Source organism: Schistocerca cancellata, chromosome 3 (assembly GCF_023864275.1).
Source record: "Schistocerca cancellata isolate TAMUIC-IGC-003103 chromosome 3, iqSchCanc2.1, whole genome shotgun sequence".
In the NCBI taxonomy this organism is placed as follows: Eukaryota; Metazoa; Arthropoda; class Insecta; order Orthoptera; family Acrididae; genus Schistocerca; species Schistocerca cancellata.
The window spans coordinates 381,793,784-382,930,733 of record NC_064628.1 but is presented as its reverse complement, the minus strand read 5'-3'; the positions used below and the strand labels follow the sequence as shown (position 1 = coordinate 382,930,733).

At 42.7% G+C, this 1,136,950-nt stretch overlaps 4 protein-coding genes and 1 non-coding gene across 6 annotated transcripts; 3 read left to right on the top strand and 2 right to left on the bottom strand.

Moving 5' to 3' along the window:
* Positions 1 to 24,218: 24,218 nt before the first annotated feature.
* On the top strand, positions 24,219 to 128,125 carry LOC126176318 (aspartate aminotransferase, cytoplasmic-like). Its single transcript, XM_049923468.1, has 8 exons — positions 24,219 to 24,381; positions 71,947 to 72,128; positions 93,993 to 94,101; positions 101,220 to 101,437; positions 108,406 to 108,556; positions 115,409 to 115,574; positions 127,044 to 127,186; positions 127,285 to 128,125. The coding sequence occupies exons 1-8, from the start codon at positions 24,219 to 24,221 to the stop codon at positions 127,422 to 127,424; spliced, it is 1,272 nt and encodes a 423-aa protein (XP_049779425.1). The 3' UTR covers positions 127,425 to 128,125.
* Positions 127,848 to 140,237, bottom strand: LOC126176317 (uncharacterized). The gene is made up of 2 exons (XM_049923467.1): positions 139,572 to 140,237; positions 127,848 to 127,901 (listed from the first exon to the last, which is right to left on the bottom strand). Exons 1-2 carry the CDS (start codon positions 140,235 to 140,237, stop codon positions 127,848 to 127,850), a joined length of 720 nt encoding a protein of 239 aa, XP_049779424.1.
* A 10,586-nt stretch (positions 140,238 to 150,823) lies between these two features.
* Positions 150,824 to 250,163, top strand: LOC126176722 (aspartate aminotransferase, cytoplasmic-like). Of its 2 annotated transcripts, none has more exons than XM_049923891.1 (8): positions 150,824 to 150,901; positions 224,098 to 224,279; positions 235,417 to 235,525; positions 235,745 to 235,962; positions 236,096 to 236,246; positions 236,333 to 236,498; positions 236,589 to 236,731; positions 249,734 to 250,163. In XM_049923891.1, the coding sequence occupies exons 1-8, from the start codon at positions 150,895 to 150,897 to the stop codon at positions 249,874 to 249,876; spliced, it is 1,119 nt and encodes a 372-aa protein (XP_049779848.1). In that variant the 5' UTR covers positions 150,824 to 150,894; the 3' UTR covers positions 249,877 to 250,163. The 2 variants fall into 2 exon arrangements, with proteins under 2 accessions (XP_049779848.1, XP_049779847.1); XM_049923890.1 differs by lacking the exon at positions 150,824 to 150,901 and adding an exon at positions 186,099 to 186,293.
* Positions 205,761 to 205,835, top strand: Trnas-uga (transfer RNA serine (anticodon UGA)). Its single transcript has one exon. It is a non-coding gene; the product is annotated as a tRNA-Ser (tRNA).
* A 55,506-nt stretch (positions 250,164 to 305,669) lies between the features above and the next one.
* On the bottom strand, positions 305,670 to 928,365 carry LOC126176721 (uncharacterized). The gene is made up of 10 exons (XM_049923889.1): positions 928,278 to 928,365; positions 732,804 to 733,051; positions 493,612 to 493,738; positions 435,777 to 435,920; positions 377,414 to 377,763; positions 347,447 to 347,707; positions 328,358 to 328,384; positions 321,294 to 321,738; positions 315,500 to 315,691; positions 305,670 to 307,410 (listed from the first exon to the last, which is right to left on the bottom strand). Exons 2-10 carry the CDS (start codon positions 733,044 to 733,046, stop codon positions 307,253 to 307,255), a joined length of 1,947 nt encoding a protein of 648 aa, XP_049779846.1. The 5' UTR covers positions 733,047 to 733,051; positions 928,278 to 928,365; the 3' UTR covers positions 305,670 to 307,252.
* Positions 928,366 to 1,136,950: the final 208,585 nt, after the last annotated feature.

Genomic DNA, 1,136,950 nt, shown 5'->3' with positions numbered 1-1,136,950 from the left:
AAGCATGAACTACTGTATACAGCTCGAGTTACAAAACGGTTATCGGAAAAAGATGAAAGCAGCAGTGAACATGACGATTAACAGTAATAACAAAGGAAAACATCTTTATCGCAAAGCTGCCAATGTGTGTATCACAAAATATGTTTTCCCGCATACAACACAAATGTAGCAAGTGATTTATAGTTAGGAATATACCTAGAGGTCTATGACTCAAGACTAAATCGCGAAGTATATTGCAAAGAAAACAAAAATATTTACAAAGCTCGGGTGTATACTATGATAGGAAGTACGAACTAAATTCGTCGTAGAGAAGGTGAAGTTTATTTTGGAAAACAAATTTTAGGAGTTTAGCTCTAGGGAATCAGCAACATACAAAATGTACCAAACAATGTTATACGTATCAAGAGTAACCTGCATAAAACAGTGCATTGTTGAAAACATGTCTTATTATATAGCTCGCATTGAAACTACAAAGCACATTTACGTGTACACTTATTGGAAAGAAATAAAAGCGTTTAATAATTCGATTAGACACGTGGGTACGGTGAAATACAATGTCTGCCAAATAAAGTGAAGCACCCAGAAGCCGAGGAGGAAACGAAACTAACTTCACGGGCTGAGAGGTTTCCTGATCTGCAGTGTTTACAAAACCGCGTCAAATTTATAAAGAACTTGACAGTACGAGCCCACCTGTCAGTAAGACGTTGTTGTCCTGGCCTGGATGCGTGCACTGATTCGGTTGGGATAGATGTCATAAAGTTGTTGTATCATCTACTGAGACAAGCTGGTTCACAACTGTTGTATCTAGTTCTTGATATCCTGGACAGTGGCACTGCGACAGAGTTAACGTCAGAAATGACCCCACACATGTTTTATTGGGAACAGATATGGGGATCTTGTTGGTTCCAGTAGTACCTTATCATCACGAACACAGTTCATAGACACACGTGTCATGTGTGGACGAGCGTTATCCTATTGAAAAATGGCACCAACACAGCTCCTCACTCCGTAACGTCAGGTGTAACACCACTATGTCTACCGAGCGAGGTGGCGAAATGGTCAGCGCACTGGATTCGCATTCGGGAGGACGACGGTTATAATCTGAGTCCGGCTATCCTGATTTACGTTTTCCGTGATTTCCCTAAATCGCTTCAGGCAAATGCCGGGGTGGTTCCTTTGACAGAGCACGGCCGGCTTCCTTCCCTAATCCCATGGGACTGATGACATCGCTGTTTGATCCCTCCCCCGAAGCAACCAACCAACCAAACATTCGATGAATGGGCCTCTCCCCAGGTCACCACCCTGCTGGCTGGCGATGCTCATCCGAGGTAGTGCAGCTCCGCAATTCATCGCTGATCAGAATGCGACACCGTTCACCAGCAATCACGATACTACTCCAGTCGCAACTTTTTTTACTATTGTGGTGTAACGACAGTCTACGTACGGGACGGTAACTGTCTAGTTCGTCGCTGCTACCCTCTGACGATTGGTGTAGGGTGACCCAGAACGTTGCAAGGAATCCATTGCTTCTTTCAGATGGCGAGAGCAAATGTTGAGGAGTTGGCTGTGCTTGGTACACAATACGGGGAACCTCGCTTGTGGTCACACGTAGTTGACCGAAACCTTGACGACGAGTGTGTCTCCCATGCACTCCAATGTAGGGTCACTGTTACATCCGAATGCCCCACAAATCTAGGTATTGCACGATTCGACCAGTTGGCCAAATTGAGACCCACAATAAGGCCCCACTGAAGCCCAGCCAGATGCTGATAACGTTGTCTCACACGAAATCGCAGCTTCTCCGTGTACTTAACAGCGATACTCAACATTTGAGGCTGTTCAGTCCTTTTTTACCCTACCAGGACTAGTAACAACGCTAAATGCGAAAAACACTAACGCACTTCGGTGGCCGGTCCCCCACCACAGACAAATGAAATGCTAATAATTTACACAACAATCGATGGTGATGTGTACAAAATTACGTTGACATCCGACCATGTCTTTAGGCTCTTTCACTTTTTTTCAGGCAGTGTATTACGTTAATATTTATCCGAAAGAATTTGAGCCTACATCGCAAAAAACGTAGTTGCGTAGGTCGAATGAAAACGGTGATATATATTTAACAAAAAAAGATGCTAGCGTGTACCCCGGCAAAGAACTGTTATTGGTTGAGGAATGCGACACATAGTTATGAACTGTTAATACTAAACAATTAAATGTATGTTTCTTAGCCTTTTCCAGCAAGGAAGAAGAAACTAAGACTACGAGGGTAGTGCCAAAAGTAAGGTCTCCTATTTTTTTATAATTACATAGATCTGTTTATTTCTACAATGGTTTACATCAGTTTTCAGCTTGAACATTTAGCTATTTTCCGACATAATCGCCATTTCTGTCAATGCATTTTTGTAGACTCTGTGGCAGTTTTTGTATGCCCATGTCATAACCAGCTCGCCGCCATGCTGTTTCTGGACTCAATTGTCACGGGTAACGAAACCTGAGCATACCACTTTACACCTGAGACCAAGCAACAATCACGCCAGTGGCGGCATCCTTTTTCGCCAAAGCCGCGGAAATTCAAACAAACACAGTCTACCGGTAAAGCCACGGCAACCGTTTTTTGGGATCGGAAAGGGATATTGTTGGTCGACTTTATGCCCGCTGGGACCACGGTTAACGCTGACAGGTACTGTGAGACTTTGAAAAAACTCACACGGGCAATTCAGAACCGGAGAAGAGGGATGTTGAGGAAGGGCGTACATATTTTCCATGACAACGTTCACCCACACATCGTTCGGCAAACCGTTGCTCTCCTGCAACAGTTTCAGTGGAACATAATCACCCACCCACCCTATAGCCCTGACTTGGTGCGCAGTGACTATCACCTGTCCCCTAAGTTAAAAGAACATTTGGCCGGAATGCGATTCAGTTCCAACGACGAGGTGAAAGAAGAGGTTCAAACTTTCTGAACAACATGGCGACGAGCTGGTATGACATGGGCATACAAAAACTGCCACAGCACCTACAAAAATGCATCGACAGAAATGGTGATTATGTCGAAAAATAGCTAAATTTTCAAGCTGTAAACTGATGTAAACCATTGTACAAATAAACAGGTCTATGTACTTGTAAAAAAAGGGAGACCTTACTTTTGGGATTACCCTCGTACACTAGAAGACGACGCATATACAAAAATATCGTAAAAGAGGCACTTTTTTCTTCAAAATTGCCTCCTAAATTCAGGTACGTCTTATACTCGAAATTAATATGAAAATGTCTAGTGTTTGATTTAAAATTCCCGCCAGTCAGAAAAATGGCCATATATTCGCTGCCGCAGGTAACCTATCTCTGTCTGCGTACACTGGATTCAGCTGGTAGCCGATGCGACGAACACGAGCTGCTGGGATTCACAGCAGTGTCTCGCTTCCGCCCCGCCATCACAGACCCACAACACTGATGCCTGTGATGTGTCACTGCAGTCTACGGTGCCAGTGAACTTGAGCTGAAAGCGGTTTGTGTTATCCGTAACAGTACAATATTTTTGTCAGTAACTAGTGTCGTGATGGAAAAAATGAAAGGTAATTCATATGATGCGGGCTTTAAATTGAAAGTAATAGCATATGCAGAAAAACATGGAAATAGAGCAACTTAGAGGCGTTTCGGCCAAATGAAAAAAAAAAAAAGAGGAAGACTAAATGTGCAAATAGAAGACTGAATGCAAAATGACATATTAATGGCACTGGAATTAATACAGAAACGATTCAAATACACGCTCGTAAGCTAGCGCTACAGTGGAACTTAACAGACTTTAATGGTGGAGTCGGTTGGTGCTACAGGTTTATGGAGCGTCGCGAACCAAAACAAAAACATTTTTTTTCTTGGTGCAATGATTTACCAACAGCCTTATGTATTGTAGAAATTTATTTTATTTTATGAACTTCTATGTGCTACTAGTTTCGGCATTACATTGACGCTATCTTCAGGCCCGACATGCTTAGTCGTAAAATCGCTATACACGGAAGGAACATATAACTGTATCAAATCGTCATGCAACAACTCTTGGTGGCTATGCGACACAGCACGACGATTTGATTCACGGATCCAGTTATATGGCTCCTACCGTGTATAGCGATTTTACGACTATGACATGTGGGGCCTGAAGATGGCATCAGTATAATGCTGAAACTGGTAGCACATAGAAGTTCAGAAAATAAAATAAATTTCTACAATACATACACCTGTTGGTAAATCATTGCATCAAGAAATTCATGCTAGCCGTTGCCCCACGGTCCATAATTGATCAACGAAGATTAAAACAAAAACATATCAGCAAATGCCACAAGGCGGGTATGAAGAGAAAATATTATCTTTCCATCGCTTTATTATTCAACACCGAGAGAAAACCATTGTGGAACTAAGCCAAATAGCGAATATGGACGAAACCCCTCTTACATTTGATGTGCCGAGTAACGTAACTGTTGCCGCGAAAGGTGCTAAAACTGTAACTATACAAACAAATAGACGTGAAAAAAATGGACTACACTGTTGTCTTTTCATATTGTGCTGACGGTAGTAACCATAATCCAATGACCAATTTCAAGCGCAAAACACTGCCACAACTTTCTTAAATACCACTAGGTGTTGTTGTACAATTATATGTCAAGTGTTGGAAATTATGGTTTAACAGAGTATGGGAGAGAAGGATAGGTTCTTTACTGAAGAAGAGTTCTTCTGCTAGATCAGTTTAGTAGTCATTTGAAAAATTCTGCGACAGGAAATTGAGACAGGGAAATACAGAGCATGCTGTTATTCCGGGGGGACTTATTTCACAATTGCAGCCTCTTGATGTCTCGATAAATAAACCATTTGAAGTGTATATCAAAAAGAGGAATGGAACAAACGGTTGGTTGGTTGATTTTAGGGAAGGGACCAAATAGCGAGGTCATCGGTCCCATCGGATTACGGTAGGATGGGGAAGGAAGTCGGCCGTACCCTGTCAATTCAGGGAAAACCTAAATCAGGACAGCCAGACGCGGGTTTGCACCGTGGTCCTCCCGAATGCGAGTCCAGTGTGCTAAACACTGCGCCACCTCGCTCGCTGGAACATATGGATGATGGATGAAACACAACACGAATTCACACCGAAGGGAGCATTAAAACGACCTACAATCAAGCAAGTGTGTCAGTGGATACAACAGTCGTGGTCTAGAGTGAGAGAAGACATTATCGTTAAATCTTTCAAGACGTGCGGCGTAAGTAACGCTATCGATGCCAGTGAAGACCAACTTATATATGAAACGGACAATGATTACGACGAAAAGGAAGGAGAAAGTTCAGATGATGATTTTCAGGAATTTTACAGGCCAGTTAAATCTAAGAACTTGTTTTTAGACTAGCTTTGCAATCTAATAATGGAAGTCGTAAACATGTCATTTTTTTTAAATTGCTTAAAATTATGGTGCGTCTTATAGTCCGTTCCGTCTTATGGTCCGAAATATACGGTAGTGGCTCACAAAAAACGTATTGTTGCTATGACGTCATCAGATGAGTACATGTTCGTGAATACAAACACATGTAAAGATGGATAAGAAGTCATTTACAATCATCACTGACAACTTGTTCGGTATTTTGGCGCAAGAAGACCATTCTTATGTCTGTGCAACAAGATAACTTTTCCATAAATAACGTTGCGCACATGACAGTTAATTAAAACGGCTAAAATTATTTATTTGTGTGCATATTTCTATAGGTCTCAGCAATATCAAAATAAACCGTTCACTGTCCTTGAATGAAGTTTACAAGAATATTTGTCTCATCAACTATTTTAAAAGGTATGGTAGCGGATTAGAAGTAAAATGTGTCGGGATTACTTCAGAGGCAATGTCGCTAGAGAGGCGAACAACTAGCTGATATACAAGCCTGAATAGAAGCTAATGGCAAGTTATTGTACAACCAGTGAAACGACAGGGGAAATGACATAAATCGAAATAACTCGGAGGGACCTTTAGACTAGTTACTGTTGTGTTGAATATTCACTGTATGTCTTAGGGCAACAAATTCTTGGTTCAAATGGTTCAAATGGCTCTGAGCACTATGGGACTCAACATCTTAGGTCATAAGTCCCCTAGAACTTAGAACTACTTAAACCTAACTAACCTAAGGACATCACACACACCCATGCCCGGGGCAGGATTCGAACCGGCGACCGTAGCAGTCCCGCGGTTCCGGACTGCAGCGCCAGAACCGCTAGACCACCGCGGCCGGCAACAAATTCTTGGACAATTCTTAATTGAGGTAGAAAGTATTTTTACACGGAAGCTTGTAATACGAATAATACGTGGAGTCCACTGAATAACCTCTTGCTGACGGTTCTTTCAGCATTTTGGTATAATGACAACAGCCTCACAGTCATTTACGCCTTTATGAAATTTGTTCCGCCCTGAATCGTGGAACTTGTCACTGTGGGGTAGGTTGCGAGCCTCAAAGATGCACGTAGCCGCACCGTAGGTGCAATTACACCGACTTCGTATCTACGATTAGGTGAGAGTGACATAGAGTTCATGAAGAGGGGCAGCAGCCTTTTCAGTAGTGCCACAAAGCTCTTTTCTATTCGATTCGATTCTCCGCCTCTTTGTTAGTCACTCGAACTATGCATATGATCTTCAACATTGTTTTGAAACGCCACATTTCAGAACTTTCTATGTTCCTCATCTTTGTACAGCTGTTCGTTCACGCCTTACTTCCGTAAAAGGGTACTCTCCAGTAGAGATGTTGTAACTTTTAAATTTATATTCGATGTTAGCACACTTTTTATACCAAACTGTCTAATTTTTTTAGTCTGCACATCGCTGTTTTTTATTACAGTAGAGTCTCGTTAATCCGAACTAATTGGGACCGAACCTTGTTCGGATTACCGATTTGTTCGGATTAGCAGGAATTACGGTGACGAGTTTCTAGAATGAAATATACCAAGCAGACAAGTAGGTACACCATGGTAACAAATGGAAACAAGTGTGGGAACAATGGCTCACTCTCACTCCCTGCCCTTGTTGTTGTGCATTGTTGAGACCTTTGTAGTGTATGAGCTCAGTGCACTGCCAATTGGCTCGCAAAGCGCTTGGTCATGTTAGTTATCGATCACTGGCACGCGTAACAGTTGCACTGTATTCGTTCAGGTGTAGTGGTGTACGCATTTTCGTTCTGAGTAAACGGAAACATACAACGTTAACTCTCAAAGAAAAACTGAATGCTTTGAAGCGGATAGACAATGGTGAGAATGTATCTAAACTGGCAACAGAACTCGGTGTTGGTAAAGCAACCATTTGTGATTGGAAGAAGAACCGAGTGAAGCTTGAACAGTCCTGTGCAACGTCTTCGGGAAAAACACTCCAAATTCGGCAGACTTTGAAACAGTCCGAGTACGATGAAGTGGATGAAGCTCTCTTCCTTTGGTTTACGCAGGAGAGAGGAATTCCTTTGCGTGGAGCACTGGTTCAGGAGAAGGCTGTTTACCTGAACAAGTTAGTGAATGGTGATGAGTCTTTCAGTGCCAGTACGGTTTGGTTGGACCGATTCAAAAAACCTCATGGAATCCATCAGCTAACAATTACTGGAGAGAAGCTTTCTTCTAACCGTGATGCAGCGAAGGAATACTTGGGTGAGTTTGAAAAAATGGTAAGAGAGGGAAAGTATTCTCCCCAACAAATTTATAACGCTGACGAGACTGGCCTTAATTTTAGGACATTGCCAACAAAAAGCCTGACATCAAAAGCGGAAGACCATGCTCCTGGTTTTAAAATGTGCAAGGATCATGTGACTTTACTAGCTAGTGAAGGAGACGTAGATGAGTGGATGAAAGCGGATGGATAATGTGTGGAGAACCTTCCTGACGCTGATTTAGTTGCTGCTGTGACTCAGGACCAGGAAGAAGTGGACTGCTGCGACGGAAGTGACAAAGAGCCTGAAAGAAAGCGACACAGGAGAACTAGTGCCACACAGTGACGCAACAGAAGCCCTTGACCTCGCGCTACGTTATTTGGAGCAACAGCCCACTGTTACACCTGCTGATTTGATGTTTATGAGACGATGGCGCAACTATGCGTCATATAACAGACTGTCTTCATTACGCCAAAACACAATGATTGAGTTTTTGTCATCTAAACAGTAGTGATAAAGTGTCCACTGTATTTTAGTAAGTTTGACAGCTTTTCTTTTATTGTTATGCATTGTTTAAACCTAATGTTTTCTTACCAATTTTTCTAATACATGTTTACTGTACTGTGTAAATTAAAATCAGTTTGGACCCGCGACACCGCTACGGTCGCAGGTTCGAATCCTGCCTTGAGCATGGATGTGTGTGATGTCCTTCGGTTAGTTAGGTTTAAGTAGTTCTAAGTTCTAGGGGACTGATGACCTAAGATGTTAAGTCCCATAGTGCTCAGAGCCATTTGAACCATTTTGTAAATTAAAATAGTGTGTATGTTTACCGCACAGTTTTCGATACTTAGATTAATATTTTTCATGTTCGGATTAACCAAACTTTCGGATTACCGGGGTTCGGATTAGTGGGACTCAGCTGTACCAATATAGCGGTTTCGGGGAATGTCGCTAATCTTCAGATCTGTTAAACAGTGAAATAAAATTCAATACAAAAATTTTTTAAACTTGAATATGTCCGCAAAGCTACAAACTTCCGAGGAAGGTTTTTATACATTTTAATGTATGAATTATTTCATTATTGCAGTTTAAATCCGTTTGTACTGATAGAGGGCTGCAGGCGTTTCCACCAATTCCGCCTCTTTTAATATCTTAACACAAAGCAGCAGCGTTCAAATATGTTGTTAGAATATGACAGTGAACTGATAGTTCGTTTACGACAGGTAACTTTGTAGCTACAAAATGTGATATGTTATACAACTTAAGTATTGTAAGTAATTTAAATTTTTAAGCTTTGTACACATAGGATTAAAATCCAATTGTAATTATTGGATTGTTTAACAGATCTGAAGATGGTCGGCATTACCAGAAACCGGTAATTTGGAAATATAAAGCAGCGATCTGCAGACAGAAAAAAATTAGACGATGCTGTATAAGTAAGAATCGCGGACAACTCACTTGTGATGAGTATGTCTAGTTTTGATAAATCTCCCTTTTTAAGAGATACTTCTCTTGCCTGTTGCCACCTTGAATTTTGTCACTTGTACCACTGATTTCTCTCTTATTTTCTTGTCCAAATGACGAAAAAATCACCCTCGTCTTTTAATGTCTGATTATCCAATCAAATTCGTTTAGCGTCGCCTGAATTCATTGTAACTCATCGTATTCCCCTTGTTTTACTTTTGTTGATAAACTCACAATATGTATCCCGCAGGGATTAAGCTAATTGCAACGAGCACAGAGACATCTGATCAATCGTTCATCCCCTGTTTCATAACGTGAGTGGAACGGGAAGAAGTCCTAGTAACTGTTAACAATGGAAATATCTCGACGAACTTTACTTTTGAATATACATTTCTTAAGGAGATTACAAAAAGTATTAGAATATTAGAAATTATTAGAATATTAGAAATAATAAGATTCTGCACTAACTAATGAGGAGGTATTGAATAGGATTGGGGAGAAGAGAAGTTTGTGGCACAACTTGACAAGAAGAAGGAACCGGTTGGTAGGACATGTTCTGAGGCATCAAGGGATCACAAATTTAGCATTGGAGGGCAGCGTGGAGGGTGAAAATCGTAGAGGGAGACCAAGAGATGAATACCCTAAGCAGATTCAGAAGGATGTAGGTTGCAGTAGGTACTGGGAGATGATGGAGCTTCCACAGGATAGATTAGCATGGAGAGCTGCATCAAACCAGTCTCAGGACTGAAGACCACAACAACAAGATTCTGCTTATAATTTAGGTCATTTAGTAATTCAAGATGAGATTCCATTGTTTCAGTTGAGTGGGTAGCCCATAGAGTTGGTGCCTTTGCAGAACTAGTATCTGTAACATTCTGACAGAGAAACCCCTTTTTAATGTACGAGGGTTGGAACCTAAATAGTGGCAACTATTTATTCACAACCGATAAAAAGAGTTACATGTTTGTACCTGTTACTGTCCTTCAAAGTAGTCACCAGCGTTGTGTAGAACCCGTTGCCAACGATGTAGAAGGCGTAGTATACCGTTAGCAGAGCCTGTTCTGTTGATGGTGCGAATGGAGCTGTCTAAAGTTCTGGTGACTCTCGTGTACGACTGTGATGGTGTTATCCTAACGCATTACATTCCTCCACGGCAGACCGTCAATGTACAGTATTACTGTTCGTTTTTGGAGCATCACCTGCGACCAGTTTTGCGAAAGAAGCGACGACACTTCCTGCGCAATCCACCCATAATTTTGCACGACAATGCGCAGGCGCATACAGCGCAAGCTGTGGTTGCTTTGTTCGGTCGATGGGACTGGGAAGTACTGTACCATCCACCATACTACCCGGACTCAAGTCCTGGTGACTTTGATTTGATTCCGAAGATGAGGAAACCACTTCGTGGCATTCGCTTCAGAACTGTTCCAGGGATTCGACAGGCAGTAGGCCGCTCCATTCGCACCATCAACAGAACAGGCTCTGCTAACCGTTTACTATGCCTTCCACATCGCTGGCAACGGGTTCTACACAACGCTGGCGATTACTTTGAAGGACAGGAACAGATACAAACACGTAACTCTTTTGTGTCGGTTGTGAATAAATATTTGCCACTATTGAAGTTCCAACCCTCGTATTTTGTTTGGTTCGTGCATTTCTGCCTTTCTACTTTATTTATTTATTTAAGCGTATGGTGATTTTATACAATATACAGTTGACATAAGGCAGATGATTTTATACAATATACTTTCTACTAAAGCTTATGATCAGTAGACATATTACGTTTTAAATGAGTGTATACCTGGTAATTAAAGAAATAGGAACTTTTTTGGTAAAGCTGGACGGTTTTGGGTTGCAACCAACATTCTTTCTTTCGTTCAGGGTCAAATGCATATCTAAACATGCGAAAACCATTTTTGCAATGATTAGCTCATTTCATAGCTGAGCAAGCATCCATATTTACGATGGATTCTTCAGTACATTAAATTAGAAATCTCCACCCACATTGTGACTCATGTGTAGGCTAAACAAGTACGAATATACTCTACTTTGGGAAAAACATGGCCGACAGTTCAGCTCAAAGTTGTCAGGTGGCTAGTGTAGTATGGTCATATGCTTGGATGTAGATGTCTCGTTCAGAGTCAGGTGTACTTTTTTTGCTCGAGTACAGTTTCGCCACGATGAAGTACAGATTTAGAAATGGCTGTTAATTAAATTTTCCTGCCATTAATAAATGGTTTAAAGCTAATGCACTATAATTAAACTTTGAAAAGACCCGCTACATGCAGTTCAGAGCCGGTAAAAGATTTCTTTGCAGCATCTGTATAACATGTCAAGATATGCGGATCGAAGAGCTCGACAGTGTTACATTTCTGGAATTACAACTCGATAGTAAATTCAGTTGCGAAGGGCATGCCACAGAGTTGCTGAAGCGCCTAAATAAGTCTATATTTGAAGTGAGAATGATGTCAGATGTAGGCGATATAAATATAGAAAACTTGCATACTTTGTTTACTCTCATTCTATTATGTCATATGGGGTCATTTTCTGGGATAACTCGTCAAAACGAGCAAAAGTTTTTAGCGTGCTAAAGGATGTAATAAGATTCATTTGTGGTGTAAATTCAAGAACATCTTGTAGCAGCCTGTTCATGGAACTTTGTATTCTAACCACTTCATCTGAGTATACTTATGCCTTTACGAAATTTGTTACAATTAATGCACTGAACCATAGACGTAGCCAGGATATGATTTCGGGAGGGGGGTTCAACAAATGAACATCGTAATAATGTAGAGTTGTAATAGAACTATATATACAAGGTGGTCCATTGATCGTGACCGGGCCAAATATCTCACGAAATAAGCATCAAACGAAAAAACTACAAAGAACAAAACTCGTCTAGCTTGAAGGGGGAAACCAGATGGCGCTATGGTTGGCCCGCTAGATGGCGGTACATGTATCACATTGGAACAACCAAAATAAAATGCTCAAACGTACCTACGTTCTGTATTTTAATTTAAAAAACCTACCTGTTACCAACTGTTCGTCTAAAATTGTGAGACATGTGTTGGCTCTGAGCACTATGGGACTTAACACCTGAGGTCATCAGTCCCCTAGAACTTAGAACTACTTAAACCTAACTAACTTAAGGACATCACAAACATCCATGTCCGAGGCAGGATTCGAACCTGCGACCGTAGCGGTAGCGCGGTTCCAGACTGAAGCGCCTAGAACCGCTCGGCCACACCGGCCGGCGAGACATGTGTTCGTGACTATTACAGCGTCATCTATCACAAAGCGAAAAAGGTGGTCCAACTAGAACATTCATATTTCTTTATGTACTACACGAAAATGTAATAAAAATGGGGGTTCCTATTTTTAAAAAAACGCAGTTAATAATCCGTTTGACCTATGGCAGCGCCATCTAGCGGGCCAACCATAGCACCATCTGGTTTCCCCCTTCAAGATAGGCAAGTTTCGTTCTTTGTAGTTTTTTCGTTTGACGCTTATTTCGTGAGATATTTGGCCCGGTCACGATCAATGGACCACCCTATATATATATATATATATATATATATATATATATATATATATATATATATATAGTGTGAATCAGAAATAGTAAAATTCTTTCGTCGATGGTATCTCCATGAAGATGTTTTTCTATGGCAGTAAACATTGCTTAGAGATGGCAGTGGACATCTGCGCAATCCACGTGCATCCAACAAGTGGTTTAAATTCATAGAACAACGAGTTAATGAGCTGGACAAGTAACGCAATGACCATCACAAAGAGAGGAGAAGTGAAGAAAAGAAGTTCTGTTTTGCTCAGTGCGGACAACAAATGTTCGGTTTCCACTTCATAGGCCCATCGACATCTTCTATGGTAAGAGTAAGAAAGTAAGTTTGAAGTGGGTGTGGACTTTCCAAGGAACCATTCCAGCATTCGCCTAGAGTGAACTGGGAAACCATGGAAAACCAATACCTGTGTGGTCAGCTCTGGGGTTGTATCTGGGTCTCTTGAATGTGAATCTAGTGCTTCAGGCACTATGCCACCCTGCTTAGTACTGTGGTAGAAATGACAGAAAAAAACGCGGAATAGAAACGTGAGTGTTCAAATGTAATCCTTATCAGTTCGTAATGAATCTGAAATTAAATTATGTATGTTGTAATAGTGTTAGATTGCTAAGTTAAGGACTGATGACCTCAGATGTTGGGTCCCATAGTGCTCAGAGCCATTTGCTAAGTTAGGCAATGGCCGGCTACTGGCAAGAAAACTTCTACAAGATTGTAGGTCCATTTAGAATAGTTTATGGAATTTTTCAGTTAGAGTACTAAACTGTATAAATTTGCATAAATCTTAATTAGTGTAGACAACGGCCTTGCCGCAGTGGATACACCGGTTCCCGTGAGATCACCGAAGTTAAGCGCTTTCGGGCGTGGATGACACTTGCATGGGTGACCATCCATGCCGCCATGCGCTGTTGCCATTTTTCGGGGTGCACTGAGCCTCGTGATGCCAATTGAGGAGCTACTCGACCGAATAGTAGCGGCTTCGGTCAAGAATACCATCATAACGACCGGGAGAACGGTGTGCTGACCCCTCGCCCCTCCTATCCGCATCCTCAAGGAGGATGACACGGCGGTCCCGATGAGCCACTTGTGGCCTGAAGACGGAGTGCTTTGCTTTTTTTTAATTAGTGTGAATAAACTTTAGTGCTTCCTATCTTGTGTGAACTTAATAGATCTCATTGGATGTTCTGTATTTACGAAATGTAGTCCACGTTAATTCGTTCAATGAAAAAGAGAGAGAACAATAATTGTGATAGCAGTACAACTTTTGTTAAGACATATTGTATGGATACTTTTATAATAGAACTTACGTTAACACATACTGACATCAGCAGTAGCAACAAACTGCACAATAACTGTTGTTGCTAGCAGCGGATTTGGTAGAGATATTATATTAGGAAGAAGGGCAGCAAAGGCGTAAGTAGAATTTAAGTTTTTTACGTCATAAATACATAACCAGTCTTTTCATGTATTGCTGTAGCTACTACAAATGAACTGTATACTGTGTATGCATTGTTCAGAATGGAAATAGCAGAGTTACAAACAAAGTAACAGTTTTATAATTTTTTATTTTAGCAAATACACATTTATTTAACAAGTCGTCTATTTTTTTTCGAAAAGGAATCTACGACTTCTGACGCATCAAGTTCTATGCTGTAGTGGATGTCCATTAGGGTTTAACCGTTGAGCCTATTTTCGGAAATTGTGTTCCTAAGATAATTTTTTAATCTCCTTAAGCTGGAAAATGTTCTTTCTGGAGCAGCTGTTGAAACTGGTACTGTTACCAAAATCTGAAGCAATACGTAAATGCTTGGATACAATTTTGAATCACACATATCTAAGTACTCCAAAGCAGATTTTTGACTAACTCTCTTTGAAGTCATCTGTGCCTTCTAAATGTCAAATTCTGCTTTTATTACTGATGTGCTTTTCTCCGGAAGAAGTGACGAATACATTGATATCACCTCATCAATGTCAGAGATTTTATCGAAATTTTCTGGGAATAGACCATAAAGAGCACATATTAATTTGCGATGCTTTGTGAATCTTTCAGTTAACTGTTGAATTGCGTGATCGAGGAATGGAATAAATAAATTCACTCTGTAATATGTAATTGCATCCACCGCAGGCGTATTAGAGCGGTTCAACTGCTTCCCAGTAAGACGTGGTGCCTGCAGCGAAGCACCATTTTCCTCTGACACTAACTTTTCTTCTGCAAAAACCTTTGTAAATTCATCTTCAGCATTGACTCTCAACAACTGCAAGGCGTTAAGAACATTGTCAACATGGTGAAATGTTGCAATAAGGTCTATATTGGTTCCTTGCAGCTGTTTTGATATCAATAGTATGTACATCATCACTTTTTGAAGAACCACTAAACTTGTCACAAAATTTGAGGAACGAAGTGTGTTTATCAGTTGGACTGCTTGTCTTGACGTGTCCTTGTTATGGCTAGACTGCAGTTTTTCGAGGGCGGTGACAATTGCTGGATAAATTTCCTTGAAACAAATGACTGTTTCGTGCTTGTGGATCCATCGTGTTTCACATAGTGCTAGCAAGTTTTTTTTATGTCCAGTTGGCAACAGTTCGCGAATTTCGTCTTTTAATACGGCAGTGCGTTGAGCAGAATGACTGAAGTAAGACCCAACATACTGCACAGTCCCCACGCAATTTCTGATTTCTGCTCGTGAACATGCGTCAGCAGTTGCAAGGTTAAGCGAGTGTGCACTGTAACGTACATAAAGAGCATGGGCGCATTCCTTACGAACATACGCTTGGACACCATGCAAGTGCCCACTCAGAGCTGCAGCACCGCCATAGCCTTGCCCAACTATATGGGAACATTCAAGTCCGTGATTTTTCAATGCCTTAATGATTAGCTTTGCAAGGCCGAATCCAGTAACATCGATAGTTGGAATATATTCGACGAACATTTCCTTAATTTTATGGTGATTAGCATTCTCCGAATCAACATACCGTAAGGAAAGTGAAACTTGGTCTACGTGTGCAATGTCAGTAGTTTCTTCAGCATGACTACTAAATATTCTGGCTTTCTTTAGCTCATCAATTTTTTACTTTGTATAATTTCACCACATATTGCAATAATTTCATTTTGAATTTGTGGGCTGGTATAAAGAGCGTTCTTTGGAGCTGTTGACAAATGCTCCAAAATATGTTTATCTCCAGACTCAGCAGCATAACGCAGTAACGCTCGAAAGTTGCCATCGTTCATTAGCAGTCGCTGACGTTCCAATAATGTGTAAAGTAGTCTAGAGTCAGTATGTCCTCTTAAAGGAATGCCTTGTTTACCACAAAAAATTATAGCTTTTGCTATGGACGTCAGTTTCCTTTCATTGTCTTCTTGCTGTCGTTTTTTTCTCTGAAGACAATTGCTCGATTACTGTAGACATCTTTGAGGAAACAGTTTTAAGAAAATTGTCTGCCATTTCTGAATTTCGTTTGTGATAGGAAGTTTGTGCATGCGTTTGAAATACCTCCAACGCTTTTTTCCAATTTGAAAAAGGCTCACACACGAGTTTTCCTAATCGCTGATTGTTTCCCTTGCCTTCACATGAACGACCCATAATGACACTATTTTTGCAGAAGGCTCCATTTTTTAAATAAGAATACGACAGACAAGGGGATCTGTCCAACCATTTCAGTTGAAAGCTTAAGTTTCATTTTGACGAAACAGGAAATTTGTAATCATTAGACGGTACCCAAGCGCCTTTTAAAATTTATTCCTTTGGACAATCATCCAGTTGTGAACTTTTGATTTGAATATACACCTGTGTCTAATGTAGCAAAACCATTCGAAGCAGATGAGACATCACGTAAACTTGTAAGTGCCACCCTCGATGTTGCCGGTTGATTAATGCTCGGAGGCAGTGTGCAAGACGACTGCTAGGTGGTCAAAAGTACCTCCGCGTGTGTAGCTCTTTCTGATAATGAGGCCTCAGCAGTCATTACGTCTTTACTGTCTTCACTCGTCACATTATGACTGGCGGGTTCGACAGTTGAAAATGCGTCTTTAAATGTACCAGCTTGTGAACACCATTTTTTCCAATATTCCAAGCCCTTAGATTTATTTGTATTCTCTGCTTTTCTTTTCTTTGCCTCCATTTTTGCGATGCAGATCACCCTATAAAAAACACTAAAATAAAAAATTAGCAAACATGCGACTGGTTATTATTAATTTTATTCGGCTGGTTTTAGTCAGATTGCAAGTGTACTGATTTAACTTTAGTTAACCACACTCACTAAATGACGGGCAACAGCTACCGGGACAAGAAAATTAGCGTTCTTCCATCCAAAAATCTGTGGAGTTCTGAAAACTGAATCACTCACATAGGCCTCAGTTACTACGCATAATCCGAGCTTTGCCCGACTTTTGAGTGGAGCTTCAGTCTTGATGAAAAAAAAAACCATCGAAATTTCAGACATTTCTCTGGTTCCTCTCAAATTCTTTCGAACTTAAGCATTTAATCGAAAACGTCAAGGTTACCAGATCTGTCGTGTATTAAGTTCTGTATCGATTGGGAAAGAATGATTACATTTTGCTGTGCAGAAAAGCTACATTAGAAAACACTAGTTTTTCACCTTCAGATAAACACTCGTTTCGTCGCCATAATACGTGCAATATCTGAGATTGGCCAATTTGACGAAAAACTTTCGACGAGAAAGTTGTGGAGCATCTAAATATATTGCCAAAATGTCAAAGAAAGTGTCGAAAAACCTGGTTCGTTAGTAAATATCGCCAGTTATCAATTTTATGTAAAGCGCTTGGTTAGTGACAGTAAATTTTTGACTTTCCATTCATTAGCTTTTTGTAGTATTCATTCTTGTTGTTTCATTTATTTAGCAGTACACTCATTCTCTGGATTTTGTTGCTCCGCTGTCGAAAACGTGTTCTTTCTACCGGGTCATTTTTTTTTAACTACTTTAGGCGCTCAATCCACACGGTAAGCCACTGCCTCTATTCAACCGATGCCACAATGACAGAAGAATGGAAACAGACACAATGTGAACTCTGGCATGTAGTAACACAATACGCAGCACACACAAGCCCTGCCAAAACAAGAGATTTTACCAGCCGAATGAATGCAGCGTTTGTGAACTGTGCAATGAACATTGTGAAAGATATGCAGAAAACTTCAGGAAAAGATGAATGTTAATAATAAAACTAGGACTACAACAATTTGACTCAGTTTCGTATTTGCACACTGTGAGTATTTTCATGAATAATAAATCTGGCAGTGGAGGAGGCAACAGTTATCAGCAGAGCATTGTTTACTTACGTTCGTCAGAGGGAGTCAGCACGAAGTCTGAAAAGTTTATTTGTAGTGAAAGTGTTACGAACGAAGTAAATTTGACACGGCGAAGGAAAAAGACATACAAAAGCTTATTGACAGGACTAAGACGAGAACGGATGGTAAACATGTTGGTTTTGGTGAACTGTACCACTGTTGTTGTTGTTGATAAATGCAGGAAATCTTATTAAAAGGAACATTATGCAAAAACGGGTACAGACAATGGGAAATAAGTCCTACATTTATCGATCGTCAGTTTGTTTTGTGGGAAAAACGTATCACAGGGTTGCATGAAAAACGAAATGTAGATTCCGATTAAAAAGAAATCGGGTTCATGACGTTACAAAGACATTGCAAAATCGATAATGGAATTGGTGACAAAACGAAATAATGACTGGAGAACTCAAGTAAAGTTTGAGGTAGGTCACATTGAAGATGATCTTCTTTTCGCGTAAAAAAATTTTAACTTCAGAAATGAACAGTTGAACAAACAGTAAGATCACCGAATATGAACAAAGAACTTCTGAGTACAAATAACGGAAGTATATCTGAGAGTGCAACGCATATATCTTCAGAGGATCATTATAATAACGATTAGGGAAGTCGGGCCAACTACTGAGGCATAAATGCGGTCCTTTTTTCGCGTAATGTCCGTGAATGTAAGAGACGGTGAGGAGGTGATGGGGTACTTTAGTTCCAAGTGTCTCACTCACCATGTCGTACCTTCCGTAGCACAGCTATACAAATGTAAATGTAGAAAGAAAACATATAAAAAAACAGATTATGATATTGCACACACTAGTCGTTTCCCTTCTACATAACTTTACTTAAAATAAACATTTTAAAAAAATTCTCACCACGTCAGTAATAATTTCTGTAGTTTCCAGGAAGCGGGATGCCGATGGCAGTAGTAAATTGCTGCCGTGTGAATGAATGACTTCTCACTGTGCCCAGCTTCGGAACTGTGACAACTAGGGTGGCCCTGATGCAGGGACTGCGCTACCTGGAATTTCCAGGGCTCCAGGGCGCATTACTTTCAGGCTCAGTCCAGCCATTTGTGGCAATATTGTCGCCAATGCTGGCTCGTCGTTGCCGTATTCCCCTCGCGCACTTCGCCACGCTGGCATAGTCTCAGTTTGAAAACGCGGTAGCTTTGAAATAACGATTATATTACAATCGTTTTTAAGGTCAATTCTGTTTCCTTTTAGCTTCGTCAGTTTTTCGAGGGGGGGGGGGTTGAACACCCCCCCCCCCCCCCAAGGCTACGGCCATGCACTGAACAGCCAAAGAAACTGGTACACCTGCCTAATATCTTGTAGGGCCCCCGCATGCACGCAGAAGTGCCGCAACACGACGTGGCATGAACTCGACTAATGTCTGAAGTAGTGTTGGAGGGAACTGACACCATGAATCCTGTAGGGCTGTCCATAAATCCGCAAGAGTACGAAGGGGTGGAGATCTCTTCTGAACAGCAAGTTGCAAGCCATCCCAGATATGGTCAATAATGTTCATGTGTGGGGAGTCTAGTGGTCAACGGAAGCGTTTAAACTCAGAAGAGTGTTCCTGGAGCCTCTCTGTAGCAATTCTGGACGTGTGGGGTGTCGTATTGTCCTGCTGGAATTGCCGAAGTCCGTCAGAATGCATAATGGACATGAATGGATGCAGGTGATCAGACAGGATGCTCACATACGTGTCACCTGCCAGAGTTGTATCTAGACGTATTAGGGGTCGCATATCGCTCTAACTCCACATGCCCTCCACCTTTACAAAGCCTCCATCAGCTTGAACAGTCCCCTGCTGACATGCAGTGTTCATGGATTCATGAGGTTGTCTCCATACCCGTACAAGTCCATCCGCTCGATACAATTTAAAATGAGACTCGTCCGACCAGGCAACATGTTTCCAGTCATCAACAGTCCAATGCCGGTGTTGACGCGCCCAGGCGTGGCGTAAAGTTTTGTTCGTGCAATCAAGGGTACAAAGGTGGGCCTTCGGCTCCGAAAGCCCATATCGATGATGGTTCATTGAATGGTTCGCGCGCTGACTCTTGTTGATAGGCCCAGCATTGAAATCTGCACCAATTTGCTGAAGGGTTGCACTTCTGTCACGTTGAACAATTCTTTTCAGTCATCGTTGGTCCCACTCTTGCAGGATCTGTTTGCGGGCGCAGCGATTTCGGAGATCTGATGTTTTACCGGATTCCTGATATTCACGGTACACTCGTGAAATGGTCGTAGGGGAAAATCCCCACTTCATTGCAACCTCGGAGATGCTGTGTCCCATCGGTCGTGCACCGAATATAAAGCCATGTTCAAACTCACTTATATTTTGATAATTTGCCATTGTAGCAGCAGTAACCGATCTAACAACTGCGCCAGACACTTGTTGTCTTATACAGGCGTCGCCATCCGCAGCGCCGTATTATGCCTGTTTACCATCCCTGCATTTGAAGACGCATGCCTCCGATAGCGAAAACATTATGTTGGCACCCACCTACATAGGGAGAAATCACGATAAAATAAGAGAAATCAGGGCTCGCACAGAAAAATTTAAGTGCTCGTTTTTCCCGCGTGCCGTTCGAGAGTGGAACGGTAGAGAGACAGCATGAAGGTGGTTCATTGAACCCTATGCCAGGCACTTTATTGTGAATAGCAGAGTAAGCACGTAGATGTAGATGCCTATAGCTGTTTCTTTGGCGCTTCAGTGTATTTCGACAATCTCGTAATAAATGGTCAGGGCACTGAGATTCAGATGTTTTATGTTTTTTTATTTTAGATTTTCTGACTTGTTCCGCACCGACGAGAATCATCTCATTTTTGGGTCTATAGAACGAGAACTACACGCAGGAAGCGGCTACAAGGGTAGCGGAGTACGTGTGGAGTGCACTTGTGGGTTTTTTAGGTTAGAGAATTCCCTCCCTAGGCCCGACAAGACGCCTCCTGAGACGCGGCAAGGTAGGAGTAGGCAAAATGCAACAGGGAATAACAATATTAATGTGCTAATAGTAAACTGCAGGAGCGTCTATAGAAAGGTCCCAGAACTGCTCTCATTAATAAACGGTCACAATGCCCACATAGTACTAGGGACAGAAAGTTGGCTGAAACCAGATGTAAACAGTAATGAAATTCTGAACTCAGATTGGAATGTATACCGCAGAGACAGGCTGGACAGTGAAGGAGGAGGCGTGTTTATAGCGATAAGAAGTGCAATAGTATCGAAGGAAATTGACGGAGATCCGAAATGTGAAATAATTTGGGTGAAGGTCACGGTTAAAGCAGGACGTCTCTATAGGCCTCCTGGCTCAGCAGCTGTTGTGGCTGAGCACCTGAAGGTTAATTTGGAAAATATTTCGAGTAGATTTCCCCACCATGTTATAGTTCTGGGTGGAGCTTTTAATTTGCCGGGTATAGACTGGGAGACACAAACGTTCATAACGGGTGGCAGGGACAAAGAATCCAGTGAAATTTTTTAAAGTGCTTTGTCTGAAAACTACTTTGAACAGTTAAACAGAGAACCGACTCGTGGCGATAACATATTAGACCTTCTGGTGACAAACAGACCCGAACTATTTGAAACAGTTAACGCAGAACAGGGAATCAGCGATCATAAAGCGGTTACTGCATCGATGATTTCAGCCGTAAATGGAAATATTAAAAAAGGTAGGAAGATTTTTCTGTTTAGCAAAAGTGACAAAAAGCAGATTTCAGAGTACCTGACGGCTCAACACAAAAGTTTTGTCTCAAGTACAATTAGTGTTGAGGATCAGTGGACAAAGTTCAAAACCATCGTACAATATGCGTTGGATGAGTATGTGCCAAGCAAAATCGTAAGAGACGGAAAAGAGCCACCGTGGTACAACAACCGAGTTAGAAAATTGCTGCGGAAGCAAAGGGAACTTCACAGCAAACAAAACATAGCCAAAGCCTTGCAGACAAACAAAAATTACGCGAAGCGAAATGTAGTGTGAGGAGGGCTATGCGAGAGGCGTTCAATGAATTCGAAAGTAAAGTTCTATGTACTGACTTGGCAGAAAATCCTAAGAAATTTTGGTCTTATGTCAAAGCGGTAGGTGGATCAAAACAAAATGTCCAGACACTCTGTGACCAAAATGGTACTGAAACAGAGGATGACAGACTAAAGGCCGAAATACTAAATGTCTTTTTCCAAAGCTGTTTCACAGAGTAAGACTGCACTGTAGTTCCTTCTCTAGATTGTCGCACAAATGGCAAAATGGTAGATATCGAAATAGACGACAGAGGGATAGAGAAACAATTAAAATCGCTCAAAAGGGGAAAGGCCGCTGGACCTGATGGGATACCAGTTCAATTTTACACAGAGTACGCGAAGGAACTTGCCGCCCTTCTTGCAGCGGTGTACCGTAGGTCTCTAGAAGAGCGTAGCGTTCCAAAGGATTGGAAAAGGGCACAGGTCATCCCCATTTTCAAGAAGGGACGTCGAACAGATGTGCAGAACTATAGACCTATATCTCTAACGTCGATCAGTTGTAGAATTTTGAAACACGTATTATGTTCGAGTATAATGACATTTCTGGAGACTAGAAATCTAGTCTGTAGGAATCAGCATGGGTTTCGAAAAAGACGATCGTGTGAAACCCAGCTCGCGCTATTCGTCCACGAGACTCAGAGGGCCATAGACACGGGTTCCCAGGTAGATGCCGTGTTTCTTGACTTCCGCAAGGCGTTCGATACAGTTCCCCACAGTCGTTTAATGAACGAAGTAAGAGCATATGGACTATCAGACCAATTGTGTGATTGGGTTGAAGAGTTCCTAGATAACAAAATGGTTCAAATGGCTCTGAGCACTATAGGACTTAACATCTGTGGTCATCAGTACCCTAGAACTTAGAACTACTTAAACCTAACTAACCTAAGGACATCACACACATCCATGCCCGAGGCAGGATTCGAACCTGCGACCGTAGCAGTCACGCGGTTCCGGACTGAGCGCCTAGAACCGTTAGACCACCGCGGCCGGCTCCTAGATAACAGAACGCAGCATGTCATTCTCAACGGAGAGAAGTCTTCCGAAGTAAGAGTGATTTCAGGTGTGCCGCAGGGGAGTGTCGTAGGACCGTTGCTATTCACAGTATACATAAATGACCTTGTGGATGACATCGGAAGTTCACTGAGGCTTTTTCCGGATGATGCTGTGGTATATCGAGAGGTTGTAACAATGGAAAATTGTACTGAAATGCAGGAGTATCTGCAGCGAATTGACGTATGGTGGAGGGAATGGCAATTCAATCTCAATGTAGACAAGTGTAATGTGCTGCGAATACATAGAAAGAAAGATCCCATATCATTTAGCTACAATATAGCAGGTCAGCAACTGGAAGCAGTTAATTCCATAAATTATCTGGGTGTACGCATTAGGAGTGATTTAAAATGGAATGGTCATATAAAGTTAATCGTCGGTAAAGCAGATGCCAGTCCGAGATTCATTGGAAGAATCCTAAGGAAATGCAATCCGAAAACAAAGGAAGTAGGTTACAGTAAGCTTTTCGCCCACTGCTTGAATACTGCTCAGCAGTGTGGGATCCGTACCATATAGGGTTGATAGAAGAGACAGAGAAGATCCAACGGAGAGCAGCGCGCTTCATTACAGGATCATATAGTAATCGCGAAAGCGTTACGGAGATGATAGATAAACTGCAGTGGAAGACTCTGCAGGAGAGACGCTCAGTAGCTGGGTACAGGCTTTTGTTGAAGTTTCGAGAACACACCTTCACCGAGGGTTCAAGCAGTATATTGCTCCCTCCTACGTATATCTCGCGAAGAGACCATGAGGATAAAATCAGAGAGATTAGGGCCCACACAGAGGCATACCGACAATCCTTCTTTTCACGAACAATACGAGGCCGGAATAGAAGGAAGAACCGACAGAGGTAATCGAGGTACCCGCCGCCACACACCGTCAGGTGGCTTGCGGAGTACGGACGTAGATGTAGAACTGAATCTAATCTAAGAAACAATAAGGACGCCACCTGGTTTTCTCGATATGCATTCCATGGCGCCGGTCTCGAAACGCGGTATGGCCACGTGTATTTCCCAGTGTCGACACGCCGAGAATACGTTGGCGGAGGAAGTGGGCCAGCGAACTGCGCGGCGCCAAGGCCACGCGCGGTCGGTCGCGATGCCCCCTCCCCAGATAAACCGCGGCACGTGGCGGCCGCGTCCCGCGAACGGCGGCAGTGTTCGCCATGAGGCCGAGCGGACAGGCGCTGCGATCGCTGGCCGCCAAGGCGTCGGCGTCCGCGTCTGTCTTCCGCGCCGTCGACTCGGCGCCGCCGCTCGAGATCTTCAGCGTGGTGGCAGGCTTCGCGCGCGACACCCACCCCAGCAAGGTCGACCTCGGCATCGGCGGTGAGTCCGGCAGAGGTCTTGGGTAAACAAGGCGGTACCAGAGGCTGTAGGCAGTATTCCGTCACGCACCGCTCCTCAACACACTTTCTTTCTTTTCTTTCTTTTGCTTGTGCCGTTTTTCCCGCGGATACGCAGGGTCGGCATGGTTAATCGGATGTGGCAATGTTAGTTGAAGAGGTGGCCGGATGCCCTTCCTGCCGCCACCCCGTGTGTACCCCAACTGTCTGCGACTAGTGTAATCCATGGAATAGTGCGAAAGTGTTCAGATGTCTGCGAGCCGTGTAACTGAGGCGGGACGTGGGGACCAGCTCGGTATTCACCTAGGGGGATGTGGAAAACCGCCTAAAAACCACATGCAGGCTGGCCGGCACACCGGCCCTCGTCGTTAATGCGCCCGGCAGATTCGATCCGGGGCCCGCGCGCCTACCCGAGTCCAAGAAGCAACGCGTTAGCGGGCTCGGCTAACCTGGCGGCTCGCACCGCTCCTCAACACACTGCCTGTTAAAGGGGGCGAGGAAACGAAACAAAACATCGAGGGTTGAGAGGGTATGTTAAGTTACAGCAGTGATTGCAAAATCGAGTCAAAATTCTAAGGAACTGGGCAATATGACCCCACCTAACAATATCTCGTTGCACTCCCTCTGGACCGGAAGCATGCTCTGGTTCGATTAGAAAAGGAGTCATAAGATCGTTGTATCCTCTCCCGAGGCAAAGTGGCCCACAACTGTTGTAACAAGTCCTTGACATCCTCGGTATTGCTGGTCCCACGTGCAGTAGTGGAAATTGGTAGTAATACAGTATCTGAACAATACTTCGGTCGAATTTACTACGAAACTTGTAGATACATATGAGACATAAGCAATCATGACAAAATTACGCCGGCCGGTGTGGCCGAGCGGTTCTAGGCGCTTCAGTCTGGAACCGCGCGACCGCTACGGTCGCAGGTTCGAATCCTGCATCGGGCATGGATGTGTGTGATGTCCTTAGGTTAGTTAGGTTTAAGTAGTTCTAAGTTCTAGGGGACTGATGACCTCAGATGTTAAGTCCCATAGTGCTCAGAGCCATTTGCAAAATTACATAGTTTCTTTCTCAACACGAATAACAACGTTAGGCGTTTGCGTTTCCTGTACGGAAATTGGTATAACGGCACTCACTGCCCTGTTGTGTTATACTTTGCCCAACCTCCGTTCTTCCTAATCACCAGAAAAATTCTCGTCGGTCTGGGTTTTGTTAGGGTTTGTTGTTCTCGCAATGAAGTTGTCGCCCACTCTTCTCGTATTGCACTTTGTTCACAACCGACCTCAAATTGCCTTCCAATCCATAAATACGCCTTGCAAGTAGTCCCCAAAGGTTTTCCATGGGATTCAGATCCGCGCTACTGCAGGCCAGGGCAAGATACCGATATCTTTATCCTCGAACCACTTCTTGGTTGTAGCAGAAACACGCACAGACCCATTATCCTATTGAAATATTAGACTATCGTCCCCTTCTTTCACATAGGTTCTCATTAATTCTGCCTCAAGCATCTCAGTGTACATGTTACAGTCAATTCTAATGTTCACCCAAGCAAAGAGTGACTTACCTTTAGCGCAGTGGTCTGTCCAAATCATAAGAGTTCCACCACCAAAATTCTGCTAGTTCTCACCTGGTACTCTGTTCTCAGATAATGCCGATAGCAATAAAATTCATCTGGCCCTTCTAAATTGAACGTCTTTTCATCAATGAAGATCTCTTTATCCCATTCTCATGTCCGTGACATAGGTTTCCCAGCAAACTCCAATCTAGCCTGTTCACGTTTGGGTTTTTGAACAGGTTTCTGGGATAATTTCTTTGACAAAATTTGTTGTACCCGTCTGGCTGTTACTGACCACTATAAATCAGCAACAAATTGAGAAGAATAATGGTTTGTTGCCCTTGCTTTCCGCAAAAGAACCGTTTCCCAGACAATTTTCTGCTAAGCCTAAATTTTGCGTTCTGTCCATATAGTGCGCCCAGTGTAACGAAATGATCAACACCGCACTCGAACGTTTCAACTTCTTGGCGATTGGTTGATCAGAGTGACCCATTTCCTTGTACGCACCAATTTTTGCCTTCTCATCTGATGATAACTGTTTTCCACGTGACATTGTCGCAGTCGTGGTTTAGGTACGCAACACGCACTGTCACTAATGGTGTCAGTTTCCCATCTGCAGTGTAAACGCCCTTATGTTCTCACTAATAAAGCACAGAGCCGACTGCATTTACACCGAGCTCACCCTCTACCAACTGAATCGTTGACGTCTTGTTATACACTGTACTGCTGACATTTGACTGCATTTCATACTATTCCATATACAGTATGCCCAACTGTCCCAACCGACAGTGTTAATTTTCCTGCAAATATCCATGCCTTACTCATTTCCGCTACTGTACGTTCTACTGAGGACAGATCTGGAGATCTTACCGACCATGGGAGTATCTCAACATTACGCAGACAGTTCATGGAGACAAATACCCAGTGCGTGTCTTGTTGAAAAATGGCAACACGAAGTTGTCACACGAGGCATAACACGTGAGGTTTCAGAATGTCTGTGATATACTGTTTTTCCTTTATGGCTCGCTCGATAACCATCAGCCGTGACCTAAAGTGATATCCGATGACACCTCACGCTATGACGCCAGAAGTAACACTCCTATGTTTCTCCGAAGTACTTAGACATCACATCTACCGATTTCAGACCATTCGGATAATTCCTTCGTGGTGCATGTTTTTTCGTCTTCGAGTGTGTTTATTTTATGTTATTTATTTATTTACCTCTTTGTTCGAGAGACTTTATTTACAATAATATGCAGTACACACTTTAGTAAAATGTAGAGTAATATAAAACTATAGTCTTTCAAAAGTCTTGGTAGCCAAAACAGTAACGTGTTTGTGTTACTTAAATACCTAACGATAGTGTTTTCACGTGAACAACACTCTTCTCCATTCAACATTTTTTTTAGCTGATGAAAGTCGCAAGAAAAACTCAGAACGACAATGAGATGGCTGAAATTATTTTCCTTTAGGTGTCTTCTCGAATGTTAGGTTTCAAACTAGTTACAAGACGTCAACATCACTTTCCATGTTCAGGCGACTGCAGTTTTTGTTTTCATAATGGCTAGTCTAGTTTCATGCGATTTAAAGAATTTCTTTTTCCAACAAAAATGCTGTATTTATATTTCAACGCTGGGTGAGCATTTCTTAGATGACTTTCAAGACGCACAGTCCACAATGAGACGTAACTGAGGACGTCATGACACATAACAAACTGTAGTAACTGCACGTTGTCTTTTTCAACAAACGTCAATTCATCCCTAATACAGTCACAATCTTCTTTTAGCAGACATTGTTACTCAGCCTACAGAAGCAATAAAAGTGCTGTTTCCTTCTATAGAGCACAACAAGCGTAATACTGTATTAAGAATGCAGAGCGCAGATTAAAGAATGTGTTGTCTTCGCAATAACTTGGTGACGCACAAGGCAAACCTGATATTGCCAACTCTACAAAAAATGCACCCGCTGACTGTAACAGAAATATAAAATTTTTGACTTGTCTAAGCGCCGGCCAGTGTGGCCACGCGGTTAAAGGCGCTTCAGTCTGGAACCGCGCGACCGCTACGGTCGCAGGTTCGAATCCTGCCTCGGCCATGGATGTATGTGATGTCCTTAGGTTAGTTAGGTTTAATTAGTTCTAAGTTCTAGGGGACTGATGACCTCAGATGTTAAGTCCCATAGTGCTCAGAGCCATTTGAACTTGTCTAAGCGCATGTTTCTGCTTTCTTCTGAGATGTCTGCGCTCCCCTTTATACCTCTCACACACTCCTCCCACTCCTCCCCCCCCCGTCCCCTCTCACTGGTTGCGCGAACTACTGGAATACAAGGTCACAATGAGACACTACGATAGAACAGCGACAATTTGCCAACTTTCGCCGAGCGAAGAATGCAGTCACAGAGACATTGCTAGTCTGATGAGTGTCTGCAGAAGCAGGCCCTACTGATTAGGATATTACGTGACTATTTGATGAAGAGAATCGCGCAGATCTGTTCCTAAGGAAGCGCGGCCGAGAGCCAAATGAAAGAGACAGGCGATTAACCACAAGAGAGATTAAGCGTGTTCTTCGATTAACTGCAACTAAAACTGCATTCCAGCTGCTGCAAGAATGTGGGAAGCAAGTGATTCAACTGTCAGCCTGCAGCCGGCAAAACTACGGGGCGGTAATACACCAGCGCTCCGCCAGCTGGCATATGTCACGTGTTGGGTTTACTTCGGCCGCTGCTAAGTGCCGTCCGTGTTGTTTATAGGTCAACATGGCGTACAGCTATTTCAAAACGACTTTACGTTTCATCTTTTGTTCAGACTTCGCCCATCCCTATGCGCTTGACGTCGAACGATTTCCTCGTGACTACGTTAAAATACCACCGCAAGGTCTAATAGGAATCCTCCTGTCCATAGTTAGTAGTACCAGTACGTCGCCGCGCGGGATTAGCCGAGCAGTCTAGGGCGCTGCAGTCATGGACTGTGCGGCTGGTCCCGGCGGAGATTCGAGTCCTCCCTCGGGCATGGGTGTATGTGTGTTTGTCCTTAGGATAATTTAGGTTAATTAGCGTGTAAGCTTAGGGACTGATGACCTTAGCAGTTAAGTCCCATAAGATTTCACACACATTTGAACATTTTTGAACCAGTACGTCAAGATGATTAACGACACAGCGTGCGACAGGCCGCTACAGGAGGCGAACCGTGGACTATATTTCTGTCATTCCGACGGCAACGTAAGGCCCGATATGGTCTATCACGCCGGTCTCAGGGTACGAACGATACAGATATTCAAACTGCCATTCCAGAACCTGCACACGTCGTCATTGCGGCACTCTGACCCAATGGCAGCGTACAGGATCAAATTGCCGAACGACGTGTACAATTCCGAAACTATCCAGCTTACATTTTCAGAAATGTCCGTGCAACCCACGCTGACTGCCCTACCAGTAACTTACACAGTAGTCCTTGCCACGCCTACAGCTTTTCCCAGCCAGTTGCATGGTTTTCTCCGATTATCATGTCCTGCTATCTCACCGCACTTCAGTCCATCTGACGATATGACCACCACAGAACTCCCCTGACAGGTACCACAATACACCCTTTACTCCTTCATTTTACCAACCAAGGCTTTAAAACTAGATCGTTGCACACCGAGGAACATGTGCACAAACAATGTCTGCCGCGTCGGCGTAAAAATCATCGCCACTCGCCCACGATTCCCCACAAAACTCTTATCCAAGACGATGGAAACGCAGTCCGACCTGCTGACAGTCCCATGCACTAGTGATGACCAACACGTTTTGCTGGAAGGGCAACCAGTGGAGGCCGCCACCAACACAGCAGCGACCAGTGTGCAGGCTGAGACACCTGTCTCGCTGCCAAACCCTCATGATCTCTCTTGCATGAACATTGGACAGACCCTTGGCACAGCGGCATGGAGTAATGGCATGGAAGACGAAATGTCTCCTACTAGGGTCTGTCTGCCCTCCTGAACAAGACTGCCCATTAATATCAGAATCGACACATGATGGCTGGTGGGAAGGATCCTCCTTGCAGTCCCATTCCCACTCTGCTCCCTGCGATGGTAGACATGCATTCACAACTACTAGAACAGGTATAATGGTTCGCCACATTGGACATCAACATGATCAGCACCGTACCAAAGTTGTAGCTCCGGTATGATATACTTCAGGCCTCTCACATCGATGCCACCCATCTTCAGGAAGTTCGTGTTGCCACGCTACTAACAATCTATAGCTATGAATCATACACATCTGTAGGCAATCACTCAAGGTGCAGAATTGCCTTTTTCACATGTGAAGAGACCGCAGTCACAGACACAATACTCCACCCATCTGGCTGGGGCATAGCTGTAACCATCTCTGACACACACTTTGTCAATATCTACACCCCGTATGGCTTCACAAATCATTGCAGCTGTCCACGTTCTTCACAGATGACGTGGCCCTTTTGTTTTCCAGGTGCTATTATCACTTTGTTGTGGTCAGTGTTTTCAACTGTGTCCTTCATACAAAGGCCACATGTGGCTGAGACTGCTTCACCATGGCAGAGCCACTACTATCAGCATCAAACAATGTATGTCTCTACTGCAGTTGGCACAATGTGCCACACCCACACAGCCACCACACACAGCTGACTCTGCTTCACCCAGGTAATTCCGTTTCTATCAGCACCACACAGTGTACGACCCCAGCACAGCTTGGCACTGTGACTGGCAGTCTGACAAAACAAATGACTTCGTGATGTGCGACCACACCCCATATGCTGACACATCTGTGTGTGAGTGACGCTCCATTTGTGACTACTCAGTAGTACTCAAGACAGGTTTATCTATTCGAGGAGACTATCCTAGTCGCCTCAACATTTTACACGTCACTGAGTCCTCTCTCACTCCACTAATAATGACTGCCTCATCTCGGCTTCCAGACTATCACAGACAGTCACTGCACAGGCTTCACCCATCAAAGTTCGCTCTGTCTAATAAATTAGCGACTCACAACAATCAGAACATCCTCTCAACACACACCATCACTTTGATCGAATCAGAGTCCCTTTGGTACATGTAGCCTCCAAATGCTGATATCCTCACCATTCACACCCCATCCCTTCTCTCTTCAGTCGCATCACCAGTGTCCTGTGTGGACACACCGTATGTTTCCCACATCAGCCACAGATATACCACCTGTTCAGCATCTGTATGACACCCACTGTGACTTCGAGAAACAGCTCAGTCATGTCTTGCAAAAGTGTCATTAATGGTACAACTGGTGCATCTGCACCTCATCGCCTATGAGAAACGGTCCAGCTCTTCGTGGTTTCTTTCCCAGCCATAACGTGTTTGGTCAGAAGAGATTCACACCTGCAAGAAACAGTCCAGCCAAGCTCACCTTCCAGGCCAGCCACGATGCGGCTGGTCAGGCAAACTTACCATACACAACCCCCGACATCAACCGATCGCCACTTCACCCCATTGACCTCAGCACTGCTCCTTTGTTTCCTACCTTGTGCTCCACACCTCCACACTGTCAGAGGGGGGGGGGGGCGCTCAGTGGTGGCTATCGTCCACAATAACAACAACACTAACCAGCGAGAGTGACGTTGTGAACTCTCTCTGACTGTTAGTAAGCACTGCGCTCTGTTCATGAGCAAACATCTCATTTAATCGCCTTCAACAAAGTGGTATTACTCTACTTACAGATCGTGTATTCGATATTCTTCGTCCGTCTGTGTCCCTATATTCCATGATGTAATACTGAAAATTATTCTCTTACATTTTTCCAGACTTCGCTACTTTGGTTACAATATTGCATTATTGCAACTGAGAAATCCTTTTTTTTTTTAATTTTTGGTCCTAATTTGCCTTAAGGTTCTTGAAGACGGGTATAAAGCTGCAGAAACAGTAGTCCAATGATACCTATCACTTGCATTGTTGTACGCAAAAGTGTCATTGCATTTAACTGTACAAGTGACATTATCTTTTTTTCGCTTGAAATGATAAAGTGCAGTTTACACGTAGTTCTTGCATGACACATGACTGATTGGCTTTATGGAAAGGATTTTGGGGATAATAAGACATTTCGTTTCTAGCTCAGAAACAATTTATCCATAATATTACCTATTCATCAAATCTCCTGTACATGTTTACTTGAACTAAAAATCGTAATTTTGCGACTTCCTTCTGTTATAATTCATTATATCTGTTTAGACAGGTCGAAGAATATGAAAGACAGTAATATTAATCCCACTTGCAGTTCAGAGCGCCCAGTTTCATAGATCTCACACAGTAACGGTAGACTGACTCTGGCGAACAGTTCTACACCTTTCGAATAGTTTTACTTTCGCAGTTTTGCGAGTTTCAGTTTGATGTGTATCTTGTACTTTGTGTACCATAATAGTTTATTCCATTTTTACAATTCACATTCAGATTTTACGAAACGGAGCTGGTTGTGCACGCAGCTTAACCACAGTCTAATACAACAGTCGCGACACTCAGTGCTGTAAAAGTTGTTACCGTTTGACAGCTGGAGCGACGCTAGTGCTCCAAGCGGCGAGAAAGGAGAACTTCAGATGCGTCGTAAGCGTGATGTTTGTTTTGCATCCATTTCTTACTTGATATAGGAAATGTTTGGATTTTTTTTGCCTCCAAGAGTTTGTGTAATATCAGAAGACATAGATGTTTCTAAAAATGATTCTAAAATAAGTGCAAGTATGGGTAAAACTCATGAATCCAGTGGCAAGTTCCAATACATTTGTGAAGAAACACTTGTGATGTTGAACAGAACTACAGCTTATCATGCTATCAACAGAATATAAACACATAGATTCACACATAAGAAGCACACCTCTACATGCAAAAGGAATCGATGCCGCATTTGTCATTCCATAGGCGTACCGTGTTTTACTCATTGTCGTTTGTTGCCACAAGTACGACATTCACTTTATATTCTTGTAAGTGGGACAAGCATCTGCCAAATAGTGGGAGAAATATACTGTGAGAGAAAACCCCAAATCCTCAAAGCCAATAACACTGTCAGAAGTGCTGCCATATGTTAAATTTGCCATTACAGACTAGTCATCCAATGACATATGTACTAGTTTATCAGTATCGGAGAAATGCTGTACCTTTTGCTTTAAAAGTTGGAACATATTGTCACTTATCCCACATTTTATTTGTATTCCTTCCATATACCTCTGTAATTTATACACTGATGGAAACAAATCATTCTGACAAAACCTGTATGCCTGAGTGCTTTACTATGATAATTGTTTTGTCTTTCCATCCTGCAGATGTCATGATAGTCTGGTTGAACAACAAGCTAAGGACACCTCTTTTTAAATATTGGGATCCTATAGTCTTCAAAATTTGTTTGTCCTTCTTCACTTGATCCTTCTGATACAGTTTCTGTTGCTGTCTGTACTTAAAATGATGAGCACCTTCCTTGTACCATAACAGTATTGCACGAAGTCTAGCGATCTGCACATTCTGATACTCCACAAACATTTCTAAACACAAATAACTGCACTTAATTTTATTACTTCGTCATCAAAGCAGGTCTGTGTTGACGATTCGGATGAATCTGGCTCTGATGTATGGGAAGTTGAACTGGCTGTTTTTGTGCCCTAGGAGTGTTTTACAGCTTTAGAGGGATTTTCAAACCTTTGTGACAGTCTCCTCTTCATCGTCTGTTGAGGTGGCGTATTTGGAATGTCAAACAATGCGGTTAAGTGCATTCCACACGAGTTTATTATTATCTGCATTGAAGAACTGGTTTTGTTCGACATGTAGCAGACAAAACTTAATATTATTATAAAGATAAACAGGGTCTTTTTTCATCAGATCTTTTCGTCTACTATTCACTAGCCATTTTCTACTCCTAAAATGAAACATTAGTCATCAATATACGTGTAATTTGCAAGCGAATCCTGACCTTGCAGTTTAGAAAAATTATGGTACTAGAATATACCTCTCAGGGTCCTTAGGAAACCTAAAAAATCACATGTAGTATCTAATTCTTGTTGTTGCTGCAATTTATTGAGCTAAGTTACTCTCCCATTTGTAAAACCACTCTACAAACCATAATAAAGAACTAGTATTTGCGTTCGATTTCACGATCGTGCGAACTCAACAGTTTTGCTGTGCGGAGTGGCCGTGCGGTTTGAGGTGCCATGTCACCGACTGGGCGGCCCCTCCCGCTGGAGGTCCGAGTTCTCCTTTGGGCATGAATGTGTGCGTTGTTCTTAGCATAAGGTAGTTGAAGTAGTGTGTAAGTGTAGGAACCGATGACCTCAGCAGTTTGGTCCCTTAGGAATCCACACACACACATTAACTCAACAGTTTAACTTACTGGCCGCTTGGAGCGCTGCTGGCGCACTAGGCAACAAAATCGAGGCGAAGTATCGCGACTGTTATGTTAGACTGTGGTTTAACTGTAAGAGTATTCACCCTCCTTCGTTTAAGCAAAAAATTTACAGCCTTTTCTTTGACACTGAACGATATTAGTGTGTATGTCTTATTTGGACTAAGATGGTGCTTTGTTTTTCATCTGTACGTTAATTATTACAATAATCATTGTTCGACCCATAGTTCGTGAAATCGCCAGTTATTCCTGGTTTCTTCTACTGTTTCCATACTTTCTAACGAAACGTCGTCATCATTTCAATGAATATCCAATAAATTAACTAATAAGCAACATATATGTAGGTCTTCAGAAGAAGTACATGGTTTCGATTGCATACCAGATTCTTCATATTTCATCTCTGCAAGGCTAGAAACATTAACTGGATTCCACATTACTGTGAAACTCTGAAACCTGCACAAAGACGTGTGCTGTTAGCTAGCATAGATGAAGAAAATACAAAGAAAATTACTTCAGTTTTATCTCCATTATTAACACTTGGCGACACTGCAAAGGCAACGGTTATTTTTATGGTCATTACATGAGTTGCAAGTTCAAGAGAATAGTAACTGGGAACAGTTGTATCAGAGAAATTATCAACGAAAACTGAAATTCATTTTACACATTACGATCATGTTGTGTTGTGTTATTTGTGTACTGTTGTGTCGTCAACGAAGGTTGTGCATCCATCGTGTTGCACACGCGGTATGTGCCGCAGACATGGCAGGGGTGTACATTCCTCCAGTCCCTGACGACCTACGCATTTGGCAATTTTCAGCTTTTTTATTTTTTTTAATTACTTGCGAGTCTAAGCAGTGAACAGTCTGACAGGGCCAGAATGAGATTTTCACTCTTCTTCGCAGAAGAGATTCTGTGAAGTTTGGAAGGTAGGAGACGAGGTACTGGCAGAATTGAAGCTGTGAAGACGAGTCGTGAGTCGTGCTTGGGTAGCTCAGTTGGTAGAACACTTGCCCACAAAAGGCAAAGATCCCGAGTTCGAATCTCGGTCCGGCATACTGTTTTAATCTGTCAGGAAGTTTCAGTCTGACAGTGTATTCCTTTCGGTGTATTCTTCCTGTATGAAAAATTTCAGGACAGGTTTTGACATGTCGAACTGTACAGTTCTCCTGCGAGTCCAGAACATGCAATGTATTTAATGAGGCGTGTAAACAGCTTCTGAAGCTTGTGGGCCAAGGATACGCTCCTTTCAGGATGCAGAAAGCTGAAGTATTCAGCGACTGCGAGATACTAAGCCTCCCTTCTCCCTTGCAGAAAAGATGGCGGTGCTATCTTGACACTAGCAAAAACATCCTGCAAGCTTTCCCTTGGGCTAGGGATGGCTGGGCCAACAAAAGAAGAAGATAACAGTGCAACTGGGCATCCCTTGGAAGAGGTGCCTCATCCTAGTCGATGCAGAGGGTATCCAAGGGAGAGGGGAGCTGGAGCTCTCAGCAGCTTTCCCCCTAAAACCTGGGACCCAAGGTCGCATAGCAACATCTACAGAGGTGAACAGCCCTGGCATGTCTGCAACTAAAACCTGAAATGAAAAACTGCTGGGAAACTGTGGGACCAGAGATGTAGATTGATGCAGCTGCCTGTTGGAGCAGTCCAGGAAGGAACAACTGGGGGGCCAGAGGCGACTAATCAATTGCTCAAGGGAACACACAAAGCAACTGACTGGAGCCTGTCAGTGAGGTGCTAGGAACAGAGGATGCTGACAGGCTGGCAGATTGTCAGCAGCTGGGAGCCAGGTTTCATCCAACAAGGCTACTGAACGACATGCAATGCAATGGCACGGTTTCAGCAGGTGCTGGGGGCACTGAGAAGCAGGGCTTGACCATTGCCACTGGAGGAGCAGTGGTACTGACAGCAGACGAGATGTCAACAGAGCGCCAGTGGTGGCAGGACAGAGAGCTCAACCAATGCAGCTGCCAGTGCAATGATGGGATGGCTGATGATTCACTGGTGGCGCTGGGACACATGCTTGACCAAGGCGTCCAATGGGACAATGGTAAGATTGCTGACAGGCTGCCAGTGACACTGGGAACGCAGCTGTTGGCCCGACTTTGCAATGGAAATGGGCTCGACTAGTGTGGCTGCTGGCATGATGTGTGACATAATGGTGCAGTGTCAGCAGCACTGGGAAATAGGACTCAACTAATGTTGCCACTGGGAACATGACAGTGCCAACAGACAGCATGGCACCAGCTGAATGCCAGTGTCACTGGGAGACAGAACTCCACCAATGCAGCTACCACAAAGCCAGTCTGGCAGTGGTCACTGAAACACAAATGCATGGCATCGAATAGAATAATTTTATTGTCTTTAGGCCATTAAGGCAATAGACAAAGTGATTGCAATAGAACAATTGGTTTGTTATTACAGTGTAATATTACAGCTGATGAAATCCTACAAAGTCATACTTGTAACACAATATAATTCCTGTTGCAAAAGAGCAATAGATTTGTTATTACTGTATAATATTACAATTGACAAGGTCATACATACAATACAATATAATTCATGTTGCAAAAGAACAATAGGTTTGTTATTACAGGGTAATATTACGATTGGTGAAATCCTACAAAGTCATACTTATATTACTATATAATTCCTGTTGCAAAATAGTAATCGGTTTATTATTACAGTATAATATTACAACTGATAAAATCCTATATGTTGTAGAATGTGTGGGCAACTAACCAGTCATACAGTGCTTGTTTGAATGGTTGCTCTGGTAAATCTTGCTTAGCTAGTGGAAGTTTATTAAATAATTTTGGCCTCATTAGTTCATAACTGTTCAATGATTTGAGAGTCTGTAGAATGGAGTATAAATATATCTATTCGTCCTAATGTTGTAGCAATGTATATTTTCTCTGCATTTAGTTTCGGGTAGCTTCTTTTTCGTGTAGATTAAGACATAGTACGTATATAGGTTTACTACTGTCATAATTTTTTGCTCAGAAAACAGAGGTTTACAGTGTGCCTTATATCATGAGCCTGTTATTACCCTAATAGGTTTTTTCTGCAGTAGAAGGATGTCAAGCACACAACTGGAGTTTCCCCATAAAATGATACCATAGGTTATTATGCTTTGGAAGAATGAGAGATAGTATATTCTAACATAATTTTTAGGTACAGAATCCATTAGTCGCCTTAACAGATAGCTTACTCTAGACAACTTACCACTAAGATACTTGACATGTTGACCCCAAGATAATTTGTCATCCAACTGTAGCCCTAAAAACTTAACATAACTAGGATCATCCGATGGTAGCTTGTCTTTTAGACTAAATACTATCTGCTGAGTTTTATTTTCACTAAGCAAAAATCCATTTGCTTTAAACCAGTATGATGCTTGAGCAACTGTCTCTGTAATACAAGTTTTAAGGCTATTGAGGTCATTACTGCTGTTCAGAAAAGTTGTATCATTTGCATATAGTACAGTTTTTTATTTAATACATGACAGCAGGTCATTAATCATTATTAGGAACAGGAAAGGGCCTAGTACAGATCCCTGTGGGACACCTACCTTAACTACTTATACACTGGACAATTCTTTTCCACACAGACAGCTTGCTAACGGTTCTGTAAAAATGATCTTAATAGTTTAAGGCTCTTACCTCTAACACCATGTAAGTCCTATTTTTCAAGTAGTAGTGTATGTTCTACACAGTCAAAGGCTTTGCTTAGGTCACAAAAACTAACCTGAGCAAAGTCTTTATCCTCAAGTACTTGATGGATGTATTTTACAGCAGCATCTATCGCATCATTTGTTGACATGTTTTCCCTAAAACCATATTGAGATCTACTAATAATTCCTATATTATCAAAGTAATCAGATTATTGTTTTTAAATCGTGCATTCCAGAACTTTAGAAAAAGATGGGACTACGTAAATTGGCCGGTAACTTGAGGCAGAGCCTTTAACCCCTTTTTTATAAACTGAAACTACCCTAGACATAGCAGACATGGAAAAGGCGTGCCCAGAGGGCAGAGCTGGGGTGGGGTGGTGGGAGTGCCGTTGGTGCTAAGAACAAGAATATATGAAAGGTCTGCAAACGTGAAAAACGACAGAATGATGAGTGCGACTGAGCATGCATGGTGCCCAGGTAGCAGACTGTATAGTGAGTGTAGGAGCACACAAACAGAAGCACCAGAAGCGAGAGAAAAAATCCTGATGGAACATGAAAAATACCATGCAGGAAACTAATACTGGGACACGAGAAGAGAAAAGAAAACACTACCATTGCTCTGAAGAAATGGTAAAGATGACGTGCAGAATATCACAGGAAGGGTGTACACTGGAGGGAGGAAACGCATCAAATGAGAAACATCTACGCCACAGAACCGGAAAAAGCACCAAGTGATTCAAGAGAAACAACACACTGTTGCAAGTTACGCAGAAGAAGAGGCATGGGGGGCAGTGAGCTGGTGCAATATCCTGCTTGCTGCCGCCATGGCTGAGCCAGATGCAGCCGAACCATTTCCAGAATTTCCAGCCATTCCTCACGAATGTGGTGCAACACTTCGTGCCTCTTCTTCTGGATAACATGCTACAGTGTGTGTGTGTGTGTTTTTTTAATCACTTGGTGCTTTATTCCGCTTCTGTGGCCCAATTGCTATTGTGCTAGATAACTACACTGCGAAATGCTGCTTTTGTCCTTGTCCCCATCTTTTGTATCTTTAATTATAACTGCATGCACATGACTGATGCTTGAGTGATGTTTTCCAGAGAGCCTTTAAAAATACTTTTATTACAGTGTCACAACAAATCCGAGTTCAATATAAAACAGAATAACAACTGAGACGACTGCCCTTGATCAGACCACAGCAACATAGTCAAAGTCCATAGTATCAGTAGTCATGATAATCATACTAGCTCAAGTAGACAGTTAAAGTTTCACAGCGGCAATACCATTCCCATAGTGCAGTATTATCCCTGGCGGTGGGGGACTGATGTCGCTGGTGTGGTGAGGTGAAGACTCGGCAGGAAGCTCTGATGGATGAGCTGTGGGATGTGGCCAGCACTTGGCCTGGATCTCTGTCAAGAGCTGCCTGCTTGAGATTGAGCAAATGCAGCCACCATCGCTGTTGTGTGTGTGTGTGTGTGTGTGTGTGTGTGTGTGTGTTGGGGCACTCAAGCTCAACGTCAAGGTCATCAGCGCCCTGACACACATTAAAAGAAACGAATGTGGACAAACTTAGTAAAATGGAAGCATACACGCAAAGATCGCGGGAAAATATGAAAAACGCTGCATAAGGAAATAAAACTTACGGAAAACGAGAAAGGAGCGTCAAAGATGCACGGGAAATAGTCACTGGCTGGCCACTTACGTAAAATATGGGCGAGCCAGTCACCCTGTGAACAAATTAAGGCCCTCTCCCTTAAATCTTGGTAAAAACATTGGACAAATCACAAAACTTTAAAACTTTAACCACATTCGTTTGAGTATTTCCTAAAAATAGCAAATCCGCTGGCAAGTCAACTGTAGCCCGCTGGTCAGAATATAAAACGCAATCCAATAAAGCGTGGCGCACAGTGACCTGGACGACACAAGCAAAACACACCGGAGGATCCTCTCGCTGGGGCCTGCCCTTTCATTCTCAGCAATGCCTATGTGCTCTGGAACCCAGCAGAAAACCATTTACCCCAGTCGTTGTAGCTGGAGGAGGGCATCCTGGATGGTCTGGACTATTTTATCTGCTGGATACAAAGATTTCAATGAGTGAAGGGCATTTGGTGAATCGGAACAGACAAATTTAGGACAGGAAGAGCATCTCATCTGCTCCAGTGCCCACAAGATCACAGACAATTCTGCATCAAAGACAGTAAATGCTTTAGGCAGTCGGACCTTGAGGACACAATCCAGGCAACAACAGAGCAACCAACGGAATCCCCCTGTTTCAACCCACCCTTAAAAACAGCTACATAGTTGTGGTGCTCAGATAAAATACCAGAAAATGTTGCATTAAAAACGGAAGCAAGAGTGAAATCGCTCTTGTACCACACCAAATCTAAAATCATTCTAGGCCTCTCCAGAAACCAGGGTGGCAGGTGGTTAAAACCCTGGATTTGAGGCTGGAGGGGCTCCACACTGAGGGATTCCATCACACGTTGCACACGGATCCCTAACGGCATTGTGGCTTGGAGATGGTGGTAAAAAAGACAGTCCAGAGGCAGATGAGCAACAATATGGTGAACGGGTGAAGTTGGAGCTGCAAGAAACTTACACACCTGGCGCACCAGGAGCTGCCGCCGGATGGTAAGTGGCGGATTCCCAGCCTCAGCTGGGTATGGGACTGATCCGATAAGCACCCATGCCCAGTCAAATCCCTGCATGGTGGACAGCGTCAAGTATCCACAAATAAGAGGTCATCATTGACCCATACATCATGCACCTATAGTCCAGCCGCGAACGCACAAAAGCCCTATAAAACTGGAGGAGACGGGACCTGTCTGCTCCACAAGACCTGTGGCTAAGGCACTTGAGGATGTTCAGTGCCTTCAGGGTTCTGGCTTTCGCGTCTCGCAGGTGTGGCAACCATGACAATCTGGAATCAAAAATGAGGCCCAGAAACTGCACTGTTCCTCTAAACTGTAGGATGATGTGCTCCATCTTCAAAGCACGTAAATTAAAAGTACGGCGAGAATGTTTAAAATGAACACACACACACTTATCAGTAGAAAACCAAAAACCCGTCTTTGCAGCCCACTCCTCTAACTACCACACTGTAAGTTGCAACTGATGGATCTCCATTGCAACACTGGAGTGGGAGCAGAAAACAGCAAAATTGTCCACAAATAAGGAGCAGTGTACAGGACTTCTTACCGTAGACATAATACTGTTGATGGCTATGGCAAAGAGGGTAACACATAACACACTTGTGACCACTGCCTATGAGCAATGGTGCGCCCCTGGTGGCACCTGCTAGCCTTTAGCCTGTCAACAAATTGTAATCCATAGTGTGCCCACAGTGTACACTGTACTACCAAGGCATGTAAATAGCCTTGGAGGAGTGCCTGTGGGTCAAATGTAGGCTCCTTGCAGAGCGCAAACATTGAGCTAGAAAGCTGAAGTAGCTGGTGACTGCATGATACTAGAATATTAATGTTACATTTCTACAGCATTTGGGTACCTCATCGGAGAAGTTCCATTGTGCATATGATGCCACCCCAACTGCTTTTGCTTCACAAGCAGGGGAAGAACTAGGTGGCATAACTAAAAGCTACCATCATGATGAAAGTTATAACAAGCAGCTCCTCACCCATGGGTTGTGTCCGTCAGGTGACACCTCTGCTGCTCCAGAGATATCAACATCTCAGCCAGTATCAGTCATCACCATTGTCATCATCCTCATGATGAAGAAAAGCTCACTGTGTTCCAAAGCAATCCGTACTCCTGTGGTCGTCTGAAGAGACCAACAACTTTTGTTATGCTGACTTTCCATACATAAACCCAAGTGTGCTACTTTACCTTGTCTTCATTCCAGTTCATTCAAGTCAACTTGGAGTGTAATTCTAGTGTGTCTTCTACAATCTCTGTAAACTCACAGCTTATCTATTCGTACTTACAATGCCATGACAGTGCTAATTTGTTTCTGTTTCTTCTTGTGTTCCTCCAACCTCACTTCTTATACAATAAATTCTATCTCATAACAGTACTATTTTCCTCATCAAACGATGGACCACAATAATTAAAAGGCCTTATGGTGCCAATTGAAACACCGAAGTGATCTGAGAGAGCAGCCCCACTATGTTTTTGTGTATGTGGAATTGCGCAACTGAACATCTTCCTGTTGATTTCAATTTCTTTGCAGGACAGGTTGTTCCAACCTCCTTTCTTATCTTAATCAATTAAAACTCAACTTGGAAATGAGTGAAGTCAGTGAGATTACATAGCACTGCAATGTGTCCTTGTGGTCAGATGGATATTATTCATTGTGCTAATATTATAAGCAAGTAAATCAATCCTCACCATATAACAACAGAGCAATGTTTCCTCCATTACTGATCGCTAGCATAAGCTACAGGGATAGTTTACAGAACAGAATAACATTGCTGTTCCCAACTTAGACAGGGTCTCCAAGAAACAGTGTGAGTAGAAATAAAGAAAGGAGAAACTTCGTCAGCCATTGAATCAAGATCCCACAATGGTGTTTGAAATATCATTTGAATTAATTTCTCTGAAATGAATTGAGGACAATGAGAAACTGCATCAGATCTATTCCGCTTCACTGGTTACGTCTTCTGAGCCTCATTATGCCACCACGTCTTTGAATACAGAATTCTTAAGGAATATGAAACATTAATTAAAGTTCTCCAGCTCCAAATCCACGACACTGATCCTGCACTTAGAATGCGCCAACTAAAATCCAGGCCGTCACCTGTCATATTTGCAAAATCACTGCAAGCACTGGACTTCAGCATGAGCAGAAAGTGGTCAGAAACGTGGAATAACATTGCCCACGAGAAATATCAGACCATCATAAGACCTGACACACGATCAGCTGCATGGAATTACCATGATATGTTTGGAAGACAATTAATAAGATTCGTAAGGGCCATTGCATCTGTGTAGGAAACCTCCACTAGTGGTGAAAGTTTTCATCTTTTTAATGAGACTATGACAACGAATATAAGATCATCAAACACACTGTAACAAGATGTAGCAAATGAACTTCCTCTGGAAATCTAGAAGATTTCTTTCAAGTGAGAGACGAAGCCCTTGAATGGACCAAAAATTTAGATGTTAATTTGATTACTTTGTAGATTTAGTTCTTTAGATTGATTTATTTTGTAAAACAATTCCATCAGTGTAAGTTGCAATTCAGTTTGTATTTCCATACGCTAAATAAATAAATAAATGTAACAATGAAAACAATCAAATTTTGACAAAATAATTTAACTGGTTAGATAAAAAATTTACTTAGCAAGCGGTGGCATAACACACACATAAAAGAAGGTTGTAATTAAGCAAGCTTTTGGAGCCAGTGGCTCCTTCTTCAGACATAAGGGGTGAAGGGGAAGGAAGAGGGGCGAAGGAAAAGGACTGGAGAGGTCTAGGAATAGAAGTGATTTTCGGGAAAGTCACCCAGAAATGTAGGTCAGAGGATGCATACCACATACGATGAGAAGGAAAGACTGATTGTTGGGGACTGCATCAGACGAGATTTGAAAACCTGAGAGCTTAAAAGTGGAAGACAGGGTAATATGCAAAACTGAGATTACTTCTTAAACATCATGCATGAGTTAACAAGGGTGAAGAGCTAAGTGCATTGAACATAACAGAGGTGGGAAAGGGACGGTGAAAAATAGATCAGTAAGACAACAAAAGATGTAGAAAACTAAAATGGAGTGAAGCAAAGAGTAGTTACTGTGAATAAATGCTGAGATGGAAGAAATTAATGTAAATTAAGGACATTTGTAGCACTAGTCCCCGCTTATGGAGTTCTGAGTACCTGGTGTCTGGAGGAAGAATCTAGATGGCACGTGTGGTGAAACAGGTAACGAGGTCACAGTTGTCATGTTCTAGAGTATGCTTTGCAACAGGATATTATATGTTGCCAGTACACACCCTCTGCCTATGTCCATTCATCATAGTTAATAATTTGTTGATTGAACAGTGTTTTCAGAACACCTGGTGTATGACACATGTCATTTCACAGGTGACTCTCCTTTTGATAGTACACTACTGGCCATTAAAATTGCTACACCAAGAAGAAATGCAGAGGATCAACGGGTATTCATTGGACAAATATATTATACTAGAAATGACATGTGATTCCATTTTCACGCAATTTGGGTGCATAGATCATGAGAAATCAGTACCCAAAACAACCACCTCCAGCCGTAATAACGGCCTTGATACACCTCGGCATTGAGTGAAACAGAGCTTGGATGGCGTGTACAGGTACAGCTGCCCATGCAGCTTCAACATGATACTACAGTTCATCAAGAGTAGTGACTGGCGTATTGTGACAAGCCAATTGCTCGGCTACCATTGACCAGACGTTTTCAGTTGGTGAGAGATCTGGAGAATGTGCTGGCCAGGGCAGCAGTCGAACATTTTCTGTATCCAGAAAGGCCCGTACAGAACCTGCAACATGCAGTCGTGCATTATCCTGCTGAAATGTAGGGTTTCGCAGGGATCGAATGAAGGGCAGAGCCACGGGTCGTAACACATCTTAAATGTAACGTCCACTCTTCAAAGTGCCATCAATGTGAACAAGATGTGACCGAGACACGTAACCAATGGCACCCCATACCATCACGCCGGATGATACGCCAGTATGGCGATGACAAATACATGCTTCCAATGTATGTTCACCACGATGTCGCCAAACATAGGTGCGACAATCATGATGCTGTAAACAGAACCTGGATTCATTCGAAAAAATGATGTTTTGCCATTCCAGGTTCGTCGTTGAGTACACCATCGCAGGCGCTCCTGTCTGTGATGCAGCATCAAGGGTAACCGCAGCCATGGTCTCCAAGCTGATAGTCCATGCTGCTGCAAACGTCGTGGAACTGTTCGTGCAGATGGTTGTTGTCTTGCAAACGTCCCCATCTGTTGACTCAGGGATCGAGACATGGCTGTACGATCTGTTACAGCCCTGCGGATAAGATGCCTATCATCTCGACTGCTAGTGATACGAGGCTGTTGGGATCCAGCACGGCGTTCCATATTACCCTCCTGAACCCACCGATTCCATTATCTGCTAACAGTCATTGGACCTCGACCAACACGAGCAGCAATGTCACGATACGATAAACCGCAATCGCGATAGGCTACAATCCGACCTTTATCAAAGTCGGAAACGTGATGGTACCCATTTCTCCTCCTTACACGAGGCATCATAACAACATTTCACCAGGCAACGCCGGTCAACTGCTGTTTGTGTATGAGAAATCGGTTGAAAACTTTCCTCATGTCAGCACGTTGTAGGTGTCGCCAGCGGCGCCAACCTTGTGTGATGCTCTGAAAAGCTAATCATTTGCATATCACAGCATCTTCTTCCTGTCGGTTAAATTTCGCGTCTGTAGCACGTTATCTTCGTGGCGTAGCAATTTTAATGGCCAGTAGTGTATATGTTTTGCTAGTTACAGGGCTACTACAGGTGGTGGTAGAAGGGCGCATAGGAAAAGACTTCCAGCAAGGTTGATCACAGGGCTAGGAGCCATAGAGTAGGGAGATGGGCGCATAAGAAGCATAAGATCTGACAAGAATGTTGCAGAGATTGGGAGGGCCACGAAAAGCTATTCTAGGTGTGGTGGGCAAAATATCCGACAGAATTGGTCTCATTTCAGGGCATCATTTTAGAAGTCATGACCCTGTTGAAGTAGCTAATTAATACCAGAACAGGATAATACTGAGTTAACAGAGGTGTCCTCCAAAGTTGTTTCTCGGAGGGATCAGCAGTACTGGGATTAGTGTGATGCTTTGCGAAATCTGTTTTAGAACTCGGCTGGCAGTGTAATTACATGCAGTGAAAGCTGATGTGATAATGGCGATGTACTGCTGTGAAGGATCTGAATCCGAACAAGTATATTTGCCTTGAATGCCAAGGCTTTATGGAAGGGAACATTTGACAGGGAAGGGATGATAACTGTCAGAATGTAAGTGTTGTTGTTTGTTGGTATGTTGAATGTGGTTGGAAGTGTGTAGCTGGCCATTGATGAGGAAGAGATCAACATCAAGGAAAGTGGCATGCGATTTGGAATAGGACCATGTGAAATTTAGATGGGAGAAGGTATGCAGAGATTCTAGGAATTGTAACAGGTCAGTTTCGTCATGAAGCCATATGGTAAAGAAGTCGTCAACGTATATAAAGCAAACCAGGGACTGAAGACCTGTGGGTCCCAGGAAAGTCCCCGCCAAGTGACCCATGAAAAGGTTGGCACAGGAAAGAGTTATCCTGGATCCCATGACTGTATCCCTCGATCTGATTGTAAGCTTGCCCCTCAAAGTTGATGGTAAGTATAAAGTTGGTTAAGGTGAGTAGGAAGGATGTCATAGGTTTGGAACCAGGTGGGCGCTGAGTGAGGAAATGTTCAGCAGCAGACAATGTATGTAGGGGAAGCTGGAAAGAGGGAAGTGGTATCAGTGGTGACAAGCAAGGTGTGTGGCGAAAATTGGATGGACATGGATATCAGACGATCTAGGAAATGGTTGGTATCTTTGATACAGGATATGTGTCTTTGTACAGTGGTTTGGAGGTGCTGAACAACTAAGGCAGATATATGTTCCGTGGGCGCTCTGAAGCCAGCAAGTATACGACGGTCATGATGATTGGGTTTGTCGATCTTAGGAAGAAGGTAAAAGGTGTGGACATGTGGTTTGGTTGGGGTGAGAAGTTCTACGGTTTGAGGTGTTAGTCCTTGGGAGGGGCCTGAGGTTTTAAGGAGGGACTGCAGGTCAGTTTGAATTACAGGGATGGGATCTTGATGGCAGACATTGTACATAGAGGTGTGAGACAGCTGGTGTAGAGCTTCACTAAAATACTTCTTTTGGTCAGTTACTACAATGGTAGATCCTTTCTCTGTTGGCAGGATAATGAAGGAGTCATCAGCTTTTAGGGAACATAGAGCCTGAGTTCTGCAGAGGACAGGTTAGGGTCATGTTTCAGGGACCTGAAGAAGGGTTGTGAAATAATGCTAGATGTGATGAATACCTGGAAGGCTTGTAAGGAATGATATTGAGGTAGTGGTGGTGGACCAAGTTGGGATCATAGTCTGAAAGTTGGAAAGTTGTGGGCTTTAGATGAGAGGTTAAGGGCACTGCACTGTTGTGACTGGTTCTTGTGATTATGGGTTATTTGTTACTTTTACTAGTTTTAGGTTTAAAAAGAATCTATCTACTTCACTGAACATTACGTTTATTTCACATTATACAGCCACACAAAGACACACATCGTCAAAGACCTAGTTTCTAGTACTTGTCTCTCCAAAGACTCTAGAGCAGAAGTGCTGCCAACTTTTGTCTGCCACTTAATTAAATACAAACACATATAACTGTAACACTTTCCCTTATTTAATTAAAAAAAGGGAACACATCAACATGAAAGACCCATCTTATGACATAAATTTAACAGTCTTGGTTTTGCCAGCGGCTTCGTCAATATATCTGCTAACTGGTCCTCAGTTGAAATATGTTGAATGCCTCTCTCCTTCCAATACCTTTTCTCAGACGAAGAAATACTTTATTTTAATATGCTTAGTGCAACGATGGAACTCGGGGTTTTGTGCGAGTTTCACTGTTGCCTGATCGTCAACCTTAAGGACTGGAACTTCACTCAGCTTTCTCATTCCTTTAAAAAGTCTACACAGATAGATTATCTCCTTCCCAGTTTCTGTTGCAGGTACCAGCTCTGCTTCTGTTGTAGATGTTGCAGTCACTACCTGCCTTTGGCTGAGCCAGGAGATAGCGCCACCTGCATGTGTAATAAGTTCACCAGATGTTGACTGTCCAGTTTTGTTACAGCCTCCAAAGTCTGCATCACTGTAGCAATCTAATACGCCACTGTACAAATTTTGACGATAGATTATGCCTAGGTCACATGTACCTGCTACGTACCGGAGTACTCGCTTTAGTCACACTACATCTTCTGTTGATGCCGTGTCAAGAGTTCGAGACAGGAAGCTCACACTTTAAGCCAGGTCAGGTCTCGTTCCAAGCATCAGGTACATCAGTGCTCCAACTGCTTGCCGATAGGGAAAGTTACACTTCTCTGCATTCTTTCCTTCTACCTGTAATGTATCTGGTTCCTTTACAATTGGTATTGAGACAGATTTGCACTTTTGAAAACTGAAACGCTCCAGAATCTTCTTTGCATAGGCTTGTTGACTTATCTTGATTGCACCATCATCAAAACGTTTTATCTCAAGTCCAAGGAAATGTGATGCTGGTTTCACAGTGATCTTAAATTCAGCCTTCAACTCATCAACAAACTTTCTGGCATCCAGCTTATCACTTGCCGTAACTAACCCATCGTCTACATAAAGAGCAACTAACAGTTTCTTGCCACTGTATTCTCTGATATGTAAACATGGATCTGCATCACTTGCCTTGAAACCTGCTGACATAAGAATTGCTCCAAACCGTTTACTCCAACATCTTGGGACTTGCTTAAGTCCATACAAAGTTCGCCTTAATTTGCCATCATTATACCCTTCTGCCTGTTGTATGAATATTATTTCTTCTAGTTCTCCATACAAGAATGCTGTAGACACATCAAAGTGTATTATTACATACATCTTTTCAGCTGCAGCAACACTTAACATTGAACGAATTGTGCTCAACTTAGCTACTGGATTGCAGGTCTCACTGTAGTCTACACCATAGCGTTGATTAAATCCCTTGAAGACAAGTCTTGCCTTACATTTCTCAGCACTTCTATCAGGATTAGTCTTCACACGAAAAACCCACTTACATGGTTTAGCTCTTGCTCCTTTTGGTAGAGTAGTCAGTTCCCATGTCTGATTCTCTTGTAGTGACTTCATTTCATTTTTCATAGCTTGCTTCCAGTAAACACTTTGTATACTATTTACAGCTTCTTCATATGATTCTGGTTCTTTATTTGTTTCATTAATCATCTCTTCACTGAACATTACAAAGTCATTTAACCACGAAGGTTTCATTAATGTTGAACTATTTCGCAGTTGTCGATAAGGCTGGATAAAGATTTCTTCTTCTCTGGTATCACCGCTGCCCTCTTCAGTCTCCGATTCTTCCTTGTTCGAGTTGACCTCATCTTTTTCTTCAGCTGCATACTTTCCCTGGTTACTTTCCTCAACATCCTGCAATGATAATTTGACTTGTTCTTCACAACTTGCAGGCTTTTCATGGAAGATTACATCTCTGCTGAGAATGACTTTGTTTCCTTCTTTCACCCAAATTCTGTAACGCTCATCCCCATCATACCCCACGAAATATCCCTTGACAACTTTCTTATCCATTTTCAATCTTCTTTGAACTGGAATGTGGACATAGCATGTAGAGCCTATTATAAGTAAATATTTTATTCTTGGCTTCTTTCCAAACCACAGCTCAAATGGACTAATTCCTTCCACAGATGATTTTGCAGTTCGATTCAAAATGTACACTGATGCTCCAACCAATTCTGCCCATATGGCTGCTGGGAAATTAGCTTCTTTATTTGAATACTTGAAGGTTCTTGCCATTTCAACTATAATTCGCGTGTTCCGCTCACTTCCACCATTTTGTTGCGATCTGTAGGGTGCTGTCAGCCACTGAGTAACGCCTTCTGCATGCAGTATGTCCTTAACTTCCTTACTGTCGAATTCTCCACCGTTGTAACTCAGCAGCTCTTTGACTGTATGACCCAGCATCTTTGAATGTTGAAGAAGATATTTCAATTCATCTTTAACTTCAGACTTTTGCCTTACAAGGAAGCAATACCAAAATTTTGTGTAGCTGTCTTTGAACACAACCATATATCTCTTCTTCTGAAAAGATTCATTGAGAGGTCCACAGACATTGCGAGGTGCCGGGGCTAGCAGTGTATTTAACACTAAAATTCTTCTAGAATCTACATATGTAAATGATGCTCTAAGCCCCCCCTCCCTATTCTAACTCTGACTTTTGCTGTTGCACATGGATTAAAAAGAAACGTGAACTGACTGTAATCGACCCTGCAAGTGTAGTAGAAAAGAGTTTGGCACCTGCAATAATTTAATTTGCTACATAAGTTAAATAAAGGAAAGTTTCAGTAATGTAGTGAGACATGATAGGGTTGCTCTACCGGTTAACAGAATGAAAGTTCTGTCCAAAATAACAATATGATTTATTATAACTCAAAATAATAAACAAAACCACATGAAACATTTACAATACATCAAATTGGCTCAAATTGGATACTCAAATAAATGCTGTGAAGATGAAGTTGTCCCTAAACTAGATTGTGACATTTATGACGAAGTGGTATGTGGAGCCAATTCCTTGTAACTCAAGTCTTAAGAGAGACACACAGCCAACCCAGCATTAATTGCTGCTACATTAGTGAGAACTCAGACAATGGACACCCAAGACAGATCAAAGTTAGAAAAGACAAACAGGCGCGCTCTGCTGAGCTCGGATTATCACCTAGCAAAATTGCCTGCTTTGCTGGTGCTGCGGACGTACATTACCAAGCTGTCTTCTTAACTGCACGGACACTATCTGGCATACCGGAGACGATGACTGGTTGCTTCGACGTCCCATCGTGGTGATGATAATGTCTAGAGTATAGCCCGAAACAAATTATCCTGGCCTGGTTGTTCCAGACTAAAGACTTCCTAGCAATACAAATGCACCTCTGAGGGAGATGAAGAAGGCTCGCCACACAATCACTGACGGTACAGTGATTGATTTTAACAAGCGAAGTCATCCAGTAACTCCGATACAGTCAACTTTAGCCAAAACTGCTCAAGACAGACAACATAGGCCTCTTGTACGCAGAACGCTCAATTGCCAACTACTCGGAAAGTTATGTTGAAGTCGAAACTTCAGCAACTTCGTCAAACAGTTACAATTAAATAAAAGTATATTAGACAGCCAACGGAAGGCAGGCTGACCAGAGCAGCGAGAGCTCAGTCTTGTAACCTACTCCGACCGAAAGGCGAGAGCCGACTCCCCACAAGAGCACCCATACAAACCGAACACAGAACATTCCCATCCCCACGACAGTGGCTGTGGTTAACCGTTCCAATCAGCAACTCGAAAACCGGCGGAAAATTCCACTCTTTTGCCGGAGCACTACCATTCCACCAATGGAGATTCTTGGCGCCAATTTCTGCGCCAATTTTGCTACGTCACGGAGCTATGCCCTGAGCAAGCCAATCACAGTTACGATTTTGCAGAAAGCGCGGGAATTTGCCCGCCAAAACTGCCTGGGTACACAAGTCATTCCCACGCCTCGCTGGTAGCCCGCCAGAAAGTGTTTTCGCTAAGTTTCTGTGAAGTAACGGAACCTCTAGCCCAGCCGCTACTTCAGGCCCCTGCGAGCGTGTCTCCGCCGCTATTCTACAATGTCGGCATCTGGAAAGCATTCACTCGATTCCCTCACACCTGCCGGCTTACCCTTTCAAGATCAGCAGAGCCCGCCTGTCACCGGACCACCCGGGTGATGAGAGACGCTGCGTGGGAAGTCCGCGTGTGAAGGAATAGCAACTTTTCACTGCATGCAATTAGAGAGGAAAATCGTAAGATAGAAACATGAGAGGAGGCTCATTCCACCTCTCAACATCAGCTGACATTAGTTCACCTGCGCAGGTTGACTTCTCTCTGTGACCAAATGGTAAGCGATGTGCTTTGCCATAAATGCATGGCTCGCAAAGTGACTTCTCCAAGGGAACATTTATGCCTAATTCCCTTTCTAACATTCCTTCGACATGGTGTTTATCCTGATGTCCCCACCTCTCATGATACAGCTGCAATAATGAAGTTTCTTTAATGGCATTTACTTCAGCAATTTCTTTGGGCAAATTTGGATGAATGTCTGCCTTGTACAAGGTACCAAAGGGCTCACGGTTTCCATGTCATCAACTGTAAGCCAACACTCTTTTGTCGATGACTTAAGTTCACTATTAGGATTCCGGTCCTGTGCAGTTAACACTGAAAACAAATTTCTAGATAATTGTGGAACATAATACACATCCAACAACATCACATCTTGCCCATCAGTCAGAGATGATAACTGAATATTGCCTTTTCCCACTGCCATTAGAGTTTCTCTTCCGGCTGCCTTTGCACCACATGGAGTGTCAAATTTTAGAAAGTCTGTAACATACTGTGAACAGTTTGTTACATGCCTTGTAGCTCCATTATCAACACGATGCTGAATCTGCCTCAACTGTATAGGCCTCTTCACAGACAGACATTAGCACAGCACTAGCAGCAGCACAACTTTCTTGACTTCTGATTCGATATTTATTTGGCCTTCCATCAGAAATCCACTTTTTGGAGTCCTTTACCCAATGGACCTTACGCTTAATAATTGCAAATGTCACCTTTTCTTGGGTCATTCTTGATGAACTTGCCTTTGCCATCTGGCTTTTGTTTACTTACATTCACCATTAATGCTTCCTTTGGTGTTTTGTCACTATTTGGATTCCTCAAGAAATTCCTTTCAGACATACATAACAGCACTGTTAACTCATCAATTTTTCTTTTTTCGTCCTGTGTTAACAACATCCAACATGACTGAGAAGTTTCAAATTCACTTGGCAGAATATGCAACGTTTTGCACCCTAATATAAGGTCTAGTAAAACACTTTCATTTTTAGCTTTAAGTCCACTGTTTAACTCATTCCACAAACTCTTCAATTTTGCTATGTGGGTAGAAACATCATCACCTGGTATCCAGCAGAAGTCTGTGCAGATTTTGAACTTCTCACCCTTGGATAAAGCTTCAAACTGTCGCTTTAAGGCATCCCACATATCACTAGCTGTTTTCTTGTCCATTACCTTTTGATATGCTTCATCACTGATGCCTCTAGTTATCATACACTTTGCATAACTATTTGTATTTCGATACAAATCGAACTGTTTCTTGTGTTTCTTTGCTTGTGCATCAGCTGCGTTGTCTTCCAGTGGCTTGTGCTTAACTAACCTCCTGTCAATAAAAAAACTGAGTTGACGACAATTTAACCTCAAATTCTGACTACTGTATTTTCTACTGGGCGTAAAAACTCTCGTTTCTGGAGCTTACTTGCACTAACACAGTTCAGCAAAAGGTTTTACAACAACAGTTTTCACTCTCAAGCACACATTATCGTATTTTGTTAACTTTTTGTCACTGTTTCGAGTCTTTAATTCACTTACAACTCTTAAGCGAAACTGGATCCATAACCTGTTACTTTTACTTGTTTTAGATTTAAAAAGAATCTGTCTACTTCACTGAACATTATGTTTATTTCACATTGTACAGCCACACAAAATAACACATCGTCAAAGACCTAGTTTCTAGTACTTGTCTACAGGCGTCTAAAACTAGCGAAATGAGGGATGCTCAACTACCGGACCTACCGATAGATGGCTCTAGCGCGTGCCGGCCAAAGATCATATCATTGAGTGTCCGCCGTATTTGAATTTGGCAAAAAAAGGATGAAAATGTTTTTCGTTCTGCGCCCTCATAAGTCTTTTATATTGGATGTTCTAGATATCTTCACATCAAAATATTGAAGTGTTTCTAATCTATCGAGAAAAAAGTGACAGTTCTGCTATGAAATTCCTAAATTCGAGTGTGTTTCGGAAGTTTGACAAGCTGACCTATAAATTGTTTACTATTAATTTTATGAGTGCTTTACTTATTTGCCCGTTTTAAAATACTATTTATGATTCAATGGAGGTCAACAAATTACCTTGGTTGCCGAAGCTTTTAACTACAGGTATAATTCGGAAAATCAAGTGTGGAAAACACTGAAAAAAAAAAAATTGACATCGTTTGCTTAGGGGTACCTCTACTGACAACAGAAATTACAACTGAGCTATTAAAGTATTACTTACTTATAAACGGAAAAATTGTTATTTTTCTTTATCTGAAGTGATGCATTAGCGATCTGCATATATGCTGACACTGTAATTGCAACATGCACTTACGAATTTGGCTCCCTCTTTGATCAGAAATTTGAATGCCATGATTTTATTAACACCTGTACATGACACGGTGTATTTTAACTGAGTGATAAGGTAGAAGCACCAGTTTTTGACATTGCTTCAGTCTTTGATACATGACAAGAAATACATTTAAATGAGATAAACACAAAGGCCAACGTTAAGGCTCCACTTAAATGCATAACTTGTATCATTTGGAAGTTAAGTGTAGTAATAATATTATATTGGACTGATCCATGATGATATAGGAAGTGAAGGAACTTGTTGAAAATAATATTGATCACAGCTGTTAATTTTAAGGTTGGCCTGTCTTGAAACTGTAATTTTACAGTCTGACACCCAAACAGTGACTGGTACCATGGTTTTATTTTAAAATTGAATTCAAAACATGTCAGTGAGCAAAATTAATTACACTATGAATTACAACCATGGAATTTTATTTCTGTGAATCTTGGTTCCAGTCTTTGACATGGTGTCTATCACCTGAATGACTGGTTGTCATGATATGGCCCAAGCAAAAAACAAACCTGAAAGCGAAAGCTGCAGAAGTTGGCCAGACAGGCACCCCAATGGCTGCTACAATCTGTGTGAGGCAAGGGTGACATTATATTGCAAATTTAGTGTAAAATGTTCCATATTGTCTGAATTTGTCCTATACTGAAAGGACATTCCAGTCCAGTCGATTTTCTTATCTGCAAAAGTACCCTAGCCAATATCAGTGGTACAAAGGTAGTGCCAAATTACAAACTATCCAGTAACAACAGAAGTATTGCTGGACAATGTACAGTAAATAATATGTAATAACTTGAGAAATTCAGAATTGGTTTGAAGAAATAGAACAGTATTTGGAAAGAGAATAACATTTTGAAAATAACAAATGACACAAGTAGAGTTTTCAGTTCTTATAAAAGCACACTTAATTAATTAATTCATTAGTTTATTTTCCCCTCCTCTCTCTTCTCCATTCTCAAGGGAAAAATGTGATAACATAAAAGTGCAAGAAAGTTGTGTACAGTGTTGGAAATGATGAAAAAGAAAATCTCACTATGCTTTTAACAGCATATGCTGCTGTAAAGCTTGCTCCTCCTAAGAACATGATTTTTTCTGGTACAGACGTCTGATACAACAATTCCACAGCAAAACTTACTTTCAATAGGTGTGGTAGCAGTGCACTCCCATAGGATAACAGAATATTATGTCCTCCAGGAATCACATTGGGTACACCACTTACAGCATAAACTGTACAGCAACTACAATGTTTTGTGAGCAATTAATACCAGTCAGTATCTTTAATTTTAACATAAATCTTGACTCCCATGATTACCTGCTTATATGTGTGTTTGTACTACAGGTAATTGGTAAAGCAAATACTTACTGAATATGTCTTCACACTTTTAATACTTAGCTGAAATTCTGAAAAAAGTAAATTCTTTTATTACTTTATCACCTCTAAGGTGAATTAAGAGGTACTGACTGGTTTCTTTGAACATTTAATAGAAGCCTTCTTTTTACCTGCTACTGATAAAGAGCCATTCCAAGTTCTGTACACAACAATCTCTCACATTTTTCATGAGGTTTGTTATTCTGTACACTAATATTTCTTCTTCTAAATGGTAAGTATCGCATTCAGATATTGTTGGTATTAAAGGTAATTCATGAAATAAATTATAGTTAAACCAGAAAATTAAAGGTTCCACATGGCACATGAAAAGTACCTTGTTACACACATGTTACATACATGTTACACACATGTATGTACAGATTCCAAAATGTCTGTGAATTTGAGCTACAAACTTTTTTAAATAGAAATATGAAGATCACAATACTTTGGGTCTGCAATAACTCAAACGTAAAATACTTTAGTTCGCTATGGGAAACTTTGTTCTTTACGTGACTCGTGCAACTGCTTTCACTCTTAATGGAAAACTAAATGGTTTATGATAAAGTTAACTTGCAAAAAGTGTAACCGTTGTTACATAATTTCTGTGAAGTAAAATTCCTTAATGTTAATTCCTTCCTTTGTCATCGTAACTTGATAATTTCAGTTCCATATGGGACATATGAACTAAAAAGAAAAAAAATGAAGAAATGCTTTTATTACTATGACCAAACAAAATCTTTTTAACATGTAGTACACAGTTCAAATCAGCAAAAAGTTTAACTGTATAATTAAGGTAAATGTTGATGAAAATTAGGCATGTAACATGAATACTGAAATTTCCTAGTCCGCAGCTCGTGGTCATGCGGTAGCGTTCTTGCTTCCCGTGCCCGGGTTCAATTCCCGGCGGGGTCAGGAATTTTCTCTGCCTCTTGATGACTGGGTGTTGTGTGATGTCCTTAGGTTAGATAGGTTTAAGTAGTCCTAAGTTCTAGGGGTTCAAAAATGGCTCTGAGCACTATGGGACTTAACTTCTGAGGTCATCAGTCGCCTAGAACTTAGAACTACACTAAACCTAACTAACCTAAGGACATCACACAACACCCAGTCATCACGAGGCAGAGAAAATCCCTGACCCTGCCAGGAATCAAACCTGGGCGTGGGAAGCGAGAACGCTACCGCACAACCACGAGCTGCGGACTAAGTTGTAGGAGACTAATGACCATAGATGTTAAGTCCCATAGTGCTCAGAGCCATTTGAACCATTTTTTTGAAATTTCCAAGTGTAACTGTAATCACTGTATTCTGTACTTTGTAGTGCTAGAAAGGTAATTCTGTATGGCTCAAATGGCTCTGAGCACTATGCAACTTAACTTCTGAGGTCATCAGTCGCCTAGAACCTAACTAACCTAAGGACAGCACACACATCCATGCCTGAGGCAGGATTCGAACCTGCGACCGTAGCGGTCGCTCGGCTCCAGACTGTAGCACCTAGAACAGCATGACCACTATGGCCGGCCTAATTCTATATGGTTATTTGCATTCTCCCCCACCCCCCCCCCCCTCAACACAGGAAAATATAATAGATAGACCTCCTAGCAAAATAAAGACAAAATTCAGAAAATTGGGTTTTGCCTGAATCAGGCCCCCTTATTCTAGAATGATTCTAAAGAAATAAGAATGCTTAGAATGATTCTAAAGAAATAAGAATGCTTATGATCAATTGGAACATTGTGTTCATTCTAGGAAGTATTAAAACAAGAATTAAGAGAGTAACAATTTTAGTGCTCTTATGTTGCAGAGTATCCACAAACATTACTGTTTGAAACATATGGCCACTGCATACTCCATTAGATCACACCCATTGAACTGTTTTCTTAAATGAAAAATTCAAGTTAACATAGTTATTGAGGGAAATATTTTCTCACACTGGAAGCTATCTGTCAAATAAGTCTCAGAACATTTTTTTCCCATTAATTTCACACAAATCACCTGTTTTTAATGCAAGTGCATATTTTGTAACACCAAACAGCTTAAAATAAGCATGTATAATAAACAATTATAATTTTGCTACAATTTCTACACAGGATGTAAAGAATTAATTTTACTTCCAAGTGATTCATGGTTCAAATGGCTCTGAGCACTATGGGACTTAACATCTACGGTCATCAGTCCCCTAGAACTTAGAACTACTTAAACCTAACTAACCTAAGGACATCACACAACACCCAGTCATCACGAGGCAGAGAAAATCCCTGACCCCGCCGGGAATCGAACCTGGGAACCCAATGTGATTCATCCTTCGAAGTTCATCATTATACAACAACAAATCTATGGACAAAATAGTTTTAAAAATCTGTCAAAATGTCACACTCATCTGCATGGAATGTCCTATTACATAATCTTTTCCAATTTGAGCACTATACATGATTTAACAATATGAGTTTATTTAACTTCTGACTTATACTTGATTTGTTGTTTAAAATTTTCTCAGCAGGCTTTTTTTTTTCATGTGTTTTTAAGCGTGTGCACGAGTACATGGATGCAATCTTACAAACAAGTTGAGTCTGATGTAAGTCCTCAATCCCAATTTTATAATGGTAACCATGACCAAGAGCAGGAGCAGGAAATGGGTAATCTACAAATTTATTTTTAACATAACACAATGCAAAATCTTGGCCAGTATATATTTCTGTCGTATATCCCCAGCAATCACAAACATATGAAACAGTTTCTGAGTATTCTACAACAGAGTACACTTGTTTTAAACAGTTTTCCCCAGTTAATAAAATTTACAAATGCATTTCTATTGGCCATATTGGGAAAAGCATAGAGATAAATAATTCTAATGCAGATTTAGCTACTGGTGGCTTCAGTATGTGAAGACAGTCTTTGCATGTGATCTGCCTTGAAAGGCGCAATGACACATACCCTGCAATATAATAGAGTATGTTTTGCTTGTAAAATGAGAACTTAAATCTTATCATCAAGAAGTGCACACCACTTCTCTACTTCATTTTCTGCAGCACTTTCATCACTTTCTACTACATGCTTTCTTGCATGAAAATCAAACAGGTGGCAAACACCACACATTAAAATTTGAGCAATTCCCATTCATTGCAGTGACAGTGTTACCCAAGAGCAACTTACTCATGGCACATTTGAACTGGTATGTATTTGGATTGTTGTTCCAACCACCTCTGGACCGAATGAAGGAAATGGTCTTGTGACAGTTTATAATTTAGCAAATACTTCAGAGGAGATTCAGCATGAAGCATACTTGCCAGAGCTATGTGCCTGACTGATTGCATATTGAAAATTATCCCAAAAGCAAAAGTATTTCTTGCATGAAGCAGCAATGGAACACCAATGATTTTTAAGCTTTTGATATAATTTTCAGTGTCTCTGAAAATACAAAGCCAATAAGATTTGGGGTCAACAGAAACATCCGATCTCACGCGTCGGCTTTGACCCGTGACGTAAGGGTGTTGTGGTGTGTGACGTCATTACGGCGCGGAGTTTGGTTAGTGAGTGTGGCGTATTTGTAGATGTTGCCTCGTTGACGTTACCTTAGTAGGAGTTTTAGGGCCTGTAATATATAGTTTACCTTTTTACTGTACTTTTTGTTTTAACGTCGTCTATGAGGCTTTTATCAGTTTGCCATTAGATTGTTCAATCTTTATGGTCTATATGTTTTGTCGCTACTCGTTATGTCTAATGAATCAATATTGTTTTTTTCTTTTTTTTCTTTTGTTTCTTTTTTTTTATCTTTTGATTGACCTACACATTGATCTGTAGCGTAGCCCTGAATACGAGGTTAGGTTGGGAGCTTTTTTTTGGCGGGGGGAGGGGGGGGGGGGCGGGTCAGGGGGGGGCGCCCCCCCCCCCTGCCTGGCCTTGAGTACCACTTGTTTATTATTATCTTTGTTTGCTATCAATGTTAGCAGATTGTTCTTGTGAAACCTTTGTGTGTGTTGTTTTTCTATGTGTTTTCGTCTTTGTGATACGTATGCAACGTTTTTATATCCGCCATATTGGAATTGTCGTTTATGGTCGTTTCCGCCATATTTGTGACGTCATGGGTCAAAGCCGACGGGTTGGATCGGACGCTTCCGTATTTCCAAGATTTGTTGTCAAGTCTCAGGGGGCTCTTATACCCTTTACCTAATGGAGTTCTGGAGTTCAGAATATCAAATATCCTATCAATATAATACAAAAATTCTACTGTTGCTTCACTTCCTTTAAAATTTGGATCACCAACCCTCCTCAAAAACTCTATACCATCTGCCACACTAGAACTCAAAGTCTGTGCAGCTAATGAAACATTCATTTTTCTATTTACATAACTTATATGTTGTCCTGATAGTTTGTTGGCAAATGTCATACCATCTTCTCGTTGTACCTTGTTCAATTGCTCAATGAAATGCCATCTAATAATGCCAGTTGGAGACTCAATAGCAGATACTTCTGCTAGAGCATTTCTGGCAAACTTAATCATATGACACATGTCCAAGATACAATAAACATTGTATTTTTCCACAGGATGAGGAAAGTAGCTTTTAAAATCACCCTTGGAAAAAGTACAGCCGAGTGAACGTAAAGTGCTTATATTTACCCTTACAGCCGTCACATGTAACACACCAAACCCTAATGCCAGAACTATGCAGCCTCTCTAAAGCAGATTTTATCACTGTGGCCTGATTATTTGCCTGTACACCGTTGATAAAGAAATATGCAGTCGGGCATTTAAATTTGCCATTAATAGAGACAAGCATGAAAACCAGAGCCTCAGATGCCTCTATTACTTCTTTTGACTGAGGCACTTCCCACCAAAGTCTAAAAAACCTGTGTATTGCTTAGTTCCTTGGTCCCAAACTACTTGCTTTCTAATTTCCATACTGTCTACATGAATCGCTGAACTGGGCCCTTACAATTGGGTTCAAATCAATGTACTTAAAACATCTTTTAAGAAGCCAGGTTCACAGTCTACACTTGCCACCCATTTGGAAATCAATGATTTATGGGGCAGAGGCATTAATTTTTGCAGGTATTCATATGCTGCTGGTGAATAAAAGTAGACAGTCGTCGCAAACATTTTCATATTTGTTGTGTATCTATTACTCTTTGAGGAGAGAGAGTTGTTCACTAAATTGCACACTAATTCCACTTGTGTTCCTTTCTGATGATTGAGGAAGTGATGTAACTTCTCAGGAAGATGCCCCTTCTCCTTCAATGAAGTTATGATGTCATCCATGGAAAACACTTTCTTCTCTCTTCTTCGAAGTTTTTCACGGACACACTTCAGTTAACGTTTTAATTCGTGCACAGTGTCTGAGAAAAAAAGGGCAAGTTTCAGTCGCCTTGTCTTCCATTTCTACTTTCGACTGTATACCACAATCAATTACTGAAGAACCAACTGCACTCTGAAATAAATAATTTCGTTATGTATGATTGAAACAACTCAAGGCTTGATGAAAAAATATTATAAGAAAACTTTGGGGGTGTGAAAACATCCTTATACTAACGTTTTCGGCACAATTCACAGCTTCTGCATTGGATAAATGGGACATGCTTTCCACGGAAGAATTCTCATTGACAACATTCTCCACGCAATCAGTAGCGTCTGCAGTGGGCAAATAGAGCACGGATTCCATCACAGAACGCTAAAAACAAAAATATGGACCTGTATTACAACATTGCTTAGACCTATGTAGCCCATTTGTGTCCGTACGAAAAAAATTCACAAAAGTAAAAATCACACACATAGCAAGGAAATTAATTAGCTACCTCAAATGGAGAATCATCGTTGTCACTCAAAATCCTAACAACATGTCATCGTGGCTGTTTATTTGGTGGCATCAAATGTGTCGGAAAGTCAAAAACTGATGGCACTGCTTCGGGTTTGAGACGTTTCTTCCACGTTCCAGGGCTCACTACGTAATCATCTTGTCGGAAATGGTTTCCGCAAAGAAAACTGCAAGACGTAGGATTAAAATCTTTCCGCTTCACGGAAGTAATCCACGTCTTTAGTAGCTCTGGGTGCTTTAGAGGAAACCTGTTCAAAAACATCGAATTAGCAATCTCACAAGTCTGTATTGTTACCGTATTGTATCGGTAGTCCTATTACCTGTGAAATGATATGTCACTTTCCTTACTCCATCGCTTCGTACAATTGAAGGCGGAACAAGAAATCACCATTTCGATAGTCCTTAATTCCTTATACACCGTACACACCGAGAGAAACTTCTTGCCAAATTCGAATATGGCGGGCACGGGGCAATACAGACGACAGTAAACAGCTGGTAGAGCCATCTATCGGTAAGTCCGTTAGTTGAGCATCCCTCATTTCGCTAGCTTTAGACGCCTGTGTACTTGTCTCTCCAAAGACTCTAGAGCAGAAGTGCTGCCAACTTTTGTCTGCCACTTAATTACATACAAACGCATATAACTGTAACATTATTCTTTGTCTGGGAGGCAGTGGTGAAGGCTGTCGGGTGTTAAGGAGGTTGTCCAAGCTTGATTTGTGTGACTGGAGTGGTGGTTGATGGTGTGGCTGCTTAGGGAACTGCTGAGGGACAGGAAGGGAAACACCAATGTTCACATAGTTTAGGAGGAGGTAGGATGGCTTTTTAATCTGAAGTTTGGCAAAGGATCTACCACTGTAGTAATTGACTGAAAAGAGTATTTTAGTGAAGGTCTACATCAGATGTCTGACACCTCTACATACAATGTCTGGCATCAAGATCCTACCCCTGTGATTCAAACTGACCTGCAGTTCCACCTTAAAACCTCAGACCCCTCACGAGGACTAATACCTCAATCCATAGAAATTCTTATGCCCTCCCCCCCAAAAAAGAAACCATGCACCCCCACCTTTTACCTTCTTCCTAAGATCCAAAAACCCAATCATCTTGACTGTCCTGTAGTTGCTGGCTTTAAAGCACTCACCAAACGTATATCTGCCTTAGTTGATAAGCACCTGCAACACATAGTACAAAGACCCCCCTCCTCTATAAAATATATAAATCTTTGCCCATCCCACTTCACCACACACCTTGCTTGTCACCATTGATGCCACCTCCCTCTATACCAACATCCCCATGTACAGGGTCTGCCAGCTGCTGAACATTTCCTCTTTCCTCACTCAGTGCTCACCTGATTCCAAACCTATGACATCCTTCCTGCTCACCTTAATCAACTTTACATTTACCAACAACTACTTCACCTTTGAGGTGCAGACTTACAGAGAGATCAGGGGTATGGCTATGGGAAGCAGGATGGCTCTTTCCTATGACCACTTTTTCATAGATTGCTTGAACTGGGCTTTCCTGTGATCTGTAAGTCTTCAGCCCCTGGTTTGGTTTAGATACACTGATGACATCTGTACCTTATGGACACATGGTGAGGCTTGCCTGTTAAAATTCCTAGAGTTTCTGAATATCCTCTCTCATTTAAATTTCACATGATCCAATTTGGAATCCCATGCCACTTTCCTTGATGTTGATCTCAACCTCAGCAAAGGCCAGGTACACACTTCCATCCACATTAAACCTACCAACAAACAACAACACTTATAGTTTGACAGTTACCATCCTTTCCATGTCAAACATTACCTCCCACACAGCCTTGGCATTTGAGGTAAATGTATTTGTTCGGATGTAGACTCTTTACAGCAAAACAGCACCATTCTCACCTCAGTCTCCACTGCATATAATTACCCTGCCAGCCTAGTTCGAAAGCAGATTTCCTGGGCCATCACATCCAATCCTGGTACTGCTGATCCCTCCAAGAAATAGCTTTGGGGCACACCACTTGGTCATTCAATACTATCCTGTTCTTGAATGTATTAATCAGCTACTTCAACAGGGCCATGACTTCTAAAATCATGTCCTGAAATGAGATCGATGCTGTGTGATTTTTAACCACCGCATCTGGAATAGCTTTTCATCGCCCTCCCAATCTCTGCAATATTCTTGTCAGATGCTATACTGCTTCTGCACCCATATTGCACCCCAATTGCTCCTATACCTGTGTCCATCCTCACTGTCAGTTAGACCGTCAGCGAGAGCAGCACCGCTAGTTCCTGCTACTAATAAGGCGAGTACACCATTCGCTTGTTACATATTTTGGCGAGCTTCAAACAGGAGCGACTGCAGTAATGGGTAGGAACTGTGATTGTCGTGTACAGATGCGAGCTGAGTTGGCGACCCTTCGTTCACAGCTCCAGGTTGCTTTGGCTTCTGTCACACAGCTTGAGGCTGCTGCCAAGGGGCGTCACTATGTTGGATCAGATGCAAGGACGCAAGGCACGTCGAGCATGTCCCACGTGTCCTCTGATCAGCGCACTGCTGTGGCCGCCCCGGGTACTGCCTGCACTGAGGTTGACCCCTCACCTGTGGTTGAGTGGAAGATCATTCCAAAGTCTGGCAGGCAGTGAGAAACTTCGTGAGGGGCCGATCGTAGGGCCTCCTGGTTCTTTTGACAAACAGGTTTTGGGCATTATTTGTATCTGACAATGTCGCTGAGCCGGATGCAGTCGTCCACCCTGTTCCAGAGGAAGCTTCTCAGCCCGCAACGTCTGGGCCTTCACAGGGGGTGGGATTGCTGGTAGTTAGTAGCCCCTATGTTAGGCGTGTAATGGGGCCCCTTAGGAACATGGCTGCCAAGGAGGGGAAGGAAGCCAGTGTGCACTCCATGTGCATTCTGGGGGGAGTCATTCCGGATGTGGAAAGGGTGCTTCCAGATGCCATGAAGAGTACAGAGTGCAACCAACTGCAGGTGGTGGCTCATGTCGGTACCAGTGACATGTGTCACTTTGGATCGGAGCAGATTCTGTCTAGTTTTGGGTGGCTAGCGGAAATGGTAAAGACTGCCAGCCTTGCTTCCGAGATTAAGGCAAAGCTCAGCATCTGCAGCATCATCGATAGAACCGACTGTGGTCCTTTGGTGCAGAGCCGAGTGGAGGGTCTGAATCAGAGGCTCAGGCGGCTCTGTGACCGTGTAGACTGCAGATTCCTTGACTTGCGCCATCGGCTGGTGGGTTTCCGGGTTCCGCTTAATAGGTCAGGAGTCCACTACACACAGGAGCCGGCTACACGGGTAGCGGGGGCTGTGTGGAAGGGACTGGCTGGTTTTCTAGGTTAGAGGGTCTCAGGGAACCACAGAAGGAATGTCTGTCTAAAAGTGGGCAGGTAAAACACAGTAAGGTAGTTGCAGAAACGATTGGTATTGTAGTTGTAAATTGTCATAGCTATGTTGGGGAAGAAACAGAGCTCCAAGCCCTAATAGAAAGCACTGAAGCTCAAATAGTTGTATGTACAGAGAGCTGGCTAAAGCCGAAAATAAGTTCAGCCAAAATTTTTTTTCAAGCGAGCTAACAGTGTTCAGAAAGGATATATTAAATACAGTTGGTGGTGGAGTATTTATTGCTGTCAGAAGTAGTTTGCTTTGTAGCGAAATTGAAGTAGATAGTTCGTGTGAAATAGTATGGGAAGAGATTATACCTGAAATTGGACTAAACTATTAATTGGATCGTTTTACCGATCCCCCGACTCAGAAGAACAGTTCAAAGAAAACTTTAGTCTCATTTCAAATAAGTACCTCGCTCATACCATTATAGTCGGTGGTGACTTTAATCTACCCTCGATATGCTGGAAAAATTATATGTTTAAAGCTGGCGGCAGACATAAAACGTCATCCGAAATTGTACTGAATGCTTTCTCAGAAAACTACTTTGAACAATTAGTTCATGATCCCACTCGAAGCGTAAATGGTTGCGAAAGCATACTTGACCTTACAAATAATCCTGGACAAATAATGAGTATTGTGACGAATACAGGGATTAGCGACCACAAGGCAGTTGCTGCTAGGCTGAATACCATAACACCTACAACCATCAAAAAGAAACGCAAAGTATATCTATTTAAAAAAGCTGATAAAAATGCTCTCAACGCCTTTTTAAGAGACAGTCTTCACTCCTTCCGATCTGATCATGTAAGTGTAGAAAAGTTGTGGAATGTTTTCAAACAGATAGTATCGACAGCAATTGAGAGATATATACCACATAAATTAATAAGTAATGGTACTGATCCCCCATGGTACACAAAACGGGTCAGATCGTTGTTGTAGAAGCAACGAAAAAAGCATGCCAAATTTAAAAGAACACCAAATTCCTAAGATTGGCAAAGTTTTACAGAAGTTCGAAATATGGCGCGTACTTCAATGCGAGATGTTTTTAATAATTTCCAGAACGAAATTCTGTCTCAAAATCTGGCAGAAAACCCAAAGATATGCTGGTCATACATAAAGCACACCAATGGCAAGACGCTATCAATACCTTCATTGTGCGATAACAATGGTGATGTCACTGATGACAGTGCCACTAAAGCAGAGTTATTAAACACGGTTTTCCGAAACTCCTTCACCAAAGAAGACGATGTCAATATCCCTGAATTCCAATCAAGAACAACTGCCAAGATGAGAAATACAGGAGTAGATATCCTCGGAGTAACGAAGCAGCTTAAATCACTTAATACAGGCAAGGCCTCCGGTCCAGATTGTATACCAGTCAGGTTCCTCTCAGAGTATGTAAAATAGCCACATATTTAGCAATTATGTACAACCACTCGCCCACAGGAAGATCTGTACCTAACGACTGGAAACTGCTCAAGTCACACCAATACCCAAAGAGGGAAGTAGGAGTAATCCGCTGAATTACAGGCCTATATCACTAACGTCGATTTGCAGTAGGGTTTTGGAACATATACTGTATTCGAACATTATGATGTACCTCAAAGAAAACGATTTATTGACACATAGCCAGCACAGTTTCAGAAAATATCGTTCTTGTGAAACACAACTAGCTCTTTATACTCATGAAGTAATAAGTGCTATCGACAGGGGATGTCAAATTGATTCCATATTTTTTTAGATTTCCAGAAGGCTTTTTTTATTTATTGTTCTGTGGGACCAAATTAAGGAGAAGTCTCCATGGTCACGAGTCAATACATGAAGTTATAACACGATATTAGAAACAGATAAAATGAAATATAAAAAAACATATTCAGGTGATAAGTCGTAAGTTTAAATAAAGAAAATCAACAATGTAACACTGGAATTTGCTTAATTTTTTAGCTCTTCCAGGAGCTCCTCGACAGAATAGAAAGAGTGAGCCATGAGGAAACTCTTCAGTTTAGACTTAAAAGAGTTTGGGCTACTGCTAAGATTTTTGAGTTCTTGTAGTAGCTTATTGAAAATGGATGCAGCAGAATACTGCACTCCTTTCTGCACAAGAGTCAAGGAAGTGCATTCCACATGCAGATTGGATTTCTGCCTAGTATTGAGTGAAAGCTGCTAACTCTTGGGAATAGGCTAATATTGCTAACAACAAACGACATTAAAGAAAATGTATACTGTGAGGGCAATGTCAGAATTCCCAGACTATTGAATAGGGGTCGACAAGAGGTTCTCGAACTTACACCACATATAGCTCGAACAGCCCGTTTCTGAGCCAAAAATACCCTTTTTGAATTAGATGCATTACCCCAAAAAATAATACCATACGACATAAGCGTATGATAAAATGCTAAGTAGACTACTTTTCGTGTTGAAGTGTCACTTATTTCAGATACTGTTCTAATGGTAAATAAAGCAGCATTTAGTTTCTGAACAAGATCCTGGACATGGGCTTTCCACAACAGCTTACTATCTATCCAAACGCCTAGGAGCTTGAACTGTTCCGTCTCGCTTATAATATGCCCGTTCTGTCTGATCAAAATATCGGTTCTTGTTGAATTGTGAGTTAGAAACTGTAAAAACTGAGTCTTACTGTGATTTAGCATCAAATTATTTTCCACAAGCCACGAACTTATTTCATGAACTACATTATTTGTTACTGTTTCAATATTACACACAAGATCCTTCACTATCAAGCTGGTGTCATCAGCAAACAGAAATATTTTTGAATCACCTGTAATACTAGAAGGCATATCATTTATATAAATAAGAAACAGCAGTGGCCCCAGCACCGACCCTTGGGGAACGCCCCACTTAACAGTGCCCCATTGGGACTGAACACCACTACCACTCTCAATATTGCGGAGAATTACCTTCTGCTTTCTGTTCTTAAAGTAAGAGGCGAACCAATTGTAAGCTACTCCCCTTACTCCATAATGGTCCAACTTCTGCAGTAATATTTTGTGGTCAACACACTCAAAAGCCTTCGTTAAATCAAAGAAAACACCTTCACAGAGAAAAGAGAGTATAGCATTTTCAGTTGTTAAACCATTTCTAAAACGAAACTGAACATTTGACAGCAAATTATGTGAATTTAAATGCTCCAGTAACCTTGTATATACAACCTTCTCGATAACTTTAGCAAACACCGATGGCATAGAAATAGGTGTAAAATTGTCAACATTATCAATGTCTCCCTTTTTATAAAGTGGCTTCACTACCAAGTACTTTAATCGGCCAGGAAACCGACCACTCCTAAAGGAAAAGTTACAGATATGGCTAAGTACTGGGCTAACATACATAGAACAATACTTCAGTATTCTGCTAGATACCCCGTCATATCCATGAGAGTTCTTGGTCTTTAGTGATTTAATTATTAACTCAATCTCCTTCTTATCAGTATCATGGAGGAGCATTTCAGGCAACAGTCTCGGAACACTTTTTTCTAAGAGCGCTATATGATTCCCTGTTGGGACTAGGTTAGTTCACCTGCTATATTCAGAAAGTGATTATTAAATACTGTACATATATGCGACTTATCAGTAACACGGACATTCCCACTATGCACTGATTCTGTATCCTCGACCTGTCTCTGCAGACCAGCCCCTTTCTTTACGACTGACCATATGGTTTTAATTTTATCCTGAGACTTAGCTATTCTATCTGCATACCACATACTTTTTGCCTTCCTAATAACATTTTTAAGCACCTTACAATACTGTTTGTAATGGGCTGCTGCATTTTGTTTTTGACTGTTTCTAACGTTTTGATATAATTGCCACTTTGTTCTACAAGACATTCTTATCCCTCTAGTCAGCCACCCTGGCTGCCTGTTTGTGCTAGTACCCTGTTTTGAACGTTCTGACGGAAAGCAACTTTCAAAGAGCACGAGAAAAGTCTTGAGAAAAGCATTATATTTATTGTCCACTGTATCAGCGCTATAAACATCTTGCCACTCTTGTTCTTTGATAAGGTTTACAAAGGTCTCTACAGCAACTGGATCAGCTTTCCTAAACAGCTGATGACTATATTTAACACGTGTTGCAGCACAAAAATCTTTTAGAGTTAAAATTTAAATCATGATCTGAAAGGCCATTCACCTTTTTGCTAACAGAATGCCCTTCTAGTAATGAGGAATGAACAAAAATGTTGTCTATGGTTGTTCTACTGTTCCCTTGCACTCTCGTTGGAAAGAATACGGTTTGCATAAGATTATATGATTTAAGGAGGTCTACCAGCATCCTCTTCCTTGCACAATCACTTATACAATTAATATTGAAGTCACCACATATAACAAACGTTTTGTATTTCCTATAAAGTGAACCAAGAACCCCCTCTAGCTTTAGCAAAAATGTTGTGAAATCGGAGTCTGGGGATCTATAAATAACAACAGTTAGAAGTTTAGATCCGTTAAATTTAACCACACCTGCACAACATTCAAACACCTTTTCAGTGCAGTACTTTGAAATATCAATTGACTCAAACGGGATGCCGTTTTTCACATACATGGCTACTCCCCCCACACTGCAAAGAGCTCCTTGAAAAGCTGCCAGCCAACCTGTATCCTGGTAAAGGAAGCCTCTGAATTATCTCCTTATTTAAGAAGTGTTCAGATATACCAATAATTTCAGAGTCAACATCTATAAGCAGTTCACTAACTTTATCTCTAATACCTTGTATATTTTGATGAAATATACTAATTCCCTCATTACTCGGATACCTAAGCTTTGTCTAAAGTGGTTCCTTTGTTAGAGGGACTTCCCTTAAGCAGGAATACCTATCAGCTTTCGACATCGTTCCTCACAAGCGTCTTTTAACCAAATTGTGTGCCTATGGAATATCGCCTCAGTTGTGCGACTGGATTCGTGATTTCCTGTCAGAAATGTCACAGTTCGTAGTAATAGACGGAAAGTCATCGAGTAAAACAGAAGTAATATCCGGCGTTCCCCAAGGAAGTGTTATACGCCCACTATTGTTCCTGATCTACATTAACCACATAGGAGACAATCTGAGTAGCCGTCTCAGATTGTTTGCAGATGATGTTGTCATTTACCGTCTTGTAAAGTCAGCAGATGATCAAAACAACTTGCAAAATGATTTAAATAAGATATCTGTATGGCGAGAAAAGTGGCAATTGACCCTGAATAAGGAAAAGTGTGACGTTATTCGCATAAGTACTAAAAGAAATCAGCTACATTTCGACTATGTGATAAGTCACACAAATCTGAAGGCTGTAAATTCAACTAAATACTTAGGGATTACAATTACAAACAACCTAAATTGGAACGATCACATAGATAATACTGTGGGTAGAGCAAACCAAAGACTGCGATTCATTGGCAGAACACTTAGAAGGTGCAACAGGTCTACTAAAGAGACTGCTTACACCATGCTTGTCCGCCCTATTCTGGAGTATTGCTGTGCGTTGTGGGATCCGCATCAGGTGGGACTGACGGATGACATCGAAAAAGTACAAAGAAGGGCAGCTCGTTTTGTATTATTGCGAAATAGGGGAGATAGTGTCACAGACATGATACATGAATTGGAGTGGCAATCATTTAAACAAAGGCGTTTTTTGTTGAGACGGCATCTTCTCATGAAATTTCAATCACCAGATTTCTCTTCTGACTGAGAAAATATTCTGTTGGCACCCACATGCATAGGGAGAAATGATCATCACGATGAAATAAGAGAACTCAGGGCTTGCAGAGAAAAATTTAAGTGCTCGTTTTTCCCACGTGCCGTTCGAGAGTGGGATGATAGAGACAACTTGAAGGTGGTTCATTGAACCCTCTGCCAGGCGCTTTATTGTGAATAGCAGAGTAATCATGTAGACGTAGACGTGGAAGACTTTCCCTAGGCACACTCCTACCACCACCTATAGCAGTCCTGTAACTTTCAAAACATGTACTATCAAGGGAGAGCCACCTGTGAAATGACACATTGTACATCAGCTGTTATGTAAACACTGTTCGGCCTTTTACATCGGCATGATGACCACCAAAGCATCAATGAGGATGAATGGACATGGACAGAGGGTGTATATTGGCACCACGTAACATCCTGTTGTTGAGCATTGTCTTCAACATGACAATCGTGACTTTGGTGTCTGTTTCACCACATGTGCCATCTGGATTTCTCCGCCAGATCCCAATTTCTCAGAATTCCACAGTTTGGAACTAGCGTTCCAATATGTCCTTGATTCCCACCACCGACCTCGCCTTAATTTACGTTAGTTTCTTCCATCCCAGCATTTCTTCAGAGTAACTACTCTTACCTCCACTCCATTTTAGTTTTTTACATCTTTTGTTGTCTTACCCATCTATTTTTTGCCGTCCCCTCCCACCTGTCTTATGTACAATGCACTTAGCTTTTCATTCTTATTATTTCATGCATGATGTTTAAGCAGTAATCTCTGTCTTGCACATTACTCTGTCTTCCATCTTTAAGCTCTCAGGTTTTCCAATCTCATCTGATGCAGTCCCCAACAATAAGTCTTTCCCTCTTATCCTGTGCGGTACGTCTCTCCCGGGCCGCGGTTCTGGGTTACTTTCCCAAAATCTACTGCTTTTCCTAGACCTCTCCTGTCGTTTTCCTTCACCCAACTTCCTCCCCTTTCAACCCCTCTGCCTGAAGGAGGAGCTACTGGCTCAAAAGGCTGCCTAATTACGACCTCCTTTTACGTGTGTGTTCTGCCGGCACATGGTGAGTAGACTTTTTATCCATATAAATAAATGGTATCAACTGGAGCGAAATCAGTAAAATGCAATGATACAAAATAATACCAGAAAAAATCATTCAGAAATACTGAACTTGCAATGAAATGAAAATGACATAGCATTACTTGTTTAAAATTGGCCTGCAGACACAATTGGTATTTTTTTTCCCAAAAGGCGTGACATCACTTGATCCACAATGCCATAACAGAGGTATACCTAATTCTTCACCTCAGAATTATCGTGTTCTAAATGAAGCAGCATCTTCTTGCATTGTCTGCTCAAGTGGCACACTCATGATAGGTGACACATGATTGAGCCGCTTCCAGTGCATCAGCTCTTCCACTTATTTCAAAAGAAGAATTTTTGGTGACGTCCATTTTTTCCAATTTTGTCAGCCCATCTTCTTCAGCACGCAAATCAGTACTTTCTAAAAATTCCAAGCCTTACTAACAAGTACGATACACCAAATAGTAAATTGCACTAAGAAATAAAGCTACTATAAACATACTCATCCACATAGTACAACAGGTTTCGCTCTAATCAGATGCTCACAAGATTGATAATGCATGTTGAGTTTGTGGATCATGTCTGCAATATTTTCATTGACTCTCTGTTCCCAGAAAGTATTTGTGATTCTATTCCACAGCTTATCGCACCAATGAGGGACAGCCTTGGGTGATGCCCTGGGTGCAGCGAATTGAGCAGCTTATGGGTGAAGACAAGACAAGGAACCATGAGTACTTGACATTCCTGGGCTGTGACACTTTCAGCCAAGCAGCAACTGCCCTGTTGTTGGGACCTGAAAGTGATGTTGTGAGGCAGGGAAAGGTGAGTGTGAAACAGGTATTAGTCTTTTAACATCTGCAGCTATATACTGAAAATCATTGTGGAGTGGATGGCATCTTAAATTAGTGAGATTCAGAGGCAGAAACTCACTGCATATGGTCCTCACCTATAGCTACATTTTTTGAATGTAGTAATATAGACCCCTCTCTCTCCCTCTATTACACACACACACACACACACACACACACACACACACACACACACACACACACAGAGAGAGAGAGAGAGAGAGAGAGAGAGAGAGAGAGAGGAAAAGGAAAGTGCTGAAGCATTAACACATTGACCAAACACTATGAATCTGATAGTCAAGTATTTCCATGCCTTTATAATATGTTGATTAAAACTTTATCATTATATGAGCATATTTTCAGTAGGGGAAAGTTTTACAATTTGGGACACATTCCAGACCTGCAATAGAAATTTAGTATATCTTCTTATTCTGGTTCTAAATGGTCTCATCACTTTTGATGTGCTGCAGTCTTTTTCTGAAATTACAAAAATTACTCCAGAAAATTTAGGCTTTTCCAAATGTGAAAACATGTTACAGGATATACCATGATCATGTACCTAGCAACAATAACTCCATTGAAATTTAAAAGCCGTGCAGTTCAGAAAATCTTGTCAGTACCATACTTAATCACCTATCTGTTACATTATTACTCTAATATACAACGATAACCAGTAAAATAAATTAAGCAGAAGTATTATAAAAACCAGTTAAATACGTTTAGGAAACTACCACAAATTTCAATTTTCAAGGTAGGTAAAATTGCTAAGACTTCAAAGAAACTAATTTAACTTGAAAATTTGACATTCTCTAAAGTAAAAGACCTTTTTCTCTTACAAGATGCAAGATGGTGCAGGTGATCAGATAGTATGGCTTAACAGTCCACAGAATACATAACTACTTTTAAGAAAAGTGGAAGTTTACTTCCTTTAACAATCTGTAACTGAAGAATGACAATGTATTCCAAATAGCTTCAGTGTATTATACAGCACTAAGTGTATAGAACTTTAAATATTTGCAAATATTGCACAAAAAAAGACAATCTCATGACTCAGGTCTAGCAATAACAAAAACTGTAGAAAATGATGGAACCTGCTTATGATGGTCTCTAGTGCTTATTCTTTCATGTGATGCTAAAATCAGTCACCAGACTAAAGTACCCCCCCCCCCCACCCCTCCCCCAAAAAGAGAGAGAGAGAGAGAGAGAGTCTGTCTAATGTTAGAGAAACTTTCCAAGTGGAGACACCAAACTATAGCAGGCCCAGAGAACACACACTTGTCATTTAATGCATTCTTTCAGATTCTGAGAAAGGTGGAATCACTGGCATGAGGTACATGGGAACATAATACCAATAGAGAGCAAAAACAGTTGGCTCCAGTGCAATGTGTTGGAATGTTGCTTCCATTCCCTTTATTTGAACAAAAGAATTAGTTACAAATTTGGTATAGATTGAGGGCTGGTCGCACAACACAAACATTTGATTGGCTGCAGTTACACAAATAATGGACACTGTTAAATACTATAATTCTGCTAATGAAGCCCAAATCTCTTGTACTGTTACGACAAGTCCAGCCAGAGTAAAAAAAAATATTATAAAACCACAGAATAGGTCATAAATAAGAGTGTAGCCATTGAGCCAGTGCGTACATTGTATGCATGTGAACTGAATACAACACTGGCCTCTTGTCACTGTGCAAGCAGCTTTATTCCACTCTGGGGACCATGGGATCATGCTGTGTGGTGTGGTGAAGGGAGTTGTATTTTGGCTTGCTGTTGTGTGCTCATTGCCTGCTGTGTGTATGTTGTACTGTCAGATGTGGGAGTGGCTAAATAGCTTACCTCTCTGGGTCACTGGGAGCATTTCAGTTTCTGCACAACAGTTGGTGATGAGGTGGACTCAGGACAGCAGTGTGACAAGGAGGGTACTTGCAGGTCCTTTCAGAAAGACTGCACCACAAGGAGATCATAAGACTGTTTCATTTGCTCTGTGAATACACAAATGGCAACAACTGACATCCTAACAGAGGTTACAGGCAGAGTGTCACCAGGAACCACTGGGAACAGTGTACTGCAAGATGGATTGCAATCTGGAGTTCCTGTGCATTGTTTATACTGCCTCCATGCTAGAGATAACATAGAATTGCAGAATGAGATTTTCACTCTGCAGCGGAGTGTGCGCTGATATGAAACTTCCTGGCAGATTAAAACTATGTGCCCAACCGTGACTCGAACTCAGGACCTTTGCATTTTGCGGGCAAGTGCTCTACCATCTGAGCTACCGAAGCACGACTCACGCCCAGAGAGCTTCTGTAAAGTTTGGAAGGTAGGAGACGAGATACTGGCAGAAGTAAAGCTGTGAGGACCGGGCGTGAGTCGTGCTTCGGTAGCTCAGATGATAGAGCACTTGCCCACGAAAGGCAAAGATCCCGAGTTCGAGTTTCGGTTGGGCACACAGTTTTAATCTGCCAGGAAGTTTTAACATAGAATTGCATTGTGTAGAACCAGAGTGAGGTGGGTCATTGAGTGTCACTCTGTGGTGCCCAGAAATGAGTCTCACTTCTGCTGATGGAGGTCAGATCAGCACCAACCTGTCCACAGACGGCCTTGTTTAAGGTCACAGGAACCAGCAGTTCTCAAGACCCATATCACTCCAACACCTGGAACCATGGTGTAGAGAGCTATTGGATATGACAAAAGGACTGATTTAGTAATTACTGAAGGTAGGTGGAATGCTCACAGTGAATGGTAAGAATAGTCCTGTAGTAACACCCTTCATGACCAGTGCATCGAATGGCATATTTCAGCTGGATAATGCAAGACCCCACACTGCAGTTCACAGCACAATGTCTTGAGGAAAGTAGAGGTTCTTGACTGGCCTGCCCAATCCCCTGAGTTGGTTTGTCACCCATAAGCATGTCTAGGATGTGATGGGAGGGTGTATACTTTCGTAACAACTTCCAACCAGCAATATTCATAAACACGTACAGCATCTTTTTCAGGGATGACAAATAATTCTTCAAGTTAGATTCTAAAGATGTTTACATCCATGCCACAAAGAATACAATGGAGTATAAAGCTCTTGGGGGTCACACCTCCTACTGATGTTGGTAGTGGACACGAGTTCTGGGTGAAATGAAAGTTTAATCATTTAACACCTGTTAAGTGATAAACATCTACACAAAGTTCCGTAAATATCAGACTGATGCTCCATAGTGCATACTTTCCATACCTGTCAGTGTATTAAGGGAACACTGAACACTGCAGATTAGATCAAGGACACTATATATCAAATTCTGTTACTATTCTGACACCTTCAGAGGGTTTATTTATGTATTCACTTCTTCTTCATAATTACAGCCTTTCATCTGAATAAAAAATAGATGATATGCTCCACATATTTATGTATAATAAATTATTTTTGCTGGGTACTATGTAGTAATGCTAAAAAAAAGACAAGTTAAAGAAAAATAATTCCTACCAGTACAAACCTGTTATTGACATCTTAACCAGCCAGCCAACTTCTAATACTACTATTCGTATGACTGGCAACATAACTATTATCATTACTTTCCTCTAATTCATTCATTCACTAGGGTTGTCTTTTCTTTATAGAACTCACACATCTAAACTACTGAAAGTTATTTTCTGCATCTTATTCCAACTTGAAACTACCACAATCAATAATGAATATCAGGGATTTTATGTTTGTATTGACGAAAGTTCATTAATGTAGAACAGTAAAAGCTCTGGAGGAGTGGATACAGACACAAACAATGATAAGCCTAGATCAGCAACATGGCACAGGGTACAGAGAAATATTGTGCAGAAATAATCCAAACAAGCCCAGGCCATAGCACCAGTTTCTGTTGCAGGGTTAGAATTAAAGAACGCAAGAAAAACAAAGGAAACTGCCTTAACCAAAGAACAGCTCAAGAGAGAGCAAGCCTGTAGCAAGGATCTGATACCTGGTGCATTGGGCAGATACAGTTGGCACTTATAGTTAACAAAGCATTGGCTCTCAGTTCCAGAGCTGACCCCCATGTGTGCAATCAACAGCCAGAGGTGTTGGACATGAGACTGCTGCTTATAGCAGAACCTGAATTCTTACACTAGCACCACACTCAGTGCAACAAGAACTGTTGCAAAATTTCTCTCTCTTTTAATCAGCATGTAGGAAAGGAATGGGATTGGATGACATCTGGATTGACAACAAGGAGCAGAAGCAACTGTGACCCCATCTACCAAGTTGTGGTGCATGTCGTTGAGGATCCTTTGCAACAAATATGAAGAGAAATGGATGGGATGGAACCTGGATTATCAACAAGGTAGGGGGACAACTGTGGTCCCTAACCACCAAAGACTCTTTCATCGAAGATGCCATCAAATATATTGTTGCATGTGCTTGAGGGCCATTGAATTTCTTTAAATCTACCAGAGACAATGGGCAATCAGCAACATGTATTGACAATGTTCTAACTAATTATGTATATGAAGATGTACATAAATTTTGTCTAGATCTTGGTATTTCAGATCATTGTGCATTGTTCATTGAGCTGCCATAGACAGACAGGAACATTTCACGTATGAAAATCCAGATGAGCAGGAACTTTAGCAAAGAAAACTTGCTAACATTTAGTGAGAAACTAAAAGAGAAAACATGGCCTTTTGATCATTGTAACTCAAGTGACGAAAACTTTGAGAAATGCCTAAATAGTTTTCTTGCTGTCTTTAATGAAACATTTCCACCTAGACTCTACAGCAACAAAATAACAGATAAGTAAAGTGGATTACCAGGGCATAAAAATTTCCAGTGCAAGGAAAAGCCAACTGCACAGAGAACTAAAATAAAATAAAGATATGGATTTCATTAAATATGTTACACTCTATAAATCCATATTTAAAAGATTTGCAGGGCAGCAAAATAACTGGCAAATAACAGGCTAATTTTAAATCATAAAAATAAGACAGTGGCTGTGTAGTCAGTCATTAAATCTGAGTTAGGTGTTAAAGCCTGCAACCAAGAAATTTCAAAAATTGACATTGAAGGAAATGCCATTATAAATCCAACTCAAACACCAGAGTACATTAATGAATTCTTTATAAATGTAGCAAAGTCTGATGTAGATGTAACAGATTATCACAACAAAGTAAATCCCTTTGGCCTAAGTGAAAACTCTGAAAACTTTACAAAATTCTTAAAACTTTCTGTGGAGGATGTAGAAAATGCTATTCTACCATTAAGAAATAAAAAATCTGCAGATTTGGATGGAATACTGACAAAAGTCTAAGAATTGCAAACCTACCAGCTCAAATAATAAATCAATGTTTTGAAGAGGGCTGTTTCCCAGAGGTACTGAAATATGCTGAAGTTAAACCACTCTTCAAGAAGGGATCAAGAGAAATCGTAGGAGATTATCTTCCTATCTTGACTCTCCCAGTCCTATCTGAAAAACTTGCTGTTGCACAAACCCAAAACTTCATTGCAAAATATTGTGTTATTCTAAAAAATCAGTTTGGTTCTCAGCAGGGGGAAAACACCATAGATGCAGAAAACAGTTTCATAGAGAAAATAAGTACATCATTAGACAAGAGAAATAAGGTGGCAGGAATTTTCTGTGACCTCACAAAGGTGTTTGATTCTGTAAACCATATGAGGGAATAGGATATAGTTGTAGGTAAACAACTAGAGTTCACTCAGATAGAGATTTATTAGCACTTCGCTTCTACACAGATACAAGTCCGGAGGTTAACTGCCGTTAGCGGCCAACATCCTCCAAAAGCCCTCTCCACAAAGATAGCACATTTATACACTGAACAAATATTGATATTTATGGCACTCTACACCACATAGCCCCCCCCCCCTCCCTGCGCAGTATGGAGTACGTCCCTGTGAATGGGTGGGGGGGTAGAGAAGTTAGGAAGGTAACGTACAGTTCTTCCACGTCAGGCGGTACAGTTCTTCCGTGTCAGACGGAAGCGGTCGACTGGTAGGAGACTGGGGGGGTGAAACCCGGTATGTCGACGGCGAAGTCAGCAAGCGACACCGGTGGCTGAAGATGATGTCCCGTCCTGAAGTGGGGGTGTAGCACTTCGTCAGCAGGCAGGCGGAGAATCATCTTGCCAGAAGGCCTAACAAAGGCACGTAAATTGCCACAACATTGTCACACGTGAGTACCACACACACCGTATCGCCATCTACGACAACAGATAATTTATGTATGTCATCAGGGTGTACGTGTGTTGTGAATTCTTGGGTGGCACCTGTACGAGCAATGGTAGGGAGGCAGGGAGGTGTGGGAAAGCCATGGCAGGGGCAAGCATCTGCGAAGAATGGGGTGGCAGGTGCACTGGACTGCGCAGGTGACAACCTCGGGCGATCAGCTGATGGACGAGGGAGCATGACCAAAGGCAATGAGGAGCCAGTGTGGATTGAACGGCGTGACAAAGAGCTGTCACATGAAAATGGTAACACAATGGTAGAATCCGAGTGGTTGGCAGTTCGACTGTGAGAGCTGTGAGGAGTGAAACCTCGAAAAGATTGGCCACTCGAATTAGGTGAATGCGGAGAAGAAGCAGTGCTCGGCCGAGAAGCATGCTGTGGAGAATCATTACCCGAATGAATGGTATGAGAAGATGGATGGCCGCTCGAAGCAGAAGTGGGAGAAATAGGGGCACAATCAGGGAGGTTCACCTGAGGCTCAATGAAAGCTGGTTTCACTTGGTTGAGTGAGACCGTGGTTACAGAGTCTTTTATGAGGAGATCCATGTTATTCTCGGAGCGTTTGATGACCTTGTAAGGACCTGTGTAGGGCGACTGAAGCGGGGCTTTGATTGAGTCATCTCTGAGAAACACGTACTCACAAGAGTCTAGCGTGTGCAGTACATACACGCACGGAGGTGTATGAGTAGCCGGAGGTGGCGGCTGAATTTTGCTGCAGTGCAAGCGCACTCGCTCAAGAAGTGAAGGGAGTTCAGAGAGCCGTGGAAATGGGGTGGGAGTGTCTAATTCTCCAGACAAAACCAGAGGTTGGCCATACACATACTCGGCTACGGAACCCTTGAGGTCTTCCTTGAAAGTTGCACGAAGGCCAAGAAGCACAAAGGGCAGTGCTTCTGTCGATAGTGAGTCATGGCAACGCAAGGCAGACTTTAAGGTGTGATGCCATCGCTCGACAAGCCCATGTGGAAGTATGAATTTTGACAGTACCAAACATTTTACATAAGTCGGAGAAAACTGAAGACTCGAATTGTTGTCCCTGGTCAGTGGTGAGGTAAACAGGTGAGCCAAATCTAGAGATCCACGAATCTAAGAATGCTCGACTTACTGTCTCAGAGGTAATGTTCAGAATAGGCACAGCCTCAGCCCACCAAGTCATCCTGTCAATACCGTAAACAAGTAACGGAAACCCTCGGAGGGGAGCAAAGGGCCTACGAGGTCCACATGAACATGGTGAAACCGGCCTGGCGGTTGGGCAAAACAGCCAAGGGGTGGGGAAGTGTGCCTGGAAACTTTGTTCTGTTGACACAACACGCATGCCCTGGCCCAAGACTGACAGTCGCGGCGCATGTCTCTCCAGACAAACCGTTCAGATACCAGACGGGTGGAAGCTTTGACACCGGGGTGTGCTAATGTGTGTAATTTGCCAAAGACCTGGCGTTGAAGGGGCTTAGGAATGAATGGCCGCAACGTACCAGTCGATTCATCACACCACACTAAGTCAGATATGTCAGGGAAAGTAGAGCGTACCGGTTGGAGAGAGGAGCTGTGGTCCGAAATTAACCGATTGCAACCGAGGTAGGTCCGTTCAGTCAATTAAGGTTGTGACAGCACCAACGCACGAGAGAAAATCAGAAACCACATTGTCCACTCCTCGGATGTAGCGAATGTCATTTGTAAATTGCAAGATGTAATCGATGTGATGAAAGCGTCGTGGGGGCGAATCGGCCGCAGGATTTTTTATGGGAGGAGCCAACGGCTTGTGATCAGTGAGCACATAGAAATCTCGTCCCTCAATGTCAGTTCTGAAGTGTCTTATGGCCTCGTAAACTGCAAGTAATTCTCTGTCGAATGCTGAGTATTTCTTCTGCGCATTGTTTAGCGTTTTTGAGAAAAACTGCAGGGGGCTCGTAACATCATTGTCCGTCTGACTCAGTACTGCGCCGACAGCATTGTCACTAGCATCAGTAGTGATAAACATTGTGGCGTCCGCACGTGGGTGAGCAATAGTGGCAGCAAAGGCCAACAGCTGTTTGAGTTCGTTAAATGCCTTGTCCATGTCTGGTGTCCATGGGACCTGGCGGGTGCCAGAAGTTTGTGGGCCAGCGAGAGCATCTGTGAGAGGAGCCTGCACCGCAGAAGCGGCTGGCAAATGTTTACGGTAATAATTAACTGTTCCGATGAACCTGTGTAATTCCCTATAGGTTTGGGGGCGTGGCATCTCGAGAACAGGCTTGATCTTGTCCTGTGGTGGTGTCAGACCATCCGACAACACAACATAACTTAGGAATCTGACGGATGACTGGTGCAATTGAGTCTTTTTATTGTTCAGTTCCATACCAGCGGCTGCTAAAATATCTGTTCTGACTTGAACACGCTCCTCACTCTGTTCCAAAGTAGAAGCAAAAACCAATATGTCGTCCATGTATACGAAACAAAAGTCTAGATGGGATAAAGTTTGATTGATGAAACGCTGCCCCATTTGGGGGGCGTTTTTCAACCCAAACGGCATAAATTTGTATTGAAACAGCCCGAAGGGAGTGGTTATGGCAGTCTTTTCAGTATCCTCCAGAGCCATAGGAATCCGATGAAATGCGTACTTACAGTCCAAAACAGAGAAGTACTTTGCACCTGCGAGCGCTTGATTGAAGTCCGCAATGTGTGGGACCGGGTGGGCGAGGTTGGTACACTAGTTCTTGGTAGCGGGCCGTGCCGCCACGAGCGCTGTAGGCATGAGTGGGCGCGGCCGAACAGCAGATGGCCGTAGTTCATTGCCACGAGCTTGGGAAGTTAACTGTCCATTCGGAACGCAGGGAACTTGAGCACTCGGGCATACACTGTCATTACAAGAGGGGGTGCTGACACAGTTTACAGAGTTCACAAGATTGTCGTTACCATGCACGGGCATGGGAACACCAGATTGGCACGGACTGACCTTGTCTGTAGCCGACGAGTTGTCTACTTGTAGTTACACGAGGCGTTGTTGTGTGGAGGCCAACTCGTGGTGTATGTTGCGGAGATGCAGCAGCATTTCCATACGTTCCATCCGCAACTTCGAAGACTTGGCGCACTCCACTAGCCACTTGTTTGTCCAAGATTGCAGCTCCAAGGATAAGTTTAAACACTTCTTAGCACATCACACATGTTTGGTGTTAGCCGAACTGTCACTCGGCAGAGCTAAAGGAGTATGTTTGTTTAGTGGGGGGTAAAACACAGTGTTTTGCACAAAATCTAGTGACAACTGATAGTGCTTGAGGAAATCAATTCCGAGAATGGGTTCTTCAATTGTTGACACTAAAAACGTCCACTCCAGCTTGCACTCGGGCGAAAGTTTCACTGTATACAGAATAGAAACCGAACACTGTAGGGTAGACAAGTTCACTGCACGAGGTACTGTTTTGTGTGATTGCACTTTATTGGTTGCTAGGCAAACCGGCAGAAAAGAGACGTCTGCGCCAGTGTCTACCAGAAAATGTACACCTGATTGTAAATCACGAACATAGACTCGACCACACTTACTGTTGTTGTCCTAAACGGAATGCAACGTTGGATGGTGCCCGTTGTTCACATCGCAGGAGGTGGCACCGCAGCCCTACCTGTGGTTGGAGTTTGGGTAAGAACACGGTGACTGGCATTTGCTAGCTTGCTCCCCGAATCTTGCGTGGAAGAAACAGTAAGGTTGGGCGGGCCTGTGCTCCTGTGGGTAGTTGCAAGGTGACAGAGTATGTGACCCAGAGTCTTCCACAGAGGCTGATGCACTGTCGTTGCGGGGAGTTGAAGGTGCAGGCAGGGCGGCTAGTTTAACAAACTTGTTATTAGTAGCGCCAGACAAGGGCGTGGTGTCAGAAAGCTTCTTAGTGCAGTCACGTCCAGAATGCAGTGCACAGAGCTCACATTGCCTGGCGGAGTATGCTCTGTCGGTGGCGCGTAAACGTTCATTTACTGGCCTATCTTCATACGCAGAGATTGCAGTCTGGACAGGCAAAGGCAGCTTTTCTGTCTGTGAGCGTGTCATCAGGCATAACTTGCTCATCGATGAGAAGACGGATGCACCGCCACAGCTGGGACAGAGACCTATCGCTGAGACGCTCTTCGTATATGAGCTGTCGCACATTTTCTCTCCTGGTTTTCGAGACGCGCTCCAGTATCGTCTGTTTCACCACAGCATACTTCCCTGCTAGGGGGAGTGCTTTGACCAGATCATAAATTAAATCGACGCGGTTGTGAAGATGGTTCATGAGGCAGGCAAAGCGTGCGTTGTTGTCCAAAGCACAGACATTGAATGTTTGCTCAACCAGGTTAAACCAGAACTCCGGGTAAGTGGGTTTGAAGTCTGGTAGTTTCGGCAGATTCGGCTTTGCAGTCACTGCGGAGGTGCGCCTATTTCTTCGGACGAAAGTAGAGCATGCAGAAGATAGTGAGTCCGAATTATTGGCGTCCCATAATGCGGGTATCGCGAAATTCACTTGACGCCGGGGGAGGGGGGGGGCGGCTGAGAAGTGACGGATGCTCGAACAGTATGAGGCTACTGCATACTGTCACTAGAAAATTTTATTTGGTTGACAGGATACAGTAGTCGACCTTGCAATTGATAGGTTTGGGGTTCTTTTATTTACAAACTTCATTTCTATTGTCTCATTTTCATGGCACTGAATTCTTTGGTATTACTGAGTGTGTGTCAGTTTTTGGTATACTTATGCTAATATTTACAAACCTTAATCCTAATATACAAAGTTTTGGTTAATACTGAGAAAGCGACATCATGTGGTAAAGTTTGTACAATAAAATATACAATGAATACAACGTTATTTACAAATGTTTCCTTCCTCATCAGAGGTGAAAATTAAGTCCTTGTATTGCTTTCTGTATTTATTCTGGGGCGACGAGCTTTGTTCGCTAGCCCGTGTTGAATATGGGCGGGTGATACGCGCGCCTGATTGTTTGGTCGTCCGTTAGCTGGCGACGTTGGTTGAATGCGCGCGCCAGTGCACTGAATATACACCGACGTGCGGGTACCGTCAAGACTTTCGAACCTCAGTATGCGTGTGCTTTTTGTAGTTCCTCCCAGTACTTAGACTGGATACGACGAGGTACATTGGAATATGTGCCCCGAAGAACACACCACACTATGTGCGAGGCGGAGGACGATCCCGTCGATGCCGCTCCAGGTAAGAAGCGTACCATGTCAAACTTGTTTGGCATTATCCTTTCCTATTGGGACGCCATGGGTCGTTTGACGATACTAGCTTCAATTTTTCGATGTCACTTGTTTAGGCTCGCTGACACTTGCAACGTAGCACTACTTTGCACAATTTTAATTTCTACACACGCCACTTTAACCGCGAGTATTGCGATCGAAACTTCCTTTTTCACTACACTTTTTTCTTCGCATTAACCCCTTTTACCTATTGTACCGAGATTCATTCCCCTCAATACTTCTGGTCAATGTACATAAATATTCACAAATTTGTAAGTCACTGGACTTGGCATGAAATACAAAGTACATCACATACAATGGAATAACATAAAACACATACAATATATTGGTTACATTAATTACAGGAAAAAACTATCGACGAAAACTGAAAAAATTTTTGACCACTCATAGTGGCTTCTTCGTCTTGGATTTTACTGACAGACACACCTTTTTCCATTAATCTGTTAGAAGGAACAATTCCTTTGTTTTCCTTCTTGAACTCGAGTGTAAGTTAAGGTTTACCTTCGTTACGTATTCTTCATACGTAACGACATGCATCAGCATGCAGAGCATACACCTGTAGCCGCTCCACTGCAGCTTGGGAAGGGAATTTTCTACCTTCTACTTAGGGTAATGACAACGACTACGTGTATGCTACGGTTTTTACCAATAAAATCTGAAAATGCACGAAATAATCATTTATATGCAGCGTAACCCTAATATGCACAGTGTTTTGTGCTTGAGCACGTTCTGGTGTGCTTGTAAATCATTACCTCTAATAAAATTTCCTACATTAACATAGACATATAAACATACAATCTTGAAGTTCAGGGTGTAGCTACTATTAATATGTACAGTGTTTCATAATAGCGGCACGCCCCTGTGTGCGTGTATCATCTTCAATTAAAGTGCGCTTATAGGCGTCTTGTGTTATCATGGGAGGAAAAATACAGACATTTTAATGCATCGGTTGTCATGAAAATCTATGTACACGAATAATCCGACTTTCATAGCTTCAGTGCAGCATGAAATTCTGTATGACGTTTTTTTTTTCATAGTTTATTTTATAGACGATTCCTTTGCTTACAGGTCGTCGATCACACTACTTACCTGTTTCTCGTATAGCGGCGATATCATTTTCATTCTTTGTGACTGTAAATCGTGATATGTATGAAAGATATAATTTTGACATGATTTATCATTTCATGTTTCAAGTGTGTAAAGTAATTCATATCTTCCTTCTGCATACATGAGTGAAGAATCGCTAATGTTGCACTGGGTATCAGGTATTTCGTATTTTCTCGTAAACTCGTAGAGTCTTACGGTTTGAATTAAGTTGTTTCTTGACGTTAGATATACCTGTTTATACGAGGTTGTCTTAGAGTTTAATTTTCCTTATACACTTCTACGTTGTTTAAGTTCCGTATATGTACAGAGCTTCTTTCGCCTTTCACACATTCATACATACGTTTATACACACAAAAAATATCTACCACTATAATATACACATTGCTGGTGGGGCCCTTTTTCGGTACCCTGCACCATTCCCTCAATATTCCAAAATAATTCAGGGTGTGCTGAGCATCGTCCCTTATACTAATAATACTTACAACTAAATATTTCTTCTTACATACATAACTGCCTTGCGGTCCATTAATGCGCAATCATTCCATATTTTCCTCCTTTACACTTTAGCCTTCGTACATGTACCCTCGTGTATAGCTTATATATTCTACAAAGTTGTTTGCTGAGTGCTTTAGGTGTTTCCTAACGTTAATGTCTCTCTCTCTCTCTCTCCCCCCCCCCCCCCCCCCTCTCTCTCTCTATAAACCCTAGGTATTTGTTTTGAGGGCGATTCAGTTCGTTACTCACGTTGCACCGATCTGTTTATTATTTTCCTATTTTAAAGCTTGTGTCATTCTCTTCCTTAGTCGCAAAAATTAACGCGTTTGCCTTGTTGTTCATTCTGAAAATCGCTCGCTACTGTGTAATGTAGATGTATGCGTTATCTCTTTTCTTTCCGCTTTGCTGCTTTTTCCCTATATGTAATTGTGTGTTGTTCTCGTGTACATAGCCTTTCTTCTGGTTATATATCTGCATTATTTATTTTTTTCTATTGAGCTATTTTCTTTGTCCTTCCGTACAAGCTAAGATTTTACTCAATATAATATAATATTACAATACCGTCCATGACCAGTATGTACTTGTATGTTCACTTTTATTACGTAATACCAGCTTATAATTAAATTTTCTAAACTACTATTTACAAGACTTGTGTACCCTTTTCTTTCTTGTTTCTGAATGACTTTCGTCTCTGTGTCTCATAGTAAGCATGGTCTCAAAACTTTTAAACGTTCCGCGCATGCGCGCTTACGTACCACGACTGGACTGTAGGCGCTGGGAAAACTGCATTGTTGGTGAACATTATTCGTGATAGCCGCCATCGTGTAATACGAGTCACGTGTCGCCTGGGCTCTACCGCGCATGCGCCTTCGCTCTTTGTATACACTCAGCTGATCGGACAGGGAAGGGGGAAGATTTCTCCCCGGCTCGCTGCCTACAGCGCGGCCAGTGACCTCGTCTTGCCATGCAGCTATCGCGTGCTCATCAGCTGAGCGTTGGATTGCAACTTCGACGCGTGGCTTGTTGCTCGTCTCAAGCGAACAAACTCTGGCCTTCGCGTTAATTTGTCTTTGTTCCTCTCTCTTAAATAACTGAGTTACACTACAAAAGTACCGTGTGGTTTATTTTATAGACTCACAGTAACACGTTTCATTAGGTGTGGTTAACTATGCATTTTAAAGCTGGCATATGCCCCCAGTTGGTTACTAGTTTCGATGTTTACTTTATGCTGCCGGAAAACTTCCACACCTAAAATACAATTGACGATTAACTTGTCAACGATTAAGAATGTACAGTTTATCGTGACATCGCTAATGGTAACAGGTATTTGCGTCTGCCACTTAATACTTTTTGACTTGTTACCTACAGCTGTCAAGATTTTACAATTTTCCGTTGGCAACACTGGTACTTTTAATGCTTTCGAAACTTCTTTAAATAAACTGTTAGAAATAATATTCGTAGATGCGCCTGTATCTAAAATTACGTTGGTAATTATAGTCCCTATCTTTGCTGTTATTACAGCCTGCACGAGGTCACTTACCTTGTCCGGTGCTTTCATCATCTTCTACGGTCGCATCCTGACCATATCTTAAAAATAATTGTATAAGATGTAATGTGTGCTTGTTTGTGCCCCCTGTTGTCAAATCGGTCGGCCGGTGGGGGCTCATTACGACCGATTGTTGTTTACCGGTGGAGACAAAGGCGTTGCTTCAGTACTGTCCGTTACCTCTACAAAGTGTACTGAGTGGTTATTCTGTCGCCAATTATTTTCCGGACCGCTGCGTGCAACATTTTCTTGCGACCGGCCGTCGCTATTCCTCCTTGGTCTGTCATTCCTATTACTGTAACTATTGTAATTTTCATTTGTGTGCCGCCTTTCATCACGCGGGCCTGACCAATCATTCACGTGATTTATATCATTTCCATACCGGCGTGGACCGTAATCTGTACTATACCTTCGGTCTTCACGTCTCTGTGGCGCCGAATTCCTCCGATTTCCGTAATTCCAGGTTCCATTACTTGGCCTTGTCGCATACGAATGCCAACTGTGTGGGTTTTGTCCACTGCCATTAAAATGATATCCGTTACCGTTGTTTTGATTGGTTCCGGAATATTCATTCCGATTACTTGTGCTCGGCTCTTCGTATATTAGATCAATTGAGTCAAGCATGGAAAGAAAGTATTCAAGGTCGTTTTCCGGTATGGTTACCAATTTTTCGCGTAAGTTCGCGGCTAGTCTGTTTTTCAGAATTTTGAGAACATCTACGTGCGGTATTGGATTGTTCCAATAGCGCGTCTTATTCAAGTACTTTTCGAAATACTTTCTCAACCCGCCGTTTTTGAGGTTGAACGGTTGTGGGTTGAATACCTCACGTCGCAGTCTTTCTTGGACCCCAGCAGACCAATATTTCTCCAAGAAAGCTCGTTCAAATTGTTCGTAAGTGACGCACTGTTCAGCCATGTCTGTGGCCCACAAAAGTGCGTCGCCTTGTGTGAAGCCTACTACATATCTAATTTTCTGTGCCTCAGCCCAGTTTCTTGGTAAGACATTTTTAAATGCTCTTACGAATACGACTGGATGAGTTTTTCTGGATTCTGTGGAGAAAACTGGAAACTGTCTATGTTTTAACAGGCTCTCGTCGACTAGAATCGTCGAGATGCAAGGCGACACGCCTACTGCCTGTTGCAGCACCGCGTTTGGCGAATAGCCATTGTTTGCCTGCGCCGGTGCGTGCACATACGCCGGACTGGGTGCGTAATGTTCTGCGTTACTGACATCGTAATCTGGCACGGGTGAATAAGTGTCAGGCTGCCTGTTGCTTGACGTAGGCAAATCATTTGAAACATTTAGTCTACCAGCAATTTCCTTACGTATTCTGTCCTCGGCTACTTTGATTTCATTACCTAATTTTTCAAAAAGTTTTGTTTCCCGGCCAGTTATTGATTCATTTACATTACCGTTTTCTAAAGTTTCATTTATTTTGATAATGTCCGCCTTGATACGTCCAGTCTCCTGTTTCAGAAAAGCGACTTCTTCGTTAACTTTATTAACTTGGTCAGGTATTTCTTCACATGCTCTAGTTAAATTTAATTGAATAGCCTGTACGTTTTCATGTATTTCTTTTTGTACGGTTTGTGTTTGATTGTGTGTTTCTACTATTTCTGACAGTTCCTGTTCCTGTTTGTTTGTAAGATCTGACAATTTCTTTTCTAAGTCATTTGCCAATACATTGTATACACTATTGACGGTTTTGATGACTTTGTCTTCGATCTTTTGATCGATTTCATTGGTGAGTTTATTTAAGCGTTGATCGAAATGTCTGTGCATGTTCGCCAGTTTTGTGTTCGTTGTGTTGTGGCTAATTTCTAGATTCGCCAGTTTTGTGTTCGTTGTGTTGTGACTGATCTTTAAATCAGATAATTGCTCGCTCACGTTTGACATCAGACTATAGAATGCCTCAAGCGTAACTGACGAAGCTTGTGTGTTTGTATTTATGCCATTATTTGTTGCCATTGTTTCTCTGCCACGGTCTGATTGAATCGAAACCGGGCTAGGTTCACTGATTTCACGCGAAATATTTTCATCTGATCTGTTAATCGATGCTTCATCGACTGTGCACAAGGTTTCATTTGCAAGTGGTTCGTTATTATTGATCCATGTCGAGTGCAATTGAATTGTATTTACTTCTACATTATGTTGTGCTGAAAAACTAATTGCGTCATCATTTACGTCACTATTGTCAGAATCGGTGACGTGTCCATGAACATTTGTCAAATTAAAGTTCTCCGATTCCATTGTGGAGATATTATTTTTATCTGTACTTTACTGTTAATCTAAATCTTTAAATTCTCTCGCAGTTGAATTAATAGAAATATCTCGCGATTGTTATTTGTTGCGCGTCGGAAATTTACAAGATGGCGCACTACGTCTTCTAATTCTGCGATTGTTGAACATAAAAAAGTAATTATCAAAGTGTAATTGTGTGTTGCCACAAACACTACCAGGATTTTAATATGGAAAGGAAAAGGTTCTGCTGTAAGTGGAGCTAAGCCAACGTGCAGCCACTGCATGCGTTTGCAATTTCCTACCTTAATTCCGGCTGAGCTGCGTCACTCACGATTACGTTAGTTTTGTAAATCCTTGTCCTTGGTCCTTCTGGTTATTGTGCCATCCGTTTATACAGTTAATATTGTTTCACCTTATTAGTCATTTTCCATGTGCGTCATGTAACAGAGAAACAGTAATTAGTACAAGTACATTTGTAGCACAACAATGAAGTACTTACTCTTTGTTCCACCAGCACTGTCCTGTCACGGTCGCCAGTGTGGCGAAATAAATAAAAAAAAACATTTGATTTTATTGTGTTTTTTAACTTTAGAATTTTTGAAAGGCTTTTTTACGGATTGTATTGACCGGCTTGAATGCGGACAAATACAATGCTGCGTGAAATATGCCTGTAATATAATTTACCATTCCGATTAATTACATTTTGAATTCTACGTCATTGTTGATTTAATCAGAGTTCTCACCTTAGACGTAGAATTAGTCCTTCTGCCACAATATTAATTCATCAGTCGTCATCGAAGTTCTTCTCTTTGTTGACCGTGTGTATCTTCCTGAGTCAGCATCGGTTCACTTCACGAAGACGGTGGAAATCAAGGAATACAATGCTACGTCGCTTTAAATAATTTTCGTAACACTTCGATACTTCTCACTATTTTTTATTCACAACACAATAAGACTTGCAGTGCTCGTCGCACAAACCATAATTACTAACTACATGGCTGCCTTTTCGCCCAGTCCAAAAATCACGTCCATCCTCCACGAGGCAACAATCGAAAGTGTCCCTTAGCTCCTTCTTGGAGTATGAAACAAAAGATAATCCAATGTGAACATTACAAAGATTATAATCTACATGCCTCTCAATTTAATCTTTGGCGCAGCCTTTAAGGTATTGTATGTCTCTGCGTCGGAATGTGTCATTACAGCGTCGCATAATGCGGGTATCGCGAAATTCACTTGACGCCGGGGGGAGGCGGCTGAGAAGTGACGGATGCTCGAACAGTATGAGGATCGTAGTCAAAATGAGCATTCTCATTGACGTGGTAGCTCGGAGAGAAGCCACAAGTACTTAAGTACGCCGGTGAATGTCCGTTATGCACACTGTATTTACTCGACCGTGAGTGGTGGGGCTGGTTGTAGATGTCCGGGTAATTACTGTCCAGCACAGAATTGTTGACTTGATTAGAAGCAACACAAGGATCCCACACATGTCCACTAGGATGCACACTTGGTGTGATATTTGCTGTTTTGCGAGCATTGAGCACCTGTTGACTAGCCGGTGCAAAAGGATACACACGTGGCGGGAACTGATTCAAGTTTGAATTTACTACTGGATTTTCCAAAGTAGCAAAACTTCGCTCGACGCCACGAACTGTATTGAATTGTGCGTTCGACATGGGAGTAGGAATGTTCCGAACAACACTCTGGGGAGAACACATGGAAAGGTCTAGGCTAACTAAGCCAGAGTTCGCAACCGTTGGCAGTTGGAAGAAACTGGTGGCACTCGATGAATTCCACTGCATGTTCGGGCTGAAGGATTCTGAAGAGTCTTGCGGCATGTCCACTACGACGGCAGGAGTGCTGGAGAGATGTTGCTGAAATCCGGGCGGCAGTGAGTGCTGAAAGGCCATTGTCTCAAGCTGAACAATGGCCCTCGCGATCGAAGAAACCCGACGCGGTAGGCACGTAAATAACCTTTGGGCTGTAACTCGGATGCGTATTACACAAAAAACGGGGTCACCAGTGAGGGAATAGGATATAGTTGTAGGTAAACAACTAGAGTTCTCTCAGATACAGATTTATTAGCACTTCGCTTCTACACAGATACAAGTCCAGAGGCTAACTGCCATTAGTGGCCAACATCCTCCCAAAGCCCTCTCCTCAAAGATAGCACACTTATACACTGAACAAATATCGATATTTATGGCACTCTACACCACACATACATTGCTTGTTTACAAACTTGAAAAGTATGGCATTAGCGGCAGTGCCCTAAAATGGCTTAAACCCTACTTATCCAACAGAAAACAAAGAGTTAGCATTTCTTCAAGTGGCACATATTATTTTTTTGACTGGAAAAAGAATCTCAACATGTTTCACAAGGCTCCATATTAGGCCTAGTCCTATTTCTCTTTTATGTTAATGACTTGCCATTAAATATCAGCTCCCCATCAGTTCTGTTTGCAGATGATACTTCTGTCTCAGTTGAAGATCAGGATTTGGAAAAAATCCCCAAATCTGTGATCAGTACCCTCAGTACCTTAGAAACTTGGTTTCAGCTAAATGGGTTGAATCTAACCATATCTAAGACTCACGTTATACAGTTCAAAACCAAACAGTCAAAATGTGAGCAGATTAAGACTGTACGCAACAACCAAGGTATAGAAGAAGTTGACTCAGTCAAATTCTTAGGTTTAAATGTAGATAAAAATTTGAGCTGGCAGCCACATATTGAATACATGGCAAACAAATTGAGCAGATTTGCATTTGCAATGCAAATATTATCAACAGCAACTGACATGGACACACAAAAAGTAGCATATACAAGCTACTTCAAATTCATTATTAGGTATGGTATTGTTTTTTGGGGTAACTCGACAAACATAGTGTGGATACTACAAAAAAAAAAAAAAAATCTATCAAAATATGTGCACTGCAAATCACAAAGAACCATGTCAAACATTATTTAGAAAACTTAAAATACACTCCTGGAAATGGAAAAAAGAACACATTGACACCGGTGTGTCAGACCCACCATACTTGCTCCGGACACTGCGAGAGGGCTGTACAAGCAATGATCACACGCACGGCACAGCGGACACACCAGGAACCACGGTGTTGGCCGTCGAATGGCGCTAGCTGCGCAGCATTTGTGCACCGCCGCCGTCAGTGTCAGCCAGTTTGCCATGGCATACGGAGCTCCATCGCAGTCTGCATGCCGCGACAGCGTGGACGTGAACCGTATGTGCAGTTGACGGACTTTGAGCGAGGGCGTATAGTGGGCATGCGGGAGGCCGGGTGGACGTACCGCCGAATTGCTCAACACGTGGGGCGTGAGGTCTCCACAGTACATCGATGTTGTCGCCAGTGGTCGGCGGAAGGTGCACGTGCCCGTCGACCTGGGACCGGACCGCAGCGACACACGGATGCACGCCAAGACCGTAGGATCCTACGCAGTGCCGTAGGGGACCGCACCGCCACTTCCCAGCAAATTAGGGACACTGTTGCTCCTGGGGTATCGGCGAGGACCATTCGCAACCGTCTCCATGAAGCTGGGCTACGGTCCCGCACACTGTTAGGCCGTCTTCCGCTCACGCCCCAACATCGTGCAGCCCGCCTCCAGTGGTGTCGCGACAGGCGTGAATGGAGGGACGAATGGAGACGTGTCGTCTTCAGCGATGAGAGTCGCTTCTGCCTTGGTGCCAATGATGGTCGTATGCGTGTTTGGCGCCGTGCAGGTGAGCGCCACAATCAGGACTGTATACGACCGAGGCACACAGGGCCAACACCCGGCATCATGGTGTGGGGAGCGATCTCCTACACTGGCCGTACACCACTGGTGATCGTCGAGGGGACACTGAATAGTGCACGGTACATCCAAACCGTCATCGAACCCATCGTTCTACCATTCCTAGACCGGCAAGGGAACTTGCTGTTCCAACAGGACAATGCACGTCCGCATGTATCCCGTGCCACCCAACGTGCTCTAGAAGGTGTAAGTCAACTACCCTGGCCAGCAAGATCTCCGGATCTGTCCCCCATTGAGCATGTTTGGGACTGGATGAAGCGTCGTCTCACGCGGTCTGCACGTCCAGCACGAACGCTGGTCCAACTGAGGCGCCAGGTGGAAATGGCATGGCAAGCCGTTCCACAGGACTACATCCAGCATCTCTACGATCGTCTCCATGGGAGAATAGCAGCCTGCATTGCTGCGAAAGGTGGATATACACTGTACTAGTGCCGACATTGTGCATGCTCTGTTGCCTGTGTCTATGTGCCTGTGGTTCTGTCAGTGTGATCATGTGATGTATCTGACCCCAGGAATGTGTCAATAAAGTTTCCCCTTCCTGGGACAATGAATTCACGGTGTTCTTATTTCAATTTCCAGGTGTGTATTAACCCTGCCATCCTTATACATGTATGAGATTATTATACTTTTGTACACCAGAAAAAAAACCATTTTGTCCATTCACATGATACTAGAAATAAAGAAAATTTTATGCTACCCACCCACAGCCTCAGACTGTATGCCTAGGGACCTCAATACATGGGAATGAAAATTTGTAATAAATTAAAAGGGAACAAGTTGATGCAGATGAATTTAGATTCACTTAAACAAAAGCTCTATAGGTACTGACACGGAAGTTTTATTACGCAGTGGATGAATTCATGCAGGAGAAACTGGAAATTTGAGCTGGATACAATGTGGTACACATTGAAATATCCTTATAGTTTTATTATTTATTATAGTGCTATTATTTATGAATGTAAAAATCACTGTAACTGTTTTATAAATTTTTGATGTGCCTCCTGTACAGAAACCAAATGGATTGCAAATGTACGTCATGACATGAATAAAACACGATTCACAATGTAAATGCATATTGCCAAAAGAGTAAACTGTAAACGAAGAAAATATTTTTAAAAAGGTTATTAAAAACAGACACTACAATATTAACTACAATATTCCTTACAAATTGTGGTAGTTTATAGTTTTGTTTTAATATTTTGTCTGCAGGCCTTTGGCATACAGAGCCTCGGGGGAACGGGATGTGTACGTATTGGATCTGAATTCTTATCCAGAGTACTGAATTACAATACTGCCTACATTCCTGCACAAACTTGGGGTGAATATTGTTCTCTTGTATTTATTTTTATCTAAAAAATATTTACTGGTTAGACATTATCAGTTGACATTTAATTTTTAAGTTGTCAAATTCATTTTGTTGTGTATTTCAGGTCTCCCTAGTTCTTTTATATTATCTGTTTACCAGACATGTTCTAGATAATTAACCCTTCACTTCATTGTGGAGTATGTACTGTTGTGAACTTCTCCAGGAGTTTAAAACTGTGCATGAGAACAGGCTGAGGATCTGTATGTGACTCCTGGGCTGGCCCACAATTTTAATCTGTCAAGAAGTTTCACAAGTTTTAAAAGATATTTTAAGTAATTTTAATATAAGTGACACAGATGCAGATAAAATTGGTCTAAAAGCCCAACTGCTCTTATTTTACAAGTTAACAAACGGTTTATAAATTTCAGTTTAAAAAAATCATCAATCTCTCAATGAGTGAGTAGAAATAACTGGGAGATCAAAGTATGTCATGATTTAAATATTGATTACACCTTGTATACTGCTATTTGAGGCCACCTTGAATTACTTTTGTCCAGTTTTGGTTTTGCTCCAGAATAACGTGCCCAATAAAGTAGTGGAATAGACTTACAACTGGTTGACAGCCAACAGTTTAATTCTTAATCTTACAAAAGCTCATGATATGCAATTACAAAAAGATAAAAGTGACTTACAGGTACTTAAAGACCACTTCCATAGCTGAATGGTAAGCATTGCAGCCTTTGGTGCAGGAACACCTGGCCCCAAGGTACCTTCTCAGACTCTTTCTGATATAGGGAGGCTGATACGAGGTCAATTCAGCAATTGAGGGGGCAGATGAGGAGCTGCTTGAATAAAGAAGAAGTAGCAGCATCACCAGGATTTATCTATTGCTAGTAATGACAAAAGTGATTGATGACAAGTTGATCATGTGTCCCATGATCACTCCTCATACTGCCTTGTAGGCAGAAGTCGGTCAGTCAGTTAGAAAAAGTCTAAGGCCTAATCCGTGAGTGATGTTTTCTTAGAGGTACCAGAAGTAGAGATCAATTGGAAGATACTGAATGAGTTTCCATCTGTGAAGTTCTTAGGCTTCCAGATGGATAATAAAAAGAATTGACATCAGCTTGGGTATAATTTAACTCACAATTATTTGTGCAATATTTCCTGACACGGTCACTCACACAGATGATAAGTATCATTCACAACATAAAAGATGTTTCTGGACACTTTGAACAGTGTATATGAATGATTTTAGGACTTTTTATTTAAATCCAAATATAATACAATTAATAAACAAATATAATAAGGTATACATTAGACAATAAATATTTTTGGCAATTTTTCGTAAATAACCCCAGTACCTCTCTGATAGCAGCCAGTTTGTCATTCTCTCCATGAACACCTCTATCAAACATACTGTCAAGTCTTGGACATCTTGTGATGAAGCAAGCTGGGATATTTTTACTTCCCCTCTTGTTTAGCCATCTGCCTCCTTTAAATTCATTTTTTCAATTTTAACTAACTACCATTAACATATGTGAATATAATCTGCATTTCCATAAAAGAGAAAGGTTGGCCCTCAGTTTTAAAGAATATAACACCAGCTCTAATTTTGTGCTTAGTTTTATGTAATTGATTTTCTAATTTATTTTGATTATGCCTAATTAGTACCTTTTGTTATAGGGTGAAATCAGTAATTGTATTGTAACTTAAATTCTGTTGTTGACTTATAAACAAGTATAAATTATGTAATAATTGTAAACATTTGGAAGACAAAATGCTAGTAAAAATATCTATTTGACTCTATTTGAAAACATGTTAGCAAAGCAAGCCCTTCATTAATTCAAAAATAATTAATAGTTTTGTCAAAAGTATTGTTTGTGTTACTATATTTGTTAATTTCACGATTTAAACAAATAATTCGGCCTAACTCTTATAGTAGAAGAAACTGTTAAAAAGACAGAATTTTTCGATGTATTCAGTTAATTTAATGAGTTAAGTTTTCATTTTAATTTCTGTAAATCAAACTTTGAACAATATGTAGTTTCAGCACCTATTGTTGTTAGGATACATAAGGGCCCGATTTCTGGTCCCGAGACAGTCAAATGTTCAAATGTCTGTGAAATCTTATGGGACTTAACTGTTAAGGTCATCAGTCCCTAAGCTTACACACCACTTAACCTAAATTATCCTAAGGATAAACACACACACCCATGCCTGAGGGAGGACTCGAACCTCCACCGGGACCAACTGCACAGTCCATGACTGTAGCACCTTAAAACTGCTCGGCGAATCCTGCGCTGCCCGAGACAGTCCACGCCTGAGTTTCATATGAGGAACCTGTGTTGGTTAGAACGACAACAATGCATCAGCTTAACAATGAAATAAGTGTTACACCAATAGGCTGTGTGTTAAAACAATGACAGTGTCTGCTCCATATGTACCTTTCTATTCTTCAAGAACTGTGAACTTTGTGGTTAGGTTTTTACTGCTCATAGATGTTCAACAGGAAACCAAGGTAGCAGTATTTGGAGGTTCACCTGCAGCCTATATTAATGAGGCTTATCGAAAGTTAAAACAATAGTGCGCTGGCCATATTAAATGTATATATAGAGGATTGTATAAAGTGAAAGCAAATAACTGTGGAATACATATGTGTACCTGTCAGCTACATTATTTAAAGTAGTCAGTGTTGTACTTCCATACTCCAGTTTTCAGCCAGTACATAGACACTGAGGACAACAAAAGAAGAGGTAAACAAAGCAGGCGAGCATTGTCACAATCTCAAGTGCAGCCAGAATCGATTTTCACTCATGCATAAGAAGCATGATTCAAGTTCGTCCCCCTTTGAGTTATTGCACAACTTTCATAAACTCTTTCTAGAATATCTCAGAGATCCACACAGATATTACAAAGCAATGCATGCTATGGTCTCTATAATGTGTGTTTCATTAACATTCCTTTCCCTAGAAAAGCTATCACAAACTTCATCGATGTAAATATTTGTACATGTTGCAGTAATGGGTATTATATTTTCATCCAAAATAAGTTCATAGTATTTGTTTCTGTCTTTGTTGTATGAGCCTCATTTTTGGGTCAAGGTAAATGAATGATAATATTGTGAGATATTGTTCTAACATTGGTATGACCTTTACTTTTCTTACATCTAGCTATTGCATTTTCTCCTAAAATAAAATAAAATACAGAACATCCTCCTGAATTACTTCTTCCTGTGAATATGAACTGATCATTTTCTGACACTTCTTGATCTGTTCCTGAATCATGACCACTTCCATGTACACAATCCTCTTTCTCTGAGTCAGCAATATCACAGTCAGGATCTTCATTACTCAGCTAATGTAACCAGTCCAGCCATACATCAGGGTCAATGCTAAAGTTTGTCCTAGGCCTTTTTATCTTTGATGTTTATACCACAGACTAAAAGCATACAGAATATTTACTTTATATATAAAAAACAAAGATACTGTAACTTACCAAACGAGAAAGCTCTGGTATGTTGATAGACACAATAAAAAACACACAAACACACACAAAAATATTCAAGCTTTCGCAACCCAAGGTTGCTTCATCAGGAAAGAGGGAAGGAGAGGGAAAGACGAAAGGGTGTGGGTTTTAAGGGAGAGGGTAAGCAATCATTCCAAACCCGGGAGCGGAAAGCCTTACCTTACGGGAAAAAAAAGGACAGGTATACACGCGCGCGCGCGCGCGCGCACACACACACACACACACACACACACACACACACACACACACACACATATATATATATATATATATATATATATATATATATATATATATATATCCATCTGCACATATACAGACACAGTCAGACATTGTAAATTTACTTTTGTAGATAAATATTGTAGGCAAAAAGCAGATTAGCTGCAATTAGTTTCAGCATCTTACCAAAATCCCTTCAGTGTTCCTGTAATTCTGCTACCTACGTGGGGATTCATATACTCCCTAGTGGTATTTAAGGTTGAATGAATTCAGGATGAATGGTGAAATTCACATCCACAACGCTACAGGTAAAAATAATTTGCATACAGGCTCTGTATAGCTGTACTGGGTTCAGAATGGACTTTTTTATTCACTGGGTTCAGAATGGAGTTTTGTATTCTCATGCTAATGTCTATCATATGTTGTCAGTGCACATGAATTCACAGGAAGATGACAATTAGTAAACCCATGGAAACACTGTGGCAACATGACATGACAACTGATCTGGCAACTTGAGAAGATTTCGTCAATGAAATTTGCTGAAATAGCTTGCATTCCCATATAGTTGAAACTGTTGCATAATATTGTAGATAACCATCGCAGAGTTATGCTTAGAAGTGGAGACATGCACTTGAAGGAGTATAGGTATGCAGTGCTGTTTCACCATTAGGCAAAACTAGGCAGCTCCCTAGGGTGGCAAAATTTAGCGATGGCAAAGGGCGGAAAAAATTAATTTCAAATCAAATAATAAAAAAATTGAGTTGAGAATATTAGGAGAAAAAATGTAAAAGAGGAAAAATTAAAACACCAAATCTTTTCAAAAGCTTACAAAACAGTTACTTAATAAGTCTTTATTTACTCTGACAAAAGTAAACACACTGCCTGTACCTACCTCAAAAGTAAAGGAGCCACTACTGAGAGTTTTGACTTTGGGTTTAACTACCACAGTGAGCAACTCACTGGGCTATAAGCAGTCCCCTGTCCCCAATTTAGCGCCACTGACTTCGTGGAAGGGCAAGAATCAGTGCCTTGAGACAATCACAACATCCATGCCTCACCAGGATTTGAATAAAGACCGAGCTCAGACGAGTGCTCAAAAACCTTCCACTTAGAACACTGGGCTGATTAATTAAAGTTGTAGAACGGTCAATAGAAAATACAAACAAGGCACGAGTTATTTATTTAATCACAAGGACCTCCCTACCTCCTGAAGAAGATGAGATTTATTCCTCATTCTACAAATACTTCCATTAAAACACAAACAAAATAACACTATAGTTCTCCAGATGACCTAGTTTGATGCTTCAGCACATCTCCAATCAGTACTGCATAAGTTCTAAATTCAAGGAAAAATTCATTTGCACCAGAAAACATGTCCATGTCTTTATTAGTTGATTTTCTTGCAATTAAATAAAATAAGTAATTTATGCCAGATTTGGTTTCACTGGTATAGTTGAGTTGAGCACTAGTTTAAAATCTTCATCAAATTCTTCCTATTTAAATTATTTTGGGTAATTTCAAAAATTGAGGACAAAAGATAGGAAATTGAGGAATTTTGTTGTCTTCAATCAGTTTTAAAGGAAGTGAGGTCATAGGATGAAAATTTAGGACCAGCTCCTGAAAATGAGGACATCTGATCACCTTACCGTATTTACTCGAATCTAAGCTGCACTTTTTTTCCGGCTTTTGTAATCCAAAAAACCACCTGCGGCTTAGAATCGAGTGCAAAGTAAGCAGAAGTTCTGAAAAATGTTGGTAGGTGCCGCCACAACTAACTTCTGCCGTCGAATATATGTAGCGGTACACAGGCATGCTTTGCAGACACAAAGATAAATACTGGCACCAAAACCTCTGCATCAGTAATAAATTTAAAAAAAAGGTGGAAAACGAGCTTTTTTTTCTCCGCCCCGAGTTTCAACCACTGCATTTTCATACGTTATCCATCGACGTAAATACAAATTCCATACTGTTCATCTTCGAATGTTGCAGCGTTTCAATATACTACAATGTACTACGAAAATCCGACTGGCAAGACTGTTAGGGATGTTTGTCAATATGGCCAACTCTACGTTCTGAATTTTTTCCTACCTGTGAGAAGAGATGGTTGCTAATAGGAACTTTAATGAATTGTGAATTACATGCAGTATTCTCTTCCCCATAAGAATAATACGAATATAAACATTTTGCCACGTATTCTTTCGTGTTTGCTGCTATCTCATTTAAATTCTGTCTGCCTAATAAACTATGAAAGTAGAGTGAGACAACAGCAAACGCGGAAGAATATGTCATGTTTATATTCGTATTATTCTTATGCATAATAGTGATACAGTCAGAAATGAAGCACGGAAATTGACTAGATTTTTAAATCTAAGATGACTCTTAATTTCTGTGCAGAATGTAATGTACTAAAGAGGCGTCTGCAAAGATCTTCAAATCGAGAAAATTTTTGGCTAAACTCTCGTTCAGAACATCTGCTTCTATCATAAGCAGTCCATTATTTGGTTCTTGTTGATCATTATCAAAGAAAGAAGCAGTGTAAGTAACAACAAATAGCAGTCTGTTGCCATTGTTTCGCTAATGAGACAATTCCTCTCTTCTTTTTTTTTTTTAATTGTTAGCGGCAGTTGTGCGCACAAAAGCAAGCCATGCCGCGAGCTTCGACAGGCCGTAAACACGCACTATCAGAATGCGACAAACAATGCATGACACAGTACAGTAATGCATTTTCAACTTAGAGTGACGTAAACACCTATAACAAAGAAAACTGCGCTTATCACATCAAAGAAAAATAAGCAATCAATTCAAACCAGACGAAGCACGTGAAAAAGGAAGGGTACCCGTATAAATACGGACGGAGTGCCTGACACATAGCAATGGCTACATGGTAAAGCTTAACTGCTAAGCTTACGTCTCGAACCAAACTATTGTAGCTGTATCGTCATTCATTCGACCTAAATTGTGTCTCATATTACAATGGACCAACTTTGTTTCGATTTGGAGGTGCGGCCTAAAACTTTTCTTTCCCCTTGAATTTCGAGTCTCAAATTTCAGGTGCGGCTTAAGATTCGGGAATTTTTTTTTTCCTTGATTTCAAGTCTCATTTTTAAGGTGTGGCTTAGATTCGAGTGCGGCTTAGATTCAAGTAAATAAGATAGTTTAATGATTGGTAGTGTAATAGGAGATTTCCATTGTTGTGCTGTTGTTTTCAGTTGTCAGGGTGGCAAAACATGTAGCAAAAGCCCTACAGGTATCAGTAGGAAACCTTTGGAAACATTGTGGTAACATGACACTACAACTCTGCTGATCACTTGAAAAGATTTCCTCTCTCAAATTTACTGAAATAGCCTGAATTTCCATATAGTTGTAACTGTTGCATAATATTTCAGATAACCATCACAGAGTTATGTCTCGAAGTGGATTCACACACTTGAAGGAGTACAGGTATTGGCATCCTCTGAATAAGGCACTAGATTTTGAGGGTCTAACTGAAGACTTGTCATCTGCTCCCAAATATTCTGTGGTGGTGTTACATCCATGTGCCCACAATCCTACCGGCTGTGATCCAACACAAGAACAATGGGATAGGATTGCTGACATTATTCAGGTGCGTAACATATTCTTTGACGGATATTTTAGTCATTCACAGATCTATATAACACGAAGCTATAACATCCATCCATCAACTTTTTCTTGCTATAGTATAATCTTTATTAACTATTTAATATTCCAGTTGCTATGCTTTCCATGAATTTACAGGGTGGCGCAAGAAATGTGTTACCATTTTGTTTTTGAATATAAACTTTATTGTCAATACAATCTGAAAGGAACATATACTACAGTGAAGAGCCATCCATGGAGATTTGTTCCAACTCAGCACATGCTCAGTATGTCCACCATTTGCTAACTTCCTTCAAATGAACACTGAAGTTAGTGATTACCCTACGGCACATGTCTTCAGTAATTTCATTGCAAGCTTGAAGAATTAAGTCTTCTGAGCTCCATTAAATCACATGGACGTTTCGGAAAAAATTTTTCTTTTAGGTACCCCGAAAGAAAAAAGTCACATGGATTGAGGTCTGGACTATTTGGGGGCCAATTTTGTCCATCATTGAAGTGACCTGGAAACCTGAGTGAAATGATCAGCATGTCGAAATGCTCGTGTAAAAACTCCAACACAATGTTTGCAGTATGTGGCCTTGCTCCATCTTGCATGAACCACTGCATGTTGAAGGGCAAGGCAATAGCAAGAAGCTGTGGAATGGAGCTATTGCGAAGCATGCTCAAATAATGCTTGCTATTCACAGTTTCATGAAAGAAAAAGGGTCCAACAAGTCCGTGAGTGGGAATCGCTGTCCACGCTGTAATCCTCAGAGCATAATGTTGTCGTTCATGAAGCACTTGTGGATTTTCAGTGGCCCAAAAGCATACATTTTGTTTGTTAACCACACCGTCTAAATGAAAATGCGTTTCGTCTGAAAACCGAACGTTGTTGAGAGTTTGTATTGTATTGTATTTATTGGTCCAGTAAATCTTACATGTACAGTACAGCACATCAGATATTGGACAGGTCAAAGTATATCTTACAATTAAAACACTTTAGAAACTAGAAAATTATGTTCACAAAATTTTACAGCACTTCATATACTGGGCAAGTCAATGTGTAAGTTATAATTAAACCACATTAGAGACTTGAAGTTTACAACTGAATATATGTATAAACCAATATTAATGATTACAGTATTTGCATGATCCTCACTTAAAGCTCTAAGGATTTTTGAGGAGCTCTTCTACACTATGAATCGACATGTACACTAGAGAATTACATTCACAGAATTTGACTTCATATACTGGGCAAGTCAGTATACAAATTATACTTGAACCCCATTAGAAACTTGAGAATTACATCTGAATGTATTTATAGGTCAGTATTAATGGTTACAGTATTTGCATAATCATCACTTAGACTCTTGAGGATTTTGGAGGAACTCTTCCACGCTATAAAAGCAATGTGTCAACAGATATTCTTTTAATGCTGCTTTAAAATTTTTTACATCAGTCTTTACTTTAATTTCTCTTGGCAATTTATTGTAGATAATTTTTCCATGGTGTAATGTTCATTTTTAGTACTTGAAAGTCAGTTTCCTGTCTTGTATTATGATGATGAACATTTTCATTTTTGGGGAGGATACTAGGATTTGTTATTGTATATTTCTTTATAAACATTGCACTTTCAAATAGGAAAATACATGGAAGGGGAACAATCGCCATCCTTTTAAATAATGGTCTACATGGTATGTTCCTTTTTATTCCAGCCATGATTCTCACTATTCTTTTTTGCATCCTGAAGAGTTTTAGGCAGGATGGCGAGTTACCCCAGAAAGTGATCCCATATTTTAGGACAGAATGTATATTAGAATAGTAAACTGTCATTAGACAGTCCTTATGACAGCAGTTTTCTAGCACTCTCATTAAATAATGCATGGTACTTAGCTTCTTTAATATGTTGTCAATGTGAGTTTCCCATCTAAGATTATCCTGTAGCCAGACCCCCAGAAATTTTGTATTAGGCACACTTGCAATATGTGTGTCTGACATCTGAATTCTTATATCCTCTTCAGTGTTTCTCTTGACATTATGAAAATTTAATGCTCCTGTTTTACTTTTATTTATTATTAGTTTGTTTTGGTTGAACCAGTTTACAACATTTGTTAATGCCTCACACAGTCTTGTCTGTAGTATCTCTGCAGTCTTCCCACTGACTAATATGCTTACTGGTTGGTCGATGTTAGGTCATTTATATACATCAAAAATAGGATGGGGCCCAGTACCGAGCCCTGTGGTACTCCATATTTTACTGCTTTATAATCAGAATAGTGTCTTGTTGATTTATTTTCTTTGTGAAAATGTATTTCTACTACTTGCTTGCGGTTAGTAAGATATGATCTAAGCCAGTTGTTAGGCATACCTCTGATACCAATTCTTTCAAGCTTCTGCAGCAATAGGGTGTGGTCTATGATGTCGAAAGCCTTAGACAGATCAAGGCATATGCCAGTTACTTTTTGTCCACTATCAATTTTTTCGAGTACTTCACCCAGAAATTCATATATTGCTGTTTCTGTTGATCGGCCTTTCTGGAAGCCATATTGGGTTGTGAATAATATTTTGCAGTTTTCTAGAAAATCTAGCAACCTCTTATGAAAAATTTTTTCTAGTATTTTTGAAAATGTAGATAGAAAGGCAATAGGTCTATAATTGGCTGTGTCTTCTTTCTTACCCTTTTTGAACAGTGGTTTCAGTTTCACTGTCTTTAAGCAGAAAGGAAAGACTCCATTTGTTAATGAACTGTTGAAAATGTGGGTTAATGGTATTACAATGAGGTCACCCACATTTTTAATGACATAATCTGGAATCTCATCCACACCTGTTGAAAATTTTGTTTTTAACTCTCTAATTGATAGTATTATTTCCTTAGGGTTGGTTGGAGTAAGAAATAGGGAGTTGCAGTTTCTATTTTGATTTGATGGTGTTGTAGCAGGATTTTTATTTGAAGATTTTATGTCAGAGAGTAATTTTTCACTAATATTTGCAAAGTATGTATTAAAAGCATCGGCTACTTTGTCTGGATTTGTAATTTTTTTGCCATCTTGGATTACCTGGAGATTTACATTTTGGGAGGTCTCATTTCCGACTTGTTCTCTGACTATCTTCCACATGGCTTTCATTTTGTTCATGGCCATTTTTATATGGTGATCATTTGTTGTTTTTTTTAGCTTCTTATATGACTTTGTGAAGCACACTCTTATAATTCTTGAAATACATCAGAAATTCTGTAAGATTTTGTGTTTTTTGAGATTTCATAAAGTCCCCTCTTTTCAGCACATGATATTTTAATGCCTTTCGTCAGCCATGTAACATTTCTTTTTCTAGTTTTTAATGTTTGGTTTTTAACTGGAAAAGAAATATTGAAATAATGGGAGAATATTTCCATGAACATGTCAAACTTTTTACATGTGTCCTCATAGTTGTCTATATCATTCCATGTTCCTTTTTTTAGTAAGTGCCTGAAGTGTTCTAGGTTGTGCTTGCTAAAATTTCTACCTTTTCTTGTCATTTGTTGTTCAGTATTTCTTGCAGTCTCTACTGGGAATTCAATAAACTGTGCATAATGATCACTGAAACCTGTATTCATATTTCCAGATTTGTATAAATATTTATCTCTATTTATTAGTATCTGATCGATAGCACTGCTTGACGATTTGGTGACTCTGGTGGGGGATTTGACAGTTGTATGAATATTGTAGGTTTTTAATAAGGCCTCAAGGTTTAATGTGTCTTTTGAGTTCTTGTTGAAATCTGTATTAAAGTCACCACATATGATGGTTGTTTTACTAACTATTTTTATACTGTTAAGTGCCTTCTCAATATTTTCAATGAAAGTAGTTATGTTTCCATCTGGGCTTCTATATATGCAAATAACAATTATATTTAAATTTGTCAGTTGTGTAGCAGAAATTTCGAAGTTTTGCTCATCCCCTAGCTGGTTAGTGAACTTTAAATTATCGTGTTTGACGTCCTCTCTAACATATATGCATGTTCCTCCATGCATGGAGGTTTTCCTACAAAAAAAAGATGAAAGGGTAAAGCCCTCTATCCTTGTGTGGTGTAACATATTTTCTGATAACCAGTGTTCACTAACACATATAACCGACACTTCTTTTAGTTCATCTGATAACAATATTTCTATCTCACTAACTTTATTTGATAAGGGTTGTACATTTTGGTGCAGGAGCATAAATTTTGACGATGATTTAAATACTAGGTTGTTTTGACCTACCTTATGTTTGACAGCTGCACATGACATATCATTTTTAACACTTTTACAATTGAAATTTTCTTTCCAGAGCAGTGTTTTAGAAGATGAAATCAACATTTCTCTGGAATCACTTGCCATAAAAAATGTTATGGTTCTTTCCTGTTTCGTGTTGGGTGAGTTGACTTCTAGTGTGATGGCGTTTCTTCTCCATCCTCCGCCCACTGAGCAAACAGTAGTCACTGCTGCTTGTGTTCTTCAGTGAGCTTCTGTGCACAGGCCATCTCGTATGGGTACACATGGAGGTCACTTTTAAGAATGCGTTGAATGGAGCATCTGGATATTCCCAGTTGCACTGCTGTCTTTCTACACGATTTCCCGGGACTTCTCTGTACAGCAACTCGTACCACTTCAATATTCTCTGGCGAACAAACAGGCTTAGGCCGAGGTCACTTTGCTTCCAGTACTGTTCATTCCTGTGCAAATTTATCGTACAACCTGTGGATGGTCTACTTGCAAGAGACCCATCGTGTGTTAAACTGTTGTCGAAAACGCCTGTGAGTCACAACAAGGCTTTTCATTTCATGAAAAAGTAACACAATTGCCGATCGTTGCTGTGTCATCAGTCTCTTCCATTGTCAGCCATTGCTGCGTACTAGTCTCCTAGCGGCAGTATCGTGAGTTAAATGTCATTTCATAACTCATTTGTTTTTCCAAGCTCTGCTGGTACTGCTGCTAAATATCCCCAGAGGGATATCTAATGTACGTCATAAACTGTGAAAGGAACAATTGGTTACATATTTTGTGCACCGCCCTGTATATTAACTCATGAAAAAGGTGCTAATGACTGTGTTATTGTGCATATCTCTCCCATAAAACAAATGAATCATGTCAGATTTTATGGAATTCACCCCCAGTAATGTTAATATCAGTATTCCACACAATTCTAAGTATACTAAAATTCTTGTTCTTAAGTTGCAGAGAATTATTTGTGATTTTTGTTTTATGAGCCGTAGGCCGTGGTCAAAGGCATAATTCTCTACCTACCATTTCAGCTTCCGATCGTGGAGACTTCATCAGACTTTTTTACACCTCAGAAAGCAGTAGCAATCCCAAGCAAGCTCAGCAAGCCAAACTGTTAATATGTTTCCTTGCACTGGTCATGTTGTGACATCAACAGACCACTGCTAAGACCATGTAGTCATGCCAAATTACACTGTGGAGCTTTTAGTGGGGAAAAGTTGGTGCTGTCTGTTGTATTTAGCACTAAGGCCCACAATATGAATAATTTCAGTCCTTCTTCTTTTCCATTGAATTTTTTTTTTGTGCTTTTGCATTTCTATGGTCTCCTGTACATCATATCATAGCAATGATTATATCTTGGTAAAACCTCAAACAAATTTTGGGGTCCCCTGGTCGCAGTGCATGATCTGCTACTGCTGATCTATCTGTTTTGCATAAATGACAATTGCACTCGCTTTGCTTAATGTAGGACTTAACGCTTGCATTTTATGCTTGCAGAGAACTGTTAACAGTAGCAAGCTGTGTATTACTAACATAGCCCAATGTTGTATATACATTAAATAGGGTTAAGTGTAACAATATTATGAAAAGGATAGCTACTAGTGAACATACAGCTGAGATGCTGAGTCACAGATCTCTCTCTCTCTCTCTCTCTCTCTCTCTCTCTCTCTCTCTCTCTCTCACACACACACACACACACACACACACACACACACACACACATATATATATGTCAATTGTTTTTACAAAAACAATTGACATACACATGACTACAGGCAGAGACTGTGGTCATGTGTATGTGAGTTGCATTTGTATCAGTGTGTTTGTGTATATTCTGCCTCTAATTAAAGCTCATTTTCTGACAGTCTTCTTGTTTGTGCCTATCTATGACTCACTACATGGTAAGTAGCAACTACCCTTTTCATAATATTGTTAATTAGGATTACAAATTTCAAAGCAGTCACACCAGCATGATTGTTGAACATCTCCCTGGGAATGATTGTATTATATCCTTATCTTCAATAATTTTGTATTTTTGGCAATCAAAGGAAAGACCTTACCAGAGAGATATTTTGTGAAACTATACAACGATTTATCCTTGATTTAGATATCGACTGAGTATAAAAACATCAGTGGAAAAATACTCCTGTTGGAGTGCAAAAAAGGCGAAAACATTCCTCCTGAAAATACTCCAACAGAAAAGTTGGGTAACCAGCTGCCTTAATCTTTGTTCTGCCTTCCACAATAAAAATTTGGGCATGTGAACATACTGGTGCTCTTTAAACATAGAACATTCTAAATCCACTGCCTCACTGCCACTGTCTGTATATGTCTCTCTCCCCCTGTCTCCTTTTTCTCCCATTGAGTTACAGTATATCCCACTACCACTGTCTCCTCTACTATTTTCACTGCCTCCTTTTGTCTTTCTTTGCCACAGCTGCCGTCTGTACCATACCTTGGTAGCTCAAAAGTTAAAAACACAAATAGTGGTATTGGAAAAGTGGATTTGTACATATTTTTTTAAAAAGAGCAAATTGCTTTGTATGTTTTAACAGTTCATACTCAATACCAGAAAAAATTACGGATGCACTGTCATCAACTCTGTCCTCCAGTAAACCATAATAGAGAGAACAAATACTGAAAGAGATAGAGCAAAAGGTTGCCGTTTCAAAACTGGTTGTATATGAATTAGAGTGTCTATATGACTCTTGCTGACGACTGCATCATCTGTTCCACAGGAAAGAAAACTCTTTCCATTTTTTGACACAGCCTACCAAGGCCTGGCTTCAGGTGATGTTGACCAAGATGCATGGGCTGTTCGTCATTTTGTTAAAAGGGAACTTGAATTGTTTTGTGCTCAATCTTTCTCCAAGTCCTGTGGATTGTATGGTGAGTAAACTTTTAAAAATATTTCCTTTTCTCATTCTAAAATTGAGAAATGAAGAAGTGAATGGATTACACCTTCATGACATCACTGATCTGATACTTTAGAAAAACTCAATATATATAGAACTAAAAAGAAACAAAATATACTTAAGTCAATGAAAATCATGTAGAAGCTGAAGCTGATGGCATTGAACTTCACTGAATATTTTGAAATTGACTCTATTCATTATTCTCTGTTAAAAGTACAGAGAAACAGTATAGCTGGCCAGTAGCTGCATCTGGAAGGCAAAATCCCTAGTACTGCCAATCAAAATGTGGGGATCGAGATGTTACGTACAGTAATATCGAACCCAATGTTAAGTATTCACTCGTTTATAATGAATTAACTTTATTTTGATCATGTCAGTACAAACACATCCGCTCCAATACAGACTCCGGAACACACTGAGATCAACAGTTTTCAAATAAGTTTGTTCTCAAAGATGAGGCAGTCGCCTCTTGCAGTCAATAATCGCCACAGAGCCCCCGCCGGTAGTGCGGAGCATGGTAAGGATGATGAGAGGCATGTGTGCACCCAGCTGGCTGATGGCGCAGGTGCGCGTGACCGATTGTGTCGTGGCAGGCGCTAGTGCGAGGCGCGATTGGACCGTTTCTCAATGTCTCGGTAGGCGCGACCAGCAGAGGGAAGGAGGCGCAGAAGGCGTCCACAGGTTGACCGTGCCATGCTGCTGATGGCACAGTGAAAGCAGAAGGCAGCGGCATGTCAGTGGGGAGAACATCGTCGTGCCGAGGCCATGTGGCGCAGCGGGGTTTTGATCCGATCAAAGGTGCGGAGTGCATCGAAGATGCGAAGCGATGTATTGCCAAAGTATTTGCTGGTGAGCGCCACGGTAAGTGCAACGTGTCTGGTAACAGTTTGTTATTAGCCGTATGACATAAAGGAGCAAGCATGCTGTGGTGCTTAACAGGTTGCGTAAGAGATGCCGGATGAGCAACAGTCGCGGTAATGACGGAGTTATAGAGGCGCTTGATGTCGCAGCAGGGGAGAAAACAGCAAGCTGCACATGACTGACTTCGGCGGTGGATGACTTCGGTGTAGACGGAAGCATCACTTCAGAGTCCGTGGACGGTGAGTGTGTTACAGCGGTAGATGGCAGGATGTTCCGAGCGGAGTTGAAAGTGTCGGTGTTTTGATGTGAGAAACAGCCATGATCGAAGGTTGGGGGGCGTGGCTGTGAGCCCTGTGCATGAGGCATGGCAACGGCGAGAGGTGGTGGAAGGCAGACGTGGTCGGCGAAACCATGGGCGGAGCAGAAAGGCGATGAGACGTAATGTGAATGTGAAGAAGTCGAAACGGCAGATGAGCTACTGGTCCGTGGCGTAGAGGCGACACAGTTTGATGGAACTGGAGCTGCGTGTGTGCTGTGGCTGTTGGCGCTGCAGTTGAGTCGTAAGGCTGCAAGCTGCTCGCACGAAACTGCTGCACGGTCGTGTGTCGGAGCGGAAAGGTGCTCACTCGTCAAAGCAGAAATGGCAGATGTGTTGGTCGTACATTGCGGAGGTAGTGAAGAGGGTGGCAAAGCAAGTGACACTGGAATGCGGCTGGTTATGCCGTGGTACAGAAACAAAGTGTCTGGAACTACCAAGGAAAGGTGGCAGCAGCATAAATAAATTGCTCGTATCACATCAGTAACGTAGAATTTTCACTTGAGGTGGCGTGATGATGACAGTTGGGACATCTGGGACATAGATCCATGTAGCGTGATAGTCAGGGTATTAGTTGTAGCTGGTAGTAACGGCAAAGGATCGTCAGCAGTCGGAGGAGGAACAATGACAGGAGCATCTCATTGCATGTCGTGCTCGGTTGGTGTCGGCTGCAGCATGTGTAACTGATCTTGTACCAACAAGTTGTATGTCGCAATTTGCTCACGTAGCTGTTGCAGTTGTTCAGGCAAAAATGTATGTCGTGAAGCAGTCTGCTGTGTATCACTGAGTAAGATGGGGTCGAAATCAGAATCTGTCTCTATCAAAGGGTAACCTGGCATACAAGACGAGGTCTGCGGCACAGTATTGATGTAACAGTTCGAGTAGAAGAGATCGTGTGTGTGATCACGAATGTGAAACTCAGAACTCGTTGGCGGCGGAGTAAGAACACGTGCACTGCTGTATGAAGCATTGGTACAGCTAAAATCGTCTTCTGAGATGGGCGAACAAGTTGCAGGCACGAGTAGTGAACGGCTGGGTGGTAAGCATGCGTAGTGTCGGCGAGTTGTTGACAAGATGCAGGTTCGGTAGACATGGCGGGATCATATGTCGCGCAGCTGTTTGTTTTGACTGGGTCGAGATCAGTGAGCCAGCAGGCGGTGGCTGTGACACTGCTGTTGGTAGCGGTCGAGCAGAGTCAGTGCGGCTCGGGTGCTGTGTAGAGGGAGGTGTGGCTCGTGCAGTGTTGCACTGAGAAACAGCCAGCATTGTCGTCAGTGTAATTGGTGAATTGTCGTTTATCAGTAGGATGTTCTTGTTGAAATAGTTCGTGTGATGTTGGTGACAGGTGCTGAATTAAAGTGGCTTTTGCTCTGGTATACTTGTCACTCAAATTGTCACAGATAATGTCCGTAATTATATAATGATAGTCCTTTAGGTGCTTGAAGAGTACGAGGTATTTTTCACTTTCGTCGGTGATGCCATAAGAGGAGAATATATACTCCGCGGCCATGAACCACATTGGAAGTTGGTCCAAGAGAAATGTTGGTAGTTGAATGCTGCAAATGAGGGACAAGCATGAGAAGTGGTGGAAAAGTTGGCGCGAACATTCGAACTCTGGAAGATGGGCTGTGCGGAAATCAGGTCGAACGAATTTTCACGCAGCGCAGAAGATGCAGTATCCGTGACAAGCATTTATGAATTCGATCAGGCATGCGATTTAGCCATAGTTCGTGCGAACTGGGATTTGCAACATAGTCCCCGTTTGTTGCAATCCATTGTTTGGCATGATTGTGCGATGTCGAAGCACTGCACAAAGTTAATTCATTACACAAAAGCAAGTCAAAATTGTCCAAATTAATTGGCGAAGGAGCACTGCACTGTCCGGAAGTGAAATTACCAACGCGTTGAGCGGATTTTGACGGGCGACGTGTGCGCTTCGGTCGCATTGTCGATGTGTGAGAAGGTGACGAAAGTTACCATAAAGAACGATTCACACAAGAGTCGGGAATTTACACACTAATTACGCTTACTGTACACTGCATCCAGATGCGGCGCGATGCAAAGTCGATAGACGTAGAAATCCGACAAAGGGTTGCTGCATTGTTTGTCCATGGCAATGTTCCAGTACACATTTCTGGCATCGTAAGCGGTGTTCGTGAGCATCGGGGTCACCGGTATGGTGATCGAGATATTACGTACGGTAATATCAAACCCAACATTAAGTATTCGCTTGTTTATAATGAATTAACTTTATTTTGATCATGTCGGTACAAACACATCCGCTCCATTTCAGAGTCCTGAACATACTGAGATCAACAGTTATCAAAGAAGTTCATTCTCAAAGATGAGGAGGTTGACTCTTGCAGTCGATAACCACCACAAAAACATTTAAATAGTAAACCTAGCTACCTCCATCAGTAACTTGGCACAATGTTCTTCTCCCTTCCTAACACTTCCTTCTGCTGGTTTTAGCCACTTCTCCCTTGGCCTTCCACCTTAACACTTCCCTGCCATCTCTATCTTGCATGTTCATATTTCTCTTTATAGTTTCTTCCATTTTGCTAAAATACACTCCCAGGTCCTTGAAACTTTCCACATTCTCAACTGCTCCCCTCTCAGGTCATGTTTACTGTAGATGTATCCTTTTCTTATTGTGACTGGCAGCTCATACTTCTTATATTAAATTGTAGGCCATACTCTTGAACACCTTCTTGCCAAACATCTAATTACTTTGTACTTGTTCATCCCTAACACTATCTAATCATCAGCAGAGAACACTGGGCTCATTCTCTCTCCTACCTCTTTTACCATCTGTGTCATTGTACCACCTACTGCCACTATTACAAGTAATAATTCAGACAGTGGACTTCTTTTTAAGGCTGTTTCTCTGCTTCAGACATCCTTCCCCCTCACTCAACTTACATTTCCCTGGTGCAATGCTTTCATCAGAAAAGTCATCTTCTCTAGCCATTTCTTTCTTAGTGCATCTCAAACTTTATTCCTGGACTAGCTGAGTACCTGGTACTACCTGGTTATGTATTTATTCCAGTCTTCTGTTAGCCCATCTCCTCCTTCTACCTCTCTCTGTCCATCTCCTCCTCCCCTCTCTCTGTCAATCTTCTCATCTCATATGTCCATCTCCACATCTCATCTATTAATACACTCTTCCCCCCTCTCTCTTTCAATCTCCTCTTCCCCTCTTTCTCTGACAATTTCCTCATCTCCATTTTTTGACAGTCTCCTCCTCCCCCTCTCTCTGCTCGTTTCCTCCTCCACCCCAGTCTGCATCCATTCCTCCTTCCCCCCTCTCTGTTTCTCCATCTCCTCCTCCCCCACTCTTTCTGTCCATCGGGTTGGTGATTGTTAGCCACAAACTATTTCTCTCCAGTCAGTCAGTAAGTAAGAAATGTACCAAGTTTGGTTGAAATTCATCCAGGAGTTTAGGAGGAGCTTTTTACTCATGGCTTCATCCATGTACACATATGTCACATATATTTGATATGTGTTTAACACATTTCACACATTCACTCATAACTCTAGTGAATTTTGGGCTGCAGTTTCGTTTTTAGGCACCTAATATTCATAATGTCTTATCTTCTGAACTATGTGTCATACAATGAGATAATTTTGCAGTTACATTGAGCATATGTGTATACTGTCTGCCAAATGTGCTATCAAAATAGAGTTAGCAGTAAAGCAGTCATAATTTAAAACTTCACGCATAATGCAGCAGTTTTTCACACATCTCATTATTTATGACACTGTACCTCCTGAACTATGTGTCATACAATGATATAATTTTGGTATATTCAGTGATATTTGTGAATATTATCTCCAAAATGTGTTGTGAATAGAGTTACTAGTAAAAATAGTAGTAAACTAAAATTCCTTGCCTGATGTGGCACTTTTACTGCCCAACAGTAGAAATGTAGTAAATGATAAACTCTTTTTCTTTCATTGTTTTGAGGGGGAGTGTCAGCGAGAAAAAGTTTCCTGAAGGCTTGCAATTATGTATAAAGTTTGTTGCAAATGGCTATGTGAACTCATTCTCAAGCATGCGATTTGCCCATCATGGATTGAACTCCTTTTCCACCCCACCCCTTTGATAGGTAGGTGGTTAATACCTATTCAGCCCTTCTTTCTGGGCAGTAAATGATCCATGTACCAAATTTGGTTGAAATCAGTCCAGTAGGTTAGCAGATGTGGAACGTACATACTACATACATACATTTTTTATAATATGATGCCTCTAAATCAAGAAGAGCATTGGTATATCTCCCATGCTCATTGTAGTATTTCTGTAGCTGTCTTTCTGCAACAATGATACCAACTGTGTACTTGCCTGTTCTGAAGCTATACTGCTTTTTCTCAGCTGCTTTTCCACTGATCTACAGATTCATCCCTCCATAATCTTGTAAAACTTTTTAGCATTGTGCCACATAAGGGTAATGCCCTGACAGTTTTTTAAAATCAATTTGGCTTCCCTTCTTGAAGACAGGTCCAATTATTTTCTTCATCTAGTTCTCTAGAGTTCTCAGTTCCTTCCAAAGAGTTTTCATAATTCCATACAGCCACTAGGTCCTAATCCCTTTTGCTGCTATGATAATTTCCTTATTTAATTGATCCATGCCCTTTGCCTTTCTTTCTTTCATGTTCTGCACGGCCTCCATCAGTTTTATCCACATTATATTTCTTCCATTTTCAGACCACCCTCTACCTCTTCTATCGTTATTACATTATATTTATTGGATGTTAATATGAGCGACTGACTACCAATCCATTCTGTGAAAATTGCACATCAATAACACTTTTCATTTCCACCATATTTGTGTTGTAAGTTTTAGGTGACTCACTCTGTACACACTTAAAATTGTGTTTGATGCTGAGAAGTTTCTCTTCCTCGTATCTCACAAATGACCTATTTGTATAATAAAAGTCCTGTCTTCTGTGGAGCTGTTTTTGTCTCATAAGTCTTTGATCACTGAATGCCTGGTAATATAACTATCTCATTAACGCTTTCACTGATTGTCTTTATTTAAATAAAGATGTCCATTTTATATCATTTCCAGCAATACTCAGTTGTTTGCAAGCTGCTTCTTCTATTTAGCTGAAGGCTGCTCTCCTTCATGAGTTATTGAACACAAAGCATGAGTAAATCAATAAGCTAATGGACAGAGGAGCTGGCAGTAATATTTTAAATCTCTCAGTTCTGCGCATATGTAGGAATTCCAATACAGGTGATTCCAGAATGAAGCTGGAAGCAAGTGAGTGAAGTTAGCACAAATTCTATTACTAATAATAAGCATACAGAAAGAACATGTGTATACAAAACAATTGTTCATAGCAAACTGAGGACAACAGACTGCCAAATATATTACACCCTGTTGGAGGCCTGTACTCTTATTGCTGCCAAATAGTTTTATTTGTATGGTATTTCACATCATTGACGGTGAAGTCCCCACATGTATTTTCCTTGTTGTTTCAGTTTGTAAATACATCATCATCCCAATAAGAACCAAGCTTTGCAAATTGGGCATCTTTGATTTATAAGTTAGTATCTGATCCTCAATTAATTAGTTAATTAGTTGCGACTGATTATGCATGCATGCTTCTTCATGTAGGCAAATAAACATTTTATCATTGTTCTAGGTGAACGAATTGGCAACTTAACAGTAGTTTTGCATGATCCAGATCAGATTGAGAAGATGAGATCACAGTTTCGTATTATTGTGAGAGCCCTGTACTGCAGTCCTCCAAGACATGGTGCACAGATTGTTTCCACAATGCTTCAAGACCCAAATATGCAGGAGGAATGGTAAGGGATAGTAGTCCAAACATGAAATCTGTGTTCTGAGTATATAACATTATAGAATTTCTGTATCATACTTAGAAGCATACCTAACTTTTGCTTTTAAGCTTTTACAGTTAACACAAATTTTTTGATTGCTGACTGTGTCTACTCTAGCGTAATGTTGTGTGATATAGTCTTCTGTTACTTGGCCAGCTTTCCCACTTTGTTGGTGCAAGCTACAACCCTCTGCCATGAGAGGGCTCTGAATTGTAGCATGTAACAAGGCAGTGTGTAACATAACTATGTCAGTGCACGAGAAACGGCATGCTTTTCATCAGTTTCTCCCAGCGTATTTCTTGCTCTTACAGTCCACGGGTGTACTACCAGTCCATAGTGTCCAATGGGCACAATATTTTGGTGATCAGACATGTCGCCATCGTCAGGTGTGCTGACAAACTGAGCTCCTGAGGGCAGGCGGTCGTCTTAAATCCCCTCCCCCTCACGAGGTGTTCTCTCCGCGGTCTGCATCTGCGCGTCAGTGTGGTCGGTGAGATGTTGATGTCGGTGCCTGTGGTGGTGTCAGTGTAATTGCCTTGTCTAACCTAGTCACCCATTCATTTCCTTTGCTGAGCATCTTTTTAATTAGACTCGATGTCGGTTCCCATGCCCTGCTGAGGTTGTAGCCACAACCTCGGTTGATGAGTCCGTCCCTGGTACGAATTTTGATAGCCTCTCTAATGACACTGTCCCAGTATTTAGGTGTCTGTGCCAAGACCTTGGTATGTTGGTAGTCCATTTCATGATTTTTGGACAATGGGTGCTCTGTGACTGCCGACTTGTTGGGGTACCCAAGTCGAGTGTGTCCCTGATGTTCTCAGCAATGACCTTTGATGGTGCGTGCTGTCTGTTAATATAAGTCTGCCCACATTGACATGGAATCTGGTATATGCCAGCCTTCCCCAAACCGAGATCATCTTTGACACTTCCCAATAATGCTTGTGTTTTATTTGGTGGGCAAAAGACAGTTCCTACTCGGTGTTTCCTCAATATTCGTCCTATTTTCCCCGATACTGTGCCAGTGTATGGTATATAGGCAGTGGCTATCTCTTTCTCCGTGACTTATTCCATCCCCACATGCTGTACTGTAGAGGTGGGGCAGAGAGCGTGTCTGATCTGCCATTTGGAGTACTGTTTTTTTCCGGAATACAGTTTTGAGGTGTTCCAGCTCTTGGGGTAGACTCTCTGCATCAGAGATGGTGCGCACCCTCTGCACCAGTGTTTTTAGCACCCCATTCCTCTGTACAGGGTGGTGGCAGCTATCTGCTTGCAAATACAGGTCGGTGTGCATTTACTTCCTGTATACCCCGTGGCCCAGAGTGCCATCCGCTCTCCTTTTGACCACGACGTCCGGGAATGGTAACCTTCCTTCTGCTTTGGTCACCTTAGTGAATTTGATGTTCGAATGTGTGGAGTTCAGGTGTGTAAGGAAGTCTATATGGAGTACTTTGAGGAGGAAGCTTTGGCATTATCCAAATGGAAACCTACTCGATTTCTATGTTATGTGGATGACACATTCGTGATCTGGCCCCAGGGAAGGACAAGCTCCCCGGCATATACCAGATTCCGTGTCAATGTGGGCAGACTTATATTGACAGGCAGTGTGCACCATCGAAGGTTGTTGCCGAGAACATCAGAGACACACTCAACTTGGGTACCCCAACAAGTCGGCGGTCACAGAGCACTGTTTGTCCAAAAATCACGAAATGGACTACCAATATACTACGGTCTTGGCACAGACATCTAAATACTGGGACAGTGTCATTAGAGAGGCTATCGAAATTTGTACCAGGGACAGACGCATCAATCGAGATTGCGGCTACAACCTCAGCAGGGCAAGGTAACCAGCACTGAGTCTAATTAAAAAGACGCACAGCAAAGGAAACGAATGGGCAACTAGGGCGGATGAGGCAATTACAGCGACGCCACCACAGACGATGACTCTAGCATCTCACAGACTGCTGATGCACGGGTGCGGACCGTGGAGAGAACGTCTCGTGAGAGGAGGGGATTTAAGATGGCCGCCCACCCTCAGGAGCTCAGTTTGTCAGCACACCTGACGATGGCAACATGTCTGATCACCGAAATATTGTGCCCGTTGGACACTATGGACCAGCAGTACACCCGTGGACTGTTCGAGCATGCTATTCACTGCAGCAAACATATCTTCAATTTAAATACATAGGAGAATGAGAGCTGCGTATGGTGATGATTGTATCAACATAAGTAACATGAGACATTGAGTTGTTGATGTTTGTAATGGAGGGAGTGTGTGACAGAGTTCAGTATGGATGACTGCTTACGGCAACTGATGAGACTCATCAGAAGCAGGCTGATGCATTCATCAGAGGAAATCACTGAATAACATAGACACAGCTGTCAGGTAAGTATGACATATCATGATAGTGTGTACTGTCCATCATTGCAGAACTGCAGTACAGCTAACTAAGTGCATGGTGGGTGCCTCAAATGTTCACTCTTGACACGAAACAGAGGACGCTGGACATCTGTCATCATTTTCTTTTGTGTTTTGGGGGTAAGGGTGAAAGGTTCCTTAACAACACTGTGCCAAGTGATGAGAGCTAAGTTCAGCATTTGGTGCCCCAACACAAGACAGCATCAGTGGAGTTCTGCCAGAAAGAATCACCGATGCCAAAAAAGTTCAAGACCATGCCATAAGCAGGCAAAGTCATGCCACAGTGTTCCGGGACATTCAAGGTATGGTGCATTTGGAATTCATGCTTAAAGGCACCACCATAAACTCTGCAAGGTACTGTGAGACCCTCAGTAAACCGAAAGCACGAATTTAAAGAGTTCATCTACACATGGAGCACACTCTCTTTCAGCATGACAATACCAGACCATACACGAGTGCTGCAACATCCACAATAAACCGACACCTTGGGTTCACTGTCATCGGCCATCCTCCATACAGTCCTGACTTGGCTTTATCCAATTTTCATCTGTTTCCAGAACTTAAAGAACAGCTTCAACTACTTCATTTTCACACTGATGAAGCGGTGAAAGCAGAGGTGAGGTTGTAGTTCTGTCAGCAAAGTCAAACGTTCTACAGTGATGGTATCAATTACCTGGTCTCATATTGGGAGAGATGTCTTCATCGCCAGAGTGATTATGTGGAGAAATAAATATTTAGAGATGAAGAATAAAGATGTAAAATGTTAATAAAGCGTGTTTTATTTAAAAAGCTTTAAGACTTTTCAGCTAACAAATTCAAAAGCATTACTTTTCAGCATGGCCTACAGTTCAAGAAATTATGATTATTACTTCTTGCGATAATCCAGTCACTAGCACATATAGTATCTTACTGCATAATGGCTGTAAGTTTTACATTTATAGCTGATCCTTACATTTACTAATTAAACTTTTTAAGTCTCACTCTTAACACATTTTTTTTTTAAATTTTCAAGCTGATATTGATCAGCAATGTAACCATGTGGGCAATTTTAAACTTACTTTGCTATTTATTTGTCCTTTTACCACTTATAGCTCCATGACTGATTGATTTTTTGATGATTTGTTTGAGGCATAGTTAATTTCTTTAACTCAATGGATTGAAATGAGCTCCATATGCAACACATTTTGAATGTCAGAATGGTGATATATTGAGTTTGTGGTAGATCACTACAGATATGGGAGGATGTACCAGTAAGTCAGCTGACATGATTACGAAGAGATTACACTTTATTACAAAAGAACACATAAAAGACATCTACACAATACTAAGGTTGAACAGTGCTGTCTTTGATCTCCAGTCCCACAGATGTTCCACTTTGGAGCTGCAGCTCTTTAGTTGCTGACACTGATAGTTCTGTTGTTCCCACAAACAACTCTCCCCCCCTCCCAGAGTGTGGAACACTAAAGGGAGAGGTGTTTGACCCTCATCAACTGTGGTGCAGTGAGAATGTAGGAGCGTGTGACCAACCATGCTGTGGCTGGCTCCTGCGCAGGGCATGGCTGGACCATTTCTCACAGTTTGTAATGTTGTGGAGGTGGCATATAGTCAAGTGCTGTCAGTGGATGTTGCTGCAGCATTAGAAATGCTGTAGATGAAAGGAGAGGTATCAGTGGAATCATGGGGTTTGCTTGCCTATAGGGGATTTGGATAGGTGTGGTGATGGTGAGGATGCCATTCGAAGGCGTGTGCGGTGAAAGGGTTGCACACTTGACATAAGAGGGTAGTCGATAGGCATGTGAGAGCAGATGGATGAATGGAGTTGTTAGCATGCTTGGAAGGTCTTGACATGCATCAGTAATGAGTTCATCATTGATTATTTTCATGAGGTGCTCTGGCTCAAATTCATAAACATCAGAAGTGATGATGGCCAGTGAAGGGAATGGTCACAAAGTTGTGTAAGCATTGTTAAGTGGTGGTGTGTTTGTATCCTCCACATCAGTGTTGGCAGGTTCCCACAATACCCACACTGGCTTAAGTCTGTGAAGGGATACTGTTGTAACTTTGGCCTTGATGGTGATGCTGAAGGTCTACAGTCCTAGTTTGATGACTCGGAATGGACTTGTGTAAGGAAATTGTAATTGTGGGTGAATGGTGTCATCACAGAGCACCACAAATCCACATCCTTACAGTGCTTTGTGAACAAATGTTTTTGATATAGTATGTGCTGTCAGAGGTACAGTTTGAGAGGCACAGTTGTGTTGTTTCATGCATTGTACCAGAGCCGGGAGTTCAGTCAGAACAGGTGTGGTTGCTTGTAGTATGAAGTCTGCTGGAAGGGTGAGCATTTCTGTATACAGTACTTCTGCCAGAGAGGCCATTACATCCCCCTTAAAGGCTGTACAGGTGCTGAGCAAGACCCAGGGTAGTACCTCTGTCCAGCTGTCTGTGTGGCACAAAAGTATGATCTTAAGCATTCGGTCCCAGTGTTCCACGAGCCCATTACTTCACAGATGGTACGATGTCATTCAATTTCATTTTGTGCTGTGGAGTTGACAGAGAGCTTCAAAGAGAGCTGACTCAAGTTGGCATCCTTGGTTGGTAGTGATTGTGTCAGGACAACCAAAGAAGCATACCCACATACTCATGGATGCACAGGCAGCGGATTCAGCCACAATATCTGTGATAGATACCACCTTGAACCATCAAGAGACACGATCGATGACTGATAATATATATTTAAAGCCTTCTGATTCAGGAAGTGGACCAGTCAGATGCAAATGTACATGCAGAATTTGGTGCATGTTATATTCAATGTAACAGAGTGTCAGTTGTGCTTGGCACCTGATCTTGCTGCACTAGCATGTCAGACAGCCCTGCACCTGGGCACAGTAGTCCCATTTGATATTAAGCCACTAACCAGCCGTATGATCAGTCATACATCTGGGTGAGCCACGTTGTGAATTTGTTCAAATAGTGTGCAGCACATAGAGGCTGGTATGAGGGTTCTCATTCTATTTTGAGAGATGTTGTACAGTAAGTGATCATTGGTGCCTGGTATAGTATGGTGCTCAATGCATAATCTTGATGTATTGTTGTTGATGATGTCAGTGGTTGATGGGTCAAGCACTTGGTCGTGAGTGAGGGTGGTGTAGTCTATATGGAAGAAGATGGTGTTAATGCGCGATGAGTAATCCACAACAATATTATCAGGTCCTTTCAAATATCTAAATTGATAGTATATTGAGAGGTGAAATTCAGGTGACAGAAGCAATGAGGATTGTTGTTCTTGGACAGGTTGCATACTGCATCTCCTACTGGTTTATGGTTCATGTATGTCACTACTTGTCTTCCTTTGCTGTCTTTGCAGAAGTACTGCATCATTTCATACATGATGTACACTTCCTGGTTGAACATGGACCACTTTGGCTGTGATGTTTTGTTTCTTCAAGAACAAACAAAGGTTGCATCTCGCCATCTAATACTTACTGAAGGACTGTGTCAATAACCATCTCACTTGCATCTGTTGTGACCATGAGGAGTGCATGTGGGAGGGGACAGATGAGTGCTGCTGTTTTTGTCAGGCAGGCTTTTGTTCATTCGAATGCGGTTTGCATTTGCAGTGTCCATACCAATATCATCTTTCCATGCGTGTCTGGTCTTGCAAGAGGGTTGGTGAGTGGATCTTAAATTTCAGTTGTGTGTGACAGGTGGCAATAATAAAAGCTGAGAACTTCAAGAAATCATTGTACATATTAATACATTTATGGAGGCTGTAGCTGCTGCATGAATTTCGTACATTCTAGTGTGGGTTTAGTGATGTCGGTGTTTGGAGTAAGTCCGATGAAGGTCACCTCTGATTTTTCTAGTTGAAATTTTTCTTCATTTTTGATGACCCCAGCCTCTCAGAGGGCAGTGACAACTAGTTTTGAGGACATGATTACGGTCCAGATTGCTGTAGGAGACAATTAAGATATTGTTGGGATATGCATAACAACAGTCTGATTGAAGGAGGAACTGTCAATGAATTTCTGCAAAATTTGGGTAGCATTTTTCAGACTGTAGGACATGAATAGAGATTCAAACAGGTGGAATGGGGTAGTGACTGCTGTTTTATCAGTGTCTTCCAGGTGCATCCATATTTGCAGGTATGTTGTTTTGCAGTCTATTACTCTGAAGACCCTTATACCCACGAATGAGCATGTGAAATGCCGTATGTTGGGGATGGGGTAACTATCATAAATAGTCGAGAACTGAGCACTTTGTAGTCATTGCAAAGTGAGAGGCGAGTTTAGAAGGTGACACCCAGGAGCTGTCAGAGGGGAGAACAATCCTGACTGAAGGTCACGATCATCATTTTTGTTGCTAGCATGAGAACAGTAGCTAATGGGAGTACCTTGTGATGCACCAGCAGTTCAGGTATTGTAAGTATGCAGTGAGTTGTTCCATTGCAAATTGCTCATTGACAAGTGATTGTGTGTGCCATGGAGAGAGTGGAATGCTGAGTCAGTGTACTGGAAGGTGGGGCTGAAAGCACCAGAGTAACCTATGTTTGCAATGGCGAGTTGCGTTGTATCAGTGGCACATCTGCTTGGCAGTGATACATCAGGTTGGGGCCATCATGTGGGTAGGCAGCCACAGGTGTCTTCTGTTGTTCAAGAGTGTGCTTGAGATCTCAGAAAATACTGTGAAGCTGTTGATTTCCATTATCCCTGCAAAGAATCTCTACCTGTTGATGTGTCAAGGTATTATTGCTGTGTCATCGCAATTGTGTTGATGATTGTTGTGCATTCTTTGATGGTAGCTGAGTGATTATTGTCAATATTGTTAGTTAGACAAGTGGCTCGTATACTGGAGTGCACTGGTGGAGTTGATACTGGGATGAAAAGTCCAGTGACGAATTGTTGATTCAAATGATGTATACGAGTTGCTTGTTCAAGGTCAGGTGAGAGGTGGAAATTTCAAAGAAATTCCATGCTTAACACTGGCTCATAATGTCATTAGGGAAGGAAGGTCAGTGGGTAGTGAGGATTTACTCTGAGTTGCAAGCAGTGGGAGCACAGAGTCATTAGAAGCTCCAAGCTGAATTGATAATGAGTCATTAGATTTTGTGAACATGTTTGTGGGAATCATACTACCATCAAAACCAGTGTCCATCAGGAAGCATGTCCCAAGTTGTGATCTAGTATATACAGTTAGTCGTGTGATAGCTATCCATCAGAATGGATGCATATCTGGCTCAATATGTGTGAAGGTGGCTTATCGTCCACATGTGGCCCAATGCGCCTACTTCGATGCACACTTGGCATTTGGATGCAAGCGGGGTACCCAACAGTTGTGCACAATGTTGCTGAATTGTGTGTGGTACCAGCACAGCTGTGTTAGTAGTGGCAACAGGATTGGGCATCACAGAGTTGTGAGCCACAGCAGTGGTGCCATATGCAGCCAACCACGGTATACCCACAGTCACGGCGGTGACATCTCTGTCAGCTGTTCTTGACTCTGTTCAGGGTGGCTTGGAGTGTGTAGTGGGTTGCAGCATTTTGATGTGCTGTGGTTGTACTGTATCTTGGAAGTTTTACACAGTAATGTTGTAGGACCATCTGTAATCTATACACTAGGGCAAGTTTTCTGTGTTATCTGCTCTGCCTTATGCACAATGAAAGTAAGTTGCTGTTGCTGAGGAAATTTCACAATCCAGAGAGTCCAAAGCATATTGTCCAGCAAGAGGTTTGTACCTAGAGAGCTCACAGTCAGAATTACAAACGTGTATTGAAACCGTTCATTGTATATGACCTATTGTAAATGTTGTTCTGGGGTATGTCTGATTTTGCTGGGGTGTATTTATCATGTACAGGTGGCATGAAGATAATGTCATTAATGATGTCAGCATGTTCAGAGAGGTGGCATATCAATGTGACAAATTTCAAATTGTTGACCAATATTTCCAGTGATTTGACCACACATTCTGCCAATGTGAACCACAGTGCTGGTTGCTCGGTATGGATTGGAGGCAGTTTAAGCTGATGAGAAAGTCTTCAAAGGGTGAGCATGCTGTTTGTTTGTGAAAGACTGTTAAATACATAAGTCAGAATGATAGCAGAAAAGTCCTGGAGCACTTGCAGTGTTGATATAGAACCAGTGTAATGGTATCTGGTAAATGAGAACAGTGGTATTGTACCTTGTCCAATATGGCTATGTTTGTGGCTGAAAATTGTGGTGTGGTTGATGCAGTTGACACAATCAGCTTGGAAACAGTCAGAATCTTCAAAGACTAAGAATCAAGTCCTGGCTTAACATGCTTGATGCTGGATCCTGTGGAAAGTCTAATAATATAATAAGTCGGATGATGGCAGCCATTGTTGTGGTGTGAAGGTTGCAATAGCTTGAGGCTGCTTTAATCACTGTTTGTTGATTAAAGCTACCACTGAACTAATGGTACTTGAGATGAGATCAATATGATGTCCTCATGTAGAGCAATTGACACTTGTGGCATAGCAGAAAGTGGCTGCATTGTTAGTGCATAGCAGAACAAAGTGAGTGAATTGCTGACTAGAACAATTGTCAGGTTACTTGTTGTCACCAATGTAGTAGTTCTATACTGTGGATACTGGAGCACATATCTGTAAGTCAGTCAACATGGTTACGAATAGATTACACTTTATTGTGAGAGAACACATAATGCTGTTGTTCCCACAACTTAAACATTCCGAGGCAGATGACCAAGTTATAATTGCAAACATACACAATGTTTTGACAATAATCTGATTTTTCATCATCAGGCATGCTGACAAAGTGATGCCAGTAAGCTGGAGTGATCTTTCTTTATACCTGTTGTACCCTTATTTAAAATTACAAATAATTATAAACATATATGCCTTTCCCTTTCTCATATACTTTGCACTATGGCTACTTGGATTATGGCTTATTTTTGCATATCAGGGCCACAATTGGTTCATTACTGCTCTGATCAGTGCTTTGCGAATACCTGTGTCTATCTATGTATGTACTACAAGAGCCACTGTACAGTGTGTGGCAAAGGATATTTTGTACCAGTATTAGTGAGATGCTGTACTGTTCTGTGCACATAGTGAATGAAGAAAAAATTAGTATCTGTATGCCTCTATTCAAGCTCTAATCCCTCTTATCTTGTTCTCATCATCTCTGTTTGATGTATAATGGCCACAGCAGAGCAGTCCTTGAATACCAGCTCTCTAAAATTACCCAACAGGGTTTTGTGAGGACAATGTCAATTTTCATGCAAAGATTCCTGTTTAAATTCTTTGAGCATCCATGTACACTTTTGTATGGGCTGTACCAATCTGTTACAATCTCATCAGAGTCTCTCTGTTTGTTCCAGTTTTGCTGTAGCTCCTGCATGATGAGGGCACCAAATGCTCTTTGTTTTAATCTAGGCCAGGTACTGGACTAGGTTTCCACAGTTTTTAGCACATTAAGGTAACAAACCTCCCACAGTTAATAAGAATTTTCGTGACTTTGATTTGAATGAACTATTTTATGACAGTATCCCATAAGTGAGTAGTCTATATCAGCATCATTGTTTCCTTGAAATTCATCGTGTGTCTCATTGCCATGGAGTGCCCCATGACAACTGAACTGCTTCATTGTCCTGAACATGTTGTGCATAGTATTCAAAATTGATTTCATACAGTTAAATGTACTGTACCACATAGTATTCTGCAGACGTATTTCTGTTATGAATGGCGGATTGAAGGAATGCCGAAAACTGAAGGATAGTGTTAGTTAAGTGTTTTATTTGCCTCACCTCAAAAAGAAGCTCATAATTTATGGTGACGTATAAGCATTATAATACAAATGACTATTGGGCCTGTAACCATGGGACTTCCACTGCTCCATTCTTGTGATGTCACACTTATCTGAATGACATCAACACCAACAACAGCACTTGCATGATCATTGATGGCTTGTCTGACAGCAGCTGAGTACATCTGAGGTCAGTGACATGTGGTGGTAGTTGGCAGTGTGTGTGTCTGGAAGTATGAGTATGAAAGAGGAGGGTGACCCTGTTGAGGTCAGTCGGACAGTGTTTTACGTACCTCATTTATGGAACATAAAACAGAGGAGTCGTTTTTCCCAGGTGTGCAGCATTACTCCTAACTGAAATGTTCAAACATTAAAAAAATAATCATACAGAGATCCAAAAGCTGTTAATCAATGTCAAGTAGGCATGCCGTTTATCATAATATGAATGGACAAGTGGTGTACTTTGTACTCATGTAAAGAATAGCTGTCTTTATGTTACCAACTCCGACAAGCTAAATATAAGGTTGGAAAATAACTTTACTGAAAACAGAAAAAGAAAGATATTAGGAGTACAATGAGGTTAGTTCAGAATCCAAAGCCAAACAAATTGTGTGTGAGCTAACAAAGAATCAGAAACAGTTGTTACAGTGTATGATATTTCAGTAGTAATCCGAATACTTGGGATGCTCTAGCAGGACAAGATGCTCTATGGTTAGTGCTATATTCTAACATTGTAAGTGTGTATATGTGCCATATATCAATCACTTGTCTGTCCTCATTTTTTATTTGTTCTCACCTTACAACTGTCCTCTCTCTTCTGCCTCATCTGTTGGTCCTAAAAAACATAAGAGTGGATAGTGAATTGTCATATTTTGCTGCAGTAAGTGATTGTTTTGATTCTGTCTCATTACTCTCTGCCTTCCTTGTACATTTTCTCTGTTATACTAGATTTATTGTGGCATAGTTTTTAGCTTTAAATTGCCTTTTTCTTCTTTTCGGAAGTTTTCTTTTTAACTCCAGTTGTTCCTAATTATGAGTATGTTAAAAAAAAAAACATTTTTTTCTATTGGTTTCATGTTTCACTGTAGACTTGGATTTCTGACTTTGGTGTAAATATGGTGTGCTCTAAATTACCTAGAAGTAAATTAATTTTAGATACAAATACATATTGTAATTTTTTAGTTTTGTCTGTCAGTCTGTACCGGTAAATTAATGCTAATCCTATAATTATATTACAGGCGAGCATGCTTAAGGGAAATGGCTGGCCGAATCCGAGACATGAGACACAGTCTGAGACAGAAACTTGAAGGAATGAAAACACCAGGCACCTGGGAGCACATAACTAAACAAGTGGGGATGTTTTCATTCACAGGTCTTACAGGTATATGACACTTAAACAAAATAAGTAAAATTTACTTTTTATTTTAGAAAAGGATGTGTGAAATAAATTTAATAGTATTCATTTGTTTCTCTTTGCAGAACACCAAGTTCAGTACATGAAGGAAAAGCACCACATATACATGTTAAGCAGTGGAAGAGCCAACATGTGTGGACTCAACAACAAAAATCTGGATTATGTTGCAAGTGCTATCCATAATACAGTGACACAGATAAAATAAAGATAGAAATTCAACACTCATCCAAGAGTGAACTGTGTTGTTTTGAGTTACAGTGATTGTTCCTTTTTAATGTGAATGGTGACCAGTCTGCCTGTTACATGTGTATTGCTCTCAAGTAAATTTGTTATGGGAACACGTTTATTAATATAGCTGTGCTATCAAATCAAAAGGAATAAAAGTATGAAATACTACATTGATTTTATTTCTTTATTGTTTTATTTTTATGTAGCAGACTACTATGTTAATCTGTGAATTGATCATTATTCCATAAGTTACATTTTAAACAATGTTTTATTTCAACTAACAAAATTTGGGTCCTATATAAAATGTAACTATAACAACTGCACAAAAATTCATCCCAACTCCAAAATTATATTTTCATACAATCTGCCTTCTAGGACATTAGTTCAAGTTTAATTAACACTAAATTGTGGAGTCTGTAAATGTCTCCTTCAGTAATATTTCTATATCATAATGCTGTAAGTGGTTTAAGATAGTAACAATAGAATCTTTTGATTTTTATATGTTATAAATATGCAAATGTATACCACATTTAATTTTTTTTATCACCTATCAATACCAAAAGAACACATTCAAAACTACTGTTTGTGGACTGCATATTATGTAATAGGTGACAGTGTGACCTCAGTTTGTTAGAAAACAACATTGTAGAATAAAGAATTTTATATTTTGGATCATGAGAGGCCTTGGTGCTTGGTTTTGGGCAATATAGATTCCAAAGAATGACATCAGAACATTATGCAAGAGGAAATGGTAATTGTAACAAAAGACAGTGGTCAGTTACAGTCAAGCTAAAAAAATATGCCATTTGTAATATTGCAGAGTGCTGCAGAATGCATACAGAAAAGCTAGAAGAATTCATTATAATAAGATAATAGGTAACCCACAAAGTAACACTAAAATAACATGGTCTGTTGTGAAAGATGTCTCAACAAGAGGTGGATGCCCAACATCTTACATAATTTTGTCTTTTTGTGGAATAATGGAACTGTTACTGATCCACCAGAGCTGTATCAAACATTTGATAACAACTTTCTGTCAACAGTTGATTGTTAAATTAACGTTTTATTGGTACAGACAAGTATTTAAAATGACTAAAAACTGTTGTTTTGAGTCAATCCTGTCACATGAAGCTACAGGAAGTGTTGTGTTGGCAGAAGAGCCAACACCATGTTACTAGTGAAGGCCGAAATGCACGCATTTTAGCTCACGCAGGCTGGCATGAGGAAGGAAGAACTATACTGACATGAGGTCTGGAACATGACAAGGAATAAGAATTCAGAAAGTGGATGTAATTAGTTTGATACTTAACTTTAATCCATTAATGATAAATGTCGCTCTTGACGGTACATGATTCACAATATGATCTGTTTCAGAATACATTCATAGTAACTGAATATGGTGCCTTGCTAGGTCGTAGCAAATGACGTAGCTGAAGGCTATGCTAAACTGTCATCTCCGCAAATGAGAGTGTATGTAGACAGTGAACCATTGCTAGCAAAGTCGGCTGTACAACTGGGGTGAGTGCTAGGGAGTCTATCTCGACTAGACCTGCCGTGGGCAGCGCTCGGTCTGCAATCACTGATAGTGGCGACACGCGGGTCCAATGTATACTAATGGACTGCGGCTGATTTAAAGGCTACCACCTAGCAAGTGTGGTGTCTGGTGGTGACACCACAGGAAGAAATCAAGGAGGTCATCAACTCTGTTATCAAATCACTGTAAATAAATAAACAAATTAGTGTAAAGAGGCATCAAACAGTATTGTGAGTACTAGTGCACCATTCTTTAGGTGCCTACGCAGTGTGTCTCAAGTGCAGTCAGTTTCCAGGCATTAAAGTACTCCTTAGTAAAACCACTTTATAACAAGGTAGAAGAGCATTATGTGGACAATCATAGGGCAGTTTTCTGCCACTAGTGTTTTCAAAGGTTGGAGAAGGCACTGTACGACAAAGTAATAACATTTGCCAATAAACATAGTTTGTTGTTTGGATTTGGGACTTTAGCGTACATAACATTTATTTATTATTTATTTTATTAGTAGTTCATTATCACCATATATGAGTAGACTGCTGGATATAGAACAAGTCAGTTTTTACAAGTTATTGTGTAGTACATTGAACTTTTGATAGTTCAAAATATATGCTACCATATAAGACATTATGTCACGCATGGGTGCTGCAGTAGGAAGGAGGTGACACAGAAAGCATAACTGTGGAACATTTTGAGCAATTTTGCCCACACTTAAAAAATAAACATTCTATGGCTGTAAGACCCCTTAGTCCCTCTCCCCCCCCCTCCCCCCCCCCCCCATTCAATCTACTTGTGGAGATGGGAAAACGGTGAAATATAAGCATAAGTGTGTAATGCCACAATCTTTATCCCAAAGATATCGCTCATTCCAACAGATTTCCCATCTTTGTCTCATAGGTAACTTTATATAGGTCATTCAAGAATTTGTTGATACATACAAGAATTTATTTGTTCTTGCACTAAAAGTAAAAGTGTAATTATTGTACATATACAAGTATTATGTTAAAATTGCTTGTTTGCTTTGTTTGCCTTTGCATGGACTGGAGCACTGGCAAGGCATGACTTTCAAAGTGAGGGAAGTGCCATATAAAATAAAACAATAATCTTTCCTTTGTAACCTACAGAGATTTCATGGAACAATTTCTTTCAATGCTCCCCAGTTGCTTCAGAAATTTATCAAGTATAAGATGTTATGAAAGCTTGAATATGAGAATGTTCAGTATTGAATGAGCTAGTGGTTCTGCTGTCTGCAGCATGGTGGATATTCACGAATAAATTTTAAAATGTGCCCAGATCAAATAAAATATCATTTCACATAAATATTGTTTTTCTTCTTCTTCATCTGAAATTCTCGGAGAAGTGGCACTTCCAGCACTTATATGCATGCTTTGCCACTGACAAGAAGCTGTTAGTGTATACAGTTCCTGTAGTTGCATAGACTTTTCACCACTCTGTTATGTTACAGCATTACAGATGGTTCTGAATGTGAGTGTATGAAATCCAACCAATGGATCATTCATTTGTGTGTTAAGTGCACAAGTGATTAGGGTGAACTGAAGCACATAGACAGACTCTCTGACTCAGCAACAAAGTGACTAAAGAATATGTGTAGTGTAGTACAGATTTCTAAGGACATTTCTGAAGAATATTGTAATTCTGTACAGAACTATAAGAATATTGTAGATTGGTTTTGTAAATGCTGAATGAGTAAATAATAAAGAAAATGTTTTATGTTAAATTTATCTTACAACTAATACATAGAAGATTTTACTTTATAATTTGTATACTGTATTTATAGTCGTAAAACATGAAAATAATCTTGATTTGTGTAACTGCTTTGGTATATCAGTCTTTTAATGCCACAGTGGAATAATTTTGGATTCAATGGACACAAATTTATTCATGTGTTTCATTAAGTTTCTGACCGTGTCTGACAAAACTTCTGTTGCATTGTCATGTTGTGCACTACTTACCAACACTGATTAAACTGTTAACATTAGGACAAAACACATCATTTGTAGTGAATGGTGCCAGTCATAACTATATGTCATAGACATCCTGCATCCTCATGTCTTATCTTCCAGGAGTTAGCATCCAGCTATAGTTTTTCAATACACTACTTCTCCATCTGTCTGTAGACACCCAGTGAGGTGTCCTGTTATGGTGTGTTGGCAACAGCCATCACTGTTAACGTGGGAGAAAACAAGAAGTGAAATCAGAGGCGTGAACTGATATACTGTAGATGGGCAGAATGCAAATGCTCTTTCTGTGAGACTCAGCATACTGCAAGTCCATCCTTGGAACTGCTAAGCTTGGACACCCTGCTAGAGCCACTGAAAACAGCTGTTACCATTAATGGTCCCATGTTGGCCATGGAGAATTTCCAGTGAAGAATTGCATTAATCCTGCTGTATGCACATGGTTGCTGGCTTCCACTCATGCAATCTCATAACCCAGTAATCTTCTAGGTTTGGGAACACTGAGCAAAGGTATTCGAGCAATGGGCAACAGAGATGTAACAACATTCTGCCCCCCCTCCACCAAATGGCATACATCCAAGAATTTTAACATGGTTTGATGTGTCGGTATGTGACCAAGAAGGACAATCACAGGCGGCCAAGAAAGACAGACAGACATCTGCACAAAGGTAAAAGATTAATAAGTTTATTTACAATATGTACACTTAAAAATTGAAGTATATGTAATTTTAAATGCTGTGAGTTCTGCTGTAGTTCAGAGTTATACATGGTTAACATTAATAAAACCAATAGGTTGCATGGATGGATTTATGACTGGAAATGGAGGGAAAGTAGTCCTATAAACATGTGTCTGGAGATGTATTGTTCCACGGTAGATGGTACTGACGAATGAAAATTCCTCTGACTATGTGCTGTGTATTCCTTGTTTGTTGCCGGCTGTTCATTTGATGCAGCATACTGTAAGCAGCAGAATGGTTCAGTATTCACATCAGGAACAAGCCAATATGTTGTTTGTGTACAGCCAAGCAGATGGAAATGATCGAGAGGTGACACAACTATACCAAAGCAAGTACACTCACGGACAATGAAATGTTTTTCTTTCGGTTTAGGGTTTTATGCAGCTGCTGCCTCACTCCTTGTAGCCGAAGCTGAGTGAGAACACTTCATGAGACCTATCACTTGATGTACTATCTGACGTATTTATCTTTTCCATTTAATCCAGCCGCCATAGTTGATTCTCTTGAAGAGCCACTGAAATCCTATGTGTAGCCGAGAAAAGACTAGACTTTTCATGTTCTGTAGCTGTTATTTGAGCAAAAGAAGATAAAAAAGTCATATCATGAAAAAGCATATCCTCCACTTTCCTTTTACAGACATATACTTCCTTGAAAGGGTGTACAGATCAGTAGTGTGAGTTGTGAATCAGACTAGAACACAACTTTTATGCAACATACTCCTTGAAGGCTCAACATGACAGTCAAGATTACAATATATTTCATTTTTCCCAAGACAATCTTGCCTCTTGTTTTTATTTCTGGAGAGTGTGATTGCTCTTTGAAAATCAAGCCACTGCCAAGCCGCAATGCCAAAACATAAAAGGCTCCACCCACAGCAGGTGAAGCTGTTTACTTGTCACCCCCTCTTGCTGTTTTCTCATGGTCCACACCTCCCATTTAACGGCTGTACATACAAAAACAAACACACTCAGACAGTATATGTTCACGACTTACTCCCTACTTAATATTGTTCCGTCATGATTATCTTTCCTTGTGCTACACAAGGAGTGTGAAATGTCATTTGCCTAAATGGCATGTTATACTTCAACACCAACCATATCATACAACATTTCATGCCGTTAATGGGTGTTTGTGTGATCATGGGTCCTTTCAGACAGACCAATGCACAGGGAGGTGGTGGACTGTGCGCACACCAGATTCAGAGGACCTTATTCAACACAATACTGAGACAAACCCTATTACAAGTTCCAGGCAAGTGGCCTGCCAACATGGTGTAAGCCAAAGTGCTATCATGTTTATCCTGCATGACAACTGCTGCTATTCCTATCACCTGCAATGAGTGCAAGGATTACCAGCAACGGAATTCCCTTGACAGGAAGGAGTCAATCGATGGTTTTTGCGCCAGAGCATCAAAGTTATGGAATTTCTGTCATCAGTGCTCTTTACTGATTAAGCAATTTTTACCAGAACTGGCATCATCAATCTGCATAATCGTCATCTGTGGACTACAGTCAGTCCTTGGGGAATGGTTGAGGCATCTCATCAGCATTGATTTAGCATCAATGTGTAGGCAGGGATTCTTGGTGACCACATGCTTGGACTGGTTATTATTCCACAACATGTCGAACATACCCGGACTTGCTACAGTACTCATCCTGGGCTGCTTGACAGTGTGAATTTGGTAGTACAACAGATTATGTTGTTTCTGCATGGTGGAGCAGTTCACCAACACATCAACAACATCTTCCTCTGACATTGCATAGGATGCGGAGGCCCTGTAGAATGGCCTGCTAGACCACCAAACTTACACCTACTGGATTTCTACCTCTGGGTAATCTGAAAACGTTGTGTATACTGAACCTGTTACTGATTTGCTGACTCTTCAAAAGCATGTGACACTATTCGGAGAGAGGCAGGAATGTGTGAAAGAGTGCTGCTACCCATGATGCAACATATGAACATGTGCATTGCAACTCATGGAGGACACTTTCAACATTTATTATGGCATGGGTGCAATGCAGCTCTGTACTGTGTTCCAGGATAATTTGTTGTCATTGCATGGACTCTGTCCATTTCTGGACACCTGCATTTCCAGACATGAACTCATCCCTGCAGTTTGTCAGTTATATTAGTGTCCAACCTGTGTACAAGGAAAGTAATGTTCTTGATAGAAACAAATAGTCTCGACTACTGATACAATCAAATAGTCTCTGAGTTGTACTAATGCTTATTGACGAGGCGCTACATCGATGTATTTTCTCACTGCAGTCTTCCATACCAAGAGTGATACAAGCCTGAAGATATACTGAATTTGGGAGCGAAACTTCAAGTGCAACTGTTTAGAAAGATGCATCGCCCAATCAGATTGGATTACATTAGGTTGATTTCGTTCCATAGACCCAAAAATGAAATCATTCTCGTGGGTGTGGAACATGTTAGGAAGTATAACACAACAAACATAGAACATTTGAATATATTACTCACTTCCCTGATCATTTGCCAAAAGATTTTCAAAATATGTGAATACTTTACAGTAAACTGGAATGGCTAATGTTTACAGAATTAATACACTGTCAGAATGAAACATTGTTATGCCCTTTTAATAAATTTATCATACACAAAATACCTAATCTTGACTGTTGTGACCAAATGCTGTCAAAACTGAAATCTAACCGACATTTGTACAAAAGTTGGTCTAACAGTCCCTGTTAAGATATTCATCTATACAGTACAAGAAATCAGACATCAAAAAGTTTTTCAAATTCTGTTTAAACTGTGCTTTATCTGAAACCAAGTTTTTAATGGTTGCTAGCAACTCACTGAAAAAATGTGTGTTCCTGAGTAGTGGACCCCTTTCTGGACCAAGGTAAGTGATTTTATCAATATCTAAGCTTTGATTTAATGACACCTGTTTAACAAAACATGTTGATATTGGGAATATTCTGCATTTTTAAACACATGTTTATACTAAAAGAACATTAGCATAATATCTAATAATGTGTGAAATACACTTCACAACAGTTTAAAAATTTAATTTATTTATTTACTCAGTTACTTTTTTTGGCGAAAAAAGAATAAGAAACCAACTTTAGTTTGTCTCATTTATTGTGCTGCAGCCTGCAAAATGTCGAAGTTCCCATTCTGTGCACTTGAATGGTACGTGGAATTGCAAATTTTATATTAAACTTCTTAACTAAGTTTTTTTTTTCTTCGAGGAGAGGTTAGTTTTATTTTATGTTGGAACAAAGGGTGCATTTGCGTGTAGACATAACAGTGTTCAGACAAATGACGACACACCACATCAACAGCCAACAAGACTACTTAAACTCTGCCCACAGAAACCGCTAAAACGTTATAAGAATAAGTGCGATAAGAGTCGATCCAGCACACCTAATTGCAAAAATTATTTGCGTTTGACATGAGTATGACAGTCTTTAGAATATTCAGAACATATTTGTGTCCCAGCTAAAATTCCGGCGACGCGGAAAACAAAAGTAAAAAAAGGGACTGTCTCGTTTTCTTTACTTGACGAATTCCAGCCGGCAGGTGTGCTTCTTGTGTTCATTGACAACAGAAAAACAGGCGACAATGGAATTAAATTATTCTGAATTGTCGTTCTTTCGCAGCAGAGTTACGTCAAGTAATCCGAGTTGGTCAGTTCATCGATCGGTGTTAAAGGAAAAATCTTTGTGCTCATGTGCCGTGTGGAAAGTAAAAAGCTTTGTGCTCATGTGCGGTGTAGTACGATTGGAACTGGATACAGTGTTTCTTTCTTTCCGTTTACAATTTTTTCTTTTGTTTTGACTGTTGGTTAACAATTTTTAAGTGCCTTAACACGAATAACAGTGAAAAAATAAAACGTGTAAAATGAAGTGGGGGGGCATTCGAAAATTATTGAAGGAAAGGCGAGAATGAGAAGTCAATGTTATAAAAACGCTTGGCAGAGTACGCAAATTTTTCGCAAAAAATGTTGCTTGTTCGACTTCGAGTGCAAGTAGTACAGATGTTTCTGCCAGTGCAGCTGTTGTAAAAGAAGTAAATACAGACGAAACAAAAGACAAAAATGAAGAAAAGCAATTTGTCCCTGATTTCGAGTTTCACGAAAAACTAATTGTCGAGAGAGACATAACAAAAAGAAATAACCTCCCTAGTGTTGATCCTGCGGAATGGTGAATGAATAAACAATCGACATTCTCTTACAAAGTGGCATTAATTAAAATTGTAACGGTGATTTGTCTAATCCAAGAAGATTAATAGGCGATAAACCAGATTTTTGAACAAAAATGTATTTTACTGTAAACTTTTAAATGGTGAATCAACTTTGCGTGATTTTCTAGTACACTCCTGTAGCACCGGTGCTGTTTTTTGTGCACCATGTAAATTGTTCGGAGGTAAGCCGCGTTGCTACTAATGGTATTGTAGATTGGAAAAATATTTCTTATATTTTATCTCATCATGAGAATTCACTTGAACACAAAAATTCTGTGTTACCACTCTTAACAAGAAAAAAGTCACTTGGAACGATAGATAACCATTTCGAGTCATATGTTGAGACGGAAAAAATGTACTGGCACAGTATTTGGAAAAAATGTGTTTGCAATAGTGAAGAAGCTAACCAAGTCGTGGACTTCCCATACGTGGACACGTTGAAATATTCCAGTAAGTACATAATGGTCATTTTATGATATCTCTTGAACTTATAGCCGAGTCTGATCTTTTTCTTGCAGAGCACATTGAATGATATGGAAATTCAGGGCAGGAACATACAAGTTGTCTTCCTTCAACAATCTGTGATGAAATAACAGAGCTTCTTTCTGAACGAATAAAAAGAATTATCGCAAATGAAATAAAACAGGCCAAATATTTCTCTATAACAGTAGATTCTTCTGTGGACATTTCACATACTGACCAATTACCTTTCATATTAAGATATGTGAACGAGAATGGTGAACCTGTTGAACGTTTCCTTCTGCTTTTACCAAACCCTGGACACAAGTCCGAAAACTTAGCTGAGGCCGTACTAAAAGTCTTGTCTACAAATTCCATTGATATTACTCACTGTAGAGGCCAGTCATGTGACAACGCAAGCAATATGTCAAGAACTTGCTCTGGTTTGCAGGCATGCATTCTTTCAATTTAGTCGGGACTAGTGCTGCAAGCTGTTGTCGGGAAGCATTTTCATTTTTCAATATAGTGCAAAACATTTATAATGTTTTATCTGCTTCTACAGAGCGCTAGGATACACTTCTTTCTTTCATCAAACCAGGAACAAAACGGTAAAAACTTTATCCAAAACACGTTGGTTAGCAAGAGAGGAAGTGTGTGTAAGTCTATAGGAAAACTGGAAGGACGTTATCAATGCCCTCACACATATTTCATTCACTTCATTTCATTTCATTTTATTATCTTCCTGTAAATCATTTACATGATGCAGGAATTGTCACAACAAAGTCATCATACTAGTACAAGTACTACAGACATAATAATGGAATATCACTTTCAAGGCATTTTTTTAAAGTACAAATTTAGACATATGAATTAAAATTTTTGGCAATAAATTTACACACAATCAGAGTACTCATCTACGTCATAGAAAGTTTTGCTTAAAAGGTAATTTTTAAGCTCAGTCTTAAATTTTACTTCATCTATTATTTCCTTCATGTACACTGGCAGAGCATTGTAAAGTTTTATTCCAAAATAACTTACATGCTTTTGGGTTTGTGTTGTCCTTACCCTTTCTACATACAAATTCTTACGAGTTCTAGTATTATAATTATGGCAGTCCTCATTTGTACGTAGATTTTTCATATGTGCTCTTGTACACAGAATGCTTTTAAAAATATACAGTGATGGTGTTGTGAGTATTTGCAGTTCTTTGAAAAGGGGCCTACAATGAGTTCTTGGTGAGTTATGTGTTATGTTTCATATAGCTCTTTTCTGAAATTTGAAGCTATCTGTTAAGCTTGATTTAGTTTTACCCCAGAACACTATGCCGTAAGACATGATGGACTGAAAGTAAGCAAAATACGCTAGTCTAGCACAGTCTGTGCTGCATACTCTAGATAATATCCTCAATGCAAAACATGCAGAATTGAGCCTGTGGGATAAGTACTTGAGATAGTCTTTCCAGCTTAAGTTTTGATCAATGTGCATGCCCAAAAACTTTGTGGATTGTACACTCTCTATCTTCTTATCCATTAGTTTTAGCTGAGTTGCTTTGCCATACTGTATATATTGGTCTATAATTTTCTACCTTGTATGGATCTCCTTTTTTAAACAGAGGTCTAACCTTAGAGATTTTCAACCTCTCAGAAAACACATCTTCGCTGAAAGACAAATTGGCAATATGTACCAGGGGCTTTATAATTTGTTGGGCAACTTTTTTTATTATTGACACAGGCACTTCATCCACACCTGCAGACATTTTTGATTTTAGACTCTTTATCACCTTTAATATTTCATTATCATTTGTGGGAGTTAACAACATACTACTGTCTACTTTTGGGGCTGTTAATTTCTCATATTTAGTAAAGTTTTTACTTAATGACACTGGTACACTTAAAAAGTAATTATTAATGTAATTTGCCAGAGCTTCATCTTTTAATTCAATATTTTCACTATTTTTGAGTACTATTTCCTGATCCTTGAGGCCCTTACCTGTTTCCCTTTTCACAATTTCCCAAATAGTTTTTGATTTATTGCCTGATTTTCTTATTAATTTATCATTACTTAGTAATTTTGCTTTTGTAATTACTTTTCTATATTTTTTAAATTTGTTACATGTTCTTTAAACTTGGGGTCAGTCTATAGTTAAGCATTTTCATGGTTCTGGAGGAATTTCTAATACCTGTTGTGATCCAGGAGTTAGCATGTGTATGCCCATATGTGTTTGTTTTGACAAATTTCTTAGGAAAACACATTTCAAAATTCAACATAAACAGGGAAGAAAAAACATTATATGCAGTGTTTGTCCTAGTTTGTAACAGTACTTCTGTCCATGATTGGTTAGTCAGTGTATTTATGAAGTGACTGCAACTATTTGTGGAGAAGGTTCTTTTGTACATTTGGTATGAACTATTTTTGGTCACAGGGGCTATGGGAAATTTAAGGATGAGTGCATTGTGACCAGATATTCCTAGGTCAAAATTTATTACATCTATATCTATGGCATCTGTATTTGTGAAGATATTATCTATGAGACTTTTTGAAGAGTTTGTTATTCTTGTAGGGTTAGTTATATGTGGATACAGATTGAAGCTCTGTAAAACGTTCAGGAACTGATCTTTGGATGCACCTTCAGTCAATAAGTTGACATTAAAATCTCCACTTATAATTATTGTTGATTTTTTTATGATGTAATATTTTGAGCAATGCCTCTAACTTATTTCTAAAAATTTCAGGATCACCACATGGTGATCTATACACTGACATTATTATTAATTTACTCTTTTGCATATTCAACTGTATTGCTGCAGCCTCAAAATGTTTTTCTTCACTCAAGGATTCAGTTACAGTCAAATTTTCAACATTTACTCCAGGTTTTACATAAATGCAAACACCACCATGTCTTGTTTCCTTCCTGCAATAATGACTTACTAATTTGTATGGGGAAATGCAAATATTTTCTAGTTCATAACTCATGCACCAATGTTCTAGAATGCAAATACAATCTATACTAGCTTCACTGGCTGCAATCTCAAGTTCTAATATTTTATTTTTAATGCATTGTATGTTAAGGCTCATTATTTTTAAACTATTGAAATTAGATTGAGAGGAGTTTGTACTTATGTTTCCCAATGTTACCGGCTGTTCCTTGCTGAGGCTGGGTACCAAAAATCCTTAAGAATGACACGTTTCCTGCTCCTTGTATTTCTTACCCCTGGACATGCCACCATACTTGTTGCATCTGTAGTTGTAGCTGCTGTTTCAGTGGATGCTGGAGGTGTTTCTGAAGCTGATGATTCAGTGGATGTTGAGGATGCTGCCAGTTTTGATGCTGAGTCCGTTTTCGTAATTGATGTTCCAATTGATACTGGAACTTTAGCTGAAACTGTATTTTCGTTTAAATCTTGAACTACAGTTGGCGCTGACATTACCGTGGACGTTGAAGCTGTGTATGAAGCTGATAAATGATGCTTCAATGGTGTTGATTTTTCTTCTGTTGATGATATCTGAGTGGCATTTTGTACCACTGGTCTTGCCTCTGTTCTTCTGATTGATGGACTAGTCACAGATTCTGGACTTGATTTTGAACCTGCTGGGGAAGGTGGTACATCTCTTGCTGATGATAATGGTTCAGCTGTTTTTGATGATTTCGACACTACTGACAATTTGGCTGATGTGGCTGCTGTACTGGACGACACTTCAGATGTTTTTACTTCTTCTAACGTCAAAGAATCTTCTGTTGCTACCAATGATTGTGGGACGTCAGCTCTTCCTATTTCCACTAATGTTGATACTTTAATAAGGCCGTTTTCAGACAGTGTAATAGTGTTTCGTTCTACTTTAGAGTCTTTAATAGCATTCGATATTTCAGCACTCATGGCTTCTATCCCTTTCATGTTTCTGTGAAGTCCATGTACTGTAAAATGCTCTGTGCAATCACTATTTATCCTAACATATGTAGCATTAGGATAACCTCGACATATCTTAGCGAAAAGTCTGTTGGCGGTAATAATCTCAGTATTCACGCAAGAGTTTTCCATGAGATCATACCTATGAGGGATACTGACAACAAAAAATTTCACTTCAGGCATTTTACAAATTACTTGCTTTAAAACTGTTGTAGCACGTCTAGTTTCATTATGGTATACATCGTTGGCGCCTCCAATTATCACACATGTGCTGCCATTCGTCATAGATTGATTACAGCTATTTAAAACTTCACGTAGTGGCGCTCCTGTTTGATTACGCCAGTTACCTTCAATCCTGTTTTCTTAGAACTCATAATTTCGGCTACACCTCTTCCATGGCTGTCTGCTAGAATAAGGATTTCATGTCTATTTTCCAACGTGTGTTGTTTGTTTTGTTTACAAATAGAAGGCCGATTTGTTTTGCTTTGTGAGCACAATTTAGCGTTGATCACTGAACTGTCCGTGTGGATGATGGTACAATTTGATTGTTCTTTCTCCTCTGTGCTATTTTCAAGCACACTAAACCTATTACTTAGTTTTAAAGTAAGTTCCGCTGTTTTTGTTTTTGGTCGTGTGCTGCTTATTTGACTGGTATTTGAAAACTCTTGTAGGCTAAATTTTGAGGAATTTCTCACACTTATTACGAAGTTTTCAAGCGTTTTTGCGTATTTTATAATATAATCGAGTTCTTTCCTAAGTTCGTTCATTACATTCACTTGCAAACCTGCCCTGTGCATTTCACTGGCATTGTCCCGCCCGTTGCATTCCATACCGCAGTCGCACTTATTTGAACTTCCGATCGTGAGAAACAATGGGTATGGCACCACTTATGATTGAACGCGCAAATTCTTAATCCATTTAACACAATTTTATGGCATATGGTACACTTCACTGACGACCAATAATACGTTTGAAAAACCACTTGTGGGAAATGAGGCTTCAGCTTTATTGAATCAACTCAGCAGACTAGAAACAGTATTCATGATGACAGCTTGGAAGGACATACTCCAGAGACTGAACAGTGTAAATCTGAAATTGCAAAGTGTAAGTACTGATACTAAACTAGTGCATGAATTATATGAATCACATGTAGGATTTATTGCATCTATTCGTGGCTTGTTCGACTATTATGAAAATAAATCCATGGAGATTGTGACTGATATAGACTATGAATGCACCTATAAAAGATCACGAAAACGCAAACTTCATGATGACGGAGTGACCGAGCGGTTCTAAGCGCTACAGCCTGGAACCGCGCGACCGCTACGTCGCAGGTTCGAATCCTGCATCGGGCATGGATGTGTGTGATGTCTTTAGGTTAGTTAGGTTTAAATAGTTCTAAGTTCTAGGTGACTGATGACCTCAGGAGTTAAGTCCCATAGTGCTCAGAGCCATTTGAACCATGATGTCGAAGAAGCGGACTCTGAAGAAGTTTGACTAACTGAAAGGGAAAAATTAAGAGTCGAAACATTTTTCCCACTACTGGATAACTAGTATGCCGAATTAGTGAGGAGGAAGGAAAGCTATAGAACACTGTCGGACTCCTTCACAGTTTTCAGTAACCTGAAGAACATTTCACTTGACGATATTGCTGAACATGCAGCAAAACTCCAAGCGTCATACGACACAAATTTAGAGCCTTCCTTCCCTAGTGAATGTGTACAGTTCGCGGAAATATTGAAATCTTCTGAGGTTAGTGATATACCAGTCGAAATGAGTAAATTTGTATGAAAAGCGAGGTTACAGTCCGTGTTTCCGAATGTTGACATCGCTCTTCGAATATTTCTATGTATGGCACTTACAAATTGTTCAGCAGAATGCTCGATTTCGGTTCTTAAAAGACTGTAGTTGTACCTATGTTCTACGTTGTCTGAGGAGAGATTGAACGCCACGCCCATTCTTCACATCGAAGCTGACCTCCTAACTGATAACCGTGAGAACTAGACGTTACGATCAACGAGTTTTCTGCCGTCGAAGGCAGATGCAAACTTTGGTGATTGGTGAGTTTGTTTATTTATTCATATTAGTTGTAAAAAATTAAGATTGTAATGTGATTTTTATTATAACTTAGAGCACATTCACTGGATTTAGAAACTACGTATTACCTGTTTATTTTACAACTGACGATGACAGAACGCGGAACTAAACCTCGTTTACGTGCAGACGTGACCGAAGGTACCCGACAATACTAAATAATACCCGAATGACCCAGGCCGCTCGTCGCTGTACAGTCATGTCATACTGAAACCGTAGTATATTACAACTGATGCGTATTCTTGGCGTCTGCTCAGATGAATAGTTATCGCAGAAATATTCGTTATCATAGAGTACGCTCAGATGAAAAAGTGTTAATAAATTATGTAGTTCAGTTCTGTCAATAAATACGTAAAAGCTTTGCTAATACCGTTAGAAAAAGCTATGGTGAGAGCAGTAGTTGCCGTACAAAACTGTTCGGCCCTTACATGAATTAAAGGTATTGTGTACACTTATTATGCAGCATCTAGCTACACAGACCCTAATGCTTTACACATTAACTATTAGATTATAAAATAAATTTTATTTTTCCAGGCTAGTCTGTAAAATTATGTATTAGCCAATCCAGTTCTGTGTTTGTTCGTCTGTATTTAGTTATAATGCACCGAAATCTCTACTTCATTTCTTACGCTTTCCTACAGATTCATGTACGAGGTGCATTCAAGTTCTAAGGCCTCCGATTTTTTTTCTAATTAACTACTCTCCCGAAATCGATGAAACTGGCGTTACTTCTCGACGTAATCACCCTGCAGACGTACACATTTTTCACAACGCTGACGCCATGATTCCATGGCAGCGGCGAAGGCTTCTTTAGGAGTCTGTTTTGACCACTGGAAAATCGCTGAGGCAATAGCAGCACGGCTGGTGAATGTGCGGCCACGGAGAGTGTCTTTCATTGTTGGAAAAAGCCAAAAGTCACTAGGAGTCAGGTCAGGTGAGTAGGGAGCATGAGGAATCACTTCAAAGTTGTTATCACGAAGAAACTGTTGCGTAACGTTAGCTCGATATGCGGGTGCGTTGTCTTGGTGAAACAGCACACGCTGTCCCAGAACATGGACACCATCATTTTTTCAGCACTGATGGTTACCCGAAATTTTTTTGGTGGCGGTGAATCTGTGTGCTTCCATTGAGCTGACTGGCGCTTTGTTTCTGGATTGAAAAATGGCATCCACGTCTCATCCATTGTCACAACCGACGAAAAGAAAGTCCCATTCATGCTGTCGTTGCGCGTCAACATTGCTTGGCAACATGCCACACGGGCAGCCATGTGGTCATCTGTCAGCATTCGTGGCACCCACCTGGATGACACTTTTCGCATTTTCAGGTCGTCATGCAGGACTGTGTGCACAGAACCCACAAAAATGCCAACTCTGGAGGCGATCTGTTCAACAGTCATTCGGCGATCCCCCAATACAATTCTCTCCACTTTCTCGATCATGTCGTCAGACCGGCTTGTGCGAGCCCGAGGTTGTTTTGGTTTGTTGTCACACGATGTTCTGCCTTCATTAAACTGTCGCACCCACGAACGCACTTTCGACACATCCATAACTCCATCACCACATGTCTCCTTCAACTGTCGATGAATTTCAATTGGTTTCACACCACGCAAATTCAGAAAACGAATGATTGTATGCTGTTCAAGTAAGGAAAACGTCGCCATTTTAAGTATTTAAAACAGATCTCATTCTCGCCGCTGACGGTACAATTCCATCTTCCGTATGGTGCTGCCATCTCTAGGACGCATTGACAATGAACGCGTCCTCATTTTAAATCAATGCGCATGTTTCTATCTCTTTCCAGTCCGGAGAAAAAAAATTGGAGGCCTTAGAACTTGAATGCACCTCGTATTAATACTGAACGTGTTTTTTTATCTGTTAGACATTCAAGTTATTAGATAGTAAAACGGCAGTTTAATTTTAATTTTATAACACATCTCTGTAAAAGTGCGTAATAATTTCTAATGTATGACACGCTCGCTTCAATTTTTAGATCGTATCACAACTCCTCTATTTTCAATTTCAACGGTTTCGTGTAAAAGAACATATGAAAAGTGTATGTCTCCTATACGCTCTGCTGTATTTTTAGGCCATAACAGAAAAGTTATTTTCCTTGTGTTCGTTTCTGTTGTCTTTCGACAGAAGAATGTGTTTTCAGTTTGTTTTATCCGCTACTGTACACCAAGTACAGTTCAAGAACCATATTACATTTCGATTCAGCGCGACTAGATCGCTGAAGCGTCCTTCAGAATAACGAATAGCAGAGTATGGAAACAGCTCACAGCGCTCCCACCCAAAATGACAACTGTGAAGTGAAGTGATTGGGTAATAGTTATTATTTAAAAAAAAATTTTTTTCTCGGGGGGGGGGGGGGGGGGGCGGACGTATAATATGGTGTGCCTAGGGGCACAAAATTTTTAAACCCGCCACTGCCACCAACATGTAAACTGCTGAAACACTGGACCTCTCTGCTTTAGCCGTACATTGGAAAGATGAACACATACATAAAGGACTCTAGACATTTCACTGAGAAGCTGAAGAAACTAAACCTTGGACCACATGACATCTGGTCAGTTTTGATGTTGTTTCTTTGTTTATCAACGTGACAATCAATAACTCTCAGGAGGATATTGGTTCCATTTTCCAACAGGACCTCACCAAGCTATTTCATGAATGTGAGATACTTTATGTGGAATGGCAATTTCTATGAACAGTTGGAAGGCATCACCATTCATAGCCAACTTAATTCATTGATTGCCAAATTAATCATGGAATATTTCTAAAGTTAAACGCTGGACTTGGCACCTTATAAATACAAGGTGTGGTGCAGGTATAACGATGACTCCTTTGTTGTGCGGAGCCATGGTGAGAAGCAGCTTGCTGGTTTCCTAAGACACCTGAACAGTCTCCATTCCAACATTAAATTTTCTATGGAAATAGAAAACGATCAACAGTTACCCTTTCTAGATGTTCTAGTTATGATGTTTGTTATAAGCTACACAGCATGTATCAGATACCAACATACAAGGATTGATACCTGCACAAACTTTTCAATCATCACCTTAGCAAGAAAAGAGGTAATTACAGTAACTTGCTTGTAACACGTGCTAGCGGCAGCACCTTGGATGTCAAATGCAATACATGGAAAGTGTTCTGAGGAGCAATGGCTGTAGCATAAGAAGTGTCACAAAACCTAACATTCGGTTGGCTCTAAGCACTATAGGACTTAATATCTGAGGTCATCAGTCCCCTAGACTTAGAACTACTTAAACCTAAGGACATCACACACACCCAAGCCCGAGGCAGGATTCGAACCTGCGACCGCAGCAGCAGCGCGGTTCCAGACTGAAGCGCCTAGAACCGCTCGGCCACAACGGCCTAACATTCGGAGAAGTGACACATCATAAAAAGAAATATTGGCTTTTCTGCCATACATCCCCAGGAAGACAGATGAAATCAGCAGTATAATGCTCAAACACGGTTTGAAGACAGTCTACAAGCTGACCAAAAAGATCAGAGTTGTCTCAGATCGGCAAAGGGTGAAAGGGACCTACTCGAAATGGACCCTGGATTGCCTTGCTGTGGAGAACTACATTTGCAGGTAACAAGGGACCACAGCAGTAGTGATCAGGGAAAGACTCTCAGACATTGGCTTGGGTATAAATAATCTGCGGCTGAATAATCAACTCCCATCCACCACCAGCGGTGGAGGGAGAAGATTTGGAAAATGACAGAGTTGGATGAAGATCCCAAGATGAAAGCCAATGGACAATACGTCAAAAAGTGGTCAAGAAAACCTCAACAGTTTTGTACTACTAAGAATGTATAATTGCTTGACTTTCAGAACGGATTTTTTTTTTTACACATTCCTGCTTTTAACATAGGCTAATTTGGCACGATCAGTCTTCAGACTCGTATATACAAGGTGACAGGACCAAGCTATTCACCTCGAATGTTTCGGAAAGGATGTAAAACATCGTATTCCTCTCTCTGCCTGGAAGAATTGTGGGAAGGTATAAATGTATAAATTTCCTCTGTGGCCCTTGTACCAGTATTGCGACGGAGCAACACACTGTTTGCACATTATCTGAGGTGACGTTTCCTTATTTGGGAATGAAGTCATGAAATTCCATATGAGACAGCAACCGGTTTCATGTTCAAAACAGATAAATCTCAAGTTCAGAATATTGTAATTTGTCCGAAAATACTAATCGGATTTTGAAACGTGGAACGCCATGCAGTTCATCTTTCCCACGAGTCATCAGTCAAACAAACCAGTTATCACTCGTATACGTTCAATATCCCCCGTTAATTTCGTTTGGTGTTGGTATTGCACACTTGAGCAATATTCTAGGATGGCACGCACAACTGTTTTTTAAGCAATGTCCTCTGCAGCCTGACTGTATTTTCCCTGTACCCTACCGATGAACTGAAGAATGCCGTCCGCTTTACCAACAAATGAGCCTATGTGAATATTAGATTTGGTATTCTCCCATCCGGATTACTTTCATAAGAGATGATAGACTCACCAAAAGAAACACTGGCCCTTTAAAACAAACTTCTTAGGAGTGGGATTATGCGCATGGGATTCGTGGCAGTAGGCCGCGACCGAAACAAACGAGAACTTAGTGTGCACAAGGGGAGAGGAGCGGTGTGGGGAAATCAGCCCCGCCTCCCTCTCGAAGGGCTGCCATCCTACACACGCGTTCTTTGCTTCCGAGAAAGCACAACTGACGTAACGATCATAGGGATCGCTGATTCCTTTTGCTGTGGTGAGAGTCACAGTCAAATCCCTTTATGCACCAGGATTAGTCTCTTCTATCATTTCAAAATAGGAAAAAAAGCAGTCTGCAACAAAAGCCAAATTAGAGTAACAAAGCATTTGGTAGTGGCTGTAGCGCAGTTGGTTGCTGCGGTTGGCAATAGTAGTTCAGGCACAATCTCTACCGATATCCTAAGTAACCACAGTTAAGAACACACCCCACCTAAAATTGTCACGATATAGTGTCCGTATAATACCAAGATATAAATATGACGGAGTCACTCTGCAGACAACACCAACACCGTTCAACACCTATGGGAAAGAAAGGGCAACAGGAGCAATAAAAGCAATATACAATATCCAACAGCCCCAAAAATTCTCCATGAAAACGGCGATGACACCTTTTAAAACGGCCATAGCACCAATAACAACTTACGGAATCCACACAATCTGGGACAGACTTAAAGTCAAAGACCTAGTAACACCAGATAAAGTCAAGCCCTGCTACGTGAAACGAATACGGGGCGTCGGGAAGACAGCGCCTTCTAGACTGGCGTACGTCTTAATGAAAGATACGTTCGTCACAGAAGACATTGGTATGTGGGATACTGAAGAATGCTCGTGCCCAACACCAACGCCTATGAAAGCGCATGCCAGATATTGAAAACACAACTCTATCTGGAACGACTTCTGCTCAACTTACAATATGATGGCAGAAGAGTGGAAACAAGCAAACTACGAACGCCTCAAGCGATAACATGATATGCAACGCATGGAATCCACCACAAGTTCTGCCAAAACAAGACATTCCACCAGTCAAATGAGAAATGCGTGTATGAATTGTGTAATGAACACAGTGAAAGACATCATACAAAAAAAAAAAAAAAAAATGCTGGAAAAGAACAGTGTCAACAATTATACCTAAACTAGTAAAACTTATTTGTGAAACGCTCAAAGACATCAAATCAAAAGTAAAGTTTTTTGTGTAAGGTATTCAAAATAAACAATGTAATAAAAGATATATTGCTACTTACCTGTCTGAAACTTGACATGTCTTCTTTATGGTAAGTAGCAAACTATATTCTCCCCCCTTTATGGTAAGTAGTAATCTATATTCTCCTACAGTATTGAAATTCCTAATGGGGTATTCAAAATAAAAGCAAGGTGAAGGCCTGTCTCCACTTCTCTTCAACTGCATCCTAGAGAAAATAGTAAAGTAATGGAAAGAAAAACTAAAAGAACATATGCTATCACCAATAAGACTGGGATCTAAGAACAAAGGCATTGGGGCATTTGCAGATGATTTTATCATTCTTTCTGAAAACCTAACAAATGCAGAAATACAAATCAATCTCTTAGAAGACACAGCCAACAAAGCAGCTTCAAGAATTTCTGTAGATGAAAACGTTTAAGAATTTCTTCAGAACAAAACAAAATTTATGACAAACATAAGAAATTCTCCAGAAATGCTACTAACAGATATTGGGCAGATAAAGAGGCTTAATAACTTTAAATATCTGGGAGAAATTATTCAAGAAAACAGCTTAGAAAAATTCGCTGCAGAAGAAAGAGGACATAGAATGGAGAAATCACATGGTGTAACCAGGAAAATTTACAACAAAACGCCTCTGTCCAAAAATTTGAAAATACAATACAGTAGTAAAACCAGAATGTCCTTATGGAAGTGAATATTTAGTATTGAATTACAAATTACACAAACTTGAAGTCCTAGAAAGAAGAATTATTCGAAAAATACTCGGTCCGCTAAGAAATACAGAGGAATGGAAATTAAGTATATCGCAACATGAAAACATAGCTGAAATGCTACGGAAGAGGCGACTGCTATTTTTTGGACATTTATACAGAGTGAATGGCTACAGGTTAACCAAACAAATTTTCAAATATTTTTCAGACGAGAAGTCAACAATAGACTGGATTCGAGAAGTTAGGAAAGATTTGGAAAGGAACAACATAAATGTAAGAGGTGCAATAGAAAGAGAGATTTTTAAGAAGAAAGTGTTAAAGGTGAAAAGATTCCAAGGCAGGAGGGAGAAGAAGACAGGGTCGAAATGGTGTGATCAGAGAAAAAGGATACATAGTGAGAAGATGAAAGGACACTGGAGGAAGAAGAAAGAAGAACAAAGGAAGAAGCAATGAAACTGACGCACGGTCCTTAGGTGACCATAACGAAAAAGAAATAAAAGAAGAAGAAAACGAGGTCTAGAGTAACGTAACTCAGCTTTGTATTTGATTCATATTTGTTAGTATTTGCACACTATGTGCATTTTCATTAGTAACTATCCTCCAATCCAGGTGTTTGTATGATTTGGGTGACTCTTATTGTATTCATTGATACTGTAGTCGCAGTATACTACGTTTTTGCTTTTTGTGCAGTGCACAATTATACATTTCTTCTCACTACTTTGAAATCTTATCAACACCGACAGGATATCCGTGCAGATGTTTTTCAGATAGTACTTAATTATGATATGTCTCGAATCTTTCTGAGCTAAAGTCAGTTTTAGTTAGAAGTGATGAAGGTAATTTTTTCTTCTTAGGTTTCAGTTATGAACACTGATATTCCGTCGGAACTGTAAAGCATTTATAACAAACAGCACAAGGTAACACGCGGTGTAATTAAAACTCCTTCCTTTACAGATATGTAGTTGTTTAATTGATAATTTGGCGCTCATAAGTTAATGTTATTCATTTTAATGACCACTTGTGAGCTCTTATTATCTTGTCAGACACGTGGGCCCATGAGGTGAATAGAGAAATGAAACAAGCATCAACACAATGGGAAGATACACACGAGCTTGAGAGCCACTTGATACTCTCACCCGCCTCATTATTTGATACCATTTTTAAGCGGAAGCGGTGACATAATGCACTGTTAGACACTTCATCAATTTCCTTACTTACCTGCACAGAAAAATAAATTCAGTCTCTGTTAAATACGCTCAATTGTATCCAAATAATGTAGTTTTATTTAAGTTCTCTTAAGATGAGGCGAAGTAGGAGAATGGCGACTTGCATGAAGAATAGAAGTCAGAAAGATCATATTACGATTAGAGTATTGTAAATAAAACAAGCTCTCCATACCTATTAAACATTTGTAACATGTTTACAGCTGTATTAATGTGACTTCTGTTCGGTGTCAATGTAAACCAAATTGTGTCAACAGATGCTAAGGCTCTCACCCTTCTTTTCTTGACCAGTTACGAGGAAGCGTTTGGAGCATAATCTAATCCTCTCCAGCTCATTGTCATGCATCGATAATACACTGTCAGTCATAGAAAAACGTAATTAATTAAAATCAGAACGTACTTTTAAAAATTACATGTATTTAAATGTTTCAATATGTCTTGAAAGTGGTCGCGTCCACATCTACGAAGGGTACGATAATCCGAGTATTATTTACTACCTCAAAAAATGAAGTTATCGGTACGTAATTTCGTTTTGTTTATTTGCAGGTACAGTACTTGTCTGAAGACCTAAGACCCTATGAAATTCCAGCATCACAGTACCGAAGCAAGCACCTAGAGGAATCAAAGCAAATGGTGCAGCCCATTGATAAAGTGTTGTATCAGTCTTGCTCCTTGAAAGGGGACAAAGCCGCAGCAATCCATGCTTAGTTGGCGGAAGTGCAGGGCAATACTGCACCACCAGATTACACAACCAGTAAGAATGTGACAGTGTACGCTACTTAATATGTTACAAAACGCTGACAATTAGCGGGATTCTTCCACGGCTCAGACATCGGGCTCTATCAGTGATGGCAGGTAAGTTGTTTTGGATAGACTTTGGGCTGGGGATCATTTGTATACCCAACAGAAGGACTGTCTTAGTCAACTATCCTGCAGTGCAGGGTCAAAGTATGGATGTCACATACACACTTCCTCCTCTGAGGAAAATGGAGCAAATCAATTGTATTCAATGAATTGTGGGTCAGTTTTATCCCTGACGAAGATGACGGAGGTAGTCATCGAAAGCTCGGGATTTTATCCAAATTTGACGCAGCAAGTAAACCGAGAACTTTTTGTGCAAGGGCTCCATCGCGAAAGACTTCGTAGTCATAACTGTGGATGAAGACCGATCAACAGGCATTACATACATCGATCAAAAATGATGGTACATTGAGGATGGCTAGTTTCTAGCTGAAATCTAAATCTGCCAATAAAATTTAAAAAGGACAACTGAAAGCTGAAATCTATTATTTACAAATCAATTGGTTCTCTTTGCATTTGATGTGGTCTATGGTGTACCTTAAGGGGCTTATGGAGGCGCCACAAGTTCGTGGGCAGACCCTTCCAAAATCTCAAAAAAGTTGTTTTTACCATTTTTTCATACCAAAACAGAGCCGCGGATTCTAAGGCGGCTGTGCACAGCAAATGACTGAAATTGTTACAATATATTAATGACATCTTGATATCGAAGAATCTTGAACATTTTATTGATATCGTATCCGTATCTGAGATACAGAGGTTAAAGGTTAACCTATCTGTACATGTAAAATACGCACGTAAAATCCAGTATGAAGCAAAAACGTAGATTACAGGGTGACATAGCACGGACAAATTCCCACTGTGTACAAACTCTAGGGATTCATCGATGAGAGGATATGGAACAAAAATGGTCTAATGAACTTATGTCCAGAAACGCATGGTTTCCATGCTAGTGACAATTTGTTCAATCACACTTTGTTACAGAGACTGCGGACTAATACGCCATGTACCATGCAGCAACAGTTACAGTATGCATGGTTTCCTCCTGGAGGGTGGTACTCTTCCTTATACATCATGCCCTAGCGCCCTCTTCTGCCGCAATCATTGGCAATGTTGTGCCCGATTCACTTCTCTTGTTGACTCACCTTTCAGTGTATGTGATACAGCATTGTACACAGTGGTTCTATGTGCAAATCGAGAGGTTGCTGACATGGCATTTACTTATGGCAAGACAAATGGGAATGGCAGCAGGCAGCAATGTTGTATCGGGAGACCTATCCTCGATGACAACAATATCAACATTCAATGTTTGCAACAGTGTTTCGCCATTTGTCTGAGGCAGGGTCGTTTCAGAAGCAGGAAATCATGAAGGACGTACCCAAAATGTTCGGACATCAGCCTTGAAGGAAAATGAGATTAACAGTGAGGAAGGCGACCGCCGTGTCAGTATCTGGCAGTTGGCCTGCCAGTACAGGGTAAGCCAGATGACCGTGTGGAACATCCTCCATGACAATTGTTAGTACACTTATCACTTACAGCGTGTGCAGGGTTTACTAGCGACAGACTTTCCAAATTGGGAGCAATTTTGTCATTGGTTTCTTCACCACGGACTCACGATTCCTGGATCTGTATCATACATCCTATTCGCAGACGAGGCCACCTTTACACAGAGTGGTATCTTGAACTTTCATAACAGCCATCTGCGGGAATGTATGCAGAATCCCCATGACAGCCAATCATCAGCATTGGTGCAGCCGGAATGTGTGGGTCGGGATAACTGGCGACAATATTTTGGGACCAGTCTTCCATCCATGTCGCCTAACAGGCCGGAACTATCGGCGTTTCTTGTAGGTGACTTTGCCTCACCTCCTGGAAGAAGTGCCACTGATGATTCGAAGGGTTATGTGGTCGCTACATGATGGTGTGCCAGCCCACATCTTTAACATCCGGATGCATCTCAATTGTGTCTCCCTGGTTGATGGATCGGGCGAGGGGGTCCAGTTGTATGGCCTGCTCGTTCACTGGATCTCAACCAGTGCGACTTCTGGTTATGGGGCCATCTCGAAAGTATTGTGTATGCAGAGCCCATTCCAGCTGTGGAGGCACTGGTGCAGCATATTCATGCTGCCTTTGACACTGTTCAGATGCAGCGTAGCCCATGTTAATGTGTGAGACAGAACATCCTATGGCATGTACATGCATTCATTGAGCCACATGGAAACAATTTTCAACACATACTGCAACTGTGACTGCATGGTACAGCGCGTATTAGACTGCAGTCTCAGTAACAATGTGTGAATGAATAAATGGTCTGTGGCATGGAAACCATCCAATTCCGACATAAGTTCATTAGACTTTTTTGTGCTGTATCCTCTCATCAGTTAATCCCTAGAGTTTATACACGGTGGAAAAAATCCCCCTGTATATTGAAAAGTGTCTCCAGTTTTATCAGAAGAGTTATGGGAACTCCATGTTGTAGTACTGAAACACATGCAGTTTTTTTTACACATAAAATCCAGTCTGGTGCACAAAATTAGTTTTGCGTTATTTCAATTTCACATAAGTAAACTATCAAAATGTTACTGACCCATGAGTGACATGCCATGCTGTGGCAGCGAACAGAAGGGAACCAGTGGAGAAATGCACCTATCACAGCAAATGGTTCAAATGGCCCTGAGCACTATGGGACTTAACGTCTGAGGTCATCAGTCCCAAGAACTTAGAACTACTTAAACCTAACTAACCTAAGAACATCACACACATCCATTCCTGAGGCAGGATTCGAACCTGCGATCGTAGCGGTCGCGCGGTTCCAGAGTGTAGCACGTAGAACTGCTCGGCCACTCTGGCCGGCCTATCAGAGAACAAAAAAGGACAATATGCTCCTGTTTAAAAGACTGAACGAAAGGTAGGGTTCCATCTGCTTCATTCTACCTTCCTCAGCACATTTAAAAATGTTGGTATACAAACATATTCGCATATATTTATACTCAGAGAGAATAGACAGTGGCGTTGGGGAAGTGAAGGAAAGGTAATAAATACTAGATAATAGTAGACAGTGTTGTGGTGCAGAAAGAGTGAAGGAGACAATGGCAGTGTGCGAGAAAGAAAGGGACACAGTGGCAGTCGAACGTAGTTCATAATGAGAGATCAGTGGTAGGAAATGAATGAAGGAGCCAGTGCCAGTGGGAGAGGAGTAAAGAGATGGAGAAAGTTGAAGTCTGTAAGATCCAGTGATAACGGGAGGCAGAGTGTGTTGACAATGACAACGAGGAGGAGAGAGATAGTGGCAGTCAGAAGGAATGAATGAGATAGTTGCAGTGAGAGAGAGCAAGAGGGAAACAGTGACAGCGGGAGGAGACAGTAATAGTCGGATAGAACGGAGGAGACTATGACTGTGAGACAGGAAACTGTGACAGAGTGACACAAGGAGATAATGACAATGAATTGGGCTGAATGAGGGAGTGAGAATAGGCAAATTGGAGTGGATAGGTGCAAGCGATTTACAGCAATGGCATTGTGGGTGTGAGCGATTTACAATTACGGGAGCTTGTGGGAGAGAGAGATAAGCTGCATGTTAAAAAGTTTTTGGAATTTTTTTAAAGTGGGCTGAGGAAGGTAGAATGAGGCAGCTGGTAACCGACTTACCAGTAAGTTTTTTAAACAGTAGCATATTCGCCATTTTTGTGCTCCATTAGCAGCAATTTTCCGCTGATGATTCTACTCCATGTTGCTACATTGACAGTGGTTGTATGGATGCTTCCAGTGTGGTCTAAGCAGTCTGACTGACGAAGAGCAAAGGCTCAGACCATTCTCTGTTAAGCACCAGCTACCGCAAGAGAAATGGAGGCCCGATATTAAAAAAACTGGCTAGTTATTTTGTTTTTATTTTCTTCGTAGAGCACGACGGATATTGTCGTAGCGGCGAGGCAGATGAGGCGTACCGAATGATGTTTGGGCATCGTTGGCCGGTGTTTGACATTTTAGATACGACAGCATGTGGCTTGTGCTTGCGTGATCGCGAGGCTAAACTGATCAAAAAAACTTTTCCACCACCTGCAGATCTGCGAACGTGTGTGGACTTAGATTCAAGGGGAACCGAACAGTAAGTTCAAAAATGGTTCAAATGGCTCTGAGCACTATGCGATTTAACTTCTGAGGTCATCAGTCGCCTAGAACTTAGAACTAATTAAACCTGACTAACCTAAGGACATCACACACATCCATGCCCGAGGCAGGATTCGAACCTGCGACCGTAGCGGTCGCTCAGTTCCAGACTGTAGCGCCTAGAACCGCACGGCCACTCCGGCTGGCCGAACAGTAAGTAATGAGGGTGGTGGTAATACTTGTATTGAACAGTATACTATTACGCAGGTGCAGAGGATCACTGTTAACAACGTAAAGATTCAGCAAACCAGTTTTTTTACGGTCAAGGTGTTTGAATTAAGCTGGAGCTACTCCGCCAAATTCGGCGCGCTGGCCACTCTGTAATTCGCCTACACGACATAGCCGGCCCTGAGAACGCGGTCAATCTGAACTACTGTCCGGAAGTGCTATGCAGAATTTTTTACATATGCATACAGAGGCTGTCCCCCAATCATAGATAAAAAATGGGACGGAGGGAGAGGACAGAATGTAGTAGGTGTTGTAAGATGCGTCAATCTAAAGCAAAAATCGCTGCCAAACAAAAAAAGAAATATACTGCTCCCACATTTCATTCACTGGATCTGCCTGTAGATCAAATAAAACTCCAATTGAATTCGTGGGGGGGGGGGGGGGGACGGAATCCGTACCTTCCCCCCTCCCCCCAGAGTTTGAAGTGGGGGGCAACTGTCCCTCCTGGCCCCTCTCCTCGGCTGGTAGGCGGTGAGACTGGCGAATCGCGATGGAGGCGATAGTGGATCATTCAACAGCTCACGTTTCAGTGGACGTTAATTCCATAATTTCCTGTCGAAATGTTGAAACTTTATTTTTCAAATATACATTTCTCATTCAGAAATCGAATGTGAATGTTGTTTATTTCTGGGAAGAGCGAGTTGTGCGCCATGTAAGAAGGAGAAACTTGTATCACCAAGTGCAGGAATTCGGCGGCGATTGGCGCATAGGCTACTGAAAGCGTGGTTTATGTTCCATGATATTGTGTTGGCAATGATCAGGATCTGAATGAATATTGGGCGCATGTGAAACCGATGAGCGACTTGTATAAAGACTAGAAGTCAGAAACAGCAGATAATTAGCACATTACCGTGAACAAACCAAGCTCTCCATAACTATTACACGCCTGTGACAAGTTTAGAGCTGTATTAATGCGAGTGCTATTCGGTGTCAATTTAAATTACGTCAAAAGGTGCTAAAGTCTCTCACTCTTCATGCAGGAACACAACTGCCTCATGTGCCTGACAGAGCAGACATATTGATCGTACTGCTGCGTCTCGTACCTTGAGTCAGAAATGGACTTTGTGGAGCAAGACAAGCATCAACACGGACACTGGATTTACTTGCGGAGCAACACAGTCAGTGTAAGGGCAACAACGAAGTGGCCCGCCGCCCGCAGAATGTTCTGCTGTAGTTGTTGCTCTCTCAGTCGTTGCGATCGGAATACAATGAACGGACGATATTGTTAATTGTTTTTTGTTCGAGTTTTTGGAACTAATAAACCGAAATGAAAAATGTCTGCAGAAGTGCTGCGGCCATTTGGCTCTTGGTACATCGTTCGAAGAAGGAAAGACACAGCAGAAGCAGAAAATTCATATACTGGATGGATCCTTTGTTGCAGGAAATAAATGCAAACGGTATTTTTATCGCCTTTTGCAATGAGTTAAGAAACTATGAACATAATTTTTTTCAATCACACCAGAATGTAATATCTTCCTTCAGCGAACTACTTTCCAAAATTGGAGGAACAATAACTGGAATGACAACAAACTTGTGCCCATGCGTAGACCCTAAAGAAAAGCTGTGGTAACAATCAGGAATGCATGTTACTGTTCTATTTAAATATTTTAATAACATAAGATTTCACAGTAACTACATATATCAATAACATAAACATTTTCATTGAAACTCAATACTAATTGTTTACATTATTACATATGTTAAATTGTTCATAATGGTCGCTTGCTTGGGCATGATCCAATACGAGGTGCATTCAATTTCTAAGGACTCCAATTTTTTTTCTCCGGACTGGAAAGACATAGAAACATGCGCATTGTTTTAAAATGAGACCGCGTTCATTGTCAATACGTCCCAGAGATGGCAGCACTGTACGGCAGATGGAATTTTACTGCCAGCGGCGAGAATGAGAACTGTTTTAAATACTTAAAATGGCGACGTTTTCTTTACTTGAACAGTGTGCAATCACTCGTTTTCTGAATTTGCGTGGAGTGAAACCAATTGAAATTTATCGACAGTTGAAGGAGTCATGTGGTGATAGAGTTATGGATGTGTCGAAAGTGCGTTCGTGGGTGCGACAGTTTAATGAAGGCAGAACATCGTGTGACAACAAACCGAAACAACCTCAGGCTCGCACAAGCCGGTCTGACATGATCGAGAAAGTGGAGAGAATTGTTTTGGGGGATCGCCGAATGACTGTTGAACTGATCGCCTCCAGAGTTGGCATTTCTGTGGGTTCTGTGCACACAATCCTGCATGACGACCTGAAAATGCGAAAAGTGTCATCCAGGTGGGTGCCACGAATGCTGACGGACGACCACATGGCTGCCCGTGTGGCATGTTGCCAACCAATGTTGACGCACAACGACAGCATGAATGGAACTTTCTTTTTGTCGGTTGTGACAATGGATGAGACGTGGATGCCATTTTTCAATCCAGAAACAAAGCGCCAGTCAGCTCAATGGAAGCACACAGATTCACCGCCACCAAAAAAATTTCAGGTAACCGTCAGTGCTGAAAAAATGATGGTGTCCATGTTCTGGGACAGCGGAAGCGTAATCCTTACCCATTGCGTTCCAAACGGCACTACGGTAACAGGTGCATCCTACGAAAATGTTTTGAAGGACAAATTCCTTCCTGCACTGCAACAAAAACGTCCGGGAAGGGCTGCGCGTTTGCTGTTTCACTAAGACAATGCACCCGCACATCGAGCTAACGTTACGCAACATTTTCTTCGTGATAACAACTTTGAAGTGATTCCTCATGCTCCCTACTCACCTGACCTGGCTCCTAGTGACTTTTGGTTTTTTTCCAGCAATGAAAGACACTCTCCGTCGCTGCACGTTCACCAGCCGTGCTGTTATTGCCTCAGCGATTTTCCAGTGGTCAAAACAGACTCCTAAAGAAGCCTTCGCCGCTCCCATGGAATCATGGCGTCAGCGTTGTGAAAAATGTGCACGTCTGTAGGGCGATTACGTCGAGAAGTAATGCCAGTTTCATCGATTTCAGGTGAGTAGTTAATTAGAAAAAAAAAATCGGAGGCCTTAGAACTTGAATGCACCTCGTATATGAGATGAAGTTGCTGGATATCTTACGTCTGTTATATTTTCATATTTACAATGATCAGCCAGAACATTACGACCACCTACCTAATAGCCGGTATGCACACCTTCGGCGCGGATAACAGTGGCGCTGGATCATGGCACGGAAGCAATGAGGCCTGGTAGGTCGCTGGAGGGAGTTGGCACCACAATTGCACACACGATTCACCTGATACCTGTAAATTCTGGGGAGGGGGGACGATGAGCTCTAACGTCTGCGATGCCACTACCTAAATTTACTGTATTATTATTAGACTATGCGGAATCGGACTTCCGGAAAGCAGCTCTCGCGTGTAATAGGTTTGAGTAGACGCCCTATGGTGATCCAACTACTAAACAGAATTTTTGGAATAAATAATTATAATGGCGCGTAAAAAACTTATTTTTACGTCTATATTTGATTATTAGTAGCACTGATAATCTCTTTGAAGTGACTAAACAGGGAGCACTTAATTCGGTAGGTTTGATATCGCCTAGCAGGAGGACATTATTCATTTTTAACAATACCACAGCCTGAAATCGTTTCACAATACATAAACACACATGACAAGCACTGGACCTTGTTTTAGGTTAATGTAAACTGCACAAATTGTAATTACTGAATTTAATGTTATTGAGCTTGCATTGTGCTGAAGGCACAATGTGTACTGTGGTGGCAGCTATTTCCTTGAACGCTTAATTAAAGAACAATATAGATCTGCTTGTCAATATAGTTACTGAAAAAGCTAATTGAGAATCACATATCTCGGACGGAACCGAGTAATTTTGACTATGGCAATGTACTGAAAAGCCACCACATCGAGCTGGTTAGTAATTAAGGTGGCACAGTACCTGGCATCTTCCATCCGTTGCATGAAGCGGCGTCTGCTGGCAATTTCGGCGTTAATTCCGACTATTTTCTCTTGTAATATAGCTACGCCGATACTCACGCACCATAACTTTTCACTGATGTTGCAGCACATAGAAATCACTGGATATGGGGTACTAATGTGCTATTTCCTTTAAATAATTGATTACACTCGGGGAATGCAATTTAAACCACAAAATTATTATTGCCTCCAACTTTACACACTGTAGAGAACTTGGTTTTACTACTACACAAACTGATTCACAAAATATAAATGTACTGGTAATGGCGTCGGTATAACAAGCACTGTTCATAATAATACTCTTGTAAGATAGCTTCTAGTTCGTTGCTACCAAAGTGAGCTTACCAATGGACCTCATCAGTTATTGAGATCACAATACGCTGTTGGATGCAGCTACTGGTCCCTTCACACTTCGCCGTTGGCACAAGCAACTCGTCGGAATTAACACAGCGTTGCACCATGCAGTGCCATGTACCTCAGAGCGGGAAACCGTACTATTTTGCCGGTCACAACCCATCTCCGTCGAAATACCGCGTCTTACAAGCCTTAGTGTCCATTTAGCTTGTAGCCATAAGATAAGCGAAGCCCATATCTGTTTTCAGCTCACTTCTAAATGGTCTGTTAGCAACGTTACTGTAGCACACACCGGCAGTCACTTTTACGCCACTTAACACTTGTTCCACCTCAGAGCTACGCCAGCTTACTTCTACCGCCAATATTACGCGCCAACCTGTACACTGTTCTCATTCTTGGGGATTCCCCCCACACCTAAACATTATTTTACATTACGCCAAGTTCTCTATTTACGATTAAGCATACCATAGCATTACAATATTCAATTACAGTAATTTTCATATATTAAAGTAATATTACATTTATATTTTTACTACACGGAACAATATTATTTAGTTTAATTCTTTTGTTATTTCGCTGTTACAGTGCAACACAAGCCAGACACTGTCTCCTGCATAGCGTTCTTTAATTTAGCTGCCACCAGGCGGAAGCATTTCCGCTTTGCCTTCAATTCTGGCCCACAGATTGCATAAGCGTCCACTTTCTCTACCGTTGCGCCTTGACTATGCCTGGCATTCACTAGGCGGCACGTTGTCACATTACACGTCACATTCAATCACATCTCGCATGTGTTCAGTCGAGTTCAGATCTCGCCCGTTGGAGGGCCAGCACATCGATTGGAACTCGCCACTGTGTTCCTTGAAGCACTCCATCACACTCCTATCCTTGTGACATGGCGCATTATCTTGTTGAAAAATGCCACTGCGATCGGGAAACATGATTGTCATGAAGAAGGGTATGTGGTCAACAACCTGTGTACGATGCTTCTTGGCTGCCATGGTGTCTTGCACAAACTCCACTGGAACTATGGATGCTCATATGAATCTTTCGTAGAACATAATGGAGCCGCCACCAGCTTGCCTGCACCCCGCGATACAGGAGTCAGGGAGCTGTTCCCTCGAAAGATGATGGATTTGCACCCTCCCATCAGCATGATAAAGAAGGTACTGAGATTTTCCAGATCATACAACACTCTGCCACTCCAGCACCAGGGGTCATGTGCCCATTTCAGTTGTAGTTGCCGATGTCATGGTGTTAACAGTGGCACACACGTGGATCATTAGCTGTTGAGGCCCATCGTCTCGAGTGTTCGATGTACTGTGTGTTCAGACACATTTGTATTCTGCCCAGCATTAAAGTTTGATGTTAACTCCGCCTCACTTTGCCCTCTGTCCTGTTTTACCAGTCTGCACAGCCTACGACATCTGACATCTGTAATGAGGCATCGCCACACAATTCTACGATGCCTGGACGTGATTTCAACTAGGTTTCGCCACTTGTTGAAGACACTCGCCACAGCACTCCTTGAACATCCAAAAAGTCGCGCAGTTTGCGAAATGCTCGTGCTGAGCCTCCAGGCCATCACAGTCTACCCTCAGTCAAACTCAGATAGATTATGTGCTTTCCTCATTCTACACACAGACAGCACACTCACTGACACTACATGCTCTGTGCGTTTCTCTGACTAGCAGTCATTCCTCACCAGGTGGGGCTGCTATCACCTGAACAGGTTTATATGGACAACAGGTCGGTGGTCACTATGTTCTGGCTAATCAGAGTATGTGTGCACCTAGTTGATGGCTGACCAGTATTTATGACACGTATTCCGTGGATAGTTCTAGGCTGGTAATTCCTGTTGACAAGAGGCGTCTATTGTAACATTCGTAATATTGATTTTGGTTATTGTCTTCAAATGCTCATGCACTCATTTAAAATCATTCAACAATGACAACAGAAAGTGGCGATCAGGGTCACCGTCGTTTCTTGCTAGACTTTCCTTCAGTATTCTCCCAAGCTGTATCTCTATCTTCTCAGTTTCTGTGTCATCATCCTTTCTCTTTTTCGATCTTGATGACCTGTAAGGTGGTTATAATTTCGTTCCTTACAAGCACTCATCTACATACTTTGCCGTGATTTACAACCGTAATTAGGTATCATTTGATAGGTTGTACATAGTATATATGCATATTTAAGGGAGACTGACATTGTCATGTACACCTTGTAAATAGTTGTTAATGCTTATTGCGTGAAAGGTGATGGAGTGTCTTTATTATCAAAATGGCGTAATGAAAGATTTGCCAATACAAGTATAGGTTGGAACGCCAGTGGAAATGAAATGGCAGGTGTAACTCACGGCCTGGGTGGAAAAGCCCGCACAGGACTGTTGGTCCTGCTTGACACAGGAAGTAGCCAAGACGGGCAGTCGGGGCACCTGAGCGCTGAAGCACAATACAGCGGCGGGCAGCCGGTTTTATAGTGGGGCCAAAAGGATAGCCGGATAATACTTCGGAAACTCTGAAAATCTTGGACGCAGCAGAGAGGAACAAGGAAGCGTTACCTCGGAAATCACGCAAGCTGGGTTATTTCCGAGGATTTTTACTCTGAGAAGCACACCATTGTATGAATTCCTGATTCACGGGGGTAGGTATTTCCTCGCAAACTTTCCACGCTGAACGACAAAAGACTAAAATATGGTTGGTCAGCGTTCGGAAGAATCTGTACAGAGCGAGAATATTCCGTGGTTTCGAGAATATGATTCTCCTTCTGCAGTTATGAGGGAGGGGAGCCGAGCTTTGCTGGGAAGACAGCAGTGGAGAGAATGAAATCTTCCGTTTTGAGCGCCCGTGTTTGACGGTCGCTCAGTATCGGCTTTTGTTGCTACAGACGGACTTGCTCTCTTGCTCTCAGGAGATATTGTAGTTAGAACAGTTAGACGCTGTACTGTTGTGAACTTATACGAATCTGGACTTCGCCTCCAGGTAGGGAGTTGTCGTTGAGTATGCAGCGTTCAGTGATTGGGAGCACTTCTTCTGTCTATACTGACGTAGAGACGTTATCGGAATTCCGTCCTTGTGGCTGGGAGCTCGCTTGCCTGTAGATCACAGAGAGGAGAAGGCAGTATTAGATCATACTAGTCAGAGGACCGCTTTCAGCCGTCCTAGCGTTTGAAAGAGTTTTCTTATTTTGTGGTGGAGTTCTTTCATCGTCGCAGACATGTACGAGAACCATCACTCCGACGCACCAGACGCAGTACATGCGGTGATATTGCTAATTGCTTTGGCTTATTAGGGCTATAAAGCTAAACATCTGTGATCACGTAACTTTTATTTCCACAGAGGTTGCACACGGCTGTAGATCATCTTTGAAAGTAGTGTCCTCTAAGAGTTTGGCATGTAGATGATGTCAGTCATCTAGCATTATTTATATTAGATCGCGTAGCCATAAAAAGGGGAAGATTTGAGCAATTGATCACTAATATTAGTTATGAAATTCATTTGTGTCTCTTTATGTTCATTGGACATTAATGGATAAACATTTGTAATATACACTCCTGGAAATTGAAATAAGAACACCGTGAATTCATTGTCCCAGGAAGGGGAAACTTTATTGACACATTCCTGGGGTCAGATGCATCACATGATCACACTGACAGAACCACAGGCACATAGACACAGGCAACAGAGCATGCACAATGTCGGCACTAGTGCAGTGTATATCCACCTTTCGCAGCAATGCAGGCTGCTATTCTCCCATGGAGACGATCGTAGAGATGCTGGATGTAGTCCTGTGGAATGGCTTGCCATGCCATTTCCACCTGGCGCCTCAGTTGGACCAGCGTTCGTGCTGGACGTGCAGACCGCATGAGACGACGCTTCATCCAGTCCCAAACATGCTCAATGGGGGACAGATCCGGAGATCTTGCTGGCCAGGGTAGTTGACTTACACCTTCTAGAGCACGTTGGGTGGCACGGGATACATGCGGACGTGCATTGTCCTGTTGGAACAGCAAGTTCAGTGTCCCCTCGACGATCACCAGTGGTGTACGGCCAGTGTAGGAGATCGCTCCCCACACCATGATGCCGAGTGTTGGCCCTGTGTGCCTCGGTCGTATGCAGTCCTGATTGTGGCGCTCACCTGCACGGCGCCAAACACGCATACGACCATCATTGGCACCAAGGCAGAAGCGGCTCTCATCGCTGAAGACGACACGTCTCCATTCGTCCCTCCATTCACGCCTGTCGCGACACCACTGGAGGCGGGCTGCACGATGTTGGGGCGTGAGCAGAAGACGGCCTAACGGTGTGCGGGACCGTAGCCCAGCTTCATGGAGACGGTTGCGAATGGTCCTCGCCGATACCCCAGGAGCAACAATGTCCCTAATTTGCTGGGAAGTGGCGGTGCGGTCCCCTACGGCACTGCGTAGGATCCTACGGCCTTGGCGTGCATCCGTGCGTCGCTGCGGTCCGGTCCCAGGTCGACGGGCACGTGCACCTTCCGCCGACCACTGGCGACAACATCGATGTACTGTGGAGACCTCACGCCCCACGTGTTGAGCAATTCGGCGGTACGTCCACCCGGCCTCCCGCATGCTCACTATACGCCCTCGCTCAAAGTCCGTCAACTGCACATACGGTTCACGTCCACGCTGTCGCGGCATGCTACCAGTGTTAAAGACTGCGATGGAGCTCCGTATGCCACGGCAAACTGGCTGACACTGACGGCGGCGGTGCACAAATGCTGCGCAGCTAGCGCCATTCGACGGCCAACACCGCGGTTCCTGGTGTGTCCGCTGTGCCGTGCGTGTGATCATTGCTTGTACAGCCCTCTCGCAGTGTTCGGAGCAAGTATGGTGGGTCTGACACACCGGTGTCAATGTGTTCTTTTTTCCATTTCCAGGAGTGTATTAAGGGGTTTTAATCTACAATAAATGTATAAGCCGAAACAGCATTAATCATTTTGTAATCACTAACTCCCTCAATCATTCATTTATGTTTATGTTGTGATTTCCATGTTAAAGAGCAAGAAGGAGGAAATAATATCACCATTAAGTGATCCTAAGATCTGCTTCAGGGGGTAGTCAGACAGGGCCAAATCTTCATTTTCGCGTTCAGTATTTTCCGTTGCGCACATTCATTTTACACCCGCCTGGAGTAGCATCTTGGAGACCTGCACTCTTAAGTCTCATGTGATTCTTCAGAAGGTCTAGCTTCTGTGTCCTTCTGTCCTACTTCAGTTGAACTCAAACTGTCATCCGTGTTATCTCTTGCAACAAACTCTGCAAGAAACATAGGCTGATTAAAGTAGATGTACGTGAACTTCAGTGTAGCACCTGACTCACTTTTCAAACTGCTGATTTTCTGATCGTCTTTCACAAAAGTATTAGATTTTTTCATTTCTTTTGCCGCGACAGACCTGAAAAGAAATGTGTTTAATGTTTTTGGTACTTGGCTTGTGGATGCTCTTTAGTTGACATTCACCACGCCAATAGCCTGGGAAGAACTACAGTCAGCGAAATTGTGCAGCAAGTTTGTCGAGCGATATGGATCAAGATGAAAACAGAATGCCTTCCCCAGCCGACAACGGAATTTGGGTTAGAGACGGGAAACACATCCGCGTAATAAAACTAAGCAACTCAGGATCGCTTTGTTACAATTATGAACCTTTTTTCTCAATATTTCTAATGATACTTCGTGACACCAATTATAAATTCATATATGTTGATGTTCAGGCATACGGAAAATGTACTGATTCGTCGGCTTTAAAAGATTCGTTCTTGTACAAACATCTAACGGATGGAAATTTAGGAACACCTAACGATGAGGAAGTAGAAGGTATTCAAGGCAAATTCCACATTTTATTGTTGACGAGGAGGAATTCAGCCTATTACAACATGTTTTACGACCATATGCAGGAAATAATTTAAGTAAAAGCAAAGCACTATTTCATTATCGGCTTAACAGAGCACGTAGATATATTGAATACATTTTTGGCACTTTGACTAATAAATGGGGGATATTACACTGACCTCTAAATGTTAACATAAACTCGCCAAAAGAACATTATTAAAGCTAGTTGTATACTCCACAACTTTACACGTAAAGTATACGGTTTAATTTCGAGCAGAATTCACACATACTACAAGAAAGTTTAGAGGATATTGAAAAAGGAACAGCTCAGAGTTATTGACAACGGAGATATACTTGCATATTACTTTGTAACAATCAATCCACTACGATAGCAAGACCGATTCGCTTAACATCTGATGCCATAATTCATACATGTAAAAATGTAATGCTATTACAAAAATAAAAAAAAATGGTTCAAATGGTTCTGAGTACTATGCGACTTAACTTCTGAGGTCATCAGTCGCCTAGAACTTAGAACTAATTAAACGTAACTAACCTAAGGACATCACACACACCCATGCCCGAGGCGGGATTCGAACCTGCGACCGTAGCGGTCGCTCGGTTCCAGACTGTAGCGCCTAGAACCGCACGGCCACTCCGGCCGGCTACAAAAATAAAGGCCGGTCAACTAACCTAGCTTTTTCTTTTCATCTTGTGACAGTTCTTATCCTCCAAATACAAGGTCTATTAAAAGAAGTTTCGGACATTCGTAATTTTGCGCCAGTACTGTGTTGGAGCGAAACGTGGTTGGCGTCCCTGCACACACCTGTGTTTAATAGCTAACTGGCAGAAGTTTCAAGTTGTACGTCTGTTAGTTATTTTTCAATGCTGTATTGAGTATAACGTTGTATCACACAGTTCGTGAATTTCGAGATGGTAGAGTAATAGGAGCAACGCGTCTGCATTAAATTTTGAGTTAAATTCAACAAAACCTTTACTTACACACCAAATGATGTAGGAAGCCTACGGTGACGAGTGCTTAAGCCGCAATTGGTGTTTTACGAATGGTTCACACTCTTTAAAAATTGCCGGACGGAAGTTACAGATGACGTTCGTTCAGGACGCCCTTCTACGTCAACCGACGACGCTCAGGTCAAGAATGTCAGTGAAATCCTTTTACAAGGTCTTTGGTGAAATCGTGCGTGCCAATCGAAGACTGTCTGTCCGAGACATCGCAGAAGAATCCATCATTTCAGTTGGATCATGTCATCAAATCTTGACACAACATCTGGGAATGCATCGTGTTGCCACCAAGTTCCTCACACGGCTCATGAGTCAAGACCAGAAAACTTCGCCTCACAATCTGTGAAGAGCTTTTGGATCGCGCTAATGTGAACGAAAAGTTCTGTAAGAGAATCTCTCCAGACCTGGACCCTGCGAACTTTCTTTATTTCCAAAGCCGAAAACTCCGCTGAAAGGACGAAGATTTGCAAAGATACACGAGATAAAAGAAAATTTGCAGACGAAGTTCCGCGCGATCCAGCAAGAGGCTTAGAAAGACTGCTTCCAAAAGTGGAAACAGGGTTGGGAGCGGTGTGTCAATTGTGGAAGAGAGTATTACGAAAGAGATTCAGCAGAATAAGTAAAAGGTAAGTGTAGAAAAATTTTGTTGACAAAGTTCCGGAATTTTTTGAATAGAACTTGTATGCATACTATCTCTTCCCACAATACTCTAAAATTTTGTCACTGTGTTCGTTGACACACACGCACACACACACACACACACACACACACACACACACACACACACTTTCACTTAAAATTATTAATTTCAGGCATAGCCATAACATTAGAAATCGTAATTTTGCGTAAATATTTTGCCTATATGAAGTCATATATGGTTGCTGATGACAAACTGTAAAGAAAAACACACACTGTAAAAACGTAATACAGCAAGAAAACCACACCATGTGGTAAGAAGGTGTGAATACATAATTTATTTGCTCTTCAAAAATCTGTTATTACGATTTAGAAACTAATATGTACATTTATTTAAACGGTAAAGAACGTTCCTTATGTTTAACAGCCATAAAATAAAATAAAAAACCACCGATGATGCTGCAACTGCAGTGAAACATGTATGGGACAAAAAACAAAATTGTGTTTTGCTAAAGGCGAACCCCACCCAAAAACATATGTCATAGAACAAATTTTGTGTTGTCAACATATTGTGGGGACGTAGAACCAATGGCTCTACCCCCCAATAATACCGCTGCCGTACTGCAGCAAGAACAAATGTGTTTGTCAGATCAGTTCTCTGTAGTACGCGCTCTATGCTGCACGCATTGTGTATACGTTGTGATAATAAAGTATTCATAATGAGAAACGGGAGTGCGAGTGATTCTTTGTCGTCGTAATTGCCACACCCGCTTCCCATTACCTGCAATACATTTCCTGCCTGGTCACGTGATCTCATGATGCTGTACAGTTTCATATAATTTACATTCAAAAAAGATGATTGATATCCCCAAACTAGAACATACCTCACACAACTAGCACATTTGTTAACCATTGGGGAGCTTCTCGTTCAGTACTTTCCGTTATACGTGTTTAAATAACGAGGATGAAGAAGGCAGCTTCACGCTTTCAATGAAGGAAGAGACAGCAATAGTTTTCAAAATTGTTCTGGCTGAGCCAGCTGAAGAAATAATCACAGCTCCTACTTTAAATCGTCTGCTACAGTTGTTACCGCAGTTATGACTCGACGACATCTACCTGTGCCTTGGAAAGTGCCGAAGTATATCTTGGAAATCAGCTACTTGTACCTCCCGTGTTGTATATACAAATAAAGGCACGTCAGAACACACAAAAAAAGAGAGCTACAGTAGCGCTCCGAGTGGCCTGGCAATGAACTTCGCAATCGGGAAACTATGGCGCAAAATAGGTTTGCGAACACGAGTTCTAAGATGATGATAATTTTCATTTATACTTTTAGATGAGTCTGATAGTCTGCTGGTAAAAAATATTTATTTGTGAAACCTAATACTGCATTTTCGGCCATGTGGTTGTTATGAAGTGGAAATTATGTTCCTAATTACGACCTTCTTGTGCGTATTGTGTTCTTGGCAAATATGTTGCTTGTATTCTGCATAAATTTTGCTCTGATCCGTAACATTGGGTCGGGAAAATGATACCATATTTGTTTTTGTTTCACATGAAACAGAAGCTGGTTTCGTCGCATGGCATTATGTGGACTAATGCCTATTTGTTGCTGCTTACGAATCTGTGTGTAAACTTCTCGATTTATATGCATTGTAAGTATACCGCTCGTACTCGACGATATTTTTATATCCATCCGATTTTCGTACTTTCGCATTTAATGGAAGCCACCGAAATTTCCAATGAGTTCTGCTAAAATGTACTTTTTGTTGTACCTGTTAACAATCCGTGAAAACATTTGCATAAATACTGTCATATATTTAACATTTGCGAGAAAAGATGCATGTCTCACAAAGACTACAAACCATACTCTGGTAAGAAGCATTGTCATTCAAGGCAGAATTACACATTCATTCTTTGACGAAATGTAATAAACTCGAATATCAGTTCTGTCAAAAACAAAGTTGCTAAGACGAATCTCTCCATTAAATTTGAGGAAGAACGGAAAACGGACGTAAACATAAATAAAGCAGAATAAACGTAATAACTAAAAGAGAACATAAATTGAGCAGTTCACACACAGATTCGCAAGCAATAACGAATAGGTCTACATGTAAGTACATAGAACACCCAGCAATCAACGCAGCTTGTGTTTTATATGAAATAAAAATGAATACAAAATAATTTATCCCACCAAACATTACAGATGCGAGCAGAACATAATCAGAATACGAGCAACATGAAACTTCCTGGCAGATTAAAACTGTGTGCCCGACCGAGACTCGAACTCGGGACCTTTGCCTTTCGCGGGCAAGTGCTCTATCATCTTTTTTTTTTTGACCAGGAAAAGGGCAAATGAAAAAAAGATCTTTATTGGTACAAACTTAAATACAACAGAAATGGCATCCTTCCGGCGAAAATAACACAAGACAATATACTCGTACAAGGCGAGCAATTTTTTTTTTATGAACAAGGTGTAGGAAAAAAAAGAATAATAATTCTGATGTAATCTAAGAAGTGTGAAGCAATATACAGTGGAGTGAGGGAAAGGCCAGTGTTTTCTGGGGTAGTGCATTAAAGAAAGGAGGCGCGTGTCCATGCGCCTACTCCACTGTGGGTTGCAATGGAGAAAGTAGCGCGGGGAGTCTCAGATGTTAGCAGGGGGGGGGGGCGGGAGTGCTGACGGCGTGTGGCACCATCCAACTGAGCGGGGGTGAAGTAAAGATCGCATGTAGGTAATTGGCGAAGAAGGCGCGGTAGCGCGGTCGGTGTTCGACTTCACTGTGGGCGGTTTGTAAGTACTGCCAGAAATCAAGGCGTGATTTGTCGCCATCATTATACATGTAGGTGATCGTCCATCCCTTGACCCATACAATCGCATGATTTTTGGAGGCGGGGAAATAAGTATTCTCAGGATGGATAAAAGTCCGTGGGTCAGTCGAGTCCGGCGGAAAGCGGAGGTAACAGGCAACGAACTGTCGGGCAAGTTTCCAGACGTCACTGGTGGCAGCACAAGTCAGTTGATGGACATCGTCATCCACGAGGTGGAAAATGGAACAAAGTGGAGAGTCCTTTAGTCCGATGGCGTGAAGACGATGATTTGTGGCGAATTTTTCATTTGCGACTTGGTACCATGTTGCCCGGACGTTGGAGGGAAGAAAAGGCTGGTGGGTGTGACGCCAAACCGTTGGCCACCGCGTGGACGGATGTCTCAGTTCGATATTGTTGCTGGATATGGAACGAAGGAGTGGGGTGTAAAAATCTTTAGGTCGAGGAGAACGCGTGGTCGGTAAGTGTGTGTGAGCATAACTGAAGTCGACGATGAAATCAGAAATGTGCGTCAGATGGTGCTTGATGTATCCGACTGGTACTGGTGGTGTTATGGTCGCGGGCACAAGAATTTACAGCAAGCTGCGCGTAAGGGAGGTGCCCCCGTGCCACTGCTTGTGCATGGTGGACATGTACAAGGACGCCGCGCGGAGTCGCACATTGACAAGGCCGAGGCCCCCCGCTCGTGGGGGAAGGGTGAGTGTGTCGTAGCGGACCTTAAAGATCGTACCGGCCGTAAGGAAGTATCCGAGGGCAGCCTGGAGGCTGCGTCCAATAGTTGATGGCAGCGGGAGGACCTGTGTGATGTGGACCATTCTGGCCGCCACATGTTGGTTGAGGTATTGGACACGTTGTAAAGAATCGAGTCGTCGGAGAAGATTTTGTCGCACCGTCGTGCGGATAGTTTGGAGTGCACACCGAAAATTGATGGCAGCGGAGCGGCGCACGGTGGAGGTGAAAATGATACCAAGATATCGTAGTTGTTGTACACACGGGAGAGGTGCTAAGTCGTCGTGTGAGAGGCCGCGTCCAATGGGCATCGCTGCGGATTTAGCCACATTCATGTTACTGCCTGCTGCAGTGCCGTACGTTGATATCAAATCAAGTACCGTGTGTGTTTCACTCCGTGAGCGGATCAAGAGGAGGAGGTCGTCCGCATACGCACGACATCGAAAACTGTGCTCTCGCAAAGTGAGACCAGAAAGGTGGCTCGTCAGACTCCCGATGAGTGGCTCCAGGCTTATGGCATACAGTAGGGTCGAAAGTGGGCAGCCTTGCCGTACGGAACGCCGGATCGCCACGGGTCCCGCCACACGGCCGTTAACCTGAATCAGCGATTCGGCGATGCCGTACAGGCGCCGGATGACGTCGATAAAGGCTGGTGGAAAACCCATGCGGTTCATCACTGAGAACAGAAATAGATGTCGCACTTTGTCGAATGCGCTGTCAAAATCAATGGCAACCACTGCGGCGCGGAGTCTGCACGCCGCTGCCAGTGCAATTAAATCGCGACATTCTCCTGTGGCCGTTTGTATATTAACTGAGCCGCCCGGAGTTGTCTGTTCCGGGGATAGAATTCTAGGCAGGATCTTGCGGCATCGCGTTGCCAGTAGGCGTGTAAAAATTTTACAGTCTGCGTTAAGCAGAGTCAGGGGACGGTAATGTGCTGTCGTCACACCTGGTTTCGGTTTGTGGATGGGTATAATAATTCCCGTGACGAAGGACGGCGGTACGGCGTTCCCCATCGTCAGCAGTTCATGAAACATCGTTGTCCACCGTGACGCCATTAGTGTGAAGAAAGCGCGATAAAATTCTATCGGCAATCCGTCGACACCAGGTGACTTATTCAGAGCACCTTTTTTGATTGCATCGTGGATTTCGTCACGCGTAATGGGCTCCATCAGCTCGTCCGCTTCGTCGCTGGTGAGGGTGCGAGTTACGTGTGGTAACACAGACTCCTCAGCGTGGTTGTTGGTAGTCTCCTCCTGGTACATTGTGCGGTAGTGGTCGACAAAGGCACTGACGATTTCGGCCTGGCAAGTGACGTGCTGGCCGCGACAGGTGGTGATCTCGGTGATGAGTTGTTGTCGTCGATGTTTCCTATCGGAGGCGATATGATGCATGGTCGGATGTTCTTGTTCCGCCGAATCTTGACGTCGGGTTCACACCATAGCCCCCTGCAGTCTACGGCGTGTCAAAGTTACAATTTGCGCCTTAATCCTGCTGCGTTCCCTCTGGGTGTCGGGGGTGGGCGGTTGGGCGTCCAGGTCGCGGAGAACGGCGTAGAAATAGTCGGTAGTGTGCCGGCGCCACATAGCAACTTCCTTTCCATACTGAATCAAAGTACGTCGAATGGCAGGTTTGGCACATTCCAGCCACCAGGTCAAGGTCGTGCAGTATTTAGGTAAGCGACGTTCACAGGTGGCCTATGTCTCGGTAACACGTTGAAGACATTCGGGATCATGAAGATGGGAGGTGTTTAGCTTCCACGGTGCACGACTACGCCAGACCACTTGCTTGGGGAAGAGAATGTTGCAGATGTAGGCACAGTGGTCCGAAAAGGCCAGGGGCCAAAGTTCTGCACCTTGGACTGCAGGTGTGAGTTCCCGAGAGACGTAAATTCTATCAAGGCGGCTCGCGGAGTGACTCGTCTGGTAAGTATGTCCAGGCGCGTCGCCGTGCCGAACTTCCCAAGTGTCGCGGAGCAACAGATCTCGGACGACAAGACGCAGTTCTTGACAGGTGTTGTAGTGGGGCACTTGATCTTTAGGGTGCAAGACACAATTAAAATCACCCCCAAGCAAGTAATGGTCGCAGCGTCCAAGAAACAAAGGAGCGATTTCTTCTGAATAGAAGAGTGCCCTGTCGCGTCTGCGGGTGGAGCCTGACGGAGCGTAAATGTTGACGATACGCGTCCCCATGACGGTGACGGCCATGCCTCTGGCAGATGGAAGGTATGTGATATCGGCCACTGGAATGCCTTCTCTGGCGTAGATGGCTACGCCGCGTCCCAGGTGGTCACCAGGAGAAGGATAAGTGTTATATCCCGCGACGTCTCTGGAAGTGTGGCCAGGTGTACTTCCTGTAGTAGTGCGATATCGACGTCCGACACCCATATCATCTCTCGCAGCAGTTGAAGTTTCACGGGTGAGCTAATGGTGTTAGTGTTGATCGTCGCTATTCGGTAGGTTTGGAGCCGTACCCCGCCGTGGAGGGGAACTCCACCGGCGGAGGATGAAGAGGGCGAGGCAACGGCGAGTCGTGCCGTACGCCACCTGATGGCATTATCAGCGGCGTAACGATGCATCCGTCTGGGGTAACTCTGTCCCCAGCGTGTGGTCCGGGTCCTCATCGACGTCCTCACTCCACACCATTGAAGGCGTTGTCGTTGTGATGGTCGTACGTTCCACTTCGGCCGTAGGGGCGGAGGACGTCTCGGCGGCAGTCGCATCTGTGGAGTCCATTGGTTCAGGAGCACCTGAGCGAGCCAGTAGAGTAGGCATCGACGTATCCACAGTCGGCGTCATGTTGTCGTCATTCGTATCGTCGTGTAGGTTCACCGAGGCCTCGTCGGGTCGGACGGCCTCTGGAGCATCAGGGGGAGGTGATCCGTCTCGTTCCGAGACCGTACGGCGCCTCCTCTTGCGCCTCTTAGGTGATCGTTGTTTGCGGGTTCGTCCCTCCGTGTCGGAAGACGGAAGGGAGTCGCGTCACTCTGAGAGGAAGGCCGTCGCGGGAACGTCAAATGAAGGGGCGTCCATATGTTCAGGCGGGTGGGTGTCGGAAGTCGTCGCTGTTGGTAGTGGCGCCGGAGTAGCGTCAGGCTTTGAGGGCGACGTGTCGGCCCCGGCGGTATCCGTAGCAGCGAGAATGGTCACCGGTACGTGGTCTGATGGGCGGCGGCCGGTGGGAGGAGAAGAGAGCGCCGATGCGTAGGTGATCGGTAAAACCGTCGTCGGAGCCGGAGGTGTCACGGTAGCGGCTGGCAATTGGGTGATTCATCGCTGAAGACACTCAGATCTGAGGTGGCCTTCTTTGCCGCATCCGGAACAGGTCTTGGGTTGGCCGTCGTATATGACAACCGCGCGGCACCCGCTAATTTGCAGGTAAGATGGCACGTGGTGATGGAGGTCGATGGTGATCTGCCGTACACCGTTAAGAACAGGGTACGTTTGGAATTGCGCCCAGCGTTCGGCAGTGTGGCCATGTACAGCGCCATAGGGGCGGAAAGCCGCGATAACGTCTTCCGCTGGAAGCTCGAACGGGAGTTCGAAAACTCGTATGGTGCGCATTCCTAAGCCGGCATGGTCGACAGTGACCGCTCCGACATTGCCGTCTGCGTGGCAAAAGCGTAATCCATGGTTGGTGTCACGAAGTATTCTTTCACATACCGCGTCATTGACGACTTTGACGTACACAGTACTGCTTAATATGGACAAATGGATGCCCAAGATGTCAGAAGCTGGGATCTTAGCAACGTCGCGTAGGAAGCGTTCCACTTCCAAGGCCTTTGGTCGTGCGTAGTCGTTGCAGAAACTGAATCGTAAAGTTGATTTTCGAAAACGGTTGGCCATGATTCTAGTGCACGTAAGCGACAGGTAAGTGACGGCCGCTGAAATGTAAACAACAGCGAGCGCGCGCGCTCCGCAGGCGGAAATAACAACACGTCCGCACTGCACGGCGGCGAAAGCCGGACTGCCCACCTGAGCTACCGAAACACGACTCACGCCCGGTCCTCACAGCTTTACTTCTGCCAATATCTCGTCTCCTACCTTCCAAACTTTTCTACGAGCAACATGTTTATAACGTAATTCAGAGAGGAAAATATGCATGAGAAAATCATAATTAGAAGCACAATATGATGAAACCAACTTAACTACAAAATGAAAAGAAATATGGAAGACTAAAAATCAGCCAATAGGAAAGGAAGATGATGGACTGATTAAAATCCTTGAATAATTTATTCAGTGCCTTAGGATTGATAAACTTGTGCTCCAAGCGGCGTGGCAGCAAACCAAGGTCGTGTTACTGGAAGTCCCTAAATGAGTTTCACTCCTGTGGTCGTAGCATTGTCTGTAAAGCGTCCTGTGCATATACAGGGTGATCTTTTCCACCATGTACAAACTCTAGGAATTGGCTGATGACAGGATATGGAATAAAAAAGGTCTAACGAACTTACGTCCAGAAATGCATGACTTTCATGCTACAGACCACTTATTCAACACACATTGTTATTGACAATGTGGTCTAATACGCGCTGTACCATGCAGCCACAGCTACAGTATGTGTTGAAAATGGTTTCCATGTGCCTCAACACACGCGTATATGCGTCGAAACACGTTCTGTCTCAAACGTTCACATCGGCCAGGCTGCATCCGAACAGTGTCAAAGACAGCATGAATACTCTGCTCCAGACTCTACACCTCTGGAATGAGCTCTGTATACACGATACTTTCGAGATAACCCCACAACTAAAAATCGCACAGGTTGAGATCCAGTGAATGAGCAGGCCATGCAACTGAAGCCTCTCGTCTGATCCATCAACCAGGGAGACACAATTGAGATGCATCCAGAAGTTAACAGTGAAGTGAGCTGGAGCACCATCATGTAGCGGTCACATAACCCTTCGAATCATCAATTGGCACTTCTCCCAACAGGGGAGGCAAAGCCACCCACAAGAAACGCTGATAGTTCCGGCTTGTTAGGCGACATGGATGGAAGACTTGGTCCCAAAATACGGCGCTACACGCATGGGACATTCCATGAGAATTCAATATTCCTAGATCCACATTGTCAAGAGTGTGCTGACAGGCATTCTTTCTCGTCAGGGAAGACTAAGTGACCGACGGCGTTCACTTAACGACCGAGAGCAGCTGCATTTGTGTAGAACTGTCAGTGCTAAGAGTCAAGCAGCACTGCGTTAAATAACCGCAGAAATCAATGTAGGACGTACGACGAACGTGTCCCTTAGAACAGTGTGGCGAAATTTGGCGTTAATCGGTTATAGCAGCAGACGACCAAAACTAGTGCGTTTGCTAACATCATGACATCCAGAGTGAAATATTCACTCTGGTGTTCACGCTGATATGAAACTTCCTAACAGATTAAAACTGTGTGTCGGACCGGTAGAGCACTTGCACCCGAAAGGCAAAGGTCCCCTCCCCTGGACCCGTGACCATATCAGTTGGACCCTAGACGACCGGAAAATCGTAGCTTGGTTCGATGAGTCCCGATTCCAGTTGGTAAGGCTGACAGTAGGTTTCTAGCGTGGTACAGGTCCCACGAAGCCATGCACCCAAGTGGTCAACAAGGCACTGTGCAAGCTAGTGATGGCTCCATAACGGTGTAGGCTGTGTTTACATCGAATGGACTGGCTCCTCTGGTCCAACTGAACGGATCATTGACTGGAAATGACGTTCGGCTACATGGAGACTACTTGCAGCCATTCACTGACTTCATGTGTGGTGTCTAGGAAGCCTGCATACTCAGTTCACTAGACAAACAATCAAATAGTCATATTAGTGAGTTCTATTACAAAAAGAAAATTACAATACTTTTGCAATTACACAGATGTGTCGCAAGCAAAGGGCGACGTACAAAATAATCTATCTTATTCAGTATAAACAATCCCAAGTCTGTGCTACATAGCGTGTACAAGCGAAAAGACTAGATTTGACACTGCTCTCAAAGTCGCTAATCTTGAAGCTGCTATTGAACTGGGCTGTCACCAGTCGGTCGCCGCGCTTATGTGCTCTTCACACTGGGGCTGTTGCTGTCGCGTTGTCGTCGTGGAGGGAGGTCCGGTTAGCATGTGATTGGCCGACTCCTTCTCACAGCCTTCTCTTCCCTGTCGTTCCTAACTGGCGTGCCAGCGCTTGACTTTATGCCGTAAGATCGTGTTCCCAAACAACCACGGAATTTTTATGGATGACAGGTGCGCCATGTCACTGGACCACAATTGTTCGCGATTGGTTTGAAGAACGTTCTGGATAGTTCGAGCAAATGATTTGGCCACCCAGATCGGCCGACATGAAATCCATCGAACATTTATGGGACATAATCGAGAGGTCAGTTCGTGCACAAAGACCTGCACCGGCAACACCGTCCCAATTAAAGACGGCTGTAGAGGCAGCATGTTCGGTATTTCAGCAGAGGACTTCCAATGACTTGTTGAGTCCATGCCACGCCGGGTTGCTACACTACACTGGGCAGAAGCGAGGCCTACGAGAAAGACAGGCCGCGGCGCGTACGTCACGAAGGTAGTCCTCCGCTCGCTCGCTCGCTCGCTCGCTCAAATCAGCAGACAAACTACGTTTCTACACCTGTTGACTCGTAACTAGACGTGTCCGTACAAACGAAAACTGAATCTTCTAGTGGAATCCGCTATTATGGAATCTTACTGTTATTAGTCTTATAATGCTGGGAAGTCCATGGGCCTATTTATTATTTGTTACGGCTGTACTGGCGCACAATAAAATTAAATCATGTTAAAATGATTATCAGTTGCGTAAGGGACCACTTCCAGCTTGTAATGAGTACTGTTAAGCAGAAGAGACTAAATGCTAGCCTGCCGCAGTGACCAAGTGGTTCTAGGCGCTTCAGTCCGGAACCGCGCGACCACCACGGTCGCAGGTTCGAATCCTGCCTCGGGCATGGATGTATGTGATGTCCTTAGGTTAGTTAGGTTTAAGTAGTTCTAAGTTCTAGGGTACTGATGACCTCAGATGTTAAGTCCCATAGTGCTCAGAGCCATTTGAACTAAATGCTGTAAACACGCCGATATGCCATTTATATCGAGTGTTTATCTTAAATTTAATTTTGAAATTACAATGAAATGAACACCCTTAGATGCTTACAGGCGTTGACATAAGTCAACGGGGACAGATGAAAATGTGTGCCCCGACCAGGACTCGAACCCGGGATCGCCCACTTACATGGCAGACGCTCCATCCATCTGAGCCACCGAGGACACAGAGGATAGCGCGACTGCAGGGATTTATCTCTGGCACGCCTCCCGCGAAACCCACATTCTCAACGTATTGTCCCGCACTACATTCGTAGTGACCCCGCCCGTTATACTCATTACTCGCGGCGCGTTGCCGATTCCCGTAAGAGTTCGGGCACTGTTTGTGCATTCGCACAGAAGAAGAAGATGGTCAAGTGGCCGAAAGAACAGATACCATCTTAGTAAATATTAAATTAAATTTTGCTGTAGTAATGTTAATCAGTAAGACTTCATAATAGCAGATTCCAGTGGGAGATGCAATTCTCCTTAGTACTTACACGCCCAGCTGCGAGTTAACACATTTTGTCTGCTGACCTGAGCGGGCGCGCGAGTTCAGGACTACCTTCGTGACGTACGCGCCGCGGGCTGTCTTTCTCGTGGGCCTCGGCAGAAGGAGATCCGACACGATATTAGGAGGTAACCCCTGAGTATAAGAACACCGTTGGCCAAAAGGAAACGCGAATGTTCAGCGACGTGCAGCCAGTAAAGAGATAGATAGATGAACAGCCAATAAAAAGTTAGATAGTTTAATGGAGTGTCAGTCGGCGGGAAAACCGCGAAGATTCAAAAGATCCGCATGTTTAAGAGATGCTGTCGATTAATCACGAATGTCAAGATTATTATTTATCGCACTGTGGCAACCATAATACAGAAAGCAACGCTAAAAGTCAAAGTACTGTATTTTCATGTTATTCCGAGTAAAATAAAGGAAATAACAGCCGAATGGAGATAAGTGTCATGCGCTCAAATGATATACGAGTAAATGACTCATTGTTGCATAAAATAAAAGAGGTAAGAGACTGTGACGAAGACGAGAGTAGTAAACGAGTTTACATAACTTTTGTAGTGAAATAAAGTCATAAAATAGAACAAGATGCTTGATAATCCAGCGTAAACTATTAATTGCTATTTAATTTAAACCTGGATTCGCTCAGGTAACAGTGGGATTACGAAGTGTTTACGATATATCGTGACAAACACTGGTAAGTTCCGCTTAGCGACGACAGGCATGCATGAATATATGTTTTAATTTTGTATTATACAATTTATCTGAGTAAATGTACTGAAAATATTTATTTGTATTTGTTTAATGACCCACGATCGAACTCGGCAAGGTGTTAGAGTGCCGTTCTGAAGACGCGACAGCAGGTGTACTGGGCGCTATTTGGGTCCAACCGGTGGTCAGAGGGCGGCAGACGTCCTACAAGTCATTGTCGAGACTGACTAGGTAATAAATGAACATAAAATTGTATTCACTTCCGTATTTGATGTCCAATTGTAAACATTAAAAAGTTGTGATGTACCAGTTTAAATTTGTTCTAAAGCACAGAATACGATCGGAAGTGTAGAATATCTCTGACAGTTAATATTGTGAAGATTCAGAACGATTATTTTTCATTTCAGCATTCAAAGCGTAATGAACTCTCATGAAGCTTTATGAACTGTTAATCCTTCTTTCACCAGTTTCATAGTGATTTAATGGTTGGAGGAAACGCAATGAACGATATTACTACGATTGCGAATACAGAGTATGTAAGTTGTGCCGAGTGAACCGAACAATTCATTGTTGAACGACGTTTACGATCTAACTGTGGTTTTTGCTACATTGCTGGAGCCTTGCAAGTCAGTTAGAATTAAATTTTAGTGGTATGTCAACAAGCATAATTCCGAATAGCAATTGCGATTATAGCTGACTTGAATATGAACATTTAAACTTTACTGACGAGGTGCAGTTTGTTACGTAATTTGAAGTGAGTTACTTAAACCCTTGCGTACTCGAGAAAAGGAGTACTGGTGAATACTGCTATTACAAAAGTGCATGAAAGGGGACCCTGACACCAGAGATTATCGTGTAGCTGGGACGATGTTCGGCGTCTTCGTTTGTTCACAATATCACGAACTTTCCTCACTAATGCAATTCAACATTCTATGTCTAAATTATCCAACCATCTACACTTTGATAGCCAAAAGGTCGGCTGCAGAAGAAACGTATTTAAATAGAAGATTTGACTTACATGAATATTATTGTGGGTTTGTCTGAGTCCGGATTACACTACGATTTGCACCTGCGGCGTGACGACATACGGTCACAACAGAAGCTATACGAGAAGTAAAAGTCCTCATCCATTAATTAATTCGCCACAGGCCGCCTGGGACAGCGGAACAACCACTACTGGTTGTCGGGTGCGTTGTTTTTAATATTATGTTGTATTCCGTTGTGTACATCAAGTGGTGTGCTTTAATTGTGTGTTCATGTGCAGTTCATTAAACTGTATGATTTGTAGGCACATATACGAATAGTTACACATCAAATGACTCAACATACACGAAAGTGACAACACAACTGATCACGGGCAGATTACACAGCTTTTTTATGGAAATATTATTTGAAGGTTTAATGTTTGCAATAAGGAACACGTTTAGAGCAGTGTGAAGCACCATACCTACTAGATAGTCTGTTAACAAATCATCTCAGGTTCTTTTTGCAATGCAAAAATGGTTCAAATGGCTCTGAGCGCTATGGGACTCAACATCTTAGGTCATCAGTCCCCTAAGAACTACTTAAACCTAACTAACCTAAGGACATCCTGCCTGAGGCAGGATTCGAACCTGCGACCACAGCAGTCCCGCAGTTCCAGACTGCATCGCCTAGAACCACACGGCCACCGCGGCCGGCTGCAATGCAAATTAATTCAAATTAATACTACTTTAGTGTCGTGGGTTCGCGTAGACAACTATTGTTCTGTGGCGTATTTATCACGAATAATTTCGGAGTAATTTCAGTGAATTCACTTACTTGAGATGAAAGACAACCGTTATTCGTCAACCACAAGAATTTAATGAAAACTACACTCCTGGAAATTGAAATAAGAACACCGTGAATTCATTGTCCCAGGAAGGGGAAACTTTATTGACACATTCCTGGGGTCAGATACATCACATGATCACACTGACAGAACCACAGGCACATAGACACAGGCAACAGAGCATGCACAATGTCGGCACTAGTACAGTGTATATCCACCTTTCGCAGCAATGCAGGCTGCTATTCTCCCATGGAGACGATCGTAGAGATGCTGGATGTAGTCCTGTGGGACGGCTTGCCATGCCATTTCCACCTGGCGCCTCAGTTGGACCAGCGTTCGTGCTGGACGTGCAGACCGCGTGAGACGACGCTTCATCCAGTCCCAAACATGCTCAATGGGGGACAGATCCGGAGATCTTGCTGGCCAGGGTAGTTGACTTACACCTTCTAGAGCACGTTGGGTGGCACGGGATACATGCAGACGTGCATTGTCCTGTTGGAACAGCAAGTTCCCTTGCCGGTCTAGGAATGGTAGAACGATGGGTTCGATGACGGTTTGGATGTACCGTGCACTATTCAGTGTCCCCTCGACGATCACCAGTGGTGTACGGCCAGTGTAGGAGATCGCTCCCCACACCATGATGCCGGGTGTTAGCCCTGTGTGCCTCGGTCGTATGCAGTCCTGATTGTGGCGCTCACCTGCACGGCGCCAAACACGCATACGACCATCATTGGCACCAAGGCAGAAGCGACTCTCATCGCTGAAGACGACACGTCTCCATTCGTCCCTCCATTCACGCCTGTCGCGACACCACTGGAGGCGGGCTGCACGATGTTGGGGCGTGAGCGGAAGACGGCCTAACGGTGTGCGGGACCGTAGCCCAGCTTCATGGAGACGGTTGCGAATGGTCCTCGCCGATACCCCAGGAGCAACAGTGTCCCTAATTTGCTGGGAAGTGGCGGTGCGGTCCCCTACGGCACTGCGTAGGATCCTACGGTCTTGGCGTGCATCCGTGCGTCGCTGCGGTCCGGTCCCAGGTCGACGGGCACGTGCACCTTCCGCCGACCACTGGCGACAACATCGATGTACTGTGGAGACCTCACGCCCCACGTGTTGAGCAATTCGGCGGTACGTCCACCCGGCCTCCCGCATGCCCACTATACGCCCTCGCTCAAAGTCCGTCAACTGCACATACGGTTCACGTCCACGCTGTCGCGGCATGCTACCAGTGTTAAAGACTGCGATGGAGCTCCGTATGCCACGGCAAACTGGCTGACACTGACGGCAGCCGTGCACAAATGCTGCGCAGCTAGCGCCATTCGACGGCCAACACCGCGGTTCCTGGTGTGTCCGCTGTGCCGTGCGTGTGATCATTGCTTGTACAGCCCTCTCGCAGTGTCCGGAGCAAGTATGGTGGGTCTGACACACCGGTGTCAATGTGTTCTTTTTTCCATTTCCAGGAGTGTAGTATTAATTTGCAGACACATTAAAATGACACTGAAATTATATACTATAAATAAAGTGCAAACTTGTAAGTTACTGCAGCGGCTCTTTCCGTTTGATACTGACAATATTCAAATAAGACGTGGCGGCCGTGCAAATGGCCGACAACAATCATTCATAAGCTAGCGCTATATTGCGCGTTCTGATATTCTGACAAAATACGTTATTAGTTTCCTTACACATAGGGATGGTAATGATAGATAAATAAAGGTTTTAAGAGCAAATAAACACATATATTTAATCAAAATACAACGTAAGTACACTGACAATGTCTGTCACAATACTCATCCAAGGTCAAGACCAGAGAGAGTAATTACATAGAATCATTAGACTATTTCACAGTTATTAATATTTTTAACATAGAACAAAGAATAACACACGGAATTAGCCGATGTTGTTTTTAAATACAACTACGATGACTGATAAATGTTTTTTCTGTCAATTTTACGTATGTCTTTCAAGAATCATAAAAGTCTTAATTCATAGCACAGTTCGAAATTCCATATCAATAAATATTGTCGGCAACTAGTACACGGGTCGTATGGTGGGCGACAATCAAATTGGTATCCCACTGCTGTCTGGGGCATCTCCAGACACGGCTTCGGGGAGGAATCTCATTGACTGGAGTAGACCTGTCTTCAGTGACGAATCCCACTTCGAAATCAGCCCCGATGACAAGCGAAGACGTGTCTGGAGATGCCGCAGACAGCAGTAGGATGCCAACTTGTCTCCCGCCAAATGGCCTTACAACCCGAAGGCATTATCTGGGGTGCCATTTCATTTCATTTCATAATTTCATAGGTCGTCACCCTTGGTTGTCATCCGTGGCAACCTTACAGCACAGCAATACATCGACGATATCTACACCCCGTTTTGTTGCTCTTCACTCGACGACCTAACGCTCCAGTTGGACACAATTTGGCACGGCACCGCTCAAGAGGACAACAAACAACTCTATCAGTCAATGCTAAGCCGAATAATTGCTTGCTTAAGGGCCAATGGTGGACCAGCGCATTATTGACTAGCTCAATTTGTGAAGCTCTTTCTCTTGAATAAATCACTCAATTTTTTCTGAAACTTTAATCATTTGTATGTCTGTATGTGTACATAATATTTACCAATTTCCGTCGCATTCGGATAATTCCTTCGCGGTGTGTCTTTTCTTTTGTCGTAGAGTGTATATGAATGACCTGTTGGATAACGTAGGAAGTTCCATCAGGCTTTTCGCTTATACTGCTGTTGTACACAGAGAAGTCGCAATGCTAGCAAATTGTAGCGAAATGCAAGAAGACCAACAGAAGATCGATACTTTGTGTGGGGGTTGGCAGTTGACCCCCAACATTACCAAATGTAGCGTATTACGCATTAATAACCAGAAAGAGGCATTATCGTATGATCACACATTTGCGGAACAGTCGCTGGAAGCAGTACACCCACAAAATATCTATTGAGTGTGTGTACAGAGTGATTTAAAGTGGAATGGCCACATGAAACTAATCTGACGTAAGGGAGATGTCAGACATCCATTGGAAGAATCCGGAGGAAATGTAATCCATCAAGAAAGGAGATAGCTTACGAAACCCTCGTTCGACCGGTGCTTGACTATTGCTCATCAGCGTGGGATCCATACCAGGTAGAGGAAAAAGAAGAAAGAAGATCCAAAGAAGAGTAGCCAGCACGTTTCGTTTCAGGTGCATTTAGCAAGTGTGAAAGCTTCACAGATATGCTTAAAAACTTGCAGACGCTGCAAGAGAGGTGTCGTGCAACTTAGGCTGGCTTACTGTTAAAGTTCCAAGAGCGTACGTTGCTAGAAAAATCAACCAATATATTGTTTCTTATAACATATACCTATCTCTCGGAGAAACCATGAAGGTAGATTTAGAACGATTTGAGCTCACGTGGGGACTTACCAGGCTTTCTGGAACAGCAAAAAGAAGGAAATGGCAATGCTACACAAAGAACCATCCGCCACACACCTTAAGGTGGCTTGCAGAGTATAGATATAGATGTTGATGTAATTGGTTATAGAATAAAGATTGGAAATGGTGAGAAAAGCGTTTCCAAAAACCAGAAATTTGTTAACACACAGTGGCAATAACCGTTCCCGTCAGGTCACTGAAGTTAGGCGCTGTGTGGGTTGGCTAGCGCTCGGATGGTGATCATCCCGGTCTGCCGAGCACTGTTGCCAAGCTGGATGCACTTAGTCCTTTCGAGGCCAATTGAGGATTTGCCTGAATCAGAAGTAGCGGCCGGGAGAGCGGTGTGTTGACCACAAGCACCCCCTCCCCCCCCCAAATCACACACACAAACACACACACATCCCCAACCAGTGGTACCTATCGGATGAGGATGACACGGCGATCGGTCGGTGCCGTTGAGCCTTACGAGGCGTGTTTGGACAGAAAGTACGGAGTATATAAAAATGAGTGTTCGGAAATCTTTTTTGAAGATATTTGTATAGAGTATCACCTTGTACAGAAGTAAATAGTTCAGCCAAAAAGTGAAAGGAAGCTTTTGATATGTTCTGCTACAAAAGAATGCTGAAGATTAGATGGGTAGGGAGGATAACTAATGAGCAGTTACTGAATCGAATTGGAGAGAGAGAGAAAAAAAAAAGAAAAAAATTATGGTACAATTTTACTATAAGGAAGAATCACTTGATCAGGCCACATTCTGAGGCATCAAGGAATCGATAGTTCAGTGAGGGACATGTGAGGGGTAAACATGTAGAGGGAGACCAAGGCTCGATTTAATATATTGAATACCAGTCGTTCCTGCCTGAAACCACGATTTTATTAATTTTGTTTCACATGAAACCACCGATGCTATTGAGAGCGAAAGCCGTCTAGTGCTACACTGAGACACTCCCACTAATGTAGTACACTGTAGCAGTCGCTTAGTAGTGTTCGAAGAACCAGTCAGCGCGGGTATTGTGCTACGTAATTGTAGGAGATTGTCACATGCACTTAGTTTTTTTAAGCGATCATATTCAGGAGATCATTAACAGTGAAAGAAGTGTATCTAAAGGAATTGTGCGTAAATTTGAGTTATTCGGGAGATCGTTAACAGTGAAAGTAAGTTTATCTAAAGGTACTGTAACGTAAATTTGAGTTTTGTACTGCTGCTTTTATAAGTGCTTTCGAAATGAAACCACTGTGGTAGCGTGTACTTTTGATATAAATTTGTTAAATTTTAGACCGATTTTTTTCTTTTTATATAGGACTATAATTTGTTTTAGCCATTATGAGTTCATGGAAGTGCGAGATGTGGGACTGTGTCTAGGAAAAATACGTAATTGGTTTCAACTGTATCTCATGAAATGAAAATTGCATGTCTCAGAGGTTCCTAAGTGAAAACATCTCCTTAAAATAATTGTTTGTTTATGTTTTGCCGCTTTGTTCTTGTATTCGTCGCTTGCTACTTTCATAAAGGCCAGTTTAGTGAACAGCAGTAATAATCATGTTTTCATTTTGTTGGGACTCAAAGGGTTAAGCAAGCAGGTGCAGGTGGAAGTAGTTTCCAAAACGTTGCACAGGTTAGAGTGTTGTGGAGAGCTGGACTGAACCAGTCTCCTGACTGAAGACCACAAAAACATCGGCAGTAATCACTGCATAACGAAACCCAGCTTACGATAATGAACAGGAGTACAGTGCACACTCATTAGAAAATCGTAAAATCCAAGATGTAACGATAACGCGACAAGTGTCTCCCTTATTGCGTAACACGCAGAGTGCAAATTGTATTTCGCAGACGTGATTATCTCTGAGTCGTCAAGGAGCTTTCTTTATAGTACTGGAGATACGAAGATTCACGATTGCGACCGACTAGTGCCGAACCTGCTAGCCGCCGTGGACGTAATTGAGAGACGTGAGTTGTGATAAAGAGCGCAGGGAGGTGTCGTTGCCCGGTTATATTGGCATTCAGACAGCGCGCAACACAGCCATGGCTACGAACGGCGCGGCCTCGGGACACGAGAAGTCTGTTTTAGACCCGGGTCAAGCTGCGCCCCCGGTGGAACTCGTGAAAATTAGGATAGACTACATGCAGGACACCAACGAGAACAAAGTCGATCTCGGTGCGGGAGGTAAGACAGATGAGTTATGCAAATTAAAGGTGCTAAGGCCCGTTACGTGATTCAAGGGGGCGTGCATGCGACAGACTGACAAACACGCACACACACAAAACACACACACTAAGGCAGTAACGACGCACCACGAAGGAATTATCCGAATCGGTAGATGTGATGTACAAGCACAGACAAACAAATAATTACAATTTTAAAAACTTCGATGATTTCTTCAAGAGAAAGAGCGTCAGAAATTACTTTATTGCCCGCATCTCGTGGTCGTGCGGTAGCGTTCTAGCTTCCCACGCCCGGGTTCCCGGATTCGATTCCCGGCGGGGTCAGGAATTTTCTCTGCCTCGTGATGGCTGGGTGTTGTGTGCTGTCCTTAGGTTAGTTAGGTTTAAGTAGTTCTAAGTTCTATGGGACTTATGACCACAGCAGTTGAGTCCCATAGTGCTCAGAGCCATTTTTTGAAATTACTTTATTACAAGATTTGCATCGTTCACCAGTCATGAGTGGACAGACTGCGTCAAGATTACATATCCACACATGAGTTATTCACAATTTTTCATATCTATGAAGAAAAATATTCACAATATACGAGGGTTGGAACTTTAATAGTGGCAACTATTTATTTACAGCTCGTACAAAATAGTTACGTGTTTCAAAGTTCTACTGACCTTCAAAGTAGTCACCAACATTGTGTATAACCCGTTGCCAGCGATGTGGAAGAAGTCGTAGGATACTCTTAACAGTGCCAGTTGTGTTGACAGTTCGAGTGGGGCGGTCTATTGTCCGACGAGTTTATAACAGTTCTGAAGCGAATGCCGTGAAGTGTTTTCTTCAGTTTAGAAATCGAATTGAACTCACGAGGGCTTTAAGTCAGGGGCGTGCAGAAGGTGGTATAGCACTTAGCAGCCCCATCAGTCAAAAAAATCAGTAACAGCTTGCACTGTACGAGGTGCATTCAAGTTCTAAGGCCTCCGATTTTATTTCTAATTAACTACTCACCCGAAATCGATGAAACTGGCGTTACTTCTCGACGTAATCGCCATGCAGACGTACACATTTTTCACAACGCTGACGCCATGATTCCATGGCAGCGGCGAAGGCTTCTTTAGGAGTCTGTTTTGACCACTGGAAAATCGCTGAGACAATAGCAGCACGGCTGGTGAATGTGCGGCCACGGAGAGTGTCTTTCATTGTTGGACAAAGCCAAAAGTCACTAGGAGCCAGGTCAGGTGAGTAGGGAGCATGAGGAATCACTTCAAAGTTTTAAATCACGAAGAAACTATTGCGTAACGTTAGCTCGATTTGCGGGTGCGTAGTCTTGGTGAAACAGCACATGCGCAGCCCTTCCCGGACGTTTTTCTTGCAGTGCAGGAAGGAATTTGTTCTTCAAAACATTTTCGTAGGATGCACCTGTTACCGTAGTGCCCTTTGGAACGCAATGGGTAAGGATTACGCTTCCGCTGTCCCAGAACATGGACACCATCATTTTTTCAGCACTGGCGGTTACCCGAAATTTTTTTGGTGGCGGTGAATCTGTGTGCTTCCATTGAGCTGACTGGCGCTTTGTTTCTGGATTGAAAAATGGCATGCACGTCTCATCCATTGTCACAACCGATGAAAAGAAAGTCCCATTCATGCTGTCGTTGCGCGTCAACATTGCTTGGCAACATGCCACATGGGCAGCCGTGTGGTCATCCGTCAACATTCGTGGCACCCACCTGGATGACACTTTTAGCATTTTCAGGTCGTCATGCAGGATTGTGTGCACAGAACCCACAGAAATGCCAACTCTGGAGGCGATCTGTTCAACAGTCATTCGGCGATCCCCCAAAACAATTCTCTCCACTTTCTCGATCATTTTGTCAGACCGGCTTGTGCGAGCCCGACGTTGTTTCGGTTTGTTGTCACACGATGTTCTGCCTTTATTAAACTGTCGCACCCATGAACGCACTTTCGACACATCCATAACTCCATCACCACATGTCTCCTTCAACTGTCGATGAATTTCAATTGGTTTCACACCACGCAAATTCAGAAAACGAATGATTGCACGCTGTTCAAGTAAGGAAAACGTCGCAATTTTAAGTATTTAAAACAGTTCTCATTCTCGCCGCTGGCGGTAAAATTCCATCTGCCGTACGGTGCTGCCATCTCTGGGACGTATTGACAATGAACGTGGCCTCATTTTAAAACAATGTGCATGTTTCTATCTCTTTCCAGTCCAGAGAAAAAAAAATCGGAGGCCTTAGAACTTGAATGCACCTCGTACATGCTTGAGCATTGTCCTGCAAAATGATGGCCAGGGCCTGCAGAAAGTGTCTCACTTCTGTCTCTAAGCTGGTCGTAGGTTGTGTTCGAAAAATGAACAGCACAGAGACAGATGTGCTGACACTTTCTGCAGGACCTGACCATCATTTTTCTGGACAATGCTCAAGCACGTTCAGTGCAAGCTGTTACTGATTTGTTTGGCTGATGGGGCTGCTAAGTGCTGTACCACCAACTGCACTCCCCTGGCTTAAGCCCTCGTGAGTTCAAGTCGATTTATAAACTGAAGAAAACACTTCACAGCATCCGCTTCAGAATTGCTACAAATTCGTCAGGCAGTAGACCGCGCCGCTCGAACTGTCAACACAACTGGCACTGCTAAGCGTATCCTACGACTTCCACATCGCTGGCAACAGGTGGTACACAATGCTGGTAACTACTATGAGGGTCAGTAAAACTTTCAAACACTTATCTATTTTGTACGAGCTGTAAATAAATAGTTGCCACTATTTAAGATCCAACCCTCGTATAATTACTGTTTATAAAAGATAAAACACTATTGTTTTGTTCATTGACTTTGCTCACGATTGAAGAATTCTCCAATAGAGTATAGTGGATACCTTCCAGGTCCCGTGCAGTTTTCCTTTTGAATGGCCCTGGTGCCAGCGATTGCACTTCTTGGGGGCAGGGAACTGAACATTTTTAAAGCAACCATTGGAAAACTATTTTGTGTTCCAGACAGTCGACAGCTTGGTACATCAATGTTCCTCTTGTCGCAAGTGTCATGATTATGTACGTCTAGCCTCATGATGGAAACCGTTGGTCTTCCTTTACACTGATGAGGCATAAAAACATGCGCTGACTGAAGATTGTCATTATCTCTAATGGGGTGAATATAGGCTTACAGTGCTCCAATCTTTTGCTTGAGACAATGATTCTGACCGCTTTCTTTTGTAGCGACCTGCAGAGTGTCCCCATAATGGTAGGGTATGAAATAGTGCATAAAACGCTGTTACAAGGTGTCTGTCAGTCAATACGCCTTTTAATTCTCCTTAGAAGGTGTATTACAGGAGAGAGCTTGGAACACACATACTGTGTGTGCTCATTCATTGATAGTTTGCTATCAATTATGAATCCCAACAGTTTGACAGCATCCATATCATTGTGGTAGCCAACGTTGCTAAAATATTGTGTTTTTTCTTCTTTATCTTATTGTCTATGAACAATTCTTTGATGTTTTCACAGAGCACACTTGTTGAGTGCAGACTTGTGCAGCAGTTTTTCCTTTCGCAAAAAGGAAACTGTAACATTCGATTGTTGCAACACAGATCGTTGACGTAGACAAGGAGAGGGCCTATGACGAACCCCTGGGGTACGCCATGCTCCAGTGTTTGTTCTTGGGTGATTTCGCCATGAACTGATACTACTTACTTTAAGTTTTCAAATTAGGTCTGAAGAGTAGCTGGCACAACACCTCCAATACGTAACTCTTTAATTTACTAAGCAACATTTTGTGCGAGATGCAGTCAAACGCCTAACTGATGTCACAGAATGTCAGTGCTACACTATCCCTCTCTTCAAACCCTTGCCTTATCTTCCTAAGTACGTCCATTGTTGCTGTACTGTAACTGTCGACTTCGCCTTGCGAAAACCGTGCTATATGTCCTCAGAGTTTATTGTCTTCGAAGTAATTTTATAGCTGGTGTTTCATTACAGACTTCATAAAATTAGCTAGGATAAGAATTATGGAAATTGGTCTGAAACTGGACACTTCACATGAGAAAGTCAATAATACGTTCTTCCACCTACACCCCTTACACAAGCAGTTATTCGGCTTGGAAGTCCTCTTGAGAGGTATGATGCCACATTCTGTCCAACTGGTGTGTTAGATTATCGAGATGGTTCGAAGACCCTGCCCATAATGCTCCAAACATTCTCGATAGGAGAGAGATCCGGCGACCTTACTGGCCAAGGTAGGGTTTGGCAAGCACAAAAGTAAGCAATAGAAACCCTCGCCCTGTGCGGGTGGACATTACATTGGCAGCCTTGCACGGTCAGGGGGCGTCACCAGTCATGTCTTTGCTGTTCATTGGACTCAGTTAGAAGTGAACCTCATCACTGAAAACAGTTTTACTCCAGCCAATGAAATGCCTCGCCGAAGGCGTCTGGAGACTCCCCGAACAGTGGTGGGATACCAACCCATTGTCGCGCGCCATATGGTCCAAAAACTAGGAGTGGTCATCACAGGTACTATTTCATTCCGTAGCAGGACCCGTTTGGTTATCATCTGTAGTAACCTTACAGTACAATGGTACATCGACCATATTCTATGCCCCCGTTTTGTTGCTCTTCATGGCAAGCTTTCCTGGGCTTACATTTCAGTAAGATAATGCCCACCTACATACGGCGAGAGTTTCTCCTGTTTTTTTTCTTTTTCTTTTTTTTTTTCGTGCTTGCCAAAGGCTACCTTGGCCAGCAAGGTCGCTGGGTCTTCCCCAATTGAGAACGTTTGAAGCATTATGGGCAGATCCCTCCAACAGTCTCCGAATTGCGACGACCTAACGCGCCAATTGGACAGAATTATGCATGATATCCCTCAGGAGGACATGCAACAACTCTATCAATCAATGCCAAACCGAATAACTGATTACATAAGGGCCAGACGTGGACCAACGCATTACTGACTTGATCGATTTATGAAGCTGTTTCTCTTGAATAAGCCATCCAATTTTTCTGAAATTAGAACCATTTGTTTGTCTTTATAGGTACCTCACATCTAACGATTTTCGGCTCATTCGAATACTTCCTGCGTGGTGCTTCGTTTTTTTTATCTTATAGTGTATATATAGGATGTGAGCAGTATAGGAGCAGATCTTTTGACCATTGGTATCGTAACATGTACCCACTTCAGTGTGTAAGTTGTTTTTTATCTGCAACTTGCAGTCATCCCACAAACACATCACATAATTTACTACCTGATGTTTTCTCTATGGTCATAGCTGTTCTGGGAAGTTGACTACGCCTGTGAATATAGATTGTGTGTTTTGCATACATGCAGCCACACCTCAATAGCTAACCTGCTGCCTGAGGGAAAATAAGTATCGATGGATAGCTAGTGCCATGCGTACTTAGAGGTACTTTCCAATCTAAAAAACGTACTATTCATAATAGCTATAATTATTAGTCTGCGAATGAAGTAAATACTGGTTAATGCTGTTCAGTACACCGTCTTCCCTGCTCCATAGAAATATCTGCATTTATGCCCCTAACACCCTAAGTTGTGTGAACCTCAGCTCAGTGATGATGTCACATCAACAAAGTGGCAAGTCGTGTGTCACCTCCTTTGGCGGTGTGTGGTGGATGGAACATCTGTTACTTACTCTCCCATTCCATTTGGAAGTGATTTGTGAGAACAAAACGTTAGTGGGAGGAAGAAATACATTGCCTAACTCTTCTTGGCATGTCTTACCTCTGAATTTCGACAGGAAGCCTCATTGTAATGATGGACAATGCACCTCCATAATGCTATCAGGCTTACCAAACTATCTCAAGACATTATGTGCCAATCTCTGTAGGATCATCTCAGTCTCTTTTACTAATGGAGTCGGGTAACAGTTCCAGACTGAAGAGGAATGCTCAAGAATCGTCTTTCTTAGGGTTCAAAAAAATGTTCAAATGTGTGTGAAATCTTATGGGACTTAACTGCTAAGATCATCAGTCCCTAAGTTTACACATTACTTAACCTAAAGTATCCTAATGACAAACACACACACCCATGCCCGAGGGAGGACTCGAACCTCCGATGGGACCAGCCGCACAGACCATGACTGCAGCGCCTTAGGCCGCTCGGCTAATCCTGCGCGGCTCTTAGGTTTCTTTCAGTGAATATAAGCCTTACACCTGCTTTTTTTGTTACAGTTTTTATGTGCTCACTCCTCTTCAGTTCACTCTGGATGGCCATGCCCAGATACTCATACTTTTGGTTGTTGCTGTCTCTATTCATTTACTGTCAATAGTGTAACTTAACAGTAAGCGGTCAGTTTATATGCAGTATATTTCATTTACTTATGTCAAGGACCAACTGGCAGTTTCTGTATCAACTGAACAGTAACCGGTCAATTTATGTGCAGTATCTTGCTCCCCCATGAACCATGGACCTTACATTGGTGGGGAGGCATGTGTGCCTCAGTGATACATATAGCTGTACTGTAGGTGCCAACCACAACTGAGGGGTATCTGTTGAGAGGCCAGACTAATGTGTGGTTCCTGAAGAGAGGCAGCAGCCTTTTCAGTAGTTGCAGGGGCAACAGTCTGGATGATTGACTGAACTGGCCTTGTAATATTAACCAAAACAGCCTTGCTGTGCTGGTACTGTGAGCGGCTGAAAGTAAGGGGAAACTACAGCCATAATTTTTCCCGAGGGCATGCAGCTGCAGCTTTACTGTATGGTTAAATGATGATGGTGTCCTCTTGTGTAAAATATTCTGGAGGTAAAATAGTCCCCCATTCGGATCTACAGGTGGAGACTACTCAGGAGGACATCGTTATCAGGAGAAACAAAATCGGCATTCTACAAATCAGAGAGTGGAATGTGAGGTCCCTTAATCAGGCAGGTAGGTTAGAAAACTAAAAAAAGGAAATGGAAGGTTAAAGATATAGTGAGAATTATGAAGTTTGGTGGCAGGAGGAACAAAACTTCTGGTCAGGTGAATATAGGGTTATAAATACAAAATCAAATAGGGGTCAAGCAGGAGTAAGTATAATAATAATGAAGAGAGCTACTATGAACAGCATAGTGAACGCATTATTGTAGCCAAGATAGACATGAAGCCCACATCTATCACAGTAGTACAAGATTATATGCTAACCAGCTCCACAGATGATAAAGGCATTGAAGAAATGTATGATGAGATGAAAGAAATTATTCTGATAGTGAAGGGAGATGAAAATTTCATAGTCATGGGGGACTGGAATTCGATAGTAGGTAAAGGAAGAGAAGGAAAAGTAGTAGGTTGATATGGGGGTAAGAAATGAAAGAGAAAGCCGTCTGGTAGAATTTTGCACAGAGCATAACTTAATCATAGCTAACACTTGATTTAAGAATCATGAAAGAATATTGTATGTGTGGAAGAGGCCTGGAGACACTCGAAGGTTTCAGATAGATTATATAATGGTAAGACAGAGATTTAGGAACCAGGTTTTTAATTTTAAGACATTTCCAGGGGCAGATGTGGGTTCTGACCACAATCTGTTGGATATGAACTGTAGATTAAAACTGAAGAAACTGCAAAAAGGTGTGAATTTAAGGAGATGGGACCTGGATAAACTGAAAGAACCAGAGGTTGTAGAGAGTTTCAGAGAGAGCATTATGGAATGATTGACAAGGACAGGGGAAAGAAATACAGTAGAAGAACAATGGGTAGCCTTGAGAGATGAAACAGTGAAGGCAGCACAGGATCAAGTAGGTAAAAAGATGAGGGCTAGTATAAATCCTTGGGGAGCAGAAGAGATATTGATTTTAATTGATGAAAGGAGAAAGTATAAAAATGCAGTAACTGATCCAGGCAAAAAGGAATAAAAACATCTAAAAAATGAGATCAACAGGAAGTGCAAAATGGCGAAGCAGGGATGGCTAGAGGACAAATTTAAGGATGTAGAAGCATATATCGCTAGGGCCAAGATAGAAACAGCCAACAGGAAAATTAAAGAGACGTTTGACGGCAAGAGAACCACTTGTACAAATATCAAGAGCTCAGATGGAAAACCAGTTCTAAGCAAAGAAGGGAAAACAGGAAGATGGAAAGAGTATATAGATGGTCTAGACAAGGGCAATGTAGTTGAGGGCAATATTATGGAAATTGAAGAGGACGTAGGTGAAGATGAAATGGGAGATACAATACTGCATGAAGAATTTAACAGAGCACTGAAAGACCTAAGTAGAAACATGCTCCCTGGAGTAGACAACATTCCATTAGAAGTACTGATAGCCTTGCATGAGCCATCACTAACAGAACTTTACCATCTAGTGAGCAAGATGTATCCGACATGTGAAGTACCCTCAGACTTCAAGAAGAGTATAATAATTCCAATTGCAAAGAAAGCAGGTGTTGACACGTGTAAAAATTACTGAACTATCAGTTTAATAAGTCACGGCTGCAAAATGCTGACCTGAATTCTTTACAGATGAATGGAAAAACTGGTAGAAGCCGACCTTGGGGAAGATCAATTTGGATTCTGTACAAATGTTGGAACACATGAGGCAATACTGACCCTACAACTTATCTTAGAAGATAGATTAAGGAAAGGCAAATCTACATTTCTAACATTTGTAGACTTAGAGAAAGCTTTTGACAATGTTGACTGGAAAAATCTCTTTCAAATTTTGAAGACGACATGGTTCAAATACAGGGAGCAAAAGGCTATTTACAATTTGTACAGAAACCAGATGCCAGTTATAAGAGTTGAGGGGCATGAAAGGGAAGCAGTGGTTGGGGAGGGAGTGAGACAGGGTTGTAACCAATCCCCGGCATTATTCAATCTATACATTGAGCAAGCAGTAAAGGAAACAAAAGAAAAATTTGGGGTAGGAATAAAATCCATGGAGAATACATACAAACTTTCAAGTTTGCCGATGACACTGTAATTCTGTCAGAGACAGCAAAGGAGCTGTAAGAGCAGTTGAACAGAATGGACAGTGTCTTGAAAGGAGGCTATAAGATGAACATCAACAAAATCAAAATGAGGATAATGGAATGTAGCCTAATTAAATCAGGTGATGATGAGGGAATTAGATTAGGAAATGAGACTCTTAAAGTAGTAGATGAGTTTTGCTATTTGGGGAGCAAGATAACTGATGATGGTCGAAGTAGGGAGGATATAAAATGTAGACTGGCAATGGCAAGAAAAGCATTTCTCAAGAAGAGAAATTTATTAACATCATGTATAGGCTTAGATTAGATTAGATTCAGTTTTCATTCCATAGACCCAAAAAATGAGATGATTCTTGTGGATGAGGAACATATCAGAAAGTATAACATAAAAACATAAAACATTTGAATATAGTACTTACTACCCTGATCATTTGTCAGGAGATTGTCAGAATAGGTGAATACAGTGCAGTAAACTGGAACAGCTAATATTTACAGAATTAACACGCTTTCAGAATGAAACATTGTTATGGACTATTAATACATTTATCATACACAAAATACCTAATCTTGACAGTTGTGGCCAAGTGCTGTCAGAACTGAAATCTAACAGATATTTTTACTTGAGCTGGGTTAGTAGTCTCTGTTAAGATATTCATCTATGGAGGAGAAGGAATTGCCTATCAAAAAGTCTTTCAAACTCTGTTTAAACTGTGCTTTATCTGAAACCAAGTTTTTAATGGTTGCTGGCAATTTATCGAAAATGTGTGTTCCTGAATATTGGACCCCTTTTTGGACCAAGCTAAGTGATTTTAGGCCTTTATGTAGATTGTTCTTATTCCTAGTATTGATAGTATGCATTGAGCTATTGGTTGGAAATAGAGCTGTATTACTTGCAACAAATTTCATTAAGGAATAAATATACTGAGAAGCAGTGGTTAGAATACAAAGTTCTTCGAACATTTTTCTACATGATGTTCTCGAATTTACACCACAAATGATTCTTATCACATGCTTTTGCACCCTAAAAGCCTCTGCTTGGTTTGATGAGTTGTCCCAGAGTATGGTCCCATATGACATAATGGAATGAAAGTAAGCAAAGTATTCAAGTTTTTTTTCTATTTATATCTCCTACATCTGACATCATTCTCACTGGAAATACAGACTTGTTTAGGCACTTAAGCAATTCTGTGGTATGTCCTTCCCAGGTGATTTTATTATCAAGTTGTAGTCTCAGAAATTTGACACTGTCAACCTCTTTGATCTGTATGTCTTCATATGTTATACACATGCTGGAAGGAAGTCTCTTACAGGTTCTGAACTGCATTTAGTGGGCATTCTCATAGTTTAATGACAGTGAATTAGCTTTAAACTACTTATTAATGTCAGTGAAAATTTGATTAGCTGCTATTTCTAAATCTTTACTTGACTTGCTACTTATTGCAATGTTTGTATCACCTGCAAACAACACAAACTTAGTATCTGGCAATGTAACAGATAAGAGGTCATTAATGTACACAAGAAAAAGCAGTGGACACAAGATGGAACCTTAAGGAACACCACATGTAATTAATTCCCAGTCAGATGAAGACTGACTGCTTGCTGCACAGGTGTTTCGCAGCAATGCCCTTTGTTTCCTGTTAGATAGATAAGACTCAAACAATTTTGCAGCATTGCCAGTTACACCATAATATTGTAATTTACTTGAGAGAATCCTGTGGTACACACAAAGACTTTTGCCAGGTCACAGAAAATGCCAGTAGCCTCTAATTTATTATCTAATGAATTAAGTATGTTCTTGCTGTAAGTGTAAATGGCTTTCTCTATATCAGAACCCTTAATAAATATATTATTTACAGTCAGATGCTTAAGAAGATGCTTGAACACAACCTTTTCAAATATTTTTGAGAAAGCTGGCAAAAGTGAAACTGGTCGATAGTTTGATGATGGCTCTTTATCCCCCTTCTTGTAAAGAAGCTTAACTTCAGCATATTTTAGCCATTCCGGAAATTTTCCGCTGATAAGAGATTGATTACACAAACAACACAACTCACATGGGCACTCTCTGATTATCTTTGTTGATATGTTATCATACCCACTGGAATAGTTAGATTTTAAGGATTTTATGATGGATGCTACTTCTTTGGGAGACATGAGTGTCATTTCCATTTTACTGAAGTAATTTTTAAAGACTAGTCTCAGGCATTCCATTGCACTGTTCACTGAACCTGACACAACAGCAACGACATGTTGCATTTACTTATGTCAAGGACCAACTGCCAGCTTCTGTATCAACCTACATTTTCTGCCCATGTTTCTGCATTTTGCTATAGTTTTCAGGCATTGCATATGTCCTGTAAGCAGTAGTACATCATCTGGGTATGGTCTCTAGGAGCTTCCTGTGATATCGACCAGACATTTTGTTTTTTTGGCTCATCGGTCTCCTGACTGGCTTGATGGACCTCACCATGGGTTCCTCTCCTGTTCCAATCTCTACATCTCAGCAGAGCACTATCGCCCATCTTCCTGAGTTATTTGTTGTGAATATTCCAGTCTTAGTCTTCGCCTACACTGTTTGAACTCCATGGCTCCATGTAGCACCTCAGTATTCATTCTTCCAGTCTGTGGTTAACACCTATTCCTGTGCTCGCCGATTCTGTGAAGCACCTCCTTATTAAATTAACAGTCCATTTAATTTCAATATCCTTCAGCTACAACACCACATCTCATCTTATCTGGGTTTTGCACAGTCCATAATTCACTTCCACGCAGTTCATTTATTTGCACTGATGAGCCAAAACAATGATGGCCTATGCCCACCATGAGAATAAATGCTGTGTGTTGGCATTGTGAGCATGTAATGGCAGTGAGGAAAGTACCAGATGATTATAATTAGACTGACTGTGTTCTGAGAGCTGTAGTGTGGGTGTATACATTGCAGGATGCTGAAACATCGTATGTATGTTCATGCTGCATTTGTGGAATGTGCTGAAAAAGAACTAATTGTTCCGCTTTCTACCACCAGTTGAAAATATGACTCTGCAAGCAGTCAGAATGCAGTGTGTATGTGGAAAAAGAGGGGAAACGATGAAACACATGATAGTGGTTGTTCTTGCACATTTACTCAATATGTTTTTTTGATATGGTCTCTTAACTCAGCAATAAGCTGCATCCATAAAACTGCACAGTCGACAGTTGCTTGCAGCAGTCAGAGTAATATGTCATTGTACGCTATCCTTCAGATCAAGAAGAGCCTGGAAATATCACTGATAGACACAATCCTTTTGATATACCGAGTGAGATGGTGCAGTGGTTCAGGAGGATGATGGTTCAAACCTGCGTCCGTGATTTCCCTAAATCACTTCAGGCAAATGTCAGGATGTTTCCTTTGAAAGGGCACAGTCATCTTCCTTCCCCATCCTCCCCTAATCTGATGGAACCAATTACCTAACTGTTTGGTCCTTCCCCCAAATCAACCAACCAACCAATCAACGTTCTGATAACTGCACAACCAGAAGTCACATGGATTTAGGTCAGCCAGCCGGAGTGGCCGAGCGGTTCTAGACGCTACAGTCTGGAACCGCACGACCACTACGGTCGCAGGTTCGAATCCTGCCTCAAGCATGGATGTATGTGATGTCCTTAGGTTAGTTAGGTATAAGTAGTTCTAAGGGACTGATGACCTCAGCAGTTAAGTCCCATAGTGCTCAGAGCCATTTGAACCATTTGATTTAGGTCAGGAGATCTGGAAGGCCACACAACTTGAAATTTCCTGGAAATGGTTCATTCATTATGAAAGGTTTCCCGAAGCAAATCTTACACCTGGCAAGTGATGTGATGTGGACACACTAGTGTTTTTTCAAAGCTGAAATCATATGTAACACACCCTGGAGGAAAGGGGATAGATATGCAGCACTAATAAGAGCTAGCCTTTAGCACTCGAGACAGTACAACACTCTGTAGACACAGGAACGGGGCAGGATATTTAATGACCATGTGCCTAAACCCACATACATGGTCCTTCCTGTGGCACTTGATCTGCTCCTCTCTGTACTGCGTGCTATGATGTGTCCTGTAATAACTATTGTCTAGCAGGGGAGGAGCCACTCACTCCAATGATACCAAGTTGATCTGGTAGAATTCACTGTATTCTGTTAAACAATCACACAGGGTGGGGCTGCACTCTTCACAACTAACATTATTTCACAATGGATGTGATCACTGTTTGCACTCCAAGTACTTGTACATTGTGATGTCTAAGGTTGCTGTCTAAATGATGGTATCCAATGCAAAAACTAGGTGCATAGAACACAAAGTAATCACTGATCAATGGATGTTTTATCAGTTGATGATTGGCACAGTTTTCCTGCAGTGCAAAACAATTCAATAGCTTATAACATGAGTGTGCACATGACCAAATCGCGACGTGGATACTCCATAAAATTTCAGGTACAATATACGAACAAGAATGTACCTGCACTCACGATATTCAGCCAGTTATACGACATGTGTTCCTTTCACTTAGAACATATTACTTGCAACTAGAATCAGACCAGTCCACATTATTTTTCCATAACCATCATGATGTAGTTGACTGTTCTCCCAACACAGCACATGAAACGGAGAAACATCACCTTTTGGGTAAAAATTGACACCACATTGTGAACACTGAAACTAAACGCAAAACTTATGTGGCAAACATTTTCAATTACTTCACCTAAACTTTTAAGATACATGCTGCAGCCACAGCATCAACACAAAACTCAACCCACACTCCACGAAAACTATGCCACGACTCCCCACTGTTGCTCTGCACTCGGCAGAGAGGCGACTCTCAATAGTCAATGATACAATTCTATGCTCACAACAAGAAGGTCTTTACAATGTCCAGATGTCACTGTACATCCAGTCAGGCTCCTGAGGTGTCATCTCCTTGAGGAAAAACGCACAGAGAATGAACATGCTTGTGAAACTGCACCACACAATCACATAAGCTGAGTGTAGTGGATGATCCTGCACAACATGTGGTGGTGTAGAGCTGCATAGGCAACAGTTCTGTCCATTCACAGCACTGTGCAGACTAAAATGTGCCTCATCCATTCGAAGAGTATTCCCCAGTCTCGTGTCATCCATTTCCATGCCTGCCAAAAAGCTAAAGGTATAGCCGTAGTATTGCCGCCTATCCTTTGATTTCATTTGGTGCACATCCTGAATCTTATGGGATATCGATGTAAAATGCACTACAAAAACTTTGGAACTGTTGATCAGGTGAGAGACAATTTCCTTGACACAGCTTGAGCACTGGTTGTTGAATCTGAGGTGTGTGCCGCATGGTCAGCTATAGCTACAGCAACTGCATTAACAACCTCTATGGGAATGGGCTTCCCCCTTCTCCCTGCAGCACCTCCTAACTCAAATTCTTGATCATATTCTTCAGCCCATTCATTGGCATGGGGCCTTTTTGCAGCTGTTTCTATCAGCAATCCCCCTAATGCAGTGTTGCTATTGCTGCCTTTCTCATAAAACTACTTTACCAGTAGTGTACAGTTTTTCTTCTTGATTGCCAATGCATTTTATAACTTCTTAAACCTTTACACCAACAATCACGTCATCAAAGAAAATAACACATGTTACCTAATGACAAACAGCATACTGGCTTCAAAACAGCAAACATTTCACATTCTGACTGCTTACAGCGTCATATTTTCACCTGGTGGCAGAAAGTGGTACTACTATTTTTCCACATACTCCATGAGTGCACCGATTAATGAAAATACCTACAATGTTTCAGCATCCTGTGATGTACACAGCCCACCGACACTGCAGCACTCAGAAAACTGTTTGTTTAATCATAACCACATGTGACATAAGTGGAACAAATATGAAAGGGGAATCATTAAAATGAGGTTACAGGGTCCAAAGGGGGAAATTCACTAACATAAACGATTCTAACAAAATGCAGATTGTTGTGGCTAGTGATTAGCAACATACATCTTGGAAATAGCGAAAGTGCTTGGCTGTTGGCATGTTACTGTCTTCAATGTCTATGGATAGCGGTTGAAGGACACTGAACCCAAGGGTAGGAAACAAGGTGTTCAGTGTTGGATGTTCATGCCTTATCACAGAATGTGGAGAACAGAGGCACACTTGCTCGTTAGAGCAGGATAGGTGGCAATCAGTGACAAGTCTGAAGAACAGAGTACAATGCCGGTACAGGCACAAGTGTTTCAGAGGATACAATTCGGTACATAATGTTCAACATCGGCTCTGCAGTGAATGACTTCTACTTGTTCCCTTGTTGACCCAACAACATCGGCAATTATGAGTGCATCATCGAGATTGGATCATGGATCAACGAAAACCTGTCACCTGGTTGAGTGAATCAATCACATTTCATTTTCTTGTTACTCCAGATCATTTATCATGTCTGGACATGGTCATCCAGGCAAATGGCTGCTTGGACCACACATTGCACCATGAATGCAGGCTATTGGTGGCAGTACATTATGGGTGTCATTCACAATGGTTTCCATGAGACCTGTGGTAGTAGCCAAAGTTACCATGACAGCTGCGGTCTATGTGAATACTGCTGCAGACCACCTGCATCTTTTCATGATCGACATGTTTCCTGATGGCAATGGCATCTTCCACCAGGGCAACTGTCTGGACACAGGATCAGAATCATCCTACAGTTTACTGTGGTTTGAGGAGCATGACATTGAACTCACATTGATATCTTGGCCACCAAATTAGTCCAATCTGAACCTGATGGAACACATCTGGGACATTATCAGGCGGCAGCTGTGCACACAAAAAACAGTGACCCAGAATTTATGGGAATTGTGTGATCTATGCATAGACATTTAGTGCCACATAGTTTCAGATTAGATTAGATTAGATTTACTTTCATTCCAATTGATCCATAGTGAGGAGGTCCTCCAGGATGTGGAACATGACAGAAAAACAACAATACATGACAAATATTTACAACTAAAACAAATAAGCTAATGTACCATTCCACAGGTCCCAAGTGGAATGATCGTCATTTCTTAATGAACACTATATGAAAGTCATTTTACAAATACTAATGCACTGGATTTAAAATAAAAAAGGGCTTGTAGAATTCATGCTACACAGAATTGTTGCAGTGTTGTTTCCAACGTTGAACCAACGTGCTATAAAGATGGCAGCCTTGATTTTTTGGCTGATCAGTGTATATTGTAAACAGTAATGGCCGGGAAATGATCCAATGGGACCTTCTGAAGTTACTGACAATTGTATCTCATTAAGAACTATGTGAAGTTCGATCTGCTAGAAACTTCTGAATCCAATCACAGAACTGCATTGAACTACTGACTTGAGAAGTACATCAGGGAGGGAGGAAGTAGGGAAGGAAGGTTGGTGCTTAATATTCCATAATGATTAATGCCATTGGAGACAGCACAAATTCAGTTGGAGAACGATGAAGGCCTTTCTGAAGGATCTGTTCCAGAACTCAGCTGGTATCTTTCAAAAAGCTGAGGACTTATTGGAAAAGCTTTAGATTCAGTGCCACATCAACACCTTCTAAAGAAAATGCCTTCCTATGGAGTAAATATCCAGGTTTTGGAATAGATCAAAAATTTCCCGATAGGCAGGAAGCACAAAATTATTCTGTATGAATAGTCATTTACTGTCAGTGGAGCAAAATCTGTTGTGCCACAGGGAAATGTGAGTGAAACTTTGCTGTGCATGTTATAGGCTCCTACATTAAAACCCCAGATTCTTTAAATAATTGAACTTCTGTCTATAAAACAGCTTCAAAGTCTAACTTCTTTACAAATAAATTAATGTTTGATGAGCGGTTTACATGGTTGAAGACACAACACCCTAATTATCTTGTGAAACAAAGTTTCAAGAACTGTCTTTAAATGAGTACTCAAGGAATATACTACAACCCCCTACATATCACTCACATAGGGATTGTGAGGATAAGATTAGGATAATAACTGCATACACAGAGCCATTCAAACAGTCATTCTTCCCGTGTTCCATTCGTGAATGGAAGAGGAAAAAATCCTAATAACTGCTGCAAAGGGACTACCCTCTGCCATGCTCCTCATGATCATTTGCAAAGTATAGATGTAGATGCAGAAATATCTGTCGTACAATGGTATAATTTCCCTGGTAGGTACCTCCAGTAATAAATGTGGACACTATCAGTAAAATGTATAGGGAATAGTTAGTACTAAAGAAGTAATAAACTGGAAAAAGTCATGCCTGATGCTGAAGGTTTGCTGTATGAACAGTGAAAATGTAGTAAGTGATAAATGTTTTTCCTTTCGTTATTTTGTGGAGGCCGTCAGTGAGAAAAATTTTGTAAAGTTTATGCAATTATGTGTAAAGTTTGTTGGATATCGCTAAGTGCTCTCATTCTCAAATACTGGAGAAATATAGTCTGGATAATTTTTTTGCCCTGAGTGAATGCTGCCTCAAGACTTAGGAACTATATGCAGTTTCGTACTTCAAGACTTCAAGTATTGCATTAGACCTTTAACATGAGATCATACCTCTCATGAGGAAATTATAGCAGCGTTTTAAATTTTTAAAATTGGCCTGTAATTGTATGAAGTACTGAAAATCAAATTTTGATCTCTCAGGAGGCCATTAGGTGGACAATCTGAAACAGGGAGTACATGAGAGCTGTTTCCTAATACGGATGACTCATTGTCAGTGGATAGTATTAGTTTCAATCTCAGGCTTTTCATATATGGTGCCGTTATCCATGAGCAAGATCTGTTAGCAGAAATTTGTAGGTAGATCTCAACAGAATGTTGCAAAGACTGACAACCAATGTAAAGTTGTGTGCTGCATGAAATGTAAAAGCTAGATATTGTACTGTATTGGATATTGACTATTTTATTAATGAGTCGCAACTAGTCTCTCATGCCAGACAAGTACACTGATGGAAGGGGATATATCTCTAAAGGTACCGGAATGCAACACAGCACACCCAGATGACATTTACATCAACTTTATAGACTTCATTCAGTCTTTGAGAAAGGTCAAATCACGGGAGTATCATACTGACAATCACTCAGACAGTCTGCTGTAGTGCAGTGAGAACAGAATGAGTGGTGATGAGATGGACTCGTGACAACAGTATGGCAAATAGTGTAGGCAATGGTGTAAAACAACACTCATTGAAGCAAATGAGTTTCTTCCATTGCTACTGAGTACAAAACAAAGGAAAGAAGATTAGAGCTTAATGTCCCATCAACTTCATAGTCTTGGTGTTATGGATTCAGAATCACATTTTCCTGTTGTGGGAGTTTACATTACTGATGACTGGTTTTGGAATTCCAGTTCACCCTGCAGTTCCCAGCTTATGAAGTTCCCTTTGTGTTTTTTGATGCTCACAAGGTTTGTGAGTGTGACATTCATTTCTGCATTGAGTTTTGCAGCTGTAGTCCTATTATTTTTCATCACAATCCTCTTTCATGACCGTCACACTCACTTTTGTCTGTGTTGTAAGTGATTGGGTGATTTTTTTCACTTTCCCTGTATGTGGTATAAATGTTCGATACAGTGCCTCTTGAAACACCAAACACTTTGGTTACGTTGGTTATGATAGCATCCACCATACGAGCACTGACACTTTGCCCACTTTCAGTTTCACTTTAGCTCCAACATGATGCACTCACAACTAGACAGAACACTGTTCTGCAAGGAATGATCCAACTGGCTTGAAAGAAAGATACTTTTGAAGTTTTTGGAGTAAAGAGGAATCCTTGTTAAAGCTCCAAAGAGACCAGTTTGACATTTGTGTTCTATTCAAGAAATCTGATTTGGAAGAAGAAAAAAGACTTCTTGCTGGCATGTGTGGAGGAAAGATAATGAATCTGCTGCTAAGGACGCTGATGTTAAATTAAAACTGTGTGCTGGGCCGAGACTCGAACTCGGGACCTTTGCCTTCATGGGCAAGTGCTCTACCAACTGAGCTACCCAAGCACAACTCACACACTGTCCTCACCCTCACAGCTTTACTTCTGCCAGTACCTCATCTTCTACCTTCCAAACTTTACAGAAGCTCACCTGCGAACCTTGCAGAACTAGCACTCCTGAAAGAAAGGATATTGCGGAGACATGGCTTAGCCACAGCCTGGGGGATGTTTCCAGAATGAGATTTTCACTCTGCAGCAGAGTGTGCACTGATATGAAACTTCCTGGCAGATTAAAACTGTGTGCCGGGCCGAGACTCGAACTTGGGACCTTTGTCTTCACGCGCAAGTACTCTACCAACTGAACTACCCAAGCACAACTCAGGCAAAGGTCCCAAGTTCGAGTCTCTGCCCGGCACACAGTTTTAATCTGCCAGGAAGTTTCATATCAGTGCACACTCTGCTGCAGAGTGAAAATCTCATTCTGGAAACATCCCCCAGGCTGTGGCTAAGCTCTCCACAATATCCTTTCTTTTAGGAGTGCTAGTTCTGCAAGGTTTGCAGGAGAGCTTCTGTAAAGTTTGGATGGTAGGAGATGAGGTACTGGCAGAAGTAAAGCTGTGAGGATGGGGTGTGAGTCATGCTTGGGTAGCTCAGTTGGTAGAGCACTTGCCCATGAAAGGCAAGGGTCCCGAGTTCGATTCTCGGCCTGGCACACAGTTTTAATCTGCCAGGAAGTTTCATATCAGCGCACACTCCACTGCAGAGTGAAAATCTCATTCTGGATGCTGATGTCGTTTGTGCTCCCAAAACTACTGTAGTAGCAATAATAAATATGCAGAATGGATTACTGTCCCATAAATAGTCCATTTTGAGACTATATCACAGTCAGAAGGTACAGCAGATAAATTCACCTTTAATATCAGTAACAAAAATTTTAAAAAATCAGTCCCACCTGTTTGTATAGCACAAAGGTGAAGGAAGAGAAAGAGCAAATCTGCTCATATCTTGTACTGTTTATAAAATGATGTGCTAATATTTTAACCAGTACACCATTTTATGTCAGACTTGAAATTTGGAAAGAACAAATAATGTTGAAGAAATATATCTAAATAAATGAAAGTTGATATGCCTGATAATAAGTTGACAGTGGCTGATTGTTTGGGAACTTGATTGCAGGAAATAATCTAAAGCTGCACATCAAAAACTCGTATCATCAGTTAGTGCCACTGGAGATAATATAAACATCAAAGTCTTTACAAACAATTAGGCTCTTGTTAAAGTTACATAATCTTATCAATACTATTTATAATTGCTTGAGGACACTTAAGCTGTTCCTGTTGTCAGCCAGTAACCTATTAGGATTACTATCTTTTTGTGTTGCAAGTCCCACTGTGTTGCAGAAAGCACACATTTCTTACAACATGTAGTGCCTTGGACTTAACAGTGATTTTTTAGTGTACAGTTCTCTCTCTCTCTCTCTCTCTCTCTCCCCCCCCCCCCCCCCCCCCCCACCCACCCACACACGCACAAACACACAAAGTTCTTAATTTTGTTCTGCAATAGAATGATGTTATGCTTTATTCCTCTACATGTATCTGTTTAATATGAACATCATCATCATACTCTGAACGCCATGCTTTCACTGCAATCATTCTCCACTATTTCTCCTCAGCTGCTGTACTTACAAAACAATCTGCTGATATCGTGTTGCCATTCAGATCACAGTTCTACTACCATTAAAGATGCCTTGACCATGCCAGTAAATATTTAGTAACAATCCAGGTACCCAGCCCTTGTCTTCTGCATTGAGATGATAGTGATTGCGTCATCCATCCTGTCTGCCTGCAACACTGGCATCCTGCATGACAAAAGAGAGATATGGGACAATTTCATCACAGTGAGTGAAACCAAAGCAGATGTTTACGGTATGACTGAGGGCAGTGCTGGAGATGAAAACGCAGCCTGGCGCCTCAGCCAATGGCTGCCAGGGCCCACTATCTGTGCACTGCAGATCGACAACAGCACCAGAGGTCTCAGTCAACAAGCAGCCTATTTTCCTATGTCACTCATGTGATCAAAAATAGTCCCAGAAGATCTATCTGCCAACTGGCCTTATAAGCTGGCACACCACTGGCCAGAAGACAGTTCTACATGCCACCCCGACTTGCAGGGATCTGCCATCCCAGGCACAACATCCACGCGCTTCATCTACTGGTAGTCCTGGATCGTCAGTGGTGGTAGCTTTGGACTGTGACTCAAGAGTGTTGTGTAATGGTGGTCTGGCCTCCCATGGACAGCTTTGTGGTAATGCGGTGCTGACCATTCCATACCAGTTTTGTTTCTGACTTTTCTTTGATGGACTTTCTCATATGAGAGACTTGTGAGTAAAACATTTTATTTCATTATTCTTCTGTTATAAGATCTGCAGAGGGATCCATGCTTTGTTTCTTGCTTGTATTGTGTTTTGTTACTTTGTCAATATCAGCAGTGTTCTTGTTTATTAGTTTTTCCTAATATAAACAGATTGAGGAATATTGTTTGCATTTTGTCTCCACTACTGCAAATACAGCACTGACAGCAATGCTGTCACCATCAGGAAGAAAGGCTCTTTGGCTTTCTCTGCAGGTGAGATTGTCATCTTCTTCCACCCTTGAGGTTTTTGGTCTTCTTCACCTGTAATCCTAGACAGGGGCCCTTACAAGATGCTATCATTTGGAGTCAGATGATCACTTGTTCTTTTGCATTGCCCTTTCTCCTCATTTTGCAGCTGGGCTTGGAACCAGCTATGACAGAACTATGAAAATATAAAACAAAATTTCTGAAAGATTATAGTAGTCTCATCACAAATGACTGTTAGTTAAATTTTGAGTATGGCTACTTCAGATATCACATAAGGAAATTTTAGTCTCCAGTGTATATCATATAGTCATAACATATCAGAAAACATTACATAGAAAGTACACATGACTCACAAATCAATAGATTTAATGTTCATTCTAGAGGCCCTAAATGATGTAGTCTTAAGGGATTTGAAGGAAAAGAGCAATTTTCAAGTACTAATTAATCGAATAATTCACATTGACTTTTAAAAATGCACTGGAGGACATGAAAAACTTCTTACACCACTATATGCAAGCATCATGAAATGGGCAGAATTTATAATGGATGTTTGTCTTAACCATAGCACAGCATTTTCATAAAGGTATTACATATATTACTAATATAGATGGATGGCAAATGCAAGAGTGAGTATGTTATCTCTTGCTTAATGCATACATGAAAACTGAATGACAGTAACTAGCAATGGTTTTAAGTACTATTTATGCAGTGGCTTGTGAAATATACACTCTTTGACCAATCTGGTATGACAGGAGAAGACAGCAAAATCAAAGCCAAAGTTTTAAATTTCACATTTAAGAAACCTCTGACATGGAGAATCATACAAACATTTAAACATTTGACCACTGCCCAGACTTACATATGGAGGATATCATAATAAGCATCCATGGCACAGAGAAACAAATGAAAGAGCTGAAAGCAAATAAATCACCAGGTCATGATGGCATCCCAGTTCAGTTTTACAAAGAGTACTCCACAGCACCTGCCCCTGACTTGCATTTATCATGAATCTCTCATCCAGTGCGAAATCCCAAGTGACTCGAAAAAAATGCATGTGACTCCTGTATATAAGAAGGGTGAAAGAACAGGGACACACGTTTGTAACATTGGTTTGCTGCAGAATCCTTGAACATATCCTCAGTTTGAATATAATAAATCTCCTTGAGAGGGAAAAGCTTCAGTCCACATTTCAGAATGGTTTTAGAATGCATCATTCAGCTTACCCTTTTCTCTTATGAGATCCTGCAAACCATGGATGAAGGGCAACAGGTGGATGCTTTATTCCTAGACTTTCATAAAGCATCTGACATGATGCCACAACGCTGACTGTTAATGGAAGTACAACCATAATGAATAGGTTCCCAGGTATGTGAGTGACTTGAAGACTTCTTAAGCAGCAGAACCCAGTATGTCATCCTCAATGGCAAGTGTTCATCAGAGACAAGGATGTCAACAGGAGTGCCACATGGAAGTGTGATGGGACTGCTGTTATTTTCTATATACATAAATGACAGGGTAAGCAACAATATCCAGCTGTTTGCTGATGATGCTGTGGTGTAAGGTAAAGAGTTGAAGGTGAGTGCCTGTATGATGATATGAGATGACTTAGACAAAAATTCCAGTTGGCTGTAAATGTAGAAGAAAAATGTAAGTTGATGGAGATGAATAGGAAGAACAAACCCGTAATGTTTGAATACAGCATTAGTGGTGTTCTGCTTGACACAGTCACATTGCTTAGAGATCTGTGCATAACATTGAAAAGCAATATGAAATGGAATGAGCATGTAAAGATTATAGTAGGGACACCAAGTAGATGATGTTGGTTTATTGGGAGAATTTTAGGAAAGTGTCATTCATCTGTATAGGATACTGCATATAGGGCACTAGTATAACCTATTGTTGAGTATTGTTCCAAGTGTTTCGGATATGTTCCAGGTCAGATTAAAGGAAGACACTGAAGTAATTCGGAGGGGGGCTGCTAGATTTTTTACTGGCAGGTTCAAACAACATGCAGGTATTACAGAGATGCTTTGGGAGCTCAAATGGGAATCACTGGAGGTAAGGCAATATTATTTTCAAGCAGAAATAATGAGAAAATTTAGGGAGAAACAGCATTTGAGGCTGACTGCAGAACAATTCTACTGCCACCAATATTCATTTAACACAAGGACCCTGAAGACAAGATTGGAGAGGTTAGGACTCATTTGGAGGTATATAGATATTCATTTTCCCCACTGTATTTGTGAGTGGAACAGGAAAGGAACTGATTAGTAGGGGTACAGAGTACCCTCCACCAGGCACCACATCGTGACTTGTGAGTGTGTATGTAGATGTAGACAAAGATACAAACCAATAAACCACAACATAATGTAACTCCTTCACAAAAGTACCACTGAAGTTCCATTATGCAGTACAAAAGGCATGAATAATGTGACTGGACTGTGTATATTCCTAGGCTCCTCACTTAGTACTGGTTTCTGAAGCTTTGAAAGTAATCTTTTACAGGACAGCTGGTATCTATCTTCAAGCATCTTATAAGGGTAATGTGTACACTCATTCTTAACCTAGGTGATTTACTTTCTTTCTTTTTTCCCACCAGTAATCTTCTTTCAGCTGTTGCATGGTTGGTTTGTCTTGGGCACTGTTGTTTCACAGAACTACAATGCCAGTTTTGAGAGTTAAGCACTTGGTTGATTTGCAAAATTAGTCAGCAGCTTGTATTCAAATTAAATGCATAACTTATGGGACATATGTGTAATGAGAAGTGAGAAGTGTTGGAAGATATTGTAGAGTGACAGAATTTATAGTATTTACTTCAGATTTTACTGTCATAAGAGTGTGGAATGATGATAAACTGGAGTTTTACCACTTACAGCTGGATTTTGTGATCATTAAGAGAAGCAAACTTTAAATTAATTGATATGAGCTTATAGCTGAAGTTATATTTTTAGTAAGTGACTAATTTGTGTGAAAATACAGTAATGATTTTCATGTCAAGTGTGTGTCACTTCAACTTTTGACAGGTGGTCACAAAGTTTTAATAATCATCTCAAAAACATCAAGCTGCAGTCATGAATCTAAGTAGTAGTGCTAGTCCTTCTTTGTGCACTGTTCCTTCAATCTGATAACTTTTCCACAACAATGGATGACTTGTCACAGACTTAAATGGTAGAAGTCTGCATTCTTGGTTGTCCAAGGAAAACATCACCTGAGAAATCACCTCATCATTATTCCAGAAATGCCTGCTTTGCAATGACTTTTTCATCTGAAGAAATAAGAAGTCACTGGGTACCTTGTTAGGAGGTCACAGAGGATGAGATAAAATTTGTTACTCCGAAGAAGCAGCATGTGTGACTGTGTTCAGAGTAGAAAGAGCTGAGGTGTTGTGGTGGAGAAAAAATATTCCATTTGACAACTTGTAATGTATTCACCTGAATCCTAATTTTTGCAATGGTTTTACTAGTTAAGTGAATAGTAAAAAAGTACAATGTCTCAATGAAAAAGAGCACCCTGTCTTGGGAGTTAGCCAAGCTACATGGGCGCACAATCATTCTCTGACTCACACCCACCTGTTTGAGTCAATGAGTTGTGAGTTCATCAACACTGCAGCCTGTAAAGCTCACCAGATTTGCTTTCACAGCACAAGATGCAGTGCACTGTGGTCCTTCTGGTGATTTGCCTGTACACACTGAATGAAATAACAGGCCAGGCAAGCCTTTGGCTGGATAGCAAATAAATATCAAACTTACCTGCTAAAGGGAGACTGTATTGTTTAGGCCCTGTGACCTGTAATTAAGTCAGTGTACATAAGTATCATATTCACAATCAAACTGATATACATTAACACTAGAATGCAAGGTGCCTTCATGGATGCCACTAACTTGGAGTAAGGAAAATGACATCAGTTTCTGATTGTCATGAGACTGTCACAGGACATGTTCAATTTGCTGTCCACTTTTTTCTGCTGCAAGGTGAAATTGAGAAAGAGTATGTTCCACAACAGATCGTAGTGTCTTGGGGCTCACATTCAGAATGTGTTACTTGGTAGATGTCTCCAATTCAACCACATTCATAACTGGAGCATTGAACACAACATCTTTCCAATAACCCCACAGCCAGAAGTCAAAGAGGGTAAGATCAGATGATCTGGATGCTCAGGCAGTAGAGAAATGATGGCTGATAATTCTAGAATTTCCAAAACGCCTCTGTAGTAGCGACTTCACTGGCTGCACAATGTGTGGAGCAGCACCATCTTGCATGAAAATGATCTTCCCCATGCATCTAAACTGTTGAAGGGTTGGAATGGCATTGGTGCACAAAATACACTCACGGCATTTACGAATGATGATACAGGTAACAGGACTCAACTCCTTAAAAAAATGTGGCTCTACAGTGAATGATGCCATCAGCTCACACCATAAAGTCACTTTTGCAGAATGAAGTGTCACCGTTCAATGAGTGTGCTGATTTTCTGTTACCCATGTTCTGCGTACTGACATGTCCTTGGAAATGGAAATGGGCTTTCTCTGTCCACAGAATGTTCCACAGCCATTCTTTGTCCACTTCCATGCAAACAAGAAATTCCAGAGTGAATGTTTGTCTTACTGGAAGGTCAGCAGCAAGCAACTCCTGAACATGTCTGATTTTGTATAGATAGCAATGCAGGATGATTTGTGATATTTTATGCACCATGCTCACAGGCATGTGCAATGTTTTGGCAATTCCCCATTCACTGCAAGTTTACACTGCACCACCTCCTGCAATGCTGTGGCCACATCTTCAACATACATTGGATCAACTGCTTTTCTCTCTGTTCCACATTGCACTTTGTACGAACCTGTCTTTTTGAATTTTGTAATTATTTTCTCCAGACCCTTAGCAGACATTGGGTCAATGCTTTTTTACATGCCCTTGGGTGTCCAGCAGTTCTCCAGAGCTACTGGCACACAGTCACAGCTCTTTGAAAAGAGCTTTATCAGTGATCTTCTTGGAGACAGGCATGTTGGGTACCTCAGACACAAAGTGAGGAATAGCTGTGTGTTGTGTGTCTATTGGTGTGCATATTCTGATGCTTACAGCGCCATTTCTTGCTCAAATTTTCGTGGATTTTTTCCCATGATGTTTCCCACAGCACCAACAATATGCTGTTCAAATTTGACCTCAGTTTGAGCAGTGGTTCTCTTTTCTCTTTCTTCAGTGTTTTGAAACTGTAACTTCAATTATGGACACCCCATATCTCAACCTTAAACAACAGTGGGAAATAAATACCTAGGCAAGCAGTACTCACAAACATTCAGTGATGGCTATGCCTAAACACCAGAATACTGAAATATTGCCTGGCACCATTCGTCAAAGAATTCTCCCTACCTACCTTTACACATTCAGTCATGATTGTAAGGCCAACTGTGATTTCTAAAACAACACTGAGAATATCTGCTGTGGGTTGGTTAGCATAGTGATCACTGCCAGGCTGTAAGAAAATGGCAGCTGATAATCCTAGCATATCCGAAACAGCACTTCAGAAGCTACTTAACTGGATTGTGGAGGTGCACCATCCTGCATAAAAATGATCCCATCCATGCATCCACACTGTAGGAGAGCTGGAATGATGTAGGTTGCTCAAAAGACACTCATAGTGCTTACCAGTGATGATACAGGTAACTGGACCAGAAGCTCCCATCTCTGGCCCTGTGATAAATGATGCCGTAAACCTGCACCACACAGTGACCTTTTCAGGATGATGTGGTACTGGTTGATTTGTGTGTGAATTTTCCATTGCCCATATTCAACAATTCTGTGTATTGACATATCCTGTCATATGGAAGTGGGCTTTGTGATCTTAATGCATGTGACATTTGGTTGTGAGGCTATCTGAAAGATATTGTGCTCAGAGTTCTGACTGCAAACTTAGCTGCATTGAAGGCATGCATTGCACAACAAAAACCTTATTACTGACTGCACTGCACAACTCCCAGGATTTTCAATGGTGGTGCACATTTAAAACTTTTATTGTGAAATAATGGGAAATGACATGAACCTCACATGGGCATGACTGGATGCTCATTGAAAGAACATAAACTCTGATAGCAAAATGGCTATGCTAGCTCAGATCATTGTTGTTGCAGGCAGAAATGGTATGTACTTTCTGGATAGCCCTCATAATATTCAGTAATAACCAGGGCCTGCAAAATGAAAATCACTTTGTCTCAAGCTTCTCATGGCATTTTGTCATAACTGACTCCTGCAGCCTCACCAGGAGATTTCATTAGTATGCCCCTTTGACGGTTCTTCCCTTACAAGGACAGTCTGTCAGCACCACCCCATGGCAATCCCACAAAACACATTGAATTGCCTTACCATATAATAGTTGACTCTTTGCCTTTTTTTGGCAGTGGGGAATCCAAATGTAAACAGCTTGCTATGATTATATGTCTCAGGATTATAGTAGTAGAACCAGATCTCACCAGTGTTGATTAAGCTACTAAACAAGTCATCTAAATTGGTCTGACACAACTGTAACACTTCCACTGCAGCCTTTGTTTGACAGGCTTTTTGAATGGAGATATACTGTCATGGAATGCTACTGATTTTCAGTTTTTCACTTATTGCCTCGATGGAGGTCTGCTGATCTTTGAGCACCGAGGCCTCCACTTGTCTAGTGATTCCTAGTTCTCCACAGAGAGATTTTCTGTTGGTTTGTTCTTCATCATACGGACATGCCCGACCACACTGAAAGCATCTGTCCAAACTAATCACTGAGTTATATGATAGTGAATTGCTGCCACAGAAACTTAGCATGCATTGCTGCAGCATTGTTCTCTAGCAAATGCAGACAATAATTATCACACAATATCCCACTTAATCATTGGGCTCCTCCACTTTCTTTTTGCTCGTCTGGCTGTGTGCTACCAAACTGAAGTGCAGAGATTTTAACATGCACCAGGACTGCAGACACATACCTTGAAACAAACTACAGAAATTATTCACTATCCTACTGGTAATAGAGCAGATGGGAATACTCCAACACTTGGTTAAAACTGACTTTATTCACTGAACTATGTCATTAATATGAACAATAACTACCATGTGTATCACCCAGACAGAAAACCAAAGTTCACTGTTCAGGCAGAGTAACATGCTTCATTGATTGATCATTGTTCATTGTTGGTGGTGGTTGCCACTCCCCCAGTAATGCAGAGCATGATGGAAGCAAGTCTAAAGTGGCACTGGAGCATATCGGGGTTGAGATGAGAGGGAGTCCATTGATACTGACCTTCTGTGGGAGGAAGTTTGTGTGACCAAACATGTGATAGCAGATCCTGGAGGAGGGTATGGTTTGACCGTTTCTCAGTGGATCACTGTTTTTGTGGGCATGGACCCCAGAGACAACATAGTCATGTATCCACTAAGGGGACACAGGTGACAGCCCACACATGAGAGCAGAGTTTTGGGAAGGCCAAAGGAACAGGCAAGGTGATGCTGAGATGCCCACCAATGTCAACAATGGCAATGGGATCTTTGTCTGCATCCAGGAGTATCTGGAATGAACACAGAAGTGTCACATGCAACGTGGTAGCCTCATCGCAGTTGGAAGGTGATGTACCAATGTGAAGACGGTGTTGTGGTCCTCGATGTGATGGTCAGATATGTCAATAGTGAATGCCACGTGTGTGTTGGGTGGTGGCAGAGTGAGCATGGGTTGATCAACTGGAACACTGACATTATCAGTGGGAAGGTGGGGAGGGGGGGGGGGGGGCTGGGCTAGAGTCAACTTCAACAGAAGAGAAGACAGAAAACAGGGGAGAACGATCATCACAAGCTAGTGAAGATCTTTCACACAACACTGGTACATGCCTGCAGGTGAGTCATCATCCAAAGGCCAAGCAGGCTTTTTGACCCTGTTGACTGAAAAGGTCTGTTGTTTACCATTCTGTAAAATGTCCATAATATTGTTTACCCTGGCTAACACCCAATGAGGGCCTGAGCAGGGAGGCTGTAGTGTTTACCACATGGTGTTGTCACACAGCATAATAAATTCAGAATGAGGCAGCTCACTGTGAACGAAATCTCAGGATGCTGAATGTGGCCAATGTGTAGGCATACACACCTTGGGAAATGTGCAATCTAACATACTCAACCAGACCAGGAAGCTCAGGTGGATGTGAATATTGCATGAACTCAGAAGGTAGCATGAGGGGCTTACTGTAAAGAACCTGTGTGGTTGAAGCCCTTAAATCTTCTTTGAATGCCGAACAAATGCCGAGCAAGACACAGTGTAATGTCTCAGTCCAGATTCCTCATGGCACATGAGGGTCACTTTAAACATGCACTGCTAACATTCACTGAGTCCATTGCTCTGGGGACGGTCAGCGGTGATATGGAACTTGTCAGTGCTGACACTTTCAAAGAAAGCTGGGACTCAAATTGGTGGCCCTTGTCAGTCATAACTGATGAGGGGCAGCCAAATTGTGCAATAAACATACTGACAAGTGTGTTTGTGACAGTATATGACAAGTGTGTTTGCGACAGTATCAGCAGTAATTTCTGTGAGTGGTACGCCTTCGACCTAGTCACTCTATTGATGGCCTTAATTATGTAGCAGTATCCCTCAGACAAGGAAAGGGGGCCAATGATGTCAAGGTGGATGTGATGCAATCACTCTTTCCGTATTCCAAATTTGACTAGTGGAGGTGGTTATGATGGCCAACCTCACTCTGTTGACTGGGAATACACAAATGACTCCATGTCTGGCAGTCTTTCTTTACATTTGGCAGAAGAAGTCATGGGACATTTGGAGGCCTTAATAATGGGATGTGCAAGGTCATGTATGGCTGAAAACACCTTCCTCTGAAGAACAGCTGGAACAAGCTGGTGCAGGCTACCCATGGACATGACATGTCACACACAATTGGGGTAGCTGGATCTGGTAGACATTGAAGAACCACTGTAAGGTTTGCATCCGTATCTTGTTCCAGTTCCTGTATTTCCTTATCCTCTGCCTGCAGTTGAGCCTGTAGTCACCACACAGCTGAAATGAAAAGTCTTTCTTTGGTATCAAGTGAATAGGGGTGATTAATTGCTTTCTGAAGGGCAAATAATGCCCATCTGAAGGAGTTCATGGAACACTTATGTCACATGATTTGTGAAGTTTTATAGGTCATCTGTAGTACTGATCTAATGTCATGTGCCACTCATTACTGTGTCTGCTTTACCATGGCATAACCGCAGAGAAGGGGTGTGGGTGCTGTACCTGGAGATAACACTGTCACTAATGTTAGATATTGAGAGCTACAGGTCAGGATGATGTTGAACAGTTGCCAAGGTAAGTTCTCCACCAGATGACAGCTGCAAAGATTTGAGCCAATGGAGTAGGTATTGTGTGAGTACCAGTTCTTCTGAAGCAGCATCTGTTGGGTGTTTTGTCTCTTCCTTTTGCATGTGGAGAGCATCAATCTAGAAGCATTTGGTGGTAAGGTCAATGAGTGAGGAGGCCAGCCATGTCAATAGAGAGGCAGCCGGAGAGAGTGGATTAGAGAGAGTCTGTTTTGCAGCCAGCACACATGATTCGAGTGCTCATCTTGTGATGAAGTGAAGACATCGTTTGCACATCTGGGGAGAGGTCAAAAAACTGTAGGAAGTAAATAACGAGGGGACAGGGCCATTAACATCAATAATGTGGAAGGTACATTTTAATTACATGCCAGGAAACATTTAGATTGGTAGTTTGACCACACACTGTACCAAGATGTCAGTCTTGTTCAGCGCACATAAGGAGAGTTACACCGGCGAAGTATGTGTATGGGGTGGGGCAATGGACATTGGTATGATGATCGTGTGAGCACCTGTGCCCCCTAGAAGCTGGTGATGGGATAAGGTGTCCCATACATATAGTCATCCAAGTTAGGATGTGGAGTCATCAGACCAAAGTATTGTGTGGCACCCATCCTTGTTGTTGCAGGACATGGTGCCTAAACTGGACCACACGAGGCACTTGTCTATGTGTAAAGTGGTCTTCAGTTCCTTGCCACATCCCCGAATGTGCTGTGAAACCAGCTAAGAGGGTAAACTGGGTGCAGAGTGGGTTGAGTACTGGCTGTGCCAGCAGTTATAGCCTGTTGAATTTGCCTGGGGCGGTCGGATTGTAACGAAGCAAGCTGGGATATTTTTACTTCCCACCTTGTTTCGCCATCTGACTCTTTAAAAATCTATTTTTTCAGTTTTAACTAATTATCATTAACATACATGGGTATACTCTGCATTTTCGTAAAAGAGAAAGGTTGGACCTCAGTTTTGAAGAATATAATAACAGATCTAATTTTGTGCTTAGTTTTATGCATGTAATTGATTTTCTAATTTATTTTGACTATTCCTAGTTAGCATCTTTTGTTATAGGGTGAAATCAGTAATTGTTTTGCAACTTAAATTCTATTGTTGCCTTATAAACAAATATAAATCTGTACTAATTATAAACATTTGGAGGAACAACTAATAGCATTCTTAAAGGATTTATTTGGCTCTATTCAAAAACACGTTAGCAAATTTTTCAATATATTCAGTTAATTTGATGAGTTAAGTTTTTAATTGTAATTTCTGTAAATTTAACTTTGAACAATGTGTAGTTTCAGTACCTATTATTGTGAGGATATATAAGGACCCAATTTTTGGTCATGAGACAGTCAATCCACAGCCGAGTTTCAGACAAGAAACTTGTGTTGGTTAGAACAACAACAATTCATCAACTTAACTGTGAAATAAATGTAACACAATTAGGCTGTGTGTTAAAACAATGACAGTGTCTGTTCCATACGTACCTGATTGTTCTGAAAGAACTGTGAATTACGTGGTTATGTTTTTTATTGCTCATAGATGTTCAATAGTAAACTATTATAGCAGTATGTGGATGTTCGCCTGAAAACTATTAATGAGGCTTATCAAAGGTTAAACAATAGAGCAGTGGCCATATTAAATGTGTATATGGAGGGTTGTGAACAGTGAAAGTAAAATACTGTGAAATGCAACTGTGCATCTGTTGGTTACATTGTTTACAGTAGACAGTATTACTCTTCCACCCCCTGTTTTGTGAGCCAGTATCACAATGAAGTACATCAACGCTGAGGACAATCAACAAAGAAATAAAGCAGGTGAACCGTCACAGCGTGATGTGTCAGGAAAAGTTGGAAAGGCTCGGCAAGCACATAGCGAGAAGTATTGGCACTCTCTACCAGTTGGTTGTGATTTGTGCAGACATGTTGTACCTGCTCTGGCCTGACCTCTGCTACCCAGTGGCAGAAGAGTGGAATCATTTTTGCCACCTGCAAAAATCTTTGGCTCAATTATCATCAGAATTATACAATGATGTCAGATAATATTGTATACCTCATCAGCCAGCCAGAGTTTAATGTCCAAGAGGTCAGCTGCATGTGATAAAAGTTGTAATTGTAGCCACTGAAGTAGCTTCACCAACCAAAGTGTGTATAAGGTGAGTACCAGCATGTATGTGGTCCCACCTGTGTACGCAGGCAATGCTGTAGTTATGATGGAGATCTGTTTTCCAAATTTTCCTCATGGATTGTGTGGTGAATGGTGTCTGCAGGGAGGTGGGAGAAGCATTCAGTGATGATGGCTTTGGTGGTGTCTTATTTACAAAATGCTACTAGATTCAGGAGATCACTAATTAGGTCTGTGCAGTCATGTAAGTGACTAACCAGACACATCAACAGCATGTCATCATCGATGATTCCATGGACATCCAGAAGGCTATCCACAAGCGTGAACCATGCTGTCTGGCTGTACTTCTGCAGCTGTAGTAATTTGGAAACCAGTCAGCTAGTATGTTGTGGGATGACCGGCAGAAGTGAAGAACAAGTCAGCAGGAGCTGAGGAGAAGGGGCATCCAGTGCACTGGAGGCGAAATCTCAGTTGAAATGGCCCAACGTATTGCTGTCCTCCTGTGGTATATTACCCGAAATCCACATAGAGGTGACGAAATGATGACCACACATGCTGCATGATGCAGTAGGCACAGATACATGGGCAACTGGCATGGCAGATTTGACTGTGGTCATTGGGAAATGATACAGAACTTGTCTGAGAAATAAAATTGGCTATCATGAAACAATGTGCGACACTAGAGGTAGGACATTTTCAGTTTCATACTGGCAGCATGAATCCGCCATGTTAGTGTGAGAAACATCCACAAAACATTGGGGGGGCACAGATTTGTGCACGAAATGTCATTGTCCAGAGTAGTCGGCATGGTTCTGTACTTTGTGTGCTCTGGGCATGCATGTGTGTATGTATGTTCACCTTGTATGGTTCCCATCACTGCTGTCTGTGGGAGGTTATGTTGACCATGTGGTGTACACAACCTGCCTGAGGAACCGAATCACTTGCGGAAGTGTCATTAGACATAATCAGCTGTTGTGCCACTGTTCTCACTGTGCAAAAAGATAAATGGTCTATGTTGAACTGTGTCACATAACTGCACACAATATAGACTATACTGAATAAACTTGACTTGGGGCCAACACTGTAAAATTATTCACTAAGAGACAGGAATAGTCTGTTGTGTACAGCTTCTTACACAATGGTAAGGAGAGGTGTGCTACAGAGTGATGCAGCAACTGTCATTGCAGGAAAGCTGGACAGGAGCAGAAATGATTAGTGAACAAGTTAACACAGCAAACAGGTTTACTTTAACTTGTTTTTCTCCAAGCAAATGAAGATTCATTACAAAGAAATGATTAAGGGAGAGAGTCTAGCTATCACAATGTCCATTAGGAAAAAGCTCATTGTACTGAAGCATGATTGGTGGAGTTGACACCATGACTAAGTGGCATTTGTTTAGCATCGTGTAGTGAAGTGACTGAGTGCGAGTGGGTGAGTCACTGCTGCTGCTGGCTATCCAATATTGCGGCAGCAGAAGGTTCACGTGTCCACCGCTTGTGGTCTAGTGGCTAGCGTTGCTGCTACTGGATTATGGGGTCCCAGGTTTGATTCCCAGTCAGGTTGGGGATTTTCTCTGCCTGGGGACTGGGTGTTTGTGTTGTTGTCCTCCTCCTCCTCATCATTTATTACAGAGACTAGATTGGACTGTGAAAATAATTGGACTGTGTAAAAATTGGGGCTTTGTATGGGTGCTGATGAATGTGCAGTTGAGTGCCCCCCAAACTAAAGATCATCATCATCAGAAGGTGAACATGGTATGGAGCTGCTGGTGGTGTGCCTCAGTGGATGTGCTACTTTGGGTTCACTGGATCCTGCATGACTGCTATCAGCCTTGGATGGAAACTTCCCATTCCATTGCCAGCTGTGGAATGCCCATACAGTGATAGCAATACATGTCACCATCTACTCATTCACTTGAATACAGCTGACTTTATTCACCATTATTCACTGAACTATGTCATTAGTATAAATATAACAAGCATGTGTATCACCCAGACAGGAAATGAAAGCACACTGTTCATACAGAGCAACATGCTTCACAGGTTGGCCATTGCTTCATTGCTATCAAGTGATCACCACAAAACAAAAGATTAATTATGTAACTTTATATTTTTGAGGTGATAAAATTTTATAACAACTTTTCCAACTAAAAATTGAGCTCATGCTCTGTGAATAAATTCAAAATACAGTAGTCAGGCTTATGTTACAAACTTTCCTCATTTCAAGTCTTCTGGTAATATAGTACAGAATTTTGTTTTGGTATTTTAAATGTGATCATATTTCTTAGTAGAAGAAGAATGTATTAGCCGAGATCACTACAAAAAACTTTATTGTTGGTAACCTGTTTCAGTAAAATGAAGTTACCATCTTCAGAACTTCATAAAGGTTATTACAAACATGTTGTACCAGCTACACATTGGCACAAGATGTTTGTAACAACCTTTATGAAGATCTGAAGATGGTAACTTAGCTTTACTGAAACCTGTTATCAACAATAATGATTTTTTTAGTGATCTTGGATATGAAGTTCTTCTTCTCCTAAGTAATCACTACAGATCACCCCTTTAAGGTTGATATGAATAAAATAAGTGATCATATTTTTTTTGGACACACGGGACATTGTTAGATGGAAATATGATGAACAGTTGTGTGACTCTCTACAAGAGATTTTTTTCTATGGCTGAAACTGACAAAGTCTAATAGAATTTGTGAAATGAAGCTCAAAGTCTCCTAATTCAGGTTTTTTGCTATTTCTATGATGCTCTACTACAAGTCAAACAAACCTGTGACCATCTGTGCTGCCCTCCTTGACTTATGTCCAATATTCCTTGTTGTCTTATTTGGTATGTGTTTCACACACTTAGCCAATATTCTAGGATGGGTAACACACATGTCTGTATACAAATTCCCTTCATAAATAAATAGTATTTTTCCCAGTATCTTACTGATGAAACAAAGTCTGCCACTTCCTTTACCTATTATTGATATTATGTGATCATTTGTATCAGCTAACTGATTCCATCTGTGACTCCTTGATATTATATGTATCACCTTGCTATTATGTTTTTGCACTTTCTGTAGTGTATAGTTTTTGATTTTTGAGTATTAAAGCATCTTATCAAATCCAATTACAATTTTGTTCAATTTGGTACCCCATATAATCATCCTTTGTTAATGTATGTTGGGGTGATTATGAGTCAAGAAGTATTCAGAAATAAAAGAAGAAAACTTCATCCACCTGATTCCCTTGACCAAAGGCTTTCAAGTTTATGAGAGAAACATGAGTGAGCTGTATTTTCAGAATCCATGTTGGTTAGCATAAAGGAAGTCATTCTGTTCAAGATACCTCACTATGTTTCAGCTTAGTCACATGTTCTATGATTTTACAATAGATAGATTTCAATCATATTAGACAGTTGTTTTGTTGACATTCCAGAGCTTGTTATCTGTACTTTCTTCCAAACACTGGACATAATTTTTTGTTTAGGATATACATGATAAACAACAGTAGCTCACCTGCAAATTCTACGAGGGCTACCCACAAAGTACATTACATTTCGGAATTAAAAATAAATAAAGTATTGGAATTTTTTTTATTATATACAGATGAAAGCCACACTTAAATACTACTTTTCTACATAGTTGCCATTTAAATTAAGGCACTTATCGTAGCGATGGATGAGCTTGGAAATTCCTCCATCGTAAAATTCAGCCACCTGCACCTTCAACCACGTGGTTACCTCTTCTTGAAGCTGTGCGTCGTCATCAAAATGCTGCATAGCCAACCACTTCTTCATTGCTGGGAATAAGTGTAAGTCGCTTGGTGCCAGGTTGGGACTGTATGGTGGATGAGGAAACAACTCCCACTTAAAAGATTTGAGAACTTCACGAGTGGAATTTGCCATGTGGGCCCGGGCGTTGTCATGAATCAGCAAGATTTTTGAGCCCAACTTTCCCCTGCGCTTGTTTTGTATTGCTCTTCTGAGGTTGTGCAGAGTTTGGCAATACCTTTGAGAGTTTATTGTAGTGCCTCTTTCCAGGAAATCCACAAAAATCACACCTTTTCTGTCCCAAAAGACAGTCATTACGTGGTTGAAGGCACAGGCGGGCGAATTTTACGACGAAGGAATTTCCAAGCTCGTCCATCGCTATGATAAGTGCCTTAATTTAAATGGCAACTATGTAGAAAAGTAGTATTTATGTGTGGCTTTCATCTGTATATAATTAACATTCACAGTTGTTAACATGGACAACCGTCAGCTGCATAATGGAATGACAACAGTGAAAATTTGTGCTGGACTGTGATTCGAACCCAGATTTCCTTCTTATCACAAGTGGTCGCTTTACCATTATCCAAGCTAACTCATAGCCATATCCAGACTCACATATATCAATAACCAAGTTTGGTCTGGCTGTGTGACATGATCAGATAGCCTAATGGTAAGCAATTGCCCATGATAAGTGCGAAATCCTGGTTTGTGTCTCAATCCGGCACAAATTTTCATTGTCGTCATTCCATTATACAGCTGATGGTTTTCCATATTCACAATTCATGTATTTCATGATGGCTGTATTTACTGCAGTGCCTGTTGCATTATACTTCTGAACAACATTGGCATTGCGATATCACATAAAAACACTAGCTAGCGATAAGTATAATAAAGAGTTATTGTTTCCAAAACAGCAAGTGGGCTATCTGGAAGGATATTTTGTAATACTGTTGTAGAGTACAAAAAAATGTTATGTGCTTGGTATGGACATAACTATATTATATGCTTAATGTTGATGATCTGTGTGAGACACTATACTACATTCCAATACAAATATGTCAATATTTTTACGTGCTGTTTTTAACAAGTTTACATTTTACTTTTATTTCAAAATGTCACAGAACTTATCGTTGTTTAGCTTACAAGGACAATGAAGGCAAGCCCTGGGTCTTACCAATAGTGCAAAGAATTGGAGAGAAAGTGGCTGCTGACAAAAGCCTGAACCGTGAATATCTAATGCTTCTTGGGATTGAGTCACTCAGTTCTGCTGCCACTAAACTCCTGTTGGGTGAAAAATCAAGAGCTGTTCTTGAAAACCGGGTATGGCAATACTGTCTACAATACTATTTTTGTATTTGCAATGTAGAACATATAAGATTGTTGGCAAATTATAATTTTCTCAATTCTTCTTCTGCTGTATTTATTTGTGTACTTTTTACATCCTGTCAGTTCTGAAATTATCATTATAATGGATATTTCTGGATGGAATAATATATGAAATAAGTGAAAGATGACCACTCATCTATAGCAGACTGACATGTGGTACATAGATATCTGTAGCAGAAAATAGGGTTCGCTAGCTATTACACTCAGTCTCTTCACATGCACAACTAAACAGACACTCAAACACTCACTGCTGCAGCAATTGTCATTTTGAAATTAGATGGTTTCATCTTCAGGTGTCTTTAAAAGATGCATAAATCAATCAAGATCTGCAAGTTGTGCTTTCTCATACATATGTAGGGTATACATTCTTCATCTGCATACACTGATAAGCCAAAACATTATGACCACTACCCTCCATGACACTGGATGCCACCTGATGGAGGAGAAGGCATGTGACATGGTAACAAAAGAATGTAAGCAGATCAGACGTAGATCAGGGATCACCCTAGTGAAGATATAGGCTGCAAAAGGGAAATCTGTTGAAATAAGTGAGTTAGACAAAGGACAGATTAATTTTACACAGAAACTGTGAATGATATCTCATAAATGGTGAAGCTAGTTGAATGTTCACAACCTACTGTCATAAGCATCTGTGGAAAGAGGTAAAAGGACAGTGAAATTACCACTATGTACTAAATGGTTGGACATCCACGACTCTTCACAGAATGTGGAGTTTAGAGGTTTGTCTGCTTTGTAAAGAAGGATAGATAATGATCCGTGGCATCTCTGCTAAAAGAGCACAATGCTGATGCAAGCACAAGTGCTTCAGAGCACATGGTTCAAGGTACATTGTTGAAAATGGACCTCCACAGCAGACCACCCATTATGTGATCACATGTTGACCCAATGACATCGTCAATTATGATTGCAGTGGGCATAAGACTATCAAGACTCAACCATCAATCAATGGAAACATGTTGGCTCTTCAGGTGAATTACATTTTTGCTAAATTAGGTCTGTGGTTGTCTCCACAAATGCTGTCATCAAGCTGAATGGTGCCTCAAAACCTGCAGCACACCATGGGAACAGGCTAGTGAGAGCAGTAATATTCTAAGAGAGACATTCTCCTGCACTCACGTGGTACCTGTGGTAGTAACTGAAGGCATGCTGCCAACTGTGAACCATCTGCATACTTTCATGCTTGATATCTTTACCACTGGTGATGTCATCTTTCAGCATTATAATTTCCTGTGTCTGAGAGCCAGAACTGTGATACAGTGGTTTGAGGAGCATTATAGTGAACTCAGGTTGCTGTCTCAGTGACCAGATTTGCCTGATATAAATCCTAAGGAACCTATCTAGGTTGCTATCGGGCACCATCACCACATACGCAAATCAGCAGCCCGTTATTTACACAAATTACATGACCTGTGCACAGAAACCTACTGCCATGTACCTCCAAAAACCTGGATCCTTGGTGTGCAGAATCAGTGATGTATTTCATTCCAAAGATGGACAAACCAGCAATTAAGCAGATGGTCATAATGTTTTGCTCATCACTGTATACCAACTTCACTTAAAAAACAGTATAACTGTGAAACTGCTGGAAAATCGACAGACAAGAGGTCTGTACAGGGGCAGTGTGCAGAAAGATATCTACCACAACATCTTAGTAAGCCGGGAATCAAACTTGACTATAAATAGGGAAGTGGCATCAACAATACCATGAAACCTCATTGGAGTGCACACATGTAACAGCAAGGGGAGAGTGTTGTACATTGGTTCGCATTTCAAACCTTTGCATCTAGCCAGCCCTGTAACAGAAGTTTCATGTGTTTTCATCTTCTGGCACTCATTTTGTATGTGCTGCAGTCTTTCTTCTGAAATTATAAAAATTAATCTGAAAAATTCAGGTTTTTACAAATGTCAAACCAGTTCCAAGACATAACATTGACAGGTATCTAGGAACAAATATTTTATTGAAATTTAAAAGTACTACAATTGAGAAAACCTTGTCAATACTGTATTTAATCCTCTATCTGTTACATTATTACTATATTATACATCAATAATCAGTATCTGAAATCAAATTAAGCACAAGTATTATCAAAAACTAGTTACAAGTTCAATGCTTGCAGTGTTGGAAATTAACACAGATTTCCATTTTCAGTACAGGTAAAATGGTTAAGACATTAAAGAAATTCAGTCCATATGCATGTATCAGAAGTTCCATGGTAAAAGACCTTATGTTATTATTATTATTCCTTTCTTTTCTCAGACGTTATGTCTGGTCAAAAATGGAAAGTGACGCAGAGCTTGATCAAGCGTGACTTCCTTTTAACTGTACGGTATATGCTATATTGCATTTAGGAACTTTCGGGTAATTGAACATATATCAATAATTACGGATTTCTGTAGTTGTATATATAAGTTTGGATGTAGCTGTATTGCTTTGATGTACTGGTGGATATTGTGTGGTATGACTCCTGTAGTTGATAGTATAATTGGTATAATGTCAACTTTATCCTGATGCCACATGTCCTTGACTTCCTCAGCCAGTTGGATATATTTTTCAATTTTTTCTCCTGTTTGTTTGTATTTGTTGTATTGGGTATGGATATTTCGATTAGTTGTGTTAATTTCTTCTTTTTATTGGTGACTATGATGTCAGGTTTGTTATGTGGTGTTTATGTGGGAATGTGTTGTTTTATAAGTTTATGCTGTAAGGCAAGTTGTTGATGTATTATTTTTGCTACATTGTCATGTCTTCTGGGGTATTCTGTATTTGCTAGTATTGTACATCTGCTTGTGATGTGATCTACTGTTTCTATTTGTTGTTTGCGAAGTCTGCATTTATCTGATGTGGCATTGGGATCTTTAATAATATGCTTGCTGTAATATCTGATGTTTATTGTTTGATCCTGTATTGCAATCATGAATCCTTCCGTCTCACTGTATATATTGCCTTTTCTTAGCCATGTGTTGGATGCGTCTTGATCGATGTGTGGCTGTGTTAGATGATACGGGTGCTTGCCATGTAGTGTTTTCTTTTTCCAATTTACTTTCTTCATATCTGTTGATGTTATGTGATCTAGAGGGTTGTAGAAGTGGTTATGAAATTGCAGTGGTGTAGCCGATGTATTTATATGAGTGATTGCTTTGTGTATTTTGCTAGTTTCTGCTCGTTCTAGAAAGAATTTTCTTAAATAGTCTACCTGTCCATAATGTAGGTTTTTTATGTCGATAAATCCCCTTTCTCCTTCCTTTCTGCTTACTGTGAATCTTTCTGTTGCTGAATGTGTGTGATGTATTCTATATTTGTGGCATTGTGATCGTGTAAGTGTATTGAGTGCTTCTAGGTCTGTGTTACTCCATTTCACTACTCCAAATGAGTAGGTCAATATTGGTATAGCATAAGTATTTATAGCTTTTGTCTTGTTTCTTGCTGTCAATTCTGTTTTCAGTATTTTTGTTAGTCTTTGTCTATATTTTTCTTTTAGTTCTTCTTTAATATTTGTTAATTATTATCATTATTATTATTTCTATTTTTCTCAGACCTTAGGTCTTGTTATTATTATTATTATTATTATCTGCAAGATGCTGCATGACTGACAAAGTATGGCTTAACTGTCCACATGTTACACAAATATTTCTAAAACTGTATAGAATTTTCTTACCATATAAGAATAATTGATAATATATACCAAATAGCTGTAATATATTATACGGGAGTTAAACGTGAAAAAAAAGCTGTTGAAAATGGGGGAAACTGCTTATGGCAGTTGCTAGTATGCATTCCTTTGAATCGTTCTAAAATTAGTACCAGCCAAAAAACATGTTTTCCTAGGTACACTGTCCTCTATGCACAACACTCTCCCCTACAGGAAATGTCAACATTATATTCTGCTAGAATCCAGTTATAGAATATTTATTTTGTATAATCTAATTATAATGCATCATTTAACATTACAATATGTATGAAAACTAAATTGTTCTCAAAACATTCATTATAGGTTTGTAGGGATGTCATTGAAAGTGGAGATAATCCAATGGAGAACACAGATTGCACACCATAACATCTTTAATTTCACTCTATATCTTAGAACAACATACAACATCACAAGATAGGGAATTGTGGCAATAGAGGGTCACCCAAAGTCCTTCAGTTACAGATATTTAACACTGACTGTATTTTGTCACTTGTTTGTTGATCTGTGTCACTACATCAGTCACCTCCCCCCATTTTTTTAAAAAAAAAAAACCTTGGGCCCCAGCTATGTTGGGGAACTGGTGTTTTACAGTGCAGTCAGATCTCATAGTCTTTGGAATCAGAACTAGCGGCAGTTCCCACAGGTGACAACCAGTCAGAGTGTGGTACTATTGCATGGCACTGTCCAGGGGTGGCTAGCAGCATTGTGGATGGTACTGGAGCAGTCTCCTCTGCTGCCTTCACGTCTGAGAGTGCCAGCTGCAGCCACTTGATGGAAACCATTTTTCTCATCCCCAGTATTATATTTTAAAAGTGTGTGGTCCACACTACAGGCCACCATACTGTAGCATGAGTGGTGGGCAGACTGAGTCATCCTGCAACCAAATGAAAGGTATACTGAGAGCTCCTCGTGCATGAAGATGTTCCTGTGTCCATGTAACTGTGGCATGGAGGACGTACTTGGGTCATCTTTTCTCTGAGATGTTAACTGAACTTGGTGATGGAAGCTGGTGGGGGTAGGTCAGAAAGCTTGTTGGTAATTAGTTCCACTGACAGGCATCAGTTGCCTTATATGGGCTGTGCTGCTGAATGTTGTAGACCCTCTTCACTTGCCAAATGTGGGCCCAGCAGGATGAGAAGCACCTCTCCATCATACCTTTGCAGTGTAGAGGGCAGCCAGTGGTGGGAACACCTATAGTTTTAGGCTTTCCTGAAGTAAGGACCCCTGTTTACAAGTCTGGGTATTTTGACATTGTTGTCTCAATATACATATTCCTTACTGTCATTTATTGTTAACAATATTAGCTTATTCCCAAAAATAAGCAGCTTTCACTCAGTTAATACTCAGCAGAAATCCAATCTGGATTTGAATTGCACTTCCTTGGCTCTTGTGCAGAAAGGTGTGCAGTATACTGTTGCATCCATTTTCAATAAGCTACTGCTCAAATTCAAAAATCTTAGCAGTAATCCATGCACTTTCAAATCGAAACTGAAGAGTTTCCTCATGGGTCACTCCTTCTGTTCTGTCGAGTAGTTCCTTGAAAAATTCAGCTGATTCTTGTTGTATTGTTGATTGCGTTTACTTAAACTTATGGATTGACTTTTTTCGGGTTCATAAACATTTTATTTTTATCTGTTATTACTTTTATGTTGTAATTTCATTTACTGGCATGTTCCATGACCTTGGAGATTTGTTCCTCAATTTGATTCTATGGAACTTGATATATAAATAAATAATAAAATAAATGAACTGCCAGCTCTTGTTGGTCATGATGGTAAGTGGTGGGCTGAACCTTGCAATCCGTTCCCCTAAGATAGTCTTTGCTACTGTACCTGCTGCGATGTCTGTCACAAGTATGGCCTCCATCCAGTGGGCAAAGCAATTCAGTAAGGTTATCAGGTAACAGAAGCCACTGGAGTATGGAAGGGGACCAATCCATGTGGTCTACATGGATGTGCCCAAATCTGTCTGAATGTGCGATGAACGATCCTTGTGGGTCTAAGACATGGCTGCCAATTCTGCCCTGTTGATGTCCATCACACTGCTTTCCCATGTGTGGCAATCTCTGTCAACCCTGGGCTACACCACCTAACTATTCGTTAGTTTCTCCATAGCCCATACCCCCAGGTGTGCAAGATTATGGAAGGCCGAAAAAATGATTCTCCGGAATTTGTGCGGAATGTAGGCACACTGCTACACTGTGCCACATCCCACGACAGAGTTACATTTTCCAGTGATGATTTGACTCTCCATAATTGTAGACTTGAAAACTGTTGCTCCCATAGCATGTCTGACTCCCCTGTCCAGCACCTGGGCATGTGTGATGTGATTCCATCACATGGCCCTAGTACTGGCGAAATGTCTGAATAAACAGTTACCGATGATATTCATGCAGCCACTTACATGGCAGACATAATTGGTAAACTGAGAAATAAATTACACCTGCCTGATCTATCAAAAAAAAAAAAAAAATACTGTTGGGCATTCCTTTTTCAAACAGTGTGGTCACAGGGATGTGGTCCGTGAAAATCATGACCCCTATGCCTTCCATACACTTGTGGAAGTGCTTTACACCTGCATGTGCCATCAGTGTGCTCTTGGAGGGCAGTGCCTACCAGAACCTGGCTTGAATCCACTATAATAGCTGTCAGCATGTTTTTGTGTGGATGACTCAGTAGTACAGTTTGTATGACATATTCTTTCACTGACTGAAATGTGGCTATTGCTTCCTCACTCCAAGTCACCTTCCTAGTACCTGCCATGTGTTTTCACTTAAGCAATTGGCGAGAGGCGTGAGCAATGACACCACAAGAGGTAGGTGGCGTAGTTGAGCATACCTAAAATCTGTCATAGGTCCTTGAATTTCCTTGGTCATATCATTTCCTAAATCACTCTCTCTCTCTCATTCCACTAGAGGCAAAATGGCTGCTGTTGACATCTCAAACCCTAGGAACCTGACGTTACCCTAGCCAAAAACACACTTAGCTATGTTTATCATTACCCCTGCTTGTTGAAGTCATTCAAAAAGTAGTCATATACTTAGCATGCTGTGCCAGTTACTGAAAAAATATGAGGAAATTGTCCATATAACAACATGCCTGAGCTGTCAGGCATGAGAACATCCATGAGTGACTGGAAATGGTGTAGTACGTCTGCCCCAATGGCAGGTTTTCTGACGTAAACAGTTATGAAATTCCGTGTGATTGGATCCTGCAGACCTATGCTGATGAACAATCTCTTCTCAGCATATGCCAAAATGGATGTGTTATTAGTTGCCGTGATGTAGAAGGGAGTGTTAATACAGTCCGGTTGAAACTATTTACTTGGTAAAACACTTATGTTAGACCCAGTGATCCCTAAAAACTGTGATATTTTGTCAGTCATGAAGAGCCTCTTAAATTTTCTGTGAGTGGGTGAAACTGACCAGAAATGATCCATGGATGAGGATCTACATAGGACTGCCATAAAAACTCAGTTCTTCAAAGCTGAAGGTTTCATAGCCAGGAAAGGTGGTAATGTAGTTGCAGTGCATGTGTATTGTGTCTGTGCATGTGCATGTGACCAGTGGAAAAATGATGTTCTCCCCGTTTGCATGTGTGTCATCCTGCTACTCCTGTCCATTATGAGCCTGAAATCCCATTGTTGAAGATGTGCACAGAGAAGCAACTGTGCCAATGAATTGAGACGTCAATGTGGAATACAACACAGACATTTTTGAACATCATCCACCTGGGTGTGCACTATAAACAAAAGTGTGGGTATGAGACTCCTTAAAAATGAGCAAGGTGGTTGTGGCAGAAGGAGAGTGGCTTGAATGTTGAGCCAAGCCCTTTAGCAGCTGTTGGGTGAGTTCGGTTACTGGTGCAGGGCTGAGCAAGTGTGTGCTTTGTTGCGGAACCTGCAGTGATATCAGCACCAGCTGCTCATGTTGTTCTGGTGCCATCCGCCATCTAGTTCATCACAGTCCTGTTGTCTTCCCTGGCTTTGTTCTCCTGAGTACTGTGCTCTGTGTAGTGCTCCCACCTATGGTGCAAGTGCTTAAACTTCTAGGGCTAGTTGATCAGATGTAGGGGCCAATGCTTCACCTAGCACACTTACACCAGGTCAGAAGTTTCTGGTGGCTGCTGAAATACTTGGGCCTGAGCTGCTGGCAGAATGAATACTCTTGCACTATCCTTTTATGCTAGCCACCGTGTTTTCAGCTTTGTCTGCCAGCATATGTAGTGTAGCATTTTTATCCACTGTGAGGATAAGTCTCATGTTCTCTGGAAGACTGCTGAGCCGTATTATATGGAGGGACTGTTTGAAAAATGGGTCAGTACCACTAGCAAGTGCAGGTCGCAAAGTAGCTGGATGGTGGACATGTTTCCCAAGCCATCAATTACCACTAAGCTGCAGAACCTGTATTCTGGTGACTGTGCCAAGTACTCAGTTAGGCAGACCTTAAGTGCTGCATAACTAAGCATACATAAAGTACCTTTTGCAATGAGTCACAAGAACTTAAGTTGTATTACTGTTTCTTTTTGGAGCATCACCTGTGACCAGTGTTGTGAAAGAAGCAGCGACACTTTCTGCACAACCCACCCATCATTTTGCATGACAATGTGCAGGTGCATACAGCACAAGCTATGGCTGCTCTGTTCAGTTGATGGGACTGGGAAGTACTGTACCATCCACCATACTCCCAGGACTTAAGTCCTTGTGCCTTTGATTTGATTCTGTAGATGAAGGAACCACTTCATGGCATTCGCTTCAGAAGTATTCCAAGATTCGACAGGCAGTAGACTGCTCCATTCACAACATCAACAGAACAGGCTCTGCTAATGGTATACTACACCTTCCATATCACTGGCAACGGTTTCTACACAGTGCTGGTGACTACTTTGAAGGACAGTAACAGGTGTAAACATGTAACTCTTTTGTATCAGTTGTGAATAAATAGTTTCCACTATTTAAGTTCCAACCTTCATATTATGTGGTTGCTTTCTGGATTTGGTTGTGATATTTTTCTTGTTGTGAAATGGAATGTCTGGTTCAAATGTTGGTTCAACAACAGACAGAACTTCTCACAATCCTGGACAGGCTATGCCAATGTTGCTGTCTCCTACTATACCTCTGGCTGTGTTTCCTCCTCTGCTCCCACTGTTTGAAGAGGCAGCAGAATATTGGGAAGCACATGGACACCACCTACAGCAACATTTACATGCCTTCCATGGATTCGGAGGTATGTCATGCACTGTTTCACTCCTAGATTTCTCCCACCTCACATTAGATGTTGTGGCAGTGGGCCCCATTACCTTCTTTGTTGTCTTTTGACAGTTTATGCTTGCTATTGTCTTCCTATTATCACATGCTCACATGCTGTGGCTGTTAGGGTTGAATTCTACCAATGCAAGAAACAGCCCCATCAGTCTTATCATGCTTGGAACACAACTCTCTGTGGCCTTAGTCACAAGTGCTGTTTTGTTGTGTCCAAGTCAAAAGAATTGCACATGACAATGTGGTTTGCAATGTTGGTTGGTTTATGGGATTGAAGGGACCAGACTGCTACAGTCATCGGTCCCAGTTTGCAGTGTTATAATCCACTCCACCTCAGATAACAAAGTCCAGCAACAAGCCATACAATTGGGAAACCCTTCCCTCAATTAAGTGCTGTCCATTGCCCAGTTGTATGAGGTCTCACACACAACTAGTTGGCAGCAGGAAGCCATGGAGTGGCTGCACTGCTAGCTCTTGTCGCATCACCTGAAGTAAATATCAGACTGTGCGAGAAGCTGGCTGGGCTCGACTCTAGATAAGTTGCTGGCCGGCTGAGAGAATGCGCTCAACAACTTGCTGGAACACTTATTCCAAGACCTGCAGCTTACAACCAGGCTTCCCAAGCTGTGCAGTGTGGTGGCATCCATGGCTTGTTTCTTCAGCAGGGTATTATGAATGTCAGCTTCCCCTGCAGTTATATCCCAGCCTCTTCTCCATGCGTCCTATAGCTGCCAGTGCATTTCTAGCAAGCTAGCATCTGAGCTGACTCTCCACTGCAGCTGCCAGAGGTGCACCTCAAGATGGAGAGTGTAAGGGGTCAACCACCCCTTACGTATTGAGAACAATACATCTTTGCCTCACATAGGTCACAGTAGGTACTATGGATAGTCGAGCGCCAAGTGTATGAGAGAGTAGTCAGTGTTGAGACTCCAAGCAAGTAAGTTGTTGGCTGCTAAGTGAGCAGGGCAGATTTTGGCAGGATGTCCAACTGCGGTTACAATTTTTTAACTGCTGTGTGTGTCACCCAATGTCATGGGCCTGACCTCCAGAAAATATGTAAATGGCATTAGTTGAGTGATTTGTTGATGTGTTTAAGTGTTCATTTGTGTACTGTGATTATGCAACAACCGTGTCAGACACCAACAATTTGGATTGCAGTGAGGATTGTGCATTCAGTGTCATGAAGAATAATGGCATGTGGCGACATTAATAGGTGACCTGTCATGAGTTAGCCATTACTATTTTGTCAGATGAAGGGAGTAACTGCCTCATTCATGCTGTTTAGACAATAAAGAAAGAAAATTAACATCAAGAATGTAGTGATTATTGCTAACTGACATCCTAATTATCCTTATTGGATTTGATACAAGACAACTCCCATGCAAATATTAACCGATCAGCCTTCATCAGTTGCACATGGTCAAACTATTCTAAACTGGTAGGCTATAATCCACTAGTCAATAATGGTGGGTTTAATAAGGGAGTGTTTCAAGAGCAGCCATCCTGTTACAATGTTATACAGTTTTCATAACAATATCCAGTGTAGTGCCAGAGAATCATTCAAACAGTAAGGTAACTACTGCCAGTGACATAGAAATCACATATAGACCACAACGATAATATCAGAGAAATCATTGCACTTACCAGACGTATGTAGGATATTACCATTCCTTCATCATTTGCAAATAGGGAAATCAAGCGGACTAGTGAAAGACTTGCTGCTTTGGACTTAACAATATATGGAATACCATAAAATACATTACTGCCATTAAAGCAAAATTTGAATATTAAAAGTAGTCTTGAAGACAGGAGAGGGATATGTACTTAACAGCTATTTAATGATGCACAACCAGAGTAACTTAAGCTATTTATTTTTCAGCTGCTGGTAAGTAGACTTTATTCTTCTTTGTAAAATATTATTGACTATGATATTAATTATAAATAGCATCATTAACAATTGACTAAATGTTTTTCTCTTTCAAAGAGTTCAAAATATTTGTTATTAATTACTGTTACTTTTTTTAAAGTGGCAGTTACAGTAGCTGCCACTGTATTTTTTACTGGTTTTACACAAAAATAATTTTCCATTAAATCTTTTCAAGGCCTTTGGTGTGCATTCACTCAGTGGGACTGGGTCATTCAGAATTGGATCAGAGTTTCTGTCAAAAATACTAAACTTCAACATTGCTTATGTTCCCACTCCAACATGGGGTATGTTGTATTTGCCCTTCTAATGAGATTTTTATGATATATTTAGCCTTATTATTGGAATCATAAAAATTCTATTGAAAATATTTACTTTCTGTATAACATTTCTATATAAATTATTTCAAAAAAAAGTCAGTGACATGACTTGATATGTCACAATTAGAATCTTAGAAAACTGTTTTTTGAAAAACCAATTTGAATGAGGCCAAATCTGAATTTCAGATAATCATCAAAAAATTCTACAATTCTCTGGCTTTAGTGATATACGGCAGTACCGATACTGGGACAATGCAACAAGATCTTTGGATATTAATGGGCTGATAAGTGACCTTTCTACTGCACCAGAAAATTCTGTCATTGTGTTACATTTGTGTGCTCATAATCCAACTGGTTGTGATCCTACAAAGGAACAGTGGATTAAAATTGCTGATGTCATGCAGGTAAATATCAAGATTTTGCATTTAGATGAAATACAAAGTGCTTCAGGATTTATGACAAATGAAAGGGATGTTCTTTTCAATTTTTAAAAGTTTTTATTGTAAAGTGAACTATGATGCATTTTTATTCATGTAGGAAAACAAGCTCTTCCCTTTCTTTGATGGAGCTTATCTTGGCTTTGCATCTGGGGACGTGGATGAAGATGCTTGGCCTGTGAGATACTTTGAAGAGAGAGGTTTTGAACTGTTTTGTGCACAATCATTTTCAAAAAATTTTGGCCTATACAGTATGTGTTAAGCACAATCACTAGATGAGTATATAGTCTGCACATGGCTCTTAAAACCTAATACCTCTTTTATGTTGATATTTTAGGTGAAAGGGTTGGAAATCTGGCAGTAGTACCCAAAAACATCCAAGACAAATTAAAAATACAATCTCACTTGCACACTATCGTCAGAGCAATGTATCTGACTCCACCAGCTCATGGAGCTCGAGTAGTTGATCGTATACTTAATGACCCAGAGCTGACTAAAGAGTGGTTAGTAGATTTAATGGAAATGTGTAGTGTTTGTCAACAGATATAATGTAGTTCAAATCAGCTGTGTTCCATTTTGTGTTTGTGTTTCAGGAAAGAATGTTTGCAGACCATGAAAAAACGTTTGCAGAGCATTAGATCAGAGTTTAAGCTGTCTCTTGAAAGGCTAAAGACCCCAGGTAACTGGGACCACATAACTGAACATAAAGGAATGTTCTCTTACACTGGCCTCACAGGTACATCATTCACTCAGAATATGTTATCTCTGTTGAATACCTTTCTATGGCCCTTTTTTACTTATATTAACACACAGAATAAAAACTCAAGCAATGCTCAGCACATATTTACTGACCAGAAAATACTGAATGAGAGTTGCTAACTAAACCAAAGTTAATTGCTTCAGAATTATACACACTTGAGTGAATTCTTTGGTGATTCTCTGGTTGTATTTTAAATTATTATTTTAAAAATTGATTACAAGTTTACATGCTTAACAAACAAATTCTGAAGCTTGTTCCATAATGAAAGCTGTGTTCCATCAATTTGTGGCTTATTATGCCCACAGAATAATACAATGTGGCTGCCAAAATCCCCTCCATCAAAAAACCCTTACCATGTTTCACCCCTGGGAACTAAACTCAGACAAAAGTTGGAAGCAGTGTGAAACAAGACTCATCTGACCAAATGACTTTCTTCCATTGCTACATGGTCCAGGTTTTATGCATTTTCCTTTGCTACAAGCATTTGCTTCACTGATGAGTGGTTTTGGAATTCCAGCTTGTCCTGGAATTCTCCAATTCTCTGCTCGCAGAGCTCCCTTCATGTTGTTTTGGTGTTGACAGGGTTCATGAGTGTGACATTCAGTTTTGCAGTGACTTTCGCAGCTGTTGTCCTTATACAAGGTGAGTCAAAAAGGACTTTACAACTTTGGATCGAGAAAGACATTTATTGAGATAACTTATAGAATTGATAGATGTGTTATTTTGTAGCGAATGACCTCAAGTTTCACATAAAAATATCAAGTGTCATTTTGGTTTCATGTGACTGCCATTTGTGATGATGTGATGACATTCCCTGATTTGTTTCTTTGCTTGTTTGTTGTCCTCAGTGTCGACATACGGGCTGAAAAAATAGGGGGTGGAAGGGCAGTACTGTCTACTGTAAATGATGTAGCTGACAGGTACACATTTGCATTTCATAGTTGTTTACTTTCACTTTTCACAGCCCCCCCCATATACACATTTAATATGGACAGTGCACTATTGTTTAACTTTTGATAGCCCTCATTAATAGTTGTCAAGCAAACATCCACATACTGCTACAATAGTTTATTGTTGAATGTCTATGAGCAGTAAAAAAACATAACCACATAATTCACATTTCTTGAAGAATGAAAAGGTACGTATGGAGCAGATACTGTCATTGTTTTAACACACGGCCTAATTATGTAACAGTTAATTCACAGTTAAGTGGAAGCATTGTTCTTGTTCTAATCAGTACAAGTTTCTCGTCTGAAACTCAGCCGTGGACTGACTGTCTTGGGAAAAAAATTGGACCCTTATATATCCTCACAATAATAGGTACTTAAACTACACTTACAATTAAAACTTAACTCATTAAATTAACTGAATACATCAAAAAATTCATTCCTTTTAACAGTTTCTTCTACTACAAGGTTAAGCTGAATTATTTATTTAAATGATGAAACTAACATATATAGATATATAAACAATACTTTTGACAAAACTGTTAATTACTTTAGAATGTTTTCAAATAGAGCCAAATAGATACTTTAAGATTACTAGTAATTCGTCTTCCAAATATTTACAATTAGTACAGAATTTATATTTGTTTATACATCAACAATAGAATTTAATTTATGAAACAATTACTGATTTCACCCTATAACAAAAGATACTAACTAGGCATAGTCAAAATAAATTAGAAAATCAGTTACTTGCATAAAAATAAGCACAGAATTAGAACTGGTGTTATATTCTTTAAAACTGAGGTCCAACCTTTTTCTTTTATGAAAATGCAAATTATACTCTTGTATGTTAATGGTAATTAGTCAGAAGTGAAAAAATGAATTTTAAGGAGGCAGACGACAAAAAAGGAGGGGAAGTAAAAGTATCCCAGCTTGCTTAGTCACAATGTGGCAAACATCCCACGAGTAATCAATTTCTTCCCACACTCATTGCAGCAAATCAGTTGTAACTTGTGTAATGGCAGCATAGATGATTCAATTTTTCAGGTCAGCTAAATTGGTTGTTAGGGGAGAAACATACACCCAGTCTTTTATGAAACACCAGAGAAAGCAGTCCAGTGGTGTCAAGTCTGGGAGATGAGGTATGCATGTGATTGGCCCTTCATGGCCAATCCACTGACCTGAGAAGTGATTATCAAAGAAGCCTCAAACTTCCATGATGAAATGAAGTGGTGCACTGTCTTTCTGGTAGTAAACCATCCCATCTTAGTCTCCTTCACTGATCTATGGAATTAAGAAGTTTTCAAAAGTATCCAAATACACAATAGCAGTGACAGTTTTCTCTGTGAAGATGAAAGGGTCATACACTTTCAATTTTCTAAGGGCACAAAACACATTAACTTTGGGGATTTTACAAATGTGTGTTAGGGTCACTGCCCCATATTTTGTAGCTGAGGGTGTTTACCATCCTACTGATATGAAATGTTGACTTATTGGTGAAGACTATTTTGTTCAAGTCTATCTTATTTTCCTTTCTGCAACACAACATTTCTGCTCAGAATTCCCCACGAGAAACTTTATTTGCATCACTAATGGGCTGTGCCATTGTGAATCTGCATCATTTGAAGTGCAAAAATCTATGCGATACTTGCCAAACAGTCTTTTGTGGAATGCCAGTCTCACAAGATGTATAGTGCATTGATTTTTTGCAGACTACAGGAAATACTCTCCCTAACCTGTTTGACATAATAATCAATACATGAATGACCTGGTGATTTATCCTGCCACAGTGAACAACCCGTCTCAAAGTTCTTGTGCCAAGAATAAATTGTAGGCCTCTTTAGCATACATGATGTGAAATTTAAGACAAACCATTTTTGCAGAGTTTGTTTCACAAAACCAAAAATGCACAATAAGCTCATTCCGTAGCAGTGAGAGTAGCCATGTTAACTGTGCACTATGCTAGTGTTCCTGGTGGCAGAATGGGGTACTGATACATTATGTAAATCAACAGACTTGAGGTTGTTTCTTACAAACTGACACATCTACAAATTCTGTAAGTTATCTCAATGAATTTCTATATCATTCCAAAAGTCCTTTTTAACTCACCCTTTATTTTTCATCACAAGTCTCTTCAGTGAATATCTGTCATGACTACTCAACAAACACTTTCGTCTGCACTGTGACTTAGCAAATGGTGTTTTTCCACTTTTCCTCTATACAGTAAAAATCTTCAACGCAGTTTGTCTTGAAACACCATACACTTGGGCCCCCTTGGTTATAGAAGCACCCTCCATATGAGCACAGACAGTTTCCCCATGTTTGAATCCCTTTAGTTCTGCACTCACAAGTACATGGAACACTGTTCTGACCGTGACTCACACTTTGTAATGACCCCACCTTATATGTTCCACAATTAACATGTTGAATTACTTCATCGTAATAACACTGCTATGTAATTTCTCTCATGTTCTAACAATGATTTCCTAGGTTAAACATAGATTGCATTACATTAAGTTGAGAAACTTTACTTATCTTTTCAAGGTGGTCTCAGTGTCTAGATCTCTGCACCTGCTGCATAATATTCTATGCAAAGAAGTCCTAGCTGTTACCATTAACTTTGGCTGAAGAATGAATGATTTCATTTCACAATTAGTGTTCGTTTGCCCCTTCACATTTGAACACACATGCTTCCATAATTACTACATACAGTTTTTAAAATACACTGTAGAAAATATATATTTTAATGCATTTCAAAAAACATAATTGAAAACTGTCTGATAGCAATCTGGACTAATCTCATGAAGTCTAATACGAAACTCTAACATGCTGGGCACAAAAAAATTGTATTTATATATGTTATGACCATACATTCCAGAAGTTTTGAGAACAGGTAGTAAACTAAGTTACTGTTAGGATAGCTTTTGTTACTGAAACTGTTTATCAGATTTCATTTTTTATTTATTAATTTATTGTTAAAGTGAAGACTTACAGGTCTAATGGTAAGTAACAGAGGTTACAGATTTTGAAAATGTGAAAAATAGAAACTTCCTATTTTTTTATAAAATAGATTTCATTATCAATAGTAAAATTAATAAAATTATAAATGGAGACAGATATTTTGTTCGTATATAACACTAACAATAAAAATTATTGTACCTAATGTAGACTTCTTTTCAGATCACATACTTTTAAAATGATGGCTACTAATTTCCATGGTGTAGGACCAATACGTGATAATACATCAATATATAAGCAATATAAGTATACAGGGTGTCCCATTGCAACCTCCCTGATTTCAAAGATGCAGGAAAAAAACCACAGTAGATACGACAATGAAAAATGCACCACACTGTAGAGCATCTCAAAGAATTTATTTATTTATCATCGATACACCTCTACATGTAAACCATTTGTAGCACAAAGAATATCAAGTCTATATTCAATTATTTGCCAAGTTCTTTGTAACATTTCCTCTATTATTGTTGCAAATGCCGTGTGGCTAGGGCCTCCCATCGGGTAGACTTCGCCTGATGCTAGTTTTTCGAGTTGACACCATTTCAGCGACAGGACAACACAACACTCAGTCCCTGAGTGGAGAAAATCTCCAACCCAGCCAGAAATTGAACCTGGGCCATTAGGTATGACATTCCGTCGCGCTGGCCACTCAGTTACCAGGGGCAGACTATTGCATTAGTGGTACAATGCCGCAATGTAGAAATATTGTCCACTTTGGTTGCATACACGCAGTCCTTCACAAATCCCCCTATGAAGAAATCAAGTGGCATAATGGCAGGTGAAGATGGTGGCCAGGCAATGGATCCTCTGCACCCCATCCAACGATTGGGAAATTTCCTATCCAGCAACTTGCAAGCTGCCGTTGACAAATGTGGCAGAGCTCCATCTTGTTGAAAAATGATGTTAGGTTGCAAGTCTTGTACCTGATGGTACATAAACTGCTTCAACATATCCAGATACACTGACCCATTCACTGTTTGTTCCACAAAGAAGAATGGTCCAACAATCCTGTCATGCATTACCCCGCACCAGACGTTTAGTTTAGGTCTATCACGAACATGTTCAATGACAACATGCGGATTTTGCGAACCCCAAATCCGAACATTATGCCTATTAACCCTTCCTGATAGATGAAAGGGTGCCTTATCTGAGAATAAACATCTTTCCAGAAAGCTGGCATCCATATCAAAATGCCACAGAATATCCGCAGCAAATTGTTGTCAGCGTGGTTCGTCGTTTGGAGTCAGATGTTGCAGAATTTGCACTTTTTAAGCACACATATGAAGATGCAGGTGAACTACATGATGCAGTGTTGATTGAGGCACATCAAGTTGCATAGATGCTTGATGAACTGACTTATGTGGGTTTCTGAGAAACATTTGTCTGATGTCCTACACTGTCTTTTCTGAAATTCCATAACGTGCACCACCAGTATGTTTCAGAACACTTCCTGTTGCCAGAAACTTCCTATAACAATTTCTTAATTCTTTTCACATCAGGTGGATCACATTCATACACATGATGGTAATTTCTTTGCACAGTAATTGGGGATTTTGTTTCTGCAAACCACACTACTGCTTGTGCGCGCTGCTGTGGAGTTGCCATTTTCACTTCATGTGACCATTGCTGCACTCTGTCGACAATACTTTTCACTTCTGAGGCAGGAATATAAATTCTTTGAGATGCTCTACAATGTGGCGCATTTTTCAATGTCATATCTACTGTGGTTTTTCTCTCCTGGGTCCTTGAAATCAGGGAGATTTGAGTGGGGCGCCCTATATTGTGAGAAATACTATCTCTGGCAATCAGAAATCAATATGAACATTCACAGATTAAAACTATGTAATTTACATACGAAAATCAACTAAGTCTGTCTAAAATTTAGATGATATTTAACATTTTAGCAATTGAGTGATGGTTCCAATAGGACTACAATCATTACAGCTTGCAACATATTGAGGATTCTGTACAGGTGCAGCTAGTAGTATACATATGATTGTGTTGATTTCACTGCTGCTGCCAAACAAGATGTGTTACAACTTCGGAACAATTAGCAATCTTTTGTTGCCTTGTATACTACACTTCTTTAATCATTATTACCTACATTATGGACAGTGCACAAAGTTCAACAGCTTTCATCACTATTATTCATTTAGTAAATCAGTATAGAAATTCACCTGCTACAAATCAGGTAAGCCCCTCTATTACACAACTTTGGAGTAGACTCAAAATGAACAGTATTCTGTTCTATTCTATAGAAGCTTTCAATGACAACTCCTTCCTCAGAAGACCATCAAATGTTTCTCTCTCTCCCCTCTCTCTCTCTCTCTATTTCTGTGAAAATTTGCTGGTGGCTAGGAGATGGCCTTTTGAGAAAGGAGATGTAACTGAAAGTTTCTACAGAAGTGAAATGCTGATAGTGTGGAGGCTTTTTCCAAAGTTGGGAAACAGGGAGGCTTATCAGATTATATGTATAATTTTTTCCTCTCCCTTCAGGTGTAGGTCCTCCTTGCTTTGGTACACCTATCCTATTCATTACATGATTTTTATATGAGGGTACAGTATCCTGTTTGATATTATACAGCACTTATCTCTCTATCCCTATACCTTGAGATAAATTGTTACTATTTTATTTAGAATCACTACTGGATTACTGAGATTTCCCATCTGCTGTCTCTTAAGTGTACTCGTCTGTGCTCCATTCAACGTGACCCAAGTTGATTTTTGTTTATTGCAAGAACATTATGCTGCCGTGGCTCTGAATATCTACATCTACGAATACATTTGCCTCTGTACTCTGCAAACAACTGTGAAGTGCATTACATAGGGTGCGTACCACTTTACCAGTACCATTCACATATGGAGCACGGGAAGAATGATTGTTTAAATTCCTCCATGTGTGCTGTAATCAACCTAATCTTGTTTTCATGATCCCTATGAGAGTGATATGTAGGAGGTTGTTGTACGTTCCAAATATTACCATGTAAAACCAGTTTTTGAAATGTTGCAAGTAGGTTTTCTTGGCATAGTTTACATCTATTGCCTAGAGTCTGCCAGTTCAGTTTCTTCAGCATGTCTGTGACACTCTCCAATATCCCCCGTTAGTCCTGTATGGACTTGAGCAATACTCTAGAATAGGTCACATGAGTGCTTTGTAAGCAATCTCCTTTGTAGACTGATTACATTTCCCCAGTATTCTACTAGTAGACTGAAGTCTAAGCTGCTTTACCCATTACTGAGTCTATGTGATCATTCCTTTCCATATCCCTATGAAGTGTTACACCCAGATATTTGTATGAGTTGACCAGTTCCAACTGTGACTCATTGGTACTATAATCAAAGGATACTATTTTTTTTTTTTCATTTTGTGAAGCGCACAGTTTTACATTTCTGAACATTTAAAGCAAGTTGTCGATCTTGCTCCACTTTGAAACGTTACCAAGATCTGACCGAATATTTATGCAGCTTCTTTCACACAGTAATTCATTACAGACAACTGCATCATCTGCAAAAAGTCTGAGATTACTATTAATATTGTCCACAAGGTTGTTAATATACAGTGTGAACAGTAAGGATCCTAATACATTTTCCTGGGGAAGACCCAAAGTTACTTCTACATCTGTCGATGGCTCTGCATCCAAGACAATTTCCATATCAAGAAATCCTCATTCCAGTCACAAGTTTTGCTTGATACCCCAGAATATTTTGCTTGGTGTTACTGAGTTAAATTAAGAAATAGTACTGTATCAGGGCACATTTCCCACTAACATTTTTCCAAACCTCAAAGACTTAATGCTAACATCCTGCAATGCTCCACTTCAGCTCCTGAAACAGTCTTATTTAGGTAATGTACCCTCTGTACAGTTGCTTAGCAACCTTAAACATCTACAGTGTGGCACATCGATTAGATCTCACCACTGTGTTCCTTAACTACTCCATCACACTCCTGGCCTTGTGACATGGTTCATTATCTTGTTGAAAAATGCCACTGCCACTGCGTGAAGAGGTATATATGGTCTGCAACCAGTGTACGGCACTCCTTTGCCATCATGGTGCCTTGCATAAGCTCCACTGGACCCATGGATGCTCACATGAATGTTCCCCAGAGCATAATGGAGTCACAGCCAGCTTGTCTCCATCCTGCAGTACAGGTGACAAGGAGCTGTTCCTCCAGAGGACCACAGATTCGTATCATCCCATCACATGATGAAGAAGGTATTAGGAATCATCAGACCACGCAACACTCTGCCACTGTGCCAACATCCAGTACCAAGGGTCACATGCCCATTTCAGTTGTTGTTAATGTTGGCACATGCATGGGTTGTCTGCTGTGAAGGCCCATCATTAGGAGTGCTTGGTGCACTGTGTATTCAGACACACTTGTACTCTGCCCTGCATTAAAGTCTGATGTTAGTTCCACCACAGTTCGCAACCTGTCCTGTTTTACCAGTCTGCCCAGCCTATGACATCTGATATCTGTAATGAGGACTGGCTGTCAAATTCCATGAAGTTTGGACGTGGTTTTACCTTGGTGTCACCACATGTTGAAGACACTCATCGCAGTGCTTCTTGAATACCCGACAAGTCATGCAGTTTCTGAAATGCTCATGCCAAGCCTCTGGCCACCACAATCTACCCTTGGTCAAACTCAGACAGATTGCATGCCTTTCCCATTTGACACATGGACAGAATGTCCCCTTATACTACATGCACCATGCATGCATCTGACTAGCAGTCATTCCTTGTTAGGTGATGCTGCTGTAACCTCGATGGGTTTATCTAGATAGTAGGCTGGTGGTCATAATTTATTTTGGCTGATCAGTTAATGTTTAGCTTCTCTGAATTCTTGCCTGGTTTTGTCCTAAGAATAGTAAAGCAGCTGAAATTATCGGACAATGTAAATACACTCCTGGAAATTGAAATAAGAACACCGTGAATTCATTGTCCCAGGAAGGGGAAACTTTATTGACACATTCCTGGGGTCAGATACATCACATGATCACACTGACAGAACCACAGGCACATAGACACAGGCAACAGAGCATGCACAATGTCGGCACTAGTACAGTGTATATCCACCTTTCGCAGCAATGCAGGCTGCTATTCTCCCATGGAGACGATCGTAGAGATGCTGCATGTAGTCCTGTGGAACGGCTTGCCATGCCATTTCCACCTGGCGCCTCAGTTGGACCAGCGTTCGTGCTGGACGTGCAGACCGCGTGAGACGACGCTTCATCCAGTCCCAAACATGCTCAATGGGGGACAGATCCGGAGATCTTGCTGGCCAGGGTAGTTGACTTACACCTTCTAGAGCACGTTGGGTGGCACGGGATACATGCGGACGTGCATTGTCCTGTTGGAACAGCAAGTTCCCTTGCCGGTCTAGGAATGGTAGAACGATGGGTTCGATGACGGTTTGGATGTACCGTGCACTATTCAGTGTCCCCTCGACGATCACCAGTGGTGTACGGCCAGTGTAGGAGATCGCTCCCCACACCATGATGCCGGGTGTTGGCCCTGTGTGCCTCGGTCGTATGCAGTCCTGATTGTGGCGCTCACCTGCACGGCGCCAAACACGCATACGACCATCATTGGCACCAAGGCAGAAGCGACTCTCATCGCTGAAGACGACACGTCCCCATTCGTCCCTCCATTCACGCCTGTCGCGACACCACTGGAGGCGGGCTGCACGATGTTGGGGCGTGAGCGGAAGACGGCCTAACGGTGTGCGGGACCGTAGCCCAGCTTCATGGAGACGGTTGCGAATGGTCCTCGCCGATACCCCAGGAGCAACAGTGTCCCTAATTTGCTGGGAAGTGGCGGTGCGGTCCCCTACGGCACTGCGTAGGATCCTACGGTCTTGGCGTGCATCCGTGCGTCGCTGCGGTCCGGTCCCAGGTCGACGGGCACGTGCACCTTCCGCCGACCACTGGCGACAACATCGATGTACTGTGGAGACCTCACGCCCCACGTGTTGAGCAATTCGGCGGTACGTCCACCCGGCCTCCCGCATGCCCACTATACGCCCTCGCTCAAAGTCCGTCAACTGCACATACGGTTCACGTCCACGCTGTCGCGGCATGCTACCAGTGTTAAAGACTGCGATGGAGCTCCGTATGCCACGGCAAACTGGCTGACACTGACGGCGGCGGTGCACAAATGCTGCGCAGCTAGCGCCATTCGACGGCCAACACCGCGGTTCCTGGTGTGTCCGCTGTGCCGTGCGTGTGATCATTGCTTGTACAGCCCTCTCGCAGTGTCCGGAGCAAGTTTGGTGAGTCTGACACACCGGTGTCAATGTGTTCTTTTTTCCATTTCCAGGAGTGTATAAATGACATATCTTACAGAATACTATAGAAAGTAATAGACTGTGTTGTATCTTTTAAGGTACTGTACAAACAAATGTATATCAGAAGGATATTTTCCTAATGTTGGAGGGTAGTACCAAAATATAAAAAAAGTAGATATAGACTCACCATAAAGCTACAGACCAATTTCTATTGTCCTAGTTTTTCTTATAAAGTACTGTAATGTGTAATTTATCAACAGTTGTCTGTATAATTTGAAAATCTATGAATAATTAGTGAATAACAATATGGTTTTACAAAAAACTTGTCAACTGTTGATGCTATTGACTCTGTAGCCAAATACCTGCTTCGAGTATTCCAGGATAAAGGTTTTCCTCAAGACACTTTTTGTGATCCAAGTGAATCTTTCGACTGTAAAATAGTATTGAAAGAATCATAAGCAGGTTTTGTGTGTTGGCAGAGACATGTCCAGTACAGAACAAGTTACGGTAGGTATTCCACAGGGATCTGTACAGGGCCACTTTTTGTTCCTAATAATGATCTCCCATCATTGATTAAGTCCTATACAAGCTAACTGCAGACAATACATCTTTTATTAACAGTAATAAAGATTTTGAATGCCAGTACACTTATAGGAGTCACTGACACATAGTAATGTCTACTAGTGTCATGCCACATTGATGCATTGCTCTCAATGCTGTATTCCATATTAATGTTGATAAGTTTATCAATACAATGAATCTCAGTGCAAAGCTCTGAGTGTGGCTGCTTAAAAAGATGTGAAGGCCAATCATAGATGCACACAGTAAGGTCATGTAATTTTAGCATCAGAAACTGTGAGAAACGGAAGAGTGCTGCTCACCCAGTGTTGTGCTGGTGGGAGGTTTAAAACTGCATCTCTTACATAGCTGTCAGCAGCATCACCATTATCACAGAAACAAAGTTGGTTTCATTGCTATTAACAGACTTCAGGTGCACTGTAAATGGTGTAGTAAGTGTGACCAGATATCTGAGTGACTACACCAGATTTCTGCTTGTGAGGCTTGTTATAGACACGACAGAAAACTGTATTCTTTGTGCAGAACTTGTGAACTTATCACTGGAAACAAAATGGTGAGAGCGAAAGAGATGCGGCAGATGGTGTGATGACCTTGCAAGAGCTGCTTGTGGTGGAGAAAGATGCCGTCAATATTGTATGCCTCCTCCCTCTCCTCCACCCACCCCCTCCTCCAAATTGCACTACATTGTTACACTGTGTTAGCACAAGTCACAATGAGGATGTCTGTGCCATGGTGACACTGATGGGAGCAGATGGTGCCAGCCAACAGGCATCCGAACATTCATCTTATGAACCCACTAGGAATATCTTCCAAGAAACCAGGGGTAGGGCATCTTTCCAATGGCACATATGGGTGCAGCAATGGCACAGCTGAGGATGCACAAGGCTGTACAGTTGGTGTAGTTTGATGCCATGACTTCCATCACTATGAATAGTGATGGTCATGGCAGCTGCAGCTGTAGCAGTGGTGGTGGAGGTGGTTGCAGCTGCTGTGACAGTGACAGCTGTGAAAGCATGCAGGGGTCAATCTCCATGACAGAGTCAGTCAGAAACCCATGTGTCCAGATGTTAGACAATGACAACGACTACTCAGAGGTAATGGGCAGGGTGTCTGAAAAATGAAATGAAAATCTACAGCAGCATCACCATAATCACAGAAACAAAGTTGGTTTCATTGCTATTAACAGATGTCAGGTGCACTGTAAATGGTGTAGTAAGTGTGACCAGACATCTGAGTGACTACACCAGATTTCTGCTTGTGAGGCTTGTAATAGACATGATAGAAGACTGTATTCTTTGTGCAGAACTTGTGAAGTTAGCACTGGAAACAAAGTGGTGAGAGTGAAAGAGATGCAGCAGATGGTTTGATGACCTTGTAAGAGTCCTGCTGGCAAAGAACCATGAGCAGGCACAGTGAGATAGGTGCTCAGGAATGACGACAAAGCATTTGCTCTTGAAGGTGAAGCACAAGGTTAGGACATCTGAACCTTGACAGTGCAAATAAAATGTTCAGCTGCATCTTTGACTGAGAAGAGAATGGTGTCATTCGTATACATTGAATTCCATTTTGTTACAAAATTGTTGAACTTCTGATGAAGAAATTTGTGGAGCATTTTCTAACACAATCAATTGTGGCAAACCTTTGAATCAAATAGACAGAGGTGAGTGGTTTAATAGTGCTAGCACTAGTAGTTGAATCCTTGCGAATGACAAAAGGATATTAGCTGTATGCATCAACAATAATGAGGCATCTTATGTTCCAGAAATAACCAGCAAAATCAATATGAATACAATCCCAAGGACCAGGTTGAATGTGATGGAAAAATTCTTGGTGTGGTGTTGCCTTTTATCTGTGCAAATGCAGCAATGAGTGGTCATATGTTCAATCTGTTTATCCAGTCTGAGCTATGTAAAATGCTGGCACACTAGCTGCTTAGTACTGATGAATCCCTAGTGTCCTTTTCTGAAAGTGTGATAATTTGTTTGTCTGTACATGCACATCACATTTATCGATTTCCATCCCATTTTGATAATTCCTTCATCATGCATCTTCTTCTTCTTCTTTTTTTTCTGAGAGTGTATCTGTTACTAATAAAAATAATATTGTTGTTAACAAACGAAGGTAAAATATTTTGCTTTATTTCAGCCCAGCAAGTTGACTACCTGAAGGATAAATGGCATGTTTATATGTTGCGGAGTGGGAGAGCAAATATGTGTGGTATTAACACACACAATGTCAATTATGTTGCAAAGGCATTTAATGATGCTATCAGAAATGTGTCTCAATAACTCTCAAGAATTATACATTAAATGAAAGACTTTGTAGATATACTATTTCCAGAAAGTATGAACATAATTATACAACATAAAATGAAATTTTAATGAAGTATTAATGAAATGTACAGCCTTTGTAATTCTACTGCATAACCAATACCACTACTCATTCCTTCATATGATTTTGGGTCACTGGGAAATCAGGTATAGAACTTCACTCATGAATTATTGTTTACTGTGGACATTATGGAACACTGAGTATGTATCAATTTAATACAAATACAGATAACACTGACCAGTCATCTAGAAAGATTTGTTTATTTCTGTTATTACTTTACAACCCTTTTCAGAGTGATCTTCGGATAATGCATTCAGCTGTTACATATTCATAATTCATATTTGTAGTGTGATGGTGAGTACTGGAATGCTGGATGGTGGCTGACTTCTGATGTCATTCAGCATTTTTATTGAACAGAGGTTAATTCTGTGGCTGACAGGCAATGAATATGGAAGGTGAGAGGTGGATATTCCATCAGTACTGACATTCTGCAACAATAAGCAAGCTCCTGTACACATAATCACAATACAATGGTGGTATCACATATCAGTACCACTCCATGGCCATCAAAGTTGGCAACAGAATTGCAAGATTCCCCTCACATGTCAATAGCAGTCATGCAGTATCTGGTAGACACAGTGGAGAGTGCCTGCTGTGCTATGCCTCCTGTGGTTCTGTACCATGAGCATCCTCTGTCACTGCAATATAGGATGGCCAGTGGCAGCCACTCACTCCACTCCCACTTGAAGCCTCTTTGCTATCTGATGCTATGTTTGGGGGTTTTCCATGATTTCCCTAAATCACTTCAGACAAATGCTGGGATGGTTCCTTTGAAAGAGCATGGGCAACTTCTTTCCCCATCCTTCCTTAATCTGATGGGACTGATGGCCTTGCTGTTTGTTCCCCTCCCTCAAATCAACCAACCAACGATCTGTGGATCAGTTATTATTCCATCACATTAGGTATATCTCATATTTCAGCAGTTGCAGAACCATGTGTAACAGCAGTGACACCTACAAACATTGCACCAACAGAGCTCCCTGTTATTGTATAACAGCATCCTAAGAGAACAGGCAAGGAACCATTGAGAAACATTGAGAAACATTTTTCAATGCGAAGCATTGCTAACCTCATTACTATGCCTGATAAGTACCATATAATATTATCAGCCCAATCCTCTTCTAATAATTAGTACATGACTCAGATAGTTAACAGTAATGTAACACAACACAGTTCATTCATATTTATTATTATTAAACACATGATGAACAGCTTGCTTGTAATGTGATTTTAAAGATTTCACAACCAAGACTGGTAAGCTGCATAGACTACAACGACCTCACAAAATTGATGAACAGCAAAAACCAGTAACTAAACAACTAGGAACACAGATGTTTGTGCATTGAATGCATGGTTACATCTACATCTATATTCAACAAACCACCATGAGGTGCACAGCAGAGGGTACATCCCATTGTACAAATTATTAGGGTTTCTTCCTGTTCCATTCACGTATGGAGTGCAGGAAGAATGATTGTTTGAATGTCTCTGTGTGTACAGTAACTATTCTAATATTATTCTCATGATCTCTATGTGAGTGATACATAGGGGGTTTATTTTATTTATTTTCATTTTGATCCAACATCAACTGATTACAAAAAAAAGGTTTTTTTTTTTGTTCCAGTCTTCTGAATAAGTCAGAGCCTTACTTACTAGGGTTACATATTATTGGCTGGCACTTTTATCTACACAACTTTTTCTAAATTTAGTTGAGAGAACAGAGTTACATATATGGACTATACATAAAAAAATTGTTATTGCCATACTTAGATTAAGGAATCTACAGTTTGTAACACAGTATTCATATCTGACATTCAAATATTTACAGTTTGTGACACAATCTAAGATCTGAGATTACATATATTTTTAGATAGATGGTCTTCCATCATACGAGTATACTAAATCTAGAAACTCATCTATTGAATATACAGGATTGTTTAGCAGCCATAATTTTAATTTCATTTTTAGTTTTGTAACGGGCAATTTGGAGATATTAGGATGGAAGCAATTCAGTAGTTTTATGCCTGCATAGTGAGAGCTTTTTTCATAAAGTGTTGTTCTATGAGAGATGATGTGGGGTCTCTCTCTCTACCTCTAGTGTTGTGATCGTGTATTTCTTTATTAAGTGTTTTGTTACTGTTTACTGCCATAATGATTATCTTCAGCACATACAGGTTCTGAACAGTTAGTATTTTAAATTCTTTAAACATATTTCTGCAGGACTCCCTGGCCCATTTCTTTCCCATAATTCTAAGTGCCTTTTTTTGTAAGGTAAGTACACTTTTCATATTACCTTTACTGCTGGATTTCCATACTTCTATCCCATAACTTAGATGGGATTCAAATAGTGCAAAATATATTTGTCTCAGAGTGGTGATGTTACAAAAAGGTGTCAGTTTTCTTAGGACATATATGGTAGTACATAGATTTTTGCAAATATCATTCACATGATCAGACCAGTTTAACTCTGCATCTAGTGTCAGGCCAAGAAATTTGGTCGAGTATTGTTTTTTAATGTATTCGTCACCCAGTAAGATTTGGTTTTCATGAGTTTTTTGCCTCCCAAGATCAAATTCAATATAGACAGATTTATTTGTGTTTAATTTTAGTTTGTTTTCATTAAAATACTGCAGAATTAAGCCTGCTGCAGTATTGGATTCCACTTCGAGCTGTGAATAGCTTGGATTGCTGCATATTAAAGTGGTATCATCTGCATATAAGATAGCTGTTGCATGGTTTGTTATGGACTGAATATCATTTACATAGATAATAAAAAGAAGTGGTCCTAATATTGACCACTGTGGAATACCAAAATTTATGTCAGTGGTGTCTGATTTGTATGCTCCCTCTGTAGTGCTAATAGACACAAACTGCTTCCTATTTGTCAAGTAGGACCTCATCAGACTATGGGCTGTGCCTCAAATGCCATAGTTCCACAGTTTGTCCAGCAATATTGTCGTATCAACATGATCAAATGCTTTTTGTAAGTCTAAAAAGATGCCACAGACATGTTCTTTATTATCTATTGCTTGAGTGACACCTTCGATTAAGTTGGATGCTGCTGTAATGGTGGATGACCCCTTGACAAACCCATACTGCCCCTTAGAAATCACTTTTTTGCATACCAGGAAGTTCCAGATTCTTATGTATATTACTTTCTCAAAGATTTTGGATATTATTGGAAGAACAGAAATGGGTTGAGAGTTTTCTACTAAATTCCTGTTTCCTTTTTTAAAAATAGGCACAACTCGGGAAATTTTCAACTCATCTGGAAATAGACCATCTTCCATATGAGAATTGATAACTGTTGATAAAGGTGATGCAATTTTATGTATACATTTCTTAAGAGTGTCCAGACTATGACCATCATATCCTGCTGCATGGGAATTCTTTAAGCTACTCACTATTTTAATTATTTCTTCTTTACTTGTTGGCATCAAAAATATACTTCCTGACACTGGTGTTCCTCTGAATTTGTATGTATGATTTTTAAGCTGGTTGTTTATGCTGGAGCCAACAGAAGCAAAGTAATTGTTAAATAGATCTGCTATCTTATTCTGATCAGTTTCTATTGTGCCGTTTATCAGCAAGTGATGGTTCCCGTTTACCTATTTCTCTATTTACTAGTGACCATGATGTTTTGGAGATATTATTTGAGTTATGAATGACACTTTCAAAATGTTTCTGTTTTTCTGAAATTAGGAGGTCTACATAGTATTTCTGATACTTTTTGAACTCTTATTTTAATTTTTTATTGCTCAAGTCATTTAACATAGCATACTCATACAATCTTAGTTTTTCTCTAGCCTCAGTGACTGAATTTGATATCCAGTTTCAGGTTACAGCATGTGACTGAATTCTCTTTTTTATTAATGGGCAGGCTTGGTTAAGAATGTAGAATAGTTCACTTGAGAATTTGCCGTAACTATGAAGTGTCGTTATGTGGGGCGGCGGGTGGATTAAGCAAATAGCTTGTGAAATAAAGTTTGTTATTTAAATGTGGGAAAAACACTGCATTTCCCTGCTTTTAGAATGTTGTATAATTCTGTCTTTCGCCGTTCTCAACACTGGCTCTCTCTTTACTTTTTAGCACCCAGAAAGTGATTTAACGAAACGTGGAGCCTGTAATGAGAGTTCCTAGTGCCCACTTAACCTGAGAATATTATTATAGCTGCAGCTTATAGCTCTGAAGAAGTAGGAGATTGTTCGGGATTTCTAATCAAAAACAATTTTCCAGAATAGTTGAGTATATTCTGAAATTCACTGATAACATCACAATTATCCCAACAGCCTAACAAACAGAGCAGTTCAGAGTCATAATCGCTGATGCAACTATAAATGTCCGAATTGAATGTCAAAAGAATGCTCGCCAAAATTTGATGAGAAAATCTCAACAAACGCCACGCTAAAATGATTGGTAGAATGTCTGTACCGCGACGGCACGTGAAAATACAACAACACGCAAACTGAAGCTAAATAATGAAAATCATTCCAAAAATAATCCTTCATTTGAAATGTTTTCACAGTTACGCGTATACATCGTAACTCAATACGGCACCCGAGGCAGTTTGTAGCAGTGCTACCGTAGCGAAGCACCTCCCGACACAGCTGACGTGCTATTCAGCGTCTGGAGAGAACTGGGGCCTTCCTTACTCGCGCAGTGCTCTTATATTTATAGCCTCGGTGCGGACGGCTAAGAGAACGCCGGCTCTAACTTGGCTCTCACGACTGGCCGCTGGGCTAGTAACGCACCACTTCAAGTTACATAATAATTTATAGCTTCTTTTGCTGATGTCTTATGAAGCTGTTAATTTAATCGTGCATTTAGCACACAGGTAAGTATTTATAATAAAATTATGACGTGGCTAAGTTAAATATCTTGGGCGAGAGAAATAATTAAGTTACGCTGCACGCAGCAGAAGAGCTCTGAACTGGCCCTTTTGAGATCCGCTATCGCTATAATTTTATAGGTATTCAAAAGAAACTTTTCACATCTTCATAGTCATAGCGGACCTCCAACCTATTTAAATCTAAACATCCTAGTCTTATTCATTAGCCTACTTAATCTATCTTGCTTCCTTCAGTTTTGAGATGAAAACCAGAAAATCATGAATTTCCACTAAAGTCTTAACCTGTGAAATCCAAAGTACTGTTTTTATTAAATCATTATGAAAGATGAGTCTAAATATAAATTTTGAAGTCTCTAGCTCCTTTCTGTTGCGCCAATTATTTTTTTAGAAAAACGTCCAAATTACAAAAATGGCTGAAGTTATCGCACTGATATTTAATACACATTAATTTAGTATTATTCCTTACATGCTGGAAAAGTTTCCGATCATTTGCTTGAATTTTAAGGTATTGTGCAACATTTATGACGTCAGAGCTAGTTACAGCAGACTGGCTGGCACACAATGGAAACTGATGTGAATTTACTACAGCGTGAGTAGGCTGCTTCCCTACAGTTAGAACACTGTTTCAATCCACATTCCTTAGCATATTATTCAACTGAGTTATATTTTGGTCTGTATTCATCCTAATATATCTATAGCAACTGTGTGTAGGTACCTTTTTTATGTGCACACTTAGTTCTACTGCATGGTGGTCTAACAAAGCACTTATAATAACAGAAGATGTAAGATCGTAAAGACGAATACCAGTGATTATGTTATCTATTGGAGACTGGCATGTTTCAGTCTCCCTGGTTGCAGTGTTTATCAGGTATCTTACATTATATTCAAGCAGAGTATTCTTGAATAGTCTAGTGTGTAACTTATCTGCTAATACATTTATGTTGAAGTCACCTATAATTACTAACTTGTTCAGGTGTGATATAAAAACATTCTCTATAATGTCACAAAACTTTGTTAAGAACACTTTGAAGTTTCCACCTGGTGGTCTATATAAACATATAACATAATTATTATCATTTGGTATCTTTATACGTGCTGCACATAATTCAATTGTTCCTTCTAATGAATATTTACTTACATTTACAGAATTAAAATCAAATGTACTCTTTACATACATTGATACACCCCCACCTCTGGTAGTAGATCTGCAAAACTTATTAGCTAGTACCATGTTTAGAGGTTTAAAAAGTTCTAATTTGGCTTCAGATAGCCAGTGTTCACTAATACCAAGCACATCGGGCATAGTTTCATTTACAAACACATCAAATTGTTCATATTTCTTGCTCAAGCCCTGTACATTCTGGTGGATTATTTTAAAGTTGTAAATACCTTGTTGTAGATTTCTCTGCTTTACCAACTTAAATAAGGTCAAATCTCTGTTTCTCTTGTGGGCTTCCTCCTCTTTCTGGTTTCCACTAAAAAATCATTTAGATGGGATGGAGGCACTGGCTTCTGTCTGCTGTCTGAAGTTTTTTTAGTTGACAGTACTGGTTCTGCTAATGTTGAAGATGATTCTGCTGCTATTGTGGATGGTTCTGCTGTTGCTAATGATGGTTCTGTTGCTTTTGCTGTTGATTTTCCTGCTGGTATTAGGGCTGGCTCTGCAGTTGATGGAGCTGTTACTGCATTTGTTGTTGTTAGTGTAACAGTTCTTGATGCTTTTACTACTTTTTGTGGAGTTGGTCCAGCTGCCATTGATTCTGTTGCCGTTGCTGGTAGCAGAGGTGACTCTGCTGTTGATGTAGCTTCTGTTGCTGCTTTTGTTGCTGCTGTTGTTGTTGCTGTGATTGTTCCTGATGCTTTTAGCATTTTTTGTGGAAATACTTCTGCTGGTGCTTGCTTTAAAACTGTTGGAGCTAATGGTAATGACATGCTGTCACTATGTTTGTTCAGTCTCTCTAACATTTCACTGATTTTCCCACACAAAAGTTTCTTGCCCTTTTTGTTCAGATGCATCCCACGTTTCTTGAAGCAGTCTCTCTTAAGAAAATCTGTACAAAGAAAGTTTGTATTTGGATACATTTTGCATATTTCCTGAAACTGTGAGTTGGCTTCCCTAATTTCAGCGTTTACACACGAAGTGGGGATAAGGTCATATCTACAAGGAATGCTAGTGACAATCACGTTCTGCTTCTTAGTACCGTCCAGAAATTTCCTTAAGTTGTGCACAGCATTCAGTAACTCATTTCTGTACACATCATTGGCACCTCCAATTAATAAAATATAACGATTTGTGCTTTTTTTGTCTTTTATGACGTCCTTTATAATATCCTGCATTGGAGCGCCTGGTTTTACGCAACTGTAGGCTTTTAAGTCATGATGATTATTGAGAATTTCCGCAAGACCGCGTCCATGGCTATCAGAGTAAATATTTAGGCCTACCTCATTTTCTGTGCTGTTGGCAGAGTACGATGTTTTTGGCGTAAATACTGACGTTTCAGCGGGTACAGTAAGGAACTGAATCATGTTTTCTAACAATTTAATGTACTTTCTAGCTGCTTTTAAGTCTTTGAGTACTTCATTTTTCACACTTAGTTCGAGTTCAGAGTTACACATCTCTGTGGCAGCTTCTCAGCCGTTACACAGATGATTACAGTCACACGAAAATACATTATTGCGATTTACTTTCTTGAAGCAGCTTGAATGATACCATGTATGTTTTACTGGACACCGGTTTTCACTTTTTCACCACACGAGCGACACTTCACTGATGATAAAAACTCTTAGTTTACGGAGCAGTTTTCTACAACTTGTATACATGCCGCCATGTTGTTTCAGAAAAAAAATCATTTAAAACTTGTTCTTGAAACTGTTCACACATTAAACAAACCTGTGACCATTTGTGCTGCTCTTCTCTGCACACATTCAATATCCCCTACCTGTAAGGGTCCCACACACTTGAGCAATATTCTAGAATTGCTCAGCCAAGAGACTTGTAAGCAATTTCCTTCATAGATTGATTGCACTTCCCCAGTATTCTACCAATAAACTGAAGTCTACAACCTACTTCAACCATGACTGAACCTATGTGATCACTCTATTTCATATCTCTACTAAATGTTAACCCAGGTATTTGTATGAGTTGACCAGTTCCAGCAGTGACTCATTTATATTAAAGTCATAGGATACTACATTTTTTTCATTTCGTGAACTGCAGAGTTTAACAATTTTGATCATTTAAAGCAAGCTGGCAATCTCTGCACCACTTTTATATCTTAATATCTGACTGAATATTTAAGCAGCTTCATTCGATAGTACTTCATTACAGATAACTGCATCATCTGCAAAAAGCCTGATTTTACTATTAATATTGTCTGCAAGGTCTTTAATATACAAAATGAACAGCAAGGGTCACAATACACTTTCCTGGGGTATCTCCACCTCTGAGTGACTGACATGGAAGTTTGTTTAATGAGTAACAGATGACGTCAACTACTGCTTTGTGTATGACAACTGTACAAAAATGTACATAGTACAAAAGTGATAAAACAGGGAAATATGAGACTTAAATTCAGATATTAATGAAAAAACAGAAAAAGTGAAAAAATTACAAAAACATAGGAGGCAGGGAAATGATCTTAATTAACTATAAGCTGTATAACTAGAAAATGGGAAGATAATGTGTACTATTTTATGATGAAGTTTTAACATGTACTGGGAATTTCAAAACCCACTCTAATTTTTTAGAAAGTTAATTTCTGTAACTTGAATTTCGTAACCTAACCTGTCATTTTAGGAAAGTCATGGATTTTTTGAATCAGAAAAATCATGGCTACAAAGCTATAACATTGTGATTTTGACAGGATTGCATTTTAAGATTGGAAAATTTTGAATGCAAATAACTTTTGAAGTATCTGATATTTGGAAAAATGAAATGTATGTTTGGAAAAGGAAAATGAGGGCTTTGAACTGTTTATAAGAGTTTGGATTCCTTACTTGCTACCTGTCAGACAGCAGTATGCAGTTAATAGTCCATAGTGACCTGAATGTATATTTTCTAAGGGATTCTGATAGGAAAAATAATCCTGAAACCTTATTTGGATCCTACCACATGGTCTCAATAATTTTCTTCCCAATATGAGTGTTTAAAGACATTTAGATCCTAATTGATAATGTTTTCTTCAGTGAAGCTCAAAACAGGAAAATAACTGTTCATCTAGTAACAAATGCTCTGTCTGATCATAATGCAAACTTAGGATAAATAAGAATGTGTCTCACAGTACTGATATTCCTCAGTGGAAATCAGTTTGAATAATTAATGATCCCAGAACAGTTTTTTAAAGAATAGCTTACAACAGATGGCTTGGGAAGAAATTTATAATGAACCAAATGTTAACATAGAATTTAATCTATTCTATCGTAAATTCATATCATTATTTGAAAATAGGTTTCTGCATAAGGTAATAAGTAAGGGCATTAAACAGCCACGTAAAAATAAAACTGTGGAGTGCTAGAGGAAAGGATATGAAAGGAAAAGGGCTAGAGGAAAGAATGTGAAAGGAAAAGGGAAATGTATCTCTGGGCAAGAACAAGCTACGATAGAGATCCTGCATATTTGCATATTACAAACACTACACAGAGCTAATAAGAAAAGTTATTAATAAATCAAGGAACATGCACATAATGTCAGAATCAGTAATTGCAACAACAGATTTAAGGCTATATGGAATGTAGTGAAACAAGATAGGACAACCAGCCATGGAACAGGATGACATCACTATTGACCTGAGTGGAAGGGCTATAAATAATGAGTCACATGTACCAAATATATTTAATAATTGTTTCTTCAATATAATAGAAAGTATGTGGACAAAGAGTTCAAGAAATAAACCACAGCAGTAAGCTCAGAAAGCAGCTCCCATAAAATTCAATCATATGAATGTATCACCAACTTCTCCTGAAATGAAGGAAGTTACATATTTTCTCAAAAATAAAAGCTCATCTGGATTTGATGGTGTTTCCAACAGGGTAGTAAAGAATTGTTCCTTTATAATGAGCCCTGTCCTTTCTGAAATATTTAATGCATTCCTAACTCACGGCACTTTTTCAGAGAACTGAAATAAACTGTTGTTAAATCCCTTTCTAAGAAGGGTGACAGGAGAGGTGTCAATAACTAATAATTTCACTAAAGGTATCATTTTTTAAAATTTTTGAGAAGGTGGTGTTTTCTAGAGTAGTATCTCACCTGAGCAACAACAATATCCTGAGCAAATCACAGTTTGGGTTTCAGTAGAGTTTCTCTACAAAGAACACCATTTCAAGTTCACTCAGCAAATTTTACAAGTATTAAATAACAAAACAACAACAGTTGGTATTTTCTGTGACCTATCTAGGGCATCTTACTGTGTGAATCTCAATATTTCCTTAGATAAATTGGAGTTTTATGGGATTGATGGTGTAGCCAAGCAGTGAATATCATATCTAACCAAAATAACATAGAAAGTTATACTTAGTCATTCACTCAGTGTAATCTGTGGACATTATTCTGATTGGGGAGAAATCAGATACAGAATTCCCTATAGCTCAATCTTAGTTCTGCTATTATCTAATATACAACAAGCGGAATTTTTTTTTTTTTTTTTTAAATGGCTCTGAGCACTATGGGACTCAACTGCTGAGGTCATTAGTCCCCTAGAACTTAGAACTAGTTAAACCTAACTAACCTAAGGACATCACAAACAGCCATGCCCGAGGCAGGATTCGAACCTGCGACCGTAGCGGTCTTGCGGTTCCAAACTGCAGCGCCTTTGACCGCACGGCCACTTCGGCCGGCACAAGCGGAATTAGTTCTTTTTGCAGATGACACTAATATTGTAATCAGTTCATGCATACATGCAGCAATAGAAGAAATGGTGAACAATGTTCTTAAAAGTATCATTGGCTCATTTTCTGTGAATTGTCTGATCCTCATATTTAAAAATACACAATGTATTCAGTTCTGCACATCTAGGGATGCTACACCGATGATAAGTGTAACACATGGTGAGGAAATAATAAGTAGGATGGAAACTTCAAATTCTTAGGTGACCATATTTATGTGAATTTGAAATGAAGAAAAGGCACATTTTTGAACTCCTAAAACAAATTAGTCCAGCCAAATTCACATGTATTATCATTGGGAATCTTGGGAGAAACAAATCAGTAAGCTGACATATTTTACTTATTTTCATTCAATAATGTCACACGGAATAATGTTATCGGGTAACAAATCTTCAAGAGAGATATTCTTCATTGCTCAAAAACATGCTGTATGAACATTGTGTGCTGGTCACCCATGATCATCTAGTAGACATCTGTTTAAGGAGTTATGCATTTTGACTACTGCTTCACTGCTTCACAGTGTGGTGATTATCGATTATCAATGACTCTGGGACTCTTGTTGTTGTTTCAAATGCTCTGCTATGTTTCATGTGATTGTGCATTAATGAAGTGTATTTGGCTATAAAAGGTTGGTTATTTCTATCCCTGGTATTCATCGGCACTGACAGAAAACCCACATTGGTTACCTTGAGTCACGTGAACAAGCTTCAATTTGTGCATTACTTCATACCAGTTTCAGGCCAGCTCAAACAATGACTCAATCTCCAGCCTTCCCGACAGTGGAGGATGTCACTAACAAGGAAGTGACTTTCGATTGTGAAGTGCAATGTTTTTCTGTAGGTGCTACCAACACAATGAGAATGCTTGTTTCTCAAGTGATTTCTCTGCTGGAATAGATGACTCAAGCCTCCTCTGTCGCACTACACTGGTTGCAGCACACACATTTTTGTTATGTGATAGCTGATTTGCAAGACGAACTAAAAGCAAGTATTGAAAAGTCTTATGAATTAGTTACTAATATTAAAGTGAAGTCTCAGTCATTTAGAAAATTAACCATGAGCCTAAGTAAGCAATTTTCTGAACGTAAAGAGCGGTTGGAAAGCCTGATGTCTGAAAAAGTTATTGCTTTGGATAACAAGCTATCTTCTGAAATAACTAACATAGGTGGAGACCATACATATGTAGTACAATCTTTGAACAGGAAAGTATCAAAAGCTTTTGAGCCATTCAGGAACAATTACTGAACTTTCACATCAGATTGTGAATGACACCAACTCAATCATGAATTCTCTATTGCTAGTTTGATCAACAATTTGCGTACTTGCTTTTGCATGATCAGAATGAAAAACTTACTAGCCATGTTTGGAGATCTCACCATTGATAACACAAACGTGAGATAATAAGACTCTTTGGTCAGTGGTTGAGTCCCTGCATGGAGAGTATCTTTGATGATGTCAGTCTGATGTATGCTGTTGTAATGAGTACATGTATCTCATGGTATCTCCATATTAAGCAATAAAGTGTGCATGAGTTCCATTAATCTGTTCTCTGCATTTCACTATGAGCTTTCCGATCAAGAATTCTCACAATGAACAACAGCACCTACAAATGAATCCGTGTACTTTGCCTGACAGCCTTTACTATAACAATGAAGCTGTGGCACAACTGCCACTCCTGTGAACAACAGGTACAAGAAAGTGACTATCATAGGCTGTTTAATGTTTTTCACTACCTGGATAAGCCTACATTATATGTGACACGTGAAAGTGACACCCTACCATGTCATATGACAAATATGTACACCAAAAACGTGTAACCCCTAATGACCTCCTTATTGAATTTGGTGATGAGTTCACTGCTTTTTCACACCTACAAGACAGTGTTACACTAACTGCTCCAGATCTTACACAGCAGCTCCTTGCACAAGTTTACCTGTTCATTCACATCAGATACAACCAAACTGAGTCCTCAGAGTCTGTTCATAAACTCAGGTGGGGCCAAAGAGATGGGTTTTGCAAGAAATATTTTTTTGTAAATGTGTTCTTTATAGCTGACAAGAAAAAAATAACTAATCATTACTTTGGTGCTGGTAGGTGGTGGTGTGGAAATGCTGGAACACATATGCGGTGCAACTCATTGAAAAATCCCATTCAGAACTGCTGCCTTCAGTCAGTGGTGACGACAGTGGGGCAGCTGAAGCAGGCTGTTCAAGTATCTATGAAGGTTTGGGCAGTGGTTTCCACTGTAATATTGCTAACAGCTATGGCCTCCACACATCTAGTAACCCACTCAGTGATGGACAATATGTAGCAATACCCTCAGGATTTGGTTAGAGGTCTCATGGAGTCCGCATGTGCATGTAAAAAGCATCCCCTTGGAACATACCAGAATGAATGGTAGTGTGACATCCAGTCTTGGCTCATTGGCATGAGACACACATGTTGACCCATAGTTTACAGTCCCATTTGATACTGGGGCAGACAAAACATTCAGTGAAAAGAATGATGGTTGTACATACAGCTGGGTGTGCAAGGCCATGTAACTTGTCAAACACCAGACATTGGAAATCGTCTGGGACCAGAATGTGTGTCCTGTCAGTAGAAACATCGCAGAGAAGATAATCATCAGGACATACAATTGTTAGCATGGAATATTAAGACTAGAAGTTGTATGCTGATCATGTCTTCTGAGATTATGACAGTTTTTTTGAGGACGAAAACTTTTTGGAGAAGAAAACTCGCTGTCATCAATCTAGTCACTGGGTACCAGCAGTGAGATAAACACACACATACACTTCATAACACATGCAATTTATTCTCACATATGAAACACACATCTACACAGTCAAAGTCAGAGATCAGACTAACCAGTCATGTGTCCTGCAGACTATGCCTTCACTCCAGAGGGGTCATTGTTGCTGTAGGCCATAGTCCCTTCATTCATCAAAATATTATTTCCAAAATGCTAAATGAGCCTCAGATAACCATAACTTTATTCACCTTACGCATCAGCATTTAGATATTACTTTTCCAATGTCACTGCCTGCTGTTTTCACGTTGTTCCTTTACTCACAAGGCGATAGCAACTAGTCTTCATCACTGATTTCATCCTATTTTGTGGCATACGTAGGGCTTGGCCAGAAATGAACGTGAGAGAAGTGGGACCTCCAGATGGCCATGCGTGTAGAAAAAATAACAGTTTTGGTGTGGATTGGGGGGGGGGGAAGGGGGGGGGGGCAAGAGATGTTTATGGTAGTGTAGTTTCCAGGTTATGACTGGCGCAGCGGAAAGAGTACAGAATAGTAATCTGGGGGTCATGCAGTCAAGTTCCTATGCTGAAAGATATTTTTTTTATTTTAAAGTTCTACATTACTTACGCAACAAATAATATGAAATTATGCTTGCTATATTGTATTTATTAATATTTTCATAGATAGCTTGAAAAGGAAAGCCAAGGAAAATTAAAGGCTGCAAATAAATTTCCAAGAAAGGTGTGTACTTAGAGTGTCCATGAGAACTCTGCTCTCAGCAGTTGCACATGAACAATAGGTTCACAGTGCAGGCAAAATTGGCCCATTGGCATTAGGGACTATAGAGCTCATTTGCTTTCTAGCTTTTGACCAAGAAACATGAATTTTTCAGAAATATTGTGAGAACACAGTGAGAATATTGTGAAAAATATCGAGTCAAACTAAAATGTCTTGTAGTACACCTGGAAATGTTGATGTGTCTGGAACATCGGTAGAAGAACAGGAGCCACATGATGAAAGCATCCACATCGAAGTGTCAAAGCGACTATTTGGCTCAAATGGCTCTGAGCACTATGGGACTTAACTGCTGAGGTCATCAGTTCCCTAGAACTTAGAACTACTTAAACCTAACTAACCTAAGGACATTACACACATCCATGCCTGAGGCAGGATTTGAACTTGCAACCGTAGCGGTTGCACGGTTCCAGACTGTAGTGCCTAGATCCACTTGGCCACTCCTGCCCCCAAAGCGATGATTGAAAATGTTGCTCGATTATCTTTGGGCTGGAAATGATCTGATCACATCAGAAAGTTCCACAATGATAACTGAAGAACACATTCAAATTATAAGTAAATACATGAGAAAGTAGTGGAAGTGAAGAAGTGGAGGATGATTCTTGTGTGACGTAAAAATTTGGAAAAAGTTTTTACATAGTAATGCAACCCCATGACCCTTAGATCAACATTCTGTACTCTAACATAAACAGCTCATACCTAATATGACCCACATCAAAAACACTACTTTTCTAAATGCTTGGCCATCTGCAGTTCTACTTCTGTCATGTTCATTTCTGGCCAAGCCCTGCATACACTATGAAATTTGGATGAAATCAGTGATGAAGACTAGGTGCGGTCACTTTGTCAATGTACATCATCCATTCCACTGCAAGATCATTTCATACGCACATTCTTGACTGCTCATAAATTCAAGATACATTTTCACATACACTTCCTGTTCAGTCTACACACATGCTAATAATACACATATTGTAATTCATTTCTAACTGTGGGGCCAAAAATTTTGTGTTTTGAGGAAACTTCTACATCTCCAAAACTATAAATGTAATTGACTTGAAACTTATATGCCTTTCTATACAATTTAATTAGAAACAGTTTCATCAACACTGGTTCATGGAAAAGGATAAAAGTGGAATCACAATCTGGCATGTGATGTAGCCATAGCATGCCAGATGATGCCACCTGGGCCTCCCTCCATACATCACTATACTGCCTCTAATGGTTACTATACACAGGCCACAGAAACTGTATATTGCCAGCAACTCTTCTAGTTAAATGATTTGCATTCACATGCCAGCAACATTGGTGGGCCAGGAATGTTTACAAGGGCCACAATACTGCCACAATATAAATGAAACTGAGATACTGGTAGTGAGTAGGCCTACTGCTCTCCTGCATTTGCATCCCACAAGACAAAAATTTAACAAGTTAAAGGTAAGTTGAGCTTTGTGGATGCTCTCTTTTAAAAGTAAGCCAACTGCTATGGCAACTTTAATTCTACAATAGATTCTGGATATAACCCCTTCTTGAGTATTGAAAACATGATTTAAATTTATCACAATAATAATAATAATAATAATAATAATAATAATAATAAACCCCGTGGAGGCCTGGGAAAAGAATAGGCCTCCGGTATGTTCTGCCAGTCGTAAAAGGCGACGAAAAGAACAAACCACTAATAGGGCTAACCCCCCTTTTAGTGTGATTACTTGGTTCAGGACAGAACTAAAGAAGCCTCGGACAAGCGCCGTCATGGTCGGGGACGATGCTTGAACACTATACCCGCTCACAATGGTAACGACACTGCTAGCCAACTGGAAAATGATTCAAATCCAAATAGAGGTGTTTTGCAGGATATGCTTCCTGCAACCACCCTAGAAGGAAAACAAAGACAGAGGATGAGATGGTCAGATGAAGTTAATCGACACCTCATGTTCTGTTATTACCAAGCAACAAACCTAGGAACCAACACAACTGGATACAGATCACAAGTATACACAACATTTATTACCAGATACCCAGAATTAAAATTTTTAACAGAACAACGACTAGCTGATCAGATCCATGTAATAATCAAAAATAACAGGATACCCCAGTCAGAATTAGAAAACATCAAACAACAAGTACAACAAATACTGGAAAAAAATAATGTGCAATCAGAAGAAGAAGAAAATACAGTAATGGACTCAAACATCCCAGAGAAAACAAACAAAGAACAACAGGCATCAATTAAACAGTCAGAGGAAAACGAAATCTTAAGACAGCCACCAGAACAAGCACAAATAGAACACGAAGTGACACACATGTTAGATATAGAAGAGAAATTTCAGCTGACATACATAGAATACAAAGACACAAATACAGACATTAGACCATTCTTGCATAGACCACCAAATAACCCACTAGTCGAAACAATAAAACTATCAACACAATCATACACAACAAAATAAATGAAAACACAACTATGGAAGAGTTACAACTACTCGTTTATATAGGAGCACTCACTACACTAAATATACACACTAGGCAGAGATCAGAACCAACCAACACACAGAAGAAACCCACAAAACCAGCATGGCAACACAGGCTACAAATCAGAATAGAAAAACTGAGAAAAGACATCAGACAGCTAACACAATTTATAAGAAATGAAATGTCAGAAAAAAAAAAAAAAAAAAAAAAAACGAAAAAGGTTGGTAAAGTCTCACAACAAGAAGCGATAGAGCAATTAGATGAAAAGAAGCAGAAATTACAAGCATTGGCCAAATGACTTAGAAGATACAAAAAAAGTGAAAATAGAAGGAAACAAAACCAAACATTCAACACAAACCAAAAGAAATTTTACCAGACAATAGATAACACACACTTTAAAATAGACAATCCACCAAGCGTAACAGACATGGAACACTTCTGGAGCAACATATGGTCAAACCTGGTACAACATAACAGGCATGCACGGTGGATACAAGCAGAAACAGACACATACAAGATGATGCCTGAAGTGATAATTTTGCAACATGAAGTCACCCAAGCAATTAATTCTACTCACAATTGGAAAGCCCCTGGAAAAGATAAAATACCAAATTTCTGGCTAAAGAAGTTCACCTCAACACATTCACATCTAACTAAATTATTTAACAGTTACATTGCAGACCCATACAGATTCCCTGATACACTTACACATGGAATAACTTATCTGAAACCTGAAGATCAAGCAGACACAGCAAACCCAGCTAAATATCGCCCCATAACATGCTTACCAACAATATACAAAATATTAACTTCAGTCATTACACAGAAATTAATGACACATACAACACAGAACAAAATTATAAATGAAGAACAAAAAGGCTGTTGCAAAGGAGCACGGCGATGTAAAGAGCAACTGATAATAGATGCAGAGGTGACATATCAAGCTAAAACTAAACAAAGGTCGCTACACTATGCATACATTGATTACCAAAAAGCTTTCGATAGTGTACCCCACTCATGGTTACTACAAATATTGGAAATATACAAAGTAGATCCTAAATTGATACAGTTCCTAAACATAGCAATGAAAAATTGGAAAACCACACTTAATATCCAAACAAATTCAAATAATATCACATCACAACCAATACAGATTAAGCGTGGACTATACCAAGGAGACTCATTAAGTCCTTTCTGGTTCTGCCTTGCTCTGAACCCACTATCCAACATGCTAAATAATACAAATTATGGATACAATATTACTGGAACATACCAACACAAAATCACACATTTGCTATACATGGATGATCTAAAACTACTGGCAGCAACAAATCAACAACTCAACCAATTACTAAAGATAACAGAAGTATTCAGCAATGATATAAATATGGCTTTTGGAACAGGCAAATGTAAGAAAAATAGCATAGTCAAGGGAAAACACACTAAACAAGAAGATTACAAATTGGATAACCACAGCAACTGCATAGAAGCAATGGAAAAAACAGATGCCTATAAATATCTAGGATACAGACAAAAAATAGGAATAGATAGTACAAATATTAAAGAAGAACTAAACGAAAAATATAGACAAAGACTAACAAAAATACTGAAAACAGAATTGACAGCAAGAAACAAGACAAAAGCTGTAAATACTTATGCTATACCAATATTGACCTACTCATTTGGAGTAGTGAAATGGAGTAACACAGAACTAGAAGCACTCAATACACTTACATGATCACAATGAAACAAATATAGAATACATCACATACATTCAGCAACAGAAAGATTCACATTAAGCAGAAAGGAAGGAGAAAGGGGATTTATCGACATAAAAAACCTACATTATGGACAGGTAGACAATTTAAGAAAATTCTTTCTAGAACAAGCAGAAACTAGCAAAATACACAAAGCAATCACTCATATAAATACATCGGCTACACCACTGCAATTTCATAACCACTTCTACAACCCTCTAGATCACATAATATCAACAGATACAAAGAAAGTAAATTGGAAAAAGAAAACACTACATGGCAAGCACCCGTATCATCTAACACAGCCACACATCGATCAAGACGCATCCAACACATGGCTAAGAAAAGGCAATATATACAGTGAGACAGAAGGATTCATGATTGCAATACAGGATCAAACAATAAACACCAGATATTACATCAAGCATATTACTAGAGATCCCAATACCACAACAGATAAATGCCGACTTTGCAAACAACAAATAGAAACAGTAGATCACATCACAAGCAGATGTACAATACTAGCAAATACAGAATACCCCAGAAGACATGACAATGTAGCAAAAATAATACATCAACAGCTTGCCTTACAGTATAAACTTATAAAACAACACGTTCCCACATACAAATATGCACCACAAAATGTACTGGAGAATGATGAATACAAATTATACTGGAACAGAACTATTATAACAGATAAAACAACACCACATAACAAACCTGAAATCATACTCACCAATAAAAAGAAGAAATTAACACAGCTAATCGAAATATCCATACCCAATACAACAAATATGCAAAAGAAAACAGGAGAAAAAAATTGAAAAATACATCCAACTGGCTGAGGAAGTCAAGGACATGTGGCATCAGGATAAAGTTGACATTATACCAATTATACTATCAACTACAGGAGTCATACCACACAATATCCACCAGTACATCAAAGCAATACAGCTACATCCAAACTTATATATACAACTACAGAAATCCATAATTATTGATACATGTTCAATCACCCGAAAGTTCCTAAATGCAATATAACATATACCGTACAGTTAAAAGGAAGTCACGCTTGATCAAGCTCCATGTCACTTTCCATTTTTGACCAGACATAACATCTGAGAAAAGAAAGAAATAATAATAATAATTTTATTGTCATTAAGCCATTACAGCAGTAGACAAGTCATACACATAATAAAATACAGTACATGCTATAAAAGAGCAGAATTGTTATTAACATTACAGTTTAATATCACAAGTCATGAAATCCTTTATATTGTAGAATGGGTTTACAACTAACCAGTCATAAAGTGTTTGTTTGTATTGTTGCTCTGGTAAATTCAGTATAGCTTGTGGAAGTTTGTTAAATAATTTGTGGCCCATAAGTTCATAACTGTTAACTGATTTTGACAGTCTGTGGTAGGGCGTATAGATACAGCTGTTTGTCCTAGTGTTGTAACAATGTATATTTGCCCTGTATTTTACTTTAGGTAAGTTCTTTTGTGTAGATTAAAACATAATAAATATATAGGTTTATTACTGTCATGACTTTTGTTGAGTAAACAAAGGTTTACAATGAGCCTTGTATGGTGAGCCTGTAATTATCCTAATAGCTTTCTTTTGCAGCAGTATTATATTATGCACACAAGTGGAGTTTCCCCATAAAATAATACCATAGGATATGATGCTTTGGAAAAATGAGTATTAAGACAATATAACATAATTTTTAGGTCCACAGTGCATTAATTGCCTTAACAAATAGATTGCCCTAGACAATTTACCACTAATATACTTAATATATGGATTACAAGAAAGTTTATCATCCAAATAAACCCCCAAAAATTTAACACAACTAGGATCATTTGATGGAAACTTGTCTTTTAAACTAAATACCATCTGCTGGGTTTTGCTTTGATTAAGCAAGAACCCATTTGCTTTAAACCAGAGTGAAGCAGTTGGTCCACCAGCTTATAAGACCGAAACCAATATGAAATCTCTATACCAATTGACAACCTGATTGTCTATCACCCTTCAGTATTTGGTTACTGGTGATTCATACACAAGTTTGATGTATCAATTTAAAGTGCACTTTTCATCAATATGCCTCTTGGTACTAGACTTTGCAATGCTTTACTGGAAGTACACAAGTAATTAATCATTTATGTTAATATTTTATTGTCAGTTACCAGTACAGTGATAGAGCTATGATTTCATAAATTGGGTACGTGTATGACTAGTGTTACAGGGTGTGAAAAGTAGTGTATACTAAAATAGTAATCAATAACAGGACATATGACAAGTTGCTGCCCCTGAACACAAAATGCACATGATGATGCTTGAAAGAGTTTAAAAGACTTATTCTATGTTAAACAGAATTTTGGCTCACTGTTGCAGATCTGCAAGCTATTGTAGCAGCAAGAATGTCCTTTTTTCAGATTGTTATTTTTGTGTATATTAATTTCTATGTTCCACAGTGCTGGTCATAAATGTGCATATCAAACTTACTAGCCCACTTCTACTTGCTTCTAGACAACAAGCAACTTGAGTGCCTTTATATATGCCTGCCAACTGTTCAAATTGAAGTGGAATCATATTGCTTCGCTGCACAGACTACACAGCTTGCCACTGCTGCGCTGTTGATGTGACAGTGAGAGGGAAGTATTTACAGATATGGACAGAAATATATATGGCCAGGCCATACGAAATATTCCCCACCCTTGGTGGAGAACAACAGCAACACACCAGCCATACCTCAACAACTACTTGCCACAGCCAGTTATAGAAGCAGTATTGCAGGGCCATACCATAATATTGCTATGTATTGCAGCTACGTTACATCATTATTGGCAACACTACTGCAGACACACACTGCCATAACATATATATAGACACACCTCGAAAATGAATTAGATCTTGCTATTCTAAAGGCGCAGCAACTGCTATGAACCCATCTGTTGAGGTGTGAGTGGTGAAAGGTGCACCAGTAACCAGTACTGGACTAGACAACAAATAGAAATATGGGTGATATGAATTGGCTGCAAACAAACCAAGAAAGAATGAACCTGAAAGACTAATGATAGCCAGTGAGTGCTCTGTACGACTGGTCGATGGTGTTACAAGGAGCAGTAGAAATATTTGCAATTTATGCTTTACCGACATGAGGACAAGCTTAATGAGAAACTAGTTAATGAATCTGAGGAAAGAATTTTAATAACTGTTAATTCCTTTCTCATTGAAAGCCCATTGGCAAAGCAATAAATCACACAGGTGCAAACCTTAGTGTACTTTCTCTGGAGCTGTGTGACATAATCAAGGAATGCTGGAAGGTTATGATCACCACTATATGGTGTTAAGGTAGCTGACATGTCTGGAATGTGGAGTTAGCCTTTAAAAGAGCAGATTTGCTTAGCTATAGTGATAGGCAATGTTACAGTAGACAAAGCATTGTTTGGGGCCTGGATTGGTGGTAGATTACACTGTAGAGACAGATTTTTTGGTAAGAGGAAAGTTTGTAAAATGGTCTAGTAAGCCACAATATGGTAGAAAATTTAACAAAATCCTCACTAGTTCATAATTCATTTTATAAGCAAGTTAAAGTACATGTGGTAGGTAATGAATATGGGCCATCAGAAAATGCAGGTGGAGTAAGCTCTGTAGATTTGATTGTAGGCAATCAGTCCCAATGTCAATTAAGATAATCACTTAAGCTCTCAGATCCATACCAAGATGGATTCCTTTTTGCTCAGATATGTTGATGTTTTTAAATAAACGCCAAGTACTATAAAAAAATGTGAGTGACAAATTGGTTGCAAGCTGCTTGAGAAAGAATGAACCTGGATAACTAACATTGGTCAGTGAGCGTTCTAGATGACTGGTCGGCAGTGTAACAAGGGACAGTAGCAAATGTGCAACTTACAAATTACCAACATGAGAACAACTTTGTCTCCAAACTGCAGATCAAACCATATGAATAGTTTTGCTTGCAATCCTACACTGAACCACTGTCCAGATGACTAGCTATTGACACTAATTTATAAGCTATATTCAAAAAGAAATGCCAGAATGAGATTTTCACTCTGCAGCAGAGTGTGCGCTGATATGAAACTTCCTGGCAGATTAAAACTGTGTGCAGGACCGAGACTCGAACTCGGGACCTTTGCCTTTCGCAGGCAAGTGCGCACACCACTGCAGAGTGAAAATCTCATTCTGGAAACATCCCCCAGGCTGTGGCTAAGCCATGTCTCCACAATATCCTTTCTTTCAGGAGTACTAGTTCTGCAGGGTTCACAGGAGAGCTTCTGTAAAGTTTGGAAGGTAGGAGACGAGATACTGGCAGAAGTAAAGCTATGAGGAGAGGGCGTGAGTCGTGCTTGGGTAGCTCAGGGGAGAGCACTTGCCCCCGAAAGGCAAAGGTCCCGAGTTCGAGTCTCGGTCCGGCACACAGTTTTAATCTGCCAGGAGGTTTCAAAAAGAAATGAGTTGGAGGCTGCAAAATGAAAACTGCTGAAAGGAACATTATATCACCGCTTGTAGAAGAAGTTGGCATCTCTATACGAGTGGTACTGTCCCTAATTCACCACTAGAGGGTCACACGTGCTCACCCACATGAAGACAGTAAGTATGCTAACATGTCAACTATCCAATGCACTGCATATCCTTTGCAGTTCTGGTAGTCTCTGAGGCAATGGCTGCTGCCGTGACTCACCAGTTTTGAATAATATGGATATCTACCTGCTGGACAATAGCATCAATATTGCGGCATTTCATTTCAGAAAATGTATATTGGCCAACAACATACCTCCATGGCTGAATGGCCTGTTTCATGCCTTTACCTCTGTAACAGACATGTGGTGATCTCTGTACACTTATGCTGTCCTTTGATGAATGTCCATTTGTCACAGTCCTTTCGCTGTTAGGAAACTCAGTACAACCATTTGCTCTTCTTTTGAAGCCTCCATTTCAATATTTTTGGCACTACTGAGTGCACTTGATGGTCAATGCATGCACATGGATGTGCACCCATGCCCCACTAGCAGCAACTTTAGGGCCTCTGCACTCTTATAGTGACCACACCTTCTTCTGGAGGCAGTGACATTATGATCCTTTTGGTGGTTTCCATTTTACAGCCTCCAGCTCATTTAGAACTACTATGAAAATGCATTCCCAATAAAGAAACGGAGACTGAGGTCTAATAATAGAAACAAATCTTGGTTAAGAACTGAAACAAAGACTTCAACTGAAAAAAAGAGAAAACTATGTGATTTCATAAAGACACAGCGCGTAGGTTATGAATTTATGCTTATTACAGAAAATACAAGACAATACTTTTAAAAAATGTCAAGGAAGCAAAAATGAAGGCAAATGGTCTATACATTCAGTCTGCTGGAAACAAGGCCAAAGCAATGTGGAATGTTGTGAAACAACAAATAGGTAATGTCACTACCAGAAATGCCAATATTGCACTATGTCAAGATGGAGAGAGCCAAGGAACAGCTATTTTACAAACATAAGTGGGCAACTAATCAGTGAGATTACTCTAAGAAACCAAAATACAACAGCATCACCACGTACGATCAATGGCTCTGCTACCTCATTCTATCTGCACACAACGAGTGAAGAAGAAATCCTGACAATCACAAAAACCTTAAAAATGAAACAGTCCTCAGGAGTAGATGGTATACCTGATGAAATAATAAAGAGACATAGTGAACTCATTGTAAAACCAATGTATTTATGCAATAGTTCACTGGCATCAGGAACTCCCCCTTCTTGTCTAAAAATTGCAAAATTGAAACCAATCTATAAAAAAGGAAACACAAAAGAAGTTTGCAATTACAGGTCAATTGCCCTCTTGTCTGGCTTCTCAAAATTTATAGAAAAGGTCTTCTGCAAAAGACTTGCAGCCTTTATGGAAAAATATCAAATCCTATCCACAACACAACATGGGTTCAGAAAGGACCACTCAACCAAAAGTGCTGTCTATGAATTCCTAAGCGAAACAATGGAAAATCCAGGATGGAATGTAACAATAATATGAGAAGGAAAGTTGCTACTCACCACATAGTGGAGATGCTGAGTCGCAGATAGGCAGATTTTCACACTTAAAACTTTCATCCAATGGCCTTTGTCAACAACAGACACACATACGCATGCACACACCCATTGATGGGAGGGGTGACTGGATGGGGAAAAGGAAGATGCTCCTTTTCCGCTACTCCCCCCCCAACTCTCCCCTGCCCGCCACCGAACCTGCAGCACTTCACTGCCTCCACCATCCCCACCATACTATCCCTTCCCCTTTCCACGATCCAGTCACTACTCCCATCATGCACTGGTGCTGCTGCTCACAGTGTGGTTTCAGTTGCCTGAGACTGCAATTGTGTGAGAGTGTATGAGTGTGAGACTGCAATCGTGTGAGAGTGTATGAGTGTGAGACTGCAATCGTGTGAGAGTGTATGAGTGCGAGACTGCAATCGTGTGAGAGTGTATGAGTGTGAGACTGCAATCGCGTGAGAGTGTATGAGTGTGAGACTGCAATCGTGTGAGAGTGTATGAGTGTGAGACTGCAATCGTGTGAGAGTGTATGAGGTTGAGACTGCAATCGCGTGAGAGTGTATGAGTGTGAGACTGCAATCGTGTGAGAGTGTATGAGTGTGAGACTGCAATCGTGTGAGACTGCAATCGTGTGAGACTGCAATCGTGTGAGACTGTGAGACTGCAATCGTGTGAGACTGTGAGACTGCAATCGTGTGAGACTGTGAGACTGCAATCGTGTGAGACTGTGAGACTGCAATCGTGTGAGACTGTGAGACTGCAATCGTGTGAGACTGTGAGACTGCAATCGTGTGAGACTGTGAGACTGCGAGTGAGTGTGCGAGTGAGTGTGCGAGTGAGTGTGCGAGTGAGTGCTCGAGTGAGTGTGCGAGTGAGTCTGCGAGTCAGTGTGCGAGTGAGTGTGCGAGTGTGTGTGCGAGTGTGTGAGTGAGCGCGCGTGCGCGCATGTGAACGAGCGCGTGAGCGAGCGCGTGAGTGAGCGTGTGAGTGTGAGTGAGTGTGTGAGTGAGTGTGTGGGCGCACGCGCATATGTGTGTCTATTGCTGACAAAGGACATTGGCCGAAAGCTTAAAGTGTGAAAATATGTTTGTTATTTGTAAATGAAATTTAGCAGAAAGTGGACTGTGATGAATATATCACTTGTGTATGTCTTGTCTTGTCAAAAGCATTTGATATTACAGATAATGAAGTACTCCTACAGAAATTAAATGAACTAGGCATTAGAAGCACACCTAATGACCTTTGCGGATGGAAACCAAAAGTGGAAATACAACACACTGATTGCAATAAAGTCACAAACTCAGATTGTGACATTCACCTGATTTATTTCTTCATTGATAATCCTTGGTATCGATGTAATGCATTGTTATATTGGCTGAAAAAGGGGGGGAGTCAGAAGTTCAACACTGACTACTGTAAATGATTTATCCAACAGTTGCAAAATTGTATTTCACAGTTTTTTACTTTCACTGTTCACAACCCCTCAATATAGCAATTATATAGCCAGTTCACTACTGGGCAATGTTGATAAGCCTCATTAATAGGTTGGAGGAAACATAAGCATACCGTTACAATAGTTTGCTGTTGAACATCTATGAGCAGTAAAAACCTAACCATACAGTTCACAGTTATTGCAGAATAATATGGTACATGTGACAGTATTTTTCAAATAATTTGAACAGACCCTGCCATTAATGATTGTTCTAACACACGGCCTATTTATGTTACACTTATTCCACTATTAAGTTGATGCATTGTTGTTAATCTAACCAATGTCTGAAAAATATGCTGTGGACTGACCGACTGACATGGGACCAAAAATCAGTCTTTATATATCCTCACAATAATAGCACTGAAACTAGACATTGTTTGATGTTTAAGTTACAGAAATTACAATTAAAACATAACTCATTCAACTAACTGAATACATTGAAAACTTCCTTCTTTTTAACAGTTTCTTCAACCACAGAGGTTAGACTGCCAAATTATTTGTATAAATAATGGAATTAACAGATATAGTTATACAGACAATACTTTTCACAAACCTGGTAATTATTTTGGAATTAATTAAGGTCTGGCTTTGCTAACATGCTTTTGAATAGAGCGAAATAAATACTTTAAGAATCCTAGTAGTTCTTCTTCCAAATGTTTATAATTAGTACAGAATTTATATTTGTTTATAAGTCAACAATAGAATCTAAGTCACAAAGCAATTACTGATTTCACCCTATAATGTTCTGTAACAAAAGATATTAACTAGAAGTGGTGAAAATAAATTAGGAAATTAATTACATACACAAAACTAAGCACAAAACTAGACCTAGTGCTATATTCCTTAAAACTGAGGATCAACCTTTCTCTTTTATGGAAACGCAGATTGTACTCATGTATGTTAATGGTAATTAGGTAGAAATGAAAGTAAAATGAATTTAAGTATGCAGATGGCAAAACAAGAGAGGAAGTAAAGAGATCCCAGCTTGCTTCATCACGAAATTACCAAAACCATGAAATATGGTGTTCCCCAAGAATCAGACTGGGACCAGTGGTATTCCTCCAATATGTAAATGACCTACAAATGAGCGTGCAGTGTCAAAATGATTACCAATTTTCTGATGAAAAAAGCTTTCTCATTACTGCAAAATCGGAAAACCTACTGCAAGAAAATATAACAAAGAGAACAGCATAAAATAAATGAAGGAAAATCTGTAGCCATCAACTTCCATAATATCAAGCAAAGGGTCCCACAAACTGTAAATATCTAGCTGTCAAACAAAGCTGTAAATAGCACAATGAAAGTAATCAGTTGCTAATAATGTAATGTAAATGGATAGATAAAAAAATCTACTCACTAAGCAGCAGCAGGGGAACATACACACAAAAGGATTTAACGTTTACAAGCTTTTGGAGCCAGTGGCCCTTCTGGCAGAAGAGTTCAAGGGGAAGGAAGATGGGTGAAGGAAAAGGACTGGAGAGGTTTAGGGAACCTCATCCTGTCTAGTAAGCTCCCCTGACCTGGGATTCTGGGTGACTTATGAACTGTACATCTTTCCCTAAAACTCTCCAGCCCTTTTCCTTCACCCCTCTTCCTTCCCCTGAACTCTTCTGCCAGAAGAAGAGCCACTGGCTCCAAAAGCTTGTATATGTTAAATCCTTTTGTGTGAGTTCCCCTGCTGCTGCTTGGAAAGCTGTAAATAGAGTTGACCTGACAAAGTTTCTTGGGCTCTGGATCCAGGATAATGTCAGGAGGGGAACTCATATTGACAAATTCAGCAAAAGTTTGAACTCTCTCTGCTATGTGATGAGGATCCGAAAGCTGCTGTAGCAAAAATGTCTAAAAAGTGTGTACTGTGCAAGTGTCCAATCATTCCTGAAGTGTGGAGTCATTTTCTGGAGAGCTTCTCCAAACACCTTAAAGCCATCTAGAATCCAAAATAGAAATCATTGGAGGTGCCAATCACAGAAAATCTTGCAAGCCACTCTTCAGAAAACTGGAAATCCTCCCACTTCTATGCCTTCATATACAGTATACAAAACCATAGTATTCACACAACAGTAAGCGACTGAAAGTCATGCACTCTTCCTCAAAAATTAAGATCTACATACTCACAACACAAGGCAAAAAATGGATCTCCATATGCACCATACAAAAACTAAGCTCTGCCAAAATGGAGTTCTGCACCTTGAAAAAATAATGTACCAATAATAGGTAGTGTTATCATAAGAGATTAATGATGTTAAAATTATAGAAATAATATAGTGTTAAATGATACCCACCGAGCGAGGTGGCGCATTGGTTAGCACACTGGACTCGCATTCGGGAGGACGACGGTTCAATCCCGTCTCCGGCCATTCTGATTTAGGTTTTCCGTGATTTCCCTAAATCGTTTCAGGCAAATGCCGGAATGGTTCCTTTGAAAGGGCATGGCCGATTTCCTTCCCCATCATTCCCTCACCCGAGCTTGCGCTCCGTCTCTAATGACCTCGTTGTCGACGGGACGTTAAACACTAATATCCTCCTCCTCCTCCTCCTCCTTAAATGATACCCGATGTCTTATGTACATTCTATGTACCAACAAGGTCTCATGGGCAAATAAATAAATAAATAAATAATATCAGATTATTTAGAGGATAAGGGAAATGTACCATGTAAGTGAGAGTTGTGTGAAAGTGGGAGAAGAGAGATCAGCTTGGATTGAACAGAAGAATGGCTTGAGGCAGGGAGGTGCACTTTCACAATTACTATTCATTGTAGTAATGGACAATATAATGAGTACAGTAGCACAAGTAATTGGTGAAAGGAAGATGAAAGCTATGGTGTTTGCAGATGATCTGATGATTTGGGGAAATAAGGAGGAGGAAGTACAAGAGCAATTGGATGTATGGGAACGAACAGTACAAGAATATGGGATGAAATTTAGTGTAAGTAAGAGAGCGATGATTATCACAACAAGAAAGAAGGAGAGGGGAACAACTGGAATAACAACTGGTGGGGAACAATTGAGGAGAGTGGCGAGTTTCAAGTACCTAGGAAGCCTGAAAAAGGAAGATGGAAAAAAGACAGAGAAATAAATGAGCAGGGGAGAAAAGCAGAAGCATTTTGGAAGAATGTCAGAAGCCTGATATGGAGCAAGGATGCCCCTCAAATCAGTGAAAAGGTTATATACCAGTAATACTATGTCCCGATCCTGACATGCGCAACAGAAACCTGGGTTACGAAAGGAAGAGAGAAAAGCGAAGTACAAGCTAGTGAGATGAAATTCTTGGGAAACAGTATTGGAGTGACAAAGATAGACAGGTCAAGAAATGGGAGGATCAGAGAGTTAATGAAGGTGGAACCATTACAGGAGGAGATACAGAAATCAAGGATGAGATGGTATGGACATGTTAAGACAATGGAGGAGAAGAGGATATCCAGGAGGATACAAGAGATGAAACTGGAAAGAAAGAGACCAAGAGGAAGACCATGAGACAGATGTCTGAAAGAAGTAGAGGAATGCGTCCAGAAGAAAGGAGGAGAGTGGACCAAGGTGAACACAGAGAGATGGTGGCAAGACAGAAGACGATGTAGAGGCCATACAGACCTGGCCAGAGGCTGAAAACTGTCCAAGATGATGATGATTATTGGATAATAAAGTTCAGAAGTTGGAGGTAGGAGATGGAGTACCACCTCTAAAAGGGCCATCCCTAAATCACTATGGTGTTCAAACAAACCTTTGGGTTAGTGGCAACTTTGCCTTATCAGAGACTATAAGGTAAAGATAAAATTCATTCCACAGAGTGGAATAGAACACAGCAAACTTACCATTTCTCCAGCAAAGGGTTTCCCAAACTGTGTTCTATGGGAAGCGAGTAAGTGCTCCAAGGAAAGCTCTTAATAACACATTTTGCCGATACTAATTATTTTTTAAAATTTTTATTATGAGTTATTTGTTATTAGTTATGCTTTAAAATTGAATTATTCACTGAGTAATATTAGTTTTTCTCATTTCAAAAAATTTTACGAACCTTAAAAGTAAACAAAGTGTTCCATTAAAATACCAGGATTCTAAAACTATTCCATCAGAGGAAAAATTTGGGAGTCCCTGGTCTATGGAGTGTTAGCATTGTGCCATGCTTTCCACACAGACTGGTGGTAAGCAGAGAACCTTACACGAATTAGTACTGTTTTGTAACGTGGTTTATATTTACCCAGACACGGACGAACAGCTTGTCAATGTGTGGTATAAATGTACCAATTTGTGAACTGTGACTGAGTTGTGAGCACAATACACTGCCACTGCACTCAACATTGTAGCACTATGTGCAATAAACTAAAACATTTACTACAGTAGTAATTCACTTGGCCTAAGAGCCATGGCACAACAATGGCAACACGGAACCGACAATTTCTCAACGTAATGCTGTAGAAGTTAGCAAGGCTGTGGACTCACACTGCATATAAACAGTGAGAAACAACTAAGTATGGGCAAGTTTAAGGTCCATATGATGCAAATGGCTGTTTGTGTGCCAGGCTGAGAGGGGTGCCACAGGTGCTTCTGGTGCAAAATTTGTACACACAGTGTATCATAATTTGTAGCGATGACAACCCATTTCCAAGCTAACCTGATTTAGATTCATTTTTAAAGCCTTACCTAGAACCAAAGGAATGGCATCTAATATATGAGGGAGGGAAAGGGAGGTGACAAGTGATATGTCACTTGTATGGAAAAATGGATTTGGGGGAGGGGGTAGGGGGATAATGATGTGTCACTTGTCTAGAAAAATGTTCTGAAATTGGTCCACTGAATGAAGTACTTGAAAGTAAGTGGAGGTCAATGGCCTAGTGTCAAACTAGGTAAATGTGTAAGTGCACCTACCAGTGAGAACAGGGTCTTTATAGGCGCCCTTGCAAATGCTCTGGTTAGAGTATTATACTCTTAAAGGGTACAGTCAGTCAGTGCAACTTTTTATCAATCATGGTATCCTTGTATCACTACCACTTTTGTTGCAAATGTCTGTTGCTCCACATACATCCATTATTTTCTACTAAAAGTAACAGTTTTATTACCTCTGTGATTTCTAGTTAGTATTTCAGTTGCCTTTCCAACTTCATACATGCTCTTAGGCTTGTGATTAGCCTTTTGTACTAGAATAAAAAATTGGAATTTCCTGACTGATAGTGTATCTTTGTACTAGAATAAAAAATTGCAATTTCACTCTAGTAGGGCACAGTTACTATACATTTTCACTTTTCCAAACACTCAGTAAATATAGATGTAAAATGTCATTGTGCCTGTTGCGATGTGTAATTTACCTTGCGTCCAGTACTTTCAAGAACTGATAAAAAGTGATGCAAAGTTACCCCAGTTGTTTGTAACACTACTGTAGAATTTCCAAAAAAACTTAAAAAAAAAGAAAAGACGTTCTCAACCTTCTAAAATGCACTACTGGCATTAAAATTGCTACAACACGAAGATGATGTGCTACAGATGTGAAATTTAACCAACAGGAAGAAGATGCTGTGATATGCAAATAACTAGCTTTTCAGAGTATTCACACAAGGCTGGCGCCGGTGGCGACATTTACAACGTGCTGACATGAGGAAAGTTTCCAACCGATTTCTCATACACAAACAGCAGTTGACCAGCGTTGCCTGGTGAAACGTTGTTATGATGCCTCGTGTAAGGAGGAGAAATGCGTGCCATCACGTTTCCGACTTTGATAAAGGTCGGATTGTAGCCTATCGCAATTGCGGTTTATCGTATCGCAACAATGCTGCTCGCGTTAATCGAGATCCAATGACTGTTAGCAGAATATCGATTCGGTGGGTTCAGGAGGGTAATATGGAATGCCGTGCTGGATCCCAATGGCCTCTTATCACTAGCAGTCGAGATGACAAGCATCTTATCCACATGGCTGTAACGGATCGTGCAGCCACGTCTCGATCCCTGAGTCAACAGATGGGGATGTTTGCAAGACAACAATCATCTGCCCAAACAGTTCGACGACGTTTGCAGCAGCATGGACTATCACCTTGGAGACCATGGCTGCAGTTACCCTTGACGCTGCATCACAGACAGGAGCACCTGCAATGGTGTTCTCAACGACGAACCTGGGTGCACGAATGGCAAAACGTCATTTTTTCGGATGAATCCAGGTTCTGTTTACAGCATCATGATGGTCGCATCCCTGTTTGGCGACATCATGGTGAATACACATTGGAAGCGTGTATTCATCATCGCCATACTGGCGTATCACCCGGCGTGATGGTATGGGGTCCATCGGTTACACGTCTCAGTCACCTCTTGTTCGCATTGACGACACTTTGAACAGTGGACGTTACATTTCAGATGTGTAACAATCCATGGCTCTACCCTTCATTTGATCCCTGTGAAACCCTACATGTCAGCAGGGTAATGCATGACCACATGTTGCAGGTCCTGTATGGGCCTTTCTGGATACAGAAAATGTTCGACAGCTGCCCTGGCCAGCACATTCTCAAGATCTCTCACCAATTGAAAACGTCTGGTCAGTGGTGGCCGAGCAACTGGCTCGTCACAATACGCTATTCACTACTCTTGATGAACTGTGGTATTGTGTTGAAGCTGCATGGGCAGCTGTACCTGCACACACTATCCAAGCTCTGTTTGACTCAATGCCCAGGCGTATCAAGGCCGTTCTTATGGCCAAAGGTGGTTGTTCTGGGTACTGATTTCTCAGGATCTATGCACCCAAATTGCGTAAAAATGTAATCACATGTCAGTTCTAGTATAATATATTTGTCCAATGAATACCCGTTTATCATCTGCATCCCTTCTTGGTGTAGCAATTTTAATGGTCAGTAGTGTATTAGGCAAAAAGTCTAATTCCTGGAAAAATATTCTGTGGAATTCCGAGCTCCTCCCCTAGCGCCTCGGATGACGTGACACGGCCTACCTGCGCCAACTCGATACCCCTTTAATGTCAGTGTATACTTCGAGGAATTTCAGAATAATAATAGATTAGCTTGGCGTCAGTTCATATATGGAAAAGGAAATTCTTTCGCAGCGAATATCGAATTTTGTGTGCGGCATTTACTTTTGATAATTTATTTGTGATGTTGTAGTACACAGTTGTGAAGTGGTAAGAGAACATACGGGCAGTGAAGGAACAAAAACATTGTAGCCAACGTGGCGTTGAAGCAGTATGTCTTCAAACTTTCAAAGCTTCCAGAGAACTGATATGAGGCTGAGAGCACATCAGGAGTCAGTGCCTCTGTCAAGAAACTGGAAGACAGTGACCACGATTTTTTTGTGAATTACTGATTGGGCTATAGGATTATAAATTTTGTTGCCGTTTTCTGTGTTAAAGTCATCACCTTTGCGCAAAAATATGAAGAATAATCGATGTAGTCGCAAAGAGATTCCACCCACTGAATGATATTGCGGTCGCATTTTCCAACCGAAGCAGCAGAATTGGAATGAAGGTTAAGCCTAGTTTACTCGACGACATTGGGTTGCGCCACTCGTTGCGTGGAATGAGTTGCACGCAAGTGGTTTCATATTTGACTGTAGGCACAGCGACACCAGTGTACAGTTCAGTTTCGTCGTTTTGTGGGTCCCAGAGTAGTTTATAACAGAAGATCCAAGAAGTTCTTTTAATTATCTTCGAATGTCACCAGAACTGTTCACGTTTCTTCTAAATAGAGTTAATTATGCGGTAAGGAATAAAGGTACTGTCGTGCATGAAGCACTGTCGCTAGAATTGCGTGCATTACAATCGAGAGATATTAGATACGCTACGGTTTTAGTTGGTGATGACACTATTTCATTAACACCAATAATTATTGACATTAACAGTAATAATTATTAACGTTAGCAACAATAATTATTCGAAGCAGGCCGCATTAAGAAGAGAATGGTTTGCAAACTACTTTCTTGAAGATAGATCTGTACAGTGGCAATATTTCAAAATTCTAACATATGTGAATGGGGAGCGCTGCAGCGACGTTTTAAATAGATGAATATTGAATAAAGAACGCAGCTTCTTGGATTTGTATAGTCTTCTCTCCTGTCAACAATATTCCTTAACAAAGAGTTGGACAACTCGAACGACGGGATTTTATTCTTGCAGACGAGAGCACACCACAGTTTGCTTGTATTTTTCTTAATTCAGTTGTATATGTGCTCCTAACTCAATGAATTTTGCCCTGCAGCTCAGATATTGTCAAACCATCAATTTTACGATTGCACATGAAAGTCTCAGCGGCAGCAAAATGTTGCTTATTTTTGTAATCAGCATCACTGAAATCCCACAAACACCTATGCAAAGCATAGATATCCAAGAAGCGAACATTATTCTCCGTTCCCCACTTCATATTTCAGTTTGTCTCACCGTACGAATACACATAACCTCAAAACTCATGCAACTAGTGTCACCAAAGTTGGAACACGCCGAAAGTCTTTGAGTCGCGTGTAGCACTTGAGACGTGACATGACACTACAGCGCAACGCACACGTTCCGCACATGTCGCGTGGGTCCAACGCATATTGAGATGCGTACACGTATTTGCACGCGCCGGTTGACGACGCTCTGCGCTGACAGAAACGAAGCGCGCGCACACTTTAATCTTTCTCAAACGATTTTACAGAAACTATTCAGGAAAAATATTTCATTTTTATCTTGCTTGTAGCGTTATATGTCAGCTTTATGGCGAAGTGCCCATCATCTCACTAATGGTCATACTTATTGTGGTATGCACATTTTAGTAAGACGCTACGCAAAATTCGAAAATTTTGCAGTGAAAAATAGGGGTCGCTATGATTTTGCGTTTGGTGCGTATTACACCATATGTTGCTGCTTATGAAATTTAGCTAACATGTTGAGTTTTTGTTTAGATTTGGGAGGAGGTTTATCTGCCTCCGATCTCGAGCGAGTGGATCCTATGCAGCGCGCTCACTTCCGATCTCACGCCCGCGAGAATGAAATACTCGCAACATCTCTCATATCTCCTAAACTGCTCGAGACATCGAAACGAAAGTTTGGCGAATAATAGGACACAAGGAGGAGAGTAATTTGCCAATTCGTAAACACATGGAACTTTCTTATTTATGGCGATATATTAGTACTTACCGTTTTATTTTTTTCACTCCAGTGACTGTAATTTTTTGAGTTACTGACAGCTAGCGAAGCAAGAGTTTCCTAGTATGAAAATAAACATGAAATTTCTTCTCTTATGTTACTGCAAACCGACACAATGATGTTTCTCGTAAGCTCTTGAGCTCTGTGATTGCCAATTACTTGTTTAATGAGGCACTCTGTTTCAGAATTGTGTCACAATAGCTGAGTACGTGAAAATTATACTGTGTTTTGGCGAAGGAAACCTGCCAACAAGAGGGATGTGGCCATTACTCATAAATGGTGATGCTTCTTCGAATGAGAAAAGGCTAACAACTCACACAAAAATAAATTGCCAGTTCTGTTGGAGTTTTGGTTGAACCCCCGTAACCCATCATATTTTTAACATTGAGTCAGAGGAATGGAAACTTACCACAGGATTTTATTCCTTCTCTTGATCTGAGCAGTATTCAAATAATGATGAGCGTTCCTTCAGGCGGAATGATAGGAATATGCCAGATACTGGTTACTCACTTACGGCTTGCCAAACTGACAATGTGTGATAGCGAATAAAATAGTTGTTATTGAGAAAAATAAACCATCGATCTGTCGCACAACACAATGGTCAGTGTATTGTCAGCAGCGGAGGATAATGCGCGCCACAGGAATGCACAAGCTAGCAATGTGTGCCTTGTGAGCTGGAGTTCGAAAAACATTGTCATAAAAGTAGATCTGCCTTTGTCAGCAGTACATTTCAACAAATTAAATATACGTAATCACCACACTCTTTTAGGATATTTCTACTTTCATAATAATGCCGATTATTTTTTTTTCATTTGTGTAGCCTGTTGTATAATTAGTTTATTAATGCTGTAATGTGCATGCAAGAATTGAAATGCTTTTTCTCATCACGGCGAGGCAATTAAAACATTGCTATTTGTGACTGCTTTTCGACTGTTTCTAGCTTGCAGTGGAAATGTGATGTCCTCATGTACATAGCATAATGTCTCTTATTACATCCATATCCAAGTAACGGTAGTGAAACTTATGTATTTCATATCTTGGACGCTTTTCACCAGAAGCAAAAAGGGGTCATATCTGTGGAAATTACACCTTTTCAACTTTTTGCAATAGATCGTAGAGATACGTCAGCATAACAGGCACCAAGTAGGTAACCTTGTTTTACTTTCCTGCCTTGCTTCTAAATCACGTGATTTTATAATATTCCTTACTTCCTTATTCACTATCCTCGCGATGAATCGTCTGTCCCGTCTTACGATCTAAATACATTGTGGAGGCAGAAGATATAATCCCAGTGGCTAATGGCTCACCAGTTACTGAGCTGTGCACTGTTCTTGACAAAAGAAGAAACAAAACAAAAGAACTGTTCAGATATTTGTAACTGAAAACTATTACGTACTAACGAAAACAGAAGGAGCACTTAAACGGCGAAAAACGAAGCACTACTCAGTATAACATTAACGCTGTATATTTCGGACGGGCAATACTTCCGCTGCCCATACGCACCATGCCGAAGTTGGCATATGGCTGGTCTGCCTTGCCGCTCCCCGCCAGAAGCCAAACAACAAAAATAAAGATGCATTATGAATAGTCTACTTTGTATGTTGCCTCTAATGTTTGTTGTATGTATGAGTTTTTGCTAAATTACTTCAGTATCTAGTCCTTAGGATTGCAATACAAACTGTATTTTATCTTCTAAATACCTACCCATGTCCAATATCCTTGTATATATTTTATACATATAGGATTTGAAGGACTAAATAAATAAATAAACCCTCCCGCAGTGCTCGCGTGGCGCAAGAAACTGTACCTCAATCACAACATCGCGCGACCCAGCGCAGGCGCAAATTGAGACGTGTATAGCGTGCGGTTTTGTAACTTCACAGGTTCAAATGGGACCCCGCAAATTGGGATGCGACACGCGGACATTCCCAGCAAGCAGTTAAACTCCAAAAAGCTACATGTCTTGGTGGGTGTGCAATAGAGACACAGCAGCACAGCACCTTGAATTACACAAAAGGCGCTTTGACTTTGTAACGTCCCCCTCACTTATCGACCTTAATGACAGTGAAAAATTAAACCGCGTGTACCTAATGGGAATTTGGGAAAAGCAATCATCACCGAACTTTATCTGTCGGTAAAGAGGGAGGAAAAGGTTACATCTAAATGAAAGGACAAATGGAAATGAAACTGGTGGAAATTAATTTTGAAAAGGGGTTAAGTTAATAAAGAAAGTAAATGTGCGACCGTTACGTTAACAATTAACTAGCGGTAATTAGATATTTGAGATTTGGGGAAAATTACAGTCGCCAGTCCTATGGACAATTACTGTAGTAACTGAAAAAGAAAGGTTATTGCACATATAATTAGCACTAAAAGCGTGGCAACTGAAGGTTGACACGTGTTGTGTGAAAACTGAATGTTTGTCAGAAGTAATAAATTTCGCTACACTCCGACTTCATTTAGCAAAAGAATTAATAAAACCGGAAAATTGAAAGTTAATTTAGTGACTGAAATTAATAGTGAACTTTGTTTCTGAAGCACTATGAAATTCAATAAAATAAGGTTAGTCTTGGGCTACCTCAACAATCATTTCAAAAGCTACTTGAATCTACGCAATTGAGAAATAAGAGATTTAACTTTGAACTTGAATTAAATGATTCTGAACAATTAACAATAGTAAAATTTAGTACGTACCAAGCTGAGCTGCAGTCACAGGTAAGCTAAAATATGGTAACAAAACTCGCACTCTTAATTTGTGCTTGTGTAATCTAAATATTGTAGCCAGCTATGAATACTTTAACTGAACTTTGAAATTAAGACAGTGAAATGGAATGATATTACTTTAATGCTGGCGTTTGAATTTCAATGACACTCGGGTTCATTCCAGAAAAGGAAGGGGCCTTGCTGGGTAATGCAATTGGGACAATGAGCAACGAATGTTCATGCTAAGTTGCTGTAATTATAGTTACGAAAATGGAACAGTTTGAAAAGCTGAGGTCTACCATACTGTTCCAAAACTTTACGTGCTTCCAGTCTTCCTTGTTTATTTATTTATTTATTTATTTATTTGATTAGCCATCCGTAGACATTTTGCAATGTATGGATGTTGTCAGTTTGGATACAGTGATTTTTGCAGATACATTGACACTTTTATATGCATTTACAGAGTATACAAATACAATGACCCCAGCCAGACTCCCCTCTGCTTGTGCTCCGCGCGGCAGAGTTAACACTCTCAAAGATCGTAAACACTTTGGTTCTCCACATGACCTATTGATGTAATGGTTCGATAGCATAGTTTTCCCTAGGCAATGGTTGATTGAAGGTTTGAAGTCGTCGATCGAGGAGGTGGCTACAGTCACTCATTGTCGGCTGTCGCTGTTGCAGAAGCTGGATGTTGGCGCGCCTTCTTCTCGACACGGTCACCAGGCGAAACGGGCTCTTGATGTGCCCAGCTAATGCTTCCCGTCCGTAACACCATGTCAGAAACTATCATAGCGAGTCGAGCGCAATTACATGCTGCCAAACCTCGAAAGTGCGGCAACTCGCGGAAGCGTCACACAACGCACCTGCTCCACCGCACTACCCCAGCCAGACTCCCCTCTGCTTGTGCTCCGCGCGGCAGAGTTAACACTCTCAAAGATCGTAAACACTTTGGTTCTCCACATGACCTATTGATGTAATGGTTCGATAGCATAGTTTTCCCTAGGCAAGACCCAGTGCAAAAATACAAATAATATTTACAAAACAAACCAATTATACATCGACATAAATGCATATATATACAAATAGTAAAACAATTACAATATACAAAGACACAGAAATGTCATATTTTCAGGTAACAAAATAAGGAAAAAAATGTATAGTACAATAGATGGAAATAGGAGGATATGCATTTACGGCGTTACAACTTCTAGGGATCTCATTGATATTTCCAGAAAAGAACTGAAAAATGAGTGGGCCCAAGAAGGCATTGTTGATGTGCAAAAAAATATATAAATAATGAAAAGGGTGGGTGGCAGTCTATTGAAATCAGACTCTTTTACACTTACATTCACTCACTCCGTCTTCAGGCCATGAGTGACCTACCGGGACCATCCGACCGCCGTTTCATCCTCGGTGGAGGATGCGGATAGGAGGGGCGTGGGGTCAGCACACTGCTCTCCTGGTCGTAAGATGGTATTCTTGACCGAAGCCGCTACTATTCAGTTGAGTAGCTCCTCAATTGGCATCACGAGGCTGAGTGAACCCTGGAAAATGGCAACAGCGCATGGTGGCCTGGATGACACTTACATTCAACAGCACAAAACTTCTAGATCATGTCAAGGCAGATTTCCTTCGCCTCTGTGTGCAGCATCATTTCCCGAACCCAATGCATTGTTTTAAGTGCCAGCACTTTGGAGTCACTACAGTTGGATGTGAGGGAAAAGCCACTTGTGGCAAATGTGGGAAGGCTGCCAATGAAGGAGTCGGTTGTTCATCTTCTGTGAAATGTGTCAACTGTCCTGGGGATCACTCTGTCTGGAATAGGGACTGCAGTGTCTTTCTTGAAGAAAGGAAGATACAGGAAACAAAGACAACTAAATGAATCTCAGATGGAGAGGCCAAAAAGATCTGTAAGGCTGTGCAGTCCCCGATGTTTGTTACCTCCTTTGCTCTATTCTCAAACAGCCAGTCCCAAAAACCAATGCTACTGCACAAATGGAGGTTGCCAGTGTCAGCACTAGTATCTGGGTCTGCCAGTGCACAGTTCTGATGCAGTTATTTTCAAGATCATACCTCTACCCAGGACTTCAGACAATGCTCTGTTTGCCACTATTGCGGAGCTCCTGGCCCCTTCAAAGATTCAGCCTGGTCCACCAGCCAGTGCTGCTACTACCACAGCCATGGTTGTGGCCCCAAAGCCCACTCAGGGCAAAAAATCCAAGACTGACAGTGATGGGAAGTCAACTGTCTGGCGATGTTGAACTCATCATGTGTGATGTATCTCTTGTACTGTATTGTGTTATATTGATCCAGGCAATCATAGTATTGTACAGTTGTACATATGATATTGGATAGGTCAAGACAGCATATTTGCAAGTAATTTTTACAAATTGATTTTTACATTATTTTGTAGTGAGGAAATTATCCATCTTAAACAAAATAGTCAATACAAATCATAGAATTGTACGGTTGTACATATGATATTGGACAGGTCAAGAGAACATATTTGCAAGTAATTTTTAATAAATTGATTTTACATTATTTTGTAATGAGGAAATGATCTATCTTTAACAAAACAGTAAATACAAATGTTGTATAGTAAAATACAAACAGCCAATACAAATGTAATAGTAAAATAATCCAGTATATTTCATTGACAAGCACAGTATATAATTTTTTTTTTGGTCATCAGTCTACTGACTGGTTTGATGCAGCCCGCCACAAATTTCTTTCCTGTGCTAACCTCTTCATCTCAGAGTAGCACTTGTAACCTACGTCCTCAATTATTTGCTTGACGTATTCCAATCTCTGTCTTCCTCTACAGTTTTTGCCCTCTACAGCTCCCTCTAGTACCATGGAAGTCATTCCCTCATGTCTTAGCAGATGTCCTATTATCCTGTCCCTTCTCCTTATCAGTGTTTTCCACATATTCCTTTTCTCTCCGATTCTGCGTAGAACCTCCTCATTCCTAATCCAGTATATTTCATAGACATGCACAGTATATAATTTTCAGACGTGACTGAACATTTATTATAAAATTGTTTACAATATTAACTCCTTTCAAAAAAATGATCAACTGCATAAAAGCATTGGTCCATGTGATATTTTTTTAACTTATGTGTGAAGGCTCTTGGGTTCTTTGTTGCTTTGATTTCATTTCATAAATTATTATACATTTGTATCCCAACATTTAAAACACTTTTTTGGTAGCAGGTAGTTCTGGACTGAATCATATGTAGGTCAGATTGCTGCCTTGTTGCATATTTATGAATATCTCCATCGAACTTTAATGTGAAGTCATTGTTTAACAGATATGACTTTACAAATGAGACGATATTATAAATGTAAGCAGAGGGAAGTGTCATAATGCCATTTATTTTGAAATTTTGTCTGCATGATTCATTATGTCTTAGGTTACATATTATGCGTATTGCCTTTTTTTGCATTTTGAAAATATATCTACCCCCAGGTGAGTGCCCTCAAAATATGATTCCATACTGTAATGTAGAGTGGAAGTAAGCACAATATACATGTTTGAGAACAGATTTTGTTACTGATTTTTTGAGTATCCTTGAAATGTAACACACAGTTGATAGCTTTTTTGAGATATAATTTGTGTGAGTCTCCCACTTAAGATTTTCTTCAAGCCATATGCCATGGATCTTGACAGAGTCCACACACATAAGCTCTTGGTTATTTAGAATCACATTGGGCATTTCTTGTTTTTGGGATGAGAGTCTGAAGTTGATATACGTTGGTTCTTCATCAAAGATGTTGGACTGGGGCAATCATCTCCCACCAAAGCTGTACCTCCACATATAGTTGGCTCCAGTCCCAAGCAGAAAGATAGGGTGAAAGTACAACCCGCATGATAAATGGCTCCTACCTTCCTGTGGAACATTAACCAATTCTGGACACATGTGGAGGAACTGAAGCTTCTGCACAGGAATGCCCAATATGCCTCTGTTTGCAGGAAACATATTTTAAAGTGTCTGATGCCCCTGTCCTACTTTCCTATACAATCTATCAGAAGGATGACCTGAGTGGGAAAGAGCCAAGGGAGGGACTGCTGTGTTTTTAAATAACACACACCACTCCTCTTCTATTCCAATGGCTACTGACCTTCAAGCAGTTGCAATTGAAATTCATACACGTCAAGAGATCACAGTTTGTTCACTGTATTTACTTCTGCCTGATGCAATAGACTCTGAGGCACCCACAGACCTTACAGAACATCTCCTCCCACCCATTTCACCTTTGGAAGACTTCAGTGCTTGTCATGTCTTGTGGGTCTGCCCTCTACTTGCTCTTAGGATTGAGTATTAGAGAACCTCGTGGCATCTAATGAGCTGTGCTTCCTGAGCTCTAGTATTCCCACTCATTTCTGTGCTGCAATTTGGTCATTGTCAGCCATCGGCCTATCTCACTGCTCTCCAACCCTTGCAGACAGTGTTCAGTGGAAAGTCACTGACAACCTTCATTCCAATGACCACTTCCCATTTTGCATTAACCCACTGGATGGAGGATTGCTTCAACAGAATGCACCAAAATGGATAATCAGTAAGGCTAACTGGATGCCATTCAGCCAGCTGGCTGTCTTTGAACATCGTGATAGTGTTCAGAAATGAGTGAACCACATCATACATCACACGCTGACTTTTCCATCCCAAAGTCCATTTGTCATTTCAGAAGGCGACCTGTATCTTGGTGGACAGATGAGAGCCATGCAGCTATCCAGGACAGGCGTGCAGCTCTTTGAAGATTTAAATATCACTCTACAGCAGACAACCTCTTAGCCTGTTGAGTCATGAAAACCAAGGCTCGACATGTAATTAATGAGAGCAAGAAAAGCTCATGGCAGGCGTTCCTGGACTCAATGAACTGTCTCCTTGTTCTGCTAAAGTATGGGAAGCCATCCAGAGTATTCCAGTAAACACAGTCGTTTACTAATAGCAGCAGTGCTGAAACAGGGGTCTCTCCAAACAATATCCGGAAACATGGCAAAGATGCTGGTTGAGAGTTTTACAAAAACTACTGCCAATGCAAGCTAGGATTCAGCATTTCATCGCTACTGTGCGACTGTCTACAGGGGCATGTTGGACTTCAGATTCAACAGTTCTGATACTTACAACTCCTCTGTCTTCATGATGGAGCTGGAATAGGCACTGTCTGAGACTCATAACACTGCACTCGGTCATGACCAAATCCAGTGCTGTGTGCTTTGACATTTGCCAGGGGCATCATAGGAAATCTTTCTCAAATGTTGTTATATGGCAGACAGGCAGCTTCGCCAACTTGTGGAGGGAAGCAATTCTGGTACCTCTCCTCTGACCAAGAAAGGACCCCACATTTCCCAGTAATGACAGGAGTATCACCTTAATGAGTTGTGTGGGGAAGACCCTGTAGGGAATGGTTAATCATTGTGGTCTGCTTGTTAGAGACCAGGCAACTCCTTAGCTGCTTTCAGTGGGAATTCCAGAGATTTCAGTCCACTGTAGTCTACCTGACATTGCAAGAGGCAGCTGTTCAACAGGCTTTCCTAAGTAAACATCACCGTATCAACATATTCTTTGATACCAGTAAGGTGTACGATACTACTTGGAGACTCAGTATTCTTGCACATCTGCATCAATGGGGTTTTTGTGGCGACCTCCCCATCTTCCTAAAGTCTTTTCTGTCTCAGCAGTTTTTCAGAGCCAATGTTAGTGACATGCTGTCCGACTGTTTTGAGCAGGGGAATGGTGTCCTCAGGGCAGTGTTTTAATTGTTACCCTCTTTGCCATACCTATCATTATCATATCTACAGTAAGAATTTCTGGACAGTGCTTCTTATTTGTGGATGATTTTTCTGTTTTCTGTTCCTCCTTCAGTGTCGTGAAGCTATCAGTTTCAGCTTACATTACAGATGTTAGAGGAGTGGGGTGGAAAGATGGGTATTTAGTTTTCTGCAGATAAGTGTGTCATTTTAATGATTCTAGTTGTATTTTTAATCTATCTGACTTGCATATGAGGGTCACCATTCTACATCTTAGAGACTAAGAGAAGTTTCTGGGCATCATTGTTAACTCCAAATTGTTGTGGTTTCCACAGCTGACAGACCTGAAAGCCAGAACCGTGAAGACACTGAACATTACAAAGTGCCTTAGCCACAGGTCTTGGGGAGTGTTGCTTGTCCACCTCTGGAATGCCTTTTCTCCAACCATCCTCAAGCCACAATGCCATTTGAGATCCATGTGCCACATCTGCTGGAGTCACTCATTGTGAAGCAGGGTTTTAACTGTCTGCCGCCCTGGTTGCTGCACAGGTCTAGACTAATTTTAGATTTGGTGGAGTACTGGAGAGATGGCACTCTTGCTACAGTTTTTGAAATGAGCACCACAACTATGTAGCTGTCTTTACAGGCATGTCTAAGCAGGAGGACTCTGTTGGCTGTTCTGTTGTTTTCCCAGATCTTGTTCTCAAGGACTGACACCTTCCAGACTTCACCATCTTTGGCACAGAACTAAATGGAATCTTGAGGCACTAGATCAGATGAGACATTCTTCCAGTGCTAAATTTCTTGTCTGTTCTGATTCTCAGAGAGCTCTTCACTCTCTACAAGGTTTGTACCCAGCAGATAAAGTAGTCCAGAATATCCAGAATGCTCTCCTCTAAATACAGCGACCAGGGAAGGAGGTGTCTTTCTACTGGGTACCAGGGTTCATGGGAACTGTGGGGAATGAAAATGTGGATCTAGAAGCCAAGCAGGCATTTTGTGATCCTCAGTTATTTCAGTGGGCCAGCCTCCTGCATGCTATCACCTCACTGTTGAGGTACAAAGTCATGTGTCAATGGGCAGATGAGTGGCTGGAAGTAACAGACAATAAGCTCCATTTAGTGAGCCCACAACATGGCCATGGCATACTTCCTGCCAGCCATGTCAGTGGGACAAGGTCTCTTTATTCATCTTTGCATAGCTATGGCCCTATGATGCTTGGCTTCTTGTGCTAGTGCGATGTTCCTCCAATGTTTGGTGCTTGTGGTGTCCAGATAACTATACGCCATATTTTATTGGACTGTGTTTTACATTCTGACCAATAGGCTGAAGCAGATTTATTGATGGATGTGCCCTCTATTTTAAACAACATTCAACCAAGTATGGTTTGTGTTTTAAAGTTTATTGATTTGTCCAACATTTTTTCCAAGATTTTAGATGTTTTTAATGTGTTAACAGGGTGACTGGATCACCTGTGATTTTTGTAAGTGGCCAGCCAGTGATGTTTCCTTGTGATTTCTTTTAGCTTCTTTGTCACTTTACTTGTGTTTTTATCTCATGTATAGCTACTTTTACTTTTTCTCCGTTGTTTTAGTGCGTGTGAGATAGAATGATTTTTTAGTCAATTCAAGTGCATGAGTGTGGAACAGTTTTCAAGATTTTAACCACATTCAATTGTTTTCATGCTTGTAAGGGTGCTGATAACCTCACTGTTGAGTGCAATCACAAATTCAGTGATATAAAAGACCCGGCAGATAGTAAAGTTATATTTGAAAATTTGATAGAAACATTCCTGCTGAGGAACTTCTATTCCATAAAATAATTGTTATTTAGAAACTTATAGAATATTGAATGAAAAAATGTTATGCTGGCACTGCTTATTTCTGTTATTAAACTACATAATCATTTCTGTTAGGTGAACCCATCAGTATATGGACAGTGGCTCAGTGACTGTACCTGCTTCAGTTGTTCATATACTGAAATTGCAATGATACATGAATGGTTTAGCATGACCGCTGAAACGTGACTTGGAAAATCATGAAAAAAACATAGCACAGTAGTTGAGTGCCACACCTTGGAGACAAAGGTCTGAGGTTAAATTCCTGATCAGTTCTAGGAGTTTCATCTATCACTTATAATTCCTTTTCCACTGGTGACATGAAAAATATTGACAAGGGGACCATACCTACTTACATCACCAATTTTGTCGAGATTTATGGTATAAGCTGGTCAGAAATGAAAGTGACAGAAATGAGAGCTCCAGATGGCCAAGTGTTTAGGGAAATAAAAAATAAATAAATAAATAAAATAAAATAGGATTTTAGACACAGGTCGGGCAAGGCATGGGCTATTTACATTAGTGTTGTTTCTAGACAGCAGCTGGTGCAGTGGGATGAGGACAGAATGGTAATCCAAAAGTTGTGGTATTGATTTCATATGTAGAAACTTTTTTATTTTCACGTTTATGTTATTTACACTTCAGATAAATTGAAACAATGTTCAACATATGCTTTTATATTAATATTTTCTCAAAAGGCATGAAAAGGAAAGGCAAAGGAAAATGTGGTATTGCAAATAAATTTTTAAGAAAGGATTGTACTTACAGTGTCCACAAGGACTCTCCAAATAACTTTCCAAGAAGAGATTGTAATTAAACTGTGAAGGAGTTTGTATTCCGTTAGTTTCATTTTGACATTTGAGCAGCCCATGGCAGCTAATGCAATCCTGCAATATCTGTTTTACTACCAGCATAGTGAGTAGAAGAAAAAGTGTGCCATCTCCGCTAGTTCACAGGTTCCGCTGCAAGATGTTAGTTGCTCCGCTTGTGACCCACGGAAATACATGTTATTACGCCAAACACTGCACATGAATTTATTCATTCAAAACATTTATCTAATCATATGAAAAGTAGATGGATTTAATTAACTTACCTCAGTAAACATCAGTTGTCAGTTAGTTTGGCTAGTTTCCAGGCAGTCTTGGAAGTTTTGGAAGACTTCAACTCCTTCAGAATTTGTTCAACGCCAGTGAAAAACCGGCATTTCATATAATGAAGAATCAGCTTGGGAATTATGTCCATCACATGATCTTTGCAGCATCCAACATTAGGTATTTCAACACTTTTGTGGTCCAAACTATTGAGGCAATCATAAAAAAATGTCACCCCATAAACTGTCCTCACAGAGTTTTACCATGACTACATTTTCCACCTGCATAAGAACACTGAAGACACCTTTCGATGGATATGTGAGCAATGTCTTTTCTGTAGAAGAGCCATAATCCCTAATAGATGTAAGTAAAGAGAATGGGATGTCAGACGAATTTCCACTTAGAAGGCACAAACACTTATGGCATTTTATGGCTTTTCTTGCTTGATGCACCACATAACCTGCCAGATGATAAACTAAACATTCCTTTCCTGTGGTGCTTTCAATATGTTGTGGATTGGGATGAGCCTCTGTGAAGTTATGTGGAACACACACCGTTTTTTTAATTACATCTTCCATTTCCAGAGCTCTGTCTCTGTTCATTTGCTGCAAATGTCTGGCTAACATCCGCATTTGGGGTACGTATTACATCATTGAAAATTCACATTTATGTTCACAGTTTCCGCCAGAAGATAGGGCTAGTTTTACAGGAATGTAAATGCACTGTAACATGTGCAGGCTCAAGAAGTCTATTACTGACGGGTGATCATTGCAACTCAGAGATCTTATGATACCGAAATGAAGTTCAAGTGGGTCCTGATTAAATTTTGCAGTCAAGACATAGCTGAAACCTTTTTCCCACAAATATTCAGATATCTCCAACGTACTTTCTATGGTTACTCTTAGAGACTTTTGGAAGCAGAGCTTCGGCGAGAATGCTTTTCCATTTCATTGATGTTTTGTGAGCCTCTGACTTTTTGTACAATGTATCCTTAGGAAACAAAGAATTAAGTATGTCCACTACATTGTTCATACATCTAGTGACGGATTCCATTGATTCACTGCCTTTGAATCCTATTGCTTTAATTTCTCTGAAGAATTTTATGCTGTTGGCTACTGAGTTATTGAATAACTGCAGGGCTAATCTTACATTCATTTGTTGAAATGACGTCAGGTTCACGTGGATGGAAGTTAACTTGTTGCAAACTTTTAATCTGGCCAATCCTAGGAAATTATCTTCTTGATAGACTCTGCAATAAAAATTATAGTTGATGACCTCATTCTTTTAATTTTATCACAGAAATTTATTTCTTACACACTTTATTGTGTGAACAGCTTCTGAAAATGCCCAAATTCTTCTGGTTTTGTCAACAGGATTTGATATAGAGCAAGTTACTTTTTTTTTTTTTTGCCACTAATTCCAAGACATTGCCGGACCTTTTTATTCAGTTGACTGCCATCACAATTGAATGCAATAATTCTTGTTCCGGCTTGTTCCAGCTGGATAATCCCTTGAACTGATATCTGCAAGCTGATGTTGTCTGGAGTTGCATTGTGACTTGCATACACAGCAACAGGTTGGATCCAGTTATGCAACTGAGGAGCAAACATGAATACGAGAGCATGATTGACAAGTTTACTCTTACAGTCGTCCAGAGTATACTCTCCTAAATTGACAAAACCATCAACTTTGAGGGAATTGTTATTAAATTGTAGTTCTTCTTGGAGCTTAATTTCATCAAAAATCAGCACACCTAAGCATTTGTTTTCATCTTGTTCTTCCCAAAAATAAGTCTTAATGGCCTCCACAGTGTGTGTATTGATTCCATATGATCATTTGAGACCCTTTACTAAATTTCGAAGATTTGTTTCAGAAGGAAGTGGCAACAAACCATGCTTCAAACAATGTCTGTATACTTTAGACGACTTAATTTTTAAGAGCACGCTGACCAGGTGAAACTTGTCATCATACCACATTCCCTTAGTGCTTTTTCATTGGCATTTCTTTATCATAGTGTCTACTATCATTTTCTGTTTCTTACTCAGTTCGGAACAATCTAGGAGATTTGATTGAGCTGTCTTACACTTTTCGTATGAGAGCTGCTTTCACAGTAGATGGATTTCTGCATTCACTGTTCTTAGTTTATTACATAACCGTACAACTTCCAGCTTCTTACACTTTAATGTTCTCTTTAGTGAAATGAGCACTGCACCTGGTACCTTCCGTACATTTTCCTTGACAGATGAAACACTGGGAAACATTGGAACTTCTTGTTGAACATTTTCTTTACAGCGGCCACTCTTTTGTGAGTATTTTATTGGTGGTGGTTTTCTTTTGTGTAATATTTTCGATAGATATTTTGGTACATTTTGAAATAAATGAGGAACTGCCCCTGATTTTAGAGACCACCTTAGTCTTGGAATTTTAACTTGTTTACCCTCAATGATGAACACATCAGCTTTTATAATAATTATAATAAGTTCCTCACAGAAATGTGAATCACACATCAAACAATTGTGAGTTAGAATTTTGTCTTTCTGAGGAATTGCTCTGTGATCCGTTTTGCAAATTCTACTTTGTTTTTTGGAGGCCTAAAAAAATGGTCACCTTTACTTTCTCAATAGCCAGATCTGCACTCTGGAACGTAACAAGCCAGCATTTTTTATCCTTCTTCAAACACGAGTAACTATATCCCTAAACACCACTTATTCACCACAGACTTCAACTCTTCAACATTCACTCACAGCACGATAAATACACTTACAAAATAAGCACAGACAATAGCGAAACACACCTTCAGATAAAACAAAACCATGTGAACTTGAGTCTCAAGCAACAGTGCTGCTCATTGTTCGCAGGCACGCCACCTGTCCTATGCTGCCTGTGTTAAAGGGTGGGAAGTCAGCACACCTTCTCTTCTACTCACTATGCTACCACATAAGGAATCTGATCAAAAAGCTTAACAACTACTTTTATCTCATTGAGAGAGAGTGAGAGAGAGACAAGAAAAGGAAGAAGAAATAACATTCTGAGAAGACTGCATCAATTATATATCACCAGCTGTCCTCACAAATATTTGGCCAAATGATGTGTTATGCAAGATTTGCTGCCAAATTGTGTGAAGAGAGAGTTTCTTCTTGAATGAAACCAAGTTTGTTTCTCTGTACAAACTCTGAAACAACCACATAACTGTAAACATGCAGCATTTATAACATGTGCAAGGTGCAGAGAAAATTACTGCCTACCCTGTTTCAACCAAGAATATCACTTCCAGAATGTGAAAGTCAACTATAAAATAATAAAAGTAGCTAATTTTGCATACTAAATTCTTATGTACTCCTTACAATTCCTTTCTGGAAATTTTTTTGCAATCTCAAACTTTCCTTTTACTGTGCCTTTCCTTCTCATGCTGTATAGGGAAACATTTATAAATACAGTATCTTGAATATTATTTCAGCTTACTTACTGTGTAAATAACATAGAAAGTGAAAATAAAGAAAAAACTCTCTGTTTACAGATTTGATCCCACAGTCTTTCCACTGTGTTAGCTGCTACCTGGAAATGACTAATATAAATGGCTCACACATCACCTGACCCATGCCAAGAATACTATTTTTTCTAAACACTTGGCCATCTGGAGCACTCACTCGTGTCACTTTCATTTCTGGCAAGCCCTGCATATACCATAAATTTGAATGAAATCTGGGAAGATGAGTAGGTGTAGTCACCTATAATTGACAGAGAAGTCAGTTCAGAGATTGGAGAAAGGCAAGGGCATACCACCTTCAATAGTCCAATAGCTAGTAAAGCACTCAATAGAAGGTAAAGCACTGTGGTGTTCCAGCTTTTAGGCAGCCACATTTAAAAACATATGAAATTAGGAACCTGAAAATTGACACATTCCATGATGTCATTATGAAATATGATGCAACCAACCCATGGAATTTGTAACTGTGTAAGGTTTATCTGATTACTACACAACAGTATTACTTAACTTTATGAAATGTTATAGTGTTATATTACTGTTATTTATAAAATTGCATGTAGTCTCAACAAGCTGCCACAGATCTATTCTGTGCTCAGATGAAAGGTATACTACTATAGTGATTAAATTGTGCAGGTTAAGAGGAAGTCTTTATCTGAGTCTTGTTTACTCAGAGTGTTTGGAAATTCCCATTACAGACTTCTAAGACTTGTAGAGAAAAGTGAGTACATAATATTCTGAATGTTCAGAAACATATTGTTTCTGTTCTATGACATGCAGATGTTTAACTCATCCACTTCTGCTTGAAGAACTGAATTAGGCATTACACACTATAATTATTGGGTAACAGTCTGAAAGGAAACATAATGAAACATCCACTTATCACTGAAGCACATTTATTTGTTTTAACACATTACATGTTTACATCATTCCAGAACAAAAGAGAACCCAGTATACTGTATGTACAGAACAGTACTGATGCATTTCGACATCACGTTGATATGGCGACCACCAACATTGATACAGACATTGTAACTAAAAAGCCTATTGTTGTACGCAGTCTCCATCCCACCTAGTGTCTCTTCAATTTCTAGTGCAGCAGCCAGAACTTGTGCCATTAGATCTTCCTCTGTCTCTACAGGAGTCTTGTAAAATAAACTTTGCATACAACCCCACAAAAAGTAGTCCATAGGAGTTAAATCCCGTGATCATGCCCTTCATCTGTTGAGATGTCTCTGAACCACATGTGAGAAGTGCAGTGGTGCACCATCATGCTGAAATCACATTTCCTGATGGACATTCAGTGGCACGGCTTCCAAGCATGGGTCCAATATGATGTGTAGGAGGATCACGTATGCAGAATCAGCTAGCTCGAGTTGAAGAGGTATGGTCCAGTCATGACTGCCCAGAATACCTGCCCAGGTGTTAATACCAAACCTGAACAAGCATGGCATGAGTGTCTTTGTCTGCCCAGACATGGCTGTTCCATAAATTCAGAAACAGTCCCTAGTGAACTTACAATCATCTGTGAACAGAACACAACATGGAAACAAGAGTGTGTCGATGCAGTGGTGCAGGAACCACATGTAATAGGCAACACATTGTGGAAAATTGGCTGGACTCATAGTGTATACCCTTTGTAAGAGGTACAGATGCAATTATTGCCCATGCAGAATGTCTCAGATGATACTGTGACTAACTCATTGATGGGTTCTCTTCAACACTGTGCAGTACATCTTCCTCAAACTAGGGTGTGCAGTATTTCTGTGGAGCACCACAGTTCTGCCTCCTCACAGTGGAGGTACCTGTTTCTTTGAGCTGTTATGTAATTTTGGCAAAAGGTTTTTGGGATGGTGTACTACATTGTGGAGAACATTTGTGATGCAGCCGATTGGCAGCTTTTCCATTACTGTGAGCTTTGCCATACGCAAGGGTCATATCTGTGTATTTCAAAGATGTGTACCAAACCATGTTGACTGTACTCCAGATACACAGGCACTGAACAGGTCCAGCAGCAAGACAGATGTTAAATGACACCAGGTGGCCATTTGACGTAGTACACATCATCCTGTCTATGCTACTGCATCCAGGAAAAGCAACTCTGAGACTTTTCTCTTTACCTCAGTGGACATGCATGCATTACATATCTGAACTGGAACTGTTGTAGGACAGAAAATGGTACATTTATGTACATGGGTTCCTATTCAAAATATTATGTACTCACTCCCCTCTACAAGTCCTAGAAGTTTATAGTGGGAATTCCCGAACACCCTGTAGCTGCAGTATGCCATGGTGTTGGTTCAGGCCCTTCTTGCAGTGTCATAAGGGCATGTGTGACAGAAAAGACCCTTCTCTCAGTTAAACTCTGAAAAGGTTCATATCTGCCTTTATTGTTTGTCACTATGAAAGTCACTGTTGCAGCAAAGGGATTGCCATAATTTCTCATGAACATTGTGAAACCTAACAAATACAAATGACGCTGCTATTGCTTAAGAGAGAGTAAATGTCACTACACACTGCCAGATAACACTAGAATAGTTAACCTTGATCAGCAGATTCAAAAATATTAATTTCTTGGTTGGAAGTTCTGAGACATGGCTTTGATGTAAGTCAAAGGGCAGGTAATAGACGACCCAGTCACATTAATGTGTCCACCATTTATGTTCAAGTCATTGTGCAATAATCAATTATGGACAGCTGGTGGCAGAACTAGCTGTGGAGGGTGGATGTGGAAGACAGTGCAGTCTTCATCATAATGTGAAAACGGAATGATTTATCTGACGCTGAAAAGGGCATGATCATTGGCTGCAAACATTTCCAAAATGGCTAAATTTCTGAACTGTTCACATGCTGCCATGGACAAAGCATACCATGCAAGGCAAAATGGGGCTATCGAAAACTGCTGGTGAGGCAACTGTGGTGTACCACGAGCCACGGATGACTAGGGTGAATGACAGCTACAGAGATGTGTACAGGTGAATAGATGTGCAACTGATGAACAGCTGACCACCCAGGTGAACCAAGTGCCTACTGACAGGATCTCTTCAATGCCTGTTCAGCAAACATTGCTATATATGGGGCTCCACAGCAGGTGGCTGGTACCTGTACCTATGATAACAGCTGTTCATCAGCAACGAAGACTTGAATTTGCATACCAATACTGCAACTGCATGCCCACTGAGTGGTGGCAGGTGGCTATCTCAAATGAATCATGTTGTAACCTCCTCAGACAGGTGGCCATTGGTGTGTATGGTGTCAGATGTCTGAAACCAAACACCCTGCAATGATCGTCAGAATGATCCGTGCCAGAGGAGGGAGCGTTATTTTCTAGGGAATGTTTCCATGTTATTCCCTGGGTGATTTTATCATTCTGGAAGGCACAGTGAATCAATACAAGTATGCATCTATCCTTGGGGACCATGTACACCCCTACATGCAGTTTGTTTTTCCTCAGCAGGATGGGATCTATCAGCAGGACAATGCACTGTGTCACACAGCTCACAGTGTATGTGTGTGATTTGAAGAGCACTAGGATGAGTTAACCATACTCCCATGGCCACAAAGCTCCCAGAATTTAAACTTAATCAAGAGTCCATGGGAGAACCTTAGTTGGGCTGTTCAAGCAATGGATCCTTAAACAAGAAACCTTGCGCAGCTGGCTACAGCACTGGAATTGACATGGCTCCAGAATATCATTGAGTCTCTTCAACCACATCTCAAAGCGGTCTGCACCGCAAAAGATGGTTATTCAGGCTTTTGGCAGGTGGTCATATTAATGTGGCTGAACAGTTAGAACCCATTGAGAATAAGGTACTGAATGAAAGCAACTAGATGAGCTTCAGGGTTATCAATGTCTCTAACAGTGTATACCTTTCTGGTGGAAAAAAAAAATGTTAGAGTTCAGTTTCTGCTCAAGCACTTAAATAAAATTTCCAATGATATTCCATATCTGTATTCTGAATTATAGCTTAGAATGCATCACCACTTTTTATTATGTATCTATTTTGACAATTTAAAATACCACTTGTAACTAAATTATGTATAAGGAGATGGCTGTATTCAGTCTTCTGCCATTAAGTGCAAATTACTTTTCTGTGGGTGATGTACTTACTTTACCTATAGTAGTCTTTGGTACTGGTCTCATTTAGCATAACACATATGAGTATTTAACAAAAATGTGTTGTCTTGCTCACAAACAGTAAAACCTTATTTCCATTTTGTGACAGTGAGAGTGATGTACATTCACTGTCACGTGTAACACTTCACTGCCTTATTGATTTAACAACTGTCTTCTTGCAGTCATCAGTCTGAAGACTGGTTTTTGCAGTTCTCCACACTAGTCTGTCATGTGCAATATCTTCATCTCTGCATAACAGGTGGAACCTACAACCACTTGATCCCATTTGCTACAGTGAAGCTTTGGTCTCACTCTACAATTTTTATCCCCCCCCCCTCCCCCCACACACTTCACTCCACTGCCAAATTAATTATTCATTGAAATTGCAGGGAATGTACTATCAGACTACCCCTTTGCTTTGCCAAGTTGTGACATACAGAACTTTTCTCCCTATTCAGAATCAGTACCTATTCATTAATTATCCAGTCTACCCATCTAATCTTGAGCATTCTTTGATAACGCCACATATCAAAAGGTTATATTCTCTTTATGTCTGTACCATTTACTATAAAAGTTAAACTTTTGTATAATGCTCCACTATAAACAAAACTTTCAGAAATGACTTCTTAATGCTGAAATTTATGTTCTGTAACACAAGTCTCTTTCCCCAGAGAGCTCATCTTGCTATTGAGAGTCTATGTTTCATGTACTCTTTACTTTATCCATTCTTGGTTATTTTTCTTCCCAATTTGCAAAACTCATCTGATTTCAGCAGTTCATTTCCTTATTTAATTACCTCAGTATAACCTGACTCAATTCATCTACACTACTTTACCTTTCTTTTACTTTTGTTGGCATTCAACTCATAACCTGTTTTCAAGACACTTTACATCCTGTTCAACTGATCTCCCTATCATTGCCATCTCTGACAGAAATACATCATCAGTATATGTTAAAGTTTTCATTTGTCCCTCTGTATTTCAATTCCTTTGCTGCCTCTTCAATGCACAGACATGGAAGATAGGATAAAATTCTGTCTCAGCTACTGCCTCCCTTTCGTGTTATATCACTTGTAACAGCAGTCTGCTTTCTGGAATCCCCAATAACTTAAGAATCCCAGAGGCCATATTTTAGCCATCATTCATCAAATCTTTTCCTAAGTCTACAAATCTATAAATGTAGGTTTGCCTTTCTTCAATTTGTCTTCTAAGGTAAGTTATAGGGCTGTGATTACTTTGCATGTTCCTGTATTGCTCTAGAAGGAACCCAAACTAATTTCCCCCGATATCAGCTTCTGCTAGTTATTCTACCCTTCTTTATGTAATTCACATCAGTATTTTGCAAACATGACACAAATTGATTTTTGTAACTCAAACCCATATGCACCTGCCTTCTCGGGTATCAGGATTACTGATTTAACAATAAATCTTAAAAAGGAAGTGGGCATGGGACACAGGGTAAAATGGTAAATATTTTGCTACTAACAGCTCTACAAAGAACTAACGACTTAAATGAACTCTCAGTAGTTCATTGTATTTCCATGTTCCATTCAATATAATGTTACACAGGCTTGAAAAACCTTGTAATATTTACTTGCAGTTGAGACAGGACAGAATTTTTGACAAAGTTTATCATTTTTACAACTATCCTTCAATCTGTTGTAATTAACTGCACAAAACATTTATGAATCAAACATTTACTTCTAAAATTTTACTAACCAGTTATTTTTTCTTGTCAGCTATAAATAACACATTAACAAAAAAGGCTATACTTGTGAAACAATGTGTGGAATGTTAAATAAGATTTTTAGGTATTTGATCCTGCATTTTACATCCAGTTTATTTTATTTGTTGCATTTTACAAAACATTAACGTAATGCAATCAGTTGCATATATGATTACAAAAATATTTCATTGAAAAATATTTTTATAAGTACTCCAATAATGATCATCCTTCCTTCACCAATGTCTTCAGTTCACCACATGTAAATTGTGCCTGTATACCATTCTCAAGAATAGCAACAGTTTAATTTATTAAAAAGAGCTATAACAGTGTTCATAAAATGGAACATGACAGTTTGCAACTGTAGTTAAATCTGTGAAAGTTTGGTCTTAACATCTCTTATATCACACAATTAATTATGTTACACATTCATACAAGTTTTGTGACAATGCACTTAAATCCTGAGAGTTGAGCATAAAAAAATAAGTACATAAAATTTTTCATTATTATAGAGTAAAAAATACAGCTGTTACTTTGTTCAGTGCCACCATGACAGGCATGGAGTTCATAAACAGTTTCAAAAGCTAATAATATGACTTCTCAAAGCAATCAACCATCATATGATAGAAGCTTCACTGTTGAGCAGTAAAATGATTAAAACCAAAATTCTGGAAACTGGAAGTAGATTTTGGCGTAAATAATTTTCTGAAGTCAACCTTCTTATGTTAAAACTGAGTACATACAGTTTCAATATAACTGAGTTTTGTATAAACAACAGCAGAAGTAAAAATGAACAAGTATTATGAACATAATAGCTCATAGGATTATCACAACACATCAACACATGAAGACATCTCTGGTATGAGATAATTCCACAAACAATCACCTCTATTGTCTTTAAAATGCCTAATAACAGTCTTCACAGTAATTGTACTTTCATTACATCAAGGAATACTGAAATATCATCCTCTCATCAGTATGGAAGTCATTCATCTCACAAGAAATCTTAGCCCAACCATTCACTTCCACTTTAAAATACATATCACTCTTGTCTCAAATTACATTCATGAATTAAAATGTAAACTCATTTAACACATTTTAAATAAAACAAATCATTTTCACCTACTGAAAGATTTACAGTCTGGTAGGAACACATTTAGACCAATGCTGTCAAGCTTTTCTCAGTGCTTTATCAGCTTTCTTTCTTATAACATCATCTGACCTCATCTCTTTCACTACTGCAAATAAATCTTACATACATTGTCCTGCCATCAGATTTCTTCATCTCATCTACATTTCTCACAAGATTTTCAATAAACCTTGCCAATTTGAGAAATATTTTACTATTGCAAATTGAGAGCAACTAAGGCTCTTTTGGTTTGTGCAACATTTCCTTCATATGTTACGTTTCTGCTACCTGAGACTCTTCATTTTTCTTGGTTCTCGAATGAAGATATACAACTATATATTCAATCCCCCAAGCAATTATGCACAGGAAGACACAGACTGTTTGTGCATGTATACACAGTGGATAGCTTCCTGTTGCATCTCGAATAACACCTGAAACAAAAATAAGTATTTTAACTGATAAGTACTCCGCTCATCTTAATTACATCATTAACAGGACAGCTTGTCTTAAAAACAAACGTCATTTTCTCACCTTAGTTTACCACTGTTGTCAAAATTATCGAGCATGCAGTATTTATATTAATGTTAACAGCACAGAACATTTCTTAGTAGTTGTCTTAAATTGTGTGCCACAGGCATTGTGGTTCTCTTGAATTTGTTTCACCCTACATACCTTTTACTTTCTGTATGTGCACAATATTTAACATAGCTTGTAAGAAAGAAACTGATTTGAACACTTTACTAATACGCAGAATTCTTTTTCATGATCTTCTCCATTATTTTAGGCGGAGATTTATTTTTGCAGGTCTGCAGCTGATGAAGTATTTACTTTGGAAATATAAATTCCATAGGTACACCTTGTTTTACATTAAATTTTTATTTGACTAAAAAGTTAAATATAACTAAATGAAATAAAAACAAAATTTGTCTGTGGAATATTTATTTACAAAACAAATGCAGAATTCTTGTACTAGACATCACAATACATACCCCACCCTCCCCACCACCTCTTTTCCCAGAGATATTGGATTACAATAGAATAGATACATTGATGTTAGTGAAATGACTTTGAAGAAAGTAGAAAAGTAAAAAATTAGAACTTACTTTCATTTACAAAGTAATACAATAATTGTTGTAAAATGTCAATACCTATATATAGTAAAGCAAATACATTAACTCCCAAAATAATGAAACCATGCTAAATAAAAAAGATCAAATTTACTGGTACTGTTCAAATACTGTGTCCCTCCTAGCACTGTAACATAATGTATTTCTGAAATGAAACAATGTGAGAAATACAATTGGCAAACTGTGGTGCTGTTGCCATCCATTACAGTCTAAATACTCTAAAAGGTATGAGGTTTAGAGCAGTTAAACCAAGTTTACCACCACTAATTGTACCTCTAGTTTTCATTTCAGTAGGAAAAACCTACATGTACCGTTTAAGAAAAAATGAACTTTGTATTGAAAGTGATGTTTGTTCAGTTTTATAGATTGTACATTCCTGCACATTGTGTGTGCCCCTGACATAGCTACATCCCTGACCAATTCTCTCTTTCACATTTTGTTTCACTTACAAAAAATGAGGGTTGCCCAGAAAGTAATGCACCCCACTTTTTTTCTCAGCCAAAAACAATGATATGGATGTGAAATATTACTTACGTATTATTTACAGTCTTCTGAGTGAGCACACCAAGTTTCTGTCACTTCCAACAGATAGCGTGCTGCAGGACAGTTTCAAAATGGCGTCTCTAGGTGATGTACGTTACAAGAAATGTGCTGTCATTGGATTTCTCACTACAGAAAAACAAACTGTGCAAACAAACTTGTGCAAAGTCTATGGAGCATCTGCTGTCAACAGAAGTACAGTTAGTTGCTGGGCATGGAGTATGAGGTCATCAGAAGGTAGTTCGGTGGAGCTCCATGATTTGCAGCGGTCGGGGAGACCATCCACAGCTGTCATACCTGACATGTTGCAGTGAGCTGATGTCATTCATGAGGATATACATTATGACTCAGCAGTTGGCACTGCATCTGTCAATCAGCAAAGGAAGTGTGGATGCAATTATCCACACTCTTGGATATTCCAAAGTGTGTGCAAGATGGGGCCCATGGTGTCTAATGGTGGATCACAAATCACACAGAAGAAACATTTGTCTTGATTAGTTGCAATGTTTTGAAGTTGAAGTTGATGGAGAGGCCTTCTTCTCCCAGATTGTGTCAGGTGATGAAACCTGGGTTCACCATTTTGAGCCCGAACAAAAATGACAGTTGATGGAATGGCACCAATCCCACTCCCCACAGAAGAAAAATTCAAAGCAACTCCTTGTGCCGAAAAGGTCATGATCACCGTGCTCTTGGACTTTGAAGTTTTGATTCTCATTGATGTGATGCCAAGAGACAGTACCATTAATTCAGAAGCATATGTCAAAACGTTAACAAAACTCGAGAGGTGCTTCTGGGGACTTTGGCACCACAGCAACCAGAGGTGTTTTGCTGCAACAAGATAATGCTGGGCCCAACACAAGTCTGAGGACTGCTAAAAGCATCACAAAACAGGGTTGGGCAGTGTTACCCCATCCACCCTACATGCCCTGACCTAGCCCCCTTGGACTTCCACTTGTTTGGGCCATTAAAGGACATTTTGAGGACAATGAGGAGGTGATTCACACAGTGAAGCACTGGCTCTGCCACCAGAACAAGGATTGGTACCAACAGGGCATACATTCCATTGTTTCACACTGGATGAAGGCCATAGAGCAGGATGGAGATTACATGGAATAATAGGATGTGTAGATAAAATACTATTCTTTCGCGTGTGTAATTCTCATTATGTTCAATAAATAATTGTTGAAGAAAAAAATGTGGTGCATTACTTTTGGGCAACCCTCATATATGAGATTGCAGAATAAGATGAGACACCCTGAACTATGAGCTGATGGGAGAAAAAAACTCTATTTCCATCAAACGCTCAAATTCTTTTCTGAACACTAATGTACTTTGTGTTTCTCCAAATTCCAAGCAATCTTCCTGGATGTTAAGCACTATTTTATTGTGATGCGGAGCCAAATATAGATCAACTTCATACTCTCCAATGAACAACACAGTGTCTTCACTTCAAAAGCTGCCATCCATTCCATGCCAATTGCTCCCTTCCCTACAGCCTAGACACTCCTGCTGAATAAACATGCTCTGACAATGAAACCCTCAGTACCTGTTTCAACAACCTCTCTCCAGTATGGTTTCCTTTTCCACAACTATGCTACTCATCTATTCAAAAACAGTCACCCCCTGCCTCACCCTTGTTAGCAGTACTTACTACTACTCGACAGGACACCCTCTTCGTACCGAGTATCATCTTAGTCTTGATGTCTCAAAACATTAACCTGGCAGTGGTATTCCTTTCTCAAGTTTACTGTACTTCCCTGATCTCCTATCCACACCAACTACAGTGTACTTCTGTCTTCCTCATGCTGTTGTTGTTGTCATATTCAGTCCAAAAAATGGTTTCATGCAGCTCTCCATGCTACCCTATCGTGTGCAAGCCTCTTTGTTGCCAAATAACTAATGAAATCTACGTCCTTCTAAATCTGCTTACTGTATTCATTTCTTGGTCTCTCTGTCTTATTTTTACAGCCCCCCTCCTCCCCCCCCCCCCCCCCAACACACACACACACACACACACACACTTCCCTTCAGCACTAAATTGGTGATCCCATGAGGTCTCTGAAATTTCTATTCTCCCCAATTATGTTCAGTACCTCCCCATTAGTTACATGATCTTCTCATCTAATCTTCAGTATTTTTCTGCATTACCACATTTCAAAAGCTTCTATTCTCTTTTCGTCTAAATCATTTATTGTCCATGTTTCACTTCCATTCATAACTATACCACTCCATACAAATACTTTCAGAACAGTCTTCCTGACACTTAAACCTACATTCAATGTCAATAACCTTCTTTTCTTACCCTTGCCAATTGACATTTTATATCCTCTCTGCTTCTGCCATCAGCAATTATTTTGCTGCCCAAATAACAAAACTCATCTACTACTTTAATTGTCTTGTTTCGTAACCTAATTCCCTCAGCACCACCTGATTTAATTCAACCACATTCCACTATCCTTGTTTTACTTTTGTTGATGTTCATCTTATATCCTCCTTCCAAGATCATGACCATTCTGCTCAGCTGCTCTTCCAAGTCCTTTGCCATCTCTGAGAGAATTACAATGCCATCGACAAATGTCATAGTTTTTATTTCTTCTCCTTGGACTTTAACTCCTAGTCCTAATTTTTCTTTGGTTTCTTCCACTGCTTGCTCAGTGTGCAGATTGAATAGCTTTGGAGATAGGCTACAACCCTGTCTCACTCCCTTCTGAACCACTGTTTCCTTTCCATGCCCCTTGACTCTTATAACTGCCATCTGGATTCTGTGCAAGTTGTAAGTAGCCTTTCACTCCTTCTATTTTATCTCTGCTACCTTCAGAATTTCAAAGACAGTATTACACTCAACACTGACAAAAACTTTCTCTAAGTCTAAAAATGCTATAAATGTAGGTTTGCCTTTCCTTGACCTATCCTCTAAAAGAAGCCTTAGGGTCAGTATTTCCTCAAATGTTTCTACATTTCTCTGGAATCCAAACTGACATTCCCTAAGGCCAGGTCCTACCAGTTTTTCCATTCTTCTGTAAAGAATTTGTGTTAATATTTTGCAACCGTGACTTATTAAACTGATAGATTGGTAGTACCCAGATCTTTCAGCCCCTGCTTTCTTTGGAATTGGAATAATTATATTCTTCTTGAAGTCTGAAGGTATTTTGCACGTCTCATACATCTTACACACCAGAGGAAAGATTTTTTTCATGGCTGGCTCTCCCAAGGCTATCAGTAATTCTGACAGAATATTATCTACTCCCAGGGCCTTGTTTCGACTTAGGTGTTTCAGTGCTGTGTCAAATTCATCTCGCAGTATTCTATCTCCCATTTCAAGTTCATCTACATCCTCTTCCATTTCTCTAATATTGCTCTTAAGTACATCTCCCTTGTCCAGACTCTCTATACACTCCTCCCACCTTTAACCTTTCCTGAGGTCTATGGTTCATGGTCGGGGGTCTTTCTCATAATGTTCACAAAATCCTTATCAGTCCTTATAATATTCTCTGACTGTCATTGATATCCAAATATTGCAGCCCCCTTCCTACAATTCCCACAGTGAAATCTGATCCATGAGACCACATATTACTGCCTGCTACAGCTCAACTGCTGTCAAGGATATAACATTAAAAGCAGAAGCATATGTAAAACTACTCATATCAGTTACCAGATCACATCTACACACTGCACAGCTTTCAGTCAGGAAGACCACCTTCAAAATGGCAGGAGATGTAACACCCCTTCTTGGTTTATCTGCTATTCTTCATTCCCCTAAATTGAATTATTTCAACTTTCGTGATCAGACATTTATGATGGGTGCATATTTTGCTGACTGTGTACCTGACAGTAACATGGTTCTCTTAATACAACTCATATTTCTGTTTGCATAGACATAAAATCATGAATGAATTATTTGAAACAAGACAATCTATACAAATAAAGTGATATACTGTTCAGCAACACATAGAGGAATTCCGCGAAGTGCACTCACTTACACTAATGGCTATTCATTGCTTAGTTTACTTCAGAGTTAACCATTACTTTGTTATACAATATGTGTTGCTGGTCTGAAACAGCTTTAAGAATTTATTAACCATTCTTGCCTTTACAATAATTTGATCTCTTGGACACATTGGGGCAGCATCAATCTGTCTGCTCCCTGAAGTTGTGTATCGCACTGTAATGAACTCTGTTGCTCATATTTACTGAACTGAATCATAGCCTAAAGAGTGTTTCCATAAGAGCATGCTGAAATGTAACAGGGCATAGAGAATGCTCCTCTGAACAATTTGAGGTAGGGAACCTGCAATCGGAGAAGTCAACTTAAGGAGATACAGAAGTAAAGGTGCCTACTGCTTTGTCTAGCATTACCATTTTCCAGCTTATTTACAACCAACATGTGTACAAGTTTACATGTACTGTGCTGTTTATTTACAAGTAAATTCTTTATTTCCTGCAGGGAAACAAGAAGGACGAGCCTGATTACCAGGGAGTCACGATGCAGGTTTTGTTCACTTTACTTGTCCGTAAGATGGCTCTGTTGTATTTACATTGTCCCATGACAGAACATGCTATGAAACAATGGCAGACCCATTCATTACTCAGTGGCATTCAGAGGTGTACAGTACAATATGATTTAGCAGTACTGGTACAGTTTCACAGAACTCACTGACATGCACGTTGTGTATGGGGAGGTATGTTGCAATGCTCTCACTGCTGAAAGGCTGTACAGGGAATAATTTCCTAACTGACATCATCTGTCACAATGAGTGTTTATTTCTCTTGATCAATGAATGTGGAAGACTGGTTCATTGGAAAGAAGAAACGAGGGACCTGGCATGATGAAGACCACTCACACATCTGATTTTGAAGAGGAATTGCTGGAACGAGTTGCAGTGGACCCCACTACAAGTGATTGTCGTACTGCATGTGAAATGGGTGCTGTGCATACTAGCATGTGGCAAGCACTCCATGAACAACAATTACAACCATATCACCCACAACAAGTCCATGCAATGCTTGTGACTGACTTTGCACCAAGGGTCGCATTGTATCAATGGGTGCTTCAACAATGGATTGATCAACCAGATTTCCTCCAAATTGTGCTGTTTACTCATGAGGCCTCATTTGATCATGATGGTGTTTCAAACAGCAGGAATAGGGATGTGTGAGATGAAGAAAACCTTCACGCTGTAGTGGAGTCACACCATCAAGTATAATATCTGGGCCAGCATTGTAGGCTACAATCTCAATGGGTATATTTTCTACCTGGCTGTTTGAATGGCTACCAGTAATTGAGGTTCTACCTGAGTCAGAGTACGTACCCTCGGCTGTTCATGAGAGGGTGTGGATACAACATGACAGTGCACTGCCTCACTTCAGTGTGGAACTGCAACCATCTCAATGCTGTATTCTCTGGTTGCTGGATTAGAAGGGGAGCTACTATTCCATGGCCTGCAAGGTAAGATAACCTGAATCCCTTTGATTATTTCCTATGGGCATATCTAAAGTCAGTTGTGTATGAGACCCCAGTGCATACGGAGATGGAATTAGTTGCCAGAATTGTAGCTGCCTGTGATGTGATTCAGAACACACCAGAATCTTGTTCACCAATGTCAGGCTTGCACTGATGTAGTTGGCCATCAGTTTCAGCACATTTTGTAAGGTACAGTACAAATGGCACATTCATGGTGTCAGTGATGGTATTTGCAGTTAATTGCATAAATGAAACACTACGGAGTAATGTGATTTTGTTGCTATCCTCTCCTTAAGCTGGCTTCTCCAACTCAAGTTCCCTACTTCAAGTTGTTCAGTGGAGCATCCTCTCTGTCCTATTAAATTTTTGCACATCCTTACAGAAACATCTGGTGTATGTAGTTTTGCATCAAGTGGGATATTTATAATTGATTGAATCAAAAATGGATCAAGTGTATCATTGTCCAGAACATTTCTCACCAATCTCATACTGAATTACCAGGAACTCTCTGTTTCATTGGAAGTACCATACTCCCTGATGGCTGCTTATACACTATTTTACCTTTATCCTTAGAACAAAAAAATTACAGTAAATTAATACTCCACTACTAGTGCACAAGGATGTGCGCACATCCTGCCATCAAAGGTTGGTAGAGATAAGTAAGGGTTCAATTTTACCACAGCATGGCTCATTCAGTGTAAGTACCTTTACAAACTCTCATTCACTACCTATTTACTGAACATGATAAACAGCATACATTGAGAGACCTCAGACCCTGCCATATGAATTGTGCCATTTGAATTCTTCCAGCCAGCACGTTTTCCTAACTCTCAAGACATGATCTTCCTCTCCACCTTAACATCATATATTGCCACCCTCATGGACTGAACTCAAGTTAGCCTTTTCCTCTCTCCTTTTAGTGTTTGATGGGATTTTTGGACTTCATTTTTTTTTCACTTGAGTTGTCCCCTTTTCTGCTATTTATTACACTTTATTTGTTTTATTCTCACCAATTTCCATTATCTTTTCTTTTATATCTGTCTTTATTGCTCACCCTATATCTCCATTTTATCACATTTGCACTGAAATTTTACCAGCTGTTACTGGAGTACTAACTCATGTTTTGTTTTTCTCAAACACTTTTTCCATTATATTTGTCTCCTTTTGCTCCTCATAAAAAACTGTTCTCTCATAACCATGGTTCTAAGTGATCTATCACCTACAACATCCCCAAAGAATTTTCTGTTTCTTGTCCTTGACAAGGAACAAGTGACTCTGAAAGTTAGGAGTACTGTCATTGTTTTGATTTATGTGGGTCTATTAGCTGTGCTGTCTTATAAACATCCGAAATATTTTATATTAACTAATTACCAGTGTACTTATTATACATACCCAGAACTGGACCAAGAGCAACAATAAATATTCCTTTTCCAACCATATGAAGACCAAAACCTGCTGGTAATTTCTCCAGGCTGCAATACTCTGAAATAGTCAAGTTGAAGTTGATGAGAGCTGCCCCTCGCAGAAATCCATTCATTACTAGTGCCACCATTAAAGGAGCATACTCTGTTTGCTCTGCTAGTGCTGCAAATAAGAAATACAGATATTCATTGTAATGGATATCTTGAAGTTTGATGTCTGTAATATGTATCTAAGGTTAAGCATTTCAATTGTAATGTAAGACATTTAGCTACAACAGTTTTCAAAATTAAATTAAACTTACAAGACCAACAATGACAGGCAAAATGTAAGACAGTTGATATGTTGTTATTAAACGAATCAGAGATAAGGAAGGGATGAAGTGAAGATAGAAGTGTAAATGATATAGAAGTAGGGAAGAGTGTAGAAAAGCAGTGATAAGATGCAAACGTCTAAGAAGAAGCAGCAATGAAAAGGTGTATTAATTAAAGAAACTATAAAATATCAAGTAGAGAAAGAAAGAGACAATAAATAAATGTAAAAATAGTTGCAGAAACAAAAGAAAATGGGTGAGAGAGTAAGAGGAATCACACTAAGATAGTATAGTTTGGAATGCCATCAACATGCTGTAAGGTAAGCTTCCATTTGCACAACGGTTAGGTACTAGTGTGAAGAAAGGATGCCAGTTAGCTTTGTAATGAACTAGGCACAAAGGTCAATAGTGTTGCATAACAGAACATGCTCTGCCTGGTACACTGTGTAAGTAATGACTATCTGTCTGTGGCTACTCATGTCACTGATAGATAAAGTTATACAAATTGTCATAGCTAAAAACTCTCTTATTGGTGCTAGTTAAAAGCTGTACTGTTTGTCTAAAGGAAGAGGATGTATGAGGCTTACTCCAGTTCACTGATGCTTTTAATTAAAATGTCCACACTATAATCCCATCCTCATGCTTCAGTCAGACTTTCAAAAACTCCTGACAGCTGCAGGCTTCTTCTAAGAGTTCATCTGCAAACTACTGCCCAAAACTTCTTGAATATTTTAAAAAGACTAACCATTTTCTGCACTGACTGTAATATGAGCCCTCTCCATTTCCGCTCCCCACATTAGCAGTTGTCACTGAAGTAATCTCTTTCTACATTACCATCGCACACATACAAAAAAGTACAGAACCTGTAACATACCCCTTTCATGAAACTTGTAACGGAACATATTAAAGGCTTTACTGTACCGAAGTATGCGATACCCTCCAAATTCAACCAGTTTAACGAGTATTTATGATTATAGAAAAGTTATTGTGTATGTTAACAATGATTGCGTAACATGTCTCCATAAACAGTCAACCCATTAAATTATACTGAATAACTAACCCACACAAAAGTTAATATCACTTGATCACTGATACAGCAAATGTCATCATGTAAAAACACTGAGTTCATCTTAAATAATTAATATGAAGTACGAAACATAGTGTACAACTTAGGTATTTTGGATCTCCTTAAATAAAAATCACCCAGTGAAACCTATTTGTTCACTAGGAGCGGTTTCACTTAGTATTCACGAAATCAATCCTGTTTTAGACGAAAACCAATGTATTTCTTAATAATTCATGTTAATTACTTATTTATGCAAATTAGAGAAGTCAATTGACAAACTTCTAGAAAACTGACTTTTTGTAACAAAGAATTATTCTGTCAAGTTAACAAATCTGTCTGTCATTTTAATAACATGTTAAATTATGTCACTCGATGCAAATTAATAACTTTTCTGCACAAATTATGATAACAGATGTACATGTGACTTGTAAACTATATCTCTTTTTAGTAGTTCTTTGACAATGTTATAAATACGAGCAGCAAGAAGGGTCGAGAGGCAGTCGGAATGTCACTTTGGTACAGTGTGTTTGTGTGTTATTGTTTGAGGTGGATAAACAATCCAAAGAACATGTAAAGGAAGTTGTGTTGTGTCATAGTCTTTGGTGGACAGTGGAATTAAGATGGCCACCAGAGAAATAAATATTTGAAGTTTACATATTTGTTGGTTTCGTTCATCCTTTATCATCAAAAGCACATAAAACAAATCACGGGACCTCATGTTTTTAACCCTAGACAACCAGATTTAGAGCCAGCATCAACATCGAGACACAGCAGCGATCCAGCAAGCAGCAGTGATTACTACAATGCATTTTAATGGCGCCAACCTAACATCAAGTGCTAACAAGCTCCGTAAATGGGAGTGAAATAGTGCGATTATAGCAATTAGCAATATCTACGACCAGGCGACCATTACAAACTCCATATTCCCATCAATGACTACAGCAAAACAAAAATGTGCATAGACCTTATTATAACTAAAGTATATACTGTAGCTGTAGGATCTTGTATAGAGGGTACCTACTAAACTAAAGCATCAAGTGCTCCTTCTCAACAGGTAACACTAAAATTTGTGGTGATGAAGATACCAATAGCCACTGAGGTGTGTGGACAGGTGAACAGACCTACTGAAACTGGACCACACCTGATAGAGATCATATTCTTAAATGGGTAAATTTAACCTACATTGATAAGAAACTACATCTCATTACAGTCAGCTCTCTCAGGAGGCAGAAGTATAGCAACTCAGAAATAATGTTCTTTAAGAGATTTTCATGACAGTAATTCCCTTCACTCAATCATTATCAACAGTGTCACAAGGGTCAGTGAATCAAATCCAGGCTTGAAGTTGTACTTCAGTTGAGGATAGGTGCTTCACAATACTCTATATCTTTAGTTTATATTGAAACGAACCTCTACAGAGCTGGAACAGGTGCACAAGAAAGTATCAAGGAAAATTTCTCTCCATCATGAATCTAATATTTTATAAATCCATTCATGTAGTCCCATCTGACACTGGCTCCAAAGTAGTGAAAATGTGTACAATTTCAATATCGTTAAGGCAGTCACATGATTTTATGGGAGATTGAGACTATTTTTAGTTCATATAAGAACATATTTACTGCTGCAGATTGCTCTTGGAGAAAGAGTTGCTCTGTTATCTCGTAATGAGCAATATCATACCACATATTCACAAATATTCGCTGAACTGCACTAAAAATCTTAAACATGTGAACATAGGCTCTCTAATACCTATGATAACATATCCTGATAGAGAGATGTTAGGGCACATGGAAAAGACTCCGATAAAAGCATTTGACCAATAAAAACTTCTTTCTGTCTGAACAAAGGGAAGTTTCTTTAGGTTGTTATTTGGATTAATTTCTTGCAGTAGTTTTAGTTTGTATATAGGGAACTGACTCATGGAGATAACATCTTAGACCTACTGATAACAAACAGATCCGAACTTTTCGACTCTGTAAGTGCAGAACAGGGAATCAGTGATCATAAGGCCATTGCAGCATCCCTGAATATGGAAGTTAATAGGAATATAAAAAAGGGAGGAAGGTTTATCTGTTTAGCAAGAGTAATAGAAGGCAGATTTCAGACTACCTAACAGATCAAAACGAGAATTTCTGTTCTGACACTGACAATGTTGAGTGTTTATGGAAAAAGTTCAAGGCAATCGTAAAATGCGTTTTAGACAGGTATGTGCTGAGTAAAACTGTGAGGGACGGGAAAAACCCACCGTGGTTCAACAACAAAGTTAGGAAACTACTGCGAAAGCAAAGAGAGCTTCACTCCAATTTTAAACGCAGCCAAAACCTCTCAGACAAAGAGAAGCTAAATGATGTCAAAGCTAGCGTAAGGAGGGCTATGCGTGAAGCGTTCACTGAATTCGAAAGTAAAATTCTATGTACCGACTTGACAGAAAATCCTAGGAAGTTCTGGTCTTATGTTAAATCAGTAAGTGGCTCGAAACAGCATATCCAGACACTCTGGGATGATGAAGGCATTGAAACAGAGGATGACACGCATAAAGCTGAAATACTAAACACCTTTTTCCAAAGCTGTTTCACAGAGGAAGACCGCACTGCAGTTCCTTCTCTAAATCCTCGCACAAACGAAAAAATAGCTGACATCGAAATAAGTGTCCAAGGAATAGAAAAGCAACTGGAATCAATCAACAGAGGAAAGTCCACTGGACCTAACGGGATACCAATTCAATTCTACACAGAGTACGCGAAAGAACTTGACCCCCTTCTAACAACCGTGTACCGCAAGTCTCTAGAGGAATGGAGGGTTCCAAATGATTGGAAAAGAGCACAGGTAGTCCCAGTCTTCAAGAAGGGTCATTGAGAAGATGCGCAAAACTATAGACCTATATCTCTGACGTCGATCTGCTGTAGAATTTTAGAATATGTTTTTTGCTCGAGTATCATGTCGTTTTTGGAAACCCAGAATCTACTCTGTAGGAATCAACATGGATTCCGGAAAAAGCGATCGTGTGAGACCCAACTCACTTTATTTGTTCATGAGACCCAGAAAATATTAGATACAGGCTCCCAGGTAGATGCTATTTTCCTTGACTTCCGGAAGGCGTTCGATACAGTTCCGCAATGTCGCCTGATAAACAAAGTAAGAGCCTACGGAATATCAGACCAGCTGTGTGGTTGGATTGAAGAGTTTTTAGCAAACAGAACACAGCATGTTGTTATGAATGGAGAGACGTCTACAGACGTTAAAGTAACCTCTGGCGTGCCACAGGGGAGTGTTATGGGACCATTGCTTTTCACAATATATATAAATGACCTAGTAGATAGTGTCAGAAGTTCCATGCGGCTTTTTGTGGATGATGCTGTAGTATACAGAGAAGTTGCAGCATTAGAAAATTGTAGCGAAATGCAGGAAGATCTGCAGCGGATAGGTATTTGGTGCAGGGAGTGGCAACTGACCCTTAACATAGACAAATGTAATGTATTGCAAATACATAGAAAGAAGGATCCTTTATTGTATGATTATATGATAGTGGAACAAACACTGGTAGCAGTTACTTCTGTAAAATATCTGGGAGTATGCGTGCGGAACGATTTGAAGTGGAATGATCATATAAAATTAATTGTTGGTAAGGCGGGTACCAGGTTGAGATTCATTGGGAGAGTCCTTAGAAAATGTAATCCATCAACAAAGGAGGTGGCTTATTTTGGTTTCATGCATTTCTTACTCTTATTTTGAACAAATACTTTGAAGTTTTGACAAAATTTACAGACTAGCTGAGGTAAAATTATCACAGTAATAAAATTATCAGTAGTAGTAATATTTATGTTCAAAACCTACTGCATAATTCTTCCATCTGATTTATGTGACTTTTTCCTCCCTTATTTTTACATTCCAAAATAACAACTGTAATGAAGCATACTATTACCACATTCTCTCATATTTCTCTATGTTATATTAATTTGTGATGATGCACTATCTAAGGGAACATAACATGTACTTTGAATTATGTTTCACTTTGTTTTAATATTTTTTACTCAAATGAATAACTTATTTGTTTTTGTCACCAAAAGAAGGCATGATGAATAAATGCTTCTGCTGGGGAAATGGGGTATGATTCCATCCTAATATATGTAGGTAATAGCCAAAATCTTACTTTTCTAAGTTACTGAACTTGCATTGTTAATTTATTACACATTGCTGGGAATCTGGTGTGTTCTGTCTGGATTGCCTGCAGTCTACAATCCAGCAGTAACATTGAAAACTGAACGTAAACTTTGTAATACTCATTTAAATACTACAATATAGTATTGTGGTTGTAAGGAGTAAACAACAACATTAATAATAATAACAATAATAATGATAATAATAATAGTAATAACATCAATACCTACCAGACCTTGCAAGTCCAAGAAAAACAGTTGCAATCATAAAGACACTTCGTCTCTGTACTTTAATCCGGTCACATATTGGTGGGAGAACCACACGTGCAAATATATCTGCCACAGCTGTCATTGATAAATAGAATGCTGTATCTGATTTGGAATATCCAAGATTTGCAAGGAAAAATGGCACAATCATTTTGAAGTTCAGTTCAGCCACATAAAATATAGACAATCCAAACAAAATGTTCAGGAATATTGGATCTTTTAGAAGATCTAAGTCCATAAAATTTATAACTCTCCTCCAGTAACTTCTCTTCTTAGCTGCCTTGATCACTTTGGGTTTTGTTGCTTCCTTTATATTCTTGTTTATATCATTCTGTTCATTTTTTTCAGTTTCAACTTTGGGCTTAAAAGTAATATAATCATCTTCATCTTCATCTTCACTTTCAAGAGGCTGTGAACAAAAATGCTTTATTGTAACTACACTTAAACTACGCTGCTCTAAAATAAAGGATCTTGCTAATGATTATAGGAAAGTAAAACCAATATCTTAATTTCCCGATGAAGTAACAAAAATCAACATTTATCACATAAAATGATTGATTTTGTGATACACATAAATGAAAATTAACAATATTTGTGGCAGAAGAGAAGCTGTTACTGAGAGACAACTGATTATATACAGATCAGATTTCTAGAAGTCTGTAATGCCTCAGAATTCAACTATTTGTTGCTAGTTGTTACCTGTGATTATTTTTACACCATGTATCTCTCCTGTTCTTTTTTCCATTCAACATAACAAAATTATGACAAATAATATGGTTTATGTTGTCTGAGACTGCAGTCGTGTGTGTGTGTGTGTGTGTGTGTGTGTGTGTGTGTGTGTGTGTGTCATCTGTTGTTGATGAAGGCCTTACTGGCTGAAAGCTTTATTTGTGACAGTCTTTTTGTTGTGCCTATCTGCGACTGAATGTCTCCACTATGTGGCAAGTAACAACTTTCCTTTTCATAATATTTTTACATTACATCCTTGATTTTCCATTGTTTGATAACAAAATTATGAGATACACTGACTACTCACTGCTGCAGGTAGATATATATAAAATTACATGAACTATCCCGGGTCTATGAACTATTAATTCTTTCCTTAGAGGGGAGAGAGATGTAGTTTCAAAAGGTTAAGAATGTGGGGCAGGTCCCTCATGCCCCAGATTTAGAGTGGCTCTCCTGGTGTGAGGATATGAATATTAGTCTATTACTAATTTTTTCCTCCTGAAAGTAAATACCTGGCTGCAGTTCTGTCTCAATTTTATAGCTTTCCTGATTGAAATTTTCTTTTGAAATTATAAAGAAATTCAAAAGCTGGAGACATGTTTATCTGTCACCACTGCTCCAAAAGCTCCTGTTCAATTGTGAGTCATTACATACCCTTCACCTATCTCAAATTGCGTTGATGTTCACTTTTTTACTTTCATTTTAATCTCGAGGTTTCAAGTTTGAATAATTCGTTGGTCATGGTAAAGGGAAAGTTGAATAGGTGTTAAAAAGAAGGAAGAGTTATGTCACATTCTGGATTACATTTAGATTTCTAGACCCAAGAAAGTCTATCTATTATGCCTCTTTCATTGCTGAACCCTATTGCTGTAACATTCTCTCTGATGTCACTCTTTCATTGTTGGTCTATAGAAATAAATCTTAATTATACTGTTGACTGATGGAAAATGCAAGAAGATATGCAATATGTATGTGAAAATAGATTCAGTGATCACTAAATACAAAGGACCAGAAGATACTCAAAAGATAAAATCTGCCATCACTTTTTGACAAAGTCTTTCTTCAAAGCTTAAACTTTCTCCCCTCTCTCTCTCTCTCTGTCTTTCTCCCTCCTCTCTCTTTGTGTGTGGGCGCTGGCATGTGCATTTGTGTGTGTGTGTGTGTGTGTGTGTGTGTGTGTAGTCATCTCTGAAGAATGACTTTGACTAAAGGCTAAACAAATTTCTGGCTTTACTACTTGGTGAGCAGAAGTCTATCCTCTCCCACATATTTAATATTTATAAGGAGGTATGTTAGTTAGTGAACAGATTTATTGTTAATCTATGTAACTGATTTAAGTGTATTGAAGCGAATAGCAATAATGTGTTTGAAGGATAACATTGATAGTCCAACACAAGCAGCCATCAAATCTAATTTATCCAAGAGGGGCAGGATTCTAAAATATCCATTTTTATGTAACTCATTATATGAAAGTTGGTGAATCTATCATGTTCCATGAATAAAATTTCATATGGTATGAACAAATTTTATTGTATCTCAAAGGATTGATAGGTATCTACTCTGTATATTTTCTTAAAGATAGATTAAATTAACACTTCATAGCTAAACACTTTTTGTTAGTGTATCCTAAGTGAGTTTTATACTATTAATATGAATGGGGTTGCCACTTTTTTTTAAATTTAAGAAACAGGTATATGTTCCTATGATTAAATGCAGCATATCCAGTATAAAAATGCCACTGATTAATACTCCTAAAATTGGAAAAACAGGAAAAACTTAAAAAAAAAAATAAAAAGCATTTATACATTTCTTCAACACTGGCGCCAACAATAATACTACTTGGTTACAAAACATCATGTCTGATCATATTTATTGATTTATTACATTATATTCATGCCATCTACTTTTTAATGTTGCCTGGAATAATTAAAGTTGAATGTTATATTTTTTGGGTTATTTGGGTAAAGTGTACCCAAAGGTCAGCAGTCAAACTGCCTAGCACACATTGTGCTGTGTGCCAGCCCATAGAATTTTAGAAGCCTTGCAACTCTTGGAGAAGAAATGTTTTCAACTTTGAACTTCGGACTTTGTATATAACGAAAGTAAAGTAATTGGACAGAGAATAATCTACTCAGCAAGTGGCAGAATGGGTACATACGTATAGAAGGTATTACATATGCAATCTTTTGGAGTCAGTGACTCCTTCCTCTGGCAGAAGGGTTGAAGGAGAAGGAAGAGGAGTGAAGGAAAATGACAGGTGAGGTTAAGGAAAACCGGTAGAGTTTGGAAACGTTACCCAGAACCTCCAATGAGGAGAGACTTACCAGATGGGATGAGAAGTGCTGAGTAACTTTTCCAAACTCTACCCCTTTAAACCTCATGAGTCATTTTCCTTAACCCCTCTTCATTCCCCTTCAACCCTTCTGCCAGAAGAAGGAGCTACTGGCTCCAGAAGCTTGCATATGTAATAACTTTTTTATATGTGTTCTCCTGCCACTGTTTGAGTAGACTTTTTTCTATTCAATTACATGTTGTGTACTGTGTGAATAAGTCATGCAGCTGAGGGGAGGGGCATGCTTATGGGAATTAGGGACAGATGTAAGGGAGTGTACAGCAGCCAAGATTAATGTATTCTGGGAACTGGTACTGGTATCCATGCACCAGGATACTGAAATGTCTCTCTCTGCAGCTCAATAAGGCCTGCATGAGGAAGTGAAAGAGAAAAAATGAGAGATTTCATTTTGACAATGTTCTGCAAAGGACTGCATCTCCATTGATCACAGGACAGTACGGAAATCATCTCCACACAGGAAACAATATTGCATTTCTGCGAGCAGTCTGAAAACCAAACAAATCTATTCTTCTTTAGATTGCCTTCCGCAGCTTTGATACAAGAATTTTTTTTACTTTTATTCATACCACCAAAACTTTATCAGATCTTTAATGGTATACATGAAAATGAAAACAAACAAGTTATGCCACAGTTCCTAAAACCACAACATTTTCCATCATGCTCAACAGACAGAAGTTGCATCAGATGCTTCTTTAATTTAATTTTTCTGTAATTTTATTTGTACAGAAACATTTGAAAACTGTGATAGCATTTCAATTTTTGTTTTGCTAACCTCAGTTTCAGTTCATGTCATGAACGTCTGGAAAGTAACTTTGGTACTAATGGAAGCCATTACATGTGACTAGAATTTCTTTTGGTTTTGTAAAATGTCTTTTGTTAAGATTTTGATACACTAGTCATTGGCCTTTAGACAGCCAAACACACCACATTCAGTGTTTCTGTATCTCCAACCCCCTACATTGTATTCCACATATTATGAAGCAGTCACCATTTCCTTAGAAATTTCTTTACAGTCACTGAATACAATGGAAGGTCCCTCCCATCATGATCCATTTTACTTGGTGTGTATCTGTCCAGTGCCTGGTGGTATGAGATGTAATTACAGTTTACATACGATAAGTATCAGCATCCTCCAATTGCACATTTTTCAGAACTAGCACCTTTGTGTTTAATATCATACACACAGTTTGAGCTCATTTTCAGAAAACAAATATCTCCAACATTGTTATCTATCTCTTAAGCATGAGAGATTATCCAGTAATATGTCAAGCTGTTTCAAACAGTACCACCTTCATTCTCACACCTTGGTGTCCTCAAAAACTAGGAGAGTTCCTTCAAGAGGGGCATAAAAATGTGCTGTACCTTTTTTTATTCACAACGAGACAAAACATTTCAATGACATGAATAAATCAGCAAGGCATAAAATATAAGTCATACACCACTAATGTTACAAACACATGATTGAAACACATTAATACAAACACAAGAATGTATACCACTAGCATTTGGCTGAAAAAAAGGGAAAGTGTGGTGCCATTCAATCTTGTGTATAGAAAGTATTGTACATTTTTTTTTTACCTCAACAACTAGCAAAAACTAAAGTTGCATTCTTACTTCTGCACATTCCTAGAGCTAAATTGGAACAAAACAAGGCCAACTACGAAGCTCATGATCGACATAGCAGCAAGGAGAGGTTCTCTGTTAGGCTACATTTTGCTGGGCTCATCCATCACTTATGGCCATACCAGTTTTGGCTGGCCAGTCTTCAGCAACAGTATTGATAAACTGTGGGCTTACATGGGAACTGCCAGACAGCCAATAACGCATATTGTGTAGAAGCCTCTCACATTGTGTTGTGGTATCTGCACTAATATTATTTTACAGGCTTTGGTGTCTCTGTACTGGTCTTATGAGGGAACACTGCCTCTAAGCACGCTGCTAATGTGGATTTCAGGAAGTTTGGTTGGTTGGTTTGTTTGGGGAAGGAGAACAGACAGCGAGGTCATCAGTCTCATCAGATTAGGGAAGGATGAGGAAGGAAGTCGGCCGTGCCCTTTGAAAGGAACCATCCCGGCATATGCCTGGAGTGATTTAGAGAAATCACGGAAAACCTAAATCGGGATGGCCAGACGCGGGATTGAACCGTCGTCAGGTCGTCAGGTCAGAAAGCCTAAGCAACTGCAATCTCTTCAGATTACAGCAAGAATGAATTAGACAAAATTGAAAGTAGAGTATTTATATTTGTCATTCCTTAATGAAGTTAGACTGTTTTTGTTGTGGAAACATTGGCACAATAGCAAAGCTCATTAGCTGGAAAGTGTTGGCATCACTGCCTGAGATGGCATGCCATACCATAAAGTTTTCTTTCAGTTAACTTGTACAAAAAATAATGAAAAGGATCAAATATAAATCAAATCAAGCAAAAGTAGCCCCCTGCTACAAATTTATCTAATGCAAATGGGAAGCATTGCTGTTGTTGGATGATTAGTCATGGAGACTGGTGGACAAGTCAGAGTGAAGATAATAATCATACAGTCTGAAGTGGCCAGCAGTTCATTATTACTGGCAGGTTGTAAATGTGGCACACCAGACTAAGTAATTGCTAACAAAATTAAGAAAGTGAAAAATATATATACACAGTGCAGTATCAGATTTCCTCTCTCCATGAGAACTGTGACGATTTAATAGTTTAGTTGTGCTACTTTTACTCAGTTTTGGTATTATTTTCATCAGACTTTGGAATGATGACAATTTGTCATTGTCAGTTTAATAGTAGTACCATATTTTTATTTGCAAAGCAATACACAAAACATATTATGGTTTCATAAATATCCGATGCCTTTTATGCACTAGAAAAGGAGACTTGGGTTTTGGAATATCACTACTGGTATCCAAGTTTTAATTAAATTGTTTATTAGGCTTACTATTCTGTACAGCATTCCATCTGGATATTTCTGAATGGTGACCATTTTTGATTACATGCTTACTGTAGCTACAGCTGTTCAAAGTAAAATGTTGTGAAGTTGGCATCCCTGAGAGTTCCACACAGAGATCATGATTTGCTCTTCCCAATCCAATGTGGATTTAACATGGATGGGATAATAAACCTATTATGCCTTCATACGTACTCTAAGTTTTTTTCTTCACAACTGTAGTAAATGTCATATTGAGCTATAGGGCTGACCTATAGTCCTCAGTTAACACCTATTATCAGTATTGTATCAGTGCATTTTGTGAGACAGGGAGCATATTTCTTCAAACGTCTACCAGTTGAAATTGTTCTACAAACCTGTAACACCATGAATTAGATTTAAGAAATTAGTTCTGTAACAGGCTTGTTATTGTTTTCCATATGTGCTGAATACTTCTTCTAATCCATCATAATAATGAATTGAAGCATTATTTCTGCACTTGTGAAACCAGTTTTAAGGAGTATCTCCCATAAATGGCCAAGAAAATAAAAAACCTGTGCATCGATGAAACACTGGACTCACCGGGAGGCAGACCTCTTCAGGCGATTCCACATTTTTACATGTACTGGTGTACCACTTTGCAAAGATCATGCCAAGAACGAACAAAGCCACAAAAAGGAAGGAATCTGGTAGTATTCATGCATGTGCAGTCTACAGAAAGCATCGCAACTGTGATCCAATGTTGCCATTCTTCACATCCACTGGCAGAAGTTCAAATCGAAAGAAATAGGTGAAATTCTAGATGAAGCACAAAAAATCTGGTGCTTTTAGGTTAAATATAGATTAAAATCTGCACAATATAGTGAGTGAACATGATGAGTGCTTATGCTTCTGTGTGTGCATAGCGGAAATAATTGAAACAGAAAAAATATGCATTTTGTGATGAAATATTGTATAATCCTACAAATATGAATAAAAAGCAAAAATCAGAAATATCGACAAAGTTCAAATGGAAGACAGCTACTACCACTCACCACAGAGGAAAGCGGGCGATGTCGTGGCTGCAGAAAGGTAAACAAAGAGACAAATCACAAATCTCAGCCATTCACTTTTCACTGCAGATTAGAACATCTCAGGCTAGTAATAGGAGAAATATGTTATAATGTGAAATATGGAAACAGAGTTTGAATGCAGGATGATGTACAGGAATAAAATTATTAGTGAGAATCTTTAGAAAAAGTTTGCATGGAGATTTCCAGGAAGAAAACTACTGCCAGTATATACTGGAACAAGAAGGTAACCTCATACAGAAATTCGTGGGAAACAAGAAATGTAATTATAGGAAAAAGATCATTTGTTAAAAGTTAATACTGTGGCAAGCAAAACAGACCATTTTCTCTCTCACACAATTGAAATTCTTGAGTCAGTAAATAATAAAATGTCATGTATTGGAATTTTCTGTGCCTTGTCAAAGGCCTTTGACTGTGTAGATCACAATGCTTATTTGTATGATTTGTATGATTTGAATGGTAGCAAAGATAGGTGGATTGAATCATACCTACACAATAGAAAGCAGAAGATAATTCTTAATGAAACTGATGGGGCACACTAAAATGTGGAGTACCACAAGGACCCATTTTGGGACCAATACTGTTTCTTACCTTCATCAACAATCTCTCACTTTGTACAAACAGTGAACTAGAAAATAACTGTAATGCTTTACCACTGGTTTAAGTCGAATGAATTAACTCAAATATTGAAAAAACTCAACATATGCAGTTTTGTGTATCTTGACAAGAGAATGAACTAATCCACTCTAACATTGATAACCAAAACATATTAAATTGTGAATCCGATAAGTTTCTCAGCATTCTAATTGATGGCATGTTTAATTGGTCTGGGCATATACTGGACATTCAAAAACGATTCAGTGTGGCAGCGTATGTCCTTTATGTAATTACCTCTGTTAATGATATGAATGCTATCAAAGCTGCTCATTTTGGCTATTTTCACTTGATAATGTCATATGGTATACTTTTTATGTAATTACCTCTGTTAATGATATGAATGCTATCAAAACTGCTCATTTTGGCTATTTTCACTTGATAATGTCATATGGTATACTTTTTTGGGGTAGTCAACTTTTAGCCAAGAAATATATTTATTGCACATAAGAGAGAAGTTAAAATTGTGAGTGGCACTCATCTAAGATATTCTTGTAGAAACTTGTTCCATGAGCTCCAGACATTAACGACCACATTTCAGTACTAATTTTCTTTGATGATTTTTGTCTCTAATAACTATTCTCTTTTTACATCTAATGGTGCATACCATGACCGCAATAAAAGCTCAAAAATTGGTTTAGATAGGGATCTAAAACATCTAAGTCTTGCACAAAAAAGTGTTCACTATTCTACCATGAAAGTTTTCAATTCTTTTCCTTCAGGTATCAAAGCCCACAGTAATGTACCATCTACAATTAAACCTAATTTAAGAAAATGCATTATGGATAAGTCATTCTGCTCTCTTGATGTGTACATGAAGCTTAATCAAGCTTAATCAAGCATTTGTAAATTTGTATTGTTATTCATATTTGTATTTTGAGAATTTCAATTTCTAATATGCTAGCCATTATTCATCTTTCTGGCTTTATGATAGTCAATGCATAAATAATCTTTTTTTCTGTACAGTATCTTAAGTTATTCTCAGTAATTTACATTTTGGTTACTGTAAATTTTTCTTGTATTTCTATAATAACATAAACCTGACGCATTCCACTTCCTTGTTATTCATTTCAATGTGGATTTATGGAATTAAAAATAAATAAACAATAAAATCCTTTTACCCAGTGATAACATATTGCGTGTGTAACTGTAGGCTTATGGTCTGACACAGGTGGACAACGAGTGCTTTTAAAATACATTCTTGTTTCTGAATTGTCAGCAATGATTATAGAACTAAACCACAGATAGAGTGAAAATTGACTATGACATACAGTCCATTGCTACAGAAGAGCACAAAATGGTCAGCTGGGATCAGAGTTCATATCAATACTTTCCCACATACAGCACATTATTTTTATTTGTTTCAGTTTTATGACATCAGTATATTTTGACCATCAGTCTGAAATAGGCTGCAATTCACACATTAATATGATTTTCAAAAGCATAGAGAGAAATAGTCGGAAAACACAGATAGCAGTATGAGCTAAGCAAGGAGTATCTTAATTAACAGCGGAAACTGATGCAGGTGAAAGTACACAAGAGCAAAAGACAAAATTCTCCAGTAAACATGAACTCACAAACAAGCCGTTTGAGAGGTAACTGCAAATGTGTAGTTATGACCCATCACTGACTCCAGAATGAAATACTGTATGATCCTAGTGCAAATTAGGAAGGTCTTTCTAACTGGACTGAAGTTTCACATTTCGTCTACCTCAACAAGAAATACAGTACAGTGCTATTTCAGCAAGTTACATGTTTCAGTTTACACTCATGCCTTTTAAAGGAGGTGTTCCATGTTTTGTTCTCGCATTTGGACGCAATACTGCACTCATCTCTGCAGTGAGTCATGAATTCTTTTAAACACCTCCAGATCATCTTGAAAAGCTTGACAACACTGTACATTTTGCTGCCCCAGTTCTTTAGCCATATCAGTGGGAAGAGTGAGTCCTGAACACTTCAGTTTTGAGATGAACCCATACAGAAAAATCCAGAGGAATGAGATAAGGTGATCTTAGAAATCAAAGTAGACGCCTTGAAAGACTTAGCTGTCTTAGACCACAAGCCTTACATCAGCAGCAAGATGTTCCAATGCCCCATAGTACATGTACCACATTCTACATCTACATCTACATGCATACTCCGCAATCCACCATACAGTGTGTGGCGGAGGGTACCTCGTACCACAACTAGCATCTTCTCTCCCTGTTCCACTCCCAAACAGAATGAGGGAAAAATTACTGCCTATATGCCTCTGTACGAGCCCTAATCTCTCTTATCTTAGCTTTGTTGTCTTTCTGCGAAATGTAAATTGGCGGCAGTAAAATTGTACTGCAGTCAGACTCAAATGCTGGTTCTCTAAATTTCCTCAGTAGCGATTCATGAAAAGAACGCCTCCTTTCCTCTAGAGACTCCCACCCGAGTTCCTGAAGCATTTCCGTAACACTCGTGTGATGATCAAACTTACCAGTAACAAATCTAGCAGCCCATCTCTGAATTGCTTCTATGTCCTCCCTCTATCCGCCCTGACAGGGATCCCAAACACTTGAGCAGTACTCAAGAATAGGTCGTATTAGTGTTTTATAAGCGGTCTCCTTTAGAGATGAACCACATCTTCCCAAAATTCTACCAATGAACCGAAGATGACTATCTGCCTTCCCCACAACTGCCGTTACATGCCTGTCCCACTTCATATCACTCTGCAATGTTACGCCCAAATATTTAATCAACATGACTGTGTCAAGCGCTACACTACTAATGGAGTATTCAAACATTACAGGATTCTTTTGCCTATTCATCTGCATTAATTTACATTTATCTATATTTAGAGTTAGCTGCCATTCTTTACACCAATCACAAATCCTGTCCAAGTCATCCTGTATCCTCCTACAGTCACTCAACGACGACACCTTCCCATACACCACAGCATCATCAGCAAACAGCCACACATTGTTACCACCCTATCAAAAAGATCATTTATGTAGATAGAAAACAACAGTGGACCTACCACACTTCCCTGGGGCACTCCAGATGATACCCTCACCTCCGATGAACACTCACCATCGAGGACAATGTACTGGGTTCTATTACTTAAGAAGTCTTTGAGCCCACATTGCACAAGGGGCTTGGGTAAAATTTAAGCCCAATTCAATGGGGACCTGATTGGAAGTTTACATTTCAAATACTTTTGTATTAACTAGGGCTGTTTTTCATACTGTAATCAGCAGTGGCTTGTAACTGTACATTTGCAATTATATTGCTAATTGCTCATTTGTGATTCCACATTTACTGGAGGGCTTTTGCTTTTGTTGCCATACTAGTTGAATACCCAGTGTTGGCTGGGTATATATGTATTAGTCCACCTCCTCATTCTGCCTTTCCCTCCCATCTTCTCCAACCCCCTCTCTGACCATCTCCTCCTGCCCCTCCCTCTGTCCATCTGCTCCTCCCCATCCCTCTGCCCATCTGCTTCACTCCTCCTCTGTCCATTCAATCCTTCTCCATCTCTCTGCCCATCTGCTTCTTTCCCCTCTCTATGTCCATCTCCTCCCCCCCCCCCCCTCTATGCCATTCTTCTCCTCTTTACCTTTCTCTGTCCATTTTCTCCCCTCTTTCTGTCCATATCCTCCTCCATCCCTTTTCTGTCCATCTTCTCTCACCTCTCTGTCCATCTCTTCTTCTCCCTCTGTCTGTCCATCTCCTTATTTTCCCTTTCTCAATTCATCTCCTCCTGCCCCTCTCTCTGTCCATATCCTCCTCTTCCATTTTTCTGTCTATTTCCTCGTCCCCCTCTCTTTGTCCATCTGCTCCTCACACATTCTCTCTCCATCACCACGTTGTCCTACCCACCTCACCTACACAGTATTTCTTTCTAGATACTGTAGAAAGTAGCACTTGAGGCATCTCTGGCACTCCGACCTCTTTGAACTGCTTTGTTCTCTGTGTCTCTCGGCGCACAACTTGTAATGCTATGTTTTGTTCTTCTTGCTTTGTGTCTAATGAATGCATTTACTAAATTTAAAGTGTGTTATTACTGATCAGCATTATGCGATAACCACAAACTTGTACCAAGTTTGGTTGAAATCGATCCAGAAGTTTAGGAGTAGCTTTTTCCCTGCAGTTTTGCAGGGTTCTCACAAGCTCCATTTTTTTCACCTATCTTTAATGTATTTCACATATATATGTATTTCACACGTATCTCTAGACTCTGCAGCTTTGTTTCCACGCAACTCAATGTTTGTGATGTCATACCTAAATTATGTGTTGTACAATCACATAATTTTACAGGTATGTTCAGTAGTATATGTAAATTTGCCTTCGAAAAATGTTACAGAGAGTGTTAGTAGTAATGAAGTAATACATTAAAACATCATGTCTGATGCAGCAGTCTTACTGCATGACAAGTGAAAATGTAGTATTTGACAAACTTTTTCCTTTCATCATTCTGTGGGGGTTGTAAGCGAGAAAGAGTCTCGTAAAGGTCTGAAAGTATGTTTCAATTCTCAGTTAGACTTGCTTCTATGTCAACACTATATTTAGTACATCACAGATGGCCACTTTTATTGTGACCTTCAGTTCTCCAACGCTACCTGAACACATCATGGCAGGTCTCCTCTGACTTAGGGTTCGACCCTATGTACCTAACCCTATCGATGCTTCAGATGCCAGCATTTCGGCCATACAATGCTGAGTTGCAGAGGCGAAGCAACTTGTGGGAAGTGTGGAAAGGCAGCCCATGAAGCTGGGATGGACTGTCCATTTCCAGCAGTTCGTATTAACTGCTCTGGAAACCACCCAGTCTGGAGCCGAGCCTGCCCTGTTTTTGCAGAGGAATGCAAAATTCAGGAAATCAAAGTGACCAAGCAGATCCCATACGCAGAAGCCAAAAAGGACTATCAGGCGATGAAACTCCTGTCTTTGCCACTTCTTATGCTTCGTCAGTGCAGAAACCTGTTACTAAGGACTCAGACGACATCCAGTGTTCCATTTTACACCTCTAGCACTTGTACTGTACCTGTATGTGCCAAAGTAAAGTGAAAGACATAGCGATTCAAACAGTTACGATGGAAGAGACCAGTAATGCTTCCACAGTGCACAGCTCAAACGCACCCCAAAAGCAGAGTGTCCCTCAACGGCAAGTTTCTTCAAAGAAAAGTGGCTCTCGCTGTCCCCTATCCACCTCACCCTTTCTGGGAAAGGGAGCAGGGAAAGGATCCCAACATTCGGGTCGAAAGCTGACTTGGGCACCAACAGACGTCATTCTGGCATGTCTGACTGATGATGAGCACATCGTGGATTTTGATGCCTCATCACCAGACCCCGTCAGCCCCAAAACCCCGCCTCACTCTACAAGCGCCACACCACCTTGGTGCAAAGACAGGGGTAAATGAAGACCACATTGACGAAATAGCTCCCATACTTCAGTGGAATGCAAATGGATACAGGACTCATCTGGCAAAATTAAGACTTCTTGTACAGGACAGACCCTTTTGCCTCTGCCTTCAAGAGACTCATTTCAAAGAGACTGTCACAGCTGTACTTGGAAGTTATCACCTTTATAGAAATGACGACCTTACTGGAGACAACGCAAAAGGTGGGGTTGCAGTGTTCGTAAAAGACACTTTTCACTCCTCACCTATTCCCTTAACAACAACACTACAAGCGGTTGCTGTTCGGATAGTGACCCATGCTGACATGACAGTGTGCTCTGTGTACTTACCACCCCATGAGCCTCTTGATAGTGGGGTCCTCACTCAACTTCTTGATGAACTACCCTGACCCTTTCACCTTTTAGGGGACTTCAATGCACACAGTGCATTATGGGGTTCTAACGCCACATGCCCAGAGGGTCGAGTACTTGAAGATATGCTACACACAACAGATCTTATACCGCTGAACATGGGTCAAGCCACACATTTTAGCACCGCTACAGGTTCATATACCACCATAGACCTCTCCTTCTGCTCGCCTGCTCTTGGGGACACTACTCAGTGGGCAGTGGACGATGATCTTCATGGTAGTGACCATTTCCCAATCTGGATCCATCTGCCTAATGGAGCAGACCCTGAAAGAAAGCTACCGTGATGGTTATTCAAGAAGGTTAACTGGATGCTTTACAGGCGGTTAGGTGTTTTCGAGCGATGTGATGGCGTCCAGGACTGGGTGGATCACATTACAGCTGTGATACACCATGCTGCCGATGCATCCATCCCAAAGTCTGTGGAAGTGCCTATGAGGCGATCTGTCCCTTGGTGGAACGATGAGTATTGTTTTGCAGTCAGGCAGATGAGGGCAGCTATGCGCAGATTCAGTCGATGCCCTACAGATTCGAATCTTGCATACTTTCGAATGGCGCACGCAAAGGCGAGGAGAATAATTTGGGAGAGTAAGAAGAGGTCTTGGCAAGAGTTCTTGAACTCCATCAATAAGTCCACATCCGCAAGTAAAGTATGGGAAGCCATCAGGAGGATCTCAAGGCACAACTCTCCACCGCCAATAGCAGCTGTACGAATACAGGGGTCTCTTGTAACATTGATGAGCGATATAGCTCAGACAATGGCTGAATCATATAAATCCATTACAGCCGATTCCAGCCAGAATCCCACCTTCCATCGATATCGGGAAGTCCAGGAGAAGGCTGATCTTGATTTCCGTTCCACCAACATGGAAGAATACAACCAGCCTTTCTCTCTGTGGGAGCTGGAGGCTGCATTGTCAGTTGCTTGTGATATGACCCCTGGAAACGACCTGATAACCTACAGCATGTTGCAACATTTGGACCGACGGTCAAAGAAAGTCCTCCTTCATTTCTTCAATAAAATTTGGATAACTGGCGACTTTCCCAACTCGTGGAAGGAATCTATTTTAATCCCAATTTTAAAACCAGGAAATGATCGGGCAGACCCTGGTAGTTATCGTGGTATTAATCTGAGAAGCTGCGTAGGAAAGACACTGGAGCGTATGGTCAACTGGCGCCTAGTGTGGGTTCTTGATACCAGGTCCCTACTCAGTCACTCCCATTGTGGGTTCAGGAGGTATCGCTCCACTCTTTATAACCTGACAGTGCTCGAAGCTGCAATTCAACAAGCTTTCCTTCGTAAGCGACACCTTATCGGTCGGTGTTTTCTTCGATTTGAAAAAGGTCTACGACACTACCTGGAGGCATAATATTTTGTCGCAGCTCCATCAGTCGGTATTCGGCGGACGTCTACGGTCCTTTCTCTCAGACAGGTATTTTAGATACAGGGTTGGGAATGTTCTGTCTGACCATTTTAAGCAGGAGGATGGTGTCCCTCAAGGGAATGTTTTAAGTGTCACGGCTTTCGCCATTGCAATCAATAGTATTATAACCACAGTGCGACGTCCAGTGCTATGTTCCTTTTGTTTGTGGACGACTTCTCCGTCTTCTGTGCATCCTCCAGCCTCACCACAGCTACTCGGAAATTGCAACTAACGATCAGGCGGTTGGAGGAATGGTCTTGCACAACAGGTTTTAGATTCTCATGAGAGAAAACAGTTTGTGTTGATTTTAATCGTTCCCACTGTCTGTTTAATTTGCCCGTTTTAGAACTGGGGGACACTGCTCTCACTTTTAAGGAAAAGGTGAAGTATCTTGGTCTTACCTTTGATGGGAAGTTAACATGGTTTCCACACCTTAAAGAACTGAAACTGAGATGTCTCAAGGCGTTAAACATTCTTAAATGTGTCAGTCATAGGTCTAGGTCTTGGGGGAGCCGACAGAGCACGTCTGCTCTAACTTTATAAGGCCTTTGTGCGACCACGGCTTGAATACGGATGTCAGATTATGGGTCAGCAAGGACTTCATACCTTAAAATGCTGGATGCAGTTCACCACGAGGGCATTAAGCTGTCGACAGGGGCCTATCGCACGAGCCCTGTTGCTAGTTTGTGTGCGGAGGGTGGTGAGCCTCCGCTGTCTATTCGACGTCTTCTTCTCGCGATACGCCAAGTATGTAGGGAACTGTCTGTTCTTACATCGCCAGCATCCAGTTACGTTGTTCAGCCGCCACTGGAACGGCTGTTCGATCATCGACCACAGGCAACACGGCCATTTGGGATCCGTGCAAAGGAGAGCCTTGAGTTATTACAGGTGGGGGGCATTAAGGTCCTAAGCTAGGGGTAGAGTAGGGCGTCCCCTTGGCTACTACCAAGGCCCAGATTGCTTTTAGAACTGACTGCTTACAAGAAGCATTATACCCCAGACTATGTTTTTAAAATTAAGTTTAATGAAATTTTATGTAGCCACCCATATTTTACTATCATCTACACGGATGGTTCTAAGCAGGGAGATGTTTTCGGTTGCTCTGTCGTGTTCCCCGACACTATCCTCAGGATAGGGCTCCCAGAGCAGTTTTCAGTTTATTACGCGGAACTTTTTGCTATCCTGAGGGCAATGGAGCAGATGAGAAGGCGTCGTGACAAAAAATTTATCATCTGCTCTGATTCTCAAAGTGCCATTCTCGCTGTTGGACAGATGTACCCAGAAGATCGGATGGTGCAACAGATACAGGACGCTATCCTGTTGCACAGACAAAACAAGGAAATCATTTTTTGCTGGGTTCCAGGGCACATAGGCATCCAGGGAAATGAACTCGCTGATGTTGCTGCTAAGGAGGCTTGCTCCCTTCCTCCTCCTGCCCGCTCTGTCCAGTCGCTCTGCGGGTTGTCACTTCATTTGTGACCAAGAAGGCTACATGTTAGTGGGAGTCCCTGTGGCTGGAAGTGAGGAACAATAACCTGCGTTCCATCAAAACTTCAGTGTATCAGCTCCTTCTGCCCGCGATGGTGTGAAGAAGTAGCCCTTACTGGCTTAGAGTGGGACATTGTCTATTGAGACACGGCTTCCTCTTGCGTCGTGAGGAGCCCCCAGTATGTCAGAGGTGCGGGACACAGCTGTCAGTATGACATCTTTTAACCGAGTGTGTTTTATATGACGACCTGAGGGTTGAACTGGGTCTCCCGCAAGATCTTCCCTCTATTTTAACTGATAACGAGGCGAGTGTTGTTTATGTCTTAAAATTTTATGCGGTGTCCGGAATTCTTCCCTAAATGTTTGGTGTGCAATCTTAATGTGTCACAGAGTGGCTGGGTCACGTATTATTTCTATGTCGTCATCCAGCCACGCTTATTTGTCCCTTTCTTAACAGCATCTTTACAAGTATTTTCTCCATGATTTCATTTACTTATCCCGCTGTGTCTCGCTGGGGTTTTATTACGTGCTTTTCTGAACCTCACCTTCCTGGTGTTGCTTTACGTTTCCTGTGGTGGGATCAAACGTAGTTTTCCAGATTATTGATCTCCTTCCATAGATTATGAAAATCGTCTTCGGCATAACATTAATGCAAGGGTGCTGATGACCTAAATGTTTAGTGTCTTCCACCATAAATCATCACACCATCATCATCATTAAAATGTAGTAAGCGATAAACTTTTTCCTTTCATCATTCTGTGGGGGTTGTAAGCGAGAAAGAGTCTCGTAGAAGTCCGAAATTATGTTACAATTCTCATTCAGTCTTGCTTCTATGTCAACACGATATTTAGTACATCACAGATGGCCAAGTGGACGACATACTTTCTGAATTTTGAAACAATTTGGCACTGCTTTTAAAGATATGTGGTTTGTTTTTACTGGAGCTCAGATTATTTTGTCTATTCTGGTGGAAGCCATAACTGTTTACAGCGAGTTGGTTATCGTAGTGGCCGGAGTGTGCAGATCTTAAATATTCAGAACATACCGTCCAAGAATGTGCTACGAGCGAGATCACATTGTTGCTGTTTCAGAACTACTATCTGCTTGTCTTTTAATATCCACAGTTGGCTAAGACCTAACTTGAAATTTAATGATTATAAAGAATCCGCCTCACTTCCTTATAATCATTAAATTATTCACGATTGCTGACGCGCTGCAATGTTAAAAGTTCTCAAGTAACTTGAAATTGCTTTGTTCTGCTTCTTAGCCTCGTATCCACATGATAGATCAATACACGTATCGTCAAGCTCACGCCTAGTGTAATAACCGAAGAGTGGATGTGTGCAAGCATGCTGTGACTACGTTGTCACACTCCCCTACATGTCAGTACGTAGAGTGCATAGTATTTTTGTCATCTGTCCGACTACTTCCATCTATTTTTGATCACCCACTGGATCTGTATTCTCGCATTCAGTAATTTCTTTCATGTATGAACTACCGTTCGTGCATTTCTTTATCTTCGTCAATTTCTTTTATTTTCATTTCTCCTAGAAGCTAAAAAGAGCTGTTTGATCTTCCTTTTCAGGCACTGAATTTACTCGACACCATTCCATGAAAATATTTGATTCGCATGTTCTTCTGGTTAGGGCAAAATAAACTTTCCATAGTTCATTGGCAGTATTTTTTAAATATTTGTTACATCTGCTTTGTAGTTTCGTTTAGAGATCTGTGTTTTTATTTGTATTTCTAGTGTCAGCATTCGTATGCAGGCGTCATTTACTTGACAGGTAACATCACATTCAATTTTTGACGGGTGGTCGTGTTGATTTTAATCTGTGTTCTACTTTCTTGATTCATACTCTTCTCGAATTTTCAAGCATTTGCGTTGTTGATTGAATGCCTGTAAAATTTCATTGTATTGTAAACAAATTCGGGCAGCTTTGAACCTTCATTTCTTCCAGTGTCTCCGCAGCGGATTTCCGTCATTTCTGGTTGTTCCATAGTTTTCTGTTTCAACTGAATTCCACAGCTGTAGCAATGCTGCACATTTTCCTCCATCCTTCTCTCTACGTGGTTCACATACCACTAAAGATCAACTACGTCGGGCCATGTGTAGCTTCTGGCACCCTTGCAAACGTAAGTTTCTTTTTGGAAGAAACCATAAATAACTGAAAATATGCAAATATGCGTAACTTTGAATTAAGAAAGTATAGACTTGCGCCTTATTCGCATAGATGCTGTAGCCATTTGAAGTTGCTGGGTTACGGGAAGTGGAATTTTCAGTGAAAAGCGAAATCAACAGAGCGCCTAAACTATAGCACAATAGATGTAGTGATCGCTCACCTTATCTATGTAGACTACATTATGAAAGGTGTTGCGCATTGAGCAGAAAAATGATTTGATTGCTGCCAGAGTCCTTATTAACTGAGAGTTGATATATCAACATTAAAAAAATGGTTCAAATGGCTCTGAGCACTATGGGACTTAACATCAGAGGTCATTTAGTCCCTTAGACTGAGAACTACTTAAACCTAACCGACCAAAGGACATCACAAACATCCATGCCCGAGGCAGGATTCGAACCTGCGACCGTACAACATTAAAAATCACGGTAAATTATTGCTAATTATTTGATTGTTTATCAGCAGGAAACCAAAGAGAAGAAAATCACAAATGGAACACTGCAGCTATGTAGGATAATTGAGTTTGAAGCGGACGATAACATGAACATGATAAAAAACGCAAAGTCAAACAAAAAAAATCGAAAATATTTTCAAAATGCTGTGAGAAGATGGAATAAAAATTGTAAAGGAGAAGCTGTTAAAAACAGATTATGAAAACAAAAACAAAAAAAGAAATTGATATTCATAGATTTTGAGAGAGCTTCTGAGTCAGTGTCAACAAAATCTACGCCTATTTCTTGAAAAAAGAGACACTGATTCAGACACTGTCAATAAACTGAATAATACTCAACATATTACAGTTTCCATTAGACTATACTAGAATAGTGAGAACTTCAAAACTGAAAGAGGAAGCAAGGAGATGTAAAATCACTAAAAATATTTCCAGCAGACGTAGAGAACGGTTTCATATCCTTCAAATGGGAAAACCAATTAGGATTACATGTTAACAGAACATATGTGAACTAGCTTCGATCTTTTAATGAGATCATATAGTTTGCTTGTGGGGGAACAACTAATGGAAGAAATGAATAGTGCAAGTTTGGAAGATGACCTGAAAAATAATTGCAATAAAGCAAAAATGATGTATAACCATCATATTGGAAAGAATATAGTTCAAATTAACAATGAAGTTATAGAACCAATTTATTTATTAACCATCGTGTGTCGACTGAAGTCGGCAATAACACAGCAACAAAAGCCATTTTTCGCTCTCTGTCTCAATTACAGCACTGTGCCTTCTACAACTCAAAGCATCTGACTATGTCACCAGCAACGCGACACGTTGCTTGGATCTGATCTCACTGCATTTGATTTTGTTGTTGTTGTTGTGGGGGTTTGTGAGAGACAGCCCCGTTCCAATAACTTCGGGTGAAATGTGACTCCACATACGAAAAGTAGTGAATGAAATGTCATGGTGTACCGAGTACTTCCGAGAAGTATCGAGCGAATTCGAGTCTCGAACATTAAGATTCAGAGCAAGTTTTTATTTTATTTCACGTAGATGATATTATGTAGTCAACCGTCTGGCATACAGTGCTGAGTAAAGGTTTCTTCTAGAATTCTCAATCGTTACTTTCTTTAGCCACAAACAGCCAAGTCGCTACTACAACACGAGTTTTCTTATGTCATCTAACAGCTTTCTGTTAGGTCTTTCGTCATCTCTTGGAATCCAGCAGAGAACATCTTTGCTCGGCCGATAGGTTGTGTGTCCTTTCCACTTACGTTTTATTTTCGTTAGTTATAGTTACGTCTACAACTGTGGATGATGTCTGACGATTGACGTTAGTAGTGATAGTACATATGAGAGAACGAAAGCTCCTTTACATTTGTAAATGAGTATCGTAGCCGGTCCCTGGTTGCAGCAAGGCGTAGGACAGGTATTAATGAATAACTAGAAGATGTTTTGCTCACTGATGGATCGAAAATACCACTCATCTCTGTAGAAGCTACATTCTGTGTTGAGGCAGATGGGCACAGTCGACCCTTCTCGCTACTTATAGAAACGTCTGTGCTAACAGCTAAGTTATTTGCTATGTTACAGGCTATACTGCATGCAACAGAATTAAACGTCTAGATTCCGTCAGTGCTCTGTCGTCCCTTGCACGTGCACCTTCTGAGAAAACCACAAATTATGTAGCGCAGGATTTTCTACTTATTTATTTAATCGTATGGCTAGGGCTCCCTGTCGGGCAGACCGTTCGCCGGGTGCCGGTTTTTTTAATTTGACACCACTTCGGCGACCTGCAGTCGATGAGGATGATAGGATGATGATGAGGACAGCACAACATCCAGTGCCTGGGCGGAGAAAATTCCCCATCCCAGCCGGGAATCGAACCCGGGCCCAGAGGATTGACAATCCGTCACGCTGACCATTCAGCTACCGTGGGCAGACAAGATTTCCTACGACATCTTACGAGATCGAGACACCTCCATATATCGTTCTATTTCCGACGGATAGCGGGCCACATCGTCATAAGGGGACTATGAATGCGCTGATCAGCTTACCGAAAGGAGAAACAACTCGAACCCACTGTGACATCTACTCTGTACAGAAATTACTATCGTCAGGTTGCAGTTAAGGCAAAAGAGGAGTGATCAACATTACGTAATGAGCACATTAAATGGAAAAGAAATATATGTGCTATTCAATATATTTCAAGCTTCCTTAATAATGATGTTAAGCTGAAGGAAATCGTCACCGCTAACAGATTGAAAACACCTCAAAGTTAATATGCTCACCAAATTGCGATTATGACATCCGGCATTTTGTATTGTAGTGTGTGTAATATAAAAAAAAAAGCAAACTGTATATGAAGCACTCAGTATTGTTGATTAATTCTCTCGAACTAATTCTATCAGACCTGTAAATGTATTTATAAATTCTTAAAAGAAGATCTATAACGATTAGCGTGACTACTCAAAACAATTTGAAACAAAATAAATACATATATAAATAAAATGTTCGAAGTAGAGAGGATATAAAATGTAGACTGGCAATGGCAAGGAAAGCGTTTCTGAAGAAGAGATATTTGTTAACGTCAGGTATAGATTTAAATGTCAGGAAGTCGTTTCTGAAAGTATTTGTGTGGAGTGTAGCCATGTATGGAAGTGAAACATGGACGATAAATAGTTTGGAAAAGAAGAGAATAGAAGCTTTCGAGATGTGGTGCTACAGAAGAATGCTGAATATTAGATGGGTAGATCACATAACTAATGAGGAAGTATTGAACAGAATTGGGGAGAAGAGGAGTTTGTGGCACAACTTGACTAGAAGAAGGGATCGGTTGGTAGGACATGTTCTGAGGCATCAAGGGATCACCAGTTTAGTACTGAAGGGCAGCGTGGAGGGTAAAAATCGAAGAAGGAGACCAAGAGATGAATACACTCAGCAGATTCAGAAGGATGTAGGCTGCAGTAGGTACTGGGAGATGAAGCAGCTTGCACAGGATAGAGTAGCATGGAGAGCTGCATCTCAGGACTGAAGACCACAACAACAACAAATAAAATAAATAAAATACTTTGACTGGTCTTAGAATTTTAACTGAAAAAAAAAAAACAGAATTCATGACAAATATAGATGCGTGTTGTCTAATTCAGATCAAGGCATTTTTGGCTGAAAGCCTATTTGGTTTAATAGTCTTTTTCTTGTGCCTATCTGTGACTTAATATCTCCGCTGTGCGGTGAGCAGCAATCTTTCATTTTCATAACACTGACAAATATAAAAGGTGGACCAAAATACTCAGAAACACAAATAGGAAAAATAAAAGAAGTTAAGCAATTTAAATACATCAGGAAAATCATACAGCAGACTGGACTAGAAAAATTTGCAATAGACGAAAAAGTTAGTACAATGGGAAGAGTATATGGTTAACAAATAATATCTACAACGGGAAATTCAACTCTAGAATTACAATGCTAAGACACTATACCACAGTGGTAAGACTAGAACGTTTATATACATGTACATGCTTAACAATGAACTATATATTGGACAGAACAGAGATAATTGCAAGTCAGATTATTAGAAAATTAATGGGTGCAATACAAACTGAAGACTACATTTCACTGGAAAATGGGAAGTATTGAAGAAATATAGCAAAGTATACAGAAAATACTGGAAGTGAAGGTTAACCATCTTTCAACCTCTCTACCGAATGAACAAGCTAACGAAACCTATATTATTGCATTCCTGACAAAAGAAGTCAATAATAGTATAGATTAGATGAATAAAAAATGTACCAGGTGATCAAAAAGTCAGTATAAATTTGAAAACTGAATAAATCACGGAATAATGTAGATAGAGAGGTAAAAATTGACACACATGCTTGGACTGACATGGGGTTTTATTAGAACCAAAAAAATACAAGAGTTCAAAAATGTCCGACAGATGGAGCTTCATGTGATCAGAATAGCAATAATTAGCATAACAAAGTAAGACAAAGCAAAGATGATGTTCTTTACAGGAAATGCTCAATATTTTCACCGTCATTCCTCAACAATAGTTGTAGTCGAGGAATAATGTTGTGAACAGCACTGTAAAGCATGTCCGGAGTTATGGTGAGGCATTGGCGTCGGATGTTGTCTTTCAGCATCCCTAGAGATGTCGGTCGATCACGATACACTTGCGACTTCAGGTAACCCCAAGCCAATAATCGCACGGACTGAGGTTTGGGGACCTGGGAGGCCAGGCATGACGAAAGTGGCGGCTGAGCACACGATCATCACCAAACGACGCGCGCATGAGGTCTTTCACGCGTCTAGCAATAAGGGGTGGAGCGCCATCCTGCATAAACATCGTACGTACCAGCAGGTGTTTATCAGCCAGGCTGGGGATGATGCGATTCTGTAACATATCGGCGTACCTCTCACTCGTCACGGTAGTAGTTACAAAACCAGAATCACGCATTTCCTCGAAGAAAAAAGGCCCGGTAACGGTAGATGTGGTAAATCCAACCCATACCGTGACTTTCTCGTCGTGAAATGGAGTTTCCACGACAGTTCTAGGACGTTCGGTAGCCCAAATTCTGCAGTTGTGGGCGTTGACAGACCCTCGGAGCGTCGGTCCACAACACGTTAGTCAACCAATCGTCATCTTACGCCATCTTTTGAAACGCCCACACCGCAAATGCCCTCCGCTTCACTAAATCGCCAGGTAACAGTTCATGATGCCGATGGATTTTGTACGGATAGCATCGGAGTGCCAACCAAACAGTAGTGTATGGAATGGCGGTGCGACGTGCGACTGCACGAGCGCTGACTTCCCCGTGCATAGACGAAGCCGCAACAGTCTCCATTTCTTCCTGAACTGTCTCAGCAGCATTACGCCTTGTGCTCGGTCGGCCACTACGGGGTCTATCGTCTAAACAAACCGTGGCTTCGAACTTCGAAATCATTATCGCCACAGTTGCATTTGTCAACGGACCTTTACCCGTTCGAATTCCCTTCCTAGGGCGGTAGGTTCGTAGCTCTGAACTAGCACATTCCCCATTATGATAAAACAGCTTCACTAAAAGCGCCTTGTCAGGTAACGTCAACATGCTGCGACTACTGGCGCATCCGATTCACTCTCTCATTACAGCTCGTTTTATACACGATTGTCATGCGCAGTCACTGACGTTTTGCTGTCCAGCGCCATCTGTCGGACATTTTGTAAACTTTGTTTTTTTTGTTCTAATAAAACCACATGTCATTCCAAGCATGTGTGTCAATTTTTACCTCTCTATCTACATTGTTGTTGTTGTGGTCTTCAGTCCTGAGACTGGTTTGATGCAGCTCTCCATGCTACTCTATCCTGTGCAAGCTTCTTCATCTCCCAGTACCTACTGCAACCTACATCCTTCTGAATCTGCTTAGTGTATTCATCTCTTGGTCTCCCCCTACGATTTTTACCCTCCACGCTGCCCTCCAATACTAAATTGGTGATCCCTTGATGCCTCAGAACATGTCCTACCAACCGATCCCTTCTTCTGGTCAAGTTGTACCACAAACTTCTCTTCTCCCCAATCCTATTCAATACTTCCTCATTAGTTACGTGATCTACCCTTCTGTAGCACCACATTTCAAAAGCTTCTATTCTCTTCTTGTCCAAACTATTTACCGTCCATGTTTCACTTCCATACATGGCTACACTCCATACAAATACTTTCAGAAATGACTTCCTGACACTTAAATCAATACTCGATGTTAACAAATTTCTCTTCTTCAGAAACGCTTTCCTTGCCATTGCCAGTCTACATTTTATATCCTCTCTACTTCGACCATCATCAGTTATTTTGCTCCCCAAATAGCAAAACTCCTTTACAACTTTAAGTGTCTCATTTTCTAATCTAATTCCCTCAGCATCACCCGACTTAATTCGACTACATTCCATTATCCTCGTTTTGCTTTTGTTGATATTCATCTTATATCCTCCCTTCAAGACACCATCCATTCCGTTCAACTGCTCTTCCAAGTCCTTTGCTGTCTCTGACAGAATTACAATGTCATCGGCGAACCTCAAAGTTATTACTTCTTCTCCATGGATTTTAATACCTACTCCGAATTTTTCTTTTGTTTCCTTTACTGCTTGCTCAATATACAGATTGAATAACATCGGGGAGAGGCTACAACCCTGTCTTACTCCCTTCCCAACCACTGCTTCCCTTTCATGTCCCTCGACTCTTATAACTGCCATCTGGTTTCTGTACAAATTGTATATAGCCTTTCGCTCCCTGTATTTTACCCCTGCCACCTTTAGAATTTGAAAGAGAGTATTCCAGTCAACATTGTCAAAAGCTTTCTCTAAGTCTACAAATGCTAGAAATGTAGGTTTGCCTTTCCTTAATCTTTCTTCTAAGATAAGTCGTAAGGTCAGTATTGCCTCACGTGTTCCAGTATTTCTACGGAATCCAAACTGATCTTCCCCGAGGTCGGCTTCTACTAGTTTTTCCATTCGTCTGTAAAGAATTCGTGTTAGTACTTTGCAGCTGTGGCTTATTAAGCTGATTGTTCGGTAATTTTCACATCTGTCAACACCTGCTTTCTTTGGGATTGGAATTATTATATTCTTCTTGAAGTCTGAGGGTATTTCGCCTGTTTCATACATCTTGCTCACCAGATGGTAGAGTTTTGTCAGGACTGGCTCTCCCAAGGCTGTCAGTAGTTCCAATGGAAGGTTGTCTACTCCGGGGGCCTTGTTTCGACTCAGGTCTTTCAGTGCTCTGTCAAACTCTTCACGAAGTATCTACATTATTCCGTGTTTTATTAAGTTTTCAAATTTATACTGACTTTTTGATCACCCGGTATAAACAACATCAAAGAATAGGAAATAACGGAAAGAAGCTTTGTTAAGAGTCAAATACTAAATTTTTAGGGCTTTTGAGGCAGGTAAAATACAAATTAGGAACAATATGGACAGAAAAAAGACAACATGGGGAGAAGGTGATAAAGTACTGGAAAACATGAAACAAGAAAGACGAAGAGGATTTCAGTTGCTAGAAATGTTTCGACGACGGTGGTGTTGGTGCTTACCGTGTGTATGTGCAGGGAGCTGCCGTGGAAGTCCATGCTGGAGATGTTGGAGATGATGGAGGCCTTGCGCTTGCGCGCCGCCTCCATGTTGGTGAGCGAGGTGATGCGCGGCATCTGCGAGCGCGGCCTCACCGTGCCCCCGGCAGCCACGACCGCCGCCACGGCACGCGCCAGCTTCTCGTCCGCCTCCGACGTCACCTCGATCTTGGGCGCCGAAAGCAGCGCCGTCTGCACCTCCTCCTTCTTCTTGTCCTGCGGGACCTGCGCAACAGTTGCATCGCTTTATTCAGGTCGATCCACTCCGGGTGTCAACGGAATGAAACAGTGCGGGAGGCAACGTCACTCTGCAGAGATGTTCACACTAGTGATCAGAAATGAATTCCGTGCACTCGCTCTAAATTCGCCAGCGGGTCCTATGACGTCATCACCGAACTCTCCGTCTTCGTACGTTAGGAGACACCACTTGCAAGTCTCAGCCACTGCTCATTTATAACAGTGAACTCGTCTATTGAGTTTTGTCTCGTGCAAGTGGACGCTACCAGCGTACAAGGGAGTGCGAGTACGCGAGTACAATCGAGGAATTGCGGCTTTGCCGCTATTTACGCAACTGTTTTCCAAAAAAGATTACCGTATGAAACTGACGAACCAAAGAAACTGATACACCTGCCTAATATCGTGTAGGGCCTCCGCGAGAGTGCAGAAGTGCCGCAACACGATGTGGCATGGACTCGACTAATGTCTGAAGTAGTGGGTTGGGTTGGGTTGTTTGGGGGAAGAAATGGCTCTGAGCACTATGGGACTTAACATCTATGGTCATCAGACCCCTAGAACTCAGAACTACTTAAACCTAACTAACCTAAGGACATCACACAACACCCAGCCATCACGAGGCAGAGAAAATCCCTGACCCCGCCGGGAATAGAACCCGGGAACCCGGGCGTGGGAAGCGAGAACGCTACCGCACGACCACGAGATGCGGGCTTGGGGGAAGAGACCAAACTGCGAGGTCATCGGTCTCATCGGATTAGGGAAGGACGGGGAAGGAAGTCGGCCGTACCCTTTGAAAGGTACCATCCCGGCATTTGCCTGCAGCGATTTAGGGAAATCACGGAAAACCTAAATCAGGATGGCCGGACGCGGGACTGAACCGTCGTCCTCCCGAATGCGAGTCCAGTGTGCTAACCACTGCGCCACCTCGCTCAGTCTGAAGCAGTGCTGGAGGCAACTAACACCATGAATCCTGCCAGGCTGTCCATAATTCCGTAAGAGTGCGAGGGAGTAGAGATCACTTCTGAACAGTACGTTAAACGCATCCCAGATATTATCTATAATGTTCATGTCTGGGGATTTTGGTGACCAGTGGAAGTGTGTTTCTGGAGCCACTCTGCAGCACTTCTCGACGTGTGGGGTGTCGCATTGTCCTGCTGGAATTGCCCAAGTCCATCGGAATGCACAATGGACATGAATGAATGCAGGTGATCAGATACGATGCTTAAGTACGTGTCACATGTCAGAGTCGTATGTAGACGTATCAGGGGTCCAATATCACTCCAACTACACACGCCCCACACCATTACAGAATCTCCACCAGCTTGAACAGTCCCCTGCTGACATGCAGGGTTCATGGATTCATGAGGTCGCCTCCATACCCGTACACGTCCATCCGATCGATACGATTTGAAACGAGACTTGTCGACCAGGTAACATGTTTCCAGTCATCAGCAGTCCAATGTCGGTGTTTACGGGCCCAGGTGAGGCGTAAAGCTTTGTGTCGTGGAGTCATCAAAGGTACACGGGTGGGCCTTCGGCTCCGAAAGCCCATATCGATGAATTTTCGTTGAATGGTCCGCACGATGACACTTGTTGATAGCCCAACATTCAAATCTGAAGTAATTTGCGGAAGGGCTGCACTTCTGTCACGCTGAACGATTTTCTTCAGTCGTCGTTGGTCCCGTTCTTGCAAGATCTTTTTCCGACCGCACGATGTCGGAGATTTAATGTTTTACCAGATTCCTGATATTCGCGCACTCGTGAAATGGTCGTAGGCACCGACTATAACAGCACTTTCAAACTCACTTAAACTGTTGATAACCTGCCATTGTAGGAGCAGTAACCAATCTGACAGCTTATATAGGCGTTGCCGACCGCAGCGCCGTATTCTGCCTTTTTACATCTCTCTGTATTTTATTACACATGCCTATACCAGTTTATTTGACGCTACAGTGTACATACCAATATAATAAATGATCGGTTAACAGCGAATTACGCAAATATATATGTTTTAATCTTCAGCGTTTCGAAGTTGCTCACATGTTCTTTTTCTCCGTCTTTTCTTTCTCTTTCTTCAGTTCGCTTTACCCCTGGTCGATGGTGTCCTCATTTTCAGGCAGTATTTCCTATCTGCTAATTTTTTGTCTGTATGAATTTCTGCTTTGAAATTCTGAAGGTAGCATGGGTAAAATACAGGGAGCGAATGGCTGTTTACAATGTGTACAAAAACCAGACAGCAGTTATAAGAGTTGAGGGGCATCAACAGTGGTTGAGAAGGTGATGAGACAGGGTTGTAGGATGTCCCGAATGTTATTCAATCTGTATATTGAGCTAACAGTAAAGAAAACCAAAGAAAAATTTGGAGTATGAATTAAAATTCAGGGGGAAGAAGTAAAAGCTTTGAGGTTTGCCTATGACATTGTAATTATATCAGGGACAGCAATGGACTTGGAAGAGCAGCTAAACGGAATGGGCAGGGTCTTGAAAGGAGAATACAAGATGAATATAAAAAAATGTTCAAATTTGTGTAAAATCTTATGGGACTTAATTGCTAAGGTCATCAGTCCCTAAGCTTACACACTACTTAACCTAAATTATCCTAAGGACAAACACACACACCCATGCCCGAAGGAGGACTCGAACCTCCGCCGAGACCAGCCGCACAGTCCATGACTGCAGCGCCCCAGACCGCTCGGCTAATCCGGCGCGGCGATGAATATAAAAAAAAAAGGATAATGGAATGCAATCGAATTAAAACAGGCGATGCTGAGGTAATTAAATTAGGAAACAAGACACTGACACTAGTAGATAAGTTTTGGTATTTGGGCAGCAAAATAACTGGTGATGGCCGAAGTAGAGTGCCTATGAAATGTAGGCCGGTAATGGCAAGAAAAGTGTTTCTGAAGAAGAGAAATTTGTTAACATCGAATATAGATTTAACTGTTGGGAAGTCTTTTCTGAAAGTATTTGTCTGGGGTGTAGTTAGGTACGTAAGTGAAACATGGACGATAAACAGTTTAGACATGAAGATAATAGAACCTTTTGAAATGTGGTGCTACAGATGATGGGAGGTGCTGAAAAGAACTGACGAGAAAATAAATTTGTGGCACAACCTGACTAGAAGAAGGGATCGGTTGATAGAACACATTCAGAGACATCAGGCGATCACTAATTTAGTATTGGAGGGAAGTGTGTGTGTGGGGGGGGGGGGGGGGGGGGAAGTCGTAGAGGGAGACCAAGAGATGATTACAGTAAGCAGATTCAGAAGAATGTAGGTTGCAGTAGTTACTCCGAGATGAAGAGGTTTGCACAGAATAGAGTAGCATAGGAGTTGCAACAAACCAGTCTTTGGACTGAAGACCACAACAACAACATGAGTTTCTGTTGAAAATGACTGACAGACTAACAGATGTAGAGTGTGGTTGTATATATGTTTGTTTGTACGCATATGTATAAAACTTTTTCGATCACCATCATCATTTAAGACTGATTATGCCTTTCAGCGTTCAGTCTGGAGCATAGTCCCCCTTATAAAATTCCTCATGATCCCCTATTCAGTGCTAACATTGGTGCCTCTTCTGATGTTAAACCTATTACTTCAAAATCATTCTTAACCGGATCCAGGTACTTTCTCCTCGGTCTGCCCCGACTCCTCCTACCCTCTACTGCTGAATCCATGAGTCTCTTGGGTAACCTTGCTTCTCCCATGCGTGTAACATGACCCCACCATCTAAGCCTGTTCGCCCTGACTGCTACATCTATAGAGTTCATTCCCAGTTTTTCTTTGATTTCCTCATTGTGGACACCCTCCTGCCATTGTTCCCATCTACTAGTACTTGCAATCATGCTAGCTACTTTCATATCCGTAACCTCAACCTTATTGACAAGGTAACCTGAATCCACCCAGCTTTCGCTCCCATACAACAAAGTTGGTCGAAAGATTGAACGGTGCACAGATAGCTTAGTCTTGGTACTGACTTCCTTCTTGCAGAAGAGAGTAGATCCTAGCTGAGCGCTCACTGCATTAGCTTTGCTACACCTCGCTTTCAGTTCTTTCATTATGTTGCCATCCTGTAAGAATATGCATCCTAAGTACTTGAAACCGTCCACCTGTTCTAACTTTGTTCCTCCTATGTGGCACTCAATCCGTTTATATCTCTTTCCCACTGACATTACTTTCGTTTTGGAGATGCTAACGAAAGAAATTTCAGTGGGAAAGAGATATAAACGGATTGAGTGCCAAATAGGAGGAACAAAGATAGAACAGGTTGACTTTTTCGATGGCTACTGTAAATTTATTTTAATATTTAGTCTCTATTCAGAGAAAGCTAACAATTTCATCAATATAGCCACACTTTCGTCACGTTATCGAGTATGTGGAGACAGTACATGAAAACAGGACATGAGGATGAAATGTATTCTCCAGATATTAATTAATCACTAAAATAAATTTGCAGCAGTCTTCGAAAAATCTGCAAACTCGTTATTGGCCCATAAATAAAAGTTGCCTTGACCGAAAGAATAAGCGAATAGCGCACTCTAGATGGCACTTCGCTTAGCACAGTTTGACTGGTGGATGCGTTGTTCTCAGGTGCGGTTGTTGATACAAAAAGTCAGAATATAGTAGAGGATTTAATGAACTAGGAGTGAATGAGCTTATTAATAGCTAAACTGAGTTTCTTGACAAATGTTGTACTGCAAATTTTCTACACTGCTGTCAAATGAACGAATAGGTAAAGCGACGTACAAATATTTCAAAACATCGACATTCCTTTCAGCGAGAAAATATATACTTACAAACACATCAAGATTTAGAATGCAATGCATAAAACCTTTTCACATTATGTACTATGCATCGGTTTGTTTATTGAAGAGACTAGGCCAGTTGCTAATGAGTAATTTCACAAAACTGGACTTAGAGGATAAAATCTGCTCACTGGATAAATATTGCGTGAGGGAATTACATGAAAAATTAAGTGAATTTATTACTTGGGCGACACAGTGTTCTGTAACAGACCGGGAAATTTTCCACTTTCCCAAGCAAGCACAAAAAGTAGGCCGTAGCACGAAGTTGTTTTCCAACGAGTCATTTAGCCAGCAGTTCGACTATGTATTATTAAAGTTTGTGCAGCTATTAGGATCTGTTTGCAAAGTTTAAACAGGCTGGCAATATTTCTCTATGGTTACAGTCTGTCGAGAGTTGGTACAAAACAAAGCACGCCTGTAGAAGAGTATTTGGGAGAAAATCTGTAAATCCTCCACGAAACGCGCTACAAACATTAGAAGCGTTGCGCAACATGCGTCTACGTAAACGCGAACTAAGTTTTTTGGCAGTCTACTTCGGCTTGATTACGATCTTTTAAGCCTAACACTAATTAGTAGATAAAATACTGCGGGTTTTTCATTTTCAAATATATTATTTAAATTCACTGAACCGGAAAGAGTGGATCGATGAGGGTGAAATCAGTGATGATGCAATGGTATGAGGTGATACCTGTGTAAACCGTTCAGATATGCTGAATCTGCAGTATAATGTATAAACATTGACAACTGAAAATTTGCGTCAGACCAGGACTCGAAATCAGATTTCCCACTTATCGCAAGCAGTCGCCTTAACAATTATGCGATCTGAGTTTCCGTAACCACCCTGATTCCCAGACATTACCACCACGCGTTTCCCCTTGGGGTACATGAGGATAATGCTATCAATGGAGGACTGACTCACCTCCAGCAAACATGGTACTAATACTGTGTTATGTCGCCTCTAGCCTCGGCGAGCAGGGGAGTCCACAGGTTTCTTCAGGCACACCATGTAGAGCACTCATTCATGAAGGGATCACATCGAGCTATCATATTACGGAATGTCGATTGCTACGTCTCACCTACTGTGCCAAAAAGTCTCAGAAATTTTTTATGGGATTAAAATAGGCGGTTTAGCGCACCGTCGATGTCTTCGCCCAACAAGGAACGTCTGCGAGCAGCCTTGTGAATACAGCTGTGCCTACAGCACACACATAACGAGGACGTAGAAAAAGGGGCAACACTTGGTCACCAGGCATATTTAAGGGGAGCCGGAGGTGCCTATGCTGCCCATGTTAAAATCACTATGTTTGAGGAACATTTATGAATAAACTACCAAACAGAAAAATTTGAATTTTTTTTACATATAGAGTGGTTTAGTATTGCAGTTATGACAGAGGGATTTTGGAGTATCTTTTCTAGTTTCCTTCCAATTATTTTTTTATTAATGACCCAAATTTTTTTACAAATAATTGCTTTATAATTAAACTGAAATGAAACTACTGAACATATTGCCAAATGGCTGTGTTACAATGTAAGTTTGACCACTAGGAGTGCTGTATAAAAATTTCATCTCTCTAGCTTGAGTGGATTTTGAGAAAATGTTCCTTATATTCGAAAAATTCTAATTTACAGGAAATGGCTATCAAAGTTTCTCAATACATTCCTGCACTATAGGATGGATTATCAGGGTCTTCTTCTTCATCCTCCAAAAGCTTCCTCTTCTGTCTTCTTTTCTGGCCTGTTGTTCCATCATACTTCATATGCCTTTCCCTTCTTTCTGCTCCTCTTATCCTTTCTCTGTCAATGTTTCTTAGTGCTCATACAGTGTTCACCCCAGCTGTAAATCCTAATGCCTTCAGAACTTCACACTTCACACTGTTCCCTTGGTTGTAGGTTGCTATTGCATCATAAATGCCAAAGTGCAGTGTTTTTATGCTTACAAACACCCTTTTAGGAATCACTTTCCAAATCAAATTGTTTACACTCTCATTAGGATTCTGCGTCTTTCTGTGTAGACATTTGTGTAACAATTCTGGCTGTGCTAAGTCATGAAAAATTGGTTTTATTGCATTTATCACAGCTGCTGGCAAACCATGTTTGTGATCATAGTCCTTTTTTGCATTATATTTGCACCAGGAATCTTTTGGGCACAGGCTGTGTTGAGGGTATTCATTGGAAGAGGCAGTATGAAGGAACAATGCCCACACTGCTTTTCGCATGTCACTAACATTACTAGTATTTTGCCTTATAGCATACCCATAGTATCTCTGTAGACGTTCAATCATCTCATCAGTAAGCCTGCCTCTCCCTCCTATTGTCTTTCCATCACTGAGCTTACTTGAACCCAAAGTTTGTTTGAGCCTTCGAAGCCGTGCACCCGTACTCTTTTGCACATGCCCAATGCATTCCAACTTTTCAACTACAAATTCATTTCCATATGGTTTCAGTTCCTCTATAGTCTTGAAACCTTTGGAATCACCATCCCCAAGGTAATATTTGTACCTAACGTTGTATCTGGGAACTGAACGTTCAAAAATTTGTTTCACTCCATCCACTTCCATTGCTCCACTTGATCCACTAAAATTTGCCTCACAGGTTCCACTGTGCTCTCCTTTGATTTTATTTTTGCACCTACAATGTTGTGATAATATTGCAACATCTATCACTTTTGCACTATCACCACAAGTAGCAGTTACAACCCCATTCAGGGATTTATGACCCCTCGTTTGCCAGGAACCATCTAAAGCTACTACCAAATCCCTAGAACCACCGTTCATTTCTACAGTTTCCTCCACTGCTTCGTTCATGGTTTTCAAAGCCACATCTTCAACAGAGGATCCTAGCAGTTCACAGTAGTACCCAAATTTGCTTGGAGGCGATGGCAAGTTCATAATACCACAAAACAGTTTACCAGCAGCAGACCCTTTTCCAATGGATCGAAGACCATACACAAGTCGAACATTCGCATCAAACACTCTAGATCGTCCATTTTCACCAAAGAGACTGGCATATGAATTGTAGAAAGTCACTTGATACTTGCAACATGCACAGATTATCTTCATCTCACAAGCTAAACCAAAGTGCTTTGTTATCTCTAGTCCCATTCCTACACTTGAACACGTTTTGCACAGAACACTTTCTTTCAGCACAGAAGATAATGATCCAATATTCAGTACTTCGTTAATATCATCACTGTCACTAACATATACACGAAATCTGTCACTTCCACCAGTCAGCTTCTTGCTAGAAGATGTCACAGGGCTATGGCCGGCCATGTGTTGCTTAGCAGAAGAACGCACTGTTTCAGTAATTGTAGTGTCGCAACTTGGTATTAGTGTTAATTTTCTTTTCCCTATGTTCTTCCTCTTCTTATATACACGGTTACTAAAACGTGGCATCGTAACCAGAACAACGCTTTACACAAGAAGTACACTCCTGGAAATGGAAAAAAGAACACATTGACACCGGTGTGTCAGACCCACCATACTTGCTCCGGACACTGCGAGAGGGCTGTACAAGCAATGATCACACGCACGGCACAGCGGACACACCAGGAACCGCGGTGTTGGCCGTCGAATGGCGCTAGCTGCGCAGCATTTGTGCACCGCCGCCGTCAGTGTCAGCCAGTTTGCCGTGGCATACGGAGCTCCATCGCAGTCTTTAACACTGGTAGCATGCCGCGACAGCGTGGACGTGAACCGTATGTGCAGTTGACGGACTTTGAGCGAGGGCGTATAGTGGGCATGCGGGAGGCCGGGTGGACGTACCGCCGAATTGCTCAACACGTGGGGCGTGAGGTCTCCACAGTACATCGATGTTGTCGCCAGTGGTCGGCGGAAGGTGCACGTGCCCGTCGACCTGGGACCGGACCGCAGCGACGCACGGATGCATGCCAAGACCGTAGGATCCTACGCAGTGCCGTAGGGGACCGCACCGCCACTTCCCAGCAAATTAGGGACACTGTTGCTCCTGGGGTATCGGCGAGGACCATTCGCAACCGTCTCCATGAAGCTGGGCTACGGTCCCGCACACCGTTAGGCCGTCTTCCGCTCACGCCCCAACATCGTGCAGCCCGCCTCCAGTGGTGTGGCGACAGGCGTGAATGGAGGGACGAATGGAGACGTGTCGTCTTCAGCGATGAGAGTCGCTTCTGCCTTGGTGCCAATGATGGTCGTATGCGTGTTTGGCGCCGTGCAGGTGAGCGCCACAATCAGGACTGCATACGACCGAGGCACACAGGGCCAACACCCAGCATCATGGTGTGGGGAGCGATCTCCTACACTGGCCGTACACCACTGGTGATCGTCGAGGGGACACTGAATAGTGCACGGTACATCCAAACCGTCATCGAACCCATCGTTCTACCATTCCTAGACCGGCAAGGGAACTTGCTGTTCCAACAGGACAATGCACGTCCGAATGTATCCCGTGCCACCCAACGTGCTCTAGAAGGTGTAAGTCAACTACCCTGGCCAGCAAGATCTCCGGATCTGTCCCCCATTGAGCATGTTTGGGACTGGATGAAGCGTCGTCTCACGCGGTCTGCACGTCCAGCACGAACGCTGGTCCAACTGAGGCGCCAGGTGGAAATGGCATGGCAAGCCGTTCCACAGGACTACATCCAGCATCTCTACGATCGTCTCCATGGGAGAATAGCAGCCTGCATTGCTGCGAAAGGTGGATATACACTGTACTAGTGCCGACATTGTGCATGCTCTGTTGCCTGTGTCTATGTGCCTGTGGTTCTGTCAGTGTGATCATGTGATGTATCTGACCCCAGGAATGTGTCAATAAAGTTTCCCCTTCCTGGGACAATGAATTCACGGTGTTCTTATTTCAATTTCCAGGAGTGTATAATACTACCAACAACAGGCGCAAAACTGAACTAATTCGAAACGGTAAACAGCAAAGAGACGATGTTCCGCGCTCTTAGCGCTTCATTTGTCACAGAAAACAATGTAGCCAACCCTTGCACACTCGCTGTATGCGTAACATAAGGCGCAGTATGTGTAACAGGCCGAGAAAATCCCAAGCAGTTCGCCAGGAAGTCACGAGAGGGTGTTAGATGCATTCAGCGGCCGCCCATTTCCTCTGCAGGCGTGGGGGAAAATGGTAATAACTCCACTTCTAGGGCGAGTAGAACAATTCAAAGTTTACATTAAAGAGGAATGTTCCAGTTAATTTTCGGTAGCAAAAAAAAAAAAAAAAATAGTAATTTTTTGGATTTGACCACCTCCGGCTCCCCATAAACATTCATCCTGGTCCACGTTCACGATAACTAGAAAGAGTGTGCCCAAGCCATGGTTCGAAAAACCTTCCTTAAGTACATTTCCACACTATAACTGCGCAGCAATTAGATTATTTTTTATTCTACGCTAAAACACAGTATGTTCGGAAATTCGCTATCACCTGATGTAGATTACCTAGGAAACAAAGTTGGTAGAACACAAGTTGGCAGATTTGTTTTTCTACATCTACGTGATTACTCTGCTATTCACAATAAAGTGCCTGGCAGAGGGTTCAAGGAACCACCTTCAAGCTGTCTCTCTACCGTTCCACCCTCGAACGGCACGCGGGAAAACGAGCACTTAAATTTTTCTGTGCGAGCCCTGATTTCTCTTATTTTATTGTGATGATCATTTCTACATCTACATCTACATCCATACTCCGGAAGCCACCTGACGGTGTGTGGCGGAGGGTACCTTGAGTACCTCTATCGGTTCTCCCTTCTATTCCAGTCTCGTATTGTTCGTGGAAAGAAGGATTGTCAGTATGCCTGTGTGTGGGCTCTAATATCTCTGATTTTATCCTCATGGTCTCTTCGCGAGATATACGTAGGAGGGAGCAATATACTGCTTGACTCTTCGGTGAAGGTATGTTCTCGAAACTTTGACAAAAGCCCGTACCGAGCTACTGAGCGTCTCTCCTGCAGAGTCTTCCACTGGAGTTTATCTATCATCTCCGTAATGCTTTCGCGATTACTAAATGATCCTGTAACGAAGCGCGCTGCTCTCCGTTGGATCTTCTCTATATCTTCTATCAACCCTATCTGGTACGGATCCCACACTGCTGAGCAGTATTCAAGTAGTGGGCGAACAAGCGTACTGTAACCTACTTCCTTTGTTTTCGGATTGCATTTCCTTAGGATTCTTCCAATGAATCTCAGTCTGGCATCTGCTTTACCGACGATCAACATTATATGATCATTCCATTTTAAATCACTCTTAATGCGTACTCCCAGATAATTTATGATATTAACTGCTTCCAGTTGCTGACCTGCTATTTTGTAGCTAAATGATAAAGGATCTATCTTCCTGTGTATTCGCAGCACATTACACTTGTCTACATTGAGATTCAATTGCCATTCCCTGCACCATGCGTCAATTCGCTGCAGATCCTCCTGCATTTCAGTACAATTTTCCATTGTTACAACCTCTCGATACACCACAGCATCATCTGCAAAAAGCCTCAGTGAACTTCCGATGTCATCCACCAGGTCATTTATGTATATTGTGAATAGCAACGGTCCTATGACACTCCCCTGCGGCACACCTGAAATCACTCTTACTTCGGAAGACTTCTCTCCATTGAGAATGACATGCTGCGTCCTGTTATCTAGGAACTCCTCAATCCAATCACACAATTGGTCTGATAGTCCATATGCTCTTACTTTGTTCATTAAACGACTGTGGGGAACTGTATCGAACGCCTTGCGGAAGTCAAGAAACACGGCAACTACCTGTGAACCCCTCTGAGTCTCGTGGACGAATAGCGCGAGCTGGGTTTCACATGACCGTCTTTTTCGAAACCCATGCTGATTCCTACAGAGTAGATTTCTAGTCTCCAGAAAAGTCATTATACTCGAACACAATACGAGTTCCAAAATTCTACAACTGATCGACGTTAGAGATATAGGTCTATAGTTCTGCACATCTATTCGACGTCCCTTCTTGAAAACGGGGATGACCTGTGCCCTTTTCCAATCCTCTGGAACGCTACGCTCTTCTAGAGACCTACGGTACACCGCTGCAAGAAGGGGGGCAAGTTCCTTCGCGTACTCTGTGTAAAATTGAACTGGTATCCCATCAGGTCCAGAGGCCTTTCCTCTTTTGAGCGATTTTAATTGTTTCTCTATCCCTCTGTCGTCTATTTCGATATCTACCATTTTGTCTTCTGTGCGACAATCTAGAGAAGGAACTACAGTGCAATCTTCCTGTGTGAAACAACTTTGGAAAAAGACATTTAGTATTTCGGTCTTTAGTCTGTCATCCTCTGTTTCAGTACCATTTTGGTCACAGAGTGTCACCAAAATTTCTTAGGATTTTCTGCCAAGTCAGTACATAGAACTTTACTTTCGAATTCATTGAACGCCTCTCGCGTAGCCCTCCTCACACTACATTTCGCTTCGCGTAATTTTTGTTTGTCTGCAAGGCTTTGGCTATGTTTATGTTTGCTGTGAAGTTCCCTTTGCTTCCGCAGCAGTTTTCTAACTCGGTTGTTGTACCACGGTGGCTCTTTTCCATCTCTTACGATCTTGCTTGGCCCATACTCATCTAACGCATAATGTACGACGGTTTTGAACTTTGTCCACTGATCCTCAACACTATCTGTACTTGAGACAAAACCTTTGTGTTGAGCCAACAGGTACTCTGAAATCTGCTTTGTGTCACTTTTTCTAAACAGAAAATCTTCCTACCCTTTTTAATATTCCTATTTAAGGCTGAAATCATCGATGCCGTAACCGCTTTATGACCGCTGATTCCCTGTTCTGCGTTAACTTTTTCAAATAGTTCGGGTCTGTTTGTCACCAGAAGGTCTAATATGTTATCGCCACGAGTCAGTTCTCTGTTTAACTGCTCAAGGTAGTTTTCAGATAAAGCACTTAAAAAAATTTCACTGGATTCTTTGTCCCTGCCACCCGTTATGAACGTTTGAGTCTCCCAGTCTACATCCGGCAAATTAAAATCTCCACCCAGAACTATAACATGGTGGGGAAATCTACTCGAAATATTTTCCAAATTATCCTTCAGGTGCTCAGCCACAACAGCTGCTGAGCCAGGGGGCCTATAGAGACATCCAATTACCATGTCTGAGCCTGCTTTAACCGTGACCTTCACCCAAATCATTTCACATTTAGGATCTCCGTCAATTTCCTTCGATACTATTGTACTTCTTATCGCTATAAACACGCCTCTCCCTTCACTGTTCAGTCTGTCTCTGCGGTATACATTCCAATCTGAGTTTAGGTTTTCCTTACTGTTAACGTCTGGTTTCAGCCAACTTTCTGTCCCTAGTACTATATGGGCGTTGTGACCGTTTATTAATGAGAGCAGTTCTGGGACCTTTCTATAGACGCTCCTGCAGTTTACTATTAGCACATTAATATTGTTATTCCCTGTTGCATTTTGCCTACTCCTACCTTGCCGCGTCTCAGGAGGCGTCTTGTCGGGCCTAGGGAGGGGATTCTCTAATCTAAAAAACCCACATGTGCACTCCACACGTACTCCGCTACCCTTGTAGCCGCTTCCGGCGTGTAGTGCACGCCTGACTTATTCAGGGGGACCCTACATTTCTCCACCCGATAGCGGAGGTCGAGAAATTCTCCCTATGTAGGTGGGTGCCAATAGAATATTTTCGCAATCGGAGGAGAAAACTGGTGATTGAAATTTCATGAGAAGATCCCATCGCAACGAAAAACGCCTTTGTTTTAATGATTGCCATTCCAATTCACGTATCATGTCTGTGACACTATCTCCCCTATTTCGCGATAATACAAATCGAGCTGCCCTTCTTTGTACTTTTTCGATGTCATCCGTCAGTCCCACCTGATCCCACACAGCACAGCAATACTCCAGAATAGAGCGGACAAGCGTGGTGTAAGCAGTCTCTTTAGTAGACCTGTTGCACCTTCTAAGTGTTCTGCCATTGAATCGCAGTCTTTGGTTTGCTCTACCCACAATATTATCTATGTGATCGTTCCAATTCAGGTTATTTGTAATTGTAATCCCTAAGTACTTAGTTGAATTTACAGCGTTCAGATTTATGTGACTTATCGTGTAATCGAAATTTAGCTGATTTCTTTTAGTACTTATGTGAATAACGTCACACTTTTCCTTATTCAAGGTCAATTGCCACTTTTCGCACTAATCAGATATAGATGTGCATAGATATGCAATTGTTTTTAATTTGTTCTACTGTTGCGTAACATTTAACTGTTCCGTCTAGTTGATGAAAGCTATTAAATGCAAAGTATAGTGCTTCGATGTGTGACTTGCTTTTAAATTACGATTATTTCAACTGTCGAACGTATTTTTCTTGTTAAACATGTGTTTCGGCAAGGCACAGACTTATTGCGGGAGGCAGTTGCTGAAAAAATTCTGGGAACATGTGTACCACATTTTAATGTGGTTCTTGGATTTATTGAGAAATTTCGAGAGACAGGATCAGTGTTACATGCCGAACGAAATGGAAGACCAGCAAAAATAAACGAACGGTAGCTGTTGGATGTTTCTGACTCTATGCAGCAAAGCAAAGCAAAATCATTGCGGAAGTTGGCACGAGAAAATTTGTCTGACTTGCAACCGCACGTAGGGCGGTTAGAAAAAACATTGATATTATTGGAAATTTGTGGAAAGTTCCTATGGGACCAAACTGCTGAGGTCGTCGATCCCTAGGCTGCCACACTACTTAATCTAACTTAAACTAACTTACGCTGAGGACAACACATGCACCCATGCCCGAGACGGGGGTGGGGGTGGGGAGGGTGGGGTGGGTGGGGAGGGGGGGGGGGGGAGCTGCGCGAACTGTGGCAAGACGCCCCAGACCGCGCGACTATCCCTCACAGCATTGATATTGTTACCGTGTAAACTGACAGCAGTGCAACAACTGAAGACTACCGTACACGATTAACAGTTTCTCAGACTTTATTATGTTTGCGTAATATTTGATTGTATATGGCGCAGTTTGACGTGGGGGAGTGGCATCATCTTCCGCCGGCAGAATGTCTGCGAGGTTCGCAGCACGACTAGTCCGCGGCGGCGGCAGCGGGTGGCGCCTAGCGGCGTTATTGATCACCGGCGCCTAACCTTGCCTCGCGTCGGCCTGCCTAGCGCTCGCTAGCCTCACCTGCAAATCAAAAGCCCCGCACCGACAGCTCAGTCTCCCAGAAACTTCTGGCAGCCATTGAGCACACTACAGTCACAGCCCAATGTGCCGTATCACTTCAACTTAAAAAAGCGGGTTATTTACAGCATAAACATTGTCGTACTCATTAAATTAACTACATAACTTGCCCACTATAATGCGAACCATACAGAAGCATAAATTTTACTTCACAGCCTGGTACTGAAACGGAATAACACACATGCTTCAAGAAAGGTAGTGGGACAAAATTTTTGGAAAAAGTAATGTACTTAAGAATGGTTGAGCAGGAGGAACGGCCAATATTCATGGATATCATAGGAACGACCAATCGAGGCAAAAAAGGCTAACAAACCTACTAGAGTTTTTAAGAGCTGTCTAAGGTATTTGAATATGCAAATCACAATATTCTTTTGGATAAAGTTAAAGTTTATTATTTTCGAGGTGCAATGAGTAAATGGCTCACGTCTTATGTAACTAAAAGGGAAGTAAAAGTTCGTGTTAGGTAGCTTATTAGCTCTCATGATGAGAGAGAAGGAAGTACCTGGTATTCACCTTTTGGATCTGCAGCTCTTGTCCTTTCTTTCCGCACTTGTAGTTAAATTATAGGATATGGGTTACGCCTTTTTGCAAACGCACTGCTTTTTGTTTTTACCCAAATATGTTTCAGCTCCTCTGAGCCATCACAGGGGGTTTTTGTTCATTGAAAACCGTAAAAAGATTTGATTCAACAAAGTGAGGCCTAAGGAAAGCTTTTGTTCTTTTTGCTTCTTTACCGTCATTTTACATTACCTTGTTTTGCAGGACCAACTGTATGGTGTCTGCACTCATAGCTTGTCGTCTGCAAACTATGTAAATGTAAATTTCATCAACGAGTTCACACATCCCTTAATTCATTTTTTTTTAAAAAGTGATTTTGGCGCGTCAAAAGGTTTTGCGCGTGTATTTGATACTACTTACGTTTTGTTCTGACTGATACTTCAAAGTACATTAATATGTGTGTGCAGTGTGCTCTGAATTCAAAAGAAGAAATTCATAAATAGGACACTAGGATAAAAAATAGTCTCCACTATTCAAAACTTAAGTTTAATCCTGCGCAGAATAAAGCAAAGTGTGCAGTCAAAAATACTTGACCACCATCCTCGCGAATTAAAAGAGCTGGCAAAAAATGAATGACAATTCTTTCTACCCCACATATGTATTTCCGAATAGATAGTATGTATGTGGTTGGGGTCCGTTTTTCAAATTTTGTTGTCGATTAAGATTTTTCAAATTTAGCAACTCAACAGGATCAGATCATCAGCGAGGTGGCTCAGCTGGATGTGGCATACCTGAACAAACTTGCAGACTGTGTTCATCTCCGAAATGGGGCCATTATCAGTTCTAGAGGCGGAGCTCCGATGAGTTTATTTACTTCCTTCCTTACGCCGATGCAACCTCATTTCACTACCTGTATTTTTGAATGTGTATCTGCGCTTCGCAAGTACCTTAACTCTGGGGAAATAAATCTCAGTTTTGCACAGCACAAAGGATGCTACTAGCGGAATCTGCCCAGCAGATGTAAGAGGAGACTCAGTGGAGAATTCAGTTACTGTGTGTGTATGTGTGTGTGTGTGTGTGTGTGTGTGTGTGTGTGTGTGAAGGGGGGGGGGGGCGGGGCGTTCCTCCCGTCGGGTAGACCGGTTGACTGGTGAAGTGTTTTTAGTTGACGCCTCTTCGGCCACTTGCGTGCCGATGGAGATGATACGATGATGAGGACAACTCAACTCCCAGTCAACAACTGGGGAAAATCTCCAACGTGACCGAGAATCGAACCCGGGCCGCTCTCATGGCAATCTGCCGCACTGACCAGTCAGCTATGTTGGCGGACAATTCAGTTATTGATAAGAATGGTAGCAGCAGAGTGAAATAGCCTCGTATTGAACAAATTGTAAATTAGTGACCCACAAGGCACACCATTTTCATAGTTCCAATCGAACGCACAAATTAAATTCTCGTACCACTGAAAATCTGAATGAAACAAGTATCAGTGCCAGTTGTTTTGAGAAACTGTTGAAATCGTTAAAATAGAACAAAACTCCAGACCAAGATGGAATCCCTGTCAGATTCTGTACTGAATTAGCGGTTGAGTTAGCCCCTCTTCTAAATGTAATCTATTGTAGATCCCTCGAACAAGAAACGGTGCCCAGTTCTTGAAAAAAGGCAAAGTCACACCCATTTACAAGTAGGGTAGCGGAAGTGACCCGCAAAACTACCGTCCAGTATCCTTGACGTCTATTTGTAGCACAATCTTAGAACATATTCTGAGCTCAAACAAAATAAGGTACCTTGAACAGAGTGACCTCTCTAATGCCAACCAGCATGGACTTCGAAAACATCGATCATTTGAAACACAACTCGCACTTTTCTCACATGACATATGTGAAACCTTTGGATCAAGGCAACCAGACAGATGCAGTCTTCCTTGATTTCAGAAAAGCATTTGACTCAGTACCGTACCAACGCTTATTGTGAAGAGCACGATCATGGCGTATCAAGGGAAATTTGTGACTCGGTTGAGGATTTTTTGGTAGAGTGGACACAACATGTTATCTTGGATGGAGAGTCATCCTCAGATGTAGACTTCGGGTGTGCCCCAGGGGAGTGCGTTGGGACCATTACTGCCGGTATTGTATATTAATGACCTCGCAAACAATATAGTAAAATCAGCCTTTTTGCAGATGACGTAGTTATCTATAATGAATTACTATCCGCAAGAAGCTGCATAAATATTCAGTCAGGTATTGACAAGGTTTCAACATGGTGTTGAGATTGGCAACTTGCTTTATATGTTAAGAAATGTAAAATTTTGCACTTCACAAAACGAGGAAACGTAGTATCCTATGACTATAATGTCACTGAGTCACTGTTGGAATCGGCCAACCCACACAAATACCTGGGTGTAACACTTTGTAGGAATATGAAATGGAATGATCACATTTGTATATTAATGACCTCGCAGACAATATTGATAGTAAAATCAGCCTTTTTGTAGATCACGTAGCTATCTACAATGAATTAGTATCTGCAAGAAGCTGCATAAATATTCAGTCAGGTATTGACAAGGGCCGGCCAGTGTGGCCGAGCGGTTCTAGGCGCTCCAGTCTGGAACCGCACGACCGCTCCGGTCGCAGGTTCGAATCCTGCCTCGGGCATGGATATGTGTGATGTCCTTAGGTTAGTTAGGTTTAAGTAGTTCTAAGTTCTAGGGGACTGATGACCTCATATGTTAAGTCCCATAGTGCTCAGAGCCATTTATTGACAAGGTTTCAACATGGTGCTGAGATTGGCAACTTGCTTTATATGTTAAGAAATGTAAAATTTTGCACTTCACAAAACGAGGAGACGTAGTATCCTAAGACTATATTGTCACTGAGTCACTGTTAGAATCGGCCAACTCACACAAATACCTGGGGTGTAACACTTTGAAGGAATATGAAATGGAATAATCACATAGTTTCAGTCATGGCTAAAGCAGGTGGTAGACTTCGTTTTATTGGTAGAATACTGGGGAAGTGCAATCAGTCTACAAAGTAGATTGATTACAAATTACTTGTGCGACCGGTTCTAGAATATTGCTCAAGTGTGTGGGACCCGTCCAGATAGGACTAACAGGGGTATTGAACATGTACAGAGAAGGATGGTCACAAGGTTGTTTAATCCGTGGGAGACTGTTATAAAGGTACTGAAGAAACTGAACTGGAAGACTCTCACGGAACTGTCCCGAGAAAGTCTATTAGTAAAGTTTCAAGAACAGCCTTTAAATGATTATTCTAGGAACATACTACAACCCCCTATGTATCGCTCACATAGGGGACGTGAGGATAAAATTAGAATAATTACAGCACACACAAAGGCATTCAATCATTCTTCCCGCGCTCCATACGTGAATGGAACAGGAAGAAACCCCAATAACTGGTACAATGGGACGTAGCCTCTGCCATGCACCTCACGATGGGTTGCAGAGTACAGATGTAGATGTAGAACACATACATTAATTCTATCATAAAATTTCTCCGTGATCTCTATTGTTTCGCGTGTTACGTCAAGCAATGTGACGTGACTGTGTAAGAAGGGCCTGTGACACGCGGTCCTTTCAATGTGCTTGTGAATGATCTACTGCTCCCTATCGTTACCGCTAATGTCTCGTTGAAATTATATGTAATTATGACCATCAATAACCTATTTTTTTAAAAAAAGACACGGTGTGGTTCGTTTCACTAGTAGCAGTTAAGTTAGCGTTGTTGTTGTGGTGGTCTTCAGTTCTATAGTTTGATGCCGCTCTTCGCGCTAGCCTATCCTGTGCAATTCTCCTCATGCCTTGACAATCACTGTACCCTACATCCATTACGACCTGCTCACTCTAGTCAAGCCCTGGTTTCATTCTACAAGTTTTATCTACAACAGTTCCCGCTATTACCAAATTAACGATTCTTTACCCTGTGTAGCCGGCCGAAGTGGCCGTGCGGTTAAAGGCGCTGCAGTCTGGAACCGCAAGACCGCTACGGTCGCAGGTTCGAATCCTGCCTCGGGCATGGATGTTTGTGATGTCCTTAGGTTAGTTAGGTTTAACTAGTTCTAAGTTCTAGGGGACTAATGACCTCAGCAGTTGAGTCCCATAGTGCTCAGAGCCATTTGAACCATTTTTTACCCTGTGTCCTATCAACCAATTACTTCTTTTAATGAAGTTGTGCTGTAAATTTATTTTCTTAACCATTACAGTGAGTAGTTCTTCAATATTATCCGAGCTACCCATCTAGTCTTCAGCATTCATCTGTAGCACGATGTTACAAAAGCTTCTGTTCTCTTGTCAGAACTGTTTATCGTCCAAGTTTCACTTCCATATAACACTGTACTCCAGGTAAATACTTCGGAAAATACTTTCTAATGCTTAAATTTATACTAGCTGTTAGAATACCTCCATTTTTCGGAAGAACTCTTCTCGCTCTTACATGTCTGCATTTTATATCCTCTCTACTTTGGCCGTCGTCAGTTATTTTTCCTCAAATGCAAAACTTGTCTATTACTTTAAGTGTCTCACTTCCGAATGTAATTCGTTCAATATCAACTTCATAATTCAGTTACAGACCATTACCTTTGTTTTAAGTTTGTTGATGTTCAAAAAAATGGTTCAAATGGCTCTGAGCACAATGGGACTTAATTTCTGCGGTCATCAGTCCCCTGGAACTTAGAACTACATAAACCTAACTGACCTAAGGACATCACACACATCCATGGCCGAGGCAGGATTCGAACCTGCGACCGTAGCGGTCGCGCGGTTCCAGACTGTAGCGCCTAGAACCGCTCGGCCACTCCGGCCGGCTGTTGATGTTCAACTTTAACTTATATTCTAGACACTATTCATTCCGTTCAACTAAACTGCGAAGTCCTCTGCCGTCTCTGACCAACTTACAATACACTCCTTAAATCTCATACATAGATACATTGATCCTTGTTCCATAGATCATGAATACGACATTTCGTAGTGATGTGGAACGTGTTACTTTAACATAAATTTTATTTACACAAATTAATTAATTAATTTTTTTTACAGTTACTACTTCGTATCTAAGAATTCATCTATTGGGTAGAAGGAGTTCTCATTCAGAAATTCTTTTAATTTGCTTTTAAATGATGGTTGGCTGTCTGTCAGACTTTTAATACTATTTGGCAAATGACCAAAGATTTTTGTGGCAGCATAATTTACCGCTTTCTGTACCAAAGCGAGATTTAATTCAGAATCGTGAATATCATCCTTTCTTCTAGTGTTGCAGCTGTGCAGTTCGCTGTTATTTTTGAATTGGGATGGGTTATTAATGACAAGTTTCATTAGTGAATATATGTATTGCGAAGGTATTGTGAATATCCTGAGTTCCTTAAATAAATGTCTGCAAGGTGATCTTGGGTGGGCTCCAGCTATTATTCTGATTACATGCTTTTGTGCAATGAATACTTTCTCTCTTAATGGCGAATTGCCCCAAAATATGATGCCGTATGAAATCAGTGAATGAAAATAGGCATAGTAGGCTAATTTACTGATACGATTATCACCAAAATTTGCAATAACCCTAATAGCATAAGTAGCTGAACCTAACCGTTTCAGCAGATCATCAATGTGTTTCTTCCAATTCAATTTCTCATCAATGCAAGTTTTATTTCTTCTCCGTAAAATTTAAATGTCTCCTTGCCCATAGCAAAGACTGAATAACGTCAGGGACATACTACAGTCTTGTCTCACTATCTTCTCAGCTACTGCTTCCCTTTCATATCCAACGACTGTTACGACTGTAGTCTGGTTTTGTACAATTTGTATATAACCTTTTCCTCCGTATATTTTATCCCTGCTACCTTCATAATTCTAAAGAAGTTATTGCAGTCAGCATAGTCAAAAGCCTTCTCTAAATCTACAGATTATATGAACGTAGGTTTTCCTTTGTGCATTCCATCTTCTAAGATAAGTTGTAGGGTCAGTATTCTATCGCGCGTTCCTACATTTCAGCATAACGCAAACTGATGTTACCTAGAGCTAGTTTCTGTCTACCGTTTCATTCAACTGTAAAAGATTCGTGCCAGTATTTTGCAACTGTTATACCTATCAGCACTTGTCCTCTTTGGCAACGGCCATGAACAACCTCAAAAATTCAACAACTCGACTGTCGCACGAAAAGAAAAAGCGCCTCAGAGATGTTCTGAGACAGAATAAAAACGAATAGTAACGATGTTACTTACGGAATGGATCTGAATTTATTGCATGCTGGTGTCAATTAACGAGTGAGTATCTTCTCGTCACTGATTCCCCCGTCCTCGCATCAATGTTTACACAGACCTAATGTTCGGTTATTTGTTGGTGCAAGCGCAGGGTATTTTCCACAGCTCGTCGATTGGCTGCGAACCGAGGACCCCACGGAGAGGCCTGGGGCGCCTGCAGCGGGGAGTATCGATTTCCTGGGATTTCCGGTACGTCGTTCGTCACTTGTCGCCGCTGGCCGCTGCTTGTTGCCCGATTTACACGACAACTGAATTTAAGGCTGTCTGCTGCGCTTTCAGGCGCACAAAAACGTTTCTGCTGAAAGAAACTCTTTTAGAACTGCTGCGACAGTTTGAAGCTGGGGCTAGTATCGAGAACGCGTGATTTCGATTGAAATCATCGGCACTGACTGTAAAGTCAATTGAAGACGCATCCTCAGGTTGTAATATATTGATTATTCCTTGCTACAGTAGTGTTATCTTGAAGCTGTGAGAAAGGAGGACAGGCGCTCCAAGGCGCGGAAGCAGAGACGTTGCTAAGGGCAGACGAAACTAGGAGAGATATTGTTACATGAAGTAAACCGTAAGGTGAGAGCCTCGCGAAAATGCAGACAGCCCAAGACGCGGTCCCAGGGCGCTAGTTACTCTTCAAGGAATTAACGTGTAACTTCATATGTCGTCTAGACACTGTGGTAGGTTGCCACCGTAGAACTTTGTAACCAACAGGCACGTACTAGCGTATAAAGCCAGCTTGATACCAGCCGTGAGAACAGCAACGTCAGCAGGCTTACAAGGGTTAGAAAGAGAGCGAAAACGCCAAAGAAAACTGTTGACCTAGCAGTCCCTACTCCGGGGAGCTCGAGGGGCGGGGCTAAATGACGTATAACAATAATGTTGCAAGCCTTATTTGGAAGAGCAGATACGTTTAGCTTTCAGCTGAACAATGTTCATACCAAATACGGACTTAGTGCAACTGCATTAACATCCCCGCCTTAGGAGCAGTAGAGGGGACCTAACTAAACCGAGATTGGCAGGCGCCTGCAAGAGACCTGCAGGATTGGCTGGGTGGCTTTAAGTGGGAAAAACAGAGCCCCCACCCGACTCTTTAAAACCCCTAGAATCCGCACTTTGGCGAAGTTCTCAGTCAGACGATCTGGGCGCCGAATGCGCGTCCGTCGACCCCAGCCTCGGTCCATTTCCGTGTAAGCCTGCTCTCTGACTTAGAGTGCCTCAGTGAATAGTGTCACGTTCAGTATGTTTTGTTTTGCAACTAAGTTGTTGCCTTGAGATGCTGCTAGTGTTTGCTACTGTGGCTAGCATCTACTCCTGGGACTTCTGCACTGGGTTCTGTTGTAACAGTGTTATTCATGCTTTTTCTAACCCTGGAACTAGCCTCCAGTGAATTAGTCCTGTCTGGAATAAACAACTATTTCAAAACCCTGTTTGTCCAAGAGTCTCCACAACGAGTTCCCTACCAAGACTCACCACCTGCATTTCTAGTAAATGCCTGTTCCAGTGTTGGCTCAGATAGAAGAAAACAATCAAATGTCTTCACTGTGAATTGTCCTTCTGCCTTCTGCTCTGTACCGCTCGGGAGCGCAGGCTGACCAGTAACACATTTTCTCCCTCTCCCATCTATGTCAGGACGCAACAAGGTGATAGATTCTTTTTAACAAGCTATAGAGCCATTCTTCATTATTCACGTCAGGTTATAAACAAATAGCACGCTAAAGCGATAATGTGATTGAGCGGCAGAAGGCAAGGAAAATTGGAAATTTTTCAACTTTCGTTCAGATGGTTCAAATGGCTCCGAGCACTATGGGACTTAACTTCTGAGGTCACCAGTCCCCTAAAACTTAGAACTACTTAAACTTAACTATCCGAAGGACATCACACACATCCATGCCCGAGGCAGGATTCGAACCTGCGACCGTAGCGGTCGCGCGGTTCCATACTGTAGCGCCTAGAACCGCTCGGCCACTCCAGCCGGCCTTTCGTTCAGAGGGCTGGGGTAAGTGGACAGGATAGTATTATGCTTATTATGGGGACCTGTTTGCAGTAGGTGTACAGGTAGATACGCTGTACATGTTATTGCAGGAGCTGGATCATTCAGAGTAACAGTTATTGAACTATATGAAAAAAACGTAAATTAGTTGTAAATTACGGCGTGCACACACTTTATTCTACATGTAAACGTCACTACATATATTCGGATTTAGGTTATGACACGTTATATGCCTGCCATCATTGACCCGCTGTAGTGTCGGAACATCGATACTGTCGATGCCCTTCTGCATGGCTGTTTTCAGCACAGCAAGGGTCTTGGGGTTATTGCTGTACACCTTGTCTTTAATATAGTCCTACAAAAAGGAGTCGCATTTGTTCAGCTCTGGAGAATCTGGTGACCAACGAGGCTCATACCAGTGGCCTCTGGGTACCCCATAGCCGGAATACGCTACCCAAAGTTTTCCTCCAGGACATCAACACTTCTGCTTCCATGACGTCGAGCTCCGTCTTGCATGAACCACATCTTGTCGAAATCAGGGTGACTCTGGATAATGGCGACGAAATTGACCCTCAGGACCTTCATGTGCCGTTCAGTAGTCACCGTGCTATAAAGTAACATCGCACCGATTATTACGCGACTGGAAATTGCATACCACACAGTCACTCGTCGAGGGTGAAGAGACTTATCGATCGCGAAATGCCGATTCTCAGTCCCCCCAAATGCGCCAATTTTGCTTATTGACGGACCCATCCAAATGAAAGTGGGCTTCGCCACTACGTCAAACCATGCATGCGCATACTAATTCCTATCATGCCCCGCGGCCAACCGTGCAGTTTGAACCTGCTAACGCAAACCTTTCAATAGTTATGACGATTTTATTTCGTATATTTCAATAACTGTCGCCCTCTACAAGGGTATATTGGGGGAAAGTGGAATGGGACTCGATTTGGGAGTATGTGGTGGTGACATTCAGGTAAACCGCACAACGAGTAGTCAGTGTGACTTGAGCCATTTGAGTTGGCGGGATATTTTGCGAACAGTTGTAGTGAAACGGATAGTGTCTTCTGTAGTGGGGTAGAACGGAGGGAGTTATTAGGAGGCACATGGGGACAGTCGTTTCTATTTTGTGTGAGCTGATTTGGACTTGCACTTGTAGCAGCGTGGGGTACATTTCAAATATTACACTGGGGTGGGGATTTCCAAGTTAGGACAACGCTTAAGGACGTGATTGGATTCGAAACGGGGACGGGTTAGTGGAGCAAAAACACCCCCTTGCAAATTTTCCGCGACGCTTCGTCTTGACATCCTCTCGTAATCTACTCAGGAGATCTCGGTAGGGTGCTGCTGTGAAAGGTATGCCCTTATGAACAAAAAAAATATTCAGCATAAAAGTGCCCGACGATTTTGGGTCTCTGCTCACATTAGTGATGTGGATTCACACAATTCCAATGTTCACTTTGTTCCCACTCTCGTCCATGATGATTAGGCAGTTAAAGAAAGCATCTGGTTTAGGTTGAAACATTTACAAAAAAAGTTGCGTAATGTAATTTTTTAAATATGTTCATTAAAACTTGATCTACGTCTCGAATCAGGAAACGGCCACAGAACATACATATTTACAGGAAGGCTTCCAGAAAGCTTGTTAGAGGCACTTTTTTTTATTTTTAAGTGGAACAAAACGGTGTTCTCCGAATGGTCGAGTAGGTATTCATATATGGTGTTGCTACGAGGGAAACTCCACATCGCACCCTCCTCAGATTTAGTGGTACAGATAAGATGGTCCATTGGATAGCCCATCAAAAAGTGAACACAGTTGAAGCATGAAAACAGAAATACCGCGAATAACTGAAAACAGATCAAGCACGAAAACAGGAAGAACGTGTACTGAACTGCGGGAAAAAAGAAGAAAAATGGAAACAGTGAACGCTCCAACTTAAAGAGGTGCAATATCGAATGAAACTGAAATGGAATGTCGTCTTGGTTATGTGGTCACGGTGTTGGATTGTGTTGGGGGAGATCAGGGTTCAGACCTGCGTCATTCCTTACTGTTTTTCACAAAATTACGAACTCTCTGTCTGGTTATTGACGTGTCTGCTCGCTGTATTCAAAATAGTGTCTGTGTCGTGGTGTAACGTCCGTTTGCAACAGCGAGGTGTAAGGTAGGTACCTCCAGACGTACGTAGCTCCTACTTGTTCTACACAGGCACCACACGTTATGACTCTTGCGTTCCGTTTTGGGAGCTTAGACTCTTGAATTCCTTCGTTGTAACGTAGTTCACACCTGTTTATTTGTTGTTTTCATTTCTGTGAGAGTTCTATGAGACACCTCGACTGCTCTCACTATTCATCACATTTACTTGCGACGGTACTATATTCTTACCACGTGACTCACATTCTATAACCAGTGCATAGTACGACAGTTGCCAAGACTATAGAAGGGGAACGGACACCTCAATGACTGGACAGAAAGTTCATAAATTTGTGAAAAAATAAATGGGGCATGGGGGAGGTTTGAACACAGATCTCCCGCTTTGCAGTCCAACACCGTGACCACACAAGCATGACGCCTCGGTTCTTGCAAGTCGCTCGATGATGCACATCTTAAGCTTGGGCCGTTTACTGTTTCTGTTTCGCTTGTTCTTTCAGAGTTCAGTACACCTTCTTCTTGTTTTCATGCTTGATCTGTGTTCAGTTTTACACGGGATATCCACTGGGTAATTTTACCACTAAATCTGAGGGTGGTGCGATGGGGAGCTATCCCAGTTAGAAGTTTCTTTGTTATTTTACCCTGTCAGTTTTTGCACCTCCCGTGTGCCTGCGCCCTTAGCAGGGGCGTACCTCACCACTCCCTCGGTACGGACTGGAACAAGTTCCCACGGCCCAAGTATAGCAGCAGTAGCGGCGCACTTTTGAGACAGCACGGAACGCCCGCCACGTGGAGGCACACACAAAGCGGCTGCACGCCGGTACCAGCGAGCTACGTCGCCACGGAATCGACCAGCTCGCCTTTTCGCTGCAGCTGGCTGCACTGCATTCCGTTTCCCTGTCTTAAAATGTATGACTGGCACTGTTCGGCAAGGTCAAGGGCAGCGCGCCTTCTGGATCCACTAAACAAATGCTGCTGGTTCTTGCACTAAGCTACACTATTGGCCATTAAAATTGCTACACCAAGAAGAAATGCAGATGATGAACGGGTATTCGTATATTATACTAGAACTGACTTGTAATTACATTTTCACGCAATTTGGGTGCATAGAACCTGGGAAAAAAGTACCCAGAACAACCAGCTCTGGCCGTAACAACGGCCTTGATACGCCTGGGCATTGAGTCAAACAGAGCTTGGATGGCGTGTACATGTACAGCTGCCCATGTAGCTTCAACACGATACCACAGTTCATCAAGAGTAGTGACTGACGTATTGTGGCGAGCCAGTTGCTCGGCCACCTTTGACCAGACGTTTTCAGTTGGTGGGAGATCTGGAGAATGTGCTGGCCAGCGCAGCAGTCGAACATTTTCTGTATCCAGAAAGGCCCGTACAGGACCTGCAACATGCGGTCGTGCATTATCCTGCTGAAATGTAGGGTTTCGCAGGGATCGAATGAAGGGCCGAGCCACGGGTCGTAACACATCTGAAATGTAACGTCCACTATTCAAAGTGCCGTCAATGCGAACAAGAGGTGGCCGAGACGTGTAACCAATGGCACCCCATACCATCACGCCGGGTGATACGCCAGTATGCCGATGACGAATACACGCTTCCAATGTGCGTTCACCGCGATGTCGCCAAACACCAATGCGACCATCATGATGCTGTAAACAATACCTGAATTCATTCGAAAAATCACATTTTGCCATTCGTGCACCCTGATTCGTCGTTGAGTACATCATCGCTGGCGCTCCTGTCTGTGATGCTGCGTCAAGGTTAACCGCAGACATGGTCTCCGAGTTGATGGTCCATGCTGCTGCAAACGTCGTCGAACTGTTCGTGCAGATGGTTGTTGTCTTGCAAACGTCCCCATCTGCTGACTAAGGGATCGAGACGTGTCTGCACGATCCGTTACAGCCATGCGGATAAGATGCCTGTCATTTCGACTGCTAGTGATACGAGGCCGTTGGGATCCAGCACGGCGTTCCGTATTACCCTCCTGAACCCACCGATTCCATATTCTGCTAACAGTCATTGGATCTCGACCAACGCGAGCAGCAATGTCGCGATACGATAAACCACAATCGCGATAGGCAACAATCCGACCTTTATCAAAGACGGAAACGTGATGGTACGCATTTCTCCTCTTTACACGAGGCATCACAACAACGTTGCACCAGGCAACGCCGGTCAACTGCTGTTTGTGTATGAGAAATCGGTTGGAAACTCTGCTCATGTGAGCACGTTGTAGGTGTCACCACCGGCGCCAACCTTGTGTGAATGCTCTGAAAAGCTGATCATTTGCATATCACAGCATCTTCTTCCTGTCGGTTAAATTTCGCGTCTGTAGCACGTGATCTTCGTGGTGTAGCAATTTTAATGGCCAGTAGTGTAAATGTCTGGCGATGTCTTAATTCATACGGAAACGCTTTTATAGCGGCCGACACGAGAGTTGTTACGCGCGAGTGCGGAGGAGTTTTAAGTGTCTGTGTAGTGTGTGTACGTTGCAGCGTCGCGTGCTGTAACAGCTGAATCGCGGCTGTCAAAGAGTTCCGCACCCTGCCGCCAGGATCGCCGTTTTCTTTTCCACACGCGTGTGCTTGTGCTTTCTCGATGCGCGATGTTTATTCCGGCGTTTTTTATGTTCCATGTTTTTGCGTTTCATATTCTGTACTGTCAGTCTCGGTTACAGTTCAGGTAGCTTCCTGCACGCATTGAATTAAGAGTTGCTGTCATACTTAATTGTTTGGCACCAGATTAATAAGTAGTCGATCAGTTCGAATTACACTGGTCCCTACACGTTTGTTTGGATGTCTACTGTGTGAATATCAGATCCACTGAGAAACTTTCACAGGTTGTTGAGAGATTTTTTCTGAGTATTTTGGTGTAAGGAACCCTTGTCTCCGGTGGCTCGTTACACAGTGATATCTAATTACGATTTATAATTATGACTTACTTGTTGAGAAAGCCGGCATCACCAGGGTGTTCATTTTGTCAGTTTTCTATTAGAAACGGAAACAAAAGATCAGGTATGTGTGTAGTACAATATCGAAAAAAATTCATTTCCAGGTATCCGTGAAAATACCTCTGAAGCTATGAAACAGTTGTACAAAGAAATATGTATAATGTACAAGTGTATAAGTACAGCTGCTTCGAGTCTCCATAATGCGATTTTATAGACGTCTCTTTGGTAATGGCTCTTGATAGCTCTAGAAACGGCTATTGTTTTCGCTTACAGCCATCTGCACCTCGGAGTTGAAAGCTATCAAAAGCGCTGCCAAGTTCAGGTATTTTCTTAAGTTGATTCGACTGTAGCACTGTCTTAGTAGTAGAGAATAAATTTATTAGAACTTCACGCGTGACGTTTTCGTGCATCCCATTGTTTATAACGTCATATCTGTTGAACTATGTGTTGATCAATGATGTATGACGTTCACAGCAGAGAGCTCAGTACACTAGTGAACCCTTCCAGCATTGCCCTGCTGGAATTGTCCAAATCCGTTGGGATACACAGTGGACGTGAATGGATGCATGTGATCAGAAAGGATGCTTACGCACGTGTCACCTGTCTGAGTCGTATATAGACGTATCAGCGGTCCCATATCACTCCACTGCACACGCCCCAGACCATTACAGAGCCTCCACCAGCTCGAACAGTCACCTGCTGATATGACGTTCACAGCAGAGATCTCAGTACCACTAGTGATCCCTCATTGAGTGTCGGAGAATGCGTGACGTAGACAGGGCGAGGCTAAACTCGACAGTTCTCATTTGTGACTCCAAGTGCGGAAGCTGGCGCGCGCTCTGCACTGACCCTGGTGACGACGATGGCGGTGGGCACTGCGCCCTTCTCGACGTCGACGGCGGCGGCGGCGGCGGCGGCCGGCAGCGCCAGGGGCGGCGGGTGGGCGGCGGGCCGCAGGTGCCAGCGCACGGGCTGCAGCAGCGCGGCGCCGGCCACCGAGTGCAGCGCGATGCCGCCCAGCACCAGCACGGCCCCGCGGAACTGGAACTCGGCCAGCAGCAGCTGCACCGCCTGCGGCATCAGCATCATGCCCACCGCCGTGCCCGCCATCGACAGCCCGATCGCCTGGCCGCGGTACTTGCTGAAGTAGTAGTTGAGCGACACGAACGTCGACGACCACGCGAAGCCCACGCCCAATCCTGCGAGCAAACATTAGCGAGCTGCTTAAAAAAAGGAAAAAAACTGCCACACCTGGCATTTAGTGGGGAGCCAATATTTTTCTTAATTTATGACCAGTTTTGAGCTTGATGGATTGCTTTACAGGGTGTTACAAAAAGGTACGGCCAAACTTTTGGGAAACAATCCTCACACACAAAGAAAGAAAATATGTTATGTGGACATGTGTGCGGAAACGCTTACTTTCCATGTTAGAGCTCATTTTATTATTTCTCTTCAAATCATGTTAATCATGGAATGGAAACACACAGCTACAGAACGTACCAGCGTGACTTCCAACACTTTGTTACAGGAAATGTTCAAAATGTCCTCCGTTAGCGAGGATACATGCATCCACCCTCTGTCGCATGGAATCCCTCATGCGCTGATGCAGCTCTGGAGAATGGGGTATTGTATCACAGCCGTCCACAATACGAGCACGAAGAGTCTCTACGTTTGGTACCGGGGTTGCGTAGACAAGAGCTTTCAAATTCCCCCATAAATGAAAGTCAAGAGGGTTGAGGTCAGGAGAGCGTGGAGGCCATGGAATTGGTCCGCCTCTACCAATCCATCGGCCACCGAATCTGTTGTTGAGAAGCGTACGAACACTTCGACTGAAATGTGCAGGAGCTCCATCGTGCATGAACCACATGTTGTGTCGTACTTGTAAAGGCACATGTTCTAGCAGCACAGGTAGAGTATCCCGTATGAAATCGTGATAACGTGCTCCATTGAGCGTAGGTGGAAGAAAATGGGGCCCAGTCAAGGCATCACCAACAATGCCTGCCCAAACGTTCACAGAAAATCTGTGTTGATGACGTGTTGCACAATTGCGTGCGGATTCTCGTCAGCCCACACATGTTGATTGTGAAAATTTACAATTTGATCACGTTGGAATGAAGCCTCATCCGTAAAGAGAAAATTTGCACTGAAATGAGGATTGACACACTGTTGGATGAACCATTCGCAGAAGTGTACCCGTGGAGGCCAAGCATCTACATCTACATCTACATTTATACTCCGCAAGCCACCCAACGGTGTGTGGCAGAGGGCACTTTACGTGCCACTGTCATTATCTCCCTTTCCTGTTCCAGTCGCGTATGGTTCGCGGGAAGAACGACTGTCTGAAAGCCTCTGTGCGCGCTCTAATCTCTCTAATTTTACATTCGTGATCTCCTCGGGAGGTATAAGTAGGGGGAAGCAATATATTCGATACCTCATCCAGAAACGCACCCTCTCGAAACCTGGCGAGCAAGCTACACCGCGATGCAGAGCGCCTCTCTTGCAGAGTCTGCCACTTGAGTTTGTTAAACATCTCCGTCACGCTATCACGGTTACCAAATAACCCTGTGACGAAACGCGCCGCTCTTCTTTGGATCTTCTCTATCTCCTCCGTCAACCCGATCTGGTACGGATCCCACACTGATGAGCAATACTCAAGTATAGGTCGAACGAGTGTTTTGTAAGCCACCTCCTTTGTTGATGGACTACATTTTCTAAGGACTCTCCCAATGAATCTCAACCTGGTACCCGCCTTACCAACAATTAATTTTATATGATCATTCCACTTCAAATCGTTCCGCACGCATACTCCCAGATATTTTACAGAAGTAACTGCTACCAGTGTTTGTTCCGCTATCATATAATCATACAATAAAGGATCCTTCTTTCTATGTATTCGCAATACATTACATTTGTCTATGTTAAGGGTCAGTTGCCACTCCCTGCACCAAGTGCCTATCCGCTGCAGATCTTCCTGCATTTCGCTACAATTTTCTAATGCTGCAACTTCTCTGTATACTACAGCATCATCCGCGAAAAGCCGCATGGAACTTCCGACACTATCTACTAGGTCATTTATATATATTGTGAAAAGCAATGGTCCCATAACACTCCCCTGTGGCACGCCAGAGGTTACTTTAATGTCTGTAGACGTCTCTCCGTTGATAACAACATGCTGTGTTCTGTTTACTAAAAACTCTTCAATCCAGCCACACAGCTGGTCTGATATTCCGTAGGCTCTTACTTTGTTTATCAGGCGACAGTGTGGAACTGTATCGAACGCCTTCTGGAAGTCAAGAAAAATAGCATCTACCTGGGAGCCTGTATCTAATATTTTCTGGGTCTCATGAACAAATAAAGCGAGTTGGGTTTCACACGATCGCTGTTTCCGGAATCCATGTTGATTCCTACATAGTAGATTCTGAGTTTCCAAAAACGACATGATACTCGAACAAAATACATGTTCTAAAATTCTACAACAGATCGACGTCAGAGATATAGGTCTATAGTTTTGCGCATCTGCTCGACGACCCTTCTTGAAGACTGGGACTACCTGCGCTCTTTTCCAATCATTTGGAACCTTCTGTTCCTTTAGAGACTTGCGGTACACGGCTGTTAGAATGGGGGCAAGTTCTTTCGCGTACTCTGTGTAGAATCGAATTGGTATCCCGTCAGGTCCAGTGGACTTTCCTCTGTTGAGTGATTCCAGTTGCTTTTCTATTCCTTGGACACTTATTTCGATGTCAGCCATTTTTTCGTTGGTGCGAGGATTTAGAGAAGGAACTGCAGTGCGGTCTTCCTCTGTGAAACAGCTTTGGAAAAAGGTGTTTAGTATTTCAGCTTTACGCTTGTCATTCTCTGTTTAAATGCCATCATCATCCCGGAGTGTCTGGACATGATGTTTCGAGCCACTTACTGATTTAACGTAAGACCAGAACTTCCTAGGATTTTCTGTCAAGTCGGTACCTAGTATTTTACTTTCGAATTCACTGAACGCTTCACGCATAGCCCTCCTTACGCTAACTTTGACATCGTTTAGCTTCTGTTTGTCTGAGAGGTTTTGGCTGCGTTTAAACTTGGAGTGAAGCTCTCTTTGCTTTCGCAGTAGTTTCCTAACTTTGTTGTTGTACCACGGTGGGTTTTTCCCGTCCCTCACAGTTTTACTCGGCACGTACCTGTCTAAAACGCATTTTACGATTGCCTTGAACTTTTTCCATAAACACTCAACATTGTCAGTGTCGGAACAGAAATTTTCGTTTTGATCTGTTAGGTAGTCTGAAATCTGCCTTCTATTACTCTTGCTAAACAGATAAACCTTCCTCCCTTTTTTTATATTCCTATTAACTTCCATATTCAGGGATGCTGCAACGGCCTTATGATCACTGATTCCCTGTTCTGCACTTACAGAGTCGAAAAGTTCGGGTCTGTTTGTTATCAGTAGGTCCAAGATGTTATCTCCACGAGTCGGTTCTCTGTTTAATTGCTCGAGGTAATTTTCGGATAGTGCACTCAGTATAATGTCACTCGATGCTCTGTCCCTACCACCCGTCCTAAACATCTGAGTGTCCCAGTCTATATCTGGTAAATTGAAATCTCCACCTAAGACCATAACATGCTGAGAAAATTTATGTGAAATGTATTCCAAATTTTCTCTCTGTTGTTCTGCCACTAATGCTGCTGAGTCGGGGGGTCGGTAAAAGGAGCCAATTATTAACCTAGGTCGGTTGTTGAGTGTAACCTCCACCCTTAATAATTCACAGGAACTATCCACTTCTACTTCACTACAGGATAAACTACTACTAACAGCGACGAACACTCCACCACCGGTTGCATGCAATCTATCCTTTCTAAACACCGTCTGTGCCTTTGTAAAAATTTCGGCAGAATTTATCTCTGGCTTCAGCCAGCTTTCTGTACCTATAACGATTTCAGCTTCGGTGCTTTCTATCAGCGCTTGAAGTTCCGGTACTTTACCAACGCAGCTTCGACAGTTTACAATTACAATACCGATTGCTGCTTGGTCCCCGCATGACCTGACTTTCCCCGCACCCGTTGAGGCTGTTGCCCTTTCTGCACTTGCCCGAGGCCATCTAACCTAAAAAACCGCCCAGCCCACGCCACACAACCCCTGCTACCCGTGTAGCCGCTTGTTGCGTGTAGTGGACTCCTGACCTATCCAGCGGAACCCGAAACCCCACCACCCTATGGTGCAAGTCGAGGAATCTGCAGCCCACACGGTCGCAGAACCGTCTCAGCCTCTGATTCAGACCCTCCACTCGGCTCTGTACCAAAGGTCCGCAGTCAGTCCTGTCGACGATGCTGCAGATGGTGAGCTCTGCTTATAGTGCCTGCACGCGCTGTAAATTGTACATGGTACGAAAACAACTGGTTCTCCCGTAGCACTCTCCATACAGTGAGGTGGTCAACGTTACCTTGTACAGCAGCAACTTCTCTGACGCTGACATTAGGGTTATCGTCAACTGCACGAAGAATTGCCTCGTCCATTGCAGGTGTCCTCGTCGTTCTAGGTCTTACCCAGTCGCGAGTCATAGGCTGGAATGTTCCGTGCTCCCTAAGACGCCGATCAATTGCTTCGAACGTCTTCCTGTCGGGACACCTTCGTTCTGGAAATCTGTCTCGATACAAACGTACCACGCCACGGCTATTGCCCCGTGCTAATCCATACATCAAATGGGCATCTGCCAACTCCGCATTTGTAAACATTGCACTGACTGCAAAACCACGTTCGTGATGAACACTAACGTGTTGATGCTACGTACTGATGTGCTTGATGCTAGTACTGTAGAACAATGAGTCGCATGTCAACACAAGTACCAAAGTCAACATTACCTTCCTTCAATTGGGCCAACTGGCGGTGAATAGAGGAAGTACAGTACATACTGACGAAACTAAAATGAGCTCTAACATGGAAATTAAGCGTTTCCGGACACATGTCCAGATAACATCTTTTCTTTATTTGTGTGTGAGGAATGTTTCCTGAAAGTTTGGTCGTACCTTTTTGTAACACCCTGTATATGCGTAATGACAAACTCTACGCCGGCCGGAGTGGCCGAGCTGTTCTGGGCGCTCCAGTCTAGAACCGCGCGACCGCTACGGTCGCAGGTTCGAATCCTGCCTCGGACATGGATGTGTGTGGTGTCTTTAGGTTAGTTAGGTTTAAGTAGTTCTAAGTTCTAGGGGACTTATGACCACAGCAGTTGAGTCCCATAGTGCTCAGAGCCATTTGAACCATTTGAACCATCTATGACCGCTACGGTCGCAGGTTCGAATCCTGCCTCGGGCATGGATGTATGTGATGTCCTTAGGTTAGTTAGGTTTAAGTAGTTCTAAGATCTAGGGGACTGATGACCGCAGCTGTTAAGTCCCATAGTGCTCAGAGCCATTTGAAACTCTATGACTTGAAAATGGCGTAAAAGGTCGAAAGCTGAGTTGTAATTAAATAAACATCAGTACAGTCAAATGGCGGTGTGTTCATTTAAAAATGGTTCTATGACTCTTGCTCAGCAACATCAAAAAGAGCTTAACAATAAATACGAGGGGCATTCGAGCTCTGAGGTCTCCGATCTTCTAAGGACTTGGAGCAGACAGAAGAGACGCATTCCTTCTGTGTGGTACCGTCCCGAGATCATGGTGCGACGCAAACGTCGTTAGTGAGGGCTCGCTGCAATCCGCATTGATGTACAGTAGGCGCTCCTGAACACCACGCCTCCCCTCTCAGCAATAGCAGCGTCCTGACACTGATGTCAATATAGAACCGAGAACGCAAGAGCGCAACCCCACTTCGAGACCTCAGCTACAGCAGTCTATGTCAACATGTTCAAATGTGTCAATTCCTAAGGGACCAAACTGCTTAGGTCATCGGTCCCTAGACTTACACACTACTTACGCTAAGAACAACACACACACCAATGCCCTAGGGAGGACTCGAACCTCCGGAGGGAGGGGCCACGCAATCCGTGACATGACGCCTCAAACCGCGCGGCCACTCCGAGCGGCAGTCTACGTCATCTCGTAGGATAATTACAGTTACAGTTTCTCATGAATTTTACTTTTGCAAACGTCAAACATTGTACGAGGGCTATTGAGAAAGTAAGGTCCGATCAGGCGCGAAAAGGAAACCACAGTGAAAAACCTGACTGAACTTTGCACAGATGTCTTGGGCAGTGTCTCTTGTACGTCTGTCGATCGCGTCACATCGCTCTTCACAGTTCTGAGCGCACAGTGAGCGTGTAAAGATGCCTAGACAAGTAGTGTCTTCTGCCAAGTATGGAAAAGGAAATGAGCGTTTGGCGTTATTGGCCGGGAGGCCCCTTGCGGGGCAGGTCCGGCCGCCTTGGTGCAGGTCTTATTACATTCGACGCCACATTGGGCGACCTGCGCGTCGGATGGGGATGAAATAATGACGAAGACCGCACAACACCCAGTCCCTGAGCGGAGAAAATCCCCGGCCCACCTGGGAATCGAACCCGGGCCAGTAGGACGTCAATCCGTCACGCTGAGCACTCAGCTATCGGCGCGGACTCCTGCCAAGTATGAGTGCTTGCAACAGATTTCGCCTGATGTTCTGCGACCCACATAACATAATTGTCATGCGTATCCTTCTTAATGACAAATCTCGGCCGCACACTTCAAAGGCAGTGAGGACGCTCCTGCAGCGTTTGTGGTCGAAAGTGTTTGGTCACCCACCATACAGACCGGACGTGCCTCTCTCACATTTTCATCTCTGCTCGCATGAAACGAGCTATGAACACAACATTTTGGCATAGACAGCGAACTGTGGACAAGCTTAGAGAAATGGCGAAATGCACAGGCGGCTGCCTTCTATGACGAGGATATTGGGAAGTTGCTACAACGCTAAATATCTAAGTCGAAGCAGTGTCTATGTAGTTGGAAGTTGTAGCTAGCTGTTGCTGCTAAAACAATTTTCATTTTCATAGTAGTTTCGAGACCGACTGGACCTCAAATGCCGGGATGGTTCCTTTGAAAGGGCACGGCCGATTTCCTTCCCAATCCTTCCCTAACCCGAGCTTGCGCTCCGTCTCTAATGACCTCGTTGTCGACGAGACGTTAAACACTAACCACCACCACCACCGACTGGACCTTGCTTTCCGAACAGCCCTCGTACCTCGAGAAAACAGTTTGTTAATAAGTGCATCGAGTGATGCTCCGTAGTAATGGCAGTTGGAAATTATTAAGTAATTCTATGACAAAGAATTGTGTCTGTGTTAAGTAAATCTTTATTCATTTATGTAAAGAAGTGAAGGAATATTTCATATGTTCTAGTGATGAACCTTCACCCATAGCAATCAGAGAATCCACAGTTACGGCCGGACGAAAGTAATTTCGTCTAGTCACAACATTCTCTATTTGTGGCCCACTTGACACGTGGTACACGTCTCGCTTATCGAACACGATGTACAACAGTTTCGACAAAGATTAAGTCTAATTTGCAGAATCAACTCCAGACATAGTCGTTGATAAACGGCAGGCGAGAAATTGGCTGACACAGTAACCCGAACGAGCTTGTAGAATAGGCAACAATTGTCGTACGTGATGCGCCCAGAGTGTAGGTAATAGCATCGAGCGAGGAAACACGTGAGCCTGCCCGAGCCTCACTGTACTGGTATAGCTATGCGCCTCTAGACACCACAGACTGTCGTCACGTGACCCACTTTGGCGCCAGAGGTTGTATCCACTGCCTGGACTGCCACTCTCGTACACTACTGGCCCTTAAAATTGCAACACCAAAAAGAAATGCAGATGATGAACGGGTATTCATTGGACAAATATATTATTCTAGAACTGACATGTGATTACATTTTCATGCAATTTGGGTGCATAGATCCCGAGAAATCAGTACCCAGAACAACCACCTCTGGCCGTAATAACGGCCTTGATACGCCTGGGCATTGGGTCAAACAGTGCTTGGATGGCGTGTACAGGTACAGCTCATGCCCATGCAACTTCAACACGATACCACAGTTCATCAAGAGTAGTGAATAGCGTATTGTGACGAGCCAGTTGCTCGGCCACCATTGACCAGACGTTTTCAATTAATGAGAGATCCGGAGAATGTGCTGGCCAGGGTAGCAGTCGAACATTTTCTGTATCCAGAAAGGCCCGTAGAGGACCTGCAACATGCGGTCGTGCATTATCCTGTTGAAATGTAGGGTTTCGCAGGGATCGAATGAAGGGAAGAGCCACGGGTCGTAACACATCTGAAATGTAACGTCCACTGTTCAAAGTGCGGTCAGTGCGAACAAGAGGTGACCGAGACGTGTAACCAATGGCACCCAATACCATCATGCCAGGTAGTACGACAGTATGGCGATGACGAATACACGCTTCCAATGTGCGTTCACCACGATGTCGCCAAACACCAATGCGACCATCATGATGCTGTAAACAGAACCTGGATTCATCCGAAAAAATGACGTTTTTCCATTCGTGCATCCAGGTTCGTCGTTGAGTACACCATCGCAGGCGCTCCTGTCTGTGATGCAGCGTTAAGGGTAACCGTAGCCATGGTCTCCGAGCCGATAGTCCATGCTGCTGCAAACGTCGTCGAACTGTTCGTGCAGATGGTTGTTGTCTTGCAAACGTCGCCATCTGTTGACTCAGGGATCGAGACGTGGGTGCTTGATCCGTTGCAGCCATGCGGCTAAGATGACTGCTAGTGATACGAGGCCGTTGGGATCCAGCACGGCATTCCGTATTACCCTCCGGAACTTGCAGATTCCATATTCTTCTAACAGTCATTGGATCTCGACCAACGCGAGGAGCAATGTCGCGATGCGGTAAACCACAATCGCGGTAGGCTACAATCCGACCTTTATCAAAGTCGGAAACGTGATGGTACGCATTTCTCCTCCTTACACGAGGCATCACAACAACGTTTCACCAGGCAACGCCGGTCAACTACTGTTTGTGTACGAGAAATCGGTTGGAAACTTCCCTCATGTCGGCACGTTGTAGGTGTCGCCACCGGTGCCAACCTTATGTGAATGTTCTGAAAAGCTAATCATTTGCATATCACAGCATCTTCTTCCTGTCGGTTAAATTCCGCGTCTGTAGCACGTCATCTTCGTGGTGTAGCAATTTTAATGGCCAAAGTGTATATTGCAGACAGAGATGGCGCCACTATACGGTACACAAAACTAGCGCGCACCTGGCCGAACTGTGCACCGGTCGCACCCCTGCCTAGTGCTCTAAGTGTAGCGGGGAATGGAGATGAGGGGTGAGTAGGGACAGGAAGAGGCGGCAATCAGACGCCGCTGGATCAAGCAGTTGCCTCGTCAGACGCCAAGCACTTTGATAGCAATGATACTTGTGTTATATTAAATTTCTGATCTGCATTAGGAATACGATGGCGTCTGCGCAATTGCCACACACTATTATGAGATGGAAAAACACTCACTGGAACCTCATTGGAACACAGCCACAAAGACGATGTGACACACTTGTCTTCTGACGAATGAGAGTGAATGCAGGATGAAGTGAAGGTGGCCATCAGGGAAGAACTGAGTTCGGGGAAAGTAGAGTAGTGACAAAATCTTTTATGGTCGGCATGACCAATTATTTCAATTCATTCATTCATTAATGGAAGGAGAGAATCATTTGGTAACGTACAGGGTGACAGTTATTAAACAACATAAAATAAAATCGTGTTAATTTTTGAACGATTTGCGTTAGGACGTTCAAACTATACGGATGGCCGCGGGGCGTGATGGCAATTAGTATGCGCATGCATGGTTTGGTTAACTGACGAAATCCACATTCATTTGGATAGGTTCACCAATAAACAAAATTGGCGCATTTGAGGGACTGAAAATCCGCATTTCGCGATCGTGAAGTCTCTTCACTCTCAACGGGTGACTGTGTGGTGTGTAACGTCCAGGGCGGCCGGAGTGGCCGAGCGGTTCTAGGCGATACAGTCTGGAGCCGCGCGACCGCTACGGTCGTAGGTTCGAATCCTGCCTCGGGCATGGATGTGTGTGATGTCCTTAGGTAAGTTAGGTTTAAGTAGTTCTAAGTTCTAGGGGACTGATGACCGCAGAAGTTAAGTCCCATAGTGCTCAGAGCCATTTGTAATGTCCAGTCACGGAATAATCGGTGCGATATTCTTTGATGGCACGGTGACTACCGAAAGGTACGCGAAAGTTTCTGAAGATGATTTCATCCCCCATTATCCAAAGTTACCCTGATTTCCACAAGATGTGGTTCATGCAAGACGGAGCTCGACGCCATCGAAGCAGGAGAGTGTTTGATGCTCTGGAGGAGCACTTTGGGGACGCATTCTGCCGCTGTGGTACCCAGGGGCCACTGGCATGGACCTCGATTGGCCGCCATATTCTCCGCATCTGAACACATGCGGCTGCTTTTTATGGGGCTATATCAAAGACAAGGTATACGGCAATAATCCCAAAACCATTGCTGAGCTGAGAACAGGCGTTCAGGAGGCCATCGACAACATCGATGTTCAGACACTTCCGCGGGTCATGGAGAATTTCGCTATTCCAGGAATATCGAACAGTTCATAACCTAAATCTGAATATTTGTAGTGAAGTTTACATGTTGAATAAAGTGTGGGCACGCCGAAGTTTGTAAATAATTTACCTTTTTTTCATATATTTACCCTGTATATGTCACCCTGTATTTGGCGGACAATATTGATGCTCTCAGACGAAAATTAATGCAGTCGAAAGTTCAGCTTAAAGTTCGTGACATGGTACAGTCGTGGACAAAACGAGAGAGACCCCTCGAGTTTTCGTTATGCTGATCCGCACAGCTTTAAAGTCTGCTACACAGCATAACAGGCAAGGCGACGAAGTGCTACCAACATACTGTGCACAGGCGGGAGACTGAAAAACTATCCGAACTTTGTCAGACTGTTTTCAATCGTGTGTAAGACTATATTAATGGTGATTAGTGTGTTAAACACAACACGTAAATATAAGATATAAATGAAAGAAGAAACGCTAATTAGTATGAACTATACTAATAAAATAGCATTTCAGCTTATCTAGATAACATAACTGTTTTAGTAAGGCAAGGTACCCCAGATCGTTACGAATTAGCAAAATATTATGCGCATTCGGCTGCGAAACGGCCTGTCTCAACGTTCAGAAAAGTCGTACTGGATTACCGTTGCTGACCTACCATGAAAGCGTGCATATTTAGCAATGCGTGAAGATTCATAACGAAATTCAGTTAAAAAACATTCATTGCCACATTGTCAATTCAATTACTGAGAAGCGGAAAAGTAGGCAAGAGTTTCATATTGACATTCACAGGGTGCCATTACAGAATAAAGGTAGCAATAAAACGTATTGGGGCCTCAAGAATTTCTTGAAATTGCTTTACTGATAGTCTATCTGCCTCCATCGAGATTAGAACCGAAAGCAAACCAGACCTCAGTTGCAGTAGGAAACACTTTTCACTACACTAGCAGACAACCCAGGCAAACAGCCCTCTATTATTACCCCAGACATGAATAAGCCGGCAATTTCGCAATGAAAATGGCAAAATGATCTGTAGTTTCTGTTGCATAAAGCCTTCTGGACTAAAAAACATGAATTTTCTACCTTTATGTCAACGCTTATGTGACAATCATTCAGGATGTTTATCGAAATAATATTGTTATTAGCGAGTAAATTTAGAAGGATAATTCTGCACCACCCCAGGAAATAAACGGCGTCATAGCTGCCAAATGCATTCTACAATGTTTCGAGTTCTCCATTAGACTCGCCAGAGCCAGAAAACGTTCATTAGCCGAAGTGTTTCTTAAGCTAGCTAGCAATGGGAATGCTCGCACTTCTAAAACGCGGTGGCATTAATATTGGGATCTGACTTACCACATGTATAGGCAAATGGATTTTATTTGGATTCCTCTAAACGTGATTTGGATAGAAAGCGTAGCTACGAGTAATATGCTGATGTATCGACTGCAAATAGGACATTTCGAATAAAGAGTAGGGGGAATTATTTATGCAGACCTCATCTTCAGTAAGTGTCGTAGCTATTTTCGTGGTTAGGATTTCGTCACCTAAATCGGTAAAAATGCAGCCCTACTAGTCTCACTTTGTTGACCGTCTATCTGTCTACCCAACCATTAAAACCAGTTTACCTCGAGTACGGGTAGACATAATAAGCAGAAATGTATCGCACTTCTTGCGGTATACGGTCCCTTGGTGGTGTAAAAAAGTGAGCTTCTATGTCAACGCAATCTAATTACATGGCCGTTTACGTAAAGAAAACTTACGCGAAAGGTCAAAGAATGGCTCTAAGAACTATGCGACAAACCTGCTTAGGTAGTCAGTCCCTTAGACCCAGAACTACTGAAACCTACCTAGCCTAACTCATATCGATAACCGGGGAAGGATTCGAACTGACGGCGCAAATAGCCGCGCGGTCCGCGATATGACGCCGTTGAACGCACGGCTAACCAGCGCCGGCAAGCTGTTAAACAACCGGGTTTCGAACTCGCAGCGGAAAGTTCTGAAGTCGCGACGGTAGCCGCTGAGCCACCATTTCAAGTGAATCCTTACATGCTAAAAGGTATCTACACTATAGCAATAGCGCATTGAAAACTTTGACCGTCGTTTTCTCAGAAGCGGTAGAGTGTAAGCAGGTAAGCCGAGACACGTGTTCGCTTATTTTGTCCCCTCTTTCACTGAGCGAAGTTTCAGCAAGATCGGGGTATGACACTTGGCGGGCCTCGTTAAGTGGCGTGGGTTGCGATTCAGTAGACAGAATGCGTCCACTTTCCTCGACTTCTTATTGACATGTTTGGAAACTTTCTTTCTTGTAGTGGCAGTTTGCATTATGAGGGCTGGTTTTCCTGATAACGATCTACTAATGGACTTTGCTCCTGATTTACGTTATTGTGTAGTAGACCTACTGCAACGACTAGAACAAGAAATATTTGTTTATTTGGATAGTCAGTTTTTTAATTGCCATATTTCACTATAATATTTTCCTTTGTTTCAAAACGGCAATTTTAGATGACCACTGCAACTTGGTAACATCAGTAACAATTTAATACTTTGAAACAGTTACGTGTGGTGTACGAGGAGCGTACTCTGTTGAATGAGGAATACATTAAACACGAAAGCTGAGTCCAGTAACAATAATTAACTTTCGGTAACATGACAAAACACACGTCGAAATACTGTCAGTTCATCTCAGTACCCAGTAAAACTTAAACTAGAACGATCGTAAACATACTTTTGTGGGGAAGAATTTTTGGTAACATTTTCGGGAAGCAGCGATCTTGAATATAAAATCGGTGAAAAAACAGTCTAGAACGAGATGGTACTTTATTAAAATGACCGGTTTCGGCCTATACTTAGGCCGTCTTCAGACAACACCATCAGCTGAAGTTGACAATGCGTACAATAGCCAGTTGACCTCAGTCACTAAAAGGACTCTATTGGTAGTTTCAGCGACTGAGGTCAACTGGCTGTTGTACGCATCATAAACTTCTTGCTGGATATGACCTAAGTATAGGCCGAAACCGGTCATTTTAATAAAGTGCCATCGCGATCTAGATCGTGTTTTCACTGATTTGATTGAGACTGTTTTGGTTCACTGTCACACGACGTTATTATCCACTTATGCACATTCGTGACGATATCACCGCTCGTCCGAATCAGCTGGCGATGAATTCCGGTGGGTGACACACAACACTCGGGGAGAAAGCTAATGGTTATCCGAAGTTGTTGTTACGAAAGTGTCCCCATTTCTGCTGCTCGGCGCCCCGGCTCCCGTATTCGCTGCGCTATTTTGAGCAGGTGCATGAGTGAGACCGTTACATGCTGAAGGTTACACATGATGGGAAATTTAGGAACACGTGTGCGACTACTAGGAGGCGAAATTTCAGAGTACTATTACAAGTCCGATATTATCGCTACTGTTTATTTTCAAAACCTTAGTTTCCTGCCAAAGCATTAATGTTATTAATTAATTAAATGAGCACATTAAATAGTGCTGATACGGCGAGCAGAATTACAACAAGCTTTCCATACAGGCTTTTAACACTAATCTGTGATGTTTATAAAGTTAAACACATATCGAGTTTAGGATATCTGGCTGTGCTTCGGAGGACAGTCAAACACATGGAGTTACACAGTTTAATATCTGTTGAACTCGAACGATGGCTGCATTTTGTCAGTTTCATAACATAAAAAAAATGTTCGCAGACGCCATGTTGAAGCAGACACTGAACTGAATTTAGCGACTTGTCTGCGCAGTTAAGCACATTGAATGTGGGGTTTATATAAAAGTGGAAAAAAAAACTCCTGGAATGGACGAAAAGGTCGTTGGAGCATATCAGCTCAAGTTGGAAGTAATGAGGTAGGTACGTCAACTAAAAGCTAGTACGATCTGAGAAATAAATCGAAATCAGTCTTCAGTCACGCAAAGTCTTGGAAGCTCATTGAGAACACGACATATTTGTTTCAATTACTGAAACGCAGCGAGTCACGTGACTGCCTTAAGTTTCGGGAAATGTACAGTCGTGGACAAAACGAACGAGACCCCTCGAGTTTTCGTTATGCTGATCCGCACGGCTTTAAAGTCTTCTACACAGCATAACAGGCAAGGCGACGAAGTGCTACCAACATACTATGCACAGGCGTGAAACTGAAAAACTATCCGAACTTTGTCAGACTGTTTTCAGTCATGTGTAAGACTATATTAATGCTGATTAGTGTGTTAAACACAACACGTAAATATAAGATATAAATGAAAGAAATAACGCTAATTAGTATGAACTGTACTAATAAAAATGAATTTCAGCTTATCGAGATAACATAACTGTTTTAGTAAGACCAAGTACCCCAGATCACTACGAATTAGCAAAATATTATGCGCATTCGGCCGCGAAACGGTGTGTGTCAACGTTCAGAAAAGTCGTACTGGATTACCGTTGCTGACCTACCATGAAAGCGTGCAAATTTAGCAATGCGTGAAGATTCATAACGAAATTCAGTTAAAAATCATTCAGTGCCACACTTAAGTCAATTAAATTATTGACAGAAGCGGAAAAAGTAGGCAGTAACAAGTATGAAACTCTTGTAGAGTTTCATATTGACATCCACAGGGCGCCAGTACAGAACAAAGGTAGCAATAAAACGTATTGGGGCCTCAAAAATTTCTTGAAATTGCTTTACTGATAGTCTATCTGCCTCCATCGCGATTAGAACCGAAAGCAAACCAGACCTCAGTTGCAGTAGCAAACACCTTTCACTACACTAGCAGACAACCCAGGCAAACAGCCCTCTATTATTACCCCAGGCATGAAAAAGCCGGAAATTTAGCAATGAAAATAGGATAATTCTATACCACCGCAGGAAATAAACGGCGACATAGCTGCCAAACGTATTATACAATGTTTCGAATTCTCCATTAGACTCGCAAGAGCCAGAAAACGTTCATTAGCCGAAGTGTTTCTTAAGCTAGCTAGCAATGGGAATGCTCGCACTTCTAAAACGCGATGGCATTAATATTGGGATCTGAATTACCACCTGTATAGGCAAATGGATTTTATTTGCATTCCTGTAAACGTGATTTGGATCGAAAGCGTAGCTACAAGTAATATGCTAATGTATCGCCTGAAACTAGAACATTTAGAATAAAGGGTAAAGGGAATTATTTATGCGGCCCTCATCTTCAGTGACTGTCGTAGCTATTTTCGTGGTTAGGATTTCGTCACCTTAATCGCTAAAACTGGAACCCAACTAGTCTCACTCTCTTGACCGTCTATCTTTCTACCCAAATCCTAAAACCCGTTTACCTCGAGTACGGGTAGATATAATAAGCGGTAATGTATCGCATTTCCTGCGGTATACGGTCCCTTGGTGGTGAAAAAAAGTGAGCTTCTATGTCAACGCAATCTTAAGATGACGGCCGTTTATGTAAAGAAAATTTACGGAAAGGACAAAAAATGGCTCTAAGAACTATGCGACCAAACTGCTTAGGTAGTCAGTCCCTTAGACCCAGAACTACTGAAACCTACGTAGCCTAACACACATTCATGCGCGAGGTAAGATTCCAACCTGCGACTGCAGCAGCGGAGCGGTTCGTGACTGAAGCACCTGGAACCGCTCGGCCACAGCACCCGGCGAAACCCTTTTTACCTCATGTATAATGATAATATATACTGTCTAGTGAGGATGAACTGTATTCGTCAGCAACTCAGATCGTTTCATCACGGAACTTTTAAGAAGCTACATTCAAATTTTGATGGAAGTCGTCTGCAATATCCATTTATAAACGCCCTAGGAACGTCGTATGCGATATCCACTTCTGAAGACGCTGGCAGATACTTCAGTACCATAACAAGTAGGTAAGAATTTATTGTTATTGGTCGATGCATGACACTTTATTTCAGCATCAATTTAACTCAACTAGGTGTTTGACTATGGCTGAAAATAATGAACAAAAAATAAATAAATAGCAAACAACTTTGATGTTCAAATCAAATGTAAGTCACATGTTGCAACTACAACATAATTTCGTTGTTACATCTAGATGACTACATCTACAGGATTTATTTGCAATCCAGACTTACGTGCCTGGCAGTGGGTTCATTGAACCACCTTCCGACTATTTCTCTACCGTCCCACTCTTTAACAGCGTGCGGGAAAAAGGGCCACTTAAATATTTTCTTACGAGCCCTGAATGAAACTATTACTGTGGTCATTTCTTCCTGTGCTAGTTCCCAAGGAAATAATGTTTTGGCATTCAGAAGAGATGTTGGTGATTGAAATTTAGGAAAAGATCTCGCGGCAACGAAAAACGCTTTTGTTTTCATGGATGTCACCCCAACTCGCATATTAAATCTAGGACCCTCTCTCCCCTATTTCGTGACATTACAAATCGTGCTACAGTTCCCTGGACGTTTTTGGCGTGCACCGTCAATCAAGTTTGTCAAGGATCCCATACCGCGCACGAATACTATAGAAGTGGACGGACGAACGTAGTTAAGGCAGTGTTTCAGTAAAAAAAAAAAAAAAAAAAAAATGGTTCAAATGGCTCTGAGCACTAGGGGACTTAACATCTGAGGTCATCAGTCCCCTAGAACTTAGAACTACTTAAACCTAACTAGCCTAAGGACATCACACACATCCATGCAGGCAGGGCTGCGACCGTAGCAGCGAGTGTTTCAGTAGACCTGATGCGTATTTTTAGTGTGCGGCCAATAAAACGATTTGTTCCTCGAGACACCCTTTACACCCCATCGAAGTCTGTCGGCAACATTTCTGGGTCACCCTAAGTATTAAAGTAATTATATCAATCCAATGAATTTATACACTACTGGCCATTAAAATTGCTACACCAAGAAGAAATGCAGATGATGAACGGGTATTCATTGGACAAATATATTATACTAGAACTGACATGTAATTACATTTTCACGCAATTTGGGTGCATAGAACCTGGGAAATAAGTACCCAGAACAACCAGCTCTGGCCGTAACAACGGCCTTGATACGCCTGGGTATTGAGTCAAACAGAGCTTGGATGGCGTGTACATGTACAGTTGCCCATGCAGCTTCAACACGATACCACAGTTCATCAAGAGTAGTGACTGGCGTATTGTGATGAGTCAGTTGCTCGGTTTTCAGTTGGTGAGAGATCTGGAGAATATGCTGGCCAGGGCAGCAGTCGAACATTTTCTGTATCCAGAAAGGCCCGTAGAGGACCTGCAACATGCGGTCGTGCATTATCCTGCTGAAATGTAGAGTTTCGCAGGGATCGAATGAAGGGCAGAGCCACGGGTCGTAACACATCGGAAATGTAACGACCACTGTTCAAAGTGCCGTCAATGCGAACAAGAGGTGACCGAGACGTGTAACCAATGGCACCCCATATCGTCACGGCAGGTGATACGCCAGTATGGGGATGACGAATACACGCTTCCAATGTGCGTTCACCGCGATGTGGCCAGACACGGATGCGACCATCATGATTCTGTTAACAGAACCTGGATTCATCCGAAAAAATGACGTTTTGCCATTCGTGCACCCAGGTTCGTCGTTGAGTACACCATCGCAGGCGCTCCTGTCTGTGATGCAGCGTCAAGGGCATCCGCAGCCATGGTCTCCGAGCTGATAGGCCATGCTGCTGCAAACGTCGTCGAACTGTTAGTGCAGATGGTTGTTGTCTTGCAAACGTCCTCATCTGTTGACTCAGGGATCGAGACGTGGCTGCACGATCCGTTACAGCCATGCAGATAAGATGCTTGTCATCTCGACTGTTAGTGATAGGAGGCCGTTGGGATCCAGCACGGCATTCCGTATTACCCTCCTGAACCCACGGATTCCATACTCTGCTAACAGTCATTGGATCTCGACCAACGCGAGCAGCAATGACGCGATACGATAAACCGCAATCGCGATAGGCTACAATCCTACATTTATGAAAGTCGGAAACGTGATGGTATGCATTTCGCCTCCTTACACGAGGCATTACAACAACGTTTCACTAGGCAACGCCGGTCAACTGCTGTTTGTGTATGAGAAATCGGTTGGAAACTTTCCTCATGTCAGCATGTTGTAGGTGTCGCCACCGGCGCCAACCTTGTGTGGATGCTCCGAAAAGCTAATCATTTGCATATCACAGCATCTTCGTCCTGTCGGTTAAATTTCGCGTCTGTAGCACGTGATCTTCGTGGTGTAGCAATTTTAATGGCCAGTAGTGTATTTTTAATAATAAGTTTTAGAATAGATTATAACATGAATTTTAGTATTCCCGTGTGTGTTGTTGTCATATTTAGTCCTTGCTGACTTTTTACTTTATTACTGACTCTAACCACGCTCGTCTAGTAAAACGTTTTAATACAGTGGTTAATGATTTGGATACTGGGCACTCAGACAGAAGTACCATCATTATCATCTGACTGCTGTTATAGCTATTCTGTCACGAAAGTGGAGATGGACAAAACAATACCATGGATGCTATAATGTACATTAGTCATAGACATGTAAAATTCGGCTAGCTTTCATTTTACTTTTTTCCGTTTTTTAATTGGTAATTTTGTATCAGTTGTAGTGAATCTTATAATAAATGCTTCATGTGTGTGCCATTGTCTTTAAGGTACAACTCAAGCCATCGAACCATCGATCACTTGACGCTGATGAATACTTAATTTTGTAAACGCTCGTCGTCAGTTTCGTAAAGGCCTCGTCGCTACTGCTGTGAAGGTCGAGTTGCCACTGCTGTTACGGTTGGACAAGTCTGTGAGTTCGTGAAACGGCTTCTGGTGCATTACACCGCTAAGACAATTTCTCCCTGCGACTGTTACACAGCTATGCCCCAGGCTTAAGCTACAGGATAGGAGAACAAAGGTTCTACAACACTCCAACAAATTAGTAACGAAGTCACTCAAATAAGTTAAAAGGTTTACTTATCTTCTTGACTATTTTAATAATTAAGTCTGCAACACTGCTTGTAATGGAAAAGAGGCCCTCAATGGCTCATTGCAAATAATCGTAGGTCGTGGTCTTGCGGTAGCGTTCTCGCTTCCCGCGCACGTGGTCCCGGGTTCAATTCCCGGCGGGGTCAGGGATTTTTCCTGCCTCGAGATGACTGGGTGTTGTTGTGTCGTCGTCGTCGTCGTCGTCGTCGTCATCATTCATCCCCATTACAGTCGGAGGAAGGCAATGGCAAACCACCCCCGCTAGGACCTTGGCTAGTGCGGCGGTGCGGGTCTCCTGCATCGGCCCCTATGCTTTTCGGAGTATGGGACATCTTCATCATCAGACCTCACATTACATAGCAAATGCAATTACAAAAACTGTCTGTTCCCTTCCAAAAGTTCACTAAACGTTCCCTGTCGAAGTCAGCCCTGGACGATGATCTATGACCAAGTCGGTTAGAGCTGCTCATCTCTCTTCCGAGTAGGCTTCGGAACATTGGCGTATCGTATTCGGCCGGCAATTGGCCGAAGCGAAGTCAACATCTTTATCCTCAGGGCCGCTGGTGGAACTTGCGCAAGTGGTGAGTCTCTATGGCACTGGCACCAGCTCGCGTCTTTGCGCCTGTGGTGCTTTTTCCCTGGCTGTGTCTTGTTCTGACGACACAGCACTTCACATCCGATCTTCTCTATCTCCTCCACCAGTCCAACTTGGTAAGGGCCCCGGAATGATGGGCAATACTCAAGAATCGCTCAAATATATGTTTTGTAAGCTACTTCCTTTGTGGATGAATTGAATTTCGTTATTATTCTTCCAATAAATGTCAGACTGCTGTCTGCTTTTTCTACAATATGTTTTATGCGGTCTTTCCACTTTACATCGCTCTGTGTAGTTACTCCTATATATTTTACAGTAGTTACTTTTTCCAGTCATATGCTGTCAATAAGTAATCGAACGGTAATGAATCTCTTCGCGTGCTTATGCACAATACATCACGTTTAATTATGTTCAAGGTCAACTGCTAGATCCTGAACCAATCATCAACCCGCTTCAGATCTTCGCACAGTTTGCTACAGTATTCTGTATGTGGCATTGTGCAGAGATCGCGGTGCCGCACGAAAGTCAGTAACACGAATCGCTACCACAGACATTAGCAAGGGTTCGCTGCAATCCACGATGACATATGGAATGCGCTCCAGAAGAGCACGCCTTCCTTTCAGCAATAGGAGCGCCCTCACTTCATCATCATCATCATCATCATCATCATCTTCATCATCATCATCATTTAAGACTGATTAAGCCTTCCAGCGTTCAGTCTGGAGCATAGCCCCCTTCTAAAATTCCTCCATGATCCCCTATTTAGTGCTAACATTGGTGCCTCCTCTGATGTGTTAAACCTATTACTTCAAAATCATTCTTAACCGAATCCAGGTACCTTCTCCTTGGTCTGCCCCGACTCCTCCTACCCTCTACTGCTGACCCCATGAGTCTCTTGGGTAACCTTGCTTCTCCCATGCGTGTAACATGACCCCACCATCTAAGCCTGTTCGCCCTGGCTGCTACATCTATAGAGTTCATTCCCAGTTTTTCTTTGATTTCCTCATTGTGGACACCCTCCTGCCATTGTTCCCATCTACTAGTACCTGCAATCATCCTAGCTACTTTCATATCCGTAACCTCAACCTTGTTGATAAGGTAACCTGAATCCACCCAGCTTTCGCTCCCATACAACAAAGTTGGTCGAAAGATTGAACGGTGCACAGATAGCTTAGTCTTGGTACTGACTTCCTTCTTGCAGAAGAGAGTAGATTGTAGCTGAGCGCTCACTGCATTAGCTTTGCTACACCTCGCTTCCAGTTCTTTCACTATGTTGCCATCCTGTGAGAATATGCATCCTAAGTACTTGAAACCGTCCACCTGTTCTAACTTTGTTCCTCCTATTTGGCACTCAATCCGTTTATATTTCTTTCTCACTGACATTACTTTCGTTTTGGAGATGCTAATCTTCATACCATAGTCCTTACATTTCTGATCTAGCTCTGAAATATTACTTTGCAAACTTTCAATCGAATCTGCCATCACAACTAAGTCATCCGCATATGCAAGACTGCTTATTTTGTGTTCACATATCTTAATCTCACCCAGCCAGTCTATCGTTTTCAACACATGATCCATAAATAATATGAACAACAGTGGAGACAGGTTGCAGCCTTGTCTTACACCTGAAACTACTCTGAACCATGAACTCAATTTACCGTCAACTCTAACTGCTGCCTGACTATCCATGTAAAGACCTTTAATTGCTTGCAAAAGTTTGCCTCCTATTCCATAATCTTGTAGAACAGACAATAACTTCCTCCTAGGAACCCGGTCATATGCCTTTTCTAGATCTATAAAGCATAGATACAATTCCCTGTTCCACTCATAACACTTCTCCATTATTTGCCGTAAGCTAAAGATCTGGTCCTGACAACCTCTAAGAGGCCTAAACCCACACTGATTTTCATCCAATTGGTCCTCAACTAATACTCGCACTTTCCTTTCAACAATACCTGAGAAGATTTTACCCACAACGCTGATTAAAGAGATACCTCTGTAGTTGTTACAATCTTTTCTGTTTCCATGTTTAAAGATTGGTGTGATTACTGCTTTTGTCCAGTCTGATGGAACCTGTCCCGACTCCCAGGCCATTTCAATTATCCTGTGTAGCCATTTAAGACCTGACATTCCACTGTATTTGATGAGTTCCGACTTAATTTCATCCACCCCAGCCGCTTTATTGCACTGCAATCTATTGACCATTTTTTCCACTTCCTCAAATGTGATCCTATTTCCATCATCATTCCTATCACATTCTACCTCGAAATCTGAAACATTACTGATCGCATTTTCACCTACATTGAGCAACTCTTCAAAATATTCCCTCCATCTGCCCAAGGCATCCACAGGATTCACCAGCAGTTTTCCTGACCTGTCCAAAATACTTGTCATTTCCTTCTTACCTCCCTTTCGAAGACTGCTAATTACACTCCAGAATGGTTTTCCAGCAGCTTGACCCATAGTCTCCAACCTGTTTCCAAAGTCTTCCCACGATTTCTTCTTGGATGCTGCAATTATCTGTTTGGCTTTGTTTCTTTCTTCAACATAACTTTCTCTGTCTACCTGGGTTCTGGTATGTAGCCATTTTTGATACGCCTTCTTTTTCCTTTTACAGGCTGCCTTGACTGTATCATTCCACCAAGCTGTTTGCTTCATCCTACTTTTACACACTACAGTTCCAAGACATTCCAAGATATTTTACAGTAGTTACTTTTTCCAGTCATATGCTGTCAATAAGTAATCGAACGGTAATGAATCTCTTCGACTGCTTATGCACAATACATCACGTTTAATTATGTTCAAGGTCAACTGCTAGATCCTGAACCAATCATCAATCCGCTTCAGATCTTCGCACAGTTTGCTACAGTATTCTGTGTGTGGCATTGTGCAGAGATCGCGGTGCCGCACGAAAGTCAGTAACGCGAATCCCTACCACAGACATTAGCAAGGATTCGCTGCAATCCACGACGACATATGGAATGCGCTCCAGAAGAGCACGCCTTCCTTTCAGCAATAGGAGCGCAATCACTTCGTCATCATCATCATCTTCATCATCATCATCATTTAAGACTGATTAAGCCTTCCAGCGTTCAGTCTGGAGCATTGCCCCCCTATAAAATTCCTCCATGATCCCCTATTCAGTGCTTACATTGGTGCCTCCTCTGATGTGTTAAACCTATTACTTCAAAATCATTCTTAACCGAATACAGGTACCTTCTCCTTGGTCTGCCCCGACTCCTCCTACCCTCTACTGCTGAACCCATGAGTCTCTTGGGTAACCTTGCTTCTCCCATGCGTGTAGCATGACCCCACCATCTAAGCCTGTTCGCCCTGACTGCTACATCTATAGAGTTCATTCCCAGTTTTTCTTTGATTTCCTCATTGTGGACACCCTCCTGCCATTGTTCCCATCTACTAGTACCTGCAATCATCCTAGCTACTTTCATATCCGTAACCTCTACCTTATTGACAAGGTAACCTGAATCCACCCAGCTTTCGCTACCATACAACAAAGTTGGTCGAAAGATTGAACGGTGCACAGATAACTTAGTCTTGGTACTGACTTCCTTCTTGCAGAAGACAGTAGATCGTAGCTGAGCGCTCACTGCATTAGCTTTGCTACACCTCGCTTCCAGTTCTTTCACTATGTTGCCATCCTGTGAGAATATGCATCCTAAGTACTTGAAACCGTCCACCTGTTCTAACTTTGTTCCTCCTATTTGGCACTCAATCCGTTTATATTTCTTTCCCACTGACATTACTTTCGTTTTGGAGATGCTAATCTTCATATCATAGTCCTTACATTTCTGATCTAGCTCTGAAATATTACTTTGCAAACTTTCAATCGAATCTGCCATCACAACTAAGTCATCCGCATATGCAAGACTGCTTATTTTGTGTTCACATATCACTTCGAGGTGAGTATAATGTGGAGAGTGGAAGACCTCAGCCCAGCCCGAGAGCACACTAGAGCAGTCAACATCAGCGTGTAGGGCAGTGATAGTTAAAAGTTTCTGATGAACAGTATATTTGTAATGGTTGGATTTTGTACTGCAAGAGAACAGTTTGTTAACCTGTGCATGAAGTGATGCCACTTGAGTTTGCTAAACATCTCCGTAGCGCTATCACGCTTACCAAATAATCCTGTGACGAAACGCGCCGCTCTTCTTTCGATCTTATCTCCTCTGTCAACCCGACCTGGTACGGATCCCACACTGATGAGCAGTACTCAAGTATAGGACGAACGAATGTTTTGTAAGCCACCTCCTTTGTCGATGGACTACATTTTCTAAAAACTCTCCCAATTAATCTCAACCTGGCACCCGCCTTACCAACAATTAATTTTATATGATCATTCCACATCAAATCGTTCCGAACGCATACTCCCAGATATTTTACAGAAGTAACTGCTACCAGTGTTTGTTCTGCTATCATATAATCATACAATAAAGGATCCTTCTTTCTATGTATTCGCAATACATTACATTTGTGTATGTTAAGGGTTAGTTGCGACTCCCTGCACCAAGTGCCTACCCGCTACAGATCTTCGTGCATTTCACTGCAATTTTCTAATGCTGCAACTTCTCTGTATACTACAGCATCGTCCGCGAAAAGCCGCATGGAACTTCCGACACTATCTACTAGGTCATTTATATATATTGTTAAAAGCGGCAGTAAATACGCCACCAGCGTTAGTTGTCCCTCCTCTCGCGGTCCCAGCAACTCGGCGTAAACACACGGGGCGCGCCTGTCGGCGGGACCTATCTCGCGCCACAGCTGCCCGCGCCTTATCGCCAGGACCGCCGCCACGCGCTCCACGCTCCACTTCCGCACAAACAAGGCGGCTGCAGGCACGTGGTCGCCGGCAGGCAGCACAGACCACAAGCAGAAAGCTGCCCTCTGTGTGGGACAAACGTTTCAGCTGTCCTAGCTGCGCACTCAGGTTTCAGAATAACGACGTCACGTCTCTCTCCATTCTTTCGCAGCGACAGTGTTCTGTCATTTGAAGCGACCAGAAAGGCTACAGGAACTTAGCTATTCCCGTTTCCTTGGCGCTCACACGTCGACATCGTACACTACAGTAATTTTACGTCTCTTCAACCGTTGTCCGAGGATTAATACTTGGTTGACATCTATATTTACATCTACAGTGACGAGTCAAAACATTATTACCACTTTCCAGAATATTTTCACACTGCAGCGGAGTGTGCGCTGATATGAAACTTCCTCGCAGATTAAAACTGTGTGCCGGACCGAGACTCGAACTCGGGACCTTTGCCTTTCGCGGGCAAAAGCTCTACTAACTCAGCTACCCAAGCACGACTCACACCCCGTCCTCGCAGTTTTGCTTCTGCCAGTACCTCGTCTCCTACCTTCCAAACTTTACAGAAGCTCTCCTGCAAAGTGAAAATCTCATTCTGGAAACATCCCCCAGGCTGTGGCTAAGCCAAGTCTCCGCAGTATCCTTTCTTTCAGGAGTGCTAGTTCTGAAAGGTTCGCACGAGAGCTTCTGTAAAGTTTGGAAGGTAGGAGACGAGATACTGGCAGAAGTTAAGCTGTGAGGACGGGGCGTGAGTCGTGCTTGGGTAGCTCAGTTGGTAGAGCACTTGCCCGCGAAAGGCAAAGGTCACGAGTTCGAGTCTCGGTCCGGCACACAGTTTTAATCTGCCAGGAAGTTTCATTATTACCACTGTCCACCGCGATTTTGAATGTCGTCTGGTGGCATTGTGTATGCGTGACGCAGACAAGAAAAGTACGCGTCCCATTAGAAGTAAGACACCCCCCACTTCCCCCCCCCCCCCCCCCCCCCGGCAAGAACTTGTGACATCACACTAGGCGCCTTGTCGAATGTCAATGGAAAGATACGCATTACAGATCTCAGCTTTATCGTGTGCTATCGAGGGCTTGCGTGCGTTTAAACGCGCACTCAGGAATCATTAAACTCGTCAGAAATTGTCACTCGCTCCCCGCCGCAGACGCCGGCCGGTGTGGCCCAGCGGTTCTAGGCGCTTCACTCTGGAACCGCACGACCGCTACGGTCTCAGGTTCGAATCCTGCCTCGGGCATGAATGTGTGTGATGCTTTAAGTAGTTCTAAGTTCTAGGGGACTGATGACCTCAGAAGTTAACTCCCATAGTGCTCAGAGCCATTTGAATCATTTGAACCGCCGGAGACGGCCACTGACACTCGTAAGACCTGCAGTCTCACGTTCTGTGACATACGCGGTGCGGCCTGTCTTTCTCGTGGGCCTCGGGAAAGTATACAGGGTGGTGCATTGATAGTGACCGGGCCAAATATCTCACGAAATAAGCATCAAACGAAAAAACTACAAAGAACGAAACTCGTCTAGCTTGAAGGGGGAAACGAGATGGCGCTATGGTTGGCCCGCTAGATGGCGCTGCCATAGGTCAAACGGATATCAAGAGCGTTTTTTAAAAATAGGAACCCCCATTTTTATTACATATTCGTGTAGTACGTGAAGAAATATGAATGCTTTAGTTGGACCACTTTTTTCGCTTTGTGATAGATGGCGCTGTAATAGTCACAAACGTATAAGTACGTGGTATCACGTAACATACCGCCAGTGCGGACGGTATTTGCTTCGTGATACATTACCCGTGTTAAAATGAACCGTTTATCAATTGCGGAAAAGGTTGATATCGTGTTGATGTATGCCTATTGTGATCAAAATGCCCAACGGGCGTGTGCTATGTATGCTGGTCGGTATTCTGGACGACAACATCCAAGTGTCCGGACCGTTAGCCAGATAGTTACGTTATTTAAGGAAACAGGAAGTGTTCAGCTACATGTGAAACGTCAGCCACGGCCTGCAACAAATGATGATGCCCAACTAGGTGTTTTATCTGCTGTCGCAGCTAATCCGCACATCATTAGCACGCAAACTGCGCGAGAATCGGGAATCTCAAAAACGTCGGTGTGGGGAATGCTACGTCAGCATCGATTGCATCCGTACCATGTTTCTATGCACCAGGAATTGTATGGCGACGATTTTGAACGTCGTGTACAGCTATGCCACTGGGCACAAGAGAAATTACTGGACGATGACAGATTTTTTGCACGTGTTCTGTTTAGCGACGAAGCGTCATTCACCAACAGCGGTAACGTAAACCGGCATAATATGCACTATTGGGCAACGGAAAATCCACGATGGCTGCGACAAGTGGAACGTCAGCGACCTTGGCGGGTTAATGTATGGTGCGGCATTATGGGACGAAGGATAATTGGCCCCCATTTTATCGATGGCAATCTAAATGGTGCAATGTATGCTGATTTCCTACGTATTGTTCTACCGATGTCACTACAAGATGTTTCATTGCATGACAGAATGGCGATGTACTTCCAACATGATGGATGTCCGGCACATAGCTCGCTTGCGGTTGAAACGGTATTGAATAGCATATTTCATGACAGGTGGATTGGTGGTCGAAGCACCATACCATGGCCCGCACGTTCACCGGATGACGTCGCCGGATTTCTTTCTGTGGGGAAAGTTGGAGGATATTTGCTATCGTGATCCACCGGCAACGCCTGACAACATGCGTCAGCGCATTGTCAATGCATGTGGCAACATTACGGAAGGCGAAATACTCGCTGTTGAGAGGAATGTCGTTACACGCATTATCAAATGCATTGAGGTTAGCGGACATCATTTTGAGCATTTATTGCATTAATGTGGTATTTACAGGTAATCAGGCTGTAACAGCACGCGTTCTCAGATATGTTAAGTTCACAAAGGGACATGTATCACATTGGAACAACCGAAATAAAAAGTTCAAACGTACCTACGTTCTGTATTTTAATTTTAAAAATCTACCTGTTACCAACTGCTCGTCTAAAATTATGAGCCATATGTTTGTGACAATTACAGTGCCATCTATCACAAAGCGAAAAAAGTGGTTCAACTAAAACATTCATATTTCTTTACGTACTACACGAATATGTAATTAAAAATGGGGGTTCCTATTTAAAAAGACGCTCTTTATATCCTTTTGACCTATGACAGTGCCATCTAGCTGGCCAACCATAGCACCTTCTGGTTTCCCCCTTCAAGGTAGAGAAGTTTGTTCTCTGTAGTTTTTTCGTTTAACGCTTATTTCGTGAGATATTTGGCCCGGTTACGATCAATGGACCACCCTGTATACACGAAGAGTACTAGGTGTTTGCGTAAGAGCGTTTAAAAATCTAACAAGACATAGAAAATGCTCCACTGAATAATTTTGAGGGAGGGAACCTGGGGCCGAAGAAACTAGCTTAAGGAGATATGGAAGTAAATTTGCCTGCGGCTTTGTATAGCATTACTGTTTTCCTGCTTATTTACAACTAACATGCGTCCATGTTTACACTTACAGTGCTTTTTACTGACATGTAAATTCTTTATTTCCTGCAAGGAAACGAGGAGGACGTGCCTGATTACTAGCAAGAAATTCCGGTTCGCTGGATTGGAAGGGGAGGTCCTCACCCATGGCCTGCGAGGTTACCTGACCTGAATCCTCGTGATTATTTCCTAAGCGGATATCTAAAGTCACTTGTGTATGAGACCCCAGTGAATACAGAGATGGAATTTGTTGTTGTTGTTGTGGTCTTCAGTCCTGAGACTGGTTTGATGCAGCTCTCCATGCTACTCTATGCTGTGCAAGCTTCTTCATCTCCCAGTACCTACTGCAGCCTACATCCTTATGAATCTGCTTAGTGTATTCATCTCTTGGTCTCCCTCTACGATTTTTATCCTCCACGCTGCCCTCCAATACTAAATTGGTGATCCCTTGATGCCTCAGAACATGTCCTACCAGCCGATCCCTTCTTCTGGTCAAGTTGCGCCACAAACTTCTCTTCTCCCTTATTCTATTCAATACCTCCTCATTAGTTATGTGATCTACCCATCTAATGTTCAACATTCTTCTGTAGCACCACATTTCGAAAGCATCTGTTCTCTTCTTGTCCAAACTATTTATTGTCCATGTTTCACTTCCATACATGGCTACACTCCATACAAATGCTTTCAGAAACGATTTCCTGACTCTTAAATCTATACTCGATATTAACAACATTCTCTTCTTCAGAAACGCTTTCCTTGTCATTGCCAGTCCACATTTCATATCCTCTCTACTTCTACCATCATCAGTTATTTTGCTCCCCAAATAGCAAACCTCCTTTACTACTTTAAGCGTCTCATTTCCTAATCTAATTCCCTCAGTATCATCCGACTTGATTCGACTACATTCCATTATCCTTGTTTTGCTTTTGTTGATGTTCATCTTATATCCTCCTTTCAAGACACCGTCCATTCCGTTCAACTGCTCTTCCAAGTCCTTTGCTGTCTCTGACAGAATTACAATGTCATCGGCGAACCTCAAAGTTTTTATTTTTTCTCCATGGATTTTAATACCTACACCGAATTTTTCTTTTGTTTCCTTTACTGCTTGCTCAATATACAGATTGAATAACATCGGAGAGAGGCTACAACCCTGTCTCACTCCCATCCCAACCACTGCTTCCCTTTCATGCCCCTCGACTCTTATAACCGCCATCTGGTTTCTGGCAAATTGTAAATAGCCCTTCGGTCCCTGTATTTTACCCCTACCACCTTCAGAATTTGAAAAAGAGTATTGAAGTAAACATTGTCAAAAGCTTTCTCTAAGTCTACAAATGCTGGAAACGTAGGTTTGCCTTTCCTTAATCTATTTTCTGACATAAGTCGTAGGGTCAGTATTGCCTCACGTGTTCCAATATTTCTGTGGAATCCGAGATGGGATTAATTGCCAGAATTATAGTTGCTGTGATGTGATTCGGAACACACCACGGATATCTGTCAGGGTGCGTCAGAATCTTGTTCGCCGATGTCATGCTTGGATTGAGGATGATAGTCGTCAGTTTCAGCACATTTTGTAAGATACAGTACAAATGGTAGGTTCATTGTGTCAATGATGGTATTGCCAGTTAAGTAATGTAAATAAAAAAGTACACGGTAATGTGATTTCATTCCTTTTATCTCCTTAAGCTAGCTTCTCCGTCTCCGGGTTCCCTACCTCAAATTGTTCAGTGGAGCATCCTCTATGTAGTGTCAAAGTTTTGCACGCTCTTATGGAAACACCCAGTAGATGCATGGGGAATAGTTCTAGCGACGATAGGGTCCGCAATTGTGGAAATCCACTGATATAGGCGACACTGGAGAAGAGCAGGTTGTTATCAACCGGGAACGAGCATCTCGAAAAGGAAGAAGTAGTCGAGTGTTCACATACAACTGCCGTGAGTAGTTGTGGAAAGTGGTTGATACACAACAAAAACGCAGGTAGGTGGCAAGATGCTGGACGTCGAAGAATCATCAGAGAACGTGGACGCCGGAAACTTGCCCCTTCTGTATCCCAGGACACGTGATGACCAGTGGCAGATATGGCGACAGAGTACAATAATAGTGCGGGGAAAAGTGTTTTGGACCACACAGCCTAGATAGAGCACGTTGTTGAACATGAGACCACTTGCATCTCTTCATGCTTGATGTTTTCCCCAATGGCGATGCCACGTTCCAGAGGGTGACTGTCCGTGTCACAGGATCACGTTCGCGCTACAGTGGTTTCAGGAAGATCATCGGGCACTCACGTTCATGTCTTGGCCACGAAATTCGGCTGGTTTGAATCTGATGGAACACTTGTGAGACGCTTTCGCTTGACAGCTGCGGACTCACAAACCACCGACCCGTAATTTGTGGTAATAGTATACCTGTGCCATATACTTCTGAAAACTCACTAAGAACTTGAAGGATTGCTGCTGTGTTGCGTTGCAAAGTTGGACCAACAGGATGTTAAGCAGGGGTCACCGTGTTTTTTATAATCAGTGTATACACACGATATGACATAATTAACCGCGATTAAGTCCCTTGTGATTGGGCTCAGACGTTACGTAAACCTTCATGCAGATCAAGAGTAAAGACGTGAGCAACATTTCTTACTGAATGCGTGTTTAGGGGTACTAGTTGATCAGTCTACACATCACCAACATTTCTTACTGAATGCTTGTTTTGGAGAATACTAGTTGATCATCTCATTGAGCCACTCATTCGGTCTCTGCTGACGTATCTACCAGGATTGCTTGAGGACGTGTCCCTTGCGAAACATTGGGGAACGTGATACGTATCTGATGGGACAATGGCACATTTTGCTGCTCATGAAAGACGACATCTAACGCGCGAATATTGTTCAGGATGGAGATGTCGAGGAGAACCTGTACTTTTGCCTCCAAGACCACTTGGCCTCAAATCTATGGATCTTTCTGTCTGATATCATCTCAAAAATGAAATATGCTGCACACGCAATGATAAAGTTGAAGAAATGGAACTGGGCAGCGTACTCACGTTTTATGAAACGATACGGGGGTGTTTATGAAAGAATTCATAACTTACTGCAGCGACGAGTGCTGTTTTGCAACCAAATGCGAACACCTTAACAGGTAAGAATATACAGTAAATTGTAGCATGTGGCATGCTGGAGTGGTCATGTATCTCTTGTAGAAGTAGACTATGGGCGAAATTTAAATCAATTTAGATTTGGACTCAATCGAAAAATTTACATTTCAATTGCAGTTGTTCCGACTAGGACAATATTTTGTACGTTGGCTCGTAACCACACATTCTAAGTTATCTCTCAAAGTCATGTTTACTGGAACGTTTTTGCTGCTGTTGTTGTACACTTTCAGCTGTGCCACTTTTCGATATTAATTGTGATACATCCAGTGTACAGGCTGTAGTGGGTATAAGTGGACATATGTCAATTGGTGACTGAGGGTAATGTCCCGAACAACATTATATCAGTATTTACGTCATTCGCAGACAATTATAGCTAATACATTCCACATGTTTTTAGCTTGTACAGTACCTCCAAGTACATGTGGTAAGAGCAAACCATTAATGCTTTTCCTCCCTTGGGAAGCAGTACGCGTAGACGCAAAACGGGTGGTCTATATTGCCAGGCGTCGTTCAGTTCGCTGTGCAGGTACGGCCATGCATAAAACATGTGTCTGTGGGAAGACTGTTCAACACAGTGAAAAAACAACGGACACGCTGATGTGTGTAGGTATTAAAATACAACATATAAAAATATCTACACTTATACCCCGAATACCTTGTACATAGAATGTGATCAAAGGGACCCAGACACTTATTATTAATGGGGAATGCGTCCACCCCTCGCCTTTGTGACGACTTGAACTCGATGAGGTATCTGAATATCTGTGAAGGAATGTCAGCCTGTTCTTCCTCAAGAGCCGAAATCAGAGAAGGTAGTGATACTGGTTGTAGGGTCTGGAGCGAAGTCGAGGTTCTGCAACATCCCAAAGGCGTTCCATTGGGTTCAGTTTCAGACTTAGGCAGGTCAGTCCATTTCAGGAATGTTGTTGTCCACAAACCATTGTCTCACAGATGCTGCTTTTTGACAGCTGATATAAATAGTCTCTGAGGTGTTCCTGTACTGTACACAGTACACGATATGGTAAAATGTGTTCAGATCCTACCGCATTTAGAGTTTTCTTCAGTGCAGTACGGGGATTGCATCCTAACTACGAAAAACACACTCATGTTACACATGCAAAGGAAGTCGGCACGGCACACACGAGTGGCCATTTTCCTGCTTTTTTTGGTCCAAGGTAATACAGCATGTTCATTGTTATGGAAGGCAGACCGACTTACAACCGAATGAAGCCCGCTCTCCATAATCGAGTGTCTGGTGTCACATTTTGTGAAGAGAGTACGATAATTTCTACAATATTATTTCAGTGGTACAGGGTGGCGCACGAAAAATCGGCACCGAGTACTAGACTGCTCACTGTCGCCTACCAATCGTCATCTATTGTTTCGAAGTTGTTGTTTGCATTAGCTTATTTGTTATTTCTTCACTGCCTAATTATTACATCTTTATCTATTCTGCTCGTAGCGGTCAACAAATAGCGTGTAATTGGCGAGCAGCCTGTACACGGCGCCACCCTATATTATTTCAGTGCGATCAGCCACATAACGCTACAGAGGGCTAAACTAGATGTTTTGCAAAATCAGGAAAATTACAAGTGTGTGAGAATTCTGTAATGAATAAAAACTCTGTGCTCCAGGGGGAAGGCAAGTGCCCCCTCTTGGCGCCTTGCATCTTCAGTCATCGATGCTACTAATTTTGAATTTTTCATAAGAACCATATACCAAGCACAAATGAACGGTGAACGAGTAAAAATGAACGGTTGCCAAAGAAGAGCGATCACCAATGAACTAGTTCTCAAGGATGAAAGAGTTTGCCCATCTCTAACGGTGACAGGCCCTCCGCTCCTTGGCGCATCTCCCACACTCGTTCTTCCACATCTGAAGTCGGACACGCAGTTTTTTGCTGTTGCATAAGACTGTCCTTAAGTGTATTCCGCATGTCCTCCGCAATTGCCTTGGGCGTCATTCACTTCAAATGAAGATATTCTGCAAGATACCTCATGTGGGGGGAGGAGAAAGAGGTGTGAGTCATCGTTATCATCATTTAAGACTGATTATGCCTTTCAGCGTTCAGTCTGGAGCATAGCCCCCCTTATACAGTTCCTCCATGATCCCCTATTCAGTGCTAACTTTGGTGCCTCTTCTGATGTTAAACCTATTACTTCAAAATCATTCTTAACCGGATCCAGGTACCTTCTCCTCGGTCAGCCCCGACTCCTCCTACCCTCTACTGCTGAATCCATGAGTCTCTTGGGTAACCTTGCTTCTCCCATGCGTGTAACATGACCCCACCATCTAAGCCTGTTCGCCCTGACTGCTACATCTATGGAGTTCATTCCCAGTTTTCCTTTGATTTCCTCATTGTGGACACCCTTCTGCCATTGTTCCCATCTACTAGTACCTGCAATCATCCTACCTACTTTCATATCCGTAACCTCAACCTTGTTGATAAGGTAACCTGAATCCACCCAGCTTTCGCTCCCATACAACAAAGTTGGTCGAAAGATTGAACGGTGCACAGATAACTTAGTCTTGGTACTGACTTCCTTCTTGCAGAAGAGAGTAGATCGTAGCTGAGCGCTCACTGCACTAGCTTTGCTACACCTCGCTTCCAGTTCTTTCACTACGTTGCCATCCTGTGAGAATATGCATCCTAAGTACTTGAAACCGTCCACCTATTCTTTGTTCCTCCTATTTGACCCTCAATCCGTTTATATTTCTTTCCCACTGACATTACTTTCGTTTTGGAGATGCTAATCTTCATACCATAGTCCTTATATTTCTGATCTAGCTCTGAAATATTACTTTGCAAACTTTCAATCGAATCTGCCATCACAACTAAGTCATCCGCATATGCAAGACTGCTTATTTTGTGTTCACATATCTTAATCTCACCCAGCCAGTCTATTGTTTTCAACATATGGTCCATGAATAATATGAGCAACAGTGGAGACAGGTTGCAGCCTTGTCTTACCCCTGAAACTACTCTGAACTATGAACTCAATTTACCGTCAACTCTAACTGCTGCCTGACTATCCATGTAACGACCTTTAATTGCTTGCAAAAGTTTGCCTCCTATTCCGTAATCTTGTAGAACAGACAATAACTTCCTCCTAGGAACCCGGTCATATGCCTTTTCTAGATCTATAAAGCATAGATACAGTTCCCTGTTCCACTCATAACACTTCTCCATTATTTGCCGTAAGCTAAAGGTCTGGTCCTGACAACCTCTAAGAGGCCTAAACCCACACTGATTTTCATCCAATTGGTCCTCAACTAATACTCGCACTTTCCTTTCAACAATACCTGAGAAGATTTTACCCACAACGCTGATTAAAGAGATACCTCTGTAGTTGTTACAATCTTTTCTGTTTCCATGTTTAAAGATTGGTGTGATTACTGCTTTTGTCCAGTCTGATGGAACCTGTCCCGACTCCCATGCCATTTCAATTATCCTGTGTAGCCATTTAAGACCTGACATTCCACTGTATTTGATGAGTTCCGACTTAATTTCATCCACCCCAGCCGCTTTATTGCACTGCAATCTATTGACCTTTTTTTCCACTTCCTCAAATGTGATCCTATTTCCATCATCATTCCTATCCCATTCTACCTCGAAATCTGAAACATTACTGATCGCAATTTCACCTACATTGAGCAACTCTTCAAAATATTCCCTCCATCTGCCCAAGGCATCCACAGGATTCACCAGCAGTTTTCCTGACCTGCCCAAAATACTTGTCATTTCCTTCTTACCTCCCTTTCGAAGACTGCTAATTACACTCCAGAATGGTTTTCCAGCAGCTTGACCCATAGTCTCCAACCTGTTTCCAAAGTCTTCCCACGATTTCTTCTTGGATGCTGCAATTATCTGTTTGGCGTTGTTTCTTTCTTCAACATAACTTTCTCTGTCTACCTGGGTTCTGGTATGTAGCCATTTGTGATACGCCTTCTTTTTCCTTTTACAGGCTGCCTTGACTGTATCATTCCACCAAGCTGTTTGCTTCATCCTACTTTTACACACTACTGTTCCAAGACATTCCAAGATATTTTACAGTAGTTACTTTTTCCAGTCATATGCTGTCAATAAGTAATCGAACGGTAATGAATCTCTTCGACTGCTTATGCAGAATACATCACGTTTAATTATGTTCAAGGTCAACTGCTAGATCCTGAACCAATCATCAATCCGCTTCAGATCTTCGCACAGTTTGCTACAGTATTCTTTATGTGGCATTGTGCAGAGATCGCGGTGCCGCACGAAAGTCAGTAATGCGAATCGCTACCACAGACATTAGCAAGGATTCGCTGCAATCCACGACGACATATGGAATGCGCTCCAGAAGAGCACGCCTTCCTTTCAGCAATAGGAGCGCCCTCACTTCGTCTTCATCATCATCATCATTTAAGACTGATTAAGCCTTCCAGCGTTCAGTCTGGAGCATAGCCCCCTTCTAAAATTCCTCCATGATCCCCTATTCAGTGCTAACATTGGTGCCTCCTCTGATGTGTTAAACCTATTACTTCAAAATCATTCTTAACCGAATACAGGTACCTTCTCCTTGGTCTGCCCCGACTCCTCCTACCCTCTACTGCTGAACCCATGAGTCTCTTGGGTAACCTTGCTTCTCCAATGCGTGTAACATGACCCCACCATCTAAGCCTGTTCGCCCTGACTGCTACATCTATAGAGTTCATTCCCAGTTTTTCTTTGATTTCCTCATTGTGGACACCCTCCTGCCATTGTTCCCATCTACTAGTACCTGTAATCATCCTAGCTACTTTCATATCCGTAACCTCAACCTTGTTGATAAGGTAACCTGAATTCACCCAGCTTTCGCTCCCATACAACAAAGTTGGTCGAAAGATTGAACGGTGCACAGATAACTTAGTCTTGGTACTGACTTCCTTCTTGCAGAAGAGAGTAGATCGTAGCTGAGCGCTCACTGCATTAGCTTTGCTACACCTCGCTTCCAGTTCTTTCACTATGTTACCATCCTGTGAGAATATGCATCCTAAGTACTTGAAACCGTCCACCTGTTCTAACATTGTTCCTCCTATTTGGCACTCAATCCGTTTATATTTCTTTCCCACTGACATTACTTTCGTTTTGGAGATGCTAATCTTCATACCATAGTCCTTATATTTCTGATCTAGCTCTGAAATATTACTTTGCAAACTTTCAATCGAATCTGCCATCACAACTAAGTCGTCCGCGTATGCAAGACTGCTTATTTTGTGTTCACATATCTTAATCTCACCCAGCCAGTCTATTGTTTTCAACATATGGTCCATAAATAATATGAACAACAGTGGAGACAGGTTGCAGCCTTGTCTTACCCCTGAAACTACTCTGAACTATGAACTCAATTTACCGTCAACTCTAACTGCTGCCTGACTATCCATGTAACGACCTTTAATTGCTTGCAAAAGTTTGCCTCCTATTCCGTAATCTTGTAGAACAGATAATAACTTCCTCCTAGGAACCCGGTCATATGCCTTTTCTAGATCTATAAAGCATAGATACTATTCCCTGTTCCTCTCATAACACTTCTCCATTATTTGCCGTAAGCTAAAGATCTGGTCCTGACAACCTCTAAGAGGCCTAAACCCACACTGATTTTCATCCAATTGGTCCTCAACTAATACTCGCACTTTCCTTTCAACAATACCTGAGAAGATTTTACCCACAACGCTGATTAAAGAGATACCTCTGTAGTTGTTACAATCTTTTCTGTTTCCATGTTTAAAGATTGGTGTGATTACTGCTTTTGTCCAGTCTGATGGAACCTGTCCCGACTCCCAGGCCATTTCAATTATCCTGTGTAGCCATTTAAGACCTGACATTCCACTGTATTTGATGAGTTCCGACTTAATTTCATCCACCCCAGCCGCTTTATTGCACTGCAATCTATTGACCTTTTTTTCCACTTCCTCAAATGTGATCCTATTTCCATCATCATTCCTATCCCATTCTACCTCGAAATCTGAAACATTACTGATCGCAATTTCACCTACATTGAGCAACTCTTCAAAATATTCCCTCCATCTGCCCAAGGCATCCACAGGATTCACCAGCAGTTTTCCTGACCTGCCCAAAATACTTGTCATTTCCTTCTTACCTCCCTTTCGAAGACTGCTAATTACACTCCAGAATGGTTTTCCAGCAGCTTGACCCATAGTCTCCAACCTGTTTCCAAAGTCTTCCCACGATTTCTTCTTGGATGCTGCAATTATCTGTTTGGCGTTGTTTCTTTCTTCAACATAACTTTCTCTGTCTACCTGGGTTCTGGTATGTAGCCATTTGTGATACGCCTTCTTTTTCCTTTTACAGGCTGCCTTGACTGTATCATTCCACCAAGCTGTTTGCTTCATCCTACTTTTACACACTACTGTTCCAAGACATTCCAAGATATTTTACAGTAGTTACTTTTTCCAGTCATATGCTGTCAATAAGTAATCGAACGGTAATGAATCTCTTCGACTGCTTATGCAGAATACATCACGTTTAATTATGTTCAAGGTCAACTGCTAGATCCTGAACCAATCATCAATCCGCTTCAGATCTTCGCACAGTTTGCTACAGTATTCTTTATGTGGCATTGTGCAGAGATCGCGGTGCCGCACGAAAGTCAGTAATGCGAATCGCTACCACAGACATTAGCAAGGATTCGCTGCAATCCACGACGACATATGGAATGCGCTCCAGAAGAGCACGCCTTCCTTTCAGCAATAGGAGCGCCCTCACTTCGTCTTCATCATCATCATCATTTAAGACTGATTAAGCCTTCCAGCGTTCAGTCTGGAGCATAGCCCCCTTCTAAAATTCCTCCATGATCCCCTATTCAGTGCTAACATTGGTGCCTCCTCTGATGTGTTAAACCTATTACTTCAAAATCATTCTTAACCGAATACAGGTACCTTCTCCTTGGTCTGCCCCGACTCCTCCTACCCTCTACTGCTGAACCCATGAGTCTCTTGGGTAACCTTGCTTCTCCAATGCGTGTAACATGACCCCACCATCTAAGCCTGTTCGCCCTGACTGCTACATCTATAGAGTTCATTCCCAGTTTTTCTTTGATTTCCTCATTGTGGACACCCTCCTGCCATTGTTCCCATCTACTAGTACCTGTAATCATCCTAGCTACTTTCATATCCGTAACCTCAACCTTGTTGATAAGGTAACCTGAATTCACCCAGCTTTCGCTCCCATACAACAAAGTTGGTCGAAAGATTGAACGGTGCACAGATAACTTAGTCTTGGTACTGACTTCCTTCTTGCAGAAGAGAGTAGATCGTAGCTGAGCGCTCACTGCATTAGCTTTGCTACACCTCGCTTCCAGTTCTTTCACTATGTTACCATCCTGTGAGAATATGCATCCTAAGTACTTGAAACCGTCCACCTGTTCTAACATTGTTCCTCCTATTTGGCACTCAATCCGTTTATATTTCTTTCCCACTGACATTACTTTCGTTTTGGAGATGCTAATCTTCATACCATAGTCCTTATATTTCTGATCTAGCTCTGAAATATTACTTTGCAAACTTTCAATCGAATCTGCCATCACAACTAAGTCGTCCGCGTATGCAAGACTGCTTATTTTGTGTTCACATATCTTAATCTCACCCAGCCAGTCTATTGTTTTCAACATATGGTCCATAAATAATATGAACAACAGTGGAGACAGGTTGCAGCCTTGTCTTACCCCTGAAACTACTCTGAACTATGAACTCAATTTACCGTCAACTCTAACTGCTGCCTGACTATCCATGTAACGACCTTTAATTGCTTGCAAAAGTTTGCCTCCTATTCCGTAATCTTGTAGAACAGATAATAACTTCCTCCTAGGAACCCGGTCATATGCCTTTTCTAGATCTATAAAGCATAGATACTATTCCCTGTTCCTCTCATAACACTTCTCCATTATTTGCCGTAAGCTAAAGATCTGGTCCTGACAACCTCTAAGAGGCCTAAACCCACACTGATTTTCATCCAATTGGTCCTCAACTAATACTCGCACTTTCCTTTCAACAATACCTGAGAAGATTTTACCCACAACGCTGATTAAAGAGATACCTCTGTAGTTGTTACAATCTTTTCTGTTTCCATGTTTAAAGATTGGTGTGATTACTGCTTTTGTCCAGTCTGATGGAACCTGTCCCGACTCCCAGGCCATTTCAATTATCCTGTGTAGCCATTTAAGACCTGACATTCCACTGTATTTGATGAGTTCCGACTTAATTTCATCCACCCCAGCCGCTTTATTGCACTGCAATCTATTGACCTTTTTTTCCACTTCCTCAAATGTGATCCTATTTCCATCATCATTCCTATCCCATTCTACCTCGAAATCTGAAACATTACTGATCGCAATTTCACCTACATTGAGCAACTCTTCAAAATATTCCCTCCATCTGCCCAAGGCATCCACATGATTCACCAGCAGTTTTCCTGACCTGTCCAAAATACTTGTCATTTCCTTCTTACCTCCCTTTCGAAGACTGCTAATTACACTCCAGAATGGTTTTCCAGCAGCTTGACCCATAGTCTCCAACCTGTTTCCAAAGTCTTCCCACGATTTCTTCTTGGATGCTGCAATTATCTGTTTGGCGTTGTTTCTTTCTTCAACATAACTTTCTCTGTCTACCTGGGTTCTGGTATGTAGCCATTTGTGATACGCCTTCTTTTTCCTTTTACAGGCTGCCTTGACTGTATCATTCCACCAAGCTGTTTGCTTCATCCTACTTTTACACACTACTGTTCCAAGACATTCTTTAGCCACTTCTAGTACTGTGTCCCTGTACCTTGTCCATTCCTTTTCCAATGACTGTAATTGACTACATTCAACTAACTGGTACCTTTCTGAGATCGCTGTTATGTACTTATGCCTGATTTCCTTATCCTGAAGTTTCTCCACTCTTATCCTCCTACATATGGACCTGACCTCCTTCACTTTCGGCCTCACAATCCCAATTTCACTGCAGATTAAATAATGATCAGTGTCATCAAAGAATCCCCTGAATACACATGTGTCCCTCACAGCCTTCCTGAGTTCCTGATCTGTTATTATATAGTCAATGACAGACTAGTTTTGATTTAAATTCTATAAATGAAATGCAAGGAGTGCTGTTTAACAGATAAGTGGTTTATTCAGTGAAACTGCATTAAACGGCACATGCAATAATTATTGATTTTTTATCAAATTCATTTAACAATCACTCACAAAAATATTCAAATAATGATAAACAAAAAAAAAAAATTGGGTTGCCAGATACTGTAGAAAGTATCAAATTAAAAAACAACAAATAGAATTGAATTGGCACCAAGAGCTCACAACAAGTAAATTATATAAGGTGGCTGCCCTGGTATTTGCCTTTTAACATGAGCATTGTATGACTTCATTCTAATTTAACATATAAATAAATTACGCGAGACGGGTTGACCTGGTGTATTAAATGAAGAAGGAATTAAAAAAAACCAGCTGAACATATGACTCTTTTAAAGGGCAAACGGTGCATACTGTGCCTTGCGTCTGTATCAGCATCTAACACATTGCAAAGAAATTGAAGAAAGCGAATGAAGAATGCGCAGCTAGGAAGACAGGCGTTTTCTGTATTACCATGCTCATAGCGTGGTCGGCGTTGCGGTGGAGTCGGCTGGTTGCGTGTGGCTGCATCAAGACTCTGCCGGCGTCGTAGTTGATAGCGTCTAACATGCCCTATGCTGAAAATAGTGACCGAAACCTGCTACTGGAAGTTATCATTTCTGGACGACGGTATGCGTCCGTCTGCAAGTGCAAACCTACGTGAAACTGCATTAAACAAAGCTCGAAACTGTTCTAACAGTAGCCAGTCGGTGTGGCCGAGCGGTTCTAAGCGCTACAGTCTGGAACCGCGCGACCGCTACGGTCGCAGGTTCGAATCCTGCCTCGGGCATGGATGTGTCTGATGTCCTTAGGTTAGTTAGGTTTAAGTAGTTCTAAGTTCTAGGGGACTGATGACTTCAGATGTTAAGTCCCATAGTGCTCAGAGCCATTTTTTGTTCTAACAGTACTACCGTCATCGGACATGTAGTAAATCAAAATGATCCTTAGTTAAGCTCTTGATAACACGCACAGGGAGTGAAGCTCGCCTACTTGGATCTAACAAACTTTGCACTCTACGCTGTTTGCGACGAATGCAAAGTGCATTGTCTCATGACAGCGATAAGAGAATGGTTGCGACTTATCGGAAGCAGTCAAGAGTGAACTCCTGCCTCCTCAGATGCAATATTCCGAATCCCTAATACTAGTGCGCTTCTCGCACCTGGAGAGAGAGCCGCACCCCTTCAGCGTCTTGTCTCCGCCCTTCCGCAAATTACGTAGCTCGTACTATTTTTCAAAGCAAACATGAGATTCTTGCCAATGAAGAGGTCCGTTTCAAAATTTCCTCCCTCCTTGGCGTCGCATTCCATGAGGAAAAGAGAGCGATACCCTGTGTGAGACAGAGTATACAAATAGACCAAGACTTCTCCCTCTGAGTATTGCCGCTACGTTCCCAGGTGCTCTGGTCTCGGGAAACGGCCAAAATTCCCCGGGCCACTTGAGTTTCTTGGACACCCAAGTCGTGTTGTTGCTATTCAATTCGCCGCTCTGTCCGCGTTACCTAGAATCGTGACAAAGCTGTTTTTAGCTCTAAGTTTGTAGTTTCCGCTGCCTCAGGCACACGTGCGAATCCCCACGGCTTCCCTTGGCAGCGTGTCGATGTACGCAGCGTCTTCGCCTGCCGCTAATCCTCTGGGGGCCTGCCCTCTGTCGAGCGTGCCGACATGGGCGCGCGACCGCCGCTCGCCCGTGGCCGCTCTACCTGTGTCCACCTGGTCGCCGGGCTTCCCAGCTAGGAACGCATCAGAAGAATTCCTTTCATGCACAAAATATACCAAGTTTTCAAAGAGAAGAATCATAGCCCCTTACCGATGCTTAATGACACAATAATTCACCTCCACAACAATTCATATATTGCAATAAACTAAAGACTGATTTTAAAAGCAATTATCTCCTTTAATTAAAAACATGAAAAGCTTTGACGCTTTTCAGTTCGATCACAGCACGGTTCTTGTTTCTCGCAATATTCGCCATTTTGCTTACTCTACGGTGTACAACGCATCCTAGCGGCAAAATAACCAACCCGGAGTCGCGAAATTTGACTTGCATACCCACAAAGGGTCACCATAAAAGAGGGTGGTGGTGTTAGTGTGAGACATGGCGGTAACTATCTCGGGCTATAAGCTTTTCGACCGCCCTTCGTATACATAGTGGTTTGTCACTGACTGCTCCAAATCACTCGTTTCCAGTCATCCATTGTCCAGTGCCGCCGCTCTCTACACCACCGCAATCATTGCTTAGCACTGACTGCACAAATGTGTGGCCTATGAGGAACTGTTACACCACTAAACTCCATTCTTTCTGACGCCCTATATGCTAGCTGGACTTCTGGTAGCCCTTTGGAACTCACGAGTGGTTACTTCCGCTGATGTCTCGAGATTATTGCAACCAACCTCCCCAATGCTCGATGGTCCCTGTTCTGCCTGGACCCGGTTTACCTGTGGCTGTTCCATCGCGTTTCCACTTCGCAGTCACATCACCAGCCATAGACTTGTGCAGCCATAGTAGGGTTGAAATGTCCTTAATGGATTTGTTACTCGGGTGACATGCAATCGCTGGTCCACATTCGAAGTCGCTGACCTCTCCTGACCGACCCAATCTGCTGTCACTGATCTACCGGTCGGAGTGGCCGTGCGGCTCTAGGCGCTGCAGTCTGGAACCGAGCGACCGCTACGGTCGCAGGTTCGAATCCTGCCTCAGGCATGGATATGTGTGATGTCCTTAGGTTAGTTAGGTTTAATTAATTCTAAGTTCTAGGCGACTGATGACTTCAGAAGTTAAGTCGTATAGTGCTCAGAGCCATTTGTTCAAATAGTTCAAATGGCTCTGAGCACTATGCGACTTAACATCTGAGGTCATCAGTCCCCTAGAACTTAGAACTACTTAAACCTAACTAACCTAAGGACATCACACACATCCATGCCCGAGGCAGGATTCGAACCTGCGACCGTAGCGGTTGCAAGGTTCCAGACTGAAGCGCCTAGAACCGCTCGGCCACAACGGCCGGCAGAGCCATTTGGCACTGCTTCTCTACTGACAACACAATACTGCCTGACTCCTTCTGTAGTGGCTGGTCCACCTTCCGTGACATCTAACGGTCAATTCCGCATTGCACACGGATCACGTAGTGTTGATGCGCTCGCCAAACCCGCTGGGTGATTAGGACTGTGGAAAGGGCCAGATAAGGTTGGGGGTCAGCTTCACCTTCAAATTGTACGTTAATAACACATTTAGAACCAAAGCGGCACATAGCCGAACTTTTACAACTACGAGTTTCCAAAATACAATTCTTTCACGGTTGCGGTCCTCCAAACAAGAAATTTAAAACTCAACAAGGTATCTTCAACTTTAATAACAGCCGTCTTTGGGATAGGAGGCATAACCCCCATGGTATGGTTACAGTGAATCATCAGCATCGGTGCAGGCGTAATGTGTGGGCCGAGGTAATTGGCGACCGTATTTTGAGACCAGTTTTCTTTCCACGCCTGCCGCGCGGGATTAGCCGAGCGGTCTCTGGCGCTGCAGTCATGGACTGTGCGGCTGGTCCCGGCGGAGGTTCGAGTCCTCTCTCGGGTATGGGTGTGTGTGTGTGTGTGTGTGTGTGTGTGTGTGTGTGTGTGTGTTTGTCCTTAGGATAATTTAGGTTAAGTAGTGTGTAAGCTTAAGGACTGACGACTTTAGTAGTTAGCCGGCCGCGGTAGCCGTGCGGTTCTAGGCGCTCCAGTCCGGAGCCGCGCAGTTGCTACGGTCGCAGGTTCGAATCCTGCCTTGGGCATGAGTGTATGTGATGTCCTTAGGTTAGTTAGGTTTAAGTAGTTCTAAGTTCTAGGGGACTGATGACCACAGCAGTTGAGTCCCATAGTGCTCAGAGCCATTTGAACCATTTTTTTAGCAGTTAAGTCCCATAAGATTTAACACACATTTGGACATTTTTTCCACGCCGCCTAACAGGCCGGAACTTTCGGCGTTTCTTGTTAAAATGTGTGTGAATACCTAAGGGACCAAACTTCTGAGGTCATCGGTTCCTAGACTTGCTCACTACTTAAACTAATTAATGCTAAGAACAACACACACGCACCTATGCCCGAGGGAGGACTCGAACCTCTGGCGGGAGGGGTCGCGCAATCCGTGACATAGCGCCTCTAACCGCGTGGCCTCTCCGTGTATCGGCGTTTCTTGCGAGTGACTTTGCGTGCCCGGTTGAAAGAAGTGACACTGGTGATTGGAAGCGTTATGTGGCTACCACACGGTGATGCTCCAGCCCACTTCGCCGTTAACGTCCGGTCGCACCTCAATCGTGCCTTCCCTGATCGATGAATCGGGCGAGGGGATCCAGTTGCATGACCTGCTCATTCACCGGATCTCAATCTGTGCGATTTCTGGTGATGGGGCCATCTCAAAAGTATCGTGTATGCAGAGCCCATACCAGATGCATTGGAGCAGTGTATTCGTGCTGCCTTTGACACTGTTCGGATGGAGCCTGGACGGTGTGAACGTTGAGACAGAAGATGCTACGGCGCGTACACGCATGCGTTGAGGCACATGGAAACCATTTTCAGCACATACTGTAACTGTGGCTGCATGATACAGTGTGTATTAGACCGCAGTCTCTGACTCAATAAATGGTCTCTAGCGTGGAAACCACGCATTTCTGGGCATAAGTTCGTGAGACCTTTTTTGTTCTGTATCCTCTCTTCGATCAATCCCTAGAGTTTGTACACTGTGGAAAAAATCCCCCTAATATACCATGTAGGAAAGTACTATATGCTAACGATAAGACACTTATAATTGCAGTAGGGAATTTAGAGAGTGTTCTACAATGGGTAAATCAGAGAATGATGCAAATGACTAATCATTGCTGTCAGTCCAAGCAGCTGAAGAAAAAACTATTAATCGCAAGATAGCTGAAAATGAAAGTAAAACAACGAAATGACTTGAACTGATCGCTGATCAGAGTTCTCTTGGGAAGGACACATACATTAAGTGTTCAGCAATATTCTATTTCACAAATTAAGATCAAACAGTTGTTACTTTACTCATACTTAGCTTTTTTCCATTCTCATCTGCAGCGTGGAATATTGCTACGGGGTAGTTACCAAGGAGCTAAGCGAATATCAGGTGGTAGAAGAAAGCAGTCATTTGTATTGGGTTTAGCACCAATGGAGACGTGCAGAAGCTACTTTAAATACCTCCACATGATGACAGTGCGTAGCCTGTACGTATGTAACTGTTTAATATAGCTAGAGAAAATCCGGTGAAATCCAGCATGCTATGTCATGTGGATGTACACAATACAAGGAACAGTCACTTGAATTTTCCTTCTTCAAGTTTTTTCTTAAGTGATAAGCAAAATCTCTTTTAGTTTTTATTTAAACTTTTAACTTTCTGTGACGCCATATGTAACAGATTATTGGACGAAATGCAAGTCCACTGTGTACTTAGACAGAGCCAATTGTTTGAAAAATGCTGAAACGCGAATAAAGATTCTGATTCTTATTCAAGACTAGCAAATATAAAAGAAATTGGGCTGGCTTCAAGTTGTATCAGCGAAATAGAGACTGAAAAATTGTATAAACACATTTGACGTTAACGAGAATAATAATGTGTTGTGTAACAAACTCATAGGTTACTATAGTTCTACTAAATTAACTTGTGTAAGTACCTTGAATACTCCTGAACCCTGGGGAGCAAATAGAAACAGAAAATCATGCAAAGTAAGCATCAATGGACACGAGTGGTACGTGGTTAATTCAGAGTACGGATTGTATTGTAAAATTCTAAGCAAATTCAACGGGTCATCAAAACTCACGTATTTTCAACACAAAAACGTTACTATAACATAGAAACATTGTAAAAATGAATCAGGAAGTTAAGAAAATTTCTTCAGAGTGAAATAATGAACTGCCCAAAGACAACTATAAAATTGTAAACAGTTTCAACTTGTTTTTGGTAGCAAGTTTGTGGTCTTGTGGTTAGCAGTACTGACTCTCGATCATGGGGAACCGGTTCGATTCCTGGCTGGGTCGAGGTTTTTCTCCGCCTGTTGCTGTGTATGTATTGGTGTTGTGCTTACATCACCACATCATCATCATCATCATCATCATCATCGAGGTACAATCGCCGAAATGTCGTCAGTGGAAAATATTTGCTCCAGGCTCCCGAACTCTCCAGAAGGGAATTTTTTGATATGCAGGAGATTATTTGGGTCTTAAGGCTGTTAGTGGATAGCTACACTTCCCAAGGAACGCATTACAAAACAGGTCCGATGAATTTCAACTTTCGTTTTAGTTGTGTGCTTAATTTAGTTTTTACACGTTTTTGGCCACATAAGCAGATCAGTTGCTACCGCTGCTATACATATTAGTTCATTTTCCGTACCAGAACTTCGTAACACACTGGCGTTCGAAATACTAGGTGAAATTGCTTCGTAAATGACTCGTGTGTAGCGGGCTAGAAAAATCGATTGCAGGCGTTATCTCTGTCGATCGAGATCGTCGGCGATTGTTGCTCGTGTGTAGGGCGGCTCTTCACAGGAGACAGCGGTTGCCAGGATCGCTTCGCGCTTGCGTCAGAGGGGCATGCCGGGAGCTTTGCATGGCGCGATCAGCTGGTCGCCACGTGCGCGCATGCGCGTGAGCGAGGTCAGTGCGGAGCCGGGCCGTCTGGCTGCGACTGTGGCGGTCGCGTCACGTGACCTTGACTCGGACGCGGCTGTCAGCTGTTCCTGCTGCTGGCACCATCCCCGGTGAGGGGGGGGGGGGCGGACCGTGCCCCGCGGGCGGCCTACTTGCCAGCATTTGGATCGCGCCAGCCAGGCTGGCGATTTGCGGAAAGCGGTGCGGGTATTTTCCATCCGCTTTCACTACCCGCTCGAGGGGCACTGGTACCTAAATACCTCGTTTACATCGAATCGAATGAAAGCGAACACAGTCTAGGGAGCGTTCGTAGACTGTCTTGCTGGCCCAGCTCTGTATTATCAGTGTGAAACTTCAATTTGCGATGGAGAAAGAGAGCAATGAGCACCTTAGTTTTCAGGCCTGGAAGACCTAAACCGAAACTAGGCACCTAAAGTAGATAATATTCTGCCAGAATTACTGAGGTCCTTGGGAGTTAGTCATGATAAAATTATACCACCTGCTATACGAGACAGGTGAAATACCCTGCAACTCAAGAAAAGTGTAATGATTTCAATTCCAAAGAAAGCCGATGCTAACAGATGCGAATATTATCGAACCCATGAAAGCTGCGTTATTATTATTATTTTAGCTGATAATCGACACGATGCTAGTTACAGTCATGAATGAAGCGAGTGCCTCATTTTGACAAAGCAGACAAAATGACTTACGAACTTTTTTGGCAAACGTGGAACTTAGCACGGAACTACACCCCCCTTTATAATCACTCTAAAACCTTGCATGTACGTCGGTTGACGCTATTTGCTGGCTTCACATTGTAGCAAAGGGAGAAACTTAGAAACGGGACAAGCTGTCGAATGGACAGCATTTAAAATCTGCTTATTATCAACTGGAGACATTTATGTTAGGTTTTGTTTTGCGTTTCAATGGCTGTTAAATCTCATATGTTTCCTGATGTCTGGAGCGACAAGTGAAGCACTTAAAGATTTTATTCAAATAAGTCTAAGGAAGAAGCCTCCATAAAGTACGAATAATGTAATGTATCACACACATGCGATTACTTGATAAAATGTATTTGGTCTGCTGAAGTGGATGTAGCGTAATCACGGGAAAAAGTATATTTAATTATTAAGGTGTTACATTGAAAGCTCTTAAAATAATACCGATAATTCTATGGAGCAGTTACAATTACCTTGAACGCAATCCACAAAAGCCGGTCTTCTGTATATGTTTAGTCAACTTTAATCAGCATAATAATGCATATTCGTATTTATTTTGCCTGAAGGAGGCTATCTTGTTGTTAATTTTTGAGAACAATAAGTAAAAAGGCTTTTGCCTCTTCGTTCCGTTCCTACCTAACAGAGGCAACGATGTAATGAAATTATGCTCTTTCTCGCATGAACTAAAATCAACCTGATGATTAAGGCACACCCTTCGAAATTCATTGTGCAAAGGAAAAAAAATATTACAGTGACTAAAGAGAGTTTCTTAACGCAAATATTCATTCGAGCACACTCGCAACACAAGCACCATCAGTGAAAAACTGATATTTCTCATTGTTCGGTTCTTTGTGCTGTGAATCTGAAGTGCCTATTCTATCAGCGATTGCACGTTCACTCCTGACGACTTTACCGCTCGCGCAAATCACGTCGATAACAACAGCAGTTCGCACACGAAACGGCAGGTGAATACCCTCTTCACTTCGAGCTCTGAAGCGAAGCGCATAAGAACTTCCTTTGACGGTTCTCTGAAAGCTTCAGAATGAACGAAACTCTAGCGAGATCCCGAGAATACGAAGTGAACACGCGCAGATGGATATGAAGTGCGCTTTGTGAACCCGAGACGGCGAAACGCCTTTTGTTGTTGTGGACACGTTATCTCGACGCACAATGGGTAATAAGAGAGGCGAGCGAACTTAAGAGATGGCACCAAGGTAGACTTTAAGTTTCAATGCGCAAATTGAAATTTACTCGAAGTTTTTATCTTCATCTACATCTACATGATTACTGTGCAATTCATAATTAAGCGCCTGGCAGAGGTTTCATCGAACCACCTCTAAGTTACTTCTCTACCGTTCCACTCTTGAACAGCGCGCGGGAAAAACGAACGCTTAAATCTTTCCATGCGAGTTTCGATTATTACTTTTATTTTATTACGGTCATCATTCCTCCGTATGTAGGAGTCCGCCAACAAAATATTTTCACTCTGAGGAGAAAGTCACTGTCTGAAATTCCACAGGAGATCTTGCCGCAACGAAAAACGCCTTTCTTTTTATCATTGCAACCCCAAATCGCGTATCGTATCCATAGCATCCTCTCACCAATTTCGCAATAATACACACATCAAAAAAAGTTTTTCATCACCTCGGTTCCCAAAGTTCCGGAACCTGTACAGAAAATTGGAATGGAGATCAACATAAACATCATTTGCGTCCTTTTTATTGCTAATGAAAACCACACAATGCATGTTGTACCACCATACAGCGAGACCTTCAGAGGTGATGGTCCAGACTGCTGTACACACCGGTATCTTTAATACCCATTAACACGTCCTCTTGTATTTATGCATGCCTGTATTCGTCGCGGCATACAATAAGTTCATCAAGGCACTGTTGGTCCAGATTGTTCCACTTCTCAACGGCGATTCGGTGTAGATCCCTAAGAGTGGTTGATAGGTCACGTCGTCCATAAACAGCCCTTTTCAATCTATCCCAGGCATGTTAGATAGGGTTCATGTCTGGAGAGCATGTTGGCTATTCTGGTCGGGGGATGTCGTTATCCAGAAGGAAGTCATTCACAAGACGTGCACCATTGGGGCGCGAATTGTCGTCCATGAAGACGAATGCCTCGTCAATATGCTGCCGATATGGGTGCACTATCGGCCGTAGGATGGCATTCACGTATCGTACAGTAGTTACGGCGCCTTCCATGACCACCAGCGGCATACGTCGGCCCCACATAATGCCACCCCAAAACAGCAGGGAACCTCCACCTTGCTGCACTCGCTGGACGGTGTGCCTAAGGCGTTCAGCCTGACCAGGTTGCCTCCAAACACGTCTGCGACGACTGTCTGGTTGAAGGCATATGCGACACTCGTCGGTGAAGAGAACGTGATGCCAATCCTGAGCAGTCCATTCGGCATGTGGTTGAGCCCGTCTGTACCGCGCTGCATGGCGTCGTGGTTGCAAAGATGGACCTCGCCGTGGACGTCGGGAGTGAAGTTGCGCATCATGCAGCCTATTGCGCACAATTTCAGTCGTAACACGACGTTCTGTGGCTGCACGAAAAACATTATCCAACATGGTGGCGTTGCTGTCATGGTTCTTTCGAGCCATAATCCGTAGGTCCCGGTCAACCACTGCAGTAATAGCACTTAGGCCGCCTGAGAGAGGCATGTCATCGACAGTTCCTGTCTCTCTGTATCTCCTCCATGTCCGAACAACATTGCTTTGGTTCATTCCGAGACGCCTGGGCACTTCCCTTGTTGGGAGCCCTTCCTGGCACAAAGTAACGATGCGGACGCGATCGAATCGCGATATTGACCGTCTAGGCATGATTGAACTACAGACAACACGAGCCGTGTACCTCCTTCCTGGTGGAATGACTGGAACTGATGGTCTGTCGGACCCCATGAATGGTTGTTTACATATTTGAGTAGGTTTAGTGACATCTCTGAACGGTCAAAGGGACTGTGTCTGTGATACAATATGGACAGACAACGTCTATCTTCATGAGTTCTGAGAACCGGGATGATGCAAATTTTTTTTAATGTGTGTAAAAAACGAACAGCCCTGCTTTGTAGTTTCTCGATGTCCTCCGTCGATCCTATCAGATTCGGATTCCACACCGCACAGCAGAAGAGGGCGGATAAGCGTGGTGTAAAGCAGTATCCTTAGCAGACCTGTACATTTCCTAAGTTTTTTCCCAATAAATCGCAGTCTCTGGTTTGCTTACGCCATATTTATATGGTCGTTCCAATTTAAGTTATTCGTGATTGTAATCCCTGAGTATTTAGTACAACTGACCAACTTTATATTTGTACGTTTTATCCTGTAACCGAAATTTAGCGGATTGTCTTTAGTGCTCATGTGGATGACTTCATACTTTTCATTATTTAGAGTCAAGTGTAATTTTTTACACTGAAACGTCCCCTTAGAACAATTATACAAGACTGTGCTTAAACTAACACACAATATTTTTTAGCGCAACGCAATCTGACTTTCAAAAATCCCTACAAAAGAATGGCCCTGACTAACATTAACCTATACCTTTCACAAATCACTTACCTCACAAAAATCTTCGTTACTCGAACTACTGCAATACGGCGAGCGCCACTACTGCCAGCTAAATAAAAGATTCAAACTACAGAAGGCACTAACTACTGATAGGCATAGTAGGCAAATGAAAGATTTTAATAGAGAACAAACAATGTATTTACCTTAATAGTCATCAAAAGTCATAATATATACAGCAGCTCATGATATCCATTTTTACAAATTTCAAAACTCCGCCTCTCTCTCCCCACATCCACCACTGCTGGCGGCTCACCTCCAACTGCGCAACGCTACGCGCTGTTCACATCCAGCTGCCGCTGCCCAACACTACAATGGCAGACAACAATGCAAACTAGCCACAGACTGCACACAGTACAGCCAGTGATTTTCATACAGAACGCTATGTGGCGTTACAAATAAAAAAACCTAAACAGCCTACTTACAACACAATACAGATATATTGTATAAATCGTTTTGCAGTTTGTTTTGATCGTCTGATAAGAGCATCATCTGCAGACAATCAAAGACGGCTGCTCAGATTGTCTCCTAAATCGTTTACGCCGATCAGGAACAACAGAGGGCCTGTAAAACTTCCCTGGAGAACGTAAGATATTAACTTGTTTTACTCTACGACTTTTCGTCAGTTACGGCGGACTGTAACCTTTCAGACAGGAAATCACGAATCCTGTCGCACAACTGCGGCGATAACCGATAGGCGAGCAATTTGATTAGAAGTCGCTTTTGAGGAACTGTGTCAAAAGCCTTCTGGAAATATAAAAATATGGAATCAGTTTGACATCCCCAATCGATAGCTCTCTTCACTTCGTGAGAATAAAGAGCTAGCTGTGTTTTCCAAGAACGGTATTTTTTTGAATCTGTGTTCACTATTTGTCAATAAATCGTTTTCTTTGACATAATTCATAGTGTTCGAACACAGTACATGTTCCAAAATCCTACTGAAAATCGAGGTTCGTGATGTGGGTCTGTAATAGAGGCTGATTGCTCCTAGTTCCTTTCTTGGTGTGACTTTTGCTACTTTCCAGTCTTTTGGTACGGATCTTTCTGTGAGCGAGCGGTTGTATATGATTGATAAGTGTGGAGCTACTGTATCAGCATACTCTGAAAGGAACCTAACTGGTATACCTGCAACCCCAGGTCTTGCCTTTATTAAGTGATTTAAGCTTTTTTGCTGCATCGAGGATGTCTACTTCCATCCTCAATCAAATAGGAGATATACTCCTGTGAAATCAGATGTCTCTGTTTGAAACAGCGTGTAATTATTGTGTAAGGGGTATACGTTCTGCCTTTCCAGTCCCACCAATAGGGGCAACGCTGTAGAAAATTTCACGTAAAACAACTTTTACGTCGAGCTGAAAGAACCAGCGAAAGCAGTTAGTGAATAAGATTTTGACTTTGAGAAGAGTGACACAAAAACACTGACAGACAAAAAAGTGATGCGTCCAGAGGACAGGAACGGATGCAAATGTAACTCTCTACACATACACGCCATCGGCGGGTACGTAACTGATTAGGAGAGCAATTCTCTGCGACAGGTGGAACGGAAACTGGAGTGCATTAGTGATGCTGGTATTTAGTGTTGTTACCAAGCCTGGTAGTGTGTATAAGAGGTGTGGTCAGTGTCAGACGTTAAGTGATCACTGAAGCACGTGGAGATGCCGCGTACTGGTGTGAGTCAGGCTTTTTAGCACTTGAAGAGTTTGAAAAGGGCCTCATTGTTCGTATCCATTCGCCGACTGGTCAAATATTGCAATACCCAGATGTGTGTGTGGTGGCAGTGCTCCGATATTGTAAGACATGGGAACGTCAGGGCAGGCATACTCGCTGTCAAGGCTCCGATCGACCACATCTCACCATTACATTACATTAATACTTGTTCCATAGATCATGAATATTACATTTCGTAATGATGTGGAACGTGTCAGTTTAACATAAGTTTTCTTTACACAATACTTTTTTTACAGTTACTACTACAGATCTAAAAATTGACCTGTTGAGTAGAAGGAGTTGTCATACAGAAACTCTTTTAATTTCTTTTTAAATTTTGGTTGGTTGTCTGTCAGACTTTTAACGCTATTTGGCAAATGACCAAAGATTTTTATGAGAGTATAATTCACCCCTTTCTGTGCCAAAGTCAGGTTTAACCCAGAATAATAAAGATCATCCTTTCTTCTAGTGCCGGCCGCGGTGGTCTAGCGGTTCTAGGCGCTCAGTCCGGCACCGCGGGACTGCTACGGTCGCAGGTTCGAATCCTGCCTCGGGCATGGATGTGTGTGAAGTCCTTAGGTTAGTTAGGTTTAGGTAGTTCTAAGTTCTAGGGGACTGATGACCACAGATGTTAAGTCCCATAGTGCTCAGAGCCATTTGAACCATTTTGAACTTTCTTCTAGTGTTGTAGCTATGCACTAAGCTAATATTTTTGAACTGCGATAATAACAAATTTCATAAGTGAGTATATGTATTGCGAAGGTACTGTGCACATCCCGAGTTCTTTAAATAAATGTCTGCAAGGTGATCTTGGGTGGTCTCCAGCAATTATTGTCATTACATTATTTTGTGAAATGATTATTTTTTCTCCTAATGATGAATTACCCCAAAATATGATGCCATATGAAAGCAGTGAATGAAAATAGGCGTAGTAGGCCAATTTACTGATACGTTTATCACCAAAATTTGCAATATCCCTAATAGCACAAGTAGCTGAAACTTAACATTTTCGGCATATCATCCATGCGTTTCTTCTAATTCAATTTCTCATCAGTGCACACACCCATAAATTTTGATTATTCTGCTTTAGCAACAGACTTCTGTTCAATGTCTATATTTATCAATGGCGTTATGTCATTTACTGTACTGAATTACATGCACTGTGTTTTCTCAAAATTTAGTGAGAGTCTATTTGCAGAGAACCACGTAATAATTTTCAGAAAGACATTATTTACAATTTAATTAGCTAATTCTTTTTTGTTGGATGTGTTAATTACACTTGAATAATCAGCAAAAAGAACTAACTTTGCATGTTCACAAACACAGAGTGGCAATTCATTAACATGTATTAAGAACAATAAGGGACCCAAGACTGAACCCTGTGGGACACAGTTCTTGATACATCCCCAGTTAGAGGACTCTGTTGATTTTTGCATCCTATCTATACTGTTAATTTTAACCTTCTGCAGTCTTCCAGTTAAATATGAATTAAACCATTTGTGCACTGTCCCACTCATACCACAATACTTAAGCTTACCTAGAAGAATTTCATGATTCACATAGACAAAAGCATTTGAGAGATCGCAAAATAGCCCAATGGGCGATGTTTGGTTATTCAGAGCATTTAATATTTTATCTGTGAAAGCATATATAGCAGTTTCTGTTGAAAAGCTGAGAGGATCGCTGAATAGTCCAACAAGCACGACGTAACTCCTTCATACATTTGCTAGTCATCCGAGAAGAACCTAAGGACTCCGTGCAACATTCTGGGTCATCCCACACCATTGGCCAGAGACTAGCTGCAGCCGGACTAGTGAATTGTCGTCGCATACGTAGGTGGCCGTTAACACCACAACGCGAACGACTACGTTTGAAGTGGTCCCATGTCCAGATGAACTACTGACGAGTGGTAGGCCATCGGGTATGATTTCAGCTCACAGCCGGTAGTGATCGAGGCAGCCCTGATGGCACAATGGTACATCACACGCATCCTGCGTCCTTATGTGTTAGCTGCCATGCGACACTATCATGAAGCTATTTTTCAACAGGACAATGCTGGTCTACGTCTACTTCCCCATCTACATACATACTCCGCAAGCCACTGTACGGTGCATGGTCAAGGGTATCGTGTACCACTGCTAGTTTTTGCTTTCCTGTTCCACTTACAAATAGACCGAGGGAAGCACGACTGTCTACATGATCCACATGTCTCCACACGAACTTTAATTTTTAGTATCTTATCTTCGTGGCCCTTACACGAAATATACGTTATCGGCAGTAGACTCGTTCTGCAGTCAGCTTCAAATGTAGGTTCTCTCAGTTTTCTCAACAGTGTTTTGCGAAAATAACGTCCTGAATTCGCGAAGCATCTCCGTAGCACTCGGTTGAGCGTACCTTGTGAGGTAACAGGCGAATTATGGCGCCTTGGAAATATTCTAAGTTCGGAGTTCCCCGGAAATATTCTAAGTTCGGAGTTGGAATGGTCGCACGGGCCGCTCGGCAGGCCGACCACGTGGTACCGGACGTTGACTGAAGCAAGAGTGGTCCAGGCCAGTCATGTGGCTGGGAATTCCATGTTGACGCTGTGACAAGGACGGTGCTTTGTGTCGATGAAGGAGATATGAATTCCCCGAGAGTGCCAAAGGTGGCGGACTTTGTGAAACCATCATGGCTGACATTTCACAGTTCCTATAGAAATTAATAGTAGCCAGATGAATTACGATACCTCAATGATATCTCAGAAAGAAATATGTACATTACTATTATTCGCACGACGATTCTGATGGTGTAATCAGATTTTCAATGTCTTTATTAGTTTAAAGTTTAGTATCTGACAGTAAATTATTCAAGTAACACCCAGCAACGAATTTTCAGAATCGAAACGCTTCATCCGATTTCGTCGCTCGACGTGTCTTTAGAAAGCTATTGGTTTAAGCCTAAACTGGTATGAATTACAGGCATGTAACTTCAATAGTGCATGAGTTATTGGAGGTCAAAGTGGCCGATTACTATCGATCGCATCAGGCCATAAGTACTCCAGTTACACGAAAAAATGGCAGCAGCATGCTTATAAATGTATTTATTCGTTTATGTCTTTGTTTATATCCGATATATACTATTCACGAAAAACTAGGTCAAATATTTACTGTATTTTAGAAAGCGCATAGACGCTAGGCTACTGGCCTACTTTTGCTTGCTATTCCTTTAATTTGTTTATGGATTTCATAATGTGTGTTAGAGCGTGTTTATGGTCCAGCCGTAGGAATATTTATTTAATTTAAAGTTATTTGAATGTAAATCCAGTATTTCGAAAGTGTATCAAAATGTTTGTGAGTGTGCGTTGGCTTGGAGATATGACAGAAGCGCTATCGCCAATCACAGCGCTCGTTACTAAGGGAGGCGACTACCGAAGTGAATGGAGCACACAGTTCGGGAGAGTGCGGCACGGGGACAGTCGCACTGGACAGGGGAGGTGGTGGTGGTGGTTAGTGTTTTAACGTCCCGTCGACAACGAGGTCATTAGAGACGGAGCGCAAGCTCGGGTTAGGGAAGGATTGGGAAGGAAATCGGCCGTGCCCTTTCAAAGGAACCATCCCGGCATTTGCCTGAAACGATTTAGGGAAATCACGGAAAACCTAAATCAGGATGGCCGGAGACGGGATTGAACCGTCGTCCTCCCGACAGGGGAGGTGCTGGACGCGACGGTCGCAAGGAGAGATTTGGAGAGTGTGGAGCGGTTTGCGCGTGGCCACACTGTAGACTCAGCAGTATTTGGCCGGTAATGCAGCAACTACACATCCCAGCCCCTAGACAACGAAACCGGCCAAAACTTTTAATATTTCAACTCTGAGTCTGAGGGTACGTAGTTGAGGGCCACCGCACACCACACAACATTTCACATTTTTATTTGAAAGACCGCAACCTACCGGTAACAAAACTAGTGGCTCGCCTCTGAACTGTTCCGACATCTTTATTTAACCCGACCTGCTGGGGATCTCAAACACTCGAGCAGTACCCACGAATTTATCCCCTTTACAGGTGAGCTACGTTTTCCTAAAATTATCCCAGTAAACCAAAGTCGACCAATCGTTTTCCCCACTACTGCCCTTATGTGATCATTCCATTTGATATCGCTTTGCAGCGTTACACCCAGATATTTAAACAAAGTGACTGTGTCAAGATAGCACACTACCAATGCTGTGTCGGAACATTACCGGGTTGTTTTTCTCACTCACCTGCATTAATTTACATTTTTCTACGTTTAAAGCTACTTCTATTCATCACACCAACTAAAAATTTTGTCCAAGTCCTCCTACAGTCACTCAACGACACCTTCCCATACATCACAGTGACACCAGCAAAATGCCACAGACTGCTGCTCACGGTTCGTCAGGTCATTTTCTCATATAGAGAAAACTGTCACATGGCACGTGTCTCTGAGAACTGCCTGCGTGATGTTGACGTACTTCCATTTCTAGCAAGATCCCCAGATATGTCCCCAATACAAAGGGTGTACGACCAGCTCAGACGCCAAATCCGTCCCATTGCCAGTATCCACGATATCATGCTCCATTTACGACAGTTGTGGGCTGACTTGCCTCAGAAGAAGTTGGAACTGCTTTATGACGCCATTCTCAACTAAATCAGCGCACGCATTCACGCCAGTGAGGGTGCAGCGTCTTACTGATAAGTGGGCTCATGCTGTAAAGTTCTGTTTGTAAAATCGACTCCACTTTGTAACCACTGAAATGACGTCACGTACCCTCTGAACCCATGAAATCTCATTTCGTTTCGCCCTCCCATTCTGAATTCTCAATTTTTTTGTCAGGCAGCGTATGACAGTTAATTGTCTCATGCAGCTTTGCTTCACCTTTGTTTTCAGAGTGAACAGGAGTTAGCGGGTACTTCACGATTAGGGCTTACCTCCCACGATGGAGTAGGTGGCGAGGATGTGCGCCATGCTGTTGGCGGGCGCTGTCAGGATGAGCCCCACGGCGCTCAGCACGCAGCCCACGAGCGCCACCTTGCGGTACGAGTAGATCTTGATCAGCGGGCCCACGAACAAGCCTGAAACACAACGAGAAAGTGTCCGTGGGTCAGCACCTGGAGCTGCGCTGCTGACGGCGGCTCCTTGCAACTGTGGGTAGTGACTGGGGCGTGACTGCAGAGGATGTTATGTAAAGAAGGATGTGGGACGACTGTGTAGGATGGAAATTATAAGTAGGATGTTACGAGGCGTGTGGGATCGCAGCCGGGCACGAAAATGGTGAGTTCGAGCCTTGTTGGGGATGAGATGGGAAGAATGGATCAAGGTTGGAACGAAGGGTAGGTATCGTGCATGATTTCTTGATCTGGGGCGTGGACAGTATTGGAGAGGAGGTTAAATTGAGAAGGTTTTAAGATGACTATATCAGATGCAGCTGGTGGATCGGGATGTTTATGTCAGGAGGCCAATACCAGCTGAGCAAGTGGTGTTTGTTTGGCACGGAATGGGCAGGGTAGGTCATGGTAATAACAAAGACTAGAGTTCAGGAATGCGCTCATAGTCGTGGGTGTGAGACGTAATGAAGTTATATGGAGAATGGTGTGGAATGACTGACTGTATTGTATGGAACTGATGGGCAGGATGTAAGTGTTAGGAGATGAGTGGGATTCCAGATAATCACGGAAATGATGGGTTCGAGCCTTCATTTGGGCGAGATGAGAAGAATGGGTCAAGGTTGGATCGAAGGGTAGAGTTCATGGTCTGAGGTGTGCGAAGTATTGTAGAGGAGATTATATTGAGAAGGTTGTGAGATGACTAGACGAGACGGAGCTGGTGGGTCGGGATGTTGATGTTAGGAGAACAATGCCAGCTGAGCAAGGGGTGTTGGTTTGGCATGGGATCGGTATGCTAGGTCATGGTAATAACGAAGACTAGAGTTCAGCAATGCGTCCATCGTCTTGGGTGTGAGGCGTAATGAAGTTATATGGAGGAGGGTGTGGAATGAATGTATGGGATGCAACTGATGGGCAGGATATAAGTGTTAGGAGATGAGTGGGATCCCAGCTGGGCAAGCGAAAGGTCGTGTTCGAGCCTTCGTTTGGGGTGATACGGGTAGAATGGGTTAAGGTTGGAAGGAAGCGTAGATTTCGTAGATGAGCCCATGGTCTTGAACGTGGGAAGTATTGGACACAAGGCTATGTGGAGAAGAATATCATACTAATGAACGTAAGCAAAGCGTAAATCCATAAAGAGACATCTAGGTTACAAATGTAGTTAACGGAACAATCAGTCTTACTCAGAAAGTCTTTAAATTGTCCCGTGTAGGCTCACAGTGGAGATGTTTGTACTATATGCTGGACTGTCTATCATTCTGCTGTCTGTCGTACGTCGGACGTGTGTTCAGATTTCATTTATACAACGAGTAGCACGTTTTTCGTGGTTGGTTCTAATTCGTTTTAGAATTACGTTGGAATATCTTACGAGGTCAAAGCAAGTCGTTCTTTTCAGCGGTACATCGAAATTTCTTCAGATCCGCAGTTACAGTACTTTCCCAGCCTATTGCAGTATTGCTCAGTATCAAAGTTCTTATTTTCTAAGGATTTATGGAGTGAAATCGTTTGATTTTTATATTATCAGAAAACGAATGAAAAGAAAGTTCTTGTTTGTTTTGATTTTTTCTAAATTCTCTAAGACGTATTCGTTGTTGTAGAGGTATTTAACTTAGGACTGGTAGCCAGACCGTGGGAGAACTCTCATCCGTGGCCTAAATCATTAGCACTGTGTGGTTTAGTTCGATATCTATTTCTTCGGCACGGGTGCTGATAACCCAGATGGGGCAGCAGTATTTTGCTACTGAAAAAACCATAGCTAAAGCTGTTACTCGTAAAGCAGATGCCGAAGAGCCCCATGTGGTGCCACATACCTTATGTATCATATTATTTTGCAGCTCTGATTATGAGGCGCCACTGTTAGTTTAATGTTCCTTGTAGTTTTATGCTGCGATTTAAGGTGACATTGCTGAAAGGAATTTTAAGTTCCAAGTTTGCAAGTTTATTGTTCAGGAGCAAGCACGAAACCACTGTCTTAAATTGAATGGACTGGAGCCTCCATTTACACAAAAAGTTACCCGTTTCAGCCAAGTTATTTATTAGAACATCCTCCGCTTTCTTAATTTCCTTGTGTTCTGTCGCTAGTGCCCAAACATCAGCGTATCCAAATTTTAGAGATGTTGTTGAAGGCATACTAGCAATATAAATGGCAAAGAACAGAGGACCTAAAACAGAGTCTTGAGGAAGATCATTATTAAACTTTATTTGCTTGCTCGATTTAGTACAAACAGTCACTTGGAATCTTCTATTGCAAGGCATATTTTCTAGCAGTCTTGCAATCACACGACGGGGAATAATATGAAGGAAGTTACGTGTTAACCCTTTTGTTTAAGGACATCATATTTGCCGTTGACTGTAGAGATAATTTATTTCACAACTGAAATTTCAGCCTTAAGATCACTATAAAGTGGTATTGCAAAAGATTTTGCTTCAACAGACATCAAACATTAAGACGCGCCTCAGTCAACGGCGAATGTGATGTTGTTTAGAAACGCCTACATGACTGTGAACCCCAGCCATGAGAAGCTAATCAGTATTAGCTCTTGTTTCCAATCTCCATACAGTGTCTTCAATCTAAAAGTTAACAAATGATTCAGTTGGTCTTGAAGCCCACCTTCAATGTAAGTAGTTAAAGAGAGAACACGGAGTGAGCAACTTCTGTTTGGTCGCAAGCCGGCTTATCCAAAGGGAATTGATTCCAGCAATTCATGGCTAATCTGTTGAGGGTGATACTTTCTAAAATTTTGTACGCTATTCTGAGTATGACAATTAGACAAAAGCCAGGTTATGATTTAATCGGCGCCACATACCATAAAACATGTGGTACAGCAATACACGTATGGAAGATGTGGGATGGTTATGTGGGGAGGAACTCGAGGGTCAAAAATGTTCAAATGTTTGTGAAATCTTATGGGACTTAACTACTAAGGTCATCAGTCCCTAAGCGTACACACTACTTAACCTAAATTATCCTAAGGACAAACACACACACCCATGCCCGAGGGAGGACTCGAACCTCCGCCGGGACCAGCCGCACAGTCCATGACTGCAGCGCCTGAGACCGCTCGGCTAATCCCGCGCGACCTCATGGGTCAGATGTAGGTGTTAGGTACCAACTGAGCAACGAAAGAGTGGGTTGGAGGCTTTATCTGGGGAGGGTTGGGTAGGTTACGGTTAGAAGGAAGGGTAGATTTCATGGATGACTTCATGGTCTGGGAGAGCAAGCGAGCGAAATCACATTTGGGAGGGATATGGAGTGTTTGGAGATGTTGACAGAGGCGCAAGGATGGAGGACACTGACTAAACTGCAATTTGCCTCAGTTTTGTATATCTACATCTATGCCTTATAAACTAATGTGAAGTACGTGGCAGAGGGTACTCCCCACTGTCCCCGAATTAAGATTACTGCCTGTTCCATTTGCGTACATGTGTATGTAAATAGAGGTATACTACTCCTTTCGGCAAGACAAATAGGAAAAGACCTTCCACTGAGAGAAGTACAGTAGAAATACTTACTTCCCTTAATGTAGGCTAAGCGACAACAAAGAACCTCAGTTTAGACCATTGTATAGCCATAGTTTGAAAATACGTGTTCACAGTCGCAGTGTTAAGTAATATACTAATTACGATGCGTGCACACTTCGGTTTTATATTATGCTGAGTATGACGTCAAAATTGTATGAGTTTGTTGGTACTATAGCTTTTGAATCAACAGCATGCCAGATGTACTTGTGGAGTTTTCGAACGAATGCTGTTCAAATGATTATTCCAGTGAACTGGAATTTCTTGGAAATTATTCTAAGTTAATGCACTAGGACATTGTGTAAATAAATTATTGTAATTATTATTATGATTATGTTAAAACATTTTATAAATTCTGCTAATGTTAATATCCTGTTCATGTTTAGCATTTTCAATGCGGAGATGATGAAAACTATAATTTGGAGGGGACAGGGAGACGGTAACAACCCGTAACCCCCTACCAGATCAGAACCCTGGATCAGCACCTGCTTCTATTTCATCTAAATGCTCGATTTTCCAGCGAGACGTGGGACACGGAGGAGCAATTCGATGTCTGTATGAGGTGCACGTTCTGCCGCGACATGATCCACATAGGTGGTGATAGCAATAAATAAATGCATGAGACACTACTGCATAGCATATGTGCAACTTTGAGTCTTTTCTATCGTATGCTATTCCCTGCGTAATTTCGCTGCACGTCTTCGAGCGGTGCTTACGCCGTGCGCACTGTGAATACTGCACGTCGCCAGACATTCATGCGTGGTGGGTGGCCTACATTTCAGTGAACGCTTCTCTCGCTCTATTGCCCGCGTCTGACCGGTATTGCGTCAGCCGTAGGCGGCGTTTCACTGCCGACAGCAGAAAGCAGGACGTTTAAGCGAACACTTTGTGCTGCGACCCAGTTTCTCTTCCATCTGTCAAAGCAACCGGCAACAGAAGCCATATTGTCAACGCAACTCAATACACTAGCGACGGCACGTCGGAGACGGCCACGTTAAATCTGCCTTCACAGAATTTCCAAACGAGGTGGCCCTGAGGATAAAACAGGGACGCGCATTCGGGATTACGTTGCTTCAGATCCCCCGGTCGACTATTCTGATATAATTTTCCACTGTGTCGCTAAATCACTTAGAGTAAATGCCACCCCATTTTCTTTCACACCTTTCACTGAACCAAGCTTATTGTCCGGTCCCTAGTGACACCGTCGTAGGCAGGACTTTAAATCGTAATATTCCTTATTTTTTCCTCTTCTGTTGTGTACAAAAACTGCCCGCGATGTTAACATTATGATCCAAATTCCTGGAGAAAGTGACTAGTTCCTATGTTACAAAAACAACGTATGCTTGAGCAACTGCAACAAAATTCCGAGAAATTCCCACAGTTGATGACTTTATATATAAAAAGTGAAATGAATCTGGGACAAGCACAGATAAGATTTCTTAGTTTCACAGCTATAGCTCAATGATTTATTTTGTGACAGTGTAATCAAGGAAGCTATAGATATCCTAAGTATGTGATAACATCCGCGATAAAGACGGCAGTTTGCAGCTGTGTGAAAGTGAAACCCGGCCATCACCAGGCTAAAGCAGCGAGCGCGGCAGACACAAGAAAAAAAGCATTGCCTTGTATGGCGATGCACTGAGCACCAGTGACGTCACAGTCGGTATTACGGTTGCAAGAGGATGAGGCCTGCAGCCACACGGCTGTGAAGTACCACTTGACAGTGGCGAGGGGCATTCTGCCGGGAGATCGTGGATGGATTACCACATGACGATGCCGGGAACTGTGACTAGCTGAAAAGGACCTGCTTCGCTTGGTCTTTTACTCCAACTGTTTCTGAATTGGAAAAAAAAATTAATCATTTCATTCGTTTATCATCAAACTTATTCGAAGTGTATGCTTATGAACTACATCTGGTGCTATGCTTTCGCGAACATAAGGAATAAGTTTTGCCGTTGCCCAACAAGCGAAGAGGATACGTAGAGCTGCCCGTGTGATAAATAATATTCTTTTAAATTCACTTCACAACATTGGGATGTTTGCCCTTGTGCTTTATTGATAGTCATACACCACGCTAATATTATCAGAAATAGAAGCCTTTAAAAGCTACGTGGTACGTTAGTTGAAATGATTGGAATCGTGGTATTGCTCTTTCCCGGTTAGTATTTCCGCCTCTATGTTGTTTAGAAGCATATGTGCGAGGTTATACCGACGATACTGAGCAAATTTAGGAATTCTCTTGGTAAGTTTACACTTTCGTCTTGGTTCACCATTGTATCAATGGATGAAATATTTTTTTTCTTCCCTTGGCATCATGTTCTGTATTCACTGATTTATTTGTTGAACTATGTTTTTCGTTCCTAAAATTGTTCGCTTACATAATTTCCTTTGTTAACATAATTTCTCTCCAGCGAATTTACTTTCTCGTTGAGTTATTCCTCTGTTTTTACTGTGTTTCAAAACTCATCTTTTGAGACGATTTTGCCAGAGAGCAGATCAATGCGACATGTGTAGTTTCCAAGTTATATGTTAGAACATCAGTTAACATTTGAGAACATTCGCAAAAACTCGAGAGCCTTATAGAAAAATCTCGAAGTTTTCCACTTGAAAATTATTTTGATGCAATACATATGAAAATCTTGTATTTTCCGTGCTCCACCTTATACGTATCTGAGAGAGACATCTTGTTGAACACCATGACCTGCATTTATTTGCGAGACCGATATTCAGGCGTATATCCCACCTATCACCAGTGCCATATGCTGTCCACAACACATCAAAGACCTGTCCGTCACGTAAAAAATCTATTTAATGGTTATAGATTTTGAAGTGCAGCTCATGGAATACAAAAAGGTTTATATACGTATATATTCTCGATTATTCCTCTTTGGGAGAGAGTGTGATCTTGACTCAATCACAGCTTCACTTCCTTTCCTTCTTTTTTTTTCTCCCCAAGACTTCTTCATTAATTCATTGTATTTTTGTCTTTCTTTCGTTTTTCTGTTTTTTCCCTGTTGTTTCTTCCGTTGAGACTTATTCAAGTTTCCTGTTTTTTATTTTACTTCTGAATTGTTTGCTGTGCTCAATTTCTCCTTCTAAAAATCTGAATTGTTAAAGGCCTTTGTGTTTCTTTCAGCCAATTAATATTTCATTTGCTTTCATAAACGATGTTAATATTTTTCTTTGAGATTCTGTTTTAGAGTTCCTTGGTGGGTCATTGGACCAAGTTCCGTCTCTTAGGACAGCGTCATCACCTGTGCGTCTTTTCTCTCGTAGTCATTTGTTGGCGCATGTGCGTTAATCAGTGTTTATGCCTTATTCCTTGATTTTATTGACATCTTCAGAGTCTTTCTGAAGGTAATGTAAAGTCAGTGATTGAATCTGAGACGGGCTTATGAACCGCAAAACCTGTACCAAATTTTTTCAGTCCTGTGTTGATATACACTGCAAGTTTTCCTCTATAGAACCCCTAATTCTCAGAGTCGAAATTATTTTCATCTGTAGACCGGGTTTCTCGCAGTGTCATAATTTTGATGCTAAATCTGTCCAGCGTATTCGTTGGATGTTTCAGTTTTCCTGGTTCCTATAAATTGTTTACTTTCAGTATACCTATGAAAAATTTTTGTTTTCTTCGGAAACGTTTTGAGAAGCTCCGATACGTCTCTACATGGCACGTCTGGTCCCCTATGGCCGGAACGGAAATCTTATCTTTTGACCCGGGCCAGGAGTAGTGGAATTCCTTCTTGTTGGTCTGCCATGACCGCTTCAAGTTGATGATTGTTTTTGAGCCGTCTGCGGCTAGCTTGTAGTAAATCGTCTTCTACCACCTCGGTTAACTCGATTGCTCTCTCGACGCTTCCCGTCAGAGGGTTTCTTGTGAAGAGAGCTGGAGGCTACTTGAGCGCGTGCCCGCTGATGCGGAGCGTAGTGGTAGGGACTGGAGCAGTCGGCTGTGGTGCGGTCAGTGTTGCCGTCACTGGAGTAATAGAGTGGGCCGCTTTGCGATTGCTAGAGGCAGGTGTGCATCAAAGAGCTCTGTCAGCGTGCTGAAGAACAGATCAAGGTGTTGCTACGTGGTTTGCTGGAATTCTCTGGCGTGAAGCCTTGCGGAGTCCGCATCGAGTCGGTGACACTGGCGCGGACTATTACGGGAGTCTTGTCAGTTCTTCTTCACTCCGGCAACCTGTGGCCACGGTGTTATCTTCAGCTGGTCTTTAGAGGTAAGCTATGGTGCGGTGGCTTTCTTCTGCCACGTTCTCCAGAAATAAGTGAGAATTATTGCGCTTATTATTCTGTTTCCGCCGGCCACGGTGGCCGAGCGGTTCTAGACGCTTCAGTCCGGAACCGCGCGACCGCTACGGTCGCAATTCGAATCCTGCCTCGGGCACGGATGTGTGTGATGTCCTTAGGTTAGTTACGTCTAAGTAGTTCTAAGTCTAGGGGACTGATGACCTCGGATGTTAAGTCCCACAGTGCTCAGAGCCATTTGAACCATTTGAACCACGCTGCTTCCGCGTTCTGGTTACATCTGGAATCCGACTAATGTGTTTATTCTCTTGTCAAATTTTGTATAGTGTTGTGACCTCATGTTAGTCGCGTATTGTTAAGGTGTAAATCAGTAGCTATTGTGCGTAACACATACCACTAATTCAATCCTTGTTTAGCGTATACGAGAGCTATTCGAAAAGTAAGTTCCGATCGATCATGAAATTTAAACCACTGCGAAAATTCGATGAAGTTTAGCACGTATGTGTTGGTTAGTGTCTCTAGTATTCTGGTCGAACGTGTCATGTCGCTCTTTTCAGTTGTGAGCGCACAATGAGCACGTAAAGATGCCCAGAAAACGGCCGGCCGGAGTGGGCGTGCGGTTCTAGGCGCTACAGTCTGCAGCCGAGCGACCGCTGCGGTCGCAGGTTCGAATCCTACCTCGGTCATGGGTGTGTGTGATGTCCTTAGGTTAGTCAGGTTTAATTAGTTCTAAGTTCTAGGCGACTGATGATCTCAGAAGTTAAGTCGCATAGTGCTCATAGCCATTTGAACCATTTTGAACCTAGAAAACGGTGCCCACCCACTTAATACGCTACTGGCCATTAAAATTGCTACACCAAGAAGAAATTCAGATGATAAACGGGTATTAATTGGACAAATATATTATACTAGAACTGATATATGATTACATTTTCACGCAATTTGGGTGCATAGATCCTGAGAAATCAGTACCCAGAACAACCACCTCTGGCCGTAATAACGGCCTTGATATGCCTGGGTATTGAGTCAAACAGAGCTTGGATGGCATGTACAGGTACAGCTGCCCATGCAGCTTCAACACGATACCACAGTTCATCAAGAATAGTGACTGGCGGATTGTGACGAGCCAGTTGCTCGGCCACCATTGACCAGACGTTTTTAATTGGTGAGAGATCTGGAGAATGAGCTGGCCAGGGCAGCAGTCGAACATTTTCTGTATCCAGAAAAGCCCGTACCCGGGTTGCAGCATGCGGTCGTGCATTATCCTGCTGAAACGTAGGGTTTCGCAGGGATCGAAGAGTAGAGCCATGGGTCGTAACACATCTGAAACGTAACATCCACTGTTCAAAGTGCCGTCGATGCGAACAAGAGGACCCGAGACGTGTAACCAATGGCACCCCATACCATCACGCCGGGTGATACGCCAGTATGGCGATGACGAATAAACGCTTCGGATGTGCGTTACCGCGATGTCGCCAAACACGTATGCGACCATCACGATGCTGTAAACAGAACCTGGATTCATCTGAAAAAATGACGTTTTGCCATTCGTGCACCCAGGTTCGTCGTTGAGCACACCATAGCAGGTACTCCTGTCTGTAATGCAGCGTCAAGGGTAACCGCAAACATGGTCTCCGAACTGATAGTCCATGCTGCTGCAAACGTCGTCGAACTGTTAGTGCAGATGGTTGTTGTCTTGCAAACGTCCCCATCTGTTGACTCAGGGATCCAGACGTGGCTGCACGATGCGTTACAGCCATGCGGATAAGATGCCTGTCATCTCGACTGATAGTGATACGAGGCCGTTGGGATCCAGGACGGCGTTCCGTATTACCCTCCTGAACCCACCGATTCCATATTCTGCTAACAGTCATTGGATCTCGACCAACGCTAGCAGCAATGTCGCGATACGATAAACCGCAATCACGATAGGCTACAATCCGACCTTTATCAAAGTCGGAAACGTGATGGTACGCATTCTTCCTCCTTACACGAGGCATCACAACAACGTTTCACCAGGCAACGCCGGTCAACTGCTGTTTGTGTATGAGAAATCGGTTGGAAACTTTCCTCATGTCAGCACGTTGTAGGTGTCGCCACCGGCGCCAACCTTGTGTGAATGCTCTGAAAAGCTAATCATTTGCATATCACAGCATCTTCTACCTGTCGGTTAAATTTCGCGTCTGTAGCACGTCAGCTTCGTGGTGTAGCAATTTTAATGGTCAGTGGTGTATGAGGGCCTGGTGAGAGATTTCGCCTGATGTCATGCAGCCCATATAACGTAACTGTCATACAGTTCCTTCTTCGTATCAATTCTCGGCCGCATTCTGCAGGATTAATGAAGATGCTCCTGCAGCGTTTTCGATGGGATCACTCACAATACATCCCGTAATTGGCTTCCGCTAAGTTTCAGCTTTGCTCACATGAACCGCTGCCCATGATGACAACGCTTTGGCGCAGACGAGCTGTAGATCAGCTTCAAAAATTGGCGGAAAGCACAGGTGACTGCATTCTATGACGAGGCTATTGGTAAGTTGGTACAACGCTACGACAAACATCTAAGTCGGGGCGGCGACTATGTAGAGAAGTGGGTGGAAGGTGTAGCTAACTGTCATAAAGAAAACATTTCTGGTTTTCAGAGGGGTTTTTCATTTTGCGAGCGATCGTCCTCACTTTCCGAATAACCCTCGTAAGTGCCGTCCCTTACTTTTCATGTGTGTGGGTTTTGTAGTAACAAATTTAAGTTTCAGGTTTTTCCATCGATATTTTCTACTATGTATAATGCACTGTAGAGGCCATATTGGTGACTGATGTTTAAAAAAAAGGTACGGAGCAACCATTTGACAATGGGGATTGTACCTGAGTGTTATTGTTTGGACCAGGCTTTATTATTAAGTAATATGGTTTTCTTAATTTGTCATCCTGTTGCACGTTAGTCAATTGTAATTATTATTTCGCTATTCAAGTTCTGTGTACTGTAGGGACTGTTAGTTACAGAAATTTGCTATTTAGTTTCAAGATGTCATTACTATTTTTTGAACTGTCCGACTGTATTGAGTTCCTTGTTATGCAGCAAACCTGCTCGTGTAGGTAGATACCATTTCGAAAAGGCACTGTGCCTGCGATTAACGTTATTTTGTATTTGTGTACTCAGACTTTAAATTTGAAGAACTCTCCACTAATTGAAACTATGTAATTACTACTGCATTTTTTCACAATCTGCATTGAATTTTGGCAAAAAGCCATTAACAGGGTCCAATAATTTGTGTTATATTTGCTGTTTCATATTAACTTGATCAGGTGGAAATACAGTAATTACATTACGTCAAAATTTCGGAAGTACAGTTACGTTGCTCTTCTCAGGGCTCAACTTTTATATCAAATAGATCTATCATTTCATAGTTGTTATCTAAAGTCTTTGAAACTCAGTTAGGTTCTGACACCTCTTTTGCTGATCTGAAGTCAGTGTGTGAAATTTGTGGTTACAGCTTGGTTTCTCATGTGGATCACCATCGAACTGTTGTTTCTTGCAGCATGATGTCATCAGAAATTGTAATATGAAGTAAAGAGCATGTGTAATTGTTACATGAAAGTTAAAACAAGATCTTTGGGTTTTAATACTGAAGTCTGATTTTATGTGTAACAAATTATTTTCTGCAAAATGTGTAATGTAATATCGGCTCAGCGCCTTACCGCTTGCACCCCCCCCCCCCTCCTACCACTTTAATTTTCTGGTGATGTCCGATGAAGATCACAAGATTGTAAAACGTAATTGCTGAGATCAAGCCGTATGTCTAACAGCCGCACCAACTAGATGAACAAACGCTGGTCAACAGTCGCTGGCATATCAGATCAGACACTGATAGGTTTTGTGATAGCATTTAGTCCGTCCTTGAGATTTAATTTCTTCAGTAGCACCCACATATGGGAGGCTTTCTCCTATCCGACAGCCTGGGAGGCACCCAGCGGGGGATGGAACAAAAAAAAAAAAAAAAAAAAAATGGCTCTGAGCACTATGGGACTTAACATCTGAGGTCATCAGTCCCCTAGAACTTAGAACTACTTAAACCTAACTAACCTAAGGACACCACACACATCCATGCCCAAGGCAGGATTCGAACCTGCGACCGTAGCGGTCGCGCGGTTCCAGACTGTAGCGCCTAGAACCGCTCGGCCACCAAGGCCGGCGGGGATGGAACAGCCTCACAGGAGCAGTGTATGTTTGGGCTGATTTAGTGCACACATTACAAAAATCCAATAGCGGATATCTGCCGAAACACTAAATTAAACGTGCCTAATGACTCTTAGGAGAGACACATGTATTCTTCTTCGTTTTGTTTTATCCATGTGAGGACCACGTAAACTTGGGACACCTTTATATTTCTTCTGGTCTATATCCCTGTGCAACCTACACCTACATCGATACTCCGCAAGCCACCTGACGGTGTGTGGCGGAGGGTACCTTGTGTACCTCTATCGGTTATCCCTTCTATTCCAGTCTCGTATTGTTCGTGAAAAAAAGGATTGTCGGTATGCCTCTGAGTGGGCTCTAATCTCTCTGATTTTATCCTCATGGTCTCTTCGCGAGATATACGTAGGAGGGACGAATATACTGCTTGACTCCTCAGTAAAGGTATGTTCTCGAAACTTCAACAAAAGCCCGTACCGAGCTACTGAGCGTCTCTCCTGCAGAGTCTTCCACTGGAGTTTATCTATCATCTCCGTAACGCTTTCACGATTACTAAATGATCCTGTAACGAAGTGCGCTGCTCTCCGTTGGATCTTCTCTATCTCTTCTATGAACCCTATCTGGTACGGATCCCACACTGCTGAGCAGTATTCAAGCAGTGGGCGAACAAGCGTACTGTAACCTACTTCCTTTGTTTTCGGATTGCATTTCCTTAGGATTCTTCCAATGAATCTCAGTCTGTCATTTGCTATACCGACGATCAACTTTATATGATCATTCTATTTTAAATCACTCCTAATGCGTACCCCCAAATAATTTATGGAATTAACTGCTTCCAGTTGCTGACCTGCAACATTCTTACTTCACAACTTTATTCGCTCTTCTGTAGATGGTGGTTTTCTCCTGTGTTTAATTCTGTCCTATAAACCTATTACAGCCCAGATTTTTGATTCGATAGTTACCCTGTTGTAAAACTCTGTTTCCTGTGCTCCTGTTTCTTCCAGACCATTTTCTACCTATGCGATGCAGTACACTTTGGTCCTCTTGTTCTCAAGAAACTTCAATAACTGACGTGTCGTCCTGCCTTGAGCGATTATAAGGATGTGTCCGAAGAAGATAGTCCTTTCCCTGATATCTGAATTCCTCTCAACTGTGGTATGCAGTTCTTGGTTCGCTCACCTTCTGTATTTACCGTCTTATCTTCTTCGAGATCTGACTAACCTCCTGATAATCGCTTGTTCCACAAATCCTAGCCTCATATGAAATTCTGTTCTTACAAGCTTTAGACTTGTTGCTGCACGTACGGCTTCAGGGTGTAGCAGTGTCCGGTAATGTTTTAATTCTGCATTAGTAGAAAAGTTCTTCTTGTTGTAGGCATTCATAGTGAATTTGTACGCCAAACTATTTTTTCTTCATTTCTGTGGCCATAGTGTCCGTAGCCGCATTCCTATTATTAAGAATATTTAAAATCCGTTTCTGCGACCACTAAAAAAAAATTCATATTTCTACCTTTGGCATTTCATTTTACTGATAAAACGAAACATGCATGGTAATATAAAGATGCATTTTTTAGTAGTTGCAAGAATGAATTATTCAGTACTTTCCTTTATTTTAAAATTCGTATTCATATAGCTCCATTTTGAGGTTGTCACTTGTTATTAACATTATTTTGGAATTTATTTCCATAATAAATGTCAGTGGTATCAATACGATATAACTGCTTTGGTTGCAGTTTTGTTATTTTCTTCTGTGACAAAATATATTTAATTGTGGAACGTCATATGGTAAATGTTCAAAAAATAATGTATTTTTTGAGCGAGTTTTATGCATTCGTCTATAACAACGTTATCTCCTATAAAATAGCCCCATTAGGTATTATAAACTTATAGCAGCGCTTTTTCAAAGACCCCAAACACATCTGGAACTCTATCTTTGGGATAGCATTAAGCTCTCTCAGTGTCTAGTCTTTGCTTGTGAAACGACAGCACTTTTAGATTTGCGTCATTTTTGGGAACGGGAAAAAGTCACATGGGGAGACGTCTGACGAATATGGAGTCCGAGGCGTCATTACAGTATTGTTTTTGGCCAGAAATTAAAGATACAAGCAACAAAGTGTGATCAGGGTCAGTATCGTTGTGCAAAGCCGTGAATTATTTTGTCACAAATGCGGGTGTTTTTTCAGACCGCTTCATGAAAGCGGAGATGAACTTTTATGTAGTACTATTCGTTGTTCGTTAGACCTCGTGGCAAGAACTCAGGTTGCAGTATGCCGGTGAAATCGAAAAATACAGTGGATATATTCTTCCCTTCTAATGGCACTTGTCGACTTCTTTCGGCTTTGGCGATTCAGAATGCTTTCACCTGGACATTAAGCTTTAGTTTCGACGTTATATATACGTAAACCCATGTTTCATCACGTGTTACGACGCGTGTAAGTAGTTCTGCATTGTTACTGGCTTCATTCAGGGACTCTTGGACGACTTGCCTTTGCGCTGTTTTTCTTCGAAATTCAACAAATTTTTCTCTCAAACGTTTCATCCCTTAACACCAACCACGAAAACTGACAGCCTACCTTTAATCTGGTCTACGCTTCGCAACGACATGAGAAGTCCCCTGGAAATATACATGGTTCGAATTCCAAGTTAAACTGTAAACCTCTCTCCCGCATACGATAACTAGGGCAGATTAGGGGAGTGGATTAGGGACACGCAAGTCTCTAAAGTAGTGTCCAATAGAAAGACTTTCACGAGGTGAGCCACAGGAAACATCGTGGATTCTACCAGGAAGCATGTAATCTGTTTTGACAACTGGCAGCAGATTAAATGTCCGATATGGCTAACACTGTGTAGGTACTTCTCAGGCATATTTACCAACACAACAACGAAAAAAATCTCGCGAATCGGACTATGTTATTGTTCTTGTTGGTGATGGTGGTGTTGTGATCTTCAGTCCAAAGACTGGTTTGATGCAGCTCTCTATGCTACTCTATCCTGTGCAAGTCTTTTCATCTCCGAGTAACTACTGCTACCTACATCCTTCTGAATCTGCTTAGTGTATTCATCTCTTGGTCTCCCTCTATGATTTTTAATCTGCTTGCTTCCCTCCAGTACCAAATTGGTGATCCCCTGATGCCTCAGAACGTGTCCTACCAACTGATCCCTTCTTCTAATCGTGCCACAAATTCCTCTTCTCCCCAATTCTGTCCAGTACCACCTTGTTAGTTGCGTGATCTACCCATCTCATCTTCATCATTCTTCTGTAGTAACATATTTCGAAATCTTGTATTCTCTTCTTGCCTAAACTATTTATTGTCCATGTTTCACTTCCATACATGGCTACACTCCATACAAATACTTTCAGAAAAGACTTCCTGACACATCTGTACTCGATGTTAACAAATTTCTGTTCTTCAGAAACGCATTCCTTACCATAGCCAGTATACGTTTTATATCTCCTATACTTCCACTATCATCAGCTGAATTGCTGCCCAAATAGCAAAACTCATGAACTACTTTAAGTGTCTTATTTCCTAATCTAATTCCTTCAGCATTACCTGATTTAATTCGACTACATTCCATTACCCTCGCTTTGCTTTTGCTGGCGCTTTGATTTTGTTGCTGTTCCTCTTCTATCCTCCTTTCAAGACACTGTCCACACCGTTCAACTGCTCTTCCAAGTCCTTTGCTGTCACTGACAGAATTACAAACATTATAAAATTCCCATTACTTTTCAAGCATACCTCGTACATCTTTGGATACGCCATTTAGAGATTCAACGTTGACTTTTAATCATCGGCGTGTCATTACTTGCCTCCATAAAATTAACATGAATGGTTTTCTCTATAAAGCGTCGCAGGTGGACACCTTCCCGTGGGAGCGAGACTTTGCCCACCCCTGCGGGTTGGAGACTGTGGGGGATGCGGTCCCACTGTACACCTGGAGGGCCGGATCGCCAGGTATAAGCGGGCAGGGAATAGGGAGAGCGAAACATCCCCGACGTTTGACAAAACGGGACACGGTGCTTTCGGCAATATGCTCAGTGCGTCCCCGGGTATTTTGTTCAGTTCAAACAAGTTGTGGTAGACGTTTGACAAAATCAAATAATCAGATAGATCGTTGCATCTTCGATTTCGTTTGTTTTTTATATTTTCCCTTACACTAATGAGTTCGAAAACAACAGTGCTGACTTTGAAAATCAAGAAGCTTTGCAGTACGAGCATTTGAAGTTTATAATTCTTAAATGATTTTTTTTATCCGTTTACTCTCCTGATTTAACTTTCGAAAGCTCATAAAGGCTACGCTTCGGAAACTGGTATAAGCATGCGTATTCAAATACAGAGATATGTAAACAGGCAGAATACGGCGTTGCGGTCACCAACACACATACAGGGTGAGTCACCTAACATTACCGCTGGATATATTTCGTAAACCACATCAAATACTGACGAATCGATTCCACAGACCGAACGTGAGGAGAGGGGCTAGTGTAAGTGGTTAATACAAACCAAAAAAAATGCACGGAAGTATGTTTTTTAACACAAACCTACGTTTTTTTAAATGGAACCCCGTTAGTTTTGTTAGCACATCTGAACATATAAACAAATACGTAATCAGTGCCGTTTGTTGCATTGTAAAATGTTAATTACATCCGGAGATATTGTAACCTAAAGTTGACGCTTGAGTACCACTCCTCCACTGTTCGATCGTGTGTATCGGAGAGCACCGAATTACGTAGGGATCCAAAGGGAACGGTGATGGACCTTAGGTACAGAAGAGACTGGAACAGCACATTATGTCCACATGCTAACACCTTTTTATTGGTCTTTTTCACTGACGCACATGTACATTACCATGAGGGGTGAGGTACACGTACACACGTGCATTCCGTTTTCAATTACGGAGTGGAATAGAGTGTGTCCCGACATGTCAGGCCAATAGATGTTCAATGTGGTGGCCATCATTTGCTGCACACAATTGCAATCTCTGGCGTAATGAATGTCGTACACGCCGCAGTACATCTGGTGTAATGTCGCCGCAGGCTGCCACAATACGTTGTTTCATATCCTCTGGGGTTGTAGGCACATCACGGTACACATTCTCCTTTAACGTACCCCACAGAAAGAAGTCCAGAGGTGTAAGATCAGGAGAATGGGCTGGCCAATTGAGGCGTCCTCCACGTCCTATGAAACGCCCGTCGAACATACTGTCAAGGGTCAGCCTAGTGTTAATTGCGGAATGTGCAGGTGCACCATCATGCTGATACCACATACGTCGACGCGTTTCCAGTGGGACATTTTCGAGCAACGTTGGCAGATCATTCTGTAGAAACGCGATGTATGTTGCAACTGTTTGGGCCCCTGCAATGAAGTGAGAACCAATGAGGTGGTCACCAATGATTACGCACCATGCATTTACAGTCCACGGTCGCTGTCGCTCTACCTGTCTGAGCCAGCGAGGATTGTCCACGGACCAGTAATGCATGTTCCGTAGATTCACTGCCCCGTGGTTTGTGAACCCCGCTTCATCGGTAAACAGGTAGAACTGCAACGCATTCTCTGTTAATGCCCATTGACAGAATTGCACTCGATGATTAAAGTCATCACCATGTAATTGCAGATGTAGTGACGCACGAAACGGGTGAAAGCGGTGACGATGCAGTATGCGCATGACACTACTTTGACTCAGTCCACCAGCTCTCGCAATGTCCCGTGTACTCATGTGTGGGTTCATAGCAACAGCAGCTAACACACCAACTGCACCCGTTTCTCCTGTGACGCGCCTGTTACGGACCCGTTTGCGTGCTACGACCACACCTGTTGCATACAGTTGACGGTAGATGTTTTGCAATGTGCGGCACGTTGGATGCTCTCTGTCCGGGTACCGTTCTGCATACACCCTGCATGCTTCAGCTGCATTTGGTCAACACTCGCCATAGATGAGAATCATCTTCGCCTTTTCAGAGTTCGAATACACCATGGTCACAGTTCCTACAACACTACACTATCACAGACGTCTGATAATACGGTGTACTACAGTTGGTCTGCGTGCGGAGACGAATGCAGAATAACAATAGCACCAAGCGCTACATGCGGACACTGCGACAGCTAGACCAAACCACAACAGTGCACTACAGCCACACTCGTAAACACGGTCGTCATCGTAAACATGTCCCTGCAGATGCTGCTCGCCGTCCGTGGCCCGTGTTTGTTACAACACGCAACTGAACGTCGGAGGTTTCAAGCGTCAACTTTAGGTTACAGTATCTCCGGATGTAATTAACATTTTACAATGCAACAAACGGCACTGATTACGTATTTGTTTATATGTTCAGATGTGCTAACAAAACTAACGGGGTTCCATTTTAAAAAAACGTAGGTTTGTGTTAAAAAACATACTTCCGTGCATTTTTGTTTGGTTTGTATTAAACAATTACACTAGCCCCTCTCTTCACGTTCGGCCTGTGAAATCGGTTCGTCAGTATTTGATGTGGTTTACGAAATATATCCAGCGGTAACGTTAGGTGACTCACCCTGTATAAGACAACAAGTGTCGGACGTATTTGTTAGATCGGCTACTGGTGCTACAATACAGTATCTCCGAGGTAACGATAAAGTGGGGATTTTTCCGTGTGAGCATGTCACGAATGTACGTGAATATCAGGAATCCAGCAAACAATCAGATCTCCGACACAGCTGGGGCGGGAAAAAGACCCTGCAAGAACGGGACCAACTACGACTGAAGAGAATCGTTCAACGTGACAGGAGTGCAACCCTTCCGCAAACTGCTGCAGATTTCAATGCTGGGCCATCAACAAGTGTCAGCGTGCGAACCATTCAACGAAATAATCGATATGGGCTTTCGGGGCAGAAGGCCCACTCGTGTACGCTTGATGACAGCACGACACAAAGCCTTATGCTTTGCTTGGGCCCGTAAACACCGTCATTGGCTGTTGATGACTGGACACATGTTATCTGATCGTACGAGTCTCGTTTCAGATTGTATCGAGCGGATGGACTTGTACGGGTATGGAGACAACCTCATACATCCATGCACTCTGCATGTCAGCAGGGGACTGTTCAAGCTGGTGGAGGCTCTGTAATGGTGCGGGGAGTGTGCAGTTGGACCCCTGATACGTCTAGATATGACTCTGACAGGTGGCACGCACGTAAGCATCCTGTCTGATCACCTGCATCCATTCATGTCCATTGTACATTCCGACGGACTTGGGCAATTCCAGCGACTCCTCACACGATCAGAATTGCTACAGAATGGCTCCAGGAACACCCTTCATAGTTCAAACATTTACGATGGCCACCAAACTCCCCAGACATGAACATTATTGATGGCGGTTCAAATGGCTCTGAGCACTATGGGACTTAACGTCTGAGGTCATCAGTCCCCTAGAACTTAGAACTACTTAAAGCTAACCTAAGGACATCACACACATCCATGCCCGAGGCAGGATTCGAACCTGCGACCGTAGCGGTCGCGCGGTTCCAGACTGAAGCGCCTTTAACCGCGTGGCCACACTGGCCGGTTATGAACATTATTGAGTATATCTGGGATGCCTTGCAACGTGCTGTTCGGAAGAGATTTCTACCCCCTTGTACTCTTACGGATTTATGGACAGCCCTCGAGGATTCATGGTATCAGTTCCCTCCAGCACTACTTTAGACATGCCACGTCGTGTTGCGGCACTTCTACGTGCTCGTGGTGGCTCTACACGATATTTGGCAGGTGCACCAGTTTCTTTGTCTCTTTAGTGTAAATGTATAGAAAATTTTGAAGGATATTTCGTAGATGTAAGAGGAGAAACAAGACAGAAAAATTTCTAGGTAACACGTTCGCAGGTAACTTTCGAGAGCCTCAGCTGAAATGTATTATCCACGGTAAGCTGTCATCTTTATCTCGTCGGTAGGCGTTTCCGTAGGTAACATCCGTGTCATCAAGTGTGCTTGTACAGAATAACGCGAGAGACCGTTCGCCCATACGTTTCACTGCGCAACATGCGCAACAGAAAATTTTGTGTGTCAAAAAAATGTTCAAATGTGTGTGAAATCTTATGGGACTTAACTGCTAAGGTCATCAGTCCCTAAGCTCACACACTACCTAACCTAAATTATCCTAAGGACAAACACACACACACACACACACACACACACACACACACACACCCATGCCCGAGGGAGGACTCGAACCTCCACCGGGACCAGTCGCACAGTCCGTGACTGCAGCGCCCAAGACCGCTCGGCTAATTCCGCGCGGCTTTTGTGTGTCACCCACCCACGTTACATTGACCTTATTTAAAAAAAAAATAAATAAAGGAAGAAAAGACGTGATGATGAAAAATAAAAAAAAACGACTGTTTACAAATATTAGTGAATATCACAACAGTTAATTCAGGTTTAACCTAAAATATTAGCATTCAAACAGAACTTTTATTTCATTTGCTCCCAGTCTGGAGAACCAATCCGGTATCCGTATATACAGTGTGAAGTAACTTCTAATTTACCGCACTAAATGCAGGTCAGCCTCGGTAATATCTCGTGTGACACGAACATTTTGGAGAGATATCCATATGCACAAAAGATATTCATCCTAACACTATAAAAAACAAAAGTTACTTACCGAAGTCTGTTTCATTTGAGCGACCATACCCGAAAACTAAACAAAAATGTTAGTTTTGTTTTCAAATAATCCTTTCATTGTTTAAGACGTGCGAAATGAATCAATTGTGACTTTGTAACGGTTGTTGACGGCTGACAGAAAATAGTTTCTCGTTCGTAATTGAGGATTTCATTAGGAAAACGCAAACAAGAGGAATGCGGACAGTTGCTTGTTAGTCAGCTGTTTGTGCTTCCACCCCGTTAAGGAGGCATAAACTCAGTTACAAACCAAATGAATGCTTGAGCAACTCTGCACTCCTCAGGTCACCAATGAGCGGAATAAAACTACGTCTCAGGCCCGCTGTAGCCGGCTTTCGCTACGACCGTAGGTGGAGTTACTGCTTCGGTTTCCGAGCTACCGGACAACGTAGCACTGTAATTGACAGCTGATTGTTCGGCGGCTCAGTGCATGTCAGACTGTATATGAAAATGCTCAATTCTCCTAGGAACCCATCCGTCACGTTTCGTGTTCTTCAATTACGGTAACGATTTGTGCGCGTGATAAATTCTGAGTGCACAGTGGTTCGCCGCCCACGTAACCTTATTAATGTCAAACTGTTGCACAAACCTAGAACATATTCTGAGCTAAAACGTAATGTGTTATCTTGAACAAAATCACTTTCACTACGCCAACCAGCCAGACAAAACCATCCCGCTTTTTTCTCGGATGACACTTGAAAGCCATTGACCAAGACGGTCAGTCAGATGCCGCCTATCTTGACTTCCGAAAAGCTTTTGATTCGTTACAACGTCACAGATTGTTAAGCACTATCATATGAAGCATCAAACAAAATTTGCTACTTGATCGAGGATTTCATGGTACATAAGACTCGGCATGTTATCTTGGATGGAGAGTCATCGCGACATGTACAGTAGAACTAACTTCAGGCGTGTCACAGGGAAGTTTTTTGAGAGCCTTGCAGTTAAAAACAAATGTTCAAATGTGAGTGAAATCTTACGGGACTTAACTGCTAAGGTCATCAGTCCCTAAGCTTACACACTACTTTAGCTAAATTATCCTAAGGACAAACACACACACACCCATGCCCGAGGGAGGACTCGAACCTCCGCCGGGACCAGCCGCACAATCCATGACTGCAGTGCCTAGACCTCACAGGTTTAGCAGGTGATGAACATATTAGCCAACTGATACTAACAGCTGGGTGTAACAATACGTATCCACATGAACTGCAATGATCGCATACAATGCATGATATACAATGGGTTGACAAAAGTCATGTGATACCGAAATGCACATGCACAGATGGCAGTAATATTGCTTACAGGATGTGTAAAACGACAGTACGTTGGCGGAGCTGTCATTTGTACTCAGGTCATTCACGTGAAAAGGTTTCCGTTGTGATTATGGCTGCACGACGGAAATTAACAAACTTTGAACGCACAATGGTAGTTGGAGTCAGACACATGGGACATTCCATTTCGGAAATCGTTACGGAATTCAATGTTCCGAGATCAGCACTGTCAAGAGTGTCTCGAGAGTACCAAATTCCTGGCATTACCTCTCACCGCGGACAACTCAGTGGCCACCGGCCTTCACTTAAAGACCGAGAGCAGCGGCGTTAGCGCAGAGCTGTTAGTGCTGCGAGATAAGCAGCAGTGCATGAAATAACCGCAAAAATCAATGTGGGACGTACGACAAATGTACCTGTTAGGGCAGTGCGGCGAAATTTGGTGTTAATGGGCTATGGCAGCAAACGAGCGAAGCGAATGCTTTTGTTAATAACACGACATCGCCTGTAACGCCTCTACTGGGTCGTGGCCGTATCTATTGGACCCTAGACGACTGGAAAACCGTGGCCTGGTCAGATGAGTCCCGATTTCAGTTGGTAAGAGCTGATGGTAGGTGCAGACCCCTCGAAGCCATTATTACCATAATCAGCAGTTCTCCATTCAGCTGACTCGGTTGCAATGGTAAAAGTAAAAAATCAGGCAAAGAATGATTTTATTGCTCATACAAAGGGTTTCGGAATTTATCCATCATCGGATATCCAGGAGTAATTACTGGACGTAGATATGGCGTTTCGAAGTTTATGTGAAACAAATATTCCAAAATCCTTCATATCAGCAACTAAGCCACTCCTTGCCTGATGTTTGACTTTTGCTTTTGCGACACAGTCAGCCCGAAATACTTACTGTTTTAATTTCAAGTTTGATGTCGGATAACTAATAACAAAATAAATATTTTTTTTCGTGTCATATAATCAACCATTTTCGGACTTTTTCCTTTGCTTGGACTGTGAAATCTTACTTCTTGCCAAGTTTCATCATTGCAGATCGACAGGAAGTACCCTCTAAGTTTTATTGAGTAAGTTTGCGAGTATCAAAACACGTGACCAGAATGACCGTAGCTTTTGGCTACAGTGACTACAAAGCTGACATTTATTACATCGCCAAAGAATTTTAGGCCTCAGTATGTGACATAAATTTCAGCTTGATACTTCTACCTGCTCCTGAGAAACGGTGTTTTTCACAGACGAACATACAGACGGACAACAAAGCGATGCTACACTGAGGAGCCAAAGAAGCTGGTACACATGCCTAAGATCGTGTAGCGCCCCTGGCGAGCACGCGGAACTGTCGAAACACGACGTGGGATGGACTCGACTAATGTCTGAAGCAGTGCTGCAGGGAATTGACAGCATGAATCCTGCAGGGCTGTCCATAAATCCGTAATAGCACGAGGGGTGTAAATCTGTTCAGAACAACACGCTGCAAGGCATTCCAGATATGATCAATAACGTTCACGTCTGAGGAGCTTAGTAGCCAGCGGAAGTGTTTAAACTCAGAAGAGTGTTTCTGGAGCCACTCTGGGAATTCTGGACGTGTGGGGCGTCGCATTGTCCTGCTGGAATTGCCCAAGTCCGTCGGCATGCACAATGGACATGAATGGATGCAGGTGGTCCGACAGCATTCTTACGTGCGTGTCACCCTTCAGAGTAGTATCTAGACGTATCAGGCGTCCCATATTACACCAACTGCACAAGTAATACACCATTAAAGAGCCTCCACAAGCTTCAACAGTTCGCTGCTGACACGCAGGGTCCATGGATTCGTGAGGCTCTCTCCATACCCGTACAGGTCTATCCATTCGATACAATTTGAAACGAGACCTGTGCGATCAGGCAACATGTTTCCAGTCATCAACAATCCAATGTCGATGTTGACGGACGCAGGCGAGGCGTAAAGCTTTGTGTCGTGCAGTCATCAAGGGTACATGTGTGGGCCTTCGATCCCGAGAGCCCATATCGATGATGTTTCGTTTAATGGTTCGCACGCCGACACTTGTTGATGGCCCAGCACTGAAATCTGCAGCCGTTTCCGGACGGGTTGCACTTCTGTCACGCTGAACGATTCTCGTAAGTCGTCGTTGGTCTCACTCTTGCAGAATCTTCTTCCAGCCGCAGCGATGTCGGAGATTTGATGTTTTACCTGATTCCTGATATTCACTGTACACTCGTGAAATGTTCGTATGGGAAAATCTCCACTTCATCGCTGCCTCGGAGATGCTGTGTCCCATCGCTCGTGCGCCGACTATAACACCACGTCAAAAGTCATTTAAATTTTGATAACCTGCCATTGTAGCAGCAGTAAACGATCTACAACTGCGCCAGACACTTGTTGTCCTATACCCGGCGTTGCCGACCGCAGTGCCGTATTCTGCCTGTTTACATATCTCTGTATTTGAATACGCACGCCTGTACCAGTTCCCTTGGCGCTTCAGCGCAAAAGCGTTCCGCTTTTAGCGATTTAGAGATGTAACCCAAAGAAAGACGTAACTCGCTCGCGATAGGACAGAGTTCTACTCTGCCGCCTTTAGCCAGTCGCACTAACGACGCTGTTGGGTAGCAGGCGCTCTCGTTTGGTATTCAGCAGGCTCGCAAAGTTTTAAACCTCGATTTCTCGAAAACACTTGAGAATCGCATCGCGCTAGAACAGCTTTCGGCACATGTAAATATGGGCACTATCTGTTCAATACTATACGGACACCCCTGCGTGATATGGAACTGACCACTAAAAGTGACGAGAGACAGACCCGGCTGTATCAAAGAAAGCAGGGATGTTGCGTTGTCAGTAGCGAAGCAGGAGAACGGTTCGCTCACGATGGCTCAGCGACTTGGAACATGAGCTAGTGACTGGATGTCGCCTGAGCAACAGTTCCATCAGGGACATGTCAACCTTTGTCAAGCTGCCCAAGTTAGTCAAGTTGGGCCTGGATATGGCGATGATGTGACTGTGAACTGGGAACGTGAAGGAAAAACCACAGTTACGCCGAAACGAGGCATACCTCATGCAACGACGGACATGGAGGATCGAGGATTGTGGAGGGTGGCTGTAAAAGATGAGAAAAAATCAGTGGAAGGAATCACTCGTGAGTTCCAGGGTGCTACCAGGAGTCCAACTAGCACAGTGACTGAGCGTAAGGAATTATAAACAATTGGGTACAGTGGTTGAGCAGGCACACATTTCTGTTTTCAGTGCTAAACGACACTCGAGGTGGTGCAAAGAGCTACGCCCCTGGACGCTGGAAGACCGGAAACGAGTGACTTGTACTCATGACTCACGTTGTACCCTATGGCAATACGATTGAAAGGATTTGTAGCATTATTTTTCTTCAACAGTAGTTGTCGATACCAGTATTATTTTTCGAGTTTTGGACAGGTCAGTATTATCTCAGTTGCTCTTCTGAAAGCTCTCATATAATTTTATGCACAGTATGTTATATTTCAAACTAAAATTTATGAAAAAGGAATTACTTTACAAAACATTTTAGTTTCGGTGCTATAATTGGCAAGTACTAGTTCTGAATGTAGAGTTAGAATTTTTTTGAGAACCATTTGAAATTACGAATTATTGGCACACTTAAAATTTGTATTATTAATTACGCAATCCTGTACTGTTTACTAAATTTATTTCTAGATTCATTTATGAAATAATAATCGAAATTAATAATGTAACGGAGCCTAGTAGAAATTCATTTGTTAAGAAAAATCGTAAACCCTTTGCAATATTGTTATGTCCGTAGTGTGTGGGAATCGTAAGCTTGCCTCTGATGTGATCGAATGTATTTTTGTGCGAAAAATGTAATTTTGGCTTTGTTACTTTGAAAAATCAGAAGACTGTCTGATATACTACAATGTGAGAAAATATATTTACGTATAAAAATGCTGCAATAACAATCTTCGTTTTCATTTAGTTCAAATCAACCGTGAGGACCTCATGTGAGATTTTCAGCTTCAAGAATCAGACCCCTAGATAAGAAGAACTGGAGCCACTCAAAATGAGAAGCTAAGTAAACTAGAAAGTTTATTATAATCTTTACTCCTCTTTAATCTTCATAAAAGACGCTACCTGTCATCATATGTAGTGTCAACAGTGCAGTACAGAGTTCCTGATGTTATGGTATGGAGGAGTTTTTTGTGGTTAAGATGTTTTTCTTCTTTTTCTTTATTGGCAGAAGCGTAATACGCCGCTCTGCAGCCTACAGATAAAGTTAAAAAACATAATGAGGAGATATAACAATAAAAAGAGGTGATAAAACGGTGACTGTTTAAAACTGGTACATGGCAAAAAAGTTGGGAAGAAAACATAAAAAACAAGGTGGTCAGTGATGCTGATTAAAACACTTAGGAAATAGAGAGGTACAATTAAAAAACACGGCGACAGTCTAGTTTCTGTTCGCAACACTTTAAAATGGGGACGCACAACACTGAATACTCACAGAATACCCTGCACTATACAGTACAAAGGCATATGGGTATGGGGGAGTGGAGGACTTGGACAGATGAGGGGGGGAAAGGGGGGAACTGATGGAGGGAGAGAGCACAGAAAAAGTGGGGAGCAGGGTGGACACGAGCAAGGAGTGGGGAAGACAGTGGAGGGGAAAGAAAAAAGGACTTGGGGGAGACAATGGAGTCAAGGAGTGGGTAGGTGGAGGAAAAACAGGATGGAAGGGGGGAGAAGGAGCCCAGGAATAGGACAGAGGGAGGGAGGGGTAAGTGAGAATAGTAGGGATAAATGGAGGGAGAGAGGGCATCATCTGGGAGGGTGAGTTGATGGAAACCACCTCGGGAGAGAAGATGAAGAGTGTAGAGGTGGAGGGCAGGAGGGACACAATGGTGAAGGTGCAGCAGCAGGCAGGAGTTGGAGAGGAGCAACCAGGGGATGAGGTGGATCAAGTCGGCAGGAGGTGTAGAGGACGCAGACATGTTCGAGGAAAAGGAGCAGATGGGGGAAAGGAATCAGGTCATAGAGGATCCACGTGGGGGACAGGAGGTGTATACAGAAGGTGAGGCAGATTGAATAGCGCTCGAGGATCTGGAGGGACATATAGAATTGGGAGGGGGGGGGCAGATATCCAGGTGGGACTGGCATAACAGAGGATGGGATGGATTACGGATTTGTAGTTGTGGAGGATTGTGGAGGGGTTCAACCCCCATGTCTGGCCAGAGAGGAGTTTAAGAAGACAGAGGTGGTTGTGGGCTTTGGATTAGATAGAGCGGAGAAGAGAGATCCAGGTGAGGTGACGGTCAATGGTGAGTCCAAGGTAGGTGAGGGTGGGGGAGAGGTGGACAGAACGAGTGCAGACGGCAAGGGAAAAATCAAGGAGCCAGAAGGAGCGAGTGGTACAACCTACAAGGGTTGCCTGAGTCTTGGAAGGATTGATTTTGAGGAGCCACTGGTTACACCATGTGGCAAAAAGGTCAAGGTGATTCTGGAGAAGGCGTTGGTACTGTTGAAGGGTAGGAGCGAGGGCAAGGAAGGTGGTGTCATCGGCATACTGCAGGAGGTGGACAGAGGCGGTGGGGGGGGGGGAGGGTTGGGGCGTATCTGCAGCATACAAGAGGTAGAGGAGAGGGGAGAGGACAGAGCCCTGGGACACACCTGCAGAGGGATACAATGTGCAGGAATCGGCGTTATGGATAGTAATGTAGCAGGGGCGGTGGGAGAGGAAGGAGGCAATTAGACAGATCTAGTTGATAGGAAGGGAGTAGATCCAGAGTTTAAACAGGAGACCAGGTTGCCATGCATGGTTGTAGGCCTTTTTGAAGTCTAGGGAGACAAAAATGGCGGAGCGACAGGAGTTAAGCTGGAGGGAGAGGAGACGAGTGAGGGATAGGAGTTGGTCATCAGCAGAGAAGGAAGGTCAAAAGCCACGTTGGGTGTTGGGGAGGAGGTGGTATCGGTGGAGGTGGTGATTGATGTGCCGGGTAAGGATGGATTCGAAGAGCTTGCTGAACACTGAGGTGAGACATATAAGGCGATAGGAAGAGGCATCAGGGGTTTGGAGAACATAAGGATATGAGAGGTTTACCACAGGTCAGGATAGAAGCCAGTGACAAGGATATCATTGTAGAGAGCGGCAAGGACTGCAAGAAGGAGGGAAGGTAGTATTTGAGATGGCAGTAGGTAACGCGGTCATGGCCGGGAGCAGTGTTGCATTTAGTGCGGAGTGTGAGGCTGATGACCTGTGTAGTGATGGGAGTGTTAAGTCTGATCTGATGGTTGTATGTGGCCCAAGTACTGGAAGCTAGGAACAAGGGGAGGAGTGGAGGTATCCATACATTCGATGACGCCAGGGAAGAGGGAATAATCAAATTGGGGATCATCTGGAATGGAAAAGACATTGGATAGGTGGGAGGCAAAGTGTTTGGCCTTCCTGAGGTTTTCAGGAAAGGGATGTCATCAAGGAGGAGAGGGTACTGCAGGATGGGGCGGTTCCCAATAAGTTGGTGGAAAGCAGACCAATACTTGGAAGAGTTTATTGGGAGTGTGGCATTGAGTTGTGTGCATGTCTGTCGCCAGGCACAGCGTTTCTTCACAGTAAGCATGTTCTGGATGTGTCATTGTAATTGCCAGTGGCAGATGAATATGTCCCAGTCACGAGTGCGAAGGTAGAATCTGTAGAGGCAACGGGATTCACAAAGGAGAAGGATGGCCTGTGGGGGGCAGGGACAGGCAGTGAGGGTGGATAGTAGGGATGTGGGTGGCAACAGCATCAGACAAGGTCTGGTGGAGAAAGGCAGCAGTTCAGGAAATGTCATTGGGAGATTGGAGGGTAGGATCGTGGCTTTCGACCTGCATGTGTATGGAGTCCCGGTAGGCATCCCAGTTGGCACAGGAGTAGTCGTGGACAAGTGTAGAAGGAATGTCCAAGCGAGGAATGGGGCAGGCATGGCGACCACCAGAGATAGTAAGGAGGACAGGGGCAGGTCACTGTCAGTTAGGTCAAGGATATTCGCGTTGACATGCCGAAGGAGGTTGGGAGAGGCTAGGATTACGTCGCGAGTAGTGCTGGATTAGGGTCTGGTGTGTTGGAGGAGGGGAACCAGATCTCCCTGGAGGGTGGTGATAAACCAGTGCCACCGCTGGAGTTCGGCAGGAGCATGGCTGTGGATATGAGGTCTACAACAATCACGTAGATGGAGAAGGACCGGTCAATGCTGGCCAGGTAATCGTATGGAGTTGGCGTACATGGTGGGTGTAGATGGTGGCACATATGACGGTATGGGTGGGGAAGAAGAGGCTGAGGGTGAGATGATCGGCAGGATTGTTGAGGAGAGGTTGGGGCCGAACAGGGAGGTGCTTGAGGTGGCCAATAGCAACCCCACCACACGCCTGGGGGTACGTTAAAATGTGATCCCTTTGTGCACTTAAGAAACGCTAAATGTGGAAGGAGAAGAACAAATTTCACAGAACTGTGTACTGCGCACATTAGAGGAACAGTAGGACAGTGACTGTAGCACATGACAATGCACCCTGTCATAAAGCAGTATGTCTGAGTCAATGGTTTGTGCACATTAATATTCCTGAAATGGAATGACTTGCCCAGTGTCACAATCTGAAGGCAGTGGAACGCCTTTTGGATGAACTAGAACGTTGTCTGCTGTCCAGACCCTAATGTCCAACATCACTACTTCATTTGGCTTCTGTACTTGAGGAAGACTGGGCTGCCATTCCTACAGAGACTTTCACAAACTATCTTGCAAGATTATACTTATTTCTATCTTTAATTACGATGGTGTAAGTCGGGTTTTTACATTCACGCTGGGAAATTCGCTCTTCACACCATAGTACGTAAACACTGTCATCTTCTGCCCACTTAAAGATAAAAAAATGGTTCAAATGGCTCTGAGCACTATGGGACTTAGCATCTTAGGTCATCAGTCCCCTAGAACTTAGAACTACTTAAACCTAACTAGCCTAAGGACATCATACACATCCATGCCCAGAACCGCACGGCCACCGGGGCCGGCTTCAAATGTAACCAGCTTGTGTAATAAAGAATCTCACTACGTGCTCTCATGACATACCACAGATCGCATGGTGCTAACTAGGATGCATTTATGATGGTCTTTGACGATCGTTTCACTTATGTTTATGTCAGTGGCTGCTTAAAACAGGTTAGCTAAGTTTAAAACCTATGATTTGGTCATCTATTTTATCCCACAACCATATCAGGTGTAGAAGTCATGCTAATTGCCAGTAAATTAGCCTATTACACAAATGTTCGCGCATTTACTTTTGACAAAATTGGTTTATGTAACTGAAGATACATATTTCGATGATATCCCTCCAAAACCCAGGCGATCATTTTAAGCAAAACCATGCCTTCCTTCCGGCTCCTTGATTTCTATCTCACCATCTATGGCCGTCCTATCGCCCTCACTCCCACCCTTAAGTACCTTGGCGTCACCCTCGACCGTCGCCTCTCCTGGACTCCCCACCTCCGGACAATCCAAGCCAAGGCACACTCCCGACTCAGTCTCCTCAAGCTCCTCTCTGGCCGTACGTGGGGTCTGGACACCTCCACCATCCTCCACACCTATAAATCCCTCATCCGCCCTATCCTTTGTTATGCCCATCTGGCTTGGATCTCCGCCCCCCCTACCTTTTATAAATCCCTCCAAATCCTTGAACGCCATGCTCTCCGCCTCGCCTATCGCATCCGTCTCCCCTCCCCCACGTGGATCCTGTACGATCTCATCCCCTTCCCTTACCTCCTCCTTTTCCTTGAAAGGATACAGATCCTGTACATCTCCCGTAAACTCGATCCTCATCACCCGCTAGTCTCCCCGATCCTCTCCCACCCCCGCCCACTGCCGCACCTGTATTCCTACATCCCACCTGGTCTCCATCTCTCCACCCTCCTTACCCTCTCCCGAGGTGGCTTCCGCCAGCTCCCCCTCCCTGATGATGTCCTCCTCCCCTCCATCTACCCCTCCTATCAACTTTGACCCTGCCCCACCCCCCACTTCTGGTGTCCTTTCCTTTAGGCACCCTCCCTCCCTTCTCTTCCCTTCCCTTCTCTTTCCTTTTCCCCCGTCCCCTCCCTCCACCCCTCTTACGTTGGGCTTCCCCTCCTCCTTCCTCCCTCCCCCTGTCTCCCCTGCCCGTGGCATCTCTGCTCTCCCCTCTCGCTCTCCCACTCCCCTTCCTCCTCCTCCTCTCTTGGCAGGTCCCCGGACTCGCACAGACACAGTGAACATTCGCGCGCCGGAGGTCATCACCATCAGTGTCTCGTGTGTGTGCCTTCGTTTGTGTTTAGTGTTTGTTCGCCGTCACGCCGCCACTGTTCACGTGTACCGTCGCCATCATCCATGTTATGTGCGCCGTGTCAACTAGTGTCAGTGATGTTTTCTCGTCCAGCGTGAACGACTCCATGTTTTTTGTTTTTTAGTGTCTACATTGTTTTGCCCGCCGTTTTGCTTGTATTCTCTGTGCCCCCTCTATGTATTACTTATTGTAAAACTGAAGGCTGAAGAGCGGCGTACTCTGCTGCTGACAGCCCACCTTGTGCAAGGTGATAAAAATCACAATAAAGAAAAAAAAATTTCGATGATGACTTATGTTCTACTCAAGTCTAATGGTTTTAAATATGTAAGAGAACAATTCATATTAATCATACATAAATTCAACTATTTACCCTGCTGTTTCTCTGATACTTGCAGTTTTATTTAGCTTTAATCTGCTGCAGTTGTAACAGTTGATAATGGTCTAAGGCCAAAATCTAGATTGCGGAATAAAACCTATTGTACAGTGATATGGCGGTTATATCTTTATACCTTTAAAAACAAAAGTTCGGTGACCTGATTGAAACTCTCCTCAGCAGAATTCAAGCCGTCATAAAAGCAAGGGGTACACACCCCTATTAATCTCCACCAAAAGTTGTTCGGCTACATTTGATGCAATAGTGTATTTATTTATTATTTATTTACACGAATAGTTCCGTAGGACCAAATTGAGGAACAAATCTCCAAGGTCGTGGAATGTATTACATGAAATTACAACATAAAAGTAATAGCAGATATAAAAATAAATGTTTACGAACCCGAAAAAAGTCAGTCCATAAGTTCGAGTAAAGGCAATCAACAATACAACAAGAATCAGCTTAATTTTACAAGGAACTCCTCGACAGAATAGGAGTGACCCATGAGAAACTCTTGAGTTTCGATTTGAAAGCGCTTGGATTACTGCTAAGATTTTGAATTCGAGTGGTACAGTCTATAACAGATGGGCAAAATCGGCGACTCATTGGGCGTATACATCCTGGAAATAGAAAAAAGAACACATTGACACCGGTGTGTCAGACCCACCATACTTGCTCCGGACACTGCGAGAGGGCTGTACAAGCAATGACCACACGCACGGCACAGCGGACACACCAGGAACCGCGGTGTTGGCCGTCGAATGGCGCTAGCTGCGCAGCATTTGTGCACCGCCGCCGTCAGTGTCAGCCAGTTTGCCGTGGCATACGGAGCTCCATCGCAGTCTTTAACACTGGTAGCATGCCGCGACAGCGTGGACGTGAACCGTATGTGCAGTTGACGGACTTTGAGCGAGGGCGTATAGTGGGCGTATAGTGGGCCGGGTGGACGTACCGCCGAATTGCTCAACACGTGGGGCGTGAGGTCTCCACAGTACATCGATGTTGTCGCCAGTGGTCGGCGGAAGGTGCACGTGCCCGTCGACCTGGGACCGGACCGCAGCGACGCACGGATGCACGCCAAGACCGTAGGATCCTACGCAGTGCCGTAGGGGACCGCACCGCCACTTTCCAGCAAATTAGGGACACTGTTGCTCCTGGGGTATCGGCGAGGACCATTCGCAACCGTCTCCATGAAGCTGGGCTACGGTCCTGCACACCGTTAGGCCGTCTTCCGCTCACGCCCCAACATCGTGCAGCCCGCCTCCAGTGGTGTCGCGACAGGCCTGATTGGAGGGACGAATGGAGACGTGTCGTCTTCAGCGATGAGAGTCGCTTCTGCCTTGGTGCCAATGATGGTCGTATGCGTGTTTGGCGCCGTGCAGGTGAGCGCCACAATCAGGACTGCATGCGACCGAGGCACACAGGGCCAACACCCGGCATCATGGTGTGGGGAGCGAAATCCTACACTGGCCGTACACCACTGGTGATCGTCGAGGGGACACTGAATAGTGCACGGTACATCCAAACCGTCATCGAACCCATCGTTCTACCATTCCTAGACCGGCAAGGGAACTTGCTTTTCCAACAGGACAATGCACGTCCGCATGTATCCCGTGCCACCCAACGTGCTCTAGAAGGTGTAAGTCAACTACCCTGGCCAGCAAGATCTCCGGATCTGTCCCCCATTGAGCATGTTTGGGACTGGATGAAGCGTCGTCTCACGCGGTCTGCACGTCCAGCACGAACGCTGGTCCAACTGAGGCGCCAGGTGGAAATGGCATGGCAAGCCGTTCCACAGGACTACATCCAGCATCTCTACGATCGTCTCCATGGGAGAATAGCAGCCTGCATTGCTGCGAAAGATGGATATACACTGTACTAGTGCCGACATTGTGCATGCTCTGTTGCCTGTGTCTATGTGCCTGTGGTTCTGTCAGTGTGATCATGTGATGTATCTGACCCCAGGAATGTGTCAATAAAGTTTCCCCTTCCTGGGACAATGAATTCACGGTGTTCTTATTTCAATTTCCAGGAGTGTAGTTCCTCTGTAATCAATTCAGAGAGAATCACGCGGAAAACAGGCCAGTAGGCAAGTGTGTCCACTTAAGACGCTGTTAGCGCCTCGGCCCGTCACAAAAAACAGGTCCTCAGACACGGCCGGCTGTCAACATCTGCTTATGTCACGTGGGTGGGGCGTGCCGGGTCGAGTGAGCCGTGACTCCTGTCCCGTGGTACACAGCACGCAAAGCGCATGCGTTAGCTGAGCGCCGTGCGTGTACGTTGCGTCACGGCCGCTACACTTGTGCTCCCGTGGTCACTTCATTAAGCTGCGTTCCACACGCATCCTTCTTCTTTTGATATGTGCGCATGCGCCTGGCTCTTTCTGCAGAGCAATCTAGGTACGGATTTCGCGAGTGCGTGTTGTGTCGAGTACAGATGATGCCGCGGCTGGGCACACGGTACTCGAACTCGAAAGGGCCCCGAGATTTCCCGATATGCTGTAGAGCTCGATAGGAAGTAGAGCACTCGTCGAATAATGTCACGCGACTTTCGACTTGCCTGGCGCGTGTGCCACCCATACGTAAGAAACTGCGGACCAGCCGCACCAAGAAGCTGCAGCTCTGCTTAAAATTTGACAATTTCGTGAGGTACACGAAAAAATAAATAGTTACCACATAGAATATACGGATACATAATCCCAGGGCCGACTGTACATAAGAAGGGTAGAAGGACGGATCCTCAAAATTACAGACCAATATCCTTAACATCGGTTTGTTGCAGGATTCTCGAACATATTCTCAGTTCGAATATAATGAATTTCCTGGAGACAGAGAAGTTGCTGTCCATGCATCAGCACGGCTCCTAACTAAGGTACGAGCATATGGGATTGGCTCCCAAATATTTGAGTGGCTCGAAGACTTCTTAAGTAATAGAACCCAGTACGTTGTCCTCGATGGTGAGTGTTCATCGGAGGTGAGGGTATCATCTGGAGTGCCCCAGGGAAGTGTGGTAGGTCCGCTGTTGTTTTCTACCTATATAAATGATCTTTTGGATAGGGTGGATAGCAATCTGCGGCTGTTTGCTGATGGTGCTGTGGTGTACGGAAAGGTGTCGTCGTTGAGTGACTATAGGAGGATACATGAAGACTTAGACAGGATTTGTGATTGATGTAAAGAATGGCAGCTAACTCTAAATATAGATAAATGTAAATTAATGCAGATGAATAGGAAAAAGAATCCCGTAATGTTTGAATACTCCATTAGTAGTGTAGCGTTTGCCACAGTCACGTCGATTAAATATTTGGGCGTAACATTGCAGAGCGATATGAAGTGGGACAAACATGTAATGGCAGTTGTGGGGAAGGCGGATGGTCGTCTTCGGTTCATTGGTAGAATTTTGGGAAGATGTGGTTCATCTGTAAAGGAGACCGCTTATAAAACACTAATACGACCTATTCTTGAGTACTGCTCGAGCGTTTGGGATCCCTATCAGGTCGGATTGAGGGAGGACAAGGAAACAATTCAGAGGCGGGCTGCTAGATTTGTTACTGGTAGGTTTGATCATCACGTGAGTGTTACGGAAATGGTTCCGGAACTCGGGTGGGAGTCTCTAGAGGAAAGGAGGCGTTCTTTTCGTGAATAGCTACTGAGGAAATTTAGAGAACCAGCATTTGAGGATGACAGCAGTGCAATTTTACTGCCGCCAACTTACATTTCGCGGAAAGACCACAAAGATAAGATAAGAGAGATTAGGGCTCGTACAGAGGCATATAGGCAGTCATTTTTCCCTCGTTCTGTTTGGGAGTGGAACAGGGGGAGAAGATGCTAATTGTGGTACGAGGTACCGTCCGCCACGCACCGTATGGTGCATTGCGGAGTATGTATGTAGAATTAGATGTAGAGGCGAACCGTGCCACAGCTCAGGGCTGCAAATTTCTGGGAGCGACGAAGTCTTATGATATAATGTGGTTCCAAAAGGATGAATTAAGCAAGACAATGAAACATTTTACATAGAAGAAGTGTGAAAAGAACACAAGTAATTTTTACCGGAAATTATCTGCGGAGATGTGAAACAGATGGCATATGAAGTCCTGGATTTGGTCTTTCAAAGTAGCAAGGCTTACTGGTGGCAGTGTTGCCAACTGAATTTTTTCGCGCGCTACAACACTTGCCGACAGAAGCGAGAAACTTTATACGAGTGCGTGCTGAAAGCTCTATTAACATTCCAGATCTTTATTCTTCACGTCTACATATTTCGAGCTCTCTGTCTCTAGAGGGCTACTAACTGTAGCGTGTAACATGGTGGTGTGTAAGGTAACTATGTAGTTCTGTGGGGAACAGCACGCTGCAATCGATTTTGGAATTCGACGAGTTCATCCACACGTGGAGCACCGTCTCCTGCGGCATGACAACGCCATTTCCGTAACACACAAGCACTGCGGCTTCTGCAATAATCCGACGCCGTTGGTTCGCCGTTATCGATCACCTTCCATACATTCCTGGCTTGGCTCCCATTCGATTTTCGTCTGTTTTCACAACTTAGAGTACGCCTTCGAGGACTTCACTTTGATAGTGACGAGACCGTGCAAGTGCAAGTGAGGTTGTGGTTCTGTGAACAAAGCTATATCTTCTACATTGACGGTATCAACAACCTGGTCTCTCGTTGGGAGAAATGTGTTCGGCGCCAGGGTGACTATGTTGAGTCGTAAATTGGCAGACATGAAGAATAAAGATGTAGAAAGTTAATAACGTTTGTTTTACTAAAAACTCTTTAACAGTTTTCACATCTAAAAAAAAAATTCGGAGGTATTACTTTTCAGAAGTAAAGATAAATTTCAACTTAACACTTGCTGTACAGTAACTTCAAAAACCTAATAGTTGTATCACTCAAAAAAAAAAAAAAAAAACACTTTGTAATAAATACACTACTGGCCATTAAGATTGCTACACCAAGAAGAAATGCAGATGATAAACGGGTATTCAGTGGACAAATATATTATACTAGAACTGACATGTGATTACATTTTCATGCAAAAAAAATGGCTCTGAGCACAATGGGACCTAACTTCTGAGGTCATCAGTTCCCTAGAACTTAGAACTACTTAAACCTAACCAACCTAAGGACATCACACACATCCATGCGCGAGGCAGGATTCGAACCTGCCATCGTAGCGGTCGCGTGGTTCCAGACTGTAGCGCCTAGAACCGCTCAACCACCCTGGCCGGCCATTTTCACGCAATTTGGGTGAATAGATCTTGAGAAATCAGTACCCAGAACAACCGCCTCTGGCTTGGATGGTGTGTACAGGTACAGCTGCCCATGCACCTTCAACACGATACCACAGTTCATCAAGAGTAGTGACTGGCGAATTGTGACGAGCCAGTTGCTCGCCACCATTGACCAGACGTTTTCATTTGGTGAGATATCTGGAGAATGTGAAGGCCAGGGCAGCAGTCGAACATTTTCTGTATCCAGAAAGGCCCGTACAGGACCTGCAACATCGGTCGTGCATTATCCTGCTGAAATGTAGGGTTTTGCAGGGATCGAATGAAGGGTAGAGCCAGGGGTCGTAACACATCTGAAATGTAACGTCCACTGTTCAAAGTGCCGTGAATGCGAACAAGAGGTGACCAAGACGTGTAACCAATGGCACCACAAACCATCACGCCGGGTGGTACGCCAGTATGGCGATGACGAATAAACGCTTCCATTGTGCGTTCACCGCGATGTCGCCAGACACGGATGCGACCATCATGATGCTGTAAACAATACCTGGATTCAAACGTCCCCATATGTTGACTCAGGGATCGAGACGTAGCTACACAATCCGTTACAGCCGTGCGGATTAGATGCCTGTTATTTCGACTGCTAGTGATACGAGGCCGTTGGGATCCAGCACGGCGTTCCGTATTAACCTCCTGAACCCAAAGATTCTATGTTCTGCTAACAGTCATTGGATCTCGACCAACGCGAGCAGCAATGTCGCGCTACGATAAACCGCAATCGCGATAGGATACAATCCGACTTTTATCAAAGTCGGAAACGTGATGGTACGCATTTCTCCTCCTTACACGAAGCATCACAACAACGTTTCACCAGGCAACGCCGGCCAACTGCTGTTTGTGTATGAGAAATCGGTTGGACTCTTTCCTCATGTCAGCACGTTGCAGGTGTCGCCACCGGCACCAACCTTGTGTGACTGCTCTGAAAAGCTCATTTGCTCTGAAAAGCTCATTTACATATCACAGCATCTTCTTCCTGTCGGTAAAATTTCGCGTCTGTAACACGTCATCTTCGTGGTGTAGTAATTTTAATGGCCAATAGTGTAAATAAGTAAAGGATAAGTAAAATGTGAACTGTACATGTTTCTCTTCTCTTTCACTGCCTGGTGCTCCATACCTGGTTCTGGTCTTAAAGACGTATTCACGTCAAAAAACGAAAGATTAAGTGTGATATGTGAAAAGCAGACATCATGGATGATAGATTTTGTCAAAAACGTTGACTATGTCTGAAAACGCAACGAGTCGTTGGAAGTCCCCTGCAGAAATATTGAGCTATGCTGCCTCTATAGCGACCATAATTGCGAAAGTGTTGCCGGTGCAAGAGTTTGTGCGCGAACTGACTTCTGGGTTATGTCCCATAAATTTTCGATGGGAGTCATGTTGGGCGATCTGGATGGCTAGATCATTCGCTCGAATTGTCCAGAACATTCTTCAAACCAGCCATATCAAATGTGTACCCCCTTAAAAGTTCCATCATTGTTTGGGAGCATGAAGTCCATGGATGGCTGCATATGGTCTCCATGTAGCCGAACATAGCCATTCCAGTCAATGATGTTTCCAGTTGGACCAGAAGACGCAGATTATTTCATTTACAGAGAGCCCACAGCACTATGGAGCGACCACCAGCTTGCGCAGTGCCTTGTTGACAAGCTGGGTCAATGGCTTCTTGAGGTCTGCGCCACTCTCGAACCCTACCATCAGCTCTTACCAACTGGAAGCGTGACTCATCCGACCAGGTCACAGTGTTCCAGTCGTCTAGGGTCCAACCCATATGGTCACGTCCCCAGTAAAGGCGCTACAGGCGATGTCGCGCTGTTAGTAAGCCGTCTGAAGCCACAGCCAGTAAACGCCAGATTTCGCCGCACTGTCCTAATGGATACGTTGGTTGTTTGTCCCACTTTTGTTTCCGCTGTTATTTCATGCAGTGTTGCTTGTCTGTTAGCACTGACAGCTCAACGCAAACGCCGCTGCTCCTGGTCGTTAAGTGAAGGCCGTCGTCCATTTCACTGCATATGGTGAGAGGTAATGCCTGAAATTTGGCGTTCTTGATACAATCTTGACAGTGTGGATCTCAGAACGCTGAACTCCCTTACTATTTCCGAAATGAAACGTCCCATGCGTCTAGCTCCAGCTATCATTCCGCATCCAAAGTCCGTTAATTCCCGTTGTGCGGCTATAATTCCGCCAGAAACCTTTCCACATAAATCTCATGAGTACAAATGACAGCTTGGTCAATGCGCTGCCCTTTTGTACCTTGTGTACACGATACTACCATCATATCGCTGTCTCATTATTTTTGTGACCTCAGAGTAAATGTCAATGCACGACCACATTTTAGGTGGATTTTCCCTGTTCACAATACTTTTCAGTATAATAGCGTTCATATACACACGTGGATATAGGATTCAAATCTCAGGAAAGGGTAGACAAAAGTAAAGAATTACGCCGAGAGGAAGCAGCTATTAAATAAATAACTAAAAAGGAAAACATGAGAGAGAGAGAGAGAGAGAGAGAGAGAGATGGAAGAAGCAAGAGGCAGAACGACGAATCCAACATTTCAATTTGAAAATAACTAAGTTGTTGTGTATAATTTCTTGCTAAGAGTTTTACTTTTAGTGCCGTGCCCGAAAGAACGGTACGAGGATTCTGAAACATGGTACTTTAAATGGATGTTAGAAAGCTATATACTATGAAAATAAAAGAACTCTTATTTAAATATAAGGTTTTACTTGGTTCATATATCACAGAACGAGCATGCTTTGCTTGATCCTAGATACCTTGTAAACACTTATAGCAGAGTAAGAAGAGGACGCCACACTTCTCTATCACAAGGTGTGATTGTCCGGTGTTCCCAATACTGCATCGTATCTGCTCGGCACCGATTCACAGAGCGTGTGAATGAGTCCTTGGGGAGCTGCTGGTAATCGTTGAACAGAGCGGCCTCCATCTGGTGCTGGTCCAGGTGCAACCCGTATATAAATCATATCCCAAGCATGGCTGGCAGAGTTTTAGTTCCCTCCAAACTAGACTGCTGGACGGATGGATCGAAATCAGTTCTCAGAAGGCGAACTTCTTCAACCAGAAAAAGCAACGAATCGTCAATGACTCCCGCATGTTGCGGGACAAATGTGAGAATCTCTCGCCACAGGTGCCGAGATGGTACTCACATACCCCTTGCAAATCGCCTGCTGTTAAGCAAATTTCATGCCGTGCTGTTTAAGTCTTTCTGGATGTAATAACTGCTTCATTGGTTCACGGGCGTTGCGTCGGATTGTGTGGAAGCCACACAATATTTCAAAGAAACAGCTGCTCCTCACCTTCCTGAAGATGATGAGCAGCTGTCACGTCGAAATATTGTGCAGCTTCCACACTACTGTCCGACGAAACAGCCGTGAATCAATGAAGCAAATTTCACGCTGCCTATTCATGCGTGCGTTGATATGCAACTGTGTCTCTCAAAGAATCTGTAAGTAGAAGTATAGTAGGATTATGAGCGCAATTTTGAAATCAAACTGATAAGCAAATCAATTAAACTGATCAATTAATCACAAATAGCGCATTTGTGCTAGATGTTGTCAGCTGCACTACATTAACAGCCAATTTTAGAACAGGATTTGGTTGCAGCGATACCTTTTAACGAAATTTCAATCTCCCACCTACACAGGGCGAGACAGGTTCTCACGATTTGTTTCATTAACGCTAGTATGATATAGCATGTATTAGGGGGGTACACTTGGGCTTCTTTCCGCCCAGGAGGACCACGGTTCGAGTCCCGGAAAAGATTCCACCAATTTTAATTTCCCGCCAAAATTCGAAATTCCCACCAATAGGGTAGGCCGTGGGGGGGTGGGGGAGCGGGGCGAGTGGGGGAGGGGGATGAGGGGGCTGGGGCACACATGCAGCTGAGAATATGCGTGACATCATCAGGGGGCGGGGGGGATGTGATTAATTGATCAAATTAATTAATTTGTATATCCATTTGGTATCAAAATTGCGCTCGTAACCCCACTCTACTACTACTTCTGTACTCATCTAGCCATCAGCTGGAATAGTATATCACCGAGAGAAAGCTGTGAGCAACACGTCAGGGCTTTGAAATCAAACTTGGATAGGTTGAAGTTTGATATAGTGGGAATTAGTGAAGTTCGGTGGCAGGAGGAACAAGACTTTTGGTCAGGTGAAAACAGGGTTATAAATACAAAATCAAATAGGGGTAATGCAGGAGTAGGCTTAATAATGAACAAAAAATAGGAGTGAGGGTAAGCTACTACCAACAGCATAGTGAACGCATTATTGTGGCCAGGATCCACACGAAGCCCATGCCTTCTACAGTAGTACAAGTTTATATGCCAACTAGCTCTGCAGATGATGAAGAAATTGATGAAATGTATGATGAGATAAAAGAAATTATTCAGGTAATGAAGGGAGACGAAAATTTAATATCCATGGGTGACTGGAATTCGAGAGTAGGAAAAGGGAGAGAAGGAAACATAGTGGGTGAATATGGATTGGAGGAGAGAAATGAAAGAGGAAGCCGCCTGGTACAATTTTGCACAGAGCATAACTTAATCATAGCTAACACTTGGTTCAAGAATCATAAAAGAAGATTGTATACATGCAAGAATCCTGGAGATACTAGAAGGTATCAGATAGATTATATAATGGTAAGACAGAGATTTAGGAACCAGGTTTTAAATTGTAAGACATTTCCAGGGGCAGATGTGGACTCTGACCACAATCTAGTGGTTATGAACTGTAGATTAAAACTGAAGAAACTGCAAAAAGGTGGGAATTTAAGGAGATGGGACCTGGATAAACTGACTAAACCAAAGGTTGTACAGAGTTTCAGGGAGAGCATAAGGGAACAATTGACAGGAATGGGGGAAAGAAATACAGTAGAAGAAGAATGGGTAGCTCTGAGGGATGAAGTAGTGAAGGCAGCAGAGGATCAAGTAGGTAAAAAGACGAGGGCTAGTAGAAATCCTTAGGTAACAGAAGATATACTGAATTTAATTGATGAAAGGAGAAAATATAAAAACGCAGTAAATGAATCAGGCAAAAGGGAATACAAACGTCTCAAAAATGAAATCGACAGGAAGTGGAAAATGGCTAAGCAGCGATGGCTAGAGGACAAATGTAAGGATGTAGAGGCTTATCTCTCTAGGGGTAAGATAGATACAGCCTACAGGAAAATTAAAGAGACCTTTGGAGAAAAGAGTGCCACTTTATCAAGAGCTCAGATGGAAAACCAGTTCTATGCAAAGAAGGGAAAGCAGTAAGGTGCAAGGAGAATATAGAGGTTCTATACAAGGGCGATGTACTTGAGGACAATATTATGGAAATGGAAGAGGATGTAGATGAAGATGAAATGGGAGATACGATACTGCATGAAGAGTTTGACAGAGCACTGAAAGACCTAAGTCGAAACAAGGCCCCAGGAGTAGACAACATTCCATTAGAACTACTGACGGCCTTGGGAGAGCCAGTCCTGACAAAACTCTACCATACGGTGAGCAAGATGTATGAGACAGGCGAAGTACCCTCAGACTTCAAGAAGAATATAATAATTCCAATCCCAAAGAAAGCAGGTGTTGACAGATGGGAAAATTACCGAACTATCAGTTTAATAAGTCACTGCTGCAAAATACTAACGCGAATTCTTTACAGACGAATGGAAAAACTGGTAGAAGCCAACCTCGGCGACGATCAGTTTGGATTCCGTAGAAATGTTGGAACACATGAGGCAATACTGACCCTACGACTTATGTTAGAAAATAGATTAAAGAAAGGCAAACCTACATTTCTAGCATTTCTAGACTTAGAGACTTAGAGAAAGCTTTTGACAATGTTGACTAGAATACTCTCTTTCAAATTCAGAAGGTGGCAGGGGTAAAATACAGGGAGCGAAGGCTTTTTGCAATTTGTACAGAAACCAGATGGCAGTTATAAGAGTCGAGGGACATGAAAGGGAAGTAGTGATTGGGAAGGTAGTGAGACAGGGTTGTAGCCTCTCTCCAATGTTATTCAATCTGTATATTGAGCAAGCAGTAAAGGAAACAAAAGAAAAATTCGGAGTAGGTATTAAAATCCGTGGAGAAGAAATAAAAACATTGAGGTTCGCCGATGACATCGTAATTCTGTCAGAGACAGCAAAGGACTTGGAAGAGCAGTTGAACGGAATGGACAGTGTCTTGAAAGGAGGATATAAGATGAACATCAACAAAAGCAAAACGAGTATAATGGAATGTAGTCGAATTAAGTCGGGTGATGCTGAGAGAATTAGATTAGGAAATGAGGCACTTCAAGTAGTAAAGGAGTTTTGCTATTTGGAGAGCAAAATAACTGATGATGGACGAAGTAGGGAGGATATAAAATGTAGACTGGCAATGGCAAGGAAAGCGTTTCTGAGGAAGAGAAATTTGTTAATATCGAGTATAGATTTAAGAGTCAGGAAGTCGTTTCTGAAAGTATTTGTATGAAGTGTAGCCATGTATGGAAGTGAAACATGGACAATAAATAGTTTGGACAAGAAGAGAATAGAGGATTTCGAAATGTGGTGCTACAGAAGAATGCTGAAGATTAGATGGGTAGATCACGTAACTAATGAGGAGGTATTGAATAGGATTGGGGAGAAGAGAAGTTTGTGGCACAATTTGACTAGAAGAAGCGATCGGTTGGTAGGGCATGTTCTGAGGCATGAAGGGATCACAAATTTAGCATTGGAGGGCAGCGTGGAGGGTAAAAATCGTAGAGGAAGACGAAGAGATGAATACACTAAGCAGATTCAGAAGGATGTAGTTTGCAGTAAGTACTGGGAGATGAAGATGCTTGCACAGGATAGAGTAGTATGGAGAGCTGCATCAAAAAAATGGTTCAAATGGCTCTGAGCACAATGCGACTTAGCTTCTGAGGTCATCAGTCGTCTAGAACTTAGAACTAGTTAAACCTAACTAATCTAAGGACATCACACACATCCATGCCAGAGGCAGGATTCGAACCTGCGACCGTAGCGGTCGCTCGGCTCCAGACTGTAGCGCCCAGAACCGCACGGCCACTCCGGCCGGCAGCTGCATCAAACCAGTCTCAGGACTGAAGACAACAACAACGTCATGTCTAGAAGTGGACACATGGTTTCAGACACATGGAATAGACGGGTGACAAACAGGGTGAGATAGCGAGTCTGAAGGCAACCGAGAACTGTTTGCTTCTCAGCGGCTGACCAAACATACTAGTGAGGACTTTTGTTGACAGTTCGCCAAGGTGACGAGGATCGAGGTCAGAGGCGTCAGTGGTAACCTGCCAATGCACGTAATGCAGGAATTTCTATTGGAAGTTAGAATGATAGTCAAACATTAAGATTATCATATGTCGACGAAAGGTTCCATGGAAATATTCACGATAGATGTTACGTAGAATCACTGTTGAAGGGAATAAAAGCTCAGAGGGGGGTAACTTAAAGGAGAGTAGGGATTCAACGAGTAATCAGAGCAGCTGGAGTGCAGCGACGCTCCTCAGCAGCACCTGACGGAGGAGCAGACGCTTCAGTTACGAGAAGACTCTGGTGGACACATGGCAGCTGCAAGCTAAATAGCAATTTTCAGTGTTCATTAGAACAGCATTGAACAGAGACTATCTGAATCTGTCTTGAAGAATGAACTTAGAGGATTTTCTGTGAACAGCAGGAGTGTTACTGATAGGTACTTGTATGTAGTACTATAGCGTAAGTAGCCCTTGATTGATAGTGAATTATTTCAGAGTTCTGACTATTTATGACTAAGAAGTGGCGTGTAGAGGCAGTGAAAGCACTCGCCTCTGATAAAGGTCTTTCCTGATGATTATGGAAAGTATCTAACATTCTGTTAGGGGGTTTTGGCCTGACACCTCAAGAAACAAATGTTTTGGTTAGAATAAAAAATGAATTGAGCAAAAGTGGTTCAAATGGCTCTGAGCACTATGGGACTTAACTTCTGAGGTCATCAGTCACCTAGAACTTAGAACTACTTAAACCTAACTAACCTAAGGACATCACACACATCCATGCCCGAGGCAGGATTCGAACCTGCGACAGCAGCGGTCGCGCGGTTCCAGACTGTAGCGCCTACAACCGCTCGGCCACCCCGCCCGGCCGAGCAAACGTCATAACTTGTTACTTCAGAAGATCAGTCCTGCCAGGTCCACGAGAATTACCAACCTGTTGTAACCCAACACCCGTCCCAACCAAGAAGAGGTGCTCCCTCTCATGTCCGTTATGAAGGTTGACAAACAAGCTAACTAAACCCATATTGTCGTTAACGTCCTGACTGCGCCACGCAGATAATACCGAAGCCAAAAGAACAAAAAAAAGTTTGGTGTAGAGATACTGTGCGGGGACGCGACAAATGTTAAAGATGATCTAGGTCGCCGAAAGCAGGACGTATGAGTCCCGTGCGAATGTGGGATGTCTTACGCTGGGCAGACTATCAGAACAGTCGAGTTGGAGGTAGGGCAGAAACGACACACCCGACTAAAACAAGGATGCAAATCAGCTGCCGCCAAACACTGCCTCGAGTGTAATGTTGAAATGAAAAACTTCGGTACACTTATGGGCGGGACCCAAGCGTTACCGTTGAGTTGTTGCTCTTCCCAGACAGCAGCCCATTCGAGCAACCCAGTTGCGAGTTTCCCTGATAATTGCTCGTACTTTAGGTACTTGGGCATGGCTCTGTTTAAAAAGAATACTTCGATGTGGTCATACGGTCGAGTCGCGCACGTCTGCTTTCATGTCCCGCAGCTAATTCGCTGCAAATAATAACCTGCAGCTGTGATTCTGCAGACAAAGAGTCTATGCACTGGCTGGAACTTCTAATTAATAAAATTCACAGAAAAACAAAATAAAAGTGAAATGATTAATTAACAAGAGGGATACTGTTCTCACTTCTTTAATTGATGTAGATGACAAAAATTAGCCGGTCGTGGTGGCCGAGCGGTTCTAGGCGCTACAGTCTGGAACCGCGCGAAAATTACGGTCGCAGGTTCGAATCCTGCCTCGGGCATGGATGTGTGTGATGTCCTTAGGTTAGTTAGGTTTACGTAGTTCTAAGTTCTAGGGGACTGATGACCTCAGAAGTTAAGTCCCATAGTGCTCAGAGCCATTTGAACCATTTTTTGAACAAAAATTATGTTGAATAAATTTTATTCAATAAAGGACATCTCCAAAAAACGAGAAGTGGCCGTACGATGTACAGTTAAAATTTAGAAAGAAAATACCCTTATCAAAAGCAGTAAAGTTACGTTGAGAGCGTTTCTAGAATCGTACCAACATCCTCAAACTAGATAGTAATGAAAGACTCGTGAAAAGTAAGTCCATTTCTCGATCACAATACGCGAAAACTTACCCAGCTCAAAATAGTTCAGACTTCAGCGAGATTATTCACAAATTAACACACGCGATACAAAGAATAGTGAGTTGTACTCTGCCTATTCTCAGCTCTGTAAATCAAGCGGCAAAAGTTAGTCCTACTCTGGGGCACATTCAGACCTCTCCAAATATAAAGCCCCTTCAAAAGTTGGATATTGTGGCCGCCATTCACCACCATGAAACAATAACCTAGGAAGGTCTGCCTCCTCGAAGGACTCGCGTAGAAGTGTCAAGAATCGCTGCCTTGAGCTTTTCACTCAAAAGCCCGGGTCTCCACTTAACTCCCATAGTGGTCCGCTACCATCAGCTCTTTCATTGGCTGAAGGCCATCCCCACCGAAAATAAGCTCGACAGACAGGATTTGATTCATGTTGACCGCTTCCCGGACTAAACTAATATATTACAACAATATACACTCCTGGAAATTGAAATAAGAACACCGTGAATTCATTGTCCCAGGAAGGGGAAACTTTATTGACACATTCCTGGGGTCAGATACATCACATGATCACACTGACAGAACCACAGGTACATAGACACAGGCAACAGAGCATGCACAATGTCGGCACTAGTACAGTGTATATCCACCTTTCGCAGCAATGCAGGCTGCTATTCTCCCATGGAGACGATCGTAGAGATGCTGGATGTAGTCCTTTGGAACGGCTTGCCATGCCATTTCCACCTGGCGCCTCAGTTGGACCAGCGTTCGTGCTGGACGTGCAGACCGCGTGAGACGACGCTTCATCCAGTCCCAAACATGCTCAATGGGGGACAGATCCGGAGATCTTGCTGGCCAGGGTAGTTGACTTACACCTTCTAGAGCACGTTGGGTGGCACGGGATACATGCGGACGTGCATTGTCCTGTTGGAACAGCAAGTTCCCTTGCCGGTCTAGGAATGGTAGAACGATGGGTTCGATGACGGTTTGGATGTACCGTGCACTATTCAGTGTCCCCTCGACGATCACCAGTGGTGTACGGCCAGTGTAGGAGATCGCTCCCCACACCATGATGCCGGGTGTTGGCCCTGTGTGCCTCGGTCGTATGCAGTCCTGATTGTGGCGCTCACCTGCACGGCGCCAAACACGCATACGACCATCTTTGGCACCAAGGCAGAAGCGACTCTCATCGCTGAAGACGACACGTCTCCATTCGTCCCTCCATTCACGCCTGTCGCGACACCACTGGAGGCGGGCTGCACGATGTTGGGGCGTGAGCGGAAGACGGCCTAACGGTGTGCGGGACCGTAGCCCAGCTTCATGGAGACGGTTGCGAATGGTCCTCGCCGATACCCCAGGAGCAACAGTGTCCCTAATTTGCTGGGAAGTGGCGGTGCGGTCCCCTACGGAACTGCGTAGGATCCTACGGTCTTGGCGTGCATCCGTGCGTCGCTGCGGTCCGGTCCCAGGTCGACGGGCACGTGCACCTTCCGCCGACCACTGGCGACAACATCGATGTACTGTGGAGACCTCACGCCCCACGTGTTGAGCAATTCGGCGGTACGTCCACCCGGCCTCCCGCATGCCCACTATACGCCCTCGCTCAAAGTCCGTCAACTGCACATACGGTTCACGTCCACGCTGTCGCGGCATGCTACCAGTGTTAAAGACTGCGATGGAGCTCCGTATGCCACGGCAAACTGGCTGACACTGACGGCGGCGGTGCACAAATGCTGCGCAGCTAGCGCCATTCGACGGCCAACACCGCGGTTCCTGGTGTGTCCGCTGTGCCGTGCGTGTGATCATTGCTTGTACAGCCCTCTCGCAGTGTCCGGAGCAAGTATGGTGGGTCTGACACACCGGTGTCAATGTGTTCTATTTTCCATTTCCAGGAGTGTATAAGTAAAGTAATACCATAAACATTCCGTTACACTGAGATTATTCACAAATACTTGTACATAAAAGTTTTTTCATTAATAAATAAGCCAGAATTCTTGCATAAGAGCGCTTACGTTAGATAACAATCAGACAGACGCTAAAAATTGCTTAAACAATTATTTATGCCTACTTGACAAAAGCTTCTTGTGGCACTTTTTCAATTGTGGAGTCCGCTACCGCAGGCCACTGACAATTTTTAAATTAGTACAGTTTTTTTAATAGAAGTTGCAGTCAGCATTTAAATAAAGTTACTGGAAAAACAGTAAACAGTAAACTGTTCATTAAATAAAAACACAAGTATAACAGTGCGCGAGGTACTGATGTTCGGTGAGGTACTGATGTTCCGTGGAGAATACGATGTTGTGACAAACATTTGCAGAATAAAAAAGATGTACATTAATAAATAAAATAGATGCAGATAAGTAGCTTTCAGGGATGACAGCTACAGTGCAATAGTATCGTCTCAGATTTCGTTTGTTGAAATCGGTTGAAGCGATTAAAAGTTGTTAATTCACAGGTTCCTTTGTGAAACTGATTATTCGCTATGAGATATTAACTTCAATAGTTTTAAAGATATTGAGACGTTGCTGTGTCATTGAATGCACCTCAGTTTTCTGAGATCGCAAATGTATTCAAAAATGGGTCAAATGGCTCTGAGCACTATGGGACTTAACATCTATGGTCATCAGTCCCCTAGAACTTAGAACTACTTAAACCTAACTAACCTAAGGACATCACACAACACCCAGCCATCACGAGGCAGAGAAAATCCCTAACCCCGCCGGGAATCGAACCCGGGAACCCGGGCGCGGGAAGCGAGAACGCTACCGCACGACCACGAGCTACGGGCCGCAAATGTATTCAATTTGCATTTTAATATTTGATGTGGGCTATTGTCGAATCACAAAGACCTGTAACTTGTCTGACACTCCGCCATTTGCTGGAGCATATTCTGCGCAAAAGCAATACGAGCAGCAAGTGTCCGAATTCCCAGCTCTGGGATTGACACGTGTCAGGCGATGCGCTGTCTGTCTCTACCCTGGGCCCGCTAGCGTTCCACAATGCATCAAATTCACCTTATCTACCTCTACATCTCTGCCCTACCTACCGAGGGTTCATCGAACCATCTTCACAATTCTCTATTATTGCAATCTCGCATAGCGCGCGGAAAGAATGAACATCTATATCATTCCGTACCAGCTCTGATTTCCGTTATTTTATTGTGGTGCTCGTTTCTCCCCATGTAGGTTGGTGTCAACAAAATATTTTCGCATACGGAGGAGAAAGTTGGTGATTGTAATTTCGTGGGAAGGTTCCGTTGCAACAAAAAACGCCTGTGTTTTAATGATGTTCACCCCAAACCCTGTATCATTTTAGTAACACTCTCTATCAAATTTCGCTATAATACAAAACGTGATGCCCTTCTTTGAACTTTCTTGACGTACTCCGTCAATCCTGTCTGACAAGGATCCCACACGGCGCAGCAGTATTCTAAAAGAGGACGGACAAGCGCAGTGGAGGCAGTCTCCTTAGTCCATCTGTTACATTTTCTAAATGTCCTGCCAATAAAACGCAGTCTTTGGTTAGCCTTCCCCACAACATTTTCTATGTGTTCCTTCCAATTTAAGTTGTTCGTAATTGTAATTCCTAAGTATTTAGATGAATTTACAGCCTATAGATTTGACTGATTTATCGTGTAACCGAAGTTTAACGGATTCCTTTTATCAGTCATGTGGATGACCTCACACTTTTCGTTATTTAGGGTCAAGTGGCAATCTTCGCACCATTCAGGTATCTTTTCTAAATCGCTTTGCAATTTCTTTTGATCTTCTAATGACTTTATTAGTAGATAAACGACAGCGTCATCTTCAAATAACGTAAGACGGCTACTCAGATTGTCTCCCAAATCGTTTATATAGATAAGGAACAGCAAAGGGCCTACAACACTGCCTTGGGGAACGCCTGAAATCACTTCTGTTTTACTTGATGACTTTACGGCAATCACTACGAACTGTGACCTCTATGACAGGAAATCACAAAAATGGTTCAAATGGCTCTGAGCACTATGGGACTCAACATCTTAGGTCATAAGTCCCCTAGAACTTAGAACTACTTAAACCTAACTAACCTAAGGACATCACACACACCCATGCCCGAGGCAGGATTCGAACCTGCGACCGTAGCAGTCCCGCGGTTCCGGACAGGAAGTCACAAATACAGTCACATGACTGAGACGATATTCCATCAGCACGCAATTTCACAACAAACTGCTTGTGTGATACAGTGTCAAAAGCCTTCTGGAAATCCAGAAATACCGAATCAGTCTGAAATACCTCGTCAATAGCACGCAACGTTTCATGCGAATAAAGAGCTAGTCGTGTTTCACAAGAACGATGTTTCCTAAAACCATGTTGACTGTGTGTCAATAGACCGTTTTCTTCGAAGTAATTCATAATGTTCGAACAGAATATGTGTTCCAAAATCTCATAGAAATTCTAGGCGGGCTGTTAGCTCGCCTAGGTACGCATAATGTTAAACGGCGTAGACGCTACGTTTCTGGGGCAGCTTACTTAAGGAGCCTGTCTCGGAGAACCTAATAAAGCAGGACAGAGATATCAATTTAAACAATGCTTGGGGAACGGCGTTCAGTTTATTCACATGTCGCCGGCTGCCTCAACCACCAGGGCCGGGAAACGCTGAGAGGATGTGCGTTTCGCGGAATAACACTGCTGGCTCTGAACTCGACTATAAATAAGGGCTCGACGCAAACAATATTTCAGAGTCTGGTTGGAGTCCAGCAGCCAGTACGCATAATAACACAGATTACAGCGTCTGCATATAGGGCTGATTCTGTCGTCTACATACACATCAACATCAACATCTACATAGATACTCTTCAAGTCACCGCACGGTGCGCAGTGGAGGGTATCCTGTTCCACTACTAGTCACTTCTTTTCCTGTTCCATTCGCAAACACAGCGAGGGAAAAATGACTATCTACGTGCTTCCGTATGAGACCTAATTTTTGGTAACTTACGTTCGAGGTCCTTACGCGCAATGTATCTTGGAGGCAACAGAATCGTCCGGCAGTCACCGTCAGATGTCGATTCTCTAAATTTTCTCAATAATGTTTTTCGGAAAGAACTTCTCCTCCCTTGCAGGGGTTCCTATTTGAGTTCCCGAAGCATCTCCGTAACACTTACGTCTTCTTCGAATCTACCGGAAAAAAATCTGGCAGCCTGCTTCTGAATTCCTTCGATGTCCTCCTTCAATCCGACCTGGTACGGATCCCAAACACTCGAGCAGCACTCAAGAACAGGTCGTACCAGCGTCCTACATCCGGCCTCCTTTACAGGTGAACCACTGTTTCCTAAAATTCTCCCAATAACCCGAAGTCTACCATTCGCCTTCCATACCACAGTTCTCACACGCTCGTTCCATTTCACATCGCTTTGCCACGTTACGCCCAGATATTTAAACGACTTGACTGTGTCGAACAGGACACTATCAATTACACTAGTAATTACAGGTTTGATCTTCCTACTCATCCGCATCAACTTGACTTTTTCCACATTTAGAGCCAGGTGCCATTCATCACACCGACTGGAAATTTTGTCTAAGTCGCCTTCTATCTTCCTACAGCCACTCAACTTCGATGCCTTACTGGACACTACGGCGTAATCAGCAAACAATCCCAGACTGGTGCCTATGCTGTCCGCCAAATCATTTATATATACAGAGAACAAGAAACAAGATCGGTCGTATCACACTTCCCTGGCCCCTCCTGACGATACTTCTGTCTCTGACGAGCACTAGCCGTCGAGGACAACATACTGGGTTCTTTACTTAAGAAGTCTTCGAACCAATCACATATCTGTGTACTTTTTCGATACGTTCGTACCTTCCTCAACAACCTACTATAGGGCACCGTGCCAAATGCTTTCCAGAGATCTAGAAACATGGAATCTGCCTGTTGCCCTTCATCCATTGTCCTTCATCCATAGTTCGCGGTGTATCCTGAATGAAAACGGCAAGCTGAGTTTCGCACGAGCGATGCTTTATGAAACTTCGCTGATTCGTGGACATAAGCTTCTCAGTCTCAAAAAGTATTAGGTTAAATGGAATCAATTAGACGTCTGAACACCCGAAAACACACGGTAAGAGGCATTTGAAACATTTCGTGTATGTGATAAGCTGGTACGTTGTTAATGTCTGCTTGCCATGCTTGATGTACAATAGAGCTGAAGAAAATGGAACCTGATGTACGGATAAGGCGTTTGTGGACCACTGCCGATATAACAAACACTATCAGATCACACAGTGAAAGCTTTCACTACCGGATGTCGTAGTTGCTGATGAATCTTCCGGGCTGCATCGCTGTGGTCCGAGAAAGTTTTCGGTTAGTTATGTTTTGTCCAGACTGCGCTGGACATCTTCGGAATTGCTCCAAGCGACACAGAGTCTTGCCGGCTGTCAGGAACGGAGGAGTTCCTTCGAGCACGGCTATACAGCCCAGAAGACTCGTCACCAACTACCAGATCACTTGTATGGGAACACCTATTAGTGGACATTAATGTCAGGTGTGTCAAGGCTTCGCCTTGAACTCAGCTGGGTACACTTTCAGTGAGGCGTCTGAATGTCCGTGGAGGAATGGCAGCCCATTCCTCCTCAGCAGCCGAAACGAGAGAACGTAGTGACGTGTCTCTGGGGCGAAGCCGACATTCTGACTAGTCAGGACTCTGGGCAGACGTCCACTGTGCACTGACGTCGCTCTTTACGCCACCTGGAGCCACTCTTTACATTGACTACAGAAACCTGTGGCTTGTGACAACCCTCGACTATTGCACTCCGTTGTTTTTAACTCCTTATGCACGGTCATTGTGGTAGCTAAACAGCTGATAGCAGTTTGGAATTCATGGGTGATTCCTTCCGCTAATTTCATGCTACTTTTTGCAGCCGCCTGTCCGTGTGTACGTGACGTCTGCCCGTTGTTGGTTTGGCTGCGGCTCCACTTCATAATCACATCACCGACAGTCGACTAGGGCAGCTTTAGAAGGGTTTATGTGTGCCTTATGGGTCTGTTAGTCAGGCGACATCCAGCGAGTAGTCAGCGTTCGAAGCCACGGAACTCTGTTGACCGACCCATTCTGCTCTTGCTGCGTCTCTACTGACAATACCCGCTGCCTGAATGAGATTTTCACTCTGCAGCGGAATGTGCGCTGATATGAAACTTCCTGGCAGATTAAAACTGTGTGCCGGACCGAGACTCGAACTCGGGACTTTTGCCTTCGCGGGCAAGTGCTCTACCAACTGAGCTACCCAAGCACGACTCACGTCATGTCCTCACAGCTTTACTTCTCCCAGTACCTCGTCTCCTACCTTCCAAACTTAACAGAAGCTCTCCTGCGAACCTTGCAGAACTAGCACTCCTTAAAGAAAGGATATTGCGGAGACATGGCTTAGCCACAGCCTGGGGGATGTTTCCAGAATGCTCGCGAAAGGCAAAGGTCCCGAGTTCGAGTCTCGGTCCGGCACACGGTTTCAATCTGCCAAGAAGTTTAATACCCGCTGCCTCATTTCATACTCGCAGGTCCGCTTCTCGTGACACCTAGTGGTCAATTTCGCTTTACACGGCGGTTTCCCGGCACTTTCGATCAGAAGGAAGCGAGCGTTCGTCAGACACAAGGGTATCGTCAGGAATTCCGCAGGGAAGAGTGATAGGATCGCTGGTGTTCTCTAAACACATAAATGATTTGGGGGACTGGGATGGGATGTGGGTGGGGAGGGGGGTTGGGGGGGGGGGGCAGCAGTCTGCGATTGTTTTCCAATGATGCCATGGTGCACGGTAAGGTGTTAATGTTGAGTGACTGTGAGAAGATAAAAGACCACAAAATCAGACAAAATTTTCATTTGGTTTGATGAATAGTACCCCTCCAAATTCTATAAGTCCCTCCAGATCCTCGAGCGTCATGCACTCTGCCTCGCCTTCTGTATATGCCTCCTGTTCTGCACGTGGAGCCTCTATGACCTCATTCCTTTCCCCCATCTGCTGCTATTCCTCGAACATATCCGCATACTCTACACCTCCCACAACCTTGATCCCACCCATCCACTGGTTGCTCCTCTCCTCTCCAAACCCCGCCCTCTGCCGTGCCTTCACTGTTATGTCCCCCCTACCCTCCATGTCTCCACCCTTCAACTCCTTTCCCAAGTTGGTTTCCGTCGACTCCCCCCCCCCCCCCCGGATGATGTCCTCTCTCCCTCCATTTATCACTCCTATCAACTCTGATCCTCACCTCCTGCTCCCTTCCTCTGTCCTTTTCCTGGGCTCCCTCTCTGCCCACCCTTCCATCCTGTTTTTCTTCCCCCCTCTCTGCCACACTTATTTCCCCTGAGTCGTTTTGCATTTCGCTTCTCTGCCTTTCCCTATCCCCTCTCGCGTCTGCCCTGCCCTCCCCCCCCCCCCCCCCCGCTTGTTATGAGTACTATCCCGCCAACGGTCCTCCCCCTTTCGTTTTTCCTCTCCTCGCCCCTTTTTTCCCACTCATCTGTCCAGCCCCCCCCCCCCCCCCCTCCCCCTGCGCCCACAACCTGCCTTTGGCTGTGGTGTGTCATCTTCGTGCCGACTTTTTAGTGAAGTGTTTCCTGTGATTGTTAAGTGTTGTGCACCTTCTCCAAAGTGTTGCGAACGGACATCATATTGTAGCTGGGTGTGATTTTTATGTCTCTTGCGAACAGAAACCAGACTGTCGCCATGTTTTTTAATTGTCTGTCTACTATTTTACCTGTCTGCTTCCTGTGTATTTTATTAACATTTCCCACCCTTTGTTTTATGTTTCAACTTTCCACAATTTTCCCCCGTTTTACAATTTAAGTCACCATTTCATCGCCTGCTTTTATTATTTCTTATCTTCTTGTGTTTGAAAAATACTGTAGGCTGAAGAACAGCGTACTAAGCTGCTGCCAGCCCGTCCCCTTCGGGAGGAATCGAAATTCAATAAAGGCAAAAAAAGGGATGAACAGTACCTAGCCCTAAATGCCAGATGACCGTAAGTGTGGAAAAATATAAGTTGATGTGGATAAGTGGAAGATAAAACCTGTAATGTTCGGATACAGTATTAAGTCCTGCTTGACACAATCAAGTTGTTTAAATACATGAGCGTAACGTTGCAAAACGATATGAGGTGGAATGTTCATTTGAAAACTGTCATAGCGAAGGCGAATGGACGACTTCGGTTTATTGAGAGAATTTTAGGAAGGAATGGTTTACCTGTAAAGGAGATTGCATATAGGACGCTGGTGCGACCTGTTCTTGAGTACTGATCGAGTGTTTGGGATCCATACCAGGTTGGATTGAAGAAAGACATTGAAGCAATTCGTAGGCAGGCTGGTAGGTTTGTTACAGGTAGGTTCGAACAACACATAAGTGTTACGGAGATGCTTTGGGAACTGAGATGGAAATCTCTGGAGGGAAAGTGACATTGTTTTCAAGTAACACTATAGACATAATTTAGAGAACCGGCATTTGATGCTGACAACCAAACAATTCTAGTGCCGCCAACATACATTGCGGATAAGGACCATGAAGATAAAATACGAGAAATTAGGGCTTATAAAGAGGCGCACAGACAGTGTCGTTTTTCCCTCGCTCTATTTTTGTGAGTGGAACAGGAGGGGAAATGAGAAGTAGGGGAACAGGGTACCCTCCCCCATGCACCTTACGGTGACTTGCGGAGTATCCATGTAGATGTAGATTCCATATCCCTGCAATGAATATATTTTAGGTCATTATTTTTGTACACACTAGTCCTGAGGTAACGGAAGAAAAGCATTTCAAACCTACATACAACACTAGATACGAAGATAAGTAATTAATTAAATGCTTCCTGACTGACAGACGATCACGTCGTACGGCACAAAGGCACGCTCTCGCCAGATCCACACTGAGGAGCCGAAGACACTGGCGCACTTCCCTAATATCGTGTAGAGTACCCGCGAGCACGCAGAAGTGACGTAACGCGACGTGGCATGGACTCGACTAATGTCTGATGTAGTACTGGAGGGAATTGACACCATGAATCCTGCAGTGCTGTCCGTAAATCAGTAAGAGTACGACGGGTTGGAGATCTCTTCTGAACAGCACATTGTGAGGCATCCCAGATATGATCAATAACGTCCATCTCCGGGGACTTCGGTGGCCAGCGGAAGTGTTTAGAGTGTTTCTGGAGCCACTCTGTACTGATTCTGGAAGTGTGGAGTGTCGCATTGCCCTGCTGGAATTGCCCAAGTCCGTCGGAATACACAATGGACACGAATGGATGCAGGTGATCAGACAGGATGCTTACGTACGTTTCCCCTGCCAGTGTCGTATCTAGACGTATCAGGGGTGCCATATCACCCCAAATGCACACGCACCACACCTTTACAGAGCCTCCACCAGCTTGAACGGTCACCTGCTGATATGCAGGGTCCATGGATTCATGAGGTTGTCTCCATACCCGTACACGTCCGTCCGCTCGATACACTTGAAATGAGACTCGTCCGACGAGGCAACATGTTTCCAGTCATCAACAATCCAATGTCGGAGTTGACGGGCCCAGGTGAGACGTAAAACTTTGTGTCGTGCAGTCATCAAGGGTATACGAGTGGGCCTTCGGCTCCGAAAGCCCACATCGATGATGTTTCGCTGAATGTTTCGCACTCTGACACTCGTTGATGGCCCAGTATTGAAATCTGCAGCAATTTGCGGAAGGGTTGAACTCCTGTCACGTTGAACGATTCTCTCCAGTCGTCGTTGGTTCCGTTCTTGCAGGATTTTTTTCTGGCCGTTGTGATGTCGGAGATTTGATGTTTTAACGGATTTATGATATTCACGGTACACTCCTGAAACAGGAAAAAAACGACATTTTGTCTATGGAGTGCGTGATTGATTCTCTTGTAAATTTTTTTTGTTTATTTATATACACAATCACATGTTTATGACACAGTCGTAACCGGTTTTGGCCATACAATGACTGTCTTCAGATGCTGCCTCCACCAGCATACACTGAACACAGGTTCATTGGTTGACAACACCTTTAGCATCTAAAGATGGTCATTGTATGGGCGAAACCAGTTATGACTGTGTCATAAACATGTTATTGTGTCTATAAATAAACAAAAAAATTTTACTCGTGAAACTGTCGTACGGGAAAATTCCCACCTCATCGCTACCTCGGAGGTGCTGTGTCCCATCGCTCGTGCGACGACTATGACACCACGTTCAGACTACCTTAGATCTCGATAACCTGCCATTGTAGCAGCAGTAACCGATCTAACAACTGCGCCAGACATTTGTTATCTTATAGAGGCGCTGCCAACCGCAGCGCCGTATTATGCTTGCTTACGTATCTCTGTATTTGAATACGCTTGCCTATATCAGTTTCTTTTGAGCTTCACTGTAGATAAACGAAGCTGGCTTGTCGCGGGCAGTACGCACAGTTCGACCACCTCGCGAGTTGTTCCAGATAGCGAAGCGCGAGCAGCGGGGGGTACTCACCGGAGAAGTTGATGGTGGCGTCGTAGGCGCTCATGATGACGGAGGCGCCCGTCGTCTCGACGCCCAGCTCCCGCAGCTCGTCGCCGAACAGCAGCCCGAAGGACGGCTCGATGGAGCGTGTCGCCAGCTGCGGGCATAGAACACAAAAAAATGGAATTCGAATCGAGAACAGCTGCCAACATGAGTAACGTAGAAGTAAATATCCTCGGAGTAGTGAAGCAACTCAAATCACTTAATAAAAGCAAGTCTTCTGGTCCAGTCTGTATACCAGTTAGATACAACCGTTCGCTCGACGAAAGATCCGTACCCAAAGACTGGAAAGTTGCACAGGTCACAATAATATTCAAAAAAGGTAGTAGGAGTAACCCATTAAATTACAGGCCCATATCAAAAATGGTTCAAATGGCTCTGAGCACTATGGGACTTAACTTCTGAGGTCATCAGTTCCCTAGAACTTAGAAAAACCTAACTAACCTAAGGGCGTCACACACATCCATGCCCGAGGCAGGATTCGAACATGCGACCGTAGCGGTCTCGCGGTTCCACACCGTAGCGCCTAGAACCGCTCGGCCATTCCAGCCGGCACAGGCCCATATCGTTAACGTCGATATGCAGCAGGATCCCATGAACCATGGACCTTCCCGCTGGTGGGGAGGCCTGCGTGCCTCAACGATACAGATGGCCGTACCGTAGGTGCAACCACAACGGAGGGGTATCTGTTGAGAGGCCAGACAAACGTGTGGTTCCTGAAGAGGGGCACCAGCCTTTTTAGTAGTTGCAGGGGCAACATTCTGGATGATTGACTGATCTGCCTTGTAACAATAACCAAAACGGCCTTGCTGTGCTGGTACTGCGAACGGCTGAAAGCAAGGGGAAACTACAGCCCTAATTTTTCCCGAGGGCATGCAGCTTTACTGTATGGTTAAATGATGATGGCGTCCTCTTGGGTAAAATATTCCGGAGGTAAAATAGTCCCCCATTCGGATCTCCGGGCGGGGACTACTCAAAAGTACGTTGTTATCAGGAGAAAGAAAACTGGCGTTCTACGGATCGGAGCGTGGAATGTCAGATCCCTTAATCGGGCAGGTAGGTTAGAAAATTTAAAAAGGGAAATGGATAGGTTAAAGTTAGATAAAGTAGGAATCAGTGAAGTTCGGTGGAAGGAGAAACAAGACTTTTGGTCAGGTGAATATAGGGTTATAAATACAAAATCAAATAGGGGTAATGCATGAATAGGTATAATAATGAACAAAAAAATAGAATGCGGGTAAGCTACTACAAACAGCATAGTGAACGCATTATTGTGGACAAGGTAGACACGAAGCCCATACCTACTACAGTGGTACAAGTTTATATGCCAACTGGCTCTGCAGATGATGAAGAAATTGATGAAATGCATGATGAAATAAAAGAAATTATTCAGATAGTGAAGGGAGACGAAAATTTAATAGTCATGGGTGACTGGAATTCGAATGTAGGAAAAGGGAGAGAAGGAAACATAGTAGGTGAATATGGATTGGAGGTAAGAAATGAAAGAGGAAGCCGTCTGTTAGAATTTTGCACAGAGCATAACTTAATCATAGCTAACACTTGGTTCAAGAATCATAAAAGAAGATTGTATACATGCAAGAATCCTGGAGATACTAGAAGGTATCAGATAGATTATATAATGGTAAGACAGAGATTTAGGAACCAGGTTTTAATTTGTAAGACATTTCCAAGGGCAGATGTGGACTCTGACCACAATCTATTGCTTATGAACTGCAGATTAAAATGGAAGAAACAGCAAAAAGGTGGGAATTTAAGGAGATGGGACCGGGATAAACTGACTAAACCAGAGGTTGTACAGAGTTTCAGGGAGAGCATAAGGGTACAATTGACGGCAGTGGGGGAAAGAAGTACAGTAAAGGAAGAATGGGTAGCTCTGAGGGATGAAGTAGTGAAGGCAGCAGAGTATGAAGTAGGTAAAAAGATGAGGGCTAGTTGAAATCCTTGGGTAACAGAAGAAATATTGAATTTAATTGATGAAAGGAGGAAACATAAAAACGCAGTAAATGGAGCAGACAAAAAGGAATACAAAAGTCTCAAAAATGAGATCGACGGGAAGTGGAAAATGGCTAAGCAGGGATGGATAGAGGACAAATGTAAGGATGTAGAGGCTTATCTCTCTAGGGGTGAGATAGATACTGCCTACAGGAAAATTAAAGAGACCTTTGAAGAAAAGAGAACCACTTGTATGAATATCAAGAGCTCAGATGGAAACCCAGTCCTAACCAAAGAAGGGAAAGCAGAAAGGTGCAAGGAGTATATAGAGGGTCTATACAAGGGCGATGTACTTGAGGACAATATTATGGAAATGGAAGAGGATGTAGATGAAGATGAAGTGGGAGATACAATACTGCGTGAAGAGGTTGACAGAGCACTGAAAGACCTGAGCCGAAACAAGGCCCCGGGAGTAGACAACATTGAATTAGAACTACTGACGGCCTTGGGAGAGCCAGTCCTGACAAAACTCTACCATCTGGTGAGCAAGATGTATGAGACAGGCGAAGTACCCTCAGATTTCAAGAAGAATATAATAATTCCAATCCCAAAGAAAGCAGGTGTTGACAAATGTGTAATTACCGAACTATCAGTTTAATAAGTCACAGCTGCAAAATACTAACTCGAATTCTTTACAGACGAATGGAAAAACTGGTAGAAGCCGACGTCGGGGAAGATCAGTTTGGATTCCGTAGAAATGTTGGGAAACGTGAGGAAATACTGACTCTACGACTTATGTCAGAAAATAGATTAAGGAAAGGCAAACCTACATTTCTAGCATTTGTAGACTTAGAAAAAGCTTTTGACACTGTTGACTTGGAATACTCTCTTTCAGGTTCTATAGGTGGCAGGGGTAAAATACAGGGAGCGAAAGGCTATTTACAATTTGTACAGAAACCAGATGGCAGTTATAAGAGTCGAGGGACATGAAAGGGAAGCAGTGGTTGTGAAGGGAGTGAGACAGGGTTGTAACCTGTCTCCGATGTTATTCATTCTGTATATTGAGCAAGTAGTAAAGGAAACAAAAGAAAAATTCGGAGTAGGTATTAAAATCCATGGAGAAGAAATAAAAACTTTGAGGTTCGCCGATGACATTGTAATTCTGTGAGAGAAAGCAAAAGAGTTGAGCAGTTGAACGGAATGGACAGTGTCTTGAAAGGAGGGTATAAGATGAACATCAACAAAAGCAAAACGAGGATAATGGAATGTAGTCGAATTAAGTCGGGTGATTCTGAGGGAATTAGATTAGGAAATGAGACACTTAAAGTAGTAAAGGAGTTTTGCTATTTGCGGAGCAAAATAACTGATGATGGTCGAATTAGAGAAGATATAAAATGTGGACTGGCAATGGCAAGGAAAGCGTTTCTGAAGAAGAGAATTTTGTTAATATCGAGTATAGATTTAAGAGTCAGAAAGTCATTTCTGAAAGTATTTGTATGAAGTGTAGCCATGTATGGAAGTGAAACATGGACAATAAATAGTTTGGACAGGAAGAGAATAGAAGCTTTCGAAATGAGGTGCTACAGAAGAATGCTGAAGATTCGATGGGTAGATCACATAACTAATGAGGAGATATTGAATAGAATTGGGGAGAGGAGGAGTTTGTGGCACAACTTTACGAGAAGAAGGGACCGGTTGGTAGGACATGTTCTGAGACATCAAGGGATCACAAATTTAGCATTGGAGGGCAGCGTGGAGGGTAAATCACATAGACGGAGACCAAGAGATGAATACACTAAGCAGATTCAGAAGGATGTAGGTTGCAGTAGGTACTGGGAGATGAAGAAACTTGCACAGGATAGGGTAGCATGGAGAGCTGCATCAAACCAGTCTCTGGACTGAAGACCACATCAACAACAACAACAACATTGTGTTCGAATATTATGAATTACCTCGTAGGTAACGGTCTGTTGACACACAGTCAACATGGGTTTAGAAAACATCGTTCCTGTGAAACACAACTAGCTCTTTATTCACATGAAGTGCTCAGTGCTATTGACAAGGAATTTCAGATCGTTTCCATATTCCTGGATTTGCGGAAGGCTTTTGGCACTGTACCACATAAGCGCTTCGTAGTAAAATTGCGTGCTTATGGAACATCGTCTTAGTTATGAGACTGGATCTGTGATTTCCTATCAGAGAGGACACAGTTCGTTGGAACTGACGGAAACTCATCGAGTAAAACGGAAGGGATTTCTGGCGTTCCCCAAGGTAGTGTTATAGGCCTTTTGCTGTTCCTTATCTATATAGATGATTTTGGATTCAATCTGAGCAGCCGTCTTCGGTTGTTTGCAGATGATGCTGTCGTTTATCGACTAATAAAGTCATAAGATCAAAACAAACTGCAAAACGATTTAGAAAAAATATCTGAATGGTGCGAAAAGTGTCAGTTGACCGTAAATAACGGAAAGTGTGAGGTCATCGACATGAGTGCTAACAGGAACTCGTTAAACTTCAGTTACACGATAAATCAGTCTACTGTAAAAGCCATAAATTCAACTAAATACCTAGGTACTACAATTACTAACAACTTGAATTGGAAAGAACACATAGAAAATGTTGTGGGGAAGGCTAACCAAAGACTGCGTTTTATTGGCTGGACACTTAGAAAATGTAACAGATGTACTAAGCAGACTGCCTCCACTACGGTCAGTCTAATGTAAAAGCCATAAATTCAACTAAATACCTAGGTACTACAATTACTAACAACTTGAATTGGAAAGAACACATAGAAAATGTTGTGGGGAAGGCTAACCAAAGACTGCGTTTTATTGGCTGGACACTTAGAAAATGTAACAGATGTACTAAGCAGACTGCCTCCACTACGCTTGTCCGTCCTCTTTTAGAATACTGCTGCGCCGTGTGGGATCCTTGTCAGACAGGATTGACGGAGTACGTCGAGAAAGTTCAAAGAAAGACAGCACGCTTTGTATTATCGGGAAATACGGGAGAGAGTGACACAGGAATGATGAAGGATTTGGGCTGGAAATAATTAAAAGAAAGGCGTTTTTCGTTGCGACGGAATATTCTCACGAAATACCAATCACCAACTTTCTCCTCCGAATGCGAAAATATTTTGTTGACACCGACCTACATAGGGCGAACGATCACCACGATAAAATAAGGGAAATCAGAACTCGTATGGAAAGATATAGGTGTTCATTCTTTCCCCGCGCTATACGAGATTGAAATAATAGAGAATTGTGAAGGTGGTTCGATGAACCCTCTGCCAGGCACTTAAATGTGATTCGTAGAGTATCCATGTAGATGTAGATGTAGATCTGCCGTCAGGATCGCTCACCGCTTCAACTGCGACATCTGCAGTCCGCAGCACAATCAAAGTGAGGTATTTTTGAAACCCTGTGATTATCTCCGACTCTGACGCAGAGTTTTGAAATGTGGCTCGGAGGTGGCTACAGCCTTCCTGTCTAATTATGCAAAAGCGTAACGCCCTGCGATGTCCCTCTCGGGTTCGGCGAGGCTTCAAACAGCAGGGTGTCGGTAAGTGCGAGAAAAAGCCGCAACTCAGAAATTTATGTGAGGTGTAAGGTGGTTTAATTATGTCACATTGACACCAATTTTCATTACAATTCTCCCTACAGTGGACATGTCGCACGATGCCAAGGTCCTCACACCCCCTCTTATCGCATTCTACCCATTCGTTCACGCCTCTCCGATGGAAGCCTGAACCGCGCGATGCGCTGCGTCGAAATCACCCGTCGGTTTTCTTAAGGGTGGCCGAGGAAAACATTTCAGACTCACCTTCGCTTAGAATCAACACGAAAAGACCTCAGTAGGCGGCATAAAGGACACCAATGAAACCACCCCTTCACTTGAGACGCTCAGTTTCACGTATTTCGTGCTCAAAACCAACAGTCTGCAGAACGATGTACAATAATACAGCCTTCTTAACAAAGTTTGTCACAGTTGACTACTCCCGATCGACCGGACCCCCTATTCGGTGGCGCTGCAAAACCATTGAATTTGATCTCACTCCTTTGGAGTGTAGTGTGACTGCGAGCTTCGCTCTGGTGTACAGGATGGAATCACTTGCTACTGTTCAAAACCATTCGATGAAATTTCAACCTGATCAGAACCAAAATGGTGTTTATGCTTTTTCATCCCTCCTTTTTCGCACCCTTCTGTTATGTCTGCACGTGTCAGGTTGAGGGGTGGGGGTGAGCTGGGGAGGGAGGATGCTGCGTTGAAGCACACGTAAGTAAAACGACAAATGGTACCTCTAACATCCCTTTTCCGGCAACACTAACGGCGCAACCTGGGCAACTTTGCCGGGCGCTTTAAAAATGTTCCTGTGCGGAGACAGCCACCCTCCAGTCCCAAACCACCAACAAGATAGGCAACCCTTTCGACATCCCTGTGGTGTGGAGTGCAGCCAGCAGGCACAAGTCTGAAGTGGGTTGCGTTTCATGCAAGTGGATAGGGCTCAGTGAATGACTATCTCCGTACAGGGACATTTTTAAAGTGCCCAGCGAAGATGCTCGAGTGCCACGACGGATGTTGCCGAACTGGGCATCTTAGAGCGACCTTTTGCCATTTCATTCAAATGCGTGTCAATGTCGCATCACCTCCCCCTGTCTCTTTTCTCTCCCCCCCCCCCTTCCCTCTCATGCGCACAGGGCAAAGAAGGGCATGAAAAAGAATCGATTCGATGAAAAAGCATAAACATCTTTTCTGCTTTAGGTCACATTCAAATTTAATCGAATGCTTTTCAACAGTCCCTGGAGGTTCCGCCCAGTACACCAGAGAAAGAACTGCGGTCACGCCACACTGCAAGAGGCTGAGATCACGCACAAGGGGTTGCAGAACGCGATCTCTGTAGGGAAGGGCTGAATCGCTCGAGGGGCATCAGCAGAGGAAAATTTGTCAAGAACATCGAGCTGCTGCTCATCGCATTGCGAACCACCGTTTTCGCGCTCGAAATGTGTGGGAAGAAACGACCCAAGTGAAGGTGTGTTTTGATTCACGCCCTTTATGCCACTCCCTGTGGCCCTTTTGTGACAATTCTGAGTGGCGATGTGTCCGAAACACTTTCCTCGGCGACCCATAAGAATGCCGCGTGTTTTCAACGCTTGGCGTAACGTTCTGACCTCCATCACAGAGGTGTCAAAATAAGGTGTGAAATTTAGGCGAGAGGGGCTGTGACGACCTTCCCATCGCATGACAGGTCGATGGTGGCATTTTTCAGAATAGTGGTAAAATTTGTTGCCTATGTGACATCATTAACCCACCTTATACCTCACAAGAACTTCTGAACAGCGACCTTTTTCTTGCATGTATCCGAGGGTAACGTCGCAGGGCGCCAGGTTTTTTGCACAATTACACAGGACAGCTGTGGGCAGCTTTGAGCTAAATTTCAAACTTTTGCGTCACAATGGGATACAGTTACGGGACTTCGAAAAATTGACCCTTCAATTGTGTTGCGCAGGTTATTTACTAAGTGAATTAAATTCACTGAAGTGAAATAACGGGGTCCAAAGGAGATAAGTGCCATTAAATTTAATGGTGCAAGAGGGAACCAGTACTGTGCCCTGTGTAACGGGACATCCTCTAACATTACTTTTCCTCAACAGTAGTTGGCTACACCAGCTTTATTTTTCGAATTTTGAATAGGTCAGTATTTTCTCAGCTGCTTTTCTGAAAACTTTCACATAATTTTATACACAGTGTGTTATATTTCATACTAAACTTTATGAAAAGGAATTACTTTATAAAATACTTTAGTTTCGATGTTTTAGTCGAGAAGCACTAGTTCTGAATGTACAGTTAAGATTATTCTTCTTAGAAACATTTGAAATTACGAATTATTGCCACACTTAAAATTTCTATTATTAATTACGCAATCCTGTACTGTTTACTATGTTGCTTTCTGGATTCATTTATGAAATAATAATCGAAATTAATAATATAATGGAACTAGTAGAAATTCATTTGTTCATAAAAATTGTAAACCCTTTGGAATAGTGTTATTTCCGCAGAGTGTGAGAGCCGTAAGATGCCTCTGATGTGATCGGACGTATTTTTGTATTTTTGTGCGAACAATGTAATTTGGGCCTTGTTAACGTGAAAAATCAAAAGAGCATATGATATACTAAAATGTATGAAAATGTATTTACGTAAAAATAAAAATTCTGCAACAACATTCTTCAAATTTATTTAGTCCAGTCTATTCGAGAGGACCTATAATGTGAGATTATCAGCTTCAAGAATCAGACCCCTTGACAAGAAGAACTGGAGTAAACTCATGATGACAAGCTAAGTAAACTAGAAAGTTTATTATAATCTACGCTCCTCACATATCTTCATCAAGTACTTTGCTTATTAATGTGGACAGTAGTTGGAAGTAGGAAGGAGGGGTAGATTACAATTGGTAACTATTGAACAGGCAGTGTGAGCAATATATTGCGATAAATATAAATTTGTGGCATAAACATGTAGTTTAGAGATAAGACAAAAAAAATTCAAATGAAGTTTTATAAAGTAACACTGCACCCTCCACTACTCTACGAATAGATATGTCTTACCTCTGGATACTATCGAACTAACTCTCGATATACCCTGCCTGAGTGGAGCCGTGTGTCTGCCTCTATCCGCATTTGGCGGATGAATGCTCGCTTGGGTGCTATTTGCGTGACGTAACACGGGAGCATAATATGCCGGTGTTGTGTGCGTCTGGCCATACAGCTGTGTTACTCCTCTCTCTGTATGGCTGTGTACTGTATTCACCAAGCAGACACGGTACTAATCATATGCATATCCAAGCTTGTAGCGAACTGCATGCAAATTTGGCGTTTGTAGCACGCTGCCTTCATGGTGTTGCAATTTTGATGGACGGCGATGTAGCAGATGGCTGTAATTAAACTGAGGGTGTTCCGAGTGCTGTAGTGCGGGCTGTATACACCTTAGGACGCTGAAACATCGTGGGTGCGGTCATTAATCGGTGTGATCGTGGATTATGTTGAAAAAATAGTAGTTCCACTTTCTGCGACAATGTGAAAATAACGCGCTGTAAGCAGTCAGAATTGAAATGTTTCCCGTTCTGACGTCAGTATGCTGTTTGTCGCTTGGCGAGGCATGTTGATTTCTTTTGTGAGGTGACTGCTGGTGTAAAGGTTTAAGAAGTGGCTTATAAGTCGCTTGTTGGCCCGATTCTTGAGTATTGTTCATCAGTTTTGGATCCCTACCAGGTAGGACTGATGGAGAAGATCCAAAGAAGAGCGGCGCGTTCGTCACGGGATCGTTTGGCTGGCGAGGGAGTGTTACGAAGATGCTAAATACACTCCTGGAAATGGAAAAAAGAACACATTGACACCGGTGTGTCAGACCCACCATACTTGCTCCGGACACTGCGAGAGGGCTGTACAAGCAATGATCACACGCACGGCACAGCGGACACACCAGGAACCGCGGTGTTGGCCGTCGAATGGCGCTACCTGCGCAGCATTTGTGCACCGCCGCCGTCAGTGTCAGCCAGTTTGCCGTGGCATACGGAGCTCCATCGCAGTCTTTAACACTGGTAGCATGCCGCGACAGCGTGGACGTGAACCGTATGTGCAGTTGACGGACTTTGAGCGAGGGCGTATAGTGGGCATGCGGGAGGCCGGGTGGACGTACCGCCGAATTGCTCAACACGTGGGGCGTGAGGTCTCCACAGTACATCGATGTTGTCGCCAGTGGTCGGCGGAAGGTGCACGTGCCCGTCGACCTGGGACCGGACCGCAGCGACGTACGGATGCACGCCAAGACCGTAGGATCCTACGCAGTGCCGTAGGGGACCGCACCGCCACTTCCCAGCAAATTAGGGACACTGTTGCTCCTGGGGTATCGGCGAGGACCATTCGCAACCGTCTCCATGAAGCTGGGCTACGGTCCCGCACACCGTTAGGCCGTCTTCCGCTCACGCCCCAACATCGTGCAGCCCGCCTCCAGTGGTGTCGCGACAGGTGTGAATGGAGGGACGAATGGAGACGTGTCGTCTTCAGCGATGAGAGTCGCTTCTGCCTTGGTGCCAATGATGGTCGTATGCGTGTTTGGCGCCGTGCAGGTGAGCGCCACAATCAGGACTGCATACGACCGAGGCACACAGGGCCAACACCCGGCATCATGGTGTGGGGAGCGATCTCCTACACTGGCCGTACACCACTGGTGATCGTCGAGGGGACACTGAATAGTGCACGGTACATCCAAACCGCCATCGAACCCATCGTTCTACCATTCCTAGACCGGCAAGGGAACTTGCTGTTCCAACAGGACAAGGCACGTCCGCATGTATCCCGTGCCACCCAACGTGCTCTAGAAGGTGTAAGTCAACTACCCTGGCCAGCAAGATCTCCGGATCTGTCCCCCATTGAGTATGTTTGGGACTGGATGAAGCGTCGTCTCACGCGGTCTGCACGTCCAGCACGAACGCTGGTCCAACTGAGGCGCCAGGTGGAAATGGCATAGCAAGCCGTTCCACAGGACTACATCCAGCATCTCTACGATCGTCTCCATGGGAGAATAGCAGCCTGCATTGCTGCGAAAGGTGGATATACACTGTACTAGTGCCGACATTGTGCATGCTCTGTTGCCTGTGTCTATGTGCCTGTGGTTCTGTCAGTGTGATCATGTGATGTATCTGACCCCAGGAATGTGTCAATAAAGTTTCACCTTCCTGGGACAATGAATTCACGGTGTTCTTATTTCAATTTCCAGGAGTGTACATTCCTCTGGCAGACGCTACAAGAGAGGCGTTGCGCACCACGGTGAGATTTACTATTGAAATTTCGGGACAGCACTTTTCAGGAGGAGTCGTACAAAATATTAATTCCCCCCACGAACATCTCACGTATTGACCACGAGAAGAAAATTCGAGAAATTAGAGCCAATACAGAGGCTTGCCAACAATCATTCTTCAGAAGCACTATTCGCGATTGGAACAGGGTAGGAGGGATCAGATAGTGGTACCGAAAGAACCCTCTGCCACACACCATTAGGTGACCTGCGGGTATGATGTAGATGTAGAAGAAGATTGAAACTTTCCGTACGTTACGAAACGCAGTGCATATTGAGAAGAAAGACCGTGCACTGCTGTTAAGAGTTGTTTTATCGGAAAGGCAGCAGAAGAAGCGCTGCATTGGGGGAATATCACCTACAGAAACAACTGTGAAGAGGCCCCAAGTCAATAAGTATATGGTCAAGAAATCTGAAGAAACAGTTGAGTTACATGGTGCAGCAGGGAGTGGGAGGCGAACTATTTCCATCGCAGTTGTTTATGAAGTTACTGTATGTATAATTTTCTGTGCAGCACATGACCCAAGTTCTGCAGCCAGTGCTCAAGCTGTGTTACGGGTTGTCTCTACCCCAGCCAACAGTTCAGAAGATTTTGCGGTAACTTTTACGCTGGTATCCGTAAAAGTCTCAGAATGTGCACCAAATGAAAGCCCAGATAGGCTACAAGGTCGTGACTTTGTCCTTCTTTTTTTGACACGCATGGAAATGGATGACATGTGGCTGGAGAATATTCTTTGGGCGGATGAGGCACATTTTATTCTGTGCAAATGCAAAGAACAATCGAATGTGGTGTTCTAATACGCTACATATTGTGCAGCAACATCCACTGCACGCAGCTTATGTGACAGTGTGATCTAATGTCGAAAGCTCCTTCATTCTCAGTCCATTTTTCTTCGAGGAGATGACACTTCGCGGGCGTGTCAGGCGCACAGTGAGGTCTGCATGTTATAAGGGCCTCCTTGTGTAACACTCGATTCCAGCTTTGCAAGAACGCAACTGTGTCCACACCACTACTTTCATGCAAGAGGAGGCGGCGTCACGTGTCTCTTGCCAGGTGAAAGATTTGCTTTGAGAAACCTTCCGTAACAACCGCATGATCTCTAGTCACTTTCAAGATTTGTGGCCTTTCAGATACCCCGACCTAAATCTACATGACTTCTGGTTGTGGGGATATCTGAAAAATCGTGCCTTTCAGAGATGTTTCCAGACTCTTCCTTATCTCAATGACAGCACGCAACCACCACACATTGCTGTGATTATACTGCGAGCAACCATCGACCATACTGTCTTATGGATGCAGAATTTTTCTGAGTCGGGAGACCATGGTGAACACATGTTGTAACTTGTGACTATATCCTATAAACGTGCCAGAACCACCGTTATAATATGTTAGATTGCTCCTCCCCTTTACCTGCACCCACACCACATTATGACTGCTTACAACGCCATATTTTCAACTAGGGGCACAAAGTGGAACTATTATTTTTTCAGCATACTCCGCGATCGGAGTGATTAATGAAAATACCTACAATGCTTCAGCGTCCTGCGATGTATACGCCCGCACTACAGTACTCTGAATACCGTCAGTTTAATTATAAGCACGTGCTTCTTCCGTACTTAATCGTGGACACTGGCATGAAACTTAACCAGAACACAATCCTGTTGTTCTGTTCTTTATTTCATCAGCTGATCAGTTTCCTTCTCCTCCTTTTAATCTTAACGTGCATAAATGTGAGCTAATGTTTTAAGGCTCAGTAATTTACAGGTAATGCATCAAACTCGCCATATTAAAAATATACAAGTTGTGGATGTTGCTCTTTTAATTTTGGCATTTTAAAGTTGTGCTATTAGTGTGAGTCGCACAGAAATTGATGTAAAAGGAGAAATACAATAATGAATCACACTCATAAATACCAAAGTATCCTATAAGTTACAGCACTTTAAGGTCATGAAGTAACAGAACAATTGCTAATATTTCTTGTCCATGAAAGTACTGCAATCAATAGTCTTCAGCAAATGTACATATGTAACGAGACAACGCTGTGATGTACACGTTCTTCAAAGCAGAATTATTTGGTTTCGTCAGTTGCTGAGCAAAGGTGCAGTAGGAACTAAATTTTGTCATTAATTGTGCCGTATCTATTCTCCTATAAAGCGTTTATCTTTCTTATGACTGATGGCGATCATGTATTAAAACTGTGGACGTTTGTCTCATTCAATTGACGCAGTTTCACAATACGTCTGTTAGATGCAGTCAGATAAGTCAAGGCCAGACTGCCATCGATTTCTCTATCGAGCTGTGGGCGCTCTATTCAAAAGTAGCCACGACCTCTAGGAAATCCGCTGCCTACTTCAGCTTTTTGCATTGTGTCTCCCAGCCATTAAAATCACATCAGAGTTATTCCGCCAAATTTTATCTGGGATTACATAAGCGCCTAGTTTCAGGAGATTGAGCTCTGCCTGACAAAACATCTGCAGCACCCACAAGAGATGGTCGAATGCGATGCGAATGTAACTTCGTGGACGTACTTGGAGGATACGTAAATGATTAGTGTTGGAGTTCTCTGTGACAGGAGAACGGCTACCAGAGTGCATTAGTGTTTAGTGTTGTTACCAGACCTGGTAGGGTGCACAAAGGGCGTGAACAACGTCAGGTTTTCAGTGACTTCTGTGAGGTACCGGGGGGTTATAATTAAATTTTCTCTATTTAACACGCTACAACATGGAAACTAATTAGCGTACGAGTACCAAACTTGTATTGGGCGTATGATTTCCATCCGTCACAGCGTCACCGTCCAGTTCCAAATATGGACACCAGGTGCCGTGATCAGCCATCGTGATTCATATACTCACCCACCTGACCAATCAGACCAGCTGTGTGGCTGGATTGAAGAGTTTTTAGCAAACAGAACACAGCATGTTGTTATCAACGGAGAGACGTCTACAGACGTTAAAGTAACCTCTGGCGTGCCACAGGGGAGTGTTATGGGACCATTGCTTTTCACAAATATATAAATGACCTAGTAGATAGTGTCGGAAGTTCCATGCGGCTTTTCGCGGATGATGCTGTAGTATACAGAGAAGTTGCAGCATTAGAAAATTGTAGCGAAATGCAGGAAGACCTGCAGTGGATAGGCACTTGGTGCAGGGAGTGGCAACTGACCCTTAACATAGACAAATGTAATGTATTGAGAATACATAGAAAGAAGGATCCTTTATTGTATGATTATATGATAGCGGAACAAACACTGGTAGCAGTTACTTCTGTAAAATATCTGGGAGTATGCGTGCGGAACGATTTGAAATGGAATGATCATATAAAATTAATTGTTGGTAAGGCGGGTACCAGGTTGAGATTCATTGGGAGAGTCCTTAGAAAATGTAGTCCATCAACAAAGGAGGTGGCTTACAAAACACTCGTTCGACCTATACTTGAGTATTGCTCATCAGTGTGGGATCCGTACCAGATAAGGTTGACGGAGGAGATAGAATAGATCCAAAGAAGAGCGGCGCGTTTCGTCACAGGGTTATTTGGTAACCGTGATAGCGTTACGGAGATGTTTAACAAACTCAAGTGGCAGACTCTGCAAGAGAGGCGCTCTGCATCGCGGTGTAGCTTGCTCGCCAGGTTTCGAGAGGGTGCGTTTCTGGATGAGGTATCGAATATATTGCTTTCCCCTACTTATACCTCCCGAGGAGATCACGAATGTAAAATTAGAGAGTTAGAGCGCGAACGGAGGCTTTCAGACAGTAGTTCTTCCCGCGAACCATACGCGACTGGAACAGGAAAGGGAGGTAATGACAGTGGCACGTAAAGTGCCCTCCGCCAAACACCGTTGGGTGGCTTGCGGAGTATAAATGTAGATGTAGATGTAGACCAGTCGCAGTGCACTTGTTGACGTGTCAACATGAGCTTGGACAAAAGGAGCAGGGCATTATTGGTGAAGCTCTATTATGAAAACAACAGTAATGCTGCAGCTGCAGTTCGACAATATCGCCGTCCAGAAGAATTATGGAGGGGTCTTCTTCCTCCACTTTCTGTGCCGAGTATGATGAAGAAGTTCGAATCAACTGGAGAACTGGGCGTCGCTCCGGGAAGAGGTAGACGACCGGTTGCACCGCAGGTTGTTGACGAAATCTCTCTCGCTGTGGTAGACGACGCTGTGCGCATATCCCTATCGTCTGGCAGTGAGCGTGCCGTGTCACGACAGTTGAACATCCCGTGGTCCTCTGTGCGGAAGGTGCTTCAAACCGTTCTCAAATGGTATCTGTACAAGATCGACATCTTACAGCAGATTGCATCACAGGACGCACAACGGCGTGTTGACTTCGCGTTCCACTTGATTGAAGTTGACGAGGGCTGGCCCTGAACCATCCTACGGACATACAAAGCTCATTTTTGTCTGATGGGTGAGGTGAACACACAGAATTGTCGAGTGTGGTGATCTTCACCTCCAGTCACTGTGCATGAAGTGTGGTGAACGTGTCACTGTATGGTGTGGCTTGACGGCGACGTTCATCATTGGCTCATTGTTTTTGAACAGGATGGCGCTCAAGGACCAAGATGTGCAGTGTGACGGGCCAGCGTTACTGCGATATGCTTCGCAAGCATGTCATACCCGTCCTACAGGAGAGAGACGCCCTAGGGTTAATAGTTTTCGTGCAAGATGGACTCCCACCGCACATCGCTCGTGAAGTTCATCTGCTTCTTCGAATCACGTTTGGAAACGATCGAATTATCAGCCGATCGTTTCCAAATGCTTGCCCGGCACGATCACCTAATCTCACTCCTTGTGCTGTCTGGTTGTGGGGCTACCTGAAGGACAGGATTTACCACAGGAACATTCACACATGTGCTGATCTGAAATACAGCATATCAAAAGAGGTAGCCAGTATGTCTACGGATATGCTTCGTTCTGCTGTGCAGAATGTTCAAAAATGTCCAAATGGCTCTGAGTACTATGGGACTTAACATCTGAGGTCATCAGTCCCCTAGACTTAGAACTACTTAAACGTAACTAACCTAAGAACATCACACACATCCATGTCCGGGGCAGGATTCGAACCTGCGACCGCAGGAGCAGTGCGGCTCCGGACTGAAGCGCCTAGAACCGCTCGACCATAGCGGCCGGCTTGTGCAGAATGAAATCGTTCGTATTCAGACTCCTCTGGACACTGATGGACGCCATAGTAAGACCCTATCCTTTTGTAGCAGTAATGGTACCGGTATGTAATGGTGTGATGTACCGTAGCAGCAACATTAAAACTGTTTCAGCTAAATTGATTCTGTGTTATTTCTCTTCCCCATGTTCTTGACATTAAAGCATTTAAGTTTGATCTCCGTACGATAATTAGTTTCCTTGTTATAACGTGTTAAATAGGGAAAGTTTAATTATAACCACCCGGTTCATGGAGATGCCGGAGACGCGTGTGAGACTGCGTTATCTGCCCCTGAAAGAGTTTAAAAAGTGCGTCGCTGTGGGTCTCTATGTAGACGGCTGGTCGAATCGCGCCGTATCCAGATGTGTGGGGCATTCGGATGTGACAGTGGCCCAATGTTGAACTGCTTGGAAACGTGAGTGCAAGCATATTCGTCTTCAAGGTTGTAATCCGACCACCACAACCGAGGATTGCATCAAGTACACCTTCTCCCTTTCACATCTACACCTGCCATTCTAGAACAAGTAATGTATTCCATGCAACATTCCGTGTCATTTCGCACCAATGGAGACTAGCAGTAGCTGTGCTAGATGATGATGTTTGGTTTGTGGGTCGCTCAACTGCGTGGTCATCAGCGCCCGTCCAAATTCCCAATCTGTACACAGTCCCATCTAGCCACTTTCACGAGTGATGATGGAATGATGAGGACAACACAAACACCCAGTCCCCAGTCAGAGAAAGCTGGACTAGGGAATTATCGTCCCTTGCGTAGGCTGCCGTTAACACCACAGCACAAACGGCTGCGTCTGGAGTGGTGTGATCACCGGGAAGCATGGACTGCTCATGAATGTCTACGCCTGTGTTCAGCGATGAATCATTGTTCAGCACTGCTCCGGGGGAACATCGTCCGCGACCTGGGGACAGGTCCCGTTCCGCCAGCGTTTTGGAGAGGCCCAGTAGGGCTGCTGTTTGGACCATAGTGTGGGCATCCATTGGATATGACTTCACGTCTTGGCTGGTAGTGACTGAGGGAACTCTGACGGCATAACAGTACGTCGCGGACATCCTGCGTCCCGTGTGTTACCTGTCATGTGACATTATAGTGAGGCCAATTTTCAGCAGGACAGTTCTTTTCAACGCAGAGGACGTCTCTCTACGAACTCTCTGCGTCATACTAAGGTAGTCCCGTGGCCAGCGTGATCCACAGGTCTGTATCCGATGGAACATGTGTGGGACCAACTCTGTCCCAGTGCCAGTATGCAAGCTATCAAGGAGCAGCTAAGACAGCTGTTTGGCCAGCTTGCCTCAGGAAAAGATAATTCTCCTAACAAAATCAGTGCACGCATCTAGGCCAGAGGGGGAACAAATATCTTCGTGACAAGTGGGACTGTACTACTAAGCTGTTTGCAAATCTGACTCGATTTTGTAATCATAGAAATAACATCACCTGAACCCATGAAGTTTCACTTCGCATCCTCTTCCTATTCTGGGAGCTTCAGCTGGTTTTTTATTTTTTATTTTTTTCTCCGGGCAGAGTAATACCTCTCTATATTATTTATATGGGATTTCCAGCTGGAGCATAACGTCGTCTTGACACAATATTTCGGAGGTCCACCTAGCCACCATCTTCAGCTGAGTAAGCCGTCTCACTAACTCGCCGTGCGCAGCTCATGGTCTCGCGGTCGCGATCTCGGTTCCCGAGCACGGGGTCCCGAGTTCGACTCCTGGCGGGGTCAGGGATTTTCACCTGCCTCGAGATGACTGAGTGTTTGTGTTGTCCTCATCATTTCATCATGAAACTGGCGAAATTGGACTGAGCGCCCCACAAACCACACATCATCATCACTAACTCGCCAGAACTGAAATCAAACCGCAGCAGCGGCTCCTTTAAACATCGCCTTCAGGTCCACTGCGCGTGCGCGAACTTAACTGCGCTCTAGCGCATGGCACAACTGCGCACCGATAGTGTAAAGTCGCGAAAACCATAAATCGATATCAAACACTGTTGCCACCATTGATTTTGAGTGTCAAACAAAACAAGGGTTGCAACTCTTACTTAAAGAATACTCCTTATCTCTGTTTACAATATCGTCAGATAGCCGGAATTCTTCAGCTTCTTTCAGTACAGAGTCCCAATAACGTCACGCAGAGGCAACCACATGTGTCGCTTCGCACAACATTTTACGTCCTTCAGTAAGACAATGTTTCGCAACATCAGATTCTTCTGGCAGAAATAAACGCATGTGGCAATGGTGCTCCACGCATCGATCCTGGACCGTACGAATCGTTTGTGCGGTATAGACTTTCTCGCAATGGCAGGCAATTTTGTCAACACCGGGCTTCCTCAAATCCAATACATCCTTCACTAAGTCCAGCAACGCTCTAATTTTAGCTGGCCGACAGAATACACACTTAATATCAATAATAACGGAGCCAAAGTGTAATACCCCATTTTTGCTATGTGGATGACAAAGCAATTCGTGCTGTAGGAATTTTGAAGGGAATGATCGGCGAGAAGTGGAAAAGAAAGGGACTGGGTATTTTCTGCGGATCCATCCTTTTGCTGGAGTATCCCGCCGGATCTCGCCGATAAGCTTTGGCCTGGAGAGCTCGAGAATTTTACAGCTGGTTTTCAGTAGCGGCATAGCGCGTCGCGGTGGCAACAACGCGCCACTGTGGCCGAGGACGCTAACACACCCCTATGCGGTGGCACTCCTCCTGGAGGTAAGCTAGTTGCCGGCAAGGTAGCTCAGCGTGTTCGGTCAGAAGGTTGGCTGCTCTCTGCAATAAAAAAATAAAATTAAATTAAAAAAACTGAGTGATTGGATCAACGATGAACTTGAATGGGTGTCATGGGACGCCCGCCCCGAACAAAAGCAACGAACAATAATAAACAAAATGAGATTACAAAAATAGATGCTAACACATCTCTGTGCGGTGGCACTCGTCCAGGAGGTAACCTGGTTCGAATCCTGGTGGTGGAAGAAATTTTTAATACCAGATTTGGCCGGTAGTTGGGGGAGAAGTGGAGGCCTGAAGTTTCTGACCGCCAGTCATTGCGCCAGTGTCCTGGTTTAAATTCCAACTCTCTCCGCAGTGCGTCATGAAGTGAGGGAATGTGAGCTGTTGACGGTGACCCGTCCGTCGGATGGGGACGCTAAGCAGGGCAGCCTCCCTGGAGCTCTTAGAGGGGAGTGGACTGTGTGCCGGTACCGTGGTTAACCGTCTGCCTTGTCTCATCACCAACACCTCACGAAATTAGCATCAAAAGAAAAAAACTACAAAGAACGAAACTCGTCTAGCTTGAAGGGAGAAACCAGATGGCGCTATGGTTGGCCCGCTAGATGGCGCTGCCATAGGTCAAACGGATATCAACTGCGTTTTTTAAATAGGAACCCCATTTTTATTACATATTCGTGTAGTACGTAAAGAAATAAGAATGCTTTAGTTGGACCACTTTTTTCGCTTTGTGAAAGATGGTGCTGTAATAGTCACAAACGTATAAGTACGTGGTATCACGTAAAATTCCGCCAGTGCGGACGGTATTTGCTTCGTGATAAATTACCCGTGTTAAAATGGACCGTTTATCAATTGCGAAAAAGGTCGATATCGTGTTGATGTATGGCTATTGTGATCAAAATGCCCATCGGGCGTGTGCTATGTACGCTGCTCGGTATCCTCGACAACATCATCAACGTGTCCGGACCGTTCACCGGATAGTTACGTTATTTAAGGAAACAGGAAGTGTTCAGCCACATGTGAAACGTCAACCACGACCTGCACAAATAATGATGACCAAGTAGGTGTTTTAGCTGCTATCGCGGTTAATCCGTACATCAGTAGCAGACAAATTGCGCGAGAATCGGGAGTCTCAAAAACGTCGGTGTTGAGAATGCTACATCAACATCGATTGCACCCGTACCATATTTCTATGCACCAGGAATTGCATGGCGAGGACTGTGAACGTCGTGTACAGTTCTGCCACTGGGCACAAGAGAAATTACCAGACGATGACAGATTTTTTGCACGCGTTCTGTTTAGCGACGAAGCGTCATTGACCAACAGCGGTAACGTAAATCGGTATAATATGCACTATTGGGCAACGGAAAATCCACGATGGCTGCGACAAGCGGAACATCAGCGACCTTGGGGGGTTAATGTATGGTGCGCTGTTATGGGAGGAAGGATAATTGGCCCCCAATTTATCGATGGTAATCTAAATGGTGCAATGTATGCTGATTTCCTACGTAATGTTCTACCGATGTTACTACAAGATGTTTCACTGCATGACAGAATGGCGATGTACTTCCAACATGATGGATGTCCGGCACATAGCTCGCGTGCGGTTGAAGCGGTATTGAATAGCATATTTCATGACAGGTGGATTGGTCGTCGAAGCACCATACCATGGTTTGCACGTTCACCGGATCTGACCTCCCCGGATTTCTAAAAAATGGTTCAAATGGCTCTGAGCACTATGGGACTCAACTGCTGAGGTCATTAGTCCCCTAGAACTTAGAACTAGTTAAACCTAACTAACCTAAGAACATCACACACATCCATGCCCGAGGCAGGATTCGAACCTGCGACCGTAGCGGTCTCGCGGTTCCAGACTGCAGCGCCAGAACCGCGCGGCCACTTCGGCCGGCTCCCCGGATTTCTATCTGTGGGGAAAGTTGAAGGGTATTTGCTATCGTGATCGACCGACAACGCCTGACAACATGCGTCAGCAGATTGTCAATGCATGTGCGAACATTGCGGAAGGCGAACTACTTGCTGTTGAGAGGATTGTCGTTACACGTATTGCCAAATGCATTGAGATTGACGGACATCATTTTGACCATTTATTAATGTGGTATTTACAGGTAATCACGCTGTAACAGCATGCGTTCTCAGAAATGATAAGTTCACAAAGGTACATGTATTGTTGTGTCTAGACAAGACAGCCTAGACACAATGAGAGGAAGCCGAAAGGCACGCGCTTAAACTCACACAGGCTGGCGTGAGGTCTGAAACAGGATACGTAATGAATGCTATAAAGAAAAGTACGTAGCTTCTGGAATACTTAACTTAAATCCACATTTGTAGAACATCGCTCTTGATGATACATTAATAGAATCTCAATATCTATACTGGTAATGGCGCCATGCTAGGTCGTAGCAAATGTAGCTGAAGGCTATGCTAACTACCGTCTCGGCAAATGAGAACGTAATTCTCAGTGAACCATGGCTAGCAACGTCGGCTGTATAACTGGGCGAGTGCTAGTACGTCTCTCTAGACCTGCCATGTGGTGGCGCTCGGTCTGCAATTACTGACAGTGGCGACACGCGGGTCCGTCGTATACTAGCGGACCGCGGCCGATTTAAATGCTACCACCTAGCAAGTGTGGTGTCTGGCGGTGACACCACATGTATCACATTGGAACAACCGAAATAAAATGTTCAAACGTACCTACGTTCTGTATTTCAATTTAAGAAAACCTACCTGTTACCAACTGTTCGTCTAAAATTGTGAGCCGTATGTTTGTGACTATTACAGCGCCATCTATCACAAAGCGAAAAAAGTAGTACAACTAAAACATTCATATTCCTTTACGTACTACACGAATATGTAATAAAATGGGGGTTCCTATTAAAAAGAAAAACGCAGTTGATATCCGTTTGACTAATGGCAGCGCCATCTAGCGGGCCAAGCATAGCGCCATCTGGTTTCCCCCTTCAAGCTAGACAAGTTTAGTTCTTTGTAGTTTTTTCGTTTGACGCTTATTTCGTGAGATATTTGGCCCGGTTACGATCAATGGACCACCCTATACTAGACTCACCTACACTTAATTTACACTTAATAGATACACGTTCGCACACAGGTCTCATACTTCTAGAAGGAAAGGTACTTCCGGGCGCGAAGGATCGCGAAAGGCTTTCCAATTAGGCGGCTGAAGCTGCCCTTTGGGGTCTCCCAGCCATTTATGCCACACAACTTAACTTTTAGCAGGAAACCTGAAAAAAACTGTTGGGGGCGGTTTCCATATAGGGCAGCGCGTTCGAGTGTGCTCCTGCGGTGTCGCGTCGCGTGCGTTCCTACGTAACACACCGTGTGCGAGCTGTGTACAGTCACCAATGGCGCAAATAGGGCACGGTGTTATTGAGGCTTTCGTGACTTATTTAGTTTTGTGGAGAAGAAAAAGAGAACGGGAAAGAAAGAAATGTCGTTACTGGGTTCACCCTCTATTCAGAGGCAGAGAAGAAGAGGGAGAATTCCACACGATATTTAACCGGCTCGCTGATAATCCTGCGATATTCATGAAGTATTCTAGAATGAATTTCACTACCTTCAAGAATTTATTGCAGTTTCTTCTTCCTAAGCTTCAGGAGAAACACACGTAATGGAGAGAGTGTATTTCAGCTGAGGAAACACAGGCTGTAACACTAAGGTAAGAACTTCCAATTGCACATGACACTTTCCTTTTTCTCAGGTCTTCAATGTTACAATTTCTTTTGTATTAACAATGCTGAATATTTTCTTTTATTTCCGTAGTGTCGAGATTGGAAAACATCATTGTATCTGTTATATCTTCGAAAAAATGCCATTAGTTTTCCCATCTTCTCTGGTACTTGCGGCGGTTGCCGGGACCAACTCCTGGCTCTTGCAGAATCAGTCAGTGCGGTTTCCGAGTGCCACCAGCGCTTCAATGCGAGATTAAAGTCCTCTGGCTTCTGTTTATCTGGCCAGCACGCCTTAATGTTGCACAACTTGCGGGAGAGGAAGTACTGGGGCTGTACGGAGGCTGGAACTACCTCATCATCCTCTTTCTTTTTCTACATTTACATCATGTAGGGAACTTAGAACGTTGGAACAAGTCACACAGTTTTGAAGAAACGGTATTACGAACTGCATTTGATCTTTCAGTCTCCATTTATTTATCTTCTTTGCAGGCTGGCTATATGTGGGTTTGCCTCTAACAAGAGTTCGAATAGAATACGACCTCAGTAGCGCCTATTTTCTTGTGCATTCATCACCTACAGGTAAAGGAAAAATTATACCTGAATGTGAAAAACATTACCACTTTTACCTTTGTAAGTAGGCTGTTTAGATTTTTATGTTGGTAACGTGCTCTGTATGAATATCGCTGGCTGCGCTGTGTGCAGTCTGTGGCTGGTTGGACTCATTGTTGGAATATTCGCTAGTGTAGCGTTGGGCAGTTGGATGTGAACAGCGTGTAGCGTTGGGCAGTTGGAGGTGAGCCGCCAGCGGTGGTGGATATGAGGAGAGAGATGCCAGAGTTTTGAGAGCGAACGATCTGGACGTGTGTCCGTCAGAAAAAGGAAATTTGCAAGACGGGATGTCATGAACTGATATATATATATATATATATATATATATATATATATATATATATATATATATATATATGGGGTGAGTCACCTAACATTACCGCTGGATGTATTTCGTAAACCACATCAAATACTGACGAATCGATTCCACAGCCCGAACGTGAGGAGAGGGGCTATTGTAATTGGTTAATACAAACCACAAAAAAATGCACGGAAGTATGTTTTTTAACACAAACCTACGTTTTTTAAAATGGAACCCCGTTAGTTTTGTTAGCACATCTGAACATATAAACAAATACGTAATCAGTGCCGTTTGTTGCATTGTAAAATGTTAATTACGTCCGGAGATATTGTAACCTAAAGTTGACGCTTGAGTACCACTCCTCAGCTGTTCGATCGTGTGTATTGGAGAGCACCGAATTACGTAGGGATCCAAAGGGAACGGTGATGGACCTTAGGTACAGAAGAGACTGGAACAGCACATTACGTCCACATGCTAACACCTTTATATATATATATATATATATATATATATATATATATATATATATATATATATGTATGTATATAATGACTTTTGAACACTATTAACGTAAATATATTGTTTGTTCTCTATCAAAATCTTGCATTCGCTAACTATGCCTATCAGTAGGTAGTGCCTTCAGTAGTTAGAATCCTTTATTTAGCTAGCAGTATTGGTCCTCGCTGTATTGTAGTAGTTCGAGTAACGAAGATTTTTGTAAGGTTTGTGATTCATGAAAGATATAGGTTATTGTTAGTCAGGGCCATTCATTTGTAGGGATTATTGAAAGTCAGACTGCGTTGCGCTAAAAATATTGTTTGCCAGTTAGTGATGGTCAGAATAAGTGAAGAGAGAACTCTCTGAGTACGTTCAGTTTTGCTTAGCTGTTTGAAAATCAAATAACGTAAGAGCTTTTCCAACACGGTCTTTCTTTACATACAAAGGAGAAGTTTCACCTTCATCAAGTGCAACAAAAGGTAACACGAGCATCAAAACAAAACCCACACGTAATGCACTTGTTGTGATTCTCACCGATGTACCTCCATATATTGCCTTTGGTAAGAGTATTGTCGGAATCTTTATGCGACAAATCGTAGAGCGGTGGATGCTGCTGAACAAGTATTACAAGCTCCTCACCCATGTTTACGAAAAACACGCAGAGCATAGTGTGATGTCCGACGCGACACGAGCGTTCGAGAGAGGTTCGTAGCCGTTCTGGCGAAGCCGGAAGAGCCGAACATCGAACGACCGCGAAAGGGCGACATACCGGCGCCTCGATTTGGTTTCCATATGACGTACTGGGTCCCGACTGAGCACCTGTCATCTGTCATTGGACCGCTCTCCCGACGGGTAGCCTAGAGCGAGACAGGCGTACGGCATGGATACGACAGCGACGCACCAGGCTATGTCGAAACGAGCTACTTAACGCCTAAGCAAAGTGAATAGAAGAGTTAAGTCGTGATCGCATGCTTCGTAACACAATCGGGGCACAGTCAAAACACAGTCCGAACACGGTACCCTATGTGGAAACCGGTCCGTCCACATAGTGAACGTGTGTTTCCATGTGAGGCACGGCAAACGTGGTCTCCAGCGTGGTGCACGCTCAGAAACAAGCTGGAACATCACACGGAACGTGCTCCTCGACCCGATCTGCGACCACAATGATTGTCAGGCACGCCAATCACACAGTTCCTTTACAAAAACGGACGGGCGTAAAATAGGTACGTTACTTGGGTCTTCGCGACCGTCGAAGGTAAGCCGAGAAAATCAGTTTTGACAAAAATATTATACCGTACTTGATAATGAAATGTGTTCTGGTATTACTTCTCTTGCTGTCTCTTCTTTCTCTAATGTAACGCGAATTCTTTACAGACGAATGGAAAAATTGGTAGAAGCCGACATCGGCGAAGATCAGTTTGGATTCCGTAGAAATGTTGGAACACGTGAGGCAATACTGACCCTACGACTTATGTCAGAAAATAGATTAAGGAAAAGCAAACCTACATTTCTAGCATTTGTAGACTTAGAGACTTAGAGAAAGCTTTTGACAATGTTGACTGGAATACTCTATTTCAAATTCTGAAGGTGGCAGGGGTAAAATACTGGGAGCGAAAGGCTATTTACAATTTGTACAAACCAGATGGCAGTTATAAGAGTCGAGGGACATGAAGGGGAAGTAGTGGTTGGGAAGGGAGTGAGACAGGGTTGTAGCCTCTCCCCGATGTTATTCAATCTGTATATTGAGCAAGCAATAAAGGAAACAAAAGAAAAATTCGGTGTAGGTATTAAAATCCGTGGAGAAGAAATAAAAACTTTGAGGTTCGCCGATGACATTGTAATTCTGTCAGAGACAGCAAAGGACTTGGAAGAGCAGTTCAACGGAATGGACAGTGTCTTGAAAGGAGGATATAAGATGAACATCAACAAAAGCAAAACGAGGATAATGGAATGTAGCCGAATTAAGTCGGGTGATGCTGAGGGAATTAGATTGCGAAATGAGACTCTTAAAGTAGTAAAGGAGTTTTTCTATAATAACTAATGATGGTTGAAGTAGGGAGGATATAAAATGTAGACTGGCAATGGCAAGGAAAGAATTTCTGAAGAAGAGAAATTTGTTAACATCGAGTATAGATATTAGGAAGTGGTTTCTGAAAGTATGTGTATGGAGTGTAGCCACGTATGGAAGTGAAACATGGACGACAAATAGTTTGGACAGGAAGAGAATAGAAGCTTTCGAAATGTGGTGCTACAGAAGAATGCTGAAGATTAGATGGGTAGATCACATAACTAATGAGGAGGTATTGAATAGAATTGGGGAGAAGAGGAGTTTGTGGCACAACTTTACAAGAAGAAGGGACCGGTTGGTAGGACATGTTCTGAGGCATCAAGGTTTCACAAATTTAGTATCTGAGGGCAGCGTGTAGGGTAAAAGTCGTAAGAGATGAATAAACTAAGCAGATTCAGAAGGATGTAGGTTGCAGTAGGTACTGGGAGATGAAGAAGCTTGCACAGGATAGAGTAGCATGGAGAGCTGCGTCAAACCAGTCTCAAGACTGAAGACCACAACAACAACAACAATGATTAACATATTACACTTCGTCAAAAAATGCTTCGACATCCTTTCGGAGTTATTAACTCTGTCATAAGGTATTTAACTTTTTGAAATACTTAAGAAACAACCTGAACTGAGCAATATTTATTGCGATAACTGTTCCTTTTATCATTAGACGGAACCTGCTCCTGTTTCAGTGCGTCTGTCATAGTAAAAAGCACATATCCGCCCCTGTTCACACTAATACCAAGTTGTCCTGCCTGTAGTAAACACTGTATTGAACTGCGAGGGGATCAGCCAGCGACTTAGATAGCAATCTTGCATTTCGTTTGTCCATGTTTCCTAGCACGTTCACAAAATCGAACAAACTCACTCCTCATAGGAGAGCAGCACACTGGACTCGCATTCGGGAGGACGACGGTTCAAATCCGCCTATGGTCATCCTGATTTTGGTTTCCAGTAATTTCCCTAAAAGCGCTTCAGGCACATGCCGGAATGTTTCCTTTGCAAGGGCTTGGACGATGTCCTTCCCCTCCCTTCCCTAATGTGAGCTCCTGCTCCATCTCTAACGACCTCGTTTTCGACGGGACGTTAAGCAGTAACCTCCTGCTCCTCCTCATAGAAGAGCATTCTTATTTATACATAACATCGAATATTACAGAACATACTTCTATTAAACTAATAACACAGAGAATCTCTTACAAAATACATTACTTGCAGAAAGCAAGAAGAAATTGACGAACTTACCGTTCACAGCCCGCATCCCTATACAGTATAGTACAGCCTATAAACGTGATTTGAGTCTAAAAATGTTGATCTTACGATACCCTAAGATCTTTACCGGCAGTCTGTCATTAATGTTAGTTGAAGTTGCGTGTTCTGGCCCTAAACTGCCTAATCGGGTTCCGACCGACCACCGTGTCATCTTCTGCCAACGGCTTACAGTATGGAGGGACATGTGGTCGGTACTCCACTTCCCAGTCGTTATGGGGTTTCTTGATTTTGGAACCGCTACTACTGGACCGAGCAGCTCCTCAGTTGACCTCAGGAGGTTGACTGCACACTGTTCCAGTCTTACCACCGACGAAAAATCCCTGGTAGTGCCGGGAATCGAACCAGCCCCCCCCCCCTCCCGCCACGCTCACATTGCAGTCAGCTGTACTAACCAGTCAGCTACAGAGTCGGACCGTTATCACATTCTCTGACATTTAATTATAACAAAATTGACCAAAAAACGGCGCATTTCTGATAAGCCTTCAGGGCATGGCAAATCGTTCCAGAAACGAGGCACTGTCGAGAAACCGTCAGTGCTGGTGATATAATTTATCCTTTATAGCAATGATAACTGTGTAATATCTGCTCCATATTTAACTGGTGTGGCAATGACGGCAGCTATGACCATGGCAGCAACAGAGGAGGTAGTATCTGGTGGGAAAAGCAACTCCAGAGAGCAGCGAATTTTGACCTGAATCTATACGTACTTTATAATACGTCAAGACTTTTTGCTTTTAAATATCTTTGAAACTGCCAGATACGTGAAAAGCTAATTCCCTTCTTTTATTTACATTCCTAACTGTGCCCGGGACATATTCACCTTTTCAGTCCTATGATACGAACATTTTTCATTCCGGTTGCCAACTTTTACTCCACCATAATTTTGACATCAGACCGCCATAGCTTGGCAACCGATGCAGATTTTTGTTGACACAGAGGACGACTGATGTGGTGTAGAGTTTTCCATAGTCCTTCGAACCACACTACTTACATCGAGGCAACGGATAAAACTTTCTAAAAGCAACAGGACGACCATTAATTACATGTATTTGTCTACCTTCTTACATAATTTGAACCGATTAGCACAATTTTTAAACGCATAAGTTGCGCAAGTATAAAAAAGAAAAAGAAAAACTCAAAAACAACGTGTTTCTTGCACGTAAGTTCCGAGTGAAGCTATATTTTTGAAAACAAGTTATAAACTTTTTAGTAAGAACAAGTTTTTTATTTATTTGATTTATTTTAAACCGTTTCCGTGTATTCGATTCATCTAAGAATGAGTTTTACATTCTACATTTAGCTCGACTTTAAAGCATTGTATATTGACAACGGATAAAGATTATTGGCAAAAAAATTCGTTTTGACTTTATCCATTTATCTACTTTCGTATAAAGGTTGAAACGATTCGTACAGGTATAAGGTATAGAGGCGGTGCACTTTAGGAACCTCCCAGAAAAGCGTGTTTTTTGCACCAAAAATCCAAATGAAGCAAGATTTTTTCCAGACGGTTAAAACTTATCTTAGAGCAAGATCCGAAACACCGGTGAACTAAATCTGAACCATCAGTGTCGCTCCAGTCCGGAATTATTTAAAGGTGATTGTTTTTGCACGTAAAATCAAAACGGTGCACATAAAAATGGTGCCATTTGTTCAGCATTAATTTCAGTCCAATAAAATGTATTGAAAAACGCATTAACCTCTTCGCACAACTTGCCTGGGCGCCAGCTCTTCTTAATATACTGCGACAGAGCTACAGTAAGACAGGTGTTAGAATGACTGTACTGCTGGTCGAGGCTAAACCAAAATGTTTTTATCTCATGTTCCTATCTTAAACAGGAACCGACTACCAAGACTGCTCCAAACCGCGTTGTAACGATTACAGTCCCCTGTAGCGTTAATCTGCCTGTATGTGAAGTTGAATGTCGGAATCTGCTGTAGGGATTTTGATACGGTTTACAGAGCAGAGAGACTGATTCACGAAGGAGGTTTGCGTATATCGTGAACAAGTAGTCCGGCGTTAGGTACTTAATGCTACCTGTTCGAAGCCGGGACGGGTAGCTTGTTATAAAGTAGAAAGTAGGAAGTATGGAGAGAAAATATTCAAATGTGTGTGAAATCTTATGGGACTTAAGGGGGGTAGGACGTCAAACGGGACGACTTGGAGCAGGACAGACACCACAGGAATTTTTAATTTCCACTGTCTATACTTTTAAAAATAAATTCATAAAACTTTTCAGAATGACCAGAAAGGACTCAGGATTTACACTTATAGTAGTGGAAGTTCAAAAATATAAGAAAATAATTTATTTTTTTACATTTTTGGTTCACCTTTTGTTCACTTACCATTGGCTGCATTTGTTGCTAGAGATACACTTTTCTTCATAAGTAAGGGATTCTTCGATGAATTTTGCACAGCATACAAACCATATTTACAGGTGTATGAAACTCTAGAATTTTCCAAATCTATTAAAAACTGTGGTAAAAATTGAGATAATTAACTATAAAATTTGAGTTTTTTCTAAACATGAAGTTTAAAATGTAACAGCACATTCATTTTTTCATAAATTAAATAATTTCTAGAGTTTCGTACACCTGTAAGTATGGTTTGTATGCTGTGCAAAATCCATCGAAGAATCTCTCTTACTTATGAAGAAACGTGTACGTACGGCAACAAACGCAGCCAATAGTAAGTGAAAAAATGATGAATTTTCACATGTAAAACAAAAAAATTTTGTTATGTTTTTGAACTTCCACTGCTATGAGTGTGAATCCTGAATCCTTCCTGGTCATGCTGACAAAGTTTTATGAATTTATTCGTAAAAGTATAGACAGTGGAAATTAAAATATCCTGTGGTGTCTCTCCTGCTCCAAGACGGCCCGTTTGACTTCCTACCCCCCTTAACTGCTAAGGTCATCACTCCCTAAGCTTACACACTTCTTAACCTAAATTATCCTAAGGACAAACACACACACCCATGCCCGAGGGAAGACTCGAACCTCCGCCGGGACCAGCCGCACAGTGCACGACTGCAGTGACTGAGACCGCTCGGCTAATCCCGTGCGGCAAAAGTATGGAGAGAGCAGTGGGCAGTAGGATAGTTAACATGTCCAGTGAGACCAGGCTTTGAGAAAGAGAACGAGGTGGGAAAGAATATGCGCATCGCACAGTGGGAGGCCGTCCCTGGCAGCAGACAGCGCTGCGGCGGACAGCCTGAGGAGCCATGTCGCGTATCGCCCGGTGTGACCCCTGCCCCCCCCCCCCCCCCCCTGTCTCCGCGCCGCACCCTTCCATGCTGGCAGACGGCGGCCAGACGCTCTGCTGCTGGTGAGCGGGAGGGCAGAGGGGAAGGGGTTGGCTGCAGGGATGGAGGGGAGGGGGTGAGGGCGCCCTCCGTATCGATCGCAACTGTCGCGCTCCAGCAGGCCAGGACAGGGCGTGGCGTCAAGCAGCGACCTCCAGCGATCCCACACATGGCGCAATCTCATGTCTTCTCCCGTCCATCCAGGCTCCCTACATAGCTACCTTCTTCACCTCGACAAAAGCGCCGAGCAAAGTAACGCCCTGATACCAAGAACCATCCGCTATGGCCTTTTCAATTATTTGATAAATTTTAAATTTACCAGACACTACAATTTTGCATCTCATCTAATACAAGAAACCACCACCAAAAAAATGTAGACCTCAAGATCCTGAGAGGAAGCAACATTATCAAAAACTCACAATAGTGAAGAACTACCACATGCAATACACTACTGGCCATTAAAACTGATACACCACGAAGATGACGTGCTACAGACGCGAAATTTAACCGACAGGAAGAAGATGCTGTGATCTGCAAATGATTAGCTTTTCAGAGCATTCATATAAGGTTGGCACCGGTGGCGACACCTACAACGTGCTGACATGAGGAAAGTTTCCAACCGATTTCTCACACACAAACAGCAGTTGACCGGCGTTGCCTGTGGAACGTTGTTGTGATGCCTCGTGTAAGGAGGAGAAATGCGTACCATCACGTTTCCGACTTTGATAAAGGTTGGATTCTAGCCTATCGCGATTGCGGTTTATCGTATCGCGACATTGTTGCTCGCATTGGTCGAGATCCAATGACTGTTAGCAGAATATGGAATCGGTGGGTTCAGGAGGGTAATACGGAACGCCGTCCTGGATCCCAACGGCCTCGTATCATTAGCAGTCGAGATGACAGGCATAGTATCCACATGCTGTAACGGATTGTGCAGCCACGTCTCGATCCCTGAGTCAAGAGATGGGAACGTTTGCAAGACAACAACCATCTGCACGAATAGTTCGACGACGTTTGCAGCAGCATGGACTATCACTTCGGAGACCATGGCTGCGCTTATCCTTGACGCTGCATCACAGACAGGAGCGCCTGCGATGGTGTACTCAACGACGAACCTGGGTGCACGAATGGCAAAACGTCATTTTTTCGGATAAATCCAGGTTCTGTTTACAGCATCATGATGGTCGCATCCGTGTTTGGCGACATAGCAGCGAACGCACATTGGAAGCGTGTATTCGTCGTCGCCATACTGGCGTATCATCAGGCGTGATGGTATGGGGTGCCATTGGTTGTACGTCTCGGTCACCTCTTGTTCGCATCGACGGCACTTTGAACAGTGGACGTTACATTTCAGATGTGTTACGACCCGTGGCTCTTCCCTTCATTCGATCCCTGCGAAACCCTACATTTCAGCAGGATAATACACGACCGCATGTTGCAGGTCCTGTACGGGCCTTTCTGGATACAGAAAATGTTCGACTGCTGCCCTGGCCAGCACATTCTCCAGGTCTCTCACTAATTGAAAAGTCTGGTCAATGGTGGCCGAGCAACTGGCTCGTCACATTACGCCAGTCACTACTCTTGATGAAGTGTGGTATCGTGTTGAAGCTGTATGGGCAGCTGTACCTGTAAACGCCATCCAAGCTCTGTTTGACTCAAATCCCCAGGCGGATCAAGGCCGTTATTACGGCCAGTAGTGGTTGTTCTGGGTACTGATTTGTCAGGATCTATGCACCCAAATTGCGTGAAAATGTAATCACATGTCAGTTCTAGTATAATATATTGTCCAATGAATACCCGTTTATCATCTGCATTTCTTCTTGGTGTAGTAATTTTAATGGCCAGTAGTGTACAAGAAAAGAGAGTCCTGAATGAAAATACAACACTGTGCAACAAAACACTGTTTGTAACAGTCAATGAACTATACGAAAGCATCTTCCCACATAGAACATAACAAGCAAACAATCTCAAATATCGGAAAAAATGTTCTGTTTTCTCGGTTTCCTCCCCATCTCTGTTTCCAGCTCTCTCTCTCTTATTCCGCACATACACTCACACATACACATTAGATACATTCTGCCCTCTCCCAGCAGCCACGCCACACTACGATGTGACAGAATGGCAGAAAGGAGAGGTATCGTGTGTGGACGTGCCCATGAGCACACTATAATTTTCCTGGTGTATCAAAGCGCCTGTAAGGAATGTTGTACCACTCGCAGAGATGTAACACTGCAGAAGAACTGTTGTCATGGAAAGAGGTCCTCACTCAATACATGATTATGTAATTGCTAGTAAAAAAGTAAGCTCTCAGATTCGAGATACATTTCTATTTAGAGGTAATGATATAAACTCTGATCACTTCCAAGTTAGTTCAAAGATTGAAATGTGGGCAAGATGACGGAAACAAACAAATGTAAAGAAAACTCTAGGCCAAAACTTGAACTTTAAAGTTCGCTTCCTGCAGGAGGAGCACATAAAGAATTTACATCAACAAACACTCACAAGGGAACTGCAAACGGTTGAAACTAAAGACAAAATTGAAGAAGACTGGGGAATATTAAAATCAGCAATACTAGAAATAGCTGAAGATGTGCTAGGGAATAGTATCAAACTGAAAAATTGTTCGGCAAATATGAAATACATTATGTGTGAGGAATATTAAAGAAACACAAAAGAATATAGCATTTAAACTTATGAAACATATTAATACTACAGTAGTAGAACGAGAGTCGAGAAACCCCACTCTCAATTGTTTCCAAATTTATGCAAGATGGCGGATCCAAGATGGCAGCAATAGATGTGGCAAAATCGCATTGATATCATGGCGGGAAGTTCAAATTTTTGGCGGGAAGATAGGTCAATTGGGCTGCCTCCACTAACCTAACCCCCTCCCTGACCCCTCCTCCATCACCCACCCCTTCCCAGAGAAAATGGTGGGAAAAGGACTCAGCCTGTGCTGGGCTGGTGAATAGGATGAATTAAGACCTTGTTTTCAGTCTTTATTTAAACAACTTGAGGCAGTAGCGCCATCCAGTGTGTCTACCATGAGGTCTGGAGTCCTACTGACCTAGTACACAGTACTGCCATCAGAGTGTGCTTTTATCACATGGTGGTAAGGGAGAAAAATGGCGGGAAATGACTCAGCCTATGCTGGGCTGCTGGTGAGAGGATGTAGTGTACTTTATTTATTTTGGAACAATTTATTTAGGGACAGATTTCACGTAATTTATTTATTACACTAATATAAAACACCCACTCTGACGCGCTTGGGGTCGCAATTAACAATCTACAGATCTGCAGACTACTCGTAAACCATCGAAATAATGCAGTACACTGAAGTACAGACACGCAAACAACTCGTAAATTGTAAAAATAATGCATGTATAATGCTCTGCAACACGCTTGCTAATCCTCAACTGTCGAAATCATGCATTGCACAGCCTACAGACCTGTTCACAGAGTAATCCAAAACACACACAAAAACAGCTCGTATATCACTGACATAATGCATATATAACGCTCTGCCAAAACGCTCACAACGCTTAAACAGCCGAAAATAATGCATTGCACAAGCACTCAATGCACTTAAAAATGCTTTCGAACTATAGTCAACCGCATCGTATCAGCGAACTGCTCCCCTACAGAAGTCCAATGCGTGCACTACGAGTGGTGCACTCACACTGGTACCATACACGAGACACCTCTGGGCATGTGGGTGTACCATTGCTTGTGCGAGACCTGTGGATATCGACATCACAGGTCGCGCTATAGAAATCCTTTCCAGGATAACATTGACTGCTTTCTCCCTAGCGATCCTAACTGGACATGCGAGCTGCATCTAGCCAGGCAAGCATGCTTACCACCCCAGCACGGCTTACGCATCAGCGCAAAATGTCCGCATGGTGACTCACCATCTAAAAGCTTTTCAATGTTATACTGACATCACATTGCTAAGTAAAATAAGAGCCAAGTCGACCTCTCGGAAATTATATAGTGTCCCAGAAATAGTTAACGGTCGGTTTTGTAGGAGTTTTCGTGATGTCTGAGCTTGTCTGCATGGAAATTCTTACCCTAACAGAACCTGTTTACGAAAATAATGCAGAATAATGGCAACTGCATTCCTCCTGATGGTCCTAACGTGGCACCGCGTCCATCACGTCTTACCCTTCCTGGAAATCATTAAGGCCTGCTTTCAACAAACATCTCCCAAACACAAATCTTCTCACCATTATGTAGGGCTCCTACGTCCCAGCACAAAGGATGTCTTGTGAATGAATGGAGCATTATGATTGGCTCTTATTGAATTTACCCGCCGAATTACTGATGCCGCTGGTGTGGAAGCACCGTCCGCCTTTTTTTCTCTTTCTGTGGATGAGACTATAAGCAGAAAACTATTTTGTAGAGATCACCGTATTGCACCAACAATTAAACCCTGCAAAGTGGCCTACAGATCGTCAAATACGGAAAGACTCTTGCTCAATTACACTGATCTGCCACTGAGGACAGGATCTTAAATGTTAGAGTGTGAAACCCATCTCCAATCCAGAAGTATATCACCGCGTACCGTGTCAATGTTGTAAACATACAATTCATATGCTACGCCATACAAAATCGCCCCTGTTACGTAATTTGTATTGCTATCGGCTGCCAGAATCTCGTACATATTTTGTGAAGACAGACAGCATAAGCACATGCATCGTAGGTATACTCCTCGCTGCACTAGATATTTCCCGCGAGGTTGGGCGGTCATCCACTTCCGATGTGTGACCAGAGCGACCTCAGCAGACTGAGGTCACTCTCGGAACTGTTCTACAAATTCGGGTTTGGTACCCCTCGGCCAAAAGCGTTACTGCTTACGGCCCTGACCTGCTTGCTTTCCTACACCCATCCTATTTGTCTCACCTACAGCATGGATGGTTTGAAAATGCACACAGGTTTCCAGAGCTAGTAACCATCAAGAAATAAAAAATAGGTACTTCTCAATCTTTATTTCACTTATTAACACTATTAGCAGAAACAGCATCAGTAGTAGAAGTACAGCCAGTATTTTAGTTCTTAGTCAGTATTATTAATCGCATTGTCAATGTAGACACTTAAATTATTTTAATGTTATTTGTCATGTTATGATTGTTATTTCTTAGGTAATGATGATGTGAAAAATATACTGTGTGTGTGTGGAACCTGGTCCGATATAAGAGAGGGCCTGATAGCCCTAATCAGATCAGGTTGAATAAGTAAATAAAGAAATAAATATGAATAAATAAAATTTACGAGAAAACTAAGATTGAAAACTAGCGCTGGCGCAACAATTTCAGAAGGACAATGAGGTTTCAGGAAGGAATATTCGAGTAATTGGTAAGGAAAGAAGACCCCTTTTGTGTAAAATATTAGAAATAAAAAGTTTTTGTAAACATCTTACTAATGCCGTAAAGAGTCTATATGTTAATACAGAAACAGTTTTGAAACCAGATTCCAATGAACTTTAATGAAGCAATGAATTTTTAATGAAGCAGGTTGTTCATAAAGGATGTAGACTATCACACAATTTATTTAGTTTATACATTGATGACTTATTTATGAAGTGAAAAGATGAGATACAGTTAGGAACTAAAATAGGATCTAGCATGTCAATGTATACTGTATTATATTCTGATGACCAGGTACTTGTACAGGAAACAGAAGATAGTTTACAAAGAGCAGTATGTAAATTGATCCGAAGCAGAGTATTCTACAACTTATCTATAGCTCCATATAAGACAGAGATAATGGTTTTCAAAGGAAGAATCCGATCAGATCGAAAATAACGATAAATAAGAAAAATTAGAACAAGTAACACACTACAATGATCTAGTGTGTAATTCTAGTTTCAACTATGAAAAAGACATTGAGAAGAAGGTTAATAAATTTCCAAGCTGTCTGCGGAAGAATTGGAAGAACATTGGGAAGAAAAGAAAGAAAGGAAAACGAACAAAGGTGTATAATGTTATGGCTGCACTTTTGTTTATGGTTCTGAATCATAGACAGTAGCAAAAAAATAATAATAATAATAATCACGTATACAGGTAGCTGATATGAAGTTCACGAGATATGTAAGGGGCTGTAATAAAATAGATAAAATAAGGAATCAGACAATGTGATCACATTTGAAAATCTTTGCAATTAATGACAAGATACAAGAGGAAAGAATGAGATGGATCATGTTGACAGAATGATACTTGCAGACTACTTACACCGACTCTTGTACTTCATTTCTATCGATGAAAATGCGCCATATCACTGGTTCACTGTTATTCACGAAAGGTTTGAAGAACATTCTAGACAATTCGAGTGGATGATCTGGCCACGCAGATTGCCCGACATGAATCCCACCGAACATCCCGCACCGGCAACACTTTTGCAATTGTAGACGGCTGTAGAGGCTGCACGGCTCAGTATTTCTGCAGAGGACCTCCAACGACTTGTTGAGTCCATGCAATGCTGAGTTGCTACTCTGCGCCGTGCAAAAGACGTTCAACATGATATTAGGAGGTATCCGACGACTTTTCTCACCCTAGTGTACTTCCGTGGTTCGACGAACATTCACTCAGATATCCTATCATATTTCGACTGGACTGCTAACTCAACCTACCTTAATCCCTGTTCCGGTAGGTAGTTGTGTGAGTGGGTAACGAAGCGTACTGGTGGTTTCAGTAGACTTCATTCATGTCATCACCTACCGATAAACACACAGTCAGCATATTACACTTCACTGTAAGAGCAATTTCACAATCTTCGCTTACAACACAATTCAACAGCCATCTGCATATCGTCACATTTTCCAATAGGGAAAACAAATCTTTCTGCTTGCAAACCACTAAAGGCATTTAAAAGCAAAATCTCTTTTGTCTTTAAAACCACTCATCGACACACGACTCTAAAAATGTACATAACAGACATATTATCAGTTGGCTTCACTTATACTGAACCCTTCACGTAGCATCAGTGTACCTATCGGATTAAACTTTAATACACTTAAATAGTGGCAACGTTACATCAATACCTCTCACATGTATTCCGGCATCTGTTTTACAATCTCGGCGCTATCATCACAGTAAGTACTTAAAAGCAATCAAAAGGTGGCAACCTTCATAAATTAAACTTTCAATCAAACATCACATTCCCTTACATCCTAATAGGACACAAAAGTACGACATATGTAGTCTACACTACGATATAAAAATAAGTCGTTGTTTTACACTGTTACCAAAAATCTCGAAAAGTTCTTGACCTATTAACTTCAAATTTTTGCACATGGCTATAATAAATATTAGTTACATATATAGCCTGTGTCCGTAAGAATGTTTATTGAATCATCACTGCCGCCGGTTGTCTGGTGTTTGTCTAATTGCGCTTTTATTTTACCTTAAGAGTGTGTTTGTACGTTTGCTTCGTAATTTTGTGTTAAAATGGTTCTAAGCACTATGGGACTTAACATCTGAGGTCATCAGTCCCCTAGACTTAGAACTACTTAAACCTAACTAGCCTAAGGACATCATACACATCCATGCCCGAGGCAGGATTCGAACCTTCGACCATAGCAGCAGCGCGGTTCCGGACTGAAGCGTCTAGAACCGCTCGGCCACAGCGGCCGGCTATTTTCTTCTCGTAAGTTGTTGTTCGCAGAGAACGTTTTGAAATGCGCGTGTATTTAATTCGCTGTAGTCGTAATTTTGTCTTTCTGGTACTCTTTTGAAGTAACGAGTCTACACTGCATGGCGATTCACCTGTGTGTTCGTAGATGACCATTAACATCAGTCGCCAGTTTCCATTTCAAAAGTCTGCGTTACTGCGCTAAACTAGCGTGATATTTCACTTTATTATCCCTTCGTCTCAATGTAGGACATCATCATCATCATCATCATCATCATCATCATCATCATCATTATGTAGCACCGTTCTCCTAACATCACCATCTGCTCCAGTATGCAATTAGGCTGTCAAAGAATGTAGTTTTTCTTCTCTGTATTGTGTTAATCAGTATACTTTTCTCCTTAGTTTTTTTCTTTTTTTTAAGGGTTCCGTAGCTTAATCAGTAAAAACCTTATATGATTACTTTGTTGTCCGTCTGTCTGTTTGATTGTCTGTCTTTCTGTGTGACTCCTGAGAGGCCTTTTTCTCAGGAACGGGTAGAGGCAGCAAATTGAAATTTACGTCACGTACTAAGATCTGCGGTCCCTTAGCAGTGTGAAAGCTGTAAGCTTCTAAGTCAATGCAATCAAAAAGATGCACCACTTATGTCAAATTTTTAAATACTAATTAAAACCTGTTTGGTACTTCCCGTTGACCTAGATTCATGAAGACGACGAGGCAGCTACAGTTGACCATTAGAGGCTGGAAACCTGGGCCCGGACAACTGGTTTTCGGTTCTCAGCCGAGAAGACTACACGTGTCAATTTTAATAGCGCTCGTTGGAGTTTTAACCAACCAGTTCTCACAATGGGGAACACTATTTTCCGTTTTCGAGACACTGTGCGTTTTTTGGGTTTAATATTTGACTCGAAATTAACTTGTCTCTTACACCTGAAAGACTTACGAACAAGGGGCTTACTGTCATTGAATATTTTGAAATGCCTTAGCGGAAAAATATGGGGAGCTGACAGGTCCCACCTGCTGCAGTTTTTAGGGCATTTGTTAGATCATGTTTAGATTGTGGCGGCGTGGTCTACGGATCGACCCGTCCTTCCTAATTCAGGATGTTAGATGCTGTCCACCATGAAGGCATTCGGATATCGGCTTGAGCCTTTCGGACCAGTCCAGTTCAGAGTCTGTGTGCAGAGTCTGATGAACCACCACTCTTGATTCAGCGACGTATCCTTTTGGCTCGACAGCCGCTGAAAATATCAGCGTCACCTCAATCTTTGACATTTAGTTCAGTGGTCCAATCCACCTTTGAACGACTGTTCATGAATGCGACCGCGCCATTCGGTGTACGTGCTACAGACTGTCTCAAGGATCTGTGTCTCTCAGGCATCAAATACACAGAAAGGGATGGAACACACTGCCGTCTTGGCGTCTTCAGAGGCTCAAAGTGATTTTAAGTTTGACACAGAACAAGAAAACGTGTACTCCAGATTTTGGTTTTACAACTTTGTTTTTGTTTACTTTAAGTACGTACCACAGTTTTATCGTTATTTATAGATATGGATCCCAGCAGGATAATACTCTCGGTTGTTCTGCTCTCTTCCCTGAGAGGGTTTTTACAGTGCGCCTTCCAGAACAACTTACAAATTATGATGCGGAGTTGTGTGGCATTCTGATGGCTCTAGAGAGAATCCACAGACATCACCGTACAAGGTTTCTTGTCTATTCTGACTCTCTTCGTGCACTGCAAACACTTCACCAAATGCATCCACTAGACCCGCTGATTCAGCTCATCCATGAGTCCTTACAGGTGCTCCAACACCGTAGCAAGGATATCATCCTTTGCTAGGTACCTGGCCACATCGGGATACATGGCAACTACACGGCCGACAAAGCCGCCAAGGAATCATGTTGGGATAATGCTGCCCACCAATGTCCCATCCCATTGCACGCCATCATCTCATTTTCTGACAGATGCATCATGCAGACCTAAAGGTTGCAGGTGACAGACAACGAACTGCGGTAGCTCAAATCGACCACAAGGCTTGGCGGACTTCATGTCAGCCTCGCCGCTAGGAGGAGGCTCTGCTTACCAGACTGCGCATCGCGCATAGCCCTGTAACTCATGACTTCCTCCTCCGGCCGGAGGATCCACGACTCTGTGAAGTTTGCGGCGTGCCACTTTCAGTTCAATGGGTCCTATATACCGATATTAGGGCAGCCCTCAATCTCGTTGGAGATCTGCCAACCATCTTCGCAGATTCCGATACCAGTGTTACACGGGTGGTGAAATTTTGTGAACTGTCAGACCTCATCCCTAAATTGGCGGGCAAGGGCGGCAGACTTTAATACGTTATAAACTGCTCCGCATGTGGGGACAGCCTTCGTCCCCACCTATGAGATTTGTATCCTGACATTTCGTCTGGGCGCTGACGACCATGATGTCGAGCGCCCCCTAAACCCAAGTCATCATCATCATCATCATAGAATCATGAAATTTGACAAGAAGCACGGTTTCACAGCAAAAGCAAAGGAAAATATCCGCCAGTTGCTCATTTTCGTAATTGTAGCAAATAATAACATTTTTTTGCCATTTTCTCTCGGTCTGTTCATTTGTAAAGATTCCTTTCTCTCAGACATGGGTGAAGGTATCAAGTTGAAATTTATGTCAAATACTAAGATTCCTTGCCGGTGCAAATAATTTAAGATTATAAGTCAATGCTGTCAAAACATGAATCCACAAATGTCGAATATTTTGATAGTCCCAAACTCATTGATTAAAACCTATAGATGAACTCTCAACGATGTGAGCAGTCGCTAGAAAGAACATTGGTTCGGATTCCACGTTAAACTGTAGGTCCCCTTTCCCCGGTTTGATAACTGGGGTAGTTGGCGTCCAATAGGAAGACTTGCACCACGCCACTGAGGCACAAGAAATTGTTATTATTATCTACATCCATAAATTGAGTTTGAATGGAACCCTAAGAGTTCGTGTTCTACTCGCAATTGTCCGGCTTTTTTTTTTTTTTTTTTTTTTTAGTGTTTAAGATTTCCTTTCAGCCGAGGGTGTTTTTGTGGGTCTTCCCCGTATCCACATCTTTATTGCTTCTAATTTTTTTTCTTTTCTTGATTTCCCAGAGTCCACCCTTCACAATTATAGATTAAAAATGTTGCAAATAAATGTTCTGATGAATTTCTGTCTTGTTTATACATCAATGTCGTTGTTTGTTGATAAATTACTCTCATTTCTGAATGCTTGTTCAGTCACTGCAATTCTTATTTTATACCCATTATACTTTTATTGTCATCTGTTACTGCAATTCCAACTAGCAACATTCGTTTAGTTGCATCAGCATTTTATTTCCTTATTTGTCTGACCAGTTTATCCATCAGCATTATTTTAGTCTTGTTGGCCTTCATTTTCAGTTTTTGGGTATCCAAGGCGCGAGACAAAATGTTTACCATATAGTTCATATCCTTTCCACAATCTGATAAAACTACTGCATCATCAGCATACAATATATAAGGGCTTATTTCAATAGTGGTACAAGTCTATTACCTCCACTTTTCTCTCTATAATGCTTCTGACATTAATGATCCAAACAAACAGAAAGAAAGGTTCATTTCTACCAAGAAGCCATATACTTGAATATTTATGGTATCTCAACTGCAGATTTTTCAGCAGTCATTTAACTTTAGGACTCTGTATCTCAAAATGAACAAAAATGGACTTGTACCACTATTGAAATAAGTCCTTCATATGTCGTTAACAGTAATTAATTTTGCTACTTTTCATTCTTCGTGTTTCACTTCCTACAAATAAACTGAATAAATAAGGAGAGACAGTAAAGCCTTCTCCGACACCTCTTCTCGTCCAAAATCTTTCTTAGTGCCATTGATATCTGGTTTTTCTGTATATTGACAGTCAATCTAATATCTGTCTAGTCTATTCCGATTATATTCAGATTTTCAAACACAGTATCTTACAGACCACTGTATCAAAAGCCTTCTCTAGGCCAATGAATGCGGCATACGTTCTCCTGTTCATCTCGTCTTCTTTCTAAGATTACTCGTAGCGCCATTCTAGCTTCCCTGGTTCCTTTTCCTTTCCGAAATCCAGTATGGACTTCTCCCAAATGTTGATTAATTTTAGCTTTTAAAATTTCCTTAACAATATCGAGTGGAATTTTTTAAAGCATGACTTAGTAATTCAAAGGTTCTACAATTTGAACAATCATTGGCATTACCTTCCGCGGATACTTTCATTAATTTCGTTGTTAGTGTTTCATCCTCATAAATTTGTACAGCTGTTCTTTCTCCGTATCTCCAGCACACTTTAATAACACAGCAGAGATGTTATTTCTTCCAGTCGCTTTGTTGTTGTTTAAGGTATTTAAACCATTATTGAATTATGAGCTGGTAGTTGATGATCGTATGAATTCATTTTCCACTGCTTTTATCGTTCTTGTGTAATATTAATCATTTGTGATATTTTCTTTGGCGAGTCCTCTATTCTGCCAATCTCTCTACTTTACATTAGTTCTTACGAACAGTAGTGCACAAAAAGAACATAATGGAGCCCTGTAGGTGCTCGCGATTCCCCGTAAAAGCTTTCTGCTTGTGCTTACAGCTGCCCCTGAACCAACTGAAAGCGGTGGAAACAGATACAATGCGTGGCCTAGGAAACTCCATTAACTCGGCGAAAGGCAGGAGGATTTAATAGCACTCGCAGCGACGGTGCATCCGCGCTCTTCTTTTTGCTCATTCTCAGGCTAGACGATCAGAAAGCGGCTTTGCTGTCGCCGGAGAAGACAGGACGGCAGTTCCACATCAAAGGCGCCGCCATTACGCCGCGACGGCCTTTGGCAGTGGGAGGAACAGTGATCCTCTCCGGCGCACACAGACGTGGGCGGTAACTTTCCTCGAACGTAACAAAAGAACGACACGGCAGTACGAGCGTGGCGCAGCGCCGCCACAAACAGACAGGCATATAACGAACTGCCAAAAAGCGAATGACAGCGTCTGTCCAAATATCCAAAGGTCACAGCCAACGAAGAGCGCAAGAGTTCTGCACCCTTGACACACCAATGAACAAGCAGAACGCCGCAAGTCCTTGTGTAATGACAAGCCCTGTGTACAGACGTGATAACCAGCGAATATTACCAGTAGCTACCGTCAATTTTCCATGATGAATTTCTGAAAGTGTTATTCTAGCTTAACTGTGTGAGTTATGTTTTACAGTGATTTCGCAAAGCTTTAAAATGAGTACAGTAGAATGAGAACAAAATTTTTTTTAGGAAGTGAGAACGGTTTCTAATGCTTTATTACAGCTTACAACCGATCGACACACAAGTAAGATTTGTTACCGGATATTTAGACCTACGTCTGAAGGACAATATTCGAACAACCAAGCCGTCTGCATACGAACCTCACTACCGGACTCCTGATTTTACAGGTATTCTATTTATTTATTTACTTTGATCTTGAAAATGTCACTGCAGTGCAGATTTGATAAATGTGCACCTCTCGATTATACACTATCGTAAACTAGACATATCGAAAACTAGACATAACACTGATGTATTGGTAATATATACGCAAACCACTGTTAAGTACATGGGATAGGGTATTTCCATGCACTAATTTATGCCTCGTCCCATTCCGTGAAGAGCGCAATATGAATAACTGCTTAAATGTCTCAGTGCAAGCTGTAATTGCTCTACTCTTGTCTTCGCGGTAGCTACGAGAGTCATATGTAAGTGGTTCAAGTATACACCGCCCGTCGGAAAAGTTCCGTGACTTATAATAAACACGGTGGCACCTTGAACTATGTGACACCTCGTTACATATCTGGTCTTTTTATAAACCAAAATTTATTCGAACTGGTCATGAACAATTCCCATATTTCATATAAAATTGTAAATTCCCGTTTTAAAGTCGAGAAAATTAAATAAAAGAGTAATAAGACCCAATGGACTAGAGTATTGCTAGGTGTAGAAGAATGAAACCGGAATTAGGTTGCAATAATTACAGGTCTGTTGTTTGAAACTGATGAAAAATATGTTATTCGAAATACACTCCTGGAAATTGAAATAAGAACACCGTGAATTCATTGTCCCAGGAAGGGGAAACTTTATTGACACATTCCTGGGGTCAGATACATCACATGATCACACTGACAGAACCACAGGCACATATGCACAGGCAACAGAGCATGCACAATGTCGGCACTAGTACAGTGAATATCCACCTTTCGCAGCAATGCAGGCTGCTATTCTCCCACGGAGACGATCGTAGAGATGCTGGATGTAGTCCTGTGGAACGGCTTGCCATGCCATTTCCACCTGGCGCCTCAGTTGGACCAGCGTTCGTGCTGGACGTGCAGACCGCGTGAGACGACGCTTCATCCAGTCCCAAACATGCTCAATGGGGGACAGATCCGGAGATCTTGCTGGCCAGGGTAGTTGACTTACACCTTCTAGAGTACGTTGGGTGGCACGGGATACATGCGGACGTGCATTGTCCTGTTGGAACAGCAAGTTCCCTTGCCGGTCTAGGAATGGTAGAACGATGGGTTCGATGACGGTTTGGATGTACCGTGCACTATTCAGTGTCCCCTCGACGATCACCAGTGGTGTACGGCCAGTGTAGGAGATCGCTCCCCACACCATGATGCCGGGTGTTGGCCCTGTGTGCCTCGGTCGTATGCAGTCCTGATTGTGGCGCTCACCTGCACGGCGCCAAACACGCATACGACCATCATTGGCACCAAGGCAGAAGCGACTCTCATCGCTGAAGACGACACGTCTCCATTCGTCCCTCCATTCACGCCTGTCGCGACACCACTGGAGGCGGGCTGCACGATGTTGGGGCGTGAGCGGAAGACGGCCTAACGGTGTGCGGGACCTAGCCCAGCTTCATGGAGACGGTTGCGAATGGTCCTCGCCGATACCCCAGGAGCAACAGTGTCCCTAATTTGCTGGGAAGTGGCGGTGCGGTCCCCTACGGCACTGCGTAGGATCCTACGGTCTTGGCGTGCATCCGTGCGTCGCTGCGGTCCGGTCCCAGGTCGACGGGCACGTGCACCTTCCGCCGACCACTGGCGACAACATCGATGTACTGTGGAGACCTCACGCCCCACGTGTTGAGCAATTCGGCGGTACGTCCACCCGGCCTCCCGCATGCCCACTATACGCCCTCGCTCAAAGTCCGTCAACTGCATATACGGTTCACGTCCACGCTGTCGCGGCATGCTACCAGTGTTAAAGACTGCGATGGAGCTCCGTATGCCACGGCAAACAGGCTGACACTGACGGCGGCGGTGCACAAATGCTGCGCAGCTAGCGCCATTCGACGGCCAACACCGCGGTTCCTGGTGTGTCCGCTGTGCCGTGCGTGTGATCATTGCTTGTACAGCCCCCTCGCAGTGTCCGAAGCAAGTATGGTGGGTCTGACACACCGGTGTCAATGTGTTCTTTTTTCCATTTCCAGGAGTGTAATCGTCATTGCTACTTATACGTTTCTCCGGCAAGCTATGAATGCCACGCAAAAAAGTAATTCTTTTGAACGAACCAGTCAGCCAGCCATTTTCGTACATATTCACACGAACTGAAGCGTTGTTTAGCGAGAGCGTCTCCCAGTGATGCAAACAGATGATAATCGTACGGAGCCAGGTCTGTAGAATAAGCCGCATGCCCTAGCATTTCCCAACTGAACGCCTCCATGGTTTGCCTGACACGTTTTGCTTTGTGTATTAGGGTGTTATCATGGAGCAACATGACTCTGTGTTACCTTTTTCCATATTCCGGTCGTTTTTAACATAATGTTGGCTTTCAATCGATCTTTTTCTGTTGGTAGCGATCAGTGTTAACGATTTCACCAGGTTTTAGCAGCTCATAATAGATGACACCCTTCTGATGCCACCAAACACAGAGCATTGTCTTCTTTCCAAAGCGATTTGGTCTTGCAGTGGATGTCGATGGTTTGCCTGGATTCACCCATGATTTACGATGCTTAGTATTCTCTGAATATCTGGCGAGCACCATTTCACAAGTGGTCTTTCGATTTGCTTGCTGTTTTTCATTCGGTTTACGCGGAACTCATTTTCCCACTTTCTGCACCTTTCCCATAGCTTTCAGCCGAAGAGAAGCGGCTTTTGCGTCACATCCAATTATTCCGCGAGTTCCTGTTGAGTTTGAGTATCATCTTCACCCAATAAGGCCTGCAATTCGTTGTCTTCGAACTTTTTTGTGATTTCCCGCGCTCGTCGTTTCTCACGTCAAAAAGCACCACTTTTGAATTTCTTGAACCACTCGAAGCACTGTGTTTCCCCCAAAAGCATGTTCGCAAAAGCTTCGAGAATCATTCGATGCGATTCTGCAGCAGTTTTCTTCAAACGATAATAGAAAACCAATGCGTCCGCAAATCGTAGTTCGTTGGTATAAAGATCGACATGTTTACGCGTTTGAAACAAATACCGATTTATGAAACTTGGGTCACTGTGTGTTGACATTCGTCGTCAGCCTTTACAGTAAGCAGCTGGCACTGCAGACGCGATATCACGGGCCCTACACTGACGGCTAGCACCATCTATAGGAAAAACACGATTCCACATTTCTTCACGTGGTATATGCAAAGTAGCAAGGGGCTTTATTCTAAGAGTATCTAACGAACGTCCCTTATATTTCGCAAGTACTACATAAACCCAACGCACCTATTGTTGTCTTTAGCGTCTAGGAGACTATAACGTTTCGCATTTTCTAGCATTTGGGAATCTTTATGTTCGAGATTTTAGAGTTTGAGTCCTGAGTATTCGCGTATCTTTAAGCCCATGCGCCATTGCGTGAAATAGTTAACTTCATTGGAAGCTGGGCTAATTAAAAATAAATATCTGTTCGTTTAATTGATCGTCAAAAGCACGAAAACTGACAGAAATGAGATAACGCTAAAATCCAGCAAACATGTCAATCGATAAAAGATCGATATCATTAATTTCGATTTAAGGACTTCAGTTGTTGCCGAAGCTACTATTCAAACGTATCGCCGCAACTTGGCTATCGATTATAGACCCTGTCGGGGCATTTATTATCGAGATAAAGTGTGATCATTCATAGTAGTGAACGATATCAAAGAAAATGTGTTAATAAAAATCGAGTTAAGGAAAAACTATAGTGTCCTACGATTTCGAACAGAGTATCACGATAAGTGAACCGTATGTTGGATTATATCTGGACAATAATAATAATAATAGTAATAGTTTATTACACATTAATATTAACAGGAACAATTTTCAACGGATAAAACATCGTGCTGTGCTAAATGAACCCTGTGTCTTTTGAAGGATGTAATTCGGTGGTACATATGCTACGCTAATCAAAGATATCAATTAGGCTAATTTCGAAAGCGATCGCCCAGTAACTGTTAATGAAAATCTTTTGGAACAATCGCTAAACAACGCAGCGAGCCGATAGTAATAATTTGAATCTAAACTTATTAACGGGAGAGACTTTAAAAGATTTGCGTAGCCCCGAATATAGACTCAAATTAGGCCAAGAGAGGACATTGTCAACAAATAGTGACTGCAGTAACAGATACTGTTGTGTCGCTTCGCTTTCACGTTATGTCGACGAGGTGAAGAATACTGGCTGGACATAGAAAAAGGACATTACACTTTCGCCGATCGTGGAAGCGCCAGTAGGCAGCAATAGGAGGCGCCACAACTAACAACAGTAAACAACAGACGTGCATTCGACCAGTCACTTACGAGCAGACAGCGTTAAATAGTGGACGCGCTGACGAAGTGTGTCAACAGTGATCTGTCAAAAACTTCAATGGAGCAACATCTCCAAATCAAGTGTTCAATATATCCATAAGAATGTTTTGAAGAAGACAAAAGTGTATGAGAAATTTGTCCAGCGTACCTTGAATCTGGAACAAAAACAATGACGCGTGCCGGCCAGTGTGATCGAACGGTTCTAGGCGCTTCAGTCCGGAACCGCGCGACCGCTACGGCCGCAGGTTCGAATCCTGCCTTGGGCATGGATGTGTGTGGTGTCCTTAGGTTCGTTAGGTTTAAGTAGTTTTAAGGTCTAGGGGACTGATGACCTCAGATGTTAAGTCCCATAGTGCTCAGAGCCATTTGAACCATTTGAACCAACGACGCGTAGACAGCTTCTGCGACTTGATGGAGATTCAAAACGCAGACAGTTCTTTTCTGAAAAAAAAAAATCATAATGGGTGACGACAATCGGTGTTATCAATAGGAACCTACAAAACGACGAAGAACAGAAATTCACATGAAGGGTGAGCGCTTTGACGACATAACCGAAATTCAAGCCAATGTCATTAGTGAGTTGAACAACACCCCAAACAAGATCTCTTCTGACAGTCTCACATGGCTGTATGTACTTTCTGCGCGTTGTACTTAAGTAGGGGGTTGGGAGTATGTAAAACACGTGAAGCATTAAAACCACCATCTTAATTTTCCGTTCTTTTTTATTAATCCCGTCCGAAAAGTTTTTGCATTGATGGGATATTGCTATATTCGTGACTCAATACTGTTTCTCGAAACTTTATAAACAGGCTTCCGGGGGGTAGATGGAGCCTGCCACTCAAGATTTTTTCAGCATCTCAGTGAGGCTCAGCTGTGAACCAAACAAAGTTGTGACAATTCCTGGTGTCCTCGCCTGTGAACGATGTGCTATCCAAAATTTTCGGGACTGGTGCTGGCATCTGTTGAAAACCTTACCTTTGGACTAATGGTCACGATGACCCTCGAAGTAGTTCCCATCCACACGTACATATCGGTCCCAGTGTTTCTGCCACTGGTCAAACGTTTTCTGGAAGTCTTGTTCTTTGAGTGTGTTTATCATCGACAGCGATGCTTCTTGAATCCTCTTTAGAGTGTCGAACCGACGGAATTTCAACTTGAGTTTCAGTTTTGGGTATAGCGCCAAGTCGCAAGGTACCAAATCTGGCGAGTGCGGTGGTTGGGGTACAAACGCCATGTTTTTTTTTTGCCAAAAAGGTCTTGGTGAGCAAGGACGTGTGACAAGGGGTGTTATCGTGACGCAGCAGCCAGTTCCCTTGACGCCAAATTTCGGGACGTCGTCGTCCCAAGTTTTCACGGAGCCGTCGCAAAACGTCACAGTAGTCTGCGGAATTGACTGTTTGGTTGGGTGGGACGAATTCTTTGTGCACAATTCCCTTGGTATCAAAGAAAACGATGATCATGCTCTTCACTTTGCTCTTCACCTGTCTCACTTTTTTGGGCCTTTTTGGGCCTTTGCTTTGTCTCTGGGTCCCCCAAACACTTCTTGAATCATTGCAAGGGTCTCCGTAGCACTTTTCCCGAGATTTGATACACACGCGCTGTTCTGTTCGCGGATCCATCGTAAAATTGCCACGCACCAAACACAGAGTATTACGGAAATCACTGTGGACACGCAACATATCCTTCCAGCTGAATGCCACTCCGCACACTGCCTCATCAGATATGCAGCTCTCGCCACCTAGCCGTGCAAAGATCTACTTTTCCTACTTTCCAGATGGCAGCACGAATCCCGAAAATTTTGGATTCCATCTCCTGTACGTCCTATTTGGTATTCATCCTACACACACTTGAGCAGTATTGTAAAATGGGCCGCACGAGTGATTTGTAAGCAATCTCACTTGTAGACACATTGAAGATTCCCAGTATTCTAAGCAGTGAAACGAAGTCTACTACCTGCTTTATCTACGACTGAGCCTCAATGATCATTCAATTTCGTCTCGTTACAAACTGTTACACCTAGCTATTTGTATGAGACTGCTGATGGCAATTGTAACGCATAGCTATTGTGGTCAGGGGTACTGCGTTTTTACGTTTTGTGAAGGACTAAATTTTAAATTACTGGACATTTAAAACAAGTCGACAATCTCTACACCACCTTCACACCTTATCTAGATATGACCAAATATCTGTGCAACTCTTTTTAGACAATACTGCAGTATAGATAACTGCACTGTCTGCGAAAAGTCTGAGGTTACGGTTAATATTTTCATATGGTTATTCAACGCGACATGAACAGCAAGGATCCCTCAGTGTCTCAGATTATTTCTACATCTGAGTCTCTATCGAAGATAATATTCTGCGACCTGCCTACTAAGAAATTTAGCTTGATTCCGCCTCATCTACGTGACTGCACTAAACCATTTTTTTCCAGAATGTCAGGCGAGTAAAGCTCGAGTTATCTCCAGCTGTCCAATGGATACACGTTCTGATATGAGAACTGTGTCTAAAGGCATGTGCTCGCTTACTAGATCGCAACACAGGAGACGAACGACCACGCACTTTCAAATTTCTGTAAGCTTCCGTATCAGTGGAAAAACTTTACCGATCACTAACTCCTCTCTTCAAACTTGCAACACTTACGAAACTGTTTCAACATTCAGGCGCTTAAAATCATCCTCAGGGGTAAATTACAGGCAGTTCCCGCTTACGTTAATAACACTGCCTTGTCCAACGCAAGTTCTTAAAAAGGTTATTTGTCAAAGGTGCTGGGAAGTAGTTGTCACGGGAAATTCGCTAGCAGATGAATCAGCGAAGTAAGCCGGACCACAATCCGTTTGGGATGATTACAGGAACTCTACAGCGCTCAACTCCAGGCTGGACAAAGCCCCCTTGCATCCGATACCGGAAACCGACTGTGGTGTCCACAATAGCAAAAGGACGAGACCACGGGCGCACTCTGGAATGGTGTGCTAGAGGGTCAGGTGATTTAGCTTGACAGGAGCGTTGACCAACGTTAAAGGGTGCGTTGGGCAACACTAGAAGTTCTTCGCGAGCTGCATCCACTTGGAAGACTACATCTTCCTGGTGCTGGGGACGGCAAGAGAATGGGACTGGCGGTGTTCTGTATTCAGAGTACTTTCAATAAACACTGGAGATTTATATACGATTCACACTAAGATTTCCAGAACGAGTTTTCACTCTGCAGTGGATTGTGCGCTGATATGAAGCTTCCTGGCAGATTAAAACTGTGCAAGGCAGGAGATGACGTACTGGCGGCTGTAAAACTGTTACACAGGGTCATGAGTCGCGCATGGGTAACTTATTCCATAGAGCTCTTGCCCGCGAAAGGAAAAGGTTTCGGTTTCGAGTTCCGGTCAGGCGCACAGTTTTAATCTGACAGGAAGTTTCAGACTAATGCTGTCCACACAAGGTGCCCGGACTTGGTCCTACAAGTCATTTTGTGACATACGGTATCTATACCTACGTTCTGCAAATCTCTGAAGTACATGGCGGCGTATCATATTTATTTCTAATAAATTTTTCTTCCCATTCCATTCTATTCATGGCTGGAGCGTGGGAAGAATGATTTGTAGGCCTGGTCCTTGATTGCCTGTTTATCGTTTGTGGTCGATGTTGATGGCCTACCTTCTCGATAAGGGTCACTTCCCCTCTCCTCCCAGCGTGACCTTGCTCAGATTGTTGGTACCATTTCACAGCGGCGAGAAGCGACATTTGGTCCATACACCGCCAGAATTTCACTGTGATTCCGTTTCCACTGTAGACCTTTGGCTCACCTACTTCACCTCTGGAGTAGGTTTCCAGCTGCAGCACCGTGAGACTCGCATACTGTGGGCCAACTGTTATCCGCATCGGTGCAGCACTGTGCCTGTCGCAAACACGGAATATGTTCTCTCTTCTTACCGGTCTTATTGCGCAATGGTTTTCTGCATGAGAAGACATGTGTAATTCATTTTCTAAAATCCGTACGTATTTTATAGAGATCTATGCGCATATTACATCAGTTTTATTTAACATTTTTTTTTATCATCAGTGTCCTGACTGGGTTGACGCGGCTCGCCATGGTATGCTGTACCGTTATTCGATGAGTATTCAAATACAGAGATGTGTAAACAGCCAGAATACAGCGCTGCGATCAACAATGCCTATATACTCGTAAGACAAAAAGTGTCTGGCGCAGTTGTTAGACCGGGCACAGCTGCTACAATGGCAGGTTATAAAGATTTAAGTGAGTTTGAACGTGGTGTTATAGATGGCGCACGAGCGACTGGACCCAGCATGTCCGAGGTAGCGATAAAATGGGGATTTCCCCGTACGACAATTTCACGAGTGTACCGTGAATATCAGGAATATGACATCGCTGCAGCCGAAGAAAAATTCTGCAAGAACGGGAGCAATGACGACTGAAGAGAATCGTTCAACGTGATAGAAGCGCAACCCTTCCGCAAATTGCTGCAGATTTCAGTGCTGCGTCATCAACAAGTGCCACCGTGCGAACCGTTCAACGAAACCATCCATGTGGGCTTCCGGAGCCGAAGGCCCACTTGTGTATCCTTGATGACTGCATGACACTAAGCTTTACGCCTCGCCTGGGCCCGTCTATACCGGCACTGAACTGTTGATGACTGGAAACACGTTGCCTGGTCGGACGAGTCTCGTTTCAAATTATATCGAGCGGATGGGCGTGTACGGATATGGAGACAACCGCATGAATCCACGGACCCTGCATGTGAACAGGGGACTGTTCAAGTTGGTGGAGGCGCTGTAATGGTGTGGAACTGTAGTGATGTGTGGCCCGTATTACGCCTGGATACGACTGACAGGTGACACGTACGTAAGCATCCTGTCTGATCGCCTGCGTCCATTCATGTCCATTGTGCATTCCAGCAGGACATTGCGACAGCCCACACGTCCCGAATTGCTACAGAGTAGCTCCAGGAACACTCTTCTGGCTTTAAACACTTCCGCTGGCCACCAAACGCCCCAGACATGAACATTATTGAGCATATTTGGGATGCAAAATTGTTAAAGCTTTCGTGACCACTTGTTGACAAACTGCCTGTTGGGTTCTGTCTCGGGTTCTTCGGCCGAGCTTCATCTAATGATTTTAATGACGGTTCGGCAGCACCAGTGGCTGGCATTGTCAAAGCTTCACCCTCCACTGCCGGTGGTGAACTGGAGGCGAGATCGCGACCACAGACTATATGTACCTGGCGCGCCAACATCCGACGGCTTCTCCGCGGTCATTTCCGGTGCGGTTCTCCTCTCGCTACCTGCGGCGGTCGTTCGCTGCAGTATGGGAAGCCAGGTTCCGTTTACCTTAGGGCTTTCCTCTTTCTCGCTGAAGCTGTTCGCGTGTTTTTGTATTTCTACAGCTTCTCTGAACAAGCGCGTCTGATACTGCTTCTCTACAGCCAGAACTCACGTGTCGGCGTATTTTATTGCGTGGTCGGTCTCACTCAGTGCGTGTTCTGCCACGGCCGATTTCTCCAACTGCCCCAACCTGCAATGTCGCTTATGCTCTTTGATCCTGGTGTTCATTGATCGTCCAGTCATTCCGACACAGACTTTTCCGCATGTGCATGGTATACGGTATATTCCCGACATTGCAGCGGGTCTCTTTTCTCCTTCGCCGATCTGAGACACTCTTTGATCTTCCTTGTCGGTTTGAAAATCGTCTTTACGCCATGTTTGCGCAACATACGGCCGATTCTGTGCTTCACTCTGGGAATGTATGGCAGAAAGGCCGTACCCGACATTCCTTTTTCTGATTCCTTACTTCGCCGAGTGATTGGCTCTGTTACACTTACTATAATTTGTGGAGTACCCATTGCTCCTCAGAACACTTTCCACATGTTGCATTTCGCGTCTGAGGTGCTGCGGCTCACATATTTGTCCTGATCGCGTTACGAGCGTATTAATCATGCCTCTTTTCTGGCTCGGGTGGTGGTTTGATAGTTTGTGCAGGTATCGGTCCGTGCTTGTCGGTTTTCGATACACGCTGTGTCCCAGGTTTTCGCCATCCCTTGTGACCAGCACATCTGGAAATGGCAGTTTTTTGTCATTTTCTACTTCCATGGTAAATTTTATGTTAGCATGGAGGCTGTCCAAGTGACTTAGGAAGTCACCGAGCCGTTCTTAACCATGGCTCCACACAACGAAAGTATCATCGACGTATCTGTACCACACCTTAGGTTTGCAAGTCGCCATGTCCAGTGCCTGTGATTCGAATTGTTCCATGAAGAAGTTGGCTACCACTGGTCTAAGAGGACTACCCATGCCGACACCTTCCAGCTGTTCGTAGAAATCGCCATTCCACGTAAAATAGCTCGTGGTGAGACATGCATGGAAGAGCTTTGTGATGTCTTGCGGGAAAATGGAACCGATGTGCTCCGGAGCGTCACTGAGTGGCACTTTCGTAAACAAAGAAACAACATCAAAGCTGGCCAGGATGTCGTTTTGTGCAAGTTTAAGTTTATTCAGCTTCTCAATGAAATGTCCTAAGTCCTTTATGTATGCGTCGGTCTTCCCCACGTGTGGCTGGAGCAGAGAGGCCATGTGTTTTGCCAGTTTATACGTCGGTGAGCCAGGAGCGCTAACAGTTGGTCTTAGTGGAACGTTGTTCTTATGGATCTTGGGTAATCCATACAGCCGAGGTGGTAGGGCTTCTGTGTTGCACAGGTTTCTCTGTATGTCCGCCGGTAGAGGTGACGCCTTGATTAATCGATTCGTATTCCATATGATACGCTGCGGCGGATCTGCGCTTAGTTTTCGGTACGTCGTCGTATCTAATAGGTCTTGGATCTTTTGCTCATAATCTTCGGTCTTCATTACGACGGTCGCATTTCCCTTATCGGCAGGCAGTACCAATATTCTCTTGTAGGCGTTGAAATTCTTAATGGCTTGTACCTCTTCTTCAGGTTGCACGCTGGTGGTTTTGCTCAGCGCAGCATCCTGGCTGTTTCAGTGCGTATTTCCTCTGCCCTTTCAGAAGGAAGGGTCCGAAAGGCCGCTTTGGTGTTGGCAATTATGTCCTCCATAGATATAGTTCTCGGGATGATAGCGAAATTCTCTCCTTTTTGAAGAACAGACACTTCCTCTTCGGTCAATTGTCGTTCAGTGAGGTTGACCACTGTGTGTGACATGTCGGAAATCGCCTTGTCGGTTTGCTTCCGGCATCTTTCAAACTTTTTCTTCTGTCACTCGGTGCAGCGCTCGAGTTCGTTCTGCATGCTACTTTGAGTGATGCTGTCGATCTTGTCCCAGTCGTCTCGATGCATTCTGCTACTTAGTTGATAGAAAATGTCCAAAAGTTCCTGATCCGTTCTTGACAAGTCTCTCCGTGTCGTATGAAGTCGCTCACGAAGAAAAGCTCATTCCATTGTGTCGTAGATACGATGCGCATTGGCGGTGGTGAATGGGCGCTTGCATTTCAAGAACTTTGGCACCATGACAGAAAGGCGAGAGAGGCCATTGTACCGACGCCTTGACCAACGACGGAAAAAGAAAGTGCGATTGATGTAGGTATTTCAGTCTTCCTCTACAGTTTTCAACCTCTACAGGTCCCTCTAGCACCATGGACATGTTCTATCATGCTGTATCTTCTACTTGTCAGTGTTTTCCATGTATTCCTGTTCTCTCCGATTTTGCGCAGAACCTTTTCATTTCTTATCAGTCCATCTAATTTTTAACCTTTCGATAGGACCACATCTCAGATGATTCGGTTCTCTTCTTTTCCGGTTTTCCCACAGTCCACATTTCGCTACCATACAACGCTGTGCTTCAAACGTAAATTCTCAGAAATTTCTTCCTCATATTAAGACCTATATATGATGCTAAGCTACTTCCTTTGTCCAGGAATGCCCTCCATGTCTGTGTTACTCTGCCTTCTTTTTATTCTCTTTGCTTCGTCCCTCATGTGTCATTTTTCGTCCAAGATAGCAGAATTACTTTACTTCGTCTTTTTCGTAGTTCCTAATTTTGATAGTTGTTTAACGCTAATCTGATTTCAGCTATTCTGCATTTCTTTCGTCTTTCTGAGGAGTACACTCAGTCCTTAATATGCGCATTAGACTGTTCATTGCATTTAGCAGATCCCGTAATTCCTTTTGACATTCACTGAGGATAGCAACATTATCAGTGAATCTTATCCTTTCATCCTGAAGTATATCCCACTGCCAGCCGTGGTGGCCTAGCGGTTCTAGGCGCTACAGTCTGGAACCGCGCGACCGCTACGGTCGCAGGTTCGAATCCTTCCTCGGGCATGGATGTGTGTGATGTCCTTAGGTTAGTTAGGTTTAAGTAGTTCTAAGTTCTAGGGGAATGATGACCTCAGAAGTTAAGTCCCATAGTGCTCAGAGCCATTTGAACCATATAACCCACTCCTGAAACTTCCTTTTACTTCCGTTATTTTCTCTTAGATGTATAGGTTGAACGGTAGGGGTGAAAGACTACATCTAATCTGAGCACTTCGTTCTTAGACTCACATTCTTACTTTTCCTTTGTGGTTCTTGTTCATGTTGCGCACTTTTCGTCTTTCCCTATTGCTTAACCTATTTTCCCGAGAATTTCGAACATCATGCACTATTTTACATAGTCGAAGGCCTTTTTCTAGATCTACAAACTCCAAGAAAGTGTCTTCATTTTTCTTACGTCATAACTGCCTCCCTGGTGCCTTCGCCTTTCCTAAAGCCGAATTGACCGTCGTCTGGCAGATCATCAATTTTGTTTTCCATTCTTCTGTACAGTATTCTCGCCAGCAACTTGAATACACGAGCTGTTAAGCTGACTGATTGCACGATAGTTCACGCACTTATCTGCCGTTGCTATCGTCGAGACAGTGTGGATGAAATTTTTCTAAAAGTCTAGTGGTATGTCTCCAGGATCATAATTTGTACTCACCAACTTGAATAGTCGTTTTGTTGCCACAATGATTTTAGAAACTATGAAGGAATGTTATCTACTCCTATCTTATTTGAGGCAAATCTTACAAAGCTTTGTTAAACTCTGACTGTGATATTAGTTCTCCTATGTCTTCCATATCGATATCCATTTCTTCTATCACATCAGAAAGTTCCAATCCCTAGTAGAGGCCTTCAACATACTGTTTCCGTCTATACTGTCTCTTCTGTGCGCTTAACAGTGGCACCTCCACTGCATTCTTAACCTTGAAGTCATTTACATTTATTTTGAAAAGTAAGTAAGTGTCCAGTGTGAGTGCTAGTAAAACTCAGAAACGAGTCCCGGTATGATCAACGGAGTTATATGGCGGGGTAGCCCTCTGTCCTCCACCCACGAAGAAGGTTCCCATTTTTACTTAAAGGGCGTGCTTCTGAAGATATAACGGCTGAGAAGTTTCGCCCTCTAGAAATTTCTAAAACATTCCAGAACATTCAAAGTATTCGAGGGCATTCCACCACACTCCAGAATGTTCCGGAATGTTCCAAAATGATCCGGTATGTTCTGGAATCTTCGGGAATAGTCTGGAACATTCGGGAAGATTCCAGAATGTTCGGGAACATCCTGGAACATTCCAGGTCATTGTGGAACGTTCCAGAACACTCTCGAATGTTGTGGAATGTTTTGGAACATTGTGGACCATTCGAAGCCTTTTTGGTGTGTTGTGGAATTCGCCGCTAGTGGGGTCCCCCGTTGGTAGGGGTATATAAAGCAAGATCCGTCGTGGGTTCGAACGTCAGTTTCGTATCAGTGACGAAGGGAGGAACCGGAAAAGTAGTGCAGTGAATGAATAAAAACGAACAGTGAAGTGTGAGTAGCCAAAGTGGTATAGTGACTGAATATAAATCGAAAATAAAGTGTGAAAAGTGTACTTAGTGTATCTGCTAATAAAAAGTTGATTTGATTTATATTGTACATACTGCCAAAACTTAAAGAGGCGGAGATCTTGCCAGTCCCGAAGCAAAACGGCGAAAACGAAAAGAACAGCAAATTATTCTTGTATTCCAACTAACACAAAATCTCTTATCAACTCAATGAGCGAAGCCGTCTACCCCAGCTAGTGATTTTATAGTACTCGTCTGGAGCAAATCTGAAGTTTCTCTTAGCTCTGAATATTTCTTCGTGAAGTATTTGCACACTGAGCTTCGCGTATGTGACAGTATTTCAGCATCTGCTCCCCCCTCCACCCGTACACCTGTTCCAGCAGTCGTGCCATTCACCTGTCTCGGGAGTCCAGCGCTAATCCAGGCAGACACCTGTTGCTTGGCTCAACAGCAGGCAATAGGCTTGGACGCGTTGGATTCTCTCCGTAACAAGTTAAGCATTTGTAATGGAGCGGCCAGACCTGAATACTGCGCATGCACGGTGTTGTAAAGGGACGTCTCGGAGAAAGGGCTGCTTCTTTAAGCTCGGGGGCGGTAAAGCGAGGTCGTAGATTCAATTCTCGCCTCGAATACGGATACCAATTTCAACTCGTTACTCACGAGGACCGCCAAATGACAGACCAATGCTACACTGTTCACAATAATACGAAGTCCATCATATAAAAGTCTCCGACAGGAAGTATTCTTAAACGGACGGTGTAATGTGATATCCATCACTACCTGTTGCATCCTCTTGCTCACTAATTGTTGTGCGTAGCATTTTCTGTTCTGTTGAGGAATTTGCGATTTGTGCGATACTCAAAGAGTTTTGTGAGGTGGCTTCATCACAAACGTACGGCTGCTGTTGTTTAGAATGCCGAAACGGATTCACGACTGTGCCGCAGTTGCTGGACATACCTGGCAGAAGTCATGTCGAGGACCTGTCTGACAGCTGCGTGTGGGGTAAAGATTCTCGCCCCAACGTAGGATCACGTAAACGTCTAACTCCACTGTAGCCTCGTAAGGGAAATTTTGAAGATGTATTACGAAGAACAAAGAAAAAATGAACCAAAAAACCGTCGGCGGATGCACCATCTCTTCGGTTAAAAAGTTCTGTCTGTAACCCTAGGAGCGAATACATAAACGGAGATACGTTGTGTGTATAACACAGAAAACAATTGAAATGCTAATACGAGACGAAAATTTAATAGTCATGGGTGACTGGAATTCGACAGTAGGGAAAGGGAGAAAAGGAAACATAGTAGGTGAGTATGGATTGGGGCTAAGAAATGAAAGCGGAAGCCGTCTGGTAGAATTTTGCACAGAGCATAACTTAATCATAGCTAACACTTGGTTCAAGAATCATAAAAGAAGGTTGTATACATGGAAGAATCCTGGAGATACTAAAAGGTATCAGATAGATTATATAATGGTAAGACAGAGACTTAGGAACCAGATTTTAAATTGTACGACATTTCCAGAGGCAGATGTGGACTCTGACTACAATCTATTGGTTATGAACTGTACAGAGTTTCAGGGAGAGCATAAGGGAACAATTGACAGGAATGGGGGAAAGAAATACAGTAGAAGAAGATGGGTAGCTCTGAGGGATGAAGTAGTGAAGGCAGCAGAGGATCAAGTAGGTAAAAGACGAGGGCTAGTAGAAATCCTTGGGTAACAGAAGAAATATTGAATTTAATTGATGAAAGGAGAAAATACAAAAATGCAGTAAATGAAGCAGCCAAAAAGGAATACAAACGTCTCAAAAATGAGATCGACAGGAAGTGCAAAATGGCTAAGCAGGCATGGCTAGAGGACAAATGTAAGGATGTAGAGGCTTATCTCACTAGGGGTGAGATAGATACAGCCTACAGGAAAACTAAAGAGACCTTTGGAGAAAAGAGAACCATTTGTATTAATATCAAGAGCTCAGATGGAAACCCAGTTCTAAGCAAAGAGGGAAAAGCAGAAAGGTGGAAGGAGTAGATAGAGGGTCTATACAAGGGCGATGTACTTGAGGACAATATTATGGAAATGGAAGAGGATGTAGACGAAGATGAAATGGGAGATACGATACTGCATGAAGAGTTTGACAGAGCACTGAAAGACCTGAGTCGAAACAAGGCCCCAGGAGTAGACAACATTCAATTAGAACTACTGACGGCCTTGGGAGCGCCAGTCCTGACAAAACTCTACCATCTGGTGAGCAAGATGTACGAGACAGGCGAAATACCCTCAGACTTCAAGAAGAATATAATAATTCCAATCCCAAAGAAAGCAGCTGTTGACAGATGTGAAAATTACCGAACTTTTTAATAAGTCACAGCTGCAAAATACTAACGCGAATTCTTTACAGACGAATGGAAAAACTGGTAGAAGCCGACCTCGGGGAAGATCAGTTTGGATTCCGTAGAAATACTGGAACACGTGAGGCAATACTGACCTTACAACTTATCTTAGAAGGAAGATTAAGGAAAGGCAAACCTGCGTTTCTAGCATTTGTAGACTTAGAGAAAGCTTTTGACAATGTTGACTGGAATACTCTCTTTCAAATTCTAGAGGTGGCAGGGGAAAATACTGGAAGCCAAAGGCTATTTACAATTAGTACAGAAACCAGATGGCAGTTATAAGAGTCGAGGGGCATGAAAGGGAAGCAGCGGTTGGGAAGGGAGTGAGACAGGGTTGTGGTCTCTCCCCGATGTTATTCAATCTGTATATTAAGCAAGCAGTAAAGGAAACAAAAGAAAATTTGGAGTAGGTATTAAAATCCAGGGAGAAGAAATAAAAACATTGAGGTTCGCTGATGACATTGTAATTTTGTCAGAGACAACAAAGGACTTTTAAGAGCAGTTGAACGGAATGGATGGTGTCTTGAAAGGAGGATATAAGATGAACATCAAAAAAAGCAAAACGAGGATAATGGAATGTAGTCGAATTAAGTCGGGTGATGCTGAGGGAATTAGATTAGGAAATGAGACACTTAAAGTAATAAAGGAGTTTTTCTATTTGGGGTGCAAAATAACTGATGATGGTCGAAGTAGAGAGGATATAAAATGTAGACTGGCAATGGTAAGGAAAGCGTTTCTGAAGAAGAGAAATTTGTTAACATCGAGTATAGATTTAAGTGTCAGGGAGTCGTTTCTGAAAGTATTTGTATGGAGTGTAGCCATGTATGGAAGTGAAACATGGACAATAAATAGTTTGGACAGGAAGAGAATAGCAGCTTTTGAAATGTGGTGCTACAGAAGAATGTTGAAGATTAGGTGGGTGGATCATGTAACTAATGAGGAGGTATTGAATAGGATTAGGGAGAAGAGAAATTTGTGGTACAACTTGACTAGAAGAAGGGATCAGTTGGTAGGACATGTCTTGAGGCATCAAGGGATTACAAATTTAGCATTGGAGGGCAGTGTGGAAGGTAAAAATCGTAGAGGGAGACCAAGAGATGAATACACTAAGCAGATTCAGAAGAATGTAGGTTGCAGTAGGTACTGGGAGATGAAGGAGCTTGCACCGGATAGATTACCATGGAGAGCTGCATCAAACCAGTCTCAGGACTGAAGACCACAACAACAACAACAACAATACGATGTACATCCAGAGAGTTAAATTCTGTTTCTATTTCTTTCCACAGCAATGCTACAATCGCACTTTGGCCTATGTGCAGTAATTGCTTTGAGTCGAGGAGATGCCGGTGACACCATTTTCAGTTCTCTCTGCGTCGTTTATACTATACACTGCTTTTTCTTAGAATGGCAAAGTTGGTTGAAAATACTGCCGCTTGTGAGATTGTATAAGTAATTCGTTTTCTAAATGCAAAGAACACTAAACTGATCTGAATTTATCGACAGATTTGGAAGCTTTACGGAGGAAATGAGATGAGTGATTCAGTGGTAACGAGATGAGTCCGACAGCCCAGTGAAGGAAGTGATGGAGTGCACGATGAAGAATGTGGTAGGCAGTCATGTTTGGTTAATCAAGAATTGGTTTGTGTAGTTGAAAAGCTCGTAAAGGAAAACCGTAATACTGCATTATCAGCTCTTTCTAAGAACTGTGTGCAAATTTCAAGGTCACCTCTGGCGTATGGCAAAAGCTGTCAGGCGCCGATGCCGTATTGCAACACATCGCTGTCGGGCTGGTTGCCAGCTCAGCCCCTGCAACTAAAGGACGTTCCGACTCCGCCATTTGCAGCGCGACCTGCTGGGGGCCCTCGCGTACACAGGACCAAAGCGCAGAGAGCTTGTGAATCAGCGAGAGAGTTCGCTCCTGCCATGAACCTTTTGCTGCATCCACTAATGTCACGTACAGCCATTCAGGAGGAAGTGTACCTCCGCCGTGCGAGTATTGAGCACCGCACCAGCGCCGATCACGGCAGCTTCGACACAGCCAGCCGAGAGATGAAGTCGGGTCCGGATCCAGCGCCTCTTCGACCGCACGCAGCCTACGCCGCCAAGGGACATCGGAAACGTCCTCGCGGGCATGTTGGTATTCTGTCAGATTCATCTGCGAACTCTTACAGACAGTAACGTACATGTTAGTCTCTTCCAACGTGTTCTGCTCAAGGTTAGAGAGGACTTAAACATTTGGTAGCCAAACTAGTGGAGAAGAAATGCAGAAGCTTTCATTGTGTTGTTTCCTCAACAAACGCTTGTATTCCAAGTACTTGTGTTTAGTCGTGTTCTTATTATCCTGTTACGAACTAGTAACAAAGTTTGTTACTTGGCCGCGCGGAGTGGCCGCGCGGTTAGAGGCGCCATGCCACTAACTGCACGGCTCCTCTCGCAGGAGGTTCGAGTCCTCCCTCGGGCATGGGTGTGTGTGATGTCTTTAGCGTAAGTCAGTTTAAGTAGTGTGTAAGTCTAGGGACCGATGGCCACAGCAGTTTGGTCCCTTAGGAATTCACACACATTTGAAAATTTTTTGTTACTTGTTTGTGATGGTCAACCATTTGCGTTAAGCCCATTGTGTTAGTAAATATAGAGGATGAACGACAAGCTCGCGTATTTCTCGCGCAAGTGCTCGAAGTCCAGAATATTGCAACCTCACCATGACTTTCTTTCTGAAAAACTGAATTTTCGAAAACTGTGTGCTCGTTGGATGCCTAAAACCTCTTACAGAGGTCTGATTAGTGTGAAAGATGGCTGTACAAGATAGCTTCCATTCCCGAACGTGTGACGCTACTTAATTATCCTGCATAAGTTGCGCACATGGCTTTATTGTGTCTGCTTAGTTGGTAGGAGAACAAGCAGTGTGTGCATATACACTCCTGGAAATTGAAATAAGAACACCATGAATTCATTGTCCCAGGAAGGGGAAACTTTATTGACACATTCCTGGGGTCAGATACATCACATGATCACACTGACAGAACCACAGGCACATAGACACAGGCAACAGAGCATGCACAATGTCGGCACTAGTACAGTGTATATCCACCTTTCGCAGCAATGCAGGCTGCTATTCTCCCATGGAGACGATCGTAGAGATGCTGGATGTAGTCCTGTGGAACGGCTTGCCATGCCATTTCCACCTGGCGCCTCAGTTGGACCAGCGTTCGTGCTGGACGTGCAGACCGCGTGAGACGACGCTTCATCCAGTCCCAAACATGCTCAATGGGGGACAGATCCGGAGATCTTGCTGGCCAGGGTAGTTGACTTACACCTTCTAGAGCACGTTGGGTGGCACGGGATACATGCGGACGTGCATTGTCCTGTTGGAACAGCAAGTTCCCTTGCCGGTCTAGGAATGGTAGAGCGATGGGTTCGATGACGGTTTGGATGTACCGTGCACTATTCAGTGTCCCCTCGACGATCACCAGTGGTGTACGGCCAGTGTAGGAGATCGCTCCCCACACCATGATGCCGGGTGTTGGCCCTGTGTGCCTCGGTCGTATGCAGTCCTGATTGTGGCGCTCACCTGCACGGCGCCAAACACGCATACGACCATCATTGGCACCAAGGCAGAAGCGACTCTCATCGCTGAAGACGACACGTCTCCATTCGTCCCTTCATTCACGCCTGTCGCGACACCACTGGAGGCGGGCTGCACGATGTTGGGGCGTGAGCGGAAGACGGCCTAACGGTGTGCGGGACCGTAGCCCAGCTTCATGGAGACGGTTGCGAATGGTCCTCGCCGATACCCCAGGAGCAACAGTGTCCCTAATTTGCTGGGAAGTGGCGGTGCGGTCCCCTACGGCACTGCATAGGATCCTACGGTCTTGGCGTGCATCCGTGCGTCGCTGCGGTCCGGTCCCAGGTCGACGGGCACGTGCACCTTCCGCCGACCACTGGCGACAACATCGATGTACTGTGGAGACCTCACGCCCCACGTGTTGAGGAATTCGGCGGTACATCCATCCGGCCTCCCGCATGCCCACTATACGCCCTCGCTCAAAGTCCGTCAACTGCACATACGGTTCACGTCCACGCTGTCGCGGCATGCTACCAGTGTTAAAGACTGCGATGGAGCTCCGTATGCCACGGCAAACTGGCTGACACTGACGGCGGCGGTGCACAAATGCTGCGCAGCTAGCGCCATTCGACGGCCAACACCGCGGTTCCTGGTGTGTCCGCTGTGCCGTGCCTGTGATCATTGCTTGTACAGCCCTCTCGCAGTGTCCGGAGCAAGTATGGTGGGTCTGACACACCGGTGTCAATGTGATCTTTTTTCCATTTCCAGGAGTGTATTTATTTTGTGTGTCAACCATCGTTATCGCCATATACGAGGGTTGTAACTTAAATAGTGGCAACTATTTATTCACAACCGATACAAAAGAGTTAAATGTTTGGACCTGTTACTGTCCTTCACGGTAGCCACTAGCGTTGAGTAGAACCCGTTGCTAGCGATGTGGAAGCCGTAGTATACCGTTATCAGAACCTGTTCTGTTGATTGTGTGAATGGAGGGGTCTACTGCCTGTCGAATCTCTGGAACAGTTCTGAAGCGAATGCCACGAAGTGGTTCCTTCATTTTCGAAATGAAATCAAAGTCACCATCACTTGCGACCAGCTTTGCGAAAGAAGCGGCGACAATTTCTGCGCAACCCACCCATCACTTTGCACGACAATGCGTGGACGTATACAGCGCAAGCTGTGGCTGCTCTGTTCGGTCGATGGGACTGGGAAGTACTGTACCATCCACCATACTCCCCGAACTTAAGTCCTTATGACTTTGATTTGATTCCGAAGATGAAGGAACCACTTCGTGGCATTCGCCTCAGAACTGTTACAAAGATTCGACAGGCAGTAGACCGCTCCATTCGCACCATCAACAGAACAGGCTCTGCTAACGGTATACTACGCCTTCCACATCGCTGGCAACGGTTCCACACAACACTGGTGACTACTTTGAAGGACAGTAACAGGTCCAAACATGTAACTCTTTTGTATCGGTTGTGTTAAATAGCTTCCACTATTTAAGTTACAACCCTCGTACATTCCGTTTCCTCAGTGCCTACACAGCATTTCGCAAAGTAGTACTCACGCTTGTCTTCAGATTCATTCATGGATGTGTCTAGTCTTCAACCTGTTCCAATTCCCTAACGATTGAAAACTGGACACACGTCCATAGGACTTTTTTAGTTTATTTTCCAATCTAGAATCACCTCACAAATTATGTGTCGTTCCTCCCGAATCACTCTGTACTTCAGCGAAGTGCTTTGGTGCCACAGTTCTTGGACATAAGACATATTTTTAGATCTTGTGGTTAACCTAATTTCTCATTCCGACACCCTTTCATTCATTCATTTAGGTATTCAGTAATTCGTCATATTTCCTAGATTCTGTCGCGAAAAAGAACTGCAGACGATATGGAAGCCGATGTACAAGCAACTGTCAGAACTTACGCTTCAGGCTGTGTTAACAATGAAACACCATTACACTCGTTCATTCAGGTGGTAAATCAGAAAAGCTGCATTTATAATAAAGCTGCTACTGCATGATGAAGTAAGAATTTAACACATAGCAAACAAACTTGAGTGAAACGTAATTGCCGGCCGGTGCGGCCGTGCGGTTCTAGGCGCTACAGTCTGGAACCGCGTGACCGCTACGGTTGCAGGTTCGAATCCTGCCTGGGGCATGGATGTGTGTGATGTCCTTAGGTTACTTAGGTTTAAGTAGTTCTAAGTTCTAGGGGACTGATGACCTCAGAAGTTAAGTCCAATAGTGCTCAGAGCCATTTGAAACGTAATTTCTGGATGATTAGTAAATTACTGCTTGTATAGCAACACTATTTTGAACGAAAGAGTTCAGAAATGGGAACTAGCAACTGATGCAGTTACATTTCATGTAATTCGTCGTGTCATGAAAGCTCATCAAATAAAAAAAAGAACAACAAATTGATTCTAGAATCAATTAAATACACACTCACTTGAAGAAATTATTTGCGGGCGACCAATTAGGAGAACAAAATATCATTTAGAAATGTAATACTGCCATAAAAACCGGGACATAATGCTGTGAAGCAACTCGGGGCGAACGGATTTTATCCTCATCGCCGAGAAAGACACGACTCTCGTTGTTGTGGAGTTATTAACTTTCGAGGAGGGCTTCTGCTGCGGCAAAGCGCTCCAATTAGGTCTGCAGTGTCCTCTGGCAAACAAGAAGGACTGGAAGTTTTATGAGAGCCGTGTAGACGAAGGGAAAACTACGTCCCGAGAGGAGATAACGCGCTGGATGCTATTCACTTTGCAAGGTACTGCAAAACATTTGATTACGTGTAGTTCACTGTGAACAGTTCACGATATCACCACTGACACATCGCCAACAGTGTGATGTGAGCTGAAAGAAACAGAATACTCGAGGGGAGACTGTACCCTAAAACTTCAATTTTTTTCATAGAAAAATTTTACTGCCTATTTCACATCTTTTGAGTGTTTACTCTTAGATGCCAAAACGATTTGGCTGTATTGGAATTACAAGTACTAAGTTAAGTACCAGGACGTCACACTGATAATAGTCGTCTTGGAACGGATGTTGTGGTCAAGAGTAATACGTGTCTCTCAGAGACTTGAGAGGCACTGACGGCGAGACGCAAAATGAAAATGGACGTCAAAGTATTTCAAACAATTCTCATGTCTAAAAGAAGATACTTTCGGCTCTCGTAGAAGCTGTTTCTCAGGTCAGTATGAAGAGTGAAGAAAGCAGGAGTCCCAGAAGTCCTCTGTCATCCTTCCAGAAGAAGATCTGCTTATGCAGAGTTCAACGATGCAGTTCATGAGATGCTGGCTGGAGAAGGAAAAATTCAAGAAGAAGGCAACACTGGGCTTGAGATTACAAGAAATAGTAGCCTTACAGTAGCGGGAAGGGAAAACTGATGGTGCTGGTGGATTTTACTGTATGTGACTTGTACTAGAATTGAGTTTGTAATGAAATTTTAAAATCTATTTTCTTGTAAGTTTGTTTTTATAAATTCGAGGTTGACTTTTTTATCCTAAATATTTACCAACCTCAATAAAATTTTTGCAGGAACTAGTCTAGAGGTATCTGCATACGGTATTAACATTATCGAAAATGTAGTTTATTTTGGTATCATATTTATGTACCGACAATTAAAGAAAATTTATGGTTGAACCTTGAAAAAACACTGAAAGTAAATTAATAATATGTTTCGTAAAATGAATGGACAGAACTGTTGAACTATGTCTTGTGAATGTACCTAAGCAGTATCGATTCAGAAAAGTTGTTCTGCAACAATAACATTAAAAATCATATTAAAAATTCAAACCTCAAAAACAAATGAAGTTGTGGACTTAAAAACTTGGTTACTGCTTCATCTTGATATGATAGATATGATTTTTACTTGGCTGAAATATCCGAAAACTTTCCGCAAAATTGGATGACTTATTCAAGAGAAGGTGCCACACAAACTGAGCGAGTTAAGTACGCATGGGTCCACCTCTGGCCCTTATGCAGGCAGTTATTAAGCTTGGCATCGATGACAGAATCGTTGGGTGTCCTCCCGAGGGATCCCGTGACAAATTCTATCCAATTGGCGCGTTTAATCGTCAAAAGTCCCGAGATGGTTGGACAGCCCTACCCATGATGCTCCAAACGTTCTCATTTGGGAAGAGATCCAATGACCACGTTGGTCAATTTGGGTTTTGGCAAGCACAAGCAGTAGAAACTCACGCCGAGTGTGATAGGCATTATTTTGCTGAAATGTAAGCGCAGGAGGGCTTGTCCTGAAGGGTAACGAAACAGGGTGTACAATACTGTCTAGGTACCTCTCTGATGTAAGCGTGACGCGGATGACAACCAAAGGGATCCTGCTATGGAAAAAAATGCCACCCCAGACCATCACTCCTGGTTGTCTGGCCGTATGGCCGGCGACAGTCGGGTTGGTATCCTACCACTGTCTGGGGCGTCTTCAGACATGTCTTCAACTTGAAATCTCCTTGAATGGAGTACAACTGTCTTCGCTGATGAGTGCCGCTTCGAACTGAGCCCCGATGGCTAGCGAAGGCATGTCTGGACACTCCCCAGACAGTGATGAGACATCAACATGACTCTCACCACCCATACGGTTCGACAACCAGGCGTAGTGGTCTGGAATGTCAATTTATTTAATTAGCAAGACTCCTCTGGTCGTCATCTGTGGCACCTTTACAGCACAGAGGTTCGTCGACAGTATTCTTCGTGATAAAGCATACTGGGTTTGCATTTCAGCAAGATAATGCTCGTCCACACACGACGAGAGTTTCTATTGCTTGTCCTCGTGCTAGCCAGAACCCACCTTGACCAGCAAGGTCGCCGTATCTCTCCCCAGTTGAGAACGTTTGCAGCATTATGGGCAGTGCTCTCGAACCATCTCGAGACTTTTGACGATCTAACCCGCCAGTTGGCACGATATCCTGCAGGACGACGTCCAACCACTCTATCAATCAATGCCAAGCCGAATAACTGAGGCCAGAGGTGGACCAACGCGTTATTGTCTTGCTCAATTTGTGAATCTCTTTCTCTTGAACAACTCTTCCAATTTTTCTGATATCTTAGCCATTGTTTGTCTGTTCATATACATCACATCCACTGATTTTCGTCCCAAACGGATCATTCCTTCTTGGTGCGTCATTATTTTGTTTTAGCGTGTACAAATGACCTAGTGGATAATGTGAGAGTTCCATGAGGATTTTAACGGATGATGCTGTTGTATGCAGAGAAGCTAGAAAATGGAATCAAAACGCGGGAAGGCCGAAAGAGGATCGTCACTTGGCTTGGTGCAAGGACTGGCAATAGTTCCTCAACATCAACAAAATGACGTTGCGCATAAATAGGCGCAAAGACCCCTTACTATATGATTACACGATTGCAGAACAATCATTGGAAGGAGTCACGTCCACGAAATTTTGTGGAGTGTGCGCCCGGAGCGATTTAAAGTGGAACGAACACATGAAACTAACCGCAACTGTGGCGGATAACAGACTCATACTCAGTGCAACAATCCTGAGAAAGTGTAGTCCACCAGGAAACGGGAGAGCATACAAAACCCTTGTTCAACAAGTACTTGAAGATGGCTCGTCAGTCTGGTTTCCACATCAGATAGAATTGATAGAGAGATTAGAGAAGGTCCAAAGAAGAGCAGCACGTTTCGTTACAGGTTCATTTAGTAAACGTGAAAGCGTCACGGAGGTGCTCAGGAGGAGAATGCGGCAAGTACCATACCCCGATTTTCCAGAAACTTTGCTGAGTAGAAGAGGAAGCAAAATAAGCCAACACGTTCACGGCTTATCCGTAGATAGCCGACCGTTTCTGAGAAAACGACCGTCGAAATTGCCGAAGTAACATAGATGCCTTTCATCGCGTTCTTACGTTCAGGCCAACTGGTGGCGCAGTGGCAGGCGTAGCGGCTTCTCAATAACGAGTCCCGTGTTCGATATTCGATTACTGTTTTTATTATTTGATTTTCATTTATCTACCTATGACCGTAGAAGATTACTACACGAATGTCTCTTATCAACGTAGGGGATATGAAGGCTTTATGTTAACTGTAAAACTGCAACTGTGATTCACAATAAGTGTCATACATTTATTATATACAGAAAGCCAAAAAAAAAAAATTACTCACATATATATTTCCGCATCTGACTTACGAAGTTCGTAACCTAACATCAAACCTTTTCGTGACAGGAATATGCATTTCCTCTCATTCAAGAAAACAAATAAATCATGTATTAAGACGAATTACACCTGAAGATGGACCCACAGGGTCCGAAATGCATCGTGTACTGAATAAAACAAGAAAAATTGCGACTGAAGGCGATTTTTAATTCATACCTCGAGTGCATTGAGTATAGTCACGTTTGAAGCTGCAAAATACGGATAAAAATAAAAAATAATAAAAAAACTGGTATACCTGCTTAATATCGTGTAGGGCCCTCGCGAGCACGCAAAAGTGCTGCAACACGACGTGGCATGGACTCGACTAATGTCTGAAGAAGTGCTGGAGGGAACTGATACAATAAATCCTGTAGGGCTGTCCATAAATCCGCGAAAGTACGAGGGGGTGGAGATCTCTTTTGAACAGCACGTTGCAAGGCATCCAAGATATGCTCAATAATGTTCATGTCTCGGGAGTTTGGCGGCAAGAGGATGTGTTTAAACTCAGAAGAGTGTTCCTAGAACCATTCTGTAGCAATTGTGGAGGTGTGGGGTGTCGCATCGTCCTGCTGGAATTCCAAAGTCCCTCGAAATGTACAACGGACATCAATGGATGCAGACCATCAGACAGGATGCTTACGTACGTGTCACTTGTCAGAGTCGTATGTAGACTTGTCAGGGGTACCATATCACTCCTACTGCGCAGGGCCCACACCATTACAGAGCCTGCACTAGCTTGAACAGTCTCCATGGATTCATGAGGTTGTCTCCATACCCGTACACGTCCATCCACTCGATAAACTTTAAAACGAGACTCGTCCGACCAGGCAACATGTTTCCACTCATCGACAGTCCAACGTCGGTGTTGATGAGCCAAGGCCAGGCGTACAGCTTCGTGTCGTGTCATCAAGGGTACACGCGTGGGTCTTCGGCTCTGGGAGCCCATATCCATGATGGTTCGTTGAATGTTTCGCACGCTGACACTTGTTGATGACGCAGCATTGAAATCAGCAGCAATTTGCCGAAGGGTTGAACTTCTGTCATGTTGAACGATTCTCTTCAGTCGTCGTTGGTCCCTTTCTTGTAAGATCTTTTTCCGGCAGCGATGTCGGAAATTTGATGTTTTACCGGATTCCTGATATTCACCGTACACTCGTGAAATGTTCGTACAGGAGAATCTCCACTTCATCGCTACCACGGAGATGCTGTGTCCCACCGCTCGTGCACCGACTGTAATACCACGTTCAAACTTAAAAAGATAACCTGCGATTGTTGCAGCCGTAACCGACGTAACAACTGCGCCAGACACTTGTGTCATATAGGCGTTGCCGACCACAGTGCCGCGTTCTGTTGTTTACATATCTCTGCATTTGAATACGTATGCCTATACAAGTTTCTTTGGCGCTTCAGTGTGTAATATATGTGTTACGGTATTTTCAGGGATCACAATCATTTTAAATTCTCGTATTCTTGTATTTCATTCTTCTCAGTTCTTATATCCTATTCTCATGGTCTTCAGGAAGATTTGATCAGGATCAGGGTCGTATGACTAGGGCCTCCCGTCGGGTAGATCGTTCGTCGGGTGCAAGTCTTTCGATTTGACGTCACTTCAGCGACTTGCGCGTCGATGGGGATGAAATGATGGTAATTAGGACAACAAAACACCCAGTCCCTGAGCGGAGAAAATCTCCGACCCAGCCGGGAATCGAACCCGGGCCCTTAGGACTGACATTCTAGCGCTTGCAGTTGACTATGAATCACGATACACCATAGGAATTTCACCGAAAAAATTTAAAATAATTTTTCCTTTCATTTATTATTTCTTTTAATTCATTCACCATACATACGAATACGAGTAAGGACAACATTATTTCAATATACATTGAAAACAATTTGCTTAGAAATCTTCTATGGACTTGGGTAGATACATGAAAAACAAAACTAAACAAAAAATTAACCGCAATTCGAATAGGGGGCGCTAAAATGTTAAACTGCGAAACTATCCACTGTGCCACCTCTTCGGTCAAACTACTTACTCGCTAAAAGGCACGTAAAGTACGTCGAAAACTTTGACCATCATTTTCTCAGAAATTGTCGATTGTCTATGGTTAAGTCGAGACGCGTGTCCGCTTATTTTGATCCCTCTTCCACTGAGCGAAGTTTCTGGGAAATCGGCTTATGGCACCAGCCTTGTTTTCCTCGGCAACCAATTCAAGTGGCAGACGCCGCAAGAGAGGCGCTCTGGATCACACAGTGCGGTTTACTGTTAACGTTTGGAGAACGTACGTTCCTAGAAGCGTCCATCAGTGAAATGCCCTGCTTAACCCGCAGGATAGGACAGAAAGAATAAATTGTGGAAAGGGGTCAAAATAAGGGGCTGTCAGTTACACTCGAACATACAACTTTATTATTTGATTAAACATTACAAGAACCCAAAAAAAATTTTAAACCCATAGTTTTAATCTTTGGGACTTAATTAAAAATTAAATTTAATTAAAAATCGGCTGAAGGCTAATAATTTAAAGCGCAAGCATAATCAGAAATTTAAAATGCAAGCCTTGTCCTAAAACAGTTCTTTAGTTAGGCTGAAGTAAACAAGTTAAATTCAAATCGGCAGAAGGCCGAACACTCAAAACTCCAAAACATTAATTTTTTTTAAATACCAAAGTCCTTACGTGAAACAGTTCTTTAATTTAGGCTGAAGGCCTTAAGAACAAACAACTAAAACCAAACCGGCTGAAGGCCGAAAACCTAAAAATTCAATAGGTTAAACTAACCAAGTTAAATTCAAATCGGCTGAAGGCCGAAGACTTAAAGAATTCAAAAAAAATTTAAAGTGCCAAAGAGCTTATGTGAAACAGTACTTTAAACTAGGCTGTAGGCCTTAAGGGTAAAACAACTCTAATTTAAAACACAAAACCTGCTATAAGCCATACAAGTACCAACAACAAGAACAAATTTAAAAAAAAAAGGCAGTACCCACAAGGGCGCCCAGACGTACCAGGGTCGGCCTGTAATTCAAACACTAACGCTCGCTTAGGTGAGACAGGCAGTCGGGCCAACCATTCACGATCCGACGACAACCCAACCGACCGACAGTCAGCGGCCCGACCGACGAGATAACTTCCGCTTCACCCGATCAGGCCACAACAGAGAGTTCAACGGACCAACGTAGAAGATATTGGCGCCCACAACCAATCATACACGGAGCTGTCAAACTACACACCGTGCTGGACAGCAACAACACGATGAGGAAACTACACTGCCTGAAATTTACGTCAACGCCCAAGGTAGGTAACCGGAATGTTAACTGCCACAAGGCAGAAGATTCCGCTGGTGCACTTCAATTCAGATAACCAAATACAGTGAAACTCCACCAGAGGGTGGCTGGAATTTTCCAACTTGGTTGGGCTGGGTTATTTGGGGGCAACGACCAAATTGCGAGGTCATCGGTCTCATAGGATTAGGGAAGGGCGGGGAAGGAAGCCGGCCGTGCCCTTTCAAAGGAACCATCCCATCATTTGCTGGAGCGGTTTAGGGAAATCGCGGAAAACCTAAATCAGGATGGCCGGACGCGGGATTGAACCGTCGTCCTCCCGAATGCGAGTCCAGTTTGCTAACCACTGCGCCACCTCGCTCGGTTTTTCCAAGTTGAAAACCACGTTGTTGCTCGCGGGAATATCCCAACAGCCGATAACGAACTCCAAACGACACATTGTAAACAGTCTTGACTTGCTGGTAGGTTAAATCAAAACTCAACTTTCGTGTCCAGGGTCGGTGAACCACGGACCTCGTAGCAATGGCAACAGCGCCACACTCTCCGACACCGCGTAGAGACCGCCAGCGGGCCCCGACCAAACTATGCCCCGCCGAGAGGCTCCACGCCAGCCGACCGACTCCTCAGAGGCAGTACGCCGACAACATTTAAAATAACTTGTGAGTCAAAATCACACAAACTACACACAGTTTCACTAACACTTGCACGAAGAACTAGACAATGCTAACGGCAGTGACTGTACAATAACATGGACGAATCATGAGTCGGCACACACAGCCAACCCATAAGCGATCGCCGGCGAAATACACGTCGTCGGCAAGACGACCGACCGACGACCAACCAAAGTCGTCCCCAACCCAGTCATGTCTGTCGGCAACCATCGGGCGAGTCAAGGCGGTCCGGACCTCGCTACCGCCGCGCCCCGACTGAACTTGTGCAGCGTGACTACTCAAACACTGCCAGGTCCGAACTCCGGCTGGCACGTTCCAACTGACTCGTCTACACACGATGACCGGGAAGTAACAGCAGTCCAGCAAAGATAATACGGCAGGGCTTATATCGATAAGTGCTGCTGCTGCCGCTCACGACCAGGCAAGCCAGCAAGTCAGTGACACCAGTAATAGAAATTAACATAACGAGGTGGCATAACGCTCAAAACAGGAAGTAATAGATGGCACGAACACGAGCGACGCACGGCTCAATCAGCATATTGCTTCCTCCTATGTACGTCTGGAGAAAGACCATAGAGACCATGAACGCAACATTAGAGAGGTTCGAGCCCACACGAAGCCTTGCCAACAATCGTTCTTGCCACGAACCATTCGCAACTGGAACATGAAAGGTTGGAAATGACCGTGGGTCACGAAGTGCCATCAGCCACAGACCGTAAGGTGGCTTGCAGAGTATAGATGTAGAAGTCTCTCGACAATTTATTGGGGTTGCAATTTTGAAAGATATTGTCAAACTAAGTACTAAAGTCGTTTACACTACACGTTGTCAGACGCTCGGTGTTATAATACAGATGCATATGCTGGTACTACTCAGTTCATACAGCGCAAGTCACATAAACACAGGGACGAGGGCTGAATATTTTACGACAGCATGCCTAAACCTCATGTACCTGGTTTCTCCGCGGCTGTCGTATTGCTTATCCACCGCCAAGCAAAGATTTGCAGGTTGGGGAGACAATCACACATTGAGATCCAAGTTTAACTGGTAAAGTCCAAACATATCTTGATAATCAGCAACTTAAATTTTGTACTTGACTGTTTACAACTAATGTATCAAACAATCGCTGTAGTAATTTATTGGCATTTCAGCCACGTAGACCATTGGAATGTAACGAGATCTTTTGTCGAAACATAGAGGACTCAGTTAAAACGCTTGGAGCAAATACGCACAAAATTCACTGTTTAGAAGTGTAACACAGTCGTTGCAGTTAGCATTACTAAGTTCTAGTGACGTAATTAGTTATGCGCCTTAAGATAGGTAACCCAACTTACATAATGTGCAGTTGGATGTGGATGATGTAATGTGTGTTGCCTACCTTACGGGGCATGAATATTTATTTATTTATTTATTTTTTCCACTGCCAATGTTATTTTGCCCACTCTGCATATGAATGTGTTTAATTTTAGACCGTACAATGCATTTTACTGTTGACAGCAAGGACGCAGGATGATTTTATATAATATCACACCACACTGAGAATAGTGCGATACAGGATTCTGTAAATAACTTTATGATAGGCTACCTGATGATCGTCAGGTTATCAAAACCACTAACTTATAAAGATTTACCTCATCAGCAGCTCTTGGGCGTTTCGAAATATGAATTGTTCTCTTATCTTTAGGAAGTTTATATCGAAAAATTTATTATTTTGCGCAAATAATTTTCGACGTCCATAGATGGGCACTCAGCAGACAATGGCAGTCAACCAGCTAAGCTCGACGGCCAGACTGATACATCTGTAGAGGAGGAGGGCATGTGTTGGCACTGGATTTAATCTCTTCCCTTCTCTGATGTCCATTACAAGGACACACCATTGCAGTGGGTGCAACCATTACTCGCAGCTAGCCCTCTAAGTGGCGTCGAGTTTAAAGGCTTGGACTGAGGCATGGGTAACGGAATAAACCAACAGTCACAACACTGAATACTGGCTCTAGGTCGGCAGTTGATAGCGTCTCGCGAAATCGGTTGATAAGAGACATACTGAGGCATGGCGGAATTGTCAGTTTGGTAATCGAGGAATCAGGTTCAAATGGATGTAGGCAGATATAGTTATAGAGAAGAGTAACATGGAGAGCTGCATCAGACCAGTCTTGAGACTGAAGACCACGACAACAACAGAGCAATGAAGAGCATTCGCCACTGCCATTATTTCAGTCAGTACTACGATTGTGAAGACTGGTCTGTAGAATATGGATGTGAAAACTTATTAATGAGGGGGGGGGGGACAGGGAATTCTGTTTCTCTCTGTCATTTCCACATCTAGAAGTTTGATGATAACTGGATCAAGAGCCTTCGTGAAATTTTTAATTAAAATATTATTTGTTACGACTGCAGTTTCGTCATGTTGTCATTTTCGAACATTGTGGGACATTATAACCCAGTCAGTAGTATAAACTTGTGACAATTTGTGTAAGAGCAGTTGCATGAGGTGTTGTGAATTTATCGGCTGTTTCGTATACCATATACGCTATAGAGCTGGTGAAAGAATGATGGAAACAAAAGAAAACTAAAATACGTCCGAACAGGCCTCGAAGGCCCAACGGCACCGACCGGCCGCCGTGTCATCCTCAGACCTTACGTGTCACTGGAAGCGGATATGGGGGGGTGGCACGTGGTCAGCACACTGTTCTCCCGGCCGTCGTCACTTTTCGTGACCGGTGCCGCTACTTGTCAGTCAAGTAGCTCCTCAATGGGCCTCACAAGTGCTGAGTGCACCCCAACTGCCAACAACACTCGGCAGATTGGACAGTGACCCATACAAGTGCTAGCCAAACCCGACAGCGCTTAATTTCAGTGACCTGACAGGAAGTGGTGTTGCCACTGTGGCAAGGTCGTTGGCACTGATGTAAAAAGCTTGTTGTTCAGAATGTCCTAACCTTCCTTACTCCACATTGGCTACGATTTCTTTGTTGATTTGCCATTCCACATAACCATGCCATATCAGTGTCTACGTAATTGGGAAGACAAAATGATGAGGTGTTCTGATGAAGCGTCTCAGAAAGATAGCTGCGTATGGTTCAGAGGGCACATTTTTTTCGTGCGCGGAGATATGTAAAAGAATGAGTGAGCTGACTGACGAATGTAAAAGGAAAGGGAAATAACATCCAACGTGATGACTATCGTTCTTCACTTAACTCCAAATTGTTCTGTGCCTGATTTGTAGCTAATTACAATGGTCAACAAGTCTACTTCTGGCATGATGGTATATCAAGTGCTATTTAGTTTTGGGTGCAGAATAAAAATGTACCCTTAGAAATTTGGTATCAATTAAGGTTTTCGAAATATTTGACGTTATTAAGGGAAGTCTTTGTTCTGCAGAGGCTATTTGTATTTTTGAAATAAACCCCTTACTTCATGCCTTTGCTCTGTTATTCTAATGGCATCGGCATCGTCTGTCGTGTTTTATTTGAAATGTGAACTAACGGATTTTAATGTGGTTTAGACTGGCACAGCGAGAGAGAACTCAATAAGGGTTGGTTTTTATCATTTTACGTACGAAATTTACATCTGTGAAAGTAAATTATAACGTCATCTGACAATAATACCAAACATAACACATATTTTTATGTTATTTATGTGACTTCTGCTAACTAGTGATGTATATGCAGGTTGTGTCCATTACCTCTACGTTCGTAAGGAACCATTATTAGAGAAACCACGGTTCTTCCTCCACACTATTGTATGAATGATAAGATGTGAGACTACAGTTTTCCACTGCGATGGAGGTAGCTTGAAAGTAACGCGAGGTGCGAAATTAGCTAAGACCACAAAAGCTTGAAACAGAGTGTTTATTTCAAAAACAAAAACAGCCTATGCCAGGTAATGAATTTGCTCAATAAATTTGCGACACCTATAGACCCATACAGGCAAAGGAATATTATATATTTGTGGAGGTATGTTCCGTCTACGCAACTAATTGAAGCAGTTTGTTTACTGCCATATGCGTTTCGCTTCTTTTATTTGTGAAGCTTCAGTGGCCTGTGATACATGTTTCTTTTTACACATATAATAAATGTGTAATGTGGTAATTACAGTTGTTACTACGTTACATTTTGTCACGTTTTTATCTTAGTTTTCTCCCGATTCTAACCTAAAAAACAAAAGAAAAACGTGACGAAATGTAACATGGTAACATATTGTAACTACCAAATTAAACATTTGTTATATGTATAAAAAGGAACATATATTACAGGCCATTGAAGATGCTTCACAAATAAAAGAAGCGAAACACGTATGGCAACAAACAAACTGCCTTCAATTAGTTGCGTTGGACGGAATATGCCTCCACGAATTTTGAAGCAACTAAGCAACGAAATACAACACACAAAAATGACGAGAATATTAGATACTACGTACCATTTTTTCACATTTACAGTTAATTTTGTCATTTTTTATGGGACTGGCAACACGTCAAAAATCACTACAATGTCAAGGAATGGCCTACGAGAAAAATTTTCTTTCAGGGAAAGGAAAATGTTAAGAACAAATCATTAGTCTTGCCGATTAACATCACACTGGCTCCACTTCGTATTGTTAGGACTGTTGAAGAATTTTTCAAATTCTCTTGATAAATAGGGTGCATATTTCAGCATTTCGAAGCAGTTTTTCTTGAGTTCAGTGGATCAAGTGTAAATGAGAACTCTGATGCTAAACTTGCGAATATCCATTTACACGCTCAGATTTCGTTCAACGTCAGTGTCACACCTTTTTGTGCAACAGAAGATAAGGGAACTATGTTTCCACAGTGACTAAACTGTTGGACAACTACAAAAAAATGGTGTGTAGAATGTCACTAAAAATACGTCTTTTACATTCGCAGCTTGATTTTTTTCACACAAAACTTCCGTTTTGATAGCGATGAACAAGGTGAACGCTTCAACCAAGAGATTTTGACCATCAAGGATTCTGGAACTCTCCAATGATGAACAATTACTGTTGGTTTTATTTAGATATAGCGGAGAGACTCCTTAGGAGAAAAGGACCCTCATGTCATTTATCCAAATAAACTGACGTTAAAATTTTGTATTAAAATTTCTAATTGTTATTATTATTATTATTTTGAAAGTATGTGACCTTTTCCATAGAATTATGACTGTTTCGATGTTTTTTTGTAAGTGAATAATTTTCAGGTTCTGTGTGTCGTATCTTTGCTTTCATTAATGTTCACAATATGTTAGAAATAAGGCCGATAGCATTTTACTATTGTTTTGTATTTCATAACTGTAATGTGATAGAGGAAATCAGGTCGCACCTCTGAATTCAGCATTCCAAAATTAGAAAATCAGACCATTTAGGAACCAGATGCAGAAAATAGAACCAACTTGTTGACCAGTCTTGTTGCAAAGAAGCCTCCAAGCTCCCTTATCGGCCTCGGCTCACAACGAAGGCGCCTCACCAGTGATTGGATAGTTGGCCTGACCTCCACGGTGAAACCTCACGAAAGCCATCGAACAGACACGTATCACGGTGGCTAAAATAGGAAAGGTCTACGTACGCTTACACTGCTTCTCGGCGCCGAAATACCTCCGCCAACACGCAACGCAAACTGGGAGGACAACGTAAACAGCTGATCTAAAGTATTTAGCTGTTTTCAGTGAAAACTGTAGAAGGCCCACGTCAAATTCGGTAAACAGCGCACGTAATCAACGCGCAAATATTACTCCGCAAACCTTTCTGTCACCCACGAGTAACAGATCTGCAGCTAGTCAGTACATTGATAAGAATAACCCACGCCTACAGCGATCATGACCTATTAAACGACACTAACTTCAAATCCTTCATCGAAAATTATACTTTTATTTCGTGCACTAGATATGGTCCAAACATTACGTGTATCATCAACAATATCCCATATACACTGAAGAGCCAAAGAAACTGGTACACCCGCGTAATATCATGTAGGGCCCTCGCGAGCACGCAGAAGTGCCGAAACACGACGTGACATGGACTCGACTAACGTCTGAAGTAGTGCTGGACGGAAGTGACACCACGAATCCTGCAGGGCTGTCCATAAATTCGTAAGAGTATAAGGGGGTGGAGATCTCTTCTGAACAGCACGTTGCAAGGCGTCCCAGATATGCTCAATAATGTTCATGTCTGGGGAGTTTGGTGACCAGCGCAAGTGTTTAAACTAAGAAGAGTGCTCCTGGAGCCACTCTGTAGCAATTCTGTACGTGTGGGGTGTCGCGTTATCCTGCTGGAATTGCCCAAGTCCGTTGGAATGCGCAATGGACATGAATGGATGGATGCTTACGTACGTGTCACCTGTCAGAGTCTTATCTAGACGTATCAGGGTCCAATATCACTCCAACCGCACACGTCCCACTCTATAACAGAGCCTCCACTAACTTGAACAGTCTCCTGCTGTCATGCAGGGTCCATGGATTCATGGGATTGTCTCCATACCCTTACACGTCTATCCGCCCGACACAATTTCAACTAGACTCGTCCGACCAGGCAACATGTTTCCAGACATCAATAGTCCAATGTCGATGTTGACGAGCCCAGGCGAGGTGTAAGGCTTTGTGTAGTGCAGTCATCAAGGATCCACGAGTGGGCCCTTGGCTCCGTAATCCCACATCGATGATGTTCCGTTGAATGTTTCGCACGCTGACACTTGTTGATGGCCCAGCAATGAAATGTCTAGCAATTTGCGGAAGGGTTGCACTTCTGTCAAGTTGAACGATTCTCTTTAGCCGTCGTTGGTCCTATTCCTGCAGGATCTTTTTCCGGCCGCAGCGATGTCGAAGATTTGATGTTTTGCTGAATTCCTGGTATTCACAGTACACTCATCCACTGGTGATACCGGAAAACCCTGACGTCAACGCTACGTCTAAGATGCTGTGTCCCATCGCTCGTCCGCCGACTATAACACCACGTTCAAGCTCACTTTAATGTTGATAACCTGCGATTGTAGCAGCAGTAACCGATCTAACAACTGCGCCAGACGTCTTATATAGGCGTTGCCGACCACTTCGTCGTATTCTGCCCGTTTACATATCACTGTATTTGAATAAGCATGTCTGTACCAGTTTCTTTGGCGCTTCAGTGTATAAACACACGTTACATTACATCGTAATTACGTACAAATTTTAAGTGATGTAGACACTTGCACTAACTGAGATAAAAAGGCGAACCACATTAGGTTCACTGTATCGGCTTTCAGACATTCCTAGTCACAGATCCTACATAGGGACAGTAAGAAAACCATTCTGTACATTTCTGCGCAGACAGGAGAACTACATAACTCCAAGTAAACTCACAGGTAAATTCGCGCAAAAAGTAAATTGCAGAAAGCAGTCTCTTTAAATAATGCTCTTTAATAAAATGAAATGACGCGGTTGACGGTTTCGAACAAAAGGTTTATCATCAGACACCTGTTCGCCTGTATGACTTCAATTAGCTTACGCTGGCCACAAGAGGTCGACTGTTTTCGTTTGTATGAAAGTTTCTTGAGGTGACGTGCTTCACAGCAAAATGCGACATTAGAAAAATGACTGTTTTACTGTAATCAGATGTAACGATGAGCTAACAAAAAAATAATTTCTGGGATAAGATATGAGTTCAGTTTTTGTTACTTACATCGAATATCCTGTGTTGTTCTGAGGAAGTTTATGTTCAGCGAAATAATGAGCAAAATTCAACCCTTTTCTGAATTTTGAGAGCACAAGCACAAGCGCACACACAAACACACACACACACACACACACACACACACACACACACACACACACACACAGACACACACTTCGATATTACGTCTGTCCACATTGATGTTCATACAGGCTGACAATTATTGAACTATATGAAAAAAACATAAATTAGTTACAAATTACGGTGTGCACACACTTTATTCAGCATTTAAACGTCACTACAGATATTCGGATTTACATTATGACATGTTCGATATACCTGCTATTATTGGCGATGATGTGGGTCAGGCGAATAGCGAAATTCTGCATGACTCGCTGAAGTGTCGGAACATCGATGCTGTCGATGACCTCCTGAATGGCTGTTTTCAGCTCAGCAATGGTTTTGAGATTTTTACTGTACACCTTGTCTTCAGTAAAGTGCAACAAAGGGGTCGCACGTGTTCAAATCCGGAGAATATGTCGGCCAATCGAGGCGCATACCAGTGGCCTCTGGGTACCCCAGAGCCAGAATGCGGTCCCCAAAGTGCTCCTCCAGGACATGAGACGCTCTCCTGCTTCCATGGGATCGACCTCTCTCTTGCTACTCCGTGTTGCTCTGTGACTGGACACTGTACACCACACAGTCACCCGTTGAGGGTGAAGAGACTTCTCGAGCGCAAAATGCGGATTCTCAATCCCCCAATTGCGCAAATTTTGCTTTCTGACGAACCCATCCAAACGGAAGTACGCTTCGTCGCTAAACCAAACCATACCGCGCGTACTAATTCCCATCTGCCCCGCGGCGAACCGTGCAGTTTGAACTTCCCGACGCAAACCGTTCAGAAATTATGATGATTTTATTTCATAACCATGTATGTAAAGATCACGACTTACGGAGACAAGAGTTGCAAAGGATGCGTTTGTCAGAGGCGTTAACACATTCACATTCTGTTGCATTGTAACATTCATCTGCCTTGAGTGCCGACACCAGCTTGCTTACCAAGATTTGATGATGACAAGCGCTGGAGTATTGAAGAAGAAGTCTGTCTACCAGTATTCTGTTTGCCTGACAGCAACAACTAAAACCTCAGAAACTGACTCTCAGATAGTTACTAATACAGTTTTCATATGACAGTGTTCTTTAATTGCACTGTGTGATTCGTACAAAATAAGCTGTGTCACGACGAGTTTGTAAAAAGTAATTGCGTCGTGTCTGTGGCCCGCATACTTTTTTTTTCCTTTGACTTCTTTCAGTATCGCATACTGTAAGTAGGCTGTTTAGGTTTTTATGTTGGGAACGCCAAGTAGCGCTGTGTATGAAAATCGCTGACTGCGCTGTGTGCAGTCTGTGGCTGATTGGACTCGTTGTTGGAATATTCGCTAGTGTAGTGCTGGGTACGTTGGATGTGAACAGCGCGTAGCGTTGGGCAGTTGGAGGTGAGCCGCCACCAGTGGTGGATGTGGGGAGAGAGATGCCATAGTTTTGAGAGGTTACTATGAGCGGACGATCTGGACGTGTGTCCCTCAGAAAAAGGAAATTTGTAAGACTGGATGTCATGAACTGATATATATATTATGACTTTTGAGCACTATTAAGGTAAATACATTGTTTGTTCTCTATCAAAATCTTTCATTTGCTAACTATGCCTGTCAGTAGTTAGTGCCTTCAGTAGTGAGAATCTTTTATTTAGCTGGCAGTATTGGTGCTCGCCGTATTGTAGTATTTCGAGTAACGAAGATTTTTGTGAGGTAAGTGATTCATGAAAGATATAGTTTATTGTTAGTCAGGGCCATTCTTTTGTAGGGATCATTGGAAGTCACATTGCGTTGCGCTAAAAATATTGTGTGCCAGTTTAGTGATGATCAGAATAACTAAAGAGAAAACTGTCTGAGTACGTTCAGTTTTGCTCAGCTGTTTGAAAATCAAATAACGTTTTTCCAGCACTGTCATTCTTTACATACAAAGGGAAAGTTTCAATACCTCATCAGGTAACAGATTGTCATGGCATGACCTCTGCTTAAGGATATTCCGTCCTAGTGTCTGCCGCGGCCTAAGGAAACTTACCTGTTGGAAGCTTTTGCTGACTCCAGGAGCCTTAGCACGCGTCCAATTCCAGCGCTCAAAAGCATCCATCTGTCTTTACGTGTCTGTTCTCGCTGTCGAACTTGAGACATCCGGATGCCGAAATTGTGAGGAAAATATTATTGTCTGCATTAGATTTCAGGAATGACGATTTCGTTTATTTGTTAGCTGTTTGTGGTGTCACCGCCAGACACCACACTTGCTAGGTGGTAGCCTTTAAATCGGCCGCGGCCCGTTAGTATACGTCGGACCCGCGTGTCGCCACTATCAGTGATTGCAGACCGAGCGCCGCCACACGGCAGGTCTAGAGAGTCTTCCTAGTACTCGCCCCAGTTGTACAGCCGACTTTGCTAGCGATGGTTCACTGACCAATTACGCTCTCATTTGCCGAGACGATAGTTAGCATAGCCTTCAGCTACGTCATTTGCTACGACCTAGCAAGGCCCAATTATGGATTAAAGTTAAGTATTCCAGCAGCTACGTACTTTTTTTGCTAGTCTCAATTCCTTTAACTGTTCCAGACCTCACGCCAGCCTGCGTGAGCTAAAACGCGTGACTTTCGGCTTCCTGTCATAGTGGGTTGGCTGTCTTGCCAATCCACAACACTGTTCACTTGTCCTACTGCATTTCGACCTGCTTCCAATCATCCTTGTGTTCCTGGATACAATCCCCATACTAGTTTATCATTCAACCGAGAAAGAGAATATAACTTTCATTTCAAAGTTACAATCCAAATTTGAAAGGTAATTTATAACACACGTGTACAGTGATGAAACCCGGATGTACTCATCGAGGCCACGAGGTCCCGAGTTCGTGTCTCGGTCCGGCACACAGTTTTAATCTGTCAGGAAGTTTCGTATCAACGTACACTCCGCTGCAGAGTGAACATATCATTCTGGAAACATCCCCCAGGCCGCGGCTAAGCCATGTCTCCGCGATATCCTTTCTTCCAGGAGTGTTAATTCTGCAAGATTCGCAGAAGAGCTTCTGTGAAGTTTGGAAGGTAGGAGACGAGGTACTGGCAGAATTGAAGCTGTGACGACGGGTCTTGAGTCGTGCTTGGGTAGCTCACTTGGTAGAGCACTTGCCCGAGTTAGACAAAGGTCCCGACTTCGACTCTCGGTCCGGCACACAGTTTTAATCTGTCAGGAAGTTTCATATCAGCACACACTCCGCTGCAGAGTCAAAATCTCATGCTGTTGCGTTATACGTTGATCATACACTGATCAGCCAAAACATTACGACAACAGACAAAATAACCGGTATGTGCACTGTTGACACGGATAACAGCGGCAGCGCGCCGTGGCATGGAAGCAATGAGGCCTTGGTAGGTCGCTGGAGGGAGCTGGCACCACGTCTAAACGCACAAGTCACCTGACTCGCGTAAATTCCTGGGAGGTGGGCGATGAGCTCTGACGCCACGTTCGATCACATTCCACGTGTGTTCGATCGGGTTCAGATCTGGAGAGTCGGGGGGGGGGGGGGAGGAGGGGGAGGCAGCACATCAATTGGAACTCGGCACTGTGTTCCTCGCATCACTCCATCACACTCCTGGCCTTGCGACATGGCGCATTCTCTTGTTGAAAAATGCCACTGCCGTCTGGAAACATGATCGTCATGAAGGCGTGTACGTGATCTGCAAACAGATCCTTGGCCGTCATGGTGCCTTGCACGAGGTCCACTGGACCCATCGATGCCCTCGTGAATGTTCTCCAGAGCATAATGGAGCCGCCGCCTGCTTGTCTCCATGCTGCAGTACAGGTATCGAGAAGCTGTTACTGTGGAAGACGACGGATTCTCTCCCTCCCATCGGCGTGATGAAGAAGCGATCGGGATTCATCAGACCGTGCAACGCTCTGCCACTGCTCCAACATCCGGTGCCGATGGTCACGTACCCATTCCAGTCGTAGTGGCTGATGTCGTAGTGTTAGCATTGAGCGTCGGCTGCGGAGGCCCATCGTTAGGAGTGTTCGGTGCACTGTGTGTTCAGACACACTTGTACTCTGCTCGGCATTAAAGTCTGATGTTAGTTCCGACACAGTTCCCCGTCTGTTCTGTTTTATCAGTCTGCCCAGCCTACGACGTCCAACATCAGTAATGAGGGGTGGCCGACCAACCCCACGACGTCTGGACGTGGTTTCACCTTGGTTTCGCCACGTGTTGAAGACACTCACCACAGCATTCCTCGAACACCCGACAAGTCGTGCAGTTTCCGAAATGCTCGTGTAGAGCCTCCTGGCCACCACAACGTGTCCTCGACCAAACTCAGATAGATCGCGCCTTTCCCATTCTACGCACGGAGAGCACGCTCACTGATCCCACATGAACCTTGCTTGTATCTGACTAGCAGTCACTCCTCGCCAGGTGACGCTGTTACTTCCTGCATGGGTTTCTATCGATAGTAGGTCAGTAGTCTGAATGTTTTGGCTGATGAGTGTGAAACGTCCCCTTAGAACAATTTATGATTGACTGTACTGATAAACCTCTTACATTATTTGCTTTTCAAACAGCTGAGCAAAACTGAACGTACTCAGACATTCACTAAAGTGACACACAATATTTTTTAGCGCAACGCAATCTGACTTTGAGTAATCCCTACAAGAGAACGGCCCTGACTAACAATAATCTATACCTTTCATGAATTCTTACCTCACAAAAATCTTCGTTACTCAAACTACTGCAATACAGCGAGCGACAATACTGCCAGCTAAATAAAAGAGTCTAACTACTGAAGTGACTAACTACTGATAGGCATAGTTAGCAAATGAAAGATTTTGATAAAGAACAAACAATATATTTACCTTAATAGTGTTCAAAAGACATCATATATATGTATCAGTTCATGATATCCAATAATACAAATTTACTCTTTCTAATGTACACACGTCCACATCATTCGCTCTCAAAACTCCGCCATCTCTCTCCCCACAACCACCACTGCTGGCGGCTCACCTCCAACTGCGCAACGCTACGCGCTGTTAACAGCCAACTGTCCAAGGCTACAATGGCGAATATTCCAACAATGCACACCAGCCACAGACTGCACACAGCACAGTCAGTGATTTTCATATAGAGCGCTACGTGGCATTAAAAACCTAAACAGCCTACTTACAAGTGTATGAGTACAGAGACAGACATGTGCGCTGTCGTAGACTAACTCTAGGCTATCGGAAATAATGTGGAAATAAAATCCTAAAGCTATATAATTTATCTCACAGGTTTTTAGGGCTCCGTCCATGTGTGAGTAAAACGAAAGCCGTATAGGATCGCTTCGTTGTCGGTCTGTCTCCTGACTGTTAAAAATTTCAAGAAAAGGTAGCCGTATCAAACTGCAATTTATGTCACGTACTGAGAGCCATGGTCCCTTGGCGGGGTGAAAACCTAAAGCTTCTAAGTCAACGCAGTCGAAAGATACAGCCATTAATGTCCAATATTTTAGTACTACTCGCAAATTCACTCATCAAAACCTGTGGGGCACTTCCAATTGGCCTAGAATCATGAAATTTGAGAAAAAGTAAGTCTTCACAGGACAACCAAAGGAAACAATCCGGAAACTGTGTACTTGTAAATATATCACAAGAAAAAAATACACCTCTTTTGTGATTTGTTATCCGACGTCAAGATTTAAAAAATCAGTAGTTCCACAGTTAGGTCGGCTGTTTCGCAATGATGTAAGTCAAACACCTGGCAAGGAATGACGTTTTTGCCCTTATGACGCTTTTCGGAACATCCAGGAGCGATTACTGCACATCACAGGGTGACAGTTATTGAACTACACGAAATAAAACCGTCATAACTTCTGAACGGTTTGCGTTAGGACGTTCAAACTGCACTGTTGGCCGCGGGCATGATGGGAATTAGTATGCGCATTGGTGTTTGTTTTAGCGACAAAGTCCATTTTCATTTGGATGGCTCCTTCAATAAGCAAAATTGGCGCATTTGGGGAACTGAGAATACGCATTTTGCGAGTAGTCTCTTCACCCTCAACGTGTGACTGTGTGGTGTGCAATGTCCAGTCACGGAATAGTCGGTCCGATATTCCTTGATGACACGGTGACTACCGAACGGTAAAAGATGAGGGTTTTGGAAGATGATTTCATCCCCGTTATCCAAAATGACCCTGATTTCGCAAGATGTGGATCATGCAAGACGGGGTTCCATTCCATCGAAGCACCAGAGTGTGTGATGTCCTGGAGGAGCACTTTCAAAAATGGTTCAAATGGCTCTGAGCACTATGCGACTTAACATCTGAGGTCATCAGTCCCCTAAAACGTAGAACTACTTAAACGTAACTAAGCTAACGACATCACACACATCCAAGCCAAAGGCAGGATTCGATACTGCGACGGTAGTGGTGGCGCGGTTCCAGACTGAAGAGCCTAGAACCTCTCGGCCACAGCGGCCGACGAGGAGCGCTTTGGGGACCGCATTCTGCCTCTGGGGTACCCAGAGGCCACTGGCATGGGCCTCAATTGGCCGCCATATTCTCCAGATCTGAACACATGTGACTCATTTTTGTGGGTACATATTTAAGACGTGTACAGCAATAACCCAAAAACCATTGCTGAGCTGAAAACAACCATTCAGGAGGTCATCGACAGCATCGATGTTCAGACACTTCCGATGGGTCATGCAGAATTTCTCTATTCGTCTGCGCCATATCATCGCCAATGATGGCAGGCATATCGAATATGTCGTAACTTGAATCCGAATATCTTTAGTGACGTTTACATATTGAATAAAGTGTGTGCACACCGTAGTTTGTAAATATACTACTACCATTAAAATTGCTACACCAAGAAGAAATGCAGATGATAATCGGGTATTCATTGGACAAATATGTTATACTACAATTGACATGTCATTACATTTTCACGTAATTTGGGTGCATAGATCCTGAGAAATCAGTACCCAGAACAACCACCTCTGGCCCTAATAACAGCCTTGATACGCCTGCGCATCGAGTCAAACAGAGCTTGGATGGCGTGTACAGGTACAGCTGTCCATGCAACTTCAACACGATACCACAGTTCATCAAGAGTAGTGACTGGCGTATTGTGACGAGCCAGTTGCTCAGCCACAATTGACCAGACGTTTTCAATTAGTGAGAGATCTGGAGAATGTGCTGGCCAGGGCAGCAGTCGAACATTTTCTATATCCAGAAAGGCCCGTACAGGACCTGCAACATGCGGTCGTGCATTATCCTGCTGAAATGTAGGGTTTCGCAGGGATCGAATGAAGGGTAGAGCCACAGGTCGTAACACATCTGAAATGTAGCGTCCACTGTTCAAAGTGCCGTCGTTGCGAACAAGAGGTGACCGAGACGTGCATCCAATGGCACCCCATACCATCATGCCGGGTGATACGCCGGTATGGCGACGACGAATACACGCTTTCAATGTGCGTTCGCCGCTATGTCGCCAAACACGGATGCGACCATCATGATGCTGTAAACAGAACCTGGATTCATCCGAAAAAATGTCGTTTTGCCATTCGTGCACCCAGGTTCGTCGTTGAGTACACCATCTTTGATACAGCGTCAAGGGTGACCGCAGCCATGGTCTCCGAGCTGATAGTCCATGCTGCTGCAAACGTCGTCGAACTGTTCGTGCAGATAGTTGTTGTCTTGCAAATGTCCCCATCTGTTGACTCAGGGATCGAGACGTGGCTGCACGATCCGTTACAGCCATGCGGATAAGATGCCTGTCATCTCGACTGCTAGTGATGCGAGGCCGTTGGGATCCAGCACGGCGTTCCGTATTACCCTCCTGAACCCACCGATTTCATATACTGCTATCAGTCATTGTATGTCGACCAACGCGAGCAGCAATGTCGCTTTACGATAAATCGCAATCGCGATAGGCTACAATTCGACCTTTATCAAAGTCGGAAACGTGATGGTACGCATTTCTCCTCCTTACACGAGGCATCACAACAACATTTCACCAGGCAACGCCGGTCAACTGCTGTTTGTGTATGAGAAATTGGTTGGAAACTTTCCTCATGTCAACACTTTGTAGGTGTCGCCACATGCACCATACTTGTGTGAATGCTCTGAAAAGCTAATCATTTGCATATCACAGCATCTTCTTCCTGTCGGTTAAATTTTGCGTCTGTAGCACGTCATCTTCGTGTTGTAGCAATTTTAATGGCCAGTAGTGTAATTTACGTTTTTTTTTTCATGCAGTTCAATGACTGTCGTCCTGTAGATGTGGCGTTTGAATTGTAGGTGAAACAAATATTAACAGACTAGTCTGCGAAAGTTTAATTTCAAAGACAACTTGAAAACTCATATCAACGTGCAGTAATCGCTCCTGGATATCTGATGATTGACAATTCCGAAACGTGTCTTATGAGGTATAGTCATTCCTTGCCTGATATTTGACTGTCACCGTTGCGTCCTGGTCAGCCTAAACGGAAAACTACTGACGATTATAAAATGGTCGCAACTTTACGTCACATTTTTATGATTGAAATCAGAACATTCCCGAAAAACTTGGAATGCCAGAGACTGATATCTTGCCGGTATTAATAACAGGCAAAAATGATCGAGATCTCGATTCCCGGAATGGATGAATTGTCCACCTGCTTAATTAACTTTGTACGAAGCCCTCAGTGTACGAGTTCTGCTCGCATGTGACAAGCTTTTTTACAGTGTTACGTGTTGCTGCTTCACTTTTCATCTGTCCTATTGATCAAATTGAATTCCGCATCCCCCCTTCGCAACCCGTTTTTTCTCGTGGAAACCATGCTCCGATCTAAATCTGCCTAGCATCTGAATTTTCTCATATGTCTCATTCAATTTCGTCCCTTAACAGGCAAAAATATCGCAGCTGGGAAAATAACTGGATAAAGTCGAGCTAGCTTTCGCTAAATGAGAGATGATGTTTCCGAGAACGGCACATGCTAACTAGCTTAGCGTTGACCTGCCAGATAATGCGGTGTCACCCGCGCGTTTAGAAATGTCACTAATCTCTCCGAATAAAATTGAAAAAGCTTTTTGTGCAGGATATTTCCGAATAAATGCAGTTTGTGGTTCCATGCACGCAGCACGTAGCGCAGAGTGCCCACGCTTCTGTGCGCGTGTCGTATTCCATTAGTTTTCGTCGAAAACAGAGTGATGAAATATGGCACTGAAGTGAGACGGCTAGCTGGATTTCTGTGTCACGAACACTGATCCAGACAAGTTCACTCATTATAGACCCAATTGGGCGAAGGTTAACTCAGAGAGAAAACTGCCAAATGTCAGGCAGAGAAAACATCGTTTAATAATATTTCCACAGTCCGCCATCTTTGTAAACGAATCGCAATTAAGAGGTGTCCGCCCATCTCTTTAAGGGAGTCAAGGACCCGTGTAGCGAAATCGGCGGGCGATTCACGCTTGCTGGTTCATTCCGCAAACGCGTAGCCATGTAACCGCATGTTCTCATTTTGTTACTAAATCGTAGGCGACTTGTTAGCATATTGTGAATGCCAGTTGTCTGGTGTGACATCACATGTCGATACGTACCACGGCACCTTTCAAAGTTCCTGTAAACGCAAACATTTTTCAACGTTTGGTGATCTAAATTATAAAGGTCGTCTGCTACACAGCACCAACTCGTATCTCTTTCTTATAAAGAAATATGCAACAGGAATGAGGCAGTTCGGAAGATTTCTTCTTCCGTGATTCACGTATCACAATAGAGACGCTTTCGAGTACTGTTTTCGAATAAGCGTCGAAAACAGGGAGATAAATAATCTTCGAAGAGCTACGATCGATATCTTTCATTTTGATCCGTCATTAAGCGATAGGAAGAACGGATGCAGGACAGTAGAAAACTGGTTTTGCGTTATCACTACATTCAGCAAAAGGTATCGCCCTGTTTATCGATTGGTAAGAAGTGACTGTTTCACCTGCTAGTTGTTTTTCACCATACTTACTAAATTACCCTATTTACTCCCGACATAGGACAGTTATCAAACTTTTTATTAATGGAGGCGATGTTAACGGAGCGACTGTTTACAGTAAACAGTACGGCTCAGTATGACGAAGTGTTGTAATTGTGCAGAGACCTTTAACAGCTATGTTAATGGAGAAGAAATCCTCTAGGAATGCAAATTTCTTATGTATAAAAAAGTACATAAAAATGAAGTAAAAGAGATTGCAATAACTAGAGGGGAATGACTGTTCTTTCGTCTGTGGATACAACTGTTTACACGAATAATAAAGCAAAGAATACAATAATAGGCAGAAGATTTGGAAGTGTAAAGTGGATTTAGGGTTAGTAGACAAGCGTAGACAATATATTGATGATATGGGAAAGCAACCTCCTATGTCAAAAAATTCAGTTTCACAGGAGAGTGGAAAAATGTTATTATCATGAAGATAACAAGCACATGTAAAATTCTATCATTATAATACATTTCACTTCTAAAATATCAGATGAAAAAATATTGGAAAATAGTAATTAAAAAAATAATAATTAAAAAATTGACATACGGTGTTACTGTATGAACAAACTGAAATAGAAGGTTTAAGTCCAACACTATCGATATTCTGTCTCAAAGGGCTTGCAGGAAAGTAATAGGAAACAGAAAAGAGATGCATACAGTATTTATTGATGTGAAGAAGTCTTAGGACAGCGTGCCAATTATAAACGTATGGTAATCAATGAAAGACAAAAAAGTTTCTGTGGTTTATATTAATCCAGTCGAGCAACCTTGTAAGGATATCAGTAACTAATGTCGAAATAGGGCGGAAGAGTTGACAGTGAACGAGGGATTGAAACGTGGTCGTTGTATCTCTCCTATGTTGTTAGATATACACTGGTGTCCAAAAGTAAAGCAACAAACGGAAATTTTGCAATGTTATTTTGCCAAAAACAGTGTAAACATGTGATAGTAAAGCAGAAACGAAGAACATAGAACGTAAACGATTGCAACATGCATAACAGTAGACGAAAATGTTCTTCGTTTATTCCAACTTAACGGATTTGCACACAAATTCGGACATCTGGTTAACATGCTCTGCATGGGATGCTACCACGCCTGGCTGCAATGCAGGCCTGACAAAGGCGAGGAATGCTGTCATTAGTCTCGTGTTGAGGCGATAACGCCCATTCTTCCTGCAGAGTTAGCTGCTCGCAACTCTTGGAGAGTGGTTGGTGGATGCTGACGTGATGCAACCCGTCTCCCTAGCGCATCGCAGACGTGCTCTATGGGATTCAAATCGGGAGAGCGAGCAGGCCACGCCGTGTGTGCAATATCTTCCAAGAAAACATCAACCACCCGTGCTCTAAGAGGTCGATCATTATCGTCCATCTATACGAAGTCAGGACCCACAGCACCTCGCAACAACCGCACATAAGATCCCAAGATCTCGCCGTGATACCTGACACCATTTAAACCTTGCCGATTCACCGGTAAAATTTCATGAAGAGGTGTTCTAGTGGTCAACATTATCCCTGCCCACACCTTTACGGACCTCGATATCGGTCTCTTTCCACAATTTTTCGACTCCGAAATCGTGTTCCACGTTCCCTCCGGATGCGGATGCGTCGAGAATCACTCTCCAGATCAAACGGGGACTAGTCGGCTTAGGGAACATTACAGGAATAGCTAAGAAACAGCTCAGTACACACAAAAAAACTGGTTTCCCACAACACTACCACAACCCCCAGTATATATTGCTGACAAACGAAGTTCACTTTTTAGTATTTGTTTACTAACAGCCGCTCAGATGTTTGCAGATGACATGCTGTTCGCTAAGTAAAAAACGGCAACAGAAACAAAAAGCGCACAGAAAATTGGTCGCAGGCAGCGACAATAATTGCTTAAAACATGTTGTAACATACAATAAATAAGGTAGTAAAAAAGTGTCCATAGAAACCAAAGAAAAATTTTGAGTAGGATTTAAAATCCAGGGAGAAGAAAGAAAAACCTTGAGATTTGCCGATGACATTGTAATTCTGTGAGAGAGAGCAAAGGAATTGGAAAAACAGTTGAACAGAATGGACAGTGTCTTGAAAGGATGATATAAGGTGAACATCAACATAAGCAAGACGAGGACAATGGAACGTAGACGAATTAAACAGTTGACGCTGAGGGAATTTGATTAGGAAATGAGATACTTAAAGTAGTAGATGAGTTTAGCCTTTTGGTCAGCAAAATAACTGATGATGGTAGAAGCAGAGCGGATATAAATTGCAGACTGTCAATGCAAGGAAAGTGCTTCTGAAGAAGAGAAATTCGTTAACATCGAGAATAGATTTAAGTGTCGGGAAGTCATCCCTGAAAGTATTTGTATGGAGTGTAGCCATATATGGAAGTGAAACGTGGACGATAAATAGTTTAGACAAGAAGTGAATAGAAGCTTTTGAAATGTGGCGCTACAGAAGAATGCTTAAGATTAGTCAATGAGGAGGTACTGAATAGAACTGGGGACAAGAGGAATTTGTGGCACAACCTGACTAGAAGAATGGGTCGGTTGGTGGGACATGGTCTGAGGCATCAAGGGATCACCAATTTAGTACTGGAGGGAAGTGTGGAGAGTAAAACTCGTAGAGGGAGACCAAGAGATGAATACACTAAGCAGAACTAAAGAACAGTATAAGCATTGTATATCGATAGTCAGAGGTGCAAAAACAACGCATAGCTCTTTTTAATCAATAAAATACTCTTGTCCGCAGAACCCACGGTCTTGTGGTTGAGAGGGTTAATGCTTATTTTCACCTGGTCAGCACGTCAGGTGCTGAAGTGTGGACGCAAAATGATTAGTCTATACTGATATGTGCAGTCCACTTAGTGGTGCAGTTACAAACGTGCAGAAAAGATCAGGTTGTAAAGTTTGTGTTATGTTAGTGGGAAGACTGTTCGACACAGCAGCCAACACACTGGTGTGTGTATATATCGAGGTACCACACATAAAAATATCAGCACTTATACCCGGCACACCCTGTATATAAAATATGTAATAGCGAAATTTTGTTAGCAAAGAGGAAGGTTGTGTTAACCGCTTCTCGGTTTATGATTGGAAGTACTATAGGATGTGACATTGCAATCACACTAGACCAAGTATACAAAGTTCTATCTAACTGTCTTCTTCAAAGACCACAAGAGTAACTGGAAAACAAAATTGGTGAATACCAAGGTGGCTTTCGCCCCAGTAGATCCTGCACAGAACAAATTTTCGCATTCGGGAGGACGACGGTTCAATCCCGCGTCCGGCCATCCTGATATAGGTTTTCCGTGATTTCCCTAAATCGCTCCAGGCAAATGCCGGGATGGTTCCTTTGAAAGGGCACGGCCGACTTCCTTCACCATCCTTCCCTAATCCGATGAGACCGATGACCTCGCTGTCTGGTCTCCTTCCCCAAAACCAACCAACCAACCAACAAATTTTCAATCTAAACACCGTGCTTAAAATACACAGTAGTCAGAAACAGCCCAATAATTTGCACGTTTTAAGGTGTGGTGCCTTATATCGCTCCTGTCTAGAGCCTGTGTATCACAGAACACCTGTGTATCGGGAGAATGACTCATGCGTGCACACTGACAGATGGTCTGAAGCGGGTTCAGTCGAGGACAGTAGAGGACAGGAGGACTAAACAGAAAGAACTATACTGTAGTGAAGAATTTTGACCACCAGGTAGTGCACAGAGACATTCAAGAAACAGGTCAAGAGAATGTTTTTGTAAATTGTTCTGTTTATTTCTTGAAGGATTTTTTGTTTATTTATGTTTGTACAGTTTTGTATATGCTTTTAGTAGTGTGAATGATGCGTGAATCTGGTCTAAAGTAAAAAGGTAGATCATTGTTCTACTGATGACGCTGTACGAACTAGTGTGAGAAAAAGTTTTAAGGCGGTATGAATGCAGACGACGGGGAATGTCGTATCATAATATGTTAAGTAAGTTTATTTTAAAAGGAAAGCCATTTCGAGTGGAAATGAAAGTAGTTAAAGTAGAAAAAAAATATCAGAATGTTACATATTTATTTCGGGAAAAAGTATAGTTCGAAAGTGTGTATTTTGTTGATGGTTAATCATGAAAAGCGCTGACTAACGCGCGACAATAATGTTTTTCTATTGGCCTTAAAGAAAACTGACCAATCAGAACGGAGTATTCTTCGTGCGTCTTTTCTCTTGGAGATAGAGAATGCTTACAGCAGTCTAGGGGTCCGAGCCCAGCCTTTGAATGGTACGGTCGTGTGTAGTATGAGCTCCGAAGTAAGTTATAGTTTGCCTGTTTTGGTTGTGCTACATGCTTAGAAAGTGCTTTAAAGCGAAGGTATATTTATTCCAGTGTGTTTTTTTTAAAAGGGACAGATTTTTTAATTAATTTTGTGTATGAGAAAAGACAGTAATTCCGCGTGGCATATTGAGCAGATTGGTGCCGAAGAACTGGAGTGCATTAGATACTGATAAACTTAATAGTACGGCGAGCATGATCATTTAAGAACAATCCGTGCTCAGTAGGTGTTCAGATTTCGGGAAATACGTTATCATAAACTTGCTAACGTGAATTAAAGGGTTTGTGCATGACAAGATTAGCACGGGCTTGGCGGTGAACGTGTACATCTCACGGTTCTATATTTACCGAAGTTTTGCCAGTATTTTCACATTTCATTCCAAATTAAGACCTTTTCCCGATTCTTAGAATAGTTACATTGTGTGCAGCCTGGTGCGAGTTGCTGTACGGTAGGTTTCTGCTCGATTTCCCTACCGGCGATCTGGTGCAACGAGTTCACAGTGAGGTGCAGGCAATGGACGAACGTAACCGCGCCGTGCAGTTTGTTGACTTTAAAAAGGCATACGACTCAGCTGACCGACAAGCACTTTATGAGATCCTTGAAAAACAAGAGTTAGATCAAAATATTCTTAACCTCATCAAAGAAACATTGACCGTTTAGCAAAGTATGACGGAAAAGCGTGGAAACCATGCATTTCCGGACATAAATTGCTTAACTGTATTTTATTCGAGTCTATCATTTCCGGTGATCTGATGAGTTTATTTTCATATTCGGAGTATCCACTTAATCTTGTAAAGTTGAGCAGTATGTTTAAAACATTCAATGCGTAATCATATTAACTGCAATCCATAAGTTTTGGTCACTTGTAATAATTGTTTGCAGATCGCAGTTTAACGCCTGCACCCTGGAAGTGACGTGATCAGCGGAGCCTTCCTTTACACATTCACAGATTGGTGTGTTCCTACATTCAAAGACTGCAGATGTTTGAGATATGGACGATGACCAATTAACAGGTGTACCATACCTCAAGTAGCGGCAGCGTCGTGCAGTCTGGGCCTGCTCCCAATGCTTGGTAATGTTCTACATTGCTTGCAGTGCTTCTAGTGTCCACAACCAATACGTCAATATGGGCGCCAGGAGCGACAGTCCTACACGAGAATCTCTGCCAACAGCAAATCGCAGATTCATCGATTAGCGCACAGTGTACGGAATTCGTTGCCTGTGCTCGTAGAGTAGAAATACAGCTGAGCCCGTTGCCAACATCAAACCGGAATTATCGTGTCACTTCAGCAATAACAGTGTTCGTGTACATTTTAGACGAAGAGGAAACTTCAATATTACACTCATATTCCGTGTTGTTTGCACATTTATTTATTACCAGGAATGTTAGAATCATTATTGCTGCTGCGAATGCAAATCGAAGTATGTCGAAGCAGGGAAAGATAATTTACACAGTCATGTTATTATTATAGCTATCAGAATAATAAGACCCTCTTTATGTACTGAAAAATATCGTAGGGCTAATTTACGGGACTGTATGGCCAAGTGCTATATCGATAGTGTTGCAGTCACTCAGTGTGTACGTTTGTGTAACTACCACCTGCAGGTACGATTTGTGCACTCGTATGAGTCAGTAATTACTTAATATTCATACTGGTTTGATGGGCCCGCCATGAATTCCTCTCCTAAGCCAACCTTTTCATTGCAGAGTAGCACTTGCAAACTACGTCCTCCGTTATTTGCTGGATGTATTCCAATCTCTGTTTTCCTCTACAGTTTTTATCCTCTACATCTTCTCTTCCTCTAGTACTAAGTCATTCCGTGATGTCTTAACAGATGTCCTACGATCCTATCCTTCTTCTTTTCAGTGTTTTCCACATGTTCATTAACACGCCGATTCTGAGGGAACCTCGTCATTCCTTACCTTATCAGTCCACTTAATTTTCTGCGTTCTTCTGTAACACTACATCTCAAATGTATGTACTCTCTTCTTATCCGGTTTTCCCACAGTCCACATTTCACTACCGTACAATGCTGTGCTCCAAACGCACATTCTCAGAAATTTCTTCTTCAGATTAAGGCCTATGTTTGATACAGTTTGATACAGTTCCCCTTAGTCGTTTAATGAACAAAGTAAGAGCATATGGACTATCAAACCAAATGTGTGATTGGATTGAAGAGTTCCTAGATAACAGAATGCAGCATGTCATTCTCAATGGAGAGAAGTCTTCCGAAGTAAGAGTGATTTTTTGATACAGTTCCCCACAGTCGTTTAATGAACAAAGTAGGGGCATATGGACTATCAGACCAATTGTGTGATTGGATTGAAGAGTTCCTAGATAACAGAACGCAACATGACATTCTCAATGGAGAGAAGTCTTCCGAAGTAAGAGTGATTTCAGGTGTGCCGCAGGGGAGTGTCATAGGACCGTTGCTATTCATAATAAACATAAATGACCTTGTGGATAACATCGGAACTTCACTGAGGCTTTTTGCGGATGATGCTGTAGTATATCGAGAGGTTGTAACAATGGAAAATTGTACTGAAATGCAGGAAGATCTGCAACGAATTGACGCATGGTGCAGGGAATGGCAATTGAATCTCAGTGTAGACAAGTGTAATGTGCTGCGAATACATAGAAAGAAAGATCCTATATCATTTAGCTACAATATAGCAGGTCAGAAACTGGAAGCAGTTAATTCCATAAATTATCTGGGAGTAGGCATTAGGAGTGATTTAAAATGGAATGATCATATAAATTTGATCGTTGGTAAAGCGGATGCCAGACTGAGATTCATTGGAAGAATCCTAAGGAAATGCAATCCCACTGCTTAAATATTGCTCACTAGTGTGGGATCCGTACCAGATAGGGTTGATAGAAGAGATAGAGAAGATCCAACGGAGAGCAGCGCGCTTCGTTACAGGTTCATTTAGTAATCGATAAAGCGTTACGGAGATGATAGATAAACTCCAGTGGAAGACTCTGCAAGAGAGACGCTCAGTAGCTCGGTACGAGCTTTTGTTGAAGTTTCGAGAACATACCTTCACCGAGGAGTCAAGCAGTATATTGCTCCCTCCTACGTATATCTCGCGAAGACACCATGAGGATGAAATGAGAGAGATTAGAGCCCACACAGAGGCATACCGACAATCTTTCTTTCCACGAGCAATACGAGACTGGAATAGAAGGGAGAACCGATAGAGGTACTCAAAGTACTCTCCGCCACACACCGTCAGGTGGCTTGCGGAGTATGGATGAAGATGTAGATGTAGATACTAGTACACTCCTCTTGGCCAGGAATGCCCTTTCTCCTAGCTCTAGTCTGCTTTTTATGTTCTCCTTGCTCCGACCGTCATGAGTTATTTTGCTGCCTAGTTAGCAGAACTCCGTAACTTCACTACTTCGTGATCACCAATCCTGATGTTAAGCCTCTAGCTGTTCTCATTTCTGCTACATCTCATTACTTTCGTCTTTCTTCGACTTACTCTCAGTCCATACTCTGTACTCATTAGATTGATCATTAGTTGCAGAAAATCCAGTAATTCTTCTTCACTTTCACTGAAGGTAGCAATGTTAACAGCAAATGTTATCATTGATATCCTATCACTATGAATTTTAATTCCACTCTTTAAGCTATCTTTTATTTCTGTAATTGCTTCTTTTATGTGTACATTGAACAGTAAGAGCGAAAGACTACATCTATGTCTTACACCTTTTTTGATACGAGCACTTCGTTCTTGGTCTTCCACTCTTATTGTTCCCTCTCGGTTCTTCTACATATTGTATATTACCTATATTTCCCTATAGTTTTCTCCTATTTTTCTCTGAGTTTCGAACATCTTGCACCATTCTACACTGTCGAACGCTTTATCCAGGTCGACAAATCCTATGAGCGTGTCTTGATTTTTCTTTAGTCTTGCTTCCGTTATCAACCGCAGCGTCAGAACTGCCCCTCTGGTGCCTTTACCTTTCCTGAAGCCAAACTCATTGTCATCTAACACATCCTCAGTTTTCTTTTCCATTCTTCTGTATATTATTCTTGTCATCGACTTGAATGCATGAGCTGTTAAGCTGATTGTCAGCCCTTACAATCTTCGGAATTTTTCCGAACGTCAGATGGTATATCGCCAGATTTCTTCATTCTACACTCAGTCGTGAATAGTCGTTTGTTGCCAATGATTTTAGAAATTCTAATGGAATGGTATATATCCCTTCTCCCCCATTCGAGTTTAAGTCTTCCAAAGCTCCTTTTGAATTCTAATTCTTGCACCGGATCCCCTATGTCTTGTATATCGACTCCTGTTTATTCTTCGGTCACGCCATCAGACAAGTCTTCTCCCTCATAAAGGCCTTCAATCTACTCTCTCCACCTATCCGCTCTCTCCTCTGAATTTAGCAGTGGAATTCCAATTGCACTCTTAATGTTACCACCTTTGCTTTTGATTTCACCAAAGGCTCCTTTGAGTTGGTTCTTCCGACAATCATTTCTTTTTCGATTTCTTCACATTTATCATGCAGCCCTTTTCCCATAGCTTCCCTGCACTTCCCATTTATTTCATTCCTAAGTGACTTGTATTTTTCTGTGCATGAATTTGCTGGAAAATTTTTGTACTTACGTCTTTCCTGGATCAAATGTTCAAATGTGTGTGAAATCTTATGGGACTTAACTGCTAAGGTCATCAGTCCCTAAGCTTACACAATACTTAACGTAAATTATCCTAAGGACAAACACACACACCCATGCCCGAGGGAGGACTCGAACCTCCGCCGGGACCAGCCTTTCCTGGATCAACTGAAGTATTCTTCGCAGTTACTTCTTCGAACCTATGGCTTTGTTTCCTAATTCCATGATTGCCTTTTTTTTAGATATGTCCATTACTCTTCAACTGAACTGCATACTGAGGTATTCCTTATCGCATCGTCTATAGCCACAGAGAACTACAAGCGTATTTCTTCATTCCTTAGTATTTCTGTATCCCACTTCTTTGCGCTTTGCGCATTGATACTTCCTGTCTAGTGCCTTAAATTTCGGGCTACAGTTTATCATTACCAAACTGTAATCTGATTTTATATCCGTTGCTAGGTACGCCTTGCAATCCAGTATCTGATTTCTGAATCTCTGACTGATATGATGATGATGATGATTGGTTTGTGGGGCGCTCAACTGCGTGGTTATCAGCGCCCGTACAATTTCCCAACCTTTGCTCAGTCCAATTTCGCCACTTTCCTGGATGATGATGAAATGATGAGGACAACACAAACACCCAGTCATCTCGAGGCAGGTGAAAATCCCTGACCCCGCCGGGAATCGAACCCGGGACCCCGTGCTCGGGAAGCGAGAACGCTACCGCGAGACCACGAGCGGCGGACGGACTGATATGATGTGGTCCAAGCGAAATGTTCCCGTATCTCCCGGCCTTTCCCAAGTATAACTCCTCCTCTTGTGATTCTTGAAGAGGGTATTCACTGTTACTAGCTGAAATTTATTGCAGAACTCGATTAGTATTTCGCTTCTCTCATTTCTGATACCAAGTCCATATTCTACAGTAACCCTTTCTTCTACCCCTTCCCTTACAACCGCATTCCAATCCTCCATCACTATTAGACTTTCATATCCCTTTACGTACTGAGTTACCCGTTCGGTATCCGCACATACTTTTTCTGTCTCTTCATCTTCGGCTTCCGACGTCCGCATGTATACCTGAACTATCGCTGTCGGTGTTGGTTTTTGGTTTTCTGTCGATTCTGATGAGAACAACCCCATCACGGAAGCGTCACAGTAACTCAATCTCTGCCCTACATTTCTATTCATAACAAATTCTACTCCCACTATACTATTTTTTACTGCGTGGATATTACACTATGGTCATCTGACCAGAAATCCTTGTCTTCTTTCCATTCCACTTCACTGACCCTCACTATATCTGGTTTGAGCCTTAGCATTTCCCTTTTCAAATTTTCTTGCTTCTCAAACACGTTGAGTTCTGACGATCCACGCCACGACTCGTGGACATTATCCTTTCGTTGGTTATTCTCGTGATCATCTCCCACTTGGCAGTCGCCTGTCGAATATCCGAATGGAGTGACTAATCTGGAATCTTTTGCTAACGGACAAATCATCATGACACTTTTTCAACTACAGGCCACACGTCCTGTGGATACACGTTATGTGTCTCTAATTCAGAGGTTTCTATTGCCATATGCATCCTCATACCGTTGATAATTGCTGATTCTTCCGCCTTTCGGGGGCAGTTTCCCACCCCAAGGGCAAGAGAATGCCCTTAACCTCTGTCGGCTCCTCTGTCCTCTTTGATAAGGCCGTTCTCAGAATGAGAGTGACTTCTTATGCTATAAGTCTTCGGCCACCATTGGTGATGATTTTTATTCTATATTTAAACGGTGGCGAGGTTCGAACCGGAGACCGAGGACGTTTTGATTACTAATCAGAGACGCTATTCCTAGACGCTTCGTTACTTCTGAGCTTAGTTTAAAATTGTCGCAATAGGAAAATGTGATTCTAGTGCCTCTGATGTGGGGAAGTCTTAGTGCTATTAATACACAACTCTGCAAAACTTAAGGACCAGATAGATAATGTACCATACCATTTCAAGATGACCAGAAGTCATCATTTGGATGACTTCACAAGGGTAAAATGATCGGGAGACTGGACGGAGGACGAAGTGTGCCGTCTGCACTGCAGGAATCTGTTATTGCCCACAACATTGTTTCACGTACATCGGAAGCGTTGCAACCCACAAGCACTGCTGCACGAATAGAGGAAGTGATGGACCCCATCAACTATAGCAGCAGATGACCGCTGTGCTGTGCAACATACAAGAAGAGACCCTTGTCAGAGAATGGGTGGAATTGCAACAACATTCAACAGGACTGCAACGTATCCAATCTTACGCTCCACAGTGCCACAACGACTGCATGAGTATGGGCTCTTTGCCTGAGACCAGCACGATGTGTTCCGTTGACAGACGTACATCGGCAGCACTGTTTGCGTTGGTACCAGGGACGTAGGGACTGGACGAAAGAGAACTGCCGTTGTGATTTCTTCTCGGATGAGAGCAGATTCAGTCTGAGTAGTGATTCTGGATGTACCCTCACATGGCGAGAGATGGTAACACGTAATGCACCAAGGAATATTGTCGAATATGGTCGTTATCTTGGTCCAGACGTTACGGCGCGGGGAGCATGTGTGGTCGTACTGAGCTGCAAATCTTTGAACAAGAAACTCACTGGTCAAAGTTATTGTGACGTTGTACTCCTTCACCATTTGCATCTTTTCACGGTGCATTTGGCTTTGACTTTGTTTTTAGGACGACAATGCGCGATAGCGTAGAACAGCGTATGTGGAGCAACTTTTCGAACAAAAGGGTATTCCGCGAATGGACTGGCCGGCCTCCCCTCCCTCCCCCTCTTCCTCCCGCGCCACGACTTAAAACCCATCAAGCACGAGTGGGATGCCCTGGTCAGACCTATTGGAACATCTCCGCATGCACCAAATCTTCTTCTTCTTTTACTACTGCCTTCTTCTCGCACTGTGCGCAGGGTCGGTAAAGTACAGATTTGGCATGGTAAATTTTTGAATGGGTGGCCGAATGCCCTTCCTGCTGCCACCGCATACCCCCTGGGACGGAATAGTGTACCCCAGCTGTCTGCGTCTAGAGTAAACCATGAAAGAGTGCGAACGTGTTTTAAATTGAGTCGGGACGAGGCGACCAGCCCAGTATTCACATAGTGGGATGTGGAAAATCGCCTAAAAACCACATTCAAGCTGGCCGGCACACCGGCCCTCGTCGGTAATCCGCCGGGCGGATTCGATCCGGGGCCGGCGCGCCTACCCGAGTCCAGGAAGCACCGGCTAGCGCTCTCGGCTAGCCTGGCGGGTAGTAGATGCACCAAATAGCTGCTTATAATATGTAAATTTTATTTACGAGACACTGGTTCGTCTTTACCGCCATTTTCAAGTACCTGCGATTACAATGCTGGTGAGAACAGGTATGGCTGTCATTTATATTAAAGTAGCTGTATTGTACTTACGTCTAGGTTGATGTGACATCCGTATTATGTCGTTAGTGGACTGTTTTACAACTGTCACTGCTTTAATAAGATGGAAAATGGTGTCAAGATGTCAAAAATAAAATGTTAGTTACGACTTGACAGTAGTTTGACAGTTCCACTCTTATGACGCTATATGTTCACAAAGATTGTGCAGATGAACAGCGGTATTATTTTATTAACTAGAATATGTTCTACAGGAACACGCAAATCGATAAATCGGAACTAACATATGCAACAACCAAAGACAATCGCAACAAATTCTAGTTAATAAAACAATATCGCTGTTCATCTGCACAATCTTTGTGAACATATAGCGTCATAAGAGTGGAACTGTCAAACTACTGTCAAGTCGTAACTAACATTTTATTTTCGACATATTGACACCATTTTCCATCTTAGTAAAGCAGTGACAGTTGTAAAACAGTCCACTACTTTAATACGGATGTCACATCAACCTAGACGTGAGTACAATACAGCTACTTTAATATAAATGACATCCATACCTGTTCTCACCAGCATTCCTCTTTTGAAGCGACCCACGAATCGATCCAATTTATGACTTCTTCATGAGATCTTAAGTGTTGGTCAGCCAGGCCATGCGCCATTGATCTCTAAACAGGTGATAATCAGAGAAAGCAATGTCTGGAGAATACGGCGGGTGGGGTAGGACTTCTCGCTGAATTGCGGCTCTTTATCTTTTAATGCTCTGCTCAAACGCGTTAATTGCGTTCGATAATGAACACCTGTGATTGTTTCACTTGGTTATAACACCTCATAGTGCACGACGCCGAGCTGGTGCCACAAAATGCAGACCATGATCTTGGAACCGTGAGGATTCTGTTTGGCCATATACGTGGAAGCAGGGCCGGGATACCCACGACTTTTTTGCGTTTAGGGTTATTGTAATGAACCCATTTTTCGTTCCCGGTCAGAATGCGATGCAGAAATCCTTTCCGTTTTTGCCTCTGAAGCAACTGTTCACAAACACACAAACGCTGTTCAACGTCTCTTGGTTTCAGCTCACACGGGACCCAAGTTCCTTCTTTCTGAATCATGCACATAGCCTTGAAACGTTTTGAAATGGCTTGCTGTGTCACTCCCGCTAATGGTGCCAGTTCTTCTTGAGTGTGCCACGAATCTTCACTCAGCAATGTCTCCAATTCTGCATCTTCGAAAACATTCTCTCTTCCACCGCTATGCCGGTCTACGGTGTTAAAATCACCGTTCTTGAAGCGTTGAAACCACTCACGACACGTTCTTTCACTAATAGTGTCCTTACCATACGGTACTTGAAAGCATTTGGTGAGACTCACCCGCTATTTTCTTCATATTGAAACAAAACAGTGACACGTCCCGCAAATGACGAGAATTAGGCTCGTAAACTGACATTTTCAATCAATAAGAACTTTATGATGCAGACACAAATCGACTAATGTTTGAATGATGTTATGCTGAACGAGGTCCAAGCTAACTGCCTGACGTCTGCGATCTGTTTCTTTCGACCGCTACTTACCGTTGGTCGCCACCTATCGGCAAACGGCGGATGCAAAGTTGTAAACCTTGTAACATTTTATTTTCAACATCTCAGCATCATTTACCAACTTATTAAAGCAATGACAGTTATAAAACAGTCCACTAACGACGTAATATGGATGTCACATCAGTCTAGATGCGAATACAATACAGCTACTTTAATATAAATGACAATGACATCCATACCTGTTCTCGCCAAAATAATAATTCCAGGTACTTGAAAATGCCGATAAAGCCGAACCATTCTGTCGTAAATAAAAATTACTTATTATAAGCAGCAATTTGGTGCATCTACTCTAATAATCATGTCGCTATCAGACATACATTATGCTGCTGGTCCAAAAAAAGAAAAATGGTCGACCATCAATCAGTTATCAGACACACAGGAGGAGGAATGGAGGCACTATCGTAAGAACTACTTACCAACCTTTTGGTCAGCATGGGAGCACCTTGTAGGGCACACCCTGTTGTGGTGATCACGCTCGCTATTAAGAACCATGTCCCGCCTTTTGGAATGTCCAGGACACCATCATGAATCGTGGTGAATGCAGTAAAATTATTAAACTTCCTGTCATATTAGAACTGTGTGCCAAACCTGACTCGAACTCGGGACCTTTGCCTTTCGCGGACAAGTGCTCTAACCAAGCTGTGAGGACGGAGCGTGAGTCGTGCTTGGGTAGCTCGGTTGGTAGAGCACTTGCCCGCGAATGGCAAAGGTTCCGAGTTCGAGTCTCGGTCCGGCACACAGTTTTACTCTACCAGGAAGTTTCATGTCAGCACACACTCCGCTGCAGAATGAACATCTCATTCTGGAAACATCCTCCAGGCTGTGGCTAAGCCATGTCTCCGAAACATACTTTCTTTCAGGAGTGCTAGTTCTGCAAGGTTCGCAGGAGAGCTTCTGTAAAGTTGGGAAGGTAGGAGACGAGGTACTGGCAGGAGTAAAGCTGTGAGGACGGGGCGTGTGTCGTGCTTGGGAAGCTCAGTTGGTAGAGCACTTGCCCGCGAAAGGCAAGTCCCGAGTTCGAGTCTCGGTCCGGCACACAGTTTTAATCTGCCAGGAAGTTTCATATCAGCGCACACTCCGCTGCAGAGTGAAAATCTCATTCAGTAAAATTATTGTCTTTCAGTAAGTCATTCCTCTTTGTCTCATTGAGCATTTGTTTCAGTTACTATCTGTTCTTTCTATACATGATACAACTTTCATCCACCTACATTACTTTGCAGTAACACGTCTTGCGAAATGTACTTTCATACTTGAGTTTTGCACACCCCCAGGATGAACAACAATTAGACAGTCGAAAAAAAAAACAGTTGAGTTCCATCTCTAGACATATTCCAATGTGTGACAAATCGCTAATTTTCTACGTATCGTAACTCCAGATTCGATGTTTTTGGGGACATTTGGCTTTCTAGGATCCATTTTGGAATTCGGCATCAGCATAATTTATTAAAACAGAAACTCTACGGGTCGGCCAAGAAGTGCAGAAAAATCAGCAACGCTGGCTAAGTGTCGCTATTAGAGGGAGTCCCTGAACCGGCGCTACCGACTACAGACGTCCAGCAGTGAGTCAGCCTCTCGGCGTACGCTACGATCTGTTTGCCCCTGTTGTGACGTCAGAGCCGGTGTCACAGGCCGGCCGGCACAAAAAAATATCACGTTGCCCGGTTGTGCAACTGTTTTCGTCTGACGCAACGCAGCACGTGCTAGCATAGCCGACGTGACCAACGGCATCTGTCGCGCGGAATCTGTATCTGCCATTGTCTGGCCCTTCCTTCCAGATATCTGTCATTTACCGTTCACCGGGTGTCTTTGGCCCTCCACACGGGGCAATTGTCAACCTCGTGTGTCGCAGATTTAGAGTAATTTAAAGTTCAAGGGGAAACTCTGCAAAAGGAATTTTTGCAATCGTCGGTGTCGCATGGAGCTATGTGACCTCAATTCAGTCATGTGTACCCCATCTACATCTATATGCATGCTCTGCAAGCCACTATTCCGTGCATGGTGGAGACTTCCTTGTACCATTACTGTCCCACTTGCAAATAGAGCGAGGGAAAACGACTATCTACATGCCTCCATAAGAACCCTAATTTCTCCATCTTATCTTCGCGGTCCTTACGTGAAATGTAGATTGGCAGCAATACAATCGTTCCGCAAATAGCAGTTCTCTAAACTTTCTCAACAGTGCTCCGCGAAGAAACGTTATCTTCCCTTCAGGGTTTCCCATCTGAACTCACGAAGCATTTCCTTAGTACTCGCGTGCTGATACAACCTACCGGGAAGAAATGTAGCAACAAGCCTCTGAGTTTCTCGACTGTCTTCCTGTAATCAGACCTAGTGGGCATCCCAAAAACTCGCCATTACTCAAGAATGGGTCACACCGGCGTTCCACACGCGTTCTTCTCTGCAGATGAACCACGCTTTCCTAAAATTCTCCAAATAAACCGAAATCGTTCATTCGCTTTTCCGAACTTACGTTCTCGTGCCGTGTCATATCGCTTTTAAGCGATACGGCTAGATATTTAATCATCGTGATTTTATCAAGCAGCACACAACCGACACTGTATTTGGACATTACAAGGTTGTTTCTCCTACTCCTGGTCCAGCTGATATGGAAGAAGGAGACACTGCCAGAAGAATGAAAATTGACTATAATATGCCCAATATACAAGAAAAAAAGCAAAATGTAATGTGGTAAATACAGAGGAATCAGCTTGTTGAATGTAACTTATAAGGTACAGTCGATCATTATCCTCAGAAAATTGCAACCATTCATGGAGAACAACATACAGGAACATCAAGCTGGCTTTCGACCAAACCGATCGACAATAGATCACATTTCCACACTAAGACAATTGTTTGAAAAACACTGGGAATATGCTAAAGATATCTACAGCCTGTTCGTCGATTTTCGATGTGCATATGACAGCATCCATAGAAATAGCCTATACAATGCAATTCGTGGCTTCAGAATCCCTGAGAAGCCAGTGAGAAAGGTGCAAGCTTGTACGGAGGGGTCAAAGGCAGCAGTACGTTTTCGAGGAGCCACATCAGAAACATTCGAGATTGAGACAGACCTCAGACCAGGGGATGCTCTCTCATGTGCTCTGTTCAATGTCGTCTTAGAGAAAATAATAAAAGAGTGTAGGCAATAGGAGTGGGCTGGAGTAGAGATGGACGGTAACTTCAATTGTCTCGCATATGCAGATGACATAGTACTACTAAGTGAATCAAAGCATAAGTTGAAAGGAATGTACCAGGAAATGGACAATTATGCACAGAAGGTAGGGCTCAAAGTGAATCAAGACAAAACAGAGTTCATCAAATTAGGAAGAAGCCAAAAGCAGGAAGAATTTCTTGAGGTAAATGGCAAGCGGTGAGTACACCAGTTCAAATACTTGAATTCTTGGTTTACCACGGGGAAAAACATAAACACGGACATCAAGGAAAGAATAGCAGTGGGAATGAAATGCATTCATTCCCTCAGAGAGACGCTCGGCTCTAAATCGATGTCAGTGAAAACTAAGATGAAATATGTCCAGCAGTAATGTACGGTTCAGAAACATGGAGCATGACTACGCGAGAAAAAAGTATTAATATTTGAAAGAAGAGTCATGAGGAAGATATGGGGACCAGATTTAGATAACGAAGATTGGAGGAGCAGGAAAAACGAGGAAATCTAGCTTCTGATGCAACAACCAACTATCCTACAGAAGATAAAGAGCAAAAGAGTACAACGGATGGGCCATGTAGGCCGTACGCCAGATGGAAGACAGGCGAAGATAGCGCTAGAGGGGAAACGAAACACCGAACGCCCCATTGAGTGGCCAAGGCAGCGCTGGATGGACGACCTGACGAAGGACCTAGCAGTGCTGGGGACTGAAGACATCTGGAGGAACCGAGCATAAAACAGGAAGGAATGGAGGCAGTTTGTGGAAGCAGCGCGTGGACTGCAGGGCCTGTGACCGCTGGATATCTATCTGTTTACCAGGTTGTTTCTCCTACTCGTCTGCATTTTTCTACTTTTACCGCAAACTGCTATTCATCACACGAAATAGAAATTCTAATTCATGCTGTACCCTGCTACAACAACGACACTTTCCCTCGTAGCATCGCCTCGTCACCAAACAGTTGCACCTTGTTCCTTCGCCTGTCCGCCGAATCGTTTATATATGTAGAGAACAACAGCGGTCCTATCACACTTCCTAGCGGTGCGGAGTGGCCGCGAGGTTTGAGGCGCCATGTCACAGATTGAGCGGTCCCTCCCGCCGGAGGTTCGAGTCCCCCCTCGGGCATGGGTGTGTGGGTTGTTCTTAGCATAAGTTAGTTTAAGTAGTGTGTAAGTCTAGGCACCGTTGATCTCAGCAGTTTGGTCCCTTAGGAATTCACACACAAAAATCACGCTTCCGTGGGACATTCCTGACGGTACCCTTGTCAGAGGATAAACACTCGTCATCGAGGACAACGTACTGTTTTCTATTCCTTAACAAGTCTTCGAGCCACCCAAAAATCTGGGGAACTTATTTCGTATGCTCTGACCTTCGTCGAGTCTGCAATGGGACACCATGTCAAACGCTTTTCGGAAATCTAGCGATATGGAATCTGTCTGTTGTTCTTCATCCATGGATCACACGAAATCACGCGCGAAAAGAGCAATCTGGGTTTCGCACGATCGATGTCTTCGTAATCTTTGGACAGAAGCTTCTGCCCTTGAGGAAATTTATTGTATTCGAACTTATAATATGTTCAAGAACTATGTAGCATACTGATGTTAAAGGTATTGGTGTGTAAGATTGCGGGTCCGTTTCTTGTAGCCTTCTTACATAAAGGGCTCACCTGCACTTTGTTCCACTCGCTCGAATATTTTGCAGAGGTCGAGAGAATCCCAACAGTGCAAGCTAAGCAACGGGCCAGAACTGTAGAGAACTCTCTGTAGAGCAGAATCGGGATTCCACCCGGACCTCGTGACTTCTTTTTCAATTCTTTCGTTTGTTTCCCAACGCCAGGGATAGTTATTTCAATGTTCTCCACACGGGAGTCTGTGCGACGGTAAAACGGTATAAGATCCTTCTCCGTGAATGATGTTTTAAACGCGAAATTTTCTTTGGCTTTCCTTCTACTGTCTTCTATGGCATTGCTGGACCAGTCGACAAATGACTGAGTAGAAGACTTCGACCCGCTTGATTTGTATCCCTCGCGGCTCTTGATGTTTCTTTTAAATGAAACTGCTCGGGTGTGGCCGAGGAGCTTCAGTCTCGAACCCCGCGACCGCTACGGTCGCAGGCTCGAATGCTGCCTCGGGCATGGACCTGTGTAATGTCCTTAGGTTAGCTAGGTTTAAGTAGTTCTAAGTTCTAGGAGACTGATGACCTCAGATGTTAAGTCCTATAGTACTCAGAGCCATTTGAACCATTTTTTGAAACTGCTCGCGAATGTTTTAGGTTAGGCTTGACCGTGACTGTTGTCAATGTGTACTGAAACTACAACTTACTGTAACCAGTCACTATTTTACTTCCACTGCGCGGTTCAATGTGTTAAACTTCCACCGTCAGGTGATTTTAGGTCAGTTAATGAGACATATTTACTATATCTACAATTTCTGGGTAAGCTGCGGCACTGTCTGGTACCATAAGACAAAAACTAAACCCTATTTTACTACTGTTCATGACTGTCAATCGAAGACCTTTAGCCTTGTTCTAAAAGAGTGGACTTTTTTTGTTTTCTGCTACCAGATATTGCTAAAGCTTACCCAGACTTCCCACATATTCACTGCGTCTTCGTTCTTCCTAACTACGATATTGACGCCATGTGGCTACGTACACACTGCCAGATATACTCCCTGAAAAGTCAAGGTGTGTGTAGACTTCGAATCACAGAGCGGGCTGTCGAATAACATCACTGATAGAGCCAGCCTTTTCGGAGGGACCTGCTTATTTTGATCGGGTTAGATTGCCAGTGGCCTGGATTCTAGATGTTGCGCAGTCTGTTAGTGCATAAACTGTATTCCAAAATACGTAGAAAATATCCATGTCTCTCGACCTTCTGAACAGGGTGTGTTAAAAAATGTGTCACATATTCCTTTATGAGGTAGTATTGGTGAAAACTACAAGAAAAGTTACTATGATGATACGTCCAGAAAAAGTACATATATCCTGTTGAGATATGGGCCGTTGAAGGTCCTCAGTTCACAGCCTGCATTTTATTTAGAGATGAGATAGGATTCACAGGAGATACGCACGTGTCGACAGATGCAAATCCTCTAGCAGTCACGGAAGTGAGACGTCTGGATCTGTTTAGTATCTATGTATGGCCAGGAAATGTCGGTGACAGGATCATAGCCCCATACATTTTAACTGTATCGCCGATTCCCGTGTTATAAATTACCTGTGCTATTGGAGATAGTTACCTTTGCAGATTGGGGAAAGACGAAACTAATGAGAAGTAGTAGAAATGAGAACAGCGAGAAACTTAACATCAGGACTGATGGTCACGAAGTCAATAAAGTTAAGGAATTCTGCTACCTAGGCAGTAAAATAGCCAATTACGGACGGAGCAAGGAGGACATCAAAAGCAAACTCGCTATGGCAAAAAAGGCATTTCTGGCCAAGAGAAGTCTACTAATATCAAATATCGGCCTTAATTTGAGGAAGAAATTTCTGAAGATGTACGTCTGGAGTACAGCATTGTATGGTAGTGAAACATGGACTGTGGGAAAACCGGAACAGAAGAGAATCGAAGCATTTGAGATGTGGTGCTATAGACAAATGTTGAAAGTTAGGTGGACTGATAAGGTAAGGAATGAGGAGGTTCTACGCAGAATCGGAGAGGAAAGGAATATGTGGAAAACACTGATAAGGAGAAGGGACAGGATGATAGGACATCTGCTAAGACATGAGGGAATGACTTCCATGGCACTAGAGAGAGCTGTAGAGGGCAAAAACTGTAGAGGAGGACAGAGATTGGAATTCGTCAAGCAAATAATTGAGGACGTAGTTTGCAAGTGCTACTCTGAGATGAAGAGGTTAACACAGGAAAGGAATTTGTGGCGGGCCGCATCAAACCAGTCAGTAGACTGATGACCAAAAAAAAAAAAAACCTATGCAGAAAGAGAGCGACTGTGGATTGTGAACAACGTGGCGACATACCATTGTCTACGCCCGTGCGACACTGCCTCCCGCAATGTTCCATGGGCAATGGACTGACGGAGGAAGTCCGATAGCATGGCCTCCACACTTCACCGTACCGGATTTCGTTGCATTTCTGGCTATGCAGTCATTTACAGGCATTGATTTATGCCAAAGCTGTCGGCAATGTCACACGACCGTGTGACCTATGTACTTGAAGCAGTGCGAAAGGAGCCAGGTGTATGTGAAAGACAGCTTGGCACACTGCGAAGAAGAGCTGAAGCATGTTTCAGGATGTGTGGAAACCAAACGCACCACTGCCTGTAGTTTCTACTCCTACATAACAGACAGACGGCAATGAGAGGAAAGATTGTCCCATGTCTCAACAGATGTTCGTTTCCTGACTTATGGTTCTACGAATATTTTTTCTCGTGTTTACCAACGCTACGCCCTGTAGAAACATGTGACACCATGAAACTATATGGTCCCAGAGATATTTTCAAGTCTCAAACATCTACGATGTAAATATTGCAGACTGAAGGGACAAATGGAAATTTGTACCAAGGCTGCGATTCGAAGCAGAGTCTCCCGCTCATTAAGCAGACGTGCTAACCACTATGCCACCCTGCCAAGGTAGCTTTGCGCGACTGTCAGGATTACCCTAGTATGCCTCCCCTCTCAGTCACAATTCCCATTCACGCTTCAGAACAGCATTGCAGAGGCTCTCCAACTGTGTTGGGGGGGGGGGGGGGGGAATACAAAGTGGGCTGAGGCGTATATGGGAATTTGGGTTATGGAGCGAGGCGTAGTAGGGTAATCCGTACTGTTGTGCAAAGCCACGGTGCCAGGATGGTGTAGTGGGTAGCACATCTGCCTAGTGAGTAGGAGGCTCTTGTTCTAATCCCGGTCTTGGTACAAATTTCCATTTTTCGCTTCAGTCTGCATAAATAAAAAACAAAATTAATCGTATGAAAAGCAGGTGCCAGCTGAAATCCATTAGCAAATCTTCAGGAAACGCACCTTCTGTTCGCACGTATTTTGTGGGCTGCCTACACTGCAAGGAGAGGTTCAACGCATTGCGTACAACTGGATGGACGACCATGGAGAAGGATCTTCATCTACATCTCCACTCCACAAGCCTCCTTATGGTATGTGGTGGAGCGTACGGCAGTACTACACACATAGTATTTAATGGGCAGTGAATTCGTCTCATAATGTGATACTAACTAATTCAAAATTGAAAGCTATACAGTCATGTAACACCGACAAATGGTTAGAGTGTCAAAATCAGGACACGATAGAACATAAATTCACTTGCAAAGCATTAGCAAAAATATGTGACTGTACAAAAAGTTAGAATTGCAGTAGTCAACCACACTGACTTTAACACCGTAAGAGCAGAATTTTTCACTGCACCGGGCATGTGGCCGTATTCTGAAGAAAAAAAAAGGAAGTGTCAAGTGGCTCCTACCACATTCTGTACAATACATATTCAAAGAAATATGTAAGTCACTTTACGAGTTCCAAACATACAAGTAAAATTGGAGGACTACAAGAATGAACATACTTAAGAAAAAGTGCAGTATTTCCCTACGGCAATATTACAAATTGGATAATGCTGTAAAAGAAAATAGACACATAAGAATAATGATGTGATAAGTAACTCATAGATTTCTATTCTACTTCATTTCTAGTATGTTTCAACCTACTTCGGTTACAAAGTTAAAAATAGTTTAATCACGAATATGAGATAAAACAGAAAAGAGAAACAGAAATAAAATATGCTGTTGAAAATAAAGTAGTAAATCCTATCCGTACAGGATGACCTAAAAGTTGATGCAGTTAATAAAGACAGGAATGAAAATTGCTGTTTGAGACTTTTTCTGTAGACAGCATTTCCAGTAGAGACACCGTAGGGGAACTCATGAACTATAGCATCATAAATTAGGTCTTGGATTCTCAGGAACAGGAACGTCAGGATGCGGAATAAGAAGTAGGAGTTACGGGACTACCACCATTAAGGAGCGACGGGGAAGATGCCCGCCAATTAGAACAAATTTTAGAAAAATGCATTAAATAAAATAAAAAGTTGGATTAAAATCCGCAGACTGTATGAGGCTGTAGCAGCGCATACTCTTTTCGCAGAGCAGGGCAGGTACCCGAATACATAGCGCAGGGGACACCACTAGTTAAAATGGAAGAGATTAGTGCTTAACGCCCCGTCGACAACAAGGTCATTAGAGGCGGAGCTCAAGCTCGGATTAGGGAACGTTATAGAAGGAAAACCGCCGTGCCCTTCCAAAGGAACCACCACGGCATTTGCCTTAAGCGATTTAGGGAAATCACGGAAAACCTAAATAAGGATGGCCGAACGCGGATTTGAACCGTCGTCCTCCCGAATGTGAGTCCAGTCCGCTAAGCGCTGTGCTATGTCGCTCGATCACTAGTTAAAGTGTTAAGCGCCAGTTGCTTCTCTGCCCGGACATGTTTCCAGGTAATAATATTTTGTGTAATCATTGACATTTTCGCACCCATTCCCTGACCTATTTCCCGATGTGTGTTTCAGGTTCTTTACTCTTCTTTCAGTCTCCTTTATTGATATTTTCTCTCGTTTGGCAGCACAAGTACATGGCGTTTGTAAGGAATTCGTTTCCACTGAGTGTGGGAGAAGTGAAGTGAAACTCGCGGACAGAAGCTGTTTGTACAGTTGTATCACTGTGCGAGGATCTTCGCGCGGTCGCGTTTGTCGTTTTCTGTGGGACATGAGTCCAGCGTCAGCTTCTGGCTTTCCTCCTTCTTGCTGAAGTTTCTTGAAGGCTTCTCGGAACTATCGGGCGTCATAACTCCTTCCGTGGTAACGCACCAGATACATATATGTCAAATTTTTTATAATATTACATGTTGTTGTTGTTGTTGTGGTCTTCAGTCCTGAGACTGGTTTGATGCAGCTCTCCATGCTACTCTATCCTGTGCAAGCTTCTTCATCTCCCAGTTCCTACTGCAACCTACATCCTTCTGTATCTGCTTAGTGTATTCATCTCTTGGTCTCCCCCTACGATTTTTACCCTCCACGCTTCCCTCCAATACTAAATTGGTGATCCCTTGATGCCTCAGAACATGTCCTACCAACCGATCCCTTCTTCTGGCCAAGTTGTGCCACAAACTTCTCTTCTCCCCAATCCTATTCAATACTTCCTCATTAGTTATCATTAGTTATGTGATCTACCCATCTAATCTTCAGCATTCTTCTGTAGCACCACATTTCGAAAGCTTCTATTCTCTTCTTGTCCAAACTATTTACTTCCATACATGGCTACACTCCATACAAATACTTTCAGAAATGACTTCCTGACACTTAAATCTATACTCGATGTTAACAAATTTCTCTTCTTCAGAAACGCTTTCCTTGCCATTGCCAGTCTACATTTTATATCCTCTCTACTTAGACCATCATCAGTTATTTTGCTCCACAAATAGCAAAACTCCTTTACTACTTTAAGTGTCTCATTTCCTAAACTAATACCCTTAACATCACCCGACTTAATTCGACTACATTCCATTATCCTCGTTTTGCTTTTGTTGATGTTCATCTTATATCCTCCCTTCAACACACCATCCATTCCGTTCAACTGTTCTTCCAAGTCCTTTGCTGTCTCTGACAGAATTACAATGTCATCGGCGAACATCAACGTTTTTATTTCTTCTCCATGGATTTTAATACCTACTCCGAATTTTTCTTTTGTTTCCTTTACTGCTTGCTCAATATACAGATTGAATAACATCGGGGAGAGGCTACAACCCTGTCTCACTCCCTTCCCAACCACTGCTTCCCTTTCATATCCCTCGACTCTTATAACTGCCATCTGGTTTCTGTACAAATTGTAAATAGCCTTTCGCTCGCTGTATTTTACCCCTGCCACCTTTAGAATTTGAAAGAGAGTATTCCAGTCAACATTGTCGAAAGCTTTCTCTAAGTCTACAAATGCTAGAAACGTAGGTTTGCATTTCCTTAATCTTTCTTCTAAGATAAGTCGTGAGTTCAGTATTGCATCACGTGTTACAATATTTCTACGGAATCCAAACTGATCTTCCCCGAGGTCGGCTTCTACTAGTTTTTCCATTCGTCTGTAAAGAATTCATGTTAGTATTTTGCAGCTGTGGCTTATTAAACTGATTGTTAGGTAATTTTCACATCTGTCAACACCTGCTTTCTTTGGGATTGGAATTATTATATTCTTCCTGAAGTCTGAGGATATTTCGCCTGTTTCATACATCTTGCTCACCAGATGGTAGAGTTTTGTCAGTCCTGACAAACTGATTGGTAAATGTTTTCATATGGAGTCAGGACTGACTCTCCCGAGTCAGTAGTTCCAATGGAATGTTGTCTACTCCGGGGGCCTTGTTTCGACTCAGGTCTTTCAGTGTTCTGTCAAACTCTTCACGCAGTATCGTATCTCCCATTTTATCTTCATCTACATCCTCTTCCATTTCCATAATATTGTCCTCAAGTACATCGCCCTTGTATAGACCCTCTATCTACTCCTTCCACCTTTCTGCTTTTCCCTCTTTGCTTAGAACTGGGTTTCCATCTGAGCTCTTGATATTCATACAAGTGGTTCTCTTTTCTCCAAAGGTCTCTTTAATTTTCCTGTAGGCTGTATCTATCTTACCCCTAGTGAGATAAGCCTCTACATCCTTACATTTGTCCTCTAGCCATGCCTGCTTAACCATTTTGCACTTCCTGTCGATCTCATTTTTGAGACGTTTGTATTCCTTTTTGGCTGCTTCATTTATTGCATTTTTATATTTTCTCCTTTCATCAATTAAATTCAATATTTCTTTTGTTACCCAAGGATTTCTACTAGCCCTCGTCTTTTTACCTACTTGATCCTCTGCTGCCTTCACTACTTCATCCCTCAAAGCTACCCATTCTTCTTCTACTGTATTTCTTTCACCCATTCCTGTCAATTGTTCCCTTATGCTCTCCCTGAAACTCTGTACAACCTCTGGTTCTTTCAGTTTATTCAGGTCCCATCTCCTTAAATTCCCACCTTTTTGCAGTTTCTTCAGTTTTAATCTACAGGTCATAACCAATAGTTTGTGGTCAGAGTCCACATCTGCCCCTGGAAATGTCTTACAATTTAAAACCTGGTTCCTAAATCTCTGTCTTACCATTATATAATCTATCTGATACCTTTTAGTATCTCCAGGGTTCTTCCATGTATACAACCTTCTATCATAATATTACATATATTTGTCAAATTTTATATAATGTTACTTATCATTCGACATATGTCCATTTCCGTGGTCATGATGTCGAAGATCGTTTCGGTATACATTCTATCGCAAGTACGTACTATCCGTTAAATCCTTGATGTGAAACGGTCCCGTTTGTCTTTGACCGATGTGAAGGACTCACTTGGTCGGCCTATGTACTGTTGGTATGTCAGTTTTCGCACGATTCTCTCCTTTACCGTGCGTAAGTCAGTAGTTCTTGCAAACAGAATGTCATCAGCATGTTATGCCCTTAGAATCCTATCATCAGTGTGTAACAAACATGTCTTTTAGTTACATACCATTTATATGTACACTCAATTCTTAGCTATGGCATTCTTTGTTGGGGATCAAACGCACAAAATATGAACACAATTTTCAAACTCCCGAAAAGAGCCATAAGAATAATAACCAAAAATACTAGTCGAGCTCATTGTAAAGATCTGTTCAAAACACTGGGGATTTTAACTGCTCCATATGAGAACATTTACCAGTCAGTTGTACAAGTCAAAAATAACATTGGTAATTACTACACAAACAGCTCTGTCCATGACGATGCAACAAGAGATAGACTCAACTTACATTTACCAAGAAAAATAAACATAAAACTCAAAACAGCATTTTCTACCAAGGAATAAAACTGTACAATAAATTACCAAAAGAGATTAAAGAAATTGCATAAATACACTTATTTAAAAAGGCAGCTAAAAAGCACCTGTTATGCAATACATTTTATACATTGAAGGATTACTTAGCTAAAACAAAGTAGGGGTTTGATAAAAATGTTATACAAATAAATAATAATAATAATGATTATAAAATATCCGACTTTCCACGTAACACATTCACACTATGTTCTTTTTCCTTCTTTTTTCATTTTCTAGAAAAGCTTACCCCCAAGCTATGCATAGCACAATACTAACACCTCTTCCTCTTTCTGAGCTCAACATCTCACTCATTATAGAGGGATGCTGACTCAGTTTTTCAGGATAGCGAATAGGAAGTTGCGGTACAGAAAATGGCCCAGTGATCACCAGTGTGTGTGTGTGTGTGTGTGTGTGTGTGTGTGTGTGTGTGTGTGTATGTGTATGTGTGTGTGTGTGTGTATGTGTATATAGTGAGTGAAGTGTTATGAAACAATGTGTGTATAGTGTGTGCAGTGACTGATAGTGAGATATGAATGAACAGTGTGGCATTACATTATTTAATAAGTTATTTGTAAAAAAGTATTGTATACCAGGAGTAAATCTAATGATTGTCTCTAACTAGAACTCTGTAGATATATGTGTTTACGAATTAGCTCATTTTAAATTGATCTAAATTTGTAAATACTTTGACAAGTCCTACATCCTACTAAAAAGAGATCCACGGATGAATAAAGCTACCACTACTACTACTACTACTACTACTAGCTTGTGGTAGAGCAATTAGTACTACTGCCTCTAGATCGCAGGGTCGAGAGGCTTCCATCTAGCGGCCGAACATCCCTAACTAGTATCTCGCACCCAATAAAGCCATACGGTCCTCTCACACCGTACGTGTGTATGGCAAAAAAGTCGTTTATGGATAAGGCGGCAGGCAGACCCACCGGAATGCAGTATTTTCAACTTCAAACTCATCCAGCATCCTGGTACGAGGGAAGCCTCTGGTCAACAGACGGACTTACCAACCAGGTACTTAAGACGATGACTATCCATAAGATGTTATAGGCCTGAAGGCAGTATTATAGAATAGGGACGTACATGAGGATGAGATGTGATATATGATATTGGGACAAGAATCTGATTGAGCAATGGGAGACCTAAGTCGAAACAAGGTCCCGGGAGCAGACGCAATTAAATTGGAACTGCTGATTGCCTTGGGAGAGCTAACAGCTACAAAACTCTTCCATCTGGTATGCAAGATGGATGAGATAGGCGAAATACCCACAGACATCAAACAGAAAATAATAACTCGAATTCCAAAGAAATCAGGTGCTGACATGTGTGAATATTACCGAACTATGAGTTTAATAAGTCATGGTTTCAAAATACTAACACGAACCCTGTACAGAAGGATGGAAAAACTGGTAGAAACAAACCTCGTAAGAGATGTTTGGATTCCGGAGAAATCTAGAAACACGTGAGGCAATTTTTGAAAGCCTTTTTGCATTGTTATAGACATTGCTCTCCTCCTGAGAATGTCACGTATTTACACTTACCCTTCGAATTATCTTAGAAGATAGGCGGAGGAAAGGCAAATCTACAATTATAGCTTTTGAGAGACTGGAGAACACTTTTTTAATTCTGAAGGTAGCAGAGGTAAAATAGATATAGCGAAAGGCTATTTACAACTTATATAGAAACCAGACGACTTATGAGTCGAGGGGCATGAAAGGGAAGCAGTGGCTGAGAAGTCAGTGAGACAGGGTTGTAGCCTATCGCCAGTGTTATTGAGTCTGTACATTGAGCAAGCAGTAAGGGAAACCGAAGAAAAATTTGTAGGAATTCAAGTACAGGGAGAAAACGTAAAAGCTAAGGTTTGCTGATGACATTGCAATTCTGTCAGAGACAGCAAGGGACTTGGAAGAGCACCTGAAAGGAATGGACAGTGTCTTGAAATCAGGATATAAGACGAATATCAACAAAGGCAAATAACGCGAAACAAGGATAATGGAATTTAGGTGAATTAAATCAGGCGATGCTGAGGAAATCACATTAGGAAACGAGACACTTACAGTAGCAGATGATTATTGGTATTTGGGCAGCAAAATAACTGATGATGGACGAAGTACAGAGGATATAAAACCTAGACTGAAAATGGCAAGAAAAGCGTCTCTGAAGGAGAGATATCTGTTAATGTCGAATATAGACTTAAATATTAGAAAGTCTTTTCTGAAAGTATTTCTGTGGAGTGCAGCCATGTACGAAAGTGTAACATGCACGATAAAAAGTTTAGACAAGAGGAGCATAGAAGCTTTCAAAATGTGGTGCTATAGAAGAATACTGAAAATTAGGTGGGTATATCACGTAACTAATGAGTAGGTACTGAACAGAACTGGTGGGGCAGGAAATTTGTGGCATAACTTGACTAAAAGAAGGGATAGATTGACAAGAAGCACTCAAGGAATCGTGAATTTTTTACTGGAGGAAGGTGAAAGAGTGGGAGAGGGGTGCGGGGGAGGAGGGGGTGCATGGGAGACTGTAGAATGAGACGAAGAGACCAATACAGTACACAGGTTGCAATAGTTGTTAGGATATGAACGGGCTGGCGCAGTATAGAGTAGCGTGGAAAGCTGCATCAAACGTGTCTTCGCACTGAAGATAACAGCAACTCATATGTAAAATAGAGATTTGGAGGTTTTTTTGTGCATGAGAGTTCTATTATTTAAAGAATTGTGGATTTGGGAGAAGGGGGAGGGGTTGTTGCTGGTTGTAATCTATTGCGGCTGATAAATACTGGGCTCCGTTCAGTAGTCGTAATTCTGGCTGTGTCTGGACTGAGCCTGACGTCAGCAGAGGGAACACCCCCCGGTGGCTGTTGCGAGATATCGATCGGCGCATCCCAGTGTCAGGGGCGCTCAGCTGAGCGGCTGGTTGGGGCAGGGGGAGCGGCGGCCGTGTCAGTGGTGGGGGAAGCCGTAGATGGGGCAGCGGCTCGGGGGGTGGGAGGGGGGAGAAGTAGGGGCGGGAACCGTGCCCGTGGCCTGCCCTGCCCCACGGCGCCAGCTTGTGTTAGGTTGGGCCGCGCAGCGCACTTGCACGGCAAAACATGGCTCCCAAGTCTGCCGGGCAACTTTGGTACTCGGGGGGGCTCTGCGGGCATCTCGGCGCAGTGCTACTGTCTTGTATTGAGGGGTTACGAGATCCCGCTAACATAGGGCTTCGTTACAGCGACTTTCGAGAGAGTGGAGTTCTCAACATGTCTACCGAGCGGGGTGATTCAGTGGTAAACAGAAGAAGGAAGACGGTTTAAATCCCTACCCGGCCATAATCTTTTTACGCATCTCATGGTTTCCATAAATCGCTTAAGGCAAATTCCGGAATGGTTTCTCTGAAATAACACGGCTGATCTCCCCCCTCCAGCTTTCCTGATTCGAATTTTGTACGTAGTCTCTAATGACAATGTTGATGATAGAACGTTAAACGTCAGTCTTCGTTTTTTTCTGAAACATACCGCATTTAACATTTCTTTTCTATCGACTATGCATCTGAATCATTTTGCAACATCTGGAGACGTTAAAAGGCACTGCTTTTGAGCCTCTTCCGACCTCGCATTAAGAACGCATAGCTTCTGCGGATCTCTTACGATGTTAGTCAGTTTGAGTTCCGGAGAAATGTAGAAATATTCGAGGCAACACTGACTTTACAGTTTATCTAAGACAGTTGGTTGAACAAAGACAATCCTATATTTATTGCTTTCATAGATTTGGAGACAGCTGTTGACAACGTCGAATGGAATACACTCTTTGAAATTGTGGAGGTAATAGGGCTAAAATACAGGAAGCGAATTCGGACTGTAGGGTGATGAGGAAGGATAGACCAATGAAGCTATGTGAGCTCGTCTCGGATGCGCAGATTTCTGTAAGGCCTTGCGTTGTCATAGAGAAGAAGAGTTTCGTTTGCATTTTTGTGGCGATGTACACGCTGAAGTCGTTTCTTCAATTTTCTGGGGCTATCACTACACTCTTCTGAGTTGTTTGTTGCACCATGAGGGAGGACATCATACAGAGTAACGCCTTCAGAGACCCAGAATGCCGTTGCCATGACAGAGCGTGCGGCTTTGAACTTCTTTCTTCGGGGGAGAAGCGGTGTGGCGCCACTTCTTGGATTGCCGTTTTGTTTCCGCCCCGAAGTGACGTACCCATGTTTCATCCCGTGTGACGATGTTCGACAAAAAATTGTCAGTATCAGCCTCGTAACGCGTAAGCAATTCCGCACAAATGGTCCTTCGGCGCTCTTTATGATCCTCTGTGTGCAACTCAGCGGGCACACACATCTGAGTATCCAAAATGGTGGACAAGTGTGTCAGAACTACCAACACAGACGTCTAGTTGAGGAGCAGGGTGTTTGATCGTTATCCGTCGATCACCTCGAATGAGAGTGTCCGCACGTTCCAGCATTGCAGTAATGACAGCAGTGTGCTGCCGGCCGGCACGCGGGAGATCGGACAGGTTTGTGCGACCTTGTTGTGATAGCGAATGTGATAGCGAAATACGCGCCGCCCAACGATTCATCGTGCTTTTGTTCACTGCCAGTTCTCGGTAGACATTCTGAAAGCGCCTACAAATATCTGCGATGCTCTGGTTTTCCGACAAAAGAAACTCAATGACAGCTCTCTGCTTAAGCGCACCTCCCTTACCGACTTCATGTTGAAGGCTACGTGTAGCTCCGCCACTTATCGGAACTTCATGAAACTATAGAGCTGGATCGGGGATATTCCAAGATGCCCCACAACAAATTACACATTTTTCAACCGAAATTGTCCGAGAAAAAAATGTGTTGCATTACTTACTGGAAACCCGTCGCATTGCAACAGGACTAGTGGTATTATCAGGAAACAACCTGTGAACTGCGTTTGTCGATATCAGAACAAGATTATAGCCCTTTTAGAATCTGTGAAGGATGATCATAGTTTGCGTAAGATGGGTCTCTGTCGTATTCTTTGCAGTTACGGCATGTCATGGATTTCTCAGATTTCAGGGACCGTGGAGGACCTGTGTGTATACGCTAAACTTCAAACACGCTTACAAAAGCCGATCAAATCAGCTGTTGCAGAAGATTCCCTTGGACCGGTCATCCTAAGGAATATAAGAACGTGGAGATTCTGGTGTGCACTACGAGCTATTGGAGTAGTGGAATTGAGGAAGAAGTTGAGATTAAACTTCCTGGCAGATTAAAACTGTGCGCCGGACCGAGACTCGAACTCGGGACCTTTGCCTTTCGCGGGCAAGTGCTCTACCATTGAGCTACCGAAGCACGACTCACGTCCCGTCCCTCATAGCTTTACTTCTGCGAGTATCTCGTCTCCTACCTTCCAAACTTTACACAAGCTCTCCTGCGAACCTTGCAGAACTAGCAGTCCCGAAAGAAAGGATATTGCGGAGACATGGCATAGCCACAGCCTGGGGGATGTTTCCAAGCACTTGCCCGCGAAAGGCAAAGGTCCCGAGTTCGAGTATCGGTCCGGCACACAGTTTTAATCTGCCAGGAAGTTTCATATCAGCGCACACTCCGCTGCAGAGTGAAAACCACATTCTGGAAGTTGAGATTAAATTAGCAAGTGACCTTATAAATAGAGAGACAGGTTCAAATGGTTCAAATGGCTCTAATCACTACGGGACTTAACATCTGAGGTCATCAATCCCATAGACTTAGAACTACTTAAACCTAACTAACCTAAGGACATCACACACATCCATGCCCGAGGCAGGATTCGAACCTGTGATCGCAACAGCCGCGTGTTTCGGACTGAAGCACCTGAACCGCTCGGCCACTGCGGCCGGCGTAAGGAGACAGGATTTTGGTCACGTCCTGCTTGGAGTCCTGCTCTCTCCCTGGTCATACAACCGAGGGATCGAGTTAATGTTACTTACAGACTCGTTGGTAATTAAGTTTCGCTTTTGATGCATTTTGACGTTGGTAGTCTTTGGTTGTGTGATGTTTTTGTGGATATATCGTTTTGTGGACCTTGCTTCAGCGTAGCCCCGCATACAGTGGTCTACCGTCGCTTATCTGCCCTGAAAATTATGGGGCGTTCGTCTGTCGGAATACTGCAATTGTCAATGACGTCACCTTGTTGCATTCCAGTAAGTTATCTGAACAATCTATATGTCGTATGAAGCTGAAGTTTCAGTTATATCTTACCGGTAAAAAGTGAAATTAGCTGTTCGTCTTTTTCAAACGTGGCTACATGACTGACGCTTAACAAGGAGTTGACAGAGCATTATTCACAGGAGGACAACTTCACCAGTCCTCTCTTGTCGGTCGTAAGGGACCGTCGAAGATATGTATTGCGAGGCTGGTTTGGCGAACTAGCTTTGAAACGTGCTTCGGCTAAAGGTGAGCTTCTAATAAAAGAGAATACCTGCCCATAAGGACACGTGATGATTGTTGGGCCGGCCGCTGTGACCGAGCGTTTCTAGGCGCTTCAGTCCGGAACCGCGCTGCTGCTACGGTCGCGGATTCGAATCCTGCCTCGGGTATGGATGTGTGTGATGGCCTTAGGTTAGTTAGATTTAAGTGTAGGGGACTAATGACCTTAGATGTTAAGTCCCATAGTGCTTAGAGTCATCTGAACCATTTTGATGATTGTTGTCCATTAGTTCAGATTACTTTTAATAACTTTTCTTATATCTTGACCACACTTTTATTTTTCTAACACCTTACGTGTTTCGACTTTCCGTCATTTTCAAAGGCTACAAAATACAACACAAAATTGGTATCAGAAGGTGCGAAAATATGATACATTTCACACCATTGATAAGAGACATAGTACAGTGACTAGAATATGGCTTCCTAGCTTACCAGTGTTATGTCAGTCATATAAAATTGTTTATTAGATACGTTGTATCCCATCGACATTCCCAATCACGAGGCAAGTGCAAACTGCTACTAAGAGAAAATTTTGGAAGCCACGTGAACTAAACCGCTAGCTGGCGCTGGGTACGTGGTTGACGCTGCAATTTGTTTTTGTTTACAACCCCAATTAAATCGTTGCATCGCATCATCGTATAAAACAATTTCATCAGTAAACGTGGAAATCACTTTACAATGTTTTTTAAAAAAATAATTACTTAACAAAACAATGTGTAACAGATTATTGAGTGGTCGAAATTAATACATTGGAAGAACGCTGATTGACGCTGTGGCCAACTGTCTGTTAAAAAACAAATCTTTTATTTATTTTTTGACAACTTATAGCACATAAACTACTATCATCAGTAAAAGCTCATAAATATTTAATACATGTTAAAATTATAAAGCTCACTAGAGGGTTGGAAGGGAATTTGTTAAAGTTGGCCCACTTAAAATAACGTACATAAGATCTCCTATGGTTGTGTGACCATAAAACTGTTTTCTGTGAATAACAAACATTGTAGAGCGCCATGATGCAGTTAAAGAAGGGGTAGGGGTGAAGGGCTCCACAATATTACCCTTGACATATTAAAAAATCCTCTAGAACTGTTTGTAATGCTGTGACTGCAAATGTTATGAAGTGACAGCTTTGAATAAAATAACGCAAAAGCGTTGACGTGAAACAGTGTATCTAATGAACAGTTTTATATGACTGACATAGCACTGGTAAGCTAGGAAGCCATATTGTAGTCTACGATATTGATGGAAGCTGAGTAGAGGAATTAAACTTTGTGCCACAGCCGAGACTTGGACCAAGGTCTCCTTACTTTCTAGGCAGGAACACTGACCATTACACCACCGCAGTACTTGACTAACAATACTGCACGGACTACCTAAGTCTCTGGCATCGGAATAGTACCGCAGCGTTGGACGCAATGGGGAAATCCTGTACTTCAGGTGATCGAGTAGATCTTGTAATTTATTATAAGACATATTCTAGTGGTTGTACTATGTCTCTTATGAGTTGTGAAATGTACGATATTTTCGTATGTTCTGTTACCAGTTTTTGGTTGTATTTTGTAGCCTCTAGAAATGACGGAGTCGAAACTCATAAGGTGTTGTTTGAAAAATAAAAGTGTGGTCAAGACGTAAGAAAAGATATGAAAAGTGCATCTAAATGGCTGCGTCGTCTCTCAGCATTTTCTCAGAAACTGTAGTAGTAGTAGTTTTATTCATCCGTAGATCTCTTTACAGGTATATAGGACATGTCAAAGTATTTACAAGTTAAGCCCAATTTAAAATCAGCTAATTCGTATACAAATACATTTACAGAGTTCTAGTTAGAGACAATCATTAGATTTACTCCTGGTATACAATACTTTTTTTACAAATAACTTCTTAAATAATGTAATGCCTCACTGTTCACTCATATCTTACTATCAGTCACTGCACACACTATACATACATTGTTTCATAACACTTCACTCACTACTCACACAAACACACATACTGGTGATCTCTGGGCCATTTGCTATACTGAAAAACTGAGACAGCATTCCTCTATAATGAGTGAGATGAGCTCAGAAAGCGGAAGAGGTGTTAGTATTGTGCCATGCATAGCATGGGGGTAAGATTTTCTAAAAAATTAAAAAAGAAGGAAAACGAACATAGTGTGTAGGTGTTATGTGGAATGTTGGATGTTTTATAATCATTATTATTATTTATTTGTACAACATTTTTCTACCAAACCCCTACTCTGTTTTATCTAAGTAATTCTTCAATGTATAAAATGTATTGCATAACCGGTACTTTTTAGTTGCCTTTTTAAATAAGTGTATTTTTGAAATTTCTTTAATCTCTTTTGGTAATTTATTATACAGTTTTAATCCTTGGTAGAAAATGCCGTTTTGAGTTTTATGTGTATTTTTTCTTGGTAAATGTAATTTGAGTCTAGCTCTTGTTCCACGGTCATGGACAGAGGTGTTTGTGCAGTAATTACCAGTGTTATTTTTGATGTGTACAGCTGACGAGTAAATGTAATCACATGGAGCAGTTAAAATTCCTAGTGTTTTGAAAGATCATTACAGCGAGCTAGACTACTATTTTTCGCTATTATTCTTATGGCTCTTTTCTGGAGTTAGAAAATTGTGTTCATATTTTGTGCATTTGTTCCCAAATAAAGAATGCCATAGCTAAGAATTGAGTGTACATATGAATGGTATGTAACTAAAAGACATGCTTGTTACACACTGATGACAAGATTCTAAGGGCACAACATGCTGATGACATTCTGTTTGCAAGTACCTTTGTGTGTTCGTACCACTTCAACTGAGAATCGACATTCATTCCCAGAAATTTTGCATTTGTTACACAGTCTATGCGGTGCCATCTACATTTAATTTAACACTGTCATGTTCCCTCTTCAAACTGAAATTCACGGCGTTAGTTTTCTTTATGCTGCAGCTGATACTTCGGTTTACTCTCACGGCAAGAGTGCCAGCGGCGCCATTGTGGGAAAGAAGGAAGTATCGACAGCGGGCGATGTAGCGTTGTGCGGATGCCGGGGTGGCGCTGCGTTATTCGCTTCAGTTCGACTCGGCTCAGTTGGCTGTGACGGGTGGCCGAATGGCATTATGACGCACAGTGGAGCCCGCGATCGATTGCCGGGACTCCAGCCGTCACAGGTGAAGGCAGCGTCGGGCGCCGGGAACTCGGAAGCCGCCAGGGACTGGAGTGTAGGGCGAGCTGTGGTACTCGCTGTACACTGCGGACAAAACAAAAACTTGTAATTTTTGTGTCGTCTCGCTGTCACTGTAGGCTTGTACCATGGGAAGCAGGGAGAGGATGCTGTTTGGTGGCCGGTAACCTCTTTGTATTAGCAGGGTTCTTTATGAACATAAACAAAGAGCTATTTAAGCTTCCATGAGCTGTGGTTGAAGCTCTTCCGTAGTATTGCAAGTCAGCCTCACTGTTGGTGAAGTACAAGGCCCGCTGGTCGCTATGTGCTGCCTGCAACAGACACTCTTATTGCGACTGCGACTGTTTGCGACTGCAAGTGACTCGACTTGGTGACTCACTGAAGTAACTTACTGGGCTCTCCGGTCCGCGGCGGCGATCTAAGTACTCGCGGTAAAGAGGGCGTTGGCGGCACGTTCCTTGCGAGTCTGGCCTCTCCCCTGATAGGCGCGTCTACTATCTATCTTTACGCAACCTCTTTACCTCCCGGTGTACTGGCGACACCTCACGCCAGCACACTAATAATGTTCACGTAATAAAACTTCCAATAAGTAGGATAGCCTGAAGACATCATTTTACAAGAAATATGCAGCAATACTGACCCTACGACTTATCTTAGAAAATAGATTAAGGAAAGGCAAACCTACATTTCTAGCATCTGTAGACTTAGAGAAAGCTTTCGACAATGTTGACTGGAATACTCTCTTTCAAATTCTGAAGGTGGCAGGGGTAAAATACGAGGTGCATTCAAGTTCTAAGGCCTCCAATTTTTTTTCTCTGGACTGGAAAGAGATAGAAACATGTGCATTGTTTTAAAATGAGGCCGCGATCATTGTCAATACGTCCCAGAGATGGCAGCACCGTATGGTAGATGGAATTTTACTGCCAGCGGCGAGAATGAGAACTGTTTTAAATACTTAAAATGGCGACGTTTACCTTACTTGAACAGCGTGCAATCATTCGTTTTCTGAATTTGAGTGGTGTGAAACTAATTGAAATTCATCGACAGTTGAAGGAGACATGTGGTGATGGAGTTATGGATGTGCCGAAAGTGCGTTCGTGGGTGCGACAGTTTAATGAAGGCAGAACATCGTGTGACAACAAACCGAATCAACCTCGGGCTCGCACAAGCCGGTCTGACGACATGATCGAGAAAGTGGAGAGAATTGTTTTGGGGGATCGCCGAATGACTGTTGAACAGATCACCTCCAGAGTTGGCATTTCTGTGGGTTCTGTGCACACAATCCTGCATGACGACCTGAAAATGCGAAAAGTGTCATCCAGGTGGGTGCCACGAATGCTGACGGACGACCACATGGCTGCCCGTGTGGCATGTTGAAAAGCAATGTTGACGCGCAACGACAGCATGAATGGGACATTCTTTTCGTCGGTTGTGACAATGGACGAGATGTGGATGCCATTTTTCAATCCAGAAACAAAGCGCCAGTCAGCTCAATGGAAGCACACAGATTCACCGCCACCAAAAAAATTTCGGGTAACCGCCAGTGCTGAAAAAATGATGGTGTCCATGTTCTGGGACAGCGAGGGCGTAATCCTTACCCATTGCGTTCCAAAGGGCACTACGGTAACAGGTGCATCCTACGAAAATGTTTTGAAGAACAAATTCCTTCCCGCACTGCAACAAAAACGTCCGGGAAGGGCTGCGCGTGTGCTGTTTCACCAAGACAACGCACCCGCACATCGAGCTAACGTTACGCAACAGTTTCTTCGCGATAACAACTTTGAAGTGATTCCTCATGCTGCCTACTCACCTGACCTGGCTCCTAGTGACTTTTGGCTTTTTCGAACAATGAAAGACACTCTCCGTGGCCGCACATTCACCAGCCGTGCTGCTATTGCCTCAGCGATTTTCCAGTGGTCAAAACAGACTCCTACAGAAGCCTTCGCCGCTGCCATGGAATCATGGCGTCAGCGTTGTGAAAAATGTGTACGTCTGCAGTGTGATTACGTCGAGAAGTAACGCCAGTTTCATCGATTTCGGGTGAGTAGTTAATTAGAAAAAAAAATCGGAGGCCTTAGAACTTGAATGCGTCTCGTACAGAGAGTGAAACGCTATTTACAATTTGTATAGAAACTAGATGGCAGTTATAAGAGTCGAGGGGCATGAAAGGGAAGTAGTGGTTGGGAAGGGAGTGAGACAGGGTTGTAGCCTCTCCTTGATATTATTCAATCTGTATATTGAGCAAGCAGTAAAGGAAACGAAAGAAAAATTCGGGGTAGGTATTAAAATCCATGGAGAAGAAATAAAAACTTTAAGGTTCGCCGATGACATTGTAATTCTGTCAGAGACAGCAAAGGACCTGGAAGAGCAGCTGAACGGAATGGACAGTGTCTTGAAAGAAGGATATAAGGTGAACATCAACAAAAGCAAAACGAGGATAATGGAATGTAGTCGAGTTAACTCGGGTGATGCTGAGGGAATTATATTAGGGAATGAGACGCTTAAAGTAGTAAAGGAGTTTTGCTATTTGGGGAGCAAAATAACTGATGATTGTCGATTTAGAGAGAATATAAGATGTAGACTGGCAATGGCAAGGAAATCGTTTCTGAAGAAGAGAAATTTGTTAACGTCGAGTACAGATTTGTCAGGAAGTCGTTTCTGAGAGTATTTGTGTGGAGTATTGCCATGTATGGAAGTGAAACATGGACGATAAATATTTCAGACAAGAAGAGAATAGAAGCTTTTGAAATGTGGTGCTACAGAAGAATTCTGAAGATTAGATGGGTAGATCACATAACTAATGAGGAGTTATTGAATAGAATTGGGCAGAAGAGGAGTTTGAGGCACAACTTGACTAGAAGAAGGGACCGGTTGGTAGGACATGTTGTGAGGCACCAAGGGATCACCAATTTAGTACTGGAGGGCAGCGTGGAGGGTAAAAATCGTAGAGGGAGACCAAGAGATGAATACATTGAGCAGATTCGGAAGGATGTAGGCTGCAGTGCGTACTGGGAGATGAAGAAGCTTGCACAGGATAGAGTAGCATGGAGAGCTGCATCAAACCAGTCTCAGGACTGAAGACCACAACAACAACAACAACAACAACAACAACTATGCAAGAAAATCAAAGTCTCTCTTGTTTGCTCATAATCGCTACGAGAAAAATTCGCCAGGTTTGAGTGATCATACTAAATGACTATGTCAAAGATATCTAAAATTCGAAGGATGACACAGCGATTCAGTAACCGACAAACGCTGTACACAACCTTAATTATTCACTAACGAGTACGAAGTCAGCAGCAAACGGCGTTTTCAAAACTTCTCATTGACTTCTCAAGATTTAAGTCAGCTTGAACGTGGTGTTATAGTCGGCGCACGAAGTGGAGATTTTCCAGTACGAGCATTTCACGAGTGTACCGCGAATGTCAGGAATCCGGTAAAACATCATATGTCCGATATCCCTGCGGCCGGAAAAAGAACCTGCAAGAACGGGACCAACGACGACGGACGAGAATCGTTCAACGTGACAGAAGTGCAACCCTTCTGCAAATTGCTCCAGATTTCAGTGCTGGGCCATCAACATGTGTCAGGTGCGAATCATTCAACGAAACATCATCGATATGGGCTTTTGGAGCCGAAGCCCCACTCGTGTATCCTCGATGAATGCATGACGCAAAGCTTTACGCCTCGCCTGGGCCCGTCAACGTCGACTGGACTGTTGATGACTGGAAACGTGTTGGCTGGTCGGACGAGTCTCGTTACACACTGAATCAAGGGGATGGACGTGTACGGGTATGGAGACTACCTCATTAATCCTGCATGTCAGCAGAGGACTGTTAGAGCTGGTGGAGGCTCTGTAACGGTGTGGGCGTACCAGTTTCTTTGGCCCTTCAGTGTAGATCCCGAACAGATCAAACACGATTTCTATAGGGTTAACATCGAGTGACTAAGCGGACTAGTCGAAATGCCACGGGGTGCCTCAGTGTTCGTCAGACGAGTAACGTGTGCGCGCAGCTCTCGGAACACGACTGTTGTCAGAAGACACTTGTTCACAGGGGACGTTGACATAAACATCTTGGGTCATGTTCACAGTAACATGAACGACTGCACCCATGCCATGGTACGGAAAACATCCTCGAAAGATCGCAGTACTACCTCCGGCCTGAACCACAGCATCCACACACATAGCGGCTGAAGCGTCTCTTTCGGCCGTCTCGACTCGTCGCATCAGTGGAAGAGAGGCGACATCGCGACTCTCCGGACCACAGCAGACGCCTCCAGCCAGCTACAGCCCAGTTTCTGTGCTGTCTGGCCAATTGAAGGGGCAACGACTGACTGACGGTTGAAAAAACTCGATTTTTTATTACGGAGTTCGAATGTATATATATATATATATATATATTGAAGAATTATTTCCCAAAATGTTATGCATGAACTCCTAAAAAGAAACGATTCTGTGACACTTTGAAGCAAAAGCGAATGGTGTATTGAAAAGTTATAAACATAAAACGCCACTGTCACAAGTGGTTATCGATGCCTTCACCCATATTTATAACGATTTGAGTAAACCTGATTGACTGGAGCGTCGTTTGGGCGGTTTTACTTAAAATGTTAACGAGAGTTTCAATAGTCTCATTTGGATTTTTAGACAACATAGTTGTATGGAGATACACAGCGATTAATTTACTTATAATTAGTTATTGAAATGATAGTCACAATCGCATTATTTATTTTGCCGCCAACCGGTTTCAACCAGCGATGGGGTCATGTTCAGGGCAATTTACACAATTTGGTCGCTCGCCGGAGTCGTCACCCTACCTGTTCGATAGTTACCGTCCGTGCACAGGCAGGGTGACGACTCCAGTGAGCGACCAAATGGTGTAAATTGCCCTGAAGATGACCCCATCGCGGGTTGAAACCGGTTGGCGGCAAAATAAATAATGCGATTGTCACTGTCATTTCAATAACTGGTCTCATTTGCAGATACGCTCCAAAAATAACGCCAAGCCGAAGCGAAATTGTCAACATTGCTTCAAATTTGGCCGTATGTCTATTCAGTGTAGACCATACTGCATTAACGCACATGGAAAATGGCCTTCAAATCGAAAATGAAATGCGTCGATTCTGTGAAGATAGAGACGCCAGTGGCGATGCCCTCAGCGGCGAAAAGGGCTTTGAGGACGAAAATGAGGGCTTATCAGGTTACACCAGCAGAAAACGGCCACCCACAAGCCGGGGCGATAGTTATTATGGACCAGGCATCGATGATACCCCGTAAGTTTCAAGCTTTATCCCTTCTTTGTATGATAAATACTTGTCAAACTAAACGCATTTCTCTCAAAATCATGTTTTTCGGCATGGTTGTCGTCGTCTACACAATTTTCACCCGATTTTAATGATTTTTGGTCTCTGTTGAAGCAAACTGAATTCTCTTTAGTTCATCGAAGCCGATTTTTTTATGTTGATATTTAGTATTTTTTTTTAGTATTTAGTATTTTAGTATTTAGTATTTCAACACTATTAAGGTAAATACATCGTTTGTTCCCTAAAAAAATTTTTTTTAGAGAACAAACAATGTATTTACCTTAATAGTGTTGAAAAATCATAATATACATAGCAGTTCATGACATCCAGTCTTACAAATTTCAAAACTCCGCCATTTCTCTCCCCACATCTACCACTGCTGGCGGCTCACCTCCAACTGCGCAACGCTACGCGCTGTTAACAGCCAACTGCCCAACACTACTATAGCCAACAACAATGCAAACCAGCCACAGACTGCACACAGCATAGCCAGAGATTTTCATACAGAGCGCTATGTGGCGTTACCAATATAAGAACCTAAACAGCCTACTTACAACCTGATTATACTGTTTTGTGGCAAAATAAACGCAACCTTGCACATTTTCGGTTTGATGCTTTAATTTTGGACACCAGTGTATGCATTTGGGTGTCATCCTTAGTGACATCCGACGGAAGAGAATCTCCGAAACATAACCGTGAAGAATACGTAGAAGGAATTCGACAATGCTGCAAAGGGTGTTTATGCTTTCCCATCCCTCCTTCGATCACACCAAAGGAGGTTACGAAACACGCGGGCTGTAAAAGAAAAACATCTTCCTTTGCAATACATACCCAAAGGGTTAAGGGGCATAGGTCGGCCCAGGAAACGATGAAGCTAAGAAGTTCAAGCAGGAACAGATTTCTCACCCCTGATCCTTGAATGTAGAAGATTGTAATGATGATCATAATTAACATTATGATGGCGTGTATAAAAATTGATGTTTCCCTTCACGAGACATCCACAACTGTTATTCACTGTCAGTTATAAACTCCGCTACAGTTGTAAGAAACAACTGTATCGGATTTTATTACTGGCAATAATTGATGTGGTGGAAGTGTCTCTACCTGACTTTTTTATTTTTTTTATTTTTTATTTTTTTACTTGTTCGATGCGATGCGGCCCGCCACGAATTCCTCTCCTCTGCCATGTCAGCCTCTTCATCTCAGAGTAGTACTTGCAACCTGCGTTCTCAATTATTTCCTAAATGTATTCGAATCTCTGCCTTCCTCTACAGTTTTTGCCCCCTACAGCAACCTCCAGTACCATGGAAGACATTCCCTGATGTTTTAACAGATGTCTTATCATCGTGTCTCTTCTCCTTATCAGTGTTTTCCACATATTCCTTTCCTCTCCGATTCTGCACGGAACGTCCTCATACCTTACCTTATCAGTCCACTTAATTTTCAACATTCGTCTGTAGCACCACATCTCAAATGCTTCGATCCTCTTCGGTTCCGGTTTTCCCACAGTGCATGTTTCACTACAATACAATGCTGTGCTCCACGCGTACATTCTCAGAAATTTCTTCCTAAAATTAAGGCCTACCTTTGATACTAGTAGACTTCTCTTGGCCTGGAATGCTCTTTCTACCAGTGCTAGTCTGCTGTTGATGTCTGCTTGCTCCGTCCGTTATTAATTATTTTGCGGGCTAGGTAGCAGAATTCCTTTATCTACTTCGTGACCATCAATCCTGATGTTAAGGTTCTAGCAGTTCTCGTCTCTACTACTTCTCATTACTTCTGTCTTTCTTCGATTTACTCTCAGTCCATATTTTGTTTCCATCAGACTGCTTATTCCATTCACCAGATACTGTAATTTTTATTTACTTTCACAGAGGACAGCAAGGTCACCAGTGAACCATGTCATTGATATCCTTTCACCTTGAATTTTAATTCCACACCTGAACCTTTCTTTTATTTCCGTCACTGCTTTTTCGATGTACTGATTGAACGGTAGGAAGACTACATCCTTGTCTCATACACTTTTCAATCCGAGCACTTCCTTTCTTGATCGTACATTCTTATTCAGTCTTGCCTCTTGTGCATATCGTATATTACACGTTTCTGCCTATAGGTTACTCCCATTTTTCTCAGTATTTCGAACATCTTGTTCCATTTGACATTGTTGAACTCTTTTTCCAGGTCTACATATCCTATGAAAGTGTCTTGATTTTTTTTAGTCTTGCTTCCATTATCAACAGCAACGTTAGAATTGCCTCTCTCGTGCCTTTTTCTTTCGTAAAGCCAAACTGGTAGTCAACTAACACATCCTCAGTTCTCTTTTCCACTCTGTTACCAACTTGGATGCATGAGCAGCTAAGCTGATTGTGCGATAATTCTCGCAATTGTCAGCTCTTGCAGTCTTCGGAATTGTGTGAGTGATATTTTTCCGAAAGTCAGATTGTATATCGCCTGACACATACCTTCTAGACACCAGTAGTCATTTTGTTGCCACTTACTCCTTATCACTTATGCCTTATTTGATCTTAAGTCATCCAAAGCTCCTTTTACATTCTGATTCTAATACTGGATCACCCATCTCTTCTAAATCGACTCCTGTTTCTTGTTCTATCACAGAGACCTTTCCAGCTATCCGCTCTCTCCTCAGCATTTAACAGTGGAATTCCCGTTGCACTCTTAATGTTACCGCCCTTGCTTTTAATTTCACCGAAGGCTGTTTTGACTTTCCCATATGCGTAGTTAGTCCTTCCGACAATCATTTCTCTTTCGATTTCTTCACATTTTTCATGCAGCCATTTCGTCTTAGGTTCTCTGAACTTCCTATTTATTTCATTCCTCAGCGACTTCTATTTCTGTATTCCTCAATTTCGCCGAACATTTTTGAACTTCTTTCGTTGATCAACTGAAGAATTTCTTCTGTTATCCGTGGTTTTGTACCTACGTTTCTCGTTCCTATTTCTGTGACTGCCCTTTTTAGAGATGTCCATTCATTTTCAACTGCACTGTCTACTGAGCTATTCCTTAGCCTTAGAGAACTTCAAGTGTATCTCGTCATTCCTTAGTACTTCCGTATGCTACTTCTTTGCGTGTCGATTTTTCCTGACTAATGTCTTAAACTTCAGCCTACTTTTCAGCACTAATACATTCTGATATGAGTCTACATCTGCTCCTGGGTACTTCTTACAATAAAGTATGTGATTTCGGAATCTCTGCCTGACCATGATGTGATCAAACTGAAATCTTCCCGTATCGCCCGGCCTGTTCTAAGTGTACCTCCTCCTCTAGTGATTCTTGAACGGAGTAGTCGCTATTACTAGCTGAAACTTATTACAGAACTCAATTAGTCTCTCTCCTCTCTCACTGTCTGACCCAAGTACATATTCTCCTGCAAACTTTTCTTCTACTCCTTCCCCTACAACTGCATTCCAGTCCGCTATGACCATTACATTTTAATCTCCTTTTACGTACTGTTGTACTCTTTCGATATCTTCATATACTCTTTCCATCTGTTCATCTTCAGTCTGAACTATTGTTGTCGGTGTTAGTTTACTGTCGACTCTGAAAAGGACGACCTATCACAGAACTGTTCGCAGTAACACTCTCTCTACCCTACCTTTCTAGTCATCACGAATCCCATTCTCGTTATGCAATTTTCTGTTGCTGTTGATATTACCCTATACTCATCTGACCAGAAATCCTTGTCTCCTTTGTATTTCACTTCACTGGCCCCTAATATATCTAGATTGAGCCTTTGCATTTTCTTTTTCAGATTTTCTAGCTTCCCTACCACGTTCAAGCTTCTGACAATCAATTCCCTGACTCGTAGAACGTTATCCTTTTGTTCGTTATTCACCCTTTTTCTCACGGTCACCTCGCCCTTGGCAATCCCCTCCCGGAGATATGAATGGCGGACTATTCCGGAATCTTTTGCCAATGGAGAAATCAAAAGTAATTATAGGCCACATGTCCTGTGGATACACGTTATGTCTTTAATGCAGTGGTTTCCATCGCCTGCTGCATTCTGTTGCCGTTGATCATTGCTGATTCTTCTACCTTTAAGGACATTTTCCCCACCCTAAGGACAAGAGAGTGCCCTGAACCTCTATGCGCTCCTCCGCCTTCTTTGACGAGGTTGTTGGTGGAATGAGGGAACTTCTTACGCTGGAAGTTTTCGGCCGCCAATACTGGTTATTAATCAAACTTTAAGCGGTGGCGGGTTTCGAACCTGGACCGAGGACGTTTTTATTACTAATCAAAGCTGCTATCCCTAGACGACGCGTTAACAGTAGCCATGCAACCTTAAAACTGTTCGCTGCCTCTGTTCCGTACACTTTCTATAGTATACCGTTCCTCCGTCGCTTTTTATTTTTCGTAATTATGCGTCGCGTAATCACTCTAGCACGAATCTTCTGAACCACTACGCAAGACAGCCCACAGGAGACGAATGTGCTGCAGCTTATTATGTTGAGCACCACTGGCTGTTCTTCTGTATGTCTCCAAGCAACGTTTCTCACATACGTTCTCACTGAAATGTTGATCCAATCACCTAACCTTTTACACGCATCTCGCGCGTGCCCCTGACACAGAAGCATTTTTTTTTTTTTTTGGTTTACTTTCGCCCTACTGAATTTTTGGCTTTTCATCTAGTGGAATGTTGAAAGCGAGAAGGAATTGTGCCAGCGCGTTCTTTTGACTTGGGAAAGCAGTGAGCGGAAGTATCAGTAAGTAAGTGTATAAAATCATGATTGGCTATCTGAAAACAGATACACCTCCTCACAGCAACAATTATAAACTTGGTTTCAGATAAGTCACAGTTTAAATAGAGTTTGAAAGCTTTTTGGTAGGCAACTCCTTCTACTGTGTAGATGAGTTTCTTAACAGGGACTGTTAGACCAGCTTTGGTAAAAATGTCTGCTAGATTCAGTTTTGGCAGCACTTGGTCACAAAAGTCAGGATTAGGTATTTTATGTATGATAAATTTATTAAAAGTGCATAACAAGATTTCATTCTGACAGCGTATTAATCCTGTAAATATTAGCAGTTCCAGTTTACTGTAACGTGTTCACCTATTTTTGACATTCTCCTGATAAATGATCAGGGTAATGAATATTATATTCAAAGGTTTTATGTTTCTTATGTTACACTTTCTGAGTTGATCCACATCCACGAGAATCAGCTCATTTTTGGGTACATGGAATGAAAACTAAATGTAATCTAATCTAATCTAAACAGGTCTGCGATTGTACCGTACATTTCCCTAGAGGTGTGGTACATCCCGTTATCCTGAATGGAGAGTCATCTTCAGACACTTGAGTAGTAACTGGTGTGTCCCAGGGGTGTACTATAGGACGTCTGGTCAAGTCATCATATATATCACATCGGACCTACACTGAACAGGGAGCAAATACCAAGAAGAGGAGAATGAGCAGAGGGTTCCCTGAGTGGCCAGAGAATGTAATAAGAATACTGAAAAATCTAAGATGGTAAACACTCGAAGAAAGGGGTCATACCTTAAGTACTTTAACGTCGAGAATACATGCAGCTATGGAACGATTTCCGCCTGACGTCATCGGTTCGACACGACACACATCTGCGGCAGTAGCGTGACACAGAGTTGGCCTTTCCCTACGACCTATGACTCACTGAATAATTCCGTACTTAAACCTCAAGCCGGAGAGGACAAAGAGAGTGCCTAACAACGCGCCCACATATTTCGCTCAGAGGACCCGGAGTGGTTTCCACAGTATGTGACGAGGAGAGTGTACTACGATCGCGAATCACAGATTATGAAATAGAGTGATTAATTGGAGTGAGAAATCATAAAACAATTTACTGTGTGCCCCATACATCGAGTTTTATTCTTCACGATTTTGCTCGAGGTGTTCATTTTGAGACATCTAAACTCTGTTGAGCCATTGTCCCTCAAAAGGTTCTTATAAGCCATGGAAGCAATCTCCCAGTCCAGACTATACACCAGTTAGGTTCCTTTCAGAGTATGCTGATGCAATAGCTCCATATTTAACAATTACACACAACAGCTCGCTAGACGAAAGATCCGTACCCAAATACTGGAAAGTTGCGCAGATCACACCAATATTCAAGAGAGGTAGTAGGAGTAATCCACCTAATTACAGGTCCATATCATTAACGTCGATATACAGCACGGTTTTGAAACATATATTGCGTTCGAAAATTATGAATGACCTCGAAGAGAACTGTCTATTGATACCCAGTCAATACGGATTTAGAAAACTTCGTATTGTGAAACACAAGTAGCTCTTTACACATACGAAGTGTTGAGTGCTACTCACAAGGGATTTCAGATTGATTCCGTATTTATAGATTTCTAAAAGGCTTTTGACACTGTACCACACAATCGCCTTGTAATGAAATTGCGTGCTTATGGAATATCGTCTCAATTATGTGCCTGGACTCGTGATTTCCTGTCAGAGAGGTTGCAGTTCGTAGTAATTGACGGAAAGTCATCGAGTAAAATGGAAGTGATTTCTGGCGTTCGCCAAGATAGTGTTATAGGCCTTTTGCTGTTCCTTATCTATATAAGTGATTTAGGAGACAATCTGAGCAGCCGTCTTAGGTTGTTTGTAGATGATGGTGTTGTTTATCGCCTAGTAAAGCCATCAGGAGATCAAAACAAACTGAAAAAAAAAAAAATGGTTCAAATGGCTCTGAGCACTATGGGACTCAACTGCTGAGGTCATTAGTCCCCTAGAACTTAGAACCAGTTAAACCTAACTAACCTAAGAACATCACAAACATCCATGCCCGAGGCAGGATTCGAACCTGCGACCGTTGCGGTCTTGCGGTTCCAGACTGCAGCGCCTTTAACCGCACGGCCACTTCGGCCGGCAAAACTGAAAAACGATTTAGAAAAGATATCTGAATGGTGCAAAAATTATCAGTTGACCCTAAATAATGAGAAGTGTGAGGTCATCCACATAAGTGTTAAAACGAACCCATTGAACTTCGGTTACACGATGAACCAATATAATCTGAAAGCTGTAAATTCAATCAAACACCTAGGAATTAGAATTAGGAACAATTTAAATTGAAACTTCCTGGCAGATTAAAACTGTGTACCGAACCGAGACTCGAACTCGGGACCTTTGCCTTTCGCGGGCAAGCGCTCTACCGACTGAGCTACCCAAGCACGACTCACGCCCCGTCCTCACAGCTTTAATTCCGCCAGTACCTCGTCTCCTTCCAGGAGTGCTAGTTCTGCAAGGTTCGCAGGAGAGCTTCTGTGATTTCCTGTCAGAGAGGTTGCAGTTCGTAGTAATTGACGGAAAGTCATCGAGTAAAATGGAAGGTAGGAGACGAGGTACTGGCGAAATTAAAGCTGTGAGGACGGAGCGTGAGTCATGCGTGGGTAGCTCAGTCGGTAGAGCGCTTGCCCGCGAAAGGCAAAGGTCCCGAGTTCGAGTCTCTGTCCAGTACACAGTTTTAATCTGCCAGGAAGTTTCATATGAGCGCACGCTCCGCTGTAGAGTGAAAATTTAATTCAGTTTAAATTGAAAATATCCCATAGAATATGTTGTGATGAAGGCAAACCAAAAACTGCTTTTTATTGGCGGAGCATTTAGAAAATTTAACAGATCTACTAAAGAGACTGCCTACACTAGTCTGTCCTCTTTTGGAATACTCCTTCACGGTCTGGGATCCTTCCAAGATAGAATTAACAGAGAACAACTTGAAAGTTCAATGAAGAGCTGCACGTTTTGTATCGTCCTGAAATAGGGGAGAGAGTGTCACTGACAGGATACAGGATTTGGGATGGACACCATTATAAGAAGGTCGTTTTTCGTTGCGGCAGAATATTCTTATTCATTTTCAATCACCAACTTTCTCTTTCGAATGCGATGATATTTTGTTGACGCCTACCTACATAGGGAGAAACGATCATCAGAATAAAATAAGGGAAATCAGAGCTCGAACGGAGGGATATAGGTGTTCGCTTTTTCCTTGCGCTGTTCGAGACTGGAATAATAGAGAATTATTGTGAAGGTGGTTCGATGAACCCTCTGCCAGGCACTTAAGTTTGATTTGCAGAGCATCCAAGTAGATGTAGAAATTCCTGTTTTCCTTATGACGACATCAGGGTTACTGAAGCACAGTTCGTGCTGGCTTTTAAGCTAGCGAACTACGGGCCTTTGAATGACGCGAGTAACACCTGAGCATTGTCCATATTACGCCCAAAGCTTCATTCTGCTGTAACATCTTTCCATTTCTCAGAACTCTACACCGAGCGATGGATGGAGTGTCTGGAGTACAAGACTCTTTCGGTAGATGCGGCCTTCAAATTTCCATACACTCTTTCAGATTTATATAATTCCATACGTACATATACATCTACAAGCATACTACGCAAGCAACCATATGGTGCGTAGCGGTGGGTTCCGTCTGCTACTGCTAATCATTTCCTTCCCTGTTCCACTCGGAAATACGAGGGCAAACGGCTGTCAATATGCCTCCGTAAGAGTCTGAATTACTCGTATCTTGTCTCCGTGGTCCTTACACGCAATGTGCGTTGGCAGCAATAGAATCGCTCTGCGATCAGATTCAAATGCTGTTCTCTAAATTTTCTCAGTATTTTTCATCGGAAAGAACGTCGCCTTCCCTCCAGGAATTCCCATTTGAGTTCCCGAAGCAGCCTGCCTCTGATTTCTGAATTCCTTCGATGTTTTCCTTTAATCAGACTTAGTGCGGAGCCCAAACACTCCAGAAGTATTCAAGAATAGGTCGCACTAGTTTCTTATATGCGGTCTCTTTTGTGGATGAGCCACACTTTCGTAAAATTCACCCAATAAACCGAAGTCGATCATTCGCCGTCGCTAGTACAATCCTTACATGGTCGTTCCATTTCAAATCGCTTTGCAACAGCATCTGTGTGAAGCAGCACACTACTAATGCTGTATTCGAACATTACTGATTTTTTTCCTACTCATCTGCATTGCCTTACATTCATAATGTCCCAGGATGTGGCTAAATTGCTTAAAGTAAAAATCGGAACGATCCGTTGCAAACGATCCAACGGATTTCCTTCCTTGTTCTTCTGTATATGTACACATATCAAAAAAAGTCTTGCATCACCCCACTTCCCGGAACTCCTGAAGACAGACGTTGACTGTAGGTATTATATCACAGACACAGTCCCTTTTACTGTTCAGAGATGTCACTAAACCCGCCCAAAGATGTAAACAACAATGCATGAGCAGCGCCTATTAGACGGAGGGGGTCCGAAAGCCAATCAGTTCCAGTCATTCCACCAGGAAGGAGGTACATTCGTGTTGTCCGAAGTTCAACCATACCAAGACGGTCAATATCGCGGTTTGATCGCTTCCGAATTGTCACTTTGTGTCAGGAAGGGCTGTCAACAAGGGAAGTGTCCAGGCGTCTCTGACTGAACCAAAGCGATGTTGTTCGGACATGGAAGACATACAGAGGGGAAAGGAACTGTCGATGACATGCTTCGCTCAGGGCGCCCAGGGGCTACAACTGCAGTGGACGACCGCTACGTACATACACTCCTGGAAATGGAAAAAAGAACACATTGACACCGGTGTGTCAGACCCACCATACTTGCTCCGGACACTGCGAGAGGGCTGTACAAGCAATGATCACACGCACGGCACAGCGGACACACCAGGAACCGCGGTGTTGGCCGTCGAATGGCGCTAGCTGCGCAGCATTTGTGCACCGCCGCCGTCAGTGTCAGCCAGTTTGCCGTGGCATACGGAGCTCCATCGCAGTCTTTAACACTGGTAGCATGCCGCGACAGCGTGGACGTGAACCGTATGTGCAGTTGACGGACTTTGAGCGAGGGCGTATAGTGGGCATGCGGGAGGCCGGGTGGACGTACCGCCGAATCGCTCAACACGTGGGGCGTGAGGTCTCCACAGTACATCGATGTTGTCGCCAGTGGTTGGCGGAAGGTGCACGTGCCCGTCGACCTGGGACCGGACCGCAGCGACGCACGGATGCACGCCAAGACCGTAGGATCCTACGCAGTGCTGTAGGGGACCGCACCGCCACTTCCCAGCAAATTAGGGACACTGTTGCTCCTGGGGTATCGGCGAGGACCATTCGCAACCGTCTCCATGAAGCTGGGCTACGGTCCCGCACACCGTTAGGCCGTCTTCCGCTCACGCCCCAACATCGTGCAGCCCGCCTCCAGTGGTGTCGCGACAGGCGTGAATGGAGGGACGAATGGAGACGTGTCGTCTTCAGCGATGAGAGTCGCTTCTGCCTTGGTGCCAATGATGGTCGTATGCGTGTTTGGCGCCGTGCAGGTGAGCGCCACAATCAGGACTGCATACGACCGAGGCACACAGGGCCAACACCCGGCATCATGGTGTGGGGAGCGATCTCCTACACTGGCCGTACACCACTGGTGATCGTCGAGGGGACACTGAATAGTGCACGGTACATCCAAACCGTCATCGAACCCATCGTTCTACCATTCCTAGACCGGCAAGGGAACTTGCTGTTCCAACAGGACAATGCACGTCCGCATGTATCCCGTGCCACCCAACGTGCTCTAGAAGGTGTAAGTCAACTACCCTGGCCAGCAAGATCTCCGGATCTGTCCCCCATTGAGCATGTTTGGGACTGGATGAAGCGTCGTCTCACGCGGTCTGCACGTCCAGCACGAACGCTGGTCCAACTGAGGCGCCAGGTGGAAATGGCATGGCAAGCCGTTCCACAGGACTACATCCAGCATCTCTACGATCGTCTCCATGGGAGAATAGCAGCCTGCATTGCTGCGAAAGGTGGATATACACTGTACTAGTGCCGACATTGTGCGTGCTCTGTTGCCTGTGTCTATGTGCCTGTGGTTCTGTCAGTGTGATCATGTGATGTATCTGACCCCAGGAATGTGTCAATAAAGTTTCCCCTTCCTGGGACAATGAATTCACGGTGTTCTTATTTCAATTTCCAGGAGTGTATTATGCCTCGGAGGAACCCTGACAGCAACGCCACCATTTTGATTAATGCTTTTCGTGCAGCCACGGGACGTCATTTTACGACTCAAGCTGTGCGCAGTGGGCCGCAGGATGCTCAACTTCACTCCCAAGGTCCATGGCGAGGTCCATCTCTGCAACCACGACAACATGCAGCGTGGTACAGATGGACCCAACAACAGGCCAAATGGACCGGCCAGGATTGGAATCACATTCTCTTCACCGATGAGTGTCGCATATGCCTTCAACTAGACAATCGTCGGAGTCGTGTTTGGAGGCAACCCGGTCAGGCTGAACGCCTAAGACACTCTGTCCAGCGAGTGCAACAAGGTGGAGGTTCCCTGCTGTTTTGGGGTGGCATTATGTGGGGGCGACGTACGTCGCTGGTGGTCATGAAAGACGCCGTAACGGCTGTAGGATACGTAAATGCCATCCTCCTACCGGTGGTGCAACGATATCGGCAGCTTATTGGCGAGGCATTCGTCTTCATGGACGACAATTCGCGCCCTCATCTTGCACACCTTGTGAATGACTTCCTTCAGGATAACGACACCGCTCGACTAGAGTGGCCAGCATTTTCTCCAGACACGAACCCTATCGCACATGCCTGGGATAGATTGAAAAGGACTGTTTATGGATGACGTGACCCACCAACTACTCTGAGGGATCTACGCCGAATCGCCGTTTAGGTGTGGGACAATCTGGACCAACAGTACCTTGATGAACTTGTGGATAGCATGCCACGACGAATACAGGCATGCATCAGTGCGAGAGGAGTTGTTACTGGGTATTAGAGGTACTGGTGTGTACAGCACTCTGGACCACCACCTCTGAAGGTTCCGCTGTATGGTAGTACAACACGCAATGTGTGGTTTTCACGAGCAGTGAAAAGGGCGGAAATGATGTTTATGTTGATCTTTGTTCCTATGTTCTGTACAGGTTGCGGAACACTCGGAACCGAGGTGATACAAAACTATTTTGATGTGTGTATTTTGACTCTATCTTCAGTGACCCAATTCCGACGGAAGGGAGTGTCCGCAACATACCCATCATGAGTATACAGAAGGAAGTTCGACAATGCTGGTTGTACCCTCCTATAGTGAGAGGTGGGAAAACGTAATACGGCACAGGGTAATAAGGGTTCCGATTTATGAACTTTTTAACGGAGTTCAACCACTTTGACGTAAGACTGGCTGGTTACGCCACGATTTGCGGCGGACCAGGAAGTTCGGTTATGCAAGACGGACGCGCAGCACAGTCTGCAACTCTGCAATAGCTGAGTGAGAGAGAGCACGCGCAGCGGAAAAACAGAGAAGGACGGCGGCTAAGCAAAAGAACACGCACACTCGTTCGCGCTACGGGATGCTGCAAGAAGCATAGACACGGCTAGGGAAAACGCTAATGGACCAATTTAACTAGCTACTAAGAGAGAATTAAAACAAGGGTAGCAGAATAACGAGGTCACATGCCGTCATCGCTAGTAAACCGCACGTCACAGAACTACGGAGAGCTCTTTAAATACCACAGCCCCAGTTCCAAGTAGAGAGGAACGGTTCGGGTCAATGGGAACGATGGGGTCCGTGTCGACGACATTCCGTTCCATGACCACATAGTTTTAGTCTCAGATCAGCCAGCGCTATACCGGCCAGTCGCGGAGTGCCACAGAGCTGAACTCTACTGACGAACTTCATGCTGTGTCACACCAACCACTACTGATGGGAGACCGCACATTTATTTATTGCCAAATTATAGACCTGTTACCTGATGTTTAAAACAGGTCGTACATCTTACAATTTTCATTTTTCATCTTTTTATAGTTTTCTTTTCTTTTGTTTTTCTATAACATTTACAAAGAATGATACTTTTCAAAATAATAATAATTTAAGGTTAAAATGTAAATAAAATTTTGTTGTTTTTTAAGAAGAATATAAAAAGAAGATAGGCTAGAGGAGAGATTTGTTAGTACCATCACCGAATGTGACTGACGGTGAATACCTCGGAATGGTTTCTTCGAGCCGTTGACCGCGAGTCACACACACACACACACACACACACACACACACACACACACAAATGGTTATTAGTAGAGAAATAATGTTGCTTATCCTATTTATTACTAATCCTATGTATTAACTACTTTAGGTGCCCATCCATGTACAGCATTTGGTGATTTATTGGCTAGATCGCCAGCACCTTATGTTTATTTACTGTCACATCTCAGCTTCCTCCTCCTGTTCCTCCGCATTGTCACAATTTTCGCTGTCACTGTGGGTATCGATGTCTACCCTCTGGAGATTGTTGTTACGCTGCGCATAGGCATGTCTGTAATTTCGTGTCCGCATGTACTCTTCATGTGTTGTTTTTGAAATACTGTTTGTCAGTGCCTTTAATTGTGACCATTGTTCTTCGTCTCTTATTGCTGTGTATACAGGGTGTCCCAGCTATCTTGTCCACCCAAAATATCTCTGGAACAATAACAGCTATTGGAAAACGACTTTCACCGGTATCAATGTAGGGCTGGGGCCCATGAATGTACATATTTGGAAACATTCTAAAACGAAAGCATATGTGCTTTTTAACACAAACTTATGTTTTTTTAAATGGACCTCCTATATTTTTTCTTCAGCAATCCGTAGCATGACAAAGCACATATACAATGGCTTTGATTGCATCGCAATATTCCCATTACATCCCGAGATATTAAGATGCGAAGTTGACGCTTGAAACACCCGACATGCGCTGCTAGCGCACGTCCTGAGGCTCAGGCGTGAACTCCATGCTGCCCGTAATCGCGATGTGATTGACATGCGTAATCACACTTCCATACTTATCAAGAGGTCCGAAACGAATAATGCGGTCTGCTGCCATCCTGCATTAACGTCGTGCATTCCAGCAGGTATTTATCCCATAGGCTAGGGGTGATGCGGTTCTGTAACATATCTGTGTACTGCAACGTTAGTCACAAACTTAACTTCGCTTATCGTTAATCCGTTACTAAAAAGGTAATGCCGTTCAACGTTAAAACTTTACTTTACTGTAGATCTAGCGCAAGTGACAGTTAATCATTCACTCGTAATAGTAAAATTCATGTTGATGGTTTTAGTGAAACGAGCAAGTGGACTAAAAGTTTTATCGTTGTTTAGGTAAAAATGTTTTGATTTGGGAAGTTCAGGTAGGAAATAGAAGATGAATGTAAACATGTTTAACCAATTAGTTTTATTATCACATAATTATCAATGTTATGTTTATCTAATGCGTTAAATGACAAATCGTTGCAAAGAAATGTTTCTTAATTTCAATGGGTAAAATGGCCCTTTGTAGAAACTTCCACTGTGATACCAGCACTACATACTAAATATAGCGTTCACATCTCATGCTCAAAGTGATGCCAATCGTTTCGTACCTCTTGATAAATATGGAAGTGTGATTACGCATGTCAATCACTTCGCGGTTACGGGCAGCATGGGGTTCACGCCTGAGCCTCAGGACGTGCGCTAGCAGCGCATGTCGGGTGTTTCAAGCGTCAACTTCGCATCTTAATATCTCGGGATGTAATGGGAATATTGCGATGCAATCAACGCCGTTGTGTATGTGCTTTGTCATGCTATGGATTGCTGAAGAAAAAATATAGGAGGTCCATTTAAAAAAACATAAGTTTGTGTTAAAAAACACATATGCTTTCGTTTTAGAATGTTTCCAAATATGTACATTCATGGGCCCCAGCCCTACATTGATACCGGTAAGAGTCGTTTTCCAATAACTATTATTGTTCCAGAGATATTTTGGGTGGACAAGATAGCTGGGACACCCTGTATATCTATGTCTGAATGTGTGTAGTCTAAGTGTAGTGTATGTCTATTGTTCGCGTATTGCCCGCAGAAAATGACAGTGTGTTCTGGGGAACCTTCTTCCCAGCATTTTCATGTAGGTGTCTGCCTCAGACTCACGCGGTTTAAGTGCGTGGGATAAGGTCCGTGTCCGGTTAAGAAATGTACCATACCGCAGCTGGGATCGATATGTCTCATTCTCAACCGCTCCCTTATGTCAGGGAGGAAGTCGTGCAGTCTACGTTCCTTACCACTTACATCCCACTCACGTTGCCACGTATCCAAACGCCAACTTTTAAGGTGACATATCGTCTCTATCGGCACACCGGTTATTGTGTGTACCTTATCTAGTCTCCGCACCAGTACCTTGCAGCTCTGTATTTGATCGTGATATCTATGGGGTATATTCCGAACACCACACACAGTGCATCCGCTGAGGAGCTACCGAAGGCTCCAGATAGCCTAGTAGAACACTTCTCTGCCCTCGTCTGACCGATGCTTTGTTGGTGACCACGTTCAGCTATGTGCCCACGAGCTAACTGCGAAGCTGAGTACTGATTCGAAGAGCGCACAGTGGTATGTCCGTATGACTGGTAGAGGTAGTCTGTACTGTTTTGAATTTAGCCTCACCAGTTTGTGTAGTATTTTTTCTGCTTTGTCTGTTGTTAGCCTTATGTGTTCGTGGAAATTCAATGTTTCATCTACCTCAAGATAGCGCGTAACGTGTGCTCGTTTGATGTTTGTGTCCCCAATTTTAACCGAAGGGTTCCTTCGGAATGATCCTTTCAGTAAAGTGTTTGTCGTTTTGTTTTCGGCTATCCTGAGTTTGTTGTTGTTACACGACTGAGGAATTGTTTGTAGTATTCCACTGCCTTTTTCTTCTAACTGGGCTCTGTTTACAGTGACAACTAATAGGTCATCTGCGTAAGTGACAATCCCGACTACTGATGGGAGAGCTAATGAACTACCAGCAGCAGTGCAGTACCGGGTACTGTACACTCTGAGTGTGAGACGGAAGACGAAGATGCGGGGCCTACCAGGCCAGCAGTACTGGGTTCAACGCCTGCTGCCTACACCACACCGCGGATGGGGTGCTCCAGGGAAAAAGAGGCACGGAGTGGGATCGAGTACACTCCCTCAGCCGGTAGCAACTACCCATGGTGTACCAGGCTGGGCAAAGCACTCGTATCGACGCAAGAGGAACGACGTCTCGCTAGGACGCAGGCGCAAGGACTGGGTCAGCGTCCGACACCTAAGTCTGTCCGTGACCAGGGCAGGAGGCAATACAGCCAACAGTGCACCACCCTTTGTAAAAGTTGTGAAAATAAACGATTCACTGAATAATCATCTTTCCTTAGAGTCACGAGCGCTTCCAGACTACACCTGACATCGTGCAGAGGCGTCATCCACTAGGGCCCTCTGTACATCCAACACCATTGTCGAAGATAATGTTTTGTTGGCCCAGATGTTATGGTGCAGAGTGGCATAAGGTAACATGGGCGTACTGACTGATATGACGCGCGCCGCTATCCTGTGATCTTGTTTAGAGCGCGTGCTATAATCGATTATAGTTCGCTGTCTTGGTGCGAGTGGCGCTCCGGTGGTGATTTGCTATTACGCCGCTGGCGTGTGTTTGCGGTGGCCGGCGGAAAGCGAGAAGGTAGTCGGTTTCTGGGAATTGCATGGAACGTGAAGTTCGTTCTGCTTGACCTGCTGGTGAATAGCGCTGAGGCTGTGCTTCGCAATATGAGCACAGTGGTCTGGGGTGGAGGCGACTCGCCGCAGTGCTGGCCATGCGGTGGTGATTAATTGGAGTCGGCGTACTTGTTCTGCCTGCCTGTCTGATGTGGAGGTCCGGTGGGGTCCTGTGATACTCTGGCCCGGAGACAACTAGTTGCTCAATTTTGGAGTCGTCTGCCAGGTTAGGGTGTGGGCTCGGTTGGCTTGTCAGATTTTCCACTTTAAGCTCCAGCAGCGGTTTCTGAACTTCATTTTGATGTGGGGCGGCGTTGTTGGAAGTTTTTGCAGTGTGTATGTGTGTGTGTGTGTGTGTGTGTGTGTGTGTGTGTGTGTGTGTGTGTGGCACGTTACGATATTTGTTGGTACTAATTTATTTGCTCAACTGGAGTATGTTTTGGTTATCTCGCTGAGTGGGTCTTTGCACACCCGGTCTGCTCAGCGTTACCTTTGGTGGTGCCTGTTGTTCCTTTTTGAAGAAATTCACGTAGGTGGTTCCTGATACCTGCCCGGAGTTGCGTTCATGTATGGTATATTTGGCATTTGATGTGTTAGGTAAAGTCTGCCTAAGAAAGGAGGTTGTGGACAGTATATGCATAATGAATTACTGTTGCTTGGTATTGTGGTCTTCTGGGACCTGAACAACACGATCTCGTCAATTTGGTCTGTAACAGCAATTAGTGGTATGTTCTGTATTTTTATCTCTCTTTGTTATTATTAACTTGGTGGAATAGTCGCGTTTGGCGTCGTTAAGGCACTTCTAAGACTGTGGTTTGACTATTCATGTGCACTGGGCTTTTATTGTTTTGTTTTAAGGAGAGAGAATTGTTTATTAAGATTTGTGTGTGTTGGCTTCCGGCACTTGTTAAGAGCGCCCGAGTTCACGGCGCCGTGGTTATCATGTGCTGTCGGGATGTTATATTGTTATTTGATTTTTGAATTTTATCTTGTGTTGATATTATCTGTCGTGTGTTACAGAACGTAACGAAGATGCGTAAGTGATGGGCAGTTATGGGAGGCATGTCGGCGAGCTCTCAGCGGTTTATTTCGGGGACCGTTTCCAGTGGGAAGGATCCGAAGTGTTGAGAGCTTGCTCGTCTGTGATTGCGTTGGGAGTTGCCCTTGCCCTTTGGTTACATCAAATTATTATTTCGTTATTGTATTTATTGGATGTGTGTTGCGGTTCTTTGATTTTATGGTGCCAAGTGCCATTATCTTTCTCAAAGTGTGTTTTTATATAAATGATTTTAAATTGTAATGCCAAGTTAACTTATTACTGGTTCTTGGTCTGTGGAGCAAAAGTACCATTGTAATTTTTCTTGCAGAAGGAATTTCTCTTATTTTATGGTGCCAAGTTGCCATTATTATTAATTTTTTTAGTTTATTACTGCTCTTAATGTTTTGCGATTTTATGATGCCAAGTGCCATTATATTTCTCAAAATGTGTTTTTATATAAATGATTTTAAATTTTAATGCCAAGTTAACTTATTACTGGTTCTTGGTCTGTGGAGCAAAATCTTTTAAAGCACCATTGTAATTTTTCTTGCAGAAGGAATTTCTCTTATTTTATGGTGCCAAGTTGCCATTATTATTTTTCTTTTTAGTTTATTACTGCTCTTGATGTTTTGCGATTTTATGGTGCCAAGTGTCATTATCATTCTTAAAGGTTTTTGTAAATGATCTTCAGTTGTATTGCCAAGTTAACTTATTATTGGATTTTGTCTCTTGGGTAAACTCTAAAAGCACTATCGTTAAAGGCTCTTTGATTTTATGGTGGCAAGCCGCCGTTATTGTTTTTAAAGCTCATTCTTTTAACCATTTATTAAGTTCTGTAAGTTATATGAATTTGTTGTTACTTAAAAGAGTTTAGTATTGGCAAATTAATAAATTGTATACAGAGTCTGCTGTTTGGATATTACTGGGTGGAAATCCTTGGATAGTTGTCCTATAAGAATACACATTCCACTGACGTCCAAGTCTTCGGAAACGCGACACTCACCGGTCAGCCTTATTGTGACGCAATACTCCTTCCCTATCTGCGTCTTTTCAGGGGTGCAATCCGTCCTCATTTCATTTTCACGGATGGCAATACGCATCGTACTGCCCAGGTGCTTGAGCTCTTGAATATTCGACGAATGGATTGGCCTGCCCCTTAGTCCGACCTCAGTCCCATCGAGCAAGTGTGGGATGCGGTGGCGGTGGGGGAGACGTATTCGAGCACGTCCACATGCACCAGCGACCGTCCAGCAATCGTAAAACCGCGCTGGTGAAGGGGCGCAATCCCGAGCCAGGTAAAGCCCCTCCCGTACGGGGGCAAGTTAGCAGAACACGCCTTGCCATCCGTGAGTGTCACGCATGTTGCGCCTTTTGTAACTTCTACATCTACATGGAGACTCTGCAAATCACATTTAAGTGCCTGTCAGAGGGTTCATCGAACCACCTTCACAGTTCTCTATTATTCCAATCTCGTATAGCGCGCGGAAAGAATGAACACCTGTATCTTTCCGTACGAGCTCCGATTTCTTTTATTTTATCGTAGTGATTGTGCCGCCCTATGTAGGTCGGTGTCAACAAAATATTTTCGCATTCGGAGGAGAAAGTTGGTGATTGGAATTTCGTGAGAAGACTCCGTCGCAACGAAAAACGCCTTTCTTTTAATGATTTCCAGCTCAAATCCTGTATCATTTCTGTGACACTCTCTCCCATATTTCGCGATAGTACAAAACGTGCTGCATTTCTTTGAACTTTTACGATGTACTCCGTCAGTCCTACCTGGTAAGGATCCCATACCGTGCAGCAGAATTCTAAAAGAGGACGGACAAGCGTAGTGTAGGCAATATCCTTAATACAACTGTTACATTTTCTAAGTGTCCTGCCAATAAAACGCAGCCTTTGGTTACCCTTCCCCACAACATTTTCTATGTGTTCTTTCCAATTCAAGTTGTTCGTAATTGTAATACCTAGGTATTTAGTTGAATTTACGGCTTTTAGATTAGACTGATTTATCGTGTAACCGAAGTTTAACGAATTCCTTTTCGCACTCATGTGGATGACCGCACACTTTTCGTTATTTAGGGTCAACTGCCACTTTTCGCACCAGTCAGATATTTTTTCTAAATCGTTTTGCAGTTTGCTTTGATCTTCTGATGTCTTTATTAGCCGATAAACAACATCATCATCTACAAACAACCTAATACGGCTGCTCAGATTGTCTCCCAAATCGTTTATATAGATAAGGAACAGCAAAGGGGCTATAACACTACCTTGGGGAACGCCTGAAATCGCTTACATTAGATTAGATTAGTACTTGTTCCATAGATCATGAATACGACACTTCGTAATGACGTGGAACGTGTCAGGTTAATAAAAGGTGTCTATACAAGATATTACATTACACAAAATATTACATGACACTTAATATTTTTATTTATTTATTTATTTATTTATTTTTGGTGGGGGTTGAGGAAATTACCCACTTACTGTATCCAAAAATTCATCTAATGAGTAGAAGGAATTGCCATTAAGAAATTCTTTTAATTTCCTTTTAAATGCTATATGGCTATCTGTCAGACTTTTTATGCTATTGGGTAAGTGATGAAAGACTTTTGTGGCAGCATAATTTACCCCCTTCTGAGCCAAAGTTAGATTTAACCTTTAGTAGTGAAGATCATCCTTTCTCCTAGTGTTGTAGCCATGTACACTGTTATTACTTTTGAATTCGTTCAGACTGTTAATAACAAATTTCATAAGTGAATATATGTATTGTGACGCTACAGTGAAGATCTCGAGCTCTTTAAATAAGTGTCTGCAGGATGATCTTGGATGAGCTCCAGCAGTTATTCTGATTACACGCTTTTCTGCAATGAACACACTTTTACTCAATGATGAGTTACCCCAGAATATGATGCCATACGAAAGCAGATAATGAAAATATGCGTGGTAAGTTAATTTACTCAGATATATATCGCCAAAATTTGCAATGACCCTGATAGCTTAAGTAGCTGAACTCAAACGTTTCAACGAATCCTCAGTGTGTTTTTTTCCAGTTCAATCCCTCATCAATGCATACACCTAGATATTTTGAATATTCTACCTTAGCTACCGATTTCTGATCGAAGTCTATATTTATTAATGGTGTCATTCCATTTACTGTGTAGAACTGTATAAACAGTGTTTTGTCAAAGTTTAATGAGAGCCCATTTGCAGATGATTTTCCGTCAATTACTACGAACTGTGACCTCTCTGACAGGAAATCGCAAATCCAATGACATAACTGAGACGATATTCCATAAGCACGCAATTTTACTACGAGCCGCTTGTGTGGTACAGTGTCAAAAACCTTCCGAAAATCCAGGAATACGGAATCGATCTGAAATCCCTTGTCAATAGCACTCAGCACTTCATGTGAATGAAGAGCTAGTTGTGTTTCACAGGAACGATGTTTTCTAAACCCATGTTGACTTTGTGACAATAGACCGTTTTCTTCGAGGTAATTCATAATGTCCGAACACAATGTATGTTCTAAAATCCTGCTGCATATCGACTTTAACGATATGGGCCTGTAATTTAGTGGATTACTCCTACTACCTTTCTTGAATATTGGTGTGACCTGTGCAACTTTCCAGTCCTTCCAACTTCGAGGTTATCGTCATGAATCGCGGTAACTTCATTGTAACTGTCGTCTTTGAATTAATGTATCATTTCTGTTCTCAGCACAGCCTATTTGTCGCAGTTACTTCGTGTTATATACTGTAGCAGTTCTCTCTAACAAGGGAAACTCCACATCGTACCTCCCTCAGACTTTAGTAGTAAGATGACCCAGTCGATAGCTCGTCAGAAACTGAACACAGATCAAGCTTCAAAACAGGTATAAGGTGTACTGAACAGTGAATGAAAAGCAAAATAGATAGAGCGAACGGCCCAAGCACAAGAAGTGGAATATACAGCGGGTCGAAAGAGCAGCGGCGCAGTGCATAAGTGGTCACGGTGTTGGCCTGTAACCAGACGAGCCGCGTTCAAAACTCGCTCATGCCATTTATGTTTTTTTTTTCCATAACATTTTGAACTGTCCGTTCGGTCGTTGAAATGTTTCTTCTCTTTCTGTAGTCTTCGCAGTTGTCATACTATGCATTGGTTATAAAATATGAGTCATGTGGTAAGAATACGTTACCGTCGCAAGTAAATGTGATGAATAATGAGAGCAGGTGAGACACCATACAGACTTACGCAGCTCGTGCTCTTGCGGTAGCGTTCTCGCTTCCGGCGCACGAGGTCCCGGGTTCGATTCCCGGTGGGGTCAGGGATTTTCTCTGCCTCGTGATGACTGGGTGTTGTGTGTTCTTCATCATCATTGACTCGCAAGTCGCCGAAGTGGCGTCAACTAAAAAAGGACTTGCAATACGGCGGCCGAACTTCCCCGCATGGGGCCTCCCGGCCAACAATGCCATACGATCATTTCATTTCATTTACCACACAGACGTCTCACATAAATGAAAACAACAAATAAACTGAACTACGTTACAACTAATTTCTTCAAGAGTGAAAACTTCCAAAATGGAACGCAACTTCAAAAACGTTCAAAACGTATGTTTGGACAGAGCACAAGGAAAACTGTGACTGTGAAACTGTTGCGTTCATTTGTTGCAGCTTATGTGACAAACTATTATGTTTTCATCATTTCCTTGGGAGCGATCACATTCCCCTAAATTGGGGAAGAAGGCATACCTCACTCACTTATCAGGCGTACAAATCAGATGCGTCGATAAGAGATTCTTATCATATGACTCACGTACTGTCAGTAATGTCATGCATGACTCACCAGACGTTTTCCTGTGGAGGATTTGATTGACTTGTCGCCTTGTCATTAAACGTTTACGGTTCCCATTCGAAAGCCACTTCCATTCGGCTGCTAATAGAGTAGTTGTGCAGAATCAAATGTCATTATAGGTCCCTACCTTACACCTCGCTGTACACCACGCCACACACACAAATTTTAATACAGCGCAAAAAAAGGAGGGAGGTTCGAACTCGGATCTCCCGTTTGGCAGGAAAACACCGTGACCAGTTATTTATGGCGCCGTTACTCTTTCGACCCTATCCGCAGCTCGTGGTATAGGGGCTAGCGTTGCTGCCTCTGGATCACGGGGTCCCGGGTTCGATTCCCGGAGGGGCAGCCCGCACGCTAGCTCAGCGTGTTCGGTCAGAGGGTTAGCTACCCTCTGTAACAAAAAAACTGAGTGAACAGATCAACGGAGAATCTAAATGGGTGTCAACGGACGTCCGCCTCGAACAAATTCAACGAACACTATAGAACAAAATGAGATCAACAAAAAAAAGAGGCGTTGGAGATATTTTTTTTGGCCGGGGACTGGGTGTTTGTTTTGTTCCCATCATTTCATCATAATCCTCATTCGTGGTGAACGTGGCTAAAATTGGACCGTGTAAAGATTGGAGCATTGTATGAGCGCTGATGACTGCGCATTTGAGCGCCTCACAAAACAATCATCATCATCATCATCTTTCGGCCTTCCCAATATTGCACTTCTTGTCGTTGGGCCATTCACTATTTCTACTTTGCTTTTTTTTCATAGTTCAGTAAACCTTCTTCCTGTTTTCATGCTTGATCCGTGTTCAGTTTTTGATGGGCTGTCCGCTGGGCGCTCTTGCCGCTAAATATGAGGGAGGGGGCCGGGGGGGGGGGGCTGTGATGGGTAATTTCCCTTCTAAGTAGGGCTAAAGTTTTATCGAGTTATGTTACTTGCTAGTCGCAGATCTTGCAAAAATTACCTTCATCCTTTAGTTTTTCACACTGGTGTATTTTTCTGGAGCTTTATACGAACGTGAAACATGTATTGAGGAACAGCAGAAAAAAAGAATAGATTCGTCTTTAATATGTAGCCAAGTCAGAGGGTCTGAACGGATTGCTAATAAGGAGGTACAGCATGGAACTGGGGAGAAAAATTAAGGGCAGAACTTGAATAAAAGAAAGGATCAGTTGATCGGAAACATGCTGAGGCATCAAGGAATCGTCAGTTCGGTGATGCGTGCAAGTGTGACGAGTAAAATTTGAAGAGGAAGACCAAGCATTTACTATAATAAGTGGATTCACGTGTTTGTAGGTTTCAGTAGCGTAAACCATGTATACTTTGACCAACGTGGTTACTTCGAATGGTTCAAATGGATTTAAGCACTATGGGACTTAACATCAGTCCCCTAGACTTAGAACTACTTAAACCTAACTAACCTGAGGACATCACACACATCCGTGCCTGAGGCAGGATTCGAACCTGCGACCGTAGTAGCAGCGCGGTTCTGGACTGAAGCGCCTAGGACCGCTCGGCCACAGCGGCCGGCGTGGTTACTTCGACCACTCAGACGCCAAAAGTTATTCAGCTGTCTACTGGCTCTTATTTGGAATCTTAGTATATTCTGTTTGGTGTTAAAGTTCCATCAATACACTCTAAAAGGCGACACGTAGTGAGAATTTTCTTGCGCTAAAGTTCGTGAACCTGTTGCAACTTGCAATTTTAAACAAAAAGGTGTATTAAAACCTGGTTGTGTAAAATCCACAGATATCATTTAACTGCAAAGCCCTCGGTGTTTTCCAGTATATCAAGTACGTTGTTCGATTAATTCTCAAAACATACAACTCATTAGTGTTTTGTTCACATGTATATATCTGCCGGTATATTACGATTTATGAGGTCATGGGCACGATTTCTCTTTTTTGGACTTACTTTCAGTCTGGTCATTGTTACTAAGAAATACGAACATTAACCTTCCGCATGCAGACAAAGGCTCATTTGTTTTTGGTTCAAATGGCTCTCAGCACTATGGGACTTAACATCTGAGGTCATCATTCCCTTAGAACTTAGAACTACGTAAACCTAACTAACCTAAGGACATCACACACATCCCTGCCCGAGGCAGGATTCGAACCTGGGACAGTAGCGGTCGCGCGGTTCCAGACTGTAGCGCCTAGAACCGCTCGGATTTGTTTTTGTTAATGTGCCTACAACTAGGAGAAACAAATGGCAGTCATATATCGTTCAAACCGCAAGCTATTATGGTTGAGGCAGTGATTCAGGTATAACATATAATGTCAAATATCTCAGATACAAGCAATCAAATTTGATGGCAACAAGTTGCAGATAACGTCTGAGTAAGTGAACAATAAATAACCTTAGTTCTAGTTGCATCGGATGTTTTGAAACGAGGCTTTAAATTTAAGATGGATGAAATGTAAGGTATTATAATCAAGTAAATTTAGAGTTATATGTGTGGTACTCCATCCTAGCACCTCTCATTATATTTGTAATTTTTATGATGGATGATAGTGATTGATTTATGTGCCATTTTTCTTTCATGTGACTTAATGAAGAATTTAAGAAAATTTTAGATTAATATACAAGGTGTTTCCGTACGAGCGTGCAAAAATTTAACAGGACATAGACGGTGCTCCACTGAACAATTTGAGGTAGGGAACCTGAGGTCGGAGAAGCCATTTTAAGGAGCTAATAGGAATAAAATCACATTCTTAGTCCTTTTTTATTTACATTACTTAACTGAAAATTCCATCATTGACATAATGAACGCACCATTTATGCTGAAACTTACAAAATGTGCTGGAACTGAAGGCCATCACCATGAATACAAACATGACATCGGCAAACAAGCTCCTGACGCAGCCTGACAAATATCCATGGTGTGTTTCGAATCACATCACAGGGATCTACAATTCTGGCAACTAAATTCCAACTCCATATCCACTGTGGTCTCTTACATAAGTGACTTGAGGTATCACCACAGCATATAATCAAGGGGATTCAAGTCAGGTAACCTCGCAGGCCATGGAATGGGACCTCCCCCTTCCAATCCAGCGACCAGGAGATACTGTATCAGTACTGTTCCATCGTATTGTACTGTACGTCCATGAATAGCAGTGAGTAATGAATGGGTCTGTCGTTGATTCCTGGGAAAATGTAAATACGATACAACAGAGCCACTTAATGTTCAAGAAAAGTAAACAAAACCTGCGTTATGACTTCCTGGTAATCAAGCTTGCCCTACTTGTTTCCTTGTAGGAAATAAAGAACGTGCATGTGAATAAACAGCACAGTACTTCTAAACCTGTACGTATGTTAGTTTTAAATGAGCTGAAAAACAGTAATGCTAGACAAAGCGGTAGACAAGAGTACTTCTCCTTAAGCTGGCTTCTCCGACTCCATGTTCCCTATCTCAAATTGTTCAGTGCAGCTTTCTCTACGTCACGTTACATCTTTGTACACACTTATGAACACAAGCTGTATGTATGAGTGGTCAATTTTTCATTCTGTTTTTGATAGTCTATCTATATCCGGATCCCGCTCCAGCTACTGCCGGGTCTGGGTGCTGACGAGTCCTCTCCATTTGGCTCGGTCCTCCAACCACTTTTCTTCCACTACTTGCTGCCAGGTCACACCTCTCCTTTCCACAGATATTCTCACTCCCATTTTCCACCGTGTTCTTGGGCATCCTCTAGGTCTTTTCCCATCCATCTTTAGTTCTTCCATAATTTTGGGGAGTCTCTGCCCATGCATCCTCTTAACATGCCCATACCATCTTAATCTCTTTTTTCCATTTCTTCTCTCATACTTTCTTGTTTAAGGTCCTTTCCAATCTCTACATTCCTTACTCTGTATATTCTTGTTTTTCCCTTAACTGCTCCGAGAAATTTCATTTCCCCTGCTTGCAGTCTGCTCCAGTCCCTTTCTGTCATTATCCATGTTTCTCCACTATAGCTGACAATAGGGAGGTAATAATTCTTACAAATAAGGAGTTTTGCTTTTTCTGAAACTTCCTTATTCCAAATCATTGTTTGGTAGAAATTGCCTCCCTTCTGTAACCTCCTATTAATTTCGTTAGTTATTCTGCCATCCCTAGATATTTCACTCCATAAATAAGTGAAATTTTCTACCATTTTGGGGGGTTCTCCGTTCAAGGTAATATTTCGGTTGATCCCTTTCTCTCTTCCAGATACCATTTCTTCACTCTTATCTTTCTGATAGTATTGACCACAAATGGAATGGTAGCTGTCAGTTGTGGTGGAAGTATAGGCCGGTCATTGTACCACCAAATACATGCTGACTTTGACCACCTACAATTTCATCCATTACTTCCTCTGAATTTTAGAAAATGTGTTGTACTAATTGGTATGCAATCTGCGCTGGCGTAAGCTGTCGCCAGCACTTCGATCGCCAAAGAGGCTGCGAGAAGATCGATAGTAGGCAACGGAGCAAGCGAGCCTGTCAGGAGAGAGAGGCCAGAGACAAACTCGCAAGAAACGTGCCGCCAACGCCCTCTCGACCGCCAGTATTTAGATCGCCGCTGCGGACTGGAGGACCCAGTCAGTCATGCAGTGAGTCAACGAGTCGAGTCATTAGTCGCAGCCCAGAGGGAGTCGCAGTTCTCAGCCCCTAGCTCAGAGTCAGTCAGTACCTAACGACCAAAGCAGTGTGTGCATAGCGGACTTGCCGGGAGCTGATGACCATGCAGTTGAGCGCCCCACAAACCAGACATCATCATCACAGCGGACTTGTACACTATGTGATCGAAAGTATCCGCACACTCCCAAAAACATACGTTTTTCATATTAGGTGCATTGTGCTGCCACCTACTGCCAGGCTCTCCAGTTCAGCGACCTCAGTAGTCATTAGACATCGTGAGAAGCAGAATGGGGTGCTCCGCGGAACTCACAGACTTTGAACGTGGTCAGGTGATTGGGTGCACTTGCCGCGAGATTTCCACACTCCTAAACATCCCTAGGTCCACTTTTTCAGAGATGATAGTGAAGTGGAGACGTGAAGAGACACGTACAGTACGAAAGCGTATAGGCCGACCTCGTCTGTTGACTGACAGAAATCACCGACAGTTGAAGACGGTCGTAATGTTTAATAGGCAGACATCTATCCAGACCATCACACAGTAATTCCAAAATGCATCAGGATCTACTGCAAGTACCATCAAAGTTAGGCGGGAGATGGGAAAACTTGTATTTCATGGACGAGCGGCTGCTCATAACCCACACATCACACAGGTACATGCCAAACGACGACTTGCTTGGTGTAAGGAGTGTAAACATTGAACGATTGAACAGGGGAAAAACGTTTTGTGGAGTGATGAATCACGGTACACAAAGTAGCGATCCGATGGCAGGGTGTAGGTATGGCGAATATCCGGTGAACGTCATCTGCCATCGTGTATAGTGCCAAAAGTAAAATTCGGAGGCGGTCGTGTTAAGGTGTGGTCGTGTTTTTCATGGAGGGGGCTTGCACACAATGTTGATTTACGTGGCACTATCACAGCACAGGCCTACATTGATGTTTTAAGCACGTTCCTGCTTCCCACTCCTGAGAAGCAATTCGGGGATTCGGACTGCATCTTTCAACACGATAGAGCACCTGTTCGAAATGCGCAGCCTGTGGCGGAATGGTTACAAAACAATAACATTCCTGTAATGGACTGGCCTGCACAGAGACCTGACCTGAATGCTACAGAACACCTTTGGGATGTTTTGGAACGCCGACTTCGTACCACACCGCATCGATACCTCTTCTCAGTGCAGCACTCCGTGAAGAATGGGCTGTCATTCCGCAACAAACCTTCCAGCGCCTGATCGAACGTATGCCTGCGAGAGTGGAAGCTGACATCAAGGCTAAGGGTGGGCCAACACCATATTAAATTCCAGCATTACCGGTGTAGGGTGCCACGAACTTGTAAGTCATTTTCAGCCAGGTGTCCGGATACTTTTGATCACAAATGTACACCAACAGTAAGGCTAACGTAGACCTTGTACCACAAGGACTAGATTAAGATAAGAACTTTCTGTTCTGATTAATAAAGAAACCTTCAATAAATGCGTGCAGCGTGTTATAGAAGAGGATACCGGCCACGAAACAACATCCTCTCCTTGCTTCCTGTGGTACAGCTCTACACTGGTAACGAGACGACACAAAACAATTCTTTCATACAAGTCAATGTGTTCACTAAACTAAACATCGCAGATGTTAAAAAAACAGTCATGATACATTTCAATCTGAAAACTGGTCAAGGTGTGCCCTGTCTACAGTAGTTGTGCAGAGATGAAGAGGACCAATTAGCGTGGAAAGAGGTTGGGCCGTGATTTATTTTCAAAGAATATTCTTAAGAATTTATTTTATTTACTAGCGATTCATCAAGAACATTAACACATTTAATCACACCATGTAAGCATGGAAGTAGCTGCCAGGGAGTAACTATGAAATCATAACCAAATTCCTTTTAACAAATGGGAATTTTATTCACTTTAATAGTGCCTAAAAGCTGTTAAAAAGAAACAGATTAAAAATTATAATCAGAAAGCACCCTCTAAATATCAAAGTTACAATTTATTCAGAGATAGAAAGAAACAAGTTTTGACTGTATGAGCTTTCGGACTAAGAAACCTTGCCGCTCCCTTTTGACACGATCGTAGTTACGACTGCTCAAACAGCCTCTGAAAGACTACACTGGTGCAAATCTGCAACACACCAGATAACTTTAAACTAAGAGTTTTAAAAATTTACACAAACACGCAAACTATGCACGTCCCGTAGGAGGGATGGAAATGGTACAAAACACTAACAATTAAAATATTAACCTTGTCACCGAAGCTCCAACTCGATTTTAACTACTAAGAAAAGTCTTATGGTGAAAGGGTTGCAACTTTATATACTAAAATGATCATTTAAATAAAAGCCCATGAAATGCAATCTTATATAAAATTCTACAAGGTTGGCCAAACAATAGTTAAAATCCAGAATGAGATTTTCACTCTGCAGCGGAGTGTGCGCTGATATGAAACTTCCTGGCAGATTAAAACTGTGTGCCCGACCGAGACTCGAACTCGGGACCTTTGCCTTTCGCGGGCAAGTGCTCTACATCTGAGCTACCGAAGCACGACTCACGCCCGGTCCTCACAGCTAAACTTCTGCCAGTATCTCGTGCTTCGGTAGCTCAGATGGTAGAGCACTTGCCCGCGAAAGGCAAAGGTCCCGAGTTCGAGTCTCGGTCGGGCACACAGTTTTAATCTGCCAGGAAGTTTCATATCAGCGCACACTCCACTGCAGAGTGAAAATCTCATTCTGGAAACATCCCCCAGGCTGTGGCTAAGCCATGTCTCCGCAATATCCTTTCTTTCAGGAGTGCTAGTCCTGCAAGGTTCGCAGGAGAACTTCTGTAAAGTTTGGAAGGTAGGAGACGAGATACTGGCAGAAGTAAAGCTGTGAGGACCGGGCGTGAGTCGTGCTTCGGTAGCTCAGATGGTAGAGCACTTGCCCGCGAAAGGCAAAGGTCCCGAGTTCGAGTCTCGGTCGGGCACACAGTTTTAATCTGCCAGGAAGTTTCATATCAGCGCACACTCCACTGCAGAGTGAAAATCTCATTCTGGAAACATCCCCCAGGCTGTGGCTAAGCCATGTCTCCGCAATATCCTTTCTTTCAGGAGTGCTAGTCCTGCAAGGTTCGCAGGAGAACTTCTGTAAAGTTTGGAAGGTAGGAGACGAGATACTGGCAGAAGTAAAGCTGTGAGGACCGGGCGTGAGTCGTGCTTCGGTAGCTCAGATGGTAGAGCACTTGCCCGCGAAAGGCAAAGGTCCCGAGTTCGAGTCTCGGTCGGGCACACAGTTTTAATCTGCCAGGAAGTTTCAATAGTTAAAATGCTCTACAGTACACAGACACCGCCTCTCAAGATCATCGGCAATAATATCAAAGTTTCCAAAGATCAAAATATATTTCAGGTATTAGGCCGTTACACTCCAAGCGATAAATTCGTTAACACACCAAATCCGACAAACATGACAGAGGCAGCAACTAACGTACGGTAGATTGATAGGGAAATTACCGAACAACCCGAACCGCAGGTTGCTCTAACCCGCCCCCACTCCACAAGGGAAAATCGGACCACCCAATTTATAAACAACCTCCTCCCCGCGGGTGGGCAAACGGAGAACAATGGTGGGACGACCCCAAAGCAAAACGGACGGTGTCCTCACCAAGAAAACAAGTAGAATGTAACAAGCGTAAATCAAACAACATATCACCAATTACTTAACTTCTAATAAACTGCGATTTCTCGAGAAGACCTGGCGCAGCACCCCCAAATCGCTCTCCGGAACCGTCCGCTGCCAGCCGCTTCAACGGACGCAGGAAGGCGCGCCGATCTCCCGTCTCACGGCGTCGCAGCTCGCACCGGCCAGACCGATGTCGTGGGTTGACTCCTGTTGCTCTCGTGTCGGCCGCGAAGTCACTACCCCTCGCTATCCGCCGCGGCCCACTGGATTCACGTGCGCCGACGCTCAAGACGGACAAGTCATCTCGTGTCTCAGTGCGCGACCGACCAACCGATCGATCCAACCGCCAATGACCATTGCCTGAGCAAGCTCGAGCGGACTGGGGGCCTAACGCGCACTCTCAGATGCAGGAACTAAGCCCCGACCGGGCGACCACTCGCTGAGTTCTCCTACTGGCGGAGTGGAAAGACTCTCATTTTGCCGTCTTTAAAGGTTGATCCGAACGACAGGCATACTAGCACTCCGAACGACAGACAGACGCTAACTGCCCAACAAATGCGGACGAGAGACAGACTAGCACGCTGGGGACGAGAGACTGACCCACACTGACCGACTGGCGAGTTTTTTTTCCTTTATTGAATTTCAATTCCCCCCAAAGGGGGCGGGCTGGCAGCAGCTTAGTACGCTGCTCTACAGCCTACAGACTTTTTTAAAAACGGAAGAAGAAAGGAAACAAGAAAAACAGGGGATAAAACGGTGACTTAAAGTGTAAAATGGCGGAAAATTGTGGAAAGTTAAAACAGAAAGCAAAGGGGTTGGCAATGTTAATAAAATACCCAGGAATGAGACAAATAATATAGTAGACACACAATTAAAAAAAACATGGCGGCAGTCTGGTTTCTGTTCGCAAGAGATAAAAAAAATCACACTCAGCGACAGTATGATGGCCTTTCGCAACACTTCCGAAAAGACACACAACACGGAACACTCACTGTAAAACACTCACGATAAAACACTGCACGAAAATGTCGGCACAAAGATGGCACTCCCTAGCCAAGGGCTGATGGGGGGGGGGGGGGGGAGGACCTGAAGGAGAGGAAAAACAAGGAGGGAGGAGAGGAAAAAACGAAAAGGGGGGGAACCAAAGGAGGGAGAGGACTCATAAGGGGGGAGAGGGGCAGGGCAGACGCGACAGGGAATGGGAAATGGCAGAGGAGGGAAATGCAAAAGGACTCGGGGGAGAGAAGGCGGGGCAGAGAGAGGGGAGGTGGGGGAAAAAGAGGATGGAAGGGTGGCGGAGAGAAAGCCCGGGAAAAGGACAGGTGAAAGGAGGGAGAGTGAGGATCAGAGTTGATAGGAGGGATAAATGGAGGGAGAGAGGGCATCATCTGGGAGGGGGAGTTGATGGAAGCCACCTTGGGAAAGTAGATGAAGAGTGTAGAGATGGAGGGTAGGGGGGACACAACAGTGAAGACGTGGCAGGGGGCGGGGATGGGAGAGGAGAGGAGCAATCAGGGGGTGAGGGGGATCAAGGCGGCGGGAGGTGTAGAGTATGCAGATATGTTCGAGGAATAGGAGCAGATGGGGGAAAGGAATGAGTTCATAGAGGATCCCCTTGGGGGACGGGAGGCGTATACGGAAGGCGAGGCGTAGTGGACTGGCGAGCTCATATCGCCCCTTAAATGCACGTGAAGAGGCAACCTTTCCCCTTTTCCACCAGTGGGAGACACCAAAGCTCCGATTGCCACAGCGGCGCCACCGCCAGAAACGGAGGACGACTGCTTCACACTACGCGCTGCGGCGCGCTCTTCAAAACAGCAATTTTTACAACGGCTCAGAGGTATTAATGTACTCTCCGAGCTCGAAAGCACGAAAACAACAGCAGTGTGTGACAGCGTGTAATGATTGCGTTACGGGGTTGACTTGGCAAGTTGGAGGCCGCTGCGGTGCAGTACGAGTGGATGAGCAGCAGGTTTGCGGACGCCGGCGTGCGGAAGGTCGTCCGGAGGGCAGCAGAGGAGGCGAACTGAGGCGGGCGATCAATGAGTGACGGCGGAGGGTCAGGACGACACCACACCACACCAGCAGCAGCTCAGGCGGCCGGGGGTGGGGCGGAGTACAGCGGCACCGGCCAGCCGTAGGGCGTGCCGGAATTTCCTACATCACGGCGAAAAAAAATGAACACACGCACACCTGCCAGCATCGCAAAACGCAGCATGCACTGAGGTGACAAAAGTCGTGAGATACCTCCCAGTATCGTGTCGGACTTCCTTTTGCTCGGCGTACTGCAGCTACTCGGTGTGACATGGACTCAAGTCGTTGACAGTCCCCTGCAGAAACACTGAGCCATGTTGCCTCTGCAGCCGTCCGTAGTTACGAAAGTGTGTCCAGTGCAGGATCTCGTTCACATAAGTAACCTTGCAAGTATTTCCCACGAATGTTCTATGGGACACATGTAGGGCGATCTGTGTGGTCAAATCGTTCGCTTAAATTGTCCTCAATGTTCTTCAAACCAATCGTGAACAACTGTGGCCCGGTGACATGATATCGTTGTTTAGGAACATGAAGTCCGTGAATGGCTGCAAATGGACTCCAAGTAACCGAACATAAGCATTTACAAACAATGATAGGTTCAGTTGGACCAGAGGGCTCAACGTATTCCATGTAAACACAGCCACCACCAGCTTGCACAGCGCCTTCTTGACAACTTCGTCCCTGGCTTCGTGAGGTTTGCGCCACACTAGTACCCCACCACCAGCTCTTACCAATTGAAATCGGGACTCATCTGACCGGGCCACGGTTTTCGTCGTCTAGGGTCCAACCGATACGGTCGTGAGCTCACGACAGGCGCTTGTAACGGGACATCCTCCTCTAGCATTACATCTACATCTACATCTACATTTATACTCCGCAAGCCACCCAACGGCGTGTGGCGGAGGGCACTTTACGTGCCACTGTCATTACCTCCCTTTCCTGTTCCAGTCGCGTATGGTTCGCGGAAAGAACGACTGCCGGAAAGCCTCTGTGCGCGCTCGAATCTCTCTAATTTTACATTCGTGATCTCCTCGGGAGGCATAAGCAGAGAGAAGCAATATATTCGATACCTCATCCAGAAACGCACCCTCTCGAAACCTGGACAGCAAGCTACACCGCGATGCAGAGTGCCTCTCTTGCAGTGTCTGCCACTTGAGTTTGCTAAACATCTGCGTAACGCTATCACGCTTACCAAATAATCCTGTGACGAAACGCGCCGCTCTTCTTTGGATCTGTCAACCCGACCTGGTTCGGATCTCACACTGATGAGCAATACTCAAGTATAGGTCGAAGGAGTGTTTTGTAAGCCACCTCCTTTGTTGTTGGACTACATTTTCTAAGGACTCTCCCAATGAATCTCAACCTGCACCCGCCTTACCAACAATTAATTTTATTTGATCATTCCAATTCAAATCGTTCCGTACGCATACTCCCAGATATTTTACAGAAGTAACTGCTACCAGTGTTTGTTCCGCTATCATATAATCATACAGTAGATCCTTCTTTCTATGTATTCGCATGTTAAGGGTTAGTTGCCACTCCCTGCACCAAGTGCCTAACCGCTGCAGATCTTCCTGCTTTTCGCTGCTATTTTCTAATGCTGCAACTTGTTTGTATATTACAGCATCATCCGCGAAAAGCCTCATGGAACTTCCGACACTATCTACTAGGTCATTTATATATATTACTTTCTCCCAACAGTAGTTATAGATACCAGTATTATTTCTCGAATTTTGGGCAGGTCAATATTATCCCAACTGCTTTTCTGAAAACTTTCATACAATTTTATACACAGTATGTTACATTTCAAGCTAAAATTTATGAAAAGGAATTACTTTATAAAAAGTTTTAGTCTCGATGTTATGATCGATAAGCACTAGTTCTGAATATACAGTTAAAATTACTATTTTTAAACATTTCAAATCACGAACTATTGGCACGCTTAAAATTTCTATTATTAACTATGCAATACTCTACCGGTTACTATATTCATAGATTCATTTATGAAATAATAACCGAAAGTAATAATGTAACAGAAACTAGTAGAAATCCATTTGTTAACAAAAATTGTAAACCCTTTGGAATATTGTTATTTCTGCAGACAGTGAGAGTAGTAAGCATGCCTCTGATGTGATCGGACGTATTTTTGTATTTTGTGCGAACAATGTAATTTGGGCTTTGTTAATATGAAAAATCAAAAGACTATATGATATACTAACATGTGAGAAAATATATTAATGAAAACAAAAATTCTGCAACAACAGTCGTCAAATTTATTTATATCGCGGAGAGCATTGGTTTTCTGTTATCATTTGAAGAAAACTGTTGCAGAATCTCATCGAATGCTTGTCGAAGCTTTCGGCGCACAGGCTCTTGGTAAAACACAGTGTTTCGATTGGTTCAAAAAATTCAAAAGTGATGATCTTCACGCGAGAAACGACGAGCGCGGGAAACCAGCGAAAAAGTGGGAAGACAACGAATTGCAGGCCTTATTGGATGAGGATGATACTCAGGAGGAATTCTCGAAACAATTGTATGTGACGCAGAAACGCGCTTCTCTTCGGTTGAAAGCTATGGGAAAGGTGCAGAAAGTGAGAAAATCGGTTCGGCTTGAACTGAACAAAAGACAGCAAGCAAATAGAAAGACCACTTGTGAAATGCAGCTCCCAGATATTTAGAGAATACTAAGCATCGTTAGTTATGGGTGAATCCACGCAAACCATCGACATCAACTGTAAGACCAAATCGCTTTGGAAAGAGTACAATGCTTTGTGTTTGGTGGGATCGGAAGGGAGTCATCAATTATGAGCTGCTAAAACCTGGTGAAACCGTTAACACTAATCGCTACTAACGGCAAGTGATCGATTTAAATCGAGCATTACGTGAAAAAGACAGGAATATGGAAAGAGACAACACAGTCATATTGCTACATGATGACACCCCATCACACACAGCAAAACTGATCAGGGAAACTATCGAGGCATTCAGTTGGGAAATTGTAGGGAATGAGGCTTATTCTACAGACTTTGCTCCGTCCTATTATCAGCAGTTTGCATCACTGGGAAACGCTCTCTCTGAACAACGCTTCAGTTCGTATGAAAACGTACGAAAATGGTTCGCTGACTGGTTCGCTTCAAAAGTAGAACTGTTTCTTTACGTGGCATTCATACCCTGCCGGAGAGGTGGGAGAAATATATAAATAGCAATGGATATTATTTGGAATAAAATATTGTTTATGTTTCAAAACACAGACGTGTAATTATTGCAACCAAGTTCCAGTTTCATGCTTCTACACCTGGTATATAATTTAAGATCTATTTCGTTCCTTTTTCGTTTCCTCGAGCGGTGTAGTTTATATTTTTTTCTGTATTTCAACCCGGAGATGAAATGTAGGTTAATACACCTACAATACAGTACGACGGTGCCCTTCGGAATCTACTACAGCCGCTCTGGCATTTAAAAGTGAATGAAGCCTCGGCAAGCGTTGAAAGGTCAAATGGGAATTTATTGTTGAGATTAAGACGTGTGCAAGCGAAGGGCTGTTCTTGTGGGAACTGGGGGCGGCAGTTGGGAAACTATAATGCAGCCATGTTTATACTGTGCTAGGTGTTTGAACTGTTCCCTTCTGTAGCTCGCTGAGGGGCGTCAGCAAAAAGAGCAGATAGTCTTTTCGAGCAATATTTTGTAAAGTGTGAGTGATAAAGCTGGTCCGCAGCTCGTGGTCGTGTGGTAGCGTTCTCGCTTCCCGCGCCCGGGTTCCCGGGTTCGATTCCCGGCGGGGTCAGGAATTTCCTCTGCCTCGTGATGACTGGGTGTTGTGTGATGTCCTTAGGTTAGTTAGGTTTAAGTAGTTCTAAGTTCTAGGGGACTGATAACCATAGATGTTAAGTCCCATAGTGCTCAGAGTCATTTTTGATACAGCTGAAGTCGTCGCCACGACAAGCAGACAGTATAATTTCCCGTAAACATCCTGACAACCAAAAAACGTGCTACTTATTGAAGCCACTGTCTTACCCTTGCAGGCTTTTGAGTTGAGTCAATGACAATCATTTCTAGAAACACGTGATAATTTTCAAATTAATAAAAAATCTGTCACAGAAAGCAGGAAGGACCAAGTGCCCCCCTTGCCGTCCCCACTCCCCCCTCCATTGCCATCGCTTATGCAGATGTGTCCTGTATTCCATACGAATATGAGATATCTGATGTGCAGTAGACTATATGAATAGTCGAGGAGAGGTGCTACCATCATCGGAGACACACTCCGCGAAAACAACCTAGCCGATTAGTTGTCGTCGAGCACAGCCTCGAGTGTAATCATGAAATGAAATAGAAGAACACTGTCATGGTAAAATGTAAATGTCGCGTGGCATCGTTGGCTGGAATATGCCACCCAGTTGATTCAGCTGCCTGTCGCAAAGCATATTCTTCCTCTGTGCACATTGGTACCTTTTATTGCGGGTGATTGAGAGTCGTATCTGTATCTGTCGAGCTTAGGTGAGTGTCATGAATGTGTGTGTAGTTTAGTTTTATGTTTCCATGGTACGATGATGATGATGATAGAGTGTGTTATCTGGTGCCGACACTTGGCCTACTCCTCTCGAATAGCATCAAAGAGTCCGCCGAGCGTATACTTTCCTAACCGCATACAGACAGCGGGGCGCAGGCAAGGGATAATGGTTGGGACGTGAACTATTCATGCATCGATTACGTGTCGCATGTGTCCCACGTTTTCCGCTGTATATCTTGCAAGTACTTTCATAGCTATTAAAAAGTCACGATCGCAAATTTTCAGAACGATCTGTATGCGGTTAGGGTAAAACATTTACCTTTTAGACTGATATAAAACGTGTTACATCAAAATTTTATTTTTATTTAAATAATTATTTCCTGCTTTTTAGTCTTGTGTGTGGGAAATTTTCAATCGAGTTAGAACTTGTTAGTGAGACTACAGCAGAGAGATGTGGTAAAAGTCTGGCTTATTTCAGTTTTCCTTCACCTGAGTCAAGCGAATATCTCATGAAAAGACAGTCAAGGTAAAAATCTGAAAGATTTCGCCACACAGAGGCTTACGAGCAACCATTCGCGACTGGATCAGGGGAAGGGGGGAGTGGCAGAGGTATACAAAGTACTGTCCTCCAGACACCAGACAAGAAACAACGCTACATCCAGTTCTGAGCTATGTTGAAAATTTCATTTTGGGAATCGACAGTAGTAAATAAATTGCCCTCTGTTACCCAATAGACAAGAAAGCGACATTTTCATCCAGTTCTGAGCTACGTCGAGTGTTCCAAGTCTCTAGCTCATTGCGAAATCAATCTTGTCAATTTGCACCAAATAGACGAACGTACAGACAAGAGAGCTAGTTAATAAAACCCTAGAAAAATGAGTCATGCACAGTAAAACTACTGTGACAGTAACACATCTGTAGCACCCCTTTTCCAGATTGTAACTGAGTAGCGTGACTGGTTTGATAGAAGTTGCTTCAGTAGTTAAAGAGATGCACCTGTAAATCGAGTGAATTGTCGAAGACACCTTCTGCAGCAGGTAACTATCACACATTTCGCCTACAGGGGCTGTGACGCAATCTGCTAAGCACAGCCGTCGTGCGGGAACTCCAATTGGAGAGGCGGTGCTCTGCGTTGTGCTTCATTGCCACCCAGTTTCCACCCCCACCCCCTTACCTGTTGCATGTAAGTGGCTCTTCCCCGTCACTGTCATCGAGTTCTGAGCTAAGTTTAAAATTTCAAGTCGGTGGCTCATTAAGAAGTTAGTTTAAAATCAACTGCAAAATTTGTACCTACAAACAGAGTAGAGAGCGACCTACTAAAAATAGTTATAGATGCTTGTTTTTATTTTTATACACTAAATTTAAGTTACGAGCAACGTCAACTTGTACACTGGGATGCATATGATCTACAGGCAGCAACTTTACCTTCTGGTCTTATGTCAAAGCGGTAGGTGGATCAAAACAAAAAGTCCAAACAGAATGTTGAATTCTGTGATCAAAATGGTACTGAAACAGAGGATGACATACTAAAGGCCGGAATACTAAATGTCTTTTTTCCAAAGCTGTTTCACAGAGGAAGACTGCACTGTAGTTCCTTCTCTAGATTGTGGCACAGATGACAAAATGGTAGATATCGAAATAGATGACAGAGGGATAGAGAAACAATTAAAATCGCTCAAAAGAGGGAAGGCCGTTGGACATGATGGGATACCAGTTCGATTTTACACTACACGAAGGAACTTTCCCCCCTTCTTGCAGCGGTGTACCGTAGGTATCTAGAAGAGCGTACAGTTCCAAAAGAATGGGAAAGGGCACAGGTCATCCCCGTTTTCAAGAAGGGACGTCGAACAGATGTACAGAACTATAGACCTATACCTCTAACATCAATCAGTTGTAGAATTTTGGAACACGTATTATGTTCGAGTATAATGACTTTTCTGGAGACTAGAAATCTACTCTGTAGGAATCAGCATGGGTTTCGAAAAGACGATCGTGTGAAATCCAGCTCGCGCTATTCGTCCACGTGACTCAGAGGGCCATAGACACGGGTTCCCTTTGTTGGTTGTTGGGTTGTTTGGGGGAAGAGACCAAACAGCGAGGTCGTCGGTCTCATCGGATTAGGGAAGGACGGGGAAGGAAGTCGGCCGTGCCCTTTCAAAGGAACCATCCCGACATTTGCCTGGAGCGATTTAGGGAAATCACGGAAAACCTAAATCAGGATGGCAGGACGCGGGATTGAACCGTCGTCCTCCCGAATGCGAGTCCAGTGTGCTAACCACTGCGCCACCTCGGTCGGTACGGGTTCCCAGGTAAATGCTGTGTTTCTTGACTTCTGCAAGGCATTTTATACTGTTCCCCAGACTTGTTTAATGAACAAAGTAAGAGCATATGGACTATCAGACCAATTGTGTGATTGGATTGAAGAGTTCCTAGATAACAGAACGCAGCACGTCATTCTCAATGGAGAGAAGTCTTCTGAAGTAAGAGTGATTTCAGGTGTGCTGCAGGGGACTGTCGTAGGACCGTTGCTATTCACGATATATATAAATGACCTTGTGGATAACATCGGAAGTTCACTGAGGCTTTTTGTGGATGATGCTGTAGTATATCGTGAGGTTGTAACAATGAAAAATTGTACTGAAATGCAGGCGAATCTGCAACGAATTGACGCATGGTGCAGGGAATGGCAATTGAATCTCAATTTAGACAAGTGTAATGTGCTGCGAATACACAGAAAGAAAGATCCTTTATCATTTAGCTACAATGTAGCAGGTCAGCAACTGGAAGCAGTTAATGCCATAAATTATCTGGGAGTAGGCATTAGGAGTGATTTAAAATGGAATGGCCGTATAAAATTAATCGTCGGTAAAGCAGATACCAGACTGAGATTCATTGGAAGAATCCTAAGGAAATGCAGTCCGAAAACAAAGGAAGTAGGTTACAGTACGCTTGTTCGCCCACTGCTTGAATACTGCTCACCGGTGTGGGGTCCGTACCAGATAGGGTTGATAGAAAAGATAGAGAAGATCCAACGGAGAGCAGTGCGCTTCGTTACAGGATCATTTAGTAATCGCGAAAGCGTTACGGAGACGATAGATAAATTCCAGTGGAAGACTCTGCAGGAGAGACAGTCAGTAGCTCGGTACGGACTTTTGTTGAAGTTTGCAGAACATACCTTCACCGAGGAGTCAAGCAGTATATTGCTCCCTCCAACGTACATCTCGCGAAGAGACCATGAGGATAAAATCAGAGAGATTAGAGCCCACACAGAGGCATACAGACAATCTTTCTTTCCACGAACAATACGAGACTGGAATAGAAGGAAGAACCGGTAGAGTTAATCGAGGTACCCGCCGCCACACACCGTCAGGTGGCTTGTGGAGTATGGATGTAGATGTAGATGTAGATGTAGATAGTGGTGACTACTACAGCTAGCAATCCAGCAGAGGACGTGCTCGTCTGCACTGGAGTTTCGTTTCACACCGTTGCATTAACCCGTTACATAAGCGAATAAAGATTATTAAGGTGGCCCAAGAGATCAGTCAGTGATATACTGGTGTATACGACCTGAGTAAATTAAGTAATGAAACAGGGAATTACGGCCATGATCTCTCGGCGTATTGTGTTCCGCACACGTTTGAATCACACTGTTGCTTTGGTCATAGAAGATTACTTTGCTGTGTACGATGATGCTACACATAATGTACACAATGTTATAATCAGAATCTGAAATAGAATCAGCAGTTGTCTTGTGACAGCGAGAGCGAGAGCACCAGCAGCAGCACAGTACTGTTTGTATAAAGCGTTTATTTTGCATTTTGTTTACGACCTTCCACTAAGGAAGGGATTCTATTTGTGTTTATCTGCTCTGCATAGTAACTAACAGTTCTTGATAAAACTTTACGTAGTTTTCGTGTTAGATTTCTTAGTGTTTTCTTGATCGTTTAGAACAGAAAGCGCCCTAAAACCGTCATTTGTTTGTTTCTCGGCCGTTAGCCACTAGTCACTTGAATCAGCAGTTGTCTTGTGACAGCGAGAGCGAGAGCACCAGCAGCAGCACAGTACTGTTTGTATAAAGCGTTTATTTTGCATTTTGTTTACGACCTTCCACTAAGGAAGGGATTCTATTTGTGTTTATCTGCTCTGCATAGTAACTAACAGTTCTTGATAAAACTTTACGTAGTTTTCGTGTTAGATTTCTTAGTGTTTTCTTGATCGTTTAGAACAGAAAGCGCCCTAAAACCGTCATTTGTTTGTTTCGCGGCCGTTAGCCACTAGTCACTTGAATCAGCAGTTGTCTTGTGACAGCGAGAGCGAGAGCACCAGCAGCAGCACAGTACTGTTTGTATAAAGCGTTTATTTTGCATTTTGTTTACGACCTTCCACTAAGGAAGGGATTCTATTTGTGTTTATCTGCTCTGCATAGTAACTAACAGTTCTTGATAAAACTTTACGTAGTTTTCGTGTTAGATTTCTTAGTGTTTTCTTGATCGTTTAGAACAGAAAGCGCCCTAAAACCGTCTTTGTTTGTTTCGCGGCCGTTAGCCACTAGTCACTTGAATCAGCAGTTGTCTTGTGACAGCGAGAGCGAGAGCACCAGCAGCAGCGAGTACTGTTTGTATAAAGCGTTTTTGTACTTATTTGCTGCGCTTAGCTTTTAAATAGTTTTTCTGGGAAAACCTAGCGTAGTTTTCGCGTCTCGTATTTCAGTGAGTGTTTCTTGATTATCAGAGTAGCTCATCAGAAGATTATCTTGGGAATTTGTCACCGTATAGGGTAGGGTAAACATAGTCATGTGTAGGGACTGTGGTTGTTGTGAGCGGACGCAAGGAGAATTGGCCACTCTTCGGGGGCAGGTGGAGGCTTTGTCTGTTAGGCTCATCGAGCTCGAGGCGCAGGCGTCGGCTCGTAGTGGCGTTGGGGCAACTGTGGTGAGACCTATGCCTACTTCGGTGGCCTTGGAATCACATGGAACCCCTGATGTCGCTGCGTCTTCCGGCAGTGAGCATCTTACCGGTCAGCCATCACTCCAGGGTGAATGGCGGACAGTGGTGGGCTCTCGCGTGCCTGGCCGAAAGGCGAAGGTGGGATCTGGCCGCGTGGCAGCTGCCTTACCCCTTTCCAACAGGTACGGGGTGCTTCCTAGTGGTGATGACATCGTTTCCGAGCCACCACAGGATGCCTCGCCTGTTGGGCCAGTGGCCGATTCTCCGGCAAGGTCCCGACAGTCACAGAGGGCGGGCCTATTAGTTATAGGGAGCTCCAACGTTAGGCGGGTTATGGAGCCCCTCAGGAAAATAGCGGGTAGGTCGGGGAAGAATGCCAGTGTGCACTCGGTGTGCTTGCCGGGGGGTCTCGTCCGTAATGTGGAGGAGGCCCTTCCGGCAGCTATTGAACGCACTGGGTGTGACCGGCTGCAGATAGTAGCACATGTCGGAACGAATGACGCCTGCCGCTTGGGTTCTGAGGCCATCCTTGGTTCCTTCCGGCGGCTGGCTGATTTGGTGAAGACAACCAGCATCGCACGCGGAGTGCAAGCTGAGCTTAATATCTGCAGCATAGTGCCCAGAGTCGATCGCGGTCCTCTGGTTTGGAGCCGTGTGGAGGGTCTAAACCAGAGGTTCAGACGACTCTGCGACTATAATGGTTGCAAATTCATCGACCTCCGTTATTGGGTGGAGAACTGTAGGGCCCCCCTAGACAGGTCAGGCGTGCACTACACACCGGAAGCAGCTACTAGAGTAGCAGAGTACGTGTGGCGTGCACACGGGGGTTTTTTAGGTTAGAGGGACCCCCCCTTGGGCGAAACGATAAAATACCTGACGGCTTACCAGAGAGGACATTATCATCGTTGATAAAGAACGTCCGTCCTCAGAGACCAAAAACAGGAAAAGTTAACGTAATATTGGTAAACTGCAGGAGTATCCAGGGCAAGGTTCCTGAATTAGTATCTCTTATTGAAGGAAATAGTGCGCATATAGTATTAGGAACGGAAAGTTGGTTAAAACCGGAAGTGAACAGTAACGAAATCCTAGACACAGAATGGAATATATACCGCAAGGATAGGATAAACGCCAATGGTGGAGGAGTATTTATAGCAGTAAAGAATTCAATAATATCCAGTGAAGTTATTAGCGAATGCGAATGTGAAATAATCTGGGTTAAGCTAAGTATCAAAGGTGGGTCAGATATGATAGTCGGATGCTTCTATAGACCACCTGCATCAGCAACCGTAGTAGTTGAGCGCCTCAGAGAGAACCTGCAGAACGTCGTGAAGAAGTTTCGTGATCATACTATTGTAATAGGGGGAGACTTCAATCTACCAGGTATAGAATGGGATAGTCACACAATCAGAACTGGAGCCAGGGACAGAGACTCTTGTGACATTATCCTGACTGCCTTGTCCGAGAATTACTTCGAGCAGATAGTTAGAGAACCAACTCGTGAAGCTAACGTTTTAGACCTCATAGCAACAAATAGACCGGAACTTTTCGACTCCGTGAATGTAGAAGAGGGTATCAGTGATCATAAGTCAGTGGTTGCATCAATGACTACAAGTGTAATAAGAAATGCCAAGAAAGGAAGGAAAATATATTTGCTTAACAAGAGTGATAGGGCACAAATCGCAGAATATCTGAGTGACCACCATCAAACGTTCATTTCTGAGGAAGAGGATGTGGAACAAAAATGGAAAAAATTCAGAAACATCGTCCAGTACGCCTTAGATAAGTTCGTACCGACTAAGGTCCAAAGCGAGGGGAAAGATCCACCGTGGTATAACAATCATGTACGAAAGGTACTACGGAAACAAAGAAAGCTTCATCATAGGTTTAAGAGTAGTCGAATCATAGCTGATAAGGAAAAGCTGAACGAAGCGAAAAAGAGCGTAAAGAGAGCAATGAGAGAAGCATTCAACGAATTCGAACATAAAACATTGGCAAACAATCTAAACAAGAACCCTAAAAAGTTTTGGTCATATGTAAAATCGGTAAGCGGATCTAAATCCCCTATTCAGTCACTCGTTGACCACGATGGCACCGAAACAGAGGACGACCGAAGAAAGGCAGAAATACTGAATTCAGTGTTCCGAAACTGTTTCACTGCGGAAAATCGTAACACGGTCCCTGACTTCAGCCGTCGCACGGACGCCAAAATGGAAAATATTGAAATAAACGATATCGGAATTGAAAAACAACTGCTATCACTTAGTAGCGGAAAAGCATCCGGACCAGACGAGATACCCTTAAGATTCTACAGTGATTATGCTAAAGAACTTGCCCCCTTTCTATCAGCAATTTATCGTAGATCGCTGGAAGAACGTAAAGTACCTAGCGACTGGAAGAAAGCGCAGGTCGTTCCCATTTTCAAGAAGGGTCATAAATCAGATGCGAATAATTATAGGCCTATTTCGCTTACGTCAATCTGTTGTAGAATAATGGAACATGTTTTGTGTTCTCGTATTATGACGTTCTTAGATAATACAAATCTCCTTCATCATAACCAACATGGATTCCGCAAACAGAGATCATGTGAAACTCAGCTCGCCCTATTTGCCCAAGAAATTCACAATGCCGTAGACACTGGCGAGCAGATTGATGCCGTATTCCTGGACTTCAGGAAGGCATTTGATACGGTTCCGCACTTACGTTTAATGAAAAAAATACGAGCTTACGGAATATCGGACCAGGTTTGTGATTGGATTCAGGATTTCCTAGAAGAAAGAACTCAACATGTCATTCTTAACGGTTCAAAATCTGCAGATGTAGAGGTAATTTCGGGAGTACCGCAGGGAAGCGTGATAGGACCTTTATTGTTTACAATATACATAAATGACTTAGTTGACAACATCGGTAGCTCCGTGAGGCTATTTGCAGATGACACGGTTGTCTACAAGAAAGTAGCAACATCAGAAGACTCGTACGTACTCCAGGAAGACCTGCAGAGGATTAATGCATGGTGCGACAGCTGGCAGCTTTCCCTAAACGTAGATAAATGTAATATAATGCGCATAAATAGGGGCAGAAATCCATTCCAGTACGATTATGCCATAGGTGGTAAATCATTGGAAGCGGTAACGACCGTAAAATACTTAGGAGTTACTATCCGGAGCGATCTGAAGTGGAATGATCACATAAAACAAATAGTGGGAAAAGCAGGCGCCAGGTTGAGATTCATAGGAAGAATTCTAAGAAAATGTGACTCATCGACGAAAGAAGTAGCTTACAAAACGCTTGTTCGTCCGATTCTTGAGTATTGCTCATCAGTATGGGACCCTTACCAGGTTGGATTAATAGAAGAGATAGACATGATCCAGCGAAAAGCAGCGCGATTCGTCATGGGGACATTTAGTCAACGCGAGAGCGTTACGGAGATGCTGAACAAGCTCCAGTGGCGGACACTTCAAGAAAGGCGTTACGCAATACGGAGAGGTTTATTATCGAAATTACGAGAGAGCACATTCCGGGAAGAGATGGGCAACATATTACTACCGCCCACATATATCTCGCGTAATGATCACAACGAAAAGATCCGAGAAATTAGAGCAAATACGGAGACTTACAAGCAGTCGTTCTTCCCACGCACAATTCGTGAATGGAACAGGGAAGGGGGGATCAGATAGTGGTACAATAAGTACCCTCCGCCACACACCGTAAGGTGGCTCGCGGAGTATAGATGTAGATGTAGATGTAGATGTAGTTCTTGCAGAGCAGTTGCAGGTGAATAAACAGTTGGTTATATCACATTATATCTCAACCTGCAAATTGATTCATTGAAAACTAACTTCGAGTAATACCGTAGGCTACAATAATGTTCCTACCTCGTAACTCAGACAGATGCGGCCCACAGACCTTTCAGTCTACCTCACCCGGGCGGCTCCCACCAGCAAAATACCGCCATCTCTCCTTGCATGCTCTGTCCTGAGTACTGTCACGTGACACACTACTCTAGTCAAATTAATACCCAAATGATCACCTTGGGGTTGAAGCTCTTTTGTTCGTGTTTGCTTTAACAATAAATAAATTTTTGGTTGGGGTCCGCCTTTAACAAAACACAATTTTGTTTTTCACTGCAGTTACAGCATCATCAGTGGGCTTTTATTTTATGGCTGTTAAACATAAAGAATGTTCTTCACTGTTTCTATACATGTGAATATTAGTTTTAAAAACCATAATTACAGATTTTTGAAGAAATACATAAAATTATGAATTGATTCCTTTTTACCACACGGTGTGGTTTTCCTGATGTATTGTGTTTTTACAGTGACTGTTTTCTTTCACATTTTGTCTGCTGCAACCATATTCAACTTAATGTAGACAAATTATTTAAGCAAAAATTACGATTTGCAAACTGTTATGGCTTTGCCTGAAATTAATTAATTCTATGTGGAAGGTTGTGTGTGTGTGTGTGTGTGTGTGTGTGTGTGTGTGTGCGTGTGTGTGTGTGTGTGTGTGTGTGTGTGTGTGTGTGTGTCTATTTATATTATGTTTCGCTTACGTTTTCTTTTTTCTCATCTTCTTCACTGTGACGTTCTGTATATTGAGCTGTCACTGTTCCACACTGTTCCATTGTTTACCAGCAGTAAAAACAAGATGGAACAGTTCATGGTATATAAACAAGATGGCTGACAGTGGAACAGTTGAAGGTGTTTCTGGCAGTTGTTCTGAAACTTTCAGGGTTGTATGTGAATTTTGTGTATGTGAAAAGGGAGAGAGAGAGAGAGGAGATTAGATAATTTTTCATTATTATTATTATTTTGTTTTTGTATGTATGTGTGGGTGGGGGGTGAGGGGGTTATAATTCCTTGAAGGCAGAGAAGAGATTTCCACTGCAGAGAGCTCTCTGCAGTGGAAGTATGTTCTTTGCCCTCAAAGAATTATTTGATAACACCTACCTATACAGCTTCCCCCCCCCCCCCACTCACACATACATACGCAAACAAAATAATAATAATAGTAATGAAAAATCCTCTAACATATCTATCTCTTACGCCCTTTTCACACACATACAAAACGCACAGACACCCCTGAAAGATTCGGAACAACATCGAGGAACACCTTCAACTGTTCCACTGCTAGCCATCTTGTTTTTACAATTTCAAATGTTCCACTTTCCGCTATCTTGTTTTCACAGCTGGTAAACAGTGACAGTGACAGTGACAGCTCAATGTACAGAATGTCGCAGTGAAGAAGATGAGAAAAAAGAAAACGTAAGCGAAACAGAATATAAATAGAGACACACACACATACACACACACACACACACACACACACATATACACATACACACAACCTTCCACATAGAATTAATTAATTTGAGGCAAAGCCATTACAATTTGCAAATCGTAATTCTTGCTTAAATAATTTGTCTACATTAAGTTGTATATGGTTGCAGATGACAAACTGTGAAAGAAAACAGTCGCTGTAAAAACATAATATATCAGGAGAACTACACCATGTGGTAAAAAAGGTGTGAATTCATAATTTTATGCGTATCTTCAAAAATCCGTAATTACGATTTTTAAAAACCAATATTTACATTTATACAAACAGTAAAGAACATTCTTTATGTTTAACAGCCATAAAATAAAAGCTCACTGATGATGCTGCAACTGCAGTGAAACATATTTTGGATAAAAAACAAAATTGTGTTTTGCTAAAGGCGGACCCCATCCAAAAACATATGTAATATCCACATGCCTGACCATCCATGGATTACAAACATTTTCATATAATATTAAAATATTTCTACCAAATATATTATACAATTATTGTTGTCACATACTAATATACTTTCTTGTCACAATTATTTTTTTGAAACATTACACGACCGAAACAGCAATCACTCGTCAGAACAACTACTGTATTTCTTCCTTGCCCGTTTTGCATTGTGTGATTCAAATTTTTCTAAAATTATTGATACGTAAATTTATTACTAAATAAACACAGAAAATTAAATTTCGGCACAGATTACCGACCCAGAGGGCTAATAATCTATTTGTGGATAATTCCGTTTAGAGCACACAGCTTCACCACTGCTTGCCTTATCCACAAGAGCACTACATAAGACGACAATGCCAAAGCCGCCAAAACTATGCTACTACTATATACACTACTGGCCATTAAAATTGCTACACCAAGAAGAAATGCAGAGGATAAACGGGTATTCATTGGACAAATATACTATACTAGAACTGACATGGGATTACATTTTCACGCAATTTGGGTGCATACATCCTGAGAAATCAGTACCCAGAACAACCAGCTCAGGCCGTAATAACGGCCTTGATACGACTGCGCATTGAGTCAAACAGAGCTTGGATGGCGTGTACAGGTACAGCTGCCCATGCAGGTTCAACACGATACCACAGTTCATCAAGAGTAGTGACTGGCGTATTGTGACGAGCCAGTTGCTCGGCCACCATTGACCAGAAGTTTTCAGTTGGTGGGGGATCTGGAAAATGTGCTGCCCAGGGCAGCAGTCAAACATTTTCTGTATCCAGAAATGCCCGTACAGGCCCTGCAACATGCGGTCGTGCATTATCCTGCTGAAATGTAGGGTTTCGCAGGGATCGAACGAAGGGTAGAGCCACGGGTCGTAACGCACCTGAAATGTAACGTCCACTGTTCAAAGTGCCTTGAATGCGAACAAGAGGTGACCGAGAATTGTAGCCAATGGCACCCCATACCATCACGCCGGGTGATACGCCAGTATGGCGATGACGAATACACGCTTCCAATGTGCGTTCACCGCGATGTCGCCAAACACGGATGCGACCATCAAGATGCTGTAAACAGAACCTGGATTCATCCGAAAAAATGACGTTTTGCTATTCGTGGACCCACGTTCGTCGTTGAGTACACCTTCGCAGGCGCTCCTGTCTGTGAAGCAGCGTCAAGGGTAACGGCAGCCATAGTCTCCGAGCTGACAGTCCATGCTGCCGCAAACGTCGTCGAACTGTTCGTGCAGATGGTTGTTGACTTGCAAACTTCCTCATCTGCTGACTCAGGGATCGAAACGTGGCTGCACGATCCGTTACAGCCATGTGGATAAGATGCCTGTCATCTCGACTGCTAGTGGTACGAGGCCGTTGGGATCCAGCACGGCATTCCGTATTACCCTCCTGAACCCACCGATTCCATATTCTGCTAACAGTCATTGGATCTCGACCAACGCGAACAGCAATGTCGCGATACGATAAACCGCAATCTCGATGGGCGATAGGCTACAATCCGACCTTTATCAAAGTCGGAATCGCGATTGTACGCATTTCTCCTCCTTACACGAGACATCACAACGTTTCACCAGCCAACGCCGGTCAACTGCTGTTTTTGTATGAGAAATCGGCTGGAAACTTTCCTCATGTCAGCACGTTGTAGGTGTTGCCACCGGCGCCAACCTTGTGTGAATTCTCTGAAAAGCTAATCACTTGCATATCACAGCATCTTCTTCCTGTCGGTTAAATTTCGCGTCTGTAGCACGTCATCTTCGTAGTGAAGCAATTTTAATGACCAGTAGTGTAGTGATATCTTCACCTGTTATCTTACAGATCTAAATACAGAAAGGTGTAAGTTGTTTTTGGAACAGCTTGCATCTTTGCGACAATGGTGCGAAGCTAATGAGAAGGCCAGTGCCGGTTTTTTAAACGTACTCACAAGCCAGCCAGTTGGCCTGGGCGTGGCAGACAGCGCGGCGCCAGCTGTTGCGAGGGGGAACGGGGACAACAGCACCCCCACCCCTCCCCCACCCCCTCCCCTTGGCCGCACAATTTCCGGCGCTGCCCTGGAGCCTGGCAGAGGGCCAGCAGTCAGCAGGCAGAGCGCGCTCGCTGCTACAAGTGCCCTCGCCGCCTCGAGTGCGGCCGGAGCCCTTGCTCTGCCCTGCCCTGCCCTGCGCTGCTAGCCCTTATGGCGGCCGTTGGGCCCGCTCTCTGCTCACTGGGTGGCGTGTCCACCAGAAGCGGCAGCAAGCCTGCGCAGAGAGAGACCCAGCTGCTGCTTCTTTCTAACTCGGAGGACTGGACAGCCACAGGTCGACACCTGGGTGCCTATTCTGTATCTTTCCGCCATTGTGCCGATCGTTTCGGTAATCAAGAGCACCGAACGGTCTAGTACTCGAATTAGAGTCGCTGCATTATTCAGTATGCATTTCGGTAGCGATACTGTTTGGGTCTAGAGAACCGAAGCGCTGTTGTCGGTTCGCCTCGCACAAGCCAATCAAAAGCAAGCGGCCACAGATCCGCGCATGCGCACTGCAGCGCGCACAGCGCCACGAACAAAAAGTTGCTGCCGCATTCCATCGAGCTGACGTGCCCCACCTTCATCGCTCTTGCCTCCTGCTTAATAAATATCAGACGCAGTATATCCATTTCCATAATTCTCAGCTGAAATGCACAGAAATTTTTACAGTTTCTCTGACCGCATGTTTCCATGCATGCGTAATAAAGATAACGTATTTGACTGTATTCTGCAGATTGTCGTAAATGCCGCATTATGTCATCTTATTCTCATTCACACTGTCATCGTGTTTTGGATTTTTCGTTTCGGAAAATGAGTTAGGAATAGTGTATAGTACCACATTGTAGTAATACATCTATAAAAACACTCGAAAAATTGATTCTGAGAGTTTCAAAGAATAAGAAGATAAACAGAATGTGGTTATAACTCGCTCCTAGAGATCAAAATGATTAAGTAGCCCACTTCCCTATACGATACGTCAACGATTTGGGTCTTAAAAGCAAAATTGAAAGAGTCGCATTTTCGAGAGCTCCTGCAGTTCGTCGAAGTTTCTAACATGCATGTCATGAATGAAAATGTTTCGTATATGGTCCTACAATTTAAAAATATTATGGCGGAGATCTTTCATCTCTGTCTACTGTTGTTGAGGATTCGATTGCAGATAAATACTTGTGACAAGCAAGATTATGAAGATGAGTGCTGCTAGTTACATTCGGCACTTATGCAGTTTAGCAGGTACGGAAAAAATTTTTCATTTTTTTTCAAAATTTGATCGATTATAGTCAAATTTGATACGCTGATTACGAATACGATATTTATTTTCGCCCCAGTCAATTATTTCATCAAAAAAATTGTTTTAAATTTTTTAAAATTTTTTTATTTTTTTTATTTTTCAATATTTTGTCGATATAGTGAATTCTGATGCGCTGATTTCGAATATAACATCCATATTCATTTTCCCTTGACCGTCGGCGATATCTTCTGCCCAATAAGCGCGGCGCTGCCGATGACGCAACATTGCGTAATACACTAACTAATCAGTATTTTCAAATCATAGGCGGCCGCTGCCGCGGCCGCATTCCAAAAAAAAAACTCCCAACCTAACCTCAAGTGGGCTACGCTACAGATCACTTTATTTATGAAAATACAAAGTACAATCACCAACAAACTTTACATATTCACCCACAAAGCTCTCCAAGCCAGATACATTTGGAATGAAAAATTTTTTCCGTACCTGCTAAACTGCATAAATTGATCTGTAGCGTAGCCCACTTGAGGTTAGGTTGGGAGTTTTTTTTTTGGAATGCGGCCGCGGCAGCGGCCGCCTATGATTTTAAAATACTGATTAGTTAGTGTATTACGCAATGTTGCGTCATCGGCAGCGCCGCGCTTATCGGGCAGAAGATATCGCCGACGGTCAAGGGAAAATGAAAATGGATGTTATATTCGAAATTGAAAAATAAAAAAATTTTAAACAAATTTAAAACAATTTTTTTGATGTAAATAATTGACTGGGGCGAAAATAAATATCGTTTTCGTAATGAGCGTATCAAATTTGACTATAATCGATCAAATTTTGAAAAAAAATGAAAAATTTTTTCCGTACCTGCTAAACTGCATAAGTGCCTTACATTCCTGTCTAACCGTATACTTGGAAGTCGCTACATATTCGGAAAAAATGGAGAATTATTTCTGACAAAAAAAAAAAAAAATAAACGTCACATTCGGTTGTTTCACTCACAGCAGTTTCATCTCCAGCAATCTCATATTTCGTTTTTTAAACACACAGAAATCACGAAATCGTTACTGAGGAAGTGCGCTCTTACATGTAAGTAATAAAAAATATTGCAGAAAAATCTTCACTTACACGAATAACAATGTCTTAGAATGTGTTGCATATATCAAGGGGGGGGGGGGGGGAAATTGCACCCATCTGTGATCATACCCGTATCCTTTCGTATCGGTTTCCCGCGCGGTAACCACTTGGCCACGCCAAATAATACAAACGTACTATTGTACTATTGTGTAGAGGAACGTAGGCTGACTTCGTTGCCAAACGGTGCTGCGTAAGTCATAAATGCGTGATAGTTTGGTTTCCAATATCAGGCTTCACATAATTGATTTCCATTGTTACTTGAACGTTGCAAACACGTTTCGATAATTACTAACTAAAGCATTTGTTGGAAAAAGTACACTAAGTCACTAGTAACGTCAGTTCACACTCATGTAATATACGTAAGCAGAGCTGATGTCTTGATATTTAATGATCTTTAAATTATTATTTGCTTAAAAACAACATGTATTTTAAGAGAATATTGACCGAAAACGGTTTTTTTACGTAATCACTCACAGTAACAACCTAACCTAACCATATTTCTACCAAAGCAAAGTAGTGTATTATGAACTTATTTTCCAACCGGATGCGTCCTCTGGTGATTCTTTAGTAACACAATCACTAAATCAAAAGCTAAAACCGCTAAATATGTTGAAAATAACAAATTATAGGTGTACGTATACCACAGCTCACCGATCGACAGGGCCACACAGAAATCCAAAACCTCTCGGAACACTTGTCGTAAAATCGGGGGAGGACCGTTCTTTAACAAGACTCAGAAGCCTACTGAATAGGATAGTTCGATAAAGAACCTAAAATGACGTCATTACCGAGACTAACCTACTACACCGATCAGTATGAACTATACAGAATAGGGCCCCTGTGCCTTGCCCCCAAGAAGCGACAGCTTACAATGTTGAGAAAGCAGCTCCACAGCGACGTTCACTAGACCATTTATGGGACATCGATGTGAATCTCGCGCAGAGCGCCTCACCAAACTTTCTTCAACCACTCCAGATCTTCGAGTGCTATGCAATCCCTCTAGCTTTCTGCATCTGCCTATCCTACATGATTACTCTTCAGTTCACAATTAAGTTCCTGGCAGAGGGTTTATCGAACCACCATCAAGCTATTTCTCTACCGTTCCCTGATTTCTCTTATTTTTATTACGATGGTAAGTTGTCCCAACGTAGATGGGTGCCAACAAAATATTTTCACTCTCTGAGGTGAAAGTTGGTGGTTGAGGTTTCACGAGAAGATCCTGAAGCAGCGAAAAACGTATTTGTTTTAATGATTGCCAACCCAGTTCACAGCTCAAACCAGTGGCGCCCTCTCCCCTGTTTCGCAATAGCACAAAACGAGCTGCCCTTCTTTGAACTTTCTCGATGTCCTCCGTCGCTCCTTCCTGATGCGGATCCCACACTGCACGGCAACACGCCAGAATAGGACGGACCAGCATACTGTTTGCAGTCTCCTTAATAGACCTATTACATTTTCTAAGTGTTCTGCCAATAAATCGCAGTCTTTGGTTTGCTGTTCCCACAGCATTTTCTATGTCTTCTTCCACTCATGTGGATGACCTTACACTTTTCATTATTTAGGGCCAATTTCCTGCCTGCTGGCCGGTGTGGCCAGCGGTTCTAGGCACTTCAGTCTGGAAACACGCGACTGCTACGGTCGCAGGTCCGAATCCTGCCTCGGGCATGGATGTTTGTGATGTCCTTAGGTTAGTTAGGTTTAAGTAGTTCTAAGTTCTAGGGGACTGATGACCTCAGATGTTAAGTCCCATAGTACTCAGAGCCATTTAGAGCCAATTGCCTACTTTCGCACCATACAGGTATCTTTTTTAAATAGATTTGCAATTTGTTTTGATCTTCTGATGAGTTTACTAGACGATAAATGACAGCATCATCTTCAAACAATCTAAGACGTCTGCTCAGATTGTCTCCCAAATCGTCTACATAGATAAGGAACAGCAAAAGGCTTATAACACTACGCCATATATCACCTGTTTTACTCCATGACTTTCGTCAGTTATGTCAACTGTGATCTCTCTGACAGGAAATCACGAATCCAGTCACATAACTGAGACGATATTCCATAAGCACTCAATTTTACCACAAGCCCCTTGTGTGGTACCTAGAAATACGGAATCAATTTGAAATCCCTCGTCAATAGCACTCAACACTGCATGTGAGTGAAGAGCTAGTTGTGTTTCACAAGAACGATGTTGTCTAAATCCATGTTGACTGTGTGTCAATAGACCGTTCTCTTCGAGGTAATTCATAATTTTTGGTCACAATATATGTTCCAAAACCCTGCTGCGTGTCGACGTCAGTGATACGGGCCTATAATTTAGTGGATTACTCCTACTACCTTTCTTGAATACTGGTGTGACCTGTGCAGATTTCCAGTCTTTGTGTACGGGTCTTTCGTCGAGCGAGCGGTTTGTATATGATTGTTAAGTATGGAGCTATTGCACAGCATGCTCTGAGAGGAGACTAATTGATATATAGTCTGCACCGGCATACTTGCTTTTGTTAAGTGATTGATTCACAACTCCGAGGATATCTACTTCTAAGCTACTCAGGGTTACGGTTCTCTCCCCTAACAAAATGCAAAATAAGGAAAGATATAAACACAAAACTTACCGCGTCATCTACTGCGTACAGTATAGGAGCAGTTCGGAAAATATGATTTTTTTGATCCGTGCGACAATGCTCTTTGCTATAAACCAGCATCTCTCAACCAATGGTTTGTGGACAAAAACTTTCGTCAAATGGGCTGGCTTTCCCACAGCTCCATCAGAATCGAGTGAAACACCTCTGGGACGAGTTAGAGCGTCTACTTCGCTCCAGACACTGGCATCCAACCTCACTACCTACATTGCTTTCGCCCCGAGGGGAACAGTGGGGCGCAGTTACCCCGCAGACATTGGGACAACTCACTGAAAGTCTTCCCGCCGTCATAAACGCTGAAGTTGGATATTCCACACGTACACTAATAGGTGCCCAGATGCTTTTGATCAGATAGTATGTACACTCCTGGAAATGGAAAAAAGAACACATTGACACCGGTGTGTCAGACCCACCATACTTGCTCCGGACACTGCGAGAGGGCTGGACAAGCAATGATCACACGCACGGCACAGCGGACACACCAGGAACCGCGGTGTTGGCCGTCAAATGGCGCTAGCTGCGCAGCATTTGTGCACCGCCGCCGTCAGTGTCAGCCAGTTTGCCGTGGCATACGGAGCTCCATCGCAGTCTTTAACACTGGTAGCATGCCGCGACAGCGTGGACGTGAACCGTATGTGCAGTTGACGGACTTTGAGCGAGGGCGTATAGTGCGCATGCGGGAGGCCGGGTGGACGTACCGCCGAATTGCTCAACACGTGGGGCGTGAGGTCTCCACAGTACATCGATGTTGTCGCCAGTGGTCGGCGGAAGGTGCACGTGCCCGTCGACCTGGGACCGGACCGCAGCGACGCACGGATGCACGCCAAGACCGTAGGATCCTACGCAGTGCCGTAGGGGACCGCACCGCCACTTCCCAGCAAATTAGGGACACTGTTGCTCCTGGGGTATCGGCGAGGACCATTCGCAACCGTCTCCATGAAGCTGGGCTACGGTCCCGCACACCGTTAGGCCGTCTTCCGCTCACGCCCCAACATCGTGCAGCCCGCCTCCAGTGGTGTCGCGACAGGCGTGAATGGAGGGACGAATGGAGACGTGTCGTCTTCAGCGATGAGAGTCGCTTCTGCCTTGGTGCCAATGATGGTCGTATGCGTGTTTGGCGCCGTGCAGGTGAGCGCCACAATCAGGTCTGCATACGACCGAGGCACACAGGGCCAACACCCGGCTTCATGGTGTGGGGAGCGATCTCCTACACTGGCCGTACACCACTGGTGATCGTCGAGGCGACACTGAATAGTGCACGGTACATCCAAACCGTCATCGAACCCATCGTTCTACCATTCCTAGACCGGCAAGGGAACTTGCTGTTCCAACAGGACAATGCACGTCCGCATGTATCCTGTGCCACCCAACGTGCTCTAGAAGGTGTAAGTCAACTACCCTGGCCAGCAAGATCTCCGGATCTGTCCCCCATTGAGCATGTTTGGGACTGGATGAAGCGTCGTCTCACGCTGTCTGCACGTCCAGCACGAACGCTGGTCCAACTGAGGCGCCAGGTGGAAATGGCATGGCAAGCCGTTCCACAGGACTACATCCAGCATCTCTACGATCGTCTCCATGGGAGAATAGCAGCCTGCATTGCTGCGAAAGGTGGATATACACTGTACTAGTGCCGACATTGTGCATGCTCTGTTGCCTGTGTCTATGTGCCTGTGGTTCTGTCAGTGTGATCATGTGATGTATCTGACCCCAGGAATGTGTCCCTTCCTGGGACAATGAATTCACGGTGTTCTTATTTCAATTTCCAGGAGTGTATATACTGCAACTTACATTCATCTGATGCTGTTTTACCAGAGACAAGCTTTGCTCTCCCTCTAAAACCTTTCTCCCCCCCCCCCTCCCCCCTCAGAATGCCTACTATCAAGGCATCCCTTCTTTCACTCACTTTGTGGAGAAAATTTCTTTTCTTCACAATTCGAGTCTGCGCCTCATCATTAGATATCCCATCCATCCATCTAATCTTCAGCATTCCTCCGTAGCATTACATTTCAGAAGCCTCCTTTCTTTTTTAGCTGATTTGTTTACCGTTCATGTTCCATTTCCGTATAAAGCTACACTCAAGACAAATTTATATTCGACGTTATTATTTTTCTTCTTGCTACTGCCAGTCTGAATTTTATACCTCTAGACTACAGCCATAATCACGTATTTCATATTTCACTGCCCAAATATCAAAACCCGTTTACTGCATTTAGTCTGTCATTTGCTAATCTAATTCGCTCAGCATCGCCTCGTTTAATTCCCTTGCATTTCATTATCTTTGTTTTACTTTTGTTGATGTTTATAGTATAACCTTTTGTCCGGACATTATCCATTCCATTCAAATTATTCCACCTTTGCCACCCTTTGACAAAATTACAAAGCCATCGACAGATTTCTAAGTTTTCATTTCCTATCTCTGAAATTTATTCCCTCTCCAAATGTTTTCTCGTTTTTTTAAAACTTGGTCAGTACGAAGGCTGAATAACATCGGGCTTAGGCTACAACCCTGTCTCTCTACGTCAGCCACAGCATTTCTTCGACGTCCTTCAACTCCTGTAACAGAAGTCCGGTTTCTATACAAGTTGTGGATAACTTTTCGCTCCCTGTATTTAATACTTGCTGCATTCAGAATTTGAAAGGGAATATTCTATTGTTAAATGCTTTCTCTAAAACTACACATGTAATAACATACATTTGCCGTTCATTTCATCTTCTCAAGTGTCGTAAGGTCAGTATTTCCTCGAATCATGACATACTAAACTGACGGTTCAGAATTATTCATAATGGTTACCCTTCTTTGGAACTGGAGTTATTACATTGTTCTCGAAGTCTGGGAGTATTTCGTCTGTCTCATATACATCTTGCACACCGGATGAAGCAGATTTTTTCATGACTGGCTCTCTGTTATTCTGAGAATATCGTTTATTCCAGATGTCTCGTCTCGTTTTCACTTAAGTCTTTCAGTGATCTGTCTAATTATTCTACCCTACATCTTCTCTGTTTCCTCTTCTATTTCTATAATACTGTTTTCAGTTTCGTTTCCCTTGTCTCGGTGCTTTTCAAGCTTTCCTTCTTTGCATAGTATTAGCTTGCTAGCTCAATTCTTAACATGCAAGTGTTTCTTTTTTTTTCCCTATAGGAGGCATCTACCGTTCCCATCGTCATGCATTCGTTTACAGGTTTATATATCTGGTGCAGCCATTCCTGCATTTACCATTATGCACTTTGTCAATTTCATGTTGTACTCGTCTGTATTCGCAACTAATTCATGTACTTAATTTTCGTTACTGGTGAACTATAAACGTAATAATTCAGTTACAGAGATCTGCTTTATTTTTACAACACGCAGAGTCACCCGCATGTTACAGTCCCCCGTGAGATCAGTCAACTCTGGGTTAACGTTGAAAGTCGCTGAAAGTAAATAACTGAGTCAACGTATCCAGTATATTCAATATATCCAATATACTCTTGTTTACTGACAGCAGGACTGAAAGGTTTCTTGAAATTACTGCAAACAGTCGCCTTTTGTTTTGTTCACCAATTTTAGTAACCCATTAGTGGTCCATCATCACATAGTACGTGTTTATTGATTGTCTGCAGCAGTAGGGGAGTCGTGTGCAGTTATTAGTATCCGTTGGTTCGTTGTTGGTACACACGACTCTCTGGAAAACATTATGAATGTTAATTTTACCGCACTTCAGACACGTAGCCACAGGAAACACGCTCCACGTGCATTTTTTTAAGTATGTGGAGCATACTGTGTGCACCAACAACCAACCCACACTGCTGCAGACAATCAATAAAAATGAGCCATCTGATGATGGATTGCTAGGCGATTAGAAACTGGTAATGGGATAATAAAATTGAAGAAAAAAGAACGACTGGTTGCAGTAATTTCAAGAAACCATTATTCATCACAGTCCCAGTGATGCTCATCCATTTCATTAGCACTTAGCTTCATTGTGTAAAAGTACCTTTGTAGTTGGCGGCTAAGCAGACCGAAGACTATATCTGCGGCTTCAAGCAGACAGCACATCACGTGAGGATATCGACGCAGCCGTCCGAAGTGCTGCCGCGCACGGAAAGTGCCAGTACTGCAGAAGAAACCTCTCCTCGTGACATCGACACGGTGGGATAACGAGAAGTTGGCAATGCATTGGTGCAAAGAAACTAGTGAGCCAAGGCAGTGACTCCGAGTTAGTCGAAAACCGAGTATTTTCAGAGAGGGACGAGGGGGCAGTTAGTCCGAGAGCCACAGGTTCTGATTTTAGGCAGATGCAAGGAAAGAAGACTAGATTGTAACATTCCGTCAGCTCGAGGTCATTAGCAAGCTAGCACAAGCTTTGGGAGAAACAAGAAGAAGAGAAAGTGAAACTTCCTGGCAGATTAACACTGTGTGCCGGACCGAGACTCGAACTCGGAACCTTTGCCTTTCGCGGGAAAGAGCTCTACCAATTGAGCTACCCAAGCACGACACACGCCCCGTCCTCACAGCTTTACTTCCACCAGTACCTCGTCTCCTACTTTCCAAACTTCACAGAAGCTCTCCTGCTAACCTTGCAGATCTAGCACTCCTGGAAGAAAGGATATTGCGGAGACATGGCTTAGCTCCTTTCTTCCAAGAGTGCTAGTTCTGCAAGGTTCGCAGGAGAGCTTCTGTGAAGTTTAGAAAGTAGGAGACGAGGTACTGGTGGAAGTAAAGCTGTGAGGACGGGGCTTGAGTCGTGCTTGGGTAGCTCGGTTGGTAGAGCACTTGCTCGCGAAAGGTAAAGGTCCCAAGTTCGAGTCTGGGTCCGGCACACAGTTTTAATCTGCCAGGAAGTTTCATATCAGCGCACACTCCGCTGGAGACTGAAAATCTCATTCTGAAGAGAAAGTATTTGGCCGCGTCATTTTCAAAGTGAAAATGGCGGCACTCACCTAAAGTGTTCTACAAAATATTCGACCAGGTGAACATCCGCAACTGAGGAACAAACTTATAGAATAAAAACCCGCTTCAGTTACTAATAACTTCGTTAATCTATTCCACGACTGATTTCGAAGCTTAAAGCTTAATCATCAGATACCACCAAATAATTATGAGAACATAAAGGTGTGGCTGTAGGACCAGACAGAGACGGGGGATCTACGTCCACGTCAAACAAAAGCATGGGAGCGTAGGACCAGCAACCACAACGCCCTCCTCGACACCACGACACTGGCCCGAGCGCCACACGTTTACTTTCACATAATTAAGAAAATTACTGACAACTGAAACTAATTTTTATTCTATAAATGAAGCGTTTTACGGAAACTGAGAAAAATCTAAATCAGCATCTTCAAAAGTATCAGGATCCCCGTTTGTAATACGGAATTGGTCACAAAAGATCACGAGAGTCGGATCTGCTAATAAGGAGGCGTGAAGTATTGTGTTGTCTGTAGAGAAGCAGTAGAGTGGGTCGGTTAGGAGAGTTCAGTGACTTCGAAAGATGCGCTAGAGATTGGATGTCGCCTGAGTAACAAATCCATGAGCGAGATAACAACCGTTCTAAAGCTGCCCAAGTCCATTGTTAGTGATGTGACTGTGGAGCGGAAACGCGAAAGAACAAACACAGCTACACTACTGGCCATTAAAATTGCTACATCAAGAAGAAATGCAGATGATAAACAGGTATTCATTGGACAAATATATTATACTAGAACTGAAATATGATTACATTTTCACGCAGTTTGGGTGCATAGATCCTGCGAAATCAGCACCCAGAACAACCAGCTCTGCCCCTAATAACGGTATTGATACGCCTGGGCATTGAGTCAAATACAGCTTGGATGGCGTGTACAGGTACAGCTGCCCATGCAGCTTCAACACGATACCACACTTCATCAAGAGTAGTGACTGGCGTACTGTGACGAGTCAGTTGCTCGGCCACCATTGACCAGAAGTTTTCAATTGGTGAGAGATCTGGAGAATGAGCTGGCCAGGGCAGCAGTCAAACATTTTCTGTATCCAGAAAGACCCGTACAGGACCTGCAACATGCGGTCGTGCATTATCCTGCTGAAATGTAGGGTTTCGCAGGGATCGAATGAAGGGTAGAGCCACGGGCCGTAACACATTTGAAATGTAACGTCCACTGTTTAAAGTGCCGTCAATGCGAACAAGAAGTGTCCGAGACGTGCAACCAATGGCACCCCATACCACCACGCCGGCTGATACGCCAGTATGGCGATGACGAATACACGCTTCCAATGTGCGTTCACCGCGATGTCGCCAAACACGGATGCGACCATCATGATGCTGTAAACAGAATCTGGACATCCGAAAAAATGACGTTTTGCTATTCGTGCACCCAGGTTCGTCGTTGAGTACACCATCGCAGGCGCTCCTGTCTGTGATGCAGCGTCAAGGGTAACTGCAGCCATGGTCTCCGAGCTGATAGCCCATCCTCCTGCAAACGTCGACGAACTGTTCGTGCAGATGGTTGTTGTCTTGCAAACGTCCCCATCTGTTGACTCGGGGATCGAGACGTTGCTGCTCGATCCGTTACAGCCATGTGTATAAGATGCCTGTTATCTCGACTGCTAGTGATACGAGGCCGTTGGGATCCAGCACAGCGTTTCGTATTACCCTCCTGAACCCACCGATTCCATATTCTGCTACCAATTGCATCTCGACCAACGCGAGCAGCAATGTCGCGATAAGATAAACCGCAATCTCGATAGGCTACAACCCGACCTTTATCAAAGTCGGAAACGTGATGGTACGCATTTCTCCTCCTTACACGAGGCATCACAACAACGTTTCAGCAGACAACGCCAATCAACTGCTGTTTGTGTATGAGAAACCGGTTGGAAACTTTCCTCGTTTCAGCACGTTGTAGGTGTGGCCACCGGCGCCAAACCTGAGTGAATGCTCTGAAAAGCTAATCATTTGCATATCACAGCATCTTCTTCCTGTCAGTTAAATTTCGCGTCTGTAGCACGACATCTTCGTGGTGTAGCAATGTCAATGGCCAGTAGTGTACATAAGCTATTGTAGAGAACATGGTTGAGGTACATTGTACGTATATTATCAGTTTTACTTCCTGTTCCAGTACTGCGAGACCAGATACTGTGAGGGCCCCAATATTTCTCTTTCGGGATCCCTAGACACAATATACTATGATAATATACAGGGTGTTACAAAAAGGTACGGCCAAACTTTCAGGAAACATTCCTCACACACAAAGAATGAAAATATGTTACGTAGACATGTGTCCGGAAACGCTTACTTTCCATGTCAGAGCTCATTTTATTACTTCTCTTCAAATCACATTAATCATGGAATGGGACCACACAGCAACAGAACGTACCAGCGTTACTTCAAACACTTTGTTACAGGAAATGTTCAAAATGTCCTCCGTTAGCGAGGATACATGCATCCACCCTCCGTCGCATGGAATCCCTGATGCGCTGATGCAGCCCTGGAAAATGGCGTATTGTATCACAGCCGTTCACAATACGAGCACGAAGAGTATATTTGGTATCGGGGTTGCGTAGACAAGAGCTTTCAAATGCCCCCATAAATGAAAGTCAAGAAGGTTGAGGTCAGGAGAGCGTGGAGGCCATGGAATTTGTACGCCTCCAGCAATTCATCGGTCACCGAATCTGTTGTTGATAAGCCTACGAACACTTCGACTGAAATGTGCAGGAGCTCCATCGTGCATGAACCACATGTTGTGTCGTAATTGTAGAGGCACATGTTCTAGCAGCACAGGTAGAGTATCGCGTATGAAATCATGATAACGTGCTCCATTGAGCGTAGGTGGAAAAACATGGGGCCCAATCAAGACATCATCAACAATGCCTGCCCAAACGTTCACAGAAAATCTGTGTTGATGACGTGATTGCACAATTGCGTGCGGATTCTCGTCAGCCCACACATGTTGATTGTGAAAATTTACAATTTGATCACGTTGGAATGAAACCTCATCCATAAAGAGAACATTTGCACTGAAATGAGGATTGACACATTGTTGGATGAACCATTCGGAGAAGTGTACCAGTGGAGGCCAATCAGCTGCTGATAGTGCCTGCACACGCTGTACATGGTACGGAAACAACTGGTTCTCCCGTAGCACTCTCCATACAGTGACGTGGTCAACGTTACCTTGTACAGCAGCAACCTCTCTGAAGCTGACATTAGGTAATCGTCAACTGCACCAAGAATTGCCTCGTCCATTTCAGGTGTCCTCGTCGTTCTAGGTCTTCCCCAGTCGCGAGTCATAGGCTGTAATGTTCCGTGCTCCCTAAGCTGCCGATCAATTGCTTCTAACGTCTTCCCCGTCGGGACACCTTCGTTCTGGAACTCTGTCTCGATACAAAGGTACCGCGCCACGGCTATTGCCCCGTGCTAATCCATACATCAAATGGGCATCTGCCAATTCCGCATTTGTAAACATTGCAGTGACTGCAAAACCACGTTCGTGATTAACACTAACCTGTCGATGCTACGTACTGACGTACTTGATGCTAGTACTGTAGAGCAATGAGTCGCATGTCAACACAAGCACCGAAGTCAACATTACCTTCCTTCAATTGGGCCAACTGGCGGAGAATCGAGGGAGTACAGTACATACTGACGAAACTAAAATGAGCTCTAACATGGAAATTAAGCGTTTCCGGACACATGTCCACATAACATCTTTTCTTTATTTGTGTGAGGAAACTTTCCTGAAAGTTTGGCCGTACCTTTTTGTAACACCCTGTATAGTATTGAAGGTAAAGGTTTTGGCCCGCAAGCCGCACTCCAGTACCCAATGAGGATGTGCAGGGGATAGGCAAAGTAATGTGAGCGGTGTTAGTAATGGGGTGGTTGTGTCTGACGGTCAACAATGCAGGTAAGCCACGTGTCGCGCTGAACTTTTCGTGTTCAGTACGGACTAGGCATCTGCGCAGGGTGTTTACGAGTAGTGCTCACTTCGTATTTATATTCAGAGGGCGAGGCCGACGTGCAATGAAAGACCTAACAGAGATTCAAAGAGGACAGATTGTTGGAGTCCGATTAGCTGGAGCATCAGTAACCAAGACAGCCAACTTATTGAATGTTTCAAGAGAAACGTTTTTCAACAGTCATGATAAACTACACAAAACATGGAAAGACATTATCGTATAAACGTAATACTGGGTGCAAACCAAAACGAAGTGATCGTCGTACGCTAACACAAATTGTGTCAAAACAACAGCAAAATGCTGTGGCTAAAGTGACCCATCTTAGAAACCCCGTATCTATCGACACTGTCCGCCGAGAACTCCATAAAGTGAATATTCGTGGACGAGCTGCTATACGGAAACGATTAGTGGCGACAACCAATGCAAAGAGGCGTGGCGTCAGGAGGATAAATTCTGGGCGGCTGATCACAGGAAGCACGTTATGTGGTCCGACTAGGTAACGTGTTCGTTATTTCCAGCGTCTTGCGGGGTTTACGTCAGGAAAACGCCAAAAGAAGCCTACAATCCCGACTGCTTGATTCCAACGGTTAAGCATGGAGGTGGAAGTGTGATGGTGTGAGCAGCCATGTCATGGCATTCTGTTGGCCCTATCATTACTCTCAAAGGCCATGTTACAGCCAACGATTATGTGAACATTTTAGGTCATCAGGTGCATCCCATGATTCAAATATTGTTCCTCAACAATGATGCCGTATTTCAGGACGATAATTCACCCATTCAAAGGCCAGGACAGTACAATCGGGGTATGAGGAGCATGCAGTTGAACTGCAGCGTCTTCGTCGCTACAGGAGTTAGAAAAGGTTCTCAAATGTTCTAATGTGTGTGAAATCCTATGGGACTTAACTGCTAAGGTCATCAGTCCCTAAGCTTACACACTACTTAACCTAAATTATCCTAAGGACAAACACACTCACCCATGCCCGAGGGAGGACTCGAACCTCCGCCGCGACCAGCCGCACAGTCCATGACTACAGCGCCTAGACCGCTGGGCTAATCCCGCGCAGCAGAAGAGGTTCTAATTCAAGACTGGCAGAACATTCCACTGGAGGCTATACCATCACTATATACCAATATTGCAAGAAGAATCGCAGTTGTATTATGGGCAAATGGGGGTCCGACCCCTTACTAATAAGCCATTCCCAAGTAAATATAGGTGTTCACATTATTTTGCCTATCCTCTGTAGCATTTTCCCCTGGTTCCAGGTGAGCTAAAATCAGGAGTTTCATTGACCCTAAGTGTTGTGTGCAATCCTACTCGTGTCTGTTTGCCTTGGTCGCAAACACCGATCAAGGGTACAAGGAAAGTTTTGCAATACGACGCAACAATAAGTCGCAGGAGGCTGATTATTGCTGTGTTCTGAGAATACTTCATACTTGCATTGCAGCCGCTGTGCCAAGTCTGTGGGCGCAGTCGTTCACTGGCAGGGTTAGTTGGAAGTGCTTGGCTGTGGCATCGTGGTCACGAACTGAGGCCCGGACAGTTTTGCGGTACAACATTGCGCGTGATTTAAACATAGACCAGTCCTTTGAATAAGTGACTCTTGCACTCGGTGGTGTGTGTCCACATCGCACAACTATATGAAGGCGGCACAGAGAAATCCAAAGAGGAAATTTTCTGAGAGGACGGGGAAGGCCATAATCATCAGTTACGGATGAAAACATTGATGCTGTGAGGAAAATTCTAGACGAAGACGGGCGAGTGACCTATAAGTAGGTAGAGGATACCCTAGGGCTAAATGCACCAGCAATTCGTTCGATTCTGCATGATCATTTACAAGTAAAAAAACTTTGTTTTGTCTGTGTGCCGCATAGAGTGACGGAAGAGCAAATGATACGGAGTGACTTGGTGCCGGGAGATGTTAAAGAAGTTTTGTAACGGACAATCTCAGTATGTGAATAACATCGAGACAGGTGCCGAGACTTGGCTGTACTACTATGACGTGCCGACTAAGACTCAAAACAAGGTTTGGATCTTTGACGATGACGACACATCCGTAGCTGCCACAAAATCCCAATAAGTAAAGAATAAAATTATATCTGGCTATTTTTTTTTTCTAGATCGAGTAGAGTTGTGGAGAGTGTTGTCTTGGCTACACAGAAGACAGTCACAGCTACGTGGTACACTGATCAGTGCCTGCCCAAAGTTATGCTGTGACCCAAGTCAAGAATGGACACTCGGTTCCTCCATCACGACAACGCTCCAGTTCAGCGCGCCACAACATGCGCCGAATATTTTCGTGTTACATGACCGAAACTTCTTGAGCACCCTCCTTACATTCTAGACCTTGCTTCTTGTGACTTTACACTGTTCCCGCATGTGAAAATGAAGCTGAAAGGAGTGCAGTTTTCAAGTGATGAGGACCTCCTGAGGGCTTGGGACAACGAGTGCGCCTTAGCCCCTACAGAAGCTCGTGAGAACTGGTTTACGGATTGGTTTTGGAGGATGAAGAGGTGTATTCAATGTGGCAGAAATTACTTCGAAAAAATTAAATAAAGCTGTATGTCAAAATTTTCCCAATAGCCTTACATATGACGTTTTGGTTGAAAATAAAGCAATCATGGCCGCAAGAGCCAGAAATGTTACATCCTGTGGAGAGAATTGCGTCTGATGTAACAGTGCTGAAAGTTAGTGGGGGTGGTTTCCCGCCGGCGGCCATGTTTTAGCGCTCGGCACGCTGCGGTGCATTTGCAGCGCCCCAGGGGAGGCGGCCTCATTGCCACCCCTGGTGCACGGAATTACTGCAGCGGTGCCGACCGGGCAAATGCCACACACTAGGACGAACTGCAGGCGCAGCGGCCGTTTTGGAACACACAGGACTCCATGTACGTCAAAGAAATGGCTTCTGGGCCAAAAACCTATACGCAAAAAATAAAAACCAAATTCTCATAAGGAAACATTGGTACGGCTGTAACTTTACCAGCATCCACATGACACTGTGCGGTTACGAACCTTCAGCGTTTGTTCTTGGTTGCGGCTTGAAACACTCCTAAGTAATTTTCTCTTCCAACCTCATTATACAGATGCCGGTCTCATTACTGATATATCGCTCGACACCACTCTTTATCGATATTCGTGTAATTCTCAGCTTTTGCTGGGTTGCTCCCTGTTATTGTATTTATTCATTACTTCTAGATCCTTCTGGATAATTTTGAAGATATTCGGCATGCATGTTATCAAAAATAGTGTGCAATCCGAAAACTAGTATCCTTATATTTTATTCAAACATAATTGGTCAAAATACTAGTTATAAATATTAATTCAAATTATACTTTGTAATAACGAATGAAATTAAACTTTTAAACGTACACGCATCAATGTCACAGTTTACAATCCAATATCAGTGTAACATCTCTGAAGTTATCTTTATATCATGATTGTATTCGGTGATAAGTTGGCACCAAGTGTGGTGGAGAGAGTTGTTGCTGAGTTGTGGTTAATGATCTAGTAAGAACTGTTTATGCTGTAAATGTATGTTTTTAAAGATTTTGACAAATTATATGCAAAGATATATGAGCTTTTTGTTTGTTACAGTGAAGTTCGTAATAAGAAGTGTGGAATTTAAAGAAAAGTATTTCATATGTAGTGCCTGTTTTCTCGGACATGTCCGAAAGAACAGACACAGTTTCGATACCAGAGCCGTTAAGAATCAATAAACGCACAAAGGAATTAATGACATTAGTTGCCAGTCGGCACTGATTTAAATCAGCTGGGAAAGTTGAGAATACATGTCGGACCGGGATAGGGTACTTCGTATAGTCGCGATGACCACTGTATCCGAATGGTGCAGTGGTCATCGCATCTACCTTAGTAAGAAGGAGACATTGGTTCGAATCCTTGTCTGGCACAAATTTTCACCTTTCCACATTGGTTTTAATCTGTGCCCACTGGCAGCTAATGTCATTAATTCCGTTGTATCTTGCGAAAAGTATTTCAGTCATTTCTTAACAACTCGACCACATTTTTGGAGTGTCTCAATGGAACTTACCTGTCCCTAGACACTGAAGACGCAACAAGATAACTTGTAATTATGTTTTCTTCTGTTTTCTACCACAGCTACAGACATAATATTCACGTCATTGCAATAAATGTGGTCTTCACATAATACGCAAACTTAATAATTCATCTTTACAGTTGATTATTGAAAATGGCTGTACAGTGCTGGTGGCTGTAGACGCTCCAGATGGTCGGCGTTACGTACTTCCATGTAGGTCAGTCAACGCGAATGTAACGAAACGGGTCGAGCTACAGATAAGTTACTTGAAGCCAAAGACTCTGATACTTGAAACTTCCTGGCACATTAGCACCGTTTACCGAACCTTTGCCTTTCGAGCGCGCAAGTACTCAGCCGACACAACTATTTACTTTTCCATCCTGATAAAATTGTAATCTTTCTTTTTGTTCTTCATAGCCAATAAATTATGTTTTTCTCTCCCATCAGGACAACGGAAAAAATTTAAAAGGAAATAAAACGTAAAAGTAACTTTCTCTTGACACACTGTTTTATATATCAACCTTTTTTTTTTAAGAAACTAACTGCAACTGATTAAAATATCTGCAGGGTGGAAACTGTAAATGGCAATCGAGTGTTCTAGCGTAGCGGTTAAGAGAGATTTATGTATGTTCTGAAGGTGAAACTCTCACATTTTAGAAAGTTGTTGAGATACCTTTTCTTAGTATTTCAGAACTAATACTTCACTTCGTTCTTCCTTTCATATGACTGCATATATCTATAGTTTATACCTTGTTCCCTGTTTTGGATTTGCCAGTATTGCCTAGTAAACAGGAGACCCGGATTCAAGTTCTGACCATGGCACAAATTTTAATTTATTTATTCAGCTTCTATCCTTATCGAAGATAAAGTTGAGACTAACATGTCTCCACTAAAATGTTATCCTAATCTAATTCACTTAGCATCATCTAATTTAATTCGACAGTATCCCATTATTCTTTTTTGCTTTTGTTGATGTTCATCTTATATCCTCCTTTCAAGACATTGTACATTCATTTGAACTGCTCTTCCAAGTGCTTTGCTGTTCATGACAGAATTACAATGTCATCGGAAAACTTCAAAGTTTTCAGCTCTTCTCTTCCAAAATTTTCTTTTGTTTCCTTTACTGCTTGCTCAACGTACAGATCGAATAACATGGGGAATAGGCTACAACCCTGTCTCACGATCTTCTCAACCAATGCTACACTTTCATGTCATTTGACTCTTATAACTGCCGTCCAGTTATTGTACAGTTTGTAAATAGCCTTTCTCTCCCTGTATTTTACTACTGCTAACTTCAGAATTTGAGAGTATTCCAGTCAACATTGTCAAAAGCTTTCTCTAAGTCTAAAAATGCTATAAATGTAGAAATCCATGCTGATTGGCGTGGAAGAGGTAAGTCTGTTCGAGATATCTCATTCTCTTTGAGCCCAGAATATGTTCTAGGATTCTTCAACAAATGGTTGTCAAGGATACTGGACGGCACCTCCATACAGATAGTCTCGGAATTTTACTCTGACCAACGCGGCCTCCAGATCTTTCGCTCATAAAAAACGTTTGGTTATGATATCTTAAACATGGCTGCGACTCAGCAAGTGTACAAATTTGAAGAGGTTGAAAAAAATCAGCGAACCAGTTGCAAACCAAAGGTTTATTCAGCCCTTGACCCAGGTTTCGTTATTTCTAAAAATATGTAACAAGGTCCATTGTTTCTGAAGAACATATTTTTAGAAATATCGTAACCTACGTCAGGGGCTAAATAAATCTTTGGTTTGCAATGGTTCGATGATTTTTTCAACCTCTTCAAGTTTGGTTATGAGTTTGCGGAGAGCCTGACACTCCACAATGTGGAAACCACAGCGGCAGATCAACTTAGGCGCGAGTTGAAGCAGTGACGTATGCATATCTGTCATCCAACCTCAGTTCGCCTCAGTGCCAAGTCGCATCAGAGCCGTTGTCACTGTCAAAGTTGGCATCCCAGTAGATGAAACATCCAACCCAGTACACCTCTAAATCACCAACTTCATGTATTCTACTTAATATACCACATACACACAATAAATAAAATTCCGTTTTTTGCTGTTTCTCCTGAATAAAATTCTATAAGCTGAGCAGCGTATTTTGAAATACATAACTTAATACAATAGTGTGCAAAACTTAAGAATGAAAGTAACTGACGCATCATGTGTCACTGGAAAGTAACGTAGCTCGATGAAGCTTGGACTGCACTCAGAAAAGACTGCTAGTTAGTTAGTTGGTTGCGTGTTCATTGAGCAATCGCACAGTACGGTAGCCGTTATGATGTGGGACGTGTCAAGTGCACAAGAAATGCACATATGAAACAAAAATTTTTAATATATTACAATAAAGATTTAAAGATTAATATTTCTATTATTTACCCCCTTTCCCTTAAATGACACAAAATGCATATACTATACTTATAGATTTATTTATTCCTATTCAAGCATTCATCTATGGTATAGAAGGAATTGTCAAGGAGATATGATTTCAATTTATTTTTGAAGCTATTACTGCTGTCCGTCAGACACCTTATTTCATCTGGTAATTTGTCGAAATTTTTTATAGCAGCATATTTTACCCCTCTCTGTGCCAAAGATAGGTTGAGCAAAGGATAGTGTAAGTCCTTCTTTTTTCTGTTATTATAATCATGAATATCACTGTTGTTTTTAAACTGGTCCATGTTGTTGAGAACAAATTTCATTAGTGAGTGGACGTATTGTGAGGCTGTTGTAAGAATTCCCAATCTTTTAAAAAGATGCCTACAAGATGGGCAACTATGAACCCCACACATTATTCTAACCACTTTCTTTTGAACAGTAAATACCTTTTGTCTAAATGTTGAGTTACCCCAAAATATTGTTCTGTATGACATGAGAGAGTGAAAGTATGCTAAGTATGTTAGCTTACTAATTTCTATATCACCAAAATTGGCAATTATTCTGATCGCAAAAGTTGCTGAACCTAGTCGCTTTAGGAGATCCAAAATATGAATTTTGCAATTAAGATTCTCATCTATATGTACACCCAAAAACTTAGTATGCTCTACCCTGTCTACTGACTTCTGTTGATGTGCTATATTTACTGAAGGAACTGTGCTTTTTTTCAGCAGAAAATTGGATGTACTATGTTTTTCAAAGTTTAGAGGGAGCCCATTTGCAGAAAACCAATTAAAGACCTTTCCGAAGACCTTATTTGTATCATTTTCAACTGGACTTTCTCTTACTGGATTAATAATGATGCTTGTATCATCAGCAAACAGCGTCAGTTTAGCTTCCTGTTTCAGATATGAAGGGAGATCGTTTACATATTTAAGAACAGAAGCGGACCCATGATTGAACCTTGTGGAACACCTAATGTAATTTCATCTCAGTTAGATGAAGTGGCAAACTTATTTAAATCATCTCGTGGTCGTGCGGTAGCGTTCTCGCTTCCCACGCCTGGGTTCCCGGGTTCGATTCCCGGCGGGGTCAGGGATTTTCTCTGCCTCGTGATGGCTGGGTGTTGTGTGCTGTCCTTAGGTTAGTTAGGTTTAAGTAGCTCTAAGTTCTAGGGGACTGATGGCCATAGATGTTAAGTCCCATAGTGCTCAGAGCCATTTTTGAACTTGACCCATATAAGGAAACTTTTTGCTTCCTGTTCTGTAGGTATGACTTAAACCACTCATATGCCATTCCATTTGTACCATAGAATAGTAATTTCTGTAACATAATGTCATGGTTCATACAATCAAATGCTTTGGACAAGTCACAGAAAATTCCTATTGGTGACATTTTACTATTTAAAGACTCTATTATGTGGACAGTGAAATTGTATATTGCTGTCACATTGGAACAGCATTTTTGAAATCCGAACTGTGATTTACTAAGTATCCCATTACTGTTGAGATGGCTAACCACTCTTGAGTACATTAATTTCTCGAAGATTTCTGAAAATGCTCTAAGTAAGGATACTGGCCGATAATTATTGACATCTGTGGTGTCCCCCTTTTTGTAGAGAGGCCTGACAATGGCATATTTTAACCTGTCTGGGAAAATACCTTGAGTAAGTGACACATTGCATATGTGACTCAGAACAACTACAGAATAGTACAGCAGCTAACAAAAAGTACTCACTGAAACGAACAGAAATGGTATTTTCATTCGATAATAACTACAGTAACTCATCGCGATTTATGATGGTCACATGGATATTAGTAAGTATGGGTGAAGGTTCTTAATAGTGTTTTTGATCACCGTGGACGGCAATGCGTGGTCTGGGAGTTGTGGCAGGCCGTTCCATTCCTTCACTAGCGCGGCTGGCAATTGCTGGAGGATCGTGATGAGCGTGAACATGCTGCGATACGTCTGCCCAAGGAATTCTCCACGTGCTCCACGGGATTTAAGCCGGGAGAACGGGCAGACCAGTCGATTTGCCGAATATCATCTCACAAGCTACGACATGGAACAGTGATCCAAACATGTAGATTAAATTTCTTTTATTTCACGTCTATGGTCACAAACTTGTAGTTCGTCAGATTACTGGTTTCGGTCAACAATGATCATCTTCAGATCTGTTTTATAAAAACATGTCCTAATATACTGTAGCCGTAGTGGCATCGTAAAACGCTGAACGCAAACTCAGCGCCAGAATCGTCACACGTATGTAATACTAGGGTCGTCCATAAAGTAAGTTCCGTTTCTATCCGCGGCAGCGCTCCGATCGCAGTTCCGAACATGTGCGGCAGTTGCTATGACTCAAGGAGAAGACATGTGCGCCACTTTCAGATCGCTGCTGCCGACGTATGCTTTGTAGTGCTTCTTCATAGTGTTAGCCGTAATTGAAAATGCCGCCGCGTGTGAAATCAGATCTGTGATTCGTTATCTAAATGCAAAGAAAGTTAAACTAAAGGAGATTCCTCGGCAAATCTGCGAGGTTTACGGACAAAATGCTATGAGTGACTCAATGGTTAGAAGATGGGTCAGACTCTTCAATGAAGGACGTGATGGAGTGCACGATGAAGAACGAAGTGGACGCCCGTCTGTGGTTACTGATGAACTGGTTCACACAATTGAAGAGAAGATTGAGCACAACCGTAAGTTTACACTTAGTGCCCTTGCTATGGAAGTTCCGCAAATCTCACGATCACTAACTCATGAAATTGTTACTGAAAAACTGAAATTACGCAAATTTTTCTCACGATGGGTACCCAAAATTCTTACTGAAAAACACAAAGAACAACGGATGGGCAGTGTACTTCAGTTTTTGACACGCTAAAATGAAGAAGGCGATGGCTGTCTTTCTCGGATGGTCACGGGGGATAAAACTTGGGTATCGTACGACGCTCCCGAAACAAACCGGCAATCAATGAGATGGAGGCATACTTCATCCCCAACGAAGTTAAGCCTAAGCAAATCTTGACACCTCGAAAAGTCATATGCACCGTTTTTTGGTACAGAAAAGGCATTTTGCTCATTGATTTCTTACTACGAGGCCAAACAATCAATGCCCATGGTTACTGCGAGACCATTAACAAATTACGCCCCGCAATACAGAACAAGCGCCGAGGATTACTGTCAATAGGTGTTTTTTTTTCCACGGTAATCCCCGACCTCACACGGCGAATGTGGCCAAACAACTCTTACAGGAATTTCACTGAGACGCGTTTTATCAGCCTTCGTACAGCCTGGACCTCGCTCCTAGCGACTTTCATCTCTTCTTACACCTAAAATCCGTCCTTGGTGGTCAACACTTCAGCGATGGTGACGACCGGAGAGAACATGTTACCACATGGTTGAATACACCTTCTATGAAAAAGGCATACAAAAACTTGTCACGCTACGACAAGTGCCTACAAAATTTTGGAAGCTATGTAGAAAAGTAGTTAAACAGTTGTTGATTTTTGTACAATAAATATATTTTCTGTATCTGTACAGGTTTGTCTTATACAACCAAACGGAACTTACTTTGTGGACATACCTCGTAGTATACACAAGCGTCATCTTGTCAGCCGCACTGACTCTTGTGTATACTACAGCATTATTTATACATGTGTAGCGATGCTGGCGCTGATTTTGTGTTTAGCTTTTGACGGTGCCACTACGGCTCCAGTATATTAAGACATGTTTCTATAAAAGAGATCTGAAGATGGTCATTCCTGATCGAGACCGATAGTCTGAGGAGCTACAAGTTTGTGACCATAGACGTGAAGTAAAAGAAATTTATTCTGTATATCCTCTCGTTCGAAGAGCGCCTCTATCAGCGCTGTCGCGCATTGTCCTCCATAAAAATGGAGTCAAGACCGAATGCATGAGTGATCACACCCACATTGGGAAGGAGTACAGTGTATCAATAACGTCGACCTGTGAATGCACCGTGTTCAAAGATCTGGATGTCGGTAAGCCCATGCAACATTATACACCCCTACACCATGACAGCTTGTGTACCACAACGATCACATTCGACAAAGATCCTGGGCGTATGACGTGATCCCACCCCTCTCCATTTGAGTATGCGTCCAGCAATCCGCGACCGTAACGAACAGCGCAGGTGGAGAGCCCTTGGAACGAGAGGATATTCGGCGAATAGGCTACCCTGCCCGTTCTCCCGACTCAGATCTCATCGAGCACGTGTGGGGTGCATGGGGCAGACGTACCGCAGCACGGCCACGTACACCAGCGACCATCCATCATCTGTCAAACGCACTGCTGGAGGAATGGACGCCCTACCACGAGAACTCCTTACCAACCTTGGGAACATGTTGCAGAGCATCGTTCGTGGTGACAACCAACCCTATGTATGTCTGTATGTCCATTATTCCAGAGATGGTTGCGGGACTCGGCTATTCGCTACAGAATGTCAAATAAAACACCTTTCAGCCGTCTAATTTTCCAAACTTATTTTATTTGGCTACCATTTTCGCCGATTTACTACGCCATCTTCAGGCCCCTGACCGACGTGTAGGAAAATTTCACCTCGCTTCTGGTCAAAATAGGGGCCAGCATTCAAATACTAGTATCTATAGATTTCTGCTTGCTACATCTATAATTTGAATTCTGGTCCCTGTTTTGACCAGAACCGAGGCGGAATCTTCCTACATGTGGGTCAGGGGTTTGAAGATGGCGTAGTAAATCACCAAAACTGGTAGCCAAATACAATAAATTTGGAAAATTACATGGGTGACATCCTGTTAAGAACTACCTACTGCCTTTTGTAATGTCCATGGGGCCATCATAAATCGTGATGAATTCAATGTAAAACGTTATCTTTGAATAAAAGTGCCATTTCTGTTTATCCCATTGTGCATTTTTGACAGTTACCTATTTTTGTAGTATACTGCAGCAGTTCTTTCTACGTATGCTGTAAGATTCATCGAGCTATGTTGCTTGACAGCCGCACATCATCCGAAAGTCACTTTCGTCATTATGTTTGGCACAGCAGTGTATTTAGACATTCTATCTGCTGTCTTCAGCTTCAACAATGGACTAATAAAATTTCGCCAACAGAGCCATTGCGAGGTTGCAAGCGTCAGTTGCGCCAGCGCATACACGGGGTCTGCACGGTACTCATCTCTGCTTCTACAGCGAGGAATCACCCGACATGCGTAGACACGCCGGACATTGAGCGAGAATGACAAGTAATTTTCCAAGAGACAACCGCTGGCAGGCTGGATTGCTCTTGATGGTTGCGTGACGTCAAAGGACGGTCCGAACTCGAGATGAAAGGAGAGTGGGAGGACAAAAAAATCTCCTTGTGAGGGGGGGAGGGGTGGAGGGGGCGACAGAAGACAGTCGTAGGGTACCGCTTCAGGGAGGCGGTGCGGAGATTATTCCAGGCATGGTTCGAAAGCTTCACAACCCGTCGACAACGAATACTGTGGGTCTGATCGTGGCTGACCATGATGGGCTGAATTTTTATTTGCTAGGTAGCGAGAACTTTGCAACTGTAGAATCTTCCGTAAGTGGGTTCTTGTGATCTTGTTCTTGTGTTAACTCTATTAAATTCTCTGCTTTTTTGTTAGTCCAAGATTAACTGGAAACATTTGACCTATATCTAAATGAATGCTTCAGGCGGAAAGCTCTTTGGTCATCATAACCCAGATTTTCGCGTAATATAAGTTGTTCTGATGTAACATCAAACACGCATTTTGTTACAACATAAAACTAGTTGAAATTATGAAACTTCCTGCCAGATCAAAACTGTGTGCCGGACCGATACTTGAACTCGGGACCTTTGCCTTTCGCGGGCAAGTGCTCTACCAACTGAGCTACCCAAGCACGACTCATGCCCCGTCCTCACAGGAGAGCTTCTGTAAAGTTTGGAAGGTAGGAGACGAGGTACTGGCGGAAGTAAAGCTGTGAGGAGGGGCGTGAGTCGTGCTTGGGTAGCTCAGTTGGTAGAGCACTTGCCCGCGAAAGGCAAAGGTCCCGAGTTCAAGTATCGGTCCGGCACACAGTTTTGAACTGCCAGGAAGTTTCATATCAGCACACACTCCGCTGTAGAGTGAAAATCTCATTCTTAGCTGAAATTATATCTTTTTTCATATTAACATACTGCTTGCTTTTACTTTATCAGTTTACATAGTGTGATTCAGGTTTTCGCATTTTGTTTCCTGCTTAGAAATTATTATTGCCTGCGAACACAACCGGCACTCTTTGAGGGGCCCAAAATATTATTTTGATCCTCCGAATCTTGCTTATATTTGACATTCAATGTCATTTGAACCTGTGTGAAGGATAATTTAAATCAAAATTCACTGTGTAATTATAGTGTAGGTCGACATCTTAAGAATGACGTCACAAGTTCCCGTTATAAAAATCGCTGGTTCATCTATGCGTTATGTGTTACGGCAAAATTATTTTTTGTTTTTCAATCCTCAGTATCTCCCGTTTCTTAAGATATCAAAAATGGTTGAAATGGCTCTGAGCACTATGGGACTTAACATCTGAGGTCATCAGTCCCCTAGACTTAGAACTACGTAAACCTAACTAATCTAAGGACATCACACACATCCATGCCCGAGGCAGGATACGAATCTGCGACCGTAGCAGCAGCGCGGTTCCGGACTGAAGGGCCTAGAACCGTAAGATATCAAATAAGTTTCAACGAGGTAGTATTTAATTAAAGTTTGATGATGACCTGAAGCTGTATCGAATTCCTTCCTCGCCATTATTCAAAGTTCGGAACCATAACAGGGCAACGACTGTAAATGCAGAAACAAACAACCCACATTTTCTAACTTCTGCGCTAGCAACTTGTTTCCCATGTAATATTAAAATTTCGCATAATCTCCGAGGGTTACCATGTACAGTCCGATCTACTTTAGAAGGATTTAACTCACCCCATGCACTGCAATGAGCACCTAGTGCGGAATACGCCCAGCGTTATGTAAGACACAAATGAATTCGTTGATTTCACGTACACACACATATATCTAACAAACAGAACGTACTTTCGGCGTGGATGGACGTAATTGGTTTAGCGCTGAGCTGAAAATGGTCGTTTCCTTTGAACAATTGCTTGACAACTACACATCCAAGACTGTGTTCCTTAAATACTATTTTTATTTTGGGCCCGCATCTCGTGGTCGTGTGGTAGCGTTCTCGCTTCCCACGCCCGGGTTCCCGGGTTCGATTCCCGGCGGGGTCAGGGATTTTCTCTGCCTCGTGATGGCTGGGTGTTGTGTGCTGTCCTTAGGTTAGTTAGGTTTAAGTAGTTCTAAGTTCTAGGGGACTGATGACCATAGATGTTAAGTCCCATAGTGCTCAGAGCCATTTGAACCATTTTTTTTTTTATTTTGGAAACGTCTCGGCACAAACAGTCCATGTAGAACCACGATGTGACTCTGTCTTTAATGTCCTCTGTAGCTCATTTGGAAAATTATGAAAATCGCTTTACGATTATAAATGAAAAACACGATATCTTGTATGTTCTAAAGTATTGTTCTACAGCGGAACATATTCACAATTGTACTTTTCATTTATAATTATGGCGTTATTCCAATAACAAGAGACGGAAGACTCAGTTATCTATTATCATCCATACAGCCATTCTGTCCGATCCTCCCTTTACGTGCTCTGCTCTTGCCCTACGCCACAAAACTCGTCGTCTTCACACAAAATTTCTCCACCCTCGTCATGTTTGCAGTTACTTACGAGTAAATGGAGTCGAAACTGGTACATAAAATGCATTAAACTTAACAAAATATATACACTATGTGATCAATAGTATCCGGACACCTGGCTGAAAATAACTTACAAGTTCGTGGCGCCCCCCACCAGTAATGCTGGAATTCAATATGGTATTGGCTCACCCTTAGCCTCGAAGACAGCCTCCACTCTTGCAGGCATACGTTCAATCAGGTGCTGGAAGGTTTCTTGGGGAATGGCAGCCCATTCTTCGCGGAGTGCTGCACTGAGGAGAGGTATCGATATCGGTCGGTGAGGCTTGGCACGAAGTCTCCGTTCCAAAATATCCCAAAGGTGTTCTGTAGGATTCAGGTCAGGACTCTGTGCAGGCTAGTCCATTACAGGGAGGTTATTGTCGTGTAACCACTCCGCCACATGCCGTACATTATGAACAGGTGCTCGACAGTATTGAAAGATGCAATCGCCATCTCCGAATTGCTCTTCAACAATGGGAAGCAAGAAGGTCCTTAAAATATCAATGTAGGCCTGTGCTGTGATAGTGCCACGAAAAACAACAAGGGGCGGAAGCACCCTCCACGAAAAACACGACCACACGAGAACACCACCGCCTCCGAATTTTACTGTTGGCACTACACACGGTGGCAGATGACGTCCACCGGGCATTCGCCATACCCACATCCTGCTCTCGAATCACCACATTGTGTACCGTGATTCGTCACTCCACACAACACTTTTCCACTGTTCAATCGTCCAATGTTTACGCTCCTTACACCAAGGTAGGTGTTGTTTGGCATTTAGCTGCGTGATGTGTGGCTTATGAGCAGCCGCTCGACCATGAAATCCAAGTTTTTTCACCTCCCTCCTAACTTGCAGTGGATCCTGATGCAGTTTGGAATTCCTGTGTGATAGTCTGAATGGATGTGTGCGTATTACACATTACGATCCTCTTCAACTGTCGGCGGTCTCTGTCAGTCAACAGACGAGGTCGGCCTGTACGCTTTTGTGTTGTACGTGTCCCTTGATGTTTCCACTTCAGTATCACATCGGAAACAGTGGACCTAGGGATGTTTAGGAGTATAGAAATCTCGTGTACAAACGTATGACACAAGTCACACCCAAACACCTGACGACGTTCGAAGTCCGTGAGTTCCGCGGAGAGCCTCATTCTGCTCTCTCACGATGTCTAATGACTACTGAGGTCCCTGATATGGAGTACCTGGCAGTAGGTGGCAGCACAGTGCACATAATATGAAAAACGTATGTTCTGGGGGGAGGGGGGGGTCCGGATACTTTTGATCACATAGTGTATGAACTGAGCGAAGTTCTGGAAAACATTATATTGGCTGTCAGGAAAATCCGTACTCGCCACGTTCTCCATTCTACATAATAGTAAATCCCTCTCAACATCTTAAGCCAACCGCTTTTCCAACCACTTTACCATCTTATTTCATCTCAACTTTGATCACTCCATTGAGCCTTATATGTATGAACGCTCGAACATAAATATTTCACTTCTCTCATGAGACCTGCAATTACCTATACAGCATTCCATAAATAGGACTTCAAAAAATGTTCTAGAGCCTACCACGAAACCCTTGACATCCTTTGCAATACACACTTTACACACGCGTCGTCAGCAGCAGTTTACAATACCCTATGTCTTACTTTTCCTAAATTTTATGGATATCCCTCTCTCACCCCATCCTACTGATGATTTAGCCTCACTTCTGTTTTCAGCTAAATTCCTCAAATTATCTATACGATACGAATCTGTCAGCATATTGCAGTAGCTATTACCGAGGTCTAATTTGGCTTCTATTCTAATTACCTGAGAATTGCCTCAATCGTACCCCCTTTACACCCCTCCAATTAAAAACGTATAACCACCATTTTTATTTCCCTTGACATCCAACGAGCATTTATCCAAGTATAGCTCTCTGGTCTGCTCTTCAAATTACAGACTTACGCTGTAGCAGATGTCTATATCACACTAATAGCATACTTCCCCTATCAGCGTCTTACACATGTCAGAACTGACAACTGCTCCCGGATATCCCACTCTACTGCTGGCGTGCCTGCAGGATTTCTCCTGTCCCCTCATCTGTATAGCCTCAGACATTCCTAAAACCTCACCGCCATCTATATCGGCACTGTGCTCATAATACTACTCACCTAGCTACACATCGTACACGCCAAATCTCTGATGCTTCTCTTCAACGATATCTGAATATCGTGGTTTACAGGAATAGCAAAAGGGTACTTCAAATACATTTATAAGCCGAAACATTGTGACCACTGCCCACCGCAATTTTGGATGCCGCTTGGTGTCGTTGCGGGCACGTGGCGCGGTAGCAAAAGTATTTAGGTGGAGCAGACGCGGACGGGGGATCACACTGGCGAAGATATGGGCTGCAAACGGGGAAATCCATTGAGATACGCGACTCTGACAAAGGGCACATTATTATTACACAGAGCATATGAACGAGTATCTCGAAAATGGCTAAGTTGGACGAATTTTCACGTGCTATTGTCGTGAGTATTTACGGCAAGAGGTAGAAGGACAGTGAAACCAGCCCTAGGCGCTAAATAACTGGACTCCACGGCTCTTCACAGAACGTGAGGTTCGGAGGATTGTCTGCTCTGTAAAGTAGGATAGATGATGATCTGTGGCCTTTTTTCACATGGTATCTTGCGAACCATGGATGAAGGGTATCAGACGGATGCCATATTCCTTGACTTCCGGAAAGCGTTTGACTCGGTGCCACACTGCAGACTCCTAACTAAGGTACGAGGATATGGGATTGGTTCCCAAATATGAGAGTGGCTCGAAGACTTCTTAAGTAATAGAACCCAGTACGTGAGTGGTGAGTGTTCATCGGAGGTGAGGGTATCATCTTGAGTGCCCCAGGGAAGGGTGCTAGGTCCGCTGTTGTTTTATATCCACATAAATGATCTTTTGGATAGGGTGGATAGCAATGTGCGGGTGTTTGCTGATGATGCTGTGGTGTACGGGAAGGTGTCGTCGTTCAGTGACTGTAGGAGGATACAAGATGACTTGGACAGAATTTGTGATTGGTGTAAAGAATGGCAGCTAACTCTAAATATAGATAAATGTAAATTAATGCAGATGAATAGGAAAAAGAATCCCGTAATGTTTGAATACTCCATTAGTAGTGTAGCACTTGACACAGTCTCGTCGATTAAATATTTGGGCGTAACATTGCAGAGCGATATGAAGTGGGACAAGCATGTAATGGCAGTTGTGGGGAAGGCGGATAGTTGTCTCCGGTTCATTGGTAGAATTTTGGGAAGATGTAGTTCATCTGTAAAGGAGACCGCTTGCAAAACACCAATACGACCTATTCTTGAGTACTGCTCGAGCGTTTGGGATCCCTATCATGTCGGATTGAGGTAGGACATAGAAGCAATTCAGAGGCGGGCAGCTACATTAGTTACTGGTAGGTTTGATCATCACGCGATTGTTACGGAAATACTTCAGGAACTCGGGTGGGAATCTCTGGAGGAAAGGGGGCGTTCTTTTCGTGAAACGCTACTGAGGAAATTTAGAGAACCAGCATTTGAAGCTGACTACAGTACAATTTTACTGCCGCCGACTTATATTTCGCGGAAAGTCCACAAAGATAAGATAAGAGAGATTAGGGCTCGTACAGAGGAATATAGGCAGTCATTTTTCCCTCGTTCTGTATGGGAGTGGAACAGGGAGAGAAGATGCTAGTTCAAATGGTTCAAATGGCCTTGAGCACTATGGGACTCAACATCTTAGGTCATAAGTCCCCTAGAACTTAGAACTACTTAAACCTAACGAACCTAAGGACATCACACACACCCATGCCCGAGGCAGGATTCGAACCTGCGACCGTAGCAGTCCCGCGGTTCCGGACTGCAGCGCCAGAACCGCTAGACCACCGCGGCCGGCGATGCTAGTTGTGGTACGAGGTACCCTCCGCCACGCACCGTATGGTGGATTGCGGAGTATGTATGTAGATGTAGATCTCTGCCTAAAGAGCACAATGCTGGGGCACGCACAAGTGTTTCGCAGCAAACCTTTCCTCATACATTGTTGAACATGGGGCCCCACAGCACAGCAACCATACGTGTTCACACGTTGATCCAACTACATCGTCAATTTCGACTGCAGTAGGCACTATCTGAATTCGACCGTCGATCAATGGAAACGTGTCGGCTCTATGGTTGAATCACATTTTTTGCTACACTAGGTCAATGGTCGTCTTCGCAAACTCATCGAGTGAACGGCGTCTTGAAACGTTCAGCACGCCACGGATGCAGGCTATGATAACAGTATTATGCTACGGGAGCTTGAGTAAGATCTGTGACAGTAATCGAAAATATGCTCACAGCCTCGAACCACCTGCAACCTTTCATGCTTGAGTCTTCCCCAATGGCGGTATCTTCTTTCAGCAGCGTCTCGGAGCCAGAACCGTGCTGCAGTGGTTTGAGGAGCATGTAGTGAACTTACGTTGGTGCCTGAGCGACCAAATTCGCCTGATGTAAATCCTATGGAACCCATCTGTGTCGCTACCGGGCACCATCACCGCGTACGCAAATCAGCGGCCCGTTATTTTCCCGAATTACATGACATGTGTGTAGACATCTAATGCAACATACCTCAGCAAACCTACCAGTGAACTGTAGGATCCCTGATATGCAGTATCACTGATGTATTTCGTACCGGAAACGGACAAACATGTCATTAAGCAGGTGGTTGCAATGTTTTGGATCAAAGTGTAAATTCATAAAAAAGCAAAACTGCTACATTTTCTCGTATCTCGTGGCGATTTCTTATTCTCAATTTTCAGTGTGCGTGATCTAATAACCAGTACCTTCTATTAACACTAGAAATACTAGAAACAAATGCAGTTGTCTTCGTTTTCTGCTTCTGTCTACCATTCTCAAATCGCATTCTACCAGGTGTAGAAGTATGAAACGGGAATTTCCCTGCAGATGGTGCTAGCTGTCAGTGTAGGGCCCGCGAGACCGCATCTGCAACGCCATCTGCTTCCTGTAACGGCGGTCGAAGAATGTCAACACACAGTAACCCAATTTCCATAAGTCGGTATGTTTCAACCCATAAAAAATGCCGAGTTCTGTGCCTACGAACTAAAGTTTGCGGACAGCATTGGTTTTCTGTTATCATTTGTAGAAAACTGCTGCAGAATCGCATCGAATGCTTGTCGAAGCTTTTGGCGACTATGCTCTTGCGAAAATACCATGTTTCGAATGGTTCAAAAAATTGAAAAATGGTGATTTTGACGTGAGAAACGGCGAGCGTGGGAAACCACCGAAAAAGTTCGAAGACAACGAATTGCAGGCCTTATTGGATGTAAATGATATACTCTGGAGGAACTCGCGAAACAATTGAATGTGACAGAGAAAGCCGTTTCTCTTCGGTTGAAAGCTATGGGAAAGGTGCAGAAAGTGGGAAAATCGGTTCAGCATGAACTGATCGAAAGACAGGAAGCAAATCGAAATACCACTTGTGAAATATTGCTAGCCAGATACAAAAGAAAGGTGTTTGTCCATCGAATAGTGTCAGGTGATGAAAAATGGATATATTTTGAGAATCCTAAGGGTGGTGAATCCAGGAAAACCATCGACATCCACTACAAGATCAGGTCGTTTTAAAAGAAGACAATGCTCTGTGTTTGGTGGGATCAGTAGGTGTCATCTATTATGAGCTGCTAAAACCTGGCGAAACCGTTAACACTGATCGCTAACAACGGCAGATGATCGAATTAAATTGAGAATTAAGTGGAAAACGACCGGAATATGGGAAAAGGCAACACAAAGTCACATTGCTCCATGATAACGCCCCATCACACACAGCAAAACGGGTTAGGGGAACGATCGAGGCGTTCAGCTGGGAAATACTAGGGCATGTGGCCTATTCTCCAGACTTGACTCCGTCCGATTATCATCTATTTGCATCACTGAGACACGCTCTCGGTGAACAACGCTTCAGTTCGTACGAAAATGTGCGAAAATGGCTCACTGACTGGTTCGCTTCAAAAGAATTTTTTTTGGCGTGGCATTCGTAGACTGCCGGAGAGGTGAGAGAAACGTATAAACAGCAATGGAGATTATTTTGAATAAAATATTGTTTATCAGTGTTAAACAACAGAGGTGTAATTATTGCAACCAAATTCCGGTTTCATACTTCTACACCTGGTACAGCAGCTCATCAATTTCCCACCAGCTCATCATCCAGGGCGCCTAAAAAAGTAATATATCAACCGCAAAACTCAGCGTACGACGCTCCACCTAACGATCTCCACCATTCACTCACACCCGGGTTTTACGCAGCTCCATGACGTATCCACACCGTAACTTCAACCAACTGCACTTCCCAATCCTGATATTCGTACCGAAATATAGCCTACCCTACCTGTAAATCATATACTGTAACCCACCATTCCAGGCTTCTCCCAGCGTATCTTGCCGTTTGTTCCTTATTCTACCTTCCTCCCGTTAAATACTATACGATTCCTGTAGTAGTTCGTCTCCCCATTACTATAACCATCTTTTCATTTCTACTGTGGACGTTAATGCTATTCACGCATCACCAGAGGCATACTTACATCACAGCAGGATCCACCCCCACAATCTTGTGTCGTTACAGTTTACGTTTAGGTTAAAGACTCATAAACACTGGCTGACGCAGTAGACATGATCGGATGTCAGTGTAGCCTCATACACATAAACACAATCGCCGGCTACGTGAATGATTAAGGTTGCAATTGTCTGTGGCAGATAGAAGGCCACAATAGTATACTGGTGGCGTTCGTGTTCAGTGTTGTTAGCAGGCCTCATAAGGCATAAAAGTGGCGCCAACAGTGCCAGATGTCGAGCGACCACTGTGAAGGACACGGAAATGGCGCGTACTCGTCCGAGACAGCATTATCAGCATTGGCACAGATTGAAAGGGATCTCCTAGTGGGACTCCATTTGGCAGACTGGTCGAACCGTACACTATCCAGATTTCGGATGTGAGAGTGACCCAAAGTTGGACTGGATGGGAAAGTGAGGGCAGGCATATTCGTCTTCAACGTCCCCGACGACCACGTATCACCACGACAAGGGAGAATAGCCACATTTGCACGAAGCACATCGAAATCCTTCCTCATCTGCGCCTGCCATTCGAGAACAAGTAATGGACTCCCTGAAACGTTATGTCGTTTCACACCATGAGTTGGAGACTAGCAGCAACCTAGAGAACTAACGTCCCCTGCATAGGCTGCCATTAACACCACAACACCAACTGCTGCGTTTGGAGTGATGCCCTGACCAGGAACATGGCCCGCTGCGTTCAGACATTATGACCTTTCTCGGCTCTGAGAAGCTCATCTGCAGAAACCAGCACGGTTTTAGGAAACAGCGGCCATGCGAGAGACTGCTGGCCCTCTTTGTGCATGATATACAACAGGCTCTAGATACCGGCTCCCAGGTTGATGCCATATTTCTTGACTTTCGAAGGGCGTTCGACTCAGTTCCGCACTGTCGCTTGCTCCAAAAAGTGCGCGCTTACGGTCTAGCCGATTACAAATGCATTGGATAGAAAGTTTTCTATCAGACAGAGAGCAGTATGTCGTCCTGAATAGGGATACTTCAACAGAAACAAGCGTAACTTCAGGTTTGCCCCAGGGCAGCGTAATAGGTCCACTGCTTTTTACGTTTTACATAAACGATCTGGTTGATGCTATTGACAGCGGCGTTAGACTGTTTGCCGATGATGCTGTAGTCTACAGAAAAGTAGTATCACACGAAAGTTGTGATCCAATCAATGGAGATTTGCAGAAAATAAACGCGTTGTGCAGTGACTTGCAGTTATCTCTCAAATTAGTAAGTGTAACCTACTGCGTATAACAAGGCGAAAATCCCCATTAATGTACGAGTACAAAATAAATGCCCAGTCTTTGGAAGTGGTAACATCCGTCAAGTATCGGGGTGTGGCTATTCGAAATGGTCTCAAATGGAACGTTCGGACTACACAAGTAACGGGCAAGGCGAACTCTAGATTGCGGTTTATTGGTAGAATCCTGAAGTGATGCAGTCCTTCAACAAAGGAAATGGCTTACAATACGTTAGTTCGTCCAGTCTTATTGTTCGTCTGTTTGGGACCCTAGCCAGTTGGGTCTGATTCAAGAGATTGAGAAGGTCTACATCTACATGATTACTCTGCAATTCACACTTAAGTGCTTGGCAGAGGGTTCATCGAACCACAATCATACTATCTCTCTACCACTACCGAACAGCGCGCGGGAAAAACGAACACCTAAACCTTTCTATTCGAGCTCTGATTTCTCTTATTTTATTTTGATGATCATTCCTACCTATGTAGGCTGGGCTTCACAAAATATTTTCGCATTCGGATGTGAAAGTTGGTGACTGAAATTTCGTAAATAGATCTCGCCGCGACAAAAAACGTCTTTGCTTTAATGACTTCCATCCCACCTCGCGTATCATATTTGCCACACTCTCTCCCCTATTACGTGATAATACAAAACGAACTGCCCTTTTTTGCACCCTTTCGATGTCCGCCGTCAATCCCACCTGGTAAGGATCCAACACCGCGCAGCAATATTCTAACAGAGGACGAACGAGTGTAGTGTAATCTGTCTCCTTAGTGGAATTGTCGCATCTTCTAAGTGTCCTGCCAATGAAACGCAACCTTTGGCTCGCCTTCCCCACAATATTATCTATGTGGTCTTTCCAACTGAAGTTGTTCGTAATTTTAACACCCAGGTACTTAGTTGAACAGACAGCCTTGAGAATTGTACTATTTATCGAGTAATCGAATTCCAACGGATTTCTTTTGGAACTCATGTGGATCACCTCACACTTCTCGTTATTTAGCGTCAACTGCCACCTGCCACACCATACAGCAATCTTTTCTAAATCGCTTTGCAACTGATACTGGTCTTCGGATGACCTTACTAGACGGTAAATTACAGCATCATCTACGAACAACCTAAGAGAACTGCTCAGATTGTCACCCAGGTCATTTATTTAGATCAGGAACAGCAGAGGTCCCAGGACGCTTCCCTGGGGAACATCTGATATCACTTCAATTTTACTCGATGATTTGCCGTCTATTACTACGAACTGCGACATGACAGGAAATCACGAATCCAGTCGCACAACTGAGACGATATCCCATAGGCCCGCAGCTTGATTAGAAGTCGCTTGTGAGGAACGGTGTCAAAAGCTTTCCGGAAATCTAGAAATACGGAATCAACTTGAGATCCTCTGTCGATAGCGGCTCCACAGAAGAGCGGCAGGATTCGTCACGGGTACATTTAGCCATCGCGACAGCGCTACAAATCTCATAGAAAGTTTGAAGCGGCACACTTGCAGACAGACGACGCGCTAAACAGAAGGGGCTGCTCACTAAATTCCGAAATACGATCTTCGCCGAGGATGTAGAGCATATATTATTACCACCAACTTTCAAATCGCACAATGATAACCATCAAAAGATAAGGGTAATTAGGGCTCGTTCTGAGGCGTTCAGACAGTCGTTTTCCCCTCGCGCGATCCGCGAGTGGAACAGAGGGGGGAGGGGGGGGCGGCGGAAATATGACTTTGGCGCGAATTTTGCCCTCCGCCACACACCGCTTGGTGGCTAGCGGAGTATACATGTAGATGTAGATGTTGATGTAGAATGGGGTCGCATTGTGTTCGTCAATGAATCGCATGAATCGAAGTTCTGCACCATCCCGAACGGCCATTGCCGGCGACCTGGGGAGAGGTCTCATTCTTCCAATGCTTTGGAGACACACAATGGTGTCGCTGGAGTCATGATGTGGGGAGCCATGGGATGTGACTTCGGGTCACAGCTGGTAGCAACCGAGGGAACACTGCGCCATCATTTGTTGCGTCCTCTGCGACAGTCTCGTCGTGCAATCTTCCAAAACGACATCGCTCGTCCGCGCATGTCACGTGTCTCCATGAACTGCCTGCTTGACGCTGAAGTACTCCCGTAGCCAGCAAGATCCCTTGATCTGTCGCCAATAGAACGTGTGCGGAACCGACTCGGACTTCACCTCAGTGCCAGTATCCAGGATATCAGTTACAAGAGTTGCGGTCTACTCTGCCTCAGGAGAGGAGGGTTCGCAACAGAGGTAATGGACGAATCCAGGCCAGAGGTGTCAGCGTCATGCCGATAAGTGGGCTCATAGGCCAAGTTCTTTGTAAATTTTACTCGATTTTGCAATTACTGAAATACATCAGATAAACAGCACCAGATACCATCTCAACTTGTGAAGTCTTATTTCGTTTCCTCCACCTCTTCTGGATGCTTCATACTTGAGAGTACTTTGTAACGTCAGAAGATGCTGATGGAGGTCCTGCTGTGATATAAGAGGGTTGCTGGTGATGTATGAAATGCAGTAATGGTCAAGACAACCACAAAAAAGTTGCTTTTACAATTACATGTCATTTGAGCTTCATGAAGCAAATTATAATGCCAGTTCCACAAGATGGATTCTGCCTTAAGTACCCTTCTACAAAATTTCCTTTTTGTCGGTGAAGAACAATTGAAAGCTGGAATTTTTGTTGTTCCTCAAAGTCACCAATTCGTGAAGGATTGCAAGTTTGAAAATACAATAGCTGTTGGAGAAAAAGATGCTTTGGCTGCCTTCAGATTACTGGCTTCATTGTAACAGTAGCGTAAATCTCCTCTTCCTACATTCACGTATTTTCTACGTCCCTCAAAATATGGGACATTACAATGACGAGAAAGGAGAGAACTTCCACCAGGGCACTTAAGTGATGGAAAAGATGCAATGGAAGTATGGTGGAGACTGTTATTAGATTCTAAAGAGGAGCAGTGAAGATGGAGGTTTGGCAAGGAAATAAAAAACGAGAAAATTTGAAAACTAAATGTAACAGGGTGCTCATAATGTTGCTAAGTCAGTTGTTTGCTGTATTTGCAGTATATTCTTAGGAAGACAACAGAATAATTACAAAAGTATAGATCATGATTTAATTTTCCTTAATTTGTGCTCACATTACTTCAATTTTTAAAGTATGACGTCTTATTTTGTGGAAAATTCTGACGTGACAGAACGAAACGAAAATAAATTTCAAAATCTGCTCTAGAAATTGTCTCTGGAACATCTATTTTTGAGAAAAGTGCCTTTTCTTCTTCATCTTCTGTGCGTTACTGTTAATCCGCTCTACTGTGGGCTCCACTGTACTCAGGATTTAGAAGATTTATTTTACCTGTTTAATTTAGCGTCCGGATGCCCCTCGTGTCGCCGCAGCCGTCAGTTGTCTCTGTGAGGGAGGCCTTCTTTCTATATTTTACACGTCTAATTCCGTAGGACAAAACTGAGGTGCATGTTTCCATGGTCGTGGAATGTGTAAACACATGAAGTTAACACGAGAAAAGGAATGAAAGGGAAAATAAAATTTACAGCTATCATATACGGACTTCAAGCTACTAAGAATATGTATTACCATAAACATGTAGCACAGGAATGAGCTTATTTTTTTCTTACAGGAATTCCCCGACAGAGGAGGAGTGGGCCATGATGAAATTCTTCAGATTAGATTGAAAGTACGAGGATAACTGCTAAGACTTTTTTTAAATTCTTGTGATAGCTAACTGAAAATGGATGCAGCAGAACACTGCTCTCCTTTCTGCACAAGAGTGGAGGAGGTGCGACCCGAATGCAGGCTGGACTTTTGCTTAGTATTAGGTGGCTGAATGTGGCCAATTCTTGGGAATAATTTCGTACTTATAACAACAAATGACATTAAAGAAAATGTATATTGAGAGACCAGTGCTATAATTCTCAGAGTCCTGAACTGGGGTCGACAAGATGTTTAAGAACATACACCACACACTGCTTGTATTGCCCACTTCTAAGCCAAAATACACTTTGTGATTGGGAATAGTTACCCCAAATATGATGCTGTGTGTCATAAACAAAGGAAAGAAAGGAAAGTAGACTAATTTTCTTTGTAGTATCATTTACTGCAGATGGACCTTGCCGTTGGTGGGGAGGCTTGCGTGCCTCAGCGATACAGATGGCCGTACCGTAGGTGCAACCACAACGGAGGGGTATCTGTTGAGAGGCCAGACAAACATGTGGTTCCTGAAGAGGGGCAGCAGCCTTTTCAGTAGTTGTAGGGGCAACAGTCTGGGTGATTGACTGATCTGGCCTTGTAACATTAACCAAAACGGCCTTGCTGTGCTGGTACTGCGAACGGATGAAAGCAAGGGGAAACTACAGCCGTAATTTTTCCCGAGGACATGCAGCTCTACTGTACGGTTAAATGATGATGGCGTCCTCTTGGGTAAAATATTCCGGAGGTAAAATAGTCCCCCATTCGGATCTCCGGGCGGGGACTACTCAGGAGGACGTCGTTATCAGGAGAAATAAAACTGGCGTTCTACGGATCGGAGCGTGGAATGTCAGATCCCTTAATCGGGCAGGTAGGTTAGAAAATTTAAAAAGGGAAATGGATAGGTTAAAGTTAGATATTGTGGGAATTAGTGAAGTTCGGTGGCAGGAGGAACAAGACTTTTGGTCAGGTGATTACAGGGTTATAAATACAAAATCAAATAGGGGTAATGCAGGAGTAGGTTTAATAATGAATAAACAAATAGGAGTGCGGGTTAGCTACTACAAACAGCATAGTGAACGCATTATTGTGGCCAAGATAGACACAAAGCCCATGCCTACTATAGTAGTACAAGTTTATATGCCAACTACCTCTGCAGATGATGAAGAAATAGATGAAATGTATGACGAGATAAAAGAAATTATTCAGGTAGTGAAGGGAGACGAAAATTTAATAGTCATGGGTGACTGGAATTCGTCAGTAGGAAAAGGGAGAGAAGGAAACATAGTAGGTGAATATGGATTTGGGGGAAGGAATGAAAGAGGAAGCCGCCTTGTAGAATTTTGCACAGAGCATAACTTAATCTTAGCCAACACTTGGTTCAAGAATCATAAAAGAAGGTTGTATACATGGAAGAATCCTGGAGATACTAAAAGGTATCAGATAGATTATATAATGGTAAGACAGAGATTTAGGAACCAGGTTTTAAATTGTAAGACATTTCCTGGGGCAGATGTGGACTTTGACCACAATCTATTGGTTATGACCTGTAGATTAAAACTGAAGAAACTGCAAGAAGGTGGGAATTTAAGGAGATGGGACCTGGATAAACTGAAAGAACCAGAGGTTGTAGAGAGTTTCAGGGAGAGCATAAGGGAACAATTGACCGGAATGGGGGAAAGAAATACAGTAGAAGAAGAATGGGTAGCTCTGAGGGATGAAGTAGTGAAGGCAGCAGCGGATCAAGTAGGTAAAAAGACGAGGGCTAATAGAAATCCTTGGGTAACAGAAGAAATATTGAATTTAATTGATGAAAGGAGAAAATATAAAAATGCAGTAAATGAAGCAGGCAAAAAGGAATACAAACGTCTCAAAAATGATATCGACAGGAAGTGCAAAATGGCTAAGCAGGGATGGCTAGAGGACAAATGTAAGGATGTAGAGGCTTGTCTCACTAGGGGTAAGATAGATACTGCCTACAGGAAAATTAAAGAGATCTTTGGAGAGAAGAGAACCACTTGTATGAATATCAAGAGCTCAGATGGGAACCCAGTTCTAAGCAAAGAAGGGAAGGCAGAAAGGTGGAAGGAGTATATAGAGGGTTTATACAAGGGCGATGTACTTGAGGACAATATTATGGAAATGGAAGAGGATGTAGATGAAGACGAAATGGGAGATAAGATACTGCGTGAAGAGTTTGACAGAGCACTGAAAGACCTGAGTCGAAACAAGGCCCCGGGAGTAGACAACATTCCATTTGAACTACTGATGGCCTCGGGAGAGCCAGTCATGACAAAACTCTACCATCTGGTGAGTACGAAGTATGAGACAGGCGAAATACCCTCAGACTTCAAGAAGAATATAATAATTCCAATCCCAAAGAAAGCAGGTGTTGACAGATGTGAAAATTACCGAACTATCAGTTTAATAAGTCACAGCTGCAAAATACTAACGCGAATTCTTTACAGACGAATGGAAAAACTGGTAAAAGCCGACCTCGGGGAAGATCAGTTTGGATTCCGTAGAAATGTTGGAACACGTGAGGCAATACTGACCTCACGACTTACCTTAGAAGAAAGATTAAGAAATGGCAAATCTACGTTTCTAGTATTTGTAGACTTAGAGAAAGCTTTTGACAATGTTAACTGGAATACTCTCTTTCAAATTCTGAAGGTGGCAGGGGTAAAATACAGGGAGCGAAAGGCTATTTACAGTTTGTACAGAAACCAGATGGCAGTTATAAGAGTCGAGGGGCATGAAAGGGAAGCAGTGGTTGGGAAGGGAGTAAGACAGGGTTGTAGCCTCTCCCCGATGTTATTCAATCTGTATATTGAGCAAGCAGTAAAGGAAACAAAAGAAAAATTCGGAGTAGGAGAAGAAGTAAAAACTTTGAGGTTCGCCGATGACATTGTAATTCTGTCAGAGACAGCAAAGGACTTGGAAGAACAGTTGAATGGAATGGACAGTGTCTTGAAAGGAGGATATAAGATGAACATCAACAAAAGCAAAACGAGGATAATGGAATGTAGTCAAATTAAGTCGGGTGATGCTGAGGGAATTAGATTAGGAAATGAGACACTTAAAGTAGTAAAGGAGTTTTGCTATTTAGGGAGTAAAATAACCGATGATGGTCGAAGTAGAGAGGATATAAAATGTAGACTGGCAATGGCAAGGAAAGCATTTCTCAAGAAGAGGAATTTGTTAACATCGAGTATAGATTTAAGTGTCAGGAAGTCGTTTCTGAAAGTATTTGTATGGAGTGTATCCATGTATGGAAGTGAAACATGGACGATAAGTAGTTTGGACAAGAAGAGAATAGAAGCTTTCGAAATGTGGTGCTACAGAAGAATGCTGAAGATAAGGTGGGTAGAACACGTAACTAATGAGGAGGTATTGAATAGGATTGGGGAGAAGAGAAGTTTGTGGCACAACTTGACTAGAAGAAGGGATCGGTTGGTAGGACATGTTTTGAGGCATCAAGGGATCACAAATTTAGCATTGGAGGGCAGTGTGGAGGGTAAAAATCGTAGAGGGAGACCAAGAGATGAATACACTAAGCAGATTCAGAAGGATGTAGGTTGCAGTAGATACTGGGAGATGAAGAAGCTTGCACAGGATAGAGTAGCATGGAGAGCTGCATCAAACCAGTCTCGGGACTGAAGACCACAACAACAACACTATTCTAATGGTAAATACAGCAGCATTCCGTTTTTGAACAAGATCCTGATCATGGGCTTTCCATGAGAGTTTACCATCTATCTGAACATCTAGGAATTTGGATTGTTCAGGCTCACTAATTACATGCCCATTCTGTGTAATGACACTGTCAGTTTTAAGTGAATTGTGTCAGTAACTGTAAAAATGGAGTCTTACTGCGATTTGACAAGTATTTATTTTCTGCAAGCCCTGGAGTTACGTCTTGAACTTGGCTCTTTGATACATTGTTTATGTTGCAGTCAACATCCTTAACTACCAAACTAGTGTCATCAGCAAACATAAATATTTTAGAATTGCCTGTAATATTGGAAGGTTTTATATATCATTTATCTGTATAAAGCAGCGTGTGTGTGTGTGTGTGTGTGTGTGTGTGTGTGTGTGTGTGTGTGTGTGTGTGCCTTGGATCTCTTCCCAAAACTAATTAGACACGGAAACTGCTGGCCTTATGAGTAGCAGATCTGTGGGGTTTATAACTTCAGTTCCAATAGGAGTGGAGATATGGCACAAATGTCTTCTTCCAGCTGAGGTGTATAGGCTGCTCTGTGTGACAGACATATCATGCAGTAAGAATATCACCTGCCTGATCGACCTGCTTTGCAGGGAAGCCTAAATGCCAGGGGCAAGAAAATGTTTTTCAGCCCCCACATGTAGGCTGCCTTTCATGAGAAGCATGCTGTGTTCGAATAGTGTCAGCCTGCCATATCGATCTGCTTTGCGTGGCAGCCTGTACATCAGGAGAAAAAAACGGTTTTCCTGACCCCAATATACAGGGTGTTACAATAATGTACAGCCAAACTTTCAGGAAACATTCCTCACACACAAATAAAGAAAAGATGTTATGTGGACATGTGTCTGGAAACGCTTAATTTCCATGTTAGAGCTCATTTTAGTTTCGTCAGTATGTACTGTACTTCCTCGATTCACCACCAGTTGGCCCAATTGAAGGAAGGTAATGTTAACTTCGGTGCTTGTGTTGACATGCGACTCATTGCTCTACAGTACTAGCATCAAGCACATCAGTACGTAGCATCAACAGGTTAGTGTTCATCACGAACGTGGTTTTGCAGTCAGTGCAATGTTTATAAATGCGGAGTTGGCAGATGCCCATTTGATGTATGGATTAGCACGGGGCAATAGCAGTGGCGCGGTACGTTTGAATCGAGACAGATTTCCAGAACGAAGGTGTCCCGACAGGTAGACGTTAGAAGCAATTGATCGGCGTCTTAGGGAGCACGGAACATTACAGCCTATGACTCACGACTGGGGAAGTCCTAGAACGACGAGGACACCTGAAATGGACGAGGCAATTCTTCGTTCAGTTGACGATAGAAGTTGCTGCTGTACAAGGTAACGTTGACCACGTCACTGTATGGAGAGTGCTACGGGAGAACCAGTTGTTTCCGTACCATGTACAGCGTGTGCAGGCACTATCAGCAGCTGATTGGCCTCCACGGGTACACTTCCGCGAATGGTTCATCCAACAATGTGTCAATCCTCATTTCAGTGCAAAGGTTCTTTTTACGGATGGAGTTTCATTCGAACGTGATCAAATTGTAAATTTTCACAATCAACATGTGTGGGCTGACGAGGTTCCGCACGCAATTGTGCAATCACGTCATCAACACAGATTTTCTGTGAACGTTTGGGCGGGCATTGTTGGTGATGTCTTGATTGGGCCCCATGTTCTTCCACCTACGCTCGATGGAGCACGTTATCATGATTTCATATGGGTACTCTACCTATGCTGCTAGAACATGTGCCTTTACAAGTACGACACAACATGTGGTCCATGCACGATGGAGCTCCTGCACATTTCAGTCGAAGTGTTCATACGCTTCTCAACAACAGTTTCGGTGACCGATGGATTGGTAGAGGCGGACCAATTCCATGGCCTCCACTCTCTCCTGACCTCAACCCTCTTGATTTTCATTTATGGGGGCATTTGAAAGCTCTTGTCTACGCAACCCCGGTACCAAATGTAGAGACTCTTCGTGCTCGTATTGTAGACGGCTGTGATACAATACGCCATTCTCCAGGGCTGCATCAGCGCATCAGGGATTCCATGCGACGGAGGGTGGACGCATGTATCCTCGCTAACGGAGGACATTTTGAACATTTCCTGTAACAGAGTGTTTGAAGTCACGCTGGTACGTTCTGTTGCTGTGTGTTTCCATTCCATGATTAATGTGATTTGAAGAGAAGTAATAAAATGAGCTCTAACATGGAAAGTAAGCGTTTCCGGACACATGTCCACATAACATATTTTCTTTCTTTGTGTGTGAGGAAAGTTTCCTGAAAGTTTGGCCGTACCTTTTTGTAACACCCTGTATAAGCTGCCCTGCATGAGTTGTGTTGGTTGCAGTAGTAACAGTGTGGATGGAGGGCTGGACAGGAGAGTGGGAGGCAGAACGGGATGGATAGAGAGAAGGGAGAAGGAGGGTAGGAACACAGACAGAGGGGAGTGGGGGAGGAGAATGTGGACAGTGCAGAGAGGAAGTGGAGGAGGTGGACGCAGAGAGGGTTGAGGAGAGACTAGACAGAGAGAGGGGAGGATGGGATTAACAGAGAGAGGGGGAGGAGCAGATGTAAAGGAAGAGGTATTGTTGATCAGAGAGAGGGGGGAGAGATTATAGAGAGAACGGTGAGGAGGAGTTGTAAAAAGAAAGGGGTAGGAGGAGGAGATGATCAGAGAGAAGGGGAGGATGAGATGTTCAGAGAGAAAGGGAGGAGACGCTAGACAGAGAGGGACGTGGAAGAGATGAAGAGAGAGAGAGAGAGTGGGGAGGATGAGGTGTACAGAGTGACAGTGGAAAATATGGAAACAGAGAGGTGGGAGAAGGTGTTTGCAATATTGGACAGAGTGACTGAGGAAGACGCGGAAACAGTGAGGGAGGAGGAGGTGTGTGCAATATAGTGTCGAACACATCTGTGGGCAAAGCCACAGGAAAATACAAGAAACAGTAGTGGCCATCCCAGCACTAACCCCTTGGCGCCATCAACTTAACTGTGTTCCAATAAGACGCCACATCATAGGTAATCCCATTAGTGTGCAGTATGATCATTCACTGCCTGTTCTTAATCAGAGTAAAGGCTATGAGATGCTCCCCTTAGAAACAACCCTTGCCTGCAGCCAAGAAGCTCCAGACACCCCGCTGGCGCTGGCCGATGTGGCCGTGCGGTTCTAGGCGCTGCAGTATGGAATCGCGAGACTGCTACGGTCGCAGGTTCGAATCCTGCCTTCGGGAATGGATGTGTGTGATGTCCTTAGGTTAGTTAGGTTTAACCATTTCTATGTTCTAGGGGACTAATGACCTCAGAAGTTGAGTCCTATAGTGCTCAGAGCCATTTGAACCATTTGAACACAGACACCTCTCCATTTCTGCATGCCTGCTCACGTGGGCAGCAGCTTAGGCTCTCTGTAGGTATCTAGAACTATGTTGAGCATTTTAAAAATGTACCTGTACAGAGGCAACCTGTAACAAAGGAGGGTGGATGGTGCTGAGCGTCCTACCAAACTGCAAGATCTTAGATGGGTCCTTTGGTGTTTTATTCACGCATGTGCCAATGTCACAGCACCCTGTCATCACTTCACAGCAGGTCGACTGCAAAAGAACAAGTACCCTTCACTGCTTCGACTCTCATTCAGATTTCATCGAATGATTTTGAAACGGTCACTAGTGGTTTCAGCCTGTACACCATAGAAAAAACTGCAGTCACACTGCACTCCAAAGGCGTGCAAACCTTCAGCAGATTTTCAGCCCCACGATGTCCTTACAGAAGGGTCGAATCGTCCAGGGCGTGTCAGCTGTGTCAGTGGTTGTCGAGAACGCCACCCTGTTGCTCATCACACAGCAAACTGTCATTTTCAATCGTGCAATCTGTGAGAATTAACGCCTCAAAGAAAGGGATGATTTCATTGATGTACCTTATTGCACTCCCCTGAGGACTTCTCGTGCCCACTCTGAGCACCAGTACGTCTGAAATGTTTTGCTTGCCCACCTACAAGAAAACAGCGTGGTTTCATTGCTGGGCGTCGCGGCTCGGACCTCAACTGTGGAGGCGTCAAAAGAACTGGTGAGATGTGGGTAAGATTGGCTGCGGCGACCCTCCCATCGAATGACTCTTCCGCGGTAGCGTTAGACAGAAGTGTGGTGCAATTTGGTGCCAATGTGACGTCATTAACCCACCGTACACCGCACATGAACTTCTGAGCTCTGGCCTTTTTCCGGATGTGTCGATTCGTCACAGTTTGAAAAGTCGCCGATCCCGAGGGTGTTGTAGCAAGGTGCCATGATTTTGGGTCGTTACACAGGAAGCTGGTAGGCATGTCAGCACCAAATTTCAAACTTCTACGTCGCAAAGACAGACAATTACCAGGTTTCGACAAAATGATACTTTGTGTTGAGTAGTGTACCTACATCACTCAGACCTCTACATGTTGGTCCTATACTTACACTGTTGCTGTAGCTGCAGTCATGGTCAAATGGCTCTGAGCACTATGGGACTGAAGGACTTAACACCTGAGGTCATCAGTCCCCTAGAACTTAGAACTACTTAAACCGAACTAACCTGAGATCACACATATCCAAGCCCGAGGAAGGATTCGAACCTGCGACCGTAGCGGTCGCGGTTCCGGACTGAAGCGCCTAGAACCGCTCGGCCACTGCTGCCGGCATTGCAGTCATGAAAATGCTTGCACCTCAGTAGGTATGGGAAGGGGAGATTGGCAAAATTTATTGGTGACAGTGAGGTGGTCTGTGGTGCGATCACTCATGGAAAAATTCCTGCAGTAATTGGTGTTACAGGTGCACCGTTTTTTAGACTGAAGTCAGCTGACATTTGTCCCTGTTTAAAAGAAATCTCGAACAAAGGAATCACCTTCAAAGACAAATGGTTCAAATGGCTCTGAGCACTATGGGACTCAACTGCCGAGGTCATTAGTCCCCTAGAACTTAGAACTAGTTAAACCTAACTAACCTAAGGACATCACAAACATCCATGCCCGAGGCAGGATTCGAACCTGCGACCGTAGCGGTCTTGCGGTTCCAGACTGCAGCGCCTTTAACCGCACGGCCACATCGGCCGGCCCTTCAAAGACAGTCAGGAATCCAAGTAGTGATGGAATTAGCACATTTCATCAAAATGTAAGAGGAGTTAGAGAGAAACGTAATGAACTGTGAGCCGTGCGTGGCTCATGTTCCCACCATCATGTATTTTACACCCTGTTTTTAACGTACTTCCACCTCACTCGTTAATTTAAATTGCTGGTGTCACTGAGTTGCTGCTTTGCCTGACCATGAGCGACGCTAACAGCGCGTATCGATACATCCCCTCTCGTAGTATCTTTCTCGACTGCTATTACTTCCCAGTCGTTGTCTGTTGTAGGCCAGTTCGGGTCGCGGGTTCGCGCTGCCAGTGAGTTGGAACGCATCTGGACTGCAGTCCGGACCTGCCAGTCGGGGAGTTGTAATGCGGCACTAGTGCAGTCAGGTTGGAGCAGCAGTGACGTCTGCGTCGACATGGCTCGCCCGACCATTGCTGCCACACATCACTTGAGCCAGGCCACGGTCTTGGTGGATCGTCGGTCGGTCGTCCTACCGGACGACGCATTTTGGGTCTCCGATCGTTCATAGTCGGCTGTGTGTGTGTGCATCGACTCCTGATTTGTCTTCGTGCGTGCTTAGTTACTGTTGGGTATCGTTCAGGTCTTCGTGCAAGTGTTTGTCAGGTTGTGTGTGTAGTTGGCGTTATTTCCACTAACGACTATTTTAGATGTTATTCTGAGAGGAGTCGGTCGGTTGGTGCGGACCAGGGAGGATATCTCCGCGTGGTGCAGTCGACTGGGTCCGCTGGCGGTCCCTGCGCAGTGTCGGAGCGTGTGTAGAGCTGTCTGATCACTACGAGCTTCGTGGCTCACCGACTCAGGACGTCAAAGTTGAGTGGTGTTTCAAGTACCCAAGCCACGTCCATTCATGTTGTGTGGTTCGTTTCGGTGATTCGCTGTTGGGGAGGTTTTCCTGTGAGCAACACCGAATGTTTATATTGCTGAAATTTAGCCACCATGCGGTGGAATTATCTATATTGGTTGACTACAATTCAAGTGTACCAGCGGAATTTTCTGCCTTCTGGCCGTTAGTGTTCCGGTTACCTGCCCTGACCACTAACGTAATTTCAGGCAGTGTCTTTCCTCAGCTGTTGTCGCTGTCCAACATGGTGTGTAGTTTTGATAGCTTAATACATATACATATTTGATTGTGGATAATTAGGTCCACAACATTTTGTGTTTGAGTTCTCATGTACCGATTGGTGGCAAGCATGTCGTTTTGTCGGTCGGTCCGTGGCTGTCCCTTGGTTGGTTCAAATGGTTCAAATGGTTCAAATGGCTCTGAGCACTATGGGACTTAACATCTGAGTTCATCAGTCCCCTAGAACTTAGAACTACTTAAACCTAACTAACCTTAGGACATCATACACATCCATGCCCGAGGCAGGATTTGAACCTGCGACCGTAGCAGCCGCCTTGGTTGAGTTCCAACGGGTCAAGTGTAGTTGGGCTCACCACCTGTCTCACCTAAGTGAGCCGGCCGGTGTGGCCGTGCGGTTCTAGGCGCTGCAGTCTGGAACCGCGCGACCGCTACGGTCGCAGGTTCGAATCCTGCCTCGGGCATGGATGTGTGTGATGTCCCTAGGTTAGTTAGGTTTAAGTAGTTCTAAGTTCTAGGGGACTGATGACCTCAGCAGTTAAGTCCCATAGTGCTTAGAGCCATTTGAACCATCACCTAAGTGAACGAGGGCAGACCGACCCCGTGGAGGCTTCTGAGTGCTGTTGTCTTTACTGTCTTTCCCACCGATGTTTAATTGTTTGTTTATAATCTATCATAGCCAATGATTAAAAAAATTCTTGGTTTTACTGTGATTTATGTAAATTAAAGGTCTTCACCCACGTATAAGTAAGTTTGAATTCCGGCCAAGTGGATATTTGCTGAAAGGTTATTGCCGTTGTGTTGTCTTTTCTTTTAGTGCAGTTTCAGATACTTAAAACTTAAGGTTTATGGTTATATTTTTTAAAAATTTTGGAAAATTAATTGTAGGCCTTCGGCCGCTTGGAACCTTATTCTTAAAATTACCTTCCAAGCTTAAACATTGCGGCCTTCTGCCCTTAAAGGTTTATGGTATTTTTGAATTTTGGAACATCAATTGTGAGCCCGCAGCCGCTTAAGACCTTATTCTTAAAATTACCCTTTAAGCGAAAACATTGCAGCCTTCTGCCTTTGAAAGGTTATTGTAATTTATTTTAAAATCTTGAAAATTTTATTGTGGGTCTTCAGCCGTTTATGTTGCATCTTGTTTATGTTTGTCTATCTACTTTTGCCTTGAGGCTTTAAGCCTAGCTGTGATAGATACATATTTTAATTATTTTATTTGTAATTGTATTTGTGTGTCTTTAGTCACTTGAAATTTACCTTGTTGACTTTTAATATTTCTTGTTTGGAGGCCTTCAGCCATGAAAGTTTTGGAGTTTGAGACTCGTAGTTGTAAAAGTTAGGCTATGTGCCGCTTTAGTTGTAAATGTGTTATTAAATTACAATTTTGAGGTGAAACTGACCGACACATTACTTGGCCCCTCCCACAATCCTAATCACCTGATCTGCGCAGCGGGTTTAGCGGGCGTATAAAACTACTTATAGATTCTGACTTTGGACACTATTGGTATATCAGAGTACCACTCAAATACTGTGACGATTCAGAGGCTTCCTTTACCAGGATACAGATTAACTGCCTATTTTTCAAGGAATTCCTTGCGGAGTGGGGAAGTAGTATTCTATTTGAGTCTGTAGACGTATCAAAACACTTCCCTGAACAGGCATTTGAATGTTGTGCAGGGAAAGTTGAATTTCGTGAAACTAAACTTCTAATTGCTGTTATTTGTAGGTCCACTATCTCTGACTTCAGAGCACTTCTGTTCTTGGTCCACTTCATAGGAAGTACCAAAAATTAGTTATATGTGGTGACGTCAATATTAATTTTGTATGTGATGGGCATTGCATTAGTAAAATGGTGAATGGCCTTTCAGACCATGACGCACAAATTTTAACACTGAAAGGTTTCTGTACTCAAATAATAGTTACATATAATTTCGCACTATGTGGAAAAGCAGATCCAACGGCAGTGGCCGAAGTGGCCGAGCGGTTCTAGGCGCTACAGTCTGGAACCGCGCGACCGCTACGGTCGCAGGTTCGAATCCTGCCTCGGGCATGGGTGTGTGTGTGATGTCCTTAAGTTAGTTAGGTTTAAGTAGTTCTAAGTTCTAGGGGACTGATGACCTCAGACGTTAAGTCCCATAGTGCTCAGAACCATTTGAACCAATGGCAGTAGAGATTTTTTTAAACCTTGTTAAGGAACAAGAGTGACAGCTTGTTTCCAGTGCTCACAACATAGATGACAAATGTAATGCTTTCCTTAACACATTTCTCATGCTCTTTGGAAGTTGCTTTCCATTATAACGTGCAAAACAGAGTACTAGCAGTAAAAGGCAACATGAGTGGCTGTCTAGTGGGATCAGAACAATGTGGCAATTAGATCAAAATGTTAGACATAGTCACAATTGAGCCTGAGTAGCTCATTACAAACAGTACTGTAAGGTGCTTAATGTTATAAGAAAGGCACAGAGTTCAGTGTACACAATTTGAATAGGTAATTCCCAGTACAAAATTGAAACCATATGGTCGTTTGTGAAGCAACTGACTGCTCAGCAGCACATGGTGGACAGGATAAAGTCAGTTCGTAGTAAAAATATTTTTATTACTGATAAGTCAAACTTATGTTCAGTATTTAATAATCATTTTCTGAGCATTGCTGGTAAATTAAAAACAAATTTAGATTCTACAGTGAATAATACACTCCTGGAAATAGAAAAAAGAACACATTGACACCGATGTGTCAGACCCACCATACTTGCTCCTGACACTGCGAGAGGGCTGTACAAGCAATGATCACACGCACGGCACAGCGGACACACCAGGAACCGCGGTGTTGGCTGTCGAATGGCGCTAGCTGCGCAGCATTTGTGCACCGCCGCCGTCAGTGTCAGCCAGTTTGCCGTGGCATACGGAGCTCCATCGCAGTCTTTAACACTGGTAGCATGCCGCGACAGCGTGGACGTGAACCGTATGTGCAGTTGACGGACTTTGAGCGAGGGCGTATAGTGGGCATGCGGGAGGCCGGGTGGACGTACCGCCGAATTGCTCAACACGTGGGGCGTGAGGTCTCCACAGTACATCGATGTTGTCGCCAGTGGTCGGCGGAAGGTGCACGTGCCCGTCGACCTGGGACCGGACCGCAGCGACGCACGGATGCACGCCAAGACCGTAGGATCCTACGCAGTGCCGTAGGGGACCGCACCGCCATTTCCCAGCAAATTAGGGACACTGTTGCTCCTGGGGTATCGGCGAGGACCATTCGCAACCGTCTCCATGAAGCTGGGCTACGGTCCCGCACACCGTTAGGCCGTCTTCCGCTCACGCCCCAACATCGTGCAGCCCGCCTCCAGTGGTGTCGCGACAGGCGTGAATGGAGGGACGAATGGAGATGTGTCGTCTTCAGCGATGAGAGTCGCTTCTGCTTTGGTGCCAATGATGGTCGTATGCGTGTTTGGCGCCGTGCAGGTGAGCGCCACAATCAGGACTGCATACGACCGAGGCACACAGGGTCAACACCCGGCATCATGGTGTGGGGAGCGATCTCCTACACTGGCCGTACACCACTGGTGATCGTCGAGGGGACACTGAATAGTGCACGGTACATCCAAACCGTCATCGAACCCATCGTTCTACCATTCCTAGACCGGCAAGGGAACTTGCTGTTCCAACAGGACAATGCACGTCCGCATGTATCCCGTGCCACCCAACGTGCTCTAGAAGGTGTAAGTCAACTACCCTGGCCAGCAAGATCTCCGGATCTGTCCCCCATTGAGCATGTTTGGGACTGGATGAAGCGTCGTCTCACGCGGTCTGCACGTCCAGCACGAACGCTGGTCCAACTGAGGCGCCAGGTGGAAATGGCATGGCAAGCCGTTCCACAGGACTACATCCAGCATCTCTACGATCGTCTCCATGGGAGAATAGCAGCCTGCATTGCTGCGAAAGGTGGATATACACTGTACTAGTGCCGACATTGTGCATGCTCTGTTGCCTGTGTCTATGTGCCTGTGGTTCTGTCAGTGTGATCATGTGATGTATCTGACCCCAGGAATGTGTCAATAAAGTTTCCCCTTCCTGGGACAATGAATTCACGGTGTTCTTATTTCAATTTCCAGGAGTGTATAACTCTCTTGGAAAATGACTTTCTGAGACTAATACCTGAAATACTCTTCTGAGATACTGACAAACAGGGGGCTGAGTCAAAAATTAAATCACTTAAAACTCAGGATTCTCATGGATATGATGGAGTATCTAGCAGAATACTAAAATACTGTGCTGCATGCGTTAATCCTGTTCTTAGCCACATTAATTTTTCCTTTAGGAATGGGCAGTTTCCTGAATGATTAAAGTACTCATTAGTTAAGCTGCTTTATAAAAAGGGAGAAAGGGATAATGTAGACAATTTTAGATCTATTAGCATGCCATCAGTGTTTGCTCAAGTTATTGAAAGGGCTGTGTATGTAAGGGTAACTGATCATTTGATTTCACGTAATCTGACGTCAAATGTGTAGTTTGATTTTAGAAGTGGTGAACAACTGAAAATTCTATATTCTCTTTTCCCTGTGAGGTATTGGAGGGATTAAGCAAGAGGTTTCGGACGCTAGTCATCTTTTTTTATTTAAGTAAGGCACTGACCTGTGTCGATCACGAAAATTGCTCCTGCTGTTGCACCATTATGGAATACCAGGAGCACCTCACAACTGGTTCACCTCTAACTTCATGACTAGACTGCAAGAGGTCACTTTCTAATTTTCTACACTATTGAGAATGGCTCTGATGTAGGGTCTGATTAGGAAACGATTAGATGGGCGGGGGGGGGGGGGGGGGAGCTCCAGGGATAATTGATGGGGCCACTCATGTTCCTTATTTATATAAATGATATACCCTCTAGTATTACAGGTGATTGTAAAATATTTCTGTTTGCTCATGACATTAGCTTTGTAGTGAAGACCTTGTGTGGAACACTGGCACTGTTTCAGATAGTGCAGTTGAAGACATAAGTTCAAGGCTTGTAGAAAATAAACTAATGCTAAATTACTGTTTCTAAGAAACAATACAACAAAACTTAACGTTATAATTACACAGGGCGGGCGGATGATTAATGAGACTGAACAGTTCAAATTTCTATGTGTCCAGGTAGATAGTAAACTGTTGTGGAAAGCCCATATTCAGCCTCTTGTCCAAAGACTTAATGTTGCCATTTTTACTATTAGAACAGTATGTGACATAAGTGATAATTTAACACGAAAAGTAGTCTGCTTTTACTTGCTAGTCTGCTTATTTTCGTTCACTTACGACATATGGTATTATATTTTGGGGCAACTCTTCCCATTCTCAATGGGTGTTTTTGGCTCAGAAATCGATGGTTCAGGCAGTAAGTGGTGCAAGTTTGCAAACCTCTTGTCGACTCCTGTTCATTAGACTGGGTATTCTGGCATTGGCCTCTCAATACATATGTTCTTTAATGTCATTTCTTGTCAACAATATCAGCTTAGTCCTGAGAATTAGCAGTTGTCACTCCGTTAATATCAGGTCGAAATGCAGTGTACATTTGAATCGCACTTCCTTAACCCTTGTGCAGAAAGGCACGCTGCATCCATTTTCAATAAGCTACCACAAGAATTCAAAAGTCTTAGCAGTAACATACGCGCTGTCTCATATAAACTGAATAGTTTCCTCATGTGTCACTCTTATTCTGTCAAGAAGTGCCTTAAAAATTCAGCTGGTTCTTGTGTTATATTGTTGATTGCGTTTATATAATCTTAAGGCTTGTCGTCTTAAAACTAAAATAAGTAAACTCCTCCTGAACAGGCCATGAAGGCGCAACGGTACCGACCAATCACCGTGTCTTCCTCAGACCACAGGCGTCACTGGATGCGGATACGGTGGGGGGTACTGTGGTCAGCACACTGCTCTCCCAGCAGCAAGTCAGTTTACGAGACTGGAGCCGCTACTTCTCAATCAGGTAGCTCCTCATTTTGCCTCACAAGGGGGCTGAGTGCACCCCACTTGCCAACAGTGCTCGGCAGATTGAATGGTCACCTGTCCAAGTGCTAGCCCAGCCCAACAGCGCTTAAATTCAGTGATCTGACAGGAACTGATATTACCACTGTGGCAAGGCCTTTGCCTTGTCGTATTCTTAGAATTCATAAACATTTTAATTTATCTGTTGTTACTTTTCTTTCGTAATTTTATGTACTGGCACGTTCCATGACCATGGAGGTTTGCTCCTCTTTTTGGTCCTTTGGAATTGGGCGTGTAAAGTAAAATTATAAAACTATGTCAGCCGCCTGATGTCACATTCTGCTCAGCTGCGGACTACAGGCAAGTAGACTACAGCCGGTCAGTACTCACGTTGACGACGCTGACGCCGAGCACGACGACCCAGCCCCAGCCGCCATCGGGCGCCACCAGCCGCGGCGCCCGGCGCTCTTCGGCGGCGATTCTCTGCTTCTCCGCCGCCGCCGCCGTCGCCTTCTTCCTTTTCCGCTCGGATCGCTTCCGCCGGTAAGCCACCAGGCGCTCCGTCGTCATCTTGTCCTTCTCGTCCAACATCCTGTCCTTCTCGCCCGACATCGCCTCTTTTTCAGCAGACATGTTTCCTGGAAAAGCAAATACATACTTATACAGTCATAACGATATATTGTAAGCCGTTTAAAAAATACCAGTGTATAGTGTGTAGGCATCTGATGTATTCTATTTATTTCTCGAAAGAAAAAAATACAGGTTGCTATTCATACAGAAAGACAAATGAAGCATAGGCGGAGCCAGAGGAAAACTCACCAAGAGAGGAAGAGTATACAAGAATCAACCTGTTCATTTATCTATTGACTCACATGGCGGGTTTGTTTCAGGATGGAATTAAGACCACAAAGAAAAGAACTGAGACTACTCACCCCGCAAATTAACCTCTGTCACATTATATTACTACACAACTGTTTTCCCACTGGGAACTAAGCTCTCTAGAGGAAATATTATGTGGTGTCACCGCCAGACACCACACTTGCTAGGTGGTAGCCTTTAAATCGGCCGCGGTCCGCTAGTATGCGTCGGACCCGCGTGTCGCCATTATCAGTGATTGCAGACCGAGCGCCGCCACACGGCAGGTCTAGAGACACTTCCTAGCGCTCGCCCCAGTTGTACAGCCGACTTTGCTAGCGATGGTTCACTGACAAATTACTCTCTCATTTGCCGAGACGATAGTTAGCATAGCCTTCAGCTACGTCATTTGCTACGACCTAGCAAGGCGCCTTTATCATTTGCTGTTTATCTTGTGATGCATGTACCGTCAGACCGATGTTCACCAATTATGGATTAAAGTTAAGTATTCCAACAGCTACGACCTTTTTTGCTAAAGTCTAACATCCTTAAATGTTCCAGACCTCACGCCAGCCTGCGTGAGCTTAACGCGTGCCTTTCGGCTACCAATCATAGTGGCTTGGCTATCTTGCCAAGTCACAACATATTAGTCATCCCCTTTAAAGAGTACACTTGTCCATTTGGAACGTTGTAGGTTTTGTACCAGGTACCAGGCAGAAATGTGGCTCTCCACTGTTATCAGATGGCAGTGTCATGATATGTTTGTATGCCATTCGGCTGTAACAAATCAACAGAGTAAGATGGATCAACATGGAGATCTGATAAAATGGCAGAAAGAAGCTATCACGCCTGAATGTACTCGTGACCTCACTGTGAATGAAGTGTCCTGATTTATTAGTGTATCAACGCAGACCGTCCAATGAATCAACAAGATATGATGTATGGCACATAGCTGACCAGCACAGCACAAGAGTCGTGGTGATAAAATGTTGCTAACCCAGAGGAACCGGAGATGAGTGTCGCACCTTGGCAATGACAGTCGGCTTCAAATCTGGCCAGCAATCTATCAGTGGATGCAGGCCCATCTCAATCAGTTTCCAACCAAATATTGCAACGGGAACTGCATGCAATGTATATTTGGAGATTGATTGTAACCTTTCATCTATATACGGCGTAATTACGAAGTCTATCAAAATAAAGATGTCAGAGAAACTAATAAACAGAGATGGAAGTTTCAATTCAAACGAGGCTTGAGGTCCGACAGTTAATTTATCAAGAGCTTGCTGGCTATCACTCATACCAGAACTGTGTTTCAAGGAATTTCAGTGCAGGCTCTCAACACCAAAGGAGCATCACACAAGGGCATAGTGGGCATCAGTAATCGATCTCAGGTATAAATAGCGGCGTGAGACCAAAAATAGTTCACAGTGTGGTTGGAGTACACACAGCAACAAAACTCGCACCACTTGAAGAAGGCGAATGGGCCAGTCGTCCAAATATAATGCATAAAATGGAAACAATATCTCGGCAGCATTCCTAGAAGCGCACCATTAGTCTGTGTTTACCAGAAGAGTTTGGTTTTATGTGCTGGCAACCAACCTATTCTCTGGTTTATAATTTAATCAAAAATGGTTCAAATGGCTCTGAGCACTATGGGACTTAACATCTTAGGTCATCAGTCCCCTAGAACTTAGAACTACTTAAACCTAACTAACCTAAGGACATCACACACAGCCATGCCCGAGGCAGGATTCGAACCTGCGACCGTAGCAGTCCCGCGGTTCCGGACTGCAGCGCCTAGAACCGCAAGACCACCACGGCCGGCTATATAATTTAATCCATATAAATTATGAACATTGGAGTGTTGTATTTGTATTTCACGGTACTTGGACAAACTGCTGCAAAATTTGTAAACAGATGGAAGGCTACAATCCGACTCCAGGTGTCCACTGCAAGCAGTTCCCTTCTCATTGTTCGGTTGGAGAGCAGCATTCACTGACAGTTTTCTGTCAAGTTTGAAACCAATAGTCACTCATAAGGCGTGATCCTCGTCTTTGGACCCTGTGAGTTAGCAGCTTTTTTCGACCACTATTCTTATGCCATGTTAAATGGCTGTATGCTACACAACAGGGATCAGAAGGGTCCGGATGATTTTGAAAACTTTTTCGAGGTCCAGAAGAAAAGTTTCATATTCCTTACTAATTTTTTAATTTAATTTTCACTCACAAAATAATATGAAATACACTAGGCAGGCATATTTGTATTTAAAAATCATGAAAAAAACTCGCAGTGCTTACTGATCATTTTATTTTAATTTTCATTCTCAAACTAACATGATATACAACAGACAGGCACATTGAATTAAAACTTCAGCAAAAATGTGTATTCACTACTGTTTTCTTTCAATTTTCACGCACAAAATATAATATATAATAGACTGCTTTATTTGTGTCAAAAAATAAATGGGAGAAATTACATTTTCATTCCTCAGCCAATTTCTTAAATTTAGGTTCTCGTGGGGAGCAGCTTTTGCGAATAGTGTTTTCAAGGTGGGCGGCCGTTAATCTTGAGCAATATTTGTTCCTCAACAAATTAATTTTTGAAAATGAAATTTCACAAATATATGTGGAGCCAAACAGTGTTGCGAGGTGCACAGCTAATATTTCGCATTTTTTTCATTTCTCTGGGAACATGTTTACTCCAAAACTATTCAGCGGATACAGTTCCATACATTTGCAAGGAAATGTCTTTCCGCAAGTGTATTATCTCCATTTCAGGTAAAGGCTTTGAAAGGCACAACTTCGCAGCCACATCCGTCCATCCTGCCGTTGGAAAACCTCGAAAAGGCGATATCAAGAATCGCATCAGCTTTTCTACCTTTGAAAAGTCTTGGAATGTTGCTGCAAATTCCATCTTAAGATCTAACATAAAATTTGAGAATACTGAAATGTCTATTTCAGAATTAATTTTATAGTAAAAAATTGTTAGAAAGTGAAAAATTTCTTGGTTTGAAATATCTTTTCAAAGATATTCAGCTTGCGAAGGAGCGAAGACACACTTTGTAGCAGATAACAGATTAATTTCCGATTTTCTTGTAGTTCGGTATTGAGCGCATTTTGTTTCAAAATGTCTTTCACGAATTTCACAGCTAGAGTACTGTGTTCGGTTGCTAGGAACTCCAAATGGTTTCTTGTTTCTTGTGAATCCAATTTTTCTGACAAAGATGTTACATCTTCTTTTATTTGCCAAAAACATTCAATCACGTGACCTTTACTGAGCCAAGGAATATTGTTGTTCTGCAACAAGTCAGAAATCGCCGAATTACACTCAGCAACAAATTGTTTGAGCTATCTGTGCTGAATAGCAGAACGAGACCTCATAAAATTAATCAACTTGATCAACCTGTTCATTACTTCTTTCAGCGTCACACTAAGTTTTCCACGGATGGCTGCCTGGTGAATTATGCACTGATAAGATAGTAGCACAGCATTCTTATCTTTAATTCTCTTTACGAGTCTTTTTTCTTCCCCGATCATCACTGGGGCCCCAGCAGTTGAAAGACAGTTTTGTCATAACTACCGTTTGATTTTGTCATGAAGTCATCAAAATTCTTTAATAAATCCTCTCTGCGAGTCTTGCCTTTCAACAGCAATATTGTTAGCAATGATTCTCTAAGTCTTTTACTTTCAATATCCAAAAATCGCACGAAAATGGACATTTGTTCTTCATCAACAACGTAGTATGATTTTTCTAGTGCTAAGGCGTAGCAAGGCGCTTCCTTCAGAAGTCCGAGCACCCAAAATTTCGTTTCTTCTTGTATTACTTCTTGCCGACAATGGAATACCTTGAATTGCAGCAACATGTTCCTTTTTCTGTTCAGAAAGTGCCGCTGCCACTTCCGACATACATTGTTTTACAATCACAGAGTCTGAAAATGACTTCCGGTGTTTGTCAAGTGTCCAACATACACGCACCCCTGGTTCTGCAGATTTTTCTTGCCCAACATAGAGCGAACTAGGAAGGCCATGCTTTGGACTGTTCATCTATCTACATCTACATCTACATCCATACTCCGCATGCCACCTGACGGTGTGTGGCGGAGGGTACCTTCAGTACCTCTATCGGTTCTCCCTTCTATTCCAGTCTCGTATTGTTCGTGGAAAGAAGGATTGTCGGTATGCCTCTGTGTGGGCTCTAATCTCTCTGATTTTATCCTCATGGTCTCTTCGCGAGATATACGTAGGAGGGAGCAATACTGCTTGACTCTTCGGTGAAGGTATGTTCTCGAAACTTTGACAAAAGCCCGTACCGAGCTACTGAGCGTCTCTCCTGCAGAGTCTTCCACTGGAGTTTATCTATCATCTCCGTAACGCTTTCGCGATTACTAAATGATCCTGTAACGAAGCGCGCTGCTCTTCGTTGGATCTTCTCTATGTCTTGTATCAACCCTATCTGGTACGGATCCCACACTGCTGAGCAGTATTCAAGCAGTGGGCGAACAAGCGTACTGTACCCTACTTCCTTTGTTTTCGGATTGCGTTTCCTTAGGATGCTTCCAATGAATCTCAGTCTGGCATCTGCTTTACCGACGATCAACATTATATGATCATTCCATTTTAAATCACTCCTAATGCGTACTCCCAGATAATTTATGGTATTAACTGCTTCCAGTTGCTGACCTGCTATTTTGTAGCTGAATGATAAAGGATCTATCTTTCTGTGTATTCGCAGCACATTACACTTGTCTACATTGAGATTCAATTGCCATTCCCTGCACCATGCGTCAATTCGCTGCAGATCCTCCTGCATTTCAGTACAATTTTCCATTGTTACAACCTCTCGATACACCACAGCATCATCTGCAAAAAGCCTCAGTGAACTGGAAATAAGTTGCCTGGTAGGACGAGTCTCGTTTCAAATTGTATCGAGCGGGTGGACGAGTACGGGTACGGAGACGATCTCGTGAATGCATGGGCCCTACATGTGAGCACGGGGCTGTTCAAGGTGGTGGAGGCTCTGCAATGGTGTGGGGCGTATGCAGTTTGAGTGATATGGGACTCCCGATACATCTAGATACGACTCTGACAGGTGACACGTTCGTAAGCATCCTGTCTGATCACCTGCAGCCATTCATTGTGCATTCCGACGGACTTGGGCAATTCCAGCAGGACAACGCGACACCCCAAACGTCCAGAATGCTACATAGTGGTTCCAGGAACACTCTTCTGAGTTTAAACACTTCCGCTGGCCACCAAACTCCCCAGACATAAACATTATTGAGCATATCTGGGATGCCTTGCAACGTGCTGTTCAGAAGAGATCTCCACCTCCTCGTACTCGTACGGATGTATGGACAGCCCGCAGGATTCATGGTGTCAGTTCTGTCCAGTACTACTTCAGACAGTAGTCGAGTCCATGCCACGTCGTGTTGCGGCACTTGTGCGTGCTTGCGGGGGCCCTACACGATATTAGGTAGGTGTACCAGTTCTTTGGCTCTTCAGTGTAGATTCGCTCTTTATAAAAAAAATAGCGGCGCCCGGCACACAGCACGAGCCGACGCGCCGCAAAGGAGCTACTTCCGTGACAAAGAATATGCTGCGGCACACCAAAGGAGCCGTACAGCAAAGGAGGCGCTTCGTTGTCAAAGATCGCGCCCGTCGGGTGAACTCGCTGGAACTTTCACAGAGTAGCTTTAAGGCTCGAGTTACGAGCACAAAAAATGGTGTTTAAATGAACGTGCCTTCTCCGACTTAATAGAGCTTTTGGAGGTTGCTAGAGTCTGAAATTGATTTATTAAATTTCCTTCTTCATTAAATGAAATTCATGTGTTGCATTCGTGTGTACAGAGCCGTTATGTGGGTCAATATGACACGCTGCTCTCGTGCGCTACACAGCACAGCCAATATGTATTTAATCTATCTGTAATTACCAGTGAATAATTCTAATTGTCCAGCAGTTAATTATAGACTACTAGAAAAAAATATTATTGCTATCTACAGAAAAATCTTTTTTTAATTATTTGAGAACGTAATTTATGTTTTCAAAATATTTTTGGACAGCCACTTTTTGACCTTCCGCTGTCCGGACCTGGACCACGGTCCGCCAGTTGCCGTTCGCTGCTGTACACCATTCCCCGTTCAGACTTCGCACAGTCTCGTTGATACGCCAACAAATCAGGTAACTTCATTCACAGTGTGGTCGTGGGTACGTCCAGACATGATACCTTGTTTCAGCCATTTTGTCTTGTCTCCACATAGACCCATCTTACTGAACGTGTGTTACAGATGGCTGGCACAAAACACACATCGCCATTGCCGCAACTTAAGTCACCAGCGGAGGGTTTTATTTGTGCCTGGTACCAATTCTACACCTCCTACAATGCTCCAAAGGGACAAGTGAGCTCATTAACGATGGTGAATAATTAATAATATTTCCTCCGGAGAACTTCGTTCATGGTTGAAAATCAGTTGTGTAGTAATCACGTGACAGAGGTTTATCAGTAACGAGAGTAGTCTCAGCTATTTTCTTCATGATCTTAATTCCATCCTAAAGCAAACTCACCAACTCGAGTCCATAGAGAAGTGAACTCGTTGCAGTTCCAAGATATCAAATAATTCTGTTTTTACTTCAACACTCTATCCTCTCTTGCTGAGTTTTCAGCTGGCGCCTTCTTCTGCACTTTGCTTGCATTACTATACAGATACCAACCTGTCTATTTGCGAGAGGTAAATATAATACAACATATGCCTAGGCACTAAACTTTTTTCAAACAGAAACTTCTGTTAGCTGATTAAACAGTTATATTAAACATGTATTGACTGCTTCGTTATTTTAATACATTATACTTAACACCCACATTGGTGTCAGACTTGCTCTAAGCATTGTCTGTAACACTAAAGATGTGATCGTTTTCTGCTGTCTTGTTCTTCTTCCTTTGCTGACAAATCAAACTGTGGTGGCAGCGGAGATACAGTTTTTCAAGCGATCCATTAATGATTGCAAAATACTCTGTGATAAAAAATTAAAACCCCTACTTTGAACTTCATAACCAAACATATGATCTTATTATCGACCAAGCAAGGTGTACTATGAATGATTACCATAAAAATGTAGGGAAAGGTAATGAAACTACTTTCACATGGAACGTCAAAATTTACACCTATAAAATGTGGACACCACTACGATGTACTAGAAAGATCGAAAATTTCTACTCGAGCTTCAGATCAACTTCAACATCAACAGATACAAGGTTTAAAAAAGAAATAAGCTAGCAATAATTGTGGCGTATTTGATTCACCAACTAGTCGTTACTAGTTAGACAAGCTGTGGCGTTATCTGAAGATGATCCTGTGATAGGATCGAAACCACTTATGGTGCATTTCTGCACGTTTTAATGCAGTTGTTGCGAGTAGGGAACATTATGTCGTTTATTACTCACATCAAATTCGGCAGTTCTCTGAAATCAAGGGTGTCTGAAATTATACTGCAGCTCACCTATTTTCCAGCTGTACGTAGAATGGTTAATACTCAGTAAACTCTCTAGGAGGTTAATTTACGCAGTACATATTGGGGCTAGAACTTTGGTTCTTCTGGTTTTTCTCGAATTTCAAGGCTTCATCGTGAAAAACCTGTAAAAACTTAACGATTCAAAGTATTAAGCCATCCCTAGCCACTGCTTTCTCCCATCTTTCGGGCAGTACACGAATCCCGCGGCGGAAGAACTGGGCGTCTTTTAAGGATATCCACGAGTCGATCGAATTATGCGTTTGTTTACAGCACCATAAATGCTGATCAACCAGGTTCGGAAAAGGTGGTAGTCACAGGAAGCAATGCCTGGGAATACGGCAGGTTGGGTAGGAGTTTCCATTTCAACGTTTCCAAGTACGTTTTGACGCTTTTGCTACATGCGGTCCAGCACTGTCGTGCTGCAAAATCACCTTTTCATTTCTATCACCGTGTTGTGGCCGTTTGTCTTTCAGTGCGCGCCAAAAACGCATCAAGTGCTTTCGATGACGAACTCTTGTGGTTCTTTCCGTTGGTTTCAGTAGCTTCGAAAACCTTCTCTCCTCCACCGCCATGCCGGTCGTCTACGTCAAAATCAGCGATCTTAAAGTGTTGAAACGATTCTCTAAACGTTCTTTCAGTAATAGTTGCTCACTATAAGTCTTAGCCAACATTTTATGAACCTGAGCCACAGATTTCTTCGTGTTAAAGTAGAAAATTAAACCTTCCCGAAAATGAGAATTGGGCTCTTATACTGATTTATTCAGTAGAGAATAACTTCATGATGCAATCATAAATTGACAAATATGTTGAAGGCGTTATATTTACAAATGCCTAAGATTATTGTATGAGACTTAATACCTATTAAATGTACCATATTTGCCGCTATCGCTACTGTCATCTATAGCGAAACGGCGGAAGCAAAGTTATAGTCCTAATACAGTCTACATCCAAATCTACACCAATACTCTGTAAAACAACGCGAAGTGCATGGCAGAGGATAAGTCCCATTGTACCAGTTATTAGGGTTTCTTCCTGTTCCATTCATGTATGGAGCGTGGGAAGTATGATTGTTTCATTGCCTCTGTGCGGGCAGTAATTATTATAATCGTATCCTCACGATCCCTGTGTGAGCGATACGCAGGGATTGTAACATATTGCTAGAGTCATCATTTAAAGCCGGTTCTTGGAACTTTGTTAGTAAAATTTCTCGGGATAGTTTACGTCTATCTTCAAGAGTCTTCCAGTTTAGTTTCTTTAGTATCTCTATGACACGCTCCTACGGGCCAAATAAACCTTCATATTAAAAAAAAAAATGTTCAAATGTGTGTGAAATCTTATGGGACTTAACTGCTAAGGTAATCAGTCCTCAAGGGTACACACTACTTAACCTAAATTATCCTAAGGACAAACACAAAAACTCATGCCCGAGGGAGGACTCGAACCTCCGCCGGGACCAGCCGCACAGTCCATAACTGCAGCGCCTTTGACCGCTCGGCTAATCCTGCGCGGCAAATCTTCATGTTGCCCTTCACTGTTGGTTGGTTGTTTTGGGGAAGGATACCAGACAGCGAGGTCATCGGTCTCATCGAATTAGGGAAGGACGGGGAAGGAAGTCGGCCGTGCCCTTTGAAAGGAACCATCCCGGCATTTGCCTGGAGCGATTTAGAAAAATCACGGAAAACCTAAATCAGGATGGCCGGACGCGGGATTGAATCGTCGTCCTCCCGAATGCGAGTCCAGTGTCTAACCACTGCGCCACCTCGCTCGGTGCCCTTCTCTGTATACATTCAATATCCCCCGTTAGCCCTGTTTGGGATGGTCCCCACACACTTGAGCAATATCCTAGCATGGATCGCACAAGTTACACTCCTGGAAATGGAAAAAAGAACACATTGACACCGGTGTGTCAGACCCACCATACTTGCTCCGGACACTGCGAGAGGGCTGTACAAGCAATGATCACACGCACGGCACAGCGGACACACCAGGAACCGCGGTGTTGGCCGTCGAATGGCGCTAGCTGCGCAGCATTTGTGCACCGCCGCAGTGAGTGTCAGCCAGTTTGCCGTGGCATACGGAGCTCCATCGCAGTCTTTAACACTGGTAGCATGCCGCGACAGCGTGGACGTGAACCGTATGTGCAGTTGACGGACTTTGAGCGAGGGCGTATAGTGGGCATGCGGGAGGCCGGGTGGACGTACCGCCGAATTGCTCAACACGTGGGGCGTGAGGTCTCCACAGTACATCGATGTTGTCGCCAGTGGTCGGCGGAAGGTGCACGTGCCCGTCGACCTGGGACCGGACCGCAGCGACGCACGGATGCACGCCAAGACCGTAGGATCCTACACAGTGCCGTAGGGGACCGCACCGCCACTTCCCAGCAAATTAGGGACACTGTTGCTCCTGGGGTATCGGCGAGGACCATTCGCAACCGTCTTCATGAAGCTGGGCTACGGTCCCGCACACCGTTAGGCCGTCTACCGCTCACGCCCCAACATCGTGCAGCCCGCCTCCAGTGGTGTCGCGACAGGCGTGAATGGAGGGACGAATGGAGACGTGTCGTCTTCAGCGATGAGAGTCGCTTCTGCCCTTGGTGCCAGTGATGGTCGTATGCGTGTTTGGCGCCGTGCAGGTGAGCGCCACAATCAGGACTGCATACGACCGAGGCACACAGGGCCAACACCCGGCATCATGGAGTGGGGAGCGATCTCCTACACTGGCCGTACACCACTGATGATCGTCGAGGGGACACTGAATAGTGCACGGTACATCCAAACCGTCATCGAACCCATCGTTCTACCATTCCTAGACCGGCAAGGGAACTTGCTGTTCCAACAGGACAATGCACGTCCGCATGTATCCCGTGCCACCCAACGTGCTCTAGAAGGTGTAAGTCAACTACCCTGGCCAGCAAGATCTCCGGATCTGTCCCCCATTGAGCATGTTTGGGACTGGATGAAGCGTCGTCTCACGCGGTCTGCACGTCCAGCACGAACGCTGGTCCAACTGAGGCGCCAGGTGGAAATGGCATGGCAAGCCGTTCCACAGGACTACATCCAGCATCTCTACGATCGTCTCCATGGGAGAATAGCAGCCTGCATTGCTGCGAAAGGTGGATATACACTGTACTAGTGCCGACATTGTGCATGCTCTGTTGCCTGTGTCTATGTGCCTGTGGTTCTGTCAGTGTGATCATGTGATGTATCTGACCCCAGGAATGTGTCAATAAAGTTTCCCCTTCCTGGGACAATGAATTCACGGTGTTCTTATTTCAATTTCCAGGAGTGTATTTGTAAGTAATCTCCTTTGTACAATGAATGCGCTTCCCCAGTATTCTACCAATAAGCCGAACTCTACCACCTGCTTTACTCAAAACTGAGCCTATGTGATAATTCCATTTCATATCCCTACAAAGTGTTACGCCCGGGTATTTGAATGGAAAGACGATTCCAGCTGTGTCTCATTGATATTACAGTCACAGGATACTACGCTTCTTCGTTTTGTGAAATGCACTATTTTACAATTCTGTACATTTAATGCAAGTTGCCAATCTGTCAACCACTCTGATATCTTATCAAGATCTGAGTGAATATTTAAGCAGCTTCTTTCAGACAGTACTTCATTATAGATAATTGCGTCATCTACAAAAAGTCTTTGACTACTACTAATATTGTTTGCAAGGTCATTAATATACAACATGAACAGGAAGGGTCCCAACACACTTCCCTGGGGCACACTCGAATTTACTTCTATATCTGACGATCACTCTCCATCCACGACAACATTCTACGTCTCCCTATCAAAAAGTCCTCAATCCAATCACAAATTTCTCTTGATACCCAGTATGATAACTTTTGACAATAATCCTAGGTGTGATAGTGAGTCAAATAGTTTTCGAAAATACTGCATCTACCCGTTTGCCTTGATCCAAGGCTTTCAGTATGTCATGTGAGAAAAGTGCGAGTTGGGTTTCCTATGATCGATGTTTTCGGAATCCATGTTTTTTGGCATGTAGGAGGTCAATCTATTCAAGATACCCCATTATATTTCAGCTCAAAATATGTTCTAAGATTCCACAACAAATCGATATCAAGGATATTGGACGGTAGTTTTGTTGAATACTTCTACTACGATTTTTGTAGATGGGTATGACCTCTGCTTTCTTCCAACTACTGCGCACTTTTTTTTTTTTTTGTTTGAGGGATCTACGATAACTATAGTTATAAGAGGGGCTAACATTCTCACATAGTGTAAAATTAATAAAACTAATTTTGAACGAGATCAGTAAGGTTTATAATTTAACGTTCACTTGACCTCGACAGGCGCAGAATACTTGCTCGAATAGACAAACGGAGGAATGAGGTAGCGAAGGGAAGGGGGGGGGGGGGAGCACGAAATGGGAAGAGGGAGAATCATCGTTATTGACGGAACCGATCGGGCCATTCGCTTGACAAAAAGTGAAATATAGCACACATCCTTTGTTGCTTTTATATACTACGGTCTGCAGAAGACTATTATCGACCACAATTACTGCAGACAGAAACTCTTTATTGTAAAATATGCATAGCGTAAACGTGTGTCACTGCAATGCTGAAGAAATTCCGGATTGCTCACTTTCCGTGTATACAATTACATGCACGCCATGAGTCCATTACAAGGGATATCAACGTGTTAAGTTGGAATTTTTACGCAAAACAAATCGACACATCACGCAAGGCGAGTAGGCGGAACTGAAATGCACAAAGCCAACGAGGACTGCGGTAGTTCTGGGAAAGAATGAAAGTATGTACGGACAATGGATGTCACTCTTTGGCCACATCACAAATCCTTTTCTACGTTGCATTGTTATGTCCGAGAGTTACACTAATTGCCTTTTGTAAATCCGAAGTATTCACGTAGAGCTAATTAAGAATAGTAAATAAAAGAGAATGCTGTTTATTGTGTGACGGAAATCTATTCACTTCCCTATTCCATAAATCCACTCCTCTGTAGTGGAGTAGAGAAATAATAATTTTTGTTTGTGGCTAAGTTAAATTTAAATTTGTTTTAAAGCAAAATCCAGCACTGTGCAAGTTTGAACATTAATTAATACGGCCTAACAACGACAAATATAAATGAATACTTTAGTTCAAATCATATACGCATATTCCCGACCGGAAACTCTGCACATATCGCTGGAGATTCATTGTCGTTTTAATTCTACACAGTAAAATGATTTCAAATGATTTGGATAAAAACTGAGAGTCATCTCTGATACGAATTAACATGTCAGTGCGTCTGATTTGGCGTAACTAAATTAGTACAGATATTTTTATACGCGGTACATTAATATGTACACACATCAGAGGGTAGGTTAGTACGTTGTTTTTTTCTCTGCATCTAACAGTCATCCCGCAAACAACCCACGTAATTTACTACCTAGGCCGGCCGCTGTGGCCGAGCGGTTCTAGGCACTTCAGTCCGGAACCGCGTTGCTGCTACGGCCGCAGGTTCGAATCTTACCTCGGTCATGGATGTGTGTGATGTTCTTAGGTTAGTTAGGTTTAAGTAGTTCTAAGTCTAGGGGACTGATGACCTCAGTTGTTAAGTCCCATATTGCTTGAAGCCATTCGAAGTTTACTACCTGATGTTTTCTGCATGGACGTAACTGCAGCACTAAGTAGACTACACTTGTCAGTATAGATTAACCATTTTGCATCCACGCATCCACAATTCAACACGTGACCTGCTGCACAGGGGAAAATAAGCATTAACGTCTTGCTCTTGCCACATGTACTTTAGGTACTAACCAACCTAAAAACATACGATTAGTCTCCAAATGACGTAAATGCTGATGTAACGTTGTTCAATACGCCATCTTCAGACACCAATAGAAATATCTGTACTTACACTCCTAACACTCTGTATTTATATGAGTGGGTAAAATGAAAAAGTCCCCAAAATATTTATAAGATTGACACGGAACTGATCTTTGTTAATGAAGAAAACGAAAATGCTAGAAAACGTGATTTCGATAAGCCAACTCAGCTAGCTGTCATGTCTGCGCGCATATGCGTCTCCCGCGAGCTCTGAACAGAGTACTTCGCTGTGGCCTTAGGACTGAGCGAGTGAGAGGAAGAGACGTGTTTAGTGACCGGTTGAATCCAACACAAAATGACGCTCATGATAGAAAAGCGCGAGTTCATTGTCGAGTGTTATACGAAGCACAGTTCGTAGTAAACGAGAGCGGAACCTTTTGCGCAAGGGTTTAAGATTGGCAATGTTTTTGAAAAACCCGTGGAAAGCCTGGAGTGTGAAACTTACTAGCAAAATGACGAATGTAAGTATACGAAAAGAATTCGGACACTACAAAACACTGCTCGAGTGAAAAAAAGCCTGCAACAAATTCCGACGGGATGTTAACGTCGTTTATGTGTGCCAAGTGAGAATCAAGATGTTGTTGTTGTTGTGGTCTTCAGTCCCGAGACTGGTTTGATGCAGCTCTCCATGCTACTCTATCCTGTGCAAGCTTCTTCATCTCCCAGTACTTACTGCAACCTACATCCTTCTGAATCTGCTTAGTATATTCATCTCTTGGTCTCCCCCTACGATTTTTACCCTCCACGCTGCCCTCGAATACTAAATTGGTGATCCCTTGATGCCTCAAAACATGTCCTACCAACCGATCCCTTCTTCTGGTCAAGTTGTGCCACAAACTTCTCTTCTTCCCAATCCTATTCAATACTTCCTCATCAGTTATGTGATCTACCCATCTAATCTTCAGCATTCTTCTGTAGCACCACATTTCGAAAGCTTCTATTCTCTTCTTGTCCAAACTATTTACCGTCCATGTTTCACTTCCATACATGGCTACACTCCATACAAATACTTTCAGAAATGACTTTCTGACACTTAAATCTATACTCGATGTTAACAAATTTCTCTTCTTCAGAAACGCTTTCCTTGCCATTGCCAGTCTACATTTTATATCCTCTCTACTCCGACCATCATCAGTTATTTTGCTCCCTAAATAGCAAAACTCCTTTACTACTTTAAGTGTCTCATTTCCTAATCTAATACCCTCAACATCACCCGACTTAATTCGACTACATTCCATTATCCTCGTTTTGCTTTTGTTGATGTTCATCTTATATCCTCCCTTCAAGACACCATCCATTCCGTTCAACTGCTCTTCCAAGTCCTTTGCTGTCTCTGACAGAATTACAATGTCATCGGCGAACCTCAAAGTTTTTATTTCTTCTCCATGGATTTTAATACCTACACCGAATTTTTCTTTTGTTTCCTTTACTGCTTGCTCAATATACAGATTGAATAACATCGGAGAGAGGCTACAACCCTGTCTTACTCCCTTCCCAACCACTGCTTCCCTTTCATGTCCCTCGACTCTTATAACTGCCATCTGGTTTCTGTACAAATTGTAAATAGCCTTTCGCTTCCTGTATTTTACCCCTGCCACCTTTAGAATTTCAGAGAGAGTATTCCAGTCAACATTGTCAAAAGCTTTCTCTAAGTCTACAAATTCTAGAAACGTAGGTTTGCCTTTCCTTAATCTTTCTTCTAAGATAAGTCGTAAGGTCAGTATTGCCTCACGTGTTCCAGTATTTCTACGGAATCCAAACTGATCTTCCCCGAGGTCAGGTTCTACTAGTTTTTCCATTCGTCTGTAAAGAATTTGTGTTAGTATTTTGCAACTGTAGCTTATTAAACTGATAGTTCGGTAATTTTCACATCTGTCAACACCTGCTTTCTTTGGGATTGGAATTATTATATTCTTCTTGAAGTCTGAGGGTATTTCGCCTGTTTCATACATCTTGCTCACCAGATGGTAGAGTTTTGTCAGGACTGGCTCTCCCAAGGCCGTCAGTAGTTCCAATGGAATGTTGTCTACTCCGGGGGTCTTGTTTCGACTCAGGTCTTTCAGTGCTCTGTCAAACTCTTCACGCAGTATCATATCTCCCATTTCATCTTCATCTACATCCTCTTCCATTTCCATAATATTGTCCTCAGGTACATCGCCCTTGTATAGACCTTCTATATACTCCTTCCACCTTTCTGCTTTCCCTTCTTTGCTTAGAACTGGGTTTCCATCTGAGCTCTTGATGTTCATACAAGTGGTTCTCTTTTCTCCAAAGGTCTCTTTAATTTTCCTTTAGGCAGTATCTATCTTACCCCTCTTGAGATAAGCCTCCACATCCTTACATTTGTCCTCTAGCCATCCCTGCTTAGCCATTTTGCACTTCCTGTCGATCTCATTTTTGAGACGTTTGTATTCCTTTTTGCCTGCTTCATTTACTGCATTTTTATATTTTCTCCTTTCATCAATTAAATTCAATATTTCTTCTGTTACCCAAGAATCAAGATAGTCGCGTCGAAAAGTCTGCAAAAAAGACGTGTCTCTGTATCAATAGAACTGTACCATCGCGCAAGAGTCAATCCAAACGAACTTTCATGAGTTGAGTTCTGCTGGCGGTTTCTGAGTGTGGAGTGGAATCAGGACTTCAGGATACTCAGTTTTTCATTTCTTGGTGTGAGGCCTGTTCAGCGGATCAGTGTATGTGAACTCACAGGGCATGCGCAATTATGCTTCGGAAAACCACCTTCAGTACATTGAAGAGCCGTTGCATAATCTAGAGATTGGTATTCGGTGCACAATGTCTGGTGTCGGCATCGTAACATGATTCTTTCACCAAACTGTCAGTGCTAATCGGAATGTCCAGAAACTGTTTAATCCCTGTATGGATCAACTCACAGAACATGAACGACATGTCCGAAAGAACAGATACCTCATACATCAGACTTCGCATGGCCTTAACAAGCCGTTCGAAGTCTCCTACACAAATATCGAGCCATGCTACCTCTACAGCCGTCCATAATTGCGAAGCTATTGCCGGTGCAGAGTTTTGTTCACAAAGTGACATCTCGATTATGTCTCATATCAGGCGATCTGCATGGCCAAATCATTCGCTCAAATTGTCCAGAATGTACTCCAAATCAATCGCGAACAATTGGGCCCGCTGACATGGCGCATTGTCCTCCATAACATGACGTCCATGAATGGCTGCAAATGGTCTTCAAGTAACCGAACACAACCATTTCCAATCAATGATCGATTGAGTTCCAAGTAAACACTGCCCACACCTTTATGGAGCCACCACCAGCTTGCACAGTGCCCTGTTGACAACTTATGCCTATGGCTCGTATGGTATGCGCCACACTCGAACCTTACCATCAGCTCTTACCAACTGAAATCGGAACTCATCCGTTCACGGTACTGTTATCCAGTCGTCTAGGACCCAACTGGTATGGGCACGAGCCAAGGAGAAGCGCTGCAGGCGATGTCGTGATGTTAGCAAAGGCGCTCGCGTCGGTCGTTTGCTGCCATCATCCAGTAACGCAAAATTTCGCCGAACTGTCGTAACGGATACGTTCGTCGTACGTCCCACATTGGTTCTGCGGTTATTTCACGCAGTGTTGCTTGTCTGTTAGCACTGACTACTCTACGCAAACGCTGCTGCTCTCCGTCGTTAAAGGCCGTCGGTGAGTTGTCTGTGGTGAGAGGTAATGCCTGAAATTTGGTTTTCTCGGCACGCTCTTGACACTGTGCATCTCGGAATATTGAATTCCCTAACGATTTCCCAACTCGAATGTTCCATGCGGCTATCAGCAACTATCATTCCGCGTTCAGCGTCTAATTCGCGTCGTGTGACTTATCACGTCGGGAACCTCTTCATGTGAACCACCTGAGTACAGATGGCAGCTCCGGTAATGCACTGCCCTTTTATACCATGTGTACACGACACTACCGCCATCTGTATATGTGCGTATTGCTATACCATAACTTTTGTCGCCTCAGTGTATACATAACTAGGGCTGGACGGTCCAATGATCCTCTCTGTGCAGATGCATAATACTCTCAAACTCTTATGGGAAGCAGCAAATCGCTGCGAGTAGTGGGGATAATGGGTAGGGGCACTATGTCAGTAGTGAGTGCATTAGTTAGTAATTTGAGTCAGTCAGAGACCGTGTCGCCGGCCGAGGTGACCGAGCGGTTCTAGGCGCTACAGTCTGGCACTGCGCGACCGCTACGGTCGCAGGTTCGAATCCTGCCTCAGGCATGAATGTGTGTGATGTCCTCAGGTTAGTTAGGTTTAAGTAGTTCTAAGTTCTAGGGGACTGATGACCTTAGAAGTTAAGTCCCATAGTGCTCAGAGCCAGTTGAACCATTTTACAGACCGTGTCCAGATGGTTGAGGCCGTCAAGGCGATCATTCGTAAGAAACGAAAAAATCCGTCTTCGAGTCCCAGTCCAGCACAAATTTTCAACTTTCCCCACTGATGTATTTCAATGGCCAGTGCGAGCTGACGTCTTCCTTTCCTTTGTATTACAAGTGGCTGAGTCTGAAGTGGTGTCATGACAGGGCAACGTGAACTCCAGATGAATGGCATCGGATTTGCTCAGTGATGAATCACAGTCCTCTGTCATCCCAGATGACCATCGTCGGTGGTGACCTGGAGAGAGGTCCCAATATTGCAGTGTTTTGGAGAAGCACAGCGGCATTACTTCTTGGATCATGCTGTGGGGAACCATTTTATACGACTACTGTTAACAGCAGGTAGTGACTGAGGGAACTCTGACAGGCACAATACTACGTAATGAACATATTGCGTCCTCAGGTGTTATCTCTCAAGGGAAGATATCATGGTGTCATTTTTCACCAGGACAGTGCTGGTTCCCACATGGCACGTGTCTCTATGAACTGTCTGCATGACGCTGAGCTATTTATGTGACCAGCAAGAGCCTCAGATCTGTCCCTGACAGAACCTCCATGGGACCAGTTCAGACGTCAACTTCGTCCCGTTGCCAGTATCCAGGATTTTGGGTCAGGAGAGGGTACAACGACTTTATGACACCTTCCCAAGTGAACCAGTGTGTGCGGCCAGGCCAGAGGGGGGTTCAAGGTCACACTGACAAGTGGGCTCTTACAGCCAAGTTCTCTGTATTCCACGAGCGTTCGGGATTGCAGCCGGATCACGTTGACTTTTTGCCACAATATTTCGGGTGGCAACCGTTCAGTCATCTTCAGGTGAATTTACGCCACTGGAGACTGATTTTTTTAGTGGTAGGTTGTGGTACAGCGTCACCGGTGGTGTAAGGGTAAAATTTTTCTATCTTACAATGAAATTATTGAATTGCACGTTGAAGGCGTAGCAGTGGGACATGAAGTCCCATACCACCCTCCAACGGTGGAAGTTGAAGGCTGCAGGCAGGTACTACTCAGGTAGTGATACTGGTGGTCGTACCATGGACGTCACATATTGTGTGGTCGTATCGAGACTGATGCATTATTAGTGGCTGTAACAGGGCTGTCGTTAGCCATGATTTGAATGTGATTCCTTGAGGGTGGCAAGAGGAACAGGGTGTCGGTGCCTGTGCCGTGGAGACGTTGTGCCAAGTTTTCCATTGTCGTGCAGGACATCCACTTTGTCACACAGACACCTTGCCTTCTCTCGTATGGATGTCTTTCCAGTTACCATTGTTACGCCTTCTGGAAGCTCTCCCTGTTGTTAGTCAGCTATGGTGATGACCGAACTCGGGCCGACCTCCAGAGACATGGACCACGTCCGTCCTCAGCTCCGAACTGCTTCCTAATGGCTTCTGTCTGTTGCTGCCTGCGCTCCACTATTTATATCCGGCAGGAGGACGTTATTTACCCTCGCTGGTAGCTTTTTGTTATTACTTCCGCAGTATATTGCAGTGTAACTTATCGTGATGGCCTCACTTCCCCTTACTCAGCACTCTCCAGGCTTCGCTTGGCGCTCGGTCTGTGTGCGTCCTTGCGTCACTCTGTTGGTACACTGCTGCTGTCAGCAAGGCTATCTGTGTCTGCCTACTTCGTAACGCCTCTGTCGCTGGCGTGCCTCTGTTTTGCCCTTCTCCACTGCGTGAAGCAACGCTTACTACACGTGTCCGCAAGACCACGTTTGTCTCCTCATGGAGGTAACTACTCTTGTGAGGGGAGTGGCATGCAGGCTCCACCGCAGCAGCGTAATCTGCAGGCGCTGGTGGGTCTGCATCTGAAAGGCACTAGCCGTGGCTCACGCGGAAGAGCCACAGGTGAGGGAAGGGTGGACACCTGTCCAGTGCAGTCAGAGCTTGGTGTCTAAGTTCAGTTCCATACTGTTGAACATTGGGTACAAGGCTTTTATCAGCTTCAGTCCTTCCTGGGTGACGTATTCAGTATGTCGATGAGAGAGCAGTGTTTTATCCATCCGGACACGTACACCTACATCCGGACCATGCAACCAGGATGGAGGATTGGGCGCAGCATGGTGAAGTAGACCGCAGTAGTTTTGGCGGCATTGAGGGCAATCTTGTTTGAAGGAGACCGGGTGACTGTTGCGTGCACCTGTCATTGGAGACCAGCAGTGATCTGGTCCGTGTTGCGGCTGGTTATATAGAGCGTCGTATCGTTGTCGTATTGCGCTAGCTGGCAGTGTGGGATGACTGGCATATCTTTAACACGATTGTAAAAGAGGATGGGAGACAGCACAGAGCCTTGAGGGGCACCCATCGACATGTGACGCAAGCTCGGACGTTTTCCTTGCTAAGTAGCCATGAAGGTTCTATCGTGGAGGAAATCATCCACGATCTTGTTATAGATATCTGGGATGGTCGCCTTCAACACGAAATTGCCTTGCTAAATCCTGTCATACGCGTTTTGCAAGTCTATGAAAACCACTGGCGTCGACATGATGGAGTTTAATGGACACTGCCGGTTCACGGTGGCGGCTTTATTGCAAAAACTGACCCACAGGCGCAGCAGTCACTGGAGCGTCCTCTATCAAACTCCGCGCTCTCTGCAAATGCTGTTCCATCTGCGGCGCGCAGGCGCATGCGTAGAGGTGAAATTACACGTCCGCCCTCTGTTGGAACGCGCGCTCGCGGGGAACAAACGTCCGATGTCGCCATACATGTCATTACCAATAAAACTGTCTTCTCTCAGAAGAAATTAGAGAGATGGCCGGGTCCCAAGCCTTGTCCAGTTTAAAGGCGCCGTCACGATTTATAAGATCTTGCGCTAGACGCATTTCCACAGACTCTTTAATTACTGAGTCCCAGAAGCATCTCGCCGGGGCCATGGTTTTTATGGCAGAAAAATCCATGGAGTGTCCTGTAGTAATATAATGCTCATCTACGGCCGACTTACTAGGCTGCGAGAGGCAAGTGTGGCGCTCCTGTTCAGCGCACCTTTCGTGTACTACACGTATCGTCTGACCCATCGCCAGAAGACTTTCGGTTTAAGTTCTGCTGACTCAAGTGCCTTTTTTTGAAAGTCTTCCATAAAAAAGTTTGCCTTGTAAATTTGACTCGATATTGTAATCACTGCAATAACATTACATTCCCTCCCAATTCGCGAAGTTTCATTTCCTTTCCTCCTCCCCTTCTGAGTTTCACTTCTTTTGTCAGGCAGTGAAATACGGCGCATATCATTTCTGAATAATATGACATGTTTAGAACTGCGATGCTGTTGTACCCATTATTACGTGAAAGAGCAGTCCAGTTAGTTTTTTCTTTATACGTTGGCGCGCCATGCTCGACATTCAGCTCTCGCTGCTAACGTTTTTCCACCGATGCAGCGGTTCGCCGCCCGGGCTCGGTGCAAGCAGTTTCGCGGATCCGATTATCTCTACGGAGAGCAGAGAGCGAATCTCAAGCGCTCCCTAAACTTTTAATCTCATTTAAGGCGAAAACCCTGCTGTGCCGATGGGGGAGCGAGATGCAAATGGGATCAGCTTCTTAGCGTTGCAAGGCCTTCGACACAACGGCCCTTTTCCCATTAAGGACAACCGAGAGTTCTGCGGAGATTACTTTAAGTAAGAAGGACACTGACCCCGATCCTGTGACGTGCGACACCGCATGGAAAAAAAACCGTAAAGATCTGAACAAAATTCAAAATCGAAATTAATTTATTTTTATTTCCTAATAATTAATTTACGGTCTCTACATAGCAAGTAAAGCATAAAAATTTACGCACGGTTTAAAAGGTGCTATCTTCGTTTTACTTTGGAAGCTGGCCTGAAGGACGGTCTGAATTTTTAGTATCATATTCTCTTAACATACGTAGCTGAAACAGAGAGTGCTCTTTTTGCTGTGGCATCAGTACTTATATGTATACTTTAAGACAAGAGAGAGAGAGAGAGAGAGAGAGAGAGAGAGAGAGAGAGAGAGAGAGAGAGAGGAGTTATGCAAATTGGTCACAAAACTGATATTCATATAGGTATCGACTGAAAACGCATAATGGTGAACTTTGCTGGCCGATGGATCAATGTGTGACGCTGCAGCGCGATTTTACCGCGCATTTGTCAAAGATAGCAAGCAGGGGACATGTCGATACCAGGTCATAAAGTCTTTGCGAATTTCATTCTGTGCCCTCTGTTGGACAGTAACTATGCCTCGCAGACAGGCGTATGAACAATATACGCAGGTTCCAGTATTTGAGAGCGGACGTGTAACAGCGCAGAATTTTAAACTACCACGAGGTTCGTAACAAGGTACACTCGACAGCGTAGTGAAAGCCATTCTGCAGATCGTCACCTGGGCTGTAGATAAATCATATACGCACAGTATCCTTTCCTCCAGGAACGTAAGTCCTGCAAGCTATACAGGAGAACTTCAGTGAAGTTGGGAAAGTAAGAAGAAAGGTACTCGAGGACATAAACCTGTGCTCGATCGGGACTCGAAACCGGCACCATTGCGATTCGCAGGCAATGTTCTTAACGACTGAGCTACCTAGATACGACTCATAATGTCCCCAGATCTTCGCCTCAGCTTTGCAGTTGGGTTGAACAAATTGCACCTCATCTGAACAAGGAACTTCCTCCATCTTCACGCAGCTTGTTCTAAATCACTCGTAGTACTGTCCTTTTTCGATCTGGCAAGCCTTTATTTAATGCTTGTTAGGTGAAGATGTAGTCTTTAAGCCCAACTATATTAGGAATGCAACGTACGCTAGTTTTCGTAACCTCAACCTCGAATGCACACAGCTTGACTGTCTTTTCCTGCGAACGTGAATAGCAGAGAATGGGTTGGGGGGGGGGAGGGGGAGAGAAGAGGACAGTCTGGTGGAGGGTGCAGAGACTAGATGGCGACCTGACGAGTCTGACAGGCGCAGAGTCGAGAAGTGACAAAAAAATGAATGGGCAATGGAAGAGGAGAGGAGCGGCGTAGGGGAAAATGCGGGAGGGTGCATTCCCTATGGCGGCACACAGGGGACAGAACATGCTGAGTGGAGGGAAAGTAGGTTACCGGAAGTTGAGGTCAGGACAACTGCAGGAGTGGAGAATGTGTTGTAAGGATAACTCCCGTCTGCGCAGTTCAGAAACGCTGGTCATGAAGGGGAGGATCCAGATGGCCAGGGTTGTGCAGCAGCCATTGAAAACCAAGCATGTTACCTTCAGCTGCATGTTCTGCTACAGAGGTGGTCCAACCCACTCTTGGCCGCAGTTTTGCGGTGATTGTTCATCGTGGTGGACAGCTGGTTGGTGGTCATGTCAATATAAAAAGCTGTGCAATGGTTGTAACCTACATGGTATACGACATGGTTGCTTTCACAGGTGGCTCAGCGTTTGAGCCATTGATTGGGTGAAGTAAGCCTGTGACAGGACTAGAATAAGAAATGCTGCATGGGTGGACAGAACAAGTCTTGCACTGGGGTGTTCCACAGGGATATGATCCCTATGGCTAGGGGTTAGGATTGGATGGCATAGGGGTAGACTAGGATGTTGTAGAGATTGGGTGGAGTACTGGGTAATGAGTGCTGGAGGATAGGAGGCGTGTGGGGGAAATGACACAGAAAATCTGTTTCCAGACTAGGTCTGGGGAAGTGTGCCTATCTGTGAAAGCCTTAGTGAGACTTTCAGCCTGTACACTACGTGATCAAAAGTATCCGGACACCCCCAAAACATACGTTTTTCACATTAAGTGCATTGTGCTACTACCTACTACACATGTAATCCATATCAGCGACCTCAGTAGTCATTAGACATCGTCAGAGAGCACAATAGGGCACTCCGTGAAACTCACGGACATCGAATGTGGTCAGGTGATTGGGTGTCTCTTGTGTCATACGTCTGTACGTGAGATTTCCACACTCCTAAACATCGCTAGGTTCACTGTTTCCGATGCGATAGTGAAGTGGAAACTTGTAGGGACACGTACAGCACAAAACTGTACAGGCGGACCTCGTCTGTTGACTGACAGAGACCGCCGACAGTTGAAGAGGGTTGTAATGTGTAATAGGCAGACATCTATCCAGACCATCACACAGGAATTCCAAACTGTATCAGGATCCACTACAGTACTATGACAGTTAGGCGGGAGGTGGGAAAACTTGGATTCATGGTCGAGCGGCTGCCACACATCAGGCCGGTAAATGCCAAACGATGCCTCGCTTGGTGTAAGGAGCGTAAACATCGAACGATTGAACACTGGAAAAACATTGTGTGGAGTGACGAATCACAGTACTCCATGTGGCGATCCGATGGCAGGATGTGGGTATGGCGAATGCCCGGTGAACGTTATCTGCCAGCGTGTGTAGTGCCAACAAAATTCGAGGGCGGTGGTGTTATGCTGTGGTCGTGTTTTTCATGGAGGGGGCCGGCACCCCTTGTTTTTTTTGCGTGGCACTATCACAGCACAGGCCTACATTGATGTTTTAAGCACCTCCTTGCTTCCCACTGTTGAAGAGCAGTTCGGGGATGTCGACTGCATCTTTCAACACGATCGAGCACCTGTTCATAATGCACGGCATGTGGCGGAGTGATTACACGGCAATAACATCCCTGTAATGGACTGGCCTGCACAGAGTACTGATCTGAATCATATAGAACAGTTTCGGGATGTTTTGGTACGGCGACTTCGTGCCAGGCCTCACCGACCGACATCGATACCTCTCCTCAGTGCAGCACCCCGTGAAGAATGGGCTGTCATTCCCCAAGAAACCTGTCAGCACCTGACTGAACGTATGGTTGCGAGAATGGAAGCCGCCATCAAGGTTATGGTTGGGCGAACACCATATTGAATTCCAGCGTTGCCGATGGAGAGCGTCACGAAATTGTAAGTCATTTTCAGCCAGGTGCCCGGATACTTTTGATCACGTAGTCTACATCTACATCTACATAGATACTCTGCAATACACCGTACCGTGGGTCGTGGAGGACACCCTGTACCACTACTTGTCATTTCCCCTCCTGTTCCACTCGCAAATAGAGCGAGTGAAGAAAGCTTGTCTGTACTCTTTTGTATTAGCCCTAATTTCTCGTATCTTATCTCCATTGTCCTTACGCAGTAGAATCGTTCGGCAGTCACCTTCAAATGCCGGTTCTTTACATTTTCTCAACAGTGTGTCTCGAAAAGAACGTCGCCTTCCATCCAGCGATTCCCATTTGAATCCTCGAAGCATCCCCGCAACACTTACGTTTGGTTGAAACCTACCAGTAACAATTCTAGCAGCACGCCTCTGAATTGTTTCGATGGCTTTCTTCAGTCCGATCTGGTATGGATTTCAAACACTCGAGTAGTATTCAAGAATCGGTCGCACCAACGTCCTACGAGATATGCGGTCTCATCTAAAAGTGAACCACTATTTCCAAAAATTCTTCCAATAAACCAAAGTTATTTTCCCTCCCTACCACAGTTTTCACATGCTCGTTCCACCTCATATCGTTTTACAACTTTACGCCCAGATATTTGAACTGCTTGACCGTGTCAAGCAGGACACTACTCTATCCGAACATTGCACTTTTCGTCTTCCTACTGATTCGCATTTAACCTACGTTTTTCCACACTTACGGTTGCTGCCATTCATCACGCCAACTGGAAACTGTCTGAGTCGTCTTGTATCTTCCCAGAGTCACTCAGCTTCGACACATTACCGGACACCACGGCATCATCAGCAAACAATCGCAGACTGCTGCCCATCCCGTTCGCCATGTCATTTGTGTATACAGAGAACAACAGCGGTCCTATCACACATCCCTTGGGCACTCCTGACGATACCCTTGTCTCTGATGAACACTCGCCGTCGAGGACAACCTACTGGGTTCTATTATTTAAGAAGTCTTCGAGCCACTCACATATCTCAGAACTTATTCCATATGTTCGTATCTTCGTTAACAGCCTGCAGTGGGGTACCGTGTCAAATGCTTTCCGGAAATCTAAAAGTATCGAATATGCCTGTTGTTCTTCATCCATAGTTCTCAGTACATCATGAGAGAAAATGGAAAGTGAGTTTCGCACGAGCGATGCCTTCTAAAACCATGCTGATTCGTAGACATAAGCCTTTCATTCTCAAGGAAGTTTATTATATTCGAACTCTGAATATGTTCAAGGATTCTTTAGCAAACAGAAGTTGGGGACATTGATCTGTAATTTTGCGGATCCGTTGTTTCAACTTGTTATATACTGGTCACCTGCGCTTTTTCCCAGTCGCTTGGGATTCTGCGCAGGGCGAGAGATTCACGATAAATGCAGGCTAGGTAAGGAGCCAATGCTGTAGAGTACTCTCTGTAAAATGAAACTGGGGTTCCACCCTGACATGGTGATTTATTTGTTTTCAAACCTTTCAGTTGTTTCTCTACGCCAGGTATACTTATTTATATGTCGTTCATACGGGACACTGCCCGATGGCCAAATGACAGATTATTTGTACGATTCTCCAAAAAATGTTCAAATGTGTGTGAATTCCTAAGGGACCAAACTGCTTAGGTCATCGGTCCTTAGACTTACACACTACTTAAACTAACCTATCCTAAGAACAACACACACACCCATGCCCTAGGGAGGACTCGAACCTCCGGCGGGAGGGGCCGAGCAGTCCGTGACATGACGCCTGAAACCGCGAGGGCACTCCGCGCGGCTTACGGTTCTCCACTGTGGACGATTTCTTGAACGTGAAATTTAAAACTTCGGCTTTCGTTTTGCTAACTTAAACTGCCACACCAGACTGGTCAACAAGGGGCTCAATGGAAGCCTTAGACCCACTTAGCGAGTTTACATACGACCAGAATTTTCTCGGGTTCTCTGCCAGATCTTTAGCGAAGGTGGTAGTTGATGTGTGCTTCCCGCATTGATCTTTCCGCAGACTCTCGAATCTCTACTAACTTTCGCTTGTTGTCATTTGTGAGTCCCCTTTTCAAACTAGAGTGCAACAGCCTCAGTTTCCTCAGCATCCGCCGAATTTCGATGTTAAACCACTGTTGGTCTTTCCCATCCTTTACCCACTTAGTAGGCACGTAACTCTCCAGACAATGATTTACAGTGTCCTTAAGCTTTGCCCATAATTCCTCAAATGAATCCATAGACAACTCAATCTATACTCGGCAGGTTAAAGTCGCCTTCAGCTAGTATTGCATGATATGGATATTTACACGCTTTCATCGTAGACTTCCTTTGAGTGACTCTAGAACTGGATATTTACGCGTTATTCATCGTAGACTTCCTGTAGTGACTGTAGAACTGTCACAGCGGAATCGTGTGGCCGGTAAAAACATCCAGCTTAGTTTCACCTATACCTGTTATACGGGACTAAATGACTTCATTGTCACACTCAACTTCGACTCGATAGAGACAATATTTTCGTCAAATGCAGTGAAAACTCCCCCTCCTACGACCTCTGATGTGTCTTTCCGATATACGTTCCACGACTCACTAAATATCTCAGAGCTTTCCACTTCGGTTTTCAGCCAGCTCTCGGTCCCAAGAATAATATGAGCGCGAGAACTTTCATGGAGGGCAGTAAATTCGGGAAGCTTATAACGAATACTTGGACAGTTTACTGATAAAATTGTGACAGTTGAAGTGTCTTTATTCTGAACGCTATTTGACTTCTCTTCTGTGAATCGACTAGAGCAACTCAAGTTACCGTTTAGCCTAAAAAACCCTCACGTGCTCTCCACAAGTAGTCTGCTACCCGAGTAGCTGCTTCCTTCCTGACCTAGCATGACGCGTCCTACATACCACCAGACGATAACGCAGCATACTGAGAAGTATATGTACAAGGTGTTCATTTGAACTGAAGAATGTGAAGTATCTCGGAAGCTACACATCAGATAAAAAAAGAAGTTATAATTCCAGTTTTGTCTCGGAGAGGGACATCCAGTGATACCAGACGCCGTGAAGACATGGTCGACCGCATCACTTAAAAAGCAGATCACTAAGTGTACTGAAGTCGGCGGTACTACGTTTGAACACTTACTCTAATTGGAAAGTAGAGTAGCGTTCGCCTCGAGCCCTGGCGACGGTGGCGCGCCGACCCTGTTCGATATGTCGGAGGGATACAACGTTTCCAATTAAAAGTTACGAAATACTGGCCTCTCCTACCCTCGCAGCATGGAAGATGGATCCCACGTGCCACTGGATATTCAGGGGTCACTGAGCAGCAAGTCGTAAATTCCAATCATGTACCCATTTCTGTTCCTCCGAATACAGCGCCATCTGCGTCGAAATGAAAAAAAGATGCTTCTGATAAAACGTATGAAAAGTTTCCCCCCGTATCGATGGATGTCCCCCCCCCCCCCCCCCCCCCCCCCGAGACAAACAAGTTGGAATTTAACTTTTTTCGATCCGATGTGTAGTTTTCGGGATATTTCAATGTCTTCAGTTAAAATGAACGCTCTGTTTACATACAGGGTGGGACGGTTAAAACTATTTTGGGAATATATGAGAAACTACATATCAGATAAGAAAAATTGTTGTAATAAGAGCTGTTCGTCTCGAAGCAGGGCATCTAGTGACACTACACCCGACCCGTCTTCCACACGCTGAGGAGGTGGAAGGGGTGTCAACGTCGAAATCTTCAATAGAAACCCGCCATTTTATTGCGGATTCAGATTCTCTGGGAAAAAATACGTAAATTTGGTATGGAACAATTTTATCGTTGCGTGACAGATGGCGCTGTAATCGACACAAATCAAAATGGGTTACATTCCGTTGAAACATGATAGTATCCCAGGAAATTATCTAACAAATTAGGACCTCAGGAGTGTAGAAGTGCGGTATTCTAACATTCTATAACGTGACACAAAGCCAACGTGATTCTCCACACCGTAACACGTTACGGTGTCCAGATTATTGGTATAATTACCTTCACAGATGGCGCCGAAGTGGAAAGCGGTTGGAACAGATCATTAGATTGTTTATCAATGCAGTAACGATAACATTTAGCGTTACCCAGGAACAACAATGTGTTCCCTTCAGGGTGCTTTTCTTAATGAGAGTCCTGTTGCCTCCCACCATTGGGATTCTTGTTTTAGGTGAGTCCTCTTGCCTCTCACTATGGGGTATTTGTCTTAGGGGCGCCCCCTTGCCTTCCACACATCTTCATGTTTTACTGCAGCAAATGTTCAAAATAGTGTTCGGTTGTTGCTATACACATTGAAACCATATTTCTTAAAGATAATACTTCGTCTCTAAGTGTCTCTTCGCGAATGTTTGCACATTCAGTTATAATTCCCTGCTGCAGGGGTTGTTGTTATGTCCATGTAACATTTCTTTTTTACCTTTCCCTTTAGGGAAAAATCGGGAGGCGTCAAAGTGGGTGACCGCGCAGGGCACTCATGGGGAGCTCCTCGTCCAACTCATGGACCGGGAGAGGGTGGATTCAGAACTTCGCGAGACACTCATAAGTCATGAGCTCGACAGCCATCGTGTTGAAACCACATATCCACTCTTGTTTGAAGTGCTATTGCTTCCATTAGTATTGGCAAAAATAACCTAATAAGGCACCACACATTCACCATTCACAACACTGTCTATCAAGTATGGGCCAATCATCCGGATACCTAACACACCGCACCAAACATTGACACTCCAAGAGCGTCGAAGCTCGACTTGTCTTAGCCATTGGGGATTCACCACTGCCCAATAATACATATTATGGCGAATCACGTGACCACGCAGAGAAAAGTACCTGTGAATGAAAATCATTATTGGCTGCTTGTAGTTGCTGTACCCAATGGCAAGAGTTCAAGCAGATTTGAAAGTCGTCTCCATGTAGGGCTTGATGCAACGACACGTGATATGACTGGTATTTGTGTTCATGCAGTATGCGCAGAACACTTCGTCGTGAAATTCCTGCACCTCGTGCGACCTGTCGCCAACTAATGTGAGGATATGCAGCAGTTACAGCTAAAACGTCTGCTGCGGCATTTTCGTTCGTCGCAGGCCGTGGTCAGATTCTTCTTGTGGGTAAAACACTTTCAGCTATCAGTAAACACTTGGATACTACTGCGGTATACCGTTGCAAAAGAAACATTCCTCTCAGGGAATAGGTTCAAATAGCGTCAACGAGTTTGCCCTGGATGTCTCTTTCACGTAAAGTACGAAGCAATGATACCTGTTCTCTCTGCAATAGTCAGCATCGCTCCACACGTAGAAAGAGTTGTTTGTAGTTCGAATGTTTGCGTAAAAGAGAACCGCGAGAGCTTCGCGCCGCCTTTTCCTTGCCCGTCGTTCGCGGTATGGCCACACAATGGAACTACGCACATCGTTCACCTATATAGAGGTGTTGCACCTACAGCGAGAGTCTGACTACGGACTGTGACCGTGCATCACAGACGATTGTTTGAATGGTACAAGATGTATAGCAGACAGTGGTTACGTATCAAAACATACCCCTATCACTTTTCAACGTTTGGTAACCCATTTCGATTTGTGTCGATTACAGCATCATCGATTAAGCTACTGGAGTAAATCAACCAAGTACTATATATAACAAAAAATTATGTAGCAAAATAGATGTAGCCAATGTCAGGAAAGGAAATGACTAATAGTGGTACAGGGTACCCTCCACCACGCACCATGCGCTGGCTTGAAGAATATGTATGCGGATGTAGATGTAGAAATAGGATATATATATATATATATATATATATATATATATATATATATATATATATATATATATATATATAAAGGGGAAACATTGTTACTAAAAATCTCAAAAAAGTAATTGGCCCATTTCCTCCAAATTCTTAGATATTACTGCGTTACTGTAAAAACTATGGACATATGTAGGCTATATGTTTTTAACATAATATATAAATTTATGTTTAAAATTTACAACAGTAAAATGTTGCTGGCAAACAGGATACCTGTATTTATGCCTTATCAGCTTATGATCAGAATACTACTACAGAATCTGAATTTGTAATAATAATCAACAAGGCACAAAGTCAGAGAGAGGGGAGGGGGGGACAGGAGTTGGACATAGAGGTGGGAGGAAAATGACATGCGAAGCTGAAAGGACGAGATGGATAGAGAGAGGATGCGGGAGGAGATGGAGAGAGAGGAGTGTGGAGAAGATATAAAGACAGGAGGAGGGGATGGACAGAAAGAGGTGGAGGGAGAGGGAGCAGTACGAGATGGAGAGAGAGAGGGATGGAGGAGAAGATGAACAGAGAAATGGAGGAAGAGCTGATGGACAGGGAGAGGGGGGGGGAGAAGGGAGCAGATGGAGAGAGAGGGGGGGGGAGGTGCGAGACAGAGGAAGAAGGTGGAGGGTGGAGGAGATGGGCAAAGAGTGAGGGGAGGAGGACAGTCGGGGGGGGGGGGGGGGCGTGGGAAGGAGATTAGGACCTGTATCCTATTCCCATACGTATTACAGACGTGTGCTTTCTCTTTTCTTTATAACCAGTATGAGCCAGAGCAACATGAGGCCGGCAACAGATAGTCCGATTATAAACGGACTCCAGTGAATATTGCTTAGGCAAGTTAGACAGAATACACAGTTGCGCGCAGCTTTCAAAACAAAAATTTTATTTGTATGAGTCGGATCGTTATTGACGTCCTCAAAAATTTTGATCCAGTTTCGATGTCGACCTTCCTTGGTAGTTCTGTTTAAACCGTATATGCTCTGGTACTATTTGCACAGCATAGCGAGGACCTGCTTTGAACGAGCTAAACACGTAGCTACCGCTACGAATAAATTATTGTGGACAGTTTTGGAAAAAGATGCTCAGGTAAGTGACACGCTTATAGCCTTATGGAACAGGCTGCTTTGTGCCACGCCACTTCCTTAGCAACATAACAGTTCTAGACGTTTGCTCATACGCTGCAATTGTCTTCAGAATTGTGTCTGCAGTAACACAACAGTGCTCGAGATTTACGCTAGCAAAGCTCAGTGTACTTGCTGAGCGTCGTTATATGTACAGTAGTCTCCGAACGTTCTCATGTTTTGCTCTTGAAGGTATCCTCTCTTACTCGCGCAAAAACAGGCAGTAGCCTTTAAATCAACCGTGTTTATGACGCCGTTCTGTACAGTGACTTCGGTGTATAAGCACAGAGATAACCTCCCGAGGAAAAAATAGCATATTTACACAACACTGAGCGAACTGATCATCTAACCACGTTCTAGTACTTTTGTGCATCAGTGTCGGCCTGTTGATAATTCTTCTGCTTCAAGAAGACAGTAACAACCCCTGAAATGGACACAAATACAATCTTTCAGCCGCAAATAGTATAAATCTAACAAACTATATGAACTATTTTTTCCTTTCCTGTTTAGGGCTCTCAACAAGCCATCCATATTAGGTAAGGAAAGAGTTTCCATAGACTTCAGAAACGACCTATCCTTGATACTACTCTTAATGATTTGGGCGAAAGGATCGGGAACCAGGACAGTTTCATCAGTACGTGGAAGAGGTACTTCGGATGACGACTATACTGTTTTACTGACACAGCAACAATATTTATACTGTTATTTAAAGCTTACGGCCTATTAGAAATTTGCATTTCACACTCGTTGCCTCAATTTCATCCTCTCTTTCACGTTTGACGAAGTAAATCCATTAATATGACTTTCTCCTGGAGCGATTAACTCTCGGACTACAAATACCAACGCACGATGTTTAGATCCATTCTTTTTCCGGCAATTATCAATGTTCTGACCTCTGGTAATGCTTTGCGAGGGGGAAAAACGTCTTCACATATTCCAAGTCCCAGTGTAAGTAGTGGTGCAAGGTGCACAGCTTAAGTGATGCAATATGTATTTGACATGCTATTTTGTACCTCTAAAACAGGTCATAAATTACTCGTTCATGCTGCAACAGAATAATCTAACAAATCCTATTAATTTGTTTAATGTGGCAGGATATGACAATACTTGTTATTGTTGTTGTGGTCTTCAGTCCAAAATCTGGGTTAATACATGTCTCCTTGGTAGTCTACCCTGCAGCAGACCTTCCATATCGGCTGAACTACTACAGCCAGCATCCATTAAAATGTGCTTTTTTGTAACTAACGCCTTGCTCTCCCTCTACAATTTTTATTCCCCTCACGTCCCTCCAATACCAAATTGAGGACTGCGAATAAATGGGAGGTGGTTACCAGATCTGGCATTTACCGACAACCGAGGGAAGATTCCAAAAAACTTTGGTCAGCACAAGGGGACTGGAACTATTTTAATTTATTTCGAAGTAATTCATGGGTGAACTGCTGGATAACATTGTACAACACCCACATTATTTCGGCAAACGACCACGTTGCCTTTATAAGGTGCACTGATGTACATAGATCATCAGCGCACCTGATGATGGTAACATGGTCGTTTGCCGAAATATTATGCGCATTCGACACTGACATTCAGTATTTCACTCCTGAATTGTTTCGACATTAAATACGTCGGGAGAATCTAAACAACCACAAATTTAATTTATTTCTGGGGCAACACTGTTCTACTGTCCTGCACAATAATTAAAATTATGTGTGTGTTTATTGTGTATGTATGTTGTATATGTGCATGTCTTTGTGTATATGTTAACTGTAGGTGTTGTGCATGTGTTAACTATATCCTTTAAATGTATGGTCAGCAGCCACACTTTCATCCATGAGACTATATTGATTCGCCTCTACTCTTGAGTTTCTAATTCGAGCTATATTGGAATTTGACTGCAATGAAAAATAAAGAAAACTAAACCCACCATTGGACCAGTACTTAACTATCATATCTTGTAGGTTAGCGGTATTAGTCATAACGAATTTCGTATCTCCATGCAGAAAAAAATATCAAGATGACAGCTATACATTCTGCGAGCGACTGCATGTTGAATTGGACGGGATACGTGGTGAAGTTGGGCAAACTCGTTCGTCTTTGGGAACTAGTTCCGTTGCGACAGTTTTTTTTTTTTGGTAACCATTAAGTTTTACTCGTTCATCGTTACTTGATTTATATAATCATATAACACTGTATGTCTGTATCATATTTTAATTTCTTTTCATACGACCAGCAGTCATCATCACCTTTATCCTCATGTCCTTCCAGTCAGCTGGGCAGCGTTTTTATGAACAATTTGCCTCCATTTTGCTCTATCTTGATATACTTCTTGTCTTGATACTGTTTTCCAGTTTTCATCAGATCTTCGTTGATGTGACCCAGCCATCTTTCTCTGGTTCATCCCACTGGACTTTTCACCTGCACATTTGTATCCATTTGTTTTGGCAGGCATTTATCCTTCATCCTCTTCACATGTCCGAGACGTGGAGTACTCAGTCTCTCATTCACTGACAGATCCACTTGCGTGCCTCCTCTGATGTCTTCATTCCTAATTTTATCTCGTTTAGTCCTCTGCAAGGGTGATTACACAAACTTCATTTCGCATGCTTGTCACTTGCTCAAATCTGCCATATTAACTATACAGCACTCTAAACCGTACATCGTAATTGGCAGGAGACACGTTTTAAACATGATGTGTTTGGCTTTCACAGGAACTCTTTTGTCCCACACAAGGTCCCGCACTTCATGAAAACATTTAGATCCCTTTCTTACTGCGTTCTGTACTTCTGGTCTGGCAATCCCATTCGTTGATGTTGTGGTTCTCAGGTAATTCAAAGCTTTCACACGTTCAATTTCCTCTCATCACGTTAGCCTGGGCAAATGCCCTTCTCATAAGTATTGCTACAGTTTCGCTCTTGCTTACTGTCAGCTAGTGCCCTCTAAAATGGAGTTCCTTCCATTCGTCTAATCTTCCTTATACCTCTAGTTCTGTTTTTCTCCAAACAGCTACATCATCAGCAAAGACTAAATCACTGAGACCACTATTTCCTGTCTCAACGCTTTCCTTTACAATCATATCCATAAGTGCAGTCAAAACTAATGGGGAAATTGCACCACCTATTTAATGTTCTACTTTACACCTGTTATTGCATTGTCTTAATATATTGGAAAAAATTGTTGCTAAAGAAGATTAAGATCGTTGTTAGGAAACCAGTTTGAAGAGGAATAACATGGAAGCGGAAGCAGCACAGGAGCAACAGACCTCATATTTCCTCTAAGAGATTTAGTGGAAAAATATTGGGAAAAGAGTAAAGATCTTACAATCGTGTTCCAGGATTTGGAAAAATCATATGACAGTGTGGCATGGTGTAAAATCTGGAAGTGTTTAGATAAACTAATCATTCCAAACTCAGTAATAAGAAAGGTGCAAGTGCTATATGAGGGCTGCAAAAGTCGTGTTCAACTGGGTAATGGCAGATCGGACTTGTTCAGTAAAGAGAGAGAGAGAGAGAGAGAGAGAGAGAGAGAGAGAGAGAGAGAGTACCACAGGGTAGTGTCCTTTCTCCATGCATTTATGGATGACTGCCAAAAAAAATAAAAAATTATTGTTATTAAAACACGGTCGATATTTGTTAATTAACATTCCCATTTGTTAACATATAGAAGTTAAATAAAAGAACGAAAAAGTTACCTTTTGCAACATTCCAACCATTGGCTTTACGGTTATAGAGTTTCTTCGCTATACATGTTTTTTTCCCACGCCCAGCTACCAGCGGCTACACATTTTTTTTTTTTCCTTTATTGGATTTCGGGCTGGCAGCACCGTAATATGCCGCTCTGCAGCGTACAGAAAAGTTAAAAACAAAATTAGGAGATATCATGAAAATAAATACAAGCGATAAAACGGTGACTGATTAAAACTGGAACAAGGCGACAAAATTGCGAAGAGAATACAAAAACAAAGGGTCGGTGATGCTGATTAAAACACATAGTGAATAGACAGGCACAATTAAAAAAACACGGCGACAGTCTGGTGTCTGTTCGCAGCAGTTTAACGGCTACACTCTTGAACGGGAGTTGTTTTGTACTTAATACAGCCTAGAAATCTTCCATTCTTCAAAGCCGATTTATCGATGTGTTTGAGAATTGCGTCTTACTGCATGTTTGGGCATTGACATTTAATTCTTGGTAGTATGGACAAAATCGAAGAGGGCACAGCAGACCGTCGGGTTCCTGATAAACATCAGACATACGTCACACTCAAGTGGGAGCAAAAATTTCCGAAAGTCGACCTAAATAAGTTGTTGACTTGAGCGAATGAAACAGATTAGCATGGACTCCACGTTTTCCGACTGTCCCGGGTTGAAGGTATTACCAGCTGTGCCTTAGAATCTGTAAAAGTGAAAATGGTACATGAAACTGTTTTGATAAATTGATTTAATTTCATTTCAAAATTTTGTTTTTTTTTAGCAAGAGATAGGTATACACAAACTTATACGAGGACGTGCTGAAAAGTAATGCCTCTGATTTTTCTATTCTGTTCTCAAAACCAGTTGAGGTACCACATGTCATGCATATGGCTCAGACGACATTCCAGTTTAGTAGCAGCTATCTGGCGCTAGAGGGCTCTGGATTGTGAGCGTGTAACATGGTGGTGTGTGAGAACCAGCATGCTGTAATCGCGTTTCAAATCGTAGAAGAGTTCGTCAACACAAGGAGCAGCCTGACAATGCCAGACCACACATGAGTGCTGCGACATCTGCAACAGTTCCACATCTTGGGTTCTGTCATTGATCATCCTCCATACAATCCCGACTTGTCTCCATCCGGTTTTCACTTATTCCCACAATTTAAAGAATGCTTTCAAGGTCTTTACTTTGATAGTGATGAAACGATGCAATCCCCCCACCCCCTGGTTTCCTCCTTCCTCTCCACCCCCCCACCCATTGCCGCGCCTCTATCGCTGTACCCCTCCCTCTCTCCACCTCCACACCCTCCACCTCCTTCACCAGGGCAATTTCCAGCGCCTCCCCCTCACAGGTGAACTTCGCCGTGACATATACCCTTCCTTCCAGCTATAACCTGGCCTTGTCCCCCCTCCTTCCCAGGGCCCCCTCTTCCTCTCCCCTCCTTCTCGCAGAGCGGATTTTCCTCCTTCCCCTCCCCTCCCCTAAGACCCTGCACCCCATCCTTGCCTCTTTCCCTCCTAAATCCCTCCCTACCTGGCCCTCTTCAGCGCGCCCCCCGCCCATCTCCCCCCTCTCTTTCTCTCCCACCCTTTTTCCCTTCTCCCTCATCTCCTTGCGCCTGGCAGATCCTCCGCTTTGATCATCGTCAGTGTGCCATGTCAGTGTGTTGTGTTTAGTGCTGTTTCTCCTGTGTGTTGAGAGGTGTGATTTTAATTGTGTGCTGGCCTTGTACTTAGTGTTACTGTCAGTGTTTGTTATGTGCTACGCCCTCTGTCGCAACTTTTATGCTCTGGTCATACTGCGTATTGGGTTCTTTTAATTGTCCCAGTGAGTAGTTTTTTGTGTGCACTACTTTTTTACGGTTTTTATTTCCATTTTACAGTCGCCCCTTTTTTGTCTATTGTCTTCCATAATGTTCCCCCTTTTTTATAACTATGTTCACCATGTTTTCTCCTTTGTTATTTTTAAACGTCTTCTATTGTTTGTTCTATGGCTTTCGGCTGAAGAGCAGCGCATATGCTGCTGCCAGCCTGCCCCGTTGGGAAATTGAAATACAATAAAGAAAAAAAAAAGCGGTGCAAGCAGATGCGAGGGTGTGGCTCTGTCAACAAAGTCAAACCTTCTACAGCGACGGTATCAACAAACTGGTCTCTCGTTGGGAGAAATGTGTTCACCGCCAGGGCGACTATGTTGAGAAATATGTAGACATGAAGAATAAAGATGTACAATGTCATGAACGTTCGTTTTATGGAAAAAGCTTTGAAAGTTTTCACGTAAAAGTTCGGAGGCATTACTTTCGGCACCACTTCGTATATTGCCATTGATAAATATCATTTGTGAAAGCTAAAGAGGATATTGCTTGGTCTTTGTTATCAAAAACACCCACTAGTATATCGAAAAACAGACTTATTACTCCTTGTTAACGATCAGTCATGGACGCTGGACAGCATACGAAGTGAGTAAGAATCTGAAATTTGGATAAAGATTTCAAAGAGAACAAGAATAGGCTAACGCAGTGAATGAAAGGAACTACAGTTGAACCAAGCGGGGTGGCGCAGTGGTTAGACACTGGACTCGCATTCGGGAGGACGACGGTTCAATCCCACGTCCGGCCATCCTGATTTAGGTTTTCCGTGATTTCCCTAAATCACTCCAGGCAAATGCCGGGATGGTTCCTCTGAAAGGGCACGGCCGACTTCCTTCCCAATCCTTCTCTAATCCGATGAGACCGATGACCACGCTGTCTGGTCTCCTTCCCCAAACCAACCAACTACAGTTGAACGAACAACAGTGGAACCGGAGCGAGGAACGACTGATCACCCGAAGAAGAACAATGAGGTTGACCCAACGAGACCGAGATAGGAATGGTGAATAATTGTACTTCACAAGTCGCTCCCCAGCTGTATCTTTCAGTTTAGTGAACACTTCTTTTTGGACCGGTTCCTTCGTGAAAGACCCACTACTACAGTACAGTAAGCACGTGGGAATAGATGCAAGCTGCAGTAGTTATGCTGAGATGGAAGTCAGGGGTATATATATATGAGCGAGGTTTCTACGGCTGCCGCCGCCTCTCGCATCCCAATCTCCATCGTTCACGGTCATTCCAATCTCCTTCATTAAGACCTCTCGCCACCATTGCTTTGTTGACGTCGTCTTTCCAGCATCTCGCAGGTCTACCGCGCTTTCTTCTTTGATGTGGAGTCCATTGCCATACGCGTTTTGGCCATCTTGTGTCTGGCATACGCTGTAAGTGGCCATACCAGACTAGGCGCTTCCTCTCTATGTAGTCTAGGATTGTGCTTTTGACATTCATAACCTCTCTGATCCTATCATTTCAGGGGTCAATCATTATGAAATGACGTAGCAGCAACGCCCCCAACCCCTCACCAAACCCACCCACACTGTTTCTGTTCCAGTCCTGGTTGGTCCAACGAGAAGAAAGATTGTGAGCACAGTTCTTTACAAGTCAGAATTTCTCTGGCTTTGCTCACGCAGTGATTACGGTAGATATAAGGGAAGACGCGTCCGGGTACCGGAGAAATGCAGAAAGACGTATGACAGTACTGACTTGCAACTTGTCTTAAAAGATAGGCTGAAGAAAGGCAGTCTAAGCAATCCTATGTTTACAGCATTTGGAGAAAACAATTTGACTCGAACACATTACTGGAAATTATGAATGTAGCAGGAGTAAAATACAGGTAGTGAAGGTTATCTACAACTTGTGCAGAAAGCAGACTGCACTTAATAGAGTCGATGGACATGAAAACGAAGCAGTGGTCGAGAAGATAGTGGAACGGGATTTTATCGAGTCCCCGATGTTGTTCAATTTGTACGCTAAGCAAACAGGAAAGGAAACCAAGCAGAAGTCTACAAAGAGAAGTGACGTTCAGCGAGAACAAATGAAAACTGGTTTTTGCCGACAACCTCGTAATTCTGCCAGAGACAGCAAAGGAGTTGGAAGAGCAGATAGTGCCTCAAAAAGAGATTAGAAGATGAACTTCAACGATAGTAAAACAACGGTATGTACTTGAATTAAAGCAGGCGCTGGTGAAAGAACTACATCACGAAATGTAACACTAAAAGTAGTCGATGAGTTTTGCTGTTGACGATTGTCAAACTAAAGAAGATATAAAATGCAGATTGTCAATCATAAGGAAAGCGTTTCTGAAAAAGGGAAATCTGCTCACATCGAATATAAATTTAAGTGTTGAGAAGTCTCCCCTAAAAGTATGTGTATTGAGTGCATCCTCATAGGAAAGGAAAACGTGGACGATAAAAAGTTCAGACAAGAAGAGAATAGAAGCTTTTAAGATGTGGTGCTACAGAAGAATGGTGAAACTAAGATGGGTATATAGAATTATTTATTAGGAACTGGCGGTAACATCTGCAAACGGAGACCAAGGTTTTAAAAGAGTAAGCAGGCTGAATGTTTAATGAACGAAGCGACTCCTGGTATTATTCTTCTGCGTCTACGTACATTCTCCGTCGAGTTCCACGGACTATAAACAGAGCGAATAAGTCGATGTTGTAATAAATAAAACCAAACTGTCCATTTGAAGGTCTGATACTGCAACAAAAACTGATCTACTTTCGACGTATTATGAGAAGACAGATCATAAAGCTGGGAAAGATAGAAGGAGAAGAGGGCGGCAAAGGATGAGAGGGACCGAAGAATTCACAGAAGTAATGGATTCCAACCTGGAAAGGCAGCGGAAAAAAGTATAGGACAGACGAAATTGGCGCGCTTTAGTGAGAGAGGCCTCTAGCGACAATTACTGGAAATGAGTTATTTATGCTTCAACTTGGATCGCTTATAAATTTGCCAGCTCAACGGTAAAATAACGCCGAGTGCCCTACAGTCAACATGATGCCCTGAACAAAGGAGTTCGCGGAAATGCTGCTCCGGAGTAACCTACACTACTGACCATTAAAATTGCTACACCAAGAAGAAATGCAAATGTTATACAGGTATTCATTGGACAAATATATTATACTAGAACTGACATGTGATTACATTTTCTCGCAATTTGGGTGCATAGCTCCTGAGAAATTAGTACCCAGAAAAACCACCTCTGGCCGTAATAACGGCCTTGATACGCCTGGGCATTGAGTAAAACAGAGCTTGGATGGCGTGTACAGGTACAGCTGCCCATGCAGCTTCAACACTATACCACAGTTCATCAAGAGTAGTGACTGGCGTATTGTGAGGAGCCAGTCGCTCGGCCACCATTGACCAGACGTTTTCAGTTGGTGAGAGATCTGCAGAATGTGCTGGCCAGGGCAGCAATCGAACATTTTTTGTATCCAAAAAGGCCCATACAGGACCTGCAACGTGCGGTCGTGCAGTGTCCTGCTGAAATTTAGGGTTTCGCAGGGAGCGAATGAGGGGTAGAGCCACGGGTCGTAACACATCTGAAATGCAACTTCCACTGTTCAAAGTGCCGTCAATGCGAACAAGAGGTGGCCGAGACGTGTAACCAATGGCACCCCATACCATCACGCCGCGTGATACGCCAGTATGGCGATGACGAATACACTCTTCCAATGTGCGTTCACCGCGATGTCGCCAAATACGGATGCGACCATCATGATGCTGTAAACAGAACCTGAATTGATCCGAAAAAATGGCGTTTCGCAGGCGCTCCTGACTGTGATGCAGCGTCAAGGGTAACTGCAACCATGGTCTCCAAGGTGACAGTCCACGCTGCTGCAAACGTCGTCGAACTGTTCGTGCAGATGGTTGTTGTCTTGCTGTTGACTCAGGGATCGAGACGTGGCTGCACGATCCGTTACAGCCATGCGGATAAGATGCCTGTCATCTCGACTGCTAGTGATACGAGGCCATTGGGATCCAGCACGGCGTTCCGTATTACCCTCCTGAACCCACCGATTCCATATTCTGCTAACAGTCATACGATCTCGACCAACGCGAGCAGCAATGTCGCGATACTATAAACCGCAATCGCGATAGGCTACAATGCGACCTTTATCAAAGTCGGAAACGTGATGTACGCATTTCTCCTCCTTACACGAGGCATCACAACAACGTTTCACCAGGCAACGCCGGTCAACTGCCGTTTGTGTATGAGAAATCGGTTGGAAATTTTCCTCATGTGAGCACGTTGTAGGTGTCGCCACCGGCGCCAAACTTGTGTGAATGCTCTGAAAAACTAATCATTTGCATATCACAGCATCTTCTTCCTGTCGGTTAAATTTCGCGTCTGTAGCACGTCATCTTCGTGGTGTAGCAATTTTAATGGCCAGTAGTGTAGTTATCCGTGCGAGCTCTGCCTGTACAGAGGAGCACGCGCCGCTGTTCTCTCGTTACGGTGCGTGTCGGGGCTGCAGCTGGTTCGTTAAGGATGCTTACGTTTCGGCGCTTCGCAAAGTAGCAGCTGAGAGTCACGCTACGTCGACAGATGCAGACCGCGTCAGCAGAGCGCCTGCTGGCCAGGTCTCCACTCACTGCTGCCATTGTCCCGCGTGTCCGCACAATAGGAACGCATTCCGCGCAACAAAGGCGGCGCTGCCTTCCACAATCACTCTTCTGTGCTCTCCCCTAGCTCAATCCGACACTCCAACAGGTAACCAATGTTGCCGTTCGCCACCAACACAATGAAGCCTGCGCACTAAAGGAATTCGTACACTGTATGTGGCACGTTGGTTTAATACGTATAGTCGTCGTCGTTGTGCGCATATTTTCACTTATAAATCCTAAAACAGAGGAAAACCATAGAAATTATTGTTTATAAATAAACTATTGTAAGGTGCTTAGAAATGTTATCAGGAAGGCAAAGAGCATGTGGTATGCAAATAGAATAGCTAATTCACAGGATAAAATTAAAACCATATGGTCAGTTGTGAAGGAAGTGTCTGGTCGGCAGCACAAGATCGACGATATAAAGTCAGTTCGCAGTAAAAATATTTCTGTTACTGGTAAATCAGATATATGTACAGTATTTAACAATCATTTTCTGAGCATTGCTGGTGCATTAAATAAAAATTTAGTTTCTACAGGAAATCATATAACTTTCTTGGCAAATGCCTTCCCGAGATTGATGTCTGAAATACTTCTCTGTGATACATACAAGAGGGAGATTGAGTCAATAATTAAATCACTGAAGACTAAGGACTCTCATTGCTATGATGGAGTGTCTAGCAGAATATTAAAGTACTGTTCTGCACATGTTAGCCCTGTATTTAGCCATATTTGTAATTTTTCCTTTAGGAATGGTCAGTTTCCTGAGCGATTACAGTACTCAGTAGTAAAGGGAGAAAGGGATAATGTAGATAATTTTAGACCTATTTCTACGCCATCAGTGTTTGCAAAAGTTATTGAAAAGGCTATGTATGTAAGGATAATTGATCATTTTATATCACACGATTTGCTATCAAATGTACAGTTCGGCTTTAGAAGTCACTCAACAACTGAAAATGCTATATTCTCTTTTCTCTTTGAGGTACTGGATGGGTTAAACAAAAGGTTTGGAACACTTGGCATATTTTTTGATTTAACTAAGGCATTTGATTGTGTTGATCACAAAATATTGCTCCAGAAGTTGGAATATTGCGGAATACGGGGAGTAGCTCACAATTGGTTCACCTCTTACTTTAACAACAAGCAGCAAAAAGTCATTATTCACAATGTTGATAACGGCTGTGATGTGGGGTCTGAGTGGGGTACTGTCAAGTGCGGGGTTCCCCAGGGATCAGTGTTGGGGCCACTCCTGTTCCTTATTCATATAAATGATATGCCCTGTAGTATTACGGGTAACTCTAAAATATTTCTCTTTGATGATGACACTAGCTACGTAGTAAAGGATGTTGCGTGCAACATTGGCTCAGTTTTAAATAGTGCAGTAAATGACCTCAGTTCATGGCTTGTAGAAAATAAACTAACACTAAATCACAGTAAGACTCAGTTTTTACAGTTCCTAACACACAATTCAACAAAACCTGACGTTTTAATTTCACAGAATAGGCATATGATTAGTGAAACTGAACAATTAAAATTTCTAGGTGTTCAGATAGGTAGCAAGCTGTCGTGGAAAGCCCATGTTAAGGATCTTGTTCAAAGATTTAATACTGCCATTTTTCCTATTCGACCGGTATCAGAAGTGTGTGATCGTTCGACACGAAAATTAGTCTACTTTGCTTATTTTTATTCGCTATTATCGTATGGTATTATATTTTGGGATAACTCTTCCCATTCTAAAAGGATATTTTTGACTCAGAAACGGGCAGTTCGGGCAAAAAGTGGTGTTAGTTCACGAACCTCTTGTCGACCTCTGTTCACGAGGCTGGGTACTTTGACATTGGCCTCTCAAAACGTATATTCCTTATTGTCGTTTCTTGTTACCAGTTCAGGTTGTTCCCAAGAATAACCAGCTTTCACTCGGTAATACTCGGCAGAAATAAAACCTGCATTTGGATCGGACTTCCTTAAGTCTTGTGCAAAAAGGTGTGCAATATACTGCTGCATCAATTTTCAATAAGCTGCCACTCGAATTCAAAAATATTACCAGTAATCCACTCGCTCTCAAATCGAAATTGAAGAGTTTCCTCGTGGATCACTCCTTCTATTCTGTCGAGGAGTTCCTTGAAAAATTAAGCTGATTTTTATTGTATTGCTGATAGCGTTTACTTGAACTTATGGACTGACTTTGCTAAGGTTGATGAACATTTATTTTTATCTGTTATTATGTTTATGTTGTAATTTCACGTACTGACACGTTCCATGACTTTGGAGATTTGCTCCTCAATTTGGTCCTATGGAACTTGACAAGTAAATAAAAAGAAAAGAAAACTGATAACAGTATAATATTTATCGGGAAATTTCAGTGTGATTTGATGTATCATATATGTATAACACATTAAAATTAAGAATTTCAGCAATTTTGATGTTCCGCAATTTAACTTAGTTCAGTCGTGCATGACGGACGGTTCCTGGGTAAACAATTGCATTTTGGAGTGGAATCTACGTTCGAACGCTGTTGGAGGTGGTCGGGCTGTGTTAGTCTGTGTTTTGAGAAAGAGTTCGGTGAAACAGACGCTAGGTTGCAAGTGTGAATTATGCAGAGTTCCTACTTTCGGACATAGAAATTTTTCAGCATCTGATGAACGTTTTATTTTTCACGTTGCGTTTGATACAAGCCACACTTAGAAGGTTTCAATGCATAGCCATTATGGAATTTTGGAACTTTAACAGTATTCTAAAGATAACTCCAAGATCTTAACAAACTTGGTCAGGCTCTGAAATTAGTTTATTGCGAAAAGTGACTTTCGCTGTTTCTATGTTCTTATTGAAAATAAACTCAAAATTGTATATAAATCCCGCATGTATTTATATTAAATACCTTTGTGGGACATTGGGTACATAGCGACGAATCTCAGTTGGCGCCCCATAGACGAACCGTAGTCAAACTTGTAAGTCCAACCATATTTGCGAAGGTCCATTGAAGTGTTTGTGTTGTCTAAAGCGTCGATGAATCTTTTCGTGCAATATCACGTGGGGGCTCCGAGCTGATATAGAACTCGTGAACAGTTTAGATCTTTGATTTTTGGTGTGTTGAGGGCAGATGGTGGTAAGATTCTATGGGACCAAACTACTGAGGTCATCGGTCCCTACGTGTTGATGAGAGAGCTCGTATCTTATTTTGTCATCCACACCACACACACATTCTCATACAACCCACATAGTCGCAATAGCCTACCAGGCCTGCTAAAGAAACTAAACATTGACAACAGTAACAATGGCCGTTTTACCTGTCGGAGAGCATTATAGCCTAGTCGTTTACATACCAGCTGATAGTGTGTAAATGTACGAAGTTACAGTGACATCTTAGCACGTCTTCTCGGTGTTTCACTTATTTTGTCAAACAGTATCGTCGGATAAAAAATTGGCGGCCGTCGTTGACGTCCTCCGGAGGATGTGCGATTGTGATACGCCACAGTAGTTGTCGTTTGTCGACAAAGACACCATTTTATTCTCGTACACAGATCCCCCTTATACGGTAGTGGGTTTATTTTTAACTTTTCATTAGTTACTCCAAGGTTGTTTACGACACGCCCCATTATAGAGTCTCGACTAAAAACGGTTCAAATGGCTCTGAGCACTATGGGACTTAACATCTATGGACATCAGTCCTCTAGAACTTAGAACTACTTAAACCTAACTAACCTAAGGACAGCACACAACACCCAGTCATCGCGAGGCAGAGAAAATCCCTGACCCCGCCGGGAATCGAACCCGGGAACCCGGGCGCGGGTAGCGAGAACGCTACCGCACGACCACGAGCTGCGGACATAGAGTCTCGACTCATTTCAGCCAAGTATTAGGCGGACACTCGTGGTCTGTGGGTTCCGTCTTGACTTGTAATCAAAATTTCCTGAGTACCTGAATCGAACCCAGCCACTGCTTAAAATCTAAATAAAAAACATAGTAATGGCTCCCGAAGACTCCCAGTACAAGGGGCTACTCTCGCTCTACCACCGGCTCTGTCACAAGAGGCTGCGGAGCGGACCGAGTTTCGGGGCACCCTCAGTCACTTGGCGAGGAAAATTAAAAATCGGGGGAATCAGCAGTGATCAACGGCGTGAGGACGCAGAAGTCAAGCGAAGACACTTTGTTGAAGACACATAATGTGTACCTACAGGTCACGTGTCCTATAATCAAAATAGTGTCATCATAATCTTTCTATTGGTAAAACATTACGGATTCTTCCCCCTTTCGGGGGACTGATGACCTCAGATGTTAAGTCCCATAGTGCTCAGAGCCATTTGAACCTTCCCCCTTTTGGATTCCCAGGAGGGGACTGCCAAGGGGGGGGGGGAGGGGGGTAACCATGAGCAAAAGAAACAGAATAACCAATGAAAATGTAGTGAAGGTACACAATCAGAAGGAGGATATAGAGCTGCACAATCTAGAATAGAGTGGGAGTCAGACAAGTGAAATGGAAATAAGAATTTCTGGTTAGAAGAATATAGGGGAACATCAACGGCTACAGAAAATGATAACGAGAATAGGAGAAGCTGTGAATAGGGATGTAAGGCCCACCGAACAGTTCAGTAATAGGTTTGTTCTCATCAGAATTAGCAGCAAACAAACGCCAACAACAATAATTCAGGTACACACACCAATATCACAAGCTTAAAGTGAAGAGACAGAGCCGACCGCTGTGGCCGAGCGGTTCTAGGCGCTTCTGTCCGGAACGGCGCTGCTGCTACGGTCGCAAGTTCGAATCCTGCCTCGGGCATGGATGTGTGTGATGTCCTTAGGTTAGTTAGGTTTAAGTAGTTCTAAGCCTCGGGGGCTGATGACCTCAGATGTTAAGTCTCTTAGTGCTTAGAGCCATTTGAACCATTTGAAGAGACAAAAAAAGTACATAACGATACTGAATGGTTGATTCAGATGTAAAGGGAGATGATAATGTAACAGTCATGAGGGATAGGACTGCGGTAGTGGAGGAATGAATCGAAGAAGATTTACGGGAGGATTTTGGCTCGGTACTAGGAATGAGAGAGGAGAAGCCTAGTTGAGTTCTGCAAAGAAACCTTTGGTAGCAGAGGAGATGCTTGGGTTGTTCGACGAAAGAAGAAAATTCAAGGAGTTCAGGGAGAGACAGGAATACAGCAGTCGAAGTCACTTAGGAACGAAATACGAAGGAAGTTCGGGGAATTCGAAGCGAAATGGTTGCAGGAAAAAATATGAAGAATTAGGGAGAGAAACTGAGAGTGTAGAAAGGTCAAATGTCGTCAGCATTAAGATTGCAATGATGACTACACTGTTACACTGAGCGGAGAGGCGGAGAGAGTACACTGACGGCCTTCTCGAGCGGTTGGCCTGTCTGATGATGTGGCAGAAGAAGAAACTGGAGTTGATATGAAAGAGATAGAGGATCCAATACAAGAGTAGGAGTTTAGTAGCGCTTTGGAAGACATGCGATCAAACAAAGCAGAAGGGATGGATAACATTCCTTCGGACCTTCTAAAAGTCATTTGAGGTAGTGGCAACCAAATGGCTATCAATGATGGTGCTAAAAATATATGAGACTGGCGACACACCATCAGGTTTTAGGAGAAATGTCATCCACACAATCCTGAAGATTTCAAGGCCACATAAGTGCGAGAACTATCGAACAATCTTCCATCTAAGGTGCTGACAAGGATATTAAATAGAAGAATGGAAAAGAAAATAGAGCTGTTAGATGACGGCGAGTTTGGCTGACGTTGTTTTTTAATGGAAGCAAGGCTTCAGAAAAATAAGATACGTTCATAGGTTTTGTCGACCTAGAACAGGCGTTAGACAATATAAACTGGTGTGAGACGTTCCAAATTCCCATGAAACTTGATTTACGCTAGAGGGAAAGAACCAAGAGGGAACAATAAGAATGGAAGGCCAAGAACGAAGTGCTCAGATTAAACAGGGTGTTGGACAGTAATTCAGTCTTTCGCCCCCACTGTCCAGTCTGCACATCGATGAAACAATGATGGAGGTAAAAAGGTTGAAGACTGGGATTCAAATTTGAAAGAATATCAATTGTAAGAGACGCTGATGACATTGCTGTCCTCGGCGAAAGTAAGGAAGAATTGCAGAACCTGTTGGAGAGAATGAAGAGTACAATGTATAGCAAATATACACGGGGAGTACACCGAAAAAATACGAAAGCAATGAAGATTAGCAGAAATGAGTTTGGCTATTCGTTTGGGTACAATATGAAACCCGTCGCTTTTTTTGGATTTCGATACGGTTTATTTTGTGCATCATGAACAAGTTTTCGAGCCACTGCAGTGTCATCGTCAGATGGGGGTGTTACAAGAACATTATACACTCCTGGAAATTGAAATAAGAACACCGTGAATTCATTGTCTCAGGAAGGGGAAACTTTATTGACACATTCCGGGGGTCAGATACATCACATGATCACACTGACAGAACCACAGGCACATAGACACAGGCAACAGAGCATGCACAATGTCGGCACTAGTACAGTGTATATCCACCTTTCGCAGCAATGCAGGCTGCTATTCTCCCATGGAGACGATCGTAGAGATGCTGGATGTAGTCCTGTGGAACGGCTTGCCATGCCATTTCCACCTGGCGCCTCAGTTGGACCAGCGTTCGTGCTGGACGTGCAGACCGCGTGAGACGACGCTTCATCCAGTCCCAAACATGCTCAATGGTGGACAGATCCGGAGATCTTGCTGGCCAGGGTAGTTGACTTACACCTTCTAGAGCACGTTGGGTGGCACGGGATACATGCGGACGTGCATTGTCCTGTTGGAACAGCAAGTTCCCTTGCCGGTCTAGGAATGGTAGAACGATGGGTTCGATGACGGTTTGGATGTACCGTGCACTATTCAGTGTCCCCTCGACGATCACCAGTGGTGTACGGCCAGTGTAGAAGATCGCTCCCCACACCATGATGCCGGGTGTTGGCCCTGTGTGCCTCGGTCGTATGCAGTCCTGATTGTGGCGCTCACCTGCACGGCACCAAACACGCATACGACCATCATTGGCACCAAGGCAGAAGCGACTCTCATCGCTGAAGACGACACGTCTCCATTCGTCCCTCCATTCACGCCTGTCGCGACACCACTGGAGGCGGGCTGCACGATGTTGGGGCGTGAGCGGAAGACGGCCTAACGGTGTGCGGGACCGTAGCCCAGCTTCATGGAGACGGTTGCGAATGGTCCTCGCCGATACCCCAGGAGCAACAGTGTCCCTAATTTGCTGGGAAGTGGCGGTGCGGTCCCCTACGGCACTGCGTAGGATCCTACGGTCTTGGCGTGCATCCGTGCGTCGCTGCGGTCCGGTCCCAGGTCGACGGGCACGTGCACCTTCCGCCGACCACTGGCGACAACATCGATGTACTGTGGAGACTTCACGCCCCACGTGTTGAGCAATTCGGCGGTACGTCCACCCGGCCTCCCGCATGCCCACTATACGCCCTCGCTCAGAGTCCGTCAACTGCACATACGGTTCACGTCCACGCTGTCGCGACATGCTACCAGTGTTAAAGACTGCGATGGAGCTCCGTATGCCACGGCAAACTGGCTGACACTGACGGCGGCGGTGCACAAATGCTGCGCAGCTAGCGCCATTCGACGGCCAACACCGCGGTTCCTGGTGTGTCCGCTGTGCCGTGCGTGTGATCATTGCTTGTACAGCCCTCTCGCAGTGTCCGGAGCAAGTATGGTGGGTCTGACACACCGGTGTCAATGTGTTCTTTTTTCCATTTCCAGGAGTGTATTTTGACCATGTGCAGCTAATTACTGTGACGGTGAATGCACTCCCTCGAGGTACACACGATACACACGAACACAGTATTTAGCTGCACTTGGCTTCACACAAAGTAAACACTGATCGGAAGTACAAAGAATGTGAAAATGATAAAAATCACACTTTGGCACATCTCTAACTTTTTGTTGAGATGCAGTGCAATACAAAGCAAATATTTACTACCCAGACAATGGATGTAACTTAACGTTGAAAGCGAAATAACAAAATGCCTGATTTGTGACAGTGTTTTGTTATGGTATTGATTGTAAACTTTATTCATTTACTGATATCACAATTAACGAAGCGCTGCTTGTTACATACTCTCATGATGATACCCTTACAGTATTCCACGTGTGTGATAACCGAGAAATTTACGTTGGTCTGAAAAGGCATCGACGGTAACAAGCCTGTGTAACACCGAGAATGAACCGCCAAATGACCGCAGTTCGCATCGTGAGCACGTGAATGGCATCAGCGCTATTTCGGTGCTGCTGTGAAGGTAACAGGTAGGAGCGTTCCCTGGAATAGCTGCCTTTATAAACTGATTGGCCCATTCTGTTTCGAATGCACAGCGACGCCCAAACCACATGAAAACGACGTATAGCACCCCGCTATTCCCAGAAATTGTTTCACAGTGATCCACTAAACATCAGCCAGCTATTCGTTTTGTGTTAGATCGAGCGCGCATCGAAAAATAAATCGCGGTACCCTTAAAACTGTTTCGCTGGCTACATTGCCTTCTACCCGTAAACTGAGATTACGAAATTGTGCACAGACGTGCTAACAGTAACCCAGACTTTTCGCAGATGATGCAGTTATGTATAATACTGTATGAAGAAAGCTGCACAAATAGTCAATGAGATCGTGATAAAATTTCAAAGTGGTTCAAAGATTAACAACTTGCTTCAAATATTCTGAAATGTAAAACTTTGCACTTAACACAGACAAAAAATGTAGTAATCTACAGCTACAATAAAAATGAGTCACAACGGAAATCAGTGAATGCATACAATTATCTGGGTGTAACAATGGGCCATCTGCATCGTGTCATAGAAGGAAATCTTACATTATATTTTGAGACCAACTGGGCTGCTACTGTATGTACAATTACATTGTTCGTTACTGTCTGCCTGTTTTGGCATGATTGCCATCTTCCGGTTATATGTGAAAGGTACATAGTTTGGTACAATGTTTCAATTTTTGAAGCAGATAATATAACGTATTATAGAATTATGATTTGATAAGTACATCAAGTGGTCTTGATATCGATCACAAATAATCTAAAAGCCTACAGCAATAAACCATATAGTTGAACACAGTAGCGTCTTGGTCTCAGAGCATAATATATAACTTGTAGAGGTATGAAATGGAAATTATTTATGTATCGTAAACAAATACATATATACAACATTTGTGGACAAATGTGCACCATCACAACTTCGTAATATCTTAAATCTCGAGATCTGGTTCCATAATCCATTCGATCGCTTCATCTGATGCGTGGTGAATGTCCATTATCATTCCTTCGTACGCTCGAAGAGGGCAGTCAGTAACGATATGGTGTATTGATTGCGAGGTCGCGAGGAAGCATCAGTCACAACAATCCATCCCCACTTGTGGGTCAGATAACCACATCTGCCGAGTTCGGTTCGAATTCGGTTCATGATCCTCCACAGACGCCTAGGGAGATCGAATCCTTAAAACGCAAGGAAGGGTTCTAAAATAGATGTTTGTTGACTATTGATGACTGTTCCCACTGGATTTTTCACGGCTGGTTGACTCTAAGAGAGGACCAAACAAGGTTGTTTGCTGTGCGCCACGATGGTTTCCTCGATTTCAAGCGTTGATGTCCCGCCTGTGCAATATCTCGATGAACTGCTAGCTGAGGATTCTTCTGAGCGTTATTCCAGACCTCCAGTAGTGGTTCTGATATTCTTAGTGCTGGAGGTTGGGTATTGCTGAGAACAGGAAGCCATAGGACGCTTGTACTCCATATACATCCGGTAATGAAATGGAATGATCACAAAAGCTCAGTCGTAGGTAAAGCAAGAGGCAGACTTTAGTTGTTCGGTGGGACTCAGAGAAATGCAGTTACTCTTACAAAGCAGATTGCTTATGAAACTTTCGTGCGACCCACCTTATAACATTATGTGGGACTCATACCAAAGAAGACTAACATGGGCTATAGACACATATTAAACACATACACACAGAAGAGCATCACGGATTTGCTGAAAAACCTGAACTGACAAACGCTTGAAAATAAGTCAGCCGTCCCGTGAAACCGTTCTTACAAAGATTCAAGAAAGTGTTAAGTGCGGAATCTAGGGATGCACTACGACATCCTGCGTATCGCTTCAGTAGTAACAACCAAGACAAGATTACGTTATTAACTGCGAACACTTCAGCGGCCAGAGTCAGCTGACACAAACGTTTTCTGACAAGTGAACCTACACAAAGGATACACTTCGATTTTGATCAGCTTTGAGTGTGTCGTAGTGTAGAGGACAAAGACATTTTTTTTTATGCTTACTCATACAGTTGTTAAGGGGTTGATGCTCTCTTAATATTCCTGAATGAATTCCGTTGGAACGGTAACAGGTATAAAAAAAGCTTTGAATAAGTCCTATGGTTTTAATGTAATTTACAACAGTGCACCCAGACTTGTCGAAATAGCCATATTTTTCAAAGTCCCCCAATCACCACTATTCTCCGTTTCAACAGCTCCAGTTCAGCCTGACCAGGATTTGAACCCAGATCTCCCGCTTATAGCGAGCGGTTGTCTCACCATTGGGCTACCCGAGCACGACTCAGCCAGACCCAAATTTCCGTGTATCGTCAACCACGTGTCTACACATGCATTCATGTCCGAAAGCACTTTGCATCGTACTTCGTAACAACACAGGTAGTGCAGTATCATATTGGCCTGCAAGGTCGCTTGATGTCACGTGTTTTTTTTTTAATTTTCTTTTGCGAAGACAACTTGTGAGCACATCTTTTTGCAACGACTATGGATGAACTAAAACATTGCAAAGCTACAGAAGTGAATACGGTAACTCCGAGACGTACTCGCAAGTTTGACGGTTGTCTGGATGTCTATCGTACGCCCGGAGGAGAACACACTGAACATTTGAAAGGTAAATAAAAAGTTTTGCCCCGAACAAAATTGTAGAAAAGAACCGCAAGGTTATATGTGTATGTACGTAAAAGATGTACCCTTCCGAAATAGGATGGGTCTTTTGGAAATAAAAAGTCTGTAGTCCCATGCGTAAGTTAAAATTTTCTCCAAGCTTCAATTTTCATTCACGTAAGTGTCACATTTTTGTGGAATGTGACCTACAGTATTAAAACTGTACAATCGTAGTAAGGTGGAAAGATACTGCGGAAGAAGCATGAAACGATGGCACAGCACAAAATTAACGTTTCTGCTTCGTAATGAATTAGGCTTTTTTCAGCGGGCGAATTCTTGCGTTTGTGCGGGTGCTTGTTTCTTGACAGCCAGCCAGACGCATGCTTTGGTATTCAGTTTCTCCATTTAATAATTCGTAGACGAATAAAGAGGAAATGGTACGTCGTCACTACTCCACCAGACGGCAGCTGTGGGAATTCTCCGGCCGTATCTCAGGGTACACCGACGGCTAGAGAGCTTCGCCACGGAGCACGACGGAATGCGCCACACAGGGCGGGGGCGACCGTAAACCCTGCCCCTCTTTCGCCCATCACCTCGTGAGTGTGGGGCGAGGCAGAACCTGCCGAGGAACACTAACAATGGAATGATCCAGTCAGACGTGTCGAAACCTGCCCTGATATTTTTCACATAGGACGAATAGGAGTACACATCGAAAGAAATGCCGTGTCAAATTTTTAGCTCCTAAGGTGCACTGCAAGTACTTTTCTTTATCTTTCATGGTAAAGTTACTCGTATCTGTCACACGAAGATCCACTTACTGATCAGCAAAACATTATGACCAGTACCCACCGCAACGTTGGATGCCGCCTGGTAGCGTTGCGAACACGTGAAGCGGTAACGAAAGTATGTAAGCAGAGCAGACACAGACGGGGTATCACCCTACCGAAAATATGGGCTATAAATGGAGAAATCCATTGAGATAAGCGGCTTTTACAAAGGGCGGATTATTATTACCCAGAGCCTGTATCTCGAAAACGGCGAAGGTGGTCGAATGGTCACGTGCTACTGTCGTGAGTCTCTACGGAAAGATGTGGAAGGACAGGGAAACTACCATAGGCGCTAAATGGCTGGACGACCACGACTCTTCACAGAACGTGGGGATCGGAGGCTTGTCTGCTCTGTGAAATAGAACCTGTGGCACCTCTGCCGAGAGAGGACAATGCTGGTGCATGCACAAGTGTTTCGGAGCGCACCGTTCACTGTACATTGTTGAATATGGCGTTCCACAGCACATCACACCTATGTGTTCATATACTGACCAAACGACATCATCAAGTACAACTGCAGTAGGCACAGGACCATCGGAATTTGTCCGTCGATCAATGGAAACATATCGGCTCTTCGGGTGAATGACACTTTTGCTACACTAAGGCCGGCCGCGGTGGTCGTGCGGTTCTGGCGCTGCAGTCCGGAACCGCGGGGCTGCTACGGTCGCAGGTTCGAATCCTGCCTCGGGCATGGGTGTGTGTGATGTCCTTAGGTTAGTTAGGTTTAAGTAGTTCTAAGTTCTAGGGGACTTATGCCCTAAGATGTTGAGTCCCATAGTGCTCAGAGCCATTTGAACCATTTTGCTACACTAAGTCGATAGTTGTCTCCACAAACGGCATCGTCAACGTAAACAGCAGCTCGAAACGTGCACCGTGCCACAGACATAGGCTCGTGGGATCAGCATTATGCTGTGGGAGACATTCTCCTGCGCTTGCATTGGAACTGTGTTAATAATCAAAGACATACTGATAGACACGAACCAGCCGCATCCCTTCGTGCTTGATGTCTTCTCCCGACGCAGATGGCATCTTTCGGCAATATAATTGTCTGTGTCTCGGAGCCAGAGCCGTTCTGTAACGGTCTGAGGAGTTTTCTAGTGAACTCACGTTGATGCCTCCTATGGAACACATCTCGGTGAAGTACAAAGTCCTCAAATGTGAATTTTAAGCACTCTGGTCACATAAAAAATGCCTCAAATCATAAATTGCTTGAATAGCTTGCAGTTCATATCGAAAGCTAAGCTACTACGGATGCAATTTTTACACAAGCGACTAGTAGAGAAAAGAAAATCAAGGTAGTGTATGGTGTTACATTACAGATGACTTCCATCAATCGGATCTTTAATTTTTAGACACGAAATAGTTGATAAAAATTTCTGTTGCGCAGTTCTTGTGATAATTAGTAAATAATGCATATTTTACTAACAATGAAACAGTTCCGGGGCGTTACCGTAGTTGTCACAAACTGCGAAGTGTCTCTTAGAAGACTAAAATAAACATTTTCTTTACACCAGGCATACCTGATAAAGGAAAAGTTAATGCGTTCAGGCACTTCACAGTAATTACTAGTTAAATTTGGACAAAATTGGGATCGAGGGAGAAATGGTCATGGCCGTTGTTCTGCATATTATTCTGTGTACCAGGCATACTTGTACAAATTCGTAAAACGCGGTGGTGGAAACTGACAATGCACAAATGTCTCATATTTAACAATAAGAATGATCTAGTAAATCTGAAATGACAAAGAGCTATTGGAAATTATATTGTCTGACAATTTTCTGAAGAATATTTCACACTGTACAAAAATTTCGTTATGGAGAGTCGGAATCACAGTATCTGTCGTACCAATATTCCAATACCCTGGTCATAGAAGGCAGCCGCCTATGTTTTCCGCCAATTCTTTAAACTGTTCTACAGCTAGTGGTGTGCCAAAATGTGTCTTCATAGTCAACGGTTCATGCGAGCAGAGATGAAACTCAGGGGGAGCCAATGACGGGTTGTATTGTCGGTGATCAAACATTTCCCATCGAAAACTCTGCAGGAGCATCTTCATTGCTCCTGCAGAGTGTGGCCGAGAATGTCACGAAAAAGGAACCGTACGACAGTTACGTTATATGAGCTACATGACATAAGGCGAAATCTTTCATCAAGCCCTCATACTTGGCGGAAGACACTATTTTCTAGGCATGTTGACGAGCTCACCGTGCGCACATAACTGGAAAGACCGACGTGAAGCGATCGAGGGCAACTAGAGACACTGTCCAACAGATATGTGCAAAGCTTGACCGGATTTTCACAGTGGTTTGCATTTCGCTACCGGTCGCAACTTACCATCCGATAGCTCTCGTATTACGGATATTAAACGAGTTGCAAATTCGAGCGAATAGTAACTGCGAAAAATTGTGTCAGAGGAACTATCAACGGAAACTGATATTCGCCCTACAAATTACGTTCGCGTTGTGCAATGTTATCTGTTAACCGATGTGCCGCCAAGGAAGGATATGTGCGACCCTGCTATAGCTATGGCAGGAGTATACATTTTTTTAAATACTTGCAGTGCGCCTTAGCAGCCAGAATGTTGGAACAGAGTTTCTTTCAGTGCATTCTTCCTATATAAGAAAAATTCAGGGCACATTTCGACATGTCGGACTGGACAGTTCACCTGTGAGTCCCTGTTGTGCCGAATCCTCCAGAAGCCGTGTCGAGAGCGTCGCGGGTTGGGAGTTTCTTTTGGAGTCACTTTATTGGCAAGCCTAGAGTCTCTGGCGGTGCGTATGTTAGCCACCACACTAGCGGAGGTGGCAATCAGTCAACAGCAAGAAAGGATGGGCAGGAGTGTGTCAGGTGCTACTCAGGACACTGTAACTATCTTAGCACCCACATTGGGTAGTCGTCTGAAAAGACTGGTATATATACAAAGTAAACAAATAGAATGTTTTGACTATTAATTTGTGATGTAAGTAAAGAGGAGAACCTATAAGCTTACAAGAGACGTGGTACTCAAACAAAGGAAAGTATGCAATATTTCGTTGTAGTGCAGAATGAAGTAGTTGCACTTGGGTTTTGAATTATATGTATGTGAGGCAACGTACCAGTGCTGTAGTAAAGCCAAGAAAAGGTTCCACACTCTATCACTCAGTCTGCAGCAGTCTTTGTCAAAGCAATGTTTGCCTAGGTAGTTTTGGTCTCGCACTATGGACGTACCCAGAATAAGTGCAACATCAAGGCATTCGTATACTATAAGCCATTCCAAATATACTAGTTACCACAAGAATATTACGGAGGTCATTAGATGGGGCAGTAACCCACTAGTTGTCGTTCCATATCCGAGAGACCACACGTGTCATGTGCACACACGTGGAAAAGCAAACAGGGAGCAAGCGAGAGGTCCTGTAGCCAAACAGTCGGCTGGTTCATTCCCCTGGAGACCCACATGACTTGGGACCTAGCGAAATACAACTGAGCGGGCAACACGATGGTCAGCCAGAAGGTCATGAATAGCACGGACCATCCGGTGCCAAGAATAGCATCGGACAACAGCCTAGTAATTGCTCAGTGAGTCGGCACATATTAAAACACAGTCTATGAACGCCCATTTAATAAAATGAAGTGCTCTGCTAATGACTATCAGCTCTGCCATAACCACGCTATATGTTCCCAGCTGCCACTGGCGTTCCATACCAGCAGAGGATGTAAAAGCTTCTCCCGTCTAAGTCACAGTTTCAGAGTTGTCAGTGTAAAAGATAGTAGCACCATGAAACTCTTGAAGAGCTGACCGTAATAGACGCCAAAATGTCAAAGGCCAGAGAGATTTTATGACCTTGGAAGAGATCGGTCCTAATCAGAGGCCTGGGTACCATTCAAGAGAGAGTGCATGAGCATGGTGGAAGGTCTGGTTTCAGGAAGGTTGAAGTCGGGCGGGGGGGGGGGGGGGCGAGGGGGAGGGGGGCGAGGGGGTCGAAGATAGTAATGCTTTTGGCGTAATTGATCATCATACCCACAGAATGTAGGCATTTATACTTATTCCATGCCTCAGTACACGACAGGCGGTCAATAAATTTGTGTTCTTGGACCTTCTGTTCTTTCTTAAAAACTGGGCAAACTGGTGAACATGGAGGGTGATGTTCCGTCCAGTTGACACACAAAGGTGGATGTTCGCAAAGACTGGAGTGATCCTCCACAGCTGCCGCTTTTTGGATCTGCTGTGGAGCAGGATGATGTGCACCCAAAGTGTAGACATCCGAAGCACGTCACAGGTGCTGGGGCATATGGTTTTACGTCACACCTGTATATCATGAGCTTAACTTTCTCCAGGAGGATATTCCCTGAAAAGGCTAAGATAATGGTTACTGTATCCATACAACTATCCTCAGGCTCTTTTAGTACGTGTCGCCACTGGAGATTAGTATGGAGCTCCTCATCTGTTTGCAGCGTAAGATCACTGTGAAAGACGATTCCTTGGATCATGTTCAAACTTTTGTGAGGGGCAATGGTCATAGGTATGTCAGCTAGACGATCACATTCCTGAAGAGCTAGAGAGTGGGTAGCAGAGGAAGTTTTAATTAATAACAAACCATTTCGCATTTTTCCAGAGACCCAACTTTCTCAAATATTTCATCAATGTTTTGGACCAAAGATCATGGTTTTTGTGGCAGTAAAAGTATCCCCATCAGTTCTAGTACAGACCAAGTATTGGGTGAAGTATTTCGCTTCCAGACATCTGGCTTTTCCCTCTTCCCCCTGCATATCCTGTGAAAGAAACATCATGGGGTCGTATCACTCTGCATTGAAGTAATATTTCCCATCTGAGGAGCCTCCTGTTGCCTTGCGGCCACCAGCGGAATAAACTTTAATTAGCATCATGTGCAAATCTTCTACCATGGTACCATCAACTCCAAATGGGCCTCTCCTCGTGAGCACCACCCAGTTACAGCAACTATTACCTGGCCAGTAAACCAGTCCGAGGAGTTTCCATGTCCCAGCCATGATGGGCGCATACTCCTTGGGTTGTTTGGAGAGTTTCCAAGTAAGGCACGAACAGTGTGATCCCTGAGTGGTTCGTGGGATACACCAAGTAGGTACTCGACGACACCCTCTCCACACACCCCACCCACACCCCACACAATGGAATGGCTACTGTGCTGCTTTTGGTCTTACTACCTTTGCAAGGACAGATCAACGGAAACAGGGAAAGGCACATATGGTGTACGATCAGCAATTATATAGAATTTAGAAAAGGAATAGCAAGTCAAATCCAAATGTGGACCATATATATAACAATGAAAAGTTGTAGAATGTCGGAAGGGAAGAAAAAGAGTGTCCGAAATCACAAACCATATCCAAGCACCCCCCACCCCTACCCCCCAAGAACCATGGACTTTGCCGTTGGTGCGGAGGCTTGCGTGCCTAGGCGACACAGATAGCCGTTCCGTAGGTGCAACCACATCGGAGGGGTATCTGTTGAGAGGCCAGACAAACGTGTGGTTCCTGAAGAGGGACAGCAGCCTTTTCAGTAGTTGCAAGGGCCACAGTCTGGCCTTGTAACACTAACCAAAACGGCCTTGCTGTGCTGGTACTGCGGACGGCTGAAAGCAAGAGGTAACTACAGCCGTAATTTTCCCCGAAGGCATGCTGATTTACTGTATGGTTAAATGATGATGGCGTCCTCTTGGGTAAAATATTCCGGAGGTAAAATACTCCCCCATTCGGATCTCCGGGCGGGGACAACTCAGGAGGACGTCGTTATCAGGAGAAAGAAAACTGGCGTTCTACGGATCGGAGCGTGGAATGTCAGATCCCTTAATCTAGTAGGTAGGTTAGAAAATTTAAAAAGGGAAATGGATAGGTTAAAGTTAGATATAGTAGAAATTAGTGAAGTTCGCTGGCAGAAGGAACAAGACTTTTGGTCAGGTGAATACAGGGTTATAAATACAAAATCAAATAGGGGTAATGCAGGAGTCGGTTTAATAATGAATAAAAAAATAGGAGTGCGGGTAAGCTAGTACAAACAGCACAGTGAACGCATTATTGTGGCCAAGATAGACACGAATCTCACGCCTACTACAGTAGTACAAGTTTATATGCCAACTAGCTCTGCAGATGACGAAGAAATTGAAGAAATGTATGATGAAATAAAAGAAATTATTCAGATAGTGAAGGGAGACGAAAATTTAATAGTCATGGGTGACTGGAATTCGGTAGTACGAAAAGGGAGAGAAGGAAACGTACAAGGTGAACATGGATTGGGGCTAAGAAATGAAAGAGGAAACCGCCTGGTAGAATTTTGCACAGAGCACAACTTAATCATAGCTAACACTTGGTTCAAGAATCATAAAAGAAGGTTGAGTACATGAAAGAAGCCTGGAGATACTGACAGGTTTCAGATAGATTATATAATGGTAAGACAGAGGTTTTTAAATTGTAAGACATTTCCAGGGGCAGATGTGGACTCTGACTACAATCTATTGATTATGAACTGTTGATTAAAACTGAAGAAACTGTAAAAAGGTGGGAATTTAAGGAGATGGGACATGGATAAACTGACTAGACCAGAGGTGGTACAGAGTTTCACGGAAAGAATAAGGGAAAAATTGACAGGAATAGGAGAAAGAAATACAGTAGAAGAAGAATGGGTAGCTTTGAGAGATGAAGTACTGAACGCAGCAGAGGATCAAGTAGGTAAAAAGACGATGGCTAGTAGAAATCCTTGGGTAACAGAAGAAATATTGAATTTAATAGATGAAAGGAGAAAATATAAAAATGCAGTAAATGAAGCAAGCAAAAAGGAATACAAACGTCTCAAAAATGAGATCGACAGGAAGTGCAAAATGGCTAAGCAGGGACGGCTAGAGGACAAATGTAAGGACGTAGAGGCTTATCTCTCTAGGGGTAAGTTAGATACTGCCTACAGGATAATTAAAGAGACCTTTGGAGAAAAGAGAACTACTTGCATGAATATCAAGATCTCAGATAGAAACCCAGTTCTAAGCAAAAAAGGGAAAGCAGAAAGGTGGAAGGAGTATATAGAGGGTCTATACAAGGACGATGTACTTGAGGACAATATCATGAAAATGGAAGAGCATGTAGATGAAGACGAAATGGGAGATTCGATACTGCGTGAAGAGTTTGACAGAACACTGAAAGGCCTGAGTCGAAACAAGGCCCCGGGAGTAGACAACATTCTATTAGACCTACTGACGGCCTTGGGAGAGCCAGTCCTGCCAAAACTCTACCATCTGCTGAGCAAGATGTATGAGGCAGGCGAAATACCCTCAGACTTCAAGAAGAATATAATAATTCCAATCCCAAAGAAAGCAGGTGCTGACAGATGCGAAAATTACAGAACAATAAGTTTAATATGATTCTTGAGTTTCTCCCGGCGTATTTGATAATCAAAATATCCACGGGTGTGCTGCCGGTCTATAGTGTCCAAGGGGGACACAATATTTCGGCGATCATACATGTCGCCATCATCAGGTGAACTGACGGACTGAGCTCCTGTGAACGTGCCGGCATGGAGATCTGTACGCTATGGCTGCTCAGAGGGAACTGTGTTCGGTCGCGGCGGTGGCCGAATTAAATACCCTCCGCCCGCGGCGCGCTCCCTCCGCCGTCCGCGCCCCGCGCCACGGTCGCGCTGTGGAACAGATTGCGACGGCGTCTGAGATGACGTCGGTGTGATGGCTCTGTCCGCCGTGGTCGTCACAACTATACGTTTGCTCGATTTACTCTTCATTAACCCAATCGCTGGTTCCCAAGCCTTGCTAAGATTATAGCCACAGTCATGGTTGATGAGGTCGTCATTGGTGCGAATTTCGATGGCCTCTCTAACAACGCTGTCCCAGTATCTCGACGTCTGCAACAGAATCCTCGTGCGGTCATACTCCATGGCGTGATTTTCCGACAAACAATGTTCAGCGACCGCCGACTTGCTCGGATACATCAGTCGAGTGTGCCTCTGGTGTTCACGGCATCGATCCTCGACGGTACGCATCGTCTGACCAATATACGACTTGCCACATTGACACGGAATCTGGTACACGCCGGCCTTCCTTAGACAGCTGCCACCATATTTTGATTAATAAGTTTAATAAGTCACGGACGCAAAATTCTAACGCGAATTCTTTACAGACGTATGGAAAAACTGGTAGAAGCTGACCTCGGGGAAGATCAGTTTGGATTCCGTAGAAATGTTGGAACACGTGAGGCAATACTGACCCTACAACTTATCTTATAAGTTAGATTAAGGAAAGGCAAACCTACGTTTATAGCATTTGTAGACTTAGAGAAAGCTTTTGACTATGTTGACTGGAATACCCTCTTTCAAATTCTGGAGGTGGCAGGGGTAAAATACAGAGAGCGAAAGGCTATTTACAATTTGTACAGAAACCAGATGGCAGTTATACAAGTCGAGGGACATGAAAGGGAAGCAGTGGTTGGGAAGTGAGTGAGACAGGGTTGTAGCCTCTCCCCGATGTTATTCAGCCGCATATTGAGCAAGCAATAAAGGAAACAAAAGAAAAATTCGGAGTAGGTATTAAAATCCATGGAGAAGAAATAAAAACTTTGAGGTTCGCCGATGACATTGTAATTCTGTCAGAGACAGTAAAGGACTTGGAAGAGCAGTTGAACGGAATGGATAGTGTCTTGAAAGGAGGATATATGAACATCAACAAAAGCAAAACGAGGATAATGGAATGTACTCGAATTAAGTCGGATGGTGCTGAGGGAATTAGATTAGGAAATTAGACGCTTAAAGTAGTAAAGAAGTTTTTGTATTTGGGGAGCAAAATAACTGATGATGGTCGAAGTAGAGAGGATATAAAATGTAGACTGGCAATGGCAAGGATATCGTTTCTGAAGAAGAGAAGTTTGTTAACATCGAGTATAGATTTAAGCGTCAGGAAGTCGTTTCTGAAAGTATTTCTATGGAGTGTAGCCATGTATGGAAGTGAAACATGGACGATACATAGTTTGGAAAAGAAGAGAATAGAACATTTCGAAATGTGATGCTACAGAAGAATGCTGGAGATTAGATGGGAAGATCACATAACTAATGATGAAGTATTGAATAGAATTGGGGAGAAAGGGAGTTTGTGGCACAACTTGACAAAAAGAAGGGACCGGTTAGTAGGACATGTTCTGAGGCATCAAGGGATCACCAATTTAGTACTGGAGGGCAGCGTGGAGGGTAAAAATCGTAGAGGGAGACCAAGAGATGAATACACTAAACAGATTCAGAAGGATGTAGGTTGCAGTAGGTACTGGGAGATGAAGAAGCTTGCACAGGATAGAGCAGCATGGAGAGCTGCATCAAACCAGTCTCAGGACTGAAGACCACAACAACAACAACAATCCAAGCACAATCGTCAGCAAGAAGACCTCCAATGTAAAGGTAGAAAGGAAAAAAGAATAGTAGGATAGACTGCAGCATGAGAAGGGAATAGCACTGAAAGGGCTGGGCCTCGTGGTGGTCAAACACGTACTCACAAAAGACTGTGAGCCCCCCTGGGGGGAGTCCACCATTATGATAAACGTCTTTCCTACTAGACGTAGTCTAGTTTATACTTATGGTATCCAAGGTTAGTGGTGAGATGTTTGTTCAGTGAACAATAGTGAACACTTCCAGATGTCAAAGAATATCCACTGTGACAAATACGTTTGTCTGTATCATATCATACCTGAAGTCACATCGCATAATATTGTTACCTATTTGGACTTCATTTACTTAATAACGAGGGCATCGTTAATCAGTACAATTTTGTATGGAGATAAAATGACCAGCTACTCAAAGTAAGTACACTGCTGGCCATTAAAAGTGCTACACCAAGAGGAAATGCATATGATAAACGGGTATTCATTGGAAAAATATATTTTACTAGAACTGACATGTGATTACATTTTCACACAATTTGGGTGCATAGATCAAGAGAAATCAGTACCCAGAACAACCACCTCTGACCGCAATAACGGGCATTATACCCTGGGCATTGAGTCAAACAAAGCTTCGATGGCGTATACAGGTACAGCTGCCCATGCAGCTTCAACACGATACCACAGTTCATCAAGAATAGTGACTGGCGTATTGTGACGAGCTAATTGCTTGGCCACCATTGAGCAGACGTTTTCAGTTGGTGAGAGATCTGGGGAATGTGTTGGCCAGGGCAGCAGTCTAACATTTTCTGTATCCAGAAAGACCCGAACAGGACCTGCAACATGCGTTCGGGCATTATACTGCTGAAATGTAGGGTTTCGCAGGGATCGAATGAAGGGTAGAGCCATGGATCGTAACACATCTGAAATGTCCACTGTTCAAAGCGCCGTCAGTGCGAACAAGAGGTGACCGAGATGTGTAACCAATGGCACCCCATACCATCACGCCAGGTGATACGCTAGTATGGCGATGACGAATACACGCTTCTAATGTGCGTTCACCGCGGTGTCGCCAAACACGGATGCGACCATCATGATGCTGTAAACAGAACCTGGATTCATTGGAAAAAAAAGGTTCAGCTGGCTCTGAGCACTATGGGACTTAACAGCTGTGGTCATCAGTCCCCTAGAACTTAGAACTACTTAAACCTAACTAACCTAAGGACATCACACACATCCATGCGCGAAACAGGATTCGAACCTGCGACCGTAGCAGTCGCGCGGTTCAGGACTGCGCGCCTAGACATTGGAAAAAATGACGTTTTGCCATTCGTGCACCTAGGTTCGTCGTTGAGTACACCATCGCAGGCGCTACTGTCTGTGATGCAGCGTCAAGGGTAACCACACCCATGGTCTCCGAGCTGATGGTCGTCCATGCTGCTGCAAACGTCGTAGAACTTTTCGTGCAGATGGTTGTTGTCTTGCAAACGTTCCCATCTGTTGACTCATGGGTCGAGACGTGGCTGCACGATCCGTTACAGCCATGCGGATGAGGTGCCTGTCATCTCGACTGCTAGTGATACGAGGCCGTTGGGATCCAGCACGGCGTTCCGTATTACCCTCCTGAACCCACCGATTCCATATTCTGCTAACAGTCATACGATCTCGACCAACGCGAGCAGCAATTTTGCGATACGATAAAACGCAATCGCGATAGACTACAATCCGACCTTTATCAATGTCAGAAACGTGATGGTACGCATTTCTCCTCCTTACACGAGGCATCACAACAACGCTTCACCAAGCAACGCCGGTCAACTGCTGTTTGTGTATGAGAAATCGGTTGAAACTTTCCTCATGTGAACACGTTGTAGGTGTCGCCACCGGCGCCAACCTTGTGTGAATGCTCTGAAAAGTTAATCATTTGCATATCACAGCATCTTCTTCCTGTCTATTAAATTTCGCGTCCGTAACACTTCATCTTCGTGGTGTAGCAATTTTAATGGCCTGTAGTGTAATTTTGCAGAAAAGATGCAACTAGTAGACTTCTTTTAGCCAGGAATGCTCTCTTTGTCTGCTTCTGAGCCTCCTCGATTCGTCCCTCATGAGTTATTTTGCTTCCAAGATACATTGAAGAGCCAAAGAAACTGATAATATCGTGTAGGGTCCCCGCAAGCACGCAGAAGTGCCGCAACACCACGTGGCATTGACTCGACTAATGTGTGAAGTAGTGCTGGAGGGAACTGACATCATGAATCGTGCAGGCCTGTCCATAAATCCGTAAGAGTACGAGGGGGTGGAGATCTCTTCTGAACTGCACGTTGCAAGGCATCCCAGATAAGCTCAATGGTGTTCATGTCTGGGGAGTTTGGTGGCCAGCGAAAGTGCGTAAACTCAGGAGAGTGTTCCTGGAGCCACTCTGTATCAATTCTGGATGTGTGGACTGTCGCATTGTCCTTCTGGAATTCCCAAAGCCCATCGGAATGCACAATGCTCATGAATGGATGCAGGTGATCAGACAGGATGCTTACGTACGTGTCACCTGTCAGAATCATATCTAGACGTATCAGGAGTCCCATATCACTCCAACTGCACACGCCCCACACCATTACAGAGCCTCCACCAGCTTGAATAGTCCCCTGCTAACATGCAGGATCATGGATTCATGAGGCTGTCTCCATACCCATACACGTCCATCCGCTCGATACAATTTGAAATGACAATCGTCCGACCAGGCAACATGTATCCACTCATCAACAGTCTAATGTTGACGGGCCCTGGCGAGTTTTGTGTCTTGCAGTCACGAGTGGGCCTTCGACTCCGAAAGCCCATATCGATGATGTTTCGTTGAATGGTTCGCACGCTGACACTTGTTGATGGCCCAGAATTGAAATCTGCAGCAGTTTGCGGAAGGGTTACACTCCTGTCACCTTGAACGTTTCTCTTCAGTCGTCGTTGGTCCCGTTCTTGCAGGATCTTTTTTGACCGCAGCGATGTCGGAGATTCGAGGTTTTACTGGATTCCTGATATTCACGGTACACTCATGAAGTAATCGTACGGGAAAGCCCCACTTCATCGCTACCTCGGAGATGCTGTGTCCCATCGCTCCTGTGCCGACTATAGCACCACGTTCAAACTCACTTAAATCTTTATAACCTGCCATTGCAGCAGCAGTAACCGATCCATAACTGCACCAAACACTTGTTGCCTTATACAGGCGTTGCCGACCGCAGCGCCGTATTCTGCGTTTACATATCTCTGTATTTGAATACGCATGCCTATACCAGTTTCTCCCGCTCTTCAGTGTAGCAGAATTGCTTCACATTCTCTGCTAAACGATCCTCAATGTTGGTATGTAGTTTATCGCTAGTCTCTTTTTCTGCTACGCCTCGTTACTTTCGTCTTTCTCCGATTCACTCTGAATCCACAAAGTGTGTCCATTACACCATGCAGGTCCGTGCCATAGGTTCCGTAATCTTTCTCACTTTCACTGAGGATAGCAATGCTCCAACAAATTTCAAAAACGACGTGTTACAAGGTGAACTTGGAGCCTGGGTGGAAGCTTCCTGGAGTGGGCATTCCTCACAGTCAGATCAATACTCGTTTTATACAATGTCATGAAGTATTGAAAGCCAGATAACAAAGCTGATTTTTCGTTGTAAGTCACGCTCGAGAGATAAATAAATTTATTGCACACATTGCGACGGTTGCGATATGTAATAATTCTTTTAATTTTTCATTCTTTTTGCAGTCCATGAGTAACCCTATTATTCTGCGTTTGGGTGTCCATTTGTAGAAACGCTTAACGCTAAACACTGTCTGACAGAATCCACTCTTGTGCACCGCGTGGTCATAGGCACCTTACACGGTCCGCGCAGCTGCCGCTGTCGGAGGTTCGAGTCCTCCCTCGGGCATGGGTGTGTGTGTGTTGTATTTAGCGTAAGTTAGTTTAAGTTAGATTAAGTAGTGTGTAAGCTTAGGGAACGATGACCTCAGCAGTTTCGTCCCATAGGACAAATTTTCAAAAATTTCCACTCTTGTGCGTCATGCAGTTTCGTCTAACTTATGCACTGAAATTATCGTGCTTGTGACATTCTGCGAACAGTTAACAACACTTCTCGTACGTTCCTTAAAGACCGTCTCGAACTCACAATTTGTTACCGATATAAACGAAAGCCATCCAATAACGTTGTCATCAAAAGTTACTGAAAACAGTCATCACAGTAAACTCTTCGGTGTGGAGTTCCCTCGATCTATGAAATCGCATATTTAAATACAGTCCAGTGTTATTAGACGCCTGAGAAACGTACTACTCTCAACAACCGTCATTATTACAAGAAATTAGGCCTCTCTTACTGAATTGTGAGAAAAAATATGAAACAGCTATTAGCTTTAGATAATGATGTATCCCTCTGCAGTCGATGACATAACGTGATATTACAACTCTGGTAGCGTGGATGCTGCAGGAAAGAGATGGAGCAGTTTTTCAGTAAAGACTCGACGGTAGCGGGAGTCTCGCTTACAAACAGCATTTTAACGCGAGAGCAGTTAACTGCTTAATTTTTACGAGCGTCCAACGAGGTAGCATGTAATAATGTCCCCTCTCTCGGCAACTGGTGTTCCGTTTTACGGTCGCAGTAAAGCGCTTTTCATATGGTTTGCGGTTGCAAAAAAGTTAGCACCGAATGTCAATTTCCAACTAAGGGAGAAGAGCTATTTAGTTTACCCAACATTCTGTGCTGGATGAAGACCAGGCTTCGTAATTTGTGTTCTCGACAAGCTTTACGCCTATGTTAGAATGCGACAGTGCAAAATATTACACCAACAGAAATTCTTTCTCCCTCTCTTTCTCTCTCTCTGTCTCTTTCGCTCTATCTCTCTCTCTCTCGGATAATTTGCAATTTCTAGTGTTCGCTTGCAGTAATGGGAGTCCTTCATTAAAAAGTTGGAAAGTTCTTTCATATAGCCTTCTGTCGTCCACGCAAATCAGTCTGCGACAAAAACTTGCTCCGCATTAGCTCATCATAAAGTTACTCAGTTTCTTTGCATAATTCTTCTTCTTGCATAATCAACCTCTCTACCTCAGAAAAGAGTTGAGGAGAAATACTACAGGAAGAATCTAGGAGAAATACTACGTGAACACGTAAACTGAGCAGAGAACACTGCTGCAATTTGCAACAACGCAACAGCACCTCTCCATGGCCGCGCGGGATTAGCCGAGCGGTCTAAGGCGCTGCAGTCATAGACTGTGCGGCTGGTCCCGGCGGAGGTTCGAGTCCTCCCTCGGGCATGGGTGTGTATGTTTGTGCTTAGGATAATTTAGGTTAAGTAGTCTGTAAGCTTAGGGAGTGATGACCTTAGCAGTTAAGTCCCATTATATTTTACACACATTTGAACATTTTGAACCTCTCCATGCCCTACAAAAATGTAAAAAAATCTTCCTCTTCGACCTGAAAAACAAATTAGTTCAAACACTCATACCTGGTTGTCGGTTACAACAATGTTATCCTGCGATGTGGTGATGAACGCCTGCTTTAAATACAACTGTGACGGTCAAGTCTTTGATAGTGTTTCACCATCTTAAGCATAGCTGTCGTGGCTACGTGCAGATAAGTGCAGAGATTTCCATACACAGTCTCTCCTCTAATGCCTTATGAACGTATTTTGAGTAGCGAGAACCCGACTTTGGAATGACCTCTCTCATTACATCAGAGAACTGAATAACATCTCCAGCTTCAAAAGACTGTTAATGATATATCTGTTGAAGCAAAAATAATGTCCGCATTTGTGCCAGTACGCACTGGTTACTCCATTACATCCCACTTTCCAACCAGATTTTCCTCATTTCGCAATGCTCTTAACTTGTGTACTACACCCAGATTTCTTTCCTTCAGAACTCTGTCACAAAATATCACTTTCGTACACTTATAGATACATTTTGTGTCTGCCGCTTTCACTATTATTATTATTATTTCTTTCCTTTCTCAGACGTTATGTCTGGTTAAAAATGGAAAGTGACGCTGACCTTGACCAAGCATCACTTCCTTTTAACTGTACGGTATATGTTATATTGCATTTAGGAACTTTCGGGTAATTGAACATGTATTAATAATTACGGATTTCTGTAGTTGTATATATTCGTTTGGATGCAGCTGTATTGCGTTGATGTACTGGTGGATATTGTGTGGTATGACTCCTGTAGTTGATAGTATAATTGGCGTAATGTCAACTTTATCCTGATGCCACATGTCCTTGACTTCCTCAGCCAGTTGGATGTATTATTCAATTTTTTCTCCTGTATTCTTCTGTATATTTGTTGTATTGGGTAAGGATATTTCAATTAGTTCTGTTAATTTCTTCTTTTTATTGGTGAGTATGATTTCAGGTTTGTTATGTGGTATTGTTTTATCTGTTATAATGGTTCTGTTCCAGTATAATTTGTGTTCACATTCTCCAGTACATTTTGTGGTGCATACTTGTATGTGGGAACGTGTTGTTTTATTAGTTTATGTTGTATGGCAAGTTGTTGATGTATTATTTTTGCTACATTGTCATGTCTTCTGGTGTATCCTGTATTTCCTAGTACTGTACATCCGCTTGTGATGTGATCTACTGTTTCTATTTGTTGTTTGCAAAGTCTGCATTTATCTTTTGTGGTATTGGGATCTTCAATAATATGCTTGCTGTAATATCTGGTGTTTATCGTTTGATCCTGTATTGCAATCATGAATCCTTCCGTCTCACTGTATACATTGCCTTTTCTTAGCCATGTGTTGGATGCGTCTTGATCGATGTGTGGCTGTGTTAGATGATACTGGTGCTTGCCATGTAGTGTTTTCTTTTTCCAATTTACTTTCTTCATATCTGTTGATGTTATGTGATCTAAAGGGTTGTAGAAGTGGTTATGAAATTGGAAAGGTGTAGCCGATGTATTTATATGAGTGATTGCTTTGTGTATTTTGCTAGTTTCTGCTCGTTCTATAAAGAATTTTCTTAAATTGTCTACCTGTCCATAATGTAAGTTTTTTATGTCGATAAATCCCCTTCCTCCTTCCTTTTTGCTTACTGTGAATCTTTCTGTTGCTGAATGTATGTGATGCATTCTATATTTGTGGCATTGTGATCGTGTAAGTGTATTGAGTGCTTCTACGTCTGTGTTACTCCATTTCACTACTCCAAATGAATAGGTCAATATTGGTATAGCATAAGTATTTATAGCTTTTGTCTTGTTTCTTGCTGTCAATTCTGTTTTCAGTATTTTTGTTAGTCTTTGTCTATATTTTTCTTTCAGTTCTTCTTTAATTTTGTATTATCTATTCCTATTTTTTGCCTTTATCCTAGATATTTATAGGCATCTGTTTTTTCCATCGCTTCTATGCAGTGACTGTTATTATCCAATAAGTAATCTTCTTGTTTCGTGTGTTTTCCCTTGACTATGCTGTTTTTCTTACATTTGTCTGTTCCAAAAGCCATATTTATATCATTGCTGAATACTTCTGTTATCTTTAGTAATTGGTTGAGTTGTTGATTTGTTGCTGCCAGTAGTTTTAGATCATCCATGTATAGCAAATGTGTGATTTTGTGTTGGTATGTTCCAGTAATATTATATCCATAATTTGTATTATTTAGTATGTTGGATAGTGAGTTCAGAGCAAGGCAGAACCAGAAAGGACTTAATGAGTCTCCTTGGTATATTCCACACTTAATCTGTATTGGCTGTGATGTGATATTATTTGAATTTGTTTGGATATTAAGTGTGGTTTTCCAATTTTTCATTACTATGTTTAGGAACTGTATCAATTTAGGATCTACTTTGTATATTTCAAATATCTGTAGTAACCATGAGTGGGGTACACTATCAAAAGCTTTTTGGTAATCAATGTATGCATAGTGCAGCGACTTTTGTTTGGTTTTAGCTTGATATGCCACCTCTGCATCTATTATCAGTTGCTCTTTACATCCTCGTGCTCCTTTGCAGCAGCCTTTTTGTTCTTCATTTATAATTTTGTTCTGTGTTGTAGGTGTCATTAATTTCTGTGTAATGACTGAAGTTAATATTTTGTATATTGTTGGTAGGCATGTTATGGGGCGATATTTTGCTGGGTTTGCTGTGTCTGCTTGATCTTTAGGTTTCAGATAAGTTATTCCTTGCGTAAGTGTATCAGGGAGTGTGTATGGGTCTGCAATGTAACTGTTAAATAATTTAGTTAGATGTGAATGTGTTGAGGTGAACTTCTTTAGCCAGAAATTTGCTATTTTATCTTTTCCAGGGGCTTTCCAATTGTGCATAGAATTAATTGCTCGGGTGACTTCATGTTGCAAAATTATCACTTCAGGCATTTGGGGTATCATCTTGTATGTGTCTGTTTCTGGTTTTATCCACCGTGCATGTCTGTTATGTTGTACCGGGTTTGACCATATGTTGCTCCAGAAGTGTTCCATGTCTGTTATGTTTGGTGGATTGTCTGTTTTAATGTGTGTGTTATCTATTGCCTTATAAAATTTCTTTTGGTTTGTGTTGAATGTTTGGTTTTGTTTCCTTCTATTTTCACTTTTTTTGTATTTTCTAACTCGTTTGGTCAATGCTTGTAATTTCTGCTTCTTTTCATCTAATTGCTCTATCACTTCTTGTTGTGAGATTTTACCTAACCTTTTTCGTTTTTTGTCTGATATTTCATTTCTTATAAATTTGTTACTGTCCAATGTCTTGTCTCAGTTTTTCTATTCTGATCTTTAGCCTGTGTTGCCATGCTGGTTTTGTGGGTTTCTTATGTGTGTTGGTTGGTTCTGATCTCTGCCTAGTGTGTATATTTAATGTAGTGAGTGCTCCTATATAAACCAGTAGTTGTAACTCTTCCAAGTTGTATTTTCATTTATTTTGTGTATGATTGTATTGATAGTTGTTATTGTTGTTTCGACTTGTGGGTTATTTGGGGGTCTATGCAAGAATGGTCTAATGTCTGTATTTGTGTCTTTGTATTCTATATATGTCAGCTGAAATTTTTCTTCTATATCTAACATGTGTGTCACTTCGTGTTCTTTTTGTGCTAGTTCTGGTGGCTGTCTTAAGATTTCGTTTTCCTCTGATTGTTTAATTGATGCATGTTCTTTGTTTGTTTGCTATGGGATATTTGGGTCTATTACTGTATTTTCTTCTTCTTCTGATTGCACATCTTTTGTTCCAGTATTTGTTGTACTTGTTGTTTGATGTTTTCTGATTCTGACTGGGGTATCCTGTTATTCTCGATTATTACACGGATCTGATCAGCTAGTCGTTGTTCTGTTAAAAATTTTAATTCTGGGTATCTGGTAATAAATGTTGTGTATACTTGCTATCTGTATCCAGTTGTGTTGGTTCCTAGGTTTGTTGCTTGGTAATAACAGAACATGAGGTGTCGGTTAACTTCATCAGACCATCTCATCCTCTGTCTTTGTTTTCCTTCTAGAGTGGTTGCAGGAAGCATATCCTGAAAAACACCTCTATTTGGATTGAAATCATTTTCCGTGTGGCTAGCAGTGTCGTTACCATTGTGGACGGGCATAGGGTTCAAGCGTCGTCCCCGACCATGACAGCGCTTGTCCGATGCTTCATTAGTTCTGTCCTGAACCAACTAATCACACTGAAAGAGGGGTTAGCCCTATTAGTGGTTTGTTCTTTTCGTCGCCTTTTACGACTGGCAGAAAATACCGGAGGCCTATTCTTTTCCCGGGCCTCCATGGGGTTTATTATTATTATTATTATTATTATTATTATTATTAGCAGTAGAAGTAGGCTAGTAGCAACATTTAACATTATGTGATTGCCTTACCATTTTAAATCATTCACTAGCCGAGCAGTCGCTCGGCAACAGCTACAGTTAGCAAATAATGTTGCGAGAACGTAAAAGGTGAATGACCTGTGACGTAACTTGTTTATTGTCGAAGCGCCGTCAGAGATGCAGTGAGTTATTGACTTTGAAAACCGCGGCGCGAAAAACGGACAGAAGAAGAACACTTTTACACTTTTTTTTTTTTTTAAATGTACGAGATATACTCGATGGACAGTTACTCATTCTTCTCTTATCTCTTGTAACTTGTGTCGGACGCGCATGTCTTGCCGCCGTATTATTATCGTTAAAAATAATATTGTTTTAGTGTAAAGTAAATGTGTAATACTAAAAATGCCTAGCAGTAGATTTATTGTGCGACGTGTATGTGAAAACATCAAAGGAATTGTTTTCATTACAGTCAAAACGGCATCCATGTTAAATCCTTCATTGCAGTGTAAGTTCGTCTATTAATTGCCATAAATTCAGAGTTAAATGGAACTGGTGTATGGACTATTTATTTAATATAGAATCTATGTCTCGCTCCTTCATGAAGTTATTTAATTTTCTTTATGTTTCTGCCAAATAGAGGGTTCACAGTCACGAATTCTTTCGTCGAGTTCGGACGGAAGTTGCATGCGGTGAATTATTTTCTCCGCGCCATATTCTACTGGTAAATGCATGATAAACTACGGTCCCTTAGGAAATTCATGTTGAGCTATCCCAAAATAATTATATTTTGAATAGGCATTTTCTCTCCTCTGCAATGCAACTTCCGACTCATCAGACGATCAAACAAGAAACAGCCGCAGACGGTCGGCGTTCGCAAATATGTTTCCACCGCTGATTATAGCTATATGTTACAGCACAAAAGTAAAGATATTGTTATAATTAGCGACTACGAACGGGGACATTTTTAACTGTATGTTTATGTATACACATTACGTAAACATATCGTTATAAACAGTAATATCATAAGTATTTACTTCATTGGTTCTTAGTCAGTACTGTTTATTTACTTTGCCTCTACATACATTCGAATCATTTTTAAATCTGTTAACACTATTTTATTACAATAATTATATTAAAATTAATAATTATATAAATGGATTTAGGTATGTATGTATGCTCCACATCTCCTCCTAAACCACTGGACCTATTTGAACCATATTTCATACACATATCATTTACTGCCTGGAAAGAATCACTGTGAGCGTAAAAATCACCCATCCATCAAAGGGGTGGAGGTGGGAGTGAAAAAGCAGTGTAGTCCCCGATACGAGAATACTCATACTTTAGTCATACAGTATTCGAGAATGAGAGCACTCGCCGGCCGGGGTGGCCGAGCGGTTTTAGGCGCTACAGTCTGGAACTGCGCTACCGCTACGGTCGCAGGTTCGAATCCTGCCTCGGGCATGGATGTGTGTGATGCCCTTAGGTTAGTTACGTTTAAGTAGTTCTAAGTTCTAGGGAACTGATGACCTCAGAAGTCAAGTCCCATAGTGGTTAGAGGCATTTGAACCATTTTTTTGAGAGCACTCAGTGACTTGCAACAAACTTTACACACAATTTCAAGCCTTTACGAAACTTTTTTCTCGCTGACGCCCCCCCCCCCCTGCACACACAAAATGATGAAGGGAACAAAGTTTATAGCTTGCTAAATTTTCTGTGTTCATGCAGCAAAACTGCCACATGAAGCGTGACGTTTTACTTTATTACTTCTTTGCTACTAACTGTATTCGTGGCACATCTTACATACAGTATTCACATATAACATAATGACTGTAACAGAAAAAGTACATCATTGTACGATCATAGTTCGGGAGATATGACATCATAAACACTGAAATGAGTGAAAAACTACCGCATTATTTGATTTATTACTTCTTTACTATAAACTTTTTTCTCAGCACATTTAGCAGACGGTATCCACATATGAATGTAGGTAGAAAAACATATCATTGTACGATGCATAGTTCATGATTACGTCATAAACACTGAGATGCGTGGGTGACTGCCGCATCATGCATGATGTTATAATTTGTTACTTCTTTACTACTTTTACTTCCTTACTACTAACTTTATTCATAGCACACTTCGCAGACAATAGGCAAATACACCACTGGACGTACCTGCACAATTACCTCATTGTACAGCACATAGTTCAGGAGACACGTCGTTATAAACATTGAGTTGCATGAAAATGAAACTACAGGCCGAAATTCGCTAGACATAGAGGTGAATATGTGTACAAATATGCATTAAATACGTTAAACGTGTGTGATATATATTTGACACATGTCTATGCCAGCAAAACCAAGGGTAAAAAGCACATGATGATTTCAGAATGATTTCAGATTTGGTACACATATTAATTACTGTCTGGAATGAAGCACTGTAGGGGTAAGAACCACCAGCCTTGAGTGTGATGACATGAACGGAGAAGGAGAGAGGAGGAGATGGACAGACAGTGAGAGGGAAGGAGGAGATAGGCACAGGATTACATTAGATTAGATTAGTTTTTCGTTCCATAGATCCATGCTGAGGAGATCCTCATGGATGTGGAACATGTCAATTTTTTTAAGCTGAAATAACAATACTAATAGTATGAATATATACAATAGATCATTCGTTTGTATTAAAAAATTCGTCAATGGAGTAGAAGGAGATGGCCACTAGTAAGTCTTTCAGGCTCCTTTTAAACTGATCTTTATTTGTGACTAATTTTTTTATGTTTGCTGGCAAATTATTGAAGATGAGTGTTCCTGAGTAGTGGACCCCTTTTTGAACTAAAGTAAGTGTTTTTAAGTCCCTGTGCAGATCATTTTTGTTCCTGGTATTGTATGTATGAACTGAGCTGTTTGTTGGAAAAAGAGATATACTATTTAGGACAAATTTCATTAAGGAGTAAATATACTGAGAGGCAGTATACCCAGTTCTTTGAAGAGGCTTCTACATGACATCCGTGAATTTACTCCACAAATAATACGTATTACACGCTTTTGGACTCTGAAAACTTTTGTTTGACTTGAAGAGTTACCCCAAAATATTATACCAAATGACATTATGGAATGAAAGTATGCAAGCTTTTTTATTTTTATGTCGCCTATGTCAGCTAACACTCGAATTGCAAATACAGATTTGTTAAGGCGTTTCTGCAGAGATGTGGTGTGCTCCTCCCAATTGAATTTATTATCAAGTTGTAATCCCAGGAATTTAAGACTGTCAACCTCTTCTATGCATATGCTGGGTGGAAACCTCTTACAGGTTCTGAATTGCATGTAGTGAGTCTTTTCAAAGTTTAATGTCAGTGAGTTGGCTTTAAACCATTTATTAATATCCATGAAAATATCATTAGCAGATCTTTCTAGAACTACACTTGACATACTATTTGTTGCAATACTTGTGTCATCTGCAAACAAAACGAACTCTGCTTCTGGCAGTGTAACTGATGAGAGACCATTAATGTACACAAGAAAAAGCAATGGCAATAAGATGTATCCATGTGGGACACCACATGTAATTTCTTCCCATTCTGATGATGACTGATGACTTAATTCACTAGTCCCTTGCACTGACACCCTTTTTTTCCTAACTAGGAACAAGGAGGAGAGGAGGAGGGGCTGGACAGGAGAGGAGGACATGGATGGAGAGAAGGAAGAGGAGGACATGAGCAGAGAAACCAAAAAGGAGGTGATGGAAAGAGGCAGGGGAAGTAGGAGATAGGCAGAGACATGGACAGAGAGAGAGGAGGAGAAAATGGAAAGAGAAAGGGAAGAGGAGGAGATGGACACAGAAAGGGAAGAAGAAGAGATAATCAGGGAGAGGGAGGAGGAAGAGATTGACAGACAGGTGGAGAGCAGAAGATGGATAGAGAGAGGGGAAGGAGGAAATTGACAGAGACAATGAGATGATGGAATTAGAGAAGGGAGGAGGACATGGACAGAGGTGGAAGGCACATATGGACAAAGGGGGAAGGAGCAAATGGTCAGAGGGGGAAGGAGCAGATGAACAGAGGAGGGGAAACAGATTTACAAACAAAGGGGCAGGAGGAGATGGACAAAGAGAGGGGCGGTAGGAGATGGACAGAGAGAGAGGGGAGCAGATTGGTAGAGTGGCAAGAGGAGGTAGTCAGAGAGAGAGGGAGGAGGAGATGGAATTGAAGGATCAGAAAGACAAAGGGGGAACAGATTGACAGAGAGAGGGGCAGGAGGAGATGGATGAAGAGAAGGGTAGGGAGACATGGACAGAGAGAGGGGGGAGCATACTGATAGAAAGAGGGGCAAGAGGAGATGTACAGATGGGGAAGGAACAGATGGACATATGAGGAAGGATTATATAGATAGAGAGAGTGGCAAGAGGAGGTAGTCGGAGGAGGAGATGGAATTAGAGGGGGAGAATCAGAAGGACAGAAGGGGGAACAGATTGATAGTGAGAGGGGTAGGAGGACATGGACAAGGGTAGGAAGAGATGGACAGGGGGGAGCAGATTGATAGAAAGAGGGGGAGGAGGAGATGTGCAGATGGGGAAGTATGTCGGGACGCGATTTTGAACCTCTCGAACGCGAGTCCACTGTGCTATCCCCTGTGCCACCCCTCTGGGTAACTGAACATGCCTCTATGTGTGGTGCTGAACTACCCCTGTGGACAGCAAGATTCCCAGATCTGTCCCTGATAAAACATTTGTGAATCCTGCTCGGGAGTCAACTCCTTCCCAGTACCAGCATCCAGGATGTCAAGGGCCAATGTATCACACTGGAACAACCGAAATAAAATGTTCAAACGTACCTATGTTCTGTATTTTAATTTTAAAAACCTACCCGTTACCAACTGTTCGTCTAAAATTGTAGCGATATGTTTGTGACTATTACAGCGCCATCTATCACAAAGCGAAAAAAGTGGTCCAACTACAACATTCATATTTCTTTACGTACTACACGAATATGTAATAAAAATAGGGTTTCCTATTTTTAAAAACGCAGTTGATATCCGTTTGACCTATGGCAGCACCATCTAGCGGGACAACCATAGCGTCATCTGGTTTCCCCCTTGAAGCTGGATGAGTTTCGTTCTTTGTAGTTTATGCGTCTGACGCTCATTTCGTGAGATATTTGGCCCGGTGACGATCAATGGACCACCCTGTACACAGGGTGTTACAAAAAGGTACGGCCAAACTTTCAGGAAACATTCATTCACACACAAATAAAGAAAAGATGTTATGTGGACATGTGCCCGGAAACGCTTAATTTCCATGTTAGAGCTAATTTTAGTTTCGTCAGTATGTACTGTACTTCCTCGATTCACCGCCAGTTGGCCCAATTGAAGGAAGGTAATGTTGACTTCGGTGCTTGTGTTGACATGCGACTCATTGCTCTACAGTACTAGCATCAAGCACATCAGTACGTAGCATCAACAGGTTAGTGTTCATCACGAACGTGGTTTTGCAGTCAGTGCAATGTTTACAAATGCGGAGTTGGCCGATGTCCATTTGATGTATGGATTAGCACTGGGCAATAGCCGTGGCGCGGTACGTTTGTGTCGAGACAGATTTCCAGAACGAAGGTGTCAAGACAGGAAGACGTCCGAAGCAATTGATCGGCGTCTTAGGGAGCACGGAACATTCCAGCCTATGACTCGCGACTGGGGAAGACCTAGAACGACGAGGACACCTGCAATGGACGAGGCAATTCTTAGTGCAGTTGACAATAACCCTAATGTCAGCGTCAGAGGAGTTGCTGCTGTACAAGGTAACGTTGACCACGTCACTGTATGGAGAGTGCTACGGGAGAACCAGTTGTTTCCGTACCATGTACAGCGGGTGCAGGCACTATCAGCAGCTGATTGGCCTAGACGGGTACACTTCTGCGAATGCTTCATCCAACAATGTGTCAATCCTCATTTCAGTGCAAATGTTCTCTTTACGGATGAGGTTTCATTCGAACGTGATCAAATTGTAAATTTTCACAATCAACATGTGTGGGCTGACGAGAATTCGCACGCAATTGTGCAATCACGTCATCAACACAGATATTCTGTGAACGTTTGGGCAGGCATTGTTGGTGATGTCTTGATTGGGCCCCATTTTCTTCCACCTACTCTCAATGGAGCACGTTATCATGATTTCATACGGGATTCTCTACCTGTGCTGCAAGAACATGTGCCTTTACAGATACGACACAACATGTGGTTCATGCACGATGGAGCTCCTGCACATTTCATTGGAAGTGTTCGTACGCTTCTCAACAACAGATTCGGTGACCGATGGATTGGTAGAGGCGGACCAATTCCATGGCCTCCACGCTCCCCTGACCTCAACCCTCTTGACTTTTATTTATGGGAGCATTTGATAGCTCTTGTCTACGCAACCACGGTACCAAATGTAGAGACTCTTCGTGCTCGTTTTGTGGACGACTGTGATGCAATACGCCATTCTCCAGGGCTGCATCAGCGCATCAGGGATTCCATGCGTCGGAGGGTGGATGCATGTATCCTCGCTAACGGAGGACATTTTGTACATTTCCTGTAACAAAGTGTTTGAAGTCACGCTGGTACGTTCTGTTGCTGTGTGTTTGCATTCCATGATTAATGTGATTTGAAGAGAAGTAATAAAATGAGCTCTAACATGGAAAGTAAACGTTTCCGGACACATGTCCACATACCATATTTTCTTTCTTTGTGTGTGAGGAATGTTTCCTGATAGTTTAGTCGTACCTTTTTGTAACACCCTGTATATATATATGTCTTGCATCACCTCGGTTCCGAGAGTTCCAGACATCAACATAAGCATCATTTCCGCCCTTTTTATTGCTCATGAAAACCACACATTGTATGTTGTACCACCATACAGCGAGACTTTCAGAGGTGGTGGTCCAGACTGCTGTACACACCGGTACCTCTAATACGTCCTCTTGCAACGTTTTATTTTCAACATGTGTACGACATTTACAATCTTATTAAAACAGCGACAGTTATAAGATAGACCTCTGACGATGTAATATGGACGTCACATAACAGTCTGTCATGAGTAAAGATTACTTATTATAAGCAGCTATTTGATGCATCTATTCTACGTGGGTTGCCCAGAAAGTAATGCACCACATTTTTTCTCAGCAGATAAAAATGCTACGAATACGAAACGTTACGTATGTGTTATCTGAAGTCTCCTGAGAGAGCGCGCCAAGTTTCCGTCACTTCTGACAGATAGCGTAGCTGCAGGACAGTTTCGAAATGGCGTCTGTAAGAGATGTGCGTTACAAGTATGTTGCTGTCATTGCGTTTCTCACTGCAGAGAAAGGAAGTGAGGGAATATTCATAAACGCTTGTGCAAAGTCTATGGAGCGTCTGCTGTTGACAGAAGTACAGTTAGTCGCTGGGAAGGGAGGGTGAGGTCATCAGAAGGCGGTTCGGCGTAGCTCCACGATTTGCAGCGGTCGGGGAGACCATCCACGGCTGTCACACAGTTGCTCGGCCACCACTGACCACACGTTTTCAATTGGTGAGAGATCTGGAGAATGTGCTGGCCAGGAGAGCAGTCGAACATTTTCTCTATTCAGAAAGGTCCGTACAGGACCTGCAACATGCGGTCGTGCATTATCCTTCAGAAATGTAGGGTTTCGCAGGGATCGAATGAAGGGTAAAGCCACGGGTCATAACACTGTGGTGTCACCGCCAGACACCACACTTGCTAGGTGGTAGCCTTTAAATCGGCCGCGGTCCGTTAGTATACGTCGGACCCGCGTGTCGCCACTGTCAGTGATTGCAGACCGAGCGCCGCCACACGGCAGGTCTAGAGAGACGTCCTAGCACTCGCCCCAGTTGTACAGCCGACTTTGCTAGCGATGGTTCGCTTACAAATTACGCTCTCATTTGCCGAGACGATAGTTAGCATAGCCTTCAGCTACGTCATTTGCTACGACCTAGCAAGGCGCTATTACCAGTTACTATTTATCTTGTGATGCATATACCGTCAGACCGATGTTCACCAATTATGAATTAAAGTTAAGTATTCCAGTAGTTACTTACGTTCTTTGCTACTATAAATTCCCTTAACTGTTCCAGACCTCACGCCAGCCTGCGTGAGCTCTTACGCGTGCCTTTCGGCTTCCTCTCATAGTGGCTTGGCTGTCTTCCCAAGTCACAACAAACACATCTGAAATGTAACGTCCACTGTTCAAAGTGCCGTCAATGCGAACAAGAGGTGGCCGAGACGTGTAACCAATAGCACCCCATACCATCACGCTGGGTGATACGCCAGTATGGCGATGACGAATACACGCTTCCAATGTGCGTTCATCGCGATGTCGCCAAACACGGATGCGACCATCATGATTCTGTAAACAGAACCTGGATTCATCCGAAAAAATGACGTTTTGCCATTCGTACACCCAGGTTCGACGTTGTGTACACCATCGCAGGTGCTTCTGTCTGTGATGCAGCGTCAAGGGTAACCGCAGCCATGGTCTCCGAGCTGATAGTCCATGCTGCTGCAAACGTCGTCGAACTGTTCGTGCAGATGATTGTTGTCTTGCAAATGTCCTCATCTGTTGACTCAGAGATCGAGACGTGGCTGCATGATCCGTTACAGCCATGCGGATAAGGTGCATGTCATCTCGACTGCTAGTGATACGAGGCCGTTGGGATCCAGCACGGCGTTCCGTATTAGCCTCCTGAACCCATCGATTCCATATTCTGCTAACAGTCATAGGATCTCGACCAACGCGAGCAGTAATGTCGCGATACGATAAACCGCAATCGCGATAGACTACAATCCGACCTTTACCACAGTCGGAAACGTGATGGTACTCATTTCTCTTCCTTATACGAGATATCACAGCAACGTTTCACCAGGCAACGCCTGTCAACTGCTGTTTGTGTATGAGAAATCTGTTAGAAACTTTCCTCATGTCAGCACGTTGTAGGTGTCGCCACCAGCGCCAACCTTATGTGAATGCTCTGAAAAGCTAATCATTTGCATATCACAGCATCTTCTTCCTGTCGGTTAAATTTCGCGTCTGTAGCACGTCATCTTCGTGGTGCAGCAATTTTAATGGCCTTAACTCTAATTGTACATGCATCTGTTAAGTATAGGTGACTGTGATGAGCGGATGTCATGTGACGTTCATTTTGGAGATAATGAGAGAAGGGAGATGGTGAAATTCAGTGCCAGCACATAGTCTCCTCCTCTTGAAGAGCACCAAATGGGCCACCCAACTTAACGTCCCCATCCGACGGACGGATCACTGTCAACAGTTATGACATTCCCTCATTTCATGAGACACTGCGGAGGTTTGGAATTTAAACCATGACATAGGCGCAAAGTCTAGTGATCAGGAACATTACGGCACCAATTCTCCTGCCCCTCGCCGGACCATTACTGGCAGTGAAAATTTCTTCCACCACCAGGATTCGAACCGCTTACCTCCGGGTCGAATGCCACTGTACATGCGTGCGCTAGCGATTTCGTCCACGGAGGCTGGTACTCCTCGGTTAATGGTGGGATAGCCACCCGGCTTTCGCTCGCCGTACTGTCCGACAACCAGGAGTGGTTGTCTGGGGTGCCATTTCTATTCATAGCAGAACCCGTTTGGTTGTCATCCGCACCACCATTACAGGACAGCGGTACGGCGACGATATTCTACATCCCGTTTTGCTGTCGTTCATGCTAAGCCATCCTAGTCTTACATTTTAAGAAGATAATGCCCGCCCACACACGGCGATTGTTTCTACTGATTGTCTTCGTGCTTGCCATCCCCCACTTTGCCCAGCAAGGTCGCCGGATCTCTCCCTGATTGAGAACGTTTGGAGCATTATGGGCACGGCCCTCCAACCATCTCGGAATGTTGACGATCTAACGCGCCAGTAGGTTAGAATTTGCCACGATATGTCTCAAGAGAATATCCAACGCTTCCATCAGTCAGTGCCAAGCCGAATAACTGCTTGCATAATGGCAACAGATGGACCAACGCTTTAGTGACATGCTCAAATAGTTCAAATGGCTCTGAGCGCTATAGGACTTACCATCTGAGGTCATCAGTCTCCTAGAACTACTTAAACCTAACTAACGTAAAGACATCACACACATCCATGCTCGAGGCTGGATTCGAACCTGCGACCGTAGCAGTCGCTCTGTTCCGAACTGAAGCGCCTAGAACCGCTCGGCCACCTCGGTAGACTCGACATGCTCAATTTGTGAAACTCTTTCTCTAGAATAGAATAAACCATCCGATTTTTCTGAAACTGTAATGATTTGATTGTTTGTACATGTATATCTACTGGTTTCCGCCCATTCGGATAATTCGTTCGTAGCGTGTCGTTTCTCTTTCTTTTTTTTTTTTTTTTTTTTTTTTTACGTAGAGTATATTTGAAATGTGTAAGAGACACGTGATCGTATTACGCACATGGTCAGCTTTATTTCGTAAGGAAAAATGTTCTCTAGGTGAAGCTCTCATACTCGGATTCGATAGCGGCAAAATTATTTAAAATAATCGAAAAGATTAGCTTTCGTCTGTCTCCATGACAGGGACACTAATTTTAGCCAGAATGGGATTTTTCATTCTGCAGCGGAGTGTGCGCTGATATGAAACTTCCTGGCAGATTAAAACTGTGTACCGAACCGAGACTCGAACTCGAGACCTTTGCCTTTCGCGGGCAAGTGCTCTACCAACTGAACTACCCAGGCACGACTCATGCCCCGTTCTCACAGCCTTGCGGAGACATGGCTTAGCCACAGCCTAGGGGATGTTTCCAGAATGAGATTTTCACTTTGCAGCGGAGTGTGCGCTGATATGAAACTTCCTGGCAATATCCTGTCTTCCAGGAGTGCTAGTTCTGCAAGGTTCGCAGGAGAGCTTCTGTGAAGTTTGGAAAGTAGGAGACGAGGTACTGGAGGAAGTAGGGCTGTGAGGACGGGGTGTGAGTCGTGCTTGGGTAGCTTAGTTGGTAGAGCACTTGCCCGCGAAAGGCAAAGGTCCCGAGTTCGAGTCTCGGTCCGACACACAGTTTTAATCTGCCAGGAAGTTTCACACTAATTTTACATCGCATAGCAACGGCAACGAAATCAGTAACTGTAGACGTACTTGTAAAAGTAGGGATGTTTGTCGTTTGTCGATAGGGGTTACAATGAACATTTAAGAGAGCGAAATGAAAAAAAAAAACTGATGATTTAGTCTTAAAAATTCCTTATAGAGCATGAGTATAAAAGATATACCCTTACAATATGAGATGGTTCTTTCGAAAATAAATACTTGATAGTCCGATTTTAATTTATGTGGAAAATAAGTCATGTGGAATACTATGAATCGTTTTGAAACAGCCTGCATGATGCGCTGTAGTAACTCAGAAACTTCTGATAATGTGACATACATCTGTTGGTCGCACTGTTGCTGTTGGTAGTACGTTGACAGCAAACAGAACGCTGTAGTAGTTATTTCAAAAATGGTTCAAATGGCTCTGAGCACTATGGGACTTAACTGCTGTGGTCATCCGTCCCCTAGAACTTAGAACTACTTAAACCTAACTAGCCCAAGGACATCACACACATCCATGCCCGAGGCAGGTTTCGAACCTGCGACCGTAGCGGTCGCGCGGCTCCAGACTGTAGCGCCTAGAACCGCTCGGCCACATCGGCCAGCTAGTTATTTCCGCTACGGAAAATGGCGAGATCAACAAATTCGAGAAACTGTTGAGGTGCAGGACAAGTCATATGATACCACGCAATGTGTTTTCGAACTGCATCCTTACTAGAGCCGGACGAGAATGTTAAAAGTGGATCGTGATGGAAGTATCTGTTTTTAGAAGAGCGTATTTTTAGTATTCAGAGGCCGCACGCTTCCTTCCAGCACATCACTTCCCCTTGCTGGAGCGCTGGAGCCGCTCAGGCGAATTAACAATTTGCCTCCAGCTATTTCAGGACTGTGGTACAGGCTATAACGATACGGCCTTCCCCAAAACTCTAATGAAATGTCTGATACCACCTTTTTTTATATGCATCCGGATAATTATCGGACAATTTAGTGCGTCCTAGGGACGTGTATGTGTGTCTTTATGTATATCATTCTGTCCAATTTGTTGAAACACTTGATATTCATTGTTAAAGCAAATAGAAGATGCTAGAAAAACGTATATTATCATTATTGTCAGGGGAAACATTTATTTAGTAACATACGTAAAAAGACCGTGGAAATGTTGGCATAAGTGGTTGGCGCCTCTAATTACCACAATTAGAATTGAATAATGAGTAAACACAGAAAATATCTTTATCTTGAGAAACAGCTCAAAAGTTATTACCAAGCGATCTATTTTCATTTGTTATTTATTTTTATGTCCTCCTCTATAATTAATATCGTTTGTAATTACATTTCTAATTAACTCGCCAATTGTTTACATCACACAATTTTATTTGTAATTTCCTCGAATGCAATCGGATAAAGCAAAAGATTTGTAATGTCATTGAATGCTAGTAACCAAATCCAAAAGGTAATTAATTACGAAACTGGAATAATACAAGAGACACTGTTGTAATTAAAGTTCAGATCGATTTTCATATTTAAAGCTAGTGATGATACTATAAAAATTACATCACTTAACATTGTATTTTTTATCTTATTCAGCTGCAGCGTCAGTTTCTTTACGTTTTGTAAATTTTAATTGTAACATTGTAATTGTACAAATTTAATAATGGATTACTTTGTAATTTATTGTTAAAACTCTATATAAATCAAAGCAGCGATGCTGCCAGTCAATCAGTTTTGAAGTTAGTTTGATGTCAGTCGGTTTTTTTTTTTAACGTGACGATTATGCAGTTCAGTTGTCAATAAATTTTGTGAAGTTCGAAACTGTTATTTTCATTCATCATATGAACTCCAGGCCAAGTTAAGTTAATTTCAGTAATGTTCAAGAATATAGCGTCGTTACAAGGCCCAGACGCCCTCGTGAAAACAAAGCACTGTCTCCATTACCATTAAATTATCAACGGACTGTTAGAACGGCCTCAAATAGTCCCTACAGGTTTTTTTAAATCTAAGTATCAAATGGTTCCATCTACCAAGCACCCCTCTCTCCGTCTAAGCACGCATGGAACAGCTTCTACAGGTACATCTAAATTTACATCTACATCTATAGCCGGCAAAACACTGAAGTGCACGGCAGCGGTTACTTCCCTCGTACCGTATATCAGGGTTTATTCCCATTCTATTCGCACGGTAGGAATAACAGATTAAATGCCTCTCTAGGGACTGTCTAGTCCTTTCTTCGCGGCCCCTACGACAGCGTTACGTAATAGGCTGTGCAATATTCCTGGATTTCTCAGTTCAAATTAGCTCTCCAGACTTTCTGACTTTCGCGTGATTGTTGGTATGTTCCTTCAAGTGTTTGGCAGTGTAAATATCAGGGTTTATTCCCATTGTATTCGCACGGTAGGAATAACAGATTAAATGCCTCTCTAGGGACTGTCTAGTCCTTTCTTCGCGGCCCCTACGACAGCGTTACGTAATAGGCTGTACAATATTCCTGGATTTCTCAGTTCAAATTAGCTCTCCAGACTTTCTAACTGACTTTCGCGTGATTGTTGGTATGTTTCTTCAAGTGTTTGGCAGTGTAAGTTTTTCTCTGCTGGCCTATTTTAATTTATTTTCTATTCCGCGTTGCTTCATCTCAATATATGCAATTTCGATATTCGTCCAAGCATTGAAAGAAGGAATCGCATTACGATATCCCACAATGGAGTAGTTTCGAAACGTCGATTTGAGTATTTCGGGCTTCTCTCTTTCATCTTCCGTTGCAGTGCCTACATGGCCACTGAGACACTCAATAGATGATTTCGGTTCGTTTGTCGAGCTGAAGCAAGACAAAATCTTTGACCTCGTCACGTCGCTGGTCAAAATTTTAATTGCGAGCTCGTTGAACGCTTCTGGAATTGCTCTCCTTCCTCTCATTTTTATCTTCGTTCATCTGCTGTTGGTCTACAGGGCTTTAACTTCGTTAAAATCTGCGATGAAGCTACCTTCGTAGGTAGTTTCTAACATGACCACTGAACCGAGGCGCACCCATATATTCACAACAAATCATTTAGTGGATCGCTCCTCTAAAAATGTTGAAATTACTCATTCACCCGCACCTTTGTTGACGCTAGTTCACGCTATCGTCCCAAAATATTTGCTTCCTGCGCGTCCTCGCCTTATCAGACTACTGGTTGAGTCCCGTTTGCTTGGTCTCGTGTTTACACGTGCTGCTTTCGACCCAAGCGAGAAGCCGGCGCGCAGAGGTGAACCGCTGGGAAAGGAAAAAAGTTGTTAACCAGCCATAAAGCAAAGGCGAGACTGTAAACGGTACTGCATCGACACGCTACAAACACCCATCTTTTCCTCTGCATCTACTGAGAATCAACATTTACGGTTGTCCTGCAGTGTAGTGTGATTCTGAGTTAACGTTGATGTACACCACACTTCGTTTTCGTATCCCAAATCTGACTGGGAAAGATCGAAATTGGTTCGTTGGTTGATTCGGGGGAGTCGAACACACAGCAAACGCATCGGTCTCATCGGATTAGAGGAGGATGGGGAAGGAAGTCGGCCCTACCCTTTCAAAGGAACCATCCCGGCGTTTGTCTGAAGTAATTTAGGGAAGTCACGGTAAACCTAAATCTGGATGCCCGGACGTGGATTTGAACCGTCGTTCTCCAGAAAGCGAGTCCAGTATGCTAACCACTGCGCCACCTCGCTCGGTCGAAAGATCGGGATTCTTGAAGACGCTGATGAGTATGGGATAACGCCTCCCTCAAGCAGTTCCTTCTGTTTTCTTTCCTAAAGACATTCGCCTTTAAGAAGTGGTTTTTAATTTCCGTAATATTTCAACAGAACTAATATTTTCATGTTTATGTATCGCTTATGATAAAATTTAAGAAATAGTGTGAATTAACAAACAAAAATGTCTAATTTAATTGTAATACTATTTCTTAAAAATTTACTGTGGAAAAAACTGCAACAGAATGAGCTTTTAAAACTGAATTTATGTATTTCCTCCGTACAATTAAATATATAATGCATACTTGAGCTTTAGACGGCTAAATAGAAAACAGAATCTGTAAGCCAGACATTAAAAAAAAAAGCAAGAATTTAATACTGCCTCAAGAAATACGGATATAACGAGATTTGCCCTTTGAAACAGTTATGGCTAAGTAAACCTTTTCGTCTATTGAATGAACGACGTGGCAGAAAGCCTTTCAGATACCGTTGATGCAACAGCCTTGAAAATATGCTCAGTACTTTTATTTCTCTACAGACCACCTGAAGCACGAGCTACCCTGTACTGCGTCTAATTGGTTTCCATAAACAGGAAGGAAAACAAAGAATTAATGATTGCTCAAAATTGAATCCAATAAAAGCGTTGATCACATGAAACTGCATATCTAAGACATATAAAGACATTTAAAGATAATTTTCGAATTTTCAACCCCTTTCATGTGTTCAAAGTGGATGTCTCAGATATAACACATGAAACTACGTACTGACTACATACTGTTGTTACTGCAAGAGGTAATACTGTGCCTACCGTGGCACAGGGTGAAGTTAATTTGCTATAGACAGTGTTGTACGGTTTCAGTGTAAATCAAGAACTGTATAGTGGAGCCACCAAAAGCTTTTGTAATGAATCTTTACTGTCGGACAACTAGTTTAGGTCAAGCGACCATCTTTAAGTCAGTACATCAAATTTAAGGAAAATTTCTTGCCACCAAACACATAATTACTTTTAGTAGCAGTGTCTGTGACATACATATATGTGTGTTTATTATTATACATGTTTTTAATCAGTCACCAAGGACAAAAATCGACAGTTTATTGCAGTGTTAAGGATACTATCTGACCAAAATCGTTCCATAATACGAGTAAAAACAGTTTATAATTATTTCGTAATCTCTTTTAAGCAGTACTTATCGCATCGTAGACTACGGCCGGGTTTATAAACAGCGCCTCCGTACTTTGACGTTCTTCAAAACCGCTACCAACGTGCTGGGTCAAATTCAGAACTAGGGTCATGTCGCTCTTACCCATTGTAAACCTGGTTAGTTGTGGTATTAAATATGTATCTATAGCATACACTAATCTATAGAGGATCATTAAAACAGTTGGGAAGAAGTGTTTCAATAGCAGGTCTCATATCTACATGTCTGCAGTTCGATGCTCAGTAAATCCTGTTATTATGTGCCGCTCCTCACTTCATTAACCTCTGACAGTGATTTGTTAATATGAAAAGTCTCGAGCTGCTCCGTGGTCAGGAGCCAACGTTGTTCGTAAACAGGATAAACCACTTCTAAGATCAGAAGAAGACATGACTCGGAAAGCGCAGCGAAGCGAAACCCAACCTTCAGGATGAGGACAGATTCACTTCAAGTTTTTGTATATCCATTCTTTTGACGAGGTCTTGGGGACCACGGTCGTTCACTATTGTAAGAAAACGAAACGCCTACAGCCGTTCTTAATGATCTTCTTTATTGTGTAGCTACCAGTTTCGGAGCTTCAGTGCGCCATCTTCAGGCCTTAGTTGACGCTGAAGGGGTTATCATGATCCATATGTACGCTGATTCAGTGGCCAACATCACTGGCTTACGCAGACTATCTGTAACTGTGATGTCAGCACTCCAAACATCAACTGCCTTCAGCATCAACTAAGGCCTGAAAATGGCGCATTGAAGTGTCGAAACTGGTAGCAACACAATAAAGAAGGTCATGATGACGGTTGTAGGCGTTTCGTTTTCTTACAATAGCTTCACTTTATGTCAGAATGAACGCCAAATGTGTGGTAGTTATTTTAAAAAGAAAAGAAGCAAAAAGGTTTTTCCCCCTCTGTGGAAATACCGATTATTTATGAGCCACCGCTAGTTTAATGTTTTGTTTTCATACGTTGATCACAGCCAGTATCGATTTTCTTGTTACATAGCTTGATTCAAAACATTTTTATTAGATAGACAAACACAAATTTCATTATACTTAATATATTTTCCTGCTTTCCACGCAAAAATAAGAATGTTCATGTTAGTTTAAAATCACGAACTTCACACTTTTAGTATTCTTCTAATAGCTCATATCCTGTTAAACGGTTCGTATCCTACTACACACATAGCCAGTTTTGCACATATTTCACTATTACGAATTTGGACATTCTATTGCCAAACATTCAAAAGATAATAGTAAATTAAAAACAATAATTCTTCTTATATACGAACACTATGAAGCAGAAATGGTTCAAATGGCTCTGAGCACTATGGGACTTAACAGCTGAGGTCATCAGTCCCTTAGAACTTACAACTACTTAAACCTAACTAACCTAAGTACATCACACACATTGATGCCCGAGGCAGGATTCGAACCTGCGACAGTAGCAGTCGCGCGGTCCCGGACTGAAGCGCCTAGAACCGCTCGGCCACCACGGCCGGCACTATGAAGCACACAAAAATATGATTACTACTGAAAACGTTTGTATTTAACAATAAATGTACCAAAAATATATGAAGAAACGTGTAGGCAATCAGCTCGATCCATCTATTTGAATTTGCGCGCTTCGTGTCCAATCAGAGTGAGCCGGTGTCTGTGAGTATCTAATATGTCCAACCTAGACATTTATTTCTGAAAATTAATTGCAGTTATTTTCATTATCTATCCCTATAGGTGGAGCGAGCTCTATCCCATTGTCTTTTCAGACACAGAAATTGGTAGTTAGGCACAGAGAGTCCCCACTGAAAATAACTTGCGAGATGATTTCCTGTTCAGGTATTTCTCTTCCATGTAATGGAAACTCTTTCGAAATCCTTGGTCATAAACATTGTTTAGGGCCTATTTTTAATTTAATTATAGGACAACATGTCCACATAAAAATGGAAATTTTATGCGTATGAAGGCGTATTTGTATGCGTGTATACTGCACATAGCAAAGTACATGGCTTGCGCAGGAAGTGCAGTGTGCCTGCGGGGACGAGCCCAAACGTTAGGACTAGGACTGTTGATCTTTTTAAAAATATCAGGAATTCGGTGTATCGATATTTAAAAATATCATTATCGGCTCTCGATAAATTGAAGAAAGTATCTATATGTCAATGTACCGATGGAAAAAATACCGACGTACCGGCCTATAAGAATGTCGGCTGCACATTGTAAATATACTGCAAGTTTTAGAGCTGTATGTTCAAGTAGTGATTTATTATTACATGTTCTATGCACCAACAAGCTAGCAGCCTGCTTATTCCACTTGAAAGGAAAGCGATGCACGTTTGGCGATAACCATTTTGCTAATAATGGTAACGGCGTGTAAGTGGCACAATAAAAAGTGTCCGATGGGTCCGTCGTTCGGTATCGTCACATATCGGATTTGTCCGGAACAGTTCATACCGACTTCCCTTTTTTTTCATTTCTGCAAACGCCGGAGGCCCAGCAGTTGTAGCGACAAAATATCGTGGTGAGGTTGAACGCTGCACTGTCAGTTGGTACCGCCGAGAGCCGATTGCGTCAGCATTTACGCGGAGACATATGCCACTACCACCTAGATGGTGGTGCCTACAAGCATTGCAACGAACTTGTGACGTCACATTAGCCGGCTTGTCCGCCACACTTCCCGAACGCTCCGGTCCGTGCATCGCCCACGGAAAGTCAATATGTATTTGAAAAGGTACCCAAAAAGGTTTTCATTTAGAGTATTATCGAGGACTTGCAAACGTTTAAACACGCAGTCAAGAATTATTAAGCTCCTCTGAAATAGCAATTAGCTCCCTGCCGAAGACGACTGTTGGCACTCGTAAGACCTGCAGTGTCACGTGCTGTGTGACGTACGTGGCACGAGCTGTCTTTCTCGCGGGCCTCATCGCCCTCACACGTCTCCGTCCATCGGAAAGACCACTCTTCTCATGTACATTTTTGTACATCATTTCCATCAGATGTTTTTGGTGAACGCCGATGTGAAAAAATAGCATACTAGTTGCGTTAAAAATCACTTTTAACTGGTGTGCTATTTCTTCGCATCGGAATCTTTTTATCTCACTCACACCGCCACCCACCAGTGCAGTCGAACTTATTCTTTGTGCCACATACATGTGCTTCACATATTGAAAGAAAACACACTCGACGTAATGAAACCTCAAAAAGTACACCACTGGCCATTAAAATTTCTACATCAAGAAGAAATGCAGATGATAAACGGGTATTCATTGGACAAATACATTATACTAGAACTGACATGTGATACATTTTCACGCAATTTGGGTGCATAGATCCTGAGAAATCAGTACCCAGAACAGCCACCTCTGGCCGTAATAACGGCCTTGATACACCTGGGCATTGAGCTTGGATGGCGTGTGGAGGTACAGCTGCCTATGCAGCTTCTACACGATACCGCAGTTCATCAAGAGTAGTGACTGGCGTCTTGTGACGAGCCAGTTGCTCGGCCGCCATTGACCAGACGTTTTCAATTGGTGAGAGATCTGGAGAATGTGCTGGCCAGGGCAGCAGTCGAACATTTTCTGTATCCAGAAAGGCCCGTACAGGATCTGCAACATACGATCGTGCATAATCCTGCAGAAATGTAGGGTTTCGCAGGGATCGAATGAAGGGTAGAGCCACGGGCCGTAACACATCTGAAATTTAAGGTCCACTGTTCAAAGTGCCGTCAATGCGAACAAGAGGTGACCGAGACGTGTAACCAATGGCACCCCATACCACCACGCAGGGTGATACGCCAGTATGGCGATGACGAATACACACTTCCAATGTGCGTTCACCGCGATGTCGCCAAACACGGATGCTACCGTCATGATGCTGTAAACAGAACCTGGATTCATCTGAGAAAATGACGTTTTGCCATTCGTGCACCCAGGTTCGTCGTTGAGTACACAATCGCAGGCGCTCCTGTCTGTAATGCAGCGTCAAGAGTAACCGCAGCCGTGGTCTCCGAGCTGATAGTCCATGCTGCTGCAAACGTCGTCGAACTGTTCGTGCAGATGGTTGTTGTCTTGCAAATGTCCCCATCTGTTGACTCAGGGATCGAGACGTGGCTGCACGATCCGTTACAGCCATGCGGATAAGACGCCTGTCATCCCGACTGCTAGTGATACGAGGCCATTGGGATCCAGCACGGCGTTCCGTATTACACTCCTGAACCCACCGATTCCATATTCTGCTAACAGTTATTGGATCTCGACCAACGCGAGCAGCAATATCGAGATACGATAAACCGCAATCGGGGCTACAATCCGACCTTTATCAAATGGACGTTCACGTCACATCACAGAACATGTAGGTCGCAGGATTGTTCACTCTGTAAAACACACTGCTGAACAGGGGAGCCGCAGCAGACGACTCCCACCTGTTCACATCTTGACGCAACGGCATCAACAATAACAATTGAAGTGAGCCGGGGATCATCGAGACTGGACCGTAGATCAGTAGAACCGTGTCGCCCCGTCGGATGAATCACGTTTCTTATTAAAATAGGTCGATTGTCCAGATACGCAGTCATCCGAGTGAAAGAATTCTCGAGACATGCACCGCACCATGGACGTAAGCTGGCGCGGGCAGTATTGCGCTATGGGAAACTTTCATCCGGGCTTCCATGAGACCTGTGGTAGTAATTTAAAGAATGGTCAAAACTGTAGATTACGTGAAATTTATTGCGGATCACCTGCATCAGGTCGTACTTGATGTTTTCTCGACAGCGGTGGCATTTTCCAGTGAACTGTCTCTGTGACAACGCCAGAATCGTGCTACAGTGGTTTAAACATCATGATAGTCAGCTCAACGTCTTTCCCACGAAATTCACTGGAACACACGTGGGACGCTATCGAGCACCAGCTATATTCCCAAAAATCACTAGTCCATAATTCACGGAATCACGTGACCTGTGTGTAGAAGTCTGCTGAGACATACCTCCAGACTTCTATCAAGCACTTGGCGAATTCATCCCACGCTGGAAAACTTCTGCGTTGGTTCCAAAGGTGGACCAACAGGCTGTTCAGGAAGTTGTCATACATAATGGTTTGGCTGGTTAGAGTGTATCGCTACAAAACTCAAGCTTTGCAGTCAGCGACGACATTTTTTTTTTTTTTTTTTTTAGTCATAAGTCATCTAACTGGTTTGATGCGACCCGCTACTAATTCCTCTCCTTCCATCTAGTACCATGGAAGTCATTCCCTGATGTCTTAAAAGATGTCCTATCATCCTGTCCCTTCTCCTTGTCAGTGTTTTCCACATATTCCTTTCCTCTCCGATTCAGCGCAGAACCTCCTCATTCCTTACCTTATCAGCCCACCCAATTTTCAACAAAAAATGGCTCTGAGCACTATGCGACTTAACTTCTGAGGTCATCAGTCGCCTAGAACTTAGAACTAATTAAACCTAACTAACCTAAGGACACCGCACACATCCATGCCCGAGGCAGGACTCAAACCTGCGACCGTAGCGGTCGCTCGATTCCAGACTGTAGCGCCTGTAGCGCCTAGAACCGCACGGCCACTCCGGCCGGCCAGTTTTCAACATTCACCTGTAGCACTACACCACAAACGCTTCTGTTCCGGTTTTCCCACATTCCATGTTTCACTACCACACAATGCTGTGTTCCCAACGTACATTCACAGAAATGTCTTCCTCTTCTTAAGGCCTAGTAGACTTCTCTTGGCCAGGAATCCCCTTTTCGCTAGTGCTAGCCTGCTTTTGATGTCCTCCTTGCTCCGTCCCTCATTGGTTATTTTGCTCCCTGGGTAGTAGAATTTCTTAACTTCATCTACTTCGTGACGATCAATCGTGATGTTAAATCTCTCACTGCTCTCATTTCTGCTACTACTCATTACTTTCGTCTTTCTTCGATTTACTCTCAATGCGTATCCTGTACTACTTAGACTGGTCAATCCATTCAGCACATCCTGCAATTCTTCTTCACTTTCACTCAGGATAGCAATGTCATCAGCGAAAGACTTCATCCTTCTCTTACATCCTTTTTAATCCGAGCGCTTCGTCCACTCTTATTATTCCCTCTTGTCTCTTGTACTTATTGTACATTACCCGTCTCTCCCTTTAGCTTACCCCTATTTTTCTCAGAAGTTCGAACATCTTGCAGCATTTTATATTTTCGAACGCTTTTTCCAGGTCGGCAAAGCCTATGAACGTCTCTTAATTTGTCTTTAGTCTTGCTTCCAGTATCATCCGCAAGGTCAGAATTGTTTCTCTGGTGGCTTTAGCTTTCCCAAAGCCAAAGTTATCGTTATACAACACAGCTTTATATCAGTTCAATTGTAGCAAGCCGAGGCAGTTTGAGTATTTTAATCGTAACGGCTGCCCGTGTCGAAACAAACACAGAAAACAGAGGTTTGTCAAAGTCTAGGTTGCAATTCAAGAGTGCTGGCGGAGGAAAGTGCACTCGGTCTCTTTAAACCGGCACTAATCTGGCTAATCGACTGATGCCCGCTTGGCAGCACGGCACGTGGGCTGGAGTGCGCTGGAGGAGCGCCGGACGCTGTTTACAAACCACGGTTACGACAATCGATAGCGCTGGCACTCCAGTGGCGGACCGAACAAAAGAGCGCCAGAACAAAGCCCCGCTGCTGGTGCAGCTACTGCCATGGCTTTCTGCTGTCCGCTGCGAGCCCAGCACCGCAGGACAACATCTCTACTGTGCTCTGCTCTGGAAGGCTCTGAAAGCAGGTGGCCGGACTTCCGCTCCGCAGGAACCATCCGCCTCCCCACAGCTACGTCAGCTCCCCAGGGGGAGAGAGGAAGTGATAATGACCACGCCTCCGAGCAGGCAAAATACACCGCTCACCGTCACAACTACTATTTTACCCACGTCATGTTTGGGAGATTTACACTATTGGCCATTAAAATTGCTACATCAAGAAAAAATGCAGAAGATAAGCGGGTATTCATTGGACAAATATATTATACTAGAACTGACATGTGATTACATTTTCACGCAATTTGGGTGCATTGATCCTGAGAAATCAGTACCCAGAACAACCACCTGTGGCCGTAATAACGGCGTTGATACGCCTGCGCATTGAGTCAAACAAAGCTTGGATGGCGTTTACAAGTACAACTGCCCATGCGGCTTCAACACGATACCACAGTTCATCAAGAGTATTGACTGGCGTATTGTGACGAGCCAGTTGCTCGGCCACCATTGACCAGACGTTTTCAATCGGTGAGAGATCTGGAGAATGTGCTGGCCAGGGCAGCAGTCGAACATTTTCTGTATCCAGAAAGGCCTGTACACGACCTGCAACATGCGGTCAGCATTATCCTGCTGAAATGTAGGGTTTCGCAGGGATCGAATGAAGGGTAGAGCACGGGTCGTAACACATCTGAAATGTAAGGTCCACTGTTCAAAGTGCCGTCAATGCGGACAAGAGGTGTCCGAGACGTGTAACCAATGGCACCCCATACCATCACGCCGCGTGATACGCCAGTATGGCAATGACGAACACACGCTTCCAATGTGCGTTCACCGCGATGTCGCCAAACACGGATGCGACCATGATGATGCTGTAAACAGAACCTGGATTCATCCGAAAAAATGACGTTTTGCCATTCTTGCACCCAGGTTCGTCGTTGAGTACACCATCGCAGGCGCTCCTGTCTATCATGCAGCGTCAAGGGTAACCGCAGCTCACATTTCACCATCACTTGCCCACATGGAACACAGTCGTGTGAACTAACTACTACTAAAATGGCAACTGCACGTGAAATATATCGCATGTCTGGCAGTCACCTTGATAGATGAACTGGCTCTACCTTCTCGTCTGGCACCAGAAGCAGTGCCTCATATCTCACCATCGCTTGCCCACATGGAACACAGTTATGTACATATGGACCCACCGACTACCAGGATTGTAACGGCACATGATATATATCACAAGTTTGACAGACACCTTTATAGACGAACTGACTCCATCTTCTCGTCTGACACCGGGAGCAGTGGCTCACATCTCACCATAGCTTGCCCACATGCAACATAGTTACGTACATATGGAACTACTGATTACCAGGACGGCAACGGCGGTTGAAATATATCACATCTTGACTCGAAGAGGCAGAACTATGCCATAGAGAGGTGGAAACCAACAGCGACATGTTCAGTGGTATGGCGTACAGTGCAGTATGTACACGTTGACATGGGGACGCGTGCATTGTGGTATCAGGTAGTAAATGGGAAATATGTTACTCGTTCCAGGTTACATAAATTCACATAAGGATACGCCACTGTGTCCACACGAACATAGCTTTATATGCAGGCCATTGGTGGGAATGTGATGTTTGGCCCAAAAAATGATCGCCTTCCTCCTTCTGGTGGTGCCCGAAGCAATACAACCACGGATACAATTTCTCCCAGATATGACATATTTCCCCCAATCAAAGACCAACAAAGTTACTTGGAACCAGGGTATGATTCTACTTTACATCTTCTAAGAAGCCAGTAAGAATGTGCTCGAGGTTTGTGGCTTACTACAAGAGTGTCACTCACAGATTATGCAAAATCCGAGATATCGATCATATTACAGTAATTTTTTAGGGAGTGTCTTGCCTGATGCCCCATCCAGTTGGGATGTACTGGGTAGGAGGTTGAAACTATTGCATCTAAGAATTGTGAACAAGAAAAGACCAGGACAGTGGAGATGAGGATCCACCACCATATGTGAAGCAGTAACCAGCTCCAAATCGAGGTACAACAGAATTGGCGAAGAACGCGCCGCGAAAGAGGGGCGTGGTCCCTTAGTGTTTCGTACTGAAAGAAGCAGTTTTTCTTTTTCTTTATTGTTGTTACACCATTTATGTAAAAAAATGTTAAACGTCCAACATTCTCGTTTTACAAAAATACTTTACTTTATAAAGAAGATCGTCTCATTTTCACACAATAGAAGTGTTTATTTGTTTTATCATTAGAAAAAAAGGCTAATATTAAAAAAGTGGCTATCATTTCATCAGCATCGACGATGCAAGTCACATAGTGTGGCGTCAACTGAAAACAGTTGCAACTCAGGAGCCGAACTTCCCCACGTGAGGACTTCCAACCTCCAATGCCATACTATCATTTCATTTTAGCGCGTTTATGATCAGTGTCACTTCAATGTTACAGCGTATCTCTATGAAATGCATATTTTAGCAAATAGATCAGTATAATTTTAGAAACAAAGGATAATATGACTGGGCAGATTGACTGTCTCCATACAGCATATTGACGAAAATAATGTCGCGTCTCAAAAAGTGAACTATGTTGCAGATGGAGCCTTTATTTACAATCTTAAGAACTTGATTGGCGACTCCATGTTGTCTTGTGCACTACGACCAGGTAACAGGTATACTTGAAAAAAGAGACAGCATTGGTCGTATATTTTTCTATTGCATTCGATTTTGCAATAGAAAAATATACGACCAATGCTGTCTCTTTTTTCAAGTATAATCTTAAGAACTATACTCGAGCCATAAAATGCAAAGAGCCTATTAATATCCTGACCATTGGATCACCTATAACATTTATATCTTGTGGTGTACTATGTCTTGAAATTGCCCATCTCATTTATATGAAAAATGACTGTTTTAGAACATTCCCCCCTGCCTCCCCTGGAAAAATTTCTGCCGACGCCCATGATGTCGTACCGTCCGAAGATCGTGGTGCCTAACCAAAGGCGGCAGCATACATCGATAAACAGACATTACCAATGTATCGCTGAAATCCACAGCGACTAATAGGAGACATTCCTGAAGACCCACCCTCCCTCTCTCCATGCCGCAGCGCCAACGGACGGAGGTCGATATAGAGCCGGGTATGGACTCCCTCTGCCCAATTCGTGACCTCCAACGAACCAGTCAGTGTAGTACAGTCCCGACATTGCACGTGGGAATATACTGCATATTACGCACATGTGCTCCCAGAGCACAATGGACAGTGGAGCGGTGGCCAACCACTGAGTCTGAGTCCAGTTTGCGGGGAAGCGACACGGCTCATAAGCTACCCATTCCAGGCCAACGTATTGGTCAACCCTCACTACCCCCTCTCCCACTGAGTGGGTAGCCGAACCGCCTGACTCTTTGTGGACACACTGCTACTCTCTCATGGACCCTACCTGCACACAGTTGCATGACAGTTTTCACTGTGCTAAAACAGCAGGGAAAGGATGGAGTGTAGGGTGGCAGGTAGAGGTTGGGGCTAGCAGGCAGCGGTGTGCACACCTGGACCATGGGCCCTGCCACTATAAAATCACACACCACAAAGACGAACGTGTTGGGGGCAGACCAGCTCAGCATGGGAGATTGGCCAACTGGTCAGTCTGTGAATGGGCGACATTAGAGCCTGAGAAAGTCTGTCCCTAGGGGGCCTCCACCCTCCCGCTAAAAGGACACCAGTAGCTGTGATGGGTCGCCGTGACTGCTGACTTCCCAGCCTAGTACAGCCCACACACCTAATACACAATTAATCAGTATTACTCAAACGAAACTAATGAGCTGGACACCTGTGCTTGACTCCTAGCCAGATTCCAAATTAAAAAAAAAAAAAAAACAGTTCAAACAGCACTGAGCACTATGGGACTTAACATCTATGGTCATCAGTCCCCTAGAACTTAGAACTACTTAAACCTAACTAACCTAAGGACAGCACACAAATTTTCATCCATCAATTCAGTGTGCGTATATACACTCCTGGAAATTGAAAAAAAAAAACACATTGACACCGGTGTGTCAGACCCACCATACTTGCTCCGGACACTGCGAGAGGGCTGTACAAGCAATGATCACACGCACGGCACAGCGGACACACCAGGAACCGCGGTGTTGGCCGTCGAATGGCGCTAGCTGCGCAGCATTTGTGCACCGCCGCCGTCAGTGTCAGCCAGTTTGCCGTGGCATACGGAGCTCCATCGCAGTCTTTAACACTGGTAGCATGCCGCGACAGCGTGGACGTGAACCGTATGTGCATTTGACGGACTTTGAGCGAGGGCGTATAGTAGGCATGCGGGAGGCCGGGTGGACGTACCGCCGAATTGCTCAACACGTGGGGCGTGAGGTCTCCACAGTACATCGATGTTGTCGCCAGTGGTCGGCGGAAGGTGCACGTGCCCGTCGATCTGGGACCGGACCGCAGCGACGCACGGATGCACGCCAAGACCATAGGATCCTACGCAGTGCCGTAGGGGACCGCACCGCCACTTCCCAGCAAATTAGGGACACTGTTGCTCCTGGGGTATCGGCGAGGACCGTTCGCAACCGTCTCCATGAAGCTGGGCTACGGTCCCGCACACCATTAGGCCGTCTTCCGCTCACGCCCCAACATCGTGCAGCCCGCCTCCAGTGGTGTCGCGACAGGCGTGAATGGAGGGACGAATGGAGACGTGTCGTCTTCAGCGATGAGAGTCGCTTCTGCCTTGGTGCCAATGATGGTCGTATGCGGGTTTGGCGCCGTGCAGGTGAGCGCCACAATCAGGACTGCACACGACCGAGGCACACAGGGCCAACACCCGGCATCATGGTGTGGGGAGCGATCTCCTACACTGGCCGTACACCACTGGTGATCGTCGAGGGGACACTGAATAGTGCACGGTACATCCAAACCGTCATCGAACCCATCGTTCTACCATTCCTAGACCGGCAAGGGAACTTGCTGTTCCAACAGGACAATGCACGTCCGCATGTATCCCGTGCCACCCAACGTGCTCTAGAAGGTGTAAGTCAACTACCCTGGCCAGCAAGATCTCCGGATCTGTCCCCCATTGAGCATGTTTGGGACTGGATGAAGCGTCGTCTCACGCGGTCTGCACGTCCAGCACGAGCGCTGGTCCAACTGAGGCGCCAGGTGGAAATGGCATGGCAAACCGTTCCACAGGACTACATCCAGCATCTCTACGATCGTCTCCATGGGAGAATAGCAGCCTGCATTGCTGCGAAAGGTGGATATACACTGTACTAGTGCCGACATTGTGCATGCTCTGTTGCCTGTGTCTATGTGCCTGTGGTTCTGTCAGTGTGATCATGTGATGTATCTGACCCCAGGAATGTGTCAATAAAGTTTCCCCTTCCTGGGACAATGAATTCACGGTGTTCTTATTTCAATTTCCAGGAATACATATATATATATATATAGGGTGTTAGAAAAAGGTACGGCCAAACTTTCAGGAAACATTCCTCACACACAAAGAAAGAAAATATGTTATGTGGGCATGTGTCCAGAAACGCTTACTTTCCATGTTAGAGCTCATTTTATTACTTCTCTTCAAATCACATTAATCATGGAATGCAAACACACAGCAACAGAACGTACCAGCGTGACTTCAAACACTTTGTTACAGGAAATGTACAAAATGTCCTCCGTTAGCGAGGATACATGCATCCACCCTCCGACGCATGGAATCCCTGATGCGCTGATGCAGCCCTGGAGAATGGCGTATTGCATCACAGCCGTCCACAATACGAGCACGAAGAGTCTCTACATTTGGTACCGGGGTTGCGTAGACAAGAGCTATCAAATGCTCCCATAAATAAAAGTCAAGAGGGTTGAGGTCAGGGGAGCGTGGAGGCCATGGAATTGGTCCGCCTCTACCAATCCATCGGTCACCGAATATGTTGTTGAGAAGCGTACGAACACTTCGAATGAAATGTGCAGGAGCTCCATCGTGCATGAACCACATGTTGTGTCGTACTTGTAAAGGCACATGTTCTAGCAGCATAGGTAGAGTATCCCGTATGAAATCATGGTAACGTGCTCCATTGAGCGTAGGTGGAAGAACATGGGGCCCAATCAAGACATCACCAACAATGCCTGCCCAAACGTTCGCAGAAAATCTGTGTTGATTACGTGATTGCACAATTGCGTGCGGACTCCCGTCAGCTCACACATTTTGATTGTGAAAATTTACAATTTGATCACATTGGAATGAAGCCTCATCCGTAAAGAGAACATTTACACTGAAATGAGAATTGACACATTGTTGGATGAACCATTCGCAGAAGTGTACCCGTGGAGGCCAATCAGCTGCTGATAGTGCCTGCACACGCTGTACATGGTACAGAAACAACTGGTTTTCCCGTAGCACTCTCCATACAGTGACGTGGTCAACGTTACCTTGTACAGCAGCAACTTCTCTGACGCTGACATTAGGCTTATCGTCAACTGCACGAAGAATTGCCTCGTCCTTTGCAGCTGTCCTCGTCGTTCTAGTTCTTCCCCAGTCGCGAGTCATAGGCTGGAATGTTCCGTGTTCCCTAAGACGCCGATCAATTGCTTCGAACGTCGTCCTGTCGGGACACCTTCGTTCTGGAAATCTGTCTCGATACAAACGTAACGCGCCACGGCTATTGCCCAGTGCTAATCCATACATCAAATGGACATCTGCCAACTCCGCATTTGTAAACATTGCACTGACAGCAAAACCACGTTCGTGACGAACACTAACCTGTTGATGATACGTACTGATGTGCTTGATGCTAGTACTGTAGAGCAATGAGTCGCATGTCAACACAAGCACCGAAGTCAACATTACCTTCCTTCAATTGGGCCAACTGGCGGTGATTTCTTTATTTGTGTGTGAAGACTGTTTCCTGAAAGTTTGGCCGTACCTTTTTGTAACACCCTATATATATATATATATATATATATATATATATATATATATATATATATGAAATTTGAAAGGGTCTCTGGAACCATGTAGTTCCATTTCATTAACCCACCGATACATGGGCTTCAGGCAGGAACCCCCATTTTGTTCGACGCTGAGGTGCTATTCCAGTATAGCTGAAGAGCCTCGGCAATGCTGTTCGAGTTTAGGGGAAACAACCAAGTGGGCTGAGGCATGAATGGGAATTTAGATTGAGGAAGAGACATTCAGGGTACTTCATGGAGTTATGCAAAGCCATCATGCCAGAGTGGCGTAGTGATTAGTGCATCTGCCTAGTAAGCAGGAGACCTGGGTTCGAAACCTGGCCTTGGCACAAATTTTCATTCTGCACTTTGGTCTGTACACATAAATCTGTTTACATTATTAGAGGTATGTTGTGACTTCTGCAATCGCCTCTGTTCTGTCTGAACATAAACTCTTGCATCACTTGAGCAAGGAAAAGAAAAACGATTCTAATTACACGTGAACAATGGGAAAATAATATTAATAAAAATGAAACGAAGGACTGGCTGCAGCCTCATACACTTCAGTGTCTCCCCCACCGGCGATAGCATCTATCACTAACATAACTAGCCGTGTCACAAGACCAAAACCGTGGCAAAGTGTTTTGAGGAGTTTGAGAGTGAATCCACGTTGATGTTTTGGTTACCAAATTCAAACGGTATGAATCCAGTTTAACACATCTTGAACACAATCGGACACCAAATCTGTGGCTGCAAACCAGCTGTCCATAATTTATGGGAATCTGACCTGTGCGTCTGCATCAGGTTACACATATGTCTACAAATGTATGAATCCATGCTATGCAGAATCACTGCGATATTGTGCTCCACGGGTAGTCCAATATGCTACTGAGGAAATGGAAAAAATATTTTGGCGTCAGCGTAAATCATGATGTTTACATCTTGCTCGAGCAGAATACAAAATGGAGGGAAGATTAACGTTTACTGCTTCGTCGACGACATGGCAGAAACAATACTTGCTTTTTGGGTAGTATGGTGAAAGACATTGGTCGCCTCATGTTTCAAAGTAACCTGCCATACGTATGCCTTAACCGATTTAGAGAAACCATGGACTGCCTAAATCTGAATGAGAGAGACCTGAGATTTAAACCCTTGTCCTCCCGTCTGCGAGTCCAGTATGATTGCGAATGCGTCATCTCTCTCAGTGCAGAATGCGATGCCAATGACATACTATGTTTGTTCTGGTGGAAAAATTAGAGCTGTGGCTATTTTCCAGTAGCAGAGGGCCCAAAGAACAAGGTAAAGAGTTAGGTACATGGCGTAGGGGTAAACATGTCTTCTAATGTTATCATATGTTCCTGACTTGCTCTTAAATCATCATTTAATCTCACGATCATTTGTGCAGGTATACTTGGTGTAAATTTACAAATAACAATCTCTAACGGCTGTGACGTAACGAAAACCGTATTTGTTAGCGATTTTAAAGTAGCGTTATCGTTTATTCATTGATTCATTCATTCACGTCAGCAAAATGCTCGCGAGTCATTTTCTCTTGTCAGTGATGTAGGATGAAAACAAATCAAAAAGACAACTCGCTGCCATGTTCAATGGCAGTCACATAAAACAGACACAAATTGAGAAATGCACACGCATTTGTTACTGTTTGAAGTACAAAATAATCGTGGGAAAATATTTGCTTTGCCTACATCATTTTGAAATCATTATCAACTTTTATATTGTATTCAGGCAGCCAACTCAGCATCCCAAAAAACAACAGAATCAGCATAATGGAATGGCATATGGTACCGTATTGTACAAAGTAAGGAAACTTACCTGCCACTAGTTTCAATGATTAATTATTTTTCAGTCCTAGGTCTCTCGTTATTGGCCCACTGTCTAGCAGTACTAACAAAAATGATGTTATGCGAAATGGCACAAATATAAACACCAAAGAAATTGTATAGAATTCAATTGCCCAGTGCAACTAAACTTCATTGATTAAAAAAAAAAGGTTTTCACAGTATAGAGCGAGAATCATTGCAAAGTACTGTAAGCTTATGTGGAACTGCTGATCATCTCACTGACTTTTGCAGATCCCTGTATGTAGACACGAGATGCTGTTTATAAACATTACATGGAAACACCCTTTTCTTTTGAATTCTGGCAGATTATGCACGTGGATGCGTCCTTTCGCCATTCCTTTTCATATTTTACTTGTATATGAGAAAAACTATGGACAACTCTAAGATGAGCACTCTAGACTTACGGATCTGCATTTTCCTGATGGCATTGTTCTTCTGATAGAAATACCACAAAGTTTGCAACTAACGACTTCAAAGCTGAGTGGAATGTCCAGTTCTGTACGGCTAAATAGCGATGACGAAAACAGTGTGTATAAAATTGTAATTGTACTAAATCATAGTGTAGCAGATGCTTCCCGCTTTCCGTACCACTGCAGCCTTATGCACTATGTGATCAAAAGAATTCGGACACCTGGCTAAAAATGACTTGCAAGTTCGTGTTGCTCTCCATCGGTAATGCTGGAATTCAAGGTGGTGTGGCACACCTTTAGGCTTGATAACAGCTTCCAGTATCGCAGGTATACGTTCAGTAAGGTGTTGGAAGGTTTCTTGGGGAATGGCAGCCATTCTTCATGGAGTGGTGCACTGAGGAAAGCTATCGGTGTCGGTCGGTGAGGCCTGGCACGAAGTCGGCGTTCCAAAACATCCCAAAGTTGTTCTATAGGATTCAGGTCAGAATCAATTGTGTGCAGACCAGTCCATTACAGGGATGTGTAACCACTCCTCCACAGGCCGTGCATTATGAACAGGTGGTCGATCATATTGAAAGATGCAATCGCAACCCCCGAAATGCTCTTCGACAGTGGGAAACAAGGAGGTGCTTAAAACATCAATGTAGGCCTGTGCTGTAATAGCGCCACGCAAAACAACAAAGGGTGCAAGCCCGCTCCACGAAAAACACGACCACACCATGACACCACTGCCTCCGAGTTTTACTATTGGCACTACACACACTATCAGATGACGTTCACCGGGCATTCGCCATACCCACACCCTGCCATCGGATCGTCACATTGTGCACCGTGATTCGTCACTGCACACAACGTTTTTCCACTGTTCAGTCGTCCAGTGTTTACGCTTCTTACACCAAGAGAGGAGTCGTTTGGCATTTACCGGCGTGATGTTTGGCTTATGAACAGCCGCTCGACCATGAAATCCAAGTTTTCTCATCTCCTGCCCAACTGTCATAGTACTTGCAGTGGATCCTGATACAGTTTGGAATTTCTGTGTGATGGTCTGGGTAGATGTCTGCCTATTACACATTACGACCCTTTTCAACTGTCGGCGGTCTCTGTCAGTCAACAGACGAGGTCAGCCTGTACGCATTTGTGCTGTACGTGTCTCCTCACGTGTGCACTTCACTATCACATCGGAAACAGTGGACCTAGGGATGTGATGATGATGTTTGGTTTGTGGGGCGCTCAACTGCGTGGTTATCAGCGCCCGTACAATTACCCAATCTTTGCTCAGTCCAATTTCGCCACTTTCCTGGATGATGATGAAATGATGAGGACAACACAAACACCCAGTCATCTCGAGGCAGGTGAAAATCCCTGACCCCGCCGGGAATCGAACCCGGGACGCCGTGCTCGGGAAGCGAGAACGCTACCGCGAGACCACGAGCGGCGGACGACCTAGGGATGTGTAGGAGTGTGTAAATCTCGTGTACAGACATATGACACAAGGGACACCGAATTACCTGACCACCTTCGAAGTCTGTGAGTTCCGCGTAGCGCCTCATTCCGCTCTCTGACGATGTCTAATGACTACTGAGATCGCTGATATGGAGTACCTGTCCGTAGTCGGCAGTACAATGCACCTAATGTGAAAAAGTTATGCTTGTGAGCTTGTCCGGATACTTTTGATCACAGAGTGTATGTAACAATAGGGAATATTGATGCTGACAATAGCAGCAAAATTGGTAAAGCTTCTGCAGTTATCCATCCAAATAGAGCGATCTGTGTGGTAATTAGACCGTGTAAATATATCCGCAAAACTTCGGTTGTACTGCCGCGCGGGATTAGCCGAGCGGTCTAGGTGCTGCAGTCATGGACTGTGCGGCTGGTCCCGGCGGAGGTTCGAGTCCTCCCTCGGGCATAGGTTTTTGTGTTTGTCCTTAGGATAATTTAGGTTAAGTAGTGTGTAAGCTGAGGGACTGATTACCTTAGCAGTTAAGTCCCATAAGATTTCACACACATTTGAATATTTGAACTTCGGTTGTACTCCTCTGTCATCCTACCGAAGGTCACATACGCATCTGAAACCTGCAACATATCAGTAAAATCATCACAAAAACTCAATGTTTTTCAACAACGATGCTTAAGGTGAATTTTAAAGAGCAGATGTCATGACTAAGTTTGAAATAATGATGAGGTGAGAAAAAATGTTTTATGTATCCTGCGCAAAATGGCTGCTGAAAGAAGACTCAGGTTTGCGGAACGTGTTCTACGCATGGAAGATGAAAGAAAAACCAAGTCAGCACTGTTGAGGAACCAATTATTGGATAAAGACGTAGATGAAGGCCGCGTGACACCTGGAAACGAAATTACGCGAAGGATGTTCACTGCGCAGACATAAACTGAAAAACTGACAGCTAATCGACTTTGCTGGAGGAAACTTGTTGCCTGATATACGAGTTAACACTGAAGAAACTAAGTCTAAATATGTAACATTGGCCGCGCGGGGTAGCCGAGAGGTCTTAGGTTCCTCGTCACGGTTCGCGCGGCTCCCCCCGTCGGAGGTTCGAGTCCTCCTCCCTCGTGCATGGGTGTGCGTGTTGTCCTTAGTGTCAATTTAAGTTAGATTAAGTAGTGTGTAAGCTTAGGGACCGATGACTTCAGCAGTTTGGTACCATAAGACCTTACCACAAATTTCCAAATTTTTATGTAACATCGATTTGTAATGGGGAACAATGTAACAAAATTTCAGGGCGTAGTCAGTCAGGTTTAGCAGTGTACCGGATGTCCATCATTCCAGCGTTTGAATTCGCTCTTCTGCCTGGCGCGCGCTGCACTTGCGGAGTGCTGATCCGCAGCGAGCTGCTAGGTTGTCGCACGAGCGGACACGCGGTGCACGGCGGAGGCGAGGACCTGCCTGTCGGCTCTGTGACTTGGTGCTAGGTACACCTTCTGGTTTGTGCAGGGTAAAGTGTTAATGGTTGGTGTCCGTAGTCACGTCGCTGATCTGCAGCTTGTGCAATTGTGAATTCCGCATTTTGTTTGTGGCGTGTCACAGAAGCCGTCAGGCGTCGACGCCACACTGCAACACACCGCCGTCGGGTTGGTTGCCAGGTCAGCCCCTGCGACTACACGACGTTCCGGCTCCACCGTTTGCAGCGCGACCTGCAGGCGGCCTTAGCGTACACCGGACCAAAGCACATAGGGTGTGTAAATCAGCGAGAGGTCGCTCCTGCCTCGAAACTTTTGCTGCATCCTCCAATGTCTCATACAGCCAATCAGGGGGCTCTGTGCTGAGTGCTATGAGGGTGTCATATAGGGACGTTGTACACCACTGTGTGGCAATGTGAATACAGATTCTATGCACGTGTACTGATTGTGCAAGATTTTATTTTATTTAGGGTTCTTGTTCAGACTCCCCTTTTGGGTAACTCAAGTGAGGTAAAAGCGGAGGATTTACCTCGTTCGCGGTATTGCCTGTGAAAGTACTGTATTATACGTCGTACGAATTTGGTGAAAAATCTCACGAAAATAATTTATGGTCGGCCACATTAAGTGTGAGCAGAAAACAGACGCTTTTTTAGGTGTGATAAAGCGTAGTCTGCGCGGCCTTTCTGTACTGGTTATCAGAGTTGTGTTCAATTTCATTACAAGCACTGGTATAAGAATTTCTTTTTGCGCCCAGGACTGCTCCCCTTAATCTAAAGTTACATGTTGTGCACCTCGGTCCGCTAGCCTAGTATACGTGTTGGTTACCTAACACATGTGATACCTGAGGGAAACTAGGACTATCATGTTGGCCTGCTTTATGAGAGGTTAAGCTGTGTAAATTCCGCTGTACCAGAAATGAATTGCTTGGGCTGCTAAAGCTTTGGCGGATAACTGTGTATAGTTAAGGTGATGAACTGAGCACTGGTAATTCTGCGTTGTGTGTGTTGCGTCCGATAGTGTTTTGAGAGTAGGGTTCGTTAGTAGTCACACGTGGTACAAATTGTTGTTCTGGAATGATTATCCGTGGTGAGGACAAACTAAGTAGCAAATGTTGAATTTACTTGCCTTTGATTATTTTATGGTGGAAGCGAGTTAAAAGAGAAAGTTAATCATTGGCAGTAATCACCAAAATTAGTGTGTGTATTATCTCGTGACTTAAGTTCAATATTTTGGATAATGGTAGCGTTTGGAGTAAGTTTTGAATTTTTTTATTTAAATGAGAATCTGTGGATTATGGAGTTTTTTAAGGCTATGCATTCATGACATTTTAGTTGCCAAATTCCTTCACAATTCCTTTGATGTAAAGTTGTTTTAGCTTTGCATATTCATCTGAAGTATTGTGTCACCTGCTGTATTGAAGAGGTGGTGACACTGTGATTGCGTGTTGGTTCTTATACCTGTTATGCTCCCTGACAGTATCCCCGGCGGACATTAAACTTTCAAGTTCTACCTTTGCGGCTCGCGTAAGGCGAACTGCCTTTGACAGTGACCAGCAGACTGCCAGCTAGGAGAAAATGCTATAACGAGTTACGGCAAACACGGACGCTATCGCAACACGAGAGAACGACCGAGCGCCCAGGTCTTCAAACGAAGCATATTGACATCATGGAAGCCGAGAGATTCCGTAATACTAGGGACAAAGCAGAGTTACGTAAGGTAGGCTAGGTACAACGCAGCAATAAGTATTCAGATGACAAACCACCAGAAAGGAGCCTCTGAAGGCGGAAGTTACGAAATTCTGAAGTCTCTAGGAGAGCTGACAGTGCGGGGAAAACCAGGACACGTGATGTCATAGCCACCCCCATTGCCGCAGAGCGCACGCGGAAAACTGGAAATTTGAGATAAGTTGCCTAGGCTTACACACTACTTAATCTAACTTACGCTAAGGACAACACACACACTCCCATGACCGAGGGAGGACTCGAATCTCCGACGGGGGTGGGGGGGGGGGCAGCCGCGCGTACCGTGGAGAGACACCTTGGACCGCGCGGCTTCACTAGAAGCCCCAGTGTAAATACCTAACTCTTCTTGATATATGTCTCACTGCTGGGTGCTGACTGCCGACTTCCCAGTGCATAGTGTCAACTGCTGCTCCTCACTGTGAGCAGGTTCGAGTGGAAGTTTGTGGCCTGTTGGCCTCTACTCCCCTGGGAATCTTGTAGAATCTTCTGTCTGTACTGGTGGATTGTGTCTGAACTGGCAAGGAGCGCCGATAACCTATTTCTTGAGCTTCTCGATATGACGATTTTTCTTCTTCTTCTTGCTTGTTGCTGAGGGCTCTTCCTCGGTTGGGATACCGTGCATAGGGATTCCTGCTTTATCATATTCTCCGTTGACCAGAGAGATGATGATACAGCGCATTTGCAACTGTGTGAAGATAGGGTAGGAATCAATCAGATTGAATTCCTCCCTAGAAAGACCAATAAGGCCTTCTGGATACCCAAATGGGTGATGTGGGAGTTGAGGTTTAGGATGGTTAGGTGGAACGAAGGGATAAGGGTTGTCGTGGTGGCGGTATGTACCATCGCGAAGCGAGCCAGCGATCTTCTTCGTTACAGCGCTTGCGCTGTACATGTCTGGAAGCGGGAGGAATGGGACTTCTTCCCACTCCTCTTCTTGCGCTGCTGCTTCGGTGTCCTCCTTGTGCTGTGTCGCCTCCCCTTCAGCAGGCTCGTCGGTCTGCGTGGCCACCGTCGCGAACTCCTTCTCACGTGGAGGAGTCGTCTGGGTGGCGGTGTCTTCTGTTGTGGCGGGAGCTGCTTTGGCTGAGCGAAGCTCCTGCGTCAGCACAGCAATCTGACGCCGAGCCTCGCCCAGTTCCGGCAGCATGGCCGCCCTCTCTTCCGCCATGGCGGATTTGAAGGCGGACATGGTTTCTTGTACGGCGCCGTTAAGGCGCCTGGTGACGACGTCTTCTGTACAAGTGACCACTTCTTCGTGTGTGGTGGTCACTTGCTTCTGCGTCTTCTTCTCCGGTCCGCGCCAATTTCTTCTGTAGGCGCAGGAACGGGCGTTGGCCGCGTGTGCGCCGCCGCAGTTGGCGCAGGTACAAGGGGCGTCCTTCTGCTTTTTGCAGTCGCGTGTGTCGTGTGCTTGCGCACACTTCAAGCACGCAACTGTTCCGCTGCAGTGCTTGGCGACGTGGCCAAGCTTTTGGCAGCGAAAGCACTGCGCTGCAGTCTTCCTCTTCTTCTTGCCGGATGTTCCTGCTAGCGTGAGCAGCAACTCCGCTAAGGCAGCAGCTTTGCGTCCCCTTCTGCGTCCCGACATCTCGAGTAGCAACAGCAACAATCTGCGATGCTTAACTCTCCGCAGCGTGAGCGGGAATGTGCATAGTGTCAGCCCTTGTGTCAGTTGCAGGTATTCATTGAGAGAGGAGGCTATGGACGCCGACCCTAGGCATACCTAGCTGTCTTTGTTCGACGAGTGCGACTGGAAGGACGCTTCTGCTGCCAGCCGTACAGCCAACTTCTGAGGCAACACTGCTGGGGTTCGGGGGCCACCATTACCCTGCAGGTCTGCTGGAGGCTTGACCTGCATGACCTGGATGCTGCCTGTCATCCGTCTTCGAGAGGGGAGGAACTGCTGCTACTCATTCTGTTCCTGTGGCAGCCACTGGGGCTGAGAACTGACCCCTGCATGCCAGCGAATACTTGAGGTGGACCTGGGAAGAGATCCCTGAGTGAAACTCGTCGTCATCAACGAGAGCACTTTGAAGATTGATAGACAGTGATGGCCTGCCAGAAACCACGGACCAATGGACGCCCCGTGACGTAGCAGCTGCCACCTAACACCTCGCTGTTTCGCTGTGCTGGCCGTAGAGCTAGTGGAGTGCTGCTGATAAGTTGCTGCTCCACCAGCCTGCCTGTGGTGCAGCGCTTTGGAAGACAATCCTCTATTACTGTCTAATAAACGTCTTATTGTCAATATTTCTTTGGTACTCTTGAGCGCAACTAGGCCAGTTACAGAAAAGTGTCTGTGGGCATTTCTGGGGTGATTGGTGGAGCCCGACATCGCCTTCGAAGCTGGTGGTCCCGCAGCCACGACGATATCTTCACTGCAGCCTTCAAGGTTATTGAGCCTGTCGGAAATGAAAGTTTCAGTAAATGATATCCAACTCCATAACTTAATAAGACCCAGCCCTCCATTCCAAACCACTGAAAACTCGTGTAGTGGTTAATAAAAAAGAAAAAGAGAAGAAAAGAAAAGAAAAGAAAAGGTTGAAAATGTGGGAAGAAATAGTGAATAAAAAGGAGGGTTTTAAAATCGTTAATGACCGTGGAAAAGGGAAAGAATGAAATGCAAATCGGAGTTAGAATTACAGAAAAGTTTTCGGACTTCGTGATTCGGAAAAGCTATTGTTGAGGTGGTCCTTGTGGCGTTTCTGAGCAAAATTCAAACCAATTTCCACTACAAAAATTATTTGAAAGAGAACAGAGAATAACAAAATGTGATTAACAGGGGGAAATGGCGTAGATAAGAGTACATTCATTACCAAGTAAATATGTCTTCTCTCGTGCGGCGTTCAGGTCTTGTTCTCCAACGATCTCCTGCTTCATTTCTGCATGAAAAAGTCGTAGCTGCTCCGAAATTTTGCAATAAATTTCATTGTCCAGGAATTACTGATGTATACAAATCAAAACCATCTTGACATTGAATGCAATAAATTTTGCGTTGCTGCTTCCATCCTCTGAATTTCATACAAACTTCCACAATACGTCTGCACATCAGTAAGTTTTTTCGTCTTCATCCGACCAAGACTAGCTAATAAGTAAGTTAAGCTTCTGCTCTCAAGAGAGACAAAAGCGGGTAGAAAACAAAAAGAGTTACAATTTCAGTACCTTCATTTTCTTATATATTTTCTCTGCCGTCGAGCACTCATACAGCTGCGACGGTATAATTTATATCTGAGGGAATGAGTGTAGCGCGGCGAAATTCGAATTCCCGCTATACTCGGTTCAGTAGTATGGAGAAGTGTAGAGTAATGAAGTCTGTTTACTCACTCCGTAACTGCTCCGGCTCGTTCTCATTATATTGGCTAAACAGAAAGTTCGGGATATAAAACAATAGCCAGTAAACATATCGAAGGACTATGGGACCAGATCAGATCCACACGTCATTTACAGAATAATACCTCCCTCCCCCCTCCCAAAAAAACGAACACACACACACACACACGCACAAACAAACAAACCCATACATACAATAAGTAGTAAGCAGTTGGTACTCAAACGTCTTTACCGTGCTGGAATCGAGATAGACTAGAGGAGAAGTTTGTAGTACATCGGCCCGACGAAACAGCGGGCTGATCCCAGACAATGAATGAGAAACAGGATGTACTCCCCTCTTAGCACTGGGAGGCAGCCGCCTCCGCCTAGAGCAGCTGAATGAGACAAGTCTCCCTACAAAGATACAGGGGGGAGGGGGGACGGACGCTGGTTACGTTTGGAGCTTGTCTGAGACTGGGGGCGAGTTGTGAAAGCCGGTGTAGGAATAAAACTGGGACGGACTGTGATACGGGGCACGTTTATTAACCCAAACATGCTTCATGTAAAAACGATGTTTTCCTTCTCAGTACCGGTTAGCGTATGTTGTTGCTGAAGATTCTATATGATCAGTTTAAAGCTACAGGTATTTACGAGACAATTAGGTATTTGAGGTCACTGTCTTAATAGGTACTCTGCATGCGATCTGATGTTCTCCCAGCGTATTTCTCACTTAGAGAATTCTCGAGTCCGTCAGGATCACCTCGTAAGTATTCCATGATATTTCGGCAAGCAGAGATTTTGCGCCGGACCACCTGATCAGCTGTGGCGTACCATAGTATAAAAACTGCTTATACTACAGATTAGACAACACCAAAATAAGTACGCGATCTTCCTCCTTCTGGGATTACGTGATTGAGGAGCAGCGACTGCACGGACAGCTATAGGAGCGGTGCGATCGAAGGGGAAGTGTCATCGTATCTATACGTTGTGGATGTAGTTCCTTCCAACACATTTGTGTTGCTCATGTTTTGAACACCAGTAAGGACTATTGCAACAACTGCTGGCCCACCTTAACGCTTTATTTACAAGTAATTCACAAATTACGTTCTCAAGTGCAATTATATTATTGTAAATAACTGTATCAAAATCCATTAATAGATAATTTTTTCATAACAATTAAAGAAAAATTTCGTGTAATGTTAATTATTTTTAAGTCTCACCACCCAAATGCATTTTAACAATGTATGACCAACGTAAGTTTTTAGAATGAAGGATATCACGATCGGATGAAATAGCTGCTTTTAAATCTTTCGGGATATAAGGTCGTGGTCAAAGAAACTCTTCTGTTCCTGACACTTCGTCCAGGACTGAGCTGGACATCCTCAGAAGCGCTCCTCCGCTGAGTCTTGCTGACTGATTGGTCGGTCAGACGTCCGAGAGGGACATAAGTACTGTAGTAAAGGGGGCGTGGTCAAAATAACACGTGATGAGCAGAGATAATCCTTGTCAGAGATAAAACTTAACTATCGATTGTCATCTTGTCAAAGATAAAACTGTCTAGCGATTCTGGAGAGGGATTTTCTCTGCCTCGTGATGACTGGGTGTTGTGTGCTGTCCTTAGGTTAGTTAGGTTTAAGTAGTTCTAAGTTCTAGGGGACTGATGACCATAGATGTTAAGTCCCATAGTGCTCAGAACCATTTGAACCATTTTTTTCGATTCTGGAGAGCTACTGTCAATATGTTGCTCAGCTTCATTGCCTCCTCTTTCCTATTAAAATTATCCTTACGCTTATAAATTTCAGTGGTTTCTCTACATAGTCTTGGATAATAACTTAACGTTGTACATAAAATTTCTGTTTCAGAAAACTTCACTTCGTGGTTTTCTGACTGCAGAGCATGCTCTGCTGCACCTGATTTCTCTTTTTTTTCTAGTCGTCAAGGATTTTTGTGCTCGTTTAGTCGTGTATTAACGCTCCTCTTGGTACGCCCAATATAAACTTTACCACACGTTGTATACACCACATGTCGACAAAAAAATGGTTCAAATGGCTCTGGGCACTATGGGACTTAACAGCTGCGGTCATCAGTCCCCTAGAACTTAGAACTACTTAAACCTAACTAACCTAAGGACATCACACACATCCATGCCCGAGGCAGGATTCGAACCTGCGACCGTAGCAGTCGCGCGGTTCCGGACTGAGCACCTAGAACCGCGAGACCACCGCGGCCGGCACATGTCGACAGAGGAGGTCGTTAATCCTTCACAGATCGGAGTGCTTGACTTATTTCCTTTGTTGGTCTATGAGCGGTCTGATGTCATGTTTCTGTAAAATCGTATGGATCTGGTTACTTTTTTAATAAGAGGGAGGCAAACTATTTTCGCGTCGTTGTGGTTCATCTTTGTCCTTTAGATTTCTGTTCCTTGGTCGCAAAATTCTCTTTACCTCTTTCCCTGAGTAGCCATTTTTCTCGAAAGCCTGCTTCAGATGTCTTATTTCAGCGTTCAGGTGTTCCGATGTGCATATCCGTTTCGCTCTATCGACAAGTCGTTTGATGACACCACTCTTTTGTTGTGGATAATGATTGGAGTTTTTATGCAAACATCTGTCCGTATATGTTACTTCCGGAAAACTTTGTGTTCCAAACTTCCATCGGACTGTCTCCTAACTAAAACATCTTAGAAAGATAATCTGGTATCATTTTCCGTTTCCATGGAAAATGAGATTTTTTGATTAATTTTATTTAGATGATCAAAGAAAACATCCAAACCCTTTCTACCATGTGCCCAAACCACAAATGTGTCATCTACAGGTCGGTACCAGCGAGATGGTTTCCTATTTACTTTGTTCAGAGCCAATTGTTCGAATTTCCCCATATAGAAATTAGCGATCGCAGGACCTAATTGGTTACCCATTGCTACATCATCAAGTTGCTCATAAAGTTCATCGTTTCACTGGAACTGACTCGAAGTGAGCCAATGTCTAACAAAAGCAGTCAAATCTCGTGGAAAAATATCGGTTATAAAAATCATAGCTTCGTTAAAACTGGAATCACAGTGAATAAGGACACTATGTCAAAACTTACAAGAATATCTTCAGGAGCCAGAATTTGCCCTTCAAGTTTCTCAATAAAATGACGCGCATCTTTTATAGATGAGTCAGTTTTCCCAATATATGGTTCTAAAATAGTTGCCAGACATCTTGCTATTTCATACGTGGGAGAATTGGTGGCACTAATTATGGGTCTCAAAGGAAAATCTATTTTATGAATTTTGGGTACACCATACAGTCTAGGACACATAGCTTCACTCTTCAACAAAGCTCTTTTATCTTCTTTTTGAATAGAGGTAGATGACACAGGTTGTTTTCCTCAGTATGCTGGCTGTAGGGTCCTTCGTAAGTTTTTTGTATTGTCGTGACGTTAAAAAGTTCAAAACCACTATCTCTTCATCTGCATTTAAATGTCTGAAAGCCTTCCTCTCGCCTTTCGTTATACTGCTTTACGAAGGTTTACTGCGGCATAACACCCTTGTGGTTTCGATTCGAATTGCATTTGCAGTTTCCTTGGGGAGATTTCGTATACTTGCGTCTATATTCGCGATAATATCCTCAACTGGCACTCTCATACGTGTTATAGCGTAGTTTCCTCCTTTTGGAAGGACGGATATCTCGTCTTGAGATAACACTCTCTCCGACTTGTTAATAACAGTATCAGACATCACCGTATTGCTTGTAGTTGCTACATTAGTTTGTAACTTTCCGAGCTTTTTCTCATGTTTACTAGTAGTCGTTTCCATCATAGCTTCCATAGATGTAAACGTAAGGTAATCAATTTTATTCCAACGATCTATCTGTACTTTTCTAACAAGGAATAAACGCAGTTTCAGTGACTTACGGTCAACAGTATACATTTATCGCCTTGCATAATGTTCCTTTCTCGGAGTAGTGCTCTTTCTGTACAATCATAAGTCCGATGTACCCGAGCTGTCCGGAACATCCTCTTCAGCTTTAAAGAGCTTAGTATGAAAGATGAGTCTCTACAACGTAACAAGAAGGTTAAAGTACAAATTAAATGTGCTCTCTTCTCACGTAAAATTTCCAGACGTTCGACTGATTTTGACCACGACCCTGTCCCACAATATTTATATCACTCTCGGAGAAGCGCCTCTGAGAATGTACAGCGCAGCCTTGAACAAAACGTCAGGAACAGAAGAGTTTCTTTGACAACGACCTTACATCCCGAAAGGTTTACCAGCAGCAACGTAAGTTTTGATTTAACACAAATAGGCCGTTTGACGGGTTAAGATTCTGGCCTGTATTCTCACATTCAAAGCTCCTTCAGCAAAGCGATAGATGATTTGCTTCCCATTCTTGTCCCGAGTATTCGAATCTAATGAAGTTACCATCGACGCGATACTAAACTCTGTTTTAGGAACGCTTATTCACCAGACAGAAACACAATCACTGAAATGTAATACAGGATGCGTCTGACACAGTAATGAGCTTTTCACCGTCAGGGCAGTAATATAGGATGCTCCAAATATGTTCGTCTTGTTACAAAGAACTACAACGCCTACATGAATGAAAGTGGAATACGTAGGGAAATTTTAAATGGCACCCTGTATTTCTTTTTCGGTAATTCGTTTCCTCTCCTAAATACCTATTCAAAAATGTATCACAGGGTACCATTCACTGAAACACAACGTTATTAATTACATATCACAACATTGACTTTGAGCCCGGTATCACAAACTCGTTCACTTGCTGGACTTGTCAGAAAACAAATGAAAACCAAGTAAAAACATAACATAAAATTGACTTTGACTCTCCTGTACCATTTCCCAGGAGTAGAACATTCAAAGGTGCTCAAAGTGGCAACCCTGGACACCGATACACTGGTGCACTCGTTGAATGAAAGAACTATTTACTGCTTCCAGTGTTGCTTGCTGAAGAGAATTACAAGCAAGCACGATACGTCCCTCCATGTCCTCTGGAGTTGTTGGAATATCGCGATAGGCAACGTCAGCAACGTCTATAGTGAATGCCCAAACAAACAAGTCCTGAGGATTTAAATCAGGAGACGTAGCAGGCCAAGTAACTGTTCCTTCTCGACCAATCCATCTGTCAGGATCCCTGCGATTCAGAACACGACGTGCACGCAAGGCATTATGTGTTGGTCATCCATCGTGTTGATACCACGCAAGCATTCTGGTTCTTAGCGGCACTTCATCCAGAAGAGGAGGAAGAATTCGTCTGAGGAAGTTGGCATACGCTGTGCCGTTTAGACCACCATTGATGAAATAAGGGTCAATAATTGTAGTACCAAGCATCCCACACCAGACTTTAACTCTCCATTGACGCTGATGTTCCACCTGTCTAAGACATCGTGGGCTGTCGCTGGACCAATAATGCATTTTCCTTGTATTTATCTGTCCTTTGTTTGAGAAGGAACATTCATCAGTAAATAGAACATTGGAGAAGAAGTTCGGGTTGGCGAGGATTTACTGCTGTGCCCACTGACAGAACTGTACACGATTCTGGAAATCATTCCCATGCAATTCGTGATGTAGGTGTACATGGTAAGGATTGAACCGGTGACGTGTAAGAATACGATGTGCTCTGGTTTTAGGAATGCCAATCTCGTATTCAAGCTGTCGTGTGCTCACATGTGGATTCATAGCAACGGAAGCGAGAACAGTAACTTCGGCAGCTTCTTCTGTGCGAGTGCTACGACGATTTGCGTTGTCGTGGGTTGAAACTTCCCGTTTCCTGAAGCGTCGCAACAAGACGAGAAAACATCCGTCGGGAAGGTGGGTTCCTGTCAGGATATCGCTCTCTGTACAGTTCGCTGCCTGCGTACATTTCGCCTACCTTCAACAACAAGAACAATAAAAGAAACTTTATGTCGATGCAGTTTGTAGGAAGGACAGCCTTTACCGTATGCCTACTCTACACAACAGTATATAAAAGGACTAAACTACAGGACTAAATGCACCCGTACATAAGAAAACAGTATTGCAATTATTGTTCTGCTAACTTGCATTCCCCATAGATGAGTAGCATTTCTACCTTCTCTTCGTTGGTGTACATTCTACTCACACAACTCTTCAACTGACGATGGTTGACGGAATGACGGGTGTGCATTCTACTTATGTTTACATTTGTCCTTTGTCTACGTCAGCACGTGGATGCATTCCATTACCTCGAGTACGTGCATTAAGCGGTGGGAGCGTCAACGTCAGTGTTGTGTTACGTAATTAATAACAATGTGTTTCAGTGAATTGTACACTGTGATACATTTCTGAATAGGTCTTTAGGAGAGGAAATGAATTACCGAATAAAAAATACAGGGTGCCATTTAAAAAAGTCATACAGCTGTTCATATCTGCGTAAAAAACAAAGCTACAGCGAAGACAATCATGCTGATTCATGTCCCTCTGACCGCTGAAGAATATTTGCTTGAAACATTTTGTAATTTGCATCTGGACGAACAGTGATTAGCGTGGTCAATGTAAATGGGACACCCTGTATAAAACCAGCAATAAACAAACCAACACCTGGACTGTCGTGTCTGATTTATACCAGAGACAACAAGTTTCCGCATTCCATTATGCCATCATCAGGCCCTCTATGAGTTGCGCACAGAGTGTTTACGAGTCTATAGCCACATTTTGCATGATATTTGTCTGGCAGTATAAGGTCAGCCACTATGGTACCATACAGGACCTGATCATGGCATAATGGAATGTCCAAGCCGGTTACCTCTGGAATGAATCAGACATAAAATACAGCTGTTTGTTTATTTATTACTGGTTATTCACTCACACTCGTCCCGCATTTCAGCAAGCGTATCTGGTGGCGTTACTGCGCGTACTATAGTTTGTGTGGGGCGTCGCAGTTAACCGAGAGTTGTTGGAAAGGGAGGCACACAGACGGGTTCTTTCACAAACCCCACAAAAAAAAGAAAAACGAAAAGCACACACACTTTGATATCTGGCAACCTTGCAGACCAGTGATACACCGCGGGATCCGTACACACCTAATGGCGTTGACGCACCTCATCGATAATAAATACTTTTACATGCAGCTGTAACAACAGAACTGCACCTGTTGGAACTGAGCGCAAAACGCATTTTGTTCCCGTGTTTTCGTCATCTAGAAACAACACAAATTTGGTAATGAACGAGAGCGAGCGAGCCAGCTAGCTGCTCCCTGGAGGCAGCTACTGGCAACCACACGAACCAGCACTTACATCTCGCGCTAAAGTAAACTTAGTTTCGATCGATAAGTTAAAATGTACGCTTACTCTCCATCTTAATTTGTGTAGAATATGTAGTTCAAATGGTTCAAATGGCTCTGAGCACTATGGGACTTCAGAGGTCATCAGTCCCCTGGAACTTAGAACTACTTAAAACTAACGAGCCTAAGGACATCACACACATCCATGCCCGAGGCAGGATTCGAACCTGCGACCGGACCGGTCGCGTGGTTCCAGACTGTAGCGCCTAGAACCGCTCGGCCAACCCGACCGGCAGAATATGTAGTCTTGTCATGCTACATACTAAGATTCCGAGAAAATTCGGAAAAACTGACCATGGAAAAAGAAATTTAAAAATGTATGGATACAGCCACACATAGCCACACACACCCCACAAAATATCAACATACACGGAATGACTGAAAAATATACGCTATATAATCAACAGGTCAAAAAGCAATTTAAAAAAACCAAGTTTTAGACTGTAAACCGTACATGCGAAAACTTGGCAGATGGGAGATGCAGTCTGTAACATAGCAAATTATTACGAGTTGTCATCTTGAATTTCTCGCACGACTGACTCTTGCTACAGGGCCGGGCGAGCGCTGTACTTGAATAATTCTGCGTGAAGTACATTGCACATACTCTCTATGAATCTGAAGAAGTACTATCAAATATTAACCGATCTTTTTCATACTTATTGAACCAAATTCTATAGGTACAACAACCATAGCGCTAAAATTTTAAATAAATAGTTTCAATACTTCTGGAAATATAAATTTATATTAACACACAAAATAAGCATGCTAGCATTGTGAAACTTGTGTTAGGAACTATAATGTGTTCATCTATAGTGTCAACTGAAGTTACAACCAAGAGGATAGGTTCAAATAATCTAAATTTCTAAAATTTTCTTTTGTTTCATTACCACAGATTTCTGACATAATTAAAAATACTTTGGAAAATTATTATTTCGTCGTGTTTTGGTTGTGTGAGTATTTTGTGGAGACAGAGAGAGAATGGAGGACATACGTAAAGTGCGAATATGATATTTTACTAAAAGTATATAAATGTATCCGTGAGAACGCTGTTATGCAGTAGGGGAATTTGGGACATATGTTCGAGTGAGCTTGATTTTGTAAAAGGCAGCCAGAAGGGGCGATGACATTGTACTTCTGTCAGAGACAGCAAAGGACTTGGAAGAGCATTTGAACGGAGGAATGGACAGTGTCTTGAAACGAGGATATGAGATGAACATCAACGAAAGCAAAACGAGGATAATGGAATGTAGTCGAATTAAGTCGGGTGATGCTGAGGGAATTAGATTAGGAAATGAGACACTTAAAGTAGTAAAGGAGTTTTGCTATTTGGGGAGCAAAATAACTGATGATGGTCGAAGAGAGAGGATATAAAATGTAGACTGGCAATGGCAAGGAAAGCGTTTCTGAAGAAGAGAAATTTGTTACCATCGAGTATTGATTTAAGTGTCAGGAAGTCGTTTCTGAAAGTATTTGTATTGAGAGTAGCCATGTATGGAAGTGAAACATGGACGATAAATAGGACAAGAAGAAAATAGAAACTTTCGAAATATGGCGCTACAGAAGAATGCTGAAGATTAGATGGGTGATCACATAACTAATGAGGAGGTACTGAGTAGGTTTGGGGAGAAAAGGAGTTTGTGGCACAACTTGACAAGAAGAAGGGATCGGTTGGTAGGACATGTTCTGAGGCATCAAGGGATCACAAATTTAGTATTGGAGGGCAGCGTGGAGGGTAAAAATCGTAGATGGAGACAAAGAGATGAATACACTAAGCAGATTCAGAAGGATGTAGGCTGCAGTAGGTACTGGGAGATGAAGAAGCTTGCACAGGATAGAGTAGCATGGGTAGCTGCATCAAACCAATCTCAGGACTGAAGAGCACAACAACAACAACGTGAAAGTTTGAGTTTTGTGATTGATTTATTTTAGCAGATATTCGCATGTCAACATTTCATGTCGTACATGAACTTCGTGTGGCGTGTTTCTTGCAGATTACGAGACATGATGACGAGCATTTCTTCCTACTGAACGATTGAATGTGGTAACTCGCAAGTATGTAGTCGTGGGTAAGTGATTGTTTAGGACGTTCAAAAAATCCGGTCGGACTAAATACCTTCTTGCTGCTTTCGGGTGTGAACTTGTAACAGAGACAGTCAGTAACATCGTATAGTTGATGCCGCGATATTAAATACGGATTTTATAGCCATTATCCGTATTTTAAAGACAATAAACCAACTTAAAGGAAATTTCCAACGAGTCATGGAAGAATCCCGAACGCACAATAGTTTAACTAACTTTCAGCTGCTGTCCACGGACTGGAGTTATGCGGCCTTTGCGTGGTAGGTATCTAGTCGACTTTTTGTCAACGCTCCTTTGTCTGCTAAACCAATATTCACCACACAACCTGGAACCTATCCAGGTAGATGGACTGATTGTTTTAAGGATAGTGAGCGAACAGTTCGCCCCGCTGCAAGTCGCAGACGAAACAGCCTAGATAACAGGAGCTAAATTGACTGAGGAATGAAAGAACATACACGGGGAAAAAAACTGGGAGCTGCATGAAAGCCGAGAAAATTTAATCGTGCGGATTTCTACGATCTGATGTACTTGGGTTTGATGAAAAGTAGTGACTGCCGTAACATGAAGGATTTGCATCCAATGGCATGTGCGCTGATGCCAGAAGGTCAGTTGTGCAGCGGGAGGTTTGATCTGCAGTGTGTACTGTCTGAACGTGCGGGTGTCCATTTCAAGAGCCGTAACAGCATGTTTAGGAAACACGCGCAACATTCGTGGATCAAGACTGAAATGGTACGTGGTCGGAGCGCGCAACGATGCTTTCAAGGGCTGTGTGAGTCCTGTGGCGAGGCAGCATTGATCCCATCGTACGGTGGCGGGACAGGTGAAAGCGTTTCGGGGTGGCAGGCACGTGATTCAAGATCGGCCCCGTTCGAGACGTCCCGGCCCATGAACAACATGGCAACTCCTTGCCTCTCCGCTCTACGTGGATCGCCGATGGACTTCATCTCATCGTCGTTTATGACAACGCCCGATGCCACACATGGCGAACCCCATGCAGGAGCTCCTGTGTCTGTGGGGGTGAGAGATACTGGAACGTCCACCGTATTCACCCGATGTGAGTCCGTGCGGCTACGACCTATTCGTCAAAATGAAGGAAACTCTTCGTGGCATGAGCTACAACACAAGAGAAGAAAGACATCATCCGTGCCACAGCGCGGTTCTCACGAGACATCGACAGAGATGGACGCACTGGCGGTATACGGCGGCCTCCGTCCGTTTGGGGGAAGGTGATCGAGATGCGGGGCTATTATCTTGAGGGGATGTAACATGGTGAACTGCAAGTAAAGTGTGGTACGAGTTTTACAGTGTTCCTACTACTTTGTATCCATCCCATGTGATTCACGGAGATATGCAAATATTTTAATATGTTACTCTACAAGTAAAACTAAAGAAAAAAGTTGATATAAACACAGGTCTGCAAATGTACAGTCACGGTGAAGCGTAGCGCCGTATAACGATCCTGCCTTGGAGGTGGTTAAGTGCGAGATGTGTCTCAGAGCTGGATAGTGACAGATGGTGACGCGAGACTGGACGCGCACGTAGTTTATGTATCAGCCGATAGAGGACAATATTGGATAGGAGGACTGTGATTTCAGTTTCGATTGTGCCCACTAGAGTGCACTAAAGTAATAGAATGTTTTTCATAAACTGTTCTAGTATTTTCATAGAGTGTTATTATGTCTTTTTGTGTATGTAAAATGTTATAAATGTGTTTTAGCAGTATGAATGATGCTTGAGTGTGTTTTAAGGTTAATATGAAGATGATTGTTCAACGAGTTATGTAGTAAGATTTAGTGTGGGAACATTTCGAAGAAGTATGGATATAGACCAAGGGGATTTTTGTGGAATAGATTTGTAAAGTAAGTTTATGGTAAAGGGAAAGTTAATTCAGGTATAAATAACAATAGTAAATAACTTTATGCATAAGCAAAACTTCAGCATATTAGATAATTACGTCGGTAAAAAGCGCAGTCGTTAGGTTTACTATTTGCGATTGGTTATTGATGAAAAGCGCGGACTGACGCGGGAAAGTGTTGTTTTGCTATTGGCTGTTGAGTAAACTGACCAATGGTAAAGCAATATTATTCGCGCGCCTTCCTCTGCTGGAAAAGAAAACTTAAGACTATCCTAGAAAGAGTCGGAGCTTAGCCATGAAACAGTTCGGACGTGTTTAGTAGTAGTTCCGATGGAAATGATAAGTTGCCGCATCTAGCAGTGTTTCGTACATCAAAAGTGTTGTAAAGTGACGGGATAATTATTCTGATGGGTGTGTAGAAATTTCGGAATTTTTAAGTGAATTTTGTGACGAGAAAAGATATAAATTCCGCGTGGCGTATTGAGCAGGTCGGTGGCTAAAAAACTGTGACTGCATTAAGTACCGACAGACTTAATATTTGGCGAGCATTCTCAACCAAAAACGATACGTATTTTTGTAGCTATTACGTTTTCGGGAAATGCAACACCATAAACTTTCTAACGTGAGTGAAAGGGATTGTGAGTGACTGCGTTAAGACTAACACGGGCTTGTCAGTGATACTTGTTCACCTAAGTTTCAGAATATATTAATTAAGGACAAAATTTCCAACCTTTCATTTCGTGTGAAAACTTTCTCCCGAAACGTAGATTTAGTGACTTTAATTGCAGCCTGGTTCACGTCGAAGTACAGTAGGTTTCGCTCGGCTTCCCTACTGATGATCTGCTGATACAATGTTCACAGGTAGGTGCAGGTTCGTCGTAAAGGGACGGAAAGAATCATGCCACCGCATCGGAGCACAGCTAATAAAAGATTTTGCCTGAAATTTAGCAACTTCGATAATATGAAGCCATCGCAAAATTGTACGAGGTTAAAGTAAAGCGCGGTTTCCATTTATTTTGTTGTTATTGTTCTGGTGAATATACTAAAACATGTCCCAGACATAAATTAACAACAGTATAATCAAATTTGCATATTTTCGTGAGGGTAACGAAATGAGAGAATTATTTACACCCTTACAATTAGGATGGCATTGCTGATCTTTAGTAATGCGTGACAAAGTCATAAGCAGTGCAGAATACAGCTCAAAGTTTTGAAATGACATGAGAAGTGGTCAGAAGCCTCGGGGAAGCGAGGGAGGGAGAGCGCAGTTTCTCTGCATAGCCCGAGCAGGTATAGCAGAGGCCGCCTGGGCAGACCACGGCGCTACAGGCGGTCCAGCGCCACGCTTAGAGAGAAGTGACCGTTGGGGATGATGCAACAGTGGAGAGAGGTAGCGACAGAGAGGGCGTCTGGACGACAAGGACAGAGACAGGGGAACAAAGACCCTGGCTCAAATTTTAAAACGGCGCTCGCCCATTGGCCGATCACAAAATTAGCAACTGAGGTGGAAATTTTCCTCTACACAGCAAAATAATGTGGACGCCGATTGGCTGGCGTGATGTAGGAGGGAGCACCTGATTTCAGAGGCAAGAACTGTCTTTGGACGGTGAAAGTAAGCTCCATCCTGTAGCTTAAAGCGTGGGGCCTCGTCTTGCTCGGGGGGTGGGGGGGCAGAAGCGAGGGGCAGTCAGGTTTGGTTCCTCTCTGAGTGAGGAGGAAGACTGTCTCTGTGTGTCCCAGACTGCACACGATAGATGAATATCTGAATGTGCCAGCGTGTCTCAGACAGCTGTACATTCGTCACCCTGTGCGCAGAGTGACTAATGTAATAAGCTTCACGAGCTGTTGATGCATTCGAATTTCTCTTCTATACTGGTGTGCTCGCAGGCAGTCACTGTCTTAAATATCTGGCCTGTGGCCAAGCAGTAGATATCACTCGCATACATAAGGATAGGAGTTCATGTAAAATTTAAAATTTTCCCGGCGAATCAACTGTTTAAAGAGAGTTCGGGCTTGCAGGCGATCATCGTAAACTTCATTGCACATTTCGGCTGAACAACTGCCAGCCATCTTCAGGTGAGCCGAACGAGGACTGACGAAAACGTTCTCCGTTCCGTCTTATATAGTGCGCCGATGCTACTGCCGCGGAAACAGAAGGACCACACGGCCCAGCGGCAGCGCTCTCGCTGGTGGAACTGCAAGACTCAGCTGCCGTCGGTATTGTCGCTGCCTGCAGCTATAGAAGTCTTCTGGCGTCTTCGTCTCGAGAAAATGACGGGAATCAACGCGTTATTCAGTTGGTAACCACTGTCACGGTTCACTACATTTTTCGCAATCCGTATTTCAACGGATTCTTTGATAATGGAGTCCCAAAAGGTTGTTGCAGTGGCCAAAATCGAAGTTGTGTCATATTCCATTGAACGTCCGTTGGAAATACGATGTTCCGCAACTGCAGACTTACTGGGTTGAAGAAGGCGAGTACAACTTTGATGTTCCGTACAACGCTCTTCGACTGTAGGCGTTGTCTGTCCTATATAGCCCATACCACACTGACACGGTATTTTATAAATTCCCGCCTTCTGCAGTAACAAATCATCCTTCACCGATCCCAGCAAATCCGAAATCAAAGGTGGACGAAAAACCACTTTAAGACATGAAAATTATTAATAATCCTCGCTATTTTGAAGGAGATATTTCCAACGAAGGGAAGAAATGCCAGGGACTTGGTTGGGGCGTTCTCCTCTTTATCCACTTCCCGGTTCCTCGCTTTAGTTCAGAAAGCCCTGTTAATTTGCCGGATCGAGTATCCATTGTCTCTGAAGACCGTCCTTAAATGTGCAAGTTCCTTAGGCAAATTCTCTGCATCCGACATCGTATGTGCCCTGTACACACGGGTTTTAAGTACACTCATGGTTTGGGATGGGTGATGGAAACTTGAAGAATGCAAGTACAAATCAGTGTGAGTGGGCTTACGATAAACATAATGTTCCACGAAGCCATCACTCTTCCGTTTAACCAAAACATCCAGGAATGGAAGGCAACCACCTTTCTCTACTTCGATAGTAAATCGAATGGATGGATTTAAGATGATGAAAAAACTCCATTAACTTGTTCTTCTCCGTGGGGCCACACTATGAAAGTATCATCGACATATCTCCAAAAAGCAGCTAGTTTACAAACCGCTGATTCAACTACTCTTTCCTCAAAATCCTCCATGATTTTCATTTGGAAGTGGTTTTTCGTCCACCTTCTTAGATTTCGGATTCGCTGGGATCGGTGAAGGATGATTTGTTACTGTGGAAGGCGGAAATTTATAAAATACCGTGTCAATGTAGTATGGGCTATATAGGACAGACAACGCCTACAGTGGTAGAGCGTTGTACGGAACATCAAAGTTGTACTCGCCTACTTCAACCCAGTAAGTCTGCAGTTGCGGACCATCGTATTTCCAACGGACATTCAATGGAATATGACACAACTTCGATTTTGGCCACTGCAACAACCTTTTGGGACTCCATTATCAAAGAATCCGTTGAAATACGCATTGCGAAAAATCTAATGAACCGTGACAGTGATTACCTACTGAATAACGCGTGGATTCCCGTCATTTCCGAAATTTGCTCGAGACGAAGACGCCAGAAGACTTCGAAAGCTGCAGCCAGCGACAATACCGACGGCAGCTGAGTCTTGCAGTTCCACCAGCGAGGGCGTTGCCGCTGGGCGGTGTGGTCCTTCAGTCTCCGCGACTTCAACGCATGCGCGGCAGTACCATCAGCGCATTATATAAGACGGAGCGGAGAACCTCTTTGTCAGTCCTCGTTCGGCTCACCTGAAGATTGCTGGCAGTTGTTCAGCCGAAATATCGTGCAATGAAGTTTACGACGACCGCCTGAAAGCCCAAAATCTCTTTGAACAAGAGCAGTTCATGTTAGGAATTTTCCCGGACAAGCTTTCGTCCAAGTGTGGAGGAAGGTTTCATCACTGGTGAGAGCACCCACAGAACCTGGTTCAGCCGCAACCAGACGGCGTGTGCCAGCGGTTCTCATATACAATTGCAGCTTTCGATGATATCGCTGCACGGCAAAGTAGGGACGTAATTCCAGTAAATGCGTTGCGTTTCACTCTCCTTTAGATGCATTCGAAGCTGTCAGGTTTAGAGTGGATTTAGGTACTTTCCTCACTAATATCACTGTCATCCACATTGTGAAAATGCAGTCAGATTCCAGTGCGAAAGATTTTATAAGAGTGAATATTTTTATAAAATCAATTTACCAGTCCAAACTCCTCAGGTAAGGATAGGGACTTTAAGTACCATAGATAATTCTGCACTTTCCAGAAAAGATATAATAATAAACGAAAGTTATACGAGGTTTGTCCAGAAAGTAAGTTCCGATCGGTCGCTAAAAGCACATCACAGTGAAACCCCGATGAAGCTTTGCACAGATGTGTTGGGTAGTGTCTCTAGTACGACCGTCGATCGCATCAAGACGCTCTTTTCAGTTGTGAGCGCACTGTGAGCGAGTAAAGGTGCCTGGAGCAACGATGTCTCCCGCCAAGTATGAGGGCCCGCTGAGAGGCTTCGCCTTAGTGAATGCAGCCCACCTAACACAACTGCCACGCACTTCCTTCTTCATGGCAATTCTCAGCCGCATTCTCCAGGGGCGGTGAAGACGCTCCTGCATTTTAGATAGGAAGTGTTCGATCACCCACAACACAGACCTAATTGGCTCGTCCTGTGTATCGTCTCTGTTCACATGAAACGCTGGGTACGAAGACAACACTTGGGCGCAGGCTACGCGCTATAGACCAGCGAAGAGAATGATCGGAAAGCACAGGCGGCTGCCTTCTATGACGATTCTGTTGGAAATTTGGTACAACGCTCCGACAAATGTCTAAGTCGGAGCGGCGACTATGTAGAGAAGTATCTGGAAAGTGTAGCTAACTCTATGAAACGTCCCCTTTGAACAATTTATACAGGACTGTGCTTAACCTGACACACAATGTTTTTAGCGCAACGCAATCTGACTATCAAAGATCCCTGCAAAACAATGGCCCTCACTAACTTTAACCTATACCTTTCACAAATCACTTACCTCACAAAAATCTTCGTTACTGGAACTACTGCAATACAGCGAGCGCCACTACTGCCAGCTAAATAGAAGATTCAAACTACTGAAGGCACTAACTACTGATAGGGATAGTTATCAAATGAAAGATTTTAATAGAGAACAAACAATGTATTTACCTTAATAGTCATAATATATGTAGCAGTTCATGACAAATTATAAAACTTCGCCATCTCTCTCCCCACATCCACCACTGCTGGCGGCTCACCTCCAACTGTGCAACGCTATGCGCCGTTCACATCCAGGTGCCGCTGCCTAACACTACAATGGCAGACAACAATGCAAACTAGCCACAGGCTGCACACAGCACAGCCAGTGATTTTCATACAGAGCGCTACGTGGCATTACCAATATAAAAATCTAAACAGCCTACTTACAACTCTTGCAAATAAAATGTTTCTGATTTTCACTGTGGTTTCCATTTAGCGACCGATCAGAAATTACTTTCTGGACAACCCTCGTATATGTAAAAAAAAATTCTTTATTCTTTCCACCCCCCTTCCACAAATACCTTCTGTACTGTGCTATACTGTAGCAGTTCTTTCTGTGTACGATCCAGGTTTCATCAGGCTATGTTTATGTTGTTCGTCAGTGACACATCACGTGAAAGCTACTTTCGTCCCAAAATTTTGCACAGCACTGTATTACGCGGATTGAATATAATGTATCATCCAGTGGATGTAAAATGCGTGATGATGGGAACTGTGAGAACGCGCTTTCAACGTTGCGCCATAAAATATATGAAATGACAAAAACGTGAGTAAATTAGGATAATGTCGGTAGTTACCACAGTACTGTTTTCCCTACTTTCATGGAGCCAGCTGCGACATGGCCATCCATCTCCCGGCTATTATGTTCTCAGGACGCGAAGCTGTCACTGCCTCCCGTGATGGATACACATTCATCGTACATCGTAGGCTTTCGCGGCCGGTGTACTGCACTTCAGCTGAAAGATGCAGGCTGAGAGGCCGTGGACGGTATATAAAGGTGTTTCCTGGCGTTTCATCTTCGAATGCGGTACATGTGAAATGGGAACTTGAGTTGAAGATGGAACGTTAAGAGAGTCTATTACACAGGCTAAAACAACGTTCACGCACTCAGACGCCACAGCGTGATCTAAGTAACAATACACAAAATTTCTCTTTATAAAGCTTCGTCCCGTGCATATATTCAATAGAAAATGGACGACCAACATAGCGCAATTGGCAACACCGGAATGACAAGCACAACAAGTAACTTAAGACTCCATCGCTATGCTGCACAGTTCGCAAGTTAGATTCCAGTCCTAGCTGTATTTTTTTTTATTTCATAATTTTCCAGTGCAAGACTTAATATCTTAATTCTTAATCGTTATACTTGCAGTTGTATACCCTTAGGTTTCAAAAATCACGGGATAGCGATATGTATATATACAGATGACGGTAGTATCACGTGCACAAGGTGTAAAAGGGCAGTGCATTGACGAATCTGTCATTTGTACCCAGTAGATTCATGTGAAAAGTTTCTGGACGTGACTATTACCGCAGGACGGGAATTATCAGACTTCCAACGCGGATTGGTAAGTGGAGCTAAACGCTAAAGTTCAATATACTGAGATCCACAGTGTCAAGAGCGTACAGAGGCATTACCACTCACCACGGACAACGCAGTGGCCTACAGATTTCACTTAACGATGGAGAGCAGAGGCGTTTGCGTAAAGTTGTCACTGTTAACAGACAAGCAACATTGTATGGAATAACCGCACAAATTAATGTGTAACGTATGACGAACGATTCCGTTAGGACAGTGAGGCGAAATTTGGCGTTAGTGGACTATGGCAGCAGACGACCGACGAGAGTACCTTTTCTAAGAACACGAGATCGCCTGCAGCGCCTCTCCTGGGCTCGTGACCTCATCGGTTGGACCCAAGACAACTGGAAAACCCGTAGCCGGTCAGATGAATGCCGATTTTAGTTGGTAATAGCTGATGGCATGGTTCGCGTGTGGCGCAGACCCCACAAAGCCATGGACCAAGTTTGTCAACAAGGCACTGTGCAAGCTGGTGGTGGCCCCATAATGGCTGTGCTCATGTGGAATGGATTGGGGCCTCTGGATGTTCGGCTACTTAGAAACAATTTTCAGCCATTCATGGAGGTCATTTCCCAAACAATGATGGACCTTTTTTGTACACTACTGGCCATTAAAATTGCTACACCACGAAGATAACGTGCTACAGACGCGAAATTTAACCGACAGGAAGAAGATGATGTGATATGCAAATGATTAGCTTTTTGGAGCATTCACACAAGGTTGGCGCCGGTGGCGATACCTACAACGTGCTGACATGTGAAAAGTTTCCAACCGATTTCTCATACACAAACAGCAGTTGACCGGCGTTGCCTGGTGAAACGTTGTTGTGATGCCTCGTGTAAGGAGGACAAATGCATACGATCATGTTTCCGACTTTGATAAACGTCGGATTGTAGCCTATCGCGATTGCTGTTTATCGTATCGCGACATTGCTGCTCGCGTTGGCCGAGATCCAATGACTGTTAGCAAAATATGGAATCGGTGGGTTCAGGAGGGTAACACGGAACGCCGTGCTGGATCCCATCGGCCTTGTCGAGATGACAGGTATGTTATCCGCATGGCTGTAACGGATCGTACAGCCACGTCTCGATCCCTGAGTCAACAGATGGGGACGTTTACAAGACAACAACCATCTGCACGAACAGTTCGACGACGTTTGCAGCAGCATGGCCTATCAGCTCGGAGACCATGGCTGCAGTTACCCTTGACGCTGCATCACAGACAGGAGCGCCGGCGATGGTGTCCTCAACGACGAACCTGGGTGCACGAATGGCTAAACGTCATTTTTTAGGATGAATCCAGGTTCTGTTTACAGCATCATGACGGTAGCATCCGTGATTGACGACATCGCGGTGAACGCACATTGGAAGCGTGTATTCGTCATCGCCATACTGGCGTATCACCCGGCGTGATGGTATGGGGAGCCATTGGTTACACGTCTCGGTCACCTCTTGTTCGCATTGACGGCACTTTGAACAGTGCACGTTACATTTCAGATGTGTGACGACCCGTGGCTCTACCCTTCATTCGATCTCTGCGAAACCCTACATTTCAGCGGGATAATGCAAGACCGCATGTTGTAGGTCATGTAAGGGCCTTTCTGGATACAGAAAATGTTCGACTGCTGCCCTGGCCAGCACATTCTCCAGATCTCTCACCAATTGAATACGTCTGGTCAATGGTGGCCGAGCAACTGGCTCGTCACAATACGCCAGTCACTACTTTTGATGAACTGTGGTATCGTGTTGAAGCTGCGTGGGTAGCTGTACCTGTACACGCCATCCAAGCTCTGTTTCACTCAATGCCTAGGCGTATTAAGGCCGTTATTATGACCAAAGGGTGTTGTTCTGTGTACTGATTTCTCAGGATCTATGCACCCAAATTGCGTGAAAATGTAATCACATGTGAGTTCTAGTATAATATTTTGTCCAATGAATACCCGTTTATCATCTGCATTTCTAATTGGTGTAGCAATTTTAATGGCCAGTAGTGTATGAGGATGTGCCATGTCACCAGGCCAAAATTGTTCGAGATTGGTTTGAAAAACATTCGGGACATTTCGAGCGAATGATTTAACAACCAAGATCGCCCGGCTTGAATCCCATCGAACATTTATGGGACATAATTGCGAGGTCCAAACGCTGCACCGGCAACACTTTTGCAATTATGGACGGATTTCGAGACAGCATGGCTCAGTGTTTGTGCAGAAGACTTCCAACATCTTGTCCTGCCCATGCCACGTCGAGTTGCTGCAATAGGCCGCGCAAAGGGATGTCCGATACGGTATTATAAAGTCTGCTACGACGTTTCACACCTCAGTGTGAGACACTCAGTCAGCATTCAGTGGTACACGGTCTGCAGCTGTCTACTGACCACACCGCAGGAGATCGAAAGTACTCGTATCAAACAACGTAGGTAGCGAGGCGAGTTCCGAATAAGGTACCATAAACGCGAAAGTACAAGCGCGTGTATTCTAAAATTCTTCGATGAAAATAACTAGTTGTTCTTTACATTTGATAACTGTTAATCGCACGTTTGTGGCCGTAACTAGTTAGTAATTGTACATCAGAATATTTTTGCGACCTAGTACTGCAAGGAATTTATACGAGTAAGTACTGCCATCATACTGTCGGCAAACACGTTCATACACAAGAAGTGCAGTTCGCTTAGTAAAGTTACTGAAGTTTCTCAGCGATGCAGTCCCAAATATCTCGATAATAATTCAAGTTCGCGTGTTCATAAGCACAGTGAACAAACAACACTTTCCATTCGTTAACGAATACAGAACGCTTCTATAGTATATTTTCGTCGAGTTTTTCACAGTATTCAAATCACATATCAATAAAGCATTAGTCAAAACATCACCACTTTCCATATATTGTTGTTCTTCCCTTTCCTTTCCTTGCAGTAATCCTTCATTGTTTCCCCATGTTTCTTCTTCCAGTCTTCACTCCTATTTATGGCAGTTTTCTTTTGCCTCATGCCTTGGAATCCTTCCAGTTTTGAAAGTTTCTCCCTAAAAATATCCCTTCCCAATACTTCTCTTACGTTCCTCACTTACAAATCTCTCCTAACCTCTTGAATTTAAGTGGCTGTTAATTTCTTTTCCCTAAGGTATCTAAAGCTCTGCTTGGTGAGTGTATTGTCATCCATTCTGTTAACATATTCAAAAAATAGTAATCTCGTCTTCGTTATTGTTTCTGATGTTTTCTGTCTTCCGATAAATTTTATTGTTACTTTTTAATTTCCATATTGTTGCATATTTCTAAGAACCTAATATTTTGTGTATAATTCTTCTTCTAATACTTCGAATTTATCAACTTTTTTTTATACTAGACATCCGCTAGCACACAGCAATTCTGATTTCACGTACGTCGTTGTAGTGCATTACTATAAGATTTTTTTAATAACCACTTTTTGTTGAACGTATTCGTTTCGGTCTTGTGTAGCCTTCCTTTCAAGTAGATTTTTCTAAACCGTTTTCTTGAGTAGTCTCCGCCAGATATTCGAACTCTCTTACTTTTCTGTTTTCCCAATTGCTGTTACTAAATATTTTTGAGCACTTTCTACATTTGTCAAAAATTTCGTTTTCTCTGCAGAGATTTGAAGGCTGCCTCTTCCAGAAAATTGACTTGCCTGCTACATCCGTCAGACTTTCAAGCATAGCAAAATTACTGGCAAATGTTAGGCAATTTAATGCCCCACTTCGGTCTTTGTCCGTAGTACGAGAGACGATATTTTGGATTCTTTCCGTTTTGCATTACAATTTCTAACATTTTTCCTCTTTACACACTTGAGAAGAAGTGCAAAAGAATGAAGGCTTTGTCTGACACGTGTATTTATCTGGAACGGTCGTGATAACTCACCCATAAATTTTACTTTTGAGATTTTATGCTTCATAATTGCTGGAATTAGGTTTGCCAACTTTCTTAATTTATTTTCGACGGTAGCCAGCCACAGTCATACAGAATTTTTTTGAAGAATACACCCCTATTTGACTCTGCATTACTGTATTTTTATTCTGTACAATCTAGATTTCGGCTTTTACTCCATTATCGAGTACAATGCTGAAAGTTCTTAGACTATTAACACGACGTATGTGTTAAAGCTAAGGCCAGAATGTAATGTCGTTTCTGTGCATGTCGTTATTCGCTTATCATTTATCAGCTCATTGTGTACTTCAAAGTCATGCCAAAGTCAGTTTAAGATTAGAGTGACTTGTTTACTGATAAATAATTATCTTAATTTTTTTGCAATTCGTGGTGAAATCACCAGCCAAATACCAGAAGTGGTACATATACAGCATCGTATGCTCATTGAGTTTCGCAAGGGTAGTAACGCGACACTTGCCACCAAGAACATTTGCAGTGTTTATCTAAGTGTATTAGACGCAAATGCCAAAGGTGGTTATCTAAGTTCGAATCCGGTAATTTTGATCTTTCCTATTCGTGTCGATCGCTAATAACAGCAACTTTAGAGAATAACATGTGAAGAGCGGAAGAAAAGCAAAGACAATGGAGAAATAGTCAAACACTTTTAAGCAAGCTTGTTCGTCCATCCAACAACATTTGCAGCAGAAACAAAGTTAACCGATCCATCACGTGCAACGTATTGTTTCCGCGGCACAATGCAGAAACATTTTTTTGATAGCTTGATCACGAGAGATGGAAAATGATCCCTCGGTCATAATCCAAAACGGAAAAGGCAGTGCCTCTCTCCGAATGAACCGCCGCGAAGTACAGCTAAGACAAGTTTACTCCCGAACAAGGCGTTTCAGTGTGTTTGATGGAGTATTCGCATAGTCGTTCATTTTGCTGAAACCTGGACAGACTCTGAATGGTGACCTTTTGCTGTGAACAATGGGACTGAGTAAATCAATTGTGAATTTATAAGTGCCTACCTATTGACAAGAGAAAAGGCATTATTCTGCAACACGATAGTACAAGGCCGCAACGTGCGACAGAAACGCAGGAAAAAATTAATGAATTGGGGTGGGAGGTGTTGCCACACCCTCAACGGTCGTCCGACATGGAGTCATCGGACGTCCATTTACGTCGATCTCTGCAACTTTTGTAAGTGGCAAAAATAAAAAAATAAATAAATAAGGATGGAGATTTGGATGATGCCCAAAATGCCATCTCCAGATATCATGCTCAAAAACTACTTAATTTTTACCAATCCAGCCTTGAAAATTTGCACGTTAGGTGGCAGAAGGTTGTTGAAAACGTGGGTGATTACGTCATTGTTAAAAATAGAAACCAGTTAATAATTTTTCTGTTCGAATTTCATGTAAAAAATGACATTAAGTTCCGGTCACCTAATAGTATCAGTAGAACAAGAAAAACGGTATTGGTTGAAAGACTGTTTTTTTTTCCTGTTCTAAAGATCTAGTATGGCTGCTGCATCAGTGCCAATGCGGTAGTGATGGGTGATTTCAATGAACATCTGTAGCACGGGTCCCTTGGTAAAAGGGTCCCTGGCGCCAGCCTCGCTCGGTTGAAACGCACTCCAAAACGCAGACGCATTTCGTGAAGGTTCGTGGAAGTCGCGAGAACCAGGTTTCATTGTCTGACTACTCGGGCACGCGGCGGTCCTTTGGAGGCGCGCCCTGAGTGTTGCAAAATGCGCGAGGCGTTACAGACATCTCCAGGAGGCAGTGGCCGCATTAATGAGCAGAATGGTGGCCAGTCTGCGACAGGAGAGGCGGGGGAGGAAGCGCTGGCTAGCCACCCGCCAATTAGTGGCCCCGGCGAGCCCCGGCCGCCGATCCGGGCGCCACGAGCGGGGTGGGTTGTGGCGGGAAGAGGTGGGGGATTCCCCACCTCGCATCGCCCCCGGATCGACCGCTCGCTCTCGCAGCGCCGCCGCCTTCGATCGCGGCGTCGGCGTCCACCTGCCCCAGACGCCGCTGCCGCCGCCCAAGTGATCCCCCGCTGCAGCTGTGTCTGGGGGCGGCGGCCGCCCCCCTCCCCCCTGCCGCTCGCTCTACAGCTGCACTCAGCCAGGTACTGCCCTAAGTAGCCGCGCTCTGCCCTCGGTCGCTTCCCAGCGGGGGATCTTTTATGCGTCACTTGTGCCGGAGAGGGCGTGAAAGACCCGTGTGAATGGCACCCCAATCAGACGTTCTTGGAGCGTCACCCTACACTGCCAACCAAGAAAATGAAGCACCAAGAAGATGGTCATATCTGAATGGAACTTCATATACATCCCCTTTAGTAAATGATTAGAGTTGCTATTATCTGCGACAGGTAGAACAGTACAGGAGAACATCAATGTTGTTTGTGTTTATTGTCGTTGTCAACCCTGGTAGGACATATAACGGGCGTGAACAGAACCAGACGCTGAGTAATCTCTGTGAAAGACAGGCAGACGCCGCGTACTCGTATGACACATCACTATCAGCACATGACAGAGTTTGGGAGGGCCCTCATTGTGGGCTTTCATTTGGCCAGATGATCAAATCGTGCTGCACCCAGATCTGTGGAGCATTCAGATGTGACAGAGGCTTGATGGCTGACTGCTTGAGAACGAGCAGGCAGGCATACTGGCCATCAAGGTTCCTGTTCACCACATCTGACCACCACAACCGACAGTCGCAGTATTGTGCACCGAGCACATCGTAACTTCTTCACATCCGTGGCCACATCAGAGAACGAGTAATGTACCGCCAGGAACATTCCGTGTCATCTCACGCGATTGATCAGAGACCAGCAGCGGCCAGACTATGGTATTAAGCGTCCCACGCGTAGGCTACCTTAACGTAACACAAACGTGCACATTTGTAGTGCCATGATCGGGACGCACGGACTACTGACGAATGGCGGCACATTGTGTTAAGCGATGACCTGCACTTCAACCACTGTCATCAGATTATGGCGGCGACCTGAGAAGAGGTCCCATGTTCTAAACAGACACAGAAATGCTGCTGGCGCCAAAGTGTAGGGAGCCACCGGGAAAGACTTCAGCTCGTTGCTGACAGTGAGTGAGGGAACTCAGATGTCACAGACACTCTGCACCTTCAGCTGTAAGCTCTTATGTGACAGTATCTACACTACTGGCCATTAAAATCGCTACACCAATTAGAAATGCAGATGATAAACGGGTATTCATTGGACAAAATATTATACTAAAACTCACATGTGATTACATTTTCACGCAATTTGGGTGCATAGATCCTGAGAAATCAGTACACAGAACAACCACCTTTGGCCGTAATAACGGCCTTGATACGCCTAGGCATTGAGTGAAACAGAGCTTGGATGGCATGTAGAGGTACAGCTACCCATGCAGCTTCAACACGATACCACAGTTCATCAAGAGTAGTGACTGGCGTATTGTGACGAGCCAGTTGCTCGGCCACCATTGACCAGACTTTTCAATTGGTGAGAGATCTGGAGAATGTGCTGGCTTGGGCAGCAGTCGAACACTTTCTGTATCCAGGAAGGCCCGTACACGACCTGCAACATGCGGTCTTGCATTATCCTGCTGAAATGTGGGGTTTCGTAGGGATCGAATGAAGGGTAGAGCCACGGGCCGTAACACATCTGAAATGTAACGTCCACTGTTCAAAGTGCCGTCAATGCGTACAAGGGGTGACCGAGACGTGTAACCAATGGCACCCCAGACCATCACGCCGGGTGATACGACACTATGGCGATGGCGAATACACGCTTCCAATGTGCGTTCACCGCGATGTCGCCAAACACGGATGCGACCATCATGATGCTGTAAACAGAACCTGGATTCATCCGAAAAAATGACGTTTTGCCATTCGTGCACCCAGGTACGTCGTTGAGTACACCATCTCAGGTGCTCCTGTCTGTGATGCAGCGTCAAGGGTAACTGCAGCCATGGTCTCCGAGCTGATAGGCCATGCTGTTGCAAACGTCATCGAACTGTTCGTGCAGGTGGTTGTTGTCTTGCAAACGTCCTCATCTGTTGACTCAGGGATCGAGACATGGCTGCGTTACAGCCATGCCGATAAGATGCCTGTCATCTCGACTGCTAGTGATACGAGGCTTTTGCGATCCAGCACGGCGTTCCGTATTACCCTCCCGAACCCACCGATTCCATATTTTGCTAACAGTCATTGGATCTCGACCAACGCGAGAAGCAATGTTGTGATACGATAAACCGCAATCGGGGCTACAATCGGATCTTTATCAATGTCGGAAACGTGATGGTACGCATTTCTCCTCCTTACACGAGGCATCACAACAACGTTTCACCAGACAACGCCGGTCAACTTTTGTTTGTGTATGAGAAATCGGTTGGAAACTTTTCACATGTCAGCACGTTGTAGGTGTCGCCACCGGCGCCAACCTTGTGTGAATGCTCTGAAAAGCTAATCATTTGCATATGACAGCATCTTCTTCCTGTCGGTTAAATTTCGCACCTGCAGCACGTCATCTTCGTGGTGTAGCAATTTTAATGGCCAGTAGTGTAGGTGCCATTTTTAAACAGCACAGATGCAATGTGTGTCTATGAACTGTTTGCATGCATAACGTTGAGGTAATTCTATGGCCAGCGAGGTCCCCAGATCCGCCCACGATAGTGCGTGTGTGTGAACAGCTCAGGCATCAACTCTGTCGCAGTGCAAGTATCCAGAATACCGAGGACCAGTTACGATAGCCGTGGGCCAACTCGCCTCAGGAGAGGAGTAGATGGCTTTGTGACAGCCTTCCCGACTGAATCAGTGCATGCTTCCAGGCCAAAGCGGGTGCAACATCATACTGGTAAGTGTGCTTGTACAGCAAAGTTCTTTGTGAATGCGGCTCATTTGTGTAATCATTGAAATAATATCAAATACCCTCTGAAACCATGAAGTTTCATTTGTTTCCTCATTCACTTTTCTGCTTCACTTTTCTGAGGCGGTTCACTTTTATGGTCAGGCAGTGTACATCCGTATGTACAGGATGGATAAATGGTTCAAATGGCTCTAAGGACTATGGGACTTAACATATGAGGTCATCAGTCCCCTAGACTTACAACTACTTAAACCTAAATAACCTAAGGACATCACACACATCCATGCCCAAGGCAGGATTCGAACCTGCGACCGTAGCAGCAGTGCGGTTCCCGACTGAAGCGTCTTGAACCGCACGGTCGCAACGGCCGGCCAGGATTGATAAAAACAATCAAATTCCAAAGTAGGTTAGGGGACTTCGAACCGAGTAAAATTTTCTAAATAACTATAGGTCGAGAATGCACCATCGTGGAACTAAGGCCAGATAAATTAACGGACAAAAAGTGATGTCCGTGTGAAAATCAACTGCATACAGGACGTGGCTTTCAACGTGCAACTAGCCGACGCTGCTCCAGCACTCAGGAAACCCTTGCGACACCTTTCAGGTTTCAGCAGACGCTAGTGTCGAGAGGGATGCCTGTCCCATTGGCGGGTAGGGGTCAGCGGATGGATGTCTTTGTTTAGACACATTTTTAAAGTGCCCAACAAACGCAATCAGTTGGCACCGAGGTTGTTGTGGAACTATGGTATCTTAGAGCCACTCTTTGGCGTTTTTTTTTTTTTTTTTCACGTGCGTATCGATGTCGTGCTCCTTAGAGCACACGCGACAGAGAGGCGCAAAAAAGAATAGATTAACAGAGGAGATGCAGAAGATCCAAAGAACAGCTGTGCTTTTCGTGATGGGACCGCTTAAGGGAGGAGGGCAATGCACTGAGGCAGATAGTACGCGGGTCGTTCAACAAGTCGCGAGGTGCCGGTGCTAGCAGTGTATTTAACACTAAATTCTTCTAGAATCTTCATATGGAAATATGGAAATGATGCTCTAAGCCCCCCCCCCCCCCCCATATTTCCTAACTCCGACTTTTGCTGTTGCACATGGATTAAGAAGAAACGCGAACTGACTGTAATCGATCCTGGAAGTGGAGTAGAAAAGAGATTGGCACCTGCAATAATTAAATTTGATAGAAATTAATTTGATAAAGGAAAGTTTCATTAACGTAGTGAGAAATGAAAGGGTTGCTCTACCGATCGACAGAATGAAAGTTCTGTCCAAAATATCAATTTGATTTATTATGACTAAACTCAAAATAATAAACAAAACACATGAAACATTTACAATACGTCAAACTGCATACTCAAATAAATGCTGTGAAGGTGAAGTTGTCGATAAACTAGAGTGTGACATTTATGACCAAGTGGTATGTGGAGCCAATTCCTTGCAACTCAAATCTTAAGAGAAACACCCAGCCAGCCCAGCATTAATTGCTGCTACAGTAGTTGAATTCAGACAATGAACACCCAAGACAGAACCACGTTAGAAAAGACGGGAACAGGCGCGCTCTGCGGAGCTCTGATTGTCACATAGCTAAATTCCCTAATCTGCCGGTGCTGCGTACATTACCAAGCTGTCTTCTTAACTGCAAGGACACGATCTGACATACCAAAGGCGATGGCTGGTTACTTCGACGTCCCGTCGTGGTGATATAATGTCGCTAGTATAGCCCAAAACAAATAATCCTGGTCTGGTTGTTCCAGACTAAAGACCCTAGCAACACAAATGCGCCTCTGAGGGAGACGAAGAAGGCTCGCTACACAATCACTGACGGTATAGTGACTGATTTTAACAAGCGAAGTTACACGGTAACTCCGATACAGTCAACTTTAGCCAAAACTGCTCAAGACGGACAACATAGGCCGCTTGTACGCAGAACGTTCAATTGCCAACTGTACTCGGAAAGTTATGTCAAACAGTTACAATTAAATGAAAGTACGTTAGACAGCCAACGGAAGGCAGGCTGTCCAGAGCAGCGAGAGCTCAGTCTTGTAACCTACTCCGACCGAAGGGCGAGAGCCGACTCCCTCAAGAGCACCCGTACAAGCCGAACACAGAACATGCCCGCCCCCACGACGGCCGTGGTTAAACGTTCCAATCGGCAACTCGAAAACCGGCGGAAAATTCCACTCTATTGCCGAAGCACCACTATTCCACCAATGGAGATACTTAGCGCCAATTTCTGCGCCGATTTTGCTACTTCACGGGGCTATCCCCTGAGCAAGCCAATCACAGTTGTGATTTTGCAGAAAACGCAGGTATTTGCCAGCTGAGACTGCCTGAGAACGCAAGTCATTCCCTCGCCTCGCTGGTAGCCCGTCAGAAAGTGTTTTCACTAAGTTTCTGGGAAGTAACGGAATTTCTAGCCCCAGCCGCTCCTTCTGGCCCCTGTGGGCGTGTCGCCCACGCTCTTATGACAATGTCGGCGTCTGGACAGCATCCACTCGACTCCCTCACACTCGTCGGCATAACCCTTTCAAGATCAGCAGAACCCAACTGTCGCCGGACCACCTGGATGACGAGAGACGCTGCGTGGGAAGTCCGCGTGTGGAGCAAAAGCAACTTTTCGCCACATGCAATTAGAGAGGAAAATATTCATATCTTCTGAGTTTTCAATACTAGCCTTGTAATGACAATACTCGGCCATACGTCCCCAAATCGAATTACTCAGAGTAAGATACAAATATGAGAGGGGGCAAGTCACTGTGTGCATCTTAAAGGCATGCAACCTCTCAAAGTAATGCAACACATTTTTGTCTTCAAGCCGGTTCGTTTCGTTTACGATTCCAATAAATCATATTATTCCCCACTCTTTTGGCTACGTAACTCTATTTTTCAACATTATCTCTATTCAATGAAACGGCCTTCCACCACCTTACTGAGCGAGCCCGTGTGCCGGCACAGTACCACTCTACTGGTCGACCTCGGAGCCAGCGTCTTGCCCCATCAGTAACCTCCCCATCATCCATGTACTGCTTGCCGCGGAATGCAGACATCATTGAGCTAAACACATGGAAGTCGGAAGGTACGAGATCGGGGCTGTAGGGCTGTGGGCTGAGGAACAACAATCCAATGAAGTTTTGTGAGCTTCTCTCGGGTGTGCAGACTTCTGTGAGGCCCTCTGTTGTCTTGGAAAAGGAGAAGTTTGTTTGCATTTTTGTTGCGACGAACTCGCTGAAGCCGTTTCTCCAGTTTCCTGAGGGTTGCAAAATACACTTAAGAACTCGTCGTTGCACCATGAAGGAGGACATCAAAGAGATTGACACCCCCCCCCCTAAATTCCCAGAAGGCCATCGCCATGACTTTACTGGCTAAGGATGCGGCTTTGAAGTTTTTCTTCGGAGGAGAAGTGGTGTGGCAAAACTCCATTTTCTGTTCGTACACCACATTTGGAGGAGCAGGTTCTACAGGACATTGAGTCGAACCCTAGTACAAGTTCCAGGCAAGTGACCCGCCAACATGGTGTAAGCCAGAGTACCATTTTTGTATCCTGCGTGACTACCGCCACTATCCCTATCACGTGCAATCCCATGGGGGCCACTTTGAACATCTGCTGTGACGTAGAACTGTGTGTTCTGGGACGATTTGTTGCCGTTGCACGCGCACCGTCCATTTCTGGACACAAGTTCATAGAACCATTTTTCCTCTATTTTCAGTCAGGAAGCCGTCCCCCTAGATTGTCAGTTTTGTTAATGATCAGCCTCTGTTCAAATGACGTAGGTATTCTAACTGAATGGAGCGGAAAAAAACGAAAAAACATAACGACCGAAGTGAAACTAGAACCAACGATTACCAGTCTCGAGCGCTATTGATTTTTTCCCGTATTTAAACTTCACGAAATTGCCAGTATGGCAGTCGTCTCTGTCTAAAAATTTTCATCAACCAAAAATCGAACACGTACGAGGCAGACGGGCATTCTACCACCCAGCCACATGACCTATCGAGAAAAATCGCCTTTCTTTAGCATATTAAAGACAGTCAAAAAACTTCAAAGTCGATACTCTCGAGATTGTTTCAGCGTTGTATCGAACTATTTTGGGGAATCAATATTTGAGTTCTGAACATCATGTACCATAAATACGGGGGGTACATAAAGTATGGGAACACTCAATTATTTACTGCACAAGAACCAAACACTGTACAGATATAGACATGTCATTTTGAAGAGAAACCCTGAAAGTGTTTTTTTTTTATTTTTTCATGTATACCGCCACAGACTAGTTTGGTAATTTGCCGATAGCCAGCGCTAGTCGCAAACATGGCGAGTTGAGGTGCGGAGCAAGCTTTCTGTTCGTTGGAGTTCGACAAAAACAAGTTTCCTACAGCTGTTCAACGGATGTTTAGAACCAAGTACGGTAAGAAGCCACCAACAAGGAAGGTCATTTACCACTGGCACAACAAATTCGTTACGACGGGTTCTTTGTGCCCGGCAAAGAGAAGCGGACGTTCCAGTGTGAGTGAAGTGAATGTGGAACGCGTACGAGAGACATTCATGAGTCCAAAGAAATCTGTGCATCGTGCCTCTCGTGAACTCGAAATGGCTCCAATGACAGTATGAAAAGTCCTTCGACAGAAGCTGTTTATGAAACCATTCAAACTGGAGCTAGTGCGGAAGCTCAATGACGACGACAAAGACAAGCGTTTTGAGTTTTGTTCGCAGTTGCAACTATTGAATGAGGATGGGGATGGCATTGTTGATCGCTTATTTTTTAGCGACGAAGCCACTTTTCACACTAATGGGAAAGTGAACAGGCATAACTGTCGAAACTGGGGTACAAAGCATCCACACGAATGCATTGAATTTGAGCGTGGTTCCCCAAAGGTAAATGTTTTTTTGTTCCTTGTCACGTCGAAAACTGTACAGGCCATTCTTATTCACCGAGAGCATTGTCACTGGATATTCTACCTGGACATGTTGCAGCGATGGCTGATGCCTCAAACGCAATCGGACTCTCAATTCATCCCTCAGCAGGATGGGGCTCCACCACATTTTCATCGTGAAGTTCGTGGGTACCTGAACATGGAACTGCCGCATCGGTGGATTGGCCGTGCTACAGAACGGGACAGCTGTTTCATGAAATGGCGTTCCCGATCACCAGATCGTGTGGCTTTTTTCTGAGGGGACACATTAAAGATCTGGTGTATGTTCCGGGAGAGAATACAGAAAGCGACTGCCACAGTCGACGATGCCATGCTGGGACAGGTATGGCAAGAATTCGATTACCACTCATGGTTCGCATACCGAATGTTTGTAGAAAAAAACCTTTCAGAGATTCTCTTCAAAATGCAGTACGAATGAGATGTGTACAGTGTGTAGTTATTGTGCAATAAATAATTGAAAGTGTTCCCGGACGTTATGTACACACTGTATAAAATACACTACTGGCCATTAAAATTGCTACACCACGAAGATGTCGTGCTACAGACGCAAAATTAAGCCGACAGAATCAAGATGCTGTGATATGCAAATGATTAGCTTTTTAGAGCATTCACACAAGGTTGGCCCGGTGGCGACACCTACAACGTGCTGACATGAGGAAAGTTTCCAACCGATTTCTCATACACAAACAGCAGTTGACCGGCGTTGCCTGGTGAAATGTTGTTGTGATGCCTCGTGTAAGGAGGAGAAATGCGTACCATCACGTTTCCGACTTTGATAAAGGTCGGATTGTAGCCTATCGCGATTGCGGTTTATCGTATCGCGACATTGCAGCTCGCGTTGGTCGAGATCCAATGACTGTTAGCAAAATATGAAATCGGTGGGTTCAGGAGGGTAATACGGAACGCCGTGCTGGATCCCAACGGCCTCGTATCACTAGCAATAGAGATGACAGGCATCTTATCAGCATGGCTGTAACCGATCGTGCAGCCACGTCTCGATCACTGAGTCAACAGATGGGGACGTTTGCAAGACAACTACCATCTGCACGAACAGTTCGACGACGTATGCAGCAGCATGGACCATCAGCTCGGAGACCATGGCTGCGGTTACCCTTGACGCTGCATCACAGACAGGAGCGCCTGAGATGGTGTACTCAACGACGAACCTGGGTGCACGAATGGCGAAACGTCATTTTTTTGGATGAATCCAGGTTCTATTTACAGCATCACGATGGTCGCATCCGTGTTTGGCGACATAGCGGTGAACGCACATTGGAAGCGTGTATTCGTCATCGTCATACTGGCGTATCACCCGGCGTGATGGTATGGGATGCCATTGGTTACACGTTTCGGTCACCTCTTGTTCGCATTGACGGCCATTTGACCAGTGGAAGTTACATTTCAGATGTGTTACGACCTGTGGCTCTACCTTCAAAAATGGCTCTGAGCACTATGGGACTTTACTTCTGAGGTCATCAGTCCCCTAGAACTTAGAACTACTTAAACCTAACTAACCTAAGGACATGACACACATCCATGCCCGAGGCAGGATTCGAACCTGCGACCGTAGCGGTCGCGCGGTTCGAGACTGTAGCGATTAGAACCGCTCGGCCACTCCGGCCGGCTCTACCCCTCATTCGATCCCTGCGAAACCCTACATTTCAGCAGGATAATGCACGACCGCATGTTGCAGGTCATGTACGGGCCTTTATTGATACAGAAAAAGTTCGACTGCTGCCCTGGCCAGTGCATTCACCAGATCTCTCACCAATTGAAAACGTCTGGTCAATGGTGGCCAAGCAACTGGTTCGTCACAATACGCCAGTCACTACTCTTGATGAACTGTGGTATTGTGTTGAAGCTGCATGGGCAGCTGTACCTGTACACGTCATCCAAGCTCTGTTTGACTCAATGGCCAGGCGTATCAAGGCCGTTATTACGGCCAGAGCTGGTTGTTCTGGGTACCGATTTCTCAGAATCTACGCACCCAAATTGCGTGAAAATGTAATCACATGTCAGTTCTAGTATAATATATTTGTCCAATGAATACACGTTTATCATCTGCTTTTCTTCTTGGTGTAGTAATTTTAATGACCAGTAGTGTATTATAAAAATGTGGATGCGGTGCGGTGCCCTTGTAAGAGACGTTATGCACCGGGAGTTTAAACACTCGCCCAAAGCACAGGATGAGCTCCAGCTTTATCGCTGGCCGAAGCGGCTGTAATATTGCGCGAGCTGATGAGGTAGTTCCCCGCGCAGACTTCATTCCGTCCAGGACGGACGACCATTTAGTTGGTCCAGTGACGTCAGTGCCGGTGCCGAGCCGGCGGCGAGAATAAAAGGAATACTCCAGCAGCCGCTCTATAGTTTACTTAGCTGGAAAGCCGGCGTCAGGAATTACGCTTACAGAGCTGCTTCCATGTATCGCCCTAGTCCGTCAGGCGACGTTTTATTAGAAGTCAGACAAGTAAGGGAGAATATTAAAAAACGGATGGGGGTCATCCTGTGAGTACGTAAGTTGCCCCTTTGTCAAATGTCACTTCTCTGCACAGTTAAATAATAAATGACAAAGAGATCATACAGAGCATATAAATGGAAGAAAGATCAGGGGTGGCGTTCCGTCGACAATTATACGTTATCTGACCAAAAGCATCAGGAATACAACTATTTAATGCGGAATTGGGCAGCAGATGTCACGAGAAGAGGAGCCGCCATTTTAAAAGATGGTGGGGAATACTGTGTCGCCAGTAGAGTATCAGCAAGAACAAAACGGATCCGTCAGAAGAGCTCAGTAACAACGAACGTGGACTAGTCACTGTATGTCACCAGAGTAACAAATACATCAGACACACACGGGGTGGGGGAGTGGCTCTGTACGTAAAAAACAGTATTTCATTTGAGTCCATAGACGTATCACGACACTGAACTGAACAGATATTTGAAAGTTGTGCAGCATTAGTTGAATTTAGTGAAACTAAACTTCTAATTGCTGTTGTTTATAGGTCCCCTAACTCCGACATCAGAGCATTAAGCTAGAGAGGGTTTGTAAGGTGTCAGGCAAATCCAACACCTTCCATGAAAACCTTGACATGATAAGCAAATCCAGTAGTATGTCACATAGCTCCGAATAAATCGTGACATTAAATTAACCAAAGTAATACGAGTAACGAGTGAGCAAATGGAATATCACAGACTAACACAAGAATGCCTAAATGCATGTCATACCTTCCCACCGTGAGACAGACGCAGTTCCGAGGGGAGAAACGAGAACAGAAGCCGAGAGCACAACCGTGTTAAGTTAGAAGGCCCTACGATAAGGGACGGACACCCACGTCTCCAGCTAACCGTTAGGACCACCCCCCAGCCCATGTTAAAAGCTAGAGCCTTAGCATGAGGCTTTTTCGCGTCTCTGTTACGTCAGGACCACCCCCCAGCCCATGTTAAAAGCTAGAGCCCTCCAGAAGAACAGTATAGATCTTACGATAACACAAAAAGGGCCACCCCCAGCCGCAAGTTTTAGCGTGAGACTTTTTCGCGTCTCTGTTACGTTGCAAACTTTAAAAACATTGCCCCACCATGAAAAGTATAACGTTTCTCATTGGATAGACAGAATTTTTGTAGGCGGAGCTTAAGTTAACATTGAGACCCTGATTGGTCAGATGAAAACACAGCCTGATAGTTTTTTTAAACCAACTTCGGTAAATTGTAGTAAGGAGAAGTTAGGAGAGAGTGGCTTCCGAGACGGCGAGGTGAGCAGAGCTGTGCTGCCCGCTGCCCCCTGACAAACACCGACAAGGTAATGAACGCACGCGATGCCGCATAGCAGCGCATAAAGCTTCACTCAGAACTGCAGAAGTCTCATCTGTTACACCCCCTTTTTGCGTAATACTAGTGTCGATCGTCAATTGAAGCTCATGGTGTTCATATTTGCCACTTGAAGTAAAAAACTGAAACGCAATGATTTTTCTGTTATGTAGTAATTGAGAAGCCACATCAGCCACTGTAATTTACGACAAGTTAGATAAGTAATTAAAGATAATTGAGGGTCACTGTAGACCATTTTGATAGTTTTCTCTCTTGTGGAACTTAATTTAAACCTAGATTATAGATGTGATATGGCATAGGTCATCCTTCGATCCATTGTAGAACTTGGAAACCCACTCAGGGAATATTCGTTCACATTTTTGTTGAACGCAGTTGGTTTTTATCATCCTGTATTAAAACATTTCCTTTTATTAATAGTGCAATTTATAAACAATGTTTTGTGAGTAGAATAAAATTTCCAATGGTAAACTTAACTGCTTTTTCGACGTTATTTCACCAGCTAACTAAAAAATTGGAAAGCCTTGAACCCCTTCCACTAAATTTAGTTAGTATTAAGATATTTTTACAGGGAGTGCAGTGGAGCTGACGCTGAAATCATTAAGTATTTGGTTATATCATTGCTAGTCTTTGAACTCTTCTGAACTCTACATGCCATGTGTGGTCTGGCGTCTCCTTACCAGCAACAGGTCCCAGGTTCAAACTAGTCAGTTCCCTACCCAGAGAAGAACCAAGTAGCAAGTAAGAAACAAAGAAAAAGCAGGAAGAACAGAAGTTGAAGATTCGCAAGATTGAGACCAAGAAAGAAGATGGGTGAAGAATAGACGACATACCTTCCCAAATCCCTATCCTATTGTAAACTAGTCGTCTGCGAAGTATTACAACGAAAAACGACCGCTTTCAGCGACACATAACGATGACTTTCATGCATACAAAGCCAGTAAACCACGAGATTCTGCACTCACAGCTCCATACCATTATGGGACCTCCACAACAGCAACACACACTTGCAAAGCCAACAAGGAACGACGAACGAAGCTGTACATCAAATACTTTCCCACATCCATCTGCTCAAGTCAACCACCTTCGTGCAAAAAGCATTCGCCAACCTCATGCTTAAACATTCATAGGATTGTGTGAATGTGTGAAATCAAATTATGTGATGTAGGAATTGTGCAAAAGAAACGTGTGAAAAACTAAATAAGTTAAGCACACCAGACAGCTAATAAACTACAAAATATCAGTCATTGACTATGGACTTAAGTAAAAAATAGACTATCGATAAAAATAAGTCATTAGTTCTGAAATGGACAGTATATAAAGAACAAAAGTAAGGCATCATAAACACTAAAACTATATGCCACTTATTTTCTCCTCATAAAAATAAAAGAATAACAATATTTTACTTATTTTCTCCTTATAAAAACAAAGAATAAAAAATTATCTTGTTGGAGGTTTTCCCTTTTTTTTAACATCTGTACGATTTGTTAGGATAATATCTCAATACTTGTGTATGTATATTTCTTTGTCAAAGCAATTCTTGAAAATAATTCTTATTTGTTAGTGTAACAATGTTGAAATGAGTGTCTAGAAACAAAAACATTTTACTTGTACGTGATATTTAGAAAATGTGTTAGGAATAGATTTTACTTAATTACTACATTTATAAAAAAATATATTTCTAAGAAAATCGATGTGAAAGACTCCTCACATTCGATAACAAACTTATTAAAAAACAAACTTCACACTTAAATAAAGAAAGAAAATAATTAAAAATCAATAATAGCATAAAAATAATCTTCTCTTCTCATTTTTGAGAATAATGTTGAAGATAATAAAAATATAAATTAGTAATACAAACTAGCATAGAACAGAATAACGTGGCCGAACAGTTGGCAACAAAATTTAGATAACGGAATAATTTTTGACTGACTTAGACAGTGATTCAATCATTGCCTAAATTCAGTGCAAAAATTAAGTTCGAAGGGTGGTGATATGTAAGGTGTCAGGCAAATCCAACACCTTCCATGAAAACCCTGACATGATAAGCAAATCCAGTCACATAGCTCCGAATAAATCGTGACATTAAATTAACCAAAGTAATACGAGTAACGAGTGAGCAAATGGAATCCCACAGACTAACACAAGAATGCATAAATGCATGTCATACCTTCCCACCGTGAGACAGACGCAGTTCCGAGGGGAGAAACAAGAACAGAAGCCGAGAGCAGAACTGGTTTAAGTTAGAAGGCCTACGATAAGGGACGGGCACCCACGTCTCCAGCTAACCGTTAGGACCACCCCCCAGCCCATGTTAAAAGCTAGAACCTTAGCGTGAGACTTTTTTGCGTCTCTGTTACATCATCAATGTTAAAAGCTAGAGCCCTCCAGAAGAACAGTATAGATCTTACGATAACACAAAAAGGGCTACCCCAGCCGCATGTTTTAGTGTGAGAATTTTTCGCATCTCTGTTACGTCAGGACCACCCCCCAGCCCATATTAAAAGCTAGAGCCCTCCAGAAGAACAGTATAGATCTTGCGATAACACAAAAAGGGCCACCCCCAGCCGCAAGTTTTGGCGTGAGACTTTTTCGCGTCTCTGTTACGTTGCAAACTATAAAAACATTGCCCCACCACGAAAAGTATAACGTTTCTCATTGGATAGGCAGAATTTTTGTAGGTGGAGCTTAAGGTTAACATTGAGACCCTGATTGGTCAGATGAAAACACAGCCTGATAGTTTTTTTAAACCAACTTCGGTAAACTGTAGTAAGGAGAAGTTAGGAGAGAGTTGCTTCCGAAACCGCGAGGTGAGCGGAGCTGTGCTGCCTGCCGCTCCCTGACAAACACCGACAAGGTAATGAACGCACGCGATACCGCATAACAGCGCATAAAGCTTCACTCAGAACTGCAGAAGTCTCATCTGTTACACCCCCTTTTTGCGTAATACTAGTGTCGATTGTCAATTAAAGCTCATGGTGTTCACATTTGCCACTTGAAGTAAAAATCTGAAGCGCGATGATCTTTCTGTTATGTAGTTATTGAGAAGCCACATCAGCCACTGTAATTTACGACAAGTTAGATAAGTAATAAAGATAATTGAGGGTCACTGTAGACCATTTTGATAGTTTTCTCTCTTGTGGAACTTAATTTAAACCTAGATTATAGATGTGATACGGCACAGGTCATACATCGATCCATTGTAGAACTTGGAAACCCACTCAGGGAATATTCGTTCACATTTTTGTTGAACGCAGTTGGTTTTTATCATCCTGTATTAAAACATTTCCTTTTATCAATAGTGCAATTTATAAACAATGTTTTGTGAGTAGAATAAAATTTCCAATGGTAAACTTAACTGCTTTTTCGACGTTATTTTACCAGCTATCTAAAAAATAGGAAAGCCTTGAACCCCTTCCACTAAATTTAGTTAGTATTAAGATATTTTTACAGGGAGTGCAGTGGAGCTGACGCTGAAATCATTAAGTATTTGGTTATATCATTGCTAGTCTTTGAACTCTTCTGAACTCTACATGTCATGTGTGGTCTGGCGTCTCCTTACCAGCAACCGGTTCCAGGTTCAAACTAGTCAATTCCCTAAAAATCACACTCAGAGCGTCGTTGCACGAAAGTGGTAGGGAGACACGATATAGAACAAACAGACACCACGCAGAATGTTAGAGGTTCTTGATTCACTTTGTAGGAAGTACCAGAAAGTAGTTACATGTGGTGACTTCAATATTAATTTTGTAAATGATTGTGCAAGAAAAAGGATGTTGGTAGATCTCCTAAATTCATATGATCTGATGCAAACTGTGTTTTTTGCAACTAGGGTGCAGGGGAACAGTAGCACAGTCATAGACAATATTTTTATTCATTCTTCATTACTAGATGGGAATACTGTTAGTAAAAGGGTGAATGGCCTTTCAGACCATGATGCACAAATTTTAACAGTAGAAGGTTTTTGTACTCAAACCAATGTCGTATTTAATTATAAACTACGTAGGAAAGTTAATCCAACAGCAATAGAGAGTTTTTGAAAACTTGTCAAGGAACAAGAGTGGCAAGATGTTTATAGTGCCGATAATATATATGATAAATACAATGCTTTCCATAACACATTTCTCATGCTCTTTGAGAGTTGCTTTCCATTAGAACATTCTAAACGGGCTACTAGCAGTAATGGACAGCCCAGTTGGCTGACTAGTGGGATAAGGATATCATGCAGAACAAATCGGGAATTATATCAAAATGTTAGAAGTAGTCACAATCAAGCTACAATAGCCAATTGCAAACAGTATTGTAAGCTGCTTAAAAATATTATTAGCAAGGCAAAAAGTATGTGGTATGCAAATAGAATAGCTAATTCACAGGATAAAATTAAAGCCACATGGTTAGTTGTGAAGGAAGTGTCTGGTCAGCAGCACAAGTCAGTTCGCAGTAATAATATTTGTGTTACTGATAAATCAGATATATGTACAGTATTTAACAACCATTTTCTGAGCATTGCTGGTGAATTAAATAAAATTTAGTTTCTACAGGAAATCATATAAATTTCTTAGCAAATGCCTTTCCGAGATTGACGTCTGAAATACTCCTCTGTGATACATACAAGAGGGAGATTGAATCAATAATTAAATCACTGAAGACTAAGGACTCTCATGGTTATGATGGAGTGTCTAGTAGAATATTAAAGTACTGTGCTGCACATGTTAGCACTGTATTTAGCCATATTTGTAATTTTTCCTTTAGGAATGGTCAGTTTCCTGAGCGATTAAAGTACTCAGTAGTAAAGCCGCTTTATAAAAAGGTAGAAAGGGATAATGTAGATATTTTAGACCTATTTCTATGCCATCAGTGTTTGCAAAAGTTATCGAAAAGGCTGTGTGTGTAAGGTTAATTGATCATTTTATATCACACGATTTGCTATCAAATGTACAGTTCGGCTTTAGAAGTCGTTTGACAACTGAAAATGCTATATTCTCTTTTCTCTGTGACGTGCTGGATGGGCTAAACAAAAAGTTTCGAACGCTTGGCGTATTTTTTGATTTAACAAAGGTATTTGACTGTGTTGATCTCACAATATTGCTCCATAAATTGGACCAAATGGTTCAAATGGCTCTGAGCACTATGTGACTTAACTTCTGGGGTCATCAGTCGCCTAGAACTTAGAACTAATTAAACCTAACTAACCTAAGGACATCACACATATCCATGCCCGAGGCAGGATTCGAACCTGCGACCGTAACGGTCGCTCGGCTCCAGACTGTAGCGCCTAGAACCGCACAGCCACTCCGGCCGGCTAAGTTTGACCACTACGGAATAAGGGGAGTAGCTCACAATTGGATCATCTCTTACTTTAGCAACAGGCAGCAAGAGGTCATTATTCACAATGTTGATAACGGCTGTGATATGGGAACTGAGTGGGGTACTGTCAAGTGGGGGGTGCCCCAGGGATCAGTGTTGGGGCCACTCCTGTTCCTTATTTATATAAATGATATTCCCACTAGTATTATGGGTAACTCTAAAATATTTCTGTTTGCTGATGACACTAGCTTGGTAGTAAAGGATGTTGTGTGCAACATTGACTCGGTTTCAAGTAGTGCAGTACATGACCTTAGTTCATGGCTTGTAGAAAATAAACTAACGTTAAATCACAGTAAGACTCGGTTTTTACAGTTTCTAACGCGCAATTCAACAAAACCTGACGTTTTAATCTCACATAACGGGCATATGATTAGTGAAACTGAACAGTTGAAATTCCTAGGTGTTCAGATAGATAGTAAGCTGTCGTGAAAAGCCCACGTTCAGGATCTTGTTCAAAGACTTATTACTGCCATTTTCACTATTCGAACGGTATCGAAAGTGAGTGATACTTCGACACGTAAATTATTCTACTTTGCTTATTTTCATTCACTTATGTCGTATGGCATTATGTTTTGGGGTAACTCTTCCCATTCTAGAAGGATATTTTTGGCTCAGAAACGGGCGGTTCGTGCTATAAGTGGTATGAGTTCACGAACCTCTTGTCGACCTCTGTTCACGAGTCTGGGTATTTTGACATTGGCGTCTCAATATGTATATTGCTTATTGTCGTTTCTTGTTACCAATATTAGTTTATTTCCAACAATAAGCAGCTTTCACTCGGTTAATACTCGGCAGAAATCAAACCTCGATTTGGATCGGACTTCCTTAACTCTTGTGCAAAAAGGTGTGCAGTATACTGCTGCATCCATTTTCAATAAGCTGCCACTCGAATTCAAAAATCTTAGCAGTAATCCATGCGCTTTCAAATCGAAACTGAAGAGTTTCCTCATGGGTCACTCCTTCTATTCTGTCGAGGAGTTCCTTGAAAAATTAAGCTGATTCTCATTGTATTGCTGATAGCGTTTGCTTAAACTTATGGACGGATTTTATTTTAGGTTCATGAACATTTATTTTTATCTGTTATTACTTTTATGTTGTAAGTTCACGTACTGACACGTTCCATATCCTTGGAGATTGGCTCCTCAATTTGGTCCTACGGAACTTGACATGTAAATAAATAAATAAATGGGAGGTTTTTAAGGTGCCACTTCTATACCTTATATCTGTACGCATCACTTCAAACTTTGCACGAAGATAGATTAATGGATACGGTGCTCTCTTATTTCCAGGTCCGTATCGATCTTAGTGCTGAGTTTTCACTCAGATGGCGCTTTGGCGTTAGGCGGTTGTTTCCGTGTGTGATCGCTGGCCGGGGTTAGCTGGAGGCGTGTGAGGAGGTAAGAGGTGGCTGGCTGCCTTGGCGTGAAGACAGTTCGGCTCTGCTGGGGTTGTTTGCGTCTGGACGCCGAGTGGAGCCCGATGGGAAGACCGGACCATGATTTTACGGTTCATAGTGTGGACAGCGGCGTGGTGTGCCGTTTAACTTGATTCGCAAGGGGAGCAAAATCTCGCCTGTCGTAGTTTGTCGAGCCTGAGTTTGAAATACCTTCTATGTGCGGCGGGATGTCATTTCGTCCTCCTGTCTCTCCGACGCTGGGATTGCTATCCTCGTTTACCGTCCCATGGATGTATATCGATGGGCTACACTGCTCTCCGTACTCTACTAGACGCTGGTGGTGGAAGTGCGTCGTTCAGCGGCACGTTAGTGTGGGTGCTTTATGTTTGATCTTCAAGTGCGTAGTCTTCGAGTGGCACTCCTTAGAGTTTGCCTTGCGCAGTTAGATTGCAGTTTACTTTGTCTTGTGGTGCTTCCGCTTTCCGTCAACGAAGGTTAAGCTTGATATGGCACTCCATACGACGCTTGGCACCTCAGCAGGCGGGTCGGAGCCACCTTCACGACTAAACGGAAGCCTTTGGACTGAGAGGTCTTGTGTTTTGCATATTGTTCATAAATTGTTGTTTTGGTATTAAGTTGGCTGAGGTTTCTTAGGGATTTCCCGGGATTTGGTCTGTTGTCCGGCCCGGACTAGGTGTCGTTATTTTAAAGGTCGGTCCTTGTTTTGGCTTAGTACGACTTTGGTTTACTGCCTGGTGGTTCTGGTATTACGCCGGGTCGCTGTGGTTGTGTTGCATTTGTAAGGGGCTGTGTGCTCGGAGCCGTGGAGCACCATTTGTGTGAACTGCTTCACTGGGGAGTACTGATCGGGCCATTCTTGGTTTTCTCTGTATGAAATAATTTTATTATTATTTTAAAGGAATATTATCACTTAAATGATTTAATTCTTGCTGCGTTAATTGCAACTTGGGTACTGAAAAGTTTAGTAGTGTAATTCCGCAAGATTTAATAGTGGCACATGCCCTTTTACCTTTCGTAATCTGTTAATTACCGAAAGACCTTAAGCTCATACTCATATGATGTGATTTTTCTTAAATTATTGTATTTTATGTCATGTTATTGTTTTTTAAATTTGCTGATCACTGGTGTACTGTTCCAAGTATTAAAATGTTTCAGGTAGCTATTACTTGGGTGGAACGCGCGGAACCGCAACGGAGAGAGTAGCTGCGAGCCTTACGTGTCCGTTGTTGGCGCGGCCTGGTGTCCGTTGTTTGTTTTGGTGCACCTGAGTTAAGTATTGTGTTGCCTCCTCCCTTGCGGCCCCGTCGTGTTCTCCTCATAAACATTTCCTTCAAGACACTTTAGTTGATTTTGTGCTAGTATTATTTTAAATTCTTACATTGGTAAAATTGTGCGGCCTTCATTATGCACACTGTTTGTCATAATGTCTCATATATCATGATGTGCGTGTGTAATGGTGCAATAAATGGATGACTGGTATTTCTGTTGGCGCCCTTCATGCCTCCTTGTCCCTATTGGTACGCTATCCTTGTACTTGTGTTGGTTCCCCCCACAACAGTGGTAGCAGCGCACCTTCCTTCCCAGACCTTGGGTGCCTTCATTTGTGTAGGTGGAGTGTGAATGTGATATTTTTTTGTATTTTTATGCTCTAGTTTATTGAGAACGTTTTTTGCTTATAGCTTCCTTTGTGTGTTATACAGGAACACCGAGCGATCATGGCACAATCAGTACCAGGTTTAGACTTCCAGAGTGAGATTTTCACTCTGCAGCGGAGTGTGCGCTGATATGAAACTTCCTGGCAGATTAAAACTGTGTGCCCGACCGAGACTCGAACTCGGGACCTTTGCCTTTCGCAGGCAAGTGCTCTACCGACTGAGCTACCGAAGCACGACTCACCCCCGGTCTCACAGCTTTACTTCTGCCAGTATCTCGTCTCCTACCTTCCAAACTTTACAGAAGCTCTCAGGTTTAGACTTACTTACGAAAACCCAGTTGCAATGTGTGAAGTCCTTAGGTTAGTTCGGTTTAAGTAGTTCTAAGTTCTAATGACCTCAGATGTTAAGTCCCATAGTGCTCAGAGCCATTTGAACGATCAGTTCCAATTACAAAATGATCGAGAGAGAATTTCTGTATGGTGCGAAAAGTGCGAGGTCAAGCACATGGATACTAAAAGAAATCCGATAAATTTAAGGTATACGATAAATCGCACAAATCTAAGGGCTGTCAATTCGACGAAATACCTAGGAATTACAATTACGAGCAACTTAAATTGGGAGGACCACGTAGATAATACTGTGGGCAAGGTGAAACAAAGACTGCGCTTTGTTGGCAGAACATGCGACAAACCCACTAATGAGACAGCCTACATTACACTTGTCCGTCCTCTGCCGGAATACTGCTGCATGGTATGGGACCCTTACCGAGTAGGATTGACGGAGGACACCGAAAAAGTGCAAAGAAGGGCAGCTCGTTTCGTGTTATTGCGCAATAGGGGTGAGTGTGTCACTGATAACATACGCGAGTTGGGGTGACAGTCACTCAAACAAAGGCGGTTTTCTTTGCGGAGAGATCTATTAACGAAATTTCAATCACCAACTTTCTCTTCCGAATGAGAAAATATTTTGTTGACACCCACCTACGTATGGAGAAGTGATCGTCATAATGAAATAAGAGGAATCAGTGCTCGAACGGAAAGATTTAGGTGTTCCTTTTTCCCACGCGCCATTCGAGAGTGGAATGGTAGAGAAGTTGTGTGAAAATTAAGTGTGAATTGCAGAGTAACTATGTAGATGTTACCATGACACTGTACTTCTTCCCCATGCGCGTCTTTTCAGGGGTGCATTCGAGTATGATAAGACTTTCACCTGTGGGAAGCATTTCTTTCGATCTTACACCGGCACTTCTGGGTGCCCCACAGCTATCGTTATGTGGACTGGACGGAGAGTCGCCTAATCTAAGAAACCCTTGTGTGCGCCCCACACACAGCCAGCTAAGTGGGCAGCTGATGTGTAGTGCACACCTCACGTATACAGGGGGACCCACAGTTTTCAAACCTATGACGCAAGTCTAACGGGCGACACGCAAGCATGTCAGAGAACCCTCGGAGTCTCTGGTTCAGTCCTTCGGCTCGACTGGGAACCAGGGGCAACGATCTCTTCTGGAGACAACGCTGCAGATTGTGAGTTTCCTTCAAACTCTTGTAAGCAAGACTGGTATTCACGTACCTCTTTGCCAGGTATGACTTTGAAGCCCAGACGATAGGCATCGTTTATTCCAAAGTTCGCCGGAATGTTTAGTTGGTTGCATTCTGTTCCCTCAATGCTTGCCGGAATAAGCTCCTAAACATTGCGTATTAGGCCTTTAGGCACTCACAAGCCATTCACAGTCAACTGGACGGATGACGAACATTTAGCCTAAGGACCATGGCTCGTAGGGAGGCACACACATAGTCGTTTTTCCCCTCACTCTATTTGCGAACTGAACAGGAAAGGAAATGACTTGTAGCGGTGTAGGGATCACTCCGCCACGCACCATGCGGTGGCTTGCGAAGTATATATGTAGATGTAATGATCTGGCTTATACACTACTGGCCATTAAAATTGCTACATCACGAAGATGTCGTGCTACAGACGCGAAATTCAACCGACAGGAAGAAGATGCTGTCATATGCAAATGATTAGCTTTTCAGAGCATTCACAAAAGGTTGGCGCCTGTGGCGACACCTACGACGTGCTGACATGAGAAAAGTTTCCAACCGATTTCTCATACACAAACAGCATTTGGTCGGCGTTGCCTGGTGAAACGTTGTGATGCCTCGTGTAAGGAGGAGAAATGCATACCATCACGTTTCCGACTATGATAAAGGTCGGATTGTAGCCTATCACGATTGCGGTTTATCGTATCACGACATTGCTGCTCTCGTTGGTCGAGATCCAATGACTGTTAGCAGAATATGGAATCGGTGGGTTCAGGAGGGTAATACGAAACGCCGTGCTGGATCCCAACGGCCCCGTATCACCAGCAGTCGAGATGAAAGGCATCTTATCCGCATGGCTGTAACGGATCGTGCAGCCACGTCTCGATCCCTGAGTCAACAGATGGCGACGTTTGCAAGACAACAACCATCTGCACGAACAGTTCGACGACGTTTGCAGCAGCATGGACTATCAGCTCGGAGACCATGGCGGCGGTTACCCTTGACGCTGCATCACAGACAGGAGCGCCTGCGATGGTGTAGTCAACGACGAACCTGGGTGCACGAATGGCAAAACGTCATTTTTTCGGATGAATCCAGGTTCTGTTTACAGCATCATGATGGTCGCATCCGTGTTTGGCGACATCACGATGAACGCACATTGGAAACGTGTACTCGTCATCGCCATACTGGCGTATTACCCGGCGTGATGGTATGGGGTGCCATTGGTTACACGTCTCGCCCACCTCTTGTTCGCATTGACGGCACTTTGAACAGTGGAAGTTGCATTTCAGATGTGTTACGACCCGTGGCTCTACCCGTAATTCGCTGGCCGGAGTGGCTGAGCAATTCTAGGCGCTACCGTCTGCAACCGCGCGACCGCTACGGCCGCAGGTTCGAATCCTGCCTCGGGCATGGATGTGTGTGATGTCCTTATGTTAGTGAGCACGTCGCACGAGGTGTGATGGAGTTATAGCTTGTTGCGTGGAAACGCTGCATAAGAAAAAAATAAGAAACGTATTTAGATTCGTGAGTGGATGAAGAAAGACGTCAGCTCGGTTGCTTAGCATCCTTGCTGAAATAATTTATAACAGAAGATCCAAGAAGTTCTTTTAATTATCTTAGAATGTCACCAGAACTGTTCACATTTCTTATAAATAGAGTTAATTAGGCGATAAGGAATAAAGGTACTGTAATGCATGAAGCACTGTCGCCAGACCTGAAATTACATATCATATTCCGTTACAATCGAGAACGCTCGGCATGCTATAAGATGCGGTTTACGTTGGTGATGACGCTTTTTCATTAACACCAACTATTATTAACACTAACAGTAATAATTATTAACAATAACAGCAATAATTATTCGAAACAGGCCGCATTAAGAAGAGAATGGTTTGCAAACTACTCTCTTGAAGATAGATCTGAACAGTGTCAATATTTCAAAATTCTGCCATATGTGAATGGGGAGCGATGGATGATGGATGGATGGATGGATGGATGGAGAGGGTTTCAAGGGCGCACGACGGCAAGGTCTTCAGGCCTGCTCAGTAACGGATTGAGACGGGTGTCAGTAAAATACTCAGAACAGTAAGATAAAACAGAACGTAAAACACAGGTAAAAAGCTTGGAAAAATATGTGCCTACCCACACCGAAGCGTGGGACGAAGCATGCCGTCAGCAGTAAAACATGGACAACCCAGGAAGAAATTGGTTGTTGTTGTTGTGGTCTTCAGTCCTGAGACTGGTTTGATGCAGCTCTCCATGCTACTCTATCCTGTGCAAGCTTCTTCATCTCCCAGTACCTACTGCAGCCTACATCCTTCTGAATCTGCTTAGTGTACTCATCTCTTGGTCTCCCTCTAAGATTTTTACCCTCCACGCTGCCCTCCAGCACTAAATTGGTGATCCCTTGATGCCTCAGAACATGTCCTACCAACCGATCCCTTCTTCTAGTCAAGTTGCGTCACAAACTCCTCTTCTCCCCAATTCTATTCAATACCTCCTCATTAGTTATGTGATCTACCAATCTAATCTTCAGCATTCTTCTGTATCACCACATTTCGGAAGCTCCTATTCGCTTCTTGTCTAAACTATTTTCATCCACGTTTCACTTCCATACATCGCTACACTCCATACAAATATTTTCAGAAACGACTTCCTAACACTTAAACCAATACTCGATGTTAACAAGTTTCTCTTCTTCAGAAACGCTTTCCTTGCCACTGCCAGTCTACACTTTATATCCTACTTCGACCATCATCAGTTATTTTGCTCCCCAAATAGCAAACCTCCTTTACTACTTTAAGTGTCTCATTTCCTAATCTAATTCCCTCAGCATCACCCGATTTAATTCGACTACATTCCATTATCCTTGTTTTGCTTTCGTTGATGTTCATCTTATACCCTCCTTTCAAGACACTGTCCATTCCGTTCAACTGCTCTTCCAAGTCCTTTGCTGTTTCTGACAGAATTACGTCATCGGCGAACCTCAACGTTTTTATTTCTTCTCCATGGATTTTAATACCTACTTCGAACTTTTATTTTGTTCCCTTTACTGCTTGCTCAATATACAGATTGAATAGCATCGGGGAGAGGCTAGAACCCTATCTCACTCCCTTCCCAATCACTGCTTTTCTTTCATGTCCCTCGACTCTTATAACTGCCATCTGGTTTCTGTACAAATTGTAAATAGCCTTTCGCTCCCTGTATTTTACCCCTGCCACCTTCAGAATTTGAAAGAGAGTATTCCAGTCAACATTGTCAAAAGCTTTCTCTAAGTCTACAAATGCTAGAAACGTAGGTTTGCCTTTACTTAATATTTCTTCTAAGATAAGTCGTAGGGTCAGTATTGTCTCACGTGTTCCAACATTTCTACAGAATCCAAACTGATCTTCCCCGAGGTCGGCTTCTACCAGTTTCTCCATTCGTCTGTAAAGAATTCGTCTTAATACTTTGCAGCTGTGACTTATTAAACTGATAGTTCAGCAATTTTCACATCTGTCAACACCTGCTTTCTTTGGGCTTGGAATTATTATATTCTTCTTGAAGTCTGAGGGAATTTCGCCTGTCTCATACATTTTGCTCACCAGGTAGTAGAGTTTTGTCAGGAGTGGCTCTCCCAAGGCTGTCAGTAGTTCTAATGGAATATTGTCTACTCCCGGGGCCTTCTTTCGACTTAGGTCTTTCAGTGCTCTGTCAAACTCTTCACGCAGTATCATATCTCCCATTTCATCGTCACCTACATCCTCTTCCATTTCCATGATATTGTCCTCAATAACATCGCCCCTGTATAGACCCTCTATATACTCCTTCCACCTTTCTGCTTTCCCTTCTTTGCTTAAAACTGGGTTTCCATCTGAGCTCTTGATATTCTTGCAAGTGGTCCTCTTTTCTCCAAAGGTCTCTTTAATTTTCCTGTAGGCAGTATCTATCTTACCCCTCGTGAGATAAGCCTCTGCATCCTTACATTTGTCCTCTAGCCATCCCTGCTTAGCCATTTTGCACTTACTGTCGATCTCATTTTTGAAACGTTTGTATTCCTTTTTGCCTGCTTCACTTACTGCATTTTTGTATTTTCTCCTTTCATCAATTAAATTCAGTATCTCTTCTGTTACCGAAGGATTTCTACTAGCCCTCGTCTTTTTACCTGCTTGATCCTCTGCTGCCTTCACTATTTCATTCCTCAAAGGTACCCATTCGTCTTCTACTGTATTTCTTTCCCCTATTCCTGTCAATTGTTCCCTTATGCTCTCCCTGAAACTTTGTACAACCTCTGGTTCTTTCAGTTTGTCCAGGTCCAATCTCCTTAAATTCCCACCTTTTGGTAGAGGGAGCTAAAACAATATAGCAGATGGAAGTGGCTGGCTGACCGCAAAAAAAAAGGGAGGAGCCAGCCACTCTGCAATACACTAAAACCTCCAGCCTAAAAGTTTAGGCCAGAGTCCAGACACATCACAAAACTTTAAAACCCTAGGCACACACGTCTCGTCATAAGCTAAAACACAGGGCAGATCCCCATCAACTTGTGCTTCTGCCCTTGCATCACGGTATAAAATGCAGTCTGTTAAAATGTGGCAGACAGAGATGTGCACACCACAAGCATCACAAAACGGGGGAACCTCCCGCCGTAATAGAAAGCTATGTGTGAGAGGACGCGTAAGGGTCACTTCTTCCAGCCTAAGCAACCGGCAGGAGGAACGCTACGGCCGAGTTGTCGACTTCACCAACCGCAGTTTATTGGCCGTCACCGCCAGCCTTTCTTCCTCCCACAACTCCATGCACTTCTTGTGGAGTGCAGAAATGACAGACTGCAAGGGAATAGGACACTGGACCACATCCTGCTCTCTGCAGGCCGCCTTGGCAGCACTGCAGCGACGTTTTAAATACATGAATATTGAATAAAGAATGCAGCTTCTTGAATTTGTATAGCCTTCCCTCCCGTCAACAATATTGCTTAACGAACAGTTGGCCAAATCGAACGTTCGGATTTCAGTCTTATAGACGAGAGCATTTCCACAGCTATAATTACACTTGCTTGTATTTTTCTTAATTCAGTTGTATATGTGCTCCTAACTCAAATTTTTCCCTGCAGCTCAGATACTGTCAAACCATCTATGCTATGATCGCACATGATGGTCACAGCGGCAGCAATCTGTTGCTTATTTTTGTAATCAGCATCACTGAAATCCCAAAAACACCTATGCAAAGCACAGATATCCAAAAAGTCAACATTATTCTCCGTTCCCCACTTCATATTTCAGTTTGTCTACACTCTACGAACACACATAACCTCAAAAACTCATGCAACTAGTGTCGCCAAAGTTGGAACACACCGAAAGTGTTTAGTTTCACCAACGAGTTGCGCAAACGCACGACGCGCATGCGCAGTGGCCGGTAGTGCAGTTGCCTGCAACCTAGTGTCGTCGTGTAAGCTAGGCTTAAGTTTTGAACAGCAGTGTATTCTGCCATTTTGTTAAGCTTTGCGGTAGGAAAACGTATCGGGAGTATCGCCTCCGTTAACCGTCAGTTTATCATGTCACCAAGAATTAGTTTTTCTGTTTCAAAATCCCGATTTCAAAATTCTGAAAACACGTAATGATAGGATACTATAAACGTGTGGTCTCAGAACTTTGAGATATAGAAAAGCCTTTATCGCACAATTCGTTGTTAAGCGTTACGCGTTTCAAAATTTCATCATCAAACTGAAGATGTGGAATGAAGTGCACAAGAAATTGATGATAGAAAATTCACATAAATGTGCATCTAAGTGTTCGAATATACAGAAATTTCAAACAGTATCGTACGTACACAAAAATCTCATTGAAGTGAGCACATAGACTGAATAGAACACAAATCTCATCTCACGTAGGCATATTTGACAGTGCCGTCGACTATTTGAATAGAACCAGTGCCAAACTGAGTGCGGCGATTGAACTATCAAACAGGTAAACGAAGGCCAGCAGGTGCTGCTAGCATTAACCACAGAAAGCTAGTGAAAGAGTTGTAAGTAGGCTGTTTAGGTTTTTATGTTGGTAACGCCATGTAGTGCTCTGTATGAAAATCATTGACTGTGCTGTGTGCAGTCTGTGGCTGGTTGGCATATTCGCTTGTGTAGTGATGGGCAGCTGCATGGGAACAGCGCGTAGCGTTGTGCAGTTGGAGGTGAGCCACCAGCACTGATGGATGTGGAGAGAGAAATGCCAGTGTTTTGAGAGGTTACAATAAGCGGACGATCTGGAGGTGTGTCCGCCAGAAAAAGGAAATTTGTAAAGATGGATGTCATGACTTTTGAACATTATTAAGGTAAATACATTGTTTGTTCTCTATAAACTCTTTCATTTGCTAACTATGCCTCTCAGTAGTTAGTGCCTTCAGTAGTTAGAATCTTTTATTTAGCTGGCAGCTTTGGCGCTCGCTGTATTGCAGTAGATCGAGTAGCGAAGATTTTTGTGAGGTAAGTGATTCATGAAACGTATAGATTATTGTTAGTCAGGGCCATTCTTTTGCAGGGATTGTTGAAAGATTGCGTTGGGCTAAAAATATTGTGTGTCAGTTTAGTGATGATCAGAATAAGTAAAGAGAAAACTGTTTGAGTACGTTGAGTTTTGCTCAGCTGTTTGAAAGTCAAATAACGTAGAAGTTTACCAGCACAGCCATTCTTAATTTTTTAAGGGGACGTTACAGAGTAACCTAACTTCTATACACTGTGATTAAATATAAGTCAGCACGTCGTGAACAGCCTGACAAAACATTTATGCTACTTTTATGGAAGATAAACTCATACTAACAGAATGAAAAGTACGTCGTTAGGTAACATCGTAAAGAACGGTACAGAGGCAGTCTTTAGTCAATTAACAACAAAGGCAATTGTAACCAATAACTGGTGTGGTACAACATAAACATAAAAACCGATGTAAGTGATGACACGGATTTACGTCAAACTTTGTACACCTTTAGTAGACCATTGAAACAGCATAATGTGCAAGTATTAAGGTGCACTAGTCTGGCAATTCCGAGAAAATCGCAAGAGACGTTTTACGCGCCTATTATGGAACTGATGTGTCTGTGGGTAGATGCCGGTTTTCAGAGTTTATGGTGTTCAGGTGGTACGTTTTACAGTTCTCCTAAGATGAACATGGATGAGGCGACGGTTCGACTCCCGCTCGAACCTTCATTTTTGAAGTACAAGTGCAAATTCTGTAAGATACAAAAAATTTGCGCCTACACTACAAGTGTAAATTCTGTGACATACAAAAAATTTGTCCCTACCTATTGATCTCTATAAACTCTAAGCTGTAGTAGCTAAGACACAGATACATCCGTTTCATTCAGAAGCGTAAAACTTCTCTTGTGATTTTCTCGAAATTGCCGAAATAGTGCACCTTACTATTTGCACGTTATGTTGTTTTAATAGCCAACCAAAGGGGTACAGAGTATGAAGTAAATCTGTGGTCCCCCTGTCAGTGTTAGATCGTGTAACTGTCCAGCTGTTATCAGTTTTCAAGCACCACAAAAAGAAATGTTGATGGGTATGACCAACATACACTACTGGCCATTCAAATTGTTACACCAAGAAGAAATGCAGATGATAAACGGGTATTCATTGGACAAATATATTATACCAGAACTGACATGTGATTACATTTTCATGCAGTTGGGGTGCATAGATCCTGAGAAATCAAAATCAGTACCCAGAACAACAACCTCTGGCCGTAATAACGGCTTTGATACGCCTGGGCATTGAGTCAAACAAAGCTTGGACGGCGTGTAAAAGTACAGCTGTCCATGCAGCTTCAACACGATACCACAGTTCATGAAGAGTAGTGACTGGCGTATTGTGACGAGCCAGTTGCTCGGCCACCATTGACCAGACGTTTTCAGTTGGTGAGAGATCTAGAGAATGTGCTGGCCAGGGCAGCAGTCGAACATTTTCTGTATCCAGAAAGGCCCGTACAGGACCTGCAACATGCGGTCGTGCATTACCCTGCTGAAATGTAGGGTTTCGCAGGGATCGAATGAAGGGTAGAGCCACGGGTCATAACACATCTGAAATCTAACGTCCACTGTTCAAAGAGCCGTCAATGCGAACAAGAGGTGTCCGAGACGTGTAACCAATGGCACCCCACACCATCACCCCGTGTGATACGCCAGTATGGTGATGACGAAAACACGCTTCCAATTTGCGTTCACCGTGATGTCACCAAATACGGAGGCGACCATCGTGATCATGATGCTGTGAACAGAACCTGGATTCATCCGAAAAAATGACGTTTAGCCATTCGTGCATCCAGGTTCGTCGTCGAGTACACCATTGCAGGCGCTCCTGTCTGTGATGCAGCGTCAAGGGTAACCGCCGCCATGGTCTCCGAGCTGATAGTCCATGCTGCTGTAAACGTTGTTGAACTGTTCGTGCAGATGGTTGTTGTCTTGCAAACGTCCCCATCTGTTGACTCAGGGATCGAGACGTGGCTGCACGATCCGTTACAGCCATGCGGATAATATGCCTGTCATCTCGACTGCTAGTGATACGAGGCCGTTGGGATCCAGCGCGGCGTTCCGTATTACCCTCCTGAACCCACCGATTCCATATTTTGCTAACAGTCATTGGATCTCTACCAACGCGAGCAGCAGTGTTGCGATACGAGAAACCGCAATCGTGATAGGCTACAATGCGACCTTTATTAAAGTCGGAAACGTGATGGTACGCATTTCTCCTCCTTAGACGAGGCATCACAACAACGTTTCACCAGGCAACGCCTGTCAACTGCTGTTTGTGTATGAGAAATCTGTTGGAAACTTTCCTCATGTCAGCACGTTGTAGGTGTCGCCACCGGCGTCAACCTTGTGTGAATGCTCTGAAAAGCTAATCATTTGCATATCACAGTATCTTCTTCCTGTCGGTTAAATTTCGCGTCTGCAGCACGTCACCTTCGTGGTATAGCAATTTTAATGTCCAGTAGTGTACAATGTAACTATTTAGGTAATCCTAGATGAGTGTCAACAATTTGAAATAAAATATTACAATTTTTTCTTCATGTCATTAAAAACGTAAAGGTATAATACCAGAAATGTATAAGAACTCACCTTGAAGCAGATACGTGAAAACATCCAAAAACGTCCTAGCAAACTGTGGTTAATGACGTAGATTTAGGATCATTTGCTGACAAGAAAAATTGATGCCTAGGCAATCGTAATGCTGAAATGGCGGTCATACTGTCTCGGTGTTAATGGATTCCGTTCGGACTTACGTGGAATTCACTGCGAACGTGCGGAATTGTAGAGCAGTGTATAACGAAATAAACTCGTTGAATTGTTAAATTCATCTTTCGTAAAGTTAACCGAAATGTAATACACGTGTAATTCCATTACATTTTATACGAGAAGTTAAATTTACTGCTCCCATAATATGGCACGCATGGTGGGGAAGCATGCGTGTGTTGCGTTGAAATTGTAAGATAAGTCAAAGGAATAGCGTGAAGTATGTGTGACTCCAGCATTTCCGTGGTATCGCAGCGATGATTAGTGCGGTACCCTCTCGGCCTGAACATCTGACTACTCAGTATAATTAAACAGCAAATTCCCTAATGTCGCGTTACAAACCACCCGTGCTGCGTATTTAAAGGTACTCCCGGTCCTGGCGAGGTGGTGCAACCCGGACGGAGTGGTGTCTAGCAGATCGCGGCCGGCGACGTTGCGCCCCGGTTTCGTCAGCCACTGGACGCCGCTATTTCTGGTGAGCGTGGTCCGGCCCCACGTGCTCCGCCTGAACACTCAAAGGCCAGCACTTGTCACGCGAGACACCGACTTTAGACATTCCGGAAACTCTGTATCGGAGCTTCAGAGTTCCCCCCTACTGAATACGAGCAGAGGAGGCTTCATATCATTCTGGCGATTATGATCGCTGTTTTCGTCAGCCGGCTTTTTCTTACAAGGAAAACTGCCCCCCTCCCTCAGATTCAGTGGTAAGATGGCCCAATCGACAGCCTGTCAAAAACTGAACACAGATCAAGCTTGAAAACAAGAAGAATTTGTACTGAACTGTGAAAAAAAAGCAAAGTAAAAATAGTGAACGGTCCAAGACAAGAATTGCAACATAGAGCAGGGAAGAACAGCCTCGGCGTCGTGGTTAATTGGTCACAGTGTTGGATTTCAAAGCGGGCGAGCTGTGTTTAGAGGCCCTCTTCCCATTTTTTTCGCTTTTCGCTGTTAGCTGTATTCAAATTTGTGTCTGTGTCGTGGTGTAACATCTGTTTCCAAAAGCGAGGTGTAAGGTAGGGACTTATACTGACAGTTGATTCTGCACAACTATTCTTTTAGCAGCTGAAAGGAAGTGGCTTTCGAATGGGAATCGCAAACGTTTGATGACAAAGCGACAAATCAACCGAATCGTCCAACGGAAAACACGTCTGGTATGCCATACACTGCTTTAGTGACAGTAGCTGCGTCATACGATAGCAATCTCTTACCGACGCACCTAACTTGTACGCCTGGTGAGTGACTGAGATATGCCTGCTTGCCCTATTTAGGTGTTCGTATGAACATTACTGTGATCACTCCCAAGGAAATGATGTAAACATAATAGCTTGTCACATAGGCGACAACAAATGAACGCAACAGATTCACAAGCACGCAGTTTTCCCTGTGCTCTGCCAAAACATATGTTTTTAATGTTTGAAGTTACGTTCCGTTTTGGACGTTTTTAATATTGAATTCCTTTGTTGTAACATACTTCGCACACGTTTATTTATTGTTTTTATTTCTGTGAGACGTCTAGGTGGTATCACGCCTGCTCTCAGTATTCACCACATTTACTTGTGACGGTAATGTATTCTTACCAAATGACTCATATTCTGTAACCAATGCCTAGTGTGACAACAGCCAAGACTACAGAAAGAGAACAAACATTTCAATGACCGGACGAACAGTTCATAATTTTGTGAAAAATAAAAAAAAGTGCCAGGTAGAAGCTTCGAACCCGGCTCGACCGCTTAGCAGTCCAACACATTGACCTCTTAACCACGAGGCCTTAACTGTTCCAGTGCGCTTCGTGTTGCACATGTAACCTTGGACGGTTCACTGTTCCTGTTTTCCTTGTTTTCACACATTAGTATACCTTCCTCCTGCTTGATCTGTGTTCAGTTCTTAACGGGCTATCTACTGGGCCATCTTACCACTAAATCTGAGGAAAAGGGGGGGGGGGTGATGGGAGTTTCCCTTGTAAGTACCACTAAGTATACGGATTTTAAAAAGTCTCCGTACATAAAAGAGCATCAGAAAATTTTCCACGTCGATCTGAACATGTCCTCTACAAGAGTCTACAGGGGTATGACAAACAGAGATTTTCCAGAACTCTGCTCATTCTCTCAGTCCATGAGATCCAGAGGGCCGAAGATGATGGCGCCCAATTTGAGGCCCCCTGTTCGCTGACTTCTGCAACGCGTTCGATATAAACCAAGTATGAGCTTACGGAATATCATGGAAGACTGGTGATTGGATTCAGGATCTTCTAGAACATAACACTAGCATGCGCAATAGTTTTACTTAAAAACAGTTATAGACCCGTTACTGATCACGATATACACAAAGGAACATTGAAAATAGCGCACCAAGAGGGGAGCATCGGGTCGAAATGAAATTTATTGAAGTATCGATAAAGATCAGAAACTCATTTGATCCCAAATACAGTGAGTACTAGTAGACTAACACAGTGCAACATAAATAACGTGTCGGACCACTTTTTGGAGCGAACCATGCCGCAACACGGTCCGGCATCGAGTTGATTAGACGCCTGATGTCCTGAGGCAGGTCGGCCCACAAATCTTGAACAGCCATCCCCATATCACGTACAGAGTGACACACCGGCATCTGACGTTTCACCTGGTTCCACGCACGCACTATAGGGGACGAATCCTGGAGGCAGGCCTGCCACGGAAAAGTTAGACGTAGGAAGTTCAAAAATGGCTCTGAGCACTATGGGACTTAACATCTGAGGTCATCAGTCCCCTAGAACTTAGAACTACTTAAACCTAACTAACCTAAGGACATCACACACATCCATGCCCGAGGCAGGATTCGAACCTGTGACCGTAACAGTCGAGCGGTTCCCGACTGAAGCGCCTAGAACCGCTCGGCCACCGCGGCCGGCGGACGTAGGAAGTCTTGAGCAATTCAGGCTTTCTGCAGACGAACGTTATCTTGCTGAAAAAGTGTCCCTGGTTGATCATGAAGGAAAGGTCCCATATGGGGTCGAATAATGTCATCGACATAACGCTAGCCCGTTAGTGTTCCACGTATCCCAATTAAGGGTGACCGGCTATTGTAGGCTTTGGCCACCCAGACCACGAGCGACAGCGTGGGCGGAATTGTACCATTCACCACGTTGTCTTCACACTCGTGTGCGGTTATCATCCGTCCCCAAAAGGAATCGGGATTCATCACTAAACACGATGTTTTGCCAACTTACATTGCGCGTAAAGACCACGAAGATAAGGTACGAGAAATTAGGGTTCATACGGAGGCATACCGGTAGTCGTTTCTCCCTCGCTCTGTTTACGAGTGGAACAGGAAAGGAAATGACAAGTAATTGTACAGGGTGCCCTCCTCCACGCGCCGTATGGTGGCTTGCGGAGTTTCTATGTGAATGTAGATGTAGATCTGTAGCAGTCTGCGTCGTTTTGGCTTCGCATCACTGTATACGGAATCTACCAATGTCTCGGTGTTAACGGCAGAGCGCCACAAGGACGCCTGGATTCCAAATTCGCATCCGCAAGGCGTCTGGAAATGGTTTATGGAACATCCGGCCCCCCTACATCTGCTTGTATCGTGGAGCGAGCCGCTGTAGTGTCCCCAATCGCTTACCTCACGATCCTTCGATCCTCTCACCTCGTCATCTTCCTAGGGGCTCCAGGCACACTGCTGCCATCTCGTGTCCACTGCTCCCAGCGTCGTCCGACGGAACACTTCGGGCTTTCTGCACTTACTAACTCTCCTCCTAGAGTCGGAAAGTGATCGTCACATTTATGACTCGCCCACGACGTGCCGTTTAAATATGGCCCACTGCCTGATTGGAGCGCCGCTGCAGCGTCTGTGGGCATGCGCATTGGCACCAGTCTTGGATCTTTTTCACATCGGATCTCACTGTAATTATTAGCAAAGTTTCGCGTTTGTACGTTTCTGATCGTGACTGTGATTGAGGATATGTTAGATGACGGTCAGTTTAGCTTTACGAAAGGTAAAGGCACCAGAGAGGCAATTGTGACGCTGCAGTTGATAATGGAAGCAAGACTAAAGTAAACTCAAGACACGTTCATGGCATTTGTCGACCTGGTAAAATGGTGCGAGATGTTCGAAATTTTGAGAAAAATTGGGGTAAGCTACAGGGAGAGACGGATAATATACAATATGTACAAGAGCCAAGGGGGAACAATGAGAGTGGACAACCAAGAACGAAGTGCTCGGATTTAAAAGGATGTAAGACACGCAATTAAAATTCAAGGTGGAAGGATATCAGTGATACGACTCGCTGATGACATTGCTGTCGTCAGTGAAAGGGAAGAAGAATTACATGATTGCTAAATGAAATGAACAGAATAAGGCTTTAGAGTAAATCGAAGAGAGACGAAAGTAATGAGAAGTAGCAGAAATGTGAACAGCGAGGAACTTAACATCAGGATTGATGGTCACGAAGTAGATAATCTTAAGGAGTTGTACTACCTAGGCAGCGAAAGAACCAATGACGGACGAAGCAAGGAGGACATCAAGAACAGACTAGCACTGGCAAAAAGGGCATTCCTCGTCAAGAGAAGTCTACTAGTATCACACATAGGCCTTAATTTGAGGAAGAAATTTCTGTGAATGTACGTTTGGGCCACAGCAGGCAGTGAAACATGGATTGTGGGAAAAGCGGAAAAGAAGATCCAAATGGTTCAAATGGCTCTAAGCACTAAGAGACGTAACATCTGAGGTCATCAGCCCCCTAGACTTAGAACTACGTAAACCTAACTAACCTAAGGACATCACACACATCCGTGCCCGACGCAGGATTCGAACCTGCAACCGTAGCAGCAGCGTGGTTCCGGACTGAAGCGCCTACCGCAACAGAAGATAATCGAAGCATTTGAGATGTGGTGCTACAGACGAATGTTGAAAATCAGGTGGACTGATAAGGTAAGGAATGAGGAGATTCTGCGCATAATCGGTGAGGAAAGGAACATATGAAAAACACTGACAAGCTGAAAGGACACGATGATAGGACATCTGTTTGACATCAGGGAATAACTTCCATGATACTAGAGAGAGCTGTAGAGGGTAAGAGCTGTAGAGGAAGACAGAAATTGGAATACATCCAGCAAATAATAGTGGACGTAGGTTGCATGTACTACTCTGAGATGAAGAGGTTGGCACAGGCGCATCCAACCAGTCAGAGGACAGATGACTCAAATAAAAAACAGTTTTCTTTCCTCTGCGTGCGCTAGTTTCCGTCTCCCTGAGAGTACACAATTGTATCATAATTAGAAGAAGAAGGTGTCGCGGGTGAAAAAACACGACAATAAAACCAAAAACTTCCCAGTAAAGAAGGCTTCAAAACTAGCTTATTGCGAGATAATTGCGAATGTGTTGTTGCCACTGACTTCAGTACGAAATAGTCAGATAAACCTATCTGAAATGTAAACTTTTCGATTAAGCCCCTATCTGTAAGAACGCAGAGTCCCACGGTGGTAACATTGACTAAACTGTTCTCGGTCTGCCAGCCGCGTCAAGTGATTAAAATACCATGAGCTTTCGAGCAATATCTCCCAGGCCATTGTTAAGTCGAACGACTGCTGGGTTGCTGCTGGTACAGTATTGTGTCTGCTGGCTGTGACGTCACTGCTAGTCACGGTTTCGCCTTATCCGGGCATACGATGACTCGAAGCTCGATGCGCCCGCTTCAAGCGCACGACAGCCAGAGCCCACACCGTGCTCAGCTGTAGTTCGCCGTCTCTATTTAGGATGTTATCGGTAACTTTTTATTTCGATGTCATCTTTAATTACACAGCCACAGAAGCTGAAAAGTTCCTGGCAGATTAAAACTGTGTGCCGTACCGAGACTCGAACTCGGGACCTTTTCCTTCCGCGAGCAAGTGCTCTAGCATCTGAGCTACCCAAGCACGACTCACGCCCCGTCCTCACAACTTTACTTCTGTCAGTAGCTCGTCTCCTACCTTCCAAACTTTACAGAAGCTCTCCTGCGAACCTTGCAGAACCAGCACTCCTGAAAGAAAGGATACTGCGGAGACATGGCTTAGCCACAGCCTGGGGGATGTTTCCAGAATGAGATTTTCACTCTGCAGTGGAGTGTGCGCTGATATGAAACTTCCTGGCAGATTAAAACTGTGTGCCGGACCGAGACTCGAACTCGGGACCTTTGCAGGAGAGCTTCTGTAAGTTTAGAAGGTAGGAGACGAGGTACTGACAGAAGTAAAGGTGTGAGGGGGGGGGGGGAGTGAGTCGTGCTTGGGTAGTTCAGATGGTAAAGCACTTGCTCGCGAAAAGCAAAGGTCCCGAGTTCGAGTCTCAGTCCGGCACACAGTTTTAGTCTGCCAGGAAGTTTCATATCAGCGCACACTCCGCTGCAGAGTGAAAATCTCATTCCAGCCCCAGAAGCTATTAGTGCGAGCCATGTTAGTGCGAGCCACGACAGCGGTTTCGTCAAATTTGATCCGGTGACAGTTTTCTAGACCATGCTAGGCTAAAACGGGTTTTTGGGGTGGCTTAGGCGATAAAACGTCTCATGGTCTTGCTGCGCTGTTCTGTAGGCCACACTGTTTGTCCGACGTAATACTGGCGACACTTGCAAGGTATCTTGTACACCCCAGGTGTAGTGAGACCTCCTGCGCCTTTAACTGGTCTCAGCAGCTGTCTGATTTTTGACAGGCGCCTCAAAATCGATTTTATTTTGGTGTTTTAAGCAGGCGACTTACCTTGCCCGACAAGGAGACACAGAACGAGAACAAAAAAGCAAGTGTCTACTCCGTCTCCCCGTAGGTAGTCTTGCTGTGGGTCTTGCTTGAGATCACTTCATTTATTTGGTGAACGCTGCAGCCGTTGTTCCTAAAGAATCTGCGTAGGTGGTTCAGCTCGTGGGGTAGGTTATCGATATCTAATATCGTTCTTCCACGATGTACCGCTGCTTGTAACACAGAGTGCTTCTGTGTTGGGTGATGGTGTCCGATGGCGTCCAAGGTCAGATCGGAGTTAACTTTTCTGTACACGCTGTGGCCATGTCTAGTTTGCGGCGGCGGACGGTGAAGGGCAATGCATTGTCTTTTTCTTCCTCCTTGGTGAACTGTATGTTAGTGTCAATGCTCTTGAGATGTTCCAAAAACTCGTCAAGCTTTTCACGTACGTGGGGCAAAATGACAAACGTGTCGTCAATGTATCGAAAGAAACAACCAGGCTTTATTGACGCCGTGTCTAAGGCAATGTCCTGAAAATCCTCCATAAATAAGTTCGCAACAGCTGGAGCTAACGGGATTCCCATCGCAAAACCTCCCGTCTAATCGTAATTAAAGAAGCCATCCGAATAAAAATCACCGATAACACCTTTAACAAAGACGATGAACTGCAGCGTGGAATCTAGCGGTCGCGCAGTTGAAGGTGGGCGCATCGAACACCGGGTCAACAGATGCCCATATATGGCGATGCCGTGAGCACCAGTGACGTCACAGCCTGCATCCACAGTATATAAGAGGCGCATCGGCAGCCGATTGGCAGTCAAACCACTTGCCAATGGCCAAGAAATACTTGGTCGAATACTCATGGCATTTTAATCATTTTGCGCAGCTGGAGGCTCGAGAACATTTTATTCAAGCCTCTCTAACAGGGCTCAAATTCTACCCACGCCCTATCTTAACAAGAAATGGAATACTGCTTCAGCACTTTAGGTGCTACATTTCATTGTATATTTATACGTACCTATTAAAGACGCTGTTCTACGTTCTGTCCTCGCATTTGGCTGCAATATCCACTTGCTTCTGTAGAGAATTACAAGGTTTTTCGAACACCCCCGGATTTTGAAGTAAACCTTGACGCAGTACAATTCACCTCTGCAGCTCCTTGGCCGTTTCAACGGGGCTGCTCTACACAGCAGTTCTGAGACTGTCCCAGGCAGAAAATTCGCCCTTTTACTGGCAGAACAGTACACTCTGTGGATGTACATGAAAGAACTGTTATTTCAGATATGTGCGTGAACAACGTACTGTTGGAAAGAGAAAACTCTCGAGTTTTAAGTGGTTCCCACTAGGTAGCAGCAGCATGCACCCACTTCAGTTCTAGAAAAAAATGGTGACGGGACAACAGAATGCGTTTTGTGTTCTACGTTTTGCGCAGTGCGGGTCAGTAATAATTGTGCAACATGACTTTCGTACTAGTTGTGGTGTGCATCCTCCTACATCACAGAGCACTAGATGGTTCAAATGGCTCTGAGCACTATGGGACTCAACTGCTGTGGTCATAAGTCCCCTAGAACTTAGAACTACTTAAACCTAACTAACCTAAGGACATCACACACATCCATGCCCGAGGCAGGATTCGAACCTGCGACCGTAGCGGTCGTGCGGTTCCAGACTGTAGCGCCTTTAACCGCTCGGGAGCACTAGACGATGGCATAAATAATTCCGAGAAACAGGTTGTTTGTGTTGAAGGCAAATCGCCGGCCCTTCCCAGAGTGTCTGACACAAATGGTTCAAATGGCTCTGAGCACTATGGGACTTAACTTCTTAGGTCATCAGTCCGCTAGAACTTAGAACTACTTCAACCTAACTAACCTAAGGACATCACACACATCCATGCCCGAGGCAGGATTCGAACCTGCGATCGTAGTGGTCGCGCGGTTCCAGACTGTAGTGCCTAGAACCGCTCGGCCACCCCGGCCGGCCGTGGAGTTCTGTAATTACGTTCTTGGCAAGCTGGAGGATGACAGTTTTCTTCCAGACTTAATGTTTAGTGACGAGGCAACATTCCATTTAAACGGAATGGCGAAATGCGATAATATCAAAATATGGGGTAGGGAACAATCACATGAAGTCGTACAACATGAGAGAGACTCTGCAAAATTTAATGTGTTTTGTGCAGTTTCACGAGAAAAGGCGTATGGTCCAATTTTCTTTGCCAGGAACACTGTTACGGGAAGGACATATCTCGAAATGCTTGAGAACTTTCTTTTCCCACAGTTGGAGACTGAATCGAACGACTTCATTTACCAACAGTATGGGGCACAGCCACACTGGTATCTGGAAGTGCGGGTATTTTTAGATGAAATGATTACTGAAAGCTGGATCGGTCGCACTGGACCAAATGATTCACCCTTACATTACTGGCCTCCAAGGTCACCGGACGTGACTGTATGTGAATATTTCCTGTGGGGGTTTATAAAAGACTCTCTTTATGTGCCTCCGTTACCAACAACAATGAATGAACTGAGACATAGCAAAACAGCAGCTGTGGAAGCTGTAACTCAAGACATGCTCGCTGCAGAGTGGTAACAATTTGAATACCGCATTGACATACGCCGTGCATCTCAAGGAGAGCATATTGAACACCTATGAAAAGGTATGAAAAAAACTGAGTTCATAAGAACAAAATTCATTGAATATGTTTATTAGTCTCAGAAATATAAACGTGCCAAATCGGATGATTCTCTATGATACATCCTGTATAATCCGAACAAACGCATTTTTTACTGTTACTGTCCAAGTTACGTATTTCTCTATTCACAACTGTATCAACTGTTTGCCATGATGATACGAACCTAAGGACGACACAGCATCCAGTCCCCGAGCGGAGTAAATCTCCGACCCACCCGGGAATCGAACCCGGGCCTCTCAGCTTGGCAACCCGCACAGCGCTCCCGAGCAGCTACCGGGACGGACCAATTTCGTCTTTAATATCGCGAAAGAGCAATTGTCGTCCCGTTCAAATACCGGCAACCTGTCTCTAGAAGTCCCTGCAGTACCGTAGCTGAATCAAGACAACCCAAAGCGGGCAGTTCTGCTATGCTGCCACGCGGCGTCCAGTACATTCCCACTGCCTCTGGGCGTCCGCAGGCATGTGGACAAGAGCGGGTAAGAGTCTAAAGTTGCATTTTTGATGTAACTGATTCGATTAGCCGAGCGGTCTAACGCATGTCTTTCCGGAGTGGGAAGGAGCGCCTGGTCCCCGGCACGAATCCGCCCGGCGGACTTGTGTCGGGGTCCGGTGAGCCGGCGAGTCTGTGGATGGTTTTTAGGTGGTTTTCCATCTAACTCAGCGAATATGGGATGGTTCCCCTTATTCCGCCTCAGCTACACTATGTCGGCGAATGATGGGCTAACAAGTTCTCCATGTACGCGTACACCACCATTACTCTACCACGCAAACATAGGGGTTACACTCGTCTGGTGTAAGACGGTCCCTGGGGGGTCCACCGGGGGCCGAACCGCACAATAACCCTGGGTTCGGTGGGGGGGCGGCGGAAGGGTGGACTGCAGCTGTCGTCGTGGGCTTGTGGACCACTGCGGCAGCGGCGGGGACGAAGCCTCTCCGTCGTTTCTAGGTCTCCGGTTAACATACAATACAATACAACTGATTCGATGCATTTGAAGATGTGTAGTGCCCCAAGAACTAAATTTTATAAGAAGTACACTGAACGTTTTATATCTTTCACAACCGACAATTATTCGCTCAATATATTTTTGGAGATAAATTACTTTACATGTAAACTGAAGGTGGAGAGGGAAAGAAAGTAAAGGAAAGGGAGGGGATCACTGCTGTCAGCTACACCGAGACAACACACATTGTAAGCGGCGGCGAGTGACAATATGAATCGGACCGGGATTCGAACCCGGGATCTCCTGCTTACTAGGCAGGTGCGTTAACCACTGCGTCCTCCGGGACACAGCGTTATCGCAGCTGCACGGCTAACTCTCGGCACGCCTCACGGCCGATCATCACTCCCATCGAGCGCCACCTGTCCGTAGTTCTTGTCCATTTTCATTCTCTCAGATAATTCATATAATAAATTACGTAAAAGGTAAGTTCCCAAAATGGTTCAAATGGCTCTAAACACTATGGGACTTAACATCTGAGGTCATCAGTCCCCTAGACTTAGAACTGCTTAAACCTAACTAACCTAAGGACATCACACACATCCATGCCCGAAGCAGGAATCGAACCTGCGACCGTAGCGGTTCCAGACTGAAGCGCCTAGAACCGCTCGGCCACTACGACCGGCGCTTGCGTATTCAAATACAGAGATATGTAAACAGGCAGAATAAGGCGCTGCTGTCGGCAACGTCTATATAAGACAACAAGTGTCTGGCGCAGTCGTTAGATCGGTTACTGCTACCACAATGGCACGTTATCAAGATTTAAGTGAGTCTGAAAGTGGTGTCATAATCGGCGCACGAGTGATGGGACACAGCATCTCCGAGACAGCGATTTAGTGGGGATTTTCCCGCACGACCATTTCACGAGTGTATCGTGAATATCAGGAACCCGGTAAAATATCAAATCTCCGACGTCGCAACGGTCGGAAAAAGATCCTGCAAGAACGGGCCCAACGACGACTGAAGAGAATCGTTCAATGTGACAAGAATACAACCCTTCCGCAAATTGCTGCAGATTTCAACGGTGGGCCATCTACGAGTGTCAACGTGCGAACCATTGAACGAAACATAATCGATATGGGCTTTCGGAGCCGAAGGCCCACTCGTGTACCCTTGATGACTGCACGACGCAAACATGTTGCCTGGTGGGACGAATCTCGTTTCAAATGGTATCGAGCGGATGGACGTGTACTGTTATGGAGACAACCTCATGAATCTATGGACTCTGCATGTCAGCAGGGGACTTTTCAAGCTAGTGGAGGCTCTGTAATGGTGTGGGACATGTGCAGTTGGAGTGATATGGAACACCTGATACGTCTAAATACGACTATGACTGGTAAGAGCCGGCCGCAGTGGCCGTGCGGTTCTAGGCGCTACAGTCTGGAGCCGAGAGACCGCTACGGTCGCAGCTTCGAATCCTGCCTCGGGCATGGATGTGTGTGATGTCCTTAGGTTAGTTAGGTTTAATTAGTTCTAAGTTCTAGGCGACTGATGACCTCAGAAGTTAAGTCGCATAGTGCTCAGAGCCATTTGAACCATTTGAACTGGTAAGATGTACGTAAGCATTCTGTATGATCACCAGCATCTATTCATGTCCATTGTGCACTCCGACGGACAAAGGCAATTCCAACAGGACAGTGCGACACCCCACACGTCCAGAACTGCTACAGAGTGGCTTCAGTAAAACTCTTCTGAGCTTAAACACTTCCGCTGGCCACTAAACTCCCCAGACATTAATACTATTGAGCATGTCTGTTCAGAAGAGATCTCCACCCCCTCGCACTGTTACGGATTTATGCACAGCCCTGCAGGATTCATGGTGTCAATTCCCTCCAGCACTACTTCAGGCATTAGTGGAGTCCATGCCACGTCGTGTTGCGGCACTTCTGCGCCCTCGCGGGGCCCTACACGATATTAGGCAGGTGTACCAGTTTCTTTTGCTCTTCAGTGTATTATTAATATGTTTTCGACGTCTTTATTAGTAACTCATATGAAATTACATCCTCGTGTGATTAAACCGAGCATATCCAACAGCTAAGAAATATTCGCATATTATGTTTCCGTTCGGATACTGATCACGTTAGCTGGACTTTAACAATTAAAATTCGGAAATAAAACAAAGAATGAGAACTACAAAGAAAAATCTTGCCAGACACCAGCAAAAAATTTAAAAAATCTCATTTTACAGTGGAGGAACCAGAAATAAACTTTAAAAAATCATCTACGCAGTTTTATTTCCATTTATAACAATTTGTTTACTTACAATACCTCACGCCCTGTCATGTTAACAGGACAAATTTCAACTGTACGAATGTGGGAAAGCTCCCAAAACCACCCTGTAATTGGTCGGCAGAACTGGCGTAACAGCCTAGGACTGAACCAAGACAGTCCTCGTGTCTGCAGAGAGACATTAAAAAAGTCTGCTGTGTCGCACTCCATAGATGATGCCAACTCCAGAAGTGGACATGTTTATCAACCTAATATTTGACTGTTTTCTTGCGTAAATAATTGCTTTTTATGTTTCCGACTGTAGAATATGGGGCCACATCTGACGCGCAGATGAACACACGTACAATATAAAATGTCTGTGATGTTCAGCGTTGACTAAAATGTCTGTGTTGTGTGAAGCTGAATCAAACCGCGACATGTCTTGTTTGCTGAAGGATGAAAGGTAAACTTTTGTTGTGACTAAGTGTTGGAGCAAGGAGAAATGGGGACAGGCGACGGTGCAGCAAGATGTGGGACCGAGTCCTGTTTCAACAACCAGCTATGAAGGTTCTCATCAGTCTCGGATGGCAAAGAGTGTCGAACGCGCCGTCACGGAAAGGTCACATGGACAGAATGTCAGAGAACAGACCATCTACAACAGATTCTCTAGGACAATAGTGGGTAAGAAAGGGAGAGGAAGACGCAGAATGAGGTAGCGAGACATCGTCCAGGATGACACGGCTAAGATGAACATCAGCTCCGCATAGACAGCCAACGCACTCAACAGCAATAAATGGAATAAGCCACCCACAGCTGCCGTATCGTCGATAAGGCCGTTGCACATGTAAAATACAGGGTGTTTCTAAATTACTATGCGGCTATCGAGACGAATTCGATGATGTATAACACTAAGATCTTTGACGGTCAACGAAGGTCAAAAAGGAGGCATGAACGTCCATTTACAGAAGGTGTTCGAAGTGATGACCATTGATATCAATGAAGTGCTGCAATCTTCTTATCATGGAATGAATGGTATTCCTTATCACATCGGCACTTATCGAACCACATACTCTGACAATTCTCTCTCGCATATCTTCAAGGTGTAGTTGGAACGTCTTTATAAACAATGTCTTTTACGAATCCCCACAAGAAAAAAATGAGAGGCGTTAAGTCTGGCGAACGAGTCGGTCACGACACATCTCCTCCACGTCCAATCCAACGATTTGGAAATTGTCTCTGCAACTCATTTCTAGCCATCAGCGAAAAATGTGCCGGACGCCCATCGTGTTGATACCACATTCTGTTCCATGTTCCCAAAGGTACACTCCTGGAAATTGAAATAAGAACACCGTGAATTCATTGTCCTAGGAAGGGGAAACTTTATTGACACATTCCTGGGGTCAGATACATCACATGATCACACTGACAGAACCACAGGCACATAGACACAGGCAACAGAGCATGCACAATGTCGGCACTAGTACAGTGTATATCCACCTTTCGCAGCAATGCAGGCTGCTATTCTCCCATGGAGACGATCGTAGAGATGCTGGATGTAGTCCTGTGGAACGGCTTGCCATGCCATTTCCACCTGGCGCCTCAGTTGGACCAGCGTTCGTGCTGGACGTGCAGACCGCGTGAGACGACGCTTCATCCAGTCCCAAACATGCTCAATGGGGGACAGATCCGGAAATCTTGCTGGCCAGTGTAGTTGACTTACACCTTCTAGAGCACGTTGGGTGGCACGGGATACATGCGGACGTGCATTGTCCTGTTGGAACAGCAAGTTCCCTTGCCGGTCTAGGAATGGTAGAACGATGGGTTCGACGACGGTTTGGATGTACCGTGCACTATTCAGTGTCCCCTCGACGATCACCAGTGGTGTACGGCCAGTGTAGGAGATCGCTCCCCACACCATGATGCCGGGTGTTGGCCCTGTGTGCCTCGGTCGTATGCAGTCCTGATTGTGGCGCTCACCTGCACAGTGCCAAACACGCATACGACCATCATTGGCACCAAGGCAGAAGCGACTCTCATCGCTGAAGACGACACGTCTCCATTCGTCCCTCCATTCACGCCTGTCGCGACACCACTGGAGGCGGGCTGCACGATGTTGGGGCGTGAGCGGAAGACGGCCTAACGGTGTGCGGGACCGTAGCCCAGCTTCATGGAGACGGTTGCGAATGGTCCTCGCCGATACCCCAGGAGCAACAGTGTCCCTAATTTGCTGGGAAGTGGCGGTGCGGTCCCCTACGGCACTGCGTAGGATCCTACGGTCTTGGCGTGCATCCGTGCGTCGCTGCGGTCCGGTCCCAGGTCGACGGGCACGTGCACCTTCCGCCGACCACTGGTGACAACATCGATGTACTGTGGAGACCTCACGCCCCATGTGTTGAGCAATTCGGCGGTACGTCCACCCGGCCTCCCGCATGCCCACTATACGCCCTCGCTCAAAGTCCGTCAACTGCACATACGGTTCACGTCCACGCTGTCGCGGCATGCTACCAGTGTTAAAGACTGCGATGGAGCTCCGTATGCCACGGCAAACGGGCTGACACTGACGGCGGCGGTGCATAAATGCTGCGCAGCTAGCGCCATTCGACGGCCAACACCGCGGTTCCTGGTGTGTCCGCTGTGCCGTGCGTGTGATCATTGCTTGTACAGCCCTCTCGCAGTGTCCGGAGCAAGTATGGTGGGTCTGACACACCGGTGTCAATGTGTTCTTTTTTCCATTTCCAGGAGTGTATTTCTTCCAGTAACAGACCTAATGTTTCTTGCAAGAATGTCGTGTACTTCCTACCATTAAGAATCCCTAGGGGCCTATAATTCGTTCCTCCAGGATCCCACAACATACATCAACGACCACGGTTTTTGGTGTGCAACTTGCCGTAGCCAACATGGATTTTCAGTTGCTCAATAATGTATGTTATGCAAATTAACGTTTCCATTGTTCGTGAATGTAGCCTCGTCAGTAAATACAAAACTAAACTCCGTCCGAACAGGCCATGAAGGCGCAACGGTACTGACCGGCCGCCGTGTCATCCTCAGCCTACAGGCGTCACTGGATGCGGGTATGGAGGGGCATGTGGTCAGCACACCGCTCTCCCGACCGTATGTCAGTTTACGAGACCGAAGCTGCTACTTCTCGATCAAGTAGCTCCTCAGTTTGCCTCACAAGGGCTGGGTGCACCCCGCTTGCCAACAGCTATCGGCAGACCGGATGGTGACCCATCCAAGTGCTAGCCCAGCCAGACAGCGCTTAACTTCGGTGATCTGACGGGAATCGATGTTACCACTGCGGCAAGGGTCAGTAAATAAAATCAAATTAATAAATGTGTCATCTCTCTGAATCTGAAGTTGGGCCCATCGGCAGAATTCAATGCGACATATACAATCCGTATCAGTTAATTCTTGGTGGAGACTGATATGGTAAGGATGATATTTATGGCGATGCAGAACACGACCAACATTACTCTGGCTTTCTCTTGCGATTTGACACGAACTAACACAACCACAGTGGCAAAAGTACCAATTTTTCGTTTCCCCGTTAGTAACTTTCCTTTCCCGGATATGTTTCCGAGGCGCTAAAGATCCATTAGTTCTCAATTTATCATACACATATTTAAATGTACGACTTGTAGGGTGGGTATGTTGAGGATATCTATCAGGGTATAAGTCTCTAGCTCTCAGTGGATTTCGTTGGCATTCTCCGTACATGAGAAGCATAGCGACTTGTTCTTCAAAGGAATGCATCATTCTTATTTGCTTGATTCGACGATACTAGTCTTACCGTTCCTATTAGTGTTGTATTGCGAAACCGTCGCAGGTGTTTACATGTCAATGGCACGTTAGATGGATACACCGTATTCGGCGAATATTTACTATTTGCACGATATACGAGAGAGAATTGTCAGAGCATGTGCTTCGATAAGTGCCGATGTGATAAGGAATACCACTCAATCCATAAGAAGATTGCAGCATGCCTTGATATCAATGGTCATCACTTCGAACACCTTCTGTAAATGGACGTTCATGTCACCTTTTTGACCTTCGTTGACGTTCAAAGAACTTACTGTTACACATCATTGGATTCGTCTCAAAAGCCGCTATCAGAAAATAAGTACCAAACGATAGCATCCCATTTAAAAAACAAAGTTGACCATACATCTGAAGCGACCCCACCTAGCAACAAAATACCAACGTAATAGTATGACCCCCGTTGTCCCATGTAACTTCCGTCCCACAAACTTTTCAGCTACTATCATACCTTCGGAGTTATTCTAGGTGGCAATAGTTAGTGACTCACCCTGTATATTGAGAGGCCAATGTGAAAATACTCAGACCAGTGAACAGGGATCGACCACATGTTCGCGAACTTACACCAGTTATTGCCCGAACCGCCCGTTTCTAAGCCAAAAATATCCTTTATAATGGGAAGAGTTACCCCAAAATATAATACCATACGATATAGGCGAATGAAAATAAGCAAAGTAGACTAATTTCCGTGTCGAACGATCACTTTCTTCAGATACCGTTCGAATAGTAAAAATGGCAGTATTAAGTCTTTGAACAAGATCCTGAACGTGGGCTTTCCACGACAGTTTACTATCCATCTGAATACGTAGAAATTTGAACTGTACATGTTCACTAACCCCATTCCATTTCTGTGAAATCATGGCGTCGGGTTTTGTTGAATTGTAATTAGAAACTGTAAAAACCGAGTCTTACTGTGATTTACCGTCAGTTTATTTTCTACAAGGCATGTACTTATGTCATGAACTGCACTATTTGATACCGAGCCAATGTTGCACACAACATCCTTTACTACCAAGCTAGTGTCATCAGCAAACAGAAATATTATAGAGTTACCCGTAATACTAGAGGGCATATCATTTACACTAATGTATATAAATTAAGGATAATTGCAGAATGTGGTGCCACCCAACGTGGCACTACACAAAACTGGCGCTAATAGCATAGGCCCATAGGGAACATACACGACACAGATCTGTAAGTCCACGGTATTGGTGATACGTTGAGGAAACCGTCCCGAAACGTAAGTGCTACAAAACGACACTGTTTCCTGCTCATGTACCCCGAAATCAATATGGGATATGCACACGTACATATGCCGCACAACGGTTGGCATACTCTGGATCAGCTGGTCGAGCAGCTGCTGGGGTATAGCCTCCCATTCTTGCACCAGTGCCCGTCGGAGCTCCTGAAGTGTCGTAGGGATTTGAAGACGTGCAGCGATACGTCGAACGAGAGCATCCCACACGTGCTCGATGGGGGTGGGGCCCGCTGCACCCCTGAAAAGGCGGACATACTATTGCAAAATTACGTCCCGGTACACCCGACCTGTTACAGTTCCTTTGTCAAAGACATGCAGGGGTGTACCAATCATAATCCCATACTACACCATCAAACCACGACCTCCATACAGGTCCCTTTCAAGGACATTAAGGAGTTCGTATCTGGTTCCTGGTTCACACCAGATGAAAACCCTGTGAGAATCACTGTTCAGACTATACCAGGACTCGTCCGTGAACATAACCTGGGACCATTGTTCCAGTGACCATGTACTGTGTTCTTGACACCATGCTTTACGGGCTCTCCTGTGACCACGGGTTAGTGGAATGCACGTTGCAAGTCTCCGGGCGAATAAACCATGTCTGTTCAATCGTCTTTAGACCGTGTGTCTGGAGGCAACTGTTCCAGTGGCTGCGGTAAGGTCCCGAGCAAGGCTACCTGCAGTACTCCGTGGCCGTCTGCAGGCACTGATGGTGAGATATCGGTCTTCTTGTGGAGTTGTACACTGTGGACGTCCCGTACTGTAGCGCCTGGACACGTTTCCTGTCTGCTGGAATCGTTGCCATTATCGTGAGATCACACTTTGTGGCACACGGAGGGCCCGTGCTACGACCTGCTGTGTTTGACCAGCCTCCAGTCGCCCTCGTATTCTACCCCTCATAACGTCATCAATATGTGTTCTCTGAGCCATTTTCAACACACAGTCACCATTAGCACGCCTGAAAACGACTGCACACTTATTCGCGGCACCGTACTCTGACGTGCACCAACACACCTCTGCGTATGTGGATTGCTGCCAGCACCACCGTGCGACGACCGCAGGTCAAATGCACCACATGGTCATACCTCGAGGTTATTTATACCCGCAAACCGCCCACCAGAGCGTTGGTTCACCATGTATCAGCATTATCCTTAATTTATGAACATGAGTGTATATAAATAAATAATCACGGGAAAACTTTAAACTCACCCTGTAGAGTACAATGTGTGCAGCCTCGATGCACAGGAAATTATTTGCCCTCTGTGTGAACGCCACAGCTCGGCATTACCTACACAAACTGCTGTTTCCAGTGCTTTACCTAATGACCAGCAACCGTTGTGGCTTCTTCAGACATTTACATGCGCTCCGCCAGTAATGATGTCGAACCTTTGATCTTTACGCCCAGTAGGCGTTCTACGTCATTAGACACGGCCCAGCTGGACGAGGGGAACCCAGTAAGACTACTGCGTCGACGTCGGCGTCATTAGTCCGCTAGACTCAGAGGGCGGCATATGCCGGCGCCTAGGTTGACACCGTGTTATTTGACCTTCGAAAGGCTTTCGATACAGTTTCACACTGTTGCGCAATGAACAAACTAACAGCATGAGGAAAAACCTAGCCAGCTTAGTACTTAGACTGAAGAGTTCCTAGCATACAGATGGTGTGCCGGCCGCTGTGGCTGGTTTCCAGGCGCTTCAGTCTGGAACCGCGCGACCGCTACGGTCGTGGATCCGAATCCTGCCTCGGGCATGGATGTGTGTGATGTCCTTAGGTCAGTTAGGTTTAAGTAGTTCTAAGTCTCAGGGGACTGATGACCTCAGATGTTAAGTCTCATAGTGCTCAGAGCCATTTGAACCATTTGAACCATACAGAGGGTGTCTTGGAAGTAGAGACGAATATTAAAGTGCTATAGAACATACAGAATTTATTGAAAACGTAATGTTGCTTTTTTTACAGACACTTTAAATAACTTCTCCCATTTATCTATGAAAAATTATATACCCCATATGACTACCAGAGGCCGCGCGGCAACGAGCAATGCGTTCATTGAAGTTCTCGATGAAGCGTTCACAAAAATATGTCAGGGTGCCGTTAATAACCCTTTTAATTTCAACCTTCAATTGGTGTATTGTTGTATTGTTTGTCGTTTGTTCACGCGCATTTTTGCTTTCGGAAATCCCCCCCCCCCCCTCGAAAAAAGTCACAAGGCGTAATATCGCATGGCAGGCCGTTTTTGGTTGACAGGCAGAGAGTTAATTTTTTGAGGAAACTTTTCATTCAGGAGAGCAATCGTTTCATGGAATGTGTGACATTTCGCACCATCTTGTTGAAACCTAATATTGCCAGTTTCATCTATAAGAGGAGAAAACTAATTAGAAAACATTTTCCGGTAACGGTCACCGTTCACAGTAATGGCAGCTCCTCATTATTTTCAAAAAAGTACGGGCCGATCACTCCTTCTGCCCAGAACCCACACCACAAAGTCGTGCGTTGAGGATGCGTCTCATCTTCCACAGTCACTCGCGGATTTTCGTTACCACAAATTCTACAGTTCTGCTTATTGACGTACCCACTCAGTTGGCTGTGCGCCTCTTCTGAGAAAATTATTTTTTTTTTTACGAAGTCTCGTTCTCCGCTTGTCGAGCCAAGACCCACTGAGCAAATCGATGTCTCTTTCCGTGATCTGCAGGCTTCAGCTCTTGTTTAAGTCGAATCTTGGACGCATGCATTTTCATATCTTTTGAAAGGATTTAATGCTGTGGACTTGGTGATAAATTCAACCGTTGAACTCGTCGACGAACTGTTTTTCTGGGGCTTACGGTCACATTGTCAGGTGCGACATCAATGTTTTCTTGTATTCGAACAGAACGGGCTCGTCCTGTTTTCTTAACGTCTGAAACAGAACCCGTGGTCTTAAACTTCCGGATCAACTTCCGAACTGATGATACGGTTGGAGCAGCATTACGTCCAAGTGTCACACGCAATTTCCGAACGGTTCTCGTGGAACTTTCACTGTTTTTGTAATAGTTTTTTATCGCTTGGATGCGTCACTCAGTTGTCATCTGCTCCGTGACGAAAATAGACATCGAACAACAATGTTCATCACACAAAAGCTATCAGGCTACTAATGGACACAAACATGAGAAAACCACGAGTGTCAACCGTCGAATGACAAAATGGTGCAAAATTCAAATTAGCCCTTACTTCCCGGACACCCTATACAACACAGCATGGCCATTCTTGACAAAGAGAAATCTTCAGACGTAAATGTAGCCTCGGGTGTATACTGAGATAGTGTTGTAGTAGAATTATTGTTCACTGTAAGAAACGTCTCTATAGAATAGTTTCATAATACTTTTGACCAATCTTACCTTATTCCCATCTCATTTTCTGCACCGCTCGTCCGCGATGTACTTCCTGAAACATCTTCAGAAGGACTGAGCTGTGGGATTAATATAAATTTAATAATTATCTGACAAATTTTTATGTGCTGTGTAATTCATTTACTTATCCTGTCTATCCTATATAATCCACGTCCATACTTATGTAATGACATCCTATATTATCAAGTTTCCTCCTTTACTTTGCCACTTCTTTTAAATTTTTTATTCTGGTTTTACGTTACAAGATCCATACAGCCAACAACGGCTATAAAGTGCCAAAGAAACATAATCGCAAAAAAGAAGAATAACACAAAATTGCCGGCCGTTGTGGCCGAGCGGTTCTAGGCGCTTCTGTCCGGAACCGCGCTGCTGCTACGGTCGCAGATTGAATCCTACCTCGGGAATGGATGTGTATGATGTCGTTAGGTTTAAGTAGTTCTAAGTCTAGGGGACAGATGACCTCAGATGTTAAGTCCCATAGTGCTTAGAGCCATTTGAACCATTTTAACACAAAATTATGAAGTAAACGTACAAACACACTCTTAAGGTAAAAAAAAAAAGCGGAATTAGACAAACACCAGACAACCGGCGGTAGTGATGACAACAACATTGGAACAGAATTACAAACAGCTCTATACACTTACATTATGACAAACATGCATATGCTCTTACAGTAAAAGACAAAACACGAAAGGGCAAACACTGTACGTTATACAATAAGAACAACAACAGCTGAAGAACAAAGCTGCAAATAATATTATAACAATGTAAGAAGTATCGCATATAGACAGACGTACTTTAAAAAAAAAAGAAAAACACAAAATGACACAAACACAATGCAACAAACGGTATGTACAATAGTGCCAGTATAACAGTGGCAAAAGCCACTAGAGAACAATAATGAAAATTTTATGTACAAGTAGAGGTCTGTACGTAAATTAAAACACAAATTACGCACCCGATTACGAACCGGCCTGATGCCATGTGAAAATACGTTGCCTCTTGTATGAAAAGATGGTATCTTTTCGGGTTTACGAAGTATGTGACAGACTAGATGCTTTCCGCCTGCTGGGGTACAGGGTAGTCAACTTAGTGTTCCTTTACCGGGGCAATGAGGTCTGTCGCCAATGAGCGTTCTTGCCTGTTTATTATTTTGGTGGCGAAAACGACCCCTCCGGTCTTTTCCATTTTACCTGTTCGGTAGTCTGGGTACTACCGCTTCATAGACACTTTGTTGCTGCCCGTTGGTGGGATTTTTTTCGTAGTCCTTAGTCACGGTCTTGCTCCTTTTAAAGTTGTTGTGAATGTGTAAGTTCTTCAGCCGACCTGAAACGTTTCATCTCCTTTTCCAGCAAATGTTCAGTTAAAAGCACAATGCTTCATTAATGCTAGGGAATGTTCGGAGTTTCGATTTCTTCTGAATTCTGAGTTTCCTCCGTTTCCCTGGAACACTGTGCTGTGGAATGTTCTCCCCCGCGTAATGGCTGGGCCAAGTTAGAGCGATCTTTACCTTATGTCAAAGTGATAATAAAGATGTTCAAAAATGGCTCTGAGCACTATGGGACTTAACTTCTGAGGTCATCAGTACCCTAGAACTTAGAACTACTTAAACCTAACTAACCTAAGGACATCACACACTTCCATGCCCGAGGCAGGATTCGAACCTGCGACCGTAGCGGTCGCGCGGTTCCGGACTGTAGCGCCTAGAACCGCTTGGCCACTCCGGCCGACAATAAAGATGTATACGGGTTCGTGTGTTTCTTTCTGTTCTAATTTCTGCCTGCCTCAGATTAATGTGTGCTTAGATATACCGACTTCCTCGTATGTTTAGTTACACTTATGTCCACGTGTTCCTTGCTCAATGAGCCCTCAGCTGTAGCTCCGTATTCCAACTCGTTATCGCAGCTAGATTGAATGATCAGCGTCTAACACGTCATTTGAGCACCTGTATTTTCACAGTTTTGAGAGGTTTTAGTAACCTCCTTTGTTTGTGGGGACCACATGTTGCATGAACCAGTGGGACCTTCACCTCTCCCGGTCTCGTTAGATCTGTTCACGTTTAATCTAACATTTCTAGTCGTGTACTTTTTACTGAGAAATTTCATGATTTTTATCTGTTTAGGTGTTTCCCGATGAGTGATTTATTCACTCACTCGTTCTTTTCCGTTTCTCATGTATAGGTATATTGTGGGCGCGAATTTCCTTATCGAGTACTATATCAGTAATATTATTTCATTCGGTATAAATCTCTTTATCGTAATTTCATGCTTCTGGTGATGGCTAATTTCTCCCCGAAAAAAAAATGGCTCTGAGCACTATGGGACTTAACATCTGTGGTCATCAGTCCCCTAGAACTTAGAACTACTTAAACCTAACTAACCTAAGTACATCACACACATCCATGCCCGAGGCAGGATTCGAACCTGCGACCTTAGCAGTCGCGCGGTTCCGGACTGCGCGCCTAGAACCGCTAGACCACCGCGGCCGGCAATTTCTCCCCGAATTTTACCTTCTTGTGTGAATCCAGTTTGGGAGCATAAAACTGTACGTTCCTTTCTCATTTCACCTCCCATACGATCAATTAAGATTTACGATCGTGCGTTATTTTAAAGTGACCTGGTGAGTTGTTTCATGCTCTGGTAACAACGAGCTATTGAGTTAGGATGTTCCACCTTGTTTCTCCTGTGTGAATATAAGAACAAATGTTCTCTTTGAAAACTAGTACGGTACGTCCCGCCGTATTCTTTCTGATTTACCACGTAGACACCCTCATTGCCAGATATACTTTGTCTAATGCTTATGTTTTCTCAGAATACATCAGTGTTGTTTTTACAAGCTGCACAAAGGTGGCAGCGATAGTAACGAAACATAATCTGAGATGCAGCCCTCCTCACTGGAGTGCCTAGTCCACGTTTTATTAATTTACCACAATCTTCGTCGTGTGATTACATGATCTGATTTTGCATGCTTTGACTGAATTAATTTAAACCCATTTAATTCCGATTATGGAATCATACAAAATTTTCCAGTTCCGTCGGATATTTAATCTGTAAAGAAGCGCCTGGACTGGTGGCGACCCTGTAATTTATAACAAAGTAGTTCGTATCTTACTAAGTCGTTTGAACAGTGAAAACACAAGTGCATTACATCAGAAACGCCAGTAGTAGACGAGGGGTATGTTAAAAATATATTAATTCGAGGCCTATTCGGAAGGTAAGGTCCGCTCGGTCGCGAAATGGAAACCACTGTGACAATCAAAAATGATTTATTTTCAACATTTAGCTAAACCTTCCAGATACTTGTCTACATAGTCGCCGCTCAGACTTAGACATTTGCCGCATCACTGCACCAACTTTCCGGTACCCTCGTCATAGAAAGCAGCCGCCACTGCTTTCTGCCAATTGGCTACGCTATTCTACAGCTCGTTGTCTGTATCAAAATGTTGTCTTCAAAGGCAGAGGTTCGTGTGAGCTGATATGAAACTCAGGGGGAGTCAATTAAGGGCTGTGTAGTGGGTGATGAAACACTACCCATCGAATACGCTGCAGGAACGTCTTCATTGCCCCTGCAGGGTGCGGCCGAGAACTGTCATCACGGAGATGTTATGCGGGCTGCATCACATCAGGCGAAACCTCTCACCAGGCCCCCATACTTGGCGGCAGACACTATTTTCTACGCATGTTCAGGTGCTCACAGGGCGCTCAGAACTGAAAAGAGCGACGCGACGCGATCGACGAGCGTACTAGAGACACTGTCCAACACATCTGTGCAAAATGTCATCGGCTTTTCACTGTGGTTTCCATTTCGTGCTTACTTTCCGAATAGCCCTCGTAAATTCCTTAGAGGACAATTTAAGCTCAATGAAGCCTTTCGCGGATGATGTTGTAGACAGAGAAATCGGAACGCAACGATGTCGTATGGAGAGGCAGGAAGACTTGCGGATGCTCGACACTTATGCAGATCACCAATATTTGAATTTTGCTCGTTAGTTTGGGACCCATACCAGACTGGATTGACAGACAAGATCCAAAGAAGAGCAAGCCATTTCGTCACAGATCCGTTTAGCAGGCACGAAAGCGTCATGCAAATTCTCATCCACTGGCAGACGCAGCAAGAGAGGCATTCTGGATCACGGTGTGGTTTGCTGCTATAAAACTCCATGTAAAGGCATAGTGGGCCGTGTGTTCGTGTGTCCAGGCACAGGTTACAAGGAAATGATTTCGCTTCCCAGAGAAACTTCAAATTTTTCTGGAGAATTTGCAGCTGTACCCAAGCTTTCAATTACTTCGAGAACATCACAGTAGGAAGCATCTCGATTTTAACGGACCTAGGAAGATTGCTCCAAGATCCGCAGACACCCGCAGTTATCAAAAAAACTAGTCCACTGGTAATGGACGTCGTGAAAGCTATCAAGGAAAACGAATATCTCGGAAAGAAGGTGTAATGTATGTGGGCTAGAGGACACGATAACATTAAATATTATGAAATAGTCGACGACTTAGCCAAAACGGCACATTGAAAAACATTTTATTGTCACTATCACACGCGAAGACCTCATTACATAGAAGAATAAAACTCCAGTGGGAAGACGAACATTAATCATAGATAAGCATTAAAGGGAAATTTTATGAACAAATACATGCAATCGTTCCCTCGAAGCCCGGCTTCCACGCAGTTAAGGCGAATATAAAGTTTATAAGTTCCATAATTCGCATAGATCATTCCCCAGCCATCTTCTTCAATACACGTTCGAGAAAACTGTGAATGTGATGGAATAACAGTAGGAGATATCAACCATATTTTTCTCGAACGTAAACTGTAAGCAGACCAGCAGATCGATTTCACACAACAGTTGAGCAGATTTCATCAGGCCTTACCAACAAATGTAGCAACGCCCCTTCATCAAAATAATATATTGATATCAAAACTAATTCGGAAAATTTTAGATATATGTAAGCTTACTCAGTAAAACTGCGAAAGACTGAGAGGTGGCTGTATGGCCTTCAGGTCAGAAGTCACAAATTTTAAAATTAAAAAAAAAATCTTAAAATTCTGAGAGTCAGTATAGTGCTTCCTCCTGCGTGCAACTACCTAAAAGATCATGAACGTAAATGTTAAAGTTTGAAGGAAGTTACTGTGCCGCAAACGTTGTAGTTCTGTAATATATTTTATTTTCTGCAATTGGTCAATTACGATCACATGGCGAACAGCCCAAAGTAAAATGTAGTACTGTACGGAAATACAGCCTCTGCTGATCAGTGACTTCCTCTAACTTTTTCAGGACACCGCGCTACATCGCGTACAATGATGTCAAAATTAGAATGTATTGAACCTACATGCAGGCTTACCAGTATTCGTTCTTCCAGTGTACCATTCGCAGTTGGAACAGGAAAAGTGGGAGATGACAATAAACGTAAAGTATCCTCCGCTGCACACCTTCCGTGGCTCGGCGATTGTAGATGCAAATGGAGCGCAAACTCAGATTGGACAAAAAAGTGGATATAAAGTGTTTTCGGTTTTGTTTAGCAACGGGCCCAGCATTCGGCCTAAGTGATTTTATTTGTCAACGTAAAACCTAGATGATGGCCGAAGCCCGTTCCTCTAGAGTCAGTTTGTAAACTACTGCGCCACCTCGATCCGGCTTGCAGCTCAAGGGACCTCCCCTCTATCCGAGCTCAGAATGAGACAGAACTACGGAAGGTCAAGATCCAAGTAACTCCTCGGAGGTTCGAAGCCAGGCCTCAAGTTTCCGCACTCTGCTCCCTCGCCGCTGGACGCCGGCGTTTCTAGAGTCCCCTCCACTGTGCCCGCAGCACTGCGGCCAGTGTCACACCGACACTAAATCAATAGTAGCACTACCGCTTTTCTATTGGCTACTTACGCCCCACGGCTACGCTAGGTACCTGGTCCCAGGTCTCTGACGACTTTTTCACCTTCATCAAGCGAAACCAACATCACCGACATAACGAAATATTCCGAGTGGGCACTAGATGGACTGCATCACGAAATGCAACCTGTTCCAAGCCCGAAGCCATAATTCTACTAAAGTGTGAATCAGTTCACTGTAGCAACTAGTGAAATGTTCAAACAGGTACGCTGGTTCATTATGCGAAACTACTGTTCCTCACAGTAAGATTGTCTCGTTTCTGGGTTATAAATCTCTATACGGATTAAAAGTTTTGTTCCGCAGTGTCAGTCTTCAGACTACTGACATAACCTGACAATTGACCACAGGTTTCGTCATGTAAAAGCAATTTTTCCAATCCATGTTCCGCTGAGGAAGGTGGCACATTGGTTCAACAATGTATTCACATTCTGCACTGGAGGAATTCACGTCCATACTCCACCAACATGTGGATCTAGATTTTCCAGTATTTCGGAAAAATTTTACATGCGCTTGTTGGAATGACTCTTTCGGCGAGACCGTGGGTTATTCCCCTCCCTCATCACTACCCAGCTCTCCGTCACTAATGATCTCGGCATCGACAAGGTTCTATATAGTTAATATTAATAGAGAGCATAACTTGAGTAGTGGTACTAAATGGGAACTACCGTAATAATCGGTGATATATGACACAGAGGAAAATAGACAGCGCTCTGCCGAAAGAGTAATTCCACAGTCGAGCACAAAAGAATACCATTGTGAATACTTTTACAAGTAACTCCTAAACACTATCAGAGATATCTCGCGTAAGCAACTGGCAAGTAACAAGCTGGAACTCCAATGATGTGCAAGAAACTACCGCGAGTGGGCAGTTTGAGCAGCGCCTGCTCTCACTACGCCAGCTAGTTGCTTAGTGCAGACTCGCGGTACTCACCCCAAGTCGCCGGCCGGCGAGTGTCCGTTCCGCTGCGCTCGCGTGTGTGTGAACTGTGTGCTACGACCCGACGTGTTTCCCTCACCGCCGCGCGCCGCTGACTGTCCGCCGTGGTCGAGGCTGCCGCCACAGGGTCGTGCTTCCAGCGGCGGCCGCTGGCGGCGCTGGCGGCGGCCCGAGCAACAAGTGACAGGCGACGATGCCGGTCTGCTCGTAAACCCTGGACGGGCGCGGCTCCTCTACGTCATCACGCGCGGTGGTGGATGCCACTTTTTTATTGCAGAGCAAGCCATTGTGATACGATTACCACCCACTACACCCACTACATCTATTCTACGCAAACAGCTTTCTAGTGCACGACAGAGTGTACTATCTTTCTTCTTCTTCGCGGATGGATCACTTAGGACCACGCGTAATCAACATTTGTTGGCCTTCCTTTTCGCCCAGTATTCCTTCAAAAGCAACGAATGGTCTAGCTTTCGTTGCGTAGACCACATATGTCGGTTAGTTTTTCTCTCTTCTTCCTCAAAACCCGGTGTGTTTGTGATTTTCCTGATTTCATTTCTGTCATGTAGACCCTAATTCTCTCAGGTTTTTTTCCGTCTGTTTGTAGCAATTCGGTCTTGTGGTTTTGTTCTTTAAAATGTATGGATTTTGTACGTTAACCTGTTGGAGTTCATTCTTTCTACATGCCCCATGAATTGGATTCTTCTCATGCGCATTGTGTCTGTTATTTTGGAGATATTTTTATATGTTTCTGCATTGGGATTTGGATAATGCACACCATCTTTAGTTCTTGGTCCTGGGATTTTCCTCATTGTTTTACGTTCTTTCACTTCTAATTCCCCTTTTAGTGTTCTGTGTTGAACGATTAGTGTCTCAGATGCGTAGACAGCTTCGGGTTTAATTACTTATGTGTAGCGTCGTATTTTGCAGTTCCACGAGAGACTCTTTTTGTTGTAAACGTTTTTTGTCAACTGAAACGCCGTCTCCATTTTCTGAACTCTTGATCTGACAGATTTCTTTTTTTTACAATTTTCTGCAGTCCATTCAGCTAAATATTTAAATTCTTTTACTCGAGAGATGTAGTTATTACCAATTTTGAGATCAGAAGGTGCATCTTTGATGTCAGTCATAAACTTTGTTTTTTCAAATGAAATTTGTAATCCTATTTTTGCTGCCTGCTGTAATAGACCTTTTGCATTTCTTTTATGTTTTCGTATTCTTTAAAGGCAAAGAGGAAAGATGAAGCGGTAGCCCATCATAGAGCCTATGCCTACCGTCAGGTATTTTTGATTTTCAATTGTTAAAAAACGGAGGAGATTTTCTGGTACCAGTAGGAGGAAGGAAGGATTCGCGCTCAGCTAGTGAACGAGTGAGAAGCACGCCATTTTTAGCGAGTAATTGTAGACGGCCATTTTGGGGTCGCTATGAATAAGTGAGGAGTATGTATTTCATATGTGCACCGTTTAGAAAAATACAGTATTGTTTTATTAACAGAAAGGTCGTGTGTATTGTTATTTCAAATAGTACGATAATTACAAAAACTGAAGCCCACCTGTGTACTTTAAAAAATTTCGAAGATCCGATAAGCTTAATGGGAACACTGTCAAGACTTCAAAGGTGAACACGGCGACCCAACGTAGCATTATAAAGGATGGTAAGCACAAATCTTCAGCGGAGAAAGAAATACTTCGCTCTGCAAAATAATATGAACTAATACGAATTTATTTCCAGGTATAGCTCAGCTTATTGTGCTTGTCATTCACGCCGAAGAATTAATCTCATTAATTCAATACATTTTAAAAAGCCACGCATTTCAACATTTTATTATTATCTATTCCATTATTTTATTATATTATACTGCTTTGTAATAATTCTAGCTGTTCCTGTGCATCGGTAATGTCAAAAAAATGGTTCAAATGGCTCTGAGCACTATGGGACTTAACTTCTGAGGTCATCAGTCCCCTAGAACTTAGAACTACTTAAACTTAACTAACCCAAGGACATCACACACATCCATGCCCGAGGCAGGATTCGAACCTGCGACCGTAGCTGTCGCGCGGTTCCAGACTGTAGCGCCTAGAAGCGCTCGGCCACCCCGGCCGGCTATCGGTAATGTCTTTGGCGATCAGTGCCATGTCATCAGCAAATGCTAAACAGTCTTATTCTATGCCCTTACGTTTTGGTCCCAGTCTGTGTGCTGGTGCACCTGCTTTTCTCCATTCTCTAACAACTTTTTTAAGAGCACAATTGAAGAGCACTGGGGACAGTCCATCCCCTTGTTGTACTCCTGTGTCTATTTCAAATTCTGTGCTCAATTCTCCCATAAATTTTACTTTGTATTTGGTCTCCGTGACAAGTTACCAAGGCTTCCTCACGTCAGTGGCAGCTCGTGGCTGGGAAGATAGGTGAAGAGCCAGCAGAAAAGAATATTATACCTATATTGTCTGAATGTTTGGACTTATCTATTTCTTGTACACCAAATCAATACTTCGGCCCCTTCAACGCTGGAAAAATGTCGGTGATGTCTTCACAGAACGGTTGTTTTTACTAACTACGGAAGAAGTTCTTTTTGTATTCAAATATTCACTGAAGAAGAAAGTCTCTCTTCTGAAACTGCGTTCCTCGGGAATGCAATTTTCTTCGAATCTCACAGATGTGTTTTACTGTAGTTACTTTCATGTACACTCATGCTCATAAATTAACGATAATGCTGATACATGGAGAAACAACGCTCTGGTGGGCGCTTTGCGGGTTTGAATCACCTCGGGGTATGACCATGCGGTGCATTTGACCTGCGGTCGTCGCACGGTGGTGCTGGCAGCAGTCCACATACGCAGAGGTGTGTTGGTGCATGTCAGAGTACGGTGCAGAGAGTAAGTGTGCAGACGTTTTCAGAAGTGCTAATGGTGACTGTGTGTTGAAAATGGCTCAAACAACACGTATTGATGACGTTATGAGGGGTAGAATAGTAGGGCGACTGGAGGCTGGTCAAACACAACAGGGCGTAGCATGGGCCCTCCGTGTGCCACAAAGTGTGATCTCAAGATTATGGCAACAATTCCAGCAGACAGGAAACGTGTACAGGCGCTACAGTACGGAACGTCCACAGTGTACGACACCACAAGAAGACTGATGTATCACCATCAGTCCCCGTAGACGGCGACGGAGTACTGCAGGCAGCCTTGCTCGGGACCTTAGGCAGCCACTGGAACAGTTGTCTCCAGACACACAGTCTACAGACGACTGAACAGACATGGTTTATTCGCCCGGAGACCTGCAACGTTCATTCCACTGGCCCCTGTTCACAGGAGAGCCCGTAAAGCCTGGTGTCAAGAACACAGTACATGGTCATTGGAACAGTGCTCCCAGGTTTTGTTCACGGACGAGTCCAGGTATAGTCTGAACAGTGATTCTCGCCGGGTTTTCATCTGGCCTGGACCAGGAATCAGATACCAACCCCTTAATGTCCTTGAAAGGGACCTGTATGAAGGTCGTGGTTTGATGGCGTGTGGTGGCATTATGATTGGTGCGCGTACACTCCTGCATGTCTTTGACAGAGGAACTGTAACAGATCAGGTGTACCGGGACATCATTTTGCACCAGTATGTCCGCGTTTTCAGGGGTGCAGGGGTCCCTCCTGATGGATGATAACCCACGGCCCCACCTAGCTGTCATCTTGGAGGAGTACCTTGAAACGGAAGATATCAGGCGAATGGAGTGGCGTGCCTGTTCTCCAGACCTAAACCCCATCGAGCACGTGTGGGATGCTCTCGGTCGACGTATCGCTGCACCTCTTCAAACCCCTTCGACACTTCAGGAGCTCCGACAGGCACTGGTGCAAGAATGGGAGGCTATACGCCAGTAGCTGCTCGACCACCTGATCCAGAGTATGCCAATCCGTTGTGCGGCCTGTGTACGTGTGTATGGTGATCATATCCCATATTTATGTCGGGGTACATGCGAAGGAAACAGTGGTGTTTTGTAGCACATGGGTTTCGGGACGGTTTTCTCAACCTATCACCAATACCGTGTACTTACAGATCTGTGTCGCGTGTGATCCCTATTTGCCTATGCTATTAGCGCCAGTTGTATGTAGTGCCGCGTTGTATGGCACCACATTCTGCAATTATCCTTAATTTATGAGCATGAGTGTAGATATTTTTGTGATGTACAGCTGCTTGTATAATTTTTTATATTATTCTGTTCTTTACGTAATAGTAATTTCTGTATAGCCTAATAGATAGTTCTTATACTTCATCTGCTTGACTACTGTGCAATTTCAAAAAATACATTAAGCTCTCTTTCCTTGTAATTTGGTTTTATAATTAACTGTCGTTCTTTCAATCATTTCTGTTATAACGTTCCGCTTGGGCACATGTCGCAGGCCGCTCCCGATATGCGGCGCTCCTTGTATTGTTTTCGTGGCAGCAATGTAAGCTACGCGGCTGATCAGTCAGATGTTATTCCTAGCTAGGCATACGTGACAAGGCTGGAACGTATTTTATTTTATTTTTGACTTGAGCACAGCTGCTCTAAATTCTGACCATTACTTTCTCGCAACCTAATTTTAGTAACCTTTGTTGCTTATCATGCCAATTGTCTTCTTAGTTAATGTGTTTTTTGTCACATTTAATTTTCTGTGCATTGTTTTACAGGACTTCTCAAAATTTCATTCTGATGAACATACCCTTAATAGATGTCGAAACCTAGGTCAATTGTACCAAACAGTTATTTGGAACCGGTTGGCTGTTTAATCCCTATGTTTCTCAGAAATGTTTTTACACGCGTCAGGCCAGAAAAGCTCAGTTACACAGATGCTGTCGTAGAAAAGATGCACAGAGTAGCGGAGAACAATTTGTATGTGACTGTAAAAATGTTCCTATCCTCATTAGGCATCCCTAACATTTTTCAGATGAAAATTTTCCTGTTCTCATCACGAATACGAAATAGATAGTTCGTTTCTAATGTATTGTGTTTGCAGAATACAGACCCAACGAAATTTTACGAGCTTTAAAGTGCTCTAGAAGGAAAATATATGTGATATTCTTCAAATATTATGGTACTGGCAAGGTAAACAAACCGAATTTTTCCTCAATCGCGAAATCTCTCATCCATTTCCATTTAAACGTGAGACAATATTTCGCAATACGAGACTCTCTACACATTTGATCTCATTCATACAACACCAAGCGCATTACAGGCGGAAGCATTCTCCATACACACACAACAGTCATTGCTTTACAGTCTGGAACTTGAAGTAGCCGGGAGTAAAATTTCCACCTACCTCACCGCAACCCAAGCAAGTAACGCCACAGCTGTGTTCGGCTATGTTGGACAAGGGTACTTCACGTTGCCTGGTCAGAATCGCTCGCTTGCTGCTACGAGAGAGTTCCACGCAGAGCACAACGGGGAACTACGGTTGGACTTAAAACCAGAAAACGTGGCAGGATAAATAAACTTTTTTTTTTAAATTGTGGCAAAAGAAAAACCTTGGTGAAGTGCCACTTCAGCTAATACCGCTGATCAGCCGCCACTGCTTGATATTATCTTCATGTATGGAGCGGCACTTCTTATTCACTCGATGACTAGTTTGGGGCCGAGACACATTTTGAAATCATCCTACAGTGCAGAAAACCAAATTTACACGCATGAATAATACAGTCATTACCAAATGTTTAAGCACATACTAAAGATACAGAACATATCGATTGAAAACTTACATAACGCAGTCGAAAATGGCATTTCCGAAAATGTCAAAAATTTACAATTAACAGTTACAGTGCATACAGACAAATGGCAGTTTACTCCTTCCGCGGCCGTAAGGAAACCGCGAGAAGGGAGAGCCCTATCAGAATATAGGAAATTTTGTAAGTAGGCTGTTTATGTTTTTATGTTGGTAACGTCACGTGTAGCTCTATATTAAAATCACTGGCTGTGCTGTGTGCAGTGTGTGGCTGGTCGGCATTGTTTTAATATTCGCTATTGTAGTGTTGGTCAGTTGGATGTGAACAGCGCATAGCATTGCGCAGTTGGATAGCTTTTGACCAACATTGTATCAATAAGTGTGTGCATTTGATATACACTCCTGGAAATGGAAAAAAGAACACATTGACACCGCTGTGTCAGACCCACCATACTTGCTCCGGACACTGCGAGAGGGCTGTACAAGCAATGATCACACGCACGGCACAGCGGACACACCAGGAACCGCGGTGTTGGCCGTCGAATGGCGCTAGCTGCGCAGCATTTGTGCACCGCCGCCGTCAGTGTCAGCCAGTTTGCCGTGGCATACGGAGCTCCATCGCAGTCTTTAACACTGGTACCATGCCGCGACAGCGTGGACGCGAACCGTATGTGCAGTTGACGGACTTTGAGCGAGGGCGTATAGTGGGCATGCGGGAGGCCGGGTGGACGTACCGCCGAATTGCTCAACACGTGGGGCGTGAGGTCTCCACAGTACATCGATGTTGTCGCCAGTGGTCGGCGGAAGGTGCACGTGCCCGTCGACCTGGGACCGGACCGCAGCGACGCACGGATGCACGCCAAGACCGTAGGATCCTACGCAGTGCCGTAGGGGACCGCACCGCCACTTCCCAGCAAATTAGGGACACTGTTGCTCCTGGGGTATCGGCGAGGACCATTCGCAACCGTCTCCATGAAGCTGGGCTACGGCCGCACACCGTTAGGCCGTCTTCCGCTCACGCCCCAACATCGTGCAGCCCGCCTCCAGTGGTGTCGCGACAGGCGTGAATGGAGGGACGAATGGAGACGTGTCGTCTTCAGCGATGAGAGTCGCTTCTGCCTTGGTGCCAATGATGGTCGTATGCGTGTTTGGCGCCGTGCAGGTGAGCGCCACAATCAGGACTGCATACGACTGAGGCACACAGGGCCAACACCCGGCATCATGGTGTGGGGAGCGATCTCCTACACTGGCCGTACACCACTGGTGATCGTCGAGGGGACACTGAATAGTGCACGGTACATCCAAACCGTCATCGAACCCATCGTTCTACCATTCCTAGACCGGCAAGGGAACTTGCTGTTCCAACAGGACAATGCACGTCCGCATGTATCCCGTGCCACCCAACGTGCTCTAGAAGGTGTAAGTCAACTACCCTGGCCAGCAAGATCTCCGGATCTGTCCCCCATTGAGCATGTTTGGGACTGGATGAAGCGTCGTCTCACGCGGTCTGCACGTCCAGCACGAACGCTGGTCCAACTGAGGCGCCAGGTGGAAATGGCATGGCAAGCCGTTCCACAGGACTACATCCAGCATCTCTACGATCGTCTCCATGGGAGAATAGCAGCCTGCATTGCTGCGAAAGGTGGATATACACTGTACTACATTGTGCATGCTCTGTTGCCTGTGTCTATGTGCCTGTGGTTCTGTCAGTGTGATCATGTGATGTATCTGACCCCAGGAATGTGTCAATAAAGTTTCCCCTTCCTGGGACAATGAATTCACGGTGTTCTTATTTCAATTTCCAGGAGTGTATTTGTTAGCGTTAATATAGAAAAAATTAACAAATATGTATCGGCCAGTGCCCAAAACAATTTGTAAAATTTTTTGTGGGGAGCATGGGGGCTATGTAAGTAGGCTGTTTAGGTTTTTATGTTGGTAACGTAACGTAGCGCTCTGTATGAAAATCACTGGCTGTTCTGTGTGCAGTCTGTGGCTGGTTGGCATTGTTGTAATATTCGCTATTGTAGTGTTGGGCAGTTGGATGTGAACAGCGCATAGCGTTGAGCAGTTGGAGGTGAGCCGCCAGCAGTGGCAGTGGTGGATGTGGGGAGAGAGATAGCAGAGTTTTGAGAGCGGATGATCTGGGCGTGTGTCCATCAGATTGGATGTCATGAACTTATATATATATATATATATATATATATATATATATATATAATGACTTTTGAACACTATTAAGGTAAATACATAGTTTGTTTTCTATCAAAATCTTTCATTTGCTAAGTATGCCTATCAGTAGTTAGTGCCTTCAGTAGTTAGAATTTTTTATTTAGCTGGCAGTATTGGCGCTCGCTGTATTGCAGTAGTTCGAGTAACGAAGATTTTTGTGAGGTAAGTGATTCATGAAAGGTATAGGTTATTGTTAGTCAGGGCCATTCTTTTGTAGGGATTATTGAAAGTCAGATTGCGTTGTACTAAAAATATTGTGTGTCAGTTTATTGATGATCTGAATAAGTAAAGAGAGAAATGTCTGTACACGTTCAGTTCTACTCAGCTGTTTGAAAATCAAATAATGTAAGAGGTTTATCAGCAAAGTAATTCATAAATTTTTCTAAAGGGATGTTTCAACTTTTTTTTATTTATTAAAACGTTCTGCAACCATAAGAACACAACAATTCATACAATAACCGTACAAGTCAACAACAAAATCTTTACTTTTTAAAATCTTTACCAAAAACAGTCAAATACTCAAAATCACTAACCAGTAATACACAGAAGCGCCACATACGGCGCTTATTACAAATCTATATGCCATGTTGACACGTAATAATCGTTAAGTGTGAACAGCAACATTAGTATTAAAAGAAACCAAACAATAGGAGATGAAAAACCTTCATCACTTCTGATCATTTACAAGCATAAAAACTTTGCCACATCAATCTTTACAGATTACGTGAAGATAAAACAACTTTTTCATATGTCCCGCGTTAATACTGGAAGTTCGTACAGATAGTAGCAGACTACGGTTCATTGATGGAATACTAGGGTACGGCAACCAGTGTACACAGGAGACCGCATACAAAACAATTGGGCAACCCATGTTAGAATATTGCTCATGTGTCTGGGACGTGTACCAAACGTACAGATGATATTGAACGGTTACAGAGAAGAGCAGCACGAATAGTCATAGGTTTGTTTGACGCACAGGAGATGCTCAAAGAAATGAACTAGCAGACTCTTGAAGATAGACGCAACCTATCCCGCGAAAATATACCTAGAAAGTTTCAAGAATCACCTCTGAGTGATGAATCTAGGAATGTAAGACAGCGTCCCACGTATCGCTCACATACGAATCGCAAAGACAAGATTAGACTAATTACAGCGCATTCGGAGGCATTTAAACAATCGTTCTTCTCGCACTCCATACCTGAATGAATCGGAAGGAAGCCCTAATAACTGGGACGTACCCTTTGCCATGCACTTCATAGCGCCTTGCACAACAGATGTAGATCAGTCGCACACACTGAAATCTTTTTTGTTTCTAGTTATTTTATGAACAGTAGCCCGTCAACTTGTTTTTCATTCGTTCTGCCCAGCTAAAGAGCATGTAAGGACTTACCTAGAACTTTATTTTTCCTTTTCCTGCAAGTAAGTTACCTGCTTAGTTTACTTTGAACTTCTTCTGTCCCTCATTAATTTTGTCTGGTTGGCTTCTCAACAAATCTGCGTTTCTGAATTATGGTGCTAAATTTCTTTTTATCTTGAATGTTTTCTTCGTGAATGTCAATTTCTGTTCGGTCCTGCTGCTAGCCATCCATTGCGGTTTTTCATCGTCAACATTCTATATTTTCAAATGAAACCATGTAATTCCAGAGACCTTCTCACGTGTGAAACTTCTATGAAGTATTTGCAGGCTGAAGTAGCGAATGAAAATTTGCACCAAGCCGGGATTCGAACCTGATTCTTCCGTTCGCTTGGCAAATGCGCCAACCACTACAGCATCCTGGCACAGTCACTTTGCACAATTGCACGGACTATCCTAGCATGCCACCCCCCGCCCCTTTTGTAGACAGAGTAACTAAAATACTGGTAAACGGCAATTTGTCCTCGAAAGAGTGTTTACGGAATAATTCGATTGCCGATTCTGGGATCATGGTCAAATATGTCGAATAAACGGCATACTGGAGTTAACAGGGAACATTGATCGTCCCTAAAAGATAACTGTACCAGTAGTGACTGACTTTTCGGACTAGAGGGAGACTGTCATGGAGTTCCTTCAAAATTACAACTGCCATCCTTCTGCTGAAAGACAACTAATAAATCCAAAAATCAACTTAAAGTTGAGGCATGAATGGGAATTTGGACTGGGGACGGAGGTGTGACAGAGTATTCCTAGCATTTGTGCAGAGCCGCTGTGTCAGTGTGGTGTAGTGGTTAGCGCATCTGCCTAGTGAACACGAGACCCACATTCGAATACCGGCTTTGGTATAAATTTTCATTCGCCGCTTCAGTCTCCATACATACGTCATATTCGGTATTTTTCATTCATAAAATATACAGGATGACAATTATTGAACTATATAAAAAGACATAAATCAGTTACAAACTATGGCATACACACACACATTATGCAACATGTAAACGTCACTACAGGTATTCGGATGTAGGTTATGACATGTTCCATATGCCTGCCATCCTTGGCGATGATGTGGCGCAGCGAATAGCGAAATTCTGCATGACCCGCTGAAGTGTCCGAACATCGATGCTGTCGATGACTCGCATGTGTTCAGATCCGAAGAAAATGGCGGCCAACCAAGGCACATGCCAGTGGCCTGTGTGTACCCCAGAGTCAAATTGCGTCCCCAAAGTGCTTCTCCAGAACGTCAAACACTCTCCTGCTTCTATGGCGTCGAGCTCCATTAACCACATGTTGTCGAAATCGGGATCACTTTCGATAATGGGAAGAAAGCATCTTCCAAAAAATTTACATACCGTTCGGTAGTCATCGTGCCATCAAGGAATATAGCACCGAACACCAGACAGTCACCCATTGAGGGTGAAGAGACTTCTCGATCGCGAAATGCGGATTCTCAGTCCCCCAAATGCGCCAGTTTTGCTTATTGACGAACCTATCCAAATGAAAGTGGGCTTCGTCGCAAAACCAAACCATGTATGCGCACACTAATTCTCGTCATGTCCCGCGGCTAATCGTGCAGTCTGAACGTCCTACAAATGGTTCAAATGGCTCTGAGCGCTATGGGACTTAACATCTGTGGTCATCAGTCCCCTAGAACTTAGAACTACTTAAACCTAACTAACCTAAGGACACCACACACAGCCATGTCCGAGGCAGGATTCGAACCTGCGACCGTAGCAGTCGCGCGGTTCCGGACTGAGCGCCTAGAACCGCTAGACCACCGCGGCCGGCGAACGTCCTACAGCAAACCGTGCAGAAGTTATGACGATTTTATTTCATGTAGTTCAATAACTGTCACCCTGTATCTCTTTGGTGCGAAAAGTGGCAGTTGACTCTAAGTCATTGGCCAGGAGGCCCCTTGCGGGGCAGGTCCGGCCACCTTGGTGCAGGTCTTATCACATTCGACGCCACAGTGGGCGATTTGCGCGCCGAATGGGGATGAAATGATTGTGAATACAGCACAACACTCAGTCCCTGAGCGGAAAAAAATCCCCTACCCAGCCTGGAATCGAACCCGGGCCCGTAGGACGGCAATCCGTCACGCAGACCACTCAGCTATCGGGGCGGACACTCTAAATAATGAAAAGTGTGAGGTCATCCACATGAGTACTTAAAGGAAGCTGCTAAATTTACACAATAAATCACACAACTCTAAAGGCTGTAAACTCAACTAAATACTTAGGCATTACAATTATGAATAACCTTAACTGGAATGATCACATAGATATTGTTGTGGGAAAAGCAAACCAAAGACTCCGATTTACTCGCAGAACACATATAAAATTCAACAGTTGTACTAAAGAGACTGTTTACGCTACAGTTTCCAGCCTCTTTTGGAGTACTGCCGTGGGGAGTGCGATCCGCATTAGATATGACTGATGGAGGACTCCGAAAAAGTTCAAAGAAGGGCAGCTCGTTTTGTGTTATCGTAAAAATAATGGAGAGAGTGTCACGGATATGATACCCTTGTTGGAGAGGCAGTCATTAAAACACAGGCATTTTTCATTGCAGCAGAATCTTCTCATGAAATTTCAATCACTCGCCTTCTCCAGAGGGTGTGAAAATATTTTGTTGGCGCCCGCTTGCATTGTTATGACATAAGAAAAATCAGAGCTAGCGTCGAAAGATTTAAGTGTCCGTTTTCAACTGTTTATTTATTTATGTGATCTGATGGTACACAGTGTGTTGCAGATGTCGGAAAATATCATTTAACATTGTTAACATATATTAACGTAAGCCTATAGCATCCTAATGTATTATATTGCTCAATGTTTTCAATTTAACACAAACAGCAAGATTACTGTTCTAAGTATTCATTTACAGAGTAAAAACAGTGACACAACAAATATGACTTCACGGCTTTGCTAAATTTTATGTTGTCTTCGATGGACTTAATACTAGTGGAAAGATTGTTGAACAGTTGGAGGCCCATGTGGAAAACTCCCTTTTTACACAGTTGAGTGTTTGTACGTATAACATGCAGGTTTTCGTTGTGTTCATGTATTTCATTATTTTTTACGACTCTGGGGTCAGTTGGCACTATGTGTTTTCTGCTAGCGCGGTTCAAGAGTAAAACGGTACAGAAATAGCCTGAAGCTGTTCGATGAACCCCCTGCCAGGTACTTAATTGCAAATTGTACAGTAATCATGCACATTAGATGTACATGTTGATGTAGATGATGTTGATCGGGAAGTCCAGACCTTGCACCAGCTTTTCGGCGTGCTTGAACAACATCTGTAAGGGGGGGTGGGGGGGGGGTGGAAGAGATTTTGCAACAATGAGGACGTCCACACACCAGTTCTAGAAAGGTTCCGTGTCCAAAGGGCAAAAGTTATTCCGCTTCCAACGGTAATGAATAACTTGCTTTCTGAAGTCCTCTCTTATTTCTGATCGAATCTTGCATGCTTTTATTGCCATGGTGTGAGTGATATTGTCACGTTTTTTATTTTTTATTGTTTTTTTGGAAGCTCTGTGTATAATGTAAAACCGTAACATTAAAACCTGATACTGTGCGAGTTTTTCAACTTATTGTCTATTTTTAGTACCATAATCACCAGTTTACTTTTATAAACCATGGAACGAGGGAATATGCATGCAATAAAAAGAAAGAGCAGGATCTCATTAACCGTCAGAACATAAACATTACACACAAATTGGCAATGTGGCATTAAAACGTGTAAAAGTCGATTTTTTGGATAAATCATGGAATGGGCGACTATACACGGTAAGTCACGTAAGACGTAACACACCATTTATTTCGTGAATGGCTCTGTATACCAAAAGGAGGTTTTCGGCAGATGATAGTACGCTAAGGGTTACTTACTTTGGTACGTAATAAAGAATCTTAACTCTTGTATCGATCAAGATACTGAAACCAGTATGATTTTCTTTAAACGGAATGATATACTTTCTTTAACGGCGTCCGAAAGCGCTTGAAAAGACGAGTACAGTGATATAACGCTTGTTAATTTTGAGACTGAAACACTTCGCAAAAGAATCTTGGAAATATTCTAAAATTGAGAAGCAAGTCACTCGAAATCGGTTATTGTGTTGCAAACACGCTCATGCCAGGCTCCGTCGTTGCATCAACCCATTCGACTGCTTTCTTGTCTGCGCTGCAGAACTAGCACAAACTGTGTCGTCTGTCGGTAAGTCATTACTGCTTCAACATTTCTTGCACACAAACATGTACACCAATGAGGAGAAGTTAGGCATGTTACTTTTATACAACGAATGTCAAATGCTGTTGAAATGGCGATGGAAAACTGCATGACGTGGCTATAGTTGCTTTCACGAAAACCTGGAAATGTACGCACATTCGAAACAGTTTTCCTAAGCTCCACCTCATGCTCCAGAAGCTAGTATATTCCGTAGTTGCATAGACCAAAATCACACTTGACCCTGAATCTATGTAGTACAGGAAATGAGGTTCCATCTTAATAGCGCAAGCCTGTCTTGCAAAAACGACGGCCTCTGTTTGGCGGTGTTTACACCGCAATATCTGATTTATGGCTGCATTGCTTTGCAATTTTAGAGCATTTCTCGGACTTTTTTCCGAAAGGAGTCGACGTCAATCCTAACAAGCGTTATATCCTTATAACTGTCTTTCCAAGAGCTACTGAATGGAGTTATGAAAAGTATACGGTTCCATTAAAAAGAACCATACCTGTTTCAGTATCTCGGTGGATACCACAGTTCACAGCATTATTCATACAAAACATTACGTGCCCCTAAGCATAGACTCAACTGCGGAAAACCGCGTTTCGATAGCTGGAATCGTACGGGAAATAAATGGGATGTTGCGTCTTACGTGACTCACCCCGTATACATATTAAAAACAAAAAGCACGATCTCATCAGCGGTCTGAACATAAACATGATACACAAATTGGCAACATGGTATCAAGAACATGAAAAAGGCGATCAGTGATACCTTTTATTATTGTATTGTGGTTCTTTCGCACTGATCTGGTGGTTGTTAGGTGTTTCACAATAACGTATCTCACCATACAGCTTTGGTTACATTCAATACGTCATCCACTGATAAAATAGCTCTGATACTTGTTTTGGTGCTACAGATAAAAAATTCCTCTTGTTTCATTCTAGGCTTCACTAACGGAAGAATGACTGCCATAGTTTGCTGTGCGATGTGGTATTAGCCTAATATCATCTGCTTGGTCCGTAACAGAATCTTGGAAAATTCCAAGAAGTGGTGGTAGGCTACTCACTAGACGAATACTCTAAGTTGATTTTTGCGATTTATTAGTTCTCTTTCAGCAGAAGGATGGCAGCTCTAATTTCGAAGAAACTCCATGACAGTCTCCCTCTAGTCCGAAAAGTCAGTGACTACTGGTACAGTTATCTTTTACGGGCGATCAGTGCCCCCTGTTAACTCCAGTACACCGCTTATTCGGCATAATTGATCAATATCCCAGAATAGGCAGTCGAATTATTCCTTAAACACTCTTTCGAGGACAAATTGCCGTTTCCCAGTATCTTAGTTACTCTGTCTACAAAAGCGTCTATGTAACGGGAAATCATACCCTACAAATTGCTACTCTCTAACATTTATAAGTCATAACAGATCCCACTTACGTCCTATTGATCGGGTACTCAAAGGCTATGACGTTTTTTCAGTTCGTGAAGCGGAAAGTCGAATTTTCTCTACGCTAAGAGACATTCGTCAGTCTTAGCCCCAGGCTGGTATTGTGTCAATATTTGAGTGACTGTTGCTACAATTTCGATCGGAGCGTAGGTCTTCTAGATAATCGTGTCATCTGCGAAAAGACTGAGACGGTAGCTAATACTCTCCATTAAGGCATTAACAGTGTACTGTGAACGGTAATGGCCCTATCACAGAATCGCTTGTCAGCAGATATTCCTTCTGAATTTTTACGTGACTTTCCATCCGTATGCCACGTGATTGTCAGAAAGGTTTTAATCTACTCGTAAACTAGACTAGATATAGCATGCCCGTAAATGCAAAGTACATTAAGTAAGTCGCCGAACTACATCGAAATAGAACAAAAAATGCTGTTTAAAAATTGCTAACGGACCTTGCCGTTGGTGGGGAGGCTTGCGTGCCTCAGCGATACAGATAGCCGTACCGTGTGTACAACCACAACGGAGGGGTATCTGTTGAGAGGCCAGACAAACGTGTGGTTCCTGAAGAGGGGCAACAGCCTTTTCAGTAGTTGCAAGGGCAACAGTCTGGATGATTGACTGATCTGGCCTTGTAACAATAACCAAAACGGCCTTGCTGTGCTGGTACTGCGAACGGCTGAAAGCATGGAGAAACTACGGCCGTAATTTTTCCCGAGGGCATGCAGCTTTACTGTATAATTAAATGATGATGGCGTCCTCTTGGGTAAAATATTCCGGAGGTAAAATAGTCCCCCGTTCGGATCTCCGGGCGGGGACTACTCAAGAGGATGTCGTTATCAGGAGAAAGAAAACTGGCGTTCTACGGATCGGAGCGTGGAATGTCAGATCCCTTAATCGGGCAGGAAGGTTAGAAAATTTGAAAAGGGAAATGGATAGGTTAAAGTTAGATATAGTGGGAATTAGTGAAGTTCGGTGGCAGGAGGAACAAGACTTCTGGTCAGGTGACTACAGGGTTATAAACACAAAGCAAATACGGGTAATGCAGGAGTAGGTTTAATAATGAATAGGAAAATAAGAACGCGAGTAAGCTACTACAAACAGCATAGTGAACGCATTATTGTGGCCAAGATAGATACGAAGCCCACACCTACTACAGTAGTACAAGTTCATATGCCAACTAGCTCTGCAGATGACGAAGAAATTGAAGAAATGTATGATGAAATAAAAGAAATTATTCAGGTAGTGAAGGGAGATGAAAATTTAATAGTCGTGGGTGACTGGAATTCGAGTGTAGGAAAAGGGAGAGAAGGAAACGTAGTAGGTGAATATGGATTGGGGCTAAGAAATGAAAGAGGAAGCCGCCTGGTAGAATTTTGCACAGAGCACAACTTAATCATATCTAACACTTCGTTTAAGAATCATGATAGAAGGTTGTATACATGGAAGAAACCTGGAGATACTAAAAGGTATCAGATAGATTATATAATCGTAAGACAGAGATTTAGGAACTAGGTTTTAAATTGTAAGACATTTCCAGGGGCAGATGTGGACTCTGACCACAATCTATTGGTTATTACCTGTAGATTAAAACTGAAGAAACTACAAAAAGGTGGGAATTTAAGGAGATGGGACCTGGATAAACTGAAAGAACCAGAGGTTGTACAGAGTTTCAGGGAGAGCATAAGGGAACAATTGACAGGAATGGGGGAAATAAATACAGTAGAAGAAGAATGGGTAGCTTTGAGGGATGAAGTAGTGAAGGCAGCAGAGGATCAAGTAGGTAAAAAGACGAGGGCTAGTAGAAATCCTTGGGTAACAGAAGAAATATTGAATTTAATTGATGAAAGGAGAAAATATAAAAATGCAGTAAATGAAGCAGCCAAAAAGGAATACAAACGTCTCAAAAATGAGATCGACAGGAAGTGCAAAATGGCTAAACAGGGATGGCTAGAGGACAAATGTAAGGATGTAGGGGCCTATCTCACTAGGGGTAAGATAGATACTGCCTACAGGAAAATTAAAGAGACCTTTGGAGATAAGAGAACCACTTGTATGAACATCAAGAGCTCAGATGGAAACCCAGTTCTAAGCAAAGAAGGGAAAGCAGAAAGGTGGAAGGAGTATATAGAGGGTCTATACAAGGGCGATGTACTTGAGGACAATATAATGGAAATGGAAGAGGATGTAGATGAAGATGAAATGGGAGATACGATACTGCGTGAAGAGTTTGACAGAGCACTGAAAGACCTGAGTTGAAACAAGGCCCCCGGAGTAGACAACATTCCATTGGAACCACTGACGGCCGTAGGAGAGCCAGTCCTGACAAAACTCTATCATCTGGTGAGCAAGATGTATGAATCAAGCGAAATACCCTCAGACTTCAAGAAGAATATAACAATTCCAATCTCAAAGAAAGCAGGTGTTGACAGATGTGAGAATTACCGAACAATCAGTTTAATAAGCCACAGCTGCAAAATACTAACACGAATTCTTTACAGACGAATGGAAAAACTAGTAGAAGCCGACCTCGGGGAAGATCAGTTTGGATTCCGTAGAAATACTGGAACACGTGAGGCAATACTGACCCTACGACTTATCTTAGAAATTAGATTAAGGAAAGGCAAACCTATGTTTCTAGCATTTGTAGACTTAGAGAAAGCTTTTGACAATGTTGACTGGAATACTCTCTTTCAAATTCTGAAGGTGGCAGGGGTAAAATACAGGGAGCGAAAGGCTATTTACAATTTGTACAGAAACCAGATGGCAGTTATAAGAGTCGAGGGACATGAAAGGGAAGCAGTGGTTGGGAAGGGAGTAAGACAGGGTTGTAGCCTCTCCCCAATGTTATTCAATCTGTATATTGAGCAAGCAGTAAAGGAAACAAAAGAAAAATTCGGAGTAGGTATTAAAATCCATGGAGAAGAAATAAAAAGTTTGAGGTTCGCCGATGACATTGTAATTCTGTCAGAGACAGCAAAGGACTTGGAAGAGCAGTTGAACGGAATGGATGGTGTCTTGAGGGAGGATATAAGATGAACATCAACAAAAGCAAAACGAGGATAATGGAATGTAGTCGAATTAAGTCGGGTGATGTTGAGGGTATTAGATTAGGAAATGAGACACTTAAAGTAGTAAAGGAGTTTTGCTATTTGGGGAGCAAAATAACTGATGATGGTCGAAGTAGAGAGGATATAAAATGTAGACTGGCAATGGCAAGGAAAGCGTTTCTGAAGAAGAGAAATTTGTTAACATCGAGTATAGATTTAAGTGTCAGGAAGTCATTTCTGAAAGTATTTGTATGGAGTGTAGCCATGTATGGAAGTGAAACATGGACGATAAATAGTTTGGACAAGAAGAGAATAGAAGCTCTCGAAATGTGGTGCTATAGAAGAATGCTGAATATTAGATGGGTAGATCACATAACTAATGAGGAGGTACTGAATAGGATTCGGGAGAAGAGGAGTTTGTGGCACAACTTGACCAGAAGAAGGGATCGGTTGGTAGGACATGTTCTGAGGCATTAAGGGATCACCAATTTAGTATTGGAGGGCAGCGTGGAGGGTAAAAATCGTAGGGGGAGACCAAGAGATGAATACACTAAGCAGATTCAGAAGGATGTAGGTCGCAGTAGGTACTGGGAGATGAAGAAGCTTGCACAGGATAGAGTAGCATGGAGAGCTGCATCAAACCAGTCTCAGGACTGAAGACCACAACTTGCCATGCCATTTCCACCTGGCGCCTCAGTTGGACCAGCGTTCGTGCTGGACGTGCAGACCGCGTGAGACGACGCTTCATCCAGTCCCAAACATGCTCAATGGGGGACAGATCCGGAGATCTTGCTGGCCAGGGTAGTTGACTTACACCTTCTAGAGCACGTTGGGTGGCACGGGATACATGCGGACGTGCATTGTCCTGTTGGAACAGCAAGTTCCCTTGCCGGTCTAGGAATGGTAGAACGATGGGTTCGATGACGGTTTGGATGTACCGTGCACTATTCAGTGTCCCCTCGACGATCACCAGTGGTGTACGGCCAGTGTAGGAGATCGCTCCCCACACCATGATGCCGGGTGTTGGCCCTGTGTGCCTCGGTCGTATGCAGTCCTGATTGTGGCGCTCACCTGCACGGCGCCAAACACGCATACGACCATCATTGGCACCAAGGCAGAAGCGACTCTCATCGCTGAAGACGACACGTCTCCATTCGTCCCTCCATTCTCGCCTGTCGCGACACCACTGGAGGCGGGCTGCACGATGTTGGGCCGTGAGCGGAAGACGGCCTAACGGTGTGCGGGACCGTAGCCCAGCTTCATGGAGACGGTTGCGAATGGTCCTCGTCGATACCCCAGGAGCAACAGTGTCCCTAATTTGCTGGGAAGTGGCGGTGCGGTCCCCTACGGCACTGCGTAGGATCCTACGGTCTTGGCGTGCATCCGTGCGTCGCTGCGGTCCGGTCCCAGGTCGACGGGCACGTGCACCTTCCGCCGACCACTGGCGACAACATCGATGTACTGTGGAGACCTCACGCCCCACGTGTTGAGCAATTCGGCGGTACGTCCACCCGGCCTCCCGCATGCCCACGATACGCCCTCGCTCAAAGTCCGTCAACTGCACATACGGTTCGCGTCCACGCTGTCGCGGCATGCTACCAGTGTTAATGACTGCGATGGAGCTCCGTATGCCACGGCAAACTGGCTGACACTGACGGCGGCGGTGCACAAATGCTGCGCAGCTAGCGCCATTCGACGGCCAACACCGCGGTTCCTGGTGTGTCCGCTGTGCCGTGCGTGTGATCATTGCTTGTACAGCCCTCTCGCAGTGTCCGGAGCAAGTATGGTGGGTCTGACACACCGGTGTCAATGTGTTCTTTTTTCCATTTCCAGGAGTGTATTAAATATACAGGTATTGATCCACTGGACCAGGCGGCTAGTGATCGACGTCGCTTGCACAGACCGGTGTAAAGTTTCATCGCCTGTACTGTACGAGAATCGCATTGATAGAAGTGACAAATAAATCGATTAAATGATGGAAAATACGTTTTGACAGAGTATTGCTGACTGGGCGGTCCGAAGACATTCATGATATTATTAAACAGTTTAATGAAGATGATAATGAAATTCGGAAAAACAATGAGCTTGGTGTGGCACCTGGAAGAGGAAGGCGTTCTTTCGCGGTGGAAATTAGTGACGAGGTAGCCGTTGCTTTAACTGACCATGCAGCATGTGCCCCAGGTAATCCTAGTGCTCATGCAGTGACACGAGAATTGTCCATCCTGTGGTAAAAGTGAGGAAGGTTTTGTGGTCTGTATTGCACTGCTTCCCGTACAATATCTAGATGTTGCAACAACTGAAACCTCATGATCCGCAGAAACGTTCTGAATTTGCTCTTCAGTTTCTGGCACGGATCGAAGTTCATGGCATGTGGCTGGGCATATTCTATGGAGTAACGAGGCACATTTTACACTATAGGGTGCAGCGAATACACAAAAATTCAGAATATTGGGGATACTGTTTAAATAGCATATTGTACACGAAGTGTCATTGCACTCGCCGTATGTGACTGTGTGGCGTGCGTTCAGAAGCACCTTTATTCTCGGTCCGTTCTTCTTTGAAGAGAATCCACCCAGCGGGCCTGTCATTTGTATCGTGACGTCTGCACACTATCGATACCTCCCTGTACAGTATGTGATTCCTGCGTCACAAGAACGCAACTGTGTGGAAATTGCTGTTTTCGTGCAAGATGGGACAATGCCTCATGTCGTTCGCCCAGTGAAAGATTTGCTTAATGCAATCCTTTGTTCAAATCTTCAAATATGTGTGAAATCCTATGGGACTTAACTGCTAAGGTCATCAGTCCCTAAGCTTACACACTACGTAACCTAAATTATCCTAAGGACAATCACACACACCCATGCCCGAGGGAGGACACGAACCTCCGCCGGGATCAGCCGCACAGTCCATGACTGCAGCGCCTTAGAAATGCAATCCTGCGCGAACGTTTTATTTCCATACTTTTCTAGGTGCGTGGCCTGCAAGATGACCTGATCTGAGTCCATGTGACATTTGGTTATGAAATATCTAAAAGAGCGCGTTTACCATAGACGCGTCCGCTCTGTACCTGATCTGAAGGCCAGTACACAGGAACACGTTGCTCAGGTTCCACAGGAACTGCGGCGAGCAACTGTTGCTCACGTCGTTTGACGGATGTAGCGTCTCGTCGACGTCTCTGGTGCTCATATTGAACAAACAGTGTGAACGGTACTGTAAGGTGTCAGGCAAATCAAACACCTTCCATGAAAACCCTGACATGATAGCAAATCCGACAGTATGTCACATAGCTCCAAATAAATCCTGACATTAAATTAAACAAAGTAATACGATCAACGAGTGAGCAAATGGAATACCACAGACTAACACAAGAACGCTAAATGCATGTCATACCTTCCCACCGTGAAACAGACGCAGTTCCGAGGGGAGAAACGAGGACAGAAGCCGAGAGCAGAATCGTGTAGGCTAGGAGGCCCTACGATAAGGGACGGACACCCACGTCGCCAGCTGACCGCCAAAACCACCCCCCAGCCCATGTCAAAAGATAGAGCCCTCCAGAAGAACAGTATAGATCTTACGATAACACTAAAAGGGCCACACCAGCTGCAAGTTTTAGCGTGAGACTATACGCGTCTCTGTGACGTAGCAAACATTAAAAACATCGCCCCACCACGAAAAGCATAACGTTTCTCATTGGATAGACAGAATTTTGCAGGCGGAGCTTAAGGTTAACATTGAGACCCTGATTGGTCAGTTGAAAACACAGCCAGATAGCTTTTTTTAAACCAACTTCGGTAAATTGTAGTAAGGAGAAGTTAGGAGAGAGTGGCTTCCGAGACGGCAAGGTGCATGGACCTGTGCTGCCCGCCGCCCCCTGACGCTGCCTAAACACCGACAAGGCGAACGCACGCGATGCCGCATTTTTGAGCGCATAAGGCTTCACTCAGAACTGCAGAAGTCTCATCTGTTACATCCCCTTTTTACGTAATACTAGTGTCGATCGTCAATTAAATCTCATGGTATTCACATTTGCTACGTGAAGTAAAAATTTGAAACGCGATGATTTTTCTGTTATATAATTATTGGGAATCCACATCAGCCACTGTAATTTACGAGAAGTTAAATAAGTAATTAAAGATAATTGAGGGTCACTGTAGATCATTTTGATAGTTTTCTCTTTTATGAAACTTAACTTAAACCTAGATTATAGATGTGATATGGCATAGGTCATCCTTCGATCAATTGTAAAACTTGGAAAACCATTCAGGGAATCCAGAATGAGATTTTCACTCTGCAGCGGAGTGTGCGCTGATATGAAACTTCCTGGCAGATTAAAACTGCTAAGCCATGTCTCCGCAATATCCTTTCTTTCAGGAGTGCTAGTTCTGCAAGGTTCGCAGGAGAGCTTCTGTAAAGTTTGGAAGGTAGGAGACGAGGTACTGGCAGAAGTAAAGCTGTGAGTGCCGGCCGTGAGTCGTTCTTCGGTAGCTCAGTTGGTAGAGCACTTGCCCGCGAAAGGCAAAGGTCCCGAGTTCGAGTCTCGGTCGGGCACACAGTTTTAATCTGCCAGGAAGTTTCATTCAGGGAATATTCGTTCACATTTTTGTTGAACGCAGTTGGTTTTTATCATCCTGTATTAAAACATTTCCTTTTATCAATAGTGCAATTTATAATCAATGTTTTGTGAGTAGAATAAAATTTCCAATGGTAAACTTAACTGCTTTTTCGACGTTATTTTACCAGCTAACTAAAAATAGGAAAGCCTTGAACCCCTTCCACTAAATTTAGTTAGTATTAAGATTCTTTTACAGGGAGTGCAGTGGAGCTGACGCTGAAATCATTAAGTATTTGATTATATCATCGCTAGTCTCACTGAACTCTTCTGAACTCTACATGTCATGTGTGGTCTGGCGTCTCCTTACCAGCAACAGGTCCCTGGTTCAAACTAGTCAATTCCCTAAAAAACACGCTCAGAGCGTCGTTGCGCGAAAGTGGTAGGCAGACACGATATAGAACAAACAGACACCACGCAGAATGTTAGAGTACTTAATAATAAAATCAACATCATGCCTTTCTCACTTATTCGACCTTTCCCATTACATATGGAAACATTTCTATACGTCTTTCTTGCATTCACTGCTCCAGATTTGCACCTAGTGGTCAAAATTAGAACTATTTTTTCAGCGTAAATCGGTTAAATGTTAACGTATTAGCGTGTCTACCACGTTTCGCCGCCATACGATAATTACAGCCCACACTGGAGCTCTGAGGGCAGCTGCACTTCAATTTTTAGTAACCTGTATGCAGAGTTGCACAAGCCGTCGCAATATGAACACAGAATGGCCGCAATATTAACAACAGTTTCTGAGAAACATTTTGGAACTGAAGTTGTTACAGACCGTCAGAGATACTTCACCTATGCTTTGTATGCCCTGATGCCCGATAACGAGCACTAGTAGCTCGAAACGAGTCGCTAACCAATTAATGTCATAAGATTAATAACTCGTGAGGTTCCGGAGCTTATATATATATATATATATATATATATATATATATATATATATATATATATATATATATATATATATATATATATACGATCGTCTCCATGGGAGAATAGCAGCCTGCATTGCTGCGAAAGGTGGATATACACTGTACTAGTGCCGACATTGTGCATGCTCTGTTGCCTGTGTCTATGTGCCTGTGGTTCTGTCAGTGTGATCATGTGATGTATCTGACCCCAGGAATGTGTCAATAAAGTTTCCCCTTCCTGGGACAATGAATTCACGGTGTTCTTATTTCAATTTCCAGGAGTGTAGGATCGCCGCATATGCTCGATGCCAGCACATAGATGGTATTCGTTTTCGATATATCAGAAGAGAGAGATGCGTTAAAATCTATTGGATGAAGTTAGCGGAGCTTTTATAGTTCGTAATTTTTCTCTGTTGGATGGTACAGAATAAAGATGATAGAATGTTTGGGAGATAGACGTGAATGGGCTTTGAGGGATGAGGATCTGCTTCAGACTGCGGTACCTGTATGTAGTTTGGAGATGTATCGCTGTGCAGTAGCAATATCCTCGTCCTTCTTTCATGCCCTGTACGATGTGGAGCCTTCCTACTTTACCCAAGAAGAAACACCACCATAACTGTTCGTACTGTCTTTTATACTACGTCGTGTTGCAGGAGTAGGCTCCTTTTGGCACTGACCTTACACATTGTACAAGTGTGGCGGAGCTACGACATGTTCCCATTTCCACCGAGTGGTCAAAGCATGGTCATATAGCTTTAACTCAGCTCACTCTGTTTCTACATGGGTTGCAAAATGTGTTAGATGCAGTTCTTCCGACTTCTGAGTAAAATTGATCTCGCTGTCAAGTGTGGTGTGTATTACAGTACATTGTTCAATGTCAATGGTGTCTTTCCCGTCCACTGGATAGGCTGATGATCACTGCTTAATGGTTCAGTAACACCACTTGGATGAGGTGGAGGGAGCCTGGGTAGAGAACCGGAAATCTGCTACTTGTCACTGTGGAGCACAGGGTTAAATGCAGAGGTCATTCCCTCCATACAGTTGTTTGGTAGTGTTCCTCAGTGCTACAGACTGGTCCTATTTCCATATTCTCTGATGTCCTCCATATGTTTTTATTCTTTTTTCACCAAGAAGGTGACAGCACCTCTTCTTTATTTGTACCACCCTAAACGTGTTGTGAACAGCACCTTCCGGCGATCGTCAACACCGGAACAGTAATCATGTACATGACTGTAAAATGCTTTTCGAGATGGAAAGAGAGACATCCGCTACCCTGTCGATTGGGAAGATGAGATTAACTGTACAGGACATCACCTTCAAATACCTGTTGGAAGCGCTCTACCATACTGCAAACTCTTCCAGTTTCCGAAAGTTGCAATGTCTTCCACATTTTCGTTAATGAGAAATATCGCCCCTGTGTTTTATTTCTACTAGCCTGCATTGTGGTATTAAACTGCTTATGAAGGAACAATACAGGAACCCGCTCGTCTAACTGATATCCTGTTGGACATGGTCATCCTACAGTACAGGTGATGAAACCTTACACCGGTCTGTGCAAGCGACTTCGATCACGACCAGGATGCAGAGGAACTGTCTAAAAAATAGCGCTGGAGTTTTTACTGTATAGGATCCTTAGCAGATAGGTTAGAAAAAGGTGACTCATTTCTAGATATGACAGTAACACGAATATGATTCACCATTTCATTGAAAGACGTCTGTACAAGATCCAACGCAAGTACACGGTAGCTCTTACGTGAAATGTGTAGTGTGGGCTTAGACTCCCTCTGCGGTCAGCTTCAAATGGCGATTCTCAACAGTGTTCCTCGAAAAGACCATCGTCTTCCCTCCACGGATTCCCATTTGACCTACCTGGTGAGTGTAATCCAACTAATGAAAAAAAAATTACTCGCCATGCAAACTGACTCTCATGATAAAAAAAAAAAATGGCTCAAATGGCTCTGAGCGCTATGGGACTTAACTTCTGAAGTCATCAGTCCCCTAGGACTTAGAACTACTTAAACCTAACTAACCTAGGGACATCACACACATCCATGCCCGAGGTAGGATTCGAACCTGCGACCGCAGCGGTCGCGCGGTTCCAGACTGTAGCGCCTAGAACTGCTCTGCCACTCCGGCCGGCACTCTCATGATCAATTTAATTACTTAGCCTATCAAATTGATATCATTGACGTGCCACCTGGTGGGTGGAGGAGATGGCTAGAGCACCACAGAATGATTCTTGACAGGCGGTTTTTTTTTCGTTGCGGCGATATCTTTTAGCGAAATTTCAATCTCCCCACCTACACAGAGAGAGATATACTCTCACGATCTGTTTCGCAAATGCTAGTATGATATAGCATTGGTAAAACGGTACCTGTCATAGTGTAAAAAACAGCTACATTCTCTAGAATTATAGCTTGTTGTTGTTAAATGTAAAATGAATATGTTTTTTTCCGTCGTGTGAGCCGATGGTCTGAAAGATAGTCTGAAATGTTTGTAATACACATGTGCATGACAGTTTATTTACAGACACTGAACGCGAGAGACGCTCTCAGGTCGTGTAATTTGTTCAACAAGCTGAAAGAAATTGCTTAATAAAGATTTTTGTTTCTTTGGGGTTTATATTCTCGCTTTTTCTTTACTCCAACGACGGTTTCGAGATAACGAGGAGATTCTGCAGTGGTCAATAATTTTCGTAGCAAAATAGTCGAAGATTTTTCTTGATTTTACCAATCTCTGCTGATCATTTGTGATCAGTGGCGGTGCACTTCATTGGACGTCACAAAGCAATGAGATGCGAATTGTATCCTTCAGTCGAACGTAAAAACGATACCAATTTTGCTCATAAAACTAGGAGAAAATGGACTTTGCCTACTTTAGTGGTAATAGGACAGTTATTATCGTCACTAGTGTGTTTTCCCTCTTTTAATAGATACTTGAGTATCGATGTGATGATGTCAAATACAATTGTTCTGCAGTTGCAGAACGGTGGGCTGCTGCAGGCAAGGGGGGTGGGGGGGGAGGGTCATGTCTGCTGTGAGTGGTCGCCGGACACAGCCGCTCTCTGTCCAGGGGGCGGTGTACGGGGCCTCTGTTGCTATATTTTAAATGAACAAGTTGCACTTGAGGTGACCATCCTTCTATCTCGTTTTGTTTAGCTGGCTATACACGCTAACGTGTTGGTGTAGGAGCCTCGCCTTAAGGCAGAGGCCAAATGGTGGAAAGCTGAGTGCTGAGGACCTTCTGAACAATTGTCCAGAATTTCATTGTTGTTCCAGAAAGGTCCAGCCTTTCTGAGAAATACTTCTAACAGATTGCGGGAAAGAGTTGTCGACGTCAAATAAAAGTGTTTTCCATCTCAGAACGAGAGGCCTATTGGAGGCATTGTGGCCTGCGTAGTCTGTCAGGTCGCTGCCGCAGGTGCGCCCCCTAACCATTAGGGGCAGCTGTCACTATACTTTAGACGAACAAGTTGCACTTTGGACAGTTGTCCGTTTATCTTCTATTGTTTAATTAACTATACCTGTTTTTGTGTCATCGAAGGACCATCGCCTCAAGGCAGAGAGTGGCCAGCATGTGCCGTGAGGCAGTCGGCGAAGTAGCTCCCTCTCTCCCTCCATCCACGTGGTAGGTAGATGGAGGGAGGGGAGAGGGCCTCTATTTTCGGCAGTTTGTGATTGTACATTGACGAAAACGCAAGTTCAACTACCACCCCCTTTGCTGTCTTTTAGGATGACGATTTTCCCCAGTACATGATTTGTATTATGACCTGTTCATTATGAGTGCTGGTTTTTTCACGACAGTTTCGAACTGTAATTACAACTGTGACGCATTTTTTCCACCAGTTGTAATAGCGTGTATTGGCTTCTATTAGCTGGGCTGAAGAGTGATTTTTGAGCAGGCGTCTGTAGCGAACTCTGATGTCGAACAACGATAGATACTGTATGTTTACACGCAATACACTTTTTAAACTCCTCTGTGTCCAACACCAGCTTCTCGTCAATTGAACGTATTTTCCGCCAGAAAGAATAAAGATAGTATCTCACACCACTGCCTTTTTCCCGCCCGCTTGTAGGTGAAGGGTACAGTTTGAGTGTGTCTGTCACTAGTTTCGAGTGGTATTGCGAAATTTTTTCCCAGCAGGATAACACCAGATGTATAGCATCGTCAGTTTTTGAGTTGTATTGCGATTTTATGCCTGTCCGTTTATAGTGCTATGCATATGGTTGTGTAATTAGGTCCAATCTTTCTGATTCATTACGTAATTCGGATCGATCTTTGTGCAGTTTCCAGACCAAACTTCCTCTCCCACGTCTGGACAGTTTCCATGTGGTGCACTTGGGATTTCCATCTAGTAGAATCAGGGTTCGAATTCCAGAAAGGGCACTGCCTTTTGTAATTTTCCATCAATTCCATGCGCCTCTGGTGGTGTAATTGTGTTGGGGGGGGGGGGTACACTTGGGCTTTCCATCCAGGAGGGTCAGGGTTCGATTCCTAGAAAGGGTATTGCCAGTTTTAATTTCCCGCCAATTTCCAGGTAGGGTGGGATGTCAGCACAGCCTGAGACACGGAAATTCCCACGAAATTTCGAAATTCCCACCAAAATTCGGAATTCCTGACAATAGGGTGGGTGGGGGAGGGGTTGGGGCCCCTGTGCAGGCTGAAAAAAACACGTGACATCATCTGGGGGTGGATGTGGGCGTGGTAGGGGGCGGGGAGGGGCAGGGGCGGGGGGTGGGGTGGGAGGGCGCGGGGGTGATTAATTGATCAATTTAATTAATTTCCATATCAAGTTGATACTAAAATTGCGCTGAGAACCCCAGTACACTACTACTAGCGAGGTTTTATATATTAGTCTATCGTGTTGCGTCAGTCTGACTTTAAAACATTGTGGAATGACAAAAGTGACTTAAAACTGTGGAGAAAAGTGCTACTACAGCGGAGGCAAATTATGAACCACCACAACAGGAGTGAACGTACAGATTGCAGGCGGGATGTAAAAAACGTCAATCTAGCACAGAGTGTATGGCGTATTTCGATATGCACATGATTAGTATTTCAGTGTGACTGCACATTGCAGGTAGACTTAACGGTATCTACAATTAGATTATGAGGAAATATTACGCAGCAGGGATCTCATTAAGAAATCGCATTTCAGTGTTGTTTATATCTGAAGAGATCATTGTCATGTCTCGTGCAAGAAGAATGAATATCGTGCAAGAAGAAGGAACGTCCACCAGCACGGGTCGGAATTCGACAGCGGCAGGATCCAGTCCTACCGAGACTGCTGTCTATCGAGTTCGTTCGTATGTCACTACGACCTTCGAATATCGAATTCGTGAGTTCGGGTGGGCCGCGGTCAGCAACATGCGCGACTAGCGCACGAGAGGACAGAGATATTGTTTGCTCGACCGTCCAGTGTTGTGCACCCCCATCTTGTGCCGAAAGGTTGTAATCAAAGTGCAGCTACTCACAGAGGTCCAGTATGGGCTGTAATTATCATACAGCACCGAAACGTGGTAGATATTCTGATGCATTAATGCACAACAGATATGCGATGAAAAAAGTTAGTTCCAATTGTGGCCACCAGGTTCAAATCTAGCGCAGTGAACGCAATGGGAAACATATAGCAATGTTTCCATGTCATTAAGACCCACGAATTTGTTTCCTTATCATACATCATCTGGTCTGATATTGGCTTATGCAGAAAGAATAGCCTCCAAGGTAGACAATTAACAATAAACGTTTTATTAGTAGTACCATAAAAAGAGACACTTCTTATTAACCACAGGATTTAGTGATGAATCAGTCACAGAAAAGCCAACCTGTGTGGCCGAGCGGTTCTAGGCGCTTCAGTCTGGAACCGCGCGACCGCTACGGTCGCAGATTCGAATCCTGCCTCCTGCGTGGATGTGTGTGATGTACTTAGGTCAGTTTGGTTTAAGTAGTTCTAAGTTCTAGCTGACTGATGACCTCTGATGTTAAGTCCCATAGTGCTCCGAGCCATTTGAACCATTTGAACCAGTCACAGATAAAAAACAACAAGACCTCTTGATGCAATACGAACTGAAAACAGTCTTGCAACTTCATGTTCAGTGACTAGTCTTAATCAGCGATTCTTAAACATTTTCACCGTGAGTGTGATAGGATAAATCTCTATGTCCAGACGGACTACAGTTTGCACGGCTGTCCCACATGCACAAACACAGAAAAAGCCAAAGACAGCTGGATACTATCTCCTGGTGTTGGATGGAATCCACAGAGGCCAAGAACGGAGAGCGTTGCTCGTCGTGAATTGCTGGTGGGTAGTACAGGGTTCCGAAAGCACTGGTGTTCACGATGAGCGACGGCTTCACTGGATCCTGGCTCGGCGCTTGAACTGCCGATTGTACGGACACTCCAGAGATATGATCCTCAGCGAACTGAACTGCTCTCTTTACCATCCAGTGGCGCCCGAGCAAAGATATCTGGCCGTCACTCGGAGGGCACGTGACCTGTGGAGATAAAATAGCTCCTACGATTGACCTGCGCTGCTGGTGGCGACGCCGGCGCCTCTCGTGGCGGCTGCAGGGGGTTCCATTGACAACAAACCGGCCTTTTGGTGTTGCCCGGAACATTCCCGGTGTGCACTCTGGCCAGTATTGGGATTGCTGCGCGCGTGCTCGCCCCGGCGGGTGACACTTGCGCTACTGCAGCGCGGCTACCCGCCAGACACGCTTCTGTGCCGGATAGCTGCAGTAGCAGGCGTATAGCTGGGCTACAGTAATATTACTGACATTCGACCTCTTGAGATCTAACTTGTCTACATCACTATGCATAATAACCCAGTGATAAATTAATAATATTATCATCGTTACAGATGTGCTCTGTACCATGCAGGTGCAAAGAGTGTGTTGGTCACTTTCTCTGCTTATCAGTTTCTAGATGAAAATAGTCGTCCAGAATAAAACACCTGGGTGGCATGGAGTTGACATTTTCTAGGATTCTATGAGTTCACATGCACTGTCATAAGCTTGTGCTTCTTCATAAGCCTTCAAGTCCTGTTTCCACATGACCGTCTAAACTGAGAAAATGCCATCAGACACAGCTGCTGCCTCCTTGGAAGTCATCGATGTTCAACCAGCTAGGGTTTACTTCTGAATTGAGACACGTCTCCAGTCATTTTATGAGAAGAGAATAGAGCCCCAGCTACCTGTAGTCCATTGTATGGTCGACTCTAAAGATGTCTTTCTGGGACAATTGTCGGGACTTAAAACTTCAGTCAGCTCCTTCCAAAATGATTGAAGGTGGTCGCAGCTTCATTGGTTAGCAAGTGAGAGCTTTTCTGCTACACAGTTGTAGCAATAACACATTCATGTTTCTATCGGCTGCCTATGTTTCTTGGACTTCTGTTCCTTCGTGACTGTTCTCTTTTTAGAGAAACCAGAGGATTTTTGCACTCCAGACAACATGAAAAAAAGGAACCAGTTATTTTAATCAGGATTGATGGACTGCCACGGCATGCCATTCTTAACGGAGGGAAATCTGCAGACGTAAAAGTAACCACCGTTGTTCACAATATGTGTACAGGGTGGTCGGAAACAGTCTGCGAAGCTTGTAAGCGTGTTGCAGGGTAGGCTGTCCTGAGAGATGATCGTTAAGAAAAAAATTCGATATGTGGCGCCGTTTCCGACTTAATGAGCATCGAAGTTAGCCAGTCAGGCCGTTGCGCACACAAATTCAAGCGTCCCACCAGTGGCAGTTCTCCCTATACCGTAGATGATGGCACACGAGACTGGTCAGCCTTTGGTTCGGGTTCGATCCTTACTACCGTCCCAAGTCCAATTAGTATTGCTCTCTTGTTCTGTTCCAGAAAAACAAACGAAGAACACTTTTGGCGACACCATCTCTGACAGGCCGCTTGAATTTGCACGCGCAACTGCCTCATTGGGTAACTTCTATGATAATTAACTCGGAAACAGTGCAATGAATCGAATTTTTTATAACAATTATTTCTAAGCGCAACCTACCCTGCAACACGTTTATCAACTTTTCATACTGTTTCTGACTACCCTGATCACCCTGTTTACGCACTGATGAACCAAAATATTATGAACACTTCCCACCGCGTGGTTGGATGCCTCTTGGTAGTCTTGCAAGCACCTGACGCAGTAAGGAAAGGATGTAAGTGGAAGAGAAACGAGTAGCCAGTCATTACAGCGAAGATACCGGCCACTAATGCTGAAATCCACTAATAGAAGCGGTTTTGACAAAGGGCACATTGTTACGGCCCTGACGTTGGAAACAAGAACGTCTGAAACGGGAAAGCTGGTCACCTGTTGAAGTACTGCTGTCGTGAGCACCTTCGGAAAGTTGTAAAGGATGCTGAAACAACCAGCAGGCCGTATGGTACTGGACAACTACGTCTCATTACAAAACATGGAGGTCGGAGGATCTCCCACTGTGTAACCCAGCATAGGCAGCGATCTGTGGCAGATCTGACGGCAGAGTGCAATGTTGGCGCAGGCACAAGTGTTTCGGAGCACACCATTGTTGAACTTGGAGCTCCCCATCACACGACCCCTGCGTGTTCCCGTGTTGGCCCAACGATATTGTCAGTTACGATTACAGTGGGCACAGCATCACTGGGTCTTCACCGTGGATCAATAAAAACGTTTCGCCTGTCAAATGAATCGCATTTCTTGTTACATCAGATAGATGGTTTGGTCCTCACACGCCGTCATCCAGGCGAATGGCTGCACGAAACAAGCACAAGCACAGTCCTACAGATGAAGGCCGGTGAGGATATAATTACGTTATGGGGTGCACTGACTCGGGCTTTCATGGGATCTGTGGTGGTAACCGAAGGTATCATGACAACACCGAACTGATGAACATTATTGCGGACCACGTGCATTGCTTCATGTTTGAAGTCTCGCCCTACGGCGATGACATCGCACAGCAGGATAACTGTCCGCGTTGCAAGGTAAGAATCGTGCTACAGTGGTTTGAGGGGCTTTATAGTAAACTCCTATTGATGTCTTGGCCAGTAAATATCTCTGATCTCTACGCACTGCGTGCCTGTAAACCACCATCCAGTAATCTGCGAAACGTACTTGACCTGTACGTTGATATCTGGTGCCATATACATTACTGGTGATTAAAATTGCTACACCACGAAGACGACGTGCTACGTACGCGAAATTTAACCGACAGTAAGACGATGCTGTGATATGCAAATGATTAGCTTTTCAGAGCATTCACACAAGGTTGGAGCCGCTGGCAACACCTACAACGTGCTGACATGAGGAAAGTTTCCAACCGATTTCTCATATACAAACAGAAGACTACCGGTGTCTCCTGGTGAAACGTTGTTGTGATGCCTCGTGTAAGGGGGAGAAATGAGTACCATCACGTTTCCGACTTTTATAAAGATCGAATTGTAGCCTATCGTGATTGTGGTTTGTCGTATCGCGACATTGCTGCTCGCGTTGGTCGAGATCCAATGACTGTTAGCAGAATATGGAATCGGTGGGTTCAGGAGGGTAATACGGAACGCCGTGCTGGACCCCAACGGCCTCGTATAACTAGCAGACGAGATGACAGGCATCTTATCTGCATGGTGCAGCCACGTCTCGATCCCTGAGTCAACAGATGGGGACGTTTGCAAGACAACAACCATCTGCACGAACAGTTCGACGACGTTTGCAGCAGCATGGACTATCAGCTCGGAGACCATGGCTGCAGTTACCCTTGACGCTGCATAACAGTCAGGAGCGCCTGCGATGGTGTACTCAACGACGAACCTGGGTGCACGAATAGCAAAACGTAATTTTTTCGGATGAATCCAGGTTCTGTTTACAGCATTGTGATGGTCGCATTCGTCTTTGGCAACATCGCGGTGTACGCACATTGGAAGCGTGTATTCGTCGTCGCTATACTGTCGTATCACCCGGCGTGATGATATGGGGTGCCATTGGTTACACGTCTCGGTCACCTCTTGTTTGCATTGACTGCACTTTGAACAGTAGACGTTACATTTCAGATTTGTTACGACCCGTGGCTCTATCCTTCATTAGATCCCTGCGAAACGCTACATTTCAGCAGGATAATGCACGACCGCATATTGCAGGTCCTGTACGGGCCTTTCTGGATACAGAAAATGTTTGACTGCTGCCCTGGCCAGCACATTCTCCAGATCTCTCACGAATTGAAAACGTCTGGTCAATGGTGGCCAAGCTACTGGCTCGTCACAATACGCCAGTCACTACTCTTAATGAAACGTTGTTATCGTGTGGAAGCTGCATGGGCTGCTGTACCTGTACACGCCTTCAAACCTCTGTTTGACTCAGTGCCCAGGCGTATCAAGGCTGTTATTACGGCCAGAGGTGGTTGTTCTGGGTACTGATTTCTCAGGAGCTATGCACCCAAATTGCGTGAAAATGTAATCACATGTCAGTTCTAGTATAATATATTTGTCCAATGAATACCCGTTTATCATCTGCATTTCTTCTTGGTGTAGCAATTTTAATGGCCAGTAGTGTATCTCTGGAATACTGTCAAGAACTTATAGAATCCTTGCTAAGCAGAATCTCTGTTGTACTGCGTTTGAAAAGTAGAACAACACGTTATTAAAGAGGTGGTCGTAACGTTTTCGCTCATGGGTGTATAAATGACCTAGTGGATAATGTCGAAAGCTTTATGAGGTAATTCACGAGTGACACTGTTGTACAGTCATGCTCAAAAGTATCCGAACGACCAGAATTACATTTCAGCTGATTTGCATGCAACCCACATAACCCTGCTGTCTAGCATGTCCTCTAATCGCTCCTTGGTACAGTCGTTTGGCTATTGAAAATGGTTCCAACAAGTCACCACTAGAAAACACTGCTCTTTATCGCAATAACTCAAGATGTAAAGTAGTACTATGCTTCAACAAATATCAGGGAACACCTTATCACAGATAAGACTGTCCTTAAGGCTTGTAAGCTCACATTTATTACAATAAATGACATACCTGAAATGTTACCACTCTCATTATTACGGCAGATAGGTAATGCACGTAGTAAGTTCGTCGTATCCATAATTTCCTCTTCAAAGTAACATACCGTACTTATTATTTAACACAAAATGACATTAAAAATTTAAGTTATTCACGAGCAGCTAGTTGAGAATATGTATGAACTTCAAATGACACGACGAACCGTCTCGTTCTGCATATGGATTGAAACCCAGGTCATGCAGACTAAGCAAAGATTTCGTGACTGACGGAAACAAACAGTCATTCCTGATTATGCATACAGAGAGTGATATATCTCGATTTTAGACAGTATCAGTTAGCAAATATCAACTTTAAATTACATAACGCAAACATTTTTAACGGACACGAATTCCTACCCAGCACCTATTGTCCCTGCTAACGAACTACGAGATATGTTAAATATTGCTTCTTAACAAGTAACTTACTTGAAATGCCGTGAGGTAAAGCTTTGTGTTGGACAGGGATTAGAACCCAGAACCTAATCGGATAGATTTCGAAGCACAATCAACTGTGACATATCGGATTTTCTCGGCAGTAGCTAGATGTTTTAACTGAAATGACGAGACGAAACATTAATTTTTTCCTTCCCAGGACTCCAACCCGGTACCTGTCACTGTTATATTCTAAAGAAAACGAACGTTAAATGTGGGCTTGTTGCACCAGCAGCGACATGTGAGTATGTTTGAACTAGAAATAATATGACGAAGAGTTCAGTTCTGACTGGGAATAGAGCCCCACACATATCGATGTTGACTACACACAAAGAGACGTCAGCTACCGAATTTTTCTCCACCAACAGCTCGGAATAACATCTTGAACTTACAGTGATTTCGCAAATAGTTCTGTGTCTCACTGGGAGTCAAAAATGTCAAATATCGTTAGTGTTGATAACGAATGAAAATACATTAAAAATCGAAATTATTATCCACCAGCAGATAGGTGTTCTCATGCTAGAGCTTGATAATACATTATGAAATCTTTAGTGCCGGGCCAGGATTCGAACCCATTCACGCGCAATACGTGGAGATGTTGAGGAATCTGCAGTTTTGAACAAACAACAAATTGTAGCCGAGCTGTATTGTCACGAAGGGATCAAATTCCGCGTTACGGGCGGTCTGAGTTGCATTACCAGTTCAGAAACTATTTTATCGACATACAGAAGCTCAGATAAAAGATGGAATAAGTGTCCTGTGAGCCTAGATAGCGTTTGTTTCATCACTTGAAATAATTAACTAGTATAAAAAAAGGTTACTGGTGATAGAGTTTCTACAGGTCGCCACTCCAGACTTTATTGTGGTTCAACCTAACGTCTACTTGGTAGAGGAGGAATATCATTTTTAATGTGAATTTCAGACCACAATGCCATTATATCTTCTTCACTTGGTGTAGCCAGAAGAGAATGGAATCTGTCTCTCCCTATCTAAAATCATTGACTAAAGCTGGAATCGAACCCAGAACATAGATATATGAACCTATCACCATCGCAATAGACCACCAAATCGTCTTCGCAGCAGCTCATTTTTCTATCTAACGCCGTTGTGCCACACTGGCTTAGACATCTAACACACAGGCTCCCTGTATCAATTTGCAGCATGTTCAGTAAATTGATTTACTTGGTTGACCGAATCACCATGAACTAGCTGCCTCGGCTACCCAGTGCATACATTCAACTTTATTTTGTAATCACCAAAATAAAATCACCTAACTGCCACCAACACAGAACTGCCAACAGTTTAAGATGCAGAAATTTAAATAGTAAGTGTTCCTTTCCATTTGAGCTACTCTATTGCGCTATCTGTTTGTTGAAAACGTCGTGCAGTGCAAAAGAAAAGGTATAACTGTTTGTGTCTCATAAGTATTCACCTGGCTATATGCATTATCCCACAGAGCTGTGGAATGCAGAAGTTCTGGAGGAATTGTTTTTGACTTCTGGAGCTGCTGTACTACGTGTCAGCTAAGAGCGTAATGGTACGTATCGCCCATGGTAGATAAGATGTGGCGAGTTCGAGTACATTCACTGCTATATTTTTTTAAACGCAGTTCTGCTGTCTGCTAAAGTTATCAATCTAATGGAACTTGTAACAGAATTCGCTTCACTTCTCAACCCAAAGTAGTCGCATGTGGGGAAAGGGCTAACTTCTGCGACATTTTATTCTTTTCAGGTTTAATAGACAACCCGGCAGTAGATGCATCTCGAAACTTTTGTATTATGTATGGGTAGAGCGCATCGTGCCAAATTACGTCGGAAAAGTATTTTCTACGTTAGCTGTCGTCTGGTAGTGGCATTTTATTCTTCTTCAAACTTTGGTTGACAGCTTTAACTCAGAACAAATTATCTACATGCAAGTTATCAATAAACTGCATGTGCATTTTCAGACTGTTATAGATACCATCAGAGAATTCGCATATATCGTTGATGATTAATTTCGCTCTCATGTTTACTATTGTTTTAACAACACCAAAGGAAACCTTACGAAAATTGTGAGCTGTATTATATGAAATGCAATAAAACTAGCCACAATAACCCTACGACGAAAGTCTGTTGTAATAAAACTGAGTATCTGTACACAAGCGTGCCTCTATCGACACGAATTGGTAAAATACTACTCACTTAGATTTTGATGGGGGTCTGTGTTTAATTGGTATGCTGTGTCATACTCATGAGGTATGCAAATGTGGCATTTCATAAATAAAGTTATGTATTCCTAGAAACCCAAAACGTGCTTGTCAGTAGCGGAACGAGGCGTTACCTGTTGTGCAGCATTGTAAGTTTTTCACCATTGCACTATGAGCCGAAAGTATTTTCTTGCGATTTCCTCTTCGATGTTTGATCTGACTGTTGGTAGCTCTTTCACAGAAAGAATAAAAACGCTACACTCAGTGAGACTGGAATTGCGAACCATAACAGATGCTTTTTCACAGACCAGCACGTTACCACACAGCTGGCGAAGAAGTATGTGCCTTAGCTTCCTCTTACGAGACTAATAGTGACTAGAACTCATAAACGGCTATTTAAAGGACGAGATTAGTTGCGATTTCCACGTGCAACGACTTTCCTGGGCTGAAAACCGTAAATTTATAATCTTTTGTTACCCCTCAAGCGATAATAACTAAGATTATTCAATGTAAATGACAGCTAAAATCAAGTGAACTTTGAGGCTTAATTCCGTGCACACCAGGAAGTAACTCGTCGATCACAGAGTTGCCAAACATACATTGCCTTGTTGCCAAATCTCAGTTACAATTCCAGGAGGAAGAAGACGAACCGATGTGATCCTACAGCGGGCTGGGAAGTGACCATAGCTGGTGTCTCCAAGTCGCGGCTGCTACGGCCTGGAATGCATAATGCGTCTGATTCGCATTTCTGTAACTAGGTTTAGGGACTGGAGCGTAGTTACTAATAATACTCAGAACTGACTGCAAACTGAGCATCATAAATCAGTAACTCTCGTAGTTGTTTTTATATTTCTTTCGTAAGTGTATTCAAAACTAAGAAACTCATTCACAGACGTTTTCGTGCCTCGCCGATAGTCGAATGTGTGTGTGTGTGTGTGTGTGTGTGTGTGTGTGTGTGTGTGAGTGTGTGTGTGTGTGTGACAGAGAAAGAGAGATAAAAATCAAAAAGAATGAGAACGAGAGTAGAAAATTGTAAGGTAATTGAATCATGGTATGTAAAGAAATCTTTCATTAAAATGGCACGTTCCACATCATTACGAAATAGCGTATTCACGATCTACGAAACAAGAATTAATCTAGTCATATCATATTGATGACTAGCCATGAAGAGTCATGAATTACCGAAATTTTTCCCAATACCAGTAACCAAATTTAAACTTGAAACTAAAAGACGATAGTTTTTGTAATAAACTTGACTTCTATCAAGACCCTTTCGTCCCTGTAAACTAACCACGAAAGATGTCTGATATACCTCTATTCTAAAGTAACAAAGTGTGCATGCATTTAAAGATGAAGTGCATGATGTGAAGTTCTGTGACGGAGATACGAACCCAACACGGTTCTTTCCCTGTCTACGGAATCTTTTTCATGTTAATATCAAACATAAGTAATTACTAGTAGATTACATTAAAACTAAAGCAATTAATGAAGACGTTACTTGATAACAAAAACGCGCTGCCTTTCTTCATTTACTTGCGCCTAGAAATGGCTGTCGAGTACTGCCAAAGCAAAAGGCAAGAGGTCTTACTGCCTTCCGATACACGTCGCTGTCAGTTCTTCCATATGATTTGGTCGACATGACACGTTTCACGTTGTGTATGACTGACAATGTTTTAGAAAATCAATTTTGTTCCTTTGCAATAAACAGAAAGATTTTCATTCTAAGCTATCGAAGTACAAAATTTTCGCAATATTAGTTCAAATTTAATGTTCGCTTCTATAATGTAGAAGTATTTCACAGTTGCAAAACTCGCATCCGACTCATTGTCCTTACACTTAGTCGCTGACCATAAATTCTAGCTCAGAGTGACACCAGATTAAGTAACCTAATGTAGCGAAGACTGTTTGCCAGCCCTCTTTCTCACCGGAAAATACGCAGTTCACTCATTTGGCTCCATAAGTACACTGTAACTGTACTTTCTGTGTGTATGCAATGCATACTCATTGTAGAATTTAGTGGTACTCTCTCTTCCACTTCCGTATACAATATGCCTGACCTAAACGAGCCCTTTATCATTACAGGCCCTGGGTAGTGCAACATCAAGCCGGCCGGTGTGGCCGTGCGGTTCTAGGCGCTTCAGTCTGGAACCGCGTGACTGCTACGGTCGCACGTTCGAATCCTGCCTCGGGCATGGATGTGTGTGATGTCCTTAAGTTAGTTAGGTCTAAGTAGTTCTAAGTTCTAGGGGACTGATGACCACAGATATTAAGTCCCATAGTGCTCAGAGCCATTTGAACCTTTTTTTTTTTGCAACATCATACTGACAACAGTAATGTTCTTATACTGACAACCTGACTGTTCGCTTTACCTGATTTTGTAATCATTTAAATAAAACATCATTACCTTCCAGTGGGAGACATTTCGTCCCTCTTTTCCTTCTGTGAAATTCGTCAGTAAGCTTTTTGCCTTCCAACCAGTGAAATGCGGCATAGTACGGCCAGTAAACGATTCACAAACCATGATTTAGTGCCGTTAAGACGATTTCTTTAAACATTCTCGTAGTTGAAGGAAGTTAGTTTCGTCTTAAATCGTCTCAAGCAGCAACGTTCATAGACATTTCAAATAGGAGGAAGCTCATTATCCAGGTACGAAGGTTGTAAAACGAACTTCCCACAGTTTGTGTCAGGTTGATCTTCTCGTCTGGTACTACTGCTTAAGTATTTTGTCTATGTGGTATCACACGTAGTGTTTCTGTAGCTGTGGGAATCATTGGCTGAAAACGAGTTTAACACCAATGGGTACAGTACTGCTAAATATTCAAAATGATTATCAATCTAAGTCTGAGTTCATCCGAAAACTGAGGCGAATTTTTAATATTGAAGCTAGACTGTGTATCCTTGTGTTCCTTAAGTGGGCATTGGAAGGCGTTTACACACACATATACAATACTATGAATACTTCGAAAGCTATAGTTAAAGTTCCTCTCATAAATAACTTTTGTTTTTTTTAATTCTTTTGGGTCTTCAGCGTGCAATATGTGTTGTAGATACTGTCTTAGAGCAAAAAATTGACCGCCGATTCGTTCACGTAAGGTGGGCAATACAGTCGTGCTCCTCTCAGAATCCTATGTCCGGCAATATGCTCGATCTGGCAAGATTGTAGACTGCGGCACTTCCCAGAGGAAGTTTTGACTTCAGTCTTAGTACATTATTCTTGACTACGACCGTACTCTTGAGGTAAAACGCGAGACTAGTTAATACGACGTCGCAACTAAAAGCACACGTCGACAAAGTTTTTATCGCCCTTTTCCTCTCGGTGCTGAAGCTATGAGTGTAATTCAAGCGAATCTAATAGATTTCGCTTTCTGTCACACTGGTAATAATAGTTAGGTCCAACAATGTTTTAGCGAAAGATTTCTTTGCCGACCATCTGCCTCTGAACACCGCATGCGTCTGAGTTTTCTGGGACCCGTATACTGCCTACTGGCGTGATGATTGGGTGTTGTGTGATGTCCTTAGGTTAGTTAGGTTAAAGTAGTTCTAAGTTCTGGGGGACTGATGACCATAGATGTTAAGTCCCATAGTGCTCAGAGCCATTTGAACCATTTGAACTGCCTACTGGCGGGGGCTGAGGCACTGCATTGTCTCGCCTTCTGCCGACAACGTCTGCTCCACTCCGCACTCTCGACCATGTAAAATGCTTTAATGTTGTTGAGTGGTGACCCATAAAATCTGTCTACGATTTGTGTTTCACTCTTGATAGCAAAGGAGGCACAAAACCGTTTTTATCTGATGTTTATTTTATTACACTAGAAATAATTGAAATTCGTATCGCTGATGGTCGATTCGAATTTCTTCAGAGACGCTGGTATTGCGAAGCAGCTTCGCAGTCAGAAAGCCAAGATCTATCACCATTAACACAACTTACTGAGTCGAGCTACCAAGAGGATTTGATGTGTAAAGGTTTTCTTCCGATTTCGATGTAGAATTTTTTCTGGAAATTCGCAGCTCCATAAAATATATCAAAAAAAAAAAAGCTCGCACACGTTGGCCCCTACCACTGTTAGAACGGACGACTGATTAAGACGTTTTGACACGAGACACGGGCGGTACCACCGGGCTACAAACACACTGCTCCCTCTACGCCACTCTCATCATGGTATTCGTCGCTCAGCCTCATAACGCATCGTGAAAGATAATAAAAGTTGTCACATATGTGAAGAATAGCATTTCTTTAGGCAAAAAATTGAATTTTCTGTTTCAGTGCCTTAGTTTACATGGGGATTATATAGCACGAGTCATTCAAATGGAAAGGGAATATCAAGTGAATTTAGCGAGTCAAATCATTACCATACACTGTCACAGTGTTGCCTAATGTTTGTGACAATTTTGCCAATTCTCAGCTGTGCTAGGAACAGCTGTGTAGCGGTATGCGACGAGAATCCCGTGCTCGTGTCACAGGAGGATATGGAGAGGAGGCGCGGGGTTTGGTTAATATGCAGCGTTTTCTCCTACCAGCTGTGTCAAACATTCAAGTGTATAATCTTCCATCACGATTACAGTTCCCTACAAAATATATACGAATAAAACACTTCCCTTGTTACTTTGTGACAAAAGATTATTTCAGTACAATAAAAAGTCTGTGGAAATCAGTTATGCCCAACTGTCACAAAAGTAAGATAACAAACACTTTGCACATCGAAAGCGATTGCACCTATGTGCACTCTTGTGACGTTTAAATAAATCGTCTTAACGGCACTAAATCGTGGTTTGTGAATCATTTACCGGCCGTACTCTACCGCATTTCACTGGTTGGAAGGCAAAAAGCTTACTGACAAATTTCACAGAAGGAAAAGGGGGACGAAATGTCTCCCACTGGAAGGTCATGTTGTTTTATTTAAATGATTACAAAATCAGGTAAAACGAAGAGAGAGCACCACTAAATTCTACAATGAGTATACATTGCATACACACAGAAATTACTGTTACAGAGTACTTATGGAGCCCAATGAGTGAACTGCGTATTTTCCGGTGAGAAAGAGCACTGACAAACAGTCTTCGCTACGTTAGGTTACTTAATCTGGTGTCACTCTGAGCTAGAATTTATGGTCAGCGACTAAGTGTAAGGACAATGAGTCGGATGCGGGTTTTGAAACTGTGAAATACTTTCCTACATTATAGAAGCGAACATTAAATTTGAACTAATATTGCGAAAATTTTGTACTTCGATAGCTTAGAATGAAAATCTTTCTGTTTATTGCAAAGGAACAAAATTGATTTTCTAAAACATTGTCTGTCATACACAACGTGAAACATGTCATGTCGACCAAATCATATGGAAGAACTGACAGCGACGTGTATCGGAAGGCAGTAAGACCTCTTGCCTTTTGCTTTGGCAGTACTCGACAGCCATTTCTAGGCGCAAGTAAATGAAGAGAGGCAGCGCGTTTTTGTTATCAAGTAACGTCTTCATTAATTGCTTTAGTTTTAATGTAATCTACTAGTAATTACTTATGTTTGATATTAACATGAAAAGGATTCCGTAGGCAGGGAAAGAACCTGTTCTTGGGAAACTACTTCTATAATGACCAAAAGGCATCAAATGATCTTCAGGTACAGTGTTCCAGTAGCAGTATGAAGAAAATGATAGTAATAATGACGGTAAGAATCGAATTATCCGGTAACTTCACACTTCCCAGTGGATTTTCTCGAACTAAGAAATTTGCGGAATTTGTGAAAATTTCAAAATGGCTTCACGTCGAGCCTATGATGCCTAGAAGAGTCTTTACATCCTGCTGACATGAGAATAGTATAATCTCCGCTTCAGAAGCTTACTTCTATTTAACCATTTAATAGACTCGCGTTTTTTCCACCGTGACTAATTTTGTAAGCTAAGCACATCATCTGTTACAGCACTCTCCTGGGGCTGGGAAATGTGGCCACAATAGTCTGGCGGAACGAACTATCACAGGTGCAATGCGTGGGTTCAGGCATTTACTTTTAAGAGGCAAAAACAGATTTACTTTACCCCTGGTAACATCAAGAGAAAGACGTTATAATCCAGAATCCGCATTAAACATCACGTTCCTTCATTACCAACTGGGCAGAGAGGGTTTACGTTGGGAAATGACATAGCGGAAGTCATGGTAAACAGAAATACAGTCGCCAGTGAACTTACTTACATTAGAAAATTTTATTTTATTTGATGAACCGATAGCCATTTAAAGGAACAGGGCTCTTACTTTACTTGTACTTGATTGAAATAGAGTCGTTGAAAAATTTGGTGCTGGACTGTGATTCGAATTCGTATCTCCTCTTTCGAGGATCTGAATCTCTCGGAACAGTATAGTTCAATCATTTCGTTCCTTTTCTCAAGACTGCAATCTTCTCTAGGTCTCCTCCAAAGGAAAGTATGGGTTCGAATTCTGAAACAGTACAAAAATATTCATAATTTCATTTCAAGCCCTATCACGTGCACACCGGCCTGTTAGTGAAAATTAACGTGCATTTTTAATTTTTGTTTGCCAACAATCACAATAAGTGCCGTTATTTCTGGTCAAACACGCAGACATCTTACTATTGGTGAGTAAACAACTGATACTTAAGCTAAATTCGTGGATGCATGGTAGGTGTGCGGTTCGATTGTCGCTTAGGCACAAACGTTTGTATCCTTATTTAGCAGGTGGTAACAAATACCGATACGTAACATTTGATTTTACTTAGTCAACAATCCGATTACGTGTTGGGTTCCTATCCCCGTCACAGAACTTCACATCATGAACTTCATCTTTAAATGCATGCACACTTTGTTACTTCAGAATAGAGGTATATCAGACATCTTTCGTGGTTAGTTAACAGGGACGAAAGGGTCTTGATAGAAGTTCCGGTTTATTACAAAAACTGTCGTCTTTTATTTTCAAGTTTGGATTTGGTTACTGGTATTGGGAAAAATTTCGTTAATTCATGACACTTCATGGCTAGTCATCAATATGATGTGACTAGATAGGATCACATTAGCTAATTCTTTTTTCATAGATCATGAATACCATATTTCGTAATGATGGGGACCGTGTCATTTTAATGAAAGATTTCTTTCCATACCATGATTCAATTACCTTACAATTTTCTACTCTCTCTCTCTCTCTCTCTCTCTCTCTCTCTCTCTCTCTCTCTCATTCATTTTGATTTTTATCTCTCTTTCTCTGTCACATACACACATACACACACACACACACACACACACACACACACACACACACACACACACACACATTCGACTATCGGCGAGGCACGAAAACGTCTGTGAATGAGTTTCTTAGTTTTGAATACACTTACGAAAGAAATATAAAAACAACTACGAGAGTTACTGATTTATGATGCTCAGTTTGCAGTCAGTTCTGAGTATTATTAGTAACTACGCTCCAGTCCCTAAACCTAGTTACAGAAATGCGAATCAGACGCATTATGCATTCCAGGCCGTAGCAGCCGCGACTTGGAGACACCAGCTATGGTCACTTCCCAGCCCGCTGTAGGATCACATCGGTTCGTCTTCTTCCTCCTGGAATTGTAACTGAGATTTGGCAACAAGGCAATGTATGTTTGGCAACTCTGTGATCGACGAGTTACTTCCTGGTGTGCACGGAATTAAGCCTCAAAGTTCACTTGATTTTAGCTGTCATTTACATTGAATAATCTTAGTTATTATCGCTTGAGGGGTAACAAAAGATTATAAATTTACGGTTTTCAGCCCAGGAAAGTCGTTGCACGTGGAAATCGCAACTAATCTCGTCCTTTAAATAGCCGTTTATGAGTTCTAGTCACTATTAGTCTCGTAAGAGGAAGCTAAGGCACATACTTCTTCGCCAGCTGTGTGGTAACGTGCTGGTCTGTGAAAAAGCATCTGTTATGGTTCGCAATTCCAGTCTCACTGAGTGTAGCGTTTTTATTCTTTCTGTGAAAGAGCTACCAACAGTCAGATCAAACATCGAAGAGGAAATCGCAAGAAAATACTTTCGGCTCATAGTGCAATGGTGAAAAACTTACAATGCTGCACAACAGGTAACGCCTCGTTCCGCTACTGACAAGCACGTTTTGGGTTTCTAGGAATACATAACTTTATTTATGAAATGCCACATTTGCATACCTCTTGAGTATGACACAGCATACCAATTAAACACAGACCCCCATCAAAATCTAAGTGAGTAGTATTTTACCAATTCGTGTCGATAGAGGCACGCTTGTGTACAGATACTCAGTTTTATTACAACAGACTTTCGTCGTAGGGTTATTGTGGCTAGTTTTATTGCATTTCATATAATACAGCTCACAATTTTCGTAAGGTTTCCTTTGGTGTTGTTAAAACAATAGTAAACATGAGAGCGAAATTAATCATCAACGATATATGCGAATTCTCTGATGGTATCTATAACAGTCTGAAAATGCACATGCAGTTTATTGATAACTTGCATGTAGATAATTTGTTCTGAGTTAAAGCTGTCAACCAAAGTTTGAAGAAGAATAAAATGCCACTACCAGACGACAGCTAACGTAGAAAATACTTTTCCGACGTAATTTGGCACGATGCGCTCTACCCATACATAATACAAAAGTTTCGAGATGCATCTACTGCCGGGTTGTCTATTAAACCTGAAAAGAATAAAATGTCGCAGAAGTTAGCCCTTTCCCCACATGCGACTACTTTGGGTTGAGAAGTGAAGCGAATTCTGTTACAAGTTCCATTAGATTGATAACTTTAGCAGACAGCAGAATTGCGTTTAAAAAAATATAGCAGTGAATGTACTCGAACTCGCCACATCTTATCTACCATGGGCGATACGTACCATTACGCTCTTAGCTGACACGTAGTACAGCAGCTCCAGAAGTCAAAAACAATTCCTCCAGAACTTCTGCATTCCACAGCTCTGTGGGATAATGCATATAGCCAGGTGAATACTTATGAGACACAAACAGTTATACCTTTTCTTTTGCACTGCACGACGTTTTCAACAAACAGATAGCGCAATAGAGTAGCTCAAATGGAAAGGAACACTTACTATTTAAATTTCTGCATCTTAAACTGTTGGCAGTTCTGTGTTGGTGGCAGTTACGTGATTTTATTTTGGTGATTACAAAATAAAGTTGAATGTATGCACTGGGTAGCCGAGGCAGCTAGTTCATGGTGATTCGGTCAACCAAGTAAATCAATTTACTGAACATGCTGCAAATTGATACAGGGAGCCTGTGTGTTAGATGTCTAAGCCAGTGTGGCACAACGGCGTTAGATAGAAAAATGAGCTGCTGCGAAGACGATTTGGTGGTCTATTGCGATGGTGATAGGTTCATATATCTATGTTCTGGGTTCGATTCCAGCTTTAGTCAATGATTTTAGATAGGGAGAGACAGATTCCATTCTCTTCTGGCTACACCAAGTGAAGAAGATATAATGGCATTGTGGTCTGAAATTCACATTAAAAATGATATTCCTCCTCTACCAAGTAGACGTTAGGTTGAACCACAATAAAGTCTGGAGTGGCGACCTGTAGAAACTCTATCACCAGTAACCTTTTTTTATACTAGTTAATTATTTCAAGTGATGAAACAAACGCTATCTAGGCTCACAGGACACTTATTCCATCTTTTATCTGAGCTTCTGTATGTCGATAAAATAGTTTCTGAACTGGTAATGCAACTCAGACCGCCCGTAACGCGGAATTTGATCCCTTCGTGACAATACAGCTCGGCTACAATTTGTTGTTTGTTCAAAACTGCAGATTCCTCAACATCTCCACGTATTGCGCGTGAATGGGTTCGAATCCTGGCCCGGCACTAAAGATTTCATAATGTATTATCAAGCTCTAGCATGAGAACACCTATCTGCTGGTGGATAATAATTTCGATTTTTAATGTATTTTCATTCGTTATCAACACTAACGATATTTGACATTTTTGACTCCCAGTGAGACACAGAACTATTTGCGAAATCACTGTAAGTTCAAGATGTTATTCCGAGCTGTTGGTGGAGAAAAATTCGGTAGCTGACGTCTCTTTGTGTGTAGTCAACATCGATATGTGTGGGGCTCTATTCCCAGTCAGAACTGAACTCTTCGTCATATTATTTCTAGTTCAAACATACTCACATGTCGCTGCTGGTGCAACAAGCCCACATTTAACGTTCGTTTTCTTTAGAATATAACAGTGACAGGTACCGGGTTGGAGTCCTGGGAAGGAAAAAATTAATGTTTCGTCTCGTCATTTCAGTTAAAACATCTAGCTACTGCCGAGAAAATCCGATATGTCACAGTTGATTGTGCTTCGAAATCTATCCGATTAGGTTCTGGGTTCTAATCCCTGTCCAACACAAAGCTTTACCTCACGGCATTTCAAGTAAGTTACTTGTTAAGAAGCGATATTTAACATATCTCGTAGTTCGTTAGCAGGGACAATAGGTGCTGGGTAGGAATTCGTGTCCGTTAAAAATGTTTGCGTTATGTAATTTAAAGTTGATATTTGCTAACTGATACTGTCTAAAATCGAGATATATCACTCTCTGTATGGATAATCAGGAATGACTGTTTGTTTCCGTCAGTCACGAAATCTTTGCTTAGTCTGCATGACCTGGGTTTCAATCCGTATGCAGAACGAGACGGTTCGTCGTGTCATTTGAAGTTCATACATATTCTCAACTAGCTGCTCGTGAATAACTTAAATTTTTAATGTCATTTTGTGTTAAATAATAAGTACGGTATGTTACTTTGAAGAGGAAATTATGGATACGACGAACTTACTACGTGCATTACCTATCTGCCGTAATAATGAGAGTGGTAACATTTCAGGTATGTCATTTATTGTAATAAATGTGAGCTTACAAGCCTTAAGGACAGTCTTATCTGTGATAAGGTGTTCCCTGATATTTGTTGAATCATAGTATTACTTTACATCTTGAGTTATTGCGATAAAGAGCAGTGTTTTCTAGTGGTGACTTGTTGGAACCATTTTCAATAGTCAAACGACTATACCAAGGAGCGATTAGAGGACCTGCTAGACAGCTGCGTTATGTGGGTTGCATGCGAATCAGGCGAAATGCAATTCAGGTCGTTCGGATACGTTTGAGCGCGACTGTACATTGAGAAGTCGGAACTTTTGAAAAATGTACCAAAATGCGTGAAGACATACAGAGGTTCAAAGCATGCTTCATGGATTGGCAGCTGATATCAACATAAATAAATATAATATATTGCGCAAAAATTGGCGGAACGGTAGTTATTGCACTATTGACTATTGTGGCTAGAAGCAGTCACATCCGTTACATATATAGTATGAGTACAGAGTGATTTAAATTGCATAAAACTAGTTATGGTAATACAGATGCTATACCGCGTTTTGTTCGAAATATCTACATTAAGCTTTTACAGCCCACCCAAAAAGGAGACAGTAGGTTATAGACACTCGGTATGACCTATACTTGAATATTGTTCATCAAGCTGGGACCGTTCCCAGATAGGACTGCTAAAGAAAATAGAGAAAATCTAAAGAAAAGCATTGTCAACACTAGTTCTGTAACACCTTTTCGGCGTATTTTGTATCTGTATCTTTAGTTCTATGTCAGTTTGTAGTATTGCTTATGTATTATGGTGTATCTGTCGTGGAAATTCTTTGAATATGTATACATGTTTCAGTTATGTGAATTTTTGAACGAAATTGTTTAAAATGTGTTTGTGAATTTAAATAATTACAGAAATGATTGGTATGTCCATAATAAAGGAACGTAGAGTTAACTGTAAAAGATGTGGAGAAGCCCCGCAGCTACGGAAGTAACCTGGCGGAGTGGAAAAGGTGTGTTTGGCGTGCAAGTGGCAATTTGTTCTTTGTGACGGGGGAAGGACTCTGGGCTGAGCAATACTGTGGTTAACATCTCGCTAGCAGCAGCGGATCATAGTTGTTCATATTCCTGGAGTTTTGAGGCCAGGAGAGCTTAAGGGTAGTATTTATGGGCCTCGGATGCTGCATTTGGTGATACCATTATCATGGCATGGTTTTTTGGCCCTATAAAAATATTATTTCGACGCCAAAAATATCAGTAATAGGGTGAGGCCAACAGTATTGCCATGACTGTATCGCCACCAGGTTAACAGCCACTGCAAATTACGTCACCAATGCTACCAGCCATCCACTAAATTGTTTTGTATTTGGCACTCTGTAAATTGACCAGGTATTTGTGATATTTGCTTGATTTTAGTCATAATCGTGGTGTTACTAAAAACTCTATCTTACACCCGTGCCGGTCCCTGTGGCCGAGCGACTCTAGGCGCTACTGCTACGGTCGCAGGTTCGAATCCTACGTCGGGTATGGATGTGTGTGATGTCCGTAGGTTAGTTAGGTTTAAGTAGTTCTAAGTCTAGAGGACTGATGACCTCAGATGTTAAGTCTCGTAGTGCTTAGAGCCATTTGAACCATTGCACCTGTGATTATCCCAAATCACAAACGTAGACAGGTTTCGTATCCTAATTAAATTATTTCCGAGTGTGCGAATCTATTATGAGAAAGTGGCTGAACTTGAATTTAACGTTGTGTTGTCATTTACAAAGCCTATTCCTCGTAATTTTGAGTAGGTCAAAAGAATGCTTATGAAATCACATTTGTTATTTAAAGAGTTATAGTTTGTTGTGCTTTACTTAAGTAATAATTAATGATAAGAATACTTAACTTTTCTCATACATACTGGTGTGGTTTTGTTAATGACCATAGTTCTTCAAACCTGAAAGTTTAAGGGTCCTCATGTACCAGCCTAGTTATTTAATGAAGCAATGCAAAAGCTCCTTGAGAGCCAATGTAATTAGATTTGCGTTCTGTTTAGTTGCTTCAAACCGAGTTTAAAAAAGAGCTTTTTACTGTGTTACCTAATGCAGGTTGGTTAATGCACTGGCATAGAGACCATGTATTAGGCAATGAAGTTATAGATTATGATCATTAGTAGGCCCCCTGATTTAAATTCATAACCATTTCAAGATTTTCCCTGTTTAGTCAGTATTGCTACTAGTTTCATGTGTGTCGATATTTGGTTTTATAAACCGTTGCACCTAGTTCATTTAAGGTACGTGTTGTTGAGAGGCATATGTTGCTTTCTACTACCTCATTGGTCATTTTCTTATCTGACTTACTTGTTAGTAGCACATTTATCTGCAAGGTTAGGTTACTGCGTTGTGGTGTGAACAGATATAAGGAAAGAGTTTAGGGTGTGTGTCAAGGAATGTTAGGTTAGCCTTAGCACTGCCTTCTGCTTTATCGTTTTACTCGACACAAGAATGCCTAATTAGGCTGGCGACCTGTTTTAATTTGTAATGTTACAACTTGCTTTTGTGCTGAGAGAACGTCTGTTTCTGACACACCGTTTACTATTGTTTATACTCTGTTGGAGTATTTCGGAAAGTAATCCCAGTTTGATTCCTTTGTTTCCATTAAGTTATCACAAGGTCATATCTCAAAAATTCCTCGCAGAGGTAGAACGTTAGCATCGATTATCGTTTAAGGTGGTCGGTGGTGCCGTTACAGTTCGTTTAGAAAGAGCGAAACCGCCACGGGTATGACATCGGGAGACGTTGCAAGAAAGGACTGTGCGTCACAGCATGGTCTACTGCAAAAATTCCGAGACTGTACGTTCCTGTAGGAGTCAAGCAACATAGTGCTTCATCCTGCGTATAAGTCGCGAAACTCGCATGGATCTAAAATTAAAGGGATTCGTATTAATAAAGGAAATGAATTTCCTAATTTTGTGAATAAAATCTTCTAGATCATTTAATGAAGTCCCTTTTTTTGTTTTTGTTTGTTTATAAAGAAATTTATTAAGCGAACTAGACTTTTTACTCACAACATAAGAGAAATCACAGCTCTCACCGAGTGTTACCAACAACTGTTTTTTTCCACGCAGTATTCGCGATTGGAACGGAAAGAAGGGGCTGGTCGTTGGGAGGGAGTGGGGGGAGGGGGGGGGGGGTAGTGACAGTGACACAGTACTCTCCAACCCACAGAAAACACAGGTTTGCAGGGTATACATGTTGACGTAGATCCCCGGTAGTTCGAGGCATCTAGCTGCATGAAACTCTGTGTTCCTGTATGTCTGGGTTCCGCAAATGCGCCACGTTGCTGTGTTCGTGCAGTCTCGGGATGAGTCAGTCGTTGGGTTCTTTGCCAGTAGATTTCCACGGTGTCGTTCTCTGGAAATATCCGACGTGCGGGAAACACGCGAGTTGTATCGCAGAAGTGGCGCAGCACGCTTCAGTAATGTAGCTGGTGCCACTGGAATCTGACGTCATTGTCTGAGTCATTTATATGCTACCCTTACGTGTAAGAGATTCCATTTAGTGGAAATGGTCGCTACAGTGAAAGTAAAGTGACGTCTCGTAGACAGAATTTTTACGATACAATACGGTGTGACGTTTCAAAAAGATTCTTCCGATATCAGAAGAATGTACGCGGACCATTCAGTAAATAATATAAAACATTTTTTTAAAAGTAGGTTGGTTTTATTCAGGATTCCAGCACACTATATTATTCTCCACTTTGCTGGCTACAATCCCCCCTTTTTTTTAACATAATTTCCAATCAATGCGACGCCATTATGCCACCTTACAGGTAGGATGCGTGTGTGTCCGCATGGTAGCACTCTACTGGTTGACGTCGGAGCCATCGTCTTGCTGGATCAATAATCTACCTACTATCCACGTACTGCTACCCGCAGAGTGCATCCTGCATCGGGCCAAACAGATGGAAGCTCTTTATGATATCCCGTTAGGCGGCGAGAAACCCAGCAGTCACACACCTTAGAGTAGCCCAACTGATGGACGAGTGTGTCAGCACTATCAGGAGAGGCGTCCAGTTGAGCAGCGAAGTGTTTGATTGTGATCAGTCGATCACCTCGAATGAGAGTGTCTGCACGTTCCAACACTGCAGCAGTCACAGCTGTGTCGGCCGGTCGGCAAACGGTCGATCGCACAGGTTTGCGCGACCTCGCTGCGATGACGACGGACGCCTCTCCCAACGACTCGTCGTGCTTTTGTTCGCTACCAGCTCTCCGTAGAGATTGTGCAAGGGCCCATGAATATCTGGATTTCCACCAAAAGAAGCTCAATGACAGATCTCTGTTTGGAATGCACCTCCGTTACAGACGCCAGTTGCACGTTGGCCTATATATGCAGAAAGGTTTCCCAACAGAAATACTTTAAACCAGGGCGGACAAGATCTCGGCTCGCTGGCCGTGCCTGGGACGGAGTACCAAAGCACTCAAGCCTCGGTACACACTTCCCCCACCGCCAAGCCACGCTTTCTGTGCTCGAGGAGGGGGGAGAGAGGAAAACTGAGAACGCGCCACATTTAAATGGCAGTGCATACGACATGGTTTTATATTACCCATTTCTCAATAACGTATACCACAAACAATACAAATTTTCAGTATTATTCAATTATATTTGGTGCATTGAAGACGTAATATAATTATTATCTGGTATACGGACAGACGCAGGTAATTTCACAGAGTTTTGGACCCAAGTTGCTACGTAATCGCGACTTATTTATTTTCATAATAGGAAAAGGTCTTTCACACAAATATGACGATCGAAGTATTGTAGCACTTTTTCAAGCTCATGATGGGAAACTCGACCGGAGGAAAGCAGTGTAGGCGTAGTGGACAGTTATAACGAAAAAAAAATTGTCGTTAAAGCTGGAATTACCTTGCAGGTCAATCAGTGTGCAGAGGCGCTTTCAACAGGAATGGCAAACGGTCGCAAGGACAGCATGGAAACAGATGCAAAACTGACACTGTCCTCAAAATCTTTATAAAACCATCCCTGTAATTCTTTTAAGGTCACAATGAATTCTTAAAATCTCGCGCTTTCCTTAATAGCAGTGAACTTAGCGAAGTGGACTGTGTTTGTCAGAATATGACCACTCTACTACGTGATTTCTTTTTAAATTCATCATCATTAGATCAGAAAGAAGTTACCATGCAGTGTCTTACTTTGGGCAGTGTACAGTCAAGTTCACTTAAAATGTGAGGTCTGCATTCAATTGCGGGTGTTCTAATTTTCGTCGCTGCTGTTCTTTTTTTCATAAATTCAACAATATCGAGTTTTAAATCGAAAAATCGTTCCAGTCATGACCCTTGACTTAACCAACGTACTTTGTAGTAATTTTTGTGACTGACAATTCGCAATTTTTCACAAACGCAACTTTTATTGATGTAAGTTCACAAGATTGATGACTGAACAACAAACGAAAGGTAACAATAACGATGCCAGTAAAAGTCTCCTAATTTAGGCAAACAAAAGTTAACTTCTCATTTTCCACAAAGGTTCGTGGTAACACACACAAACACTAGTAACAGTCCAATTCAGGGACGAAGACGTAATCTTCAACAGTCGCAGTACATGAGGTCGGCATCCGTCGTGAACTGAACTTCGGGGCTGGATCTAGCCCCTAAATAGCTGTCTCCAGCCAATCAGGTCTTGGCGTAGTGATACTTCCAGCAGGCCGTGGCTCGAGCTCCCCATGCAGGAAGTAGTGCTCGGAATATCTGTTACCATTATCTTGTATGTAAACAGCTGGTGTTTACCATGGTGTTTTTGGTACGCCTTGGGCATAGACAACCTCGTCCTCTGTGGTGTAATATGGGTTGCCGGCCCTCAGGGGCTACCTTGGCTCCGGCACAACAGTAATATATGAAGACTCCAGACGCTTTAGTCAGTTTCTTTGAAAACGGTTGTAACTAACAACGGAACAATGCGCGCGACTTAAGAAATTTTAATGTTCGTACAACCAAATTCTTCCGTGCTCCAGGCCTGCAAATTTAGCACCAAGTGATTTTTTATGCACAGAACAATGACTTCGTCTGTCGATCATTGTAATTTTTTGCTCCTTCATTGTCAAGCAAATCTATAAACTCCTTCTGAATGGTATTGTAATGTCGTTTCATAGCAAATAGGCAGTACCTGTCGTTATAGGAATTGAGAATTGTCATCCCTCTCTTCTGTCACTCCCATTCATTTTAAAGGACTGTGAGGATAGATCACTAGACTGCCTTTTTTTTGTGCAAACGGCCACTGGACGTGTGAACGTCCTTCATACCGCGAACAATTAGCGAAGGTGAAACAGCGCGGACACAGCGATTCTGCAGAACTCAGGGAGTTGTGCCGACCGAAAAACGCCACACCGCAATACCCATTGAAATGTCGGCGCTGCTCCGGGTACTTCCGAGACGGACCGAGCAAAGCCGAGTGACAGGCTGAGCCCTGGCCTGCGTGCTCCTCGCACACGCCGCGAGTCTGAAGTCGGGCGCACCGTGGCCGGCCCTGCCCTAAACCATTCGAGATTCATAACAACTGAGAGAAGGCAAGCAGCTGCCATACTTTAGGCCTGGACTCTACTGAAACTGTACCACGTGCTTACGGAAAATGCGTTCGATATACTTGATATACACTACTGGCCATTAAAATTGCTACACCACGATGATCACGTGCTACAGACGCGAAATTTAACCGACAGGAAGAAGATGCTGTGATATGCAAATGATTAGCTTTTCAGAGCATTCACACCAGGCTGGCGCCGGTGGCGACACCTACAACGTGCTGACATGAGGAAAGTTTCCAACCGATTTCTCACACACAAACAGCAGTTGACCGGCGTTGCCTGGTGAAACGTTGTTGTGATGCCTCGTGTAAGGAGGAGGACTGCGTACCATCACGTTTCCTACTTTGATGAAGGTCGGATTGTAGCCTATCGCGAATTCGGTTTATCGTATCGCGACATGGTTGCTCGCGTTGGTCGAGATCCAATGACTGTTAGCAGAATACGGAATGGGTGGGTTCAGGAGGGTAATACGGAACGCCGTGTTGGATCCCAATGGCCTCATATCACTAGCAGTCGAGATGTCAGGCATCTTATCCGCATGACTGTAACGGATCGTGCAGCCACGTCTCGATCCCTGAGTCAACAGATGGGGACGTTTGCAAGACAACAACCATCTGCACGAACAGTTCGACGACGTTTGCAGCAGCATGGACTATCAGCTCGAAGACCATGGCTGTGATTACCCTTGACGCTGCATCACAGACAGGAGCGCCTGCGATGGTGTACTCAACGACGAACCTGGGTGCACGAATGGCAATACATTTTTTCGGATGAGTCCAGTTTCTGTTTACAGCATCATGATGGTCGCACCCGTGTTTGGCGACATCGCGGTGAACGCACATTGGAAGCGTGTATTCGTCATCGCCATACTGGCGTATCACCCGGCGTAGTGGTATGGGGTGCCATTGATTACACGTCTCGGTCACCTCTTGTTCGCATTGACGGCACTTTCAACAGTGGACGTTACATTTCAGATGTGTTACGACCCGTGGCTCTACCCTTCATTCGATCTCTGCGAAACCCTACATTTCAGCAGGATAATGCACGACCGCATGTTGCAGGTCCTGTACGGGCCTTTCTGGATACAGAAAATGTCCTACTGCTGCCCTGGCCAGTACATTCTCAGGTCTCTCATCAATTGGAAACGTCTGGTCAATGGTGGCCGAGCAACTGGCTCGTCACAATACGTCAGTCACTACTCTTGATGAACTGTGGTATCGTGTTGAAGCTGCATGGGCAGCTGTACCTGTACACGCCATCCATGCCCAGGCGTATCAAGGCCGTTATTACGGCCAGAGGTGGTTATTCTGGGTACTGATTTCTTAGGATCTATGCGCCCAAATTGCGTTAAAATGTAATTACATATCAGTTCTAGTATAATATATTTGTCCAATGAATACCCGTTTATCATCTGCATTTCTTCTTGGTGTAGCAATTTTAATGACCAGTAGTGTATTTTCCTTTATGTACACTACCTGATCAAAAGCACTTTGACCCTTAGTGCGGCGTGGCGGGTTCTGAAAGTTTACTCGTCCATCGTACTGTTCACTGCAAATAGTTCCAGCCATCTCAGTACGGCGGCAGATCACCAGCTCGTTTCTCTGCATACGTATGTACTGCGCTGACGACGTAAAAGCAGCGTTGATGAAAACGCCGTCAATACTTACGTTGGAAAGTCCGCGTAAACTGTGGTACCAAACAATCCGGTAAATTCTTATAATACTTTGCGTGTGGAATATGGTTGCTTCGTTCTCTCAGTAATACGTCAAAATTCAGAGACGAGTCTTTTATTCCATTTCAGTTCAAAAAAAAAAAATCTACCATCAGCCCACCTGTAATTAGCGAACAACATCACTGTCCTCAGTTCACAGTTCATGCAATCCAGTACACACGCAAGGCAGCCATAAATGTACTTTAGTCCAACCCGAAGAATTACGCGATTTCACAGTCAATAACTCGCTACTGTATCTGAGTTTCACATTCAGTCCTTTTCGGTGGATTTCTATTAAAGATATTTCTCGCCAAATATTCCATATACGGATACAAAACATGCCGCGCGGAATTTTACAAAGGCCGAACGCACGCGTTTATCCTTCCAACAAAACAACTCTAGAACTTGCAAACTTCAAAAACTGTCCGTAAATGCAACTGCTTCTACGGCAACAAAATCTGGACGCGAAATTCCAATAACTTCTTCATTTCACACATTATGCAGGCGGACACGTTCAACATGACCTGCACTTTCAATAGGTACCCAGCGACTGCTGAATGCTGCTCCTTCCACAGCCTATAACTACCTGGCAGTGCACGGGAACTGCTAAACTCTGATTGGTTGATCAAAATGACCAGCCAATCAGGACAATCTGTTCGAGATCATTCTCGCGCCAAAACTGTCCTACGCCAGTCACTATTCCCAGCTGCATTCACGTCATTTCAATATGAAAATATTAATATAATGTTTAACAACATCGAAGTAAAGGAAAACTGCCCGCCGCTTTGGCCGAGCGGTTCTAGGCGCTTCAGTCCGGAATCGCGCGACTGCTACGGTCGCAGGGGCTCGAATCCTGCCTCGGGCATGGATGTGTGTGATGTCCTTAGGTTAGTTAGGTTCAAGTAGTTCTAAGTTCTAGGGGACTGATGACCTGAGATGTTAAGTCTCATAGTGATCAGAGCCATTTGAACCATTTTTGTGAAAACTAATCTGGGAGTTTATTTAGAAAACTATTACTCTGCAAATGGCTATTCTGGCTGCCTTCTTATAAAAGCAAGTGCTCTTAGACATACGTCATCAGCAATAAGGCGAAAACACAAGTTTCCTACAACACAGTTACGTAATGTGGTACAATATACAATATTGAATTTCTACGTATGTCCCACTGACACACTCTCACTCATTCTCATTCAGTCCACAACGAAAAATAGATATTAATTAAATAATAATCTTTTCTGGGTTTTATATTACGAAAATGAAAAGTCGTTAACGTTCTTAATATAAAAATCCAAATAAATTGACCTGACATTTTGTGAACTCCAGTAATGGTTTCAAATGATACTAGAAGACAAACTGTTACTATTCCTGAGTTTTTTAGTCCAAGTGTCGGTTTGGGGTGTTTTAGGTAATTTCCTTTAACTCTGAAACTATGACAGATAGAAGGCTGAAATTTTTATACCATATTCTTTTGAAAGGCAGTGTATCTACTTTAAACAATATTAAATAATATTTAATATAGTTTATTTAGATTCTTAGGGGTTTGAGTATGCAGTCGCTCGAAGTGACACAGATACCGTTACCCACGGCTAGCATAGCGACAGGTGCGAATGAGTCATTGATAAGACAGAAATGGCTGTCTCCTTCACAGCCAACGGTTCCAATGCTACGGACTGTTCTGCAAAGTAGCTTACTGCAATAAAGTTATCGCGTATTGATTCGCGACGTTACATAGATATTAATAAGAGGTGTGTCCACCCTTTGCCTTCACGACGGCTTGAACTGGGATGGGGACACTTTCAGTGAGGTGTCTGAATGTCTATGGAGGAATGTCAGCCCATTCTTCCTCAAGATCAGAACTCTGAGAAGATAGTGACGTTGAGCGCTAGGATGTGGAAAGAGGTTGATATTCTGACTCGTCCCTGAGGTAGACGTCGGTGCTCCGGGCAGGCCAGTCCATTTCAGGAAAGTCACTCACCATAAAACGTTGCCTCACAGAGGCTTTTTTTATAAAAGGGTGCATTCTCATGCTGATACAAACGCTCGTGGTCTCCGAACTGTTTCACAATTGTACAGAGTACACACTGCTGTAAAAAGTGTTTTTATACGGGGGCGAGTCAAATGAAAACCTTAAATTTGTAATAACAAATCGAAATTCCGCGCCGTTTTCCTGTAAATTGGTAAGCGTGCTACGAACATTTTCCAGAATGGCCTGTAGGTGGCAGCATAGTGCAGATGCACACATACCGTCGCAGTATCAGTATAAAGATGGCCGCCCCACTTTCACCAGGGAAGAACAGCGTTCTGTTATTCGGTTTTTGCGTAGTGAAGGTGTGAAACCTATTGAAATTCATCGACGAATGAAGGTTCAGTACGGTGATGCATGTTTGTCACAGCAGCAAGTCTACGAATGGAGTAGGAAGTTCGCAAATGGTGTGACTTCAGTGGAAGATGCTCCTCGTCCAGGTCAGGCACAACGAGTTGTGGCTCCACAGAACATTGCAGCAGTTGAAGCCATAGTGAAGGAAAACCGCCGAGTGACACTGAATGACACTGCAGCATGTTTACAGATTATTCATGGGTCAGCACACCACATTGTGCATGATGTTCTCCAGTTTCACAAAGTGACTGCAAGATGGGTGCCACGGCATTTGACTCCTGAAATGAGAGAACGACGTGTTGATGCTAGCGAAGAACTTCTCCGGTGCTTTGAACGAGAAGGTGATGGCTTCCTTGCAAAAATCGTTACTGTGGACGAAACCTGGGTTCACTTCCACCAACAGGAAACGAAGAGAGCGAGCAGGGAATGGCTCCATTCCTCATCACCAAAACCAAAGAAGTTTCGAACAAAACCATCAGCAGGGAAGGTTATGCTGACACTATTTTCGCATGAAAAAGGCGTCATTTTGGAGCATTATATGCCTAGAGGCACCACTGTCACCAGTCCATCATCATACACAGATCTCCTTAAAAAATCATCTGCGGCCTGCAATCAAATCAAAGCGACGTGGATTGCTGTCAGCAGGTGTCCTTTTGCAATATGACAATGCAAGGCCCCACACTGCCCGTACAACAGTTGCAACAATCACAGACCTGCATTTTGAGCGTCTTCCTCACCCACCATACTCACCAGACCTTTCCCCAAGTGATTCCATATGTTTGGATCACTCAAAGACGCAATGGGAGGAAAGAGGCTCCGTTCTCATGAAGAGGTACGCCACGCGGTGCATGAGTGGTTGCGCGAACTACCAAAAGAATTTTTTTTCTAAAGGAATTTAGGCACTTTGTAAGCACTGGAGGACTTGCATTGAACGTAGGGGAGATTATATTGAAAAGTGATACAGCTCTGTACCACTTCTGCACAATAAATCATATTTGAAGAAATATTTAAGGTTTTCATTTCACTCACCCTCGTACTTCCGCATTTAGCGTTTTCTTGAGTGCAATAACGGGACCAAACACTAATCACGTAAAACATTCTCGTACCATAACACCACCTCCTCCATGCTTCACTTTTGGCACTGCATATGACGGCGGGTAACGTCCTCCAACCATGCGCCAAACCCAAACCTTCCAATCTGATAGCATCAGGGTGTAGCAGCGTGATTCATCACTCCGAATCACTTATTTACAGTCGTCCACTGCCCAGTGACGCCACTCTTTACATAACCTCAGGTTTCGCTTACCACTGACTACAGTACCCAGTTCTTTTCAACTCCCTACGCACCGTCACTGCACTAGCTGGACTGGTGGCAGCACTCTGGACCTCGCGAGTGATTCCTTCCACTGATTTCATGCGATTTTTACAGCCGCCTTCAGCCATGCTCGACCGTCCCATCCACCAGTACAAGACGTCCCCAAGGTCTTCATTTAGCTGCAGTTGTTCCTTCCCGTTTCGACTTCACAATGACGTCACCAACAGTCGACTTTGCTTCAGAGGGGTTGCAGTGTCGGTGATGGATCTGTTACTCAGATGACACCCGATGACTAGTCCAGGTTCGAGGTCACTGAGCTCTCCTGTCCGACCCAGTCTGCCATTAGTGCCTCTTCGCTGACAACACAGCACCTCCCATCTTCTTTTAAAGCGGAGGGTGCGCCCCTTGTGACATCTAGTGGTCAAATACACATTACATACAGGAATTCCTATACTTTTGATCGGATAATGTACAGTTGTCCATTCTGATACTGATAACCTTCTCGCACAAGGGTTGTCCAGGAAGTAAGTTCCGATTGGTCGCCGACTTACACATTTGTCGGAGCGTTGTACCAAATTTGCAACACCATCGTCATAGAAGGTAGCCGCCTGTGCTTTCCGATAATTCTCTACGCTGGTCTGTAGCGCGTAGCCTGCGCCCAAGTGTTGTCTTCGTATAGAGTGTTTTATGTGAACAGAGATGATACTCAGGACGAGCCATTTAGGGCTGTGTTGTGGGTGATCGAACACGCTGCAGGAGCATCTTCATTGCCCCTGCAGAGTGCGGCTGAGAATTGCCATGAAGAAGGAAGTGCGTGGCAGTTGTGTTAGGTGGGCTGCATTCATTGTGGCGAAGCCCCTCAGCGGGCCCTCCCATTTCGCAGTAGACGTCGTTGTTCTAGGCACCTTTACTCGCTCACAGTGCGCTCACAACTAAAAAGAGCGTCTTGATGCGATCGACGTCATACTAGAGACACTACCCAACACAGCTGTGCAAAGCTTCATCAGGTTTTCACTGCGGTGTCCATTTCGCGACCGATCAGAACTTACTTTCTGGACAACCCTCGTATATGTAGTAGATCGTCTGAATACTGTATCAATCATAATAATATGCGGTAAGTTATTGAACTGTATTAATTAACATCGTCATAACTTCTGAATAGCTTGCATTAGGACGTTCAAACTGCACGGATGGCTGTGGGGCATGATGGAAATTAGTATGATTTGGTTTGGTCACAAAGCCCACTTTAATTTCGATATGTTCGTCAACAAGCAAAATTGACGCACTTGGGGGACTGAGAATCCACATTTTGCGAATTAGAAATCTCTTCACCCTCAACGGGTGACTGTGTGGTGTGCAATGTCCAGTCACGGTATGATCGGTGCAATATTCCTTGATGGCACGGTGATTATCGAATGGTACGTGAAGGTTTTGGAACATGATTTCATCCCCATTATCCAAAGTGACCCTGATTTCGACAAGATACGGTTCATGCAAAACGGAGCTCGACCCCATCGAAGCAGGAGAACGTTTGATATTCTGCAGGAGCACTTTGAAGACCGCATTTTGGCTCTGGAGTACCCAGAGGCCACTGACATGGACCTCGATTGGCCGCCATATTCTCCGGATCTGATCAAAGACAGGTTGTGCAGCAATAACCCCAAAAGAATTGCTGAACTGAAAACAGCCATGCAGGAGGTCATCGACAGCATCGATGTTCCGACACTTCAGCGGATCAAGCAGAATTTCACTATTCGTTTGCGCTACATCATCGCCAATCATGACAGGCATATCGAACATCTCATAACCTAAATCCGAATATCTGTAGTGGAGTTTACATGCCGAATAAATTGTGTCCATGCCGTAGTTTGTAACTAATTTAGGTTTTTTCAATACACTTCAATAATTGTCACCCGGTATGTGTAGGGATAGTTTGTGATCTGATCAGTGGGCCGCACCTAATGCCAAGCAGACTGACAGGACGGATCTGCCTCATTTTCCTCAGAGATATTATTCTTACATTATTGTATTGTGTACTGTTACAGATTCGTCAGATAAAGTGGCTGCAAAACGACACAGCTCCAGCTCACGTAGATGGAACTGTACAGCGGTACCCTGGTCCCATGTATCGTTAGAGGAGAACGTCTTTCGTCGTCAACTCTGTCATCAGGTTTTACAGTTCTTCACTATTTTCTGTAGGGTACAGTGACGATCACGGCGTATGCTACTCCATTAGCATCAGAGGATGACCTTATCGTGCGATTCCACATCCTGACTGAAATACTGAACACAAAACTGCACTTATTTCATTATTTGCCTCAGTCTCTACACCGTCGATGTACACTCTGCAGTCAAAATACTGAACTCATTTTGTAATGTACTGTACGAAGTGACGCTCTTGCTTCCCTTTTTTGCTTAACGAAGTTTGGCACACCCACCCATTACCGTATCCGAAACGTTGTTTAACTCTGACTCGAAAGACCTACTTCGAAACACGACAGTTGGAGTAAACGATATTTTCCTGCGAGAAAATACGATGAAAAAGCTATTCCTTCTGATATGCGAGGCACGTGGGACAGGTAAAATACCCTCCAGACTTTTAGCATAAAGAAATAGTTCCACTTCTAAGGATTCCAAGTGCTGTCAGGTGAGGATGTTACCGCACCGTCAGTTTAATACGTCCTCGTTGAGCGAAATGCTGTCCACGGCTTTTACGGAAATCAGACTTCAGTAGTAAGAGTCGCAGAACATGAAAGGGAAGCAAACGTTGATAACGGTGTGAGACACGCTTATAGCATTTCGCGACCTTACCAAATCTGTACATTTACGAGCAAATGCCATGTAATGCATCTGTTCTGAATGACAAAAGGCAACTGAACGTTTCAGAGTACATGAAAAATGTACTCTTAATCGCTCGTCCGTGGCTACTCCGGAAAATACGAAACAACGTACCAATGTTTCATCCCTTATCTCAACAAATAAATTAGAAGATATGAAAAATGCACGCAAGGCCGTTTTAAAGAACATAACGTCCCAACAGTTTTTAAGTCAGCAAGGAATAGCAATTCGTGATCACACCAATGAAGCATCAAATATTCATCAGTTGTTATTACTTAGAAACGAAGATGCTCTTGGCTTGAAATACGGGCTACATCGAACTTCATGTGAATTTCTCACGATATATTGAGTGAAATTGTCTCTTTATTATCCAGTGATGTACAGCAAAACAGTGCGAAATCTATTAAGGAGGCATTACATTTTTCTTATTGTAGATGAGACTTCCGACATATTAGTGAAGGAACAAATATCCATATGTTTCAGATATGTCGATAAAAATCTTGAGGTTGAAGAAGTTTTTATAGGCTTCTATGAAATATCATCAATACGTTCTAGGGCATTAAAGTCGTCCAGGATGTCATTAAACGTTTATCCCTCAACATAAAATACTGTCGTGGTCAGTGTTATGATGGCCCGAGTAATGTCAGAGGCCATTTAACAGAATTACAAAGTAGGATTATTCAATTGCAGCCGAGAGTTACATTTGTTCATTGTTTGGCGCATAATTTGAATTTGCTAGTACAAGATGCGGTGCAAGGTATTTGTCATGTGCGAGACTTTCCGATGATTCTTCCAGAATTAATATCATTTGTAAGACATTGACTAAAGAGGCTAGCGGTATTTCAATCGCTACAAGAAGACAACGAAGGTGATGTAAAAAGCGTTCACAGACTGACTTTGGGACCATTCTGTCCTACAAGGTGGTGTGTCACGATACAATCACTAACAACGTTGGACAGTAATTACGACGTTCTCTTGAAATTATTAGAAGATCTGTCAGAGGAAAAAAGTGTAGTCGGCAGGAAGGCTAGTGGATATTTATCAAACCTGCGTCAATTCAGATTTTTGTATTTCCCTGAAAATGTTGATTTCAGTTTTCGGCAGGATTGTGCAATTTAATTCTTCTTTTCAGAAGAAATCACTGTCATACCGAGAAATCAAAACATTTGTGGAAACTTTGTCTGCAAGTTTAGCTGCGCAAAGGGATATATATTTAGAGTTGTGGAATGAAACCATCAGGAAAGCTGAGGAACTTAAAATTGATGAACCAGTTTTCCCTAGAAAAATAAGATGCCAAAACGCTGAGGAAATGCACAGACAAATATTTTTTGAAATAATTGATGTGGCTGTATGGATTCGCTAAACCGTAGATTTGACTCAGGTTCTGGAACTTATCTCCGAATTTGAAGCTTTTTCTGTCGGTCAGATTGGTGCTGATCGAATCCTGCAGTTCTGTGGGGCAGACTTCGAGCAAGACAAGCTAACATTGCATAGGGACATGTTTCTAGATGTGTCCAGAACGAAGAAAGAGGAATGGACCAACTTATCAGACGTTACAAATATTTTAAGTAGAGAAAACAGTGGTCCCACGCGTGAAATGGTCACAGAATTTTTGAAGTTTGTTCGGATGATTTTAACTATACCTGTTACTTCTTATACCTTTGAGCAGTCATTTTCAGCACTTAGATGATTAAAAACGTTTTACAGTCAACAATGGCAAAGAAGATTGAATGCTTTGGCAACTTTGCATGTAGATAAAGAAATGACTAAAAATATTGATATTACCAAAATTGCAAACAAATTCATATGTGTAAATGACCTAAGAAGGAAAGTGTTTTATACTGGAAGTTAATGTGTTATGATTATTATTTGGTACGTCAAGTGAGTTAAAAAATGGCTCTGAGCACTATGGGACTTAACATCTGAGATCATCAGTCCCCTAGAACTTAAAACTATTTAAACCTAACTAACCTAAGGACATCACACACAACCATGCTGGAGGCAGGGTTCGAACCTGCGCCGTAGCGGCCGCGCGGTTCCAGACTGAAGCGCCTAGAACCGCTCGGCCTTATAGGCCGGCTCAAGTGAGTTATTTTGTAGTTCTGTTCACTAATAAATCTTTGCATAGTTCTTTCTCCAATAAATTAATACTATCTGATTTATGCATTTTTTTTAATTTTAATTTGTATGAATGTGTTATTTTATTTTAGTAACGTATTGATAACGTCGTTGCCTCTTACAGTCACTGTGTATGTGAGTTGTTTAAAGTATACAGTACCTGATACAGATCTAACTGGCGTTTTGTTAGTGAATTAAAAGTTGAAAAAAGACGTTTTAATTCAGGAAGAATCGATTAATGTTACGATTACATATTTTGAGAATATTCTTTACAGTAACTTATTCTTATAATCCAAACCCACTTACGGGCCAGAGCCTGTCACATAGGCCTTTATGTGGGCGGAAACGTTGTCAGTGATTCGCTTAGTGCCCATTGTTGCTCCGGTACTCACTTCAGACTGAGTAAACATCGGAAACGTATGGTCTATGCATGTGTGCAGGAGTGTAAAGTTAGGACCTGCAATGCGGGTCGACCTGGTACTTTAGCGGACCGAAGCAAGTTCAAATGTTTCAAATGGCTCTAAGCACTATGGAACTTAACATCTGAGGTCATCAGTCCCCTAGACTTAGAACTACTTTAACCTAACTAACCTAAGGACATCACACACATCCATGCCCAAGGCAGAATTCGAACCTGCGACCGTCGCAGCAGCGCGGTTCCGGACTGAAGCGCCTAGAACCGCTCAGCCACATCGACCAGCCCGCAGTAAGTAAAACATTATTGTTATTTTATTCAGAATTAAAATTAAAATATATACAAACGTAAACACAGAAATATGTATACGATAAACAATGAAGTCAAACGCATAGATGTGGTCAGATCTACACGATTTCGTAGAATCAGTCAACGCTAAATTGAGTTTAGCACAGAGTACGTAAAACAATACTTGTCCTTGACGTCTCTCGTACCACTTTCATTGTAGCACGTTCCTCGAACCTCACAAAAGTGCGGCGCAGATTAATTATTACAAAACAATGATAATAATGAAAATGTATTCCAAAATATCACATTTAGGAAGAAAATTATCCATTCTTAATGTTAATGTACCAGAGACTGTACAATGAGCATTTTTCTGAACATTTAACTTTTGTCTTATCTTCATTCGGCAACATTGTCAGTTATCAAATAGGAAGTAATAGTGTAATAACGGGCAGTCTACTCACTTTAGCACAACCGTTACACAAGTTTTCAGTGTCACAAGTGAGTGCTATTCTGAAGTGAAAAGTTATAACAGCAATTATCAAGGGGCGAAAAAGAAGATGGTAGCAAAATCGCCACAAATTTAATTAGGCCTGTTAATATCGCATATTGTTCAAATGATCGAGCAGATTATCAGTTGGATGTAAATGAGAAAACTAAACAGTTCTTTGTTTGACAAAATCCTTCAGCTTGGAGCGAAATGGTTCGAGTTGGAGGTGGTTAGCCAAAAGTATAGTGTGACACGAAACTACGCGTTGTATTCAATTCCTGGTGTACGAAAAACACACTTGACACCGGTATGTACTCGTAACTAAGGAAATATGAGAACGTGTGAAAATAGGTGTTTGAGCTTATTGTGAACACTGGAAACCAATAATATAGCTCTTCCGGGACATAGGGGGGGGGGACAGGAAAGTCAAAGAAAACAGGAAAGTCAAACAGTGGAAACATTTTAGCAACCATCATACTTCTAGCAAACTACAATCGGGCACTTCACGAACTCACAAATAAACCAAAACAGACCTGTACGCAAAAATACCTTAGCCCTTCAATTCAAAAGTCCTGTCCGATGCAGTTGAGAAAGAAATTACACTACTGGCCATTAAAATTGCTACACCAAGAAGAAATTCAGATGATTAACGGGTATTCATTGGATAAATATATTATACTAGAACTGACATGTGATTACATTTTCACGCAATTTGGGTGCATAGATCCTGAGAAATCAGTACCCAGAACAACCACCTCTGGCCGTAATAACGGCCTTAATACGCCTGGGCATTGAGTCAAACACAGCTTGGATGTCGTGTACAGGTACAGCTGCCCATGCAACTTCAACACGATACCACGGTTCATCAAGAGTAGTGACTGGCGTATTGAGAGGAGGCATTTGCTCGGCCACCATTGACCAGACGTTTTCAGTTGGTGAGACATCTGGAGAATGTGCTGGCCAGGGCAGCAGTCGAAAATTTTCTGTATCCAGAAAGACCCGTACAGGACCTGCAACATGCGGTTGTGCATTATCCTGCTGAAATGTAGGATTTCGTAGGGATCGAATAAAGGGTAGAGCCACGGGTCGTAACACATCTAAAATATAACGTCCACTGTTCAAAGTGCCGTCAATCCGAACAAGAGGTGACCGAGACGTGTAACCAATGGCACCCCATACCATCACGCCGGGTGAAACGCCAGTATGGCGATGACGAATACACACTTCCAATGTGCGTTCACCGCGATGTCGCCAAATACGGGTGCGACCATCATGATGCTGTAAACAGAACCTGGATTCATCCGAAAAAATGAGGTTTTGCCATTCGTACACCCAGGTTCGTCGTTGAGTACACCATCGCAGGCGCTCCTGTCTGTGATGCAGAGTCAAGAGTAACTGCAGCCATGGTCTCCGAGCTGATAGTCCATGCTGCTGCAAACGTCGTCGAACTGTTCGTGCAGATGGTTGTTGTCTTGCAAACGTCCCCATCTGTTGACTCAGGGATCGAGACGTGGCTGCACGATCCGTTACAGCCATGCGGATAAGATGATTGTCATCTCGACCGCTAGTGATAAGAGGCAGTTGGGATCCAGCACGGCGTTCCGTATTACCCTCCTGAACCCACCGATTCCATATTCTGCTAACAGTCATTGGATCTCGTTCAAAGCGAGCAGCAATGTCGCGATACGATAAACCGCAATCGCGATAGTCTACAATCCGACCTTTATCAAAGTCGGAAACGTGATGGTACGCAGTTCTCCTCCTTACACGAGGCATCACAACAACGTTTCACCAGGCAACGCCGGTCAACTGCTGTTTGTGTGTGAGAAATCGGTTGGAAACTTTCCTCATGTCAGCACGTTGTAAGTGTCGCCACCGGCGCCAACCTTGTGTGAATGCTCTGAAAAGCTAATCATTTGCATATCACAGCATCTTCTTCCTGTCGGTTAAATTTGGCGTCTGTAGCACGTCATCTTCGTGATGTAGTAATTTTAATGGCCAGTAGTGTATTAATTACATTAACATTGTCTCATTATTTTTTTATTATTACACGTGCAACATAGGACATTAAAAACAGCGAGCAGTTAACTTTGATATCTAGATATGTTATAGTGGAAAGTTTCGTCACCTGAAGATAAACGAAAGATTTACGTTTTTGTGAAATAAAAGATCAAAGCGCATTAGGAACAGAAAAGCAAATACTAAGTGCAATTTTAACTAAATTATGTGGACAGTATTATGATGGCTGTGCCAATATGTCAGGCATACGCAAAGTTATCAAAATGATAATTCAACAAAGATAAAAGGCTGCAAAATATGTGCAGTGCACACATAAAAAATCTAACACTTAACGATGCTATATGTGAAATTAAGAAGTGTAGTCCTTTTACCACGCAGGAGAAACGTTGTATCATTTCGTCAGTCATAGAATTAAAAGGCGGAAACTTTTGGTGTCATCTTGTACCTTAATAAAGCTTGGCCCAACACGTTGGTCTACATCTACATCTACATCTACATCCATACTCCGCAATCCACCTGACGGTGTGTGGCGGAGGGTACCTTGAGTACCTCTATCGGTTCTCCCTTCTATTCCAGTCTCGTATTGTTCGTGGAAAGAAGGGTTGTCGGTATGCCTCTGTGTGGGCTCTAATCTCTCTGATTTTATCCTCTTGGTCTCTTCGCGAGATATACGTAGGAGGGAGCAATATACTGCTTGACTCTTCGGTGAAGGTATGTTCTCGAAACTTTGACGAAAGCCCGTACCGAGCTACTGAGCGTCTCTCTTGCAGAGTCTTCCACTGGAGTTTATCTATCATCTCCGTAACGCTTTCGCGATTACTAAATGATCCTGTAACGAAGCGCGCTGCTCTCCGTTGGATCTTCTCTATATCTTCTATCAACCCTATCTGGTACGGATCCCACACTGCTGAGCAGTACTCAAGCAGTGGGCGAACAAGCGTACTGTAACCTACTTCCTTTGTTTTCCGATTGCATTTCCTTAGGATTCTTCCAATGAATCTCAGTCTGACATCTGCTTTACCGACGATCAACATTATATGATCATTCCATTTTAAATCACTCCTAATGCGTACTCCCAGATAATTTATGGTATTAACTGCTTCCAGTTGCTGACCTGCTAGTTTGTAGCTAAATGATAAAGGATCTATCTTTCTGTGTATTCGCAGCACATTACACTTGTCTACATTGAGATTCAATTGCCATTCCCTGCACCATGCGTCAATTCGCTGCAGATCCTCCTTCGAGATACCAGACTGTAAAAGCCCTTCGTTATGCTTATGTCTATTAGACTACTTGTAGTTGTTGTGGTCTTCAGTCCAGAGACTGGTTTGATGCAGCTCTCCATGCTACTCTATTCTGTGCAGTTCTATTCATTTCCGAGTAACTACTGCACCTACATCCTTCTGAATCTGCTTAGTGTATTCATCTCTTGGTCTCCCTCCACAATTTTTACCCTCCATACTTCCCTCCAATACTAAACTGGTGATTTCTTGATGCCTCAGAACGTGTCCTACCAACCGATCCCTTCTTTTAGTCAGGTTGTCCCACAAAGTTCTGTTCTCCCCAACTCTATTCAGTACTTCCTCATTAGTTACGTGATGTACCCATCTAATCTTCATCATTCTTCTGTAGCAACACATGTCGAAAGCTTCTATTCTCTTCCTGTCTAAATTATTTATCGTCCACGTTTTACTTCCATACATGGCTACACTCCACACAAATACTTTCAGAAAAGACTTCCTGACACTTAAATCTATACTCGAAGTTAGCAATTTTCTCTTCTCCAGAAACGCTTTCATTTCCATTGCCAGTCTACATTTTATATCCTCTCTACTTCGATCATCTTCAGTTATTTTTGCTCCCCAAATAGCAAAACTCATATACTACTTTAAGCATCTCATATCCTAATCTAATTCCCTCAGCATCGCCCGATTTAATTCGACTACATTCCATTATTCTTGTTTTGCTTTTGTTGATGTTCATCTTATATCCTCCTTTCAAGATACTGTCCATTCCGTTCAACTCCTCTTCCAACTCCTTTGCCGTCTCTGTCAGAATAACAATGTCATCGGCAAACCTCAAAGTTTATATTTCTTCTCAAAGGATTTTTATTCCTACTCCAAATTTTTTTTCTTTCTTTTACTGCTTGCTCAATATACAGATTGAATAACATCGGAGACAGGCTACAACCCTGTCTTACTTCCTTCTCAACCACTGCTTCCCTTTCATGTCTCTCGACTCTTATAACTGCAGTCTAGTTTCTGTACAAATTGTAAATAGCCTTTCGCTACCTGTATTTTACCCCTTCCACCTTCAGAATTTGAAAGAGAGTATTCCAGTCAACATTGTCTAAAGCCTTCTCTAAGTCTACAAACGCTAGAAATGTAGGGTTGCCTTTCCTTAATCCATCTGCTAAGATAACTCTTGGGATCAGTATTGCTTCACGTGTTCCAACATTTCTACGGAATCCAGACTGATCTTCCTCAAGGTAGGCTTCTACCAGTTTTCCCATTCGTCTGTAAAGAATTCGTGTTAGTATTTTGCAGCCATGACTTATTAAACTGGTAGTTCGATAATTTTCACACCTGTTGACACCTGCTTCCTTTGGAATTGGAATTTTTATGTTCTTCTTGAAGTCTTGTTCACCAGATAGTAGAGCTTTGTCATGGCTGGTTCTCCCAAGGCTATCAGTAGTTCTAATGGAATGTTGTCTACCCCCTGGGCCATTTTTTTACTTAGGTCTCTCAGTGCTCTGTCAAATTCTTCACTCAGTATCATATCTCCCATTTCATCTTCATCTACGTCCTCTTCTATTTCCATAAAATTACCCTCAACTACATCTCTATATACTCCTTCCACCTTTCTGCTTTCCCTTCTTTGCTTAGGACTGGTTTTCCATCTGAGCTATGATATTAATACAGGTGGATCTCTTTTCTGCAAAGGTTTCTTTAATTTTTCTGTAGGCAGTATCTATCTTACCCCTAGCGATATGTGGCACTTCATGCTTACATTCGTTCTCTAGCCATCTTTGCTTAGCCATTTTGACCTTCCTGTCAATCTCATTTTTGAGACATTTGTATTCCTTTTCGCCTGCTTCATTTACTGCATTTTTATATTTTCTCCTTTCATCAATTAAATTCAGTATCTCTTCTGTTACCAAAGGATTTCTACTAGCCCTCGTCTTTTTACCTACTTGATCCTCTGCTGCCTTCACTGTTTCATCTCTCAAAGCTACCCACTCTTCTTCTACTGTGTTTCTTTCTCCTGTATTTGTCAATTGTTCCCTAATGCTCTTTCTGAAACTCTCTACAACCTCTGGTTCTTTGAGTTTATCCAGGTGCCATTTCCTTAAATTCGTACCTTTTTGCAGTTCCTTCAATTTTAATCTACAGTTCACAACCAATAAATTATGGTCAGAGTCCGCATGTGCCCCTGGAAATGTCTTACAATTCAAGACCTGGTTCCTAAATCTCTGTCTTACCATTATATGATCTATCTGAAATCTTCCACTGTCTCCAGGCCTCCTCCACGTATACAGTTATACTCTGCGCAAAATTCTACCAGGCGGCTTCCTCTTTCATTCCTTACCGACAGTCCATATTCACCAACTATTCTTCCTTTCTTTACTATCGAATTCCAGTCCCCCGCCACTATTAAATTTTCATCTCCCTTAACCATCTGAATAATTTCTTTTATCGCATCATACATTTCTTCAATATTTTCATCACCTGTGGAGCTAGTTGGCATATAAACTTGTATTACTCTGGTAGGCACGGGCTTCGTGTCCGTCTTAGCTACAATAATGCCCTCACTACGCCGTTCGTAGTAGCTTATCCGCACTCCTATTTTTTTATTCATTATTAAACCTACTCCTGCATTACCCCTGTTTGGTTTTGTATTTATATCCCTGTATTCATCTGACCAGAAGTCGTGTTTCTACTGACACCGAACTTCATTTATTCTCACTATATCTACCTGTAACCTATCCATTTCCCTGTTTCAGTTTTCTAACCTACCTGTCCGATTAAGGGATCTGACATTCCACGCTCCGATCCGTAGAACGCCAGTTTTCTTTCTCCTGATAACGACGTCCTCCTGAGCAGTCCCCTCCCGAAGATCCGAATAGGATACTATTCTATCTCCGGAATATTTTACCCAAGTGGATGCTATCATCATTTAGGCTACTTGAGGCTCCGTAAAAAATAATATTAACATACAAAGGGAAGAAAAGAACAAGCTGTTGTTTTGAAGAACCAATTAGAGAAATGTGAATTCATTTTTGAGATAGCGCTGAATCAAAACTTTGCAATTTAGCGTCTCAGATTATGCAATCTGGATGTGTAGAGCCTGATAAAGCATGATCTCTTGCGCAGATGCAGCTGATAATTTATCTTTCTATCGACACAATTTTGAAGCAGCAGTGTCATCGACTGCATCTTCGGCAAAGTAATGGAACATTTTAATGGCGTTTCGCCAGCACGATTGGCTGGCATTGTCAAAGCTTCACCCTCGATTGCCGGTGGTGAACTGGAGCCGAGCTCGCGGCCGCAGACTATATGTACCTGGCGCGCCAACGTCCGAGGGCTTCTCCGCGGTCATTTCCGGTGCGGTTCTCCTCTTGCTACCTGCGACGGTCGTTCGCTGCAGTACGGGAAGCCAGGATCCGTTTACCTTAAGGCTTTCCTCTTTCTTGTTGAAACTGTTCGCGTGTTTTTGTATTTCTACAGCTTCTCTGAACAAGCGCGTGTGATAGTGCTTCTCTACAGCCAGAACTTCCGTGTCGGTGAATTTTATTACGTGGTCGGTCTCATTCAGTGCGTGCTCTGCCACGGCCGATTTCTCCACCTGCCCCAACCTGCAATGTCGCTTATGCTCTTTGATCCTGGTGTTAATGGATCGTCCAGTCATTCCGACATAAACTTTTCCGCATGTGCATGGTATACGGTATATTCCCGACATTGCAAGCGGGTCTCTTTTCTCCTTCGCCGATCTAAGACACTCTTTGATCTTCCTTGTCGGTTTGAAAATCGTCTTTACGCCATGTTTGCGCAATATACGGCCAATTCTGTCCGTCACTCTGGGAATGTATGGCAGAAGGGATGTACCCGACATTTCTTTTTCTGGTTCCTTACTTCGCCGAGTGTTTAGCTCTGTTACACTTCTAATGTAATTTGTGGAGTACCCATTGCTCCTCAGAACAGTTTCCAGGTGTTGCATTTCTCTTTTGAGGTGTTGCGGCTCACATATTCGTCCTGCTCTCGTTACGAGCGTACTAATCATGCCTCTTTTCTGGCTCGGGTGGTGGTTTGAAAGTTTGTGCAGGTATCGGTCCGTGTGTGTCGGTTTTTGATACACGCTGTGTCCCAGGTTTTCGCCGTCCCTTGTGACCAGCACATCTATAAATGGCAGTTTCTTGTCCTTTTCTACTTCCATGGTAAATGTTATGTTGGCATGGAGGCTGTTCAAGTGTCTTAGGAAGTCACCGAGCTGTTCTTCACCATGGCTCCACACCACAAAGTATCATCGACGTACCTGTACCACACCTTAGGTTTGCAAGTCGCCGAGTCCAGTGCCTGTGCTTCGAATTGTTCCATGAAGAAGTTGGCCACCACTGGACTGAGAGGACTACCCATGGCGACGCCTTCCAGCTGTTCGTAGAAATCGCCATTCCACGTGAAATAGCTCGCGGTGAGACATGCATGGAAGCGCTTTTTGATTTCTTGCGGGAACATGGAACCGATGTGCTCCAGAGCGTCACTGAGTGGCACTTTCGTAAATAACGAAACAACATCAAAGCTGAACATGATGTCGTTTGGTGCAAGTTTCAGTTTCTTCAGCTTCTCAGTGAAATGTCCTGAGTCCTTAATATATGTGTCGGTCTTCCCCACGTGTGGCTGGAGCAGAGAAGCCAAGTGTTTTGCCAGTTTATACGTTGGTGAGCCAGGAGCGCTAAGGATCGGTCTCAGTGGAACGTTGTTCTTATGGATCTTGGGTAATCCATACAGCCGAGGTGGTAGGGCTTCTGTGTTGCGCAGGTTTCTCTGTATGTCAGCCGGCAGAGAAGACGCCTTGATTAATCGATTCGTATTCCGAGTGATACGCTGCGTCGGACCTGCGCTTAGTTTTCGGTACGTCGTCGGATCTAATAGTTCTCGGATCTTTCGCTCATAATCTTCGGTCTTCATTACGACGGTCGCATTCCCCTTATCGGCAGGCAGTACCAATATACTCTTGTCGGCGTTGAGATTCTTAATGGCTTGTACCTCTTCTTTCTTCAGGTTGCAAGCTGGTGGTTTTGCTCGGCGCAGTATTCTGGCTGTTTCAGTGCGTATTTCCTCTGCCCTTTCACAAGGAAGGGTCCGAATGGCTGCTTCGGTGTTGGCAATGATGTCCTCCATAGGTATAGTTCTCGGGATGATAGCGAAATTCCCTCCTTTTTGAAGAACAGACACTTCCTCTTCGGTCAATTGTCGTTCAGTGAGGTTGACCACTGTGTGTGACATGTCGGGAATCGCCTTGTCGGTCTGCTTCCGGCATCTTTCAAACTTCTTCTTCTGCCGCTCGGTGCAGCGCTCGAGTTCGTTCTGCAAGCTGTCGATCTTGTCCCAGTCGTCTCAGAAAAATCATTAGATGAACGTCGGCCGAAGAACCCGAGACAGAAGCCAATAGGCAGTTTGTCAACAAGTGGCCACGAAATCCTTAACAATTTTGTATTTTAATGGCTTTTTAACATCATTGTAGTCCGAGTAAAATAGCAAATTCGAAGATATACATAATGTTAACCATTTCTTCAAAATGATTTTCCCGAAATTTATAAATTCTGCTTCCGATGAAGAGATTCACAATGCAGTAGTAAATTCTTCAAAACGAACATGAAGAGGCTTTATCTACTAAATTCCCATACCAAAAGAGCTCTGAAAAAAGAAATAGCTTCATTAACCTCGGTAGTTGATTAACAAAACTATTAGTAGCAGAGAATTCAGTCTTAGCTGTAGCGTTCCAGATTAACGCACAAAATTTTACCTGTTTTTAACTATTCCTATTGCTGTTTCTTCGGCTGAACGCTTATTTTTGAAGCTCATACATATGAAGAACTGTCTGTAGAATTCTATGACCCAAGAAATGTTAGTCAACTCAGCCTCCACAGCATCAAAAGTGATCTATTGATGCCAGTGAAGTAATCAATACCTATCATCACAGAAAGTACGCCAGATTGTCCAGTTTCCGTAGAGATCAAGGTGAGTAGGCCTACAGTGAGGTTTTACATGTACAAATCAAACAACAGATAGATTGATATTGACTTTCAGTCACTATAATGTGTAATTTTTAATAACAATTGTCAGTATTAATAATTTTTGTTTAATGCATTGAATATAGTAAACGAATGATCTATTTGTTTATATTACATGGGATTTTACAATACACTCCATTAAGTTTCTGTTTCTGCTTGCTATAATGAAAGTCACGTTAGTTAGTGATAGGTTACACATTTTATGTTAGGGGGTCATGATTTTTATTTTTGCAGGCGGGCCCGTATCACATACGTTACGCCACAGGGTCTGTGGATTCGTCCAAGTACATTGGACCCCGAGTTTGATCTCATTTCTTTTGCTTTTAAGTCAGCTGTGTTACCATCTGAGCTAGGGCAATCTCGACGTATTCTTAGGGTACCAGTATATTTTACTTTATCACAGCACATATCTTTATGACACAGGCAGTGTTCATAAAAGATTATAAACGAAAGGTAATTATTTTAAAAAATATCGAGATGCCCCAGAAAACATATACTACATTCTGCCACTGATATGCACCCACAAAAATTTTAGAAAGTTGGCGCTCTTGCCTACACCTGGAGTTATGTATGATACGGGGTACGAATTTGTATGACAGCAGGAGCATTCTCTGACTGCAAAATTGCATTTCAGTCCAGTCATTCAACCTGTTGTGCTGCCATTCTTCCAACAGGATAAAGCTCACCCATGCACTGCTTTTGTTATCCAACATGCTCTACAGTGTGTCGACATATTGCCTTAGCCTGCTCGATCACCAGAACTGTCTCCAACAGAGCACATGTGAGACGTCATCGGACGACAACTCCAGCGTCATCCACAAACAGCATTAACAGTCTCTGTAATGACTGACCAAGTGGAACAGGCATGGAACTCCATCCCACAAGCTGGCATCCGGCACCTGTACAACACAACGCATGTAAGTTGGCATTCTTGTAGTAAACATTCTGACGGTCACACCAGTTATTAATGTACCATAATTTCACATTTGCAATGGCTTATCTTGTGCTTACATTAACCTGTGATCCTGCTATGTTAATCAGTTAAATATATTACCTAGACAAATGTATTCCAAATTTCATTACTCTGCATTAATTATTTTTTGGTGTTGCGATTTTTTTCCGTCAGCGTATTAAAAGATGAATTTGTTGGCGACTCATTCTGCTCATTGAGGGGTTTATCTGGCTCCTTGCATTCCGTAATATAAACCTTCTGTCCTAAAATGCCTACCATTAACTTTTTTCAACTTTATATAAAATTTCTAGTTTTTGTCAATGCTACCATTATTAGATCAAACTTTTCATATGTGAGCCTAATGATGTTTTTTTGCTGGGTTGGGTGTGTTATTTAAATCTGAAATCAAGGTATCAGCGTGTCTGACCAATATAGCTTTTTCTGCAGTCACAGCATGATATTTTATAGTTTCCACATTTCCCAAGTTTATTGCTCTTAAATGGCAAGCTATGACACGTTTGTATTTTTATATTATCTGATGTACTGAACCCAATTATTTTAACTTAGTTTCTATTAAATATGTGCTCAGTTCTATCTGAAGTTTTTCCTATGTATTTCATGGCAGCATCCTTGTCGTTATCGGATGCCATCTGTACATGTGTTTTATTCCTCTATATTCTTTAGAATTTCATTATATATGGTGTTCACTATATCCAGTCATATTTAGGGCGACCAGTCTTAATATGCCTAATTCTTTCTTGCTTATGCTTGGCATAGTGGAAGCTTTGTCATGTATCAGAGAGTAAGTGAATGCATACTTTCGATGTATAGAATGATTGCAATCGGCATTGATAATCACGCCCACTCCTGTCGGTTTCCTGCATGAGGGAGGAGCGGATGGCAACGCGCAATAAATTTATTTTCTTCCATAGTATAGCAGCTGGAATGTTGAAATTTCACAACGATATAGTTTGAAGTTTGTGCTACGCATGGTATTTTGTATTGATGTGCAGCTCTAGCGAGAGAAGCCTGAACTATGAAACAAAAATGGCGCGCATGTTACTATTGTCAATTTGTAAAGAGCAGCGAGGTGTATTTTGATATTTGCGGACCGAAGGACAAAGCCCGCCTGGCTACCCGCCGTCTCTAACGCACTGCTTCAAGAGCGGAAAGGCTTGCCGGTCCCCGGCGCGAATCCGCCCGGCGGATTAGTGTCCAGGTCCGCTGTGCCGACCAGTCTGTGGATGGTTTTTCAGGCGGTTTTCTATCTACCACGGCGAATGCGGGCTGGTTCCCCTTATTCCTCCTCAGATATACTGCATCGGCGATTGCTGCACAAACTCCATTTCCACGTACGCGTACACCATCATTATTCTATCACACAAACATTTGGGGCTACACTCGTCTGGTGTGAGACGTTCCCAGGGGAGGTCCACTGGGGGCCGAATCGCACAGTAATACTGGGTTCGGTGTGGGGCGGCAGTGGGATGGGTGGACTGCTGTGGCCTGTTGTGGGGTTGTGAAGAACTGCAGGCTACAGCGGGAAGAAGCCTCTCTGTCGTTTCTAGGTCCCCATACATACAAAGGACATAAACCGAGTGAGAATGACAGCGACATGTGTGGCGCGTGTGGAGATAACTTTATGGACCATAGCATTGTCTCCAGGTGGTGTGCATTCTTCCAAGAGGGCCGTGTGAACCTTCGTGATTCGCCACCCTCCGAGCGGCCGGTAACAGCAGCAACCCCGCAGAATGTCGGAGCCATTTAGGCAACTATTTTGAACAACCAACGAGTACAACTGCGAACCTTACCACAGCATTTCAATATATACTGTGGTATGGTGTATGATATTGTTCACGACATGTTGAAATTTTGTAAAGCTAGTGCTTGCTGGGTGAATAAGAACCTGATGGACAACCTCAAAGGACAACGAATGACGACAAGCTTGGATCTCTTAACGCGTTACGCCACAGAAGTTTGTGACTTTCTGAAAGGAATCATCATTGATGACGAGATGTGGACTTATCACTACATGCCCAAAACCAAGCAAACCTCTATGGAGTGGAAACATGCTGGTTCCCCAGCACGAAAAAAATTCAGGCTGCTAGGAAAAAGCTTGTGACAAAGTTCTGGGATGTGGATGGTGTGTTATTGGTGTACTTTGCTGAACACAGGACCACTGTATGCTGCAGCCTACATTAAAACTTTGGTTAAGTTGCATCGTGCCCTTCATGACAAACACCACAACATCAGTGCTGACAGTGTCCAGCTTCTTCATAACAATGCTCACCCCCATGTTACTGTTCCTGTTAGAGAGAAAATCGCCAAATTTTGATGAGAGGTGCTCCAGCATCCACCATACAGTCCGGACCTTGTATCATCAAATTGTTTGGCCCCATGATGAAATTTCTGGTCGGCCAATGCTCTGCAACAGATGCAAGAGTGAAATCAGCAGTCAGCACATGCCTATACTCCAACCAAATGGACTTCTATAAACAGGCCATATTGAAACTGGTACCACAATGAGAGAAATGTATTGAGAACGTTGGTGACTATGTAGAAAAGTAGATATAAGATGTAAGTTCATGTGTATTTTTTGTTTTTTGGCCTATTAAACTTTTTGGTAATAAAATTGTTGTGTGTTACTTTTTGATCTCCCCACGTACATTTGAAGTGTGTGTCTGCTGTTTTTGTTATAAATTGTCAATCTAAAAAATTTATCTTTCCCTCTGCTTCATAGTCTATGGTGAATTTGACAGTCAGATACTGTATTGTCAAAACATATTACCTCATTATGTATGGTAATATTTACTACTAGTCATTCCGTTTCTTGTTCCTCACACAGATGCAGTGAGGGATATAAATACCAGTGGTTGTCACGAATATGACAAGTATTCATGTGGCCCGTGGTTCTCAACAGAATTTTTTAATAATATGCATCTAATAACTAACAGCCACATCAAAAAAATTCAGCTAACATTATGAGCTTCTTAAGAGTGTAGGCTTCCTGTACAGTAAGAAACAAAATCACTTACAGAGGCAGTAATATTTTAATATGTACTTAATTTTAATTGAAATTGATGAAATCGGCCATGAGTGAAGTAAATTTGGCTGCTTGCCTCAGGAGCAGAGGAGTAAGTAGCATAGCCAATGCACGGTTAGAGAATGTGAACCACAGGAAACCTACATCTGCTTCCACGATTCTCATGTGTACTGTTGGATCCAATCATCGAAAGTTCAGGATATTTTGGTGAACAAGCATTCTACCATCATCAGGTGGTGCTGATGGAATAACATGTCTGCTGCACGCTGGAGGTATATGCGCCTGCCGGTCCTCGGTCCCGCACTGTGCTTGGAGGTGGGAGGCGTGCGGCTGCGATGGGGGTAGGGAGGGGTGAGTCTCAGTTGCCTTCCACCCACTGTCCCTGCTGTGTCTTGTGTCCAGATGTGACTTTCTGCTTTGTTGGAGCTTAGTGCTGCCATGCTTTGCTCAGTTGGAGTTGGAAGCCCGTGTTCCTATTGATTAAATTATGTCACAGTATTTTCAATAGCTTCTTTGAAAATGAAGTCTTAAAGTTTATCAGTGGTAGCCAGTAGTTTCATCTGTAGTTCGTTTCATGTCCATTTTCAATGCAGTGTTGTGCTATTGCAGACTTGTTGGGTCTCAATTAGCGGGTGTGGCACTCACATTCTGCACATAGGTCTTCATTTGTCCAGTATAATAATACCCTCAGAGAAGACAAAGAAATCGTTGTGCTTCCAGCCAGTAAGGGCATGGCGTGGTTTTCCTCCAATGTAAGAACTATGAGCGGAAAATGCCGCAGCCTCTGAATGATCCACAACACCGGAAAATAGTAGCATATCCAACCAAGAAAGTGTAACAAAGCACCTCCGATCTCTTAACGAGAAGGGTACTTGATGACAATGTCGACAAACACTTCGCCACTGCACTGCTGTACCACCTAGAGTGTATCACCCACCAAAGACCCACAAAAAACGCATTCCACCAATAGTAAGCAACATCAAGGCACCAACATACCCCTGACGAAGCATCTGACTTACCTGTTGGGTCCTCACATCGGCAAGTGTACACTTCACAAATGAAACTTGGGTGATTTCATGTGCCAGTTGAAAGAGCTAAGGCTGCAGGAGTCATTATGTTCAGCTTTGACGTCATCTCACTTTTCATTCGAATCCTCTAGGAAAACTCCATAAAACTTATCAATGAGAAGTTCATCCCTGAGCTGACAGTGCTTAATAGGCATGTTTTTTGACATCAACCTGTTTTGTTTTCAATGGACAAAACTATGAGCAGACTGATGGTGTAGCAATAAGCAGCCTGCTCTCGCCAAGTTGTAGCAAATTTATTCATGGAGTACTTTAAAGGCATAGCACTGGAAACTGCCGAGCTAAAACCTGTTTCTGAATAAAAAGTGGTATACGTCTGATGTCAACAAGTACCGCCCAATCTCTCTTCTGATTGCATTATCCAAAATTCTTGAAAAAGTAATGTATTGTAGTGTTTTAACAAAATGTTAGTTTGGTTTCCAGATGGGTTTTTCAACGGAAAATGCTATAGTTCTACAAGTTAAAACACTACCTCTGTGTTTCAGTACTTGTATTACCACAAATAAAATGTAGCACCTCTGTATTAATGTTGCTTGAAACAAAACTTTCTAGTTGGCACTCGTAACCACTCAGTTATGTCATACAGCACTAGAACATTCTTAATCAATTATTTATTTTCAAATTTGCAGTGATGAAGTCAATAGCATAACTGTGTGTTATCAATTTTTGGATACAAATAAGTTATGTAAAAAAAGTGATACATTGTTTTTTGTTTCTCCTGACAAATGTGAGATTTAGCATTCAGGACCATTCATGTTTCCAGTCTTCAATTAATAATAAGATCGGTATGTATGCACCTACGGTGCTGCCTCACAATGACAGTATTGGCTCCGGGGCAAAAACATTTATAGACAGCTGATCTATATGCTTCTGCACTAACCATAGTTTCTACCCTGCCTTCACAAAATGTATATTAGTAGCAGTGGCCTAATTCTGACATCAGCCACAATAACTATGGAGGAAACAGAGACCAAAGGAAAAATCCATAAAGATAAAGATTAAACCAACAAAAATATTCACTGGCTCTAAACATTGTTAAGTCCATAATAATAATTTTTACAGTTACACTGGGTCTTACCTGTAGTAATTTTGCATAGTAATTTTGTTTCAGTAATAATTGGCAAATGTTAATAATTATTATGTGCAGCATTTTTAGTCCGAAAGAACAGACACCACACACAGAAATAGACGACCTCAGGCAGGAATTAGCGCGAGGCAGAGCAGCGAGGGAAATGGGCAGGGGATGCTACATATATAGGGAGCGACAAATTGGAAATTGGGGTTGGATGGGAAGTGTTCTCAGATAGCTGAAGCTGTTAAAGTGACTGCTTGCATAAAGTGGGAAATATTGGTTTGAGGTCTGGTCCAGAACAAATTTTTGCTTGTCATGATTGAATTTATTTCAATGCTCGAGTATGGCTAATGTTGAAATTTCAGTTTTGTCATGTATATATATGGCTGTGGGATCAGAAACGAATGGTGCCTGTTACTTTAGACATGTCCAAAAGAAAAGACACTCATACACAGATTATTTTTTCAATGATAACCATGTAAAATAACACCTGTCCAAAGAACTAACAACATATGTATTATAATCTTAGATTAATATAGGAAGTAGGAAAGTTGTGGTAAAATATAAATAGTTTAGGAGTGAATAACCCACTGAATAAATAGCAGAAACATTGAATCATCACCAGCACACACAAAAGCAAGAAAATGTGCTACCTTTAGTGAATAAACCCTTTATGAGCTAAAGTGCGTGCACGCACACGCACACGCGGAGAGAGGAAGGGTGGGGGCAAGTATACTCTAGCTCAAGAAAGGTTTTATTCTAAACCGTTTTCTCTCACATCTATGTGTGCCTGTTAATGACTTAATGCTTCTGCTATTCAGTGAGTGGTCTCCTTTATTCCTAAATTATATAACCTTAGACTGTGTTTAGCAGTCTGTATACTGTGTTAGGTCACAGTCTTTGATATGTGAGGCATGTTAAGTGACAATAAAAATTTTATTCTGAACTTTTGACCAAAAGTCGTTTGTACAACTGTGTACATTAAAAACAGAATTTTAACTAATACTATTGAAACGAAACTTCCTTTTAAATTCCTTTGTGAAGAAACCTAATTTTAAACATTAAAGTTGTATGGAAATAGGGTTTTTTTTACATGTACCAGACCAATTAAGAAAGTCAAGGTGGCATCATAATGCACATTTGGGAATTTTAATAGGCTACAGTGAAGTTGGACACAACCTATTGACTGACACTAAAATTAGCCCTGAAACACATGTTGACACTGTGGACAGCAGGTGCATTGATCTAAAGCACTCTGGTTCATGAAGTCAATATTTTACTAGTTCTCAGTATAAAAGTATAGAAAATAAATCTGTAAATGAGTAAATCAAAAAAAGGGCATTGAAGGGGGTTCAAGCAATCATAAACATGATCAAGAATGTGAGGTGAGAACATATTTACAGAACACAGAATGTCTGCCAGATTTAATGATTACGTTAATGAGAAACTTCATTTATGTAAACTTCTGCAGTGCTGACAGTCCAGAAAATTTTGAGGAGGTGCTGAATAGTAGCGAGCGAAAATTTTGGAAACAGGCGATGGGTAAAGAAATTGAATGTTTAAATAAAATTAAAACTTTGAAACTAGAAAACAGTGAATGTAAATGTTCTTGATGTAAATTGTGTTTTTACAAGAAAAAGAAGGCGTATCAAAAATGGCTACATACCAGAACCCAGGTAGACAGAGAAAGTTATGTTGAAGAAAGAAACAAAGCCAAACAGATAATTGCAGCATCCAAGAAGAAATCGTGGGAAGACTTTGGAAACAGGTTGGAGACTATGGGTCAAGCTGCTGGAAAACCATTCTGGAGTGTAATTAGCAGTCTTCAAAAGGGAGGTAAGAAGGAAATGACAAGTATTTTGGACAGGTCAGGAAAACTGCTGGTGAATCCTGTGGATGCCTTGGGCAGATGGAGGGAGTATTTTGAAGAGTTGCTCAATGTAGGTGAAAATGCGATCAGTAATGTTTCAGATTTCGAGGTAGAATGGGATAGGAATGATGATGGAAATAGGATCACATTTGAGGAAGTGGAAAAAATGGTCAATAGATTGCAGTGCAATAAAGCGGCTGGGGTGGATGAAATTAAGTCGGAACTCATCAAATACAGTGGAATGTCAGGTCTTAAATGGCTACACAGGATAATTGAAATGGCCTGGGAGTCGGGACAGGTTCCATCAGACTGGACAAAAGCAGTAATCAATAAACATGGAAACAGAAAAGATTGTAACAACTACAGAGGTATCTCTTTAATCAGCGTTGTGGGTAAAATCTTCTCAGGTATTGTTGAAAAGAAAGTGCGAGTATTAGTTGAGGACCAATTGGATGAAAATCAGTGTGGGTTTAGGCCTCTTAGAGGTTGTCAGGACCAGATCTTTAGCTTACGGCAAATAATGGACAAGTGTTATGAGTGGAACAGGGAATTGTATCTATGCTTTATAGATCTAGAAAAGGCATATGACTTGGTTCCTAGGAGGAAGTTATTGTCTGTTCTACAAGATTATGGAATAGGAGGCAAACTTTTGCAAGCAATTAAAGGTCTTTACATGGATAGTCAGGCAGCAATTAGAGTTGATGGTAAATTGAGTTCATGGTTCAGAGTAGTTTCAGGGGTAAGACAAGGCTGCAACCTGTCTCCACTGTTGTTCATATTATTTATGGATCATATGTTGAAAACAATAGACTGGCTGGGTGAGATTAAGATATGTGAACACAAAATAAGCAGTCTTGCATATGCGGATGACTTAGTTGTGATGGCAGATTCGATTGAAAGTTTGCAAAGTAATATTTCAGAGCTAGATCAGAAATGTAAGGACTATGGTATGAAGATTAGCATCTCCAAAACGAAAGTAATGTCAGTGGGAAAGAAATATAAACGGATTGAGTGCCAAATAGGAGGAACAAAGTTAGAACAGGTGGACGGTTTCAAGTACTTAGGATGCATATTCTCACAGGATGGCAACATAGTGAAAGAACTGGAAGCGAGGTGTAGCAAAGCTAATGCAGTGAGTGCTCAGCTACGATCTACTCTCTTCTGCAAGAAGGAAGTCAGTACAAAGACTAAGTTATCCGTGCACCGTTCAATCTTTCGACCAACTTTGTTGTATGGGAGCGAAAGCTGGGTGGATTCAGGTTACCTTATCAACAAGGATGAGGTTACGGATATGAAAGTAGCTAGGATGATTGCAGGTACTAGTAGATGGGAACAATGGCAGGAGGGTGTCCACAATGAGGAAATCAAAGAAAAACTGGGAATGAACTCTATAGATGTAGCAGTCAGGGCAAACAGGCTTAGATGGTGGGGTCATGTTACACGCATGGGAGAAGCAAGGTTACCCAAGAGACTCATGGATTCAGCAGTAGAGGGTAGGAGGAGTCGGGGCAGACCGAGGAGAAGGTACCTGGATTCGGTTAAGAATGATTTTGAAGTAATAGGTTTAACATCAGAAGAGGCACCAATGTTAGCACTGAATAGGGGATCATGGAGGAACTGTATAAGGGGGGCTATGCTCCAGACTGAACGCTGAAAGGCATAATCAGTCTTAAATGATGATGATGATGATGATGATGATGATGATGATGACAAGAAAATCAGATAACACTTGTAAAGAAGATTAGTTGTAAGGAGTTTTCAACAAAAAGAAATTGTGGATATTCATTCACCAGTTACTACAATGCAAACAATCACACTCTTGTAGTCACTGTGTTGTCAGAAGATCTTAATTGGTTCAAATGGCTCTGAGCACTATGGGACTTAACATCTGTGGTCATCAGTCCCCTAGAACTTAGAACTACTTAAACCTAACTAACCTAAGACATCACACACATCCATGCCCGAGGCAGGATTCGAACCTGCGACCGGAGCGGTCACGCGGTTCCAGACTGAAGCGCCTTTAACCGCACGGCCACACCGGCCAGCAGATCTTAATTGTGGAACCAGTGGATGTATACATTATGTTTCTCAATAGCAAATGTTACCAGAACTTTATGTAAAGCTACCTTTAGGGTAGAGGGACAAAGAAGTTTGTAGATTATTTAAGGCATTATATGGTTTGAGAGAAAGTTCTTAAGTGCTGTACAATTGTTTGGATGAGTTTTCAAAAAGCCTAGGTTTTAAAGGAAATAAATGTGATTATTGTCAAAATGTGCATGTCTGTAACTCAGTGCGTCATTTTTACGATGACTAGCAATCTAGCCTTTTCATAATATTGTTGAATCTTTACCTAAGAAATATCAGACTGAACATTCGACATTCTACAGTACGCCAATGAAAGCTAATTTGAAATCAGAAGCAGCGCAAGATATAAGTCATGACATTAAGTACAGAAACTTGATAGATGCTCCCTTGTATAGAATCTGGCAAGAACAGCTCCCATATTTCACAAAGTATTTACAAACAAACAAACAAATGAAGATACAGAAGAACTGCCTTCATTTGTTAACAACAAATGGTATGTCATTTTACAGTAGTTCGTTTTAAAAATTATGTCGCATAAATGCTGCCCACCATTGTTGACACATTGACAAAGCCTCCTGGAAATTGGTCATAGATAGTTGCAGGGTTGAGGGGAAATTTTTTTGCACTTAAGCCTTTAAGCGGCCCCAAAGAAAAAAAATTGATAGATTTCAAAAGTATTACAATGATACTCACTTGCCTTGTGAGTACTGAAATATTTGCATCTAACAAAAAGTTCAAAGTTAACATATGAAAGGACTGAAAATATTGATCTCTTAGAGTGGTTTGTAGATGCGGATTTGGAAGGTGAATGTGTAGATAGTAAATCCACATCAGGCTATGAAACCAGTGTACTGGTAGATAGGACAGCTTGGCTGTGGAAGTGGAAGGGTATCCCACAACATAGACAACGGTAGTCACAATTACAAGCACAAAAGCTTTAATGATCTTCCAGCAACAAAGGCTCTTAACAAATCTCAATTAAGCAAGGACATAAACTTGGTTACAAACATATGTTAACCTTCAACCAATGAATAACACCAATAAAGAATTACCAATCAATAAAACGTAGATAAAGGACTGCTCTACAAGGATGCTTAAATTAAATAAAATCATGAAAGCGAAGTTACAAATTTTATGTTAAGCTTCAACAGGTGAATAACCCTAATAAAGAATTCTCATTTAAATAAAACATAGATAGGAAAATTCCTTACCAAAATGCTTGAATTGTGTAAAATCATGAAAAGCTCAGTTACAACTTTTCTCATAAACTACTTAGGAATTTACTGCAAATAAACAAACTTGATCTGTTTAATCAGAAGGTAACTGCCAAGTCCAAGCGACCGAAGCTACTCAGAGCGGATGACTGCCCCAACGCTGGTCATCAATCAACATCATCACGGCCCAGTGGCCACCGTGCTAAAACAGACTAACGTTTCGGTAAGCGACCGACAACACAGGAATACCAGTGACAAAGTCGGCGTACGCCTTACAAAACACGGCACACCCTGAAGCGGGAGCAGGCACAGCTGACTAGCGGCCATACAACCGCGAGCAAACAAATCTCACGCCGCCCGTACTAACGCGGGAAATGATAGCGAGTGACAAGACGCCACGCACAAAGCAGCAACCATGCCTACCCCTTGACCACAAAATGTTCCCTGTCTCCTTGTCTATGGTAATACAATTTATAGCACAAAAGAAACAATTTAATAATGGCATTAGTTCAACGCAAGATCGGTTAACAGTTAGGTCCAGTAAAGATTTACCCACGGATTTATCTTCAAACCACAGGCGGAAATTAGTAAACTTGGCATAAGTGTTCACCAGACCGATAAACAAGAAATCAAATTAAACAGTAGCCAAAATACAGTCACGATACGCAAGCCCTTCAAGGCCTTGCTATCTTACAGTTATCATTAACGGCGAAACATACACAAATGAATGACAAGAAATTCACCATTGAGAGCAAAAAACACACCACAAAGGTTAAATTAATTAATTTGCAGATGTGCCAGTCACTGAAAGCTCAGTTTCACAAGATTAGAGCTAACCTCACTCGGCAGCAATACATTTGTGTGCATGATAACTAGGTTGCCCAAACAGGACTCCAAAACCCAAAACAGGTCACACGTTAGCTGTCTTGCTCTCAGATACTAGGCACCACCGAGCTAAGACAATCACGACGAAAAAAAATCTCTGGAATTACAGCTGCCTGCAGCAAAACAAATGAGTCAGGGTGCGTGAACGTAAAGCACAAGCCACTGTTCCAGCCGGAGCATAACCCTTTCAATGCACATACGGACAGAACAACACACGTGGGCATAAAGGGAGCAGCAGATGCGTACCAAGCAAACTATACTGTGCCAAAATATGACCCACGTCACGTCCACAAACTGGACCTGGTGTCTGCTTGCTGGACTGCCGCAACTCTCTGTCCCCCGGAAAGCGACGCTGACTGCCGCATTGCTCAATGCTCCCTTCTCGGCCATGCACAACAACTCTTTTCTTGTCACCTCAGAGTGCGGCCGCAATGTCCGTTCTCCCCTGCTGTCTGCCCCAGACTCTCCTTACTCGTCCTCATTTCCCCGTTAGGACCTGCTCCGACAGGAGGCGCTCGCGGTCGCACATAGTGCCAACCTCAACCAGAGGAGTAATCGATAGCGTCTTGCGCCTGAGAGCCGCGCCACGGCTCAACCAGATTATTTGGAAATACAATATTTTGAAAATCTAAGAAACAAGGAAGTGTTAAAAAATCTTCTACTTTTGCTGAGTATGCAGCATTATCAGAAGCTATCACAGAGATTAAGTTAATACTAGATATTTTGAATGTTTCTGATGTAAAGTCTGTTGATCCTGTTAAAGTGTATGAAGATAATTCAGAGGCAGTCAAAATTGCTAGATATGGTAACTTTACTAAAGTTCAAAGTATATCAAAGTACACTAACATTTTGTGAATGAATGTTATATGAACAGAATTACAGACATTCCTAAAGTAGATTCAGAAAACAAAGTGGCTGACGTTTTTACCAGATCTTTGAATGTAATTAATTAAGCTTCATTATTGTAATTTGGTTATAATTTAACTGTGACATAAATATACAGAGGCATGTTAGAATATCAAAACTGGTCAAATGTCGAGAAGATTCTAGTATGAAGTGGGTTCCAGAACTTTCCTGTAGAGTACATATGTAACTAAGGGAGAACAGTAGGCATTTATGAGTAAAGATCAATGTATTTATCTTATGATTAATAAATTCTTAACAAATCTAATAAAACAGAAAGATCACTGAGTGAAATGGAATTAGTTCCAACACTCAGCTTCTGTACTCCCTCTGTAGGTCCCAAAAGCTCTGTTGCCTGATCTACACTGAGTAGAGTAGCAAGAAAAATACCACTACAGGAAATTTACAAGTACATTGAAAATCATATTTTGAAACATGAGCACACACAAAACTCTTGCAACTATATACACCTCTTCAAACATGGAAAATCCAGGATGGAATGTAACAATATTATGAAAAGGAAAGTTGCCTCTCACCATATAGCAGAGATGCTGAGTCGCAGATAAGCACAACGAAAAGAATTTCACACACAGACACACACACACACACACACACACACACACACACACACACACAAATGCAACTCAAACACACAACTGAAACCACTGAGTGTGGTTTCAGTTGAGTAGCCTGAGACTGCAGTCGTGTGTGTGAGTTGTGTTTCCCGTGTGTGTGTGTGTGTGTGTGTGTCTATTGTTGATGAAGGTCTTAATGGCCAAAAGCTTTTTTATTTGTAACAGTCTTTTTGTGGCGCCTATCTGCAACTCAGCATATCCACTATGAGATGAGAGGCAACTTTCCTTTTCATAATATATACACTGCTTTTATTTTATGACTCATTAACATTCAACAAGCAGAATTGCTACTAGTATCATAATAAATCTCTTTAAAGAAAAAGCAACACAAAATATTATTAACAAAGTTTAATAAAGAATGTTAGTGATTCTCTTAAAATGGATTATCCCTAAATTTTGAGAAAACACACTATATTCAGTTCTGTACAATAAATAAAGTCATATCAACAATTGATGAAACACATGAACAGGAATCAGTAAACATGGCAGAATGTCCCAAATTTTTGGATGTACATATTGGTGAAAAGTTGAACTGGAAGAAGCATATTACTGAGCTTGACATACAATTAAGTTCTTTGTATAACTGTTAGTCTCAGAAACAAATGAATTGCCCTCCTTACATATTTTGCATATTTCTACTCAGTAATGTCTTATGGAATAATTTTCTTGGGTAACCCTCCACTTGTTAGAAAGAAAGTAATGATTCCACAGAAAGCAAGCAGTTAGATGATATGTGGCGTCCACCCATTGTCTCATTATGTACCTCTTCAAGGAGCTCAGCATTTTAATTGCATCGTAACAACACATACATCCAAAAATGAAATCCATCATAAATAATCCATCACAATTTGAAAAGACTAGTAATATACATACCTACAACACTAAAGGAAAAAATGACCTTTATTATTTTATCATTATTAAAGCTGTCAGGGCTCAGAAAGGAGTTCAACAAGCAGCAACAAATTTTTTTGTAAAATGCTAGCCTGTACAAAAAAAATTAAAAATTAAAAAAAAGAACACACTTATTTTTAAACCTAACTAACAAGGCTTACGGATATACATTCAAGCAGTGTATTTCTTCACAAATGATAAATTTTGCTCACTTTTCTAACATGTTCATTTATTAAACTGACACAAACAGAAGAAATTATGAAAATTACAGTATCATAATAACACCTTTCTAATTATTTTACCATAATATTACACAGTTGCAAGTTCACACAAAAATATTTACCAGAAAATGCTGTGGAACTGAGATATATTGAAAAATATTACAACTAGAAAAACTAAACATTTCATTCTCATTATAAGTTGTAAGATATTAACATGAACATTATATCATACTGCTTGATTAGTCGTACCTGTGCTATACATCTTAAATAGTTTACAATATCTATTTGATATTACACTCAGACTTTCTTCATAAACTGTACATAATTACAGAAATTAACAAATTCATTTAAATATTTACTTTGTAGGGTTTATGTAATGGAACACTTTCATATATTTTCAGACTAAATTAAATTACAGATTCTACGACATCTATGAGTCTTGTGGCCTAGAAATTTACCACTTACCACTTTAACAATATTTCAATAAATTTCTGGTGAAATAATCACATTAGTGACATGTTATCAGTAGTCTTTTGTGCCTTATTTACAACAGAAGATCCCTCTACATCATGAAAATATTTTGGGATGATAACATTTGTTAAATGGTCATTGTTGACAGTCCATACATGTGAAAGTCTGAAACAATAAAATAGTATTAAATGTTGTCTTAAATGTTACCCCAAAAATTTAAGTATTCATGGCTGCATCATGTTACTGATAAAAGGCTACTAAAAAAAAATAAAAAAATAAAATAATAAAAAAAAGAAACCATGCATCTGAACCCAAAGTCACGAATGCATGCTAATGGAGGTAACTGGTTTCAATACTATTATTGGAAGCAGTTTTCATCACCACTCTTGAACAGGCAAGGGAAGGAGAAGTCATGTAGTAAAGCATGTAATCATCATATTATGCGCAAATATCTTGGTTTAAGCTACAACACTTCCCAGCATTTAATGGAGTATTTAGTTTACTCAAGTTGTATCACACTAGACCTCTGTCTCCACAAAATATAATCATGAAACATGGTACTACCTGCCCAGATGTTTCTTTTATAGAAACAACTATTAAAGTGTGTTCAAACATAAACTGTCAAAAGAACAATAAACATACAGCATAAGAACTTACTACATTTCATAAAGCTTAACAGTGAGCTCGGAATGTGGAAAGTGTCGGTATGACCCATCATTTCATTCACAATGAATGGCTTGAGAAACAGAACAGTCCATATCAGGATCATGTAAAAAGGTCTAAATTCATTTTGTGCAAATGCAATTTTCATACTTTCAAATTATTTCAGTAAATAACAACTACTACAGTGTAACCAAGCAGATCTAACTCACTCATACATTGTGAGAGAATAATATTCTAGGGTTAGACTATTTAGTCCACACGTATCAAACACACAAACAGCAGCAAATATTGTAGATTATAGTGTAGCAATTTGTAATCACACTTTAAGAGACAATACTGAGTCCTAGTATAGATGCTGTGTGATTTGTGTCTGACAGCACCTATTCCCACATTATGCCTGCATCAGCTGGTGTATTTGAATTTTTATTTATAGTGTGGATTGCATATAACACAAAAAGTACGCATGATATAGAACAAGTCTTTTTCATTAAGAAATATGAGCTTCAGAACATTGTTCTCTCTAAAAATTTACACATGAGAATGGAAACAGAAAAATTGCTCATTGATAAATGCAGCAACACACTGTATACAGTGATAAGGACTCCCCAAATGATTGTAAGCTTGTAAAAATCAGTGGGCTGGAAATTAATAGTGTTTTTGTAGCTAATGTCAGTAACAAACACAGATCATCAAGGAAAAAGAGTAGTGTACTTTTACTAACCGCCAGTCATGGCAGAAATCTGCCCCACATGTTCCAAGATAAAAATCATGACACAGCACTGACTAGTGCAGAGGAACTGGAAGCGGGGCATAAAAATGTTGTAGACACTAACACACAGGCGAAACTAATGCAGGAAAATGACTTTATTGCCTGTTGAATGGGATCGAATGCTATGGCAAAAAATGAAGCATAGGTTTGCTTTGACATAAATTCTCTGTCTGCCATGGTTGCCAGATCATTTTGTTTACTAACAGTCTTCTTAATTAAATTCAGTGCTGGTTCCCAAGCCTTGCTAAGGTTATAGCTGCAACTTCAGATGATGAGATCATCCCTGGTACAAATTTCTATGGCCTCACTAACATTAGACACAATAGAAATTCATACCAGGCCTCATTGTGGCTACAATATTAGCAAAGCTTAGGAACCAGCACTGTTGGTAAACAAAATGATCTGGTGACCAGGGCGGGCAGAGAACTTACATCAACGCCATCACAGACGACGATGCTAGTGTCTCCACAACTGCTAACGCGTGGCCATAGGCAACAACATTAGTCGGCTGTGAGTCCTTAGGAGTTCAGTACAGCAGCACAACTGACGATGGTGACGACATGTCTGACTGCTGGAATATTGTGCCTGTTGGACAAGCACATGCTGTTCAATCAACAAATACTATGGGAGAAACTGAAGAATCATTTTTTCATTTTCGGGAATTCTTGCACTGAATAGAGGCAATGCTTTGTTACAAATGCCTTTAGTTTGTTTTTAAATACTGGATCTGGAGCAATTTTATTTGATCTGGAATCTTATTGTGTAATATGACACCAATCATAGTTTTTTGGTGTGGTGTTGTTCTTGAAAAGATTTGGAGGATACTCAATTGTCCTCTGGTATAATGTGTGTGTATATCCTTGTTTTGGATTATTTTTCCTGTTCTTCAATATAAATACTCATCTAACCTTGTTTGCAGATGATACTTTTGCCCTAATTGAAAATGAAAATTCTGAGAATAAACCGTGGATTGTCATGAATACACTAAGTAACTTGGAAACTTGGTTCAATCTAAATGACTTAAAGCTAAACATTTCAAAAACCCACATGAGGAGTTTCAAAACCAAACAATCAAAAACTGAAGCAATCTGTATTATTCACAACAATCAAAAAATGGAAGAACTTGGCTCAGTCAGATTCCTAGGAATAAACTTAGACAGAAATTTGAGCTGGAATTGACATATAGAATATCTTCCACATAAATTAAACAGCCTCACATCTGCAATGGAAATTTTAGCCAGTGCCACTCATATGGACACCATGAAAATAGAACACTATAGCTACTTTGAATCTGTTATTAGGTAAGGCATAATTTTTTGGGGAAACTTGGGAAACGTTACACAAATTTTAAAGTTGCAAAAAAAAAGAATCATTCGTAACGTGCACCGCACAGTCAGGGCATCATGTTGACCATTATTTAAAGACCTGACAATAACAACTGTCCCCTCTCTATACATCTTTGAGGTGATTCTTTTCCTAAGAGGAAGAGCCAATCTACTAACAAAAAAAAAATTTGGACACACACACAACACAAGGCATAAAGAAAACTTTATGCTCACCTCACATTGCTTAAAATTGTGTGCTCAGACTCCTTAGTATATAGTCATGAAAATGAACAACAAAATAAAAGGGTGTGACATAGTGAATATGAAGATAAATATTTTTAAAAGCAAGTTACATGATTTTATAACTGAAAGATGCTACTACTAAGGGGAAGATTTCATGGAGGATGAAGTGATACTTTGAGCTGGATCCCTAAAATGGAATAAAAATTTATAATAGTTGTAGTGGATGTAAATATTGCAAGTTTGACAAATTTTAAATAAATAAATTCTTTACGGGTAATATTGTAGTAAGTGAGACAAAATTTCAAATACGCGAATTGTAACCTTGATGTGTCTCCTGTACAGCAGACATGCGTTCTGAAATTCTGTTGTTATGAGATGAATAAAATACAATTCACATTTTATTTCACCTGAGGTATTCCCTGTTGAATAGGATTGTTTCTTGGATGAACAGGCATGAGATTTTTAGAACATGAAGTTTTATGAAGTGACATTCACAAGACTCCATCTTTTTGAGACCACAAATTATCCTCAGTGCTCTTCTTTGTAATTTATGTTTGTGCTATGAGTTTAATTTCACCTGAAGATGATTCCATAGCAGAGCAAGCAGTGGAAATGAGCATGGTACGCTTGCATTACTGTGAATTTTGATGTACCTTCAAGATCAAACGCCATAATGATCACAGGCCTGCTTATAGAGACTGTCTGGGTCGGTTTCTGGTGAGCTGCCAAGGAAACAGTATTATTTAAGCGATTGCAAATGATTGCTCGGCCTATTCTGTACACTATGTTATTATTTTCCAGTCAATATGTTCATTGGTATGCACAACCTATATCTTATATGTTTCATAAATTGTGCTTGTTCTTGCTATAACAAACTTGGTGACGAGTGAGGGTTATGTTTTCTCCACGTGTTAGTGTCAGTGCTAAGTCATCCAACAAACATCTGGATGGAAGAAATACTCCAACATCTCATTGATCAGCAGCAAACTTTTGTGGAAAGGGGCAGGCTCTCACCACCACTCTCAATCAAGTGGTGTCTACCTGTTTGCGTCAGATTACTCTTCTGTCTGTGCTACCGATGCCCTTTCCATCATATGATGAATCGGCTGAAGATTGGGACTCCTAAGAGACATGTATATGCCAACATTTCCAGGTTTTTCATGTGAATGATGCAAACCTGAGTAGGACTTTTTCCTTTTCTGGCTTTCACTGCACACTTATCAGCTGTTGTGCCAACTTGCACATTTACAAGAACTGGTCACCTTATCATTTGATGAAATGTGCAAGTTTCTCTCAACCTATTACTGTGACAGAACACATGTCATTGTAATACATGTGAATTTTACCATTGTCAGAAAGGTCCAAACCAATAATACAAGGTTTGGGCTGCCGAATTACACGGGTTCAGCCATTATCGTAAATTTGTCACTAATACCCATCACGAATCCTACGCTGATCATACGGTGTGTGATGTTATTATTTGTCTGGTCCTGGATAGGAAAGTTCATAAAAAAGCACTTCAGTGTGAGAATTTGGTCCTTATGGATGTGCTCAATACAGCACAGTCCTTCGAAGTGCCACGGGCTGCAAGTGATCAGATTTCTGCATGGGGAGAGACATCTGAAGTTGCTCAGTCAGTCCCTATTAGGCATGGTGCAAGTGGTCAGGATGACAGGGAAGCAGTTGCAGCAGTACAACCTTCAACTTAGTGTCATATGGGGCAGCATCAATTACGGCCACAGCAACAACAGGCTGCATCATAACAGTGGCCACATGCTCCCCTTCTGTCTTGCCCATACTGCTTCATCCAAAATGAGCGTGCTGCATGCCCTAAATGTTGGGCTGTTTGCAACAAGTGTCAAAAGAAAGGCCACACTGCATCTGTGCATAACCCCTCTTCAAACGTGGCACACACAGTAATACCAATGGACATAAACTATATTTCTACAGTGACTGTCCCGCTAAACAAACTTTATATTGACTTACATGCGTTTAATAAACTGCTAAAAATGCAAGTGGACTTAGGAGCTGCAGTGACTTTAGTAAATGCACAAATGTAAGTGGACTTGGGCACCCCTCCACTCTCACAGGTTTCACGCAAGTTGTTTAGCTACAATAAACAGAAGATTCCGAACTTAGGTCAGTTCTCCACTGCTGTCTCTTACAAATGTGTTGTTTGCCCTCTCACCTTCCATGCTGTGGATCATTCCTATCCCACAGACCTGTTCGGGTTAGACGTGTTTAACGCTTTCAGTTTTTCCATAGCCAATGATGTCAATGTTGTGTCAGCAACTGGAATCCCTCTGCTCTGAGTTTTTCGTCTCTGCTTTCCCCTGGGCTTGTAGCGTCGCAGCTATTGTGCGACTGCACATTTTTGCAGTAAGTTTGTTAAGTTATGGTAAGCTGTTTTTGAAGCCTGCAGTACAGTAGTGTTCGGTGGTAGCGGGCATGTGGCCTGCTGTATGCATCATAGCTACACCTGCTGCTCCAGCGGACTGTGAGATTGCTCACTGTGAAGTGTACTAAAATCACTTATTCACCTCACCTGAGAAACTAAATAACTACGTTAAATATTTATTCAGAAAAGCTTTGTGTCAAAATTTGATACCGCTACCTATAATAGTTTTGGAGATATAAAAAAACCTATTAAAAATACTTAACCGACACTTAACAAAGTAAATTCAGATAGTAACAATAACAGTTTATATTTCTTTTGTTATTTGAAAACAGTAATAGAACTCTTAGTGTGCCAATTCATTTTTAAAGAATTTTAATTCTAGCTTTCAATGATCTTTTTTCTTTCGTAGTGAAAATAACAGTTCAAGAGTTAATACATACATCTTGTGTTAGGGTGAGAGTAAATGAGAGTGAATGTGAGTGTGCATGAGGGACCTATGTCAGATTTCAAATTTGTATAAAATTCCACCCTGAGTACCTAGCAAGTGTTACGCAACCAAGGTGTCGTTAAGTATGTAAATCCCCGTAACTGACGGATGACATATGTCTAAGACCATTTGCTTTTGTACTAAGGCAGCCAGAAAGGTAATAAGAGGATAAACAGTTCTCAAGTATATTTCAGGCATAGTTTTTTCTTAGTTTTCATTTTGTTTGGTTCAGTGGAACATTTTGTTAATACTTGCAGCATGAAATAACGTAGTGCATATGTGAATGTTGATTGGAGTAAAGCAGTTTGAGTGTGATTATGCCATGAAAGATTAATCTGATTGGCTGTTTGTTTTGATCAACCAATGAGAGTAAAGTCTTTCCCATGAATTGGAATGAGTTATATGCCATGAAAGCAACGGCATTCAGTCAGTCATGGACTAGCTGCCGACCGAGAAGGTCATGCTAGACATATAAAAAAAAATTATTTGAAAAATGAAGAAATGACTGTTTTATCGTGTTTGGTTTATATCGGCATTCAAGCAGATGCAGTTACGGAAAGTTATGTAAAGTTTTTGGAGATTTTGGATTGTTGGTTGCAGAGAAAACTGCGTGTGAAACTATCGGCATTTGTACAGAATTCTGCGTGGTGTGTTCAATATGCATTTACAGAACATTTTGGCGAGCATCTTCATTTGAAGAATCCACTGAAAAGGACTGAGTGTGAACTCATTTTGTAGCAGTATATTGACAGTATTAATCTTGTAATATTTCGAGTTGGACTTAGCGCATTTCTGGCTGTCTTGCATGTGATATAAGCTGCTTGAACTAGCAGTGGATGTACTATCGATGCAAATGTGGGCTTGTTGACACCATAACTTAAAGACAATAAAAGGCATTAGAATCCATAAGTAGACATTTTCAATGAAGGAAGGAAGCATCCATGTTTGCCCATTATTACTAGAGATTTACAGGTTTATTTTGTTACCAGAGGTATGCGGACTTTGCAATCAGAAGTATGGACGGTGGTTTTCTTCAACGCTGCTTTTCACATCGTCTACATAGTACCTTCAAATGCAGAGTAACAGGTGGTGAACTGACACTATACTGAGATAGGTGGACATTAATTTGGCAACTTGCTTCACACAGTGCTATCGAACAAAAGTAAACCCCGCCCCGCCGCAATTGGTGCATCGGCCGGGAAATAGTACGATATAGAGTTCGGAAGAGTAGGAACTGTATATGTAGAAGCAGTAGTGTTTAATTGAACTTGTAAAGTGTTCACACGCATGTGAAAACAAGGAACTGGAATGTAGGACCAAAGACACATGTGCAATTGACTGTGCGTCGATAATACGACAACGAGTGGGAACGAGGCAACGAGTTGAACGAGGTGGCAGATTTCGGCAGCGACTGTGGAGCTACGAGAGGTGATGTCACGCTAGGCAGACCACCAGCCGCTGGAGCAGTTGGCAGCCATGGATGGAGTGCTGACCCGTAAACTGGATCGGTGGAAGCAGGGCCTTAACAGTGGTTTACCTGAGTCAATGTTGTCTAACTATGGTGTAGATAATGAACTGAGTGAGGTGGAAGCCAATGCTAAATATATACCTGTTACTGTTAAAGAAATAAAACAGGAACCAATGTCAGTTGCTAGGGAGCAAAAGGACAATGTGCCAGATATGTTGGCGAACATTTTGCAACATATGGGAGAAATGAATACTAATATGTGCAAAATGGGATCAGATATTGACCATAAAATGAGTAGATTAAGCACTGATATGGATTTCAAAATGAGTAAATTAAGCTCAGAAATAAATAAATTGCATTCCGAATTGATCAGGGATTTAGTAACTTGTCAGCCGAACTGGAATCTAAAATGGAGGATAAAATGTCTGAGTTGAAGGAGTCTTTAAAGAATGACATTACTCTGTTTGGTAATAATATTAAAGGAGAAATTTATCAAGTAAAATTCGAATGTAATACTGCTATTGTAACAGTGAAAAGTGAACTAACTTCACAAACAGAGCAAGTTGCCGAGAACAACCAGCAGGTAGAGCAACAATTACATTCAGAAATAAGTGAAGTTTAGGAACAGATTCACAAGGTAGAAAAGTGCTGTGAGGAAATTCACACTGTATTAGAAAATAAAATCAAAGAAGGAAAATATGTGTGTATTAAGTTTGGTATGAAAGCTGCTAGTAAGATTACTAACATTGAAACTAATAGCCAGCAATTTAGTACTAGTCTGAATGAGCAACTGTGTAACCAAGTAGACTCACAAAAGTAGAGCAAAATGTTAACAACCATAGTAGCTGTGTAGTAACTAATGGTGTAGTAACAGAATCATCTGAAATTGCATATGTAACTCATTGACAATTTTTAAAATTTGATCCAAACAAGAATGTGCACCTGAAAGAATTTTGGAGCGACTTTGATGACATGCTACCTAAAGTATGGAGTGACAAACAAAAGATTGGATTCATAACTTCTACTCTAATAGGAGAAGCTAGAATTTGGGGTAATTTAGCTTCTGACAAATATGATAGTCTGGCAGATTTCAAACAAGCCTTTTCCAATGAGTATTGGTGAAAAAGAAAGCAGATGGAGGTGTTGAATAAATTTTGGTCAGGGAAAAAATACGATCCCAAGAGAGACAGCATCAAAATGTTTGTACAAAAGTGGGTGACTACCTTGTCATATCTGAATGCCAAAGTAGAAACAGAACAAATTATTATGGTGATCGAAAACAAGTTGCCGTTATATTGGCGAAATAACATCATTTCAGCTCCCAGGAATAACATCGATTGTTTTATTCGTTATTTGGAAAGAGTTGAGAACCTGTTAAAAGAAGAAGAAAGCACTAGGAGAGAATATAAGCCTCCCGCTAGACCCAGTGAAAACCAAACGGATGTCAGTATAAACATGGTTTCAGTGCCACGGGCAAATGGTTATAGAGGAAGGGGAAGAAGGGGAAGTGCCAGGAGCGGCAGGTTCATTAACACAGACCAGCGTATCAGCTACAGTCAGCTGAGAGACGATGACATACTGGATGAGCATCACCCGCCAGGTGACAGAAACATCAGAGCCAGTGACGTCACACAGGATGAAAACTGTTAGCTGTCTGTCATGACGGTAGCATTTGCAGACTGAAATCACCTAAGTTAAACCCGCTAGCAATGCCCTTTATTAAGAAAGCACCTACTAAACAGCATGGGGGTAGCATAATACAAAATAGAAGGGTAGAGGAGAATAACTTTGCAAAAAAATTTGGTTATTCAGAAAATGCAGTAGGTTTTTGTGAAAGGGAGAGCTCAAATAAAGATTGCAGGAACCATATGAAGAAGGAACTAAATACAGAAAGTGAAGACTCGGATCAGGAGGTGGGGGTAAAGCAGCACTGTGAAACTGACATGAGGCTACCTGTAGACTGTGGAAGTAACACTAGGGGGATACAAGAGGAGCTTGTGAATAGACTGAATCAAGTAATTTTGGGGAGTGAGGATGGAGGGACGGAAGAAGAAGAAGAAGAAGAAGAAGAAGAAGTGAATGAGTTAAATAATTCTGACAACACCTTGTATAGGCTTGCAGATACAAGTAGTAGTATGGAGGGTGAGAAGTAGAACAATGTTTTGCTTTGTCTTTAGAGGAACGGATAGTGAAAGCCACCACTAATAATGAAGTAAAAGGGGGGCCAGTTAAGTTAAATGTACTTTCTATAGCAGGGATAGGTTTCAACAGACGAGAGATGGTGCACAATTTGCTAGACGAGCCTGTATCTAAATGTATAAAAAAATCCTAGACAACCTCAAACTGAGGTAATGGTTTTTAAGGAAAAAGTTAAGTGTCTTGTTGACAGTGGTTCTGAAATATGTGCGGTGTCACAGGAATTTGCGAATGCTCTCCCTGAAAGAAAAGATGTATCTATTATGCCAGTGAGTGGATTAAACATTATTGTGGCCAATGGTAGAAGCAAAAAGGTAGTTAAGCAAGAGTTGATGATACCCATTACTCTAGGCGGGGTTCAGTTGGAGCAGAACTTTTTGATTATTAAAGGACTTAGTGTTGAGATGCTGGTAGGTGCCGACTTTTTACAAAAATACCAAGGCAGATTAGATTTTGGAAATATGGAGGTGGTGATTGTAGTACAGAGTGAAACCGTAACTGTTCCTTTCATTGGAGAAAGATTTTCTGTTGCTCAAGATTTGCCAATATGTCTTTGCAGGACACCTAAACTATTTGAAAGCCATTATGAGTACACTGAAGAGAGAGAAGTAGGTCTATCAGAGGCAAGCGGGTAGTGTAATGCCTGTGATTTGTATGACAACATAATGGAGCAGCAATTAAATAGCAGTAACCAATGACCTCAGAAGGCATTGCACTTTATGCAATGCTAAGTGTTTGACATACTCTAGGTGCTTGAGTCATTGATAATGCTATTTCCTTTTCTTTTCATATTGTCAATCTACCTTTTCTTCATTCAGAACTTTAACTAGCATCTTTCTTTCTTCCCTATCATTGTAAATAGTGTCAGTAAATAGAGTTTGTGGAGTAGTACAAGGCATACAGAGAGATAGTATCCCAGTAGAAACTAAAAGGACTAAGCAGAAAGAGAGAAGGAATGAAAAGTTTGCTTTAATGTGATTATACAGTAATACGGCAAGAGATTTTACAAGCTTTTGTGACTTGTAGAGATATAGTAAGAGTAAGGTGTGAGAGGCAAGAGCGGATTCCCTTCCTAACTAGTCAAAAGAATTTTTGTATTTGAGATGACTTGAAAGCCACAGAGAGGTTAGCTTAAGTAGACTCTCATAATTTCAATAACTTGTATTCCTTAAGTATTGCATACGAGAAGTGCAGAGCCACAGAGGTGGCATGGGTTATGCTCAAATTTTCTACATGGACTTTTGGTTTTTGGTATTCTGTGCCAATAATAATGTATTCCTTATGTAAACGTATGTCTAATGTGAGGACTTAACTAAAGCCACAGAAGCTGGCAAGGATGATTTGCAGTAAATTTATAAGGACTTTCTGTAGAATAGATATTCTTCGTATACAGTAGTATGTAAGATGTTTCAAATCTACTGAAGTAGAAATAAGTAAATTTTAGTAATGTGATTAAATTGTTTTCTCTTTTAGTATGATGTAGATAGGAGGTGCTGCTGGACTGCAGGAGGTGGACTGAATTGTTTTCAGCACTCAGTAAATTTGTATTTATTTACGTAATGAGTAATAATGTTTTTCACAGCCGCAGATGGTGGCAGAGATAACTTGGTAGGATATTTTATGATGTTATATTTTGTTCTGTGTGTACAGTAGCTTATTTGTATGAAGGCAAGCAGTGAATTTTGATTTTCTGAAAGAGGGATAAGAAAGAGCAAATTTGAATTAGCAATATTTGTAACAGTAACTTGCTTAAATTACACACAGATTTTGAAAATATGATTTCAGTAGTAGTGCCAATTTTGGGTGCACTATTAAAATTTTTAAAAGCAGTTAATTCATTTTTCACTGAATTAATTAATATTAAATGTAAAGAGATGTTAAGTTTAGATGAGCTATGAATGTGTCTGAAAAAAAGAAGCACTGAGTAAATAAGAAGTAAATTGTAGGGGGACAGTAAAGTTTTCGAGAAAAAAAAAAGATCATTGAATTCTTTGCTGTTGAGTTGAGAGCAGCAATTGTGGACTAAAGCACATATGTAGAGATTGAGAATGGACGCTGAGACGTACTGTATATTACAGGTGCTGAGAGGGAACCCGAGGTTGAGACAGAGCTGGACGCTAAATATCAGTGATGAGCCATTTTGTGATTCCAGTGTAAGTGCTTAGGACCCATACTCATTAACTTCACTAGTGAAAACATAGGAACAGCCTCCCCCCCCCCCCCCCAAAGTGTCAAATATATATATATATATATATATATATATATATATATATATGGTCTGCTTGTGCCTGTATATGTGTGGATGGATATGTGTGTGTGTGTGTGTGCGAGTGTATACCTGTCCTTTTTTCCCCCTAAGGTAAGTCTTTCCGCTCCCGGGACTGGAATGACTCCTTACCCTCTCCCTTAAAACCCAAATCCTTTCTTCTTTCCCTCTCCTTCCCTCTTTCCTGATGAAGCAACCGTTGGTTGCGAAAGCTAGAATTTTGTGTGTATGTGTGTGTTTGTTTGTGTGTCTATCGACGTGCCAGCGCTTTCGTTTGGTAAGTCGCATCATCTGTGTGTCTATATATATATATATATATTCAGGGTGTTTCAAAAATGACCGGTATATTTGAAACGGCAATAAAAACTAAACGAGCAGCGATAGAAATACACCGTTTGTTGCAATATGCTTGGGACAACAGTACATTTTCAGGCGGACTAACCTTCGTAACCTCTTAGTTCATCCCTATGAAATCCCCAAACCACCTTCCCTACCCTCTGGCTCCTACCCTTGTAACCGCCCCCGGTGTAAAACCTGTCCCATGCACCCTCCCACCACCACCTACTCCAGTCCTGTAACCTGGAAGGTGTACACGATCAAAGGCAGAGCCACGTGTGAAAGCACCCACGTGATCTACCAACTGACCTGCCTACACTGTGAAGCCTTCTATGTGGGAATGACCAGCAACAAACTGTCCATTCGCATGAATGGACACAGGCAGACAGTGTTTGTTGGTAATGAGGATCACCCTGTGGCTAAACATGCCTTGGTGCACGGCCAGCACATCTTGGCACAGTGTTACACCGTTTGGGTTATCTGGATACTTCCCACTAACACCAACCTGTCAGAACTCCGGAGATGGGAACTTGCCCTTCAGCATATCCTCTCTTCTCGCTATCCGCCAGGCATCAATCTCCGCTAATTTCTAATTTCAATTTGCCGCCGCTCATACCTCACCTGTCTTTCAACATCATCTTTGCCTCTGTACTTCCACCTCGTCTGACATCTCTGCCCAAACTCTTTGCCTTTACAAATGTCTGCTTGTGTCTGTGTATATGCGGATGGATATGTGTATGTGTGCGAGTGTATACCTGTCCTTTTTTCCCCCTAAGGTAAGTCTTTCCGCTCCCGGGATTGGAATGACTCCTTACCCTCTCCCTTAAAACCCAAATCCTTTCGTCTTTCCATCTCCTTCCCTCTTTCCTGACGAGGCAACCGTTGGTTGCGAAAGCTAGAATTTTGTGTGTATGTGTGTGTTTGTTTGTGTGTCTATCGACCTGCCAGCGCTTTTGATTGGTAAGTCTCATCATCTATATATATATGTATTGAATGGTCTGAAAATTTAAAGAATTTTGAAAAAAAATATATTGTAATACAAAAATTTTGATGGTTGAATTTGGTTGTAGTCATTCTTTGAATAAGAAAGTATTAAATTGTAAAGATTCCTGTAAGAACATTTGACGTGTTATTTCTTTTCAGCTGGTGAAAAATAATTTTCTTTTTTTGTAAAATTAATTTCCTGTATGTCGTCAAGCCCTAGCCACTAACAATTGATGTAAATAGATATCTCTTGTTGTGATGTGATGTAATTTAATTAATTTGATCAAATGAAAAAAAAATTTTTTTTATAAAATAGTTTAATGAAAAGTGTCTGTGTAGTTAAGGAAAAACATTACAGCAAAAATTGTTAGAAACATAAAAATATGATCAGGAAAATTTTTGGTTTCTTAGGGGGTGTGTAGCATCACAGCTATTATGCGACTACACATTTTTGCAGTAAGTTTGTTAAGTAATGGCAAGTTGTTTTGGAAGCCTGCAGTATAGTAGCATTCGGTAGTAGCTGGCATGTGACCTACTGTATGCGTCATAGCCACACCTGTTGCTACAGCGGACCGTGAAATGCTCACTGTGGTGTGTACTAAAATCACTTATTCACCTCACCTAAGAAACTAAATAACTACGTTAAATAGTATCTGTTTTATTTCAAATTTGGTACATGACTTTTTGTTATTCAGAAAAGCTTTGTGTCAAAATTTGATACCGCTACCTATAAATTTTTGGAGATATAAAAAACATATTAAAAAATACTTAACCGACACTTAACAAAGCAAATTCAGATAGTAACAATAACAGTTTATATTTCATTTGTTATTTGAAAACTGTAATAGTACTCTTAGTGTGCTGATATATTTTAAAGAATTTCAATTCTAGCTTTCAATGATCTTTTTTCTTTCATAATGAAAATAAGAGTTTAAGTGTTAATACATATATCTTGTGTTAGGGTGAGAGTAAATGAGAGTGAATGTGAGTGTGCATGAGGAACCCACATTAGATTTCAAATTTGTACACCTCTCTCACACCACCACCACCTCTTCCTGTGTCGTAGATGGTCCAGTTCACATCACTATGGGGGTCGCTACCTGACAGATCATTGTCTGGGGTTCCTTCCTCTGCCCCCATTCCTCAACTGCTGTCACCAGAACAGCCCCTGCTACACCTAATGATGCAGCTGCCACCGCCTCTGTTACTGGGTCCTGTGTGGGTCGTCTCTGAAGCCCCTGCTGACCCTTCCAGTGCCAACAAATGGCCTCAATGGAGGTGTTGCCATGGAGACACTGTGGCCAGCTCTGCCCTACAGCCTCTCATGAGAGGGAGGACGGCATGCCAAACCACCCCCTTATCACTTCTGTCCCTACCTGTCAGTGCCTACCCACCATATGTTGCAGCAGCCGCCATCATCAGGCAATGAAATGGACGTCGGTGCCATTGTTGGTGTTTTTCGTGACTTGTAATCTCAATGCCTTGTGTGATAAGTACTTTTTTCCATGGCACTAGTGTTTTATCAGCACAGTGCATATTTTCAGTACCAGTGCTTTTTGTTTGCTACCAGCACATTTTTCTGTACCATTCAATTTTTTGTGCCTGTTGTTTTTATGTGTGTATGTGGTTTTCAAACTCCCTAGAAAGGAGGAGTGATGTACCTTCAATCTTGACACACACAATTTCAGAGATCGCATGTCCATACAGTTCACAGGCCCAGTTATAGAGGCCACATGGATCGTCCCCATGGCACACTCTGTCAAAGAAACAGTATTATTTAAGCAATTACAAATGAGTGCTCGGTGTAATCTGTACTGTTGTCCAGTCAATGTGTTCAGTGCTACACATAACCTGTATCTTACATGTTGCTCTATGAAGTACTGTGTTCCATAAATCGTGTTTGTTTGTGCTATAACAGATTTACTTGTAGTAGATTTCAATATTCTTAGTCCATAACACAATGGTGAGACTTTCTATGATAAGTTGTTTATATGTGCATCACATTTCAAATTCTGTTGAAAGTATAGACCCAAAAATTTTGTTGCATTTATATTTTCAATTATATTATTGTTTCAATTTGTTTGGATAGGTTTTTTTTTTCTTTTTTGTCAGGATGAGGGGATTAAATGGAAGTTGGTACATACAGTTTTTCCATTATTAACAATCTGCAATTTTTGTTTTGGTGTACTTTCAGTGCACACACATATCAAACCGCTAAATCATACAGCAATCTGTGATTTAAATTCATCTATTTCAATACACCAATTGTAATAAAACCCTAAATGAAACTGTCAAACAACAATATTAGTTCACCATACCAGTTTCAAGTTGATAACTTTAATAGTTGCTGAGACATAGAAATTTAATTAAAACTCAGAAATTTTCTTTACTGAATAAAGAACAGCTTCTGGACATACTAATATTATACTGTACACATCATAGAAGAACTGTAGATGAACACCTTATTGTCAAAGATTAAAAAACAATCTTTAAAGTAGGATGTAGGCCATCGCAAATACAGGAGAGTTCGTAAGTTGGTACAGTAAGTACACTATATTTTTATCTGTTCTAAGTCATTATTTCAATTTTTTAAGGTATTTTGATAATCATAGCTGGTAACATGCAATCATCAACAGAAGTGGCTAATTAAACAATACTGGAAGACAGACCATGCTGAACGGGTTCAACAGAAATGGATGTAACAATTCAATATATCTCCACCAAGAAGCAATCAATTTACAGGTGCACAAAAAAGTTGATCGAACTGGGTTTATCTGCAAAGTGCCAAAGAGTGGTCAACCAGTCAGTTTTACTATCTGTGAAAATGAGATGGTAGTTGTGCAGGCATTTGTCCAAAGCCAAAAGAAATCCAAAACGAGAGACTAAGTTAAGTTGAACATTTCCCATAGGTCCTTGGGTCAACTAGTGCAACATTTAGTTTTTTCTTCCCCCTCCGCTCCCCATACAACTGTTACCCACTTAACATGCTGTGGAATACCAGTATTCCAAAATAATGTCTACTTCCACCTAGATGGAGCTCCTCATCACTATACTTAAGCAGAGCATGGGTTTCTTGGCAGTGAATTACTCAATAGGTGGATAGGCTGACGAGGGCCAATTGAATGGCCACCATGATCACAAGCCATAGTGTGTGTCAGCCAATCAGAGGAGAGCACAGTACCGTGTTCTAGAACTGGTGACTGACTGCAGATGCTGAAGTATGGAGGTGCCAGAACCTAGTTACAACAGTATAAGGATGTGCCCCCAGTAACTATGAAAATTTTAGTAACTGGCTTGGTACTGTAATTCACTGAGGAGCTGTATTGTAGTACAGATTATATAATGGACATGATCACTAATATCCTATATCTACCATTTGCCTAACAGTTTTATTAGCTTAAGTGAAAATTGGGGTGTTGAGGTGAGGCGGGGGAGGGATAGTAGGGTAGCGATGGAGGAGGATGTATTGCTGCTTGGGGGAGTATGCAGGGATATGACAGGAACGGGGTAGAGCGTCTAGGTGCAGTCAGGAGGTTTGATGGGGGGTGGGGGTGAGTGGAAAATGAGAGAAGTGGAGGAGGGGGGAAAAAAGAGAGAGACTAGTGAGTGCTTCATGGAATAGAAGGCTGTGTAGTGCCAGAGTAGGAGTAGAAAAAGGGATAGTAGTTGGAAGGAACCAGATGGTGTAGGCTATGAAGCGGTCACTGAAGTCAAGCATGTTATGTTGGCAAGAATGTTCAGCAACTGGGTGGTCCAGCTGTCTCTTGGCTACAGTTTTTGTCAGTGGCCATTCAGGTGGACAGGCAGCTTGTTCGTTGTTATGACCATGCAGAATGCAGCACAATGGTTGCAGCTTAGTTTGTACATCATGCAGCTCCTTTCACAGGTAGCTCTGTCTTTGATGGGAAAGCTGTCTTTGATGGGAAAGGTGATACTTGTGACCAGACTAGAGCAGGTGACAATGGGAGGATGTATGGGACAGGTCTCGCATCTAGGTCTATTCCAGGGATACGAGCCATAAGCCAAGAGCTTCGGAGCAGGAGTGGAGTAAGGATGGACCAGGATATTGTGTAGGTTCAGTGGACAGCAGAATACCACTGAGGAAGGGAAAAGATGGATAGTGGGTACGGTATCCCTCATTTCAGTGCATGACAAAAGGCATTCAAAACCCTGGCAGAGAATGTGAATCAGTTGCTCAAGTCGTGGTTGGTACTGAGTCACGAGGGGAGTGCTCCTTTGTGGCTGAATGGTACGAATGTTAGAAGTGGTATGTAACTAGAAAGACAAGTTGAGAGGGTAATTTCAGTCTGTGAAGGCCTTGGTATGTTTGGAGAGCGGCTGCTTGTCACTATAGATGTGTCAGCCACAAGTGGCTGGGCTGTATAGAAGGGATCTCTTGGTACGGAATGGGTGGCAGCTGTCGAAGTGGAGATACTGCTAGCGGTTGATAGGTTCGATATGGGTGGAGGTACTGGTGTAGCCAACTTTGATGTAGAGGTCAACATTGAGGAAGGCGGCTTGTTGAGTCGAGGAGGGCCAGGTGAAGTATAAGTAAATGAGGGAGGAGGTGTTGAGATTCGGAGGAATGTGGATAGGGTGTCCTAACCCTCTGTCCAGGTCATGAAGATGATATCAATGAATCAAACCAGGTGAGGGGCTTGGGATTCTTGGTTGTTAGGAAGGAGTCCTCTAGATGGCCTATGAATAGGTTGGCATAGGATGTTGCTATGCAGCCATTGCTGTACCACAGATTTGTTTGATGGTGATCCCTTCAAATGTGAAGTACATCAGTAGTGACGACAGGGTGCCATGTGGTAAAGGAAGAGGAACTGTGGAGAGATTGTGGAGGGTTGGTATCTTTGATAAAGGAAGGTAGGTTATGGGTAATAAGCTGAAGCTATTGGGCACAGTAACCGGCTACAATGGGACATCCTAGCTGGTTGGTTTACGGAGTTTGTGAAGCATGCAGAAGCTAGGAGAGTGGTTAATGGTACGGGGAAGGAGAAAGATATATTCAGGGGAGCAGTTCTGGGATGGGTCTAAGGATTTGAGAAGAGACAGGAAATCCTGTTGTACTACTGGAATGGAGTCACTGTGGCAGTGATTGTAGGTGGACAAATCTGACAGCTGGCAGAGTCCTTCCTCTAGGTAGTTGCTAGGGTTCAAAACCACAGTGATGGAGCCTTTGTCAGCAGGTAAGATTATAAGGTTAAGGTTGGCTTTTAGAAGGTGTATTGCCATTCTTTCCGCATGTGTAAGGTTAGTTTCCATGTTGAGGGATTTGGGGAATGATTGTGAGGCAAGGTTTGAGGTTAAGAAATACTGGAATGTTACCAGGGGATGATTTGGGGGTAGTGGGGTTGGATTACAGTTAGATGAAGGAGTGAACTGAGTCAGGCAGTGTTCAACATTAGCTTTGGCTTGAGTTTGGTTGGTATGGTTGGTGGCGAAAAAGTGTATCCACAGTAGGAACTGGGATAAGGAGAGAAGGTCTTTAACAAATGCAACTTGATTTAATTTGGGAGTGGGGCAAAGGACTGACACTTCTGTAGGACTAAGGCTTTTGGAGGAAAGATTAAAGACTATTTCAGTTCTGTTTAGGTTCTGCATGGTGGTGGAAGGGAGTTTGAGGGTGTGGTAAATGTAGTAGGTCGGTGAGGAAGGGTTTGTTGGCTATGAGCAGATGTGGGGGAGGTTTGGAGGCTTTTGTAGAGGTGGTGGATAGTGGTAGTCCAAGGTGGGAATGGAAGGTGAACAGGCTGGAGAGTTTTTTTGAGGTGGCTTTGTGCATGATGTTCTAATTCCTGGATGGCAACAGTTTTAATGTGAGGCATGGGATACAGGAATTTGGGATTGCAGAGCAGGGGAATTAAACAGATAGAGAGGAGGTATTGCAAGGAGGTTTGCACCCGATTTAGATGGTTTTGCATGGATAGGTTGGTGAGTGGAATAGTGGAATTTGCACAGATGGAGGCCTTTGTGGAAGGAGGTTTTGCAGCCAGATATGGGTTATTTCATGGTGTGGCCATTTGAGTTATTTCTTAATCCAAGCAACAGTGCAGGAACACCATGTGGGATTGGGTTCTAGCTAGGGATAAGGAAACTTTTCCACACTGGAACAGATGAAAGAAGCAAGGATCCATGGTGGAGGATAAAAACATATAAATTACGTAAAAATACATATGAAAAAAACACAAAATGTGCACAAATATGTGGAATAAATCACAAAAAGGACAGGACATGTTAAGTGCAGGGAAAAGGTGAAACCTAAGGGAGGAGGATCCATAGTGAAAGGTGAAAATGAACTGAAACTGACATGAAAACATAATGAGATCAAAGAGGAAAATAAATAAAAAGAGTATAATATGGGATGCAGGTCGGTGAGCTTCTATCCTTTTCATAATATTGTGGTTATTCCATCCTGGATTTTCCACTGTTCAATTGCAGGTATGATTGACAACAGCCACTGAGAAAAAGATCCAAATGATTTCTTCAGGTATCTCCATAAACCCATGTTCTCCAGTAAGTCATTACAGAGTAACTGCATTTACTTTGATTTCATATCCCTGTTTATCTCAGTATCTGTGTTGCCCTGAGAATATCTGTATAACACAGCTCATGGTCTTGCGGTAGCATTCTCGCTACCTGAGCACAGGGTCCTGGGTTCGATTCCCAACAGGGATTTTCCCTGCCTCGAGATGACTTGGTGTTGTGTTGTGTTGTCTTCATCATCATCATCATCATGATCATCATTCATCCCCATTACAGTTGGAGGAAGGCAATGGCAGACCACCTCCACTACGACCTTGCCTAGTCGGTGGTGTGCGTCTCCTGCATCGTTCCCTACGCTCGTATGGGACCTCATCATTATCATCATCATCATCATCATGAATGTCCACTTAACTCTAGGTCTTAAGCTAGCATTCAGTACAGTTTGGTTCTACATCTGGTTTGTTTTCTGGCAGTGTTAGTTGTATATTAACAATGATATACTGGAATGCAGACAGGTTTATTAATGAAGACTTGCTCAATTTGCTTCTCTCGTATGGGTTCACTGAAGGCCTTTATAACAGCACAAATTTACAACACACTATCTGCACCTATTACTGGAGTTTCCTCACGGCTGGTGACATCACTGGCACACTGAATTGTGATAGTAGTATGGCCAGACCATCTATTGTCCAGCATACATTGTTTGTTTGAGCCACATGGTTGCTGTATGCAGACTACCATTTGGTGCAGGAAATCAGGATTCAACCATTCGACCATTTGACCATTTTCCAGCTGTATAATCCACCCACTCACAATCAGCAGGGCAGGCAGCACTCATTCATAAAACACTCCTTGTATGTTGAGGACTGGGTTTAGGTACTGCCCCAATTCATTAACCCTCTCTAGAAAGCTGCAATGCCATACAGCCACAAGTCTTGGTCCTGACAACCAGCTGCCGCTGAGCCAGTAATAAGTTTGACATAGCACTGTGTAAGAGGCCGTCTGCCAAGTGGTGGGGCCCCTTTACCATTGCTTCGCTCTACATGATCCACTTGTTGGCATCAGACTGTGTTTGCAGGAGTTAGGCATCTACTCATCTTTAACAATGAATTCAATTACGTTGTTGTTAATATTACATTGGTGCATAAATTCATAGCATTTTTGTTTTGCAAGAAGGTATTCTGGTTGCTACGGGTTTATTTATCAACTGTCATTTTTTATTTGTAGTTCACTATTGCTATTTGAGTTTATATGTTGTCATTTTGTCATTTGGAGGTTGTGACTGGAACTGTGAACACTAGAAAATGGAGTGCCATGTGGAGAAGTCAATACATTTCTAACATATTCTTCTGTTTGATTTATATAGAGGGGTTACAGCAAAGGAGGCAGCCAGAAACATTCATGCTGTGTATGAGTACAATGCCACTGGACACAGCAGGGCAAGAAAATGGTTTTCTGAATTTAAGAAGGATTGTTTTGACATTATTGACTCTGCACATTTAGAAAGGCCTTCGGGGTTTGATGAAGATCATTAAAATTCATTAATTCACAATGATCCACATCAGTGTCCTTGAGAACTGACAAATGTGCTGAACTGTGATCATTCCACCATTGTGTGACATTTGCATGCTCTAGGGAATTATCAAAAATTAGGTGGATGGGTACCATGTTTTAAGCCAAAATCTCAAAAATCAGCATATGGCCATATGTGCATCTCTGCTTCTCCTTCATTAATTGGCTTGTGAATAACACGAACCATTCCTACCCTGTATCACCAGTGCTGATGAGAAATGGTGTCTTCATGTTAATATAAGGAAAAGAAAGGAATGGTTGAGCTCAAGCAAAACAGCAACTCCCTGTAAAAAGACCTGTGCTCATCCACAAAAGATAATGCTATGCATCTGGTGGAACAGCAATGGTCTGGTGCACTATGGAATGGTCTGATGCACTATGGATTGCATCCCCGAGATGCAACCATCACTGCTGACATATATTGTCGATAACAGAGACATCTTGCAGATGAAATACAAGAACAGTAATGTGGAAGATTGTGTCAAGCGATACTGCTCCACAATAATACCTGCCTGCATTCTGCTAGACTGACAAAAACCACTGTGCAAGAGTTAGGTTGGGGAGTCATTCTGCACCCACTTTATTCACCTGATATTGCACCATCAGATTTTCATGTTTTTCACTCTCTGTTGAACAGCCTTGAAGGAGCTTCCTTCCTGGTTGAAACATGCACTGAACGTAGCTCAATGAGTTCTTCACCTCAAAACCACATGATTTCACAGTCGCGGAATCAAAAGGTTATCACTGCTTTGGCAGACTGTTGTAAATAGTGAAGTAGGATATACTATTGATGATTTAAGTCTCTGTTATGTGTATCTGTTGTGTTTATTTAACTTATGGAAAAATACTATGAATAAAATGTATCTGTGGCAGATCTGGTATCTACACTTGGTCGCGGCACCAACCAACATCAGCAACAGCTGCAATGTGGAAAAACAATGGTGGCTCCAGCAGCAGCAGTTCAGCAACAATGTTCATCAAAAGGCTGTCCAGCTCACAGCTGAGTGGTCAGCGCAGCAGAATGCCATGCAAGGGGCCCAGGTTCGAATCTCGGGTGGGTCGGAGATTTTCTCTCTTCAGGGACTGAGTGATCTGTTGTTTCCATCATCATATCACCCTCATCGACACACAAGTTGCTAAAGTGGCACCAACTAAATAGACCTGCACAAGGCAAACCAGTCTAGCCATCAGGAGGCCCTAGCCACATGACATTTCCTATCATCAAAAGGCTGCAATTTAGTGTTTACTGAATAATTGTATGGGTTAGTACACTCTGCTGTTGTGCTGAATGTGTGAGGCTTGCCACACTGATAACACATTAAATACTACTCTTTCTTTTGGGGTTGGGTCACTCTCTCTGTTTTTTCTGGGGGCACTGCAGTTGCCATAACATGGATCAATGATTTCAATTATCTGCTCATGTTCCTGCTAGTATCAGATGTATTTTTTCTCTGATTGAGTTCCAACAATTGTTGTTGTTGTTGTGGTCTTCAGTCCTGAGACTGGTTTGATGCAGCTCTCCATGCTACTCTATCCTGTGCAAGCTTCTTCATCTCCCAGTACTTACTGCAACCTACATCGTTCTGAATCTGCTTAGTGTATTCATCTCTTGGCCTCCCTCTACAATTTTTACCCTCCACGCTGCCCTCCAATGCTAAACTTGTGATCCCTTGATGCCTCAGAATATGTCCTACCAACCGGTCCCTTCTTCTTGTCAAGTTGTGCCACAAACTCCTCTTCTCCCCAATTTTATTCAATACCTCCTCATCAGTTATGTGATCTACCCATCTAATCTTCAGCATTCTTCTGTAGCACCACATTTCGAAAGCTTCTATTCTCTTCTTGTCCAAACTATTTATTGTCCATGTTTCACTTCCATACATGGCCACACTCCATACAAATACTTTCAGAAACGACTTCCTGACACATAAATCTATACTCGATGTTAACAAATTTCTCTTCTTCAGAAACGCTTTCCTTGCCATTGCCAGTCTACATTTTATATCCTCTCTAATTCGACCATCATCAGTTATTTTGCTCCCCATACAGCAAAACTCATTTACTACTTTAAGCGTCTCGTTTCCTAATCTAATTCCCGCAGCATTTCGACTACAATCCATTATCCTCGTTTTGCTTTTGTTGATGTTCATCTTATATCCTCCTTTCAAGACACTGTCCATTCCGTTCAGCTGCTCTTCCAGGTCCTTTGCTGTCTCTGACAGAATTACAATGTCATCAGCGAACCTCAAAGTTTTTATTTCTTCTCCATGGATTTTAATATCTACTCTGAATTTTTCTTTTGTTTCCAATACTGCTTGCTCAATATACAGATTGAATAACATCGGGGAGTTGCTATAACCCTGTCTCACTCCCTTCCCAACGACTGCTTCCCTTTCATGCCCCTCGACTCTTATAACTGCCATCTGGTTTCTGTACAAATTGTAAATAGCCTTTCGCTCCTTGTATTTTACCCCTGCCACTCTTAGAATTTGAAAGAGAGTATTCCAGTCAACATTGTCAAAAGCTTTCTCTAAGTCTACAAATGCTAGAAACATAGGTTTGCCTTTCCTTAATCTTTCTTCTAAGATAAGTAGTAAGGTCAATATTGCCTCACGTGTTCCAATATTTCTACGGAATCCAAACTAATTTTCCCCAAGGTCGGCTTCTACTAGTTCAGGAAAGAACAAATTTCTCGTAATTTGTCAGGACTCGTAACATATGCCCTTGTATCCTGTGTTACTGTTAACGAAGCCATATACAACGATTACTTGTCATTTCAGCCTTGTACCTTCACAGGTGTAAGTAAATTTTTCATAAATGCCAAAACATTTTCCTCTAACTTGGCGAAAAAATGAGTAAGTATTATGATGATGGTAGCATCTAGGGTGAGTGAGGAAACACTACAAGAGGATTGTTCCCTTCTCTCTTATCACAATCTCTCTAACTTCTTATGCAACTCTATCTGCTCCCATCTGAGTGACCTCCTCTAGCAAGTGCTGCATTAACTCTAGTGTAGCCACCCTCCCACTATCAAGACATAGGATCAGTTTGCTTATAGTCCACCAACACTGGAAAAAAAGCAGGGAAAACAAGGGAAACACAATGAGAAGTACAGTAATCTCTATGGGAGAAGCTCACATAGAAGTCCCCAAAATTGCCAGTGCAGGGGGCCAAGACAGTGATTACCAAGAGACAGCTAGGAACAGTACAACGGTCAAGCCATCAGGAGCAGTCACTATAGAGTGACACTTTGATGCTGATGTAGTAAAAACTATGAGAAGTCTATAAACATTTGAGGGAGGACAACAGAGTTTCTGATAAGTTTCCAACAATAGCTATTATTTTGAGTTTTCTGCCTGTTAGAAAAGAACAAGCTATGCAGAGCTCGTCTTTAGTATCAGCAATGAGTAATAATTGATATTTTCTGTGTGTCTGACTACAGAGGAAAAAAAATGCTGTTTCACACTTGTGTCCTATTGTGAATTATTGCGTGCAGTTGCAACGAGTAATAGTTGATATTTTCTGTGTGTCAGAATATAAAGACAAAGATGCACTGTCTTGTACTTATGTCCCATTGTGCTTAAAGTATTTGACTGTGTACTGTTGGGACAAGTTGCAAGCGGAATACTCTTCTCTGATAGCTAACGGTAAAACTCGGGAATCAGGAATTTCTGCAGGAGACTAACATATAGAGTGGTAGGGTATACTCACTGATTTTTAAAGGTATAAAGTCACTGTAAGACACCTCTTTACATAATGTTGAACTACTGGAAAATAAATTACTTGTAAATTCGATTCTTAAGTGTTTGCACCCTTATTCTCTCCCTATGAAGCCAACTAATTCTCCTCTCCAATCCAGATCACCTGTGCTAAAGATCCTAGGAGACTTTCCCCCTCCCACTCCATTAAAGAGTGACTTAATAGACCTTAGCCCACATTGTCGTCAAGGTCCTGACTGTGTCACACCAGCCACACCTTCATCTAAGCTGGTGATAGGACCTGTGTCAGGACATGACATAGCACTGTAATCTCAGCACAGGAAACCTGTGTGCAGAATCAGCAGCAGATTGTTGTATGAGCAGGTCTGTAACAGGAAGAATATATAAGTTTTTGTTGGATATGGCTGCACAGGTATTTACGGCAAGACAATATGTACCTGGAGTAAGAAATATGAAGCCGCCTCATTTTATGTAGGGGTGGGGGTAATGTGCACTTGTTTGATATTCGTGAGTTTCCAAGTGGGAGGGAAATACTTAAGGACTTGAGCAGAAGTGCTTCCCCAAGTTGGCAAGCAGCTATAATGTCATATTTGGACTGCATTTTCTAATTAAACATCAGACAAAAACCAATCTGAATCAGCACTTAGCAGAGCTGTATTGTACATCATTCCATTTAAGTGCTACTGCCAAAAATACCAAACAGATGCAAGGCATAAAGGCCACGGGAAGCCACCTAAACTGTTTGCCCTCATAAACTATTTGCAAGATAAAATATCACAAGCTAAAGAATAGACATGAGAGCAGATCAATATATTGTGTGTATTTTGACAGCAGTCAAGTAGTACCTGTAAGCATGGATTATTTCAGTTTGGCAGAGATAGAGTTATCATAAGTTGCACTGAAATTCTGGAGGAGGATGATTTGGATAGATAGTTGAATGTAGAAGACTCTAAGGCAGGACAGTCTGCAAATATAGCCACACTGTGAGAGAAAGTGTCACATTTAGGGGGAAGTACGCATGTGAGTGAGGCACCTTGTTTTTGCTGTGATCATCATTACTTAATTCAGCACATAATGTTAAATATTGTGTGACTGATCTGCAGAGGCAGCATATGCATTTTCAGTGCCAGAGTGCTGCACACATGCACTATTCTTATAGGACTTGCAAGTCACAACCTCTTTGGATCATCTCACATGCTGCTGCAACAAATTGTCAATCATTGCCACTAAGAACAGGTATGTAAAAGATGCCTTTCACCTGATGCTGACAGTAACCATCTAAACGCATAGTCAATAAAGTAACAACTTTGTGGATACCAAAGAATTGTATACTTTTTCATTTTGACTAACAGTCATAGTCTTCACAACATAGTGTCCACAATGGATGTAACTGCTATTCACTGATGTTGTAGAGCAACTTTACACTGTGTAAGAAGCAAGAAGTAGTCAACTTCCTGCCAAGCTAAAGTTAGAATTACAAATACCCACATTATTTCTTGTTGGGCAAAGAACTAATGGGACTTTTCCAGAAAGATGGCAGCTCAAAGCTCTGCAATTTCTCTATTTGGATAATATTGCTTTAGATAGTATGTAGAATACCCTTTTACCAATAATTCTTTGCAGCAGTAGCACTAACAAAAATTTGTCTGTTGTTGCATTGCTGGCCAGTTGCACACAAAGAGCTCTAGTTGTCACTAAAAGGACACTGTAACACTTGATAATGCCCCTAAGAAATAATGTATCAACAAAGTTGATAATAAAAAAACTCTGTTGGAAAATTCGTCAATGGCACTTCACCAATGTCTACCACAGATATAAGTGCATTCCCAAGCATATATGTAGGGGCATTCAATAAGTAATGCAACACTTTTTTTCTCAAAGCAGATAGGTTTTATTCATGATTCCAATACATCCTATTATTTGTCACCCTTTTGGCTACAAAACCCTGCTTTTCAACATAATCTCTGTTCAATGCATTGGCCTTATGCAAACTTACTAGTTGATGTTGGAGCCAATGTCTTGCTGCATCAATAACTTCCCCAACATTTATGTACTGCTTCCCACAAAGTACACCCTTCATTGGGCCACACAGATGGAAGTCGGTAGGTGCAAGTTGCGGGCTGTAGGTTGGATGAGGAGAAACAGTCCAATGAAGTTTTGTGGGCTTGTCTTCGGTGTGCAAACTTGTGTGAGACCTTGTATTGTCAGGGAGAAAGAGAAGTTCATTAGTCTTCTGGTGGTGATGAACACACTGAAGTTTTTTATTCAATTTCCTAAGAGTAGCACAAAACCCTTAAGTGATGATCATTGCACTTTGAGGGAGTTCCAGAAGACCATGACCGTGACTTCACTAGCTGAGGATGTCGCTTCAAACAAAACATTTTCTTTTGAGGAGAAGTGGTGTGGTGCCACTCCATGGATTGCCGTTTTGTTTCCAGTTCAAAGTGATCAATCCATGTTTCACTGCCTGTGAGAATGTCCGATAAAATATTCTCACGATCAGCCTCGCACCTGCAAGCAACTTCACACAGATAGTCCTTCATTGCTCTTTATGATCTTCTGTTACATGGCAAGGAACCCAAAGTGCACACACCTTTGAGAAACCAAACTGGTGGAAGACTCTGTCAGCACTACCATCAGACACATCCAGTTGCGCAGCAATGTATTTGATTGTGATCCATCAATCACCTCAAATAAGAGTGTCAGTATGTTCCAAAATTGCAGGAGACACAGCCGTGTACAGCTGCCTGGCATGCATCAGATCAGACTGGTTTGAGCGATCTTGTTGTGATGATGACAAACGCCTTGTCCGATGACTCGCCATGCTTTTGTTCACTACCACAACTCCGTAGACATTCTGCATGCTCCTATGATGCTCTTTTTTTTTTTCGCCAAAAGAAATTCAGTGATACTTCTCTGCTTGAAATGTACCTCCATTACAGATGCCATTTTGAAGTCTACATATAATGCCACCACATACCGGAATTTAACGAAACTATATGGGGTGAAGCAGGAATATTCCATGATATCCCCAATAGAGTCCACATTTTTTCAACTGAAGTTGGCCAATACAAAAAAAGTGTTGCATCCCTTATTCAACCCCTCACACTTGGCCCCACTATAATGGGCTGTTTAGCAGAACATTAAAAAGGCGCATAGACAACATGTCTGATGCCATGAAAATAGTAGTAAATGATGAAACTGCATCAGATGGATTCCCAAACAATCTAAAAATAGTACATGTAATGCTAATTTACAAGAAAGGTGGAAAATCTGAAACTGAAAACTATCAACCCATCTCAACTTTACCTGCATTTTCTAAGATAACTCAGAAAGTTATTCAACCCCCACTAATGACATTCCTGAGTAAACACACACTAATATTTGAAAATCAGAATGGCTTACAAAAAAACAAGTAATCTTCAGTAAACACAGCACAGTTCATAAATGAAATAATAATTTTTTACTATTTTACAGAATTCTGGAAGGCATGATGTCGGCAACTATTCTAGTTAACCAATTTATGCAATAAAGTGCACAGAACCATCAAAGTTGCAATATTAATTTCCTTTTTCTTGATGACTAGTTTCAAGCCTAAGCTTAGTATCAAAATCATCCAATAAGCATTGCAAACGCATACATTATGACAGCCACATGAATATTCATTGTAGTTAAAAACATCTTTCATAGAAAGCAGTACTGTGCTGAGCACTGTTCACCTAATAACTGCCACAGGGAACAAGGAGTATGTTACTGTAGTGTTGCTTGATCTTGAAAAAGCTTTCCATTGTGCCATCACCACTATATTATTTCATCAGAATGTGGGTATTAGAGGATCTGCTTATGAATTGATAAAATTGTACATGAGCAACAGGAAAGTGTTGTTCGAAACAAACAGTGGGTCATTGAAATCCAAAATTATTGATCTCAGATACGGAGTGCCTCAAGATTCCTTGTTCCTACCACTTCTTTTTTTAACTCATGTTAATGATATAAAGGACTATTCTCCTAACTCCAAAAAATGTTGCATACAGATTACAGATTAATTGTATGCTACCAATCACACATGAGTCACTACGACTTGTAAGAAGTTTACACAAGATTTCTGCTGTGTGCCAATCTTGCCTGTTGGTGACATGATGTAATCCCAATCTGTTCTTTGTGCAAGCTGTCTTAAATTTACTCTTGAATTTCAGTAATTTTTGTCATAAATTGTTTCAACTACTTCACTGTAAATTGTTTTATGGTGTTTGTTAATAAATGCACAGTAATTAGGTCGTGGTACTTATTTGAAATGGATCACGCTAGATCCAGTGTTATGGACACACATGTCGCCTGTTTGCATCCCCGAATGAATCAAACATGGTTCCACAACCCCTCTGAGGGACTACATCAATGAGAGATCTACGGAGAACAGGTAGGAGGAAATCCTACACACCGATTCATTAAGGTAATCCTAGAATCTCAAGTGGGAAGGTACGTCACATATACCTTTTCTATGGATGCATGGATAAACTGTGATATTTTTATAGAGCCCCAGACATATGTGCAGTTAGGTGCTAATGGCCCCTTGGGAGCTGGTGGCCAGCTGTAAAGGCCAACCTGAAGAGGAATGTTATAGTGATGTAACCATGGGCACATCACAACACTAGGACAGATTTCTACTCATCTTACAAAGGAGGCATTGAGTCACAAACACAATAGAAAAGGCTGCTAAAATATTAAAGTTTTCAGAAAAACTCCTTACTGTGCAGTAGAAAACACACACACACATCAGGCAAGCACATCTCGCACACATGTGGTCACTTCATCATGAGACAGTGACCGTGTGTATGGAATGTGTATTTTGAAGGGCAATGAGTCGCACGCAAAAGCATAATAAATAATATTTTATGTTAGTGTAATAATGAGACAGTAAAGTACTCATAAGGTGGTAACCAGGCCACAGACAAAAGTGAGTATCGTGTTTATTTTTCACACTCCGAGTAATGTAAAAAAATACCTAAATAATAAATTTTATTTAGCAAGAATATTTAGAATGTTGTTTTAATGTATAATTTGAAAAGGGCCTTATTACAAAGAATTACAGTTTCATACTGCCTAAAATAAGTAATTCGTTTGAAATATCATATGATATATGTTAAATTTATTATATTTGTTGTTTGGTAAAATGTGGAAGGGTAATGAACATTAATAGTAAGATAACATGGCAAATAGGATTTGAATATTGCAGTAATCTGAAAGAACAGGAAATTAATATGCATGTCATATATTTCTACATATTTGTAAACTTTGTTTATTTATGGTCAGTCTCCAGCAAGATTATTCAGATGTGAATGCTACTCCTATGAATTTTGATAGCATTATTCTATTATTTTCAAAATTGGAATTTTGCTACAAAAAGCCCAAATTTTGAAAAGAAAGCACCAAGGGTAGTATGTGAGGTTCCTGTTATTTTAGGCAGCATTTTATTTTCTAAATTTAACATTTTATTGGGGCAATGCAATTAGTAGAAGTAATTTGCTGCCTTAAACAGTACTGCAGAATACAACAGCGGCAAGTGAGAAGATATGGCACAGTAGTGAGTCATTGGAGTGAGGAGATGTACATGAGCTGGTCGCTGTGGCCAGGCGGTTCTAGGCGCTTCAGTCCGGAACCGCGCTGCTGCTACAGTCGCGGGTTCGAATCCTGCCTCGGGCATGGATGTGTGTGATGTCTTCAGGTTAGTTAGGTTTAAGTAGTTCTAAGTCCAGGGGACTGATGACCTAAGATGTTAAGTCCCATAGTGCTTAGAGCCATTTGAATCATTTGGATGTACACGAGACATGAGAAAAAATCTTGCTACAATGACCCAATACAATGAACAACAAACAAAAATAAATAAATAAATAAATTACTAGTGGTTCTGTGCATTTGCATGTGAAGCAAGGAAAAAGCAACTATCTATATGGTTCCACATTTCCTAATCTCTCTTATCTCTTCATTATAATCTATGTGACATGCAGTAGAGTTTTAATACAGTTCTGTCCAAAATATTGATTTTCTAAATTTATTTGCACATTTCAGGACTTCAAAAAGGTCAAATAAATAAAAATTTTTACTTACGTTCCTCTCCTGCTAACAGCTACAACATTGTCATCCTCCAATAATTTCCGAATTTTTTCAAACTGTCTATCTGAGAGTGACAGATCAGCAGCAAAGGTTCTCATGTTTAGTCTTTGTTTATTTAAGCAATAAACTAGTGCTTTCCTGTACAAGCACACCTCCTGTCATAGAAATACATGAAATATATTTAACCAGTTAACATTAAATAAAATTTATTGTCTAGTGTCACTATAATGATAAAACTTTTAAAAGCCCATCAGATATCAATGAACAATAGTATAACAAATTGAATGCATGTGCCAAAATAATAATGACAGCTGATGAAATTATCGGTCTAATAATATTTTGTTTTATTAAAAAGGACAAAAATAAAAGAATGAGCTAAAAATAAATGAAAGTTTTCCTATTCTTACATTTTAAATAACTTGAATGGCATGAAATTAGAAAAAGAGTACTCTATCAATAAGGAGACACCCCCTGCTATAAAACCATTCTTCAGTCAAACCATCGCAAATAAAAGATCAAGTAAAGAGTAGCTAGGCACAGGTAACATTATCACAGGGAAAGCATTGGTGTGTATCAGGGAGGAATTATCTGCCTGATGGAATAGGCTACTGCAAGAGCACATACTGCAGCCAGCTGCAGATTGTTGCTCATTTAGGCATATACCACATCTCCTGCCTGTGTTCTGAGGCCGTTCTCAGTTATTTCCAAAGACTGCTATACATGGTAAATACATCTAGCCTCACTCGAAAGTGTTAACAGAATGATCAAAGCCCTGTGGTCTGGAGCCGAGTGAAGGGTCTACATTTATTAAATCTACCTCTGTTAAATCTATCCTCTGCAAGCCATCATAAGGTTTGTGGTGGAGGTTATTTTATGCACCACTGTCACTTGCCACCTTTCCAGGTACAAATGGTGAACGGGAACAATGATTGTTCTTAAACCTCTGTGTGAGTTCAGATCTCTCGCATGTTATCTTCATTTCCTTTCTCAAGATATACGTAGAATGAAGCAACATACAGAATGAGCCTACTACGAATCTACGCTCTAAGAATTTTAACTGTAAACCAAATCATGATGCATAATGCCTCTCTTGTAGTGTCTGCCACTGATGTTTAATGTGCATCAATGTAAAGTTCTGTGCTCACAAAATGAATATGTGATGAATGCATAACTCTTCTTTGGACCTTGTCTACTGCCTCCAACAATCCTATCCGGTAGGCCTCCCAGAATGGTGAGTAATACTCAGTATCAGTATGACAGTTTTATTAGCTGCCTCATTCATGGATGGACTACATGTCCTGAGGATTCTCCCAATGAATCTTAGTCTGGCATCTTCCTTCCCTGTGACTCTGTTGTATGTGGCTGTTGGCTTGCCTATGGAAAAAGAGAAGCAATAAGCCATATATGAAAGCATTTCCTTCATTTGCTAGCCTGTTGGTAACATAAAAAATCTAAACCAATATTTATAATTTTTGTATTAATAACAGATCAGCAGATTGGAAGAGTAGGAATTTTCAAAGCTGCATGGCTGCAACTTAACATGTCATCTTTATGGTAACTAGCAATCTATCTTTTCCTACATTGTTGATATTCCTACTTGGAGTTTCCACTGTTTGATGTTCATATGAAATTGTATACGTAAAGAAGTTTAAATTGTAACATTGCTGCCTTACTGTATCTATCAAAACTGACTGACTTGTGAGGAACTTAAACGATAGTATTCAATTCTAATAAATTTATAGGAAGATTGTACCGTAAGCCAAAAAAATGCACACAGGCTGAAACAACCCTCTGTAGAATTAATACACAAAAGAGTAATAGTAATTATGATAGATCCCACTGTAAAGACACAGGATCATGTTAGGACAAAAAGATATACAGTGAGATGACAAAAGCCATTGGATAGCAATATGTGCATACACAGATGGTGGTAATATCGCTTACACAAGGTACAAAAGGGCAATGCACTGGTGTAGCTGTCACCTGTGCTCAGGTGATTCACTCAAAAACTTTTCCAAAGTGATCAGGGTCGCACCATGGGAATTAACAAATTCTGAACACAGGACGGTAGTTGGAGCTAGACACATGGATCACTCGCTTTCAGAAATCATTAGGGAATTCAGTATTCTGAGATCCATAGTGTCAAGAGTGTGCCCAGAATACCATATTTCAGGCATTACCTCTCACCACAGATGACTCAGTTGCCAATAGCCTTCACTTAGTGACTGAGAGAAGTGGTGTTAGCATATAGAGTTGTCAATGCTAACAGACATTCAGCACTACATGAAATAACCACATAAATTAATGTGGGATGTACAATGAACGTATCCATTAAGACAGTGTGGGGAAATTTTCCATTAATGGGCTATGGCAGCAGATGATTAAAACAAGTGCCTGTGCCAACAGCATGACATCCTCTGCAGCACTTCTCGTGGGCTCATAACCATATCGATTGGACCATACATTAGTTGAAAACCATGGCCTGGTCAGATGAATCCCAGCTTCAGTTGGTAAGAGCTGATGGGAGGGTTTGAGTGTGATGCAGACCCCATAAAGCCATGGACCCAAGTTGTCAACAAGGCACTATGCAAGCTGGTGGTGGCTCCATAGTGAAGTGGATTTTGTGTACATGGAATGGTGTAGGTCCTCTGGTCAAACTAAAACCAATGGTTATGTTCAGCTACTTGGAGGCCATTTTCAGCCATTAATGAATGCAATTTTTATGGATGACAATATGCCATGTCGCTGGGCCACAACTGTTCACAACTGGTTTGAAGAATATTTTGGACAATTCGAGTGAATGACTTGGCCACCCAGATTGCCCGACATGAATCCCATGGATCATTTATGGGACATAACTGAGAGGTAAGTTCATCGACAAAACCCTGCACCAGCAACACTTTTGCAATTATGAACAGCTATAGAGGCAGCACAGCTCAGGATTCTGCAACAGACTTCCAACTGCTTGTTGAGTCCCTGCTACATCAAGTTTCTGCACTACATCTTACAAAAGGAGGTCTGACATGATATTAGGAGGTATCCCATGACTTTTGTCACTTCAGTGTACTGTAATTATAAAATAATTAAAGTATTATTATTGATGTATCTTTCATGAAATTTTAAAATGAAAACTGTGAAATTTGACATACTAACTATATCAGAGATATTGTCATGATTTGTAAAGCTAAAATCCATAACCAGTTTTACATAAGCATATAAACTTCAATCATGAGTTGTGGTGTGACATGTTGTCCATTAAGAATAACATGTTACACTACTTCTTCTCAACCAAATGAAAAATGTTTGTATAAAAACATTATTTACATTGTGTTTGAGTACAGAACTTCCCACTGTGTATGCTTTGACTTCATATACTTACAGGTATTATAAGAGCGGTGTGAGAACAGGACATCTGTAAAATGCAACAATGACTGAGCATCACCACCTGTTGTGGCAGCATCACTTATACTTTGACGTCACACCTTGGCGATGTTTAGGAAGGCACAGAACAAGGGGCACTGCTGACAAAGATGACACTCAAAAGTTGAACAATGCTTACGAGAAATGTCATTCCATTCTATTCTGTTCTGTTCCAAAATTGTATTCAGAGATATCGGTCTGCAAAAAAATCTCACTGTCCTCGTTTAGCACAAGTGTAATTGTGTGTGTGTGTGTGTGTGTGTGTGTGTGTGTGTGTGTGTGTGTGTGTGTTTTCTCTCTTTTGTGTGCCAGTTGCCAACTCAACACTTCTACTATTTAGTGCATGTCTCCTTTACTCCTAAATTATTTACACATGTAAATGATGTAGTAGCGCACCCCACCCCTTGACTTAAATCTGCGGTTTATCACAATCTCTCTGCTACTTACCGCAAACTCCACAGAGGTCATTCCACTAAAAACAAAGAACAAGCACCACTGGGAAAAAGGCAATGTTTCAGAACAGCCTGGTGACTTCCTGGAGTTCTATTCTCGAATATAACTAAACACTTCAGTGCAGCAGTAGCTCTTCTGTACTAACCTAAACCAATTAGACAGATTCCATAGTGTTTCTTCAGTTAATAATGGCAAAAATTAAAACACTTACTTTCCGTTGTTCTTCATCCATTCTAATGAGAGTCTGATCATAGCACATATTCCCAGTTTCTTCACTGTTACAGAAAAAGCAACAAAATCTTGAAGGTACATTCTCTTCACAAACTATTCTGTAACAAGCCTGTAAGTCATGAAAAGAAATGAGACATTTTTCATAACATACTACATATGAACTTCAGGACATTAACACATGTTGAGGACTTATTACATAGCTTTCAATTATTGTTGTTTAAGATGCCACATTTTGTTTCTTACTGCCACTGAATAATCACTGAGAGACAAACAGTGCAATTTTTTTAAATCTACACATAACACTTGAAACATCAAGCTGTCATGATTTCCTCTCCCACCACCATTTTCTTTCAGTTCATGAGAATTCCAAGTGCAGATTTTCGTGTTCCATACCCTATTTACTTTTCTGTGTTTACATGTTTACATAAGCATAATACAATAAATATAAAAACCTTCTACTGCTATTCTATACAGTATATACATGTTTCTTCCCTACTTTAAATGGATCAAGTGAAAATGTCTGATATCATGTGTTTATACAAACATTGTACAGTTGTGTTAAAAACAATAGTTCATAAATGTTATCAACTGAATTAATTTTCATCATATAAAGAGAAGGTGCCATATGGCAGGCAGTCTTCAGCCTGGTGTCACAGTTTATTTATTTATTTACACGTCAAGTTCTGTAGGACCAAATTGAGGAGCAAATCTCCAAGGTTATGCAACATGTCAGTACATGAAATTACAACATAAAAGTAATAACAGATAAAAATAAAATGTTTATGAATCCAAAAAAGTCAATCCATAAGTTTAAGTAAACGTAATCAACAATATAAGAACCAGCTTCATTTTTCAAGGAACTCCTCAACAGAATAGAAGGAGTGACCCATGAGGAAACTCTTCAGCTTCAATTTGAAAGCACATGAATTACTGCTAAGATTTTATAATTCGATTGGTAGCTTATTGAAAATGGATGCAGCAGTATACTGCACACCTTCCTGCACAAGAGTTAAGGAAGTCTGATCCAAATGCAGGTTTGATTTCTGCCAAGTATTAACTGAGTGAAAGCTGCTTATTGTTGGGAATAAGCTAATATTATTAAGAGGAAATGACAGTAAGGAATATATACATCAAGAGGCCAATGTCAAAATACCCAGACTGAAGGACAGGGGTCAACAAGGTGTACCTGGACTTACACCATTTATTGCCCAAACTGTCTGTTTCTGAGTCAAAAATATCCTTTTAGAATGGGAGAGTTACCCCAGCATATAATACCATATGACATAAGCGAATGAAAATATGCAAAGTAGACTAATTTCTGTGTTGAGCGATCACTAACTTCAGATACTATTCGAATAGTAAAAATGGCAGCATTAAGTATTTGAACAAGATCCTGAACGTGGGTTTTCCACAACAGTTTACTATTTATCTGAACACCTAGAAATTTGAACTGTTCAATTTCGTTAATCATATGCCCATTCTGTGAAATTAAAATGTCAGGTTTTGTTGAATTGTCTGTTAGAAACTGAGTCTTCCTGTGATTCAGTGTTAGTTTATTTTCTAGAAGCCATGAACTTAGGTCATGAACTGCACTATTTGAAACTGAGCCAGTGTTGCACACAACATCCTTTACTACCAAGCTAGTGTCATCAGCAAAAATAAATATTTTAGAGTTACCTGTAATACTAGAGGGCATATCATTTATATAAATAAGGAACAGGAGTGGCCCCAACACTGATCCCTGGGGCACCCCCACTTGATGATACCCCACTCAGCCCCCACATCACAGCCATTCTCAACATTGTGAATAACGACCTTTTGCTGGCTGTTATTAAAGTAAGAGGTGAACCAATTGTGAGCTACTCCCAGTATTCCGTACTGGTTCAACTTCTGGAGCAATATTTTGTGATCAACACAATCAAATGCCTTAGTTAAATTTTAAAAAATATGCCTAGCATTTGAAACCTTTTGTTTAACCCATCCAGTACCTCACAGAGAAAAGAGAATATAGCATTTTCAGTTGTTAAGTGATTTTTCCAGCCAAACTATCCATTTGACAACAAATTGTTTGATATAAAATGATCAATTATACTTACATACACAGCCTTATCAATAACTTTAGCAAACACTGATGGCATAGAAATAGGTCTGAAATTGTCTACATTACCACTTTCTCCCTTTTTATAAAATAGCTTTACTACTGAGTACTTTAATCGTTCAGGGAACTGGTCATTCCTAAAGGAAAAATTACAAATATGGCTAAATACAGGGCTAACATGTGCAGCACAGTATTTTAATATTCTGCTAGGCACTCCATCATAACCATCTGTGCTTTAATTATTGACTTAATCTCCGCCTTGTCTGCATCAAAGAGGAGTATTTCAGAATCAATCTCAGAAAGGCATTTGCGAAGAAAGTTATATGATTCCCTGTAGTAATTAAATTTTTATTTAATTCACCAGCAATGCTCAGAAAATGATTGTTAAATAGTGTACGTATATCTGATTTATCAGTAACAGAAATATTTTTACTACAAACTGACTTTATATCACTGACCTTGTGCTGCTGATCAGACACTTCCTTCACAACTGACCACATGGTTTTAATTTTATCCTGTGAATTAGCTATTCTATTTGCATACCACATACTCGTTACCTTCCTAATAACATTTTAAGCACCTTATAATACTGTTTGTAATGGGATACTGCAGCTTGATTGTGACTACTTCTAACATTCTGATATAATTCCCACTTTGTTCTACATGATATCCTTAGCCCACTAGTAAGCCACCTGAGCTGCCTATTACTGTTAGTACCCCATTTAGAATGTTCTAATGGAACACAACTCTCAAAGAGCATGAGAAATGTGTTAAGGAAAGCATTATATTTAACCTCTACGTTATCGGCACTATAAACATCCTGCCACTCTTGTTCCTTGAGAAGGTTTACAAAACTCTCTACTGCTGTTGGATTAACTTTCCTACATAGTTTGTAATTATATGTGACATTTGTTTGAGTACAAAAGCCTTTTAGTGTTAAAATTTGTGCATCATGGTCTGAAATGCCATTCACACTTTTAATAACAGAATGCCCATCTAGTAATAAAGAATGAATGAAAATATTGTCTATGGCTGTGCTAGTTACCCTGCACCCTAGTTGGGAAGAACACAGTCTGCATCAGATCATATGAATTTAGGAGATCTACCAACATCATTTTTCTTGCACCATCATACACAAAATTTATATTGAAGTCATCACATATAAATAATGTCTGGTACTTCCTACTAAGTGAATCTAGAGCTGTCTCTAGGTTGGGCAGAAATGCTCTGAAGTCGGAGTAAGGGGACCTATAAACAAGAACAATTAGAAGTTTACTTTCACTAAATTTAACTGCCCCTGCACAGCATTCAAATATTTGTTCAGCGCAATGCCACAATAGGTCTATGGACTCAAATGAAATACTGTTTTTTACATACATAGCCACTCCCCCATCCTGCAAGGAACTCTTTGAAAAACAGCCAGCTAATCTGTATCCTGGTAAAGGAAGCCTCTGAATTGTCAAATTATTTAAGTGGTGCTCCGACATACCAATAATTTCAGAGTCAACATCTATAAGCAGTTCACTAACTTTATCTCTAATACTTCTTATATTTTGATGAAATATGCAAATTCCTTCTCTATTTGGAAACATGACATCCTCTGAAGGTGAGCCCTTAGTTAGAGGGACTTCCTTTAAGCAGGTATACCTATCAGCTGACTTCAATCTAAGAAAGGTGCACCTCTAACACCAACTACTACAGGAATTTTTCCATGAGTGATTCCACCACCAACCACTACACAGTCACCTATAAACTTTGCACGCTTCCCCTTCCCATATCCATTGAGATGCAGCCCATGTCTGGTGAAACCTGATCTACTGATGGACGCAACTGGCACCACTGAAATGAGACCCATGCCCTTTGCCATCAGCGCCCTCCCCAGCCACATTAAGATGAGGCCGATCATGATGCTGAAACAGTTGCACGAAATGCACATTAATGCCAACAGTTTGAGCAGCTATCTTTACCAGGTCACCACCTACATCATATTGCCTGTCCCTATCAAGACTATTCCCTGCTCCACCCACTATCACTACCTGATCCTTCTTTGTAAAATTCTTACATAACTCCCCTATGCTGTCAGTCACCTGTGCCAAACCTTCACTAGACTTCACAATGCTGGTGGCCTGGTACTCACTCCCCAACACTTCCTGCAACTGCTGGCCCACACCTCTACTATGCGAACTACCTAGCAGCAGAACCTTCTTCTCTCTGTTTGACTTTGCAACTAACCTAGGCCTCCTAACTGCTGTGGACTGCTGCATGTTCCCTACATCTACAGCTACAAGAAGCTCCTCTCCACTCAACTCTGACAGTTGGTCAAAGCTATTTCATATACACAAAGTATAACTGTCTGAATACCTCCTCCTCCTCCTAGCTGCCTTCTTTCCAACTGCCAGTTCCAGCTCCCCACCACCCTTCACTCTTTTCAACCTATCTAGTTCCTCCTTTTTGTGTTGTAACTGCACCTGAAGGGCACAGATCTTGCACTCCTGCTCATCTATCAACTTATTTCTACTATGGATTCTGCATTCCTAGGAGAGGATCTCGCTAGAATGCCCACTGGCTTCCCCACTGCATCCCCCCCCCCCCCCCCCCCATGAAAATACTTTGAACAAATCGCACACCATAACCCACTACTCACAAATCTATGACAGAGCCCACACTTCTCACTCACGTAAAATTTTACAGTTACTGAAAAAAACTATACATCTATATTACCAAAGTTCAGTTACACCAGTAGAACTATCTATAGAACTAACAATAGTGGTCTCAAAATTCTCTGTCTACTAAGAAAGCAACTACTTGTATTAAACCTACTACACCACAGCTAATACAAATATCAACAAAAACTCACAAAATTATTAGGTAAAACCAAAAATTCAAGTGGCCACTGGAACACTCAACCAAGTTAAAACACTGAATGAAAATTTTACTGAAATATTTTACTAGAAACAATAAGAAACATCAGCTGAAAACTAAGCACGAAATTTACTGAACAACTTCAATGCACAGAAAACTCTAAAAAACCACAGCAAGTGAATGTTTCCAAAAGTTTATTAAATTTTTATTTTGCCACGAAGCACTGCTGAAAGTTATTCAATTTAATAACTGTATAACATGGCACAAATAACTTTGTCAGCACTTAGCTTTATACCTGCTACAGCTGCAACTGCATGGCACAAAATGTAAACACATTATTATGATTTGTCACCATACAGATGGTGTTCACGTAAAAAAAGAACCACATTATGCTTCCAACATATGACCTGCAAATAGTCCAATCCATCAGCTGACTGTTAGCTCTGATAGCACAGCTGGTATGAATACCAGGGACTACTTCCTCCATCCACCAAATAGTTTGTAGATGAACATTCTTCCATCGACAACATGTTTAAGCAGCTGCACACTGTCACTCAGCCAGTTGCAGATGCTCAATTGTCACAGTTATCAAGAAGTTTCCACCAGCAGTCATCAGACAGCCATTGCTGAGTGTCACAATGTGTACATCACTACTTGAGCCTGAGAAAATATACTGTCAATGATGGCGGTCCAGACTGAACTACTATTACATTAATTAGAAGTCATTCACTGAGTTAGATTAGATCAGTGTTCAAAACTTTTACTTCAGTGCCATGCCTTCTCATTCAACTAAAGTCAAATATTTACTGTGTACATGTTTTAATACATAATTGTTTATTATCATGTTGCCAACATTATTCATGTTTTAGTATAATACTGACCAGACAGCTGCAGTGTGCAAACATGCCACTTCAATATAGCAACTGCTTTCTATGATAGGAGGTTTGCTTTCTGCTCCCTTTATGTAGGGTGCCAAACTTATTTCATAAATACAACACTTAACAGAGGACACACATTCTACATTCCAGAACCAGAAGATAGATTGTATGGACTAAAGTATACAGAAATTATTTGCTCTGAAATTGTGGGTAACATATTTCAGTAATGTGTTTCAACAGAGAACAGTGTGAAAGCACACAGTACAATTATGAGCATTAACATACCTTATTTAGTTAAAGTAAAAACTGCCTTTCTTACCTTATATCGTAGCATTGTGTGGCATATTATGCAGATTGTGATTAGAGACATTAGATTGACAATAAGTGAGGAACTGCGCAATATTTTTGTCAGCATAAATAGTAATAGTATACTGTCTGAACATTAGACTTTTATTAAATTGAATTTTTAGTGATTTTTTATTACAAGGCCATTGGTTTCATGTAGATACTGACAGTTAGTGTGAGTGCTTCATATGAATGAACTGAAAACTGAAAGAATACTTTCATATATTGAACTGTGCAGGAGAAATGTGTACTCGTTGTTGTAGTACAGAGGTGGTGGAAGCGTTTTCTATCTTTTCTATTGGCAAATAGAGTATAAGTATTTTCTGAAGCATGTACCTTATTTAGTTATCAAAGCTAGATCTGATGTGTAGAATGAAATTTCAGCAGATTAACAGTCAACAAAATGTAATCTAGGTATACATTCAATGCAGTCAGGTTTCAGCAGCTTTTCTTGGCTGGGATACATTGTGTGTCACCCTACATCACACAATAGGACTGTGGAGCTTACTGAGATAAGAGGACAATGAACAGGAATGCAACCACACTGTCACATACAAGATCAAAAATTAAAAAAGTAAGAAGTTGGTATGTCTAGATGACATGCCAGTCCCTCTTCTGAAGACATGCATGGAAAGCATATAAACTCCATTAACAAAATATATAAAACAGATTTTTGGTCCAGGTACACAGTATCTACAACACGCACAATTTGTGCGAAAGAAATATAGAAAACATTGAAAACTACAAGCCAGTTTTCCTAATCTCTACTTTCTCAAAAATAGTAGAATCAACCAAGAAAGGCAGAATAATGAATTAGCTTGATAAATATAACCTTCTGAATAAAGCACAGTTTGGCTTCCAAAGTAGCAGGAATACAAAATTGGCCATAAGACAGTACTGTGCGGTTCCATTCATACTTGGAAAATAGGGTACAAAAGGTATGCATAGGCCACACTTTGGATGATGTCAAATGTTTAGAACAACAATTATTACATTCTAAACATATTAACATTCATGTACATTAGGAGAGTATACTTGGACTAATTTTATTCTTATATAATTAGTTAGTTAGTTTCATGTTCCATGGATCATTTGCACAATAAATCACAATGATGCGGAAAGAGTCATTTTGCATTCACATCACAAATTAATTTGTAAATTTTGGTACACGCTGACCATTCAAAAGTGTGACTTAGTGAATGTAATGTGAATTAGTAATTCCTACCCACCACTTCTTACACATTACATCACAATACCAAAAATTCTTAAATTTTATTTTGCTGTCTCTCAGACATTTTATATCACTGGGTATGTGACCAAAATTTTTTGTTGAAGCATGGTGCACACCTTTTTGTGCTAAAGACAATGAAAGTCATTTTTCTTCTCGTACTGTAGTTACTACCTACATCATTGTTCCTTTTGAACTGCTGTGTAACACTTACAACCAGCTTCATGAGGGAATAAATATACTGTGAAGCAATAGTCCAAATGCCCAAGTCTTTAAGTAGGTGTCTGCAATTTGATCATGGGTGAGCATCATGTATTATTCTATCAACACAGTTTTGACTAATGAAGACTTCCTTTCTTAAAGGTGAGTTATCTCACAACATTATTCCATATGACATAACTGAATGAAAATATGCAAAATATTGCAACTTATTCACTTGTCTCTCACCAATAAACTAGCAGTAGATATAAGTTCATGTCTACAGTGTGGCTCCATTATTACTTAGGAAACAGGGATAAAAGATAGATATAGGCACCACTACAGATAATTCCAGATGCTTAGGACAACACTTATCACATCCTAAACATATTAATATATACACTCCTGGAAATTGAAATAGGAACACCGTGAATTCATTGTCCCAGGAAGGGGAAACTTTATTGACACATTCCTGGGGTCAGATACATCACATGATCACACTGACAGAACCACAGGCACATAGACACAGGCAACAGAGCATGCACAATGTCGGCACTAGTACAGTGTATATCCACCTTTCGCAGCAATGCAGGCTGCTATTCTCCCATGGAGACGATCGTAGAGATGCTGGATGTAGTCCTGTGGAACGGCTTGCCATGCCATTTCCACCTGGCGCCTCAGTTGGACCAGCGTTCGTGCTGGACGTGCAAACCGCGTGAGACGACGCTTCATCCAGTCCCAAACATGCTCAATGGGGGACAGATCCGGAGATCTTGCTGGCCAGGGTAGTTGACTTACACCTTCTAGAGCACGTTGGGTGGCACGGGATACATGCGGACGTGCATTGTCCTGTTGGAACAGCAAGTTCCCTTGCCGGTCTAGGAATGGTAGAACGATGGGTTCGATAACGGTTTGGATGTACCGTGCACTATTCAGTGTCCCCTCGACGATCACCAGTGTTGTACGGCCAGTGTAGGAGATCGCTCCCCACACCATGATGCCGGGTGTTGGCCCTGTGTGCCTCGGTCGTATGCAGTCCTGATTGTGGCGCTCACCTGCACGGCGCCAAACACGCATACGACCATCATTGGCACCAAGGCAGAAGCGACTCTCATCGCTGAAGACGACACGTCTCCATTCGTCCCTCCATTCACGCCTGTCGCGACACCACTGGAGGCGGGCTGCACGATGTTGGGGCGTGAGAGGAAGACGGCCTAACGGTGTGCGGGACCGTAGCCCAGCTTCATGGAGACGGTTGCGAATGGTCCTCGCCGATACCCCAGGAGCAACAGTGTCCCTAATTTGCTGGGAAGTGGCGGTGCGGTCCCCTACGGCACTGCGTAGGATCCTACGATCTTGGCGTGCATCCGTGCGTCGCTGCGGTCCGGTCGCAGGTCGACGGGCACGTGCACCTTCCGCCGACCACTGGCGACAACATCGATGTACTGTGGAGACCTCACGCCCCACGTGTTGAGCAATTCGGCGGTACGTCCACTCGGCCTCCCGCATGCCCACTATACGCCCTCGCTCAAAGTCCGTCAACTGCACATACGGTTCACATCCACGCTGTCGCGGCATGCTACCAGTGTTAAAGGCTGCGATGGAGCTCCGTATGCCACGGCAAACTGGCTGACACTGACGGCGGCGGTGCACAAATGCTGCGCAGCTAGCGCCATTCGACGGCCAACACCGCGGTTCCTGGTGTGTCCGCTGTGCTGTGCGTGTGATCATTGCTTGTACAGCCCTCTCGCAGTGTCCGGCGCAAGTATGGTGGGTCTGACACACCGGTGTCAATGTGTTCTTTTTTCCATTTCCAGGAGTGTATATGTATCTTATTGGGGTATACCAGACTAATTTTGTTCTTCTACTGGGTGGTTACAACTGAAGTGCGGCTACTCACAGAGGTCCAGTGTGGCTTAATTATTGTCTGCCTGCAAAACTTGGTAGATATTCTAGTGTGTTCATGCAAAACTGATTAATGCTAGAAAAAAATTATTTACAATTTTGGTGACAAGGTGAAAATCTGGCTCTGTGAATTCAAGCAAGATGTACAGAAATGTTCTCACATGTAGTGGGGACATGGGCAGAAAAGGTCAAACAACTGAGGAAGACATAATATTGATTTCATTATTAACTGCCACTTAAACAATTTGTTCAACATGAGAACTGGAAATGGCAGCCAAGGTGTTGTATCCATAAAATGATAGGATCAACAATTGCTCACAGCAGTCCGGTGGAATCTGAGCAATATTTCATTATCATCATCTGTAAAGCCTTTAATGACATCGAGCCTATACCCAGATCTTTCAGTCAAAGATACTCTCTCAATGCAGCATTTTAACTGCTGCCATTCACATAAAACAGTTTCACTAACAGTGTATGGTCTCTCTTCTTGATAGCCATCATGTTCACTCACATTATGCCTTGTCAAATGACAGTGTGGATGTCATAGCGCTATACAAACTGTGTTCATTGCCAGACTGACAACTGGTAGCCACAATTGGAATTATTTTTCCAGCATAAATCAGTTTCCACATTAATGCGTTAACATATCTACCCACATTTCACTGTCATATGATAACTACAGCCAACATTGGACCTCCACGAGTAGCTGCACTTCAATTGTCATCACAGGTCATATGTAAAATAAGTGAAATACAGCCACTCACCTGTCATGCACAACTTTTTATGCTAAAGATAGCCTTAATGTGGAACAATGAATGTCATTTTTTCTTCACCTACTGCATTTATTATCTAAATCATAGTTTCTTTTGAACTTCAGTGGATTACTTACAACAAACTTCATGAAGGGATAAATATATTGTAAAACAATAGTAAAAAAAAATTAACTCCTTAGATGAATGCCTACAAGATTATCATAGGTGAGCACCACATATTCTTACAGAATGTTTCTTAATAAGGAAGACTTTCTTTCTTAAATATGAATTACACTAGAACATTATTCCACATGCCATTATTGAATGAAAATATACAAAATATGTCAAGTTACTGATTTATCTCTCCTTTAAGATTTGCAATGATTCTAAATACAAATGCGGCTGAACTAAGTTGTTTTAGGAGTTCCAAACTGCACTTTTTCCAGTTTAAATTTTCATCAAAATGGACACCTAAAATTTTGAAGTTTCCATCCTATATTACTTCCTGACCATGAGTTACACGTATCATTGGTTTAGTACCTCTAGATGTGCAGAACTGAATATGTTGTGTCTTTTTTAAATTCAGGGTGGCACCATTCAAAAAAGAAACAGTCAGTGATACTTTTAAGAACATTGTTAATGTTGTGACTCACCGATCATTCAAGGTGCCGCCGCGCAATTACGCGTGTCCTCTACGTGCGGCGCTGTCTGCCAGCCATGCAGCAGCTGCGCCACCTAAGAGGCCACCCGAGCAGCGGCCGCTAGACTGGAACTCAGTGCTCATTCGAATGCTAACGTGTACACATGTCTTATTTGTCAACTTACTCTGTGACTTACATGTGTTGTGTCGTTGTGAAATATGTGTGTTAAACTTGAAGTTCTAACAATTGGCGATGAGGTAGTGGATTTTTCCTTTTCACCATTGACTCACAGGGTTCCATGGCTACTGTCGAGCAACTATTGCAAAATCTCCTTGAACAGCAAATGCTTCTAACAGCGGCGATTCGCGATTTCATCACAGCATCAAATGCGGGGCGTTTCTCGTTGTTGGCTATACCTCCTTTTCCTCCTTACGACGAGGCGGCGGAAGACTGGTCTGATTATGAAAAACGTCTTCGACAGCACTTCTTGGCATTTCATGTCACGGACGAACAACCATGTACGTCTCTGTTCCTTTCCGGGATTTCACCTCAAATGTATCGGTTGTTGTCGCAATTGGCTCCTTTGCAGGATCCTGCATCTTGTCCTTCACTGAAATGTGCTCACTTCTGTCTATTTTCAAAAGCAAATGCATGCGGTAGCCTCTCGTGTTGCTTTTTATCATTGTCAAAAACAGCCACATCAATCCTATCACGCTTGGGCTGCTGAACTTCACGGCCTCAGTCGAAAGTGTCAATTTGTTACTGACGTTCACAAAGAATCCTATGCCAATTCCATGGTATTGGATGCTATTATCCGGTCGGCACCCGACAAAGAAGTTCGGCAACGTGCCCTTCAGTTGGCGAATCCGACTCTAGATGAAGTTCTCTTGATTGCGCAGTCTTTTGAAATTTCTCGCGCCGCTGGGGCACAAATAGAGGCGTGGGGTGATGTTGGGGAAATACAACCTCTGTGCGCTGTTGGCGACGCGTGCGGCGCGTCCCCGCCGGCCGAAGAGGCCGCAGTGCGCTCCCACGCACAGCCTCGGCCTAGCCGTAAACAACCCGCTAAGAAACTGCAGCAAAACCCCCGGCAACTTCCTTCATGTCCGCGGTGTTTTACAAAACATTCATGCGAGGATTGTCCCCAACGTTGGGCTGTGTGTCACAATTGCAAAAAGAAAGGTCATCTGTCTTCTGTTTGCAAATCCAACCGCATACATGATGTTCATGAACATGACGCTGATTCTGATTCTGTGTTATCTGTCAATTGCACTTCTTCCCTTTCAGGGAAGTTATTCCTCACTGTCCAAATCCTTGGTCGAGATGTTCGCATGCAAGTGGATACCGGTTCTGCTGCCACTATAATTAATTCTCAGACCTATCTTCAGCTGGGTTCTCCACTCCTGTCACCTGTCACTCAGCAATTACGGATGTACAATAATCAGAAGGTTTCTCTCTTGGGACAGTTTAATGCTGAGGTATCTTACAAATCTGTCGTTCGCACTGTTCCCATATTTGTGGTCGACCAGAGCAACGCAGAAAATCTTTTTGGTTTCGATGCCTTTCACGTTTTTGGGTTCTCCATAGATGACTCTGTCAATATTGTCTCTGATGCTATTCCTTATGCTCAACTGGATTCCTTGTCGACGACATTTTCGTCCCTTTTTTCTCCTGGGTTAGGCCGTGCAAACGACTTTGAAGCTCATATCACACTCAAACCCACTGCTCGGCCTAAGTTTTTTCGGGCTCAGCCCATTCCTGTGGCCCTTCGTGATCAGGTAAAATGGGAGTTGGATCGTCTCACTACTTCAGGGGTCTTGCTTCCTGTCACTTCCAGTGAGTGGTCCTCTCCTGTCGTTGTCGTTGCTAAACCAAATGGTGATATTCATCTCTGTGGCGATTTCAAAGCCACTGTAAATGCTCAATGCCTCATCGACACTTACCCTATGCCCCGTCCTGAAGAACTGTTCACTAAACTTGCTGGAGGCCAGTATTTTTCTAAAGTTGACCTGTCAGAAGCTTATCATCAACTTCCTCTCGACACTGCTTCCTGGCAGTTTCTGGTCGTTAACATGCCTTTCGGCCTCTATCAATACCAATGCTTGCCATTCGGGGTCGCTAGCGCCCCTGCTCTCTTTCAGCGATTCTTGGAACAATTATTGCTCCCTGTCCCTGGGTGTATCAATTACATGGACGACATTGTTGTCACTGGCTCCATCACTGAAGAACACCTACAAAATCTATGCACACTTTTTCATGTCTTACAGACTGCCGGTCTTAAGTGTAATCTTCAGAAATCACAATTTTTTCAGGCATCTATCACGTACTTGGGGTTTCAACTCTCTCGGGATGGTATTCGTCCGCTTCAACAAACTGTCGCTGCGATCGATGCCCTTCCTCGCCCTACATCTGTTAAGGAACTGCAGGCCTTCTTGGGGAAAATAGCATACTATCACAAGTTTTTACCGTCTGCGGCTTCGGTGGCTCAGCCGTTGCATTGCCTGTTGCATAAAAACGTGCCTTTTCACTGGTCTACGTCATGTGAAGCGGCTTTCCAGAAATTGAAGACTATGCTGAAACAGGCCCCGTGCCTGGCTACTTATCGACCTGGCCAACATCTTGTTCTTGCCACAGACGCCTCTCAATATGGGGTTGGTGCAGTCCTTGCGCACTGTTTTTCTGACGGTTCGGAACAACCCATTGCTTATTCCTCCAAAACGCTCACGGATGCCCAACAAAAGTATTCTCCAATTGAGAAAGAAGCTTTGGCCATCATTTATGCTCTTCATCAGTTTGGTGTTTTTCTCTATGGCTCAAAATTTCATCTTGTAACGGATCACAAACCACTTGTTTCCTTGTTTCATCCATCAGCGTCACTTCCCGACAAGGCTGCACACCGCCTCCAGCGTTGGGCTCTTTACTTGTCTCGTTTCAATTATGAGATTCATTTCCGGCCAACGGCTCAACATTCAAATGCTGATGCTCTGTCTCACCTTCCCATGGGTCCTGATCAGGCATTCGATAGGGACGAACTTCTGTGTTTCCACCTGGATGTTGCCGAGCAGCGGGTTGTGGACGGGTTCCCCATCACTGGGGACAGGTTGGCAGCTGCTACGGGTTCTGACCCTACCCTCTCCTGGGTTTTACGCTGTTTTTAGAAGGGTTGGCCAGATCGCCCGTTCTGATCTTTTGCAGAACTACTACACTTTGCGCTACCGCCTCACGGCTAGGGATGGTGTTATCCTCCTCTCCACTGACAATCCTTCGCCACGTGTTGTGGTACCTGCGTCTTTGCATGCTTTGGTCTTGCGCCTCCTTCACCAAGGGCACTGGGGTGTGTCTCGCACAAAATCTCTGGTGCGCCGTCATGTGTACTGGCCTGGCATCGACTCTGAAATAGCACACATGGTCGCTGCCTGCGGCCCTTGTGCGTCACAGGCCGCTGCCACGAAGTCATCTTTGTCACCGTGGCCTTCGCCTGAGAAGCACTGGGAGCGCATTCATGCTGACTTTGCGGGGCCCTTTTTAGGTACTTATTGGCTCCTCGTAATTGACGCCTACTCTAACTTTCCTTTCATTGTCTGTTGCACGTCACCTACCACCGCGGCAACCACCAGTGCTCTCGCCCGCATTTTTTCTTTGGAAGGCCTCCCCTCTACTCTTGTTACTGATAATGGTCCGCAATTTGCCTCTTCCGAATTTGTGGATTTTTGTGCTCGTCACGGCGTTACACATGTCATGGCCCCGCCGTTCCATCCACAATCCAACGGTGAGGCTGAACGACTGGTCTGCACATTTAAGGCTCAGATGCGGGAATTTCTGACTTCTTCTGCTGCTGATGATGCGCTTCTCCAGTTTCTGGCGTCTTACCATTTCACCCCCATGGGCGACCACAGCCTGGCTGAGCTCTTACATGGCCAACAGCCCCGCACACTACTTCATCTTCTGCGGCCTTCCACCTCACGGCCGCGGGTGCCTTCACTTAGCCGGTTCACCGCCAACGACCTCGTCTGGCTACGGGGATATGGCAGGCGGCCAAAATGGAGCCCGGGCCAAATCTTAAGACACCGTGGCAGACGCCTGTATGAAATCCAGATGGACACGGGTGTTGCAGTGCGTCATTCGGACCAGCTTCGGCCTCGGGTGCCAGCAACGCCTGTTCCGAATGCCGCCACACCACCTTTGGCTCCACCTGACACTCGGGACCTTCGCATCTCTCAATACTCACAACGCAGCCCTCTCACCGTCATCGCGATGCCAGCACCAGAACAGACACCACCAGGAGACGTGCCCATGCAGGAACCGGAGGACCATCCTCTGTCAGAGCAAATCTTCTCGCCTCCTCCTCCAATGGACGCTGACACATCACCCATGTCTCCTGTCATATCAACTGGACTGGCCGCAACGGGCAGATTGGTGCATGGGGCCCCAGCAGATTTGACCCCTACGTCTCCTGTCATCTCCACCCGTTATCATCGGGGACGCTTCCATCCGTACGGGAAGCCTCCTCCTCGAGACTTTACGGCGAGTCAAACAACGCCTATGGACGTTAGCCATCTCCAGGATATAGCCATCTCCAGGATACCTCCATCAAGACCAGTGCAACAATTTCAAACGGGGGAAAAGTGTTGTGACTCGCCGATCATTCATGGACGTTAGCCATCTCCAGGATATAGCCATCTCCAGGATACCTCCATCAAGACCAGTGCAACAATTTCAAACGGGGGAAAAGTGTTGTGACTTGCCAATCATTCAAGGTGCCGCCGCGCAATTACGCGCGTCCTCTACGTGCGGCGCTGTCTGCCAGCCATGCAGCAGCTGTGCCACCTAAGCGGCCAGCCAAGCAGCGGCCGCTAGACTGGGACTCAGTGCTCATTCGAATGCTAACGTGTACACATGTCTTACTTGTCAACTTACTCTGTGACTTATATGTGTTGTGTCGTTCCGAAATATATGTGTTAAACTTGAAGTTCTAACAGTTAACCATTTCTTCTGTTTCTATATGTATGCTTGGACTGATTACAACACAGGTGCCATCCACAAAAGGAGTAAGTTCTGCTTGTTGTATATTAAATAGAAGGTCATTTAAACATATGAGGAACATGCATATGTGCTTAGGTATACCTAAGATTAAGCCTTTGAGAACTCCAAATGTTATTTCTCTCTAGCAAGAAGAATCTCTCCTGATTACATTTGTTGAATTACTAAGTACAACTTTCTGGATTCTTTTTGTTATATATGACATTATCCATTGTATGGCTATACCATCAATCCTGTAAAGCTTCAGTTTATCTAGGAGAATATTGTGATTCATACAGTCTAATGCCTCACATAGGTCACAGAAAATACCAACCAGTGTTATTCTGTTATTAATACTTGTAAAATTTGACAAGTGACCATATACTATTAATGGCATTCTCAGTTGAGAAATTCTATCAAAAATTCAAACTGTGAATTACTGAGGATGTTATTGTTGTTCAGATGGGGTACTGTTCTAGAAGACATCACCTTCTCAAACATTTTGGAAAATGTCCTATCCTCTTTCTTATAGATGGATTTAGTAATCACATATTTCAATCTCTCTGGAAAAATGCCTTGAGTTACTAAATCCACTATATATTTCAGATAAGAGACAACTTATTGCATGGGTACAAATCTTTAGTAGTATGTTGAAAACACTGTTAAGTCCATATGACCTTTTATTGTTGAGAGAAGCATAATTTTCTTAATTTCAGAAGGAGAAGTTGCTGATACATTCACATGACTGAATTTTATGAGTGTTGCTTGTTCAACACATTGCTATGATTCTTCTCTTGAACTGTTTGTCACTATATTTTCTTCTGCATTCAAGAAGTGATTGATTATTAAACATATCTGCCCTCTGTGGCTCATCCTTTTGTAGCACTTCTGTTTAATTTAACAGTGACTCAATCTGTTCTGTGGCCTGTTGTCCTGTTTCTCATTTCACTAAATTCCATATAACCCGTGCATTTGTGTAACCAATCTATGGATACTGGTGTGTTCCCAGATAGATTAAAACATGCAGTAGTGATGCCAATCCACAAAAGTGGAGCAAGGGATGAAATATGCAACTATCAGCTCATCTCCCTGCTGCCAGTATTCTCAAACGTATTTGAGAGAATAGTGTATGATAGGATTTATAGTCACACTACACAAAATGGCTTACTGGCTCCTACACAGTTCGGCTTTCGTAAGGGCTCCTCCACAGACAGAGCTATATTTAACCTAACAGATGAAATTTTAGGTGAACTAAATTACAAAAGGTATCCAGTGGGGATATTTTGTGACCTTGCCAAGGCATTTGATTGTGTAGATCACAATACACACTTAAAAAAGCTTCCACATTATGGCATCAAAGACAAATCTTTGACTTGGTTAGAATCATACTTACAGAACAGGAAGCAAAGGGTTGTCTTAAGGGGTACATGAATAGCATTAACATCAGACTGGGGAAATATAAAGTATGGAGTCCCACAGGGCTCAATTCTTGGGCCATTAATTTTCCTGATCTACATTAATGATCTACCAATCACAATTAACAACAGAGCAAAAATAGTAATGTCTGCCGATGTTTGCCGACGATACAAGTATCCTCGTAAAAGGACCCAACTTAACAATGCAAGATACAGCCATGATGGTCTCTACTCAAGTACACAAATGGTTCACTGTGAATAGCCTAACCTTAAATATTTCGAAAAGCAATATGATACAGTTTCTGACAAAAAATAAAAAAAATTAAAGCTCCTGAAATACATGTTAACAATCACAAAATTAATGAAACCTCACGTACAAAATTCCTAGGTATCCAGATAGACAGTCACCTAAGATGGAAAGAACAAATTGATCACCTGGTCAAGAAACTTAGTTCATCATGCTTTGCACTAAGAGCTCTCCATCAGTTAGTAGACAGAGAAATAATGTTGTTGTCATACTTTGCATATTTCCATTCTGTTCTCTCCTATGGCATAATCTTCTGGGGAAATGCTGCAGGTGTTGAAAAAGTCTTCAGAATACAAAAACAAGCAGTGAGGCTAATATGTGGGGTCCCTAATGGGACATCTTGCAGAGGTCTCTTCAAATCTCTCAGGATACTTACCATCACAGGTCAGTATATATACTCACTGATGTTATTTGTAGCCAACAACAGGAAACTGTTTCAGAGAAATTGTGACATCCACGACCATGACCCAAGACAGGTGAAAAATTTTCATCAAGTCTCTGCATCTCTCACTTAAGTACATAGGGGAGTTACTGAGTCAGGTATAAATGTCTTCAATAAGCTCCCCATCAATATAAAAAAGGAAATAAATAATGTACAGGTTTTCAAAAAGAAACTAAAATTATTTCTCATCAAACAAACTTTCTATAAAATGAATGAATACTTAGAGTTTTGATGTACAAGAGTGGGGGAAACTGCCTAAGAAAAGCACTCCCTTAAAGATAAAGTGTGATGCTGTTACTTGTAGTTTAACTGAAATTGTGGTGATAAAATGTAAATTTATGCGTTTCATTATGAGAAAATGTGAACTCCCATGTATACCACTCTCTTGAGCATTCACTTAAACCTCTTCTTGAGGAATGCAGTTAAAACTTGTATTCATTCAAACCATAACCACGAAGAAAATTTACTTCCTTATTAATGTCAGAGCATAAAAATATGCACTGTCACTTATTCTACTATTTTAAACAATCACTTAAACTGTTTTTGACATAATGCAGGCTTTAATACTGCATGCAAGTAATTGTTCTTGTAAAATAAACCAATGTCTGTGCAATGTGATGTATAAATGTTAATGTACTACTGTAATTGCATCAATTGACTTGTCCTATATTACTTGTACACTGGCTGTATAACATGTAATCAACAGGACCAAATAAATAAATAAATAAATAAAAAGTCTGTTGTCAGAATTTCTGACTTCTGACATTAGGTGCAGGTTCCTTGACATTTTAAGAATTTGTAGTATTAATCTTGAATAGTTTTTGTAGTGTGCAACTACTACAGGATCTTTAGATGTTGTTGCCAATAGATGCATTTCCCTTTTCCTTTCATGTGGTCCATTAATCCCTCTAGTGGACCATGGTTTTATACATGGATGTTTAATGCCCTTGCTCATTATCTTATGCAGAAAACCATATTCAAATAACAATATGAATCTGACCAGGAAAAGATTTAATTGTTTGTCAGCATTTGGTTCATTAGAAATCTCTTCCCAGGTCATCTCTCAAAAACTATTCTTAAAAACATATGTTCAGGAGTCATTAATTATTCTAACTTATTTCGACTAAGGAGTATCTATACTGTAAGACACTATCTTATTTATCCTGACGAAATGTGCATCGTGATCAGAGAGAGCATTTGTTAATGGATGTAGTTTTTTCTTGCTTTGAGATTCATCAAAACAAACATTATCAACAAGCTGAGAAACTTGGCATTGCCTGGGTATTTATTTATAGCTGTGGCCAAGACTTGGCCGTGTGAAAAGCAATGGACACTGAGGTCCACATCCACAACACACAGCATCTGCCCTTATGCTCTGTTTATGGCCATGGTATTACAAATGCTCGCTATATACTTTTAAAGCAAAATAGTAAGTGGGATTCAATGCTGCTTGCACAATTCCCTGGCACATTTCCACTTCTATGGTATTACATTGGAGAAAAGTAATTTTAAACCCCTGTGAGTGAAGGATTCTGAGGAGTGAGATAATGTATGATGCCACTGATCAGCATCATATCACATGTCGTCTCTGACTTTCAAGAGTTTTCGAAGAGCACATTAAAGTCTGATATTCTCCAGCCGCAACCAAGATTGCCTCATGATTTTTATTGGTGTCTTGAGACTGCTTAGTCCTGTCTTTTAGCCATTCTGGTGTATTCAGAAACACTAAACTGTTTTCTAGTATAATGGAACTGCTCAACAGACCTCTTCTTTTTCACAAAGTATCATAGAACATGATACACAAAAATTTAAAGTTATGAATCTTGCAATTCATCACTATAATCATACTTATTGTTTCCCAAAAGTATTCAAAAAAGATAAAACTGATAAAAAAATACTTTACTTTATGCACTATTTGTATGATTGTATCTTTTTGGTTAAGAAACATTGATTGTATTGATACAACATGCATATCTTTGAATGTGAACTTTGTGTATCTTTGTGTTGGAATCTGTCTGCTCGTTTTGGAGTAGCAAGTTGGAAGATGGCATGAGATGTTGGACTGTAAATTTGTTTAGTAAATGATTTTATTAAATTGTCAACAATTAGCATGTCTGTCATGCAATGAAGAATCTGATGTCCATTAAAAAGTTTATGTGCAGAAAGTACTGTACATCAGAATACGAAGAATGTCTGCAAAGTACATCTACATCTATACAAATACTCTGTGATTCACAATTAAGTGTCTGGCAGAGGGTTCATCAAACCACCTTCAAGGTATTTCTCTACATTCCACTCTTGAGCAGTGTCTGGAAAAAACAAGCACTTAAATGTTTCTCTGTGAGCTTTAATTTCTCTTATTTTATTATGATGATCATTTCCTATATAGGTGGAGCCAAAAAAATATTTTCATAACCAGTGGAGAAAGTTGGTAACTGAAATCTCATGAGAAGATCCTACCGCAATGAAAACCATCTTTGTTTTAATGACTGACACCCCAATTCATGGAACACGATAATACAAAACGAACTGCCCTTCTTTCAGTTTTTTTGATGTCCTCGATCAGTCTCATCTGATAGAGATCACAACTGCACAGCCATACTCCAAAAGAGGGCAAACAAGTGTGGTGTAAGCAGTCTCTTTAATAGACCTGTTGCACTTTCTAAGTGTTCTGCCAATAAATCGCAGTCTTTGGTTTGTACCAGTTTGGAAAAGAACTCATAAAATCATTTTTTCAAACCAAAATTTACTTTCACAAGAAAGAGCATTTGTTAAACTATTTTTCACAAAGCTACCATCATTGTTCAGACATATGTCATAGTGGGAAAACAACATTTCTATGACCTCTCATAGAAAGCTTCCTCCAGTGAAGACAGCCACTATTTAACACCATTTTTTTGCATCATCATCACTGTCAATGTGCTGCCTCCAAAAACACACTTCAAGTTAAAGATGGAATGGTTGTCAGAAGGTGTGAGATTGGGGTGTATGGTGGATGATCAAACTGCTCCAAACCGAATTCCTGAATAAGACCAAGTGACTCCAGCAGAATGGGGCCACATGCTGTGATGCAGCAACACAGTGCCTCGACTCAGCATTCCACGCCTTTTGTTTTGAACTGTGCACCGAAGGTTTCTCAGTGTTTTACAGTATCATATTGCGCAGAAAACTTCGCTTCTTGGAACTCAACAAGCAGAAAAGGATACAAAAAAAAAAAAACACAGTTCAGTGGTAGCTGCCTTCGCTGGCAGCATTTTTGTATGAAGAGGGCATAGAAAAGTTGGTTTCCCACATTGACAACCGTCTGATCAATGGTGGCAACTGTGTAGAAAAATTGTTTAAAAAATAATCTTTCTTGCAAAAATAAAATGTTTTTGAAATAAAAAAGCTTTTTATGAGGATTTTTTTCCAAAATTTTACTTACTTTCCAGACATGCTTCATATTATTTCATACACATACATCCAAGTAACAACCCGATGACACTCTGCAGGAAGCAGAATATACCATATAGATGAACAGTCATACAATTTCACCGATAACAAAGTTAAGTACAAAGAATAAACTTTAATTATTCTACCTGCACTTCCTGTCACTAATATGTATTTATTGTTCAAATGCTTGTGAAGCTTGCTAATTTCTTTCTTACTACGATTATTATAGCCAACAGAGCAAGAAATGGATTAAACTTGTTTTCTCAGGCCCAGGATTGAAATAAAACATAGATATGTACTGAAATGATATGTATGGGAAATGTATGCGGGAAATCAAGGAAAATAGAAATATCATTAACCGAAATAAAAAGATTTTTTTCCAAACAAAGGATGAGTAATAAACTAATGGAGACAAACAATAACCAATTTTCCACCTGGTCAAAAATGGCAGCAGATTAGCACATGCAAGTTAAGTGCAAAAGTGATCATTTTCTTTATTTTAGTTTGTGTGTGAAGAACAGTTGTTAAAAATGAATAGTTTTGAGCTAAAAGTATAAATCGGTGGACCCAAAAATTCATTAGACTTAGGAAAAAGTGCCAAAACAATTAAACATGAAAACAAAGCATCTGATCAAATGGAAAACTGATTGTCAAATATAGAAAATGTGTTAGTAAAGCTGAAACAAATTTTTGAGAATTCTGAAGTCCAAGGAACACTTTAAAAACAACAGGACAATTGTTTGAAATATCTACGCACACTCTTGATACGAGAATCTGCAGGGTCACTATGAACGCATTTGCCAACTTTGCTGCTTAACCTAGCATCTAATTTGTGTCTGGTACACACAGGCAATATTAATCAGAGAGATCAGACATACCACATTGCTGTATGCATTTTCCAAGTCAACATTACAGCAACTTTAGACTTGGCATTCATTTTTTTATGAGGCAATTAATCAACAATACAAGCACTAATCTTTCAGCAGAGAAGTATTTTATTGCTACAGTTGACACATTATGTACCAGCATGCACACAAACTTACCCCATGTTGCCATCTGTGACATAATGAACATAATATTATAAGTCCATAAGAGTCTTCATCCGTTTTACAAGCACAGTCCACTACAGCATTTCTTATATCAGATGGCGTTTGTGTCTCTGATTTTGACACAGCAGAAACTGTTGGAAATTTTTAACAACGTATGATTAGAATAAATAGTCAGAGTATTACATTACTTAAAATAATGTTTCACCTCAGATAAAAAGACAAATACAGTGCCTTATTTTAGTTACTTGTACTCTCAGATTCAGTGGGACCGTATTGCTATAACCAAAGATAGCTGGATATCAGTTCGCACATCACAGCTCCAGAAGAAATGGAGAAACAGGTGAAGTCTCCAGACGAGAAAATCAACTGCGGATGTCTAACCCAAACTAACGGTAAGTGAGCGAAATGTGACAGACAGACTGTGGACAAAACAACAGGCCAGGACTAGGACAAACAATCTAAACAACAACGAGGTGCTGAGTGAAGTCTTCACCACAACAATGATGAAAAGGTCCAGAGCAGCAGACAGATAAATCCAAGACACAACCAAAGTGAGCAACTGGGTGACAAATAAGGTAATTACCAAGCCATCCTAGTATTGTGAAGATGTCAAGTTCAAGCACTGAACTGATCAGCTGTGCACTGAGTGGCCACCTATGTACCGACTATATGGAACACTACCAGCCACCCTATCACACTGCGTGGCACTGGCTCTTTCACTGTGTGAGCACAGTATTGTGCAGTTGCAGTACCCTCTAACAGGCATCATGAGTGCATCTCCTTTGACAGGCATTCAACCTCTGCAGCAAACTGAAACGGAGCCAATACTACAACTCACGGAACTCACCATGACATATGTAATTAAACAATGGCTCTTTTCTAAATTAAGAATTTCCTTTGCGCATACAATAAGTTGTCACAAAATATGGTATGAAAATAAGTAAGTTGAACAACCTTCATTATATCATTGACAGTGAAAACAGATGCACTCAGTTTCCACAACTGTTCCCAAATGAATTAGTTGCAACAGATCTTTCATTTATTTTCAGTCTTAAGAATTTAAAATGGTTCATGATTATTTTTTCCTCTTGAATCAATAAAAGACTGTTTTATAAGACTCTTTAAACCATAAACTACGTGCACTCTACTGCCACTTCATTTACATTCTATCAGCCCAGCTGATGACATTTAAAAAAGTGTCTAACTTCTTTAATTTCATTAGTATTGGCTGCTACTGGATTCTAATTACATTATTAAAAGAACAATTCTCTTGCTAAAATCAACTACATTCTCAGTTAGTGCTTGGCAGAATATGAGAATAATTTAATTCACTTGACATACAAACAATTTTGATTCATATTTAGAGTATGAATTTTTTCCTACCTCACTCAAAATATGAAAAGGCATATCCTTATCAAAAAGAGCGATAAACAATTGTGCTAGTATCCTCAAAAATATTTGAATCAGTTACATACAAGCAACAATTACTTATGTTTTTGACTGGGTAAAAACAGCACTGTAACTGCTATGGGAATAGTTGATCAATTGTTAACTGCTTTCAAAAATAAGAAGCTAGTGAATGTTCTATTATTTCAGTTTTTATAGCAAGATTTGTAACTTGAGGTCTCACTATGGACTATGTGTGTCTACCAGACACAGCTCCCAAAATTTTTATTGGATAATTTGAAAAGCAGCTCCTTCATTCAACAGCCAAAGGTTAAGGAGTAAATTGCTTAGTATTGTAGATATTTCAATGATACAGCCATTTTTTTAGGATGTTACTGCAGGCAAATTAACAGAAGCTACTGAGAAACAGTGCATTTTACCCTAAAATTTTATTTTGTTAGAAACAAGAAAAAGAATGACATTAATTTCTTAGATCCCACTATATTCAAATAAGCTAATAAACACAGTCTATTGGAAGCCAACCCGTAAATTCTAACAGTGATGCACCTTGCACAATAAAAGTGAGAATACTTCTGCTTTGTGGTAGATAAACCACATTGTCTACAGTTAGATCAGGATGAGTGCAATCAAGAACTCAGTAGCTTAAAACAGGTAGTTGTGTCTATCAGTTATAAAGCAAAGGACCTCACTAACTTGTAGAGAAATGAACTAAGAAGTGAATAAGCAATGTAGCTGATGAACACGAAACTCAAAAAAAAAAAAATTGTTTTATTGACTTACAAAGGAAAATCATCTGACCAGATTGATTGTTCTTTCCCAAAGAACAATACAAGATTAGTCATCCATATTTTTATATTAAATATGACATAAGGAAAGAGTAGTTCAAATATGATAAAATGTGGCATTTGTCCATACTTCTCATAGGACTAAAATAAAAATGTTTTGATGTGGACTTCAAAAACAACATAATGTAGGCCATAATATAACAACTTTTGGTTCTCACATGAAAAAATGTAGACATAAAGTACATCATATAAATCAAAAGAGTGTTATCCTTTTAAACTGATACTTGTGATTTAAGATTTAAAAAATTTATAACATTAATAAACAAGTAGCCAGCTTTTCCTGGGCAATCTTTTATTAGTCCATATCCCCTTCCCACTCTCTCTATCCACCTCTTTCTCCTCCGTCTCTTTCCCTCTTCTCCTTATTCTCTCCATGTCTACCTATGCTACTTACCCTCTCTGTGTCCATCTCCTCCTGTCCCCTCCCTTGGTCCAACTGCTCTCTCTCTCTCTCTCTCTCTCTCTCTCTCTCTCTGTCTCCATCTGCTCCTCCCTCCCTCTGTCCATCTGCCCTTCCCCCGTCTGTCTGTCTCCCCCTTCCTCCTCTATCTCCTCCTCACCTCCTCTAAGTCTTTCTCCTCCCCCCTCCCCACTCTTTCTGTCCATCTTTTCCTCTTTTCTTTCTCTGCCATCTCCTCTTCTCCCCCCTCACAGTCCCTCTCCTCCTCTTCCCTTTCTCTGTCTATTTCCTCCCCCCCCCCCTCTCTCTCTGTCCATCTCCTCCTTCTCTCTCTCTGTCTGTACATCTCTTCCTCCCCCATTCTCTCTCCGCATTATCACTCCCATCCAAATAGGAGGTTGCTAGGTCTTAACCCCATAGTATTTCTTTCCACACAGTATGTAATGTGTGTACCAAGTTCGGCTGAAATGATCCAAGAGTTTAGGAGGAGCTTTATACCTATGGTTTTGTCCATATACCCCACGTCACACACATATCACATATATTTGTACACATATTTCACTTGTATCTCTACCAAATTTCACCCTGCAGTTTCATTCTCAAGCTGGTCGACGTTTATGACATCATATCTCTCGACCTATGTCGTACAATGATATAACTCTATGTTTACATCCATTCATATATGTGCATCTGTCTCCAAAATGTGTTGAGAATAGAGTTAGTAGTAAAAAGGAAATAAATTAAAATGTCATGCATGATGAGGCAGTTTTCCACGCATTTCAGTGTTCATGACATCACATCTCCTGAACTATAGGTCGTACAATGATATGGTTTTTCAGGTACGTTCAGTGGTATATGTGAACACTACCTGTAAAATGTGATGCGAATAGTGTTGGTAGTAAAGAAGTACTAAATTAAAATATCATAACTGATGCCCCTGTTTTACTGCATGAAAATCAAAAATGTACTAAGCGATAAACTTTTTCTTTCATCATTTTGTGGGGAGTGTAGGTGAGTAAAAGTCTTTTAAAGGTTTGAAATCATATATAAATTTGGTTGCAAGTTACTAAGTGCTCTCATTCTCAAATACTATATGAACATATTCTAGCTATTTGGGCATCATGAACTATGTTTCTTTTTCGCCCCCACCCCACCCACTTGAGAGGCATGTGGTTCTTACCTCCACCATGGTGCTTTTCAGGCAGTAAGTGATAAATGCATCACGTTTGGTTAAAATTGATATAGTGGTTTTAAGAGAACATGTGAAACATAGATACTTATACATACTTACACATACTTACACACACTTTATAATATGTGTGGGATTTGAGTAATGAACACAATGTTCATGACGTGTAATGTCTATCAATGTTACCAGTTCACATACACAATATTTATTTATACACACTATATGGACAGATACAACTTAAACACTTGGCGTCCCAGAACACACTGCTCAAGGTCCAGAGTTACTGTTTTTGCAACAATATTCTTGGGGATGAAAGTCCATAGAGCTTGTGTCCCCACAGGACTCCCCCGTCCCCCCCCCCCCTTCCCCCCCCCCCCTCCTACAAGGCATAGAGTGCTGGAGTTGTGTTGCAGGCCGTCTCTGGAGATGCTGTCTAGATCGGCTCACGCTCATTTACATGTCTCGGTCGGCGCAGCGGTCTGCCTGTTCGTGACGTCGGTACTGGCTGAGTAGGTGGTACTGGAGGTGCTCTTGTTAGGTTGTCCACTGGTGGTTGTACGTGATCCTGTGATGGAGGTGTAGGCTGATCCTGTGTCCAGTTTTCTGTGTTGAGGTTTGGGGCTGACACATGTAGGATGCTGTAACTGGATAGCATAGATAACAGTGCTGCTGTATCAACTGATTCTGGTATCAGTGTGAGTGGTACAATGATCACGACACTGCACTGTTGCTGACCTGTCGATTTTCGTACATGGCAGATACCATGATCGTTGTGTCATGTAAACACACGGTGATATGTTCTGGAAGGTAGCATTTGAAAATCGCCTATGGCAGAAAAGGGGGTTGTGTATTGGGGTGAGATCTAAGAGGCAGTATTGTTCCCCGGTATCTCCACCGAAGTCCATGCTGGCTTCAGTCTATTGACGGACACTGTAGTGGGTTTGCTGGCTAGCAGGATTTCGAACGTGTTGGGTCCCTGTCTTAGTACTTTATACGGTCCACTGTACACTGGCTTAATGGTGTCTGTATGTAGCATTACATGGGTGCAAGTCTGTAGGTTTTTGTACACAAATAAAGTGGGTGTTGTGTGGTGTGACGGTAGTGGGACTCTGATGCTGCATATCAATTCTCTGACCCATTGTATCAGGTCTGGGAAGTCCTCGTTGTCTTTATCTGCTGTCTGTGTGACAAATTCTGCTGGGAGGCTAATTGCTTCGCTGTAGAGGATCTCTGCTAGCGAGATATTGAGGTCCTCTTTTTCATCTGTTCTGATACCCAACGGCACCTAGGGTAGGGTCTCTGACCATTCATTATCGTGGAATACCAGTGCTCTTTTCAGCATGCAGTGCAACTGTTCCACTAGGTCATTCGACTGTAGATGGTAAACTGTGGTATGGAATCAGTGGCAGCTGCAGAGGTGGCAGAGTTTCATAAACAGGGTCGATTGGAATTGTCTGCCATGAACAGTTGTTAGTGACTCAGGGCAGCCAAATCTCACTAGGCATAGGTCGATGAACAATCTCATCACTGTCTCCTCTGACATGTCCCTGAGTGCAGCAGCCTCCACCCACCAAGTCGTTCAGTCAATGACAGATAGGATATAACAAAATCCATTAGATTCAGATAGTGGTCCCACTAAATCTATATGTGCATGGCAAAAACAGCCCTTTGAGACAGGGAAGCTCCCCAAAGGTGACTGGTTGTGTAGTCCTGTCTTCACCTTGGCAAGGAACACAGGCTTGTGTCCAACTGGGCACAATCCCTCTTCATATTCGGCCACACATAATGCTCTGAAAATAGTTTTGTCATGGGGCAGACTCTGGAGTGAGCTGAGTTATGGAACAAGTCGAATATTGTTTGGCAATAGTTGGCAGCGATGAAAGGTCTTGCCTCCCCATTGACATGTCACACCAAACTAGTTTGTTGGTTTCAGGCACTGGGCATTATCGCAGTTGTAATCCCATGTCGCTGCCTGACACGAATCATTCCAGGTCCATATCTGTTGCCTGTGTATCCGCGAGGTTATCAGAATCTACTTGAATGGTCACGGCCGCTAGGCAGGACAGATAGTATGCAACCACATTGTCCGCACCGTGCACGTGGCGAACATCTGTTGTGAACTGTGAGATGTGGTCAAAGTGCCTAAACTTGTGTGGTGTGGCATTGACAGGCAGATTCTTTACTGCATCAGCTAATGGTCGATGGTCTGTATAGATTGTAAGTGGCCTCCCTTCAATACCGTCGCGGAAGTAGCACACCGCTTCATACATGGCCAGTAGTTCGCAGTCAAAGGTCAACCACTTCCTTTGAGAGTCTGCCAGTTTCCTTGAGAAAAAACGGAGAGGTTGTGTCATACCTGGCACTTCTTACTGTAATATAGCACCTATCGCTTGGTCACTCACGTCTGATGTAATGGTAAGATAAGCATCTGGTGAAGGTAGTGCGGGTGTGATGGTGTGGCCTAGTTGAGCTTCAATGTTGCCGAATGCAGTTTGGACAACACGCTATGCTGGCCGTTGCAGCATCCCTGAATATGGAAGTTAATAGGAATATAAAAAAAGGGAGGAAGGTTTATCTGTTTAGCAAGAGTAATAGAAGGCAGATTTCAGACTACCTAACAGATCAAAACGAAAATTTCTGTTCCGACACTGACAATGTTGAGTGTTTATGGAAAAAGTTCAAGGCAATCGTAAAATGCGTTTTAGACAGGTACGTGCCGAGCAAAACTGTGAGGGACGGGAAAAACCCACCGTGGTACAACAACAAAGTTAGGAAACTACTGCGAAAGCAAAGAGAGCTTCACTCCAAGTTTAAACGCAGCCAAAACCTCTCAGACAAACAGAAGCTAAACGATGTCAAAGTTAGCGTAAGGAGGGCTATGCGTGAAGCGTTCAGTGAATTCGAAAGTAAAATACTAGGTACCGACTTGACAGAAAATCCTAGGAAGTTCTGGTCTTACGTTAAATCAGTAAGTGGCTCGAAACATCATGTCCAGACACTCCGGGATGATGATGGCATTGAAACAGAGGATGACAAGCGTAAAGCTGAAATACTAAACACCTTTTTCCAAAGCTGTTTCACAGAGGAAGACCGCACTGCAGTTCCTTCTCTAAATCCTCGCACCAACGAAAAAATGGCTGACATTGAAATAAGTGTCCAAGGAATAGAAAAGCAACTGGAATCACTCAACAGAGGAAAGTCCACTGGACCTGACGGGATACCAATTCGATTCTACACAGAGTACGCGAAAGAACTTGCCCCCCTTCTAACAGCCGTGTACCGCAAGTCTCTAGAGGAACAGAAGGTTCCAAATGACTGGAAAAGAGCACAGGTAGTCCCAGTCTTCAAGAAGGGTCGTCGAGCAGATGCGCAAAACTATAGACCTATCTCTCTGACGTCGATCTGTTGTAGAATTTTAGAACATGTCTTTTGCTCGAGTATCATGTCGTTTTTGGAAACTCAGAATCTACTATGTAGGAATCAACATGGATTCCGGAAACAGCGATCGTGTGAAACCCAACTCGCTTTATTTGTTCATGAGACCCAGAAAATATTAGATACAGGCTCCCAGGTAGATGCCATTTTCCTTGACTTCCGGAAGGCATTCGATACAGTTCCGCACTGTCGCCTGATAAACAAAGTAAGAGCCTACGGAATATCAGACCAGCTGTGTGGCTGGATTGAAGAGTTTTTAGCAAACAGAACACAGCATGTTGTTCTCAATGGAGAGACATCTACACACGTTAAAGTAACCTCTGGCGTGCCACAGGGGAGTGTTATGGGACCATTGCTTTTCACAATATATATAAATGACCTAGTAGATAGTGTCGGAAGTTCCATGCGGCTTTTCGCGGATGATGCTGTAGTATACAGAGAAGTTGCAGCATTAGAAAATTGTAGCGAAACGCAGGAAGATCTGCAGCGGATAGGCACTTGGTGCAGGGAGTGGCAACTGACCCTTAACATAGACAAATGTAATGTATTGCGAATACATAGAAAGAAGGATCCTTTATTGTATGATTATATGATAGCGGAACAAACACTGGTAGCAGTTACTTCTGTAAAATATCTGGGAGTATGCGTGCGGAACGATTTGAAGTGGAATGATCATATAAAATTCATTGTTGGTAAGGCGGGTACCAGGTTGAGATTCATTGGGAGAGTCCTTAGAAAATGTAGTCCATCAACAAAGGAGGTGGCTTACAAAACACTCGTTCGACCTATACTTGAGTATTGCTCATCAGTGTGGGATCCGTACCAGATCGGGTTGACGGAGGAGATAGAGAAGATCCAAAGAAGAGCGGCGCGTTTCGTCACAGGGTTATTTGGTAACCGTGATAGCGTTACTGAGATGTTTAACAAACTCAAGTGGCAGACTCTGCAAGATAGGCGCTCTGCATCGCGGTGTAGCTTGCTCGCCAGGTTTCGAGAGGGTGCGTTTCTGGATGAGGTATCGAATATATTGCTTCCCCCTACTTATACCTCCCGAGGAGATCACGAATGTAAAATTAGAGAGATTAGAGCGCGCACAGAGGCTTTCAGACAGTCGTTCTTCCCGCGAACCATACGCGACTGGAATAGGAAAGGGAGATAATGACAGTGGCACGTAAAGTGCCCTCCGCCACACACCGTTGGGTGGCTTGCGGAGTATAAATGTAGATGTAGATGTAGATGTATGATAAACACTAGCGCAGCCCCCGTAATCGTCAGCAAAGAGATATTTTGCTACGCCAGAAGGCGAAAGACAAATGTGGAAACCTTTTTCATTTTTTTGGCAATTATTAGAAATTTCTTAAAATGAGAAGTTAATCAAATTATTAGAAAGACTCTGTCGTTAGCTCTCACGGTGAAAAGACGTATTCTTGTGAGAAGCGTGGCAGGCATTGTATTATCTGAATAATAATTTTTATGAAAATCTGAAGTGTGAGGATTTTTATTAGAGCAAAACTACGAAAGTTTTCATTTCCTTCCGCGCATTGTGCTAGCGTCATGTCATTAGCTGCCTGCATCTGAAGAGGAAGTCCAATTAAGAATCAATATTGTACACACTGTCAAGAATGAGAACTAATTATACAGTAATCGATGTAAGTTAAAAGTGAAGGGCATTGCATTCCCTTAAAAATCTATACGGAATCAAAATGATAAAAGTACGAAAAAATCAGTTTGTTTAATTAATTATATTATATATTTTTCTTTAATATAAATTTGCACAACTGGCAAACTGGTGACATGACATTGAGAAAGCCATAAAACCAGTTGTGTAAATTATTCAAAAATGATTTATGACATTGTATGAAAATTTTTTGCATGTACTATTACTTTCAAATTTTCATGTGTAACATCACGACAGGGAGCGAAACAACCAGAACCAGAATTTATGGAAAATTTTGAAAATACGCTGTTTGTTTCATCGCAGCAAAGATAGGATCGCTAGGCAACTGCTTGCTTAGCTATGCTTGGTAGCGTCTCCTGCATAGTAATTAGACATCCTTTTCCTTAATTTTCCTTCCTAAATGTATTGTAATGATTTTTCAGAAATTTTATGCAATGATTAGCAAGAGAAAAGTTTGAAGTTTTTGTGTCACAACATTTTGTGCGTCATAAAAGTAGCCAATTAACGATTGACGACACGTAAATCATGTTTAAATTTCCAAAAATAATAAATTTCAATTTTCTATTTTTCAAAATTTTGATTTTAATATTGAATCAAAATGGTACATAAATCAGTTTTCATTATTGTTGACAATGGCGAAAACGCAATGAGCCAAGATGGCTTACAATTGCAAGACAGAACATCTGAAGTACCAGTGCCATGTTCAAAAATGGTTCAGATGGCTCTTAGCACTATGCGACTTAACTTCTGAGGTCATCAGTCGCCTAGAACTTAGAACTAATTAAACCTAACTAACCTAAGGACATCACACACATCAATGCCCGAGGCAGGATTCGAACCAATGCCATGTCTTCCACACACAGAAGTTTAAGTAGTTCAGAGATGAACATAACCGAAGTAGCTAGTGCTAGTGAGCTTTCACAGAGTTCTAACTTCGATGATACTTTGATGACAATAGATGAAACTACATCACATATCTCCACAACCAACATTCTCCTCGCCCAGGAAAACATGGAAAGCGACACTTTACTGTCACCTATCATACGAAATACAAATATCAATTTGCAAAGTACAGTTGTTAACAACCAACACACATTACATATGACACACTTGCCGCTATAGGTCTACTTCAAAAACTCGATAGTATGAATACCAGTTTGCGTGCAGTCTTAAAAAATATAACCAATTTGCGAACGGAGATTAATACAAAACTTGACGGTTTGTCACAAAACCTTACCATAGTCACACAAGACATAAACAATGTAAAACAAGGGCAAAAACAAGTTGTAAAAGCTTTTCAGGATACAATCACACAACAGATCAACGATTTGACAAAGAATTTTCACGAAGAAATGAATGTAAAATTTAGAAACATGGGATAACAGCTAAAGCAAGATGTACTTTCCAAAGTAAACAATGACATTACGGAAATAAAACAGAAATTAGACACTCTTAATGAACAGAATGTTACAAGCGATTAAAGACACACACACAAATCTAAAAGTTACACAAACACAGTTAACTTCCACAGTAAAGAACACCTCTAATGTAGTGAACAAACTGCATAAGGATTACGAAAATATGCCAATAGCTACTGATGAACTCACTTTAAAAGTAGCATCACTTGAAATCGAATCAGTCTGTGCCAAAAATGAAAGACAAAATTAGTGAAAATTTATCTGATGTAATTTCGCAACATGAAGCACGTACTTTGGACAAAACCAGTACAGTGGCAGAAAAGGTAGTGAAGGAATGTAGATCAATCAATGATGTAGTTGAAAAATTTATTCAGCAAAAGAAAAATGACATTATTGACAAAATGAACACCAATTTGCAAGCTACGGAGCACAGCATATGCAACTACTTAGGTGAAAGTGTTACAGGGACACAAGTGGTACACAAACAGTCAGCCACAACAAACCAAAGTGATATATGCGCACAGATCATTGTAGACCCTACCAACAGTGCCAGTAGTAATGACAAACCCCAGGGTGTAAGTTTACATGGCATAACACCAGAACCAGTACCTACAAGAAATGTAAATAATTACGACAGCTATGTAAACACAGCACAAAATGGAAACAGCTTGTCCGCTAAATTCGCTGAGGGAGGTCTATTAAGACACCGACAATTCCCAACATTTACAAGTGAAGGTAAGAAGACGAATCCCGTTGCATTTATTAGTGCTTTTCGACTTGTGCTTTCTAGAAATTGGACGGAAACACAAAAGATCAGGTTTGTTGTTGGTTACACGCAAGGCGATGTACTTCTGTGGGCGACAGAAGTAGCTGAGCATTGTGCCACATATTTACAATTTGAATGGGCATTTCTTGACAAATATTGGTCAGAAACCGTACAGTAGAGACTTAGGTGAGAGGCTTTTAACCCTACCCATTTTAATAGGAAGTATGGTAGCTCGCGAAGGTATTTTGAGAAGTATCTCAATGAAACACGTTATTGGACGAATCCTACTTCCCATGTTGATGTTTTAAAAATTTTAAAAAGTCGTTTGCCATCACACATTCGTGAAAAATTAACTACTACAGCTGAGCACAATACAGAATATTTTCTATCCATTTTAGATTCAATCGACCTATTATATGAGGAGAAAGTAATAACAGCCAAACACCACAACAAGATAACTCGAGCGGTCAGTACAAAATGCCAGATGCGAACATATAGTTAGGCTGGTACGTGCAACCGCAAGAATACATTAACTGTGGTAATGGATACGGGCTTAGATATGGCAGGAAAATGAGACTTGAATAAAACTTTCCGTATAACAGGAACGATTAACATCCACAAGATAATTTCAATCCCTCCTCTCAAAACTATGCACCACGTGTAAATAAAAACCCGTACAAAAGGCTGGCGCGAGGCAACAACAATACCATGCGGCACGCCATACCGCAGCCAACTTTTGCCCAGCAAAATCACAATATGGCAACGTTCCACAACAGCCACATGAACACAAGAGAAAGCATGTCGCGAACTGGAAATGATTCACACTAGAGTAACAATCACACAGTACAACTGACACAAATTGTTCCATGCACAGAAGATCAGACTACACTGCAGGGAAACCTGAATCGGTCGTAGTTGAGCCCCATACAATAGGCCATATAAACGATGGGGGCAAATCAGATTTTCAAACATGTTTCGTACGAGTCGATGAGCAAGGAGACATAAAAGATGATCTATACCAACCTGACCTAGAATGGGCGAAAAATACACTAGAAGAACAAGTGCAAGCAGTAATCAGGATGAAAATTTTTGGTATAGACACACAGTTAATACTTGGTACAACGTCCACGACTAATGTAAAGACTGAAGCATTTTTCACTGAATTAAAAAGACGGAATACATTACCTGTTCTGCCAGTACAAAATTGCAAAGTACAAACTGCTACCGGGGGCAAAACGAAATTAGTAAAACACGCTCTTATCACCATTCTCTTTGAACAATTTTCTGTGCAGCGTAATTTTTTAATAGTAGACAAACTTATTGTCAACTGCTTGGTAGGTATGGACACATTTAGAACCTACAAAACTCAAACAGACATAGCTATTTCTTTGTGAAAGACCAAAGATTTTCTATCAGCCTGATTACCACACCGGGGAGGTATGGCAAAGTAAGCCCAGAACTCAATGTCACTGTACAGTATTCATATACCACCGTGTATTTGTTGAACAAATGTAATAACGAACATGAGACTGACACTAAAGTTAATCAAGAATTACTAGAACAAAAATTGAACGAATCAAATATTCTAGATGCTACACAACGACAAGAGCTTTCTGAATTACTTTTTAAATATGCAAATGTTTTAATAAGAATCCAGGAGTAATCAAATATTATGAACATAAACATAATGTCTATCCTCACAAAACATTTTGTGTTATGTCTTACCCTATACTGTGAGCAAAGCGTCAAGCAGTTAAGCAGAAAATCAATAGAATGTGGGAATGGGGAATCATACAGCCACCATTTTCACCATATTGCAGCCCAATACTACCAGTAAGCAAGCCTGATGGATATGTACAACTAATTTTAGACACTAGAGGCATAAACAAAATCCTATTACCAGTAATAACAAAACCAGATAATTCAGATGAACAATTGCTAAAATTTTATAACACTAAATATTTCAGCACCCTCAATCTACAAAAAATCCTACTGGCAAATAAAGTTACATTAGGAGAGCAGAAAATACACAGCATTTGTCTGCAATGGCAGGAGTTATGAATTTCAAGTTCTACCATTTGGCTTAAACATTAGCGCAGGCATATTTATATCAGTTTTGGACAGGATCTTAGGACCAGAATTACTCAGTAAAGTTACCATTTATGTTTACGATATGTTAATAGCCACATCATCTTGGACAGAACACATCAGTATAATGGAAAAGGTATTTCAGAGTACAAAGTAACAGCAAATCTTAAAAAATCTAGCTTTGGCAAATAACAAGTAAAATTTTTAGGACATATCGTATCAGAACAGGGTATATTACCAGACCCAAAGAATCTAGATGCCATACGTAATTGCCCACCCCCAAGAAACAAAAAACAATTGAAAGCATACCTTGGACTAACCTCCTTTTTTCGAAAATTTATACCACAACAGCTTATGAATAGCGATACCCTACTTAACCTGTTGAGAAAGAATAAACTTTGGCTATGGGATGACAGACACCAGGAGGACTTTACCAAAATTAAAAATGCATTAATATCAGCAAACATTTTGAGTCATTGAGTTGTTTAAGCACGGATGCCTCGTCTCAGGGGCTGAGGGCATGTTTGTTCCAGACACAAGAAGAAGAAGGAAAAACAATACCCAAAGTCATCAGCTTTGCCAGCAGAACTTTATCAGAGGCAGAAAGATCATATTCCTTATTAGAACTGGAAAGTAATGAAATGATAATTAGATGTAATTTGGGCATTTACGAAATTTGAGTATTTTCTTTGGGCTAAAAACACTAAGGTCTATTGTGATCACCAATCATTATCTTTTCTCTTAAGATGTGAACTGTTACACCGAAGACTAGCGAGGTGGTGTTTGTACCTGCAAGAATTCAATTTTGAAATAATACACATAAAAGGCAGTCAGAATATTATCGCATATGCACTATCCAGATTACTGCAGGGACTAGACAAGTTCAGTGAACTGTGTGAACACGATTCAGAAATCTGAACATTATTGATGCAAAGTAATACACAAAAATCAGACTACAAAAAATTTTGTAAACAGATGGGAATGATACAACACCAAGACAATAGGCAGAAAAAGGTAATGCAAAATCTCAACCAGAATATAAACCATAAGGTAGCAGACAAGATTTCCAAACTTCATTACTTTCCTAATTTATGATGATGTGATTCACAAATATTAAAAAAGTGTGCTATTTTCCAAAGAACAAAACCATCCAATATGTCAAAGTTTACAGGACTACACCTCATACTAACAAAAGCTCCACTAGAAATGATTTCTCTGGATATCGCAGGGCCATATCCCAGAGCAAAAGGAGGTGTCAAATACGTAATAGCTCTTTATGATATTTTCACAAAATACACCAGAGCAAATGGAGGTGTCAAATACATAATAGCTCTTTATGATATGTTCACAAAATACATCAAACTTTATGCTATCAAAACCACTACTGCCAGTAGCATCATAAGGAGAATTGGAGAGGATTATTTATGAAGAGTTGGGAAACCCAAAGTAATATTAACAGATAATGCAGCCTATTCTGTAGGAAGAAAATGGAAACAATTCATGAATACACAGGGCATTAAACACAGCTTGGTAAGTTTTTTTTCCACCCAGAAGCAAGTCCCGTGGAGAGGGTGTTTAGAATTCAATAGATTTATAAGGACATATGGTCATAATAAGCATTCACAATGGATTGAATACATGACTCCATTTATGCAAATAGCAAACAATCTTCCCCACTCTTTCACAGGTTTCACTCCTAATGAATTTATGTTTAACACAAAGCAAACGGACGAATGAGAATCACCCATACCAAAATTACCTACTAAAGAGTTAACTTTGCAGGATAAAATCAAACAAGCAGTAATTACACTAGAGAATAGAGCAGAATATAGAAAGAGAATATACAACAAAAAGTTAAAACAAGTTACACATTTTTTCGAAGGGCAACGAGTCCTCTTGAGAACACATCCCAAATCGACAAAGGTCGGTAACCTAAATAAAAAATGACAATTACTATACTCAGGGCCCTATATTATTGCAAAAATACCTTATCTTGGAACTAATGGGTTGGTATATAATAATACGTAACAACTATATTTGCTATCAGGGAATGAAAGAACATAATATTACATTCATATAAACAAGCAAAGTTGCGTCAATATAAGATACATACACTGTAACTAGAATTAAAAGAAATCATTACAACAAAACACACAGGGCGTGTTAGCTAACAAAAAGATAAGATACCATAGGAGATGTCAAAAATAACTTTCTTTGTAGGGTAAATGAATAAAAATGCAAGTGAATAAATATATAAACAAATAAGAATGAAATATGAAAAACGTCTGCAAATGAATGTGATGACCGAGTATATGCGTGGCCTATGAGCTACAAAACACAATTAGTTTTTAAGTTAGTTATAAGTTTTTTATACTGCAGCGACCAGTGCATTGACATGGCACAGAAGAAGAGATTTACGATGGGTGTTATAGGTACCAAATGAAAAAACAGGCTGCACCTGAAAGAAATGATTTAGTTATTAGCATGTCTATGTGTACATTTTGGTCATCAGACAAATGAAGTATAAGAATATACATCGTCACAGTGCAACTACAAAACATTTACCCGTACCTATTGACTGCAAAGTGCACACAAACACGGAGGCACGTAACCGCAAATAAAACTAATCAATTTGTATCGCATCACATGTGAATAAAAACAACGACATTTCCACATACTCGTAAAGAGGTAAGCATGAGGTAATGCAAAAACTTTTGTGTTATGAACACAAAGCTACAAGTAAACAATTATAAGCAACACAATGGTATATAGTACGAGTCATTAATATGTTTCGGTTCCATGAAAAAGGAGTTCCCTGATAAAGTGATTTAAGAAAGGATGAATAGCATTTCCTTAGTAATCCATAAACCAGTAGAATAGTATTCCTTATTCCCTCCTCAACACAGGAGGTGGTGCCAAAGCGTAGTTAACCCAGCAACGCGTAATGTAGAATCCTGATGTAAATGTTTTTCTCTATTTCTCCCTAACTCTCATAACGGATGTATGCATGACTGGAAAATACAATGTGGATGCATTAAATCCATATCTGGTAACATGATGTAATGAAATGATAAGTAAATAAGTTATTTGTATTTATGTACAAAGGAACTTTTTTAAGCTAACAAACAAACTATACTAACCAGCAACTGTAATTGAAATAGGAATTTTGTAATCTTTTAGTATTTAAGAATTTTCTATGTTTGATACAAATAATGGGTGTAATGTCAGCCTTAGATGTAAGCCATTGTAATATGCATAGTTATGTCAAAACGTTTATGTGAATTTTAAGTGTATATCGAGCCATATGTAAAAGATGAACTTTAAAAACTAACAAAAAAAAACAAAAAAAAAGAAGAAAAAGGAAAAAAATCTCAAGGACTAAAAACAATTCTTAAGTCAAAGTGAATGACAAAATAGATGCATGTGCAATAGTGCAACGAATCAATTGTGGTAATGTCATGCTATGCAATGTCTGATATATTAATCAGCAAACTACAATTGTGCAATCATTACTTGCCTTGACATTGGGTGTTTATGTGCAGTATTCATCCCACTGAAAATGTGGATATGACGGAGAAGATCGTCCCTGGGCCGTATCAAAGATGAATTATCTGCCACAGCATCAGTTCTTGGAGAGTAAATGCACATGTACCGCACTCACAATAGAAGACCACGCCACAGCAAATTATTCAACGGATAGTACAGCACTCAGTGTGAAAGTGACACTAAAGTGGGAGTGGAAGCACGAACGACCGTACACAATAATGCATGGAGCATTAACGGCTCTTGCACAGACAACAAACATATTTCATGCGCATGTGCACAGAGACTGGCAATGTTGCAAAGGGACAAGTACCCGCTTTCACAGCATGCTCATGGAAATACTCAATGAATTATCATTCCGTATGTAAGTTGTGTATTTCCTGTAAGATAATGTGTAAGCAAGACAAGCTGACATCTCCAACCCAAAATACAAAGAAAAATGCAACGACAAGTAAAGGTCATTGTACCCCTTTCGACAAAAATTTAGATTTAAACTGTGCGAGTGTATACAAAACACTGTGCACCTCCATTGCATGTCACTGCACAGTGTGGGAGCAATTGTATAGGTACATAAAGGAAAAGCCCCAACACAATACGATAAACATTAATGCGGCCACTGTTTTCATTTCCTTCCATGCATTATGCTAACGTCATGTCACTAGCTGCCTGCATCTAAAGAGGAAGTCCGATTAAGAATCAATATTGTACACATGGTCAAGAATGAGAACTAATTATACAGGAATCGATGTAAGTTGAAAGTGAAGGACATTGCATTCCCTTAAAAATCTATAAGGAATCAAAATGACAAAAGTGTCAGAAAAAGTAATTCATTTAATTAATTAATTATACTATATATTTTTCTTTCATATAAATTTGCACACTGTCCACATTAGCTTCCTCTTCCCTGATGTATTTTTCCCCCGTAGAGCCTCTCTGATGGGAAGTAGAGTTTTGAGCTGCATGGGGTAGGTGTCTTCAGTAGAAACTGACAACGCCGAGGAATTTACGTAGTTCTTGGTAATTTATGGGAGAGGACCAGTTAGTAATCTGCTCGATTTTGTCCTGTGTGGGCTGTATGCCTGTTGCATCGACTAGGTGGCTGATGAACGTGACGCAAGGCTGTCGCAGATGGCATTTGTCAGTATTAATTTCCACCCCGTGTTGTGTCAGCTTGTCGTATACTCTGCATAGGTGTTGTTCATGTTCCTCTGTGGAGTTTTAGAATATAATTAAATCTTCTAAATAGCAGTAAAATTGAGGCACATTGGAAAACAACCCATCAATGAATCTTTGCCACATCTGTGCAGATTTTTTCTACCCAAACGGCATGAATAAGAATTCATATAAACCCAATAGAGTGAGAATGGCCATTCTGTGAACGTCCTCTGGGGCCATAGGTATTTGGGAGTACACTCTTTCACAGTACAGTACACTAAAGATGGTTACCCCTGCCAACTCGTGTGCGAAATCTTGGATATTAGGGACCGGGTAGCTGTGTACAATCGTTCTGGCATTGAGGTTCTGGTAGTCACTGCAGAGATGCCATGTACCATCTTTCTTTGGCTACATAGTGACAGGTGATGCCCATGCACTGCCCGAATGTCTGATTATACCATCTTGGAGAAATTCTTCAATGACTGCCTTGAGTCTGTGGGGAGCTAAGCAGTGGGGACGGCAGCCGTACGTAATGATTATAACTGTATTGTTTGGTAGGTGTGGTCCAAGGGGTGGAATCCTGTTGTCTGATCTGTCTGCAGGTGTGGTAGCCTTGTTTGTGGGTAACCTGCTCACGAGAGCAGAAACACTGTCATGGTTCAACCCATTCGCAAGAGCTGTGTCACCAAGTATAAAGGCACTGTACTAACCTATGTATCCTTGCTAGTGATTGTACATAGTTGCTGCCAGATTCATTGCAGTTGGCTGTCCAGTTCATGATGGTGGCAGCATAGCTGCTCATTCTCTGTATGTGTTCTGTTGTTCTCTTTGTAGATGTTTTCGTAGGTCGTGATCTTTTCGTGGAGCTCGTTGCACAGTGTTGCACGTTGTAATGCAAGAGCTGCTGTGTTCTCCACATCTAGTGGTGGAGGTTGGAGGGTCTGAGGAAGACAAAGACTGTCATTGCAGACGTTCCCTATCAGGTGTAGTCTGTCGCTTTGGAAAAACAGAGCCCTGATGAGAACTGGGATGAGGCAGTAATGATGGAGGAAGTCCACTCCAAGCACCAGTTTCACCGTTTCAGCCACAAAGAAAGCCCTTGGATGTGGTGTGTGGTCGTCGAACCAGAGCATCACAGAGGTTGTCCCCAATATTGCTGCTCGGAGTTGTATAGTTGGGGCTTGTAATCTCCTGCAGTGAGAAGCGGGGATAGCGTGCTGATGTTCATACCTGCAGGTACTGGTCTAGCCGGCAGTCATAAACAGTCCCACCCCATACAACTGTGTGAATCGCGTGTTACATGCTTAGGAATCTTCAGTGTAGACAGCGGCTTGTGGTTGGGAGGTGGGCTGAAGTGCCTAGGCCAGTCTGCCAGTGTAGTTTGAGTAGCTGCATGGATGTCGGCAGCGGCATGTGTCAGCACTGATTTGCATGTGAAACCAGCAGTAGCAGATTGTAATTTTGTTTTGGCTGGGCCATGTTGTCGTGGCCCACGAGTCGGCCATGTCCCTTGTTTGTTTATTTCCTGCAGGAGCTGTATCTGTGCACCATGATTCTTGTGGTGCTGCAGCGGTCGTAGCCTGCAATGCGGCTGGGATCCAGTTGCCCAGGGTCTGTGCACAGTTATTTGCACTGCGTCTGCCACTGCTGCCATCCTTGTCTGTGTGCACCATATCCGTCACTGGTATGGCATTTGTACATAGGTGTCCTGCCGCTGTACAATGTCCAATGATGTGTGAGCGCCAGAATCCTATCGGCCAGTTGTAGGCGCATTTCCAATGAGTTTTCCACACATACTAGAAGTGCTGTCTGTACTTGCTCTGGCAGCTTGAGTAACAAAATGATCATAGGGCCCGGTCTGGCAGCAAGTTGTCATCAATTATCAGGCACAGTTTGCACCATGACGCCAGTGGTGTGTTGTCGCCCAGCAACATCTCGTTTATGGCAAAGTGCAACTGTTGCTCCGGTGTGCGTGATAATTGTTGCAGTATTAGTGAATTCACGGTCTCATACTTGTGCGCAATTGGAGTATTTAGCAGCAGATCACTGATGAGACCTGCTTGTTCACCAATATGTTTGAGAAGTATTAACAGCTTGCTCTGCTCATCCTCGATCCCTGCTGTCCTCATCATACATTTGCATAAAGCAAACCACACTTCTGGTGAGTCTGTGTGAATTGGCGGCAGGTGAAATTTGATAGGTGGTGGGTGGTTCCTATAGTGGTTGCTTTGTGTTGGTCTGACTGAGTTGTCACCGTTATTTGGACCAACTGTGGTGGCCTGAAGAGGTATGGCCACTGTTTGTTGTATTTGTTGGCATGGTGAGGTGTGATATTCCAGCTGGAGCTGTGGTCCGGCATGTGGTGCAGCCGGCTGGTAGTGGATTGGCGGCGTGCTGTATAATCATCGATGGCTGAATAAATTCGTGGTAGATCATCAGTCCGTATGGTTCACTGTAGGCATGGCGTTGACATCTGGCTCGAACTTGACACCCTTTGTTGTCAGTGTGGGTGGTGTAGCAGTCAGATTGTAATTCTGATATCCATCTTGTGGTCATAGTGCTGTTGTTGCATCCATTGTGGCATCCTGGTAGCTGTTGATGTTTGGTCATGGTAAAACGGGAATGTTGTGCTTCCATACCAGCATGCAGTGGGCCTCAGCATATTCCAGTGCAAGCTGGGGTGTGAGGAGTGGTGCAGCTGGCGAGGCCGTGACGTCAGGCCCGAGGTGTACCGTGGTACGCGGCACGGCTTCCACGACATCACCCACCGAAATTGATTTGCGGAAATATGCTATTCTGTTCAAAATCACTATTACTCGGCACTTTATGTCCCTGAGACCACAAAATACACTGACCTGCATGTTTGTTTGTTGTTACTGATTGTTCAGCGATATGTCACTGTAGTTGGTATCCATAATCATCCTGTCAATGTCTGACATCTAACTAATGGTAGAGTCACTCAGTTGATAGGGAGACTTGCGAGTAACATTAGTACTTGCTGAATGTATATCAACTGGAATATTGCACTCGAGAATGGTGGGGCAACATTGTTCGTTACTGCCAATTGTCGTTGTCCCCTCATTATGTAGTCTGATGAGGTTTGTGTCCACATAAGCACTTATAGCACTAATTTCAGTGCTCATTAAAGGCATTGTGGTCAATATCATAGTACTTATGTGTATGCTGATGTGACAATGATTGCATTGTTATGCAGGCATTAAACACTGACGTATTGCAGTTTCCGTCCTGTAACGGTGAAAAGTCGTTGGATAAACACTCATAACACTTGCTATCATTGACTGTAGCTGGCTGCCCGTCAGTCTGTGGAGGATCCACATCGGCAAGGTGTTGGATTCTCACGTCGGGTGTAGGTAGAGCAACATGTCACACGAAAATGTCATGGTGCAGTTGTCAAAAAACTCAGGATCTCCAATGCAGGAATTGGGTAATGAACATGATGTTCATGATGTGCAATGACTGTCAACGTTACTGATTCACATACACAATATTTATTTATTCACATTATGCAGATAGATACTACTTAAACACTTGGCATCTCAGAACACCCTGCCCAAGGTCAAGAGATACTGTTTTTGCAGCAATATTCTTGGGGATGGAAGTTCATAGAGCTTGTGTCTCCACAAATTTATTATTTATTTTCCAACAGTAAACAGATTGCAGGATATGACTTTCCAATAACACAATTTATGTGATCCAAGACTGTTTAACACTGTTCTTTGTGTTCCTTTTTGGCAGCAGGCCTAGACTATGCACATTATAGAATTTGTTTACACGGAAGAAGTTCTCCAGCATTACACCACACCAAATTCTGACATACCAAGAAACAGGCTAGCAAGATCTAGAAATTCACATAAAATGTGAATGTCCTTAATACATAATAATATTGTTTAATAGAAGAAGAGAAATTTGTTAACATAGAGTACAGATTTAAGTATCAGGAAGTCGTTTCTGAAAGTATTTGTATGGTGTGTAGCCATGTATGGAAGTGAAACGTGGATGATACATAGTTTAGACAAGAAGAGAATAGAAGCTTTCGAAATGTGGTGCTACAGAAGAATGCTGAAGATTAGATGGGTAGATCACATAACTAATGAGGAGGTATTGAACAGAATTGGGGAGAAGAGAAATTTGTGGCACAACTTGACTAGAAGAAGGGATCGATTGGCAGGACATATTCTGAGGCATCAAGGAATCACCAATTTAGTACTGGAGGGCAGCGTGGAGGGTAAAAATCGTAGAGGGAGAGCAAGAGATGAATACACTATACAGATTCAGAAGGAAGTAGGTTGCAGTAGGTACTGGGAGATAAAGAAGGTTGCACAGTATAGAGTAGCATGGAGAGCTGCATCAAACCAGTCTCTAGACTGAAGACCACAACAACATTCTTTAATACTTTACCTTTCTGTCTGTCAACAGGACTGAAAATTTCTGACATAAAACAGAATAAATTTCTGCCAGACAATTTATTTTTCAATATAAAATAGTTTTATCAGATGCACAATATTGACTTCAGTTTTTATAATTGTTCCAGTATTCATTGAAATCCATATACTATTGTTATGTACCTAAGATGTATCTTCCTTCATATAAATGATGAATAAATTCTTGATTACATCCCACATATTTTATAATGAAACATACATCATTGGAAGATAGAGGAGGTTTTAATTTACCTATCACATTTAGTGGCAATTCATTTGTATATGTCAAGAATAGTGGTAGATCATCAACAGAATGTTGCAGTGAATCCCTCCTCCCTCCCTCCACTTTACATTGCCCCAGTCAAATTCAAAATGATTTTTCTGTTTGTTGACATTAGAAACAACATTATGAATTTATCAGAATGATAAAAAGTTTCAGATTATATAAGAGTACAGGACAATCAATACAATCAAGTGTTTTTGTTAAAACAATAAGACATAAACTGTCCTCAAACTCTAATTTAATCCTGTGAGTGCTTCACATACAAAAATTAAAGTACCCCATGTTTGCATGTTTATATCACACATTAAAACATAAGTAGAGAGAACAAGGAAATGCACAACACATTTTCGTCCTGATACCATGATGGATCCCCCTGTTTCCTAATTTGTGATTGGGCTTCATTATTCTGGTAGTTAAGCAAGGGCTCCATGAATTCTTTTCTCCTAGTTCTTCAATATATTTAAATGTCTGTTCATTTTCATGCATTGATGCATTTGTCACATATATTGCTATTCTCAGCTACTGTCTCTGAAAACAGACACTTGTTGCATGCCTCACTCCTCTGCATAGGGTCGTAAATGGGCACAAAAAAAGGGATAGCTAACCCACCTGCCAATCACAGGCCAGACCATTCTTTCTTCCACTACATCAGAACATTTTGCCCTTATAACACCTAACTTTTAGCACATTAACATCTTATGTATGAAGCAGTCAGTTTTAACTCTCGACAGTATCACCAAGGGCAATGGCAGGATAGCAACACTGTATTAACAATCCCAGCTCCACAAAAGAAGTCAAGCCTGACTTATACACTAAGAATTAAAACTACTCATAGTTCCTAATGGACTTATACACCACTGTTACTGACAAGAAAAAATCCGCATCAGAAACTGAATCACCCAGTGAAAGTACATGTATACAGTCACAGGTAATGTTAGTGACAACTTACTTTTCACAGGCTTGGTGATGTAGTTCTTGGCGCAGCAGTGTCAGACTGTGTGTCTAAACAAACGTCCATTGGAAAGTGTTGAGGCTCAGCATTAAGAACCTTTAAAGTCAGTTCAAGAAACCAATTCTGAACACTATATTTCCTGTAGCTGACAAAACAGTTCTGAACAAGTTTGTTACACTGTTACTGCCTGCTGTTAGTTTATATACCAGTAAGTCTCTGAAGTTACTGCCCTTTTTCAATTACAGGAAAGTATGTTGCAATGAATTGCTGACAGCTTTATGTATGGGACTCTTCTCAAACAGCCTATACGCTGTACGCCACAAGTCAGTTTCTCTTGTGTTTCTGGCTCTAATCTCTCAATTAGACAGCTGACATTTTGTCGACAGTGGTAGATGATGACAGCAATCTGAGTACGTTGCCAGAGGCCAAGTTGAGTGTTGGTAACCCTCTGAAGTCTCTCATGCAGCCCCAGGTCGCTTGCATCATGAAGTCCTGCTTTCACTGTCAACTGTCCACCTGCACCTCCCCAGAGGTTCTATCATTAGCAGCAATTGAAGTGTCACTTTGTCCAACCCTCCGAGGAAAGCACCCAGTAGTTAGTTTTTTAAGTCTTCTGTTTCTTAAATATATTTAACCTTCACTTGGCACAGAAAACAGTTTACATTCCGTATTTATGATTTCACATTAGTCTTTACACATTCTCTCTTTGTCATTATTAAATTTAGTGTTGTAAGTACACCTTAGTTACTTTCGAAACATTCTACCTGAAATGCCCTTGATTCTTCCCTGCCAATGATGATTATTGGCGTCCATTTTTGGTCCCTTGACACCTTACTGCACACCAACACTAAAATTTTCAAGAGATTTCTTTGGGCCATAAAACATAACCTTTTTAACGACACAAAATTTCACACTAAAGGACAAGATATATGATATGTGGAATGCGCTCTCTGGTTACCAAACTTGACATCTATGGGCCACTATCTTTAAAGGATATTTCAAGGATACATAAGAATTTCCCAGTAAAGTTGTTATGCTAACAATGAGAACACCTGTGTACTTATCTCCTTCTCAGATGGATTTCAATGAAGCCTTGAACTCATCTTGAAAATAAAAAACACTTCTTGTCACAATATGGGCTCTGTATGTCCTTACACTATTGTTTTAATTATCAAAGCACTTATGTCATAAGGTGTTGGCTGCATGGTGTGTATCAAATGCAAACATAAAATGTATATAATTATGGGAAAGAATTTCAGGAAAGTATTTATCTTCAGGAAAAATGTAACTATTGACCAGCAATTTTGTCGCATAATTTTATAGTTTTCTTGAGAAAATTTCCCTTGTGATAAAGTTGAGTGCAGCCTTCCTATTCAAGGCAGCACCAGAGGGGCTTTTTTTTTCCCTGGGAAAGATCGCCAATATTTGTTTTGATAACAGGCTGAGTGGACCTGTGGCCCTCCTGGAGGGACTGGAATGAGGAGCCAGTCTTACGTTCTAAACATTACACCATCACAGCCATTTTTCTTTGATACAAAATAAAATATATTGCATTTAAAATATGAGCTTGTAGGTCTCCTGCATTCTGATTCTAATCTATGCCAAAACCACTGAGGGCTGATAGCGTAAAACTCAAAATCACACACACTCACACACACACACACACACACACACACACACACATACACACACAAAAGAGTGCAGAGAGACTCAGCATTCACCCAAGCTGAAAGAGTCCTTTCTTTCTTTGGACCAACAACCAGATATGTCTAATATTATGATGACGGGGAACAAAAAATACGGGGGTACATCTGTTTTAATATTGTTTTATTCTATCCACAAGATTGTCCTATTTTTTACTTGAAGAGTTTGGTAGAGGGACTGCAATGATAACCAACAAAATGGTGCCCAGATAAGCCATACCAAGCAAAATACTGACTCCAAAAGGCAGTTCTTCCTAGAAGGCAAATTTTTAATGAGGGAATTATGGAATTTTTGTTCTTGAATGGTAAGAATAATAATAAACCAGCATCATTAACTATCACCAATTATCTATTGTGTAATCCCTTTAACACATCAAAGAAGTTAAGAACTTTAAGGTAACTTCTCATTGGGTCCTCACATCAGGTTGGCTGGCAGAAGCTTGCCATGCTTTCCTTCTTAGGTCTTACTCTTAGTGTATAAGGTGAGTTGCACAAATAATGCACCTAATTTTTCCTTATGTGACAAAACATCACAAAACAATATATGCCCAGTCTCTCAAGTTGTATCCAAGCTACCAGAATCAAAATACACATTCCTGTGAACCCTGTTTCGAGGTTACATAACATTGCATGGTGGATAGTTTCATGGAGCAATGATATGCAATTCAAATTAGTGTTGAAACACTTCCAGTAATTCAACAGGCCTTTGGGAGTGATAGTTTCTCCAAATCACAAGTTCTTCAATGGCACAAGTTGTTCAAGGAATGCTGAGAGGAGGTAACTTTTATTTATTTATTTATTTCATTTCATTCGTATTCTATAAACCCATTAGCGATAAATCGCTTGGGTTTAGAATGTGTCATTTACATAGATTTGAGACATTTGTTTATAATAATAGGTTGTACAATGAATAATACATTACATAGAAAAAAATGTTTACAAGAATTGTTTTTTGTAAAAAGTTACAAATTACATTGAACAGACTTACACTAGATCAAAATCAATTCACATATTCTCATACATAAATTCGTCCAGTGAGTAAATGGTTTTACTTAGAAGATACTGTTTAAGTTGATCTTTAAAAGTAGGTGGATCAGTAACTGGCATTTTTATTGCCTGAGGGAGACCCTTAAATATTTTTATGCAAGAGTAGTGTACTCCTTTTTGTACCATACTTAGATTCTTTTGTTCAAGATGTAGATCATTTTTTACCCTAGTGTCATGGTTATGATACATGCTGTTCATTTCAAAAAAGGAATGGTTTTTACACAAGAAACATACGAGAGAGAAAATGTACTGAGATACAGTTGTGAGTATTATCAGCTCTTGGAAGAGTTTCCTGCAGGAAGGTCTGTAATTGACACAACACAGAATCCTAATGACTCTTTTCTGGGCTATGAGGATTTTGTTTGCCTTTGGCTGGTTTCCCCAGGATATAATTCCAAAGGCCATCAGGGTATGAAAATAACCAAAATAGTCAGCTTTCAAAGTATTTAAGTCACTGAAGGAAGCAATCTCATGAATAGCATAAATTGCTGAGCTCGGTTTTTTTATGTAGGTAAGGAATATGTAAGGACCAGTTTAGATTGCTATTAACAAGTAGACCCAGGAACTTTGTTGACTCCACTCTTGCTAAATTCCCATCATTGTATTTAACATTAATCTCACCTTCAATATTTTGGTTTGTATGGAATTGAATCAATTGAGTTTTTCAAAATTTAGTGATAGTCCATTAGAGGTAAACCAGTTAAAGGTCTCCTGAAAAATTGCTTTACAGTGATCTCAAGATTATTATTTGTTGAACTGTCTACCAGAATCGTCGTGTATTCGGCAAATAAAGTAAATTTTACCTTAGCCCGTGTACACATTGGAAGGTCATTTATGAAAACAAGAAAAAGTAGAGAACCCAGAATAGAGCCCTGTGGGACTCCATAGTTTATTGTGCCCCAAGAAGAGGACACTGGTTCCCCATTAGTATCGTTTACCATGACTTTCTGTTTCTGATCCTTTAAATAGGAGGCAAGCCACATCCCTGCTTCTCCAGTTAACCCATAAAATTCTGCCTTTCTCAGAAAAATCTCATGGTTCACACAATCGAATGCCTTAGACAAGTCACAAAAAATGTTTTTCTGGAAACCGAATTGCCTTTTATTGAGAATATTGTATTTACTAAGATGTTCAAGAATCCTTCTGTGTACAAGTTTCTCGAGAAACTTGGAGAAACAAGTTAAGAGTGAAACAGGACGATAATTGGTTACTTCGTTTCTGTCACCCTTCTTGTACAATGGTTTCACAACTGCATATTTAAGTCTATCAGGGACAATTCTCAGTCTCAGTGATTCATTAAAGATGTGGCACAGGACTTCACAAATGAAAATGTGTGTGTGTTTCAACACGTTGATGGAAATACCATCAATACCAGTTGAGTTTTTGTTTCTCATGGTCCTTATTATCTTCTTAATTTCCTCAACAGTGACAGGAGGCATGCTACTCTGGGGAGGAAGCATGCTACTCTGGGGTGTTGCACTAAGTCCACTTCTTTGTAAAAAATTCAGAGCCTCATTTATAGAACCATTACACCCTATTTTATCCCCTGCAGTCAAAAAATGCTTGTTGAAAATTTTTGCAACATTTTCACCTTTATCAGTGATATTCCCATTATGTCTAACTTCAATATTTTCTGCATCGTTTGAGTAACTACCAGTTTCTCTTTCAATAATACCCCAGAGGGTTTTTATTTTGTTGCCAGAATTATCTATTTCTGATTTGATGAACATACTTTCTGCCTTTATCAGAACATCATTTAAGATCTTGCAGTGCCTTTTATACTGAGCTCTTATTTCAGGATCATTTGCACTGACAAACTACACACAGGACATCTATCGACTTCCTGAATTGACAAAAATGCAAATTGTGTGTGTGATTGCTTGAATTCCAGTACACAGTTAAGCCTTCAACTGATAGCAGAAACTTTAAACATGATAAAGACCATTGTTTATTGCATTGTAATTGAATATTTAAAAATGAAAAATGCGTGTGCCAAACTGGTCCCAAAAGTGTTGACTGACAAATAAAAGAACATGCGAGTGCACTGGTGCCAAGAACTCTTGGAAATGTGTGAAAATGATAATAATTTTTTAAACTTTCTTATCACCAGTGATGAGTCATGGAGTTTTGGGTACGATCCAGGGACAGAAAAGCAGAGTTCAAAGTGGCACATCCCAGTGAGGCATCACCTCAAGAAAGAACACATGAGCGAGCCCAGGATAAAGACAGTGCTCATTGTCTTCTTTGATATCACACACTTTGTGCTCCATGGATTTTTACATACTGGGACCACTGTGATAGCAGATTTCCACTTGGAAGTGTTCAAAAGACTGAAAAGAAGCATCACATGCTGCCGAAGCGATATCAAGTATGAGTGGAAACTGCATCACAGCAATTTCACAATCCCTTCTTTTTTTTTTTTTCCCTGTCAATGAATTTCTGGTGAGGACCCACACCTCACTGCTGCCCCATCCTCCCTACAGCCCTGACCTGGGTCTCTTGCTTAAATGAAGCCCTGAAAGGGAACATTGGGACATGACTAAAAACATCTGCAGAAGAGCGCCATTTTGAAAATTTTGGGTAATTGTATGTATATGTTGAATAAATCAAACAAAAGAAATTGCAGGCTGGAATATCAACAATTATGAAAAGGATAGATTGCTAATCATCATACAGATAAAACATCGAGATGCAGACAAACACTATGGAAAGATTGTTACACACTGAGTTTTTAGCCAAAGCTTTCTTCAGCTTTGGCCAAAATCTCATTGTGCCTGTCTGCAACTCAATATGTCATCTTTATGGAGAGGACCAATCTCTGCTTAATCAATGAACTTTTATGAATCTGTAAGTGGTGCACTTGGTAAGCTCCATGATCTGATTGATGTATTTCAGTCTCAGTCTGCCTCTTGTATGCTTCCCCTTCACTGTCCCTTCAATGAATTTTTAACACACCATCATGTCTCAGCAGCCAGCTGATCCACGTGCCCCTTCTGTATTGGATAAGCTTTACAACAACACAGCTTCTCTCTCTCCACTCTATGGAAGGCCTCTTCCTTTGAGATCCTGTCTGTAGTGACCATTTTTTTCTTCCATGCAGTACTAAATGTAAACAATAGTCTTCATAAGGTGTCTTCATAAGGTCTTTCTTAAGATGTTATGTTTGTCTGTCCAGCTTGATGTGAAGAGGTTCCTTCTCTTGTTAAAAGCAGCCTTTGACTTGTAGATTCAGTTTGAGATATCCTTTGTTAATCTTTCACTTGATTTAATTTTTTAACACGTTTTTAAAATGTCACTTTTTTGTCTGTCTATTTGGTGCAAATTTTGCAACTGACTTTACACTAACTTCCTAACAAGCTAGACACTTGAAACTTTCAATATAACTGGATGACAGTGCAATATTAACTCATTTTCTTGTATTGTGTGTGGCAGAGGGTACTTTATGTACCACTGCCATTTCCCAATTTCCTGAGTTGCAAGTAGTTCGCAGAAATAAATATTGCGGGTAAGCCTCAATGTGAGTTCAAACCTCTCTAATTTTTGTAATTACATAGGAGAAGTAAATATATGGTTGAATCAAGTTGAGGGGAATTGAAATAAATCTGAAATTAACCACATGTGTCTGTTTGTAATCTCATCAAAATGTTTGAAATCTGTAGAAAAATTTCTCACACATAAGACTAGAAAGCAGAAAATAATCATTTTAAAAAATCAGTTTTTAATATACCACATATTTTAACCAGACTAAAAAGTATACAATAATTTCTCTTAGCACCATACAGATTCCAAATTCCATATAGGTAGTCCTGAAAATGTGTGAGTGTGAATCGATATGCATGCAACAGCATATGTTTCATAATGTGCACAAAAGAGGGATTTTCTTGTGCTCATACCTCAGGTTCTGTTGGTGATAAAAAGATAAGGTCAAGTGTTCTGGATAGCCTTGGGCTAGGAACCATTTCTAGACCCAACAGAAAAATCATCTCAGTATCCCACAATAAATGGTCAAATATAAATATTACGCACCTCCTCCTGCTTAGCAAATGGAGCAAATCAATGGTTTTTTTATACGCTATGGTTGGCTTGATGGAACTTATGGAGGCTCCATTAGTTCATAGGTGATTCCTTGGAAAACCCCAAAAAAGTTTTTTGGCTATATTTTCGCCATCACCAGCAAACCAAAACCCAGCCAAGGATTCCAAGATGGCTACACACAGCAAATGACAGAAATTTTTATGATATACACCTAAGATTCTGATCTTGTATAACCTTGAAAATTTTCTTGATATATTTAGCCTGTTCCCAGAGACAGAGGTCCAAAGTTACCCTACCCGTACATGTAAAGTACGCTTGTAAAAATTCAATAGATTGATTGAAAGCAGATATATCTGTGATGAACCCATGGTATAATTAAACTGACAGTTACACATGTGAATGAATCGATGAATGAATGAATGATGATTTTGCATAAATTCATAGGTGGTTCCTGAGAAAACCCCCAAAAAATTTTATTTACCATTTTTTTGCCATCAGCAGCAGACCAAACCCCATCGACGGATTCCAAGATGGTTATGCAAGCAAATGTCTGAAATTTTTACAATATATTCTTAAGATCCCAATCTCAATCTATTTTCAAAATTTTCTTGGTGTCTTCATCTGTTTTCAAGATTCAACGTTACACTACTTGCGTAAGTAAAATATGCATGTAAAAATTATTAAATAAACTGACTGATGGTTGATGACAACAGTTATCTCTGTGATGTCCCTTGGTTTAAACTGACAGGTATACAACACATGATGAATGAATGAATGGTGCATTTTCATAGGAAACAACTGAACTTTTTAAAATATATTCCTGAAATCTCGAACACAAACAGTCTTTGAACCTTTTAAAATATATTCCTGAAATCCCAAACACAAACAGTCTTGAAAATTTTCTTCATATTTTTATCCCTTTCCCAGATACAGAGGTTCAAAGTTACGCTACTCATACACATAAAGTATGCACACAAAAATTAAATTAACTGATGGATGAGGGATATACCTGTGATAAACCCATGGTTTAATTAAACTGATGGATATACATGTAAATGAATGAATGATGCATTTGCATAAATTCATGGACAGTTCCTGGAGAAACCCAAAAACAGCATTTTTCATCTCTCTCTCTCTCTCTCTCTCTCTCTCTCTCTCCCTCTTTTTTTCCATCAGCAGTGGACCAAATTCCAGTCACGGATTACAAGATGGTTATATACAACAAATGACTGTAATTTTTGTGATTTATTCCTTATAATTCAGTATTGAACAACCTTGAAAATTTTCTAGATATCTTTATCCATAATTGAGAGACAAGTGTTTCCAAGTCTACTTGTCCACATAAAATGCAGTGTGAGGCAAAAAAAGTAGTTTATAAAGTGATGTAGCAATGAGAAATATGATGAAAAGTGTCTCCGTTAGCATCATAAGGGTTCTGGGAACTCCTTGTTGTAATACTGAAGCACATGCAGAATTTTTGTGCATGTAAAATCTGATCCAAAGTGTAAAATTAGTTTTGTGTTATTTTAATTTCACATCTACATTGATCCTATGCAAACCATGATAAAGTGCATGACGGAGGGTACATCTCATTGTACAAGTTATTAGGGTTTATTCCAATTCCACTCATGTATGGAGCATGGGAAGAATGATTATTTGAATGCCTCTGTGTATGCAGTAATAATTCTAATCTTACCCTCACAATCCTCATGTGAGCAATACATAGAGCATTGTAGTATATTCCTAGAATCATCAGTTTAAGCTGATTCTTGACACTCCATTCATAGACTTTCTTGGGATAGTTTACGTCCATCTTCAAGAGACTGGCAGTTCAGTTCCTTCAGTATCTCTGTGACACTCTCCCACAGATCAAACAAACTTGTGGCGATTCATGCTGCCCTTCTCTGTATATGTTCCATATCCCTTCTTAGTATAATTTGGTATGGGTCACATTTGAGCACTATTCTAGAACCAGTTGCACAAGTGATTTGAAACCAATCTCCTTTGCAGACGGATTGCACTTCCCCATCATTCTACAAATAAACCAAGTCTACCACCAGCTTCCCACATAAGTAAACTATCCAAATTTTACTGACCCATCAAGTTCTCTTCATATAGTGACATGCCCTACTATGGCTGGAAAAAGAAGGGAACCACTGGAAAAATGCTTCTATCGGAGCACAAGGAAGGTGAATATGCTCCTCTATATTAAAAGACTCTGACTGAAAAGTGGAGTACCAGCTGCCTCATTCTACATTGCTTACTTTTAAAAATTTTTACAAAATTATTGGCATGTTAACATATTCGCAAATTTTTCTGCTGAGAGAGGAGACAGTGGCAGTGGAAAAGATATGGAGAAACAATAAATACTGGAAGATAGTAGATAGTGGTTGTAGTATAGAAAGAGCAAAGGAAACAATGGCAGTGTGAGTGTAAGAGAGAGATGTAGTTTCAGTGGAACGTAGTAGACAGTGAGAGAACAATGCTACGAAAAGAGTGAAAGAGACAGTACCACTGAAAGAGGAATAAAGTGAAGAAGAAAGTGGAAAGGGATGTGAGTCAGTGACAATGAGAGACACAGTCTATGACAATGACAATGAGGAAGAAAGAGACAGTGACAGTGAGAAGAGACAGCAGCAGTGGGAAGGAATGAAAGAGATAGTAGTCGTAAGAGAGAGCAAGAGGGAGATGGTGACTGTGGTGTCACAGCCAGACACCACACTTGCTAGGTGGTAGCCTTTAAATTGGCCGTGGTCCATTAGTATACGTCGGACCCGCGTGTCGCCACTATCAGTGATTGCAGACCGAGCGCCGTCACATGGCAGGTCTAGAGAGACTTCCTAGCACTCGCCCAGTTGTACAACCGACTGCTAGTGATGGTTCACTGACAAAATACGCTCTCAGTTGCCGAGACGATAGTTAGCATAGCCTTCAGCTACGTCATTTGCTATGACCTAGCAAGGTGCCATTACCAGTTACTATTGAGATTATAAATAATGTACCGTCAAGAGCGATGTTCACCATTTATGGATTAAAGTTAAGTATTCCACCAGCTATGTCCGTTTTTTCTAAAGTCTGTTCCAGACCTCACGCCAGCCTGCATGAGCTAAAGCGCATGCCTTGCGGCTTCCTCTAGTAAACCGGTGTTGGCTCTCCTGCCAACCCACAACATTGGCGACAAGGATGGGATTGCCGCGTTCGTAACTATACTGCCCTGATTTACTTGTGTAATGGCTTCGCCACCATCTCCAGATGTACTGTCCAAATTTTATCGCTTACAGAATCAGCAGCCTTACTGGATGCCCTTGGACAGCTCGTCCAGGGTCAACATGCAATGCAAAACGATGCGGCAGCCACCGCTCCACCGCTAACGCAGCCACAACATGCAGTTGCACCAACTTTTCATCCTTTTGATGCTGCACTGGAAAGCTGGATGGAGTGGTCATGCCAATTTGGATTCCATCTCGCCGCCTACAGAATTCAAGGTAACGAGCGGCAGCCTTTTTTATTGTCCTCCGTCGGGGTGCACACGTACCGTGTGATAGTCAAATTATTTCCCCGACGCGACGTAGCAACTCTGTCCTACAACGAAATTTTCTCTGCATTAGATGCATATTTCAAAGAATCAGTCAATGTAGTTGCAAAAAAGTATACCTTCTTTCGTACAAAATGTACAGCAGGTCAGACTAATAGGGAGTGGGTTGCAACCTTGCAAGGCCTTACTAGGGATTGTGCTTTTGAGTGTCAATGTGGACTCCCTTACTCAGATACTATGGTGCATGATGCAATTGCACAGAACGTTTCTGATGTTCGTATACGGGAACAGATTTTGAAACTAGTCAATCCCTCCCTTCAACAAGTGATGGACATATTGGATCGGCAGGACACACTTTACTTTGCTCAGGAATCATTTGAAACTTCGCCACCAGTGTGTCAGGTTAACCAGCCCACCGGGCGAGCTGCACAGAACAGTAAACAGTCCTCACGCCCGGCCATGCCACTGCCGACAGGCTCTCAGCCACGTGTACCGCGCCGGCAAGCAAATGCAGTGCTAAAATCATGCCCGTGGTGTGCTACTAGACATTCACGTGAGAATTGCCCATCACGCCAGGCTATTTGCTTTTTCTGTAATAAAAAAGGACATGTTCAGAGTGTTTGCCAAGAAAAGCTCAGATTGGAAACTCAAAATCATTCCAGGCCCTTTGCTTCACGCCGGAATCTGAATCGAACCAAGGATACTCAGGGTTGTGACACTTCGCCCATGGAAATTCATATAGTTCATGCTACTCTGCCCAGTGCCACTCTCTCTAACAGTGACTGTGTTCATCCCAAAAATAGTGTGTGTCGACATCACAGGAACTCCCGTCAAGTCGCAAGTGATTTTGTACCAGTGTCAGTTCACATTGCACGAGACAGTCGCTCTTGTCGTCAGCAGGACAATAAACTATTTGTAGACTTGGACATTAACGGCAAAGTGATACCATTCCAGCTCGATACCGGGGCTGCAGTTTTACTGATCAATAAAGACACTTACAAACTGCTGGGCACACCTCCTTTGCGTGCCGCAACTGTTAACTAGCTATTCGGCTCACCAGATCCCTGTGTTAGGACATTGCAGCCTTCTTGCAACATACAAGGGACAAACAAAACTTGTGTCATTTTACGTCCTTCATTCTTCTTCTGCAGTGAACTTGTTTGGTTTCGATTTATTTCAGTTGTTTAACTTGTCTATAGTCAATCAGATCCTATCAGTGAACCAGACTGTGCCTTCCGACAGTGTTTCTCGTCTCTGTGAAGAATTTGCATACATTTTTGCATCGGGCCTCGGTTGCGCAATGTTCCCCACGCAAAAACACAAGGTGTAATTGAACATGTGCAGGCTTCTCTCTGGGCGTCACCCTTAGTAATTTTGCCAAAACCTTCAGGAAATTGAGACTTTGTGTGGACTTCAAGCCAACAGTGAATCCACAACTAGTGACTGCAACTTTTCCTTTACCCCGCCCGGAATATCTTTTTGACAAACTGTGCCCGGGTAAATATTTTTTGAAGTTGGACCAAGCAGATGCGTACTTGCAAATACCGATGGACAAAGAATCCCATCACGTTTTGGTGGTTAACACACATCTTGGTTTGTATCGATTCAAACGACTGCCATTCGGGTGTGCATCCACCCCTGCATTGTTTCAGCAATATCTACAAACTGTTTGTGCGTCGGTCCGTACTGCAGCAAACTATCTGGACGATATTGTGATCGCCAGAAAGACGGAAAAAGAACATTTAGCCAATCTCAGAACATTATTTTAGGTCTTGCAACAAAATGGTCTTCGCTTGCGGAAGGACAAATGTGTGTTTTTTGCTCGTGACTTACCCTATCTGGGACATGTACTCAATGCCCAAGGCATACATCCCAGTCCAGAGCACCTCCGTGCCATACAAGACTTGCCTTCACCGCAGAATTTTAAGCAGCTACAGAGTGTGCTGGGAAAAATCAACTATTATCATAAATATATCCCACACGCCTCTTCCATTTCAGCTCCGCTTCATCGCTTACACTGTGAAGGTGTTCCGTTCGTCTCGACGACGGAATGCGAATGCGCCTTTCGCCAGTTGTAATCGGCGTTGCTTTCCAATACTTGCCTTACGCCATTCGATCCCCGGAAGCCCCTTTTGTTGATGGTGGATGCATCGGATTTCGGGATCGGTGCTGTGCTTGCGCACAAAGATGGTTCGCACGATCACCCTATTGCCTTTGCGTCTAAATTGCTCTCGTCTGCGCAAAGAAATTATTCACAGATCGAGAAAAAAGCATTGGCTCTCGTATTTGATGTTACGAAGTTTCATGATTTCTTGTATGGTCATCACTTTACCATCATCACAGACCACAAACCTTTGACATCGCTTTTTCATCCGACCAAGCCTGTACCTCCACGTACAGCACAGAAATTCATTCACTGGTCTATTTTCCTCTCGCAGTACCGTTACGATATCTTGTATCGGTCCACTGCTAAGCACGGAAACGCCGATGCGTTGTCCCGTTTTCCTGTTGCTGAGGATAGAGCATTCGATTCCTCTGAACTTGCTTGCATGTTCATTGATTCGGAAACCGATGACGTGGTCAAATCGTTTCCGGTTGATTTTCATTGTGTAGTTACAGCCACAGCTGCCGACCCTGTCCTTGCTACCGTTCTGCGTTTTGTTGCTACTCAATGGCACTTGTCAAAGTCACAGATCAGGGACCCGTTGGTTCGCCAATTTTTTGCTCACCAGGAGATACTTTTTGTACGACGTGGTGTTTTGCTGTTGCATTCAGATAATGATCAGTCCAGGGTCGTGGTCCCACGTCCGTTACAGTCCTCTGTCTTACAGCTTCTCCACCAAGGACATTGGGGTATAGTGAGGATGAAACAACTTGCTCGTCAGCACTGTACTTGGTTCGGAATCGATGCCGCGATTACGAATATGTGCTCTTCTTGCATGGTGTGTGCCGAACAACAATCAGCACCACCGCGGAAATTCTTTGCATGGCCAAAAGCCACTTCCCCTTGGCAACGCTTACACATCGATTTTGCTGGTCCATTCTGGAATGCTCGATGGTTGGTTGTGGTCGATTAATTCAGTAATTTTCCTTCTGTTGTCTGGATGTCTTCCACGATGTCATCTGCCACCATCCAAGCGTTATCCGCAATCTTTTGTATCGAAGGTCTTCCACAGACTATTGTTTCCGACAATGGCCCACAATTCATGTCCGCAGAATTTCAGTCATTCTGCAAGGCCAATGGCATTCAACATCTGACATCCGCGCCGTTTTCGCCACAGTCAAACGGTGCCACTGAACGACTGGTCAGGACTTTCAAGTCACAGATGTTGAAGTTGAAAGAGTCGCATTCTCGGGAGGACGCGTTATTGCTCTTTTTGTCCTCATATTGCTGGTCGCTCGCCGACTGAGTTGCTCCACGGTCACCCTCATTGAACCTTGATGTCTTTGCTACATCCGCCGCATCGGGTTCCTGTGCAGCGGCAGACACCTGCTTTTGCCCCAGGCGATGTTCTCTACTACCGCAACTATCGAGGTTCACAGCGTTGGCTCGAAGGGCGCATTCTTCACTGCCTCGGCCGCGCGATGTATCTGGTTTTGGGGGCCTCTGGTGAAGTGCGTCAGCATCTCAATCAGCTGCGCCTCTGTCGTCGCACGGGATCTGCCGCTCCCCGTCTGCTTTCAGCGACAGTGCCATCCGGTCAGCACCCTGGGGACCCATCTACTAGCTCGCCTCAGCCCCAGGTGTTACTGATGCTGCCTTCCATTTTGCCCCATGGCGATGCGCCACCGCCACTGCCACCACCGCCTGTGCTCCCGCCGGTGACACCTGCAGTGAACGCATCGCTGCAACCGCCGGGCGCCTCCCTGGGTCACACACCGCCGATTGCTTCCCGTGACCAGTTGTCCTCGGACATGGAACTCTTGCCCGCTCCGGACCATACGTCGTCTTTGCCCGTCGGATGCCCTGGCCCGATGGAGGTCGAACCTTCGGCCCCTCCTTTCTTTCTACGGGTGCATACACCGCATGTTGACATGCACCCTGGTTTTCAGGTGTTTCCTAGCTCCCCGCGGTCCGAATGGCAGGATGCGGGTGGCACAGCCTCGCCTGTTGTTAGGCTCCCCACCTCATCGCATATGTAAACATGGGGTCCTCCCCACGGCAAGCGGAAGCCTTACGCCACAATCGTCCGCCGATCTGCGGGGGAGGAATGTGGTGTCACAGCCAGACACCACACTTGCTAGGTGGTAGCCTTTAAATCGGCCGCGGTCCGTTAGTATACGTCGGACCCGCGTGTCGCCACTATCAGTGATTGCAGACCAAGCGCCGCCACAAGGCAGGTCTAGAGAGACTTCCTAGCACTCGTCCAGTTGTACAACCAACTTTGCTAGCGATGGTTCACTGACAAAATACGCTCTCAGTTGCCGAGACGATAGTTAGCATAGCCTTCAGCTATGTCATTTGCTACGACCTAGCTAGGCGCCATTACCAGTTACTATTGAGATTATGAATAATGTACCATCAAGAGCAATGTTCACCATTTATGGATTAAAGTTAAGTATTCCACCAGCTATGTCCGTTTTTTCTAAAGGCTAATTTCCTTGTCCTGTTCCAGACCTCACGCCAGCCTGCGTGAGCTAAAACGTGTGCCTTTCGGCTTCCTCTAGTAAACCGGTGTTGGCTCTCCTGCCAACCCACAACAGTGACAGTGAAAGGAGGCAGTAGTATTAGGATAAAACAAATACAACCGTGGCTATGAGATGGGAGACAGTGATAGTTGGAGAGCCACATAGAGATAATGGCAATGACATGGGCCGAATGAGTGAGTGAGAATGGACAAGTTGGAGTTGATGGGCATAAGAGATTTACAGTGACAGACTAGTGGGTGTGAGTGAGTTACAATTATGGCAGCCTGTGGGAGTGAGAGGTGAACTGCATGTTAAAAAGAGAGCAAATATGTTTCAATGCCTATATTCTTGTAAAAAATTTTAAAGGTGCTGAAAAAGGTAGAAAGAGGCAGCTGGTACCCTACTTTTCAGTCAGAGTCTTTTAACAAAGAAGAGCATATTTGCCGTTCTAGTGCTCCAATAGGAGCACTGGTTGTTAATAGTTACGAAAATTTTGTAAGATTTAAAACAAAAAATACATGGGTAGTTCACCTCCTTACTATTATCTACTGCTTATTCCCCTGCTTAAATCTTATAAGTATTATCATAGATATTAAAAATGAAAAATCACAAATTTTTATAATATATCTGTATGGGGTTAAGAGTCTGTATGTGGCTATGAAAAATTATTTTATATCTTTTAGTCCAATTTAAAAACACGGCATATAAAACATAGGCAAATGATTCAAAGATCTCCAGTTGGTCACTGTTAAGGCACCACTGACCAATAGTGTCTGTCTACTCACTTCTAAGATTATTGTTTTAGCTTTATTAATTTTCATATTAATGTTTAGCTTAGTTCAAAGACGATACTCAGCTTGATACTGGTGTCGACCTCATCGGCGCTACATAGCCAGCCCCCCCCCCCCTCCCCCCCCCCGTAGTACGGAGTACTCTTGAGAGTCCGAGGGGGGGGGGGGATTGGGGGTTGACTATGGCGTCGGCAGGGGTGGTCCGCAGGAGCCGGACCATGGTCAGCTCGACAGCGTCGTCAGGGAGCTGTGTGGGTAGATGTCGTGAAGGAAGGTCCAGCCACCGAACCTGGAAGTCGTTGAAGTGCGCCGGGCATCGTACTGGGCATGCTGGTCGTGCAGCGACAGGTAGGCCAGCGATTTGCGGGAGGAATGGAGCGACAATGATGATGTCTCCAGTGGGCGTGGCGAACACATGAAGCATGTCCAGGTCGACGTCGGGCGAGAGGGGAACACATTTCACCAGGTGGCAGAGAATGGAGGAGGTTGTGTCAGGAGCACTGGATGAAGGGAAACACATGATGAACAGTGTGCCATCGTGTAGTATTATAGAGATGTCGTGGATTATGTCCAGAGGGACAGGCACAAACACCTCGAGCGAGGGCAGGTTCAAGACGGGGGGGCGTGAGAAACTTCGACAGTCAGTCATAATGATAGCTGGGCATCCGAAACGTGATACCCATGACTCGACAAAAGCTCGAGCAACAGTTTCTGCCGTGATATTGGGGAGGGGGACAGCCTCGACCCAGCGAGTTGTTCGGTCGATAGACGAGAGAACATAACAAAATCCTTTAGAGGAGGGGAGAGGGCCGAAAATGTCGATGTGAATATGCCGGAAACTCCCAGGAGGGATCGAAAAGGCGCCGAGGGGGGATGAAGTGTGCTTGTGTACTTTGCAGCATTGGCACACGACACAGGAGCGTGCCTATTGCTGGCAGTCCTTGTTGACATTTCTCCACACGAAGCGCTCCGCTACAAGGTGGGTGGATACACAAACACCGGGGTGGGCTAAATTATGCAGTGCGTTGAAGACAGCTCAACGGAGCTTGGTTGGGATGAGGGGGCATAAAGTACCCGTACTGTCGTCGCACCAGATCTCACCAGACATGCCAGGAAAGGTGGAGCGAACGAAGTGTAGTGAAGAGGTAGAGTCTGAAATCAGGTTTTTCGTGTCCTCGTCGGCGGGTTGGAAGTTAGGCAGTTCAGAGAGGTCTAACAGCGAATGAATGGCGTCGACTCGTGAAAGGAAATCAGCAACTATATTGTCAGCACCCTTTATGTGTCTGACATTGGTGTTGAACTGAGATATGAAGTCCATGTATCTGAAGCGGCGAGGACGCGGGTCAGCTGGCGGGTTTGAAATGGCCACAGCCAGGGGTTTGTGATCTGTTAAAACATAGAAAGGGCATCCCTCAACATCAGTCTTAAAATGCTTGATCGCTACGTAGACCACGAGAAACTCTCTGTCAAACGCGGAATATTTCCGTTGTGCATTGGTGAGCTTGCGCGAGAAGAACCGCAGATGCGAAGTTTGGCCATCGACTGTCTGGCTAAGGACAGCGCTGATGGCAGTATCGCTCGCGTATGTGGTGATGAAAAGCTGTGCACTGGAATGAGGATGTGTGACAGTGCAGGCCTTGGCAAGAAGATTTTTGAGGGCAGTGGAAGAGGCAGTCATAGCAGGGGTCCATGGAACGGGCCGAGATCCAGAATTCTTGGTGCCTGCCAAGCCGTCTGTCAGTGCAGCCTGAATCTTCGCAGCCGTAGATGAGAGTGATAATAATTAACCATCCCCAGAAAGCGCCGGAGCTCTTCGAATGATGAAGGTCTGGGCAGGTTTAGTATTGTTTGTACTTTCTCAGGGGGCAGTGAAATGCCGTCAGCAGAGACCCGAAAACCAAGAAAAGTGACAGCGGGTTGACGTAGCTGCAATTTGTCCTGGTTGGTCTCGATGCCTCCTGCTGCAAGAGTGTTCATAACAGTTTGCACATGTCGAGTGTTGTCCTCGACGGAGGAGCTGAACACAAGAATGTCATCAAGATATGCAAAGCAGAATTTTAGTTTGAATAGCACTTTGTTGATGAAGCGCTGCCAGGTCTGGGTTGCATTTTTCAGACCAAAGGGCATGAATCGAAACTGAAATAATCCAACTGGGGTGGTGATTGCTGTCTTCTCGATGTTTTCTGGAGCCATGGGGATCTCGTGGTAGGCCCGTTTGCAATCAATGACAGAGAACGTGGTCGCACCTGCGAGGAAACAGGTAAAGTCAGCAGTGTTGGGTATGGGGTAGGTGTCCATAATTGTTCATGCGTTTAGTCGACGGTAGTCTCTGCACATGCGCCAGGACCCATCTTTCTTGGGTGTCATATGGATGGGAATAGACCAGCTGCTGGCAGAGGGTTCAGTGACGCCGGAGCTTAGAAGTTCAGAAATCTGCTTTTTAAGGTCGGAGAGGCGCTCGGGACAAAGTCGACATGGTTTACTGGAGATCGGGGGGCCTGGCGTGAGGCGAAGCTTGTGAACCGTGCCGTTGGTAATGACAGAAATGTTGCCGGCGGCACGGGAGGTCGTTTGTTTACAATGTGTGGCGGGCGGGGCAGGCGAGACGAGGTCGTGGTGTTCGGAGCCACTCGGCAGCAGCGAGGCAGCGAAGTGTCCCAGGAGTCAACGTGACAAGATGGCCGCCGGCCTGAAGCAGTGGCACCGTAGTCGGGAGAGCTCGGTAGAGGTCGTGAAGTGTTACTAAGTCCATCGTCCGAGGGCACGGCCTGTGGCAGCACGGTCGCAGGCGAAACACTTGGCACGAGCGCACTGTTTGTGTTGTCAGTGGCGGTCGCACGGCGGCACGCAGGAGCCAAAGTTGCATTGTTTGAGGTGCTGTCCATAAGGGGCGGGGTAGGAACTGTCAATTCGGGAACACGTGACACTCGTCGCGTATGCACACTTGTGTCCAGCCGGGTGTCAAACGCTGCCATGTTAGGAGGGTGTGGCCCTGAGAAACTGTCAGTACACGTTATGGCAGTCTTGATGGCACAGTTGCGAGGGGTAGCGGGAGGTAGACGCACAGAAGCTCGATTGCTGGGATTGGAAGCAGATTCGGCGCACTTACCGACCTTGCTTTGTCCTTGCTGTAGTGTCTAATTCCTTTGCTGCATCGGAGAGCTGGAGCTGTGTTTTGTGGAGCCGGAGGGAGAGCTTGAAGTTTTCCTTACATAGGCGAGCGACGTGTTCAAGCTCGACAAGGCACTAATGCGTGGTTTCGTGTAAAGTCGTCAACAGAGACAAGCATGTACGGATAAGATGAGCCCAGACCGATGTGTTACAGGGTGAGTTGCTCAACGGAGCACACGGGAAGTGAGTCTTGGACGGGTAGTGAAACCCAATGTTTCGCACTAGGTCCGGTGAAAGTTTGTGGTGTCGCAAGAAGTCAATGCCTAGTATAGGTTCATCAATTTCGCACACTAAAAGAGTCCACTCGAGTTTGCAGTTTGCGGAGAGTGAGACGACGTGTGAGGTTGAACCCGAGCATTGTAGTTTAGTTGAATTCATGGCTTGCAGTGAAGTATGATGAGGGCGGGAGGAGGGGGGGGGGGGGGGTGCCTGTGATGTTGTGTGCAGGAGGCGGCACCCAAACCTACCTGCGATTGGCATTTGGGAAGTAGCAGGGTGGTCTGCAGTTCCGTGCCAGCTCACCAAACCGTGTGTGGAAGTAATAGTATGGGTATAACGGTTGCATTTTCTGCAGAAAGTTTGTTGCCGGAGGCGGTGGTTGAGGTTTGGTGACCGCAGCTGGTTCGGTTGCAGGAGGGGGCATGACTGAGTGCGGAGCCGGTGACATCCCAGTTGCTTGTTTACTGTATCCCGGAGTGAGCGGAAAGGTTGGTACAGTGCGGCCCCGGCCGCGTCCGGCCGCGGGACGAGGAGCCTGAACCTGAGACTTGCCAGGCAGGCAGTGGCTGATGAAATAGAGCAGTGATGCATCATGTAGTTTGACAGCAATTGTCATTCGTTGCTCGACAGGTTTGGCAGACCTCTGAGCCAGAGCAAAGCGGATGTGAGGAGGTAGTTTATCTGACCAGATAGCGAGGAGAGCTCTGTAAGAGAGTAGATCATCGCTGACCAGGGCCTGTAGCCATCTCCAGAGTTGTGAAGGTTTGTCGTTGCCTAGTTGCTTGACATGGAGCACTTGCCGTATTGCTGTCTCCGTTGAGCGCGCAAGCCAACACAAAACTGTCTTTTTGGCTACATTGTACGGGGTAGCTGAGTCCGGGGCATCGACCAGGTCAGCAATCAAATCCTCCTGGTCGTGCAGGTGGGTGATAAGGCACAGAAATCTGGTTGATTCGTCAAGTTGGAAATGGTCGAACACTTCGTCCGCAATTTTGAACCAGGTTGTTGCCCTGTCTGTATTGAATGGCGGCAGCATCGGTAAGCGTTGTAGAATGTTCGGAAGAACAGGTTGAGCTGAATTCGTCGGGGCACTGCCTGAAACGAGCTGCTGTTGCTGCAGTATTCCAGGAGAGTGTGTCTCCAGGGTGTGTGGCTGGTCGGGTAGCAGCATGAAGGTGACGCGTTGTGGTTGAGCGTGATCCGTCACGACGCAGCAGGCCGACGAGGGTGAGACACCGTAATGTGTTGATTGCGGTTGCGGATGTTCAACACATTGCGGGTGTCTTCAGATTGATGTGTCGCAGAAGACCAACGCGGATGAGGCACTGAGATGTGCCGAGAACAGTAGCGGAAGCTCGATTGGAGCTGGTGCGGAGGCGACAGGTGAGAAAAAGTTCAAAGTTTGAAAACACATGCCAGTCCACGGAAAACTCGACGTATGATCAGAGTCGGAGCCACCTGTGTTGCCAGGAGGCTGCAGAGGTGCGGGCTGTCCAGAAGCACAGTGTGGAAAATGATGTCGAACATCAGATGGAATGTGTGAATGTTCACTGTTCATAGTCACTCCACTTAAAACGGTCTGCGGATACGGTGAATGTCATGGCACAAAACACTGAGGCATAGCAGTAGGACGGAGATGGAAGTCAGGCAAAGATAACAAGCTATTTTTCCTGTTGCAGGCCGAGGTATTGAAACAGGAAGGCATGTGCTGATGCTGAACCGAGGCAGGTGCAAGTGTGGTCGGATGCTGATGAGGTTGACCTCTGAACAAAGTAGTTCCGGCGACGTGGCAGGAATCTGTGTTGTACTGCATGGATTGCAGCGTGGCAAACCATTGTCCTGGTGGTGGTAGGTTATCCAACGAAGCATTTGCAGAAATCGGCAATGATCCCGCACTGCACAGAGATCCGTAAGAGGTAACTGCACCGTCGATGAGGGAGGGCACATGTGGTGGGAACAAAGCGTCATAGTCGGAGTCATGCACGCTCCTAACCTCAATTATTGTTGCAGGCACGAAAACATCCGGTTAAATCGGCGTAATCATCGAGTGAGAGGCATCGTGTTGCAGTCCTGGTGGGTGTACATTGCCCGCAACATGATGCAAGTCGATCACAAAATCCGGCATTTGGTGTTGGGCCGAAGCCATTGTTCGAATGTTGTGTTGATGTAATACAAGTGAAAATAACCGACATGGAGGCCGCGGACACAGTAAAACGGTGAGAACAGAAGACTTTACAACTCAGGGTCACCAATGAGGTGGATGCTCGAGTCAGTTACACCAAACAACACCTTATAATCAGGAGCTCATTTATTCACCTCTATACACAAGTAAGGTTTACAAAGAACTGGATGGTGGAACTGCACAAAGATAATGTTTAGCTTAGTTCAAAGATGATACTCAGAGTGATACTGGTGTCAACCTCATTGGCACCACAATATCATCAGCAACTCTCAACATGTATGTTTCTTTCCTCCTAATTCTTCTATTGCCCACTGAATATCCTCTGAACAAGACAGGCAAGATGGAGCAACCCTGCAATACACTCTGCTTAATAGTAGCTAATTCTTGATGTTGTCCATGTCTTATCACAGCCACATCTTCTCTATAGACCCTGCACTACTCTTTTGTTCTTATACTTTTCACTGCTCTCTCTCAGCATCTCAAAAAGCTGTCACGACTCCACGCTGTCAAAAGCTTTATCTAAGTATCTGAAGTCTGAATGGTTGTCCTGAGCCTTCTTTAGTCTTTTCTCAAAAACTTATCATAAGCTGAGTATTACATCTTGGGTGCCTACGTCTCTTCCAAAGCCAAATTTGCTGTCCATAATCATTACATCCATCCTGGGGTCAACCCTTCTTAGAATGATAGGGGTCATGATCTTTGACAAATGTGTTACCAATACCAGAGTCCTATAGTTCACATCTATCTGCAGATACTTTCTTCTTTATTGGCCGGAACAGTTCATCATGTAGCTGTTCTCCAACACCCTTGATAAATTCTGCTGATATATCAATAAGTCAAGTGGCTTTACCTGGTTTTAGCTGCCTGAGTGTGAAGTTAAACTCATCATGCAAAATATAGTCTCCCTTGTCTTCTGGATTAACTTCCTTCGTCTTCTCCAGTTCCACATGTTCAGTATTTCTGGCATGCATCTTTTCAAGGTATTCCTTCCACCTTTTTGCTATGTCTTTTTGCTCAAATAATACCATCTTCATTGTGGACTCAACTGCATTTTATTCGTCTATTTCCTAAGACTTGTTTAATTGATTTATAGGCACATTCCAGCTTCTCTGTCTCCATCAATGTAGCCTTTCCTGACTCTCAGTCGATTTCATTCCTCAACACTCTACACTGCCTTTGTCCCTGCTCAGTGTTGACTTTTTCCAGTTTACATCTTAAATTCATTTTTGTTATTATGCTTTCTGTAAACCATTCTTTTCATGCTTTGCCTTCTATCTCCTGACTACTTCATTTGCTGCTCATAGAATATCACTTTCCAAGGACATATAGCTTCCTTCAACATTTCTGGTGGTGTGTGTAACATAACTGTAGCCACATTTGTTTGTTCCTCATATGCTGACCTAATCATATCATACTTTCGTTTATTCAGATCCTATTTCTCACAAGTTCTTTTCTTAAGCTTTTTGAATTTCATATCACAATCACCTATAACTTTTTTAAGGTCACTATCGATGTCTGCACCTTCTGCAATTCCTTATCTGATTCTGCAACCTTCGTCTACCTAGAATGAGGTCAATCTGGTCTCTCTTCCTATCTCCAAAGGCCTTCCATGTATACCTTCTCTGTGGCTCGTGTTGAAACCCCATGTTACATATTACCAGTTGATGCTCTGTACAGAATTTTATCATTATATCTCCCTGTTCATTTCTTTCTCCAAGTCCAAAAGGCCCACTGTAGTGCCATCTATCACTTCTGCAACCGACGCATTCCACTCTGCCATAATGGTAAGGTTGTCTTGTTCTTTAACTCTACTTATAGCGCCTTTCATCTCATATGACACTCTTTCCATGTCTTCTTCAGCATAGACTGATTTCAACATGTACAACTTAACATCACTGTCTTGCTCAGTTTCATGTACAGTTGCACAAGTAGTATTCTCATGTTTATTTAGGCATTTACCCTATGTCTGAGGTCTTAACAAAGGATCACTCCTACCCTTCCTTTGCCAGGTCGCTCCTCTATGCAGCTTGGGTGGAGCAATACCGTCTCTCTGTAGTGTGACGCATCACTCTGTAAGAGCACCAATATCCCCAGAGTGTATATAAAAAATAACAGGGGGATGGATACAAAAAGAGACTAGTTTAGTCAGCTAGTCTGGAAGCACATGTGCTGTAATGCTGTCACAGACTGTATTTGTCCATTGAGTATGGACAAGTACTGTCAAAATACAAAGATGTGGAGGACAAGACTCTGTGCCTAAGCTTTTGTGTTCTCTTTTACATTTCACATCTTAAAGCAAATCATTTTAGCAGTTGAGAGTTGCATCTCCCAGCCGTAATGGATTTATTCCTATGCTCATTCAGTTTACAAGTTTTGCAAGTTATGCTTGATGCTGGCACTGTGAAGCAACTCCTCTGAAGAAAACTTAAAGAAAGTAGTTCATCTCCGCACCACATATCAAAAACATACAAATGTGAAACCTCATAACCTAAAACCAATTTTATAGCCATTAAAGTAAAAGAAATTATACAATCAAAATTACATGACCATTGCCTTAAACAACCTGTTTCACTATTAAATAACTTATTCTTAAAACAGTATCATACACTAGGGATAAAACGAATATGGCAGCACTGTTTTAAATGGAGTGGCCTTGTTTTTGGGAGGGTGGAGGCTCCAAACCTATCCAGCCACCTTGATTTAGGTTTTCTGTGGTTTCCCTAAATAGGCAAATGGTATGGTTTCTAATATAAGGCCATGGCTGACTACCTGTCCTATCCTTGTCATAACAGACGTGCAACCACATAAATGTTTGTGTATATAAATTACATTATTTTTATTGTTCTTAAATTGTAAAACTAAGACATGTCCAAATCCTTTTAAAAGTGATCTACGGATGAATAAAACTACTACTACTACTATTATAATACTTCAGAATACTAATACACAGGTTAAATCTGAAAAACCACACAACCTCAACTCAAGTTACAAATAAAGCAAGTGGCAGGCTTCGGTTCATTAGTATGCTTTAGGAAACTCACAGTTGGGCTGTAGCAGAAATTGATTACTAAACAAGTGTTGCTTGGACAGAAATATGCTCTAGTGTATCAGATTTGTGTTGGACTGGACTAACAGGGGACGTCAAGCATGTAAAAAGGAGGACAACTGTCATCGATAACAGACTTGTTTGCCTTGTGGGATGTCATAAGAAAGATCATGAAAACTTTCAGGTGATAGACACTCAAAGATGTCAAAATCAAACAATGATGTGTCACAGTAACTATTACAGATAACTTAACCAATTCCAACAGTGTTACAATAAGTAAGTAAAAATATAGTATTATACGTCCCATGTATGGAAAGGTAGCAGTAGCTGATTACAGATAATTTTTTGAAGACAGTTGATTTGAGCGTAGTCCATATGATATATTTTCTCATGAAATTTAGATTTAATATACATATTTCCATTAGTGCACAATATGCAAAACAAAAAACGATTGTGTTTACTTTTACTGTACAAGTTAATATCTACTATATTAGAAATAATATTTACGAACTTGAATGTCCTTATCAGAATATTGGCTAACAAAAAGTTTGTTCCTCAAATACATAACAGAGCAACGCAAAGCAACACTAAAAGTATGTATGTCCTGTATGTTTCCAAAGTCAGTGCTAATAATAGCACTGTTCCACAAAATAAAAACACCACCTGTACTTTCAAAGTCTTCTTTCTTCTGATTATGCTAAAGACATTGGGCCACTGAATGGCAATGGTATTACTGATGATGAGTAATAAAGACTGTGTAAAAATACAGTATTTTTTACTGCCTTGTATATTTTTGTAGTAATTAAAATCATTTAGCTGTTTATATCATAAGTGGCATTATTTCATTTGGACCCTTATAAGTAGCTTATAGCTTTATAAAATTTATATCAAAGTTGTCAACATGAGTTAGAAAAAAACCATTCTGAATGACATGTATGACAAAAAAGTAAAAAAAAAGTACTGTTGAATTTTGTATAACACTTTTAGAAAACTATGCACCAAATAGAAACATTGAGCTGTCGGCAGGCACACACACACAAAAGAAAAAGAACTCTACCTAGCTTTTGGAATACATTCTTGGTCAAGCTAGAATACAAATACACACACTAAACACCCACCAGCTGGCACAATGTAGGGGCACAGAGGTGTGTGTGTGTGTGTGTGTGTGTGTGTGTGTGTGTGTGTGTGTGTGTGTGTGTGTGTTGATGCACGCGCACACACATTCACGCACTCCAGCTTGACAAAGGATTTATTCCAAAATCTAGCAAGTTTTCTGTTTCTTTTGTATGTGTCTGTCGATGGCTCAACACTTCTGCTATTCAGTGAGCTATCTCCTTTACTCACAAACTATTTACATTCTACCAGAACTTTTCTATTATGTTAATCTTAATAACCCATTGAGTATCTTAAAAAAAAAAAAAAAAGAGAGAGAGAGAGAGAGAGAACGAGACTAACGTTACATCACTTGGGCTTTAGAGGTATTTTATACATGGTATCAGAAGGTAGATCATACCATCACCATCAACAATTAAAATATGAAGGTATTTCTGATTGAAAGTTAGATATTAACAAATGGTTTACTACAGTCATATTCTTATTGAAATTAATAGCTTAATTAAATTAGATTATGTTAGGTAGTCTTACAGCCTGTCCTGAAAGACATTAATTGTGAGACAGGGCCAACTGAGCAATAGGTTTCTAGAAGAAATTATTATTTGCTTCACGCTGTGGCACATCCTCCGTAAAGTGCCAACAGCTGACCATCCGTGAACCACAGCATTTGAATTCCCATAACTCTGAACTACCACCAGCCAACCTTCAGACCATGACAAGAAGTCAGTCAGCAGGCTGTCAGAGGGCAATGCTAGCAGCCATACCAAGCCAGCAACCGACGTGCAAACCAGCCAACTTTGTGTGCTGACTGGACTATGTTACACAACCACCAACAAGAGAATCAGCCAATAAGAAAGTAGGAGTCATCCGCACGGCCAGGATTTAAGATCACATTCTGGCCACAACCAACAGTTCATCCATCTGCTGAAGACCAATTTTCATCTCCAAAGTTGCCCTGCCCACATCTTGCCAGTGTCACTGTCCACCTTCGACATCATGCTTCTAGGGACGGGTCCTACACAGCACGACACTTTCTCAAATCTTCATATCCCTTGCTGGATACAGACTTCCGCTCAGAACCAAAGTGGGACATATTATGTACCAGGGCAGTGACATTACCCTTTTTTTCAGTTTCCTGTTAGGAACTGACAAATTTTGTTCTTTGGTCCTATACAGTTCAACAAGAAATTAAACTTTTGTTGAATATTCAGAATAATTTTGTTTCCTTTTCTGGTTCAAGCATCAGATTAATTTTGTTCAATATCCTATCAAATTGTGTGTTGATAAACATGTTAGGTGACTGCACTTCCTGTACCCAATTTTTGGGAGACTTTTCATTGGCAATGAGGTAAAAGACTGAGATACTCATGTCTTCTTCCAGGAAACATTCATTTGGTGCTCTTTTCCCCATAACAAATGCAGCAGAAACCATGTTCATCAGGCACCCAGTTCTCATCCTGCTGCAGCAAGCCAATGAGAGGCTTGTGGCATGGCTGGATGCCATTACTTGGTCCGCCCCTCTCATTTGGGCCAGCTCACGCTGATTGATTCATCAGCGTGCAATATCCGCCAGCTGCACCTGCCCTTCCTGCCCGTCGACTGGCAGGTGGAGCCCTGGGACTGTTATGTTGTGCAGTTCGAACAACTTAGTGCTCGAACAATTTTTTTGCGTCTATGAGGAGACAGGTGATATGCAGTGCTGTGCCTTTCTATTACCTAACGCTGGTCCATCGGTGTTTCAGCTCATCAAGCAGCTTCATCCCAAAGCAAAGACCCAGAACCTCTCATACACCACCATGGTGGCTAGCCTAACTGAACACTTCGACTCCCAGATTGATGTCACTGCAGCTCATCATAAGTTTTTTAGTCACCAGAAGCTAGCCTCAGGTACCTACCATGAATGGACTACTCATCTTCAAGGCCACTCCTGGGAGTGCAGGTTTCTTGGTCCAATGTCAGTGCTGTCAGTCATATGACTCCTCTCTGGTAAGGGACATGGTAGTGGTCCATACATCTGATTTGGCTCTTACTCATGACCTTTTGAAACTCTAAAACCCTTCACTGTATGCGTGCCTCCCTATCATCAGGACCTACGAATAATCTCTCCAGCCCTCAATGGCTATGCAAGACCCAGGGTTGGTGTTTGCCTCACTTCCTGCACTGACCGGCCACCCACCCCAGTGTCAATTTCCATACAGTAAAAGGAGCCCCCAACTAACCATCGTCAACCTCCCCTTCCCTTCTCCTCACAGCGCTCTGCTCACCAGCCCCACTGCTGCTTCTGTTGGATCAAGTGCACAGCGTGTGGTAAAATGGTACAAGGGCTGAAGTTTGCTCTTTCACATCTTATGTCAGGAGACACACACCGATCAGCATGAACAGAATCCATGCCAGGACTATCTCGGCAAGGGTCTTCCATGGATATATACCACAGCTCGCATCCTTGTTGTTGCCACCGTAGGCGTGTAACCTGCTCATACTGGACCTTTCTCACACTCTAGGACATGCTATTCATGATGCAACACTACCAGTTCTTGTATTAAGTCGGCTACCACATGTCAGTAGTTTCCATGAGAAATTCCCCACCATTCTCTTGTCAACCGTCATGGGGGTCAACAACTTTAAAACTTACATCACCATGATGTGTCATGTGATTTCTAAATATTGCACATCCCAAACTGTGCCTTTTGTCCTCTGGGGCAGGCTCCACAAGGAACTCCAGCACCTGCAAGAGGACTGTGTCCTTTCACCTGTTCCTAACAGTAGATAGGCAACACCCACTGTCCTAGCAGAAACGGAATGGAGCATCCTGTGTCTGCTGTGATTGTAAGGTTGTCATCCATTACCATGGGTTTGTGGACTCACACCCTATACCAACGGTGGATGATATTAAGGCACACTTTGCAGAAAGCAAGATGTTTCTGAAGGTCGATCTTAAGGAGGTGAATCTCCAACTCCCCCTCAATGACACATCTAAGAAACTGTTGGTGATTAATACCCCCTTTGGCCTTTGTTGTTACAACTGCTTACCATTCAGCATTGCGTGTGTGCTGGTTATTTTTCAGTGGTATCTGGAACAACTGATTTGCCCAATCCCCAGCATAGCTAATTACCTCAACGACATCTTGGGTGCAGGTTGTTCCAGAAGGTAAAATTACACTGTAACCTTGGTAAATGTGAATTCTTTGTCCAACATACTGAATATTTATGCCATATCTTTAGTGCCTTAGGCATCCACATCATGCCCACCTATGTCAATGCGATCCAGAAGTTGTTGATTCCCTGGAATGCAATGCAAATGAAGTCAGTTTTGGGGAAGATCAATTACTATTGTGCTTTTACACAGCATGCATCAACTACTCAGAAAGAATGTCCCATGGAGGTGGCCATATCAATGCAACAAGGCTTTCCAGACCTTGAACAAGGCTGCCACAAGTTTCCCCAAGTGAAATTCCCTGATTTCCAGACACGTTTTACCAGTTTTCGAATTTTGAGATATTAAGGGGAAGTTAAGACGTAAGTTGACAATCTTCCTTTGCAGCTATGGTACAAGAAACAATTGTGCAAACAAGGAAATATCTAAAAAAAAAAAAAAAAAAAAAAAAAGCGTTTCCTGATGTGAGCCAAAAATCTTAAGTACTAATATCAACATCTTTTGTAATGATCTGATTTTAGATGGAGAAAGCAGGCCAAATGGTATATGTGTTTCATTAAGACCTCTGATGTTATTTTATATCAATAAAACAAAACACATTTGCTGACAAAAACACACACTTCCTTGGAATCGCAAGACAGATTTAAAATACCTTCATTGATTTCAGAAACAATCTCACAAAAATGTAGGTCTCTTGAAAGAAGTGTATAAGGTGGGAAAGAATTGTGTAAACCGAAACTGTAGGTGACCGCCAATAAAATGTTGGTTCTGCTATGTTCGCTATTGTTAGTTATTACCACTGTGTTATATCTATTATTCTACAGGTATTTTGTGACTTTTCTTTCACGAAATATATGAGTACATAGCATACAAACTCCCAGCAACTGACACAATTTTCTTTTTCTTATCGCCAATATTCTCTAATAAACTCTTTTGAAATGACAACATGTCCTAGAACAAATAAAATGTCTTTAAAACACCACACTGCACAACGTACTTGTGGTTAGACAGTAGCAATTACTGAAATCCCTCACCCATGGCCTGCTGAGGAGCATCACAATCCTGGGTCCATGAATAAACCACAAAAATCCACTGCATTACGCCACACACAAACAGACCCAGCCTGTGGGCAGATTGGTCAGACAAGATCCATTGGGCAGGGCCTGCCCATTAGTGGGAGCCAAATGGCTTCAGATCAGCAGGCTTGATGCATTACACATACACATACCCACAAAAACAGTCTGTGATTTTGGCCCATCGCGGAAATCCTCATGTGGCCAGTCAGCTATTCCTAAGCCACAGACAACATGTTGAAGAAATGAGATCACAGTGATCGATCCATGCAACAGATATCTTGTTCAAATACTCTGAGAATGAATAATAATGAGGGTAGGTAGCAACTCATCGGAAAGATGACTGCTGAGCTGCAGACAGGCATGTAGAAAAGGCAATCACACTCCCATAACTAAATTTTCAGCCATAACTTTTGTCATAAAACAAGAACATACACACATTCACACAATCACTCAGACACAACGCACGCACACTCCCATAACCAAATTTTCAGCCATAACTTTTGTCGTAAAACAAGAACATACACACATTCACACAATCACTCAGACACAACTCACGCAGACGTGACCACCGTCTCTGGCCACTGTGTCTACAATCTTTGTGAATTAGATCCAAACAAATTACTCCTCATGCCTCCCTGACTCTCATCATCAGCTGCTAGGCTAGTGGCAAGAAGTGGTGGCAGCACTGACTGCAAGCTGAGGGGAGTGGTAGGAAGGAAAGAAGCAGTAGTAATTAGGGAGTAGGGAAGCAGGGCACGTACTCAGCTGCACCCAGCCACCAACAGTGCATGACCTCAGTAAATAAACCATTTCATCCACTGAGACATAAACAAGCTTTTTCCAGTTGTTTTTTCAAATTTCCCTGATATTTCTCTGATTTCCCTCGCATGTTTCAAATTCCATGATATTCCCTGATTTCCAGAACCTGTGGAAACCCTGTTGAAGTACACCCTCCTGAAACTGGTGTGTCTTGTCACCTACTACCCTTCCAAGCTGTTGATCCTGGCAACAGATGCATCTGATTATAGGATGTGGTCAGTGCTTTCTCATATCATCAAATGACGTAGAATGTCCTATCTCAACCACACCCAGAAGAACTATAGCCAAATGGAGAAAAAAGACCTGGCAATAATCTTTGGCATCAAGGGGCTTCACGACTACATGTATGGCTGCTTACTGCTAAAAACCACTCCTCCCTCTTTTTTTGGGTTTCGACAGCAGTGCCTACAGCAAAGGCTCAGAACCTACAGCAATGTCTCTTCTTGTGTAGTTATTGTAGTTATTTCTATGATATACAATTCAGATTGTCAGCTTGACACACTAACACAGATTTTTTTCCCCATCTGACCATGGGTGCAGATCCTGCATTGAATGCTGACCCTGGTATCTGTTTTCATGTGGATGCAGCAGCAGAAGAGCCCGTCACTACCTTGCCCTCAGATTCCACCCTTGAGAGGCGGCACATGGCTCAGGATCCAGTTCTCAGTAAACTCCTGGGGTGTGCTCTTAACAGGGGCCACAAATCCAAGACAATTGCACACTGCTGACCTCCAGGCTCTTTGGAACAGACACCACGAGCTCTCCATTCTCCAGAGGGTCTTGCTGCTTCAAGTGGACAATGGCCAAACAGATGTGGTCATCCCCAGCTCTCTTCAGCAGAGGGCTCTTGAGCCCCTACACCAAGATGGATGTAGCCATGTCTACCATGGTCTCAGCTTGCACAGCCTTCCAAAGTCAACAGGCCTTCCCAGCACACAGATATTCTCCTTGTCCTACATGATACACCCTGTGGTCCAGAATACACTTCAATTTTGCTGGGCCCTCCATAGGATTGTCCTGGTTGATAGTAGTCAACACTGGTTCCGGCTTTCATTTGTTTTCCGCATTTCATCTCCACTATCCAAGCACTGGTGTGAATTTTTTTGTTGGAAGATTACCCAAATGCATTTTGACCAACAATGGACCATGATTTATATCTGTAGAATTCAAAAAGCTTTGCACACTAATGGAATCTCCCCGATACATGCAGCTCCTTCCCATCTGGCATCTAATGGCTTTGCCAAATGTTTTATTCAGACTTTAAAAAACTCAGATGGTCAAACTCCTTCAACACTACTCTGTTACAGATGTCTTGTCCTTATTCTTATCTTCCTTCCTACCAGGGTCAACCCCATGAGGGGCTGTCTTCTACAGAATGCCTACACAGTCACCTTCTTTGATCCCAGTTGTCAATCACGCATACCGTGCTTCCAACTCCCCACTCCCACCCTCAGTGCCACCATTGTGCTACCCAGTATCCTGTGTCTTGGCCAACATGTATATCAGGGGTAGGCTGAGACTGATCCCGCCCACCATTCAGTGCCTCCTACCCCAAGTTATAATGGAGATTGAGTGTGCTGATGGGTCCAGGCAATGGCAGCATGTTAGCCAGCTTTGTCAGAAAAGATGTGCTGCACCACCAAGTAACAATCTATATCCAGTATGTGTTCCAGAGCTTCCTTTTCCATCTGCTGCCAGTGACCTGGCACCATCTTGGGAGGAGACATACCAACAGGTACCATAGCACCATCAAGCCCTACCGATGGATGTCAAACTGCAGCCGGACTCTTCCTCTCTGGCCTCATTGAGGTCTCTGATGCCTGCCTTTTACTTGATACCTCCGTCCTGGGGGTGGGATGAATACCGTGATGTGAACGCCAAAAAGTGCCAACCATTCACAAGCTGCAGAATTTAAACTCCACACTACTAGCAGCCGACTTTTGGATCACAACAAGAAGTCAGCTGGCAGGTTGCCACAAGGCAATACTAGTGGCCATACCAAGCCAACAATCGACATGCACACCAGCCAGCTGCACACACTGATCACACTACATTACACATCCATCAACAAGGGAACCAGCCAATAAGAAAGAATTAGTCATCCACGCAGCCAGGATTTAAGATTGTGCTCTGGTCACCACTGAAGATTGATGTTCATCCCCATACCTGCAGTTACTGGCACTGCTACTGCCACTCGCTGCTGTCGTCATCCACCTTCGATGTCATGCTTCTGGGGATGGGTCCTGCTCAATTTGACACTTTCAGACTTGGAGAAGTTTTCAGGGGTGGTTACTGAACTTCGATAAATCTTCATATTCCATGCTGGACATGGACTTTAGCTAAGAATCAAGGCGGGGTAATGATTTTTCCTGCTCCCCCCCTCCCCCCTCTCCTGCACCTCAAGTGTTGTTTGAGTTTCCTGCTAGTAAATGACAAATTTTGTTTTTCAGACCTAGACACTTCAAGATGAAGTTACCTTCTAATGAACAGTCAGAAGAATTTTGTTTCCTTTTTTGATTTAAGCATCAATCAGTTTCTTTCGAAGTCCATTCAACTGTGTGTTAATAAACATGTTAAGTGGCAGTGGTTCCAGTTCTCAATTTTTGGGGGACTTTTCACTTCGTATATTTAGTTTAAAGTACATATACACTATAAACTTGTTAAATCCATAAAATATAACTTGTAAGGGCAAACAAGAAAGGTAAGAGGCTCAAAATCTCGACTGCATATAATGGAACAAATGCTACAGCACTGACAGTAATGTAAATGATACCTCCCAAAACAAAATAATGCAAAAAATGTGACAAAACTGTTGTGACTTGGCAAGACAGCCAAGCCACTATGATTGGTAGCCGAAAGGCAAGCGTTTAAGCTCACGCAGGCTGGCGTGAGGTCTGGAACAAGACGATGTAATTAATATAGCCAATAAGGTACGTTGCTGTTGGAATACTTAACTTTAATCCATAATTGGTGAACAACGGTCTGACAGTACATGCATCACAAGATAAATAGCAAATGATAATGGCGCCTTGCTAGGTCGTAGCAAATGACGTAGCTGAAGGCTATGCTAACTATCGTCTCGGCAAATGAGAGCGTAATTTGTCAGTGAACCATCTATAGCAAAGTCGGCTGTACAACTGGGGCGAGTGCTAGGAAGTGTCTCTAGACCTGCCGTGTGGCGGCGCTCGGTCTGCAATCACTGACAGTGGCGAGACGCGGGTCCGTCCTATACTAGCAGACCGCGGCCGATTTAAAGGCTACCACCTAGCAAGTGTGGTGTCTGGTGGCGACACCACAAAAACATTTCAGAATAAATGGACAGAAAAGTTAGTCAAAATTCTTTGTTGAAGAATATGCACATGTTACACGAAAGCAAGCATTCAGCACATTACTAATCTCAGATTTGCACTTCAGTAGTTTTTTTACACTGAAGATTCCCACCACTTAGTCTAGAGTTCTAAGAAACTTATCCTTCACTCTGACGGCAGTGATGTTATAAGATCTTCCCATTCATTGGCCTTGTGCAATACCATTAAAATACAGTGAATGCAATGCAAGACTAGCCACTTAAAACTCTTTGTATTGAAACATTCTGTAAGTAGTAGAATGAGATTTTCACTCTGCAGCGGAGTGGGCGCTGATATAAAACTTCCTGGCAGATTAAAACTGTGTGCTGGACCGAGACTTGAACTCGGGACCTTTGCCTTTCGCGGGCAACTACTCTACCAACTGAGCTACCCAAGCACGACTCACGCCCTGTCTTCACAGCTTCACTTCTGCCAGTACCTCGTCTCCTACCTTCCAAACTTTACAGAAGCTCTCCTGCATACCTTGCAGAACTAGCACTCCTGAAAGAAATGATATTGCGGAGACATGGCTTAGCCACAGCCTTGGGGATGTTTCCAGAATGAGATATTCACTCTGCAGTGGAGTGGGTGCTGATATGAAACTTCCTGGAGGAACATACCTGCATATCAGGAAAGCAGGAGAGCTTCTGTAAAGTTTGGAAGGTAGAAGACGAGGTACTGGCAGAAGTGAAGGTGTGAGGACAGGGTGTGAGTCGTGCTTGGGTAGCTCAGTTGGTAGAGCAGTTGCCCACGAAAGGCAAAGGTCCCGAGTTCGAGTCTCAGTCCGGCACACAGTTTTAATCTGCCAGGAAGTTTCATTCTGTAAGTAGTAGTTTCTCTCCATTCAATACACTTCTTTGAGAATAATACTAGACAATAAAATTTTGGAGCAAAATACAATTCCTTGCAGAAAATCTCTATGAAGTTAAGTATTGCCAATGATTCAGACACAGTAAATATGTTTTCTGATTGGCTCCTTTTAAATACCAGCTTACCTGGGTGGTCAGGGCTTTCAAGTGGTATAGTTGTATTTTCTGCCAACATATGAGTTCCCGCTTTTACAACATTTTCAGGAGCTACTGTCACAGCACTTTGTATTGGTTGAGAGAAAATACCAGGAGAGCCAACTGCATCTTTTGGAGCCGTTTTTGGTCCACATACTCCCCAATGCTTCAAGTTAGCTGGCTCACTTGCAAAGTTCTGTGAATAATGTAGTAAATTGGGAAGTGAGAAATACATAATAAAAACAAATGAGATAATTTGATCATAATCAATAAAGAAAATTATAATTATTTTCATTCTTTTTAATAAGTCTACATTATGTACTGATAGTTTGATATTCTTTCCTTAGACAGTAACATGGAAATACAGCTAGACACAACTGAGACAGGCCATACCAAATACATCCAGAATGATCAAATACATCAAGATGTGATTTCTGCTAAGTTATAGTAGACTAAACTAAACTCTGTGTAAACAGGCCTCGTAAGGCCTAATGGTACCAACCAACTACCATGTCACCATCAGCCCATATGTATCACTGGGTGAGGATATGGAGGGACATGTGGTCAGCACATCGCTCTCCCAGTCATTGGCAGGTTTCATGACCGGAGCTGCTAATTCTTAATCAAGCAGCTCTTCAATTGGCCTCACAAGGGCTGAGTACACCCCACTTGAAAAAAGTACTCAGCAGTCATGGATGATAACCCATCCAGGTTCTAGTGCAACCGACAGCATTTAACTTCAGTGATATGACAGGAACTGGTGTTACCAGTACGACAAGACAATTGGAAAGTTATAGTAGACAATGGGGCAAATTGATCTGTCAACATGCAGTGCAGACTTTTCAAGAATAGCAATGTTGGTCTTTGTTTTATTGATGAGAACAGTATGTTGAAAGGTATCTTGATCATACCTAGCTCTTATGATATGTCTTTCGAAACATACTTTTAAAAAATTCACAGCACTGTGAGTGTGAAGAATAAAATACATAAATGAAACACAACAGCAATTGCTGAGAGAAATGCAACCAACATTTTTGCACACAATCAACATGTCACTATGAGGCTACTTGAATGTAAGTGTGGGATCAATCAAAATGAGTACTGCTTTCTGGGTAAGTGCTAAAGTTAAACACATTTCATTTTTCTCACATTTTGCTCCAACAACAGCTCTGACTGTCGGAACCAGTTATAGTTCTCAAAATTATGTTTACAAAAACCACGAAGTGATGGCGAATTTCTTTTCAAGATTTTGTTTGTAGAAGAAGCATTGTTTACTAATCATGGGTAAATCCATGTTCACAAATTAGGTGAAAATCACCACTAGCTGAGAGAAATACATAACAATAACCTTGGTCTGTCAGTGGGCAGTGCAGGCTTTTCAAGGAACATATCATTGGTTGCTGTTTTATTGAAAGGCACTTCAAATAGCCACAAATATCTACAGATATTAACAGACATATTGCTGCAATTATTGAAAGACACCACACTGGTCATAAAGCAATCCATGTAGTAGAAGCAGCTTGATGTTCTGCCTATTACACACAAGTAATTACACACCTTCTTAACAGACATTTGGGAAATATAAAATGGCATGCCCACCTCTCAGTTTTTATATGTGGTAAAAATTAAAATAAGAAACCTGCAAGGAGACACTGTCAAATCCTGAAGACATGAAACACCACATTCCATAGATGTGAGCAGAAGTACATCA

What these genes read in the sequence shown, in the direction of transcription:
- LOC126176318 (XM_049923468.1), top strand. Translation starts at nt 24,219, where the DNA reads ATGAGGCCGAGCGGACAGGCGCTGCGATCGCTGGCCGCCAAGGCGTCG. An exon ending in ATGTTGTGAGGCAGGGAAAG is followed by an intron (nt 72,129 to 93,992) that starts GTGAGTGTGAAA and finishes TTTTGTCTGCAG; the next exon opens with GCCTTTGGCATACAGAGCCT. An exon ending in CCAAATATGCAGGAGGAATG is followed by an intron (nt 115,575 to 127,043) that starts GTAAGGGATAGT and finishes ATTATATTACAG; the next exon opens with GCGAGCATGCTTAAGGGAAA.
- LOC126176317 (XM_049923467.1), bottom strand. Translation starts at nt 140,237, where the DNA reads ATGAGTGCTGAAATATCGAATGCTATTAAAGACTCTAAAGTAGAACGA. An exon ending in GTATGGTGGCATGTCCAGGG is followed by an intron (nt 127,902 to 139,571) that starts GTAAGAAATACA and finishes AACCACTTACAG; the next exon opens with CATTATGATATAGAAATATT.
- LOC126176722 (XM_049923890.1), top strand. Translation starts at nt 186,152, where the DNA reads ATGGCTACGAACGGCGCGGCCTCGGGACACGAGAAGTCTGTTTTAGAC. An exon ending in AGTCGATCTCGGTGCGGGAG is followed by an intron (nt 186,294 to 224,097) that starts GTAAGACAGATG and finishes ATCGTTGTTTAG; the next exon opens with CTTACAAGGACAATGAAGGC. An exon ending in CCAGAGCTGACTAAAGAGTG is followed by an intron (nt 236,499 to 236,588) that starts GTTAGTAGATTT and finishes TTTGTGTTTCAG; the next exon opens with GAAAGAATGTTTGCAGACCA.
- LOC126176721 (XM_049923889.1), bottom strand. Translation starts at nt 733,046, where the DNA reads ATGTCTGCTGAAAAAGAGGCGATGTCGGGCGAGAAGGACAGGATGTTG. An exon ending in CACCTACTCCATCGTGGGAG is followed by an intron (nt 377,764 to 435,776) that starts GTAAGCCCTAAT and finishes GTTTGCTCGCAG; the next exon opens with GATTGGGCGTGGGCTTCGCG. An exon ending in TCTTGGACTTGCAAGGTCTG is followed by an intron (nt 315,692 to 321,293) that starts GTAGGTATTGAT and finishes TCTTATTTGCAG; the next exon opens with CACTAGCAGAGCAAACAGAG.